Raw genomic sequence first — 1,153,433 nt, 5'->3', positions numbered from 1 at the left:
AAGTTCATGCGACCTTTTTGACCTACGTTGACCTTCAAAGATCTTACTGTTACACATAATTGGATTCACGCGATAGCCACTAACAGAAAATAAGTTCCAAGCTATAGCATCCCATTTAAAAAAGCGAAATTACCCTCCATATTTCTGAAGCGACCCCACCTACCAACAAAAAACCAACGTCATGTTATGGCCCCCGCTGTCCCATGCAACATTTGTCCCATGAACTTTTCAACTCCTATCATACACTACTGGCCATTAAAATTGCTACACCAAGAAGAAATGCAGATGATAAACGGGTATTCAGTGGACAAATGTATTATACTAGAACTGACATGTGAATACATTTTCACGCAATTTGGGTGCATAGATCCTGAGGAATCAGTACCCAGAACAACCACCTCTGGCGGTAATAACCGCCTTGATACGCCTGGGCATTCAGTCAAACAGAGCTTGGATAGCGTGTAAACGTACAGCTGCCCATGCAGCTTCAACACGATACGACAGTTCATTAAGCGTAGTGACTGGCGTATTGTGACGAACAAATTGCTCGGCCACCATTGACCAGACGTTTTAAATTGGTGAGAGATCCGGAGAAAGTGCTGGCCAGGGCAGCAGTCGAACATTTTCTGTATCCAGAAAGGCCCATACAGGACCTGCAACATGCGGTCGTGCATTGTGCTGCTGAAATGTAGTGGTTTGCAGGGATCGAATGAAGGGTAGAGCCACGGGTCGTAACACATCTGAAATCTAACGACCACTGTGCCGTCAATGCCGTCAATGCGAACAAGAGGTGACCGAGACGTGTAACCAATGGCACCTCATACCATGACACAGGGTGATACGTCAGTAAGGCGATGACGAATACATGCTTCCAATGTGCGTTCTCCGCGTTGTTGCCAAATTCGGATGCGTCCATTATGATGCTGTAAACAGAACCTGGATTCATCCGAAAAAATGACATTTTGTCATTCGTGCACCCAGGTTCGCCGTTGAGTACATCATCGCAGGCGCTCCTGTCTGTGATGCAGCGTCAAGGGTAACCGCAGCCACGATCTTCGAGCTGATAGTCCATGCTGGTGCAAACGTCGTCGAACTGTTCGTGCAGATGGTTGTTGACTTTCAAACCGTCGCCATGTGTTGACTCAGGAATCGAGACGTGGCTGCACGATCCGTTACAGCCATGCGGATAAGATGGCTGTCATCTCGAATGCTAGTGATACGAGGCCGTTGGGATCCAGCACAGCGTTCCATATTACCGTCCTGAACGCACCGATTTCATATTCTGGTAACAGTCATTGGATCTCGACCAACGCGAGCAGCAATGTCGCGATACGATGAACCGCAATCGCGATAGGCTACAACCCGACCTTTATCAAAGTCGGAAACGCGATGGTACGCATTTCTCCTCCTTACACGAGGCATCACAACAGCGTTTCACCAGGCAACGCCGGTCAACTGCTGTTTGTGTATGAGAAATCGGTTGGAAACTTTCCTCGTGTCAGCACGTTGTAGGTGTCGCCACAGGCGCCAACCTTGTATGAATGCTCTGAAAAGCTAATCATTTGCATATCACAGCATCTTCTTCCTGTCGGTTAAATTTCGCGTCTGTAGCACGTTATCTTCGTGGTGTAGCAATTTTAATGGCCAGTAGTGTATTTCAATGATTTTGTCTTCTTGGAGCAATTAGTGCGTTGCGGTGAATCTAATTCAGCTGAAAGGAAATAGAATTGTGCTTGTGTATGTGATGCGTGGGAGACGATGTCCAGCGCCGAGTCCGGTGATTCACACACGTGTTTCTCCACGGAGATCGTCTGGTGGCCCTGAGTTTTTAAGTCGTACAGACGAGCAGGTATCACGTAGCGATGACGGTCTCCCAGAGGCGAAATGCATTTACATCATAAAGCTCATTCACGTTGCAGGGGCTTTACCTGTTACCGTTTCATTGAAAGGGCGTGTCTGTATGCACCGCACCGCCCGCCTACCCATCCCGTCGGGGTCGTGGGAATGTCGCCCGCCGGCCACGTCACACTGTCGGCCATTTGCATATCTGAGGCGTCCCCGGGAGTAGGTGCGTAGGCGAGCGATGGCCGGCTCGATCCAGCCGCCATTACCGGCAATCAGGAGAGGCGACAGAACTATGGACCCGAGTCGAGGGCGCCCCGGCAAGACCCTGACGCTCAAAGAGCTGCGAACGCTCGCAAATAACCTGACCTCTTGTGGCGAGCTGACAAGCCGTCTTTTGTTCACGCCGAGATTCGCGGGCATCGCTTGTTCCGAGCAAAACTGGACGCTTCCGATAAGGAAAAACCGGTGCCGGGATGCTGCGGTTTATGGAGCTACAGGAACAGGAAAGTGGTAATATTAGAGGACGTGGCGGCAGGCCACATATCTTCCAAAGAAATACCTAGCGCAAGTGATTTCTTTTTTTTTTTAAGTGAACGTGGATGAAAGTGTAAACGAGGTTGTTCTCATAGTGAAATGAGTAATGCCGAGGGACGTGTGGTGTTTGACTGCAATACTGTATTATGCAGGATGCTATATGAAATAACATAGTGAATTCAGTTTTCTCGCTTACACTTCAGCCTTCGTTTGTACAGTTGACTGGATGAAGAAAGTCAAGCAAGCTTCTTGTGAAGCAACTGAATTACATAGTCACTTGTTCCACAGATTCGCTTGTTCCATAGATCATATTTCACAATCAATGGTACGAGGTGAACGTATCATTAGAACAAACTTATGAAGTGTATGTCTGTGCGTGTGTGTTCTATGTTTTCGCTGTGGACACATTCACATCGTGAGTATGCACATACCAGCCATTTACACGCTTGTAATATTCCTTGCATCTACAGATTTTTCCTTAAAAATGACTCATTATTTCTATCCAAGAATTCCGTTACTTTACAGAGGAAATTTGTAGGGAGGAACATCTTTAATCTACACTTGAAAATATTTCTGCTATTTGTGTTACATTTTATCTCCATGCGTGGATTGTCAGCGAGGTTTATAGATGTATATTACCCCTTTTTGTGCAAAATGTAGATTTATTAAAAGGTAACGCAGATCCTTTTTACTTCTGTTGCTGTGAATATCTCTGTTACTCTGAAACTCAGTCGGATTATTGATAAATTTAATAAGTAAATGTACCGTGAGGCTGTGTTAATATTCTCAGCTGTTGAACGAGATGATTGCAAGATAAACGAGTGCCAAACTGAGATGTAATTCTAATTATTTTCTGCCCAAGTTTCCTCCCCTGGTTATCAACTCCCTGTCCATTGGAAAAAAGAAGACAGCCGAAGACAACAAGACGAAGCTGAGCCTTACGCATACTCTGAACAAAGTCCTTTTTCGAGCTGAATTACGTCATCCCCAACTATCAGGTAGGATCTATAAAATACTAGCTAACATGTCGACCTTCTAGTAGCAGTCCTCTTCGGGGTGACGCAATAACTGTGTAAGTGGGTTTTGATGCTGGTCTTATCTGTATATTACTGTTCTGGGATACCTACGGGGACTCTTGTAAGTCCAATGACTTGCCAAAATGTTGGATTTCAAATGACAACCGGAAAGTGAAGTGTTGTTGTAAGGTGCCTATAATTTCGCACCTTACAAGCACTCATCTACATACTTTGGCGTGATTTACAACAGGAATGGGTTGTACACCGTATATATGAATATTTAAAGTAGACTGACATTGCCACGTACACCTTGTAAATAATTGTTAACGCTTATTGCATGAAAGGTGACGGTGTGTCTTTATTATGAAAACGGCGTAATGAATGATTGCCTGTACTAGTAGAGGTTGGAATGCCAGTGGAAATGAAACGGCAGGTGTAACTCAAGCGCTGCGTGGAAAAGCCCGCACAGGTGCGTTGGTTCTGCTACACACCGGAAGTGCCAAGACAGACGGTCTCGGCACCTGAGTGCGGAAGCACAATACGGCGGTGGCCGGCCGGGGCTGTAGCGGGGCCAGAAGGATAACTGGATAATACTTCGGAAGCCCTGAAAGTCTTGGATGCAACAGACAGGAACGGGGAAGCGTTACCTCGGAAATCAAGGATTTTTACTCTGAGAAGCATACCATTGTATGAGTATAGGTATTTCCTTGCAAGCTTCCGGCGTTGGACTACAAAGAATTAAAATATGGTTGGTCGGCGTTTGGAAGAATCTGTAGAGAGGGAGAATATCCCGTGGTTTTGAGAATATTCTTCACCTTCTGAATTACCAGGGAGGGGAGCCGAGCTTCGCGAGGAAGCCAGCGGTGGAGAGAAGAAGTCTTCCGTTTTGAGTCCCCTCGGTTTGACGGTCGCTCAGTGTCAGCTTTTGATGGTACAGACTGTCTTGCGGTCTTTGCTCTCAGGAGATTTTATAGTTAGAATGGTTAGCCACTGTACTGTTGCGAACTTACACGATTCTGAACTTCGCCTCTGGGTAGAGAGTTGTCACTGAGTATGCAGCGTTCAGTGAGTGAGAGCACTTCTTCTGTCTATAATCACGCAGGGACGTTATCTGAATTCTGTGCTTGTGGCTGGGAGTTTGCGTACTTGCCTGTAGAACACCGAGAGGAGAAGACAGTATTAGATTATAGTAGTCAGAGGACCGCCTTCTGCCGACCTAGTGTTTGAAAGAGTTTTATTTTGTGGCAGAGGTTCTTCCATCGTCGCAGACGTGTACGAGAATCATCACTCCGACGCACTGGATGCAGTACATACTGTGATATTGCTAAATTCTTTGGCTTATTAAGGCTATAAAGCCAAACAGCTGTGATCACGTAAATTTTATTTCCACTGATGTTGCACACCAGTGTAGATGATCTTTGAAAGTAGTGTCTTCTAGTGTTTGGTAACTAGATGATGTCAGTCGTCTCGTGTCATTTATATTGGATCGCGTAGACATAAAAAGGGGAAGATTTGGGCAACTGATTAATCGTTATGTTTAGGAAATCCATTTGTATCTCTTTATGTTCATTGGACATTGATATATAAGTATTTGTAATATCAAGGTGTTTTAATCTACAATAAATGTATAAGCGGAAAAAGCATTTATCATTTGGTAGTTTCTAGCTCCCTTAATCATTCATTTATTTTTATGTTGTAATATATATGTTAAAGACCAAGAAGAAGATAATCAACATTAACAGATCCTAAGATCTGCATCAGGGGGTAGTCAAATAAGGCCAAATTTTCATTTTCGCGTTCAGTATTTCCGTTGCGCACATTCATTTTACACAAGCCTGGAGTAGCATCTTGGAATGGACTAGGAAGATAATTTTGAGAATCCAGTAGTTTCGGTATCGTACGACGGCGACAACTACAAGACGTTTGAAACGTCAGCTTTTACTTCACAGATCATATCCAGCTTTACACAATCAGACGGCCTAATGCTCAACGGCTTTTTATTCTACAATAGTGGCCATTAAAACTGCTACATCGAGAAGAAATGCAGCTGATAAACGAGTATTCATTGGGCAATTATATTATACTAGAACTAACATGTGATTACATTTTCACGCAATTTGGGTGCATAGATCCTGAGAAATCAAGTACCCAGAACAACCACCTCCGGCCGTAATAACGGCCTTAATACACCTGGGCATTGAGTCAAACAGAGATTGGATGGCGTGTACAGGTACAGCTGCCCATGCAGCTTCAACATGATACCACAGTTTATCAAGAGTAGTGACTGGATTAATTGTGACGAGCCAGTTGCTCGGCCACCATTGACTAGACGTTTTCAGTTGGCGAGAGATCTGGAGAATGTCCTGGGCAGGGCAGCAGTTGAACATTTTCTGTATCCAGAAAGGCCCGAACAGGACCTGTAATATGCGGTCGTGCATTATCCTGCTGAAATGTAGTGGTTTGCAGGGATCGAATGAAGGGTAGAGCCACGGGTCGTAACACATCTGAAATGTAACGTCCACTGTTCAAACTGCCGTCAATGCGAACAAGAGGTGACCCAGACGTGTAACGAATGGCACCCCATACCATCACGCTCGGTGGTACACCAGTATGGCGATGACGAATACACGATTCCAATGGGCGTTCACCGCGATGTCGCCAAACACGGATGCGACCATCAAGATGCTGTAAACAGAACCTGGATTCATCCGAATGTCTGTGATGCAGCGTCAAGGGTAACCGCAGCCATGGTATCAGAATTGATAGTCCATGTTGGTGCAAACGTCGTCGAACTGTTCGTGCAGATGGTTGTTGTGTTGCAAATGTCCCCGTCTGTTGACTCAGGGATAGAGACGTGGCTGAACGATCCGTTACAGCCATGCGGATAAGACGCCTGTCATCTCGACTGCTAGTGATACGAGGCCGTTGGGATCCAACACGGCGTTCCGTATTACCCTCCTGAACCTACCGTTTCCATATTCTGCTAACAGTCATTGCATCTCGACCAACGCGAGCAGCAATGTTGCGATACGATGAACCGCAATCGCGATAGGCTACAATCCGATCTTTATCATAGTCGGAAACGTCGTGGTACGCATTCCTCCTCCTTACACGAGGCATCACAACAATGTTTCACCAGTCAACGCCGGTCTACTGCTGTTTGTGTATGAGAAATCGGTTTGAAACTTACTTCATGTCAGCAAGTTGTAGGTGTCGCCACCGGCGCCAACCGTGTGTGAAAGCTCTGAAAAGCTTATCATTTGCATATCACAGCATTTTCTTCCTGTCGGTGAAATTTCGCGTCTGTAGCACGTCATCTTAGTGGTGTAGCAATTTTAATGGCCAGTATTGTCCAGTGAAAGCCTACCTAGGTTAAATACATTCGTTGCTTTTCATTACCGATCTCACTGCAATCAGTTCAAAAGTCCTCTTCCTCCGGTAGTTTTTGTTGTTGATGATGATGTTTTGGTTTTAAAATCGAAGACCGATTTGATGCAGCCTCTGCATGCTGTAGCTTTTTGTGGACAGTACAGGCTACTGCAGTGTGGTGAAGGAACTATCGGATTAACATTTGACGAAATAATAATCGTAAGACTATAACAGTGGAACTGTGGAGCAGCGAGTTTCACAAGTGAACGGTTTTTGTGTCACATTCCAGATTTTGATATCTAAACTGTTCCTCGCCATAATCAGAGCTCCGATGAGTATTTATTAACAAGCACTGTGGCTTTGGTAAACATCTCTTGTTTGCTTCTGTTGTACATAGTTTTATTGCTTCAAACACGTCCTGTTTCGGAGGACTATAAACTCACCTTCAGTTGAACAAGAATCGTAAAGAAGGGAGGAAGATTGGGTTTAACGTCCTGTCTACATCGAGGTCATTACAGAAGGAACAGAAGTTCGGATTACGTTAAGGCTGGGAAAGGAGATCAGCTGTGCCATTTCAAAGGAACCACTCCGGCATTTGCGTCTGGCGATTTAGGGAAATCACGGAAAACCGAAACGTGGATGGCCGTAGGCGGGTTTGAACTGTAGCTCTCCCAAAGGCGGGCCCTGTGTGCTACCGCCGCCCCACCTCGCTCGGTGCCAGAAAAAGGAGCCGCGTGATCACTGCACACAGGACAGAGGTGACAGCCGGACGTGAAGCCTAGATGTGGTTGTGTATCTGGGAAACTTAGAAAAAATGGTTCAAATGGCTCTGAGCACTATGGGACTTAACATCTATGGCCATCAGTCCCCTAGAACTTAGAACTACTTACACCTAACTAACCTAAGGACATCACACAACACCCAGCCATCACGAGGCAGAGAAAATCCCTGACACCGCCGGGAAACGAACCCGGGAAGGAAACTTAGAAGAGACAGATTATCCCGTTTCTCTTGTGCGAGGAGCTTGCCTGCTACGTCAGTTAGGTTTTCACTTTTCTAACTGCTTTGATACTGTCAGACACGACTGCCTATGCAAAACTTTTCATCTCAGTGTAGTACATGCAACCTAAATAATCAATTATTTGCTGGATATATTCCAATCTCTGTCTTCCTCTACAGTTTTTACCCCCTACCGTTCCCTCTGGCACGTTGCAAGTTATTCCCTGATGTCGTAACACACGTCCTATATCGTGTTCCTCCATGTGGTCAGTATTTTCCATATATTCGTTTCCTAGCCCATTCTGAGCAGAAACTCCTCGTTCCTTAAATTATCAGTCCATCTAATTCTCAACATTCTTCTATAGCACTGCGTCTCAGATGCTTCAGTTTTATTCTGTTTCGCTTTTCCCCAAATCCATGTCTCACTGCAGTGTTCCAAACGTACATTCTCAGAAGTTTCTTCCTCAAATTCAGGTTTGATACTTGTAGATTTCCGTTGGCTAAGAATGTCCTTTTTGACAGTGCTTGTCTGCTTCTTATGTTCTCCTTGCTCCGTCCGTAATGGGTTATTTTGCTGCCTAGGTAGCAGAATTCCTTAATTTCATCTGCTTCTTGATCACCAGTTATAATGTTAAATTTGTCGCTTTTCATATTTCTGCCACTTTTCATTACTTTCGTCTTTCTTCGATTTATTCTCAATCCATATTCTGTACTCATTAGACCGTTCATACCCGCAACACATCCTATGATTCTTCTTCATTTTCACTGGGGATAGCAATGTCATCAGCGAATCTTGTCACTTTTATCCTTCCACCTTGAATGTTAATCGTTTCTTTTATTTTTGTCATTGCGTCTGCGATGTAAAGATTGAACAGTAGGAGGGAATGACTACATCCCTGTCTTAAGCCCTTTTTAGTCCGAGCTCTTAGTTCTTGGCTTATTGTTCCCTGTTGACCCCTGTACGTCTTCTATATTACTCATCTTATCCCTAATTTTGCACCATCTGACACTGTCGAACGCTTTTCCCAGGTCAACAAATCGTACGAACGTGCCGTGATTTTTCTTTAGTGTTGCTACCATTATTGACCGCAACATCAGAGTTGCCTTTACCTATCCCAAAGCCAAACTGATCGTCATCTGACAGATCCTCAGTTATCTTTTCCATTATTCTGCATAATATTCTCACTAGCAACTTGGATGTATAAACCGTTAAACTGATTGTGTGATAATTCTAGCACTTGTCGGCTCTTGCAATCTTTGTGTGGATGACGTTTTCCCTAAAATATTGCAGTATAAAGTCAGTCTACGTCTACATCTACATCCATACTCCGCAAGCCACCTGACGGTGTGTGGCGGAGGGTACCTTGAGTATATCTATCGGTTCTCCCTTCTATTCCAGTCTCGTATTGTTCGTGGAAAGAAAGATTGTCGCTATGCCTCTGTGTGGTCTCTAATCTCTCTAATTTTATCCTCATGGTCTCTTCGCGAGATATACGTAGGAGGGAGCAATATACTGCTTGACTCCTCGGTAAAGGTATGTTCTCGAAACTTCAACAAAAGCCCGTACCGAGCTACTGAGCGTCTCTCTTGCAGAGTCTTCCATTGGAGTTTCTCTATCGTCTCCGTAACGCTTTCATTCTACACACCAATGTGAACAATCGTTCATAACGCACTTCTCCCAAGGATTTTAGAAATTGCGATGGGATGTTATTTATCCCTTTTGCCTTATTGTATTTTAACTCTTCCACAACTCTTCTAAATTCTGATTCTAACACTGGGTCTCCTGTCTCTTCCTTATTCTCTCATGTTTCTTCTTGTATCATGTTATCGGGTAAGTTCTCCCCCTCTCAGAGGCCGCCAATGTAGTGTTGCCACCTGTCCTCTCTCTCCTCTGCATTTAACAGTGGAGCTCCCATTGCACTCTTAGTGTTCCAGCCACTGCTTTTAATTTCACCCGGCGAAAATTAGATACGGTGTGTTGCTATCACCGAATATTTGCAGATCTGGAAACGATCCACGGTCACAATATTGCTGTCCAACGCGACAAGTAGCATCGGATCGGTGCCCTTTGATTCAGAGCATTTCCGTTTCGATTAATGTGTGCGTCTACTGTCTAAGGTGAAACTTAGAGTTACATTAATCTGGCTACTGCATCTCATTAGTTATTACAATCAGTCGTATAAACACAGTCGGGGCCACAAGTAACTAATTGTCAGGCGGAGGCCGACGTAGGAGCAATATCGCAATGTCTGTGCCCTTAGACCTTCATCGGAATTCACTGTGTGGTGGGCGGAACCAGTGACTGAAGACAAGCACACATTTTGAAAACAATTAACCGAGAGAGGAGCTGTAGTGGGCACTCACGTGGGAGATGCCGGGTTGAAACGCTTGGGTGGCCATCCAGGTGTAGATACTCCGTGGCTTCCTTAAACCGTTTGGGATGGTTCCTTTGAAACAGGCACGGCCAATTTCCTTCCCCAGCCTTCCGTAATCCGAGTTTGTGCTCAGTTTCTAACGACCTTATTCTCTACGAGATATTAAATATTATCTTCCTGGCTTTCATCAGTGAAGGCAAGTAAACTGAGCGACATTTTTTCTGAAAGTTTTCGCTATGGAAGTGTTCATTATAAATTGAATGCTGGCGTTCGTTTCTCATCCCCAACGGGTTCCCTCCGGCACGCACTTCACGGGTAACGCCATTCTTTCCTTGCGAGTCCTGAACGCAACGCCGCCATGTGTCCGACGTACGAGCGACACGCCTCATGGACTTGGTTCGCTTTTAATTAGCAGTTTACCACCCCCAACACTCTGAAAAGCTAATGGAACTCGTATGCGCTGGGTTATGCATGAGCCCAAACCAATTATTTCTAATGAATATTGCAGTTATTCATTACGCAGTTCTTGTTACAAGAGAAACGCACTCTGTTAACCTGGAGGAGCATCCCTGCTGGAAGCAGACAAAGCGGTGCACTCCGGTGCGTGGGTGTTCGCTGCTATTGGTCGAAGGACAGTGTTCACTGTGAAGCGAATAGATTTCTGCAGCAATGACGTGTACTTCAAACGGACGCTAATACCGACATCTGCGTTCTGTGAATTGAGATTAACTGAGAGACCATGCCTTTTGTTTTAGGCACTGTATTGAAACTGTTACATTAATTCTGAGCGAAGAACAAAATAGTTTGAGAAAAACTAAATCATGTTACAGCAATTACTTTACTATGGAATCCCTGGATGGGAATCATAGACAGTTCAACACAGAAATACACATTGGCTTTGTAGGTCATGATAATAGTTCTGACAGAGCAAACCTTAAAGATACTAGTGCAACATTACACACCACAATAAATTACAGGTAATATTAAGACGAAAATCCTAACGGCAGTTAAAACAGGTGATAATTTTCCAGGTTGCAGTGAGATTTTTACAGGAGGCAGCACTCTTTTTGGAGACTTTTAAGGCGGCCTTAGCTCTGGAGATTGTGGTTTTGGCTTTCGTTTCACAGGACAGTAGACCAGTCCACATTCTTGTGACGATGAACAACGGCAAGATCACGACACCAAGGCGAATGTGCGATAAGAGTGGCGAGAAAGATGCAGGAGCGTTTCTTCCTAAAGTTACTGGGACCTTCTTTTGGAATTACGCAATGTGCTCTGTGGCTTCCTCCTGGTTCAGGCCGTTTGGGTTTCTTCATGTGATGTCTTTTACCACCCGGTAGATCGAGATCGATGCAACCGTCACGTTTGATGCAGCATCGAATATCTGATTTATCTCAGTGGATCACAGATTAATTACCAACTTCTTTTGTCTGCCATTACTCTGTAGGCTTTGTTATTCAGTGGATGTGCTTAAATGAACTTAGTGCAAGGTGTTTTGTTCCGTTTCCCTTTGGCGCACAAGTTTTCACTTCACATTTGAGTCGGTGGAAGGCCCAGGATATCGATAGGGTTCATTCGATGCAGATCTGTGAGACAGCGTTTGCAGTCAGCTGTAGCCCAGTGGCGTCTTGCACCATCAAAAGATTCTACTGCCTCTGTGGCCTATAGAACAGTTTCCCTTCGTGTATATCACTAACAAATCTGACCTTGAGTATATCTGTCCACAAGTGTGGCAGTACCACGTCGAAATGATTCTATGATTACAATCGGGTGTAGGTCTCGCTTATCAGATACAAATATCTGGAATTACCGGTGCTGTATTCGAGTTTCTTTTACAACTGCCGACGTTTGCACTGGCGCGGGTGCCAAGTTTGTTCGAGTGGAACCTGTGCCACTGTCTCGTATTACAACTGTCTTGTTTTGTTGTATCTCGAGGCAGATTGTAATGTAAAGTAATTAAATAGTCAAGTAGCGTTTTGCACTCTAGAACATTTTACAAAAGCAGCCGTCTTGTTTCCGTAAAAAATGGTACAAATAATAACTGCAGAGGAAACAAAAAAGTAACCAATGTCTGTAATTACAAATTTTCAAAATTGTTGCTATTTCGCATTGATATAACGATAAGAATTTTTTAAATATTACGGGTTGTTTTTAGTGGCCCTGTAACTCAGAAGTTGTTCCTAATATAGCTCTTTCTATTAGATCGTGTAGCCTGAATGCGTAATCATTTCATACGAGAAATTCTATCCCATAGAGCACTAGGGAGACGGGTTGCTTTAAGTTAGCATCCACCAACCACTCTCCTAGACAGCGAGCATCTCTGCAGGAAGAATTTTGAGTTACTGCCTTAGCATGAGACTGATGACGTCGTTCACAGCATGTCCCCTCGTTGTCAGGCCTCCTTTGCTGCCAGAGGTGGTCATACCCCATGCTGAGCACATTAACATTTCTCGGAGTATGTGTGGAAATCCGTTCAGTTGGAGAAAACGAAGAACATTTTTGTCTACCGTTATGCTTGTAGCAGTTGTTTACATGTTTCTTTAGATTATTTCTACCTTACTATTACCTGTTTATACTGTTTTGTGACGAAGTAAATGCAACCTTGCAAAATTTCCGTTTGTTGCTTTAATTTTGGACACCAGTGTATAAAGGTCCATAAAATCCTCTGTAAATCGTATTCGACAACTTTTGTAAAAGACATTTTAATGTACAACACACACAAAACTGCTAAAATATGTCCTAGGACGTGCTAAAAAGAAATACCTTCGAATTTTTTATGTGAAAACTATTAGAACTTTGTAAATAAATCAAACATTATTAACATTCTACGCCTTTATTCTTAAAATCTACCCATTTGCAGCCCTTTGCCGTTAGAGGAATCGTAATTGTAGGGTGTAACATGGTGGTGTGTAATGTAGCGAGTGACATGGCGGTGTGTAATGTTACAATAACTGTGCGTGAGAAATAGCGTGCTGCAATCAACTTTAGAATTCGAAGAATTCGTCCACACGGGGAGCACCCTCTTCTTCGGCATCACAATGACAGACCACACACGAGCGCTGCGTCATGTGCAACAGTTAAATGGTTCAAATTGCTCTGAGCACTATGAGACTTAACTTCTGAGGTCATCAGTCCCCTAGAACTTAGTACTACTTAAACCTAACTAACCTAAGGACATTCGTGCCCGAGGCAGGATTCGAACCTGCGACCGTAGCGATGCGTGGTTCAAGACTGTAGCCCCTAGAACCGCTCGGCCACCCCGGCCGACCATGTGCAACAATCCAACGCCTCGGTTAATACCCATCGATCATCCTCCATATGGTCCCGACTTGCACAAAAATTGATATTTTTTTTATATTTGAGCAACTGTTGGCACTCTTAACACCGTGAAATGCTCGAGAAAGAATTCGCGGCGAATAGTTCCGTAGGCTTTCTCCGAAACGTTTGTTGGCGGACCAGGATTGTTACTATGCACTGCTACCTACTTACTGTCATGATAATTAAGGGTCGCCAGCGACGCTTTGACACGCGAGACAGGATTAAAATAGGTTTTTTTTCTATACTGCTTATCAGTCACCGGTAGCAATCCATTTACTTTAGAAAGACTGCCAAAATTCGTCGACCGCATCGTAAACGAGCACCACAAATAGCGACTACACAGTCGAAACCGGTAACATCTCCTCAAAACGCAGAGCAGTATGACAGGACAGATTTAAAGAAAAAGGATGTACGCAAAAAATTCACAAGTTTCCATTGAAACGAATGGAATATATTATCTTCTATAAGACTTCGCCAAGTTCGCATCGTTATTATGAAACACTACCTCTAGTTATCTGATGTTTTCATTTTGTAATATGATGCCTATGTCTACCTAGCAAAAGCCCACTCTTTATATTGCTCCTTTTCTTACAAAAATTGGAAAACAAGTTAATTTATTATTGAGGACCACTCATTTCCAGTTTCATTCGCGCAACACTTCCTAAACTGTTCCACCCTACAGGACACAGGACTCACAACTCTCCTCCTAAATTCGTGAGCGCTGCCGCCTGACTTCAGATTACGCGAGCTACCAAATCACTCCAAGAAATTATTTTGAAATGCGGCCCTTTCGAACAGTCAGGCTCCAAGACAGAATATAGGCACTTCAACAGGCCCTTTACCAATACCAATCACAGATCTTGCCGTGTGGTGCTGCTTCCTGCCACCTCTCTCAGAAGTTCCTTTGCCAAAAGGTATTAGTCACACCGACCACTCTGTGAAAATCATTCGCTTTTGAAAATAGTGGGGTCGATCTAGATCACCACCTTATTTAGCCGGGTTAAGTGAAGTTTACTAGTATCTAACAAACCCTAATTTGAGGAAGAAATTTCTGCGAATATGCGTTTGGGGCGCAGAATTATACTGTAGTGAAACATGCAATGTGGGAAAACCGGAAGAGAAGGGAATCGAAGCATTTGAGTTTTGGTACTACAGAAGAATGTTGAAAATTAGGTGGACTAATAACGTAGGGAATGAAGAGGTTCTCCGCACAATCGGTGAAGAAAGGAATATGTGGCTAGAGGGAGCTGTAGAGGGCAAAAGCTGTAGAGAAAGCCAGACATTGGAATACATCTTGCAAATAATTGAGAACGTAGGTAGTACTTGCTACTTTGAGATGAAGAGGATGGCACATGAGAGGAATTCTTGGCGTGCCACGTAAAACCAGACAGAAGACTGATAAATTAAAAAAAAAAAAAAAAACAGGGAGAGAGAGAGAGAGAGAGAGAGAGAGAGAGAGAGAGAGAGGGAGGGAAGTCCAGAACGAAGCTGAGAATATCCCCAGCCACCGGAACCTGGAAATCGGCGCTAGCGTTCATAGTAGCGGCCAACACCAGCCAACGTGCGCGTCTGGGAAAGGAACAGCGTTTATATAGCCGTAGATTTCAGATGAGTGGATTTGTCAAAGACGATGGTCAAATGTACTAAAATCATAAAAGACGCTGGTGCTTAACACACACAGAGTCTCTGACATTCGTGGTAATCTATTTGCTTACGACGTATTTTATTAGACGCAGTGACCCACCATCAAGAATCGTTAGCTTTATGTGCTACATCTACGTGATTACTCTGTTATTCACAATAAAGTGCCTGGCAGAGGGTTCAATGAACCACCTTCAAGCTATCTCTCTGCCTTTCCACTCTCGAATGGCGCGGGAAAAACGAGCACTAAAATTTTTCTGTGCGAGCCCTGATTTCTCTTATTTTATCATGATGATCATTTCTCTTTATGTAGGGGGATGCCAACAGACTGTTTTCGCAATCGGAGGAGAAAACTGGTAATTAAATTTTCATGAGAAGATCCAGTCGCAACGAAAACGCCTTTGTTTTAATGATTGCCACTGCAATTCACGTATCATGTCTGTGTCACTATCTCTCCTATTTCGCGATAATACAAAACGAGCTGTCCTTCTTTTTACTTTTTCGATGTCATCCGTCAGTCCCACCTGATGAGGATCCCACACCGTACAGCAATATTCCAGAATAGAGCGGACAAGCGTGGTGTAAGCAGTCTCTTTGGTAGACCCGTTGCACCTTCTAAGTGTGCTGACGATGAATCGCAGTCTTTTGTTTGCTCTACCCACAACATTATCTGTGTGATCGTTCCAATTTAGGTTATTTGTAATTGTAATTCCTAAGTATCTAGTTGAATTTATGGCCTTCAGATTTGCGTGACTATTCGCGTAACCGAAGCAATGCACTAATGGCCACTCGCTGATTTTTGTGATTTTGGCTTAGAGCATGCAGTTCACATATATACATTTTTTAATCTTCTCCGTCGCATCCAGATGTAGCACAATGGTGGAATGATCACAGTTCACCACATTTATCAGTTTTCGAGCACTCTGACGTGGATCGTTGTAGAATAATGTGTTAAACGATATTCATCAAACTCTGAAGTTCTTCCTGAACGTGGAGATTCAGTAACGTCAAAACGATCCTTCTTAAAACGTGAAAACCATTTTCTTCCCATGTTCTGTCCAATGATTTTATCTCCATACATGGCGCAGATGTTTCTGGCTCCCTACACTGGTGTCACTCCTTTACTGAACTGAAACAGAAAAATATGTCGGAAATGTTCTGGTTTCTCCGTTTTACACTCCTTTTTCTAGCGTCCATAGCTCCACTCATTATCTCCAAATGACAAAATGACAATATGTAAACTCGAACAGTAACAGTGATCTGAAAATGAAAAATGACAATCGATAAATAAACCCATAGCAACCAGAATACCAACATGCAAAACGAAAACGCTTCGAACTAATGCACCAACCAAGTATACTCTTATTAGTGGGAATAAAGGACGAGCATGGCCTTTTGAACTGTTAAATTTTTTCTTTTCATTGCTCAAGTTGTATACCATTTGCAAGTGTGATACGCGAAAGTCTTTGAAAGTTAGTTCGATTTAAGAGAGGAAGAACTCATAAGGCTTATCTGTTTTAGTTAGTTTTTCAGCGTCCCAGGTAACACAAGTAGAGATGATATTAGAGATGGTATTTATAAGTTGGGCAATGTTTAAAGATAGGTTCTAGAGCTGTAATGGAATGCAGCATGTGCGACCTGTTTACCACGCCAACTCTTTTTCTAGCTGGGAGTTCACTGCCTTGCATCATCCACCTGTTCCTTGTGATCACCTGAATTAAATAGCTGCTACGTGACCGGAAACTGGCTGCCATTAAAAGTAATAATTATTATTATTGTCGATCGTCTTTAGCTCTACACGAATACCAACTAAATTGCTGATGAAGCTCTCAGCGATGGGAAAAATTTGTCGAGGAGTAGATATGTTGTCTTCTTTCTTTTTCCTGTTCAATAAATATGAGTATAATAACGTTTTTTTCTTGTGCAGTGGACGTCTCCATCCAAATTTTGGTAATTTGTTGAATGGATGTTAGTTAGTTACATGTTTCCTAAATCATTTGAAAGATTCTTTTATCGAAATGATGCGGAACGAGATAGTTTACGGGATATGTAAATGAGATCAATATTAAAATTAATGGACATATTATCTTTTAGACTTACTTACGCAACTTAGATTAAAAACAAAACGCGGTTCCTTTTTTTACAGACTAACATTTTTTTAAACGATGTGAGGTTAGATTTAGAACTTGCTTTGCTACCTGTCAGACATTTCATGCTACCTGGCGAATAATAAAAAATGTTTGTTGCTGCATACTGGATTCCTTTCTGATCCACTGATCGATTTAGTAACGGGTAATAAAAGTAATTTTTCCCTCTAGCATTGTAGGTAAGGACATTACTATTCTTCTCAAATTCTAATTCGTTATTAATGACAAATTTCATTAGTGATTACATATATATTGTCATAGCGCAGCTACAGTGCCCAACTTCTTGAAGAGGAGCGTAGATGACGCCCACAGATGAACACCACATATTATTCTTACTGCTCGCTTTTGTGCAGACGATAATTTCTTTCTAAGTGATGAGTCGCTCCAGGGCTTCCATAAGAAATTATTGAGTCGAAATACGCAAATATGTCAGAAAGCTGATTCGTTTGTTTTCAAGGTTGGAAATTTTATGAAGAGCAAAAGTAGTGGAACTTCATCATTTGAGAAACCCAGTAATACGCTTCTTCCACTTCAAATTTTCATATATATATGTACACTCAAAAATTTGAAGCCTGTTTACTGGCTCTTGTTCATGTCCTGCAGCAATATTTGGTAGGACTAATCGTTATACAGAACTTACTGCGTTTTTTTAAAAAAGTGAGGGAGGAATGCATTATCAGAGAACCACCTAACAATTGTTTGAAAAACGCTACTAGTAATCTCGTCTGCAAAAAGTATCATGTCTGCTCAATGAACGATAAGTGGTAGGTTATTCACTGATACAAGGAACAGGAATGGATCCAAAATTAAAGATTTTGGTACTCCCTTTGTGATTTTTCCTCAGTCGGTGAGAATTTTTCTCCTTTAAACATTGTTTGAATTATTCAGTACCGTCTTTTCATTCTGTTTGCTAAGTATGACTCACATCAGTTGCGTGTAAAGCCCTCCGTTCCGTAACACTTAAGGTTTTCGAGATCTATCCAGTCACTTTAGGAAGATAGAAAAAAAAATATACACTCCTGGAAATTGAAATAAGAACACCGTGAATTCATTGTCCCAGGAGGGTGAAACTTTATTGACACATTCCTGGGATCAGATACATCACATGATCACACTGGCAGAACCACAGGCACATAGACACAGGCAACAGAGCATGCACAATGTCGGCACTAGTACAGTGTATATCCACCTTTCGCAGCAATGGAGGCTCCTATTCTCCCATGGAGACGATCGTAGAGATGCTGCATGTAGTCCTGTGGAACGGCTTGCCATGCCATTTCCACCTGGCGCCTCAGTTGGACCAGCGTTCGTGCTGGACGTGCAGACCGCGTGAGACGACGCTTCATCCAGTCCTAAACATGTTCAATGGGGGACAGATGCGGAGATCTTGTTGGCCAGGGTAGTTGACTTACACCTTCTAGAGCACGTTGGGTGGCACGGGATACATGCGGACGTGCATTGTCCTGTTGGAACAGCAAGTTCCCTTGCCGGTCTAGGAATGGTAGAACGATGGGTTCGATGACGGTTTGGATGTACCGTGCACTATTCAATGTCCCCTCGACGATCACCAGAGGTGTACGGCCAGTGTAGGAGATCGCTCCCCACACCATGATGCCGGGTGTTGGCCCTGTGTGCCTCGGTCGTATGCAGTCCTGATTGTGGCGCTCACCTGCACGGCGCCAAACACGCATACGACCATCATTGGCACCAAGGCAGAAGCGACTCTCATCGCTGAAGACGACACGTCTCCATTCGTCCCTCCATTCACGCCTGCCGCGACACCACTGGAGGCGGGCTGCACGATGTTGGGGCGTGAGCGGAAGACGGCCTAACGGTGCGCGGGACCGTAGCCCAGCTTCATGGAGACGGTTGCGAATGGTCCTCGCCGATACCCCAGGAGCAACAGTGTCCCTAATTTGCTGGGAAGTGGCGGTGCGGTCCCCTACGGCACTGCGTAGGATCCTACGATCTTGGCGTGCATCCGTGCGTCGCTGCGGTCCGGTCCCAGGTCGACGGGCACGTGCACCTTCCGCCGACCACTGGCGACATCATCGATGTACTGTGGAGGCCTCACGCCCCACGTGTTGAGCAATTCGGCGGTACGTCCACCCGGCCTCCCGCATGCCCACTATACGCCCTCGCTCAAAGTCCGTCAACTGCACATACGCTTCACGTCCACGCTGTCGCGGCATGCTACCAGTGTTAAAGACTGCGATGGAGCTCCGTATGCCATGGCAAACTGGCTGACACTGACGGCGGCGGTGCACAAATGCTGCGCAGCTAGCGCCATTCGACGGCCAACACCTTGGTTCCTGGTGTGTCCGCTGTGCCGTGCGTGTGATCATTGCTTGTACAGCCCTCTCGCAGTGTCCGGAGCAAGTATGGTGGGTCTGACACAGCGGTGTCAATGTGTTCTTTTTTCCATTTCCAGGAGTGTATAAAAAAAGTAAAAATAAAACGACGAAACCAACTGGAGACACATTATTATTTAAGGCTACTAATGTTTAGTGAGTGATGTAATAAATAACACTCTCTGTTAAGGAACTCTTCTGGACTCGAAACTGTGATGTGTTAAATTACTTGTTTCTTCTTAAATGTGAGACTGTTCTTGACCACATTATTTTTTCGAATATTTTGGAAAAAGATGTCATTGAGGAAACTGGACAACAATTGTTATTCTTCAGTTTCTCCCGGTATATTTGTTGACTGAATAGTCCACGACTGTACTGACGGTTCATAGTGTCCACCATGCCTGTTGCACACTATGAACCAGCTTACACTCATGGACTGGACAATAATTACTTACACCTTTCTTGCATTTAACAACCGAAATTTTAATATGTATGAAATAAACCTTGGGCCAGTGATGCATTACATATATCATTAACGACACTCATTACTAATTTAGAACAGTTTTTCAGCATTATGTATGAAATTCCATCAACATCATATTTTTAAGTCATCAGTCTTCTGGATGGTTTGGTGCGGCCCGGCATGAATTCCACTCACGTGTCATTCTTTTCATCTCAGAGTAGCACTTGCAACCTACATCCTCAATTATTGACGGGATGTATTTCAATCTCTGTTTGCCTCTATAGTTCTTACCCTCCACAGCTCCATCTAGTACCGTGGAAATTATTCCGTGATGTCTTAAAGGATGTTCTATCGTCCTGTCCCTTCTTCTTGTCAGTGTTTTCCATGTGCTCCTTTCCTCTCCCATTCTGCACGGAACCTCCTCATTCCTTAACTCATCAGTAGACATAGTATTCAACATTCGCCTGTAGCACCTCATATCAAATGCTTCAATTCTTTTCTGTTCCGAGTTTCCCACAGCCAAGGTTTCACTGCCATACAATGGTGTTCTCCAGACGTACATTCTCAGCTATTTGTTCCTCAAATTAAGGCCTATTTTTGGTACTACTAGACTTCTCTTGGCCAGGAATGCCCTGTTTGGCAGTGTTAGTCTGCTTTTGAGTCCTCCCTGATCCGTCCGTCATTGGTTATTTTGCTGTGCTTCCTAGGTAGCAGAATTCCTTAACTTCATTTACTTCGTCACCATCAACCATGATGTTAAGTTTCCCGCCGTTCTCATTTGTGCTACTTTTCATTACTTTAATCTTTCTTCGTTTCACTCTCAGTCCATATTCAGCATCCATTAGTTTCTTCATTTCTTTCAACTCATCCTGAAATTCTTCTTTACCTTCACTGAGAATAGCAATATCATCCGCGAAGGTTATCATTAATATCCTTTCATCTCCAATTTTAAGTCCGCATTTGAACATTTGTTTTATTCCCGTCACTGAGGCTTTGATGTATGGATTGCACGGTAGTGGTGAAAGATCGCATCCCTGTCATACCCCGATTTTAATCCGAGCACTTCGTTCGTGGACTCCCAGTCTTATTGTTTCCTCTTGGTTCTTATACGTATCGTATAGTACCTGTCTTTCCCTACGTTTTAATCCTATTTTCTCAGAATTTCGAACATTTTATCCCGTTTCACGTTGTCGAACTCTCTTTCCCTGTCGACAAATCCTAAGAACGAGTATTGCTTGTTCTTCAGACTTGCTTCCATTATCGTGCGCAACGTCAGGACTGCCTTTCTGGTTCCTTTACCTTCCCTAAAGCCGTACTGATCGTCATCTAAGACCCCCTCAATTTTGATTGTGCGATAATTCTCGCACTTGTCGATCCTTGCAGTCTTCGGAATTGTGTGGACGATATTTTTCCGAAAGTCAGATGGTATCAACAGTCTCATACGTTCTACTCACCAACATGAATAATAGTTCTGTTGCTACTTCCCCCATGATTTTAGGAGTTCTGCCTGATTTGTTTAAGTCTTCCAAAGTTCTTTTAATTTCTGATTCTAATACTGGTTCTCCTACCTCTTCTATAACGATTCGTGTTTCTTCTTCTATCACATCAGAGAGATCTTCTCTCTCATAGAGCCCGTCAGTGTACTCTTTCAGCCTATCCTCCCTCTGCTCTCCCTTTAACAGTGGAATTATCATTGCACGCTTAATGTTATGATCCTTACTTTTAATTTCACCGAAACGTGTTTTGACTTTCGTGTATGCTGAGTCACTCCTTCCGACAATCATTTCCTTTTAGATTTCTTCACATTTTTCATGCGCCCATTTCGTCTTAGCTTCCCTGTCCTTCTTATTTCTTTCATTACTCAGCAACTTGTATTTCTGTCTTCCTGAATTTCTCTGAACATTTTTACTTCCGTCTTTCATCGATCAACTGAAGTTTTTCTTGTGTTACCCATGGTTTCTTTGCAGTTATCTTCTTTGTACCTATGTTTCTCTTTCTAACTTCTGTGATTGCCCTTCTTGGCGAAGTCCATTCCTCTTCAGCTGAACTGCTTACTTAGCTATTCCTTACTGCAGTATCTATAGCGTCATAGAACTTCAAGTGTATCTCGTTATTTCTTAGTGCTTCCGTATCCCATTTTTTTTGGCATTGATTCTTCTTAAGTCTGCTAGCCATCAGCCTACGGTTCATCACTACTATATTGCGATCTGAGTCTTTATCTTCTCCTGGCTACGGAAACTCTGCGTCACCATGATGTAACCTAAATGGAGTTTTCCCGTATCTTCCGGACTTTTCGAAGTAAAAAGTAAGAATCCTCTCTTGAGTATTGAACAGAGTATTTGCTATTGCTAGCTTTAATTTATCACAGAACTCAATAAATCTTTGTACTTTCTCATTCCTAGTGCCACGCCCGTATTCTCCCGTAACCTTTCTTCTGTCCCTTGCCCTACAACACCATTCCAGTACCCCATAACTTTTAGGTTTTTATTTCCATTTACGTAGTGAGTTATCCTTTCAGTATCCTCATATACTTTCTCAATCTCCTCATCATCAGCTTGTGGCGTCGGCATGTGTACCTGAACTATGGTTGTCGGTGTTGGTTTGCTGTCGATTCTGGGAAGAACAAAACTGTCACTAAACTGTTCACAGTAACACACTCTCTGCTGTATCTTCCTATTAATAACGAATTCTACTCCCGTTATACCATTTTCTGCTGCTGTTGATATTATCCTGTACCCATCTGACCAGAGATTCTTGTCTTCTTTCCATTTCTCTTTACTGGCCCCCACTATATCTAAATTCAGCCTTTGCATTTTCCTTTTCAGATTTTCTGTGTTCCCTACCACACCCGGAGATCCCCTAGGCGCTATTCCATAATCTTTTGCCAATGGAGAGATCATCATGACACTTTTTCAGTTACAGGCCACATGGCCTGTGGATACACATTTTATGTGTCTTTAACGTAGTGGTTTCCATTCCTATCGGCATCCTCATGCCATTGACCACTGCTGATTCTTCCACCTTCAGATGCAATTTCCCACCCGAAGGGCAAGAGAGTGTCCTAAACGCCTTGCCGCTCCTCCGCCCTCTTTGACAAGGCCGTTGGCAGAATGACGGTTACGACACTGCGATGCGCTGCCTCAGGGCTGGTCTATTCTGTTGCTGAATACTGTGCCCCAGTTTGGCTCAATAGCACACATGTGAGAAAAATTGACGTGGAGCTGAATTCAGCAATGAGAACAATATCAGGCTGCATCAAACCTTCCCGCGCTCGGGTTCCCGCGTTCGATTCCCGGCGGGGTCAGGGATTTTCTCTGCCTCGTGATAACTGGGTGTTGTGTGATGTCCTTAGATTAGTTAGGTTTAAGTAGTTCTAAGTTCTAGGGGACTGATGACCATAGATATTAACTCCCATAGTGCTCAGAGCCATTTTTTGCATCAAACCTACTCCTCTATACTGGTTACCACCTCTAAGTAACATTACGCCACCAGAGCTCCGAAGACAGAACGTCCTCCTCAAGGAATACCAAAAATTACTTAAAATCCCCGAGCTCCCAATGCACTCTGACGTTCCTAAAGTCCGAAGAACCGATTAAAATCTAGGCAGCTATGTATCCTACTGGCAGAATCGCTACAGGCAACTACTTCCAGTATCAATAAAAAGTGGACAGAACTGTGGAACATTATTGCACATGAGAAACATCAGACGCTCCAAAGACCTGACACAAGACCAGCCGTTACGGAACTAACGCGTCGTGCCTGGAAAACAATCGGATCCGCACAGGCCACGGCGTCTGTGCTGAAACCCTCAAACGATAGGGAAGGGCTTCATCTTCTCAGTATGACTGTGGAAATGAACACCAACCGATCCATTACATTGTAACAATCTGTAGTAGAAGAGTCCACCATGTGAACTTGGAAGATTTCTTTGAAGTGACAGAAGCAGCCATTGAATGGATTGACAAATTAGATATTAATTTATAGACTTATTTTTTAAATTATAAATTATGAAATTAATATATTTTTGTAAAATTTTGTAAAACTGTAATCCACAACTGCTAGTCGCTGTTCATATGTATGCCATACGCTAAACAAATAATCATGTTAGTTGATTACATAGTCTTTTAGATTTTTCTGCGGTAATACTTATTTTATTACGATGTCAGTTTTGTTATATTTGCGAAGTTCTTCAATATTATTTTTTCACCTATTGTGCGTACCGCCATATGGTGTTAGGCAAGAACCTAAGAGTACAGCTTTAATTGTTGTTACTGAAAGGAGCAACACTAATATTTATACTTTATTTCCGAAAAGGCGGCGATTTCCGAGTGTGTAATTAAGCTGGAACCTAAGATTACAGCATAAAATGCTGCGTGTGAATCGAGGGACAGTCATATTCATATTCTTCCTTGTTATGTAGTCAACAGCCGTCCACTCGGTCGTCGATATTGCGCGTGACGTCAAAAAGACGTCATGTTTGCGGGAACTGTTGTGAAGCGAGCATTACCCAGTCTCAAACGGCAAAGAACCTAGAAGTGCAGCTGAACCCAACTGATATGTCTTGAAAACACTTGATATGATACATATGGCAAAAATATAACAAGGGGAATGTATTGTAGTCGAACTAAATCGGCTGACGCGGCAACGATTAGATTAAAATGACACAAAAGAACTAGATGAGTTTTGTTATTTGAGCAGCAAAGCGAGTGACAATGGCCGAAACAGAGTGGAAATAAAACGTAGCTTGAAAATAGCAAGAAAATCGTTTCTCAAAAGGAGGAATTCCGTAACATCGGAAGTAAAACGTGGATGATAAGCAGTCAAGAGCTTAAACAGGACATACGCGCAGTAGGGAGCCAATATTTTTCTTAATTTATGGACAATTTTGAACTTGATGTCCTGCAGTGTGTGTTAATGACACAATCTCAGTCACTTGAGAATGGCATAAAAGGCCTAAACCTAGGTCGTAATCAAATAAACAACAACACAGTTAAACGGCAGTGTGTTCATTTACAAATTAATGTATGACTTGCTTAGCAACATAAAAACTGTTTACAAATAAAATGGTTGTTTATTTACATATTTTTTCAAAGGATTACTTATTCTGCACATAAGTATTATATTCTTCTAACGTGTAAAAGGGCTTTTGCAACAGGAATTTCTTTAGCTGAAATTTTAGCTTCGTTGTGGGAGGGTCATAACTGTAAGGAGCAGCAGTGCACTTGCTAATTTTAAAACTGCGTATTGAGGATCCTTTCAAGGGAGTGCTGTTCTGTGGCTGCTGATGTAAAATTTTTCTTTATTTCTGTTACTGTACTGACGCAAGTCAGAACAGACGCAGGGCTGCAGTCTTTTAACAAGTAATACGGTCTTTGGAATGTATATGTTTACTGCGATTAGTACACCAGTTTTTGAAAACAAGCCACGGCATTATTCCTTATATTCTTGTTCACAGATGATTCTTACAGCCCTTTTTTGAAGTAGCAATAGCTCACTGAGATTTGCTTTGGTTGTTGTTCTCATAATTTCTGTTCCATGATTCAAGTGAGAGGAAAATAAAGCGTGGTATACAGTCTTTCAAGACAACAGTGTCTTTGCAGAACTTGCTGATCATATTAACTGCGAGTATGTTCTTATAAAACTTACTTGCTAGAATGTCAACATGTGCGTCCCATTTTAGATTGCTTTGAATTGTTAAACCGAGGAATTTTACACTAAACTCTTTTCTTACTAATTCATTGTCTATGTATAATTTCATTATTAAAACTACTGTTCTTGAACATGAGACATGTTTTACTTCTGCTTACATTTAAGTGGCTTTTACTGAAGTATTGAACGCTTCATTCAAGTTATCTGTTCACGAAATACGGAGACACTGATATGCTCCTCAACTGTTCGTTCCGTCCAGTAATTTTCCTTTTTAAGTTCTGTTTTAGATTTTTATTGGCCGCGAAGGCAGTGCGCGCTCCAGACGGGACTGAGCGCTCGCTTCGTGCTGCAACGTGCCGACCTGCTCGCCACTTCTACGTGCCTGGTGCAGACGCCGACACCAGCGCCACGCAGAACCCGACGGCGAAACGGTGCAACAGGTGCAGGCGGCGGCTGCCACCTCCTAGCGACGGCTGTTAGCCTAGCACGCAGACGCACGCTGCAGCCAATAAGAGCGATACTCCGCAAAACCAACCAATCCTGTGGTCAGCTCGCACGCCGCACTTTACCTCGGGGCGATGACGACCACGGGGGCACACGTGCTTGTCGTTTTTATCAGAGCAAACATTTTTCACTCAAGCGCGGACCTCTTTGCTACGGCTGACAGCCGGGTGTAACAGCGTTTCAGAGAAGCACGACGCAGGGCAGTGTGCTTTAACGCGCAGGCGCGCAAGAAGACCTCTGCGGTCGCTTCATAGATTCCATTCCATCCAGCCAGATTCACTCGTTGCAGCACACGTTGCTTGAATTTCAAATAAAAGTAAGCTAAGCAACGTAGGTTACAACACTGGATGCTCACCGACACTCACTGTAATGACAAAACGTGTTTACGTAATACCTAATGTGAAACAAAAGAAAAAAATATGTGCGTGCATTCCCGAGCACAGCTATAATCTCTGATACAGATATTTTGTGTAAGGCAGTTTAGCAAATAATGACAGATTCTACACCTTGTGAAGAGTGTTGTAGCTGTACTAGGATTAATATTTTGGCAATAAATGCCTAGCCACTCTCAATCAGGGAATGCTGTTCGTTTCTACTGGCATTTGACTTACAAGTGATACAAATCGACAACTGAGCACAGACCTCGAAAGAAACATTATACCTACGATTACCTGGTATCTAAGTAGGTTGAAATTTTATCATTGATACTGCACTGAACATAATACTTTTGTGTTTAGAAGGCTCTTTTACAGCTTTGAAACGCAAATAGCTATCGTATTTTGCGCACTTGCACTTATTGTTGTCTTACTGGCTAATTTTTTTAGAAAATTGCTGCAAAAATAGTTTTGAACAAATATCAATTCTGGCAGTACTGTGCGTAATAACAATCGAACGCCACAATTAATATGGCAAAAAGCGAAGACGGAAAACACACTGATCAACTTTTTCTCAGTAATCTGAAATTATGTTGAAAATTCAGATAGAACATCATTAGATAGTGCCAGTAAACAATTTTGCCCTTTGTTCAACTATTATTTGCCGAGCGGGGTACCTGCGCTGTCTCAGACGCCTTACCACGGTTCGCGCGGCTGCCCCAGTCGAAGGTTCGAGTCCTCCTTGTGCATGTGTGTGTATGTGTGTGTGTGTGTGTGTGTGTGTGTGTGTGTGTGTGTGTGTGTTGTCCTTAGCGTAAGTTAGTTCAAGTTATATTAAGTAATGTATAAGCCCAGGGACAGTTGACAGTTTGGTCCTATACGAACTTATCACAAAACTATTATTTTTATCCAAGAAAGCAGGAAAATAGGAGTAGAAAAGGAATCTGAAAATTACCCGAAATTATGGAAATTACTTTACATTCCTGTATGATTTACGAGACGCATCTGGGTGAGTCTGTATAGTTCCATAATCAGTTTCTCATTGATGTTTATGTAAATCCAGATGTGCATGCTTACGTGTGTGAAGTGTGCAGAACTTACTTTACCGAATGACTTAATGATACGCATGGTTTTATGGTATGGAGTCGTTCACAATCAGAACTGATGTCAAGGTTATTTAATTCATCTCATTCTATTTCTTGACGAAGTTAGCAGATATTACGAATGGTGCCCAATTGTTCAATATATTACGAAAACTCACATCTGACAACATCAGCGACAACAGTGCTTGCCCTCCATTGCCACATATAGAAACGTATTTCCGCTCGGTGAATGGCAGGTTAATCATAAATCCTTTAAGTGAGATGTCAGTTATTCCTACGTTACAGATATTGAAAAAGATGGTGTCTAATAACGCCTTTGACCCAGCGTTAGTTATGAGGCTACATATAAGGAAACAGAAGGAACAAACTAGGAGCAGAGATCAAGTTACATCACAAAGAACTGAACAAAATAAAAAGAGAGGTTTATAGTTTTACCATACTGAGGTCATATTTCCGATACGTCGTTTGTTTCGGAAAACTATGCTAAAAATTGACTTCAGGACAGAGAACACTGCAGGATCACGCATTATACACAACGTAGATAAGAGTCCGGAGAATAAAAAGTAGTAGGTAGTTCTGTGAAACGTTTTATGTTGAGAAAACAGGGATAAACTTGAAAACGAGGTTTATAGAACCTCAGTATTTAGTTGTCATTGAGAAAGTGCAAACTTTGTGTTAATAACATCACTAAAACCATCACTATTGTTCAAAAGGAAGATAAAGATGGTTTATTGAAAATTTTATTAGAAATACATGACGAAACACCCACACAATGTTCTTAATGAACAGACGAGGTTGTGAAATAAGATATACATGCAGACCATTAACCGCCTTTTAACTGAACAGGTTCCTTTCAGGAAACATTCCTCACACACAAATAAAGAAAAGATGTTATGTGGAAATGTGTGCGGAAACGCTTAATTTCCATGTTAGCGCTTATTTTAGTTTCGTCCACCTACACTCAATGGAGCACGTTATCATGATTTCATACGGGATACTCTACCTGTGCTGCTAGAACATGTGCCTTTACAAGTACGACACAACATGTGGTTCATGCGTGATGGAGCTCCTCCACATTTCAGTCGAAGTGTTCGTACGCTTCTCAGCAACAGATTCGGTGACCGATGGATTGGTAGAGGCGGACCAATTCCATGGCCTCCACGCTCTCCTGACCTCAACCCTCTTGACTTTCATTTATGGGGGCATTTGTAAGCTCTTGCCTACGTAACCCCGGTACCAAATGTAGAGACTCTTCGTGCTAGTATTGTGGACGGCTGTGATACAATACGCCATTCTCCAGGGCTGCATCAGCGCATCAGGGATTCCATGCGACAGAGGACGGATGCATGTATCCTCGCTAACGGAGGACATTTTGAACATTTCCTGTAACAAAGTGTTTGAAGTCACGCTGGTATGTTCTGTTGCTGTGTGTTTCCATTCCACGATTAATGTGATTTGTAGAGAACTAATAAAATGAGCTCTAACATGCAAAGTAAGCGTTTCCGGACACGTGTCCACATAACATATTTTCTTTCTTTGTGTGTGAGGAATGTTTCCTGAAAGTCTGGCCGTACCTTTTTGTAACACCCTGTAAATTATGTAGCGCGATCGATGGCGGCTACCGATGTAACCAGAATGGAAGTCTGTGCTTAATGGCAGCGATACACTCGCGAACGATGGTCATGAACTTGCACCTATGAGGGCTGAATGAAAAGTAATGACTCCACCTTTGTTAATTGGGTTTTGATGGGAATATTTTAATAAATCACACGCAGAAATAATCCTTATAATGTGATCTTTAAACACCAGTATTCACTTTTCCACATAATCACTAGCCAATTGGATACATTTTTGCCAACGATGAACAAGTTTTCTGAAGCCGTCACGGAAGAAGTCGACACTCTGTTTCCGCGACGTCTCCATTAGAAGCATAATTATGTCCCCGCAGATCGTCTTTCATTATCGGGAACAGATGGAAGCCTTTTTTTTTGTCATCAGTCTACTGATTGGTTTGATGCGGCCCGCCACGAATTCCTTTCCTGTGCTAACCTCTACATCTCAGAGGAGCACTTGCAACCTACGTCCTCAATTATTTGCTTGACGTATTCCAATCTCTGTCTTCCTCTACAGTGTTTGCCCTCTACAGCTCCCTCTAGTACCATGGAAGTCATTCCCTCATGTCTTAGCAGATGTCCTATCATCCTGTCCCTTCTCCTTATCAGTGTTTTCCACATATTCCTTTCCTTTCCCATTCTGCGTAGAACCTCCTCATTCCTTACCTTATCAGTCCACCTAATTTTCAACATTCGTCTATAGCACCACATCTCAAATGCTTCCATTCTCTTCTGTTCCGGTTTTCCCACAGTCCATGTTTCACTACCATACAATGCTGTACTCCAGACGTACATCCTTAGAAATTTCTTCCTCAAAATAAGGCCGGTATTTGATATTAGTAGACTTCTCTTGGCCAGAAATGCCTTTTTTGCCATAGCGAGTCTGCTTTTTATGTCCTCCTTGCTCCGTCAGTCATTGGTTATTTTACTGCCTAGGTAGCAGAATTCCTTAACTTCATTGACTTCGTGACCATCAATCCTGATATTAAGTTTCTCGCTGTTCTCATTTCTGCTACTTCTCATTACCTTCGTCTTTCTCCGATTTACTCTCAAACCACACTGTGTACTCATTAGACTGTTCATTCCGTTCAGCAGATCATTTAATTCTTCTTCACTTTCACTCAGGATAGCAATGTCATCAGCAAATCGTATCATAGATATCCTTTCACCCTGTATTTTAATTCCACTCCTGAACCTTTCTTTTATTTCCATCATTGCTTCCTCGATGTACAGATTGAAGAGTAGAGGCGAAAGGCTACGTCCTTGTCTTACACCCTTCTTAATACGAGCACTTCGTTCTTGATCGTCCACTCTTATTATTCCCTTTTGGTTGTTGTACATATTGTATATGACCCGTCTCTCCCTATAGCTTACCCCTACTTTTTTCAGAATCTTGAACAGCTTGCACCATTTTATATTGTCGAACGCTTTTTCCAGGTCGACAGATCCTATGAACGTGCATTGATTTTTCTTCAGCCTTGCTTCCATTATTAGCCGTAACGTCAGAATAGCCTGTTTCGTGCCTTTACTTTTTCTAAAGCCAAACTGATCGTCACCTAGCGCATTCTCAATTTTCTTTTCCATTCTTCTGTATATTATTCTTGTAAGCAGCTTCGATGCATGAGCTGTTAAGCTGATTGTGCGATAATTCTCGCACTTGTCAGCTCTGGCCGTCTTCGGAATTGTGTGGATGATGCTTTTCCGAAAGTCAGATGGTATGTCGCCAGACTCATATATTCTACACACCAACGTGAATAGTCGTTTTGTTACCACTTCCCCTAATGATTTTAGAAATTCTGATGGAATGTTATCTATCCCTTCAACGGTGCTAAATCTGGACTGCATGGAGGATGCCTTAAGGTGATGGGATTCCGTTTCTGAAATTCTGGTGTGGTGGCACGTGAAGTGTGTGGATTGGAGTTGTCATGCTGCAGGAAAGCATTTCCCTTTTCCTTTCGGAGCCTTGTTAGACCTCGTTTCGGAGTTCGCAGCGATATGATGTAACGATCTGAATTTATTGTTGTTCCACGATCAAGGAAATCAACATGGATAACACCAGCTGCGTCCCACTACAATGTGGCCATGGTTTTTCCAGATGAGGGCTGTGTCTTGAATTTCTTTTTCTGGGGCGAGTCTTTGTGTCGATAATCCATAGACTGACGTTTCGTCTCCGGATCGTAGTGGTGTACCCACGTGTCGTGTCCTGTCACAACTGAGTGGAGAACGCGTCACCGTCGTTCTCGTTACACGAGATGAGTCCCTGGCAAATTTGAAGTCCGTGCGCTTTAATTTCAGGAGTCATCATCCCGGGTACCCATCATGCGCAGTTCTTCCGATAGCCAAGCAAAGCAATAATGTGACCCACACGTTCTTGTGAAATGCCGATTGTACTTGCAGTTTCTCTCTGAGTGATACGATGATTGTCCTGAATCAATCTGTCTACATATTTCTTGTGAAACTCGGTGGTCGCTGTCACAGCACGTCCAACTCTATGTCTGTCATGCAAGTCTGATGTTTCCGCTTCAACATCTTTAAACTTACTCTCCCAACGACGCACAGTACTCACATCAACACAATCGCCATAAGCGATTCATTCTCTGATGAATCTCCTTTGGGTGATACCGTCTGCTGTCAAGAATTCAATGACAGCACGTTGCTTAAATCGCATTGACCGACCTTCCGCGCAGGTTTCCATACTCCACACTGAAACAACAAAACCTTCCGGTGCTAAGGCTTCCCGCCATCTGGAGCTATAGAGAAGAGGCTACGGAACAAAAGTCAGTACCTGCCGCATACTAATGCTGCCAACTGTTGAAGAGTTACGAAGGTGGAGCCATTACTTTTCAGTCAACCCTCGTACTTAACACTGGCTTCGACTGTGCTTTCTAGAGCGGCTCCCGTTACTTTACTGCCCCAAGACTCAGCGGCACACTATACCTCCGCTGACAGGAAGAAGAGCTCTGTGACCAACCTAACAGGTGAGCCTCTCGCGCATTCGGTCCGGCCTTTGGCGGCTGTGTCGGGGTCCTTACAGTTGGCACGCCTGCAATAGGGAGTCTTCTGCAAACACGGCGGGCAGGCACGTGTCCCTCCGCCCGGTGAAGAAGAACTGAAATTCGAGCTAACAACTACTTTAGTCTTCTAGTGATAAGCCATATTGTACCAATTCTATAGTAATTATACAAGGTTTCAGAAAATTGCTGGGGAAAATTAATTTGATGGGATTTAATCGGAAATTAACGAACTTGTAAACTATCAGCCCGTGACTTACGTCAAGCGACTCGTAATTTAAAACGAAACTAAATGTATTGTCAAAAGGGCTGATCGAATATTACTACGGCGTTCTCCCTTTGTCAGATGGTTGGACTGGCTGCTGCTTTGCCTTTACGTGTTCTGTAGCTGGGTAGCACAGTAACCAGTTCTTCTAAGCCACCAGCTAGATCTGATGGTTCCAGTTTTCGAACCAGTGCCACCAATGGAGGCCACGTCGAAATGTTGTCTGGCATTCTGACCGACGTCGAGGTTCCTGGGTTCTGTGTAGAGCGACAGTGTGCCTGACCGGCTGTCTGGAACTGCCTGAAGTCCAACGCGAGCTTGCTGGTTGCCAGGTGATGCCTGAAGTACCCACCGGACCCAGTGCAAGAGACGTAGTGGAGCTTCCCATACCTGCTGGCAGGATCTCAGGATTCTGCCAGCAGACCTGCTTACTGGGATCCTGACAGCATGTCTGCCAACCTAGCAACGAGGCCAGTGGAACACACAGCCTCTTATGGCCGGTCCCGCACCAGGACGTCATCACAAGTACAAAGCGCTGCCTGGTGTTCGTTCGTACGTTGTTTCTTTCGAATTCCATGTGTGCACTTTAAATACACAGAGGGAAAAGAAAAATGACAACACCAAGAGGGAATTATGCGACATTAACGGAAGTTGGTAGACATGTTTCTATATCTGAAAAAAGGTTGTCTATTCAAACTTCGTGCCAGTGGCATATGACTGGCCCCACTATCACGTTCGCTTTAAATACACGCCGTAACGGTCGGGAGCGTTAGTTACAGTTGAGACTGGACGTTGCGAGTTGATGTTAGTCAAGAAGGAAATGATAATTGAATTGACGCCCTGGCTGCAAACAGGCGTCGATATACGAGGGTCAGTCAAAAAGTAATGCCTCCTATTTTTTTTTCTACGTTTAATTGTCAGGAAATTTAAATGCAATTACATAGGTTGAAAACCACAACATTGAGGATCATTTTGTCATTTTTCAATGTAATCTCCGCCCATCTCTACAGTTTTGGTCCATCTTTGAACAAGGGCATGTATCCCAGCACGGTAAAAATCACAGCTCTGCTTCCTAAGCCATTGACGCACGGATGTTTTGACGGCCTCCTCATCTTCAAAATGAATCCCACGATGAGCTTCTTTTAGTGGCCCGAACAGATGGAAGTCTGATGGTGCCAGGTCAGGGCTGTATGGGGGATGAGGCAAAACTTCCCATCCAATTTTGACAATCTCGTCAGAGGTGTGACGACTGGTGTGTGGTCTTGCATTGTCATGCAAAAGAAGAACATCTGCCGTTGATTTTGTTGGGCGAACTCGCTGAAGACGTGCTTTAAGTTTTTTGAGGTTGTGACGTATTGAACAGAATTTATTGTGCATCCCTGCTCCAAAAAATCAACCAGAATCACACTCTCTGTATCCCAGAAAACTGTTGCCATAACTTTCCCTGCCGATCGCACAGTTTTGAATTTTTTCTTCCTCGGCGAGCTTGTGTGACGCCACTCCATTGACTGCCTCTTTGATTCGGGTTCAAAAAAATGCACCCATGTTTCGTCCCCGGTCAAAACTTTTTTCAGAAACTCATCTCCCTCCAAATGGAAGCGCTGCAAGTGATGGGAGGCTATTGTTTTCCTTGCCTCTTTATTCTGATCGGTTAACATTCTTGGAACCCACCGTGCACAATCTTTTGAGTACCCCAGTTGTTTAATAATCGTGATCACACTGCCTTTACTAAGAGAAATAATGCGACACACTTCATCTGCAGTCACCCGACGGTCACCACGAATGATGTCATCAACTTGCTGAATGTTGTGTGGAGTCACTGCACTCACCGGCCTGCCGCTCCGCTTTTCGTCAGTCAACGGTGTTTGCCCTTCAGCTTCCTTACAACGACGAACCCATCGTCTAACAGTGCTGACATCCACTGTCACAACACCATACACCTTCTTCAGTCTTTCATGAATGCGTATGGGCGTTTCACCTTCTGCATTCAAGAATTCAATCACACAACGCTGTCTCAAACGAACATCGATGTCGGCCATCTTACAAACTTCTGCTGTGCTGCCACCTGTTGACACAGAAAGTTACTACTGCAGTGGATTGCAGAAGGTTTGAGGAATGGCGCCAAATTCAAATTTTTCACTTAACTTAATTTTTTTAAGTAGAAAAAAAAATGGGAGGCATTACTTTTTGACCGACCCTCGTACATCACTGGGGACATGTTGAAAATGTGTGCACCGACCGGGACTCGAACCGTGATCTCCTGCTTGGTAGATTAATCTGCCATGAGTAATGAGTGCGATGGGCAAAAATCTATTAGGCGCATACGAATGTAGTAGTGTGGACATGTTCGAAATGTGGGTCTCACGGGGAGTGAGCAAGGGATAAGTCCCTACAGGCGCACTATCCTCTGTGTTCTCGGTGGCTCAGATGGACACAGTGTCTGCCATATAAGCAGGAGATCCCGGGTTCGAGACCCAGGCGGGGCACACATTTTCAACATGTCCACAATGATGTAATCAACGCCTGTTTGCAGCTAGGGTGTCGATTTAATTATCATTTCATTCTAGAGAAGTTGCACGGCCATCAATGTTATCTATTCTTTCGAGATCAGATACTACTTTCTTATTTAGTCAAGAATGCCTTTATGGTGACAAAGACGCCAGTATATCAGCACCTCACTGAACGTGAACGAGGCCGTGTAATAGGGCTACGGGAAACTGGATGTTCCGTCTGCTATACTGCGGAAATACTTCGTCGGAATCGAGCACATATGGGGCATCATCGGACGACAACTCCAGCGTCATTCATAAACAGCAGTAACCGATCCTGTACCAACCGATTAAGTGCAACAAGTATAGAACTCCATCGCACAGACTGACATTCAGCAACTGTGCAACACAATGGACGGCCGGAGTGACCGAGCGGTTCTAGGCGCTTCATTCTGGAACCGCGCGACCTCTACGGTCGCAGATTCGAATCCTGCCTCGGGCATGGATGTGTGTGATGTCCTTAGGTTAGTTAGGTTTAAGTAGTTCTAAGTTCTAGGGGACTGATGACCTGAGAAATTAAGTCCCATAGTGCTCAGAGCCATTTGAACCGTTTTGCAACACAATGCATGGGCGTTTGCATGCTTGCATTCAACATTCTGGCGCTTACACCGGTTATTAATGCACCATCATTTCACATTTTACGGTTGCTTACCTAGCGCTTACATTAACTTGTGATCTTGCAACGTTAATCATTTAAATATGTTACCTACGCAAATGTATTCCCAGAATTTCATGACTCGACGTTAATTAATTTTTGGTGTTGCGTTTTTTTCCCGTCAGTGTAGTTTTGACACCGAATCTTGTATCTGTGAGATACAGATGAAACCGGCAGTTTGGGTACTTGATTTCAGGACTATTTAAACTGTGAACTGAAAAAGAAACCGCTGTTGAGTATTATGAGCATCCTGAATTTTCAGGAGACTGGCCGATGGGAGAACGTGTAAATTATCGATCCTCAGTTTTCTCGCAGCCGGTTGCTGGTGCTCCACTCCAACGACAGACAAATCCCCTTTTTTTCAGGGAAATGGAAGTTTTCTTCAAAAACTACTTCCAGCCTGAAACAGCACAGCTACAGCTCTTGCTGCTGCAGGTGATGCTGATGGGTGCAATACATCAAATGCGTTAGAAGTAGTTTAAGAAATAAGATATGAAACAAATGGGACAGGTTTCCTTTATTTTAAGAAATACTGTATATTAACAAACGTGGAATGTTTCCTACATTTTGTCAAAAATATTTGTAAACTGAATTCGAGTTTATAATGAAGTACTTTTCAAATGAAAACTGAAAGATCACTTCTAGCATACCTTAGAGCATGATGAAGCAAAGCAAGCGCTGTATCATGTATAAGATACAGAGGCGAGCGAGTGCACGTGACTTACCCTAGTTCACTGCTAGTAGCGTCACGTCATCGTAACGCGCCTGCATATAGTATTGCACCACATTTAACATAAAAGTAAAAATTAAGATTTGTGTGTAAAACTTTGTTAAAGGATAGTTCTATGTAATAATGTTTCAGGTAACAAATCTTAATGTTATAAAATTAGTAGTTTACGTAAAATTCACGTTTTGAAAGAAAAATAGGAGGCGCTAAATAATGACGCTAGGAAGCCAAAATTTGGTGAGAAGGTGCAGTAAGAAGTCATTAATGAGTGGTGCTGGTTTCCAAAACCATAAAACTAAAATTGACTCCAGAATCCGCGTTTTTCGGAAAAATCAGAGGCGCGAAATAATAGAGCTACAATATTGAAAATTGGTAGGATGCTTCAGTTCACCCTAATAATAATAATGGAAATACCACAATCAGTTACCTCTTCTAGTTTTTTAGTAATTGAGTAAAAACTACTTTTGTGAGTAAAATGTACATAAGCATTATAGATTAAGTACTTTAAATTTTAATGATAAAACAAATTCTTTAAGACCAATGATCAGATAGGACAATTAACAAAGCTACACCAAGTTTTAGTCTTGTAGCATAATTAACAGCTGATACAAGTCTTGATAAAGCTATGGTTCAGAGGTAACAATCTACCGTTAGTTCCATTGTAAAAATTCTAGAGAGTAAAGTTTTAATTTTAGCGGGCTGAGATTTTCTACGTGCTTCTGTACTGCTCAGATGTATGTATACAAAAATTGAGAAGTTTGTAAAGCTATTATTAAATGTGATATTTAAGATTATGTGCCTGAGATAGCGATCATTTGGAGGCTGCAGGCATCTGCATAGGAACGGAAAGAACAGATGCTCTCTTGGCGGTACGCGCCGGAGCTATATAAAAAGAGCGGCAGAGGCAGTAGTAAGCTCACTCCGCATTAGACCAACGCCTAGTCCACGCGAGCTTAACGTCCGATCGCGCCTCGCCTCGGGTGACGTCATAGCGGGCTGTGACATGCGCGTACTTAGCAATGTAAACGGACATTGAAAATCGCGAGGACTGTACACCGTCCTGGATCGTTTAGACTTCGGTAACAAACTGTTATTGTGCCGTCCGTGTGAAGTATAATTCCGCGTGGCAAGTGGTGACTAACTCCACTTTTAAGGCGAGCATTAATCTTTTTTTTTAACATTATTGCGAACTATTAATAGAGCACCGTTAGTTAGAGTAATGAACTATTCGGGAGGAACTTGCTGTAGAAGTCGCCTCTGAACTATTAAACGATTGGCTGAATTAACAATATTTAATGTCTTTAGCATTTTCAGAAGTTTCGAGTAATATGTGTGAGCCTTTAAGATAATAAAATCTTGTTTGGAACTTTAAATTTTATGGAAGCAGCCCTAATCCCGTGAAGAACTATGGATATTTTTCGTTTAGCTGGGCTGTACAGGAATGTGGCCGTGCAGACTGGGAACTAAGGTCAGTAAGTTTCCCTTCGCTTTCTGACTGGCCACCAAATTAGTTGCCAGGCTCGCGTGATTTAAGGTGGCAACGTTCAACTTTCATTCAACATTAAACAACGACTTCTTCGCCGTCCCACATATGTTGCATCGGCAATAGTCTGTTACGTGAAATGAACATTCAAACAACTCATTCGTCCACTTCTTCGCCGCCCCACATATGGTGCATCGGCCGGGAAAACTGAATTAAAAGCAAATAAAAGTGCTCGATGTGTGAAAGCGATTGGTATAAATTAACGAACTCGGTAGGCAATAACAGGACACTGAATTGAACTAGTGTGGGAACAGTGTTACCAGTAAAGGCGGGTGTAGTGTATAAACAATAAGTGTCTACCGCTGTACGTTGGTTAGTGACGATGGTGAGGAAGGCGACGATGCTGGATCGCGGCTGCCGACGGCGCTGAGACTAAAGGAAGACGGTGCGTCATCGCGGAGCTGCGCTGATCTGCGAGACAGCTGCCGGCTGCGCCGAGCGGTCAACGGTGCCTTGCTGCCCCCCCCCCCCCCCCCCCTGGAGCTATTGCAGTAGGCGATTCCTGTGGCGGTACTCGACGCTACAGCTGCTGCTGCTGCCTTCAATACGTCGCGACGCGTCGCATCACGATTGCTGGTACCCCGCGACGACATCATTCGTCGAAATCAAGCATTTAAGTTAAGTCAAAGACTTTTAAAATATTTATTAACTGCTGCTAACAAACTAAAAGATATGGAAAGTAGTGTACATTTCAGAAGGGAACCGGTCTCTGACCAAGAATCCTCAGGATCAGGAATTGAGTTTAATGAGGATGGTTCCATTAATCCCTCAAATATTGAACTAGAACGTAATTTGTCACCAGTAAATTATGACTTTAATTTAAATGAGAGTGCAGGGATGCAATCAATAAGTGAAATAGAAGTCAAAAGGGAGCCAGTAGAGTTGCTAACTTTGTCAGGTAGTGAAACTGAGCTCAATATATCTCCAGCTCAGTCAAGTCAAGAGATACAAAGTATCAAGGTAGAAGCTCCGGATTGGATGCAAATACTGTTTGCCAAACTCGAATCAAACCAAAATAAAATTGAGGCTAAAATTGAAAATAGTAATAAAGAGTTGGGAAATAAAATTGAGGCTAAAATTGAGGATAGTAATAAAGAACTAAAAGAAGAACTGCAATCAAAATGGAATAGTTTGAATTATAAGATAGATGCTATTCATCATGACATTCAAGTAAAAGTAGGGCAACAGTTAACTAAAATGCATAGTACTTTCAAATGTGAAATAGATCAAATTCAAAAAAATTATGAAGAGGCAGATGAACTTTTGGAAGTGAGGTTGTCCGAAAGATTGAGCAACGAGTCCAAACTTTGCTCTGACAAAGTTAAAGAGGTACAAATTAAAGTAGATACTTGTCAGAAAAACATTGAGAAAGTAAAAGAAACCTGTACCGAAATTCGTGGTGCAGTGGAACAAAGATGTTCTGCCAGGATAGAAGCAGTAGAGTCACAAGTAGAGGAATTAAATACTAACATTGCTAACCTAGAAAATAGAGTAACCTCTGTTAATTCTAGTCATTCTACTGTACAGCATGTGACTTCAGTTGACGCCGCTTTTATAGGGTGTCGACAGTTTTTGCGCTTTGATCCTGATAAGTACATTCACCCTCTTGAATTTTGGAATGACTTTGAGGATGTTCTCCCCAACACTTGGTCAGAAAGAGAAAAAATTTCATTTATAAGAAGTCATTTGTCAGGTGATGCTTTGCGATGGTCAGCGGATGTAATGATCAAATGTAAAACTTTATCTGAATTTAAGTCTGCATTTCTCAACGAATACTGGTCACATAACAAACAAAATGATGTGTTAAGGGAATTCTGGAGTGGTAAGAAGTTTTTCCCAGGGCGTGAATCAGTAAAGGATTTCGCTAGGAAGTGGGTTTCAAGACTGTCACATTTGACAGAAAAGATGAAGCCAGATATGATCATTATGGGTTTAGAAGGTAAGCTGCCGTGGTACTGGCAGAAGAGGATCATTTCCGCCCCTAGAGATAATATAGACAAATTTATTGAATATCTGGAAAGAGTGGAAAGAGTAGCTGCTGCTGAGGAGCAGGTGCAGCAGAATAACAAATCTTCTAACAATCACGTACAAAATAATGGAAACGTGAACGTTAGAAATATGGAAGTTAGGCACACCAAAACAAACTATCGAAACCAAAGCCGTGGCAGAGGAAGAGGAGGTAGATACTCACCACGCTTTCGTAACAACTACTATGACGAAAGTGGAGAAGTAAATACTATGCCATTAAGACAAGAAGGGAGTCATGATGCTACTATATCTAGTGGTGTCACAGATGAACACAACAGGCCGCGTATGGGAAACTAAATCCCGTCTATGAGGAAACTGGCGCTCACCAGGCGGTAACAGTAACACAGCCAGTAACGGAAACACAGACAATCAGCCAACATACACAGACAGACAACATGGATGACGAAATAAATACAGATAATACCAGTGATGTGTTAAGCCACTCTCACAAAATAGTGGATAGTATTTTGGATACACTAGAAAAATGGGTCAAGGAAGAACAGGAACTCAAGGTAGATAATGGGGAAGAAATAGATAATGGGTTTGAGTCTGATGGGAATAATGATGAAGTAAAAGCTTACATCTTCGATGAAAATGGCAATCTAAAAGCTGAAGTAGAAGTAGCAGAAGTAGAATCAGTACTGCAAAACTTTAGAGAGGAGGAAATGATGAATGAAGGGGGTAGAAATAGTAACGAGGTGAAAGAATCTAGTAGCTGTGTAAACGTGCCACAAATGGTTGAAGGTGACGACATTCTTATGAACAGCAATATTGCGCAGGGACGCAGTTGCTCAGAGGTAGAGGATAGTTTGGCTGATGTGCAGCAAACAAAAGTAGAAAAAGTCGTCAGATGCTTCGATTTAAAGTTAGTGGACAGATTAGAAAAAGCAGCTAAGATTATAGAGCATGATGAGCCCCAGGATGTAAATGTAAATGTAATTGCAACTGATCAGAATTACTTTAGCTGGAAGAACATAGAACGAGATTTATTAGACGAGGTGTGTGAGCAACCTGTTCAATGTAAAATAACTCACCCTGTTATCAAAGTAAACATATCAGGAGTCACTGTGCGTTGTCTGCTTGACAGTGGCAGTGAAGCAAGTGCTTTATCACAAACATTTTTTGACACCATACCCAATAAAGAGAAGTTAACAGTTATGAAAGTAAATGGCTTAAAGATTATAGGTGCTACTGGAAAAGTCTCTAGACCAGTTCAACACGAAGCTTTGATACCCATTGGTATAAATGACGTAGTAATAGATCATCCTTGTTTGATTGTGCTAGGCTTAAGTGTTGATATGTTGATTGGTACTGATTTCTTATCAAAGTACCAGGGAAAGATCAATTTTGATCAGAACAACTTAATTTTAACTTTACCTGACTCTAAAGTGATAAGAGAGTCTTTTATAGGAAGTCATATAGGCGGTAGTAATGAAACTTGGGAACTGCCTATTAGAGTAATAAAGAATAAAGGATACTTGCAGGAAAATTTGGTTTTCAGTGAGAATGAGAAGAAAGCACAGGCCAGGGCAAATATACGCAAAAGAGCTTTAGATAGGAAAAAGAGGCATGATGCAAGGGCTTCCCCCACTAGTTTTAAAATTGGTGAGCTAGTGCTGGTCAAAACAAAAGAAAAATCAAAGAAAATTTCTGCAGAAACTAAAAAGTTTATGCATGTATATCATGGACCATTTAGAATAGTAAGTAAACCTCATGCAAATGCCTATCGTTTGGAATATCCAAAGAGTAAGAGAGAACTAGGTCTAAGAAATATTGTGGATCTAAAGGAATTTAAAATTAACAGTAATTAATTACTGTAGGGAGTCTGCCACTCTTTGGCGGATACACGGTTTGGCGTACCGTGCAGTCCCAGCTGGGTGAAACTTTATTTCCTTTTCAAGTTTCATTCCCTTCTTCTGGTCTATCATAACAGGTAAGAATCACATATGTCTTCATGTTGTATATATGCTATTAGGTTTTAAGTATTCTTAGTAAGGCTCTACCTAGTGAATGGCAAAACAAAAGTCTGAGTACCAATAAGAGGCAAACATGGCTAAAATAAATAAATTAAAATATTTCATGTAATTGTAAAGGGTTAGAAACTACAACTAAGAGAGACACTTTGCAGTATACGAAGTACGGTATGAATATGAATAATCCATGAGATTATGCAGAAGGTAGTATGTTGCTAGAAATAAGGTTGTCTGAAGGAAAACAGCGTAAGAAGGTAATGCTCATAGAGGCAAGCAATGGCGTTTTAGAATTAAATAAATGGAGATGTGTGGAAGTGGTGTGAGGATCGCACCAAATATATAGAAACAGGACGTCAATAGGCTGACAAAAGGAAAAGGGAGAAAGAAGTGGAGAAATGAAGTATTTTTGAATCTGGAAGAAAAGGGAGAAAATGAATAAGGTGAAGAAGTGAAGTAAGTAAATTGAAGTAAATGATGTAGGATTAAAGAATAATTCCCTCACGTCTCGTGAAATGGTGAAAAACGCTAAATCTTGCTTGAGGCAAATAAATAATTAAACAGACAACAGAAACACACAAATATTGGAAAATGCAAAAATTTGGAATCGGTATACTGAAAATAACTAATTTCTTTAGTAATTCATACAATAAAGCAAAGTGCTGGTCAGCAAATGACTTCTTTGATGAACTAATCCATACGATAATTAAGCCAGAGTACATTAAAACTAAAAGGTTACTCAATTTTCTAAGTTGAAGCAAGGTCTTAATATATTAATTTGCTAAAAGAATTTTCACTATTTAGGAACCTAAAAGATTATTTATGAAAGAAGAAAGTAGGAGCTATTGTATCAGATACGACTTAGTGCTAAATGTCTTTCTGACAACTTCACAATTAGTAAAATAGTGCCAGAATATAAACTATAAAATGTACTTTGTCCTACCTTAGATATAAGTTGAAAACAGAAACTTAGACTGTATTGTCTGTTTCTCAGGGACATGCAGGCTGCATGAATGACTGACAACAAGCGGTAGGGAGATTGGAAGTAGAGACGCAAACCACAGTGAATACAATTTCCTCCCACAATTTTGTCAATCAGTGAAATTAAATGAGTGTTACAATAGGACACCCACCACAGTGCCGAGTATTATAGTAAAAGAAAAATGTGAGTGCGTTGCAGTGATAAAAGTCGTGTGTATTTTCTGTTTCAGGAAGAGACTGATTTAAAAAAAAAAAAATAACTATTTTGTAACCATTGAAACATTTATATTTCCATGTAAATGTATGTAAATAATTTGTGAATGTCTTCTGTACTAGGTTTTCTATGTGTATATGAGTATGGTTATTTTGTGTATGTAGTAATAAGGAATTTCCTAAGAAGAAGCAACTTAAGTTGAAAGAGGTATACTAAAGTAATCCATCGCTTGTTTGTTCTTTTAGAAATTTAATTTTGTTCAAAAATAGATTTTCACGAAATGAAAAAGGGGGTGATGAAGCAAAGCAAGCGCTGTATCATGTATAAGATACAGAGGCGAGCGAGTGCACGGGACTTACCCTAGTTCACTGCTAGTAGCGTCACGTCATCGTAACGCGCCTGCATATAGTATTGCACCACATTTAACATAAAAGTAAAAATTAAGATTTGTGTGTAAAACTTTGTTAAAGGATAGTTCTATGTAATAATGTTTCAGGTAACAAATCTTAATGTTATAAAATTAGTAGTTTACGTAAAATTCACGTTTTGAAAGAAAAATAGGAGGCGCTAAATAATGACGCTAGGAAGCCAAAATTTGGTGAGAAGGTGCAGTAAGAAGTCATTAATGAGTGGTGCTGGTTTCCAAAACCATAAAACTAAAATTGACTCCAGAATCCGCGTTTTTCGGAAAAATCAGAGGCGCGAAATAATAGAGCTACAATATTGAAAATTGGTAGGATGCTTCAGTTCACCCTAATAATAATAATGGAAATACCACAATCAGTTACCTCTTCTAGTTTTTTAGTAATTGAGTAAAACTACTTTTGTGAGTAAAATGTACATAAGCATTATAGATTAAGTACTTTAAATTTTAATGATAAAACAAATTCTTTAAGACCAATGATCAGATAGGACAATTAACAAAGCTACACCAAGTTTTAGTCTTGTAGCATAATTAACAGCTGATACAAGTCTTGATAAAGCTATGGTTCAGAGGTAACAATCTACCGTTAGTTCCATTGTAAAAATTCTAGAGAGTAAAGTTTTAATTTTAGCGGGCTGAGATTTTCTACGTGCTTCTGTACTGCTCAGATGTATGTATACAAAAATTGAGAAGTTTGTAAAGCTATTATTAAATGTGATATTTAAGATTATGTGCCTGAGATAGCGATCATTTGGAGGCTGCAGGCATCTGCATAGGAACGGAAAGAACAGATGCTCTCTTGGCGGTACGCGCCGGAGCTATATAAAAAGAGCGGCAGAGGCAGTAGTAAGCTCACTCCGCATTAGACCAACGCCTAGTCCACGCGAGCTTAACGTCCGATCGCGCCTCGCCTCGGGTGACGTCATAGCGGGCTGTGACATGCGCGTACTTAGCAATGTAAACGGACATTGAAAATCGCGAGGACTGTACACCGTCCTGGATCGTTTAGACTTCGGTAACAAACTGTTATTGTGCCGTCCGTGTGAAGTATAATTCCGCGTGGCAAGTGGTGACTAACTCCACTTTTAAGGCGAGCATTAATCTTTTTTTTTAACATTATTGCGAACTATTAATAGAGCACCGTTAGTTAGAGTAATGAACTATTCGGGAGGAACTTGCTGTAGAAGTCGCCTCTGAACTATTAAACGATTGGCTGAATTAACAATATTTAATGTCTTTAGCATTTTCAGAAGTTTCGAGTAATATGTGTGAGCCTTTAAGATAATAAAATCTTGTTTGGAACTTTAAATTTTATGGAAGCAGCCCTAATCCCGTGAAGAACTATGGATATTTTTCGTTTAGCTGGGCTGTACAGGAATGTGGCCGTGCAGACTGGGAACTAAGGTCAGTAAGTTTCCCTTCGCTTTCTGACTGGCCACCAAATTAGTTGCCAGGCTCGCGTGATTTAAGGTGGCAACGTTCAACTTTCATTCAACATTAAACAACGACTTCTTCGCCGTCCCACATATGTTGCATCGGCAATAGTCTGTTACGTGAAATGAACATTCAAACAACTCATTCGTCCACTTCTTCGCCGCCCCACAATAGGTCATCAAACTTTATTACTTAAATGCAATTTTCACAATGAACGGCGACATTTCGGACCGTACAGAAAGGAAAAGGTAGAAAGGGGGGGGGGACACTCATATAGGTATTCAATTTTCACCTAAGCATACTACCTACACATTTTGAAGCCACGTGTTAGAAGCTATCACGCCAAATATTCCCAATTAATAAAGAAAATAATGTATTAAAATACATGCATTTTCTCTCGAGGATTATATAATCACCAAATTCCTTTCCTAAGAGGGTACTGTGGCCAGTGCCATCACCACAGGATCCCATGTTAGCTGTTCTGATTTTTGGACTCATTCTCTAGGCCACTTCACGCCCTACTATCTAAAACAATACCAATCGCCTGCCGGAGACCGGTTTCAGTTGTACGTTTGTATAACAGAACAGTGACGGTTTTAAGCAATATAAAAGTATTAATTGAAAATCGTCACAAAGGGATAGAATGACAAATGACAGCTTTGTATGGAAAAGGGGTTTATACGTCAGTTTTACCTTTGTGTCTTGGAAGTAAATAACTCTTATTGAGATGAACACCTCGATCACGTTTTCCAAATGCGCAGTGAGACCACTTTTCCCTAGTGAACGTCTGGTCAGCGTTAGTGATCCACAGAGGAAAGTATCAGACTGAAATAAATAACAAGGAACTGTATTTGTAGGCCAAAAGACGTTGTTTAAACATTGATACTGTAAAAAATTATACTCTCGGTAAAAGTGAGGTAACAAGACTAGATTTATATCATTGTTGTTATTGTTGTGGTCTTCAGTCCTGAGACTGGTTTGATGCAGCTCTCCATGCTACTCTATCCCATGCAAGCTTCTTCATCTCCCAGTACCTACTGCAGCCTACATGCTTCTGAATCTGCTTAGTGTATTCATCTCTTGGTCTCCCTCTACGATTTTTACCCTCCACGCTGCCCTCCAATACTAAATTCGTGATCCCTTGATGCCTCAAAACATGTCCTACCGACCGATCCCTTCTTCTACTCAAGTTGTGCCACAAACTCCTCTTCTCCCTAATCCTATTCAATACCTCCACAGAAGTTATTTCATCAACCCATCTAATCTTCATAATTCTTCTGTAGCACCACATTTCTAAAGCTTCTATTCTTTTCTTGTCCAGACTATTTGTCGTCCATGTTTCACTTCCGTACATGGCTACACTCCATACAAATACTTTCAGAAATGACTTCCTGACTCTTAAATCTATACTCAATGTTAACACATTTCTCTTCTACAGAAACGCTTTTGTAGCCATTGCCAGTCTACATTTTACATCCTCTCTACTTCGACCATCATCTGTTATTTTGCTCCCCAAATAGCAACTGTTTTACCACTTTAAGTGTTTCATTTCCTAATCTACTTCCCTCAGCATCACCTGACTTAATTCGACTACATTCCACTATCCTCGATTTGCTTTTGTTGATTTTCATCTTATATCCTCCTTTCAAGACACTGTCCATTCCGTTCAACTGCTCTTCCAAGTCCTTTGCTGTCTCTGACAGAATTACGATTTCATCGGGGAACCTCAAAGTTGTTATTTCTTCTACATGGATTTTAATACCTACTCCGCATTTTTCTTTTGGTTCCTTTACTGCTTGCTCAATATACAGATTGAATAACATCGGGGAGAGGCTACAGCCCAGCCTCACTCCATTCCCAACCACTGCTTCCCTTTCATGTCCCTCGACTCTTATAACTGCCATCAGGTTTCTGTATAAATTGCAAATAGCCTTTCGCTCCCTCTATTTTACCCCTGCCACCTTCAGAATTGGAAAGAGAGTATTCCAGTCAACATTGTCGACAGCTCTCTCTAAGTTCTCAAATGCTAGAAACGTAGGTTTGCCTTTCCTTAATCTATTTCCTAACATAAGTCGTAGGGTCAGTATTGCCTCCCGTGTTCCAATATTTCTATCGAATCCAAATTGATCTTCCCCGAGGTCGACTTTTACCAGTTTTTCCATTCGTCTGTATCAACTAACAGCAGAATCCAAAAAAGGCAATTAACGTCAAGAGTTCGTTAAGAGCGTATTTTTCTTGCTCAGTAACAAACAAAAATATTCACAGAGACAGTAATTTATATCATACGACTCAAAGACAAAAAAGCTTTTACTAAAAAATAAATGAAAAAGATTCCTGTGTCATTCTCACTGATAACAATGGCGATGTATAATAGAAATGGTGTGACCACTTCTAGGCAGGCCACAGAGCTGTTCAGTGCAAAAAATATGCGATAGCCACTTTTCCCGTCCTGGTCACCACACCATCCCCTATCGATCTTTCTGTTAAATGGTAACGTACATAAATTAATATGTTATATTGATTAATAACTATAATTACAATTTGAGAGACGATCATCAATATTTACTAAATATTTTTAATGTAATTTTTCTTTGACTCATTGTATTGTGTTGCAACAGCCTTAACTTATCCCAAACTACTTACCGCTAACATATATCACATTTGACCGTCTCTATAACGCGCGTTCACGAATCCGTGTTACTTGCGTTTGATATTTATACCCGTGGTTGGCGCTGGTTGCGCACGCTCGTGTGTTGTCATTGGAAGCCAATGAAATACTCCCCCTCTCACTTTTATTAACACCGTCGTGGCTGCGTGACATACTAGTTTGCTCCTGGCGTAAGTGAGAACCCTTACTCAGCTCATGGCAGAAATTAGCAACGTCAATTGAAACCAAGCAATTCTCAAAAAAATTACTGTCTGTGTAGATTTTTTTGTTTGTTACTGAGCAAGAAAAATATGCTCTTAAGGAACTCTTGACGTTAATTGCCTTTTTTTGGATCCTGCAGTTATTTGCTAGATGCATATTAGAAGAGGTTGAAAAAATCACCGAGCGAGGTGGCGCAGTGGTTAGCACAATGGACTCGCATTAGGGAGGACGACGGTTCAATCCCGTCTCCGGCCATCCTGATTTAGGTTTTCCGTGATTTCCCTAAATCGTTTCAGGAGAATGCCGGGATGGTTCCTTTGAAAGGGCACGGCCGATTTCCTTCCCCATCCTTCCCTAACACGAGCTTGCGCTCCATCTCTAATGTCTTCGTTGTCGACGGGACGTTTAACGTCACTAACCTAACCTAACCTTGAAAAAATCAGCCAACCAGTTGCAACACAAAGCTTTAGCCCTTGACCCAGGCTTCGATATTTCTAAAAATAGCTTCTTCAGAAGGAGTGGCTCTGTTTCACATGATGCACACTCTTTCTGAAAAGATACACTCCTGGAAATGGAAAAAAGAACACATTGACACCGGTGTGTCAGACCCACCATACTTGCTCCGGACACTGCGAGTGGGCTGTACAAGCAATGATCACACGCACGGCACAGCGGACACACCAGGAACCGCGGTGTTGGCCGTCGAATGGCGCTAGCTGCGCAGCATTTGTGCACCGCCGCCGTCAGTGTCAGCCAGTTTGCCGTGGCATACGGAGCTCCATCGCAGTCTTTAACACTGGTAGCATGCCGCGACAGCGTGGACGTGAACCGTATCTGCAGTTGACGGACTTTGAGCGAGGGCGTATAGTGGGCATGCGGGAGGCCGGGTGGACGTACCGCCGAATTGCTCAACACGTGGGGCGTGAGGTCTCCACAGTACATCGATGTTGTCGCCAGTGGTCGGCGGAAGGTGGCACGTGCCCATCGACCTGGGACCGGACCGCAGCGACGCACGGATGCACGCCAAGACCGAAGGATCCTACGCAGTGCCGTAGGGGACCGCACCGCCACTTCCCAGCAAATTAGGGACACTGTTGCTCCTGGGGTATCGGCGAGCACCATTCGCAACCGTCTCCATGAAGCTGGGCTACGGTCCCGCACACCGTTAGGCCGTCTTCCGCTCACGGCCCAACATCGTGCAGCCCGCCTCCAGTGGTGTCGCGACAGGCGTGAATGGAGGGACGAATGGAGACATGTCGTCTTCAGCGATGAGAGTCGCTTCTGCCTTGGAGCCAATGATGGTCGTATGCATGTTTGGCACCGTGCAGGTGAGCGTCACAATCAGGACTGCATACGACCGAGGCACAAAGGGCCAACACCCGGCATCATGGTGTGGGGAGCGATCTCCTACACTGGCCGTACACCTCCGGATCTGTCCCCCATTGAGCATGTTTGGGACTGAATGAAGCGTCGTCTCACGCGGTCTGCACGTCCAGCACGAACGCTGGTCCAACTGAGGCGCCAGGTGGAAAAGGCATGGCAAGCCGTTCCACAGGACTACATCCAGCATCTCTACGATCGTCTCCATGGGAGAATAGCAGCCTGCATTGCTGCGAAAGGTGGATATACACTGTACTAGTGCCGACATTGTGCATGCTCTGTTGTCTGTGTGTATGTGCCAGTGGTTCTGTCAGTGTGATCATGTGATGTATCTGACCCCAGGAATGTGTCAATAAAGTTTCCCCTTCCTGGGACAATGAATTCACGGTGTTCTTATTTCAATTTCCATGAGTGTATTTTTAGAAATATCGAAACCTATGTCAAGGGCTAATAAATCTCTGTTTGGAAAGTGGCTGGCGGATTTTTCAACCTCTTCAGATTTAACAATTTCTGTTTCGAAACCACGTTTAAGATTTTGACACGCATATTATTATAACATATGTCTGAGAACCGCGGTCCGCACGAACACGATTCGCGAAATATTTCCTCTGGGGAGATGGCTTTCAAATGGCTCTGAGCACTACGGTAATTAACATCTGAGGTCATCAGTCCCCAAGAACTTAGAACTACTTAAGTCTAACTAACCTACGAACATCACACACATCCATGCCCGAGGCAGGATTCGAACCTGCGACGGTGGCGGGCGCGCGGTTTCAGGCTGAAGCGCCTAGAAACGCTGGGCCACAACGGGCGGCGAAATGGCTTTACTTAAAACACAGTTCCTTTGCCGAGAAGGCTTTCCTTAAAAAAGTGCCTTTTTTTAAGTTCATCTTGAGAGATCACCTCTAACTAGTGACAAGATCGTAATGATACTTTAACGAAACTGAGAAATGTTACACTGTAACTTCTCAGGTCACTGCATTGCAGGTGGAATAACCTGTTTATATACCCAGAATGAGATTTTCACCTGCAGCGGACTGTGGGCTGATATGAAACTTCCTGGCAGATTAAAACTGTGTGCCCGACCGCGACTCGAACTCGGGACGTTTGCCTTTCGCGGGCAAGTGCTCTACCATCTGAGCTACCGAAGCACTACTCACGCCCGGTACTCACAGCTTTACTTCTGCCTGTACCTCGTCTCCTAGGAACTGTGAGTACCTGGCGTGAGTCGTGCTTCGGTAGCTCAGTTGGTAGAGCACTTGCCCGCGATAGGCAAACGTCCCGAGTTCGAGTCTCGGTCGGGCACACAGTTTTAATCTGCCAGGAAGTTTATCCCAATCAGCAGTGAATGGATATACTAAGAACTTCTTCATATTCAACATTCTATGGTTATATTGATATTGCATAAACAGCTACTAGCTCTTCTACATCTATTTCGATACTGAGCACAGATTGAAGAAATTCCTCTGGTAGCTCTAGTGGCAGACGTACCGGCCTACCAGAGCACTGCCAGCAAAAATGCCACGATGTCCCAGGGCAGTAAGGCCTAATGTACACACCCACTGCCACGTGGCCACGCCCGCTGCCGGCGAATTATGGCGAGATGGCACACAGCTGTCCGGATGACGATACGCGGCGCCCGGATGCCAACGTCGACCTGCTGAATACAGAATGTCACACTGAATTTATTCTCCTGACGTCGCACTCGCCACGGTGCTGTTAGAACGCAACCCACAGCTCCTGCATACCCCATTCCGGGGCAGAAGCCACCTTGACTAATGTTGGTGTCGGCGTTGACGACACCATTACGGTATACTGGATCTAATTTGTAAAAGAGGAAGGTAATTCACTGATTTGTGCATGTTTGTCGATGTGCAGTTGTAAGTAGGCTGTTTAGGTTTTTTTTATTGGTAACGCCACGTAACGCTTTGTATCACAAATCTCTGGCTGTGCTGTGTGCGGTCAGTAGCTGGTTGGCATTGTTGTAATACACGCCATTGTAGTGTTGGGCAGCTGGATGTTGACAGCGCGTAGCGTTGCGCAGTTGGAGGTGAGCCGCCAGCAGTGGTAGACGTGGGGAGAGAGATGGCGGAGTTTTGAAATTTGTAAGACTGGATGTCATGAACTGCTATATATATATTATGACTATTAAGGTAAATTCATTGTTTGTTCTCTATCAAAATCTTTCATTTGCTACCTATGCCTATCAGTAGTTAGTGCCTTCAGTAGTTTGAATCTTTTATTTAGTTGGCAGTAGTGGCGCTAGCTGTATTTCAGTAGTTCGAGTAACGAAGATTTTTGGTGAGGTAAGTGATTTGTGAGAGGTCTAGGTTAATGTTAGTCAGGGCCGTTCTTTTGTAGGGATTATTGAAAGTCAGATTGCGTTGAGCTAAAAAATATTGTGTGTCAGTTTAAGCACAGTCTTGTATAATTTTTCTAAGGGGACGTTTCACAGTATAAACAAAGATTACAATTATTTATTTGGTTTCCTGTCACATTTGCACTGGTTTTCCTTAATGGTTACCATGTTCGAACGAGTCTGTTCGTTTTCGAACCATTGTTTGCGTCTTTATCATATGTTTGTAAAATAATTACAGTGTAATGTAGAAAAGTTCTGCTCTGTTCCTGCAATAGACAGGCTCTTCCAAAACGATCTTCAGAGTTTTGGCCACGAATATTTCAGAAACGGGGATATGCAGAAAAGTGCCGTTTGCGGCACTAATGTTCACACACACATCTAAAGTTTTAGCAGTCGCGTAACAGAGTTCAGTGTGTAATCCAGGGTAAAATACAGGATAGCTGAGCGATATTCCAGTTCCTCCCACGTTGGGCCTAGCATGTCCTGATTAATGTTTGCAGTTCTTACTCTGATCCAAGCTCGCAATAACCGCACGTTCTGCAGAGCGGTCGTAGAGAGCATCCTTCACAAAGCCTTCCCAAATAATCCCAAAGGGGTTTGGCTGGACCTGGCTTTCAGATTTGGTCTGTATCGCTCATTCCACACGCTGTAACATTCACTGAGGATGGCCACTTTCGTGAATAACTAAACCGACAGCTGATGCAATACATTCCAGGTATGCGTGAACATTATGCCGCGAACCGCACCTTTCTACCTATCCCCAATCCTGAATATATACAGGGTGCTCCGTTGATTGTGACCGGGCCAAATATCTCACGAAATAAGCATCAAACGAAAAAACTACACAGAACGAAACTCGTCTAGCTTGAAGGGGGAAACCAGATGGCGCTATGGTTGGCCTCCTGGATGGCGCTGCCATAGGTCAAACGGATATCAACTGCGTTTTTTAATAAGAAGAACCCCCATTTTTATTACATATTCGTGTATTACATAAATAAATATGAATATTTTAATTGGACAACTTTTTTCGTGTTGAGATAGATGGCGCTGTAATAGTCAGAAACGTATAAATACGTGGTATCACGTAACATTCCGCCAGTATTTGCTTCGTGATGCATTACCCGTGTTAAAATTGACCGTTTTCCAATTGCGGAATAGGTCGATATAGTGTTGATGTATGGCTATTGTGATCAAAAAACCCAACGGGCGTGTGCTTTGTATGCTGCTCGGTAGCCTGGACGACATCATCCAAGTGTCCGGACCGTTCGCCGGATAGTTACGTTATTTAAGAAAACAGGAAGTGTTCAGCCACATGTGAAACGTCAACCACGACCTGCAACAAATGATGATGCCCAAGTAGGTGTTTTAGCTGCTGTCGCGGCTAATCTGCACATCAGTAGCAGACAAATTGCACGAGAAACGGGAATCTCAAAAACGTCGGTGTTGAGAATGCTACGTCAACATCAGTTGCACCCGTACCATATTTCTATGTACCAGTAATTGAATGATGACGACTTGGAACGTCGTGTACAGTTCTGCCACTGAGCACAAGAGAAATTACGGGACGATGACAAGTTTTTTGCACGCGTTCTATTTAGCGACGAAGCGTCATTCTGCAAACAGCGGTAACGTAAACCGGCATAATATGCACTATTGGGGAACGGAAAACACACGATGGCTGCGATAAGTGAAACATCAGCGACGTTGTCGACTTTAATGTATGGTGCCACATTATGGGAGGAAGGATACTTGCCCCCCCCCCCCCCATTTTATCGATGGCAATCTAAATGGTGCAATGTATTTCCTAAGTAATGTTCTATCGATGTTTCTAGAAGATGTTTCTTTGCATGACAGAATAGCGATGTACTTCCAACATGATGGATGTCCGGCACATAGCTCGCGTGCCGTTAAAGTGGTATTGAATAGCATATTTCATGACAGGTGGATTGGTCATCGAAGCAGCATACCATGGCCATCACGTTCAGCGGATCTGACGTCCCCGGATTTCTTTCTGTGGGGAAAGTTGAAGGATATTTGCTATCGTGATCCGCCGACAAAGCCTGACAACATATGTCAGCTCATATCATTACGTGTGCGAACACTACGGAAGGCGAACTACTCGTTGTTGAGAGGAATGTCGTTACACGTATTGCCAAATGCATTGAGGTTGACGGACATCATTTTGAGAATTTATTGCATTAATGTGGCATTTACAGGTACTCATGCTGTACCAGCATGCGTTCTCACAAGTAAGTTCACAAAGCTACATGTATCACATTAGAACAACCGAAATAAGTTGTTGAAACGTACCTACGTTCAGTAGTTTAATTTAAAAAAACCTCCATTTTACCAACTGTTCGTCTAAAATTGTGAGCCATATATTTGTGACTATTACAGCGCCATCTACCACAAAGCGAAAAAAGTGGTCGAAGTAAAACATTCATATTTCTTTACGTACTACACGAATATGTAATAAAAATGGGGGTTCCTATTTCAAAAAACGCAGTTGGTATTCGTTTGACCTATGGGAGCGCTATCTAGTGGGCCAACCATAGCGCCATCTGGTTTCCCCATTCAAGCTAGACAAGTTTCGTTCTTTGCAGTTTTTTTCTGTTTGACACGTATTTCGTGAGATATTTGGCCTGGTCACGATCAATGGACCACCCTGTATAACAAATCTGCTTTTAGAAAAAAGTGTTGCATTACTTGTCAAACGGCCCTTGTTGTTGTTGTTGTTGTTGTTGTTGTGGTCTTCAGTCCTGAGACTGGTGTGATGCAGCTCTCCATGCTACTCTATCCTGTGCAAGCTTGTTCATCTCCCGGTACCTACTGCAGCCTACATCCTTCTGAATCTGCTTGTGTATTCATCTCTTCGTCTCCCTCTACGATTTTTACCCTCCACGATGTCCTCCAATACTAAATTGGTGACTCCTCGATGTCTCAGAACATGTCCTACCAACCGATCCCTTCTTCTAGTCAAGTTGTGCCAAAAGCTCCTCTTCTCCCCAATTCTATTCAATACCTCCTCATTAGTTATGTGATCTACCCATCTAATCTTCAGCATTCTTCTGTAGCACCACACTTTGAAAGCTTCTATTCTCTTCTTGTCTAAACTATTTATCGTCCAGGTTTCACTTCCATACATGGCTACCCTCCGTACAAATACTTTCAGAAACGACTTCCTGACACTTAGATCTATACTCGTATTTAACAAATTTCTCTTCTTCAGAAACGCTTTTCTTGCCATTGCCAGTCTACATTTTATATCCTCTCTACTTCGACCATCATCAGTTATTTTGCTCCCAAAATAGCGAAACTCCTTTACTACTTTGTCTTATTTCCTAATCTAATTCCCTCAGCATCACCCGACTTAATTCAACTACTTTCCATTATCCTCGTTTTGATTTTGTTGACGTTCATCTTATACCCTCCTTTCAAGACACTGTCCATCCCGTTCAACTGCTCTTCCAAGTCCTTTGGTGTCTCTGACAGAATTACAGTGTCAATCTCTTCTCCATGGATTTTAATACCTACTCCGAATTTTTCTTTTGTTTCCTTTACTGCTTGCTCAACAGACAGATTGAATAGCATCGGGGATAAGCTACAACCCTGTCTCAGTCTCTTCCCAGCCACTGCTTCCCCTTCATGCCCCTCAACTCTTATAACTGTCATCTGGTTTCTGTAGAGATTGTAAATAGGCTTTCGCTCCCTGTATTTTAGCCCTGCCACCTTCAGAATGTGAAAGAGAGTATTCTAGTCAACATTGTCAAAAGCTTTCTCTAAGTCTACAAATGCTAGAAACGTAGGTTTGCCTTTCTTTAATCTTTCTCCTAAGATAAGTCGTAGGGTCAGGATTGCCTCACGTGTTCCAACATTTCTACGGAATCCAAACTGATCTTCCCCGAGTTCGGCTTCTATCAGTTTTTCCATTCGTCTGTAAACAATTCGCGTTAGTATTTTGTAGCTGTGACCTTTTAAACTGATATTTCGGTAATTATGACATCTGTCAACACCTGCTTTCTTTAGGATTGGGATTATTATATTGTTCTTGAAGTCTGAGGGTATTTCGCCTGTCTCATACATCTTGCTCACCAGATGGCAGCGTTTTGTCAGGACTGGCTCTCCCAAGGCTATAAGTAGTTCTAATGGAATGTTGTCTACTTCGGGGGCCTTGTTTCGACTCAGGTCTTTCAGTGCTCTGTCAAACTCTTCACGCAATATAATATCTCCCATTTCATCTTCATCTACATCCTCTTCCATTTCCATAATACTGCCCTCAAGTACATCACCCTTGTATAGACCCTCTACGTACTCCTTCCACCTTTCTGCTTTCACTTCTTTGCTTAGAACTGGGTTTCCATCAAAGCTCTTGATATTCATGCAAGTGGTTCTCCTTTCTCCAAAGGTCTCTTTAATTACCCCTAGTGAGATAAGCCTCTACATCCTTACACTTGGCCTCTAGCCATCGCTGCTTAGCCATTTTGCACTTCCTGTTGATATCATTTTTGAGACGTTTGTATTCCTTTTTGCCTGTTTCATTTACTGCATCTCGTATTATACATTAAATACTAGGAATTATGTGTGACCTGGATTTCGACGCACTGTGTAGAGTAGCGTAGGATTGTTGTACGTAATGTACATTAATCACGTTTCTGATAGGAGTTTTAGCGTCTATTCTTCTTTGTCCATGGTGAGCGCTCCTCCGTTACAGGACGGACGAATACGTGTAAGAACACCATATTTCCGTTGTTTTCCAAAGGAACGATCTCTTGCCGAGAATGTTTGCAGCAATCCTACTTGCATATTACCTCCAAACGGCCGGATATAAACTAGTCATCGTGCTCAGCACCATTAACTCGCACTGATTACCACTTTTACGAGCTCTCACAAAGCGGAGGCCATTAGCGCCACCGGTGCTAGCGTTTTAGCAGCAGTCGCTTGCGTGACGCGTCGTCAAACCGCTCGGAAGAGAGAGAGCTTCGTAATTCAAAATTTATTTCGTCACATAATGCGTCGTTTTCTACCTGAATTAGCAATTTAGTACGCTTCGCAGTCAGGCGGAGATGTTTTTTCTCTGTCTGTATTCCAAATGTCAACAGGTACTTCCCTTAATGGGGTTCCGGAGGCACGCGAGCCCGGATGCCAGGCGGCTACTGCAGTGCCGATGCTTTCGGCGCGGTTCAGGGCCGAGAGCGCGGCAATACGGCGACGGCCAGAGGCGGCGACGGCGGCGGCGGCGGCCGATCGCGGGATTCCCAGGAGGTGGATGATCTCCAAATCAGTGCCCCGCAGCCGGACACGAACGCTTGTAATTGGTGGCCGCGCTGACGCCGAGGGACTCGGAATTTAGTGAGCGGGCGGCGTCGTTAAGCCCATGCGAGGCGGCGGCAGAAGCGCGAGTGCCGCGGAAGACGCCCGCCGCGGGCGACGCCGAGCGCCGTGTTATTTGAGCGTGTCCCCCCGTCATTTACTTAGGGGCCCGTTTCTATTACCCATTCGCCGTGGCACGTAAGGTGTCTGCCCCAGCTTACTAGCGCGCCACTCCACACCGTGGGAACACGACTCCCTTTCCGCGCGCACGTTCCGTCGCAGTGTGTCAAGTTTTCACAGATCCTGATCGAAGTCTCGTAACATGAGTTAGATGGAATGCTCTGTGTCTTGAAAAAGAGGCTGTAAGACGGACATCGAACGAAGTGAAACAAGAGTAATGGAGTGCACACTCGTCGCCTTCGTTTCTCCTTTATCGAACATCGGACCGGGTTCGGACATTAATGCTACTTCTCCACTTTGCCACGTATTTCCACCAATCTTTTTCTATAACTGTTTCAATTCAGTTGTAATATCCACGACACTATGTTTTAGCCAAAAGATGTTAAAATGATTTAAGTGAACAAACTTCAACAAATATTATCGATACTGTGTATAAAAGGACTGTATCGTGTAAAAATGACGTGAATTATTTCATTATTGCTGTAATAATTTAATTTCTGTGGAAATGAAAATTATTATCAGAGAACTACACTCATGGTCAACGACAATTATAATTTTTTTTGTTATCTTTGATACTAGTGGTTCAGTTGTTCTTCCTGTGCTAATGGATGGTGTTCGGTCGTGAGACGTGTGAGGTTTGTAAAGAGAAAAAAATGGCTCTGAGCACTATGGGACTTTACTGCTGAGGTCACCAGCCCCTTAGAACTTAGAACTACTTAAGCCTAACTAACCTAAGGACATCACATACATCCATAACCGAGGCAGGATTCGAACCTGCGACCGTAGCGGTCGCGCGGTTCCAGACTGAACCGCTCATCCACTCCGGCCGGCTAAAGAGAAAACCTGTAAATATATATTGTTAATTAGTATTTGAAAAAGAGTCGCTATTGTCTAGACGTGGATTTGTATTTATTTCAATTGTAATCCAATCTAATTAATGTTTTTAAGTGTTAATTTTCAGCTCCGCAATTAGGAGCGCAGCCATTAGCGCTAGTTCCTTATAGCGGAGTTTACTGGTAGCTGGTATAAAAAATATGACGGTATTTATCATTGAAAATCATTTTAAATGCTAAGGAATAGAGATAAAAGGCTTAAAGAGTTTTTTCTAAATATGTTACCTTGATAGAAAAGTAATGGAAAACAACAGTAGACAAATTGACTATCGTCTGTCTGCCGCCATCTTAGCAAAAATATCTCCGCGGCAGTTTTGAATCGAGAATTTTAACAAACATAAATGTTGTTGCATATAAGTGAATGGAAATACATGTGCACCGTTGTCCCGAATCTACTTCAAAAGACAGAATTCAACTTAGATTTAATCTTTAAAAACAGTGTTCACAGCTCGTTACATAGTATCAATTTCTTATTTGCTGATTTATGAAGTCTAATTATTTCTGACGATTTACGTGAAATATTTTAATAGGAGACATACGTCAGTGTTGTGCTCGGGTAGTATTTTGTGACTAAATGTTTCCTTTGCTAGAGAAAAGTGTTTCCATCTTAAGTAACAGTTCTGTATAAAATCTGACAAATGATATGCTATTTAGTGCCATTCACACGACTTTACAGACAACATTTCTACACAACGTCAAGTGGAGATTTCTTTAGCAGAGTGAAAAATATTAGCCGGGATAATCATCTTTGAGATCAAACGAATTGTTACGCTGACAATAGGTAACTGGTTTTATATATTATTTGATCTATCTCAAATATCATTTATAAGTAATTAAAGTCATGAAATACTATAAACCGATTCCGCCACACAATACAGGTTCCTTCTTTGTGTACTGGTCTTTACTGAGTCAATCTATCTTGCCCTTACTATTAAACGTGTCCTCCATCATTCGCTTTGGTTTTCTTCCGTTCTCTTACGTATCCATACCATTTCATCCTGTTCTTCTCGATTCTCAGTTCCAGATTTTCTGCTCCAGTTTCTTTCCTAACGTATTCATTTCACTCTTGTCTCTTCTCGCTTTCCCAAATATACTTCTTTGGAATTTCATTTCACTGGCTTGGATTTTACTCCCCTCTCTCTCTATCATTGTCCAGGTCTCCTATGAATATGTCAGCATGAGTCTATGTATGAGTATGAGTACATCTTGCAAAACACTTCGCTTCAGTTCACCGACTAAGCCCCCGGTGCATTGGTAAAATGCATCTCTCTGTTCCCCTATTCTGTAACTTCTGCCCCCTTTCTTGCAATCTCTTTTACAGCACTCCCAGTATACACTGACAGAAAAAAATCACAACACCAAGAAGGAGCTGTGCGACATAAACCGAAGTTGGTAAGTATGGATCTACATCTGAAAGGTGATGTTACGTTACTGGCCATTAAAATTGCTACACCTCGAAGATGCCGTGCCCACAGACACGAAATTTAACCGACAGGAAGAAGATGCTGTGATATGCAAAGTATTAGCTTTTCAGAGCATTCACACAAGGTTGGCGCCGGTGGCGACACCTACGACGTGCTGACATGAGGAATACTTCCAACCGATTTCTCATACATAAAGTGCAGTTGACGAGCGTTGCCTGGTGAAACGGTGTTGTGATGCCTCGTGTAAGGAGGAGGAATGCGTAGCATCACGTTTCCGACTATGATAAAGATCGGATTGTAGCCTATCGCGATTGCGGTTCATCGTATCGCGACATTGCTGCTCGCGTTGTTCGAGATACAATGACTGTTAGCAGAATATGGAAACGGTAGGTTCAGGAGGTTAATACGGAACGCCATGTTGGGTCCCAACGGCCTCGTATCACTGGCAGTCGAGATGACAGGCGTCTCATCCGCATAGCTGTAGCGGATGGTGCAGCCACGTCTCGATCCCTGGGTCAACAGATGGGGACGTTTGCAAGACAACAACCGTCTTCACTAACAGTTCGACGACGTTTGCAGCGCCATGGACTATCAGGTCGGAGACCGTGGCTGCGGTTACCCTTGACGCTGCATCACAGACAGGAGCGCCTGCGATGGTGTACTCAACGACGAATCTGGCTGCACGTATGGCAAAACATCAGTTTTTCGGATGAATCCAGGTTCTATTTACAGCATCATGATGGTCGCATCCGTATTTGGCGATATTGCGGTGAACGCACATTGGAAGCGAGTATTCGTCATCGGCATACTGGCGTATCACCTGGCGTGATGGTGTGTGGTGCCATTGGCTATACGTCTCGGTCACCTCTTGTTCGCATTGACGGCACTTTCAACAGTGGACGTTACATCTCAGATGTATTACGACCCGTGGCTCTACCCTTCATTCGATCCCTGCGAAAACCTAAATTTCAGCAGCATAATGCATGACCGCATGTTGCAGGTCCTGTACGGGCCTTTCTGGATACAGAAAATGTTCGAGTACTGCCCTGGGCAGCACATTCTGCAGATCTCTCACCAACTGAAAACGTCTGGTCAATGGTGGCCGAACAACTGGCTCGTCACAATACGCCAGTCACAACTCTTGAGGAACTGTGGTATTTTGTTGAAGCTGCATGGGCAGCTGTACATGTACACGCCAACCTAGCTCTGTTTGACTCGATGCCCAGGCGTATCATGGCCGTTATTACGGCCAGAGGTGGTTGTTCTGGGTACTGATTTCTCAGGATCTATGCACCCAAATTGCGTGAAAATGTAATCACATGTCAGTTCTAGTAATATATTTGTCCAATGAATACCCGTTTATCTTCTGCATTTCTTCGTGGTGTAGCAATTTTAATGACCAATCGTGTACTTTATTGGAATTCCATTTCACTTGTTTGGATTCTACTGCCCTCTTTTTTTGTCACTGTCCAGGTTTGCGGTGAGTATGTCAGCATGACTGTTAACTACATCTTGTAAGCACTTAGCTTCAGTTCCCTGACTAAGCCCCCGGTGCAAAGGTAAAATACATCTCTCTGTTCCACCATTCTGCTAGCTTCTGCTTCCAGTCTTGCAATCTCTTTTACAACACTCCCTGTATACACTAACAGAAAAAATCGCAACACCAAGAAGGTGCTATGCGACATAAAGGAAAAAGTTTCTACATCTGAAAGATGATGTCTGTTAAAATTTCGCACCAGTCGCGTAAGAGCGGCGAATGTAGCGCCACTATGAGGATGCAAATAAGGTTTGCTTTAAATACACGCGGTAACAGTCACGAGCTTTAATTATCTTTGAGACTGGACGTGGTGAGTTCATGTCAGTTAAGCGCGCCTTTAAGATGACAGTGAAGCCATTATCGACACCTCTCATAGAGTTTGAACGAGGTCTTGTGGTAAGGGTACCAAAAGCTGGTTGTTCCTACTGTGATAGGTAGTCCAAGTCTTGAAGAATGGTCGTCGAGCAGATGAGCAAAACTATAGACCTATTTCTCTGACGTCGATCTGTTGTAGAATTTTAGAACATGTTTTTTGCTCGAGTATCATGTCGTTTTTGGAAACCCAGAATCTACTCTGTAAGAATTAACATGGATTCCGGAAACAGCGATCGTGTGAGATCCAACTCGCTTTATTTGTTCCTGAGACCGAGAAAATATTAGAATACAGGCTCCCAGGTAGATGCTATTTTTCTTTACTTCCGGAAGGCGTTCGATACAGTTCCGCACTGTCGCCTGATAAACAAAGTAAGAGCCTACGGAATATCAGACCAGCTGTGTGGCTGGATTGAAGAGTTTTTAGCAAACAGAACGCAGCATGTTGTTATCAATGGAGAGACGTCTACAGACGTTAAAGTAACCTCTGGCGTTCCACAGGGGAGTGTTATGGGACCATTGCTTTTCACAATATATATAAATGACCTAGTAGATAGTGTCGGAAGTTCCATGCGGCTTTTCACGGATGATGTTGTAGTATACAGAGAAATTGCAGCATTAGAAAATTGTAGCGAAATGCAGGAAGATCAGCAGCGGATAGGCACTTGGTGCAGGGAGTGGCAACTGACCCTTAACATAGATAAATGTAATGTATTGCGAATACATAGAAAGAAGGATCCTTTATTGTATGATAGCGGAACAAACATTGGTAGCAGTTACTTCTGTTAACTATCAGGGAGTATGCGTGCGGAACGATTTGAAGTGGAATTGTTGGTAAGGCGGGTACCAGGTTGAGATTAACTGGGAGAGTCCTTAGAAAATGTAGTCCATCAACAAAGGAGGTGGCTTACAAAACACTCGTTCGACCTATACCTGAGTATTGCTCATTAGTATGGGATTCGTAACAGATCGGACTGACGGAGGAAATAGAGAACATCCAAAGAAGAGCGGCGCGTTTCGTCACAGGATTATTTGGTAAGCGTGATAGCGTTACGGAGATGTTTAACAAACTCAAGTGGCGGACTCTGCAAGAGAGGCGCTCTGCATCGCGGTGTAGCTTGCTCGCCAGGTTTCGAGAGGGTGCGTTTCTGGATGAGGTATCGAATATATTGCTTCCCCTACTTATACCTCCCGAGGAGATCACGAATGTAAAATTAGAGAGATTCGAGCGCGCACGGAGGCTTTGCGACAGTCGTTCTTCCCACGAACCATACGCGACTGGAACAGAAAAGGGAGGTAATGACAGTGGCGCGTAAAGTGTCCTCCGCCACACACCGTTGGGTGGCTTGCGGAGTATAAATGTAGATGTACATATAGATGATAGTGCAGAAATACTTAGCAGGAATGTAGCCACCGTACAGGATTGCTGGCGTCGGTGGTCACGAGAATGTATGATTGCAAGACCATCGTGTTCGACGTATGGCTCTATCGTATCGTGCTGAATGTGCAACGGCAATTTGAGCAGCAGGAGACGCCACAGTGACCCAACTAACCCTTGCAAATCGCTTATTTCAAGGACAGCTCCGAGACAGACGCTCTGTAACGAGCATTCCAGTCTCCCCAAACCACTACTACACTCCTGGAAATGGAAAAAAGAACACGTTGACACCGGTGTGTCAGACCCACCATACTTGCTCCGGACACTGCGAGAGGGCTGTACAAGCAATGATCACACGCACGGCACAGCGGACACACCAGGAACCGCGGTGTTGGCCGTCGAATGGCGCTAGCTACGCAGCATTTGTGCACCGCCGCCGTCAGTGTCAGCCAGTTTGCCGTGGCATACGGAGCTCCATCGCAGTCTTTAACACTGGTAGCATGCCGCGACAGCGTGGACGTGAACCGTATCTGCAGTTGACGGACTTTGAGCGAGGGCGTATAGTGGGCATGCGGGAGGCCGGGTGGACGTACCGCCGAATTGCTCAACACGTGGGGCGTGAGGTCTCCACAGTACATCGTTGTTGTCGCCAGTGGTCGGCGGAAGGTGCACGTGCCCGTCGACATGGGACCGGACCGCAGCGACGCACGGATGCACGCCAAGACCGTAGGATCCTACGCAGTGCCGTAGGGGACCGCACCGCCACTTCCCAGCAAATTAGGGACACTGTTGCTCCTGGGGTATCGGCGAGGACCATTCGCAACCGTCTCCATGAAGCTGGGCTACGGTCCTGCACACCGTTAGGCCGTCTTCCGCTGACGCCCCAACATCGTGCAGCCCGCCTCCAGTGGTGTCGCGACAGGCGTGAATGGAGGGACGAATGGAGACGTGTCGTCTTCAACGATGAGAGTCGCTTCTGCCTTGGTGCCAATGATGGTCGTATGCGTGTTTGGCGCCGTGCAGGTGAGCGCCACAATCAGGACTGCATACGACCGAGGCACACAGGGCCAACACCCGGCATCATGGTGTGGGGAGCGATCTCCTACACTGGCCGTACACCTCTGGTGATCGTCGAGAGGACACTGAATAGTGCACGGTACATCCAAACCGTCATCGAACCCATCGTTCTACCATTCCTAGACCGGCAAGGGAACTTGCTGTTCCAACAGGACAATGCACGTCCGCATGTATCCCGTGCCATCCAACGTGCTCTAGAAGGTGTAAGTCAACTACCCTGGCCAGCAAGATCTCCGGATCTGTCCCCCATTGAGCATGTTTGCGACTGGATGAAGAGTCGTCTCAGGCCGGCTGCACGTCCAGCGCGAACGCTGGTCCAACTGAGGCGCCAGGTGGAAATGGCATGGCAAACCGTTCCACAGGACTACATCCAGCATCTCTACGGTCGTCTCCATGGGAGAATAGCAGCCTGCATTGCTGCGAAAGGTGGATATACACTGTACTAGTGCCGACATTGTGCATGCTCTGTTGCCTGTGTCTATGTGCCTGTGGTTCTGTCAGTGTGATCATGTGATGTATCTGACCCCAGGAATGTGTCAATAAAGTTTTCCCTTCCTGGGACAATGAATTCACGGTGTTCTTATTTCAATTTCTAGGAGTGTATTTGCAACTTCAGTGGTGTTTAAGCGAGAGCTCGTTGGAAGGCAGAGTGGAGGTCTGTTGTGTTTTCTAATGAAAGCTGGTTCCACCTCGGGGCCAGTGATGGCCGTGTGTTGGTAGAAGGGGGCCACTTGAGGACCTGCACCGTCCTGTCTGCGTGCTAGTCACAATAGACGTGACGTACACCTGGAATTGTGATCTGGGGTGCGATTTTACTACTCTATATTAATTATTTTTTGGAGTTTCGATTTTTTCTGTCAGTGTATTTAAATTATTCACAATTTCAATGTCTCTTTGTATGGACAGAAGAGTGCCAAGGAGCTTTTCAAAAACTTAAAGATGCCTTGCTCAGTGATCGATGTTTGGTTCACTTTGATCCTGCAAACCAGCTATGTTGCAATTGACGCTTTCTCTTACGGAATCGGTGCCGTGCTTTCACACATATTTGGTGATAAGGACAGGTCTATTGCTTTCGCATCAAAAGTGTTGTCCAAAGTTCAGTGTAAGTATTCACAAATGGAGAAACAGGCAATGGGTATTGCGTATGGTGCCACCAAATTCCACAACTATTTGTATGACAGAAAATTCTACTTAGTAAAGGAGCACAAGCTATTGCATTTTTGTTTCATCCGATGAAGCCGGTTCCTGTACGAACTGCCCAAAAATTGCAAAGATGGGCTTTGTTGTTGTACGAGATTTTGTGTCGTCCGACAGCGCAACATGGTAATGCCGACGCACTTTTACGTCTTCCGATTGGTCCTGACATAGATTTTTGTCCGTTCTGTTGCATCTTGTTGTCACATCTATGCTCACGATTTTGAACTGCTTCAATCCTTTCCTATGAAGTGTAGGAATATTGCACAGCCAATGGAAGCTGATTCAGTTTTGATCATTTTGCAAAAACACTTTCGCACATCTTATCCTCGATCACTGCACAGCATAAAGAACTCTGTAGGGCGCCGATATTTCGCACGTCGGCATAGCCTCGCTACACAGCAACATGTGGTTCTTGTTCTAAATGACAGTGGACATCACGTGTGTTGATCCTTAAAGCTTTGCAAAAATAAGTGTTGCAATTACTACACCAAGGACACTGGAGGATTGTTCGTACGAAACAGTTAGCGCGTCGACACTGTACTTGGCGGGGTATGAACACCCAAATAGAACAGATGACGTCACAGTGTCACGCGTGTACGGAAAATCAGTCCGCTCCGCCACAAAAATTCTCTGCTTGGCCTAAGTCATAATGATCATGGCAACGTGTGCACATAGACTTTGCAGGACCTTTTCGGAATATTCTTTGGTTGATTGTGGTAGATTCTCATAGCAAGTTTCCTTTTCCTGAGCAAATGAACTCGACAACGTCACACAGCACAATTCATGCGTTGTCCTCTATTTTTGCCTCGAAGGTTTCGCTGAAGTCACAGTGTCGGGTAACGGCCCTCAGGTCACGTCAAATGAATTTGAAACACTCTGTGACAGCAATGGTATACAGCATCTAACTAGAGCACCATTCCATACACAGTCAAAAGGCAAAGCGGGTTTTGTCGGAACCTTCAAGCAGGAGATAGCCAAACTTCGCACGGTACACACCAGGGATCAAACACTGGAACTGTTTCTCGCCTCCTATCGTTCGCATCCATGTGATGGACCATCGCCAGCGGGACTGCTGCACGACTGCCGCCATCGGATGCTGCTCCACCTACTCCACCCTCCTGAGCATCCGACCCCGAGGAAGGCAGCAAGTATCACTTCGCGCCGCATGATATTGTGTTTTTCAGGGCTTTTAGCGGCAGCAGAAGGTGAGTGCGAGGCGAGATACTTCGGCGACTTGGCGCATGCGTATATCTCAATTCAGGCCCAGACGGTTGGGAGCGCCGACATCACAATCAAATTCGCCACTGTCACGTGCACGGTGATCCTTCTGTATCTCTCCCCTCAGATTTACGGATCCCGAGGACAGCGCGGACACTGCAGCCGCCGGAGGCTGTCATCACGACACCGTGGGACGAGCCGTGCAGACGGAACCTTCCCCTCCTCCGCCGAGGAAAACATTTCAGACACTCTGTCACTCCGACTCGACTCGGAAAGGCCTCAGGGGGTGGCATAAAGGGCATCAGTGAAATCTTCTTTAAGGGCACCGTGCGAGACTGCATTCCCATTGGACGTCCTCGCATCTCTTCGAAGTCCTGCGTGACAACAAGTTTTGTTTTCATGTGCAGATTGGAACCCATAGGAACCGTTCACAACCTTTCAACGAATTTTGATAGTGATCCGAAGCAGAAAGCAAAACCGTGATCACTTAGATGGGTTGCGCATTGATACATGTGTCAATAAAACGGCAAAGGGTCCCTCTAAGATCCCCCAATCCGGCACCCTCGGTGGCACCTACCCACCTTTATTGAGATTTTAAAAAACTGTGAATTGCCATTTTCGTCGGCGAAATGTGTGGTAATCAACTCTCCAAGAAAATGAATGGTTTCAATGCCACGTCCTGAGGCCTTTTCGTGTCGATGTGAGTGAAATGCTTTTTCTTGGCCACCCGTAAAAAAACACATTGATTTAAACGCTGGGCGTCGGGATTCTGACCAACATCGCAGAGGCGCAAAGGAAGGGGTTTGAATGCGTATAAGAGGTACTGCGACGACCTTTCCATTTTGTGACAAGTCCATGGTGGCTTTGGGCAGATTTGTGGTGAAATTTGGTGCCAATCTGACGTCATTTACGCACTCCTGAAGCCTAGCCTTTTTTTTTTTTTTTTGCGTGTGTCGACACCTTGCTGTTAGGAGTGGCACCGAGGTCGAGGCTGACGTTGCAATGCGCCACCTTTTTGTGCCATTACGGAGGAACGCTGTAGACACATGTGGGCCAAATTTAAAACTTCCTCTTTGCATTGGAAGAAGTTGCGGAGTTTGGAAAGAGTGATGCTTCAATTGTGTCGCGCAGAGTAGTTTCGTGACATGCTTATCGTAATGTAAAATCCATTGATACCCGTCTGGCACACTAAAACCTTCCTCGGTATTTTTCTGAAAGGAAGAGCGACTCTGACACTCCGCTCTGAACCCTGGAGTATAGGAAAAAAGAACAAAATAAGATCTATTGTTCAACAAGTATACTAGCCACGTGAAAATAAAATACTCTGTTATGATGGCAATGGAATTCTACTTCACTCAATCACATACGCCGCATTCTCGAAAGACCGCACAGGTTGCAAGAGAAATGATGCTGGGATTGGAATAAAAAGGGCAAGAAACATCAGGTCAGATATAAAGCAAAATCTCTCACAACCGAAACAGTCCACTGCATAATGAAATTATGCCATTTGGGTGAATTCGTTCTGTTAGAGAAGGATTTTGCGAGATTTTTCATCTTTCCATAAATCTCCATTTGTTCCAAGGATTCAGTAAAATGTCTTTCGGCGCCGCATGTAAAACTTAAATGCGGACTAACCACACATATTGATTGAGTGTATCCATTACCCAATTGATAATGAGTGTTCTTAACTAGACTTGTGATGTTTCGTTCTGTCTCGACCATTTATGCTTGTATTAATAAATAGTAACAATAAAATAGTGTTGCACACGAGTTCGGATTCGCCCATGACATAGCTGTCGTATATGTTGAGACCTGGTAGTGAGGCGCTCTGTTTCACATCACAGAAGCCAAGAATGCAACGTGCTGTATTCTCCGTGACGAATATCGCATCTCGGCAAGTACTTCGAGCCCCTATGAATGTAAATTTGCAGATCTCACTCAGTCACTTTTGATGTGAAGTTGGAATCAATTACCATTTTTCGAATGTCAGATATAACAAATATGCCTTCTTTCGATTTCGGTGCTCATACACGGGGAACGTTATCTTGTATGAGTTACCTCAGACATTTTCAGTCTTTGAGTATGAGTTTCAGGAACCGCTTTATTAAGTTTCTCCATATGCGTGTGGGTAGTAACAGAATTTTTTCGTGTTCTTGAGTTCCTTGTACAGAAAAAAATATCCGAAGAGCTTATCATTGTAGGTATGTCTGCTAACCAGTTCAGCCACAGCCACCGAAATTTCAACGTCTTATTATTATAATTCGAAATTTTCTACGAAAATCATTACAATTGATGAAAAAGTATTTTGTAATATTTATTCGTTCATCTTATGGCAGTACAAACTGAACTGTAACTTACACACACGAACTGCATAATTTTGCATAGTAAATAGTATTAAACGAATAAATCTACAAATTAATATCTAAATTTCCAAGTCATTCAAGGGGTTCTCTCTGTCACTTCAACTAAACCTTCTAGTCCGCCAGGTCAAGCGACTCTGCTGCAGCTTGTTACAATGTGTTTGATGGTTCACTGTTCATTGCCACAGTCACATTGAAAAGATATAATCTTTCCGCAGCGATGGAGGCTTTCAGCACAGATGCCATGGCCTATGCGTATCTGTTGAATTGTTTTCGAAGCACGTCGGGATAATTCTATGCCAGCTGATCTTGCGCGAGATCTTATGAGCTACTGAGATTCCTAATGGGCAATATCACTCCACGCTTCTGACCACTTCCTGCTCATGCTGAAATCCAGCTGTTGTAGCCCATCTGCCAATATGATAGGTGACTGCTCGGATTTTAAATGGCTCATTTTAAGTGCAGAAACGTCAGAGTGTATTGAAGGCTGAGGAACTCTAATTAATTTTTCATATTTCTTGAGAACGCCATTCTAACTTTGAAGATCTGGTGGCACAATGCGGCCTAGAGGTGGTAACCAGTTAAGACGAGCAGGTCTGATGCATCCTGTTGTGGTTCTCTTAGCTGCATTTAGCTGAACAACGATTTTTCTCGCATTAATCCACATTGGAGCACAGTATTCGGTAGCAGAGTAGACGAGTCCTTAGGAAGAATATCGTAGTGTTGTACCTCAACATGTCATGAAGAACCACTTAGTTTCTGTGTGATTTTATTGTATGATCCCAGCTTTGCTTCAGTGTCTTCTATGTGTTTTTGTACGACAAGGTTCTATCAAAAGTCATTAACAGATATTTAGAGAAGTCTTGGTGATGAATACTTGGCCATTAAAGGTGACGTGTAGCTTTGAATTGGCCATTCTGTTGTTAAGATGAAACCAGCGAACTTCGTTGTATTTATTTTGTTAACCAAGCTCAAATAATGAGCGATACGTCTTTTCTTATCTTATGAGGATTCACTAGAACTGCTCGTACAGTCAGAAGTGCAGTGCTGTAGCTGTGGAGTGAGCCAGAACCGCTTCTAATCCGCGAGGCGGATTGACGACTGGTATGCTGGCCAGCCCGCGTGTGATTTTTAGGCGGTTCTCCAAGCTCTTTTAGGTACATGCTGGCGTGGTCCCGATTCTCCTCCTCAGGAAATACGGTACTCTAACAGCTGAAATACGACAACACACAAACAAGGTTTACATGTTCTGAATTCTGCTGGACTTGCAGTATTAGAGATGTGTTTTAATGACATCTTACGTATAGTAAACCAAAACGTTGCTATATTAAAGACTTTTTATTAAGATGTCATTTTCTGGTGCTATTGGCAGTAACGCTGTGGCTGTCTAATACCTTACATTGCTGCGTATCGTAGGCGTAGCGCAGACTGTAAGGGGTTCACAATCCCTTTCTGCGAGATAAACATATTTTTGCCTCAGAAAAGTCGAAGGCAGACAGATCTGACTGTCAAGCGCCGCGAGCGCTAAGTGAAAATGGTTCAAATGGCTCTGAGCACTATAGGACTCAACTCCTGAGGTCATGAGTCCCCTTGAACTTAGAACTACTTAAACCTAACTAACCTAAGAACATCACACACATCCATGCCCGAGGCAGGATTCGAACCTGCGACCGTAGCGGTCGTGCGGCTCCGGACTGAGCGCCTAGAACCGCGAGACCACCGCGGCCGGCGCGATAAGTGAATAGTAATCTGGACGGAGCCGTCATCCAGTGAACAAAGCGTGGTATCGTATCAGCTGTGTGTGTCCCTACCACCGTGGGTCAACTCTCAGTAGAATATTAATAACAAGTGTTGGACAATTTCCGGAGCGCCGAATTTTCGTGTTCGCATCAACCCCGCCGGCCACGGATTGGATTGCAGTGAGGATTGTGTGTGCTAATTATTGTTACAGCGTGTGACAGAATACCGAAGTATAGACCTATATTGAGATTAATCGTTATAAGAAATGTAAGACGATAGTAGTGTTTGCCTAAAATATATTGACGCTGATTATTGCAAAAATCCCTTTTCACTGTGTTTAGTATTACGGAGACAGCTGCATTCTGATAAGAAACGACTCCCGTAGCCACTAAACCCGATTATCAGTTATCTAATGGGTCACGATCACATCAAAATTATTCCGTTAGTAAAAATCGACGGAAGACAAAATTGATATTCTCTAGATATGTAATGGAGCAACAGCGGAATTTGTTGCTGATCAATATTCACTACGATGTATTTAATATTTTTCGTAAGTTTGACAGCTTCAGTTGACAGCTTAGTCACTTAGATGTCAACTGAAGCTGCCAAATTCAGTTAAATATTAGGTAGATCTTAGCGAATATAACTCAGCAACAAAGTCCACTACTGAGACATTATGTATTTAGTGAATAACAGTTTCTTCTGCGCTTCACCTAATAAGCAGAAGTACAATATAGTAGACAGCGACAGCCTTAATAATTTTGTATGGAAATAGCTTGATAGTGGCCATGGAGCCTAAACAAGCATACAGCATCAGAAAATAACACCTTAATAAAAAGTCTTTAAGTGTAGCTGCGTTTTGGCATGCTGTGCATATAAAGTCCACATGATTTGCTGACAGGTGGCGCATATGATTTCCCCCCTTTAGGTTTCCTCGATGATTGTGGAGGTATGAAGGTCATTCGGCTACAAAACTGAATTTAAATAAGTTGACTATAACATAAAAACAGTGGACCTGTACGAATGGGTGAAAGCTAGGGGAAGAGGGGGGGGGGGGGGGGGGGGGGAGGATAAAAGAATTCAACTCCCTGAGTTATCAACAATACTCCTGTAGGATCATAGTACGACATTTCTAACAATAAACGGCACGAACTGTGAACTTCGACACCATACTGCGATGTCTATACAGTTCCGTTACAATGAATGAAACAGTTGACCTCTGTTTCAGAGGATTACGACCTCAGCACTTTCCTGGACTGTATAAGGTTCCTACTGTATTCACGCATAGGACTTACAAGGGAACCTCCCCATCGCACTCCCCTCAGATTTAGTTATAAGTTGGCACAGTGGATAGGCCTTGAAAAACTGAACATAGATCAATCGAGAAAACAGGAAGAAGTTATGTGGAACCATGAAAAAAATAAGCAAAATATACAAATTGAGGACTCCATGTGCAATATAGGTAACATCAAGGAGAATGTGATCTCTGGAGCGCCGTGGTCCTGTGGTTAGCTTGAGTAGCTGCGGAAGGAGAGGTCCTTGGTTCAAGTTTTCCCTAGAATGAAAGGTTTAATTTTTCTTTTTCAGACAATTATCAAAGTTCAGGCACTCACATATAATCAACTTCGCCCTCCAGAATTACAGGGCATGTTCAGATTTGCTTGGACATATGCAGGATTTGACGGTCGACAGAAGGAAAAATTTGAAAACGTTAAAAACATATGTTTTGACAGAGCACAGGGAAAATTGTGCGACTCTGAAACTATTGCATTCAGTTTATGTGACAAACTCTTATGTTTTCATTACTTTATGGGCGCGATTGTCACATCCACAAGAAAACCTAAATCGGACAAGGTAGAAGAATCTTTTTACCCATTCGCCAAGTGTACAAGTTAGGTGGGTCGACAACATATTCCTGTCATGTGACGCACATGCCGTCACCAGTGTCGTATAGAGTATATCAGACGTGTTTTCCTGTGGAGGAATCGGTTGACCTATGACCTTGCGATCAAATGCTTGCGGTTCCCATTGGAGAGGCACTTCCTTTCGTCTACTATTCGCACGGTTTTGCGGTAGGTCGCAAAACACAGACACTAAACTTATTACAGTGAACAGAGACGCCAATGAACGAACGGACAGATCATAACATTGCGAAAATAAAGAAATTAAACTTTTCACTCGAGGGAAGACTTGAATCAAGGACGTCTCCTTCCGCCGCTACTCGCGCTAACCACAGGACCACGGCGCTCCTGAGCTCATACTATCCTTGGTGTTGCCTATCTTCCACAGGGACTCCTCAGTTTGTATATTTTGCTTACTTTTTTTCATAGTTCCACACAACTTCTTCCAGTTTTCTCGATTGCTGGGTGTTCAGTTTTTCAAGGCCTGTCCACTGTGCGAACTTATAACTGAATCTGAGGGAGGTGGTTCCCTTGTTAGAAATACTATCTTTTACAGCCTCTACTCTGTCAGTACACTACTCTGACATGGATTCCGAAAACATCTATGACGGGAACATCAACTCGATCTCTTCACATATGATATGCTCTGTTCCATGAACAGAGCAAATTATTTTGAGTCAGTATTTCTAGACTTTCAAAAATTATATGGCTCACTCACACTGGGACATCTTCTACAGAAAATACGCCTGTATGGAATACCTAACCAGGTTTGCAGTTCCATCGGTTATTTACTGAGATGCAGATGGGCCGGTTGGTTCATTTGGCGGGGAGGCGACCAAACAGCGATGTCGTCGGTCCCGTCGGATTTGGGAAGGAAAGGGAAGGAAGTCGGCCGTGCCCTTTCAAACGAGCCATCCCTACTTTTGCCCGAAGCCAAATCACAGGAAACCTAAACCAGGATGAGCGTAGGCGGGTTCGAAGCGTCGTCCTCCCGGATGCGAATCCTGTGTGCCAACCACTGCGCCACCTCATTCGGTCTGAGACGGTGGACCAAGCAAGTTATCTTGGACGGAAATTCTTCCGCAGACACTCAAGAAGTGTCAATGAGCCACATCTACAGTCAGTTACTATAAGGAAAAAAAAAGAAGAACCGGTAAGTACCTTGAATGAATTATCCTAATGGGACGGAAATCGGCGTATGTGATGTACATGTATTAACAAGTGACTGGATGATTTCCTGAAGAGAAGGAGTTTCGCAAATTGAGAAAGAATAACGCGTTGGTCCACCTGGCCCTTGTGCAAGGTTATTCGCCTTGACATTGACTGCCAGTTGTTGGATGTCCTCCTGAGAGACATCGTGCCAAATTCTGCCCAACTGGCACATTAGACAGTCAAAATCCTGAGACGTCTGGAGGGCTCCACCCTTAATGCTCCGAAATGGAGAGAGATCCGGTGACCATGCCGCGAAGGCAGGGTTTCTCAAGCACGAGGACACGTAGAAAAAAACCCTCGCCGGCCGTGGGCGGTCATTATCTTGCTGAAATATAAGCCCAGGATGGCGTAGAATATCGTCAAGTTGTAAGCGTACCGCGGATAACATCCAAAGGAGTCCTGCTATGAAAAGAAATGACACTTGGGACCATCACTCCTGGTTGAAAAGCCGTGTGGCGGGCAACAGACAGCCTGACAATCAGGAATGATGTCTGGAGTACCAGTTCATTTCACTGTAGGACCATTATGGTTGTCATCTGCGACGCCTTTACAGCATAGCGCTATGTTGACGATATTCAACGTCCCATTTTGTTGCTCTTCATAACAAGCTACCTCGAGATTGAAAGTTAACACTGTGGGGACTATATAAATGATTGATAATGAAGCAAAACTTACTACAGCTCTAACAACATTTATTTTTCAAAAGGAAAAAAACAGACATAAATTATGCTAAACGAGTTAGTTTTTGAAAACTGTAAATAACTAACAGCTAGTTTAAGACCACAATGGACAAGGGTCCTGGGTGGCAGAAGTGAGTCAAGTACTCTGGCCCTAAAAATGTGGATAACACAATCTGAATTGATCTGATGCTGAACAGACTTTGATTGTTTACGTCTACTGTGGTTTCATTACATAGGTGCTGCTGAAAGCAAATGGCGATTGAGATCTGTACGCCATGACAATGCCAGAGCAGCAGTATGTCACGCTGTTTGTAACTTGCAGCTGGCTAGATGGGTGCGGCAGAGGTGAGACGTGAGGTGACACCTGTGAATCGATCGCGGCCACGAAAGAAATGCAAAAATCTCACCGTCTAGCGATCAGGCAGACGAGTATCAATTTACTCTCTACCAGAGCCCTGAAATTATGGTAGATTTCAGTGTGTTACACACCCATTGCTGGTCATACCTAAGACCAACTTGGCTCACTTATATGACAGAGTGCACAAGTATACCAAACATCGAGACTGGATAAGTGTCCCCTCAGCAAATGAGTAGTCTGAGACGTATGAAGTCGCACCGTTGGTACAGTAAGAACCTCACCACAGGCGATCCAGTATACCTACTCACAAGTGAAGTCAGTCTCAGGACGGGTCCCAAGCACCACCCACACACAGAGCTTCGACCACAAGTCTTCTTACCATACCAAAGTCAGCACTCGAGTGCTTTGCACCTCTTCAGAGAGAAAATCCGTTTTCCCGCAAAGTGCACGAACGACACCACCTTCACATCGTCTTGATCCAATCATAGGGCTCTAGAGGCGCTAAATCACCCCTCCCACAGCACAAACTCATGTAGGACCAGGGCAAGAGTTAAGAAACCTGTGCCCCTGAAAAAAAGAAACCACCAATTACTGGCTTTTTTAAGTTTTCGTGGAGGAGGAAGATGTTTTACTCCAAGGTCACGTCACTTCCCATGGCAACAAGCGAACAGAATTAATCCTTAACATATTTATTTCAATCGATTGTGCCTTGGAGCTTGTTAGTCCTAGCTGTTGTTGTTGTGGTCTTCAGTCCTGAGACTGGTTTGATGCAGCTCTCCATGCTACTCTATCCTGTGCAAGCTTCTTCATCTCCCAGTACCTACTGCAACCTACATCCTTCTGAATCTGCTTAGTGTACTCATCTCTCGGTCTCCCTCTACGATTTTTACCCTCCACACTGCCCTCCAATGCTAAATTTGTGATCCCTTGATGCCTCAAAACATGTCCTACCAACCGATCCCTTCTTCTAGTCAAGTTGTGCCACAAACTTCTCTTCTCCCCAATCCTATTCAATACCTCCTCATTAGTTACGTGATCTATCCACCTTATCTTCAGTATTCTTCTGTAGCACCACATTTCGAAAGCTTCTATTCTCTTCTTGTCCAAACTAGTTATCGTCCATGTTTCAGTTCCATACATGGCTACACTCCAAACAAATATTTTCAGAAATGACTTCCTGACACTTAAATCTATATTCGATGTTAACAAATTTCTCTTCTTCAGAAACGCTTTCCTTGCCATTGCCAGTCTACATTTTATATCCTCTCTACTTCGACCATCATCAGTTATTTTGCTCCCCAAATAGCAAAACTCCTTTACTACTTTAAGTGTCTCATTTCCTAATCTAATTCCCTCAGCATCACCCGATTTAATTGGACTACATTCCATTATCCTCGTTTTGCTTTTGTTAATGTTCATCTTATATCCTCCTTTCAAGTCACTGTCCATTCCGTTCAACTGCTCTTCCAAGTCCTTTGCCGTCTGTGACAATTAGAATGTCATCGGCGAACCTCAAAGTTTTTACTTCGTCTCCATGAATTTTAATACCTACTCCAAATTTTTCTTTTGTTTCCTTTACTGCTTGCTCAATATACAGATTGAATAACATCGGGGAGAGGCTACAACCCTGTCTCACTCCTTTCCCATCCACTGCTTCCCTTTCATGCCCCTCGACTCTTATGACTGCCATCTGGTTTCTGTACAAATTGTAAATAGCCTTTCGCTCCCTGTATTTTACCCCTGCCACCTTTAGAATTTGAAAAAGAGTATTCCAGTCAACATTGTCAAAAGCTTTCTCTAAGTCTACAAATGCTAGAAACGTAGGTTTGCCTTTTCTTAATCTTTCTTCTAAGATAAGTCGTAAGGTCAGTATTGCCTCACGTGTTCCAACATTTCGACTGAATCCAAACTGATCCTCCCCGAGGTCCGCATCTATCAGTTTTTCCATTCGTCTGTAAAGAATTCGCGTTAGTATTTTGCAGCTGTGACTTATTAAACTGATAGTTCGGTAATTTTCACATCTGTCAGCACCTGCTTTCTTTGGGATTGGAATTATTATATTCTTCTTGAAGTCTGAGGGTATTTCGCCTGTCTCATACATCTTGCTCACCAGCTGGTAGAGTTTTGTCATGACTGGCTCTCCCAAGGCCGTCAGTAGTTCTAATGGAATGTTGTCTACTCCGGGGGCCTTGTTCCGACTCAGGTCTTTCAGTGCTCTGTCAAACTCTTCACGCAATATCGTATCACCCATTTCGTCTTCATCTACATCCTCTTCCATTTCCATAATATTGTCCTCAAGTACATCACCCTTGTATAAACCTTCTATATACTCCTTCCACCTTTCTGCCTTCCCTTCTTTGCTTAGAACTGGGTTGCCATCTGAGCTCTTGATATTCATACACGTGGTTCTCTTCTCTCCAAAGGTCTCTTTAATTTTCCTGTAGGCAGTATCTATCTTACCCCTAGTGAGATAAGCCTCTACATCCTTACATTTATCCTCTAGCCATCCCTGTTTAGCCATTTTGCACTTCCTCTCGATCTCATTTTTGAGACGTTTGTATTCCTTTTTGCCTGCTTCATTTACTGCATTTTTATATTTTCTCCTTTCATCAATTAAATTCAATATTTCTTCTGTTACCCAAGGATTTCTAGCAGCCCTCGTCTTTTTACCTACTTTATCCTCTGCTGCCTTCACTACTTCATCCCTCAGAGCTACCCATTCTTCTTCTACTGTATTTCTTTCCCCTATTCCTGTCAATTGTTCCCTTATGCTCTCCCTGAAACTCTGTACAACCTCTGGTTCTTTCAGTTTATCCAGGTCCCATCTCCTTAATTTCCCACATTTTTGCAGTTTCTTCAGTTTTAATCTACAGGTCATAACCAATAGATTGTGGTCAGAGTCCACATCTGCCCCTGGAAATGTCTTACAATTTAAAACCTGGTTTCTAAATCTCTGTCTTACCATTATATAATCTATCTGATACCTTTTAGTATCTCCAGGGTTCTTCCACGTATACAACCTTCTTTCATGATTCTTAAACCAAGTGTTACCTATGACTAAGTTGTGCTCTGTACAAAATTCTACTAGGCGGCTTCCTCTTTCATTTCTTAGCCCCAATCCATATTCACCTACTATGTTTCCTTCTCTCCCTTTTCCTACACTCGAATTCCAGTCACCCATTACTATTAAATTTTCGTCTCCCTTCACTATCTGAATAATTTCTTTTATTTCATCGTACATTTCTTCAATTTCTTCGTCATCTGCAGAGCTAGTTGGCATATAAATTTGTACTACTGTAGTAGGTGTGGGCTTCGTATCTATCTTGGCCACAATAATGCGTTCACTATGTTGTTTGTAGTAGCTTACCCGCATTCCTATTTTCCTATTCATTATTAAACCTACTCCTGCATTACCCCTATTTGATTTTGTGTTTATAACCCTGTAATCACCTGACCAGAAGTCTTGTTCCTCCTGCCACCGAACTTCACTAATTCCCACTATATCTAACTTTAACCTATCCATTTCCCTTTTTAAATTTTCTAACCTACCTGCCCGATTAAGGGATCTGACATTCCACGCTCCGATCCGTAGAACGCCAGTTTTCTTTCTCCTGATAACGACATCCTCCTGAGTAGTCCCCGCCCGGAGATCCGAATGGGGGACTATTTTACCTCCGGAATATTTTACCCAAGAGGATGCCATCATCATTTAATCATACAGTAAAGCTGCATGTCCTCGGGAAAAATTACGGCTGTAGTTTCCCCATGCTTTCAGCCGTTCGCAGTACCAGCACAGCAACGCCGTTTTGGTTAATGTTGCAAGGCCAGATCAGTCAATCATCCAGACTGTTGCCCCTGCAACTACTGAAAAGGCTGCTGCCCCTCTTCAGGAACCACACGTTTGTCTGGCCTCTCAACAGATACCCCTCCGTTGTGGTTGCACCTACGGTACGGCCATCTGTATCGCTGAGGCACGCAAGCCTCCCCACCAACGGCAAGGTCCATGGTTCATGGGGGGGTAGTCCTAGCTATGAAATGTAATAAAGATTCTATCTCTATGCATTTCTCAGACGCCGGGGGATGTTATTCAACCAAGGTGGCTGATGGAACTGGGTCACAGGCCTATTTGCAGTATTGACGAACATGGAAACTTGTGAATTTTTATTATGCACGGCTCTGCACACAATGCCCAGTTTATGACTTCACTATGTAGACGCATTCCCTTCAGTCTGTTGCCCCCAGCCCAGGCTTCGGCTGGCGCCAATGCAGGTATTGTGGCATTGTTCTGCTGGAGACCTGTCTCGATGAGGGCCTGCTCTGTCTGCCTTATATGGCTGTGGGCCTGTCCAGCTAGATTTACTGAGGGATGGGCTCGCTGCCAATTGCTTTCAACTCCCAACATGCCATTTCTGCAAGCTAAGAACCATAAATATACCTCATGCTTTTAGCGCCCTACCAGGCGACATCAACGTCTGCTCACGCAACACTTTCTAGCGTCTTTGTCAAGGTGCACCAGGTTGTAATACAATCTTTAATAATTCTGCAGATGCAAAAAATAGGTGGGAGAGTAACTTATCCTCTTTCAGCCTTACATTTTAGCAAGATAAAACTGCTGCACAAGGCGAGAATTTCTATTGTTTGTCTTCATGCTTGCCAAACCCTACCTTCACCTGCAAGGTCGCTGGATCACTCCCCAGTTGACAACTTTCAGATCAGTATGGGCAGGACCCTCCAACCAGCTCTGGATGCTGATGATCAAACTCTCCAGTTGGCCAAAATATGGTGCGATATTCCTCAGGAGGACATGCAATAACTCTACCAATTAAACTGAATAACTGCTTACATGAAGGCTAGATGTGAAGCGATGCATTACTGAACTAAGTTTCTGAAACTCTTCTCGTTGAATAAATAATCGTTGTTGTTGTTGTGGTCTCCAGTCTTGAGACTAGTTTGATGCAGCTCTCCATACTACTCTATCCTGTGCAAGCTGTTTCATCTCCCAGTACGTACTGCAGCCTACATCCTTCTGAATCTTTAGTCATCTCTTGGTCTCCCTTTACGATTTTTACCCTCCACGCTGCCCTCCAATAGTAAACTGGTAATCCCTTGATACCTCAGAATATGTCCTACCAACCGATCGCTTCTTCTAGTCGTGCCACAAACTTCTCTTCTCCCCAATTCTGTTCAACGCCTCCTCATTAGTTATGTGATCTACGCACCTAATCTTCAGCATTCTTCTGCAGCACCACATTTCGAAAGCTTCTATTCTCTTCTTGTCCAAACTATTTATAGTCCATGTATCACTTCCATACATGGCTACACTTCACACAAATACTTTCAGAAACGACTTCCTGACACTTAAATCTATACTCGATGTTAACAAATTTCTCTTCTTCAGAAACGCTTTCCTTGCCGCTGCCAGTCTACAGTTTATATCCTCTCTACTTCCACCATCATCAGTTATTTTGCTCCACAAATTGCAAAACTCCTTTACTACTTTAAGTGTCTCATTTCCTAATCTAATTCCCTCAGCATCATCCGAGTTAACTCGACTACATTCCATTTTTCTCAAATTGTAATCATGTTTGTCTGAACATGTACATCACATCTACCGAGTTCTGTGCTATTCGGATACTTCCTTCATGGTGCACAGCTTTTTCTTCTCTTTTTTCATTCGAGTATATTTGAGAGGGAATAATGGTAGACACATGAAGGGAAAAGTTATCCAGGCTCGATCGTAGGTATATGAAATGGCTGGTTACGATTAATTGGTAGCATACTGAAAACTGCAATTTGTCTACAAACAGACTGTATATCAGACTCTTGTACTACCCATACCTGAACACTGCTCAAGTGTTCGGGACTCATGTCAGGTCGTACTAATAGGTATTATTGAAAGTGTACAATTAAGGGTGCCGCGAGTGATCAGAGACTTATTTGAGTGGCGAGGGAATGTAGGGTAATTCAGAGGAATAATAGGTAACCTGTAGTTCCTTTACTTTTGCTATACTAAGTCAGTGAAAAAAAGGACAATGGAGTTTAACAGCAAATATCACAAAGTCGCGATTGCACACGATTCCCTTTGCCATGGGATAATAATTCGCAGTGGCTGGGAATTTGTGCACTTCAGAATGGAAGCTTACATTAAATGCTCAGGAATGAAAATAGTCGCCACTTACATTATTTGCAAATATCTGTTGGGAAATTAGAATACTGAAACATATTTAAACATTAACATGGAATGTGTAATTACTTTTATTTTCTAAGCTGTCAACACAAACGGAGTCTCGGAATTTCTTCCCCAGTACACGCAGCATGACTCCAAGCAGAGCACCCAACACACCGGTACCACAACTACTCCTTTGTAGATCTCCGCAGATGCAGCGTAACACATTGTGTTTCTTTCTACAGGTATGTAGTGGTTTCAGTGCAACAGGAATCTGGTCATCGTAGTCATCGTCACTCACATCAAGTGCTCGAAGCACCCAATACCTCCGATGACTCTGATGACTCCGATACTTGCTACTAATTCTTTTTTTTTATAAATTTACTTCAAACTTTGCACAGCTTTAATAGGTCATTAAAACAACATAATGAGAAAGTAGTAAGGTGCACTATTATGGCAATCCAGAGAAAATCGAAAGAGAAGTGTTACGCCTCTCTTATGTACATCGGGTATCCGTGCAAAGGTATCTGCCGCGGAAATACACTGTGGTTATGTGATTAGTGTCCGGGCATGACAAGAGTGTCTCGAACGAGGCAACGGTTCGAATCCCCCTAGCACGTGACCACAATGAGTTTTTACGAACGGCACCTTTGCACAGCTACATGATTTACATAATAGATGCGTAAAACATTATGTTGTTTTAATAGCCTACCAAAGGTGTACAAAGTCTGAAGTAAATCCGTGATCCCAATGTTGTAGCCTTCCCTCGTCAGAATGTTAGTACTTTATCGTTTCTCACATTCTCCTTCTCTTTAGCTTCTTCCATCTCGTATTTCACGAAATTGGGCACCTGTTCTCATCATCCCGGTCTGCCATTACATACAAACGCGATCAGATTTCGTATATTAAACTGTTACATTTAGAAAGTAGGTTTCAATATCATACACAGGTAAAGTAAATCAGTAAAGACTGTATGCTTATCTTCTTATTTTTTGTCTGCTGAAAATAAAAAGAAAGTGGTCTGTTTTATTTGCTTCGCCCACACGCATTCCAAAGGTCAAACGCCACCTTTCTTCATGTTCCTGTTTGTTACTTACAGGAATCAGATAGAGACAGCAATAGCAGTAGGTCATCATGTTTGCCACAAGATTCAAATACTGAAAGCGCCCTCCGCACAATTACCCTATCGACCCTTTACAAAAAGACTGAAAAATCTGAAAGACATTCGAAGAAAGACGCCAAAGTCTCACGAGACTTCGCCTAGAAAAACTTTAAGAACCGTCTTTTAGGACAGAAACGACAGATCAGTCCCCTAGAGATCGTCCAGAAAACATCTGACACAGGAGAGTAAATGCAGTTATTCATCTTGCGCTCCATCCATGAAGGAAAGGGAAGAAATCTGAATGTGTACTTTGACACACTGCCTCATAAGTCACAGTGATATGCAGTGTATAGATGCAGTTTTTGATTATGACGACATTTTTCAGTATTCGCGTTTTGCTGGTGTATTTTCTGCAACTAAAAGGATGATGTTGCTTCAGTTCCTTTGTGCAAAACAAATATTGCCTTGATCTTGATCCCCAGACAGTTACCCGGTGTCTGTTTCCTCTTCTCGTGGCTCTGACGTCGGTTCGCTAGCGCCTGAGCATGTCCATAATACGTCAGTTAAAGTCGTGGAATGTTCCTGCAAGGTATCTTTCTCAGAGAGAGTAAGTGCTTTCGTATTTCTTTCCGAGAAACTGCCTTCAGACAATTAAGCTTGGGATATTACATTCATACGGCATGATATCACATGATAATCATGAAACCTTTGTGTCTCGTGACTCATTCTAATAGGAGGTTTTAGGCTTTAATGCTGCGAATTTCCAGTTCCGCATTTACACACGCACGTTGCTTCACGACTCTCTCGTTTTACGGTTAACTGCTAATTGACACAGGAACTGGTAATTTCTTCAGAGTCGTTTGGTGTCACAGTATTGCATCTTTCCCCTTTAATTTGGATACAGACTCCCTGTCAATAAAGTCGTGTTATGCTTGGCGCTGTGTCCAGCAGTGCATCGTTAGATGTAATGTCGCACTCACTTGCATCTCATCGTAGAAAAGAGTCAGTGGCATTATTTTGCAGAAAGTGCAGTTTCTTTTAAAAAATTACAACTTTGCAGGCAAGTACTGCTGAAGCACAAATAGCATCTATTAAATATACTAACGGAAAAAAATCGCAACTCCAAGAAGGAGTTGTGCGACATAAGTTGGCGTGTTTCTACAGCTGTAAGATGACGTCTCTTCACTTTTCGTTCCAGTCGCATAAGAGTGGCACTAATATCACCACTATGAGGAGAAAATCTGGTTTGCTTGAAATACACGTTGTAGCGGTCGTGAGCGTAGGTTACCTCTGAGACTGCAGTTGGTGTGTGAGGTAGGTCAAGAACGTCTTTAAGGCGACAAAGACTCCACTATCAAAACCTCACTGAATCTAAGCGAGTTCGTGTAGTAGGGCTAAGAGAAGTTGAACATTCCTTCTACGATACTGCATGAAGACTTGGCAAGAAAGAGCCTACGGAATATCAGACCAGCTGTATGGCTGGATTGAAGAGTTTTTAGCAAAACAGAACACAGCATGTTGTTCTCAATCGAGAGAGGTCTACAGTCGTTAAGTAACCTCTGCCGGGCCACAGGGGAGTGTTATGGGACCATTGCTTTTCACAATACATATAAATGACCTAGTAGATAGTGTCGGAAGTTCCATGCGACTTTTCGCGGATGATGCTCTAGTATACAGAGAAGTTGCAGCATTAGAAAACTGCTGCGAAATGCAGGAAGATCAGCAGCGGATAGGCACTTGGTGCAGGGAGTGGCAACTGCCCCATAACGTAGACAAATGTAATGTATAACGAATACATAGAAAGAAGGATCCTTTATTGTATGATTATATGATAGCGGAACAAACAATGGTAGCAGTTACTTCTGTAAACTATCTGGGAGTATGCGTACTGAACCATTTGAAGTGGAATGATTATATAAAATTAATTGTTGGTAAAGCGGGTGCCAGGTTGAGAGTCACTGGGAGAGTCCTTTGAAAATGTAGTCCATCAACAGAGGAGGTGGCTTAAAACACTCGTTCGACCTATACTTCAGTATTGCTCATCAGTGTGAGATCCGTACCAGGTCGGGTTGACAGAGGAGATAGAGAAGATCCAAAGAAGTGCGGCATGTTTCGTCACAGGGTTATTTGGTAATCGTGATAGCGTTACGGAGATGTTTAGTAAACTCAAGTGGCAGTCTCTGCAAAAGAGGCGCTCTGCATCGCGGTGTAGCTTGCTCGCCAGGTTTCGAGAGGGTGCGTTTCTGGATGAGGTATCGAATATATTGCTTCCCCTACTTATACCTCCCGAGGAGATCACGAATGTAAAATTAGAGAGATTCGAGCGCGCACGGAGGCTTTCAGACAGTCGTTCTTCCCACGAACCATACGCGACTGGAACAGACCGTTGGGTGGCTTGCGGAGTATAAATGTAGATGTAGGTGGAGATGTACCGTACATGGTTGCTGGCCGCGGTGGTCACGAGAATGCACGATCGCAAGGAGGCCGGGATCGAGACGGCCACGCGGAGCTATCGAGAGGGAAAACCATCATGTTAGCGTATTTCTCTGGTTCATCGTGGCAGCTGCAGCAGCAATCTGAGCAGCAGTTGTCACAACGAGCTGTTACAAATCGATTACTTCAAGGACAGCTCCGAGACAGACGCCCTCCAGCGTGCACTCCACTCAATCCAAACCACCGCGACTTCAATGGTGTCAAGCGAGAGCCCATTGGAGGGCGGGTTGGGGATCTGTTGTGTTTTCTGATGAGAGCTGGTTCTATGTCGGAGCCAGTGATGGCCGTGTGCTGTTTAAGAAATCTGTTGAGGGCCTGGAACCAACCGGTCTGCGTGCTGACACACTGGACCTGCACCTAGGGTTATGGTCTGGCATGTGATTTCGTATGACAACAGGAGAGCTCCTGCAGTTATTCTATGCAGCCTCATTGCAAATTAGTACGTCAGTCTGGTGATTCCACTTATTGTGCTGTCATTCATAAACGGTATTCATTTCCTGAACTCATTAGACTGTTCATTCCATTCAACAGATCCTGTTACTCTTCTTCACTCCCGCCGAGGAAAGCAATTGTATGAGCGAATCGTTTCACTGATACCCTTTCACCTTGATCTTTAATTCCCGTCTTGACCCTTCTTTTATTTCCATAGTTGCGTTGTCGATGTAGAGTTTGAACAGTAGGGGCAAAAGAGTACATCCATGTCTTACACCCTTTCCAATCAGAGCACTTCGTTCTTCGTTTCCCACTCTTATTATTACGTCTTGGTTTTGGTATATATTGTGTATTACCCGTCTTTCCCTGCAGCTTCTTCCTATTTTTCTGAGAATTTCGAACACCTTGCCATATATTAGGTTGTCGAACGCTTTTTCCTGGACGACTAATACTATGAATGTGTCTTGACTTTTCTTGATTCTTGCTTCCATTATCAATTGCAAAGTTAGAATTGCCTCTCTGGTTCCTTTACCTCTCCTAAAGCCAAACTGATCGTCATCTAACACAGCCTCAATTTTGTTTTCCATCCTTCTCTATATTATTCTTGTTAGCAACTTGAATGCATGACTTGTTAAGTTGAACGTACAATAATTCTCATTCATCGACTCTTTCAATTTCAGAACAGTGTGGATAATATTTTTCCGAAAGTCAGGTGGTATGTTGCCAGCGTTGAACATTTTACACACCATCGTGAATAGTTGGCATTTCCCCGAATGATTTCAGAAATTCTAATGGAATGTTGCCTATCCCTTCTGCCTTAATTTATTTTAAGTCTTCCTAAGCTCTTCTAAACCCTGATTCTAATAGTGGATCTCCTATCTCTTCCCTACTGACTCTTGTTTCTTCTTCTATCACGTTATCAGTTAAGTCCTTCCACTAATAGAGGCCCTTAATGTACTCTTTCTGGCTATCCGCTCTCTCCTCTGCATTTAACAGTGGAATTTCCATTGCCCTATTAATGTTAACACCCGTGCTTTTAATTTCACAGACGGTTCTTTTGACTTTTTTTTACTTTCTGAGTCAGTCTTTCAGACCACCTTTCCATTTTCGATTTCTTCACATTCGTCCTGCAGTCATCTCGTCTTCGCTTCCTGAACTTCCTCTTTACTACTTTAGTAAGCATTCTCGACTTGAGCACAGCGATCGGCAAAAAATATTAAAAATCAGTGAAAACAGTCTCGATCCCGCATTCAGATTTTTTATTTGTTGGAAACCGGTTTCGGCCCTTTCCACGGACCATCTTCAGGCTTACACCGCCATTATGACTACTGTTGGCGGCAGACGGAGCGAGATCCGTAGAAGTACGGTTGTCACTGCTACTGTTTATTTCATTTCTAAGTGATTTGTATTTCTGTATTCCTGAATTCCCCTGACCATTTTTGTACTTTCTTCTTTCATCGATCAACTGAGGTATTTCTTTTGTTACCCGTGGTTTCTTTGCAGTTAGCTTCTTTGTACTTTTGTTTTTGTCTCCAGCTTCCAAGACTTTCTAGTGATGTCCATTCCTCTACAACTGAAGCGCCTACTGAGATAATCCTTATTGCAGGACCTACGTAGTACCTGTAGCGTCAGAAAACGCCAAGCGTATGTCCTCATTCCTTAGTACTTCCATATCCCACTTCTTTAAGCACTGATTTTTCCCGATTAATCTCTTAAACTTCTGCCTACTCTTCATCACGAGTAAATTGTGATCTGAGTCTATATCCGCTTCTGGATATGTCTTACGACTCTTTTTATGACGCGCTCAACCATAATGCAATCTAACTGAAATCGTCCTGTATACCCTGGGCTTTTGCAAGTATACCTCATTCTCTTGTAGGCTGAAAGTTATTGCAGAACTCAATTAGTCTTTCTACTCTTTCATTCCTAGTACCGATCCCCTATTCTTCTGTAACCCTTTCTTCTACTCTTCCCCTACACCCGCATTGCAGTCCCCCATGACTATTAGATTTTCATCTGCCTTTCGAACTTAATTACCCGTTCAATATCCTCATACACTTTCTCTACCTCTTCGTCTTTGGTTTGCGGCGTCGCTATGTATACCAGAAGTATTACTGTCGGTATTTCTTTGTTTTCGACTCCGATGAGAACAACCCTATCACTGAACTGTTCCCTTAACTCTCACCAAGATGTGACTAAAGGCTCCTTCCTTAGCTCGTCGTAGAAAGAACTCAGGAAGGTCACATTACTTAGAAGCATCCAATGACTTAGAAACATCGCATCTCCGCGTTGCAGCTACCATGAAACATTAACTGATGACAAAACGTCTAAATTTACACTGCCGGTAAAAGGCAACATCTAAAAATAATTAATGTAGAGTAATGAAATTTCAGTACTACACTGGTCTTGGTAACATGTTTAAGTGACTAAAATTCCAGGATTATAGATTAATGTAAGCGCGAGGTAAGCCATTGTAAACGTGAAATGCTGGTTCATTAATAATCGGTTAACCGCCAGGATATTGATTGCAAGCATGCAAACGTGCATCCATTGTGTTGTACAGGTGCCGAATGTTAGTTTGTGGGAGGGGTCCCATGTCTATTGCATTTGGGTGGTCAATACAGGAATGGTTGATGCTGTTTGTGGATAACGCGGGAGTTATCGTCCGACGATGTCTCATATCTGCTCGATTGGTGACAGATACGGTGATGGAGCAGCCTAAGGATATATGTCGACACTCTGTACAGCACGTTGAGTTATAACAACGGAACTTGGAGGCCAGACAAAAGTGTGGTTCCTGAAGAGGAGCAGCAGCGTTTTCAGTAGTTGCAGGGGCAACAGTCTGCATGATTGACGTGACTTTGTAACACTAACCAACACGGCCTTGCTGTGCTGGTATTGTGAACGGTTGAAAGCAAGGGGAAACTACAACCGTAATTTTTCCCGAGGGCATGCTGATTTACTCTTTGGTTAAATGATGATGGTGTCCTCTTGGGTAAAATATTCCGGTGGTAAACTAGTCTCCCATGCGGATCTCCGGGCGGGGACTACTCAGGAGGACGTCGTTATCACGAGATAGAAAACTGGCGTTCTACGGATCGGAGTGTGGAATATCAGATCATTTAATCGCGCAGGTAGGTTAGAAAATTTAAGAAGGGAAATGGCTAGGTTTAAGTTAGATATAATGGGAATTAGTGAAGTTCGGTGGCCGGTAGACTTCTGGTCAGGTGAATACAGGGTGATAAATACAAAATGAAATAGGGGTAATGCAGGAGTAGGTTTAATAAGGAATAAAAAAAATAGGAGTGCGGGTAAGTTACTACAAACAGCATAGGTATCGCATTATTGTGGCCAAGACAGGCACGAAGCCCACGCCTACCGGAGTTATACAAGATTATATGCCAACTAGCTCCCCAGATGACAAAGAGGTTTATGAAATATATGATAAAATAAACAATTCAGATAGTGAAGGTAGACGAAAAATTAATAGTCATGGGTGACTAGAATTCGATAGCAAGAAAGGAATAGATGGAAACGTTGGTTGGTTGGTTGGTTGAGGGAAGGAGACCAGACAGCGTGGTCATCGGTCTCATCGGATTAGGGAAGGATGGGGAAGAAAGTCGGCCGTGCCCTTTCAGAGGAACCATCCTGACATTTGCCTGGAGTGATTTAGAGATGGAAACGTAGTAGGTGAATAAGGATTAGGGGGCAAGAAATGAAAGAGGAAGCCGCCTGGTAGAATTTTGCACAGAGCATAACTTAATCATAGCTAACACTTGGTTCAAGAATCGTGAAAGAAGGCTGTATACGTGGAAGAGGTCTGGAGATACTAGAAGGTTTCAGATAGATTATATAATGGTAAGACAGAAATTTAGGAACCAGGTTTCAAACTGTAAGACATTTCCAGAGGCTGTTGTGGACTCTGACCACAATCTATTGGTTATGAACTGTAGATTAAACTGAAGAAACTGCAAAAAGGTGGGAATTTCAGGAGATGGGACCTGGATAAACTGAATAAACCAGAGGTTGTACAGAGTTTTAGGGAGAGCATTAGGGAGCGGTTGACAGGAATGGGGGAAAGAAATACAGTAGATGAAGAATGGGTACCTTTGACGGATGAATTAGTGAAGGCAGTAGAGAATCAAGTAGGTAAAAAGATGAGGGCTAGTGGAAATCATTGGGTAACAGATGATATATTGAATTCAACTGATGAAAGGAGAAAACATAAAAATGCTGTAAATGAAGCAGGCAAAAAGGAATACAAACATCTCAAAAATGAGATCGACAGAAAGCGCAAAATGGCTGAGCAGGGATGGCTAGAGGACAAATGTAAGGTTTTAGAGGCATATATCAGTAGCGGTAAGATAGATACTGCCTACAGGACAATTAAAGAGAACTTTGGAGAAACGAGAACCACTTGTATGAATATTAAGAGCTCAGATGGAAACCCAGTTCTAAGCAAAGAAGGGAAAGCAGAAAGGTGGAAGGAGTACATACAGGATCTATACGAGGGGGATGCACTTGACGGCAGTATTATAGAAATGGAAGAGGACGTATATGAAGATGAAATGGGAGATATGATACTGCGTGAAGAAGTTGACAGAGCACTGAAAGACCTTAGTCTAAAAAGGACGCGGGAGTAAACAACATTACATTGGAACCACTGATGGCCTTGGGAGAGCCAGGCCTGACAAAACTTTACCATCTGGTGAGCAAGATGTATGAGACAGTCAAAACACCCTCAGACTTCAAGAAGAATATAATAATTTCAATCCCAAAGAAAGCAGGTGTTCATAGTTGTGAAAATTACTGAACTATCAGTTTAATAAGACACACCTGCAAAATACTAAAACGAATTCTTTATAGACGAATGGAAAAACTGGTAGAAGCCGACCTCCGGGTGTGATAAGTTTCGATTCTGTAGAAATGTTGGAACACGAGAGGCAATACTGATCCTACGACTTACCTTAGAAGATAGGTTACGGAAAGCCAAACCTACGTTTCTAGGATTTGTAGGCTTAGAGAAAATGTTTGACAAGATTGTCTGGAATACTCCCTTTCAAATTCTGAAGGTGGCAGGGTAAAATACCGTGAGCGAAAGGCTATTTACAATTTGTACAGAAACAAGATGGCAGTTATAAGAGTTGAGGGCCATGAAAGGGAAACAGTGGTTGGGAAGAGAGTGAGACATGGTTGTAACCTATGCCCGATGTTATTCAATCTATAAGGGAAGTAAGGGAAACCAAAGAAAAATTCGCAGTATGAATTAAAATCCATGGAGAACAAATAACAAGTTTGAGCTTTGCTGATGACATCGCAATTCTGTCAGAGGCAGAAAATAACTTGGAAGAGCAGTTGAACGGAATGACGCTGTCTTCAAAGGAGGGTCTAACCTGAATATCAACAAAAGCAAAACGAGGAGAATTGACTGTAGTCGAATTAAATCGGATAAGGATGAGGGAATTAGATGAGGAAATGAGATAATTAAAGTAAAAGATGAGTTTTGCTGTTTGGGGAGCAAAATAACTAGCCGGCTGGAGTGGCCTTGCGGTTCTAGGCGCTACAGTCTGGAACCGCGTGACCGGTACGGTCGCAGGTTCGAATCCTGCCTCGGGCATGGACGTGTGTGATGTCCTTAGGTTAGTTAGGTTTAAGTAGTTCTAAGTTCTAGGGGACTTATGACCACAGCAGTTGAGTCCCATAGCGCTCAGAGCCAAAATAACTGATGGTGGTCGAAGTAGAGAGGATATAAAATGTAGACTGACAATGACAAGAAAAGCGTTTCTGAATAAGAGAAATTTTTAACATCGCGTACAGATGTGTCATGAAGTCTTTTCTAAAGGTATTTGTATGGAGTGTAGCCATGTTTGGATGTGGAACATGGACGATAAATAGTTTAGACGAGAAGAGAATAGAACCTTTTGAAATGTGGTGCTACACAAGAATGCTGAAGATAGATAGGTACGGAGATCACGTAACTAATGAGGAGTTACTGAAAAGAATTGGAGAGAAGAGAAGCTTGTGGCAGTTCTTAAGAAGAAAAAGGGATCGGTTGATAGAACATGTTCTGAGGCATCAAGGGATCAAAAATTTAGTATTCGAGGGCATCGTCGAGGGTAAAAATCGTAAAGGGAGACCAAAAGATGAATACACTAAGCAGATTCAGAAGGATATAGGATGCAGTAAATACTTGGAGATGAAGAAGCTTGCACAGGATAGCGTTGCATGGAGAGCTGCATCAATCCAGTCTCTGGATTGAAGACCACAACAACAACAACAACAACACCAACGACGTGCTCTCGGGCAGTAAGAGACTATTACCATTAATAGGATAAGAGAAGGGTGCATGGCTAGCAACAAAACGGGCGGATCTACATCGCATGAGATAATTATCTAGAGTATTTGGGGTAACGTATGTTAAATATACATTGGGAGGAGCAATTTGAAAAACACTGATGTTAGAAAGTATATTTCCATGTTCACGGTGAGTGAATTTTCGTGTAGGAATGCACGTAGGTCTGCTGTGAATAGCCCAGGAAGTTAGTACCTGTAGAGCAGTAATATCATGTCTAAGTGTTTCTCTTGGTGGGTGAATAATAGGCTTCTACCTGCAGGGGAAAAACATACTCGTGTTTATGTCCGTAAGTAGGGCCTGGAAATAGCCAGTCGGTTTAGACAGTCTACTACCGAAATAGCACGTCTGACTACTTTCCTTGTTGAATGAATAATACATCTGAGTGGTTCTAGATTTTGCAGCAAGTTATATATGATTAGAAGCCCAGACAGCTATGAGTAACAAACAACCTAGGACTTAGATAACGACTGTACATGTGAATGCCAGTAGTTGTGTGTCTTGGCTAGTGCAGTGTAGTGTCAGTACCTTAGGTAGATAGCAGGACGATTGGCCATTACTGTACAGGAGTGGTGAGTCAGAGGGCAAGAGGTAAAGGGGAATTGCATGTAGAATGGCTCAAGTGAGATCACGTTAAAAGTGGTGCTGCGCTGGGACAACAGCCAGTGCTGTGGCAGTGAGGTTCCAGTCTCCAGCAGATTGTATAGTGGCAGTTTAGTTCCGGCCTGCGGCCGCTCAGTGGAGCTGCACACACGCACCATGACATAAGCTCTGTGATGTGCGTGGATTCATGTGTGATTTTTGTTTCGATACACAATTGTTCCTGTCCTATTCCTACCATTTTTCTTCTGAATCTTTTAATGAGGCAAGCTTATGATTTATACCATTTTCACTTACTGGACCATAACTGGTCAACTTGTTCACGAATTACATGTTCACTCTACCAGTCAATGAGCTGGAAGTGCATCTTCATTTTGCCAATCAATGAGCTTGTACACGCTGATTGATGACTACCACCAACAGCTTCCCATCTGTTCATGCACCGCCCTTTTTCGTAATAGCTCGTCCACCTCCGCTAATATTCGTATAAGGGGACTTAAGAATGTAGGTTACATATTAGTGCGGCAGGTCATGTAACTTTTATTGAATAGTGCACAACACTTCAAATCACACCGGTAGGTGACACTATTTTTCAACAATCACCAAATCACTTTCAAAAACCGTTGGAACATTTTACCAATTGTTCAACTCGTCGACGATAGAAATCCGCCTGCTCCTTTGAAAACACTGTGTGATATCTCTTTACCCCTGATGTTCTTTTTGCTCGCTGAAAAGGAGATCGCACGGTGCAAGATCTGTACTTCCCAATCACCTTCACGTGCTGTGTGTGCGCCCTTAGTAACCATTTCATTACGGCTGGAGACGACATTGCATTTGGTCCATATGCCGTCAGCATTTCACGGTGGATCACGTTTTGCCTCCAAACTATATGCTCGCACGTGTACTCCATCTTCTGAGTGCATTTCCAATTGTGACGTCATTCACTCTCTCACACTGTGCTGCGCCTGTTACCCATACCTCAGCAGAACAGTGCTTGCAGGAAATCCGGAACATGTGCTCTCTTCTGACAGTGCACAACTACTGCTGCGTAGCGACCTTAGTATGAGAGGGCACTTGAAACTAATTATTCATTTTTTTAAAGATAATGTTTTACAAATAAAATTGCATTTATAGAACTTATGTGTGAGTAAAATCTAGCCAGTGTGGTTAGATTGGTTTTCTAGTAAGTAAAGTATGAAATATTTTTACTGGAGCTTACATATCTTGCCAGCATTTTTTACGTGGGAGTTCCTCCTGTCTCCGGTATTCAAGGATAAAGTCTCCTAAGACCAGAGCTTTTCCACAGTCCTGGTCCAGGCAACGCCACCATGATTAATAATTTGCTGGATGTATTCCAGCCTCTGTTTTCCTCTACAAATTTTATCCTCTACAGCTCCCTCTAGTACCATGGATGTTACTTTCTGATATTCTAAAAGATGTTTTATCATTATGTTCCATCTTCTTGTCAGTGTTTTCTACACATTTCTTTCATCTCAGGCTCTGCGCAGAATCCCCTCATTCCTTCCCTTATCAGTCCGTCAGTAATTGGTTACTTTGTTGCCTAGGTAGCAGAACTCCTTAACGTCATCTATTTCGTAACCATCAACCCTAATGTTAAGTGTCGAGCTGTTCTCATTTCTTGTACTTCTCATTACTTTCGTGTTTCTTCGATTTACTCCCAATCCATATTCTATACTCATTAGACTATTCATTCCGTTCAACAGATCCTGTAACTTTTCTTCACTGTCACTGAGGATAGCAATGTCATCAGCGAATCTGATCACTGATGTCCTTACACCTTGAATTTTAATTTTATTCTGAAGCCTTTCATTTATTTCTATAATTGCTACTTTGATGTGTAGATTGAACAGCACGAGCGTAAGACTACATCCCTGTCTTATACTTTTTTTTAATCCGAGCACTTCTTTCTTAGGCTTCCAGTCTTTTTATTCCCTTTTGGGTCTTGTATATGTAGTACACTACCCGTCTCTTCCTATAGATTACCCCAATTTTCCTAAGAATTTCGAACATCTTGCACCATTTTAAATCGTCAAACACTTTTTCCAAGTCGGCAAATACGATGAACGTGTCTTAATTTTTTTTTAGTCTTGTTCCCATTATCAACCGCAATGTCATAACTGCCTCTCTCTTGCCTTTACCTTTCCTAAAACCAAACTAATCATCTTCTATTGATGATGATGATGATGAGGTCCCATACTCCGAGGAGCGTAGGGGGATGATGCGAGAGACCCGTATCCGCCTAATAGGCAAGATCCTAGTGGAGGTGGTTTGCCACTGCCTTCCTCCGACCGTAACGGGGATGAATGATGATGATGATGAAGACGACACAACAACAACCAGTCATTTCGAGGCAGGAAAAATCCCTGACCCCGCCGGGAATCGAAACCGGGACCATGTGCGCTGCAAGCGAGAACGCTACCGCAAGACCAATTTTCTTTTCCATCCTTCTGTATATTATTCTTGTCAACAACTTGGAAGCATGAGATGTTAAGCTGATTATGCGATAATTCTCGCACTTGTCCGCTCTTGCAGTCTTCGAAATTGTGTGGTTGATTCTTTTCTGAAAGTGATACGGTATATCGCTAGACACGTACATTCAGCAAACCAACGCGAATAGTAGTTTTTTCGCCACTTTCCCCAGTTATTTTAGAAATTCCGATGGAATGTTATCGATCCCTTCTCTCACAGGATCTTAAGTCTTCCGAAGTTCTTTTAAATTCCAATTCCAGGGCTTCTAAATCGACTCCTGTTTCTTTTGTTATGATATCAGGCAAACCTCCCCTCAAACAGGCCTTCAATGTACTCTTTCCACCTATCCGCTGTCTCCTCTGCATTTAAAAATTGAACTGCCATTGCACTCTTAATGTTACCACCCTTGCCGCTTGCTGCGCTATGCCGGGAAAAAGAAGGTCCGACACGATATTAGGAGGTATCGCATGACTTGTCAGTTCAGTGTATAAATAGATTTCTAACTACACACAAATTAGCGCATTTGGTAATAAAAACATTAATGGATCTTTTTTAAGTCATAACTTTGTTATCCATAATAGTTATGAGAAATACGTTGTCGTAATGAATATAAATATTGCTATAATTGATATGCACAGTATGTATTGCTACCACGGTCTACCAAATAAATTCAGCACAGTTGCATACAAGTAACGACCAATTCAGAATTTACTTCGTTTTACTGAATATGTTTTTTTCTTTCGAGGAACAACATGCTTCACAATAGTTTGTTTTTTCTTTTTAGTGTAGTTTTTATAAATTATCTTAATAATGAGGAATTAATATTTGTAAATGCTGAATGTTATATTTTATGCTATTTATGAACCATTATTTTAATTACATTTTAATGCTATTTATGAAGTATTATTTGAATTATCTGAAAGATTTCGGTCTCAGGCCATTCATATTATGCTAACTGCGCTTTTTCATGTAACTTTATTGAAAATGCTTGGTTGTTACTCTGAAATGGCTAATTAACAAAACACCAAAATAGAGGCCCTTTTCTAACCATCTAGCGAGAAGATGAACTTCTACTCCTACCTTTCTTTCAGCTGAGATTCGAAAACATTGCCGTTAGTCTGCTTAACCATCAATCCACAACCTGCTAAACAAACGCCTCGTTAAAATTCTGTGAGCAGCTTGGTTGACATAGCAATAACCCCCCAAACATATAGCGCTCTAAATAAATTAAAACACGGTCTCTCTAAACACGTTACGTGCAGCACGCTATAGCGCACAGAGATATGCTCTTGTTCCGTATCAGGCTTCACATTCGTGGCACGCACACAACTAAAATGGAACAGGAAATATAACACATTGTAAGCAAAAACTCGCAGGGCGTGCGTTACACATATAATTCAACAATAAATTGTTTTTTAGTGTACTGTAACTTCCACAAGTCAACGACAACCTATGAAACACTCATGTAAAATCAAAACAGCGAACCCACAGGGATTAAATCCTCATGTTGAGTTTATCTAGAGCAGTGGACACGCTTCACAGGTGGTGTTCATTTTTAATCTCCCATTACAACATTTAAGATATATTAATGACGATACTAATACAATACTACCAAAACAGTAACACAATAAGTGCTAAGTAATGTATAAATTTAAGGTTATGCTTCACGTTATCAGCTTTATACTACATACAGGGTGAAAAGTATTTACATCGACAAACTCTGGGAGGTTGTATGCGACATCAAAACAAATATTTTTCCCTAATGTCATTTTTTCCTATGAGGATTATTTAAACCGGTGGAGGCCGTATTACGCTCTTCAGATGTTAGAGGCTGTATTATGATCTTCAGTTATTAGAGGGCGTATTACGCTCTTCAGTTGTGGGTGACTACTGTCCATCGGTGTAGAAGTGCATTGTCTCTGTTTAGTAACGGAGCGATACACCTGGAGTGAGTACACTGGTTGGTGCGTACTACGTAGCGCACCACAACGGACGAGCTGCACATCGGGTTTATCTACAACAATATTGTAATCGCCGTATCCCGCATCACACGAACTTTGCTGCTGTGTACCAACGTCCGCATGAGACCGCGTCATTTAGCAGATTACCTGGACAGGGACGCCGACGCACGGTAAGAACGCTGCAATTTGAGGAAGCTGTCTTGCAGCATGTGGAGTGGAATCCTTCAATCACCACTCGCGCAATTGCACGTAACATGGGGACGAATCAGACGAATGTAAGAACAGTCATTTGAGAGCAAATTGTTACGTCCATTTCACTTACAGCGTGTCCACAACCTGGAACCAGCTGATTATCCACCCAGAGCACAGTTTTCACAGTGGTACTTGGAACAGTGTGAAATGCATCCTACATTTCCATCCTCTGTGTTGTTTACCGATGAAGGAAAGTTCGGGCGTGATGGAGTCTTCAACATGCACAATTCGCATGTTTGAAGTGAGGATAAGCCACAGTTACTAGCGCACATCAAGTGCGGCTCTTCGTTAATATGTGGGTTGGTTTTGTTGGGGACTGTTTAATTGGCCCGTATCTGCTACCTAGGCCATTAAATGGCAGGTGATACTACAATTTTCTCGTCAGAGCATTGCCAGAATTGCTGGAAGACGTCCCGCTCCCTACAAGACAACGCATGTGGTTCCAACATGGGGGGGCGCGGGCACATTTCAGTTATTGTCTGCGTCGATTCCTGGACCGACGGTTCCCAGAAACATGGATTGTCAGATATGGTCCTGAACCACGGCCTGCTCGATCCCCAGATATGTCCCCTCTGGACTTTTTTGTGTGTGGGGGGGGAGATGTGCAACTTTGTTTACCCAACTCCTGCTGCATCAAAAGAGGATCTGGTTGTCCGGATAGTAGCAGCAGCAGGAGCAATTCAGGATACTCCTGGGGTTTTGCCCGTGTCAGACAGAACATGATCCGACAGTGTAACCTTTGTTTACGATTCAATGGAGTCATTTTTTATAATCTACTGTAATTGAAATTGGGTTGTGTTAATGTGTTGTCTCTTGGTCATAAAAAAATGGAAAAGTGTTTGTTTTTTAATTAATTTGCCGCCAGAGAAATTTTCCTCTACCGGTTTAAATACTCCTCATAGGAAAAAATTACATCAAGGAAAAATATTTGTTGTGATGTCCCCTAGAACGTCCCAGAGTTTGTCAGTTTAAATACTTTTCACCCTGTATAATCATATAGGAACTTCTGTGGCTTTCCGTTGTTGTTTTGCTGACAGTTGAATTTTCCTTTGGGATAGCCCGTTACCACTTTTATAATAATTGATCTTCTTTTGGAAATGAAGAAACTTGCACTTTCCGTCCTGTCGGTTAATTTCCTTTAGCCTTACACCCTGTCGTCCGCAGCTCGTGGTCGTGCGGTAGCGTTCTCGCTTCCCGCGCCCGGGTTTACGGGTTCGATTTCCGGCGAGGTCAGGGATTTTCTCTGCCTCGTGATGACTGGGTGTTGTGTGATGTCCTTAGGTTAGTTAGGTTTAAGTAGTTCTAAGTTCTAGGGGAGTGATGACCATAGATGTTAAGTCCCATAGTACTCAGAGCCATTTGAACCATTTTTGAACCTTTCACCCTGTCACACAACATCTTCAGGGCATTTTGTTTGTTCCCACCGTAAATTTGAACTGCGTATCACGTAAGTACCATTAAACAGCTGTGTTGCGTAACATTCAGGTGCTCCAAAGCTTAGCTCAGTGCTACATAAGACAAGTAGTTTGCTGTTGTTATGACTACTCTCAGTATACCCACCACGCCGTTCGTGGGCAGCGCACAGACCTGGGTGACGTTAGGTCTCTAGACCATCGGTCATGAATGGAGTTGCGTAACCAATCATATAGTCACGAACGTCTACAGCAGTGAGTGCAATTCCTCACGGACAACAAATGAAGATCCACAAGGTGGCATAAACGCCACACAAAAAACTTAGTCCTGAGGCTCGCCATCTGAAACGGAAACAGTTGCCTGTAACAACGTCGTAGCCAGCTGTGGGAACATATTATACAGATTTAATGTCTGTGGAATTAATAAAACGGTCTGTACAAAAGATTTTTCCCTGAAAACAGATCTGTGTCAGCAGATTTTATAAAGTAAACCAAAAATATTCTTACAGTGCAGCTGAATGCAAAATACCTACATAACTTCAACAACAAAAATCTGTACTAATTTATTACATGGCTCACTGTCATCCATAAGAACTCCCCCATTATTTGGTAACATGAAGTTTATGAATCATAGCGAATAGTCTCTTAGCAGCCGAATATAACCATGATCAAGTCCGTTCTGTGCAGCCACAGCCCACACCACTACGGAGCCAACACCAGCTTCCACAGTGCCTTGTTGACAACTTGGGTCCATGACTTCTGGGGTCTGCACCACTTTCTAAACCTGTTATGAGCTCTTCCCAAAGGAAGTCGTGACTCATCTGACCAGGCCACGGTTCCCGGCTGTCTAGGATCGAATCGATGTGGTCACGAGCTCAAGGCAGGAGCTGCAGGCGCTCGCGTCGCGTCGGTAGTCTGCTGCTTCAGCCCATTAACGCCAAACTTTCCCTCACTGTCCAAACGGGTGCGTTCGTCGTATGTCCCACGTTGATTTCTGCGGTTATTTCACGCGGTGTTACTTATCTATTAGCACTGACACGCAAACTCCGCTCGTCTCGGTCCTTAAGTGAAGGCCGTCGGTCACTGCGTTCTCCTTGGTGAGAGGTAATGTCTGAAATGTGGTATTCTCGGCAAGCTCTTGACACTGTGAATCTCGGGATATTGAATTCCCTAACGATTTCCGAAGTTAAATGTCCCATGCGTCTAGCTCCACCTACACTCATGCTAATAAATTAAGGATAATGCTGATACATGGTGAAACAACGCTCTGGTGGGCGGTTTGCTAGTTTAAATCAACTCGGGGTATGGCCATGTGGTGCATTTGACCTGCTGTCGTCGCACGGTGGCGCAATCAGCAGTCCACATACGCAGAGGTGCGTTGGTGCGTGTCAGATTAAGGTGCATCGCGTAAGTGTGCTGACGTTTTCAGAATTGCTAATGGTGACTGTGTGTTGAAAATGGCTCAAAGAAATATTGATGACGTTATGAGGGATAGAATACTAGGGCGACTGGAGGCTGGTCGAACACAGCAGATGGTAGCACGAGCCCTCCGTGTGCCACAAAATGTGATCTCAATATTATGGCAACGATTCCAACAGACAGGGAACGTGTCCAAGGGATACAGTACGGGACGTTCACAGTGTACAACACCACAGGAAGAGCGATATCTCACCATCTGTGCCCGCAGACAGCCACGGAATGTTGCAGGTAGATTTGTTCGGGACCTTACCGTACCCATTAGAATAGTTGTCTCCAAACACACAGTCTATAGATGACTGAACAGACATGGTTTATTCTGCCCGAGACCTGCAAGGTGCATTCCACAGACCCCTGGTCACAGGAGAGCCCGCAAAGCCTGTGTCAAGAACAAAGTAGATAGTCATTGGAACAGTGGTCCCAGAATATGTTTACCAACGTATCCAGGTATAGTCTGAACAGTGATTCTAGCCGGGTTTTCATCTGGCGTGAACCAGGGACCAGATACCAACCCCTTAATGTACTTGAAAGGGATCTGTAAGGAGGTCGTGGTTTGATGGTGTGGGGTGGGTTTATGATTGGTGCACGTACATCCCTGCATGTCTTTGATAAAGGAACTGTAACAGGTTAGGTGTACCGGGACGTAATTGCACCAGATGTCCATCTTTTCAGGAGTGCAGTGGGTCCCACCTTCCTCCTGATGGATGATAGCGCACGGCCCCACCGAGCTTCCATCGTGGAGGACTACCTTGAAACAAAAGTTATCAGGCGAATGGAGTGGCCTGCCTGTTCTCCAGACCTAAACCCCATCGAGCACGTCTGGGATGCTCTCGGACGACGTATCGCTGCGCGTCTTCAAACCCCTACGACACTTCAGGAGCTCCGACAGGCACTGGTGCAAGAATGGGAGACTATACGTCAGCAGCTGCTCGACCACCTGATCCAGAGTATGCCAACCAGTTGTGCGGCCTGTGTACGTGTGCATGGTGATCGTATCCCATATTGAAGTCGGAGTAAATGCTCAAGAAACAGTGGCGTTTGGTAGCACATGTGTTTCGGGACAGTTTTCTCAACTTATCACCAATACCGTGGACTTACAGATCTGTGTCGTGTGTGTTCCCTATGTGCCTATGCTATTAGCGCCAGTTTTGGGTAGTGCCACGTTGTGGGGCACCACATTCTGAAATTATCCTTAAGGGGGGAAGTTGATGAAATTGACCAAAAATGTCAATTTTCGATTTATTTTTTATTTGTTAGTGCAACTCATGGACAATAAGTTCCCAAAGTTTCAATGTTGAAATCGCATCCGAAGTGCCTGAAAATTAAACACCCACGTTTTGAACCAGCACTTACTTGCCAGCTCAGAACAACGATTCTGTGTATTACTTTCAACCAAATCTGTTCGGGATACATCTAGAAGACCGTGACACATTCTCTTCGTTTTTATATATAATCTTTGGCCGATCCTGCACTTCTCAAAAAGTGTGTTCATGGCAAAACCCAAAATACAAATGAGTCTCTAAATTCACCCATATGGAAACGATACCCTAAAACCGCATTTGCATTCTACAGTTGTCAGAATTGCAACTTATCATGCAGTTATTGTATTTAATGATGGGAACGTCTGGAGGATGAAGGTATTAGAAAGAATGGGCTTCAAGATAAGAAATTTTACTCAAGACCTCCCGAGAAAAATAGATTTACTGCGCGTCTCTGCAGTTGAAAAGTCAGTTGAAGACCTGATAAACGAAAGAAGACAGACCTCAAGAAACCAGAAGAGAAGCCTTGAAGGGAAAGGCGACCCAGAGTGCAAATGTGGAGCCTTCTGAAGAAGCAACATAAGGAAAAAAGTTGGGTTGAATTTTAAATTGCGTTTCCGGAAAAGTTTGTTTTTTGAAGTGTATGTGCCTTAATCAGATTGTATGAAAGCTAGAATTATGAAATTTTGTACACATATTTCTGTAAACCCAATAAACGTTGTCTCAAGAGCAAATTCTGAAATTCTCATTGCAAGCTGAGATATGGGGCAAAGTGCTTGGAATTTTGCATGAATTTAAAATTGTACTTCTGGAATTATAATTAAAAAGGTATGAAAATTCTCCTATTTGGCCTATTCCGAGAACCTCATGAGAGAAGCTTACAACATATAGAGATGAAACAGAGAAATTTTTGTAGAAATCTCTTGAATACTTTATGAGAAAAAGGAACATAGATTATTTTTTGAAAATAAAACTTCAGATTTCATTCAAAGAAAAAGTTGAAAATACAGGGTGAGTGGCGTAAGACGTAACACCCCCTTTATTCCGGGGGCGATTGCACTTATAGGCATGCGGTGTTCGCCGAATCATAGCCGACTATGGGGCACATACGTTGGTACATGCACAATAATCACAACGTTTATATTGACCGAGATAATGAGGCAAGTACATGTTTTTTAAATGAGACGCTATACTTCTTTTACCATCATTCGAACGCTCTGGAAAAGACGCGTATAGTGATGTAACGCATGTTGCTATTGTGATTCAAACTTCGCTTAAAAGACGCTGGGAAATATTGTAGGATTGAAGGTCGCGGCGGTCGGAAGCGGCTGTAGACTGTCAACACGCCTCGCCCGACCCGCGGGCCGAGTTGCCGTGCTCTCTGCAGCATGCACGGCCTACGCTACGAAGGTAAATCCTCATCCGCCCTCTTTTAAGCAAAGTTCGAATCAGAATAGCAACATGCGTCACATCACTATACGCGCCTTTTCCAGAGCGTTCGAATGATGGTAAAAGAAGTACAGCGTCCCATTTAAAAAACTTGCCTCATTATCTCGGTCAATATAAACGTTGTGATTATTTTGCATGTACCAACGTATGTGCCCCATAGTCGGCTATGATTCGGCGAAAACCACATGCCTATACGTGCAGTCGCCCCCGGAATAAAGGGGGGTGTTGCGTCTTAACGCGACTCACCCTGTATATAATCAAACTATTTTATATGTAAATGTGTTACTTTCATCTAAAGCATAGTACAAAATTTCATTGCCACATCTCCAAAACCCTGGGTTTGGTGCATTTTTGAAATAGTGTGTGTTTTTCATCAACGTCCCCCCTTAATTTAGGAGCTGGGGTGTAGTTTCCCATTCAAAGTCTGTTAATTCTTGTCCTGCCGCTATAATCAGGTCGGAAACCTTTTCAAGTGAACCACCTGAATACAAGTGAGAGCTACACTGATGCACCGTCCCTTTACACCTTGTATACATACTGCCTTCTGTATATGTTCATGTCACTTGCCCTTGACTTTTTGTCACCATAGTGTGTAATGGTTGAATGGTCTATTGCTCGAAGCCAGTTAAAATAAAACGGCAGAACAATTGTGGGATAGTGAGAGCGGTCGCACGGTCTAAACAGACGCTAGACGGACCGCGTGTGTATTCCCGAGTCCGCCGGGCGGCCATGTTGTGGAGGTCAGGCACAGGCTTCGGCTGCGGCAGAGGCGAGGTGTTCTTGACCCATAGTGCACCGCGGCGGGCAGCGCCCGAGCCGGGCCGCGCCGGCCATTGTTCGCGGGCCGGCTCCATAACTCAGATTAACCCAGATGTGCCGGGCCAGTTCAGTGCTCGCGCCGCCTAGCGGGACCGACCGCCGCCGCTTCCTATGCTCTGCTCTGATGTGCCGCCTCTTCTGAGTGTGTGTCCTGCGCGTGTCGTTCAAACTTTCACAAAGCTCGGCCACTCGCCTTAAATGCACTGAACCGGTACCATAGCCTTGGTGGCAGTCGTTTTGAATTTAGGGCTTTACAATCTAAACTACTGGCCATTAAAGTTGCTACACCACGGAGATGACGTGCTACAGACGCGAAATTTAACCGACAGTAAGAACATGCTGTTATGATTAGCTTTTCAGAGCATTCACACAACGTTGGCGCCGGTGGCGACACCTACAACGTGCTGACATGAGGAATGTTTCCAACCGATTTCCCATACACAAACAGCAGTTGGCCAGCGTTGCCTGGTGAAACCTTGTTGTGATGCCTCGTGTAAGAGCCAATGACTGTTAGCAGAATATGGAATCGGTGGGTTCAGGATGGTAATACGGAACGTCGTGCTGGATCCCAACGGCTTCGTATCACTAGCAGTCGAGATGACAGTCATCTTACCCGCATGACTGTAACGGATCGTGCAGCCACGTCTCGATCCCTGAGTCAACCGACTACGTTCGCAGCAGCATGGACTATCAGCTCGGAGACCGTGGCTGCGGTTATTCTTGACGCTGCATCACACACAGGAGCCCCTGCGATGGTGTACTCAACGACGAACCTGGGTGCACGAATGGCAAAACGTCATTTTTTACGATTAATCCAGGTTATGTTTACAGCAACATGATGATCGCATCCGTGTTTGGCGACATCGCGGTGAACGCACATTGGAAGCGTGTATTCGTCATCGCCATACTGGCGTATCACCCGGCGTGATGGCATGGGGTGCCATTAGTTACACGTCTCGGCCACCTCTTGTTCGCACTGACGGCGCTTTGAACAGTGGACGTTACATTTCAGATGTGTTACGACCCGTGGCTCTACCCTTCATTCGATCCCTGCGAAACCCTAAATTTCAGCAGCATAATGCACGACCGCATGTTGCAGGTCCTGTACGGGCCTTTCTGGATACAGAAAGTGTTCGACTGCTGCCCTGGCCAGCACGTTCTCCGGATCTCTCACCAATTGAGAACGTCTAGTCAATGGTGGCCGAGCAACTGGCTCGTCACAATACGCCAGTGACTATTCTTGATGAACTGTGGTATCGTGTTTGAAGCTGCATGGGCAACTGTTCCTGTACACGCCATCCAAGCTCTGTTTGACTCAATGCACAGGCGTATCAAGGCCGTTATTACGGCCAGCGGTGGTTGTTCTGGGTAGTGATTTCTCAGGATCTATGCACCCAAATTGCGTGAAAATGTAATCACACGTCAGTTCTAGTATAATATGTTTGTTCAATTGTAATTATGTAATAGGCGTATTTAAACTGTTTTAGCATGTAATTATCTGAACTGTTTCTTATTTAAATTGTTTTGTTAATTAAATTGCATTGTGTATTATTGAGAAAGAGCGGGAAACCGCGCATAGATACATTTTGAGAAAGAGCGGGAAACAGCGCGCAGTAATACATCTGTAATGGTAGCAGGGATTGTCTGCACCAAAAACCATTGTTGGCGGCGAGACCGCACTTTTGTAGCATTGAGCGTTGGAAGCGAGCAGTTGCGAGTAAGATGTGAGACGAGGCAGTCGTAGCTAGCGAGACATGAGAGGAGGTCGCTGTAAGCGAGGTATGAATTAACACTTTGAAAGAAGCGGTGTGCTCGCCAGCCACTCGCTATATGTAGCGCAATGCTAGTTTTTAAGAATTTTTGTAAAGAACTATGCCCCTTGTAATTGTTTATCAAGATCGTTCTCAGAATATAGTTATGTAATTTTGATGGAAAATTAGGTATGTAGCGCAACGCTACTTTTTAAGAATTTTTGTAAAGAACTACACCCCTCGTAATTGTTTGTCAAGATCGTTCTCAGAATATAGTTAACTTCTACCAGATTAAATGCATTAAGAATTTTTTATCCCAAAATCATTCACGTAAATGCTTTACGGAATTTATTGTTATCTTAAAAGAAAAGTCTAAACTGAGCTTCAGCTTTTATCAAATCTAAATTAACTTCAACTTAAAGAATTCCAGTCACAAAGTATTATGAAACTCCACCAGCAGCTTATAATTATGTTAAAGAGAAGTAAGTATATTCATTCCACAGTTTGCTGTAGCAGTCAGATGGCGATCCAGTATAAATAATTAAAGGTAAGAATCAGTCTTAATAATTTCAGGTAACGACTGAGGGCCACGGCGACAACACATTTTATGTTTCGTCGTAATAATCAGCAGGTAGTCTTGACAGAGCAGCAGTTAAAAGATTTTAAGAGACGCAGCGTTCAGTCAGCAAGCAAACGTTCATCCAATATTAGACGGGAAGGTTTCACAATGAATACCCGTTTACCATCTGCATTTCTTCGTGGTGTAGCAATTTTAATGGCCAGTAGTGTACTTCTCCTCTTTTGTTCAGTGTTACATCGCGACGGCACGTCTGTGCCTGGAAATGGGTATCATATGTCAGTCTGTCGGAATAATCAACATTTTTACGAACTTGCAGCACGCTACAGATAAAAAACAGGTTCTCAGCTTTTTTTATGATTGAATTAAATGGTTGTAACTCCGTCATGAGTTGCATTGAGAAGTATCTTTTTTTATTTCTTTAGGGTGGCTAGTTTCGGACAGCTATGACCATTTTCAAACCATCTGTAACGCAAGTGTGACAATACAGACGATAGCCTATGTACAAAGCTGCCTCTGCAGTGGTGATAGACAACAAAGGTCTATTTACTGTTGAGTCGGCCATAGTGCCGCTTTGAGCTTCACTGCAGGCACAGTTTTTGTACGTGGGCTATTGCTGTATTGTCACACTTGCGATACGGATGGTTTGAAAATGGACAAAGTGCCCGGAACTAGTCACCATCAAGAAATTTTAAAAAAAGGATACTTCTCAACGCAACTGATAGCCTATGAAGGAGCAACAACCAATCACTCCAATCAACATTTTGTAGAAATAATATTGATAATCATACTTTGTATTATAGTATCGGTAGATCAACAACATCGATGTACAAGGGATAGGCAAAATAATGTGAACAGTGCTAGTGATGGGATGGTTGTGTTTGACGGTCAACCACGCAGGTAAGGCACGTGTCGCGCTGGACTGCCCGTATTCAGTACGGACTAGGCATCAGTGCAGATTGTTTACGAGTGGTGCACACTTCATATTTGGATTCAGAGGCCAAATCGACGTGCGATGAAAGATCTAACAGAGTTCCAAACAGGGCAGATTGTCGGGGCCCGATTAGCTGGAGCACCAGTAACCAAGACAGCCAACTTATTGAATGTTTCAAGGGCAACTGTTTCAACAGTCGTGACAGCCTACACAAAATGTGGAAAGACACCACCATGAAAACATAGCAATGGGCGCAAATCAAAATAATTGTCGTATGCAAAGCAACACAAAACTAAGGCGGCTCAAGTGACTGCGGAGCTCTTTAGCCACCTTCGAGAAGCCGTATCTATCGACACTGTTCGCCGAGAACTCCATACAGCGAACATTCATGGACGAGCTGCTATACCGAAACCATTAGTGACGACAACCAATACAAAGAAGCGTAAAACATAGCGTCAGGAGCATAAATCCTGGACGGCTGATCAGTGGAAACACATCGTGTGGTCCGACGTGTCAACGTTTTCGTTGTTTCCAACATCGGGCTGGGTTTCCGTCCGGAGAATACTAAAAGAAGCCTACAATCCTGATTGATTGATTCCAACGGTTAAGCGTTGAGGTGGAAGTGTGATGGTGTGGGCAGCCATATCATGGTACGCTGCTGGTCCCATAATTACTCTCAAAGGCGGTGGTACAGCCAACGATTATGTGAACATTTTACGTGATCAGGTGCACCTCGTGATTCAAATGTTGTTCCCCAACAATGATGTCATATTTCAAGACGATAATGTACCCTTACACACAGCCAGTACAGTACAATAGTGGTATGGGGAGCATGCAAGTGAACTGCAGTGCCTTCCCTGACCAACACAGTCCCCGAACTTGAACATTACTGAACCCTTGTGGGTGGTATTGGAACGCAGACTCCAGATCAGATTTCCGCCTCCCTCGTCATTACAGGAGTGTGACTAAAATGTAATGTGTTGAGTTATTTAAGGAATAATATACTCAAGTAGCAATGAACTAGTTTCTTTTACTACTAACAAATTTACAGACATATGTGTATTTCTCATGTGAAGCTAAAATTCATGTATTCATGTATCAAATGTTCAGTCAGTATTTAATACGTATAATACCAGGTGTATGTATTTAAGGTATCTCATAGAATGCACCGCAACTACCAACAATAGAACAAGCAAACAGCTGCTGAATATCATGTAGTGTTCTGACTTGCAGCAATCCCTGTAGCCGCGCGGGATTAGCCGAGCGGTCTAAGGCGCTGCAGTCTCGGACTGTGCGGCTGGTGCCGGCGGAGGTTCGAGTCCTCCCTCGGGCATGGGTGTGTGTGTGTTTGTCCTTAGGATAATTTAGGGACTGATGACCTTAGCAGTTAAGTCCCACAAGATTTCACACATATTTAAACATTTTGTAGCAATCCCAGTAATATACCAATACCCACAAACATATTAAACATACATAAGCACAAACCATTTCAGATGAGAATAGCTCTAGGTTCTACCGAGACCTTCTCACCCGAAACAGGTAGAAATAGGCCATTACCAACCAACATGCTGCATAGGCTATATTACACATGAAGAAACAGTATATCACGTCCCTCTTTATATTGCAAATGATTTCCACCACACTCATTGTATTACATTTTTCTTTTTATATCTCTTTGACATTTGCATGTGTAAATTACATTCTCATCAGCTAGGCAGAAACAAATTGTATAGAAACATTTTAACAACTGTTAAGCACTCAATTCGCTGGAACCTTAGAAACATTTTTATGTTATGTTCTTTATATTATTTTTAAAAAGTGCATGAACAGCTGTATACCAATAATACTGTAATACTGAGAAGTGTTTTGCTGTTGGATTCAGAAGTAACCGACCCACCTTACATTTCAAGGCGGTAGGTCACTCTGTACTGTTAATAAAATAAAAATAAAAAAATAGAAAACTAGAGGAATTTAAAAAAGTTCTGATCGAAGATTGACATAACAATCCACTGAACACTATACGATCATTACCTGCCAGTATGCCAAGAAGAATAGCAACTGTGGTTCAAATGTCTCTGAGCACTATGGGACTTAACTTCTGAGGTCATCAGTCCCCTAGAACTTAGAACTACTTAAACCTAACTAACCTAAGGACATCATCACACACATCCATCCTCGAGGCAGGATTCGAACCTGCGACCATAGCGGTCGCACGGTGCCAGACTGTAGCGCCTAGAACCGCTCGGCCACTCTGGCTCGCGAATTGCAACTCTGTTACGAGCAAATGGGGGTCCAACCCCTTATTAATAAATCATTTCCAAGTACGTACAGGTGTTCACTTTGTTTCGCGTATGCCCTGTATTTCCACGGTTTACTGGGCTTACATGATTCTGTTTTGTGTGTGCCTTTCCTAGATACTGGACGTAAATAATTCAGTTTCTCGTGTCCAGTTAAATTTTGTTACTAATGTTCCCTTCAGTACTAAGACTTGTCTGATGCAGCTGCCCACACTAGTCTGAACTGTGCAAGTCACTTAGCCTCTGTATAATTAATACTTTCTTCATCCATCTGAATGTGCATACTATTTTCAAGACTTGGTCTCCCTCCAAAAGCTTTGTGTCACACGTCTCTCCATTACCAAATTAACTACTACTTCATGCTGCACGGTGTATCCTAACAACCTATCCTTTCTTTTACTGAAGTGCTGTGAAACTTCAAATACTTTTAGTTTTTTTCTAATGGACCGTAGCGATAAGACTGTTTAGTTATTGAATCTGTTTGTCCCCTGATTCCCAATTGGTTGGAACAATTAATCTCAGCTGCCAACTTGCTGTTCTCCTGACTGTATTTGGCATATGACTCCACTTTTGTCTAGCAGGGACCTCTAATAGCTAAAAGAATATTTAGGTGAGGCAACATGGGAATTCTACAGATCACAAGACAGACAGATCTGGTAAAAAGTTAGATATGTTGTTCCAAAAACAGGTTCAAATGCGAGGCAGCCTGTTACAATATAAAAAATGATTACTCCGCTCATAATCAAACAAAACCTGTCAAGAAAATGTCTCTCTGCGGGTCAGGGCAAATAAAACAAGTAACTGAAACGTTAATGAGCTTTTGAATAACTCGTCCAGGCCCTGTTGAGAGAGAGACAGAGAGAGAGAGAGCACTGATAGTTACGTTAGAATAATTAGTAGCCAGGAGATGACTGAAGCCGAGACAGGAGCAGCACAAATTACCTACAGCGAAAGCATGCTTAGCTTTATTGTGCCTACCTATCGGGATGCAATAACAATGAATTCACAACCGAAATACTCGTAGCTGTTTTACTGACCAAAGATAAGGTAACATGAACTGCATGGTTGACGGCTGATATCAGGAGCATGAAGCGTGTATATAGACATGAAACTTGTGGCAACGCCCGGGCTAGTGAGTTTAACGACCGGTGCCAGCTAAGGGCTACAAGTGACTGTCATGAGAAGCACCCTTTTCGACGCTTTTGTAATCATGGACACCACACGTTAGTATGCATTCGCATGCAGAAAGAGGCCCGGGTGGACAACACAATCAGGGCGACTGCTAAGATTTGTTCGGGTCAGTGAAGTCAGGACTCGTGACTCTGAGGCTGGAGTATTGCGGTGGTGGCAATTCTGTGAAGAGCTTCAGAGTCTAGTGTTCCTCCGCCGCAAAGTAGCCGTGGCTTGAATTTCAAAATAACATTTTAGCAATCGTCTGTGGTTTTTAGCCTTCTTGTAAAATATCAGGATGTTTTTGACCATTTTCGATACAGCTGACACCCTTCGGACGATTGAATCCTCGTCTAACGACATAACAAAACTGAACGTGATCTCTCCTCTTTGGAGTTTAGCGCGATGACAATATTTGCTCTAGGAATCGTACAGAACCATTCGACGAAACTTGAACGTGACCCAAAACAGAATATGCCTTTTCATCTCACCCTTCTCGTGGCCTTCTGTGATGTGTGCATGGGATGGGTACCGGTGCTATATTGACACGCGCGTAAATAAAATGGTAAAGTGTCTTTTTAAGACCTCACTGTACGCCAACACCCTCGCTGCTACCATGCACTTTGTTGAACACACAGGAAATCTTTCGGCACCCCTCAGATTTAACATACGGTGAGCAGGCAATATTAGTGCAGCGGCATAGCACCACCCAGCTGAACCAAGAGGTTGCCTACCCTGCAGGTGCCTAGAAATCGTTGGGTGGTTGCCTCCGTACAGACGTATTTTTAAAGAGGACAACAAAGATGCCAGAGTGGCACCAAGGATGGAACTGGGGAGTTTTAGAGGAACTTCCCCCTCCCCTGTCGCTGCGCACGCCACAGAAAGGCGTGGAAAGAGAGGGATGAAGCATATTGGAACGAGATGCTTTGTATATATATTTGTTAGTGTTTGCTCCTGCGTCCGTTTTTTCTGATTTCCGAGTTTTGCTATGTCACAAGCAATTTACATTTCTCCACTAGCAGTGGTTAGCACACTGGACTCGCTTTCGGGAGTCTGACGGCTCAAACCCGTCTCCGGCCACCTGGTTTAGGCAAATGCTGGGATGGTACTTTGAAAGGGCAAGGCCCATTTCCTTCCCAATCCTTCCCTAATTCGAATTTGTGCTCCGTCTCTAACGACCTCGTTGTCGATGGGGCATAAAGCACTAATCTCCACCTCCATTATGCCCCAACTTCAAATTAGTATTAAAGGGTAAATCCTTATTAAGAAGATCCATTTCATTATCTGTCATTTTTACATTCATGAGACTGATTACCCTGTCTGAAAACTGTTGTTTGACTTCCTGCTCTCTGTGTACTATTGCATTACGTTTTGTCGCCGGCCGCGGTGGCCGAGCGGTTCTAGGCGCTTCATTCCAGAACCGCGCGACTGCTACGGTCGCGGGTTCGAATCCTGCCTCGGGCATGGATGTGTGTGCTGTCCTTAGGTTAGTTAGGTTTAAGTAGTGCTAAGTTCTAGGGGACTGATGATCTCAGATGTTGAGTCCCATAGTCCTCAGAGACATTTGAACCATTTGAACGCTTTGTCTGTAAATTGACATTTTTCTTTCTACGTCTCATTAAGAACTTTTTCCGTTCGCTGTTTGCTACATTATTACCTTCTTTTAGAAATATATGAAAATTGTAATGGCGACAGTAATGAACCTAAAGGTGACTGAATCTAAACGCTGATTACATTCTCCTTTATTCTTTTGCGTTTCCCTAATCTCTATCTTTATGCATAAAATTTCACTTTTGAAATTCAAACGTACCGCTGCTATAGAGCGATTACTAAACCTGTATAACATATTTAGGAATAATTTCCTCGTCTAAACAGAATTTGTTAAACCTGACTTTCATTACATCCTTCACAGAGCAAATTTTTATCTTAAGGAACAGCTTAACCTCACGACAAGAAGGAGATATTAGGTCCAGATGGCAAGAGGTTTGTTTTAGTGTCATATAATGGTGCTTTTACCAACAGAATTGGAGTAGCATTCAGAAAACGGAAGTAAAAATTTGATTTCAAATGAAAGGTACAGTTGGTTCTAGACTACGTCATAAAGTTGGCAACAACAACAAATACTGAATCCGGTGTCCACAACAACAACTGCCAAGTCGGAGAAAAGTTTTATATTGGTCAAACGGGGAGAAATTTCAAGGTTCTTTTCAAGGAATTACGTATAGCCAAAATAGGATAAAGAAAAACATGTGGTAGGAAATATACAGGTAATATGGAAGCATTGTACAAGCCATCAAAACGAGCATTATTGAACCTACTGAAGGAAAAATAAATTATGTACGTACAAACGGCAGCCGGAACTACTGCTGAACGAAGAGAGTGTGTGTAACTGGAAGCCGACCGGGATTAGCCGAGCGGTCTCAGGCGCTGCACTCATGGACTGTGCGGATGGTCCCGGAGGAGGTTCGAGTCCTCCCTCGGGCATGGGTGTGTATGTTTGTCCTTGGATAATTTAGGTTAAGTAGCGTGTAAGTTTAGGGACTGGTGACCTTAGCAGTTAAGTCCCATAAGATTTCACATAAATTTGAACATTTTGTAACTGGAATGCTTATTTTACAGTATTCAGAAACCTACTAGTTTGAGAAGCTTTGCGCGCCGCAGCAGCTTAGCGTGCGGTCGTGTGCGCCGGCCACAAGCGGCGAGGAGAGTGGGTCTTCTGCTGTAAGCTCCGCCACAGGAAAACAAAAACTTCGTACACAGAAGCCAAGAAGCGCGCACTTAGATTCTACTCTGAATGTGTCATCAACTATGGAAACTTTAATCAATAGTCGTCTTGTTAAATATCTTACAGTTACCTTTACGTTTAATTGCTTTTTTATGCTGAAAAGTTTCTGTTAGTAGATTTGATTTTTTTCCTTTACACCATTTATTCTGACTTTTACACAATGATGTGTTATGTACTTTATTAGGGTAGCAACTTTCTATTATTATCCTTCACACGCTTTTTTTTAAATTTTATTTCCACATTTGTATGGCACTTCTGTTTTATTCTCGGACGATCGTTTTTGCCATACGAAATTCTTCTAGTTAATGACTAAGCATATTGCGTTTAAACTACTGAATTTACGATAGTGATTACTCATACAACCTAGCGATAGTGATCTCTACTGGCTACACTTACTTGTACAAATATAGGACGCCCTCAGACCATCTCCACTTGTTATTTTCGCATGTGTGCACATATAAGCGTTGATAGTTACATCAGAATATTTTTATGGCGTGGTTGGCTGCTAAGCATGGCTGTTAGTCCCAGGCGGAGGAGGTCAGATTCTAAAGATGAATATTGGACATCGAAATATTTCTGTTGTCTCTTGTCCCTTCGCTAACTGTTGGTCATTTGGCCTGTTGTGAAATTTGTTGCGATGTTAACCAGTGAGGCATGTTTTTAGCTGAGAGTTTTGCAGCCGAGGAACAGTTTGCGAGAAAGTGCTCTTGTTGTTGTCGGTATTTAAATACACAACTTATGCTTTGCGCACAAATGGCCCTCCACCGAAGGTATAGAGTTCTTTGTCGATATGTCCTATTGGTTCTTGAATAACCGAGCGTGACGTCATTTATGTACCTCAGAGCATGGTGCTGTTCCCTTTGGCAGTAGATGATCATTTGTATAATCTGTTGTGTGCCGTTGGTATTTTGCATTGACTATTCTTTAAAGGAAAATGGCAGAGGAGTTAAATGACCATCAGTTTGACTTTAGGAAAGGTAAAGGCAAAAGAGACGATTCTGACGTTGCGGTTGCAAGACTAAAGAAAAATAAAGACACATTCATAGGATTTGTCGACCTAGAAAAAGCGTTCGACAATATCAATTGATACAAGATGTTTTACCTTCAGGGAAAGAAGGGTAACGTACAATATGTACAACAGCCAAGAGGGAAAAATACGAGTGGAAGACAAAGAATGAAGTGCTTGGACTGAAATGGGTCTAAGACAGTGATGTGGGCTTTTGCCACTAACATTCAATCTACACGTCGAAGAAGATGGGACGGGAATAAAAGTAAAGTTCAAGAGTGGAAATAAAGTTAGGGCTGAAATGAGTCTAAGACAGTGATGTAATATTCAATCTATACATTTAAGAAGCTATGGCGGGAATAAAAGAAAAGTTGAAGAGTGGAAGTAAAGTTAAAGAGTGGAAATAAAATTCAAGGTGAAAGAATATTAATGATAAGATTCTCTGATGGCATTCCTGTGCTCACAATGAACAGTATGACGAGTACAGAATATGGATTGAGAATAAATCGAAGAAAGAAGAAAATAGTGAGAAGTAGCAGAAATGAGAACAGCGAAAAAGTTAACATCAGGATTCGTGATCACAAAGTAGACGAAGTTAAGAAGTTATACTACCTTGGCAGCAAAATACATCATGACGGTGGGAGCAAGGAGGACATTAGAAACAGACTATCACTGACAAAAGGGACATTCCTGACCAAGAAGAGTGTACTAGTATGTAAATAAGCCTTAATTGTGGCAGAAATTTCTGAAAATGTACGTTTGGACCACAGCATTGTATGGTAGTGAAGCATGGACTGTGGGAAAACCGGAAAAGAAGAGAATCGAAGCATTTGAGATTTGGTGCTACAGCAGAACGTTGAAAATCAGGTACACTGATAAGGTAAGGAATGTGGAGATTCTTTCGAGAATCGTCTAGGGAAGGAATACATTGAAAACACCGACAAGGAGAAGGAACTGGATGGTAGGACATCTGTTAAGACATCAGGCAATGACTTCCATGACACTAGAGTGAGCTGTGGAGAGTAGAAACTGTAGAGAAAGACAGAGACTGGAAAACATCCAACCACTAATTAAGGACGTAGGCTACAATAGCTAGTCTGAGATGCAGAGTTTGGCACAGGGGAAATGAATTCGTGGCGAGCCGCATGAAATCAATCAGAAAACTGATGACTCACAGAAAAAGGACACTTCATACACGCGTCATTCGGTCGCGCTTGTCAGTGTCACTGTACTGTTTCTTCTTAAAATTATGTGAATAAGTGTTTAATAAGTGTAATAATGTTTTGATATTTTGTGGGATACTTGTATGTTCATTTTTGGGATCTGGGCACGCACCCTATTGGAGTGGGTATTTTAGTTGTTTGCAGAAATGACTGATTTTAAAGTGTGTGTACACGTCTTCCAGCACAGTATCATCTCTCCCCAAATACCAGCTATCGCTACAGCTTACACAAGAGAAAACAGTAATGAATATTCAGTTGCAAAAGACAGATATTGTTCATTCTTGTCTATATGATAAACATAACTGTAGCAACAACTCTGGAAGAGTGGATGCAAAATATTAAGAATGTGAAGGACTTTAATATGTATCAGACTAAACATATTATTCGGCTGTCAGGTAGGTAAAATTCGGTTAAATGCGAATACTTCCTATATTAACATTTTAGCAGTCCGACACTTATTGATAACATGAGGAAAAAACATCGTGAATTGAGATGCAATAACTAATGGATGGATTTAGAAATTAGAGCCATCAGACATTACCAGTTTCAAACAGTGTAGCTGCGTACAACGCAATAGTTTCGAGATTTTACCACAAATGGCTATGGGTGCATTTTTAGAGCAGCGTAATTAGATCCCTGCTCAGAAAAGCGATTCCACCCCTTTGATCGGAAGGGACGGCTACAGCAGTCTCTTGTCGCCTGCTGAGCTGTGCGCTTCATCCATTATGAACGAAACATTCGTTGCCCACCAACGGAGGTGTGTTTGTATGCTGAGTGCACTAATTTTTTTTTTCAGGTGATTTTATTCGGGAAATAAAATGATTATCTCGTATTAAGCCGCTAAAGTGATTTTCGTTGCAGCTAACAACTTTCCCATCTTTGTTCAAGTGAGCTAACAGTCCAATAATCTACAGCTACATCTACATGGTTACGCTGCCATTCACACGCAAGTGCCTGGCAGAGGGTTCATAGAACCATTTACACACTAGTACTCTACCATTCCTCTCCCGACCGGCTCGTGGGGAAAAAGGAACACTTAGAGCTTGTAATTCCTAGGTATTTAGTGGAATTGACAGCCCTTAGATTTGTGCTACTTATCGTCTTTTAGTATCCATGTGGATGACCTCGCACTTTTCTTTGTTTTGCCAATTGCCACTTTTCGCACCATACAGAGATTCTGTCTAGATCATTTTGTAATTGGAATCGATCGCCTGTTGACTTTTCTAGATGGTAAATTACAGCGTCATCTGCAAACAATTTAAGGAGGCTGCTCAGATTATCACCTAGATAATTTATGTAAATCAGGAACAGCAGAGGGCCTCTTACACTACTTTGCGGAGCGCCAGATATCACATCTGTTCTACTCGATGATTTACCGTCTGTCACTACGAACTGTGACCTCTCTGAGAGGAAATCACGAATCCAGTCTCTTAACTGAGACGATACTCCATATGCACGCAATTTGATTAATAGTCGCTTGTGAGGAACGGTATCAAAAGCCTTCTGGAAATCTAGGATTATGGAATCGATCTGAGATCCCTCGTCGACAGCACTCATTACTTCATGGGAATAAAGAGCTAGCTGTGTTGCACAAGAGCGATATTTTCTGAATCCATGTTGGTTATGTATCCGTAAGTCATTTTCTTCAGGGTGATTCATAATGTTCGAGTAGAGTAAATGCTCCAAAATCCTACTGCAAATCGAAGTCAGTGACGTGGGTCTGTAATTCAATGGGTTACTCCTATTTCCTTTCTTAACATTGGTGTGACCTGTGCTATTTTCCAGTCTTTAGGAACAAAAAAAATGCCTCTGAGCACTATGGGACTTAACATCTGAAGTTATCAGTCCCCTAGAACTTAGAACTACTTAAACCTAACGTCATCACACACATCCTTGCCCGAGGCAGGCAGTGGCGCAGTGTTCTGGACTGACGCGCCTAGAACCGCTCGTCCACCGCGGCCGGCCTTTAAATGGTTCAAATGGCTCTGAGCACTATGGGACTTAACAGCTGTGGTCATCAGTCCCAGAACTTAGAACTACTTAAACCTAACTAACCTAAGGACATCACACATATCCATGCCCGAGGCAGAATTCGAACCTGCGACCGTAGCAGTCGCACGGTTCCGGACTGCGCGCCTAGAACCGCGAGACCACCGCGGCCAGCAGCCGGCCTTTACGAACAGACCTTTGGTCAAGTGAGCGGTTGTATATGATTGCTAAGAAAGGAACTATTGTACCTGCATACTCTGAAAGGATGCTGATTGGTATACCATCTGGACCGGAAGACTTGCCTTTCTTAAGTGATTTGAGTTGTTTAGCAACACCTAACATGTCTACTTTTATGTCACTCATGCTAACAACTGTTCTCGTTTCGAATTCTGGAATATTTACTTCGTTTTCTTTCGTGAAGGAATTACGGAAAACTGTATTTAGTAACTCTGCTTTAGTGGCACCATCATCGGTAACATTTCCACTGCTATCGCGCAGGGACGGTATTGACTGTTTTTTGGCACAGGTGTACTTTACATACGACCAGAATCTCTTTGGGTTGTCTACCATATTTTGAGACAATATTTCATTGGGGAAACTATTAAAAGTATCTCGCATTGACGTCCGCACTAAATTTTCAGCTTCCGTGAAACTTAGCCAGTCTTGGGTGTAATGTCTCTTGCAGCGGTCTCTCCGCGATATTTTCAGAAATTTTATAAATTATATAACTCAGTACATATCTAGAAATATCTGTTCGTGTTTTACCGATACCTAAACTTTAATATACGATGATTATCAATGCAAAGTAGTTTCAAGCCCTATTATTCGTTGGAGCGTCCATTTACTCCATGGAATAGATTCTCTGCTATCTATGTTTTCTTTAATGAGAAGAATAAAGGAGATCTTCCCGATTAGCCGTGAAAGAAGAAGGATGTATATGTATGTATTGTTGAGCTAGTCGCAATCTTGATGAGATTCTGTATGAGAAGGAATTTAATACATGAACTAAAGTAAAGTAAGTGTGTTCGCGTATTATTTAACTGCTTACTACGCTGTGTTGCACGGGATCAGTGGGGAACGTCTGATTTACACTGGACTAACCTGCCGTTTTGTGTGCTGAAGATATCCAGTTTATTATTTCAAAAAAAAAATAGGCTAACACGGTCTTACCAGCAGATCTCCGGTCTCCCTTATGTGACCACTGAAAGTTTATAGTTATTACAAATGTTTTCAGGAGACCGACTGACAATTTTCGTCGCACCGAGACTTTTAAATTGCTTCACGGCCTTATGGAATTTAAGTTAAGCTCAATTTAATCAGGACAGAACGGTATTGAACTGTGTGAATGTGATAAGCCTGCTTTGTGAATGAAAATTCCCTTAATATACGCAAGTTTTTTACTATCCTGATCAGTGAAGCTAAATCAGGCCGGTGTGAGAGAGGTTTTCAAATTTTAGAGCCCACAAAAAAAAAAGAATTAAATAGGGTTTTTGGATTTTTCGTTCTTCTGAATTTGGCATGCTTTTTTCGTTAAACTTGACGCTGATTCCTCTTCCTCCTACGCCTTCCCGAAACCTGCACCTGCGACCTACTGTTCGATGTGGAGGAGGTTCTCTTAGAAAACTAGGAAGGCGGACGTCGGACTGGCGATGTCGCAGCGCTCGCTGCCGCCTGTGTCTGCCCAGTGAGTGTATAACCTGCCCGAAAGCGTGCGAGACGCCGCCGCTGAGCAGCTGAGCTACTGTGTTAACCGGTCCGGCCTCAGGAAGGTGCAGCCAGGGGTCGCACTCCGCCGCCAAGGACACGGCGCGGCAGTCGCGCGGCCTGCCCTCCCGTCCCAGGCCGAGGGTCACGGCCCTCTCCCACGCACTCACGCACTTTTCGTATGGTAATGCGCCGCGCCGCGCCGCGCCACGCAGCGGATTACGGCCCATTCAGCTTGTCCGTCCGTCTGGCCCTGCCCAGCTCAAGACGGCGCTTCCCACGTCACGGCCGTCGGCGACTTCCAGTCCACTGCTCTGGCACCGCCGATTTCAGAGGAGACGTGGGGCAGAAAACGAATAAACAAATAAATTAAAAAAAGTGTGGGGAAGAGAAGCCTTTCCAGAACACTCTAAAATAGCATTTTTCCCACCAAATGCACAAAAAAGGAGATAAAACTGACCCCTCACAGCTATGATGGAAGTCCTTTTTACAAATTCCCTAACCTACAAAACCCTTTCAAAAGCATTAAAAAGCAAGTGTCTTTCTGCTGGGTACCAGGGCACGAGGGAATTCTGGGGAATGAAAGGGCTGATCGAGCAGCGAAGGAGGCGTGTCGTGACCGTCAGGTCTTTCAGTGTGCTATCCCACTGGAACTGCCTACAGGAAAATTAAAGAGACCTTTGGAGAAAAGAGAACCACTTGTATGAATATCAAGAGCTCAGATGGAAACCCAGTTCTAAGCAAAGAAGGGAAAGCAGAAAGGTGGAAGTAGTATATAGAGGGTCTATACAAGGGCAATGTACTTGAGGACAATATTATGGAAATGGAAGAGGATGTACATGAAGATGAAATGGGAGATACGATACCGCGTGAAGAGTTTGACAGACCACTGAAAGACCTGAGTCGAAACAAGGCCCCCGGAGTAGACAACATTCCATTGGAACTACTGACGTCCTTGGGAGAGCCAGTCCTGACAAAACTCTACCATCTGGTGGGCAAGATGTATGAGACAGGCGAAGTACCCTCAGACTTCAAGAAGAATATAATAATTCCAATCCCAAAGAAACCAGGTATTGACAGAAGTGATAATTACCGAACAATCAGTTTAATACGTCACGGATGCAAAATACTAACGCGTATTCTCTACAGACGAATGGAAGAACTGGTAGAAGCCGACCTCGGGGAAGATGAGTTTGGATTCCATAGAAATATTGGGACACGTGAGGCGATACTGACCCTACGACTTATCATAGAAGCTAGATTAAGGAAAGACAATCCTACGTTTATAGCATTTGCAGACTTAGAGTAAGCTTTTAACAATGTTGACTGGAATACTCTCTTTGAAATTCTGAAGGTGGCAGGGGTAAAATACAGGGAGCGAAAGGCTATTTAAAATTTGTACAGAAACCAGATGGCAGTTATAAGAGTCGAGGGACATGAAAGGGAAGCAGTGGTTGGGAAGGGAGTAAGACAGGGTTGTAGTCTCTCCCCGATGTTATTCAGTCTGTATATTGAGCAAGCAGTGAAGGAAACAAAAGAAAAATTCGGAGTAGGTATTAAAATCCATGGAGAGGAAACAAAAATGTTGAGGTTCGCCGATGACATCTTAATTCTGTCAGAGACAGCAAAGGACTTGGAAGAGCAGTTGAACGGAATGGACAGTGTCTTGAAAGGAGGATTTAAGATGAACATCAACAAAAGCAAAACGAGGATAATGGAATGCAGTCGAATTAAGTCGGGTGACGCTGAGGGAATCAGATTAGGAAATGAGACACTTAAAGTAATAAACCAGTTTTGCTATTTGGGGACCAAAATAACTGATGATGGTCGAAGTAGAGAGGATATAAAATGTAGACTGGCAATGGCAAGGAAAGTGTTTCTGAAGTAGAAAAATTTGTTAACATCGAGTGTAGATTTAAGTGTCAGGAAGTCATTTCTGAAAGTATTTGTATGGAGCGTAGCCATGTATGGAAGAGAAACATGGACGATAACTAGTTTGGGCAGGAAGAGAATAGAAGCTTTCGAAATGTGGTGCTACAGAAGAATGCTGAAGCTTAGATGGGTAGATCATATTACTAATGAGGTGGTATTGAATAGTACTGTGGAGAAGAAAAGTTTGTGGCACAACCTGACTAGAAGAAGGGATCGGTTGGTAGGACATGTTCTGAGGCATCAAGGGATCACCAATTTAGTATTGGAGGGCAGCGTGGAGGGTAAAAATGGTAGAGGGAGACCAAGAGATGAATAACAAAACAGGTTCAGAAGGATGTAGGTTGCAGTAGGTATTGGGAGATGAAGAAGCTTGCACAGGATAGAGTAGCATGGAGAGCTGCATCAAATCAGTCTCAGGAGAAAAGACCACAACAACATCCCACTGCAGCCCTCACCTCGCTGTTGAGGTATAAAGTCCTTTGTCGTTGGGAACATGAGTGGCTAGAAGTGACCGACAATCTCCGTGTAATCAAGCCCACAATTCGGCCATGGTGTGCTTCCTTCCAGCCACGTCGACGGGACGAGGTCATCCGTACTCGTCTTAGCATCGGCCACAGCCCTATGACGCATGTATTTTTACACCGGCGAGAGGACCCTCCAATGTGTGGTGCTTGTGGGGTGCAGATCGCGGTGCACCACATTTTATTGGACTGCATTTTATTTGCTGACCAGCGGACTGCTGGGGATTTGCCGGCGGATCTGCAGTCTATTTTATGCAAAGCCCAAGCGAATGTGGTTCTGGTTTTAAAGTTCTGTGAATTGTCCAACATTTTTAACAAGATTTTAGGGAGATATTTTTAATGTGTCAACAGGGTGGCTGGCTCACCCAAATTTTTTCGTAAGTGGTCATCCAGTCTCATTTCCCTGCGCCACTCTTTTAGCTCTTTTGTGTTTTGTTTTCCCTCTTTTGAATGCTGAAGATTAGATGGGTAGATCACATAACTAATGAAGAAGTATTGAATAGGATTGGGGAGAAGAGACTTTTGTGGCACAACTTGACCAGAAGAAGGGGTCGGGTGGTAGGACATTTCTGAGGCAGCTAGGGATCACAAATTTAGTATTGGAGGACAGCGTAGAGGGTAAAAATCGTAGAGGGAGACCAAGAGATGACTACACTAAGCAGATTCAGAAGGATATGGGTTGCAGTGGGTACTGGGAGATGAAGAAGCTTGCACAGGATGGAGTAGCATGGAGAGCTGCATCAAACCAGTCTCAGGACTGAAGACCACAACAACAACAACCTTCTTGATTAGCTGTCGCCGGCCGAAGTGGCCGTGCGGTTATAGGCGCTGCAGTCTGGAACCGCGAGACCGCTGCGGTCGCAAGTTCGAATCCTGCCTCGGGCATGGATGTGTGTGATGTCCTTAGGTTACTTAGGTTTAACTAGTTCTAAGTTCTAGGGGACTAATGACCTCAGAAATTGAGTCCCATAGTGCTCAGAGCCGTTTGAACCATTTGATTAGCTATCTTGCCTCCTCATTGGTTTTAATGCATGTGAGAGAGCCTGTGCGATAGTCATTATGTTGTCGTTTTGTGTGCATGCGTGTACGACAGTTTTCATTCTTATCCACATTCGTTTGTTTTCTTCGATTTCAGGGCGCTGATAACCTCGCCGTTGGGCGCCCATTAGTTCCCAAACCACCCACACCCACCCACCCACCCACCCACCCACCCACACACACACACCCACCCACACACACACACACACACACACACACACACACACACACACAAGCAGGCAAGAAAACCAAACTGATCGCAGTTAGATGAGTACCAACGAGGGTTTAGAAAAGCAGTAAATCGGTAATTAATAATCATGTTTAGAAGAAAAATAATGCACACACCTCGTTGAATAACCCATTGGAATTAAAACACCATAGCATTCTGGCTTATTAGGTCTTAGTACCTGATAAAATTCTGTATTTTTCTCGCTTGTAAAGATAACGACCCAGCGCTCCTAGTCATGAGCATATCACGTCACACTGTCCATATGGATAGCTTCCGTTCCGCCAGACAGCTAGTCCCTCTTTGTCGTTCATGCAAGCCGCTTTTACTTTGCTCAACACCGGGTTGCGATGCTGTCACACCCGCAAGGCACTGCCACCTGATACATTCCTCATGGTAACCACGTAGTGTCACAACAAATTATGTTATCAATGACCATTTTTATCGCTAAGCCGTCCCCTTTTGAAACTTTTAGCGTCCTCAAACTATAACATATTTCTCTTTTTATGTGCATCAAATTTTAAAACATGGCTCCTGTAACCTCGAGTCTCACCTATCATCAGTTTGTCCTTAACGAGCGGAGCACGTCTTTGTTACCTCTCGCTCGCCATGGCACTGACAATAGTCCATGAATATTCAGTGAATCTTGTCTAGGAGCGACGGGTATGCCTATAAGCTTTTAGTTTTCACTAAATGTGGTGACACTGTACTTTGCTTTTTACCATGTAGGTTGCACTGACGATGTGACTTTAGGCCGCGAAACCGGTAGTGTTTTAATAAACTACAATTTTACCAGGTGTTGGCAGAATTCTTTCTAACAACAGAAAATGAGAGTCCGCCTCCGGAGCAGCGTGGTAAGCATAGATGGCTGTCATGTGAAGGACCTGGGTTCGATTCCCAGTACTGCTAATGATTTTTTTCTTGGTGTGACGGCTGGTACAGAGTGCACTCAGCCTCGTGATGCCAATAGAGGATGTACTTGACCGATCAGTAGCGGCTACATTGCCTAGAAAATCTGCGAATCGGCCCATCCATATCGCATCCGCACCACCCCGAGAGGTAAAGAATGGCACGGTGGCCGGTGGACATCCCTTGCGTCTTCACGGCCTGACGAGGAGCCCGTTTATAGAAGAATGAGAGGCAAAAATATTTGTTCAAAGTCTGTACATTTTGAAAGCGCATATGAGACAGAGAAACATAAATCACCACCTTAAAAGAGCTTGGAGATCAGTTGGGTTCATAATGCACATTAACAAATCAAAAAAGCATAATTAAATTTTTATGTGGAGCCTCCAAGACTTTTGACATAAAAATTCGCGAAGAAAAAAAATGGTTCAAATGGCTCTGAGCACTATGGGACTTAACATCTATGGTCATCAGTCCCCTAGAGCTTATAACTACTTAAACCTTACTAACCTAAGGGCATCACACAACACCCAGCCATCACGAGGTAGAGAAAACCTCTGACCCCGCCGGGAATCGAACCCGGGAACCCGGGCGTGGGAAACGAGAACGCTACCGCATGACCACGAGATGCGGGCAACTCGTGAAGACAAAGAGATGCATTGTTCCAACTGCTGTTTAGTTGAATACGAGAAAAGGCAAACAATAAAGGAGGAAACAACACAAGAAGAGATAATTTAAAAATATCGTAATTAGGAGAAAAGGTGATAATCTGAGAAATTATTGTTTGGATTTTGCAGGCGTTTTTGCCATCTTAACTTAATGACCTGGAAAAATTCACATAAAGCTCTCACGAGAAGATATTCAAAAGTAGGCCTGTATATATCTTTTGAAAACACAGAATACATGACTAACGAGAAAGAGCGGTCGAATTTATTAAATGTGATTATAGAAGAATAAAAAAGGCAAAAAAATTTAAATACCTAGGTGAAATAATATGACCGAATGTTTTCAATAAAAAAGTTAGCAAGAGCAAGGAAAATTAAAATATCTGTTCATTTAACAAAAGATTTGTATATTACAAAAATCTTTAAGTGCAAAACTCCAGTACTACAACACTGTCGTCAGAGCAGAATGTCATTATGCCTCAGAATGTCTTCATGCTTCAGAATGTCTTTCTTTACATACTACCAAGCAGTTACGTGAAACAGAACAGAAGAAAAAGAAAATATTTTCATATAAACCTTGGGAACAAAATTTAGCAATGGGAAATGAAAGAAATAAAGAAGTTTATGAACGAATATAACTAATATTAGGCACAATGACGAAGACACCTAAGAAGGAAGGATGAGAAATGAATGAAAAAATGTTTTAAGCTTTTAGATAGAAATCGAGAAACTGCAATGACGAGCATCATCGAAGTTATAACACACGCTAGGAAAATGGAAATGACGGGTGAAGAAACAAGAAAAAAAAATTCATGCTAAAAGTTAACAGTTTCAAGGGCTTCCAGGAGAAAACAAAGAAAAAGGCAGTAGTAACATGAACAAAAGGAAAACAATATAACGCAAGGAAAGAACGAAAAAGACAGCAGACATAAATTACTCTCTTAAACGATATAAAGAAAGATAACACGTTGAGTTGCAGACAGGCACAACTAAAAGACTGTTACACATTATAGCTTTCGGCCAAAGCTTTCTTCAGCAAACAGAACACACACACACGCTCACACAAGCATGCACATCTCAGGCACACATGACCGCTACCAGCAATAAGTCCCACCGGAACTTGTTAGCTTGTCTGCTACATCCGTGACGAGAAGAATAGCCGACATATATGGCGAGATTCGGAATTTATAATAGAGGAAGTGATAGGAAATTTACTTTCCTTTGTCTCGCTGTGGACGAGAGAGAGTCCTGAAGTCGTTTGTGATGCCGCACGGTTTGTTATTTTCACTAGACGTTGCGTAACCTTGGATTTTGAAAATAATGGGATTTCATGCAAAGAACTGTGAAATAAATCAGAAACAGCAAATAGCTTCATTTAAGTGAAGGAGTGCAACAGATCGTCAATACAAGAGAATATGATTACCCGTATTTGGTTTAAATTATGTAGTTTTCACTTTCTGATAAAACTCACTGAAAATTTTCAATTATAGAACACCAATGATACTCAGATTAAGTATTTGTCGTCGTTTTAGCAATGGAGAAAAAACGTAACGAATCATAACAGGTATTGTCTGAAACTAAAGATTAATTTGGGATTTCTGGTAACAGATTTTATCATTCAAGGGCAATTATTAAAGCATCGAAACTAACAGAACTCGTACCTGATATTCAACATGTGACATGAAGTTCAGTGAAGAATTCGGAAAAGGATGCTATGCCAGGCAGGGGCCCAAGGTAATTCACTATCCACAAAACATTTGAATCCAAAAAACACGTTTACGGACTGGCGCATGGATTACAATATTAGATCGGTACGTTGCCTGGAGACAGGGACATAATTCGTCGTCGTTCTTGTCGTCATTGCCCGTATCATGCGCTTACTTACAGTACCGAAACAGATCACACATGGCTCTTCTCAATATTTGCAGTCTGCCCTGGAGCTTTCGTTGCCTTTTCCAAAACATGCAAACATTGAATGTCAGAGGCCTTTCTCGGAACTTTAGCAATCATTACTGTATACCCTGGCCTCACAGGGGTTGAACTAACTACCTGTGACAGAACGACTTGCCTGGCATGGCGCTAATAAGTTACGAGAAGAACTTTCCTTGTGAATCAGTCATCCTAGTAGTGAAAACCGCATCAAAATCCTTTATGCAGTTCCTGAGATCAGCCTTCGCATACAGACAGGAGAACGTGGCAGGAGACTTTCATTTAGTAAAGTGTGTAGCTGCATGTTGCCATTCTCGGCCTAGAGGCTCTTATGGTATGGTGAGTCTTGTACAACTCCACGAGCGTACTCGACTGGATCACACTCGTATCGTGGGCGCTCGACCTTTCCCTTGCGCTCTCTTCTGCCTCGGTACCACAAACGGTGTGCGGACATTTGCCTAGCCGGACATTTGCCACGCCTGACATTTGCCACGATTTTACTTGCTTCTGAGGGGCTGGGTCCCTTGTCTCCCCCTCCTCCTTCTCCTCCTCCTCCCCTTCCTCCAACACATCGCTTACTGAGCCTTTCCGCTGATTTACTTAACATAGAACCAGAATCTCTTTGGATTTTCCGCCACATGTCTAGAGAGAGTGTTGTTGTGGAAACTATTAAATGCATCTCGCATTGAAATCCGCACCAAATTTCGAGTCTCAGTAAAACTTCGCAATTTTGGAGATTTTGCGTTCGTCTAAATTATACTTGCCTTTTTCGGTGCTCCTGCAGTAGCTTTCTGTCGTGTTTTGTGTACCATTGGGGATCCGTTCCATCTCTTATTAATTTATTTGGTATGAATCTCTTGAGTGCTGTTGATACTATTTTTTTGAACTTAAGCCACATATAGTCTTCACTTACATAGTTTGGAAGGAAGGGAGACTGTCTCTTACAAAGACGTCAACCGAATTTTTAGTTGCTTTTGTAAACAGATATATTTCGCGTTTAATTTTGGTGAATTTCTTTGTTACGGAATTGAGCCTCGCTACGACTGTGTGTTTACTAATCCCTTTATCCGTCGTTATGGTCAGGATTATTTGTGGCTAAGAGGTGAAGTGTGTTTTCGTAACCATTTAATATTTGAATGACCTCGTGAACTAATGATTCAAAATAATTTTTAAAAAAGCACTTAGAACAATTACGGAGGTTGTTTTCTATCTACAATAGGGCCTTTTGTCAACATACGGAAGGTAGATGGAAGTCAGTGTCAACTATAATTGTATGAGTAGGGTACCTATTTGTGATGGGACTCAAGTTTTCTTTGAACTGTTCAGCAACTGTTTCATCTGAGACCGTGGATCGGTAAAAGGAGCCAGTTATTAATTTATTCCTGTTGTCGAATATAACCTCTGTCCATACTAAGTCACAGGAACTATCTGCTTCAATGTCGCTTGTGAGCTGGAACACACATTACATTATTTTTCCTCAAGTTGTGCTTCTTGTTTCTGTTGCAGTGCAGATCATTATAATTACCGCTTTTCCCTCCAAAACCTATGATTCTTTCTCTGTGACCCTTTAAATACCATAACTAAACAATGCAGAACAACAACGTACATTACAAGCATAGCATTCTGTATTACTTTATTTCCTTATTTCTAACAGTTTAAAATTGTACGTCGCCTTTAGATGACATGTCAATCATAGATGTTCTTATCTCCATTTAGTGAACGTATTTTCAGTCATGTTTTGTACATTGTCCTTTTACACTTTATTAACTAATGTTTCGCCGCAAGGGATATCGCATTTTAGAGAGTAAATTAATATGGAGTATGTCGTTCTTCTTTTCAAACATTCACATACCCATTTCGTCTTTCCTTGTTGTCTTTTGGGCATGCAGTTGCAGTAATTAAAGTAGGCACAAATGTAGTGATAAAAAAGAAATGATTAGCGTACATTCGCATTCTCTTTACATCGTTCCTTTTTTGTTTCTCCCATGGCGATTGACTGTTTCTATCGCAATCAGTAAGCGTGAAAGAATGCTACCGTACAGACAGAGGAATCTATATTTATATTTGGCAGAACTAATTACATACTGACATAATCGTCGGTATTGCTTTCGTTTTCCAAAAGTTATAAATATTTTGATTTCAGAAAAGAAGCTCTGTATTTGGCCAAGATGTCGAAGAAGAAAGTCCCTTACGTACTGATTGTATCGAGTAAGATGTGGAGACGGCGGTTTGACTGCGGACAGAAGTAGTACGAGGAAGGGCGTCCCTTACCTGAGGGATCGCTACCTGGCGAAGGGCCAAGTGGGCAAATGTCGGGCGTGGCAAATGTCCGGCGTGGCAAATGTCCGGCATTCCCACAAACGCACTTTTCTCCGTCTTGTCTCAATCTATTCTAACATTTCTGCTTAGTGATTCCTTTACATAGATTAATTGCACTCCAGTTTACAATATAAAATTACGAATTTCCCAAAAAGTAAAGTCTCTTAAAGAATTAAAAGAAGCTTTTAGATCAGTTTCTCCCACCCGCTCGTAGCACAAACCCTGTCGAACCACTCATTCCTATTAGTAGTGTTGCTTCCACTTCTCCCGGTTTTTAATTGTTTACACAAGAAAACCTTTTGTCGCAAGCGCTGTTTTAGGTGTGTCATTGTCAGTACAGCACGGTATTGTTTCGTTTTTCTTGTTGTACACCTAAAAATGAGTGCTGTAGGAAAGGAAAGGAAGTCTGTGGCTTTGGCTTTGGATGTTAAGTTAGAGGCATTAAAACGATTTCAGAAACGAGAAGCACTAAACGAACTTGCTCTCGAAGACCGTGTCGGCGAAGCTACTATTGATGACTGGCGAGGAAACTGACTTAAATTGGAACAATTCTCTTCAAAGAAATGCTATGAAGGATCTCTTAAAAAATCTGAGTTAAAAAGCAAGAAGTGAGACGTATTTTATCTAACATCATTTTATTTCTTTTTTTTTGGGGGGGGGGGGGGGGTTGTCTGGAGAAGGAGGCCAGACAGCGAGGTCATAGGTCTCATCGGATTAGGGAAGAACGGGGAAGGAAGTCGGAAGAGCCCTTTTAAAGGAACCATCCCGGAAATTTCCTGGAGCGCTTTAGGGAAACCACGGGAAACCTAAATGAGGATGGCCGGACGCGGGATTGAACCGTCGTCCTCCCGAATGCGAGTCCAGTGTCTAACCACTGTGCTACCTCGCTCGCTTATTTCTTTTTCCCACATAAATTTTAATAGTCCCAGTTTTCAGAACCGCAGTTCGAGGCGGTCCCTACCCCGTTCTCCTGGAACTATACAGACTCTACGGCAATTCATTTACGGAAATAATCGAAATGTAAACAGTTAAGCATACGTCGATAAAAATGTTACTTACGCATATTGTGTTAACGTTGCAAGCGATTGATAATTACTTTGTAACAGCTGAAGACCTGGTAGTTCTTCATGGTCTGAAAGGTATATTCAATTTGGAAGACTTATTCGAAAGAAGTATGACAAAATGGGAATGAACTGGAATTTCACTTCGACAAATCAAAATGTGTGACTCACATATGGCACTCCACCCCCAGTTCTCGATACCAGTAATATCGTACTACTTTTCTGCGAAATAACAGACATATTTTTGTGACAATATTCACATTTGGTTTTATTAATGTATAGGTACTCCGATGTGTCGATATATTATAGTGATATGGTTCTTGTGTGTATTCATTTCTGTGAGGCTGTCATAATCTTTGACTTACTTGTAACAGTTTTGGCGCGAATACACACAGCGCAGTCTTTGTTTCACTTTTCAGAAATTAAGTTGTTATGTAGCTTCGTAAAAGAACAGTGAAGTCTTGTGTTTTGTTAAAGTGGAAATTAAATATGATGATGATGTGACAATTAAGAAGAAGTATATGTGAATTTACAAGAAGTTTAATAAAAATGTGGATCGTGAACACCAAGTAAAAAATTATTTCTACCATATCAATGTTCTGATCTGGGATTGTTTGATCATTGAGAATTTCCTGAAAAACGCATCTGTTAGGTCTTCAAATTTTGTTAAAATACAGATCTGGACCTTCTAGCAGTCAAAGTGGAGTCACCCTAGAATCAACAAGTTGAGCCATAACAACTTCGACGAAATCTACGTGGGAATCCATTCAACATAAGTGCCTAAATTAATGACTTTTTTTTACAGTGACTTCATTATTTACGTTCTGACGATACCATGCAGAGTCAATAACTTTGTTATTGCCCGATAAACCGAACATTTGCTGCGTGAGCAACATTAATAATCTGATTTCTAACCTACTTTGCAAGTGGTGGTATTGTTAGAAACTAGAAATATGGAAAGAAAGAACCGTGGACGAGCTGCTAAAATGAAACGAGACTTCAGTTCTATCTTTCGGAGTGCCACGCGAGCAGCTGCAGCCGCCTTACGCGTCCCAAGACGGAACAGCGGAACAGCTGGGACGCGGCTGGAGCAGGTAGCCGCCGCTCCAGCGATGCAGCCCACGTCTCGTCACCGATATAATGGAACCGGTCGGTGTCGGTGTCGGCTTCCACCTACCGTGTTACGTGTCGACACGTGTTCCCGGACAGGGACGGGCTGTGGAGTGGGCAGGCAGTTTTCGTCGCTGCCGTATATTTCTCTCCGGCGTGTCACCGGCAGACGCTGCTACACCGCTCCGGGATGTTTCTGTAGGCGCTATCTTCCGATAGCAAGTGGAAATGCCGATCTTCGGATTGTGGGCAAGTTTTTGCCCTGACTTTACTGCCCCGTATTAATGGAACTAATTAGCAAGAGCTGTTTAGCGAAATAATAAATTTATTCTGGAGAACACGGAGAAGGTCTTTCACAACTACTTCTTCGCTATATAATTTTATAATGGTTGAGTACAGTGCAAATGCCCGGGTGATTAAGAGGCTAATGAATGATTTTTTTGCCTGAATTGGAATTAGTGTACTCATCCCGTTGACAGACAAAACGTTATGTGATTGTTTGAATGCGAGATCCACTCTGGGATAAAGGTGATCAAAAGTATCCGGACATCTGGCTGAAAATGATTTACAACTTCGTGGCGCCCTCCATCCGTAATGCTGGAATTCAATATTGTATTGGCCCATCCTTAGCCTTGATGACAGCTTCCACTCTCGCAGGCATACCTTCAGTCAGGTGCTGGAAGGTTTCTTGGGGAATGACAGCCCATTCTGCACGGAGTGCTACACTGAGAAGAGGTATCGATGTCGGTCGGTGAGATCCGGCACGAAGCTGACGTTCGCAAACATCCTAAAGGTGATCTGTGGGCTTCAGGTAAGGACTCTGCAGGCAAGTCCATTACAGGGAAGTTATTGTCGTGTAATCAGTCCACCACAGGCCGTGCATTATGAACAGGTGCTTGATCATGTTGAAATATGCAGTCGTTATCCCCGAATTGGTCTTCAACAGTGGGAAGCAACAAGGTGCTTGAAACATCAATGTAGGCCTGTGCTATAATAGTGCCACGCAAAACAATAAGCGTTGCAAGCCCCCTCTATGATAAACACGACCACACCATAACACCACCGCCTCCGAGTTTTACTACTGGCACTAACACACGTTGGCAGATGAGGCTCACCGGGCATTCGCCATACCCACACCCTGCCACCAGATTGCCACATTGTGTACCGTGATTCGCCAGTCCACACAATGTTCTTACACTGTTCAGTCGTCCAATGTTTACGCTCCTTACACCAAGCGAGGCAGTCGCTCGACCATGAATTCCAAGTTATCTAACCTCCCGCCTTTCATATATACTTCCAGTGGATCCTGATGGGGTTTGGAATTCCTTTGTGATGGTCTGGATAGATTTCTGTCTATTACACATTACGACCCTCTTCAGCTGTAGGCGGCCTCTATCAGTCAATAGACGAGGTCGACCTGTACGCTTTTGTGCTGTACGTGTCCCTTTACGCTTCCACTTCACTATCACATCGGATGTTTAGGAGTATGGAAATAGCCGTACAGACATATGACACAAGTGACACCCAATCACCTGACCACGTTCGAAGTTCGTGAATTCCTCCTGCCGTCTCACGATGTCTAATGACAACTGAGATCGCTGATGTGGAGTACCTGTCAGCAGCTGACAGCACAATGCACCTAATATGAAAAACGTGTGTTTTGGGGGGTGTCCGGATACTTTTAATTACATAGTGTACCGTAAATGTAATCACTAATGAAATAAATTAAGACGGTGTGCTGTACCACGACTTGAACCCCAGTAGCTTGTAGGGTCCTACTATAAAAGGCCGTCAAATAAAAACGAGACAGATGGAAAAAAATTAATCTGCATAACCATTCACCCCACTGTGAGACAAGACGGTTAACAACGATTGTATCTAGGCATGCACCTCTTCACCCGAAGCAAATCGGCAGCCACGAACATCTTCCTTCAGGGCTCCAAAAATACCGAAATCGGATGGGGAGGGATCGAGACAGTATCCAAGATGTGTAAGGGCTTCCCAGCGAAACGTCCGCTGCTTGGTCGAAACATCAGGCCCGCCAGTTCTGGGAAAGGCAGCATGACCTTCATCATGACCTTTTTCTCTTTGACTGCAAGGGCCCGCTGTTCATTTACTTTCAGGAACACGGCGACACAATTAACGCACAACGGTGTATTTTTGTATTAACTTCGTGTATTGCCTTAAATTGTCTTACAATGTAAAATTGTGATTAATTCTTAGATGTGAGAGAGTATACAGATGTTAAAATTAGTGAAAGAGAGCTATTGTATTTTTTAATTAGCAAATAATGCATCAGATGCAGCGCAAGCGGCGACAACAGTCAAATTTTATACTAGCACCCTCGCCGGAAAGGAGCACAGCGAAGACTCTCGAACACTTTTTCCACTCAATAGGCGTCCACAATAGGAAGAGACTGAGGAAAATGACAGTAAAGTTGCCTTCAGTTGTCTCCGTTTATATACACAAGACGGGCGTCTGTCTCGCTCGGAAACTATTCTTTTCATTCTAGCGTTGAGTCTGTCCCACTGTCTATAGAAGTCGGTGTTGTCATTTCGTGTAATTTTTCTTGGTAGTTGCTTCTTCTGTCGTATGAGAACTAGTGCTGCTTGGGGGATAGATGATCTCTAGCCGGCCGCGGTGGTCTCGCGGTTCTAGGCGCGCAGTCCGGAACCGTGCGACTGCTACGGTCGCAGGTTCGAATCCGGCCTCGGGCATGGATGTGTGTGATGTCCTTAGGTTAGTTAGGTTTAAGTAGTTCTAAGTACTAGGGGACTAATGACCACAGCAGTTGAGTCCCATAGTGCTCAGAGCCATGATCTCTAGTTTTCTAAAGTTTTGGTGGGGATTTCTTGTTGTGCTCCTTCCTTGACAGTTGTTTCGAGTCTGTTGGTCGTTCCGTGCAAGTCATTGTCGTGAGTGATAGTCGTAGGGGTGGACAGTTCTTCCGTCAGTACATTCTGGTATTTGTTCCAGTTTCCCATGGCGTATATTAGTATAGTTCGTATGTTGGGGTGAGGGAAAGACAGAACCTCATCCGACAGGTACAAGGCGGCATCCACGGCTGCAGCACACAAGCCGCAGTCCACACCTACAAAACTCTCATTAGATCAATTCTGCAGTATGCACCCCCCTGTGAGGCATGCATGCCAAAGTAGCAAACAGACTCTACGGCACAGAGAGCAGACTCCTGCACGGTATGGCCAAACTCCCCAATGTCGCACCTAGCAACGAGGTCTACCGAATAACCAAAACAGAGCTACTCTAAACCAGGCTGGTCAAGCTTCGAGCGTGGTGTGGCAGACATATACTGATCGAAAGGCCTGACATGGAAGACCTCATCTCCACCGACATAGAACCTGACGAAAATCGAAATTCAAATACATTACCCCTTACAGCACAATAGCTAACCACCGCAAAGACATACCGAGACCTGGCCCCAATCCCGGACCATTCACAGCCAACTCCACAACCAAACCTCACCTAGAAAACAGACAATTGAAACACACAGACATAAACACACACACACACACACACACACATACACATACACACAGGCACATGCGCGCACCACAGCGCACGCACGCAGAAACACACACACAGACAGACAATCGGAACATTACAACAAACTCATGACCAAGAATCTCTCGAGGAGAGGAAAAATAACAAAAATGGTAAACAGTAAATAAGTCCCTGTAATTAAACCTCTCCAGGCTAGACATATGTCACCCGAACCCACTACACTCCTATCGCTCTTCCTTCTCCACACAACCATACTATGTGTCTATTGTATAAAATAATTTTCAAATTTAAATTTTGAAATTGTAAAAATCCTTTACATGTAACAAACAAAAAATCTTTAAGTAATATTAATGTATTATCCAAAATATTTAAGTAATACTATTGTATTACGCAAAATTGTAAAGAAGGAACACTACCAATTTACAAGTTCCACAATGAATGATGAAAATTGTAACCAAAAAGAAAGATTGAAATACGTAATCAATATAAAATGTGCACTAAACTGCATTATATAAATAAATCTAAATTTAAAATGAAATGTAAATCCCAATGGCTGAAAAGAGTATGCAGGAAGCCCTCGAACTGCTTGCCCCTCTCTCTCAGAGAAGGGAATAATAAAAAAAAAAAAAACTCTCTCTCTCTCTCTCTCTCTTCTGAACTCCGCTCTGTGTTGACGTCTCCGCTCTGGTTCATCGCTCTCTCTCTTCTCTCTTAGTGATCGCTCTCTCGAATAATTTTGTAATAGACAGTTGTGCTAGAGAGATATTTTCAAGGTGTGTAAAGTATTTATCTCTGCAAAACTATCGTCAATATATGAACAATTGTTTTTCTTCAGCAATGTTTCATTTCAACAACATTAACCTTGCCTGCAAACTTTTCTATGTTTCACCTAGGAGAACTGCAAGATTGCCGACATATCGTTTGCTGGCCGCTGCCGAACATAATTGATGTTTGGATTTGTAGCACCCATTCGTGCATCTCTGAGATCTGTCAAGCCGATCTGTATATGCAGTTTCCGGGCAGTACTTCTTTGAATAACACGTAATATTAATTATCGGCATACAGCCAGCTTTACGTACGATTAAATGATGATGGCGTCCTCTTAAGTAAAATATTCCGGAGGTAAAATAGTCCCTCATTCGGATCTCCGGGCGGGGACTACTCAAGATGATGTCGTTATCAAGAGAAAGAAAATGGCGTTCTACGGATCGGAGCGTGGAATGTCAGATCCCTTAATCGGGCAGGTAGGGTAGAAAATTCAAAAAGGGAAGTGGACAGGTTAAAGTTAGATATAGTGGGAATTAGTGAAGTTCGGTGGCAGGAGGAACAAGACTTCTGGTCAGGTGAATATAGGGTTATAAACACAAAATCAAATAGGGGTAATGCAGGACTAGGTTTAATAATGAATAGGAAAATAGGAATGCAGGTAAGCTACTACAAACAGCATAGTGAACGCATTATTGTGGCCAAGATAGATACGAAGCCCACACCTACTACAGTAGTGCAAGTTTATATGCCAACTAGCTCTGCAGATAACGAAGAAATTGAAGAAATGTATGATGAAATAAAATAAATTATTCAAATAGTGAAGGGAAACAAAAATTTAATAGTCATGGGTGACTGGAATTTGTCCGTAGGAAAAGGGAGAGAAGGAAACGTAGTAGGTGAATATGATTTGAGGCTAAGAAATGAAAGAGGAAGCCACCTGGTAGAATTTTGCACAGAGCATAACTTAATCATAGTTAACCCTTGGTTTAAGAATTACAAAAGAAGGTTGTATACATGGAAGAAGCCTGGAGATACTAAAAGGTATCAGATAGATTATATAATGGTAAGACAGATTTAAGAGCCAGATTTTAAATTGTAAAACATTTCCAGGGGCAGATGTGGACTCTGTCCACTATCTATTAGGTATGGCCTGTAGATTAAAACTGAAGAAACTGCAAAAAGGTGGTAATTTAAGGAGATGGGGCCTCGATAAACTGAAAGAACCAGAGGTTGTACAGAGTTTCAGAGAGAGTATAAGTGAACAATTGACAGGAATGGGGGAAAGAAATACAGTAGAAGAAGAATGGGTAGCTCTGAGGGATGAAGTAGTGAAGGAAACAGACGATCAAGTAGGTAAAAAGACGACGGATAGTATAAATCTTTGGGTAACAGAAGAAATATTGAATTTAATTGATGAAAGGAGAAAATATAAAAATGGAGTAAATGAAGCAGGGAAAAAGGAATACAAACGTCTCAAAAATGAGATCGACAGAAAGCGCAAAATGGCTGAGCAGGGATGGCTAGAGGACAAATGTAAGGATGTAGAGGCTTATCTTACTAGGGGTAAGATAGATACTGCCTACAGGAAAATTAAAGAACCATTTGGAGATAAGAGAACCACTTGTATGAACAACCACTTGTATGAACATCAAGAGCTCAGATGGAAACCCAGTTCTAAGCAAAGAAGGGAAAGCAGAAAGGTGGAAGCAGTATATAGAGGGTCTATACAAGGGCAATGTACTTGAGGACAATATTATGGAAATGGAAGAGGATGTACATGAAGATGAAATGGGAGATACGATACCGCGTGAAGAGTTTGACAGACCACTGAAAGACCTGAGTCGAAACAAGGCCCCCGGAGTAGACAACATTCCATTGGAACTACTGACGTCCTTGGGAGAGCCAGTCCTGACAAAACTCTACCATCTGGTGGGCAAGATGTATGAGACAGGCGAAGTACCCTCAGACTTCAAGAAGAATATAATAATTCCAATCCCAAAGAAACCAGGTATTGACAGAAGTGATAATTACCGAACAATCAGTTTAATAAGTCACGGATGCAAAATACTAACGCGTATTCTCTACAGACGAATGGAAGAACTAGTAGAAGCCGACCTCGGGGAAGATCAGTTTGGATTCCGTAGAAATACTTGAACACGTGAGCCAATACTGGCCTCACGACTTATCTTATAAGTAAGATTAAGGAAAGGCAAACCTACGTTTCTAGCATTTATAGACTTAGAGGAAGCTTATGACAATGTTGACTGGAATACTCTCTTTCAAATCCTAAAGGTGGCAGGGGTAAAATACAGGGAGCGAAAGGCTATTTACAATTTGTACCGAAACCAGATGGCAGTTATAAGAGTCGAGGGACATGAAAGGCAAGCAGTGGTTGAGAAGGGAGTAAGCCAGGGTTGTAGCCTCTCCCGATGTTATTTAATCTGTATATTGAGCAAGCAGTAAAGGAAACAAAAGAAAAATTCGGAGTATGTGTTAAAATCCATGGAGTAGAAATAAAAACTTTGAGGTTCGCCGATGACATTGTAATTCTGTCAGAGACAGCAAAGGACTTGGAAGAGCAGTTGAATGGAATGGACAGTGTCTTGAAAGGAGGATATAAGATGAACATCAACAAAAGCAAAACGAGGATAATGCAATGTAGTCGAATTAAGTCGGGAGATACTGAGGGAATTAGATTAGGAAATGAGACACTTAAAGTAGTAAAGGAGTTTTGGTATTTGGGGAGCAAAATAATTGATGATGGTCGAAGTAGAGAGGATATAAATTGCAATGTCAATGGCAAGGAAAGCGTTTCTGAAGAAGAGAAATTTGTTAACATCGAGTATATATTTAAGTGTCAGGAAGTCATATGAAAGTATTTGTATGGAGTGTAGCCATGTATGGAAGTGAAACATGGACGATAAATAGTTTGGACAAGAAGAGAACACAAGCTTTCGAAATGTGGTGCTACAGAAGAATGCTGAAGATTAGATGGATAGATCACAGAACTAATGAGGAAGTATTGAATAGGATTGGGGAGAAGAGAAGTTTGTGGCACAACTTGACCAGAAGAAGGGCTCGATTGGTAGGACATGTTCTGAGGCATCAAGGGATCACCAATTTAGTACTGGAGGGCAGCGTAGAGGGTAAAAATCGTAGAGGGAGACCAAGAGATGAATACACTAAGCAGATTTAGAAGGATGTATGTTGCAGTAGGTACTGGGAGATGAAGAAGCTTGTACAGGATAGAGTAGCATGGAGAGCTGCATCAAACCAGTCTCTGGACTGAAGACCACAACAACAACGGCCAACAAACGATGTGCTCGGTGTCCACTCCACGGTATCAAATCAGGTTAGAAAAATCTAGAATTAATAATTTTCTCTCTCTTTGTGGTAAATTTATCTGTGCCATGTGATAATTTAAATTTATCATTCTTTACTTGGGTGCTTCCTTTAATTAACGGCACTCCATCTAATTTTCTCTTATCAAAATATATTTTTCCTTTGCCACTAAAGAGCGCCATACAATATAGAGAAAACTTTCTTTTTTAAAATAATAATCCAGTGAACACTATGAGAAAATTAAAGAAGCGCTGTCAAGTCCAAATGCCCGGGAATGTTGACGGACAGCATGATTCTGCTGCAGGATGATGCTTGCACACAGGTTGCCAAGGTTATTTCGACTACGCAGCAGCCGCGCGGGGTGACTGCGCGGTTTGAGGCGCCATTTCACGGACCACTCGACCTGTCCCGCAGGAGGATCGAGTCCTCCGTTGGGCATGGGTGAGGAGTGTGTAAGTCTAGGGACCGATGACCTCAGCAGTTTGGTTGCTTAGAACATTTGAACTACGCAGCAGAAGTTTCGCTGGCAGCCCTTACACATCTTCCGCACACTCCGACCTCACCCCGTGATATTTTCATATTTTCGAAGCCCTGGACAAAGACACTCGCGGGGATCGGTTTGCTTCAGAAGAGTAGGTTCACGTCTCGCTTCAATTGTGGCTCCATAGGCAATCGAAAACCCTTCTCATGAAGGCTCAGACCGTCTTGTCTCGTTGTGGAATAAATGTGTTTACAGATTTGGTGATTACTTTTGAAGTAATAAACAGTTTACTGACTTTTTTCATCTATCTCGGTTCTATTTGGTTGCCCCTTATAGCTGATGTATTTCAGAGCCTGGAATCGTGAATCAAATGTACTCCGGCATCCCGTAATCATGAAACAAAGAAACAGTGTTGAAAAGCATCTTGTAACGTATAGCCATCGTACAGTGTACCAGTTCTTCCTAGCTAACGCAGAGACACTGTATGGCTCTGTGCGAGGGTGATGAAGTGTGTAGGAAAGCTGCAGAACCAGGAAACTATATCGAATGACAGGGAGATGCAGAAAAGATCGATGTTTGGTGGAGAAATCAACGCCCGTTAATCCAAATAAATATAACGTATCGTGCATAAAGAAGCAGAAATATCCCTTAGTGTTCGATTACATTGTTTTCAATAAATACTGGAAATAGCAACTACCTAAATTACCATGGATTATCCGTCTTGTTCGCCGTAAAATACGATGAGGAAACAAAACTAATGTTCGAAAAGCAGATGCCTGGCTGGGATTCATTGAAATGTAATTCATCCAAGAAAGTCGTGGCTTACAAAACGTTAGTTCGATCGGTTCTTGTGTCCAGTTCAACTGGAACCCCTGCCAGTTTGGATTAATAGAGGAGATAAATTAACACTCTCTGTAAGAGAAGCGTCGTAGGCGCTGAGTGCTATGCTGATGAAACTAGAAGAACTCGTTCTTCAGGAAGAGTCCTTCAACGTAATTCCCCCTCCATACATCTCGCGAAATGATGGTTGTGGGGAAAATCAGTGAAATTATTATACCTCGTACGCAGATTTAGACTTGCTGGCAGTATTTCTCCTCAGACAACATCCACGAACATAACGTCAATACCAGGGAGATTTGAGGGCGAGGATAGAGGTACCGCCGGCCGTGGTGGCCGAGCGGTTCTAGACGCTTCAGCCCGGAACCGCGCGACCACTATGGTCGCAGGTTCGAATGCTGCCTCGGGCATGGATGTGTGTGATGTCCTTAGGTTAGTTAGGTTTATGTAGTTCTAAGTTCTGGGGTACTGATGACCTCAGATGTTAAGTCCCATAGTGCTCAGAGCCATTTGAACCATTTTTGGTACTGGTACTAGAAGTACCCTCCGCTAAACACATCAGATGTAAGATGTAGATGTAACGCAGTGGGCATTGACTGTGAACCTTAAGGCAAGTCAGGGATGCCATCTGTGTCCGTGTTTTGTCCTCTGATGGCTTGTGTAAATGTAAATTAGTGATAAAACTTTTGAGTTGTTATTAATTTAAACAATTATAGATTTAGAGATTACTTTTGGCAATGCTTACTGAGAAAACACATTTGAAATTCCGAAGGGAGCTGAGGTGAAGTACACGGAGCCAAAAGTTATCATCAACTTGCTCAGAAACGAGGCTATAGGAATAAAAATTGGTGAAGCAGCAGTTGAGAAGCGACTCATACAGCCTAGTAGTTTATCGCCGATGTTATTCAATCATAAAAATGAGCAAGAGGCAAAGGAAACAGAGAAGAAATTCTGGAACGGGATAAGAAATAAAAATTTAGAGAGTTGCTTAAAATTAATAGTTTTGTTTGACTAATTGCTGATCGGTTTGCGTTACCATACTGTTTTATAATTTCTGCGAATATATAAGGCTGGGAGAGGCATAGATCCCCTTTCCGCAGTCAAGGATATGTATGCAAAATTTTCTGCTCTGGATACTGTGATGAGTGTAATGGAAGCGCACATTGGTGTGGTAAGCTTGTCCAAGACGATACGGATATTTATACAATACATTTAAGGCGCGGTTCTCACTGATGGGATGCGATATGCGATGCGACTCTCGATACGACGCAGAAGCAGTGCGCACAGCGGAGTGCATAGAAACGTACTGGAAGCGACGTAGCTGATCCAGACTGAGGCGACAACGATACCACACCAATACGAATATCTGTCGTATCGCCCGGCGCAGAACGGAATGATGATTATTTCACGCAACTTGTGTCATAGAATACACGGGACGGAAATTTCAAGTCATCGGATGTGCCTAAAAATAATTTTATGTAGGTGACGCAAAGTTATATCTGTCTCTGTAATTAGTTTCTCAATAAAACTTCTACTTTTCACGTAAAAAATTAAAAACTGGTGGATTTGTGCGTTTTCTCTGCTATGCATTTTTTCTCGTTCTATTTTAAGGGAACTATTTGCTAAAAAAAATTATTCATTTCGTATTTTATAGTGCGACATCACGGCTTGATAATCCATTGGTTTTATTTTCGTTATCAGCCAAAGTCATTGCAGTACACCGTTTACGTTTTGTAAAGACTGGAGCGAAAAATATAGTCGATGGCCAGCTTAGGTTTAGTGATTTTTATGGCACACATTGCTGATACGAGACATAGCTAACATACGAAAATTATTTTTAAAGGTGGAAGGAGAGCGAGACCTCCTTTGAACCTATAGAAAATACCTGAAATATACTGGACCTTGTCCACCACGAGACTGGCAGCTAAGTGCCACACGCGAGGCTATTGCCACCTGCTGTGGTCCGCTAGCGACCTGCCTCGCGTTTCTCTTTTCCGTATGCTGCCGATACAAACCAAAATTGGAAACGAGAAAACTTACTGAACTGGAAAGACATCGAGACTCATCAGCTGATCATGCTGACTGGACTTTCTTTTTTCAGTCTGTGTTCGCCGATTTCAGGAAACTTCGTGGCCGGTGTAAAATCTGTCTTAGAAAGATGTTTGTACCAAACAGGGCGACGTTCAGTTGAAAACCAGGTTTTCGTCCTTATTACTTTGTTCCTGTTAATTAAATTCTTGGTCATACTGAATAATCAAATAACAATTACTATAGTTAAGTACAAAAAACGTTTCGTGGACGTGGTTCACAATCAGGTAAAATTTTGTTAAGACATCTTTGTCTGTAGTAGTTATTTATTTATAAGTAATTGAACGGAGCCATTTCGCCACAAGCTGGCCATCAAACAAGACCTTACCTCGTTAGACAGCTTTCATGGAATCTGACGCAAGCGTTCATGAGCAAGATGTGCAAATTGAACTGCAGTTCCAAAGTCTTAAAACCACAAACATGCACTTAGATGTTGCTACACTTCAATGTTAGCAAAGATTTACATAATGAACTAATTTATTACAGGATTTGGATAGGGAATCATAAGTGCTCGCAGGCCATTAACGGCTGTATATACTTGTTTGTCTTCGTAACTTTTGACTGCGTCACTTCCGGACTAGGGCTCCTTCCTTAACTCAGGTGATTACATTTGCTCTCTCCCTTTATTGTTGCATCATGACGAAAACACTGTGTTCACTTAGCATCCAAAATAACAAGACGGTTTATTTTAAGAAAATTTCAGTGCAGTTATTTATTGAATTAAAAAGTGTATGTTGTTAAGATAATAGTTTGATTTATTTTTCATTTAATGTTTTATTGGGATTTACTTGAGAACAATTGAAAAATTTTTCATAGGCAAAGGTAAATCACAGCAAGAAACAGTTGAAACAGTTGTTGTCTGAGTGTCACATATGTCTCAATAAAACTATGTCTTGCAGTAAATACTAAAAGGGTTGGATCTTAAATAGTGATAACTATTTACTCACAACCGATACAAAAGAGTTACATGTTTGCACCTGTTACTGTCCTTCAAAGAAGTCACTAGCGTTGTGTAGAACCCGTTGCCAGCCATGTGGGAGGCGTAGTATACCGATAGCAGAGTCTGCTCTGTTGATGGTGCCTGTCGAATCTTTGGAATAGTTCTGAAGCGAATGCCACGAATTGGTTCCTTCATCTTTGGAATCAAATCAAAGTCACAAGGACTTAAATCTGGGGAGTATGGTATATGGTACAGTACTTCCCAGTCCCATCGACCGAACAGAGCAGCGACAGCTTGCGCTGTATGCACCCACGCACTGTCGTTCAAAATGAAGTGTGGGATGAGCAGAAAGTGTCGCCGCTTCTTTCGCAAAGCTGGTCGCAGGTGATGCTCCAAAAACGAACAGTAATACTGTGCACTGAAGGTCTGCCGTGGAGGAACGTAATGCGTTAGGATAACACAATCACAGTCGTACACGAGAATCACCATAACTTTCACCATACTGGGGCTCTGACGCACTTTCGACTTTCGTGGCAACCCGTAATGCTTTGCGAAAGAAGCAGCGATTCTTTCTGCTAACGGTATACTACGCCTTCCACATCTCTGGCAACGGATTCTACACAACGTTCGTGACTACTTTGAAGGACAGTAACAGGTGCAAACATGTAACTCTTTTGTGTCGGTTGTGAATAAATAGTTGCCACTATTTAAGTTCCAACCCATGTATATGTGGCAGTTACCAAATCGACTCTTGATTTTCATTAAGAACCACAATATTCACTAAATTATTGCTAGAATGGATGCTGCATCTTTACGAGGGGTAATTTTTTGGCAACTTTTTTTTTGCAACTTTCATATACCAGCTCAAATGTATTCTATATGAACGTTTACTATTGAGCCAAAACATTATGACCACCTTCTTAATAGCATGTTTGTCTGGCTTTGGAACGAAATAAATCACTGGTTCTGAATATCAGAGATTTGACACTCTGGTGGTATGTTTCTGGAGGTGTGTGGCTTTTGGATGTCTACGCAAAGATCATGTAATTCGCGTAAATAACTGGACGCTGATCTACGTACGCGGTGATGGCGCCCGATACGGACCCAGATGGGTTTCAAAGGATTTGATCGCGAGACATCAACGTGTTCACTATAACGCTCCCCAAACCACTGTAGCACGGTTCTGGCTACGAGACATGGACAATTATACTGCTGGAAGATGACATCTTCGTCGTGGAAGACATCAAGCAAATGGCGTGCAGGCGGTTCGCGGCTGTAAGCGTGTCTTCCATTAACATCACAAGTCCCAGGCAAGTGCAGGAGAGTGTCGTCCATAGCATAACACTGCTTCCATCAGCCTGCGTCCGTGGTGCACTGCACGTTCCGAGCCGCCGTTCACCTCGATAACGTCGTTTGTGGAGACGACCAGCGAGCTAGTGTGCAGAAGATAACACTGAATATCGATTCCTGGTTACCCACTTCTCCCCCCCCCCCTCAAATATCCCAATAGCCATTCCAGTACCAAAACAAGTGAACAAAATTGTCTAGGTTAATTTAGACTAAGATATTATAGCTTTAAGTAACAACTGTGTGCATAAACGCCTGATGGTAAGCAAAACAAGCTCGAAACGGGTTGAATGTGTTAAATTAAACATAAAGTAAATATATGCGACTGGTAGCAGAAAAATAGAAGTAATTAATCTTCAGAGGGTAACTTCGGAGCTCTCAGACACAAAATCGGATAAGCCTTAAGGTGGATACCTCCCATACATCTGCTCAGCAAAAAATTGGTAACTTTTGGTGTCCTACGATGGTGATATCGATCCAGACGAAATTTCAGAGAAGAAATAGCATCAGAATGGAAGCCATTCAGCCAGTGTCTGATTTGGAGTGGGGGGAAGGGGGGGGGGAGGGGCGCAAAACTTATGCATTAGATTGGAATCCGTGATGCGGCGTCATCACAACAATGCACAGCAGTTTTGGAAAAGTGTAAATTGTGGTACGGATTGTTAAAATTCTTTTTAATGTGGTTTATTCTCCAGCACAATCACATGGAAGAGGAAGCAATAGTTCATTCACAGGCACAATGAGAAAACTATGTTGTCAAGCATTGAACCAGTTAATGCTTCCTCTTCTGATCTGAAGACGGCCAGTGATACCAGAAACTGGTAGTTGGTTGTTGAAAGTATATGCGACTCTTTGTAGCGTTTTCGTATAAACTCATCAGTTGCTTCACCCACGGTCAGCCTATGTGACGTCCACGAGAAGATAAATCTGTGAACTGAATGAACAGCACCATGGTGTTAAAACTGTACTGTAGACTTGATGGGACACAGCTCCAGTAAACAAGTTGGAACAGCAATAGTCTTCAATAAGCAATGTTCCAACATGTTTGTACGAACCTGCTCTCCTTTTTCACAATATCGTCTGTACACTTGGTTTCTCAGCTCGAGCTATTATTACTTGGCTTTAAGTTTGATTATGATTTGGAACTTGATTCACTTTGAGACTATAGCTTTTATTGGTGATTAATTGTCCGCAACTCCGTGCAAAATTTTCGGAGTACCGCCGCTACTTCAGTGCTTATGAACATTCACAGCTCTGCTGCATTCATGGTTTACCAAAGAGTTTCTTTTGATTGCGATAGAAAAATAACCCTTGAGGGTATTCACAAACAGTGAGGAAAGCGAAGTAATGTAAAGAACTCGGCATTTTAAAGCAGACTGGCGTAGCTAACGGCTTTTCTGTAAATGACGTCACGCGCCCCTACAGTAGGCTAAAGAAACGCATAACAAACAGCAGGCATACACACACTTTCACAGATAATAGAACCAGTAAAGAAAGAACGAGAACCATTCCTATGAAATTTATCGGCAAAATGTCCCTGCAATTAGAAAAATGTTTTAGAAAATCTAATGTTAGATGTGGCTTTCAGGTTAACAACACCCTAAAACTGCGAATAAAACATAAGCGCGTATGACAAATTTGATGGCTCTGGAGTATAAAGGATTGATTTTAGTAACTATGACAGATATTATATCGGTCAAACGGACCGCTCTTTTAACTTCGGGTTATAGAACATTCACAGCCACGGAACAAACTGCTTTGGGGCGGCATTTATCTGAAACTGGTCATTCTATAGGGAGTAATGAGAATTATATGCGTATTCTCCACAGAGTGGTAAAAGGCCGCACTCTTAATTTCTTACAGGAGGTTCCAATGTGTGAAACAAAGAAGAAAGAACCAACAAAACTGGCACAGCGATTTCGTGCCCAATGCCTACTTGGGTTCGTCTGACACTGCTTAACTTTAATCACATTTTCTTCCCTTTATTGTATTTCAATGTCTTATCTGGGGCTGGCTGGCAGCAGCATATGCGCTGCTCTTCAGCTGAAAGACATGAATTGTACAAATGAAGACATATGATAGAACAGGAAGGAGAAAATATGGTTTACACAGACATAAAAAAGGGGGAACAGTACTGAAGAGAGCAGACAAAAGGGGTCGACTGTAAAATGCAGATAAAACCGTAAAAAATTAGCGCACACAAAACAAAACCACACACTTGATCATAAAAGTATCGACGTACGGCGTAGTACATAATTTAATCACTTTTTTCCGTGTATAGTATTTCAGTGCTCTATCTGGGGCGGGCTGGCAGCAGCATATGCGCTGCTCTTCAGCTGAAAGACATTAATCATACAATAGTAGTTATTACAAATAACACAAAGGAAAGAATATGGTGTACATCGATATTAAAAGGGGGGACATCATGGAAGAGAACAAAAAAGCAGGTAGACTATGAAATGGAGATAAAAACCGTAAAAAATTAGTGCACATAAAACAAAACCACACAGTGGATCATAAAATTATCGATGGATTGGGTAGCACAGAGCAACCATTGACAATAACTCTATGTACAAGTCCAGCATACAATGAAAACCACAGCTCTTGACACACAGGAGAACAACACCAAACACAACACTGACGTAGTACATTCATGACAATGAGCAAACACAGAGGATCTGCCAGGGGCATACAGACGAGGGAGGAGGGAAGAAGGAGGGGAGGAGAGAGGGAAGAAGGGAGGGAGGGGAGGGGATGGGGTGAGATAGGTGGGGGGCGCACAGAAGAGGGCTGGGGAGGGAAGAATGTGGGAGGGAAGCAGTCGAGGAGGAGGTGCGGGGACTCAGGGAGGGAAAGAGAAAAATTCACTCTGAGAGAAGGAGGGGAGAGGATAAAGGGGGCCCTGGGGAGGGGGCGGCGACAAGGCCAGGTTACAGTTGGAAGGAAGAGTAGATGCCATGGCGAAGTTCAACATCCGGGAGGGGGAGGTGCTGAAAATTGCCCTGATGAAGGAGATGGAGGGTGTGGAGGTGGAGAGAGGGAGGGATACAGCGATAGAGGCGCGCCGGCAGGGGTGGCCGAGCGGTTCTAGGCGCTACAGTCTAGAACCGTGCGACCGCTACGATCGCAGGTTCGAATCCTGCCTCGGCCATGGATGTGTGTGAGGTCCTTAGGTTAGTTAGGTTTAAGTAGTTCTAAGTTCTAGGGGACTGATGACCTCAGAAGTTAAGTCGCATAGTGCTCAGAACCATTTTTGATAGAGGCGTGGCAACGGGCGAGGGGTGGAGAGGAAGGAGGAAACCAGGGAGTGGGGGGGATCAAGTTTGTGGACAGTGTAGAGGATGTGAAGATGTTGGTGAAAAGGAGGAGGTGGGGGGAGGGGATGAGGTCACACAGAATACATGTGGGGCAGGAAGGCAGATACGGAAGGCAAGATGGAGTGCATGGAGTTTGAGGATTTGGAGGGCTTTGTAAAATCGGATGGGTGTATAGATCCAGTCAACACTGGCATAACAGAGGATAAGACAGATGAGGGATTTGTAGGTGTGGAGGATGGTGGAAGGATGCAGTCGCCATGTCTGGCTTTCTGCTGAGTGGTCAGGAGGTGAGGAGTCCAGGTGAGATGATGGTCGAGGGTGAGGCCAAGGTATCTCAGTGTGTGGGGGGGGGGGGGGGGGGGAGCTGGATGGGGCGACCATAAATGGTGAGGTAGGAATAATAGAGATGGAAGGAATAATTTAATCACAAGACGCCTCTGTTATATACAGTTTATGATAGATTCACCTAGTATAGAGTGCTTTGCATATTTACTTCATTTTCGTACATTGCGCATACAACTCTAGTATTTTCTTGTCCCTTCTCTGTTTATATAATATACTTGATTATCTAGATAATCTTGTTCATACACTGGTATGCAGTTTTATCATTCCTTTTTTGCAACGGCGTACGACAGGGTACGAGGAACCCTCTGGCTATCACATTCCTCTAAATAATTCTCGCTTATGCGTAATTCTGGTAATTCTCTACGCACAATTCTCTCATTGGTTCTACTTTAGCTATTTGTTTCATAGTTTTTTATATTATTCTGTGCACTATGAAAGCTGTTTATTGTTTATGCCATTATCTATAATATTACCACTTGAGCATATGCCAATTACTGTCTCTTAACTCTTCATCTTTTTAACAATCTATCTTTGGTCGTGTTATACATCATCGCTCTTTGTTGTTGTAATGCGTCTCATACCTTATAATCCCATTACAGACTTTACCGATTGCATCCTCTCCTTTATTTTACGCTGTTCAATTAATCATTGAAGACTATGTGTATGCCTACAGTAGCGACACAACCATCTTGTGGCTGCTGTAGAGCAGTTTGTTTTGAACAGCAGTGCTGCTGACAAGATGACTCATGCATATGCTGTTATTCATATATATTTGACGATGCTGGTCCTGATTTTGTGTTTAACATTTGACGATGCCACTATGACTGCAGTACATGAGGACATGTTTTTATGAAACAAGTATGCCTCTTCATACTTAGAGCGCACAAATGTACATGCACGTCAGTAGTACTTTTCATTATTGTCTATTTTATTGTTTTGAGCTGTAGTCAATCTGCTTGTGTACTTATGTTATCCCATACTTTGCTTCAGATCTGAAGACGGTCATTGTAGACAGAAACTGGTAGTCTGATGACAAGACGTTTGTGACCACAGACGTAAAGGACGTTTATTCTACATTCGGGCCACTGTTTTATTCGCGACAATGACGCAGCTTGAGGAAGTCAGGAAAGTAATTGAAACAGCGGTATACAGGCAATGCCTGCTTTTCTGGTCCAGTGAACTAAAACAGTACATCTGGTATGTATAGTTTCCAGGTGTTTCGCATCTGTGACGTTGCGACACTGTCACAACATATACTCTCTGCGTCACAGCGCAAGAAAGCAGAGATTCGTGTATGGTAGAGATGCCTTAGTGCCTCTAAGCGCATCAGAAGTCTGTTATTAGTTTTAATTATGGCTGGCGTTACCCTTTTCCGTTCTTTTAATGTAGCAGATATTTTCACGTGCTGCGAAGTTTCCTACTTGAGAATTAGTTGGGAAAATGCTTCGCGAAGCGGAAGTGGTAACACACTGGGAGACGACAATGCCACCCCAATTGGTGTAATGCTGATGGGAGCAGTGCGAACCGATTTTTATCTAATGACAGCTATTTTAAAGAGGGCTGTAGAAATTTTGTGCTTTTCCCAACTGGAGAAGTCGACGGATTTTAAAAATGTATTTTACCTTCATATGACTTTTCTGATTCGCTTCTACTCTGTATTATATGGTCAATAACTTTAGTTCAGGGAAAGTAACAATAACAATGGAGAACTAAGTACTTTGACATTGAATGTTTGTTACTCACCCGCTGATAGATACAGTTCGTATCTCGAAGAACTTCGCATTGCTTGCTCATTATCGCACTTGCAATTTTTCAAATCAAATGTCGAGTAATACTGTAACTGAGGGACAGTTCGAGGATTCTGTACAGTAATTTACTCGTGGAATATACATTAAATTTTGCCTAATAAGTTTCTTTCTGATATTTGCTATAGATTCTTCTGCCGAATTTTAGCTAGACAGAAGCAGTCCTATCTGAAAAGAATCACTTGCCATATGGTAACCCGTTCTTACAAGCTCCACGATGATATGCTCAGTAAAAAAAAAAAAAAGGTTATTCTAACATAAAATGTGGGTTATCGTTTCCTTTACCCACCCTAAAATTGATTTACTGAAAGAAATACTGGTAGGGATCGTAGGACGTAGCTCTGTTGCCACGGAAAGAAATAGAAATTACTGTGGCGTATAGTGAGCCCAGCGGAATAAATTTGAGGCTACACCCGTAATCTAGAAAGGACAGCGCATCGTGTTGTGTTCTTCAGACTATTGAGTTACAGCCCATTTCGTTGCACCGACACGGGAAGGAAATTAGGAAGGCCGAAATGAGCAGGTCCGAAGCCTGAGGTTGCTCGCCTGGGCTCGCTGCGAGGGACAGGTTGCAGAGCTGGTGGCCGGGTGACCCGTGAGGCGGGGACGGACCCTTTACGAGTCGGCCCGCATTCATATTCACAATAAACCTCTCGGCTCCGTTGTGGGTAGGGAAGACACTAAAAGAACTCAGAGGGAAACATTAACGGGGGCCGGAATGGACTGCTTTATAGTTTTTGTTTATTGGTTGTATATCCTTGGCGACCGGAATCTGACTGCTCAATGCCATCGTTGTCATGCTAATTCCAGTCACGTCTCTCAGGACTCGTCTCAGTGAAATGGAGTGAAATTTGATGGCCCAGAGACGAGTGTGGGCACAGCGAAAGACCGGCTGAAAAAAGGCTCGAAGGAAAGAAAGAAAAAGGTAGGCCGTTGAAGCCGGTATTATGTCAGCGCCGGCGCGAAGTTTGGCGCCGTTGCACTGTAGCGGCGGACAGGACTTGCCGGGGCTGTAACATGCGTTTCTGTTCACACTTACCCCGTCTCCGGGGGCGAGGCACGGCATTTGTTGGCCTCGGTCAATATCCTAGCGTCCTTCGACAATTGTGTTTTGCATAAGAATGGGAGAGTCTTCCGTGGATCATAATACCAGCCAAGAAGATAATTTCTTGATCAGTATGCGAATTACCATATTTCTTAGGACATAATGCCACTTCTTACTGGCCTTCTAGGTGAATGAACGTCGATAAACGTTTTACCATTGAATGGATTTCATCCCCAAAGTACAAACAGAAAGAATTGCAAAATACCATCCTAAACGTGCCATAATCGTTTTAAAAATAGACTCAAAAAACTTTCCAGTTTCAAATTACCTTCGATGTAGGAATGCTTGGAAGACAGAGGGCGCCAAACGTGGGCAGCGAGTGACTGCTCCAAAATTTCATTCTTCCGTGTCCCCACAATTAGTTCCTATGAGTTCGGATGAATGTTTTTCTTTTGAAAGTTAGGGAGTTGTGTATACCATACATAGCTTTCGCGATAAATTTTACGTAATGCAATGTGTTAGATGAACAAAAGATTGCATACATAATTAAAAATACATTAATATCATCACATACTAGTTACTTACAGTTTTGTAACTGGCTACTTATTTATTCCCAAGTATTCCTCTGTACCAGAGATTCAGAAGAAAATGTTAAGAGAAACACTAAGCGACATAAGTGACTCATTTGATTTCTGTGGGAAAATTCTATTGCTATGTATATCACTTATTTCAGTGCCAAAGTTAGATTCACTGCAGGGTAATGCAAATCATTTTTCCTTCTAGTGTTTTGTTAGTTAATATCTACGATTACTTCCAAAGTGCTATAGATTTTTGGAAAAAAAATTCATCAGCGAAAAAATGTGTTATGAGAGCATTAATATTTCCAACTGCTACAGATACCTAAAAGACGTACGTGTGTGAACCCGACACATAATTCAAACTACTTTCTTTTGGTCAACGAGTACTTTTTGCTTGAGTAAGATTATTATCCCGTAACTCATAAATGGATGAAAATATGCAAAGTAAACTGAGTTACTGATTTGTACACACTGAAAATGGGCAACTATTCTTGCGGCCAAAGTAGCTTAACGTAAACGTTTTAGCTGGTTTACTCAACGGTTTTTCCAGTCTGCGTTTTCATCAGTAGCACGCACTTTAACATAGAACTTTCCACCACATTAGTAGGAAATGGGAGAAGCTGTGATTTTTCGAAGTTTAAAGATAGCCTATTTGCGCCAATGCTGTTAATAACGGCAGTCACTATTTTGCCGTTTATGCTTCTTTGCTCGCCTTGAAAATAAAGCTGTACTTTAACTAATTCTGTTTCCTGATTATAGTAGAACATTAGCTCATTAACACGGAACAAGATCAGTAATGGACACGCAATGGAATGCTGCGGAACGTTCATTGTTATTTCTGACCATACAGTTGAAATGGCGTTCCTCTTAGTCTGTAACCTTTTTCGTAAACAGGAATTTAACAAGACTGGATTCGTGATTTTCTGTCCGAGAGGTCACAGTTCCTAGTAACTGAAGGAAAGTAATCTAGTAAAACGGAAGTGATCTCCAGAGTTCCCCAAGGTAGTGCTATAACAAGGCGAACCCTTTTTACATAATAGAAATAACTTATCATTATCTTTCTGTCAGATAAAATCATCTAACATTTCTTCTTTATTATCGCCGGCGTCACACTGCTGTTTCTTATCTGCCGTGAAGAGGAAGACCCATACTCATACACAACAAGAAGTTAGCTCACTAAATCAGCCTTTTTTTTTTTTAATTGTCCAATTTTTCCAGAGGAACTGATGTTCGTGTTTCAAACAGTTATGACCCCCATTTTCCAAAAAGTTTTGCACACATACACATTTTGAATTTTTGTTTGGAACGATGGACAACTTTGTCAACATTGGTCCAGAAATAAATAAAAATGGTTCCAATATTACCGTCCTGAGCAAGGGTTTTCGGGAGCTTTCCCTTGGCTGCCAGCTGAATGCTGAAACATTCCCAGTTGGGAGCCTCTCAGGCATAATCCAAGCTTATTGGAAAATTCAGCTGAAAATAACAAACCACTACAACAGGCCATCCTTCTCCCACGGCTAGTTCCCTATATCAGCAAATACAGTGCAAGGAATCGACGTATCGAGGATTACTGAGTTTAGATAATAAGTTATTTGAATAAACACTAGGTCATAATGTCTTCATACGAACATGGTGTCCTTGAAATAAATAAAAAATCTGGAGCTAGAAGTAGTAGCTAAGTGGATAACTGGGTAGGAGGACTAGTCGAAGATTAGGATCTGTACAACAAATTGGGATGCCATAAGTCAATATAAGATGCCAGTCACAATCAAACCATTCTAGCGATAGATGACATTTACATTAGTGTCCAAAATTAAAGCAAGTAACTGGCATTTCCCCTTCCTGTCTATAATTCACGATATAATCATACATACTGTCAACAGATATCGTTAAGACCGTGTTCTGGACGGAAGATGGCATTTCAGTCAACGAAAAACCACGTCTACAATGATGTAAGGGAACGTATCATATAATCATACATACTGTCAACAGATATCGTTAAGACCGTGTTCTGCACGGAAGATGGCATTTCAGTCAACGAACAACCACGTCTACAATGATGTAAGGGAACGTATGAAGCGGGGTAGTGTTTGCAAGTAGTCCCATGTACACAACCGCTGTGTACATAGTCACAGACGGTGCAGTTTGGCACAGAGAAGACGCCCACAATCTTTCTGCTGTGGAATGCCATAGGAAGAATGAAAGCAGGAGAGTCGGAAATTGATGTGGCTCGATTCCTTTATGTGAATCGTTCTGTTGTTTCTTAGATGAGTCAACAGTTTATAGAGACCGAAACTGTATGCAGGGCACCAGTACAGGGTAGACCACGTGTGGCATCAGAAAGAATGGACTTATTTGGCTGTAAAGGCAAGACGGTACCGACTTAGTACAGCACTGCAATTAACATCTGACCTTGCAGTGTCCTCTGGACGTATTGATCGGGACAAACGGTGTACAGAAGGCTTCAGCTGAGTGGCCTTTATTGTTGGAGACGTGTTGTCTGTTTACCACTGGCGTGTCTTCATAGAAGGGAACGTCTGGAGTGGAGCCGTCAACATGTTGCCTGGACGGTCGAAAGGTGGGCCAATGCAACTTTCACAGATGACTCCCGATTTGGTCTGGGGAGTGATTCTCGACGGATTCGCATCTGAAGGGCAAGTGGAACACGATTTCGGGGTCCAAACCTTGTGGAAAGAGACCGATATCGAGGAGGATCCCTAATGGCCTGGGCAGGGATTGTGTTGACCAACCGAACACCTCTTCATGAAATTGCATGGGTAAATCAACAAGTTTTAACTGCTGTCGGGTACCGTGAGGAGATCTTGGGATCTTATGCTCGGTAGTTGCGAGGTGCAGTGGACCCAGCCTTCGTATTGATGACGACAATGCTAAACCTCATAGAGCACGGGTGATTGAAGTTTTTCTTGGAAACAGAAGATATTGCACGCGTGGCTTGGCCTGCTCGCTCTCCCGATTTGAATCCAATACAGCGTGTCTGGGATGCACTAGGGAGACGGGTTGCATCACTTCAGCATCCACGAACCACTCACCAAGACCTGCGAGCAGCTCTGCAGGAAGAATGGGCGTTATTGCCTCAACTTGAGATTCATGACATTGGTCACAGCATGTCCAGTCGTTTTCAGGCCTGTCTGGTGCCAGAGGTGATCACACCCCATACTGAGCACATTAAGCAGTTGCCAGACCGTGTGTGCAAAAATGCGTTAAGTTGGGAAAAAGAAACGAAAAACATATTTGCCTACCGTTATGCTTGTTACAGTTGATTACGTTTTGTATTCGTTAAATCGTTTCTACTTCACTACAACTGTTTATACTATTTTGTTGCAAAATAAACTCAACCTTGCAAAAATTTCTGTTTGTTTATTTAATTTTGAACAACAGTGTATTTTATAAAATATGATTAAAAGTTTCTTAGTGGGACATAACCAGTGCCTCACATGTATATAAAACTTTTCTGATGCTGTGTTATCTCCACACTTCTACGCCTTCCTTGAAATTTAGGGTGAATTCGATAATTACATTTAGGTACGTGTCTGTTCGACACAGCGTCACCCATGATCTGCAACATACGGTGTGCAGAATGCCTCTTATCGTTATGTTGTAAACTGACTGTTAGTATAACATGAAGGACAGCAGTGACTATCACAGTGTTACCATTGATTATGTAATTTATATAACAATTTACAACAGTGACGAAACGAGGTTTCTATGTTATTTGACGACATTAATTTTATATCACCTTCTAAGCTGTTGTAAATATTTTATGATACCTGATGATGGTCTGTCGATAGAAGCTATTTGTGTAATTAAGAAGTTTTCATCAGTATCTGTCGGCGGTAAATATTTACGAGCTGTGGGGCGCCAACTTATTCAAAGGACGGTTTGTTATGGACCTGCACCTGGGAACGAGCATCAAGGATACGGCCGAACTCGTCGACTGTTAGCATGCTGCTGTCGCGAGGGGTGAAACCACAAGTCATTCTACGTGCACGCCTCACAAGTTAATGGCAGCAGTTGCCGTTGAGTCACAAATTTTAACAGCGGGTACGTGGTGCACACTGCAGTAACTGAGATCAGAAACTTTCCCACTCTGTAAAGTAGCCTAGACGGCGGTATGCAGATCGGACAACAAAGTACAATGGTGGTGCAAGTAAAAGTGTTTTTGAGCACACCTTATAGCGCATACTGTTGAACAGCAGACGACTGTTGAGTCAGCATATTTAAGTAGAGCGGAGCCTGTCAAGAAGTATTCAGTACAGGATTCAGTCAGCTGAGCCAAGTGAAGGTACCAACATGCCAGAGGACGCACTGAAGCATTTGTCGACCCAACGAAGCTTTGAGACAGAAACTAATAGAAAGCAACAGAATCATTCTGGCGCTTTTAAGATGCCTTTTCTGAAAATTACTGTAGCTCAAGATAAATAAGAAGGACACTGGGAACCCAAAGATCACTTAATCATGATGTTCAGCATTCCATTATGGCTCCGGTTTTTATGTGTGTGACATCGTACAAAGCCGGCCGAAGTGGCGTAGCGGTTCTAGGCGCTACAGTCTGGAACCGCGCGACCGCTGAGGTCGTAGGTTCGAATCCTGCCTCGGGCATGGATGTGTGTGATGCCCTTAGGTTAGTTAGGTTTAAGTAGTTCTAAGTTCTAGGAGACTGATGACCTCAGAAGTTAAGTCTCATAGTGCTCAGAGCCATTTGAACCATTTTTGAACATCGTACAAAAACAAAATTACAGCACTTTGAGGGAAGCGTCTACCGTGAGGTTCACGAACGTTAGATGCATAACCTCCATGCGACTGTCTGCTGTGCATCTATCTAAACTGGTAGAAACAGAAATTATTATGTCGAATCGATATCATAAAAAGCAGCAGAAGTTTGGGCTGTTCAAACTCTGTGACCCTGAAGATGATACATGCTTTCAAAAGAGAAAAGTTATATTCTCGGCTTACCGTTGTTCATTTTACATTATAGTGCGAATATTATCCTGTCACATGCTGTCTTAATGTGGGTACATCATCTGAACATGTATCTGTGGTGTCACCGTCAGACACCACACTTGCTACGTGGTAGCCTATAAATCGGCCGCGGTCCATTAGTATACGTCGGACCCGCGTGTCGCCACTATCAGTGATTGCAGACCAAGCGACGCCAGACGGCAGGTCTAATCTAGAGAGACTCCCTAGCACTCGCCCCAGTTGTACAGCCGACTTTGCTAGCGATGGTTCACTGTCTACATACGCTCTCATTTGCTGAGACGACAATTTAGCATAGCCTTCAGCTACGTCATTTGCTGCGACCTAGCAAGGCACTATATTCAGTTACTATAAGTACTATCTTCAAGACTGTATTCTGAACAGATAATATTGTGACTCATGTACCGTCAAGAGAGACGTTCTTCATTGTATGAATGCAGAGTCTCACGGCGATAATATTGAATAAAATGTTCTCGGGTTTCCAACCGCGCCAATTGGTTAAAACTACACGAGCTTTCGGCCAAGCACTCCTTGGCCATTGTCAAGTATTATGACTGCCAATGGGGTGTTGGTGCGCCCTTATATAAGCTAGCTGCTGGCTGTGACGTCACTGGTGCCCCTGACTTTGCCATATATGGGCATGTTTTGAGTGAGCGTTCGATGTGCCCTCTTCAACCGCGCGATCGCTGGATCCCACGCAGCGCTGAGCTGTAAGCCACCGTCTCTATTCAGGGTGTTTGTGGTAATTTTTATTTTTAATAGCTTCCTGTATTAAACTGTCCCAGAAGCCGTTAGTGCGAGCCACGACAGAGGTATCGTCAAATTTTATGTTGTGACCGTTTTCTAACACATGCTCAGCTAACGCAGATTTCTGTGGATAGCGTAGACGATAATACCTCTCATGTTATTTCCTGCGTTGTTCCACAGTGCGCCGAAAGCTCGTGTAGTTTTAACCAATTGACGCGGTTGGAAACCCGAGAACATTTTATTCGACGTTCTTCATTAACGGATTAAAGTTAAGTATCAAACTAATTATGTCCGCTTTCTGAATTCTCATTCCTTGTCATGTTCCAGACCTCACGTCAGTATAGTTCTTCCCTCCTCACGCCAGCCTGCGTGAGCTAAAACGCGTGCATTTCGGCCTCCATTCGTAACACGGCGTTGGCTCTTCTGCTAACACAAAAGTATCTCTTTTTTTTTTTAAGGTTCCGTACCTAAATCGGTAAAAATTGACGCCTTATAGGATCACTTTGTTGTCCGAACGTCTTGTCTGTCTGTCCGACTCTGAAGACCCCTTGTTTAGAGATCCCTACCTCAGTCGGTAAAAACGGAACCCTTACACGATCACTTTCTTGCCCCTCTAAAAATGGTTCAAATGGCTCTGAGTACTATGGGACTTAATATCTGAGGTCACCAGTCCCCTAGAACTTAGAACTACTTAAACCTAACTAACCTAAGGACTTTACACACATTCACGCCCGAGGCAGGATTCGAACCTGCGACAGTAGCGGTAGCGCGGTTCCAGACTGAAGCGCCTAGAACCGCTCGGCCACACCGGCCGGCTTTTTGCCCCTTTGTCTGTCTGGCTTACGATCTCCTTTTTCTCAGGAAAGGGTAGAAGTATATAATTTATGTCTCATACTGAGATCTACGGTCCCTTGGTGGTACAAAAAACGTAAGCGTGTAAGTTAAAGTAATCAAACGATACGGTCATTTATGTCACATATTTCGACAGTCGCAGAGTCACTCATCAATACTATAGGGTACTACCTGCGTATCTAGAGTCATTAAATTTGACAAGAAGCTGTGTTTCAACGTAAGAGTAAAGGAAGAAATCAGAAAATTATTTATCATTAATTATAAGAAATTAAAAATAATTTGTGCCATTTGTTGTCCGTTTTTCTGCCCGTTCGTCTGTTCGGATCCCTTGTTTCTCAGAAGAATCAAGTTATAATTTATGTCAAATGCTAAGGTGTACGGTCCCTTGGCGGGTTAATGAAAAATGGTTCAAATTAATCTGAGCACTATGGGACTTAACTGCTCAGGTCATCAGTCCCCTAGAACTTAGAACTACTAAACCTAACTAACACAAGGACAGCACACACATCCATGTCCGAGGCAGGATTCGAACCTGTGACCGTAGCGGTCGCGCGGTTCCAGACTGTAGCGCCTAGAACCGCTCGGCCACTACTGCCGGCGCGGGGTAATAATTTCAGCTTCTAAGTCATTGCAGTCAAAAGATACTGCCATATATGTAGCATATTTTTAGACTTGCAAGCACATTCATCAAAACCTACAAATGAGTTTCCTCTGTACATATCGGACCTGTTGGACTAGAGGTAAAGAGCGTGTCTGGAAACAGAGATGTGGCAGCAGCGAATAACGTTCGCAAAACGGATTTCTTAGTCTTCGTATAGTGTAGCCTTCACCTTTCAACGAAGTGAGGAATCGCCATAAACAACACGTGGTTCTGTAGGTCCGTTTCACCGATTGGAAAACAGCTGCACGTTAGAGACACGCAAGTCGCCGAAGTGTCCATTGGAAACACTTGTAACAGGATTGTCACGAGGAATTATTATTATGATTAACATTGAAGCACCAATTAACTGGTATAGGCATGCGTACTCAAATACAGAGAGAAGGAAACAGGCAGAATAAGGCGCTGCAATCGACAAAAAATGTCTGGCGCATTTGTTAGATCGGTTACTGCAGCTTCAATGGCAGGTTATCAAGAATTAAGTAAGTTAGAACGTGATGTTATAGTCGGCGCACGAGTGATGGGATACAGCATCTCCGAGGTAGCGATGAAGTGGGGATTATCCCGTACAACCATTTCACGAGTGTACTGTGAATATCAGAAATCCGATGGAAAATCAAATCTCCAAAATCGCTGCTGCCGGAAAAAGATCCTAAAAGAACGGGACCAACGACGGCTGAAAAGAATCGTTCAACGTGACAGAAGTGCAAGCCATCCGGAAATGGCTGTACTTTCAATGCTGGGTCATCAACAAATGTCAGAATGCGAACCATTCAACGAAACATCATTGATATGGGCTTTTGGAGCCGAAGGCTCACTTGTGTACCCTTGTTGACTGCACAACACAAAGCTTTACGCCTCGCCTGGGACCGTCAACACAGACATTAGACAGCTGATGACTGGAAAACATGTTGCGTGGTCGGACCAGTCTCGTTTCCAATTGCACCGAGTGGAGTGTTCAATCTGATGGAGGCTCTGGAATGGTGAGGGGCGTGTGCAATTGGAGTGATATGGGACCCCTGATACGTCTAGATACGAGTCCGACAGGTGACATATACGCAAGCATCCTGTCTAATCACCTGCATCTATTCATGTCCATTGTGCATTTCGACGAACTTGGGCAATCCCAGCAGAACAATGCGAGATCCTACACGTCCAGAATTCGGTCCAGGAACAATCTTCTGGATTGAAACACTTCCGCTGACCACAAAACTTCCCCGTCAGGAACATTATTGAGCATATCTGCGATGCCTTCAAAGTGCTGTTCAGAAGAGATCTCCATCTCTTCGTACTCTTACGGATTTATGGACAGCCTGCAGGATTCATGGTGTCAGTTCCCTCCAGCATCAGTTCAGACTTTAGTCGACTCCATGCCACGTCGTATTGCGGCACTTCTGCGTTCTCGCGGGGGTCCTACACGATAGTAGGCAGGTGTACCAGTCTCTCTGGCTCTACAGTGTAGATACACAATTAGGTTTGTACAGAACCCTCAGAGCTACAGTCCTACTCACACTTGTTCGATAATTTCCCCGTGGATACTTAATATCTACAAACATCGCTCTGGGACTTCTGAATAAAAAATAAATAAAAAAATAAAAAAATAATAAAAAATACGTGGCAGGGCGTCGTTGTTCATCTGTCTGTGGTCATTTGCATAAATTGATTCAAACACTAATCACGAGTAACGTCAACTGTCTCTGCACTGTTGTCGTTATACGTAAAGGGCAAAACACTTCGTTTGATACGGATACATAAAAGAAAATTTGTTTCCTAGGATACCTAATATTTGATGCCATTCTGCATAACAGAACTCTTCAAATGTAATTGTCATTTCTGCCGTTTCCTCTATGCGCTGCAGTATTTAACAAGTTGCTCCATGTACAGAATCCAACTTTATAATCACATTTTCTCAATGAAAATTCAGCAGATTTTTATGGCTTTATGTGTCGCTTGTGTTACGAACTTCAGAATAAATCATTCCCTCTGGGATCAAAAATTTTTTTTCTGTCTGTGACAGGAGGCTGTTGATGGTTAAGCGTCCCTTCATATTCTTGTGCTGATGTTATTGTTTTTGTGTCTCCGCAGGAAGGTAATATTCCTTTTCACGGCAGCCAGCGCGCCTGCTCTCTCCTTAATGTGCTGACACGTGGCGGTGGGAAGAATTAAATTTTACGGATTAGGGCTGAAGGTGTAAAGGACCTAGACAGCTGTCCCTTTCCACTACACCTGCTGGTCCCCAGATTGTGTTTACGGTCGTCTGAATTACCTCGCCCGCTTACGTGTCCCTCATACATTAGTCAGGGGCTCACGGCGGTGAGCGAGCCTCCTTCCCACAGCCGCTTATCGGATGTGGGCTTACCGTTAGGCGGTAACCATCTCTGTCCCTACTGGGGTCCTCACAAAGGCTTCCAGCATATGAGCAGGATCCTTGGACTTTATTCGTCATCAGTCTACTGATTGCTTTGAAGCGACCGCCGCGAACTCCTCTCTTGTGACAACCTCTTCAGAATATCACTTGTATCTTACGTCCTCTGTTGTATCTTACGTCCTCTGTGTAACTTGGTGGTGGCTCCGTACTGGAGTGGGACGTGTTTACACGGAAGTCCTTGGCTCCAACGAAACCGAATAATGACTGGAGGCCGGCCGCGGTGGTCTCGCGGTTCTAGACGCTCAGTCCGGAACCGCGTGACTGCTACGGTCGCACGTTCGAATCCTGCCTCGGGCATGGATGTGTGTGATGTCCTTAGGTTAGTTAGGTTTAAGTAATTCTAAGTTCTAGGGGACTGATGACCATAGGTGTTAAGTCCAATAGTGCTCAGAGCCATTTTTGAATGACTGGAAGTGGCTTTGTTAGGCTACTTGGAGACCATTTGTAGCCATTAATAAACTCCGTGATCCTAACCAACGATGGAATTTTTATGGATGACAGTGCGCTTTGTCACTGTGCCACATTTGTTCGCGAGGAACATTCTGGACAGTTCGAGCGAATGATCTGGCCATCCAGTTTGCCTGGCTTGAATCTCATCAAGCATTAATGGGACGCAATCGAGAGATCACTTCATGTACAAAATTCTGCACTGACAAGAACACTTTCGCAATTACGGACGGCTATAGAGGCAGCAGGGCTTAGTATTTCTGCACGAGACTTGAAATGACTTGACAGGCAAGAGGACGTTCGAAATCGTATCAGGAGATTTCCCATTACTTTTATCACTTCAGTGCATATCCGTTCTATAAAGAAAATCGAGCACTTCATAGTAACAGTAGTCGAATTCATGAAATTCGCTTCCTGGGTGGACATTTACAGGAGCAAATTCAAATGGCTCTGACCACTATAGTACTTAACATCTGAGGTCATCAGTCCCCTAGAACTTAGAACTACTTAAACCTAACTAACCTAAGAACATCACATACATCCATGCCAGAGGCAGGATTCGACCCTGCGACCGTAGCAGTCACGCGGTTCCCAACTGAAGCGCCTAGAACCGCTCGGCCACAGCGGCCAGCATTTACAGGAGCCCATCTACCGAATGCACCACAGCCTTCACAATATGTATATTTTCCGTTCATACTTCCTCACACATCCTTTCCTTAATAAAGGAACTCTAATAAGAAGGAAATGTTGAAGGGTAGAAGAATTATACTTGAAAGTGAAAAAAATATTTTGGGATGTGGAGAAACGTGATGGGGTTGAAATAAGGCCACGCTTTTGTCAAAACTGCCGTATACCACAATTAAACCCCGATAAATTAATAAAACCAGACAAACTTAATGAATTCCGAAATAGAAATGAGACAACAGTTAAGGTTAACATCATTGATTGCCATACCTAACTACTAAATTTAGACAGGAACTTTTTATTTTGGAGGATTGTTTGAAGGTGCAGTTGGGAATCCTATTGATAACATGTTGAGCAGCGGCCATCAGAACACGGAATAGCGAGTCAGTGCCTGATAATTAGGGGTAGGGGCTGCAGTCTTCTTCAAAGAAAAGGCGACGCCACTGAAAAAGGGGAAGGACAAGCCTAGCTGGGGCCATTATACAGGGTGAAAAGTATTTATACCGCCAAACTCTGGGAAGTTGTAGGGGACATCAAAACAAATATTTTTCCCTAATGTCATTTTTTCCTATTAGGATTATTTAAACCGGTGGAGGCCGTATTACGCCTTTCAGTTGCTAGAGGCCGTATTACGATCTTCAGTTGTTAGAGGGCGTATTACGCTCTTCAGTTGTAGGCAACTGCTGTCCACCAGTGCATTAGTGCATTGTCTCTGTTTACTAATAAAGCGATACACCTGGAGTGAGTACACTGGTTGTGTACTACGTAGCGCACCACAACAGATGAGCTGCACAGCGGGTTTATCAACAACCTTATCCTAATCGCCGTATCCCGCATCATACGACCTTTTCTGCTGTATACCAACGTCTGCGTGAGACCGGGTCATTTAGCAGATTACCTGGACAGGGACGCCGTCGCACGGTAAGAACGCTGTAATTTGAGGAAGCTATCTTACAGCATGTGGAGCAGGATCCTTCAATCAGCACTCGTGCAATTGCACGTAACATGCAGACGAATCAGACGAATATAAGAACAGTCCTCCGAGAGCAGTTGTTACGTCCATCTCACTTACAGCGTGTCCACAACATGGAACCAGTTGGTTATCCACCCAGAGTACAGGCAAAGGGAACCAGTAGCTTAGAATCGAGAAGGACAGTGCTATAGCCTCTCCAACATATTAATCAATCTGTGCACTGGGCAAACCGTAAAGGGGAAATTTGAAAAGGAAATTAAAGTTCAGTGAGAAGAAATAAAAACTTCGAGCTTTACCACTGACATTGCAGTTCTGTCACGGATGAGAAGGATATAGAAGATCAGGTTAACGAAATGGATATTGCCTTGAAACAAGATTATAAGGTAAAGTTTAACGAAAGCTAAACAATGGTAATGGAGTGTAGTCAAAATCAGTCAGGCAATATTGAGGGAATTAGGAAATGAGACAAAAAACAGTAAATGAGTTTTACTGGTCAGCAAAATGTCTGATGACAGCCGAAATAAATAGGATATAAAATGCAAAGTAACAATAGCAAGATAAATAGAGCTTCTCGTAGGTGACTGACTACAGTTGTAAAAACAACTTGAAAAAAAAAAAGATGTTTGTGCCACAATTTGTAAGTTTTTGTTTTTGTTCTCTACAGGTTTCGAATGTTACAGTCATCTTCAATGAGAAAAACAATGTACATCAGTGGATCAAACATTCATTTCCACCATCTATGAGATGTACGAACATAGAAAATACATAATTGTATTTTTAATTCCCTAATGACTTGCAATATTTACAAGCCGTGGCACATACATTAATGTAAGTGTAGTGCTGTACCCTATTTCCAAACCCGTATAATCTGTTTCCATCTATAGTACTCGTACATGTATGCATCCAAACAAGCCCTTCTGTCCTCCACAACTTACAGAAGATATTATCTCCGTCTTTCTACTACCCTATAGAACATTCATTTATAAATAACATTATGTATCTAATGAATTTTTGTAGCAATCATATTTACGAATACCTTACGATTGCTATACGATGGAGTAAGCAATGGAGGGTAGAACCTTTCGAGCAAACAAGAACATTCATTTAAGTAATTCTCTATAAGGATTTCAGCCTAGAACTAGGGGATGTAACAGGTGATAACGCTGTATTCTCCGACATATGTAAGTGGTAACCTTCAAGGAATATAATTAATATTATAAACTATGGAATTAATACTTGGTGATAAATATGGATAGTAGTTGATAAATAGCTCGGTTACTTTCAAGTGGATCTGAGTGTCTATGTCAGAATAAGAGGAGGGCCTCTCGGAATGTCCGGAGCTGCAAGCGTCAGCCTGCTTCTATAGATCTTTGACATCAGACTGCTCATTTTGTATTCGAATGCGGCGGCTATATTTCCTGTCCATTACGGTCCCTGCCATGTGTCGTCGTCCAAGTAAATGACAGCGGCAGAGTAACGATCCACCGTTTGGAGAACAATGGCGTGCAGGCAGCGCCGTACTCTGCGCCAGTCACAGGTCTAACCCAACCAGAAAACACTGCGACCAGCTGTTCCGTGGGCACCTAATGGAGCACTCGGAATGGAACGCCCAGTGCCTGATAATAATTGCGCTAATATCTATCACTGGGAACCATAAGCGTAGTATTAGTGTAGCAAGATTTTCCTATTCGATCCAAAGGTCGTAGTAGCACCTCAGATTTTCATCTTCTTTGCCTCATTTTATTTTCTCTGCTCTCCGTTGCACTGACATGGAGGTAATAATAAAAGCTTTGGTCGTTGACCTTGGGTATGATGAGCACAGAAATCGGTATGGGGTTTCAAAGCGTGTCCCTTCATTAGAGAGGACGACTTTACTAAGTGATTTAAAAGTGAATCAGTATGGCACTCCATAATTTGAATCGTGCTGTCGTTGAGCGGTGCTGACATCGTTAAAGATTTCAGTGGTGAGTGTTGAAAGATTGTGTTATTAAACACAAGTAGTGGTTTAGGTAAACATATACTGCCTTTGTTTGACTACTGTGGTCGTTCCCGTGGATCTGATGTTGCTCGGACTTAATCTGGGTTTTTAAGAAATTTTTACCGTAAGTATTTGACCGGCAACGGGGACAGAGGTTGCGGCAGCACCCTGTTGTACTTTATGTCGGTTGTGGCTTCAAGAGATCGTCTTTCCTAAGTTCCACATTCTGTAGTAGTAACACAGAAACTAGAAGTAATTGTTGAAAATATTCTGACAGAAAAGAAAATATGGTTTAGGAGAGACAGAATGTGTGTACACAACATTTTAGCCATTAAAAAATCATCAAGATACACAGAGAGTACAATAGAGATACACATTTACTATTCACAGCCCATGTGATAGCTTTAGGTTAAAATCAACAGATCGCAGTAACATTTGTTTATTTACCAGTTAGGCTAATGTTAAAGCCGTCTTCAGAATTTTTGGCCCCGTATGGCTGGTGCTGGCAGCTCCTTGGTTTTCTCGTGATAGCTTTCGATAAAGTAAATAAAAGAAACTGTGGGACATCGTGAACAAAATAGAAATAATTCTACATATTACACTCCTGGAAATGGAAAAAAGAACACATTGACACCGGCGTGTCAGACCCACCATACTTGCTCCGGACATTGCAAGAGGGCTGTACAAGCAATGATCGCATGCACGGCACAGCGGACACACCAGGAACCGCGGTGTTGGCCGTCGAATGGCGCTAGCTCCGCAGCATTTGTGCACCGCCGCCGTCAGTGTCAGCCAGTTTGCCGTGGCATACGGAGCTCCATCGCAGTCTTTAACACTGGTAGCATGCCGCGACAGCGTGGACGTGAACCGTATGTGCAGTTGACGGACTTTGAGCGAGGGCGTATAGTGGGCATGCGGGAGGCCGGGTGGACGTACCGCCGAATTGCTCAACACGTGGGGCGTGAGGTCTCCACAGTACATCGATGTTGTCGCCAGTGGTCGGCGGAAGGTGCACGTGCCCGTCGACCTGGGACCGGACCGCAGCGACGCACGGATGCACGCCAAGACCGTAGGATCCTACGCAGTGCCGTAGGGGACCGCACCGCCACTTCCCAGCAAATTAGGGACACTGTTGCTCCTGGGGTATCGGCGAGGACCATTCGCAACCGTCTCCATGAAGCTGGGCTACGGTCCCGCACACCGTTAGGCCGTCTTCCGCTCACGCCCCAACATCGTGCAGCCCGCCTCCAGTGGTGTCGCGACAGGCGTGAATGGAGGGACGAATGGAGACGTGTCGTCTTCAGCGATGAGAGTCGTTTCTGCCTTGGTGCCAATGATGGTCGTATGCGTGTTTGGCGCCGTGCAGGTGAGCGCCACAATCAGGACTGCATACGACCGAGGCACACAGGGCCAACACCCGGCATCATGGTGTGGGGAGCGATCTCCTACACTGGCCGTACACCTCTGGTGATCGTCGAGGGGACACTGAATAGTGCACGGTACATCCAAACCGTCATCGAACCCATCGTTCTACCATTCCTAGACCGGCAAGGGAACTTGCTGTTCCAACAGGACAATGCACGTCCGCATGTATCCCGTGCCACCCAACGTGCTCTAGAAGGTGTAAGTCAACTACCCTGGTCAGCAAGATCTCCGGATCTGTCCCCCATTGAGCATGTTTGGGACTTGATGAAGCGTCGTCTCACGCTGTCTGCACGTCCAGCACGAACGCTGGTCCAACTGAGGCGCCAGATGGAAATGGCATGGCAAGCCGTTCCACAGGACTACATACAGCATCTCTACGATCGTCTCCATGGGAGACTAGCAGCCTGCATTGCTGCGAAAGGTGGATATACACTGTACTAGTGCCGACATTGTGCATGCTCTGTTGCCTGTGTCTATGTGCCTGTGGTTCTGTCAGTGTGATCATGTGATGTATCTGACCACAGGAATGTGTCAATAAAGTTTCCCCTTCCTGGGACAATGAATTCACGGTGTTCTTATTTCAATTTCCAGGAGTATATAAACGAAGTAGAAAGCATGCACCAAGGATACGAAATCGCCTTTGCAGGTAATTGAAAATCAAAGACCAGAACAAATTTTGGGAGTATGCAAGGTTGTTGTTTTTATCTGATTCTTTTTAATATACACATCAAAAAAAGTTTTGCATCACCCCGGTTTCCAGGTCGACAGTGGATATTGTATCACAGACATAGCCAGATATGTTACTAAACCCATCCAAAGATGTAAACAATCATGCATGAACAGCGCCTATTAGACGGAGGGGTCCGACATCCAATCAGTACTAGTCATTCCAAATTTGAAAGTTTGTGGTAAGGTCTTACTGGACCAAACTTCCGAGATCATCGGTCTCTAAACTTACAAACTACTTAATCTGACTTAAACTAACTTACGTGAAGGACAACACACACACCAATGCCCGAGGGAGGACTCGAATCTCCGACGGGGAGAACCGCGCGCACCTTGACAAGGCGCCCCAGACCGCTCGGCTACCCCGCGCGGTCCAGTCATTGCACCAGGAAGGAGGAACATGGCTCGTGTTGTCTGTTATTCAACCATGCCTAGACGGTCAATACCGCTGTTCGATCGCCTTCGTATTGTTACTTTGTGCCAGGAAGGGCTCTCAACAAGGGAAGTGTCCAGGCGTCTTGGAGTGAAGCAAAGCGGTGTTCGGACGTGGAGGAGATACAGAGAGACATTAACTGTTGATGACATGCCGCACTCAGGCCACTCAGGGGTTACTATTACACTGGATGACCGCTGACTACGGATTATGGCTCGGAGGAACCCTGACAACAATGCCACCATGTTGAATAATGCTTTTCGTGCAGCCACAGGACGTCGTGTTACAACTCAAACTGTGCGCAATAGGCTGCATGATGCGCAACTTCACTCTCGACGTCCATGGCGAGGTCCATCTTTGCAACCACGCCACCATGCAACGCGGTACAGGTGGGCCCAACAACTTGCCGAATGGATCGCTCAGAATTGGCGTCGCGTTCTCTTCACCTATGAGTGTCGCATATGCCTTCAACCAGACAATCGCCAGAAACGTGTCTGGAGGCAACACTGTCAGGCTGAACGCCTTAGACACACTGTCCAGAGAGTGCAGCAAGGTGGAGGTTCCCTGCTGTTTTGGGGTGACATGTGGGATCGATGTACGCAGCTGGTGGTCATGGAAGGCGCCGTAACGGCTGTTCGAGACATGATTGCCATCCTCCGACCGATAGTGCAACCGTATCAGCAGCATATTGGCGAGGTATTTGTCTTCATGGACAACAATTCGCGTCCCCATCGTGTACATCTTGTGATTGACTTTCTGCAGGATGACATTGCTCGACTAGAGTGGCCAGCATGTTTTCCAGACGTGAACCCTAACGCACATGCCTGGGATACATTGAAAGGGCTGTTTATGGACGGCGAGACCCACCAATCACTCTGAGGGATCTACGCCGAATAGCCGTTTAGGAGTGGGACAATCTGGACCAACAGTGCTTTGATGAACTTGTGGATAGTATGCCACGACGAATACACGTATGCATCAATGAAAGAGGACGTTCTACTGGGTATTAGAGGTACCGGTGTGTTCAGAAATTTGGACCACCACCTCTAAAGGTCTCGCTTTATGGTGGTACAATATGCAATGTGTGGTTTTCATGAGCAATAAAAAGGGAGGGAATGATGTTAATAGTGATCTTTATTCCAATTTTATTTACTGGTTCCGGAACTCTCGGAACCGAGGTGATGCATGGATGTGTGTTTTTATAGTGATGACATTCTTAGGCAATGGATACTTCTGACTTCAATGAAAAGAATTTTTCTGTGGTATTTCTCTTTACAAATGATCAGAATTTGATTGCCTATAGCGAAAACACGCTCCAAACAGTTGCTCATAACTTATCCATAACAACTGATTTGTATAATCTATGATTATCATCAAAGAAAATAGAAATTATGGGTTTCAAGAGCCAGGAGCAAATTCCCAGGAAGATAACAGTAAATGATTAGAAAACAGAAAGAAGCAGCTCGTCCTACGTGTTAGGAAATACCAGTTCAGTCATGACAGAAGTGGACTTAAAGGAAAGAAATATTTAATGCACTAACTGAAGAATGTATAGAACCCTCAGAGCTAAAGTAGGAAAGGAATCCCCCTTAAGTTCGACAAAACAATGCCACTACAAACCATGTGATGTGGGAGTGAGTCACGAACTGTAACAATAAGAAATTAATTAAGGATACAAACATCGGAGATGCGATTCCGAAGTAGATGGGTACGCACTATACGACAAGAGGAAAAGTAGTGACATGAGGTAAGACCTGGGAGTTTTCTTTTTTTTTGGTCATCAGTCGTCTGACTGGTCTTCTGTGCTAACCTCTTCAACTCAGAGCAGCACTTGTAACTTACGTCCTCAATTATTTGCTGGATGTTTTCCAATCTCTGTCTTCCTCTAATGTGTTTGCCCTCTACAGCTCGCTCTAGTACCATGGAAGTCATTTCCTCATGTCTTAATAGATGTTCTATCATCCTGTCCCTTCACCTTATCAGTGTTTTCCACATATTCCTTTCCTATCCGATTCTGCGTAGGACCTCTTCATTCCTTACCTTATCAGCCCACCCAATTTTCAACATTCGTCTGTAGCACCACATCTCAAATGCGTCGATTCTCTTCTGTTCCGGTTTTCCCACAGTCCATGTTTCACTACCGTACAATGCTGTACTGCAGACGTACGTTGTCAGAAATGTATTCCTGAAATAAGGCCGATATTTGATATTAGCAAACTTTTTTTGTCCAGGAGTGCCCTTTTTGCGATTGCCACACTGCTTTTGATGTCCTCCATACTCCGTCCGTCACGGGTTATTTTACTGCCTAGGTAGGTAGCAGAATTCCTTAACTTCGTCTACTTCGTGACCATCAATCCTGATGTTAAGTTACTCGCTGTTCTCATTTCTACTACTTCTCATTACCGTCGTCTTTCTTCGATTTATTCTCAGTCCACAGTCTGTACTCATTAGACTGTTCATTCTGTTCAGCAGATCATGTGACTCTTCATCACTTTCACTCAGGATAGCAATGTCATCACCGAATCGTATCATTGATGTCCTATAACGTCGAATTGTAATTCCTGTCCTGAACCTTTCTTTTATTTTCACCATTGCTTCCTCGACGTACAGATTGAACAGTAAGGGCGAAGGTCTACATCCTTGTCTTACACCCTTTGTAATAACGAGCACTCCGTTCTTAGTCGTCCACTCTTATTATTCCCTCTTGGATATTGTACATATTATATATGACCCGTCTCTCCCTATAGCTTTCCCCTACCTTTTCCAGAATTTCGAACATCTTGCACCATTTTACATTGTCGAACGCTTTTTCCAGGTCTACAAATCCTATGAACATCTCTTGATTTTTCTTTAGTCTTGCTTCAGTTATTAACCGCAACGTCCGAGTCACCTCTCTCGTGCCTTTACCTTTTCTAAAGCCAAACTCATCGTCATCTAGCGAATCCCCAATTTTCTTTCCATTCTTTTGCGTATTATTTTTGTAAGCAACTTGGATGCATGTGGTGTTAAGATGATTGTGCGATACTTCTCGAACTTGTCAGGCCTTTCCGTCTTCGGAATTGTGTGGATGATGCTTTTCCGAAGGTCAGATGGTATGTCGCCAGACTCATACATTCTACACACCAACGTGAATAGCCGTTTTGATGCCACCTCCCCCCGTGATTTTAGAAATTCTGATGAAATTTTGCCTATCCTTCCTGCCTTATTTGATCTTAAGTCCTCCAAAGCTCTTTTAAATTCTGATTCTAATACTGGATCCGATTTAGGCAGGTCCTAAAGAGAGCCTGGAAGGGACCCATCCGTCGCACAGCGCTACGTTCCCAGATGGTGGACTTACTTCTGGGAGCAGGTCTGTCGAAGATGGAAGCCCAAGCCGACATCTGCTGCTTGTTGACTCACAACCTCATTGTGACTAGCGTAGTCCTCACAGTCATAGTGTGTGCTGCCAGACAGCTTATATCTCTGCTAAAACTCAGCGACAATTTATATTTGTTGATGACACGTTTGTTACGCTGACGCAATACTTCCAACACCTCCAAGGTTCCTCAACGTAATAATCCTCTAGCCAGGCGCACAATTGATCTGCACTTCCGCTACGTCGCCAGGATTGCTAGGTGTGGCGTGACCTGCCTCGGGGTCGGTAAACACACCTGTTGATGCAGTTGGCCGACCAATGGTCAGCAGCCGGTCGTTGCCCATGTCTTCCAACACATCCTCAGAAGAGCTGCTATTTCCACAGTAGAGTCAAAAAATAGTGCTGACACTACACATTTACTGCTGATTGATATTTACTTTATCTTGTAACTGTGCCGTGATAATTGCTGCAAGAAAAATTAATATGAATGCTCGCTGGACGGGTACCTGACCCTACTAGTCGATTCTGAGAACTTAAACCAGAAAAAATAAACATTTCTGCTCACTGCGATGACACTACGATCTTGTTTCCTCTGCTATGTAGCTATCCAGTGTTTCCTGACGGATCAGGCATTCCATTTCCTCGTAAATCTACCAGCCAATCTCCTGATCTCTTCCCGTTACTCCTCCTGACCTCATTACTTGTTTCAGTTCTTTGCGGAAATTCGTTCGGAGCTAGTTCAGGTTTCGGCAAGATCCGCAGTGTGTCCCCCAGAGTATAATCCCATAGCTGACTGAATTTAACGCTCGTCTTTTGGAATCACAGCCTGACACATATCTACACTCTTCCCATGTTGCCGAAAGGCACAAAAACAGGGTTGAGTAGCAGACGACATATTTTTCAACATTTGTTTCTTTCAGGAGGATGTACAGGTTAAAAATATTGACGACACAAGTGATATAAGTAAAGCACCTTCGCCGGCCGCTGTGTCCCAGTGGTTCTAGGTGCTTCAGTTCGGAACCGCGGTGCTACTACGGTCGCAGGTTCGAATCCTGCCTAGGGGCATGGATGTGTGTGATGTACTTAGGTTGGTTAGGTTTAAGTAGTTCTAAGTCTAGGGCAGTGATGACCTCAGATGTTACGTCCCATAGTGCTTAGAGCCATTTGAACCATTTTTAAAGCACTTTCTATAATTGATTTTCATTTTTGTTTTGTATGGCTGTTGTGCATGCAATTGCTAAATTTCTCCTCCTTGACCATTGACAGCTGTGAAGTCAACTTTCTTCTCTGAAATATAGCAACCCATCAGCAAGAATTCAAAACAAATTTAACTAAATATACAGAAAAAAAGCTTTGAGCTTAAATGATGTGCTCTGAATCATTAGAACACTTAATTGTAGAAACTTATCTTTTCACGTGCACACATTACTATACCATTTGTGTTATCAGCTGAACCTTACGGAATATCTGTATGTGAGTGTAAGTTCCAGGAATTCGAAATAGTGTTAGTGGACGGCGACTAGTAGCTTGTGTTAGTCGCCCGTTTCCTTCCTTTAAGTTATCTGTTGATCCATTTATTCCGCAACGCCCTCTGAACTGCTGTAACACTTTCAAGTAAGCACGCTCACTTGTTCTCAGGCGACAATAGTTTGCAAGAGAGTTGTACTGGTCGCTAGTGAACTCCTTCCAGAACGGTTCTACGATAGAGCGTACGATCAATTTAAGTTTTCTTCTAGAATAGGGACGCCGGTTATCGCTTAAACAACCGGGTTTCGGTCACATTGTTTTTATCCACGTCAGTTTAAGCTGATTGCTAAAACTGATTAATATAACCGGTTTCTGAAATAACTGATTTTCGCTTTTTTATTCCTATTATTTTCTGTAATAAACGTAGAAATCGAAAAAAAATATTGGAACATTTTGACTCACGGTTCCAAGGCACATAGAATAAAAATACTAAATAGGCAAATATAGGAAAAAACAGACCGTCCACAGTTCGCCGCTTTTCTCGAAAACTGATAAGGGCTTGAATACTACAAAAAATCTACAGTACTCCCCCAATCGCTTCTATTTTTTTGAAACTGTATTTAAAAACTTATATTGTAATCGTGGATTATACCACTATTTGGACATTAGGCGAAGTCAGTGCAAAAGAGTGAAAACTGAGGTCGAACAGCGCTACTTTTCGTGAAAATTTGTCCCTTTTCAAGAGCTACAAAGCAACTCTACGTCTAGATCTACTTGATTGCTCTGCTATTTACAGTAAAGTGACTGGAATTGGGTTCAGTGAACCACTTTCAAGCTGTCTCTCTACCGTTGCACTCTCGAACGGCGCGCAGGAAAAACGAGCACTAAAATTTTTCTATGCGAGCCATGATTTCTCTTATTTTACCGTGATGATCATTTCCCCCAATGTAGGTGGATGCCAACAGAGGGTTTTGCAATCGGAGAAGAAAACTCGTGATAGAAATTTCATGAGAAGATCCCATCGCAACGAAAAACGTCTTTGTTTCAACGGTTGCCACTCCAATTCACGTATCATGTCTGTGGCACTATCTTCCCTATTTCGCGATAATACAAAACGAGGATCCCTTCTTAGAATTTTTTCAATGTCGTCCGTAAGTCCCACCTGATGTGGATCCCACACCGCACAGCAACAGTCCAGGACAGGGAGGACAAGCGTGGTTCAAGCAGTGTCTTTAGTAGATTTGTTGCACCTCCTAAGTCTTTAGTTGAATTTACAGTCTTCACATTTGTGTGACTTATCGCGTAATCGAAATTTAGCGGATTTCTTTTAGTACTCATGTGAATAACTTCACACTTTTCTTTTTTCAGGGTCAACTGCCACTTTTCGCACCATACAGATATCTTATCTAAACCATTTTTCAATTCGTCTAGGCGCTTCAGTCCGGAACCGCACTGCTGCTCCGGTCACAGGTTCAAATCCTGCCTCGGGAATGGATGTGTGTGATGTCCTTAGGTTAGTTAGGTTTAAGTAGTTTTATGTCTAGGGGACTGATGACCTCAGATGTCAAGTCCCATAGTGCTTAGAGCCATTTGAACCATTTTTGCAATTCGTCTGATGACTCTACAAGACCGTAAATGACTGTATCATCTGAAAACAATCTAAGATTGTCTCAGATTGTCTCCCACGTCGTTAATATAGAACAGCAATAATGGAGGGCTTACAACACTTCCTTGGGGAACGCCGGATATTACTTGTGTTTTACTCGATGACTTTCCGCCTGTTAGTATGAACTGTGAAGTCTCTGACAGGAAATCACGAATCCAGTAGCACATCTGAGACGATATTCCACAGGCAAGCAGTTTGGTTAGAGGACGCTTGTGAGAACGGTGTCGAAAGCCTTCTGGAAACCTAAAAGTATGGAATCAATTTGACATCTCCTATCGATAGCACTCATTACTTCATGAGTATAAAGAGCTAGTTGTATTTCGCAAGAAAGAAATTTTCTGAATCCGTGCTGGCCATGTGTCAATAAATCGTTTTCAGCGAGGTGCTTCATAATGTTTGAATACAGTATATGTTCCAAAATCCTACTGCAAATCGACGTTAGTGATATTCCTGTAATTACTCCTATTTCCCGTTTTGGTTATTGGTGTGACTTGAGTAATTTTCCGGTCTTTAGTTACGGATCTTTCTATGAGAGAACGGTTGTATATATCTGCTAAATAAGAAGATATTGAATCAGCATACTCCGAAAAGAACCTTACTGGTATACAATCTGGACCGGAGGCCTCGCCTTTATTAAGTGGTTTAAGCTGCTTTCCTATATCGAGGATATCTACTTCTATATTTCTCATCTTGACAGTTGTTCTTGATTGGAATTCAGGAATATTTACTTCATCTTCATTGGTGAAGGAGTTTCGGAAAACCGTGTTTAATAACTCTGCCTTAGTGGCACTGTCTTCAGTGACTTCACCGTTGTTATCGGACAGTGAAGGTATTGACTGCGTCTTGCCACTGGTGCGCTGTATGTATGACCAGAATATCTTTGGCTTTTCTGTCAGATTTCGTTATGGAAATTATTAAAAGCATTTCGCACTGAAGCTCGAGCTATATTTCGAACTTCTGCAAAACTTTGCCAATCCTGGGGATTTTATGTCCTTTTAAATTTGGCGTGCTTTTTTCGTTGCTTCTGCAACAGTGATCTGACCCGTTTCGTGTACCATAGGGATCAGTACCATCACTTATTAATTTACGTACTATATATATTTCTCAACTGTCGTCGATACCTTCTCTTTGAAATCATTCGACATCTTTTCTATGCTTACTTGATCAGTTCGGAAGGAGAGGAGACTGTCTCTCAAAAAGACGTTAAGAGCATTTTTATCAGCTTTTTTAAATAGATATACACTCCTGGAAATTGAAATAAGAACACCGTGAATTCATTGTGCCAGGAAGGGGAAACTTTATTGACACATTCCTGGGGTCAGATACATCACATGATCACACTGACAGAACCACAGGCACATAGACACAGGCAACAGAGCATGCACAATGTCGGCACTAGTACAGTGTATATCCACCTTTTGCAGCAATGCAGGCTGCTATTCTCCCATGGAGACGATCGTAGAGATGCTGGATGTAGTCCTGCGGAACGGCTTGCCAAGCCATTTCCACCTGGCGCCTCAGTTGGACCAGCGGTCCTGCTGGACGTGCAGACCGCGTGAGACGACGCTTCATCAAGTCCCAAACATGCTCAATGGGGGACAGATCCGGAGATCTTGCTGGCCAGGGTAGCTGACTTACACCTTCTAGAGCACGTTGGGTGGCACGGGATACACGCGGACGTGCATTGTCCTGTTGGAACAGCAAGATCCCTTGCCGGTCTAGGAATGGTAGAACGATGGGTTCGATGACGGTTTGGATGTACCGTGCACTATTCAGTGTCCCCTCGACGGTCACCAGAGATGTACGGCCAGTGTAGGAGATCGCTCCCCACACCATGATGCCGGGTGTTGGCCCTGTGTGCCTCGGTCGCATGCAGTCCTGATTGTGGCGCTCACCTGCACGGCGCCAAACACGCATACGACCATCATTGGCGCCAAGGCAGAAGCGACTCTCATCGCTGAAGACGACACGTCTCCATTCGTCCCTCCACTCACGCCTGTCGCGACACCACTGGAGGCGGGCTGCACGATGTTGGGGCGTGAGCGGAAGACGGCCTAACGGTGTGCGGGACCGTAGCCCAGCTTCATGGAGACGGTTGCGAATGGTCCTCGCCGATACCCCAGGAGCAACAGTGTCCCTAATTTGCTGGGAAGTGGCGGTGCGGTCCCCTACGGCACTGCGTAGGATCCTACGGTCTTGGCGTGCATCCGTGCGTCGCTGCGGTCCGGTCCCAGGTCGACGGGCACGTGCACCTTCCGCCGACCACTGTCGACAACATCGATGTACTTTGGAGACCTCACGCCCCACGTGTTGAGCAATTCGGCGGTATGTCCACCCGGCCTCCCGCATGCCCACTATACGCCCTCGCTCAAAGTCCGTCAACTGCACATACGGTTCACGTCCACGCTGTCGCGGCATGCTACCAGTATTAAAGACTGCGATGGAGCTCCGTATGCCACGGCAAACTGGCTGACACTGACGGCGGCGGTGCACAAATGCTGCGCAGCTAGCGCCATTCGACGGCCAACACCGCGGTTCCTGGTGTGTCCGCTGTGCCGTGCGTGTGATCATTGCTTGTACAGCCCTCTCGCAGTGTCCGGAGCAAGTATGGTGGGTCTGACACACCGGTGTCAATGTGTTCTTTTTTCCATTTCCAGGAGTGTAGTTTGTGTTATGATGACCAACAAAAATTACTCCTTCTTTAAAATAGATTTCTTTAAATTCGAAAAAAATTAACGCTTCTGCTATAGCTGTTGATCCTTTTTTTAATTCGGTTATTAATAAAAATTGAAAAGCACCTCTTATATCAGAGAGTCCGCCCAGACAGCTGACTGGTCAGCGCGGCGGTGTGTCACCCCAAGGGGCCCGTGTTCGATTCCCGGCTGGGTCTGAGATTTTCTCCTCTCAGGGACTGGGTGTTGTGTTGTCGTCATTATCATTTCATCATCAACCGATAAATAACTGTTATTCATAACTAAAATAGCGGTGTCAGTTTAAACTGTTCGGTTTTCCCCATCCACAACCGAGAATAGCACATTAGGGAGCTTTGTCTCTATGTCTCATCAGCCCTGACAACAGTTGAGCGCGGGATGTTCTCACTGCAATGATTCAACAAGGCCAACTAAATACTGCGAGACAGGTTATCTTCCTGAAAGTACGAACTAAGCGGAACTGCACAGACTAGTGCGGCAAGTGGTAAGGCAGTTACCCACACTGACCGTAGGACTAGTGTTTTAGTGTACGTGACTGGGACTGGCGCACGACAAACGCGCCGCTGCCCACTATAATTAATGGAAATTTTTCTAACGGAATTATTCCTAGTCTTCCAGTCCTACGAGGATGATGGGGCTGTGCCGGAGGAAGCCTTCGCATGGACCTGCCAATAGAAGTTACCGGTTCGAAGCCATGACAAGGCAACAGCTGTATACACTGAGTCCCTTCCTGGACTTAGTGCCACAGAGCAGCTCGCCATCCTATCAAGGAGGCAGAAGCGTCACACCCCGTGCACACCGGTCATCGCCTGTCATCGTTGTGCAGGCGACTCACCGTCATGGGTATCCACTGTCATGACATATCTGGACGTCTCTCTGGGCTGTAGCAGACTGCCATCGACGAGTACATGCCACTGGCCGCTGGCGGGGAAAGATGGGGAAGCTAACTTTAAACCCTTACAAAAGGGACAAAAATAAACAAATTCAAGTAGGTTTGATTATCATTTGTTTACTTAACCATTGAATTACAATAGCATGCAAAGAAACCTGCAAACTTGATACATTTAGTTAGAAATATCTCTATTTGAAACATAAACTACCAATTACCCGTCTTGCCCCATATGCGTGGTATGGTGAGGAACTAGCAAGAATTCATCTCTGAAGCTTAAATAAGGACTGGAATAACGGAATCATGTGACGATAAGGTTTCGAAACATGGTTCTGCGAATTGTAGAATCAAGTATTACGTTTTATTTAGGCCTCTTACTTTCACATAGTACACAAGTGTGGACAGCCTCGTTATCATCACTTTCTATCCCTGCACAAGTGTCGTGGGCCCAGCGTGCGCAGCTGATACACCGTATCCAGCCTCCTTCAGAGAAGTCATAGCAGTATAAACATTCTTCACTCTCTTCCTCGTTGTCATTCGAGCTCAGATTATTATCCCTTGAGCATGAAGGGGTGGTTAAGACGTCAGTAAGGTTTGTCACTTTTTCGTTGTCATTAAGTCCTTTTGGAGGTATCTCAGGTTTATTAAATGTCTTTGAGAAGAGTTTTTGTTTACATGCAGCACGTTTGGGGACTCCTGTTCGTTTAATTTCTTCAGATAGTTCACTCCTATAAGGAGATTCGGTTAAAACAACAGGTTCTCCACGCCTGTTAGGTGGTTTCCTTTTGGATTTTTATCCACCTTTGGAATAGCTAACACCATTTCAGGGCTGGTAACCTGAAAGTTAGACGAAACAGAGGCTTGGTCGTCAGTTGTCAATTGTTCAGGTGTTTTACGTCTTGACAACATCTCTGGTATTTGGCCTTCCGTTTCTGTAACTTCAGATGTGGGAGCTTGATGTATATCTGTATTTGAACAGGGTAGGTAATCACTTTCTTGAAACACATTTCTGTTAACAGGCCAAATGCCTGTTTTCCGATACCCGTTCACTGCTGTGGACATTCTAGGTGAATGAATGAAGGCTTTGCCGGATACTCTTGCGATCTGATACAGCGTAAAAACTTTTCCAGGATGGGTGTGAAGTCACGATCTTACTTCATCTTCGTAAAATTTACTGAGAGGTTTCAAAAGTGCCACGTCCAATGGTTGAAGACTGTGTAAGCAGTGTGGTGGCAAACACAGCAAGACAACCCCGTTTTTGCGGGCCACATCTGACAGTTCTAAATTCTTGGTGCGCGTTTTGTTTCCGTCCACTATGAGAAGTATTGGTCTTTCCTTTGACGCTTCAGTAAATGCAATAAACTTCTTAAACGAAGTCAAAAATAGTTCTTCCGTCATCCAACCAGTTTCTTGGACTTCTGCCCAGGCACCAGGAGGCAGGCCAGTCTCAAACGCCTGTTGCATTCGTTTTCGAGGATAAATTAACATGGTGGTACGTAACACTCCGACGTTGAAACACAGATTTCTGCAGTCACAGTCTGGCCTCTTTCTGCTGAGGTAACTGCTCCCACCTGTCTGCGCCCTTTCAAAGCAACCACCTTTGTGTGACCTTTTGGAATGACTGTTAAATCAGTCTCATCGCAATTGAAAATTCTGTCTCCCGTAAATTTTAATGTGTCTAACTGACTTTCTAACAGATCGAAAAACCGATCTACAGCAACTCGATTAAACCCCATTGCTCGTGCAATTGATGTGGCCTCTGGTTTTCGTATTGTTAAAGTAGGATTTCATGGAAGAAACCCATTTAACCAATCTCTTCCAACAGATCTGGCTGCAGTATTAAATGGATGTTTGATGTTATTTCGTTTAGCTAGCTGAAAAGCAAGTTCATAAGTTCTTTAAGTGTTCAGCCAAAATACTGTCCTTCGATCTGTGCTAAGTAGTCTTAAAGTTCTACCTCGTGTTCAGGGGGTAAACACACTAGTGATTGCTCCTAACCATTTCACAACTTATTAGCCAGGATTGGTACGTTTCTGTGCCACATGTCTTTCGATGGTTGTCTGTGTACAATTGAACAGTCGAGCAGCCCTGAAAGGACCCATATGACCTTCTATAACAGCATTTACAGCGCCTTCCATGGACTCCAATGAGCAGTCTTGCCTAGACGTTTGTCGCCGATACTTGCGAACCATCTGAAATAAAACACGTGGAACGTACTATTGAGTCAGAGCATTCTTGTAATCAATATTATATAGTAAATACCATATTTCCAATAGTCAGTCGTTAAATCATAGCAAGAATACTGTCTTTGCACGTTTTGTGTATTTTTATTCACCATATAGCTTAAGGCATACTTTGTAATTAATTAGGAAACGTTGGAATAACGAATACTATTCTATTTACAATTGTATTTAACTCATAATGTTCGTGTTCAAAACCCGCAGCGAGGTAAACACATGAGACGATAAGGACGTAATGGTTGGACAAATAGTAGGGGCAAAACGGGGAAGCTCCTTGCCCCCTACCATGCTGCCAGGCTATGTTACGCCTACATGAACACTATTTAGTGAACATTGACTACTGACACAGCAGTTTACTGTTAATAAGACGTACTATTCAGTGCTATCTCTACAGTCTGGACAAATGTTCGCGAAACACACGTCTTAGGACCTCAAAAACTATAAAACATTGCAAATCAGTCTAAAAATTGTACGTACCTTGCAAAGCAACAAAGCTTCATCAATGTCAACACACTTGGACCTGTGTATTGATGATGTTGACGTAGCTATCCACAGATGGCAGACTCTAATTGTAGCTTATAGCCCTTCCCCGTCTTACCCCACCTCCTCTTCTTGCCCCGCCTTCCCCTACGTAAACTGAAGGTGAAGGAGAGAGAAAGGGAAGTAGCTATAGATATCACCTGCATCGGGACTTAATGCGGAATCAGCGGCAGTACATCCGAAGGAACAGACACCAAGCATTCATATAACTGGTTAGCCTCGAAGGGCAATGGATCAGCCACCTTCAGTGCAGATGTGTAAGTACGTTCGACATCCTGCGCAAATCTCGAAGTAGCGAACTTGAAGGACATGGACACATTGCGTCCAGGTGAGGCAGTGACTGACACAACTGACACAACTGCCTAGTTAGCAGGAGACACTGGGTTTGAGTCCCGGTGTAGCACACAGTTTCACACGACGCTGCTGATTCCACATAGTTCCGATGCAGCTGACATCAATAGTTCCTTCCCTTTCCATTTCTTTCTTCCCATTCATCTTTAATTTGCATAATTCACGCAACTCATTTCCCTCGATGGCTAATAAATCCACAATCTTCAGTGCGAATGCGCAGTTCATTCGACTTCCGGCGGGAATCTACAACTAGCAATCGTAGACGACATGGACTTGGGACAGGCGGAGCTAGGTGACAATATTATTCGCCCGAGGACCATCCCGAGATAGTCCGCGCATTTGCGATAAGAACTGAGTCTGGATGGCACAGTGGCTAACGTAACTGCCTAATGAGCAGCAGACCTCAGGTTCGAACTCCTGTCCGGCACACATTTTCACTCGTCGCTTCCGATTCCGTATAAAGTCCTGGTGCAGCTGATGTCAACAGTTCCTTCCGTTTCCTTTCCTCTTTCCCTCCCCCCCCCCCCCCTCCTAAAGCCATCTTCAGTTTACATAAGACCCAAAATTCCGTTTGACACAGCTCTCTACCATGCAATCAGAAATACTTGGCTGCCCTAGGATATTCTGTTCGCATTGTTTCCCACCGTCTGTAAACCGATTGACACCATTGCAGAAGCTTTTGGGCTCAGTGCTGAGCGAAGTGGCCCAGTGATAACGCACTGGTCCTGTTTTGGAGCACGTTGGTTGAAATGCATGTCCGGGGCTTACTGACTTAATACTTTCCCTAAAAGTTTAAAGGTAGATTCCAAGATTGTTCCTTCTAAATCGGCCGAACCCCATCGCCAACCTTCCCAGATCTTTGGTGATGCTCCATCTCTATTGGCCTACTCGTCAAAGGGATATTAAATTCTATTTTTTCTCTGCCTTTCTGGCCATCAGATGTGGAGCCTCCTTAATATTTTCGTCTTGAAGAACTCTGTGAAGGGCCGGCCGGAGTGGCCGTGCGGTTCTAGGCGCTACAGTCTGGAGCTGAGCGACCGCTACGGTCACAGGTTCGAATCCTGCCTCGGCCGTGGATGTGTGTGATGTCCTTAGGCTAGTTAGGTTTAATTAGTTCTAAGTTCTAGGCGACTGATGACCTCAGAAGTTAAGTCGCATAGTGCTCAGAACCAACTCTGTGAAGTAGCAGTGGGAGATTACTTCCTGGATCCAATCAGCAGCCTCTCAGTCAGCGAGCTGCACACACACACACACACGTACACGCACACACACACACACACACACACACACACACACACACACACACACACTTTCAGTTAAAACGAGTGCGCCCAAGTGAACGAGTATGTTCTGCTCATCTGTCTACGGACGGCCACAGAGGTACTACAGTTCATGGAGCCAGTCCCCCAAAGTTTCACGTTACTTTGGAGACAGCGGCACCTTAACCTCAGAGACTGCAGCCAACAATAAATTGTTGCTGCAGGGAAGGAAACTGCAGTTCCCGTTCTTCACATGGCCGCTCATTAGAGGGTCTGCCTGCCGTTCGGGGAATTTTTGGCGACCGGTCTGAGAGCCGGACAGTCACCTGTCTCCGGCCGGACCCGGGACGTAGACAATAGGCGTGTAATGAGCGGCCTACACGAGGGCGCGCCGCCCTAATTAACACGGCTACCGGGCCTACCTGCCAGCCACGCCCACCGCTCTTCTCTCCTCTCCTCTCCCCTCCCCTCCCCTCCCCCCTCCTGCTACAACGCCCACCAGCCGAGCCCCGGAGGGTGCGGCCCCGCCAGATCCTCAGATATGCCCGCCGACCCGTCTGGCACGTTGAAAGTAAGCCAGCGGCGTGTAGCTCTTGCAGCCACTGCTTCCCAGACGGCCATCTCGGCGTGTCTCGTTAAAGCTGCACTGGCGAATTGCAGCGGCGTTTCGTCGGTCGCTGTCTGTCGACACAAGAGCTACACGCGGGTAGTTTTAGCTGAAGCGTTACTCACTCGCCTCACTGTCCTCCTACCATTGTTCTTTTCTCTCTCGCATACACACTCTCCATAGGAAGCTCGCCCAGGCAGGCTGGAGGTGGAAAGGACCTATATCCACTACCCAGTGATCACAGTAAGATTAAACATAGCCTTATGGTGTAATTTACTGTTGTTAAGTCAGCCGTGTAGCTCTTTGATTACTGGAGGGACAGTTTCTGTACATGACTATCGACAGTATTTGTCACACTTACAGCAGGGGTTGTCTGAAAATGGACACAGGTGTCCGAAACCAGTCACCATCAAGAAATAAGAAATAGATACTTCTTAATGCAACTTATCATGAAGCTACAACCATCTATTTCGATAGGAAGAAAATCATCATCGTTTTCTTGGGCCTTTGTCCCGCTTCAACGCGGGGTCGGCCAGAATTACACTATTAAATTTCTTTGTCAAAGATTTCATCAAAGATGTGATCAAATATTCGTCAAATATATTTGACAAAGATCTTTAACGTGGCGCTAGAAAGGGTTATTACACTGTCATCACATTTTTCGTCAAAGTTCAAGATGGCTGACAACATAAATTTATTAACCGCAGCAGTTGCATGTACCACAATTGCACTGAGTGCACATGCGAAGAGAAGTGGGGGGAGGGGGAAGGAGGAAACGTACCTGGGTGAAGCCGTGGGTTTTGCGACGACACGAGAAAAGCATCAACAAAACTTATTACGTGAACGTATAGTGGAGGACGTCAAGTCGTACATCAGTTACTTAAGAATACATGAGCATACATTTCTGTACATGCTCAGTGAAGTGTATCCTCATATCTCAAAGCACAATACTCAGTTAAGAACTGATATATCTGCAGAAGACAGGCTCACAGTAACACTCCGATTCCTTGTTACAGGAGAGAGTTAGGTAAAGCATCCAGTTAGCCTTGTTGAATGACCAACTCGGTGGCTGCTCCATCAGGCAGATGGATCCAGATAGGGAAATGGTCACTACCATGAAGGTCATCGTCCACTGCCCACAGAACAGTGTCCCCAAGAGCAGGTGAGCAGAAGGAGAGGTCTATGGCTGTAGACGAAACTGTAGCGGTGCTAAAATGTATGGCTTGACCCATGTTCAGCAGTATAAGATCTGCTGTGTGTAGCACATCCTCAAGTACCCGACCCTTTGGGCATGTGGTGTTAGAACCCACCTGTGTACAATGAAGTCCCCTAAAAGGAAAAAGGGTCGAAGTAGTTCATCCAGAAGATGAGTGAGGACCCCACTGTCAAGAGCCTCAAGGGGTGGTAAGTACACAGAGCACACTGTGTTGTCAACAGAGGCGAACAGCAACTGCTTGTAGTGTTGTTGTTAAGGGAATAGGTGAGAAGTGAAAAGTGTTCTTTACAAACACTGCAACTCCACCTTTTGCCGTGTCACCAGTAAGGTTGTTGTTTCTATAAAGGTGGAACCCTCAAGTACAGGTGTGTCAGTCTCTTTAAAATGAGTCTCTTGAAGGCAGAGGCAAAAGGATCTGTCTTGTACAAGGAGTCTCAGTTCCGCCAGATGAGTCCTGTATCCATTTATATTTCATTGAAGTATGGGAGCCATTTCGTCAATGTGATCTTGCTTTACCCCTGTCTTTGCGCCAAGGTGATGAGACGCTTGTAGAGCGAGGCGGAGTCGTGGGACTGAATGGGCCTGGTCACGAGGCATCAAAACCCATGATGTCATCATCAGTCAGATGTACCAGAATGACATCTGATGGTGCCCAGGTCAGCTTTCGACCTGAATGTTGGGATTCTTTCCCTTCTCCCTTTCCCAGCAAAGATGAGGGGAAAAGTGGGTGGTGAAAGCCGCTTTTCTGTGAATTGAGGGGCATTCTGCTTTTGGGGTGCCTTAGCCTGTGCACTGTGGAAGCATGCTGGTCTCCCATTGTACCTGTCTGGATCGCTATGTCTTTCACTTTACTTTGGCACATACAGGTGCAAGTACAGGTGCTATAGGTGGACAATGAAACAGTGGACGTCGTCTGAGTCGAAGCGTCGACCTTAGTAACAGGTTTCTGCACCAGCGAAGCATAAGAAGTGGCAAAGACAGAGGGTTTCATGGCCTGATAGTCCTTTTTGACTTCCGCTTAGAGGATCCGCTTGATCACTTAGATTTCCTGGATTTTGCGTTCCCTTGCCAAGGCAGGCTCGGTTCCAGACTAGGTGGCTTCCATAGCAGTCAAGACAGACTGCTGGAGATGGACAGTTCGTCCCATCTTCATGAGCTGCTTTTATACACTTCCCACAAGTCGCTTCGCCTCTGCAACTCAGCGTTGTATGGCCAAAACGCTGGCTTTTGAAGCAATGCACAGGGTTAGGCACATAGGGCTGAATCCGGAGAAAACCTGCGATGATGTGTTCAGGTAGAGTTGGAGAACTGAAGGTCACAATAAAAGTGAGAGTCTTCTCAGCCTCTCCACTGTTCTTGCGTGTCCTTTGTTCCACATCTATAATCCCCTGTGGTGTCCATTCTTGTTTGAGTTCAGCAACGTCTATGTCCATAATACGAGAGCTGTCCACAAAGTAAGTTACGATCGGTCGCGAAATGGAAACGACTATGAAAATCCGATAAAGCTTTGCAAAGATGTGTTAGGCAGTGTCTCTAGTATGACTCTAGATAGAATTATGTCGTTCTTTTCATTCTTGAGCTCTTAGTGAGCGCGTAAAGATGTTATAGAAAATAGTGTCTCCCGCCAAGTACGAGGGCCTGGTGAGAATTTTCCCCTGGGGCTATGCAACCAACATTACATAACTGTCGTGCGGTTTCTCCTTCACGACAATTCTCACCCTCATACTGCAGGGGCAATGAATATGTTCCTGCATCGTTTCAATTGGAAATGTTTGGTTATCCACAATACAGCCCGTAATTGTCTCCCACTGAGTTTCATCTCTGCTCAAACGAACCGCTGGCTATGAAGACAACATTCTGGCAGAGAGAACGAGCTTTAGGCGAGCGCAGAGAATTGGCGGAAAGCGCTGACGGCTGCCTTCTTTGATGAGGGTATTGGAAAGTTGGTATAACGCTACGACAAATGTCTGAGTCAGAACGGCGACTACGTAGAGAAGTAGCTGAAAGGTGTAGCTAACTGTTACAAATAAACATTTCTGATTTTCACTGTGATTTTCATTTCGCGATCAATCGTAACTCACTTTCTGGACAGCCATCGTATCACGGCAGGTTACAACACCTTTGCTGGAGTTAAGGGAGTTATGCAACTCAAGAATGATGTCGTACTCACCCAATTTCTGTGACGTCTTAAGGAATTCCACCTGCTTTGCCCAATCACTCTCAACATGCAAGGAACGATTGCGCAACTGCTTAATGGACTTTAGGGTGCCATCCAGCCCTTCTAAGCCTTTATGGATATAGAAGGGGGAAACTTTTTCAAATGTCCCCTCCTTCCTCTTGATCACTACAGAGATATTGTTATTCGTGACTCCTTGAGCCCCGTTACTGATAGAAAGTTTGTTGTTAGGAGGACTAGCTTCCCTCATTCTTTTTTGTGCCTCAGGCCAGGAACCCGGGCTCGCAAAGCCCGTACTCAGCAAACAAATGCTGAGCCCGTGAGGGCTATTTCTTGAGAAGTTGTGGGCAGTATATGTTGTATCTATGGAGCTGGGAAAAACTATGGAGTGGAATGGACGAAGCTTACTCACTTCCCGAAAAAGATTAGCTTGGATCTAAGGTCGGTTCGAGAGCGTTTTTCCACGCCAACGACATATCATATGGCTCCGATCACCTCCCTCGTGTACTTGTGTCAGTTTCCGCTACCAGTTATGAAACTCCTCGGACACAAATTTTGCACTTTGTACCCTCCTGGTACCACTTTCTCCATGGCGACACAAACGACACTTCTGTTGCTTCGGCCTTAACGGTCCTGCTGAACGAGAAGCAGTGAAGGGTATTAAGCAATATATTTATGCTAGTAATTTAGTAATGGTAGAATAAATAAGAGAGAGAATTAAAAGCTGTGGTGTTGAGAGACATGACTACGGCTTATTACCGACCTTCTGTGATATTTATCTTCAAGACAGAGGAAAGAACTGCCGTCAGAAAGAAACGTGGGGATGGGAGAAAGCAATAGTTGGAAGGAAAAACAAGTCTATACGATATTTTTATTTAGGAAACAGTAGCGATACGAGTTATATTTTTGTAATAACTTAGGACAATAACAACAGCAGTTATAAATTACTCCTGTGCCAGAATGCTTAAACAGTACCGAAAAACGTTTATGGAAGTTGTTAGCAACAAAAGAGAGGCGCAGTCGAACAACACCTTGGCCGACCAGTGTGGCCGAGCGGTTCTAGTCGCTTCAGTCTGGAACCGCGAGACCGCTACGGTCGCAGGTTCGAATCCTGCCTCAGGCATTAATGTTTGTGATGTCTTTAGGTTAGTTAGGTTTAAGTAGTTCTAAGTTCTAGGGGACTGATGTAATCAGATGTTAAGTCCCATTGTGCTCAGAGCTATTTGAAGCCACACCTTGCCGCCTAATCGCGGTTTCGCCGTCCTTCAGACACTTTCCACAGATGTTCACCACGCGAACAGGTAACCAGCTTCGCCATCTGCTAGATGCCCATTACCAGGTGCCGGGCCATAATAATCTCCAATTTTTCCAAGTCTCTTACGTACGTAGAGTTCCACACTTGCGACGCGTTTGACTTCGGAATGGGTCCCCGTTCGTCTATGAATCGTTCAAACGTATTCGCTACCACGTCACATTCCCGCAATGGCACCAGGCGGCATTCGATCTCCTTCTGGGCACAGGTCGTGACGTCTTGGCTCATCGCTATACGAGGCCGTGCTGAAAAGTAATGACTCCGATTCTTTTATGCGAAAAAAAGCTTTTGAAATAAAACAGAAGTTGGTAACATTCTACATCTTCATGTCTACAAGCGTATTTCTCAACATAGTCACCCTGTCGACGAAAATATTTCACCCAACAAGAGACCGTTTTGATGATATCGTCAGTGTAGAATCTTTGACTTTGTTGACGGAGCTACAACCATATCTCTGCTTACACCGCTTCGTCACTGTCAAAATGAAGGCCTCAGAGGCATTCTTTAAGTTTAGGTAACAGGTGAAAATCGGATGGGGCCAAGTTGGGACCGTATGGAGGATGACAGATGACAACTGAATCAGAGACGTCGGATTATTGCAGATTTCGCAGCGCTCGGGTGTGCTTTGGCATTATTTTGAGGGAGGGGGCACGCTACGTGGACGAAGTCTCCGAATTAGAAATATGATTACAGCACGTTGTGTCTCACGCACCGACACAGTTACGATACAAACCGCTATGTTAGATGCTGTAATTCAGAGCCTTCTAGCGGCAGAGGGCTGTGAATTTCTCGTAGTCATGAAGAATAACGATGTTGGGTGTCACTAATGTTCGTTTTATTGAAAAAAGTTTGAGTTTTCACATAAAAATATTCGGAAACATTACTTTTCAGCACTCTCTCGTATACGCAAAAGGTGGTGTAGTCTGTTACAAAAATAGCACTGCTGACAAACGTAAGTTCTCTTTAACTTATATTTAATTACGATATAATTGTACGCTGTTATTACTTTGGTTATATGTTTATAAGGTGTATACATTGGATGTTTTGTAGGTAACGCAGTGTAAAATGCCAAAAGGCTTACACTAGACAACTGTGACGAAATAATAGATTATTGTTTTCAAGAATAAAGTAGCCTACGTAGAAGAAGCAATGGTTTTATTCTTTCAAAGAGTTTTGGAGGCTGTAGAACTCAGTTGAAATAAGCTAACTCACAGTCTACAGTGCCGTTAAACTGAATTGTTTATTTCAAGTCACTTTATTTTGAGCTAGTCCAAGATGGGCCATCTTCAGCGCTTTAGTAAAGACGTTGGCACGTGATGAACAATAGCAAAATAACAGTGTGAGAGGAGGACAACATGTCTGTTGTCAAGACACTTAGTGTTTTAAAAAAGTGAAAGCAATGGAATTTCAGGCTAAGGGCGACATATTTCTAAACGCTTTTTGTTTGAACTGCTCATATGGCCGTGTGGCGACTAGTGATAAAGGACGACGTCTGGCCTTTTCCGTTAACAAAACGTTTCCTGCTTCGTAAGAAGTGGACGTTTTGCCTGTCAGAGAGCAGATACCCTGGCGAACTAGAGATGGTGGAAGCAGCTTTGTAGTATCTCAAAAATTTTCGAAAATGTGTGCAGTTAACCTATTCGAATGGCGCCATTGATGGTTCAAAAGGGATAATGTTGTAAATATTTTAGAACAATTGGAGAATTTTCTAGCACTGAAAAGAGCCCCAGAAGACACCCTAAACTTCCAGCCAGATTTACGTCACAGAAACGTCCTAGCTAATTTTGATTATGTGAGTGACGTTTTCCAGAACTACCACTATTTTTATTAACGTAAAAGGCATTTCTTTCGTGAAAACAATTTTGTTAATTGTAAAGACACTGCATTGGATGTTGCTGGCACGTAGGACCCTAAATGGTATCAGGTAACCTTTTGAAATTAGTTGTTTCAGTAATTCTGACTCACACGACTCATAAAAAGAGTGCATTATTTCTGATTATTGCAGTTTGGTAATTTAAAAATGTGCAGCCAGCACCCAACATTTCAGTCAAGGTATCTGGTTACTTAATGTTTGCGACACTGCGCATGCGCAGCTTTCCGCGTAGACCTCGCTACAGATAGCGGCTAGATGGCGAAGTAACAGCGTCCTCCCCACACTGTCTACAATGGAGGTAAACTGTGACACTGTTGACAACTGTTTCTCTTTTAATGTTACAAAAGCGACGTTTTTGCTGAATATTTTCTTTATTTTTTTATTATAAATGTTTAATAGCTACTACGTTTTTACTTTGATGTTTTTATTGGGCTCTCTTTTAGTTTGGGGATGGCCTTTGCCCCCAATACATTTTATCATAGACGCTCGCACATTCGTGAGTCAGAAGTTTTAAACACCAGGATATAAAAGTCAAGAATGGCTTTATCCGGTTTAAATAGAAAGTTAATCTTTTTACTAAGTAGACACAGACCGTATCGCTTTGTTTTGTCCATTTCTTTTATTCCTTTGTATACAGTGAAGCACATGTAGATGCAAATTTAATTTGCGAAAACGGTCGTGTTCTCCAATAAAGAATATTAACGGTACCAACGGTGTTATTTAATCAGATCATGGACTATTTCGGCTGTGGTAACCCTGCAGGTAAAGTAGTGTGCTATTGATGGGTTTGGTTACGAATGCATCGAGACGTGACCGAGCGAGGTGGCGCAGTGGTTAGACACTGGACTCGCATTTGGGAGGACGACGGTTCAATCCAGCGTCCGGAGATTCTGATTTAGGTTTTCCGTGATTTCCCTAAATCGCTCCAGGCAAATGCCGGGATGGTTCTTTTGAAAGGTCACGGCCGACTTCCTTCCCCATCCTTTCCTTATCCGATGAGACCGATGACCTCACTGTCTGGTCTCCTTCCCCAAACAATCCAACCCAACCCATCGAGACGTGTCACCTAGGCCTATAAGGACGTGAGGATTGTGTTGCTGGGGAGGAAAGGAGATACCGGACTTACCATTCGACTATGGATCCCCACAGATCGTTGGAAGAGACTGTTCAAGGCTTCAAAAGATCAGTAGCGCTGTTCAGTGACGGTGCTGTTGTCTGCAGGAAAGTAAGCTCTTCGAAATTAATATTAGTCACGTCTTTTAAAGGGCACACTTATCACATTGGAGTACTTTAAATGGTGTAGACCAGGTATCAGGTGGAAGCATGAGTCACCACAGCTGAAGTAAGTCACGACAGTGATGGTGAAGTGTATGTACCATCGGTTTAATGTAATATACTTTTACAAATACATTCATAAGATTTTGTCAGCATGACCAGAAAGGATTCATGATTCACACTCACAGCAGCGGAAGTTCAAAAATATAACAAAATTTTTTTTTACATGTGAAATTTCATCATTTTTTATTTACTATTGGCTGCATTTATTGCTATAGGTACACTTTTCTTCATAAGTAAGAGTGATTCTTCGATGAATTTTGCACAGCATACAAACCATACTCCGAGGTATATGAAAATCTAGAATTTATTTAATTTATGAAAAAATGAATGAGCTGTTACATTATAGAAACTTCATGTTTAGAAAATACTCAAATTTTATAGTTAATTATCTTAGTATTAGCACAATTTTTAATAGAATTGCAAAATTCTAGGGTTTTGCATTAAGGAGTTTGTGTTTAATAAGCAGCGCTAAATTCATCAAAGAATCTCTCTTACTTACGAAGAAAAGTGTACGTATCGCAACAAATGCAGCCAATACTTAGTGAGAAAATGATGAAATTTCACATCTAAAAAATAATATTTTTGATATGTTTGTGAACTTCGACTGCTGTGGATGTGAATCCTGAATTCTTTCTGGTTGTTTCCAGGAGCAGATGTGGTCTCTGACCACAATCTATTGGGTTATGAACTGTAGATTAAAACTGAAGAAACTACAAAAAGGTGGTAGTGTAAGGAGATGGGACCTTGATAAACTGACTAAACCAGAGGTCGTACAGAGTGTCAGGGAGAGCGTAAGGGAACAATTGACAAGAATGAGGGAAGGAAATACAGTAGAAGAAGAATGGATAGCTTTGAGGGATGAAGTAGTGAAGGCAGCAGAGGATTATATGGGTACGAAGACGAGGGCTAGTATAAATCCTTGGGTAACAGAAGAAATGTTGAAATTAATTGATGAAAGGAGAAAACATAAAAGTGCAGTAAATGAAGCAGGCAAAAAGGAATACAGACGTCTCAAAAATGAGATCGACAGGAAGTGCAAAATGGCTAAGCAGGGATGGCTAGAGAACAAATGTAAGGATGTAGAGGCTTATCTCGCTAGGGGTAAGGTAGGTACTGCCTACAGGAAAATTAAATAGATCTTTGGAGATAAGAGAACCACTTGTATGAACATCCACTTGTATGATCATCAAGAGCTCAGATGGAAACCCAGTTCTAAGCAAAGAAGGGAAAGCAGTTATTTATTGAATTGAAAAGTGTATAGAGGGTCTGTACAAGGGCATTGTACTTGAGGACAATATTATGGAAATGGAAGAGGATGTACATGAAGATGACATGGGAGATACGATACTGCGTGAAGAGTTTGACAGAGCACTGAAAGGCCTGAGTCGAAACAAGGCCCCTGGAGAAGACAACATTCCATTGGAACTACTGACGGCCTTGGGAGAGACAGTCCTGACAAAACTCTACCATCTGGGGAGCAAGATGTATGAGACAGGCGAAGTACCCTGAGACTTCAAGAAGAATATAATAATTCCAATCCCAAAGAAACCAGGTATTGACAGAAGTGATAATTACCGAACAATCAGTTTAATAAGTCACGGATTGAAAATACTAACACGAATTCTTTACAGACGAATGGAAAAACTAGTAGAAGCCGACCTCGGGGAAGATCAGTTTGGATTCCGTAGAAATGTTGCAACACGTGAGGCAATACTGACCCTACGACTTATCTTAGAAGCTGGATTAAGCAAGGACAAACCTACGTTTCTAGGATTTGTAGACTTACAGAAAGCTTTTGACAATGTTGATTGGAATACTCTCTTTCAAATTCTGAAGGTGGCAGGGGTAAAATACAGGGAGCGAAAGGCTATTTACAATTTGTACAGAAACCAGATGGCAGTTATAAGCGTCGAGGGACATGAAAGAGTTTGGACAAGAAGAGAATAGAAGCTTTCGAAACGTGGTCCTACAGAAGAATGCTGAAGACTAGATGGGTAGATCACATAACTAATGAGTAAGTATTGAATAGGATTGGGGAGAAGAGAAGTTTGTGGCACAACTTGACCAGAAGAAGGGATCGGTTGGTAGGACATGTTCTGAGGCATTAAGGGATCACCAATTTAGTACTGGAGGGCAGCGAGGAGGGTAAAAATCGTAGAGGGAGACCAAGAGATGACTACACTAATCAGATTCAGAAGGATGTAGGTAGCAATAGGTACTGGGAGATGAAGAAGCTTGCATTAGATAGAGTAGCATGGAGAGCTTCATCAAACCAGTCTCAGGACTGAAGACCACAACAACAACAACAACAACAACAACCCTCTGATGGTGTGTACGTGTGCGAGGTCAGATTGATGTCCAATCGTGTGCAAGGTCAGACTGATGTCCAGCCGTGTCTTGTGGGCGCATCAACTTTTTTAGCAGACGGTGTTGAGCCGTGCACGGCTCGTGTTCATGCCATTTATTCTTTGTCATCTTCTATTATGGTACTGCCACCTAATTGTCTTTTTCCATTTACCGGCGCCACTAACTTTCTGCCTTACTTGCTCGTGAGTGGCAGCAGCAGCGCGTATCGATAAGTGCACTTCCTTACCATCTCTGGAGCGACCGATAGTATTTCCGGGTCATCGTGCGTCTGGCAGTTTGGTTCGAGTCGGGCCAGGAGTGTAGTCGGGACGCAGCAGCAGTGCAGTCAGGGACGGAGCCCCAGCGAGGTCTGGACAGCCGGTACCAGCGGGAACGACCGTTGGTTGGTCATTCGGGTGGTCAAGTTATAGGCGACGTGTATTTGAGTCGGTTCCTTCCTGTGCAGAGATGTCGGTTGTGTCACCTCTTCATGGTTGGATCGGAGCCAGTTTCTCCGGGAAGTCAGTGAGTTGGAGATACACCACCAATGCTGTCGCGACAGACCAGCAGTCCACTCGGTCGGTTGGCGTGGAGCAGCAAGCAAGTTACCGTCGCGCGAGGTAGGGTTGGAGGCGCGGGCGGCGTGCACGCGCGGTTGGAGTGTGAGGTGCTGCTTGCGAGTGCTACGAAGTTCTTCGCCCACCGAACTTGGACATGAAAGTTGAGTCCAAGCTTAACTTACTATCGAGCCTCAATTGTTTGTATGTCTTCGTGTGATTCTGTGTGTCGTTGTATTGAAACTTTGCGGTTATTTTGCTTGTTGCGTCGAGCGGAACTGATTTGGGTCGATTGGTTGATCGGCTGTCTGTCGGTTGGGTTGCCTTTCGATTGAGAGATTGTTGGTCAGGCTGCCTGTCTCGCTTAGACGGGCGTTAGTGTTATAGTCCCAGGAAACTTCTGAGTGCCGCTCCTTGTGTGCTACCTTGTAATTTCCCATGTTCGGGTTTTAGTTATTTGCTTGATGTGCTGCCTTCGGCCGAGTTTTAATCTTTCTTAAATTAATGTTCTTGTCCTGCCCTTAAGGCCTTCAGCCGAATTTGTTTCAATTGTTTTAAGATTACGCCTTCTGCCGTCGGATTGAAACAAATCTTATTGCTTAATATGCGGCCTCCAGCCGAATTGCATTAAAATTAAAGTGCTAAGGCCTTCATAATGTTTAGATTGAAGATTTAGAAAATATTTGTGGGTGGCATCCACAGTAGAACCTATATCAATTTCTTACTTAGGCCTTGCGTCTTGGATTTTAAGTGTGGTCTTCAACCGATCTAAAGCTAATCAAGGGACTTCGATTTAGATTGAAGATTTAGAAAATATTTGCGGGTGGCGTCTACAGTATAACCTTTTATGTCAATTTCTTACTTAGGCCTTGCGTCTTGGATTTTGAGTGTGGTCTTTAACCGATCTAAAGCTAATCAAGGGACTTCGATTGAAGTTTTAAGAGTTTTGCATTTTGTGTAATAGTGTGTTTGGACAAATAAAGCTTGTATGTTGAATGCAATTGACAGCAACCTCATTTTGGCCCCTTTCCACAACCTCATCCGCTCTGTCCTGCTAGCCGCACGGGCTTCAGGTGTAATATTCGTTATGTGACAAACGTCTCCACAAAGTTTCATAATTGTGGGTCTGATGTTTCGTTGCATAACACTTTCCATCTCCTTCAGTGTATTTTCTTTATTCTTCTTCATCACGTTATTGTTTTTAGAAGTACGAGTATCCTAGTTTAATGATGTCTATTACGTATAAATAATGAAAACAACGCTCTCCTCGTTGAATCACGTACGCAAATCATTAGAACAATGCAGCTGCGAAGAGGCAGATTGCAGCCTGTATCTGATGCAGTCACTTGTGGCTCCATTACTTGGGAAAGAGTCTGAGAGACTCGGGGACGGACGTTTGGGTCGTGACATCGGCCGGTTCATTGACTCGAGCGGCTCCATCTCGCGCTCCGGCTGCGACGCCCGTTAAGGGCAAAACTGAGGCCCCGGTCGCCCCCGGGGCCTTTGAGCATCACCGCCGCACCTGCCGTCAGTGGGTGGGCGGTCACACGTGGTCGTGGTCGCGGTCGTGCACGCGCCCGACAACGTCACGAGTGACTACTGGGGCACGGCACGACCGCCCACTGCTCGAAGCTGTCACGCCAGGTGCTCTCTCCTCGCACTTGCACAAGTTACCCGCTCGCTGTTTTCATTAAAGAAAATGCAGGCAGCAGCTCACGCGTAAACAGTCCTCTCATCGGCAGAAGCAAGTGGGTCCATCCAGGGTCGACTGCACGGTATACTCTCTAGAAACCTAAAATTGAATTTATGACGGAAATTCAAGAAAAACACCTTAAGACTCAAGAGCGCGATGCCAGTACGCCAGAGTGTCCAACATTTTAGCTTATGTGGACCACATTGGAAGACAAGTATATTTGGGCCCCATATAATACAGTTATTAACAACAACCGCTGAAAAGAGAGAGACAGACAGAGAGAGAGAGAGAGAGAGAGACAGAGAGAGAGGGGTCAGCACGAGGTATATAGTTAACACATTTATGTAGTTTAGAATTTATTAATTTATGACTCTTTATTCTAAAAAAGCTGGATGGAAACAATCTGACTTTCTAAATATGAGATTTCATTAATAATTAAATATCTAAGTAATTACTAATCATAGAATTAACGTGACTTTGAATTTGGGAAGGTAATGTATGAGTACCAGGTTCGATCGAAGCGGCTGCCATTCTCAGAGTGCTCTCACGGTGTTCGTCTGAGATTTTGGTTCTATTTTTACTTTGAGTGTGCTTTCCTCTCGAAAATAACTTTTTACGAATGTACGTTCTTCCAAACAAAGATGACATATGTAACGCTTGGCTGTGGAGCATGGGAGGTTTGTCTCTAGACAGGAATGATTTTTAAAAGTGCAACACAGATATGTGATGCAATTATGTTTTTTGGATGGATGTCAGATTGCAACTCTATAGACTACATCTGGAAATATTCTTGCAACGTATCCATATTGTTTGTAAAAGGTGTCGCATAAATACAAAAATTTTGATTATTTTTTTCAAAAATTCTGAGATCGGTTTTCAAATGCTAGATAAAATCGAAAATTATGTATGTGTATTTCATCCAATCTTTGGGCTAACGGTTGGGCAACGCTTTGAGACGAAAGAAAAAGTTTGCGTTTAGTTGTGCCTGCCATAATTTCAGTTTCATTTGGAATACCTTTATTGTTGAAAACATCGTACTGATAAGTAGGTTCCTACCTTTAAGACGCCTAAATAGGCAGGCAAATCTATCATAAATGCTAAACCTGCCACCCAGTTGGAAACGTCCAGATCTGACATGTTATCATTAACGATTTGATATCATTAATCGTGGTACAAAATCTTTTGAACATCAATCTTTGGCTGCGCTATCTTCCTTCTGTAAAACATACTATGTCACCATACGCAGAATCCACGCATCTGACAAATTCCTGGAATCGGCGATATTTCAGCAGCACAATTGTACAAAAATAACAGAGAATTTACTTGTATTTCCGTAAATTAACATCATTATACCTCTCTAAATCATTAGTTTCGCAGTCTGAACTCTTCTAGCCGTCATATAGTAGACTAGCGCGCCTGACAGATTGGCCGGTTATAAGAAAAAGACTCTGGGAGGTCGGGTATAGGACGGGTGGCAACGTAAGAACGGGATGGATCAATGTGAGAATACCATTATGTGGCGCGAATTTGAACTTAAAAATATTAAATTTATCGTAAGTTTACATCAAATGTTGTTAGGCGTGGTTTACACCGAGCGATTGGGGGCGAATATTCACATATAATTCGCCAGAGTTCTCTGTCATTCGCTTCTACACTCCTGGGAATGGAAAAAAGAACACATTGACACCGGTGTGTCAGACCCACCATACTTGCTCCGGACACTGCGAGAGGGCTGTACAAGCAATGATCACACGCACGGCACAGCGGACACACCAGGAACCGCGGCGTTGGCCGTCGAATGGCGCTAGCTGCGCAGCATTTGTGCACCGCCGCCGTCAGTGTCAGCCAGTTTGCCGTGGCATACGGAGCTCCATCGCAGTCTTTAACACTGGTAGCATGCCGCGACAGCGTGGACGTGAACCGTATGTGCAGTAGACGGACTTTGAGCGAGGGCGTATAGTGGGCATGCGGGAGGCCGGGTGGACGTACCGCCGAATTGCTCAACACGTGGGGCGTGAGGTCTCCACAGTACATCGATGTTGTCGCCAGTGGTCGGCGGAGGGTGCACGTGCCCGTCGACCTGGGACCGGACCGCAGCGACGCACGGATGCACGCCAAGACCCTAGGATCCTACGCAGTGCTGTAGGGGACCGCACCGCCACTTCCCAGCAAATTAGGCACACTGTTGCTCCTGGGGTATCGGCGAGGACCATTCGCAACCGTCTCCATGAAGCTGGGCTACGGTCCCGCACACCGTTAGGCCGTCTTCCGCTCATGCCCCAACATCGTGCAGCCCGCCTCCAGTGGTGTCGCGACAGGCGTGAATGGAGGGACGAATGGAGACGTGTCGTCTTCAGCGATGAGAGTCGCTTCTGCCTTGGTGCCAATGATGGTCGTACGCGTGTTTGGCCCGGTGCAGGTGAGCGCCACAATCAGGACTGCATACGACCGAGGCACACAGAGCCAACACCCGGCATCATGGTGTGGGGAGCGATCTCCTACACTGGCGTACATCTCTGGTGATCGTCGAGGGGACACTGAATAGTGCACGGTACATCCAAACCGTCATCGAACCCATCGTTCTACCATTCCTAGAGCGGCAAGGGAACTTGCTATTCCAACAGGACAATGCACGTCCGCATGTATCTCGTGCCACCCAACGTCCTCTAGAAGGTGTAAGTCAACTACCCTGGCCAACAAGATCTCCGGATCTGTCCCCCATTGAGCATGTTTGGGACTGGATGAAGCGTCGTCTCACGCGGTCTGCACGTCCAGCACGAACGCTGGTCCAACTGAAGCGCCAGGTGGAAATGGCATGGCAAGCCGTTCCACAGGACTACATCCAGCATCTCTACGATCGTTTCCATGGGAGAATAGCAGCCTGCATTGCTGCGAAAGGTGGATATACACTGTACTAGTGCCGACATCGTGCATGCTCTGTTGCCTGTGTCTATGTGCCTGTGGTTCTGTCAGTGTGATCATGTGATGTATCTGACCCCAGGAATGTGTCAATAAAGTTTCCCCTTCCTGGGACAATGAATTCACGCTGTTCTTATTTCAATTTCCAGGAGTGTATTTGTGAACAAGCGTCTACACTAGAGAGAGCAAAAGAGAACACGATTTAACGAGCATAGCAAGAGAACTCTGCACTGTTGTTTCTTGATGCTAATAATCGGCACACAGGATACAACACTATAATAGTTGGACCACGATGAGAAACGTAGAAAGGTCTCTGTTGGATTCCTTTCATGTTAATTTCTTAAATCTGTTGTCATTTACGACAGAAATTCCTGTTCTAAATTTACTGTGGTATTTCTGACTATCTGGGAGGAGAGTGAGTAGTGGAACGTGTTACTTTTACACATAAACAAGAACCATCTGTCTCACAGTCTAATACGGAACCTACATCCGCTTGCTTTTATATACTGTATGTGATAAGATACTGTCATCCCCCTTCCCTTCTGTGTGAGAGGATGAATGAGCAAATGTATTTCTAGTTGCATGCTTGATGGTAGCAGACAAGCCTGTCTGCTAGAGAACAATATGACCAACGTCGGAACAGGTAGCTACGCTTTCTAAAAGCAAAGAGGTTTCTATCCTTAGTATGTTCCTGTCCGTCCCTTGTCATGTTGGTATAGGAAGCTGTCTCTCTGGTCACTTCCGTTTTGCATACGGAAGCACGCTCGGTAGGGGCCCAGGTCAGTCTGTCCGCGGCAAGCGTCTGAAGTAGTAAGATCTCTGGCGAAGCGCGTGTCTGCTAAGTCCGTAGGACAATGGATTTCTTAAGTTCAGCCTAACTGAAAATTTAATCACCTTTATTTCAGGTTTAGCTCTAAAATATCTAATGTTATCTTAAATTGCAACGCAGTGTATTTCGAGTGTGAACTTCAGAATATTTTCCAGTAGTTGCTTTGTCACTACTTTGTGAGTAAAGTGGAACCACGTGTTGATCAGTAACTCTAACTAAGATCATCAATCTTAAATGGGAATGTGCGTGAGATTATGACGTCTCGGGTTAACAATATTTTTCAATATAGCAACTTTTCCCTATGTTCAACCCACGTGGGGTGTACTTTGTGAGACAAGTACCACATGCTTATAAAATTGTTTGACCCATCAGGTTAATTGTAAGACGATAGTAACCAGTTCGAGATTTTTCTGTTGTAAATTGCGTTTCGATGTAATTTATTTTAATTATCAGAATTATTGTGGAGTTACACTCTTTGCGTAAGCCAAGTTGAGCACGTGAAGCATGTGGTGTAATCATCAAAGTAGCCCTCAGCTATTCTTTTCGGGAAGATTTCACAGAGAGTTAGATTGAATTTAGTATACCAGTGTGTGGTAATTACATGACGGACAGGATTGCGCTACGAACGTAACTTCTTTGGGTGAAAATTGAATCGGTTGGTTGTGGTTAACTTCCGCTTGCAAATGTTTCAACGTTCTTCGTGTGTTATTTTATAAATGGAGTGTTGTATGCAGTCTCCCAATCTTGGCTCCATATTTGATGTGTTCCGTAAGATTACAATCTCACATTTTCACAATGCTAAATAAGGCACCAGTTTAGTTATGAATCAAGTTTAATATACTGAAATTTCAATGATCAATGTTGAAATAAATTTCCAAATATAAACTGATTTATTTCTTTTTATTTAAATTCTCTTTTATAATCACCGGTTGTCGTATGACTATTAAAAGATTATAATTAATGTTAGTCTGGTTGAGAATTTGGTAAGCTAGACTGAATACCTGGTGAAACAGTTGCGCAGTAATGCAAGGTTAACTAACCTCGGATAGCTCGCAGCCTTTAACCCGCTTTTATTGTCTATCAGCACCGCTTTCACATCAAATTAATGCAACAATGTTACAACGCTGACTATCAGAATGGACAATTTTCATAATGAGGGCAATGTCTATGACGAAATAAACAAAGTGGTATAGGATAAGAAAAATTTAGGTGTAACCCGAAGGAAAACTAGCGTTTATACTCCGGTTTTTGATATACGGACACATGGTGAGTGGTTGTTCCACATTTCAGTAGCTGTGTGACATATCCAAAGCACATCTTCGATTTGGTTAAAGTTCGAGTACAGAAGATACTGCCAATAAAATATGGTTAATGAAATGCTGAGTGTACATACGTTCTGCCACATAAGCTTCTGGATAAAATAAGCTCTAGTTTGTTAGAAGGCAGATAGCGATCTCAAGAAATTATTGTTGCTATGATCAAAAGTCCCTAACACAACAGCGACACATCAAATGTTTAATTATAGCTACCATGAACGTGAGCCATGAGAATGATAAAACATTTCGTATATTTTAATTGTAATCAGCATAATAGAGAAATATTCGCATTTGTTTACTTTTAGGGTTTTTCGTTTTTAGTAAAAATATATATAAAGCTTGTATTTATTACAAGCGTTTCCGCCTCATGCAAGCACCAAATGAATTTATGCTCTTTCTCAAGTTCCCGGTTGAACGTTTATAGTACTTTGGCAGTTTTTCACCAATATTGTTTCTTCTTTCTTCTACTTCGATGATCTTGCTGTGGTCCTCTTAGACCCCAGGTAACACATTCAATACATGTAGTCTTCCACCAACGGCATTACATTCTCTTTACACCACTTCATCGCTCACGCATAACTTGTCAACAACAGAAGTAGACAATACAGCAGACCAAAGTTTCCTGTACTAACAGCACCGAAGCGGAGAGTAAGTGAACTTCCTTCGACGGTTCGCTGAAGGACGAACATCGAGTGCAACACGAGCGAACACTAGCGAATACGAACCGAACGCGACCGAATACCTTTCGATTTCGCTTGGCTGCCGTTTACACAAGAGACACAGAGCGAGGTGGTGCAGTGGTTAGCGCACTGGACACGAATTCGGCAGCACGCCATTTCAAACCAGCGTCCGGCCATCCAAGTTTAGGTTTTCCGTGATTTCTCTGAATCGCTCCAGGCTCCCTTGAAAGGGCACGGCTAATTTCCTTCCCTGTCCTTGACACACTCCGATCTTGTGCTCCGTCTCCCTAACGACCTCGACGTTGACGCGTCGCTAAACCCAGCCTTCCTTCCTTCGTTCCACTGAAGAGGATTCTCGTCCACTCTTGGACGTTGACAGGCGTTCGGTGCGGTGTCAACGAGGATAGAATGGCTGTGCTAACGGCTTCCGTACTGGCAGAGAGTGTAGTGTGGTCGCACCACGGATGACTGGGAGGGCCTCATTAAAGAGAAAGTGCCCCATGTGAGCCAACAATGCGTGTGGTTAATCTGGCTATTAATGTTTTATGGTGAAAGCTACGTAACAATTTTATTGCCTCTCATCATCATCGTCGTCATAAAACCATTTGACATCTATTGCTGGGTAAAGACCGTCTATGTCGTTTACCGCTTGGTCAGCCCTTTGGTAGATGTCCAGGGGGTTGGTGGATTCTAAGACGGAGAGGAAATCTAGTGCGATGCACAGGCAGTGTTTAAATATCGGCCTTTCACATAACTTGGGTGATAGCAAGTCCAGAACATAATCCGTTGCATGTCCTTGAGATACGCCGGTTCGCCACATACAATAACTACAAAGACTACAGATAACGATTTGAGTATGCAGGCAGAACTTAAGTAACGGACAGGGACTAGCCTAGCGTGAAGCGACGTCCTGTAATGTTGGCTCCGTAGTGTCACGGATACAGCAGCAGATTTTCAGTGCAGAGTACTCACACCGGTCACTCAAGATCTGATCGTATAGTGTACGGCGAGGTATCGATAGCGCACGATACCACATTTTCCGCGCGATGCGGTCTTCACAAACACGCGTCTCTCTCACCACTACATGCTTTGTGACGTCATCCACATACTTTTTCTAATATCTTGGAATCCAGCAAAGAATTTGTTTCGTCCTTCTACTACCAATTCACCTGGCTTCATGCCGTGCAAAATGCGTTTCATTGCAAGTCCATTAAAATGGGCACTGACTTTTCCAGTTCATCTTTACCGTAAGTATCTTGGACAACGAACACTCCTAACCAGTAAAAAAATATTACTACCATTCATAAAAAAATCAATAGAACGGAGTGCAAAACTACCTAACAATATTCTCAATGTAAGTCTCCTAGAAGGTGACTGATCGTATTCCATGATTGCATGTAATGAGATTTTCCAGACATAGAAAATATTTTCTCCATTAATCTGCATGGATTTAAGAAGTATGGCTCATGAGAAACACTTTTCATCTTTTTATCACACGATATTCTGCGAACAATGGTTATATACTAATCCATCGATTGGAAAGCATTTGACACTGTATAATTAACCGCAAACAACAGTCTGCGCACGTGGAAATACTGAACCTGCTGATACCGTGTATATAATGTAACCCATGACGTCATGGAAATCTACAGATTATTTGGTTTCATCGAGTCACATCCGAACTGTCAATAGCCTAACCTAAGTGTCGGACAGCGCTGCAGTTTAGCCTGTAATCACACCTTCATTTCTAAAAATTCAAAATGTAGTATGTATGCAATACATAACATATAAGGAACATATAATGAGAATTCTATATGCCGGCTGCGGTGGTCTCGCGGTTCTAGGCACGCAGTCCCGAACCGTGCGACTGCTACGGTCGCAGGTTCGAATCCTGCCTCGGGCATGGATGTGTGTGATGTCCTTAGGTTAGTTAGGTTTAAGTAGTTCTAAGTTCTAGGGGACTAATGACCACAGCAGTTGAGTCCCATAGTGCTCAGAGCCATTTTGAATTCTATATGATTATTATTCTATCTCTGATGAGAAACATATGGCGTCACAAATCACATCGTTACACTCGTCAAAGGCAGAGCTTGGTATAGCTAGCTTCAACTCAATCAAACATGAGAAATAGGTTTTCAAATGTATGAGTGGCTTGACGATGTTTGAATAATAGAAGCCAATTTGTCGTCCTCCCGGCCGCATTTTCGGAGTACACCATGGAATGTGATACGACTTACGCTACAAGTATATACACGGTACGTCGGGTAGGTGCACAGCTTTCTGTGAGTCTTTGCACACGACGTTCGTGTGTACGGGGAAGTGTCACCACTGTGTGACTGTATGGGGATTCAGAATGACCATGACAGAATTTTTGTTTGATGCCATAAATGACAGCTTGCTTTAAACGTGGACACATTAAAGTGATGCGGATGGTGTAATGGTATCCAAGTATGTTCTCAATATATTAACATCTACATGAATTATACTGATGGGGTTGAATGTTGCATGAAATGTAAAATTTCACTGAAAAGCTGTTAATGAGCAACACTGAGAGTAATTTAATTTCTTATATCTAATAATCTTAGATGAATCCGTAAACGAAAGAGATAGAAGTTGAAGTCAGAGACGTCTGCGAGGAACATAAACTAATCTTTGACGGAAATGTGTGTTAAAAAGGGTACAGCAGCCGCACTCATATCTTACTGTCTTTGGTACTATTTGTATAGAAGAATAGTTAAATTTGAAACACGAAATCCGACCGAGGTGGCAGAGCGGTTCTAGGCTCTACCGTCTGGAACCGCACAACCGCCACGGTCGCATGTTCGAATCCTGCCTCGGGCATGGATGTGTGTGACGTCGTTAGGTTAGTTAGGTTTAAGTAGTTCTAAGATCTAGGGGACTGATGACCTAAGAAGTTAAATCCCATAGTGCTCAGAGCCATTTGAAACAGTTGAAATACGAAATAGTGTAATTAGGAAACGAAGGAGAGAAGGATGGAGCAGTGTGTTCTTTGTATTGTTTAGTTAAAATTACAAGTGTGCGCAACTGCAGAAACGTAATTACCTCTGGGTGCGAGGAACAAGCGGCCTAGTAACAATTACTGTAACAGGCTCCTACGTTAGTTGTAAAGAGTTGTAATATTAATCAGAGATTCAGAGTTATTGCTGCTACTACCGCTATCTCACGTAACTTTACGGGAATTTGCTTGCTTTAAAGACCTGGCAGTAGGTCACACCACACTGCACCTAAAATGAAAAATGTATTTTTTGGGGGGTTGTCCGGATACTTTTGATTACATAGTGTACATCTCGTAACATGAATGCTATGTTTGTAAGCAAACTTTTTGGAAATGTTTTTGACAGTACTTCACAACAATACGAATTATGTTATGCATTTCAGTAAACATGATGTCTTCTCTTGTAAAGTGTGTCTCTGTGCCTCTAGGAGGTTCGTACGTTTTGGCGAACAGGCCGTAATTGCAGAGACTTTTATTCGATCAACACGATGGATGTTTCAGTACCTTCCGTTCCCATGAAAAGAGGAGCTCCTACACGGGATTCGCTATGTGACATCGGCATTGTCATGAAGGATGAGGGGATGAAATAGATAGGAGTCTGTGTGATTACGACATATTCGCCAAATGAAGGTACCTTCCTGGTATGCGCTAGAACACAAGAGAAGACACCGTACGTGATATAGGGCGGTCACTGAGAGACATCGACAGGGATGGACGCGCTGGCGGTGTACGAATCCTCCCATGTGAGTGGGGGAAGGTGATCCGAGATGCACGGCGATTTTGTTGACCCGCTGGACGTCAGTATAAAGTCTGATACGATTTATAAGCGTTGCCTCTACTTTTTATCCAGTCCGTATCTATCCAATTGCTGGAAAACCATCTCCTTTAGGGTCTGTGGAGGGAACCTTAGCATGCCTGTCAATTTATAAATATTCATTGTTTATTCTTGTTTTTATAACTTGTTTCACATCCTCCAACATCTCACTAGCTCTACTGAATGTAGGTGAACAGTCCTTTGACTTGCTAGCTACCCTCTTGATGACAGCATAACTGGTGTAACACACATCAGCGTTGACTACCTGTCCTCCTCACCTCCAGTTCATTCACATTACGATCATAATCACGTCATCCCTTCCATCCAGTCGTATTTGTTAGTTTCTGCGTCTCTCCTAGTGACTGTTGTCATGAATATGTCCGTTTCTCGATTTTCAGATTGAAAATCCGTTTCTTACTCCCATGGGTCGAAACTGGAGGTATGCACTATGAAACGTCACGTTCGAAAAATTAATGAATTACTGTGCTGGTAAACCCCTTACGTTATTTGATTTTCAAACAGCTGAGCAAAACTGAACGTACTCAGACATTTCTCACTTTACTTATTCTGATCCTCACTAAACTGACACACAAAAAATTTAGCGCAACGCAATCTGACTTTCAATAATTCCTATAAAAGAATGGCCCTGACTAACAATAACCTATACCTTTCATGAATCACTTATGTCACAAAAATCTTCGTTACTCGAACTACTGCAATTATATATCAATTCATGACATTGCTGACGGCTCACCTCCAACTGCGCAACGCTACGCACTGTCATATCCAACTGCCCAGTACTACAATAACGAATATTCCAACAATGCCAACCAGCCACAGACTGCACACAGCACAGCCAGTGATTTTCATACAGAGCGCTACGTGGCGTTACCAACATAAAAAACTAAACAGCCTACTTACAACTATAAGTTTTCCTCATTGGACATGTCATATTTATTAATCAAAAGCAGTCCCGACGATTCTTAGGACACTACATAGTAGTTTTATGCCAACGGCCACGGTGTAACAACGATTCCCGTCACATCATAGAATCTATGCGCCGTCGGTATGGGCTAGCACTTGGATGGGTGACCATCCGGTCTGCCCAGCGCTGTTGGCAAAAGGGGTACACTCAGCCATGTGAGGCAAACTAAGGAGCTACTTGATTGAGAACGAGCGGCTCCGGTCTCGTGAACTGACATACGGCCGGGAGAGCTGTGTGCTGACCACATGCCCCTCCGTATCGGATTCCAGTGACTCCTGTGGGCTGAGGATGACATGGCATCCAGTTGGTACAGTTGGGCCTTCAAAGGCCTAATCTGACGGAGTTCAGTTTTAGTTTTATAGCAGTTTTACTGTACTTTGCACCACTCTGAATCTACATCTACATACATACTCCGCAATCCACCATACGGTGCGTGGCGGAGGGTACCTCGTACCCCAACTAGCATTTTCTCTCCCTGTTCCACTCCCAAACAGGACGAGGGAAAAATGACTGCCTATATGCCTCTGTACGAGCCCTAATTTCTCTTATCTTTGTGGTCTTTCCACGAAATGTAAGTCGGCGGCAGTAAAATTGTACTGCAGTCACCCTCAAATGCTGGTTCTCTAAATTTCCTCAGTAGCGATTCACGAAAAGAACGCCTCCTTTCCTCTAGAGACTCTCACCCGGGTTCCTGAAGCTTTTCCGTAACACTCGCGTGATGGTCAAACCTACAAGTAACAAATCTAGGAGCCCGCCTCTGAATTGCTTCTATGTCCTCCCTCATTCCGACCTGATAGGGATCTCAAACGCTCGAGCAGTACTCAAGAATAGGTCGTATTAGTGTTTTATAAGCGGTCTCCTTAACAGATGAACCACATCTTCCCAAAATTCTACCAATGAATCGAAGACGACTATCCGCCTTCCCCACAACTGCCATTACATGCTTGTCCCACTTCATATCGCTCTGCAATGTTACGCCCAAATATTTAATCGACTTGACTGTGTCAAGCAGTATACTATTAATGGAGTATTCAAACATTTCGGGATTCTTTTTCCTATTCATCTGCATTAATTTACATTTATCTATATTTAGAGTTAGCTGCCATTCTTTACACCAATTACAAACCCTGTCCAAGTCATCTTGTATCCTACTACAGTCACTCAACGACGACACCTTCCCGTACACCACAGCATCATCAGCAAACATCCGCACATTGCTATCCACCCTATCCAAAAGATCATTTATGTAGATATAAAACAACAGCGGACCTACCACACTTCCCTGGGGCACTCCAGATGATACCCTCACCTCCGATGGATCTTGAATGAATGGGTAAAACATAAGGTAAAAGTAAGTGAACCGAAGTTTTTAGAAGTCAGATATTTTGTTTTTGTTGATACAGCCTTCAGCCCAAAGAATGGTTTGGTACAGTCTATCGACGGTATTCTATCCGGTGCTTGCCTCTTCATCCTTGCACTACCACTGCAACTTACATCCATTTGAACTTTCCAATTGTATTCAAGCCTTGGTTTTTCTCTACAGTTTTATCCTGTAGTTTTCCTTCGATTACCAAACTGACCATTCCATAATGCCTCGGGATATGTCCTATCAACAGATTTTCTTTCAGTCAAATTAACTACAAATGTATTTTTTTCACTTTAGGAATAAGTTTTTTTATGGCTGTCTCTCACAAGGCTATTAGAAGTCCTGGCGGAATGTCATCTACTCCAGGTGTCTCCTTTAAATTGTTCTGGCTGTATCACATCTCCACGCTCATCCTCATCTACGTCCTCTTCCCTTTCTACAACATCGCTTTCATCTTCCTTGTATAGCCTCACTATATACTCCGTCCACCTTTCAGCTTTCCCTTCTTTGCTTGTGACTGGCTTTCCGCCCGAGCTCTTTGTATGAACACAAGAGCTGAGATGGATATTTCATACGTGTGGGTACAAATAGTAGGCGGTGTAGCCCCTGGAGGTGCGTGGGAAGCGCCAGCGCCGCCCCGGTACCTGCTGGCTGCGGCAGGAGGCCGCTGACCTCCGGAAGTGATCCCCCTCCCCCTTCCCCCCCCCCCCCCTCCCAGACAGGCACCTGCCCGCCGGCAGGAGACGCCACGGAGCGCTGCTCGACCGCATGCCCAGCCTCGCGTCCGTTTTATTGCGCCGCAGGTCAGCCGTGAAATACTGGCCGCGGCCAGCCGCTATCCTGCCCCCCCCCCCCCCCCCTCCCCACCCCCAGGCGCACCCTGGGCCCCGCGGGCACTGCGAGCTATTTTTCCGTGAGCTGCTCCGCGCGCGGCGCGCACGTGAGCCGCCTTGATTTGCGTTTCGCCGTCCGTGGCGCGCGGCTATTGACTCGTTGCGTGCGGCCACATCGCCTGCGACCGCCGGGGCTGCGCGCCCTGTGACCCGTATCGCCGCGCGGGTCTGTCCGCCGGAACGAACCACCGTGCTACTGCCGGCCCGCGTGTATCGCGGAGCGAAGTGCAGCAGGTGCTCCACCTCCGCGGCGCCAAGTGCAGTCGCCCAAGTGTAAAGCTGTAGGCACACGGGAATAGTTGTTACCTAACACTAACGTGGCTCTCTACGAGAGTTTTGTTACGTCACTGCCTGCAATTTCACGTTGACAAGTCGTTTCGTCAGGTGAAACACAAAATGTATTGTGTGACATTTCGTCGACGTGCCACGTAAAGTGAATCCGTAGGAAGCAAGAACGCTTCCTATGTCACAAGCAGAAAATAAGTCGCCATACTACGAGGGCTTTTCGGAAACGTTTTGGCATTAAAAAAAACTAAATACAAGAAATAAATTTTATTATACAGGGTGTTACAAAAATGTACGGCCAAACTTACGGGAAATATTCCTCACACACAAATAAAGAAAAGATGTTATGTGGACATGTGTCCCGAAACGCTTAATTTCCATGTTAGAGCACATTTTAGTTTCGCCAGTATGTACTGTACTTCCTCGATTCACCGCCAGTTGGCCCAATTGAAGGAAGGTACTGTGGACTTTGGTGATTGTGCTGACATGTGACTCATTGCTCTACTGTAGCACATCAGTATGTAGCATCAACAGGCTAGTGTTCATCACGAACGTGGTTTTGCAGTCAGTGCAATGTTTACAAATGCGGAGTTGGCAGATGCCCATTTGATGTATGGATTAGCACGGGGCAATAGCCGTGGCGCGTTACGTTTGTATCGAGACAGATTTCCAGAACGAAGGTGTCCCGACAGGAAGACGTTCGAAGCAATTGATCGGCATCTTAGGGAGCACGGAACATTCGAGCCTATGACTCGCGACTGGGGAAGACCTAGAACGACGAGGACACCTGCAATGGACATGGCAATTCTTCGTGCAGTTGACGATAACCCTAATGTCAGCGTCAGAGAAGTTGTTGCTGTACAAGGTAACGTTGACCACGTCACTGTATGGAGAGTGCTACGGGAGAACCAGTTGTTTCCGTACCATGTACAGCGTGTGCAGGCACTATCAGCAGCTGATTGACCTCCACGGGTACACTTCTGCGAATGGTTCATCCAACAATGTGTCAATCCTCATTTCAGTGCAAATGTTTTCTTTACGGATGAGGCTTCATTCCAACGTGATCAAATTGTAAATTTTCACAATCAAGATAATCAACACAATCCGCACGCAATTGTGCAATCACGTCATCAACACAGTTTCCTGTGAACGTTTGGGCAGGCATTGTTGGTGATGTCTTGATCGGGCCCCATGTTCTTCCACCTACGCTCAATGGAGCACGGTATCATGATTTCATACGGGATACTCTACCTGTGCTGCTAGAACATGTGCCTTTACAAGTACGACACAACATGTGGTTCATGCAGGATGTAGATCCTGCACATTTCAGTCGAAGTGTTCGTACGCTTCTCAACAACAGATTCGGTGACCGATGGATTGGTAGAGGCGGACCAATTCCATGGCCTCCACACTCTCCTGACCTCAACCCTCTTGACTTTAATTTATGGGGGCATTTGAAAGCTCTTGTCTACGCAACCCCGGTACCAAATGTAGAGACTCTTTGTGCTCGTATTGTGGACGGCTGTGATACAATACGCCATTCTCCAGGGCTGCATCAGCGCATCAGGGATTCCACGCGACGGATGGTGGATGCATGTATCCTCGCTAACGGAGGACGTTTTGAACATTTCCTGTAACAAAGTGTTTGAAGTCACGCTGGTACGTTCTGTTGCTGTGTGTTTCCATTCCACGATTAATGTGATTTGAAGAGAAGTAATAAAATGAGTTCTAACATGGAAAGTAAGCGTTTCTGGACACATGTCCACATAACATATTTTCTTTCTATGTGTGTGAGGAATGTTTTCTGAAAGTTTGGCCGTACCTTTTTGTAACACCCTGTATACACCTGAAAGAGCGTCTCACATACTACTTTTCCACATAGTCACCAAACCCATTGAGGGACTCATCATAGCGGTGGGCAAGCTTTGGAACATCTAACAATACCACCAATTGTAAAGTAGGTTAGAAATCAGATTAATAATGTTGCTCACGCAGCATATGTTCGCTTTATCGGGCAACAACGAAGTTATTGACTGTGGATGGTATTGTCAGAATGGAAATAATGAAGTCACTAAAAAAGTCATTAATTTTGGCACTTATCTTGAATGGATTCCCACGTAGATTTCGTCGAAGCTGTTATGGCTCATCTTGTTGATTCTAGGGTGGTTCCACTTTGACTGCTAGTAGGTCCAGATCTGTATTTTAGGGATATTTGAAGACTTAACAAATGCGTTTTTCAGGAAATTCTTAATGATCAAACAATCCCAAATCAGAACAGTGGTATGGTAGAAATAATTTTTGACTTGGTGTTCACGATCCACATTTTTATTAAACTTATTCTAAATTCACATATACTTCTTCTTAATCGTCACATCATCAAGAAAACAGTTTTGTATCAATCTTCATGTATTTAATTTACACTTTAACCAAACACAAGTCTTGACTGTTCTTTTAAAAAGTGAAATAACAACTTAACTTCTGCAAAGTGAAACAAAGACTGCTCTGTGCGCAGTTACAAGTAAGTCAAAGATTATGACAGTCTCACACAAGAACCATATCACTGAATATACACTAATAAAACCAAATGTGAATATTGTCACAAAAAAAGTCTATTGCTTCGCAGAAAAGTAGTACGATATTACTGGTATCGAGAACTGGGGTTGGAGTGCCGTAATGGTCACGTAAATAAAGAACCATTACAAGGGTGAATGAGGGAAGATTTCCCATATGAATGAATTACAATTTTAAAGTTTTGGTCGTCAGATTCCATCGGTGTTTGTTTTGAACTGCTCTTGTAAAGCTGTGCAAAGTTTGACATTACCAGGCAGAATTTGTGGTTGCTCCACGTTCAAGAAAATCAATAAGTAGCACACTTTGCCTATCCCAAAATACTGTCGCCATCAACTACCTTGGAGACAAGGTTTGCAAACATGGACTGTAATTTTGTCTCGCAATTGACGTGTTTCACCCAAGTCTCGTCACCGGTTACGATTCGATCCTGTAATGAACCATGTCTGTGGTAGGCCTCCAGTAATGTCAACGCTGCCCCCATTCGCTGTTTTTTATGGTGCTCTGTAAGCACTTTGGGAACCCATCGTGCACAAAATTTGTGGCAGCGTAGCTTTTGAGTGATAATTTCAAACAACAAAGTCCGTGAAACTTGTAGAAAAGAAAGTGAATGCTCCGTTATTGTGAAGCGACGGTTTTCACGAGTCGCTTCATCAACTTTAGCGACAAGACCGTTAGTCACAATGCTTGGGCGTCCACTCTTCTCTTTATCATGAACGTTGGTTTGGCCACTTTTAAGCCGAATGCGCCATTGCATGCCGGAACATTCACTCATTACGTTGTTTCCGTACACTTTGCACAGTTCACGATAAATTTCTATAGGTTTTAGGTTTTTTTCCAACAAAAACCGTATCACAGACAGCACCCTACAACTGGTGGGATTTTCCATTGCAGCGCATATTTCAAATTCGAATATCGAAAAATCCAGACGCGCAGAGACATTCCCGCTGTCGCGCATGGATGCCGACTGAGCTGCCGTGCACACACATACCAAAATATACGCGATCAGCGCGATCCTAGTGGCGTCAGACGGAAACGTTCCCTACTTTCTGAATAACCCTCGTATATTTGTTGTGGTCAGTAGGAGCTCACGTTTGGTGTGTTTTGTGTTATATGGTGCACCCTATGAATATGTACTGTTTGTAAGCACCAACACTTTGAATGTCTCGTGAAAGAATCATTATTGACACCATTTGTTGCAATAAAATGACAGGAAACGTCATATTCTTGGTGAAAGAATTCGCATGTTATGAGACTAAACCATTTTAAGACAATGACCCACTGAAGATTCATGAAAACGTGTCTTTCTTGTTAGGATTTGTTATAATGCCAATTAATAACATATCAGTGATTAATACCTTTAGAAGACAGCAACGTAAAATATGAGATCGTTAGTAGCAAACGTTTCTGTGTAGTGCCATGTTCCGCGTTATGGAACTGCGAGTGTATCAGGAGAGATTTGCGTCCTAATCTCTCTGAATTTTTTTTGCTTACGCACTTTCCTATGAAATTAACAGAAAAAATTTCTGTAATATTTGATGTTATGCAAATACAAGTGCACTCCCTGTCAGCAGTCAGTTTGTTCGATTTGATGAGCCTTAATAAACTGATATCCTTACTAAGTGGACACGATCTTTTATTTTTGCTGTATCACTCGTTCATGGACATCGAAGTTTTTGTTTAGGTATACCACAAATAGAACAAGCATTTGAAAAGCGTTCGCACTATTTCATGGTTTACACTAGACACAGACGGCTGGGGTACACTAATTCCGTCCCGGGGGTTCTGGGGTGGCGATAGGAAAGGGATCCGGCCGCTCCTTAAAATAAACGGTGCCAAATGCGACCTTAACCATGCCGACCCTGCGCAAAATGCGGGACAAAGGCACTAGCAAAAGAAGATAGAGTACCACATATAGAACAACATGACTAGCATATGGTGATAAAAGTAAATATGCGTTTTAACGGAGATAAAGTAGGAATTTTAGTGAACAATGTGTGAGGTTTGCGAGGCAAATAAATCCGACAACTACTGCTGAAGAGGACTCAGAGCAACAATATCACGTTAACCATTTCGTGCCGTGTGTCGACGGCACGGTGTCTCGTGAAGCTGGATATCCCGTCTGCGCGCACGTCAATGTTCGCTGCCTCGTCTCGTGTACCGACGGATGTGAATGTGGACGTAGAGCTGGAGGAGGTTTTCTAACGTCACAACTTGACGGAGCATTCCCAAAAGTGTAAAGTAGAATAAGACCCGTCAGACCTCAATCTATCCGGAAATGGAACGTGTTTCTCATCGCGAAGCACGTCAGACGCACCATCTGTCGTGGCTGTTATACCCTCTGAAATGACCTGCTACATCACACGAAGCGTGCTCCTCATCGTGATTTGCCACCGGAACGCTGTACGGCGCTAGTTATTGGATGCATTTCACGCATAATCACAAGGATGGTTTACGAATGTGGTAGCGCGTGAAATATTTGCGTTACCTGCGTTTGCGATCGTCGGAGAAGGGCGGAGAAAATCGCAAAAAAGATTCTGGAGTTATCGACGGTAGAGGAACGCTAAGTGTGCTGCACGATAACCTGACATAGATACCAATAAAAGTTATTAGTTAACTCAGCTGGATCTCCACCACATTTCCGGTTTTAAAATTAATATACTGTAGTTATAGTGTCTAATATAAGTCTGAGCGTGCATAATATCAGTATGTTGTACTGACTACCTTCACTCTTATTATACGTACATCGTCACATAGGCATCGAAATCGAGATTCGTTTCGTAATTTCATTCGAATGGAAAAGGAGATTTTTTGGAAACCACTCACTATCATTGAAAGACATACTTTTCAGCAAGATATAGACATGAGGCAGCCCATTAAGCCAATATATAGACATATCTTTTACGCTTCCAGTGTGTAACTTGTGTTTACTTTCTAACATAGACTGGCAGTCACGTTAAGATTTCTGGCCAATGGGACAACATTCCAGTCGTTGGCCAATAAAACAAGGGGTGCAGCAAATACATTATTCATGATAAATAACACCAACTACTGCAGATAATACTTATATTAAATCAATAAGAAAGTCCCAGAATCTTCTGGAAAACAAACACCACCTGTTTCATTGATGATGATGAAGCCCCATTCCTTGACAGAACGTAGGGGAACGATGCGGGAGACCCGCACCGCCGTACTAGGCAAGGTCCTAGTGGAGGTGGTTTTGCCATTGCCTTCCTCCGACTGTAATGGGGAAGAATGATGATAATGAAGACGAGACAACACCCAGTCATCTCGAGGCATGTCAAAATCCCTGACCCGCCGGGAATCGAACCAGGGAATCGAACGCTACCGTGAGACCATGAGCTGTGGCCACCTTTTTCATTAAAGTCCACAATGCTGTCAAGCATACTATGGCTTAAACATGAAAGCAGGGATTGTATCATAGAGTAAACTATGAGTAAAGGTTTGAACTACAAACGTCTATTTGACATTTAATTATGAAAGAATTTGCCAAAAACGACATTCATTTGAGAAACGATCATTTTGCCACAGCACTGAAATGGTACGCTTTCACACGAAATCATTAATTACAGAAAACCTTTAACTAGCGAAATGTTGTTTCCTTTCATTTTGTCATAAGAAATCGTATCGAAAACGACCTGTTTTCGAGAGCCAGTGTGCTGGTGCTTTTAAACAGTGTGTATTCATACCACATACGCTGTAATATGAAAACCACCAAACCAGGACCAAGCGTGGTGGCTCAGTGATTAGCATACTGGACTCGGATTCGGGAGGACGACGGTCCAATACGCGTCCGACCATCCTGATTTAGGTTTTCCGTGATTTCCCTAAATCGCTTCACGCAGATACCGGCACGACCGACTTCCTTCCACATCCTTTTCCTGATCCGATGAGACCGATGACCTCGCTGTTTCGTCCCCTGTCCCAAATCAACCAAATCGGGAATTAAACTCTGTATGACGTCATACAGTACGGCGTCTCCTAAGTTCCGCTTGTGACGTAAAACAGATGTGGCGTCTCATTGCGCACGTTCGTCTCCATAAGGCGAAGAATCTAACATGGAAGGTTCTCCCTTTCACGCGTCGCAACGTAGCGTAAGATGAAATTCCACTCTGTGACATCACAAGTTCTTCGTTCAAGCAAACTTGGTTTCTATGTCACAAGCAGGCTTTACTAGACGCCTTACTGACTTACGTCGTTTCCAGCTTAAATCCTTATTTAAGACCGCTGTTCTGGTCACAGGCGGGCCAGTCGGGACAGACCGATCGCAGTGTCATGAACCAGCCAATGACGTCATATGGATGCGGTGGGGATCAGCCGTTGTCCGGTCAGCAGGCCTGGTGCCGCTTCTACTCGTTCAAGCAGTTCCTCAGCTGGCATCAAGAATGAGAGAGTATTTCGTTCCAGTCTCCTTCCCCCCCCCCCCCCCCAACTAAAATTATCTGTACCGGGAATCGAACTCGGGTCCCCTGGGAGGCAGGCTGCGGCACTTACCACTCAGCTAAGGACTCGGACGAACTCCATATTTGTTGTTGTTATATTATAACTTACACGTTATGAATATGAGCTATTTCAATGCACCAGCACATTGAAGACCTCTCAAGAAATGCATCATTACTGGTGCAGTTTGTTAGGTGAAATGATGGCTATAAACATAGTGACTTTAGCCTTGGATCCCTAATGTTTTTCTTGTATGTGAATGATTTCTCGTCGTTTCCGTTCACATGCAAATATCGTTTCAAAGCAGCCGATCTTCAACTTCACCCAAATGCGAGACCTAAAAACATCAGTACTGCGATCGTCCAGATGAACGAAGATTTGTCTTCTTTGGTAAGATCACAGCAAACTCTGGGACTTAACATTTTCAAAAACAGTGAAGAACTTGAGTGCAGCTTTCTCTGAGCATTTCAACTCTTGTGTCCGTACCTGTGCCCGTACATAAAGCAAAAAAATTCGCAAACTCCTCTCTCTCTGCCATCTGCTCGGAACAAACTACCCTGTACTCTCTGCAGACATAAATGGCCTGTTGGTTTTAAAAGAAGCTGAAGCACTTCTGTTACCCTCACACCGAGTCTCCAAAAATTAACGCATATTGCCACTTTTTAAACAGTAAAGCAAATGCCCCCATCTTCTCCCATTTGCGCTTCTTTGCCTTTTTATTTCTCAGTCAGTCAAGTCACTTTGTTTTCCCCTATCAAATTTCTCCTCTACCCCGTCTCTCCCTTGCGTAGGTACTAGTCCTCATAGTTTTCTTGTAACTTGGCGCTATTTTTGTATGTCTGTGCAGTATTAATTACTAAACGTTCCGTTATTTATTATACATAACATTTGTATCATAGAGAATGTATTGCAGGTTATGTACAGTGCTTGGTTAGATGATGCAGGAGAGCCTCTCTTGGCCCCAATCTTGCCACGTTAAATCAATAAATAGATATAAAGAAGTAGTACTGGTTAAAGTCTCTTCGTACCACAGCTTGCTTACTATGAAAGTGTCGATTCATTGTAATGGTGCATTCGAGATTTATGCTGGGTGTCCCAGGCGGAATGGTCAATATTCAGGGACATTACTGGAACAATCGTTCTCAATCTTCAGGGATATTACAGAAGCGATCATTCAATATGGACACTCCTGGAAATGGAAAAAACACATTGACACCGGTGTGTCAGACCCACCATACTTGCTCCGGACACTGCGAGAGGGCTGTACAAGCAATGATCACACGCACGGCACAGCGGACACACCAGGAACCGCGGTGTTGGCCGTCGAATGGCGCTAGCTGCGCAGCATTTGTGCACCGCCGCCGTCTGTGTCAGCCAGTTTGCCGAGGCATACGGAGCTCCATCGCAGTCTTTAACACTGGTAGCATGCCGCGACAGCGTGGACGTGAACCGTATGTGCAGTTGACGGACTTTGAGCGAGGGAGTATAGTGGGCATGCGGGAGGCCGGGTGGACGTACCGCCGAATTGCTCAACACGTGGGGCGTGAGGTCTCCACAGTACATCGATGTTGTCGCCAGTGGTCGGCGGAAGGTGCACGTGCCCGTCGACCTGGGACCGGACCGCAGCGACGCACGGATGCACGCCAAGACCGTAGGATCCTACGCAGTGCCGTAGGGGACCGCACCGCCACTTCCCAGCAAATTAGGGACACTGTTGCTCCTGAGGTATCGGCGAGGACCATTCGCAACCGCAAACTGGGCTACGGTCCTGCACACCGTTAGGCCGTCTTCCGCTCACGCCCCAACATCGTGCAGCCCGCCACCAGTGGTGTCGCGACAGGCGTGAATGGAGGGACGAATGGAGACGTGTCGTCTTCAGCGATGAGAGTCGCTTCTGCCTTGGTGCCAATGATGGTCGTATGCGTGTTTGGCGCCGTGCAGGTGAGCGCCACAATCAGGACTGCATACGACCGAGGCACACAGGGCCAACACCCGGCATCATGGTGTGGGGAGCGATCTCCTACACTGGCCGTACACCTCTGGTGATCGTCGAGGGAACACTGAATAGTCCACGGTACATCCAAACCGTCATCGATCCCATCGTTCTACCATTCCTAGAGCGGCCAGGGAACTTGCTGTTCCAACAGGACAATGCACGTCCGCATGTATCCCGTGCCACCCAACGTGCTCTAGAAGGTGTAAGTCAACTACCCTGGCCAGCAAGATCTCCAGATCTGTCCCCCATTGAGCATGTTTGGGACTGGATGAAGCGTCGTCTCACGCGGTTTGCACGTCCAGCACGAACGCTGGTCCAACTGAGGCGCCAGGTGGAAATGACATGGCAAGCCGTTCCACAGGACTAAATCCAGCATCTCTACGATCGTCTCCATGGGAGAATAGCAGCCTGCATTGCTGCGAAAGGTGGATATACACTGTACTAGTGCCGACATTGTGCATGCTCTGTTGCCTGTGTCTATGTGCCTGTGGTTCTGTCAGTGTGATCATGTGATGTATCTGACCCCAGGAATGTGTGAATAAAGTTTCCCCTTCCTGGGACAATGAATTCACGGTGTTCTTATTTCAATTTCCAGGAGTGTATATACTTCTTCCGGCCTCACCATACTCCATGTTCCATACAATGCTGAGTTGTAAACGCACTCTCAGAAATTTGCCGTACTATGTTTGCGTTGGGGTATTGTAGAGCCTTCGGAGCTCCTGAATGGTTGAGTGTTGAACGTCCCGACTGACTCTGCACAATCTGTACTTTTATTCTGACTGAAACAGTTTGGAAACACACAGGTTAACAATTCCAGTACTGTAGGAGAAGATGCTGAATATACATACATTTTTGTAAGATCTACAGACTGAAAAGTCAGCTCTTCTAAGAAATTTGTCCATCGAGTAAAAGGAGCCGACTTTCAATAAATCCCTTAGCCTCCTCTTAAACTGAACTTTATTAGTAGCTAAATTTTTTATGGTTGCTGGTACGTTACTGTAAATGTATGTTTCTGAATAACGGCAAACTTTCTGGAACAAAGAAAGTGACTTTAACTCGTAGTGAAGATTACTCTTATTTCTGGTATTGAGGTCTATCCTCGATCTAGGGATTGCGTCCTTGAGTAGTAAACAACAAATCCTGGGTTCCAGGTTCTAACCCAGCCCCTGCTTAAATTCTGAATAAAAGTCATCAGCAGTAGTAATACAAGATTTCCGGCATAAGAAGTCATACCCCCTTCTGCCAACGGTCTTCTCACAGAAGCCGAATAAGGGGACAGAAGTTCAGGGCACACTCTTACCCTTCAAGCGACGAATTGCCACTAAAAGTAGAAGAATCACCAACTATCAACGGCTTGAGGATGCAGAAGGCAATGGAAACTGCATTACAGACACATAAGGTGTATACATAGGATTCAGGATAGTAGTAATTGAAAATGTGTCATAATAACGTGAGAAAAAGATGGAATAACCAATGAAAGGGTAACTTACTATGAGTCGCAGCATGGTGTCGGAAGCCTGAAAGTGATAGAAAAGCAAGAAAATCTGGGAAGGGAAACGCTCAATCTAGCTATAGGGGGGGAGGGGGTCAGTGAAGTGAAAGGAAAAGAAGACAAGGATTTCTGGTCAGAAGCCTACAGGGTAATATCAACAGCAATAGAATATGATATAGCAGGAGCAGGATTCATTATGAAAAGAAACACGGAGGGGAGAGTGAGTTATTGTGAACAGTTCAGAAACAGGGTTGCTCTCATCAGAATCGACAGCAAACCAACACTGGTAACAACAGTTCAGGTACACATGCGGACGTCACAAGCTGAACAAGAATAGATAGGGAAAGTGTATGAGGATATGGAACGGGTAATTCAGTACGTAAAGGTAGATGAAAAAAAATAACCATGGGGGACTGTAACGCGATTGTAGTGAAGGAATAGAAGAAGGGGTTGTGGGAACGTATGAGAATGATGGTAGGAATGAGAGAGGAGAAAGTCTTAGTTCTGCAATAAATTTCAGATGGTAATGGCGAATAGTCTGTTCAAGAATCACAGGAGGATGAGGTATACGTGGAAAAGATCTGGAGACATATCAAGATTCCAGGTGGATTACGTCATGGTCAGGAAACGACTCCGAAATCATACATGTTTTTATAAGGTGTACCACGGAGCAGATATAGACTCAGCTTGCAGGTTAGTAGTGAAGAAGAGCAGACTGAAATGCGGAAGGAAGTGAGACGCTGAAGCAGTGAGAAGTTCGCTAAAGATGTGGATATTGCGATAAGGAATACCACAGTAGATGGTTCAGTTGAAATCGAGTGGACGTCTCTGAAGTGAGCAATCACTGATCTTGGAAAGACAAATGTAGATACTAGGAAAGTAACAGCGAAGAAACTTTGGGTGACAGAAGAAATACTTCAGCTGATCGACGAAAGAAGAAAGTACAAAAATGTTCAGTGAAAGACAGGGCTACAAAAATATATATCATTTAAAATTAAATAAATGGAAAGTGGTGGGAAGCCAATGCGAAATGGGTGCAGGGAAAATGTGAAGAAATAGAAAAAGAAATGATCGTCATGACTCAGAATGTACAAAATTAAAAACAAACCTACGGTGATGTTAAAAGAAAGGATGGTAAAATTAAGAGGGCAATGCTAATTTATCTGTTAAATCAGAGGAAAGGACGTGTGAGTGGAAAGAGTACACTGAATGCTTCTATGTGGGAAAGGAATTGTCTAATTGGGAAAACATCGTCCACACAATCCTGATAAGGTCGACAAGTGTTGCACAATCAGATTAATAGCTTATGCATCCAAGTTGGTGACGAGAATAAGATACAGTAGAATGGAAGAACTGAAGATGTTTTAGATGACGATCGATTTTCTTTAGGAAGGGTAAACGCACCATAGAAACAGTCTTCACGTTGCACTTGATGATGGAAACAAGCAAATAAAACTCATTTATAGGACCTGTAGATCGGGAAAAGCGTTAGACATTGTAAAATGAGGCAAGATGTTAAAAATTCCGAGGGAGATAGGAGTAAGCCGCGCGGGATTAGCCGAGCGGTCAGGGGCGCTGCAGTCATGGACTGTGCGGCTGGTCCCGGCGGAGGTTCGAGTCCTCCCGCGGGCATGGGTGTGTGTGTTTGTCCTTAGGATAATTTAGGTTACCTAGTGTGTAAGCTTAGGGACTGATGACCTTAGCAGTTAAGTCCCATAAGATTTCACACACATTTGAACATAGGAGTAAGCTATAGAGAAAAACGGTTACACACAATATGTACAAGAACGAAGAAGAAACATGAGGAATAGAAGACCAAGAACGAAGTACTCGGATTACAATAGCGGTAAGACAGGAATACAGTCTTTCGCCCCTAATGTTCAATCTATACATCAAAGAATCAATGATGAGAACAAAAGAAATCTTCAAGAGAAGAAATGAAATTGAAGATGAAAGTACATCATAACATTCGCATATGATGTTACGATCCTCAGTGAAGGTAAAGATGAATTACAGGATCTGTTGAATGGAATAAAGTTTAATAAATAATAATTATGCATTTAGAGTAAGCCGAAGAGAGACGAAAGGAATGAGATTTATCAAAAATGAGAAAAGCGAGAAACTTAATTTCAAAATTGGTGATCACGAAGTAGACAAAGTTTTGGAATTCTGCTATCGTGGGAGCAAAATAAACCATGATGTAAGAAGTAAGAAGGACTTAAAAAGAAGATGAGCACAGGAAAAAATCGCATTCCTGGTCAAGAAAAGTCTACAGACATGAGACAAAGGCCTTGATTAGAAATTGAGCTGGTGGTTTAAAAAAAATATATCATAATAACGAAATTTCGTCGATTAGAAAAATTCAAGCGAGTACAGCTTTAAAGAAAGGAAGATCAGCTTTGGACTGAGGAGACGGCAGATGATCAAACAATCTCCTTCTACGAACGCCGGCTGCGGTGGCCGAGCGGTTCTAGGCGGTTCAGTCCGGAACCGCGTGACTGTTAGGGTCACAAGTTCGAAACCTGCCTCGGCCGTGGATGTGTGTGGTGACCTTAGTTTAGTTAGGTTTAAGTAGTTCTAAGTCTAGGGGACTGATGACCTCAGATGTTAAGTCCCATAGTGCTTAGAGCCATTTGAACCACACAACAACTACATTTTCGTGTCAACCGAAAACTGAAGTCTTAACGCGTCACATTGTTGATAGGAATGGAATGTTTACAAGTTTCTGCTGAAGTTGAAACACAGCTCGAATATTTACCTATAGTGTAACATAACTGAGGTAAGTCCCTCGGAAGTTCCAGAAGTCGAGTCTAGAATCACATTTACGTACAACCATTTGAAATTAGTAAAATCATTACAAGTATGTTTATGCTATTGTCTTATAGATGAAAATAGCGACCACAAGATTCCGATGAATAACTGACAAAAATGGAAATGTTACAATTTTACGGGAAATTTACGCTCAGTTTTAACTCTAATCCAATTATTACAGCATGTGGTGTAATAATATGAAGCAACTAACATGGACACTTTCGTGGTTACACAAAACATAACACAGAATAAGATATATTTTATAGCAAACAGCGTATGTTGCTGCGGTCGCAGGTTCGAATCCTGCATGGATATGTGTGATGTCCTTAGATTAGTTTTAAGTAGTTCTAAGTCTAGAGGACTGATGACCTCAGATGTTAAGTCCCGTAGTGCAGAGAGCCATTTGACCATTCGAACCAAACAGCGTAAGGTCCGGCATCGATCTAGACAGAATCATCAGACCCGATTCCGGAAAGGTTTAAGTCTTCCAGTGCTCATTACTCATGGATTTCTCCTTCACACTAAGTGGCACTGATCGTTCCCCAATTAGATATACAGGTTAGACCTGACTGTTCACTTAAATCAGTTTCAGCGTAAAATCCTTTTGAATAAAAAGTGCCTTATAAATCAGACTAAATGGTTATCGTAATTTGACTATGTTTCCGACACTTGCGACGTTTTATATTTGTCGAATCGGCACTGGATTATCCAGGAAACAAAATAATCCAGGATTTTCCACTTAGATATGGCCGGAAGCACGTCACCAAAGAGATTCAGAGCGACACTACTCTAAAGAAGTTAGGATACCGGAGTGATCAGCGATATGTTTGACACGTGGCTTAGCGGAAACTAATTGAGCTTGAATGTATGCGTACTGTAAGAATGTGCAAAATGGTGAAAGGGGTGGAAAACTGACCAGACTCTCATTTGTAATATGAGAAGTGTCACACAGGAGTATAACTTCTCTACGAGCAGAAGCAGCATCCAGACTATACTCAATCGCTGTTCACCGTCGACAGATAGTACTTCTCCACGGATACAGGGTCTATTTTGTCACTAGCCCGGGAAGTCCTACTTCTGCGGCAGAGCTCTGAGTAATTACTCGCTACCCCATAGTTGTTAAAAATATAACAATTATAATGACTAATAATTTTAATAATCTTTTATCTTAACTGCAACAACAGCGATCTTGTATAGTTATTGTTTTTAAAAAAGAATGAAATCGGTCTAGATCGTAAATGGTGTTTATTTTTCTGGTAACTGATTTCAGCCACAGATACACGATCCTCAGACCTGTATGTATCTTCGTTGGTAACTCATGGAGTCACTGTGCGCGGAGCGGTTATACGTGCTGGGAGGCACCTGTCGATGCAGGACTAATTGGAATACGTACTGGTCTGAAGATGGTGAATCTACAACTGAAGCCGATCACCAGAGAAATAAACACCATTTGCGATCCAGACTGATTAATGTCTTGTTGTTTTCATTCCTCATTTTTTTTCAGGATGTATAAACATTACAAGAAACAGAGTTTCATGCTCTTATGATTGAGTTACTAGCTTTTAGCAGTGTTTCATTGACATTGTGATCCGATATAGATTATAGCTACGAACACAAACTCTGTTATAAGGATTTGGTTGTGCGTTGTATTCATTTGTGCCGTGTGAGCGGAGAAGCAGTTTTCCAATTATTCGTATTTGTTTCCATGTTTGGTCATATCACTGTGAATTATTTATTACTCAGTTTTCGTCGGAGGTCAAGATTATAAGCGGAATTGTGTACTTCGTTTCGAATGACGAATCTGTGTCAAATTTGATGTTCTTCACACAGACATTGCAGGCCGTAATAATTTATGAACGACATCGTATAATTTGCGATAACAAAATGTTGTCAGTCACAAATAATCCTATGGACACAGTCTTAAAAATAAGGAGACCCGCTTTTGACTGCGGAGATAGCAGATGATCTCCTTTTCAGGAAAAAAAAAAAATCTGCGAGTCGTTAGCTACCCGAATGGGGTAGCGGGAAGCAGTTTAATAATCCATTATGTGAATTAGGTCTGTGTAAGTAGTGAGAGCAAAGGGCGTTCTGTATGTGCTCCGCTCCCGTTGTAGTTATACAGTATAAGACAAAGAATCCACAGCAGGGAAGTTAGTCGACATTAAAGCTTTGCCGTATCTACGCCCCTCGATTTTCTGATCAGTGCAAAGTGACTAAGTAGCGGACTTAGAATGTTGTTGGCCAAGCAGTTTTATGTATAAAAAGTTTACAATTTATATAAAGCATACTGGACTCTGTTTTTGGGCGGTTGTGATGTACAGGCAATCAGTAATTACACTGACGCGCCAAAGGAACTGGTATAGACATGCCTATTTAAATACAGACATATGTAAACTGTCAGAATACGGCGCTGCGGGCGGCAATGCCTGTGTAAGACAGCAAGTGGCTGGCGCAGTTGTTACAACGGTTATTGCTGCCGCAGTGGCGTGTTATCAAGATTTAAGTGGGTTTGAACATGGTGTTGCAGTCGGCGCACGAGCGATGGGACACTGCATCTCCGAGGAACTGATGGAATGTGGATTTTCCCGTACGACCATTTTACGAATGTACCATGCATATCAGGAATCCAATAAACATCAAATCTCCGGCATCGCTACGACCAGGAAAAAAAAAACCGGCAAGAGCGGGACCTACGACGATTGAAGAAAATCGTTCAACGAGACAGCCCTTCCGCAAATTTCTGCAGATTTCAATGCTGGGTGCTCAACAAGTTTAATTGTGAGAACTCTTCAACGAAACAACACCGATATGGGCTTACGGAGCCGAAGGCCCACTCGTGTACCCTTGATGACTGCACGACTCAAAGCTTTACACCCGTCAACAACGACATTGGAACGTTGATGACTGAAAACATGTCTCGTGGTTGGACGAGTCTCGTTTCACCTTGTATCGGGCATGGAGACAACTTCTTGAATCCAAGGACCATGCATATCAGCAGGGGCCTGTTCAAGCTGGTGGAGGCTCTGTTATGGTGTGGGGCGTGTACAGTTGGAGTGATATGAGACCCCTGATAAGTCTAGATACGACTCTGACAGGTGAAACGTACGAAACCATCCCGTCGGATAACCTGCATCAATTCATGTGCATTGTGCATTCCCCTCACGTTCGTAAGTGGCTCCAGGAACATTCTTCTGAGTTTAAAGATTTCTGCTGGCCACCAAACTCACCAGACAAGAACATTATTGAACTCAGACATTAGTCGATTCTATGGAACGTCGACTTGCGGCATTGTGCATGCTCGCAGGGGCCCTACACGATATTAGGCAGGTGCACCAGTTTCTTTGGCTCTTCAGTGTATGTTGTGTGAACTGAAAAATATAAACTGTAAATGTAACTTTCACGAATGTTCTGGATTTTGATTTTTCTGCAGTTACATCGACTCAAGGCTTCAAATAATTTCGGTAGATGTCTTCATGAGTGGCACTCAAAACATTTTCGTATACACCCCGTTCAGTGCTATAAAAACAGTGTGGCGCCACGCAGTTACTGTTGTTGCAATTTTAGGGCAAGCAAACATTTAATGAAATTTTACTATTTTTCATCCAACAAAGGATGTTAGTGTTTTAACAGCTTCGTATTCTGAGTCAGAACCGAAGTTTTACTACAGAAGTGTATCAAATGTTGATCATGGAGTATGTTTCCAATGACAATCTTACGAGTATGTCATTAACTGCATCATGATAAACAAATCTTAGTGCAAGTGTGTATGTTCTGGCTGGGCATAGTGTTTTGGCGTTTCTTACAACACGTAACGAAATGAGAAGCAGAAAACTAAGTATTGGTGGAAGTGGGAAGGGATATAGTCATAAGAGCTACCAAAATCAATCGCCACACTGAAGAATGCTTCAACAAGTATGAAATTACTTGCAGTTTGAATATACCGTAATGAATCGGTTTGCATGATTACTTTATTGATATCAAAGAACCAGATTTTAGGCAAGGTTCTCCACAGAGACCTATTTAAAGAACTGGGGAATTAGCTACTTCACCCAACATATTTATTCCTTAATGAAATTTTTTATTAGTATGCAACGAACAATAACTTCACAAATATTTAAAATACTTGATTCGTTTCATAAAGGCCCCCAATGTCTATGGAAATACATTTTCAGTAACTTACCAGCAGCCACAAAAATTTTGTTAGTATTTATTTATTTATGCATTTATTTTACCTGGCAAGATTAGGGCCTTCAGGCCCTCTCTTACACCTAACCAGGCATACTCAGCTTGAACGAGTTACAGTTTCTACATAACATTAAGGACATATAACGTATTATGCAGTATTGATGTTAAAGAAAAAAAAAGAGATTATAAAAGTAGTACAATGATAATTATAACAATAAAAAATAATTATAACAATCAATAATAATAATAATAGTAATAATAATAATAGTGACTATGTATATGAAAGTAAACATATTCTTCTTTTGTGAATGTCAGTTCCATTGTTAGTTGGGAATTTTCTCGTTATATTCTTGCAGCTTGTGAGTTATTCTCATCGAGCAGAGACATAAGACGATAGAATGGTGTGAAAGAGATATATAAGAGGTAGATAGGTTAGAGGAAGAGAAATAGAATGGTAAAATTCGAAGCTGTGATGGAGAGGAGAAAGAAGGAGATGGGAGGGGCACAACAGTGGTGGCTATACCGTCCCTAATATGTAAGTTTTGAGTTCCATCTTCAATGTTGAGTAGTTCCGGATAAGACGCAGATCACAGGGGAGTGCGTTCCATAGTCGTATGGCTGAGATGGAGAATGACACGGAGAAAGATTTTGTGTTATGTATAGGTACAGCCAAGATGCTAGACGTATCCGATCTGGTATTGCGATTGTGGAATGATGATAGGTGTTGAATGTGAGAAGATAAGTATTGGGGGCACCAGTGGCTAAGAAATTGATGAAGTAAGCACATCGTGTGGAGATCGCGTGCCTTATGTGGGCGTATCCAACCTAGCTGGGAGTATGAAGGACTGATATGATCATACAACCGAATATTGCACACGTATCTAACGCAAGCATTCATCACTAGCACGAGGCATCTAGAATTTTCACTATTTGTGCCGTGTTGAACTACATTTAGTGTTCTGAAGTTCCATGTAAGAGGAGCCTAAAAATTTGTTCGTTGCTAACTCCTTTTATTCCACTGACATACTTCTTATTGGAGCCGACACATGTGTACATGTTATTAATAATATCAAATAATGCGAGTATTACGTACAACCTGAGTTCGGTACGAATTCAGTGTAGTAATGTGATTAATGTAAGTAAGTGTTGTAGAATGACTTTACTGTTTGATGGTGCATTGGAACAATAGCTTAATAATTATCGGTTGTACTGAACACTTTCATGTTTTTGGACAAGTTCGTTATTACGTTTTAAATGAAACTATCTTTGAGATTTTTTTGACTTATTCCACAGCCATGAGGACATTTTTGCTTGGGCTCTGTGGAAGGTACCACGTAGTCATGGGGTTCAACATCAGCTCCGTAAAACTTTCTACCACAGGGATCAGTCCTTACTCCACTTCTCTTAAGCTTGTAAACTGTATACATGCCAGAAACAAAATCAAAGAAGTTTGGTCATTTCGGTGACTGGATACTTGCAATAAGGTGTACCTCTGCTGAATAGTCAGAAGAAATCCTAATGGAAAGCAGTTTCGCAAATGGAGATTTCAAACGTCATCAAAACGTAAGCTTCCTGCTTCCTCCTAAATAATAAATTTCATAAATGAAAACTCGATTTACAGTTTGAAAACACTACACTCACTCAAAACAACATACCAAAGTATCTGGAGGTAATCCTTGATAGAAATCTATATTTCAGATGGCATTAACACAAACAGCCGAAAAATTCTAAGCAAAAAACATCATTAACCGAAAGCTATGTAGTACAACCTGGAGAGACCCAACATCTACCATACGTTCTTCTGCTCTGGGCCCTGTATCGTCTGAATCATCTGAATATTCCCCTGTTTGGCTAATCAGGACATATACGCAAGAGATAGATGTCCAACTAAATAAGACCATGAGAATGATTACTAGGGTTATTAAATAAACACCTACAGAATAGCTACCAGTACTAAGCCAGATTCCAGTCCCTCAACAACATCGCATAAATGTTCTCACGTGTGGTACATATAGATTACGTATAGCAAAAAATTTACAATTGCATCAATGTGTCGTTGGTTTAAACCATAATCGACTCCATTGTAGACGACCACAGCAGTAACAGCAAGGAGGGGGGGGGGGGGGGCTGCAGATTCCTCGACTTGCGCCATAGGGTGGTGGGGTTTCGGGTTCCGCTGAATAGGTCAGGAGTCCAGTACACGCAGCAAGCGGCTACACGAGTAGCAGGGGCTGTGTGGCGTGGACTGGGCGGTTTTTTTAGGTTAGATGGCCTCGGGCAAGTACAGAAAGGGCAACAGCCTGAAAGGGTGCGGGACAAAGTCAGGACATGCAGCAATCGGTATTGTAATTGTAAACTGTCGAAGCTGCATTGGTAAAGTACCGGAACTTCAAGCGCTGATAGAAAGCACCGAAGCTGAAATCATTATAGGTACAGAAAGCTGGCTGAAGCCAGAGATGAATTCAGCCGAAATTTTTACAATGGCACAGATGGTGTTTAGAAAGGATAGATTGGATGCAACCGGTGGTGGCGTGTTTGTCGCTGTTAGTAGTAGATTATCCTGTAGTGAAGTAGAAGTGGATAGTTCCTGTGAAATATTATGGGTGGAGGTTACACTCAACAACCGACCTAGGTTAATAATTGGCTCCTTTTACCGACCTCCCGACTCAGCAGCATTAGTGGCACAACAGCTGCGAGAAAATTTGGAATACATTTCACATAAATTTTCTCAGCATATTATAGTCTTAGGTGGAGATTTCAATTTACCAGATATAGACTGGGATACTCAGATGTTTAGGACGGCTGGTAGGGACAGAGCATCGAGTAACATTATCCTTACTGTACTATCCGAAAATTACCTCGAGCAATCAAACAGAGAACGGACTCGTGGAGATAACATCTTGGACCTACTGATAACAAACAGACCCGAACTTTTCGACTCTGCAAGCGCAGAACAGGGAATCAGTGATCATAAGGCCGTTGCAGCATCCCTGAATGTGGAAGTTAACAGGAATATAAAAAAAAGGAAGGAAGGTTTATCTGTTTAGCAAGAGTAAGAGAAGGCAGATTTCAGACTACCTAACAGATCAAAACGAAAATTTCTGTTCCGACACTGACAATGTTGAGTGTTTACGGAAAAAGTTTAAGGCAATTGTAAAATGCGTTTGAGACAGGTACGTGCCGAGTAAAACTGTGAGGGACGGAAAAAAACCCACCGTGGTTCAACAACAAAGTTAGGAAACTACTCCGGAAGCAAAGAGAGCTTCACTCCAAGTTTAAACGCAGCCAAAACCTCTCAGACAAACAGAACCTAAGCGATGTCAAAGTTAGCGTAAGGAGGGCTATGCGTGAAGCGTTCAGTGAATTCGAAAGTAAATTTCTATGTACCGACTTGACAGAAAATCCTAGGAAGTTCTGGTCTTACGTTAAATCAGTAAGTGGCTCGAAACAGCATATCCAGACACTCCGGGATGATGATGGCTTTGAAACAGAGGATCACACGCGTAAAACTGAAATACTAAACACCTTTTTCCAAAGCTGTTTCACAGAGGAAGACCGCACTGCAGTTCCTTCTCTAAATCCTCGCACGAACGAAAAAATGGCTGACATCGAAATAAGTGTTCAAGGAATAGAAAAGCAACTGAAATCACTCAACAGAGGAAAGTCCACTGGACCTGACGGGATACCAATTCGATTCTACACAGAGTACACGAAAGAACTTGCCCCCCTTCTAACAGCCGTGTACCGCAAGTCTCTAGAGGAACGGAAGGTTCCAAATGATTGGAAAAGAGCACAGGTAGTCCCAGTCTTCTAAAAGGGTCGTCGCGCAGATGCGCAAAACTATAGACCTATATCTCTGAGGTCGATCTGTTGTAGAATTTTAGAACATGTTTTTTGCTCGAGTATCATGTCGTTTTTGGAAACCCAGAATCTACTCTGTAGGAATCAACATGGATTCCGGAAACAGCGATCGTGTGAGACCCAACTCGCTTTATTTGTTCATGAGGCCCAGAAATTATTAGATACAGGCTCCCAGGTAGATGCTATTTTCCTAGTCTTCCGGAAGGCGTTCGATACAGTTCCGCACTGTCGCCTGATAAACAAAGTAAGAGCCTACGGAATATCAGACCAGCTGTGTGGCTGGATTGAAGAGTTTTTTGCAAATAGAGCATAGCATGTTGTTATCAATGGAGAGACGTCTACAGACGTTAAAGTAACCTCTGGCGTGCCTCAGGGGAGTGTTATGGGACCATTGCTTTTCACAATTTATATAAATGACCTAGTAGATAGTGTCGGAAGTTCCAAGCGGCTTTTCGCGGATGATGCTGTAGTATACAGAGAAGTTGCAGCATTAGAAAATTGTAGCGAAATGCAGGAAGATCTGCAGTGGATAGGCACTTGGTGTAGGGAGTGGCAACTGACCCTTAATATAGACAAATGTAATGTATTGCGAATACATAGAAAGAAGGATCCTTTATTGCGTGATTATATGATAGCGGAACAAACACTGGTAGCAGTTACTTCTGTTAAATATCTGGGAGTATGCGTGCGGAACGATTTGAAGTGGAATGATCATATAAAATTAATTGTTGGTAAGGCGGGTACCAGGTTGAGATTCATTGGGAGAGTCCTTAGAAAATGTAGTCCATCAAAAAAGGAGGTGGCTTACAAAACACTCGTTCGACCTATACTTGAGTATTGCTCATCAGTGTGGGATCCGTACCAGATCGGGTTGACGGAGGAGATAGAGAAGATCCAAAGAAGAACGGCGCGTTTCGTCACAGGGTTATTTGGTAACCGTGATAGCGTTACGGAGATGTTTAGCAAACTCAAGTGGCAGACTCTGCAAGAGAGGCGCTCTGCGTCGCGGTGTAGCTTGCTCGCCAGGTTTAGAGAGGGTGAGTTTCTGGATGAGGTATCGAATATACTGCTTCCCCCTACTTATACCTCCCGTGGAGATCACGAATGTAAAATTAGAGAGATTCAAGCGCGCACGGAGGCTTTCAGACAGTCGTTCTTCCCTCGGACCGTACGCGACTGGAACAGAAAAGGGAGGTAATGGCAGTGGCACGTAAAGTGCCCTCCGCCACACACCGTTGGGTGGCTTGCGGAGTATGAATGTAGATGTAGATGTAGAGGATGATTTCAATATTACTAATTCCTGGACTTAAGGACGGACTGGACAACAAAATAGCGCGGTGATCCGACTTCCCACGCAAAACATGGATAAGGCTAGATATAATTAGAACGCAATGTGGTAGATGTGCATATTTTTTTACACAAAAAACTATCCCCACATTGTGATTGAGGAGAATCACAGACCATCACACACATCTCAGGTGAATGCACTATAATATCATATGACGGTTCACCCGAAGACTTCATGCTGGCGACTCCAAATGTAAATGCTATTGATGTTTATTTAAAACGTGTTATATAATAAATATTATTCTCTACACTCTATGTATTTATTTTTCGTTGTCTCAAAGAGTCGCACGATAAATAAATAAATAATGTCGAGGGTACATTAGCATTTTTCTTTGATCTTAGTATTAATTTAGCCTTCACCTTCCTATTTGCTTCCAGTTATTTGGTTCTGTCCCCGACAGAGTCGTTTGGAAGACGGAAGAGCGGACTCGTACCTGTTCATAAAGACACTCTTGAGGTGAACGGCACGTCTGTAACGGAATTTCGAGCCTGCTCTGTCTTCTTCCTCTGCGTAGATCAACGAGCGTTTCCTAACAACAGTAATTTTCACCTTAACTCTGACACACTCGTTCATACAAACGGCGTCGATTTGGAGGAATGAAGAAGGATGCAATAATGTTACTTTACGTGCTCACTTATCAAAACCATTAAGTAATACAAAATGGCAGGGAAGAGCTCTTTGATCAAGCTCCGCAAGATTTACCGTCACAAAGCATTTTCACTGGCGTCCACTGTCGTAAACCACATGTCACCCGCTCCTCTGCGGAGGGTGTTCAGTGCGTTTGACGTCTTACTCGCAATCAGCCGTAAATGTTCATATCAGGGCCAATAATTCCAGCGCTGGGATTTACAGTTGTTCCTAGATGTAATCGTAGCGAGTACACTTTTATGATCTGAGGACGGTAATAGAGCCGACCGCAAGATGATGTGTGGAAGCTCCGGGCATTCGGGTGATGAACAATAATAGAGTAATAATTCACGTTATAACGGGCGCCGACCAGATGGGTATCGGCAGCTAGCATTGTAGGGCTGTAGCCGCGAAGCACCTCAGCCATGTGCGTTCAGAGGGCGTTCAAGTGGAAAATCGCACTGCAGCGCCGCTGTACTTTAGACTTACTGGCAGGGGCTTCACCAGGGAATGCTAATTTTCTAGATAGAAGATAATGGAACTAGAAAAACACGATATTTTTCGTCGGCACCTCAGTCTAGCGACAGATTTTAGAATCGCGAAGGAGTATTCATTATAGACCGCCACAAGAAGTTTACGCGTTTTTATTGAGATTTTGATGTTTCTAGACATGAGATTGTGTTCTGTGCAGAGTTTGTAAATATTTGTGCTCTATACATTTAAGCGCGAATAATATAGTAAAGCTATTTGGAATATATTGTTAAAGCTTCAGTTATGGAATTTTTAAGGCAAGTAAAATTCGATGTGTTTTTAGAACTAGTTACACTGTGTAACGTGTGGATGATTAGGCCATACTTCATCTGTCGTTCACCATCTTATACCGCGAAGCAGAAGGTCTTTCAGCATGGAAAGTGCGGTAATTGCGAATGTGGTGTGAATTTTACCTGTCTTACAAATGGAAATTTGTGCTACTTTCCAGTAGCTTTAGTTTCAAGATTTATTTAACTTGTAACTGGCTTTTGATAATAATTCTGCATAGTCTGATTTGACTTGCTGTGGGTAAATAGAATAATAATGTAGCAGGCAGACGACCCAACATGGTGTTGATAAGATTTTCTCCACTGCGACCCTTTTAAATTTCAACAGACTATTTATTCCTAGGTGCATGACTATATTGTATCTTGGAGCATGTTTTTGCATCTGGATAAACTTAACCTTCCGCAGAAAGTTTGCAATTTCAGGAAAAGACTGCAGCACATAATCAGTGAATGCCATCATCTAAAAATGGAATGACGGTAGTTGTGGCCAAGCGGTTCTAGGCGCTTCAGTCCGGAACCACACTGCTGCTACGGTCGCAGGTTCGAATCCTGCCTCGGGCATGAATGTGTGTGATGTCCTTAGGTTAGTTAGGTTTAAGTAGTTCTAAGCCTATGGGGACTGATGACCTTAGATGTTAAGTCCCATAGTGCTCAGAGCCATTTGAACCATTTTTAAAAATGTAATAAGAAAATATATTAAACTTCTGTTACAGAGTTGGCTAGAGACGAAAGTGTGGAAAGTGCATCTCTCCCCTGGATACACCCTTCCATTACCACTACGTCTGAAGAGAGCGACTACAGGCGTGAAGCACATCTTCGAGCTTTCCTTTCCATAGCACTAAAACATATGTTACATAGATTAAACAGAATCCCACTCAACAAGAGAAACTATGAAAAAGAAATGAGTACAATCATACAAATAACGAGGAACAATGGGTATGACACACATGTAATACACAGGCTAAAAAAAAAAATACAACATTTCCGTTATACAAGAGAACTCACCAATTGAAAACGTACAAACACATTCACTCAACAAACACACACAATGACAACACCACTCAGAAAAGAGCAGATGATACACCATGGCCTACACACACAAACTAAGACACAGAGTTGCAAACATCCTAAAGAGTCAGGGCTTCCTGATGGCATATAAGTCTGAGCAAACCCTCCAATCACACCTAAGCTAACCAGCTACCAAGAGGAATATATAAACTTGAATGTCAAAGTTGTGATGCTGTATACATAGGCATGACATGCACGAATTTTAAATCACGATACAAAGGACACATCAGGTGTTGGAAGTACGAAACAAACCATTCCACATTTGCAGAAAATTTGAAACACCATAACCCCGATCCTAAAAACATGGAACAAGAAGTGAAAATAATGACAATAAGCAACCATGACAAACATCTTATACAAACGCAAGAAAACTTGCGCATTCAGAAAGCCGTCGCTGAAAACAAACATGTGATAAATGGGTACACACACATCAGCACAGGCTCCCTACTACACTTAATAAAAGAAATGATAAGATAAAAAAAGAAAAAAACCAATCATTCCACCCACACAACAATAAAATAAAATAAAATAATTATATCACACACCAAAACACACACTCACTCACTCACTCACACACACACACACACACACACACACACACACACACACACAAATGCATGTACGAACAGATCACAGATACTTCAGTAATTGCACTCGAATTCTTGGCAATAACATTCGATTTTTGGCAAAAACATTGGCGACAGAAACCAAAACATTGCACCGAAACAAGTGTTCAGGTCACAGTGCTGTGAAACGTAGGAAAACACCGCAAATTGGCATTTGTAAGAAGAAGAACAACACCAAAAATGTGACAGGAGCGTAATATGTAGGAAATCGTCCACGCTACCTGTAAGGACAGTTCAAAACATTACCACTTAATTGGAAATACCAACCACCAGAACTGTTTATAGCCTACAGGTACAGTGACCAAAATGTAAATTAAATAGCAAACATATGTACATATTCTAGGCCAGTGATTATGTCTTGCAGAAAATAAAGGCGAAACCCGTATAACAATAAAATTGTGTTTTATTCAGTTGCTTTCAGACGGTCCGTAAGTGAAAATTATCAATATACTTTAATATTACACGCAACTGAGGAAGACAGTACTAGAAAAGTTGAAGATGTAACTCCTCCCGGGTTTGAAACCAACTGTTATTGTCGAAGAGTGTCACACATCTTCGAGCCCTCCCAATTTCCTCACGCCTGAGTGGTAAAGCACATCTTGCAGACACCATGGACAGTTGCATTGATACACCAATGGATGTGGCAACTTCATTCACTGTGTTGTCAGGGGCACGTCTAAAAACTACCGTTCTCTTCTGACAGTGTGTCGCGTCGTCAAGTCGACCCATCGTATGGCTCTGATTCCAAACAGTCGACTTGCACATACATATCGCGTCAGCGGAAGAGAATCACGTGACTACTGAGGTCTCAGGGAACGCCCCAGGATACGACAAAACTTAACAGGCGGGAGGAAGGTGCAGGCTTAGTTTTGGGATTTTTTGCTTTTGTTAACAAGATACACTCAGAACATCAATAGCATGTAAATCAATCGTAACTGTTTCAGATTGATTTCAGGGTGACATACCAGAAATGCCTTCCTTACAATAACATTTTCTTGTACAGGACAATATCTCTTTCAAATTACAGGTTCAACATTCGCAACAATAGATTTCGAGAGCCCTTTACCCACCCGTAAAATTTCAACCAGGCAAATATAACTTCACTACAATTACAGAAAGAGCATTACCATAACAATCAGAGAACCACTTGTTAGATAGTAAACTTCAAATAAGGAAGATAGCCCTTATGTAGAAAAATTTTACAAGTTCAGTATTACGATTAAAATAATGTGAGGGTGCTTTTGGCGCTAGCAGTTTACGAACCGAAGGAAACCATTGTTTTCTAAAAAAAATTACAGGTTCAGCATTTCAAGGAACTGGAGGAGCACTTTGACATTAGCAACTTTTCAAACATGATGGCAATAATATTCAAAATTTTACAAGTTCAGCATTGCACAATATTTTAAAATTTACTGGTCCAGGATTACGATAAAGGATTTTGAGCGTCCTTTGGGCACTGTCAATTTTGGAACAGAAAGGCAATAATGATTTTAAAATTTTCAGCAATTCACAATTAAGGTTTGAAAGATCTTCAAATCAAGCAATAACAAGACAAGGCCGGGCAGGTGGAGGCAAGGCTTGGCTAGGATAGCTTAGGATAGCGGACAATTTGATTTAAACTTAAGCCCGAATGTCACAAAGATTAAGAACTTAGCTTATACAAAGAGACAGCGCCGCCTCAATGGCTACCGCAGGCCAGGAGGCGGAACACCAAGCTGCACACACGTACACAGCTGACGTGGACTAGCCAAGCACGGTGAATCGGCGCTAGTGGATAACACCAGCCAGGGCCAACGGCTCCAACGCCACGAACAACTCGAGAAGGCGAGAGCAAACAAATAGACATATACTTCATGCAAGACTGAGTATCAAAGTAAGCAGGTTGTGAAGGGCCGAGACAAGAATACAAAATGCAAACCCCGCCACAGACACCGACCAAAATGTGTTACAATGACTGCATAGTTAAAACAAAGATGATTAAGCTGTTTAACAGCAATGACCACACATAACAATTAATATGATTAAACGGCCAAACGTTAACAAGACCCCCAAAAAACCAATGTACTTACGTAAACTTAAAAGTAGCAAGAAATCTTTAGCGCTAATACCGACATCCGAATCCATAAACAGAAATGCCATACCCAAAATAAGGTGGGACGGGTGGTTACCAGAGAAACTCAAAGTGGTCACGACGCCCTCACCAGCAAACGATAACCCCTAAATTGAGATAGTCAATCGGGCGCAACAGCGCAGAGCCCAACACTCCTCAACAACACGGTAACGTACAAGTAGCCGCCCACTTGGATATGCGACTGCCGATTGGGCCTCCAAGTGGCACGATCACCGTTCGTCACACGTTCCTGCCTGTCACTGTCCCACGTCCGTCAACAACGTCCTCCAGTCCCCTGAAACGAAAGGGCCAACTAAAAGAGGATTGCGCCAGTAAGCAAAGATATAACAGCTCGGAAAAGGGGCGACACGGCTCAGCCACATTCCACATCCGCACCGCACCAAAGAGACCGCTCTGCTCTGTTAAGGGAACGATTAATCTTTTCTTCGGTGTGCCTGTACACAGACCAGTCACGTTAATGTGACTACTTGTCAAAAGCCTGAGTAACCACCTTTTGCAGCGCGGACTGGTGCGAGACGTCCAGGAAGAGAATCACTGAGATTTCGGAAGGGATGTGAAGCCATGCTGACTCCAGGGCCAATGACAGCGGCGTTAGGTTTCTCGTCGGAGGATCCATGGTGCGAGCAGCCCGATCGAGGTGTCCCACAGATTCTCGATTGTTTTTAAGTTCTGGGAGTCTGGTGGCCAGTGGAGTACACTTGGTGCTCTTCGAACCACGCGCGTACACTGCGAGCTGAGAGACACAACGTATTATCCTGGTGCTAGATGTCATCGTCCCGAAGAAAAGCAAACTCCTCTTAAGAGTGGTCATGGTCACCAAGGAGAGATGATTCATTCTCACTTCCAGAATGATGAGATCACCCAGCGAATGCCACGAAAACATTCCCTAGACCCAAACGCTCCCTCCTCCGGTTTGGACACTTCCAATGATTATTGCAGGGTGCTTGTATTCAGGAGTTTCACGTCGATGGAGCATAAAACGCGATTTATCTAAAAGGACCATCTGTCACCATTCGGTGGAGTCCAGTTGCGGGATCGGCGTGCGAATTCCAATGTTCGTCGGCGACGAGTGGCAGTCAGCACGGGTGATCCAGGCGCCTGCTGCCGAAGCCCATAGGCAGCAATAGTAGTTGAGAAGACCCTGTTGGTAGCCCTTGGTTCATCTAGGCGGTCAGCAGCTCAACAGTTGCACGTCTGTTCGGCCATACTCATTGGCGGCACGCGACCAGAATACAAACTTAGTCGTTTCGGAACTGCCTCCACATTTGATGCGAAAACCAGTGATCACGCCCTTCTGGACGTCAGATAAACAGCTCCTTTTCCGCGTTACGACAATCAGTGCATCGTAGCGCGTCCCCACGTTAAACTTTGCTTTATACACCCTCAAATGCAAGTGCTGCTGCGTGCCTTCTGTGAATGGTTACGCACCACCTGTCATCTGTCAGTGGTTACTGCAGGCTGACGTCAACGTATGCGTTGGTCATATTAATCTGACTGGATTCTATATAATGCATTATGTATAAGTATTGCGAACTCACAAAAGTCATATCATGGTGTAGTAGAACAAACATTTGTGCTTTTTGTTTTTATGACCAGAAAATAGGAGGGGGGGGGGGGGGGGGGGAGTTTAGGAGTTGACTAGAGGACCAGAGAAAGCTTAGCGGTGATTGGTAGTAGCGGCACGCATCTTGGCAGCCAAAGCAACTGGCCTCCTGTAGGGTCAAGAGATCAGAACAGAGCAGTAGGTAGAAATTATGTTTTTTTAATACCGAGACGAAAATCTACCTGATACATGTTTGCAACCTCAGCGCCACTATATGTAATTTGGTGACGGAGTATACATTGGTATTGTTGTTGTTGTTGTCTTCAGTTCTGAGACTGGTTTGATGCAGCTCTCCATGCTACTCTATCCTGTGCAAGCTTCTTCATCTCCCAGTACTTACTGCAACCTACATCCTTCTGAATCTGTTTAATGTATTCATCTCTTGGTCTCCCTCTACGGTTTTACCCTCCACGCTGACCTCCAATGCTAAGTTTGTGATCCCTTGATGCCTCAGAACATGTCCTACCAAGCGATCCCTTCTTATAGTCAATTTGTACCACAAACTTCTCTTCTCCCCAATCCTATTCAATACCTCCTCATTAGTTGTATGATCTACCCATCTAATCTTCAGCATTCTTCTGTAGCACCACATTTCGAAAGCTTCCATTTTCTTCTTGTCCAAACTATTTATCGTCCATGTTTCACTTCCATACATGGCTCCAATCCATACAAATACTTTCAGAAACGACTTCCTGACACTTAAATCTATACTCGATGTTAACAAATTTCTCTTCTTCAGAAACGCTTTCCTTGCCATTACCAATCTACATTTTATATCCTTTCTACTCCGACCAACATCAGTTGTTTTACTCCCCAAATAGCAAAACTCCTTTACTACTTTAAGTGTCTCATTTCCTAATCTAATTTCCTCAGTATCACCCGACTAAATTCGACTACGTTCCATTATCCTCGTTTTGTTTTCGTTGATGTTCATCTTATATCCTACTTTCAAGACACTGTCCATTCCGTTCAACTGCTCTTCCAAGTCTGGTACTAGAACAATACATAAAGTGTTACGTTATCAATTACATCTCACGACATGTCCCATAAAAATGTAGCTACTTCTGCCAATCATGTTCGCTGATTCTTCAATCGGTTCTTGGAAGAACGACATTACAGTTATTTAAAAGCACCATATTGCTTATGGTCTACAATATTAATTTGTTGAGTTAACCGGATTTCGTCGCCGAATAATTACAATGCTTGCTCCCTTTGAATTTATTTATTGTTCAAGTAGAGTGGATCGTGTTTGTAGGCCACAAACGAAACAGAGCAAAAAAGAAAAAAAAAAAACCTAACCTAGATGTGTGGCCCGTGATAGCATTCCTCTGGTAAACCTTAGTACGCTCTCGTTCATTCTTCAGCCTCATTGTCACAGTTCTTTTCTGCAGATTGTCTGTGGCAGACGTTTTTGCCTTGTCACGCAAAGAATCTTTTTGCATCTACATTTGGTTCAAGGGAAGCGGAGATGTGCAAGTAGAGATATCTGTTGTGCTACTAAAAAAAACTTTATGTAAATGAATTAAAGCTGCTTCCCTTGATCAAGTAGTTTTTATAAAAACATTTTACTTTTTGCATAAAAACTAAAGCCCATGGAGCTTGGATTTGCATTTTTTGTGCTGTTTTCCTCAAACGACTGCTTACAGTACTTGAAGTAAGTCACTGCTCATTGCTCGAAGGCTGTAAAATGAATTATGAGTACGAATAGTAACTGTTAATATGAGGGAAAAAGAAATTGACAGTCTGATGCTGTCATCCTTTTCCGAAATGAGTCCTTCAACAATCTGTAGAGGCCTTTCTACTTCCTCTGTAGTCAAGTACAAGGAATTTCTGAATCCATTGCATGCTCTATTTTCAAGGTATCAAGGAGATGGTGGATATGTTTGTTTCCTTCTTTCAGAAGCTCATGAATCCACGAATGTTTATAAGAATTGCTGCTGCTTTTCAACTGCTACACACGAAATTTCGGTGACATACTCGAAGGTTTCTTTATGATCACAAAAAGCTTATATTCCTTTCCCACTTGAGAAAATTTGTTTGAAAGTGTTATGCATAATTTCAAAGAGTTCAATCAAATAATATTTGAAAACCTTAAGTTCGATCTACGCTGGATGCACTGTACCGAATACATTCTACCTGTTGTCGCTACATCAAAAGACATGAAGTGTCTGCATGTCCTCTGTTTCTCCTGAGGATGCACCTTCCGATGCAGAGCAGTACATCCATGGATGCCTGTCGTTCACCACCAGATGGCACTGGCATCGTTTTCACAGTGACGGGACACTAATTCACCACAGTTCAGCCAATTTGGACTAAGTATTTATTAATTGTATACACAAGCCTTCCTCATAAATCGGTCTGTCTATTAGTGAAAACCATATCTAAATACCTACAGTGGTTCCCGAGGTTAGCCCAAACATACCGACATAACCATGTGTGGCGTTTATGTGTTACCTATTACCATACTGGTGTACATGGACGCTCAAAAAATAATTTTTAGTATTAAGGCTTAAAAATGCACAAATATGCGCTATGTACAATAGTTAAAACTGTCTCTTTTTACCCTTAAACATAATTATGTCTGTGTATTAACAAAAATTTGTCATAATGTAAAAAATCTGAAGTCCAGAGCCAAAGAGTATCTATTCCACAGAACACAGAACAAACTGATCGGGTCTTGTAATTCATGTTAAATGAAAGTTGCACTGTCTATGATTCAGCACACCAATTATCGCACCTTAGTATTGTCAGTCAAATATCTTCAAACTAGCAACGAGAACGATGTACTCGTGGGAAAAGATGACTTCAGCTGTATTCTTCAACGTTTTACATACACATAATGTGCCTTGTAAATCCCTATCTGTCCTTTAAAAATTGCAGATACTATTTACGATAAATTTAAATAATCTGTTTGGCACAAAATGGATCACTTAGATCAATACGTCTGCCTGCTAGTTATAAAATACAACTGATGGGTACAGAGTTTTTATGCACTTCTTTTATAGCTGCAGTGGTGTCTGGTCCAGTGTCGCACTGCTGCCACCGCTCGCACTGCTAAGACCAGTTATTTATTTCCCCAGCGCTCGAACTAGTGGGTGGTGTTCAAATGGCTCTGAGCACTATGGGACTTAACTTCTGAGGTCATCTGTCCCCTAGAACGTAGAACTTTTTAAACATGACTAACCTAAGGACATCACACACACCCATGCCCGAGGCAGGATTCGAACCTGCGACTGTAGCGGTCACGCGTTCCAGACAGTGGGTGGTGTGATGGTGTATTATTATCACTACAACAGTTTTCCGAACAATTAATACATAATTTATAATTGTAACTTAATTCTGCCTCTCAGCAACATTTTTCTTGACATCTTCCCTAGCATAATAACTTTGTAGAGGCAATAAAACAGGTGTATGAATGAATGATATACGTGAGCCATTGCAGAGTGTAAGGTGTCAGGCAAATCCAACACCTCTAATGAAAACCCTGACATAATAAGCAAATCTACTAGTATGTCACATAGCTCCAAATAAATCGTGACATTAAATTAACCAAAGTAATACGAGTAACGAGTGAGCACATGGAATACCACAGACTAACACAAGAATACCTAAATGCATGTCGTACCTTCCCACCGTGAGGCAGACGCAGTTCCGAGGGGAGAAACGAGGACAGAAGCCGAGAGCAGAACCGTGTTAAGCTAGAAGGCCCTACGATAAGGGACGGACGGGCCAGCCTACCCGTACGACTACCACCCGCACGTTTTAGCGTGAGACTTTTTCGCGTCTCAGGTACGTCAAGGACCACCCCCCAGCCCATGTTAAAAGCTAGAGCCCTCCAGAAAAACAGTATAGATCTTACGATAAAACAAAAAGGGCCACTACCACCCGCAAGTTTTAGCGTGGGACTTTTTCGTGTCTCAGGTACGTCAAGGACCACCCCCCAGCCCATGTTAAAAGATAGAGCCCTCAAGAAGAACAGTATAGATCTTACGATAATGCTAAAAGGACCACACTAGCTGCAGGTTTTAGCGTGAGACTTTTTAGCGTCTCTGTTACGTTGCAAACTTTAAAAACATTGCCCCACCACGAAAAGTATAACGTTTCTCATTGGATAGACAGAATTTTTGTAGGCGGAGCTTAAGGTTAACATTGAGACCCTGATTGGTCAGATGAAAACACAGCCAGATAGTTTTTTAAACCAACTTCGGTAAATTGTAGTAAGGAGAAGTTAGATAGAGTTGGTTCCGAGACGGCGAGCTGGATGGCTGGTGCGCCGGCTGCTGTCACCCTGACGCTGCCTAAACACCGACAAGGTAATGAACGCACGCGATGCGGCTTTTTTGAGCGCATAAGGCTTCACTCAGAACTGCAGAAGACTCATCTGTTCCACCCCTTTTTTGAGTAATACTAGTGTCGATCGTTAATTAAAACTCTGGTGTTCACATTTGCCACTTGAAGTAAAAATCTGAAATGCGATAATTTTTCTGTTATATAGTTATTGAGAAGCCACATTAGCCACTGTAATTTACGACAAGTTAGATAAGTAATTAAAGATAATTGTCACTGTAGACCATTTTGATAGTTTGCTCTTTTGTGAAACTTAATTTAAACCTAGATTATAGATGTGATATGGCATAGGTCATCCTTCGATCGATTGTAGAACTTGGAAACCCATTCAGGGAATATTCGTTCACATTTTTGTTGAACGCAGTTGGTTTTTACCATCCTGTATTAAAACATTTCCTTTTAGCAATAGTTCAATTTTTAAACGATGTTTTGTGAGTAGAATAAAATTCCCAATGGTAAACTTAACTGCTTTTTCGACGTTATTTTACCAGCTAACTAAAAATAGGAAAGCCTCGAACCCTTTCCACTATATTTAGTTAGTATAAAGATTCTTTTACAGGGAGTGCAGTGGAGCTGACCCTGAGATCATTTAGTATTTGGTTATATCATCGCTAGTCTCACTGAACTCTTCTGAATTCTACATGTAATGTGTGGTCTGGCGTCTCCTTACCAGCAACAGGTCCCAGGTTCAAACTAGTTAATTCCCTAAAAAACACGCTCAGAGCGTCGTTGCGCGAAAGTGGTAGGGAGACACGATATAGAACAAACAGACACCACCATGAATGTTTAGAAGAGAACTTCAGTTCATGTATTTTGCACAGAAGACAGGACAAACAAAATTTAAGTACAGGTCAATGAATCAATTTTTTGGCGGATTATAGTGTTTTTTATGGGTGCAAGGCTGGTTGGGGCGTTACCTCGTGCACTCGGGCATTAAACCGCTATTTGCCTGGTGCTAGTTAATTGGTGGAATTTGCTGTGTTGCATTCCTAGTCATCCGTGAACGTCTCTCCAAATCCCTGCCAAGCCTGGCGAGCTGCTTTTGACTCTGGCATCCACCTTCAGACCAGTTGTCGTTGCAACCACAGTACCTGACACTAAACTGTCGGCCTCCTTTCTTATGCACCACATTCCATTGTGTGATTTGGAGTTAATAAACCCTGATAACGCCAGGTTCAAAATAGTTCAAATGGCTCTGAACACTATGGGACTTAACATCTTAGGTCATCAGTCCCCTAGAACTTTGAACTACTTAAACCTAACTAACCTACAACACACAACACCCGGCCATCACGAGGCAGAGAAAATTCCTGACCCCGCCGGGAATCGAACCCGGGAACCCGGGCGCGGGAAGCGAGAACGCTACCGCACGACCACGAGATGGATGACGCCAGGGTTCGATTTTCCGGCGGGGTCAGGGATTTTCCCTGCCTCGTGATGGCTGGGTTTTGTGTGATGTCTTTAGGTTGGTTAGGTTTAAGTAGTTCTAAGTTCTAGGGGACTGATGACCTAAGATGTTAAGTCCCATAGTGCTCAGAGCCATTTGAACCATTTTTGAAACCCTGATGGCGTGGTTGTGGGGAACATGAGTGAGTAAGGATGGGGAAAAAAAGTGGACATTATTTTTGCTAAGGAACTGTTTCTTCAATTTCCTTATGAAATTTGGACAAACCTCAGAAGATCTAAATAATGGTAGCCCGATGAGGTCTTGCACAGTGCGAATGCAGTGTCTTTAACCGCTGCCGCATCTAGCAGGTCACTAACGGAAGCGGTTGCATGAACGGTGGTGGTCTGAACTACCCTAGGATTTCTGCTCACGAGGAAAGCACAAAAAGCGCCGTGAACGACTTTCCTGGAAGAAGAACGCTCAGAAGAACGGTGTTCCGACTTATCCGTAGATACTCGACTGTTTCTGAAAACACGACCGTCGAAGTTTTTGCGGTATTTTCGAGGTACTTTACGGGCCTTTTACCTAGCGACAGACCCTGAGAACATCATGGCTCGGTGGTTAGCGTCACGACACTTCTTCTGCTTCTTCTTCTTCTTCTTCTTTTTTGTTAATTTCCACCTTGTGTTCGAAACCCGATTACGGTTTTTCTTTTATTTTTATTGTTTTTATTTATCTATCCATGTCCGTCGAAGGATACTAGACGAATGTTTCTTATCACATTAGAGGGTACAAGGGCGTTATATTATTTCTAAAATTACAGCCGGATTTCACAGTAAGGGTCGCATATTTCTTATTAAAAATGGTTCTAAAGGCTCCAAGCATTATGGTAGTTAACGTCTGAGGTCATCAGTCCCCCTAGACTTAGAACTACTTATCTCTAACTAACCTAAGGACGTCACACACATCTATGCCCAAGGCAGGATTCGAACCTGCGACCGTAGCAGCAGCGGGGTTCCGGACTGAAGCACCTAGAACCACTCGGCCACAGCGGCCTGCATTTCTTATGTAATATAAGTGTATGTGGTATTTAGGATGGCTTTTAAATTCTCCTATTCTGCTGTTTCATTTCCATATCGCCTATTAGATTAATTCATATGTTTTACTCATATTTTTTCAGGAAGATTCGGTGCATTCTCTTGGATCATACCGATCGTAGAAACTTTCGAAACACAGATGTTCCGAACACAGCGAGCATCGGCGCAGGCAGGTTTGCCAGAGTGACATCGCCGGGAGGGGTGGACGAGCGGTTCTAGCCGCTACAGTCTGGAACCGCCCTACCGTTACGGTCGCAGGTTGGAATCCTGCCTGGTCATTGATGTGTGTGATGTCCTTAGGTTAGTTAGGTTTAAGTTGTTCTAAGTTCTAGGAGATTGATGACATTGGAAGTTAAGTCCCATAGTGCTCAGAGCCATTTAAACCACAGTGACATCATTTCGTATGAATTTCACTCTGGAAATAGTGTAGTGTTAACATTAGTGAAGCCCTCGGGCATCGGTAATAATTTCGCTGCAGACCATGCATCACATTTCCGAAATAGGCACATGCAATTGATCACGAATCAAGCTGACAAAGTAATAATCAGGTTTCGAACATGACCCGCAAGGTTAAGATACCCGAGACTCTGACCACTGTGCACCAGTTCGTCCGGGTGCAGAGCATAGGCACATAAAGTATCTCGATACTACCTTCAAAACTTTGAACGCCCTTTTGTTTTTCAGAAATGGTCGAGTATGTACAGATAAGCCGAGAGATGTGTACGCTTATTCTGACTTAGCGAAGTTTCTGGGAAATCGGGTTATGGCACTTGCGGTGTTCTCCTCGTCAGCTATACTCTCTCTCTCTCTTAGTTCTCAAATCGTGAGGCAGATGTTTCCCTTGGATAAGTGATGAAATAGAACTGTAAGTGGGATCCTCTGGAGATAGTGGAAGAGCTCTGGAGCGGTTGAGGGAAACAAATGACGTGTGCTGAGACCATTGTTCGTGGCAGGTCAACCGGAAAGCAGCAGGTTCGCCGCACTTGCCGGCTATTTGTTTACACGGGGCCAGGAGGTAGCGGGCGCAACAAACGGCCGGTGGCTGCCCGTAACTCAGCGGGCACGTCGCGAATATCCGCGCGCGCCCGCTGCCCGCTGTGAGCCGGGATTAATGTGGACGGACGTTACGGCGCGTCGGGGAATGCAGCAGCCGCCGTGGCGCACCCGGATTTTCGTCCGGAGACAGGTGGACCGCGTGGCTCATCTGCCGAGGCTCGCTCCCGTACATCCGGGAGCGCCAGCCATACCGTAAATATGAGAGGTGTTGCAAATCTAGACGAGCGACACCACACGAGAACTGCAGTGTTGAACTACGCTCTACCGTCATTTCTGGTCTCGGGACGGCGTTGCTTTCGCATCAGGTGCAGTACATCTGTTTAGAAAAGCTGATAAACATTGGCTTGAGGCCTTCCTCAGAGCCGGCCGGTGTGGCCGAGCGGTTCTAGGCGCTTCAGTCTGGAACCGCGTGTCCGCTACGGCCGCAGGTTCGAATCTTTCCTCGGGCATGGATGTGTGTGACGCCATTAGGTTAGTTAGGTTTAAGTAGTTCTAAGTTCTAGGGAACTGATGACCTCAAATGTTAAGTCCCATAGTGCTCAGAGCCATTTGAACCTTCCTCAGAAACAGTCTCCACGCCTTCCACTCTGAACATGTGTGTGTGTGTTGACCAGATGTGGTTTAAATTCAGAGAAATAGTTTCGGCGGCTGCTGAAAGACATCTTCCAAGTAAATTAATAAGCGATGGTACTTATCGCACTGTTGCAGAAGCAACGATAAAAATATGCTAAATTTAAAAAAAGCAAAACTCTCAACACAGGCGAAGTCTTACGGAAGCTCTAACTGTATTGACAACTTCAGTGTTATATGCTTTCAATACTCTCCACAGCAGAATTCTGTCTCAAAATCTGGCAGAAAATCCAAAGAGATTCTTGTCGTATGTGAAGTACACTAGCGGAATGACACAGTGAATACCTTCACTGGGCGATAACAATGGTGATGTTACTAATAACAGCCCACTAAAGCCGAGTTCCTAAATACGGCTTTTCGAAATTTCTTCATCACAGAAGCTGCAATAAATATTCCAGAATTCAAACCAAGAACAACTACTAACATATATGGTGTATAAATAAAGTTTCAAGACTAGTCTCAGAACACAAAATTTATTGAATACTTTCATACATCGGTGAGACCTGGTACTCAAGGAAGGTAGGATTCGGTTACGATTGTGAACTGGGCCAGAATCAGTTACTATTGGTCTGCTTTTGCAGTTTCTCACATTCATTTTAATACAATAATTCCAGACTCAGCAAAGAAAAAAAAATCACACGTTAATAATAGGGAAGAAACAACTGTCTAATAAATAGTACTTTCAGTACATTGCAGTTTACCGCCCTCAGAATACTGAGCTTAGAGCGCCCGGAACAAGAAAGGAATCACTACCACCAAAGTAGAAGAATCGCCAACCAATCTACAATCAAGAAAGCTGTCAAACGTACACGCCGCACCGGACAGCGGCGGCAAGGCTAGGGGACGTACACTACCATTACAAACACTAACCCCCAGGGCAGGTAACTGGGGCGTTAGCAGCCACCAGGCAGGAAAATACCGCTAGTTGAACAATAGTAACAAGCTGAAGGTAGAAAAAAGTTATTAGAAGCCCAGGAAAACTAATCAGATCCGACTTCACCAAGTACTCCACTCGCTGCTCTTCGCCTCAGCGACACTACGAGCAGCAACACGAACCCAAGTCACTGGAGAATCGCGAGATTTCACGATGGTGGAGGTCTCTCCACTCGAATTGAAACGTACTCAACTTAAAACTTGCAGGATGACCACAGCCCTTTGATCCGGCAGTCCATGCGTGCCACCAACGGCCGCGGCGTGTTCTCGCTCTGCGTCGACCTGACTTCTCCTGCCTCCCCAGCCGAGCTGCTTACTCACAGGGCCCGGAAGAACAACGACGTCACCCCAAAGATAGTGCTGCACTTACTACATATCAATAACGCGGCTGCTGCCACTAGCAGACAGGCAATGCTTGCGAAACCAAGTGGCAGCAGTCACCACAAGAAGAAGACAAACAACTGTAACCATGTCAATTAAACGATACAGTCTGGCCTCCAGCAGAGGACGGAAACATACAACGACACCAACGCGAGTCGGAGCACGGCTCAGTCGGACTAAAACTCTTCAAAAATAGGTGCCTTGAGAATCCATATACCGCTGCCAACGAGATTTCCATTGCTGGTAAGCGCCCTCGAACTCCTTAACCGGAATGCTGTTCAAAAGCGACGCTGTCAAACTGCTTTCCTTTCAGGTCTCTCTTCATCCAGGGAAACAAGAGGAAATCACTGGGAGCGAGGTCGGGCATACAGTGTGGCTGCGGCAGCGTTGTCACGTTGATCTGGGTCAAAACTTCACTGACGGCGAAGCAGGGGTGAACAATTGCATTCTCCTGGTGGAGCATCCATTCGTCTTTTTTCTCTGGCCGGACTCGGTGGACTCGATCTTTCAAACGGCGGACCACCCCAGTATAATGCTGACCATTGACTGTTCAGCAGGCACAAAATCTTTTTAGAGCATTTCTTTTGCGTCAAAGAAAGCAATGAACATGCTTTTCACACGTGATTTGCTCATGCAAGCTTTCTTCGGCTTTGGTGATGTGGAGGTGTGCCACTCAAGCTTTGCCTCTTCGACTCTGGACCGTATTCGAAGACCCAGGCCTCATCACCAATGACTACTTTGTCCAAGAAACCAGGTTCGGTTTGTAAACGTTCGAGCATTTGCTGCAAAACAGCCAGGCTCCGCTCCTTCTGCTCATTCGAGAGCACTTTAGGGACAAGTTATGTGCACACTTTTCTCATCATTAGAACTTCTGTCACTAGCTAAACACATTTTGGTGATTCAAACCCATTTCATCTGCAGTTATTCTGATGATGCGACGTCACTGTTTAAAACGTGACGCACTTTGGCCATATTTTGGTCAGTTCTGCTCGTTTAAGGCCTTCCAGTGCGTTAATCGTCCTCTAAGTCTTCGCGGCCATCTTTGAACTTCTTGTGCCACATGAGAACCATGCAAAGTGACATGGCATATTCTTTATAGGCCTCTTGAATCACTTCGAACTTTTCCGTACCGGTCTTGTTCAGTTTTACACAAAATTTGATCGACCACCGCTGCTCCAAGAGGCTCTGCATTTTGGAGTTTCCGGTTTGTCCTGTTGGAGCACCCAGTCGTCTTTCTTCTCCAAGCGGACTCAGCGGACTCGGTCCGTCAAACGCTGTTCCAAGAGGCGGTGCATTTTGGACGCTCCAATTTCTCGACGACGTTTAGAAACAGAGACTCCCTGCGCTAGCGATGTTTTGACTCCAGCGTTTCGTCGGCGAATGCCGATTCTTGGCTCGCTTCGCCAATACCCCACAGCACCAGGCGCAGGTGGTCAGAGCGGTGTGCGCGAGCACAGCTACCCGGGAAAAAATCATTCTTGAAACTTTATTTACACACCCTGTAAGTAACTCAGAAGTAGATATTCTCGGTGTAGCAAAGCAGCTTAAATCAGTTAATGACAGCAAGGCCTCCGGTCCTGATTGTATACCAGTCTGTTTTTTCTCACAATCAGATTAAGGTGGAACAGTAGCTCCATGTTTAGCAGTCATATACGACGGCTCCCTGGTTGAAAGATCCCTACCTAAAGACTAAAAAGTTGCACAAGTCACATAAATACCCAAGAAAGAAAATAAGAGTTATCCAGTGAATTGCAGACCCGTATCGCTAACGCCTATTTGCCGTAGAATTTCGGAACGTATACTGTGTTCGAACGTTACAAGTTATCTCGAAGAAAACAGTTTACAGACAAACAACCAACACGGATTCAGAAAATACAATTCTTATGAAACACAACTAGCTCTTTATTCTCATGAGGTAATGAATGCTGCTGACGGAGGAAGTCAAATTTATTCCATATATTTAGATATCCAAAAGGCTTTTGACACCGAATCCCACAATCGACTTCAAACCAACTTGCGTGTCTATTGACTACCGTCTCAGTTGTGCGACTGGATTCGTGATTTCCTCTCACAAAGGTCACAGTTTCTAGTAATTTGCGGAAAGACATGTAGTAAAACAAAAGTAGGCTTTCTGCTGATTTTGCTATTCTTTTGCACGAATCTGCAGACAACCACAGTGCCGGCCGCGGTGGTCTCGCGGTTCTAGGCGCGCAGTCCGGAACCGTGCGACTTCTACGGTCGCAGGTTCGAATCCTGCCTCGGGCATGGGTGTGTGTGATGTCCTTAGGTTAGTTAGGTTTAAGTAGTTCTAAGTTCTAGGGGACTGATAACCACAGCAGTTGAGTCCCATAGTGCTCAGAGCCATTTGAACAACCACAGTGATGCCGATCTAACTCGTTATGTGCGGGTTGTGTATGACAACAAGTATCATGAAGCTCTTCTTTTCTCCAGAAAAATAAATCTTGGAACAAAGTCAGCCGACGTCTTTGAAATACTACATTCGTTTATGGAAGAAAGCAATGTTAATTAGGAAAATTGTGTAACGTGTGTACAGCTGGAGGTAGTAGCATGCGTAGCAGTTACGGCGGATTGCACGTTCAAATCAGTAAAGAGGCTCGTCAAGGTATTTGAATGCATCGTTTTATTCACCGTCACGCACTCGCATCATAAATCACGAGTCATGTGCTTCATGTGGTTCCGCAGTCGGTGATCCACACGATCGACATTGTTTAAAGTTGGTAGCTTAAGTCGAGATGATTTCGACAGATGTGTAGTGATAGGAGCACATTTACTATTTATCACAATAACTCTCGCTGGCTTTCAAGTGGGACAGTCTCGAAAAGGTACGAACCAAGGAGTGAAACTTTTAGTATGAAACTTCCATCAACAATTACTACAAGGAAAAGAGCATTTATTGATATTTCTTCAGACTCCACATTAAAATGCTCGATGCAGCAGAGGTAACAGCGTTCTACTGGTTTTTATACCTTTGCACCATTCTTTGAGATCTGGAGCTTGGTGAAACAGGAGTATCCGCAAACAGGTAACAAGATCCTTCGGGCTGTTGTACATTTTGTACCATTGTTTGAGATTTGGAACTCGGTGAAACAAGAGTATTAGCAGGTAGGTAATAGGTAATAAGGCTCTAAGGGTTTTATATGCTTTGCGCCACATCACTTATGTGAGTTAAGTTTTCCAGCATTGGCAGTCAACAATACACAATATAGCTTGCTAACGAATATGGAGAAAGACATGCGAATCACAATTTCCACCCTTGTGGAGAGATTTGAGAAACTGATGATAAAGAAGCAAGCTGATCCTTCCCACTGATTTCGTTGCAAGAGCAAGATGTAGTAACGTTAATGGATTAAAATGTGTTATGGTAATGGTTTATTAAGAAATAACTGTTAATATTTATTTGTTTCAATACTTAATCTACCCATACTTCGACTCGGATACCATTTGTGATGGGAACCATGGGTGTTTATTTTCAGGTCAAGGTAGGCATCGGCCCAAAAAGATTGCAAAGCACTGACCTAATCAGTACTTTGCTTCACAGCTGTGTATGCATGTGTACTGATCGCCTTCAGCCAAGTGGAAAGAGTGTAGGGGCGTTGAGATTAAGGTACTGGTCTCGCAAAATTCTCCAAGAAATTTTTGCACCACTGCACATCTGCGAAAGTTTATGGTTTTAGATAAAAGAGGAGCAAGGAAAGGAAGAATATGACTTTATAGGGATTGATTTTACTGTCAGATAAAGAGAAAAAATTATCGACACGAAGGAATTCTGTTAGGAAACACACCTGGCTTATCTTCAATATCGTTTGCTGCATTCGTTGCATATTTTGGATCCCTTACCATTCTTTTCACTGTGCTCTAGACGCTGCTGCGGAAGCCTCTCCCAAATATCGACGGTGGCTCTCCTGAGGAAGTCCAGTGGTGTGTGCCGTTCGTTCTTACACGACGTGCTGCAACTTTCATCTGGCTAAGACATACCTATCCACCTCCAAACTCTGAAGAGAAATCAGTGCCAGTAATCCAGGTTCTACTCCAGATATTCCACTGCCCTTCGTCTTTGCCGACCATGGTGCTGGGCTTTTTGAACTGTTGTTCGTAATGGGCGCCTAAGTCCACACTGATTGTGTGGAAATGAAACAACCCTCCAAGTCAGCTCTGGAAAGCCAGCGCTGCTATCATGAATTTTCTTCGGGGTGTCTACGAGTCACAGTTTGTGAGCAACAGTGTTGTTGACCGCGGGTGACCACAAAGAGGAGGTTCTTCAATGTTTCATGTCTGACGACTCTCGTTCAATGATCGGGTAAATTCGCTGTGCCTTTCTAGCCCCATCGATCAAACATTCCAGTCACAACTTGCACCGTAAGTGCCGAAGCATTGTCTTGTAAAATGATGGGCAGGTCCTACAAAAGGTGTCACCGCATCTTTCTCGAAGCTCGTCGCAGGATGAGTTCCAAAAATGAATAGCCTACAGAAAGAAACTGCGATATTTTATGAAGGACCTACTCATGATTTTGCAGGACAGTGCTCCGGCGCTTATTGCCCAAGTTGTGACTGATTTGTTTTATGCTGAGGGACCGGTGACCATTGTAGTCTGGTTCATTCAACCCCCACAAACCACCAACCATTTGTGTTATCGATTGAACTGGGAAGTGCTGCACCACACACCACTCCCCGGACATAGGGACTCGTGCCTTCAGCATCATTACTGAAGAGAAGGAAGTAATTCATGGGATTCGCTTCAGAACTGTTACAGAGATTCGTCGGGCAATAGACCGTTCTACTCGAACTATTAACATAAATGCCGATTTCAAGGGAATCCTACGATTTTCACTTCGCTGGCGACGGTTATAGGCCTTAACAGTGCCGGCGACTACTTTGAATGTGAGTAGAACTTTGAAAAATGTATCTGTTTTGTACATCTTGGAAATACGCGTAAATAATTTGCACCATTTAAGTTCCAACTCTGGTGCACACATTATGAAAGAGAATACATAAAAAAATATATCTCATCCTCATGGGCAAGTAATTACTGTAAGATAGAATGAAATCGGAATGGATTAAATACGCACTGTGTACGTTGTCTCTTTTTATTTTATCACATGTATATGCACTCTTCTTGATAAAAAGAAAGAGGATTTTTCTTCGTTTAAATTAGAGATTTATTGTCGATGCATGCTTAACTATGATCTTTCGAATAACTAGACAAAAAAACGGACTGTGCGATAGTTTACTTTATAGTCTGAGGATACGTTAGCAAAATAATCACCCAATACCAAAAACAAGAATTTAGTGAATAATTTAGACACTTAAGAAAGTTTAGAGCTGTAACTGGTACAAATCAGTTGCATTTGCAAGAATATTTGTGTATCTAATAGCAATATGGAGATCGACTGCATCAGACATCTAGTAAGGCTGGCAAGCACGTCGGAACAACAGTCTTGGCATTCAGATATGATGAAGTACAGGATTTTGCAGATGGTGTACAACACTTAACCTACATGTTATGTTCCAGCACAGTAGTCCCGAGGGGAAGGCACCATATGGTGCAGGCAGAGGGTACCTTGTATCGCTACTTGTCATTTCCCTTCCTGTTACACTCGCAAATGGAGCTAAGGAAAAACTGCGAGACCTGTTCGGAAAGAAAGGTCCGATCGGGCGCGAAATTGAAACCACACTGAACGTCCGATGAAGCTTTGCACAGATGTGTTGGGCAGTGTCTCTGGTATCCCCGTCGATAGTGTCACATCGCTCTTTTCAGTTCTGAGAGCACAATGACGACGTAAACATGCCTAGAAACTAATGTCTCCAGCCAAGTATGAGAGCTGGTGAGAGATTTCTCCTGATGTCATGCAGCCCACATAACGCAACTGTCACCCGCTTCCTTCTTGATGACAGTTCTCGGCCGCCCTCAGGGACAGTGAAGACCTCTGGCTATGAAGGAAACATTTTGGCACCGACAGCGAGCTGCAGACCACCGTAGAGAATTGGCGGAAAGCACAGGTGGTTGTCTTCTATGACGAGAGTATTCGGAAGTTGGTACAACGCTACGACAAATGTATAAGTCGGAGCGGGGACTATTTAAAGAAGTAGATGGAAGGTGTAGCTAGCTGTTGTAAATACAATATTCTTGATTTTTTCTGAAAAGCCCTCGTAAGTTTAAATGCCTCCATATGAGCCCCATCTTTTCTTCTCTCATCTTCGCCGCCTTCATGAGATATGTAAGTCGGCGGTATCAGAATCATTCTGCAATCAACTGCAAATACCGGTTCTCTAAATTTTCTCAATAACGTATCGCGAAAAGAACGTCATGTTTCCACCAAGGATTCTCATTTGAGTTCACAAAGCATTCCGTAATACTCACGTGTCGATCTATATACACCCACACATACTCTGCAGACCACAGTAAAGCGTATGGCGTTACCTCCCGGTAATAAATCTACCGACATGTCTCTGAACTTCTTCGATGTCTTCCTTTAATCTTACATTGTGGGGATCACAAACACTCGAGCAGTGCTCAAAAATGGACCACATTATACGCGGTCTCCTTTATAGGTGAGCTACACTTCTCTGAAATTCTCCCAATAAACCCAAGTCGCCTTCCCTCCTACCGATCCTATTTGCTCCTTCCATGTCATATCGCTTTCCAGTGTTACTCGTAGGTATTTAATTGATGTGACTATGTCAGACAGTACACTAGTACACTAATAATACTTTATTTTAACAGTACCGGATTGCCTTTCCTGCTCATCTGCATCAACTTACATTTTTCTACTTTTAGAGCAAGCTGTCATTCATCACAACAACCAAAAATTCTTTCCAAGTCACCCTGAATTCTTGTGTAGTGACAACGACAACACTTTTCCGTACACTACAATGAACTACAGCGAACTGCCGCAGGTTGCTGCTCTCGCTATGTACACAGAGAACAAGAGCAATCCTATTATACTTCGCTTGGGCACTCCCGGAGATACCCTTGTCTTTGATGTAGAATCACCGTTGAGGATAACATACTGGGTTCTGTTACTTACGACTCTTCAAGTCACTCACATGCCTAGGAATCTGTTACGTGTGCTCGAAAGAAAGATGGGATCTGCCTGTTGCCCTTCGTCCAGGATATTATTTGCAGGATGTCGTAGGATATCGTGCGAAAAAGGTCAAGGTGAATTTCGCATCAGCGACGCTTTCTAAGTCCATTCTCATTTGTGAACAGAAGTATTTATGTCTCGAAGGAATTTATTATATCCAGAATTCCCATATGCTCAAGAATTTTGCAGCAATCAGATTTCAGGGATATTTGGTCTTTCATTCAATAGGTCTGTTCTTTTATCCTTCTTGTACACAGGAGTCACTTGTACTTTTTCCAGTCGTATGGGACTTCATGCTGGAAAGAAATTCGCGACTAGTGTACGCTAAGTAAGGAACTGAGGCCGAATTGGGACTGTATCCTGACATGGCAATTGGTTTGTTTTCAATTCTTTCAATTACTCGTCAACGACAGGGATGCCCATTTCTGTGTCGTTCATAAGGGAGTCTGTACGACGGTCGGACGGTCGTACGATTTCGTAATGTTCCTGCTTTATTGATTTCTTAAATGCGAGATTTAAAACTTCAGTTTTCCTTTTGCTATTGCAACACCAGACTAGTCGATGAATCACTGGTTAGGAGCCTTCGATCCACTTAGTGATTTTAAGTACCACCAGAATTTTCTCGGGTTCTTAGCGGTATTGGGTGGCTGTTGAAGATGGAAGACGATGTATGCTTCGAGCATCAATCTTTTTAAGAACGCGCAAATTTCTAGTAACTTTTCCTGACGACATTTCGACGCTCTTTTGTAAACCGAGAACGCAAAATTCTCTACTTTCTCAGTATTTTCCAAAATTTCTTATAAAACTGCGTTTGGTCTTTTCCGTTCTTAACCTGCTTACTGGGAACGCTATTCACTGCCAGTGTAAAATTTACCCATACTTGCTCTTCGTCCATTATACTGGAAATAAACGATGTCCATTAATTGTCTAAACAGGGTGCAAACAACTGCTTATCTGCTGTTTCCAACATAAATACTCTACTAGCCATCTTGATGAACTTATTAGCTTTAGTAACTATTTTCACCAAGATGACATCATTCACTAAGCTTTGTCTCTGTACTGACACTGTCGATAATGTCACTCCTTTTTGTAACTACGAAGTCTAAAAAAATTCCATTGCATGTGGGTTGTCGAAGTATTTGGTGGAAGTATATGATCATGAAAATTTTCTGAAAACTTTTTCGAATGTGCTTCACAAGAGTGTCTGTCCGTTCCGCTTACAATGTAACCATGGACGTCCCAGACAGTACTCGTAGTTCGAAGTCGCTTCCAGTCAACACTGCATGTGTACGTAGGCTTTCTTTGAATGATTCTACAACTGCTACAGAGAAAGTGGGTGACTGGAAAAAACACGCGATGCTTAAATTGAGTCTGGCTAGGGTGACCCTGCCAAGAGCTTCAGCTGCCGCCAGCATAGCTTTGTCGATGATGGCTGACCCTATCCAGACAGGTCTCTCGAGCAAGAGTCAGGTGACGAGCTGTCCACAACGTAGAGGGGAAGGAGGGCGGGGGCGGCTCTCTCGGCTATGGGGAAGCCGACCATCATAGAGGAGACAAACTTGATGCAAAGCGGGGAAAGACTTTTTAAAACACCTGTAGAAATGGAGCAATAGTAGTTGTGAAGGTGTGCCAGGATGCATACAGGTGACAGCCCAACCACCCGGCTACCCTTTTTACAGGTCGGTAATATGTAAGCGTGGAAATAAATCGTTACACATTACAACTAAGCAAATAAAAGCCGAACTGACACAAAGGTGACAACTAGGAGTGTCAGAGAGGACCGATAGGAATTGACACAATGAATTAGTGAAGACAGAGACGTGCAGTATAAGAGGCCTGTACGGCAGAGATCAAAAATTTAATCAACAGCCACTGAAGGTGAAAACTGATGCAGCAGTAACAACTGAAACAAAAAAGGAGGATCCATTAAATGACGAGACTATGTCACGGTGTACAGCGGACAGAGTATAAGTAAAATACGTTCGAAATCAGCTCAGTCAGACATGAATGCAGATCTAATCGCCCTGGAAGAACTATTAGGCGCAATAGGGCCCAGGGCCTATGGGTAATGGAAACTGTCCAGGAGAAGACAAAATAAATACGGAATTTATTAAACATGCCCATGAAAATATTAAAATTAGACTTCTACACTGGAAGATGGTGATGGTATAACGGTAAAAACGGGTTTAAAATTGAGAATACATTCTTACCCACCACTTAATGAAATGATCATAGATCTGAAACTTAAAACATAATATTAACATCAGAGGAATATTTGCACCCGAGGAAGAAAGAAAAGAAGACACACTCGATTTCTATCCTTCCTGCAGCCTGTGGTGGATAAGATACCTAGTCATGAGCATACTATACTCGCTGGGGATTTTAAAGCTATGGTAGGGAATCCATCTTCATAGGCGACAGTTTGAACTAATGTAGCAGATTATAAGAACTGGAGAGAATTCGCCACATTTAATAATCTAAGGGCAAAGAAAGGGTTTTACCGTCGTAAAAATACCCATAATTTTATGTGGAGTGCAGTGCATAAGGGAGCAGGTCAGTCATTGATTATATCCTCACAAATTACAAATTACAAAAATCGTTAGTAGAAGATACTAGAGATCAAGGGGGGTATGATAAACATTTGGAATGCTTTCTGATGATACGTAAAATATAAATGCCACCTTAGAGATAAAAAATCTTCCTATTACATCTTCTGCGAGACTCAATTGTGAGACATTTATATCAACGGAGAATCGATGAAATTTTAAAAGATTAAAAAATAAACGTAAACATCAATCAGAATGGAGTCAAATTAGCAGTATAATTATAGTATCAGTTGAAGCAGCAACAGGAAAGAGGATGAAATATACAAACAAAAGAAATCTTCCGGTCTGGAATAAGACCAAGCAGAGACGGTTAGACAGATGCTTATTTAAAATACTGGAATATAAGACTGCTACAAGATCACATTGAATACAAAAGATAGCATTAGATAAACGAGAAACGAGAAGAGTGAAAAGACAGAGTTGGAAGCCATTAATTGAAAATTTAGAATACGGTATCCTTGGAAGACAAATAAGATGTTACAAAATAATGAAAGCTCTCAGCAAAGAGGAGAAATATACCCTACGGTGGCATAAGATCTCCGATGACGCCCAGACTACCTCCTCAACCCATTGGCAGCAAATCCAGAAATCAACTCAGTCAGACATGATTGTAGATCTAAACTGTCTGGCAGAGCAGGTAGGTGCAATAGACCACATGAGAAAAAGAAACTGTCCGGGAGAAGACAAAATAAATACTAAATTTATTAAAAATGTCCATGAAAATATTAAAAGATGAGACTTCTACACTGGAAGAATGGCCGTGTGTTGGAAGGCTGGCAGAGCTCAGTAGTCTTACGTATATTCAGAAAAGGAGACCGAACTTACACCAATTACGATAGAGACATAACCAATTAGTCATTTACATGTTTCATGCATTTTGCGCCATAGATCGTAATGGTGTGGAACGAATTATGTTACATTAATATTCACATCGCAAATTAATTTGTGCCTATCGTTACATTTCTAAGCTTTTTTGTTTCAAAGTGAAAAAAATATACAGATGTGAGTCAGTCATTCCTACCACAACCTTTTACACATTACAGAAATAGAAATTCTTCGAAGGAATGGAAGGAGTTATCAGTTTATCAAATTTTGCTTTGCTGCCTGTCAGACTTTTTATATCCCTTGGTAAGTGATAAAAAATTTTTTTTGCAGCATTGTACACCACATTTTGTGCAAAATACAGCCATAATGTGGAGTATTGTACGGAATTTTTCTTTCTAGTATTGTATTTGTTTACACTATTCCTTTTGAGCTGCAGTGATTTGTTAACAACAAACTACATGAGGGCATAAACATACTGTGAAGCAGCAGTCATAATGCCTAACTCCTTAAACAAATGTCTACAAGATGATTGTGGCTGAGCAATTCTTACAGCATGTTTTTGTGCAATCTTCATTCATTCTTAAAGTTCCCTCAGAACATTATTCCATATGGCATTATCGAATGATAATACCCAAACTGCGCCAATATACTTATTTCTCTCTCCCTAAGATTTGCAATGATTCTAAGTGCAAATGTGGCTGCATTAAGTTGTTTTAGGAGTTCCAAAAAAAGCTTTTTTCCTACTCATCATTATGGACTCATACGAATTTATAAGTTTCTATCCTATTTATTATTTCCTCGCCATATGTTAGACTTATCATTGGCGTAATACCTCTAGAAGTACAGAAATGAATATGTTGCGTCTTTTTAAAACTGAGGATGAGATCCTTTGCAGAAAACTAGTCAATGATACTTTTAAGAACTTTTTTTATCATTTGTTCAGTTACTGTACGTATTCCTGGACTGATTACAATACTAGTGTCATCTGTTAAAAGAACTAACTCTGCCTGTTGTATGCTAGACTGAAGATGATTTACGTGTATGAGGAATAGTAATGGACCTAAGATTCAACCTGAGGAAGCCAATATTCCATTTCTGCTGTCCGAATTACGTCCCTGGATTATATTGCTTGAATTACTAAGTACAACTTTCTGCATTCTTTTGGTTAAATATGACGTTATCCATTGGTTGGCTATACCATCAATCCCATAAAACGTCAATATATCTAGGAGAAGACCAGACTCGATATTTCATTATTTAATGCCTGTAAAAATGCAATAAAAGTTCGTGTAAGATATATGCGATGACACTTTCCAAAAAAAATCTTAAACAGATTTCTGATGCAGGAACAAAATGGTTTGAGTCTGCGGAGATTATATACACATTATGTTTCTCCTATACATCACATAACAGAAAAACATAGGAAAGCTAATCTCTCGACGCATGTAGCACTTGTGGGTTATCAAGAGGCCTTCGGTTGGGTGGATGGATGTAAGTTGTGGAAAATTTTAGGGGAGAATAACGTTCCTCAGAATTTAATGACATCAATTCAGAGTTTGTATATAGATAACAGTATCAACACATGAGTCGACCCATGCAGAAGTATGGGAATGAGAAAAATGACACAAGGAGTCAAACAAAGCGTGTCCTTTATCGCCCACACTTTTTAACATATATCTAAATGACATTGTTAATAAATGGCAAAACACTGGAAGGTCCTGCCACCAAGATGTACGGCATTTAACTCACTCCTTCTTTCAGACGCCTAGGTTATACTGTCGGATACAAAAGACAACTGACAACTGGCTGTATTGTCCTTACATTTAATGAGAAAACAATATTATTTATCATATCCTCAAAGAAATCTAAAGCTGTGGTATTTTGTGGAAAAGAACATTTTAGAGCTAAATTGGTAATCGAGAATGATATATTTGAACACGTGAATACACTGGCGTGTGAAACTTAAGGACGAAAGTAACTTTCTCACAATGTATCACTGCCGAGGTCCATAGATCGATAAAACTTGAGCCATACGTAGAGAGAACTGCTACAATATGAAGAAGTACGCAATGAGATGAACAGAAATGACATTGAAACTCCCTGGAAGATTAAAACTGTGTGTCGAACCGAGACTCGAACTCGGGACCTTTGCCTTTCGCGGGCAAGTGATCTACCAACTCAGCTACCCAAGCACGGCTTCACGACCCGTCCTCACAGCTTTAAATTCCGCCAATACTTGTGAGGACTGGGCGTGAATCGAGCTTGGGTAGCTCAGTTGGTAGAGCACTTGCCAGCGAAAGGCAAAGGTCCCGAGTTCGAGTCTCGGTTCGACACACAGTTTTAATCTGCCAGAGAGTTTCATATCAGCGCACAATCCGCTGTAGAGTGATAATTTCATTCTAGAAATGACATTTATGCAAAGGCAGTCATTACATTGAAGACATCGGGATTCATGATAGTTCTCTGGACATTACAAAAGGCAAGACTTGGTTATCAATATGGTGTGTGATCACCATAGATGTCAATGCATGCTCTGCAACCTGCTTCCATGCTGGTCACAGATTCTGTAAACAGTTGTTGTGGTACGCTGTTCCATTCCTCCACCCGTACGGTTGACACTTGCTGGATGTTCATTGCTGCATATGGACGTTTCTCCACTACGTCTCCCCAACGAATCTCACAAGTGTTCGATATTTAAATCGGGGAAAAAGAACGCAACAGCCGTCCGGCCTGGGGAATCTTCTGTGTGTCAATGGAGTTAAAAAGATGTTGCAGGATGAATAATATCGTTAACTGGGACTAGCTGCCACTGACAAAACCGGCGGATTGAGAACACGGCCGCTGGTAGCGATACTCTAGATGCTCTATACAAGCCACCGGGAGTCTATTGAAGACCGAAAATATGTGAAATATTGCCAGTTAACAGGTCTGTATTAGACTCTGTAATATAAGTATATCAGCGCCAAGTCAGATTTGTTTGGTCTTGACTTGAGTATACACTACTGGCCATTAAAATTGCCACACCAGGAAGAAATGCAGATGATAAACTGGTATTCATTGAACAAATATACTAGAACTGACAAGTGATTACATTTTCACGCAATTTGGGTGCATAGATCCTGAGAAATCAGTACCCAGAACAACCACCTCTGGCCGTAATAACGGCCTTGATACGCCTGGGCATTGAGTCAAACAAATCTTGGATGGCGTGTACAGGTACAGCTGCCGATGCAGCTTCAACACGATATCACAGTTCATAAAGGGTAGTTGCTCGGCCACCATTGACCAGATGTTTTCAGTTGGTGAGAGATCTGGAGAATGTGCGGGCCAGGGCAGCAGTCGAACATATTCTGTATCCAGAAAGGCCCGTACAGGACCTGCAACATGCGGTCGTGCATTATCCTGCTGAAATGTAGGGTTGCGCAGGGATAGAATGAAGGGTAGAGCCACGGGTCGTACCACATCTGAAATGTAACATCCACTGTTCAAAGTGCCGTCAATGCGAACACAAGGTGACCGAGATGTGTAACCGATGGCACCCCATACCATCACGCCGGATGATACGTCAGTATGGCGATGACGAATACACGCTTCCAATGGGCGTTTACCGCGATGTTGCCAAACACGAATGCGACCATCATGATGCTGTAAGCAGAACCTGGGATCATCCGAAAAAATTACGTTTTGCCATTCGTGCACCCAGGTTTCGTCGTTGAGTACACCATCGCAGGCGCTCCTGTCTGTGATAGAGCGTCAAGGGTAACCGGAGCCACGGTATCCGAGCTGATGGTCCATACAAGCAGCAGACGTCGTTGAACTATTCGTTCAGATGGTTGTTGTTTTGCAAACGTCTCCATCTGTTGACTCAGGGATCGAGACGTGGCTGCACGATCCGTTACAGCCATGCGAATAAGATGCCTGTCATCTCGACTGCTAGTTAAACGAGGTCATTGGGATCCAGCACGGCGTTCCATATTACGCTCCTGAATCCACCGATTCCATATTCTGCTAAAAATCATTGGATATCGATCAACGCGAGCAGCAATGTCGCGATACGATAAAACGCAATCGCGATAGGCTACAATCCGACCTTTATCGAAGTCGGAAACGATGATGGTACGCATTTATCCTCCTTGCACGAGGCATCACAACAACATTTTACCAGGCAACGCTGGTCAACTGATGTTTGTTTATGAGAAACCGGTTGGAAACTTTCCTCATGTCACCAGGTTGTAGGTGTCGACACCGGCGCCAACCTTGTGCGAATGCTCTGAAAAGCTAATCATTTGCATATGACAGCATTTTCTTCCTATTGGTTAAATTTGGCTTCTGTAGCACGTCATCTTCGTGGTGTAGCAATTTTAATGTCCAGTAGTGTACTAAACGTGAATTTATGATACCGAGGGGCAGAAATGGCGCCATGTATGTATGGAACTTGACGAATATATGTAACTATATTACAGTTTGCTACTTGTGACTGGTAGATTGCCTTTGTTAAAGTGGCTTTACCACTGTGTATGATGTGTGAGAGTTTAGGATTGGCAAGTTTTAATTCATTAATGATTTAGAAATGGCTAGAAAAGGCTAGATACTCTATAGAGGTTGCAAATTTTAATAATCAAGATTGTTGCGATCCTTCTCAACCTGAGTGCAAAGTCAGATAATTAAAAGAATATACAGCGCTTTTTAACCGAGACAATTAGCAATTACTACGGGATATGTTTCAGCCCCCTTTATGGGGAATCTCCTGCATCGAAATTCGTGTGGACCCTTGCTGGTCTACAGATCTGCTCACCGGGTATCAGTTAGAGCATATAGATACGAGGTAAGTTACAACACAGAAGCCATGAAATAGTAATCACTGTGGTGAAATGTGTATGTACATATTTCACGTTCTCTGCATATATAAATATGGTTGGGATCGAGGGCAATGTCGTCTTCACAATAAAACAGACGAAGTGCCTCCTTTCATGGGAAGTGGTCAACTGTCTCCTGAGAATGTCCCGTGTACTGAAATTGCGGCTGTGAAACTTAAATAAATTAAGCAACAGTTCAGTTAAAAGACATTGTCTTCCCTGAAATACAATAGGACTGTAGATGTATGTAAATAGGAACGTATCGATAGAATAAACGGTAGGTTTACCGCAAACGTTCAATTATTTCGCGTTGCTGGGATCGACCTCAAATATAAAAAAATTGAGATCGCTGTACTGTACTGTGGTATACTGTCCTGGAAAAAGGCAGATTCAGAGTGGAAGAGATGATGGCAAGAGAACTCACATGAAAAAATACAGGCTGCCTTTCCAAATTTAGGAAGAAAATTTGCATAAAGATTTAGTGAATGCGGAGGAGGAAAGCATATAGCGTGAGCAGTTGTCTCATTAAAAATATTCGTGGCGGAATAGCAGAGAGCTACATAACACAACCAGATCCATGTCAAGAAAAAAACGGAGAGCATATACACAGGAAAGAGTCTTCCAGAGTTTATTTGTCGTACAGTTTTACGCACAAAAATTAATTTGAGTGTCTGAAAACACACACAGCATGGAAGTAGCATGTTAATGGCAGATCCTTGGTCAGAGATAACATGATTTCCCGCTCTGATGCACCTCAGATAATATCACATCGCATGACGCCGCCGAATGAGTCTCTGCAGCTGCTATCGCAGCATCTAGTACTGAGAAGGAGAAACCTTCGCATTTACTAACTACTAACTTTCGTGTAGGAAGCCGTTGCTTTTCGTATGTCGTGTTATGCAAATGTAGGTTACCGTCGCTAACTGTGATGAACGTCAGATTACAAGACGCAGGCAAATAAAATTTTGTGCGTGAGTGTTCTTGTAATTACTACTCAAATATATACCTGTCTGTTGGATGTAGAGAAGCGCAGGAAGAAGCCTGTCAGAAAGATTTGTGTGCAGTTATAACGTCCGTAGTGACGAATGAACGAACAAAGGTAAAGAAGTAAAGGTCTAAACGATACACGTTTTTGGCCTTGCTATACAAATTTTATTATTACGACCTAGACGTTGAGATGTAATCCCATTTTTTAATACATAACTGATCCCAATGATGAGAACCAAGCAAAGAACACACATGTCAACTTTTTAAATCTATCGATTCTTGATTAAAATTTTGTTTCTGTTAACAGTTTTGACGAATTACATATTGGTTTAGAAAATTCATTAGGACAATATTTAAAAAATTTCTTAATACAACATTTGCAATAATTATACAGTGTACCATCACTAACTCACAGTCGAATCAAGTAAAATGATTAACTCAATATTGGCCCAATTACTGTTCATGTCCGCAGTATCCAGGCAATTTTAGCTATATTTAAAAATTTATACCTCAGAAAGTATCGAACACATAAATACAGAATTAACACTATTAAGGCCATTTTGACTTCTTTAATATGCAACTATGAACAAAATTCTGTCTTTTAAAGAATGGACGAATTATATTATTATACATGACGTTTTCGTGAAATTAAAAAAGTGGACATTCGTATAGTAGAGTAAATGAGTTCACAAATTTATAATGATCAGTGCTGAATATTGTACACAAATACAAAAGCTCTTCCTACATGGATTTATACTGCATTTTGATAGGAAATATTTTAAAACAGGGTACCATATGCAGCGCCACACGGTACTGTTCGCATTGATAACGTGTCTCCTAGTAAGACACTTTCCCACTTTCTTTCTTTGATTTTGAAGAACAAACAGAACTTACACGGAAGGCATATTTTTGGCTTGTGGGTGGTAAATGTTCAGTGGTTCTCTCTGTGTCCATGTTGATTATTTGGAGCTGTTGGCAATCAGTTATTATCATTTTATTGGTCTGAAATGAACTGTGTAGCCAAAATGCATTCGATACTCCTGATAATAGCAATTGGAAAAACAGTTTCCGCCACTATTTTACAGTTCTGCGCCTGAACGCACTGTACTGCACTCGCCTTCAAAGACACCTGTGTCTTCCAGATCATATTCACTATCGAGAGAATCGACAATGTCTCCAAACTTCTGCAAATCGGCAATTCGTCCGATAATCCACGGCGCCCCATTTCTCTTACACAGAATACTAATAATGTGCTCTATCCGCAGTCGAAAACAATGACCCATAACGATCGAAATGCCACGAAAACAAGACATTCATGCACGCCATCTGACTGTTCACTTAACATATAACAGCATAAACATCGTATATCGATAGTCAGAGGTGCGAAAACAACGTGCAGCATTTTTTAATCAACAAAATACATAGGCCCGTAGAACGTACGTGCTTGGCGCTTTTGGAAGAGAGCACGGCCCGAGAATTTACGGCGTTGGCGTTGAGAGAGTTAAGTGAAGGTCTGTTTACCTCCGAAAGGAAAAGATACCGAAAACATGTTCCGATTCGTGTCGCTGGAAAAATTAGTTTTAAGGATCTGTTCGTGACAACGAGAATATTATATGAAGAAAGAAGCAAATTGAGGTGCAGCGTCATTGATAATCATGTAGTTAGCGTCACCATTCAAATACCAAAACTCTGCGTATTCTTCTGGATAAGCTGGCATCATTGGTCCATTTGAAAGGGGTACGTCTTTCGGCACCCTTTCATAATTTTATGATTTCAAAACTTGTTAATGGCATGTTTTTGTCGCCCTCAGATCACATTTTGAACACATGCCAATGCTTTGAAGTTGGATACAGTAGGACGGTTTGTTTTATTTTACACTTGAGATGAGCAGTCTCTTCCTTTTTATTCACCAGACTCTGATTTCCTTAAGTGTATAGTATGGAAGCATGGGTGTGCATTTCCGCATGTTCAGAGTAGATCACAGAAGTCTCTATGGCTCAGATGTAGCCACACCAACCTTCACATTTACGCTGATTGCCTCTCAGAGACGCCCAGTGAAATAACGAGAATCGACTCGAATGCCTACTTGGGCTTTGCATTTGTCCAGTGAAACAGCATACGACGAATTCTGAGCTTTCCCTCTTTTTCTGTTTCACTCGACTGGCTATCCGAGCGGCTCCGTCCCCTATCCCCTCCCCTGTAAATAGGTAGGCCCCGTCCCCAACGGACGAGTAGTGGTTGGTTTCTTGGGGGCTCTTCCTGTAGACTCCGATGTGTAAGTTTGGCTATTCCTTCGAACATGTCTTAGTTTTTTTTGGATTGCATTGTGTGAGTTAGGGTGTTTTTAGATTTGGAAGTATCAGAGCTTTCATGTTCAGCCAATAGTCAATTATGATTTTTATATACTATTCGCGAGTGGGTACCAACAGATTCATGTGAAACTTGAGACTTGTGTTCCTGCTTTGGTCGTCCACAGTATCTATTCATGTAGTCGTTTCGTGCTATCTGCTGATAAGTCCAGGGTTCTGCATCTTTTCTTAGTTATTAAATGCTGTTATTTCAGCGGACCGTTAACTGCGCGAAATTCTAGTAGCGTGTTTTTCATGAATGATGGAGCCACTTTTGGTTCTTTGTAATCTTGAGTTCCTTTTATTATTTCTTCTTTGTTGTATCCTCGTTAGCCGCTTTTATATCGTCTCATTGTCTTTATAGAGCAAGGAAAGGATGTTGGTTGGTGGTATCTCGTTCTATAACATAAACTGCACGCAATTAATAACTGCGGTCTTCATTCATAAACAAAGAGCTGCTTAACTTAAGTTTCCATGTGCTATGGTACAAGCTCTCTTCTGTACAGTCCACGCAGCCTCAATGCTGTTGAAGTAGAAGTCCGCTATGTTCACTATAAGGTTTCTATGTGCTACCTATCTCTGCGTTAGAGGCTAAGTTTGCGGCTCCCTCTCGGTGACAGGCTGGAACACCACGACGTACAGACTCGAACTAACTGGAACTAACTATCTGACTAACTAACTAACTATACGGTCCATGGTGGCTATCTTAACTGGCGGCCGAGAGGGCGTTGGTGGCGCGTTTCCAGCGATTCTGTCGTTGGCCTGTATCGATACCCTCATAATCACTATGCCACATTATGTGCTGGTGCCAGCGTACGCCAGTACTTTCTTACCATCGCCTTCAGTGAGCTTGGTCATTATAATTTAATCACGAGCTGTTAAATTTCTTTGTCAAAGCAAAACACGATAAAATCGCATCCATCCTTTGCTTTGTAGTGGACATCACGTGGGGACAAATCGTTGTTTTACGATCAATAATACCTTTCACCAAAGAGAACTCTAAGAGCATAATGAATACCCATATCAGTATCAAGTTCAATTGATAAGTTTTTGTGGATTTAACGAACTTTGCTACTGTGAGTTGATCCTGTTTCCTTTATCCAGCCATAGTTTGCAAACTAACGGCACGACATTAGCTGTTCTCAGTAGAATGAAACCTCACATGCTTAGTGATACTTTCCTTGATCAAGTGTTACCAGAATAATTAAATTCACAACTGGAATGCTAAACTTGAATCTACACTCCTGGAAATTGAAATAAGAACACCGTGAATTCATTGTCCCAGGAAGGGGAAACTTTCCTGACACATTCCTGGGGTCAGATACATCACATGATCACACTGACAGAACCACAGGCACATAGACACAGGCAACAGAGCATGCACAATGTTGGCACTAGTACAGTGTATATCCACCTTTCGCAGCAATGCAGGCTGCTAGTCTCCCATGGAGACGATCGTCGAGATGCTGGATGTAGTCCTGTGGAACGGCTTGCCATGCCATTTCCACCTGGCGCCTCAGTTGGACCAGCGTTCGTGCTGGACGTGCAGACCGCGTGAGACGACGCTTCATCCAGTCCCAAACATGCTCAATGGGGGACAGATCCGGAGATCTTGCTGCCCAGGGTAGTTGACTTACACCTTCTAGAGCATGTTGGGTGGCACGGGATACGTGCATTGTCCTGTTGGAATGGCAAGTTCCCTTGCCGGTCTAGGAATGGTAGAACGATGGGTTCGATGACGGTTTGGATGTACCGTGCACTATTCAGTGTCCCCTCGACGATCACCAGAGGTGTACGGCCAGTGTAGGAGATCGCTCCCCACACTATGATGCCGGGTGTTGGCCCTGTGTGCCTCGGTCGTATGCAGTCCTGATTGTGGCGCTCACCTGCACGGCGCCAAACACGCAGACGACCATCATTGGCACCAAGGCAGAAGGTGTCAATGTGTTCTTTTTTCCATTTCCAGGAGTGTATCTTTCTCCTGAAGTGAATCCCATCTTATCCCAAGTCCTGTCGAGCGGTGTTCTTGCTGCTCTATCTAGTTAAGTTAATCAGTGCATCTTCGTGTGTGTAAGGGACCACAGTAATCAAAGGCTTATACATGTTGTTAAGATTGTTCTTTTACTTTGAACTGCAGTTTTATGTAATGAATAACTGTCTTCTGTGGGAATTAGTCTTCAGTTTGAGTCACCCCTGAAAGACAGACCCATTGTAGAACCATCCGAGAGATGCACTAAATTAACATATGTTTAATGAATCCCGACAGAATCATTCATCAGAGTATGGTCGTACAGGATTACATAGGTTCCTGTTGCGTACTTTTGTCATTAAGATCTAAGAGCCTGGGGCTTAAACTTATACTGTACAACAAGTCAGTACGACCATAGCACATAAGATGGGCAATATGTGCACTTCGATGAAAATAGAGAGAAGTGATGGTTCAAATGGCTCTGAGCACTATGGGACTCAACTTCTGAGGTCATCAGTCCCATAGAACTTAGAACTACTTAAACCTAACCAACCTAAGGACATCACACACATCCATGCCCGAAGCAAGATTCGAACCTGAGACCGTAGCAGACGCGTGGTTCCTGACTGAAGCGCCTCGAACCACTCGGTCACAGCGGTCAGCTTTTAGTATAATGAAACAGAAGACTTTCAATGAGGTGTAAGTTATAGTAAAGCGTAACACTGAATGATTTCACAGTTAATATTAAACTGACAACAGAAGATACTGATTATTTTATTGCTTCACAGCTCTTGATAGCAATGGTTTACAATTCTGAAAAGGAGTGTACCTCTTTTACCTTCCATGGCACTCTCTTGATGTGACATTGGTTTGTGTGTTAGTAGCTTTCTGGTTGGTCTCTCCTGAGACAGTATCTTCCTCTCCCAGTAGCACTAACACCTACATTGCTTCTGTCCGAGTCGGGCCCTAGACTGCGCGACCGTGCCACGCGTCCTTCCACCTCTGGCAGTGCAGGGACAGCCACGCCGCCCATGCGGCCCAGCGGTGTCACTGGACGCTGCCAGCGTGAATATCAAATCCACGCCAACACCGCTGGAACGGTGCCGTGTCCACCACTGTACTACACTCCTGGAAATGGAAAAAAGAACACATTGACACCGGTGTGCAGACCCACCATACTTGCTCCGGACACTGCGAGAGGGCTGTACAAGCAATGATCACACGCACGGCACAGCGGACACACCAGGAACCGCGGTGTTGGCCGACGAATGGCGCTAGCTGCGCAGCATTTGTGCACCGCCGCCGTCAGTGTCAGCCGGTTTGCCGTGGCATACGTAGCTCCATCGCAGTCTGTAACACTGGTAGCATGCCGCGACAGCGTGGACGTGAACCGTATGTGCAGTTGACGGACTTTGAGCGAGGGCGTATAGTGGGCATGCGGGAGGCCGGGTGGACGTACCGCCGAATTGCTCAACACGTGGGGCGTGAGGTCTCCACAGTACATCGATGTTGTCACCAGTGGTCGGCGGAAGGTGCACGTGCCCGTCGACCTGGGACCGGACCGCAGCGACGCACGGATGCACGCCAAGACCGTAGGATCCTACGCAGTGCCGTAGGGGACCGCACCGCCACTTCCCAGCAAATTAGGGACACTGTTGCTCCTGGGGTATCGGCGAGGACCATTCGCAACCGTCTCCATGAAGCTGGGCTACGGTCCCGCACACCGTTAGGCCGTCTTCCGCTCACGCCCCAACATCGTGCAGCCCGCCTCCAGTGGTGTCGCGACAGGCGTGAATGGAGGGACGAATGGAGACGTGTCGTCTTCAGCGATGAGAGTCGCTTCTGTCTTGGTGCCAATGATGGTCGTATGCGTGTTTGGCGCCGTCCAGGTGAGCGCCACAATCAGGACTGCATACGACCGAGGCACACAGGGCCAACACCCGGCATCACGGTGTGGGGAGCGATCTCCTACACTGGCCGTACACCTCTGGTGATCGTCGAGGGGACACTGAATAGTGCACGGTACATCCAAACCGTCATCGAACCCATCGTTCTACCATTCCTAGACCGGAAAGGGAACTTGCTGTTCCAACAGGACAATGCACGTCCGCATGTATCCCGTGCCACCCAACGTGCTCTAGAAGGTGTAAGTCAACTACCCTGGCCAGCAAGATCTCCGGATCTGTCCCCCATTGAGCATGTTTGGGACTGGATGAAGCGTCGTCTCACGCGGTCTGCACGTCCAGCACGAACGCTGGTCCAACTGAGGCGCCAGGTGGAAATGGCATGGCAAGCCGTTCCACAGGACTACATCCAGCATCTCGACGATCGTCTCCATGGGAGAATAGCAGCCTGCATTGCTGCGAAAGGTGGATATACACTGTACTACTGCCGACATTGTGCATGCTCTGTTGCCTGTGTCTATGTGCCTGTGGTTCTGTCAGTGTGATCATGTGATGTATCTGACCCCAGGAATGTGTCAATAAAGTTTCCCCTTCCTGGGACAATGAATTCACGGTGTTCTTATTTCAATTTCCAGGAGTGTAGCTTGCCACGGCTGCCCCAAGTTGTCAACAGTGTAGCTTTTCTTCACCACGTGTTGAGTACAATATATGTAGTTAAAGTACATTTATGTGAATTAATCTTTTCCTTGCTCTACCAAATTCCTGCTTCCACAGATCCCTTTGGCCAGTTTGCACCCATTTATCATTAGCAACGAGGACGTAACATTTGCCTTCTTAGAACATAAACCGTTCCGACTCGCAACGTAGCATATGGTAATGCTGAAGTAATTTCAAATATAGTACAGGTAGTTCAGTTTCGATTTATTAAGTGTATTCTTGCTGCAGTCGAACTCCTTAGCTATCAGCGCAGCCGAGTGCCATGCAGGGTTCGATTCTCCGCACTGCCAGGGATATTTCTTTGGTGAGGGGACTGGAATGGGTAGCACTCAGCCCCGTGATGCCTACAAAGGAGCTACCGACATTGTTGTAGTGGCTCCAGAGCACGAAAACTGACAAAGGCCGGTAGAGCAATGCGCTGGCACGACGACCATGCATACCATATCCAATGACGCCATTGGTGGAGCATAACAGTGTCTGTGATTGGTTGACTCGGAGGAGGTGACCAAACAGCGAGGTTCAAAAATCGTTCTAATGGCTCTGAGCTCTATGGGACTTAACATCTGTGGTCATCAGTCCCCTAGAACTTAGAACTACTGAAACCTAACTAACCTAAGGACATCACACACACCCATGCCCGAGGAAGGATTCAAACCTGCGACCGTAGCAGTCACGCGGTTTCGGACTGAGCGCCTTAGCCGCGAGACCACCGCGGCAGGCAACAGCAAGGTCATCAGTCCCATTGGATTAGGGAAGAATGGCGAAGCAAGATGGCTGTGCCCTTTCAAAGGAACCACCCCGATATTTGCCTGAAGTGATTTCGGGAAATCACGGAAAACCTAAATCAGGAGGGCCGGACGTGAGTTCGAACCGTCGTCCTCTCGAATGCGAGTCTAGTGTGCTACCCACTGCGCCACCTCGCACGGTCCAGAATCTCTGGAAGGAGATCAAGTTTACTCGAGTTGCTAGGATGACTGATACCACTGACCATGCTGCGGGAATACTTCATTTTTTATGTATCTGCAGTACCTCTGCTACGTAACTTGGTTAACCCCACTGAAGTGTGATTATCCACCTAACAGATTCGGGAACAACGTATCCATTCTAAAATAAGGTTGGCTCCTAGTGGGAGCGCGTATATGTCGATACCACTTATAACAGTGTCTCTACATTCATTTATGTAGTGAACAACTTCAATGGTTATAATTTAGTTAATCACAGAGAAAATCTCAAAATACCTGACATGCTCCAAATTCAATAAAAAGATTTTGTCAGAAAGAAAATGATTAAAATGGACAAATAAAACGGTTACTAGTCCACAGTGGACAAACTTCACTATACAAACAATTGGTTCATAATCATCATCAGTATCTGAAATTTTACATTTACTGCTGGACAACAATGTTCTCTGAACTATTCCGTGCATTAGAATCATTAGCTATATGCAATGGATATGACTCCTATGTGTTTCCTACTGTCTTTTGCATATCTTCCATTACGTTTATCGTATCGATCTTTTTTCGAAGACAGCAAAAAAATTCCTTTGCTTGTCTACTTTCCATTCGTCTGCCCCAATCCAGTAATAGGAGATGGGACAATTAGCGAAATCAGTTAATGGTAACTGCCCCAGTTGTTTATATTAACAGTGATTTGCGTAATTCAAAAGCACATATGCTTTACAAAACGTCCTTCCAGCGCCATCTTGATGTTCCAATTTTATTTGTAGTTAAGAAAGTTTTGGTCCGGGGACTTATTTACAGTTTGCGCGCGTGATCTTTTTGTGCGTTGCTATGACTGCTGTCACCGAGCTCATGAGATAACTTGGACCTCTCATCCTCTCCTTTTGTTCTCTACCGCTCCCTGTTCCCAGTGTTTTTCTGCGTTATTTTGTGGTTTGTTTTCAATTGATTCCATTTGATATCGTGCTTATAACTGACGCGCACCTTTTGGCAGCAATTTTAAAATTTTCCACGCTACTTATCATATTTACATTGCTATGCAATTTCGTTGGCCTCTTTTATAGTTCTCACTTTGATGTTATAGGACCGCATTGGGTTAATGGTAATGTCGTCCTCTTTTTATACTTCTAGATTACCAAATGATACCCTATCCGGTTGAAACGCACCTTTCTTCACTTAATAAAGAACATTGTGCAACCTACAATTGTTTTTAACATTAAATGTCCTATCATAGTGTCCTTTCACCTCGTCAGTGCTTTACATACGCTTTTTTTTCTTTCCTGATTCTTCGGAGAACGTCCTCAGTCCTTACTTAATTTCAACATTCTTCTGTGGCACAACTCCTCAAATGCCTCGTTTCTCTTATGAATGCGAACGCAGAAAAAATAAAAAAATGGAATTAAACTAACATAAAGCTCAAAACAGCTTTTTCTATCAAGGAATAAAACTGTACAATAAATTACGAAAAGAGATTAAAGAAATTACAAAACTACACTATTTTAAAAGGCGGTTAAAAAGTACCTGTTATGCAATACATTTTACACATCGAAGGATTACTTAGCTAAAACAGAATAGGGGTTTGATATAAAATGTTATAAAATAAATAATAGTAATAATGATTATAAAATATCCAACATTCCACATAACACCTTCACTTTATGTTTTTTCCCGTCGTTTTTCCTTTCTAGAATTACTTACAGCAGGCTATGCATAGCACGATACTAACACCTCTTCCTCTTTCTGAGCTCAACATCTCACTCGTTGTGGAGGGATACTGACTCAGTTTTTCGGGATAGCAAATGGGAAGTTGCGGTACAGAAAATGTCCCAGAGATCACCAGTGTGTGTGTGTGTGTGTGTAGGTGTGTGTGTGTGTGTGTGTGTGTGTAAGTTATTTGTAAAAAAAAAGTATTTTATATCAGGAGTAAAACTAATGATTGTCTCTAACTATAAGTCTGTAAATATATGTGTATACGAATTAGCTTATTTTAAATTGATTTAAATTTGTAAATACTTTCATATGTCCTATATCCTTGTAAAATGAGATCTACGGAAGAATAAAGCTACTTCTAGTACTACTAACAAACGCAATATGGTAGTGTGATGCATCAACTATAACTAAGGAAGAATTTTCTGAACCCAGATCTCTTGGTTACAGGAGCGTATTGTTGCGCTACGGATTCCTTTTACTTGGCGTGACCGAGTTAACAAGAGATATCTTCTCGACGCAAGTAGTGCCCAAGGAAGCAGGACAGAGGATGGCCGCTGAGACGTTATTGGCCAAGAACGGCGAGAGCTCACACAGCAAGCGTGGTCGTGCGGTACGCAAAATTACCTCACATCTAGGTATCACTGCCGCCGAAACGGCCGAGCACTGCTGACACAGCAGAAGTACGAAGCCAGGTTGGTGTAGCGCCAACCGGGATTACCACACGGCATAGCTCCTCATAGTGCTCTTCCCTGTCCTACGTATCAAGGAGTGTTACTGTCAAAACAGTGGTGGGCGAAGCAGTGATGAATATAGCCAATTTTAACCACCTAGTATCAGACACTGCCAGCAGCCAGCTACAAGAGGAAGAAAGCCAGTCATCTCCAGAAACAGATCATATATCTGCCGCAACTAGACGCTCCATTCGGTCAATCTGTGGGTATGCCTGCTGTGCCTATGTCCAGATGCCACTGGTTCCATCCATCTAGAGGGCCACATTTTGACTGCCAACTGGAAGTCGCTTGGGGGATCTTGATTCTCTGAGTATGATTAGCTGCGTTTATAACATTTTAAGTGACAGATATCGAAGACTTTATAACATTGTGCATTACTATAGTCTTCATAGAAGGACAATATGGAGTCGGAACGACTTGGAATTTTCTGCACGGCACCTTGGTGACGTAGCCTGACGTCACAGCATCACGCGCGTCAGAAGTTTGCTGTCGACTGGGAAACATTCCAGTATATATGGTAATACAACATCTCCGTGCCTGGGACTGACTGGATCGGACAGAACGCGAAGGTCAGGGCTGATAGCGTCAGTCTGCTACTGGGGGTCACAGTGAACAGTTGTAGCAGTGGATACTCGCCAGCTTTGTTAAGGATACAGGGCACTTTCCCTGCTAAATATCATGTAAAAGTCAAAACCTATTTCTTTCGGGCATATGTTTTACAGATTTTTTGTTGATATTAGGTAATGCAGCACACTTTATAAACAAAATAGCAATGTTGTGATATTTTTGAACCTGCTTAGATTTATTAAAAAAATTACAAAAAAATTGATGCAAATTTTGTTCCGAAATGATTCCCCAAATTGAGGTACTATTTAATCCAATGTTATAAACTTGAAGGATGCCAAATTTTTACCAGACGTGTATGACATGGTGGCTGAGGTCTAGACCTGTTTATTATCACCCATTGTGTATATAACAGAAATAAAAAAATATCATGTCTTACATTTTAATTTTTATAATTATTTTCCTAATGAAAATGTTATTTTTTCTATAATTTAGTTGATTTTGCAAGAAAACTTACGTCTACTAAATAAGCATGGAATACTGCAAGTTACAGAAAAAAATAGAGCAATGCTTCATAAACTTTAGGAAATATATGTACCTGAATTCTGAAAAATACAACTTGCGGAAAATTGTGAAGATATGAGTCCAATTAAACTGTGCCTCAGAACATTCGTGAAGCATAGTCTTCATCCAGCAGCATTTCTTCAAGCTTCCTCTTGGCATTCCTTTTAGCACTTCTTACTTCTTTGGTAACTTGAAGAGCGAATCTTTCAGGTTCATACACCCATTGTCTGTCACACGCAAGCAATTGATCTTCCATATTAGAGCCACATTTTATGCCTAAATCCTTCAGTACTTCCAACCTTTCTATCACTCCCTCATTGAAACATATCACTGCATCTAGTACAGCAAATTTTAATGTATTTAGTCCTACAAAAACATTCTTGCGTAATCTTTCCCATAGGCAGTGGTTGAAACTTTCATTTGTATTCTGAGTGCCCCAATGTAGAAATTTACTAAGCAAAACAGGGTCACTCACGTTTCTAAAAATTGTTTTATTTCATTCATAACAGGCTCAGGAAGAGAATGGTTATGATGGTATATTTGACCACTTTCTTTTGCTTTTTGGTAACCACACCAAGAGTCTGCTCCTTTGGCGCAAAGTCCGTGAACAGGTTGGTTATCTGTGGACAACTTACGAACGTAGGTGGCCCATACAGTTTCTCTCATTGCTGTAGCATCATTCAGAGTTTGCAGTTCGTCTAACGGCCAGTCCATAATAACTCTGAAGATGGTCTGTTTTGGTTTCTATCAATCTGGCTCTGCCAGACAGACATTTTCCATCAGATAGCAACTTTCCTTTCATTTCTCTTCGTAACTTCCTCTATCTAGCACCCATACTCTTTTGCACATGTCCACAACACTCTAGTTTTATTACAAAGGCATCTCCATAAACATTGAACTCATTAATTTTATTGAAATCTTTAGAGTCCCCGTCGCCTAGGTACTTCGTATACCTAACGTTATAAACGGGCACCGACCTCTGAAATATTTTTAGAGCTCCATCACACTCCATACCTCCACTGTAACCATCATAAATCGTAGAACACTGATGTCCAATATGTCCTTTAGTGTTACCATGGCAGGTGTGGCACTACTTAGATAAGCACCCAGCATCAACAACTTTTCCATTTACCAGAGAAGTAGCACTTGCACCACCATTCAAGGAACGATGTCCTCCACATTGCCATGTCCCATCAAGCGAAACTGCAATGTCCCTGGTTCCACTAATATTTGCAGTTTCTTCTACTGCACGTTTCATACACGCTTTAGACACAAACGTCCAGGCACCTAAAAGTATTTTTATGTACTTTCTGAACTACCTGGGACGAGGAGGAAGGTCCATCAAACCACAAAACTTTTGAACAGTCTTTTTTCCTTTTCCTATTGAACACATTGCATACACTAACTTCAAATTCACATCATATGAATTATGCACAATGTTCTAAGTCATTTTAGAGGTAAATTTATTGCAGAATGTACACAGAACAACTAATTTTCACGCCAAACCCTTCGTGCTACTTTGTTGTTGATTTATTTCCAGACAGCCTACTCCATCACATTGTTTACATTACGCCACTTACTTTATCAAAGAAAATAAAACGGCCACATCAACAACAACAAATCCACTAAGAACAGTGTTACTGTTAACACAAAAATTTGAATCACCAGGAGGCGTGCCATGTGAACTGGTTACCACGGAAATTCCTTTTATTGAATTTCTTGATGCGTGGCATAGTTCGTATTTATTGCACACTAAAGGATATGTACTTCCACAAATATATGTAGCACTTGGGCAATAAACATTCAGTAACACGTGAACAAACTGCTTCGGCGAAACCAAAGTAAAGACTAGCAAAGATAATCATTTACATGCACTAGAAACCTGCACTGTTACCAACATATACAATGTATCATACGTACACTCGCTGCAAATAAAAAGTTCCCAGTTATTTTTGAAATAATACTAGTTTCTGTAACAAGAATAAGGGGGGCGTGGCGGCATACATGACTGTATAAAATTTTGTATATATAGGTCATTTTTCATTTGAAACCCTATATCAATGTAATCAGGAAACTCTATAGAATTTAATAAACACATTTTTCCACCATTTATAAGTACATTGTATCCTTAATATTGCATTATAAAAGCATTCTGGTACCGGTGGTCACAGTAGATTGTTGGATCAGTGGTGGCTCTCGACATCTATTGAGAAATAACATTCAAAATGTTGGTCACGTGTGGAGCTGGAAGTAACTAAGGTCTCACCTGCTCACAGTTACAGAATTATTGATAGCAACTGTACAGCGTACTGTGATGCGATTAAAACCACAGAAAGAAGTTAAACTGTATGCTCATTATCACAAGCCCTGTAGTTACGAATTTACTTCACATATACCATTACAGCGCTACGTCCACCACTTCTGTACGAGTCGCTGGCCAGGGTGGCCAAGCGGTTCTAGGCGCTGCAGTCTGGAACCGCGCGACCGCTACGGTCGCAGATTCGAATCCTGCCTCGGGCATGGATGTGTGTGATGTCCTCAGGTTAGCTAAGTAGTTCTAAGTTGTAGGGAACTGATGACCGTAGAAGTTAAGTCCCATAGTGCTCAGAGCCATTTGAACCATTTTATACGAGTCCACAAGTGAGCTCTTCCAACTAAATGACGGGGTATCTCTGAAGACACAAAGCTAGTAGATTTCAGAAAAACTTCGAGATGTGACGAAACTGCACATCTCCAACAACAACATCTCGTGTACAGTCACTACATTACAATTAGAGGCCCCTTGTAGCCCGTGCAGGCACAAGTTATCGCTGCCTGTTTGCCTAATGTGAGGTTACCCTACCGATGCTGTTGTCCCTGTGCGGGCACATTCTTTGTTGCCAGGCGCTACCATTATCGTACACGCCTGGCTCCACGGTTCGATTCCACATGCTGTGGTGCGTCTTGCTCTAACCTGTGTACCAGCGCCTGCCCGGGCCGTCACCTTCCCCAGAAGCCGTCACAGGCCTGACTCTGCGCTTCTTCGTCGCCTTTCTGCTGATGGCAGGACTTCCTGCTTAGGCTATAAGCTGGCTGCGCCAATGAAGACTGAGTGTCGAGTTTAGCACGCTCGATGTACAACAGGACAGGCGTCTGACCGCGGACGCTAGCGCCATCAAAACCGTCGATACGAATGAAAAACGATAGTCACTTCTATCTAAATTTGGCGTGAGATATGTTAATGCGACTGAAACCGCTGGAGTGAGGATGAATTCGGCAGCTGCGACGTGCACATCAACTACACAGTTGGGTGAGTGCAATAACTGATTTTCTTCTCGTGCTTGATGAACAAGTTCACTGGCGGAACGCCAGGAGTGCAATGGGAATTTGAGTATGAAGTTTATTACAAAGGATGTGTAGGTAGACTTATCATTGTTTCTGGGTAATAGAGGGTGTCTAGTTTAAACACATGATAAAATAAAATGTAATAACTTGAGAAGTAAGTGAGATATTTATTAAAATTATGTTTCTAAAAGTATGGTAACTTAAAATGTTTTTCATAACGAAAACACCTCGATATGCATATCAGTAGTGTCACGACACTTATATAATCCGTGTTCCACTTCTCTCCAAGTGTTCTGCAGCATTGTGGGCGTAACATATGCAGTAGTTGCATAAAGACGATGGCTCAGACCAGGTAGATAATGAACTGGTGTCTGGTACACTTGATTCTTGATACACCTCCACAGAAATAAATCAAGTGGCCTAGAGTCTGTAAGGAGCCGAGCCATCGATGGACTACCTCTCTCAATTTAGCAGTCTGGGTACTCATTATCCTAGAAATCCCTCTGAAAACTAGCAAAATGGGATGGTGCGGCCATCTTCTTGAAAGATTACGTCACGACGGAGTTGTGGCACAGCACGCAGCTCCAACGGATCTCCGTACGTTGCTGCATTAACTGTAGGCTCTGCGTAGAAGAAAGGCGCTTACAATCCTGTGCTTCATCAATCCACAGCAGACATTCATTTTCGGAGAGTCACATTAGCACTCTGTCACTAAGTGTGTGTGGGAGGGGGGGGGGGGGGGAGGTTTAGTTGACCTTACGTGGCAACTATGCACGTTTACCGAGCCGGAAGTGTGGAACTTAGCCTCGTCCAAGAAACAGACGAAATCGTAGATTGTCTCGTTTCCAATAATTTTTGCCAGAACTGTCTCTAACAACGCCTCCTGTCGCCGTCTACCCTCGGGCTTGATTCAGTGATGGACCTGCATTTTTTCCCTCCATGTTGTTTGTTGTTGTGGTCTTCAGTCCAGAGACTGGTAGCTCTCCATGCTACTCTATCCTGTGCAAGCTTCTTCATCTCATTCTTCAACTGCAACCTGCATCCTTCTGAATCTGTTTAGTGTATTCATCTCTTGGTCTCCCTCTACGATTTTTACCCTCCGCGCTGCCCTCCAATACTAAATTGGTGATCCCTTGATGCCTCAGAATATGTCCTGCCAACCGATCCCTTCTTCTAGTCAACTTGTGTCACAAATTTCCCTTCTCCTCAATTCTATTCAATACCTCCTCATTAGTTATATAATCTGCCCATCTAATCTTCAGCATCCTTCTGTAGCACCACATTTTGAAAGCTTCTATTCTCTTTATGTCTAAAATATTTATCGTCCACGTTTCACTATCATACATGGCTACACTCCATACAAATAATTTCAGAAAAGACTTCTTGACACTTAAATCTGTGCTCGATGTTAACAAATTTCTCTTCCTCAGAAACACTTTCTTTGCCATTGCCAGTCTACATTTTATATCCTCTCTACTTTGACCATCATCAGTTATTTGACTCCCCACTACTTTAAGCGTCTCATTTCCTAATCTAATACCGTCAGCATCACCTGATTTAATTCGACTACATTCCATTATCCTCGTATTCCTTTTGTTGATGTTCATCTTATATCCTCCTTCCAAGACACTGTCCGTTCCGTTCAGCTGCTCTTCCAAGTCCTTTGCTATCTCTGACAGAATTACAATGTCATCGGCAAACCTCAGAGTTTTAATTTCTTCTCCATGGATTTTAATTCCTACTCCGAACTTTTCTTTCGTTTCCTTTACTGCTTGCTCAATATACAGATTGAATAACATCAGGGAGAGGCTACAACCCTGTCTCACTCTCTTCCCAACCACTGCTTCCCTTTCATGCCCCTGGACTCTTATAACTGCCATCTGGTTTCTGCACAAATTGTAAATAGCCTTTCGCTCCCGGTATTTTACCCCTGCTACCTTCAGAACTTGAAAGAGAGTATTCCAGTCAATATTGTCAAAAGCTTTTTGTAAGTCTTCCGATGCTAGAAACGTAGGTTTGCCTTTCCTTAATCTATTTTCTAAGATAAGTCGTAGGATCAGTATTGCCTCATGTGTCCCAAAATTTCTACGGAATCCAAACTGATCTGCGAGGTCAGCTTCTACCAGTGTTTCTTCCATAGGCGCAACATATTATGCACGACATCGTGTACCTTCTAGCGAGATAACTGTAACTGCCTATTTCCTTGTTGGTCTGACTTAAGAGGGCTCTGCTGGAAAGACGTATAGATTACTTCAACATTAGGCCCTGTTACTGCGTACTTGGTGTGTAAACCCAACATCTAAAGCAAAACACCAGCTGCCCCAGCCTCTTGTGGTACTACTTTTGATGTTTACGTAAATCGTAACATCTTCAGTTGGCCCCAGTCCATACTCATACCGTAAAAGACGTTGTACCGTTGCACCACTGTCTTCAACTCCGCGAGAGAAAGCACACAGAACGCCCTCTGCTGTCGAGTCCACATTGCTACTCAAGCGCGTTTATTTGAACAAAGGAGTTACGTACGAGCGCCGGCGGTACCAACAGCCGCTAGCAAACACAGAAAACATTTTTAGTTAACATATTTGTAGAAGCAATGCGCCAATAAATATTCAGTTACGTGTCAAGTTATTACTTCTCATATTATTACATGTTTAGCCCGGATATTCTGTTCTAGAGAGAACAACGCTGGCGTGTTTCCAGTGGGGTGCACACAGTACTAAAACACCGGTCCCAGTCATGCGTTTTCGCGCCTCGTGGGTATGGCCATTATGCTCAGCAGTGTACTGAAACGGGATGACTCATGATCCGACGTAAACATTAGAAATAATGTTTCAATGATACGACTGCCCATGTTCTTGTTATTTCCATTTTGCTTTCCTATTGTATTTTTGTGTGTTAGACAGAGTTTGCACAACATCTGAGCCAAGGACACTAGGGGTTACCACGCAAGAGGCGATGCAATTCTTGTTAGAGCGGGTAGCTCAGTTAAGACTCAGTAACACGAAACTGCAGTGCATAGGCAGCCGAATGCCGAGAGAAACGACAAGGTCGTCGTCCAGTTTGACAGTAAGATTCAACTGCCGCTAAATTGGTTAGTGTTCAAATGGTTCAAATGGCTATGAGCACTATGGGACTCAACTGCTGTGGTCATTGGTCCCCTAGAACTTAGAACTACTTAAACCTAACTAACCTAAGGACATCACACACATCCATGCCCGAGGCAGGATTCGAACCTGCGACAGTAACAGTCGCACGGTTCCGGACTGCGCGCCTAGAACCGCGAGACCACCGCGGCCGGCAATTGGTTAGTGTCTTTTCGGTCAGAGCAGCAGGGGACGAAGTAGCTTTTTTGGATGACCTGTTGTCAGCTGCAAAGCTGGGTTTCAAGACAGATGAGCAAGTTGCGGTTGGCGGAGGAAGCAAAAATGTGTGTCATGTATCATGAGGATTTGAAGAAACCGCTGGCTTTCGAGCACCTAAAGGAGGGACTGGTAAAACATAACAAAACAGGCCCAGATTCTTTCACGAACAGTTGTAGGTGTTGCAAAGGCGAAATGAGTCAGTATAAAAGTTTGTGGCAAGAATAGAGAAGATTAATGCCGACATCTATGAATTGATGGGGAGTGACAAAGCGAACAGAATTATTCTGCAGGATGCAGAACGTTGGGCAGTAGATTGCTGCCCGACGTGTCCAGAAGTGTTTGTGCAGAATTCTCGAAAGACTTGAGTGTCGCCATAAGCGTGGACACGACACTCGGTGAGACAGAAGAAGCAACCGAACTGCGGGGTCGAAGGAATGTCTTCTCTACTGACAAGATTTGTTATCGATATGGATGTTTGAATTACGTTCAAACGGAGTGTCATCAACCATAGTGTAAAGGATGTGGAATACTGGAGCATCAGCAGAAAGACTCCAGAACTAGATGGTAGAATGGGAAAGACTAGAGTAAGAACAATTTATTGTTAAACATCGGAGGCGTACCCAGGTGCAGAAATAGACTCAGATCACAGTTTAGTAAAGATGAAGAGGAGACTGAAATTTGAGAGGGAGGCATTCACCAAAAAACACACTATTTAAAAAATCCACTGTATCCACAATTTAGAAGATATGGCAATCAAATTTTATGCCACACTTTACATGAAATTAACACAATTACTCTTAATTATATATATTTCACCTTCTTATGGAATCAAAAAGTTTTATTTCAAAACAAAAATATACGTAATTTCTATTCAGAAACTATTCAAGACATTTCAACAAATTTTTATCTGATTAGTCTCTTTGCGTATAATGTTTCTCTCACGCGTTTTTCGAAATATACCGAATAGAAGATTTTTAATAAATTTTGATTATAATTCAGTAAGTAGAATATAAAATTCATACAAACTTCCAAGCACTTTGCCTCATACCTCAACTTAGAATCTCAAAGTTTAATCAGGAGACGAAATTTTCTGGATTTATAGAAATAAATGTACAAAATTTTATGATTCTAGCATTCATAGATTCTGACGATAGGTACAAAAACTTGTCATGAAATGCAGTTTAAAGTTCAACCTAACGTTTTTCCTTATATCACCTCTTCAGAAGGCCCGAGATTTGTGCTCAGGGTCCTCTGTCCATTCAAGGATTCTCTTCTGCTTTCTTGTTTTCAGCTTTTTAACAGGTCTTCAAAATATTCAAATGTATGTGAAATCTTATGGGAATTAACTGCTAATGTCATCAGTTACTCACTACTTAACCTAAATTATCCTAAGGACAAACACTCACACCCATGCCCGAGGGAGGACTCAAACCTCCGCCGGGATCAGCCGCACAGTCCATGACTGCAGCCCCTAAGACCGCTCGGCTAACCCCCGCGACCCCAGGTCTTCAACTGACGTTCCAGCTGCAGAGACGCACTGCTAATTTATTTTTCTCAAGACTTCTTGAGTGAAATTTCCTTTCTTACAGCCCATTCTATCTAATATCTTCAACTTCCCTACGTTCCCATAATTAAAAACAAGAACTTAATTTCGGCCCGCCATGAATTTCTCTCCTGTGCCAACCGCTTCATCTCAGAGTAGCACTTGTAACCTGTATCCTCAATTATTTGCTGGATGTATTCCAATCACTGACTCCCTCTACGGTTTCTACCCTATATAGCTCCATTTAGTACCATGGTTGTTGTTCCTTGATGTCTCAACGGATATCGTATCATCCTGTTCCTTCTTCTTGTCAGTGTTGTCCACATATTTCTTTACTCTCCAATCCTGCGCATTCTCATTCCTTGCTTCATCAGTTCACCTAATTTCCAACATTCGTCTGTAACACCACATCTCAAATTCTTCGATTATCTTCTGTTCCGGTTTTTCCACAGTCCATGTTTCAATACCATACAATGCTGTACTCCAGACGTAAATTCTCAGAAATTTCTTCCTCAAATGTCCTCCTTCCTCGGTCCGTCATTGGTTATTTTACTGCCTAGGTAGCATAATTCCTTAACTTCATCTGCTTCATGACCATCAATCCTGATGTTACGTTCCTCGCTGTTCCCATTTCTACTACTTCTCATTATATTCATGGATTCTCAGTCCATATTGTGTACTCATTAGACTCTGCATTCCCTTCAGCAGATCATGCAATTCTTCTTCACTTTCACTCAGGATAACAATGTCGTCAGCGAATCTTGTCGTTCATATCCTTTCACCTTGAATTTTAATTCCACTACTGAACCTTTCTTTTATTTCTATCATTGGTCCATCGGTGTACAGACTGAACACTAGGGGCAAAAGACTACATTCCTGTGTCACATCCTTTTTAATCCAATCACTTCTTTCTTGGTATTTCATTCTTATTTCTCCCTCTTGACTCTTCTACATGTTGCATATTACCCGTTTCTCCCTATAGCTCACTCCACTTTCCTCAGAATTTCGAACATCTTGCAGCATTTTACATTGTTTAACGCTTTTTCCAGGTCGACAAATCCTATGGACGTGCCTTGCTTTTTCTTTAGACTCGCTTTCATTATCAATCGCAACGAGGCAACTGTTTCTCTGTTGCCTTTACCTTTCAGAAAGCCAAACTGATCGTCATCTAAAACTTCCTCAAGTTTCTTTTATATTCTTTTGTAAATTATTCGTGTTAGGAACTTCGATGCATGCTCTCTTAAACTGATTGTGCGATAATTCTCTCACTTGTCAGCTCTCGCAGTCTTCGGAATTGTGTGGATGGTATTTTTCCGAAAGTCAGGTAGTATGTCGCCAGACTCATACATTCTACACACCAACGTGAATAGTGGTTTTGTAGCCACTTCCCCTCAATGATTTTAGAAATTTTGATGGAATATTATCTATCCATGCTCCGTCATTTGATCGTAAGTCCTCCAAAGCTCTCTTAAATTTTGATTCTAATACTGGATCCCCTATCCTTTCTAAATCGACTCATGTTTCTTCGTCTGCCACATTAGACAAATCTTCCCCCTCATAGATGCCTTCAATGTACTCTTTCCATATATCCTGTCTCTCCACTGCCTTTAACACTGGTATTCTCATTGCACTCTTAATGTTACTACCCTTGCTTTTAATTTCAGTGAGTCAGTCCTTCCGACAATCATTTTTTTCGATTTCTTCACATTTTTCATGCCGTTACTTAGCTTTCTATTTATTTCATACCTCAGTGACTTGTATATCTGTATTCCTGAATTTTCCTGTACAGTTTTGTACTTCCTTCTGTCATCGATCAACTGAAGTATTTCTTCTATTATCCAACGTTTCTTCGTAGTTACCTTCATTGTATGTATGTTTTTCGTTCCAACTTCCGTGATTGTCCTAATTAGAAATGTCCAGTCTTCTTCAGCTGAACTGCCTACTAAGCTATTCCTTATCACAGTATCTGCTGCCACAGATAGCTTCAAGCTCATCTGCTCATTCCTTAATACTTCTGTACTCTGACTTCTTTGCATAGTGTTTCTTCCTGGATAATCTCTTAATCTTCAGCCTACTGTCCATCTCTATTATGTTGTGATCTGAGTCTGTATCTGGTCTTGCGTACGTCTTACAATCCATTACCTGATTTCGGATCCCTGTCTGACCATGATGTAACTTAATTAAAATCTTCCCACACCTCCCGGCCTTTTCCTAGTACAAGCCCTTCTATTGGGACTCATGAACAGAGTATTCGACGCTATTAGCTGAAATTTATTATAGAACTCAATTAGAATTTCCCCTCTCTCAATTCCTAGCGCGAATCCCACATTCTCCCGTAACCCTTTCTTCTACTCCTTCCCCTACAACCGAATTCCAGTCCCCCAGGACTATTAGGTTTTCATTTCCCCCTACATACTGAATGACCAGTTCAATATCCTCATACACTTTCTCTACCTCTTCATCTTCATCTTGTCTCGTCGAAATGTGTACCTGAACTACCGTCGTCGGTGATGGTTTTATCTCGACTCTAGCGAGAAGAACCATATGACTGACAGTTGCAGCAGATGAAAATTTGGTCTTAGGGCACAGCTACCATATGAATGAATTTAGAGACTCATTTAATTCTGGTTTTTGACAAGAACACACTTTTTTTAGAAGTTCAGGACTGGCCAACTGCAAGTAACTGGACTTGGTTAAAATGAGGATAAAATTTGGAAGCCCCGACTGTGGAATGTAGGGGGGTGTTACACTTCTGAGCCCGCAGATAATGATGAGCTGCTTAAAAAAAATAGGTGTGGGAGGAAGGTCGTGTAGCATATTCGTTTAATTTTGAGGCACCTCGGATGCTACTTCATCATTGAAACTTTAAAAACTTATTATCCATGTATAATATTTATAAATACAAATAAATTGAAAATTGACATTTTCAGTCAAATTTACGGACTTGCCTCCGTAACACAATCGTCTGAAAGAATCAGTGTGGAAGTCACAAAATTAGTACTGAGATATAATAAGACGCATTTGAGGTTCGCTAAGTGTAAACACACTGCGAGAAGGAATATCACGGTATGCAAGTCATTTCATAATTAGAGGATGTTGTAAAGAAAAACACAGGTACGAAGAAGGCAACCGCGAAGAAACCATGGGTAACAAAAGGAATACTTGAACTGAGCGACGAAAAGGGAAAATACAAAAATATTCAGGGAACTACAAAAATACAGCAAAAAAGTCACTAATTAAATAAATAGGAAGAATAGGGCAGCCAAGGTGAAATAACTGCAGAAGCAATGAGGAGAAATAGGAATAACTGTCTTAGCGCATAGAAAAATCACGGAAACCTTCGGTGAAATTAACAGCAAGGGCGGTAGCATTAGGAGTGCAGCAGGAATTCCACTGTTAAACTCAGAAGTAAGAGTGGACAGGTGGAAAAAGTAAGAAATTGAAATCAATGTGAAAGACATAGGCGATCAAGTATTGCAATCAGAATTCAAAACAACACTGGAACACCCAGAAAGAGATTTTCACTCTGCAGCGGAGTGTGCGCTGATATGAAACTTCCTGGCAGATTAAAACTGTGTGCCCGACCGAGACTCGAACTCGGGACCTTTGCCTTTCCCGGGCAAGTGCTCTACCATCTGAGCTACCGAAGCACGACTCACAGTCGGTACTCACAGCTTCACTTCTGCCAGTATCTCGTCTCCTACCTTCCAAACTTTACAGAAGCTCTCCTGCGAACCTTGCAGAACTAGCACTCCTGAAAGAAAGGATAATGCGGAGACATGGCTTGGCCTGGGGGATGTTTCCAGATTGAGATTTTCACTCTGCAGCGGAGTGTGCGCTGATATGAAACTTCCTGACACTTGCCCGCGAAAGGCAAAGGTCCCGAGTTCGAGACTCGGTCGGGCACACAGTTTTAATCTGCCAGGAAGTTTCAACTCTGGAACACTTAAGCTCAAATAAGACAGAGGGAAAAGATAACATTCCATCAGAATGTCTAAAATTATTGGGTGAAGTTATGCCTAATAACTTTTCAAGTTAATGTGTAGATTCTATGAGACTGGGTATACACCATCATAATTTCGGAAAAATATCATCCAAACAGTTCCGAGAGTAGCAAGACGAGATAAATTCTAGAACTATCTCAAAATCAGCTTTACATCTGAAAAATCCAAGGTGCCTCCAAGAGTAATATAGAGAAGAATAGAAAACAATGGATCTGTTAAATGAAGAACAGTTTGGCTTTGGGAAAAGTAAAGGCACCCGAGAGGTAGTCCTGACACTTCGCTTGATAACAGAAACAAGAGTGATGAAAAAACAAGACACATTCATTGGATTTGTCGACTTAGAAAAAGTGTTCGACATTACAAAATAGTGCAAGATGTTCGAAATTCTGAGGAAAATAGCAGCAAGCTGTAGCGAAAGACAGATAATATACAATAAGTACAAAAACCAAAAGAGAATAATAAGATCGGAAAATCAAGAACGAAGTTTCTGATTAAAAAAAGTGTGGTTACAGGGATGCAGTCATTCGTCCCTACTTTCCCGTCAGCACATCGAAGAAGCTATGACGGAAAGAAAAGAAAAGTTGTTGAGTTGGATTATAATTCAAATTGAAAGACACCAATGATAAGATTCGATGATGACATTATTATCCTTCGCGAAAAGAAGAAGTAGAGGATCCGTTGAAGGTAGTGAACAGTTTAACGAGTACAGAATATAGACTGCTAGTAAACTAAAAAAACACAAAACTAAAGAGAAGTAACAGAAATGAAAATAATAAGAAGTTTAATATCAAAATTGGTGTTCACGAAGTAGAAGTGAAGGAATTCTTCTACCATGGAAGCAAAATAACTGATGATGGACAGAGCAAGGGAAAAAAAGAATAGCACAGGAAAAGTCAGCATTCGTGACAATGGGAAGTCTACTGGTATTAAACATCGACCTTAATTTAAGAAATAAACCTCTTAGAATTCACAGCAGCAGTACAGCACTGCGTGGCAGTGAAGCATGGAAGTGGATTCCACAGAATCAGTGAAGAGAGAAACACATGAAAAACACTTAGAAGAACACAGGATGACACTATATGTGTTAAGACATCAGGGAATAAACTCCACGTTGCTACAGAGAGCTGCAGAGAATCTATAGCAGAGGAATGAAATTGGAATACAGACAAATAATTGAGGTTGTAGGGAGCATTTTGTAGTCTTCAGCAATGCATGGTGAAACTCAGGGGAACATTTGCTGAACTTGGGGGAAACCGTTGCTAATGATTTACTGTTGTAAGATTTGTCTGTCATGAAAGACAAACCAATTAGACTGTGGGAATTGTCATTAAAACTCAACCTATGTGACAAAGTGCCACAAGGCATAGGGAAATTACTTTGGCTGAACATAGGACTGGAAGAGAATGATCAGCTAGGTAGAGGAAAACTTCTGTAAATTTTGGAAGGTAGGAGACGAGGTACTGGCAGAAGTAAAGCTGTCAGGACGGGGTGTGAGTAGTGCTTGGGTAGCTCAGTTGGTAGAGCACTTGCCCGCGAAAGGCAAAGGTCCCGAGTTCGAGTCTTGGTCCGGCACTCAGTTTCAATCTTCATTATTGATTCCGAAGATCAGTTCCTCAAACAGATGTTCAAAGAGGTTATGCTTCTGTGCGTTTCATTTCAGTGTAATTTGATCTAATGGATACATGCAGTGACACTTATGCGAGCGGTTACCTTAACAATTGGGCTAAGGAATTTTTCAAGCGCCATACACATTCATCACATTGCAGCTTCAGCTTATCAAATGGATTTGCACTGGTATCACGTTGTAAAACCTCTAAGAAAATTTCGGAAGACATTTAAAACCCAATTACCACAGAGTGAAGGAAAATAGTTGGTTCCACACATATATATATAGGACAAATGAATTAAGGGTTTTTCTCTAAATTGGCGAATTGACCACTTAGGATCTCGCTACGACTTCATTTTGCCGTCTTTGTCTGGAGTTTCCTTTGTTTCCAGGACCCCTTCATATGCTGCTATTTTTGTTCTTCTTTGTAGTTATTCTTTCAACCTGAAACCCTTCCCTGCTTTGTTTTCTGTTTCGGAACACGCATCGTTCTAGCAGGAGGGCTTCTGGGGTGTTGGGCCTCTCAAAGTCTTTCTGAGATTCTTTAATCCACGTCGTGGTGGTCTTGTTATACAGGTAATACAATATCGCTATGGATTACCCATTTTAATCCATTCTTTTCAGTTGACCAAGAAATAACAGCCTCCTTTTCCTGATGGCCTGTAAGATCCTCTCCGCCTTCTGGTAGACTTCTTCGTTGCTCCGATGTTTCCAGCCGGTCTCAGTCCGGATTGCAGCCTTGATGTATCGTAGGACTCTCCTTTCTAGGACCTCCAGCTTCTCTCGTTTTCAGGGCACCGAGAAGCATTCACTGCCGTAAAGGCATTCTGTTTTGACCATAGTATCACAGTGCCTTAGACTGGCATTCCAGGGACGCACTTTTTGTTGTAAAAGTTTCTTGTCCAAAACGCTCTCTCAATTTTTTTAGATCCCACTGTCCATCGCAGTATTTTCTTGTACATTTTCTAATATGGTCTCATTGAGGTACTTGAATTTCCTTATTCTCATAACCTGATCTACACTATGGGATCAAATGTATCCGGACACCCCCGAAAACATACATTTTTCATATTACGTGCATTGTGATGCCATCTAGAGCCAGTTATTCGATATCAGCGACCTCAATAGTCATTAGACATCGCGAGAGAGTAGGATGGGGCTCTCCGCGGCACTCAAGGACTTCGAACGTGGTGAGGTGATTGGGTGTCACTTGAGTCATAGGTCTGTATGCGAGATTCCCACACTCCTAAACATCCCTAGGTCCACTGTTTCCCATGCGATAGTGAAGTGGAAACATGAAGGGTGACGTACAGCACAAAAGCGTACAGGCCGACCTCGTCTGTTGACTGACAGAGACCGCCGACAGTTGAAGGTCGTAATGTATAATAGGCAGACATCTATCCAGACCATTACAGAGGAATTCCAAACTGCATCAGGATACACTGCAAGTACTATGACAGTTCGGCGGGAGGTGAGAAAACTTGGATTTCATGGTTGAGCGGCTGCTCATAAGCCACACATCACGCCAGTATATGCCAAACGACGCCTCGCTTGGTGTAAGAAGCGTAAACATTGGACGATTGATCAGTGGAAAAACGTTGAGTGGAGTGGCGATACACAATGTGGCGATCCGATGGCAGGGTGTAGGTATGGCGAATGCCCAGTGAGCGTCATCTGACAGTATGTGAAGTGCCAATAGTAAAATTCGGAGGCGGTGGTGTTATGGTGTGGTCGTGTTTTTCGTGGAGGGGGCTTGCACCATTCGATGTTTTGCGTGGTACTATCACAGCACGGGCCTACATTGATGTTTTAAGCACCTTATTGCTTCCCACTGTTGGGGAGCAATTGGGCGATGGCGATTGCATCTTTCAACACGATCTAGCACCTGTTCATAATGCACGGCGTGTGACGGTGTGGTTATACGACAATAACATTCCAGCAGTGGACTTGCCTGCACAGAGTCCTGATATGAATCCCATAGAACACCTTTGAGATGTTTCGGAACGCCGACTTCGTGGTAGGCCTCACCGACCGACATCGATACCTCTCCTCAGTGCAGCACCCCGCGAAGAATGGGCCACCACTCCCCAATAAACCTTCCAACACCTGACTGAACGTATGGCTGCGAGATTGGAAGCTGCCATCAAGGCTAAGGTTTGGCCAACATCGTCTTGAATTCCAGAATTACCAGTGGAGGGCGCCACGAACTTGTAAGTCATTTTCAGCCAGGTGTCCGGGTACTTTTGATCATACAGTGTTTCGAAGGAATTACTGAGTTTGGTCAGCCCTATTCTCCAAAACATCCTTGATAGGAGGTTGATATATATGGTCGCTTCCTTTGAGTTTTCTGAGAGTCTGAACACGGTAGTGGCAAGATAGAAATAAATCTTTCGAAATACGGTAGCAGCCTTGCTCTCTCAAGCGGTGCTAATCTGTTCTGTGCCCACACATCCCATGGGAGAACTTCTGGCAGCAGTGTTCGGAAATTATAGATGGAATCATCAGTCGCAAGACAAGTTTGAGTTTAGAGGTATGCTCAGATATCCTAACGATTAAAGCGGGTGCTCGTGACAAGAAGGATTTCCGGGTTCGTGTCCTGGTCTGGCACAAATTTTCACTTTTCACTATATATTTTTTATATTACAGGTTTACCGTATTCATACGGTTGCAGCTGATATCGTTTCAAATCATTACATCTTCGCCGATTTCAATTCAGAGTATGTAATTCATTTAACGTAAGACTAAAACTTTTCGACTGTTCCTGGAACAAGGTGTCTAAGTTGGTGTAACTGAGTGCATGATTCAGAGCCAGGTTAAGGTGGCATGTTATTTATTATCGCTCGACAAGAATAATTTTCTGATTTTCCTTATGTGTGCGCAGGTTACCGCTTCGAAGCATCAAGTGGGAGAAAGTGAGGAAGACGAATTATGTCAAATAATTCTGTCACTACGTCGTAGTTTTACGCCATGTGTCGCGTTACATTGCGGATATTCAGATGTAGGGTGGGAATCTTTGGGAAAGAACGTGAGTCGTGACCTTTCTGACATGTGGGTTACATCTTGCAATGTTATTGCTCACGTGTAGTAAACAATACAGTACTGTAGACAATGCCTTAAATATCCTCAGGGCGGCTATCGCAACAGAGAGAAGGTAATCACATGTCAGGTCTTTAGCCCACTTAATGAGTCGAATTTGAAGAGCGACGACGGGCGCCGAGCCAACGCCCCATGCGGTCTCGTATCCCACCCTGCAGGAGACGTTTCTCCTCCGATCTTGTTGGAGATACGTTTCTCTTCTTTCTATTCAAACTATTTCAATAAAATAGTCTAATTTGCATTTAAGTCGTATGTATTTCTTTTGTGACCGGTTTCTGTCTTTTATCAGACCGTCATCAGATCATTTCTTACTTCTTGGTGACAGCATGAGCCCGTAGAGTGGAGCAAGACGCTCTGGAAGAGTGAGGAATCTAATATAATTTTATCGATCGCCGTTTTCCTAAGGAAAATGTTCCAAAAAGTTTCTTCTTTCTCATGACGTAGATTACTATTTTAAGAGTTGAAATAGCTTATTTCATTTCCGAGCGAATGCATCTCTGGATGCTGCGCCGTTTTTTTAGTAAAGCTTTTATCTTTTTAGGTGTTCTGTCCTAATGGATATATGCAAGGTAATGTTCATGCAAAAAACACTCTTACATTTTCGATCGTAATATCTGAGAACTTTAAAATTATAAGGGAATGTTTGGCACAGACACAATTTAGAACGGTTAATAGAAAAAATTACTGGTGTCAGTAACCATACGATATTTTCAGATCTAAAATTTTACATCTGTGTTTGAATGAAACATCCAAGACATCACATTGTCATATCAGAAAGCCAAAGTAGTCCCATATTTAGAGTATGAGTGTAGGGGAGCAGATACAGCATCACCGTTCAAGGCAAGGTCCTGGGTTTGCCGTTACCTCCCTCTGAGTTGTCATGAAATGTCAAATGTATATTTCTGTCGTGTTGATGACTGTGATGAATATTTCTGTTGTTAGATTTGTGACGTTACGAATGAAACGCCGTGAGAGAGTGAAACCCAGTGCTGATACATAGCTATTCCTCTCAAACACTACCAAAGGTACCACCGATCTTAATGTCACCATTCTACGGACGGATCTCCATCTATGGTGTCACATGTCGACACTTCATGAGACACTGCGGAGAAGTTTGAAATTTAATCCAGTACATTGGCGCAAAGAATGGTGATCAGTGCCCCACCGCCTCTCCTTCCCTTGCTGGCCGAACACTGGCAATGAAAATTTTCCGCCGCCAGAATCAGAACAGGCTTACTTCCAAGTGGACGTCACTGCTGAGGCGGGCGTTAGTGACATCGGCTACGGAGGCAGCCTCTTTGTCATAAACGCCAGCGAAAACAAATAACTTACAATCAGGAATCCCGGACAATGTGATACGTTGACTTTTCTTGCAGTATTGCAGATCTGAATAAGAAGGGAGATGGCTGAAACAACTTCTTTGGAGATTGATTGTCTAAACTATGAATTGTGGCAAAGGTTTCGTGATGAGTGTGTCTTCTAATCACGCGATCTTCCTTAACGACAGATATACCTTTGTCTTTGGTATGTTGAATCTCTGCTATGTAATCGGCTATATCTCAAACAACCAGCTCTTCACTTTGGAGTACGAATGAAGAGTACAAAACCAAGAAAAATGTCTTACTTAGTAACCAAACCACCGAACGTAAAAAAAAAGTATGTGGTTTCAAAAGTCGTATTTTCAAAGTAAAAGTTAATCAAAATTCCGTGTCAGTGTGGCAAGTCGTATATTGGTCAGACGATGCGTACCGTCGAGGATCGATGCCGTGAACACCAGAGGCACACTCGACTGATGTATCCGAGCAAGTCGGCGGTCGCTGAACATTGTTTGTCGGAAAATCACGCTATGGAGTATGACCGCACGAGGATTCTGGTACAGACGTCGAGATAATGGGACAGCGTTGTTAGAGAGGCCATCGAAATTCGCACCAATGACGACCTCATAAACCGTGACTGTGGCTATAATCTTAGCAAGGCTTGGGAACCAGCGATTGGGTTAATCAAGAGTAAATCGAGCAAACGCATAGTTGTGATGACCATGGCGGACAGAGCCATCACACCGACGTCATCTCAGACGCCGTCGCAATCTGTTCCACCGCGAGACCGAGGCGCGGGGCGCGGACGGCGGAGGGAGCGCGCCGCGGGGGGAGGGTATTTAAATCGGCCGCCGCCGCGACCGAACCCAGTTTCCCCTGAGCAGCCATAGCGTACGGATCTCCGTGCCGGCACGTTCACAGGAGCTCAGTCCGTCAGTTCACCTGATGATGGCGACATGTTTGATCGCCGAAATATTGTGCCCGTTGGACACTATAGACCGGCAGTACACCCGTGGATATTTTGATTATCAAATACGCCGGGAGAAACTCAAGAATCACAAAATAATCATAGTTATAGCGCACGGGGAAAATATTCAGATCGTAGGAAAATGCTATTTAAAATACAGATTACGTACAGTATAGGGTATAACTTCCGTAGGTAAGTGATTAGCGTAAATGGCTGCAATGCGAAGGACCTAGTTCGATCCTCGGGACTGCCAAGGATTGTTCCTTGGTGAGAGGACTATTACGGGGTGTACTGACCCTCCTCGATGCCAATTGAGGAGCTACTTGGCCGAACAATAACGCCTCCACGGCCTGGAAAGTGTGCAAAACGGCCCGGAGAGCGGTGTGCTGAACACCTGCTTCTCCACACAGCATCCGCATGACGCCTCAAACCAGAGGATGACTCGGCTACCTAATGACATCCTTTGGGCCTTCACGGCCTGGTGAGAAGCCACATATAGCACTACAGAAAATATGAACAAGACCTTTTTGTAGGTTATTTAATGTAATTAAGTTTTGTACTGGGATACAATTCTCGAGTTGTTCGAGAAAAATGTACAGTACGAAAGTGACCTTCAACACGCAGTTCTCACTGGTCAGCATTTCTAGTACATAGCTCATGGCACTGCTTCCTACCACTACCAAAATTTGAGTTGCACGAATTGTTTCTCACAGTCGTCCTTTTTCGGTGTTCAGGTCTTCACTGTGAGGCATTATCACTCCTTACAACTGTTACATAAGTCATTTTTCTTTCATTACTGTCATGGGCACGTTTAAATTAATAGTGTAAACGAAGTAGCCAACTACGCTGGCGGCGGAATAGCCCAGTCAACAGAGACCAAAGAAGTCGAATATTTGGAACAGGTCGTTTAGTCTGCGACTTTTGTGCAGTGGTATGAGAGAGTGCCAAGAACAACATCCTAGAAATTCTGCCGTGAAGAGTGAATGTGTGGTTGAAGTGCGCTTGAAGACCGCTTTATTACGGTTTTTCTTGAATGACTTGAAATTCGTGGCCTCTAGCGAAAACGTATTCCAGTACAAAATTTAACTACATTAATTTTCCTACAAAGAGATCCTGCACACTTTTACTATAGGATTAACAGAGAATCTGAAAACCTCACACGTGAGGGACAGAAGTAAGTTTGCAGATTGGATAAAATGACACTGGTAGAGGCTGCTGAATCAGCGTGTGTACACGTTGCCTCCAAAGAACCACGTGGCTTCACATCACCGTGCATTTATTAAAAAACCAGTAAACATTCCTATATTCGTAGCAGTGTCCACAATATTAATAAATGAGCGGAGAATCAATGGGAAAAAATATTTGGAGAGTCGAATGAATGAACAGAAAACATCGATTCTCTCGTTTCCAAACTAACTTTTGGACCGAACGAAGAACTAACATTGCCCACATGAAACGCAATTCAAAGGTATTTTGCCTGGGTAAATCTGGGAACAACGTAACGGATAATTACGGGAAAGCAGCACTAAAATCGTGGGCAATGTCGCCTCAGTATGCCTATCTCAGCATCTCCAGACAGATGTCTAACTGAATAGTTGAGTACGTCCAAACATCTGGATACCAGAGCTCGTTCACCGTGGCAGGCGAAAATAAGAAGTGTAGTTTTTGGCTCACAAGCCGTGCGAGCCTCCGTGAACCGATCTCCACGTCAAACAGCACCAGTCTCAGACTTGAAGCTGTGTGCTTGAGAGATGACTGTTCGATTCTCAACCAAAGATTAAGCTACTGTAGCAGACGGAAGCCTAACTGTAAGTCCTTTTAGGCAATCAAGTCTTTGTCGATAAGTATCTGAATACATAGTATGAAAGACGCCTACAGCAGGCAGCATTCACGATGTTGTTGTGACGTATGATTCTCCCCATGTTACGGTCGTTTATCAGGGATCTCTGTGCAGTTTCGATGTAGAGAGAAAGGTAAAAGAAGATAGATACTCTGAGTTATGGAACATGTGGCAGGATTAGTCATATGACGGAGTGCTATCCGTGAAAGGTACAGCCACACAGTGTGTCATTGATGAAGAGACAGATTATCAGAGATGATGGATGAACGACGGTGTATCAATGTCAGATTAGGAACCTTGGTCCAGAATACAGTAAGTCAAAGATTATGAGCGGGAACGTGAAAATTTCAGATTTGTCCTTATTTTCCTGATAATGATAAAAGCATTAGGAGATTCATTTTTGCAAAAATGTTAACTCAAAAACTTCTTCAGCTTGTCGAATTCGCAATACTCCCCTGGATTATATAAAGGTGTGAATGACATAGTTCTGTCGTATCCATAAGAAAAACCTCAGTAAACCATCATTTTGGAACTAGGTGCCTGAATGCAGATTAGATGATATGTCTCTTGACAATGTGGTAACCTCTTTTCCCGGAAACGTTATGTACACTGGGTCAGATTGCTGAAAGGACCAAATGTTAAATAATTACCTGGAACAGTCTGGAACTCGCGAAACTGGTGTCGGTCAACAGCCCTCGTGGTGTTGTAGTGGTGAGCCGTTTGCTGTGTACGGACTTGGTGTACTCGAATTAAAGTGTTTACCTGAGAATTAGTTGTTAGTGACCTTTGCGATAAACAATATTGCTTTTCAAATACGGGATGACTCGAAGAATCCGAAATCCGTTGCTTCGCACGAGCTTTCATCGAACAAAGTGAACTTGGTGAGACTTAACTGAAGTAAATGAGTACAGTGTTTTTACGCGCCTTTTACCTTTTGCTGCTGAACTGTATTCCCGTTTTATTGTTGAGAAGATAACCATGAGATGTCGCCAGGAACCAAGTGGAGACTCCGTATGCATTGCCTGCGGTGTAAATATGCGCTCCAGTGGTCGGATCTTTGAATATTTCTGACAGTAGTTAGGTAGATAAAGGGCAGTAATAAATTAAATTTTGATTAATAATCAGCACTGGAGGCATGCCGAAGACTCGCGAAATAAGAAGTCATCCTCATTTGGCAACGGCTTTGTCAAAGAGGGTGGAGGAGCGGACAGGTTCAGGGCACTGTCTTGCCCTTGGGGTGGGAAACTGCCTGTAAAGGCGGAAGAAACAGCGATGATCAACGGCACGAGGATGTAGAAGGCAATGGAAACCACTGGATCAAAGACACATAACGTGTATCTACAGGACATGTAGCCTGTAATTGTAAAAGTGTCATCATGGTCTCTCCATTAGCCAATGATTCCGGAAGAGTCCCCCGTTCGGATGTCTGGGAGGGGACTGCCAAGGGAGAGATGACCGAGAGGAAAAGATTGAATAACCAACGAAAGGATAACGTTCTATTAGTCGGAGTGCGGTATGTCAGAAGCTTGAATCTCGTAGGAAAGCTAGAAAATCTAAAAAGGGAAATGCAAAGGCTCAATCTAGATACAGCAGGGGTCAGTGAAGTGAAATGGAAAGAAGACAAAGATTTCTGATCAGATGAGTATAGGGTAATATGAACAGCAACAGAAAATAGTATACCAGGAGTAGGACTCGTTATGAATAGGAAGGTAGGGCGGAGGGTGTGTTAGTGTGAACAGTTCAGTGACCGGGTTGTTCTAATCAGAATCGACAGCAGACCAACACCGACAGCGATAGTTCAGTATACTTACCGACGTCGCAAGTTGAAGAGACAGAGAAAGTATATGAGGGTACTGAAAGCGCAATACAATGTGCAAAGAGAGATGAAAATCTAATAGTTATGGGGAACTGGAATACAGTTGTAGGGGAAGGTTACAGGAGAATATGGGCTTGGGACAAGGAATGAGAGAGGAGAAAGACTAACTGGGATCTGTAACAAGTTTCAGCTGGTAATAGCGAATACTCTCTTCAAGAATCACAAGAGGAGGAGGTATACTTGGAAAAGGCTGGGTGATACGGGAAGACTTCAGTTAGATTACATCATGGTCAGACAGAGATCCTAAATCAGATTCTGGATTGTAAGGGGTACCCAGGAGCACATAATAACTCAGATCACAATATGGTAGTGATGAACTTTAAGACATTAGTCAGGAAGAATCATTCCGCAAAGAAGTGGGATACCGAAGTACTAAGGAATGACGAGAAATGCTAGAAGTTCTGTAAGGCTATAGATACGTCAATAAGGAATAGTTCAGTAGGCAGTACAATTGAAGAGGAATGGAAAACTCTAAAAAGGGCCATCACAGAGGCTGGGAAGGAAAACGTAGGTCAAAGAAGGTAACTACGAAGAAACCATGAGTAATATAAGAAATACTTCAGTTGATGGATGAAAGTACAAAAACGTTCTAGGAAACTCATGAACTCTGAAATACGACTCGCTGAGGGATGAATTAATTAGGAAGTGCTGGGAAGCTAACACGAAATGGCTGCATGAAAAATATGACGAAATCGAAACACAAATGATAGTCTGAAGAACTGTCTCAGCATATAGGAAAGTCAAAACAACTAAAGGTGAAATGAAAAGCAAAGGTTGTAACATTAAATTCCATTGTTAAAGGCAGAGGAGAGAGCATATAGGTGGGAAGAGTACCTTGAAGGCCTCTATGTGGGAAAAGATTTGTCTGATGTGATAGAAGAAGAAACAGGAGTCGATTTAGAAGAGATAGGGGATCCAGTATTAAAATTAGAATTTAAAGGAGCTTTGGAGGACTTAAGATCAAATAAAGCAGAAAGGATTGATAATATTCCATCAGAATTTCTAAAATCATTAGCAGAATTGGCAACAAAACGACTATTCACGGTGGTGTGTAGAATATATGAGTCTGAAAATATACCGTCTGAGTTACGGAAAAATGTCATCCACACAATTCCGAAAACTGCAAGAACTGACAAGTGCGAGAATTATCCCACAATCAGCTTAACAATTCATGCATTCGAGTTGATGGCAAGAATAATATACAGAAGAATGGAAAACAAATTGGGGATGTATTGGAGGGCTATCAGTTTGTCGTTAGAAAAGGTAAAGGCACGAGAGAGGAAATTCTGACGTAGCGGTTGGCAATGGAAACAAGTATAAGGAAAAAGACTAAAGGCACTTTCATAATATTTGTCGACCTGAAACGGCGTTCGACAATGTAAAATGGTGCAAGGTGTTCGAAATTCTGAGATAAATAGGGGCAAGCTGTAGGGAAAAACTAGTAATATACAATACGTACAGTCATGGGCAAAAGTATCTGAACGACCTGAGTAGCATTTCGCCTGATTCTCATGCAACCCACATAACGCAGCTGTCTAGCAGGTCCTCTAATCGCTCCTTGGTAAAGTCGTTTGACTACTGAAAATGGTTCCAACAACTAGAAAACACTACTCTGTATCGCAATAAAGCAAGATGTAAAGTAATACCACGATACTAGAAATATCTGGGAGCACCTTATCACAGATAAGACTGTCCTTAAGGCTTGGAAGCTCACATTTATTGTAATAAATGACATACCTGAAATGTTACCACTCTCATTATTACGTCAGATAGGTAATGCACGTAGTAAGTTCGACGTAATCATGATTTCCTCTTCAAAGTAACATACCGTACTTGTTATTTAACACAAAATGACATTAAAAACTTAAGTTAATCGAGAGAAGCTCGTTGAGAATATGTATGAACTTCAAATGACACGAGGAACGTCTCGTTGTGCATATGGATTCAAACCCAGGTCATGCAGACTAAGATTTCGCGACTGACGAAAACTGTCATTCCTGACTAAGCATACACAGAGTGATATACCTCGATTTTAGACAGTATCAGTTAGCAAACATCAACTTTAAATTACATAAAGTAAAAATTTTTAATGGACGCGAATTCCTACTCAGCATCTGTTGCCCTGTTACCGAACTATGGGAAGATGTTAAATATTTCTTCTTCACAAGTAACTGATTTGAAATGGCGTGAGGAAAAGCTTTGTGTTGGACAGAAATTCGAACCAAGAACCTAATCGGATTCTTATCGAAGCACAATCAGCTGTGACATTTCGGATTTTTTCGGCGGTAGCCAGATGTTTTACCTGAAATGACGAGACGAAACATAAATTTTTTCCTTCCCAGGACTCCAACCCGACACCTATCGCTGTAATAGGTTGGTTGGCTGGTTTGTGGAAGGAGACCAGAAAGCGTGGTCATCGGTCTCATCGGATTAGGGAAGGATGGGGAAGGAAGTCGGCCGTGCCCTTTGAGAGGAACCATCCCGGCATTTGCCTGGAGTGATTGAGGGAAATCACGGAAAACCTAAATCAGGATGGCCGGACGCGGGATTGAACCGTCGTCCTCCCGAATGCGAGTCCAGTGTCTAACCACTGCGACACGTCGCTTGAACTGGAAATAATATGACGAAGAGTTCAGTGCTGCTGGGAATCGAACCCCACAGATATCGTTTCAAACAGACGTCAACTACCGAATTTTTCTCCACCAGCAGCTCGGAATGACATCCTTGAACTTACAGCGATCTCGCAAATAGTTATAAGACTCACCTGGGCATTAAAAATCAAAATTATTACCCACCAGCAGATAGGTGTTCTCATGCTAGAGCTTGATAATTAATAATGAAAACCTTAGTGCGGGGCCAAGATTCGAACCCATTCACGCGCAATATGTGGAGATGTTGAGGAATCTCCAGATTTGAACAAACAACAAATTGTAGTCAAGCTGTATTGTCACGAAGGGATCAAAATCCGCGTTAAGGGCGGTCTGAGTTGCGTTCCCAGTTCAGAACCAATTTTATCGGCATACAGAAGCTCAAATAAAAGATGGAATAACGTACCGTTTGTTTCGTCACTAGAAATAAATAACTAGTATAAGAAAGGTTACTGGTTATAAGTTTCTACATGTCACCACTCCTGACTTCATTGTGGTTCAACCTATCGTCTACTTTGTAGAGAAGGGATATCATGTTTAATGCGAATTTCAGACCACAATTGCATTACACCTTCGTCACTTGTCGTAGCCAGAAGCGAATAGAATCTCTCTCTCCCTATTAAAAAGCATAAGCAGAAGTTGGAATCGAACCTAGACTGTCAGTATATGAACCTATCATCAGTATAACAGACCATCAAATCCTCTTCTCTGTCACTTATTTTTCTATCATAACACCGATGTGGTGCACTAGATGAGAATTCAGAAACACAGGCTCCCTGTAGTGGTTTGCTGCATGTTCAGTACATTCATTTACTTAATTGACTGAATTGCCATGAACTAGTTGCCTCGGCTACCAAGTGCATACATTCGACTCTATCCTGTAATCACCGAAATAAAATAAAATAATTGCCACCTACACAGAACTGCTGACAGTGTAGGACGCAGAAATTTAAATGGGAAGTGTTCCTTTCCATTTGAGATATTCTGTGCGCTATCTGTTTGTTGAAACCGTCGTGCATAGCAAAAGAAAAGCTGTAACTGTCTGACTCTCAGAAGTCTATATCCGGCTATGTGTATTATCTCACAGCACTGTGGAATGCGGAAGTTTGGGAGGAACTTTTCTTGACTTCAGGAGAAGCTGTAACCACATGTCAGCCAGTAGCGTAACGGTAGGCGTCGAGCACTGCATGTAAGGCGTGGCGAGTTCTACTGCATTTGCTGCTACATTTTTTTAAAACGCAATTCTGCTCTCTGCTGAAGTTATCAATCTAATGGAACTTTGAACATAATTCTCTTTACTTCTCAACCTAAAATAGACGCATGTGGAAAAAGGGCTAACTTCTGGGACATTTTGTTCTTTTCACGTCTAATAGATGGCCAGGCAGCAGCTGCATCTCGAAGCTTTTGTATTACGTATGGGGAGAGCGAATCGTGCCAAAATAGTCAGAAAAGTATTTTCTGCATTAGCTGTCGTCTGGTAGTGGCATTTTATTCTTCTTCAAACCTTGTTTGACAGCTTTAACTCAGAACAAGTTTTCTACATGCATGTAATCAATAAACTGCATGTGCATTGTCAGACTGTTACAGATAACATCAGAGAATTCGCATATATCATTGCTGATTAATTTCTTTCTCATGTTTAGTATTGTTTTAACAACACTAAAAGAAACCTTACGAAAATTGGGCACTGTATTATAAGAAATGAAATAAAACGTCCCACGATAGCCTTACGACGAAAGTATGTTTTAATAAAACTGAGTATCTGCACACAAGCGTGCCTCTATCGGCTTGAATTTGTAAAATACTACTCACTTAGATTTCGATTGAATCTGTGTTTAATTGGTGTGCTGTGTCATACGCAACAGGTATGCAAATGTGGCATTTCATAAATTAAGTTATTTGTTCCTAGAAACCCAAACTTTGCTTGTCAGCTGTGGAAGGAGACGTTACCTGTCGTGCAGCATTGTAAGTTTTTCACCATTGCACTAGCAGCTGAAAGTAGTTTCTTGCGATTTGCTTATCGATGTTTGATCTGACTGCTTGTAGCTCTTTCACAGAAGGGATAAAAACGTTACAGTCAGCAAGACTGGAATCGCGAACCAGAACAGACGTTTTTTCACAGGTTAGCACATCACCAGAGACGTAGTTTTTTTTTAAATCTCATTTTGTTCCTTTTAGTTCGTTGTATCCGATCTGTCCGGACGTCGGAAGACACCCGTTTGAGTTCGTTGTTGACCCATTAACTCAGTTTTTTTATTACAGAGGGCAGCTAGCTCTCTGACCGAACACGCTGTGCTAGCGTGCCGGCAGGCTAGTGAAGAGGTACGTGTCGTGGCTTCCTCTTACAAGGCTAATAGTGGCTAGCATTCGTAAACCGCTATTTAAAGGACGATATTAATTGAGATTTCCACGTGCAACTACTTTCCTGGACTGAAAACCGTAACTCTTCTCTTACACCTCAAGCGATAATAACTCAGATTATTCAATGGAAATGACAGGAAAAGTCAAGTGAACTTTGAGGCTTAATTCCGTGCACGCCAGGAAGTAACTCGTCGATCACAGTGTTGCCAAACATACCGTGCATTGTTGCCAAATCTCAGTTTTAGTACCAGCAGCAAGAAGACGAACCGATGTGATCCTACAGCGGGCTGGGAGATGACCACAGCTGGCGTCTCAAAGATGCGGCTGCTACGGCCTGGAATACCTAATACGTCTGATTCGCATTTCTGTAACTAGGTTTAGGTACTGGAGCGTTGTTACTAATAATACTCAGAACTGACTGCTAACTAAGCATCATAAATCAATAACTCTCATAGTTGTTTTTACATTTCTTTCGTAACTGTACTCAAAACTAAGAAACTCGTTCACGGACGTCTTCGTGCCTCGCAGATAGTCAGGCACAACAAACAAATAAAAATAAAAAGAGAATGTGTGTATCAGAGAGAGAGAGAGAGAGAGAGAGATAGAGAGAGATAGACAAACTAATAAAAATAAAAAAGAATTAGAGAGGGTAAAAAATTGGTGCAAACATATTGACTACTGGTAGGTAAAGAAATCATTCATTAAAATGACACGTTCCACAACATTATGAAATGTATTCATGATCTATGCAAAAAGTATTAATCTAATCTAATCATATCATATCATATAGCTGACCACTCATGAAGAGTCACGAATTACCGAAATTTTCTCCAATATCGGTAACCAAATCTAAACTTGAAAATGAAAGACGGCAGTTTTTGTATTAAACCGGGATTCCTATCAAGACCTTTCATCCCTGTTAACTAACCACGAAAGATGTCTGATATACCTCAGTTCTGAAGTAACAAAGTATGTATCCATTTAAAGATGAAGCCCATGATGTGAAGTTCTGTGACGACGATAAGAACCCAACACGTAATCGGATTGTTAACTAAGTAAAATCTAATGTCACGTATCGACTTTTCTTACCAGCTGCTAGGTGTTTGAATCTAAAATAAGGATACAAACTTTTGTGCCTGAGCGACAATCGAATCGTACTCCTATTGTTCTTCTTCATCGGCCACGGCCTCGCGGTATTAGCCGAGCGGTCTCAGGCGCTGCAGTCGTGGACTGTGCGGTTGATCCCGGCGGATGTTCGAGTCCTCCCTCGGGCATGGGTGTGTGTGTTTGTCCTTAGGATAATTTAGGTTGTGTATAAGCTTAGGGACTGATAACTTTAGCAGTTAAGTCCCGTAAGATTTCACACACATTTGAACATAAGGTCCGCGAATATAGCTTAAGTATCAATTGCTTACTCACCAACAGTAAGATGTGTGCGTGTTTGACCAGAAATTGTTGGCAACACATAAACAGACATTAAAAATGTACGTTAATTTTCACCAGCAGGCCGGTGTTCACGTGATAGGACTTGAAGTGAGATTATGAATATTTTTGTATTGGATCAGGATTCAGACCTACATACTTATCTTTGGAGGAGACCTAGAGAAGATTGCAGTCTTCGGAAAAGGAACGAAATAATTGTACTATCCTGTTCCGAGAGATTCAGATCCTCGAAGGAGGAGATACGAATTCGAAACACAGTCCAGCACCAAATTTTGCAACGTATCTAGTTCAATCAAGTACAAGTAAAATAAGAGCCGTTTTCCTTTAGATGGCAATCGGTTCATCAAATAAAATAAAATTTTTTAATGTAAGTATGTTTACTGGCGACAGTATTTCTGTTTACCATGACCTCCACCTATGTCATTTCCCAACGTAAACCGGCTCTGCCGAGTTCGGAATAGAGGAACGTGATGTTTAATGCGGATTCTGGATTATAACATCTTTCTCTTGAGGTTACCACAGGCAAAGTAAATCTGTTTGCGCCTCTTAAAAGTAAGTGCCTGAACACACGCATTGCACGTATGATAGTTCGTTCCACCAGACCATTGTGGCCACATTTCCCAGCCCTAGGAGTATGCTGTAACGGATGATGTGCTTAGCTTACAAAATTAGTTACGGTGGAAAAAATGCGAAGCTTCTGAAGTGGAGATTATGTTATTCTCACGTCAGCAGAATGTAAAGACTCTTCTAGGCATCATAGCCTCGATGTGAAGGCATTTTGAAATTTTCACTAATTCAGGAAATTTCTTAGTTAGAGAAAATCCACTGTGAAGTGTGAAGTTACCGGATAATTCGATTATTACCGTCATTATCACAATCATTTTCTTCATACCCCTGCTGGAACACATGTGCTTGAAGATCATTAAAGCCTTTTGATCATTGTAGAAGTAGTTGCCCAAGAAGAGGTTCTTTCCCTGTTTACGGAATCCTTTTCATGTTTATATCAAACATCAGCAATTACTTGGAAATCACATTAAAACTAAAGTAATTGACGAAGACGTTACTTCATAACAAAAACACGCTGCCATTCTTCATTTACTTGCGCCTAGAAATGGCTGCCGAATACTTCCAAATCAAAAGCCAAGGGATCTTACTGCCTTCCGATATACGTCGCTTTCTTCCATATGTTTTGGTCAACGTGACCTGTTTCAAGTTGTGTATGACATAGAATGTTTTAGAAAATCAGTTGTTTTCCTTTGCAATAAACAGAAAGATTTTCATTCGAAGCTATCCAAGTCCAAATTTTTGCAATATTAGTCCAAATTTAATCTTCGCTTGTATAATGTAGGAAAGTATTTCACAGTTGCAAAACCCGCATCCGACTCATTGTCCTGACACTTAGCCGCTGACCATAAATTCTAGCTCTGAGTGACACCAGTTTAAGTAACCTAATGTAGCGAAGACTGTTTGCCAGTTCTCTTTCTCACCGGAAAATATGTAATTCACTCACTGGGCTCCGTAAGTACACTGTAACAGTAATTTCTGTGTGTATGCAATGCATACGGAATGTAAAATTTAGTGGTGCTCTCTCTTCCACTTCCGTATACAATATGCCTGACCTAAACGGGCCCTTTTTTCATTACAGGACCTGGGCGGTGCAACATCATATTGACAACAGTAATGTGCTTATACTGACAACCTCACTGTTCGTTTTACCTGATTTTGTAATCATTTAAATAAAACAACATGACCTTCCAGTGGGAGGCATTTCGTTCCCCTTTTCCTTCTGTGAAATCTGTCAGTAAGCTTTTTGCGTTCCAACCAGTGAAACAGGGCAGAGTACGGCCGGTAAGCGATTCACAAACCACGATTTAGTGCCGTTAAGACGATTTCTTTGATCACTGGCGTAGCTGAAGGAATTTAGTTTCTTCTTAAATCGTCTTATGCAGCAACGTTCACAGACATCTCAAATAGGAAAAGCTCTTTATCCATGTACGAAGGTTGCAAAACAAACTTCCAACTGTTTGTCAGGTTGATCTCTTCGTCTGATAGCACTGCGTAAGTATTTTGTATAAGAGGTATCACAAGTAGAGTTCATGTAGCTGTGGGATTCATTGGTAGTAAACGAGTTTAACAACAATGGGTACAGTACCGCTAAATATTCAAAATGATTATCAACCTAAGTCTGCGTTCATTTACAAACTGAGGGGTAATTGTAATATTGAAGCTAGACTGTGTATCCTTGTCTTCCTTGAGTGGGCACTGGAAGGCGTTTATACACCCGTATACAAGGGTAATCCTAAAGGTACGGTCTCCTAAGGAACACACAAGTGCCAACGCAGGCACAAACGAGAGATCCTAATTTTAATGCCAAGCAGAAACCACATGGTTGGCTGCATGGTGGCAAGGTGATAAAGAGCAAGACTACGGATACGAAGGTCTCAGGTTCGATCTCTCAACAGTCTCACGAATTTTATGTGCCACTTTACACTCTTTTCCCCTCGGGCAGTGTTTTTTGATGTGAAAAATGCCGAGTTGCACTGTGGTCCGAAAGCCAAGTTAAACTGTAGGTTCCCCTATTAACTGGCTAGGTAAGTCAACTCAAAGGTCGGAGGAAAGCAACGACATACCATCTCCAACAAGACCGCGCCTATTAAAGCACTGTAGTGTTCAAACCACTCTTCCGACTAATGACTGCTTTACTTTCTATGCGTTTCAGAATTAATGATCTTCGGGTTATTAACATTTTTGTGTTTTCATGCTGTAGCTTTGATACCAGTAAACGTAAGTAACCGGCAGAGTACTGTCACCGTTCGAGTTGTCAGGGTGGTAGACGACGATGCTGTCGACTCCAGTTACAATCTTGGTCATGGCTATGTTTCAGTCGAATACCTCTATGTCCTTTTCTGCGTATTTCAAGATATATATTTAAACACTTGGTACGCATCCAAATTGATATCTGATAGAACTGTATTTAGCAACATGAATCAGATATGCTTTCCGTGCAATATATCGGACAACACGTCAGAGCAGCGATATTTCGTTTGTGCGTTGCAAGAAATATTTGTGTTTTACTTGTTTTTGTGATAGTTTTCAAGCCACTGAACGCGGGTAAGCTCACAAATAAACTGTCAATAACTGGAATTACGCAGTAATACACTTAAAAGTTGTATTTTTGCATTACGTATCCCAATGAAAATAACTGTAAACAGGTTATATGCCTACTTAGTTATTATTCGCGCTTCTCGATACTTTCCTCAAAAAATAAAAATAACAATAAAAAGAGGATGAGTACACAGAGAGAGAAAACAGAAATGTATTTCAAATATCAGCTCAGTGACGCTATGTTCGTCTCGTGATGTGAAGCATGGATAGTTGATAGGTAATATCTCGTTGTACTAGCGATATGTATGGCTACAGGGTTCTTTCTTTTCCCTCTGCAAACAACCAGAACAAAATTCAGTAACAAAGTAGTAAGAACACCTATGCAGTGCGCCAATTAAACACTCAGACTTTCTTGGTTATTTTGTTAATCGTCTAGAATGCAGTAAACATCCTTGATTATTGTTTTGTTATTACTACCATTGTTATTGCTATTCGTCACCTGACAACAGTTTTCCTATCATTCGTTACCGCCGATGCACGTAACGAATGGATCAGGATGAATGGAATGTGGGATGTTTCCTCACGAATAATATACACATTTATCTCGGATTCTTGTGTTCAGGGTAATATGAAAATCTCAATAAGAGAAGACGGCAACGGTATACCGGTGAAGCAGGCAATAACACCCAACTATTTCTGTCGACTTAACACCATGACGACAGAAAAATTTGCGTCTCACTGTATTTTGATTATAATTCGTTAGCCTTCTTGAGACCTTGTTTTATTACCTCGTGGGAGCAGGCATAATATTTTGCATTTTGAACACCCAACAATAACACACAAAGATAGTAAATGGAAGGATACAAAGAAACAATCAAACTCATGGGTGTAGATGCAGTTCATCATTAGAAGACTAAACAAGAGGGAAACATAACGAAAGCAATGAATACGCTGGTTAGTATACATTATTTGTATAGATCTGAAGATGAAAAAGCACAGATCTGCACAGTGACCGCATCTGCACTTTAGTTTCTGTCTTAGTGGGCATAATTTTTAGTTTCTTCTCTTCTGAATTTTCAAATGAGTTGATCATTACGTAGTACACAATAATTAGTTAGCTGTGTTTCTTACAGCTTCCATTAGCGCCAATATTTTTCTACATTCTCATGCAGTTCTACTTGTATGACTACAAAAATGCACATAGGTACAATCGATTTCAAGGTGCAAAGTATTTGTTATCTTACTTTTCGTGACAGGTGGGCAAAGTTGATTTCCAAAGACTTTTTATTGTACTGAAACAATCTTTTGTCACATAATAACAAGATAAGTGTTTTATTCGTATATATTTTGTGCCAAACTGTAATCGTGATGGAAGATTACACATCTGAATGTTTGACACAATTGGTAGGAGGAAACGCTGCATATTAACCGAACTCTGCGCCTCCTGTCCGTGTACTCCTATGACACCAGCACGGGATTATCCTCCTATAACGCTACAGAGCTGTTCGCAGCACAGCTGAGAATTGGCAACATGGTCACAAACATTTGGCAACACTGTGAGAGTGCAATCACTTTCGCGTATGGTACTGAATTGACTCGCTAAATTCACTTGAAATTCCCTTTCCATTTGAATGACTCATGCTATATAATCCTCATGTAAACTAAGACAATCAGACAGAAAATTCAATTTTTTGCTACAGAAATGCTATTCTTCACATAATTGACAACTTTTATTATCTTTCACGATGCGTTATGAGGCTGAGCGACCAATACCATGACGAGAGTGGAGTGCTGGAAGCAGTGTGTCCGTAGCCCCGTGGTACTGCTCGTGTCTTGTGTTGCAACGGTTCAACGACTCGTCAGTTCTAGCTGTGGTAGGGGCCAGGGTGTGCGATCTTCTTTTTTTGTGGTTTATTTTATGGAGTTGCGAATTTCGAGAAAAAATACTGTAACGAAATCAGAAGAAAACCTTCACACATGAAATCCTCTTGGCAGCTCGACCCAGGAAGTTGTGTTAATGGTCATATATCTCGGCTTTCTGACTGCCAAGCTGCTTCACAATACAAGCGTCTCTGAAGAAATTCGAATCGGCCATCCACGATACGAAATTCAATATTGTTCTTTACTTAACACTCACATGCCAAAGTGATAAGTATGAAGGAAATTGACTGGTAAGCAAATCGCAAGAAAATACTTTCAGCTCATAGTGCAATGGTGTAAAACTTACAATGTTGCACAGCAGGTAACGCCTTTTTCCGCTGCTGACAACCAAAGTTTGGGTTTCTAGGTACACACAACTTTATTTATGAAATACCACATTTGCATACCTGTTGAGCATGACACAGTAAACCAATTAAACACATATTCAATCGAAATCTAAGTGAGTAGTATTTTGCAAATTCATGCCGATAGAGGCACGCTTGTGTACAGATACTCAGTTTTATTAAAACAGACTTTCGTCGTAATGTTATCGTGGTTAGTTTTATTTCATTTCTTATAATACAGTGCACAATTTTCGTAAAGTTTCTTTCAGTGTTATTAAAACAATACTAAACATGAGAGATTAATTTATCATCAAAGATATAAGCCAATTCTTTGATGTTATCTGTAACAGTCCGACAATGCACATGCAGTTTATTGATTAAATGCATGTAGAAAACATGTTCTGAGTTAAAGCTGTCAAACAAGGTTTCAAGAAAAACTAAGTGCCACTACCAGACGACTGCTAAAGTAGGAAAATACTTTTCTTACTATTTTGCCACGATGCGCTCTCCCCATACGTAATACAAAAGCTTCGAGATGCAGCTGCTGACTGGCTGTCTATTAAACATGAAGAGAACAAAATGTCCCAGAAGTTAGCCCTTATTCCACATGCGACTATTTTGGGTTGAGAAGTGAAGGGATTTATGTTCAAAGTTCCATTAGATTGATAACTTCAGCAGAGAGCAGAATTGCGTTTAAAAAAAATGTAGCAGTGAACGCATTTTATCTCCAGTCCGCAACGCTTCCCATCATGCGACCAGCTAACATACAGTTACAGCACCTCCAGAAGTCAACAACAATTCATCCAGAACTTCCGCTTTCCACAGTGCTGTGAGATAATGCACACCACTGGATCTAACCTTCTGAGAGAGAGAGACAGTTACAGCTTTTCCTTTGCAGTTCACGAAGTTTTAACAAACAGGTAGGGCAATAGAATATCTCATGTGAAAGGGGACACTTCCTATTTAAATTTCTGCATCCCACACTGTCAGCAGTTCTGTGTAGGTGGCAGTTATGTTATTTCATTTCGGTAATTACAAAACACAGTCGAATGTATGCATTGGGTGGGTAGGCGAGGCAGCTAGTTCATGGCGATTCGGTCAACCAAGTAAATGAATGTACTGAACATGCAGCAAACCGCTACAGGGCGCCTGTGTGTCAGAAGTATCATCCACTGAGGTGCAATGAGTCACAGAGAATAGGATTTGGTGGTCTGTTGTTTTGATGATAGTTTCATATTCTTATGGTCTGGGTTCGATACCATCTTCTGCCTACGATTTTTGATTGGGACAGACAGGTTCTATTCTCTTCTGGCTTCGCCAAGTGAAGAAGGTATAGTAGCATTGTAGTCTGAAATTCACATTAAACATGATATTCCTTCTCTAACAAGTAGACGTTAGGTTGCACGACAATAAAGTCAGGAATGGTGACATGTAGAAACTGTATCACCAGCAACCTTTCTTCTACTAGTTATTTATTTCTAATGAGCAAACAAACGCTATGTAGGGTACAGGACACTTATTCCACCTTTTATTTGAGCTTCTGTATGCCTATAAAATTGGTTCTGAACTGAAAATGCAACTCAGACCGCCCTTAACACGGAATTTGATCCCTTCGTGACAATACAGCTCGACTACAATTTGTTGTTTGTTCAAAACTGGAGATTCCTCAACGTCTCCACATATTGGGCGTGAATGGGTTCGAATCCTGGCCCCCCAATAAGGTTTTTATTATTAATTATCAAGCTCTATCATGAGAACACCTATCTGCTGGTGGATAATAATTTTGATTTTTAATACGTTTTCATTCGTTGTCAACATTAACGATATCTGACGTTTTTTACTCCCAGTGAGTCATATAACTACTTGCGAGATCACTGTAAGTTCAAGGATGTTATTCTGAACTGCTGGTGGAGAATAATTTGGTAGCCGACGTCTGTGTGTAGAAACTACATGTGTGGGGTTCGATTCCCAGTTAGCACTGAACTCTTCGTCATATTATTTCTAGTTCAAACATGCTCACATGTCGCTACTGGTGTAACAAACCGACATTTAACGTTAGTTTTCTCTAGAATATAACAGCGATAGGTGCCGGGTTGGAGTCCTGGTAAGGAAAAAACTAATGTTTCGTCTCGTCATTTCAGTTAAAACATCTAGCTACTGCCGAGAAAATCCGATGTATCACAGTTGATTGTGCTTCGATAAGATCCGATTATGTTCTTGGTTGGAATCCCTGTCCAACACAAATCTTTACCTCACGGCATTTTTAGTAAGTTACTTGAGAAGAAACAATATTTAACATCTCTGGTAATTCGTTAACAGGGACAAAAGATGCTGGGTTGGACTTCACGTCCGTTAAAAATGTTTACTTTATGTAATTTAAAGTTGATATTTGCTAAGTGATACTGTCTAAAACCGAGGTATATCACTCTGTGTGCTTCGTCAGGAATGACAGTTTTCGTCAGTCACGAAACCTTAGTCTGCATGACCTGGGTTTGAATCCATATACACAACGAAACGGTTCGTCGTGTCATTTGAAGTTCGTACATATTCTCAACTAGCTGCTCGAAAATAACTTAAATTTTTAATGTCATTTTGTGTTAAATAACAAGTACGGTATGTTCCTTCGAAGAGGAAATCATGAATACGATGAACTTACTACGTGCATTACATATCTGACGTAATAATGAGAGTGGTAACATTTCAGGTATGTTATTTATTACGATAAATGTGAGCTTACAAGCCTTAAGGACAGTCTTATATGTGGTACGGTGTTCCCTGATATTTCTAGTATCGTGGTATTACTTTACATCTTGAGTTATTGCGATACAGAGCATTGTTTTCTAGTGATGACTTGTTGGAACCATTTACAATAGTCAACCGACCGTACCAAAGAGCGATTAGACTACCTGCTAGACAGCTGCGTTATGTGGGTTGCATTAGAATCAGGCGAAATGCAATTCAGGTCGTTCGGATACTTTTGACCACGACTTACAACGACCAAGAGGGAATAATAAGTGAACGAAGTACTCGGCTTAAAAATGGTGTAAGACAGGAATGTAGTCTTTCGCCTCTACTGTCCAATGTGTACATCGAAGAAGCAATGATGGAAATAAAAGAAAGGTTCAGGAGTAGGAATGAAGATTAAAGATAAAAGGGTATCAATAATACGAATCGCTGATGACGTAGCTATTCTGAGTGAATGTGAAAAAGCATTACGTGATCTGCTGAATGGAATGGGCAGTCTAATGAGAACAGAATATGGATTGAGAGTAAATCGAAGAAAGACGAAAACAATGAGAAGTAGTAGAAATGAGAACAGCGAGGAATTCAGCTACCTAGGCAGCAAAATAACCAATGGCGGACGGAGCAAGAAGGAGATCAATAGCAGACTATCACTGGCAAAACATGCATTCCTTGCCAAGAGAAGTCTTCTAGTATCAACCATATGCCTTAATTTGAGGAAGAAATTTCTGAGAATATACGTTCGGAGCGCAGCATTGTGTGGTAGTGAAACAAGGACTTTGGGAAAACCGAAACAGAAAAGAATCGAGACATTTGAGATGTGGTGCTACAGAATGTTGAAAATTATGTGGACAGACGAGGTAAGGAATGAGGACATTCTGCACCGAATTGGAGAGGAAAGGAATATGTGGCAAACACTGACAAGGGGAATAAACAGGATGATAGGATGTCTGTTAAGACATCTGGGACTGACTTCGCTGGTACTAGAGGGAGCTACAGAGGGCAAAAACTGAAGATGCGTGGGTTGCCCAGAAAGTATGTTCCGACCGGTCACTAAATGGACACCACAGTGCAAACCCGATGAAGTTTTGCACAGATGTGTTGGGTAGTGTCTCTAGTATGACCGTTGATCACATCAAGATTCTCTTATTAGCTGTGAGCGCCCTGTGAGCGAATAAAGCTGCCTAGAACAACGATGTCTACCATCAAGTAGAAGAGTCCGCTGAGAGGCTCCACCTTAATGAATGCAGCCCACCTAACACAACCTCCATGCACTAACTTCGTCATGGAAATTCTCAGCCACACTCTGCGGGGGCAGTGAAGATGCTCCTACAGCTTTTTCGATGCGAAGTGTTCGATCATCCACAACACAGCCCTAATTGGCTCGTCCGGAGTACCATCTCTGGTCACATGTAACACTAGACGTGAAGACAATGCTTGGGCGCAAGCTGCGCGCTATATACCAGCATAGAGAATTATCGGAAAGCACAGGCGGCTGCCTACTATGGGGATGGTGTGGGAAATTTGGTATAACGCTCCGACAAACGTCCAAGTCGGAGCGGCGACTATGCAGAAAAGTATGTGGAAAGTGTAGCTAACTCTTGCAAATAAAATGTTTCTGATTTTCACTGTGGTTTCCATTTAGCGACCTATCGGAACTTACTTTCCGGACAACCTTCGTAATTGAGGACGTAGGTTGAAAGTGCTACACTGAGAGGAAGAGGTTAACACAGGAGGGGCATTCGTGGCGGTCGTGGGCCGCATCAAACCAGATTTTATGAATGTAGCAGTGCTGAGGAGTGATCATGATTCGCCGGTAAATGCTGCCGATTACGTCTGCGGAGCAGTACGTCGTGCTGCATATCGCCAAGAGCGCGCGGACTGAGGAAATACCCGACTAAGGAATGCTTCCACGTCGCCTCCCACTGCGTTCCTTTATGTTCCAGTGTGTACCGATCTTAGCTCGAGGAGTCATCTACATTCTTACCGTAGAAACCAACGTGAAGTGTATGACAGAATACCTCTCATGGTACTCGAGACGATTGCGTTGCAGGGAGAATGATAGTTTAAAGGGCTCTGAGCGTGCTATACTTATTCCCCCTTTTGTGTGTCCATCCTTGTGACTGAGAGGACTTCGGTTGTTCACTTACGTAATAAAATGAAACACCTGCAACTGTCTTTTTGATGTTATTATATTGCAACAGGGCAAAAACTTTAGAGGAAGACAGAGATTGGAATACATCCAGCAAATAATTGAGGACGTAGGTTGTAAGTGCTGCTCTGAGGTGAAGAGGTTAGCACAGGAGAGGAATTCGTGGCGGGCTACATGAAACCAGTCAGAAGACAGATGACCAAAATGAAATATTGCAACCAGTTTCGGTGTCTCAGTACACCATCATCAGGCCTTAAATAACTCCAAACATATACACGATCCCTTCAATGGCTAATATCCATGAACTGGTTTTCGTAGAATACCGTAAAAGCTATGTTATGTCTGCCACCATCAATGAAAACGATGGCTGCCGGTGTTTCATTTTATTGCACTAATACAGTTTGTCTTCAAGACCTATGTAGCATTGGTACATAGGGACACAATAAGAGGGCTTTCATGGTATATTCGTTTTATATATTCAAACGTTTTTCTCCTTCATGAATATAACATTGATATTAAGGCAATGGCGGTACTGTTATGGTATAAAATTAGTAAACAGATTAATTAAATTGTGAGAGCTGATTGATTCTTGACAACAACCTATTGTCCTGATAAGGGGTTAATGACTCCCTGAGGATTGATTTATGACCCCCTGGGGATAATCTTTCCTTCACTGAAACTCGTCACCACTCCTCCTAACCCTCCTCCCCTCCCCCGCTCATCCTTCTGCCCCATCATGAAATTGATGGGAAAAAGACTCGTTCTGTGTTGAGCTGTTGGATTTTTATTTTGGCTGCTACTGTGTTGGAAACTGGCAGGGAATCCCCAGTTCTCCCCTCCTCTCCCAAATTACCCCCACCCCCCTTCCCCAGCCAGCCTATAAAAAATTGGTGGGAAGTATTTTGTACTCATGCCAACTGTCCAACTCCACAAACCTCTCTAAGCCACTGCATACTGAGGAGTTTAGAATTCATTATTGGTGTAGAGTAGATACGAGGCTGATAGATTTGAGAGTATTGTGATGATATAACAGACGATTGAGAAGAAGAAGAAGAAGAAATGTATGATTTATGCATAATGGAGCTCGAGACGGTAGGAGTTTGATACTTTGTACTTAAATCTCTTATGTTATCAATTGTTTAAAACTGTAGTAGTGTTTGGATTCCATACCAAAAAGGTACTGGGAGACGGATATGGCGGCTGCTACGGTCGCAGGTTCGAATCCTGCCTCGGACATGGATGTGTGTGATGTCCTTAGGTTAGTTAGGTTTAAGTAGTTGTGATGTCCTTAGGTTTTTTAGGTTTAAGTAGTTCTAAGTCTAGGGAACTGATGACCCCATAGTGCTTGGAGCCATTTGAACCATTTGAAGACGGATATGATTGTAGAACATAAACACACATGATTCTGCAATTAAATATGTTACATTGTTAGGGGCAGTGGTCTAGCGAGTGAGCTAACCAAGCACGGTTTAAGGCCCCTCCTAACCGCTTTACTTCCGCCAGTACCTCGTGTCCTACCTTCCAAACTTCACAGAAGATCTCCTGCGAAACTTGCAATACTGGCTCTCCTGGAGGAAAGGGTACTGCCATGTCTCCGTATTTTCGTTCCTTCCAGGAGAGCCAGTGGTGCTCGCGTAGCCCACTCGGTAGAGCACTTGCCCGCGAATGTCAAAGGTTCAGAGTTCGAGTGCCCAGCACACAGTATTAATCTCCCCAGGAAGTTTCACAATATTCGCTGTCTTTTGTGTGTGGTACTTGCCGCACACACATGAGCAGTCTTCTGGGATGGATCGCACGAGAGTTTTGTTACCAGTCTCCTTTCTAGACTGACTGCATTTTCCTACTGTAGCCAGTAGAGTGCGTGGCCGCTGCCCACACGTGCCGCGGTTGGCCCGCGATGGAGAGCGACGCGGAAGCGGCCCGCAGAGCCCGCGTGCGGCTCCACGCAGCCGCCGGCCGCCACCTGCCAGTCGCGCTGTTTACGGCGCTTTTCGGCTGTCCGGCCCGGGGCCGCCTCCGACCCCTGCCGCCCGGGGCGGCCGCACGGCGGACGCAACCCACGCCGGCACCGCGGCGCCCGCCCGGCCCTAATGAACTCGTCGTGGCCGGGTCGCGGCTCTGCCGGCCGCTCCGCCAGCCCCGCGCCGTTAAATCTGCACGGCACGGCCTCTCTGCGACGCAGACAAAGGCCGCCCTGGCCGCTGACAGCACGCGCCACGCCGCCTCGCGTAAAAAGTTGCAACACCGCGACGCAGACTCTGGCAGTGCGGAATGAGATGACGGAGATCTGCAAGAGAAAGGGAGACAACAAAACAGAGAAGCACTGATAGACTGCTAGGTGCACGACAGTGTATTGCATATGCAGTTCACGAGTTCGCATCCAAGTTGCTGACCATAATAACACAGGTTGCGGCGCTTCAATCAGGGCAAATGAAACTTTTTTTAAAAACTATACTCATTGACACAAAATACACTACTAGCCAATAAAACTGCTACACCACGATGATGACGTGCTACAGTCGCGAAATTTAACCGGCAGGGAGAAGATTCTGTGATATGGAAATGATTAGATTTTCAGAGCATTCACACTAGGTTGGCTCTGGTGGCGACACCTACAACGTGCTGGTTGGTTTGTGGGATTCAAGAGACCAGACTGCTACGGTCATCGGTCCCTTTTTCTACAATTTCAAACATCCACACAGAATAAAAACGAACAATGGAAAAGACGGAAGACGACACAGGACAAGAAAGACTTAGACAGAGACCAGACAAAAGGAATTAAAACCACACAGAGTGTGACAGTGGTTGGCCGACCATAGAGACAAAAAAGGAAAAGCCAACCACCGGGAAACACATCAAAAACTCAGTCTAAAATCGTACGCCAAAGGCCAGACTCAACAAAAGAAAAAACAAACACCTAGGTTAAGTCATAAAAGCCCCCTGCCCGAGTAATAAGCAAAACTAAGCCTGTCATGGCAGTGTCATCTGTTAAAAGGGCAGGGAGCGTATCAGGCAGCGCAGATGTCTACCTGAGCACAGGAGACAGGCCAACAAAATGATAATCACCGTCAAAGCCGCCCCGCAGCGACATAGAGACGGGTCCTCATGACACAGTAAATAACTGTGCGTCAGCCAGGTGTGGTGGCCAATGCGGAGCCGACAAAGGACAACTGAGTCCCTGCGAGTGTCTCGCATGGATGACCACCACACAGTCGTCGTCTCCTTGATCGAGCCATTCAGCGTCCCAAAGCGCGAAAACTTTGCGGCGTAAGAATGCTCGCAAATCAGTCCCCGGGAGGTCAACGTCCAGAGATGGTTTACGGGTGGCCTGTTTGGCCAGGCGGTCAACATGTTCATTGCCTGGTATCCCAACATGGCCTGGGGTCCACATAAAAACCACAGAGAGGCCGCAACCGGCAAGAGTATGGAGGGACTCCTGCGTAGCTAGCACCAGACGAGAGCGAAGGAAACACTGGTCGATAGCTCGTAAACCGCTCAGGGAGTCGCTACAGATAACGAACGACTCACGTGAGCAGGAGCGGGTATACTCTAGGGCACGAAAGATGGCGACCAGCTCAGCAGATAAAACACTGAAGCCAGCCGGCAATGAATGTTGTTCATAATAGTCCCCTTAAGTGAGAGCATAACCGACACGACCAGCAACCATCGAACAGTCAGTGTAAACAACGCCAGAGCCCTGATACGTGGCAAGGATGGAAAGAAAGCGGCAGCGGAAAGCCTCTGGAGGGACTGAGTCCTTCGAGCCCTGTGCCAAATAGAGCGGAAGGCAAGGGCGGGGCACACACCACGGGAGTGTACGCAGAAAGGAGGTTGTTGTTCTTGTGGTCTTCAGTCCTGAGACTGGTTTGATGCAGCTCTCCATGCTACTCTACCCTGTGCAGCTTCCCAGTACCAACTGCAACCTACATCCTTCTGAATCTGCTTGGTGTATTGATCTCTTGGTCTCCCTCTACGATTTTTACACTCCACGCTGCCCTCCAATTCTAAATTGGTGATCCCTCAGAACATGTCCTATCAACCGAGCCCTTCTTCTGTTCAAGTTGTGCCACAAACTTCTCCTGTCCCCAATACTATTCAATACTTCTTCATTACTTATGTGATCTGCCCATCTAATCTTCAGCATTCTTCTGTAGCACCACATTTCAAAAGCTTCCATTTTCTTCTTGTCCAAACTACTTATCGTCCATGTTTCACTTCCATTCATGGCTACACGCCATACAAATGCTTTCAGAAACGACTTCCTGACACTTAAATCTATACTCGATGTTAACAAATTTCTCTTCTTCAGAAATTCTTTCCTTGCCATTGCCAGTCTACATTTTATATCCTCTCTACTTCGACCATCATCAGTTATTTTGCTTCCCAAATAGCAAAACTCGTCGACTGCTTTAAGTGTCTCATTTCCTATCTAATTCCCTCAGCATCAGCATCCGACTATGTTAAGTTATCCTCGTTTTGCTTTTGTTGATGTTCATCTTATATCCTCCTTTCAAGACATTCTGTTCAACTGCTCTTCCTGGTGCTTTGCTGTCTCTGACAGAATTACAAAGTCATCGACAAACCTCAAAGTTTCTATTTCTTCACCATGGATTTTAACTCCTACTCCGAATTTTTCTTTTGCTTCCTTTACTGCTAGGTCAATATACAGATTGAGTAACATCGGGGATAGGCTACAAAACTGCCTCACTCCCTTCGCAACCACTGTTTCATTTTCATGCCCCTCGGCTCTTACAAACGCCATCTGGTTTCTGTACAAATAGTCAATAGCCTTTCACCCCCTGTTTTTTACCCCTACCACCTTCTGAATTTGAGAGCGTGTATTCCGGTCAACATTGTCAAAAGCTTTCTTTAAGTCTATAAATCCTATAAACGTTGGTTTGCCTTTCCTTAATCTAGCTTCTAAGATAAGTCGTAGGGTCAGTATTGCCTCACGTGTTCCGACATTTCTACGGAATCCAAACTGATCTTCCCCGAGGTTGGATTCTACTAGTTTTTCTATTCGCCTGTAAAGAATTCGCGTTAGAATTTTGCAGCAGTGACTTATTAAACTGATAGTTCGGTAATTTGCACATTTGTCAACAAGTGCTTTCTTTGGGACTGGAATTATTATATTCTTCTTGAAGTTTGAGGGTACATCGGCTGTCTCATACATTTTGCTCACCAGATGGTAGAGTTTTGTCAGGACTGTCTCTCCCAAGGCTGTCAGTAGTTCTAATGGAATGTTGTCTACTCCCAGGGCCTTGTTTCGACTCAGGTCTTTCAGTGCTCTGTCAAACTCTTCACGAAGTATCGGATCTCCCATTTCATCGTCGTCTACATCCTCTTCCATTTCCATAATATTGTCCTCAAGTACTTCGCCCTTGTATAGATCCTCTATATTCTCATTCCACCTCTCTGCTTTCCCTTGTTTGCTTAGAACTGGGTTTCCATCTGAGCTCTTGATATTCATACAAGTGGCTCCCTTTTCTCCAAAGGTTTCTTCAATTTTCCTGTAGGCAGTATCTATCTTACCCCTAGTCAGATAAGCCTCTATATACACACACTTGTCCTCTAGCCATCCCTGCTTAGCAATTTTGTTGTCGATCTCATTTTTGAGACGTTTGTACTCCTTTTTGCCTGCTTCATTCACTGCATTTTTATATTTTCTCCTTTCATCAATTAAATTCAACATTTCTTCTGTTACCCAAGGATTTCTACTAGCCCTCGTCTTTTTACCTATTTGATCCTCTGCTGCCTTCACTACTTCATCCCTCAAAGCTACCCATTCTTCTTCTACTGTATTTCCTTCCCCCATTCCTGTCAATTGTTCCCTTATGCTCTTCCTTAAACTCTGTACAACCTCTGGTTCTTTCAGTTTATCCAGGTCCCATCTCCATAAATTCCCACCTTTTTGCAGTTTCTTCAGTTTTAATCTACAGTTCATAAACAATAGATTGTGGTCAGAGTCCACATCTGCCCCTGGAAATGTCTTACAATTTAAAACCTCGTTCCTAAATCTCTGTCTTACCATTATATAATCTATTTGAAACCTTTTAGTATCTCCAGGCTTCTTCCATGTATACAACTTTCCTTTATGATTCTTAAACCAAGTGTTAGCTATGATTAAGTTGTGCTCTGTGCAAAATTCTACCAGACGGCTTCCTCTTTCATTTCTTAGCCCCAATCCATATTCACCTACTACGTTTCCTTCTCTCCCGTTTCCTACTGACGAATTCCAGTCACCCACGACTATTAAATTTTCGTCTCCCTTCACTATGTGAATAATTTCTTTTATTTTGTCATACATTTCTTCAATTTCTTCGTCATCTGCAGGGCTAGTTGGCATATAAACTTGTACTCCTGTGGCAGGGGTGGGCTTCGTATCTATCTTGGCCACAATAATGCGTTCACAATGCTGTTTGTAGCAGCTTACCCGCACTCCTATTTTTTTATTCATTACTAAACCTACTCCTGCATTACGCCTATTTGATTTTGTATTTATAACCCTGTATTCACCTGACCAAAAGTCTTGTTCCTCGTGCCACCGAACTTCACTAATTCCCACTATATCTAACTTTAACCTATCCATTTCCCTTTTTGAAATTTTCTAACCTACCTGCCCGATTAAGGGATCTGACATTCCACGCTCCAATCCGTAGAACGCCAGTTTTCTTTCTCCTGATAGCGACATCCTCTTGGGTAGTCCCCGCCCGGAGATCCGAATGGGAGACTATTTTACCTCCGGAATATTTTACCCAAGAGGATGCCATCATCATTTAATCATACAGTAAAGCTGCATGCCCTCGGGAAAAATTACGGCTGTAGTTTCCCCTTGCTTTCAACCGTTCGCAGTACCAGCACAAGTGTTACAAGGCCAGATCAGTCAATCATCCAGACTGTTGCCCCTGCAACTACTGAAAAGGCTGCTGCCCTTCTTCTGGAACGTTTGTCTGGCCTCTCAACAGATACCCCTCCGTTGTGGTTGCACCTATGGTACGGCTATCTGTATCGCTGATTCACGCAGGCCTCCCCACCAACGGCAAGGTCCATGGTTCATGGGGGGAGGGAAAATCCCAAGCCCAGAGAGAAGCTCTCTGACGCGGACCGAGATCGTACAACCCGACCGAGGCCGACGTTCTGGGAGATGGACGACCGACTGAGGGAACAGGAGACGATAAGTAGGATGCCCAGGCAAGGTACAAACATGCGTAGCATAAGCATCCAATAAACGTTGGCGCCGTAACCGCAGTGAAGGGACACCTGCCTCCACTAGTATGCTGTCCACAGGGCTGGTCCGTAAAGCACCAGTGGCAAGTCAGATCCCACTGTGAAGGATTGGGTCCAGCACCCGCAACGCAGATGGGGTTGCTGAACCAGAAGTCAGGCTCCCATAATCCAGACGGGACTACATTAACGCCTGGAAGAGCCGTAAGAGGGTAGATCGGTCGGCGCCCCAGCTGGTGTGGCTCAAGCACCACAGAGCATTAAGATGCCGCCAACACATCTGTTTAAGCTGCCGAATATGTGGGAGCCAAGTCAACCAGGCATCAAAAACCACACCCAAAAACCGATGTGTCTCCACCACAGCAATAAATTCGCCGGAAAGATAAAGCGGCTGCTCAGGGTGAACTGTTCGTCGGCGGCAGAAATGCATAACGCAGGTCTTGGCAGCCAAAAAAAGAATCCATGCGCTACAGCCCAAGACAGCGCCTTGCGGATAGCGCCCTGCAGCTAACGTTTAGCAGCTGCAATGTCAATGGAGCTATAGTAGAGGCAGAAGTCGTCAGCATACAAGGAAGCTGAGACAGACGTTCCCAACGCCGCAGCGAGCCCGTTAATTGCAATTAAAAACAGGCAGAAACTTAGGACAGATCCCTGTGGCACCCTGTTCTCCTTAATTCGGGAGGAACTATGGGAGGCCGCGACTTGCACGCGGAAGGTACGATGCGACAGAAAATTTCGTAGGAAAATCGGCAGTGGGCCCCGAAGCCTCCAACCAGGAAGCGTAGAGAGGATGTGATGGCGCCTTGTCATATTGTACGCCTTCAGCATGTCAGAATAGACAGCGACGAGGTGCTGACGGCGGGCAAAGGCCTTATGATTGGCAGACTCCAGGCTCACCAGATTGTCGGCGGCAGAGCGGCCTTTACGGAACCCAACCTGAGACGGAGCCAGAAGGCCCCGAGACTCTAGTACCCAAATCAACCGCCGGCTCCCCATGCGTTCGAGAAACTTGCAAAGAACGTTGGTGAGGCTTATGGGGCGGTAGCTGTCCACCTCCAATGGGTTCTTGCCAGATTTCAAAACGGGGATAAAAATGCTTTCCCGCCATTACGACGGAAACTCACCCTCGATCCAGATATGGTTGTAAAGGTCGAGGAGGCGTCGCTGGCAGTCCACTGAGAGGTGTTTCAGCATCTGACAGTGGATGCGATCTGGCCCGGGAGCTGTATCAGGGTAAGCGGCTAGGGCACTGTGGTATTCCCACTCAGTAAATGGGACATTGTAGGATTCAGGATGGCGGGTATGAAATGAAAGGCTCTGATGTTCCAACCGCTATTTAATGGAGCGGAAGGCAAGTGGGTAATTCACAGAAGCGGAACTGAGAGCAAAATGGTCTGCTAAGCGGTTTGCAATGATGTCGGAGTCAATACAAACTGCTTCATTCATTTAGAGCACAGGGACGCAGACAGGGATCCGATAGCCATGGAGGCGCCTAATCTTGGCCCAAACCTGCTATGGAGAGAGATGGAGGCCAATGGTGGAGACATACCGTTCCCAGCACTCCTGCTTGTGTTGGCGAATGATGCGGCGAGCCCGCGGATGGAGCCATTTAAAGGCGATGAGGTTTTCTAATGAGGGATGCCGTTTGTGACGCTGGAGCGCCTGCCTGCGATCTTTAATCGCCTCAGCGATCGCAGGCGACCACCAAGGCACAGTCCTCCGCCGAGGGGACCCAGAAGAACGGGGAACGACTGATTCTGCGGCAATAGCGATGCCGGTGATGACCGAGTGAACCACCGCATCAAAGGCTTCATTAGAAAGAGGCTCAATAGCGGCAATGGAGGACAAAAAGTCCCAGTCAGCTTTAATCATAGCCCATCGGCAAGGCCGCCCAGAAGAGTGACGCTGTGGCAGTGACAGAAAGATCGGAAAGTGGTCACTACCACACAGGTCGTCATGCACACTCCATGGACAGACGGTGAGAGGCTAGGGCTGCAGATCGAAAGGTCGATTGCCACACTGAAATGTGTGAAGGCACCATCATTTAAGAGGGAAAGGTCGAGCTGTGCCAGTATATTCTCAATGGTGGCACCTCGACCTGTCGCCACTCACCCACCCCACAGAGGGTTATGGGCATTGAAGTCGCCCAGTACCAGGAAAGGTGGCGGCAATTGGGCTGTCAGCGCAGCCAGGACATTGGGCAGGACATTCACATCCGGCGGAAGATAAAGACTGCACACAGTAACAGCCTATGGCATCGACACCCGAACAGCGACAGCCTCTAAAGGTGTTCGTAGAGGGACAGACTCGCTGTGAAGGGAGTGAAGGACATAGATGCAGACGCTACCAGATACCCTTTCATAAGCCGCTCGGTTCCTATAATAAACCCAATAGCCACGGAGGGTTGGGGGTTCGCATTCCCGGAAACCAAGTTTATTGAAGAGAAATGCAGAGGAAAGGGTGAAGGCTGATAAGTTGTCGGAGCTCAGCAAGATGATGGAAGAAACCGCTGCAGTTCCACTGGAGGATGATATTGTCCATGACTGAGAAAGGCGTGAAGGGACTGGGGAAGCAGATTACGCCACTGGGTCACCTGCTGCCTCTGATTGAGCACGTGTGCAAGTGCTATCCATTGTGTCTGAGGCACCGGCATGATCGAGGTCCCCAGCAGACGCCAGGATCTCCACCTCATTCTCAGACACAGAGCTCGAAGATTGCAGTGGGGTGGGTGCCACCGCAAGTTCCTTGGCCTTAGAGGTCTTCTGCTTGGATTTCTCACACTGCTGCTTAGGTTTCACTGGCTGGGAGGTCTTCACTGATTCAGACTCCGGGACAGAGGAGGATCGCGAAGCCCTACGACAAGCTGGTTGTGGGCACTTATGCCACTGTCGGGCGTCAGCCGTCGCGCTTGTGGAAACCAGTGAAGGGAGGGACTCAAAGGGAACCATTGCAAGCGAGAGAAGCCGAAGAAGGGGGATGCTTCTCTGGCTTAGAAGCGGAGACGGACGTCCCCGATTTGTGGGGTGGGTGTTGCTCCCTAGATAGGTGACGCAGGAGTAACAGGAGGGATGGTGCCCCCTACGGGCAAGGGGGCAGGTGTTGTACGGTTCGGCGATCCGACTGGAAGTCGCGGTGCTAACACTGTTGTCGTTGCAGCGGGATGGGAGGAAGTCATTCGCACAGGATGTAGTCGTTCATATTTCCTCTTAGCCTCAGTTTAGGTCAGTCGGTCCAGGGTCTTATATTCCATGATTTTGTGCTCTTTCTGTAAGCTCCTGCAGTCTGGCGAGCAATGTGAATGATGCTCTCTGCAGCTGACACAGATGGGAGGTAGGGCACATGGAGTATTGGGATGTGATGGGCGTCCACAATCTCGACATGTGAGGCTGGAAGTACAGCGGGAAGACATATGGCCGAACTTCCAGCACTGAAAGCACCGCAACGGGGGAGGGATATAGGGCTTGACGTCACAACGGTAGACCATCACCTTGACTTTCTCCGGTATCGTATCACCCTCGGAGGCCAAGATGAAGACACCGGTAGCAACCTGATTATCTCTCGGACCCCGCAGGACGAAATCTGTGACACTGATGTTCATGGAAACTTGTCGTAGAGGACGTGGTGTATGTAATTCACATTCTACGTAGCCTACCCTCCCCCCATAAACCATGAACCTTGCCGTTGGTGGGGAGGCTTGCGTGCCCCAGCGATACAGATGGCCGTACCGTAGGTGCAACCACAACGGAGGGGTATCTGTTGAGAGGCCAGACAAACGTGTGGTTCCTGAAGAGGGGCAGCAGCCTTTTCAGTAGTTGCAGGGGCAACAGTCTGGATGATTGACTGATCTGGCCTTGCAACATTAACCAAAACGGCCTTGCTGTGCTGGTACTGCGAACGGCTGAAAGCAAGGGGAAACTACAGCCGTAATTTTTCCCGAGGACATGCAGCTTTACTGTATGATTAAATGATGATGGCATCCTCTTGGGTAAAATATTCCGGAGGTAAAATAGTCCCCCATTCGGATCTCCGGGCGGGGACTACTCAGGAGGATATCGTTATCAGGAGAAAGAAAACTGGCGTTCTACGGATCGGAGCGTGGAATGTCAGATCCCTTAATCGGGCAGGTAGGTTAGAAAATTTAAAAAGGGAAATGGATAGGTTAAAGTTAGATATAGTGGGAATTAGTGAAGTTCGGTGGCAGGAGGAACAAGACTTCTGGTCAGGTGACTACAGGGTTATAAACACAAAATCAAATAGGGGTAATGCAGGAGTAGGTTTAATAATGAATAGGAAAATAGGAATGCGGGTAAGCTACTACAAACAGCATAGTGAACGCATTATTGTGGCCAAGATAGATACGAAGCCCACACCTACTACAGTAGTACAAGTTTATATGCCAACTAGCTCTGCAGATGATGAAGAAATTGAAGAAATGTACGATGAAATAAAAGAAATTATTCAGATAATGAAGGGAGACGAAAATTTAATAGTAATGGGTGACTGGAATTCGAGTGTAGGAAAAGGGAGAGAAGGAAACATAGTAGGTGAATATGGATTGGGGCTAAGAAATGAAAGAGGAAGCCGCCTAGTAGAATTTTGCACAGAGCACAACTTAATCATAGCTAACACTTGGTTTAAGAATCATGAAAGAAGGTTGTATACGTGGAACAACCCTGGAGATACTAAAAGGTATCAGATAGATTATATAATGGTAAGACAGAGATTTAGGAACCAGGTTTTAAGTTGTAAGACATTTCCAGGGGCAGATGTGGACTCTGACCACAATCTATTGGTTATGACCTGTAGATTAAAACTGAAGAAACTGCAAAAATGTGGGAAATTAAGGAGATGGGACCTGGATAAACTGAAAGAACCAGAGGTTGTACAGAGTTTCAGAGAGAGCATAAGGGAACAATTGACAGGAATAGGGGAAAGAAATACAGTAGAAGAAGAATGGGTAGCTCTGAGGGATGTAGTAGTAAAGGCAGCAGAGGATAAAGTAGGTACAAAGACGAGGGCTGCTAGAAATCCTTGGGTAACAGAAGAAATATTGAATTTAATTGATGAAAGGAGAAAATATAAAAATGCAGTAAATGAAGCAGGCAAAAAGGAATACAAACGTCTCAAAAATGAGATCGACAGGAAGTGCAAAATGGCTAAACAGGGATGGCTAGAGGACAAATGTAAGGATGTAGAAGCTTATCTCACTAGGGGTAAGATAGATACTGCCTACAGGAAAATTAAAGAGACCTTTGGAGAGAAGAGAACCACGTGTATGAATATCAAGAGCTCAGATGGCAGCAAAGAAGGGAAGGCAGAAAGGTGGAAGGAGTATATAGAAGGTTTATACAAGGGCGATGTACTTGAGGACAATATTATGGAAATAGAAGAGGATGTAGATGAAGACGAAATGGGAGATACGATACTGCGTGAAGAGTTTGACAGAGCACTGAAAGACCTGAGTCGAAACAAGGCCCCCGGAGTAGACAACATTCCAGTAGAACTACTGACGGCCTTGGGAGAGCCAGTCATGACAAAACTCTACTAGCTGGTGAGCAAGATGTATGAGACAGGTGAAATACCCTCAGACTTCAAGAAGAATATAATAATTCCAATCCCAAAGAAAGCAGGTGTTGACAGATGTAAAAATTACCGAACTATCAGTTTAATAAGCCACGGCTGCAAAATACTAACGCGAATTCTTTACAGACGAATGGAAAAACTGGTAGATGCGGACCTCGGGGAGGATCAGTTTGGATTCCGTAGAAATGTTGGAACACGTGAGGCAATACTGACCTTACGACTTATCTTAGAAGAAAGATTAAGAAAAGGCAAACCTACGTTTCTAGCATTTGTAGAGAAAGCTTTTGACAATGTTGACTGGAATACTCTTTTTCAAATTCTAAAGGTGGCAGGGGTAAAATACAGGGAGCGAAAGGCTATTTATAATTTGTACAGAAACCAGATGGCAGTAATAAGAGTCGAGGGGCATGAAAGGGAAGCAGTGGTTGGGAAGGGAGTGAGACAGGGTTGTAGCCTCTCCCCGATGTTATTCAATCTGTATATTGAGCAAGCAGTAAAGGAAACAAAAGAAAAATTTGGAGTAGGTATTAAAATTCATGGAGACGAAGTAAAAACTTTGAGGTTCGCCGATGACATTGTAATTCTGTCAGAGACGGCAAAGGACTTGGAAGAGCAGTTGAACGGAATGGACAGTGTCTTGAAAGGAGGATATAAGATGAACATAACAAAAGCAAAACGAGGATAATGGAATGTAGTCAAATTAAATCGGGTGATGCTGAGGGTATTAGATTAGGAAATGAGACACTTAAAGTAGTAAAGGAGTTTTGCTATTTAGGAAGTAAAATAACTGATGATGGTCGAAGTAGAGAGAATATAAAATGTAGACTGGCAATGGCAAGGAAAGCGTTTCTGAAGAAGAGAAATTTGTTAACATCGAATATAGATTTATGTATCAGGAAGTCGTTTCTGAAAGTATTTGTTTGGAGTGTAGCCATGTATGGAAGTGAAACATGGACGATAACTAGTTTGGACAAGAAGAGAATAGAAGCTTTCGAAATGTGGTGCTACAGAAGAATACTGAAGTGGCTCGAAACGTGCAGAGTGCCATATACGCAGGCAGGTGGGAGCAATATTATGCTATGGGAGACATTTTCCTACCCTTGCATGGGACCTACGGTAGTAATCGAAGGCATACTGACAGCTACGAACCACATGCATCCCTTCACGCTTGATGCCTTCCACGACGGCATAGTCATCTTTCAGCGGTAGGATGGTCCGTGTCTCGGAGCCAGAACCGTGGTAGAGTGGTTTGAGGAACATTATAATGGACTCACGTTGATGTCTCAAATTCTCCTCATGTGTATCCTATGGAACCCATCTTTGTCACTATCGAGCGCTATCACGAATTACGCAAATCAGCGGCCCGTTTACGCGAATTACGTGATCTATACGTAGACATCTAATGTCGTAGACCTCCACAAGTATACCACCAAACTGTCGGATCCCCGATACGCGGAATCAGTGACGTATTTCGTTCCAAATACGTACAAACAAGCTATTAAGCAGTGGTTATAATGTTTTGGCTAATCAGTGTATAAGGCTGGATCACTCACGTAAAATGGGTCCATCAGCAGCAGCGATGATTATTACCTGCTACTACAATCGGTGCTTAACAGACATTGACTGACGTGCGCGACTCGCAGTCATGCCGTTTATTTCTCGTCATCTTGTTTTTATGGTTCTGTCGCCTCTTTCTTATTCAATATTTTTGGCGTCACTAAGTTGCTGGTCTGCTTGCCCGTGAGTGGCAGCAGCAGCGCTTATTGATAAGTGCACTGTCGTACTATCTCTGGAGCGACCACTAGTATTTCCGGGTCGTCGTCTGTCGGGAGATCAGTCCGGGACGCAGCGCCAGTGAGGTCGGGACAGCCAGTACTCGCCGACCGCTTGCGACATACATGCACTGTTCAACGGAAGGAGACTGGAGTGGATGCGACCGTTGGTTGGTCGTTCGGACGGTCGTCTCATCGAGTGACGTGTATTCGGTCTTTTGACCGTTTCTGGGCCTCGTCAGTTGGTCATCTTGCAGGACGTGGCTCGGTTCCTTCCTTGTGCAGGAATGTCAGGTGGCCAATGGGCCGGAATTGCCTCTGCGTGGCTGGGCTGAGCCAGTGTGCCCGGGTCGCCGCGTCTCTGAGTTCCGACCGGACATAGAGTTGAGTGGGCTTGGAGCAGCAGTGAGCTCCGGACAGCCAAGACTCGCCCGACCGTTGCCGACACACATAATTTGAGTGGGGACGACCTTGGTTGGTCGTTCGGTCGGTCGTCTCATCGGACGACGTGTATTTGGTCGCCGACCGCTTCTGGAAACTCTGTGTGTGTCGACTCTTTATTTCTCCCTGTTGTTCCATGGCCATTAGTTTTAGGAGTGTCGGAGTTCTTGGTGCAAGGTTTACGTGGAACGGTGTGTAGCTTCTGTGATTTCCACTGAGCGATGGATGCTGTCTGAGTACTGGAGTAGGGCAATTGGTCTGTTGCCACGGAGCAGCTTGGAAGTCTCCGCGGCGAGTTCATTGGCGTAGTGTTACGCAGTGTGTTTTTCCTCGCCGTGTTGATGCTGTCCGTACCGCGTGTAGTTCGAGAGCCTTTGGTGTTGTTCATATTTTTGAATGGTTATTGTGCCTTAGCTGTTTTTACACGCCACTTTTGAAGACGTAGTGCTGCTGGTATCTTCGTCCTCGGCTGATATTTTCCGTTGTCGTATAGTTGTTCGGAGGAAGGGAATTGATTAAGTTGTCGGTCGGTCCTCCAGCCGTACTTGAGTCGGGCTGCCTTCTGATTACTTAATCTTGTTCTTGGCTGCCTATCTCACCTAACCTTACGTTAGAGTCAGCTAAACTGTTGTTTCAGTTTCCTCCCCAAGCCGACACTTGGCACACTTCTGAGCACCACTGTTCTGTTGTTTGTGATTGAGGTTTCCTTTTGTCGCAAGTACTGTGCCAGGCCTTCAGCCGTGTATTGTCTGTTCTATGTCAAGTATGTGGCCTTCAGCCGAACCTAGTGTGAAGTATTTTAACATGAAGCTTTTAGCCGTGTTTTGTTTCAAATTATTGTTTGCTCTGTATTTAGGCCTTCAGCCGCGTTTGTTTTAAAATTTGTGGCTTTCAGCCGTAATGTATAAATTCCTGTCAGTAAGGTTTCTCTTTAATTATCTTGAATTCTTAAAATGGCCTTCAGCCTACTGCGTTAATGCTTATCTTAAGGTTTGTCTTTAATTATTTTGAATAATTGTTTGGGCCTTCAGCCGTAAAGATATTTCATATTTTCTTAAGATGGTTTTCTGTTGTACTGTGTAAATGATTGTCTTTGAAGGTTGCTTTTTATTGTGTTAAAATATTATTGGGCTTTCAGCCGACGAATTAATTTAAATTTTCCTTAATATGGCTTGTTGCCGAGATTTGTAAATGCTTGCCTTTTAAAGAATTTCCATTGCAGATCTGAAATATTATTTGGGCGTTTAGCCGAGAAGATGTTTTAATTTTGCTTAAGTAAGGCCTTCAGCCAGTTGTCTGAATTCTGGTGCCTTAAAAGGGATTATTTAAGGATATTTTAATTTTAGTGTTAAGTAAGGCCTTCAGCCTTTTCTCTAAATCCTTGTGTTTTGAAAGGAATTATTTAAACTTTATTATTGAGGAGTTACTGAGTTACTTGCGCCCTTAGCCGTGAATTGATCCTTGTTGGTTTAAAGAGAGAACTGTGCACTGGTTTTCGAGGAATAAAGTTGTGTGTTCTTGTGTACCTAACAGTAAATGATCTTGGCCCCTTTCCACAACCTGATTCGCTCTGTCCTGCGATACCAGACTTCAGTTATTACTATCACCTGTGTTCGTTTAGATCTCACCTTAGCTACTGACATAGCTATGTTGTACTAGATTTGCATCACATGTGCAAAATATTCAAGAAACCGTATTTGGACGCAGCCTGAGCAGGGAAAATGGGTGGAAAGCATACTAGCAAACACTTGATATACTTTTATAACGCGTTGCAGGTATTAGAGATGATTCATCATGTGGCCGCATGGTTACAACGACGACAACAAAACGCAATCTTCTATCAAGAAAATTTGACCTGTGTGGGAATTTCTTATTGGAGCATTAAGAGGAAGATTCATGGTCCAGTCACATTTAATGTGACCACCACGTATATTTGACGCAGATGCAATAGCCACAGGTGCCAGCACTAGCAGTGCAGGGTTATAAAGCTTGTTGGAGGAGGGGGATGGCTTACACAATGCAGTCGTTGTCGTAATGCGGAAACGAAGCGATTTATTTGACGTCCAAAAAGACAGGGTCATTCGATTTTGGGTCAAGGGTAAAAGTATTTCCGAAAATGCTAAGTCTGTTAAGTTTTTGTGTGCGCCTATGGTTAAAATACACTGTGCACGGTGAAATGGAGCTATCCAACACCAACGCTGAGGGACCTGTGTTGCACCACAGGCCTTAGATGACAGGAGTGAACGACGGCCACGGAGACGTGTATCTACATCTACATCTACATCTACATCCATACTCCGCAAGCCACCTGACGGTATGTGGCGGAGGGTACCCTGAGTACCTCTATCGGTTCTCCCTTCTATTCCAGTCTCGTATTGTTCGTGGAAAGAAAGATTGTCGGTATGCTTCTGTGTAGGCTCTAATCTGTCTGATTTTATCCTCATGGTCTCTTCGCGAGATATACGTAGGAGGGAGCAATATACTGCTTTACTCTTCGGTGAAGGTATGTTCTCGAAACTTTAACAAAAGCCCGTGCCGAGCTACTGAGCGTCTCTCCTGCAGAGTCTTCCACTGGAGTTTATCTATCATCTCCGTAACGCTTTCGCGATTACTAAATGATCCTGTAACGAAGCGCGCTGCTCTCCGTTGGATCTTCTCTATCTCTTCTATCAACCCTATCTGGTACGGATCCCACACTGTTGAGCAGTATTCAAGCAGTGGGCGAACAAGCGTACTGTAACCTACTTCCTTTGTTTTCAGATTGCATTTCCTTAGGATTCATCCACTGAATCTCAGTCTGGCATCTGCTTTACCGACGATCAACTTAATATGATCATTCCATTTTAAATCACTCCAAATGCGTACTCCCAGATAATTTATGGAATTAATTGCTTCCAGTTGCTGACCTGCTATTTTGTAACTAAATGATAAGGGATCTATCTTTCTATGTATTCGCAGCACACTACACTTGTCTCCATTGAGATTCAATTGCCATTCCCTGCACCATGCGTCAATTCGCTGCAGATCCTCCTGCATTTCAGTACAATTTTTCATTGTTGCAACCTCTCGATACACCACAGCATCATCTGCAAAAAGCCTCAGTAAACTTCCGATGTCATCCACCAGGTCATTTATGTATATTGTGAATAGCAACGGTCCAATGACACTCCCCTGCGGCACACCTGAAATCACTCTTACTTCGGAAGACTTCTCTCCATTGAGAATGACATGCTGCGTTCTGTTATCTAGGAACTCCTCAATCCAATCACACAATTGGTCTGATAGTCCGTATGCTCTTACTTTGTTCATTAAACGACTGTGGGGAACTGTGTCGAACGCCTTGCGGAATTCAAGAAACACGGCATCTACCTGTGAACCCGTGTCTATGGCCCTCTGAGTCTCGTGGACGAATAGCGCGAGCTGGGTTTCACATGACCGTCTCTTTCAAAACCCATGCTGATTCCTACAGAGTAGATTTCTAGTCTCCAGAAAAGTCATTATACTCGATCATAATACGTCTTCCAAAATTCTACAACTGATCGAATGTTAGAGATATAGGTCTATAGTTCTGCACATCTGTTCCACGTCCCTTCTTGAAAACGGGGATGACCTGTGCCCTTTTCCAATCCTTTGGAACGCTTCGCTCTTCTAGAGACCTACGGTACACCGCTGCAAGAAGGGGGGCAAGTTCCTTCGCGTACTCTGTGTAAAATCGAACTGGTTTCCCATCAGGTCCAGAGGACTTTCCTCTTTTGAGAGACATGCAATTGATGGACAACTGATCGCCCAGATGAGAACAGCGGCTACCAACGTAGTCTCCTCAACGACCGTTCAGCAAACATTGCCTGCGGAGAAGGCGCCTGGTTCATGCACCCGTGCTGAATGCTATTCATGAGCGATGAAGGCTAGAATTTGCACCCAATTGCCTCAGCTGGACGTCCAGCGAGTGGCGGCAGACGGTCTTTTCAGCTGAGTCACGTTTCGTGCTTCATCGGACAGATTGCCATTGGCTCTGGAACAGTCGTTGGAACGGTCCAGGCAGGAGGAGGGAGCTGTATAGTCTGAGGGAAGTTTTCGTGCCGTCATCTTGAAAGAGACAATTGATCAACACACGTATTCATCTATATCTGGGGACCATGTCCAACCCTGCATGCTGTTTGCATTTTCCTAGGCACTATGGCATATACCAGCAGAACGAGTGACACAGCTCGCAGTGTGCATGCATGGTTCGAAGAGCACCAGGATAGTCAGCTATACTCCCTGGATTCAAATCCAATCCAGAATCTGTTAGGTCACCACGATAGGGCTGTTCGCACCTTGGGAAAACCTAGCGCAGATGGCGACAAGATTGGCGTCAGCACAGCTCAAAATCGCTGTCGGGACATTCCAGAACCTCACTGACACTCTTCCTTCACGCCCGCGCTGCAAAAGGTGGTTATTCTGGATTTTGACCGCTGGTAACATAAATGTGACTGGACCTTGTAGCGTAAATGATTAAAAACAGGAACAGCTATAAGTCCACCGTCCGATGTGAACTAAAACCCATCTTCTATATTAACTATAATAACTATTTAAAAGTGACATGAATCGTGTTTCATGTGCAGGGATCATCATAATTACAAGAATTAACGTGGTCGGTAGTATGCGATATAGAAGTATAAACCTTCCATAGTAAAGATAGGTCAGCATATGAGCAGTTTGCGAGATAATTACAAAAGGCAATAACGACGCACCAGTCTGAAATATGTAAATGAAATGTAAGCTTTCCGATTAAGCCTCCATGAAATCGAGGTCCAGCCCTGCTCAGATCTATCCATGTGGCGGTTAGATGACCTACATTTGTACCAAACTACCCCTGTGAGTCCCTACCCAGGACAAGTGGTGGATTTGAGCGTAGTTGCATGGGGACTTAATCGAACAGCTTCCATTTCAAATACAGTTGTACTGCGTAGTACAATATTTCATACTGAAGGCAGAGCCTCGTAACTACGCATTGGTAGTTATCGCTCGAAAGGTCCGTTTGCGAATGCTTGTTTATTGGAATATTTGTCCTTGTATTACTGTAGAGTCAGTTTTCGCTTTTAATTGTGGTACCCTGTATAAATGGAACGTGTTGTCAAGTAGGCTGTAGCCGAAATTATTATTTATGCTCAAGGCGTAAACGTGCATGCAGTGCATAGCAGAGTCATCTTCCAGTATCTGAACACCACAGACGTGTATAAACGCACTAACAAGACACTGTTAACACTGCTCACTGTTCTGTTAGTGATGGCTGATCTAGCATAAAGACAGATGAAAGAACTGCGGTTGCTCGTATTAGGAGAAAGAGAGGAGCTGACTGCTTCGTCGAAGAAAGTCTGTTTCATTTGCTTTCATCGCAAACATACAACCTTGTCAAATGGCGCCCACGCGCTCTGGATAAATTAACTGGAAGGATTTGACCAGGGTTCGGGTAAACATCATCTACCATTTGTAAAATTTAAAAAAAAATACAGAATAGGCAAGCTTTCTGATTATACACAACTTAATAAAAAAAATTCTTGAACAATTTAAGAACAAGACCCCAGGGCGCTTACATAAAACTTGAACAAGAAATAACGGAACTGGATTTTCAGTTTACACATTTAGGAAAACTCGAACAATAAATAATGGAAATTACTCTAATTTTTAAACTTACACATTTAAGAAAAAAGGGAAAAAGCTATCAGTGCCAACATGCCGCGTAATTATTCTGATAAAGAGGACCAGCTGACTTTCTAGAGACTTATATCACAATTTAGATCTGCAAACAGGATCCCAACCAATATGAAACCAAGAAAACGGTAGGTAATAAGGACAATTACTTACAAATGCCTTCCATCGACACTTTGCTTCAACATCTAAAAGCCCCTTTAATTCAGGAAACTACACCAATGCCAAATAATAAACGGTTAAAAATTTAGCAAATTAAGAAAGGGCCAGTTACTACTCTTCAAAAATTTAAACCTGGCCAGCGCCACATAATAAAATTTGGCGAAATTTATCAACGATTGCAACGGCTGTTTACGGCCGTACAAAACATCAACCCAAAAGAATGAAAATCTCAAACTCACTGAAACCTGGTTACTAGGTAACCATACAGCGCACAGGATAAGGTTAAGGTTGTGGATGGGGTGATAAACAGTTACTGTGAGTTGCAGAATCAAACACACAACTTTATTTTCCTAAGAACCACTTATTTACACATTGACTTAAAGATCACAATTAAACAATACGGTTGGAGGCCTAGTTAAAGAAAAGTTGAGATGCTTTCTGGTGTGAAGGCCCCAAACCATACCAAACATAAGAACGACTGAAAACCTGGCTTAGAAATTAAAAGCAATTAAAAATAGAAGATAAATTGAAAAAAAAACATGCAATGAAAACAATTAACGGCTGAAGGTCTACACTACACGTCTGAAGGACAACTTTAATTAAGACACATTAATAAACAATTTTTTAAGCAAGAAAATTTCCTTTTAAACTTGTTGTGGTTGGCAGGACAGCCAACACCGTGTTACTAGAGGAGGCCGAAAGGCACGCGATTTAGCTCACGCAGGCTGGCGTGAGGTCTGGAACAGGGCAAAGAAATTAGAATTTAGAAACAACGGACGTAGCTGGTGGAATACTTAACTTTAATCCATTAAGGATGAACGTCGCTCTTGACGGTACATATTTCACAATATCAATAGTAACTAATAATGGCGCCTTGCTAGGTCGTAGCAAATAACGTAGCTGAAGGCTGGTTCTGGATTCACTGTTGCCTTGAAGTCCACACAAAGTCTTAACTCTCCGGAAGGTTTTGACAAAATTACTAAGGGTGACGCCCAGAGAGAAGCCTGCACACGTTCAGTTACACCTTGTAATTCCAAATAGTGTAATGTTTTTGCGACCTCATCACGCAATGCGTGGGGAACATTGCGCGCACTGAAGAATTTCGGTTGCGCGTTTACTTTCAGTTCCAAATGTGCTTTATAGTTCTTAGCGCAGCCGAGGCCCGGTGCAAAAATGTCTGCAAATTCTTCACATAGACGAGAAACACTGTCTGAAGGCACAGTCTGGTTCACTGATAGGACCTGATTTACTATAGTCAAGTTAAACAACTGAAATAAATCGAAACCAAACAAGTTCACTGCAGAAGAAGAACGAAGGACGTAAAATGACACAAGTTTTGTTTGTCCTCTGTATGTTGCAAGAAGGCTGCACTGTCCTAACACAGGGATCTCTTTACCTGAATAGCTAGTTAACATTTTCGGCACGCAACGGAGGTGTGCCCAGCAGTTTGTAAGTGTTTGATTGATCAGTGAAACTGCAGCTCCGGTATCGAGCTGAAATGGTATCACTTTGCCGTCAATGTCCAAGTCTACAAAAAGTTAATTGTCCTGCTGACAACAAGAGTGACTGTCTCGTGCAACGTGAACTGACACTGGTACATAATCACTTGCGACTTGACGAGAGTTCGGCGATGTCGACGCACACTATTTTTGGGACGAACACAGTCACTGTTAGAGAGAGTGGCACTGCGCGGAGTGGAATGAACTACATGAATTTCCATGGGAGAAGTTTCGCGAGCCTGAGTATCCTTGGTTCGATTCCGATTCCGGCGCGAAGCAAAGGGCCTGGAACTGTTTAGAGCTTCCGATATAAGCTTTTTCTGGCGAACACTCTGAACATGTCCTTTTTTATTACAATAAAAGCAAATAGCTTGGCGTGACGGGCAATTCTCACGCGCATGTAGAGTAACACACCGCGGGCATGATCTGATCCCTGCATTTGCTTGCCGGCGCGGTACACGTGGCTGAGAGCCTGGCGACAGCGCCGCGGCCGGGCGCGAGGGCTGTTTACTACTCCGTGCAGCTCGCCCGGCGGGCCGGTTAACCTGACACACTGCTGGCGAAGTTTCAAAGATTCTTGAGCAAAGTCAAGTGTGTCCTGTCGATCCAATATGTCCATCACTTGTTGAAGGGAGGGATTTACTAGTTTCAAAATCTGTTCCCTTATACGAACATCAGAAACGTTCTGTGCAATTGCATCACGTACCATAGTATCTGAATAAGGGAGACCACGTTGACACTCAAAACCACAATCCCTAGTAAGGCCTTGCAAGGTTGCAACCCACTCCCGATTAGTCTGACCTGCCGTACATTTCGTACGAAAGAAGGTATACCGTTTGGCAACTACATTTACTGATTCTTTGAAATATGCATCTAATGCAGACAAAATTTCTTCGTAGGACAGAGTTGCTACGTCGTGTCGGGGAAATAATTTGACTATCACACGGGACGTATTCACGCAGACCGAAGACAACAAAAAAGGCTGCCGCTCGTTACCTTGAATTCTGTAGGCGGCAAGATGGAATCCAAATTGGCGTGACCACTCCGTCCAGCTTTCCAGTGCAGGATAAAAAGGTCGAAAAGTTGGTGCAACAGCGTGTTGTGGCTGCGTTAGCGGCGAAGCGGCTGCTGCCGCATCGTTTTGCATCGCACGTTGACCCTGGACGAGCTGTCCAAGGGCATCCAGTAATGCCTGCGTCTGCTTATTCTGTAAACGATAAAATTCGGACAGTACACCGGATATTGTGGCGAAGCCATTACACAAGGAAATCTGGGCAATATCGATAAGAACGCGGATTTGCCTCGTCGCCAATGTTGTGGTTGGCAGGACAGCCAACACCGTGTTACTAGAGGAGGCCAAAAGGCATGCGATTTAGCTCACGCACGCTGGCGTGAGGTCTGGAACAGGGTTCAAAAATGGTTCAAATGGCTCTGAGCACTATGGGACTCAACATCTTAGGTCATAAGTCCCCTAGAACTTAGTACTACTTAAACCTAACTAACCTAAGGACATCACACACACCCATGCCCGAGGCAGGATTCGAACCTGCGACCGTAGCAGCCCCGCGGTTCCGGACTGCAGCGCCAGAACCTCACGGCCACCGCGGCCGGCCTGGAACAGGGCAAGTAAATTAGAATTTAGAAACAACGGACGTAGCTGGTGGAATACTTAACTTTAATCCATTAAGGGTGAACGTCGCTCTTGACGGTACATATTTCACAATATCAATAGTAACTGATAATGGCGCCTTGCTAGGTCGTGGCAAATAACGTAGCTGAAGGCTATGCTAACTATCGTCTCGGCAAATGAGAGCGTGAACCATCGCTAGCAAAGTCGGATGCACAACTGGGGCGAGTGCTAGGAAGTCTCCCTAGACCTGCCGTGTGGCGGCGCTCGGTCTGCTATCACTGATAGTGGCGACACGCGGGTCCAAAGTATACTAACGGACCGCGGCCGATTTAAAGGCTACCACCTGGCAAGTGTGGTGTCTGGCGGTGACACCACAAAACTTACAACAGGACGGACGATACCTGATTAACTTATTGCACGGCAGAAGGATACAATCAAATTTGAAACAACGGCTGAAGGCCTGAACAACAAGTCAAATAAATAATTTAGAATAAACCACTCGCTTCTTACATAAAAAATTTTTCTTTAGAGAATACACACAGCTGAAGGACTTATTAAGGGGTTCACGCAAATACTTGGCTGAAGGCCACACACAACACATGAAACAACTAACGGCTTAGGGCCTGGATTACAAACAATTTCAGGTACAACAATTTCTAAGAATAATTTTTTTTAAAAGAAAACAATGCTCAAAATTTTAATTCAACACGAATGAAGACCTTAATGTAAAATTTAAAAAAAATACTGAATTAATACATGGCCAAAGGCCTCGCACAAACTTCAACTAAAATGAAAATCACAAGTGGTGCTCATAAGTGATCCAATTGTCTGCCTGGGATGATAAGGTGAGAAAGGCAGCCAAGAGTTGGAGTTAGGTAACCAGATGGCAAACCAAACTAGGGATGGCCCAAGGACCGACCAACAATTTAACCAATTCCCTTCCATTCGACCGACGGCACAACGATGGAAAATATCGGCCTAGGACGAAAACACGAACAGCATTACCCCTCCAGAAACTGGCGTCTCAAAACAGCCAGGGGAACAATAACCAATCTAAGAAAATGTGAACCAAACAACTTAAAAGGCTGTCGAACTACACGCCATGCTGGGCAGCAACAACACGACGAGGAAGAGACACATTGCTTACAAACAATGCTAACGACCAGGGCAGGTGACTGGAACGCTAAAGGCCACATGGCAGAAAATATCACTGGTGCATACCACTGATAAGTGACAGTAAATTTAATAATTAATCACAACATAGGAAGACGGCTGCAAGAGTTCGCCGACTCCAACCCATCATACGATACTGCTAGGCCTAGTGGCCAAGGGGGCAACAACCCGCAACTGAACGAAGAGATGTCCCAATAGTTGAGGTTTCGTAACAGATTAAATGATCACTCAACTTCAGTTTCCAGGTTCAGAGTGCAACGAAGTTGTCGCTCTCACAGCTAGTTCCTCATGATCTGACAACGCGTGCACGCCGCCAGCGGCCCTGGCCTGGCCTCGCGCCGTGGAGAGTTGCTTGTTGCTCTGTCCCAACCAATTCACTGCATCAAACACGCAGACAGCGTTACAATAACTGGTCAGTCAAAACCACAAGCTACACAAAGTTCTGTGGGAACACATCTACAAACAGCTCTAATGATACTAAAAAAATGTTAAAATGTGTGTGAAATCTTATGGGACTTAACTGCTAAGTTCATCAGTCCCTAAGCTTACACACTACTTAACCTAAATAATCCTAAGGACAAACACGCACACACCCATGTCCGAGGGAGGACTTGAACCTCCGCCGGGACCAGCCGCACAGTCCATGACTGCAGCGCCTGGGACCGCTCAGTTAATCCCGCGCGGCCGAACGATACTACAACCAGACACTGAGGAACAACAAGGGCGAATCACAAGTCGACACACACACAGTACCCAGAAGCGGTCGGCGACCAAATACACGTCGTCCGATGAGGCGACCGACCCAACGACCAAGCAAGGTCGTCCCCACCCAAGTGATGTGTGTCGGCAACGATCGGGCGAGTCATGGCTGTCCAGACCTCACTGCTGCCTCGTCCTCGACTCCCTTCGGACGCACGACGTCCCGGAGAGACTGGCTCGGACCTAACCATGCAGAGGGAACACCAGCCCTTTGGCCACCCGAGCCGGCCGGAGTTTCCGTGCGGTTCTAGGCGCTACAGTCTGGAGCCGAGCTACCGCTACGGTCGCTAGTTCGAGTCATGCCTCGGGCATGGATGTGTGTGATGTCCTTAGGTTAGTAAGGTTTAATTACTTCTAAGTTCTAGGCGACTGATGATCTCAGAAGTTAAGTCGCATAGTTCTCACAGCCATTTATTTTTGGTCACCCGACATCTCTGCACAAAGAAGGAACTGACCCACGTCCCGCAGGATGACCAATTGAAGGGGCCCAGAAGCGGTCGGAAGACCAAATACACGTCGCCCAATGAAACGACCGACCGAACGAACCACCAACGGTCGTCTCTGCTCAAGTCTCCTTCCGTCGGGCAGTGCATGTGTGTGTCGCCGCGGTCGAACGAGCACTGGCTGTCCAACCCTCACTGGAGCTCCATCCTGACTGAACTCTGCACACCACGACCCGGAAATACTGGCGGTCGCTCCAAAGGTAGGACGACAGTGCTGTTATCGATAGCGCTGCTGCCACCACTCACGGGCAGGCAGGTCAGCAACTTAGTGACGCCAGTAAATCGAATAAGACATAGGACGGCAGTACCGCAAAGACAAGGTATCAAGTAATAAACGGCACGAATACGAGTCGCGAACGGCTCACTCACATTAATTAAAACACGAAATAGGATAATACCTGTTTCAAAAAAGAGGAAGTTAAACAAAAATATTACAATTATTGCCGCAGAAGCACGTAACAACGTTACGTAATTTAATTCTTTACCGCGTGAGGTGATGCCGGAGGCGACAGATGATGTCGGCAGCCGATGCACGTAGGCGGACGGTCCACAAGAGAACTATGGAGCCAGCAGGTTCGGTATTCTTTGCGTGTGTCACAACAGCCGTTAAGACTGGAACAAACTAAGGGCGCGCCCAAGTTGCGGTACCATTAGCCCTTTTCACAATCTCCCGTAAACAGGTGTTCAGTCAGCGTAAGTCCACACTTCTCTTCACGAGGAATTATCTACCATATATAGAATTTTAGATATTTTACCTTGTCAATTTTCCTGCTGAGTTTAAAAAGCGACAGTATAATTACTAGAACCACATCTGAGGCATTGCAGCCCCTTGATTCTGCCCAGCACCGGGAGGGGGGTGGGGGTGGGGGGTAAGATACCGGGACAGGAAACAAACTCAGACACCACCAATATCGCCTTCGCCTGACTTAGCCCGTCTAATATGCATAACCTGCTCCTAGCTCACGGGGCCAACGGACGGAACGGTATGAGTCAAAGGCTCCAAACCATCAGACTCCCCGTACATTAGTTTATACAATGTGTACCCCCAAGTGAGACGAAAATGACTTGAACGTACAAATGAAATAAATTTTCCCTCTCAAGGAACACACAGGGCCAAGATTGCTTAGAATAATACGCACTGTGGAACAACGTCGGAGAATCGCTGTGTAAAGAGGCTACGTGCCAAATGCTAACTGCCAGCCGAGCCGAGTCCGACTTGCGCCAGCAAACCACGCTGCCGCTGACAGAAACCCCCCGGACAATCCCGGCTGCATGGCCATGCCCCCTAGTTGAAAAGTGCTCTCTTTGACGAGGTATCACTAGTTATCTGGTGCCCAAGGGGGAAATCCGAAAGAAGGAAGCTGCCAAGGCTCACTTAATTTAATGGTTGTTTGAGCTTTGGCCTTTTGCAAACTGGCCTGCTAAGATTTTCAAAGTGACAGAACTACACTGTGGTCGGTGTTTTTGGATTTGCATAAAGACATGCCCGCCCATCCGATTTTCTATTTGGTTGCAACGACTTAGTCTGATGATCCAAGTTTGCATTTTTGCTAAGTATTGTATCGAATTGTAATGTAAAGTGTTCCATTAACTGTTTTTGATACCTTTTGTCAGCTCCCAAAGTATACTGAGTCGAAAGACTAGGAATTTCATTGGCAAACCTGGTAAGTATTTGCCAGGGGAGCCACTGGGAACTAATAGAGTTGTTGGATGTCCTCCTGAGCGATTACGTGTCAATGCCTGGCCAACTGGCACGTCAGACCATCAAAATTCCGAGCTGGCTAGAATGCCCTTCCCATAATACTCCAAACATTCTCAGTTGGGAAGAGATCCGGCGACCTTGCTCCACAAAGCAGGGTTTCGCAAGCCCGAAGATAAGCAGTATAAACTCTAGCCGTGTACAGGCGGGTATTACCTTGCTGAAATGTGAGCCCAGGATGGCATGCCATGAAGAGCCGTTTTGTCAACGGAGCATAGAATGTTGTCGACGTACCGCTGTGCTGTAAGGGTGCTGTGGACGACAGGCAAAGGGGTTCCGCTATGAAAAGAAATGGCACCCCAGACCGTTACTCCTGGTTGTCGAGGCGTCATATTGTATCCTCCACTGTTTTGGGTGTATCCAACCACTTCTTCGGCCTGCAATCTCATTAACTGTCGTAGAATTGTTTTCAGTGATGAGTCCCACTTTGAACTGAGGACCGAATTCTCAGGAGATGTTTCATGCAGCTGTGGGATACCAGCCCGGCTGTCGCCCGCAATACAGCCCGGCAACCAGGGATGATGGTCTGGTTTTCCATTTTTCTTCGTGGTAGGGACCCTTTCGCTGTCACCCGCGGCACTCTTAACTGCAGCGATACATCGCTGATATTCTACGAACCGCTTTACTGCCCTTCTTGGCAAGCCGTCCTGGGTTGACATTTCAGCAATGTAATGTCTTCCTGTACATGCCGAGAGTTTATACTGCTTATCTTCGTGCTTCCAAAAGCCTGGCTTGGCCAACAAGCTCTCCGGATCTCTCCCCAACTGAGAACGTTTGGAGTATTATGGGCAGGGTCTTCTAGCCTTCTAGCTAGCTCGGGATTTTGACGATCTAACGCGCCAACTGGACAAAATTTGGCACGATTGTCCCAGAGAAGGACTTCCAGCTCTATCAACGAATGCTACGCCGACTAACTGCGTGCAGAAAAGCCAGAGGTGGACTAATGCGCTTTGAATTGCTCAGTATGTGACATTTGGCACGGTATCCCACAGGAGGACATGCAACATCTCTATTCGTAAATGCCTAGCTGAACAGCCGCTTCTATAAGAACCAGAGGCGGACCAACGCGCTATTGACTCGCTCAGTTAGTGAAGCACTTTCCCTTGAAAAAATCGTCAAATTTTCTGAAACTGTTATCATTTGTTTGTCGGATAATTGCATTTTTCTGAAATTGTAATCATTTGTTTGTCGGATAAGTGCTTTGAAGACGTAAGCAAAATTTTTTGTTGATGTGATAAAAGGCAGCTTGTTTTAAATGTTGTAAAACGTAGGTTAATACAGATGAGGAGCAAAAAGCAGCCCCTAAATGCTCCAGTATATCATTAGTAGTATTTTGGTTCCAATGGGTCTAAGCACTATGGGACTTAACATCTGAGGTCATCAGTCCACTAAACTTAGAACTACTTAAACCTAACTAACCTAAAGACATCATACACATCCATTCCCGAGGCAGGATTCGAACCTGCGACCGGAGGAGCCGCGCGGTTCCGGACTGAAGTGCCTAGAACCGCTTGGCCACCGAGGCCGGCTAGTAGTATTTTGCTTGGCACAGTCACGTCGATTAAATACACTGTGTGATCAAAAGTATTCGGACACCACAAAAACGTACGTTTTTCATATTAGTTGCATTGTGCTGCCACCTGCTCCAAGGTACTCCATATCGGCGACTTCCATAGTCATTAGACATCGTGAGAGAGCAGAATGGGGCGCTCGGCAATTCGCAGAGATTTCGAACGGGTCAGGTGATTTGGTGTCAATTGTGTCATACATATCTACGGAGAGATTTCGACGCTCTTAAGCATCCCCAGGTCCATTGTTTCCGATGTGATAGTGAAGTGGAAACTTGAAGGGACACGTACAGCACAAAAGCGTACAGGCTCCTCTTGTGTTGACTGACAGAGACCACCGACGGTTGAAGAGGGTCGTAATGTGTAATAGGCAGGTTTCTATTCAGACTAATACACAGCAATTACAAACTTTCAGGATACACCGTATGTCCTATGACTGTTAGCAGTGAGATGAGAAAACGTGGATTTCATGGTCGAGCGGTTGCTCATAAGCCACACGTCACGCCGGTAAGTGACAGACGATGCCTCGCTTTGTGTAAGGAGCGTAACCAGTGGACGACTGAATAGTGGAGAAATGGTCTGTGGAGTAACGAATTACGGTACACAATGTGGCGTTCCGACAAAAGGTTGTGGGTATGGCGAATGCCCGCTGAACGTCATCTGCCAGCGTGTGTAGTACCAACAGTAAAATTAGGAGGCGGTGGTGTTATGGTGTGGTCGTGTTTTTCATGGAGAGGCTTGCACTCCTTGTTGTTCTGCTTCGCACTATCACAGCACAGGCCTACATTGATGTCTTAAGCACCTTCTTGCTCCCCACTGTTGAAGAGCAATTCGGATACGGCGACCGCATCTTTCAGCACGATCGAGCACCTGTTCATAATGCACAGCGTGTGGCGAAGTGGTTCCACAACAATAACATCCTTGTAATGGACTAGTCTGCACAGCGTCCTGACGTGAATCCTATAGAACAGCTTTGAGATGTTTTGGAACGTCGACTTCGTGCCAGGCCTCACCCTTCCGACATCGATACATCTCGTGAAGAACTGACTGCCATTCCCCAAAAAACGTTCTAGCACCTGATTGAACGTATGCTGTTATCAAGGCTCAGGGCGGGCCAACACCATATTGAATTCCAGAATAACCGGTAGAGGACTACACAAACTTGTAAGTAGTTTTCAGCCAGGTGTCCGGATACATTTGATCACATAGTGTATAAAAGCATAATGTTGCAAAGCGATATAAAATGGGATTAACAATTACGGACAGTCATAGAGAAAGCGAATTTTACACATCATTTTGTTAGGAGAATTTTAGGGGAGTGCAGCTCATCTGCAAAGTGGACCGCGTATAGAACGTTAGTGCGACCCGTTCTTAAGTGCTGCTCGAGTGTTTGGAATCCCCACCATGTTGGATTGAAGGAGGTCACCACGGTAATTCAGAGGCGCGCCGCTGAATTTGTTACCTGTGGGTTCAGCCATACCGCAACTATTACGGAGATACTTCATGAAATGAAATGGGAATCCTTGGAGAGAAGGCGATGTTCTTCTCACGGAATGCTAGTGAGAAAATTTAGGGAACTGGTCTCTGAATCTGACTGCAGACGGTTCCGCTGCCGCCAGCGTACATTTCTCGTAAGGACCAGAAGATAAGATACGAGGAACAGGACTCATACGAAGGCATGTAAACAATCGTTTTTCCCTCGATCCACTTGCTAGTGGTATAGAAAAGCAAATGACTAGTTGTGATGCAAAATACAGTCGACTATGCTTGCTTGTGGAGTATATACGTAGATGTGGATGTAGACTCTTGCGTAAGAAACTGGGATAACCTATTTTCATCGGGACGTCTTGTGTCCTAAATTCTGTTTCCTTATATTTGCCTATAAATGTCTAATTCGTAGTTAGTTGCGAAAACTGACACGAGTGAAAAAATACTTTTATAGAAGCCAAAATATTTCAATATACAATGTTCTGCAATTTGCGTGTTAACTGTAAATTCGTTGTTACGAAGCACTACAGACTTTATTATGAATATTGCTTTAGTTAATACTAATATATTTAAAATGAAATTCAATCATGTCCCCATGTAACTGGGCTCAAACGTCAAATTTCACCCGTGTTCCATGGTTGGGAATGGGATATGAGCCTGATGGGGCGTCGGAACATTTTGCTACTGATGTGGGACGACATGTAACAAGTCAGTTTGGTCCAGGATTGAAAGATTGCGAGAGACCTCTACTTGGCATGCAAGATCATGCAGCATCAATCCCCTGGCGTAGTCCTGTGTGGAGTCATCGCAAAACTGAAGTATACAGCACTAACAATGATAGGGTTGAAGAACTGTAACAGCGAATCGTACACACTTCTTAAGATTTGCAGGATTATCCGGGATTATTTGAAATAATTCGTTACTCACTGCAGATGGGAGTGCAGTAGTGCATTCAAATGAGTGGACGACGCGCGGAACACATCCTTTAACAGGTACGACTGTACAGGAAATTGTAACATGTAATGCGCTGTAGTAGTATTATATTTCTTGTTTAGGTAGGCCATGAATGACATGTCAGCTTAGTTAGATGGGGACTTAATCGAAAAATTTATACTCACACTAAGGCTGACCCTGTGTACAGTGCACAGTCGTAGCTGGAGGTCACCTATCTAACGGCTTCCAGGGGCAACAAAAATTTGATTTTCAGGGTTTTATGTAATTATTGATCAAACTTTAAAATTTAAAATGCTATCATAATCTACTCATTCAGAGGTATAATCCTGTCTTTGTCATTTACCTCGATAAAATAAGTATTGCAGTTAGAGACTGTGTATCTTTTTAGAGGTAGCGTAACCCCTAGCACGCAAATCATCCGGAATATAGTCACACAGTTTATTAGCCGGCCGCTGGGGCCGTGCGGTTCTAGGGGCTTCAGTCTGGAACCGCGTGACAGCTACGGTTGCAGGTTCGAATCCTGCCTCGGGCATGAATGTGTGTGATGTCCTAAGGTTAGTTAGGTTTAAGTAGTTCTAAGTTCTAGGGGACTGATGACCTCAGATATTAAGTCCCATAGTGCTCAGAGCCATTTTTTTGAACAGTTTATGAGAAGGAGAGCACTTAGCGACTTATAACAAACTCAGATGTTTGCAAAACAGTTTCTCGTTGACGCCCCTTCACAAAATGATGACATGAAAAAAGTTTATCTCTTACTACATTTTCGCTCTTCATACAATAAAACTCCAGCATCAAGCCGGACGGTTTAATTTGTTACGTCTTTACAACTAACTCTGTCTAAAAGAATTTGTAGACAATTACACATACAGCACTGAATTTACCTGCCAAATTATATCACTGTATGACACAAAACACAGAAGATATGGCTTCATATACACAGAGATTCGTGACAAATTAACTTTTGCTTAATAATTACTGAGACTATGCTTATCCAGTACTTGATAATCAGAGCTGCTAGCGATTGCCAATGCATTTCAAACATAATTTCAAGCCCTTTGTAAAAATTTTCTCGGTTACATTCTTGACGTCAAATGTTTAACTCGTTAACTCATTTGTAAGGTGACCTGACGTCTGACTTTGTTTATACACTGGAGTTAGATTCTTTAAAGTATCGGAGGGGGAGGTTATTGGTTTGTACTAACTAGAATAATTTTTACATCGAATTCATCACACAATCGCAATAATCTCGGAAACGGCTCCTTTGCGCTACATGGTTACTGGAACTTTCTTGCTTATACTGTCACATAATTTCAAAGGTGTCAGTGTTCGCTGTAAATTGTAATACACGCTGTCTTCATTTGGAGTATAATGTTTGATTAAAGCATACAACTCCTGTCGAAATATTGGCGGCTGTCGATTACGTCAACCAGCTGCATTCCCGTAAATCATTTGAACGTTGTACACGCCGGAAGAAACTCTGGCCTCACATACGTCAATGCGTCAACGATGGAAAATCCAGGATGGAATGAAACAATATTACGAAACAGATAGCTGCTACTCACCGTATAGCGGAGATGCTGAGTCGCAGATAACCACAACAAAAAGAGTGTCAGGAAATGAGCTTTCGGCCAACAAGGCCTTCGTCGGAGATAGAACATACGCAAATACACTCACGCAAACGCAACTCACACAGAGCCAGAGACTGCGGTCAATTGTGACAATTTTTTTGTTATTCCTATCTGCGACTCAGCATCTCCGCTATACAGTGAGTAGCAGATCTACTTTCCATTATAATTTTATATGTCAATGTGTTGTTTACAGGTAAAGAAAGAGCTACGTACAGAATAGTTTCGTCACAAATCCTCTCACGTACAGCAACGATGTGTTACGATGACGTAAAAAATGTTGAATGTTTATCATTGACAACAGTGCTGTTCAGTTGCAAATGGTATTAATAGCGAACGAAAACACTGCCGAAAGCTGCTAATCAGGATATTCATAGAGGGTTAGATATGCATGGAACTAACAATACGATTAGCACAAGACAGTCCATCTAAGTTTGCGGATACGCAAACCATCGACTGAAAAAAAAAAAAGAGAGAGAGAGAGAGAGAGAGAGAGAGAGAGAGAGAGAGAGAGAGAGAGTGAGAGAGTCTGCCCATCCCTGCGAAAACAAAATGCCGCGAGACTCCTTCGCCGGGACGCCCGACGCCAGGGTCGCTCGGCGGAGTTCCTTGTAAGCATTTAAATGTGGGATTAGAGGAAAGTCGGCACCCATCCCGCTCCCCTGACAGGGGCGACCTCCCGCGCAGCCGCATATGGAAGGGCAGGTATTGAGTGCCGAGCCCGCCTTTCGCATTCGGAGCCTAATTTTCATTTAAATCGCTTGTGTAGGGTCAAGGTTCGAGGTCCTTGGGTATTCTATTCTGCGTGTGTAATCAGCCTGAGAACCTGTCCTGGGCAGGCAATAGCAATGTTGGTTTTGTTTATCTTGACGCCTAATTAAGTGGTCCATCCTTGACGTCGAAATTCTCATTCGACCACTTCATTACTCTTTGTTATTGTTTCTCCGAGCGGCCCCGGGTTGCAAACTAAGTCATTTGTTGAAAGCGCGCGTGGTACCTTCTATTAACAGCTGTCATCCTGAACAGTTATAGCGTGGATGAACAGTTCATCACGTTTTGGTCAGCAGAAATCTGAGATGTATTTTCTATCACTACAGTTTGTTTCAATCGCTTCTGAATATCTTATATTTCCATTACACCCGTATAAGCTCTCTGTAGATCATTACTGAGATTACGATAAGGATTTTACAAATATGAAATTCAAAGGACACATGTGAGGTTTAATTCAAAATACTGAAACAAATTCTTTCATTTCCCTTGTACAGGAGAAACCTGCCATTTTATGGAAACTTTGCACTTATTAAAACGATTTTTAATTACAGTTTAGCTGTAATGAATGTTAGAAGTGGACGATAATCTTGACGCGGTGGACAATTCTTGTGTTCTCGGAAGAAGAATAGACGAAGAAGGAGTATGTGAGAAAGACATGATATCAAGTATTAGACAAGACGATAGGGCAAAAACAGCTGGTAATCCTAAGACTCGCTAAGATTCACGAAAAGTTATGTTTGAAGTAGAAAATGTTCAAATGCGTATGAATTCCTAAGGGACCAAACTGCTTAGGTCATCAGTCTCTAGACTCACACATTACTGAAACTAACTTATGCTAAGAACAACACACACATCCATGCCCGAGGAATGACTCGAACCTCCGGCGGGAGAGTTTGAAGTAGACACAAGCACAAACACGAAGACAAAAATGAAATGATTAGAAGTCTTTGAAATGTGGTACTAGAGGTGTCTGCTGAAGATCACATGGACAGAGAAAAGTATGAAGACCACCTGCAGCGAGTCAAGAAAGAAGTATGACTAATAAAGCAGGCAATGAATTGAACAGTTAGAAAGTCCGGGCGCATAATAAGATGTTAATAGTTGCTGAAAACTGCTTCTCAAGGGATTCTGTAATAAAATAATAGTAGAGGCAGGCTTAGATATGCATATGTAAGACTGATCATTGATGATGTGGGATTCAGCAGTTATGCAGAAATAAAGATGAATGTCGGCATCGACAGACAGAAACAGTATGAGATCAATCGTATACAGAGGGAACATTTATAAAACCGACAAATTGCTGGGACGGGTTCCTGACAGAAAATGGAGAAAAGATGTACCATCAAAATGTGTCCGAAATGGACGGTGTGTGGGCGAACACGGCAAATCGTCCCGGAACACAGTACATAACTCCATCGCATCCACGTCACAACAGATGTTCAAAGTGGACTCCATGCAGGATACACATAGTCATACTTTGGCTTCCATCAGGCTGGCGCTCTACTTGTCTGGAGCTTGTACTAGGGTTCGTCTAAATATCTCGTAGAACGCGATTCTTCAAGTGTGTACGGACAGTCTGCCATCTCCTTACGTTCTTCTGCCTGAAAGGACCAACGATTACACAAACACCCAAAATGGGCTTGAAATTTCGTGTGATGTGGTAGGTCTCTGTGAGGGTACTTGTTTTAGTATAGCCGTACTGCCTCTCGAGCGTTTCCGTCTGTTTGGCAGTACACAAACCCTAACTCGGCTTGTTGCTGACATGAATACCGGACCATTTTATTGCTTACAGTACTCTGCGTCAGTCACGGAGCCTGCAATACACGAGGAACACACTGCACGTGGTCAGAGGAACTGTCATTCGGCAGCGCATTCCCGGACACTTGTTCATCGGATCATTTTTCCTGTATTCCCAGCGAGGAATCCGTCCTTGTAGTTTGTCGGTTTTATTAATGTTCACCATGTAACTGATGACCAAAACAACAACAGTAATAAAATTTCAGAGTGTCCGAGCGGTTCTAGGCGCTACAGTCTGGAACCGCGCAACCGCTAGGTCGCAGGTTCGGATCCTGCCTGGGGCATGGATGTGTGTGATGTCCTTAGGTTAGTTAGGTTTAAGTTATAGAGGACTGATCACCTCAGAAGTTAAGTCCCATAGTGCTTTGTATACATCCAGTTTAACATTCCGTCCGTAATTCCTTCTAAATGAGATTTTTTTGTTAGTCTTTCTGTTATACCACACTCGTCCCCCGTTCTCAACAAGATAATTTGGTTTACTTTGTGTAATCTTAACCATGTCCACTATCTAGTATTTGGGTAAGAGTGGCTATTGGTGAGTGTCCTACAATAAGCGTTCGTTTCAGTTCATCTCTGACATAAATGTCTCAATAGGCTTAGTTCATGGGTGGTACCGACGTAAAACAGCCAATTTCACTTTTATACTGGATAACCTTTTTTCATTTCTCAGCTCACATTGGTCTTTTATTCCGAGATATCTGATTTGGCAGCTACGCCCCTACGTTCTAAAGGGGATGAACAAGCCTAGCTATTTTTCTGCGTAATCGATAAAGCTGAGATGCTCCCTAGTGACGGAGTTAACTTGCCGTTCGTCAGTCTTGCTGACACTGCTTTAGAAACGACGTTTACTCCCTAACTCGCTCATCTTGCCTAAATCTTTAAAACAGCTTTCCTGTACCCATTTTAAACCTTTGACCGCATCAGTTGTGTATTCTTTCATGATTTTTCGTTATAGAAACAGGGAGGGTAGGATCTGAGATTACTTTTTTACAGATGCCATATTTATTTAAAATATTTCAAATAATATGCCATTTATGACCATCAACCGATTATCTGAAGTCTACAAAGGACTGACATGAAGGCGTTGTGTCAGTGTGTTTTGTCAGTACCAATGAAGAACTAAGGAGCTTTTTCTTTTCTTTTTTTACGTAGCTTTTGCTGCAGGAAATCCTTTACCTGTGTCTTTGTTGATGCACACTGTTCAGTAATGGTTAGCTGTCAATTATTATCTTGATGATGCCACCGGATGATAGATAAACGGCTACATTACTCAACTGATATTCACAACGTGAGGAAACATTTCATTCAAAATTCGTTACATTGATTACAACATGTAAGTCTAGAGAAGGTTCCCAGTTTGAGAATGACAACTGAATATTTCAAAATAAATACCTATCGTTTTAAACAAAGACGTATGCAGATGACCTCCTGTCAGAATAAAAAATGTTGCAGACGAATCGATGCTACATTAGAAGAAAAAGACCGTACAGCGAGTAATTTATGTGTTTCTACAAATTTGCTGCAGCTATATAATTTGATATATTGTCCTCCACTTGTGGTCCCTACCAATTCTGCAGAAACATGTCGATAATCATGTTTTTGCCACGTTCCGTGCAGCTTGTCCCTACGAGTCTGTTCAAAAGCACTTTTCATGCGAGCTCACAGTTTTGGTAGGTTTATTGGCGGAGAAGGCGTGCCGGCCGCGGTGGCCGTGCGGTTCTAGGCGCTGCATCCTGGAACCGCGGGACTGCTACGGTCGCAGGTTCGAAACCTGCCTCGCGAATGGATGTGTATGATGTCCTTAGATTAGTTAGGTTTAAGTAGTTCTAGGTTCTAGGGGACTGATGACCTAAGATGTTAAGTCCCATAGTACTCAGAGCCATTTGGAGAAGGCGTAAACACCAAATCCACCACATAACCCCATGGAAAACAAAAACTTCGTGGTCTTAGGCGAGAGAGCGTGGAGGCTATGACATGAACTGCTGATCATGAACCTCACAACGACCGATCCATCGATGTCTCAGTTTCCGTTTATGAATTCACGATCTTCATGATTGAAACGGGATTGTGCACCATCTTGTTGGTAGATGAAATTTCCTGGCAGATTAAAACGGTGTGCCGAACCGAGAGTCGAACTCAGGACCTTTGCCTTTCGCGGACAAGTGCTCTACCACCGAGCTACCCAAGCACGACTCACGCCCCGTCCTCACAGCTTTAATTCCGCCAGTACCTCGTCTCCTACCTTCGAAACTTCACAGAAATTCTCCTGCGAACCTTGCAGAACTAGCACTCCTGGAAGAAAGGATATTACGGAGACATGGCTTAGCCACAGCCTGGGGGTTGTTTCTAGAACGAAATTTTCACTCTAATCGGAGTGTGGGCTGATATGAAACTTCCTGGAAGATTAAAACGGTGTGCCGGACCCAGACTCGAACTCGAGTAGAGCACTTGCCCGCGAAATTCAAAGGTCCCGAGTTCGAGTCACGGTCCGGCACACCGTTTTAATGTGCCAGGAAGTTTCATATCAGCGCACACTCCGCTGTAGAGTGAAAATTTCATTATGTCGGTAGATGTTGGTTGGTTTGTTGGTTTGGGAGAAGGGACTTAACAGAGAGGTCATTGGTCGGATCAGATGAGGGAACGATGGGGAAGGAAGTCGGCCGTGCCCTGTCAAACAAATCATCCCGGCATTTTCCTGAAGTGATATAGGGAAAGCACGGAAAACCTGAAACAGGATGGCCAGACGTAGGTCTGGACCGTCGTCCTCCCGAATGGTGAGTCCAGTGTGCTAATCACTACGCCACCTCGCTCGGTGTTGGTAGAGGTATGTATTTCACATTGTTTGTTTTCAATTGGGGCATAAGACAATTTTCAGATACACGTCTCCTGTAACAGTTCTTAAGCAGAGTAGAAAGAGAAAGTGAACTTTAAACCGCGAGACTGCACGTAACACATCAACTTTCGCTGAATCTCGAATATGCTGTATGACAACGCGGAGATTCTCTGACTCCCCAGATTCGAACATCGTGCCTGTTCACTATACAATTCACAAAAAATGTTGCTTTATCACCGAAGATGAGTGTTCCACAAAACCCGTCCTCTTCCGCAAGCTGTTCCAACTGTCCGGAAAGTTCAAAAATGATTCAAATGGCTCTAAGCACTATGGGACTGAACATCGGAAGTCATCAGTCCCCTAGACTTAGAACTACGTAAACCTAAGTAACCGAAAGACATCACACACATTCATGCCCAAGACAGGATTCGAACCTGCGACGTAGCATCCACGTGGTTCCGGACTGAATCGCCTAGAGCCGATCGGCCACCGCTACGACACCGGAAAATTCAAAAGCCTGACGTTGAAATTGGGCGTCAGGACTTAACGGCAATTTCAAATGGCAAGGCTTCAGCGTCAGTCATTTCCTTAAGGTCTTCCAAACACTGTTTGTGATGTTTTACCCCTCTGCTTCCGCTGTCTGTCGACGTCTGTGGGCTACGGGCAAAAGTCACCCGCAGTACAGGTCGACCCATTCGTTTCCTCTTGCAGAGGCATTCTGAAGCTTTAAAATGCACGTAACACAGCCGAATGTAGTTTTTGCTAGACCTGTGTTGAACTTCGTTACAGCAGGCTAGTGTGAATAGGTGTCAAGTACAATATATGCTTTCTCGGCCCCTGTTGCACATCTTGCCAAACTGCTCAGTGCTGCGCTCTCGTGGTAAAAATCTGAACTTTTTTAGTTTTTTCTATTGAGTTTTGTGACAATACTTACGTCATTTAGCGTAGCTACAGTGAATATATGACATTTCTTCAGTCCTTTGAAATAACCGTGTTACAGTCTTTACACCTAGAGCAATAGCTTAGGAAAACAGTAATTTCTTAGCAATAAAGTAATACCAAGTGAAGAGGTGTGGAAACATTCTAGGAAACAAGATGGAAGAAAAGCATTAAGTTCACTTACATAGGTCTGTGTTCTTATCATGGGCAATTGAAGGGATGGTAATGCCACTCCAATTGTCTCAAGTGCTTGTATCTCCTTTTATAGGCATCAATAACTTCATGCAAAATCAGTGCGATGAAAATTTTCGGCATTCTGGGGCATTTTCAGTATTAAAGATAATGCCATGTTGTTTCCTTTGAGAAGGAAAACCGATTTCCTTCCCCATCCTCGGCCTACCTGACGTTGTGTTCCGTTTCTAACCCTCCCGTCATCGACGAGCTTGTGAGGACTCCGTGTCTTCCCACTACGGAATATTTGTTACATTTTTGTCCTTTTCCATCAGTTTATTACTTAGTTATTACAGAGTGAGTGTTTTAGTAACGCAGCTACCGCTGTCTTAGCCGTGACCAATATTTAAGTGTAAACTTTGCGCTCTGACAATCCTTTTTGAAATGTGATTGTTGTATCAAGCGCGCGCTTGGCATAGCACAATAGCGAGATGGAAGTAGCGTGTGTGTGTGTGTGTGTGTGTGTGTGTGTGTGTGTGTGTGTGTGTGAGGACTGGTCGGCAGCACTCACCTAATGTGTTCTAGTGGTAAGTGCGTGTTCCGAAGTAATGGATTCAGCCGACTGGTGCTTCGTTTCTATGGGCTCAAAGTTTCAGTATGAAGTGGTTAACGTTCTATTGTGGCATACGAAGCTTTACCAAGTGTAATTGGACTGGCTTGAAATGAGTAGTAATTTTAGTAATAAGTTATACACCCAATGACCGATCAGTTACTCTTACAAACCGAACATTTATGTGGTTTGCGTCCTCGAATTATCAAGAAAGAGAGCGTAGAATTAAGTATGTAGAGGAAGACAGAGATTGGAATACATCCAGAAAGTAATTTACGACGTGGGTTGTAATTGTTACTGTGAGAGGGAAAAAAGCGATGTCAGTGGATGTATTTAGGTTACTGCATATCCCCAAGAGAGAGTGATGAAAATTTTGTGTTATTTAGACTGAAGAAAATGAAGCACTTGAGGCTAAGAATTGATGCTGTTACTTCTGTAGTTAATGAGTAGGCATATTTGTAAATACGAGAGCTGCCGAAAGATGACAAACTGAGAATGATATATACTTGCAGAGTATTTTTCCCTGAATTTTCGAAACGATACCTAGTTGAACTGAAAAGTTAGTATTATCGCTAAGATGGTAATTACCGTTAAAACGAAGTATCAGTAGGAACTTTACGCATAGGGTACTCCTATAAGATAGAGCTGGCCAATAGGAGACGTCAATACCTGGCACCTGAACGCCCCAAAGGGTCTTCCAACAGTCCTGCAAAAGACGCAGTTTAGCCAACAAAAGTATTGCCACGTTGGTTTGTCGACTTATATTTTTAGAATCCGAGGTTTTAAATAGTACCTAATCCGAGCAGTGGATCTCACTTCTTGGACCACCATGAAGAAGTCAACACATACTCCTGCGGTAAGCAGATTCAGCCTCAGTGCCCCATGAACCAAGAGCGTGTCTGTGTACTAAATCTCCATTAGTCTATTGAAGGTCGCTGGTTTTCAACGAGCAGACCACTCAAGTATTCTGAAGATTATTTATCAGGGCAATTTGATAAATAAATATTGTAATGATAGCTCGAATGTAGAGCTGCATCTGAAATTTGGAGTTATCCGTACTGCTACTTACGCCGCAGCATCATTTGATAGAATCTCTAGATCACCCTTCATTTTCTCCTATACTTCAGCATTTGTTGCACGTGATTTTCTGTTATGAAACATGCAGTCACTGCCGGCTCAGTAACGTCTACAAGTTCAACAGTTTAAGGACGCATTGTCTCTTATTTCAGTGTTATTTTATTAAACGTTTAAGTTGTAAAGTACAATATCGCAGCACCACCTATCTGCTCCTCCTATTGCTATTGTGTAGGGAAGAGTGCCCTACATATAGGTGTACCTAGGAAAACATCATGTTGCTTGTTCGGTGTTTCAATCTAGTGACTCATTGTAGAATCACATGAAGGAATGCGTATTAGAAACCTCCATAAGCAATTTCCGACATTTTCTACTTTTTTTTGCTGTTTTGAGACTTAAGGTTATGTTTTGTTCAGAGTTTGTAAACACACTGCCGAAAAATTAAAAATGCAAGACTCTCAAGGACTGTGTTCAGTGGCACCAGTGTACAAAATGGCTACAATTTCGCACCTTACAAGCGCTCATCTACATACTTTGCCTTGATTTACAACCAGAATTAGGTGTCATTTGATAGGTGGTACATCGTATTTTTGAATATATAAAGAAGACTGACATTGCCACGTATACCTTGTAAATACACTCCTGGAAATGGAAAAAAGAACACATTGACACCGGTGTGTCAGACCCACCATACTTGCTCCGGACACTGCGAGAGTGCTGTACAAGCAATGATCACACGCATGGCACAACGGACACACCAGGAACCGCGGTGTTGGCCGTCGAATGGCGCTAGCTGCGCAGCATTTGTGCACCGCCGCCGTCAGTGTCAGCCAGTTTGCCGTGGAATACGGAGCTCCATCGCAGACTTTAACACTGGTAGCATGCCGCGACAGCGTGGACGTGAACCGTATGTGCAGTTGACGGACTTTGAGCGAGGGCGTATAGTGGGCATGCGGGAGGCCGGGTGGACGTACCGCCGAATTGCTCAACACGTGGGGCGTGAGGTCTCCACAGTACATCGATGTTGTCGCCAGTGGTCGGCGGAAGGTGCACGTGCCCGTCGACCTGCGACCGGACCGCAGCGACGCACAGATGTACGCCAAGACCGTAGGATCCTACGCAGTGCCGTAGGGGACCGCACCGCAACTTCCCAGCAAATTAGGGACACTGTTGCTCCTGGGGTATCGGCGAGGACCATTCGCAACCGTCTCCATGAAGCTGGGCTACGGTCCCGCACACCGTTAGGCCGTCTTCCGCTCACGCCCCAACATCGTGCAGCCCGCCTCCAGTGGTGTCGCGACAGGCGTGAATGGAGGGACGAATGGGGACGTGTCGTCTTCAGCGATGAGAGTCGCTTCTGCCTTGGTGCCAATGATGGTCGTATGCGTGTTTGGCGCCGTGCAGGTGAGCGTCACAATCAGGACTGCATACGACCGAGGCACACAGGGCCCACACCCGGCATCATGGTGTGGGAAGCGATCTCCTACACTGGCCGTACACCTCTGGTGATCGTCGAGGGGACACTGAATAGTGCACGGTACATCCAAACCGTCATCGAACCCATCGTTCTACCATTCCTAGACCGGCAAGGGAACTTGCTGTTCCAACAGGACAATGCACGTCCGCATGTATCCCGTGCCACCCAACGTGCTCTAGAAGGTGTAAGTCAACTACCCTGGCCAGCAAGATTTCCGGATCTGTCCCCCATTGAGCATGTTTGGGACTGGATGAAGCGTCGTCTCACGCGGTCTGCACGTCCAGCACGAACGCTGGTCCAACTGAGGCGCCAGGTGGAAATGGCATGGCAAGCCGTTCCACAGGACTACATCCAGCATCTCTACGATCGTCTCCATGGGAGAATAGCAGCCTGCATTGCTGCGAAAGGTAGATATACACTGTACTAGTGCCGACACTGTGCATGCTCTGTTGCCTGTGTCTATGTGCCTGTGGTTCTGTCAGTGTGATTATGTGATGTATCTGACCCCAGGAATGTGTCAATAAAGTTTCCCCTTCCTGGGACAATGAATTCACGGTGTTCTTATTTCAATTTCCAGGAGTGTAGTTATCAACGCTTATTGCAAGAAAGGTGATGGATTGTCTTTATTATCAAAACAGCGTAATGAATGACTGCTTATACTAGCAGAGGTTGGAACGCTGGTGGAAATTAAAAGGGCAGGTGTAACTCAGGCCGTGCAGGTGTGTTGACCCTGCCAAAAATAGGAAGTAGCCCAAGACGGACGGTCGGGGCACCTGAGCGCTGAAGCACAGTACAGCGGCGGCCGGCCAGTTTTCTAGCTAGGCCAGATGGATAATCGGAAACTCAAAATCTTGGACACAGCAGTGAGGAACAAGGAAGCATTACCTCGGAAATCACGCAGGCTGGGTTATTTCCGAGGATTTGTACTCTGAGAAGCGTACCATTGTATGAATTCCTTATTAATGGGAATAGATATTTCCTCGCAAAATTTTCGCGCTGGACGACAAAAGACTAAAATATGGTTGGTTGACGTTCGGAAGTATCTGTAGGGAGGGTGAATATTACGTGGTTTTGAGAAAATGATTCGCCTTCTGTAGCTACGAGGGAGGGGAGACGAACTTTGCTGGGAAGCCAGCGGTGGAGAGGTCTTCCGTTTTGATCGCCCATGTTTGACGGTCGCTTAGTATCAGCTGTTTTTGGTACAGACTGACTTGCTGTTTTTGCTCTCAGGAGATTTTATAGTTAGAAGGGTTAGGCACTGCGCTGTTGCAAACGTATACGATTCTGGGCTTCGCCTCCGGGTAGGGAGTCGTCTATAAGTAAGCAGCGTTCAGTGATTGAGAGCACTACTTCTGTTCACACTCACGTAGAGACGTTCTGAATTCTTTCCTTGTGGCTGAGAGTTCGCGTTTATTGTCTGTAGACCACAGAGAAGACAGTGATAGATTATAATAGTCAGAGGACGGCCTTCTGCCGGCCTATTGTTTGAAAGACCTTTTTAAATTGTGGCTGGAGTTCTTCCATCATCACAGACGTGTACAAGAAACATTACTACGATGCACGGGACGCAGTATATAGTGTGATATTGATAACTGATTCGGCTTATTAGGGCTATAAAGCTAAACAGTTGTGTTCACTAAGTTTTATTTCCACTGAGGTTGCACAACACTGAAGATCATGTTTGAAAGTATTGCCTTGTAGTGCTTGGTGCGTAGGTGATGTCAGTCATCTCGCGTTATTTATATTATATCGCGTAGCCATAAAAAGGGGCAGATTTGGGCAATTGATCAATAACATTAGTTAGAAAATTCATTTGTCTCTGTTTATGCGCATTGGACATTGATATATAAACATTAGTAATATATATGAAGGGCTTTTTTCAATAGTGGTACAAATCCATTTTTGTTCATCTTGAGATACAGAGCACTAAAGTTAAATGAGCACTGAAAAATCTACAGTTGAGATACCAGAAATATTCAAGCATACAGCTTCTTGCTATAGATGAACCTTTCTTTCTGGTTGTTTGGATTATTAATTTCAGAAGCATTATAGACAGAAAAGTGGAGGTAATGGACTTGTACCACTGTTTAAATAAGCCCTTATATATATATATATATATATATAGTGGTTTTAATCTATAATAAATGTAAAAGCAGAAACAACATTTATCATTTAGTAGTTACTAGTTCCCTTAATCATTCATTTATGTTTATGGTGTAATTTATGGGTTAATGAGCAAGAAGGTGGAAATAATATCACCATTAAGAGATCCTAAGATCTGCCTCAGAGGATAGTCAGACAGGGCCAAATCTTCCTTTTTCGCGTTCAGTATTTTCCGTTGCGCACATTCATTTTTACACCCGCCTGGAGTAGCATCTTGGAAGGCATTGAAGTGTCAGTGTTTCGTCTGTCAAGGTCATCAGTGCTCAGACGGTGCTCAGGAGGCCTATCTGTGCATCGTCTGTTTTGACTAAGCAGGCAGCAACTGTGTTGAGTTTAGAGGTGACGAGTGTATGAAACATTCATTCTAGGGTACAACCATGCCCCACCGCCGAGTACATACTCCTGTAGAACAACTTCAGCCATTTGAACGGGGTCGCATTGTGGGCCTCCAGGAAGCTGAATCTACGTATCGACAGAACTGCAGGGAGGAATTCCTGACTGGAAATACGGGAAAAATGGTACTATGAACATGTGTCCTGAAATGGATCGTTTGTGAATAATGCTGACGAATGGAAGTTCTTCTGATCACGTGCCGGGTGTTCCTTGTGTGTTGCCGGTTGCGTGATTGAGGCAGCGTACTGTAAGCAGCAGAATGGTCCGGCAATCATATAGGGAACAATGCGAGATGGTGTTTAAATAATTCAAAAGCCAAGATCGCTTAAACGCTGTTTACTAGATTACCGGTTTCAACACACTAAAGGTGCCATCATCGGATCTGAATGTAGATAACGTGCATAAATCATTTGGATATAGCGATACATGAGGCAGACCAGCTAAAATAAAATCATTGCCGCAGAAATAATGGTGTGTACGGCCAAGCAGATGGAAATAGTCGAGAGGCGGCACGGCTATACGAAAACAAGTACCTTCACAGACACCAACCACATCACACAACATTTCAAGCTCTTCCTGGGCGTTTATGTGATCGTGGGTCCTTCCAGACAGATGAACGCCCAGGGAGGCGGCGGACTGTGCGTTTACCAGATCTGGAGCTTGTACTAGGATTGTCTTAATATCCTGTAGAATCTGGTCCTCCAAGTCCAGTGTACGCGCAGTCCGCCACTTCCCGACCACCTACAAAACAGGATAAAGGTCCCCAATTGGAAGTGCGGACCACAAATGGTCAAATCGGTGTGAATTCCTAAGGGACTAAACTGCTGAGGTCACACTACTTAAACTAACTTACGCTAAGAACAACACATTACCCATGCCCGAGGGAGGACTCGAAACTCCGGCGGGAGGGGCCACGCAGTCAGTGACATGGTGACTTCAACCGCACGGCCATTCCGCGCGGCTGCGGACTTGAAACCTACAACTGTCCAGTCTCAGGGGCGCACCACACATGGATCCGCATGTACACAGATGGTCGATCTTAGGAAAGCTGTAAAGTTCAAAAATGCGTTTTGTAGACTGCGCACCAGTAGGTACGTGAGGAAAACAATGTAACCCCCTGAGTAAAGTTTGCGACTCACCAGTGATTCATAAGACACCCATCAGGCTAGTATGACACACAACCCAAAGATGAAATGCCGGCGGGAACGGCTGTGTACCCTTAACGTTAGCGAGTGTTTGCTTATGCCATCTGGTGGTCGGCGGTCAAAATTTAGATTAATGTTCCGGCAGTGATCTCTATATTGTGTGAATGTTGAACTTCAGTTGTCTGATCGTGCCGCACGTAGATGTCCGTATTTAGTTTCTTGCCAAACTACAACGTGGTTGCTAAGAAACTTCACTAACATAAAAAAAGAAAACACTCTTCGATTCTGCTCCCACGTCAGCGTATTACATCATAAGTTGGCATAAAGTTCAAAACGAGAAATAAGTCTGCAATTCTTTATCATGTAGAGACCAATGGAAAATTGTTTGCCAAACTACAACATGGTGGACGAGGCAAAGCACATGAATTTGCAACACGCTGCAGTTCTATCTGCAGTTCAGATAGAGATCACTGTGTTCTTGCCAACAAAATACCAAGTTTCGTCCGCTGCAGTGAAAGCTAGCTTCTCAGAATGTACCGGCGAGGCAATAATTACAGATTACCGCGTCTACACGTGAATAGGCTGCCGCCCAATCGATGGGGTCAAAGTAAATTGACATAATTCCTGCAACGTTACCCAAGAACTGATATAGCACGCTAAGAGTGCATAGTCTCAGTTTGTCACTATTTCATACACGCATGAAGTTGTGCAACAACTAATATAAATAGAAGGCAACCTATAAACACTTATAGCCTACCAGCAATTACAATTGCTCACAGCAGCTCTGACCACACCACTAAAATCCAAAACAAAACCAAAATAATAAATCAGTGATAGCAATCAAACACACAATAAAGACAAGACGATAAACATGTTTTAAAAAATCTTGCTTCGTTTGGATAATGGTGACATGTTTGTCATAAATTTTATGTGCGCCATTATTTTGACACTGCGTACTGCACGTTACAGTACAAGCGTGTTTTATTCCAGTCTCTGATCACAATATCAATTCTTGTGACGATGACCGGTTTCAGTCAGTAACGACCATCCTAAGATCTTTTCTACTCCATGTCCTAAAGTGATAAGGCCGTAATGGCATCGTCAAAACATATAAATACACTCAGCATAGGATGCTGATAATGTGATCAAAGACTGATATAAAAAACATTTATCATTATATCAGTCTGGCATATACACTATCCAAAAACTGGCGGTACCACAGAGTTTAATTAAAATCTTCATTAAGTGCTGTTGTCCTTCGGATACTCCTTGCCCTTAGATCCACTGTTAGGGTGCTGTCACTACACATGTTGCTACGACCAGGTACTTTTTCCCTAGGGATTCGATTTGCATAGTGGATGCACTTAGTAAAATATTTTTCAGCAAGACCAATACAAGGTTTATCCACCACTTTCAACCTCATTCTGTTACCCAGCAACATATTTTCACATTCGCTAAGCCTTATTACTTAACGTGAGAGTTATCTTCAAAATTTCGACTCCCCTTTCCTCCTTGGTGAGATTTGGTTAGGTGTTGTAGGACCCCCACCCACCCACTCACGTAAGGTGTGCCCTGTAGTGGGATAAAAATACAAAAAATGAAAATTTTGATTTGTTTTAACCAATGATTAAAGCAGTTTAGTAAAACTATTTTCTATTTAGAGAGAGTATTAAACAGTGTTTTAATATACGCTCCTGGAAATTGAAATTAGAACACCGTGAATTCATTGTCCCAGGAAGGGGAAACTTTATTGACACATTCCTGGGGTCAGATACATCACATGATCACACTGACAGAACCACAGGCACATAGACACAGGCAACAGAGCATGCACAATGTCGGCACTAGTACAGTGTATATCCACCTTTCGCAGCAATGCAGGTTGCTATTCTCCCATGGAGACGATCGTAGAGATGCTGGATGTAGTCCTGTGGAACGGCTTGCCATGCCATTTCCACCTGGCGCCTCAGTTGGACCAGCGTTCGTGCTGGACGTGCAGACTGCGTGAGACGACGCTTCATCCAGTCCCAAACATGCTCAATGGGGGACAGATCGGGAGATCTTGCTGGCCAGGGTAGTTGACTTACACCTTCTAGAGCACGTTGGGTGGCACGGGATACATGCGGACGTGCATTGTCCTGTTTGAACAGCAAGTTCCCTTGCCGGTCTAGGAATGTTAGAACGATGGGTTCGATGACGGTTTGGATGTACCGTGCACTATTCAGTGTCCCCTCGACGATCACCAGAGGTGTACGGCCAGTGTAGGAGATCGCTTCCCACACCATGATGCCGGGTGTTGGCCCTGTGTGCCTCGGTCGTATGCAGTCCTGATTGTGGCGCTCACCTGCACGGCGCCAAACACGCAGACGACCATCATTGGCACGAAGGCAGAAGCGACTCTCATCGCTGAAGACGATACGTCTCCATTCGTCCCTCCATTCACGACTGTCGCGACACCACTGGAGGCGGGCTGCACGATGTTGGGGCGTGAGCGGAAGACGGCCTAACGGTGTGCGGGACCGTAGCCCAGCTTCATGGAGACGGTTGCGAATGGTCCTCGCCGATACCCCAAGAGCAACAGTGTCCCTAATTTGCTGGGAAGTGGCGGTGCGGTCCCCTACGGCACTGCGTAGGATCCTACGCTCTTGGTGTGCATCCGTGCGTCGCTGCGGTCCGGTCCCAGGTCGACGGGCACGTGCACCTTCCGCCGACCACTGGCGACAACATCGATGTACTGTGGAGACCTCACGCCCCACGTGTTGAGCAATTCGGCGGTACGTCCACCCGGCCTCCCGCATGCCCACTATACGCCCTCGCTCAAAGTCCGTCAACTGCACATACGGTTCACGTCCACGCTGTCGCGGCATGCTACCAGCGTTAAAGACTGCGATGGAGCTCCGTATGCCACGGTAAACTGGCTGACACTGACGGCGGCGGTGCACAAGTGCTGCGCAGCTAGCGCCATTCGACGGCCAACACCGCGGTTCCTGGTGTGTCCGCTGTGCCGTGCGTGTGATCATTGCTTGTACAGCCCTCTCGCAGTGTTCGGAGCAAGTATGGTGGGTCTGACACACCGGTGTCAATGTGTTCTTTTTTCCATTTCCAGGAGTGTATGATTAAAAATACTGCTTTAAACATACTTACCGTGAGTAGTATTCAGACGGACAGAGAGATAGAAACAGACAGACAAAAAATTTCCAAGAAAATAGTATTAACCGTTTTGATGGATCCCTAGAAAACTGACCTTTTGCTGGTACATTATATACATTAAAAGTCATTGTACGTTTTCTTACCTTGCAGATGACAGACAACATTTTATGTACCTACCCTTGAACCATGTGATGGTCTTTGTCCCGATTCAACGCGGAGTCGGCCGTGTTACTATTGATTTGGCCGCGTTAGTTGCAGAGGGTGGCCAGATACCCTTCCTGCCGCCACCCCAAACCCCCTGGGATGCAATTGGTGTACCCCAGCTGTCTGCATCTAGTGTAATCCACGGAATAGTGAGAATGTGTTCAGGTGTCTGCGAACAGTGTAACGGAGGCGGAACGTGGGGACTAGCCCGGTATTCACCTAGTGGGATGTGGAAAACCGCCTAAATACCACATCCAGGCTGGCCAGAATACCGGCTCTCGTCGTTAATCCACCAGGTGGATTCGATCCGAGTCCGGCGAGCAGGAACACATTGGCATTTCTTGTGTGGATAGCGATTGGTCGATGCCTCGTTAAATACCGGAGCACTGAGTGAGCAACGGTGGACAGTTCTCTTCAGTGCGCCGAGTCGTGTACAGTCCCCAGGTAACTGGTGAGTCTACAAGCTGCACTGTTCGTTCGTCGCCTGTAGTTTAATATTTTAGAGGAGATTTAATAACTACAAACGTCTAATTGTGCTGGACATTTCACAAGAAGAAGGGTCATTTGGTATTTCGTCTTATTTAGTAAATATCATTTTATCACTAATTGTTGGAAATCTTGCTGATTGAAGATAGCCTACGCTGTCCTCCTGTCCGACCACTTCCTTCCACAAAAGATTAACTTCTTGCAAGTGTGTTTCGACTTGCCGAAATACTATTTAATATGTTGTTGTTGTTGTGGTCTCCAGTCCTGAGACTGGTTTGATGCAGCTCTCCATGCTACTCTATCCAGTGCAAGCTTAATCATCTCCCAGTACTTACCGCAACCTACATCCTTCTGAATCTGCTTATTGTCTTCATCTCTCATCACTTAATATACGAATTGTAATTGTTTTGATACGAACTAATTCTGAAAACAATAGCATAGGCTTTATTTGCGTTGATGAATATCACGAATGACTCACTGCTAATATGCAGTGATTTCGACCAGCACGGCAGAGAATTCCCAGAACGAAATTTTGACACTATGTCAAATCAGGGATTCGCAGGTAGGTAGACGTGTAAGGCATTCTTTTGAGTTCAGAGACACTATTAAGGTTGGTGGACACTTTAATATTGTCCCTTATAATAATGAATATCCTCTGAACTAAAAAGCTGACGTGAGAAAACCTTTAAATAAGGTTTGGTGATATTTTGCCGGTCCCCTTTATCCATCTTGAGCTCACTTATGGAGAGGCATATCTCACTAGGGGTAAGATAGACACTGCCTACAGGAAAATTAAAGAGACTTTTGGAGAAAAGAGAACCACTTGTATGAATATCAAGAGCTCAGATGGAAACCCAGTTCTAAGCAAAGAAGAGAAAGCAGAAAGGTGGAAGATATATATAGAGGGTTTGTAAAAGGTTGATGTACTTGAGGACAATATTATGGAAGTGGAAGAGGATGTAGATGAATAGGGAGATTTGATACTGCGTGAAGAATTTGACAGAGCACTGAAAGACCTAAGCCGAAACAAGGCCCGAGGAGAAGACAAAATTCCATTAGAACTACTGATAGCCTTGGGAGAGCCAGCCCTGAGAAAACAATACCATCTGGTGAGCAAGATGTATGAGACAGGTGAAATAGACTCAGACTTCAAGAAGAATATAATAATTCCAATGCCAAAGAGAGCAGGTGTTGAGAGATGAGAAAATTACCGAACAATCAGTTTAATAAGTCACGGCTGCAAAATACTAACACGAATTCTTTACAAACGAATGTAAAAAGTGGTAGAAGCCGACCTCGGGTAAAATCAGTTTGGATTCCGTAGAAATACTGGAACACGTGAGGCAATACTGACCCTGCGACTTATCTTAGATAATAGATTAAGGAAAGGCAAACCTACCTTTCTAGCATTTCTAGAGTTAGTTAAAGATTTTGACAATGTTGACTGGAATACTCTCTTTCATATTCTGAAGGTGGCAGGGGTAAAATACAGGGAGCGAAAGGCTATTTACAGTTATAAGATTCGAGGGGCATGAAAGGGAAGTAGTGGTTGGGAAGGGAGTGAGACAGGGTTGTAGCCTATCCCCAATGTTATTCAATCTGTATATTGAGCAACCGGTAAGGGAAACAAAAGAAAAATACGGAATAGGATATAAAATCGATGGAGCAGAAATAAAAACTTCGAAGTTTGCCGATGACATTGTAATTCTGTCAGAGACAGCAAAGGGCCTGGAAGAACAGCTGAACGGAACGGATAGTATCTTCAAAGGAGGATATAAGATGAACATCAATAGAAGCAAAACGAGAATAACGGAATGTAGTTGAATTAAATCGGGTGATGCTGAGGGTATTAGATTAGAAAATGAGACGGCTAAAGCAGAAAATGAGTTTTGCTATTTGGGGAGCAAAATAACTCATGATGGTAGAAGTAGAGAGGATATAAAATGTAGACTGGCAATGGCAAGGAAAGCGCTTCTGAAGAAGAGAAATTTGTTAACATCAAGTATAGATTTAAGTGTCAGGAAGTCGTTCCGGAAAGTATTTGTATGGAGTGTGGCCATGTATGGAAGTGAAACGTGAATGATAAATTGTTTGGACAAGAAGAGAATAGAATCTTTCGATTTTACAGAAGAATGCTGAAGATTAGATGGGTAGACCACATAACTAATGAGGAGGTACTGAATAGAATTGGGGAGAAGAGAGATGTGTAGCACAACTTTGACTAGAAGAAGGGATCGGTTGGCAGGACATATTCTGTGGCATCAAGGGATCACCAATTTAGTATTGGAGGGTAGCGCGGAGGGTAAAAATCGTAGAGGGAGACCAAGAGATGAATACACTAAACAGATTCAGAAGGTTGCAGGTTGCAGTTGAAGAATGAGATGAAGGAGCTTGCACAGGATAGAGTAGCATGGAGAGCTACATCAAACCAGTCTCTGGACTGAAGACCACAACAACAAACAACATGGAGGGAAAAAATGCAGCTCCATCACTGAATCAAGTCCGAGGGTAGACCGCGACGGGAGGAGTTGTTAGAGACAGTTCTGGCAAAAATTATTGGAAACGAGACACTCTACGATTTCGTCTGTTTCTCGCACGAGGCTAAGTTTCACACTTCCGGCTCGGTAAACGTGCACAGTTGCCACGTAACGGTAACTAAACCATCCCCCCCCCCCCCTCCCATACACACTTAGTGGCAGAGTGCTAATGTGACTCTCCGAAAATGAATGTCTGCTGTGGATTGATGAAGCACAGGGTTGTAAGCGCCTTTCTTCTACGCAGAGCCTACAGTTAATGCAGCAAAGTACGGAGATACGTTGGAGATGCGTGCTGTGCCACAGCTTCATAGTGACGTAATCTTTCAAGAAGATGACCGCACTATCCCATTTTGCGAGTTTTCAGAGGGATTTCTGGGATAATGAGTACCCAGACTACTAAATTGAGAGAGGTAGTCTATCGATCGCTCGGCCTCTTAGAAGCTCAGACATAACGCCACTTGATTTACGTGGACGTGGACGATAAATAGTTTGGACAAGAAGAGAATAGAATCTTTCGATTCTACAGAAGAATGCTGAAGATTAGATGGGTAGATCACGTAAACAATGAGGATGTATTGAATAAAATTAGGGAGAAGAGAAATTTGTGGCACACCTTGACTAGAAGGAGGAATCGGTTGGTAGGACATGTTCTGAAGCATCAAGGTATCACCAATTTAGTATTGGAAGGCAGCGTGGAGGGCAAAAATCTTAGAGTGAGACCGAGAGATGAATACACTATGCAAATTCAGAAGGATGTACGTTGCAGTAGGTACAGGGAGATGAAGAAGCTTGCACAGGATAGAGTAGCATGGAGAGCTGCATCAAACCAGTCTCTGGACTGAAGATCACAACAACAACAACAGCAGCACATGGACGTCCCCTTCGAGGAAATAAAAAATGCCCGTGGACAGCCGATATAAACGGACGGTCACATGGGTTTTACCCTTATCGTTATGGCATTTATAGTGACAGCATTATGGCAGTGGGTCTAACCTACACCCAGTAAATGGGTAGTTATGCGACAACGCAAAAGGCGCTGGCCGTTGTGAATTACTGACTGTGGCGATCGGCGGCGGCTGTGGCACCCACGAGAGCGCCAGCGCGAGCGAGTCTGCGGCCTCCGGATTTGCTTATCAGCCGCGGCGCAGAACATCCGGGAGGAGCTCGCCTGGGCTCGGCCCGCAGCGGCCCGTGTGTAGATAGCCATCGGCGGGCGCGCGCACGTACGGCGCTGAGTTACGGCGGGGTGGCCCGCAGGTGGCCGGCGCGTCACCATCTCCGACATCTGCCGGCACATCAAAGGCGGCGACGGCACCGGCTGCGGCGCGGGCATAACAAGCGCGCCCCGCGTGATTCACTGGGGCGGGCGCCACGCCGGGGTGCCTCTGCGCCCTGCCCGCCTTCTGCTCGTGCGCCGTGGCAGCTCGCCGTTGCGCAATGTCGCCGCACCTCCGCTCACACAGGGAGCTCGTCCAGAGCGGACATCCAGAGTGGTCACTGGTACAGCGGCTTTTGTTGGACTACTTCTTGTTCTTAGCCAACTACGGGCCATACCCCACACATTTTCAGCGTGTAAACCCTGGTAAAAGACGTACATTTCTAGCTTCTAGTAGGGTGGTGAATAATCGATTAAATGTTGGGTATGCAGCTGTGCATATACACTACTGGCCATTAAAATTGCTACACCACGAGGATGACGTACTACAGAAGCGAAATTTAACCGACGGGAAGAAGATGCTGTGATACGCAAATGATTAGCTTTTCAGAGCATTCACACAAGACTGGCGCCGGTGGCGACACCTACAACGTGCTGACAAGAGGAAAGTTTCCAACCGATTTCTCACACATAAACAGCAATTGACGGGCGTTGCCTGGTGAAACGTTGTTGTGATGTCTCGTGTAAGGAGGAGAAATGCGTACCATCACGTTTCCGACTTTGATAACGACCGGATTGTAGCCTATCGCGATTGCGGTTTATCGTATCGCGGCATTGCTGCTCACATTGGATCCAATGACTGTTAGCAGAATATGGAATCGGTGGGTTCAGGAGGGTTATACGGGATTCCGTGCTGGATCCCAACGACCTCGTATCTCTAGCAGTCGAGTTGACAGGCATCTTATCCGCATGCCTCTAACGGATCGTGCAGCCACGTCTCGATTCCTGAGTCAATAGATGGGGACGTCTGGAAGACAACAACCATCTGCACGAACAGTTCGACGACGTTTACAGCAGCATGGCCTATCAGCTCGGAGACCATGGCTGCAGTTACCCTTGACGCTGCGTCACAGACAGGAGCGCGTGCGAAAGTGTACTCAACGACGAACCTGAGTGCACGAATGGCAAAACGTCATTTTTTTCGGATGAATCCAGGTTCTCTTTACAGCATCATGATGGTCGCATCCGTGTTTGGCGACATCGCGGTGATCGCACATTGGAAGCGTGTATTCGTCATCGCCATACTGACGTATTACTCGGCGTGATGGTATGGGGTGCCATTGGTTACATGTCTCGGTCACCTCTTGTTCGCATTGATGGCGCTTTGAACATTTCAGACGTGTTACGACTTGTGGCTCTCCCCTTCATTCGTTCCCTGCGAAACCCTACATTTCAGCAGGATAATGTACGACGGCATGTTGCAGATCCTGTGCAGGCCTTTCTGTATAAAGAAAATGTTCGACTGCTGCCCTGGCTAGCACATTCTCCAGATTCTTACCAATTGAAAACATCTGGTCAATGGTGGCCGAGCAACTGGACGTCACAATAGCCAGTCACTACTCTTGATGAGATGTGGTATCGTGTTGAGGCTGTACCTGTACACGCCATCCAAGCTCTGTTTGAATCATTGCCCAGGCCCATCAAGGCCGGTATTACGCCAGAGGTGGTTGTTCTGTGTACTGATTTCTCAGCATCTATGCTTCCAAATTGCATGAAAATATAATCACATGTCAGTTCTTGTATAATATATTTGTCTAATGAATACCCGTTTATAATCTGCATTTCTTCTTGGTGTAGAAATTTTAATGGCCAGTAGTGTCTCACTTCTTCAACCGCCATCCTCATCCATCCTCAGAGTGAGTCAGAAGACTATAAGGAAGCTCATTGTGCCTGCAGGAAGAGATGGACCCCTATTTACACGCTGTGACCATTGGTTGGAGGAAAGACGACTACCATACTCACACGACGACGTAACACAATCACTTAGAGATCAGACCTTGTGGGTCAATCTCAACCACTGTGTGGACAGAATACTTGCAAAGACGACAGGTTTGTTTTATTTATTTACTCGTGTCCAGAACATAACATACATGTGTAGCCGATAGGCAGCAATTTACAAACAATATAAGTACATGTTTAAATTTCTTATGACATCCATTTACAAATACACTCCTGGAAATTGAAATAAGAACACCGTGAATTCATTGTCCCAGGAAGGGGAAACTTTATTGACACATTCCTGGGGTCAGATACATCATATGATCACACTGACAGAACCACAGCCACATAGACACAGGCAACAGAGCATGCACAATGTCGGCACTAGTACAATGTATATCCACCTTTCGCAGCAATGCAGCCTGCTATTCTCCCATGGAGACGATCGTAGAGATGCTGGATGTAGTCCTGTGGAACGGCTTGCCATGCCATTTCCACCTGGCGCCTCAGTTGGACCAGCGTTCGTGCTGGACGTGCAGACCGCGTGAGACGACGCTTCATCTAGTCCCAAACATGCTCAATGGGGGACAGATGCGGAGATCTTGCTGGCCAGGATAGTTGACTTACACCTTCTAGAGCACGTTGGGTGGCACGGGATACATGCGGACGTGCATTGTCCTGTTGGAACAGCAAATTCCCTTGCCGGTCTAGGAATGGTAGAACGATGGGTTCGATGACGGTTTGGATGTACCGTGCACTATTCAGTGTCCCCTCGACGATCACCAGAGGTGTACGGCCAGTGTAGGAGATCGCTCCCCACACCATGATGCTGGGTGTTGGCCCTGTGTGCCTCGGTCGTATGCAGTCCTGATTGTGGCGCTCACCTGCACGGCGCCAAACACGCATACGACCATCATTGGCACCAAGGCAGAAGCGACTCTCATCGCTGAAGACGACACGTCTCCATTCGTCCCTCCATTCACAACTGTCGCGACACCACTGGAGGCGGGCTGCACGATGTTGGGGCGTGAGCGGAAGACGGCCTAACGGTGTGCGGGACCGTAGCCCAGGTTCATGGAGACGGTTGCGAATGGTCCTCGCCGATACCCCAGGAACAACAGTGTCCCTAATTTGCTGGGAAGTGGCGGTGCGGTCCCCTACGGCACTGCGTAGGATCCTACGGTCTTGGCGTGCATCCGTGCGTCGCTGCAGTCCGGTCCCAAGTCGACGGGCACGTGCACCTTCCGCCGACCACTGGCGACAACATCGATGTACTGTGGAGACCTCACGCCCCACGTGTTGAGCAATTCGGCGGTACGACCACCTGGCCTCCCGCATGCCCACTATATGCCCTCACTCAAAGTCCGTCAGCTGCACATACGGTTCACGTCCACGCTGTCGCGGCATGCTACCAGTGTTAAAGACTGCGATGGAGCTCCGTATGCCACGGCAAACTGGCTGACACTGACGGCGGCGGTGCACAAATGCTGCGCAGCTAGCGCCATTCGACGGCCAACACCGCGGTTCCTGGTGTGTCCGCTGTGCCGTGCGTGTGATCATTGCTTGTACAGCCCTCTCGCAGTGTCCGGAGCAAGTATGGTGGGTCTGACACACCGGTGTCAATGTGTTCATTTTTCTATTTCCAGGAGTGTAGTATAGGTACATGATTAAATTCCATATGACATCAAAAATTCCGCCGTTTGAATTGCTGTATCACTGGCGACAACCAGGTCGTCCAACAGGCAGGCGGCTGGGGGGTTTCTACAGTTGAGCAGGTGTTGATAATCTTGCGGTTCGTCACATTCGCATAGTTCATTTCCTGGAGAGAAACCCCATTTCTTCACATTGGCCTTGTATCTGGATACAGCAGTTCTCAGCCTGTTGAGGATCTTCCATGTTTTATATGGGAAGTGACGTCCTTCAGCAAGCTCTTCTTTAATGTTGTTCCAGTACCTCTCTGATGGTGAGTTACGCCAAGGCTGTATTCGACGATTTGCAGGTGACGTTAAAAGTGGTTCTGTTGAATGGAGGAAGAAACTCTTTCTTGATCTTAATCTTGGATGGTGGGATTCACATCCAAACAAGGGGTGTCTTGGATCTATCTCCTGTTTCCACTTCTCTTTTTCTGCTACTGTTCTTCTTCTGATATGGGGAGGTGCTATGCCCATGAAATGATATATTTTATTAATAGGAGTTGCCCGCAAGCAGCCAGTAACAATGCGTCCTGTTTCATTAGGGGCAATGTCCATTGTTTGGTATGGTTGGAGTTCTGCCACACACGTGCTACATATTCAGTAACGGAGAAGCATAAGGACAATGCAGATGTGCGAAGAACATCTGGTAGTGCGCCCCAGTTGTTACCTGTTAGTTTCCGAATGACGTTGTTCCTAGTAGATTCTTTCGTTTTTGCCGGCCTTGTTGGCCGAGGGGTTCTAGACGCTACAATCTGGAACCGCTTGACCGCTACGGTCGCCGGTTCGAATCCTGCCTCGGGCATGGGTGTGTGTGATGTCCTTAGGTTAGTTAGGTTTAAGTAGTTCTCAGTTCTAGGGGACTGATAACCTCAGACGTTAAGTCCCATAGTGCTCAGGGCCATTTGAAACATACTTTCGTTTTTGTGTCCTTGCAGTGGACTTTGAAGGTAAGGGGACGGTCTAGCTTTACTCCCAGGTATTTTGGGGTATCGCAGTTGGTCAGTTGTTGTCCTCTCCAGGTTATGTTTAGGTTACTTCTACCTCTCTGTGCCGTAAACGGAAAGCACACACTTTTGTTTTAGAGGGATTTGGTTTCAGTGTGATCATAATAGGTATACAGTGTTTGAACACCTGTAGCTAGTTTTTCTTCCACCTTCCCAAAGGTTCTTCCTTGGGCAGCAACTGCTATATAATCTGCATAGATGAAAGATTTTGTGACAGGTTCAATTGGTTGGTCATTGGTATAGATACTATATAACAATAGGGCTGACACTTCCTCGTGGACGACAGTAAAGGCGACGAATGATTCCACAGATAATGCTAGCGAGACATACCGTAGTGTAATAATATGAATTTTTACTGGTGGGACATCCACAACAATTTTATAAGTTACAACATGGTCTTGGATGAAAACAGTGATCCAGGAAGTGTAGACTGGTTTTATTTTATTTTCCGCCAATGATCACAAAAGTTTGGTCCTTACACTACTGCTTCGGTCAACAATCGCCATCTTCAGCTCTGCAGCAAAATATAGGAAATTAAATATAGCTAGTGAGCTGATTAAGTCTTAGAATAATAAAACATACCATAACGAATAATTATTACTGTAATGGATATGAAAACATGCGCTTAATATATGACGAGGCACCTGTGGATGTATCAGGCTTTGGAAGTTATGGAAAGGAGGATTCGTTAGTGCCTGTCGGATGTACATAGTGTAATTTGATGTTTCATTCAGTATGATGTACAGATCCGGAAGCTGTGGTAAGTTCCACATGCAGGAGTTACGCGCACATGGCTAGGCAATGCTAGGAGTGGGAGTGGTTAACGATTATAGACTAATTAAGTTGATATTTCTTATTCTGTTGTATTTATGATTTATTGGTGTTCGAAAATGAGGAAAGATAAAGAGTCAGGGACGCAAGGAGCGTCAGAGCTTCAGGCGATACGTGTGTTTTTGGAAAAGATAGCTCTATAACACCAGTTAAGACAGAGTTGCGTGGCCTATTAGAAAAGTAGTTCCCACAGCGAAGTGTTAAGTTGTCATCTGCAGGTCTAGTTGTTCATTTTTCTGGTAACTCAACTAAGGACGTGAGAAAATTTATTGGGGGATTTTAAGAGTTTGGCAGATATGTAAGGCTGGACTGACGTTGAGCTTTTTAGAGACGCAAAATTAAGGTAAATGGGAGGAGCAAAGGCTTATGCGACATATACACATGCTCTTAAGGAGCAGATGTATTTGAGTAGTTTGTAAATGGGTCAGTACGAAGGTGAAGAAAGCAGAATGCTGCCAGACATTTCCGAGAGCAGTTTGGTAAATTAGTGAAGAGCCATGGAGAGTCTATGGAAGAATTTATGGGTAGAGTAAGAAGGATAGATGGTTGAACGTTTGAGTTAGGACACGATAGTGAATGGATTAACAAGGCTGGAGGCTGAGAAAAGGTGTTGTTGAGGAATTTGCCTTCGGAAAGATCAGGAAGAGTGCGGAGTTCTAGTTGATTTGTACGTGGCTATTAAATTGGCAGCATAATGCGGGGAAATTCACGTGTCGACCGCATTACAAGGTAGATGGGAAGTGTTTTCGGCTAATATCAGGTATTATGGGTATGGGAAGACGGGACATGTGCAGAGACAATGTCACAAGCCAACGAAAAACAAAATGGAAGTAGGGTCAGAGGTCATTATAGTATTAGCTCTAGTCCCAGGGGTACTGGGGCAGACTGAAACGTCCCCTTAGAACGATTATAAATGACTGTGCTTAAACTGACACACAATATTTTTAGCGCAACGCAATCTGACTTTCAAAAATCGCTACAAAAGAATGGCCCTGACTAACATTAACCTATACCTTTCACAAATCACTTACCTCACAAAAATCTTCGTTGCTCAAGCTACTGCAATATAGCGAGCGCCACTACTGCCAGCTAAATAAAAGATTCAAACTACGGAAGGCACTAACTACTGATATGCATAGTTAGCAAATGAAAGATTTTGATAGAGAACAAACAATGTATTTACCTTAATAGTGGCCGGCCGCGGTGGTCACGCGGGTAATGCGCTAAGTCCGGAACCGCGCGACCGCTTCGGTCGCAGGTTCGAATCCTGCATCGGGCATGGATGTGTGTGATGTCCTTAGGTTAGTTAGGATTAAGTAGTTCTAAGTTCTAGGGGACTGATGACCACAGATGTTAAGTTCCATAGTGCTCAGAGCCATTTGAACCATTTGAACCTTAATAGTGTTCAAAAGTCATAATATATATAGCAGTTCATGGCATCGAGTCTTACAAATTTCAAAACTCCGCCATTTCTCTCCCCACATCCACCACTGCTGGCGGCTCACCTCCAACTGCGCAACGCTACGCGCTGTTAACATCCTGCTGCCCAACACTACAATGGCAGACAACAATGCAAACTATCCCCAGACTGCACACAGCACAGCCAGTGATTTTTATACAGAGCGCTACGTGGCGTTACCAATATAAAAACCTGAACAACCTACTTACAAGACGAACACTGAGTGGAACCCGAATTCAACCTACTGGAGTTCCCTGTAAAATTGGTTGTTATGGGTACTCTTGCAGAGTTGGTTTTTGCGATGAAGGAATAGTAGGAGATAGGAATTGGAAGATGCTTTTGGACACAGGGGCACACGTGTTGGTTGCTAGCAGAGATCTGGTGAATCGGAAACAGTGGAACTTGCCATGGTACAGGTTACTTGGTGTGGGTGTTAGTGGTGTCAGGCTGTTGGGGACATTGGACATAGATTTGTGTGTGTGTGTGTGTGTGTGTGTGTGAATCCATTTCAGTCAGGATGTAGAAATTGTGCCACTTGTTAGTGAGGGTTATGGGCGTAATTCTGGGGTTGTGTTCCTTGTATCAGAATTCTGCAAAAGTCGACCTCTGGCAACACGTAGTGGAGCTTGACAGAGCGACATTTCAGCTAGGTGGAGTTGTTGCCAGTATAGAGCTGTCACGTATCATGCATGACAAGCCAGCTAAGCCGTGAACAGGTCTTCTAAGGAAGAGGAGCTTATGGGTGGTCAATGGACTGTACTAAGGCTCTCACAAGATTGTATAACCAAGGAAACCGGGAAACTGCTTAGGATCAATGTGATCGACCCGTTAGAAGCAAATGAAGTATTGGATCCAGCACGTTGTTTAGCGAAAAGAAGTATTGTGTACCTTCAAGAGGTGAAAGGAGAAGAAGTGACACCTGTAACTGTAGATAATTTTATCGTCGAGGATTTGATGTTAACGAAGAAGTTGTTAATCACTACCATGGGCATATTGGAAGCAGGAAGAGAGGGCACGGTGGATGTCGGCCTCAGGGAAACACTAGACTGAAACTTCATTACAAGGAAAAGTGAAACATCTGAAGGGGAATGATAAGAAGCCTACGGAGAAGTTATTGCTGAATTTAAAGATTTTTTTTAATCCAAGGAGGTTATTGATATCGATGCATATTATGCAGCACGGGATACCGGGGGGGCATCCAATGGTTTGAAAACCAGGTAGGGTACTTACAGCCGATTCTGGAGAAGTTTGTTAATCAGCGACTTACGAACTGGGTTGCTCAGGAAATTAATAACCCATGGGGCGCAGGAATTGTTGTCATGCCTAAAAAATCTATGGTCGGATCAGGAAAAGATTGTTACAAGTGCCTACCGTTTGCTAAAGATTACGGAAACTATGACTATCTCGGCCAGTGCAAATATTATTCAACGATAGACTTGAAAAGTGGCTACAATCAACTAGAAATAGTTCCCGAAGACCAGCAGAAGACAGTTTTTTTTCTTTATCTTGGAAACAGCTCAGGAGGATGCCTTTGAACTGAAAAATGCACGTGGAACGTTTCGGAGACAAACTTCTCATGGTCGGGGTTCGTAGTCATGTTGGATTTCTTAGACTACATTATATTTACCGTTGACTACAGAAATTATTTATTTTACAGTTGTAGTTTCGGCCTTTGGGCTATTTTGAAATGGTACTGCTAAAAATTTTTCTTCAGCACATATGAGATTTTAAAACTCTCTGACATGTTTACATGTCATTATGAAGACTTTTAATGAATTTTCGGGTCAACGGCCTTAATTCACATGTACACAGTGTGTTAGTCTATTGCGATTTATGTGAAGGATTTCAACATTGTGGAAAGGCTTATTTCTGACGATGACATTATAAATGCTGGAAGATTTTAGTCAGATATGTGCTGAAACAAAATCATTTGCACCAACACTTGAAAATGGCCAAAAGGCCGATATTACAACAATGAAATAAATACAGTTTCAGGGATTGTTGAATGGGGCTCTGAGGTATTTAAAATCACATTAGAGTATGGTACACCTAGATGGTAACAGCGTTTGCGAGTGATGTGGAGTAGCACAACATCGCTTAAGGGAGGTATTCTTGAGACTTAGGGTCACAAATTGCACACTGAATACGGAGAAATGTAATTCTGTGCTTAAAGAGGCGATTTATATTGGCCACGTAATTTGTAAAGATGAGATTAAGACAGACCCGAGCTTAGTGAAGGAGTGCATGATTTTCGTGTACCTGATTTGGTGAAGTAACTGAAAATATTTTCTGGGAGTCGCAGATTACTATAGGAGGTTCATGAAAGGATTTGCAGATATTGCCAGACTATTGATACAATTATTGAAGAAAGGTTTGAATTTCTGTGAATGGGACAATGGCAACATGCGTTTGAGAAACTGAAAGAAGTTTTGACAGCAACAAAAATTTTGATATTTCCTAATGTCATCTAAGAGATTATTCTTTCATGTCATGCGTCCAACCATCTGCTTGACTGCGTGTTGAGTACGGGGTTGAGGACATTGGACATCTGGTAGCTTAAGCATCGAGACAGATGAATTCAGCGGAAAACAACAACTGCAAAACAGAAAAGGAAATGTTGAGTCTTATTTATGAAATCACTTCAAGTGTGATCTCTGAGGGAAGAGGAAGTTCAGAGTCATAACGGATCACGCATCGCTGAAACGGTTGCTGGGTTTAAAGGATATGTCTAGTAAACTCGCATAATGGACGGTGTAGTTGAGCGTGTTAGGTTATGAGATGATACACAGAACATGGAAATATGGACAGATTAAGTGAAACAGTGGCGGTATTTCAAATTGGAGATAGTGATTTTACACAGTTGCAAGCAGCACAGAGGACAGATGACGAATGTGAACAGCTTCATAAGCAATTGCAGTTTTGTGTACATGATGGACTGCTGTGCAGAGAAACAAAGTTGGGGTCTTGAGTAATTGGGGGGGGGGGGGGGGGGGGGTAGATCTACCAACACATGAGTAGCAGAGAGTTGCAAGTTACAAGTAAAGGAATAGGTAGATGGACATGGACATGGATCAATAAATACAGAACTGTATATGGTGTGCACAGATGGGGTTTGTGTCAAAACAGAGCGCCATTAGAGAGAGTATCTGAAACGTTAGCACCATTTCAGTTATTTGGGTTCGATGTCTCAAGTTCGCTCAGCAAAACACCTGCAGGGAACAGATCACTTTTTAGACTCTTACATTTGCAAGATAATGAAAGAGCGGAGAGGGCCCGTAGAACGATAGCGAATAGGTTAGGGTAATAGGTGTACGCACATCGGAGCATTTAGGACGTCTATTTAAAACATGTCATTGCAGATGTAATTCAAGACAACACACAAATATTGGTTGCCCCCTTAAGAGGTATTGGACGGCGTAAGATACCGTTACTGTTCGACTTATTAAAAGCCAAGCAGAGTAAGACGGGGGAACCAGTTAAATGATTCACGAGAATGATAAGAGAAATATGGAACAGGGTGCTCGGAGTCAACATGCACTGTAGAACCAAGAGGAAGCAGTGATACACACAGCAAGAATGTCGCGGTATAAAGCGGGCCAATCGGTCATCAACGTCGACACCTTTCTTCTGATCTGAAGGGGTCACATCAGGTGTAGAAATTACATCACCAGTAAATATAAAGTTCTAGTTACCCACCAGGACGACGATTGTATATGTATATGTTTATTAGTTATTGGGAGCTCCAACGTTAGGCGGGTGATGGAGCCCCTTAGGGAAATAGCGGAAAGGTCGGGGAAGAAGGCCAGTGTTCACTCTGTCTGCTTGCCGGGGGGTCTCATCCGAGATGTGGAGGAGGCCCTACCGGCGGCGATAGAGAGCACTGGGTGCACCCGACTGCAAATTGTTGCTCATGTCGGCACCAATGACTCTTGCCGTCTGGGTTCAGAGGTCATCCTCAGTTCGTACAGGCGGTTGGCGGAGTTGGTGAAGGTGGAAAGCCTCGCTCGCGGGGTGGAATCAGAGCTAACTATTTGTAGTATCGTTCCGAGAACCGATCGCAGTCCTCTGGTTTGGAGCCGAGTGGAAGGCTTAAACCAGAGGCTCAGACGATTCTGCGGAGAGCTGGGGTGCAAATTTCTCGACCTCCGCTATCGGGTGGAGAAATGTAGGGTCCCCCTGAATAGGTCAGGCGTGCACTACACGCCGGAAGCGGCTACGAGGGTAGCGGAGTACGTGTGGAGTGCACATGGGGTTTTTTTAGGTTAGAGAATTCCCTCCCTAGGCCCGACAAGACGCCTCCTGAGACGCGGCAAGGCAGGAGTAGGCAAAATGCAACAAGGAATAACAATATTAATGTGCTAATAGTAAACTGCAGAAGCGTCTATAGAAAGGTCCCAGAACTGCTCTCATTAATAAACGGTCACAACGCCCATATAGTACTAGGAACAGAAAGTTGGCTGAAACCAGACGTAAACAGTAATGAAATCCTAAACTCTGATTGGAATGTATACCGCAGAGATAGGCTGGACAGTGAAGGGGGAGGCGTGTTTATAGCGATAAGAAGTGCAATAGTATCGAAGGAAATTGACGGAGATTCGAATTGTGAAATGATTTGGGTGAAGGTCACGGTTAAAGCAGGCTCAGACATGGTAATTGGATGTCTCTATAGGCCCCCGGGCTCAGCAGCTGTTGTGGCTCAGCACCTGAAGAATAATTTGTAAAATATTTCGAGTAGATTTCCCCACCATGTTATAGTTCTGGGTGGAGATTTTAATTTGCCGGATATAGACTGGGAGACTCAAACGTTCATAACGGGTGGCAGGGACAAAGAATCCAGTGAAATATTTTTAAGTGCTTTATCTGAAAACTACCTTGAGCAGTTAAACAGAAAACCGACTCGTGGCGATAATATATTAGACCTTCTGGTGACAAACAGACCCGAACTATTTGAATCAGTTAATGCAGAACAGGGAATCAGCGATCATAAAGCGGTTACTGCGTCGATGATTTCAGCCGTAAATAGAAATATTAAAAAAGGTAGGAAGATTTTTCTGTTTAGCAAAAGTGACAAAAAGCAGATTACAGAGTACCTGACGGCTCAACACAAAAGTTTTGTCTCAAGTGCAGATAGTGTTGAGGATCAGTGGACAAAGTTCAAAACCATGGTACAATATGCGTTAGATGAGTATGTGCCAAGCAAGATCGTAAGAGATGGAAAAGAGCCACCGTGGTACAACAACCGAGTTAGAAAACTGCTGCGGAAGCAAAGGGAACTTCACAGCAAACATAAACATAGCCAAAGCCTTGCAGACAAACAAAAATTACGCGAAGCGAAATGTAGTGTGAGGAGGGCTATGCGAGAGGCTTTCAATGAATTCGAAAGTAACGTTCTATGTACTGACTTGGCAGAAAATCCTAAGAAATTTTGGTCCTATGTCAAAGCGGTAGGTGGATCAAAACAAAATGTCCAGACACTCTGTGACCAAAATGGTAGTGAAACAGAGGATGACAGACTAAAGGCCGAATTACTAAATGTCTTCTTCCAAAGCTGTTTCACAGAGGAAGACTGCACTGTGCTTCCTTCTCTAGATTGTCTCACAGTTGACAAAATGGTAGATATCGAAGTAGACGACAGAGGGATAGAGAAACAATTAAAATCGCTCAAAAGAGGAAAGGCCGCTGGTCCTGATGGGATACCAGTTCGATTTTACACAGAGTACGCGAAGGAACTTGCCCCCCTTCTTGCAGCGGTGTACCGTAGGTCTCTAGAAGAGCGAAGCGTTCCAAAGGATTGGAAAAGGGCACAGGTCATCCCCGTTCTCAAGAAGGGACGTCGAACAGATGTGCAGAACTATAGACCTATATCTCTAACGTCGATCAGTTGTAGAATTTTGGAACACGTATTATGTTCGAGTATAATGTCTTTTCTGGAGACTAGAAATCTACTCTGTAGGAATCAGCATGGGTTTCGAAAAAGACGATCGTGTGAAACCCAGCTCGCGCTATTCGTCCACGAGACTCAGAGGGCCTTAGACACGGGTTCACAGGTAGATGCCGTGTTTCTTGACTTCCGCAAGGCGTTTGACACAGTCCCCCATAGTCGTTTAATGAACAAAGTAAGAGCATACGGACTATCAGATCAATTGTGTGATTGGATTGAGGAGTTCCTAGATAACAGAACGCAGCACGTCATTCTCAATGGAGAGAAGTCTTCCGAAGTAAGAGTGATTTCAGGTGTGCCGCAGGGGAGTGTCATAGGACCGTTGCTATTCACAATATACATAAATGACCTGGTGGATGACATCGGAAGTTCACTGAGGCTTTTTGCAGATGATGCTGTGGTGTATCGAGAGGTTACAACAATGGAAAATTGTACTGAAATGCAGGAGGATCTGCAGCGAATTGACGCATGGTGCACGGAATGGCAATTGAATCTCAATGTAGCGAAGTGTAATGTGACGCGAATACATAGAAAGATAGGTCCCTTATCATTTAGCTACAAAATAGCAGGTCAGCAACTGGAAGCAGTTAATTCCATAAATTATCTTGGAGTACGCATTAGGAGTGATTTAAAATGGAATGATCATATAAAGTTGATCGTCGGTAAAGCAGATGCCAGACTGAGATTCATTGGAAGAATCCTAAGGAAATGCAATCCGACAACAAAGGAAGTAGGTTACAGTACGCTTGTTCGCCCAATGCTTGAATACTGCTCAACAGTGTGGGATCCGCACCAGGTAGGGTTGATAGAAGAGATAGAGAAGATCCAACGGAGAGCAGCGCGCTTCGTTACAGGATCATTTAGTAATTGCGAAAGCGTTACGGAGATGATAGATAAACTCCAGTGGAAGACTCTGCAGGAGAGACGCTCAGTAGCTCGGTACGGGCTTTTGTTGAAGTTTCGAGAACATACCTTCACCGAAGAGTCAAGCAGTATATTGCTCCCTCCTACGTATATCTCGCGAAGAGACCATGAGGATAAAATCAGAGAGATTAGAGCCCACACAGAAGCATACCGACAATCCTTCTTTCCACGTACAATACGAGACTGGAATAGAAGGGAGAACCGATAGAGGTACTCAGGGTACCCTCCGCCACACACCGTCAGGTGGCTTGCGGAGTACGGATGTAGATGTAGATGTAGATGTAGATGTAGACGCCTGAAACCTGTCTGGGTGTTATTCCAGGAATTGTGGAACTGGGACAAAAGAAGGACGCGAAAGGGAAGATGCACAGGAACATAAAGTCCTATGAGATACAGGAAGATTTAGGTATTTCAGTAGTTTGTTTGTTGGGTATAAGAATAATATATGGGCTACTGCAGGGCAGCAGTGGTTTTGTGGGGAAGGAATGGGTAATAGGAATCCCTGTCCGTAGGTTGTGTATATCAGGAGGCAAGGTGGAGAAGACGTCGCATGCATGTCGGAAACAACAGGCACTTCTGCGACTTCAGTCTTTATGAAATACATGAAATGTATTCGCAGTTGCGAATAAGGACAGCCATCAGCTATGTAATGGAATGACGACACTGAAAATTTGTGCGGGACTGGGGCTCGAAATCGGATTTCCCGCTTATTGTAAGCGGTAGCCTGACCATTAGGCTATCAGTAGTCACCGCTGGGTAATACAGGTAGTATTTTACATATGGGAATTGCGGAACTAAGCGAGAAGAGTAAAGGAAGCGTTCCACAGATTCCGGCACGGTGTAAGGAGTCCTGAAGCGCTCAAGAAAGTTTCCAGAGAGTGCATGAAAATACTTGGGACTTACGAGAAACTGAAGGATGAGATGACGCAGGTTCTGGGAGTTATACCAGGTAAGAGGAGGAAAAGAGGTTGGATCGAAACAGGAGTTAGAGTTCAGCAAATTGTGTTCGGGACAGGTAACGAGAAAGATATCAAGAAGGTTCTTTGAAACAATGGGTCAAAGATAACAAAGCAGTTGGTGAATGGCACACAAAACACAGATCGTGAACTTAGATAAGGATGTGCTGAATGATACTATGTTGTCATGCAAGCTGACTGGGGAGATAATGATCTTGGTGACTGCTATGGACCCTGTAAGTCAGAATTTAAAAGTATTGCAAGTCAGAGTTGAGGGATACGGAAAAAATGATGATGAAGTCGTTGGAGTCATTGGAAAACAGTGTGTGGGATGCACGAAGGATATTATCGGAATTACAACTCATGCAGCATATATTCGAGGTCAGTTGGGAGTGAACTTGTTGTCGTCTGGAGGGGTTACGGAAAGCGCAGAAGGAATTACCTCCCAAATTAATTCTTATTGTGAAATCAAGCCATGGAAGTTTACCTGTCTGTTTCAATGTAGCAGGTGTAGATGAACTGATGGAGCAACGGTAGACATCTCGATCTTTCAAGTAGCAGGAGAGCACGCAGGCATAGTAGCAGTGTTATACAGTCCATGCATATGCAGTTAAATGGGGAATGCTGAAGAATTCCGTGCAAGTGTAGGTGCAGCGGTTGTTGTAAAAGTCAGATTATAAAAGCAGGCATGCAGACGTGCTATAGCGGGAAGATCACAGTGTGTCAAAGAGAGCAGCGAGGGAAGGCCTGAATTCAAGCGCAGCGAAGCTGCTGTACAAAAGAAGTAATCATGCCTGAGTTGTACTTCCGGCAAGTTGAGACGCATTGGTTGTACTCCACCTAAGATTAAGTAATAGCAGTCAATAGCCAGTCGCTAAAAGCAAGGAAAACTTATAACAGCAAAAAGGGTAGAACTAGACGAGAGTGTATTATTGATAAATGGGACGTACGCGAAATAGTGGAACCCACTATCCGGCTACCTGCTGAAATCTCAGGAACGACACAACTGAGCATTTCTCAGCCTCAGTTGCATTGGCCCGCGTAGCCTATAGAAGTACAACCAGATGCGAATTCGGCTATCCTAAATCAGACTTCGGCACCAGAATTAATTCATTTCATAGATATACTCTGTGTAGACGCTAATGTAGCACACAGAGCGATGGAAGGAGGACCTGTACCAACATGGAATGTTGTCTGTTGTCGTACCAAGTGCCACACCAACATTCTGCTAGTGTTTGTTTCCATTTACAACAAGTAAAACACGGAACGATGGATAGAAACAGATGCTGTACCAATCCCAGTGGACTGTATTCCCAGAGCGTAGGAGATAACGAAGGAAATCGTTAATTCAGGTTAAGCGGTCCTGCGAACGAGGCAGAGGAAATCAGGGAGAAAGTCTCAGAGCTTAGGATATGGAGAGAATAAGAAAATAACAGTAGTAAGACTAACGCTGAGCTGAAAGTGGAAAAGAGTCAACTGGGCTAGCCTCCATTATTGCTTTTTCAATTAGTGTTATTAAGAACCTCCTCCCGCTCGTACGCAGACTACTCGAGTTTTCCGGTCTGCCAAAGGAACATAAGAAGGACAGACCTCTAAGGCCTATAGTGAGCCATGGGATAGCCGACATATAGACTTGCAGAGCATGTGGACACACTCCTCTCGACACACGTTGGACGCTGTGCAAAGCATATAAAGAATAGTGCGGCCTTATCGATCGAATTAAACATTTACGCCTTGTGAAGAAGATATGATTAGTTCTGATGTGGTTTCCCTACTCATGTGTGTGCCCATCACATACCCAATAGACTTCCTGTCCCGGCTCTTTGACGACACCACCGTGGACTTATTAAACATACCCTAACATCATGGTATTTTTTACATTGTGGAGAATATTTCAACTAGACGGACGGCGTCACGATGGTTAGTCCATTAGCTCCAGCTGTAACCAAGCTTTTTACGGAGCATTCCGAGGACATCGCCTTACAGACGGCTCCTGCAAAGCCTAGTTGTTTTTATCGCTAAGGCGACGAAATCTTTGACATATGACATCGTGGACACGAAAAGCTGGAAAAGTTCCTGGAACTCTTTGACAGCATTTACAACCACATTAAGTTCCGATAGAAGTAGAAAAGGACGGTTAGTTGCCATTCCTAGACGTCTCTGTCTGCTGTAAACCCAATGGGTATCTCTGTGACAGCGTTTACTGCATGCCCACTCGCATGAATCGGTATCTGCACTCCATCAGCTACCACCACCCAGAACAGACACAGTCTGTTCTTAGGAACTTGGTACGTCGAGCTGAAACGGTCTCAGACGCCGAAAATCTGCCGAGGGAACTTAGTTTTCGAGGAAGACGGTTACAACGACAGGCAAATTTCGCTAACAATTTATTGTAAGCAACGAAAGCAGAATGTCTCCTAAGAAGACAGGAGGGAGAGTGCCTTTTTACTTTCTTGTAGATCAATAACAGGGAAAATTCGCCGGCTCCTGAAGAGACATAAAATCGACAGAATCTTCAGAACACCAGCAAAGATACAGCAACAAATGAAATATGAAAGATGACGTAGGCGTCAGAACACATGGAATATATAAAATACCATGTGTCTGTAGACAGTTTTATGTCGATCAGACTTATCTGCACTATTGAACAGCGCCGTACAGAACATCAAAGGTGTTTCTGCCTACGCTACTGCAACACATCAGCTGTAGCGGAGCATGCACGACTTGCATTCGGCGAGACTTCTGATGACAACGGACCAACGGCTTCTGAGATGGCGTAATAAATGAAGCAATATCGGACAGAGCCCTCAATAGCAGCGGCGAAGTGCAACTGAGTGCGTCCTGGTATCCTCTGAATGAGAAATTGATGCAGAAGTAGCGCCATCAAAACAACATATAGGATGCGGGACGGAGCATCAGTGACGTCACTGGCGACAGCGCTACTATGTAAGCACAGCAGTGGCTTCAGTGCGACACTTGGTTATGGCAGAGGAGATCTCTGCCGAAAGCTCGTGGCCAGTTAACCACTTGACTCCGCTTGAATCCCGAGAATATTTTACTGTTGACGACTTTGCTTTTAATTCATTTTAATTGTTCTATATGATAAGTCAACCCTTCCGACGTCCACTTCTTTTTTAATTTCATTGCATTTTTCCTGCATACTTCCTCCGGCCTCCTGCGGTTTCTGTTTGCGTCACTACTAAGTGTCTTACATTGGTGTATTCCTGCATTTTCCTAAATATTTTTCTAATTCCTTCTTTTTTCTATAAATGGAACTATTTTTTCTGTTACCCAGTATTGTTTCACACTTAACTTTATTGTACCTATATCTATGTGCCCAACTTATGTGATTGCTCCTTTTAGAGTCCATTCCTCTTCAACAGAACTGCCCATCGTGCCATTCACTATCGGAGTATCTACCGACTTATAGAACTTCAAGCGCACCTCATAGTTCCTCAGTATCTTAGTATCCTACAACTTTCTAGATTGATTCTGTTGGACGATTCTCTTAAACTGGTCTATTCTTCATTATTACTCACACGGGAAACTAGTAGGATAGCTGTCAATAACTGCATACAGATCAAGCACGAAAACAAGATGACGTGCTAAACAATGAAAACGAAGAAAAATGGAAAGTCTAAGCTCAAGATGTGCAAGATGAAGCTAATTTGAATAGCCAAGGCGTCGTGGATGTGTGGTCATAATGTTGAACTACAAAAGGCGAAATCCGTTTTCAAATCACCATCGTGCCCTCTTTTTTTTTTTTTTTGGCAACATTATGAACAGCTCTGTCGGGGACAGACGTGTCTGTTCGCTGCATTCAGATTTGTGTCTATGTCATAGTGTAACGTCCGTTTGCAACAGTGAGACGTAAGGAAGGGACCTCTTATCTATCCTACACAGGTACCACATATTCCGACTCTTGCGTTCCGTTTTGGAAGTTTTGACTCTTGGATTCCCCTGTATTTCAGACCCGTTTATTTGTTGTTTACATTTGTGTGACAAGTCTACGGGGCATCTCCCCTGCTCTCACTATCTATGTACACCTTCTTCCTGTTTTCATCCTTAATCTGTGCTCAGGTTTTGACGGGCTATCCACAAAGCCTGAGGGGTGGTGCGATGGCGAGTTTCCCTCGTCAGTTATAGTTTGTGCCTCTGTACCCATTAAAAACTACTATCTAATTTCGAAATCTCTTCCTGACCATGATTTAATCTAGCTGGAATCTTCCCGTGTCTCCAGGACTCTTCCAAGTATACTTGCTCCTCTTTTAATTTTTCAGCAGCGCATTTTTTATTACTAGCTGAATGAATTAGTCTTTCTCCTCTCTCATTCCTACTAGCGAAGTAATATTCACCCTAACTCCGTCTTCTATCCTTCTCCTACTACAGAGTTTCAATCAGCTATGGTAATTAGATTTCGTTTCACTTGACACAATGACTACACGTTCTATATCTGTATATATATTCTCTATTTCTTCATATTTTGGTTTTGATATTGTGCAATCAATGTTGGATTTGTAAATTATAGATTGCAGCTATTAGTCGTCCTTTTTAAATTTTTATTGTGCAGATCTATATTTCGACTAGAAGCTAGACGTTCTCAGTGCACTATTATTTTCGCGCAATGCATGTAAGTGTTGGATTTTGTATGTGGAAGAATTCAAGAATGAGACATCAGTCCGAAGCGGCGAGTAGAATTACAGCTGTACAGGAAAATAGTGTGGTGGAGCAGTCACTTTGGGTGAAAGGAGTAGTGTGGGCTATGGCTGACAGAGAGAGTAGATCTGAGAGATGACTTCATGGCTTGGAAAGGGGCTAAATTAAGCTGAATGAAGACATGGAGTGTTTGGAGATGGTACTTGCTGATAAATGCAAAGTTGGATTGGCGTTTTCGGGAAATATTCTCTGTGTTTCTACAAGGTATAGGATGGTATTAGGTAGTCGGATACGGAAAGCAAAGTGGGGTCAACATTGCTCTCGTATTTGGAGGGAACGGTATAATTTGTGCGAAGCAGACGTGCATGCAACATTTGCATGTATGGGGATGGTTCGACAACACACTTTGCTTCATCCCCTACATGAGTTGATCAAACATCGGAAGAGTGCGACCACATCTATGATAACAACGAATAAAGTGTCAATAAACGCACCAGAATTAAGTGAAAGAGCGCAAGTCAATGATGAAATAAAGAAATGTTGATTTTAAAGATCGAAAATAGCCGAAGAAGTCAAAATGTAACAGTGGAATGGTGTCATAATTATAAGTGCCTGTAACCCCCTGAAACTATTTGTGACATGTAGAGATAATAATCACCGCTAAAATTTCTTGCGAATTGTATCTGCCTGATAAACTTATATTTTATGAAGGCTTTACAGAAACTCGATAAAAGTTACCTCATTGTGTTTTTTGATGCAGTAGCTGCTATGGAAAACTGTCATCTGTATCTCAAGAGCATGAGTGTCACGCAGTTGCAGCATTCCATTTATGAGAACCGTCAGATTATGACAGTGATCTAGCGAAATTGATACAAAACGGCTGAACACATAAATAGCGTAGTATGTTACCAGCACATCTGGGATATTCTCTCCTCTTCTCTCCGACCACACCCGCTCGAATACACCACCAGTAGAACGCACATGCACGGCAACCAATTAACATTTCAGAGAACTCACCGGAAAAATGGACGAATTATTGCTCTAGTGAGAATTTATGCTGCAATTAAAGTAGTTTATAGCATGTAAGTGCGCAATTACGAGCTAGTAAATACTTAGTTAAAGGTAATGCCGTCACTTCGTAGCTTTATCGTTCAGCAGCCAATTAGCATGCCTCCTGTAATGAGAGTGAGGTGTCTGAAAGTCAGCGCCGCCACAAATGAACTGAGTAGCTGGGTAAATGTTGCCGCGCACATCAAGCATGCACTCTGCCGAGAACAAGCAATCCGCGTGTCAAGGGTTGTCGTTTCTTATATCGTTACAAAGTAACGCATCTTGTTCAACAGTTGCATTCTTGCTCTGAGTCACGACGCTGCTGCTTGCTCCAACATTTGGAACGAATACGTATGGAAATGACACGCTAGGTAAGACAGTGGACCTAACACCACATCCTGTCGTCCTAAATTAGCTTTTCTATTGCTTCTCTAAGTGGCCACATGAAATTGGGGAAGGCGGGGGTGGTTGCTTGAACAAGGAAGTGTCCCCTTCCTGCGTCATACTTCTCAAGTACTCCAGTGCTTTGTCGATGTTCGTACAGAAATACTCTGAAAATTTCTGTGATTGACATAAATGCATCACTTTACGACTCTATGGGCAGTGAGAATCGAAGTCGCTCTTCAGCAGCACTAACAATTATAATGAAATTTAGGTGATGAAATAAATACTGTAGCACAGGGTGTAGTGGACCGAGGTAAATTTGGAAATTCGTGGGAAGATCCTATGGGACCAAACTGCTGAAGTCACCGGTCCTTAAGCTTACACACTACTTAATCTAGCTTAAACAAATTTATGCTAAGGACAAAACACGCACCCATGCCAGAGGAAGGGCTCGAACTTCCCTCCCGTTGGTGGTTCGAGTCCTCCCTCGAGCAGGGATGTGTGTTGCCCTTAGTGTAAATTAGTTTAAGTTAGATTAAGTAGTGTGTTTCCTAGGGACCCATGATCTCAGCAGTTTGGTCCCATAGGAACTTACCACAGGAAAACCCACTGACATCCAGGCTAAACGTTTAACAAGCATAGCAAAATAATAACTTAAAATAACACCTTATTAAATTACCAAAGTAAACGAACAGTTAAATAGGTGTCGAAATGTATTCCATACGTTTATAGTTACTATATGTTACGTAATCATTACGAAGTACACAGTGACAGTTTACTATAGACGCAACACGGGCGTCAAAGAAAACTAGACAATAAAGCTGAAACAGCTGTCGAAAAGGATATTAAAATAGTATCAGTTACCTGGACCTTTCATTTTCAAAATACGACAATAGTTTCTGTAGGGAATTGGCACCGCAAAATACATAACATCTAGATTCCGGCTCTATACGAATTAAAACACAACTTCAGTCGACACATGTTCAGGGACTAGAGTTTAATTCTTAACAAGCACGAATAATTCATAAACATCAGAGGAATATAAAAGAATTCCTTATGTGTGTATTAATGCCAAATAATCATCGACGACTAGGGAAACGTGAGAAAGGAGATGCAGACTTGCTGAAACGTCTGCTCAGTCTAGTATGCTTCTTACATACCTGTACAGATACTATTAAATAAATATCATTATGGGAGAACAATTAAATGAAATGTGACCATATCCGTTTCGCTATGATTGAATACAGTCACCTAAGCACTGACTATCTTCCTCAGCAAATAATCTGGCCTTTGTAGTGTTGTCTATATTAACGAAGGTAACAATACCAGAGAAGGAAAGGTGCTGCTCACTATATAGCGGAGATGCTGAGTAGCAATAGGCACAATAAAAAGATTCACACACTCACTCATAGCTTTCGGCTATTAAGCCTTTGTCAGCAGTAGACACACATACACACACGCACACGCACAATCACACAAACGCAACTTGCACACACGTCTGCAGTCTCAGAGAGCTGAAACTACACTGCCAGTTAACGAAGGCAGCATAGTGCAATAGAGATGGTTAAATTTTTGGAATCTTCGACTATTTAGGGTTCCAGTATTATGTTAAGAAAAGGTAGTAAGAATTTAATATTTTGGTTACACCTGATACAACAGAACTGGATTCGTGACTCAGACGAATTAACAGACATTCTTTCAAACCTTATACGGAAACTATTCAAAAGTAGGTTGTGATGACTGGACTGTACCTCTACCGCGACAAGGCAAGAACAATTTCATCCGGCATCCTCGACTAACTGTAGAAATGTCGTTTTCCCGACAGATGTTATCTTGTCTTTCCTTCACCACAGTCTGTTTAATGTCAACAAGGAAAATTATGAATTTTACCAGTCTAGGAGGAAAGTATTATTTCGCAGGTCGAAAAGCACTTCCTTATCTGACTTAGTCCTATTTTAGGTCAATGTCCTGCCTCAAGAGCCTACCAGAAAAATAAATTCCATTCATATTCTGGAATGTTGGCAAAGTACCCACCTATTACTGCCTTCAGCTATTCATTGAACTCACCGATTTCCGACAATCATTGTCCTAGTGCAAGGAATCAGTCGTAAATGGTGAGATAGATGTGCTGAATACGATGGATATTCCAAAGGAACGTATTCAAATCCTTCGGGCCTCTAATTGCCAGTGCCTGTTGTTAATACGTGTTTTTTCCGCAAGAAAGATGATCTATGCAGAAAACTTACATAGTGTTCGTCAGTTACCGTTTTACCACTTGCAAGGGAAGAAGAATGATCCCGAAAAACACTGACCAAAGTATTTCCCGCACATGAAGTCGTAGAAATATCTTTTATTGTGCATAACCGCAGTTTTTCTTGTCGAGTGCCTTTAGTGTCAGGTATCGATATTTTCCTCTGTGGTTGCAATTTTGCTTCAACACTCAAGTGGACCTTCTTCAGCAAAATGACACCAACGTTTAAATTAAATATCCCATTTTCTGAATGATCAAAATTAGCATAACCCCCATAAGCCTTCATTAACTATGGATGAATTTTGTTGGGCGGTAAAACATTGAAAATTAATAAATTTACGACGCAACTATTTTCTCACTGATGGATTTGAACGAAAGGCGACTATTTGAAAACAACCAGCGGTGTCGCAAAATCAGTCTCTTTCCATAGTATTGGAGTGGTAGCATCAATCCCACGATCGTATCATGAGCGTATGTCAAGAAACTCTCTTCATTACAAATCGGCACGCGTCCATGAGCAGGAAATTGTTCCATCTCTCATTCATCCACTCACTAAGGACTGAGTGTCTGAGAGTAATGGATCTAGCAGATCACGCAGCATGAAAATTAACTTATCAAGACAGACGACGCATAGCCTGATGGGACGTTTTTGACTCAGATGTTGCCACGAGACATCCAACAGAGGCAGGTGTTGTGTTCGTTGGACCTCTCTGGGTAGGGGAGAGGGCTGTACCTTGGAACACTTTCTAGACTTCAGCCTCTATTCAGCCCTGCAATAAAAGTTTAATATATTTTCTTATTCTGCTGATAGGATTTACTCTGTGTGCGCTGCAGATTGTTCTAAAATCACGAAAATTATTCTGGAAAAGTAAGTCATCCCCAAATGTGAAGAAAATTTCAAGCTACGGTATCGCCATGTACCTAGGAACCAACATTCTAGTGAAATATAAAAGCGTTACAGTCGAGAAATCTCGTTAATACTCTATTTATTAGTCTGTTTAATTATTATTGTATAATGCACCAATAATTAAAAAGTGAAATGAAACACAGTAGAAAAATTATCAAAAACCAGTCCCTCACTGAGCTTAAACGAGGTCGTGTAGTAGGGCTACAAAAATCTGGATATTCCTTCTGTAATACCGCATACAGGCTTGGAAGGAATGTAGACGCTGTACATGACTGCTAGCACCTGTGGTCAAGAGAATGTACGGCCGCAAGAACATTGGGCAGCGGACGGCTACGTGTAACTACCAAGACGGGTGATCAAAGTGTTTGGCGTATTGCTCTGGTGCATCGTACTGCACATGGAGTAGCAATCTGAGCAGCAGTTGGAACCATAGAGACACAACCAATGGTTGGAAGTCTGTTACTTCTAGGACAGCTCCGAACCAGAGGCGCTGTAGCGTGCATTCAACTGAGCCCAAACCATCGCCATTTGCGATTTCAGAGGTGACGATCGAGAACACACTGGAGAGTAGGGTGGAGGTCTCTTGTTTTTTCTGATGAAGTCCGGTTCTGCCTCAGCCCCAGTGATTGTCGTGTACTGGGCAGAAGTCTGCCTGCTAGACACATTGAGCTGGAGCTATGGCTTGCGGAGAGATTTCGTTTGGCAGCAGGAGTGTTGTCGTGGTTATCAAATGTACCCTGACGGCAGATTTGTAAGTCATTTTTGCGATTCAATCTGTTATGCTGCCATTCATGATCAGCATTCCAAAGGCTGTTTTCTAACAACATAAAGCTCACCTGCATACCGCTATTGTATCCCAACATGGTCCACAGAGTGATGACATGTTGCCTTGGCCTGTTCGGTCAACAGTTATCTCTCCAATTGAGCACATGTGGGACATCATCGGATGACAACTGCAGCGTGATCTACATACACCATTAACTGTTCCCTGTCTTTACCGACAAAATGCAACAGACATGGAGCTCCGTCCCACAAACTTGACATCCGGCGTCTGCACAACTCAATGTATTCAAGTTTGCATGATTGCATTCCACATTCTGGCAGTTACACCGGCTATTCATGTACCAGCATTTCACATTCGGAATAGCATATCTCGATCTTACATTAACCTGTGATCTTCCAATGTTGATCACTCAAATATGTTATCTAGACAAACGTATTCCCGAATTTTCATTACTATACAGTATTATTTTTTGGTGTTGCAATTTTTTCCATTAGTGTATTTTCAGTTTTATAAATATATATAGAATTTTACTCACTGTAAGGTTCTACAGCTCAAGAATTAACAATATCTTCCAGAGATCGTTAATATATTATACTGCACTTAACCGTGTAGAACTCAAAATATTAATAAATGCTACACACAAAAAAACAGCTCACAGCAACTAAACAGAGGAAAATACCGATGGCTAGTGTACATTGCTTCATGTGAGTCAAAACTAGCGACCAGGATACATCATGTGTGGCTAGATACCGTTACCCCTACTTTAAGTAACACTTCTGGAGCTAGGTTGTACTACTTAGCGGATGACGCATACACTGGTTCAAATGGCTCTGGGCACTATGGGACTTAACTTCTAAGGTCACCAGTCCCCTAGAACGTAGAACTAATTAAACCTAACTAACCTAAGGACATCACACACATCCATGCCCGAGGCAGGATTCGAACCTGCGACCGTAGCGGTCGCGCGGTTCCAGACTGTAGCGCCTAGAACCGCTAGGCCACCTAGGGCGGTGCACACACTCGCACTGAATCTCTTATAACGCTGTCGAATAACAAAGCAGGTAGCTTTGAATCACTGAACTAGCACTGACAGCGGCCTGCCTCTAATCGGACAACGTTGTGGCCAGTTGTGATGTCATCCAGATGTGTCAGATTCACAATATTAATGCGATCGACCCTCACCAGATGTGCACACTAAGAGGTCACATTCTGGCATTCGATATGTTTCTCATGTTTTTATATATTGTCCCACCAGAGCTTCACACGCAAGGTATCACCACGATATTGTGCGCCTTCATGGATGTGAGAACTTTCTGGAACGAATTTATGCAGGACTGACGTAAGTAGTGTACTATACGAATACATAAACATGAAATAAATTGCTCTTCGAATTTTATTCTCTTTTGAAAGGATTTTTCCATTTTTATAATTAATACGGAAGGCAAATTAAAAGACAACGCAAAAAAATTAATAAACTTTGTTTCATCGGCAATGAAACACTAATTTAAGGAACTGGTGCTCATTTTTCAACCGAACTGCAATGTTTGTCAATGCAAGACGCCATAGAAAAACTCCCTGAAAGCACGACCTGACTTTATCTAAACTATAAGGTAACTGACTACTGCACGGCTGCCTCTTCACTGATTCGACGAATATGGTATAATTGGGTTGCGTGGTTGGAGGTTAAGAAGAAGAGGTGGTTGCCTTTCATCGTTATTCTTATTGTCTGGAGCACTGGAGATCTGGAGCTATATCGTAATACGCGCTCGTTTCCGAATGGCAGTGTGGATATATTCGCTGGCGTCAGGGTATGCATGTGCATGAGGGATTGCATTGCTAGCGATTTATTTATCATTGTCACAGGAGATCGGATAGCACCATTTATGCACTAGCTGTTTTGCATCTGTAGGCAGTATTACAGAGTTTGCATAAGTGTATTAAACTGGGGACCTAGAAACGACGGAGAGGCTTCGTCCCGCCGTATTCCTTTTTTTTTTCCCACTACACCACTTTTTTCGCCTTAACCACTTTTTTTTCTTTCATCCATCTGAGCCTCTTTTTTTTTCGCGCCTGGTTTGCTGACAGAGCGTGTCAGAAAGAGCCAGTTGGCGACGAGGAGGGCAGGGGTCGTAGAATTCGAGGCCTGGCCACGATGCCCACCCTCCCCCCTCCCCCCCCCCCCATGCCTCTCCCCGATGTTCTGCTTCACCGCAATTTCTTAACATGTGGTGCAGTTAAACTTTTTCTTTCTTTATTTTTTTCGTTTTTTGGTTTTTTTGTGTTGTCCACGTCAGTTACAAGAATTCGGAGAAACCGATAATGTCTTCTTCACCAAAAAACCGATAAATCGGAAGAAAGAAAATAAATAAATTTCTCCTCTTTCTGTTGTCCCACCACTTGTGGAATTAAACAGGCTTCTTCATATGAAACGAGTATATCCCTTTGCTCTTTCATTTCAGCATTGTTATTTAATAATACTTAATGACGTTTTACACTTTTGAAAAATAAAACTGAATATTCAGTTTGAAGGGAAAGTAAAAGGACTGTACTTCTTTGTGTTAAAAAAACTAGATTTTTATTAATGTATCCCATGATTTTCAAATATCACGGCTAGCACGTTGCTGAAGTGCTTTTTCTCATCCCTTATTTGTGTTGTTCTCCATCTATTAATTTCCATGTAAGATTGGAAACTTGTTAGGTTGTCGACGCCGTTTTCGCTGATAATATACTTTAATTAGTTAGCTAACAACCACACAATCGTGTTAGTTTTGGTTGCCAGATAGAAAGCTGTGTCGGGCCACAGGAGTATCTCCGGCGTATACGTTGTTTCAGAGCTTCTGGTGAGTACAGTGAGTCTTTTCCTCACCCATGCCCAGTTGTGGACGTGTCTACTACAGATGAATCTGTGGAGCAGCGAGTCAGTCAGCCCACACTTAAGGCATCTGTATGTGTCACTGACGCCGATGCGATGAAACTTCCCGTTAGTCGGTATGAGTTCGTTGACCACACGATACCAGATGGATGAGACTTCTGATGTATGGATCTTCAGGTGCAGGTTGCTCCAAACCGTTGCTCAGTTGACATTAGCGTGCTTATGAGTCATGTTGTTAGGCTTGTCCGTCTTTTGCCAATATCGAATTATTTTCACTGATCTTAAAGAAGCGGTTCTCACGGTACTGTGCCCTAAGTAGCTCATCTCAAGATAGAATATGCGAACATGTTTGAGATAGAAGTTGATATTTAGGATATTAAGCGGCGTTTACAGACTCTTAGGTCTAAGTATGGCAAAAAGCTTAGCTGTGATGGTGTTTGGGTTCTCATTTATTATCCGTTAATTCTTTTGAGATACAATGCAATAGCTTTCCTATTTAAATCAATTAATGCAAGACCCCCTGTCAATCGTGGTTTGGTGATAGTAGCATAAGTTAGTTTGAAGAATGCCCTCTCCATTCATATCTGTCTGCAAGCTGCGTTGCCTTCTTTGTTTGCAACTTGAATATGGGAAAGACCTGAGACACATAGCATGCTTTGGAGAAATGATAGGTGTTAACAATTCGTACTGCTTCAAATTATATTCACTGACCTCCAGCTAGCTTCTAAAGTGGTGCCATGCATTTTGATTATGGTCGCTCTCGAGTTCTTTATCGCCATTTCCAATGGACATCTATCGAGTATAAGGCCTAGGGTTTTGTGTTGGTCTACGATTTCGGCCCATGGTATGGCTAAGTCGGCAAAACCTCTAATGTCCATTAATTTACATGTTGATTTTCGCTCCTGAAGCAGAGCTCTATTTGTCTAGTTTGCCTTTCAGGATTTCTGTTTGCACGTCTCGTCGAATGAGTACTCCCACGTTATTAGCGTAAGCTCTTACAGTGAAAGGTACACTGGACATTGATAGCCCTCAGTAGTTCACAATCCCATAACAGACCACAAGAAGTCTATCGACCTCACCGCCGCCCCACACCGAATCCAGGGTTATCGTGCGGTTGCGCTCCTAGTGGACCAAAAACCCTCTCCCTCGGGAACGTTTCATAGCAGACGAGTGTAACCCGAAATGTCTGCGTGGTAGCATAATGATGGTGTATGCGTACGTGGAGACAGTGTTTGTGCAGCAATCGCCGACAGTGTAACTGAGTCGGAATATGAAGAAGCAGCCCGCATTCGCAGAGGTAGACGAAAATCCGCTTTAAAACCATCCTCAGGCACACCGGACCTCGTCAGTATCCGCTGGGCGGATTCGTGAGGGGGTGAATGTCTCGATGGATTGTTGCACATGTCAGGCGCTATGTAGCGGTGATGTGTCGCTGCTTGCAATAGTATTCCGTGAATCATACTCACACATGAAGACTACATTCTGAAAGCATGCGTAGTACACACGCATGGAAAGATCGACGTATTGAGCGGGAAGCGGTGTCTAACCGTAGATCATTCAAGGACGAAGAGTACACGTGTTGCATCTGATGTGTCCTCAGGAACCATTGGGAAGTTTCTGAATACAGTGGGACTGACCATGTGTTCCTCTGGTCAGGCTTCTGTTGGCACCGCAACACAGCCAAGCATTCCTTCTCTGGTGTCGTAAATGTGTTGACTGGAGAGCAGAATGGCACTCTGTTTTCAGTGATGGTTCAAATGGCTCTGAGCACTATGGGACTCAACTGCTGTCGTCATTAGTCCCCTAGAACTTAGAACTACTTAAACCTAACTAACCTAAGGACATCACACACATCCATGCCCGAGGCAGGATTCGAACCTGCGACCGTAGCAGTCGCACGGTTCCGGACTGCGTGCCTAGAACCGCGAGACCACCGCGGCCGGCTTTCAGTGATGAGACTGGATTTTATTTGTATGCGAGTGATTGTTATACACGTATATGGCATTTACCTTGAGAGATGCCAACTCCAGAGCGCATTCGCCCTTGGTAATTAGATCCCATCCTACACTTCGTATTGTGGGGGCCATCAGTTATAGCTCGCGGTTAGTGTTACTGTGAAGTAAACAGCGCCCTCACATTTCTTCAGTGCATGTCCACATACAGCTACTGCGACGCAACGTGGTCTTTGTGATGTTCAACAACTGCCTTGTCAGCAAGAACACCAGATATTCCGCCAATTTAAGATATGTAAGATGTGATGAAGCGGGAATTTACCCGTTCGTTCTCCAGGATCTGCCAGAAGTATTACAGAATTACACAAAAAGGTACAAGATGCTTGGGACAATGCTTCGCGGGATACCATTCGGCAACCTTTATAATCGTTTGCAAGCGAGAATACACGCCTGCATTGTCGCCAGAGCGGGGTACGCTGTGTATTGATGTGACTATTCGGGCATTAAAATGCCATGTGTGTGCCATTTGGTCTGAATTTGTTATCATATACAGTACTCCTACAAACAGAGACTACCTGCCATCTCACTTATCAATAAAATGACCTTGTCCTTTAGAGGATTGCATTTTTTCCAACATTGTACATAACATCTGATGCAATTGTCAAACATATAGATTCTGTAGTTGATGATAAACAGATCACCTTCTTCGTGCTACAGTATTCGTATTTAGTTTGTCGGTTTTCACCTATTGTATGAAAGGCTTTACCAGTGAATGTTCTGAAGTAATACGAAGGTCCTTTTGTCACACATGTTAATTGTATACACTGATCAGCCAGAACATTACGACCACCTACTTAAAAGCCAGTACGCCCCCCTTTGTGACGGATAACAGCGGCGATACTCCGTGACATGGGTGCAATGAGGACTTAGCAGTTCGCTGGAGAGAGCTGGAATCACATCTGCAGACACAAATCATCTAATTCCCGTAAATTTCGGGGAGGGTGCTATAAGCACCGAGGCCACGTTTAATCATATTCCAGGTGTCTTCGATGGGGTTCAGATGTGGCGAATTGGGGGAGGGGGGTCAATACATCAACTGGAAAGTGCCACTGTGTTCCTCGAACTACTCGATCACACTCCCGGCATTGTAGCTTGGCGCATTGTCTTGTTGAAAAATGCATTGCAGTCGGGAAACATGGTCGTCATGAACGGGCGGACGTGTCCTGCAACCAGTGTACGACGCTCCTCGCCCGTCATGGTGCCTTGCACAAGCTCAAGTGGACCCTGGATGCCCACGTGAATGTTGCCCAGAGCGTAATGGAGCCGCCGCCTGCTTGTGTCCTCCCGAAGTCTAGGTATGAAGGTGCGCTTCCCCTGGAAGACGACGGATTCGCTTCGTCCCATCGGCATGACGAAGAAAGTACCGGGACTCATCATACCATGCATCGCTCTGCCACTGCGCCAACGTCTAGTACCGACAGTCACGAGCCCATTTCAGTCGTAGTGTTAACATTGGCACGTGTATAGGTTGTCTGCTGCGGAGGTCCATTGTTAGGAGTGTTCGGTGCACTGCGTGTTCAGGCATACTCGTACAGTGCCCAGCGTTAAAGGATGTTGTTAGTTCCGTGACAGTTCGCCACCTGTTCTGTTTTACCAGTCTGTCCAGCCAAATAAGTCGGATATATGTAACGAGAGGTGGCCAACCAATTCCACTACATCTGGACGTGGTTTCACCTTGGTTTCGCCACGTGTTGAAGAAACTCAACACAACGCTCATCGAACACCCTTCAAGTCGTTTAGTTTCCGAAATGCTGGTGTCGAGACTCTGGGCCCTCACAGTCCGCCCTCGGTCAAACTCAGATAGACGGCACGCCTTCCCCATTCTGCTCACGGATAGCACGCCCACTGACACTACACGCACCGTGCATGTTTCTGACTCGTAGTCATTCCCCGCCAGGTGACGCTACCTCCTGGACGATACTAGTCGGTAGTCACAATGTTATGGCTGATCCGTGTACGGTACTTAAAACAGTTCCAGGGTGAGTCACCTACCATTACCGCTGGATATATTTCGTAAACCACATCAAATACTGACGAATCGATTCCACAGACCGAACGTGAGGAGAGGGGCTAGTGTAAGTGGTTAATACAAACCATACAAAAATGCACGGGAGTATGTTTTTTAACACAAACCTACGTTTTTTTAAATGGAACCCCGTTAGTTCTGTTAGCACATCTGAACATATAAACAAATACGTAATCAGTGGCGTTTGTTGCATTGTAAAACGTTAATTACATCCGGAGATATTGTAACCTAAAGTTGACGCTTGAGTACCACTCCTCCGCTGTTCGCGTATCGGAGAGCACCGAATTACGCAGGGATCCAAAGGGAACGGTGATGGACCTTAGGTACAGAAGAGACTGAAACAGCACATCACGTCCACATGCTAACACCTTTTTATTCGTCTTTTTCACTGACGCACATGTACATTACCATGAGGGGTAAGGTACACGTACACACGTGGTTTCCGTTTTCAATTACGGAGTGGAACAGAGTGCGTCCCGACATGTCAGGCCAATAGATGTTCAATGTGATGGCCATCATTTGCTGCACACAATTGCAATCTCTGGCGTTATGAATGTAGTACAGGCCGCAGTACAATACGTTGTCTCATATCCTCCTTCAACGTACCTCACAGAAAGAAATCCAGAGGTGTAAGAACAAGAGAACGGGCTGGTCAATTTATGCGTCCTCCACGTCCTATGAAACGCCGTCGTACATCCTGTCAAGGGTAAGCGTAGTGTTAATTGCGGAATGTGCAGGTGCACCATCATGTTGATACCACATATGTCGACTCGTTTCCAGTGGGACATTTTCGAGCAACGTTGTCAGATCATTCTGTAGAAACTCGATGTATGTTGCAGCTGTTTGGGCCCCTGCAAGGAAGTGAGGACCAATGAGGCGGTCGCCAATGATTCCGCACCATACATTCACAGTCCACGGTCGCTGTCGAGCGAGGATTGTCCACGGACCAGTAATGCATGTTCTGTAGATTCACTGCCCCGTGGTTTGTGAAACCCGCTTCATCGGTAAACAGGTAGAACTGCAACGCATTCTCTGTTGATGCCCATTGACAAAATTGCACTCGTTGATTAAAGTCATCACCATGTAATTGCTGATGTAGCGACATATGAAACGGGTGAAAGCGGTGACGATGCAGTATGCGCGTGACACTACTTTGACTCAGTCCACCGGCTCTCGCAATGTCCCGTGTACTCACGTGTGGGTTCATTTCAACAGCAACTAACACACCAACTGCACCCGCTTCTCCTGTGAGGGGCCTGTTACGGACCCGTTTGCGTGCTACGCACATACCTGTTGCATACAGTTGGCTGTAGATGTTTTGCAATGTGCGGCACGTTGGATGCTCTCTGTCCGGGTACCGTTCTGCATACACCCTGCAGGCTTCAGCGGCATTTCGTCGACACTCGCCATAGATGAGTATCATCTCCACCTTTTCAGAGTTCGAATACACCATGGTCAAAGTTCCTACAACACTACACTATCACAGACGTATGGTAACACGGTGTACTACAGTTGGTCTGCGAGCGGAGACGAATGCAGAATAACAATAGCAGCAAGCGCTACATGCGAAGACTGCGACAGCTAGACCAAACCACAACAGTGCACTACAGCCACACTCGTAAACACGGTCGTCATCGTAAACATGTCCCTGCTGATGCTGCTCGCCGACCATGGCCCGTGTTTGGTACAACACGCAGCTGAACGTCGGATGTTTCAAGCGTCAACTTTAGGTTACAATATCTCGGGATGTAATTAACATTTTACAATGCAACAAACGCCACTGATTAGGTATTTGTTTATATGTTCAGATGTGCTAACAAAACTAACGTGATTCCATTTGAAAAAACGTAGGTTTGTGTTAAAAAACAAACTACCGTGCATTTTTGTATGGTTTGTATAAAACAATTACACTAGCCCCTGTCCTCACGTTCGGTCTGTGGAAACGGTTTGTCAGTATTTGGTGTGGTTTACGAAATATATACAGCGGTAACGTTAGGTGACTCACCCTATATATATATATATATATATATATATATATATATATATATATATATATATATATATAATTTTGTCTATCGTCACGGTTACACACTTTCAGTTACAAAATAACAATTCACTGATGATTTAGCGATCAATCAAGACATTTAATAAGAAAATTGTGGTCGTTCTGTTAGCACAACTGATCATTTAGTTTGTGTCTGTTGTGTCTGCTGCTTTTTGTTATCTAAATACGGTTGTGTGTGTGTGTGTGTGTGTGTGTGTGTGTGTGTGTGTGTGTCTGTGTGTGCTGTGGAGGTAGGGAAGAAGGTGAAAGAAGAGGAAGCAATCGTAATATTACCAATGACTGTGCCACTAAAGTAGAATTACTAAACGTTGATTCCGAAATTCTTTCGCCAAAGAAGCTAAACCAAATATTGCAGAATACGAATCAAGAACTTCAGCCAAAACGAGTAGACATCATCGGTGTAAATAAACAGCTTAAATAAATTACTAAAACCGAGTCTTCCTGGGCAGATTGTATACCAGTTAGATTGCTTTCAGACTGTGCTGATGTAATAGCTTCATACTAAACAGTCATGTACAATTACTTGCTCGAGGAACGAAAGACGGGAAAGTTGTACATGTCACCCCAGTACTCAAGAAAGGATTACATTAAATTAGATTACTCAGAGTGGTAGATTCAACGTGCTCTCCGCCCAACCACTACAGCACAACCTGTGGAGATGGATGAAATCACGAGGGAGGAGGTAGGCACTCGTTTTATTTCATAAACAGGCACACTCTCGGGGAAAATCGCCCGCATTTTGAAGAAACACCGGGTCGGAACTACACTCCTGGAAATTGAAATAAGAACACCGTGAATTCATTGTCCCAGGAAGGGGAAATTTTATTGACACATTTCTGGGGTCAGATACATCACATGATCACACTGACAGAACCACAGGCACATAGACACATTCAACAGAGCATGCACATTGTCGGCACTAGTACAGTGTATATCCACCTTCCGCAGCAATGCACGCTGCTATTCTCCCATGGAGACGATCGTAGAGATGCTGGATGTAGTCCTGTGGAACGGCTTGCCATGCCATTTCCACCTGGCGCCTCAGTTGGACCAGCGTTCGTGCTGGACGTGCAGACCGCGTGAGACGACGCTTCATCCAGTCCCAAACATGCTCAATGGGGGACAGATCCGGAGATCTTGCTGGCCAGGGTAGTTGACTTACACCTTCTAGAGCACGTTGGGTGGCACGGGATACACGCGGACGTGCATTGTCCTGTTGGAACAGCAAGTTCCCTTGCCGGTCTAGGAATGGTAGAACGATGGGTTCGATGACGGTTTGGATGTACCGTGCACTATTCAATGCCCCTCGACGATCACCAGAGGTGTATGGCCAGTGTAGGAGATCGCTCCCCACACCATGATGCCGGGTGTTGGCCCTGTGTGCCTCGGTCGTATGCAGTCCTGATTGTGGCGCTCACCTGCACGGCGCCAAACACGCATACGACCATCATTGGCACCAAGGCAGAAGCGACTCTCATCGCTGAAGACGACACGTCTCCATTCGTCCCTCCATTCACGCCTGTCGCGACACCACTGGAGGCGGGCTGCACGATGTTGGGGCGTGAGCGGAAGACGGCCTAACGATGTGCGGGACCGTAGCCCAGCTTCATGGAGACGGTTGCGGATGGTCCTCGCCGATACCCCAGGAGCAACAGTGTCCCTAATTTGCTGGGAAGTGGCAGTGCGGTCCCCTACGGCACTGCGTAGGATCCTACGGTCTTGGCGTGCATCCGTGCGTCGCTGCGGTCCGGCCCCAGGTAGACGGGCACGTGCACCTTCCGCCGACCACTGGCGACAACATCGATGTACTGTGGAGACCTCACGCCCCACGTGTTGAGCAATTCGGCGGTACGTCCACCCGGCCTCCCGCATGCCCACTATACGCCCTCGCTCAAAGTCCGTCAACTGCACATACGGTTCACGTCCACGCTGTCGCGGCATACTACCAGTGTTAAAGACTGCGATGGAGCTCCGTATGCCACGGCAAACTGGCTGACACTGACGGCGGCGGTGCACAAATGCTGCGCAGCTAGCGCCATTCGACGGCCAACACCGCGGTTCCTGGTGTGTCCGCTGTGCCGTGCGTGTGATCATTGCTTGTACAGCCCTATCGCAGTGTCCGGAGCAAGTATGGTGGGTCTGACACACCGGTGTCAATGTGTTCTTTTTTCCATTTCCAGGAGTGTATGTTTTGTCCTCCGAATAAAACTCGTGCACTGGTGGGGAGCGCCAAAAATGACCTCGGTTTGAGGAAGGCCGGCGTGTACCAGATTCCGTGTCAATGTGGCAAGTCGTATATTGGTCAGGTGATGCGTACCGTCGAGGAGCGATGCCGTGAACACCAGAGGCACACTCGACTGATGTATCCGAGCAAGTCGGCGGTCGCTGAACATTGTTTGTCGGAAAATCACGCTATGTAGTATGAACGCAAGAGGATTCTGGTACAGACATCGAGATACTGGGACAGCGTTGTTAGAGAGGCCATCGAAATTCGCACCTCATAAACCGTGACTGTGGCTATAATCTTAGCAAGGCTTGGGAACCAGTGATTGGGTTAATTAAGAGCAAATCGAGCAAACGTATAGTTGTGACGACCACGGCGGACAGAGCCATCACACCGACGTCATCTCAGACGCCGTCGCAATCTGTTCCACCACGCTACCGTGGCGCGGACGGCGGAGGGAGCGCGCCGCGGGCGGAGGGTATTTAAATTGGCCGCCGCCGCGGACGAACCCAGTTCCCCCTGAGCAGCCATAGCGTACGGATCTCCGTGCCGGCACGTTCACAGGAGCTCAGTCCGTCAGTTCACCTGATGATGGCGACATGTATGATCGCCGAAATATTGTGCCCGTTGGACACTGTAGATCGGCTGTACACCCGTGGATATTTTGATTAGATTAGATTAGTTTTTGTTCCATACATCTGTGCTGAGGAGATCCTCGTGGATGTGGAACACCTCAATTATTTTTTAATAATAAGCTGAAATAACGATACTAATAGTATATATATATTATTTGTTTCTATTAAAATATTCGTCAGTGGAGTAGAATAGTATGACTATATATACAATACATCATTTTTGGAACATATACTGTGTTCAAAAGTTAGGAATTACCTTGAAGAAAATGATTGACATATGGACGGAATGGATTCAGAGCATATTTCATGTAAAACACAACTAATTCTTTGTTCACACGAAGAAATGAGTACTATTGACAGGGGATCTCAAATTCATCCCATATTTCTCGATTTGCAGATGATTTCTGTCACAGTTCCTCACAAGCGGCTCCTATTCAAACTTGTGACCATGAAGAATCGCCTCAGTTGGGTGACTGGATTCATGATTTTCTGTTAGAAAGGTCTCAGTTCGCAATAACTGACGGAAAAATCAGCGCGTGGTAATTGGTGTTTGCCAAGGAACCACTATAGGCCCTCCGCTGTTTCTAATCTATATAACGATTTTGGAGATCATCTGAGCAGCCCTCTGAGATTGTTTGTGATGATGATGCCATTTACAGCTCAGTAATGTCATCGGGAGATCAAGAACATTCACAAAATGATTTAGAAATAATATTTTAATGGTACGGGAAGTGTCAACTGATTCTAACTAACGGAAAAAAAAGTGTGAGGTCATCCAAATGGGTATTAAAAATAACCCGTTAAATTACGGTTACATGATGAATCACACAAATATAAAGGATTACAATTACGGATAGCTTGAATTATAACAATTCAGAATTTTTAGACTTTTTGAAATACGTTGCATGAAACTTAGAAACTGTAGTATGACAACCAGTTGTCATCTAGACGTAGTTATTCTTCAAGAAACGTATTTTGATACCTATGCCATATACACAGATGTACTATAAGTACAGTTTAAAAACATGTGCGTAAGTTCAGTGAAGAGCTAACCACTGATATATTAATTTTTTGACTGAGCTGTTACATTCTAAAAATAACTTTCAAACGTTATATATAATTATCATATAGTTTATTTTATGAATACCGAAATCCAAGTAGATGAGCCACTTCGATCTAGACAATTGTTTTTACGAACTGTAGGCATCAATATCAACGCTAGCGTCATCTAAATTTCATACGTCGGAACTAACTGAAGAAAAACGTTTTATAATTTCTTTTCCTGCGGAACACACATAATAACGCACAAAACTTTAACTGGCTACAGTCAGCGCATTAATTGGGTGCACCTAGTCGCTCTATGGCTGCTTGGATACGAAACATAAATAACAGAGTCAAACAATAGCGAAACTATGTTACGATAACTTTCGTAAAAGGAAGAACGTACCCATTAAAAATTATCTTCATTCTATGATAACTCAAAAAAGATTAGCCAATCTATTTCATGAACAGAACGAAATGATTAAAATGAAATAGTTATCAACATTATTGAGAATTTCAGTAAAATAAAGGCATCGAAACATGTACTGTAATGATATCAATAATAACTAATAATAACTACTACCTCGTACTAAGGTTACGAAACTAACTGATACTATAATTGTACAAGATTTGTTTAGAGACATACACAGAAAAATGCTATTTTGCTATTGTATTCTTTATTATTCCTTTGCGCTCTACCTGATGGTGACTGTGCTAAATGTCGGATCCTATTCTAACTATCTCTCCAATATCTTTGAGTATGTGTATTGCAGACCGTCCTGTTAGCCGAGGTGTCAGTCTGCTTTCGGCTGCGGTGGGGCGAGGACGTCCGCTGCGTCCCGCCGTGCGCGACCGTGAGCGTTTGCTTGTGTTTACTTTCTCGCGGCGCGAGTTGTATTAGTTCCAAGTTCAGTGCGACTATGGCACACACATGGCGCCACGATACGATCAAAATTACCTTCCAACCAGATCACGCGCGTCCTCGAGCCTATGAAATAGAACAGTTCATACGCGACGATCTACGTTTAGATCCGGCGACTGTCGTCGGAATACATTTTTCTATAACGGCGAGCGTGGTTTATGTTAAAATGACCAGTGCAGAGGTTTGCGCGACAGTGGTGTCTAAATACTCGAACTCTCTCAGATTCAAACATTCTGACGGGCATATCGGTGCAGTGACGGTGGATCATGCAGGCATGGGCCTAAGGACTGTGAGGGTTTTTGAGCTCCCCTTCGAGGTCCCAGAGGAAGTTGTCAAGGACGCCTTCCGACCATACGGCAACCACGTTGCAGGAAAGTGACAAACTTTCACGACGTATAAGGTCTACAATGGTGTGCGCCTAATTAAAATTGAGCTCAAGAAACATGTGCCGTCCTATTTGAACATCGGTGGCTGTCGTGCAATCATCATGTACGACGGTCAGCCGCGTACCTGTTCTGGATGTGGGCAGGAAGGCCATGTTAGATCGAGCTGCTTACAACGTCGAATTACGCAGATACCAGTGAGAGACTCCATTTCCCCGACGGGGACGACAATCCTGCCCCTCACGTACGCTCAGACGACGATGCGCACCATAGGCGATCAGACACACCCATCGACGCCAGAAGTACCAAGGGAGGAAGAGGAATGACCCCCGATGCCAACCTATATGTCGCCCCCTCCACAGCAACAACAGTCCCACGGACTCCAGACGCAACGTAACATTCAGAACGCGATGGACGTGGACGCGAACATTGTCCCGACCGCGGCTTTCCTAGCGGAAGGTGATACGACGCTGGATTGCCTCCCACATTCGGATACGGATGTCCACGTTCGAAAGCAACGTTCGCCTCGACGACGGAAGCGACGTCGGCGGACCCCTTCTGACGATTGCCTCCTACACACGGCCAGTCAAGAAGGGGACATCTCCTCAGACGGCATGGATGCTGCACCTGCTGAGGATCTAAGTGGTGTAGACGGTTCACTTGCCCATACCACGAGTGCCAAGTTACTTCTTGCACCACGGATTCAGCAGATTGCGTCGATGGATGGCGCTCCGTCTACCTCTACCAAAGACGACGTACGTGCGGGAGATTTAGGTGCCGATCAGCTACACAGCATCGTGTTGCAACCACTGTGGTCGGACGATGTTGAGGAACTTCCTAAAGAGGGCACGGGTGACAGGGGAGGCGGTGGCATTGGAGATGCCACTCCTATCGTAAAAGACGCATAATTTGTAACGGGTTTGGTGGGTCCGGCATCTCTTGCGGTTAGCTTTGATTGCCATGGGGTCTACCCTAGGTGAAGAGGCTAGGCAGCACACCTTTCGCCTTGCCACAATCAATATCCACGCGATAAGGGCACCACACAAACTGACAATGCTACAACGCATGCTTGATGCGGCGGACGTCGACGTGGCCCTCTTACAGGAAGTATGTGTCGCTAGTTTCCCTGACTTCTACGGATATACCGCCCACGTCTCCCACGCCCCTTCTACCGATTGTGGTGTGGCTGTTCTGCTGCAGGGCGGTTTGGCGGCTACGGACGTACTGTACTTACCGAGTGCAAGAGCCATGGCAGTAACTGTTAACAGTGTACGACTCATCAATGTCTATGCCCCTTCAGGATCATGGAGAAGGAGAGATCGGGCCCGCTTTTTTTCGGAAGATATCACGCGTCTATTCATGGGCCGCATAGACGATATGGTAATCGGAGGAGATTTTAACTGTACAATATCTCCGTCTGATCAGCAGCCACATCACGTCCCGTGTGCGGAATTGGAAATGCTAGTGCGTGACCTCCACCTGATTGACACGTGGCGCCAGCTCCTGGATACACCCACTATACAAGTCATTCATCAAGTCGGTTAGACAGGATTTACGTCACAAGCACCCTTTCGACGGCGACGAGAGGAGCAGAGCTCTGGCCCACTGCATTCACCGACCACACAGCCTATATTTGCACCATTGCCCTCCAAGCTGCACGTGCGTAGCGCAGTAGGCCCCCCTGGAAACTGAACGTCGCCAATCTGGACGAGCCGGCATGTAAAGGTGCTATCGAAGAGTCGTGGAACGCGTCCTTACAGCGTCGTGGTCGTTACCGATCGACCCTCAGTTGGTGGATTGAATGTGCGAAGCCTGCTCTTAGGCTCTTCATGGCTTACGGCCGGGAAGCGGCGGCATGGAGGAGGAGCACGGAAAACTTTTATTACACCGTCCTACGGGAATGTCTTGCTATGGAGCCCTCACCTGACCGGCTGATCATAGTCAATCGCGCGAAAGCGCAGCTCGTCTCCTTAGCACGCCATCATTTACAAGGCGCTGTTATACGGTCGCGTGCTCCAGACATGATACAATCAGAAAGGCCATCTATGATCCATGTGCTCCTAGAACGCAGGAGGCGCCGTAGGGCAATAGTAAACGACATGATAACGGACGACGGACGACACGTGGCAGAACAAGCAGATATAGCAGAAACCTTATATGGGCATTACGCTCAACTTTATTCAGCAGTGCTCCCTGATATGGCGACGGTAGACACCGTTTCAGCACATGTCCACGGTACAGTTCCACCAGACATGTTACCACCGACTTTACTGGGAGAAGTGACAGAAGAGGAAGTGCTCGACGCCATTGATAAAGGTGCTCCCCATAAGTCACCAGGAATCGATGGATTGCCATTAGAGTTCTATCGAGCATTTAAACAACTGTTGGTACTGTGTTGGCTTGAAATTTGCCAGGAATTGATGTCCCCGGGTATACCGTTACCTGCACCGTTCTTGGAAGGACTGATTGTCCCCATCCATAAGCCGAAGGGACGGAATCATGTCCGCGATTATCGCTCCTTAACGTTATTGAACAGCGACTTCAAGATCTTTTCGAGGCTGCTATCAGAACGTCTTCGGGGCACACAATTGCACGTCCTGTCCAGCGATCAGATGTCCTTGGGGGGACCCAACAACATCAGAACTGCGTTATGTCGTTACAGAGATCTCATCTCCCTTGCACGGGTGAGACGTTTGCCGGCAGCCCTGGCGTCTATCGACTTTAGCCAGGCTTTTGACCGTGTGGGCCACACTTTCCTCGCTGCCGTTCTACGGCGCATGGAATATCCCGACCCCTTTATCACATTGTTGACACGCCTTCTGCATGGGGCTACTTCTCGAGTTCTTGTTAATGGAAGACTGACGGCACCCATGCTGATCCGCCGATCAGTACGACAGGGATGCCCATTATCAACATTGTTATTTGCATTGGCCTTAGAACCTTTGTTGTGTGGTCTCCGAGACAGGCTCACTGGGATACAGTTCGGCGGCTCCATCTATCGCTGCACCGCATATGCGGATGATTTGATGATCGTCATACGAGGTGTTGACGATATGGCCACGACGTTGGACTGGATTGCAACCTACGGTACAGCTTCTGGCAGCCAAATCAACGTTGACAAATCTGTCGCCTTGAGCATCGGGATTGGGCTACCGCAGGAACACATTGCCCCCTTACGCTTCAGTGATACTGTCCGCTGCTTGGGCTTAGATTTCATGAACGACATGCGACGCGCGACGACGCTCTATTATCGACGCCTTCTTCACCAAATTAGAGCCGGAATTGGAAATCAGCGCTTGCGATCCCTCAACATCGTTCAGCGGGCGTATTATGCCAATGTATACCTTGCGTCCCGCATACCGCATGCCGCCCAAAACGCTACCAATTCCGAAACCCTTGGCTCGTAGCATTATGGCAGCGCTGGGATACTTCGTCACCGCTGGTATGTTACTGAAGATCAGATACGTATCTCTTACTCTCCCCAAGGAAAAAGGTGGTCTCGGCCTAGTCAACGTCCATGATAGGGCCATTGCCCTCTATGTTAGCTCACATTTATGTCTGCTGCGCCGTTGTCCTACGAGCCTCACGAGTCTGCTTCTGACGGCGCTACGACCTGCTTCACTAAGAGCGCCGGTGCCACTACAGGTCATCCCAGCGCCCCTCTTTTATATAGGACGTTTCTATTTAGAACAAAGTTATTGCAGTGTAGCGCTCACGACACCACAAATGGCCACGACTCGACGTATATATCACGACATGATGCAACGCCGCCCCCTAAATGTGATCGACCTAAAATATCCTGACGTACGGTGGCGCGTGGTGTGGAAGACTGCACACGATGCCATGCTTGATTCCGATGTTGTTTCCCAATGGTACGTAGTCGTTAATGGGAAGCTGGTGACACAAGAACGTCTCTACAATATCCACATGGCAGAATCTCCTAATTGTATGGGTTGTAACACAGTAGATTCTGACGAGCACCTCCTCAGCTGCGGAGAGGCGGAACCGGTTTGGCACCTAGGGCGGCAGATGCTGGCTTATCTCTTGCGAGTTAGGCCGGAGCATATATCTGGACGCACGTTATTGTTTCCGGATGAGACATTTTACCCCAAGACTCGAACCAACTCCGTCACCTGGATACGTGGACATGCGGTCCATTACCTCTGTCGTGACGGACACAAGAATTTCCTTGACTTCTGGCTCTATTTGCAAGAAAGACATCATGCTATTTCCGGGCATACCAGATATCGACAATGCTTCGCAAACTACCTATGGAGTGCCTTTCACAGCCCCCAGTGCAGCTGGAATGTTCCAGGCAGTGCCAGATGAGGTCAAAACGAACTGCAAACGAGCATATATTGAACAATCTTTGTCAGTGGGCGCAGTCGCAGGGAAGCCTGACTACGACGTGGTAGCTTTCTTTTCATGTTATTTACGTTTAATATCTTCGATGGTGTCTTCATTCTGTTTTAGTTTTCCAGGCTTGATTGACTATGTCTGTTCGCACATTGATACCTATATAAATTAAAAAAAAAACAAAAAAAACAAAAAAGTGGGCAGGAGATCTGCGTTTCGAATCCGAATAAATACACAAGAACAAACTAAGAACAAAATGAACAACAAATCAAATATAATAAAGTATTATACCCTTTCCTTTCTCCTTTTATTATTTTTTATATTAAAAGTTCAGAGGCATATTTAATTTTTGTTTCGTTGGCGAAACCTGAAGTGGTGGTGAACGGCCGTCCTAGTTAACTGTAGGATGAAAGTGGCGGTGGTACTAGCTTTGTTTTTGTTTTTAGGCTAGATAGGTAAAAAAAGGCGGTTAAAAAAAAAAGGTGTCTAAAGCACGGCTTTCCGGTGCGGGAATGAAAGCCTGGTCCCCGACACGAATCCACCCGGCGGACTTGTCTCGAGGTCCGGTGAGGCTTCCAGTCTGTGAATGGTTTTTAGGCAGTTTTCCATATGCCTCGGCGAATGCGGGCTGGTTCCCCTTATTACACCTCAGCTACACTATGTCAGCGATTGCTTCGCAAACAAATTCTCCATGTACGCGCACACCACCATTACTCTACCACGCATACATAGGGGCTACTCTCGTCTGGTGTGAGACGTTCCCTGGTGTGGGGGGAGAACCGCACAATAACCCTGGCTTCGGTGTGGGGCGGCGGAGGGGTGAAGTGGACTGCGGTAGTCGTCGTGGGGTTGTGGACCACTGCGGCTGCGGCGGGGACGGAGCCTCTCCGTCGTTTATAGGTCCCCTGTTAACATACAACATACATATTGCAATTATTAGGGCGAAGAATACAGACAAAATAGATATTTGATTTTTTTGGCAGCCATTACAATTATTTTATTATTTTTACAAAATGAACACTACAAACGGATCAATATCTAAGTCGACCATTGCGTCATTTACACTACTGGCCATTAAAATTGCTTCACCAAGAAGATGACGTGCTGCAGGGGCGAATTTTAACCGACAGGAAGAAGATGCTGTGATATGGAAATTATTAGCTTTTCAGAATATTCACACAAGGCTGGCGCCGGTGGCGACACCTACGACTCGCTGACATGAAAGTTTACAACCGATTTCTCCTACACAAACAGCAGTTGACCGGCGTTGCCTGGTGAAACGTTATTGTGATGCCTCGTGTAAGATGGAGAAATGCGTATCATCAACTTTGATAAAGGTCGGATTGTAGCCTGCTGCGATTGCGGTTTATCGTCTCGCGACATTGCTGCTCGCGTTGGTCGAGATCCAATGACTGTCAGCAGAATATGGAATCGGTGGGTTCAGGGGGGTTTAACGGAACGCCCTGCTTCATCCCAACGACCTCGTATCACTAGCAGTCGAGATGACAGGCATCTTATCGGCATGGCTGTAACGGACCGTGCAGCCACGTCTCGGTCCCTGAGTTAACAGATGGGGACGTTTGCAAGACAACAACCATCTTCACGAACAGTTCGACGAGGTTTGCAGCAGCATGGACTATCAGCTCGGAGATCATGGTTGCGGTTATCCTTGACGCCGCATCACAGACAGGAGCGCCTGCGATGGTGTATCACCCGGCATGATGGTATGGATTGCCATTAGTTACATGTTTCGGTCACCTCTTGTTCACATTGACGGCACTTTGAACAGTGGACGTTACATTTCAGACGTATTACGACCCGTGGCTCTACCCTTTAGTCGATCCCCGTCGAAACTCTACATTTCAGGAGGATAATGCACGACCGCATGTTGCAGGTCCTGTACGAGCCTTTCTGGATACAGAAAATGTTCGAGTGCTGCCCTGGCCAGCACATTCTCCAGATCTCTCTCCAATTGAAAACGTCTGGTAAATGGTGGCCGAACAACTGGCTCGTTACAATACGCCAGTCACTACTCCTGATGAACTGTGGTGTCGTGTTGAAGCTGCATGGACAGCTGTACCTGTATACGCCATGCAAGCTCTGTTTGACTCAATGCCCAGGCTTATCAAGGCCAGAAGTGGTTGTTCTGGGTACTGATTTCTCAGGATCTATGCACCCAAATTGCGTTAAAATGTAATCACTTGTCAGTTCTAGTATAATATATTTGTCCAATGAATACCCGTTTATCATCTGCATTTCTTCTTGGTGTAGCCATTTTAATGGCCAGTAATGTAGTTTCGCCGGGCTTAGTCCGCCACTGCTTTGTAGTACAAATGAGGCGAGTCACAGAGAGGCTGATGAGAGAGGAAGGGGCGAAGCTGTCGGTACTGGAGAGCAGGTGGAAACATAGCGATACACTCCACCAACTAAACGGTATTGAGGACGGTGAGAAAGGGCTCACGGGTACGGTGCGATTGGCTGGCCTTCAGCGACGCCGCTTGGGAACTAATTAAGCCGTTGGCGCGGCCGGCAGGAAGAGGGAAGCGGCAGGTTATTAATGCACCTGAGTCGGTATTAGGCTGGCCGGCGGCTGCGGCGGCAGCGCCTGCCCTGTGTGAACGCGGCCTTACCCCTGGCTGTGGACATAATTATTATAAATAATGCGACGCTGCCTCTGCGGGGCGTGGGGCGACCCCTCGGGTCACTGCGGCCATCCCCAGAGCGGCGTTATTAATAATTTGCTCAGCTGGCTGCGGTGCGTTAATCACGTGCCGCAGCCGTAAATGACTTCCGACAGCTTTACTGTGGGTACTCGCATTTGTAATAACAAGACTCATTACACCGACCCATGACCCGCAGAGCTTTAGTGCTCTTTGAAAATGAGGCTAACGAGCTATGTCGAAATTGTAATGTACCTGCTTCACATGTCGGCAAGTGAAACGTTCCTATTCCGAATGGATCTGACCTACATCCACAGCTACAGGCCATCCCAGACATATACCTGCTGATCAAAAAGTCAGTATAAATTTGAAAACTTAATAAACCACGGAATAATGTAGATAGAGAGGTAAAAATTGACACACATGCTTGGAATGACATGGGGTTTTATTAGAACAAAACAAAAACAAAAAACTAAGTTCACAAAATGTCCAACAGATGCACGTCATTTGGTGATGATCGTGTGCTCAGCCGCCACTTTCGTCATGGTTGGTCTCCCAGGTCCCCAGACCTCTGTCCGTGCGATTATTGGCTTTGCGGTTACCTCAAGTCGCAAGTGTATCGTGATCGACCGATATCTCTAGGGATGCTGAAAGACAACATCAGGCGCTAATGCGTCACCATACTTTACAGCGCTGTTCACAACATTATTCCTTGACTACAGCTATTGTTGAGGAATGATGGTAGATATATTAAGCATTTCCTGTAAAGAACATCATCTTTGCATTGCCTTACTTTGTTATTATAATTATAGCTGTTCTGATTAGATGAAGCGCCATCTGCGACATTTTTTGATTTTTTGTATTTTTTTGGTTCTAATAAAACCCCATGTCATTCCAAGCATGTGTGTCAATTTGTACCTCTCTATCTACATAATTCCGTGATTTATTCAGTTTTCAAATTTATACTGACTTTTTGATCACCCGGTACATACCGACGAAATGTACCGAAATGTTTTCCGCTATAGAGGACAGAGAGGGGAATTTTCTGACATATGCAAATAATTTTTAACATTTATCGCTGCCGAATTATGGCATCTACTTCGTTTTGCTTTAATGTCACTATGTACAATGTATATCAAAAAGAATAATCAGATTTGGCATGTCATTGTTTCTGAAATTAATAAACATGTACAATAAATTTTGTTTTTTGAGTAAGGGGAAACTCAGAAAGTTTTTTTTCATACCTTTTCATAGGTGTTCAATAGGCCGCTCTTGAGATGCACGACATATGTCAATTGTTCCCACACTGCAGCGAGCATGTCTTGAGTTACAGCTTCCAAAGCTGCTGTTACGCGATATGTCAGTTCATTCATTTTTGTTTTTAACGGAGGCAGCTAAGCAGTCTTTTATAAACCCCCACAAGAAATAATCAATACAGTCAGGTCCGGTGACCTTGTAGACAAGTAATTTAAGGCTGAATCATTTGGTCCAGTGCGACCGATCCATCGTTCAGTAATCCTTTGATTTAAAACTTTCCGCACTTCAGATGCCAGGGTGGCGGTGCCCCATTCCGTCGGCAAATGAAGGCGTTCGAATCAGTCTCCAACTGTGGGAAAAGAAAGTTCTCAAGCATATAGAGAGATGTGCTTCCTGTAACATTGTTCTCGGCAAACAAAAATGGTCCATACACCTTTTCCCCTAGAAACTGCACAAAACACATTAAATTTTGCCGTAATTCTTCATGTCATCCTCTAATGCTCTGTGCTGTAGGTGGATACACAATATCTAGTACAAAAGTCACGCTGAACAATTACTGACCCGCTCTGGGCAGAAAGTAGAACACAAAACGCTTTCTGTTGTACCGACACCATTTCTACTAGAACTGAAGTGGGCGCACATCGCTGCTACCTAGCGGAAACCGTGTAAAACTCGAGAGTTTGCCATTTCCATCAGTACGTTGTTCACGTACATATCTCAAGTATCGTAATAGCTACGATTTCTTTAAATCGGATGATTCTTTTTGATACGCACTGTACTTTTTTCCATGGCACTGGAATGAGCTTCGAAGAGGACTTCAAGAACATAACATGTGGAACGTTATCAAATGGTAACAACATAACGGCGGTAAAAACCACTCTCTGGCTGTCAACAAAAGTCGCACAAACATCTGCTCTATTGCACTGTTTCATGTAGCAATTCTTACACACGGTATTCAATATCGAAACGAAACGTGCTTTTATCAATTCTATCGATTTTAGAAATAAAGGGAGGGGAAAGAATTTTCCCATAGAAACAAATATTTTTGTTTCTTTCTACGATTTCCACCCTCTACAGATACCTGAAGTACCAAGGAAGTTAGTGCCTGTAACTGTACAGTAATTACGCAACTTATTACCACCGCCAGGCGAAACAGCTTATAAGGAAAGAGGATATATTATTGCCAAAGACGACTGGATGAACATATAGCCGGCCGCGGTGGTCTCGCGGTTCTAGGCGCGCAGTCCGGAGCCGTGCGACTGCTACGTCGCAGGTTCGAATCCTGCCTCGGGCATGGATGTGTGTGATGTCCTTAGGTTAGTTAGGTTTAAGTAGTTCTAAGTTCTAGGGGACTAATGACCACAGCAGTTGAGTCCCATAGTGCTCAGAGCCATTTGAACCATTTGATGAACTTACAGGGTACACATCAGAAAGTTCTAACCGCTTCTACCGCCGTCGCCACATCACACTGGCCGAGAACAGATAGCACGCAAAACCATTCCTCTCTTCGAGAAACTCACATTTGTATCCAATTTAATTTAATTTTGCTTGTAATAGACCAATTTATTAACTTTTCTCTACATTAATCAGTGCTTTCCAACGTGTGGTCCGCGGATCCCTTAGGGGTCCGCCAGCTCTTTCTAGGGGGTACGCTGCCACCTTTCACCAAATCGTGTAAAGTAATGAGTAAAATTATTGAATATAAATGTGAAAATCAAATTCATCACTATTTTTGTGTGAAAAACACGTGTACTTTTACTTCAGGTCGTATTCCAAAGTGGCCTTTGCGGTTCCTAAGTGAGAACGCATACACAGTTTAGTGCCTGTGAATGCGGCTTCTCTGATCGACTGTTTCGCAACAATACGGGAGTCGTTTGTGCACCGGCTCATGGCGCTAGATGCGCTGAAACCATTTACGCATGCGCGGAGCGAGCTTTGTCGACCAATTACAGCCCTCGCTGGCACGTATTCGGCCCCAGACTTAATTAAATGTTAAACTTGCTTTGTCAGTGCACTACCTATTTCATAACTCGATTTTTGACCAGTTTATTACTTCTAACATGGATCATTGGCTGAAGTCACGATCATTGAAGAAGTTCAAAATGGTTCAAATGGCTCTGAGCACTATGGGACTCAACTGCTGTGATCATTAGTCCCCTAGAACTTAGAACTACTTAAACCTAACTAACCTAAGGACATCACACACATCCATGCCCGAGGCAGGATTCGAACCTGCGACCGTAGCAGTCGCACGGTTCCGGACTGCGCGCCTAGATCATTGAAGAAGGGTGCAGTTTCTCCATCGCCTTCACAACAAGGGAAGTTTCCAATAGAAATGAATGAGGGAGGCAGGACGACCAAAGGAAGAACAATCACAAGAAGCTCCACAGCCGGATCTATTACGTGAAAACGCTGCACTCACTCCATTGGTTGCAATATCCTGTGGAGGTAGAATAACCAAGAAGCGTAAGTACAACGAAAGCTATTTAGAAATGGGCTTTATGGAGGCAAAGGCTGGTAAAGCTCAGTGTGTAATTTGTGCGCGTGTCCTTCCGAATAGTTCAGTGGTTCCAGTTGTAATTACGCCGTCATTCTGAAGGTACTCACCCGGGTTTCCAGGCTAAAGACATCGATTTTTTCAAAAGGAAGAGTGCTGAACTAGCTGCTTTTCAGCATTGCATGAAAACTCAATCAAAAACAGTTAATGGAAATTCTTTAAAAGATTCTTTCTTGGTTAGTTATCGAGTGTTTCTTTCATGCTATACGAAAAGGCAGTAAAGCTTGTATCTTCGGTGCCATTATCAAACAATACTGTCAAGAGATACATTGTTGACATGTCAAATGATGTGAAAGACAGTTTCTCGCATCCAACACAATTCATTATCTCGCAGATAGATGAATCCACTGATGTTGCAGCATTAGCGATTTAATTGGCTTTTGTCTATGAATATTTTGGATGTTTTGAGGAGGACCTCTTATTGTGCAGAACGTTACATGCCAACACAAGGTGCTGAAATATTCCGTCTATTGGATGATTTTTTAAGGACTAACGAAGTTTCATGGTCTAATTGCATATATGTGTGCACAGATGGTGCAAAAGCTATGACGTGGCCTACAGTCGGATAACGAAACTAAAAAAATCGCAAAGAACTGAATCAGTAGTCATTGTGCTCTCCACAGATACGCTTTAGCTACGAAACAAATGCCTGTTTCATTCAGGAAAGTTTTAGACGAATCCATTCAAATCATTAACTACATAAAATCAAAGCCGCTGAAGTAGAGACTTTTCACAACACTGTGTGAAGATATGGGAAGCCTTCATCGTTCCCTGCTTCTCCACACAGAAGTGAGGTGGTTCTCGCTAGGGAATGCACTCTCTCGGTTGTACGAATTAAGATTGGAAGTCTTAGCTTTCGTTTTGGAGCATAACACCAAATTAGCAGACCTTATTAATGACGAAAATTGGCAGTGCATACTTGCCTATTTGTCAGATATTTTCTCCAAAATGAAAGAAATGAATATTTCACTCCAAGGGCAAAGTGAAACAAAGGTCACTGCTATCGACAAAGTTTGAGCATTCAAGACGAAAATCAATTTTTGGGCAGAGAGTGTCGAGGATGGGGAGATCGAGTGTTTTCCTCTTCTCAAGGAGTTTTTGGAAAACAAAAAATTGGCGCTTGGGAAGAATTTGTTTAATCAAATCCTGGAACATCTCCGAAGCTTGATGTCATTGTTAGAGCGTTATTCCCCAACAGCTGAAGATGAGAAGCTGCAGAAATACGAATGGATGGTCAACCCATTCACTGCATCCAAAAAGCCGGACATTCTATCATCAAATGAATATGAGTTGCTGATAAAAATTGCCACAGACTCTACCTTGAATTCAGGTTTTGACATTGACGGTTACTCACAGTTTTCGATCCGTTAGGATAACAAGAAATACTTCCCCTTGTTGAAAAGGCAAAACGTGTACTTCTTCCGTTTGACACAACATACATGTGTGAATCTGGATTCTCGATTTATGCTGCCCACGAAACTAAGTGCCGAAACTGTCTAGATGCGAAAACAGACATCTGTCTCCAGTTGTCAAGAATTGAACCCAACTTTTCAAAATTGTGTCAGCAGAAGCACCTCAACCATACCATTAGGGTTCCATTATTATTCCTACAGACCCATCTATAGTAAAGAAGGAAGCATTTTTCTTCTTAGATTCTCAGTGAACGTACCTGAACTATAACTCTCTCGGAATTTTGTTTCTGTCTTCTATCATTTACAAAATAATTGTTAATTGAATTCGGTTGGCATTGATATTTTTGTTACAAAAATTAAAATGATCTCTAAAGCTAATTTCTTTTCTTTATAATATGTTCCGTCCTCTCAGTTAAAAATATGGCCTGCCTATACTTCAGTTACAATTACTTGTCATTACTCTGACACTGTATTGTGGCAACTGGCTGCGAGCGTAAACAAAAGAGGACTTTTCACGTGCCACCTTGTAAACGTCCTCTGCCAGACTTGTTTTCTTTGAGAAAGAAGTCTTACGTTCTATGAAATACTTTGTCTTCTTGTATAGAAATAAGAGTGTCTGTTTGTTTGTTTTCCTAATTTGTTTACAGTTGAGGCTGACTGCCACGATGTAAAGTAGTAGTTCAAGTTGTCAGCTGTGGCTAAACTGTTGCTACGCCGCCTGCCAGTTGCCAACTACCAACTGACAGTACACTGTTGCAACACCGCCTGCTAGCTGCCGGCTATGGACTGACAGCTGCCGTTCAGTAGATACGCAAAGACGTAAAAATAACTAGACTTTCCGAGCTCTTTACATGGCCATGAAAATCGATTGTGGAACTGGAAAACGGCTTTATAAAAGTAGATTTCCAGAATCGATTTTTAAGTGTTCACCTGTCCAACCAAAAGCGGAACTGGGACATCGGCTTACGAAATCCGGTTTTGGAAACGCATGTAAACTGGGTGAATGTATTCCCACACATTGCACAACAGATGTCACAATAGTCCCTTAAAGGCAATTCCTTGGTCTCTTTTCTTTGTTGATGTGTTTGTATCCCGAATCATGGGTCTGCCTCTTTTCTTCATAGCTGCGTGGAGTGGCCGCTCAGTCAAGGGCGCCATGTCGTCGTGGATTGCGCGGCCGCTCTCGCCGGAGGTTCGAGTCCTCCCTCGGGCATGTGTGTGTGTGTGTGTGTGTGTGTGTGTGTGTGTGTGTGTGTGTGCGTGTGTGTGTGTGTGTTGTCCTTAGTGGTAGTTAGGTTAATAGTGTGTAAGACTAGGGACTGATGACGTCGCAGTTAAGTCCCATTTTTCTTCCAATTTCACGAAAAACCACACATACAGCCCCCCCCCCCCCCCACACACACAAGACTGTTTACGAAATATGCATGCTCCTTACACAACAGAAGCCAAACAGTGGAAATGAACAGACCACAAGCGGCAGCTTGTCAACAGCGAACAGTGTGTTGAACAAAGGGAGTAAACCCACTACTAAGTGTCTGGATACAGTGGGAATTCAAATTGGATCGTAAATTTCAAGTTGTTTTCATTGATACTTAAGGGATGGGGGTGGGGGGGATGGGGGCTGGTCATTGGGAACATGGCACTTGCATTAAGAAGCTTTCAGTTCCCATGGATGTCGCTCTGAAATTTAAAGTTACTGTGCTCTTGACTGACGGGGCCCGCCATGATTTTCGACTGAAGAAGGGGTCCGCCAACTGAAAAGGGTGGGAAGCCCTGCCATAAATAAAAGTAGTGTATTGTAACGCTGTTCTCCTTCAGTGATTGTTGACCCCATCACTAACAGATGTTATTCCCATCAATTATTTGTTTTGGTTTTCAGTGTCTTTCCAGTAGTCGTTGCATGTGTTGTGTGTGTCTTTGGAAGGGTGTGCCTCGATGTATATATACAGTAGTTTAGACAGGAGAATTTATGTATTTTACTGTGAAATATGGCCAGACGTGTGAGTTGAGGCATCCGTCATTAAAGTTGTTTACACCAACCAATTAAAAAGAAGCAGCTTTTTCGCCTGTGGTTCAAGTTAGCGTATTAGAGGGAACTTTGAATTTAACAAAGTACGCGATCTTTGTTTACATGCTACTTAACGTCATATTCCCATTCAATCATGATTAGATGCAAGTTCATCTGAGTTTAACTGTTACTGGTAAGCTAAGTTGCAGTATACGGTGTCATAATTATCAAATTAACTTCGGAGAGCTTTACTGTTTTCATTATCAAATGATTTTACTATCAGAATTTTAACAGGATTGAGGAACTTCTCATACAGAGGTTCGCTTTCGAGATTTCCGGAAGTAAAACGGGTTCTTGGGGTGTATACAAAATTAATTTACTTAATGCAGTTTTTCTTTAAACATTTTCTGATTGCAAATTCATGCTCACAGTAAATCTCCAGGAACCGTCTTCTTCACAAATCGCAGGCATGATGGTAGCGATTGGGAGCGACCGGTAGAGGGATACTGGCACAAAGACGGCAAGTAAATAGTGCGTAAGGAGGCCTTGACATCTCCCCGTCGTTTATATATTATGGCCATCACGGCCATATAAAGTGCCGCCGCACGATGGTGTACGTTCGTAAGACCAAGTCCCATTGCATGCGGTGGGTGAGTAGGTGTGTCACAGCGTACTTTGAAGATGGATCCAATCGTCAGAAAATATCCTCTTGAATACAACGTACTGTAATCGGCGTCGGAAGAACCTGCGCAGTATGTACCATTTTGGATGCCACTTAGGCATTCAGCCAGGCAACACGCTGCAAAGGAAAAAAATGGTTCAAATGGCTCTGAGCACTATAGGACTTAACATCTATGGTCATACGTCCCCTAGAACTTACAACTACTTAAACGTAGTCCACATCTCGTAGTCGTGCGGTAGCGTTCTCGCTTTCCGCACCTGGGTTACCTGGTTCGATTCCCGGTGTGGTCAGGGATTTTCTCTGCCTCGTGATGACTGGGTGTTGTGTGATGTCCTTAGATTAGTTAGGTTTAAGTAGTTCTAAGTTCTAGGGGACTGATGACCATGGTGCTCAGAGACATTTTTACCATTTTTTTTTTTTTTTGGGCCTAAGGACGTCACACAATATCCAGTCATCACGGGAACCCGTGCGTGGGAAGCTAGGACGCTACCACTGCAAAGGATCGAGGTGGCGTATGGAGATGTGACTGATCATCATACTGGTAGTTCTGGAAACATGACGGAAGTTGACCGCCGCTCTATGGCGCTTTGACGACATAAAGCTGATCCCAAGCTAGTGGTGAGTTGGACAAAGGTCAGGGGCGCCAGATCTTCCGGGGTGTGGAACGTGCACAGCGACAGGATCGAAGTCCAGGACGGGCCAATCATTGGATCGGTACACTCGGCGATAATAGTCGACAAAGCTATCGACTACGTCTGCCTTGCAAGTGACACGCTATGCACGGTGATCGACGAGCTCGGTAACTCAGTTTTGTCTGCGGCGTCTGCGATCGCGCACAATATGATGGACGGAGGGATTCTCCCGCCACACCTCATTAGGTTTCCGGCGAGAAATCTCTGGTAGCAGTTCTTCCGGAGGAGGGTGGGTGGTAAACAAGTCGCGGAGGGCGCTGGAGGAGAAGTCTGTCGTGCGCCAGTGGCAAACGGCCACATCCCTGCTGCAAGTAACGAATATATGATGGAGCATCGGTTTGGTACATTCCAGCCACCAGGCCACCACTGATGGGTAGCATCGGAGACGCCCCTAACTCCTTGTCCACGTCTCAGTGATACAATCGGGATCCTGCAGATGCTGAGTGTTGAGGTTCTATGGTGTCCCTCTCCTCGATACATTCTGGAGGAGTCGGAGTAGTGTACACATGTAGGTGCAGTGGTCAGAGGAAGCCAAAGCCTCTACGTCGATCACGGCATCAACCTGCCAGATCGGCTGGTATCGTTCCTTCTGCAGTAGGGACTTCAGAGGCAGGAACTTTCCATTCCGTCGACGCCAGAGCCACTGGGAACCGCCGTTCCACAGACGTAAAGGTGACGCCGTCGACTGTGGCCTCAGATGCTGAAACATTGATTTGCTCAACAGGCAGTGTAGGGATAAATGAGGTCCAACCGGCTTGCCGAATGGCTCTCGTGAATCATGAATCCCGGATCGTCTACTCGCCTTACCTCCCGGGTACCCTGTTGGGCTAGACCGCGAACGATGAGACACGGCTCACGGTATGTTGTAACATTCCAGTATTGATCTTCGTTCTCGGTTTAAGGTGCTGAAACAATGATTTGCTCAACAGGTATAATCTGGCAGGGAGAACAGTCCCGTTCCGTCGTCGCAGGCAAGCGTTGTTTACGCAATCGTCCTACTGTGTCCGAAGACGGAAGGGAGTCCCGCTGGTCAGACAGAAAGGCTGCTGTCGGAACAACCAGAATGTCGACTAATGAGTCTCGTTCGACATTATCATCGGCCAAGGCGCAGCAGGAGCAACCACCGGAACTGAGGACATGGCTGAAGACACATCGTCAGTCACGTCGTCCGCAACCGGTTCAGGAAGGATCGGAACGCTATCCATCAGCTGTTCAGGTGATCCCGAGAGCCGCAGGGTGAAGGTGGTGAGTTCAGCACCGTCACATATGTGACCGGAAGTATTGTAGACGAGGAGGGAAGTACCTCTCCTTCACTCTGTAGTTGCGTTATACTTCCCTTCAAACATTCATATCTGATGTGACCCTCTTTCCCACAACCACACGTAGCTGTCCGTGGTACATGATTACGGCCCGACATCTGCTAATGATCAGATTAGACGGAACATAGCTGCGCAGATCAGCTGTGATCTGAGGCACCCCGTTAAGAACAGGGTATGTGCGGAAGTAGGCCCAGCCGTAAAGCAATGACGACATCCTATGTATGTACCTTGAATGGCAGTTCGAACATGTGAATAGCTTGTCCCTTATGTTCGACTGTGATCAAGTCGACGTTAACGTTAGCGTGATGGAAACGAAGTTCCTGTTTCGTCGCATTTAAAACAGTCTCTCACACAGCGTCATTCATCATTTTAACGTAAACGGTGTTCCTGAGATTCGAGAGACGGTTACCCACAAGTTCCAATGGAAGCCGGCACGGTTGCTCAGCGTGTTCGGTCAGAGGGTTAGCTACCCTCTGTAATAAAAAAAAAACCTGAGTGAATGGATCAATGACGAACTTCAACGGCCGTCAGAGGACGTCCGCCACGAACAATTGCAACGAACTATAACGAACAAAATGAGCTCGGTAGCTCAGCGTGTTCGGTCAGAGGGTTAATAGCCCTCTGTAATAAAAAAAAACTGAGTTCATGGATCAATGACGAACTTAAACGGATGTCTTACGACGTCCGTCCCGAGCATATGCAACGAACGTAAACGAACAAAAAAAAAAAATAAAAAAAAAATTGCCGGCACGGTAGCTCAGCGTGTTCGGTCAGAGGGTTAGGTGCCTTCTGTAATAAAAAAAAAAAACTGAGTGAATGGATCAATACCTAACTTCAACGCGCGTCAGGTGACGTCCGCCACGAACAATTGAAGCGAACAATAACGAACAAAATGAGATTTAAAAAAAATGGAGAGTTCTTCGTCTCCACGTCTAAGGCTTTCACTCGTACATATTCCGGACAAAGTTGAAACTTACAGTGGATTTTCTGAACTTATTTTCTATTATTGCAATGAGCGAAGCCCGCGCGCATGCTAAGTCACAATGTTAACAAACGCGAGCTCACACGCACCGCAGGCGGAAGTACTGCAGACTGGCCTAGACCACGTGTGATCCTGGCTATGGGGACATTTAAAGGCATTGGCGAACACCCAACAGATCGACAATGTGCAGACGCTATAGGAGTGTGTGAGCAATGAATGTGACGCAATGAGAATAGGGCTAAGTGTATTTGAAAGAGTTCATGATTCACTGCGTATAAGGACTGAAAGATGTTCAGGATGCGTGGTAAACACAGGGAGCACTGACTATAGTATATGCTTGTAAGTAACAGCAGAGGATATGGTGTCCAGGAAACCTGCATACTCGGTTCGCTAGACAGAGATTCAAACAAATCGTGTTAAAAAGTTTTACTACAAAAAGATATTTACAAACCTTTTGCAATTACACAGGTACCAGTATGTCACAAACGAAAGGCGACATACAAAATAAGCAGTCTTCTTCTGCATAAACAACACTAAGTCTGTGCTACATAAAGAGTACAAGTGAAGTGCCTAGTCTTGAAGCTACTATTCTACAGGACCGTCGGTCGCGACGCTTATGTCCTCCCCACATAGGGGCCGCTGCTGTTGCGTTGTCGTCCTGGAAAGGGGTCGGTCAGCTTGAGATTGACTGACGTCTTCTCACAGCCATCTCTTCTCTGTCGTTCCCGACTGGGGTGCCGGCGCTTGACTTTGCGCCGTAACAGATGCAATGAGAGGACAGATTGGCATTTCTCTCAACGGGTATTAGTTTCCGTCTATATCGTTATCGGAACTTCTCTTCTAATTTTGTCCAATACCACCTCTTGTAGAAATATGTGACTCATTTTTAAAACATCCTGCATGAGTTACAGGTAACTCCACAATGAAAACGTAGGCTAGTTCATAGAATTATTTGATAGTACCGATGATGTTGAGATGGTGGTACAGTTCAGGTTTTGGAATTAATAATTAATGCTGGAAAACGCGATAATTTCTTCAGGAACACGAAACATATTCAGTAACATTCACTACGTATAATCCATCAACTGTTGCGGCTACTACTGCACGGACATTCATCAGGAAGATGGTGTTTGCAATTGATTTAGTGGCTACATTTCACCAATAAAATTTCGGAAGTTTTAAGAGATAATGAGATAATGTTGAGTATTTTGATATAAGGGCGGTAACAAAGCAATAGACGACATGACCAACAAAATTCAAATAAGTTGCCAGAAGGATGGAAGAATGCAATTCTAGTACCAATACATAAGAAGGGGGACAAGAGAGATGCAAACAACTACAGAGGAATATCGCTACTAGAGGTCGGATACAAGATGCTGTCAAAACTATTGCTCAAGAGAGTAGAAGAACAGGTAGAAAGTACAGTTGGCGACTACCAAGCGGGATTCAGGAAGGGAAGAGGCTATATAGAACAGATATTTATCCTGAAGGAACTGATAGAACATAGGGCCTAAAAAAACAAAAAGACAGCAATAAACTTCGTGGACTTCACAAAGGCATATGACTCCATCAACAGACAGACTCTTGTTACGATCCTGAAGAACAGAGGACTTGATGGAACTACGCAAGAACTCATAAAAGAAATTCTGACAGACACAAAAGCAAGGGTGAGATTCAGAGGAGCACTGTCAGAAGAATTAGAGATCAAGACTGGTGTTAAACAGTGAGGTGGATTGTCACAATTGTTGTTCGATATATCACTGGACGAAGTGATCAGGCAGTGGAGAGCAATAAACGAGGAAATGGGAATACCAGAGACCCATGTGGGGGACAAAAAGGACAACAGGGCTCAAGTGGACTGCCTAGCCTTTGCAGACGACATATCAATAGTGAGACGGAAGAAGACGCAAAGACACAACTCGACAACTTAAGTAAGGTAGCCAGAAAGGTGGGACTGAGGATCGCCTATAACAAGACAAAGACATTAAATACCACTGCAGACTGAGAAACACCAGGAGGCACTGTGCAAATGGAGGACAAATTTAAATATCTGGGAGAATTTATAACTGGAACAGGAGCAAGGAATTAATAACAGAGAGGATAAAGAGGATGAGGTCAGCCTTCTCCATGACCAGAGACATATAATATAAAAAGAATATATCCACAGAGGCAAAGATACGCCACTACAAGGCAACGGCGAGGAATGCAGTATTATATACTGCTGAGACGATGACACTAGGAAGAAAAGGGGCAGAGCAACTAGAGAAAGAAGAAAGAAAAATAGTGAGAAAAATACTAGGCCCCAAGAGAGGTGGAGAGAAGTGGATGCGAAGACCTAGGGAAGAATTGTACCGGAACATGAAAACAATATCCGGGGAAATCAGACTCAAAAGGGCAAGGTTTGCTTGACGTGTAGTTAGGATGAGTATGGAGAGAATGACAAAGAGAGTGGGGGAAACAACAGGGAGGACAAGGGGAAAGACAGGAACCAAGTGGGTTGTTGAACTTCGGAAGGACTGGTTGGAATTGGGGATCAAGGTCGAAGGAAAGGAAAATTAGAGGAACAAATGTACACCGACCAATATGCTGGAGATCAATGATAGAGAAGAATACAGGAAAAGACTACAGTGTCACCAGTGGAAACAGGAGAAACGGAAACTGAAGATATCGGAAGAAGAGCGGGAGAGAAAAAGAGAAAGAATGAAGAGGTTCTGGGAGAAGAAGAGGAAAATGCAGTCCACTAAGGGGCTACCCGTGGTCCTACAGAGGCCGTAACGCAAGAAGAAGAAGAAGAAGAAGGAAGAAGAAGAAGTGGAAGAAGAAGATATAAGGGAACCGTAGATTCTGTTGTTCGTTACAGGTTGACGCTGTAATGACCTTGAAAGGGGTGTTGATATTTGTTGTCTGTCAGCTTGAATACACAGACGGCAGTCGCGCTTAATTTCTTTCTCAGGCAGCGCGCTGTTTCATCTCCGACACTGCACGTCCCAAATTGGTCTCTACGTCGCCCGCTCTGCACCTTTTCTGCTCGCAGAGACCATTAGTCCGTACCGGGTAGTCGCGAAATGAGTGACGGCCGAGAAGCCGCCATGTCAACAACGATGAGTATTTTGCATTACTGGGGAAATTTGGTGTCTTTACTGCGAGAGAGAAAGATGTTTTGATTGATTTGTTGAATACTTCATAGTAAGATAGCAACTAGTTTTCTATGCTTGAATTGTGCGCGAGTTGCTGCCTGCACACCATTACAACAATTTCGTTTTGAACATTCAACTTTCTCCTCTTCTTAATTAGGTAACATTAGCGACAATTCAGGAAACATTGACTCAATTAGTGAACCGTTTGTAATCCATGATGGACATATATATTTTGTAATATCAGTTCTTTGCAATTTTTGATTGTATTGGAGATTACTTTTCTAAAGCGACTGTTCTAAATCTGGCAATAACCTTTTAAAGGAATCAGCGTTAACATAACTTACCGCGTCATCATCCATTTTCCAATCTCTGTCCTTCACTAGAGAAAGTTTCATAATTGCAATTTAAAATGCGGACATGTGGACTCACTGCACACGGAGTTCACCTGTAGTTAGTGTGGTACCTAGTAAATAAGACGCGCCTTTTAGTAGCTTTCAATAGCAGCAGCAGCAGCAACGGTTCCCAGAGTGCAGTTGCGCGAGCGTTATCCATTGTAAAAGGCATGCCAAAAAGAGAAAAAGAACTACATTTCACATTTCAAGGTACTTACTTTCATTCGACGAGAAATCAGTTAACGTTTAGTCAAATTTCGTGTCAGAGAAGTATGAAACAGAATACACGATTTTCGAAAGAAACTTAGGTAGAATCTGGTTTGATTTATTAGGCGGCTCAGTACGCTTTCTTGGAAATCACGTGGCCAGATTAACTTTCGTTTCGCAACTTCTGAAACAACCTTTAGCAAAGTTTGATTTTCCAATTTTCTAGACTTCGTGAAAATATATAATGCTACAAGAGAAGCTAGGCTCAAAAGCAACGAACAACAACCACCTCAGAATCAGAATTCATCTATTCCCAACGCAAGCATGTCTTCTGATGAGTTAGCAGATGATCACAGTGCATGCGAGCATGAACATAACAATGCGAGAAGCGAATGTATTTCACTAGAGTAGTCAGCTTCCTCTCAACACAAAAGCGTTACAGAGTAGTGAATGGATCACATTTTCCAACTTGAACATTTCATTCCCTGACAGTTCTCAGAATTCTAGAGTGACAAACGAGGATTCCATTTCACAGACATCAGCTCTTATCACGTGATGTTAAATTTTGCTGAGACAAACTGCGCCACAGAGAACAAAAGTAATTAGCTCCACCATTGAAGGATGTCACACATTCCTTACATAACATTGACCTTATGCAAATCTTACAACGAACATTAAAACAATGAGAAAAATTAGAAACCCTTTTCACTACTCAGTTTGGCAGTTTACCAAGCTACAGGTAGAAATTTCTGGCGCAATGCAGACAATGGAAGGAAAAAAAATCACAGAACAATTACGTAGTGATATCAAACCAGAACTGAGAAATTTAGCAACTCGAATCGAGGAGATTTCTACTACCCAGTCATGTTTAGATGCATACATGATGCAGAGAGACAAATTAGTAAACGACAAAATCAGGAACCTCATAACAAATTCATTCATAAAGAACAGACCATGGCAAAAATCGAAAATGTGGAACCCAGTGCACTAGTTAGAAAATTACAGGCACAATGGGTACAACAGTTAGCAGTAGTAAGACTAACGAAACAAATGGAGCTGAAAATTAAAGAACAATGTCACATTTTAAAGGAACATATAGATGACCTTTCGCAGAGTATTTCACAAAATAATTTAATTCCGAAACTTCTGCTAACGATAAATATCCGATACACTTTACGGGGACGGAAGAATACCAGTGACTTGAATAATTCAAGGAAGGGCAGATGGCTATAAATGATAAACAAAAATTTCAATAGATTACGTGTTCATTTCGCTAAAATACGAATGCGTCTAGTAACGGAAGACACCACGTATGACTTTGACACACTATATCACAACTGTGCACATGAACAATTATACACCGATTATTCAGGCAGACTTGTTAGAGAAATGGATTATGCAAATAGAACTGAATCCTCAAACACTTTCTTCAACAGGCGTGACAATTTTGTGTCACAAAACATATAAGTTTTGACTGAAAACATTTTCTCTCTATACGAAAGTTCAGAGTTTTCAGGAATGGTAAGAATGACTTGGTAAGAATGACTTGCGTCCATTAAAATGGGTTCAGAAATTTAACTTCTCTCTACAACCTAATTGCCCGCATCTCGTGGTCGTACGGTAGCGTTCTCGCTTCCCACGCCCGGGTTCCCGGGTTCGATTCCCGGCGGGGTCAGGGATTTTCTCTGCCTCGTGATGGCTGGGTGTTGTGTGATGTCCTTAGGTTAGTTAGGTTTAAGTAGTTCTAAGTTCTAGGGGACTGATGACCTAAGATGTTAAGTCCCATAGTGCTCAGAGCCATTTGAGCCATTCTACAACCTAATTGACCGGCCCCACACAAACGTGAATTCGTTTGCAACTTTTAGAAGGTTTACCTGTCACGCGGATGCGACAGATCGCTAGGCAGTGTTACTCATTTCTGGCCGCATATTGGGCAGTTTTTCGAAAACTTGGTACAACAAAATCGACAGCTGACGGAACTATACAGTCCTGCTTTAATACGGCTTTGCATTTCGAAATTAGCCAGATCGCTACGAATATCACTGCCAATAGGACATTAGAAAGACAACATCAGTCATTCCTGTGGTGTATTACAATGACTGGAAATAGACAATGTAAAAGCAGATATTCGTCAGGCAATAAATGATGACAGACAATAGAGTGCGGCAGGGACGACACAGCAATCAAGCAGCCTATCGCTACGACAAAAACAGACAACCATGCGATCATTTTCAACTCGAATCAAATTACCGACAAGGTAATCAGCCATTATATTACTCAGGTAGAAAAAAAAGTGAATAATGACTCAAATCAGTAATCACATCAGCAAACATACAGTCACCCATACCACACAGGGAACAATTACGTACAGAAGAATAACAATCTGCACGGATACCGGCAGCACCGACACCATCCAAATCATTCCAATTACAGACTATACAATAACGAACACAGACATCAGGACTCGAGTAGAGAAGACAGGGTAGATGGAACACATCAAATTACGGGAATGAACAACATTTTTCGTTAAAAAATTCTGACAGGAGATTTCAAGACAAGATAACTCGGACAATCCACCACAACGCTCGTTGAGGTTCGTCCACCGGATCACCGATATGTTAACAGAGACCCGACAGCGTGGACTAACAATGACTAGGAGCAAAGCCTCCGGAATGTGCTCTCGCGCTGTCGACACAGAATACCACGCATTCCAAGAACGTAATTACAAACATCATCAATCTAGAAGACATCAGGGATAATTTCCTTCAGGAGAAGGAAGAAACCAAAGGACACGTAGCTCACCCTGTTATTAACAAACACATAGGAAAATATACTTTATCTGCAGTTTTGCATTCAGGCTCTCCCATGTAAGTAATCATCGACAGTGCTGTTGACAGATGTAACGAAGATGAAACTTGCGTACGAAAATGTGTTGTTTCAGGTTGAGAAACGGATGTAAAGACACAAACATATTTAGAATTCATTGCACAAGGCCACAATTTTTTGACAAATTTCTTAATCGTTCCGCTACTTACAACCGAAATTATGCTTGGCAAGGATTTCTTGAGTTGACAAAAAGCTATATTTGATTTCAATATTTGTTACATTTCTCTACGAAATAACGACACTATGGCTATATTACATTTCGATCGTTGCATGATGAAAAAGACCAAGATATTAACAGACTTCACTTGTCGACTTCGCACAGAAATAAGAATTGGTACTCATCTATTTGTACTAAGGTAGAAATTTTCCACATCAATGAAGCGGACTAATCTGATATAGATCTTTTTCAGGTAAAATCTAAACGAAGTAGGTAAAGTTGAAACCACGACAAGTATTGAAAATCAGCAATTACACCGCACCTTACGGTGTCATTTGCTTTTTATAATATTCCAGTAACAATTCGAGGATTTGTGTATGAATTTCAGGTAAAACCACACCGTTAATTTACACTCGCGTATAAAAAAAGTCCAACAGAAGACTTAACTTACGCTACAATAAGGTGTCATCTAACCTGCTGTCAGCTCTCACAACAGCCCGCTTACTATTGTTGAGAAAAAAGATAGTTCGATCAGACTAGTATCGGATTCCTGACAAATACATACAATTATTGTTACAGAAAGTGACAGGCCTCAATCATTGGACATATCACATCTTACATCGATGATATTCTCGTTCCGGAGAAAACTTGGTACACTATGTGATCAACAGTATCGGGACATCCCCAAAAAAATATATATTTTTCATATTAGGTGCATTGTGCTGCCACCTGCTGACAGGTACTCCATGTCAGCGTCTTCAGTAGTCATTAGACATCGTGAGTGAGCACAATGGGGCGCTCCGCGCAACTCATGGATTTAGAATGTTGTCAGGAGATTGGCTGTCACTTGTGTCGTACGTCAGTAAGCTAGATTTCCACACTCCTAAACATCCTTAGGTCCACTATTTCCGATGTGATAGTGAAGTGGAAACGTGAAGGGACACATACAGCACAAAAGCGTACAGGCCGACCTTGTCCGTTGACTGATAGAGATCGCCGACAGTTGAAGAGGATCGTAATGTGTAATAGGCAGACATCTATCCAGACCATCACACAGGAATTCCAAACTGCACCAGGACTCCACCCCAAGTACTATGACAGTTAGACGGGAGGTGAGAAAACATGGATTTTATGGTGGAGCGGCTGCTCAGAAGACACACATCACGCCGATAAATGCCAAACGACGCCTCGCTTGGTGTAAAGAGCGTCAGCAATGGACGATTGAACAGTGGAAAAACGTTGTATGGAGTGGCGAGTCGCAGTACACATTGTGGCGATCCGATGGCAGAGTGTGGGTATGGCGAAAGCCCGCTGAACGTCATCTGCCAGCATGTTTAGTGCCAACTGTAAAATTCGGAGGCTTTGGTGTTACGGTGTGGTCATGTTTCTTATGGAGGGGGCTTGCACCCCTTGTTGTTTTGCGTAGCACTATCAAAACACAGGCTTACATTGATGCCTTAAGCACCTCCTTGCTTCCCACTGTTAAAGAGCAATTTGGGGACGGCGATTGCATGTTTCAACAGGATCGAGGTTCTGCTCATAATGTACGGCCTGTGGTGGTGCGGTTACACGACAGTAACATTCCTATGTGGACTGGCCCGCACAGAGTCATGACCTGAATCCTGTAGAACACCTTTGGGATATTTTGTAACGCCGACTTCGTGCCAGGTCTCACCGACCGACATCGATACCTCTCCTCAGTGCAGCACTCCGTGAAGAATGGACTGCCATTCCCCAACAAACCTTCCAGCACCTGATTGAACGTATGCCTGCGAGAGTGGAAGCTGTCATCAAGCCTAAGGATGGGCCAACACCATACTGAATTCCAGCATTACCGATGGAGGGCGTCATGAACTTGTAAGTCATTTTCAGCCATGTGTCCGGATACGTTTTATCACATAGTGAATATCCATTATTCCACTGTGAAATTGTTGTTGGAAACCTTTTCAAATCTTTCAAACTGTGGTATTACTTTCAGTCTTGGCAAATCTGAATTCGAAAATCTCACAGTGAAGTATTACGACATATTATTTCGGGCACATATATCAAAAACGTCTTCGGTCCGGGTTCGATCCCCGCCACTGTCTAAATTTTGATAAATCATCGGCATTGTCGCCCGAAGACTTCCGGCATAAGAAGTCAGCCTCATACTGCCAACGGCCTTGTCAAAGAGGGCGGACGAGTGGATAGAGGTTCAGGGCACTCTCTTGTCCTAGGGGTGGGAAATTGCCCTTAAAGGCGGATGAATCAGCAATGATCAACGACATGAGGATGCAGAAGGCAATGGAAACCACTGCATTAAAGACACGTAACGTGTATCCACAGGACATGTGGCCTGTAGTTGAAGAAGTGTCATGATGATCTCTCCATTGGCAAAAGATTCCGGAATAGTCCCCCATTCGGATCTCCGGGAGGGGACTGCCAAAGGGAGGTTACCATGAGAAGAAGATTCAATAATCAACGAAAGGATAATGTTCTACGAGTCGGGGCGTGGAATGTCAGAAGCTTGAACGTGGTAGGGAAACTAGAAAATCTGAAAAGGGAAATGCAAAGGCTCAATCTAGATACAGTAGGGGTCAGTGAAGTGAAGTGGAAGGAAGACAAGGATATCTGGTCAGATGAGTATCGGGTAATATCAACAGCAGCAGAAAATGGTATAACAGGTGTAGGATTCGTTGTGAATAGGAAGGTAGGGCAGATGGTGCGTTACTGTGAACAGTTCAGTGACCGTTTTGTTCTAATCAGAATCGACAGCAGACCAACACCGACAACGATACTTCAGGTATACATGCCGACGTCGCAAGCTGAAGATGAACAGATAGAGAAAGTGTATGAGGATTCTGAAAGGGTAATGCAGTATGTAAAGGGGGACGAAAATCTAATAGTCATGGGCGACTGGAATGCAGTTGTAGGGGAAGGAGTGGAAGAAAAGGTTACAGGAGAATATGGGCTTGGGACAAGGAATGAAAGAGGAGAAAGAGTAATTGAGTTCTGTAACAAGTTTCAGCTAGTAATAGCGAATACCCTTTTCAAGAATCACAAGAGGAAGAGGTATACTTGCAAAAGACCGGGAGATACGGGAAGATTTCAATTAGATTACATCATGGTCAGACAGAGATTCCGAAATCAGATACTGGATTGTAAGGCGTACCCAGGAGCAGATATAGACTCAAATCACAAAATAGTAGTGATGAAGAGTAGGCTGAAGCTCAAGACATTAGTCAGGAAGAATCAATACGCAAAGAAGAGGGATACGGAAGTTCTAAGGAATGACGAGATACGTTTGAAGTTCTCTAACGCTATAGATACAGCAATAAGGAATAGCGCAGTAGGCAGAGGAATGGACATCTCTAAAAAGGCCATCACAGAAGTCGGGAAGGAAAACATAGAAACAAAGAAGGTAGCTGCGAAGAAACCATGGGTAACAGAGGAAATACTTCAGTTGATTGATGAAAGGAGGAAGTACAAACATGTTCCGGGAAAATCAGGAATACAGAAATACAAGTCGCCGAGGAATGAAATAAATAGGAGGTGCAGGGAACCTAAGACGAAATGGCTGCAGGGAAAATGTGAAGACATCGAAAAAGATATGATTGTCGGAAGGACAGACTCAGCATACAGGAAAGTCAAAACAACCTTTGGTGACATTAAAAGCAACGGTGGTAACATTAAGAGTGCAAACGGGAACTCCACTGTTAAATGCAGAGGAGAGAGCAAATAGGTGGAAAACCTCTATGAGGGTGAAGATTTGTCTGATGTGATAGAAGAAGAAACAGGAGTCGATTTAGAAGAGATAGGGGATCCAGTATTAGAATCGGAATTTAAAAGAGCTTTGGAGGACTTACGGTCAAATAAGGCAGAAGGGATAGAGAACATTCCATCAGAATTTCTAAAATAATTAGGGGAAGTGGCAACAAAACGACTATTCACGTTGGTGTGTAGAATATATGAGTCTGGCGACATACCATCTGACCTTCGGAAAAGTATCATCCACACAATTCCGAAGACGGCAAGAGTTGACAAGTGCGAGAATTATCTCACAATCAGCTTAACAGCTCATGCATCGAAGCTGCTTACAAGAATAATATACAGAAGAATGGAAAAGAAAATTGAGAATGCGCTAGGTGACGATCAGTTTGGCTTTAGGAAAAGTAAAGGCACGAGAGAGGCAATTCTGACGTTACGGCTAATAATGGAAGCAAGGCTAAAGAAAAATCAAGACACGTTCATAGGATTTGTCGACATGGAAAAAGCGTTCGACAATAGAAAATGGTGCAAGCTGTTCACGATTCTGAAGAAAGTAGGAGTAAGCTATAGGGAGAGACGGGTCATATACAATATGTACATCAACCAAGAGGGAATAATAAGAGTGGACGATCAAGAACGAAGTGCTCGTATTAAGAAGGGAGTAAGACAAGGCTGTAGCCTTTCGCCCCTACTCTTCAATCTGTACATCGAGGAAGCAATGATGGAAATAAAAGAAAGGTTTAGAAGTGGAATTAAAATACAAGGTGACAGGATACCAATGATACGATTCGCTGATGACATTGCTATCCTGAGTGAAAATGAAGAAGAATTAAATGATCTGCTGAACGGAATGAACAGTCTAATGAGTACACAGTATGGTTTGAGAGTAAATCGGAGAAAGACGAAGGTAATGAGAAGTAGTAGAAATGAGAACAACGAGAAACTAAACATTTAGATTGATGGTCACGAAGTCAATGAAGTTAAGGAATTCTGCTACCTAGGCAGTAAAATAACCAATGACGGACGGAGCAAGGAGGACATCAAAAGCAGACTCGCTATGGCAAAAAAGGCATTTCTGGCCAAGAGAAGTCTACTAATATCAAATACCGGCCTTAATTTGAGGAAGAAATTTCTGAGGATGTACGTGTGAAGTACAGCATTGTATGGTAGTGAAACATGGACTGTGGGAAAACCGGAACAGAACAGAATCGAAACATTTGAGATGTGGTGCTATAGACGAATGTTGAAAATTAGGTGGACTGATAAGGTAAGGAACGAGGAGGTTCTACGCAGAATCGGAGAGGAAAGGAATATGTGGAAAACACTGATAAGGAGAAGGGACAGGATGATAGGACATCTGCTAAGACATGAGGGAATGACTTCCATGGTACTAGAGGGAGCTGTAGAGGGCAAAAAACTGTAGGGGAAGACAGAGATTGTAATACGTCAAGCAAATAATTGAGGACGTAGGTTGCAAGTGCTACTCTGAGATGAAGAGGTTAGCACTGGAAAGGAATTCGTGGCGGGCCGCATCAAACCAGTCAGTAGACTGACGACCGAAAAAAAAAAGAAAAAAACAATTCAGCCTGACCCAGAGAAATTACAGGCACTTTGTGAAATTCAACTCCCGCAACAAAAGTCAAGTTAGGAGCTATCTTTGTCTCATTTTTTGCGTTACTTCATTGACTGCAAAGCTCTTAACATACCTCGGTTATGCTGTTTAGCAGAACACAGCTTGGTATGGGAATTAACTTGGTTAGACAGATCATGATAGTTTAAAACATGTATTAACTAACGCAGCATTACTTTTCCATCCTGACCTTTCTTGTGATTTCCGCACATCTCAGATTCTTCTATGACTGCGCTTGGTGTTCACTTATTTCAGGAAATTGAAGAGTACAGTGCTATAGTACAAATGAGTATTGCTTTCGCTGGCCGTGTTTTATCGCCTTCATAATGTCACAGAACTTGAAGTGGTAGCAGTCTTTTGGCTTTTGCTAATTTTCCCTACTTCTTACTTGGAAAACACCCTGCAGTTTCTACTGTGCACCGTGCACTGCAATATTTAATGACAATATTCTCCCACAGACGTTTTGCTCGCTGGGCGCTGCATCTGCAAGAATTTTGATTTACTGTTATAAACATTCCTTACACATAGAAAATAGTTCCTGACACTTTTACGATCGAATGATGGAGCACAACATGATACGGCTGAGGAATTTTTGTCAAAATAAATTTAACCTTTTATACGTACAACAGGCAGAAAAGAAAAGAAAATACATTTCAAACTTCAAGGCACATCTTTTCATTAGACCAGGAATATGGTTTTATCAGATTTCATGTCAGAGAAGTAAGGAAGTATGAAACAAAGTGATACGATTTTTTGAAGGTAACTTAGTGTCTGGTTTTCTTTATTAAGCGACTTTTATTGGAAATCAAGCAGTCAGATTAACTCCTGTTTCGATTCATTATTTTCAGTAGACGCAACTTCTGAAACAGCCTTTCAGACAATCCAAGTAAAGCAATTGTCAGTGAAAAATTAATAAATAGAATCTATCAATAACAACAATTAATGTTTAAACAAACTTTCAGTGGTTTATTTGGTCTGTTAGCCCCAATAGCTTTTTTACTCACGCGTGAAAAAGGCTTCATGTGTTTCAAAAAAACCTAAAACACAAATAGCCGTGTAAGTCAACAAACTCCACACGAAGCACATACACTTCTGTCAGAGTGGAGTTTGTATCTAATAAATGTAGAACTGTTCTCCTTGACGTATTGCTCAAAATGATTATTACCGCTGTCACGACAGCGTGTACAGCCACGCACCATCGACGGTCTTACACGCTGTATAACTTCAGGAGTATGGCGTACAACTTGCGCGTCTGCGGCCGTCCTATCAGCCAGGACTGCGTGAGTATCGACCGGAGTCTCGAAATCTGGGTTATGCCCCAAGTATAAGAAATCGATTTCTGGTGATCAAGCTAGACGTGGAACAGGCTATCCGCGTCCAATCCATTGTCCAAACGAAATTTAATTACTCTGTAACGGGCTACGGGAGACCATAGGTCCTAGACAGAGAATAGTGTAGACGTAAACTGTGAAGAACGTGACTGATTTGAAAGATTCACCATTTCGTAACAGAAAGGCGTTCCGAATAATAAAAAGACTAGTTTTGCATTGGCTTGTAAGTAACCTGAACCGTCTTGTTAAAAAGCTAGAGACTCAGCGCGCAGTTCATGCAGATGAAACACAATTTCTGTCAAATATATTGGCTACAGACATTTGGAAAACCCAATAGACAGTTTGTGAAAAACACGACATATGCTAGTACTACGAGAACTGTCACACGTCCACCACTCTCTCCAAAACGTTTCGTGGTCTGGGGATAGGTAAACGTAAATTTACGTCTGATCTCGTCTTAGTTGAGAAACTAAATCAGTATTTTGCTACACCGACTTAATTTTGTCAATCTAAACTAAACTCCGTCCGAATAGGCCTCGGAAGGCCCAACGCTTAACATTACAAAGCTAAAAATCTGATCCATTAACAGAACTGATTGTCAAAATTTTTCTCCTTAAACACAAACGTATCAGTAAACCAGAAACCCAATCGAATGACATCATTCGGTAGCGCAGACACGACTTTACAGTGTAAATTATTAAGTTTATCGTTGATCGCTGTTACCAACGATCAGTATCAATTATACCTTGATAACGTTATCTTAGCAGCTTTGCTAATAGGGATTTGAAATCCATTACCCAACAATCAACAAACGTTGACTTCTGATTGATTCATTTTGTAGCATCGCTATGCGAGACTTTGAGTACACGTCACAGACATCTAAATGACTATTTACTCAGAAGGAACTTTCTAGGAGAGTGCCGATCATGATTATTTAAGTATTCAGTACGGCGATAGCTTCGATAAAACTGAAGAGACCTAAGGCAATAAATATGTGCTTTATAAACTTAAGAAAAGACTATAATACTGGCAAATTTGAAGTAATACTTGCCTATGTATTCTCTTCGTGGTTTCGTTTATGTCTTAACATGTGCGAGCAGTATGTCATTGCAGCAAATAGATCACATTGGAGGGATTTATGGGTACTGTGTATTCTGTAAGGATCAGTTCTAGTTACCTAGTTTATGTTAATGACTTGTCAACAATAATTGAAACATTTAGAAAAAAAACACTGGTTGATTCTCGGTAAATGACATATTATATAGGAAAAGCATAATTTATTTTATTCTAGACAAGACTGTATAGATCTTTACTTATACTATAAACTATTAGGAAGTGTACTATGTTACGTGTCCAAAGACTTTCAGTCAGATTCAGTTTTCTAAGATTTGATTTATGGATTTCCATCTTGTTGCATGAACAAGGGACTTCAGCTGATGATATATATATGAGAAAAGTTCCACCGCAGTTGTATCTTGAGAATGTCTTTATTCTTTCACACGACTAGTTTCGGCGGCACATTACCTTCATCCTCAGGCCCTGCTTACCAAAGAACAAAATACAATGCTAATACTTTAGAATTAAACAGCTATAAAACAACGAACACATAAAATTATGATACTCTTACGTATTAGTTGGAGTAACTTTAAGGTAATACTCTACGAATTACCAACAGAGCACACATGTCAATACCACCATTTTTTTCCAGAACTGTATAAGTGTATAAAACATATACACAGAATGAAACTGAATCTCAGTTCCAAAACACATGGATGTCGTCATATTAAAAAAAACGGACATCTAAATAACAACTATCGCGCATTTTAAACCAAATAATGAAAACAACACAATGTACCACGGTTATAAATTTAACAAATGGTCCCAATATCAGATGAGAACCAACTAAAAATGTTCATTTCCGTTTAAAGACGTATTCAAAAGGTGTATATGTGACGTAAGGACCCAACGCTAAAAGTGAAAGCAACCTGGTACAGGCTAAATATAGACCCATTGCAACCGTACATGAACCACACAATTTTGTGACAACCTGTCGCCAAGAACTGAAATGCCCTTCTTTCAAAATATTTGACAACTGTGCACCATTAAATAACCAAATATACGGCCCCTCCCGCCGGAGGTTCGCCCTCCCTCGGGCATGGGTGTGTGTGTTGCTCTTAGCATAAGATCATTTAAGTTAGTATAAGTTGTGTGTAAGACTAGGGACCGATGACCTAAGCAGTTTGGTCCCTTAGGAATTCCCCGCACACACATTTATAACCAAATATACCAGGCCTCAAATATTACAGGTATGTTCACTATTACACCTTTGTGTGATAAACACAAATACCTAATCACAAGAAACAGAATTAAAATACCCCACTTCAAACAGTAACCGGCCGCGCTGGCCGAGTGGGTCTAGGCGCTTCAGTCCCGAACCGACGACTGCTACGGTCGCAGATTCGAATCCTGTCTCGGGCATGGATGTGTGTGATGTCCTTAGGATAGTTAGGTATAAGTAGTTCTAAGTTCTAGGGGACTGATGACCTCAGATGTTAAGTCCTATAGGGCTCAGAGCCATTTTTTCAAACTGTACGTTCCTCCATAGTAAAATCCGTCCTGGAAATAAAAGGTAGGAAACCGAAAACACATTTAATTATCTACAGTTTAACTGCTACCATTTCATTGTCCGAGTGTCAGGCACGGGTGCCTAAGTCAGTGTGGTACTCTCTGATCTCTAATCTTACAATACATAAATTGTAGGCCAGTGCACCATCAGATAAGGTGTAACAACAATAAAAACATAAAAAATACATATGTCTACATGTTTTTAGTAACCGTAATCTGTGGTGGGTTACCCACTGTTATTCCTTACAGTTCTGATACTGCCTGCTATCTATTTTTTCTAGATGTGTTTCTCCTTTCGAAGTGAATGGTACCTTCACATATAGTCAGGCCATTTTAGTAACATTTTCGAGTACCGGCTGACGGGAAAGATGGACTGTTTCGTCGTATATTCTGGATTTGTGTTATTTTACTGATAGCCCTAATTTGTTCTGGCCTGTATTCGGTTATTATTTATTTGACGAGCACTGACCCACGTTTACTGGTATTTTATCGACCTGTCATGTGGCATTTTGCTGGTTCTTGTTTTACCATCATGGTGTAATTTTGATAATGAGTTCAGCTGTGATTTTTGTTTTACCGCTCGTTGTGTAATTATTACTAAGGATACTTGTTCTCTAGTACATTATGCGTTCCAGAGTTCACGCAGAAGTTTCTAGGGTGAGCAGTTCTTATCAGGGGGCTTGGTGCACAGTTACTAGAATGAGGGGTTGAAACTCATGTCAAATAGTCCTTGCCTATATAGCGAGCAGATTTTTATTATGTGTTAGTCTTCCCACATCCTATTTTTTATGGCGTGATAGTTTGTGGTCCAGTATCGTGGAGGTCAAGGTCCGGTTTCCATTTCTTTTTTTCCCTTTGACTCGATGGACATTACTTCAGTATGTCAAAGCATGTGTCGCTTCAGATATCGTGATTTACAGTGTTCGTAATAAGTAATGGGTGTTTCACAAACAACTACCACATTTTTATTTTTTTATTGTTGTTACACCTTACCTGACGGTGCATATTGTGTATGATTAGAGATCAGAGAGTACGACATAGGTTGTAGATATTTAAGTGTGTTTTTGGATTCCTAGGAATATTTTTACTATGGAGGAACGTACCTTTTAAAGTGGATATTTCGGATTTGTTTCTGCGGTTAAGTGTCTTTGTTTATCTCACAAGTGTGTAATAGGGAACATAATATTTGAGGCCTCGTATATTTGGATATTTAAGAGTATATAGTTTTCAAGGGTTTCAAGAGGAGGTCCTTTTCGATTCTTGGGGATAAGTTGTCACAAAACTGGGTGGTTCATATACGTTTGCAATGGGTCTATACCAGGTTGGTTTCACTTTTACCGTTAGGTTCTTGCATCACGTTTACACCTTTGGCATTCGTCTTCAAACGTTAATGAACATTTTTAGTTCGACCACGTCTGATATTTGGGGCCTTTGTTAGATTTATAATCGTGGTACATTGCGTTGTTTTCCTGATTTGGTTTGAAACGAAACACTGTTGCTTTTTATACGTCCATTGTTTTCAAACATGTCGGCAACCACGTGTTTTGTGCCTGAGATTCAGGTTAATTCTGTGTGTATGTTTTATACCCTTGTACATTTCTGGAAAAAAATGGTGGTATTGACATATGTCCTCTATTGGTACGTCGTAGAATATTACTTTAAGGTTACTTCAACTAATACGTTAGAACAACAGAATTTCATGCGTCCGTTGTTTTACATGTATAGTTGTTTAGTTCTCAAATATTGGTACTGAGCTATTGTTCATTGGTAAACAGATCCTGAGGATGGCGGTAATGTGCCGCCGAAACTAGTAGTGTGACAGAAGAACGACATTCTCAAGATAATGCTGTGGTATACTTTTCTCATATATTCCTACGATTTGTTTGGCTATACGATATTATATTGGCTACACATTTATTCGCTTGTTTACCAGTTTCTGTAAACTGATCGCTATAGGGTTATCTGTCCTTTCTTACATCGTGTAACAAGACTGTACAAAAAAAGAAAAAAACGTTAACTGTCATTTCAGACTGTCCTCCATACACCCACATTTTTATAAACTGTTTACTTTCGTATCTCACTAATGACAGTTTTTACTACAGGTTCAGCCCCGTAAGATTCAACGCGTCGGAGGCTACACATCAGGACTGGACCTAACGGTTCCCTTCTCCAGGGCTGCCCTTCTCCAGGCGTAACGCATATAATTCAGCCACGTGTTCATAGTCTTACCGCGTCCGTCGCATTTATTTGCTGCATGGTTGCCTGCTTGTGCATTCCCGATGTAATCTCTTGAAACAAGTGTTTCATATTCATTCATAACGGTTTTATGACGGACGAGTTACACTTTTCTCTGTCTTCCTACGAATCCAACGAGTCTGGTAAATCTAATCCTTTGGTTGTTAACGCATATGGTTCATTTCAGATACCAGATACCAAAATGATATTCTAAGTAAAATCGTTTATATTAGCTGTAAATAATTAAGCACTCGTTCATAGGCATTTGATAATTATTCTAAATTGGTTTGTAGTGAATAACAGAGACGTAATCTATTACCAATTAGCTGTGAAATTATCTAGGTTCAAATGGTTCAAATGGCTCTGAGCACTGTGGGACTTAACATCTTAGGTCATCAGTCCCCTAGAACTTAGAACTACTTAAACCTAACTAACCTAAGGACATCACACAACACCCAGCCATCACGAGGCAGAGAAAATCCCTGACCCCGCCGGGAATTGAACCCGGGAACCCGGGCGTGGGAAGCGAGAACGCTACCGCACGACCACGAGATGCGGGCAATTATCTAGGCTGTGACTAATTATGCAAAGTTAGTTCATGAGCCCACTCGAATAGTAAACGGTTGTGAAAACACACTTTACCTCTTAGCAACAAATGATCCTGAGCTAATAACGAGGATCAAAACCTATACAGGGATTAGTAAACACAGGGTTGTCGTAGCGAGAATGAATATTGTAATCCTCAAATCCTCCAAAAATAAGCGAAAGACATACCTATTCAAAAAAGCAGATAAATATTCACTTGACGCCTTCCTGAGACACAATCTCCACTCATTCCAAATTAATAATTCAAAGAAATAGTATCGATGGCGATTGAGAGAATTATCCCAAATAAATTAACAAACAACGAAGCTGATCCTCCTTGGTACACAAAACGGGTTATAACACTGTTGAGAAACAACGGAACAATTAAAACAGACGCAAAATCCCAAAAATTGGCGATCTTTTACAGACGCTCCAAATTTAGCGCGGGCTTCAATACCAGATGCTTATAACAGTTTCCACAACGAAACCTTGTCTTGAAACCTGGCAGAAAATCCAAAGAGATTCTGGCCCTATGTGAAGTATGTTAGCGGCAAGAAACAATCAATGCCTTCTCTGCGCGATATAAATGGAGATACTCTGCCGAAGCAGAGCTACAGCACAGCCTTCCGAAATGCCTTTACAAAAGAAAACGAAGTAAATATTCCAGAATTCGAATCAGGAACAACTGCCAACATGAGTAAATATCCTCGGAGTAGTGAGCAACTTAATCACTTAATAAAAGCAAGTCTTCTGGTCCAGACTGTATACCAATTAGGTTCCTTTCGGAGTATGCTGATGCATTAGCTCCATACTTAACAAACATATACAACCGTTCGCTCGACGAAAGATCCGTACCCAAAGATTGGAAAGTTGCACAGGTCATACCAATATTCAAGAAAGGTAGTAGGAGTAATCCACTAAATTACGGACCCATATCGTTACCGTCGATGTGAAGCAGGACTTTGGAACAAATATTATGTTCAAACATTATGAATTACCTCGAAGAAAACTGTCTATTGACACACAGTCAACATGTGTTTAGAAAACATCGTTCCTGTGAAACAAACGAGCTCTTTATTCACATGAAGTGCTGAGTGTTATTGGCAAGGAATTTCAGATCGATTCCGTATTTATGGATTTCCGGAAGGCTTTTGACACTGTACCACACAAGCGGCTTGTAGTGAAATTGCGTACTTATAGAAAATCGTCTGAGTTATATGACTGGATTTGTGATTTCCTGTCAGAGAAGTTACAGTTCGTAGTAATTGACGGAAAGTCATCGAATAAAACAGCAGTTATTTCTGGCGTTCCCCAAGGTAGTGTTACAGGCCTTTTGCTGTTCCTTATCTATATTAACAATTTTGGAGACAATCTGAGCAGCCGTATCCGGTTGTTTCCAGATGACGCTGACGTTTATCGACTAATAAAGTGATCAGAAGATCGAAACAAATTGCAAATTGATGGTGCGGAAAGTGGCAGTTCACCCTGCATTACGAAAAGTGTTAGGTCATCCACATGAGTGCTGAAAGGAATTCGTTAAACTTCGGTTACACAACAAATCAGTCTAACCTAAAAGCCATAAATTCAACTAAATACCTAGATATTACAATTGTTGTTGTTGTGGTCTTCAGTCCTGAGACTGGTTTGATGCACCTCGCCATGCTACTCTATCCTGTGCAAGCTTCTTCATCTCCCAGTACCTACATCCTTCTGAATCTCCTTAGTGTATTCATCTCTTGGTCTCCCTCTACGATTTTTACCCTCCACACTGCCCTCCAGTGCTAAATTGGTGATCCCTTGATGCCTCAGAACATGTCCTACCAACCGATCCCTTCTTCTGGTCAAGTTGTGCCACAAACTTCTACATTCCATTATCCTCGTTTTGCTTTTGTTAATGTTCATCTTATATCCTCTTTTCAGGACACTGTCCAGTCCATTCAACTGCTCTTCCAAGTCCTTTGCTGTCTCTGACAGAATTACAATGTCATCGGCGAGCCTCAAAGTTTTTATTTCTTCTCCATGGACTTTGATACCTACTACGAAATTTTCTTTTGTTTTCTCTACTGCTTGCTCAATATACAGATTGAATAACATCTGGGGCAGGTTACAACCCTGTCTCACTCCCTTCCCAACCACTGCTTCCCTTTCATGTCCCTCGACTCTTATAACTGCTATCTGGTTTCTGTACAAATTGTAAATAGCCTTTCGCTCCCTGTATTTTACTCCTGCCACCTTTAGAATTTGAAAGAGAGTATTCCAGTCAACATTGTCAAAAGCTTTCTCTAAGTCTACAAATGCTAGAAACGTAGGTTTGCCTTTCCTTAATCTTTCTTCTAAGATAAGTCGTAAGGTCAGTATTGCCTCACGTGTTCCAGTGTTTCTACGGAATCCAAACTGATCAACCCCGAGGTCGGCTTCTACTAGTTTTTCCATTCGTCTGTAAAGAATTCGTGTTAGTATTTTGCAGCTGTAATTTATTAAACTGATAGTTCGGTAATTTTCACATCTGTCAAACCTGCTTTCTTTGGGATTGGAATTATCACATTCTTCTTGAAGTCTGATGGTATTTCGCTTGTTTCATACATCCTGTTCACCAGATGGTAGAGTTTTGTCATGACTGGCTCTCCCAAGGCCGTCAGTAGTTCTAATGGAATGTTGTCTACTCCGGGGGCCTTGTTTCGACTCAGGTCTTTCAGTGTTCTGTCAAACTCTTCACGCAGTATCTTATCTCCCATTTCGTCTTCATCTACATCCTGTTCCATTTCCATAATATTGTCCTCAAGTACATCGCCCTTGTATAGACCCTCTATATACTCCTTCCACCTTTCTGCTTTTCCTTCTTTGCTTAGAACTGGGTTTCCATCAGAGCTCTTGATGTTCATACAAGTGGTTCTCTTATCTCCAAAGGTCTCTTTAATTTTCCTGTAGGCAGTATCTATCTTACCCCTAGTGAGATAAGCCTCTATATCCTTACATTTGTCCTCTAGCCATCCCTCCTTAGCCATTTTGCACTTTCTGTCGATCTCATTTTTGAGATCCAAAGGTCTCTTTAATTTTCCTGTAGGCAGTATCTATCTTACCCCTAGTGAGGTAAGCCTCTATATCCTTACATTTGTCCTCTAGCCATCCCTGCTTAGCCATTTTGCACTTCCTGTCAATCTCATTTTTGAGACGTTTGTATTCCTTTTTGCCTGCTTCATTTACTGCATTTTTATATTTTCTCCTTTCATCAATTAAATTAAATATTTCTTCTGTTACCCAAGGATTTCTACTAGCCCTAGTCTTTTTACCTACTTGATCCTCTGCTGCCTTCACTACTTCATCCCTCAAAGCTACCCATTCTTCTTCTATTGTATTTCTTTCCCCCATTCCTGTCAATTGCTCCCTTATGTTCTCCTTGAAACTCCGTACAACCTCTGGTTCTTTTAGTTTACCCATCTCCTTAATTTCCCACCTTTTTGCAGTTTCTTCAGTTCTAATCTACAGGTCATAACCAATAGATTGTGGTCAGACTCCACATCTGCCCCTGGGAATGACTTACAATTTAAAACCAGGTTCCTAAATCTCTGTCTTACCATTATATAATCTGTCTGGTAGTTTTTAGTATCTCCAGGGTTCTTCCATGTATACAACCTTCTTTCATGATTCTTAAACCAAGTGTTAGCTATGATTAAGTTGTGCTCTGTGCAAAATTCTACCAGGCGGCTTCCTCTTTCATTTCTTAGTCCCAGTCCATATTCACCTACTATGTATCCTTCTCTCCCTTTTCCTACACTCGAATTCCAGTCACCCATGACTATTAAATTTTCGTCTCTCTTCACTATCTGAATAATTTTTTTAATTTCATCATACATATCTTCACTTTCTTCGTCATCTGCAGAGCCAGTTGGCATATAAACTTGTACTACTGTAGTAGGTGTGGGCTTCGTATATATCTTGGCCACAATAATGCGTTCACTTTGCTGTTTGTAGTAGCTTACCCGCATTCCTATTTTTCTATTCATTATTAAACCTACTCCTGCATTACCCCTATTTGATTTTGTGTTTATAACCCTGTAGTCACCTGACTAGAAGTCTTGCTCCTCCTGCCACCGAACTTCACTAATTCCCACTATATCTAACTTTAACCTATCCATTTCCCTTTTTAAATTTTCTAACCTAACTGCCCGATTAAGGGATCTGACATTCCACGCGCCGATCCGTAGAACGCCAGTTTTCTTTCTCCTGATAACGACATCCTCTTAAGTAGTCCCCGCCCGGAATCCGAATGGGGGACTATTTTACCTCCGAAATATTTTACCAAAGAGGACGCCATAATCATTTAATCATACAGTAAAGCTGCATGCCCTCGGGAAAAATTACGGCCGTAGTTTCCCCTTGCTTTCAGCCGTTCGCAGTACCAGCACAGCAAGGCCGTTTTGGTTATTGGTACAAGGCCAGATTAGTCAATCATCCAGACTGTTGCCCTTGCAACTACTGAAAAGGCTGCTTCCCCTCTTCAGGAACCACACGTTTGTCTGGCCTCTCAACAGATACCCCTCTGTTGTGGTTGTACCTACGGTACGGCTATCTGTATCGCTGAGGCAAGCAAGCCTCCCCACCAACGGCAAGGTCCATGGTTCATGGTTCATGTACGAACAACTTCTATTGGAAGGAACACATAGAAAATGTTGTGGGGAAGGCTAACCAAAGGCTGCGTCTTATTGGCAGGACACTTAGAAAATGTAACAGACCTACTAAGGAGACTGCTTACACTATGATTGTCCGTCTTCTTTTAGAAAACTGCTGCGCACTCTGGGATCCTTACCAGATAGCACTGACGGAGTACATCGAAAAAGTTCAAAGAAGGGCAGCAATTTTTGCTTTATCGTGGAATATGGGAGAGAGTTTCACAGAAATGATACAGGATCAGGGCTGGACATCGTTGCGACGGAGTTTTCTCACGAAATTCCTATCACCAACTTTCACCTCGGAGTGCGAAAATATTTTTCTGAGACCAACCTACATAGGGAGAAACAATCACCACGATAAAATTAGGGAAATCAGAGGTCGTAAGGAAAGATATAGGTTCTCGTTTTTTCCGCACACTGTACGAGATTGGAATAATAGAGAATTGTGAAGGTGTTTCGATGAACCCTCTACCAGGCACTTAAATGTGATTTGCCGAGTATCCATGTAGATGTAGATGTAGAAAGTGTGAGGGAGGAGAAAACTAAGCAGATGTCAGTGCTGCAGGAGGGGAAAGAATCTTTATATCCACTCTCTATGGATACGTAGTTCTTTGTTTTCTAAGTTACTGAACGAAAGTGACAGCAAGTGATATTGGGACCGGAGTGTCTGCTTTGGCACTAGCATTTAGTACAATGCTCCAGAATTCCGAAATAGAAGATTGGTTAGCGGTCTAATATTCCACATAATATCATTTCGTGTAGTTGATTCTCCATTATTTCTCCTTTGCTAGTAAAGAGTCAGTTAATTATAGAAAAAGAGAATTTGCAGATATGACGTGAAAATGTTGTAAATCTACACCAGACTCAGCACTGTAGAGGCCTTTTTAGGGCGTCAGCCAAAGCCTTACCATGTTAGTTACACACTCTCCGCGCTGTGCAGAGAAATGGAAGGAAAATATGCGACATCAGGATCTTTGTACAAACATAAAACTGTGTTATTTCTATAGAAAGGATATGTGCATTGTTCCGAACAGGCATCTAATGCGTAAATGGCGAAAATCAATGCATTAGACTCACAAAATGCTAGTTATGTTTAAACTTTTGTTAAGGCACTAATATGAGACGGATACGCTCGCTTTGAAGCAACATTACCCAGTAAGTTCAGTGGTTCAGTTTGAGAGAATCAGTTCGGCACCCTGGTGCACCTAGAATAATAATGCATCTCGTGTAAGCCACTACATTTACATGATAGTATACGAAAATTACAGCAGTGTCAACAGAATCACTGAAATATTGATTAAATTACTTGTCACTCTATTACACGAAAAGTCTTCAAAGCAAACTTCTAAACGTAATTACCAATCATTCTCGGATGCCCTTACGTTCCACAGCACAGCAGAGTCCCCCATTTCAAAGGTCTTTTTGCGTCGCGGGAATGAGCTTCAAATTGATTAGTCAGCGGATGTATTTCTGCCATCGCGTCTTCCTTACGCATATGTCATCTGAAAACTGAAACTGGAACTGCCACCATGAACTGGTGATGAAGTGGTGTGAGAATCGTATTTTCATGCGTCATTGTTAATAACACAGCACTGGGTGCAGTCTCCTACCAAGACGAAGATCATCCATGATCTCTGCATTTGTATAAAAAAACAAGCTCAGATAAGCAAGGCAAAGCAAGACAGTAGGAATCGACCTCCACCGAGTCGCGCTGTGGTCCCTCCAACAAGCGGTTAGATCCATTCACATGACAGGCATATTGTAGGAGCTTGGTAACGCACCATGTAGTTCCCACTTGACTCATTTTTCGGAAGATAGAATCTTCCTACGTGTAATAAATATGGCTGTTTCAATAGCGTCTCATGAGGCAAAGTGATTCATTTAAAAACTCTAGCGCTGGCACGATAATTCCAGTACCAAAGAAAGAAAATGCTGATAGGTGTCAGTACGAGGTGCATTCAAGTTCTAAGGCCTCCGATTTTTTTTTTTTTTCCTAATTAACTACTCACCCGAAATCGATGAATCTGGCGTTACTTCTCGACGTAATCACCCTGCAGACGTACACATTTTTCACAACGCTGACGCCATGATTCCACGGCAGTGGCGAAGGTTTCTTTAGGAGTCTGTTTTGACCACTGGAAAATCGCTGAGGCAACAGCCGCACGGCTGGTGAATGTGCGGCCACGGAGAGTGTCTTTCATTGTTGGAAAAAGCCAAAAGTCACTAGGAGCCAGGTCAGGTGAGTAGGGAGCATGAGGAATCACTTCAAAGTTGTTATCACGAAGAAACTGATGCGTAACGTTAGCTCGATGTGCGGGTGCGTTGTCTTGGTGAAACAGCACACGCGCAGCCCTTCCCGGACGTTTTTGTTGCAGTGCAGGAAGGAATTTGTTCTGCAAAACATTTTCGTAGGATGCACCTGTTACCGTAGTGCCCTTTGAAACGCAATGGGTAAGGATTACGCCCTCGCTGTCCCAGAACATGGACACCATCATATTTTGAGCAGTGGCGGTTACCCGAAATTTTTTTGGTGGCGGTGAATCTGTGTGCTTCCATTGAGCTGACTGGCGCTTTGTTTCTGGATTGAAAAGTGGCATACACGTCTCATCCATTGTCACAACCGACGAAAAGAAAATCCCATTCATGCTGTCGTTGCGCGTCAACATTGCTTGGCAACATGCCACACGGACAGCCATGTGGTCGTCCGTCAGCATTCGTGGCACCCACCTGGATGACACTTTTCGGATTTTCAGGTCGTCATGCAGGACTGTGTGCACAGAACCCACAGAAATGCCAACTCTGGAGGCGATCTGTTCAACAGTCATTCGGCGATCCCCCAAAACAATTCTCTCCACTTTCTCGATCATGTCGTCAGACCGGAATGTGATAGCCCGAGATTGTTTCGGTTTGTTGTCACACGATGTTCTGCCTTCATTAAACTGTCGCACCCACGACCGTACTTTCGACACATCCATAACTCCATCACCACATGTCTCCTTCAACTTTCGATGAATTTCAATTGGTTTCACACCATGCAAATTCAGAAAACGAATGACTGCACGCTGTTCAAGTAAGGAGAACGTCGCCATTTTAAGTATTTAAAACAGTTCTCATTCTCACCGCTGGCGGTAAAATTCCATCTGCCGTACGGTGCTGCCATCTCTAGGACGTATTGACAATTAACGCGACCTCATTTTAAAACAATGCGCATGTTTCTATCTCTTTCCGGTCTGGAGAAAAAAAATCGGAGGCCTTAGAACTTGAATGCACCTCGTAGTGCCGAACCGTCAGTTAAATAAATTATGGTTGCCAGATAGTGATACGAATTATTCACAAAACAATTGTTTAAATGGTTCAAATGGCTCTGAGCACTATGAGACTTAACATCTGAGGTCACCAGTCCCCTTAGAACTTAGAACTACTTAAAAATAACAAATCCAAAGACATTACACTCAACGATGCCCGAGGTAGGATTCGAACCTTAGACCATAGCAGTCTCACGGTTCTGGACTGAAGCGGCCAGAACCGCTCGGCCATCGCGTACAAAAGAATGAAAAACCTGGTTGAAGACGACCTCAGTAAACATCACTTTGGATTTCGGAGAAAGTACGAACACCCGAGGCAATATTCACCCAGCGCGTATTACCTTGCATGACAGATGAGGAAAGACAAACCTACGTTAACAGCATTTTTACATGTAACGAAAGCTTTTGCCACAATTAACTCTCAAATATTTAAGGCAACGACGCCGAAGTACAGTAAGCGGAAGGTTGGTTACATCCTTTTCAGTGGCCCGACTGCACTTATAGGAATCGGACATGAAAGAAAAGCATTGGTTGAGAGGATGAGCATAAAAAAAGTAAAACAACGTAATGGAATGTAGTCGAATTACATTGAGTGATGCAGCGGGAATTATTAAGAGTCTGCGACACGAAAAGTATTGGATGAGTTTTGCTGTTTGCGCAGAAAAGTAACAGATAATGATCGAAGTAGAGAGGATATAAAATATAGGTTGGCAATTGCGAGAAAAGCATTTCTGAATAAGCGGAATTTGTCAGCAACTAACTTCAATTTAATCGTTAGAAACATTTTTCTGAAGCTATATGTCTGGAGAGTATCCTTGCATGGAAGCGAAGCTTGGACTGTAAGCAGTACATCCAAAAAGAGAATAGAAGATTTTGAGTAGCGTGTTATAGAATAAAGCTGAGATTAGATGAGTAGAACGAACAACTAAGGAGGCGATGCTGAAAAGAAATCAGTGGCAGAAAGTGACTAAAAGAAGGGATTGCTTGATAGGACGCATCGTGAAGGATTAAGGAATATTCAGCTTTGTAATGGAGGGGACTATGGGAGGTAAATATTGAGGAAAGTGACGTAGGCTTGATGACAGTAAGCAGTTTCACAGTTATAGGCTGCTGTACATATCCAGGGATGAAAATGCTTGCACAGGATAGATTAGTGTAGAGAGCTGCATCAAAGCAATCTGAGGACTCAAGACCACACAGCAACAACAGCAACAGTACGTAGGCACAGTGTGTCGCAGGTCGGTACAGGACCCACCAAAAATAGCCATTGCGCAACTGGATGACTCCTGACCTTAACTGCACGACAGAGCTACCGACGTCTTCAAGACAATTGTCAGCGGCATTTTCTATTGTCTCAGGAAATCCAGTTCCCCCACAAACTGTAACTGAGCGCATCTGCATGTACTGCCCATGGAAAATAAAAATACTGCCCACCAAGGCCATTTGCCTTAAGCCCTGGCGATTTTTTTCTTGCGAGGACATCTTCAGTCGTCGCTAATGTTAACAAACCTTGCAGCACTCACGAATTAAAGGAGGAAATTCGGCGCGTTGTTGGTGAAATACAAGTGAACTCTCGTCAAACAACTGTAGCGAATTTCATGAACAGGCTTCTTGAATGCCAGCGCCGTGGAGGATGTCTCATGCTAAACGCCATTTCCCCTGCCTGAAATAGGAATGTGTGAAGAACATGTTTATGCATTTTCTTAATGTATTTTGCAAGAATAAAGTTCTTAATCTGATACGTCAAAAGCGACGCGCTTTTTCAAAATGGTTCAAATGGCTTTAAGCACTATGGGACTTAACGTCTGAGGTCATCAGTCCCCTAGACATAGAACTACTTAAACCTAATCACCCTAAGGACATCACACACATCCATGCCCGAGACAGGAATCGAACGTGCGACCGTAGCAGCAGCACGGTTCCGGACTGAAGCGCCTAGAACCGCTCGTCCACAAGGCCGGCGATGCGCTTTTTAAAGAAACCTAGATTACACCTGTGTTTTCGGTTGCTGGAGTGCAACTGCACACAGCATGTAGCGGTGTTTCGTTTAGGTACACTGTTCAAGCAGCTGGAAAGAAAAATGTGTTAACTGGTATATTTTCGTAGCGTAGTTAATGAAGGAAAACTGGCGCTGAACACAGAAGGTGATAGTTACAAAAGCATATTTTACTTTCAAACTGGGTAATACTAGACCAGTCAGCCTTAACTTCGATCCGTGCGGCTGTGAATATAAGAACTAGTCGTTTCGTCAACAGGCAAGCAACAGCTCAGCCATCTAGCAATATGAACAAGAACACGAACGACCGCTAAGGCTCATTCGAACCCAGCTCAAGTTCATAAGAAAAAAATCTCTACTAAACAGCACAAATTTTAGCCACAATGACAGAAATGTGATAAATGGGCACACACAGCAAGAAGACTAGCTCTTAATTTGTTACAGCTATGCGTATTCGAGTTGCCACATTCCATTTTTCTCTGCCAAGATTAATATGACACTCTTAAAGCGTGAAGTATCTACTCAGTCAAGGAATAAATGTAGCAATATCACAAGAAGAAAAATAAACAAATAAAGCGTACGAGAGCGCTTTCTCTTCCCCGACCAGCTGGGAGACACTCTGGTGATGAATTGGCCGTTCGCCATCCTCAGACGTGTGGCGGCGTGCCGCTGTGAGCGATCACCTCTCGAGCCACTATCAGTTACACGCGTGTCTGACATTACGACACATATCATCGTGAGAAGCATGTAAACATAAAGCGAGCGAGCGGTTAACGCGATGAAAGTAGGTTGGGTATGCGGGGAGGAATGAGGTCGCACCGGCATCACAGATTCCGGACCATGAGTGCACAAACCGTGAAATTCGCAGTGAATTATTCAAACGTAAATTGTGTGAAGCAGAACATCATATTCTGCACGGTTTTTCTTCACTTAGAGATTGCAAAACAAGACTACTCGAAAATATTTTAAAAATACCTCAAATTAGTTTCAATTAGTAGTTTCATTATCGGTTATATGATCTGAATACAATTGTACCTGAAATTGTTCTTTACGAGAACTTAAAAACATAATTGTTGAATTTTAGATGAGTCTCACCCCCCCCCCCCTCCTCACACACACACACCAAAGTTCATAAAGGTAAGCACAACGAAGAAATGAGAGTATTGTTTAGTTCTGTGGAATATGCCAGTTCTTCTGATGCAGCCATTGTTGTCATCAAATTCACAATATAGCTTCACACACAGACCAAAAGCTACCGTTCTTCAAGGAAATTATAAGCACAGCTTATTGTGCAACACAATTAAATGGTCATTTCTTAGAAACCCCGAAATAGGCTCTCATTGGGGTGCAGAAGTTTGAAACCGTGGCGGCCTGAAACGTCATCCTCGGCTTCGGCGACGCTTAAAAAGCACGGTGTTGACACATACGTAGAAAAGGCCAGAGCTGCGAAGCGCTTGTGAGTTGTAAGGTGGGTTATCGGTCAAATTGGCACCGAAATTCACTACAGTTTTACCCAAAGCCACTGTGGAAGTGTTACTCGATGGGAAGGTTGCCCACATTTTAACACCTCTGCGATGGGGGTCAGAACCGCGATGCCCAGCGTTGGGATTAAGCGATTTTCTTTTTGACAGGCGAGGAAACATGATACACCACTTCTCGGCATCGACACAAAGGGCCTCAGGTGTGGCATTTCGCAGTTGAAAACTCAGTCCGCAATGCGATGAGCAGCAAAACGACATTTTCCACAATCTTTCACAGTGCTGGCATCTCCCGGATGATTCAACCCTTCTTTAAATCATCGTAGGGCTAAAAACACACCGAACTCGATCGCACATGGAGGAAAGCATGACCGCAGATTTTGCCCTAGTGTACTGGGTGCAACCAGTAGTGACCCTTCAAAACCATACGATGAAGTTTTAACGCGACTAGAAGCAGCAAAGGTTGTTAATGTTTCTTAACCGCCATGCTTCGCGACGTCCTGTGGCACTATCGCAGAGGGGTGCGACACTGACATAGGCAAAGATTCCCCAAGACCCCGATCCGCCTCCCAAGTTCAGCAATACCCAAGAACATCTTTATTGAGCACTTTGAAAATGTATCTTTACAGAGACAGCCAGTGTAAGAGACATCCCTTTCGACACTCTTTTTCAGACGTGTCCAAATTGTAGCCTGTCACACCAGCATCAGTAACTGGCTGTCTCTGTGAAGGAACATGTTTAGAGCTCTCAACATAAATGCGCGGGTGCCATCGAGGATGTAACCGAGCTTATGACTCTTTGCCATCTTACTGAAACGTTGATCACGTTACAACAGGGCGCCAAACAGGAAGACTGAAAAGTCGTTAATACCCTCTGCTGCCACGGATCACGTTCAGAGTTCGTCGAATGGTTTTGAACGGGTCCTAGTGGTTCCACCCTGTATACCAGAGCAAAAATTTGTGGCTGCGCTACATTCCAAAGGTGTGCGATTAGTTGGGTTTGAGGCCCACGATGTCCTCAGAGAATAGCTGAATCGTTTGGGGGTTTGCCAGTAGTGTCGAAGGTTGCCTAGAACGTCGTCCTGTTTCTCATCGGACTGTGAACTGTCGTCTTCGAAATGTGTGCGAATCAACGCCCCAAGGAAAGGGGTGGCTTCATTTAACCCCCCCCCCCCCCCCCCCCACTTTTGTGCCACCCTTTTCCCTTGGGTGACTTCATGCCACCTCTGAGGCCTTCCGTGTCGATACCTAGCGGCGGTGTGTCTGTAATATCTCCTCGGCCACCAAAACGAAAACCAGTTCAAACGATGGGCATCGCCGTTCTGATCTCAATCGCAGAGGCGTCAAAAGAAGGGTGAAACGTGGGTAAGAGAGGGGGTGACGACCTTCCCACAGTGTGACACTTGCGTGTGGCGTTAGACAGAATTTTGGTGGACTTTGGCGCCAAAGTGACATCATTAATCCACCTTACACATCACAAGAACTTGCCTTTGTTTCCACACGTGTCTGTCCCTCGCTGTTTGAAGCGTTGCCGAGCCGGAGTCTGACGGGGCGCTACGCTTGGCACTTTCGAGCCTAATTTCAAGCTTCTGCGCAGCCATGGGAGGTTTTGGCGATGTTTCGAAAAAGTGACCCTTTAATTGTATTGCGCAATGTACTTAACGCACCATTAAGTTCGTGAGCATATTCCCCAAAATTAGATCACTCACAGTATTGATCCAAGACTGACTCCTGAGCATACTTCCTACCGCGAAACTGACAGTGTGTTAAATATATTAATGATGGAAGTTCACCTACCCGAATTTTTTTTGTCATCTATGGCAGATGTCAGCTTAAACTAAACTTTCATTTTGGAGGAAATTAGTGTTGATGGGTTTTAAGGCACACGAAGCAGAGCAGAATCTGTCCAAATCCCGTATAAAATGCCTGTCTTTCTTCGGAACAGCCTCAACATGCCTCAAACTTGGTCCTCTGCAAGATCTGATCATCGATCATGATGAGTGGCTTCAGCTGGGTAAGGTGCACCTTGTGGACTCCTTTCCTCCGTGAAGCGATATCATTATCAAGGTTAATGGCTATCATACACTGCATTCTAATCAGACTGCTTGCTTGTGGAGTATCATCTCAGTTGTGCAACCAGATTCGTGATTTCCTATCATAGAGATAACCCGCCGTAGTAACGGACGGAAAGTCTACATCAACATCTAGATCTACATCTACATGATTACTCTACAATTCCCATTTAAGTGCTTGACAGAGGGTTCATCGAACCACAATCATACTCTCTCTCTACCATTCCACTCCCGAACAGCGGGCGGGAAAAACCTTTTGTTCAAGCTCTGATTTCTCTTATTTTATTTTGATGATCATTCCTACCTATGTAGGTTGGACTCAACAAAATGTTTTCGCATTAGGAAGAGAAAGTTGGTGACAGAAATTTCGTAAATAGATCTCGCTGCGACGAAAAACGTCTTTGCTTTAATGACTTCCAACCCAACTCACGTATCATATCTGCCACGCTCTCTCCCCTATTACGTGATAATACTCGTACAAAACGAGTTGCCCTTTTTTGCACCCTTTCAATGTCTTCCGTCAATCCCACCTGGTAAGGATTCCACACCGCGCAGCAATATTCTAACAGAGGACGAACAAGTGTAGTGTAAGCTGTCTCTTTAGTGGACTTGTTGCATCTTCTAAGTGTCCTGCCAATGAAACGCAACCTTTGGCTCGCCTTCCCCACAATATTATCTATGTGGTCTTTCCAACTGAAGTTGTTCATAATTTTAACACCCAGGTTCTTAGTTGAATTGACAGCATTGAGAATTGTACTATTTATCGAGTAATCGAATTCCAACGGATTTCTTTTGGAACTCATGTGGATCACCTCACACTTTTCATTATTTAGCCTGCCACACCATATAGCAATCTTTTCTAAATCGCTTTGCAACTGATACTGGTCTTCGGATGACCTTACTAGACGGTAAATTACAGCATAATCTGCGAACAACCTAAGAGAACTGCTCAGATTGTCACCCAGGTCATTTATATAGATCAGGAACAGCAGAGGTCCCAGGACGCTTTCCTGGAGAACACTTGATATCACTTCAGTTTTACTCGATGATTTGCCGTCTATTACTACGAACTGCGACCTTCCTGACAGGCAATCACGAATCCAGTCGCACAACTGAGACGATACCCCATAGGCACGCAGCTTGATTAGAGGTCGCTTGTGAGGAACGGTGTCAAAAGGTTTCCGGAAATCTAGAAATACGGAATCAACTTTAGATCCCCTGTCGATAGCGGCCATTACTTCGTGCGAATAAAGAGTTAGCTGCGTTGCACAAGAACGATGTTTTCTGAAACCATGCTGATTACGTATCAATAGATCCATCCCTTCGAGGTGATTCATAATGTTTGAATACAGTATATGCTCCAAAACCCTACTGCAAACCGACATCAATGATATAGGTCTGTAGTTAGATGGATTACTCCTACTACCCTTCGTAAACACTGGCGCGACCTGCGCAATTTTCCAATCTGTAGGTACAGATCTATCGGTGAGCGAGCGGTTGTATATGACTGCTAAGTAGGGAGCTATTGTATCAGAGTAATCTGAAAGGAACCTAGTCGGTATGCAATCTGGACCTGAAGACTTGCCCGTATCAAGCGATTTGAGTTGCTTCGCAACCCCTAAAGTATCTGATTCTAAGAAATGCTAGCAGCTGTTCGTGTTTCAAATTCTGGAATATTTCATTCGTCTTCCCTGGTGCAGGAATATCGGAAAACTGCGTTCAATAACTCCGCTTTAGTGGCACAGTCATCGGTAACAGTACCATCGGCACTGCGCAGCGAAGGTATTGACTGCGTCTTGCCGCTTGTGTACTTTACATACGACCAGAATTTCTTCGGATTTTCTACCAAATTTCGAGTCATCAATTAATGTCTGATGCTCCCCAATGAACTCTGTTACAGGATCTCCGTTGGATATAAACTAAATAAACGATTTAGGAGCAGCCCTCTTGGATTTTCAGACGATTATGTCATATACCGTCTAGAAAAGTCACCAAAAGATGAAAACCAATGTGAAATTATTTAGACAAGATAACTGTGTGTCACGAAAAGTGGCCGTGACTCTGAATGGGGAGAAGTGTGACGTCATCCACATGAGTAGTAAAATTAATCATTTACGTTACAGTCACACAGTAGATAGTTCCATTTCACGATCTGCATCCAACTTTAAGCTTATGGTATAGCAGTAGCACACTGTAGTGTTGTAAGTGCGACGTACATCATTTGTGAGTTGGGGTAGCCAATCGTTGAAGCAAAAGCGTTCCTCTTTGAGGCTATACCTTTTTCACGAAATTTTAGTCATAAGTTTTCTCCTCCGAATGTGAAAAAGTTTTGTTGACGCCGACCTACATAGGGAGAATTGATAATCGAAATAAAATACGTAAATCAGAGCTTGCACGGAAAAATTTAAGAGATCTATATAACGCGCGCTGTGCGTTAGTGGAACAGTAGAGAAATAGCTTGAAGTTGGTTCGATGAGCCCTGTGCCAGGCAGTTAATTGTAAACTGAAGAGTTGTCATGTACAAGTAAACGTCTCTTGGGTGACTTATTTTTTGTCCGCTGTGCTTGGTTCCATAGCTACACAAGAAATTGCTGTGTGGGAAATTGGTCTAAGGCTTTGTCCATCGACCTTGCAACTCTTCGTGTAGAATGGGATGGTCTGTGCCTTTTCCCTGTCACAGCCCAGGCTGTGGCTAAGCCATGGGTCCGTAATATCCTTTCTTTCGAGAGTGCTAGTTCTGCAGGTTAGCAGGAGAGCTTCTGTAATTTTTGGAAGGTAGGAGAAGAGATACTGGCAGAAGTAAAGCTGTGAGCACGGGGTGTGAGTCGTGCTGCCGGCCGGAGTGGCCGAGCGGTTCTAGGCGCTACAGACGGGAACCGCGCGACCGCTACGTTCGCAGGTTCGAATCCTGCCCCGGGAATGGATGTGTGTAATGTCATTAGGTTTGTTAGGTTTAAGTATTTCTGAGTTCTAGGGGACTTAACTCAGAAGTTAAGCCCCATAGTGCTCGGGACCATTTGAACCATTTGATTTTTTGAGTCGTCTTGGGTAGCTCAGATGGTAGAGCATTTGCCCGCGAAAGACAAAGGTCCAGAGTTCGAGTCTCGGTCCGGCACATAGTTTTAATCTGCCAGGAAGTTTCATATCAGCGCACACTCCGCTGCAGAGTGAAAATCTCATTATGATTAAATTGCATTTTACAAGTGCTGACATATTTTTCACATACAGTATGAACAATAGTGGTCAGCGCATCGAGCCTTGTGCTACCACTTGCTTTACCAGTTGAAAGAGTAAAAAACTTTCACCACATCATTCTCTTGTATCTCAATTCTACACCTAGTTCTCTGTTTTCTGCAAATGATCTTATTACTGTCTTCATTGCTCGTGGTACCATGTCTATGTATTTTATTTAAGAGTGAACTCAAAGGATTTTATGATATCCAGAAATATGTCACAAATTTCTCCAGTATATTTCATTTTTCCATGAATTTTGTAACATCGTTTTTCTAACTGTGTCTACAATTTTTGATGAAGTGGGAGTAATCGTTTTAAGTCTACAGTCCCCTTGTCATCCTCTTTCTAAACTGGTACTACTTTACCATTTTTAAGACGTGATGGGTGCACATCCATCTCCATTACCAAGTTCACTAGGAATGTCAAACGCTTTACTAAATATTGTAAGCAGTGTTTGATTAAGTTTACAGACATTCTATTATTCCTTTTGTAATGTTGTTTTTCAGTTACCTGTTTCTATTAGAGATTTCTGTTTTATCTATTGGAAACAGGTTACGCATTTTGTTGTCTAGTGAAACTGTACTCTTTCTAGCCAGTGCTTCATTTTGTCTGTTTCTGAAATGTGATTTCCTTATACAGAATTGAAGTAATAGACACTTCAAATGGGCCAATAAGTTCTTTCCTGTGTCTTTCTGTCTTATTTGATTCATTCCTGTTTGTATTTATGTGTGACAAGGCGTTCAGAAACACTTGATGATGTTTCAATAATATCTAGATATTTCTTGCCTTATCACATTACTGTACTTTTTCTTTCTATGTCTGTATATCTCAGTCAGTCTGACTGTTAAATTTCCGATACCTTTCATACAAATATTTTAAATCATATCCATCATTTATAACCTCAATGGTGATCATTTCCCCCTATGTCTTACATTTATCCTCTTGTCTATCTTCTGCCGGTAACTGTAGCTATTTTACTCCTTTTCCTGTTTGGTGACCTGCACTGGTCACAAAACATTCATGTATGCTGCTAGGATTTCCACTGATAAAATGCGAACTTCCAGTTAGGGCGAAAATTCAACACTATTTATTCACATGTATCAACGCTCCCTCATACAAAGACTTCAAAATATACATTTGTTGCTAATACTGTGTTCCACAAATTGATCTGTAAAAGCACAAAAGCCGGCCAGGGTGGCCGAGCGGTTCTAGGCGCTACAGTCCGCAACCGCGCGACCGCTACAGTTCGAATCACGCCTCGGGCATGGATGTGTGTGTGATGTTCTTAGGCTGGTTAGGTTTAAGTAGTTCTAAGTTCTAGGGGCCTGATGACCTCAGAAGTTAAGTCCCATAGTGCTCAGAGCCATTTGAGCTATTTTGAAAGCACAAAACAATCTAGCATTCTAACTCATCTGCAAGTAACAGAAGTCTCTTGTGTACTGCATTTTGTTTGCTGCAAAGAATTGTTGCTCTCAGCGATTACATTTTTTGCATTCAAGAGTGCTATACATTTACATAGCCCCTCCAGAGTTAAAAATTTTCATAAAAAATTAACTGTGAAATGAAATTTGGAATATATTTTTAAAAATTAACATAAATAATGAAGCAGGGGAATTATGTTAATTATTGACTATTAATTAATCACCTTTAACAGATTATTAATTATTCCAGCAATCAACAAGCAACAACCATCATGAGTGTCAAACTGATAGCTAGTCATATGTCATGTGTCAAATGTAACAATTGTGTGTGTGATTGACTAACTGCACAAAATTACCATGTGAGAACATAAACCATTGGTGTACCATTATAACATGTACAAGAAAGCTCTTAGGGAGACAGAACATTAAATCATTTGATACAAGTAGTGTTAAATACCGTACAAACTGCGTTAATGCGACTATCAATTTTATATCCAAAAAAGACTAATGCACAACACACAGTTGCTTAGCATGTTTTATCATTGCTTGAGTAAGACAACAAAAATTAATAGAAGAGTGTCTGATCATACAATGTAAGCTTTCACGGCCGGTATTGTCTTCACTTAAAACTTCCTGGCTGATAGGCCGTGGTCGAAGTGTCTCTGACTGCGGGAGACACCCTCGGAGGTAAAGCGGCGAACTGCCGCTTTACCTCCGAGGATGTCTCCCGCAGTCGGAGACGAAACGTCAGGAGAGAGTTTTATACTTCGACCACGGCCTATCAGCCCGGAAGTTTTAAGTGAAGAGAAGAGTGTCTGTAACATGCGGCACGATGCACAATGGTGATAAAAAGTATGTGTAAAACCTATATTACCGCTAGTGAAGCGTTTGTTTTGAACAAAATAGCGAGAGACAGTAGATAAACTGTACATGTGTGATCTACTGCAGCATATTGTTATGTAAATAGTGAATTACTGCCTCTATGTTACGCTAAGTCATTAATAGTGCAAAACGTATAACCAAGAAAATGAATGTGAAATAAGAAGTACTATATTTACACAAATGCCAACCAGCTTAGGAATGTTCAGGAATACATGATGTACACGAACCAGCACTGCTTTAGAAAACATCGCTCAAGCGAAACTCAGGTCGCCCTTTTCTCGCATTATGTATTGCAAACTATGGGTGAAGGGCAACAGGAATGTTCCATAATTCTAGATTTCCGAAAAACATTTGACACCGTGTCCCACTGCAGACTGTTAATGAAGGTCCGAGCATATGGAATAGTTTCCCAGATATGTGAGTTGCTCGAAGGCTTCTTCCGTAATAAAACCTATTATGTAGTCCTCGACGGCGAGTGTTCATAAGAGATAAGGATAATGTCAGGGCTGCCCCAGGGAAGTGTGATAGGACGGCTATTGTTTTCTAGATACGTAAATGATCTGATGGACATGGTTGTTTTCTGATAAAGCTTTGGTATACTAGAAGATGACGAAAGTGAGTGACTGTAGGAGAATACAAGATGATTTAGACAAAATTTAAAGCGGGTGCCATGAATAGCAGCTGGCTCCAAATGTAGAAAAATTTAAGTTCATGCCGATAAGTAGGCAAAACGGGCCCGTAATGTTCGGATGCAGCATTACTAGTGCCCTGCCTGAGAGTCACATCGTTCAAATGCGTAGGCTTAACGTTGCTAAGTGATACGAAATGGAACGAACATGGCAGGGAATGGTTGATTTTGGTTTATTGGGAGAATTTCGGGAAAGTTTGGTTCACCCGCAAAGGAAACCGCATATAGAACGCCGGTGCGAGCTATTCTGGGTACTGCTAGAGTCTTTAGGACTCGCATCAGGTCAGATTAAAGGAAGACATCGAACCTTTTCAGAGGCGGGCTGCTATGTTTGTTACCGGTAAGTTGGAACAACATGCAAGTATGGCGGAGCTGGTTCTTAAACTGAAATGGATATCTCTGGAAGGAAGGCCCCATTCTTTTCGAGGAACACTATTGAGAAGCCTTGGAGAACCGGAATTTGAAGCTGACTGCCGGTAATGTGCATTTCGCACGAGGACCATCCAAATAAGACATGGGCGATTGGGGTTCATACGGAGGCACACAGTCAGTCTGTTTTTCTTCGATCTTCTTGCGAGTCGAATGGGAAAGGAAATAGTTAGTAGTGGTACAGACTGCCTTCCGCCACGCAACATACGGTGGTTTGCGGATTACGTATGTAGGTGTAGAAGTACAAATAGACGACTGAAAATAGTATATGTTTAGACTCCGTAATATTGTGGTGTGTATACTGAAGTAGTGTGCATAAAGTAACAAAAACCTAATATTGCATAGTAAGTAGATAAAGTGTTTTGTAATTAGAGTAGTAAGTGCAATGGACACACTGGCATTGTAAGAAATCCAACGAAGTCAAGCAGGAAGAATTGATAATGCATTGTATGTTATTCTGGTATTGTATGACAACTATAAACATTTCACTGACTAATATATATATATATATATATATATATATATATATATATATATATATATGTGTGTGTGTGTGTGTGTGTGTGTGTGTGTGTGTGTGTGTGTGTGTGTCACTGAAATATAATCGATAGCGGTCCAGTACTTGCAACCTCTCTGGAATCGCTGGCGCTGTATGGAAGGGACAGAGACTTTCAGATCGCACCGCCCGAGTCAGCTACAGGTCGTGAGCGAAGTCAGATTAGAATAGCCTTCTGCTCGCTAGGTTCGCAGACTCTAGTTTGCGCATGTGTTACGCACGTAATACCAGAATTGTGTTATTTTGCTTATTGTATAATCCAGTCAGTGTTTGTTAATGAGTCATTTGTATTGAAGAAAGATAGTTATTAGTTATCTTGCTGCAGTGCAGTAGCAGGACAAAGTTAAGTAAAAGTTGTTTACTAAAGTACTCCAGTAGTAATTATTGAAGAATGTTCCAGATTCCTACAACCATCCCACTCAGGCTAGCCTCTATCATCCCACTGCAAATCCCAGGAGTAGCAATAGAAACGCATACTGCATTTGTGTGAGGTCATGACATGCTGCCATCGACCTTCACATCATATATTACTATCCCAAAGCAGTATCATAGTATTACATACAATTTAATGACTGATTGAAAATCATCATTTGAAAAAAAAATTAAACTTACTTGGCACACAGTTCACATTCTGATTGTACAAGAATATTCATATTCACGCAGAGGTGGCAAAAATTATTTTTTTTAAATACATTAAGAAGCACTCGTGATCAGTGAACTATAGTCTATAGCAGGGGTCTCAAAAATACGTCCTGAGGGCCACATCCGACTTGTGAAGGGTTTTAATCCGGCCCTCGATTGACCGAATGTTTTTAAAGTAGCACACAGTTCTTCCTGCTCGTTTAACTCTAAGTTACTGAAGAATTACCGGATCAGATTTCCTCGCATGGTACAACAATGGATGAGAATATCTTTTAAAGAGAGAAATATATGTGACAGATATACAGATTTCATTGGAAGACTAAACTCAGGATGTGAATCCATTGGTATTATCAAACTGTTAACAATACATTGCGTTATTCATCAAGAAGCACTTCGCGCAAATTCAGTGGACACGTGTTCCATGCTCTATGCTTTCACAAGACAATGATTCTACATCTACTCTATCGAAGCATCAGTATCAACTAGTTCATGTGCTCAAAATCTGAGAAAGTCATGTATTTGTTCTGTTTCCTCTTCCCCTGTTCCGAGTGTATCCACCAATCGCCGTTCAAGTTCACTGTCGATCTAGTGCACCAGTCATTTGGAAAAATGAGGAGATTCATAAGTTAGTCTTGCCAGAATGTACCGAAACTTGAACTTTTTAGCATTTACTAAATTTGGTTCCGTAACTGTATTTTATTAATTTTATTATTCGACTTTGAAAAGCTGTTGGGAATTGTTTCGTACAAAACACTAGTAATGACGCTTGCTATACAACGGGGCTGCAGAAACGTAAATCAAAGCTGGAACAGGTATCAACACACAAACAAATTAATAATGATAAACGTGTCATGATGTACTGTTTAAACAAAATAGTTCAGTTCAAAATACGATACTGTTTAAATGACAACTGAAAATGCCTAACTTGCTTCTTCAGATACGATCATTTGACAACAATATTGTTGAGGAAAACTAGTTTCTAACCCGCAGGTGGTCGCCATGTCTTCACCAGATTGAGCGCGGGGTGTAGAAACAGGTAGCGTTGCAACGTGAAACGCAGTAGCCTATCGCCTATAACAAGGGGGCGATGTGACAAGTGGCACCAAAACATCACTTCTGTCTTGCTATTTGGTACGTGGCTAAAGCAGATACCACTCCTATACAACATTTTTAACATGGAGAATACTGATCAATCTTGTACGACGCGTTCCTAAGGGGACGAACGCCAAAACAGTGCGATGTTAGCCATTTGTAACAGTCCTTCGCACCTAGGATTGTGGGACTCGACAACATGCATTTGCATTTATTGTTCTGAAGCCATTTAAGTTTTCTTCTGCTGGGATAGTCATCGTTGAAGTTAGCTTTGCTTATCTTTTTTTTCGTGCCTGCATAATATATTTTCAGTGAATCATTGGGAACCTCATACCTTTCACTATTGTAACGAAATCCAGAAGACGTATATCTGCACTGATATTTAAAAAAGTTGAAACACAATTTATCAGAAACAGAGTTTCACAGCAGCAGATTTGCGAAAGCGAAACATTTACAATTTCTACACTGTTACATTATTTGCAATGCATAGCAGTTAATTAATTATCCATTTTATACATAGGCTAGAAAAATACCCATTATCATATTTATGCTCCTTCTCCCATTTCCCATAACCAATAATTTGTCTTTTTCAGGTAATAAGCAGCAGTTTTGAAAAACAATCCTGTAAATAAAAAAAACGTGCTGCCAGTAAACTGGATGTGTTGCATTCAAATCACACTACACGAGAGCCAATTTTTTCACATTAACATATCACAACCAGCGATGAACGAATTGGTACCTGAAAACAATAGTGGAACTTGAATTTCGTGTTGATAATCAGTCACCACATCAGTTTCCATACCTTTACAGTTTCCGTCTTTCGGGCTAACTTTAACTCCCCACAGTTTACGTCATTCACCATAATTTTCAGAACCAATACCGGAACAGCATATAACTACGTAAGCCCCGGAAATTACATTCGGTAATAGCCAGTCAATCAAAATTTAGTCTACATATATTGGTATGAAAATCTAATGCGACAACTATCGCCAAATATTCGACTTGTAACATGATACTTTTATCGATGTTAAATCAAATCGAGAGAAGCGGAAGTGCATCGAGCCCCATGTGGGCTCTCTTGGCCGCCAACGTTTACAGCGAAAAAGGTAGACGAATGTGCAGTCTCCATGTTAATAGGTTACCACAGACGGTCCCTGGGTCAGCGTTAGGCTTGGCTGTAAGATGCCTCCTTTGTTTTTATGGTGTCCATCCCAAATCCTGTACCACGTCCGTGACACTCTCTCCCCTATTTCGCGGTAATACAAAACGTGCTGCTCTTCTTTGAACTTCCTCAGTTTATTCAGTTAAGGATACCAGACCGCGCAGCAGTACTCGAAAATAGGACGGACAAGCGTACTACAGGCAGTCTCCTTGGTAGATCTGATACATTTTCTAAGTGTTCTGCCAATAAAAGGCAGTCTTTGGTTTGCCTTCCCCACAGCATTTTCTATTTGTTCTTTCAAACTTAAATTGTTCGTAACTGAAATTCCTAGGTAGTTAGTTGAAATTACAACCTTTATATTAGACTGATTTATCGTGTAACCGAAGCTTAACGGATTCCTTTTACCTCTCATGTGGATGACCTCGGGCTTTTCATTATTTAGGGTCAATTGCCAATTTTTTCACCATTCAGATATTTTTTTCTAACTGGTTTTGAAATTTGTTTTGATCTTCTGGTACGTTTACTATACGATGAAAGACAAGGTCATCTGCAAACAACCTAAGACGGCTGCTCAGATTGTCTTCTAAACCGGTTATATAGATCAAAAACAGCAGAGGACCTATAACACAACCTTGGGGAACACCAGAAATGAGTTCTGTTTTGCTCCATGGCTTTCCATCAAATACTACAAACTGTGACCTCCCTAGCAATGGATCCGAACACAGTCGCATAACTCAGACGATATTCCATAAGCTTCAAATTTCACTACAAGCTGCTTGCGTGGCACAGTGTCCAAAATATTTTGGAATTCTAGAAATAGGGAATCATTTTGAAATGCCTTGTCAATAGCATTCAACACTTTAGGTGTGTAAAGAGCTAGCTGTGTTTAACAAAAACGATGTTTTCTAACTTCTTGAAAGATATTTCGGTGGCCCACGACAATTTGGCTGTTAGTAAGCCACAATGAAATCGGTTTTCCACCATTCCCAAAATTGGGTATAACATATTCTTCTGAACGATGAATACTCTTTCTGCTGAAATCACAGCTCTTGAACGTTGTATTACAATAATAATAACAAAGAATGATGATATAATTAAAATGGAAAAAAATGAAGGATAGTACAATTGCATTATTAGTAAATATTCTGTATGTACGAAACTGTGCTTTTTTGTATGCGTGTGTCTATCACTATATATAATTTAATTATATCTGTCGTCTTCTGAAAGCTCTTATACTTCTGTTAATCTTACGAAATAGGACCGTGTACTCTTAGATTTCAATTATAGATGCAGGCAGACGACTCTCCACCATTTACGTATTTTCACTCTGTAGTGGAGTGTGCGCTGATATGAAACTTCCTGGTAGATTAAAACTATGTACCGGACCGAGACTCGAACTCGGGCGGGTCGTGAGTCGTGCTTGGGTGGCTCAGATGGTAGAGCACTTGCTCATGAAAGGCAAAGGTCCCGCGTTCGATTCTCGGCCCGGCACACAGTTTTAATCTGCCAGGAAGTTTCACTTAGATGAAACATAACTTATTGGAACTGCTAGCTTAATAAATGATTTAGAAATAAGAACTGCCAAGGACAAAATGTGAGCACTATGGGACTTAACATCTGAGGTCATCAGTCCCCTAGAGCTTAGAACTACTTAAATATAACTAAACTAAGGACATCTCACACATCCACGCCAGCGGCAGGATTCGAACCTGAGACCATAGTGGTCGCGCGGGTCCATACTGAGGTGCGTAGTACCGCTCGGCCACACCGGCTGGCTTGCCAAGGACATAGAAAGGAGAAATGAAGTAATGAACATTTAAATTAAAGGAAATATTAACTGAAAAAAACCTATTGAGAATATTTGCAAATAGAACTTGGTTGAAGAGAAATGAAATATGAGACTTATGGGCATGCTGATAACAGTAATTGAAAGTAACGGCTTCTGGGATTAAAAACATGCAGATTTATGATTTGTGAAAATCGTATAAAAGAGATCTGTTAGAAGATAAGCTGCAGTGTAGTTTTACTGAAAAAATTGTCCCATCCTGTTGATGTGGATACACTGTTAAAGATGTACTACAGATCTACATTTCTCAGCAGCAAATGGGCACATAAACAAATTGCTGCAGCTGAGAGAAAAGCAATCAGAAGTAGAAGAAAGCTATCAGCAAGACAGTCTTACAAAATCAAAAACAAAAATCAGAAATTTTTACATTTCCTTCCATGTATGTGTGTGAAATAGCTTTGTGTTCAGAGTAAAGTGCGCATCGATTCTAAACAGAGAACTGCGGATTTAGAACACAAGAATCAGAGATAATTATCACATCAAACTGGCCATAAAGATACTGCAGAAGTTGGGTGTCCGAAAAATTGCAAGAAACTTTAAAAAAATATGTAAATGTCATCGAAGAGAGAACGTGAAAACAACGCGTTTTCACTGTCTTAAGGAACATCTTGAGACTATTCCAAAAACCTTGAACAAAATTACGGCAGTGATGCAGTTTCTGAGAAGTTAGCTACTACACAGTTTCAGTGAGTATTACTACTACTACTACTACTACTACTTGATCAGGCCCAGTGGACCGCACGCACCTACGACTTTCCTCCTCCACTGTATTCTGTCCATTGCTGCTATCCGCCATCCGTCCACATCTATTGACACTTGGTTTAAATCTTCATGGAGTAAATCCCTCCAACGCTTCTTGGGTCTCCATGGCGGTCTCTTTCCTGTAGGGGTGAAATCCTGGAGCTTCCGAGGCCATCTCTGATCCTCCATCCGGGCCACGTGGCCGGCCCGCTGCATTCGTTTGGCTTTGACAGTTCCTGCTATGTTGGGCTGCTGGTATAGTTCCTCAAGCTCTTGGTTGTATCTGATCCTCCATTCCCCTGTATATGCATTCTGAACCGGACCAAAGACCTTCCGAAACACTTTTCTTTCAAAAACAAGGAGCTTATGGAGGTCTGGATACTCTATGTCTCACAGCCATATAGAACAACAGGCTGGATCAGGGTTTTGTACAGTCGAATCTTGAAATGTCTGGAGAGATATCTGGACCGAAGCCGTTGTGCTAGGCTGTGGTAAGATCGGTTTCCTGCTTGTATTCTGGCATTGATCTCTGCTTCACATGACGAGTTCTCAGTGAAAAGTGCCCCTAGGTATTTGAATTCATGCGCTCTCTTGTAGGACTGGTCCCCAACCTGCAGTGATTGTAGATGACCAGCAGTCTGAAAATGATCACGCGTCATGACGAGGTACTCTGTGTTGGTTTCGTTTATGTGTAGCCCAATTTTGCTGGTAGCCTCCTTTAGAGCTTCGGTCATTTGCTCCAACGCCTCTTCCGACCTAGAGAGTAAACAGATGGCGTGTGCATAGGCTAAGTATTCCAGTCTCTTTCCTTCGATTTCAATCCCTTCTTTCTCGTGGAAGGTCTCGCGTACTATCTTCTCAAGGACAAAGTTGAACAGGACAGGGGACAGCCCATCTCCTTGCCTGAGTCCTGTCACAATTTCAAATTCCTCAGTTATGTGATTTCCCATCTTCACCTTTGCACGTGTTTCGTTCAGACAGATCTTTATCAGATTGATGAGTTTCTCTGCCATGCCAAACTCCCTTAAACAGTTGAGCAGGCTCTTGCGATGTATGCAGTCATAGGCATTCAGTGAGTATTGCACATGCTAAGACATAATTAGGGTCTGTCAATTGTAAAATCTTATTAAAGCTCGAATGTTATGTAGACTGTCAATATAAATTATGAACATACGTTGACGTATCCAGTACTGCTCTAATCACCGATCAAAGGCTAAGTGAATGAATGAATCAATACATTTAGAGAGAACAGCCATTTAGTAAAGCGGGTGGACGTACAGTCGTTCTACATTTGCTTTTCATCCCTCAGGATGCTGCAGTTTTAGTAAAGAAAGTACACGTACGTACTGGTAACGAGACGCTCCGACAGCAGGTGGGTTGCTACGAAGAGTCCAGCCTGCGACTATTTGCGCTCGTGTGGGCGACCTTACAAGTCTTTGCGCGCCGTTCCTTCGTCAACACGGATCAGCAGCGCTGCCATATGGAGGTGATTTACAATTACGCCTTGTTCTGCGACGACGGTCTTACCTCTTTTACGATCGACTAATTGTTACGACCCTGTCGCCGCGGCGCTCCCACTATACCCTTATGACGATACTTGCTCGCCTGCTCACCGACCCAGCTCTTAAGATGGGATTGTGGCACCGGACGTGGACACTCGCCTCACCGGCCGTTTACTCTTTGTGGGCAGACGCTAGTTACAGGTCACCACGCTCAGGCACGTTGTTATGGTGGCAGTGGTGGTTTGTGGCCCCTGCGACACAAGTGGCCGCTTGCACTCACCTGCACGATCGGTATACAGGGCGGTTATTTGTAGTGGAGACCGTGACCGGTTAAAGTATACTGTAGCAGAAGCAAAAACATAAATCCGAAGACGAGCCGTTTGTGAGATAGTCGCGGGTGTGTGGCTACGAACCGCCACTAACGTCAGTATCAGTATTGTTGTCCTAGTTTAGGCAAATGTGTCTGAAATGTGAACTTTTCGGCTTAGTCATAATTTACAGGGTTGCGCACGAGATGTGTCACCATTTTGTTTTTGAATATAAGCTTTATTCTCAATAGAGTCTGAAAGGAACATATACTACAATGAAGAGCCGTCCATGGAGATTTGTTCTAACTCAGCACATGTTCAATATGTCCACCATTTCGTTTCCTAACTTCCTTCAAACGAACACTGAAGTTAGTGATTACCCTACGGCACATGTCTTCCGTAATTTCATTGCAAGCTTGAAGAATAAGTATTCTGAGCTCCATTCAGTCACATGAAAGTTTCGGGTTAATTTTTTTTCCTTTACGGCACATGTCTTCCGTAATTTCATTGGAAGCTTGAAAAATAAGTATTCTGAGCTCCATTAAATCACGTGAACGTTTCGGGTTAATTTTTTTTCCCTTTAGGTACCTCCAAAGAAAAAAGTCACATGGATTGAGGTCTGGACTATTGGGGGGGGGGGGGCAATTTTGTCCGTCATTGAAGCGACCTGGAAACCTGAGTGAAATGATCCGCATGTCGAAATGCTCGTATAAAAACTCCAACACAGTGTTTGCAGTATGTGGCCTTCTTCCATCTTGAATGAACCACTTCGTGTTGAAGGGCAGGGCAGTAGCAAGAAGGTGTGGAATGAAGCTATTGCGAAGCATGCTCAAATAACGCTCGCTGTTCACAGTTTCTTCAGAGAAAAAGGGTCCAATAAGTCCGTGACTGAAAATTGCAGCCCACGCTGTAATCCTCGGAGCATAATGTTGTCGTTCCTGAGGCGCTTGTGGGTTTTCAGTGGCCCAAAAGCGTACATTTTGTTTGTTAACCACACCGTCTAAATGAAAATGCGCCTCATCTGAAAGCCAAACTTTGTTGAGAGTTTCTTCCCTATCCTCCGCCCACTGAGCAAACAGTAGTCTCTGCTGCTTGAGCTCTTCAGTGAGCTTCGGTGCACAGCTCTCGTATGGGTACATATGGAGGTCACTCTTAAGAATGCGTTGAACGGAGTGTATGGATATTCCCAGTTGCACTGGTGCCTTTCTACACGATTTCCCGGGACGTCTCTGTACAGCAACTCGTACCGCTTCAATATTCTCCGGCGAACAAACAGGCTTAGGCCGTGGTCGCTTCGCTTCCAATACTGTTCCTTCCTGTACAAATTTATCGTACAACCTGTGGATGATCTTCTTGCAAGGGACCCATCTTGTGTTAAACTGTTGTCGAAAACGCCTTTGAGCCACAACAAGGTTTTTAGTTTCATGAAAAAGTAACACAACTGCCGATCGTTGCCGTATCGTCAGTCTTCCACTGTCAGCCATTGCTGCTTACTAGTCTCCTAGCGGCGGCATTTGGTGAATTACACGTCATTTCGTAATTCATTTGTTTTTACAAGCTCTGCTGGTACTGTTGTAGAGATCCCAGAGGGATATCTAATGTGCGTCGTATATTGTGAAAGAAACAATGTGTAACACATTTCGTGCGCCACCCTGTAATTGGGCCTAATTTTCACCTACTTTTGTATGTAGTGTCTGTTTTTTCAGACATATCCGAAAGAACAGACACAATCTTGATCCTGCAGCCACTATGAATCATACAAAGTAATTAAAGACATTATCTGTCAATGGGTATAGATTTATATCAATGGGGCAAGTTGAGAATATGTGCCACATTAAGCTTCTTGCTTACTAGGCAGATGAGCTGACCACTACGCCCGGACTACCCTAGCATACCTCCCGTCAGACCGAAATTCACAACTTATACCACACACTGCTGATGTAGTGCCCCTGCTCAATAGCCTCATTACTCGGGGCGTGTCTCCTACTCACGTAAGAGTTCAAGTGTGATGTGCATTTGCACAGCATGGATGATTAGCTGTCATTACCTTAATTAATATTTCTGACCCGAAAGTACAAATGGTTCAAATGGCTCTGAACACTCTGGGACTTAACTTCTGAGGTCATCAGTCCCTTAGAGCTTGCGTGTGTGTATGTGTGTGTGGGTGGTCTTCAGTCCAGAGACTGGTTTGATGCAGCTCTCCATGCTACTCTATCCTGTGCAAGCTTCTTCATCTCCCAGTACCTACTGCAACCTACATCCTTCTGAATCTGTTAAGTGTATTCATCTCTTGGTCTCCCTCTACGATTTTTACCCTCCACGCTGCCCTCCAATACTAAATTGGTGATCCCTTGATGCCTCAGAATATGCCCTACCAACCGATCCCTTCTTCTAGTCAACTGGTGCCACAAATTTCTCTCCTCTCCAATTCTATTCAATACCTCCTCGTTAGTTATGTGATCCACCCACCTAATCTTCAGCATTCTCCTGTAGCACCAAATTACAAAAGCTTCTATTCTCTTCTTATCTAAACTATTTATCGTCCATGTTTCACTTCCATACATGGCTACACTCCATATAAATACTTTCAGAAACGACTTCCTCACACTTAAATCTATACTCGATGTTAACAAATTTATCTTCTTCAGAAACGCTTTCTTGCCATTGCTTTTATATCCTCTCTATTTCGATCATCATCAGTTATTTTGCTCCCCAAATAGCAAAACTCATTTACTACTTTAAGGGTCTCATTTCCTAATCTAATTCCCTCAGCATCACCCAATTTAATTCGACTGCACCCCAGTACTACTTAAATCTAACTAACCTAAGGACATCACACACATCCATGCCCGAAGTAGGATTCGAACCTGCGACCGTAGCGGCCGCGCGGTTCCAGACTGTCGCGCCTACAACCGCTCGTCCATCGCGGCCGGCATGAAAGTACAGGCACCACACATATAACTAATTAAAGTGATGACGGCAAATGATCCCTTCATTGCAGATGCACATTAAGCTGGAACTCTTGCGGGAAATGGCGAAATGTGCGAGTAATGAGGCTACTGAGCAGAGGCGCTACATCGGTAGTTTGTGGTATAAGTTGAGAACTTAGGTCTGACGGGAGGTATGCTAGGGTAGTCCGTCGGCTGGGGTGGCAGCCGTGTCTGGATACTTGGATGCCGGAGTGGTGCCAGAATGGTAGCTCAGCGTGTCCGGTCAGAGGGATATGTGCGCTCTATAAAAAGAAAACTGAGTGAATAGATCAACGATGAATTTGAACGGATGTCAAGGGACGCCCGCAACGGCAAGTGCAACGAACAATGACGAACAAATTGATGTTTTTTTAAAATTATTTTTAGAGTGATCAGCGCATCTGGCAACCAAGCACGAGACCCGAGTTAGAATCGCCATGAGGCAAAAATTTTCAACTTGTCCAATTGCTATTAATCAATACCCACTGGTAGCTAACGTCTTTATTTCCTTTGTGTCTTGTTTAACTTAGTATGTCTAATATTCTAAAAATTTCCTCCAACAACGCCAAATGAAAATTTTCTAACGCTGAAGAAATCTGTACAGACTGGCGTATTTATTCTGTTTCAACATATTCGTTTCTTTTTTTCCCTTACAGACTTTTCAGTGCTGATTCTATCTCGCTTACAGGCTCCTCAAGGTTTTCAGAATGGAAATGTATGCCTCCACATCTAGCCCAACATGAAAAACCCCAATAATATAAAGGCATACCAATCTTGTCATCAATTACTTTTGCGTTGTCGCCTGTGCAATATGTTCGATGAATAAAATCAGAGCCGAGACGGAACAATGGTATGGCATATTAAAAATGTGGATTTGTCACGTTCATCGTGTTGAAAGCATTTGCTGACAGTGTATTTTCGTGAATCCAATGTTTACTGCCTCTCTAACGCAACAGAAAACGAATTCATTAGTTTGCTATCAATACGTTTTCAAGATTACATTTTACTGAACTTACAAAAGCAGCATATTATTTAATTATTTTACACTATAGCTTTGAAATGGGTCACACAGAACTAATGTCAATGGTCGTTCGTTTTGTTTAATCCTGGTAACGAAATAACTATCAAGAAACACTTTCTTGGTTTTATTTCATACACAATAATTACTGGCGAACTTTTGGCTAATGTTCGCTTTAAAAAAAGTTCGTAAAGTCGCATATTTCTTTGAAAGTGAGAGGTCAAGGATATGATAACGAATATGAAAGGGAAAAATGTAGGATTTCGAAAAAAAGTAGGGACTTAAGCCTGGAACATTTTTGTTCATTGTGGGGCTCATTCGTTATACGCTGTTACGAACGATGCAGCATGATCATGTCCAACTGTTACAAACTTTTTCAGTACATGAATTATAAAATTCTTTTCCGGGCTATTATGCCGTGGTCTGATGGATTTCGCATTGTAACCCAACGTTTCGTCCCCATCTGCGGAGGACATCTTCAAGGGGGTTCGTGGCTTCTGTTAACTTCCGAAACACACACTGTCTCACTACTGACTGCAGCAAATTTTTGTTTTCGCGTGCTCCCGCGCATAGGCGTGACGTCACATGTTTTGAATACGCGAGCGCAATTGGCCGTTGTCGGTTGCCACCGTCCGCTGTTGCTATCATCCCATGGCGGAAGACTGGTACACATCTTCTTCAGCACCGGCATCCAGATGTCATTCAATTTCACGCCCTCCTCCTTCCTATTAAAATTCCTGGGGTGTTTCATAATCTCTATAGCCTCTCTGTAAAGCCTTTCATGATATCCGCTTGTGGCTGCCAGTACTTGAGTTCTATCAAAATAAATGTGGTGGTCTCCTGACTGCAAAGCGTGTTCCGCAACAGCTGATCTATCAGTCTCTCCCCTTCTACAATTCTATAATAGCCCGGAAAAGAATTTTATTAATCATGACAGTTCCGGCCGTGAAAGTTTACATTTTACAATTAGACGCCTCTACGAGGAGGAGATGTCAAGGAATGTGCGACGCATGGAAAATCTCCAGAAGAAGAGAGTGCAGCTTTTGTGTTCACTCACATTTCTGTCTCGTTGCAGAGCGGTCGGTGTTATTCCAAAGTTTTTGAGGATTAAGCGACTATGCAGCTCGGCCAAGGCGCAGCGTATTTTCAAACGGATGGAAGACGCTTTACTACGAGAGCGGATTCAACAGACCCGCCGGGACTTGGCAAGCACAAACTGTAAGTTAATGTCTCTCCATATTACTATCAGTAATAAATTGTGTAGTGGTGACTGGGATAGAATTGACAGACTGTTGCATGGCGTGATTAGGAACCACATGTTGACAACGTCTAGTAGACAGAGGAAGAAATTTGATAATTTGCATCCTAATCAGACGATCCGCCAGTTAGACGCTTCCCGTACTGTTATCAATTTATCCGAACACTTGTTATCTGACGATGAGAGATCTGTGCTTGCCAAGGGTGGAAATTTTGCCATTAGTCCGCGAGTTGTGCCCACTGAGGAGATAATCGCCAGTGTAGAAGCAGGCATTCGTAGTGTGGACGCGATTACAGCTGAAGAAATCCGCATAGAAACTGTGAGAGTATTAGCTCGCGCAAATCCTCCAAAAAGTAATTTAACCGTGGGTGAGAGGAATGCAATAAAACGCCTAAATGAGGACGATAGTATTATCATTGTCCCCGCTGACAAGGGAAATGCGACAGTGGTTTTGAATGTTACTGACTATCACAGCAAGATTAATGACTTACTAGATCCGCAGACTTACAAGAAGCTGAGTAAAGACCCGACTGATAAAGTTCTTAGAACGGTTACGCGGTTAATTAAGAAGTCCTCTATCGAACAGAACGTTCAGAAAAGTCTGTTCAATTCAGTTGCCGTGCCACCAAGACTCTATGGCTTGCCGAAGGTTCATAAACAGCTTGTTCCTCTGAGACCTATAGTGAGTGCCATTGGTTCGCCCACCTATTCTATTGCCAAGTTTTTGACAACGCTATTACGGCCACATGTGAGACGATCGGACTCCTATATCAAGAATTCTGCACATTTCATCAGTAAATTAAGCGGCATAGTGGTCCAGCCGGAGGACATGTTAGTCAGTTTCGATGTGGCATCGCTATTTACTATGGTTCCTCTCAATGAGGTGTTGCAACAGCTGAATAGAATTTTTCCTCCCGACATTGCAGAACTATTTAAATATTGCCTTACGACCACATATTTCAAATGGAACGATGAGTTCCACGAACAGACTGATGGCGTGGCAATGGGGAGCCCCTTAAGCCCGGTTATAGCTAACTTTTTCATGGAAAAATTCGAGGCGCAGGCTCTAGAAACTGCCAACAAAAAAACGAATATCTGGTTCCGCTACGTAGATGATACGTTTGTGTTGTGGAGGCATGGCAGAGAGGAACTAGGCCGTTTTCACAAACATCTAAACGGTATTAATCCGCAGATTCAGTTTACCATGGAGGAGGAGGCAGAAGGGAGACTAAATTTTCTGGATGTGCTAGTTTACAAGAAACAGGATGGTAGCTTAGGCCATACAGTTTACCGGAAACCCACGCACATGGATCGTTATCTACACCGGGATTCGAACCACCACCCACAACAAAAGCGAGGCATAATAAAAACGTTGGCGGATAGAGCGAGGAACATCTGTGAACCTGGGCTACTGGATACGGAACTGGAACACCTCACTGATGCATTACTCAGGAATGGTTACTCGGCTGCTGAGATAAAAAGAGCGTTAAGATCGCCGCGTGAAAATCATAGCAATGCACAAGCGCTTGCAAAATCGAAACTTTTCCTGCCTCTTATTAAGGACGTCACTGACCGCATAGGGAAAATATTGAAAAAACGGAATATCGCGGTGATTTACAAACCTACCCGGAAGATACAAGAACACCTGAGATTGGCTAAGGATGCTCGTAAACCGCTGGAAAAAGCAGGAATTTACAGGATCCCGTGCAGTTGTGGGGAGGTATATGTGGGTACCACAAAAAGAACGGTCAAAAAACGACTAGAAGAGCACAAGGGCAATTGTAGAAGGGGAGAGATTGATAGATCAGCTGTTGCGGAACACGCTTTGCAGTCAGGAGACCACCACATTTATTTTGATAGAACTCAAGTACTGGCAGCCACAAGCGGATATCATGAAAGGCTTTACAGAGAGGCTATAGAGATTATGAAACACCCCAGGAATTTTAATAGGAAGGAGGAGGGCGTGAAATTGAATGACATCTGGATGCCGGTGCTGAAGAAGATGTGTACCAGTCTTCCGCCATGGGATGATAGCAACAGCGGACGGCGGCAACCGACAACGGCCAATTGCGCTCGCGTATTCAAAACATGTGACGTCACGCCTATGCGCGGGAGCACGCGAAAACAAAAATTTGCTGCAGTCAGTAGTGAGACAGTGTGTGTTTCGGAAGTTAACAGAAGCCACGAACCCCCTTGAAGATGTCCTCCGCAGATGGGGACGAAACGTTGGGTTACAATGCGAAATCCATCAGACCACGGCATAATAGCCCGGAAAAGAATTTTATTAATCATGACAGTTCCGGCCGTGAAAGTTTACATTTTACAATTTTTCAGTACAGTTAAAGAAGTTTGTTTCTTTACTGTATCTGCCTATCGACGGGGTATTCTGAAGAATCAAGTACTTAATATGACTGCAATCTCTCTCAGGTGTACCCATTGGGATAGCTGAATAGAGGCGTAAGATCCTCTTAGATATTGCACTGAAGAAGTGTATGATGCTGTTTAGTAAGCTAGTCGAGATTCTAAAGCAGATTCTATTGGATGAGAGCCAGTGGTATTGAACGAAAGCTAGAGGAATTTAGATTTCTTTGTCTAACAGTGATCTAGTATGAGAACTATGTTCAGGATCAACCAGTACAGCAAAATCCTCAAAGACATACTGTAAACCGACAGAGTGGTGTTGGTTACTTGAAAATGCTGGCCGTTTTTTTGAAGAATATGAGAATCAAAGATGGCATTAATTGTTTAACAACGGATGCCGAAGTGCTTGCTGTCGAACTCGGATCTCATTCAGACTTTGAACAAAAGGAAAGAAAATTCGTCCGAGGTGAGTAAAGAAACAATGAATCTAAAGATAATTATTGATTAAAGTAAAGCAGAACTTTCCTTTAAGGTAAATTTTTCTACCTCATCGTCGATACAGCTGCCTCTTCACTAGAAGGCAGCTCCAGATTTATATGCAGTATTTACGTTCTACAAACGTGGAATGGTGGAGATCTAAAAGGTCTTGGGACTGTGGAAATTAGTGGCGATGAACGAGCCGTCAATTGACAGAAACTAAATGAAGTCTGGATCTTAGCGCCCTTTTTTCCCATTGGATGATCTCCACAAAACTCATTATATTATATTACGAAAAGAGAGTTTACTGATGATTTCTCCACTACTTCGGTAAGTTTACAAATACTCCTGACTTTTTTTATACATGTAGCTAGTGATTAAATGAGTTTTTCAAATTTAAGTTGATATATACATACTTTTCGCCAATAACGGTTGTGTGGACTATACTCTTTAGTAATTGAAAGTGATACCTTGATTTTAATAGATTGAGCTTCTATTTTGAAATATTATGCTCTCAGCACACATACTGAACAAATGTAGAAAATTTCGGCTATAAAAATTTTCACCACGTTTATCCATCTTCAGCTACATTAGTGGGAAATTATCTACAATTATGCTACTTGTAGGTGAGTTTTCTTTACATATAACAGACATCTTATGTAGTTAAATAGTATCTTTCGTTTTAACACGTCAACATATAATTCGATTATGTTTTTCGAATGTCAGTCCCGATTGTTCACACGGAAAGTGAAGTAAGTTACATTATTAAAGTTAAAAAGAAGATAAATTTGTATATTTTTATTCTGTGCACTCGGCTTAAAAGTAGCAAATATTTTACTGTAGCTAGTATACTATGATATGTCTAGTTCTTTCTGATTTCACTAAAGGCTTTTTAAAGATCTCAGCAATTACCTTAAATGTAAATGAATTGTTCCTTCTTTTAATAGTCAGCACTGGAATAAAATTCAGCAATTTGTTTTGTACCTATAAACAATCTGTGCCGCGCGGGCTTAACCGTGCGGACTAAGGCACCCTGCAACGGTTCGCGCGGCTCCCCACGTCGGAGGTTCGAGTCGTCCCTGGTGCTTGGGTGTGTGCTGTCGTTAGTGTAAGTTAACTTAAGTTAGATTAACCAGTGTGTAAGCCTAGGGATCGATGACCTTAGGAGTTTGGTTCCATAGGAACTGACCACAAATTTCCAAAAAACAACCTGTTTCTACGACCACTAGTTTTAGATTCATTCTTAAGGCCGTAACAGGAGTCCAAGGGAAATAAATTAATGTCTGAAGGAGACAGGGTGATGGGACCCGTAGTGGTACGTCGCATGACAGGACGAATATTCTCGGACCGGCTCTGTGTGGCGGTACTTCTTCTAATCTCACTGGCGAGAAAAAAGTTTCATAACTAAATTTGCTAGTCTAAGGAGTAACAGTTTATGATTATCACACTGTGCCCAAACGTAGCAGGCTACATCCCGAAACTGTAATGTGCCATTTCCTCGCCAACCTTGTGTGGTATCACTGTTCATTAGAATAGTCATCTCAGCCAGTTTCCGCTTGCAGGGGGAAGGTGGCTTTTGTTAGGCCTGAATACTATGCTCCTCTCTTTCCCTCATCCTCCTAAAAGGGTCATTGCCGGAACCGAGTTGGCTGATTTCCTGCACAAGTATTTTCCCCACGGAGACCAGTGATTTCCCACATCTGTGGCAGAAAAATTTGTAAATGGTGCCTGATGTACCACCTTACAGAAGCGTTATACGCGGAAGTAGTAAATCGCTAATGAAGTGTCTAAATTCAGCTCCTGCGTCACGTTGGATGAAAAGCTTTAGTGTTAAAATAATTTTGTGGAGCGGTCTGGAGCTCGTGGAACTGTGAAGCTAGCTAGGTCCACAACAAATGTTTCCGATTAAGTCTGCGAGGCTGCGTGTAGCGTACCATGTCTCGCGCGCCGCCCACCGCAAAGAGTTCGTGTACTTTGGCCGCGAACGAAAATGGGAGGCTACAGAAGACAATTTGTAGAGATATGAAGTGCAATAATCACATAGAGCCTGTCTTAGGTTAGGCAGGTCGAAAACTTCAAAAAAAAAAAAAAATGTTTCAAGTGGCTCTGAGCACTATGGGACTAAACTACTGTGGTCATCAGTCCCCTAGAACGTAGCACTACTTAAACCTAACCAACCTAAGGACATCACACACATCCATGCCCGAGGCAAGAGTCGAACCTGCGACCGTAGCAGTGGCACGGTTCCGGACTGCGCGCCTAAAACCGTGAGACCACAGCGGCCGGCTCGAAAACTTCGGTTCTTTGGTAGCATACTGGGAAAATTCAGTCAAGTCTACAAATAACGTGTCAATCCCATCTTCGAATATCACTCCGGTGTCTGCAACCATACGAAATAGTACTAACACGGGATATTGACGCATACGAATACAGAAAAGAGCGGCACGAATGGTCACAGACAGTAATTAGTGAAGACTCTAGACATTCTTAATGCCCCAAAGTAGCACTCTTCTGTGGACAGGGAAGATAAGATTCAAAACGAGCTCCTCGTGCAGGCGCTGAAGGATATCGACTAGTTGGCGGGTCATACTCCGCCTTGCGGGCATCATGCAAATGCGGTGTGGTCAGCACCCCGCTCTCGCGGCCGCTTTGCCGTCTTTCCACATCTTGGAGGCGCTACTTTTCTGCCAAATAGATCCTCCGCTGGCATCACAAGGCTGTGAACACTCTGTACTAGTATTCACACAAAGGAAAAATACTTGGTAGTAACGGAAATCGAATCCAGGCCCTTCACGTTTCAGCCATCTGTACAGTCCAATCAGCTACGGAGGTGGACGAAGGCAAGATTAGACTAACTACAATACGGATAGAGGAACGCAAGCAACCACTCTGCCCGCACTACATACGAAACTGGACCGGGAAGAACCACTAATATGTGTTAGCATGCTAAGTACCCTGTGCCACTCACTTCACATTTACCTCTGTACGTAAATGTACATGTAGAGGAACGTGGAGCATTATTAATGATAATGGTACATCGTAAAGCAACGCTATAATCGGCGACAGCTTTTTTTCTCTATTACAGGGGAACATGGTATTTGATAGCAATTACTACCTCCACTTCCAAAGTTCCTTGATATTCATAATAAGTGATGCTATTCGAAGTCTCTCTCATATCCAAGGGCGGAATCCACGTGTTCCCAGCGACCTGCGAGGCAAATTACACGACGTGTTGCACCACCCGATGATTAGAAAGATAGAGTTCATCTGCGGAAACGAAGCGATACTCGTCATTGCTGCTCTTGTGAAGCGATTACGAATTGATTCTCGACACAGCGGCACTTGTGAAGCTGTCTCAATAAGCTGCCACCAGGATCACTTTCAGCCGCAGGGTTACAACAATAATTACTGTAATTCGGATGTTTAATGCCCTGTGGCAGGCTCATTGCACACAAAACAATTCAAAGATGGGCTGAAAAACGTACACCGCTAACACTAAATACATGACCTCAAACTGGTTCCTTACTACTTTCGCATAAGTCTTCGTAAAGGAAAAACAAGGTTACAGTTCGAAGCTACGTAGTTCGAAAGTCGCATCAAAAAGAATAAACCTTTACTTTTCATGGAAACAAATGTAGGATGTAGCTTGGGGGTTTGGCCAAGGCTATGTGAATAAGAGTCATATTTTGCTTCGCTCCCCGTTGAGCTTTGCATGAGCATGACAAAACATTTTGTGTAAGGAAGGTTCACGTAGACAAAAAGATGCGCTAATACAGAGTTGGCTAAGCGTTGGCGCCTGTTTAATAGAAATCTGCGTTAATCCCCAGAAATACGCCATGTGTTGAGTTTTCGACTCAATTTTTAATCGCCTACAAAACAAGTTTGCCTGCAATATAACGCGAGTCGAAGTTTCAGGGCTTGGAAGGTCCAGCCGGAAACGTAATAACAGTGACAGGCAAGTAACCTGATAAGAATCTTTCCAGCAATCAGTTATAAACTATCACTACTTCTTATTAGGTGCAACAGGCCCAAAAATCTGTCGTTGATGAATTTAACTATGTTGAAAGAAGAGAAAATTTCATCAGTTCTGACCTCATTTCTTGGTTCTAATTCAAATAAATGATTTAAGTCGGCGTACATTAATCGGACGAGTCAGTTTGGTACGTCACATAATAAAATTGTTAAGAAGGTAGTTCTCGTGAATCTATGATGATGGTAACTATACACTGAAGAGCCAAAGAACCTGGTACACCTGCCTGATATCGTGTAGGGCCCCCGCTAGCACGAAGGAGTGCCATAACAAGACGTGGCATGGACTCGACTAATGTCTGAATCAGTGATGGAGGAAATTGACACCACGTTGCAAGACATAGCAGGTGCGCTCAGTAATGTCCATATCGGGGAATTTGGTGGCTAGCGGAAGTGTTTAAACACAAAATGTTCCTGGAGCCACTCTGTAGCAGTTCTGGACGTGTGGGGTATCGCATTGTCCTGCTGGAATTTCCCAAATCCGTCGGAGTGCACAATGGACACGAATGGATGCAGGTAATCAGACAGGATGCTTACGTATTTATCACGTATTTACGAATCTAGAAGGATCAGGGCTCCCATATCACTCCAACTGCACACGCCCCAAACCATTACAAAGCCTTCACCAGCTTGAGAAGTCCCCTAATGACATCCGGGTCCATTTATTCATGAGATTGTCTCCATAGCCGTAGACGTCCATCCACTCGATATGATTTAAAACGAGACTCGTTCGACCAGGAAACACGGTTCCAGTCTCAGCAGTCCAATATCGGTTTTGACGGGCCCAAGCTTTGTGTCGTGCAGTTATCAACGGTACACGAGTGGACCTTCGGCTCCGAAAGCCCATATCGATGATGTTTCGTAGAACGGTTCACACGCTGATACTTGTTGATGACCTAACACTGAAATCTGCAGCAATATGCGGAAGGGTCGCACTTTTGTCACGTTCAACAATTCTCTTCAGATGCTATTGGTCTCATTCTTGTATAATCTTTTTCCGGCCGCAGCGATGTTGGAGATTTGACGTTTTACCGGATTCCTGATATTCACGTTATACTCCTGAAATGGGCATACGGGAAAATCCCCATTTCATCGCTTCTTCGGAGATGGTGTGTCCCATCGCTCATGCGCCGACTATAACACCACGATCAAACTCACTTAAGTCTTGATAATGTGCCATTGTAGCAGCAGTAACTGATCTAACAACTGTGTCAGACACGTGTTGTCTTATATAGGTGCCGCCGACCGCAGCGCCGGATTCTGCCTGTTTACATATCTCTGTATTTGAATACGCACGCCTATGCGAGTTTCTTTGGCGCTTCAGTGTAGTACGTGCTGTTTATTATTATTTGGCTTTGTGGATTACAAAGTGGTGCATTTAATGTCTCGAGGGAATCGTATTACAACATGCTTTGCGCTTACTTACCCCATGATAAATGCGAGTCATTAACGTACGCTTCTTTTCCGTACCGTTTTGCTTTAACAAACGGGCTCCATAGTTGTCGTCTACACTGGAATTATATTGTTTTCAGTCACAGTAACAAAATAGACAGTTATTTTTCTCTTTTTTAGAGAACTTAATAAAATTTCGTTGCAAACACGTCAGCAGCAAAATATTCGAGGCATTTCGCATCTGTTTGTGCAGGAACAACTTTGTATTCTTATATATGATTGAACTTCCTTCAAAGAAGCAGCAACTCCTTCTATATGTCCCGACATTGTATTTCATTGTAACCGTCTCCTGGTTAGACAAATGCCTTGAGGTCACTTGGTTCGAAAGCAATTACATTCCCAGGGCGAAAAGCTCTCATCGTCAGTCAACATATCCATAGTAAGGCGTGATGGCAAAATGATTCGTAACGGGTTTACTGTGTACTCAGGAAGGAAATCATTATAACATTTTGCGAATAGTAGCAAATGATTATTAACACGTAATCTGTACCTTTTCCGACTGTCTTAAATCACCCAATTTTAAAATGTCTATTTCCTCAATTTTTAGTCACCTCCCGTCCCTCCGTAATTAAAGTGATAAATCTGTAACAGTTACGGACAATCCGGAATGGTTTGCAGCCGTGTGGTCGGATGAAGTTGCAAATACCGACCAATGCCATTAGACTTCTATCGATACATCTAATTCCGTTAATCACCGCGCCTTGAGTCTTTTTCGATTTAACGATTAGTACGAGGTTGTTTTAGTTTAGAAAAATCCATTGAAATGTGATGAAGCCATATTACGACGATTTACTTCTTAGTTTCTAATATGTAATTCGATCTGAATTCAAATACACTACACTTTCAGGCATTTTAGTATTTCACAAAACCAGCAGATAAAATATATATTGATATGTTATTTCGAAACTCCCCCCCCCCCCCCCCCCCAATGAACCATGGACCTTGCCGTTGGTGGGGAGGCTTGCGTGCCTCAGCGATACAGATGGCCGTACCGTAGGTGCAACCACAACGGAGGGGTATCTGTTGAGAGGCCAGACAAACGTGTGTTCCTGAAGAGGGGCAGCAGCCTTTTCAGTAGTTGCAGGGGCAACAGTCTGCATGATTGACTGATCTGGCCTTGCAACATTAACCAAAACGGCCTTGCTGTGCTGGTACTGCGAACGGCTGAAAGCAAGGGGAAACTACAGCCGTAATTTTTCCCGAGGACATGCAGCTTTACTGTATGATTAAATGATGATGGCATCCTCTTGGGTAAAATATTCCGGAGGTAAAATAGTCCCCCATTCGGATCTCCCGGCGGGGACTACTCAAGAGGATGTCGTTATCAGGAGAAAGAAAACTGGCGTTCTACGGATCGGAGCGTGGAATGTCAGATCCCTTAATCGGGCAGGTAGGTTAGAAAATTTAAAAAGGGAAATGGATAGGTTAAAGTTAGATATAGTGGGAATTAGTGAAGTTCGGTGGCAGGAGGAACAAGACTTCTGGTCAGGTGACTACAGGGTTATAAACACAAAATCAAATAGGGGTAATGCAGGAGTATGTTTAATAATGAATAGGAAAATAGGAATGCGGGTAAGCTACTACAAACAGCATAGTGAACGCATTATTGTGGCAAAGATAGATACGAAGCCCACACCTACTACAGTAGTACAAGTTTATATGCCAACTAGCTCTGCAGATGACGAAGAAATTGAAGAAATGTACGATGAAATAAAAGAAATTATTCAGATAGTGAAGGGAGACGAAAATTTAATAGTAATGGGTGACTGGAATTCGAGTGTAGGAAAAGGGAGAGAAGGAAACATAGTAGGTGAATATGGATTGGGGCTAAGAAATGAAAGAGGAAGCCGCCTAGTAGAATTTTGTACAGAGCACAACTTAATCATAGGTAACACTTGGTTTAAGAACCATGAAAGAAGGTTGTATACGTGGAAGAAACCTGGAGATACTAAAAGGTATCAGATAGATTATATAATGGTAAGACAGAGATTTAGGAACCAGGTTTTAAGTTGTAAGACATTTCCAGGGGCAGATGTGGACTCGGACCACAATCTATTGGTTATGACCTGTAGATTAAAACTGAAGAAACTTCAAAAATGTGGGAAATTAAGGAGATGGGACCTGGATAAACTGAAAGAACCAGAGATTGTACAGAGTTTAAGGAAGAGCATAAGGGAACAATTGACAGGAATAGGGGAAAGAAATACAGTAGAAGAAGAATGGGTAGCTCTGAGGGATGAAGTAGTGAAGGCAGCAGAGTATAAAGTAGGTAAAAAGACGAGGGCTGCTAGAAATCCTTGGGTAACAGAAGAAATATTGAATTTAATTGATGAAAGGAGAAAATATAAAAACGCAGTAAATGAAGCAGGCAAAAAGGAATACAAACGTCTCAAAAATGAGATCAACAGGAAGTGCAAAATGGCTAAACAGGGATGGCTAGAGGACAAATGTAAGGATGTAGAAGCTTATCTCACTAGGGGTAAGATAGATACTGCCTACAGGAAAATTAAAGAGACCTTTGGAGAGAAGAGAACCACGTGTATGAATATCAAGAGCTCAGATGGCAACCCAGTTCTAAGAAAAGAAGGGAAGGCAGAAAGGTGGAAGGAGTATATAGAAGGTTTATACAAGGGTGATGTACTTGAGAACAATATTATGGAAATGGAAGAGGATGTAGATGAAGACGAAATGGGAGATACGATACTGCGTGAAGAGTTTGACAGAGCACTGAACGACCTGAGTCAAAACAAGGGCCCCGGAGTAGACAACATTCCATTAGAACTACTGACGGCCTTGGGAGAGCCAGTCATGACAAAACTCTACCAGCTGGTGAGCAAGATGTATGAGACAGGCGAAATACCCTCAGACTTCAAGAAGAATATAATAATTCCAATCCCAAAGAAAGCAGGTGCTGACAGATGTGAAAATTACCGAACTATCAGTTTAATAAGTCACAACTGCAAAATACTAACGCGAATTCTTTACAGACGAATGGAAAAACTGGTAGATGCGGACCTCGGGGAGGATCAGTTTGGATTCCGTCGAAATGTTGGAACACGTGAGGCAATACTGACCTTACGACTTATCTTAGAAGAAAGATTAAGAAAAGGCAAACCTACGTTTCTAGCATTTGTAGACTAAGAGAAAGCTTTTGACAATGTTGAGTGGAATACTCTTTTTCAAATTCTAAAGGTGGCAGGGGTAAAATACAGGGAGCGAAAGGCTATTTACAATTTGTACAGAAACCAGATGGCAGTCATAAGAGTCGAGGGGCATGACAGGGAAGCAGTGGTTGGGAAAGGAGTGAGACAGGGTTGTAGCCTCTCCCCGATGTTATTCAATCTGTATATTGAGCAAGCAGTAAAGGAAACAAAAGAAAAATTTGGAGTAGGTATTAAAATTCATGGAGACGAAGTAAAAACTTTGAGGTTCGCCGATGACATTGTAATTCTGTCAGAGACGGCAAAGGACTTGGAAGAGCAGTTGAACGGAATGGACAGTGTCTTGAAAGGAGGATATAAGATGAACTTCAACAAAAGCAAAACGAGGATAATGGAATGTAGTCAAATTAAATCGGGTGATGCTGAGGGAATTAGATTAGGAAATGAGACACTTAAAGTAGTAAAGGAGTTTTGCTATTTAGGAAGTAAAATAACTGATGATGGTCGAAGTAGAGAGGATATAAAATGTAGACTGGCAATGGCAAGGAAAGCGTTTCTGAAGAAGAGAAATTTGTTAACATGGAATATAGATTTAAGTGTCAGGAAGTCATTTATGAAAATATTTGTTTGGAGTGTAGCCATGTATGGAAGTGAAACATGGACGATAACTAGTTTGGACAAGAAGAGAATAGAAGCTTTCGAAATATGGTGCTACAGTACAATACTGAAGATAAGGTGGATAGATCACGTAACTAATGAGGAGGTATTGAATAGGATTGGGGAGAAGAGAAGTTTGTGGCACAACTTGACTAGAAGAAGGGATCGGTTGGTAGGACATGTTTTGAGGCATCAAGGGATCACAAATTTAGCATTGGAGGGCAGTGTGGAGGGTAAAAATCGTAGAGGGAGACCGAGAGATGAGTACACTAAGCAGATTCAGAAGGATGTAGGTTGTAGTAGGTACTGGGAGATGAAGCAGCTTGCACAGGATAGAGTAGCATGGAGAGCTGCATCAAACCAGTCTCAGGACTGAAGACAACAACAACAACAACATTTCGAAACTTCCATTACAGTCAGTCTGTAATGCGATAATTTATTAACAAGGTGTGCTGTAACTAGAGCACAGTAAAGTAAAATCTCAATGTTACAAACCTGGTTAGTATACAAACATTTCGCATCAAATACTGAAAAGTCGTTGTACCACGTGTACCCCTGGACAGTCGTTATAACAATATCTTGTACAACAGGAAGGGAAGATAGCTAAGCAAGATCTATCTGACTGGAGATATGTACTCGTCTGATAATTATACTTTCCCTGTTTCAGAATAAAAACATTGTAGATATATTGAATCACTTCGTTGTACACATTAGAGCAAAGTGCGGTGGTACAAACTGTATTATAGTACTTGACTCATTTACAAATAAAATAACACGTGTAACATCGAATCTACACTATAGTCACAGACGCCGATGTCACAGTAACGTGCCGTGGCCTGTGTTTTAGGTCAGCTTCAATTTTCAGAGGAACTATAATTTTCCGAAATCATACCAATGAATTTTCTTTAAGTGCAGTTGAACCTTTGTAGTCGTTCATAAGTATGTGCTCGCGCCAAAGCTATCGCTCAATGTTCCAACTCAGTTATTTCCGCAACATAATTGGAAAGGTTTTCGATTCATAGCTTCAAAGCTACATCAGAAAACTTTTATTGATATCACATATTTAACATAGATTTAGTAAATCAAAGTCATCATCAACTATGTATGAGTATTTACAAACACTGTGTAAAGCACTGCATAACTGAGAACACAATGCTGATATTTTTCTAGATCTCTCAAATCATTTCACATAATTGACCAATATATCTGAACCAGAAGGCAGGCGGCAAATGGTAACATTAAGCCATGACGACATAAAAAATAGTAAAAGAGAAACATATCTATGCAATAAGTACTTGTTGAATTAGGGAGTAACACCGATATTTGTATTATAGCCTCTGATGCTCCATGTTTACACTAGTGATGTAAATGACTTTGTTAAACAAAAGAAAAATATGTTATTAGCAAATGACACCAGCATTTATTACGGCTGTGGATAAAATGTGTCAGGAATCAGCAGCAGTTTACCTCTAAGTCTCTTATTACTAGATGATGTCTACAAAATAAGACAATGATAAATGAAGAGAAAATTAATTCCGTAGGGGTCGACCTGATAACATTAGCAATCATTCTAATGTGTTATTTAGTTAGACTATATTTTTTGTACATGAGTGCCGTTTAGCCAACTAGAGCGCAGTATTCGGGATTGAGAAGACAAAGCCGAGAGCAGGAAGACGTAGAGTGGGTTCTCAGAATGTAGCAACTAGCTTTTGGTGATGTTGTTTCTTGTTTTCAATTTTGCGCCTTTTTTTGTTAGATAGAGTTTATTATTTTGATAGAAACAAGAAAAATTCCGTCCCGGTCGCGTTTCGTTGATGTCTCCATTTGCGAAAGCACTTTCCTACTACATGTAGCTTTTCCATCACGATTTCTTCTTTTAGGTAAGCAACTCCTTGTTGCATGTACTTGGTCGTCGGCGTGTTTGCAGTGTGCCGGCTGAAACGGAATGGAGCCAGAACTGATCCCTACAGTAGACTGTTCTTTAATTTACTTGGATAGCTGATGTTGCTTCCGAATACTCAAACGTTTAGCATACTGTCGATTAGTCGAGTTTTGGGTTTTGCAAGGATTTATATGAAGAAGCCTGTATCCATTGCTTCTCTGTACACTGTGTTACAGGCCGCTGATAATATAGAAATGTAGCTGCGGTTTTACGGCTTCTTTGAATTCCAGCCTTGTGATTGACAGCACTTAATCTGTGCAGTTTTCTTTTGGCTGTAAGTCTGCTTGTCCGACTGGGATTGCCTGAAGTAGTCTTATAGTGACTGTATTGCCTGGTTTTATTATAGCGGTGGTCTTCGAACTCTGGAATTGTTGTGATATGTTTACGAGCTGCACGATGTCTGTGAGGAAATCAGCCATCCATATTTTGTACATTTGTCACACTTTATTAGAAATTCAGGGTGAATATCATCAAATACTGGAGATTTTCCTGGCTTGAAATGATTATGTGCTGGAAAGTGAAAGGACGCAATTGTTCATTGTCTATGGGTTCCGACTTTAGGGCTTTGAGGGTTCTCTTAGGATTTCGTCTTTCTAAAGAATTCGGATTCTGTGGGTCTAATATAACCGGCTGAGGACGTATACTTCAGTGTTTTCCCACCAGACTACTGGCGTAATGTATTTTAAAGCACATGTTGCTTAGCAATTGACTGCAACTCCCAAGCTCTTTAGTGCACGCAATGTGCCTATCACCTTGGGAGACATACTTCATGTAGAATCCAGCTGTCGCTAGACCATGGAATCCTGATACGGTCTCGAGCAGTCAGCGATTTATCCTGATTGCTTCAGTTAAAAAGTCTAATGGTTCCTTGAAGATTCTTGGTGGTTTCAAGACGTTGGATTTAAGTCAACAGACGTTGCACATTCTGTAATAAAGGCTTATCCCATTCACCATGTCAAAACTAGCTGGGGGTACGCATGACCTCTGGGGTGCTTACCTACAGCTGCCATTGGATGAAGACTTCGAACTTCGGGTGCATTCTTGTAATTAACGACCCTTTAGGCCTGTTTCAATACAATCGTCTGCCTTTCGACATCGCTAGTGCATCAGTTATTTTTCAACGGCATTCAGCTAACTCAAAGAGCCCCGAGTGCGCTAATGATGACATTCGCATAATGGGCATAAATACCAAGGACTTTCCCGCTAATTTGGAAGTCTTTCCAATCTCTTACAAAAGGTTAATTAGAAATATAGCGTAGGTAAATGGATCTTCTTTCCAACACAAGTGAAATTTCCCGAAATAAAATTATACAGACAGAAACGTAACAGCTCCGAACAATATTAACTTTGTGTAGCTGTCTTGATAGTAAACGGTTTCTTCGGTGAGCATCGCATGGGTAAAATGAATTCACTGATTTAGAATTGTGCGAAATCGAAAAAATTACCTTTTCTGGCCTGCTTGTAGAATTGGTACTGCATTTGATAAACAATAACAAGTCTGTAGGGCTTGATCTCTCACAGTGTGAAAATTTGCTATTTTGCTTTCATCTACCTCCCATTATTTCGTTAGGCTTCAGCAGACGACATCTTTGCTGAAGCAAACACACCCTGACACTCGTAAGCTGTCCCTTCTGAAATTTTAGGTATATTACTGCTTATTTAGTGATTTGGCGATCGGACTTTTTAAGGGAGACGACTTACAACATATCCCGACTGACACAGAAAGAGACCGTTTGTCTAATGTTTGTATCGCGTCTGTAATTAATGGCCATCAGATTGGTAATTACACATGGTCAGGAACTGCTGGAAAAGGAAACGATGTATATAAACCCAGTTTATCGGTCCCCAACAATGAATGTTAACTCGGTCTTCGATACCTACTCTTTGTAACTGACGCAGGTGATTTGGCATTGTGGAGAAGTCACAATTTAATTAATCTTGTTTCTTTGTTAGATACCAGTTATAACTTTTACCACAGTTTTCAGTTCGTCGTTAATTCACATAAATTTCAATCAATGACTTCAGTTCTACCCATACTAGAGATCTAACAACCACTCCTTTTGCTTAATTACGATTTCTGAATACAATTCTTCCTGTCAACACGTCTTTGCCTTATGCTGCAATTGACACCCATATTTATGATTCGACCAACACTTCTAGATCCAAACGCCTAGCTTCTTTCATGCTTAATCGTTGTATACCGGTCCTGACGCAATGCCGATGTGACTCGTAAAGCTGCCGCTGCTGAAAAAAGTTTCGGAGTGTACCGAAGGTACCAGAATGACACATTCGCGGGCTAACGCACGCTAACCAAAGAGTACGAGTGTAGCAACACAACACTCTTACATAGGATCGATATTCCTGAAGCAGAAACCTCTTCGGTAATGGGAAACACGTGCGTCTTTGTTGGTCAGAGAATGTGACGAAAGCTTCCGGTAGCACGGTAACGCCATCTTCCCCACGTTAATAGTTTCGCCTGTTTTGTGAAGAATGACCCATATTCAGTGTTTTTTTTTCCTTTTCTTCACCAGTCTTCTGACTGATTTGATGCGGCCCGCCACGAATTCCTCTCCTGTGCTAAACTCTTCATCTCAGAGTAGCACTAGCAGCCAACGTCCTCAATTAATTGCTAGATGTATTCCAACCACTTACTTCCTCTACAGTCTTTGCCCTCTACAGCTCTCTCTATTCTACATCTACATCTATATCCATACTCCGCAAGCCACCTGACGGTGTGTGGCGGAGGGTACCCTGAGTACCTCTATGGGTTCTCCCTTCTATTCCAGTCTCGTATTGTTCGTGGAAAGAAGGATTGTCGGTATGCTTCTGTGTGGGCTCTAATCTCTCTGGTTTTATCTTCATGGTCTCTTCGCGAGATATACGTAGGAGGGAGCAATATACTGCTTGACTCTTCGGCGAAGGTATGTTCTCGAAACTTTAACAAAAGCCCGTGCCGAGCTATTGAGCGTCTCTCCTGCAGAGTCTTCCACTGGAGTTTATCTATCATCTCCGTAACGCTTTCGCGATTACTAAATGATCCTGTAACGAAGCGCGCTGCTCTCCGTTGGATCTTCTCTATCTCTTCTATCAACCCTATCTGCTACGGATCCCACACTGCTGAGCAGTATTCAAGCAGTGGGCGAACATGCGTACTGTAACCTACTTCCTTTGTTTTCGGATTGCATTTCCTTAGGATTCTTCCAATGAATCTCAGTCTGGCATCTGCTTTACCGACGATCAACTTTATATGATCATTCCATTTTAAATCACTCCTAATACGTACTCCCAGATAATTTGTGGAATTAACTGCTTCCAGTTACTGACCTGCTATTTTGTAGCTAAATGATAAAGGATCTATCTTTCTATGTATTCGTAGCACATTACACTTGTCTACATTGAGATTCAATTGCCATTCCCTGCACCATGCGTCAATTCGCTGCAGATCCTCCTGCATTTCAGTACAATTTTCCATTGTTACAACCTCTCGATACACCACAGCATCATCTGCAAAAAGCCTCAGTGAACTTCCGATATCATCCACCAGGTCATTTATGTATATTGTGAATAGCAATGGTCCTATGACACTCGCCTGCGGCACACCTGAAATCACTCTAACTTCGGAAGACTTCTCTCCATTGAGAATAACAAGCTGCGTTCTGTTATCTAGGAACTCCTCAATCCAATCACACAATTGATCTGATAGTCCGTATGCTCTTACTTTGTTCATTAAACGACTTTGGGGAACTGTGTCAAACGCCTTGCGGAAGTCAAGAAATACGGCATCTACCTGTGAACCCGTGTCTATGGCCCTCTGAGTCTCGTGAACGAATAGCGCGAGCTGGGTTTCACACGATCGTCTTTTTCGAAACCCATGCTGATTCCTACAGAGCAGATTTCTGGTTTCCAGAAAAGTCATTATACTCAAACATAATACGTGTTCCAAAATTCTACCGTGGAAATCTTTCCCTGATGTCTTAACAGATGTCCTATCATTCTGTACCTCCTTGTTGTCAGTGCTTTCCGCATGTTCCTTTCGCCTCCGATACCGCGCAGATCCTACTCGTTCCTTACGTTATCATTCCACCCAGTTTTCAAATTCCGCCTTCTTCTGTGTACACATAGGTAAAAACATTTTATTTTCTTCCACTGTATGAGGTAAGTCAGTGTATAAGCCTACGATATGTGTGGCATGTACACAGCGACATTCCGTTGGGCAACCTGTTATTGGCTGTTGATGCATTTATTTGTTATGATGTCAATGTCGTAAGATAGATTGTAAATACATATGAGTAAGGGGAAAGGCAGTGTCTATTATAAAGAAGATGAACTACATAGCAAGTCAGAGGCCAACTATAAGCATACGAAGCGTCACCCGTGGTTTGCTACCAAATTGTGCGATGAGAGACAACTTTTCATGAACGTAAAACAACTTTTCTTTTTTTTATACAGAAACCTTAACACAACCATGAAATTGTAACAATGCGGCATTTACAACTGAATGGATGATGCCACGAAAATTACTGCCTCCTCTGCTTCTACAATGATTATAACCTAAGGACGAGTAAATCATCAACCGTAAAATAATAACAGCAATTAATTTTATGTGTGAAGTTCTCGTAAATGCCTTATAATAGTTTCCTGGAAGTTTACTTGCAGAGTTTCCGTGGCTGCTGCATGTATAATCGTTTCTTGAAAATTTATTTCCTATCGATTTTTTCTTTTGCCTTTTCTTTACATGCCTGTTACGAAAATAGTAATAAAATATCTTGAGCGTTATTTGTTGGTTTTTTCGGTGTAAGAAACGTAAACGCTGAGAGTAAAAAAAATTGTCACATGGATACTAGACCCCACAACTCTCACATTACCCGTCTGACTTGTTTCCGCTGCTCCAACCATCACCTACGAACTACGCTAACACAAATGGCTCAACCCTCGCCCGAACCGCTCCAAAAATGCCATTCCTTCAAAGCGCTTCGCCATTTCGAGCTCCCATTCTGGCTGATTGCTCTGGAGGAGGGACCAAACAGCGAGGTCACCGGTCCCATTGGATTAGGGAAGAATGAGGAAGGAAGTCGGCCGTGCCCTTTCATAGGAACCAACCCGCCATTTGCCTGAAGAGATTTAGGGAAATCATGGAAATTCTAAATCAGGATGGCTGGACATGTGTTTGAACTGTCGTCCTCCCGAATGTGAGTCCAGTGTGCTAACCACTGCGTTACCTCGCTCGGTAGCTCCCATTCTGTAACTTTTAGTTCTGGCCAAGTCCTATATACACCACATGTTTGGACGAAATCGGTGACGACGAGTGGGCGCTGCCGTCCTTTTTAGTGAAGGCCTCCCCTTTCGTCTCACCTTACCACAACTTTCTGCGGTTTACGGGTAAACTGCCTGTTACAGTACCCCATCTCTTGATGATCTTCCTACATCTCCTCTTCCAGTGCGTTTATGAGAGCATTTACCGAGAATCTTCCTCCACCAGTACGGTCTACATGTTCCTGCCGTTTTAGCCAATTTTCCATTATTTTTTTCATTTATGTTATATGTTCGTAAATGTTTCTTCTCCTGTAAATCCTCCCACTCTTCTTTGAAACCTCATTTCTTGCATCCGTCTTCGAATTTCTTGGTGTCTCGTCGTCTCCTGTACTTCACTTCCATATGGTTTCATGCTACTATGGTTTTGTGAAACTTCAGCTGTGTTTCTTCCCTGGCTTTATTCTGCAAGTTTTGCCTTTACATTCGACCCGTATATGGAAGGAAACTTATTTACTTTTTGGTGAGCGTCATGGCTATATTCATATGTCACGTAGCATAGGGCTTGTTGAGGGGAATGAGTCCGTAACGTTTTGAGCAGCAACCCATGTCCGGAAATGTACCATTTCCGTTACACGACGGTTTTAGTTCAGATATTTGACTCATCCAATTCTGCGTGAGGAACTGATTTAGACGTGATGGCGTAAAACTTTTAGGTAACAATTCGAAACGAAACATAACAAATCATCCATTCATAACTTAAGCACATTTGTTCGTATTTACACTTAAACATTATATGTTTGCATTACTCCAAAAGAAAAAAGAACCCAGCGTAGGGTAAACATAGAACAGTACTGATCCATTACAACAGCGTCTCGATACGGCGACCACTAACGTTGTTAACGACATTGTGCCTACGAAGCATGTTCTGATACGTCCACCCAGAGTATATTCAGTTTCTAGTGTATCGGCCAGAACTATTGCCAGCCGATCTTCCTCTGTCTCTACAGGAGTCTCGTAAATTTAACTTTGCATATGACCCCACAACAATTAGTCCGTAGGACGTAGTGCGCAAAATTCTGTCTACCCTATTGCATCGCCTATGTAACACCCCAAATATGGAACCCCTAATGAAAGCTCTTTGGTAACAAAAGAAATAACACAATTAGTTTCCTGACATTGACGTGAGCTACTGTCAACAAAATCAACACTTTTGCAAGTTTGACTAACAGGAATACTATGTAAGTAATAACGTTTACTATAAAGAAAGGACTAAATGAAATACTATGAGATGATACGAAGCCTGAAACTTTAAATAAATAATTCAAAATATATACTCTACGAAGGTTAAAGCCCAGACCATAAACAGATCAGAGATAACATTTATCCAAGGTGAGAGTTGTAGCCGCACGAGCTGTAAATTCGCTGCGATTACAATGTAACACTGCAATGCAGATGATAATTCAGTCTCTCTTGTAGACGTCTCGATAGTAGTAAGCCTATTGAACGCTACTAGATTGTTCCAAACCGATCTGAAGTCTTAAAAGTTTTCCAGTATCGACTTGACGTACTAGTCAGAATATCGAACTGAAGTAAAATAGCAATTGGGGTTTAGCCAGACAATGGAGCAATTATTATATGTGAAAGAAAAGTAAATCGTGTGAAACCTGATTAACGCTGAGACTTAGCCTTCGTGATCTGTGATTGTTATGAACATCAAAGGACACAGCAATATACCAACCGCCAACATAAACTCTATTATCAGCCTTCAGTAGGAAACAGCTACACGCTGTCCCGAAGATCTTACAGTTAACGCCGTGTTGTCGGAAGCTGTAGTCAATGTCAGAATCGCTGATGCAAATAGATTCAAGACCTTGAATGACAGATCGGTGTGTTTCAAGTGCAGGTTTAAATAATTACCAAGTTCAATATACTCCAATATAACCTTAAAGCTTCGTGTCGGCTACGTCGTTTAATGGAAATTTACTGTGTGATTGTGAAATTAACTATTTCTCGAGAGAACGAAGAAGTTAAGGGTGATTTTTTTTTCAGGATCCTTCGACCCTTGCAACATGAAATCGATTGGTTCTGGAGGGCCCCACTGAATGTCATGCAGGATGTGGATGACTCCGAATGTCAAGCCACTGAGAACACAAACATATCGTTAGAGCGATCGTGCACGATCGCACATCCTCATCGCATACCTTCTGTCAGAAAATGGATTTTTTGGCAGCAAGACAAGAACTCCATGAGGGATCGGATGAGCAGTTTAGCGTACTCCTGAAATGCTATCAATTACATCCCTGGTTACCCAGAGAGAGAGAAACCTTCCCATACGATCAAGTGAACTAAAAGAAAACGAAGTGGGTAATGGCCTTTTCTTTTTTTGAGTCGTCTGTCTTCAGATTGAATTCCTGTGCCAAACTCATCTCAGAGGAACATTTGCAGCCTATGTCCTCAATTACTTGCTGGATTAATTCCAGTCTCTGTCTTCCGCTACAGTATTTGCCCTATACAATCCCTTCTAGTAACGTGGAAGTCATGCCATGATGTCTTAACAATGTCCTATCATCCTGTCCCTTCTCCTTATCAACATTTTCTACATATTCCTTTCCTCTCCGATTCTGCGTAGAACCTCCTCATTCCTTACCTTATCAGTCCACCTAATTTTCAACATTCGTCTATAGCACCACATCTCAAATGCTTCGATTCTCTTCTGTTCCAGTTTTCCCACAGTCCATGTTTCACTACCATACAATGCTGTACTCCAGACGTACATCCTCAGAAATTACTTCCTCAAATTAAAGCCGGTATTTGATATTAGTAGACTTCTCTTGGTCAGAAATGCCTTTTTTGCCATAGCGAGTCTGCTTTTGATGTCCTTGCTCCGTCCGTCATTGGTTATTTTACTGTCTAGGTAGCAGAATTCCTTAACTTCATTGACTTCGTGACCATCAATCGTGATGTTAAGTTTCTCGCTGTTCTCATTTCTACTACTTCTCATTACCTTCGTCTTTCTCCGATTTACTCTCAAACCATACTGTGTGCTCATTAGACTGTTCATTCCGTTCAGCAGATCATTTAATTCTTCTTCACTTTCACTCAGGATAGCAATGTCATCAGCGAATCGTATAATTGATATCCTTTCACCTTGTATTTTAATTCCACTCCTGAACCTTTCTTTTATTTCCATCATTGCTTCCTCGATGTACAGATTGAAGAGTAGGGGCGAAAGGCTACAGCCTTGTCTTACACCCTTCTTAATACGAGCACTCGTTCTTGATCGTCCACTCTTATTATTCCCTCTTGGTTGTTATACATATTGTATATGACCCGTTTCTTCCTTTAGCTTACCCCTACTTTTTTCAGAATCTTGAACAGCTTGCACCATTTTATATTGTCGAACGCTTTTTCCAGGGCGACAAATCCTATGAACGTGTCTTGATTTTTCTTTAGCCTTGCTTCCATTATTTGCCGTAACGTCAGAATTGCCTCTCTCGTGCCTTTACTTTTCCTAAAGCCAAACTGATCGTCACCTAGCGCATTCTCAATTTTCTTTTCCATTCTTCTGTATATTATTCTTGTAAGCAGCTTCGATGCATGAGCTGTTAAGCTGATTGTGCGATAATTCTCGCACTTGTCAGCTCTTGCCGTCTTCGGAATTGTGTGGATGATGCTTTTCCGAAAGTCAGATGGTATGTCGCCAGACTTATATATTCTACACATCAACGTGAATAGTCGTTTTGTTGCCACTTCCTCTAATGATTTTAGAAATTCTGATGGAATGTTATCTATCCCTTCTGCCTTAATTGACCGTAAGTTCTCCAAAGCTCTTTTAAATTCCGATTCTAATACTGGATCCCCTATCTCTTCTAAATCGACTCCTGTTTCTTCTTCTATCACATCAGACAAATCTTCACCCTCATAGAGGCTTTCAATGTATTCTTTCCACCTATCTGCTCTCTCCTCTGCATTTAACAGTGGAATTCCCGTTGCACTCTTAATGCTACCACCGTTGCTTTTAATGTCACCAAAGGTTGTTTTGACTTTCCTGTATGCTGAGTCTGTCCTTCCGACAATCATATCTTTTTCGATGTCTTCACATTTTTCCAGCAGCCATTTCGTCTTAGCTTCCCTGCACTTCCTATTTATTTCATTCCTCAGCGACTTGTATTTCTGTATTCCTGATTTTCCCGGAACATGTTTGTACTTCCGCCTTTCATCAATCAACTGAAGTATTTCCTCTGTTACCCGTGGTTTCTTCGCAGCTACCTTCTTTGTACCTATGTTTTCCTTCCCAACTTCTGTGATGGCCCTTTTTAGAGACGTCCATTCCTCTTGAACTGTGTTGCCTTCTGCACTATTCCTTATTGCTGTATCTATAGCGTTAGAGAACTTCAAACGTATCTCGTAATTTCTTAGAACTTCCGTATCCCACTTCTTAGCGTATTGATTCTTCCTGACTAATCTCTTGAACTTCAGGCTACTCTTCATCACTACTATATTGTGATCCGAGTCTATATCTGCTCCTGGGTACGCCTTACAATCCAGTATCTGATTTCGGAATCTCTGTCTGACCATGATGTAATCTAATTGAAATTTTCCTGTATCTCCCGGCCTTTTCCAAGTATACCTCCTCCTCTTGAGATTCTTGAACAGGGTATTCGCAATTACTAGCTGAAACTTGTTACAGAACTCAATTAGTCTTTGTCCTCTTTCATTCCTTGTCCCAAGCCCATATTCTCCTGTAACCTTTTCTGCTACTCCTTCCCCTACAACTGCATTCCAGTCGCCCATGACTATTAGATTTTCGTCCCTCTTTACATACTGCATTACCTTTTCAATATCTTCATACACTTTATCTGTTCATCTTCAGCTTGCGAAGTCGGCATGTATACCTGAACTAACGTTGTCAGTGTTGGTCTGCTGTCGATTCGGATTAGAACAACCCGGTCACTGAACTGTTCACAGTAACACACCCTTTGCCCTACCTTCCTATTCATAACGAATCCTACACCTGTGATTTTATTAACAGTGAAGAGCAAGTTTACACCAAAATACGACGCTTTCCGCGCGTTGTCATAAGATTATTTTATCTCTGGAATGACGTCGTTTTAGTTGTTGAATTAACACTGTAGCGAAGCCTTGGCGACTTTTATATTAATTAATAACGCAACATCTCCGTAAAACTATTGTCTGCGTTTGAACACTCATTCGCAAACCGGGCATAAGAACTACAGCTATCAAGTTTGCGTAAGCTTATCAGCCTGTCGCAAACACGCGAAGCATATCTGGTTAATTGTTTCAGATCAAGGGAGTTGTTGCGGTAGCAAGTGGTGCAATCACTGTGGGTTCGAAGTAAAGAAGACCGGAAATGTATAACTTAATTATTCAATAGTGTTTTTGGTCTTAGCGTTTGTATGCCCCGAAATTTTATCACTTTCGATTACAGTTTTAAACAAGAGCTACTTATACATTCCGACGTGCTGCTCCATCGATACGCTGATATCAGTCTAAGGGAGATAGTGCCTGAAAATAATCAACCAAGCGAGGAGTTCGTTTTTAACAGTTACAGATCGGAGTCGTCGCAATCGACGGAGGCTGTTCCATGTCAACCAGACCGTGACAACCATCACCATCGAGCCGACACAGATAAAACGCCACACCTGGTAAGGACCAGCAATTCCTTCCCTCAGTAGACCTGGACGCGTTACGCATCTGAAATGAAACCGTCAGAGAACGGGAACGGTACGTTTTCGGTCATGGGTTCCTACTCAAAATATTGTGTACTTACTCCCCTCTACAGGTCCTAGAAGTTTATAGCGGGAATTTGCAACATCCGGTATGTTTAAAGTGTTGTTGTTGTTGTCTTCAGTCCAGAGACTGGATTGATGCAGCTCTCCATGCTATTCTATCCTGTGCAAGCTACTTCATCTCCCAGTTCCTACTGCAGCCTACATCCTATTGAATATGTTTAGTGTATTCATCTCTAGGTCTCCCTCTACGATTTTTACCCTCCACGCTGCCCTCCAATACTAAATTGGAGATCCCTTGATGCCTCAGAACATATCCTACCAACCGATCCCTTCTTCTAGTCAAGTTGTTCCACAAACTTCTCTCCTCTCCAATTCTATTCAAAACCTCCTCATTAGTTACGTGATCTACCCACCTAATCTTAAACATTCTTCTGTAGCACCACATTTCGAAAGCTTCTATTCTCTTCTTGTCCAAACTATTTATCGTCCATGTTTCACTTCCATACTTGGCTACGCTCCATACAAATACTTTCAGAAACGACTTCCTGATACTTAAAATTATATTCGATGTTAACAGATTTATCTTCTTGAGAAATGCTTTTCTTCCCATTGCCAGTCTACATTTTATATCCTCTCTACTTCGACCATCAACAGTTATTTTGGTCCCCAATTTGCAAAACTCATTAACTACTTTAAGCGTCTCCTTTCCTAATCTAATTCCCTCAGCATCACCCGACTTAATTCGACTACGTTGCACTATCCTCGTTTTCCTTTTGTTGATTTTCATCTTATATCCTCCTTTCAAGACACTGTCCATTCCGTTCAACTGCTCTTCCAAGTCCTTTGCTATGTCTGACAGAATTACAATGTCATTGGCGAACCTCAAAGTTTTTATTTCTTCTCCATGGATTTTAGTACCAACTCCGAATTTTTCTTTTGTTTCCTTCACTGCTTGCTCAATAAACAGATTGAATAACATCGGGGAGAGGCTACAACCCTGTCTCACTCCCTTCCCAACCACTGCTTGCCTTTCATGCCCCTCGACTCTTAGAAATTCCATCTCGTTTCTGTACAAATTGCAAATAGCCTTTCGCTCCCTGTATTTTACCCCTGCCACCTTCAGAATGTGAAAGAGAGTATTCCAGGCAACATTGTCAAAAGCTTTCTCTAAGTCTACAAATGCTAGAAATGTAGGTTTGCCTTTCCTTAATCTATTTTCTAAGATAAGTCGTAGGGTCAGTATTGCCTCACGTATTCCAACATTTCTACGGAATTCAAACTGATCTTCCCCGAGGTCGGTTTCTACTAGTTTTTCCATTCGTCTGGAAAGATTTCGTGTTAGTATTTTGCAGCCGTGGCTTATTAAACTGATAGTTCGGTATTTTCACATCTGTCAACACCTGCTTTCTTTGGGATTGGAATTATTATATTCTTCTTGAAGTTTGAGGGTACTTCGGCTGTCTCATACATCTTACACACCAGATGGTAGAGTTTTGTCAGGACTGGCTCTCCCAAGGCTGTCAGTAGTTTTAATGGAATGTTGTCAGCTCCCGGGGCCTTGTTTTGACTTAGGTCTTTCAGTGCTCTGTCAAACTCTTCACGCAGTATCATATCTCTCACTTTATCTTCATCTACATCCTCTTCCATTTCCATAATATTGCCCTGAAGTACATCGCCCTTGTATAGACACTCTATATACTCCCTCCACCTTTCTGCTTTCCCTTCTTTGCTTGGAACTGTGTTTCCATCTGAGCTCTTGATATTCATGCAAGCGGTTCTCTTTTCTCCAAAGGTCTCTTTCATTTCCTGTAGGCAGTATCTATCTTACCCCTAGTGATATAAGCCTCTGCATCCTTACATTTGTCCTCTAGCCATGCCTGCTTAGCCATTTTGCGCTTCCTGTCGATCTCATTTTTGAGGCGTCTGTATTCCTTTTTGCCTGCTTCATTTACTGAATTTTTATATTTTCTCCTTTCATCAATTACTTTCAATATTTCTTCTGTTACCCAAGGATTTCTACTAGCCCTCGTCTTTTTACGTACTTGATCCTCTGCTTCTTTCACTACTTCATCCCTGAAAGCTACCCATTCTTCTTCTACTGTATTTCTTTCCCCCATTCTTTTCAGTTGTTCCCTTATGCTCTCCCTGAAACTGTACAACCTCTGGTTCTTTCAGTTTATCCAGGTCCCATCTCCTTAAATTCCAAACTTTTTGAATTTTCTTCAATTTTAATCTACAGTTCATAGCCAACAGATTGTGGTCAGAGTCCACATCTGCCCCTGGAAAGTGTATAACTTTACTATTCAATACTGTTTTTGGTCTTAGCGTTTGTATGACCCGAAATACTACTACTTTCGATTTACCTAGGTCAAATTATAGATTGAAATCTGAGGCTACCGACGGGAACAACCAGGAGAAGACCTGATTATTGAGCAAGTGAACATATCGCCAGGAAAGCCTGGATGATAAAAACAAATAGCAGTGATAATACCTCGTCCTCGACTGTAAACGCTCGAGATCGTGAATAGGTGCTTGCCGCCAGCAGACAAGTGCAGAGAGGACGGGAGCGAGGTGCGACCGAGATTGCGGGTGGCGGACGTAGCGGCCGGTCCGGATCGCGCCCACCGGACACGATGTTTCCGCTCCAGTAAGCGCATGAACAGTTAGGGGTCAGGGAGGCGCCGTGTGCTGTGGTGTGGCGTGCCGCGGCGGGGTGTGGGCCACATCTCGACGTCAGCCGCACGACAGCGTCCTGCGGACGGCGCATACCTGCCACTCGGAATCCGACACCGGGCTCCACGGGGTGGCCGGAGATCCCCGTCTCGCATGCTGCTCACTGCTGAAACCGCAAAGTAGTCAGTTAACCGCTTTCCAACACGTGGCACCGCTTCTGTTTCTTGTTACTCCATAAGAGGTGTTTGATGGGAACATTTTGAAGGTCAGGGGATGCCCTTATTAATTTCATGTCGGATAGAAGGGGAGAACTTTCGCAGTTCGATATAAGCCCATGTATGATCAGAAAAAGAGTGACCTCGGTGATAAATATGAAATAGGTCACAAGCAAAATACACTACTGCCCATTAAAATTGCTACACCAAGAAGAAATGCAGGTGATAAACGGGTATTTATTAGACAAATATATTATACTAGAACTGACATGTGATTACATTATGACGCAATTTGGGTGCATAGATCCTGAGAAATCAGTACCCAGAACAACCATCTCTGGGCTAATAACGGCCTTCATACGCCTGGGCATTGAGTCAAACAGAGCTTGGATGGCGTGTACAGGTACACCAGTCCATGCAGCTTCAACACGATACCACAGTTCATTATGAGTAGTGACTGGTGTATTGTGACGAGCCAGTTGCTCGGCCACCAATGACCAGACGTTTTCAGTTGGTGAGAGATCTGGAGAATGTACTGGTCAGGGCAGCAGTCGAACATTTTCTGTATCCAGAAAGGTCCGTACAGGATCTGCAACCTGCAGTCGTGCATTGTCTTGCTGAAATGTAGGATTTCGCAGGGCTCGAATGAAGGAAAGAGCCACGGGTCGTAACACATCTGAAATGTAACGTCCACTTTTCAAAGTGCCGTCAATGCGAACAAGAGGTGACCGAGACGTGTAACCAATGGCACCCCATACCATCACGCCGGGTGATACGCCAGTATGGCGATGGCGAATACACACTTCCACTGTGCGTTCACCGCGATGTCGCCAAAGACGGATGCGACCATCATGGTGCTGTAATCAGAACCTGAATTCATCCGAAAAAATGACGTTTTCCCATTCGTCTACCCAGGTTGAGTACAACATAAAATTCACTCCTGTATGTGATGCGGGGTCAAGGGTAACCGCAGCCATGGTCTCCGAGCTGATAGTCCATGCTGCTGTAAACGTCGTCGAACTGTTCGTGCAGATGGTTATTGTCTTGCAAACGTCCTCATCTGTTGACTCAGGGATGGAGACGTGGCTGCACGATCCGTTACAGCCATGCGGGAAAGATGCCTGCCATCTCGACTGCTAATGATACGAGCCCGTTGGGGTCCAGCCGGCGTTCCGTATTACCCTCCTGAACCCACTGATTCCATATTTTGCTAACAGTCACTGGATCTCGACCAACGCGAGCAGTAATGTCACGATACAATAAACCGCAAACGCGAGAGGCTACAATCCAACCTTTATCAAAGTTGGAAACGTGATGGTACGTATTCTCCTCCTTACACGAGGCATCACAAGAACGTTTCACCAGTCAACGCCGGTCAACTGCTGTTTGTGAATGAGAAATCGGTTGGAAACTTTCCTCATGTCAGCACGTTGTAGGTGTCACCACCAGCGCCAACCTTGCGTGAATGCTCTGAAAAGCTAATCATTTGCATATCACAGCATCTTTTTCCTGTCGGTTAAATTTCGCTTCTGTAGCACGTCATCTTCGTGTTCTAGCGATTTTAATGGCCAGTAGCGTAATTTAGAAATTTTACACAAGGCACGTGAGAGTTACACCCTAAATATTCCCGTTGGCTGTAATTAAAGTGCAGCTACTCGCGGAGGTCCAGTGCAGTGCAGTGCAGTGAAACTTAGTAGATATGCTAATGCGTTAATGTGGTACCGCTTTAGGCTGGAAAAAAATTGTTCCAATTTTACCAACAAGGTGCAAATGTGGCGCTGTATAGCATCTCTTCGACGTCTCCGGTGTTCATACGGAACAAAGTGTGAAAGCGGCTGTAAATAATAACACCAACATTATGTGTTTCTCACCTCTTTGATCCTTTTTGCCCACGCTCACGTACCTAATCCATTACATATGGAAGCAATTCTACACGTCTTCCTTGCATTCGCAGCGCTGGATTTGCACCTTCGTCTGCTGCTCTTCACCATCACCAGGTATGTAAATAAAGAATTTTCCTCCTGAAGACATGGTGTGAATCGTGTGGTGGCAAAATAAACAAGTGATCCACGCAGAAAACTGTTTTTCTTTCTTTGTATTTATCAACAGTACCAGCCCTCATAATGCCGATCCTTATGGACAAAACATTTATTAGTACCTAGCTTTTGACAGGAAGCGACAATTTTTCAAAGTAAAGAGAGAGAGAGAGAGAGAGAGAGAGAGAGAGAGAGAGAGAGAGAGAGAGAGAGACAGTGCGAGAGGGAAGAGAGGAGACAGAGAGAGAAGAGATACTCAATCTGTTGGATGGTTTGATGCTAGGCTTGGTGGGAGTCAGTTCAAAAATTGCCAGAAATCAGCTAGTAAAGGTCGGTTAACACTTTATTTCTGAAATTAACCAATTACTGTCTGTGCGACTTATTGCCAACAGACAGCTGTACAAGTTACACCTGGCCATTACAACACATACAATAGCTGCCTTCTGGTATGTGATCGCTCCAATTATTCCATTCCACACACCATTGACACATCACCGGTAATAAAAGTAACTAACTGGCATATGTCAGATTACGTCTGCCAGTTTCTCATTTGCCTGAAAGTTATAACTAATACCTAGAAAATTGGCCTTAAGTTGACTCAATACAAATTGCGAATAATTGCTTTATTTTTAATTTTTCTGTGTGATAGAGCCGGCCCCTGTGGCCGAACGGTTCTAGGCGCTGCTGATACGGTCGCAGGTCCGAATCCTGCCTCGGACATGGATGTGTGTGATGTCCTTGGGTTAGTTAGGTTTAATTAGTTCTAAGTCTAGGGCACTGATGAACTCAGATGTTAAGTCCCTTAGTGCTGAGAGCCATTTGAACCATTTGTGTGATGGAAAGATGTTACTGGTTTCAGAACAGTTTTTGTGAAGGATAACTGCAGTCAGGCTGGCTACAGTGCAAAACAGATATAGTTTGTGAAAATAAGTAACTGAAGTATAGGCTTCGAATATTCTATTCACATCGCTACAACTTTCACACTTAATTCTTCCATTTGATACTGACTGCAAATGCTGCACCTAACTGCAACTAAGTATCATTATATTAAAGTAATAAACACGGATTAGCCTGTACAACTGGATAATGTATGAGTAATAAATACTTTACCCCTTTAAAGTATCATTACTTTACGTATTTTAGAAATGTTACTTTGTACAGTGTCCTACACCTAGTAAACTAAAAAATCTCTATAATCAAGTTGAGACAGTTTTCATTTCAGAGGAAGGCCACGGCTTAAAAATCCAGTAGCACGATCCCTGGTGAAGCACTGTGATATTTAAATCACTCGTCATGTCGAATATTGAATTAATTTAGTACATTAATCAGTTTTGTAAATGTTATCCAAACACCTTCAACAGAAAATACTAACAGCGGATGTGCTATTTACACCCAGAATGAAAATTATGGGTGCGGAATTCCATACAATTTTCTCAATAAATGAGCATTCATGAGATGATACCGTCAATGGAGACTTGGAAAGAATTTACAGCCGCACTGCTTATTTACCGTAATAGATAAATACGAATCACCAATGTGCGTGGTTCTAACAGCCGTCTTCAGGGAAGCTGGTAGCTATTACGGAAGATATATTACGTTCGTATGGCAGCGTAACAGAGTTTGCATCTGTGATTTCCGTGTAGGAGTGACCATTAATGATTACGACGCAGACTAAAATACTATACACGACACGACTCGGTAATCATTTTCATTCACACAGCTTACCGAGAAGGGAAAGTTGCCGTCCGTGGCGCCAAAGTATTCCTAGACTACGACAACTCTGTAGGAGCAAGGGCGCCTGGTTTTATTGCATGGTCTTAGATCACTGCATGGCGTCTGATAGTTTTTACTTTTTGCAAAGAAAAAGGCGATTTAAAAAAAAAATTAAGTTAGGTAAAGGTATACTCAAAACGAAGGCTGATTTGACTACTGCATGACTCTACTTAACGTGGGCCTATTACAAGTGGTAGGAAGATTTGTTAAATACTGAAGTTAGAGCTACTTTACCTTTCCTTGACGACTTACACGAAAGTTGCGCTGATATCATGAAAACTGTATGCCGCAATACGAAGCAAGTACTTAACTCAGAATTGCCTCGATTGGCTGTCAAGATATTAGCTATCGCATAATTAAACCTCTTTCTCACAATTCCCTCCATGTTGGACCCACAAAAATTCTCTTACTATAGGACGATAACGGCGTGTTTCAAAAGGTCAAATGCACGCGATAGGCATTGGTGTAAGTTCATATCCGGATGCGATAGATAGTACTGACATTTTGAGACTTCAATACAGTTAATATAGTATTGATATTCATCCCATACGTCTTGTATCCTTGCCATGCACCACAAGCAGTTATCTTCTCGTTAGCTACGAACCATTCCAGACTGAGGTAAGTCGTAAATACTGTTTTTGCTGGTAAAATGTTGTGTGGCAAGAACAGTACATAAGTATAATGTAGAAATACCTAGTGATTTGAACAAAAACTACTAGACAGGAAATGCTTCTTTATCGAAAAGATTTCATTTTACACAAAATATTATGGAAGCCCAAAATTTAGGGAGAAAACATCGTGGAGATTGTTTACCTATCGCCTAAATCGAAGTTGGCATCTGAAAAGAACTGAACTGTCATGGATGTAATGAAGGAACTGTACGCTGTGTCAATACTCAGCGAGATATCACCCGAAAACCTTATTTCTTGTTACAGCAATGTATGCTTGGACATTTATCCAGAGGTGGCTCCATAGGTATTTTTATTTATTCCTTATTTTGTTGCGAGAAGATCCTATTCAGGCAGCATAGCAAAGCTGTTTATTACAGAATATTCAACTGAGGAACCTCGACTTTAAAATCAAAAACATAGAAATTAAGATGGATAGAAAAACGTTACAAACGTTGGTTTTATTGTGAACGCTACTTGAGTTTTATGCAGAAGCTTTGAAATAGTGGCTACAAAAGCATATATACATAAAATTATTCTCTGCAAAGCAGTCTGTGCAGTAACATCATAACCTTTTCAAAATGTTCTCCGACCGATAGAGAGAGATAGCGCAAACCAACGGTGAAATTTGCTGTCGCATCTTGTCGCGTCTCATCAGATACCCATTCACTTGCCCCAATGATTAAGGAGTCAAGGTCATACAGCGTGGTTATCCAACATTATGATTCTATTGCCGAGTATTCATAAAGAATACGAAACATTTGTTCGCTGCAATGTGGCCGTATTATATCTTGCATGAAAAACCAGCGCTTCCTGTTTAGTGGCAAACTGCAAAACTGCGACGTGACGTTTACTACACTGTTGGCCATTAAAATTGCTACACTACGAAGATGACGTGCTACAGAAGCGAAATTTAACCGACAGGAAAAAGATGCTGTGATATGCAAATGATTAGCTTTTCAGAGCATTCACGCAAGGTTGGCGCTGGTGGTGACACCTACAACGTGCTGACATGAGGAAAGTTTCCAACCGATTTCTCATTCACAAACAGCAGTTGACCGGCGTTGACTGGTGAAACGTTCTTGTGATGCCTCGTGTAAGGAGGAGAATACGTACCATCACGTTTCCAACTTTGATAAAGGTTGGATTGTAGCCTCTCGCGTTTGCGGTTTATTGTATCGTGACATTACTGCTCGCGTTGGTCGAGATCCAGTGACTGTTAGCAAAATATGGAATCAGTGGGTTCAGGAGGGTAATACGGAACGCCGGCTGGACCCCAACGGGCTCGTATCATTAGCAGTCGAGATGGCAGGCATCTTTCCCGCATGGCTGTAACGGATCGTGCAGCCACGTCTCCATCCCTGAGTCAACAGATGAGGACGTTTGCAAGACAATAACCATCTGCACGAACAGTTCGACGACGTTTACAGCAGCATGGACTATCAGCTCGGAGACCATGGCTGCGGTTACCCTTGACCCCGCATCACATACAGGAGTGAATTTTATGTTGTACTCAACCTGGGTAGACGAATGGGAAAACGTCATTTTTTCGGATGAATTCAGGTTCTGATTACAGCACCATGACGGTCGCATCCGTCTTTGGCGACATCGCGGTGAACGCACAGTGGAAGTGTGTATTCGCCATCGCCATACTGGCGTATCACCCGGCGTGATGGTATGGGGTGCCATTGGTTACACGTCTCGGTCACCTCTTGTTCGCATTGACGGCACTTTGAAAAGTGGACGTTACATTTCAGATGTGTTACGACCCGTGGCTCTTTCCTTCATTCGAGCCCTGCGAAACTCTACACTTCAGCAGGATAATGCACGACCGCATGTTGCAGGTCCTGTACTGGCCTTTCTGGATACAGAAAATGTTCGACTGCTGCCCTGACCAGCACATTCTCCAGATTCTTACCAATTGAAAATGTCTGGTCAATGGTGGCAGAGCCACTGGCTCGTCATAATACGCTAGTCACTACTCTTGATGACTGTGGTATCGTGTTGAAGCTTCATGGGCTGCTGTATCTGTACACGCCATCCAAGCTCTGTTTGACACGCCCAGGCGTATGAAGGCCGTTTTGAAGGACAGAGGTGGTTGTTCTGCGTACTGATTTCTCAGGATCTATGCACCCAAGTTGCGTGAAAATGTAATCCCATGTCAGTTCTAGTATAATACACTCCTGGAAACTGAAATAAGAACACCGTGAATTCATTGTCCTAGGAAGGGGAAACTTTATTGACACATTCCTGGGGTCAGATACATCACATGATCACACTGACAGAACCACAGGCACATAGACACAGGCAACAGAGCATGCACAATGTCGGCACTAGTACAGTGTATATCCACCTTTCGCAGCAATGCAGGCTGCTATTGTCCCCTGGAGACGATCATAGAGATGTTAGATGTAGTCCTGTGGAACGGCTTGCCATGCCATTTCCACCTGGCGCCTCAGTTGGACCAGCGCTTGTGCTGGACGTCAGACCGCGTGAGACGACGCTTCATCCAGTCCCAAACATGCTCGATGGGGGACAGATCCGGAGATCTTGCTGGTCAGGATAGTTGACTTACACCTTCTAGAGCACGTTGGATGGCACGGGATACATGCGGACGTGCATTGTCCTGTTGGAACAGCAAGTTCCATTGCCGGTCTAGGAATGGTAGAACGATGGGTTCGATGACGGTTTGGATGTACCGTGCACTATTCAGTGTCCCCTCGACGATCACCAGAGGTGTACGGCCAGTGTAGGAGATCGCTCCTCACACCATGATGCCGGGTGTTGGGCCTGTGTGCCCCGGTCATACGCAGTCCTGATTGTGGCGCTCACCTGCACGGCGCCAAACACGCATACGACCATCATTGGCACCAAGGCAGAAGCGACTCTCATCGCTGAAGACGACACGTCTCCATTCGTCCCTCCATTCACGCCTGTCGCGACACCACTGGAGGCGGGCTGCACGATGTTGGGGCGTGAGCGGAAGACGGCCTAACGGTGTGCGGGACCGTAGACCAGCTTCATGGAGACGGTTGCGAATGGTCCTCGCCGATACACCAGGAGCAACAGTGTCCCTAATTTGCTGGGAAGTGGCGGTGCGGTCCCCTACGGCACTGCGTAGGATCCTACGGTCTTGACGTGCATCCGTGCGTCGCTGCGGTCCGGTCCCAGGTCGATGGGCACGTGCACCTTCCGCCGACCACTGGCGACAACATCGATGTACTGTGGAGACCTCACGCCCCACGTGTTGAGCAATTCGGCGGTACGTCCACCCGGCCTCCCGCGTGCCCACTATACGCCCTCGCTCAAAGTCCATCATCTGCACATACGGTTCACGTCCACGCTGTCGCGGCATGCTACCAGTGTTAAAGACTGCGATGGAGCTCCGTATGCCAAGACAAACTGGCTGACACTGACGGCGGCGGTGCACAAATGCTGCGCAGCTAGCGCCATTCGACGGCCAACACCGCGGTTCGTGGTGTGTCCGCTGTGCCGTGCGTGTGATCATTGCTTGTACAGCCCTCTCGCAGTGTCCGTAACAAGTATGGTGGGTCTGACACACCGATGTCAATGTGTTCTTTTTTCCATTTCCAGGAGTGTATATTTGTCCACTGAATACCCGGTTATCATCTGCATTTCCTCTTGGTGTAGCAAATTTAATGGCCAGTAGTGTAGTAATCGGCTCTAGCTCGTTAATGCCTCAGCCGCCTTCCGCGGGCTCAAACAGTAATTCTACGAGAATGTGGTGGTTTCGCTTCACACTAATGGGGAATTTTGGGAAAGCGAAAATCGCCAGTTTTGTTTTTTTAGGGGTTCATTATGGTGGTAGTGTGCTTTATCTTTAAACCAGATTCAGATAACGTCAGATCCTACATTAAGAATCACTGTGAAAATCTGATTCCTGTAGTCAGACCTTTGTCGCTTGGAGGGACCTCTTTACGTCGGAGGATGTCTCCCGTAGTCGGAGACGAAACGTCAGTGGAGAGTTTTGACCACGGTCTATATGGTGACTATGGATTTTGAATTAAAACATGTGTAGTTTGTTCCTCAGAATCGCTTGCTTGCTGGAACGCTTCAAACCAGTGTCTGCTGCAGTTCTTTCGACGGTTTCCTCAGATGTTGCTGAATTTGCTGAATAAATACACAAACTGTAGTCACATTTTCAGGGATAACTTCAGGTGGTACGGGGCTTTGTTCTAGTTAAGGTGTGTTCTAACCCGTTATATTCCATTATCAGAAACACACATTGTTCAGTGGAATAAATAATGTTAACCTCTTCCTTTGATATGCTAACTACTTCTAAATTTTCAGTAATAGAACTAGCATTATTCATAGGTCCTACATATTGCAATGACACTGCCATTAGGTAGCAGCTCCTGTAACTACTATTTCGAAACAATTCTACAAAATTCTTACAGATTTCACAAAAAATATAATATTTAATGTTTGTTGAACTTTGTGTCCAGGTTATTTAATTTCATAATCAAGGAGTCCATTGTTAGACACAATGTAATACTCAACGCAACCTGTGATCCTTCAACCGAGCGAGGTGGCGCAGTGGTTAGCACACTGGACTCGTATTCGGGAGGACGACGGTGCAATCCCGTCTCCGGCCATCCTGATTTAGGTTTTCCGTGATTTCCCTAAATCGCTTCAGGCAAATGCCGGGATGGTTCCTTTGAAAGGGCACGGCCGATTTCCTTCCCACTCCTTCCCTCACCCGAGCTTGCGCTCCGTCTCTAATGACCTCGTTGTCGACGGGACGTTAACCACCAACCACCACCACCACTGTGATTCTTCAAGTTTGCTAAAGAAAACCGGTGGTTTACAATTTTTGAGCTTGGCGCACCAGTTGTTATTTTACCTTTATACCATAGTTCGACAACATTTTTCAGGTGTCTAGCACAGATTTACGACCTCGCTATTTGGACTCTGCTGCGCTCATGCTCTTCGGTCAGTACACGCTAGCCGGCGACTCTGACAATCTGGAACCTTCAGTACGTATTGCGCCTTTTTTTAGGCATCGGGAACATTGGACTGACATTGTATCAATGCGTAACGAGCGGGCATGCGAGTAGGTAGGTGCGGGGAGCTACATGTGTCTGTAGGATGGTAATGATGGGGGTCGGTAAGCGAAAGAGCCACAGGCGGTATTGAAGATTTTTATTGAGAAGTCCTGCGGTTATTGATTAATAATGATAATTATATACAACAGGTAGGCAGAAGCGAATGTCAGCTTTTCTAGTGCGAGAAGAACTGAAGTTACGCGTTGGAATTCACGAGAATTTACGACCAAGAATGTCATAAAAGATGAAACTGATACAGATAAAATAATCAAAATAAATGAAATGGTGGGTTCTCTGGAATGACTAATTAACAGTGTTGAGTACGAAAGTGTGAGTTTGGGAGGTGTAGTTAGGAACGTTCATTGTCGAGAACCAAATAATTTTATATGCATCGTCGTGGCGTTTGTAACAGACCTGATTATGTGTAATTACCGAGTCGATGGCCATTAATTGCTGACATGTTACTAAAAATAGGTAGACATATTATTTCTGTGCCGTATGTGATGGTTCGGTCAAGTAGTATACGTCAAATTCAAAACGGAGACCTCATAATTTCAACTAAATTGTGTACCGTTTATCAGCGCTGGATAGCCGACGAAGGCAAACCGGGAATTTGTCAAAATATCATGTAAAGTGAAAACGACAGCTGGCCTGCAAACCCAAGTTGTAAGTTTGTAGCTTGTTACTAACAGTACCACATAACATTGTTTACGGGTTATTGCTAAGTTAATTAAGGAAATGTATAATAGCCTGTACATTTCTTCTATTGTCGTCGATAATAACGCTGTTATTGAAGTCGATAGGGAATTATTAGAACCTGAGGAATTAGAATTTGACGAAACGTCCCGATTAATGTCTCCGAGAATGAAATGTTTGGTGCCTTCTTTACCGGTTGCACGCAGCGGAGACCGTGAAAATACTCATGCATTACGGATGCCTCTTGAAGCAGACATGATTTAAGCATTGCTGTGTGATGGTGGCTCACGGCAGGTGTCGTTTTAGCATTTAACTAAGTGGCACAGTTTGAACGTGGTTTACGTTTTAAAACAGACTGACTGAAACACTATCATTTATGGGTATGTAGTTCTCACAAACATTATTTACTGTTTCTTTTATGATTAAATTATTGTATCATGTGACTGATAGATGTAAGCCATTCTACTTGTCGCCACAGTGATGGCATGGTTGTCAGGAGCGCAGATATTGTACTCAATGCGACTCTGTGGGATACGGCTTTTGCGTTGTTTGTGTGTTGTTGATGTGGGACGTTGCAGAGGATGAAACACTGTATCTGGTCGTAGACTGCTCATTTTGAATTTTAATAAAGTGCACGGGGTTGAAATGAGTGAGATAGAAATACCAGTATGAAGAAGGGTGAACACTCGGCGACGCATTATGTACGGTGAGCACTGCTTTCAAGAAACAACCGCGTGCGTCGTGAAAAATTGCAAGTTCTGGGTAGCGAACATTCGATTCAACAATATTAGCTTGTGATATGATAACGCCGGACCTGGAGCCGCGCGACCGCTGCGGTCGCAGGTTCGAGTCCTGCTTCGGGCATGGATGTGTGTGATGTCCTTGGGTTAGTTAGGTTTAGGTAGTTCTAAGCTCTAGGGGACTGATGACCTCAATAGTTAAGTCCCATAGTGCTCAGAGCCATTCGAACCATCTGATCTAATAACGACCGATCATACAGTATAAGCAATTACCGCCCATACTATCTTCACTTCAGTCCTCCTGACGTTACGACTGCGGGAGTCATCCTCCGAGGTAAAGCGGCGAATTGCACCTCTTTACCTCGGAGGATGACTCCCGCAGTCGGGGACGAAACGCCAATGGAGAGTATTATACATCGACCATGGCGTATCAGCCCGGAAGTTTTAAGTGGAAATGGCATAACTGATAATCCGAAGGGTAGCAGTGTTCGTTAGGGCCCAGATAACGGTCTTATCTCATCCGGTGTCACGTTACACATCCAGTCTCAAGTTACCTACTTGGGCGACTTGTATTCAAGTTCTCCCCTCCCCTTAATTCACTGGAATGAGACTTGATTAAGGTACCCAGGGGACACCCCCCTCCCCACCATATACATCTTAGGCAACTGTGTGAGTTACATTCAAGGTCATGATGTAACTCAAAACTGGTCACGTGGTCCTACGCAAACACCTTATGCAGGTGCTTAGGTCAGACGCTGCCGACGCCACAGCCGCCCGCCACCGACGCCGCCACCGACGCCTCGGCGTCAGTGAGGGGGAGTCTGGACCCCTGTGGGAAGCGTGCACAGAAAATATTGTAGCTTTTAACTGTTCTATGTGTGGGTTTACGTCAGAATAACGCCGACACTCTAGTCCCGCTGTAAACCATGTATGTGCGTGTGTATGTTTTAGCGTTGGCTTTGCCATTTAGTGATGACATTGGGAGAAATAAGTAGATACCCTGGCTGAATTGGGCCTGTGTATCAAATGTGGTTGGTATAAGAAAAAATAGCTAACCGCACCTTGGTTATGTAAGCAATTGCCGCTGATGACTGACAGTTTCTCTGGCCCCGTGCAGTGTGTTTCTTGTGTGTTTCCGGCTGTGTGAATAACACAGGGTACTGTAAGCGTAAGAATGGTTCGATCTTCATGTCGGGAACAAGCCGAGATGGTGTTTGTGCTCGGCCAAGCAGATGGAAACGATCGAGAGGAAGCACAACTATACCAAAAAGTACCCTCACAGATAATAACCACATCACACAACATTTCAAGTCATTTTGGGAGTTTTTTACTCATGGACATTTTCAGACAGATGCACTTGCAGGGAGGCGGCAGACTGTGAGGTCTGAGGACGAATTCTACACGATATTGAGACGAACCTCCAGGCAACTGGCCCACCAATATGGTGTAAGCCAAAGTATGGTTATGTGCATCCTGGATGACAACCGCTACTGACCCAGTCATCTGCAGTCCAATGAAGGCCACTTCGAACATGTGCTCTGAATGGATTGCAGCTTTCTACTGTGTTCCGAGACGATTTGTTGTCGTTGCACGCACGCCGTCATAGTTTGGCAAAATCGGAATCGACATGATCATTCAGGGTACTATTATTCATACTTACAGTGTAACCGAAACTTTTTGTCACATAAGCACTAGAAGAAACTGTCTGAAGATCTGTGAGATACTTTCCTATAAAGTTACAAAGAAACATCTATTATAACCACAGCAGCGCCTGACTCCAAATTGACAGAGAGATCTGCCCTAAAAGCCGAGAGAGAAACCATGTACATTAGCACTTAATACAACTGCTCGTAGTTTAATTCTTAAAAACTTTTAACGTGCATTTAACTATTTTTTCGAGTGTTCTCCAGCAGTGTCAGTTGTGCGAAATTTACTGCTTTGAGATGTATACAATGGAGTGTTTTGGAGGAGAATTGCTGCACGCTGTAAGGTAGGTCACCACTATCTCACACCTGAAACGTCATGGATAACAAGACAGTTATAAGGAAGAATTTCTGCTGTTCCGCCACGGAATCTTAGCCCGGAAGTTTTAATTAATGATCTTCCTCTCAGTTAATCATTTATTAAGAACTCTATGAAATAAAATAAGCACCCAATTATCTAAGTAAATGGTGTAACAACAGGACAAATTACAACTACTGGCAGAAAAGGTCAATGCTGTCCTGCAGTCCACCATATCTTTCAGAGGTGGAATGAAAGATAACAGATAAAAATAAATAAATAAATAAGTCATACGCTGCTACTCATTCTACTCTCATATGCTGTTATTATCACTTAAAAATGTAAGCAGTTACACTCTTGCTAGAAAGTGGTCTTTTAAAACCAATAGCATGCATTTTCGGTAATGGCATGCATGCAGAAAATAAAATCGCATCCACTATAGCCCCAGGCCCTGAGAAATTCACGTAAAAGAGAGTAATTACAACAACATTTAGAAGTGATGACCTAAAGTGGTGTCATTTAGTTTCTTCACCCATGGTTCTGTTCCCAACATGGATAATCGACAAACTATATTTGACTAAGGTCTAATGCAGAATATTATCCATCTGTCTATAATGTTAATTATTGGACGTGGAAATTCTTTGCATAAACTCGTGATCATATAAAATGCCACATAAGGATTTCTAAATCTACCTCGCAGATTCCTACATACATAAGAGGTTGGTAACATCTTGACACATCCTCGTTCATTTACCTCCGATAATGGCAACAACCTCGCAAGCGATAGCGACAACTCAAAGCTACATGACGTTGTCCAAGGTTCTCACATGTGGATTAAACATTATTGTCGCTACTTTACTTTTTTTTTTTTGAGTCATCAGTCTTCTGACGGGTTTGATGCGCCCCCCCTCTCCCTCCCACCAATTTCTCTCCTGTCTCCTGTGCCAACCTCTTCTTCTCAGAGTAGCTCTTTCAACCCACGCCCTCAATTATTTGCTAGATGTATTCCAAGCTCTCTTTTCCTCTACAGTTTTTACCGTCTACAGCCTCCTCTAGTACGGTGGAAGATATTCTCTAATGTCTTAGCAGTATCCTAGGAGCCTGTAGTTTCTTCTTGCCAGTGTTTTCCATACATTCCTATCGTAGACGATTCTGCGGAGAACCTCTTCATTCCGTATCCTATCAGTCCACCTAATTTTCAACATTCTTCCGTCGCACACCATCTCAAATGCTTCGATTCTCTTCTTTTCCGATTTTTCCTCAGTCCTTGTTTCGCTACAATACTATGCTCCAAATGCAAATTTTCAGAAATTTCTTTCTCAAGTTAAGCATTATATTTGGTACTAGCAGACTTCTCTTGACCGGGAATACCCTTTTAGCCAGTGATAGTCTGCTTTCTACGTGCTCCTTGCTCCGTCCGTCATGGGACATCTTGAACAATTTAAAATTCTCGACGCTTTTTTCAGGTCACCACATTGTCTCAACGTGTCTTGATTTTTCGTTAGTCTTGCTTCCATTATCAACCACAACGTCAGAATTGCCTCTCTGGTGCATCTACTTTTCCCAAAGTCAAACGGATCATCATCTAACACATCCTCAATTTTCTTTTCCATTCTTCTGTGTATTATTCTTGTCAGCAACTTGGACGCGTGAGCTGTTAAGCTGATCGTGCGGTAAAGCACTTGGTGTCTCTAGCTTCCTTCGGAATTGAGTGGATGGCGTTTTTTGAAGGTATGATACACTATGTGAGCAAAAGGATCCGGGCACGTAACTGAAAATGTCTTACTAGTTGGTGGCGCCCTCCATCGGTAATTCTGGAATTGAATATGGTGTTGGTCCACCCTTAGCCTTGCTGAAAGCTTCCACTCTCGCAGGCATAAGTTCAATCATGTGTTGGATGGTTTCTTGGGGAATGGCAGCTCATTCTTCTTCTGCACTGCGGTGAGGTTTGGCACGAAGTCGGCATTAGAAAACATCCCAAAGGTGTTCTGTAGGATTTAGGTCAGCACTCTGTGGAGGCCAGGCCATTACAGGGATGTTACTGTCGTGTAACCACTCCGCCACAGACCGTGTATTATGAACAGTTGCTCGATCGTGTTGAAAGATGCAATCGCCATCCCCGAATTACTCTTCAACAGCGGGAAACATGAAATTGCTTGAAAAATCAGTGTAGGACTGTGCTGTGATAGTGCCACGCAAAACAACAAGGCGAGTAAGCCCCCTCCATGAAAAACACGACCACACCATAACACCTCCGCCTCCGAATTTTACTGTCCGCTCTACACACACTGGCAGATGTCTTCCACCCGGCATTCGCTATAACCACATCCTGCCATTGGATCACCGCTTTGTTTACGGTGATTCGTCACTCTACACAACGTTTTACCACTGTTCAATCGTCCAAAGTTCCTTGTACCAAGCGAGTCGTCGTTTGGGATTTACCGGCGTGATGTGAAGCTTACGAGCACCCACTCGACCATGATATCCGTTTCCTCACCTCCCGCCTGACTGTCACAGTACTTGCAGTATATCCGGATGCAGTTTGGAATTCCTGTGTGATGGTCTGAATAGATGTCTTCCTACGTACTCATTACGAACCTCTTCAACTGTCGGCAGTCAACAGACGATGTCAGTCCCTACGCTTTTGTGCTGTGCGTTTCGCTTCACGTTTCCATTTCACTGTCATATCGGAGCGGACCTAGGGATGTTTATGTGTGTGGAAGTCTCGTGTACAGACGTATGACACAAGTGACACACAATCACCTCTTCACGTTCGAAGTCCGTGAGTTCCGCAGAGCGCCCCATTCTGCTCTCTTACGATATGTAATGACTACTGAGATAGCTGATATGGAGTACTTGGCAGTAGGTGGCAGCACAATCCACCTAATATGAAAAACGTGTGTTTTTGCGGGTGTCCTGATACGTTTGATCACATAGTGTATAACGGTAGACTCATACATTCTACACACCAAAGAGATTAGTCGTTTTTTACCACTTCTCCCAACGATTTTAGAAATTCTGATGGAATGTTATCTAGCCCTTTTTCGGCGTTATTCGACTTTACTCTTGGGAAGCTCTTTTAACTTTTGGCTCTAATGCTGGATCGCCTATCTCTTCCATATCGCCTTCTGTCTCTTCTTCTATCACGTCATCAGACAAGTCTTCCCCCTCATAGAGGCCTTCAATGTAGTTTATCCACCTATCTCCTCTCTGCTCTGCATTTAATAGTGCAATACCCACTGTAGTGTTAATGATACCATTCACTTTTAATGATACCGAAAGTTGTTTTGACTTTTCTGTATGCAGAATCAGTCCTTCCGACAGTCATTTCTTTTTCTTTTTGTTCACAGTTTTCATGCACTTCATGCACCCATTTCGACAGAGATTTCCTATACTTTCTATTTATTTCATTGCTAAGGGGCTTGTATTTCTGTATTCCTGAACTTCCCTGAAAATGTTTGTACTTCCTTCTTTCATCGATCCAGTGAAGTGTTTCTTCTGTAACCCATGGTTTATTCGCATTGTACCTATGCTTTTCTTCCCAACTTCGGTGATTGTTCTTTTAGAAAGGTACAGTCCTTTTCAACTGAACTGCCTACTGAGCTAATCCTCATTTCAGTATCTATAGCCGCAGAGAACTTCAAGCATATCTATTGATTTCTTATTACTTCCGCATCCCACTTGTTTGTATCATTCATTCTTCCTGATCAGTCTCTTAAACTTCAATCTACTCTTAATCACTACTAAATAGTGGTCTCAGTATATCTTTGCTCCTGTGTACGTGATAAAAACAGATATCTGATTTCGAAAACTCTGATCATGTGTAACACCGAAAATTCAGATGAATTAGAAATGCTTTCTGCATCATCGAAAATTTTTCGGTGTTTGTTATCATTTAATAAGTTGCACTGCATTTCTAATTCTGAGTCTGTAGCCTTTATTACAGAAACTAAATTTAATATGTAATGGATGTGATAATGTATCTATTTCTGGTTGTCTCAAACTGATTGTAATTATAATATAAATACTGTAAATTGCTGGTGAACAGCCAAGGGAGATTTATTCAAATGCATCGATGGCAACGACGAACGGGAAGTAGCTGTGCCGTAGCTTATCTTTGCGTATGGGGAGTTTCTGTCGCGCTGCAAGCGGAGAGGAAGCAGAGCAACTTGAGTCATGAAAGAGTGCGGAAGTGTTAGTTGGACGCTCGTAATCCTTCAGTAAGCCAACGTAAGTTGCTTGCCTTTTCCTAAATTTTGCGTTACGCTACGCTGAGACTATTGAAATTCATTTTTTTACATAAGAAAGTTTTAGCTGCAGCTAGTCATTTATTTAACCTGTACCTTCATTTACTTTACTTTAAAAATTTAATATTTCATAATAAGTAACTGCAAACTCAATGCTTTCTGATTCATTTATTTTCTCGTGAACTGTTGCGTTGTGGAAAAGCGTGACAAGCTTCTGTTGCCAAGCAAGTAATTATTTACTTTTTTTTTTTTACCTTTCTTAAGAGTCTGGAGATACATTGCCCTAGTGGGTTGGCGACCGTTTAATTATCCCCTTTTTAGCTACTCAGTATTTTTTGTATTATCATTATTTTTTGTATTAAATCTTACGTTGTACCCTTTTCCCCGTGTGTGGCTCGTGATTAATTGCATTATATTGCACACCATTTCAAAATTAGTATTTACATTACGATTAGAACAGATCCTTCCTTCAGAAGGATCTGTTGTACACTTTCTTCCTACTAACTGGTGCTATTTTCTTTCGATTACGATGTACTTGCTCACCGTTAAATTTCATTGGGGATGCGCGATCATTGTCAATTATATTGCAATCCAGTAGACCGATTAGGAAGGGGGAGGCTACACGTGGCGACCCTAGTGAAAGGACAGCATCAAGTTGGTATTGTTCTTGGCACGAATTTTTCATTGCGCTGATTCTTAACGAATTAAACCCTTTTGCTACGAATGAAGTAGTACTCATTTCCACCACTTGTTAGTGGTAGAAATGAGAGATGTAAACTTCCATTAATTAACGATAAAGGCAACATGATGAACATGATAATTTGATGCCGGCCGGAGTGGCCGACGGTTTTAGGCGCTACAGTCTGGAACCGCGCGACCGCTACGGTCACAGGTTCGAATCCTGCCTCGGGCATGGATGTGTGTGATGTCCTTACGTTAGTTAGGTATAAGTCGTTCTACGTTCTAGGGGACTGATGACCTCAGGGGACTGGTGACTCCCATTGTGCTCGGAGCCATTTGAACCATTTGATAATTTGATTGTACTTAACGGGGAACAATCGATGGAACAAAGGGGAACGCTGTCAATGGAACCCGATGATGCTCAAACACAGAAACTGACAAAAATGGAATTTCTGGCATCTGCATGTGCTACGGAATTCGGAATAAAATCCAAAACCAAATTAATTGACTGTGGATACGAGGAAACCATTAAGAAAGAACCAGAATTAGTGTCAAGACCAGTAACACCTGGAAATATAAACGATTCGTTGAACACGTTGATCAATAAAATTAATGTTCAGTGGGAATCAATTAATGCTCAGTCCAAATCAGTTAACAGTAAAACTAATGCACAATTAAGTAAAATGTATGATCATGACAAAGCAATCAAGGTTGTTAACAATAATTTTGGAGTTGTTAAAATGAAATTAGATAAAATCAAGAAATAAAAAGTTGTAACGAATACCGAAATCTGTCATCTTAAGCAGGGCATGACAGAGATGCATACAAAAATAGCATATATAAATAGTCATTTTGAAACGGAAGTATAGAGGATTAAACAAAAACTGGAACAATCTGTTGATCCAATTACTGAAAATAAAGTAACTGAAGAGGCAGAATTAGTGCGAGAAGACGATAGGGAAAAGGTTACGAATTTTCAAACTTTCGTATCATTCATAGCTACTAGAGTGAAGAAACAGCTGACGAAGTGTGAAGAGAAAAACAGGGAAGTTTAAACGTTAGCGACGAGCACATGTCAAGTATTTCCAAAAGCAACCGAACTAGGAAAGAGACTACACGAAAAGCTGCACCATGTGTCATGCCACGCACATGATACTGAAATCTTAGAGAAGGAGGAGCATTTCAATCCCATCAGAAAGCAGGGTGGACTGGATGCTACCGACTTTGTTAAAAATTGCGAAAGGGTATTGCCTCAATCGTGGACGGCTAAGAGAAAATTTAAAGGTGTGATTGGCCCGTTAATGGGCGAGGTCAAGCAATGGGGCTTAAACCTCAATGTTGTGAACTTGAGCTTTGAAGAGTTTAAGAATGCCATCTTGAAATAATATTGGTCGGAGCAAGAGCAGGAGAGCTTAGTGTCAAAATGCTACGACGCAAACTCAAGCGCCTCAGTGAAAGAATTTTGCAAAAATTGAATCCGCAAATTAGAAAATTTGTGTGATTGATGGACAGAATCGGAGATTGTCTGGGAGTTGTGGAAGAAGCTTCCAGATGATTGCAAGACATATGTAGTTACAGAAAAATTACTGCATCCTTAGAAAAGGTTGAAGATACAGAGAATGGGCACAGTAACCATGAAAATTTTAAGAGTCGTGTTGAGAGCAGCAGTTACCACAACAGCAACAACCGTAATACGACTAACCATGCAATAATGGTAACCACCAGCATGCTAATAGTAACTCACACCTCGATAACAATAAGTGGTATAGGGGGAACAATGATAGAAGAAATGTCAGAGGCCAGTGTAAAGTGGATTTGGTACATGTTTCTCAGCAGAATGATTATAGTCAGGAGCAACATCAGCAACTGCGACAGCCAGATACAAATGGGCCCAGGGAAACTATTAGCAGCGTCGGTTTGGGGGCCGCTGAGCATGGGAAGACCTTGGCGGCCCAGAAGTAAGCCTAAGCAGCGTCGCTATGACAGATATGATTGGATAAATCAGTGACGGGAAAATGTGCAAGAAGACGGAGCTTCAAACGCAGCCATTGTAACCATAATTGAAAATGAAATGGCAGTCTACAAAGCGATCACTTTTTGCAATACCGATGAAAGTGGAGTACCGATCATTGTGGAACAGACGGCCTCTGTTAAAGAAACAATGGCACCGCAGGCTCCAATACAGTGTGATTTACCGGCGGAATTAAAGAAGCCAATATCGGAAAAAACTTCTGTTATCGCTCAGGGTAGCGCGGAACACGAAGAGATGTAGCTGGGTCAGATATACGATGAACTGAAGAATTATGGAGGACTGTATAGGAAGTGTGCTAACGAGGAGAGCGGTTAATATTTGACACTTCTCAACCCACAAGAAATTAGCGTTTATAAAGAAACTGAAAGCTCTGTTCCCAAGAGGCATGCTTGTCCAAATGTTGTAGTATTTGATGTAGCCAACCCCACTGAAGCTGGTCCTATGGAAAATCGTGGTGAAATTTCTGAAAAGGGACAAGACGAATTTGTCGTTGATTATCGGGTATCTCTGACTGACGGCCATGTAGAGTATAGCATCTACGAGGTTAAGGATGGCGTCATACAGTCTAGTTAGGGTGGCATGAGATAGGGAGAATCAGAAGCAGAAACAAAGCATAATTCTCCAAGCAATTTAGAAGATGCATCTCCCTGAATAAAATTTACCTGACTTGACACCTAACTGTTGGTAATACAAGATTCGTTTATCGGGGAATGTGATAAAAAGGTGTTGGGGTGAGAACGACTTCTACAACCGCTGAACAGGCCGACAGAAATTATGAATATCCAATAACAGAAAATTAAAAAAACTTTCAGATAAATCGCTATTGGAGTCAGAACCGGACGGGTTTTTCTGGAATGGTCTTGCTATGGATAAGGACTTGTTACAGGAAAACCAAGTACTAGGCACAGGTAAGTGTAGATAAGATAAGTGTAGATAAATAATTGTGACCGCCGATATGCACAGCCTCCAATGTACCTTTTAATAGATCCCGCGGAACAACTAAGTGCTATGTCCAGAAGAAATTTCGATTTATTAAAAGAAAGAAGAGGAGTAGTGATAATGCCCGTAATTGGTGTTAAAATAATCGCTGCTACTGGAAAGAGTATCCAACCAAGATCCCAACAAATATTTTTTTGTTTCGAAATTCAAGGGGAACAATTTGAATATGAATCTATCATTGCGCCAGATTTGAGCACCGAGGTAATAATTGACTTAGATTGGTTAGTGAAATGTGGCACAGTAATGGGCTGCAAAAATGAAAGAATGGTGTGCAGTTTCAATGAAACAGGTGGTGATGTGAGTAGTCAATACCAACCTTTTCACAATGTTACTTGTCCTGATGAGATTGGTTTAGGCAGAAATATGGAATCTGCATGATGAAGAATATAAATGTCGACAATAGTTTGGAAGACGAATTAGAGAGTATTGTTGATGGTGTGCCAAATGTTACACCTGAACAGAAATAAGACAATAATTATGAGAAATAAAAACGTGTTTTCGAATACACCGGGATTTGTTACTGTATACGAGTGCAAATTAAATGCAATACCCCATGAACAGTTCTTTGTACGACCATACTCGGTATTGCAATCCAAATGGGAGGCCGTACAACAAGAAACAGATCGAATGCTGGAATGGGATGGTATAGAGTGGAGTACAAGTCCCTATAGCAATCCCTTGAGCGTAGTAGAAAACAGGAGTGGTAGTGTCAGAATCATGGTAGATGCACGTATTCTGAACAAAGCTGTTTAGCGTGAAACGGATAGACCATAAAGTACGGAAGATATATTGCAAAGATTTCCTAACGTACAATATATGACCAGCCTCGACCTCACAATTGGCTACTAGCAACTCTTGACAATGAGTCTAGGAAATATACTGCTTCTTTGTGTGCATGCAGGTGTTACCAGTCGGAATGAATTACCATTCAGACTGAACATATCAGCGTCTGTCTTTCTCAGGGAGTCGATAAAGTACTAGTTGTGGCCTGAAGTTCCATACTGACGGTGCACATAAACAACTTGCTGTTGGCAAATGCGACATGGCAAGAGCATTGTGATCTTTTAGACACGGTTTTCACTGTTTTACACAAAGATGGAATGACTCTAAAACTGCAGAGGTGTGAGTTTGTGAAGCAAGAATCGAACTTTCTTGGTCAGGTAATTACTACAGGAGGAATCATCAAAGATCCACAGAAGGTAGAGACAATAAATAGTTGTCCACCTCTGAAGAGTAGAAAACAATTAAAAAGCTAGAATTTATGTAGTATTTAATTTTGTCCAAATCTTTTTATTATATTATTCTATAATGTGAACTTTATTTGTTTATTTCTGGAGAATATGTTGGCACCAGTTTGAGCCAAAGACATTCGTGTGTGAAAGGTAGAGAGTCGGACATTGTTAAGGTGACGGTTGGAGCGTGGTTTTGTGAGGTGGACTGTTGATGGGAGTACGGAAGGAAGTCTGTCGTCTTATATAGACAGTATCATAAATAGTATGTGATATGAAGATGGAAATTATTGTGAAAAAGTTAAATTAATAAAAATGAAGAATCAATTGTAAAACAAAAAGCGAGTACCAGTTTTCATTAGCACACAAAGACCCGGACCTAATATTAACAATGTTAGATGGATGGAACGCACCATGGCGAGAATCAAGACAATGAGACCAAATTCAGCATCTAAAGGTAAGGTATTTTAATTAGTTTTAGTATTCTGTGATGTATCATTCTTTTGTCTAAATATTAAGCTTAACATCGTCTGCTGTAGATACAGACCACCCAAGCTGGCGGGGTGTCGTCAATTGATCATCACAATCTCAGGGTTTGAAATAGCATTTAAATGAATTGAAAGTTTGTCGCTTGATATTTCATTTTCACCCCGGACGAAAGAGGGTGCATTACAATTGCCTATGCCATGAGTAGAGGGAATTTTCATATATATGTATTTATATTTTCTTTGAATTTTAGGATTAGAAGTGTGTTTGCTATTTTATTATCTTATATTGAAAAACTGACCTGACAAAGCAATTGCTAGTTTCTGTTCTGATCAGTTGAGAAAACAACAACACTTTTATGTGGATGGAGCTCTGTATCTCCGCAGATTTATGTTTTACTGACTAACTCTGAAAGAAATTGATTTTGTATAGACACAGAATATGAGATAAGGGTAGGTTGGATGAGTGTCAGCATGGAGTGGATTAGGATTAGAGGATAAAGTACATGCAGGAACTGAGAAACACAAAACTTTGTGTAGTATTTTCATGTATTCACCTTATTACTATTTAATTTATATTTGTGAGAAAAGTATTTTCCCAATACATTTGACGGGGTTTACAGATTCCCACTGCAATGCCACCTCTGAATTTGTACATTTGAATTATTTTATACATATGTACAAGTGAAGCATGATACCACAGATGATGGCTGGGTTAACATGATCCCATTGCACTGCCATTTCTAAACTCTCACTTTTTAGCTATTTTACATTACATTATGGAAAACGTATTGATATGAGGACGCTGAGACGCTTATTTAACTGAGATTGTTCAAATGATACTCTTTACATCAAAAAAATATTAGCCACATGTTTCTCAGTAGATGTCTGAACTAAATTGAAAATAACCTTTTTAGCTGATGTTAAAACCAAGTCGATATAAGACCACATTTATCTCTTTTATGTCTTACTTTTAGTGTCTAATATATTTGTACAATCATTATATAAATATGTAAGTGAACTCTGGTAATCAAACCCTGTATGGTAGGGAAGAGGCATCCTGGGTGAGATACCAATGTATTTATATGTGACTAATTAAGTGTTGTATGATTTCAGAAAAATTACCATGATATAATTTGACAGATGAGGCGATTAAGGGGACAACTTCAAGAGGAGAAGACCAGCAGAAAGAGACGAGAAGACAACTATTGAAGATTACATTAATTACATCAAAAAACCAATGGTTCGTTGCTTTGCGTATCTGTCGAGATCTCTTGCAAAATACTTTTGCATGAAATCTCGAGGGGTGTGTGTAATGTAACGGACTACTGAAGAGTGCGATACCACCCTTATAGTCGCATCTGCCCTTGCAGGGTCAGTGCTCAAATATCATTTGTATGATTTTTTAATTTAATATTATTGTATGTAGTATTTAATTTTTTTCCCAAATCTTTTTTATTATATTATTCTATAATGTGAACTTTATTTGTTTATTTCTGGAGAATATGTTGGCACCAGTGTGAGCCAAAGACATTCGTGTGTGAAAGGTACAGAGTCGGTCATTGTTAAGGCGACTGTTGGAGGGGGTTGTGAGTTGGATGGTTGTGGGGAGAGCGTGGTTTTGTGAGGTGGACTGTTGATGGGAGTGCGGAAGGAAGTCTGTCGTCTTATATAGACAGTATCATAAATAGTATGTGATATGAAGATGGAAATTATTGTGAAAAAGTTAAATTAATAAAAATGAAGAATCAATAGTAAAACAAAAAGTGAGTACCAGTTTTCATTAGCACACAAAGACCCGGACCTAATATTAACAATGTTAGATGGATGGAACGCACCATGGCGAGAATCAAGACAATGAGACCAAATTCAGCATCTAAAGGTAAGGTATTTTAATTAGTTTTAGTATTCTGTGATGTATCATTCTTTTGTATAAATATTAAGCTTAACATCGTCTGCTGTAGATACAGACCACCCAAGCTGGCGAGGTGTCGTCAATTGATCATCACAATCTCAGGGTTTGAAATAGCATTTAAATGAATTGAAATTTTGTCGCTTGATATTTGATTTTCACCCTGGACAAAAGAGGGTACATTACAATTGTAATGTACCCTCTTTCGTCCGGGGTGAAAATCAAATATCAAGCGACAAACTTTCAATTCATTTAAATGCTATTTCAAACCCTGAGATTATGATGATCAATTGACGACACCCCGCCAGCTTGGGTGGTCTGTATCTACAACAGACGATGTTAAGCTTAATATTTAGACAAAAGAATGATAATTGCAAGCGTTCAATGATAAAAACTTAAACAACTTGTTATGCAAGAATACACTGTTGTGTGAGTTAACGAGTGTCAGGCGGAATTTGAGACACAGAATAGGGGGTTGTTACAGAGTAACATACTTTACCATCCTGACCTATCGTTGCCATTTCACATGGAAATGGATTCTTCAAATTACGGTTTACGTGTGGAATTTTTCAGGAGATGGGAGAAGGAGGGCTCAAGGAACACCAGATGGTTGCGTTCGCAAGTCGGACGCTGACGAAAAGTGGGGGAAACTATACGATTTATGAGAACGAAGGTCTCGCATTCGTATGGAGTTCAAGAAATTTGAAGTTTACTAGTGCGGCCTAAAAGTGATAATTCATACAAACCATATAGCGCTCACTTGTCTCAAAGACTGTCGTTTACTGCACGAAAGATTGACAAGATAGTCTCTTTATTTACAGCAATTTAATTATGAAAAAAGAACCAGAAAACTGAATAGCGGTTGCACTGTCGTAGAAGGACGAAAGAAGATCGAGAGTATTCGTAAAAATAAGCGTCGTCATCGAAGTGAGCACCAAAATAATAAGACCAATTATCATGAAAAGAATAAAGACGGAGAAAGGTTGTGATAGTATTGCAGCATGTGCAACAATATCCTGTACTGTACCAAAAAAATGGCTGAGGTTGTGAATTTTACGTGTTAAAGAGAATAACAGACAGGATAAAGACTTGTGACAGTGTCAGAGGGTGAAAGTGACCAACTTAACTTGTCGTGATTGTACAGAGCATAAGACCTGACGATGTACTAGAGTTAGTTAGTACGGACGAATATGGCCCCTAACCAAAGACCTCAAGTAATCTCGCGTACATATTAGTACTGCTAGAAGCCTTTCGAAGTTCATGAAGTTATAGCCAATAAGAAAGGCAACAGTTAAAGCGGTTTATAACACACTTGCAAATGGTTAATTTTCTGCATATCGGCAAACCAAAAACAGTTTTTTCCGATCTTGGGACTCAGTTTACTTCCAAATTATGGAATGAATGTTTGGAAAGAAATGGCGTTGAAATGAAATTCATCTCGGTCTACTGTCCGACCGGAAATCCAGCGGAACGATATGAGTGACCTGGGGACGAACATATTGTCATTACAATCACAGAGCGTGGAGCACATATATAAACTATTTTGAAAAGATAATGAATGCTTTGACGCACAAATCTACAGATTTACTTCAGACGAAATCCTATTAGACCATAAGTCTAAGATGGTTCAAATTCTTCTGAGCACTATGGGACTTAACGTCTGAGGTCATCAGTCCCCTCGAACTTATAACTACTTAAACCTAACTAACCTGACATAACACACATCCATGCCCAAGGCAGGATTCGAACTTGCGACCGTAGCTAAGTCTAAGAGTTTGGTGTAAGAGATATTCGATTTCCCTCCGCGTGTTAGTATTGACATTGAGGTGAAGAATGAACGCTTACGAGAGGAAATGAAAAAGAAAGCAGCGGCGCGAATGCGGCGTCATAATGCGAAAGCTCTGCTTGCTAAATTTGCAATTGGTGGCCTCGTTCTCGTTATAGCGAACTAGAAATCTAGCGAGACTGCTACAGAGATTTCAAAATTAAGGTTTATTTATAATACACGATTTAAGATTGTCAGTATATCTTACACTAGCGCTTATTGTTTAGCTTTTCCTACTTCTGACAATTCTGGCAACATCGTTGCGTTTAAGTTGTATCAATCAAGAACTGATTAATCTGAGAAGAATTTGCAGTGAAAAATTTAATTATTATTTTAATTTTAAAAATTTATTCCAAATTCATTTCTTGGACCAGACGGTTATCAACGAATTGCAGGAAGTATAACGAAAAATTTAGCTTACAGAGTAGATGTTCTGAAAGCAGCTGAAACGAAAGAAAACCCCAACCAATGGGCAATGCGTATAAATGTCACTCTGTATGTGTATCATTTGTAAGTTTGTAAATAAAATGCTGTAAAAAAATTTTTATACCGTGACATAAGTGAATATCGATAACTCAGTCAACTTATAAGTTTGTGTATGCTTGGGAACATGCGTAGTTTTGAGTTATCCACTGTGATATAAATATAAGGACTCCTTCAGATTACTCTGGAGTGAGCTTCCAAAGAATGCAAGGCAGGTGGACGTTCTGGAATGCCACTGCACAAACAGAGAGATCAAGCGTGCCGCTGTGGCACACGTAACAGTGCCCTGTCTGGACTGAGTGGCTGCGGGTTCTGTTGCCGCGTCCTTTGTAAATACACGTGTGTAACGCGAGGTTCTTCTTTTAGACATAACCAGTATAAAGCTTTGATGTATTTGTTATCTTGTTTCTTATCCTTTTACTTATTGTTTTGTTTATGATGATCTACGTTGCTTACGTTTTCTTGTACAGTAATGACATGAAATTTTCATTTCAAACGTAATGATTTTTTGAAATATACTATTTTGTTGTTTGAAATATGGTATGGTACACTATGATGATTTGAGTTATAATGACACAGTTTGTCATGATAATTACTTGCCCACACATAATTATGATAGTTAATGAGTAGCTTAATGAGTGATTAACGTAATTTATGTAGACAAAACTGAATGCATTTACGCATCTGCATTTCAGTTTGTATTTCTTCGGCCATTCCCTGACTCTGTTTCCCTACAGGAAAAAACTCATGGGACGTGGGGCACACTTAACACCGAAAATGCAGGTAAAATACCTTCTGCACCAACCAAAATTTTTCGGCGTTTTATATATCTTGATAACTTGTACTGTACTAATGTTTCTTAATCTGCAGCTTTTATTACAGGAACTATTTTTCATATACGAGGGTGAGTCAATGGAAACCTTAATATTTTTTTAAAAATATTATTTATTGTGCAGAAGTGGTACAAAGCTGTATCACTTTTCAACATAATCTCCCCCACGCTCATTGCAAGTCCTCCAGCGCTTACAAAGTGCATAAATTCCTTTAGAAAAAATTCTTTTGGTAGTCCGCGCAACTACACATGCACCGCGGGGCGTACCTCTTCATCAGAACGGATCTTCTTTCCTCCCATTGAGTCTTTGAGTGGTCCAAACATATGGAAATCACTTGGGGCAAGGTCTGGTGAGTATGGTGGATGAGGAAGATGCTCAAAATGCAGGTCTGTGATTGTTGCAACTGTTGTACGGACAGTGTGGAGCCTTGCATTGTCATGTTGCAAAAGGGCACCTGCTGACAACAATTCACGTCGCTTTGATTTGATTGCAGGCCGCAGATGATTTTTAGGAGATCGGTGTATGATGCACTGGTGACAGTGGTCCCTCTAAGCATTTAATGCTCCAAAATGACACCTTTTTTGTCCCAAAAGAGAGTCAGCATAACCCTCCCTGCTGATTGTTCTGTTCGAAACTTCTTTGGTTTTGGTAATGAGGAATAGCACCATCCTTGCTCGCTCTCTTCGTTTCCAGTTGGAGGAAGTGAACCCCGGTAACGATTCTTGCAAGGAAGCCATCACCTTCTCGTTCAAAGCGCCGAAGAAGTTCTTCACAAGCATCAACACGTTGTTCTCTCATTTCAAGAGTCAGCTGCCGTGGCACCAATCTTGCAGACACTGTGAAACAGGAGAACATCATGCATAATGTGGTGTGCTGACCCACGACTAATCTGTAAACATGCTGCAATGTCATTCAGTGTCACACTATGGCTTCAACTGCTGCAATGTTATGTGGAGTCACAACTCGTTATGCCAGAGCTGGACGAGGAGCATCTTCCACTGAAGTCACAGCATCTGCGAACTTCCTACTCCATTCGTAGACTTGTTGCTGTGACAGACATGCATCACCGCACTGAACCTTCATTCGTCGATGAATTTCAATAGGTTTCACACCTTCACTATGCAAAAACCGGATAACAGAACGCTGTTCTTCCCTGGTGCAAGTCGCAAGTGAGGCGACCATCTTTTTACTGATACTGGACGGTATATGTGCATCTGCACTATGCTGCCACCTACAGGCCATTCTGCACGCTGTTTGTAGCACGCTTACCAACTTAGAGAATAATGACGCAAAATTTCGATTTGTTGTTACAAATTTAAGGTTTTCATTTGACTCACCCTCGTATAATGGATCCAGTAGTGTACTCGTATTTATTTCTGGCTGTTTATAATTGATAGTAATTATAATATAAGTATTGTAAATTGCTGGTAATAGGCAAGGGGAATTTATTTAAATGTATTGATAACAACGACGAAATGGCAGTAGCTGTTCCGTATGGAAAGTGTCTGTCGCGCTGCTAGCAGAGAGGTAGTAGAGGAGCTTGAGTCGTGAAAGACCGCGTAAGAGTTTGTTGGACGCTCCCACAGACGCGTTGTGCAGCTCTGATAGCACCAGTGCAGGCGCACCTGATTCGTTAACCCGAGAGTATAGAGAGCACGGTAGGAGTGAACAGGCGGAGGAAGCTGGAGTTCTAACTATTGCCTGTCACATAATTATTCGTATTTCTGGAGATGACTCGTGGTTCTCAACCAGCAGCAGCAACAGTAGCAGCTCAACACTGTGTCGGCTACATTGTTCACCGTCCGCACAGCTACAATGTCGTAAGACTGCTAAATGACAAAGTGTAGCTATTATTGTAAAGGAATTAGCCAATGGCATTTCTTTCATAAAGTACGCCTAAGCTATGTTGTCATTGTTCTCAGACATTGTTTCCTGTCCATGTAATCAAAGAGTGTAGTAAAAAATTAAAATTGATTAACTAATTACTAACGGTTTGTCTGTATACTAATGACTAGTTTCAGTCTAAATTTTGTGCCTCAGTAGCAGTATATTCTTGTGTTGCATAACAGAGGCTTAACTAATTTGCAAATTTGGGTATTAACTTCATTCACTTAAAGTAACGTAAAATTTCACTGGAAATACTAGTAACTGAAGATCTAGCACAAATGAAGAGTGCGCAATTTCATGTATTCTGTATTTAGCTTCGCGACCGACTTCTGCTGGCTTGGAATGCATTACATTGTTAATATATTAAAAATAAAGTCAGTTGCTCTTTAGCTTAAAGTAAATGCAATTCCATGCTTCAATAATCAAAAGCAAATTGCTTGCCTTTTTCTAAATTTTGCATTACGTTACACTGAGATTAATGAAAGTCATTTATTACATAGCAAAGTTTTAGCTACAGCCAGTCATTTATTTAACCTGTAACTTCGTTAACTTTTCTCTCAAAATTCAATATTTCATAATAAGTAACTACAAACTCAGCGCTTTCTGATTTATTTATTTTCTCGTGGACTGTTGCGTCGAGGAAAAGCGTGACAACCTTCTGTTGCCTTGCCAGTGATTATTTGCTAAAATTTCTTTGTCATCACCTTTCCTAACATTCAGGAGATTCATCGCCCTAATGGGCTGGCGACTGCTTAACTATCCTCTTTCTAGCTAATCAGTATTTTTTTGTACTGTCAGTAATTTTTTGTATTAAATATTACGTAATACCCATTTCCCCCTGCATGGTTCATGAGTGATTGCACTATATTCCACCCATTTCAAAATGAGTGTTTAGATTAGGTTTAGGGTAGATTTTTCCTTCAGAAGGAGCTGTCGTACACTTCCCTTCTACTAACCGGTACTATTTTCCGTCGATGTCGATATCCTTGCTCACTGTTAAATTTCGTTAGGCACACTCGATCACGTTCAGTTATATCACAGTCCAGGAGACCAATTAGGAAGGGGGTCTCTATACATGATGTGTTTTAACTGAAATCCTTCCGCCTCTTCCGGCCCTTTCTAAGTGTACGTCCTCCTCTTGTGATTATTGAAGAGAATATTCGTCATTTCTAGCTGAAATTTACTGTGGAACTCAGTCTCTTACCTCTCTCATTCATAGTACCAAGTCCACATTCTCTCGTATCCGTTTTCTGTACTCCTTCCTCCATAGCCGCTTTACAGTGCCCCATGGCTATCAGATTTTCATCTCCCTTTACGTACTGAATTACCTTTCAGCATCGTCATATATCTGCTGTGTCTCTTCATAATCGGCTTGCGACGGCGAGTACACCTCAACTATCGTTGTCTGTGTTGCGTTGCTGTCGATTCTGATGAGAACAACACTACCACTTAACTGTTCACAGTAGCTCCCCCTGTGCCTTACGTTCCCACTCATAAAAAATTCTACTCCACTTATAAAATTTTCTGTCGGTGTTGATATCACCCTATGATCATCTGACCAGAAATCCTTGTCTTCTTTCAATTTCGTGTCACTGATCTCATCACATGTAGATTGAGCCTTAGCATTTCAATTTTCAGATTTTCTAGCTTCCCTACCACGTTCAAGCTTCAGACATTCCACATCTCGACTCGTAGAACATTTTACTTTGGTTGGGTGTTCCATCCTTTTCTCATGGTCACCTCCTTCTTGGCAGTTAGCTCACGGAGATCCGAATGGGGGACTAGTTGGAATCTTTAGCCAAAATTCCAGCTTTCCAATACAGGCTAAATGTCGTGTGGATATACATTATGTGTCTATAATGCAGCAGTCTTCTGCATCCTCAGGGCTTTGATCATTGCTGATTCTTCGGCAGTTTCCCATTACAAGGACAAGAATGTGCCCTGAACCTCTGTAAACTCCTCTCCCCCCTTTGACAAGGCCGTTGGTTGAGTAAGGGTGACTTCTTAGGCCGGAGGTCTTCGGCCTGCCATTCCCGATTATTTTTATTCGAAATTCAAGATGTGGTGGGGTTAGAACCCGGGGTCAAGGACTTTATTACTACGAATCAAAGACGCTACCTCTGGACCATTGGTGCCAAACCATTTCCATTTTTGTTAGTAATGTAAGTGCGGAAGCGATTTGTAGCGTATTCTGAACGACGCTTGATTCTTACATCGATGGATTCCACATTAGTAGCCGTCTTCAAAAGGCAGTTTACTGTGTTTGGTATTCTTCGATAGTGGCGACTGCCGTGTTGGATGGATGGGTGCGGTTGCCAGTCGCTGCGCGCAGGTGTCTGAAGGCGTCGGTAAATTACTAAAAACCATTGAAAAGCCAAGAGAGAATAAAAAATTTAAGACGACGGGCTTCTAAAGTCATTGCTGTCATCTTCAGTTCTTTAACATCTTTCTCTTATAAAACATGTTCGTTTTACCCTGAACCCCACGCATTAGATGTCGAGTGGGTAAAACTAAGCATATTATAAACGTTTATCATCGCAGTGCGAATTCACTTAAAATGGCCCCTGCGACTGGACTATTCTGTGGTTTCTGGCTCATTTGGGGACAGGATATCACTTGGCCGTATCGATAATTCGATCGCAGTATACTGAGATCCTGCCACTTTGCTCAATGCCGCCAAGGCGTTTTGGAAAGGATAATATCCAAACTTGTCAGTGGATCACGGTATCTTGCCATTAAGCTTAACACAATACTGTACTGTGAGCTGACACAACATCCGAAAGATGGAAGTGATCCTAGCGAAAAGAAGGGTGTCGTCCAGTTTTGAGGGAGAGTTGGCGTGATATCGCAGGGCCATTTAGCCGCAGAGTGCTTTGCACCTTTTATCATGCAGGGAAGAGGGTCTGGTAAGGTTTTCAGCCGTGTACTCCATGTTGGTATATAGTAGCATTTCTATGATCCTCTTAATGGGGAGGTCCAGTTTCTTCTCTCTTCCGAAATACACTCATGCTCATAAATTAAGGATAATTGCAGACTGTGGTGCCACACAACGTGGCACTACACAAAACTGGACCTAATAGCATAGGCACGTAGGGGACACACACGACACAGATCTGTGAGTCCACGGTATTAGAGATGAGTTGAGAAAACCGTCCCGAAACACATGTGCTACAAAACACCACCGTTTCCTCCGCATGTACCCCGACATCAATATGGGATATGATCACCATGAACACGTACACAGGTCGCAAAACGGGTTGGCATACTCTGGATTACGTGGTAGAGCAGCTGCTAGGGTATAACCTCCAATTCTTGCACCAGTGACTGTCGGAGCTCCTTAAGTTTCGTAGGGGTGTGAAGATGTGCAGCGATACGTCGACCGAGAGCGTCCCAGAGGTGCACGATGGGGTTTAGGTCTGGAGAGCAGGCAGGCCACTCCATTCGCCTGATATCTTGTGCTTCAAGGTACTCCTCCACGATGTCAACTCGGTGGGGCCGTGCGTTATCATCCATCAGGAGGAGTGTGGGACCCACTGCACCACTGAAAAGGCGGACACACTGGTGCAAAATAACGTCCCGATACACATGACCTGTTACAGTTCCTCTGTCAAAGACATGCAAGGGTGTACGTGCACCACTCATAATCCCTCCCCACACCATCAAACCACTACCTCCTTACACGTCCCTTTCAGGGACCTTAACGGGTTGGTATCTGGTTCCTGGTTCACGCCAGATGAAAATCAGGCGAGATTCACTGTTCAGACTATACCTGGAATCGTCCGTGATCATAATCTGGGACCACTGTTCCAATGACCATGTACTGTGTTCTTGGCACAAGGCTTTACGGGCTCTCCTGTGACCAGGGGTCAGTGGAATACACCTTCCAGGTCTCTGGGAGAATAAACCACGTCTGTTCAGTCGTCTGTAGACTGTGTGTCTGGAGATAACTGTTCCAGTGGCTGTGGTAAGGTCCCGAGCAAGGCTACCTGCAGTACTCCGTGGCCGTCTGCGGGCACTGATGGTGAGATATCTTCTTGTGGTGTTGTAGCCTGTGGGCGTCCCGTACTGTAGCGCCTGGACGCGTTTCCTGTCTTCTTAAATCGTTGCCATAATCTTGAGATCACACTTTGTGGCACACAGAGGGCCCGTGCTACGACCTGCTGTGTTTGACCAGCCTCCAGTATCCCTAGTATTCTACTCCTCATAACGTCATCAATATGTGTTGTTTGAGCCATTTTCAATACACAGAAACCATTAGCACGTCTGAAACCGTTGCACCGTACTCTGACATACACCAACACACGTCTGCGTATGTGGACTGCTGCCAGAGCCACCATGCGACGACCGCAGGTCAAATGCACCGCATGGTCATACCCCGAGGTGATTTAAACCCGCAAACCGCCCAGTAGAGCGTTATTTCACCATGTAGCAGCCTTATACTTAATTTACGAGCATGAGCATATATTGCCGATAATAAGTATATATTAATGTTCAGAATATAGATGAGAAGAATGTATATTTCTTTGTATTTTGTATACTAGCTAGCGATAGAAATTACAGTGTTGATGCCGAACGTACAAATAAATGCAAGAACTATAATTTCCAAGGTGTCTCATCACCCGTTAAACGCCACGCTTTGTACAATTCTATTTCAAGTTTAATCTAGAAAGCACTATACTCGTATTTTCTTGAGACATCGTGTACTAAACCCACCTTGCGATGGAGTTGAAAATGCGGTTTTCTTAAGTGTTGTTAAAAACCTTAGCTAAAAAATTTTCCCTTCCAAATATATACGGCAACAGCTGTGAAACGTCGTTATAATTTGGTAGGTTTGCTTATAACATTCAAAGAGAAGGCACTTCGGCTTCCGTCACAAGGTGATTTTACACGTGAAACAAGGGTAACGAAAATATTTTGGATTCAAGAGTAAACACAAAATAAAATATTTATACAGTATTTCTATCTAATTGTCCTGGAAGAGGAATAAAAGTGAAGAAGTGAAATTACATGAAGGATGTGCTGATCCTCTGGTTGAAACGTCCCCTTTGAACAATTATACAAAACTGTGTTTAAACTGACACACAGTATTTCTTTAGCGCAACGCAATCTGACTTTCAGTAATGCCTACAAGAGAATGGCCCTGACTAAATTAACCTATACGTTTCACACATCACTTACCTCAGAAAAATCTTCGTTACTCGAACTACTGCAATACAGCGAGCGCCACTACTGCCAGCTAAATAAAAGATTCAAACTACTGAAGGCACTAACTACTGATAGGCATAGTTAGCAAATGAAAGATTTGGATAGAGAACAAACAATGTATTTACCTCAATAGTGTTCAAAAGTCACAACGTACATACAGGGTGTATCAAAAATGACCGGTATATTTGAAACGGCAATACAAACTAAACGAGCAGCGATAGAAATACACCGTTTGTTGCAATATGCTTGGGACAACAGTACATTTTCAGGCAGACAAACTTTCGAAATTACAGTAGTTACAATTGTCAACAACAGATGGCGCTGCGGTCTGGGAAACTCTATAGTACGATATTTTCCACATATCCACCATGAGTAGTAATAATATGGCGTAGTCTCTGAATGAAATTATCCGAAACCTTTGACAACGTGTCTGGCGGAATGCCTTCACATGCAGATGAGATATACTGCTTCAGCTGTTCAATTGTTTCTGGATTCTGGCGGTACACCTGGTCTTTCAAGTGTCCCCACAGAAAGCAGTCACAGGGGTTCATGTCTGGCGAATAGGGAGGCCAATCCACGCCGCATCCTGTATGTTTCGGATAGCCCAAAGCAATCACACGATCATCGAAATATTCATTCAGGAAATTAAAGACGTCGGCCGTGCGATGTGGCCGGGCACCATCTTGCATAAACCACGAGGTGTTCGCAGTGTCGTCTAAGGCAGTTTGTTCCGCAACAAATTCACGAAGAATGTCCAGATAGCGTGATGCAGTAATCGTTTCGGATCTGAAAAATGGGCCAATGATTCCTTTGGAAGAAATGGCGGCCCAGACCAGTACTTTTTGAGGATGCAGGGACGATGGGACTGCAACATGGGGCTTTTCGGTTCCCCATATGCGCCAGTTCTGTTTATTGACGAAGCCGTCCTGGTAAAAATAAGCTTCGACAGTAAACCAAATACTGTCCACATGCATATCGCCGTCATCAATCCTGTGCACTATATCGTTAGCGAATGTCTCTCGTGCAGCAATGGTAGCGGCGCTGAGGGGTTGCCGCATTTGAATTTTGTATGGATAGAGGTGTAAACTCTGGCGCATGAGACGATACGTGGACGTTGGCGTCATTTGGACCGCAGCTGCAACACGGCGAACGGAAACCCGAGGCCGCTGTTTTATCACCTGTTGCACTAGCTGCGCATTGCCCTCTGTGGTTGCCGTACGCGGTCGCCCTACCTTTCCAGCATGTTCATCCGTCACGTTTCCAGTCTGTTGAAATTTTTCAAACAGATCCTTTATTGTATCGCTTTTCGGTCCTTTGGTTACATTAAACCTCCGTTGAAAACTTCGTCTTGTTGCAACAACACTGTGTTCTAGGCAGTGGAATTCCAACACCAGAAAAATCCTCTGTTCTAAGGAATAAACCATGTTGTTCACAGCACACTTGCACGTTGTGAACAGCACACGCTTACAGCAGAAAGACGACGTACAGAATGGCGCACCCACAGACTGCGTTGTCTTCTATGTCTTTCACATCACTTGCAGCGACATCTGTTGTTGAAAATTGTAACTACTGTAATTTCGAAAGTTTGTCCGCCTGGAAATGTACTGTTGTCCCAAGTATATTGCAACAAACGGTGTATTTTACCGCTGCTCGTTTAGTTTTTATTGCAGTTTCAAATATACCGGTCATTTTTGAAACACCCTGTAGCAGTTCATGACATCCAGTCTTACAAATTTCAAAACTCTGCCATTTCTCTCCTCACATCCACCACTGCTGGCGGCTCACCTCCAACTATGCAACGCTACGCGCTGTTAACAGTCAACTGCCCAACGCTACAATGGCGAGTATTACAACAATGCCAACAAGCCACAGACTGCACACAGCACAGCCAGTGATTTTGATACAAAGCGCTACGTGGCGTTACCGATAAAAAAATATAAACAGCCTACTTACATGGCTACATAGGTAATATTCTTCTTTTGTTCCAAAGAATATCCAACTTGCATGGGAACTCTTTTACTTGATGTGACAGTATCTCTTGGCCAACGACGTTCAGCTCAGCGTTATCTATCAAGTCATATCCAGAATGAATGTATTTCTAGTTGTACCCATCAGGTCGGAGGCGCTATTTTGAAACAGAGAAACGAGCGAGGTGACGGTGTGGTTAGCTCACTGGGCTCGCTTTCGTGAGGACGACAGTTCAAACCCGCGTCTTCCCATCGAGATTTAGGTTTCCCGTGATTTTTCTAGACCACTCCAGGAAAATGTCGGTGTGGTTCCTTTGAAATGGCACGGCAGGTTTCCTTCTCCATCCTTGACTCAGTTCGATTTTGTGCTCCACCTCTAATGACCTCGATGTCGACGGGACGTTAAACCCAATCTTCCTTCACTTTCCTTTGGAACAGAGAGAAAATGAAAAGTGTTATTCATTTACTGTTGAAGCAGCTCCTGATTCATATCGTACTTAACAAACAAAATTCATCCTGCGTTATTTTACTTCAAGAAGGAAACTGATAAATATGAAATGAGTGAATAGTTTTGGAATTCGTAAATTGTAAATAGAAAACGAGTGATGTTATTGAAAGTTTAATACGATCAATCTTTGTGAAACATTGTTACTATCAGTAAATGCCGCGGACAAGGTTATAATAACGGAAGTAATATAAGAGAGTCTTATAAAGGAGCTCAGACAAATTTTCTTCAGTGAAATCACTGGGCAAAATTTCCTACGTTTGCTTGTCGTAGCTTTACGTGGAGTTTATCCAGCTGATAGTTGCCATGAAGCAGCTACTTGTTTTCGGAGTGACTCAACTTCCTAGCAACCTATTCGGTAGAAGTCCACAACGCTGACACATTCTGAAACAGTGTGTTGGGAGTTCTTTACATTTCCACGTCTGATACTCGTTGGAGAGCTCGGGTTGACGCTGCAATACATATTACAACTCTGCTGGATAAGGCTATCATTACTGATGAATCTCTCAAAAATTCGTCAAATTCGTCAGATGAAATGTATTCTGCGGTACGAGGTGATTTCAGTTATATGAGATCATTCAAGTGCTTAATTATGATATCAATTTAGCTAAAGTTGTTGGCAGCAATTGATCACAATTGATTACAAGCTGTTAATACTACCATCGATGTTGAGGTAAGACATTCTGAGAGCTTATTAAATGACTTAAAATATCTTCACGATAAACTCGGACAGTCATTCTCTGTGATACAAAGTTGTTGTCAGTGCAGTTGATTTTGATCTTGCATTTCCGGAAATGCATGCTAAGAAGAGGAAATCATTTCATGATGAAACCAGGAATGAAGTGACAGTTGTGAATTCAGAAGATTTATTCAAGAAAAATGTAATTTATGCCATTATTGACAATCTAATGTTTAACCTGAGAACTGAGTGTGAAAGAATGAAGTTTTTAAATGAAAAATTTGGGTTTTATAGAAATATTCAGAGATGACTGACGATCAGGTCGCTGAGGTATGCGAGTTATTTAAGTATGAATGCCATAATGATCTCACAACATATTTAGAAGAAGAAATTAAATATCTGAAAACATTTCAAACTCAAAATTTTCAATACATTATTTTGGAACAACTGGAACTCTTGAATAGCACACACTACCTTAAAATTTTAAGCCGGCCGCTCTGCTGCTGCGGTCGTAAGTTTAAATTCTGCCTCGGGCATGGATGTGTGTGATGTCCTTAGGTTAGTTAGGTTTAAGTAGTTCTAAGTTCTAGGGGACTGATGACCTCAGTAGTTAAGTCCCATAGTGCTCAGAGCCATTTTTTTCATTTTAAGCTTCTTTCCGAATGTATGTGTAGCTATTTTATCAGCACTCTGAGTCGTGTTAAATATTGTCTCAGATCAACTAAGCATCAAAAACGTCCCACAGATTTGGGAAAGTTGACAACTGAATGTTTGGCAAGGCAACTAGACTCTGATGCTGTGATTCAAACACATCCTGATCGAAAGTCTCGCAAAGCGCCATTGACAGTATTTAGTCCAGTAGGTTACAATAAGCTACCCGTTGCACGGCTCATGACGGTTTACATGCGAGTGTTCCCATGTCTATTTACTGAAATTTGTGGATACGTCACGGAATGATTGGGGACAGAGCACTCCACATCGCATCGTTATTTGCATCAGACGTTTTGCCAATGTACAAATCAGTAAAACACTTAGTCATTTCTTTTAAAGTGGGGAGAAAGCAAATAAAAACAATTAATAAAATGGAGTATACATACGTTTTACAATAATTTATTTTTGAGTAGCACCACAAGCCGAACTTTTAATTTTGTCAGTTGTATCAGTTTTCTCCCTTGCCGTGTAAGTCTCGGCCTAGCTGTCATACGGTTCCCTAGAGGTGGTTGTCTTAGGCTCTCGATAAATGTTTTCGTCACTACTTTTCAAACCAGTTTATTATTGTTCTCTCAGTCTCCTACTTCATGATAGCTTCGTGGCGCTGGTATTCTTTCTCGAAATATTTAGCCTTTGCATTGTCGCTCATGATTAATATGATTGGTGTGTTAGTTCCTTCACATCCACAGTGGGAAACCGGAGACATGGTTTACGACTATTTTTTGTTTTACTATATTCGAAGTAATTTTAATTGTGACAGAAAATAGCACAGTGTATATCACAATAGCTATTAATAGTTTTCTGAAATAACAGAGGGCAAGAAATTATACATTTCTCTTAATAAGGCTATGTCTAGTAACACGTCGTTCTGAACTTGCACTGGGATGAAGAAAGCTATATATTATAATAAAGTCCTGGAAGAATTTCATTGCAAAACGAGTGTGACATTTAGAGTATGATCTTAGAAAGGGCATATCAGGCAGATATACTACTAACTGTTTCTTTCTATGAAATTATTGTGATTACATACAATGAAAATTGCAAATATATTTATAAATGTTATTTAAATATGTAGTTATCGCAGCCTCCTTTAATTCCGATTTAAGATCTGCGAGGAGAACATAAATATGGATGTACAAAATGTGCTCGTAAAAAAATTATGTACTTGAGGCAGGAAACTTACCTTTCAGTGTCAGTTCTGTAACTAGGAAGCCTGTATTTCCACAATTTCGTAGAAAAATAATGTTACTTATTATTATAGGTAAGCAAATTTCACAGAAGATATTATGTGACTTATAATGACAAGATAACTACGGTAGTTCATTCCTTCATGGTAAGAATAACGACTGAAACAAAAGCATCTAAAACCTGAGTGATGATCTTTGATTTCTGTGTAGATATCAGAGAATTTGCAAACATTGCATTATTGATAAGTACATGAAAGATATACATGTTTACCCGTGGTCTAGGGGTAGCGTCTTTGATTCATAATCAAAACGTCTTAGGTCCCGGGTTCGATCCCCGCCACTGCCTAAATTTTGATGAATAATCAGCATTGGCGGCCGAAGACTTCCGGCATAAGAAGTCAGCCTCATTCTGCCAACAGCATTGTCAAAGAGGGCGGAGGAGGGGATAGAGGTTCAGGGCACTCTCTTGTCCTAGGGGTGGGAAATTGCCCCTAAAGACGGAAGAATCAGCAATGATCAACGACATGAGGTTGCAGAAGGCAATGGAAACCACTGCATTAAAGACGCGTAACGTATATCCACAGGACATGTGGCCTGTAGTTGAAGAAGTGTCATGATGATCTCTCCAATGGCAAAAGTTACCGGAATAGTCCCCCATTCGGATCTCCGGGAGGGGACTGCCAAGGGGGAGGTTACCATGAAAAAAAGATTGAATAATCAACGATAGGATAATGTTCTACGAGTCGGGGCGTGGAATGTCAGAAGCTTGAACGTCGTAGGGAAACTAGAAAATCTGAAAAGGGAAATGCAGAGGCTCAATCTGGATATAGTAGGGGTCAGTGAAGTGAAGTGGAAGGAAGACAAGGATTTCTGGTCAAGCGAATACCCTGTTCAAGAATCACAAGAGGAGGAGGTATACTTGGAAAAGGCCGGGAGATACGGGAAGATTTCAATTAGATTACATCATGGTCAGACAGAGATTCCGAAATCAGATATTGGATTGTAAGGCGTACCCAGGAGCAGATATAGACTCAGATCACAATATGGTAGTGATGAAGAGTAGGTTGAAGTTCAAGACATTAGTCAGGAAGAATCAATACGCTAAGAAGTGGGATACGGAAGTTCTAAGGAATGATGAGATACGTTTTTAAGTTCTCTAACGCTATAGATACAGCAATAAGGAATACCGAAGTAGGCAACACAGTTGAAGAGGAATGGACGTTTCTAAAAAGAGCCATCACAGAAGTTGGGAAGGAAAACATAGGTACAAAGAAGGTAGCTGCGAAGAAACCATGGGTAACAGAAGAAATACTTCAGCTGACTGATGAAAGGAGGAAGTACAAACATGTTCCGGGAAAATCAGGAATACAGAAATACAAGTCGCTCAGGAATGAAATAAATAGGAAGTGCAGGGAAGCTAAGACGAAATGGCTGCTGGAAAAATGTGAAGACATCGAAAAAGATATGATTGTCGGAAGGACAGACTCAGCATACAGAAAAGTCAAAACAACCTTTGGTGACATCAAAAGCAACGGTGGTAACATTAAGAGTGCAGCGGGAATTCCACTGTTAAATGCAGAGGAGAGAGAGCAGATAGGTGGAAAGAATACATTGAAAGCCTCTATGAGGGTGAATATTTGTCTGATGTGATAGAAGAAGAAACATGAGTCGATTTAGAAGAGATAGGGGATCCAGTATTAGAATCGGAATTTAAAAGAGCTTTGGAGGACTTACGGTCAAATAAGGCAGAAGGGATAGATAACATTCCATCAGAATTTCTAAAATTATTAGAGGAAGAGGTAACAAAACGACTATTCACGTTGGTGTGTGGAATATATGAGTCTGGCGCCATACCATCTGACTTTCGGAAAAGCATCATCCACACAATTCCGAAGACGGCAAGAGCTGACAAGTGCGAGAATTATGGCACAATCAGCTTAACAGCTCATGCATCGAAGCTGCTTACAAGAATAATATACAGAAGAATGGAAAAGAAAATTGAGAATGCGCTAGGTGACGATCAGTTTGGTTTTAGTAAAAGTAAAGGCACGAGAGAGGCAATTCTGACGTTACGGCTAATAATGGAAGCAAGGCTAAAGAAAAATCAAGACACGTTCATAGGATTTGTCGACGTCGCGTTCGACAATATAAAATGGTGCAAGCTGTTCGAGATTCTGAAAAAATTAGGGATAAGCTATTGGGAGAGACGGGTCGTATACAATATGTACAACAACCAAGAGGGAATAATAAGAGTGGACGATCAAGAACGAAGTGCTCGTATTAAGAAGGGTGTAAGACAAGGCTGTAGCCTTTCGCCCCTACTCTTCAATCTGTACATCGAGGAAGCAATTATGGAAATAAAAGAAAGGTTCAGGAGTGGAATTAAAATACAAGGTGAAAGAATATCAATGATACGATTCGCTGATGACGTTGCTATCCTGAGTGAAAGAAGAATTAAATGATCTGCTGAAGGGAATGAATAGTCTAATGATACACAGTATGGTTTGAGAGTAAATCGGAGAAAGACGAAGGTAATGAGCAGTAGTAGAAATGAGAACAGCGAGAAACTTATCATCAGGATTGATGGTCACGAAGTCAATGAAGTTAAGATTTCTACTACCTAGGCAGTAAAATAACCAATGACGGAAGGAGCAAGGAGGACATCAAAAGCAGACTCGCTATGGCAAAAAAGGCATTTCTGGCCAAGAGAAGTCTACTAATATCAAATACCGGCCTTAATTTGAGGAAGAAATTTCTGAGGATGTACGTCTGGAGTACAGCATTGCATGGTAGTGAAACATGGACTGTGGGAAAACCGGAACAGAAGAGAATCGAAGCATTTGAGATGTGGAGCTATAGACGAATGTTGAAAATTAGGTGGACTGATAAGGTAAGGAATGAGGAGGTTCTACGCAGAATCGGAGAGGAAAGAAATATGTGGAAAACACTGACAAGGAGAAGGGACAGGATGATAGGACATCTGCTAAGACATGAGGGAATGACTTCCTTGGTACTAGAGGGAGCTGTAGAGGGCAAAAACTGCAGAGGAAGGCAGAGATTGGAATACGTCAAGTAAATAATTGAGGACGTAGGTTGCAAGTGCTACTCTGAGATGAAGAGGTTAGCACAGGAGAGGAATTCGTGGCGGGCCGCATCAAACCAGTCAGTGGACTGATGACCAAAAAAATACATTTTTGTCATCTACACATCAGAATATTAGGAACAGTTACTCAATACACATGTATACAAACTTTTTGCTCTGTTTTTCGCTATTTCTCCTCGGGCATCCGCTTTCTAAATACGATGCAATGACAAGTCACTGTCTGTATAATTTTCTCGAATGTTCACATTTTCTGTAACACGGGATAACACTACTCGCGACATTCAACTAAAGTTAGTACTGTTAATAATGGTTCGATGATACAAGATGTATACTCTCTCGAATTCCGCTAGCTATATCCCGTGTAACATACGGTACGACAGTATAAACCAGCGGAAAAATGCTCCTGTTGGAGTATAAAAAGAGGAACATGTTCCTCTTGAAAAGACTCTGACAGGAAAGTAAGGAACCCGCTGCCTCCGTCCTCATTCAGCCCTCTTCACCAAAAATTTTGACATGTGAACGTATTCTCGCTCTTTTAACACAGAACAGAAACTGATGACCTCAGATGTTAAGTCCCATAGTGCTTAGAGCCATCTGAACTACTTGAACCACCTCTCTTTCCGTTTTCACTGATACTTCCTCTTTTTCACAAACTCTCTTACCTTTCTCTTTGTCTCCCATTGGCACTGTCGTCTCTCTCTCTCTCTACTACCGTCACTATCTCTGTGCTACTCCCTTTCAGCACACAAAACTGAAAATATGTTAGCATGCCAAATTTTTTGCTGAGAAAGGCAGAAAGTGGATGGAGGTAGCTGGTTCTTCACTTTACTGTCAGAATCTTTTCACGAAGAACATTTTCGCCTTTTGGCACCCCAACAGCATTTTTCCGCTGGTTCCATTCCTTTTCTCGCCGCAGCGGGATATCTACCGATACCGGGCAAGCGACTTTGAAGTACAACGTCTGACCTGAATGGGAATATACATAATCGATGTACGAGTACGGGTCGTTGTCGCATAGTTGACGACATCTGGAAGTTTGGATCTGGTCGTCAATCGTGCACAGATAGCCAAATGGCAAGGCGACCGCTCGCGATAAGGTGGAAAACTGGATTCAAGTACCTGTTCGGCACAAATTTTAATTGGCGTCATTCCATTCTACAGCTGATGGTTGTCATTATTCGCAATAGCGATTACATTAAACGTATTTAATAACGGCTGTAGTCGTAGCAGTGCCTGTTCCTTTGGACACACATATTGCAGTAAAAATCATTGTTTATCATGGTTTCCTCAGGAATCGCCGATGAATAAATGGTGCTTCTATAAGCCGCCTAACCTCCACCCTACACGTCTGATACAAAAGAACCAACTACAAAAAGTGTGTTATGTTTAAATTTTGACCCTGTACTGTAGGATAGCTACAGTGTAGTTGGTTGATTGATATGGGGGAGGGGGCCAAACAGCGAGGTCATCGTTCCCATCGGATTAGGGAAGGATGGGGAACGAAATCGGTCGTGCTCTTCCAAAGGATCCATCCCGGCATTTGCGTGAAGTGATTTAGGGAAATCACGGAAAACCTAAACCAGGATGACCAGACGCGGATGTGAGTCCAGTGAGCTAACCACTGCGCCACCTCGCTCGTTGCAACAGTACTCAGTTCTTCCGACAAGTACACAAATGGTCGCTAGGCCGAGAGCTATCCAAAACACTTGAGCCCTTACCTCTGTGACCAACAGAACCCAAGATACGACACCTGGAAAAATCGCGTTGTCGCGTTGCCTTTTTTTGGAAAAAATGGCTCTGAGTGGGACTCAACTGCTGTGGTCACCAGTCCCCTAGAACTTAGAACTACTTAAACCTAACTAACCTAAGGACATGACACACATCCATGCCAGAGGCATGATTCGAACCTGCTACCGTAGCGGTCTCGCGGCTCCAGACTGTAGCGCTTAGAACCGCTCGGCCAATCCGGCCGGCCGCCTTTTCGGACAAATTGGTACCGTGCACGGACCGATTGCATAGTGAAGATCTACTTAGTGTTTAACAAGAAATTATATTTATTCTGTATTTCATCCCAAAGATAACTTTTTTCTATCTCTAATATTCCCCAAATAGCGTTGTGTTGGAATCAAATCACATCTTCTTTAAAGTAACGATATGTCTGGAGATGGGGCTCAGATCACACATCCTCCCCGTGGCCAAGTCCTAGCTGTCCGCGGCTCTGACAAGGGATGCCTCCTCGAGGGTGTTGGCACAGCTCCAAAAATGATGTGCCACCTAGTCTTTCGTTTCAGAGGCGATGAGGTACATTTGCAGGGAGCTCGAAGTAGGACGGTCCCATCACGACGACAAACGGTTCATCTGGATCGAGAGGATTGGCACTTTCACTTACTCACCCTATTTAATGGGGAGATTGTGTGGTTGTGCACTCATTTGTAAATAGTTGGTGTGTATCTGGGGAATAGTTGGATGAACCGCTTGTCATAGTTGTGTGTGTGTGTGTGTGTGTGTGTGTGTGAGAGAGAGAGAGAGAGAGAGAGAGAGAGAGAGAAAGAGAGAGAGAGGGAGAGAGAGAGAGATAATGAACGCCTGGCTGCACAGTATGTGTGTGTGTACCGTATAATGTGTACCACGTACACGAATACACGCAGTATTTGGGTGTAAATATTGTATATGTATTTCTACGTGTGTGAGTTTTTCTTCATCTGCTGCTGGTAGTGACCTCGTTTCGTATATGTATGTTGTATATTGGAAAAAAAATATCAGAGAGAATTGATTAAAATGTAAATTCTGTATATAGAAAGGATATGTGAATAATGTACCCAGAAGCAAAATGGGAAACATAATGTTTAAGTTCCACTTCTTTGTACTACCTTTGGTCTACATAAAAGCATCTGATAGTCATAAGTCAACAGAAAAAATAAATTTTCTAATAAAACCAATGTATTCATAAGTAAAGAAAATATGGCTGTGTAAATACATAAAAAACTGTAAGCTTTGCAAAGTATTGTATATAAGGAAAAAATATATTTTTCAAGAAGACCACCGTGAGATATGTCAGCAGAAACAAATAGCTTTGTAAAATGTTGTTGTAAAAACTATGTTGCTAAAAAACGAAATTGTTAATAATAAATCATAAAATTAAGTTTTTATATCACTGTTATTATTTTCAAACCCTTTCACTATAGAGTACAACTGACTAGGTTCATTCAATAATTGAACTATATATATAGAGAGAGAGAAAAAGATCGATGAAGATTTGCTGTTGTGTGTGACAAACCTGTGCCTCTCTCCCATATTGCTCACAGACCTAGAATGAAGCGGCCTACGTGACGATCAGATATAACAGGCGGTAAGGGGGATGAGGGGGGGGTGCTTGATCTCCATTAGATTTCCCGCCATTTTATTGTGCACCGATTCGCTGAGAGGGGGTTGTCACCAATCTTGTGTAACAAGGCCAGTATCACGCATGAGGTACTTGTGTAATACGACGGATTAGAACAGTTCACCCTATTACTAGAAGGTAAGGAAGAGACTAATAAGAGTGTATCTCTATTTGGCAACGTCGCCCCCTTTCTATACAAATTGCATCTAAAAGAGCCATTGGTTAGTTTGCCGGAATACTTTGCCAAAAGATTTTGCATATGAAATATATAGAGACTTCCCCGCCCCCCCTCCCCCCCCCCCCCTATCCGCAACTCACCGCCCGCCCTCACTATTGCATCCTAGTCTAGGAGCGTACCTGCTCTCCGGATGTGATTGTGAAGGTGCACAGATCTCACGCTGTTTTCGAGCGATTGCCGTTACGTTTCGGTGACTGAGAGCCTCGTTGAGTGCGCCTGCTGCGGCCCTAAAGGCGCTCGGAACTGCCAATTACGCTCACGATCTCGTGCGCCTCGGAGCAGCTAGCGCGCAGTTGGCAGGTTTCGCGCCGGGCAGCGTGCGCCTCGTCCCCTGGAAACGGCCGGCACGCGCATCCCAGTGCGGTTCGCGCAGCAGGTCCCGTGCACACCGACACTCGGGTGGGCGGAGCGTGAGAATTGGGAGTGTGTGGCCGACTGCTGCATCAGCTGGCGACCCGGCGGAAGGTGAACCGGTCGGCGGCGTTCCGCAGCGCAGGGCCGCCTGATGGCTTTTTAAACGCGCGGCCCTCGCACTGGGTCGCGTTACGCCCCGCGCGATCACTGTTATTTGAACGCTCATTTGGGCGCATATTCAAATAGCGGCCGGCGGGAACCTCGGCTCACGTCCCGGACACGTTTTACTGCGTCCGGCGGAGAACGGACCGTTTTTGACGCTCTCCGCTGTCGGTTCTGCCACGGGCATCTGTGACTAGTGCCCAGCCATGCGAGACCATTCGCAACGGCAAAATTTCTGAAGAGAATCCGCTTCCAAGTATCGCACGAGCTGATGGTAATAAGCTCGTACGCTCTCGGTTCGCTCTGAAAACAAGTGCCTCAGAGCCTGATTTTTACTCGATTATGAGGAATACGAGCACTGACATCGTGGATCCGTTGCCTTTTCTCTGAAATACAGCAATTTTCGATGTATTTTGGTTTGTAGCGTCGGTGGGCTACCTTGATTCCACGGCCGACGCTGACACGCTGTGTGGATGAGTGAATACGACCATAACGGAATATAAACTGAGGTGAAAAAAGTCTTGGGATACCTATTAATATCATGTAGTACCGCCTTTTTCCCGGCATAGTGCAACAGCTCCGCGCGGCATGGACTCAAATGGTTCGAATGGCTCTGAGCACTATGGGACTTAACAGCTAAGGTCAACAGTTCCCTAGACTTAGAACACTTAAATCTAACTAACCTAAGGACATCACACGCATCCATGTCCGAGGCAGGATTCGAACCTGCGTCCGTAGCAGCAGCGAGGTTCTGGACTGAAGCGCCTAGAACCGCTCGGCCCCAGCGGCCGGCGGCAAGGACTCAACAAGTAGTAGGGAGTCCCCTGTAGAAGTACTGAGCTATCCTGGCTGTGCTGCAGTCCATAACTGCGAAAGCGTTGCTGACGCAGAATTTTGTACACAAACTAACCTCTCAATTACGTCCCATAAATAGTCGATGGGATTCACGTCGGGCTGTCAGGAATGTTCTTCAAACCAATCGCGAACAACTGTGGCCTGTTGACATGATGCCTTTATTTATTCATTTACATGTCAAGTTCCGTAGGACCAAATTGAGGATCAAACCTCCAAGGCCACGAACGTGTCAGTACATGAAAGTACAACATAAAAGTAATAACAGATAAAAATAAATGTTTATGAACCCGAAAAAGTCAGCCCATGAGTTTAAGAATACGCAATCAACAATGCAACAATATATCAAGGTACTCCTCGACAGAATAAAAAGAGTAACCCATGAGGAATCTCTTCAGTTTTGATTTGAAAGAGCATTGATTACTGCCAAAGTTCTTGAATTCGAGTGGTAGCTTATTGAAAATGGATGCAGCAATATACTGCACACCCTTGTCCACAAGAGGCCGATGTCAAAATACCCAGACTCGTGAACAGCGACCGACTAAGGGATCATGAACTTACACCACTTATTACTCGAACCGCCCGTTTCTGAGTCAAAAATATCCTTTTAGAATGGGAAGAGTTACCCCAAAATATAATACCATAGGACATAAGCGAATGAAAATAACCAAACTAGACTAATTTTCGTGTCGAACGATCACTCACTTCAGATACAGTTCGAATAGTGAAACTGGCAGTATTAAGTCTATGAACACGATTCTGAATGTAAGCTTTCCCCGGCAGCTTACTATATATCTGAACACCTAGAAGTTTGAACTGTTCAGTTTTACTAATCATATGCTCATTCTGTGAAATTAAAACTTCAGGTTTCGCTGAAATGCATGTTACAAACAGTAAATACTTAGTCTTACTGTGATTTATCTTTAGTTTAAATTTAATAAATTACAAATATGGCTAAATACAGGGCTAACATGTGTAGCACAGTACTTTAATATTTTGCTAGGCACTCCGTCACAACCATGAGAGTCCTTAGTCTTCAGTGATTTAATTATTGACTCAGTCTCCTTCTTGTATTTATCACTGGACTACTTCAGACATCATCTTGGAAAGGCATTTGCCGAGAAAGTCATATGATTCCTTGTAGAAACAAAATTTTTATTTAATTCACCAGCAATGCTCAGAAAATGATTGTTAAATATTGTACATATATCTGATTTATCAGTAATAGAAATAATTTTACTGCGAACTGACTTTATATCGTCGACCTTGTGCTGCTGACCAGACACTTCCTTCATAACTGACAATATGGTTTTAATTTTATCCTGTGAATTAGCTACTCTATTAGCATACCACACACTCTTTGCATTCCTAATAACATTCTTAAGCACCTTATAGTACTGTACGTAATGGGCTACTTTATCTTGATTGTGACTGCTTCTAAGATTTTGATATAATTCCCGCTTTGTTCTACAAGATATCCTTATCCCACTAGTCGGGAACCCAGGCTGCCTATTACTTCTAGTATCCTGTTTAGAACGTTCTAATGGAAAGCGACTCTGAAAGAGCAATGGAAATATGTTAAGGAAAGCATTATATTTGATATCTATGTTGTCGGCGCTATAAACATCCTGCCACTCTTGTTCCTTAACAAGGTTAGAAAACTCTCTATTGCTGTTTGATTAACTTTCCTACACAGTTTGTAATTAAATGCGACATTTGTTTGAGTTCTGAAGCCTTTTAGTATTAAAATTTGTGCACCATGGTCTGAAAGGCCTTTCACCCTTTTACTAACAGAATGCCCATTCAGTAATGACGAATGAACAAAAATATTGTCTATGGCTGTGCTACTGTTCCCCAGCACCCTCGTTGGAAAAAAAGACAGTCAGCATCAGATCATATGAATTTATGAGATCTACCAACATCCTTTTTCTTGCACCATGATATTCAAAATTTATATTGAAGTCACCACATATAACTAATTTCTGCTACTTCCTACAAAGTGAATCAAGAATCCTATGTAGCTTGAGGAAAAATGCTATGAAGTCAGAGCTAGGGGACCTATAAACAACCACAAATAGAAGTTTAGTTTCACTAAATTCAACTGCCACTGCACAACATTCAAATATCTGTTCAGTGCAGAGCCGTGATACGTCTATAGACTCAAATGGAATACTGTTTTTCACGTACATAGCCATACCTCCACCCCGCAAGGAACTCCTTGAAAAACAACCAGCTAATCTGTATCCTTATAAAGGAAGCCTCTCAATTGTCAAATTATTTAAGTGGTGCTCCGATATACCAATAATTTCAGAGTCAACATCTACACACAGTTCACTGACTTTATCCCTAATACCTCTTATATTTTGATGAAATATGCTAATTCCTTCTGTACTTGGAACCATTACAACCTCAGAAGGTGGGCACTTAGAGGGCCTACCCTTAAGCAGGTTTATCTATCAGCTGACTTCAATCTAAGAAAAGTGCAGCTCTAACATCATCTACTACAGGAATTTTTCCATGAGTGATCCCACCACCACCCACTACACTGTCACCTATAAGCTTTGCCGGCCTCCCAGTCCCATACCTATTGTGCAGGCCATGCCTAGTGAATCCTGATATACTAATAGACACGACTGGAACCACTGAGATGTGACCCATGCCCTCTGCCATCAGCACCCTCCACAGCCCCATGTAAACGCGCCTAACAGCCGCATTAAGATGCGGCCTATCATGACGCTGAAACAGTTTGCACGAAATGCACATTAGTACCACCGGTTTGAGTAGCTATCTTTACCAGGTCACCACCTACATCATATTCTCTGTCCGTATGAAGACTGTTCCCTGCTCCATCCACTATCACTACCCGATCCTCTTTCGCAAAATTCCTGCATAACTTCCCTACGCTGTCAGTCACTTGGGCCAACCCAGCCCTAGGCTTCACAATGATAGTGACTTGGTACTCACTCACTAACACTTCCTGCAACTGCTGGCCCACACCTCTACTGTGCGAACTACCTAGCAGCAGAACCTTTTTCTTTCTGTTAGACTCCTAAATTTTGTCTTTGTCGTCCACAAGGGGAAAAAAAAACCTGTCGTTGTTTGGGAACATGAAGTCCATGAATGGCTGCAAATTCCATTCGATGATCGTTTCAACTGGACCAGAGGACCATTCCACGTAAACACAGCCCACACCATTATGTAGCCACCACTAGCTTGCACAGTACTTTGTTGACAACTTCGGTTCATGACTTCGTGTGGTTTGCGCCACACTCGAACCCCACCATCAGCTCTTACCAGCTGAAACGGTTTTCCAGTCGTTTAGGTTCCAACGGATATGTTCGCGAACCGAGGGGAGGTGCTGAAGGCGATGTCGTGCTCTTAGCAAAGGCACTGGAGTCCGTTATCAGCTGCCACAGCCCATTAACGCCAAATTTCAACGCAGTGTCCTAAAGGATACATTCGTCGCACGTGCTCTCACATTGATTTCTGCGACTGTTTCACGCAGAGTTGCTTGTCTGTAGCGCTGACAACTCTAAGCACTCACCACTTCTCTCGGTCGTTAAGTGAATGCCGTCGGGCGCTGTGACGTCAGTGGTGAGAGGCACTGCTTGAATTCTGGTATTCTCGGCACACACTTTACACTGTGGATCTCACAATATTGAATTCCCCAACGATTCCCGAAACGAAGCGTCTCCTGCGGCCAGCTCCAACTACCATTCCGCGTTCAGGGTCTGTTGTTCACGTCGTGCTGCTATAATCACGTCGGAAACCTTCACACAAGAACCATTAGTAGAAATGAGAGCTCCGCTAATACGCTGCTCTTTTATACCCTGTGTACACTGTGGTGTCACCGCCAGACACCACACTTGCTGGGTGGTAGCCTTTAAATCGGGCGCGGTACGATAGTATACGTCGGAACCGCGTGTCGCCACTATCAATGATTGCAGACCGAGCGCCGCCCCACGACAGGTCTAGAGAGACTTCCTAGCACTCACCCCAGTTGTACAGCCGACTTTGCTAGCGATGGTTCACTGACTTCTACGCTCTCATTTGCCGAGACGATAGTTAGCATAGCCTTCAGCTACGTTATTTGCTACGACCTAGCAAGGCGCCATGCTCAGTTTCTATTGATATTGTAAATCGTGTAATGTCCAGAGCGACGTTCGTCATTAATGGATTAAAGTTAAGTATTCCACCAGCTACGTCAGTTTTTCTCATTTCTAATTCCCTTGTCATGTCCCAGACCTCACGCCAGCCTGCGTGAGCTAAAACGCGTGACTTTCGCCATCCTTTAGGAACACGGTTGGCTCTCCTGCCAACCACAACATACACGATACTACTATATTTGTGCATATCATTTATCCCATGACTTTCGTCACGACTGTATGAGATATATAGGGGTGACGGGGGCGTGGGGGGGGGGGGGGGGGGGGCGTGAAGAGTGCTCATTCGCACACTCTTGAAATCTGGCTACATTGTAAGAGGTCCGTAACTAAGGAATTTATTGCTAGCGCACTCGAGCAGATGTAATTTCAATGGATTGCTCACGCACTGCCTGCGATATGTGAGCTATAATAGAATTGCAGACCAGAGAGCAGTGTCGGCTGCAGTTGTAGCTGTGTCGGCAGTAGGAGTAAGTGGTAGCGAGCAGTCGTGTGTATGGAGTTGGCTGGGCCGGTTGTGGGGAGCGATGGCGGTGCCTGAGCGATGTAGTATAAGGTAAAAGCAGTTTATTCAGAATTATCTTTCAGGGCCATGACGCATCACTGCTGACGTCCAAAATTAACCAGTTCAAATTCACAGTCAAATATTGAAAGGTTATAAGTGAGCCACAACTTTATTGAGAAGTTAGTCACGTTATTATTGCGAGGTTACGGAATAATAAACTGTTGGGAGGTTACACTGAATGTGAATGGTATATTTTATCTGTTGAGAGGTTACAACATAATTTTTATTTATTACAGAGTTCTCACGCATATCTAGACGCGATTGTCTATGATTCTATCAAATCTCAGATTTAACACTGCCGGATGTTTCGGGAAATACTTCAGCTCTAGCAATCACTGGATAACTTAGGTTTGTCGAGATGTTCACACGAAATTCTTCTGTCTCCTTGGGGCGGCAGTGGTTTTGATGCTTTCGTGGAGCTAAGGTGGAAGCTCGCCTTTACAGACAAATGCGGTAATAGAGACCCCAGTCTACCTCGTACAGTCCTTACTGACCCGCAGGAAATTACCCCAACAACGTCGTGCTTCAGGGACTCCAGCTGCAATTCCCAGTAAAACGTGAACATATCTGCAGTAAACATGCGTGACATTAGTTTCCAATTCTCTGGAGGATATCCCTTCCGTCTAGTGCTCAGCTTATTCACAACTGTAGTTTACCTTTTGTCTGTGGTCGATGAAGTCGCATCCCTCAAACTACATTCAGCTTTCCACGGCAGAGTTATTTTAGCAGACTCTGAAGAACTTGGCCATTCTCCCCTCTCCGTGTGTTCATCCATACTTCATTTGTTGAAGCAAATACATCAGTAGAACTGATGTAATGGAAAAAAAGAGGCGGGAAAAACTGTAGCGATTCGTGGTCGAAAAGTTGTCCTCTTCAAGTGTTGGGAGCTGCTCAAACTGCACGCGGTGCAATATATAATACGTAAACGTCAAATTTTGGAAGGGGAAAGGATTGGTGATAAATCGTGATGGCTCGCCGCACAGCGAATTGTGGTAATGCAATGGCGAAAGTTGAAAATCTGTGCCGGGCAGGGCCTCGAACCCGGATTTAATGCTTTTCATGAGCGGTTGTCTTAACCGCTTCAGTGCTTCGGACACGGTCCCTGACCGACTCAAATTTCCAATTATCTCACGCTGCAATGCTGCGTTCCTCGCCCATTGAACTCTGTACTCGCAATTCGTAATTCCCATAGGAGTTCGGACGATCTTTGTGTATTCGCTGCGGAACAAACATCGAAGAGTCGTCCCTTTCGTTTTCAGAAATGTTTATATCTGAAAGGTGTCGGTTCTGTCGGACACGCAGATATATACAATGCATAATACTTGTTGAACCACATATTACAGTACTGCCAACACAGGTTCACAGATGTTACATCAATACCTTTTCCAAATTTATACATGCGTCTTGATAGGTCAAAAGCTTGCTCAGTGCCCTCTTACAAAATTGTTCTTCACAGTTTTATTCAAGCTATTTCTCAAACTGATGAAAACAGTGACAAATTACTGACTCATATGTCAGTAAACGAAACTATAATTTATGGACCAATGTAGTAACAAGAAAAGGAAATAACAGATCATTTGCAATGTAGAGGCAGGTAAATCTTATCGATACCAATATTTTGAAGCAAAATACATAGCAATCGATGAAATGCTAAAATGCCATGAAAAGCACATTACCACAGTAGCACGTTATCACATTAATATACTCCATGCAGTTCACATTTACTCTAAAGAAAACATTACTTTCCATTGTGGTTACATAGCCAACAAAAAACTCGAATTACAACACTGGTGACTGGTGTCCCACAATGCTGATCTACAAATCATTTTAAATACCCGCAACCCATGAAAAACGTATACGTACATTGTGATGATGATGATGAGGTCCCATACTCCTAGGAGTTTAGGGGACGATGCGGGAGACCTGCACCGCTGACTAGGCAGGGTCATAGCGGAGGTGGTTTGCCATTACCTTCCTCCGACTGTAATTGGGATGAATGATGATGGTGATGATGATGATTATGATGATGATGATGACACAACAGCCACTCATTGTGAGGCAGGGAAAATCCCTGACCCCGCCAGGAAACGAACCCGGGACCCCGTGCGCGGGAAGCGAGAACGCTACCGCAAGACCACGAGCTGCGGACAACCGTCATAAAGTCTTCATCTCTAATGCTGGCAAAATCTGGTGGTTTTATACTTCAGAATACAATGTTTTTATAAAAAAAGAAGGGAAGAAGAGAGAATGGGAGGAGGAAACGAAATGAAATTTCATTGGTTCGGTGGGTGTGTCATGTTACTGTTGTGATAACAAAATCAATTGAAAATCACAAAGAAACTCGTAGTATGAGCCAACTTATCAGTATGATATTGTACCTCATCCGGCCTGGATGCACACTCTGATTCGGCTGGGAGGGGTGTCAAGAAACCGTTGAATCATCTACTGAGGAAAGCTGGCCACAACTATTTTAACTGGTCCTTGATATGCCAGGTCCTGGCACTGGGACGGAGTTGGCGTCCAAGCCGCCTCACACGTATTCTGTCGTGGCCAGGTCTGGAAACCTTGCTGGTCACAGGACTCGCAGACAGTACCTAGAGACATGTGCCATGTGTGGACAAGCATAGATGCTGTGGCATGAGGGGTAACACAGGATGTCTGTGACGTAACGTTGCGCTTTGACAGTTTCCTCAGACACTATTAGCTGTGAGCTGAAGCCATACCGCACCTCTCCAAAATATTTGTAGAATGTGACCTCTCCCCACATCGCTGCCACACGCTCCGACGGTGCTCATCCGGGGTGGTGTGGAATGGCAACCATTGCTGAGCACAATACACCATTCGTCAGAAGTCGATGCTTCCCGGTCACGTGACCTCTCCAACCACACCCGCTTATTATTCGGTGTTGATGGCAGTATAGCCGGCCGCGGTGGTCTCGCGGTTCTAGGCGCGCAGTCCGGAACCGTGCGACTTCTACGGTCGCAGGTTCGAATCCTGCCTCGGGCATGGATGTGCGTGATGTCCTTAGTTAGGTTTAAGTAGTTCTAAGTTCTAGGGGACTGATGACCACAGTAGTTGAGTCCCATAGTGCTCAGAGCCATTTGAATCATTTTTTTTATGGCAGCATAGGCGTGGGGCGGTATTTCCCTTCCGTCCGCTGCTGGTCTCCTACCAGTGGTATGAGGTGTCACGGAATGTTACGGGGATTGTATTGCTATCGGATGGCAGGTGCATATGTTAAGGAGTTGCTCTGTGGTTTGTGCGCTTTACAGCAATCATCCCTTAACGCTATGGCTGCACTCACGTTCCCATGCGGTCCTACAAGTGGCCACTGTTACTTCCGAATGCCCCTCTAATCTGAACAGTAAACGATCCGATCAACCGGTCAATAACGAGGCTCATTTAAAATTCTGCCACGAGCCGATAACACTGTCTTAGACGAGTATGCGCATCTCCGTGTCCTTCACAGCGATTGGATAACATCTGACGCTGTACACCCCGCTTATACAGGGTGAGTCACCTAACATTACCGCTGGATATATTTCGTAAACCACATCAAATACTGATGAATCGATTCCACAAACCGAAAGTGAGGAGAGGGGCTAGTGTAATTGATTAATACAAACCATAAAAAAATGCATGGAAGTATGTTATTTAACACAAACCTACGTTTTTTGAATGGAACACCGTTAGTTTTGTTAGCACATCTCAACATATAAACAAATACGTAATCGGTGCCGTTTGTTGCATTGTAAAATGTTAATTACATCCGGAGATATTGTAACCTAAAATTGACGCTTGAGTACCACTCCTCCGCTGTTCGATCGTGTGAATCGGAGAGCACCGAATTACGTAGGGATTCAAAGGGAACGGTGATGGACCTTAGGTACAGAAGAGACTGGAACAGCACATTAAGTCCACATGCTAACACCTTTTTATTGGTCTTTTTCACTGACGCACATTTACATTACCATGAGGGGTGAGGTACACGTACACACGTGGTTTCCGTTTTCAATTAAGGAGGTGAATAGAGTGTGTCCCGACGTGTCAGGCCAATAGATGTTCAATGTGGTGACCATCATTTGCTGCACACAATTGCAATCTCTTGCGTAATGAATGTCTTTCACGCTGCAGTACATCTGCTGTAATGTCGCCGCAGGCTGCGACAATACGTTGTTTCATATCCTCTGGGGTTGTAGGCACATCACGGTACACATTCTCCTTTAACGTACCCCACAGAAAGAAGTCCAGAGGTGGAAGAACAGGAGAACGGGCTGGCCCATTTATGTCCTATGAAACGCCCGTCGAACACCTGTCAAGGGTCAGCCTAGTGTTAATTGCGAAATGTGCAGGTGCACCATCAGTAAACGTCGATGCGTTTCCAGTGGGACATTTTCGAGCAACGTTGGCGGATCATTCTGTTGAAACGCGATGTATGTTGCAGCTGTTTGGGCCCCTGCAATGAAGTGAGGACCAATGAGGTGGTCGCCAATGATTCCGCACAATACATTTACAGTCCACGGTCGCTGTCGCTCTACGTGCCTGAGCCAGCTAGGATTGTCCACGGACCAGTAATGCATGTTCCGTAGATTCACTGCCCCGTGGTTTGTGAAACCCTCTTCATCGGTAAACAGGTAGAACTGCAACGCATTCTCTGTTAATGCCCATTGACAGAATTGCACTCGATGATTAAAGTCATCACCATGTAATTGCTGATGTAGCGACACATGAAACGGGTGAAAGTGGTGACGGTGCAGTATGCGCATGACACTACTTTGACTCAGTCCACCGGCTCTCGCAATGTCCCGTGTACTCATGTGTGGGTTCAAGGCAACAGCAGCTAGCACACCAACTGCACCCGCTTCTCCTGTGACGGGCCTGTTACGGACCCGTTTGCGTGCTACGACCATACCTGTTGCATACAGTTGGCGGTAGATGTTTTGCAATGTGCGGCACGTTGGATGCTCTCTGTCCGGGTACCGTTCTGCATACACCCTGCAGGCTTCAGCTGCATTTCGTCGACACTCGCCATAGATGAGTATCATCTCCACCTTTTCAGAGTTCGAATACACCATGGTCACAGTTCCTACAACACTACACTATCACAGACGTCTGGTAACACGGTGTACTACAGTTGGTCTGCGTGCGGAGACGAATGCAGAATAACAATAGCAGCAAGCGCTACATGCGAAGACTGCGACAGCTAGACCAAACCACAACAGTGCACTACAGCCACACTCGTAAACACGGTCGTCATCGTAAACATGTCCCTGCAGATGCTGCTCGCCGACCGTGGCCCGTGTTTGTTACAACACGCAGCTGAACGTCAGAGGTTTCAAGCGTCAACTTTAGGTTACAATATCTCCGGATGTAATTAACATTTTACAATGCAACAAACGGCACTGATTACGTATTTGTTTATATGTTCAGATGTGCTAACAAATCTAACGTGGTTCTATTTAAAAAAACGTAGGTTTGTGTTAAAAAACATACTTCCGTGCATTTTTGTATGGTTTGTATTAAACAATTACACTAGCCCCTCTCCTTACGTTCGGTCTGTGGAATCGGTTCGTCAGTATTTGATGTAGTGTACGAAATATATCCAGCGGTAACGTTAGGTGACTCACCCTGTAAATCCTACCGCGCCTGGTAACACCAACAACTCTAATATACTCTGGGGGCCATTCTACTCGCCACAGAGAACTGCAACTGTAATCATTTACATTCTCGCAAATGGTGCGTACGTGTAAGAAGTTACACTGACATCACGTCCTTTGCGTGCTTCGCTTTTTTGTGTGCATACTAAACATGTAATTTTAAGGCCTTTATATTTCTTGATTCCCTTAAAAAAAACTGCCTGCAGTACCTCTATTGTATCTAGAAGACTTCACCATAATCGCAGTAAGTACTTGCACATAACAATGTTCCTTCTGTTATTCACTAGCAAAACACTGGTACGTTCTTAGACCACAAGATACGTTACTTTGAAACTTCTTTATTTAAATTATCTTACATTAATGAGTGAAATTTAATATTCTGACCCTTTACTATTCTTTATTATCTCAACACTGACCCACAATATTCTAGCGCAACGCAATGACACTGCTCAAAAGAATTACAGCCTGACTTCAAATAATTAACTGAAAAGAATGGCACTGACTAAAAAGAAATCTTAACAATAACCTATCCATTTCATTAACCACTTTCCTCTCAAAAATCTTCATTACGCGAACTACTGCAATACAGCGAGCGTCAATCCTACCAGCTAAATAAAAGATTCTAACTACTAAAGCCACTAACTACTAATAAGCATGTGGTTAGCAAAGAAAAGATTTTGTTGCACACTAAATAATGTATTTTTTACCTTAATAATGTGAAATCCAGTTCAAACACGAATATAAATCGTCATTGACATCTAGTACAAAGGTGTATGATCATGAATAATATTCAGTCTCCAAGTCGAACATGTACAGATCGTTAACCTTGTAAGTAGGCTGTTTAGGTTTTTCTATTGGTAACGCCGCCGCCACGTAGCGCTCTGTATAAAAATCACTGGCTGTGCTGTGTGCAGTCTGTGGCTGGTTTGCATTGTTGTCTGCCATTGTAGTGTTGGACAGCGGCAGCTGGATGCTAACAGCGCGTAGCGTTGCGCAGTTGGAGGTGAGCCGCCAGCAGTGGTGGACGTGGGGAGAGAGATGGCGGAGTTTTGAAATTTGTAAGAATTGGTGTCATGAACTGATATATATATTATGACTATAAAGGTAAATACATTGTTTGTTCTGTATTAAAATCTTTCATTTGCTAACTAAGCCTATAAGTAGTTAGTGCCTTCAGTAGTTTGAATCTTTTATTTAGCTGGCAGTAGTGGCGCTCGCTGTATTGCAGTAGCTTGAGTAACGAAGATTTTTGTGAGGTAAGTGATTTGTGAAACGTATAGGTTAATGCTAGTCAGGGCCATTCTTTCGTAGGGATTTTTGGAAGTCAGATTGCGTTGCGCTAAAGATATTGTGTGTCAGTTTAAGCACAGTCTAGTAAAAATTTTTCTAAGGGGACGTTTCATATATGTCGACCCTTAGCCAAGGATACCTCATTGGAATCTTCTGATTTTTTCTTGTAGTTTGCGTAGTTAGTGTAGCCTTTGTTTATTGCTAGCGCGTAATCATAGAGAGAATTTCCTTTGTGTTGCAGTCTTTCATTGTTGTACAGTAAAACAGTTTTGGCATGCATGTAGATTTGCACAAAGTATTTCGCAGCTTCGCTTGCAATTAACTAGATATTATTTTCAGTGCTATGTAATGTGTTCTCTTATTATTGCTCTTCAAATTGTGCTTTTATGTGTTATCGTGTGAAATATTGTGACAATAATGGCGTGTGAAAAATGTAACACTAGGCTCCAAAGTAAACTGAGAAATAATACTGACGACGAGCGTCGCTTATCAGCACCACTGTGTAGTGAATTAACAGACATTCGAAGTAGTAATTTGGTAATTGTGCGTAGGGAAATGGAGCGAGCGGCAAATAATGGTGTAGACAATGAAACAAGTAGTGAACAAGGAACAATTATCGAACGATCAGTCGGCAACAGCTCGCCTCAGGAATCCGAAATGACAGAACACAATATTGCAAATACTGTAGACTTAGGTTATGGGTCCTCACCGTTTTCTCAAATGAGTCAAGACACATTTTCTGCCTGTCAAAATGTAAATGTTGCCGGTGAAAATGCACTGCCAAAAAGCATAGAAAAACAGATTCCAGACACTAATACATTATTATTGCAATTAATGCAACAAATGGAACAAAATCAGAAACAAATGGGACAAAATCTTCAAAAGTTAGACACAATGGAACAAAAGCTTCAAAAGTTAGTCACCACGCTCGAACAAACACGTGAAGATTTAACTAATGAGTTACATAACACTGAATCGAAATGTCAAAAAGTCTGTAATGACGTAAAAACACAAATTTGTGAGCATTTCCAACCTATTTTTTCGCGGCATGAAAATGCATTACAGAATCACGAAGCAGCCATAAAAGAACTGCAAACTATTGTTCATGAAAATCATGAGACCTTGCAAGCTAAAATTGACTCAGTTGCATCTACCGATTCGGTTACGCAACTTGCAAAAACTCAAGCGAACTTAAAGGACACAGTAGATACTCTGAAAATTGGTTCAGAAAGATACACAGAGGAAATAATTTCACTGTCGGATAAAGTAGCCGAACTTTCAGATCAGTTCACTAACTTATCTACGAAGGTAGATGATGATCTGAATGACACAAAACCTGTAGCACAACAATACGTACAGTACAGTACTTACTTCATCACGGCAAAAAGCGTAATAACTAAGATATCTATACGCAAAGCATTTCAATTTTGTTTATCATGAGGTAAGTACATTGACTTCTGCAGAACTTAGCTTTCGGAGGACAATAACTACGACACTTCCACAGAGATTGTCTTACAGCAAGACGCACATTTAGCGCTACAGGACACACATTAAACTATTTATTTTTCAACATATTTGAATTACAAAGAAAGTTTTCCGTGATACATTTCATTCAATTGCTGTAATCTGTAACACCTGAGGATATAATTACATTAATCCTCAGGGGGGTACACGTCTACTTTGTGTACCATGTGTTTGGCAAGCACAAGGAGCTCTAGCTAATATGGTATTTGCTTATACAACTTTACACATCGGTACCGTATTTCTCTAACACATAAATTACACAGCTATCTGGTTATTTAACTGAGAGAGACAAAGATTTATTTTACTACATCAGTGACAGATGTTTACGTAATTGCACCGCTGGATAACTTCACACTTATGAAATTGTATTTTGTCTGTACTTTGTGAACAGTTCATATTTTTTCGGAACCATTGTGATATTAAGAGAGCTTTGAATTATGTATTTGGTATGGGATCATGATTTTTAAAGTACGTTTGAGGTAGCTGACACTTTTGACATGACCAGAGAATTTTTTTAGGTTTTGAAATTATTGGAGGAAGCTACGACGATTTTGAGAGTTGACTGAGGTGTTATGATGTTATTGTTACGATGACTATGTGTATTATGCTGCTGAGGCATGTTTATGATCAATAAGCTGATGCTATATGAGGAATTTGATTATGCTACTTATTTATTATGATGAAATATTGAAGAAGTGTCTACGAATATGTATATGTGTAATAAAGCAAGGAATAATGAGTAGTGGTTAGGGACTCTGGTTTGTGAAAAAGGTTGTTGGAAACCAAGAATCGTACTTTAAGAGTTATGAAATGTATGTACATGCGTGAATGTATTACAGTGCCGACGAAAATTTTTTGGACACTATTATATTTAAAGGATTTTGTTTCTACAGATGTGTTACGCAAATTCTTGACCTGTGAAATATTTTTATATGAGACTGTCATTGTAGCGGAAACTGCTGTTGTAAATATTTCGGTAAGACAGTTAAGTGACCACCCGCACACAATGCGTCGTGGGCACCCAGCTGCGCGACAGCCACCTGGAAACAAGCCATTAGTGTGTGCCTTTCAGAGGCACAGGTAAAAAAAAGGCCATTATCCTCGCTATTGACATTTCTTTACAGAAAGCGTCGCAAATACGACACGCTCATACTTGAAAACATATGATTACACTTTGGAGTTCTTAATTTATAATATTTACTGAAATGAAATGATGACAAACATTTCATGTCTATTGTCTTGCTAGTTGGAAGATTGTTTACTGCATTATGAAATGACTTATGGCTAGCGGATGACGTTTCACGCCTTGCTTTGCCTATTTTGTTTAATATCTAGTTTCTTGCTGCACTGCAGCATTGTTTAAAATAAAATTTAATACATGTACCAATATAACTATTTTCTGTCTACAGACCCAGTAAAGGATCATTTTATGATGTACTTTCTTAGAAAAGAGAGCACAAATAGACATTTCCCTTCACAGGAATTGCAAAAATATTTTTTTTACGATTTGGTAACTTATCTGCTAGCGTATGTTCTCGTGATGCGTCACGCTAGTGTTAAGATGTGACATAGGTATTAAACATTTTTACTGTAATATTTTTTCTGCTTCAGCTTTGTCATGTTTAGATATAAGTTATTTCATTTGCTGCTGCTGTTTGCTAGGCATAATGTTACTGAATTTGACTTTGTATTACTCTGTTAAGCCAGTTTTACTACGGATTTATTTTTCTTGTTTGCTGTGCATTGCCTTATATTAGTTTTAATATTGCTGCTTGTTTGACAACTTCCATTTTATTTCATTGTTGTTTGTATTAATCATTTTGTGCTGCTGCATTGCTTCGTCCCTTAGTTAAGCATCTGAGCTCAGTAGATTTAAGTTAGCTTAAGAGGGGGTAGCCTATATAAGAGAATGAGTTGCGATGGATTTGAAGAAATGCACTGAGAGGTTATATGAGAAAAGTACAGAAAGCAGGTATAGATAGGACTTTTTGGAACTAATGAAGAACGAAGGGAGATCTCCGAGAAGTAAAGAAAGTTTTGTTTGCAAAATACTGCAGTAAAACAAACCCTGCCCTTTCCTTGTGTTATTCCACTATGTGTTTGTGTACCCTTGTGTATTTATGTTCGTCCTGTCTTTATATGTTTATCTGATAAGACTTATGTTGCAGAATTTTTCTAATACTAAGCTACATTCACTATGATGAGGAATACTGTTATGCTCAAATATAATTTGCATTAATAACATGTTATTTACTTTGTAAAGATGTTGACACATTATTTATTCTGTTTTGTTCTAATGCTCATGTGTGAAGTCGATGTTTCAAAAGTTATTCTGATTTTTTATGTATGTACTTATGTCGTAATTTTCGTAACACTGATGTATTTGCTATTTCGATTCTTTTGTAAAGCCTGTACTACTGCAAATGTTATCTGTAGTGTTATGTTCTTTAAAGATGTATTTTGTACCTTTGTTATTGCATTCTTATGTTATAAAATTGTAATTGACACCAGTTCATCAAATTAAGTAACTTGTAAATTACATTTCACTGCACACGTTTCTGTTGGTCATAGTATATGGACAATATGTGAGAAGTAGGGACTGATAGTGTTTGCATGTGTGTTAATAATTCAGTAAGGGACTGGATAACAGCATTGCTGGTTGAAAGGACATTTCAAAAACAATTTTTGTGAGTGCACAAGTGGTGGTTTATGGACTTGCTATATTCTCCGCAAGACTCTTTGATGGTGATTGTGCAACTGCACAGTCGCAACAGATGGCTGCTAGCCATCTCTACAAGGACTGCAGTGGGTCTGCACCTCTGGTGGCCCACCAATACCATAATCTCTACAAGGACTGAAGTGGGTCTACACCTTTGATGACTCACCAATACCATAATCTCTAGAAGGACTGAAGTGGGTCTACACCTTTGATGACTCACCAATACCATTATTTCTACAAGGACTGCACTGGGTCTGCACCTCTGGTGGCCCACCAATACTGTAATCTCTACCAGCACTACAATGGGTCTACTCTGTGACGACCTACCTACCAATATTCTTTAAAACTTCGACTGACTCTGCTGTGGGTTTGCTCTGTTGTGGCCCATTACTTGTCTGCATGTCAAGAGTCAGCACTGTCTTTCCGTTGAAAGGACAACACTACTTCTTCAAGACTGCATGGAAATCCACTACTTCCGTGTGCATTTTCTTTTACTACTCAGACTTTGAGAAAAACACTGCAATTTTACTTTGATGAATGATCAGGACTGTCTTTATGGACTGTGAGAAAATTTTAGCTTTTGACCAACATTGTATCGATAAGTGTGTGCATTTCAATTCTTTGTCATTGTAATTATGAAAAAAATTTTTCAAATCTGTATTGGCCACTGCCCAAAACAATTTGTAATTTTTTTTGTGGGGAGCACGAGGGCTATGTAAGTAGGCTGTTTAGGTTTTTTTATTGGTAACGCCGCCGCCACATAGCGCTCTGTATAAAAATCACTGGCTGTGCCGTGTGCAGTCTGTGGCTGGTTTGCATTGTTGTCCGCCATTGTAGTGTTGGACAGCGGCAGCTGGATGCTAACAGCGCGTAGCGTTGCGCAGTTGGAGGTGAGCCGCCAGCAGTGGTGGACGTGGGGAGAGAGATGGCGGAGTTTTGAAATTTGTAAGAATTGGTGTCATGAACTGATATATATATTATGACTATAAAGGTAAATACATTGTTTGTTCTGTATTAAAATCTTTCATTTGCTCACTATGCCTATCAGTAGTTAGTGCCTTCAGTAGTTTGAATCTTTTATTTAGCTGGCAGTAGTGGCGCTCGCTGTATTGCAGTAGCTTGAGTAACGAAGATTTTTGTGAGGTAAGTGATTTGTGAAACGTATAGGTTAATGCTAGTCAGGGCCATTCTTTCGTAGGGATTTTTGGAAGTCAGATTGCGTTGCGCTAAAGATATTGTGTGTCAGTTTAAGCACAGTCTAGTAAAAATTTTTCTAAGGGGACGTTTCAACCTACGCTAACAATTCAGGCCTCTACCCTCCATCACTGATAACTTCTCACATCTAACATCCATCACTGGTGGCTGTCCACTTCCAAATGCCCAACAGTACTTCCATCACTGCTGGCGACTAACGTCTAACTGCCCAACAGTACTGGCGATTATCTTCCAATAACTAGGCTGACCAGCCACAGAGACTCTTACAAAGAAAGCGCAGTCAGAGATCCAATGAAAAGCGCTACACAGCGCTGCCAACACAGAAGCAGCCCACTTACAATTTTCATTGCTTGCAGTGTCGATATATGGGGCTACTCTAACTTGACGGTATTGCAAAAGTGTTGCCATATTTTTTTCAGAGCAAACAGTGGAAAAGAGCAATAACATCAAAGAAATTCGCATGAAGTTGCTGCCCTCCCTCCTAACCATTAGTTTTACCTAACAGAAATATGCCCATTTCCTGCCTCCCACCCTCCCCACTTGTAGATTTCGAATATTTGTTTTTGTAATCAACAATCGATACATTTTCATAGAGCAGAATGTTGTCCTTTTGAACAATTCTCAGACTTTTGCTTCTAGCCAGCCTTGTAATAGAAGTTTCATGTATGTATTTTCTTATTGCGTTGTGAAATCTGTACTGCAGTGTTTTCCTGAAATAAAAAAAAAATTCCGGCAAAATAAGCTGTTTCAAGGTAAAACTTAGTCGCGTAACTGAGGACAAATATTCTATTCAGATTTAAAAAGTGTTCTCATTTAATAGTCAATCTGTTAAAATCTACTACATACTCGCCATGAAACTCAGTAACAGAAGAATTAACAGTGTCCTCAAAATAGCTTTGGTATGTCATACGGAGCTTAATTATGTATAGTTCGTAATATTTATGTTCGCTGCAGTATACTGATCCTCTGTCTGACAACAACAAAAACTGTAGAAAATTCCGCAAATTCCTTATTACGTTCTTCCGTTCGATTCTAAAATCGGCCACTAAATTTTTACGCTGACCATGAAACATGTTTTCCGAGGTGTACAATCTTCCACGTACAGAACTCTGCCCTACTGTCTTCAATTGTGTATAATCTGCTATCATAGGCGCGACACAATTACACTGTTATATGGATAATATTCAGGTACACAATAAGCTGAAAATTACTTAGAATGAAGCCTGAAACATTGAGACAGAAAAGTTTTGAAGATGGCTGACCATGTCTAATTTATAATGTCTGCTGGCAAAAGTGAGTCTCCAGATATGCGAAAACCGACATTTACATGTACGGGGTGTTTCAAAAGTGACCGGTATATTTGAAACGGCAATAAAAACTAAACGAGCAGCGATAGAAATACACCGTTTGTTGCAATATGCTTGGGACAACAGTACATTTTCAGGCGCACAAACTTTCGAAATTACAGTAGTTACAATTTTCAACAACAGATGGCGCTGCAAGTGATGTGAAAGATATAGAAGACAATGCAGTCTGTGGGTGCGCCATTCTGTACGTCGTCTTTCTGCTGCAAGCGTGTGCTGTTCACAATGTGCAAGTGTGTTGTGGACAACATCGTTTATTCCTTAGAACAGAGGATTTTTCTGGTGTTGGAATTCCACCGCCTAGAACACAGTGTTGTTGCAACAAGACGAAATTTTCAACCGAGGTTTAATGTAACCAAAGGACCGAAAAGCGATACAATAAACGATCTGTTTCAAAAATTTCAACGGACTGGGAACGTGACGGATGAACATGCTGGAAAGGTAGGGCGACCGCGTACGGCAACCACAGAGGGCAACGCGCAGCTAGTGCAGCAGGTGATCCAACAGCGGCCTCGGGTTTCCGTTCGCCTTGTTGCAGCTGCGGTCCAAATGACGCCAACGTCCACGTATCGTCTCATGCGCCAGAGTTTACACCTCTATCCATACAAAATTCAAATGCGGCAACCCCTCAGCGCCGCTACCATTGCTGCACGAGGCACATTCGCTAACGATATAGTGCACAGGATTGATGACGGCGATATGCATGTGGACAGTATTTGGTTTACTGACGAAGCTTATTTTTACCCGGACGGCTTCGTCAATAAACAGAACTGGCGCATATGGGGAACTGAAGAGCCCCATGTTGCAGTCCCATCGTCCCTGCATCCTCAAAAAGTACTGGTCTGGGCCACCATTTCTTCCAAAGGAATCATTGGCCCATTTTTCAGATCCGAAACGATTACTGCATCACGCTATCTGGACATTCTTCGTGAATTTGTGGCGGTACAAAAGGCCTTAGACGACACTGCAAACACCTCGTGGTTTATGCAAGATGGTTCCCTGCCACATCGCACGGCCGACGTCTTTAATTTCCTGAATGAATATTTCGATGATCGTGTGATTGCTTTGGGCTATCCGAAACATACAGGAGGCGGCGTTGATTGGCCTCCCTATTCGCCAGACATGAACCCCTGTGACTTCTTTCTGTGGGGACACTTGAAAGACCAGGTGTACCGCCAGAATCCAGAAACAATTGAACAGCTGAAGCAGTACATCTCATCTGCATGTGAAGCCATTCCGCCAGACACGTTGTCAAAGGTTTCGGGTAATTTCATTCAGAGGCTACGCCATATTATTGCTACGCATGGTGGATATGTGGAAAATATCGTACTATAGAGTTTCCCAGACCGCAGCGCCATCTGTTGTTGACAATTGTAACTACTGTGATTTCGAGAGTTTGTCTGCCTGAAAATGTACTGTTGTCCCAAGCATATTGCAACAAACGGTGTATTTCTATCGCTGCTCGTTTAGTTTGTATTGCGGTTTCAAATATACCGGTCATTTTTGAAACACCCTGTATAAGTACAAATGTAAATTCATTAATAATTTTTTCCAGCATGAAGACGCTCTTGTCGGAGCACAAAAAGGCGAACATGTACCTCTTTAAAAGACTGACAGAAATCAGGGAACTAGCTCCTCAAACTTGATTCCGCCGCCCGCAGCAAAAATTTTGGCATGCGAACATGCTCGCGCTTTTTTGTCCTGAAAGAGTAGGAGAGAGACAGTGAGGGTGCAAGACATAGGTGTCAATGGCAGTGGGAGAGAAGAGCTGTCAGGCACATTTGCTCTGGTGTTTAAGCAGATATTTGAAATATCGCTTTTGCATTGTATGAATTGACAGGGACAATGAAACAAGAAAAATAGCCAGTACTCTGGCAGCGACTTAGTAGCGTACATACTTAGCGGTAACAGTAAAGGCCAGGGCAGTGCTGTCGCTGGTGGAGTACTAGTTTCACTGCCCCTGTTAATACATATCGATAAATCAAATATCGCAATAGACTAACCTGGGGCCGCTCTATCGAAAGGGTACGTCAAAGGCCGCTTTTAAAATCGTTTTCTTTTTCATCGGGAAAAAACCCGTGCTTTACGTGGACAAGGGGCGTCGCATAAAATACGTCAACAGCATGTTTCCTTTTTTTTCCCTGAATCCGGCTACACAACGCAGAAACGAAATTGTATGTGATGGAACGTTAGAGAATGCGCGCGAGGGCTCTTACGAGAGACAGCCTGTATCAAATGAATTCTATAGGTCAGTAATGCATAGACAGTTTATTTGTATACTTCCACAAATTTAAATACTTTGACACCTACGAAGGAAAAATAAGTAAGCGTAATGCAACGTTAACACAGAATTGGTTGCTTTATACTTTTTTTAATACGTTGCCCGCAGTCGCATTCCACGGAAAACGTCTAGCTTGTGAGTTGTTTCTTAAAAGATTAAATATGTTGAAAATATTTTACTGGATTTGCATTTTACCAAAAAATGGCTCTGAGCACTATGGGTCTCAACTGCTGTGGTCATCAGTCCCCTAGATCTTAGAACTACTTAAACCTAACTAATCTAAGGACATCACACACATCCATGCCCGAGGCAGGATTCGAACCTGCGACCGTAGCAGTCGCACGGTTCCGGACTGCGCGCCTAGAACCGCGAGACCACCGCGCTCGGCTGCATTTTTCCAATTTTTAATAATTTTTGCCAGTAGTTTTAAGTTATTTTCGGTCATTTTAAGACCCTTAGCCCATTTCTGTCTCTGAAATACCACCTGGCGCATATTTGTATACCAGCTAGACGTACGATGACGTAATATTAGCATCTGATGAAAATTTCACGCAACGATCGGCTCATTGGCATCCGTAGTACCTCAGAACCCTTCCGATGACATGTTTTCACTATGTAAGATAAAACTTCATTAAAGCCTCAGGCCTAATATACTTGAATAATTTTCGTCCGTAAGTATCGTAACTTTAAACCTGTGTATCTCCGTAACGGATAATGATATCGAAAAAAATTGCAAGATTCCCCAAAAACATCACCTTAAGAACATATGGTGAAAATTTCGACGATTTGACATAAATTGAAGTTATAGAAGAGGCCATATTCCCCTTTCACCTCCCCCCCCCCCCCCCCCCCAATTTGTACTTTTGGTAGGAAAGAATAACCGTTTCTCGGATAAAGATTTTCGAAATGGGGAAAATAAGTTTTCTAGATAAATGTATAAAAAATCTAAGGTTAAAATTTGAGCCATTTTCTACGGTTAGTTATCAACATAATAGCGGCCCACAGTGCAAAAAGGCTAAAAACCGGTTTTCGCAATTTTCTCAGGAACAGCTCATTAACAAACGGTGCTTTCATAGGCCGTTTAAGACGCGCCCTAGACCACAGCTAATGCTAAAGAACCTCCATTCGCCTGGTTTGGAGAAGGTTAAATTTTGTTTAAATTTGTTTAAATTTTGACCCTGCACTGTAAATAGCTATCAAGTGCCCGTTCTTTCCAAAACACTTTACCTCTTATCTCTGAACCGCCGAAAAATCACATTTTTGCGCATGGATTTTTGGAAGATACTGGAACCGCGCACAATTTCCATTTATTTATAGTAGCACTTGTAGTAAAGTTAATAGAGACCCTTCTGTGATAATGCATCACCACGAAACAAAGAGAGATGGTGCAAATTGTCGAGGAGCTGTCTCCCGTGGCAAATTAGTGCGCAAATGATGTGTCGGCCTTCTGTTGAGTCCTTACGCTGCACAGAGCTTCATGAAAATCGGTCAGCTCGATACAAAATCCTGCCGGCCAAGAACGTAGCACCTTGAAGTTTATTTTATTTGGTTTTGGGCGGAGCTCATTTCACCAGATACAGTTATTGCACATAATGGTATAAACAGGACATTGGTCTGATTTCAATACAAAATATAAAAGATAATTTTTTGTCAAACATCGCCACAGGCGATGAAACTTGGGTTCTTCTCTTCGAACCGGAGACAAAACGGCAGTCCATGTAGTGGCGCTACGCCACCTCTGGTCCGGCGAAATAGTTCATAGCCACACCCCCAGGCGGTAAAGTCACGGTGACGGTCTTCTGGGCCTCCGAAGGGGTACAATGATCAACTCTGAAGTCTACTGTGGTACCGTCAGGAAATAGAAGAGACGACTTCAGCGTGTTCGACGCCACAGAAATACGAACGAATTACTTCTTTTCCATGACAACGCAAGGTCTGACACATGTCTGTGCACCCGAGAGGAATCCGCAAAACTTCTTTGGACAGCTCTTTTTCATCCTGGATCTCTCACGTTCCGACTTCCATCTTTGTGGCCCAATGAAGAATGCACTCCACGGGATGCAGTACTTGGATGACGGGAAGGTTGCTGATGTAGCGTGATATTCGGTACAGCGTTCGCTATGACGTCATTTTACCATGAGGGAAATCAGGCTCTCGCAGCAAGATGCAGTAGGGTCATCCCATTGAGGGAAGATTATGTTGAAAAATAAGGTTTTGTTACCAAAAGAGTAGGAAATAATATTGTGTATTGGAATAGTGAGTAAAAACAACTGATTCTCAGAAAAATAAAATGTTTCCCATTACTTAACGAATGCCCGTCGTAATATTACAAAACATAATAAACTGAGAAGTAATTGAGATATTTATTGACATATTTCTGCAGATACGATAACTCAAAATGTTCTGTTGCACACTTACTAATCCTCGATATGCCCACCATTAATGGTGTCACAGACATCTAATCGGTATTCCACTTCTCTCCAAGTGTTAACCTACGTGCTTGTCGGATTGGTTTACGAGGGCAGTACTGGAAGGACGTACGGATTAATTCAACAGTAAGTTCTGAAACTGAGTGATTTGCGTGGCGGCCTGACATCGAAAGCAAACTCTCAGTTTCCCAAAGCCGCTTGTCTTTTATCTTGTTTGTTACGTAATTACGAACATCCTCAGTTGGTCGACGTATGTATTCACGTCGAAACCGACGTTGTATCAGTGTAACAGACTTCAGTTCTGCGAGAGAAAGGACACAGAACACCTTCTGCTGTGGAGTACACAAGGTTAGTGACAACCGTTTACATGAACGAAGCAGTTAGGCGCATGCGCACTGGATACTAACTGCCGCCATCAAACACAGTAAAAATTTTCAGTTCGATAAATGTAGAAGCAAACCACCAGTAAACATCTCAGTTACGTCTGAAGTGATTACATTTTTTTACAGAGGGGCCCAGAAAAAACGTATACGCTCTATGATAGTTAATATCTTTGGGACAAAATGGCACATCGTTGCTATTTTGCGCAGTAGCGTAGTCCTTGGTTTACTCAACAGATCTTGCCGCGCGTTTTGCAGCAGATGACAGTGTAGCAATGAATGAAGTAAGACTGTCGTTTGAGTAACGGGAGGACGTATGCAAGTGGTACTGGAAGTACGAAAGAAACATGATGACAGTACGCCAATGGCTTAATGTCAACAAAACGTACAAAAATTTATCGTGTTCGGGATAAATTTGAAGCCGACGGTACTGTTCACTACACGCAGCAAGCGGCTACACGGGTAGCAGGGGCTGTGTGGCGTGGACTGGGCGGTTTTTTAGGTTAGATGGCCTCGGGCAAGTACAGAAAGGGCAACAGCTTCAAAGGGTGCGGGACAAAGTCAGGACATTCGGGGACCAAGCAGCAATCGGTATTGTAATTGTAAACTGTCGAAGCTGCATTGATAAAGTACCGGAACTTCAAGCGCTGATAGAAAGCACCGAAGCTGAAATCGTTATAGTACTGAAAGCTGGCTGAAGCCGGAGATAAATTCTGCCGAAATTTTTACAAAGGCACAGGCTGTGTTTAGATAGATTGCATGCAACCGGTGATGGCGTGTTTGTCGCTTTTAGTAGTAGTTTATAATGTAGTGAAGTAGAAGGGGATAGTTCCTACGAATTATTATGGGTGGAGGTTACACTCAACAACTGAGCTAGGTTAATAATTGGCTCCTTTTACCGACCCGCCAACTCAGTAGTATTAGTGGCAGAACAACTAAGAGAAAATTTGGAATACATTTCACATAAATTTTCTCAGCATGTTATAGTCTTAGGTGGAGATTTCAATTTACCAGATATAGACTGGGACACTCAGATGTTTAGGACAGGTGGTAGGGACAGAGCATCGAGTGACATTATACTGAGTGCACTATCCGAAAATTACCTCGAGCAATTAAACAGAGAACCGACTCGTGGAGATAACATCTTGGACCTACTGATAACAAACAGACCCGAACTCTGTAAGTGCAGAACAGGGACTCAGTGATCATAAGGCCGTTGCAGCATCCCTGAATATGGAAGTTAATAGGAATATAAAAAAGAGAGGAAGGTTTATCTGTTTAGCAACAGTAATAGAAGGCAGATTTCAGACTACCTAACAGATCAAAACGAAAATTTCTGTTCCGACACTGACAATGTTGAGTGTTTATGGAAAAAGTTCAAGGCAATCGTAAAATGCGTTTTAGACAGGTACGTGCCGAGTAAAACTGTGAGGGACGGGAAAAACCCACCGTGGTTCAACAACAAAGATAGGAAACTACTGCGAAAGCAAAGAGAGCTTCACTCCAAGTTTAAACGCAGCCAAAACCTCTCAGACAAACAGAAGCTAAACGATGTCAAAGTTAGCGTGAAGCGTTCAGTGAATTCGAAAGTAAAATTCTATGTACCGTCTTGACAGAAAATCCTAGGAAGTTCTAGTCTTACGTTAAATCAGTAAGTGGCTCGAAACAGCATATCCAGACACTCAGGGATGATGATGGCATTGAAACAGAGGATGACACGCGTAAAGCTGAAATAGTAAACACCTTCTTCCAAAGCTGTTTCACAGAGGAAGACCGCACTGCAGTTCTTTCTCTAAATCCTCGCACAAACAAAAAAATGGCTGACATCGAAATAAGTGTCCAAGGAATAGAAAAGCAACTGGAATCACTCAACACGAGGAAAGTCCACTGGACCTGACGGGATACCAATTCGATTGTACACAGAGTACGCGAAAGAACTTGCCCCCCCCCCCCCCCCCCTTTCTAACAGCCGTGCACCGCAAGTCTCTAGAGGAACGGAAGGTCCCAAATGATTGGAAAAGAGCACAGGTAGTCCCAGTCTTCAAGAATGGTCGTCGAGTAGATGCACAAAACTATAGACCTATATCTCTGACGTCGATCTGTTGTAGAATTTTAGAACAAGTTTTTACCTCGAGTATCATGTCGTTTTCGGAAACCCAGAATCTACTCTGTAGGAATCAACATGGATTCCGGAAACAGCGATCGTGTGAGACCCAACACGCTTTATTTGTTCATTAGACCCAGAAATTATTAGATACAGGCTCCCAGGTAGATGCTATTTTCCTAGACTTACGGAAGGCGTTCGATGCAGTTCCGCACTGTCGCCTGATAAACAAAGTAAGAGCCTACGGAATACCAGACCAGCTGTGTGGCTGGATTGAAGAGTTTTTAGCAAACAGAACACAGTATGTTGTTATCAATGGAGAGACGTCTACAGACGTTAAAGTAACCTTTGGCGTGCCTCAGGGGAGTGTTATGGGACCATTGCTTTTCACAATATATATAAATGACCTAGTAGATAGTGTCGGAAGTTCCATGCGGCTTATCGTGGATGATGCTGAACTATACAGAGAAGTTGCAGCATTAGAAAATTGTAGCGAAAGGCAGGAAGATCTGCAGCGGATAGGCACTTGGTGTAGGGAGTGGCAACTGACCCTTAACATAGACAAATGTAATGTATTGCGAATAAGTAGAAAGAAGGATCCTTTATTGTATGATTATATGATAGCGCAACTAACACTGGTAGCAGTTACTTCTGTTAAATATCTGGGAGTATGCGTGCAGAACGATTTGAAATGGAATAATCACATAAAATTAATTGTTGGTAAGGCGGGTACCAGGTTGAGATCCATTGGGAGAGTCCTTAGAAAATATAGTCCATCAACAGGGGAGGTGGCTTAGAAAACACTCATTCGACCTATACTTGAGTATTGCTCATCAGTGTGGGATCCGTTCCAGATCTGGTTGACGGAGGACATAGAGAAGATCCAAAGAAGAGCGGCGCGTTTCGTCACAGTGTTATTTGGTAACCGTGACAGCGTTACGGAGATGTTTAGCAAACTCAAGTGGCAGACTCTGCAAGAGTGGCGCTCTGCATCGCGGTGTAGCTTGCTCGCCAGGTTTCTAGAGGGTGCGTTTCTGGATGAGATATCGAATATACTGCTTCCCCCTACTTATACCTCCCGTGGAGATCACGAATGTAAAATTAGAGAGATTCGAGCTCGCACGGAGGCCTTCAGACAGTCGTTCTTCCCGCGAACCATACGCGACTGGAACAGAAAAGGGAGGTAATGACAGTGGCACGTAAAGTGCCCTCCGCCACACACCGATGGGTGGCTTGCGGAGTATGAATGTAGATGTAGATGTAGATGTGCATACGGAAAGGTCTGAACGACCAGAAACATTAACAAGTACAGTTTCCAGCACTGCTGTTTTGCAACATTTTACTAAGTCACCTCAAAAATTTGTGAAAGCGGTGTAAGTCGATCAAGAGGACGACGGATTCTGAAGACTGCAAAGTAGAAAGAGTTCACTCCCAGATCGCTCCACGCTATGAATGAGGACGACCTGGATCGACGGATGGAGTACTGCGAGTGGTTTGGAGCCAAGCTTCGCCAGGATGAATGGTGTGCAAGGATAGTTATCTGGTCTGACGAGGTACAGTTCAAACTGAACGGTACTGTAAACCGCTACCACTGCGTGTACTGGGCTTCTGAAAATCCTATGTTAACGTGTGGTGCGGTCTGTCATCGCGTGGTTTGATTGGCCCATTCGAAGGTACCATAACTGGTGAGGTGTTATCTCAATACGCTCCAAACATCGACTTCACCTGCCTTCTTAGAAGTGTTTGGAAATGGTGGATTTTACCTACAACAAGACGACGCTCTGCCTCACTATCACAGGGATGTCAGAGCCTACATGGATGAAAATCTACCTGGACGACAGATAGGTCGAAAAGTATCCACCACGGACTCCAGACCTTACAACTCCTGACTTCCGCCTACGGGGGACCTTGAAAATAAAGTTTACCGCCAGGAGCCTGCTATACTGACGAGCTATGAGAAACCATCAGGCGTCCTGTGCGGCCATCACGCCGGCAACACTAACAGCCATTGACTATCAAAGAGTGTCTACATTTTTCTAGACGCCTCTATATTATTATATGTTTAAACTGGACAACCTGTATGATTTTGGTGTTCTATTTACTGTAGTTTGCTAGCCGCTTATAATAACGAGGAACTATGTACTACCAGGACCCAACTATTCCATTCAATTTCCTCTAACAGCGCTTTTTTTTTAGAAAAAATTGTGCTGGCTGTTAACAGTGTTATGTTGGTTTTGGATAACATTAAAACACATGTAAAACAGCTATGTGTCATTTTTTGATTGTCCTTCTCTGTGTGTATCGCTCTGTCATTTTACCGGGTACGTTGGATATTATACTAACCAGTAAAGCAACAATTTTTCAATTTCACATGCAGACTAGCACAGTATAAATTTTTGCAAGATGAGCACATTATGCCTAGGAATGTTTCTGTATTATTTCTATGTGGAAACTAAGAACTATAAATAGTTACTCAGTTTTGAAGTAAAGAACAGATAGTAATTTTGGAATGCACTTAAGGTGATTTACGACTTCTAAATTCTTTTAGTGTAACTTACAGAAATTTCAATTAAAGTTCAACTCATTGAATTAACTGAATACATCAAAAAATTCCGTGTTTTTAACAGTTTCTTCTACTACAAGAGTTAGGCCGAATTATTTGTTTAAATGATGAAATTAACAGGTATAGTTACGCAACAGATATAGTTACGCAACAGATATAGTTACGCAAACAATACTGTGGACACAAATGGTAATTACTTTAGAATTGATTAAGATTTGGCTTTGCTAACATGTTTTCGAATAGAGCCAAATAAATACTTACAGAATACTATTACTTATTCCTCCAAATGTTTGTAATTATTACAAAATTTATATTTGTTTATATGACAACAATAGAATTTAAGTCTCGAAACAATCACTGATTTCACTCTATAATGAAACTATTAACTAGGAATAGTCAAAATAAATTATAAAATCAATTACATACATAAAACAGAGCACAAAATTTAGGTTTGGTGTTATATTCTTTAAAACTGAGGTACAACCTTTCTCTTTATGAAAATGCAAATTGTACTCGCATATTTTAATAGTAATTAGTCAAAAATGAAAAGTGAATTGTAAGGACGCAGATGGCAAAACAAGAGGGGAAGTAAAAATATCCCAGCTTCCTTCCTCACCATGTAAACAGGCAAAATATGTCGCTGCGGTTTTCAGCGCATATGTAAGACAACAACTGTCTGGAGCAGTTGTTAGAGCGGTTACTGCTGCTACAACGGCAGGTTATCAAGATTTAAGTGAGTTGAATGTGTGTTATAGTTGAGGCACGAGCGAAGGGACACAGCGTCTCTGAGGTAGCGATGAAGCGGGAATAACCTCGTACGACCATTTCACGAGTGTACCCTAAATATCTGGAATCCGGCAAGACATCAAATCTTCAACATCGCCGCGACCGGAAAAAGATCAAGCTAGAACGGGACCAACGACGACTGGGGAGAATCGTTCAACGAGACAGAAGTGCAAGCTTTCCGCATATTGCTGCAGATTTCGGTGCTAGGTCATCAACATGTGTCAGCATGCGAATCATTCAACGAAACGTGATCAATAGGGGCTTTCCGAGCCGAAGGTCCATTTGTGTACCCTTGATGACCGCATGACAAAAAGCTTTACGCCTTGCCTGGGGCCGTCAAGACCGACATTGAACTGTTGATGAACGCAAACATGTTGCCTGGTTGGACCAGTCTTGTTTCAAATTGTATCGAGTGGATGGACGTGTACGCGTGTAGAAACAACCTCATGAATCCATGTACTCTGCATGTCAGCAGGTGACTGTTCATGCTGGTGGAGGCTCTGTAGTGATGTGGAACGTGTGCAGTTGGAGTGATATGGAACCCCTGATACTTCTAGATACAATGTATCCTGTCTGATCACTCGCATCCATTCATGTCCATTGTGGATTCCGACGGACTTGGGAAATTACATCAGGACGATGTGACACACCACACGTCCAGAATTGCTACAGAGTTTCTTCAGGAACACTCTTCTGAGTTTAAACACTCCCGCTGGTCATCAAATTACGCAGACATGAACATTATTGAGCACATCTTGGATGACTTGCAATGGCTGTTTAGAACTCCACTCCCTCGTACTCTTACAGATTTATGGACAACTCTGAAGTATACATGGTGTCCGTTCCCTCCAACAACAGTTCAGACATGAGTCCATTCTATGTCGTGTAGCGGCACTTCCGCGTGCTCACTAGGTCCCTACACGATATTAGGCAGATGTATCAGTTCTTTGGTGTATATAATACCTTTTTCTCCGTAATTAACATTATGGCTGGCCGTTCTGGCCGAGCGGTTCTAAGCGCTCCAGCCCGGAACCGCGCTGCTGCTAGGGTCGCAGGTTCGAATCCTGTCTGGGGGCATATGTGTGTATGATGTCATTAGGTTAGTTAGGTTTAAGTAGTTAAGTCTAGGGGACTGATGACCTCAGATGTTCAATCCCATAGTGCTTAGAGCCATCTGAACCATCTAATTAACATTATACTTCGAGAAGGTGAAAACTACACATCCTGGAGCGTGCAACACCACTTTCTCGGTTGGATCAACAAAGGCGAACCGTTCATAGTGCTATAGAGTAGAATATTTTACATAATTTTGCGAGAACTTCGTATACTGATGAAATCAAATAACGACAACGTGAAGTAGAAACAAACTGAAACTCACACAGAACCACTCGAGGACTGTCGAGCGTAATCAAAAAAAGCAAAACTGCTTTTTCACCTAATTTCGATCAACGTTAGCACATACCATTTGCTAGTAGAAGTGTCCTCGTGGATTTGTTTCTCTTCTGCTACAAAATACTGTGCCTATGATACAGTATCGCAGGCAGTGTAAAGGAAATCATTCAAACAGTGAAATTTGAAAGAGGGACTTAGCTTACGTTCAACACATTTACGAAGATAGCTGGTTGCTTCACTGTCTTAACCCATTTACAACAGGACCAACCAAATGTTCGCTTTTCAGCTTAGTGTTCCTGTTCACAAATCTGACGTAAGAATAACGGGATAGTCCCTTCTAATGAGCGAAGGATATTTTACAAACCTGATTACCTACTCACCCTTTCAAGAATCATTACTTCAAATCTTTCTAGGGCTAATTCGTCAAACAGGCGTAAGAATGTTTTAATAAGTTTCACAGATTCTTTGTCAGAAACCTGAGTTATGAAACTGCTGGAAGATGCGTTCGCACGTAAGTTAACACACTGAAGTGTTATGTCTCCATAAAGCAACAGTAAACAGAATGGCAGGTGTCATCTGTCAATGACTTCTAGCTTCTCCAAGCTGTTCACTGAAAGTCGTTCACTGACATAAAGAAGTTATGTTTTGTCTGCGAGTCTATAGCCTTATTTTGGTATTCCCAAAGATGCATTTGCTGCAGATACTTTTTGCGAACAAATTTTTAAATTTCGAACTCTAATAGCAGTTTTCTCTAATATGATTTTCTGTGTGGCCTCACCAACGTACATTTTCTTTGCTTCTTTCGATCTTTCTTATTTCCCTTCTAGGTCTTATTGGCGCTTGGTTAAAAAAATTCTAAAGTTAAAATCTTCTGGGTTGTCAGACCGCGTCATATTTCCTCTAAAATAATCGACGTTTCGAGTAGAGAAGTTCGAAACGTCGTATATTTTAAAATATGATGGGGCCTAACAACCCAGAAGATTTTAACTTCAGTGACAACAGCCACGAAACCATGCAGACGTTGTTGTTGTTGTGGTCTTCATTCCTGAGACTGCTTCCTGCAGACGTACATAAAAAAATTCTATTCAACTGAGATCCTGAGATCAATATGGCTAGAGGATTTTCTATAAGACTGACAAATAAATTCGCTTCCTGTGCACTTTCTGATAGACGCGCAAAGTCTCTAATAAAAACCAGAAAAGTGACTTACATCTCTTTGTATTTTCTTCCTTAGATAATTGAATTTATTCCTTAACAATCCATTTTCGAACTCCAAATTATCGCGATATTCTATGGGACACAGGTGAATGTGAGTGGCGGCAGTCCATTATCCTGTCCGACTTTGAGCATCTGGGACAGTTGTCCTATGGTCGACTTCCTAGTTGGGCAGTGAGCCTTTTATAACATTGACCAACGCGATTCTGATCTGAAATTCTCTGATAATTCTGTGAGAAATCTCATTATCAATCGAATCGAAATCCATTTGCAGTCTAACAAATGCGTCATAATTTTCTTGTCGCTCATCGTTCTACGGCAGACGATTGATTTTCACTTTAAAATCTGCTCCATACAGGAGAACCCATTTTAAAAGCATTAAACCCTTTTTTATACCTAAAAGACGTAGCTGAGATTCTGAAGTTCTGTGGAATTCGTCTGGTTTTTCTTCTAATTACATCAAGTGAACAAAAGGGTGGATGACTGAGACGACAAAATAGCTGCCGCATGGTCTAACGGTATACACTCAAGTACGTAGATAGGAGCATGCGACCAAACGTTTTACCTGGCGCCTACACAATGCTCACACAGGAGAGTGAAGGTAACGTGTGACAACATACAGCATATTAAGCTCTAACTGCGAGTGGAACGCAGTAAATTACTGGTACTAAAGACGCAACAGGGAACACTTGACCTTCTATTCAGCAGCAGCTCGCAAACTCTTGCAATATGCCGCTGTTTGTGCGTACCTCCCGTCACTACTAATAAGTTTCGCTTTTCATGCAGATCTTCTAGCGGTGTTCAGTGAAGCGGTGTGGACTAGATGGTAATTTTTGTATAACTTACAGCATTTTGTTATACCTCTAAATGAACTGCGCAGCATGGCGAAAAGGATGGATAATGCACGACTTACATTCTACTTCGATCACAGCGACAGTTTTCAGTTCTCTGTCAAAAACTCTTAAGTGCTTCTGGCATGGTTCTTCCGGAAAGAGACTGGCCGATTCTTCTTTGTTTCACTCTCCATTCAGGATACCAATCGGCTTCTACTGAGAGACACAGACAAGTCGCTTACAAGCATAAAGATAAAGAAGGAAAAATGAAAACGGGCGCGGGAGCTGTAATTTACCACCGGCGATCTGTAAATGAGTTGCAGTTCTCTGTGACAGATAGAGCGGCCACCAAAGTGGATTAACGTTTTTCGTGCTTACCGAGTTTTACGGACTAAAAGACGCACTTTTTGCCTTTGAAAAATTGCCTCCAAAGGTCAGGTGCGTCATATATTCGAAATTAATGTAAAATGCTGAGCGTCCCACTTAAGATTCCCGCCAGTCATAAAACTGGCCATGTATTCGATGCCACGAGAAACCTATCTCTGGCTGTCAACAATGGATTCAATTGGTAACAACAGCGCATCGATGCCACCAAAATGAATAGCGGGGATTCACAAGCTTGCCAACATTGTCTCCATCCTGCCCCGCCATCACATGCCCAGAACGCTGTCTGTCCATTATGCGTCACTGGAGTCTACGATGCCAGTGAAAATGAAAATGATTTATGTTATCGGAAACATTAGAATGTTTTTGTCGTAGGTAGTTTCAAATTGGAAAAAAATAAAAGGTATTCACATGATGCTCGCTACAAATTGAAAGTAATAGCAGCTGCATAAGAACATGGAAACAGAATACCTGCGTTGCATTTCGGCCCTCCACTAACGAAAAGGAAAGCCATTCCCGATTGTAGGGTGGTAAAGCAGAACTGAAAAAAATGAGGAAGAGTAAATGTGAGAATAAAGGACTGAATGCAAAATGATCAAAACTAGAAGATGACGATTTTCAGGGGTTTTAACGGTCAGTTCGGTTTTATAAACAAAGAATTTTTTTAGTTTCGCTTTGAAATTTAATAATAAAACTGGTAAGAATGTTATTTAAAACAAGAAATTGCTTACAAATTAAGTTGCGCCTTATAGTAAGTAGCGTTTTATAGTTCGGTAAATATTGTATACACTGAAGCGCCAAAGAAACTGGTATAGGCATGCCTATTCTAATATAGAGATATGTAAACAGGCAGAATACGGCGCTGCAATTGGCAACGCCCATATAAGACAAAAAGCGTCTGGTGCATTTGTTAAATCGGTTCCTGCTGCTACAATGGCAGGTTATGAAGATTTAAGTGAGTTTGAACTTGGTGTTATACTCGGCGCCCTAGGGATGGGACACAGCATCTCCGAGGTATCGATGAAGTGGGGATCTTTCCGTATGACCTTTTCACGAGTGTGCCGTGAATATCAGGAATGCGGTAAAACACCAAATTTCCGACGTCGCTGCGGCCGGAAAAGATCCTGCAAGAATGAGACCAACGACGACTGAAGAGAATCGTTCAACGTGACAGAAGCGCAGCCTTGCCGCAAACTGCTGTTCGTTTCAATGCTGGGCCATCAACAAGTGTTAGCGAGCGAATCATTCACCGAAAAATCACCGATGTGGGCTTTCGGAGGCGAAGGCCGACCCGTGTACCCTTGGTGACTGGACGACGCAAAGCTTAGCGCCTCGTCTGGGCCCGTCAACACCAACGTTGACTGTTGATGACTGCAAACATGTTGCCTGGTCGGACGAGTCTCGTTTCAAATTGTATCGAGCGGATGGACGTGTGCCGGGTATGGAGACAACCTCATCAATCCGTGGACACTGCGTGTCAGCAGGGGAGTGTTCAAGCTGCTGGAGGCTCTTTAATGGGGTGGGGCGTGTGCTGTTGGAGTGATATCACACCCCTGACAAATCCAGATACGAGACTGACACTAAGGACGGTGTCAGATCACCTGCATCCATTCATGACCATTGTGCATTCCGACGGACTTGGGGAATTCCAGCAGGTCAATGCGATACGTTCAGAACTGCTACAGAATGGCTCCAAGTACTGTCTTCTGAGTTTAAACACGTCCGTTGGCCACCAGACTCCCTAGACTTGAACATTACTGAGCATATCTGGGATGCCTTGGAACGTGCTGTTGAGGAGAGATCTGTATCCCCTCGTACTCTTACGGATTTATGGACAGTCCTGCAGGTTTCGTGGCGACAGTTTCCTCTGGCACTACTTCAGACATTAGTCGAGTCCCTACCACGTCGTGATGCGGCACTTCTGCGTGCTTGCGGGAGACCCTACACGATATTAGATTTATGGACAGTCCTGCAGGTTTCGTGGCGACAGTTTCCTCTGGCACTACTTCAGACATTAGTCGAGTCCCTACCACGTCGTGATGCGGCACTTCTACGTGCTCGCGGGAGACCCTACACGATATTAGGCAGGGTGTACCAGTCTCTTTGGATCTTCAGTGTGTAAGGCGCGTGAAAAACGTCAGATGTTGAATATCGCTGCGAAGGACACCGAGATGCCGCTTACCCGTAAGAAACCATGTTGTCAACACTTGGCAGAATTTGTAAGAGGCCTAATTTCGGCCTTCCACATGGTCGACTGGTCGAATCGTGCATTATCCATATTTGTGGGCTATTCGAATGTGACCGTCTCCCTATGTTGGACTGCTTAGGAACGTGGGGGCAAGATCGCAATCGATCTCGTTGACCACTACCAGGAAGATCACTCCACTGTACACCAATCACACCATAACTCTCACCCCCCCCCCCCCCCTCTCAACATCTGCGGCTGCCATCCAAGAACAAGTAACAGACTCCCTACAACGTTTTGTGTCATACAACACCACTGGTAGGAGACCATCAGCTGAGGGATTATTGAATTACCTTCACATTCGTAAGCTGCCTCTAACACAACAACATAAACGGCAGCGATCGGAGTGGTGTCGTGAGCGGGAACCATGTCGAAATTGTCGCTGGGCCGGACGACCATCGTCGGTGGCGACCTGAGAACAGATCACATTGCACGTATGTCTTGGACAGACACTGCACACCTACCGCTGACGTCATGGTTTGGGGAACTATCGAACACCACTTTAAGTCGCGGTTGGTAGCGACTGAGGGAACTCTAGACAGCGCAACCGTACGTCACAGACATCCTGCGTCCTCACGTGCTGCCACTCACGCCATAGTATCGTGGTGCCGTTTCTAAACAGGACAGTGCTCACCCACACTTGGCACCAGTCTGTGGGAATTGTCTGTGTGATGTTGACGCACTCCCGTTGCCTGCGAGACCCATAAAAATCTGTCCGCTGACACAACGGTTGTGGGACCAACTCAGACGTGAACTATGTCCCATTGCCAGTACACAGGATGTGAAGGGCCTGTTAAAACGAGTGCGTGCAAGCCTACCCGGAGAGGATAAAATGACCTTATGACGTCTGTGCTAACCGAATCAGTGCACGCATTGAGACCAGAGGAGTGTAACGTTGTACTGATAAGAGGATTCGTACTGTCAAGTTCTTTCTTAATTTAATTCAATTTTATAATCCCGCAATAACATCACGTATTCCTCTTAAACCATGAAGCTTAATTTCGTTTCCTCTTTCACTTCTGGGTACCTCAGTTATTCTCAGACGCTGTACTTCCTCTTAATCCATGTTATGTACTTCCTTTCAACAGGTCCTTAAACGTCATAGCTCTGTACTATGCTCTTTTCTTCTTCTTATGAAATCGGAGTATATGAATTTTCTCTCACTTCCTTCGTCGCAACTTCGACGTACATGTCGAACAACAATCATGATTAGCTGAACCCTGCACTACACTTTCCTTAACTCAATCCTTAACTCAACCTGGTCTCTTTTGACTTTCCAGTTCCATTACTCTCACTTGGGTTTCCCAGCTGCTGTAGAGTATACATGTCTCTGTATTAACCTCAAACATCTGAAGATTTTCAATATTATATCTACTCAGTTTACTGAAATCTTTCTCACTCAACACTAATGCTAGGAAAGTATCTGCATTTTCTTCGGTCTTCCTCCCAGAACTAAGCTTATTGTCAGACTACCTCTTCTGGTAACTATACCCGTCTGAAGCCAAAGTGGTCTTAGTCCAGTTTGTTTGCAATTTTTCTTTCCGTCCTTCTGTATATTATTCTGGGCAGCAATTTACAAGTTTGATTTATCACACCAATCGTCCGGTAGTTTTCACACTTATCCGCATATGCCTTCTTTATTGATGAGATAACATTACTTCTATGGATATAAGCTGATAAGTCTGTAACCTCCCCACAAAATAAAATAGTATGAATGATACTCTCATTTAGCGTAACTACCCAACAGTGAAAATATAATACAATGTGACAAACCTATAACCTTTCAATAATTGACAGTCAATTTAATCTGGTAAATTTTGGATGTCAGCAATGCTGCGTCATGGCCCTGATACATCATTCTGAATAAACTGAAAAATCTTACCTTAATTAGATCGCCGGATAACGCGTATAATCTGTTCCTACAAGAAATTTTCCTGGCGCAGCTAAGTGCTATGCTGGCCGATAGATTTGTCTTATAAAAAAAGGAAAGAACAGACTTTTCTTTCCAATAATCGGGATTGCCAAGGATTGGAGAAATTAGTGAATTCTTTAAATTGAGATAAATGTCAAAAGTTACTTTTTATGAGAAAGATTATTATTAACAGTTTTTAACACATTTACATGGGACTTGATGTAACAATACTACATATGCGCGAGGCTGCTTTTACCTTATCCTACATCGCTCAGGCTCCGCCATCACTGCACACGACCGGCCCAGCCAACACGATACACCAGACACGACTGCTCGCTAGCAACAACCTACTCCTACTGCTACACAGTTCCTACTGCAGTCAATACTACTCTTTGGTCTCAGATTCTCTTCTAGCTTACATATCGCAGGCTGCGCGTGAGCAATACATCGAAATTACATCAGCTCGAGTGCGCTAGCAACAAATTCTTTAATTACAGACCTCTTACATAACCCTCCACTGGGGGGCAAAAATTTGGCAGCGATGGTGAGTCAATTGGACTTGCCATGAGCAACAAATTTTTCTATAATCTATTTAGTTTACTAAGGCTACAATCGCAGAGTATATACATCATTGATAAGTGCAGAACATATTAAGAAATTAAATAAAGTGCACACGCACTGAGTACAAAACATATTCAGAAATGACAAAAGTATATACGCAATGAGTACAAAATATATTAACAAATGACAAAGTGCACACGCACTGTATACATGTTTAGCATTTTTACATGAACTGATCACATTAACAAATGAAATAAAGTGCACACGCACCATAAAAAGATTTAACATTTTGTAAGTGCTGAATTCATTAAGAAAAGAAATAAAAGGCACATGCACGACAAAAGTTTTAAACCTTTTTGTAAGTGCTGAATTCGTTAAGAAAAGAAATAAAGGGCACACGCACTATATATATGTCTTTATAATTTTACAAGAATTTAAATGCACTGTATAAGCCTTTACTATTTTACAGGAACTAGGAAAGGAATGGAAAGGATTGCATCATGGTTGCAGCACAGTAGGTTGCACGTAACTGCACTGAAAGTCCATATCTTTCTGCAGAAGCACAACACCAAGTGAGACAATCTGAAGTTCTCTTCCCTGAAGTATTTATCAGTGTAGCCAAGACACTGAAATGTTGTATTAATATTCAATGTTATCATTTTGGTAGTACATTAGGTACACCACACAGTGGGACCATAATAACATCTCCATCGTTCAAGGTTGTGGACAGCTTGATATGTCAACACCATATTCTTGTAGAATCCATACTCTTACAGCAACGTAGAATTAGTGCAAAAACCAATATAGTGCTCCATGATCATGAGGATGGACAGGATAAACGGATATTGCAGTAATTAGGTCAGAAGGTGAAGGACACATTAAGTCTTATGCTAGTCATCATAGAATTACACTAGCGTAACAACCGATTTGAATAATTATTGGCATTCATTGGCTATTTACACAGCATTTAAGCAGTATGTATGGAGTATTACAGAACATTATTTATAAGTCATCTCAATACCATAATTATTGGCACTCATTGGCCAGTTACAAAGCATTTTTCTGCATTATTCAGAAGTCATCATTCAAAGACGGACTTAATTAATGGCATAGCATTTATGAATAAGTCATCATATTACAGTTATCAGTGGCATTCATAAGACAATTCATGACAGTAATTATTGACATTCATTGGCTAGTTACAAAGTATTCATATAGTGTTACAAAACATTATTCAGGGTTATTCACAAGTAATCATTTAAAACAGGAGTTATTGAGTGTAGCTTCAAGTTACTGGTGTTTATATACGATATCATGTAAGTGACATAAGACATATTTAAAATGTAAGACATTGGAACTATTACTCGAGGTCGGTAGTCCAATAACACATAGACATAATGCAATGAATACACAGAAAATTTGCATTATCTTTAGGACTAAAAATATATATTAAACTGGTAGCATTATTTAGTTGTATACTAGTAATAGTTGGGACTCGTATTTTTTTTGTTTTTTTTAATATTTTAAAGCAATGCATTGCACTGGGATCGATAATTAATTGCTGGGGCATGAAGATATTTGCTTTTGACTTATTGCTGGAAATAAGGGTTATTAACGTCATTCGTCATGAGTCACCTGTAGCAAGGTTATGAAACAAGTACAGTATATATATATATATATATATATATATATATATATATATATATATATATATATATATATATATATATCACAGAAGATGGCAAACATTTTCAAAAACCACGAAGCAAGAATTGGGTTTTCTACGTCTAATAAACTACAAAAATACTAATACATGTCATAAAAGGGGGCCATGATCCAATCTCAGACTCTAGAACATACGAGGTTACGTACTAGGGATGCTCCATGTTGTGTCTAACATAAACAGGCCGAAATTTCAACACCAGGCACACAAAGCTCATGAAAGCCTCCTCACGTAACAGACACACATCAGCAACAGCCACACACATACATAATGCAGGACGCCCATTTCGAAAAGATAGAAAAATGTCAAAGTATTCCGCCGACTAAATAAAGGGCATAAAATTGATCTATTAGAAAAGTTGGGAATATATTCATGTTACAGAAAATAGGAAGATAATAAACTGAAAATCTGAAAGTGAATTAGTGAATTTCTTCAGATCCTTCCGCAGCATACTTAAATAAAACTAGTAACACACAAAAATACGCACCACTGTAAAACAGGTATAGGCAAGTTATGATCCAGATTGTTAACGTAAATACGCTCTGAAGAAAAGCATATCACACTCTGTGGAAGACCTACGAGTATAACATTACTGCCGGCTGCAGTGGCCAAGCGGTTCTAGGCGCTTCAGTCCGGAACCACGCGACTGCTACGGTCGCAGGTTCAAATCCTGCCTAGGGTATGGATGTACGTGATGTCCTTAGGTTAGTTAGCTTTAAGTAGTTCTAAGTTCTAGGGGACTGATGATCTCAGATGTTAAGTCCCATAGTGCTCAGAGCCATTTAGCCATAATATTACTTCGTCGACTACATTTAAAACGATTTTGTAATTGAGTGTTCATGTAAGTTATTTTCTGTGTATACTGTGCACATAACATTGTGTGTGATGTTTAACATGTGTGAGAATCTTCGCAAATTGATTGTAAGAAAATTGTAGGTACAAGTTCTTCCAAATTTCACCACTAACTACATAAAAAGATCTGAAACCAATTAAAATTGAGCGTTTCTGTTACATATTGCATTACAGAATATGGCAGAACCTCACAAATTAGAGCCATTACATAAAAATGGTGTAGCACACAGACAAAAAAACGCACTTGAAAATGGGAATCATTTCCTGGAACAAGTAGTTTGAAATATAAATGAAAGAAAATCATGATTGATGGCAGAAAACTTATTCATAAGCAAACACATTGTTTTCACAGTCGCAGGCTTTGACAACCCATTTATAATGGATCAAATAATATTAGGCATAACATTCCGTGTTCAGAGTGAGATTTTCAGTATTGCAGACGAATACTTATTTTGGATCCTAAATTGCCAATCTTTACTTCCTCATGTGTAAGTGCGTTGATTTAAACAGAATTCTGTGTTTTTTAGTTGCATTCTCATTTTCACTGATTAATAAACTATTCCATCTGTGCTGTACTTCATTCTGGCAACTTTGCAGTCTCTACAAACCTTAAACGTAAGAGAGTGTATTAGACGAATTCTTTTTGGAGTATGTGTCTTTATGAAAAGACAGTGAAACATTTGATATGTTATTGGATACCATCAAGGAGTGCTGTCGATCTCATAATTTAGTTTTTGGCATTGTCTTTTGTATCAGTACGATTTTTGTCATCATCGTATTCAACGACAACTATAACTACACCCATAGAAACATCAGTGTCAGAACGGCTCGCAGTTATCAGTTCCTGATGCATGGGAAATAAAAGCTGATGGCAGCACCACTTAGTTGGCATATAAATATCGTCCAGAGACCTGCCACTATGGTTAGTGCCACGGATCTTATTCTGTTCCTTTCTATATTATTTGCAACAAAGCAACGATTTGCTTCGGAAAAGACTGGTTTGCAAATTGCATCCATCTTATTATCAGCCTCAGTCTTTAAATAATAATTTGTATGGTCTTCGGACAAGTACTGTTGCTCTTTGTACACACAACACCCATCCAAAAATTGTAAACATCATATGTGCATTCGATTAGTCAGTTGTGAGCAGGTAGTGTTTAGTAGTGGACGTGTGGAACAGTGAGTCAGTAGTGTTAACAAATCGCAGTAGAGCAGGACCGGTAAAGGAAATGTTCGAGACAGTCTCCAGAATATTCTGTACAAGAGAAAAGTGTGTGCAAAGTTTGCTCTCACAAATTGACTCTTGAAAAAACGACGCCTGCTGCGAATTGCGGACTATTCTTTTCTGGAAACAGTTATTATGTGTGACGAGACTTGGTGTTATCAACCCGAGTCTATCACAAAATGACAAAGAACAGAAATTCAAATGTGAGCTCAACGCTTTGACAAAATAACCAACATTCAAGTCAATATGACACACAGTTTGAACAACGGCCCAAAGAAGGACGTTTCTGACAGTTTAGACGGTTGTATGAACGTTCTGTGTGTTTTACTCCGGATGACTGCGTAGAACACCTGAAGAACTGTACCAACATCTTATCCAGTCTCTCTCTCTCTCTCTTATTTTTTATTAATAAACCAATTTCGAAGCTCGTGGAACTGGGGGATATAAACTCCCTCACAAAGTCCTTCTTCCAGCAACAGGTACCACGATCGCGTAGGACACTCTAGGTTACTGAAAGAGTCTGCGGGAGAGTGCCACGTGATGCCGCATTCTTGTCCGTTGGTTGCTTGGTTGATATGGGGAGGGAACCAGACAGTGATGTCATTGAGGTCATCGGTCGCATCGGATTAGGGACAGATAGAGAAGGAAGTCAGCCGTGAATTTCCAAAGGAACCATCTCAGCATTTGCCTGAGGCGATTTAGGTTCAAATGGCTCTAAGCACTATGGGACTTAACATCTGAGTTCATCAGTCCCCTAGACTTAGAACCACTTAAACCTAACTAACCTAAGGACATCACACACATCCATGCCCGAGGAAGGATTCGAACCTGCGACCGTAGCAGCAGCGCCGTTCCGGACTGAAGCGTCTAGAACCGCTCGGTCACAACGGCCTGCAGGCAATTTATGGGAATCACTGGAAACCTAAATCAGAATGGCCGATTGCGGGTTTGAACCGTCGTCCTCCCGATTGCGAGTCTAGTGTGCTAACCACTGCGCCACCTCACTCGGTCCCCGTTCTTTTAAATGCACTAGCGTGCAGACAGGTGCGTGTCTATTCTTCGCGGCGACTTAACTGTGCACTTGCTTGCTTTATGAGGCTGCGTTCACGCGAAAATTCTTGCTCTCGGAACTGCAGGTGTGGATATCTCGACTGTCAGCACCTGTGTATACTTTCTAGTACAGAATTATATTTTTAAATCTTTGCCCTACCATCTGACATCTTCATGGGCCTCCGTTTGCCAGTGCACCTTCTTCTGCTTCTCCTGCCTTTCGTCACGCGAACACCGCCGGCTGAGGCGCCGGCTGGTCTCCGCCCCCGCTCGGCCGCCTGCGGTGAGGTAGCGGCCGCAGGTGGAGCGCGACCGGGAAGGCCCCGATGGAGGTCGCGCGTGGGCGTGAGGCAGGTGGCAGCCCCCCTCCGCCACCCACAGCGTCGCTGCCCTGCCCTGCCCTGCTCCAGTTTGCTGGCCGGCGGTTTCTCTTCCCCGTCTGTCTGCGTGCCGCGCGGATACACCGTTTCTTTATTACCTTTTGAGTTTCTTTATTTAGTTGCTGTCTTCGCCGCAAAATACCTGTGAGACTTTATAGCGTGCGCTTCAATCCGTTCCAATTTTGTCTCGCGATTCCGTGGGAATAACCTTATTGCGTGACTTTGTTACGTAGACGTTCTTGTATACAGTGACACATGAACTAAGTTATTCTAACAGTGTAGTATTGCTAAAATTTATTTATTATGCGCTTTGTAGATGTTAATTATTTGCACAACAAACATTATCTGGAATGAGATTTTCACTCTGCAGCGGAGTGTGCTCTGATATGAAACTTCCTGGCAGATTAAAATTGTGGGCCCAACCGAGACTAAAACTCGGGACTTTGCCTTTCATGGGCAAGTACTGTACCATTTTTTCTTTTTTTTCTGTAGTCTCATTTTGTTCGTTATTGTTCGTGGCGGAAGTCACCTGACGCCCATTGAAGTTTGTTACTGATCCATTCACTCTGTTTTTTTATTACAGAGGGGAGCTAACCCTCTGACCGAATACACTGAGCTACCGTGCCGGCATACCATCTGAGCTACCGAAGCACGACTCACGCCCAGTCCTCACAGCTTTACTTCTGCCAGTATCTAGCCTCCTACCTTCCAAACTTTACAGAAGCTCTCCTGGAAATTCAATCATATTTACGCCGATAAGCCAAAACATTACATTTCCCTGCTTAATGCCTTTCTTGTCCGTCTTTGAAATGAAATAGATCACTGATCTTGCCCATCAGGGATCCCATACCTTGTTGGTGGGTTTGTGGAGGTACGTCGCATCATATATCTACGCACAGGCCTTTTGATTTGCGTAAACAAGGGGCCGTTGATTTTCTTGCAAAGCACGGACAATTATACTGCTGAAAGATGACATCGCCGTCAGGAAAGACATCAAACACGGAGTGACGCAGGTAGTTCGCAGTTATCATCTTGTCTTCGATTACTACCACAGATAAAATTCAAGCGTAGGAGACTATAACCCATAGCATAATACTGCTCTCGCCAGCTTGCGTCCGTGGTGCGCTGAACCTTTCGGGTCGCCGTATACCTCGATGTCGGTGCGTTTGAAAAAGATCATCGATGTACTGCACCAAAAATTTGATTCACCCTAAGAGCCTACACGTTTCCATTGACCGACGGTCGAATCCCAATGATCCCGTGCCCGCTGCAATCGTAAATGATCCTGTCTTCGGGTGAACAAGTGAACACGCGGGGGTGGTCTGCTGCTGAGCTCCATGTTCAACAACGTACAATAGTGTGCTCCGAAACAATTGTGCGTGCACCATCATTGTGCTCTTTCGGCAGAGATCTACATCTACATCCATACTCCGCAAGCCACCTGACGGTGTGTGGCGGAGGGTACCTTGAGTGCCTCTATCGGTTCTCCCTTCTATTCCAGTCTCGTATTGTTCGTGGAAAGAAGGATTGTCGGTATGCCTCTGTGTGGCCTCTAATCTCTCTGATCTTATCCTCACGGTCTCTTCGCGAGATATACGTAGGAGGGAGCAATATACTGTTTGACTCCTCGGTGAAGGTATGTTCTCGAAACTTCAACAAAAGCCCGTACCGAGCTACTTAGCGTCTCTCCTGCAGAGCCTTCCCCTGGAGTTTAGCTATCATCTACGTAACGCTTTCGCGATTACTAAATGATCCTGTAACGAAGCGCGCTGCTCTCCGTTGCATCTTCTCTATCTCTTTTATCAACCCTATCTGGTACGGATCCCACACTGCTGAGCAGTATTCAAGCAGTGGGCGAACAAGCGTACTGTAACCCACTTCCTTTGTTTTCGGATTGCATTTCCCTAGGATTCTTCCAATGAATCTCAGTCTGGCATGTCCTTTACCGACTATCAGCTTTATATGATCATTCCATTTTAAATCACTCCTAATGCGTACTCCCATGTAATGTATGGAATTACTGCTTCCAGTTGCTAACCTGCTATATTGTAGCTAAATGGTAAGGGATCTATCTTTCTATGTATTCGCAGCACATTACACTTGTCTACATTGAGATTCAATTGCCATTCCCTGCACCATGCGTCAATTCGTTGCACATCCTCATGCATTTCACTACAATTTTCCATTGTTACAGCCTCTCGATATACCACAGCATCATCCGCAAAAGCCTCAGTGAACTTCTGATGTCATCCACAAGGTCATTTATGTATATTGTGAATAGCAACGGTCCTACGACACTCCCCTGCGGCACACCATTGGGAACGACATGCTGCGTTCTGTTATCTAGGAACACTTCAATCCAATCACACAATTGGTCTGATAGTCCATATGCTCTTACTTTGTTCATTAAACGACTGTGGGGAACTGTGTCAAACGCCTTGCGGAAGTCAAGAAACACGGAATCTACCTGTGAACCCGTCGTCTATGGCCCTCTGAGTCTCGTGGACGAATAGCGCGAGCTGGGTTTCACACGACCGTCTTTTTCGAAACCCATGCTGATTCCTACAGAGTAGATTTCTAGTCTCCAGAAAAGACATTATACTCGAACATAAAACGTGTTCCAAAATTCTACAACTGATCGACGTTAGAGATATAGGTCTATAGTTCTGCACATCAGGTCGAGCGGCCTTTCCTCTTTTGAGCGATTTTAATTGTTTCTCAATCCCTCTGTCGTCAATTTCGATATCTACCATTTTGTCATCTGTGCGACAAACTAGAGAAGGATCTACAGTGCAGTCTTCCTCTGTGAAACAGCTTTGGAAAAAGACATTTATTATTTCGGCCTTTAGCCTGTCATCCTCTGTTTCAGTACCATTTTGGTAGCAGACTGTCTGGAAATTTTGTTTTGATCCACCTACCGCTTTGAGGTAAGACCAAAATTTTTTACGATTTTCTGCCAAGTCAGTACATAGAACTTTACTTTCGAATTCATTGAACGCCGCAAATCACCATCTATCCTACCTTATAGGGCAGCCAAGCCTCTGAACCCTAAGCTCTGTGAAGAGTTGTGGACGTCCTATCATTTAGCACCTGGTGATAGTTTCAATGTCCTTCTACCTCCTTTTGTAGATGTTCACGACAGTAGCACTTGGACATTCGACCAGCTTTGCTCTTTTCAAGCTACTCGTTTACAAGTTCTTTACAAGTTCTGCGTAATAATTATATTTCCTTTGTTACAATTGCTTATCTCAATGTACTTCCCCTTTTGCAGCCCACATATTAGCTAGGGTAGTGCCCCGTCCGCGTCTGCTCGGCTTACATACTTTTATATACCGCGTCATGCTCCCGCAGTGCCATCAGGCCGCATCTAGCGGTGCGGTGGGCAGTTATTATAATGTTTTGGCTTATAGGTGAATACCGATTCATTGATACGTCCATACATGGATAACTGATGATCCTTCGTAGTTCTGTATTTTGTATAGGTAGTGAACATGATTAAAGTGCTGCCTGCGGAACTCTGTAACCCTTCGCATAAGGAAATGAGTCGCGGCTGCATTCTTTAGACAGATCACTGTCATCGACAATGGAGAGATTTATATAACTTTTTTCTCCATGTTTAGAATACAATGGAAAAACTCGGAATAACACCCGAGGCTAAACACTTTGCATCAGATTTGTTGGTGGCAGATTCAGAAAACGACGTGAATTATATGTTGCAGATTTCCATGAGTGCATTACTTGATGCAGAATTATGTGAATGCTCTAATCAACCATAACTTAAAGATAAATACAATTAAATTGTGAACCATCCCAATGGAAAAACTAAAACAGCATTTGAGTGTGTAAGCTATTGCTTCGTCTTGATTATAAGAACGACTGTGTCATTTTTACTCTAGAAATTGTTTGGCATCGGACTTACAAATTACAGCAGCACGTTAAGGCAGACATACGTCCAAGGCAAGTTTGTCCAACTACTGACGTGCCTGATTGTGTGCCTGTTGACACGGTCCTTACCAAGACTCCCACTACATATGTCCACTAGCAGAACAATAAAATTATAATGATAGGTTTCAATGATCTCAACACCGTTTAAATAACAGCGAGTTTTTTCTATTCTTCAGGCACAGACAATATGTCTTTACGGGACCAAAATCACACTCAGCTACAGTCACTCGATTAGCACAGTTCTTTCGGGCTTTTCATCGCTGTTCGGTATTTTACTATCACTTATTTATTGGACATGTCTTGTTCAGTTACAAAATTTAAGATTATCTTCGGTTTTTACAATTCACTCACTTGTATAAGCGATCGCGCCCATCGCTTGCACCCGAGATTCGTTCGGCATGCTCATTACAGCCGGGCGTTGTTCAAGCATTGTATCTCAGTCTCAGTTCGACTAGAACTGCTGTTAATTTACTTATAAATGTTCTGACAAGTCTTTCTAAGCTTCGGTGCGCTATCGCGCATAGAAGGGAACGCCCGTGACCTGCCGTGCAGTCATGATGGAGTCCATCTGACTCAATGAATAACGCCAAAACATCGGCAGGCGATAAACTTCGCCCTCCTTGTAAATTTATGGGGCATCCCCTCGTAATCGTTGCTACTCCACCGGAGCAAAGATGAGTAAGAGCAGATTCGATGCCGTGAGTACAGAAGCGATATCTTTACCGTTACGAATACCAGCATAAGAACAGAATATGAATAACTTAAACAGATCTGGAAATTGTAGTACCTTCCCTGCAACGTGATGTTTTGCAGTAGGTGGCTAACGGTTACCAAAAGAAGAATAACAAAGTAAGTCTTGAGAAATGAAAGCAATCCATTAATGAAAAACCACCTTAGTTCAAAAACAAGCTAGCGCTGTCAATCGTGGACTATGGAAAAACAGGCAAAGGAAAGGAGAGATATAGAGCGGAGAAAGTAGACAAAAACGTTCACGATTGAAAGAAAAATGAAAGAGTCAATGCTAAAGAAAAACAAAGAATAAGTGATGCCGATTAACGCCATACAAGAAAAAGAAACTGAAGCAACTTGTGATCTAATTTGGCACAACGGCTTCTTATAGATCATCAACGAAAGAAAAATCTTGCTATGAAAATGAAAGGCTGGCCGCAGGTTGCAGATTGTCGTCAGTGAAATGAACTGTAAGAATCCAATCACATGCCACAGACGACAAGCAACAGAATAATGGCCTCATCGACAAAGAGACCCTTTATTTGATGACGACGATGATAATAGCATTTACTTTCCTGAAACAAAACGAGGACACACACTTCAAGAAAAAAAAAACACCACGGGATAAGCTGAAAGGACGCAGCCTGAAACATGACAACATTGTTATGGGTATAACCGTGCTGTGTACAAACTGTACAGGCAGATGCACGTTTTGAAACGTGATTGACTTAATGGTGGCTGTGGTAAATATGCGCAAATGAAAATAAGCAGAATGAAAAAGATGGGAGACTATAATTCGTCCACCAAACGACAAGCTCATTAAAGACGGAGCACAATGTTGGTTTGGCGAAGTACTGCGTGATCAAAAGGTCAGTATAAATTTGAAAAATTAATAAACCACGAAATAATGTAGGTGGAGAGGTAAAAACTGAAACATATGCTTGTAATGACATGAGGTTTTATTAGAACGAAAAAAAACAAAGTTCACAAAATGTCCGACAGATGGTGCTGGACAGCAAAACGTCAGTGACTGCGCATGACACTCGTGTATAAAAAGAGCTGTAATGAGAGAGAGAATCAGATGCGCCAGCAGTTGCAGCATGTTGACGTTACCTGAAAAGGCGCTTTTAGTGAAGCTGTATTACCAAAGGATGTGCTAGTTCAGCGTTACGATCCTATCGCCATAGGAAGGGGATTCGAACGGGTAAAGGTCCGTTGACAAATGCATCTGTGGGGAGAATGATTTCGAAGTTTGAAGCCACGGGTTGTTTAGACGATAGACCCCGTAATGGCCGACCGATCACAAGGCGTAATGCTGCTGAGACAGTTCAGGAAGAAATGGAGACTGTAGCGGGTTCGTCTACGCACGGGGAAGTCAGCGCTCGTTTAGTCGAACGTCGCACCGGCATTCCATACACTGCTATTTGGTTGGCACTTAGGCGTACCCTCCGATGCTATCCGTACAAAATCCATCGGCATCATGAACTGTTACCTGGCGATTTAGTGAAACGGAGGATATTTGCGGTGTGGGTGTTTCAAAAGATGGCGGAAGATGACGATTGCTTGAGTAACGTGTTGTGGACCGACGAAGCTCATTTCACACTCCGAGCGTCTATCAACGCCCACAACTGCTGGATTTGGGCTACCGAAAATCCTATAACTGTCGTGGAAACTCCATTGCAAGACGAGAAAGTCACGGTATGGGTTGGATTAACCACATCTACAGCTATCGGGCCTCTTTTCTATGAGGAAATGCTTGATTCTGGTTTTGTAACTGCTACCGTGACGGGTGAGAGGTACGCCGATATGTTACAGAATCGCATCATCCCCAGCCTGGCTGATAAACACCTATTGGAACGTACGATGTTTATGCAGGATGGTGCTCCACCCCATACTGACAGACACGTGAAAGATCTCTTGCGCGCGTCGTTTGGTGACGATCGTGTGCTCAGCCGCCACTTTCGTCATGCTTGGCCTTCCAGGTGGAGACCTCAGTCCGTACGATTATTGGCTCTGGGGTTACCTGAAGTCGCAAGTGTATCGTGATCGACCGACATCTCTAGGGATGCTGAAAGACAACATCCTATGCCAATGCCTCGCCATAACTCCGGACATGCTTTACAGTGCTGTTCACAAAATTATTCCTCTACTACAGCTATTGTTGAGGAATGATGGTGGACATATTGAGCATTTCCTGTAAAGAACATCGTCTTTGCTTTGCCTTACTTTGTTATGCTAATTATTGCTATTTTGATCAGATGAAGCACCATCTGTCGGACATTTTTTGAACTTTTGTATTTTTTGATTCTAATAAAAACCCATGTCATTCTAAGCATGTGTGTCAATTTGTACCTCTCTGTCCATACTGTTCCGTGACTTATTAAGTTTTTAAATTTATACTGACATTTTGATCACCAGGTATATCGGCCGTGCCCTTTCCACAGCAAAATATTGTGACATTTGTCTTGAATGATTTTGAGAAATGGCCAAATACCCGAATCTCGATGCCCGGACTCATATCATGACTGCCGCCCTCGCGAAAGTCAGTGCAGTGCCATCTCGCTGGGCCGCCTTTCCCGGTAAGAGGCATAGAAGACAGCAGGGCGGAGAGCTGCATCCAATACAGGTGCTGGACAAAAATATGGGCACATCGCGAGAAAAACGTGTGTGGACATAAATGCAGGTACCAACAAAGCCTGCAGCTTGGGCTGTTGTATTTGAACGCGAATTGCACCTGTGCAATGTTCTCAAGTGACAGTCGTGCTCAGAACTATCATGTGTGTACTGTGAGTGCTTTGTCGGAGCTACGTATATTTGAAAGTGGGCCAATTGTTGGTCCTCCTATGGTGAGTGCTTTCGTAACCAAGGTAGCAGAAGATTTTGGTGTTTCAAAGGCACCATATCGAAGATTTATAGCGCTTACAGAAAAAACGGAAAAACATCACCCTCTAAGTCACAGCGCTGACGAAAGTGTGTTTGAGTGACAGTGACAGATGGTGATTGAGTAGCACTGAACGAAAAACAAGAGGAGTGCAGCAAAAGTCAAAGCAGCACTCGATGCACTGCCAGCATCAAAACACCACCAAGGGAGTCAATAAGCTGGAATTCGAAAAGCAATCATCAGTGATGCAAATACCTATAACAGGAAAACGGGGTGCCGAAGCCATAAAACCTGGACTATGGACGAATGGAAGACAGCAATTTGGTCGGATGAGTCTTTCTGCGCATTGTTTCCAATTTATGGTGGAGATAACGTGCCAAGATTTAACCGTAGTGGGGGCTTGGTGACGATCTGGGCAACGATACCGTAATGATCCATGGGTCTCATGGGTGCTCTGCGAGGATTATGAGAGCATTTTGTCCGATCACATCCCTGTCATGGTACAATATTTGTTCCCCAGTGGTGAGGCTGTATTCCATGACCACAGGGCCCAAGTTCACGCTGCTCGCATCATCGAGGACTGGTTTTGTGAGCAAGAGGGCGAATTTAAGCACATTACCTGGCCACCATCGTGACCAGATCTTAATATAATTGAGCCTTTGTATTCTACCTTCGAAAGAAGGTTGCCTGATCACTATCCACCTCCATAATCGTTAATTGGAAGGACGACTTTTTTGCAAGAATAATGGTATAAGATTCCCGTTAAAATATACAGGATCTGTCTTTACACATTCCGAGACGACTGGTAGCTGTTTTAAATGCAGACTCTCACTCTACAGCGTATAAGGTTAGGTACCGTTCCGTTTCCTTGTTGTTTTCATGTTTGATTTCACCCCCTGTACGCCAGTGGACTGACGACAACAGCAACAGCAAAAGACCTCTCTAAAAGCATATGACCTTGTAATAAAGGGCTTCACATATGCCTTCCGTGTGTTGGATGCTGCGCTAACCACATTGACCATTGGCAGATGTTACTGTCAACTGCTTGATAGTAAATACGTAGGTTCATATTCTTCCGTATTACTGAGAGTCTTGAGTTGGCGTCCGCTGCTTCGAAGACTGAATTATTTGTGCACCAGTTTTATGGTGTTGTATTTTCTCTAATCTTGTGGAGTGATTTTTTTTTTTCAGCTCTGAAAAGGGAGACAAAGAATAAGATTTGTAACAGCTAATTACTTGACTTCGGAAGGGGCCAGTTCTTTCACAAATCAATGAATTAGCGATTGTTCGTCATAGTCATCATTCTCTTAATTTGTGTAGAACCGGAGAAAAATTTATGTTTCATTTCATGCCACTAACTATATATTTTTCTTAAATTTATTGTATGTGCAAATTTTTATTCGTTCTAGATTGTAATGAAAATACTTTTATCTCCTCGATTTTCTACAATTTCGCTCACCAGATCAGATGACAACATATTGTAATTATTGCTATCGACGATTTATCTGAAACTACGTAACGAAAAAGAAGCAGTGTGGAAAATTTCGAAAATTCAAATTCATTTGCAGTACGGGAGTTTTTGTACATCAAAACCTTTGAATATTTTTGATGGGTTTTACGGCTGGTTCTACTACATTTGCAATAATTTCTTGCAAACCACCAATGCCTCTCCAACTTCCAACAATACATTCAGCTTATACCCTCAGTACACTTACATGGCCAACGGCATTATTTGAAACATGTGATTAGGAGATGGTTTAACTGTTCCTTTCTTCACAACAGTTTTCAGATACGACTAGTAACTGAGGTATGCATTTCTCAGACAAATTACAGGTAAAAATAGAAATGAAACTTCATGACAGGATAATCTCAGCAACATATCTAAAGATTACGGAAATACACACAAAATTTTGTCGAGAGTGTTCTCTTATACATGAATTAACAATGATCTAAGTCAAAAAGCAATGATCAGTCTTCCAGGTTTTGTTACATCAGCGACAAAACTTCTTCAGTAACTCAGCTACAAAATTATTGCAATCAGATGTCTTGATGGAAATTACCAATATTCTTACTTCGTTTTATTCCTTGAATTAGGATGTATGGATGAAAACAGGGGCTTTCGTGATATTAAATCCGGTTTGTATGAGTTAATTTTATTTCGAATTTTTTTTGTTACGATTGTAGCTTGGTGATAGAGGTTGACGTTCGTTTACTAGTGTAAGATACCTCGGTATACATACTACACACGAGGAAATAAAATGTAGAAATTTTAATGGGGGGGGGGGGGGGGGTGGGCACATTTAACACTAATGCTATTGCGAAAGACCAATCACCCAGCAAACAACGTCATGCAGCTTTTGCGTACTCAGAGGCTAGTGATAAGTTCAGTCTCCGACTTGTCGCGTATTAGGGGGTCGTATGTTACGAAACCTTATGATGTGAAGTACAAAGGCGGGAAGACTGACAGTTGGCTTTTAGAGTTCATAAGTGTAAATTTATCTAATAAACAAAAGTCGAAAATGAGATACCCTGTTACTATGCCGTTATTGAATTATAATTGTAGATACAATTCGAGGGAGCAATAATGTGTGAAGAGGGGGAGGGATCGGCACATGTTCACATTTTGGTAAAGCAAGTAAGAGGCTTCGATTTATCACTATGATAGCAGTAACCTGCATTTCCAGTACAAAATGGATTGCTTATATATTGCCTATAACGGAACATTGCTTCAGCATATGACAGTCCCATTTGATTTTACAAAAATCGGATATCTAGTGTCCTCTTCACCACTTGATAATTACATCACTTAGTTACTTCTAACACATCTTAGACCATTACTTTGTTAGCCTCCCCTTGGTTTTCTCTTCCAAAATTTTTCCTTACTTTAAGTCTGTCAAAACTTCAAAGTGTCGCAATACATGCTTTGTTTTCCTTCTTTGGATAGTTTGCTACGAATTGTCTCTGCTCGCAGATTTCTTTCAGAACATGTGCATTTGCTTTTGACGCCAATAGAAGGCAATGAAACACTAATAAAGAAAGAAATATTTTTGTTTGTCTCTGTGGGTCTGTCTTAGTTTCATATATGAGGGATCAGTTGCAAGATAAATCGTAATGATTGAAATTTATCACGTCAAAAAGTTAGAAGGAGCGATCTGTTTTAGTAGATAAAAAACTATTTATAGCGAAAATCGCATAAATATTTATTTTCGATAACCGGTTTCGACAGACTTTGGTATCATAATCTGGTCTTCAAAATTCTTGTTACAAAACGTGTTCATTGAGTACGAAAAATTTTGAAGACCAAAATATGACTGCAAAATCTGTCGAAACTGGTTGCCGAAAATAAGTAAGTACTTACGCGATCTTGGCTATAGGACGTTTTTTATAAATCTTAGATTCATCTATTCTATAGAAGAATTTATTGTAATGTGTAAATGGTGGTGGCTAGGACTTATTAGTTGACGTGTGCGTACGTGTATGTATTTGTGTGTGTTTGTGTGGTGTACTATTTAATTCATTTCTTCCAGGAATCTTCAAACATTTCCAAATTACAAAATGTAATGATGAAAAGAAAGTGTTACAGAGGCATTAGTGCTCACAATTTATACTAATGATCAACAGACGGAGAGATTCATGACTTTTTGATTACACAATTAATGGTAAATCACTGGCAAGAGTAACTACAGGGTGTTCATAGTTAATGCACCAGCTTCAGTACGCTGTAGAAAGAGAACCATCGCTCAAATGACGTCAAATTTGAACTGCATATTACTGAGCAGGGGAAATGCCAAGAAAAAAAATTACGAAAATTTTGCGCTGTAAGCGTCTCAATGACAGATGAGTCGCAACACGACGGCTTTGGTTTGAGATGCTCGTTACACCGTCCATATTGTGCGACGAGCATGATAGCGCAAGTTCTGCGGTCAACATTTGTGGCACTGTAAGTTTGGTAATCCCGCCCACCACAGCAAGGCCGTACCACACCGGATGGGAAAAACTGATTTTTAACTGTCCAGAAGCCAAAAACTTCATGAAAAGCAAAACAAGTCGGGCTGTAATTGCCCGGCGCAAAAAACGGCATTAAAAAATGACATCGGTTTTTATTTGTCGTGAACCTAGCGCAAGATATACTTGACACGCTGCCTACCATTCTCCTCCACAAGTTAAATTCGAGAAACAACGTATTCAAATGGTTCAAATGGCTCTAAGCACTATGGGATTTAACATCTAAGGTCATCAGTCCCCTAGACTTAGAACTACTTAAATCTAACTATTGTAAGGACATTACACATATTCATGCCCGAGGAAGGATTCAAACCTGCGACCGGAGCAGCAGCGCCTAGAACAGCTCGGTCACAACTACCGGCCAACGTGTTCTACAGTAGATCTATGTGTCTCCGAGGTCACGTTCAGAATGGGTTGCGCAGTGCGTGCCTTCAGTTCAGCAATGTTTGTAATCTTAGCACTGGACATAGCATCTTTCAGATAACCTCACAGCCAGAAGTTACATGGATTTAGAATAGATGATCTCGATGGCCAGACTGTAGGGAAACGACTGCTGATAATTCTAGCATTTCCGAAAAACCTCTGCAGCAGCCGCTTCACAGGCTCTGGAATGTGGGGAGGAGCGCCATCTTGCATAAAAACGATCCTACTTACACATCCATGCTGCTGAAGGGTAGAAATGACGCTGATGTGTTCACCAGTGACGGTACATGTATAGCACCTATGGGACCCATCTCCTCGAAAAATTACAGCCCTACGATAAAGGAGCAGTGAACCCTTACCACACCTTTGCAGAATAAAGTGGTACCGGTGGATGGGTGTGTGAATTTTCTGTTGCCCATATCCTGCAGCGTTTTGATATGTTACTGGAGATGGGGTTCGTCTGTTCACAGAGTGCTCCATGACCATTCTTTGTGCACTTTTATGTGAGCAAGAAATTCGTGAGCGATCGTTGGTCTTTCTGGCAGGTCTGCCGAATTAACTCCTGGACATGGGTGGTTTTGTATGCATGACTAAAGGATGTTTCAAAGGAATTTATGCCCCGTGCCCGCAAGCATGTCCAAGTTTCGGGCAGTTCCCAGTGAACTGCATGTTTGCACACCACTACTCAACTCTTCCTGCCATGCTGTAAACACATCTTCTACAGACGTCAGATCAACTGCTTTCCTCCTTTTATCACATTGCACTTCGAATAGCACCTGTCTTTTCCAATTTTGTTATCATTTTCTCCAGATCATTTGCATACTTCAGAGCAATGATGTTTTCATACGCTTGAGTGTCGGAAATTCTACACGCTACTGGCGCACAGTCTCCGTTCTTGTAAAAGAGATTTACCAGCAACACGCGATTCTTTGTGGAGACAGTAATTTCGGACATCTAGGATGCAAACTGAGGATCAGCCGTGAGCCGCGCCATCTATTGGCGAAATTTTTGTTTAACTTTTTTCACGTGACATTTACATCTGCGTCAATAATACGCTTATCAAATTCGACGTCATTCAGAAGTGCAATGGTCTTTCTATAGCGTTTTGAAACTGGAACTTCGATTATGGACATCCTGCACATTGAAATACGCTGGAGTAACGATCCGGCTTGACCTAAAGTGGGTTGACTACTCGTGTTCATGAGCGTGGGACACGTAGCACCTTGTGTTAATAGAAAGAGAAAGAAAAACCAACCAAGAACGGCGTGATTGGTGGAATAGCGTTATGTAGATGTTCAACGAACTCCAGTGAGAGACTCTACGGAGAGGTCTGCCGTTGCAATTTCGACCGTATACGTTTCAAGACGAATCGAGAAACATTACTTCCACTCACATATTTCTAGCAAAAGGACAAAGACAAGAAAATCACACACTGCCCCCCTCCCTCATGTTTTTTTTTTCTGTATGGTGTAAGTAGGCTATTTAGGTTTTTTATGTTGGTGACGCCACATAGCACTCTGTATTAAAATCAATGATTGCGCTGTGTTCAGTTTGTGGCTGTTTGGACTGATTGTTGGATTATTCGTTAGTGTAGTGTTGGGCAGTTGGAAGTGAGCCGCCAGCAGTGGTGGATGTGGGGAGAGAGATGCCAGAATTTTGAGATGTTAATATGAGCGGACTATCTGGACATAATGACATTTGAACACTATTAAGGTAAATACATTGTTTGCTCTCTATCAAAATCTTTCATTTGCTAACTATATGTCTATCAGTAGTTAGTGCCTCTAGTAGTTTATTCAGCTGGCAGTATTGGCTCTCAATGTCTTGCAATAGTTCTAGTGACGAAGACGTTGGTGAGGTAAGTGATGCACGAAGGATAGGTTAGTGTTAGTCAGGGCTATTCTTTTGTAGGGATTATTAAAAGTCAGATTGCGTTGCGCTAAAATATTGTGTGTCAGTTTAGAAATGATCAGAATAAGTAAAGAGAAAACTGCCTGAGTACGTTCAGTTTTACTCTGCTATTTCAGTATCAAATAACGTAGAAGTGTACCAGCACAGTCACTCTTTACATTCAGGGAAGGCGGGGGGATGGGGAGAGGGGATAGGGTACTGGGGTAGTGCCACTGAAAATTCCCTGTGCTCCACACCGTAAGATGACTTGTGCTGTATAGATGCAGACGTAGCTGTAATTACTTGCTGATTTCCAGGCACACTTCAGGTCTGGTTACTAAGAAAGGCGTAGCATCAGTAATGCAAAACATTTTTTCCTGAAAGCAAATCGGTTTTATTCGGGATTCTATATTATTCCCCATTCTATTGGCCACAAATCCATATTTTTCAAGATAATCTGAGTACAATGACAGGGCTGTATGCCACTTTAATGGGAGGGGCTATGTACCCGCACTGTATCAATCAGTGGTTGACGTCGGAGCCGATGTCTTGCTGCATCACTAATTTCCCCCCATCATCAACGTACTGCTTGTCAGGGAGTGAATCCCTCATTGGGCCAAACTCGTAGGTCTTTATGGATGTCTGTTAGGCGGCGAGGAACCTAGGGGGCAAGCACCTTTGAGTACCCTAACTGATTGGCGAGTGCATCAGTGCTACCAAACAGACGTACAGATGAGCATCGAGATGTTCCATTGTGATCCGTCTAACGCCTCAAATGAGAGTGTCCGCACGTTCCAGCATTGTAGTAGTCACAACTGTGTGTTCGGCTAGCCGGCACGCGGGAGACTGGACATATTCCCGCGATCTTGTTGCGATGATGACGGACGCCTTGCCCAACGGCTCACCGTCGTTTTGTTCATACTAGGTTCCGACAGACGTTCTGCAAGCGCCTATGAATATCTGCGATGCTCGGTTTTTCAGCCAAAATTAACTCAACGACAGCTCTCTTCTTGGAACACCATAGAATACGTATCTCTGGAGTGGGCATTGCGTCTTGCGCATGTTGTCAACATTAAACCAGGATTGTCACGTGTTTTCGGGACTTTGCTGTGCGTGTGTGCTTTCCCCACAGTTTGAAGTTTATAATATCAAGAGTTTTTGTTGTGTTTTCACCGTTTGTTGATGTGTAATAGCTATGGTGAATTACTGTTGTTGCTACGGATGCAAAGAAAAATATATGAAAGGAGGGATAGTAACTTTTCATGGGTACTATGTTTAAAAATTTCGAGACGCATTATAATTAAGACTTGTTTCTGTAGATCTATATTTCTAAGATTTTATGACTATATAATAGATATTACGGCTCGTACAAAAGCTTACAAACAATCGCTTCCTCTCGTAAATTTGCTAGTGGAACAGGAAAGGGAATGGTTAGTTGTTTCAGCAAATACTATACTCTATTCAATTATCAGTGACTTGTCGATTATGTAAATAGATTTGAAAGACGGGAGACAGATAAATTCAATAGAGTGGGAGTCTGTAATTGTCTTCGTATAATATTTGTGTCCAAACCTTTTTGTTTGCTATAAAATTACAGTAGGAGACCATGTTAAGTGTGTATAGGACATGGAGAATGGTTATGTGTGATTTATATTTTAGTTTCCCGAAGGATAAACAACGAGTAAAGATATGGCTCCAGAAAATAAGAAGGAGTAATTTTGTCCCCACAAAATATTGCGAAATATGTTCAAAAGACTTTGAAGAGGAATGTTTAGACACAGAAAAATTTGGACGTGTGTGGCTGAAGGTAGACGCTATACCAATTATTTTTAATTTTCCACAGCACCTACTACCAACTTCTGCAGTCAGCTTAAATACACGTTCTGCACAAATCAAATAAAAAACACAATAGTGTAGCTAATCAAAGTGCACATTCAATTTATTTTCTTCGCCATTTGATTAAGAAGCATAAAATATTAGTAAACATGTCCCCAAACTCTTTCATTTGTGTCACTTTCCACTTCTCTTAATGGTGTTACATGGGTTGACTGTTTCATGACCAACTGTATTTGCTTTACAGTACATTTATTCTCGGACCGCCTTTTTTCCCCCTTCTTACTCAGTCTACTATTTATTTAATATACTGGGAGCAAGTACGTAAAATGCGTTAAATAAACACTTCAAAGTGTCACCAGTAAGAAAAATTGTGCTTTAGGTCGAAAAAACGAGAAAATAAATACGCAGAAATAGCAGAAAAAAGGACGAATTAGTAGGGATATAATCACTTATATGTGGGAAATTCGGTGTTTTTCGGACACTTGCAAAAGTACTAGCGTACTGTCAAGTCGTTTTGCAAGACTATCCCTGCAAAAATATACGTCAGGCTCTGTAATACTATAAAGTGCCGTATCATACCGAAAACTACCAAAAATAGAGTGAATTTGAACTGTGACACCTATCGCAAAGAAGCATAAATTCAATATTACTTGCCCTTAAAAATTACGTAGCTGGTTTATTCCCGGTATCAAATGGATACTGTTGAAATGTCTGGGCAACGTTTATAAATAATCGACGACACGTACGAAAAGAATCCTTCTGTAGTAGGGATGTAGCGACATTCGAAATATACAGGGCGCTATGCGGACAAACACACGACGTCCCGAGAACACGTGACCACGCCGGCAATGTATGTTGACAACGCAAGATCTGTTTTGCGCATGTGAATGCTCTCTTCAGAGATATTTACTTTATGTGGAATACACCTCAGTTACAGACGCCATTTTTAAGGCTGCATGTAGCGCCTCTACCTATCGGAACTTCGGTAAACTATAGGGGCTGAAACGGTAATATTCCAGTATGTTCCAAAAAAAACACTGTTTTTTTTTTTCATCGGAAACTAGGAGAGAAAACAAGTGCTGCAATGCTTATTGAACGCCCCTCGTAATGTCACATTTTGAATGATGACACGGTCCCAAAAATGTTTTCAGTGAATCATTAAACAGGTTAGGAACGGAGTCTGACAAAGCGGAGGTGTTGTTGCATATCTCCACGATTGCCAAAGCGGCCACGGCGCTCTTAAGTACTTTTGCCGGCACTGTTATTAATGATGGCGTAATGGGCTGCGTGGGGACTCGACCGGACAGCGATGACTGCTGAGATAATTAATGCGCGCGCCGAGATCGCTCCCCTCTCCCCCTCCTCCCTTCCTCTTCCTCCGTGCTCTCCTCTTCTCTCCTTCTCCTCCGAGGGGTCGCCTTATTAGGGCGACAATGACGCGGCCGCCGACCGCGAGAGTCCAATTAATCACGACCGCGATCGACATTAATTATTAGGCTAACGAATTGTTGTTCCATGTTAGCGATCTCCGATCTGTCGCTGTATAAACTGCATTGTGTTGCCGAAAAGCCTAATGCTCTCTCGTGTTCGGCTAATGAGGATAAATTGTACGACACGGTTATCTGTTCGCTTTATTGACGTGAACTTTCATAACTGCTTATCGTTCGATAATTGTGCGCCGTCTGCGCTCTTTTCTGTCTGTGGCTCGGAAATGGACTGCGATCCATGAGATACTCATCGTCCGTAGCGTTCGGTTCTTGTGCATGTGCTCTGGTTCACTTTCTCCTAACAATTTCGCACACGTAACACTAAAACGCTTTTATGGGTTGTCTAGTTTTTTTTTCCTTTATTTTTCTTTGAACCCCGCCCCCCCCTCCCCACGGTCCGTCCGGGTGTCAATTACCTCTTCAACCAAATAGACTTAAAAAGTAGTACACATAAGATTTTGAAATATTAAAAAGGTTTAAATTCCTTTAACTTTGTAAGTTAAGATATCGACGGCTGTGACTTATCAGATTTCCAGGGGAAATAAATAAATCACTGAATTTCGATCATATAGCCATGCGAAATACTGTTCTTCTCCCGGTATTTCGTGTGTTTATCACCCTCCCGTCCTCTGAGTGTGCCAAGGTATAACACTATTTGTTTATGGTTCATGTAAATTTTTATAATTTTTTGCTTTAAAATTTTCGCATATTGGTACTATATTTTCTGTATCTGTAAAGTAAATTGTGCTATACTAGAGGTTAACGTTCTTTGCATTGTATGTGAGTAACGTATGTAGAATAATACGTAAATTGTTTATTATGTAAAATAATTTTCTGATATTTTGTATTTAAAAATATTTGTGGGTAAAACTGTTTATATTGATGTAAATTTGAAAATTGTAAGAAATGGTCACACTTAGGGAGCAATGTAAGAAATATGTGTTACACTGTGTAATTAATAGTATCCAGACACTCACAAAAACATATGATTTTCATATTAAGTGATTTGTGCTGCCACCTACTGGCAGGTACTCCACATCAGTGAGCTCAGTAGTCATTAGACATCGTGGGAGAACAGAATGGGATGCTCCGCGGAACTCACAGACTACGAACGTGGTCAGGTGATTGGGTGTCACTTGGGTCTGTATGCGAGAGTTCCACTTTCCTAAACATTCCTAGATCCATTGCTTCCGATATGACAGTGAAGTGGAAACGTGAAGGGACACGTCCAGCAGAAAAGCGTACAATCCGACCTCGTCTGTTGACTGACAGAGACCGCCGACAGTTGAAGAGGATCGTAATGTGTAATAGGCAGACATCTATCCAAACCATCACAAAGGAATTCAAAACTGCATCCGGACCCACTAAAAGTACTATGAGACTTAGGCAGGAGGTGAGACGACTTGGATTTCATGGTCGAGCGGCTGCTCATAAACCACACATCACGCGGGTAAATGCCAAACGAAGTCTCGTGTGGTGTAAGGAGCGTAAACATTGGACGATTGAACAGTGGAACAACGTAGTGGGGAGTGACAAATCACGGTACACAATGTGGCTATCCATTGGGAGGGTGTGGGTATGGCGAACGCCCAGTGAACGTCATGTGACAACAGTAAAATTTAGTGGTGGTGGTGTTATGGGGTGGTCATGTTTTTCATGGAGGGGGCTTGCACTCCTTGTTGTTTTGCGTGGCATTGTCACAGCACAGACCTATATTGATATTTTAAGCTCCTTCTTCCTTCCCACTGTTGAAGAGCAATTTGAGGATGGCGATTGCATCTTTCAATACGTTCGATAATTTTTTCATATTGCACTGCCTGTGACTGAGTAGTTATACGACAATAACATCACTGCAATGGACTGACCTGCACAGAATCCTGACCTGAAACCTACAGAACACCTTTGGGATGTTTGGGAACATCGGCTTCTTGCCAGACCTCACCAACCGACATCGATTCTTCTCCTCAGTGCAGGACTCCATAAATAATGGGCTGCCATTCCCCAAGAAACCTTCCTGCACCTGACTGAACATGTGCCTGCGAGAGTGGAAGCTGTTATCAAGGCTAAGGATTGGCCAACACCATGTTGAATTGCAGCATTACCGATGGAGGGCGCCATGAACTTGTAAGTCTTTTTCCGCCAGGTGTCCGGATACTTTTGATCACATAGTGTATGTAAAAGCCAGTGTGCTTTTTTTAACGAAAGTGGCTCTAGGGAGTGCAAAATGTGGCAAGGGCGAATTGGCGCGCTACCTAAAGCAAGGGCGAAAAGTAAGTTACACGGTCTGTAGGTAGCAGTGACTGAGGCAACATCCTTGTGGAGCAGGAGAAGCTTTGCCTTCAAATTTGCACAAAATTACCTCGAGTGAAGACTGAAAACGGCTTACGGTATACCTGCGAGTTTTGGCCTACTGTATGTAAAATTGAACTATACGAGGAAGAGAAATTGAGACCTTACAGCAAGATACTTACAGGTGGTAGTGGAGCAGTCATAATTGTTCCCCACACCCAAGCCCACAGCCACCAGATAAGATTTATTTGTATCTTACTTTTGTAAAGGGTGAACCATTGATTTAAACTGTGATTTAATAATAATTCTTGAACTTTAAATAAACTGGTTCACCTTGTTATTTCATCCTAATCATACACCTAAATAGGGTTCCTTCCTGATGTTTGATTAATCCAAATATCCTGTTTTACAGACTTATGAAGTGACAACTTAATACAAAGGGACACCATTTAAATTTATTTTGTGTAAGCAATGAGGAAGTTTCCTTAACTATTGCAAAGTGTTACAGTAAAAGTTTGCTTACGTAAAACTCAGTCAGAGTGAAGCCTAGTTAGTAGAATCTGTTAAAAAGTTAGTGCGGAGAATAATAGTTTTTAAAAGTAAATTACAGTAAGCAAGAGGTTTTCTTCAAGAGAAATCTTCAGTATAAAATGTGTGTGCCTTAGGATATACATATTTTTAGAATTTAAGTTTGTTGATTATGGAAAGTGCTTTTCTAAAGGTCCCCCCTGGCCAATTTTTTTGGCTTTCTTGAAGTTATATACTGGGTTTTTTCTTTTTTTAAAAACGTAATGTAAGAGGGTGTAGTCCAATATTGTTCAAGTGAAGTAATATTTATTTGAACAACGAAACTAAACAGTAGCAAGAAAGTAGTAAAAATTCATACTTCTGTTTTCCAATACTTCACAGTTTCATTGCCTGGATAAGCTGGCGACCATTACTACATGTTTTAAACCGCTAAATGAACTTGGAACTGAATTGTCACAGTTTCAATATAATATTATTCATATTGTGGTTCTATGTGAGCTCTGGGCAAGATCTTATGAAAAGAAGTGAATAGTCTGATTCACTTATCCATTAGACACAACACAGGGTCAAATCATGTAAAAAGAGTAACTCTATTGATTAGCTTTCCTATTAACAGGACTATCCTTCCATTGCGTACTTTTTGGTAAGAGGGTTAAACGTGGCAACATAGAGACAGGTTTTCTGTTATTTAGGTAAAAACATACTAAATTGCAATAGTGGTGGCAGGGTTATAAAAGGACAGGCTTACTCCAAGGATGACAGGAAGATACTTGGCCGAGATTTCAGGGGAAGAGTTGGAATACACACTGCTGATAAAAAACGGGGAACACCCAGCAGAAATGACAGGATGTCAATGCAACCTCGTACACGCACAGCATCGGCGCTCGTGTAAATTATTAGAACTGCAGTTCTGTGTGACTCATCGACATTGTTCCAGACGATCACGTCTGACCACCGCAAGAGAGGGTCGCAGTACTGTGCACCAAGCGTACCGTAACACGTTCACATCTGCACCTGGACTGTTTGTCATCCGCACCACAGGTCGGAGCCTAACAGAAGCCAGACTAGGGAATTATAGCCCGATGCATAGGCTCCCATTAACCACAACATAAACGATAGCATTCAGAGTGGCACGATTGCCGTGATTTCATTAGGAACGATTTCAGGTAATGTTTGGTGTGATTGAGGGAGCTCTGATGACACTATGGTAGCCCATGTACCTCGTGCATCCTCATGTGTTAACTCTTACGTGATTGCATCGCCCTGCCATTTTTCAACAGAAAGATTCTCCTCGACACATGGCACGTGTCTCTATGAATTGACTATGGGATGATGAGGTACTCCTGGGGCCAGCGGGATCCACAGATCTATCTCTGATCGAACACGTGCCGGAACTGCATCTAGTGCCAGTTTTTGGGATATCAAGGGCCAGGTACAACAATTGTGGGCCAGTTGTATGTCTCAGGAGACTATACAAAAGCCTTATGACACACTTCCCAGCATGCGTCCAGGCCAGTGGGAGTGACTGTAATAGTGATAAGTTCGTTCATCCCGCCAAGTTCTTTGCACATTTGACTCAAAGAACATCACATAATCTCTCAACCCATGACGATTCACGCCTTTCCCTACTCGCATTCTGGGTGTTTCACTTTTCTTTACAAGCAGAGTATATATCTGTATTTCTGTATTTCCGATGACTCTAATTTTTTATTTCAAAGAAGAAACCGGTTTGTTATGACGACGTAATAAAACTGATGACATCCAGTGAGATATGGTGTTGCTCTGATGATGGTAGTCATCGTTTGGGATTGCCATGAGGTTAAAGGAGTCTTTAATTTTGAGGTATAAATCAGTAGCGGATAAAGAGCATTGTTGTCCGAAAGTGTTTTGTGTAGGAAAGTTGAAAGGTGAGACGAAAGTTAAACCGACAATGACTCCTGACATGCCGAGCAAGAGTAGTGTTCTGTGAAAGCTGTAACAATGGGTACATTTCTGGGAGGATTTCAGCTCAGGTAGGGACGGATGGTTAAAGTATATTTGTGATAGGACGTAAAAGCATATAGTTTTAAGGTTGGGGCACAGTCCTGGAGTTGACATTCAAAAATTAAACGATTAGGTTGTTTATGTTAGGATCTTTCGAAGTTTAAGATATCAGAAGGTGTTCAATGAGGGAGAGCAGAGAGTGGAAACTGGTAAGTTGATTTATGTTACGAAAGGCCAGGTAGAGAGCAAACCGTTTGAGGATTTGGAGGGGTCATAGAATTTAGGGATGCAGTCCCTATGTTTAGCTAATTAGTAATTTTAATATATTGTGGTCTTTTCGTACACGGTTAGTGTTAGCATGTTTGTATTAGAGAGTCAATGAGACGTAATTTAGTATTTTATGGACTTACTACAACCTTTGTATCTGGTGGGGAGGAAGAACTTAATGGGGCAGAGGCCGCGGGTGGTATATCCTGTTCTACTGCGTAGGACCTAGAACGGTTAATACCATGGACCAAGTTTTCTCGATCGTTTCTGCGTGTTATATCCAGTTTAATGGAATAAATCGGTTAACGGCCTTTCGTAAAATTATATTCGTTCATGTCTCGTCGTTGGGAATTTATCGAGATTTGTCCTGTGTTACATTTATCCGGATAATTTATACTATGAAATTTCATTTCCAACAACAAGCAACCTCCCTTTGTTTCTATTCCATTCGAGGGCAATCTGCACTCTGTATAAACACATGGCGTCGATGTCAATGAATCTATGGATTTTATTTTTTACATTTTATTTATACAACGTAAGTAAAGTCTGCGACAGTTTCCTTTCTATGTTGTTTTGTGTACTATGGTGGTGGTGGAGGGGGGGGGGCGTGTCTTTAGAAGGAATGACGTGGACTTTTGGATGGTCTATGGCCATATAAATTGACCAGAACAGGTAGTAATTGTTAAATCGGCTCCTCCATTTTCGACATTTAAGGAACAAGTAGCTAAATTAAACGTGTAAATGTGTATCTTCAAGATGATTTATTTGATGAATGTCCTTTTAATACAGCTGAACACATCGAGAAAGTGTACTACTGGGACGCCGAAAATAAATTAAAGTTGTACGAAATATTAATTGAAATATCAGTTAACCGCCGCTTTCATGGATATTCTCGCTACGCATTTCAGACCATTCTTTTCTCCTCTGTCTGTCTATTTCTGGTGTTTCAAAGATGTCTAGGTGCCTTGTCTGTAGGTTGGGCATGTAGAATGCTGTTGGTTGTGTAATCAGCATAATGTAAAAGTGACCGATCACAGTTACTTACGGCACGCAGTTGATATCCAAATCTGTTTCAGTTGGGCTTAACCTAAAATATTTGCAGTTATCTGAAATAGTTAACTGTAATGGACGTATCCTACTCATAATCAAAGTGTTTCAAAGATGTCTAGGTGCCTTGTCTGTAGGTTGGGCATGTAGAATGCTGTTGGTTGTGTAATCAGCATAATGTAAAAGTGACCGATCACAGTTACTTACGGCACGCAGTTGATATCCAAATCTGTTTCAGTTGGGCTTAACCTAAAATATTTGCAGTTATCTGAAATAGTTAACTGTAATGGACGTATCCTACTCATAATCAAAGTTTCTCAGCAATTTTTAGCATGTTTAATGAGGAGTACAGCCTATTTTGTGTCTTTTTTGCTGCTATGGGAGATATATGAGTGAATTCTTCTACACCAGAAACCGAACAGTACCTGCATCTATACTCTGTGAATCACTCTGTAATGCACTGCAGCGGGTACTTTTTATTCTACCTCATATTTAGGTTTTCCAATCAGGTACGAAGCATGGGAAAAATGGCTACTAGTACTCCTTTCTTTGTGCAAGGCGTAATTTACACTTTTTACGTTATCGATCTACACAACATGGACAAGTGGAGGACTGAAGGTATTTGTAGTTTTTGCCCATAAAGACTGTTCTAGATGTATTGTAAGCAGATTCTTGATAGATGTAGAGTGTTTATCTCCAGCTGTTCGGCAGTTACGATGTTTCACCATTTGTGTTACACAGTCTCACCAGCCACATCGGCTGACGAATTTAACAATGCCCTCCACTTTATATGTCTGCTTTTGCAGATGAATGGTCAGCGTATGTGGCTGCTATATGGAGGACCTGGATTCGATCACGGTACTCCCAGAGGTTTTTGCTTAGTAGTAGGATTGGAACGGCTTGCAATCACCCTCGTGATGCCAATGTAGGAGGTACTCTACCGAGTAGTAGCGGTTCCAACGTCAAGAAAGCCGACAACATCCGCGAGAGCAACAAGCTGACCACACTTCCCTTTACACTGTATCCGAATGACGCCTTTGGCAGAGGATGACACGGTGGTCGGTCGGTCCCGATTGGGCCATCTGGATGAGAATGCGGGGGCTTAGCTTTGCGTGCTTCGGTTTAAATTCTCAGTTCCGCCTCATTTGTGTTTCATACAGTTAAGGAGTATTCATGTACAGGTCGTACAAGGGTTCCATATGCAATCTTTTTTGTAGAGACACTGCAGTTTTTCAGTACCCTTCCAATAAATCGTAGTCTGTCGGATGCTTTACCTACAATTGGCCCTATGTAGCGATTCAGCCTCATTTATCTGCACACAGAAACTCTCATTGATTTATATGACACTATTCACACTATTTCTAACTCGTTACTCCAATTGCAAGCGTCACTTGCTTTAACTATATGACTGACTGAAGCTAAAAAAAGAAAAATATTATCTTGGCAATAACCTTTAATTCGTGTGCTAAACCCCTAATTTTTATGTATGAATTAGTGAATTTACTCATGGAACTTTTTCTGCCCTATGCCTGTAATCCCTTTCAGAACTCAAATTAATAATCAAATTAACGAATTTAATAAGATTGATCCTTATATTGTTGGTGTTCCCATGTTCCACCACAATAAAATAAAAACAGTGAATATTTGAGGAAGTAGCAATAACAACAGTAACATATTTAAGTAACAATAGAACGACAAGTTTTATTAAACTTTAGTAACTACAACTTTCTGGAGAACCAGATGATAAATCTTACACAAAAATGACTACCACAAATCAGTAATCAGATTTTGTTTGATAGAGAAGAGCATACATTGGGGTAGAAGCTATACTAATTTTCCCCTGAATTAATCCCTTTTACAGTGCAATCTTTGTTTACATAAATCCACTGTGAGACCCAACTCTATTCAAATGGAAGTATACCACAAATTACGGTTCACCTGAGAATAGGAGGCTGTGAACATTATCTAACAACCCTACGCTGGTGCAGCAATACTTGACTCTTTCACCTCCATTCAGGTGGCAGCAGAAACCGGTGCTCTGTGGGCAAGGAGCGGTGCGCTGCGGCAGCTGCATGTTCTGATACATCCACGAAAATATGCAAACTAAGCAACCTGGCGTAATGATTATTAGATTCCCTATGAGAACCTTGTGAGGTGCAGCCGTTCGCTGGTCTGGCAAAACCAATTTGACTCACTGTCGTGACAATGCATGCTGGAATTGTCAAACGTCAGACGGCCGGGTCAAGATGAATAAGTTCTCTCTTGTGACACACAATATGTCCGAGACGGTACGCAGTTCCACTGTCGGTAAAGCTGGAAATGTGCGCTGGTTCTTAGACCACCACAAAATACCCACTAGGGAAAGACCTGAAATTCTCCACTAGGGGAGGATTAGAAGAAGCACGAACACTTTCCACCAAGCCTTGGTACGGAAGGCAAATTAGCAAAAATGAAACCGCCTGTACACTGCATAAACCAACAGAACTGTCCTCTACTTATTTAATATCCCCTCTTCATTGTTTTGTTGGCCTAGTAGCCAATCCAGTCACTGCAACGTGGTTCCCACACTGGGGGCGGGGGGAACAAGCCTTTAATTTGCTTATCCTGAAAGGGGCCAATCAGCGACTCCAAATCTCTTTTATCTGAAAAGAGAAATTTTAGACAGGGAGGCGTCGTTCTCACGCTAAGCATGGCCATGTTTTGGGTTCTCATGCTAAGGATGGCCATGTTTTGGCAGACAACATCTATCTACATGGGACCATAATCCCTCATTTTCAGAATGATCTTTTCTTTCTGGACCGACCTTTTCCAATTTTTAAAAGAAGGCTGTTAAGCTTCCCAGACAGTAATGTCCTAGAAATATGTGTTTTGCCGCTCGCTAAAAGACCCTGGCGACTTCCTGGCGTCATGGAGGGAGGGAGAAGGGTTAAGTTTTGCCGCTTTTAAAAAGTACATCAGCCATACTGTCTGCATCGTCCTAGCTTCTAACATTAGAAAGCATCTAGTTTTATGACCTTCACACCATTTGCACAAGAGCTCAATTTACAGCAGTCTCTCTTAAACGGCTTCCTCCACCCACTTCAGCCATCCAGCCACGTTTACGACGGACGCCTGGTCCAAGTATGTTTTGAGAACCAGCACCCTCCTGTCCGACCCTAAGTAAGATAGCTTCGGCCAGAAGTCTTTCCACAGGTAAGACCCACTGAGTGATGTTTCCCAGAATCACTCATATGGCCAAGCCGCTGCACTCAGCAGTTATGGGCCTCGTTCGTTTCTCTCCCTATTCTCCATCGCCTCCATTACAGTCCCTCAGGTACAAGTTCTCTACAGGTTAAACATTCTGCACACAATTTCCCCATGTAAAAAAGTTATAAACCACACATAGCAAATGTAATACTGGTGGACACCGGGATCATGACCTAAAGTATTAATAGAAAATTGTTAAGGCTTTCATGGCCACTTGTTGACAAACTGCCTGTTGGCTTCTGTCTCGAGTTCTTCGGCCGACGTCCATCTAGATATTAATGTTAATCTGACTGACACTGTTGTTAAAGCGACAGAGTGCCGTATACGCTCTCGCTATAGTCAAAGAATATAACACTTCTACTAGATTTCACAACTTTACATTCTTCCACATTAAGAGCCAGTTGTTTTTCTTTACCTAGACTCATTACAGATGCTACTGCAGTTAAAACTGGATGGAATTTCCTCATATTTCACCGATAAACGTCCAAAGGGCTTGAGACTGACACTAGTAACATCCACTTAATCATTAACGTATAAAACAAACACAGTCCTAGGCACAAAAATTACAACACCAGGGAGGATATCAAGCAACGAAATTCCATTTTATGCGCGTATGCAGTCTAGTAGAAGGAATCTGTGACAGTACCTAACGGTTACTGCTAGCGTAATTGCTCTTCCGAACAGTATCGCTTTTGAGCAAACCAGTAGGATGCTTACCTGTTATTACTGTACTTTAGGTATTTAGCCTATACAAGCTCTGGTTAAAAAGAATAGCTCGATGTAGTCAAGCTGTGCATGTCTGCTTTTCATTTCTCAAAGTTAATTCACTGCCAATAACAACACGTAGCTGTGGTCTTGCAGTCAAATAGTCTACGGACTTCCCAGACTAGCGATTTAATGAAATACACAAAAATACAAAATAAAAGTTAATCTGATAATTAAATAACAAGGGTTCTACTCTAAGGTCTGTAATTTATGTAGACGACAGAGCATTATATCGAGTGATGTTTATGCAAGAAAGGACATCTAAAATGAAGGGGTAGTGTTCATATGATATTGAATTAAAATACAGTCAGAAAATAACCCTATGAAATGCAGTAAAGTTATGTCAAGAGTGTTATGAGAATAGTAGCAAAATCACCAAACTAAGTAGTTACAAAAGATACATGAAAACTAAGACCATTTCGTGATTACATTAAATATTCATCACCTCAAAACCGTTCATAACTGAACATCAGGTTTCACGAATTAACATATGCCATGAAAAGAATAGTAGCTCTTACTCTGTCTATCATTAGTTCTGTAATACTAATGGAAAAAGTTAAGAGTGAGTCAGTGGAGCACATTCACACCTCTCAAAAGTCCCCTCAGAAGTTAAACTACAGTAGCGGCCATTCACCACCCAGAATCAATCATGTCTATGACTGAATCATGCACATTACCTCAGGCAGGTCTGTCTTCTTCAGAGATTCGACATAAAGTGCCCAGAACCGCTCCCTTGAGCTCTTCACTCGAAAAGCCCCTGTCTCCATTTGGCTGCCATATTGTTAGCTACTGTCTGCTTTTCCATTGGCTGGAGACCATCCCTACCGAAAATACATCGTTCTTCATTCTACAGACATGATCTGACTGATCTTGATGATGTCCTGACTAAGCTAATATATTAGAACAATATTTTAAAAAAAGAGATATTATAAACATTCAGTCACACTCAGACCATTCACAATAAATGCAAATATACGTTTGACCGTAATTAAATAAACAAGTATTCTCTCGCAAGTGCACTCACCGTAAATGACAAAAGACTGTCATTAAATATTATTTAAGCAATTATTTAAGTCTGCTAGTAAGAAGCGTCTTTTGACACTCTTTTATAAAGGAAGCGTCAGCTAACACATGCGATTGACCACTTCTTCAATTGCGATAATAAAGTATTGTCAGTTGTAATAAATATTTAAATAAAGTTGCTGGCAAAAGAGTAATTTGTTCATTAAACATATACACAAGTATCACAAAATATAGGTACTCATGCTATATTCATTCTTTTGCTATGTAACATTTTTTGCATAATGAAAATATATAAAAAAACGCAATAAATCAAGAAATAAAATAGATACAGATATGTAGCTTTCAGAGATATAGCTACAGTGGAATGCTGAGATATCACACGCTGAAATCACTTGTAGCATTTAAAAGTTGTTAATTCAGCGATTCATTGTGAAAATGTTTATTCGCTGTGAAATATTGACTTCTGTAGTTTTTAAGGTGTTGAAATATTGTTGTGTCATTGGTTACGCCGCATTTTTATGAGCGAATGGATATATTCAAATTTCCTTTAATACTTGACAGCGAATTATTGTAGATTCTTATAAAGCTTTAAGAAGGAGTCTTTCAGTTTGTCTGACTCGCCATCATTTGTTGGAGCATTGCCTTTCCTACACAAAGGCCATGCGACCAATAGCTGTCCAAATTTCCAGCTTTGTGATTTACCCATTTCCACCGTTCCCGGAGACATGTTCCTTGTTCTGTATCTGAGCTCGCCTGGAGTGGTCACGTGACTTCCTCATCCCGTCGACTTTCACCCAGCCAAGCAAGCAAATTCAGCTCTCCTCAATGGCAGCCCTAGGTGGAGAAATAACTATCCCACATACTCATAACGTTGAAGATCTATAGTTTAGTTTTTAAGTGGTTTGATAGTGCACAGGATGTGAAATTTAGTACAGAAAGCTGCCTTCTATGAAAGCAGCGAAAGCTCTAAACCTGCTAGGCATCATGTCATTCTGAGCTTCGTTGCTACAATTCTTCAGTCATGTGGTTCACAAATGGTGGATGTTAGTGTCTTGGTAGTCCGTGGCAGTGGGTGAACAATCTGGAGGATGTGTTTCCCGGACAATAGTCGGAAATCCTCTACAAGGGGATGGGTTAGGACAGCATCTAAAATATTCGTACTTACATTATCTTGTTGTAAGGTAACATCTCACAGTCCTCGAAGGTAGGGGACAGCAACTGCGCTTAAAATGTTAAAAAATGTAATGCCAGATGTCCAAATTATTGAATATAGCAACCGAAGATTATCGTGTTGATTATCGATTAGCTCCCCACACCATTGCAACAGATGCTGGGTAGTACGATGATGGTGATGAATGCAGTCCGGTATTGTTACTTCCTGAGGTGTGTGTGCGCAGATACTTTCATTGTCAAACCATATTCAAAATGCAGGCCTGTCTGAACAGACCACGCAGTGGTCGCTGGGTATTGCCCTGTTGCCACAGACGTCTAGCTGTCCATTCCATTGCTACGTGGCAAGTTTCTCCAAAAACTGTGTTGTAACCTATTTAATAATCCAATATGTAGATCCATCTAGGAAATCAAATCACTAATGCCACTTGAAAACTGCAAGCTATAAAAACAGCTGCCAATGACTGCAAGTCTATCTCTTTTTCTTTTGGTATAGTGAAGGAGACTTGTAATTATGAAAACATTGCAGCTTTTAACTGGTTGTAGAATGCTGAAAGTCAGAGTCTTGAGGAGGTAAACGCAGGGAGAACAGTCCGCTGACCAAGCACAGGAGGAAAAGGTAGCAAGAACAGCCAGTTTCACTTTTTAGCAGTCAGAAGAATGAGAGAAAACCTGAGGCTACGAGCATGGTTCAAAAATGGTTCAAATGGCTCTGAGCACTATGTGACTTAATTTCTGAGGCCATAAGTCCCCTAGAACTTAGAACTACTTAAGCCTAACTAACCTAAGGACTTCACACACACACCCATGTCCGAGGCAGGATTCGAACCTGCGACTGTAGCGGTCGCGCGGTTCCAGACTATAGCGCCTAGAACCGCTCGGCCACCGCGGCCAGCTACGAGCATGGGACCATTCGTTAGGCCAGATAGACACCAGCTGGAATGGTACACACTTGCTTACTTTTAAGGGTTTCTCAACTCTTCAGTAGTTGCCCTGTATTGTCATTCATCCAGTATCACATACATGGCAGTCTTCCTCTTTCAGATTTCTCTTCTCATCATTGTAATTAGTCCCACTCTCCACGCTTCCTTCCTCCTGGCGACGACTGTTCCAGGATTGCTTCTGGCCATCGTCCTTGCTCCATTTGTTGCACATGGCGATACCATTGAAGAGATCTAGTCCTGGTTGTTCCATCTCAGCCCACTTTCCACTACTGCTTGCAGAATTTGTTTCTTTTGATATTGCGTGGATCCGCAGAATTCAATTTAGCATTATAATTGCTCCTCTTTCCTGATAGATCCTGCGTTCGACATCTGTTTTACAGCTCCCCAAGGAATGGATAATCGATCCTAAGTATTTAAATTGTTATATAGCTTTAATAACTCCTTGAGGCAATAATACATCCCTTCCATCCCATCCGGTATTAGATATTCTATTTTGCTCATATTTAGTCTAGCCTGCTTCATGCAGATGTTCCCGTTAGCTTCTTTAGCAAAAATTTGACATACGCTCTACTTCATGCTATCAGTACTTGATATGTGGCAGTTATTAATGAGTAGGTAGTAGCATGCTGGAAAGGAATTCCCATATCTCCACATGACTGACTGCACCATTCCCCTATATACTGCATCTATATTTTGAACAGGGTCGGCCATATACTGTAGCCCTTTCTATGTCTTCTCGATGTTTTAAACGTCTCACTCAATTTTTCTCCTTATTTTAACTAACGTGTAGGTTTGTGGTATATTCTCTGAAATAGGAATGTTTGTTGTGTTGCTGCACATGTACACCCCATCGCTTTCCCTAGTGTTTTGATGCATACGGAATCATATACTGTTACTAGACCCTCAAATACTAGCTGTACTCACTTATCCTTAGAATGCACCTTCTCACTTACTTGCCTGAGGCTGGAAATATTATTCACACAAGATCGTCCAGCAGTAAAACCTGCCTCTTCCTCTTGCATCTTTCCCTCAATCTCATTCTGAGACCTGTTTTCCAGTATAGCGCTAAAATGTCTACTGATAGATGCCATTACATTAATTTCCCGCCGCGCGGTCTAAGGGCGTCTTTTCACGATTCCGTTGAAGGTCCGAGTCCTTCCTCGAGCATGAGTGTGTATGCTGTCCTTAGCGTAAGTTAGTTTAAGTTAGATTAAATAGTGTGTAAGCTTAGGGATCGATGACCTCAGCAGTTTGGTCCAATAAGACCTTACCACAAATGTCCAATTTACTAATTCCCCTACAATTATTTGGGTGCTTCTTGTTTCATTTTGTATAGATAGGAGATGTGAGTCATACATACCAGCCTCTAGGTACTTTCTATCACTCCACAGTCTGAATGAACATTTTACATGTAAGTCTTATCATTTTAGGGGACATATTCCCGAAATTCCGTTACAACGTCTCTCGCTCCACTTGCCTTTCCAATTATTGCCTTCTGCAGCATGTCTTTTACTCCTTCCTCTAGTATAGATTCCACACTACCTAATACAATGCTTTTGTTATGGTCTTATACCACGTGGTCTCTTATTTTTTCTAAGAAGTTTTGCAAAGTGCTTTTTGCACTGTCCAGTAGGTATACGTTTTATTGAGGGTACGATACTGTCAGCCATTTTCATCTCCCTTATCATTTTCCTTGTCTCTGCCGATCTCCTATTTCCTCATTTCTCTTGTTAAAACTTTCTTGTTAATTTTTAGTCCTCTTTTTTAAGTGTTGTTGTATCTATTCCAATCCTCTTCACTCCCAGAAATTAACCATATGTGATAAGGTTTTTTTTCTTTTCCTTAACCACCTCCAACAACTCCATGGTCTACCACTCAGTTCTTACTCTTTTCTCTCCTTTCCTAAAGCCTTTTATGCTGCTTCCGTAATTGACTGTTGCAGCAAACCATAAAGCTCATTAGGAGTCCAGTCTTCCTCTACTGCAACAAATCTTTGCTGATAGCAACTTTTCCCGCTTACTTCTCGTAGTAGATGTATCCTATATTCTGGATCATCCACAGATCTCCTATTTCTGCTCCTCTTTTATCCTGGTTTTAATCAGAAAAGCACTTTCTGTTCCAACTATAAAATAGTTTGGGGTACAGTTTATTCACATGTTTACCTTTACATCTTACATCTTAATTACTCACTGCCTCTGCAGTATTGTAGAGTCTATAACTGATTTTAGGTTCCCTCACGGATTGGCCCAAGTGTACTGATGTATTTCTTTTTGCTAGAATCCACCATTCATAACAGTACACTTCTGAACGTAATAGAAGTTAATCAACCTCCTTCCGTTATCGTTTTCTACAGCTGGAATATTTGTTCAAAATTTTGAAAGAGCTTTGTGTTTGCTCATAGCAATTATTTTTGTTGGGGGAGGGGGGGAGGGAGTGAGAAGCTTCCTTGTGTATGTAAATGGACATCTTATCATTGACTATATCTAGAAATCTGATATATAGGGGGGGGGCGGAGTTTTCTGCCTTCTTCCCCTTGCCAAGAGAGATATTACATTGGTTATTAATGGCAAAATCTGTAAGAGTAAAGTATTGATTAGTATGTTTATTAAATTATCTGTTGCAGTTGACTAGCGAAATTCCGATGCTGGCAGAACCAGCACTTCTCCTCAGAACACATTTCTCCTCAGGAGTCGTCGATCACACTTCATTATAAATGTCACCGCTCCGCAGGACTTACGGCAGTATGTTTGGTCTTAGAGCTACAGAGTGAGATGTCTGCAACTTACAGCAGAACCCAGATGCTGGGTTGAACGTATAATTCTCAGACACTACTGCAGACGTCTTTTGTTCTCTTACATCATTAGAGTGGTAAGCATGGGCCGTATGTACTTTCTCCGACGCGTGACGAGTGCATCAGGGATTCGTTTTGCTGATCTCACTACGCTGCACTCACTTTGGACTTATGCGAGAGTAATATTTTTTGTTTATGCTTTTCTGGATCCTTTCTTTAAGTTATTAACTTTCTCCGCAGTTAACTGGCATATTTGCGATACAAGTTTATATCACTTCTATCATGCATCCACTCACCTGACCAGTAGACAAAACATTTTAAGTTATTTACCAATAAATCAGACTGTCATACTGACCATTTACTTTCTTTCAAAGATAGATGGACTCCATTATCAATATGTTTGAGGTGCGGTATCCATACTATCAAGCTGAATTGGATCATCCCTGATAATGTCATTGGATAAGCCGGCAACAGTGGTCTAGGCGTAGCGTCTTCGTTTAGTAATGAAAATATCGTTGGTCCAGGATTCGAAACCCATCACTGTTTTTAACTTGGTTAATAATCGGCATTGGCTGCCGGAGACTTTCGGCATAAGAAGTCACACTCATTCTGCCAACTGCATTGTCAAAGACGGCGGAGGGGCGGATAGAAGTTCAGGACACTCTCTTGTCCTTGGGGTGGGAAACTACCCCTAAAGGTGGACGAATCAATAATGATTAACGGCATGAGGATGCAGAAGGCAATGTTAGCCACTGCATTAATGGCACATAACGTGTCTCCATTCGATATGTGGCCCGTAACTGAAAAAGTTTATGATGATCTCTCCATTGGCAAAAGATGCCGGAAAAGCCTTGCATTCGCTTCTCCGGGAGGGGAGTGCCAATTGGGACGTGACCATGAGAAAATGGTTGAATTACTAACGAAAAGATAAAGTTTTACGAATTGGAGCGTGGAATGTCAGAAGCTCGAACGTTGTAAGGAAGCTAGAAAATCTGAAAGGGGAATTGCAAAGGCTCAGTATAGATATAGCACGAATAAGTGAAGTGAAATGGAAAGCAGACATGAATTTCTGATCAGATGAGTAAATGATAATATCAACAGCAGCAGAAAATGGTATAACAGGCGGAGGATTCGTTATGAATAGGAAGTTAGGCCAGAGAATGCGTTACTGTGAACAGTTCAGTGACTGTGTTGTTCTCATTGGAATCGACAGCAAGCCAACACCGACAACGATAGTTCAGGTATACATTCCGACGTCGCAAGCTGGAGATGAAGAGGTAGAGCAAGCATATGACGATATTGAAAGGGTAATACAATTCTTAAAGGGAGGTGGAAATCTAACAGTCATGGACGACTAGAATGCAGTTGCAGGGGAAGGAGTAGAAGAGAATATGGGATTGAGGTGGGGAATGAGAGAGCAGAAAGATTGAGTTCTGTAATAAATTTCAGCTGGTAATAGCGAGTACACTGTTCAAGAATCACAAGAGGAGGAGATGATACGGGAAGATTTCAGTTAGATTACATCATGGTCATACAGGGACTCCTAAATCAGATAATGGGTTGTAAGGCGTACCCAGGAGCAGATATGTACTCAGATCACAATATAGTAGTAATGAAGTGTATATTGAAGTTCAAGAGATTAGTCAGGAAGGCTCAATACTCAAAGAAGTGGAATATGAAAGTACTAAGGAATGACGAGATACGCTTGAAGTTCTTGAAGGATATCGATAAAGCAATAAGGAATGCCTCAGTAGGCAGTACAGTTGAAGAGGAATGGACATATCTAAAAAGGACAGTCACAGACGTTGGAAAGAAAAATATAGGTAAAAAGAATGTAACTGTGGAGAAACCATGGGTAACAGAAGAAATACTTCAGTTGATCGATGAAAGAAGGAAGTAAAAAATATTAAAGGAAACTGAGAAATACAGAGGCACAAATCGCTGAGGATTGAAAAAAATGGGAAATGTAGTTAAGTTAAGACGAAATGGCTGCATGAAAAATGTGTATAAATCGAAAAGGAAATGATTGTCTGAAGGAGTGTCTCAGCATATAGCAAAGTCAAAACCACCTCCAGTGAAATAAAAGAAAGAGTGATAACGTTAAGAGTGCAACATGAATTCAACTGATAAATGCAGAGGATAGACTGGATAGTGAAAAGAGTACACTGAAGGCCTCTGTGAGGGGGAAGATTTGTCTGATGTGATAGAAAATTTCTAAAATAATTGGGGAAAGTGTCAACAAAACGACTATTTACGTTGGTGTGTAGAATATATGAGTCTTGCAACATACCATTTGACTTTTGGAAAAATATCATTCACAAAATTCCGAAGACTAAAAGAGCTGAAAAATCCGAAGATTATCGCCCAATCAGCTTAATAGCTCATGCATCCAAGTTGCTGACAAGAATAATATACAGAAGAATGGGAAAGACAACACAGGATGTGTTAGATGACGGTCGGTTTTGCTTTAGGAAATGTAAAGGGGCCAGAGAGGCAATTCTGGCGTTTCGGTTGATAATGGTAGCAAGACTACAATCAAGACACGTTCACAGGACCTGTCGACCTGGAAAAAGCGTCCGACGATGTAAACAGGTACATGATGTTCGAAATTCTGAGAAAATGACGGGCAAGCTATAGGAAGAGACGTGTAATATCCAATACGTTCAAGGCGAAGCGGGAATAATAAGAGTGGACGACCGAGGACGAAGTAATCTGATTAAAAAGATTGTAAGATAGGCAGTCTTTCGCCCCTATTGTTCAAGATGTAAATCGAAGAAGCAGCGATGGAAATAAAAGAAAAGATTATGATTAAAATTCGTGATGAAAGGATGTCAATAATTCGATTCGTTGATGACTTGCTATCCTGAGTGAAAGTGAGGAAGAAATACATCACCTGCTGAATGGAATGAACAGTCTAATGAGAACATATTGGATTGAGAGTAAAGCGTAAAAAGACGACAGTAATGAGATGTAATTGAAACGAAAACAGCATTAAATTTAACATTAGGATTGAAGGACACGAAATAAATGAAGTTAAGGAATTTTACTACCTAGGCAGCAAAATAACCAATGGCGGACGGAGCAAGGAGAACATCAAACGCAGACTAGTGCTGGTAAAAATGGTGTTCCTGGCCAAGAGAAGTCTGCTAGTATCAAACATAGGCCTTAATAAGAGGAAGCAATTTCCGAGAATGTACACTTGGAGCACAGTATTGTATGGTAGTGAAATATGAACAATGCTAATTATAATCCGTCTTCATTGCAAAAATGTTTATTCACATGACTTGTTTCGGTTCCTCTAGAAACGTCTTCAGATCTGAAACGAACCATCAGTGACGCTGGGCGCAGCGCGCGTCTTCCAGCTTTTTAACAGAGCACCATCTCTCATTCTTCGGCTTGGACTTACGTGCGCGACAACGATCATCTCAGTGAGTCGTGAAATAGCGGGAACCACGGAAGCAGACCATGGAGGAAAACAAGTCTACTCCAGCGCCACGGATATAGAAATCGCACTTTGTTTTCGATAGTACAAAAATGATAATTTTACTATTTTAATTTTGACAAGTACAGATTTTAACCTTGACAACTACAAATTTTAACTAAGTATTTTTAGAGATAAAAGTAAATAAGAAAAATGTACCTGATACAGTATGTGCATATATAATGTAACAGATCTACCAGACGCCACCTCTCGATAATAGTTTTATAATTAATATAAAATAAATCCGCCAACTAATTTAATGTAACGCAGCATGTGGAGATTGCTGTATGTGGACGTGTTACTCCTGTAACCGAAGTTGCAGATACGTTCTGGTACATTTGATGTTGATCGGATAGGATGAAAAAGGTTTGCATTTGTGAAATAGTAAATCAGTATCATTGTCGTTTCGGATCTGAAGATGGTTCTAGAGCAACCGAAACCGGTCATGTGAATAAACATTTTTGCAATCAAGACGGATTATAATTAACACCAGTGATTGCGGTTTGCCATCTGACATTATGTCTGTTTCTGCAAACATGAACAGTGGGAAAACGGGAACAGAAGAGAACCGAAGCATTTGAGATGTGGTGCTACAGATGAGTGTTGAAAATTAGGTGGACTGATAAGCTAAGGAATGAGGAGGTTCTGCGCAGAATCGGAGACGAAAGGGATATGTAGAAAATGTTGATAAGGAGAAGGGACAGGATGATAGGACATTGTTAAGATATCATGGCATGACTTCCACGTTACTAGAAGGAATTGTAGAGAGCAAAAACTGTAGCGGAAGACAGAGACTAGAATTAATCCAGCAAGTAATTGAGGACATAGGCTGCAAATGTTCTTCTGAGATGAGTTTGGCACAGGAATTCAATCTGAAGACAGACGACTCAAAAAAAAATGCTATTACCCACTTCGTTTTCTTTTAACTCACTTGATCGTATGGGAAGGTTTCTCTCTCTGTGGGTAACCAGGGATGTAATTGACAGCATTTCAGGAGTACGCTAAACTGCTCATCCGATCCCTCATGGAATTCTTGTCTTGCTGCGAAAAAATCCATTATCTGACAGAAGGTATGCGATGAGGATGTGCGATCGTGCACGATCGCTCTAACGATATGTTTGTGTTCTCAGTGGCTTGACATTCGGAGTCATCCACATCCTGCATGACATTCAGTGGGGCTCTTCAGAACCAATCGATTTCATATTCGCAAGGGTCGAAGAATCCTGAACAACATGAGCAACGATAACGGCCATTTATAATGAATGCTATGATCGTGCCACTGTTGAATTTCGGTATACGCTGGCAGAGGAATCCACCTCTGAAGTATAACACGATAGTCTCAAAACCAATTCCCTTAAATACACAATGAAGATGGCCTTACTCCTATTTACGTTTATTTGTTGCGCTGAAATGCTGGTCATTTGCATATCCAAGGTATTCTTCACGCCAGTTTTACGTTTGTTGCATGCTCCAGTCATGGTTTTGGCCAAGAGTTTATTTATTGTCTGCTGAGGACTCACCATCAAGGATAATTTGCTGCGACCTGCCTGTCAGGGAATGTAGTCCCCGCAGGTTTCCTTGCCTCACCGTCAAGCTACGGCTGCTTAGAGCGCGCGTGGCCCCTGGGCAGATCGAGTATCGGTTCCTCCTTCAGACCAGTGCGAGGGTCATCGCGGCTGACATTCTGGAGCAAGTAGGGCGCGCGCTACGGCCTTGCACTGTGCTGCTGGCGAAAGTGGCATGGCCGGCCCCGCCTAGGGCCAGCGGCCGGCGCCGCTTTCCTGCCCGCCGCCCCCGCCACCCACCGCCGCCCATCGCAGATGCGGGACGGACGTCGGCATCTCAGAAGCTGCCCCCGGCCCAGCCGACGGAACCGTCCGCTTTCTCACGATCAGGTGCTGCGATACCAGCCGGTCAACTGCTTCCGGTGACCCCTTGCTTTCCATCTGTACATGGCTACAGTAAAGAGACCAATTCCACAGAGTAATATAAGTTTTCAGAACCGAAGAAAAAAATTGACATTTAAAATGTAATTTCGGAAGCACCTCGAGGGAGTGTTAAAGGGGTCGCTACTGTTTGCAATTCGTACCGAGGGATAACATCGCAGGCTGCGTCGTGCTGTTCAGAGACGATAATCTTGTGAACAGGCAGGGTGCAGCGTCTGTTACGTGTAGCGTAACGCGGGAACACCTGCAGGTGATCGTTGGTATGTGCAGGAGGAAGCATTTGACTCTTAATCTAAATACACTGTCCAGTCACGTTAATGTGGCCACCGTCCATTTTAGACGTCAACCTGCTGTAACCACTCACAGAGTGCAGGTGGTTGCACCGACAGTGGAGGATATACAGGGTGTTACAGAAAGGTACGGCCAAACTATCAGGAAACATTCCTCACACACAAAGAAAGAAAAGATGTTATGTGGACATGTGTCCGGAAACGCTTACTTTCCTTGTTAGAGCTCATTTTATAACTTCTCTTCAAATCACATTAATCATGGAATGGAAACACACAGCAACAGAAAGTACCAGCGTGACTTCAAACACTTTGTTACAGGAAATGTTCAAAACGTCCTCCGTTATCGAGGGTACATGCATCCAGCCATTTGAACTTCACTGTCGTTGCCGTCTGTCAATCGATAGAATTGTAAGTGTACAAAGCTCACTAAAATACATGAAAAGAAACTCATTCACTATAGTTTTCATTCAATAAGTAATAACCTCTCGTAATTTCTTAATTACAGTAATTGGATTATGTTCTTGTGCAGCAGTATGGTGCTGAACTCCACTGACCAATTTTGATGTTGCAGGACGTGTAGTTTGAAGGAAGTTTCTGTGTCAAGCAATCTCCTTTTCTCACGAAAAGCGGATTGCTGTTTGATCTTACTTACTTACAACAGTGGTCCCTTAGGTATGAAATGCTACGAAAACTTGGGCTCAAAGCTATCCACAATACGGCCAAGTAACTAGCAGAGTCGTATTTTAAATCTTAAAGAACAATAACTTCCTCCAAATAGCAATACGTCGACAACTGGTGCAGAAGCTGATCATTCAAGGAAGCAGCAACCAAAAATTCAGGTACCAGTTACGACTTAAAGTAAAAATCTCAATCAAAAATCAATCTCTCTCTCCAAACACATATATATATAGATGTTCATAATATTCTTTAAAAAAAAAGGTCATTTTACAGAGGGCTACGGAGATGTGCAACTGTCGAGCAATTGACCGCCCACGGAACCAATCCGCTACCAACGAGCGTTCAGCTGTCTCCTCAAAGGCGTTGCTGCCCGCGGGTCTCCTCAGCAGGCGCTTGGTTCATGCGCCCAAGATAGAAGTTGGTATTCGCAATTGGATGTCCACTAAATGGCGACAGGTAGCCTTTCTAGATGAATCTCGTTTGATGAACCATCAGACCGATGGCCGTTGACGTGTATGGACTTACAACAATCGTCGGAGGGGTGCAGCCTGGAGGAGGCAGCGTTTTGGTCTGAGGAATGTTTTCGTGTCACTATCTGTATGATCTTGTCATTCTGGAGGGCACTATGTTGTGTGTTTGGGGGGGGGGGATGAGTGTACGAGAGGAACAGAGAGAGGGAGGGAGGAAGAGAGAGAGAGAGAGAGAGAGAGAGAGAGAGAGAGAGAGAGAGAGAGAGAGATACAATATTGGAATGTTCCATACATCTGGAATGCAGCAATTTCAACCAAACTTAGTGGTTGCCTTACTTATTATCAGAAAAAATACGGTTCGATGGTACGAGTAACACACCCCTTGCACCTGAGAAGCAGGTCCGGACACGTTATTAATTTTCAGCGTGCTAGACAGACCCTTAGGTCCTGATCACTTTTAGTCCCACAGTGTTCAGGTGGGTGCAGAAAGGGGTGACGTATAAAGTATAACTCTGGAAAGGATGGCCTGATTTGAACTGTACTTAACACAATTATGACTTTTTCTCGGGATGATCTTCAACCGTAAGACCGGTTTCATGCTGTTTTTTCGCACTAGTGTATCAGGCGAAAGTATCATCATCTCTGCATAACCACAGCAACGACCTTTGGTAAGATGGCTGCCATACTTTAACGGCGAATTAATTCTCGTGTAATAATTAGCAGCGAATCGTGAAGCGTGATCACTGAAGTTTGTCTTGTTAAAAGAGGAAACCAAAATTTAATCAGTTTATACTGTTGAATTATTGTACTGGAATCAGCAAGCAGCGGCTGCGGTCGTGGTAAATTTACACTCCGCCTTCACATATCGCGTCATCGCCATGGAAGGATGTTGGTGCTACGAAGGAGAAAATATTATTTCCGATGATAAAAATAGCAACACTGCTCCTGTGGTAAGTGCTATGTCTTGTTTGAACAGTGAAATAAGTAATCCTGTAGTTGACGCTGGGCGCAAATATTAACACACCTGAAACGCTACAATATTGACCTACAAGCATGAGAAAGGAAGCAGATTTCCATCCCCGTCTCTTTTTTCCTGCACCAACAGCTACACGAGAAACAAAAAGTCATTAGGTAAATACGTATGACATATATAAAAAAACTGCTAATCCACTCGCTGATAATGCAGAGTTAGGACAGAAACCGCACATATGTTCAGCAAAATAAGGAATAATGGAGGCTATAATTTATACACACCATCTTGTTAAATGATCCAAGAGGAAGTTTTGGAAGTACGATCCTAGGTAACACTCTCTCTCTCCCATTAGAATGACAGATTGAAACTGTTCGGGGTTCAGTGACATTCTGGGTGTAGAACTGTGCAGTTTGGTATTTAACTGTATAGAACTGAAAATCTACTAGTGTCAAGTTATGCATTTTAACATTTTACTGTGGAACAGTCGCCGGCCGTAGTGGCCGTGCGGTTCTAGGTGCTACAGTCTGGAACCGAGCGATCGCTACAGTCGCAGGTTCGAATCATGCCTCGGGCATGGATGTGTGTGATGTCCTTAGGTTAGTTAGGTTTAATTAGTTCTAAGTTCTAGGCGACTGATAACCTCAGAAGTTAAGTCGCATAGTGCTCAGAGCCATTTTTTTTATCAGTCGCCTCGTTATTTAAAATAAAAAAAAGTTTAATGAGACTATTACAGGAGAGCTTCCCAGCTGTTGCAGCAATATAAAAAACATGGCTTCAGCCGAATAAGTAATTTTTACTCATAGACTGTACTGCACAGAGGGCTGACAGAGATGATCAGAGAGGAGGAGAAACAGCAATATTAGAAACAGGCAACATAATCCTCAACTAAAAAGCCTTGATTTTTATAATCTGCCACTGCAAGGTGTTGGTACTAGTACTGAACTAGGCAATATGCTAATATATTTTTTATCGATGTGCATTCTACCAAGAACTCTGGCAAACTATAAACAATGTTTGAATAGGATTATCTCTTAAACTAATCTATGGAATTAAATATTTGCTTTCAAAAAGAAGAATCTATGTGAAAACACCATCGGGTCTCGGACAGTCAGCATCGGCTATCCCACAGTGTGTCATATTGAGCCCCCTCGTGCACATCGTATGTACGAGAGACCTTCAAAGCTGTTTACCGGCAAGATTAATCAACCTTTCAATTCGCCGATGATTTTTGCCTGTATCTGGCAGCTTATTGGGTTGAAAACCAAAAGAAATTACTGATCACGCAGTAAGAAAAATTGGAAATTGACTCAAAGAGACTGACCTGGAGAGAACACCGGAAAAATCAACGTACTTATTCGAAGAAGAGCTCCGCATTGCCCGGATAATATGGGGCTTTGTGGAATAACTACCACATTCAGGTGTCAAGCTAAGTTTATGGGGATGAGATTTGACACGAGATTAAGGCGGAGACCTCAAACAAATAACGTTTCTTCTAAAATAGAAAGAAAGAAGAATGCACTGTGTTGTATGGCCGGCACATGATGGGGAGTTCATCAGAAAATTCTGCTTACATTATAGGAACCTCTTGAGAGTAGTAGACATGAAGTATGGATTCATAGTTTACCATAATGGCGCAAGGAATTCACTGTACAACCTGGACACACTTCAGTACCGCTATATTCGAATATCTACTGGGATCGGGCTACCCTGATCTACAAATGCTCTTCTTACTGAGCATCGGAAAAACTTGTCTCTCACAGGCAATACTTCCATTAGTGTACAGATTAATAACGTATTTCTCAGACACTGAACAATTAACTGTTTCACAGGAAACAGAAGAAAGAAGTGGATAACGAAGTCACTTGAATGATGGACCTTGTAGAGAAATGAAATACAGAATCACGAAATCTTATCAGAAGTCCCAGCATCATTTATGGATCGATATGGAAACCTACCGACTTTCGATAATATCGTACGATACAAAAAGTCTCCAAAGTTGAAGATCTAAATTATCGTTCATTTTCCATAATTCGACGAAGATTTATATGAATGAATCGAAGACAGTCGACGGTGACAAGATACTCGTGCCTAGTATATAACCTTTCACCAAATTATCGAGGGCTATATTGGTTACTTACGGAGAACACAACCTGGTACAGGAAAGCCATCGCAATTGGGGAAGCTGTAAAATGCTGTAGATCTTGCATATGTAGCAGTTTGGTGGTACCAATCGATTTCGTAAGTGTACTGAAGAGCCCCAAAAAATCAAATGGGCGTGTAAGTAGGAAGGAGGAGGTGACTTGTAAAGCGTAATAGTAGAATGTAGTAGCAAGTTTAACCATACTTTGTACTTGTATAACTTACTACCTGAAAACACACTTGGGGTGTATAATCATGTTTTGTGTTAAGCTAATATTACAATGAAATTATACGCCGATGACTTGCTCATTACTTTCCCGATGGATCAAATGCCTTTATAACTGAGCGGTGCGTTAAACACATCTGAAGATGTCAATAACTTGCATCGAAGAAAGAGTTTGGGGATTTCATACTGGTATGCGACGTATAACAAGAGAAACATTTCCTCCATTTGTAAAATAATTTATTTTCTAGTTCGTAACCTGTATTTATACTTTTAAACCTTTTAAAGTAACTAAGTTTGTTTTTAGTGTATAGAGGGATTTCACTCCTGTTTTTGTTCGATATAAGACTGAGGGCAGAAGGTGATGAGTCCAGGAGACTTATACCACAGAAACTGGCGAATACTACAAAGGACGTGGATTATCGATACAGATGAGAGACTGTTCTGTTCATCACTTAAATGATTACGATAAAGTTTTGATTGTGGCTCATTACCATTTTATCTGATGTCACTTCAGACGTTTGGTTGCGTTTATCATCATAATATCAACATGAAGAAAGTAAGGCATTAAGGTCTTCAACTTGCATGAGACATCTCTCAAAGAATAAGATATATAGTTACAACGTGTACACAAGTGAAAGGAACAAAAAAATGGTTCAAATGGCTCTGAGCACTATGGGACTTAACTGCTGAGATCATCAGTCCCCTAAAACTTAGAACTACTTAAACCAAACTAACCTAAGGACATCACACACATTCATGCCCGAGGCAGGATTCGAAGCTGCGACCGTAGAGGTCGCACGGTTGCACACTGTAGCCCCTGGAACCGCTCGGCCAACCCGGCCGGCTGTAAAGAACAAATCAAGACTTTGCCGTCATTAATTAAGTTAAGCATTATAAGATTTTTTTCCTGACGATTCAACTGTCTATAGGAAGTACTTCGTTGAGCTATCGTAAATTATTGCAGAAAACTTTAAGCGAAATTTTTATTTGATGTAATCAATTGCAACACTACTAAATGTGGGTAAATGTAAGATAATGAGATAATGGATGTAACGAAGAGGAAAAAGTTTAGAGTATCTGATTACAAGATTGCTGGTGAAATTCTAGAGCATGTCACATCGAATAATTATTCTGGAATAATTCTAAGGAACAACATGATGTGGGTCAATCAAGTGTAGTCATTATTAGGTAAAGTGAATGGAGGAAGAAGGTCCGTGGCAAGGCTTCAGGGAAAGCGCGTTGCATCTGTAAACGATATCGCGTACAGAACACTAGAGTGATCAGTTCTAGAGTATAGTTCCAAGTTTTGGAATCCTTATCAAGTAGGTATGAAGGATATCGACCGAATTCAGAGTAGCGTTGCTAGGGTCGTTACACGTCGGTACGTTGGTATTGTGTAACCGAAATGCTGCTAGAAGGTAAATGAGAATCCTGCGGGAAAGTTCTCGCGACATCCTGTTGGGTAAATTTAGAGAGCCTGGAAGATTGCACGACCATTATGCTGTCAGAAACATATTCTCATTTAGGAACCAGAAGGGAAAGCTAATAGAAATCAGCGCGCGTACAAAACATATACCTGATTCAGTACGCGAGTGGAATACCGAAGAAAATGGATAATATTCGTACGATTTAACCTCCGCCACGCACTGTACAATAGAATTGTGAATATTTATCTAGGTGTAGATTCTTATTTTTTCTGCTGAACGGGAACCTATGTTACTCACCTACCTTAAATGTCATCTGAATTCAGTAACTCCACAGACCAAGCCAAATCTCATTGATAACAAGGCCATTTCTTCAACAAACATATAATGTTTTGCCTGACCACATGTAATTACCACCACCGTGAAGATGTATATGTTTTTACGGATCTCAGCATCTGAGCTATTTCGTGGCATTAATTTTACTTTTTGCTCGGAACAAAAATTCGTCGTGATCTGATATGCAGGGTATCCCAAAAAACATCAAAGATGTGCGGAAGGCAGACTGTTTTCAAGAGAACGTAAACCACATACGGAAAAGATCAGCTTTGGCGCTGGAGGGCGTCCAAGTCTGTGAAGGATGTGCATTCCATATTACGTTAATAAATCCAACATGAGTAGCACATCGCAGTGTCTACAATTCAAACGGGCTTTGAACTACGTCAGTGCAGAGAGTACATCGGTGGTGCTGAGCCTCATCACGTTGAGTTAATACTTGCGGTTGTCTTGCAAATATTTCAGCAGCTCCGTGGACGCCAGCGATAAAGTTCTCCGCTGACGTTACATGTGGGCCATACACCATACTCTTCATACTAACCTACAGGAAACAGCCGAGAGGAGTTAGACTGGCGACCGTGCTGGCCATGGAACTGGTCCAACCCTCCAATCCGTCGCTTGGGGTATGCGACGTTGAGGTAATTCCACACATCGGCATCAAAGTGTGCTGGAGCTCCGTCGTGTTGCAGCCACGTGTCCATCCAAACATTTAGCGGCACTGCAAGCTTTAGGATAGACAACACATCTCTAATAAAGGTGAGGTCTGGCCGTAAATATGGCCCAATGATATGATCATCATTTTTCCCGTCCCAGATGTCAATACCCACCCTGTGTTAATGATTTTGCTTCACCTCCGCACAAGGATTTTCGTCCACCCAAACATGGACGTTCTGCAAGTTTAACAAGCCGTCTCTAGTACACGTGAATTCATCCGTGAATAGCAGCAAACTAGCGGATTGTGGATGGAGTATGCACTTTTGTAAATATCGCTGTGCAAACTTTGCCCCTCGTGGGTGGGCCTCCTCCTGTAATGACTGGATTTTTCACAGGTGGTATGGAAGGAGCTGGTGTTTATGGACGACACGCCCACGGCTCTTTCACCCCCTTGCAACGTCTGTGTTACCTACCGGTTGCTGTGGCTGGGTCCTCTTCGGACATTTTCGGCGCATCCTCTTCCAACTATAGTGTTCGAGCCGAGCTTGGACGACGCACAACACGTTTAGGCACCTACCAGAGGACAAACACTATACTTGGGATAATATTCGAGTACCAAGCACAAAGTACTTTACAGTGGACATACCTGACGCAGAAAATCTCTACGCTCAACTTCCCGGCGTCTCTGAGGCGTCTCACAGTAGCAACGAACTTGGAACGTCTGTTTGAGAAACGTCCCTCATACAGTGTTGCAAAGGTCTCTCACTTCAATCTGCTTTGCCGTATGCGAGCACCATGTCGGTAATTTATGCAGTTATATTGTATTGTTTTGTATGATAATCGGGGGCCTAGAAACGACGGAGAGGCTCCGTCCCCGCTGCAGCCGCAGTGGTCCACAACCCCACGACGACTACCGCAATGCACTTCACCCTTCCGCCGCCCACACCAAACTACTCTTTCAGGGTTATTTTGCGGTTCGGCCCCCGTTGTAACCCCCTCCCTCCTTCTAGGGAACGTCTCACATCACATGAGTGTAGCTCCTACGTTTGTGTGGCAGAGTAATGGCGGTGTACGCGTACGTGGAGAATTTGTTTGCGCAGCAATCGCCGACATAGTGTAGCAGAGGCGGAATAAGAGGAACCAGCCCACATTCGCCGAGGCAGATGAAAAACCGCCTAAAAACCGTCCACAGACTGGCCGGCTCACCGGACCTCGACACAAGTCCGCCGGGCTGATTCGTGCCGGGGACCAGGCGCTCCTGCCCAATTCGGAAAGCCGTGCGTTAGACCGCTCGGATAACCGGGTGCCATCTGCAGCTGTATACTGGCACACGTCGCACTGCTGTCAACAACGTTACTGCACTGGCAGACCACACAATGTTCTCGGCAGGATGAGTAAAATGACTGTGTGGAGGAATATCGAGCATGCGCAGTAATGTTATTAGACTAAGGTCGTCCATCTGCAGTGCACAGCTGGCTAAAGGGTTGTCTACCTTCCTTATTTAGACACCAGGACGAATGAGAACAAACCGTCACAATCACTTGTTCTTAGACTTTGACGCTCTCCAGCACGCAAACTATGCGTTTCCGGGTACGAGTTTCTTCTTGCAACCGATCAGTTTGCCTTCCCGCATAATATACTAACCGCTGTCGATGATTTTTTGCGATTCCCTGTGGATGTTGGGTCACCGCACAGAAGAGAAATAACATCTTAGAGACAACCGATTTTGTCACATATCAGTAGGTCTGCAAATTTTTTCTCCCTCTTCCATGCACGTGCTCTCTGCCAATATTTTTTATTGAATAGTTTATCTGCGTTCCTGTTGCATGCTATTCGCATCAGCCTGTTCACAAATAAACAAATCCGTATCATATTGCACGAGACACTTAACCGTTCTACGCACGCCTTTGACTCCTTGTTATCTGTCATTCGTTTGTGTCCTGTTGTCCACGTCTGGTTATATTCACAGCAGAAAAGTATTGTAAAATAACTATTTTGTGTATTATTGGGTAACACTGTCATTGACTGCCTCTGTTCCCGTACAGTATGTGGTAGTGAAGTCGACCCGATAATTAAAAGATTTTGATTTTTCACTTGTCTGTTACGATTATCTACATCCTCAATTACACTCCATTGGCCCCTTACCTGCACTAATGTATGAAGATGAGTAATTTTCCAGTGTCGCAAAAGCCTATTGTCTCCAAAACCTCTTTTAATGTAATTTATTGACCAAGAATTTATATGTTACAAAGATCTATTAAATATTTTAATTAGATCTTTGTACATTGAATCTTATTGAAAGTTTGATCTGTGTATTTTAAGTGTCTGTGGCGCCTTAAATTTGGGTTAATATTAGTGCCAGCCTCTATAAGGAAGTTTGTTGTGAAGTTCGTTGGCAGATTAGTATTTATGTAAGTTTAAGTGATTCTACCTGGATGTTATTAATTCTCGCCTTCTTTGAGGCTGATATTAGTTCTGGCGCACGGTATTGGTTGATCCTTAACATTATCATTGAGAGTCTACTCCTGACATGAAAGTGGACTTCCGTGTAGCACCAAACGCTATAGGGGTCAGTATAAAGAACAGGATTATTTATGTTTAATTTGAATATTTTGGATATGCTGTGCTCAATTTGTAGTTGTCATTTGGCGAAACATTAACCGTCTTTCTGGGCTTGGCTCCGTATGACTTATTCATCGAGGCTAGTGTACTATTTATTCTGTTTCCTGTCATGTATATCGTCTGTTTGTTTTATTAGGTGGTTTATAAGTTTTAGTTTGTTTTAGAACACATTGTCCGTTCTGAGCTTGTCATGGACTGTGTAATGCTTAGGAGTCATAGAATTGCAGGCAGTTGGCTCAAAATTTCCTTAATCATTTGTTCAAGCAGGATTTGCTATAACTATTTATTTCCGAAATTTCCTTAAGCCATCTGTAAGTGGTGTCTTCAATTTTCTGAGATCCTTAAATTTAGAGTGTTGCTCCTTAAAAAACTGAATGGACTATTGGGAGTGTAGTCATTATTTATTATAATCTTGGCTGTGATTTGAACTTATCTGTGCTGCAGGGAATTTGTTAAGAGTGCTTGTGCTCTACCATCGGTGCTGTTTACCGATCTTTGTTAGACCCACTCCTTCTGGGCCCAGTTGGCTTGCACAGTTGCCTGTTTATGCGATTCGTTGTACAGGCCTTGGGCAGCGAAAGCTCGCGCTGTCCGTGGCAGTGCTATTTGTTAGACGCGCAGCTGTGGCCTCTAATTCCGCTGTTTTAAAGCTAAATTGAAATTGTAGAGCCATTCTGAGTTGTTCTATTTGATAATTAAAAGAGATTCCCTTTTTATAACTTTATTGCTTCTGTAAGTTATTTAAACATGGTACTAGTGGTTAAGATGTCAACCGTCATTCTTACTTAATGTAAATTTTAAATTATCTGAGCATTATTGTGAAACCCTGTAAGCCTTGCTACCCTGTATGTTTTATGTGGTTTTAAATTTTTTGTTTTCCTCTGATCACTTTCTATTTCAGTATACAAATTTTTAGGTAGTGGCCTATTATGTCACCGGTTCAGTTTTATTAAATTTTTTATTGGTGCCGTTTGCTCATGAAGTTTTCGTAATTTTTTTGGCTTCATAAATTTGACTTGAATTTGTATCTTTAGTCTTTTATCTCATGATCTGGGAAACAGAGATTGCCTGCGAGTGATAATTGACATTTTCTGCCATACCTGTTTATTGCTCAGTTTTCAAATTAATTGTTACTTAATTAAATTCTTAATGGGTTAATGTAATCCAGCCTGTGCAAAATAAATCTGTATGTTGTACTAGTGAATGAACTGTATCAAATCCCCATTAGTCTAGCCCTTCCTCGTTTTCCTTCTTAGCCAAAGCAAGAGGTCGTATTTTCACATTTCGACTGGTATCAGACCTTTGTTGCAATCCATGGACCTCTGGGTTACGGGCCTCTTTTTGGACTCTCCGTCTGAAGTCTGTAAACAGTCAGGTATAGTGTAATGGTCGTAGCAGATACGTCGTTTTTGCTTCAGTCTCAACACTAGCACGTTTCTCGGACAAATGCCTCCCATATATGGAGGACCTCAAAATGTATCACATTGCCTCGTTACGTAGCGGTTGAGATGTTATCTTCGCCTGGGGTCGCTAAAAGCAAACTATGAGCTCCCATGTAGTCTTCCCACAAATACGCTTGTGGATTTCATACATGGCATGTTGTGAACGTTAATGACTGAAGTCAATTTCAGGTTTCTAGTCGTGGAGTTCACTTTTCCTGTTAGATTTTTCTAACTATGCGGCATACAGATATTGGTAAGTAAATCCATTTCCCCGTAGAAAGTATTTATTTCAGAAAATATTTGCAAAATACACTCACAGTAACAACTGACACTCGACATGTTTACGCATAGGTGCCAACCTACAGTTGGACAGCATTCACAGATATTATATGTTTTGTGTTATACATGGCATATCACAACGTCGGTAGAATTTGAACTGCCATTTGGTATTTCTCTCAGATCTATTTAACGACTTATCTTTCCCCACCAGGTTAAGAGATCTGATGTTACAAAATGAAGTACAAACACAGGCTTAACATTGAAATAAGTTGCCTGAAGTTTGGCGCGATTTTAATTTATATTTATATATATTAATATAGTTCATAGTTTGCATACTGAATTTGTCTGGATGTACCGGGTGATCAAAAAGTCAGTATAAATTTGAAAACTTAATAAACCACGGAATAATGTAGATACAGAGATAAAAATTGACACTCATGCTTGGAATGACATGAGGTTTTATTAGAACAAAAAAATTCACAAAATGTCTGACAGATGGCGCTGGACAGCAAAGCGGCAGTGATTGCGCATGAAAATCGTGTTACAGAATCGCATTATCGCCAGCCTAGCTGATAAACACTTGCTGGAACGTACGAGGTTTATGCAAGATGACGCTCAACCCCATATTGCTAGACGCGTGAAAGATCTCTTGCACGCGTTGTTTGGTGATGATCGTGTGCTCAGCCGCCACTTTCGTCTTGCTTGGCCTGCCAGGTCCCCAGACCTCAGTCCGTGCGATTATTGGTTTTGGGGTTACCTGAAGTCGCAAGTGTATCGTGATCGACCGACATCTCTAGGTATGCTGAAAGACACCATCCGACGCCAATGCCTTACCATAACTCCGGACATGCTTCACAGTGCTGTTCACAACATTATTTCTCGGCTACAGCTATTGTTGAGGAATGATGGTGGACATATTGAGCATTTCCTGTAAAGAACATCATCTTTGATTTGTCTCACTTTGTTATGCTCATTTTTGCTATTCTGATCAGATAAAGCGCCATCTTTCGGACATTTTTTGAACGTTTGTATTTTTTTGGTTCTAATAAAACCCCATGTTATTCCAAGCATGTGTGTCAGTTTGTACCTCTCTATCTACATTATTCCGTGATTTATTCTGATTTCAAATTTATACTGACTGTTTGGTCAGCCGGTACATTAATACGGTACCACCTGTAGTCGAGTCCACTATTATTTACACAACTGTATCTGTCATTTTCGTGAAATAGAACTAATTAAATCTGTATATAATTTATAAGAGAATTGATATGTAAAGTGTCACGTCTTAAAGGGATTTTCTTGTCGATTCGAAAACTAGTCTTACATTTTGTTATTCTGCAATATTTATGAATTTATGCATAATTCATTATTTCGTTTTATATTGCAGTAATTTTAACTCATCTCATGCGTTTCAGTCACAGGTGTATATGTAACATTCGATCTTTTCTCATCAAATGCAAACTGGATTTCTCGTGTAAACCTCAAACAATCATTACCGACTTATCACAGTGAAAGAAACCAAAAACATGTCCTTACAGCAACTTTTATGTGATACACGCACCAACAGACGTATGCTGAATTCTTATTTTCCATTAGTCTATCAGAATAACATTTTAAACATCTGTTTCGTAAAGGCGAGGAGTTTTATAGAGATAAACGCTTCAATTAATTTACGTTTTGTCGAAATCACTATCATAAATCGTTGTGTGAGAGTTACTGAAATGTGTATTGCTATATGTCACGTATTTGCTGCGAAATTAAAGAAATGTGGCAACTTAAAAATATAAATATTATTACATATCGCCGACGTTGAATATAACCGATCTTGTTTGAGCGTCGTATAAAAAGCTTTCCCTGTCTCGTTGGCTCACTGATTGTCATCCGAGTCTCCTAACTTTGAAAAAACGAAAGTACATTATTGTCACTAAGATGAGTGGAACTCCATATAAGGCGATAGAATCTATGGCTGAATCAGTAATGTGAGTTTAAATGTGATTCACGGGAGGTGATTAACAATCTCTATGTTCAGCTGGACTTTCTTTCTCTGAGTCGATTATGTCGACAGCAAACACCAGCACGACCGTTATAAGAGCGCTGTTGCTGCATACGTTTGCGCTCCCTTTGCGTGGGCCAGTTAAATACGAGCAAATGAGACCATAGTTACTGTACTGTTGCGAACAGAAGGGTAGCTTATATACGCCGTTAACAATGATCACTGCAAATTGTTAGTGTGTTGGCATACACCATAAAAGTTCACAGCTGGTGGCCACATTAAGTCATGAACAAAAACCTGACCTATTTATTGGACGCAGTTATGCGTTAGCCTGCAGACATGCAAGTCGCAACAATACATGTTGGGATAATAAATTCTCGTTATTCTGACTACTCACTATTTACTCACTGCTCTCTCTGCGTAAATGCAGTACTATAACATTTATTTACCGCTCTTCCTAAAATGGGAGTTCAGATAATAAATATATGTCATTATTAAGATAAGTAATTATTCGACTAGTCTATCTACAGATTCGATTTTTAGTTTATTAGTCATAGCAGTCTGTCGTTACTGATATTTCCAGCAATTTTGAAGGTAAAACCAAATGTTTCCGTGTGTTTTTTACAACTGTATAGGAGCTAAGCCAATAAAGTAAATGGGACGCATTTTAGTTTACATTACATTAAGCGTATTTCATGGATCTCATGAAAAAGAATATTTGAATGTGGAAAGACGCAATGATGTGTAACATAATTAAATGACTCAACATTAAGAAATGATACAGTTCTGACGTTTGTTAAATGAATAATTAAAACTTTAAATGAAACAGAAGAAATTGTGTAGCAGAACTTTCTTTAATTCAGGGCTGAGTTCTGTTGCATAATCCATAAGTCGTCCAATTTCTTCCTGCAAATTGTTGAATACATGTGTACCAACTAACGTTAAGCTCTTTTTTTTCTAGCATTATATTCATACGTAGAGTATTACTAAAGATTATTGGTTGTTTATGGCAAAGGACATTAATTAACGTATGTTGTGAAACGTCTGCCACAATATAAATTTTTCTGAAGGGATGTGCAGAACGTTCTAGGACTAATACCAGAAACGCTTTTGTGGTCTGAAAATACGGCCTGAAAGTACAGTTTTTCCAGACTACAGCTCATTAATGAATGTGTAGAGTAAATTCTTTTCTGCATTTTTAAATCACCTGTAAGAGAAATGCGAGCACTGTAAATCTAGCACAACCAAGGCTTCCATTAGTTCTGGTGAGTGGGTTTTCCGTTAACGGCTGCGGTCCATCATTGGTTCCGCAATATAATAGTACAGCATCTGGAAAGGTAGATACTACGTAACATTCGTAATGTAGGCCGAAAATTTACTTTGTACTATGTTTCTGATAATATGAATTTAATTTGAGCTTGATTCTGTGATGGATTAGTAGTTTCAGAACAGGGATAAAATAACAGGTTTACTTAAACATTTTATGATTGTTGTGGTAGTATCTGATGGGTAATATTAAGTATTTTGATTCATTGTAGTTAGTATTTTTTGCTCTGTCAATTCGTGCAAAGCAGTTATGAGACATATGTTGAGAATATTAACTATAACAATGACAGTCAGAACTGGTAACAGCGTCAAATATTTAATGTACAAAGTGCTCTCGAATTGAAAACATTTCTCATGAATAATGCATTTGTTGAATTAACAATCTAGACAATCCTGACTGTTCATATGCATTCACATCGTGTAATCCTAACGAAAGCCGTCCTTTCTCTTGGGTTAAGCCAATTCAATAACTAGAAATTAACAAAATGTCAATTAGAATTTAGTTTTGCACTCATGACACCAATAATGTTTAATGCACAATTTCTTGTACTTTCGTTTCGTAACGGAATGCTCTGCTTCGGAAAGTGAACGTCCTTAGATGTGTATAAGTTTCCTTAACTCATACGTCAAGTTACTCATATCTCTGATCCCGCACGCATCAACCTCCATTTCCAGACATTATGGACTTTACTACCTCACAGATTCGATGGTGTACGGATTTCGCCAAACCTGCTTACCTAGGTCCACATGATCAGCTTGAAGATTGCAGGAATCCAGTTGAGCCATGGCGGATTTAACTTTGGCGGGCATCCCGATCCACTGATGGCACTAACTACTTGTAAAGCCGATATCGATGCCAGGTCTAGGGTCTTTGGTCGAGGAGTATGTTGTTGGGTTTGGAGGCAGTGATACCGTTAGCGGGAGGCCACGTGACTTGCATTACTGCTGCCCAGTCGTGAGCTCGTGAAGCCACGGGTTGTTAAGTTGGTCGCAGCCAAAGTTCTCTGGCTGGATTCACAGCGGCGAGTTGCGGGAAGGGCAGCTAGCGCCTCATGCATCTTGGTCGGCAAGCACTGGGTCAACTCTGGAGGCTTAAACATTACAGTACCTGTAGATCACCTATACCGGTTAGAATCAATAACGCCCCTGATTGGAATGATGGAAGTCATGACTCCTTCGCACCTAAGTGGAGTTAAGCGTTGATCCTTAACTGGAACTTGCTATCGTAAGCCCTCGTCTGTGTTAATGTTGATTACACTCGTCATGTCCATTATGCCTCTGAGTGATAGTGTGGATGATCACCGGTCATTGTATCTGTTTAGAATCTGTCTGTTCCAAATCACATTCATTGAAAGTGTATGGATACTTTCTGCTGTAAATTGAGTTGACGTAACTGAGACTGCAATATGTGTTGAAGGCAATGAACTGCTAAGAGGGTATACTCTGGTATTCGAATTTGCAAATTGTTGTAGTTCACGTCACTAGTATTCATGCAATATTAAGGGGCGTCAAGCTCGTGACTCCGCAATGCGTTAATATTTCCTACACCTTAAATATTGTCGTTTGTAGATTTATTTGGGAAGATTACTGTTTCCTTTGTGATATACGTTGGCAAAGTAGTTCTGGCAGCGGACGACACGTTCCTGTTTCCTGAGACCAGAGCAGACGCTTGGTTTCTACCCGATGTGGCGACACTTCCGTTGTCGCACGTCGTCTTTGTTCGCCCCCAGCCAGGAGCCTCTATCAGCTGTCTCACGTAGCTCAGGTTAAGTAAATTTGATCGTTTGCTACATGCCATGGCGGAGTGTAGCCGATTTCATTTCGGAACCTTTGATCTTTGATCATTGAGAGTTGAGGAAGGAAGAGTTGAACAAGGAAGAACTCCCACAAACAGAGGGTATCAATTTAATCCATTAGTCAATCATTTTGACTGGGAGGGGGGAGCGCAAATGGACTATTTTCACATCAGACCCTCGTTTGTCAGGAGGTAACCTCTTGAGAGGGAGGGGGGGATGGGGAGGAGAGAAGAGAGAGAGAGAGAGAGCACGTGTTTACAGACGAATTTCCCAGGTATCAGTACCACAGAGTTGCCACCAGCTGACGATTTTTTCATCAGGAAGTAACCAGAGGGGCGTGGGGGGAGGGAAGGAGTGCATTGGAGGGAGGAGGAGTAGAGAGGTTGCTCCTTCCAGCGTTTTCTGCTGGTAGTATTGTAAACTTGTTTTGTAAACTTGCTCATTCAGTATCTGCACAGCAGGGTGAGCCTATAGAACCACCCCTTTCACTGACCTGCTGTGGAAGGCATCTGTTTGAGAACAAAACAGGAAGCGAGTCCCATATCAAATTTCGAAACAAGCCGACAGCCAGTACCAAGCCTTCCTCTGCAGGCGATTGTGGCCCACCAATCAAGTGCACAGGATCAAATGGTTGCCAGAGGTCAGTTGCATGTAGTACAGTGCGGATCATGCACGGATGCGATTGGGAGGTTTTTTATGTCAGATGTGTTTAACACTTTCTGTAACATTGTGATTAAATCCAGTGACTTTTTTATGTTGACGTGAATTTCATAACGACATTCCTTGCGTGGTTGGAAAAAGGCGATACACACACATTAAAAAAAATTATATCACCTCGGTTCCGAGACTTCCGGAACCTGTGCAGAAAATTGTAATAGAGATTAACAGAAACATAGTTCCGCCCTTTTTATTGATCATGAAAACCACCCATTCCATGTTGGACAACAGTACAGCGAGACCTTCAGTGATGGTGTTCCAGACTGCTGTACACACCGCTACCTGTAATACCGAGTACCACATCCTCTGGCATTTATTCTTGCCTGTACTCGTCGTGGCTTGCTATCCACATGATCATCAAGGCACTGCTGGACCAGATTGTCCCACTCCTCAATGGCGATTCGGCGTAGATCCCTCAGAGTGGTTGGTGGGTCATGCCGTCCATACACAACCCTCTTTAATCTATCTCAGGCATGTTGGATAGGGTTCATGTCTGCAGAACATGCTGGTCACTCTAGGCGAGAGATGTCGTTATTCTGAAGTAAGTCATTCACAAGATGTGCACTATGAGGACACGAATTGTCATCCATGAAGACGAATGCCTCGCCAATATGCTGCCGATATGGTGGCGCTATTGGTCGGCTGATGGCATTCACGTATGGTACAGCCGTTACGGCGTCTTTCATGACTACCAGGGTCGTACGTCGGCCCCATTTAATGCCATCCCAAAACAGCAAGGAACCTCCACCTTGCTGCACTCGCTGGTCAGTGTGTCTAAGACGTTCAGCTTGACAGGGTTGCCTCCAAACACGTCTCCGACGATTGTTTGGTTGAAGGCATATGCGACACTCATTGGTGAATAAAGTGTGCTCCCAGTTCTGAGCCGTCCATTCGACTTTTTTTGGGCCCATCTCTACCGCACTGGATGGTGTCGTGGTTGCAAAGATGGACCTCACCATGAACGTCAGTGGCGAAGTTGCGCCTCATGCAGCCTATTGCGCAAAGTTACACCATGTCCTGTTGCTCCATCAAAAGCATTATTCAATATGGTGCCGTTGCTGTCAGGGTTCCTCCAAGCTATAATCCGTCGGTAGCGGTCATCCACTGCAGTAGTAGCCATTGGGCTGCCTGAGCGAGGCCTGTCATCGACAGTTCCTGTCTCTCTGTATCTCCTCCATGTCGAAACAACATCGCTTTGGTTAACTCCAAGATGCCTGGACACTTCTCTTGTTGACAGGCCTTCCTGGCAGAAAGTAACAATGTGGACGCGATCTATTTTGGTATTGCTCGTCTAGACCTGGTTGAACTACAGACAACAGGAGCTGTGAACTTCCTTTCAGGTGGAATCAATAGAACTGATCAGCTGTCGGACCCCCTCTGTCTAATAGGCGCCGCTCATGCATAGTTGCTTAGATCTTTAGAGGGGTTTTAGTGACATCTCTGTGATACAATATCCACAGTCAACGCCTAACTTCAGGAGTTCTGGGAAATAGGGTGAAGCGGAACTTTTTTTGATGTGTATTACTATACCCTCTGAAATGTAGTTCGATTTCCTATCATGTGATCCTTCCAGACCAATAGATTAGCAAAGATTGAGTAACTTTCGCCCCATTATTTTCTGGAAGTGGTGGGGAGGGAAGGATCATAGGGTGGATCGTGGGTCGTCCTCTGGTGGTGGCATTGTTCATTAGCTCAGTCGATCCCTGCATGTTAAGGTGAGGACACATGCGCAAATTTTCCAACAAGGAAACACATCCAACCTGCAATAGTATAATTACATAATTAGGACATACACACTACTGGCCATTAAAATTGCTACACCACAAAGATAACGTGCTATAGACGTGAAATTTAACCGACAGGAAGGAGATGCTTTGATATGCAAATGATAAGCTTTTCAGAGCATTCACACAAGGTTGGCCCCGGTGGAGACACCTACAACGGGCTGACACGAGGAAAGTTTCCAACCGATTTCTCACACACAAACAGCAGTTGACCGGTGTTGCCTGGTGAAACGTTGTTGTGATGCCTTGTGTAAGGAGGAGAAATGCGTACCATCACGTTTCCGACTTTGATAAATGTCGGATTGTAGTCTATCGCGATTGCGATTTATCGTATCGCGACATTGCTGCTCGCGTTGGTCGAGATCCAATGACTGTTAGCAGAATATGGAATCGGTGGGTTCAGGAAGGTAATACGGAACGCCGTGCTGGATCCCAACGGTCTCGTATCACTAGCAGTCGAGATGACAAGCATCTTATACGATGGCTGTAACGGATCCTGCAGCCACGTCTCGATCCCTGAGTCAACAGAGCGGGACGTTTGCAAGACAACCACCATCTGCACGAACAGTTCGACGACGTTTGCAGCAGAATGGACTATCAGCTCGGAGACCATGGCTGCGGTTACCCTTGACGCTGCATCACAGACAGGAGCGCCTGCGATGGTGTACTCAACGACGAACCTGGGTGCACGAATGGCAAAACGGCATTTTTTGGGATAAATCCAGGTTTTGTTAACAGCATCATGATGGTCGCATCCGTGTTTGGCAACATCACAGTGAACGCACAATGGAAGAGTGTATTCGTCATCGCCACACTGGTGCATCATCCGGCCTGATGGTATGGGGTGCCATTGGTTCCACGTCACCTCTTGTTCACATTACCCGCACTTTGAACAGTGGACGTTACATTTCAGATGTATTACGACCCGTGGCTCTACCGTTCATTCGATCGCTGCGAAACTCTACTTTTCAGCAAGATAATGCACGACCGCATGCTCTACTTTTCAGCAAGATAATGCACGACCGCATGTTGCAGGTCCTGTACGGGCATTTCTGTATACAGAAAATGTTCGACTGCTGCCCTGGCCAGTTCATTCTCCAGATCTCTCACCAATTGAAAACGTCCGGTCAATGGCGGCCGAGAACTGGCTCATCACAATACGCCAGTCACTACTCGTGATGAACTGTGGTATCGTGTTGAAGCTGCAGGGGCAGCTGTACCTGTAAACGCCATCCAAGCTCTGTTTCACTCAATGCCCAGGCGTATCAAGGCCGTTATTACGGCCGTAGTTGATTATTCTGGGTACTAATTTCTCAGTATCTATTAACCCAAACTGTGTGAAAATGTAATCACATGTCAGTTCTAGTATAATATATTTGATCGATGAATACCCGTTTATCATCTGCATTTCTTCTTGGTGTAGCAATTTTAATGGCCTGTAGTGTAGTTACTAGGTAAGGTAATAGTTGCGCCTTCCAGTCCAACAGCTCAGCATAGACCGGCATTTTTCCAGGTGGGAGGAGGGGTGGGGTGGGAGAAAAGGGGCTGAGCTTTACCCATAAATTTGCAATAGGGTAACACCCAGAATAAAGAAAATAAACTACCCTCTGTCCCTCCTCTAACAGCTCAACACAGTCTGAGTCTTTTTCCTACCGATTTCCTGATGAGGGGGAAGAGGGGAAGTGAAGGAGTGCAGAGGAGTGCCAGGGGATTTCCCAGAGAGGGAGGGGTTAATTATTTTATCAATTTAATTGATTACTCAATTACTTTTATATCAGAAGTGTGCTTGTATCAGGGAGGGAGAGAGGAGCGATGCTCGGGGTTTCCCAGAGGTGAGGGGGAGGAGGAAGGGAAGGGGTACAAGGTGGGGGTTTCTCAGTAGGACGAATTATCCCCAGGAAGTCATAAATCAATTAGCATAACAATAGCTTAAGGGGGTGTGAAGGGGTTACATGCCAGCCGCTGTGGCCGAGCGGTTCTAGGCGCTTCAGTCTGGAACCGCGCGACCGCTACAGTCGCAGGTTCGAATCCTGCCTCGGGCATGGATGTGTGTGATGTCCTTAGGTTAGTTAGGTTTGAGTAGTTCTAAGTTTTAGGGGATTGGTGACCTCAGATGTTAAGTTCCATAGTTCTCATACCATTTAAACCATTTTTAGGGGTTACATAATAAACACTTAGTAGAACATTAGGTTACGGTGACAAATCAATCAGCTGTCACAGTTAAATTAATCTGCATATCACTTTGATTTCAAATGTGTGCCAGAACATACATTACCCTACAGTTATGTTAAGCACAAATGGCACCATCGTTAAATGAATCGGACTGTAGTGAAATGTGCCATGTTTGAATTACTAATTAATTTCTGTAAAAGTTGTCTTCAATGGAAAGACAACCTAATAAGTAGAGCTGCCTGTATTTGTATATCTGAAGGACAAGCAAGACTTGTAGGAGCACTTCACTTAAACTTGTAATGTTGGCGGGAGGTACAGCCATAGCGTCTGACATTGAGTCATCTTAGTCTGCCAGGAACATTCAACACTGTAACAGGTCTCAGCACTGGACTTGTGTAGTCTGACTCACCAGTAATTGCTAATAAAATAAAATATCAAACCACAATCAGTGTAACCCCTACAAGGTTTTATGTTGACGACGTTTATTTTTCAAATAATCCACAAAGCTCGTAAACCGCAATGCAAGCAGTTTCGTTAGAATTAATTGATAGCAAGTGCATGTCAGAACTGCTCCGAGTAACGTTCTTCTGGGTGTGTAACGATTCAATCTCAATGACAGATTGCCTTCGTTAAAATTTCGATACGCTCACGAAGAATTTTTCCTAAAGCGGATGAAAATATTAGGCGATCCAGGCTCGTTTCTTTTCTGGTGTTGAATATGTCAAGGAAATGAGGCCCAGAGCTTAATTACTAACCGACGTATATTGTTGGTGCCATTAATTCGAGTTACACATTTCGTAGTTGCAACACGTGAAAGCAGGAACTGGTAAATCAGAGACGCTGATTAGCAGACGAAGATAGTTCGTCTCCGTTAATGAAGCAGATAAGTAAACGTACCTATCGCCAGGAAGGCTTCGTCTCAGAAAAGGGCAAGCGTATTAATCACAGGCAAATGCAATTACGACCTGTAGGCACTGCCTCCACATTTATCCACAAAGCGGAAACTCTCAGCATGTTGCGTTCAGCCTAATGAGTCATAAATCAAAACATCTTACTTTTAGCGTCGTTTGTCTCACTCAGGTGGCAGCCACGAAGCAGTGTACATGCAGCCAGGAACCCTCGTTGCATGGAATACTTTGTGGTGAGGTGAACTGGTTTTACTCTCCCGATTAGTGGCACGCTGAGGTATTGATTAGAGACAGGTTTGAATTGTCAGAAATCATACGAGGGCAACTGCCTGTGTGCTTTCGTTATGATCTTTTACAACTGAGTTATCTTTTCCATTCCCACTACTCCCAGTTCAAAACTTCATCTTGTCACTGTTTCTTCCCCGGGTCTTGCAAACTACGCATGAGCTGTGTAACCTTATGCGTCTGCGACCGTTTACAGTTTCTGCTTTCAGATCAAATGGCTCCGACAGAAGAACAATGCACGAAGATGTGCCAGCAAAAAACTATAGCAACCGGGAGCAGGAAACTTAGCAACACATCGCCGTTCTATCGTTTTGCATGAAGGGTGAATGTGTGGGATTAAGCCTCTGCAGTGTAAGCATCAAGCTGATCTATCGAAGCATAGAGAAAACAAAAATGTGCTCTGCTCCATTTCTGATGCGCTGAACAAGCTGCAGGTGCATGCGTACTATGAAGCCAACTGTAAGTGCGAATACGTATACACCGATGTGATTGGGTGACGTACTAAAATACGTCTAATGGAGCACGAGAAACAACCAGTTACCGAACTGAAAGGCAAGTACGCAGTTGCAAAACATCAACAGTGGGTCCAACGTATGTACAGGGTGTCCCAAAAAGTACCGACCAACTGCAGGGACAAAATTCCTTTCACAGAAACAAGTATAAAAACACTGTTAAACTTGGGCTACAAAATATGTACGTTAAGAAGCATGAGCAAATGTTCATCTTCGCTAGTGTGAAACACGTGTCTTTTACTGAACAAGTGCCCATAGCTCTTAAGATAAGCAATTTAAGGCCCATGTTTACTACACATTTTTCTCTTGTTCTGATCCACACTACCTTTCCCCAAAATACGAAAAGCATAGAGGTAGCAGTAGAAGAGATGTGTATCATAGTATAGGATGAACAAGTGCTCATACTCTTAAGGTATGTGCTTTACAGCCCTTGTTTACTAGACTTTTTTCACGTTTTGGTGTAAGGAACCTGCTTCTAAGGCCTGTCGATGTTTTTTTTCAGGGTAACCTGTACACACTACCTTCAAGAGGAAAACGTTACCGGAGTAGGTTGCCAGCTTGAGTCATGACCGAAGGCAGATCACTCTGTTGCCTCGGTCACCACCGGACGCCATCATTGGACAGTACCAGCCAACTGGAGCGAAATGGCTAGTGTATGGGACTCGCGTCTTTGGCGATAGCGATTCAAACTCCTACCTGGTCAACACGATTTAGGTTACTCATCGTTTACCTAAATAGCTTGAGACAAATACTGCAATGGTACGCTTTATGTCGTTTATGTCGTGATCGTCTATTCTGATGCTGAGTTTCTTACAGTTTTCATTTCCTATTTTTTTATTACTCCAGTTTTTCTTCAATTTATTCTCAAATCATGTTCTCAGACATTCATTCCCTTAAACAGATATCGTAATTCTTCTTCACTTTCACTGACGATAGCAGTCAGTGAATCCTACCATTGATGTCCTTTCATCTTGAATTTTGATCCCACTCATGTATTTACTTTTTATTTATTTCCATCGCTGTTCCTTTGACGTGTTAACTGAACAGCAGGGTTTAAAGACTGCACTCCTGTCGTACACCCTTTTCAGTCGGAGCACTTCGTTCTTGTATGTCCGAATGAACGGACACGACGTATATTGACAAGAACTGCCATCTCTGCCTATGCTAGTCTGCTTTTTATGTCTTCCTTGCCTTGCCCCCATGGGTTATGTTGATTCCAAGGAAACACAACTAGTAAACTTTGTCTACTTCGTGATCACGAATTTTTATGTTAAGTTCCTCGCTGTTAACTGGTTTAACAAAAGACCATAACTTATCATCTATCAAGTCGATGGATTCGATTTTACTTTCGAACTCGCTTTGTGCATGGCTTCCTTATGCTAATTCTGGCTTCGTTTGCTTCTTGTTTGGCTGTGAAACTTTGGCTACGTTTAAATTATGCTCTGTCTTTAGGTGCCATAAGGTACAGCATTACATAAGGGGCTGACAACAAGTTTCCGTTTGATGCTGCAAAGCATATGCGGCGAAGCGCGACTCCGATGCCCGTATATAAGCACCGACATGTTGGCAAGGGATTAATGTCGCATTGGTCTTGCGACGTACGTGCGGTAAATGCGGAGCGTAAACTATGGCGACGTTATTACCAAATACGTCCAAATAGGACGAACGTGCTGTTATTCTTGCTTTGGCTGCCGAAGGAAGAACACCGATGATGGATTTGTGTGGGACCGTATGTCTGTCGAAAATCACGCTTGTGGAATGGGTGCTGCTGCTTGATAATAACGCATGTTCCCATATCGCAAATGTCGTATCGCAGAAGATACGCCAACTCAAGTGAGAACCACTCGAGCACCGGTCCAATAATACTGATCTCTCCCCACGCGACTATCACGTCTTGTATTACTTAACTAAAACGCCTTGAAGAGTCGACGACTGCGATTTTTGTTTGATTGTCATGCCGGTTTTAAACTGTACGGTCTTCGAACGGAAACATTTAGATCGGGCCGTAGATTTCCACTGCTGACAGTTGTCCGACGTGCTATTTTGCGTCATTTCCTCTGGCCTGTCTTCTGCTTCTACTGGATCTTCAGACTGCCTCGCCTGAGCAGAGACTCTGTCGCAGCTCTGTCAGGACTGGTATGAGTAACAGAAGTTAACACAAGTAATTTAGAGGGACGTAAAGCAAACGGCGTTACCATTACTCAGTGACTGCTTGCCACTAAAACAGCGACTGGGACTTGGAGAAGTAAGCAGTCTAGCGATGCTCGGCGTTAACCAGAGGATACTGCAGAGGACAAGCATGGCTTTCAATGCAAACGTGAAACATACTTTACCCTCTTTTCTACTTCGAGATTGGTACGAGAGCCGCTTATCGAAATTCTGCCCCACTAGCACCTTGCTCCATCCGCAGTCATCCTCGCAACACCTGAGAGAGCCGATTACAAAATATTGAAGCATGAGTAAATCGCATTAAAGTCACAGGAACACAAAGCGTGATTTACGTACCAGTAGCCATAATCCCCATGAGTAGTTACTCACATTTCAGTAATATCTCCGATCAATTCAGCAATTTTAAATGGATATTCAAAGAAAGAAAAAATGGTTCAAATGGCTGCCGAGGAAAAGAAATTAAACATATAGCTTTGCGGATATCCATTGTGGGGTCTTCAACTTATTGAAAAATATATACGTCACTGATATAGCTTCCATTAGACTTCTTCACGATTGGGATTTCTCCAGAATTGGAAGAGGAGTTAGCCAAGAAAACTCTATTTCGTCGAATTCATTCTCAGCGGTCCTAGTTCTCGGAACCCTAAACTGAATGAAAAGGATCCGTATTGCTACAGCATAACTATCGTTTTGTGGACGCCATTATAGTTTTGCCTCTAGTGTAGATGAACTTCAGCTACTAATTGAGGTTTGTAATCGGGCAAAATTTTGAATGAATTTGCACTCTGTAGCGGTGTGGCAGCTTTAATCTGTCAGAAAGATTCGTCAACGAGCAAGTTTGAAAGTGGGTCTAAACGTCAATTGTATCAAGACTAAAACAAAATAATATGCCTACATAGAAAAGGCAACAGCGAAACTTAATAATCAAGCAATAAAACGAATTACACTACCGTTTGACAATAACGTCTGGATCGACAAGGAAAGAATACGAACAGCTCGAAGATTCTTTTGCAAACTGAATATGTATTCCTATGTGTTAACTAGTTCGATGTAGATACAGCAATTGTTGCAAGATTCTCTTTTTATGTAATTGATGACTAGTTTCGAGTTACCTGTAAATGGGTGAATTTTGCGACTTTGGCTTTTTCTATATCGAACGTGAACATAGTATTCTAAGCGTAGCTGCTGATTTATCTAAACGGAAAGTTTGTAAACAGGTTATTTTACCAGGTCTATGCAGTGGCATGTAACTATGTTAAAATATCTGCTCTGTCACCTTTTAATAGTGCGTGAACACTAAATTTGACAGGTATTGATCATTATCATAGAAGAATATCTAAAAGCGGTCAAGATTAAAATATAAATACAAATATTAAAATCTCATGGTCACTTTCCATGCCACCGTGTCTTCCACACACATCTTTCGTCCATTCGATAAAATAAACTATAATGAAGGGGACACATGCCATCCTTGGCGCTAGCAGCGTCCCAGTAACAGCCATTCGTAAGCTCAGCACGTATACCTCCACGAAGAGTACACCCAGAATACAAACACGTAAGTAACGTGAGTGATCACTTCTTGTTCGCAAACAAGAAATCATACAAATACCACTGAACACAGATAATGCACAACCAGTTAACATACAACTGGGTCCCCAGCGCAGCCGCTGTGGTCCACAACCCCACGACGACCACCGCAGTCCACTTCAGCCCTCCGCCGTCCCACACCGAACCCAGAGTTATTGTGCGGTTCGACCCCCTATGTTTGCGTGGTGGTGTACGCGGTACGTGGAGGATTTGTTTGCGCAGCAATCGCCGACATAGTGTAGCTGAGGTGGAATAATGGCAACGAGCCAGCATTCGCCGAGGCAGATGGAAAACCGCCTAAAAATATCCACAGACCGGCTGGCTCACCAGACCACGACACAAGTCCGCCGGTCGGACTCGTGTCGGGGACCAAGCGCTCCTTTCCGCTCCAGAAAGCCGTCCATTAGACCGCTCGGCAATTTTTTTTAATTTTCTTTTTTTTAACTGCCATTCAACCACTACAGTCCACCGCTCTACCAACTTTTTTTTTTTTTTTTTTTTTTTGCGAGTAGTCCCAGAGCGCACCTGACAGGCAAGAACGTTACCCTTTTTTTAAGACGCTCTGTCCATTTTTTTGCATGTGCTCTACCATCTTTTTTGTTTTTTGTTTTTTGGTGTTTTTCATTGTCTTTTTTTGTCTTTTTATTTATTTTTTTAAATTGTAAATTATTTCCTCTGCAAACCTCTTCTTTTTTATTTATGGAAAAAGGCGTCTTTCAGTTACGACAAACAAAATTTGAATGTACATCCGTAGCAACAACAAAACAAGAGTTCCTTCTGAACTATGAAATAAAATTTGAAAACTAATAGTGTGATGATACATAATAAAGAAAGAAAAATGTAACCAAATCCCGCACGTCATTCCATGTGCATGGCCCTTCGGGTACAGAACCATGTTCCAAATTGGTAAAACATATCGCAGCGTGTGGAGCCCCATGAAGGCGGTCATCCTCTGCCCGGTACTCCCCAACTGTGAGGGGGGTCATCGAAGACACTGCGAAAATAGTTCGCAAATAGTTGTCGGTATCGGGGTGTACACTCAAGTGTGCTATGACTGTCCTGGAGAAATTGCCAGTAATCAAGCACCATCTTCTAGTCATCTCGAAAGAGGTAGTATATGGACATGCCTTTAAACCATGTGAGAGCGTGAGTCTTCGCAGGTGGGAAATAAGTATCCTCTGGACAAAGGAGGAGCCGTGGCTCAATTGTGCGAGGCGCGATACGTAGTTAGCAGGCGAGGATCTTCTGCACTAGCAGCCATACCTCTTACGCCAATCCACATGTTAAACGGTGTTCGTGAGTATCCACGAGGTGGCAACGTGGGCAAAGGGGGGAATCCGTCATCCCAATAGCGTGCAGCCTTTGTCGTGTTACAACCTTCCCGTTCACCACCTGGTACCACGCAGCTCGTACCCGCGTGGGGAGGAACATCTTCTGGACCGCTCTCCACACTGCAGGCCATAGGGTCGTAGGGCTCTTCCTCTCAACCACATTGCGAGGGATGGACCTTAGCAGCAGTCTGTAAACGTCTCTCGCCTTGGGAGTGCGAGTGTTGGGAAGGTCTGGGTGCACGTAACTATACTCAAGAATAAATGCCGAGATGTGCGAGATTGAGGGTGTAATGTGCGCAACCGTGACAGGTGGCAGAAGAGACGCCGGCAGCAGTTCCTCTAACAGACGTCCCGTAAGGGAAACATCTGTGTGGGTCCACAACTTCATCATTGTACACAAGTATAATGCTGTAGCCCTCGCTCGTACATTTATATGTCCCAGTCCGCCATCAAGCGGAGGGAGGGTGAGTGTTTCGTAGCGGACTTTGAATAGGTGTCCGGCGGTAAGGTAATATCCAAACGCTGCTTGCAGTCTGTGTGCCATCGCTGTCGATAGCCGTAGGACCTGGGCCATGTGCAACATCTTAGTCGCCACGTGAAGGTTGAGGTATTCCACACGCTGCAGGAGGTCCATCCGTCGAAGTAAGTTCCGGCGAACTTCTGTGCGTATTGCCTGTAGTAATCGTGCATAGTTCATGGCAGCCGTGTGGCGAACATCCTGTGTAAATGTTATGCCCGAGAACCGGATCTTGTTAACTAGTGGGAGTGAGGCTAAAGCGTCCTCCTGTAGACCTCTCCCAATGGGCATCGCTGCCGACTTGGCCACATTCATGAGGCTGCCCGCTGCCAATCCATAGCGATTGATCCATTGTATCACCAGCGTACCTCGTCACCAGATCGGACAAGTAATAGAAGGTCATCAGCATAGATCCTGCAATGAAAGGTGTGGTCCCTCAATGACATACCCGAGAGCCTGTTTTTCAACCCTCCGACAAGTGGTTCGAGTGCGATCGCGTAAAGGATCATGGAGAGTGGGCATCCTTGGCGAACTGACCTTCCGATCGGAAAGGGACCCGCAATCTGTCCATTTACCAGTACACGGGATGCAGCTCCACGGAAAAGGCGCTGAAAGATGTCGAGAAAGTCAGGCAGGAAGCCCATACGGGCCATAACGGAGAGAAGGAACTTGTAGTGAACTCTGTCGAAGGCGCGGTCGAAATCAATGGAGGAGCAGCTCGAAGGAGACAGGATGTGGCGATGGCTATTAAATCCCTGCATTCACTGGTTGCCGTTTGCATGTTGGTTACTCCGCCCTGTGTCGTTTGCTCCATGGAGAGGAGTAGGGGCAGAACCTTCTTTATGCGGCTGGCGAGTAGTCGGGTGAAGATTTTATAGTCCGAGTTGAGCATTGTAATGGGCCTGTAGTCCTCGACCGTCCGACCTCTGGAAGGCTTCTGTATCGGTATAAGGAGACCTTCCACGAATGCAGGTGGCACGTGGGACCCGGGGGTCATCAGTTCTTGGTACATGATGATCCATCGGGGCATCATTAAATCGCGGAAAGTCCGAGAAAACTCGAGCGGCAGTCCGTCTGGCCCGGGAGATTTGTTGAGAGCTCCCTTGTTAAGCGCGTCCTCGATGTCGTCCCGTGTAATTCCACCTAACAGCGACGCCGCTGCTGCATTGTCGAGGGTGTGCGACACGTGCTGCAGTATGTTGTGATCGTCCGCTTCCTCGTTCTCTGTATTGACCTCGTCGTAAAACCGGCGATAGTGATCTGCGAAGGCTTCTGTAACCGCCGCCTGAGTCATTACGACCCTACCACCTGAGAATACGAGGTCCGTGATCAGCTGCTGTCGGCGTCGGCGACTGTCGATCACGATGTGATGCATAGACGGGTTTTCTCCTTCCGCTCGGTCTTGACGTCGCATTCGCACTACGACACCCTCCAAACGTTTCCTCGTAAGAGACAATATTTTATCTTTGATTCGGCGGCTTTCCATTTGTCGGTTTGGAGATGGTGGTTGGCTGTCGAGTTAGCGAAGCATCGTGTAATAAAAGTCCAATGTGTGACGATGCCAAGCTGCGATATCTTTTCCGAATTGTGTTAGCACACGCCGAAACGCTGGTTTTGCACAGTCCACTCACCATGCTAGCATCGATAGTTATCGGGGAAGACGATGTTCGCAATCCAGCCATGTGTTGGCGATAATCTGACGGCATTCCGGGGCTTGAAGATGTGCCACATTCAGCTTCCAGGGTCCTCGGCTGCGCCATATCCACTGCTGTTGTAGAGTGAGTGTGCATATGAAAGCGCTATGTTCGGAGAAGGCAAGCGGCCAATGTTCGGCGTCCAGTACTCCCGGCGCTAAAGCTCGTGAGACATAAATGGGGTCTAGGCGACTGGCTGAGTGACTAGTAAGGTATTTCGGCCGGCGACGGTAACCGTGCACTGTCTCCCACGTATCGGTGAGAAGCAGATCGCGAATCAGGAGCCGAAGTTCTTGACAAGTCGAGAAATGTGGGACTTGGTCTTTGGGGTGGAGCACACAGTTAAAGTCGCCGCCGAAGATATATTGATCGAAGCGGCTGATAAAAAGGGGAGCGATATCCTCCGAGTAGAACAGCGATCGTTCGCGGCGTTGGTCGGTTCCTGATGGCGCGTAAATGTTAATGATGCGCGTGCCCAGTGCTGTGATCGCCAGCCCCCTTCCTGACGGAGGGTAAGTCACTTCTTCGATGGCAATTCCGTCGCGAACTAGTATTGCCGTACCGCTGCCATTCCGGTCCGCCGGTTACACGTATGTAACATAGCCGTAGAAAACGGGGAGGGCCGCTATATACACTTCTTGTAACAGGGCAATGTCAACATCCGAAGAACAGAGCATCTCACGCAGCAACTGGATCTTCACTGCCGTTCGTATCGTGTTGAGGTTAAGCGTGGCGATACGATAAGCTTGTTGCCGAAACGCAGGTGTTAAGTTATCCATTAAGACTGGAATTACCTATGACGCTTTAGATTGTATTGACACCTCCGCATCCCCCCAAACCTCATCTGCATTCGTTTCTAGAGAGCCAGCGCCAATGGCGTCGGCCCCGTTGGCGTGACTTGCACGGTGCCGTCGTCGTCGTGCTCATCCGCCCACGTCGGGGAACTCAAAGCAAGATCGGCCTCCCTAGCTTCCTCAGGACACGGCATGGGTGCTTGCACTCCAGAAGGTGGTGGGCAGCATCTGTCCTGCATATCGGCATCCGATTTTGCCACTGTAGATATATGTCGTTTGTCCTCAGTTCCGTTCGGTGGTGCCACACTGCAGCAAATGGCGGCTGCCTCTGTGGTAGCGTCGTCATTGAAGGTGGAGTCGTCGTCCTCTGGAGGCTGTGTCGCATCCCGTTCGGAAGTTGCTCTACGCCTCCGCTTCCGTAGCTTCGGAGAGCGTTGCTTCCTGGTGTGTCCTTCTGTGTCAGATGTACTTGAGGACAATATTGTGGAAATGGAAGAGGATGTAGATGAAGATGAAATGGGAGATACGATACTGCGTGAAGAGTTTGACAGAGCACTGAAAGACCTGAGTCGAAACAAGACCCCCGGAGTAGACAACATTCCATTGGGAGAGACAGTCCTGACAAAACTCTACCATCTGGTGAGCAAGATGTATGAGACAGGCGAAATACTCTCAGACTTCAAGAAGAATTTAATAATTCCAATCCCAAAGAAAGCAGGTGTCGGCCGATGTGAAAATTGCCAAACTATCAGTTTAATAAGTCACAGCTGCAAAATACTAACGCGAATTCTTTACAGACGAATGGAAAATCTAGTAGAAGCTGACCTTGGGGAAAATCAGTTTGGATTCCGTAGAAATGTTGGAACACGTGAGGCAATACTGACCTTACGGCTTATCTTAGAAGAAAGATTAAGAAAAGGGAAACCTACGTTTCTAGCATTTGTAGACTTGGAGAAAGCTTTTGACAATGTTGACTGGAATACTCTCTTTCAAATTCTGAAGGTGGCAGGGGTAAAGTACAGGGAGCGAAAGGCTATTTACAATTTGTACAGAAACCAGATGGCAGTCAAAAGAGTCGAGGGGCATGAAAGGGAAACAGTGGTTGGCAAAGGAGTGAGACAGGATTGTAGCCTCTCCCCGATGTTATTCAATCTGTATATTGAGCAAGCAGTAAATGAAACAAAAGAAAAATTTGGAAAAGGTATTAAAATTCATGTAGAAGAAGTAAAAACTTTGAAGTTCGTCGATGACATTGTAATTCTGTCAGAGACAGCAAAGGACCTGGAAGAGCAGTTGAACGGAATGGACAGTGTCTTGAAAGGAGGATATTAGATGAACATCAACAAAAGCAAAACGAGGATAATGGAATGTAGTCAAATTAAATCGGGTGATGCTGAGAGAATTAGATTAGGAAATGAGACACTTAAAGTAGTAAAGGAGTTTTGCTATTTAGAAAGTAAAATAACTGATGATGGTCGAAGTAGAGAGATTATAAAATGTAGACTGGCAATGGCAAGGAAAGCGTTTCTGAAGAAGAGAAATTTGTTAACATCGAGTATAGATTTATGTATCAGGAAGTCGTTTCTAAAAGTATTTGTATGGAGTGTAGCCATGAATGGAAGTGAAAGATGGACGATAAATAGTTTGGACAAGAAGAGAATAGAAGCTTTCGAAATGTGGTGTTACAGAAGAATGCTGAAGATAATGTGGATAGATCACGTAGCTAATGAGTAGGTATTGAATAGGATTGGGGAGAAGAGACGTTTGTGGCACAACTTGACTAGAAGAAGGGATCGGTTGGTAGGACATGTTTTAAGGCATCAAGGGATCACAAATTTAGCATTGGAGGGCAGCTTGGAGGGTAAAAATCGTAGAGGGAGACCAAGAGATGAATACACTAAGCAGATTCAGAAGGATGTAGGTTGCAGTAGGTCCTGGGAGATGAAGAAGCTTGCACAGGACAGAGTAGCATGGAGAGCTGCATCAAACCAGTCTCAGGACTGAAGACCACAACAACAAGAAAGTCACTAACCAAAGACAAATACTGAAACAGACATAAAATATATTTGAAGAAGTAGTTTGCGTGAACTATAAGCTGTACGTTAAACGTATTCAGATTTTCTGACCTTAAAACTAAGACCATTCCAGTACACTGCTACGCAGAATCTGAGGACGAAACTATCTCTCGTATGATTTGCCACTGCCATGGAACATAGCTCAATGAAACTTGGACCATACATAGAACGAACTACTGGAGTATAGTACAGAGTGAATGGAAGAAATATTCAATGAGACGATCAGAAGTGCAGAAATGACACTTTTATTCAAAGACGATAATTACCCTGAAGTCACCGCGATTCTTGAAGGTACCCTAGACACTGTAAAAGGCGGGCGAAATTTTCAGTGTTCACCACGAACGGCAACGCATGCCCTACAATGTGCTCCCACGCTGATCACAAGTTTGGTTAAGATTTCTCGTGGTGGGAAGATTCATTCCTCCACCAGCGGAGTTGAAACTACTGGATGGTAGTTGGTTCGTGCAGACGTGCTGCCATACGTGTCCCCGACGAATCCCACTCATTTTCTTTGCTATTTAAGTCGGGAAACGGGCAGGAGTCCATTCGCCGAATATCCTCTCATTCCAGCAGCTCCCCACCTGCGCTGTTCGATGCGGTCAGGCATTGTCATCCATGAAAATAGTCAGAGACAAATGCAGCCCTGATAAGGTATTTATGGGGATGGAGTACAGTGTCACAACATCGATGAGCGGTGAGCAAACCGTGTTCAAAGATTTGGAGGTCAATACACCCATGCAACCTTACCCCTCTCCACACCTCATCATCCGGAACACGAAAACGCCCATCTTAGGTGATGTTTCTTGGTGTATTACGTGTTCCCAACTCTTGGTATATCAGGATATGTCCAAACTCACGTCGGACATAATTGCTTTGTTGGCCCAGTTGTTATGCTGTGTAGAGGCATATGTTGTACGGGCCTCCAAATCTTTGAACACTGTGATCTCACTGTACAATGTTATTGCGATCCTGTACTCCTTCCCCAAGTCTGTCTTTGGGGTGCGCACAACTGTTACTTCTTTGTTATGGTTGACTTTATTGGCATCAGTTTTAGCCTATTCCGTGTTTCATAGAGTTCCTTCCACAACTTACCTAGTTAACATAGTGCGTTCCATTCTTTTAATTTGCATTAGAGTTTTAACATACATGTTTCCATAACAACTAAACTAAACTCACCCCGAACAGGCCTTTAATGCACAACGGTAACGATCGACCGCCGTATCGTCCTGAGCCCACAGGAGTCACTGGATGCGGATATGGAAGGGCATGTGGCTAGCACACCGCTCTCCCAGGCGTTGAAAGTCTCCGTGACCTGAGCTGCTACCTCCAATTCTTGTGTGTCTTAACGCAAGATTGCCAGGTCATTCGCTGAAATTAAGCAATCTGTCATGATATTAGTTCAATTAGGTTGACTGATTGGTCGTTTATAAGCCTCAGTTTTACTTTCTCCATTCACAGATTACTTTTATAGAACTAAGCAGAAACTTAATGGTTAGAGTCCATAATTTTGCCTTATTTCTGTGTTAATTTCAGAATTTCTTCTTTAAACTTAAGATTTTGCCCTATTTGGGCTTTCATTAATAACTGCAGTGCTTTGTGATATAGGCATTTCATAGTTTCGAAGAGACATTTCTGGCCACTGAGTCATTTTTTTAATCTACGTATATACAAAGTACTTTCTAATTACAAATTTTTTGACACATTTAGGTTGTTACAGAAATGAAATTTGGACTAACATCTGCTTGGTCTGAAATTTTCTTTATATTAGCGAATTTTGCATTGAAGTTGTTATTGTGTTGGGTTCTGGAGACACTGATATAGATTTCTGTTTGTCACAGTCAGTAGGAAAGTCGTTCTACAATATTGTTCATATCAGTTTTGTCTTCCTGCTGACGTAGTCAACGTATACATGCAGCTTTCAGATACTGTAAGAATTTTTTCAATTCGCGAAATATTTTGCATGACCAAACTAATTTCTTTAATGGTTTGTTGGCCAGACGACTTCAGGAGTTCCGCAACAACTTTCTCAAAAGATGTCTTGTTATTATTTAGACTTTTAATTTTTCTAACTATGCTTCTTCATTTGGTACTTGTGAAATTACACCGGTATTTATATGAATTTCCGATGGGAAATTCTCTCTGAGTTCTGCGCATATTATAAATTTCGTGAAATATACAGAAGGTTCTCTGCAGCTTTCTTTATCGAAGGATAGATTCTGAATAATTAGCATGTGTCATAAGACAAGCTAGTATTAGTCTTTATAATATTAATATTGAAATAAGAAGTGTCAGACTATGGATAACAAAGTCTAAAGGAACATGAAACTGTCGCTATTGTATTGTTGTTAGTGTATACAAAGATGTAAGGCATTGTTTCAGACCTTCTTGCTTCTTGTCCCTAGTATCTCATCTCTAGCGACTTGCGCTTTGTATCTGGTATCTTGTCTGTGTTTGAAAAGAAAAAAATACAACAGTTTTGGAATCAAGTAGCTTTCCTTCGTAGTTTGAAAAAACAGTTGTAACGTGCGAACGGCAAAGATTCAAGATGAACACCTGTTTCAACATAGTAATACAATATACGAAAAAGGGGACATAATTCTTTAATCCAATGATGGTTGACGTATTCCTATCGAGATAAACGAAGCACAGTCTTTGACATATGATTCACTGTGAATTGTGTTAATACTGCGGAACGAAAAGCATTCGAAAGACCCTACAACTAACTGTTTTTCAGTTGACGGAAAGAAGGCTTTCGCGACAGGTTGCCGGTGCTGCTGGTAACCTTTCGGGGTATAAGATCGTGGTCCACGAAACTCTTCTGTTCCTAACGTTTCGCTCAGAAATGCGCTGGACATCTTCAGGGCGGTGTTCCTTTGTTGAGTCGACTAGACTTTACGGAAGAGCTACTGCTCTGAAGACGACCAGCGCAGTTCTGAACGAAACGTTAGGAGCAGAAGAGTTTCGTTGACCACGACCTCGTACCCCAAAAGGTTTACCAGCAGAAATGTTTTTCAGTTGAGTTAACCGTTTTCTCGAGCTGTAATTGATATTTTTGAATTTCATTTGTGGGATGGTCGGCAATTATCAGGATAGTACTTTAGATCACATAATTTTTGTTTGAATGTGCAAAGACAAGAAACGTTCACATACAGGACAATGATCATTCTAGCCAACATATATCAACTGTTACTTCATCTACGTAGGTCCTCTGCAAATCACAGTTAGATACTTGGCAATGGGTTGATCGAACCACCTTCACAATAATTCTACATCTACATGAATACTCTGCTATTCACATTAAAGTGCCTGGAAGAGGGTTCAATGAACCACCTTCAAGCTGTCTCTCTACCGTTCCACTCTCGAACGGCACGCGGGAAAAATGAAAACTTAAATTTTTCTGTGCGAGCCCTGATTTGTCTTAGTTTATCGTGATGATCTTTTCTCCATATGTAGGTGTATTCCAACAGAATTTTTTTCGCAATCGGAGGAGAAAACTTGATTGAAATTTCATGAGAAGATCCCGCGCAACGATAAATGCCTTTGTTTTAATCATTGCCAGTCCAATTCACGTATCATATCTGTGGTACTATCTCCCCTATTTCGCCGTAATACAAAACGAGCTGCCCTTCTTTGTCGGTCCCCACCTGATGCGGAAGCCACACCGCACAGCAACATTCCAGAATAGGGCGGACAAGCGTGGTGTAAGCAGTCTCTGTAGACCTATTGCACCTTCTTAGTGTTCTGCCAATGAATCGCAGTCTTTGGTTTGCCCTACCCACAACATTATCTATATGATCCTTCCAATTTAGGTTATTTGTAATTGTAATCTCTAAGTATTTAATTGAATTTATGGGCTTCAGATTTGTGTGACTTGTCGCGTAATCTAAATCTAACGGATTTCTTTTAGTACTCATGTGGATAACTGCACACTTTTCTTTATGCAGTGTGGATTGCCTCTTTCCGCGCCGTACATATGTCTTATCTCAATCATTTTGCAATTCGTTTTCGTCATCTGATTACTTTACAAGACAGTAAATGACAGTACATCTGCAAACAATCTATGACGGCTACTAAAATTGTTTCCTACATCGTGAATATAGATCAGGTACTATAGAGGACCTATAACACTTCCTTGGGGAACGCCGGATATTACTTCTGTTTTACTAGATGACTTTCCGTCTATTACTACGAACTGTGACCTTTCCGACAGGAAACCCCGGGTCCATTCGCAGAATTTTGGTCAGAAGACGCTTGTGAGGAACGGTGTCGAAAGTCTTCTAGAAATCTAAAAATATGGAATCAATTTGACATTCCCTGTCGATAGCACACTTTACTTCATGAGTATAAAGAGCTATTTGTGTTTTACAAGAACGACGTTTTCTAAATCTATGTTGACTGTGTGTCAATAGATTATTCTACCAGAAAAAGCACTCAGAGATAGAATTAGATGGTGATATAACTTGTGTCCGTAGAGCTATTTTGCGCATATTACATGGTAAAGAGTCACGCGGGTTACGGGACTTTTTCTTCCGTCTATAACATTATTTGGACAGAATATTTATAGAAGACCGTACCTTCTTGTACTGTTCTCCCTTTACATAATGACATGCGGCTATTAAAAATCAGAAAAGAGTCATACAAGTGGACAAGGGGACAGTACACAAACAATGCTTTAACTGTAACAGTGACTTTGTGCTCTTTGATGTGCAGAACTGAATTTCATGTCCATTATACTTATCCGGGCTGTTATGCCGTGGTCGGTTGATGAATTATGTCTCAATTCCCAACGTTTCGTCTGCGACTGCGGGAGACAGCTTCAAGTGGGTCCGTAGGTCGATAGAAGCCTGCCAAGGACGCTCGCAAACCTTTAGAAAAAGCTGGAGTGTATAAGATCCCATGCAGCTGGGGTGATGTTTATGTGGGTACAACTAAAAGAACGGTTTCTAAACGTTTGGAAGAGCACAAGGGAAACTGTAGAAGAGGAGAAACGGAACAATCAGCTGTTGCGGAACATGCTTTCCAGCCAGGGAACCACAATATTCGTTTCGAGGAGACGCAAGTACTAGCGGCCACAAGCGGATACTACGAAAGGCTCTACAAGGAGGCAATCGAAATCGCTAAACACCCAAATAATTTCAACCGAAAGGAGGAGGGCGTGAAATTAAACGGTATATGGATGCCGGTGTTACAGAAGATGTGTACCACCCGTCCACTACTGGGTGATGGCAACGGCGATCGACGGCGACGGACAGCGGCCAATTGCACTGACGTTTTCAAAACACGTGACGTCACACCGCGGCGCGGGAGCTCGCGGAGACGGAATTTAGCGGCAGTCAGTTGCGAGCCAGTGGGTGTGTTGGACCTTCTAACGACCTACGGACCCCCTTCAAGATGTCTCCCGCAGTCGGAGACGAAACGTTGGGGAATTGAGACAAAATTCATCAACCGACCGCGGCATAACAGCCCGGATAAGTATAATGGACATGATATTTCCGGCCGTGAAAGTCTGCATTTTAGTATCAGAACTGAATGTGCTTAGCTGGCTACTTTTCCGGCAAAGTGTCCACCGTGACTCTCGTCGTCCGCATCATGTCTGACGCGACACAACGTCGGCGCTACCTCGGTGCTTTGCAGCAGGTCGGCGGCGGCGCTGGCTTCGTTAAGAGCAGCGCGTGACGGCCCGCGACGCTATCGGGCCGCCGGCGCGCCCCGCCTCTGCCAGCCTGGCGGCGCGTCCCCCAGACAAGTGCGTCGCGTTTGAGTGAAGTGCGAACCGGTTTAGTGCCGTCGCCGTCCGTATCTGATGGCCGCCTGGGTGGCCTGTCCCTGGACGCCGCCGCGGGTCCATCTGCTCCGCGACCGTATGGGCCGCCTACGACCTCCACCGTCCGCCTCCGAAGCTCAGCGTGGTCAGCGCGTCTGGCTGCAGTGCGTGCTGTGCGGCGGGCCTGGGTTTAAATCCCTTATGGGACGCCACTCACACTCTTGACGCCGACGTAGGACTCACTTGAGTGACAAGTAGCGGCTCCAAGATTTAGAAAGCCAAAAACGACTTCACACGATATTCCCTCAGATGACGCCATTTTCAGAGGATGACACGACAGTCGGTCTGTCTGGATTGGCCCATCAGGGCCCGAACGAGAAGCTCTGTTTCACTTCCGTGAATCAAAGGAACAAGGAAAGTAATGTCCAAACACTTCTAAACATCTACGTAAATTTGAATACAAACACTGTAAGTAGGCTGTTTAGGTTTTTTTTATTGGTAACGCCACATAGCGCTCTGTATGAAAAATCACTGGCTGTGCTGTGTGCAGTCAGTGGCTGGTTGGCATTGTTGTAATATTCGCCATTGTAGTGTTGGGCAGCTGGATGTTAACAGCGCGTAGGGTTGCGCAGTTGGAGGTGAGCCGGCAGCAGTGCTGGATGTGGGGAGAGAGATGGCGGAGTTTTGAAATTTGTAAGACTGGGTGTCATGAACTGCTTTATATATTATGACTTTTGATGACTATTAAGGTAAATACATTGTTTTTTCTCTATTAAAATCTTTCATTTGCTAACTGTGCCTATCAGTAGTTAATGCCTTCAGTAGTTTGAATCTTTTATTTAGCTGGCAGTAGTGGCGCTCGCTGTATTGCAGTAGCTTGAGTAACGAAGATTTTTGTGAGGTAAGTGATTTGTGAAAGGTATAGGTTAATGCTAGTCAGGGCCATTCTTTTGTAGGGATTTTTGAAAGTCAGATTGCGTTGCGCTATAAAAATAATATGTGTCAGTTCAAGCACAGTAATTCTTTAATTTTTCTAAGGGGATGTTTCATATGTCGACCCTTAGCCGAGGATACCTCACTGGAATATTCTGATTTTTTTCTTGTAGTTTGTGCAATTAGTGTAGCTTTTGTTTATTGCTAGCGCGTAATTGTAAAGAGAATATCCTTTGTAGTTGTAGTCTTCCATTGTTGTACAGTAAAACAGTTGTGGCATCCATGTAGATTTGCAGCAAGTATTTCGCAGCTGCGCTTGCAATTAACGAGATATTATTTTCAGTGCTAAGTTAATGCGTTCTCTTATTTTTGCTCTTCAAATTGTGCTTTTCTGTCTTATCGTGTGAAATATTGTGACAATAATGGCGTGTGGAAAACGTAATACTAGGGTCCAAAGTAAACTGAGAAATGACAGTGAAGACGAAAGCAGTGTGTTAGCGCCACTGTGTAATGAATTAACTAATGTTAAAAGTAATAATTTGGTAATTGTGCATAGGGAAATGGAGCGGGCTGCAAATAATGGTGTAGGCAGTGAAACAATTAGTGAACAGGGAAGCATTATCGATCGATCGGTCGGCAACAGCTCGCGTCAGGAATCAGAAATGACAGAACACTATCTTGCAAATACTGTACATTCAGGTTTTGCGTCCTCACCGTTTTCTCAAATAAGTCAAGACACATTTTCTGCTTGTCAAAATGTGAATGTTGCCGGTGCAAATGCACAGCCGAAAAGCATAGAGGAACAGTTTCCAGACACTAATACATTATTATTGCAATTAATGCAACAAATGAAACAAAATCAGAGGCAAACACAGCAACAGTTAGACACAATGGATCAAAATCAGAGACAAACACAGCAAAAGCTTCAAAAGTTAGACACAATGGAACAAAATCAGAGACAAACACAGCAAAAGCTTCAATAGTTAGACACAATGGAACAAAATCAGAGACAAACACAGCAAAAGCTTCAAAAGTTAAACACAATGGAGCAACACCAGAGACAACACACAGCAACCGTTAGACACAATGGAACAAAATCTTCGGAAGTTAGACACCACACTTGAACAAACACGTGAAGATTTAACTACTGAGTTACATAACGTTGAATCGAAATGTCAAAAAATCTGTAATGACGTAAAAACACAAATTTGTGAGCATTTTCAACCTATTTTATCGCGGCATGAAAATGAATTACAGAATCACGAAGCAGCCATAAAAGGACTGCAAACTATTGTTCGTGAAAATCACGACACGTTGCAAGCTAAAATGGACTCAGTTGCATCCACCGATTCGGTTACGCAACTTGCAAGAACTCAGGAAAACTCAAAGGACACAGTAGATTCGATTTCAACACAAATGGACACTCTGAAACTTGGTTCAGAAAACCACAGTGAGGAAATGTGTTCGCTATCGGAGAAAGTAGCCGAAATTTCGGATCAGTTCACTAATTTATCTGCAAAGGTAGATGATGATCTGAATGACATAAGACCTGTAGCCATCACAGAAGAGTATGAACAAATTAAGAAATTCAAATAAAATCAGAATCAAATTAATACGCAATACAAAAGAGAAATCCGGGAAGTACAAGATCAGTTGACGCAGGTAATACAAAAATTACATATTCCAGAGGACACTCGCGCTCCAACACGGGAAGAGGAACTTAGAAATACGGAAAAGCCACAAAATAATAACACAGGGCATTTCGGAAATCATGAAAGAAATTGGCAAGTTGCACCGAATTTTGAGATGGAACCGCCGACACGACGTAACAATGACCAGTATGCTACTTGCCGATGCGATGATTTTGACTATAAGCTGTTCATCACTGCACGTAAATTCAAAACATTTAAGAATTTGGCAACGACATTCATCCACAAGCGTGACTCCATCAATTCTCTCATTGTTTTCCTCCCAACTGGTCATTAGAGCACAGTTTAGAATTTATGTGTGGCTACTTGGAGAATGAACCAGCTGTAAGAATGCGATCGGTCATTCACGATTGTCACTGTGAAGGAGAATTTTATCATGCCTTCCTCTTACCATATTGGTCTCAAGCTACACAAGACCGAGTAAAACATAGCATCATTATGATGAAACATTTCGAACAATCTGAATTTTCCAGTCTTGTGAAATATTTTGAAGACATGTTGCACAAGAATCAGTACATGTCAAACCCATACAGCCCCTCAGAACTCATCCGTATTTGCTTAACTAAATTACCTGAACATTTACGGCATATTATTTTGGCAGAACGTTGCAAAGACGACATTGAAGCTTTTCAGGGACTCTTAAAAGAATTAGAAATTGACACAGACCGTAGCCGGATACGAAAACAGAAAAACAATCACTACAGGTCACATCCGTCACAATTCCGTGACGACAGAAACAATAACTGGACACGACAAGTCTATTCTTACAACGCAAATCGTGACCAAAACAGACACCATCCATATGACAACCACTGGCAGAGTAATAATAGTTACAGAGAAAGATCGCATTTCCGTAGTAATGAATATGACAGAGATAACCATAGAAACAGACAATACGGGAACAAAAACAATTATTATCAGGGGAGACAGAATAACTTCAGACGCAACGGTCCAGCGCGCAGTTACGATTCAGGGAGAAATTCTCCACCACGTGACCGACAAGAAATTAATTACAGAAATTACCGACATGACGACAGACGATATAATCGTAACGACAGACCTAAATTTCATCAGAACTGGCGAGATTCAAACAGAGCAGGGCACACAAGGTGAATTTGTAGAAGTTAGGTCTCCTAATCCCAATAACGACGAGCGCCAACAAAGAGACAGACAATGACTCGCACCGCAGGCAGCCACATGCGCCCGCTGGCTCCGAGAAAAATAACATAGACTTTAACCTTGAGAAAAATTCCAGTATTCTTTACCGACGTATACTGCATCAAAACTGTGTTCTAGTTGAAACTCTGAGTACCACGAAGAGTAAAGGATTACACCACATTTCACATGTAAAACCGTTTATTGAAAGATAATCTGCTTTTTAACTTTGTATTTGCCATATAACGTTTCACTTCACGTTACTAGTACTGTTTGTCACATTTAGAAACTGTTAACATGCAACTATGTTTTAAAGTTAACTATCCAGTCAATAACCAAGACAACCTATTTAAACAGAAATTACGAATGCATTGTTATAGTGAACAGGCGTCACAGTGTTATTGTGTGTGTACATTCTTGCTTGTTAGTTGCACGATTATGTAACGACTATAAGGCTTACATACTTAGTACACATACCAGCACTGCTAATGAGATTTTAATGCAACATTTTGGTGTAGTTGAAAAGACATCCTTTATTTGAAGTACTTTCTGTGAGATTAAAGATGACTTAGCATTTGGTTTCTTTGATAGCTACATGATTATATCACGACGCTACTAATGTGTGACACGATTTACATTGTGCTTTTACGATGTGTCTGTTTTATATCTGCCCAGTTTTTCTAAATTCTTCTAGAAAGGAAAACATGTTTTAGTAGTAACTTTGTGGTATAGCTACAATGACACAGCCTTTTCTGTAGCACAACAATACGCTACAGTGCAGTACTTACTTCATCATGGCAATAAGCGTAGTAACTACGATTTCTATACGCAAAGCATTTCACTTTTGTTTATCATGAGGTAAGTACATTGACTTCAGCAGAACTTAGCTTTCAGAGGACGATAACTACTACACTTCCACAGAGATTATCTAACAACAAGACGCACAGTTTAGCACTACAGTACACGTATTTGAGTGATTGATTTTGTACTTAAAACATTTATTTTTAAAGATATTTGAAGTACAATGATACAAAGGTTTTCTGTGATACATTTCATTCCATTGCTGTAATCTGTAACACCTGAGGATATAATTACAAATATCCTCAGGGGGTACACGCTTACTTTGTGTACCATGTGTTTGGCAAGCCCTAGCTAATATGGTATTTGTTTATACAACTTTACACATCGGTACCATATTTCTCTAACACAGAATTACAAAGCTATCTGATCATTTAACTCAGAGAGACAAATATTTATTTTACTACATCAGTGACAGATGTTTACGTAATTACAAGGTTGAATAACTTCACACTTATGAAATTGTATTTTGTCTGTACTATGTGAAATGTTCATATTTTTTCGGAACCATTGTGGTCCTATGAGAGCTTTGAGTGATGTATTTGGTATGGGATCATGATTTTTAAAGTTTTTTTGAGGCAGATGACACTTTTGACATGAGCAGAGAATTTTTTTAGGTTTTGAAATTGTTGGAGGAAGCTACGACGATTTTGAGATTTGGCTGATGTTTTATGATATTATGATGACGATGTGTATTACGCTGTTACAGTATGTTTATGATCAATAAGCTGATGCTATATGAGAAATTTGATTATGCTACATATTTATTATGATGAAATATTGCAGAAGTGTCAACGAATAAGGTAAGGAATAATGAGTAGTGGTTAGGGACTCTGGTTTGTGAAAAAAGATGCTGGAAACCAAGAATCGTACTTTAAGAGCCATGATATGTATGTAAATGCGTGATTGTATTACAATGCCGACAAAATTTTTTTTCGACACTGTTTATCAGTAGGATTTCGTTTCTACAGATGTGTAACGCAAATTCTTGACCTGTGAAATTTTTTATATGAGACTGCCACTGTAGCGGAAACTGCTGTCGTAAATATTTTGTTAAGAAAGGTAAGTGACCGTGATGTAATGCGTTGTGAGCGGCCAGATGTGCCAGCCGCCTGGAGAAAAAGTCATTAGTGTGTGCCTTTCAGAAGCACAGGTGGAGAAAAAAAGACCATTATCCTCGTTATTGATATTTTTTTGTAGAAAGAATCGTAAATATGGCACCGTCAAACTTGAAAACACGATTACACTGTAGAATTCTTAATTTATGATATTTACTGAAATGAAATGATGAGAAACATTTCATGTCTATTGTCTTGCTAGTTGGAAGATTGTTTACTGCATTATGAAATGCCTTATGGCTAGCGAATGACGTTTCACGCCTTGCTTTGCCTATTTTGTTTAATATCTAGTTTCTAGCTGCACTGCAACATTGGTTAAAATAAAATTTTATAGCTGTACTAATATAAATATTTTCTGTCTACTGATCCAGTATATAATAATAATGTGATATACTTCCAAAAGAATGAGGGAGCACAAAAAGACATTTCCCTTCACAGGAATTGCATACATAATTTTCTTTTCAAGTACTTGGTAATTTATTTCATAGAATAAGTTTTTGTGGTGCACCACTTTAATTATATAGACATTAAGATGTGAATATACATTTCCCTTACCTGCGTTGTTGTCTTTAGTGTACTATTGTTTCTGCTTGTGGGTTTGTCATGTTTAGGTATAAGTTATTACATTTTTGCTGCTTGCTTTGCTTACTTGCATTTTTTTGTCATTGCTGTTTGTATTAATTGTTTTGTGCTGCTGCATTGCCTCGTCCCTTAGTTAAGCATCTGAGCTCAGTAGATTTAAGTTAGCTTAAGAGAAAGTAGACTATATAAGAGAATGAGTTGCGATGAATTGGAAGGATTGCATTGAGAAGCTATAAGAAAATGGTTTGGCCAAAAAAGTAATGTACAGTGGAGAAAAATATTTTTAAAAGAGGATGAGAACAGAAAACAGAAAGCATGCTTGGATAGGATTTATTTTTATTTTATTTTATTTTATTTTATTTAATTTAATTTTTTTTTTTTTTTTTGCTGGATCAAATGTTGAAATAAGAGGGACAATTTATGGAATGAAGTTTTGGGTTTGACTGCAGTACCAAATGTTACCCTGAAAACAAGCCCTGTCCTTTCTTTCTGTGTTATCCCACTATGTGTTTGTGTACCCTTGTGTATTTGTTTTCTTCCTGTCTCTGTGTACCGTTTCATAGAATACTGTTACCCCCAAACATAATTTACATTGATAATATGTTATTTAGTTCATAAAGATGTTTAGCCATTATTTGTTCTGTTTTGTTTTAATGCTCACGTGTGAAGGTGATGTTTCAAAAGTTATTCTGATCTTTTATGTATTTACTTATGTCTTAATTCCTGTAACACTGATGTATATGTTTATTTCTATTCTTCTGTAAAGCCCCTATTACTACAAATGTTATCTGTATTATTATGTTTTAATGATTTATTTTGAACCTTTGTTATTGTATTCTTATGTTATAAAATTGTAATTGACACCAGTTCATCAAATTAAGTAACTTGTAAGTTACAGTTCACTGCACACGTTTCTGTTGGTCATAGCATATGGACAATATGTGAGAAGTAGGGACTGATAGTGTTTGCACGTGTGTTGACAATTCAGCAAGGGACTGGTTAACAGCAATGCTGGTTTAAAGGATAATTCCAAAACTTTGTGAGTGCACAAGTGGTGTTTTATGGACTTGCTATATTCTCGGTAAGACTCTTCGATGGTGATTGTGCACCTGCACAGTTGCATCAGATGGCTGCTGGCTGTCTCTACAAGGACTACAGTGGGTCTGCACCTTTGATGACCCACCAATACCATTATTTCTACAAGGACTGCAGTGGGTCAGCACCTTTGATGACCCACCAATACCATTATTTCTACAAGGACTGCAGTGGGTCTGCACCTCTGGTGGCCCACCAATAACATAATCTCTACCAGGACTACAGTGGGTCTGCTCTGTGATGACCAACCTACCAATATTCTTCAAAACTTTGACTGACTCTGCTGTGGGTTTGCTCTGTTGTGGCCCATTACCTGTCAGCATGTCAAGAGTCAGCACTGTCTTTCTGTTGGACAGACAACACTACTTCTTTAAGACTGCATGGAAATCCACTACTTCCATGTGCATTTTCTTTTACTGCTCAGACGTTGAGCAAAAACACTGCTATTTTACTGTGATGAAAGATCAGGACTGTCTTTATGGACTGTGAAAAAATTCCAGCTTTTGACCAACAAGGTATCGATAAGTGTGTGCATTTCATTTCTTTGTTATTGTAATTATGAAAAAAATTTCAAATCTGTATTGGCCACTGCCCAAAACAATTTGTAATTTTTTTGTGGGGAGCATGGGGGCTATGTAAGTAGGCTGTTTAGGTTGTTTTTATTGGTAACGCCAGATTGCGCTCTGTATGAAAAATCACTGGCTGTGCTGTGTGCAGTCAGTGGCTGGTTGGCATTGTTGTAATAATCGCTATTGTAGTGTTGGGCAGCTGGATGTTAACAGCGCATAGCGTTGCACAGTTGGAGGTGAGCCGCCAGCAGTGCTGGATGTGGGGAGAGAGATGGCGGAGTTTTGAAATTTGTAAGACTGGGTGTCATGAACTGCTATATAAATTATGACTTTTAATGACTATTAAGGTAAATACATTGTTTTTTCTCTATTAAAATCTTTCATTTGCTAACTGTGCCTATCAGTAGTTAGTGCCTTCAGTAGTTTGAATCTTTTATTTAGCTGGCAGTAGTGGCGCTCGCTGTATTGCAGTAGCTTGAGTAACGAAGATTTTTGTGAGGTAAGTGATTTGTGAAAGGTATAGGTTAATGCTAGTCAGGGCCATTCTTTTGTAGGGATTTTTAAAAGTCAGATTGCGTTGCGCTAAAAAATATTGTGTCAATTTAAGCACAGTTTTGTACAATTGTTCCAAGGGGACGTTTCACAGGGAGTTTGCAACTCTAATCATTTTTATACCCGCAGATGATGTGTATGTGTACGAACTTACGCTGACATCTAACCGTGTATTCTTGTTATAACTTTGCTTGTCAGAGGGCCTATAATACATTGAAGTGCCAGAGAAACTGGTATAGACATGCGTATTCAAATACAGAGATATGTAGAGAGGCTGAAAACGGCGCTGCGGTCGGCAACGCCTATATAAGAGAACAATTGCCTGGCGCAGTGGTTGGATCGGTTACTGTTGATACATTGGCAGGTTATCATGATTTAAATGAGTTTGTACGTGGTGTTATAGTCGGCGCACGAGCGATGGGACGCAGCACTTCCGAGGCAGCGGTGAAATAGGGATTTTCGCGTACGACCATTTCACAAATGTACTGCGAATATCAGGAACCCGGTAGAACATCAAATCTCCAATATCGCTGCGGCCGGAAAAAGATATTACAAGAAGGGGACCAAGGCCGACTGAGGAGAATCGTTCAACGTGATAGAAGAGCAAGCCTTCCCCATATTGCTGCTGATTTCAATGCTGGGCCATCAACAAGCATCATCGTGAAAATCACTCAACGAAACATCATCGATATCGGCTTTCGGAGCCGAAGGGCCACTCGTCTACCCTTGATGAATGAACGAAATAGGACTTTTGACGTCTGGAAAATTTTGCCTGTTCGGACGAGTCTCGGTTCAAATTGTGTTGGGCGGATGGAGGAGTACGGGTATGGAGACAACCTCATGAATCCATGGACCCACCAGCATGTCAGCAGCGGACTGTTAAAGCTGGTGGAAGCTCTGTATTGGTGTGGGGCGTGCGCAGTTGAAGTGGTATGGAGGACCCATGACACGACTGACTGGTGACACGTACGTAAGCATCCTGTCTGATCACATGCATGCATTCATGTCCTTTGCGTATTCCGACGGACTTCGGCAATTTCAAATGGACAATGGGCCACCCTACACGTCCGCATTTACTACAGATTTTCTCCAGGTTCTCTCGTCTGAGTTTAAACCATTCCACCGGCCTCCATACTCCCCAGACGTGAACACTAACAAGCGTCTTATAATCAAACTGCGTGTCAACAAAATATCGCCTCAGTTGTGCGACTGGATTCGTTATTTCCTGTCAGAAAGGTCACAGTTCAAAGTGATAGACGGAAACAGAAGTTTTCCGAAGGAAGTGTTATGTACTGGACAAAAGTTTAGTACATGAACTGAGGAAGTTCTTTGCTGGATTCCAAGAGATAACTGAGAAGGGGACTTGCTGAAAGGTGGCTAGATAAACTTATGAAACATGGAGGAAAGTATTGACGATAGGGTTATTGTGTGATTTTCAAGTCTTTTTCTTTGTGATATCTCCCATCGTAGACAAAAATGATATGTGGATTATTTGTAATCAATAGAAACATGGTAAGATGTATCGCTAGGCGTCTAAATTTGAAGAATAATGAATAATTGCATAAACATATTTCCATTTCGTCCCAAAAAATATTCTTCGAAAGTAGCTGATTAAGTAGTTACTTAATTACTGTCAACTTGGTGCTTAATACTGCCGTATTAACTTTAATAATGTAGTCTTCAAAAGTACAACATATGACATATGTGCTAAAAATATGACGAGAATATCAAATTTTCTTTTAAAAATCTTTATTCTTTGATAAGGTCTCTTTCTATGCTCTGGAAACATAGAGCAAACTATTCTCTTGAATTTGCAAATTATTATCTTCAATGGGTTTGCTGATTTTTCCAGCCATATCATTAACAATTCCCAGTTAAATACTAGAAGTAGGGGGGTTGAGGAACCACTGATTTCCTATCATTTCTTCCACGATGACCCCTCACGCACATCAAATCAGGTAAGAAAGTACCCTATATTTTATTATAAACGAGCTGTTACCAACCACGCTTTGCTCTGGCCATGGTTAGATGGAAAAGAGAGATAAGAGAAAATACATGACCCTAATGTGTATGGGAACTGAATGCACATCCTAATGTGCTTCTGCTCCCTCTCTTCATCTCCTCATCCCCCTCATTTGTCCAACTCCTCCGCCATCCCCATCTCTGTGTCAATCACTTCGTCCCCCTCTCTCTGTCCAACTTCTCATTCCCTCTCTTAGTCTCCTCCTGTGTCTTCTTTCTCCCCTCTCTGTCCATTGACTCCACCCCAGTTTCTAGGTCCATCTTCTCCACTCCCCATCTCCCCATCCTCTCTCTCCATCCCCTCCTGGCCCCTTCCTGTGTCAATCTCATCCTTCCTGTTTTCTATGTCCATTTCTCTCCACCCCTCTGTCCATCTCCCCCCCCCCCCCCCTCCCCGCCTTACTCGCCTCACTGCTTATTGTTACTGCAAATTCGGATTCTGCAGTAATGTTTGAGTGCTTGCTAGGCATAAACTATTATTTTAATAACAGTGTACTGTACAGTACCGCCCTTATCATCGACCCTCGTATCGTACAGGCTTTTGTTTGTTTGGTTAGAACAGCCCAGTGTCGGTTAGACCACCTTTGAGATAGCACCGCAAGTTTCTGCTGCTAATAAGGTGAGTTCACAATTCGTTTGTTATGTATTTTTAAGAGCTTTGAACATGAGCGACTACAGTAATGGATAGGAATTGTGATTGCTGTGTACACATGCAAGCTGAGCTGTTGAACCTTCGCTCACAGCTCCATGCGGAGTTGGCTGCCGTCATACAGCCTCAGGCACTGAGGTTGACCTTTCACCTGTAGTCGAGTGGGTGATCATTCCAAAGTCTAGCAGGCAATGAATGTCTTTCCGAGGAACCAATCGCAGGGTCTCCCTAGTTAGTTTGACGAACATGTTTCGGGCGTTATCTGTGGCTGAGGAAGTCTTCAAGCCGGATGCAGTCGTCCAACCTGCTCCATGGGAAGCTTCTCGGCCCACAAGATCTCGCCATCCACAAAGAGTGGGTTTACCGGTGTTTGGGAGCTCCAATGTTAGGCGCTTAATGGGGCCCCTAAGGAAAAGGGTTGCCAAGGAGGGGAGGGAAGCCAGTGTGAAATCTGTGTCCATACCGGGGAAGGGGGGAGGGGAGTTATTCCGGATGCGGAATGGGTGCTTCCGAATGACATGAAGACATACAGATTACAGGGTGCAGCCAACTGCAGTGGTGGGCCATGTCTGTACCAATGACGTGTGACACTTTGGATCGGAGGAGATTCTCTCTCTCTCTCTCTCTCTCTCTCTCTCTCTTTCTCGTGAGGAGCATATATATGACAAATACACTTGAAAATATTACACTCGCAGCTGAAATATTGAAGCACTACTACTTAAAACTGCTGTCAGTACAGCAAAGTTCATAGTTCTGTCAAGCGCACGTAGATGGTAATTGCATTCGTGTTCGGATATTAATTGAGCATTGGAACGTGCCATTTGCCTACCGTCGATGGACCGCCCAGTTTAGTTGTCCTTAGATGGTCCTCACAACATTCCAGATGATATACAGATGCTTACGGTAATTTCTTCTGTATCGGTTGTCAAACATACAGGAAAACGAAATAACGTAAATATCAATATTTAGTTACGGCGCACTACACTTGTAAAGAATTACAATATTATAATAAATGTTATGTATTGTGGGCGTCAATGTGGCGTGCGAGTATTGTCTTTTGATTGTGTGTTGTACAATTTCAGCAAGATTACAATAAACCTAGTTACTTATTATCAATGTAACACGAGGATTTATTTAAATACTTCTTTTACCGGCTAATGATCGTTATTTTTTAAACAAATCTCCACTTGGGAACATATAGCAATGTTGTCTGTCAAGCAGTGTAAATGGCACTAAGTTGCTGATCGTTTATCGAATTTAACGCTACTGTTATTCGAGGTGGCAGGACTTTTCTTTATGGAAGATGAACCGTTTTGTCACACAATACTACACGCACACAACACTAATGCAGTTTTCCTGTCAAAATATTTCATAGAAGTTGTTACGAAATAACCAGGCTTCATACATCGGCAGATAAGAATGTATATTATGCAAGATTATATTTGCACTATATTTAAAGATTATTCAGAATCTAAGTCGAATTAATGTCCTCAAAGTGGGTTCTTGGCCACCAATACAGAATTTTATCGCAATTATGACCAACAATATTTATGTCTCTATAGAAAATAAATTTACAATTGCCACTGCAATATTTCACTAAGATGGCGGCTAACATAAGACAATCACTTATCGATTCTGCTTCAGTCCCCGTTTTACTACTAACAAATAATATATATTAAATCTTTCTGTACCTTGACTATATGCATTAACATTTGAAAATATTTGTCAATGTTAATTGCTTATTATTCAGCATTTACCAATAAATCGAACTGTAGCTCAATAGCGCTAATGGCTGCGCTCCTTTCTTGCTGAGCAGAAAACAACATTTATATAGGATGAGAATTACGATAAAATAAAAGTTTAAACAAACAAAATTCATTTCAATCACATAAAAACTCTGTTTTTCAAATATTAATTAGCAAGATAATACAGTATTTTCACAGACCTCTGTGTTACGAGACATCAGTCACTTCTGATCATTACAAGAGTTTGAATAATAAGAAGGATTAGTTTAGAAGAATCATGGATAACAAAAGATGGAAATTTTCATTATCTTTTTCCATGAGTATTGTGTGAGATATGATATTCACTGAAAATTAAATTATGTCACTGACAACAATTATTTATTATTATTTGCTCATTTTGAGAAATTGAATGTTTGTCAAACAACGTACAGAAAAATCAGAAAAGCCTAGTAGCAGTGAGTATAGGAGGGATATTGGGTCTAATGAGGGATTGTATTAGTGCTGGAGCATATATCAAGTATAGTAATATTAATATATTATGTATTATGAAACTTGCTATAAATGAAACTTGCTATAAATTCCATGAATGTCACTTTAAATTAAAAAGTTCACTTTGAACTGACAGTACTTCAGCTCAATTAAGTGTAGTAATTTTAATATTACCATCATAAACACAAAACTCATGAGAAAGCAGTTTTCATCATGTTAAAGTAAAATGAAATTTTCTGCAAAATAATAATAATAATAATAATAAAGAAAGGAAAACTCTCTCATGGTGGCACACGAAATTTAATTTTGTTTCACGGCATTGTGGTGTATTTAGACTTAATTCACTTTGCCATATCATGTATCAAACAGAAAAATTCCCATTTGACAGTGCAGTGTCATGACATTGTGTATACAAAGACATATAACTCTGTAGTATCGAAAAGAGTGCAATTTGTTCTATATAATATAGCACTTAACTCATTTCTGTCGAAATATGAAGTTAAACCATATTCCACAAACCCCTCCATATAGAATATGTGACACACCAGTAGATATACAGAAACACACTTGTATTTCAATGGATCATTATGTCAAAATTTCAAAACAATTCACGAAAATCTTAGGGAAAATTACAATTTTGAACAAACTAGCCTTTGTATATATATATATATATATGCTCTAGTAGGTTTATAAAAACATGCATGAAAAATTGTGCTGTAATTTCAAAGCAATTGGTGAAAACTTTCATATATACGATTTTGAACAAACGTATATTTACATTTTGATTTATATGTATAAACTGATCAGTCCTCTTACATATAATCTCTGGGATTTGTTTCATTCTTGTTCGAATCCTTTTAATATTTTCAAAGTCTCCAGTGCATGGAGAATTTTACAGAATATCCTGGTTGAAGACCTCATATTTATAAAATTTTGAAAGACTATTGAAATGTAGATAATGTGTTTTGCTTTCTCAGAGACACAGAACCATGCTTTGGCACATACAGCGGTAAGAAAACACAAATATAACGATGTTTATTCTTTTGTTGAGGTGATATTTCAAATTCACTGCGGAAGACAAATATTTTATAGCGATAAATACGTTTCACCACACCTTGAACCATGGATGAGAACTGGAGTGTGGAAAGACATCACACAATATGGTGACTCGACACAGAGACTGAAGTGAACGACAGTATAACACTACCTTAAAGTAGAACAAAATCAAGAATTAGACAAATAGTTACTGTGTGTTCATTTACCTTTCTATGTTAAATTCCATTTAGGACCGATGGTTTTGAAATTTTTGAAAACTGATGTAGTCGTACCTGAGATTCTATGGCTCATTTTTCCCTGAAAAGTGCTTTTAAGAATGATATCAGATATCTGATTCCTGTAAGTTGATGTATGAGGTTTTCTTTATAAAAGAATGGAAAATGATACACAGAACTCTAAATGTTCTAGTATGTGATGCTGTCGTAGTAAAACTAATGTTTCAAAACTGATCTGAAACCGCCATTCACGAGAATTTCACAGACAATATATGCGTGCTCCTTGTTGTTACTAAGTTGAACAACGTAAATATGTGTCAGACTATCAACTCTGAATAAGTAGTAGATCGTTCTTTTCTTTTAGCTTGAGGTACATGTGTGTAGCAATTGCACTATGAGTACATAAATACAGTGCTTACTGAATTGCTGAATTACATATTCGTGTCGCTCACACCACTTCACGGATGTCTGTGCTCACTGAGAAGCTCTCTGTCCCCAGTATCTGATCATTGATTACATGTATGAACCAAGGCCCTGGTCTCAACCCTTGATTGATCAAAATGTGGCAGTCATCTTCAACAGTATAGATCTTCAAAGCGTTAGGGTGGGCAGTATTCTGAAGTGTTCGAAAAATATCATTTCTTTTCGCATTAAGAGTTATTAAAAATGTTGTAATATAGATCAAATTCTAAAATTAGAACAGCATGCAGCCTTCATTTCCATTGACGATCCAAAATATTATGAACTGCTGCCCACCGCGAGAATTCCGCCTTGTGGCGTTGCGGACACAAGGGGCGGTAGGCCAATTACAGAATGGGGGCAGAGACGAGTAGGAAATTGTTTTAGCGACGATACGATCAGCAAACGGCAAAAGAGACTTTAACAAAAATTTGGTTGTTATGGTCCGGCGCTTGAGAATCAAACGTCTAAGCTGCTTGGGTGTTGGCATGTAACTGCTGTGGGCGTCTGAGATTGCTGAAGGATAGCGAAACCATGGTTAGGCAGATTGCCGTTGGACGTCCATGCCTCATCACAGAACATGATCAGACGCTTGCCCACTCTCTAAAGCAGGATAGGCGGTGATCTGTGGAAGATTTGGCTACACAGTGAGCTGCTGGTGCAGGCAGAAGAGTTTCGGAGGCCATAGTTAAACACGGGGCTCCACACTTGAAGACCCCCCCCCCCCCTGTACGTTAAAATGTTGAGTCAATGACATCGTGACATCGTCAACTGCGGTTGCAGTGGGCACGGGATCCCCGCGGTCAGTGGGAACATATCGTTTGGTAGAAAGTATCACATGAGGTCCATGGCCCGCATGGAAATGCCGTCATCAAGGCGGTACCCCTTCACTACACAGCACTGCGCCCTTACTCTGGCCAGTGGGGTCAGTCTTTTGCTACGGGGCACGTTTACCCGTGGCAACTATCAAAAGCACCACGCCAGCGGTGCACTATGTGAACATTGTTGCAGACCATCATCTACATGTATAACTATGCTCTGCAAACCACCGTGACGTGCATGGCAGAAAGTACGTCCCATTATACGAGTTATTAGGGTTCCTTCCCGTTCCATTCACGTAGGGAGCACAGAAACAATAACTGAATGCCTCTGTGTGTGCAGTAATTATTCTAATTTTATCCTCACGATTCCTATGTGAGCGATACATAGGGGTTGTATATCTTTATAGTAAACATTTTAGCAGGTTCTTGAAACTTTGTTAATAGTCTTTTGCAGGATAATTCTTGTCCGTCTTCAAGAGTCTACCGGTTCGGTTCCTTCAGTATCTCTGTGAGACTCTCCCACGGAGTAAACCAACTTGTAACCAATCGTGCTGCCCTTCTCTGTACGCTGGCTGGGGTGGCCGAGCGGTTCTAGGCACTACAGTCTGGAACCTCGCGACCGCTACGGTCGCAGGTTCGAATCCTGCCTCGGGCATGGATTTGTGTGATGTTCTTAGGTTAGTTAGTCCCATAGTGCTCAGAGCCATTTGAACTTCTCTGTACACGTTCAATATTCCCTGGTAGTCCTATCTGGTGTGAGTCCCACACACTTGAACAATATTCTAGGACGGATGGCAAGAGTGATCTGTAAGCAATCTCTTTTGGAGACTGATTGCACTTCCCCAGCATTCTATCAATAAACCAAAATCCACCACCTTCTTATCCCTACAAAGTGTTCCACCCAGGTATTTCCATGAATTGGCCGATTCCAACAGTGACTCTCATTAATGCTGTAGCCATAAGATACTACGCTCTTTTCGTTGTAGAGTGCACAATTTTACATTTCTGAACATTTAGAGGACCACTTTGAAATTTTATCATTATCGGACTGAATATTTATGCAGCTTCTCTCAGATGATACTTTATTATAGATAACTGCGTCATCTGCAAAACGCCTGATTTTACTATTAATATTGTCTACAAGGGTCCCAACACACTTCCCTGCCGCACATCAGAAATTACTCCTACAGCTGACGATGGCTTTCCATCCCAGAAAACATGGTGTGTCCTCCCTACCAAAAAGTCTTCAGTCCAGTCACAGATTTCATTTCTTGCCCCATACTATCGTACTTTTCACAATAAACGTATGTGCGCTACTGAGTCAAATGCTTTTTGCAAATAAAGAAATACTACATCTGCGTGGTTGCCTTGGTCCAAAGCTTTCAGCACGTCATGTGAAGCAAATGTTGTTGGGTTTCACATGATCGACGTTTTTGGAATCCATGCTGTATGACATCGAGGAAATATTTCTGTTCAAGATACTTTATTATGCTTGACCTCATAATCTGTTCTAAGATTCTACAGGGATCATTTGTCGATCATTTCCAATACCCTTCTTGTAGACGGGTATGACCTGTGCGTTTTTCCAAGGAGCACAGGGATCTACACTACATTATAGTTACAAGAGGGGCTAACGCAGCCGAAAATTCAGTACATAATTTGACAGGGATCCCCTTGGGGCCTGGAGCTTTGCTCAATTTTAACGATTGCATCCCTTCTGGCTTGATGTCTTCCACGACAGCGGCGACATCTTTCAGCACAATAACTGTCGTTGTTACAAGGTCAGACTCGAACTACATTGGACTGGCGTTGATATCCTGGCCACAACATTCACCTGATATGAAGCTGGTGGATCACATCTGCTACAATGCAGGGCGCCAGCTCCATGTCCACAAGCCGCCAGCCCGTAATTTATGTAATAGCGTGACCTTTGGAGAGATACCCCGTGCCACACTCCTCCAGAAAGTTGTGAAACTGTAAGGAGTCGGGATTTTATGGACTTTACATCAGCTTGATCCATAACGACAGCAAAATACAGTATGAGATCCTCTGAAAATAATAATTACGCTATATCAACAAAACGCAATTGCTGTTAATCTCATGTGCCGTAAACTAACAAAACAATATCTACCAATATATGGACTGGCATGAATAAACAGGTTACAGTGAAACGCATTTTGGAGATGAACCGAGCAGGTTGTTAATGATATCGTAAAATTCTCATTTAGCAAGAGAATGGCGAGCTTCAGCGCAGAAAGGAGTAAGGACAGAACAATACATTATTCCTTCTAACGTAAATAAGGCTGGGACCGAGGGTAGCTGACTGCACATCATTAACAGGACTAGGCTGCGACCCAGCAAGAAAACTAAAAATGTTTATTCACCTCTAGCGAGACGGTGATTGGCTGAAGCCATACTTGGCGACGCAGACACTACACAGTGGGGAGATCCCCATTATATAAAAGCATTCTGAGACTTTAAGGCTCTATCTCTCTCTCTCTCTCTCTCTCTGGCCTCGCGGTGGACCGTACAATTGTGTGGAAATAAGAGAGTGCGTTGAGAGCTTTGCTTTCTGCAGAGTGAGGACGATATGCTTCACGTATCGTGGCGACAAATAGCAAAGAGGTAGTTAATTATTCCTGTGGGAATTTTTGCGGGCAAAGAAATTGTGCACGTCTCTCCAGCTCATAGCGAGTGTGCAAAACCATTATTTAGACTAGGGAAAGATTAACGTTCTACAGAACGCAGGAAAGTTACGGCTCAGTAAATGCAGTCAAGTCCAGATGAGCGTTTCAGATCCGGCACAGAGACAACGCTGTTGAAGATGCCGCTTGGTAAGGTACCATCACGCATTAGGCCACTGTAAATGTTGAGTCTAGATTTTGCTCACTCCAACTTGAGTACGCTTGGCCATTGACTATCAAAAGCTAGGATAGTAACCTACTCCCACATTGAGTACATGAGACTTTTTTCATTGGTTCAAAGCGTAAGTTTATTCTCCACCAAGTCAGTGCATTGACCAGCTATGACGACATAGATTTATATGAGCTGATTAGAATTTTTAATAACCATTATTTCCTGTGATAAAAAAATTTCATGTGTAGAGATAACGATTTTAATAATTGTCATTTCAATACGTCCAAGAATTAAATATTTTGTTATTAAGTGTCAAAAGTAATTGAACATGATTGTTGTTTATTATTTGACCCCTGAAAGCACAGTTGATAATTTATACATAGAATAAAAAGGGAATAGCTGTGTTATCTTCCTAGAATAGACCCCAAACTTTCACTTTTATTAATTCAAGCATTCTAGGTACGTGACAACAGCATTTCTAATGATTATGTTACGATCTGCACCTCATTTTAGCTGCCTTGCTAGACCAGCGTCATATTTATTTAAATTTCTGTTTGACACCCTGGGCTTCAGAAGACAGTTCAGATGTTTTGTCCATTTGCACGCTAAGTGGTAAGCTAAGTTTGTACACATTAGTACACTCACTGTTCAGATACAAATTGGGACACATAACAAAACATTTGGCGACTATTTGTCAATCAGAACTTCTGCTGTGTTAAGTTTCAAAAGTGGACCATCGAGCTATTAAGGAGGGGGTAGTAATGTTTTGTTTCGTCAATGTACTTGACATTGCCTCTTAACGCCGAATGGTTAAAGAATCAACAGGACGATCACATGCACCTACTGAACCTAGGATTTGAGTTCGACTTCAGCTAGCTAACAAACCACCCAAAGCACCCAAATTATGTTGCAATATGCGACCTACGCAGCTTAACGACGGATCTAGTTATAATTATGTTGCAGTGTTTTTTAAGGATTTGCGATGAACACACTAATTACATGGAGCCTAAGGAACTGTTGTTCATCTTTCAGGTGCTACATGTATTTGTATACTTTACGGCTTGGGATATGCACTGTGAAGTCCGTCTCTAAGATTACGGATCAGTACACTTCCCCAATGCTTTCATGTTAACGGCATCATTACAGAGTAGGAATTTTTGAATTCTACTGTAGAGGCCCCTTCAGGAACGACCTTCGCTCTATCATGTCCTGCTTCAGTCCGATATCGTAGGTGACTATCAGCCTTGAGAAATAAACCTGGCCTACACAAATATTCTGTAAGCATTCCTTTTTACGCAACCTTATTTTGTATTTTCTACTGTCTTCCCTTTAGCTGAAAGTGATCTGGTTTGTTCTTATAACTCCAATCTCTCCACATTGCTATTCCAGCAGAGGATTATAAGAGGGCCAATGAAAGGTTATAATATTATTGTGTTTCATGAAATCACAAGAAAGAAAAAGTAGTATGGCAATTTTGGCTTCGAACCGCCTAGTCGGAAAGGGTCTTCTTTTTCTGCGACCGTTGGCCCCTTTTTCGCACTGCTGTGTATTAAGTGTGCCTATTGTGTGCGTGTGTGTGTGTGTGCGCGTGTGTGTGTGTGTGTATGTGGCCGTAAGGAGTGCCTGTACAATGTGGTGCCATGTGTGTGCTGTTTGATGACAATAGTGAAGATAAAACCCAGTGCTGGCACATTGCCTATTCTCCTCGGGTAGTACCAAGTGCGCCGCCGCCTTTGTCAGTTTCCGCATCCGACGGACAGATGACGATCAACAGTGTCACATGCCGTCAGTCCATCAGATATTGGGAAGTTCATGTAAGATTCCTATGTGCTATACAGCAGCCACTTTGTCCTAATGTACCTGTTGTTATAAACAATGAAGATGAATATGTAATAGTAGAAATCCAGATCTGCTGTAATGCGAGAGCTATTCGGAAAGTAAGGTCTCGAAATGGAAACGAGCGTGAAAATCAAAAACGTTTTATTTGGGAAAAGTTAGCTACATCTTCCAGCTACTTCACATAGTCGCCGCTCCGGCTTACACATTTGTCGTGGGGTTGTACCAAATATCGAACACCCTCGTCATAGAAAGCAGCCTCCTGTGCTTTCCACCACATCTCTACGCTGGTCTACAGCTCGTTGTCTATGCCAAAATGATCTCTTCATAGCCAGTGGATCATGTGAACAGCGATGAAACTCGGGGGGAGGGGGGGGGGGGGCGAATTATGGGCTGTGTTGTGGGTGATCAAACACTTCCCATCTAAAACGCTGCAGGAGCATCTTCATTGCCCCTGCAGAGTGCGGACTAGAATTGTCATGATTGTTATGTTGTTTGGGCTTCGTGACATGAGGCGAAATCTCTCGCCAGGCCTTCATACTTGGCACTCACTTCGTCTTCAGGCCACAAGTGACTCATCGGGACCATCAGACCGCCGTATCATCCTCAGCTGAAGATACGGATAGGAGGGGCATGTGGTCAGCACATTCATACTTCACGGGAGACACTATTTATTTAAGGACCTTTACCTGCTCACTGTGCGCTGAGAAATGAAAAGAGCGATGTGGCTCAACTAGTGGGCATATTAGAGACATCCCCGAGAAATCTGTGAAAAATTTCATCGGACTTTCGCTGTAGTTTCCATTTCGCGCCCAATTGGACCTTACTTTGCAAATACCCCTCGCAAAACGACGGTTTCCGCGATCATCTATTGTTCTTTCTCCTTTGTCAACAGTGCAGACGTCGGAGTTTAATCCTGGAGATTGGAGCCAAGTCTCGTGTTCAGGTACCTTACACCACTGCAACCCCCCCCCCCCCCTCAAGCCCTTCCCGGCAAAAATTGGTTGTGAAAAATTTTTCCACCATCAAGGTTCGAACTGGCGACTTTGGCTATGATGACAGAGCGTTTTGTGAATAGAATTTGAGCAACAACTTCTCGCCAGCATATTTAGTATACAAAACTGTTTGTCTGCGGTACTGGGTCATATTATAGGAGTGAAATGTGTGGTAGTAGCGGAAGAAAGCTAGTCGTAATACGAACAGAAGCTGTGCGTGTTTTCCTCCGTGCTCCAGCTGACAGAAAAGGCCACTTAAAAGTGCCCTGAACGAAAGCACCGATGAAAGCGGATTGAGCAGTGATAAATTTATAAATACGTCATCCGGGTAATGAAGGCCCGGGACATGACGCAGTTTAGAGTAATCAAACGGCAGAAACACGGCCACGAGATAAACGCGTTCGCTCGTCAACCAAGAATTATCGCATTATACGGCTGTAAAAGTCCGGAATTTACTATCTGCGCTGATGCAGGATAGCGGCCATAAATTGCTGAGCCGCCGAGTCTGCGAGGCCCTTTCCCACTCAGCAGAGCGCGGCGCGGGCCATTAGAATGTCGATCAGAGGTCATTACGCGGGCGCGCGAGCGTGACTGTCGGCGGGTGGCGCTGTCTGACGAGTCAATCTGCAACCACACCCTCCCCCACCCACCGGCGGGCGCCACTGCCTGCCCCTCCGGCGCTGCGGCGGTCGCTTGCTGGCTGGCCTCAGCAAGCTCGTCAGCAGCTGCGAAGGGTTTCCTCCTCAACTGCACCGCCGGTAAACAGACTAGTACACTCTTTTGGAAGTTTCCAGTTTACTAAAGATATATTTTTACAGCACTGCATGTTGTTGTTGTGGTCTTCAGTCCAGAGACTGGCTTGACGCAGCTCTCCATGCTACTCTATCCTGTACAAGCTTCTTCATCTCCCAGTACCTACTGCAACCTACATCCTTCTGAATCTGCTTAGTATTTTCATCTCTTGCAACGATTTTTACCCTCCACGCTGCCCTCCAATACTAAATTGTTGACCCCTTGACGCCTCAGAATATGTCCTACCAACCGATCCCTTCTTCTAGTCAAGTTGTGCCACAAATTTCTCTTCTCTCTAATTCTATTCAATACCTTCTCATTAGTTATGCGATGTACCCATCTAACCTTCAGCATTCTTCTGTAGCACCACATTTCGAAAGCTTCTAGTCTCTTTTTGTCTGAACTATTTATCGTACACATTTCACTTCTATACAGGGCGACAATCCATACACGCTTTCCTTTCCATTGACAGTCTACATTTTATATCCCCTCTACTTCGACCATCATCAATTATTTTGCTCCGAAAATAGGAAAACTCGTTTACTACTTTAAGCGTCTCACTTCCTGGTCTAATACCCTCAGCAACACCCGATTTAATTCGACTACATTCCATTATCCTCGTTTTGCTTTTGTTGATGTTCATCTTATATCCTCCTTTCAAGACTGTCCATTCCGTTCAGCTGCTCTTCCAGGTCCTTTTCTGACTCTGACAGAATTACAGTGTCATCGACAAACCTCACAGTTTTAATTTCTTCTTCATGGATTTTAATTCCTACTCCGAATTTTTCTTTCGTTTCCTTCACTGCTTGCCTAATATACAGATTGAATAACATCGGGGAGAGGCTACAACCCTGTCTCACTCCCTTTCCAACCACTGATTCCCTTTGATGCCACTCGACTCCTATAACGACCATCTGTTTCTATACAAATTGCAAATAGCCTTTCGCTCGCTGTATTTTACTCCTGCCACCTTCAGAATTTGAAACAGAGTATTCCAGTCAGCCGCCGGAGTGGCCGAGCGGTTCTAAGCGCTACAGTCTGGAACCGCGCGACCGGTACGGCCGCAGGTTCGAATCCTGCCTCGGGCATCGATGTGTGTGATGTCCTTAGGGTAGTTAGGCTTAAGTAGTTGTAAGTTCTAGGGGACTGATTACCTTAGAAGTTAAGTACCATAGTATGCAGAGCCATATTCTAGTCAACATTGTCAAAAACTTTCTCTAAGTCTACAAATTCTAGAAACGTAGCAGTGCATACGTAGTATATAAAATGATAACATTTACTGATCAATGGCACAAGCGGTTCTGAGACACCAGGCACCGACCCGTTCTGAAACAAGCATGTTAGTACGTCATGTAGCCTGCACGGACGACACAACAGGAGCTGACTCTCGCACCCATCTTACAGATGGCGATTACTGTCCTGGGATACGTTATCCATCGCCTGCACCGTCGTATACGTATTTCTGTAAGAGCTGCTGGCTGAGGAGTGACACGAGTTACTTTTCGTCGCATCTTATCCCACACATGGTCCATTGGAGACAGGTTCGGAGGTCGAGCTGGCTACGGAAGTTGCTGCACGTCTTGCGTATAACACTTCCTTCTGCTACTGCTATACCATAACCTTAAAGCTGGAGGTAGTTCGTGAAATAAAATTTGATAAAGCAATTATGGCATAAAGCAACAGAGCAGTGTTACCCTCTGAAAAGAATTTTGTTATGTTGACCGTGTTGTACCTAACGGAGGTGGTTTATCGGAAGAGAAAGTCAGAATTCAAACAGTAACAAACAATATTTTACTTATCCACTGCGTAAAAAAATAATAATAAAGAAAATGGGCGCCAGCCTAATTTGGCATAAGAATGAGTAACATTCTTGTTCAAGAAAATAGATGTGAGAAACTAATGGATAGACACAACCTATACGTTATCATATGAGAGCGCAATGAACTCTGTCACTAGCAGATATTGACATTAAAGTAAGTGCTAACAGTTATAGGAGAACAAGACTATTTGCATAAGGACAACAGATAACGAAACATATTATTGCCTTGAGGCTTTAGTCTAATTGAATGGTCTCAATAATGTTACTATTAATACTCACTGTACATTCGTAAATTGGAGATAGGTTCAATATTACTTTTAAAACACATTACTATCTGACATGAAATATGGATATGGTTCACAGTAAAATTAGTTATTGTTCAAAAATGGTTCAAATGGCTTTGAGCACTATGGGACTGAACTTCTGAGGTCATCAGTCCTCTAGAACTTAGAACTACTTAAACCTAACTAACCTAAGGACATCACACACATCCATGCCCGAGGCAGGACTCGTACCTGCGACCGTAGCGGTCGCGTGGTTCCAGACTGTGGCGCCTAGAACCGCTCGCCCATCTCGGCCAGCTGTAGATGAAGTCTCTCACTACTAAACACCTTCCTACTTAGAATGAATTTTAAATGGAATTCACTAACAGATTATTTCTCACTGTCTTTTAAATAAAGAAACTATTGTTTTCATACATAGTGTTCTTTCTATTAATCGTTATCTACCATGAGCGCAATAGACAAACTGTTGATCCTGTTACGCCATTTGTATGCACTTTTAATACTCAAAAGGAACCCAATATTGTACAGAATTTCACTTGAATAGCAAGAGTAATTGAAACTTGCTATAATTAAGTAACTTCGTGCATTTTAACTACTTTCAATGGAGGGGGCCCTTAATCTTGATCACTGTAGCAGAGCAAATTAAACACACTTTCAATACACAAGGGAAACATGCCCTCATCAAGCATGAACATGTAACTTTCAACAGTCATAGTTCCCAGCTTTAACTGAAGTAGAATACAACTTGACGTGGCTATAAGACAATAGCTCACCTTTGGACGATTTTTCAACAGGCTACACGGTGATCATTTACATTGCAAAACTCTATAAGCCACAGTTTTGAGAACATTCACTTTAAAAGTTGGCAACAAAATATTAATAAACAGTTTTAATAGAAAAATTGTTTTCAGAAAGCATCTTTTACTATATTACTCAGTTCTGCTACATTAACTTAGTTTCTACTTGCTGTCTTCAAGTGGCATTAATTAGTAAACACTGGGCTTTCCTATTTTCACAATATGGACACTCGGTAAGCATTTTTGACATGGGAAAGACCCTAAGTGGTTGTGTGACTAGGGATAAAAAATCAAGGTAGGTATCAGAGTGCGATTATACCTTATATTTGCGCACACTAAAACATCCAATGAGCTGATCCTTCACTTTACATATTTACAGTTCCTTGGTTCCATTTTCCTGTGATTGCGCAACGTGGTGGCGAGTGCATGTCGGTGGGTGGATTTGCAGGCGGAAATGCTGGACCCTGTCATTTCTTGGTGGCGATGATAGGTACTAATCTCAGAATAATTCCAGCTCTTTATCCATCCATCCGAGGCATTGGAAAGCGGCACGGAAGCCTCTCTCGGCACCAGCACAAGACACAACTTTTACATGAAGAGTTGACAGTTTTGTAGCTCGTCCCCGACTGACTCTTGGTTCCACCTTTCTATCCATGCCCACCACATTTTGCGCGCGCTACACAGTTCCGTTCCCGAGGGGAACCACATCACCTTTTACATACAAAATAACTCAGAACCCTAAGTGAAGACAGAAGTTTACATAACAGCAACCAAACACGATAAATAAAACAGAACATTTGCATATACTGACATTTCTACAAAAAATTATTCACACAGAAATTAAACTTATATACAGTAAGTTTTGTTCCCTCCAAATGAGACAAAGAATTTAAATGACAGATACACTACACTGCATAGAATCAAACCATGGCATGAAAGTTTTTACAAAGAAAGGAGTATACAGTTTTGTGTCATAGATTCAATCAAACAACATTTACAGAAGCTCACCAATGGAATGTTGAACAAAGCAGGAAGCAAAATGAATCAACAAAAGGTATGTAGTGTCTAAGCTAGGGTGTTACACGGGCACCATGATTTTCACAAATGTGTGTGTGTGTGTGTGTGTGTGTGTGTGTGTGCATGTTTCATTCTGCTGAACCAATCCACCACCTTCCTGTTGTAAGACCGAAAAATGAACATTCTGCACATACCGAGCACTCCGAGCACTGGTTAGCGTCTTCTCCAGGATCAAAAAAGGTGAACGGGAATTGTAGCTCATTTGTAGCTCATTGTATCCCAGACGGTTAGACCTGGAGTGGGGCCGGTGTATGCACTCTAGGGGACAGCATTCACAAAGTCTACGCCGTACACATAAACGACCATCGCCTTCGTTCAGGCAGAATCCGCTTTCATCGCTGAAGACAACGGCGTGCCATTCATCTTCCCAGGAGTCTTATGACGCCACCTATAGAGCCACGCACGTCGATGCAATGGCGTGAGTGGAAGACGGGTTAGAGGTGCGCCTGCCCTAAGTCCCATTGTTAATAAGCGATTCGCTGCAATTCTTGGTCACTTACCCATGCTGCGGTAGCTGTACGATCTGCCACTGCTACCCTTAGAGTACGACGATCCTGACGGTTGTTTGTGCTGCGTGTACATCCAGAATCTTGTCCATGGGTGTGAGAACGTTCACGTGACCACTGACACTAGCATCGTTGCACGACTGACGCAGTACGTTTAATTTGTGTGACAGTTAGCCGAAAGGAACATCCCGCCACAATCTGATGCGTTTCAGAACAGCTCAGTTGGCTGCAGAAAGCAGCAATGCGTATCCGTGGGATGGTTACCTGCTTGCTTACACGTTTGCACCACACCGAGCATTTTGACTGCTAACATACCCTATTAAATTCTACACACAGATGTTGCTCTGGTAGCTACTCCACTACGCTGTCTGTTGGTGGACTGCTTTGAAACTATTGCCAGTAAATCTGCTGCCTCCTGCTGCAGTCATCGGATCAAAATCGACGTTGGGACTCCACGTGTAAAATTTACTTCTGGCAGTGCATTGAACGATGAAAAAACCACTTGAAGTATTTTAAATGAAAGTATCTTCAAAAACTTAATCATAGCTAACACTTGGTTCAAGTATGGTAAAAGTATGTTGTATACAAGGAAGAAGGATGGAGATACTGACAAGCTTCAGATAAATTATATAATGGTAAGACAGAGATTTAGGAACCAGGTTTTAAACTGAAAGACATTTTTAGGGTCAGATGGGGAGTCTGACCACAATATGTTGGTTACGAATTGTAGATTAAAACTGAAGAAACTGCAAAAAGGTGGTAATTTAAGGAGATGGGACATGGACAAACTGACAGTACCAGAGGTTGTAGAGAGTTTCAGGGAGAGAGTTACCGAAGAATTGGCAGGAATGGCGGAAAGAAATACAGTAGAAGAAGAATGGGTAGCTTTGAGAGATGATATAGTGAAGGCAGCAGAGGATACAGTAGGTAAAAAACCGAGGGCTAATAGATACCCTTGGGTAACAGAAGGGATACTGAATTTAACTGATGAAAGAAGAAAATATAAAAATGCAGTAAATGAAGCAGGCAAAAAGGAATACAAAAGTCTCAAAAATGAGATCGACAGGAAGTGCAAAATGGCTAAGCAGGCATGGCTAGAGGACAAATGTAATGATGTAGAGGCTTATCTTACTAGGAGTAAGAAAGATACTGCCTAAAGGAAAATTAAACAGACCTTTGGAGAAAAGAGAACCACTTGCGTGAATATCAAGAGTACAGATGGAAACCCAGTTCTAAGCAAAGAAAGGAAAGCAGAAAGGTGGAAGCGGTATATAGAGGGTTTATACAAGGACGATGTACTTGAGGACAATATTATGGAAATGGAAGAGAATGTAGATGAAAACGAAGTGGGAGATACAATACTGCGTGAAAAGTTTGACAGAGCACTGAAAGACGTGAGTCGAAACAAGGCCCCAGGAGTAGACATCATACCACTGGAACTACTGACGGCCTTGGGATAGCCAGCCATCACAAAACTCTACAATCTAGCGAGAAAGATATATGAGATAGGCGAAATACCCTCAGGCTTCAAGAAGAATATAATAATTCCAATCCCAAAGAAAGCAGGTGTTGATAGATGTGAAAATTACCGAACTATCAGTTTAATAAGCCACTGCTGCAAAATACTAACACGAATCCTTTACAGACGAATGGAAAAACTGATAGAATCCAACCTCGGGGAAGATCAGTTTGGATTCCATAGAAATGTTGGAACACGTGAGGCAATACTGACCCTATGACGTATCTTAGAAAATAGATTAAGAAAAGGCAAACTGACGTTTCTAGCATTTGTAGACTTAGAGAAAGCTTTTGACAATGTTGACTGGAATACTCTCTTTCAAATTCTGAAGGTGACTGGAGTAAAATACAGGGAGTGAAAGGCTATTTACAATTTGTACAGAAACCAATGGCAGTTATAAAAGTCGAGGGGCATGAAAGGTGAACAGTGATTGGGAACGGAGTGAGACGAAGTTGTAGCCTATCCCCGATATTATTCAATCTGTACATTGAGCAAGCAGTAAAAGAAACAAAAGAAAAATTCGGGGTAGGAATTAAAATCATTGGAGAAGAAATTAACTTTTTGAGGTTCGCCGATAACATTGTAATTCTGTCAGAGACAGCAAAGGACTTGGAAGAGCATTTGAACGGAATGAACAGTGTCTTGAAAGGAGGATATAAGATGAACATCAACAAAAGCAAAACGAGGATAATGAATGTAGTCGAATTAAGTCGGGTTATGCTGGGGGAATTAGATTATTAAATGAGACACTTGAAGTAGTAAAAGAGTTTTGCTATTTAGGGAGCAAAATAACTGATTATGATCGAAGTAGAGAGGATATAAAATGTAAACTGGCAATGGCAAGGAAAGCGTTTCTGAAGAAGGAAGTCTTTTCTGAAAGTATTTGTACGGAGTGTAGCCATTTATGGAAGTGAAACGTGGATGATAATAGTTCAGACAAAAAGAGAATAGAAGCTTTCGAAATGTGGTGCTACAGAAGAATGCTGAAGACTAGATGGGTTGATCAATAACTAATGTGGAGGTATTGAATATAATTGGGGAGAAGAGAAATTTGTGGCACAGCTCGACTAGAAGAAGGGATCGGTTGGTAGGACATATTATGAGGCATCCAGAGACCACCAATTTAGAATTGTAGGGCACCGCTGAGGGTCAAAATGGTAGACGGAGACCAAGAGGTGAATACACTAAACAGATTCAGAAGGATGTAGGTTGCAGTAGATACTGGGAAATGAAGAAACTTGCACAGGGCAGAGTAGCATGGAGAGCTGCATCAAACCAGTCTCCGGACTAAAGACTACAACAACATCTTCAGAAAGTCATGGCAATAGTGGAATGTGATTGTTGAAGCCCTGATTTTAATATAATACCACGACAAGATAGTGAAACCGCCAAAGATGGTGAACCTGATCCAAAATTAGAAATAAAATAAAATCAAAAATGCCGATTACATCAAATAACTACGCATTATCATAATATGTCACACAACCATCCAATTGAGGCTAGACACGTCAGGTTAGTGAAGCAAATGCCGAAGTCTTTGTTTGAAGGTAATCGACCAATCAAACCAACAAAAATTATTACGTCGAAAGTATATCCAAAGATGTGAAATAAATGAACGGGAAGTCGATCACAGAGAGGTCCCGCTTAGCGATACGACATGAATAACGGAAGAGATTGTAATGCATTCAGTCTAGAGTTGCGTTCTACCAAAACTAAGGTTGGGTAGTTTAGGTACAATACATAAATGACGTACTAAATGGTTGGATTATCGGTACTATTCGTAGCATTGGTTCAGAAAGAAACAAAAATGAATGTGTAAGAGAGTAAGCCGACAAACTCTCTTTATTTGTTTGGTTCATTTGTTTTGCGTATAATTAGAACCACACATCATTCTATATTAGGACGTTGTGTATTTTATATCGTCACAGAATATAGGTAGCATTGTATAAGTAATAAAAATTAGTTCAGCGCGTAACTCATGGAGGTACAGTTTAGATGCACAAAAAATATGTACGTAACTGTGTTGTTATGTTGTACTCAGCAGAGCGTTCTTCATCATGACCAATGCCAAGAATTTCTTTTTGTTATTGTTAACTGGAAAGTTTTTGATGAAAATGTTTTATATAAATTCGATTAAGTATTGAAGACATGTTTGATATAATTTTCTTTTGCGATTTCATATTTTACCATCTCTTTTTTTTTAGGAAGTTTCGTTTTCCAACACTATGTGATAAATACGTTTTCTTTTCTTCATTTTTACTATAACACCCCTATGTTTCACGTTACAAATCAACATTTTTCGAATAAAACCTGAATTAAAGGTTGCCATTTCCATTTTTGCTATAAAAACTATTTATTTTTAAGTATCAGGCAGGAGAACAACTATTTAGAACAAAAGTGTTTCATAGATTTCCCAGTCCCTTATATATTTTCTCTCAGTTCCTAGACGGTTCACCGCTTCCGGATTCTAAAAGGACACTGACCACATACGTAAGGAACTCGTTCGTTAAGAGGTAACGCCTAACTGGTATGCAACACACCTAACACGCAAGTAACGCGGGTGCGGCCTTAACTGATCAAAGCTACTATAGACCGATCCACGAACGATGGCAGTTTGCGCAAGCCGAGACAAGGGATCGCATTGTTGTCGATTCCATACGACAGTTGTTAACGAGCAGTCACATGCTTTGCGCTTGACGAAAGCGTCTGTCCCGCAAATGTGCCTCGCTTGACTGTGTAGAATTTGTCGCTCACCACCACCATCAGCCATGACAAATAATAACAAATAGAATAAAAATACACTAAATAACTCGCTACGGTCGCATATCCGCCCATCGACGCTTGTTGAAAGTGTATGAGAGATATGTTGTCTGTCCAAAAGTATCAGAACACCTCTAAATAAGGTGTAATTGGCCACTTGATGCTACGAAACGTGGATCCACTAGTGTAAAAGGAGGCATGTGGTATAGTGCTCTTATAGAAGTAGTAACATCAGAATGGGTCGTTCAGAAGTGCTCAGTGACTTCGAAAGTGAACTAGCCGTTGGATATTAATTGAGTAACAGGTCCATCAACGACATTTCGACCCTTCTAAAGTTGACCAAGTCGACTGTTGGTGATGCGACTGTGAAATGGAGACGCGAAGAAATTTGGAAATTTGTGGTAAGCACTCTGGGACTGCTGAAGTCATCGGTCCCTAGGCTTGCACAATAATTATTCTAACTTAACCTAACTGACGCTAAGGACAACACACACACCAATGCCCGAGGCAAGACTCTAGCCTTAGACGGGGGAGCCACGTGACGCGCAGGAGCAACTACAGCTAAACCGAGATCAGGCAGACCTGATGTACTGGCGGACAGCGACGACCGAGCATTGCGGAGGGTAGATGTCAAAAAAATCGCGTGAAATCAGTGGAGGGAATCACTTGTGGGTTCCCAAGTGCTACCAGCAGTGACAGTGCGAAAGGAGTAAAGAAATGTGATACAATGGTCGAGAAGCTACTCACAAGCCCCACAATCGTGTGATCAGTGCTGAGGAACACTTGAGGTGGTGTAGAAAGCGACGACACTGGACACCGGATAACTGTAAACGAGGTATCTGGAACGATGACTCACGGTATACCGTGCAGCAGTTAGATAGAAGGGTTTGGCTTTGGTGAATGCCTGCAGAACGTTGCTTGCCATCATGTGTGGTGCCAACGGTGAAGTATGGAGAAGGTTGTATTGTGGTATGAGGCTACTTTTCGTGATTAGGGTGTTCCATTACTGAGTTTAGAAAAGCGCTAAATGCAGGATATGAACACATTTTACAGAATGGTGTACTATATACATTGGATGAAGTAAAGCTGTGAGTACCGGGCGTGAGTCGTGCTTCGGTAGCTCAGATGGTAGAGCACTTGCCCGCGAAAGGCAAATGTCCCGAGTTCGAGTCTCGGTCGGGCACACAGTTTTAATCTGCCAGGAAGTTTCATATCAGCGCACACTCCGCTGCAGAGTGAAAATCTCATTCTTATTGGAGGAACAGTTTGCTGACAGTTATTGTATGAGTATGTCAACGCACACTGTTATAAAGCATCATCTGTGAGGCAATGTTTTGTGAACAGTCACATTCGAGATCTGGACTGGCCTCCATAGAGTCCCGTCCTCAACCCAATGGGACACCTTTTTGATGACTTAACAAGGTAGACTTTGTCCAGGCCTCAGCATCCAAAGACACTGCCTTCTCTGGTTGCAGCTCTCGATGAAGAACTGGATGCCATTCATCCATAATCAAGCAGAAACCACAGTGAAAGTATCCCCAGCAGAACTGAAGCCGTCATAAAGGCGAAGAGTTGCCAAACCACACATTAATGTCCACTAATAAGTCTTCAGTTACTTTTGATGAGACGGTGTGCAGGAGATGTGAGTAACGTGAGGGGGTTGGTACTGCTCAACTACCATCCCTTATAGTGAACTGCGTCCTCTCATCCGTGATGATCGGCGGCTTACGACAGAATACAGCTGAGTGGCGGTTGTAATGTGTTACACAAAATGATTTGCAATGTCGGTTATTGTGAGATGTGTTCGAGATGGGTTCCTGAAGCTTACACAAGGAAATAAAACTCATTGGTTGGAAATGTATTGGAACCTGTAGGACCAATTCGAGCCTGAAGGTGACAATTTCCTGAACGTCACCATTTTCGAAGATAAAACGAGGCATCACTAATACGAGCTGCAGTGGGAACATTCAAATTCTCCAGCAAAGGTACTGTCGAAGACACATCCATTTGTAAATAATGATTCAAATGGCTTTGAGCACTATGGGACTTAACATCTGAGGTCATCAGTGCCCTAGAACTTAGAAATATTTAAACTTAACTAACCTAAGGACACCACACACATCCATGCCCAACGCAGGATTCGGATATGCAACCGTAGAAGTCACGAAGTTCCGGACTGAAGCGCCTAGAATCGCTCGGCCACCGCGGCCGGCACATCCATTTACAAGCAAAAAAGGGGGGACAGTCTTCTGAGAATGGCAGGGTCATATGCTTTTGGATGCACTGAACCCTGAAATGTCTGTCCAGAGCACTGCAAGATGAAGCTGACAAGACTAAAATCCCTCTCAGGCCAGAGGAACATGTTGAAAAATTTATATTTCATACTTCCGCTTTCATCACGGTAGCTCCAGGCCTTTTCAACGTTTATGCGAGCGTGGATCTCACTGCTTGCGATATTAAATTACATTTCTGTCTTTCACTTCATTTTCAAGTATAGTATAGATTTATTAACACGAACGTGTAGTTCCTGAAGAGGGGCAGTAGCCTTTTCAGTAGTTGCAGGGGCAACAGTCTGGATGATTGACTGATCTGGCCTTGTAACACTAACCAAAACGGCCTTGCTGTGCTGGTACTGCGAACGGCTGAAAGCAAGGGGAAACTACAGCTGTAATTTTTCCCGAGGGCATGCAGCTTTACTGTATGATTAAATGATTATGGCGTCCTCTTGGGTAAAATATTCCGGAGGTAAAATAGTCCCCCATTCGGATCTCAGGGCGGGGACTACTCAAGAGGATGTCGTTATCAGGAGAAAGTAAACTGGCGTTCTACGGATCGGAGCGTGGAATGTCAGATCCCTTAATCGGGCAGGTAGGTTAGAAAATTTAAAAAGGGAAATGGATAGGTTAAAGTTAGATATAGTGGGAATTAGTGAAGTTCGGTGGAAGGAGGAACAAGTCTTTTGGTCAGGTGAATACAGGGTTATAAACACAAAATCAAATAGGGGTAATGCAGAAGTAGGTTTAATAATGAATAGGAAAATAGGAATGCGGGTAAGCTACTATAAACAGCATAGTAAACGCATTATTGTGGCCAAGATAGATACAAAGCCCACACCTACTACAGTAGTACAAGTTTATATGCTAACTAGCTCTGCAAATGACGAAGAAATTGAAGAAATGTATGATCAAATAAAAGAAATTATTCAGATAGTGAAGGGAGATGAAAATTTGACAGTCTTGGGTGACTGGAATTCGGTAGTAGGAAAAGGGAGAGAAGGAAACGTAGTAGGTGAATATGGACTGGAGCAAAGAAATGAAAGAGGAAGCCGCCTGGTAGAATTTTGCACAGAGCACAACGTAATCATAGCTAACACTTCAAGAACCATAAAAGACAGCTGTATACATGGAAGAAGCCTGGAGACACTGCCAGGTTTCAGATAGATTATATAATGGTACGACAGAGATTTAGGAACCAGGTTTTAAATTATAAGACATTTCCAGGGGCAGATGTGGACTCTGACCACAATCTATTGTTTATAACCTGTAGATTAAAACTAAAGAAACTGCAAAAAGGTGGAAATTTAAGGAGATGGGACCTGGATAAACTAAAGAACCAGAGGTTGCACAGAGTTTCAGTGAGAGCATAAGGGAGCAATTGACAGGAATGGGGGAAAAATATGGTAGAAGAAGAATGGGTAGCTTTGAGGGATGAAGTAGTGAAGGCAGCAGAGGATCAAGTAGGTAAAAAGACGAAGGCTAGTAGAAATCCTTGGGTAACAAAAGATATATTGAATTTAATTGATGAAAGGAGAAAATATAAAAATACAGTAAATGAAGCAGGCAAAAAGGAATAAACACGTCTCAAAAATGAGATTGACAGGAAGTGCAAAATGGCTAAGCAGGCATGGCTAGAGGACAAATGTAAGGATGTAGAGGCTTATCTCATTAGAAGTAAGATAGATACTGCCTACAGGAAAATTAAAGAGACCTTTGGAGAAAAGAGAACCACTTGCGTGAATATCAAGAGCTGAGATGGAAACCCAGTTCTAAGCAAAGAAGGGAAGGCGGAAAGGTGGAAGGAGTATATAGAGGGTCTATACAAGGGCGATGTACTTGAGGACAATATTATGGAAATGGAAGAGGATGTAGATGAAGATGAAATGGGAGATACGCTACTGCGTGAAGAGTTTGACAGAGCACTGAAAGACCTAAGTCGAAACAAGACCCAGGAAGTAGACAACATACTATTAGAACTACTGACAGCCTTGAGAGAGCCAGCCATGACAAAACTCTACCATCTGGTGAGGAAAATGTATGAGACTGGCGAAATACCCTCAGACTTCAAGAAGAATAGAATAATTCCAATCCCAAAGAAAGCAGGGGTTGACAGGTGTGAAAATTACCGAACTATCAGTTTAATAAGTCACGGCTGCAACATACTAACGCGAATTGTTTACAAATGAATGGAAAAACTGGTAGAAGCCGACCACGGGGAAGATCAGTTTGGATTCCGTAGAAATGTTGGAATACGTGAGGCAATACTGACACTACGACTTATCTTAGAAGCTAGATTAAGGAAAGGATAACCCTCGTTTCTAGCATTTGTAGACTTAGAGAAAGCTTTTGACAGTGTTGACTGGAATACTCTCTTTCAAATTCTGAAGGGAGCGAAAGGCTATTTACAATTTGTACAGAAACTAGATGATCGTTATAAGAGTCGAGGGGCACGAAAGGAAAGCAATAAAAGAAACAAAAGAAAAATTTGGTGTAGATATTAAAATCCATGGAGAAGAAATAAAAACTTTGAGTTTCGCCGATGACTTAGTAATTCTTTCAGAGACAGCAAAGGACGTGGAAGAGCAGTTGAACGGAATGGACAGTGTCTTGAAAGGAGGATACAAGATGAACATCAACAAAAGCAAAACGAGGATAATGGAATGTAGTCGAACTAAGTCGGGTTATGCTGAGGGAATTAGGTTAAGAGATGAGACACTTAAAGCAGTAAAAGTGTTTTGCTATTTGGGGAGCAAAATAACTGATGATGGTCGAAGCAGAGAGGATATAAAATGTAGACTGGCAATGGCAAGGAAAGCGTTTCTGAAGAAGAGAAATTTGTTAACTTCGAGTGTCAGGAAGTCGTTTCTGAAAGTATTTCCATGGAGCATAGCCATGTATGGAAGTGAAACATGGTCGATAAATAGTTGTGACAAGAAGAGAATAGAAGCTTTCGAAATGTGGTGCTACAGAAGAATGCTGAAGATTGGATGGGTAGATCACATAACTAATGAGGAGGTATTGGATAGAATTGGGGAGAAGAGGAGTTTGTGGCACAATTTGACTAGAAGAAAGGATCGGTTGGTAGGACATGTTCTGAGGCATCAAGGGATCATCAGTTTAGTATTGCAGGGCAGCGTGGAGGGTAAAAATCGTAGAGGGAGACCTAGAGATGAATACACTAAACAGATTCAAAAGGATGTAGGCTGCGGTACGTACTGGGAGATGATGCAGCTTACACAAGGTAGAGTAGCATGGAGAGCTGCATCAAACCAGTCTCAGGACTGAAGAACAACCATCTCTCTGTGTCCGTCTGAAATAAACACTTAATTTATTCTAACATTTTTCTATCAGCCACATCGTCAAATCCTCTATCTGGGTTCACAAACATGATTGAGACACCATAGTTCCAGCGCTACCTGTGAAATTTCTTGGATAGTACAGGAGAAAAAAAAAGTGACCCAAAGAAAACACCGTATAAATATATCTGAGCTGAAAATCAATATCTGAATGAAAGAAAAATGCTCAAGAATACAACAACTGCGAAATATTTTGAAAAACACATCACAAAGAAATGAAATCAGCAATAAGACTGAAGGATGTACAGGAGAGTGAATGCTATCCAGTATTCAACAGACTAGAAAAGGAATATTTTTCATAAGAAATATGCTGCAGCACTCGAAGGACTTTCGTGAAGTGAGTTGTACATGGAGCTATAACTCAGCTATGGACCACAAATGGCTGTAAGTACAGGGGAAGAGAAATCTGACTCTGATGCATGTGGTACAGGTGTCTAATTTGAAAGAAAGAATGACTAAGCAATTTATCTAAAGGAAGCAGTTAAGTTAGTGCTGAAGTCTGACAGAAGACGAAATGGCATAGGGAGTTTATAATTAATGTGCCCACATGTGTTTCGTCAACAGTCTCAGATACTTGAAGCAGATGAGACAAGCCTGAAGAAACAAAGGGCGTAAGAGGCAACTTTACACATCGTGAGTAAGAAATAAGAATTATCTACTAAACAGCGGTGTAATATACTGAAACTGTTCTGTAACGGTACAAGGACCATGGAAGGACCTAAAACGTCACTAAATAGTACTTTATACAATACAGATACAACGGCGTACACGTGCTGTCAGGAGAAGACATAAGGCAATCAGAAAGTGATGCGTCGAAGACATCAGCTTTTGTTGAAACTCACCAAATTTCGAACTACAACTATAATATTTTTGATATTCAATATGGCTTTGTGGCACACATTACGCCGCTTAGGTGAAATTATTTTCACAGAGCGCATCGTGGATGACACAAAGGACCTCGAACAAGAGTTTGAGTGACGCACTGGAAGGGAAATAAATATCGTGTAGTTTTTTCTATGTCTTTTGACAATAGGAGGGGCAAATACATAAATTCACTAGAAAAATTTCATATCGTTTGGTCCATATGCAATCGGGAGAGTTCATGTACATGACGCAGTTGAATGGGATCTGGCAAGAATAAAAAGAGACCAGCTGAACATGTGTCATTGAGACAGGTTTTTAAAATGTAATCTGTTTCAAGCACTTATTTCAACCACTATCTCGGGTTTTCTCTACGCACTTCAGCGTTACACGAACTAGAATCCTGTTGACACCTTTCTCCCCACACCTGACTGACATCACTGAGATATTCTTGGAAATATTTGGAATGGGGATGTAGGAAGTGCGCAAATGTTTTAAATTTTGCAAACTTATTTCGGGGTCCTTAAAAGCTGCAAGGAATTCAAAAATTTCTATGCATCTTCTTTGATAACTGTCTAGGTCTCTTAAACAGTGTGCATTTTTGTTGCTAATGTATCCGAATGTTAGGACCACCAAAACACCTCCTTTTAGTTTCACTTCAGACAATGTCGAATAGTTCTTCACAAATATATTTTGAACATTCACTGTCTTTTGGCCAAGCTTTCGCAAATTCTTTCTTTGTTTTAAGCTTGAGAATATTACTAAATAAATGTGAACTATATTTTTGAAAAACCATAATTAGCGTTCTTCACTGAAAACCAGTTTCAGTCAGAAACGGACTATCCTCGGGTATAACGTGACGTCAGTAATCACATACATGAAATAATAAAACTATCAACAAGCACCGTGCCATAAACCAGGTAGCCTTTGGTGACCTGCGGGCCTGATTCACACACTTAAGCTCGAGGGTAGCATCGTCACGTGACACAACAGCAGCGTTCTTAGCACATGAAGTCAAAACTATAGCGTGCGTAACGTTAATGTTTATTGATGATGTGCCGAAATAAATGGCTTCCTCTTCCGAGACGATACGCCAACAAATTATATCTCAAAACAGGTGTGTTTGAGAGTACATAAATTTAACGATCACCCCACAATATTTCCATTTATTTAGAGTCAATAACATAGTTTCTCTGCGTACGATGTTTCACAATAGCTGCATTAAAAACTTCACTTGCGAACTTCAGCAGCTCCCCGCTGTCTTTCCTACGAATTTCTTCCGCGGGCAGGGACTGAAAGCAACCACGGGCCGAATGCGACCCGCGAGCGGCCGCTTGCCCACTCGTGCCATAAGCAACATGTTAATTCTAGCTGTAATACTGGAATATATATAACACACTGCACGCAATGCGGCGAAGCACATGTGAAGACTCTGCCAAGACATTTGAGTATTGCCACGAGCCTCGTCACATTACCAATTGTGTTTCTTATGTAATCCAGTACTTCAGATTATGCTGAATGCCAATGGCTGTTCATATGATATACGTTTTTCTTTCAGCCAGCAGCTGTAAGACTGATACTATGTTGACCTTCAGTCCTGTCGGCTACCATGTATTCTCTTTCAATATTACTGCTGGTTCCTCCATTATCGACAGTCTGCCTTTTATATTAATATCAATATCTGCCCTGAATCATCGCATTAACTAGCGTGTTTAGAATTGGGTCCATGTCGTCTCTTCGATTGATTGCGTTTCTTATTAGGAACTTTTTATCGTTGATTTGTTGCAGTACGTCTTCATTTCTTACGCGATCATCCCATCTTTAACTTAACACCGCATTTCAGATGTCTGTAATCCTTTCATTTATTTCTTCCATATTTCGCACTCAACACGGCTGTGCTCCAAACATAGATTTTGACTAATCTTTCTCTGAATTTCCAGTAATTCTTGTTGACGTTGGGAGCTGTTCCTTCTTATAAGAAGCCATTTTGCTTACGTCATTCTTGCTACTATCTCGTTCTTGCTTCATATATCCGTATCTATTGTGCTTCCGAGATTCGATAATTCACCCACGTTTCCAACAGTCCCTTGTCTAAGTTGAGACATTACCTAATCAACATCTCAATCTAATATGCAAGCCACTTCCTTCGTGTCTTTATTATGTTCATATATAGTAGACTTTCTATGTCGTTAAGTAGCCGATTCAATTCCTGTTTACTTTCGGGACCAGTGCTGCGTTATGAGACATCAATATCGTGAAGATATTGTGTCTGTTACAAACAGTTCCCCCTTTACTTCCCTCGCTACCTGTTCAAGATACCCGCTCATAAAATGGTTCAAATGGCTCTAAGCACTATGCGACTTAACGTCTGAGGTCATTAGTCGCCTAGAACTTAGAGCTACTTAAAAGTAACTAACTAAGGATATCACACACATCCATGCGCGAGGCAGGATTCGAACCTGCGACCGTAGCGGTCGCTCAGTTCCAGACTATAGCGCTTAGAACCGCACGGCCACTCCGGCCGGCTACTCGCTCATATTAAGTATTAGTGGCAACAGTGATTATTATTGTCCTACATCTTTCCTCATTTTGTAAAATTTCGTCATTGCAAACTACTCCAATCAGCTGTGCTTGAGGAGGGCTGTAGTTGATACCACATCCCAACAAATAAAAAAAGCAAAAGATTTTCTCTCTTTCATATTATCAAAAGAGTTCTCTAAAACAGCCATGAATACGAACAACGTATTTAGAACAGGTCCATTTATGACTCATTTTCTCGTCAGATAGTGTGAAACATTGCAGACGTTTCGCAGGGAATTAGCGCAAAATGGTAGGCGTCGGTTTCAGAAATATAACGTTCGATCACATAGCATCAAAAAGTAATCGTTATGGAAATGGAGTAGAACCTAATATATTGTCTTTTACACAAGCCTGACTTGGTGAATTATCGTCTGTGTAACTTTGCAGTATTGAAAAGGCTGTAACACTTATATCCTCTTCCCTTCTCGAATTCCAGTCACAGGTCATTTTTACGTAGGCTATGGATTAGAACTTACTTATTACACAGCAAACTTCATCGATCTGAATAACACTGTAAGAATCTGTTCAATATTGGACGAGTTTCGGATAGTGAAGATTGCCAACTGGAAAAAACAATTAAAGGTACTGAATTTCTTGTTTACTGCTCTGTTTGATTTTTCGATACGAACACGAACAACGCAAAAACGGACATGGCTAGTGTGGAAAATGCTTGTATTCTAGAACGTTCGTTGCATTTACATTGAAGTTTTAGATCAATGTGAAGGCTGGCGTGGATGATTAGTTTGATCTGTCAGTAATGGTTTTAATTATATGCCACGAGAATTCTTGTTGTACTATTTTTTTAATAGCCCTCGCTTAGAAGTTTGTGTAACGAGCAGTCATTTCTGCGAGATGTGTCTAATCAATAACTTGGATTCAGTCAAAACATGTGTACCTTTCTTACTTTTTCGCTTTTCAGTATCGACTCATATTTTCTCTCGAAGTGATCAGCCGAAGACTAAAGGTCACATTGGTATTCCTACTTGCAAATGAGGTCCAAAAACCGCGATATTACTCGTTGCAGCACTGGCCCGTTCGCAATCTGCCGGTGGTCCCGACAGAGTTTTGAAAGTCGCCGCGTTAAATATTCATGCCTGTCGACACATGTAAGACCGCAGACAGTGTCAAATTAATTTACTTTATATGTCAATTTCCTCTGATTAGTTGGGTCACTGCATGCTAGATCGCCGGCCACCCAGGCCGGCATCAGATACCGCCACCTCCGCGTCGCCGTGATCCTGAAAACCGGTTCCCGTTTCACTTTGCCGTGCACTTGTGCTGGGGCGGTACGATCTACAAACACCGCGCCACTCGGCCACGTGTGTGGACAATACTGGCACAGTCTCGTGCAACACTGTTTTCTGTCCCCCCCACGGACGAGCAGCACGGCAGAGAGTAACGAGGGAATCCTCGTAGGGCTATAACTGAAACTCAACGTTTCGTCATTATTGTTGTTGTCCTAGTCATCAGTCCGAAAGATTGACTGATCAGGTCTCCACGATAGTCGTCCATTTGCAAGTCTCCACATCTCTGTATAACATTCAAAAAGTAACGCAACACATTTTTCTCTCAGCTAATTTCGGTTGAAAAAACTGCGTAATATGTTTTACGTTTTGGTAGGTGCCGGGCGAAAAGTATTTAAACCGACAAATTGTGGGAGGTTGTGGGGGACACCAAAACAAATATTTTCCCCTAATGTCATTTTTCCCTATGATGATTATTTAAACCGGTGGAGGCCGTATTAGGCTCTTCAGTTGTTAGAGGCCATGTTACGATCTTCAGTTGTTATAGGGCGTATTACGCTCTGCAGTTGTAGGCAACTGCTGTCCACCAGTGTCGTAGTGCATTGTCTCTGTTTACTAATGGAGCGATACCCCTGGAGTGAGTACACTGATATGGTTGGTGCGTACTACGTAGCACACCACAATGGACGAGCTGCACAGCGGGTTTATCAACAACAATATCCTAATCGCCGTATCCCGCATCATACGATCTTTGCTGCTGTGTACCATCGTCTGCTTGAGACCGGGTCATTTAGCAGATTAACTGGAGAGACACGCCGTCGCACGGTAAGAACGATGCAATTTGAGGAATCTGTCTTGCACCATGTGGAGTGGTAGCCTTCAATCAGCACTCGTGCAATTGCACGTAATATGGGGTCGAATCAGGCGAATGTAAGAAGAGTCCTACAAGAGCAGTTGTTACGTCCATCTCACTTACAGTGTGTCCACAACATGGAATCAGTTGATTATCCACCCAGAGTACAGTTTTCGCAGTGGTACCTGGAACAGCCCCCCCCATGAACCATGGACCTTGCCGTTGGTGGGGAGGCTTGCGTGCCTCAGCGATACAGATGGCCGTACCGTAGGTGCAACCACAACGGAGGGGTATCTGTTGAGAGGCCAGACAAACGTGTAGTTCCTGAAAAGGGGCAGCAGCCTTTTCAGTAGTTGCAGGGGCAACAGTCTGGATGATTGACTGATCTGGCCTTGTAACATTAACCAAAACGGCCTTGCTGTGCTGGTACTGCGAAAGGCTGAAAGCAAGGGGAAACTACAGCCGTAATTTTTCCCGAGGACATGCAGCTTTACTGTATGATTAAATGATGATGGCATCCTCTTGGGTAAAATATTCCGGAGGTAAAATAGTCCCCCATTCGGATCTCCGGGCGGGGACTACTCAGGAGGATGTCGTTATCAGGAGAAAGAAAACTGGCGTTCTACGGATCGGAGCGTGGAATGTCAGATCCCTTAATCGGGCAGGTAGGTTAGAAAATTTAAAAAGGGAAATGGATAGGTTAAAGTTAGATATAGTGGGAATTAGTGAAGTTCGGTGGCAGGAGGAACAAGACTTCTGGTCAGGTGACTACAGGGTTATAAACACAAAATCAAATAGGGGTAATGCAGGAGTAGGTTTAATAATGAATAGGAAAATAGGAATGCGGGTAAGCTACTACAAACAGCATAGTGAACGCATTATTGTGGCCAAGATAGATACGAAGCCCACACCTACTACAGTAGTACAAGTTCATATGCCAACTAGCTCTGCAGATGATGAAGAAATTGAAGAAATGTACGATGAAATAAAAGAAATTATTCAGATAGTGAAGGGAGACGAAAATTTAATAGTAATGGGTGACTGGAATTCGAGTGTATGAAAAGGGAGAGAAGGAAACATAGTAGGTGAATATGGATTGGGGCTAAGAAATGAAAGAGGAAGCCGCCTAGTAGAATTTTGCACAGAGCACAACTTAATCATAGCTAACACTTGGTTTAAGAATCATGAAAGAAGGTTGTATACGTGGAAGAACCCTGGAGATACTAAAAGGTATCAGATAGATTATATAATGGTAAGACAGAGATTTAGGAACCAGGTTTTAAGTTGTAAGACATTTCCAGGGGCAGATGTGGACTCTGACCACAATCTATTGGTTATGACCTGTAGATTAAAACTGAAGAAACTGCAAAAATGTGGGAAATTAAGGAGATGGGACCTGGATAAACTGAAAGAACCAGAGGTTGTACAGAGTTTCAGGGAGAGCATAAGGGAACAATTGACAGGAATAGGGGAAAGAAATACAGTAGAAGAAGAATGGGTAGCTCTGAGGGATGTAGTAGTGAAGGCAGCAGAGGATAAAGTAGGTACAAAGACGAGGGCTGCTAGAAATCCTTGGGTAACAGAAGAAATATTGAGTGTAATTGATAAAAGGAGAAAATATAAAAATGCAGTAAATGATGCAGGCAAGAAGGAATACAAACGTCTCAAAAATGAGATCGACAGGAAGTGCAAAATGGCTAAGCAGGGATGGCTAGAGGACAAATGTAAGGATGTAGAAGCTTATCTCACTAGGGGTAAGATAGATACTGCCTACAGGAAAATTAAAGAGACCTTTGGAGAGAAGAGAACCAAGTGTATGAATATCAAGAGCTCAGATGGCAGCCCAGTTCTAAGCAAAGAAGGGAAGGCAGAAAGGTGGAAGGAGTATATAGAAGGTTTATATAAGGGCGATGTACTTGAGGACAATATTATGGAAATGGAAGAGGATGTAGGTGAAGACGAAATAGGAGATACGATACTGCGTGAAGAGTTTGACAGAGCACTGAAAGACCTGAGTCGAAACAAGGCCCCCGGAGTAGACAACATTCCATTAGAACTACTGACGGCCTTGGGACAACCAGTCCTGAGAAAACTCTACCAGTTGGTGAGCAAGATGTATGAGACAGGCGAAATACCCTCAGACTTCAAGAAGAATATAATAATTCCAATCCCAAAGAAAGCAGGTGCTGACAGATGTGAAAATTACTTAACTATCAGTTTAATAAGCCACGGCTGCAAAATACTAACGCGAATTCTTTACAGACGAATGGAAAAACTGGTTGATGCAGACCTCGGGGAGGATCAGTTTGGATTCCGTCGAAATGTTGGAACACGTGAGGCAATACTGACCTTACGACTTATCTTAGAAGAAAGATTAAGAAAAGGCAAACCTACGTTTCTAGCATTTGTAGACTTAGAGAAAGCTTTTGACAATGTTGACTGGAATACTCTTTTTCAAATTCTAAAGGTGGCAGGGGTAAAATACAGGGAGCGAAAGGCTATTTATAATTTGTACAGAAACCAGATGGCAGTCATAAGAGTCGAGGGGCATGAAAGGGAAGCAGTGGTTGGGAAAGGAGTGAGACAGGGTTGTAGCCTCTCCCCGATGTTATTCAATCTGTATATTGAGCAAGCAGTAAAGGAAACAAAAGAAAAATTTGGAGTAGGTATTAAAATTCAGGGAGACGAAGTAAAAACTTTGAGGTTCGCCGATGACATTGTAATTCTGTCAGAGACGGCAAAGGACTTGGAAGAGCAGTTGAACGGAATGGACAGTGTCTTGAAAGGAGGATATAAGATGAACATCAACAAAAGCAAAACGAGGATAATGGAATGTAGTCAAATTAAATCGGGTGATGCTGAGGGAATTAGATTAGGAAATGAGACACTTAAAGTAGTAAAGGAGTTTTGCTATTTAGGAAGTAAAATAACTGATGATGGTCGAAGTAGAGAGGATATAAAATGTAGACTGGCAATGGCAAGGAAAGCGTTTCTGAAGAAGAGAAATTTGTTAACATCGAATATAGATTTATGTATCAGGAAGTCGTTTCTGAAAGTATTTGTTTGGAGTGTAGCCACGTATGGAAGTGAAACATGGACGATAACTAGTTTGGACAAGAAGAGAATAGAAGCTTTCGAAATGTGGTGCTACAGAAGAATACTGAAGATAAGGTGGATAGATCACGTAACTAATGAGGAGGTATTGAATAGGATTGGGGAGAAGAGCAGTTTGTGGCACAACTTGACTAGAAGAAGGGATCGGTTGGTAGGACATGTTTTGAGGCATCAAGGGATCACAAATTTAGCATTGGAGGGCAGCGTGGAGGGTAAAAATCGTAGAGGGAGACCGAGAGATGAGTACACTAAGCAGATTCAGAAGGATGTAGGTTGCAGTAGGTACTGGGAGATGAAGCAGCTTGCACAGGATAGAGTAGCATGGAGAGCTGCATCAAACCAGTCTCAGGACTGAAGACAACAACAACAACAACCTGGAACAGTGTGAAGTGCATCGTACATTTTAATCCTCTATGTTGTTTACCGATGAAGCAACGTTCGGGCGTGATGGAGTCTTCAACATGTACAATTCGCATGTTTGGAGTGAGGATAACCCACATGCCACAATTACTAGCGTTCATCAAGTGTGGTTCTTCGTTGTTGTGTGGGTCGGCGTTGTTGGGGACTGTTTAATTGGGCCGTACCTGCTACCTAGGCCATTAAATGGCAGGCACTACTACAATTTTCTCGCCAGAGCATTGCCATAATTTCTGGAAGACGTCCCGCTTCCTACAAGATAACGTATGTGGTTCTAACATGATGGGGCGCCGGCACATTTCAGTCGTCGTGTGCGTCAGCTCCTGGACCGACAGTGCCCAGAAACGTGGATTCGCAGAGGTGGTCCTGTACCATGGCCTGCTCCATGCCCAGACGTGTCCCCTCTGGACTTTTTTGTGTGGAGAGCGATGCGCAATCTTGTTTACGCAACTCCTGTTGCATCAGAAGACGACCTGGTTGCCCGGGTAGTAGCAGCAGCAGGAACAATTCAGGATATTCCTGAGGTTTTTGCCCGTGTCAGACAGAACATGATCCGATGGTGTAAACTTGGTTTACGTGTCAATTTGAAAATTACTGTAACTGAAATTGGGTTGTGTTAATCTGTTGTCTCTTGGTGATAAAAAAAAATTGGAAAAGTGTTTCTTGGTTTAATTGATCTGCCGAAAGAGAAATCTTCCTCTGCCGGTTTAAATACTCCTATAGGAAAAAATGACATTAGGGAAAAATATTTTTTGATGTCCCTATAAACTCCCAGAGTTTGTCGGTTTAAATACTTTTCACTATGTATAGCCTTTAAAATGGCGTCTGCAGCAGAAGTGAGTTCCAAGAAGAGTTTGTTTTGGCGGAAAACTAGCTCATCGCCGATATTCATAACCGTTTGCACAATCTCTATGGAGACCTGGGAGTCAACAAAAGCACGGTGAATCTCTGAGAGAGGCATGTGTCATCATCGGACCAAGTTCGCGGAAACCTGTCCGATCTCACTCGTGCCGGCGGCCCCAAAAAGCTGTGACCAGCAACGCTTGAACGTGCACACACTCTCATTGAAGGTGATTGACAGATGACAATCAAATATTTCGATGCTCAACTGGAGGTCTATTTTGGTTCTACTAACACACTCGTCTACCAATTGGGGTACTCAAAAAATTCAAATGGCTCTGAGCACTATGCGACTTAACTTCTGAGGTCATCAGTCTCCTAGAACTTAGAATTGCTTAAACATAACTAACCTAAGGACATCACACACATCCATGCCCGAGGCAGGATTCGAACCTGCGACTGTAGCGGTCGTGCGGTTCCAGACTGTAGCGCCTAGAACCGTTCGGCCACCCTGGCCGGCGGGGTACTCAAAGGAGGTGCATAAAGAGCATCTTTTTGGTTAAGTGAAGGATGCACTCTGCGGGTAGCAGTATGTAAATGGTGGGGAGGTTACTGATGCAGCGAAACGTAGGTCCCCAGGTCGACCTGCACAGTGATACAATACGCGCGTACAGGCCCTCTAGGTAAAGTGGCGTAAGACCGGCGCATTGAACGGAGATTATGTTCAGAAATAGCGTTTTGCAGCAAAGGAAGAGGGGAATAATGTAATGTACTGAAATCCTGAATAAAATCTATCTGTTGTCAGAAACAAATGTTGAATTACTTACTCAACCCCCGTCGTATAACAGAGATTTGGGTACAACAGCATGTCAACGACGAAGTCATTAGAGATGGAGCACACGCTCATATTAGGGAAGGATAAAGAAGAAAACTGACAGTGTCCTTAGTTAAGCCACGAAAAATATGGAGTCGGATTTGACCGTTGTCCTTATCGATGTAAGTCCACTGTATTGTCAGCGCTCCACATCGTTTAGTGCTAACTATATTCACTGCCTTTATCTCCCTCTACAATATTTAACAATTCCCCCTGCTCTTCCCCTCACAGATCTTCTATTACTAATCATACCATGTCTTGAAGCCTCAGTGTTTCTCCGTTTAATTCCGTTCCATAAAGATTTACGTCCATCTTTTTACTCCGCAAATCACGTTACGGCTGGTGTAGGGGGAGGGGGGAATTTTTGTATCACAGTCACTTCACCCTCCCTCCGACACCATTTCTTGTTTCAGTCGCGAATGCTTCGGTAGAAAAACTATGGTTGCTAAGCGACCGAATATACGTTCATCGCCTTTTCGCGAGCTGTATATGTACGGTTCTCTCTTCTAGGAACGCAGGCTTTAGCAACTTTCACAGTAAATCACGCCTTAATGCAGAACTCCTTTCTTGCAGTGTCTGCCACTGGAGATGGCTGAGCATCTCCGTGATTTATTCGTCCTCACTAAAACAAACTGAGTGAAGTGCGCTGCTCTTCCTTGGAATGTCTCTGTTTCATTTATCAATACTATCCGCTACAGATCTCAGACTGACGAAGAGTACTGAAGTACGAGCGTTTCTAAGCTACCTTCTTTGTCGGTGGACTTACCCTTCCTGATAATTCTTCCATTGAATCTGTCTGCAATCTGCCTTACCTGCGATTAGTTTTATGCGCACCGGTACACCTATTGCTAGATATTTTATCGATGCGACTGCTTCCAGTACTTAAATACGAGATTCGCTTCAGCAGCTCTCCATTAATTATCTAATCCTTAACATTCTTCTTCATATTTTAAACAAATCGTTTAAGGACAGAGTTCCTGAGAGTAAGATACAGACCACTGGCCATTAAAATTGCTACACCACGAAGATGACGTGCTACAGACGCGAAATTTAACCGACAGGAAGAAGATGCCTTGATATGCAAATGATTAGTTTTTCAGAGCATTCACACAATGTTGGCGACTGTGGCGACACCTACAACGTGCTGACGTGAGGAAAGTTTCCAAACAATTTCTCATACACAAACAGCAGTTGACCGGCGTTGCCTGGTGAAACGTTGTTATGAAGCCTCGTGTAAGGAGTAGAAATGCATACCATCACGTTTCTGACTTTGATAAAAGGTCGGATTGTAGCCTACCGCGATTGTGGTTTATCGTATCGCGACATTGCTGCTCGCGTTGGTCGAGATCCAATGGCTGTTAGCATAATACGGAATCGGTGTGTTCAGGAGGGTAATACGGAATACAGTGCTGGATCCCAACGGCCTCGTATCACTAGCAGTCGAGATGAGAGGCATCTTATCAGCGTGGCTGTAACAGATCGTGCAGCCACACATCGATCCCTGAGTCAACATATGGGGACATTTGCAAGACAACAAGCATCTGCACGAACAGTTCGATATCGTTTGCAGCACCATGGACTATCAGCTCGGAGACCATGGCTGCGGTTACCCTTAACGCTGCACCACAGACAGGAGCGCCTGCGATGGTGTACTCAACGGCGCACCTGGGTGCACGAATGGCAAACGTCATTTTTTTGGATGAATCCAGGTTCTGTTTAAAGCATCATGATGGTCACATCCGTGTTGGGGGACATCGCGGTGAACGCACATTGCAGCCTGTATTCGTCATCCCCATACTGGCGTGATGGAATGGGGTGGCATTGGTTACACGTCCGGTCACCTCTTGTTCGCATTGACCGCACTTTGAACAGTGGACGTTACATTTCAGATGTATTACGACCCGTGGTTCTAACCTTTATTAGGTCCCTGCGAAACCCTACATTTCAGCAGGATAATGCACGGCCGTATGTTGCAAGTCCTGTGCGGGCCTTTCTGGATAAAGAAAATGTTCAACTGCTACCCTGGCCAGCACATTCTCCATATCTCTCACCAATTGGAAACGTCTGGTCAATGGTAGCTGAGCAATTGGCTCGTCACAATACGCCAGTCACTACTTTTGATGAAGTGTGGTATCGTCTTGAAGCTGCATGGGCAGCTGCACCTGTACACGCCATGCAAGCTCTGTTTGACTCAGTGCCCGGGCGTATCAAGGCCGTTATTACGGCCAGAGGTGTTTGTTCTGGGTACTGATTTCTCAGGATAAATGCACCCAAATTGCGTGAAAATGTTATCACATGTCAGTTCTAGTATGATATATTTGTCCAATGAATACCCGTTTATCATCTGCATTTCTTCTCGGTTTAGCAATTTTAATGGCCAGTAGTGTATATTCCATCTTTGTAACCTTCTCTTTTTGACAGAAGCTACTCCTGCTGATGTCATATACATTTATATATACTTTAATTCTTCCTTTAATTTTGCTCGTCAAGTAGCTGAACTCGTCTACTGCTTTGAACGTCTCATTTCCCAGCATCGCTTGACTGTATTTGACGACACCAAATTTTTCGCTTTCATTCAACTGATCTTACTGCGTCGTTCTGATAAACTATCTGTTCCGTTTAATTGTTCTTCCAAATTCTTTACCATCTCCAGTAGAATTAAAGCGCCATTGACAAACTCTATAATTTTATTTCTTTCTCTTCCATAGTGTCTTTATTTCTCTTTACTGCTTGTCCTGTGTATATATTGAATAATACCCGGAATAGGTCACAATCTTGGCTCATCCCCTTCCTAATTACGGCTTCCCTTTCATGTCATTTGCCACTTATAACTGCAGTCTAGTTTTTGTACAAGTTATACACAACATTCAGTTGTTTGTATATCTTCCCCGCAATCTTATAGTTTTTACAAAGAGTTTATTCGAAATATTGTCAAAAGCTATTCATAACTTCACAGTTGCTATAATAGCTGGATTGTCTACCCTCTAAAATGATTTGTAGTGTCAGTATTACCTCCCGTGCCCCTAAATTCCTCCGATACAAAACTGATCGCCCTCCAGGGTTCCTTCAAATTGTCTTTCCATTATTAAGTACATATCCGAGTTGACGTTTTGTAAGTTCCATGTATTAAACCAATGATTGGATAATACACACCTATCAGCACCTGCCTGGCTTGGTAAAGTGATAATGACATGCTTCTTACAGGATGGGGATATTTTTGCACTGGCACTTCCTCGAAAGCGTCCCTTTGGGCGGATACGGGGAATGCGTGGACTGTGATGTGGCAACACATGCCGGTAGCCTCGACGAAAGCCAGCAGGTGCAAGCGTGGAGAGTTATTTACATACTGCATTAGGCGAGATTACACGCGGCTCTATGTAAATGGTTCGTGAAATTACCGCGTCGAGCTGCCCGCAGATGGTGGTCCCGGCTGGGGAAGCCGGCAGCAGCGTTCTCTGGGCGCTGCTTTCACCGGTTGCTGCAGGGCCGCGCCGGGCACCTGTTCGCCGCTCCACATCTGCGACACTGACTCTGCCAAGCGTTCGCCATGGCGCTCTGCCGGCAGAAGAAGTATGCGCTATTTCATTACCCATTGATAAATTTAGTAAAACTCTCGATGAGAAAAGTATAACGTCGAAGTAGTCGTAGCTGCCCCTTTCTTATTCATTACATTTATCTTCACATTTCACGTGTGCCTTAATTACTTGTACTATTGTAGCTTCTCTGCCCTCTTCTCCCTTCTTTATCTTTCACAGCTTCCATTGTCGCTCACCCCTGTTCTAGAGATACGAGAGGCAGACGTTCAATAAGTAATGCAATACTTTTTTCCTGGGTGTAGGTTGGTTTTATTCAGGATTGTGATATAGAATTTTATTCCCCACTGGTTTGGCTACAAAACCCATTCTGTTCGACGAACTTCGCGATTTTATAGGGAGTGCCTGAATGCCCGAATGGTACCACTCTACTGGTCGACCTTGGAGCATCAGTAACCTCCCAATCATCAACGTATTGCTTCCCGCGGAGTGCATCCTTCATTGGGCCAAACTGATGGAAGTACGAGATCCTGACTGCAGGGTGGAGGAGAATGAGCGGCCCGATAAGATTCTGTGAGCTCCTCTCGTGTGGCTGAGGGTGCAGCTTTGAACCTTTCCTTTGGAGGAGAGGTTATGTGGCGCCATTCCATGGACTGCTCCTTTGTTTCTAGTTCGGCGTGATGAATCCATATCTTATCACCTGTGAGGATGTTCGACAAACAGTGGCACGATCAGCCTTTATAGCAAAAGGAGTTGTGCACGAACGGTCCTGCATTGTTCTTTATGGTCTCCTGCTGGATGACGAGAAACCCAGAGGAAACACACTCTGAGAACCCCCAACTGGTGGACGAGCGTATCAGCACACAGAGGCATCCGGTTGTGCAGCGAGGTATTTGATTGTGATTAATCGATCACCTCGAATGAGAGTGTCTGGACGTTCCAAAATTGCAGGAGATGTAGCAGCGTGCGGCCGGCCGGAACGCGGGAGACGGGGCACGTTTTCGCGAACTTGCTGCGGTGATGACAGATACCCCGTTATTTCCTTTTCTCCACGTGGAAGTTTACCCTAATCCAGAGGGGAAGCTTGGACACAGAGTTTATAGGAAGTCCACCAACACGGACAGGTACCTGCATGCATCCTTCCACCACCATCCTACGCAATAGAATTCGGCCCTGCAAACTTTAACTAAGAGAGCCTACAGGATCAGTGATGAACACAATCTGCAAGCTGAACTACAGAACCTCAGGTCCATTTTTGGAGCTAATGGCCACGACATGAGGATGATACACAAAGCCATTGCGCCGAAGGAGGAGGGCAACAGGGATATGCAGAACGAAGCACAGAACACCGTCGTGCTGTCATATGTAGAAGGGGTTACTGAACGTCTGGCAGGTATTAAGCCGATTTTTCGTAGGAACAACAAAATAAAAGACATTCTGGGCTCGACGAAAGAAACAATTGACAAGTTTCGTGCCACCGGATTTCATGAAACCAGGTGCGAATGTGGACTGGTGTATGTAGGTAAGACTGGGGGTGCAATAAGCACAAGGTTAACTCAACACGAGAGATATATCCGCCTCAAACAATACAACAAATCAGCTGTGGCAGAACATCAGGAACAATGCAGGATGAAGATCGAATTTCGAGAGGCCGGCGTACTGGCGAAACAACCGTTTAGTTTGAGGAGGAAGATTAGAGACCCGACAATATGAATAGAGAAAGGGTACCGTCTTCCAACGTCTTGGCTACCAGCTGTGACAGCTATGCGGAGGGACAGCTCTCGCAGAGCAACAAGCGCGCGGCAAGCCACAGAGGTGGAGGGTGCACAGAGCGCTGACGCGCCCTAGCCCATCCTAGCCAGTTAGTAAACCACGCTACGCTGTAGTCGCCGCTCAGTTTCCTATTCGCCGAATTCCACCAATGGCAAGCAACAAAGGAAACTCCAATGGAAAACGCCCATTTCCACCAATGACAACACGCAATGCAAAGACCAATAAAATGAACTCCTAATACCCTTCCTCGTCACCTTCACATCCAATGACAGCTCTCCTCCATAGTATATAAGTATCCAAACTAGTACTTATTCAGCAATTAGCAATACACCCTGAGGAAGGCGCCTTACAACAGTTGCCGAAACGTCGGAATTTTACTAATGAAAATTCGGCCTCAAACCCAGAAGAATTTTGTTGACTGTGACAACGGCCACGGAAGCCTACGTTTACGTACAACTGGTTTCCTGTAAGCATTGCGTTCCACTCCCTTCATATCCCGGTGCAAGCAATAGTTCGGCTAGGAATAGTGTCACGCAGCTGTCATACCATCTCTTGATGCTAGCCGACCCGTATATATTATAACTGGGCCTCAATATTTTGGATGTTTACGCTGGGACCTAGTTGACATCCCAGCTGGTCAAGCTATGACTGACAGGTGATTCATGGTGACCAGAGAAGATCCTCAACATTGTGCAATGAGCTCGTAGAGGTAAGGCCTACTGTCAGATTGTCAAACGATAAGGTCTCACGAGAGCACTTGTACCCACGGGGTGTCCGTTAAGTAGGGAGAGCGCTTGTACGTTGAACATGTTTTTTTGCGGGTGTTTGATGTGTTTATTTAAAAATTTCATTACTATTTCCTACGAAACGTATCATAATACATAGTAAATTTATCAAAAGGCTGCGTCATAGAGAGAGTACTTCAGAACAATGTATTTGGTTCCAGGTTCAATGTGTCATGTACCATGAGCCATAGTTTCAAGTCGACAGGTTAGATATTATGAAAAGAATGTATTGAACATAAACCAAGGCTAATTAACTGGACATCTAACTAAACATACACAAAAGTAACTATTGTTTAAAAAACTGGTCTAAAAATTCACGTTGACAGACGATTAAAAGCAACAAATCACTTTTATTGTTTAGGCTATGTAGCATTTCCGTGTTGGTAACCTCTATGGCCATATTGTTAACGTCAATTACGAGTTTTGTACATTTCTGACTGATGTTGTAGCCATGGAAATGAAGCGGGAATCTCAGTTCACCAAGCATTCCTAATGCTGGTTCTGAAAAGAGTCCGTGACCGCTATACAAATGTTCCACTCTCTCTTCCTTTTCTTAGAAATTTCACAGTCGAGTCTGCGTAACTTACAGAAACAATCTTTTCCACAAATCATTCTTTCCTCTAATCACCAAAACGCATTGTCCAGAATATAGTGCTCCCTGTAAGTCAGTGCCTACATAAAATGAGACATCGACTGTTTTATTTTCTTCTGCTTTTCTTTACAATAGGAAGTCATTCAGACTCATGTCACCACCACTAACATCACACAAATCAACTCGAGTCACTGTCTGAAGTATAGCGATCCATAATTTCTTATTAGTTTTCTTTCTTGCCAGTGTTAAAGGTTCTTTGTCCATAACTGATTTTAACATATTGAAGAACACTGTAACATTGTGTCCATATTGTAGGACGAGCTAGGTTCCTTTATACAGGTTCCTTAGGCAGAGTCGTCCATGGTATTTCATGGAGTCTAGATACCATTGCTTATCAGCTTCTCCGTTTTCTTCCCAAGGTGGAGGCATGCGTTCGTTCTGCGATGTACCACAGTGAAATGCCAATTTTCTTAACTCATTTCGAGACAATCCGTAGTGCATTTTGGAGGCAGTTACGAGGTAACCAATCTATTCATTTTCGTCCTCAGCACAATTTTCGAAAGAAGCATAGTTAAGATTTTTCACATATATCTGTACAGTTGCTCATGAAACATCAAAAACATTTACTACCATCTCGCTGACAGTCCAGCCTCTAGAACAGCAGCAGTTACGAGGTAACCAATCTATTCATTTTCGTCCTCAGCACAATTTTCGAAAGAAGCATAGTTAAGATTTTTTCACATATATCTGTAAAGTTGCTTATGAAACATCAAAAACATTTACTACCATCTCGCTGACAGTCCAGCCTCTAGAACAGCAGCAGCTTTTGTCAGAGCTTGTTTTATCCCCATTGATCGTGAGCATCTGTCAAAATAAACAGGGCAGTTATTGTAACTAACTTTGTTATGTACCTAATAATGGTGCGTGCCTTGGGCCACGATCATAGTACAGTATGACCAACTGGCTCAAGGTACAATTTTCCTCTCATTTTAAGAAAAAGGTTACTCAACCTGAAGTAATTAAATGGCGACAAAATTCATGCTGCGGTTATTATCATAAATGTCTGTCATAATCATTTACCATTTAAGATTAATTTTACTTGTACATATAGAGAATGATTCAGCTCCCCACCGTAAAGCCGGCCGCAGTGGTCGAGCGGTTCTAGGCGCTTCAGTTGGGAACCGCGCGACCGCTACGGTCGCAGGTTCGAATCCTGCCTCGGGCACGGATGTGTGTGATGTTCTTAGGTTAGTTAGGTTTAAGTAGTTCTAAGCCTAGGGGACTGATGACCTCAGATGTTAAGTCCCCTAGTGCTTAGAGCCATTCGAACCACCGTAAAGTTTTGTGCAACTTGCATTGCTTTCAACAACGCATGGGAGATTTTCATATTTTCCCGCACATTATGCGCAAGTTATTAGTCCTACAGAAAAAAAAAAACCAACGAACTCTTTAGTAGCAAATTTAGTGTATTTAAATTTTGTGCTGGGATATGTTTTCGCTGGAGGCCACGGTATTTCAAGTTATTCGAAAACACAACAGCGACCTTTAGATACATTTGAAGGTTACTTTTGTACGTTTTTCTTGAATAATTGGAAAATTATGCCTTCTAGCGAAAATGTACCCCACGAACAAAATTTAACTACACTAAATTTCCTACAATAAGGTACTGTTCATAATTTCTGTTGGACTAGCAGTTTGCGCTTGGAGAGCGAGAGAATATGTAAATCTCGCATGTGATATTACTTCTCTTGTCAGAAAAGTTCCAAGACAGATTCTTTATTTGTTTATTTTTTAAGAGAAAATTGCACTTAGCAAGTAATGACCCTAGCTCCTATCGAAGTAGTCCTTTTGGCATCTGTACACTGTTGCCAACGTTTCTGAAGGTCTTGGAAGTAAGTAGGGAAAGTCATGCTTATAAGTTCATTTGGCACATCTCGTTGTATACCTGCGATATCTTAGATATCTTGATGAAGCGTTCCTTTCAGTCCCCTTTCTACTCGCGGTAAAAAAAAAAAAAAAAAAAAAAAAAAAAAAAAAAAAAAAAAAAAAGAGAGAGAGAGAGAGAGAGAGAGAGAAAGGTGGAAAGGTAAGAGATCGGGCAAATATGGCGGATGTGGGATGGCAATAACAGAATCTCTGGCCAGATACTCGGTAACTGATAAAGCAGTAATGGGTCTTGCATTGTTATGCAGTAAGAACAAATCCTGAAAATCTCACAAATCAGAGTGCAGACGTCGAGTTTTTTGTTGCAAATGTTTGAAGACTTCGATGTAGAGAGATTCACCTTTTTACCTCGTGGAACACACTCATTACCATCAAAGAGTGGGGGAATGTGCTGCAGACGGGCGACCAGCTCTGGGATATTCTTGCACTGAATCTCTGCTTTCATGAAACCTTTTGTGCCACTCGTAACTATGACTTCCTAAAAATACCTCGCCTGCATATGCTTGCCTAATCATTGTCCACAGTTGTCCCGAGCTTAGGCCAGACCTCAATGTTCACTCTTTGATCACAATCAACATCAATTGTGTCACCGTAATTAATGCGCCAAGAATCCAACAGTGTGTTCCTAAGCACACCCCTGGCACCTAGTGAGTTTGCTTCCAAACAGAGACGAGATCATTTCCAGTACGCACACATACTAGGTAACATGAAAACATTTGTTCACTTTTAGCATTGCGAACTCATAAACAAACAAACAAAAAAAACTGTTCTGGAACTTTCCTGACGAAGGTTGTAGAAGGCGTCGCGGGTTGCATAAAACCCATGGGTAGGGGCAGCTGACTCACTCTGTATACATGGAATAAAAAAAATTAAGAACAGCCAAAGTATAGGAAACTGAAACAGTTGCCCCTTGCTCCTATAACAACAGCTAGCTATACTTATCTCATGGTAGGCAACCTTCGGTTTGAAAAAGACTAAGTCAGAGAGTAAAAGACCAGAGACGTGAGACTGGCTCAAGATACATGGCGACTCGAGGTAGAAGCCTCTCCCCTACTGTTGTGTAGGGCTGTTTCAAATTCTGTAGCAGTATCCAAAAGGAGCAGCTCCGATATGACTACTGTTTGTGGAATTCGCTTTTCCATATAGCTGCGTTATGTAATTGAAATACCGTAAATGAAGTAATTTTTAATACAGTAATATAAACCAGGATAAACACAATTTGCAAACAACACTTTCATGTAATGTAACTGTATAGGGTAACTTTAGTAAGAATTGAGGGAGAATTATGGGTACCAATGCGTGTAAATTCCGATATTCGATCCCAACGATCACCCAGTTACAGCTGTTAGTAGCCACATGGAACGCATTGTGGGGCAAAAATACGGATGGGCTGCTCAACCACCAGCAACCTGCACTGAAGCCAGTGTGGTGAGTCGGCGCCTGTAACCTGATTGGATTGACTGCATTATAAGTCACACACAGACTACGTAAAAGGCTGCTAAATACTAATATTGACTTGAGACCTTATAACACTACCACTTAGTTACTTTAATGTCACAGCTGTATTGAGCAAAGGATTTCCGTCTTCTTTATTGCTGTTTTGAATTTTCTTTGTCAAGCAACAAATGTCTCTAAACATTATTTTTACTATGGTCGCGATAACAGTTCGGAAATTGAACTTTGATTTGGCCTGGGTATTGTACAAGATTCACCAAGACATCGCCTCCACAATCGTTACTAAAACTTTATTGACAAGAGAAGTGCACAGTTTGCTCTGTACTTGGTGTTTACGCCTACTGCCGCTAGATGTTGTAAAGATGTAATCCACACTAAAAGTCTCCTCCCTGTCAACGGACAAGCCGTAACCATCCAGACTTTCACTTTCTTCATAAGGCGGGACGACTATACGGCTTGCATTTAGCCGCAATACTAATACGTCGGAAAATAATACGCGCAATTTATTTCCCCAGGTTTATTCCAGATTGACTTGAACTCCTAGTCAGACACTTTTGACAACAGTGAAGGAAGACGCTCTCTCAACTGCGCGGAAGGAGTTGTACACAGCTGACGTCAGGACAAGAGGAATTATCGAATTATCCAAAAGGGGCGGAAATCAGTAGATGTAATGTACATGTACACATAAACAAATTATTTCAGTTTCCGAAAAAATAGATGGTTTACTCACGAGAAAGAGCTTCACAAATTATCGTATCAATGATACGTTGGTCCACCTCTAGCCCTTATGCAAGCAGGTACTAGGATTGAAATTTATTGATGGTGTTGTAGGACGTCCACCTGACGGAAATCGTGCCAAATTCTGCCCAAATCACGTTATGTAGTCAAAATCCCTAGATGGTTGAAGGGCCCTGCCAATAACCCTTCAAAAGTTCTGATGAGAGATCTGGCGAGCTTGTTGGCCATCGTGGATCATTTCGAAACAGGACTCATCCCTGAAGATAGTTCTGCACCAGTTAACGAATTCCTGGCCGAATGTGTCTAGAGACATCACCGAAAGCTGTGGGATATCAACCTGACTGCTGTCTGCCATGCAACTCAGGATTCTCGATTCACATTCTGGGGTTTTGGTTGCCATTTGCGGCACCCTTAGAACACATTGGTACATCGACGTCATCATGTGCCTATTTTTGTTGCCGTTCATGAAAAGTCATCCTGGGATTACATTTCAGCAAGATAAAGCACGAGAGTTTCTATTGCTCGTCTTCGTGCTTGCCAAACCCCAGTTTGGCCAGCTGCGTCGACAGATATCTAGCCAGTTCTGAACGTTCGGAGCCTTGTGGGCAGGGCCCTCAGGCCAGCTCGGTATTTTGACGACCCAACTCGCGATTTGGGCAGAATTTGGCACCGATATACCTCAGGAGGATATCCAACAACGCTACCTCCAAATTTAAAGTCTAATAACTATTTAAGGGCTAGAGGCAGACTAACGGGTTAGTGGCTTGCTCAATCTGTGAAGCTCTTTTTCTTGAATAAATCATCCAGTTTTCCTGAAACTGTAATCATTTTTATTTCTTTACATGTACATCACATCTACAGAAATCCGTCCCATTCGGATAATTCCTTCGTGGAGCGTCGCTTTTCTTCTTCTTTTTTTCCTTGAAGTGTATTACTTACTTAGATTATCAACTAGTATCAGTTCGAAGAATGGATATAAATAATGATCTTGGTTCCAGTAGCTTTTTATACAATCTGCGTGTTGCCTAAGCGCAAAGAGCATGAGCTTGTCAGTTAAGGAGTATGAATTTAATCCCTCTTGTTGGTCACAGTTCAGTAAAGCTGACAGCCGCCGCTCCTCGGTGTCCCTTTCGACACATCCTAGCAACCTTCTGCTTCCGCATAAAGACAACTATGCACATTCAGTTCCACTACTCTGTTCCTATAGAGAAAAGATCGCATTGGTAACTTTGCACACAATAATAAATGAAACCCTAAAAAATTATTCATGTTAATTCCTCATCGCAGTAAATCATTACAGACTTACCTAATCCATCAATAGTTCATAGGTTTAGTACAACAAGGAAAGTTACTCAATTTAAATATGACTCCTAGCGTTTTCAACAGTGCCATGTTTGTGATTGGTCTGAGTGATGCTCACCACATCACTCACACACGTGTTGTGGAAAAGACTAGACCACGTCATTTTATGTATCCTTTAGCAATGCTGGGCACTATTAAGTAATGAAAACTTTTGAAACAAATTAATTACACACATCGAAAAAAGGTTTGCATCACTTCGATTCCGAGAGTTCCGGGGACTGTACAGAAAACTGGAGTAGAAATCAACATAACCATCATTCCCGCCCTTTTTACTGCTCATCAAAACCACAAATTGCATGTTGCACCACCGTACAGTGAGACCTTCAGAGGTGGTGGACTAGACTGCTGTACCAACCAGTGCCTCTAATAGCCAGTAGCACGTCCTCTTCCACTGATTCATCTTGGCATCCTTTTTTTTTCTGGTCATCAGTCTACTGACTGGTTTGATGCGGCCCGCCACGAATTCCTTTCCTGTGCTAACCTCTCCACCTCAGCGTAGCACTTGCAACCTACGTCCTCAATTATTTGCTTGACGTATTCCAATCTCTGTCTTCCTCTACAGTTTTTGCCCTCTACAGCTCCCTCTAGTACCATGGAAGTCATTCCTTCATGTCTCAGCAGATGTCCTATCATCCTGCCCCTTCTCCTTATCAGTGTTTTCCACATATTCCTTTCCTCTCCGATTCTGCGTAGGACCTCGTCATTCCTTACCTTATCAGTCCACCTAATTTTCAACATTCGTCTATAGCATCACATCTCAAATGCTTCGATTCTCTTTTGTTCCGGTTTTCCCACAGTCCATGTTTCACTACCATACATGCTGTACTCCAGACGTACATCCTCAGAAATTTCTTCCTCAAATTAAGGCCGGTATTTGATATTAGTAGACTTCTCTTGGCCAGAATTGCCTTTTTTGCCATAGCGAATCTGCTTTTCATGTCCTCCTTGCTCCGTCCGTCATTGGTTATTTTACTGCCTAGGTAGCAGAACTCCTTAACTTCATCGACTTCGTGACCATCAATCCTGATGTTAAGTTTCTCGCTGTTCTTATTTCTACTACTTCTCATTACCTTCGTCTTTCTCCGATTTACTCTCAAACCATACTGTGTACTCATTAGACTGTTCATTCCGTTCAGCAGATCATTTAATTCTTCTTCACATTCACTCAGGATAGCAAGGTCCTCAGCGAATCGTATTATTGATATCCTTTCACCTTGTTTTTTAATTCCACTCCTGAACCTTTTTTTTATTTCCATCATTGCTTCCTCGATGTACAGATCGAAGAGTAGGGGCGAAAGGCTACAGCCTTGTCTTACACCCTTCTTAATACGAGCACTTCGTTCTTGATCGTCCACTCTTATTATTCCCTCTTGGTTGTTGTACATATTGTATATGACCCGTCTCTCCCTATAGCTTACCCCTACTTTTTTCAGAATCTTGAACAGCTTGCACCATTTTATATTGTCGAACGCTTTTTCCAGGTCGACAAATCCTATGAACGTGTCTTGATTTTTCTTTAGCCTTGCTTCCATTATTAGCCGTAACGTCAGAGTTGCCTATCTCGTGCCTTTACTTTTCCTAAAGCCAAACTGATCGTCACCTAGCGCATTCTCAATTTTCTTTTCCATTCTTCTGTATATTATTCTTGTAAGCAGCTTCGATGCATGAGCTGTTAAGCTGATTGTGCGATAATTCTCGCACTTGTCAGCTCTTGCCGTCGTCGGAATTGTGTGGATGATGCTATTCCGAAAGTCAGATGGTATGTCACCAGACTCATATATTCTACACACGAACGTGAATAGTCGTTTTGTTGCCACTTCCCCTAATGATTTTAGAAATTCTAATGGAATGTTATCTATCCCTTCTGCCTTATTTGACCGTAAGTCCTCCAAAGCTCTTTTAAATTCCGATTCTAATACTGGATCCCCTATCTCTTCTAAATCGACTCCTGTTTCTTCTTCTATCACATCAGACAAATCTTCCCCCTCATAGAGGCTTTCAATGTATTCTTTCCACCTATCTGCTCTCTCCTCTGCATTTAACAGTGGAATTCCCGTTGCACTCTTAATGTTACCTCCGTTGCTTTTAATGTCACCAAAGGTTGTTTTGACTTTCCTGTATGCTGAGTCTGTCCTTCCGACAATCATATCTTTTTCGATGTCTTCACATTTTTCCTGCAGCCATTTCGTCTTAGCTTCCCTGTACTTCATATTTATTTCATTCCTGAGCGACTTGTATTTCTGTATTCCTGATTTTCGCGGAACATGTTTGTACTTCCTACTTTCATCAATCAACTGAAGTATTTCTTGTGTTACCCATGGTTTCTTCGCAGCTACCTTCTTTTTACCTATGTTTTCCTTCCCACAAGTTAATCAAGGCACTGTTGGTCCTGATTGTCCCACTCCTCAACGGCGATTCAGCGTGGATCCCTCAGAGTAGTTGGTGGGTCACGTCGTCCATAAACAACCCTTTTCAATCTATCCCAGACATGTTCGATATGGTTCATGGATGGAGGACATGCTGTCCACTGTAGTCGAGCGATGTCGTAATCCTGAAGGAAGTCATTCACAAGATGTGCACCATGGGGGCGCTAACTGTCGTCCTTGAGGACGATTGCTTCGCCAATATGCTACCGATATGGCTACACTATCGATCGGTGGGTGGCATTCACGCATCTTATAGCCGTTGTGGCTGATGACTCACCACGTGCATCAGGAGTGCGACAGAAAATTAGTGTCCAGAACATTCACGAAATGTTTACAACAAGATATTAACTTCCACAATGAGCACCGAATGAAAAATGACGCGCCACAGTGATCACATATTTTTGCACCGCCAGTATTAAGGGCAAACTCGTTGGGAGTTACAAACCGTGCAGGGCGTTTAGCTAGGTATCCTCTCTTAAAGATTATGCCAAAGAACTTGCTCCCCTTTTGGCATCTATCTGTCGTAGGTCGCTGAAGCAACGAAGGACACCTAGCTACTAGAAAATGTGGCAGATCATTCCCGTCTCTAAGTAGGGTCTCACGACAGATGACTTAATTGTAGATCTATATTGATGATTTCAATCTGTTGCAGATTGGTGCCGTCCGCTTTGGCCGAGCGATTCTAGGCGCTTCAGTCTGGAGGAGGTTCGAATACCGCCTCGGGCATGGATGTGTGTGATGTCCTTAGGTTAGTTAGGTTTAAGAAGTTGTACGTTCTAGAGGACTTATGATCTCAGATGTTAAGTCCCATAGTGCTCAGAGCCACAATAAATGCACAACTGTATTAGCCCACTGGTAAAGGTACTTGTCAGCGTCAACTGTTCAAAGGTACAGACTCAAGCAACCAGGAAAAATTAGGCTGCGGAGGACGCTAAATACAAGCGCGTAAGAACTATGCGTTGATTGTGTTAAATAACAGCATTTTACTTTAAAATAAGAATGAAATTTCCTCTACAAGCTCTCTAAAATGTAGCAGATTTACAGATATGCATTACGTATAAAATTTCTTGTATGTTTGCTGACTGAGTAATAAAAATGTTCAAACATGTGTGGATTGCTAAGGGACCAAACTGCTGATGTCATCAGTCCCTAGACTGACACTGTATTTAAACTAACTTAAACAAACTTATGCTAAGAACAACACACACACAGCCATGTTCGAGGGAGGACTCAAACCTCTGGCGGGAGGCGCGAATCCGTGACATGGGGCCTCAAACCGCGCAGCCACTCCGCGCGGCAGACTAATGCTGTAAATAAATACAGCGCATAGAAGCTAGAGTTCTATTTGCAAACGACTATTGTTATAAATGCTTGGGGAAAGAAGAGCAAATATGAGCTAAAACAAAGTCACTGAAGAGTCGACGTCCGTCAGTTACGGAAGATTACCCTATGAAGCGGATCAGACCATACGATAACAATTAAAAACAAATTTAATGCTGTGGGAAAGTGAAACGATAAATGTAAAATTTTGTTTTGTAAAAAGTTATGATACATCCACGATTGCTGTTGCTTCATATTTATTCAATTAAAGTATTGTACAATAGGAGCAGATTGTACATAGGCCTGTGTAATAAATGTGCTTGATATTTAGCAGAGCATTTAAACGTGTCTGTGTCGTGATGTATTTGAAACTAACTCAACGACGATTTACTTAAAATATACCTTCCAAGAAGATATCCCATCGACTTGTTAAAACTAGTTTCCAACTAAAAAATGAAAGTTATTACGACATTAAACCGGAAGTTAATGGTTATCTCTGGTCATTCAGTATTATTATTGATGGTAATTAATACTGAGTATTTTAGTATTTGTGGAAAGACTGTAGCAAGATAGTGAAAGTAAGAAGTACCGCAATTAACTATACAGAAGTGATTATACTACTTACAAAACGCAAATAACAGTTTGTATTTAATTCAATAGTAACAGTTCATGACGCAGAGATTATTGGCAGCTAAGACTTCGAGGCTAATAGTTGTCTCTGGATTACTATAACGACTACTCAACACCTTACAGCTATCTGAAACACATGTTTATTGGCTGCTAATAAACTAACTTCAAGACCTCAAAGATCCATCACTTAACGGAACCTGCAGCCCTAATACAGTTTATACTCGTACTTAGGAAAGCTGCATCGATACGCGCCTGGTGTGTGAATAATTAATAAGGAAGCCGAAGCGCGCAACCACAAGTCCAGTGCAGCGTACATGCTGTAAGGTAAGAAGTGGAAGATATTTAATACAAAATAAATCTAAGATTGTGAGCTACAAAATTTATAGGAAAATCGATGGAAGAAAAACGCGAACACGTAATGGAACGCTTGCAAAACCGTATCTGATTTTCTTACTTCAACAAGCTTCTTAATAGTGATCTGACGTTTAAGTTCACTGAGCGGTCTATCTCTGTAACATCCGCGTTCGTCGAGTCTTTTGGCCACGGCTGATACTTAATGCAAGTAACTGTGTGATAAAATTTCCAGTACCGACCTATTTAGTACCAATAACCAAGTAGAGTTGTTAGAGCAAGACATTAACAGTTCAGTTGAACTTGTTAGCGCCGATGCGGAACGAATTTAGCGCAAAGTGCCCATTCCTGTTAAGATTATAGGCTGTATTGTGGATGGCGCTAGTAAACTGAAATCCACTGTTACGACGTACCAGATCGGTGTGTTTGTAGCCTCATCAATGACATCGTTAAGAGTAAAAGAATGTTCCGCTGAACTGCGTACATTCCTCAATGACAAGTATTTATTCTAACGATACCGTTGTTAAGTGTCACTATTCCGGATATCGTTTGACTGCACCGTAAACACAAATGTGGCAGCTATTAGCTGCGGACGAACTGGAAAGCAGTTCTCCATTGGAGGTCTACTTATTGAGAGTAGCACTTGGACCGCCTGCCATCTTAACTGCACCATATTGCGACCAGTAACGGGATATTGCAACTGTAGTGTATTGTACTGCCTTCAGGAAACTGAAGAAACGACTTCAGCATGTTCGTCACCACAAAAATGTAAACGAACTTCTCCTTTTTATGACAATGCAAGGCCTCAAACAAGTCTGCACACTCGAGAGGAGCTCACAAAGTTTCATTGAACTGCTCTTCCTCATCCATTAGTACATCCCGTATCTTGCAACTTTCGACTTCCGTGTGTTTGGCCCAATGGAGGACGCACTTCACGGGAAGCAGTACGAGAAGGATGGGGAGGTCATTAATTAAGCAAGACGTTGGCTTAGACGTCGACCAGTAGAGTGGGTACCAGCCCAGAAATTGCCTCAACGAAAGAGGAAAAACACCTAAAAACGATGCTCGGGCTGGCCATCACATCAACCATGGTCGTTAATCCGCCATGTGGACTTGATCTTGATCTTGTTCCCTTCCTCTCTTGCAAGCTAGAGCGCTGTTCGTTGCAGTACAAGAGCGGGTAAGTGACGAATTCTCCATTTATCTGATACACGTTTCCCGAAAATTTTGATCGTTCCCATTACTTACTTTATCTGTTAAGACTGAAGTGGATACGTTGTAGTCTTAGAAATTAGATTCGTTGGTTTTCGCGAATCGTGGTAGCTCATCGACCAATCGGTTTTTCCACACGTGTTCTGGCCCATATGGACGTCCTCGCTTCCTCTAGTCGTTATTTTTATTGTCTTGTATCCATTCTCGATGTATCTTTAAATGTATTTTAATAATTATAATCATTGTAAGAATTCGTGAGACATGCGTTTTTGGTAATACTTGATGACGCTTTGTGTACCTTTAGTATTTGGCCACGGGCATGCTTACATTGTGATTGGAACTCTCACTGCGTTTATGTTTGTCTAAGCATAGATTAATTTCTGATTCTGGTTACTAATAGCAGGAAGCGATGGAGTAAAACCCACTGTAAATGCACACCCTAGTCGTCCAAAATAGCACCAGTTACTGATTGGACAACCGACAGATTTTAACAATGCATTTGCCAGTCGATTGCTTTTAGTTCAGTCTATTTTTTCAGTCGAATGAAATAACTGAAAGAAATTTGTCTATGGGGCCGTATGAGCTATATGAATGTTTTCAGTCATTCTCTGAGTTGGAATGATTTCGCTTAACGTGAGGTAACCGACTAAGCCTCTGACAGTTAACGGCAACTATGTGAATGTTGTCACTCAGTCTCTTGGTTTCAGTAGCGCCATTTACGTTATTTTTCAACCTTTTTGATGACACATGAACCATGACTATGGTTGCCAACCTTTTTAGTATCAAATGATATACATTTCAAAGAGAGGTGGATTAAATATACATTTCTAAAAATGAAGTACTTTCAAAATTTATATATTTATTTATTTAAATACGATTTTGTCATGCTTCTGTCATTAAATATTTATTTTTGGTTTGTTCTGAAATATTTATTACTGGTACTATACTATAAATTTATGGTTAAATGCATCAACAGTCATTTATTTAAATATATTTTTGCTCTGTCTCTATGGTCCCACTGTTTTGCTCCCATCACCGCTACTTCTGTTTCGGCAATTGCTGGGGTAACGTGAACTGAAAGCATATACGATTATGATACGATTTCTTTAATTATTTTGTTTTTTAAGCATGTACAAAGAAAACAGCGTTGTAACGACATGCAAGTTTACAGTCAAAGGTCAAAACATACACGATAATGAAATAATAACGGGATTAGTTTGATTGCGTGTTTTTTGGTACTTGCATTGTTTAATTCATAAATTTCGGGCGTATTATAGTATTTGAGAGTTGTAGCATCGCGTTTTAGTACCTGAATAGTGAAAATCGCGTAGTCTCCTTCCACCGCCGAGCAGTGTGTCAGCAGTGCGCAAGTACAAGCATTACTGCATTTACTAGGCAATCTTGTATTTTAATAACCGTTTAAATTTTGTGTCGATTAGTTTGAGCTCTCTGTAGATTATTTCAGACGTTCTTTGCACAATAGTTTTTAGCATGGATAGGGACTGCAACTGCTGTGTTCGGATGCAGGCTGAGTTGTCATCCCTTCGCTCCCAGCTTCAGGCAGTGTATGCCATGAAGGGTACAGGGTGCACCCATCTGCAGGTGGTCGCCTATGTCGGCACCAATGATGTGTGTCGCTATGGATCGGAAGAAATCCTCTCTGGCTTCCGGCGGCTATCTGATTTGGTGAAGACTGCCAGTCTCTCTAGCGGAATGAAAGCAGAGCTCACCATCTGCAGCATCGTCGACAGGACTGACTGCGGACCTTTGGTACAGAGCCGAGTGGAGGGTCTGAATCAGAGGCTGAGACGGTTCTGCGACCGTGTGGGCTGCAGATTCCTCGACTTGCGCCATGGGGCGGTGGGGTTTCGGGTTCCGCTGGATAAGTCAGGAGTCCACTACATGCAGCAGGCGGTTACACGGGTAGCAGGGGTTTTGTGGTATGGACTGGGCGGTTTTTTAGGTTAGATGGCCTCGGGCAAGTACAGCAAGGGCAACAGACTCAAAGGGTGCGGGGCAAAGTCAGGACATGCGGGGACCAAGCAGCAATCGGTATTGTAATTGTAAACTGTAGAAGCTGCATTGGTGAAGTATCGGAACTTCAAGCGCTGATAGAAAGCACCGAAGCTGAAATCGTTATAGGTACTGAAAGCTGGCTAAAGCCAGAGGTAAATTCTGCCGACATTTTTACAAAGGCACAGACTGTGTTTAGAAAGGATAAACTGCATGCAACCGGTGATGGCGTGTTTGTCGCTTTTAGTAGTAGTTTATAATGTAGTGAAGTAGAAGGGGATAGTTCCTATGAATTATTATGGGTGGAGGTTACACTCAACAACTGAGCTAGGTTAATAATTGGCTCCTTTTAACGACTCCCCAACTCAGTAGTATTAGTGGTAGAACAACTAAGAGAAAATTTGGAATAAATTTCACATAAATTTTCTCAGCATGTTATAGTCTTAGGTGGAGATTTCAATTTACCAGATATAGACTGGGACACTCAGATGTTTAGGACAGGTCGTAGGGACAGAGCATCGAGTGACATTATACTGAGTGCACTATCCGAAAATTACCTCGAGCAATTAAACAGAGAACCGACTCGTGGAGATAAAATTCTTGGACCTACTGATAACAAACAGACCCCCACTCTGTAAGTGCAGAACAGGGACTCAGTGATCATAAGGCCGTTGCAGCATCCCTGAATATGGAAGTTAATAGGAATATAAAAAAGGGAGGAAGGTTTATCTGTTTCGCAACAGTAACAGAAGGCAGATTTCAGACTACCTAACAGATCAAAACGAAAATTTGTGTTCCGACACTGACAATGTTGAGTGTTTATGGAAAAAGTTCAAGGCAATCGTAAAATGCGTTTTAGACAGGTACGTGCCGAGTAAAACTGTGAGGGACGGGTAAAACCCACCGTGGTTCAACAACAAAGATAGGAAACTACTGCGAAAGCAAAGAGAGCTTCATTCCACCTCTCAGACAAACAGAAGCTAAACGATGTCGAAGTTAGCGTGAAGCGTTCAGTGAATTCGAAAGTAAAATTCTATGTACCGACTTGACAGAAAATCCTAGGAAGTTCTAGTCTTACGTTAAATCAGTAAGTGGCTCGAAACAGCATATCCAGACACTCAGAGATGATGATGGCATTGAAACAGAGGATGACACGCGTAAAGCTGAAATAGTAAACACCTTTTTCCAAAGCTGTTTCACAGAGGAAGACAGCACTGCAGTTCTTTCTCTAAATCCTCGCACAAACAAAAAAATGGCTCACATCGAAATAAGTGTCCAAGGAATAGAAAAGCAACTGGAATCACTCAACAGAGGAAAGTCCACTGGACCTGACGGGATACCAATTCGATTCTTCACAGAGTACGCGAAAGAACTTGCCCCCCTTCTAACAGCCGTGCACAGCAAGTCTCTAGAGGAAAGGAAGGTCCCAAATGATTGGAAAAGAGCACAGGTAGTCCCAGTCTTCAAGAATGGTCGTCGAGTAGATGCACAAAACTATAGACCTATATCTCTGACGTCGATCTGTGGTAGAATTTTAGAACAAGTTTTTTCCTCGAGTATCATGTCGTTTTTGGAAACCCAGAATCTACTCTGTAGGAATCAACATGGATTCCGGAAACAGCGATCGTGTGAGACCCAGCTCGCTTTATTTGTTCATGAGACCCAGAAAATATTAGATACAGGCTCCCAGGTAGATGCTATTTTCCTTGACTTCCGGAAGGCGTTCGATACAGTTCCGCACTGTCGTCTGATAAACGAAGTAAGAGCCTACGGAATATCAGACCAACTGTATGGCTGGATTGAAGAGTTTTTAGTAAACAGAACACAGCATGATGTTATCAATGGAGAGACGTCTACAGATGTTAAAGTAACCTCTGGCCTGACACAGGGGAGTGTTATGGGACCATTGCTTTTCACAATATATATAAATGACCTAGTAGATAGTGTCGGAAGTTCCATGCGGCTTTTCGCGGATGATGCTGTAGTATACAGAGAAGTTGCTGCATTAGAAAATTGTAGCGAGATGCAGGAAGATCTGCAGCGGATAGGCACTTGGTGCAGGTAGTGGCAACTTACCCCTAACATAGAGAAATGTAATGTATTGCGAATACATAGAATGAAGGATCCTTTATTGTATGATTATATGATAGCGGAACAAACCCTGGCAGCATTTCTTCTGTAAAATATTTGGGAGTATGAGTGCGGAATGATTTGAAGTGGAATGATCATATAAAATTAACTGTTGGTAAGGCTGGTACCAGGTTGAGATTCATTGGGAGAGTCCTTAGAAAATATAGTCCATCAACAGAGGAGGTGGCTTAGAAAACACTCGTTCGACCTATACTTGAGTATTGCTCATCAGTGTGGGATCCGTACCGGATCGGGTTGACGGAGATGATAGAGAAGCTCCAAAGAAGAGCGGCGCTTTTCGTCACAGGTTTATTTGGTAACCGTGATAGCGTTACGGAAATGTGCCAGAATCTGCAAGAGAGGAGCTCTGCATCGCGGTGTAGCTTGCTGTACAGGTTTCTAGAGGGTGCGTTTCTGGATGAGATAACGAATACATTGCTTACCCCTGCTTATACCTCCCGAGGAGATCACGCATGTAAAATTAGAGAGATTCGAGAGCGCACGGAGGCTTTCAGACAGTCATTCTTCCCGCGAACCATACGCGACTGGAACAAAAAAGGGAGGTAATGACAGTGGCACACCGTTGGGTGGCTTGTGGACTATATATGTAGATATAGGTGTAGATGAAAGTGGCCTTCAAATGCGACAGTATACGAGGTTATACGTAGCGTCCTATGGAAACTGAGCTGAGAATGAAGCTTAAAAGCGAATTTTTTAAAAAATATAGAAATAACAGCACGACTGAGTTGCACTTTTGAGGAGTCATGCTCTAATGTAAGAACGCTCTTTCCTTCGAAGGCGATTAACTCAGTCGGTTTGTTGCGAAGAAATCTGCCTCATATAATACAGACGTGAAGAAAATTTCCTTAAGGCACAACACATGTTAAATAAAGTAACTGAAGCCGTGGTTTAGACAACGAATTCGCATTCGAATCGGTTTATTTCTCGTCTAGTCATGCTGATGAAAAAGGATTGTAGTAACGGGCCTGCAAAACGTCGAAGTTCAGTTACGCATTGCAAGTCTTTATTACGAAGGCAGAGTGTTTCTGGTTGCTACTGGTGTTCCCACTAGGCGTGACGTCACCTTCCTCAAACGCGAGAGCAGGTCACCCTATCCATTACAGGTGTACACATGGTTAACTTGGAGTCACCTACATAAAGGATTGACAGAGGGGAACACCACGTTTTCTGCCTAGAAAGAGTCCTCAATCAGCGCTAACAATTATTCACCCAGCTATAGTCTTACATCGTAAGGCAGTCTAAAGGTGACCTGGTGACTTTCCAAAGTTCTTTCAGATGTATTTGTGGGAACGGTACATACAGTCGAAAGCTCCGCGGGCTGTCAGCCGAGTAGCACACGTTTCCTTCCTAAAGTAATGTTACGAAAAGACGTCCAGTAACGCGTTAGGGCGGAATTGTCGCGTCCCATCACAGGCAAAATTTGGACGAAGGTGTGGGTGGTGCAGCGCAATCAGAACAATGACGACATTGCGTGCCGAGGTCTACTTACTTACGTTTCACGGAATGAGAGGGAGAAAGTCTTCTACGATGCTTAGCACAGTTCATTCTTTAATAGAGAGGTGTCTTCGCAAATAATTGCGTACACCCTACTACTCTGTATGTTAGGCCAGTCAAGCAACTCCTGGCTCCTGAGTTCTACCTTTCACTTTCAGAGACGAACATTCTATTTACAACAAAGTTTTAAGCACAAGTTCAAATAAATTTTGAACAAATGTCATCGAGTATTTCATACCAGATTTTCAAATTTTGAACCCTGGATAATGCCGTCCGACTTCTAAAATCTACGTAATGACTTGTTAGAGCATTTGCAAGTGCGACGGTATTATAGAGCATCTCTAACTAGCACCGACTAAATATTACATACGTTCACTGTGTAAACAATGACCAAACATGCAAATGTGTTTGCCATCCATTATAGATATCAGTTAGACAGTTGCTAAATAATGGTCTGTGATGGAGCTGGAAATTTTTGAACTGCTAATCCAAGCTGCGTCTCAGGATCTGCGTCACGGCATAAATGCATGATTGCTGAAAATCCTGAGAAAATGAATGTTAGAGCTGCGCCTTTTTTTTGACTGAAGTCAGCTGATAGGTATACCCGCTTAAATAAAGTCCCTCTAATTAAGGGCTCACCCTCAGACGATGTCATATTTCCAAAGAGAGAAGGATTTAGCATATTTTATCAAAACATAAGAGGTATTAGAGATAAAGTTAGTGAACTCCTTATGGATGTTGACTCTGAAATTATTGGTACGTCGGAGCACCACTTAAATAATTGGACAGCTCAGAGGCTTCCTTTTTCCAGGATACAGATTAAATGGCTGTTTTTCAAAGAGTTCCTTGTGGGATGGGGGAGTGGCTACGTACACAGAAATCAGTATTCCATTAGAGTCCATAGACATATCACGGCACAACACTGAGCAGATATTTGAATGTTGTGTAGGTGCAGTTGAATTTAGTGAAACTAAACTTCTAATTGTTGTAGTTCATAGGTCTTCTAACTCTGCTTCAGAGCATTTCTGCTCAAGCTAGAGAGGGTTCTTCGTTCACTTTGTAGGGAGTACCAGAAATCAGTTATATGTGGTGAATTCAATATAAATTTTGTATATAACGGTACACGAAAAAGGATGCTGGTATATCTACTAAGTTCATATGACCTGATTCAGACTGTATTTTTTTCAACTAGGGTGCAGGGGAATAGTAGCATAACCATAGACAATATTTTCATTCATTCTTCATTATTATGGGCATTCTGTTAGTGAAAGGGTGAATGGTCTTTTAGACCTTAATGGACAAATTTTAACACTAAAAGGCTTTTGTACTCAATCAAATGTCATATTTAATTACAAACTGTGTAGGCACGTTAATCCAACAGTAATAGAGAGTTTTTTAAACCTTGGCCAGAAACAAGAGTAGCAGAAGGTTTATAGTGCTGATAACTTAGATAATAAATATAATTCTTTCCTTAACACATTTCTCATGCTCTTTGAGAGTCGTTTCCCATTAGAACGTTCTAAAAGGGGTACTATCAGTGACAGGTAGCCCAGGTGACTGACTAGAGGGAGAAGGATATCATGTAGAACAAAGTGAGAATTATATCAAAAAGTTAGTAGTCACAATCAAGCTGCAGTAGCCCATTATAAGCAGTATTTCAAGCAGCTTAAAATGTTTTAGGAAGGCAAAGAGTATGTGGTATGCCAACAGAATAGATACTTCACAGGTTGTGAAAGAAGTGTCTGACAAGCAGCACAAGGTCATCGATATAAAGTCAATTCGTAGCAAAAATATTTCTGTTACTGATAAATCAGATATATTTACAATATTTAACAATTACTTTCTGAGTATTGCTGGTGAATTAAATATAAATTTAGCTTCTAAAGAGAATCATATAACATTCTTGGCAAATGGCTTTCAGGGATTAATGTGTTGAAATACTCTTCTGTGATACTGACAAAGAAGAGATAGAGTCAACAATTAAATCACTGAAGAGATAGAGTCAACAATTAAATCACTGAAGACTAATGACTCTCATGGTTATGATGGAATGCCTAGCAGAATATTGAAGTATTGTGCTCCACATGTTATCCCCATATTTAGCCATATTTATAATTTTTCCATTGGAAATGGTTAGTTTACTAAACGATTAAAGCACTCAGTAGTATATCCGCTTTATTAAAAGGGAGGAAGGGATAATCTAGACAATTTTAGGCGTATTTCTATGCCCTCAGTGTTCGCTTGAGTTATTGAAAAGGGCTATGTATGTAAGGATAATTGATCATTCTACACTCCTGGAAATTGAAATAAGAACACCGTGAATTCATTGTCCCAGGAAGGGGAAACTTTATTGACACATTCCTGGGGTCAGATACATCACATGATCACACTGACAGAACCACAGGCACATAGATACAGGCAACAGAGCATGCACAATGTCGGCACTAGTACAGTGTATATCCACCTTTCGCAGCAATGCAGGCTGCTATTCTCCCATGGAGACGATCGTAGAGATGCTGGATGTAGTCCTGTGGAACGGCTTGCCATGCCAATTCCACCTGGCGCCTCAGTTGGACCAGCGTTCGTGCTGGACGTGCAGACCGCGTGAGACGACGCTTCATCCAGTCCCAAACATGCTCAATGGGGGACAGATCCGCAGATCTTTCTGGCCAGGGTAGTTGACTTACACCTTCTAGAGCACGTTGGGTGGCACAGGATACATGCGGACGTGCATTGTCCTGTTTTAACAGCAAGTTCCCTTGCCGGTCTAGGAATGATAGAACGATGGGTTCGATGACGGTTTGGATGTACCGTGCACTATTCAGTGTCCCCTCGACGATCACCAGAGGTGTACGGCCAGTGTAGGAGATCGCTCCCCACACCATGATGCCGGGTGTTGGGCCTGTATGCCTCTGTCGTAAGCAGTCCTGATTGTGGAGCTCACCTGCATGGCGCCAAACACGCATACGACCATCATTGGCACCAAGGCAGAAGCGACTCTCATCGCTGAAGACGACACGTCTCCATTCGTCCTTCCATTCACGCCTGTCGCGACACCACTGGAGGCGGGCTGCACGATGTTGGGGCGTGAGCGGAAGACGGCCTAACGGTGTGCGGGACCGTAGCCCAGCTTCATGGAGACGGTTGCGAATGGTCCTCGCCGATACCCCAGGAGCAACAGTGTCCCTAATTTGCTGGAAAGTGGCGGTGCGGTCCCCTACGGCACTGCGTAGGATCCTACGGTCTTGGCGTGCATCCGTGCGTCGCTGCGGTCCGGTCCCAGGTCGACGGGCACGTGCACCTTCCGACGACCACTGGCGACAACATCGATGTACTGTGGAGACCTCACGCCCCACGTGTTGAGCAATTCGGCGGTACGTCCACCCGGCCTCCCACATGCCCACTATACGCCCTCGCTCAAAGTCCGTCAACTGCACATACGGTGCACGTCCACGTTGTCGCGGCATGCTACCGGTGTTAAAGACTGCGATGGAGCTCCGTATGCCACGGCAAACTGGCTGACACTGACGGCGGCGGTCCACAAATGCTGCGCAGCTAGCGCCATTCGACGGCCAACACCGCGGTTCCTGGTGTGTCCGCTGTGCCGTGCGTGTGATCATTGCTTGTACAGCCCTCTCGCAGTGTCCGGATCAAGTATGGTGGGTCTGACACACCGGTGTCAATGTGTTCTTTTTTCCATTTCCAGGAGTGTATATATCACGATTTGCTATCAGATATACAGTTCGGATTTAGAAGTCATTTAAGAACTGAAAATTCCATATTATCTTTTTTCTGTGCGGTACTGGGTGGGTTAAACAAGAGGTTTCGAGCGCTAGACATATTTTTTGATTTTTCTAAGGCGTTTGATTGTGTTGATCACAAAATAATGCTCCAGAAGTTGGACCATTACAGAATACAGTGAGTTGCTCCCAATTAGTTCACCTCTTACTTTAGCGACAGACAGCAAAATGTTATTACTGACAATGTTGAGAATAGCTGTGATGTGGGATCTGTGTGGGGCATTGTCAAGTGGGAGGTGCCCCAAGGATCACTGTTGGGGCCACTCCTGTTTCTTATTTATATAAATGATATACCCTCTAGTATTGTGGTTAACTGTAAAATATTTCTGTTTGCTGATGACATTAGCTTGGTAATAAAGGATGTGTCTGACATTGGTTCGGTTTCAAATAGCGCAGTGCATGACCTAAGTTCACGGATTGTAGAAAATAAACGAACGCTAAACCACAGTAAGACTCAGGTTTTAAAGTTTCTAACACACAATTCAACAAAACCTGACGTCTTAATTTCACAGAATGGGCATATGATTAGTGAAACTGAAAAGTTCAGATGGTGCTCAGACACACAGTAAAATTTCGTAGGGAGCTCACGTTCAGGATCTTGTTCAAAGACTTAATGCTGGCATTTTTACTATTGCAACGGTATCTGAAGCGAGTGATCGTTTGACACGAAAATTAATCTACTTTGCTTATTTTCATTCGCTTATGTCATATGATATTATATTTTGGGGTAACTCTTCCCTTCCTAAAACGATATTTTTGGCTCAGAAACGGGCGGTTCTGGCAATAAGTGGTGTAAGTATATATATATATATATTCCTTACTGTCATTTCTTGTTAACAGTATTAGTTTCTTCCCAAGAGTAATCAGCTTGCACTCAGTTAATACTAGGCGGAAATCAAATCTACATTTGGATTGTACTTCATTAACTCTTGTGCAGAAAGGTATGCAGTATACCGCTACATCCATTTTCAATAAGCTGCCACTCGAATTCAAAAATCTTAGCAATAATCCTCGCGCTTTCAAATCGAGACTGACGAGTTTCTTCATGGCCCACTCCTTCTATTCTGTCGAGTAGTTTCTTGAAAAATTAAGCTGATTCTTGTTGTATTGTCGTTTGCGTTTACTTAAACTTATGGGTTGACTTTTTCCGGGTTCATAAACATTTTGTTTCTACTGTTGTTACTTTTATGTTGTAATTTCATGTACTAACACGTTCCATGACCTTGGAGATTTGCTCCTCACTTTGGTCCTACGGAAAAAGGCGTGTAAATAAATAAATAAATAAACATTTTTTAAAAAAAAGGTATAGAAATGGTAGTCCCACGTGGACGGCATATATCATCAGTATAATTGATGCACACGGTCAAAAAACACATAACGACAGAGTAACATCCGCAGTGAATGCTACAAATACTTCCTATACCTTTTACTTGCCATTTTTGCTCATGGTGTAAAATTTAAAAGCTGATATTACCACCCAAATGAGCACGTGAATTGTAAAAGCTCACAGATGAATGAAAAAGTGTTGTAGCACGTCGTCATGTACAATACGTGGTATGATCTTTATTAGAGCATATACTTTTAACACGAGAACCGTGAATAGATAACGAATGAAAGACATGGCTAAAGCGTTCAGAAGGATGCAGTCTCACCCCATTGTACAAACCAATATGCTGAAGCACCGAAACACCACCAAAATCCTCTAAATCTCTAACGTGCTGATGACTTGAGTCTCGTGACTTAGGTTTAACCGTTTGACATTGGAACTGTTTATTTACTATTAGTGGTTTCTGACACGGGTAAAGTAGTTATTATTGTTTTCTGAGTCTGATGTCGATCCATTTTCTTTTTCTAATTCTTATCCCATTGTTTAATTCATGCCATTGTGTTAAGCATTCATTCAGACAAGGAGTTTCCATACGATGACGACCGTGGAAGGCTTACGTAATTAGTTGCTTTTTCTTTTTAAGATTGGTCTGCATGAAGTATATGGGTTTGGTTTCCCAAGTATGGTTGTAGATTAATGTACAACAGACTGCGTATTTCAACTTTATGATCATTTAGTTCATTGATAACTGCAAGGAGGTTCTACTTTACATTTGAATTTGCCTGTTTATTAGAATACATAAACATAGTTTCCAGACTGCAACGCTAGCATATGTACTGTAGATGTGAGAGACTCACTTCATGAGAGATACATAATTGAAGACTGTGAGTGTTGTATTTCTCGCTAACAGTAGACGTGTAACTGTACATGATACTGTTTTACTGGTCTTCAACATGTACAGTAATATGTCTTATACATAATCAAAATATCCACGGGTGTACTGCCGGTCTATAGTGTCCAACGGGCACAATATTTCGGCGATCAAACATGTCGCCATCATCAGCTGAACTGACGGATTGAGCTCCTGTGAACGTGCCGGCACGGAGATCCGTACGCTATGGCTGCTCAGGGGGAACTGGGTTCCGTCGCGGCGGCGGGCGATTTAAATACCCTCCGCCCGCGGCGCGCTCCCTCCGCCGTCCGCGCCCCGCGCCACGGTCTCGCGGTGGAACAGACTGCGACGGCGTCTGAGATGACGTCGGTGTGATGGCTCTGTCCGCCGTGGTCGTCACATCTATGCGTTTGCTCGATTTACTCTTGATTAACCCAATCGCTGGTTCCCAAGCCTTGCTAAGATTATAGCCACAGTCACGGTTTATGAGGTCGTCATTGGTGCGAATTTCGATGGCCTCTCTAACAACGCTGTCCCAGTATCTCGACGTCTGTACCAGAATCCTCGTGCGGTCATACTCCATAGCGTGATTTTCCGACAAACAATGTTCACCGACCGCCGACTTGCTCGGATACATCAGTCGAGTGTGCCTCTGGTGTTCACGGCATCGATCCTCGACAGTACGCATCGTCTGACCAAAATTCGACTTGCCACATTGACACGGAATCTGGTACACGCCGGCCTTCCTCAAACCGAGGTCATCTTTGGCGCTCCCCACCAGTGCACGAGTTTTATTCGGAGGACAAAACACAGTTCCGACCCGGTGTTTCTTCAGAATGCGGGCGATTTTCCCCGAGAGTGCGCCTGTGTATGGAATAAATGCAGTGCCTACCTCCTCCCGCGTGACTTCATCCATGTCAACAGGTTGTGATGCAGTGGTTGGGCGGAGAGCACGTTGGATCTGCCACTCTGAGTACCCATTTTTTCGAAACACAGTTCTCAGATGTTCCAATTCCTGGGGTAGACTCTCTGTGTCAGAGATAGTGGGCGCCCTATGTACTAGAGTTTTAAGTACCCCATTCCTCTGTGAAGGGTGGTGGCAGCTGTCTGCGTGAAAATACAGATCAGTGTGTGTTGTCTTTCGATACACCCCATGACCAAGGGTGCCGTCAGCCCTTCTCCTGACCAAGACGTCGAGGAAAGGTAATTTACCCTCCGTTTCAGTCTCCATAGTGAATTTGATGTTGGGGTGTATGGAGTTTAGATGTGTAAGGAAGTCAAGGAGTTTATCCATACCATGTGGCCAGATGACGAACGTGTCGTCCACGTAACGGAAAAAGCAAGTACGTAGGTTTCCATTCCGATGACGACAGGGCTTCCTCCTCGAAGTTCTCCATGTACAAATTCACTACCACCGGTGAGAGTGGGCTACCCATGGCGACTCCCTCCGTTTGTTCGTAGTATTCTCCATTAAAAAAAAATATGTGGAAGTCAAGACATGCCTAAAAAGTTCAGTGGTATTCTCGTCAAACCTCTGACCAATCAACGCTAGCGACTCTCGCAGGGGTACCCTCGTAAACGCCTTGTTAGCATCAGGTTGGATGAGTCAGATATCATGGTGAGTTTGGACGTCGTTTCCTTGTTTACGAGGGTACCCCTGCGAGAGTCGCTAGAGTTGATTGGTCAGGGGTTTGACGAGAATACCACTGAACTTTTTAATGGAGAATACTACGAACAAACGGAGGGAGTCGCCATGGGTAGCCCACTCTCACCGGTGGTAGCGAATTTGTACATGGAGAACTTCGAGGAGGAAGCCCTGTTGTCATCGGAATGGAAACCTACGTACTTGCTTTTTCCGTTACGTGGACGACACGTTCGTCATCTGGCCACATGGTATGGATAAACTCCTTGACTTCCTTACACATCTAAACTCCATACACCCCAACATCAAATTCACTTTGGAGACTGAAACGGAGGGTAAATTACCTTTCCTTGACGTCTTGGTCAGTAGAAGGGCTGACGGCACCCTTGGTCATGGGGTGTATCGAAAGACAACACACACTGATCTGTATTTGCACGCAGACAGCTGCCACCACCCTTCACAGAGGAATGAGGTACTTAAAACTCTAGTACATAGGGCGCCCACTATTTCTGACACAGAGAGTCTACCCCAGGAATTGGAACATCTGAGAACTGTGTTTCGAAAAAATGGGTACTCAGAGTGGCAGATCCAACGTGCTCTCCGCCCAACCACTGCATCACAACCTGTTGACATGGATGAAGTCACGCGGGAGGAGGTAGGCACTGCATTTATTCCATACACAGGCGCACTCTCGGGGAAAATCGCCCGCATTCTGAAGAAACACCGGGTCGGAACTGTGTTTTGTCCTCCGAATAAAACTCGTGCACTGGTGGGGAGCGCCAAAGATGACCTCGGTTTGAGGAAGGCCGGCGTGTACCAGATTCCGTGTCAATGTGGCAAGTCGAATTTTGGTCAGACGATGCGTACTGTCGAGGATCGATGCCGTGAACACCAGAGGCACACTCGACTGATGTATCCGAGCAAGTCGGCGGTCGGTGAACATTGTTTGTCGGAAAATCACGCTATGGAGTATGACCGCACGAGGATTCTGGTACAGACGTCGAGATACTGGGACAGCGTTGTTAGAGAGGCCATCGAAATTCGCACCAATGACGACCTCATAAACCGTGACTGTGGCTATAATCTTAGCAAGGCTTGGGAACCAGCGATTGGGTTAATCAAGAGTAAATCGAGCAAACGCATAGATGTGACGACCACGGCGGACAGAGCCATCACACCGACGTCATCTCAGACGCCGTCGCAGTCTGTTCCACCGCGAGACCGTGGCGCGGGGCGCGGACGGCGAAGGGAGCGCGCCGCGGGCGGAGGGTAATTAAATCGGCCGCCGCCGCGACGGAACCCAGTTCCCCCTGAGCAGCCATAGCGTACGGATCTCCGTGCCGGCACGTTCACAGGAGCTCAGTCCGTCAGTTCACCTGATGATGGCGACATGTTTGATCGCCGAAATATTGTGCCCGTTGGACACTATAGACCGGCAGTACACCCGTGGATATTTTGATTATCAAATACGCCGGGAGAAACTCAAGAATCATGTCTTATACATGTTTCTTACTTGGTTTGTAAACGTCATTTTTCTAGGCTCCACTACAGTCGTGCAGTTACTATTCTTAAGAAAATGCGTAGATGTTTTTAGTTCTCAGTACCTTTCTAGTTTAGACACATGTTAACTTTCCTCGACCTCCTCACTTGCTTACCTTCTTTCTTCAATATGTGATCACGAAGGTTGCTACGCTACATTCGTCACCATTATGGCCTTAAAGTTGTGAGGTCTTATTTTTTACATTGTTTTGATGGTACGTGATGGGTGTTAGTTTTCACTGTTTACAACTTTTGTTAAACTAACATGTGTGTTTGCTCAGATTGTACACCTGTATCTCTACTGTTTTTATAATAACCGATATAGTGTTGTGGTACATTTCTTAGCATCCATATTCTCTATTAACTATCTATTCATGAAGGTTGCAACTGGCATATTATAGATCGTATAGTATACCCTGACACATGTTTTCTGGTTGCTTTTCCGTGTAGGTAATACTTTCCTCTGCCTTCCCCCGCTTAAGGGCTACGTGACATATAGAGCTACATGTCTTTAATTGAAAAGAATGTCTTTCTAATATAATGCGTGTGTATTGCAGTACTCTTCTTTAGACATACTTCATAGTTTCTGGCTTGATATATCACCCAGCCATTGGCACCTTACTAATGGCCTTGCTTTGGTTATGAACTTTTCCATATGTGTCAGTACTTATTGCTTAATTGGAATTCGTTATGCTATATTACATTAGAATAACAGTCTGGTTCATTAAAATGTTTTACTAAATACATGTCACCTTATGAACCTCGGACTGATAGATTACATTGATGTAACTTCATATTCTTGTTTTATTAGTTATTATTAGTATATGGAACGTGATGAGTCAGATAGTTGTGAGGTTGACCTGCAGTAAGTGATTTATATTTTACTAGAATATGTCAACACATACATAAATATTTTACCTAAGATTGTACTGCTCCAAAGGTTCACGAGTATTGAAATTAGCGTTACCCCTTGATCCATATATAACATACACTGTTGGCCTCCGTTTAGTAGGTTCTTTTTTACAATTCTATGATATGCATGTATTTTGTTTCCTAGTTTATATTAATACAGTGTGTAGCTGATATCTTATTTTATTCCCTAATATATCTTTAACTTTGATTTTACTCCCTGCGCACTTGGGTGCTGTTATATGTTACTATTACCACCCGCATATCAGACTTGCACCGCCCCATTTTGTTACATATTTCACACTGTTATCATTGTTGTCTATACTTATGGGACTGAAGATGACATAAAATATCGCCGAAACTGGTTGCTCAATAAAATAACAACTGGAAATTTAGACGAGTGATAGATGTTTTGATTCGATGTTTTGTGAAGTTATCTGGTCGCATACAACATGTCTACGTGAAACTAAATTAATTGTTGGATGTTTCTGCTGGTCACCTGACTCTGCTGTCACAGTTCTAGAGTCATCTAAAGAATGACTGTCGTCGGTAGGGCGTCAATATCCAGATCATGCATTACTAATTGGGGGCGACTTTAACCTTCCGGTATAGACTGGGATGTCTATGGATTCACTGCAGGGGTTACGGACAAGCAGTCACGAGAAGTATTTTTGAACAATTTTTCTGAAAACCTGCTAGAGCAACCAATTCAGCAGCCCACACGCTATGGATGTATCTTGGACATTGTAACTGTTAGCAGGCTGACATTACCGATAACGTCAGTATAGAAACGGGGATTAGCAATCATGATCTCATTATAGCAACTGTGGTACGAAAGTTAATAAATCAGTTAAGAAGGGTAGGAGTGTGTTTCCGCTTGAACGAGAAGATAAGAAAATGTTAGAATCTCACTAAGACTGTATACTGACATTTCTTTTGTACTAAAGTTTAAGCAGATTTTAGATCGTGGTCTGGGGAATTATTTGCCTAGTAAGTGGATTGAAGACAGAAATGACCCACCATGGTTTAGTAACGAAATTCGGAAACAGCTGAGGAAACAGAGGCTGTTCACTCTCCGTTGAAAAGAGAAGTGAAAACGACGACAAGTAAATGTTAGTAGAGATTCGTATCTGTGGAAAGATCTATGCGCGAAGCATACAGCTATTACCACTGTCACACCTTAGCAAAAGACCTTACAGAGACGCCGAGAAAATCTAGATCTATATAAAACTGATAAGTGAGTCTATGGCTTCCATCCAGTCACTTGTTGACCCGTCCGGTTTGCTAATTGCAGACAGCAAAACGAAAGCTGAAATTTTAAATTTCACGTTAAGACATCGTTCATGCTGGAGGATCATACAAAGATGCCGTCGTTTGACCATCGAACATACTCCGAGAAACAACTGAGGGAGTTGAGAAAAGAAGTCAGCAGGTCCGGATGGAATCCCCCCGTTGATTAGCTTTACCGCCCATCGCAAACGGACCCGCAAAATTACAGACCAGTATCCTTCGGTTTGCTGCAGGATTCATGAACGTATTCCCAATTCGAATATAGTAAATTTTCTTGACACATGGTTTTAGAAAGCATCACTCGTGCGAAACTCAGCTTACCCTTTCCTCATAAGATATACAGAGAACTATATTTCTAGATTTTCGGAAAGTGTTCGACAAGGTGCCCCAATGCAGGCTGTTAAAGAAAATACTACCATATGGAATAGGTTCTGAGAAATGTGAGTGCCTCGAAGAAGTTGAAAAGCCCACTATTTTGTACTAGAGGACGAGTGTTCATCGAAGACAACGGTATTGTAGGGAGTGCCCCAGGAAAGTGTGATCGGGCCGCTATTGTTTTCTATATAAATGAATGATTTGGTGACATGGTGAGCAGCAATATGCGGTTGTTTGCTGATGATGGTGTCGAAATTGAGTGACTGCGGGAGGATAAAAGATGACTTAGAAAAAATATATAGTTAGTATGATGAATGGCAGGTAGTTCTAAATGCAGATAAATGTAAGTCAATGCGGACGAGTAGGAAACAAATGTTAGAGTGCAACATTAGCAGTGTTCTGATTGGCACAGTCATGTCGTTTAACTATCTGGGCATAAAGCTGCAAAGCGATATGAAATGGAACGAGGATGTGAGGATTGTGGTAGGAAAGGCGAATTACCGAATTCGGTTTATTGGGAGATTTCTGGGAAAGTGAGGTGCATCTGTAAAGGAGAACGCATATTGAACGCAAATGCGACCAGTTCTTGAGTCCCGATCGAGTGTTTGGGATCCGTACCAGGTCGGATTAAAGGAAGACATCGAATCAGTTCAGAGGTGAGCTGGTAGATCTGTTACTGGTAGGATCGAACAACGCGCTGATGTCACGGAGATGCTTCGGGAACTCAAATGAGAATCCCTGGTGGGAAGGTGCCTTTCTTTTCGAGGAATACTAATGGGAAAAGTTAGAGAGCCGACATTTGAAACCGACGGCAGAACAATTCTGTTGCCTGCAACAAACACTGAGTGTAAGGACCACTACGTCTCATACAGAGGCACACTATGTGATAAAAAGTATCCGGACACCCAAAAAACAAATATTTTTCATGCTAGGTTCATTGCGCTGTCACCTGCGGCCAGGTACTCCATATCAGTGACCTCAGTAGTCGTTAGACATCGTGAGAGAGCAGAATGGGGCGCTTCACGGAACTCACGGCCCTCGAACGTGGTCAGATGATTGGGTGTCACTTGTGCCATACGTCTGTACGCGAGATAACCACACTCCTAAATATACCTAGGTCCACAGTTTCCGATGTAATAGTCAAGTATAAACGTGAAGGGACACGTACAGAATAAAAGCGTGCAGGCCGACCTCGTGCGTTGACTGACAGAGACCGCCGACAGTTGAAGAGGGTCTGAATGTGAAATAGGCAGACAATCGCACATGAATTCCAAACTGCATCATGACCCACTGCAAGTACTATGACAGGAGGGAGGTGAAGGTGAGAAATCTTGGATTTCATGGTCGTGCAGCTGCTCATGGGCCACACATCACGCCGTTATATGCCAAAGGGCGCCACGCTTGATGTAAGGGGCGTAAACATTGGACGATTGAACGGTGGAAGAACGTTGTGTGGAGCGACGAGCCACAGAACACAATGTGGCGATCCGATGGCGGCGTGTGGTTATGGCGAATGCCCGGTGGACGTCATCTGCCTGCGTGTCTATTGCCAACAGTAAAATTCATAGGGGGTGTGTTATGGTGTGGTCGTGTTTTTCATGGTGGGGGCTTGCACCCCTTGTTGTTTTGCGTGGCACTGTCACATCAAAGGCCTACGTTGATGTTAAAAGCACCTTCTTCCTGTTGAAGAGCACTTCGGGGATCACGATTGCATCGTTCAGCAAGGTCGAGCACCTGTTCATAATGTATGGCCTGTGGCGGAGTGATTACGCGACAATAACATCACTGTAATGGAGTGGCCTGCACACAGTCCTCACCTGAATTTCATATAACACCTTTTGCAAAGGCAACTTAGCGCCAGGCCTCATAGTCCGACATCGATACCTCTCCTCAGTGCAGCACTCCATGAAGAATGGGCTGCTATTCAATAAGAAACCTTCCAGCACCTGAATGAACGTATGCCTGCGAGAGTAGAAACTGTCATCAAGGCTAAGGGTGGGTCAACACCATATTGAATTCCAGCATTACCGATCGATGACTTGTAAGTCATTTTCAGCCAGGTGTTCGGATGCTCTTGATCACACATTGTATATAAACAGTCGCTTTCTCCTCGTTTTGTTTCCGAGTGAAACAGAGCAGGAGGTGTCTAATACTGGTACGGGGTACCCTCCGCCACGTGCCGTAAGATGGATCCGGGGGTGCCGATGTAGATGTGAATGTTAGTGTAGAAAACAGCTTCTGCTCAAAGCAGTGAAAATTGTAAGTACCTCACCCGTAAGTGCCCTTTAATAAAGTAAAGCACTTGTTGTAATTAGACTGTGTTGTGAAATAATAGTACTGCAGTAAATAAATATTTCCAAACACTGCAGCTGAAAAGAGTAAGAAGAACCTCTCACGCAGACCATCATTCCCTTCATGAAAGGAACACTGAAGCTGAATAGAGTAAGAAGAACATCTCACGCAGACCATCATTCCCTTCATGAAAGGAAATAAAGACTAAAAGAAATAAAATAAATAAATGAAAACAAAATTAAACTAACAAGAAAACACCCAACACTTCGCATAAGGATGAGGAGTAGGTAACTGGCTAATACATTACTTGAGCATCACTTACTGTTCGACTGATAACGCGAGGGGCCTTAACCAGTGGAATTTGATACGAGAACCTGCATTCTGAAAAAGGTATTTCCGTTTCCTAGCGCAACGTGTGCAGGGATTTGGCCAGCTCCTATACGAACCAAAGCAGGAAAACGTCGCTTGACAAGTAGCGAACCCCACGCATGATAACTTAATGCTTCTGGAATGACGAAGTTGCTGTTCAGCACACGATGCAGAGGCGATTTCTATAAACTCTTCTCCTCTTCTATTTCTTCGCTGTTAGTGCGAAGTTGCCTGCGACGAAACCACACCACTTGATATTGAGATCAGATTTCGCTGCCTCAGTTCTCAGGTGTTAAAACGGTCAAGGCTATAGCCGGCGTATCTCAACCGGCTGACGGTTTCATTCGAGATTGCTTTAGACAAGTGCTGGACGAGATTGCGTGTTGCCTCGGTGATTGCCCTGTGTATTTCGTACGAGGCGATATATTAATGTTCCATTCCAGTTGATGGCGCTTTCTTTACAGAGGAGGCGTTCCCGATACTATTTCAAAAGGAGCGTGACCTAAAGTCGTGTCATTTCAGTGAATGGCTCTTTGAGCAATCACACGAAATATTATCTCGCAGTGACCGTAGCAGGAAACGAAATCGAGCAATTTGAAATTAGATTGACGCCTCCCACACTGTAATGGAGTGCATGCTGAAATCACCCTATGGGTTCTAGAATCGTTTCTCTGCAACTGTTTTAATATGCAGCGGACGGTCTGTCTAGTATCGTCTCGTCTGTTAGACAGAACTTTGGTAGGCGTTCAAATGTCACGAATGGTCCTTCTCAGTTGAGTGCTCTGTAGGTAGCGACAACACAGAAAAATTGCGGCATCAGGTTTTGTTTTGTTGCTATTAAAAGTAATCTGATTCACGATTGCAGAATTTTCGTCACTGTTTCCAAAGCAGATCTTCCTGAAAGTTCGGGATATTCCTCTAGGTCTAGCTCAATTTCCATTGAAACCCTCAATGACCTGTGTAATGGAATCCGCGCCTAAATTTATGTGTGGCAACAGCCTAATATCTAAATTTTTGGTTGTCATTATAGGTCGCGCCTACAAACTTAATGTGGGTCTGAACTTCATTCAATGTCGAATTCATTATAAGACAGCGAAAGGACGTTTCACATTGAATGATTTCTTCTATATTTATCGTTACGACAGTTCTTTGCGTCTGGGATAAGTAGCTATAGATGCTCTATTTCAGTCAAAGTAAGTACAAGACTTAGAAATTTTTATGGCCTATACCCACAACTGCAATCTTGAATAGTAAGATCCTCCGCTCTAAGGGTTCAGCTTTAAACTAGCATTAGAGCCAGTTAATAACTTGTTTCTACGCTCAGGGATATCAACATATATGTTATGTCCGGATTTTTTCTCCATTTCTATCTCAATTTGTTCTGAAAATGCTATAGGTTCTTTATAATGAAATACACACCTAAATTGAGAAGTTTTCCGATATTTCGCAATCTACATTAGAATATTTTTTATTATGTTACAAAATACGTTTGCTATCTCAATGTGCCTCAGAAAATTATTTAGCTATCGAATTCGTCGTAATAGAGGTACAGAAAATTTGTCCTTGAATGGCCTCTTACATCTGATTAGGTGGGTCAGACACTTAGGTGTGTAATAAGAAAGAACCCCAAGTGTTTTTTTCTCTTTTACCGTCGCTTATGAACATAAGTCAACGACTTCTAAGCATCAAAAAATATTTCTTGAATGATGCGACACCATAAGTATTATATTTCTGGCCCAGGATATATGTGTTTAATATCATACTGAGTAATGCACCAAAAACGACACAGGACGCTTTAGTTGCCTACGATAGTCGTACAATACATGTCCATACATGTATGCACACACCCACCCACCCATCCACCCACCTACATACACACACACGCACACACACACACACAAACACGCGCGCGCGCGCACGCACTTAACCTGCATTTCAAGTTCATAATGTTATTTCCGCATCTAAAATCTTCGTATTATTTATCAAAAGTATGTAAAGATATTGGCAATATTGATGTAACTTGCAGTATTTCTTGTATAAAATATCTCTATTGTTTATCAACATGCACTTGACACTACTGATATAAGTTACAGGAAACAAGCAAACTTCAATATTTTTCATGCACTTGGTGCAAGGCACAATGGAGCCTCAAATTAAATGTTTCCACTTCTAAATGATAGTTAACAGTCCAAAACAAACAAATAGGCAAATTGTATTATTAACTTATAACTGAATAAAACACGTGTTGGCTAAAATAGTACATTATGCAGCCATCACAGTGCTAGTTGACAAACTATGAGGCTTCCACAACTCAAATAATATTGTATCACAAATTGTGTGTGAAATATAACCACATGTGGGTGTCAGCAACTGAGCCAGTGCATTTATTGTTTAACTTGTAGGTGAATATACCCTTGTCATCTAAAACATGACTGTGAAGTCTCAAAATAAGTGTCACGACGCTACTTCTGCATCTAAATTGTCTCTAACAGCGTAAAACGCACGTGGCTATAATAACACGATGAGCAGGAAATGCAGTAATGCAGTAGTAGTTGACAGATCCTATTATGACTAAATGAGGCTATGTTACTGGTAATGCAGAAGGGACTTTCATCCTCTGACCTAGCGTTCTTTTTAGTGGGGGAAGAAGATAACGGTCATTTCTGCCCTAGGAAAAATGACTGGCGTTATTGGCTGGCTAATACAACCTTTTTTCAATTATTTTTGATCATTCCCCTATCTCTGGCTATATTCCAATGGTGTACAGAAACAAGATTTCTAGAAAGGCTGTGATATTTAGTGATCGGAAGTATGGTATTAATGCTCTCTAAATAGTTTATTGACTATATCTCTTTAATCAACAGCTATATAATATCTGTGTCGAAACCAAATTTATCATATATCATATTTTCTTACATTTTACCATAACAACACATACTAAAAAATGGTGTGTTTTAGAGAGACCTAAAATGTGTAACCGTATCTTCGAAAAGCATCAAATCAATTTTCAGCTTCATGAACACTTATGTAAACGTGGAACCTTCTCAGTTTGTGTACGTCAGATTAGATTACATTCAGTTTTCGTTCCACAGACCCAAAAATGAGATGATTCTCGTGGGTGTGGAACGATCAGACAGTATAACATTAAAGAAATAAACATTTGAATATAATACTCACTACCCTGATCACTTCTCAGGAGATCATCAAAAGAAATGAATATATTGCAATAAGCTAGAACTGCTAAGATGTACAGAATTAATACACTGTATGAATGAAACATAGTTATGCACTTTTAATTAATTTATCATACACGAAATACCTACCCCTGACTCTAGTGACCAAGTGCTGTCAACAACTGCAATCTAACAGACATTTTTCTTAAGCTGGTCGAACAGTCCCCATTAAGAAACTCAGTTATAAAGCAGAAGGAGTTACCTGTCAAAAGGTCTTTCAGGTTCTGTTTAAACAGTGCTTTATCTACCATCAAGTTTATTATGGTTACAGACAATTTATTGAAAACATGAGTTCCTATGTATTGAGCCCTTTTGAGACCAAGGTAGGTGATTTTAGGATCTTATGTAGATTTTCCTTATTCCTAGCACTGATATTATGTATTATGCTGTAGGTTGGAAACAGAGATATATTACTTGCAACTAATTTCAATAACGAATAAATATATTGCAAAGCAGTGGTTAAAATACAAAGTTCCCTGAAAAGATTTCTACATGATGTCTTGAATTTACACCACAAATGATTCATATTACATGTTTTTACACTCCAAAAACTTTTTCTCGATTTGATGAGCTACCTGAGAATGTGATCTGTATGACAGAATGCAAGTAAGCTAAGTATACAGGCTTTTCACATTTATTTCTCTTACATCTGACATCATTCCCATTGGAAATACAGACTTGTTCAGGTGCTTCAGCAGTTTTGTGGTACACCTGTGGTGCAACTGAATTTACTTACGATCTGTAATCCCAGAAATTTAACACTGTCAACCTCTTTGATATGTATGTCTTCATATGTTACACACGTGCTGGAATGCAATCTCTTACAGGTTTGGAATTGCATACGGAGGGTCTTTTCAAAGTTTATCATAGTGAATTAGCTTTAAACCATTTCTTAATCTCAGTGAAAATTTGATTAGCAGCCATTTCTAAATCTATATTTGCTTCCTACTTACTGCAACTTTTGTAGCATCTGCAAACAAAACAAACTTAGCATCTGGCAATGTAGCAGGTGGGAAGCCATTAATGTAGATAAGAAAAAGCAATGGACCTCAGAGGGAATCTTGAGGAACACCACAAGTAATTAATTCCCAATCAAAAGAAAACTGACTGCTTGCTACTCAGTTATTTCGTAACCCATTGATTTCTAATAGTTACATAAGACTCAATCCATTTCACAGCACTTCCAGTGCCACCATAATATTCAAATTCACTTAAGAGATGCAGTGATTGACTCAGGCAGAGGCTTTTGACGGGACACAGAAAATGCCAGTAGCCTCTAATTTGTTATATAACGAAATAAGTAAATCCTCACTGTATATGTAAATACCTTTCTTTGCATCATAACACTTAAGAAACCAAAATGGTGACTTGGACAATATATTATTTGCGTCAGATGCTTAAGGAGATGCTTGAACACAACCTTTTCATATATTTTTGAAAAAGTCAGGAAAAGTGAAACTGATCGTTAGTTTGATGGTATCTATTTATTCCCCTTCTTTTAAAGAGGCTTAACTTCAGCATATTTTAGCCTGTCGAGATATAAATAACTTAAGATAGAACTCAACTCATGTCAGCAGTCTTTGATTAATTTCATTGATATTTTATAATAATGACTATAAAATTTAGATTTTAAGGATTTTATGATGGATACTACTACTCTGGGAGATGTGAATGTCATTTCCATTTTACTGAAGTTATTTGTAAAAACTCATCTCAGATATTCCATTGCATGGTTTACCAAACCCAATAACGTCAAGCTGTCAGTGACAGAGACAGAGTACTTGTTTAAGAGCTTCAACTTTTGTACTCCTGTCTTCCTCAGTTGCGTGTAATATTATGGTAGATACTTTTTGGACCATCTGACTACAAGTGAATGAAACACAGTTTTTGTGCCATACACATTTCGCCTTTATACTCTGCAAGGCATCTTCAGTGGCCTGGAATATGTACATATTTTTACTATTTAGTTTTCATTTCAGGGCAATGTACATATGGGTTATAAACATTTCTAGTGATTGGTTTTTGCTGTGATGTAGTAATATTATAAATTATTCTTACAGGTTGCACAGACGATTTTCTACATATTACGTTCCTGTTCGGTTTTTGGTGCTGTTCCTCTCTTTATAATTGCCACTTGAGGTTTTTTCCACATTTCAGAGCACTAGGAACTGAACATTTGTTCTGATGCAATGTCTTGGTTTGTATTGCTGACTGCTGTATGTTATTGCAAAAGATTGGGATGCAATGTTTTGGTTTGTGTTGCCGGCGTTTAGATGTTATTGCCAAAGATCGAATTTTATTGACAACTTCTGAGTGTAATTTTTGAATTATTTGTGATCTGTTTGTGTATGCATGTGTGTGTGTGTGTGTGTGTGTGTGTGTGTGTGTGTGTGTGTGTGTGTGTGTGTGTGTGTGTGTGTTTTGTGTGTGTATGTGTGGTATGTGTGTTTGTGTGTGTTTTGGTGTGAAATAATATTTAATTTTGATGAACTGCCTTTTGTTGTTGTTTGTGTGTATGTCCAGATGACTGCTTGTATGAGAGCTATGATCTTTATCTTATCATATCTTTTATTAAGTGTAGTAAGGAGCCTTAACTGACGTGCGTTTGCTCATTTATCACATGTTTGTTTTCAGTGATGGCTTTCTGAATGTGAAAGTTTTCTTGCATTTCTGTAAGATGTTTGTCATGGTTGCTTATTCTCATTATTTTCAGTTCTTGTTCCAAGTGGCAAGTATAAGAAGAGGAACAGCACCAAAAACCGAACGTAATATGTAGAAAATCGTCTGCACAACCTGTAAGTAGAATTTAAAATATCACTACATCACAGCAAAAACCAACCCTGAGAACTGTTTATAACCTATACATACATTCCCCCAAAATGTAAACTAAATAGTAAAAATATGTATGTATTCCATGCCACTGAAGATGTCTTGCAGAGAATAAAGGCACGAAAATTGTATTTCATTCAGTTGTAGTCAGACAGTCCAAAATGTAATAATTATCAATGTACCAGAACTTGCTTAAGAAGTTTGCAACACTGCTTGGACTTCTTACAAATGTCTCATTTATTTTTAGAGGTATTGGTTCCTCTTCAGTTTTGGTACCAGCTGTCTGTCTTCAATACATCCCATACAGTTTTTATTTTTTTGCCCAATGTAATTATATTTTTCTCTTAATAAAGCACTTTTGATTTCTGGATTACTTGGTTCAATACTTTGCAATATTCTTTGTAATGCATTACAATGGTAACATCAGAGCTATTCCCATATATAGTCTCCTTTTTGCCCCAATATTATTCTTATCCCTTGTGTAGTCTATGGTTCATTTTTAGACTTCTGTTTGATTTGTATTACCATTAGAGGGAAACTATATTTAAGAGAGGAAATAACTTCATTAATTATTAGCCTCTTGTACTCAGACTTAATAGTTTTTTCTATCCTCAGAAGATTCAACATTTAATACAAGATACTGCATGTCATGATCAGATAGCCCATCTACTATTGGATTTTTGGTATGACTTTTTTCTTAGACTCATCAACAAAAAATATCAATAGCAGACCAACAGAGCATTTACATACCATAGTTGCAAAGTTAACAGTAGGCAATAAGCTGAATGTTAGTGTTACTGATTGCAATAATCGTTCAGTGACAGATCTTTTCAATAAACCCACATTAAAATCACCAGATCCGCTATTTCCTTTTCTTTTATTGTGAGATGGGACAACAGAGGTTCCAGACTTTTTATGAAAATGTTAAATTTTCCTGAAGGTGCTCTGGATATACTTCCTATTATAAAGGACTTATTATGAAATACCACTATTGTTGCACAAGCTTCTAATATTCTTGAAATCAAAATAGTTTTTACAAATGTGGCAACTCGTTCCTTCTCCATATTTTCTCTACAGAAGTAAGAAGCTAACTTGAATCCTGTAACATTTAATATATCTGTATCAATAGTCACATAATGTTCCGAGAGGCAGCTTATATCAGCTGGTTTGACTAACTCTGATTCTTCAACACAAATAAGCAACTCATTGAACATACCTGTCAGCTCTGAGACATTATGATGCAATAGGGATAACTGATTTTGTAACTGGCCAAAGTACAACTGGATGAACCTAACTTTTCTGTCAGTTTTTGAATATCTCCTCTTTCTATCAGAGGATGTCTACATGAAATGTGTACATCAAAATTTGCTTTCAAGTTGTCTGTTTTATCAATGTGAATGTCATTTTCTGCCTGTCTCTGAACATCTTTTATTCCCACCTTCCCTACCCTAAAAAACTACTGTTTTGTCACTTGTAGCCACTGCTTCATTAGAACTTGTGATAGAGCCTCCCCCCTTAAGTTATTTCTATTTGACGAGCCAGTTTTACCTTCCCTTTCCTTTTGAGGCGAAGGCCATGTCTAGTACAGTCCCACCTGCACAGCAGGAACTACACTGATGTGAGACCCAGTACCTGATCAAAGCAGCCATTCCGCTTTTAAATTAACTCTCCTAACAAAAGAGTTGAAATCATGCCAGTATCTGCGAACAGATACATGCCCAACAGCGTTATGTCTCGTTGCTGAAGCTATCTATACCAAGTCACCCACAGTTCAATAATTAAGGTCTCTGTCTAAGTTGTCGCCCACCCCACCCACTATTACCACGGTATCTTCATCTGTGAAATTATTCAAAATAAGCCTACATCCTCTATCATGTGACCCAGACTTGCACTAGCTTTAAAAATACTTGTGACCCGTGGTCTAGGGGTAGCGTCTTTGATTCATTATCAAAACGCTTTCGCTCCCAGGTTCGATCCCCACCACTGCCTAAATTTTGATAAATAATCAGCATTGGCGGCCGAAGACTTCCAGCATAAGAAGTCAGCCTCATTCTGCCAACGGCCTTTTCAAAGAGGGCGGAGGAACGGATAGAGATTCAGGGCACTCTCTTGTCCAAGGGGTGGGAAATTGCCCCTAAAGGCGGAAGAATCAGCAATGATCAACGACATGAGGATGCAGAAGGCAATGAAAACCACTGCATTAAAGACACGTACGTGTATCCACAGGACATGTGGTCTGTAGTTGAAGAAGTGTCATGATGATCTCTCCATTGGCAAAAGATTCCGAAATAGTCCCCCATTCAGACCTCCGGGAGGGGACTGCCAAGGGGGAGGTTACCATGAGAAAAAGATTGAATAATCAACGATAGGATAATGTTCTACGAGTCGGGGCGTGGAATGTCAGAAGCTTGAACGTGGTAGGGAAACTAGAAAATCTGGAAAGGGAAATGCAAAGGCTCAATCTAGATATAGTAGGGGTCAGTGAAGTGAAGTGGAAGGAAGACAAGGATTTCTGGTCAGATGAGTATCGGGTAATACCAGCAGCAGCAGAAAGTGTATAACAGGCGTAGGATTCGTTATGAATAGGAAGGTAGGGCAGAGGGTCTGTTACTGTGAACAGTTCAGTGATCGGGTTGTTCTAATCAGAATCGACAGCCGACCAACACCGACAACGATAGTTCAGGTATACATGCCGACGTCGCAAGCTGAAGATGAACAGATAGAGTAAGTGTATGAGGATATGGAAAGGGTAATGCAGTATGTAAAGGGGGACGAAAATCTAATAGACATGGGCGACTGGAATGCAGTTGTAGGGGAAGGAGTAGAAGAAAACGTTACAGGAGAATATGGGCTTGGGACAAAGAATGAAAGAGGAGAAAGACTAATTGAGTTCTGTAACCAGTTTCAGCTAGTAATAGCTAATACCCTGTTCAAGAATCACAAGAGGAGGAGGTATACTTGGAAAAGGCCGGGAGATACGGGAAGATTTCAATTAGATTACATCATGGTCAGACAGAGATTCCGAAATCAGATACTGAATTGTAAGGCGTACCCAGGAGCAGATATAGACTCAGATCACAATATAGTAGTGGTGAAGAGTAGCCTGAAGTTCAAGACATTAGTCAGGAAGAATCAATACTCAAAGAAGTGGGATACGGAAGTTCTAAGGAATGACGAGATACGTTTGAAGTTCTCTAACGCTATAGATACAGCAATAAGGAATAGCGCAGTAGGCAACACAGTTGAAGAGGAATTGACGTCTCTAAAAAGGGCCATCACAGAAGTTGGGAAGGAAAACATAGGTACGAAGAAGGTAGCTGCGAAGAAACCATGGGTAACAGAAGAAATACTTCAGTTGATTGAGGAATGAAATAAATAGGAAGTGCAGGGAAGCTAAGACGAAATGGCTGCAGGAAAAATGTGAAGACATCGAAAAAGATATGATTGTCGGAAGGACAGACTCAGCATACAAGAAAGTCATAACAACCTTTGATGACTTTAAAAGCAACGGTGGTAACATTAAGAGTGCAACGGGAATTCCACTGTTAAATGCAGAGAAGAGCAGGTAGGTGGAAAGAATACGTTGAAAGCCTCTATGAGGGTGAAGATTTATCTGATGTGATAGAAGAAGAAACAGGAGTCGATTTAGAAGAGATTGGGGATCCAGTATTAGAATCGGAATTTAAAAGAGTTTTGGAGGACTTACAGTCAAATAAGGCAGAAGGGATAGATAACATTCCATAAGAATTTCTAAAATCATTAGGGGAAGTGGCAACAAAACGACTATTCACGTTGGTGTGTAGAATATATGAGTCTGGCGACATACCATTTGACTTTCGGAAAAGCATCATCCACACAATTCCGAAGACGGCAAGAGCTGACAAGTGCGAGAATTATAGCACAATCAGCTTAACAGCTCATGCTTCGAAGCTGCTTACAAGAATAATATACAGAAGGATGGAAAAGAAAACTGATAACGCGTTACGTGACGATCAGTTTGGCTTTAGGAAAAGTAAAGGCACGGGAGAGACAATTCTGATGTTACGGCTAATAATGGAAGCAAGGCTAAAGAAAAATCAAGACACGTTCATAGGATTTGTCGACCTGGAAAAAGCGTTCGACAATATAAAATGGTGCAAGCTGTTCGAGATTCTGAAAAAAGTTGGGGTAAGCTATAGGGAGAGACGGGTCATATACAATATGTACAACAACCAAGAGGGAATAATAAGAGTGGACGATCAAGAACGAAGTGCTCGTATTAAGAAGGGTGTAAGACAAGGCTGTAGCCTTTCGCCCCTACTCTTCAATCTGTACATCGAGGAAGAAATGATCGAAATAAAAGTAAGGTTCAGGAGTGGAATTAAAATACAAGGTGAAAGGATATCAATGATACGATTCGCTGATAACATTTCTATCCTGAGTGAAAGTGAAGAAGACTGAAATGATCTGCTGAACGGAACGAACAGTCTAATGAGTACACAGTATGGTTTGAGAGTAAATCGGAGAAAGACGAAGGTAATGAGAAGTGGTAGAAATGAGAACAGCGAGAAACTTAACATCAGGATTGATGGTCACGAAGTCGATGAAGTTAAGGAATTCTGCTACCTAGGCAGTAAAATAACCATTGACGGACGGAGCAAGGAAGACATCAAAAGCAGACTCGCTATGGCAAAACAGGCATGATAGGACATCTGCTAAGACATGAGGGAATGACTTCCATGGTACTAGAGGGAGCTGTAGAGGGCAAAAACTGTAAAGGAAGACAGAGATTGGAATACGTCAAGCAAATAATTGAGGACGTAGGTTGCAAGTGCTACTCTGAGATGTAGAGGTTCGCACAGGAAAGGAATTCGTGGCGGGCCGCATCAAACCAGTCAGTAGACTGATGACCAAAAAAAAAACCCTGACCCTGGTTCATAGTGCAACAGTTGGCCAAAACTTCTGCCATGTGAACTATCTAGTAACAAAACTTTCTTCTTCTTCACAACTTTTTTTGATTTCTTCCTTCTCAAATACCTTTTCAAAGATCGTCGTTTACTGTCTCCTCCTACATCTACTTGCAGCTTATCAGTTTCCAACTGGGACAACAAATCTGTTTCCCACATGGAGAACAACGCTATCTCAGAGAATCCTATTCATATTTCTTCTATAAACTGTGGTGAGTTTCTGCCTCTCTTTCCCCTTCACCCCCTTAACCTTCCCAGATCCAGTTTTGCTTTATCTAGCTCTACCTGAAGGGTAGCAATCTTCTCCTTCTATTCCACTATCTTCTGAACTCCACAGCAAATCCTAAATAACCACTGAGAGTTGTTTATTTGTCCAATTCTCACGCCTCTACAGTCACCCACATGAAAGAAAGTGCAACATCCCTCACACCACGTCAATGAACTAACAATCCTAAGGCAAATAATACTCTTCTCACTCAAGGCAACCAAATTTAAGATCCACTCTAACTTAACAAGAATAACTTCGAAGACTACTCAATCGATATGTCAGATTTAGGCCTAAATTTTGATACTAATTCAAAACTTCTGGAGAAAAATAAACGATTAAACCTTTAGTGTTTACGTGACGAAACAAAGGAAACAAAGAACTGAGCCTATACTATAACAACTTTTCACTTATTCCAGAACTTTTCACCTCGCGCTATTTACTAAAGAATCAAATGGCTAGTGTGTAAGAATACGCTAACAACGCAAGCTGTACCTTCCTGACATAATCAAGTAACTTACATTATACGATAACATAAACAAAACCTACCCCAAAATTCGCTCCTCCAAATTGTTTTCTTTTTCTGAGAAATATGCAAAACATGTGAAACCTTCGTCTGATAGCTTACAGTAAGTATTAATTTACTTATTTATGATACAATACTGTCTTAATTAATTGTTATTACTCAATTAAACACTTACCTTTAGGAGAACTCTAAATGTACAACGTTGGTCATTCAAATCATACGCCAAATTTGCCACAATGGACAACGTTTCAATCAGAGGAATGTCTGATATACGAAAGGCCAATCTTTGCACCAAAATAAAGTTCTATTTTTTGTCAAAATATGTAAAGGTCTTATGAAAGACTTCATCTGTAAAATAAAAAGCACACGTCGCTCTAGTGATCTAATTTATTGAGTGAAGTGCATTTGTCCTCGACAATCTTTCGATCTTTGCATCACGCTGCATATAATCCACAAATTGTAACTCTTCAGGCTTTCCCGGCGATCTAATGACATCTTGGGTTGTCGGGTGTTCTGCCGGATATCAGCTTCGTACTTGCACGATTTCTTACAAGCATATTTCGTGCAAGTACGACGCTGATATCCGGCATAACAGCCGACAACCCAAGATGTCAATCCAAAAATTGTCTGAAGAACTTGTCAAAACACACGTGGGTTGCTGATTGAAATTACTGATCGAACTTACAGGTTAAAGTGTACTTGCTGACAAGAATAATTAAAACTCTGTTCCAGAATTTACATAACAATCCCAACGAAATTGTTACAGATTGCCCATACATTGCCCTTTTATACTCAAATCGTCTTTTTCTGCACATTCAAACGCAATATTTTGTAACATTATTACTGTGATACCAAAGAAATCTTTGATGATATTTTAACGTGGTGAGCTAGAGCTTCTTCATATACAGAAAGAAATTCAGATTTCCTTTCTGAGCTTGAAACCGAATCACTTCCGCTTTCAATCAGATAAGTAGTGCACTTAAAGGTTCTTCAAAATTTGAGCTGCTTTTCTAACCGGTAAAACCTCAGCAACAGCTTGTTTTCCTTTTTCAAATCTTCTGCAGTCTATTTTGTTTTGTCTTCCTTATTGTTCTTTCTTACAAGCATTTCATTTTATTTACACCTGAGAATCTTCTTTCCTTTTTCAGTCTTCTGAAGCTATATAATTCAGATGCTCATATGTCTTTTGGTTTATATGCAGTGTGATACAAAGATCGAAAGATTGTCATAGACAAATGCAGTGTATAGATAACAAAGACAGACAAACCCAAATAGCCTGCAGAAGATTTGGGGAAAAAACCATAAAGACTCTCACTACAGGTTTACCGATCAGAAATGATGCTGAAAATTCTAAGGTACCATTTAGCACACTGCATATCAACCTGAAGAGTGACACTGAATTGGACCTGACGTTAAGAAGAAAATAGACTCGTCTGCTAAACGCTAAGAATTTCTTTGTGACCGTATTATAACATTAAGATTCTCTCTTGTGTCATACCATAAAGTTAAAAAACAGTGTTTGAATACGCAGAAGAAAATTACTTAGATATAAACAGGCGACGTATGGGATAATTTCTTACAGTTTTGCTTCGTGGTTATTTGTAAATGAATTTAAACATCGATGTATGGGGAAATTTATTACAATTTTGTTGGAGCTAGTTGCTACTTAAAATGTTGTTCAAAAATCGAAGTGGTGTCGTCAAAAGACGTGTTTTAACCTGGAAGTAAGATCAGTAACGCCAGTGTGTTTTATGCTTTTATAGAAGAAATCTTTATATATTTTAATAAATAATGCAGGCAATTTTATTTTGGTGCAAAGACCGAAGGTTCACTGATGAACTACATTGAAGATCTGACCAAACCACATCTTTTTCAGTCCAGTTTTTTTGCGTTGAAGTGCAAAAAGAATATACCTTCTTGGATAAACTTGATACAGATACTGGTATTATCTAGTAGTTAATTATAGAGATACCGTCTGTAAACTTTTTAAATTTTTTTATTTTTTATCTATTTTATTTATATATTTTTCAGGTAAGTATTTGCTACCTATTGTTATATAGCAGGTTGTTCATTGTGTGAGTTTGCATCGTTATCATACAAATTTAGTTTTGTTACTACTACTACAGTTCTTTTAAGAATTTTAGAAAGCAATAAAATAAAAAATAACAAATAACTTTTTAAACAGCATTGGTGGCATTGTTTTGATCGGTGTCACACCCTTTCTCAAAACCTCATTTGTTTATACCCTTGGAATATAACTGCATTTAGGGACACGGTCAAAAGTAATAAAAAAGCTGTATTGTTGAATAACCTCAGTTATACTTTTCTAGTGTAGAACATAATGCATTATCATCTTTCGCCACAAAATGGTGCTTGTTGAGATGAAAAATATCCGTTTTTGTATCACTTGTAAAGTTCTCGTTCGAGGCACTATTATTGCACTGCCTGCTTAGAATGTTATTTTAATGCATGCACGCATGGACACTCCTCACTGCAGCTATCCTCTCCGCGAGCCTGCACCTCTGTGTAGGCAACGCGCTTGTATGATATTATAGGTAATATACTCAGTACGATACTGTACTAAGCATACATACTGTGGGCTAGAAGCCCTGTGGCTACGCTGCTCCCACACAGCTGCTACAATGGTGTATGTATCAACACAAGAACGTTTTTCCAGGACAAATTGTTATCAGTGGGCAATACTGAAGTGTGGCCCTGGGTTAGAGTAAAAGCCTCATTCTGTCCAATTTCACTTTAGATCAAGTTCGTTACGGAATACATTAACCACTTAAATCTATGATAAAAATTTATGGTGGTGTTCGGAGAATTTTAATAGAATTTATTTGTTCCTAGTTCTTTTCAATTCAAATTATGCAAAAAGCACGCACAGGGTGCACAAAATGTTGAGAGGAAACACTGGCGGTACTACGGCGTTTATTACTCGATGTTCGTAAAGAGCAGTGTCATCGGCAGACGTGAAGGTACGAGCACGGCTTTCTGTGGCTTCGCATGTGCTTCTCGTGTTTTCAGTCTCGAATATTCGGGAAAGCTGTTGGAGATTCGCCGATCACATTGCTACTACCCTTAATGAGGGTGAAGGTGGATTACAAGGCCTGCTGAATGGAATTAACAGTTTAATGAGTACAGAATATGGGCTTACAGTAAACAGAAGAGAGGGGAAAGTAATAATAAGTAGCACAAATCATAACAGGAAGATATTTAATACCAAAATTGGTGATCACGAAGTAGATGAAACTACGAAATTTTGCTACTTTGGAAGCAAATTAGCCCGTGTCGGACGAAGCAAGGAAGATTTGAAAAGCAGACTACCTCAAGAAAAAAGGCCATTCCTGGGAAAAAGAAGTGTTGTAGTGTGAAACATAAGCCTAACTTTCAGGATTAAATTTCTGAGAATCCACGTTTGGATCACTGCCTTGTAGGTAAACATGGACTTTGGGGAAACTAGAACAGAGCGAAATCGAAGCATCTGATGTGTGACACTAAGGAAGATCGTTGAAAATTAGGTGGATTGATAAGATTAGCAATGCGGAGGTTGCGCGTATAATCGGTGAGAAAAGGAACTTACGGAAAACACTGACAAAAAGAAGAGACAGGATAATAGGACATGTGTTAAGACATCAGGGCATGGCTTTCATGGTGCGAGAGGGAGCTGTATATCGTAAACAGCACAGAGGAAGACAGAGGTTGGAGAACATCCAGTAAATAATGCAGGACTTACGGTACAAGTGCTACTCTGAGATGAAGAGGTTGGTGCAGGCACAGGCGAGGGTTTCGTGGCGGTCAGCATCAAACGTCTCATGAGATGACAAAATAATTAAGTAAATAAAATGAGGTTCCAGGATTTGCTTGATGACCGAGGGAAACTTGGAAGTAAATCTTAGTAGGACTGGTTGGGTTGTCCATTGACAAATACTAGACTTGAACACACACAAACACACACACACACACACACACACACACAGAGAGAGAGAGAGAGAGAGAGAGAGAGAGAGAGAGAGAGATGATTTGTGTGTGTGGATTTTTCATTTACACGAATGGCAGGCTCGTGTATTAGAGAGTAATCAAACAGAACATCCTTTGTATTCTGAAAGAAGGAAACGGGTGAAATGGCAGGGTGCTTGGACGACCTTTCTTTAGTTCTAACGGAGTTTCTAGGAGCAAGAAACCAGCGGCAGTAGTGGATGATGGTAAACAGTTCCGCAGTTACCGGTAGTAGTCGTTATGGCGCAGTAGACTGAAGAATACGTTGTGGCTTACTACATGATAGAAATCTGCACATTGGACAGGCATACATTATCTTTCAACCTAGCCATTAACAGCTTTAGGGAAATTTTATTATCAGTGCTAGCATGTATCTTGACGGGAGAGCAGCAATTTGTCGTCGTTTGATGTGGTGTTTTACGACGACGGCAGCCTATACGCCGTCGTCAACTTCACATCGGCCCCAACTGCTGTAACGCCTTTCTTGGGCACGGTTGCACCGCCAATTGCTTCACTTTCAAATAACTCTTCAAGGCGCTAATTTATCGTCTACGTGTCGTCGTGTCGACAGCCAAGTAACGTGAACAGGTAAATGCTCGAATTCTTATGGTAGTTTCCTTGTGTGAGTCGTAATTTTCAATGGTTTTATCCAGATAGGAATAGTTATTCTGTGTAGTTAGTGTGCAAGTTCCACTTGAGAGATATAAAGGTTAGTGGTGTGGTGACTGCTCACACTAACCTTGTATACCAGTAACACAACCAGTTTGTAGTTGCAACACTTCTTTATTGCTTACACATACACATGAATCCGTCAGCAGTAATAATCAATTAAGAACATTTGCATATCAAGGCCCTATCCATAATTATTATTTACAACATCAACCGTCACACTTTTGACAACGGCCCTTTTACGTGCCGGTAACAACCAAAATAGCCAAATGTTTACAATGTCGGCTATCGCGTTTCCCACTCAGTTCTACACTTACTGAAAAGGTAAAATTAATGTGATGCTATCTGACCTGAAAGGTACTATTAATTGTTCTGTTTACACTGTGGATTCTACCACTCAACGTTTGAAAGATTCTAGACTTTATGCAAGCATAAGGCAAAAGGTCAATTTGATGAACATGTGATGGACGCGAGCAAATGTTACGATTTCACAAACACAGGATCCAAAGGGTGAACTTATACTCAACTTTGGGCACTAGGAAATCTTCTGCCTAAAACAAGCCTCTCGTTGAATGGAATAGAGAAATCGCGCGTTAACTGGGTCCGGACGGCCGTGAGTTCAAATCCTTAGATTTCCGTCACATTGCGAGTTCGCGGGGCGAGGTTTGCATTCGTCGACCACTATATACGTATCTGAAAACAGGAAAACATTAGCGGTGACTCACTGTAGTATATACAAGTTTATATATAAGGAATACCTTAACATAAACATATTACAAGTTAACCAATGAACAGAATTAAGGAGCTTAGTTCCCTCTGATAAAAAAAATCTAGATACTACTTGAAAACATGACCGTGAAGACGGTGGCACCTCTGAACCAGGTGAAACAACTGTGGAGGTCCAGTAAAGGTACTGAGTGTAGCATGACCTTCTGGTCCCACGGCCCAATAGTCACCGCTCTGTCCCTTGGGAACGAGAAAAACAGGCGAAGAATAGGGAGAAGTTGAATACCTAATGACCCCATCCCGTAACATGTGATAGATCTTCTCACGTAATATTTTCATTTTGGGTGGGGAAAGACGGTAAGGCGCATGGCGCACCTGAACACTATCGGTCAGCAGTATATTATACTTAATTAAATCCGTCATAACCAGTCTGGTGGTCAGGACCTGGGGATAATCATCCACCAACCGCTTCACCTGCCGAGCTTGGTCGAGATCTATGTGAGATACCTGCTCTGCGTCCTCGGGCACCGTGTGCACCCCACTCGCACTATTGCAACTACAAAAGATCATTTTGAAATCAGGCAGGAACTTGAAATTAAACGTCCCCCCCGTGTATAGCCTAATACCAGTGGCGTTGCCTGAACGAAATCACAACCTAGAATGAGAGGGGTTTTCAATCCGTCAGCTATCAGTAACGAGATCGGCCAAGAAAACTCTTGTTCAGATACCTGAACTCTTACCTCCCCCAAGACAGACAACTCTTGCCCATTGGCCACACGACATCTGTAATTGCCAGGAAGAAGGTTAGAAAATCTGCACAAACGTCGAAACTCCAGGAACCACAGCTTATCTACCAAAGATCGGGAACTCCCTGATTCAAGCAGGCCAAAAACCGGCTCATTTTCCAGAGACGCACATATGGAAGGGAGGCGGGAAACGGACGATAACCCCACGAACTGGCAGTCACCCGGCCCTTTTCTAGTCGGCTGCCGTCTCACCCCTTCCCCACTCTGGCTTCACTTAGACGCACTTTCACGACGCTGTACCGGGCACAGTCGGACAAGATGGTCGGGAGCTTGACAACGGAAACAGTGTCAGACGTTAGACACGTTCTGCATAAGTTTCGTCGCCACCTGTGGCTAGACGATTCCCGGGGAGCGCGTTTCGGAGACTAAGTTTTGTCTCTGATCATCAGCGAATGTTAAGGCAGCCACCCTATTAATCAGACCTTTGAGTTGTTGGAAACTACGGACCTTTCTGCCAAAACTAAGTGTATGTCGTCTTGCGGGTGGATTCCCTCCAGTACGTGGTTAACGCAATCTTGCTCCGAAGCAGTTAACCCCAGAGCGATTACTGATACCCGTATGCGCTTAAAATACTCACTTAAACTATCATTACTAGCCTGAACACGCCAGTAAAATTTTTGCTCTAGAGCCACCCTCTTAATTCTCGACAACCTACTATCAATAAGCCGCCCTTCGAAGTTGCGTCAACAACCCTCCTCACCTTGTAAGACTTCTGCCATCAAACTACTAAGCCGGACTTTCGCCACTGGGTGGCGGCCAACACAAGGGAATTGGAAACATGCAAGGCATCAGCATGCGTCTGCAACTTCATCCACAAGAACGACTGAATTTGGTCTAAGTTATCTATAGCTAATCCAGTAATCCCTTGTAACAACTCATGGAGAGGGTGGGAGTAACTTAGAAAACTGATTCGACAACTCCACCTGCGCATCCACTACAGAGTGCGTTTTGTGTGTGCTACTATCTGACCCTGCAGTTCGAGTGCTCTGTCCGGGAAGATCACCTCCACCGCCCACAGAATTAAGGACGGGCGGAGCCACGCCTGCCGTTGCTAAATCGATAAGACAAGAGCTGTGATGGGCTAGGTGGACCTGAATGCGATACAACTATTTAGGAGTAGATGGATAAAGTTCAAAAAGGGAAATAATTGCCGCTAGTTCATTCAGGTAAGTAGATAGACGAGAAAGAAACTCACTCTGTTCGGTGAAAACTTCCGTGGACAACATCACTGGAGCGTCGGTCACGGCACGTAGTCGGGCCGATACATCGGCTACGCTGCCCTCGGTTGACAAGTTGCGTAAACGTAACTCATGCACTAAATGATCCAAACGCAAATACGCGATGTTGGGTCAGATTCGACTGGCCATGGCGACAAGGAAGTGCTGAGAGCAACAAGTCGACACTTAACAAAAGACAAATCAGGAAAGAGTCAAAAGAAGCAATATAAGGTGAAGCGTAGCATCTACAAACAGAGGAAAGCCGTCAGCGGAAAGAGTGCTCTGCCACCGTTGGTGTGGCGATTGCACGCTAACCTTGTATACTAGTAACAAAACCAGTTTGTAGTTGCAACACTTTATTGATTACAAAAAAATGGGTCTGAGCACTATGGGACTTAACTGCTGAGGCCATCAGTCCCCTAGAACTTAGAACTACTTAAACCTAACTAACCTAAGGACAACACACACATCCATGCCTCAAGCAGGATTCGAATCTGCGGCCGTAGCGGTCGCGCGGTTCCATACTGTAGCGCCTAGATCCGCTTGGTCACTTCGGCCGGCTATTGATTACACATATACATGAATTCATCAGCAGTAATAATCAGTTAACAACATCTGCGTATCAAGGCCCTATCAACAATCAGTATTTACAATATTAACCGTCACATTTGTGACAACGACCCGTTTACGTGCAGATAACAACAACCAAAATAACAAAATGTTTACAATGTCACATATCGCCTTTCTCACTCAGTTTTACACTTACTGAAAAGGTAATATTAATGTGATGCTATCTGACCTGAAGGGTACTATTAATTGTTCTGTTTACACTTAGCATTCTACCACTCAACGTCCGGAAGATTCTAGACTTTATGCAAGCGCGTTAACGGGGTCCGGACGGCCGTGAGTTCAAATCCTGAGATTTCCGTCACACTGTGAGCTAGCGGGGCGAGGTTTGCATTCGTCGACCACTATACACGTTTCAGAAAACAGGAAAACATGAGCGGCAGACACACAGCAATATATATATATATATATATACTGCTGGAAATTGAAATAAGAACAACGTGAATTCATTGTCCCAGGAAGGGGAAACTTTATTGACACATTCCTGGGGTCAGATACATCACATGATTACACTGACAGAACCACAGGCACATAGACACAGGCAACAGAGCATGCACAATGTCGGTACTAGTACACTGTATATCCACCTTTCGCAGCAATGCAGGCTGCTATTCTCCCATGGAGACGATCGTAGAGATGCTGGATGTAGTCCTGTGGAACGGCTTGCCATGCCATTTCCACCTGGCGCCTCAGTTGGACCAGCGTTCGTGCTGGACGTGCAGACCGCATGAGACGACGCTTCATCCAGTCCCAAACATGCTCAATGGGGGACAGATCCGGAGATCTTGCTGGCCAGGGTAGTTGACATACACCTTCTAGAGCACGTTGGGTGGCACGGGATACATGCGGACGTGCATTGTCCTGTTGGAACAGCAAGTTCCCTTGCCGGTCTAGGAATGGTAGAACGATGGGTTCGATGACGGTTTGTATGTACCGTGCACTATTCAGTGTCCCTTCGACGATCACCAGAGGTGTACGGCCAGTGTAGGAGATCGCTCCCCACACCATGATGCCGGGTGTTGGCCCTGTGTGCCTCGGTCGTATGCAGTCCTGATTGTGGCGCTCACCTGCACGGCGCCAAACACGCATACTACCATCATTGACACCAAGGCAGAAGCGACTCTCATCGCTGAAGACGACACGTCTACATTCGTCCCTCCATTCACGCCTGTCGCGACACCACTGGAGGCGGGCTGCACGATGTTGGGGCGTGAGCGGAAAACGGCCTAACGGTGTGCCGGACCGTAGCCCAGCTTCATGGAGACGGTTGCGAATGGTCCTCGCCGACACCCCAGGAGCAACAGTGTCCCTAATTTGCTGGGAAGTGGCGGCGCGGTACCCTACGGCACTGCGTAGGATCCTACGGTCTTGGCGTGCATCCGTGCGTCGCTGCGGTCCGGTCCCAGGTCGACGGGCACGTGCACCTTCCGCTGACCACTGGCGACAACATCGATGTACTGTGGAGACCTCACGCCCCACGTGTTGAGCAATTCGGCGGTACGTCCACCCGGCCACCCGCATGCCCACTATACGCCCTCGCTCAAAGTCCGTCAACTGCACATACGGTTCACGTCCACGCTGTCGCGGCATGCTACCAGTGTTAAAGACTGCGATGGAGCTCCGTATGCCACGGCAAACTGGCTGACACTGACGGCGGCGGTGCACAAATGCTGCGCAGCTAGCGCCATTCGACGGCCAACACCGCGGTTCCTGGTGTGTCCGCTGTGCCGTTCGTGTGATCATTGCTTGTACAGCCCTCTCGCAGTGTCCGGAACAAGTATGGTGGGTCTGACACACCGGTGTCAATGTGTTCTTTTTTCCATTTCCACGAGTGTATATATATAAGCAATACCTTAATATAAACATATTACAAGTTAGCCAATGAACAGAAATAAGGAGCTTAGTTTCCTTTGATAAAAAAAATCTGGATACTACTTGAAAACATGGGTCAGTCCACACCCAATGACTTAAGGTTCACCTTACAAGATAATCTGTCTTTACTGAATGGTTGACACGACATAAATGAAATGTGCAGTACCTAACGTGACAGACAACCTTCAGATAGGTGTTTGAAATTGCAATAGAAAACTAATGTCACTTCAGTAGGTCGCTAATGCAATAAGTACGGCCCCTACCGCCGCATACCCAATTACACACGGCCCCTGTCCGACCATAAAACACAATGTGACCTATATTTGTCATGGCCACTTGCCTTCCACACAAACAAGAAATTATTAAGAAACAACAACTACCACTAATTCATAAAACCAGAAAATTCTAAATCTATAACTAAATTAAGGAATGACGTTCAAGTGAACCAGCTACCTTCAGCGTGCCACTAAGCACCAAATCCATACAAATGCGAGGCGCTATTCCTAGCCACTTTAGTAACATAACTTCATGGCCGTTCCAGAACATAAGTTGCCTCGCCACCACTGCAGTGAATGTCTTTCTGGCAACTGCAACAGTCAACAGTCTTTAAGTACACAATAATATTCACTATACATAGAGGGATGAACCCACCGCGAAGACTTAGCGATTAATTTTTTCACACGCCATTCATCCACATAGCTCTCGAAGTATTAGCAAAAGCTGGTCGCCACTGGCCAGCCGTGTCAATACAACTTTAATACTTTCCGGCTGCGGCCCATGCTTCTTCGTTGCTCCAACTCAACTGGTCCTCACGGCATACGGCCGTCCCCACGCGACATTGTGTCGCCAACTCCCCACAATGACAACATCGAAAGCACGACACGTCACGTCACAGACTCATTCGGCCCATGCGCGGACCCATACTCCGGACTTGCGCTCGTGTGCCACCATAAATAGCCTTCCTCAAAGACGCAAAGAGAACAAGGCACAGGGACAACGATGAAAGATGGAAGTAAGAATCGATATCGTCTGGCGCCAGAAACCCACCGGCTCAGTTAGTGTGAGCTGTACATTTGGCCTATCAGTTGTTTCCTCAAGATGGATAATTTTACTCTATCTCAGTAGCGCTGGTAGAAGCGTATGTGGGAAGGTCCGTACTTGGGACTATTTTGGTAAGTTACTTCTCTCTTTTGGAGGTTTCCGCAACGCCATTTAGCTAGGTGCTTTCCTGTAACGTGCTGCATGAAGAGGCCACAATGCTTCATATTAAATTAAAGTTGTCTTTAAATTGAAGTTCTGCCGCGCATTTGGTTTCGACTACTTTAGGGCGCCAGTAAAAGCAAGTGTGTACTCCTCAGTCGTCACATGTATTATTATGAACGCTACTCCACGGCCTACTATGTACTACAGAATGGAAATGAGTTCGCTAATACCATTCTTAAGAACATTACAGGTAAGGCAAATAACAAAATCCGTCTGCTAAAGTCTTTGAGTTATACGTCTTACTCTCACACAAAAAAGAGTACCACCGTCACTTGCAGCAATTTGATGCATAATTAATAGCGTAAGTGTTGTTGTTGTTGTTGCTGTTGTCGTCTTCAGTCCAGAGAGTGGTTTGATGCAGCTCTCCATGCTACTCTATCCTGTGCAAGCTTCTTCATCTCCCAGTACTTACTGCAACCTACATCCTTCTGAATCTGCTTAGTGTATTCATCTCTTGGTATCCCTCTTCGATTTTACCCTCCACGCTTGCCTCCAATACTAAACTGGCGACCCCTTGATGCCTTAGAACAGAACCAACGGGTTCCTTCTTGTCAAGTTGTGCCACACGCTCCTCTTCTCCCCAGTTCTATTCAATACCTCCTCATTAGTTATGTGATTACCAATCTAATCTTCAGCATTCATCTGTAGTACCACATTTCGGAAGCTTCTGTTCTCACCTTGTCTACACCGTTTATCGGCCATGTTTCACTTCCATACATGGCTACACTCCATACAAATAATTTCAGAAAGTCTTCCTAATACTTAAATCTATACACAACTTTTACAAATTTCTCTTCTTCAGAATTGCGTTCCTTGCCATAGGCAGTCTACGTTTAATAACCTCTCTACTTCGACCACCATTAGTTATTTTGCTCTCCAAATAGAAAGATTTATTTTCCACTTCAAGTGTCTCATTTCCATTTTCCACTTCAAGTGTCTCATTTCCTAATCTAATACCCTCAGCATCACCTGATTTTTTTCGACTGCATTCCTTGTTTTGCTTTTGTTGATATTCGTCTTACATCCTCCTTTCAAGACCCTGTCCTTTCCGTTCAACTGCACTTCCAGGTTCTTTACTGTCTCTGACAGAATTACAATGTCATCGGCAGAACTCAAAATTATTGTTTCCTTCTCCGTGGATTTTATTTTGTACTCCAAATTTTTATTTGTATCCTTTACTGCTTGCTCAATATACGGATTGAATAACATCGGGTATAGGCTACAACCCTGCGTCACCACCTTCTCAATCACTGGTTCCCTTTCATGACACTCGACTTTTACAACTGCTATCTGGTTTCAGAACAAATTGAAAATATCCTTTCAGTCCCTGTATTTTACAGTTGCCACCTTCAGAATTTGAAAGTGAGTATTCCAGTCAACATTGTCAAAATATTTTTCTATATCCACAAATGCTAGAAACCTAAGTTTCCTTTTCCTTAACCTATCTTCTAAGATAAGTCGTAGGGTCAGTATTGCCTCTCGTGTGCAACATTTCTACGGAATCCAAACTGATCTTCCACGAGGTCAGCTTCCACCAGTTTTTCCATTCGTTGGTAAAGAATTCGTGTTAATATTTTGTGGCCATGACTTATTTAAGTGATTTTCACACCTATCAACGCCTGCTTTCTTTGAGATTGGAATTATTATAATCTTCTTGAAGTCTTAAGGTATTTCGCCTGCCTCATACATCTTGCTCACCAGATGGAAGTGTTTTGTCATGGCTGGCTCTTCCAAGGCTATCAGTAGTTCTAATGGAATTTTGTCTACTCCTGGGGCCTTGTTTTGACTTAGGTCTTTCAGTGCTCTGTCAAAATCTACACGCAGTATCAAGTCTCCCATTTCATCTTTATCTATGTCCTCTTTCATTTCCATAATATTGCCCTCAAGTACATCGCCCTTCTATAGACCTTCTATATACTCCTTCCATCTTTCTGCTTTCCCTTCTTTGCTTAGGACTGGTTTTCCATCTGAGCTCTTGATATTCATACAGGTGGCTATATTTTCTCCAGGGATCTATTTAATTTTCCTGCATAGCCTTTTAAGCGAATGCTCGCCATAATTTGATGATAATGTTCATCAAACGCCACGCTAAATAATGGTAGAATCTCTGTCCTGTGGCGGCACGTGAAAATACGACATACGCAAACTGAAGATAGATCATTAAAGTCATCCCAGAATTAACACTTCACTCGAAAACGATTTCATGATTACACATATCCTGCCTCATAAAAGTCACATCAGTCTTTCCATTGTGTGCCAGCCTAGTCCGCTGTAACTAGCTCTGACGTCATAAATGTTGTGCAATACTTTAAAAATCAAGTAAATAACCTGAAACGTTTCTAGCATGTCAGGAGTAATACTAAATCAATATGTGTTGAATATCAGTTCAATAACTTTAACCATTTTCGAAATTTGGACGTTTTTCTGTAAAAATCATTGGCACAACAGAAAAGAGCTAGAAACTTAAAAATTTATATTTAGATTCGTTTTGCATAATAATTTAGTAGAAACAGTATTCTGGATCTCACAAATTAAAATTTTAGTTAAAATTCATGATTTTCTGATTTTGTCTTAGAAATTAAGTAAGCAAGATAGATTAAGTAGGCGAATAAGTAAGGTTAGGATGTTTAAATTTAAGTAGAAGGGAGATCCGCTATAATCATAAAGATGTGAGAAGTTTCAACTGAATAACTATAAAACTGTAGCGATAGCGTATCTCCAAAGGACAAGTTCAGAGCTCGTCTACTGCATGTAGTGTAATTAAATTAATTCTCTCACCCAAAATATTTGACTTAGCCCCATCAGACTTTTATTGTGATTACTTACCTGTGTGCTGATTGCACATGTAAATTGAGAGCTTCATCGGCCGTCAGCAAAGGAAGCAATGACTTATTCGAGAACTTAAAGTGGTGCATTACTAGCCCAGCGGCTAGTCGGGAGAGCGGATTTGATCAGGCGTTCCATTAGCTGTCCGCACCGCGGCCTTATATGTAAGAACTCTGCGCGAGAAAAAGAAGGCCCCAGTTCTCTCCAGACGCTGATTAGCACACCATCTGTGCCGGGAGTCGCATCGGTATCGTTGCTATAAACAGCCTAGGAAGCTGTAATAAGTTACTCGTGATACACGTTACCATGAAATCGTTTTCGAGTGAAGTGTTAATTCTGGGATGACTTTAATGATCTATCTTCAGTTTGCATATGTCGTATTTTCACGTGTCGCCGCGGGACAGACGTTCTACCATTATTTAGCGTGGCGTTTGATGAACATTATCATCAAATTATTGCGAGCATTCACTTAAACATTTAATTTGAACAGTTATAGTTGCATCAGCGTGTTAGACTCTGAACTGCTCTGGTAGTTGGATTGTGTGGATTCTTTTTGGTCTGTGACTTTCAGAATATAGTGAACATTTTAGAGAGAATGGTTTCTGATTATGAATCCCGGACAATCTCCTAATTCCTCAGAGCTATAAGCTGTAGCTATAAATGTATTTCTCAGATGAAGTGGGCACTAGGAATTCTAATTACAGGCTTCATGTTTTGGTAATCACTTTCTGGTTGCCTTCTTGTTGTAGTTAGAGAGCCAGTGTTGAGAACGGCAAACAACAGGATTAAATAAATAATAGGAACATGTAATAACAATTAATTCCACCCGCCGCCCCACATATGTTGCTAATCGGCCGAAAAATGCATCTTTTCTACATTACATTCATTTAATAACAATTATTCTATCCGCCGCCACACATATGGTACATCGGCAGGGAAAAACAAAATTTTTAATAACAATTATTCCAACGCCGCCCCTCACTGTGTCTCTGTAGCTCCTCCAAGTCTGAACAACATCGCTTCCGTTCACTTCGGAAACCTTCGACACTATACTTGTTGAGAGCCCTTCCTGCCACAAATTCAAAATGCAGAAGCGATCGAACCGCGTTACTTACCGTCTAGGCATGGTTGAACTACAGACAACAGGACCCGTCTACCAACTTCCTGGTGGAATGATTCGAAGTAATCGGCTGTCAGACCCCCTCTGTCTATTAGGTGCTGCTCATGCATCGTTGTTTAGATCTCTGTACAGTCACAGGGACTGTGTCTATGGTACAATATCCACAGTCAACGTCCCTCTTCAGTTCAGGGAACTGGGGTGATGAAGAGTTGCGTAGGCACAACTTTAATTCGTGTAGTGAAGTAATATTTTTCATTGTGACAATACCCACGGAATTAGGTGTTAGTGGTGCAAATGAACAACGCTTATGTAGTGTTGTTGTGTCATCTCTCACCTTGCCATCAGTAGGTTGGACGGTGGCTACTTGTTGTTGTTGTTGTCTTCAGTCCTGAGACTGGTTTGATGCAGCTCTCCATGCTACTCTATCCTGTGCAAGCTGCTTCATCTCCCAGTACCTACTGCAACCTACATCCTTCTGAATCTGCTTAGTGTACTCATCTCTCGGTCTCCCTCTACGATTTTTACCCTCCACGCTGCCCTCCAATGCTAAATTTGTGATCCCTTGATGCCTCAAAACATGTCCTACCAACCGATCCCTTCTTCTAGTCAAGTTGTGCCACAAACTTCTCTTCTCCCCAATCCTATTCAATACCTCCTCATTAGATACGTGATCTATCCACCTTATCTTCAGTATTCTTCTGTAGCACCACATTTCGAAAGCTTCTATTCTCTTCTTGTCCAAACTAGTTATCGTCCATGTTTCACTTCCATACATGGCTACACTCCAAACAAATACTTTCAGAAACGACTTCCTGATACATAAATCTATATTCGATGTTAACAAATTTCTCTTCTTCAGAAACGCTTTCCTTGCCATTGCCAGTCTACATTTTATATACTCTCTACTTCGACCATCATCAGTTATTTTACTTCCTAAATAGCAAAACTCCTTTACTACTTTAAGTGTCTCATTTCCTAATCTAATTCCCTCTGCATCACCCGATTTAATTTGACTACATTCCATTATCCTCGTTTTGCTTTTGTTAATGTTCATCTTATATCCTCCTTTCAAGACACTGTCCATTCCATTCAACTGCTCTTCCAAGTCCTTTGCCGTCTCTGACAGAATTACAATGTCATCGGCAAACCTCAAAGTTTTTACTTCGTCTCCATGAATTTTAATACCTACTCCAAATTTTTCTTTTGTTTCCTTTACTGCTTGCTCAATATACAGATTGAATAACATCGGGGAGAGGCTACAACCCTGTCTCACTCCTTTCCCAACCGCTGCTTCCCTTTCATGCCCCTCGACTCTTATTACTGCCATCTGGTTTCTGTACAAATTATAAATAGCCTTTCGCTCCCTGTATTTTACCCCTGCCACCTTTAGAATTTGAAAAAGAGTATTCCAGTCAACATTGTCAAAAGCTTTCTCTAAGTCTACAAATGCTAGAAACGTAGGTTTGCCTTTTCTTAATCTTTCTTCTAAGATAAGTCGTAAGGTCAGTATTGCCTCACGTGTTCCAACATTTCGACGGAATCCAAACTGATCCTCCCCGAGGTCTGCATCTACCAGTTTTTCCATTCGTCTGTAAAGAATTCGCGTTAGTATTTTGCAGCCGTGGCTTATTAAACTGATAGTTCGGTAATTTTCACATCTGTCAGCACCTGCTTTCTTTGGGATTGGAATTATTATATTCTTCTTGAAGTCTGAGGGTATTTCGCCTGTCTCATACATCTTGCTCACCAGCTGGTAGAGTTTTGTCATGACTGGCTCTCCCAAGGCCGTCAGTAGTTCTAATGGAATGTTGTCTACTCCGGGGGCCTTGTTTCGACTCAGGTCTTTCAGTGCTCTGTCAAACTCTTCACGCAATATCGTATCTCCCATTCCGTCTTCATCTACATCTTCTTCTATTTCCATAATATTGTCCTCAAGTACATCGCCCTTGTATAAGCCTTCTATATACTCCTTCCACCTTTCTGCCTTCCCTTCTTTGCTTAGAACTGGGCTGCCATCTGAGCTCTTGATATTCATACAAGTGGTTCTCTTCTCTCCAAAGGTCTCTCTAATTTTCCTGTAGGCAGTATCTATCTTACCCCTAGTGAGATAAGCTTCTACATCCTTACATTTGTCCTCTAGCCATCCCTGTTTAGCCATTTTGCACTTCCTGTCGATCTCATTTTTGAGACGTTTGTATTCCTTTTTGCCTGCTTCATTTACTGCATTTTTATATTTTCTCCTTTCATCAATTAAATTCAATATTTCTTCTGTTACCCAAGGATTTCTAGCAGCCCTCGTCTTTTTACCTACTTTATCCTCTGCTGCCTTCACTACTACATCCCTCAGAGCTACCCATTCTTCTTCTACTGTATTTCTTTCCCCTATTCCTGTCAATTGTTCCCTTATGCTCTCTCTGAAACTCTGGTTTTAACTTTCTCATTGTTGTACAAATATGTCGTTGATGAACGCCTGGTCACGACTGTACGAGTTAATTTTTTCGTCTTGCAGAATATGGTGCATCTATTAGGTGGTTGCATAAGTTCTTAGCGTTCTTGTTTGCATGTCAGTATTCCGGTTGTCATGGTTTTATTTATCGACTGTCATTTTTTACTCTTCTAGTTTACATGTTGTAATTTCTCATATGGGGAAAGTGGATGGAGCCGTGGACGCTAGAGAATGGAGTGCCAAGTGGATAAATCGGAACATTTCTGACATATTCATGTTTGAATTCACTAGAGGGTGGACAGCAGCGGAGGAGCTGTGTATGGGGATAATGCCATTGGACAGAGCAGGCCAAGAAAAGTTCTTCCCATTTTTGAGGAGGATCGTTTTGACATTGGCGACTCTCCACGTTCAGCGAGACGTTCGGGATTTGATGAAGACCGTTTAAATGCATTAATCCTTAATGCTCCACGTCAGCGCACTCGAGAACTGGCAAATTTCATGAACTGTGAACGAGCGTGCGACATTTGCATGGAATGGGGGAGGTTAAAAAATCGGGTGTATCGCTATTACACACTGTAAGTCAAAACCACAAAAATCACCAGATAACCATATGTGTATCTCCACTAAGCCAACATCACAAAAATTAGCGGGTGGGCATATGCGTTCCTCTCCTTGATCGTCATCAATTGGTCATGAACAACATCGACTATTCCTGTCCTGTATCGTTACTGGTGACGAGAAACAGTGTCTTTATGCTAACATAAGAAAAAGAAAGTAATGATTGAGCACAAACGAAGCGGTAAATCCCCGTGCAAAGACCCATGCGCACATGCATATAGTGGAACAGCGGCGGAGTGATGCACTACGAACTGCTACCCCGAGGTGTAACGGTCACTACCGTCATTTACTGTCAACAATTAAAGCGTGCTGCAGACGCAGTTCAAGAACAACGAGCAGAAAGACTACGTGAAGTGCTGCTATTCCATGATAACGCCTGTCCGCATTCTGCTACGCCGAAAAAAAAAATGAGAGAGATGGGTTGGGAAGTCATACCACACCTTCCTTATTCACCTGATCCTGCGGCCTCATATTTCCACCTTTTCCGATCTCTATCGAAAAAACTTCTAGGAACTTCCTTTCCGGATGAGAATGCGCTTCGAACATTGCTCGATGAGTTCTTCGTCTCAGAACTCTGCGATTTCTGCAGTTTAGACTGTTGTAAATAGTGGAGGAGAATACGTTATTGATGAGTAGTCTCTGTTGTGTTTGTTGAACTTACGGAAAAACGCTACAATCTTATGCATCAACCCAGTAGTTGCTCAGCAGATTCGTGCCTGTCCTGGCTTTGTGTTTTCCAAGTCTCATGCGGCAGCAGAAGGGTTATTGCGGTCTTAAATGAGCGTCAATAATGACATTGTTTAAAAGTTTTCCCTAACCGTCAGAATTAGCATCTGCCTTCCAGGCTCTATGAATTTCGGTGCGTGGCGAATGCCTATTCGTGTTTTATTGTTAATCGTGTGTACCAAATTAATCCAAGGGCATGGAGCTTTAACAATTTATTATGTTTTTAACAGAGTAGGGTCATACTTATTTCATAGTTTACAGACCTTTTCCTATATTGTGTCATTGTAAAGATTTATTAGGTCATCCCAGATGGAGCAAGTGGAAAGGTTTAACATTTAGAAGCCGCGCTGATGGACTTGAAAAATGTTTGTGAATTCGTAAGGGACTTAACTGCTGAAGTCATCGCTCCCTACACTTACACACTACTTAAACTATCTTATGCTAAGAACAACATACACACCCATGCCCGAGGGAGGATTCGAACCTCCGGCGGGAGGGGCTGAGCAATTAGTGACATGGCGGCTCAAACCGCGAGCCCACTCCTCGCGGCAGCTGGACTTCAAGTACACAGAGCAAAATGGTAGATCTCTCTCCTCACTTGATTAGGCCTTTTTATTACTCCTCCCCTTATGGTTGTGGCAGTCAGTTCAAGCATATCTTACAGGTGTACTTTTGTGCAGCTTTGTCCTATCCGTTTTAAACGATATATCAATTTCTCATGGCTAAATAATCTGAGAAGCTTCTGATGAGTGCAGTTTTGATTCGGTGTCTGTTAAATATTTGATAAATAAACGAAGAGGTAACGTCGATTGTAAGATATAGAAGATCTAGTATTACAGTCATACCATTTGGGGAAGTGCAAATAAATGACTATTCATGTTATGTGTAGAGTATGTTGGACTGGGGATGTACCTTAAAAGTTTATGTTGGACTGGAGATGTACCTTAAAAGTTCTGGAAGATTATTATCCACAGAGTATCGAGATAGCATGGGCATATAAGTGCAGGACTTATGACAGAAACAATTTGACAACTCATTATTGTAAGCTGCTGAAAAGAATAACATGTACAAAAATGAAAATAAATTGAAGATCTGTTATATGACGATTAGCTTGGCTTAAGGAAAGATAAATGCATCAATTAGAACTGATACGTTTGCTAAGCGAAGAGAAAGGTAAGAAAGTTAACACACTTTCATAGGAGTTGTTGAGCTACAAAGAGCGTTCGACAATGTGGGACGGCAGAAGATGTTTCAGATCATCAGAAAAATGTTGCATGCTATTTGTTGACAAAAATTGTTTCGTCAGTGGTAAACGGTAATTGCTGTTCGTCGGTAGGTTTAGGGTAGACCTTTGAAAGGGTATATATACTGGCGGAAAAAATCACAACTCCAAAGAGGAGTTGTGCGACATAAAAGGAAGTTGGTAGGAGTGTTCCTACATCTGAAAGATGACGTCTCTTCGAACTTCGCACCAGCCGTGTAAGAGTGGCACTAGTACCTCCGCTTGAAGGACGTAAATCAGGTTTCCTTTAGATATACGCTGCAACGGTCGTGAGCGTTAGTTACCGTTGAGACTGCAAGTGGTCGATGCTGATCAAGAATGCCTTAAAGGCGACAATGACGCCATTTTCAAAACCTCGGTGAGTTTGAACGAGCTATTGTAATATGGCTACGAGAAGCTGGATGTTCCTTCTGTGATAATGTAAAATGCGATAAGACTTGGCAGGGCCGCGCGGGTAGAGGCTGCATGCCACGAATTGCGCAGCCTCTCATGCCGTGGATTCGTGTGTGTGTGTGTGTGTGTGTGTGTGTTTTGTCCTTAGCGGAAGTTAGTTTAAGTAGTGTGTGCGTCTAGGGACCGATAACCACAGCAGATTGGTCCCTTAGGAATTCACACACATTTGAACGTTTGGAACTTGGCAGGAATATTGACGCTGTACACGACTGCTGGCAGTGGCGGTCAAGAGAATGTGTGGTCGCTAGAAGGCCGGGCTACGGACGACCACGTAGTGCTTCAGAGAGGCGTGTGGTTCTGTAACATAGTACGGCTTATGCAGCAGCAATCTGAACATGAGTTGGCACTACAATGACACAGTGGACTGTTACAAATCGATTACATCAAGGACAGCTCCCAGCCGAAAGCCCTGTATCGTGGATTCCAATGACCCTAAACCATTACGATTTGCGACTGAAGTTGTAGACCGATGACCTCGCAGTTTCATCTCCTCCCCCAAATCAACCCAACCAACTTAAGTGGTGTTAAGCGAGAGCTCATTGGAAGGCAGGTTAGAGGTCTGTAGTGTCTCTTGATGAAAGCTGTTTCTGCCTTGTTGCCAATTATGGCCATGTGTTGGCTAGAAGGACCAGCTGAGGACCTGCAAACGATCTGTCTGTGTGCTAGACGCACTGGACCTACACCTAGAGTTATGGCCTGGGGTTCGATTTCGTATGACAGCAGGAGCACTCTCATAGTTATTCGATGACTGTAAATTTCTACGTCAGTGTGGTGATTCGACTTGCTGAGCTTCTCTTCATAAACAGTATTATAGGGGTGTTTTCCAACAGGATAACACTCCACCACATACCACTCTTGTTACCCAACATACTTTACAGAGTGTCAACACGTTGCCTTGGCCTGCTCGATCACCAGATCTATCTCCTATCGAGCACTTACGGGATGCCATCGGACGGCAGCTTCAGCATATCCACAGAAGCTTTATTGACTGAGCAAGTGCCACAGTCATGAGACTCCATGCGAAGCATGACATTCGATGCTTGCACGTTTACTTGCTTACATTCAACAGTCTGTCGGTTACCCCGGTTATTAATGTACCAGGATTCCAAATTTGCAGTGGATTGTCTCGCCCTTATATTAATCTGTGGACGAGCAATGTTAATCACTCAAATATGTTACTCAGACTAATGTATTCCCGAAATGTCATTATCCTAGATTAATTATTATCTGGTGCTACTATTTCTTCCGTCAGTTTATTATCTAGCCCACGGTAATGATCTATCTATTTTTGCATCAAATACCGCGTGTAACATAAAAACGTTTAAAAACAAAAATGGAAGACGAAAAAGAAATGCTCGGATTAAATCTTCCTCTTCTGTTCTTCAATAAATACCTCTAAGAAACAAAGAAGAAAATCAAATTTACGGATAAAGGATAACACATATATATTGTAAGCATGAGTGGTAACGTTAATATGGTCTGTGAAAAATGACGTACAGGATCAGTTGAATGGAATGAACGGTTTACTGAAGACTGAACTTGAATTGAAAGAAAACCATGGAAAGACAAGAACATCAAGTAAAAAGTTGTCCTTTCTACATACTTCTTACTATATTCATTTTTTCTACCTATCGTTTGATTGCTATCTGATCATGGACTTTGATCTTTATTAAAATATGGGGTACGTGGACTTAACGAAGCCATTGTGCTTTTTATTGTGAGCAGGCAGCGTCTCTCTATTTGCAAGTTCTACTGAGTGCTATGTCGTCTGAAGTGACTTAGAGAATTTACTGGTATTAGGCCCAAAGGTTTACTTTTTGTGCGCAATGGTATCTGATCGCGCGATTTCAGAACGACAGACCTGGTAATGAATTTCATTTAAACATTAAAAAAAACATATCTTAAGCAGGACAGTTATCGTTAATGATCACAGGAGACAAAAAGCAAGAGTGGTAAACGTGGGCGAAAACGCTAACGATCTGTATTCCATGAAAGAAGACATTTATTATCAGGAAGGCATTCTTTCCTCGATTTTACATTTTAACAAAGACATCTGACTAGTACCATTCATTATGAGGGAGGGGTGAGTTCTTAAGAAAGTCTCTAGTCATAATTCTTTCAGCAAAGGATCGTGCATCAGAAGGCTGGGACAATGATGCCCTTATGAAAGCACTAAAACTGATGCACTCACTACAGGAGGGTAAGAAAGCCACTAGAATATAAGTTCACAGTATCAAGGAAAATCTTAATAATTCCTAGGAACTGCAAGGACTTGTCGTCAGGAGTAACTTGTGACAATTCATTATGGATAAGAAATTCAGTAGATCATAATAGAAAATTATGTGTCCGCTGCAGGTGGCCCACACGTAAAGAGTCCAAGTGTATCAAATGAACAAAAGGTTATTTTGATCAAGAGAACAGAGTAACTTATTAAGGACTATACCTTGAGAAACATGAAAAATAATCAGCTCGGTTGGGCAAACACAAACAGATCTTCATCCTTTGTTGGTTGAAAACGAAGTTTTAACGTTCTGAGCGATTTTAGTGAAAGAAAGTAAAAATAACTTTTCTGTGTAGGACACAAAACAGTTCAACAGTTTGGTAACGAGGAAAACAAAGTACTGTGTAATAGGAGCCAGAAAACAACTCTGATCATAAGCTCTTGGCACACTTCAGATAAACACTGTCTGAGTAAAGTAACTGACACACTTCGTATAATAATTAAGTCATTTCTAAGTTCACAACACTTTTAGGATAAAGACAATGCCAGATAGAAAATATAAAGATCTCCAGCGTAAAAACAAAGAAGAATCCTTTAAACCCGATGAGGCCGAACTATAGCTCATCACACAACAATAATACACTAATCAGTCTTCCCATCAGAGCCACATCTCCAGGATTCAGGGAAAGGGGGCTGGCTTGGACGGCGATTGCAGCGTAGCGATTTTCTAAGAATGAGCTCCTTTATGTGGCAATGCATTAGTATTCGGTCGCCTGGCGCAGGAAGCCTACTCCTCAGGGGCCCTGCGTTGGCCTATATACAGCCTTCGGCAACAGGATGCATTCCGTGTTACTTCCTTCCTGTAGCGTGGTAGCGTGGCTGAATAAAAAAAAAGTCCTTACTGCCAGTGGCCCCTGCTGGTGCTTCGATCGCCGTCTGGTGGCCCGGCCGGAACGCTGGTGTCCACCTCTGCTGGTCTGGCTTTACGAGGTCCCGCGGCGTTTTCTCCATACGGATCGAGCATGGGCCAACCTGAACAACGTACAAGTAATGCGGGGTGCCGTCGGCGCGTAATGTCTAGGGCACCACCGCAGGAAACTCCTAATGTGGGTGGACAATGAAACCACGCCATCCTTCCAAAAAACTAAGTTGAAATCGATAAAATTTACACTCACAAAATTCATACAGGGTGGTCCATTGATAGTGACTGGGCCAAATGCATCACGAAATGAGCGTCAAACGACAAAACTACAAAGGGGAAACCAGATGGCGCTATGGTTGGCCCGCTAGATGGCGCTGCCATAGGTCAAACGGACATCAACTGCGTTTTTTAAAATAGGAAACCCCATTTTTTACATATTCGTGTAGTACGTAAAGAAATAAGAATGTTTTAGTTGAATCACTTTTTTCGCTTTATGATAGATGGCGCTGTAATAGTCACAAACGTATAAGTACTTGGTATCAAGTAACATTTCGCCAGTGCGGACGGTATTTTCTTCGTGATACTTTGCCCGCGTTAAAATGGACCGTTTACCAATTGCGGAAAATGTCGATATCGTGTCGATGTGTGGCTATTGTGATCAAAATGCCCAACGGGCGTGTGCTATGTGTTCTTCTCGGTATCCTGGAAGACATCATTCAAGTGTCCGGACCGTTCGCCGGATAGTTACGTTATTTAAGGAAACAGGAAGTGTTCAGCCACATGTGAAACGTCAACCACGACCGGCAACAAATGATGATACCCAAGTAGGTGTTTTAGCTGCTGTCATCGATAATCCGCATATCAGTAGCAGACAAATTGCGCGAGAATTGTGAATCTCAAAAACGTCGGTGTTGAGAATGCTACATCAACATCGATTGCACACGGAATTGCATGGCGACGACTTTGAAAGTTGTGTACAGTTCTGCCATTGGGCAAAAGAGAAATTACGGGACGATGACAGATTTTTTGCACGCGTTCTATTTAGCGACGAAGCGTCATTCACCAACAATGGTAACGTAAACCGGCATAATATGCACTATTGGGCAACGGAAAATCCACGATGGCTGCGACAAGTGGAACACCAGCGACCTTTGCGACATTATGGGAGGAAGGATAGTTGGGCCCCATTTTATCGATGGCCCGCACGTTCACCGGATCTGACGTACCCCGATTTCTTTCTGTGGGGAAAGTTGAAGGATATTTGCTATCGTGATCCACCGACAACGCCTGACAACATGCGTCAGTGCATTGTCAATGCATGTGCGAACATTACGGAAGGCGAACTACTCGCTGTTGAGAGGAATGTCGTTACACGTATTGCCAAATGAATTGAGGTTGACGGACATCATTTTGAGCATTTATTGCATTAATGTGGTATTTACAGGTAATCACGCTGTAACAGCATGCGTTCTCAGAAATGATAAGTTCATAAAGGTACATGTGTCACATTGGAACAATCGAAGTAAAATGTTCAAACGTACCTGCGTTCTGTATTTTAATTTAAAAAAACCTACCTATTACCAACTGTTCGTCTAAAATTGTGAGCCATTTGTTTGTGACTACTACAGCGCCATCTATCACAAAGAAAAAAAAGTGGTCCAAGTAAAACATTCATATTTCTTTACGCAATACAGGAATATGTAATAAAAATCAGGGTTCCTATTTTTTAAAAAAAACGCAGTTGATATGCGTTTGACCTATGGCAGCGCCATCTGGTTTCCAACTTCAAGCTAGACAAGTTTCGTTCTTTGTAGTTTTTTTCGTTTGACGCTTATTTCGTGAGATATTGTGCCCGATCACCATCAGTGGACCACCCCGTATACTTAACACCCCAAGTATATTTTTCTTCTTTTTTAGATTATGGTTTTAGTGGGCAAAGCAGCTATGGTTATATGCGCCCACCCCAGATATCTGAAGTAAATTACTGCAGAGATTACCTACATTATAAAACGAAACGAATTACTGGAATCCCGACTAAATTGTTTGTTTCCGGAATGAACTCAGAAGCTCCAAACGTAAGTGACTCTGAAGACATTTGTAGAACTTCCCAGACGCAGCAGTCTGGCGCAGCATCCCTGAGTGAGGACGGAGGCCGACTAGTCGTCGTGAAACGACACCGTGGCGCCAGGTGCTTTGTCCAGTCGGGCTGATGCCAGAAGCGTTACTTTACCGAACAATATTTGGACAAGAGCCCAGTGGAATTTTCCATGGCTTGCACGTTGTTCTGCTGATCAGTCGCAAGAGATACTTTTAGAAAGTGGGAGACAACCCGAACACGTCACAAACTACCATTGAATACTAAATTAAACAAACGTGTCCACACGTCCCAAGAAGGCTATTCCGATTCTACAATCGCAAATGGACGTCAACTCACTCACACATTCGAACATCACAGAACTATTCACAATTAGAATTGTGGATCAGGGTCTAAACATTCATGGTGGTGTCTGTTTGTTCTATATCGTGTCTCCCTACCACTTTTTAGGGAATTTACTAGTTTGAACCTGGGACCTGTTGCTGGTAAGGAGACCCCAGACCACACATGACATGTAGAATTCAGAAGAGTTCAGTGAGACTAGCGATGATATAACCAAATACTAAAAGATCTCAGCGCCAGCTCCACTGCACTCCCTCTAAAAGAATCTTAATACTAACTAAATTTAGTGGAAAGGGTTCAAGGCTTTCCTATTTTTAGTTAGCTGGTAAAATAACGTCGAAAAAGCAGTTAAGTTTACCATTGGAAATTTTATTCTACTCACAAAACATCGTTTATAAATTGCACGATTGATAAAAGGAAATGTTTTAATACAGGATGGTAAAAACCAACTGCGTTCAACAAAAATGTGAACGAATATTCCCTGAATGGGTTTCCAAGTTCTACACTGGATCGAAGGATGACCTACGCCATATCACATCTATAATCTAGATTTAATTTAAGTTTCACAAAAGAGAAAACTATCAAAATGGTCTACAGTGACCCTCAGTTATCTTTAATTACTTATCTAACTTGTCGTAAATTACAGTGGCTGATGCAAATGATTAGCTTTTCAGAGCGACACCTACAACGTGTAGTTATGAGGAAAGTTTCCAACCGATTTGTCATACACAAACAGCGGTTGACCGGCGTTGCCTGGTGAAACGTTGTTGTGACGCTGCGTGTAAGGAGGAGAAATGCGTGCCATCACGTTTCCGACTTTGATAAAGGTCGGATTGTAGCCTATCGCGATTGCGGTTTATCGTATCGCGACATTGATGCTCGCGATGGTCGAGATCCAATGACTGTTAGCAGAATATGGAATCGGTTGGTTCAGGACGTTAATACGGAACGCCGTGCTGGATCCCAACGGCCTCGTATCACTAGCAGTCGAGATGACAGGCATCTTATCTGCATGGCTGTAACGGATCGTGGAGCCACGTCTCGATCCCTGAGTCAACAGATGGGGACGTTTGCAAGACAACAACCGTCTGCACGAACAGTTCGACGACGTTTTGCAGCAACATGGACTATCAGCTCGAACACCATGGCTGCGGTTCCCTTGACGCTGCATCACAGACAGGAGCGCCTGCACTGGTGTACTAAAAGACGAACCTGGGTGCACGAATGGCAAAACATTTTTTTCGGATGAATCTAGCTTCTGTTTACAGCATCATGATGGTCGCATACGTGTTTGGCGACAACGCGATGAACGCACATTGGAAGCGTGTATTCGTCATCACCATACTGGCGTACCACTCGGCGTGACGGTATGGGGTGTCGTTGGTTACACGTGTCGGTCACCTCTTGTTCGCATTGACGGCACTTTCAACAATGGACGTTAGAGTTCAGATGTGTTACGACCCTTTGCTCAACCCTTCATTCGATCCCTGGAAAACCCTACATTTCAGCAAGATTATGCACGACCACATGTTGCAGGTTCTGTAAGGGCCTTTCTGGACACAGAAAATGTTCGACTGCTACCGTGGCCAGCACATTCTCCAGATCTCTCACCAATTGAAAACGTCTGGTCAATGGTGGCCGAGCAACTGGCTCGTCACAATGCGCCAGTCACAACTCTCGATGAACTGTGGTATCGTGTTGAAGCTGCATGGGCAGCTCTACTTGTACACACCATCCTAGTTCTGTTTGACTCAATGTCCAGGCGTATCAAGGCCGTTATTACGGCCAGAGGTCGGTGTTCTGTGTACTGATTTCTCAGGATCTATGCACCCAAATTGTGTGCAAATGTAATCACATATCAGTTATAGTATAATATATTTGTCCAATGAATACCCGTTTATCATCTGCATTTCTTCTTGGTGTAGCAATTTTAATGGCCAGTAGTGTAGTTTATGAGGTACGCTAAATTTTATCCTCGTCCTTCCAGAATTTGAAATCTTCGCTCGGCCGTTCTGTGCGACTGTACGAAACTCTATTTACAGTAGTCTCTTTCCTAATTCTGCGTAGCAACTTCTACGCCATTATCCGTCCACCTTGACACGTCAATGGTAATGGTACTTGGCCAGACGATGAGGGTTGCGTCTTGTAACCAAGTAGTAGTACTGTTATGAGTGTCTGTTATGCTGTAGATAACACAGATGTCTAACAGGGTAACCAAAAAAAGGTTGAGACTGTTGATTTCTAACCCAAGCGACGGTTTTAAGGGTCAGTTACGGAAGGACCAATTAACAGGTGAAAGCTGGAAAATTACCAGCTACCAAGTGCGACAACTTTCTCTTCTAGACACGGCCACTAGTTGACGCAGCCACTGGCGACAACTTCGGCCTAAATACATACCACGACGGCAACGTAACGGCTGCCTACCGGGTGGTGTACGACGTTTCTTCGACACCTCGCGCCTCCATTATCATTAAGTAGAGTGTAAATATTCATGACCAACCTGTGCGGCTGCACTTAGCGGCCACTCAGTTATGCACGCTTTTCATGTCGCCGGCAGTGACGTACGTCATAGAGGAAATACGCCTTGCTTTTAAATGGAGTATATAAAATGTTGCAAAGTGGTGGCAGGTAGAAGGCACCGGAAGGCTGTATTTTAAGTTAAGTACAAGCACTGGTGTATCTTAAAAAAGTCCATACTGCGAGCTGTTGGCTGCCACTGCGTCATACATATTAGATAATGACTAGGCAGGACTTTCGCACAAACTAGTTCAGGCTGGCAAAGAAATTGGGGCGAGTGTGAAAATAGATGCCGACCGTCTTCTTCGGTACATGAATACGGATCTCCAAGACAAGTGTCTATCATTTCTGATCAAACCGTCCCATTCATTGTTAGATTCCTTTGCATGCAGTTTTTTGAGGTATTAATTACTGATGCATTTCTTTGCGAATGTTTTCTAACGAAATCATCGCCACTAACGCATCTCTTGAGTCAATAATTCCTTATCGCCTGACTTTGATGCCCTCACCCTCACCCAACGTATCAGAATATGTGCATTCAGAAAGGAAGTTCCGATGACCTATAAAGAAAGCAAAAATATCACTATGTAAGAACTATGTGTTGCAATATTTCCGAAGATTCACTCGCTACCTCTCACCACCATTGCTGAGGCATTGTTCGTAATGATACACTACCAGTTGTATGCCTATTCTGTCTCAGTTACACTGTGTCGGCAATTGTGCAACACTATCTCCACGTAGACGTACACCGTAATTTCTCTAGCACGCAAACATTTTTGGTTACACTCGTCTGGTCTGAGAAGTTTCCGGGGCGGGTCCACTCGGGACCGAATTGCACAATAACCCTGGGTTTGCTGTAGGGCGGCGGTGGGGTGGGTGGAATGCTGTGTTTGTTGTGGGGTTGTGAACCACTGAGGACTACGGGACGAAGCCTCTCCATCGTTTCTAGATGCCCGGTTTAATACACAACACAATGCCTATGTCATAGGAGCCTGCCACTATCATCTGGACTCATGAACCCAATTCAGTCTGCACCTCAGGGTCGTTGCGGAAACGTTTTCCTGTCGGAAGAGATGAAAGTCCCATATAAACTAATACAACATATTTCGAATGGCGCTGGCTGTATGGGTTCATGCATAATTATGCATAAGCGTAATGTCTTTTGCAAACATCTTACACCTCTTTCTCTGGATTATTTGACAATATCCATCAGCAGAGTCTGCTTGAATTTGTTCTTCACAGGTGAACCACTATTCCGCCAAAGCATGAATTGTTGTTTTGTTTCTGGTGTAGCATGCGACACCTAATTTCATCCCCTGTGACAACATGGTCTACGAGCTCGTCACCTTTCTCTCCTACCGCTGTAGCAATATCAATTCTGCGGCCAGATGTTTGAGTTCATGTTCATCTGTCAGCTTCCTTGACACTCATCATGCAGACACTTCATGAAAATCAACCCACCGGAAAACAATTTCGTGCAATAGTGAGCGAGACATCTGTCGAAAGTCACGGGAATGTAATGAAACTGCGAACTACCGGTTTTGCAAAATTGCTTCCCTTGCGCTTACCATCAGTTCTGGTGTCACCAGGCACAGTCGGCCTCTACGGCCTTCGTCGTGAATACTGGTTCCTACTTCATCCAGTTGCCTGCACCATCATCTGACAACACTGTTGCTCACAACATCGTGCGCAAGCACGTGCAACAGTTGGCGGTGGATCTATGATGGGATTTGCTTCTGGGCGTGCAAAACTCGTATAATTACAGGAAATTCGTAGTTGGGGGCAGACGGTATTAGAGCAGCCATTTTGTCCTGCAGCTGTGCGGTAACCACTGCCGCCACAAGACTGAAACTGCATTGCTTTATTCCCATATAGCTCCTCTCTTCTCATGCGCATGCGCATTCCTACCCGACCATTCGTGCCATCTATGGACACGATCGGCTCTTACTCTCTCGATGCACCTCGCACAAAGGCGGCCACTTTGTCGTGATTGTCTTCGATAAACTGTGCACTCGAGCGACACGCGTAAATCACTTCCCGACTCGTAGACGATCAGTCACTTCCGACTCTGTTCACTGCAGCGATCCTAGTTCACAAACAGGAAAAGTCGGAAATTTTTGTGGAAACGCCAGACTGTTGCTGGCCAATCAGAGAGCTGGGTGCCTAGTTTTCGGTTGGACGTCTCATCCAGCTTTAAGCACAAAGCTCTCTTTTCCTGGTCAATGGATCGAGCAGAAGCAATTTAGACTTTTTCTCTTGTCTGTTAGACATGGACAAAGCTTTGTGCTTAAAATTGCGTGAGACAAATTCCATCAGCAAATTTCAGCATAATACTGAGATTGCAGCAAGCTGTGAACATTCACGCTGTATTCACGTGGCTGTAGATCAGAAGAGTATTGGGGTTACGTAAAGTAGTGCCCTTTTCTCATTGCCTAATTTATTCGCACTTGCCGTGGAAAATGTAATGCCCTTGTTCTCGCTTTTGGTCTCATCAGAACAAGTGGCGATCCGTCTCTGTGTTGACCATCAGCAAACTCAAAACACATACATGTTCTCTCACTCACAACATTATTTTTCAGCAATGCGTCACTTTATTTTTGCGTATTCTTGTGTTGTGATTTGGGAGGGATATTAAATGTACTGCGTTTTCCTCACATTTCATTAAATTCCTGGTGGAAGAGTTCTCCTTGCTCTTTAGAATAATGTTCCAGAATTTCAGGGAAGCAGTCAGTATACGAGAGTAATAAGTAGATTTTTACACTAACGTTACAAACTAACTTCTTGAAAATTGCCAATATTTTTACACTTATGATTTTTTATTCTCTAGAAAGTCTTTGGTAACACATGTGACCGCCACCCACGCATCTTTTTTTTTCTTACATTCACTGTATTACCAAACTGTTTGTCATGACTATGTGAATTTGATGACGCACCAAAATTCCAGCTTTCTATTTTTCTTGACTGACGAAGAAACATCTCATAGAAAGGTATTTAAAAGAGGACCATCTTTTGCAACAGATTTACACACTGCTTCATCTAGCCCAGTTTGATATATAGTGCTGGAAGCAATAGTATTTTGTGCTCTGCACCATGCGGTTCATGCAACATGTCTTTAGAACCAAACACAAAATGTCTCATATTCCATCTAAACTTTACACTCTAATGGTTTTGCTTTGCGTGGTTAACCCACTCATATACAAAAGCAGTGCATTTTTAAACACGCATTAGCTGCCTTAATAAAATTCTTAACACTGAAAATAATTTTTTCCCATTACGAAAAACCTGTTCGCGTATAGAAAAAGCTAATAACAGATCTTAAATCAGCATGTAAAGTTATATATTTATTTTCTATTATCTGCAGTGCAGACTGGTGTTGCTATTGTTTGTTGTTTTTATTAGCCATTCATTACAGAGTGCCGCTATATCGTCTTAAATGCGCAGTTTCCTGGAGACAGTACATGTATGTTCATATTTTGAAAAAGGAATCTGGCGGCCTGTCCATCTTCTAAATGTTTGTACAACTACATACCGTTCCCAGCGCCTGCCTCATGTGCGAATCATTCCTGATTCGTTAACATTAACACTTATGTAATTACCGATTGCTGCCGTAAACCATACTGAACATCCACTGGAATTTTCACTTCGGCATGTGTCTTCTGTTTCTGTGTCACGTACGACATAAATCATAGTGGATATAAAATAAGTCACCCTGTCACTCTCCTTCTTAAACATATTTTCAAGTATACATTACAATGATTATTAGTCTAAAAGTGTAGCATGTTAAGAGGAATTAACGTTTTAGTTAATTAATGTACATTTGATAAAGTGACCAACGATGAAAGACACGAAGGCAAATTGTAACACAACTTCATCTGACTTCTCAGTATGTCAAAAGCTGGGTGTGCTGTGAACGCGACCTTACTCATCAGGTGCTCCGTGGAACTGCAGATTACACTTTTGCTGAATCTGTCACCCCAGATCGTATAAAATGATAGATTAGCCCCACGAAGCTAATAGGTTACTTGGAAAACGAACTGTTGCGCACATCGGAAAATGTTATTTCATAAGTTCCTGATCTCGACAGGGACCTCACCTATTGCTTATGTTTGAAGGACCTGGGCATCTCAATAGAATAATTTACTTTAATGTTTGCTGAATGATAGAGTTTGATCTGGTAAAATAACATTTATGCAAACAGTGCACAAAAATCATTTAGGGCACATAAACGTCGTTGTTATAAAAATTTTGAGAATGAATTTATGTAATTGAAATAGAGAAATGATAAGGTAATGAGTGGGTATTGGACGACTAAGATGACGTCCAGACACACAAAGGACACATATTCGGTTTCCAACCGTGACTGCAAAATTATGTAATCACACAAAAAAGGTATGATTTTGAACAGAAACACAAGGTCAATGGATAGTGCAAGAACCAGAAGGGAACGTCACTAGGCGGGTGAGCTCCAACGAGTTAACTCGATTACGAAGCAAAACATGAGTGGTTACGAAAAGAAGTCCTTCGAAACAAGGCCAGATTGCAGAAAAACTGGCTGATCTGTGCGTGAAGAGCCTAGATGAAGTTAGGAAGACTGAAAGACTGAAACCACTAATGAGCTCCACTTCCCTTAATATATCGCGAGTTTCGAAGTCGGGAACGGGAATGCAAATGCGAACCTACCGTGGCTGTCATTGAGGTGGTTGCCAACAAGGCGGGTTGCGTCCGCTGCTAACTGTTTCTGGGCTGAGCTGACGTGATGAGATTGACGTACCGCGAATCTCATCATCGTCCTGATTACTTCCCGCGCGTGCGAGAAAGTTCACTGTGAAAAACGTACGAGTATGGAGTCCAGAGTAGCATTACCAGCTAGGAGTTTGAATCAGAAAACCCATACCAATCCGAATACGAATACGAATGTCTCTCTCAATTTTTGGTATCCTTCCTTCAGACCTCAGAAAGACATCCCATACAATCTTTTCTAGCCGATTCCAGAAAGAGCCTAAGTGCTTCTCCAGTCAGGGATCAGGAAGTCTCTTCTCTACCTCCCGCCATTAAGTTAAAAATGCATCCGCCCACGAGACGCGTGTATGAGAAAATGGAAATGCGAAAAGTGTGTCGCTCCTTTCCCAGGAACAGACTTTTTTGTCTTAAATTCTGAAAACTTTGTTGGACTTCCCATAGAATATCAAAAGGAAAGGAAAAGTTTGGAAATCTGCAAACACGTGAGCGACTATTTATTTAGCTTGAAGAAACGTGTCTAGAGAGACCGTACGCAGCGGGATAACGGCAAGTAGACAGCTGAGGACTCCGCCCAAAGGTTACTAAAAAGCAGAGTCCTCATCCCTTCCATCAGTGGTTTCCTGTTCTGCTGTAACAGACAGCAGTCTTCATTCCGCTGCTCTTTATCTGTGGAGGCTGAGCGAGGAGGATAATTCCTGTAGGGCTCGTCTGACTGTTTATGCGGTATGCTGGAGTATGATTTGCCCTCTTAGTGACGGGCAGCCCTTCCAAAGAGTGTGAAATCTCGTCATGTTTTCACCCCACCGAAAAAGACTTCCCCTGGTCAACACCAGATATATTTAATGGAAAACAACTACTAAAGGAACAAAATGTTATCTTGGGTACAAGGAGGGGGGTACCCCAGTTTACTGCAAGCTATCCATAACCACCCATGTAATCAGTATGTAACATCGGTGAAAAGTTGGCAAGTAAATACTGAATCGAAAAGTAAATGAAGCAAGAGAGTCCCATATACAAATTTAGTATGCAATTGGGATAAACTGTGAGGTTAAAGGCCTGAAACAGGTGGCCTCCTCACAATTGTACAGGGAAATGCTCGCAGAAAGTTTTACAAAATTCGTTTCAGGAATTACGACAGAAATCTTAAACTTAAGAACATACCAGATATGTGACAGTCTCCGCGGTGTTGAAATTACATCATTATTGGTCTCTACGTTATTTGCAACGTAAAATTCGAAGTTAGACTTTAGCAGACGAGAATTCTAGCCAGGAGAAAGCTCCAGCTAAACGAACTGGTTATAGCGGTTTACAAAATTTTAATATCAGCGGATGAGGGAGAGGACTTTTACGTACTGATGCGGACAAGGGAACGGAGGATGCGCCTATCATTTCTCTTACCATGGTTAAGAGGAAAGAACGGAAACTGCCTGAAAAAAATGAAGCACCCAGATCGACGGCAGTAAACGAAATGAAATTTCACGGTTTGAGAGGGTATGTGGCGTTATTTCAGTGACTACAATACTGAGTCAAATTTTATACGAACTTGTTTCTCTCCTGATGCACATTGGCGCGCAACTGTTGTAAATGATCCTTGATACTTCTCACTGCCACTGAGACTTGCCCCACACACGTTCTATCAGGTACAGATCTCAAGATATTACTGGACACATACGTAGCATCACGCTGATCCTTCACAGATATGCGTGCCAGGTGTGGACGAGCATTGTAGTACTGGAAAATGGCACCAAGACATTGTCGCATGTGGGTCAACACATAAGGGAGCAGGGTGTCCACGACGAACCGTGGTGTCTCCAGACTTTCTTCAATCACTACGAGCCCTGAACTGAAGATATAGTCAATTGATTCCCGCATCATGAAGCCAGGACTAACGCCGTTGTGCCCTTCTAAAACATAGGAAAAATGGGATCTCTACCCAGTTCGCCGTTGTACTCGCTGGCGATGATCACCCGAGGTAGTACAGGACCGCGATCCGTCGCTGAGCGCCGTATGAATCGATTCATTAGTAGTCTATGCTTCTCTGGTACGGCACCACTCCAAAAGCTGTGGTTTGCGTTGTGATTTTAACGACAGCCTACTCATGGGACAGTCATTCCCTTGTCCGGCTACTATTAATCTCTGAGGGGATAACGCAAAATATTGCAGGGAGTCCATTACTTTTTCTGATGACAGGCGGTGGTGTGAGTGGGATATGACCTGCTTTGTGCACAATACTGCGATAGTCAAAAAATGATACTTCAAAGATCCACCCCAGTTGCGAAAAGTTACTTGTCTTTACCCAGGTTTCAGCTAGAGTAATCTAGCCTTCTTCAGAAGCATAACTAAACTAATACATGCCAGAGTAAGGCACGGTCAAACATAAAATGCTCAAGTACTGTGGTACCATGTCAAGCTACGTTACTTAGCTGACGAACAGCCTCGCCTTCACTCCATGGAAAGCGGTCGGTTAGCGAACGCTGCGTTGGGACTCTTCGAAGTATTAATTTATCACAATTGCTAACAGGGCTGCAACATGTTAAAAATTCTTGTACTGCGATAGTCCCTTGTAGTGGCAGATGTCGTTGACCTAAAACTTGACAAGAACTCTCCCCTCGCTTTCCTATGCATCCGAATGCCCCACAAACCTTGATAGTGCAAGATTCGACGACAATGAGGGCCCATTTAAACTCTCTCAGACGCTGATAACGCTGTCTCATACGCGTACGCGCGTCTTCGTCTCCTTCACACTGATCACTGACCATCTGACTCCTTTCACTTACCTTACGCAGGGTAGCCAGAAACAGTGTGAAAAGGTTGTAAGGCTGTTGCAGGGGAGGTTATGCTTACAAATAGCTACTAAGAAACAAACACGGCACGTTGTACCGCTGAGCCGTGCTGCGGCTCGTGTTGGTGTCGTGTGTAGGTTTCTGTCAGACCGCATCGTTTAGTTGGCATGGTTGCGTTGTTTGTCTTCTTCTCCTGTTCACTGGCGCCACTCGGTTTCGTAAGCGTTGCCTGTCCTCTAGTGGCAGCAGTGGCGCTTATCGACATGTAGTTCTGGTGCCCTATCTTTGGAGCGACCTTGAGCCATGTGGTGTGAGGGGAGTTCGGTTGGGAACGCAGTAGCAGCGATGTCCACTCAGAGGGACCGCGACCGCTGGCGGCGTGAATGGACTGCATGTTTAAGTTGAGTGCATTCCAATTCGCATAGAGAAACCTCCACTACTGTGAAATCTCGCGATTATCCACTGACTTGTGTTCGTGTTGCTGCTCCGTAGTGTAGCCAAGAAGAAAAGCAGCGAGTGCAGTACCTGGGAAAGGCGGATCTGATTAGCCTTCCTGAGCTTCTAATTACTATTTACTATTTTCAGCTTCTTACATTGTTACCTACCCTGGGGGTTAGTGTATATAACGGTAGTGTACATTTCCTCGCCTTGATGCCGCTGTCCAGAGAGGCGTGTAAGTTTTGACAGCTTCTTGATTGTAGGTAGGGTGGCGTTCTTCTATCTTAGTGGGAGTCATTCCTTGTTGTTCCGGGTACTCTAAGCGCAATATTCTGTGGGCAGAGGCCAGACCGCCTGTTCGGGCTTTGGCGTAATTTTACATCTTGTATTTGTTTTGTTAGATATCAGGTAGCCTCACCAAGATTATCATTAGTCGCTCGTTAGGCTGCTACCAGTCCGAGATACCATGTTGTGATCTGAATGCAACTCTTGGCTGCCTTTCTCTTCGCACGCGCAAGTGTTTGTGGGGTGACCTACTCAGAGGTCGATTCCTGGAGCACCGCCTGTCACTGGCCCCTGTGTTTTATTATTCTATTATTAAGTTACCATCATTTGTCTCACCTGTTTGGTGATCTGTTGTTTTTTTTAATTATCTTTTGCTATATCATTCACCGTTTGGCAATATATCTGTTAATTTTTCTTATAATTGCCATTTTGGCATTTTGGCCTTCAGCCGTGATAGTGGTTGCTTGGCTTAAAACTCTGATTGCGGCTACATTGGCTTGTTTTCCAAAATTATTTTTTGTCTGTATTTTATGTATGCTTGTTTAATAATTGCCGTTTTGGCGCTAAAGGGCTTCAGCCATGACTGTGGTCACTTCCTTTAAAATTCTGATTACGACCTCACTAGCTTGTTTTCAAAAATTATTTACTAAAATAAATGAGTAAAATTGCAAAGTAAACCAATAGTAACTGATTCGGGCCCCGTCCAACAATTGTAACCCAATCCTGCCATCCTTAATTAGCTGGCTTCGTCGCATCCGAGCTATTTAGGACTGAAGTTAGCTACACAGCTAGTCGCGCAAGCAAATTCAAGCGGCCTGCCACAGGCGTTGTCTGCAAACATGTTCATCGTTTGGTTTCCTCAGACCGAAGAAACGTAGCTTTTGCTCCCCTAGCTTACATGTATCACTACTTTTTTTCTTTATTGTTATTTTGACACCTTATACAAAAGGTGGGCCGGCAGCAGCAATGTTACGCCACTCTTCGGCCACAGTCACTACAAAGAGAAACAATGAAGACGCAGAGAAACATAACATGATGGTGGACAAAAGACAGTAGACACATGAATAAAATTTATCACTACCGAAAAAGACACATTTTAACTCGTAACGAGCGTTTTACGGCCTGCAAGTGCTTGAATTTGTGCGCGCTACGATCTGGTTGGCTAACTTCAATATAAAATTACTCGGAAACGGTGCAACGTATCGAATTTTTTGTTAACAATTATTTCTCAGTGGAACCTCTGCTGCAACACCCTTACAAGCTTTTCGGACTGTTTCTGACAACCCTGTGTAACCTACCAGGCCTGGTACGAATGCTGAACACGAGCAACACTCAGTGCACTCTGTGGGTCGTCCTGCCTGTCGCAGGGTAATGCAACTAATCACCTAAGTACCCGCCGATGGCGTTTAATTGCACGAAGTTACGCAGTGTATTAGTAAACTGGGCAAGACCTCAAGTAATATTTTTTTAAGCTCTTTGTTACCCCGGCAAGAGAAGGAATGTGTTTAGGGAAATCCCGCTTTAATAAGCTACTGCCGCTGTGACAGGCGAACGTAATTGTTCCGGTGCGACCTCTGCGGGCTGACAAGGTGGCAGGCGGCCTGACGGAGACGCTCTCGGGACCCGGGCTGGGCCGGGCTGGGGGCCATTAGCGTCCCGTTAGGGCTGTAAGTGGATCACCCCCCGCAGAGCGCCTGGACCAGCCCCCGCGGCCACGGTTAACCCCGCGGCAGGCGCTATTAATTAGCCGTCCGCAGCCGCGGCCGTCAGCGCGGCCCGCACCGCTCTCATTACGAGTAACGGCGTGTGAAGCCCGCGCCTGCCACGCGCTCGACCTGCCATCGCCACACGTGGGACCGTGAGGGGCTTACTGCCGGCGGCCTGCCCATTCCAGTCTTTGTGTCCAGCTACGGGCACGTAGTACATGTGCGCTAAACAAGACGAACAAACCGTCTCCGTCAGTGGTATTCACTACATGGGCTATCTCGTCGCCATTTGCTACCGACAAACAGACAGCGAATACATTGCTATTAGCCTAAGACTGTCAGGACACCTCAAAAACTGCAATGCAGGTTTAATGTTCTGAAGCTTGCCACCTACACAACAAGCTACAGCAGCTTGGCCGACATTCATCTTGGCTAGTGGCAGCCTAAAAAGTAATCCTGACAAATATAATTAAATATACCTATTCCTCATCACTGAACGCATAAATTATTCAGTTGGCACGTTATTTCGCTTTTCACTGATAATTCACATTTACCTCTAACCAAGAAGAGAGAGAATCGAAAAATACGTGCAAGTAGCTTAAAATCTTTATGTACACGCATGTCCTGGAGCGGTGTTGGTTTATTTGAAAAACGAAATATACAATGAAAGTTAGCTGTTTCTATTGCAAATCTCATTATTTAGTTATTTCATGTATGTGTTTAACACAGATTTGCTGCAGAGATGCAGTTTTGTGTCTATATAATGACTGTTGTGATCATAGTTTGTGTTTGGAACAGTGTATACAATGTCTACAGAGATCTCTTCAAAGCTCAGTTCGACAGACCACTCAGCTCCCAGGTCGCCTTGTCGCCCTGTAATCTCCCCCTCCTTCCATCTGTGGTCTGCATTACACAATGCCCAGTCCAAGTAATTAAAAATCTAAGTGTTTTATGAAGGTTTGAGAGGCGCGAAGATTACAATAAACTTTAAAGTTTACTTAGATTGTCATGTTCAGATGGCTACAGTTCTTCTTGTCTACGAGTCTGATTCTTGAAGCTGAAAATCTAATATCAGATCCTTACGGTTGTTTTGAACCAAATAAATTGGTTCAAATGGCTCTGAGCACTAGGGGGCTTTACATCTGTGGTCCCTTAGACTTAGAACTACTTAAACCTAACTAACCTAAGGACATCATACACATCCATGCCTGATGCAGGATTCGAACCTGCGACCGTAGCAGCAGCGAGGTTCCGGACTGAAGCGCCTAGAACCGCTTGGCCACAACGGGCGGCCAAAGTATTGGAAGAGCGTTGTTGCACAATATTTTACGTAAATATATTTTCCACTGGATTTTCTCACATTTTAGTATATCATACAGTATTTTGACTTTTCACTTTAACAAAGCCGAGGTTGAATTGTTCGCACCTATTACACATCAGAGGCAAGCTTACGACTCACACACCATGCCGAAATAACAATATTACAAAGTGTTTACAATTTCTCTTAAGAAATGAATTCCTACTATTTTTCATTATTAATTTTTATAAATGAATACAGATATAAACATAGAGAAACAGTACAGGACTGCGTAATTAACAATAGAAATTTTAAGTGTGAAAATAATTCGTAATTCCAAATGTTTCTAAAATAAATTTAATTGTACATTCAGAACCAGTACTTATCGATTATAACATTGAAACTGAAATATTTTATAAAGAAATCTCTTTTCATTAATTTTAGTTTTAAATACAACACACTGTGTATAAAATTATTGAAAGTTTTCAGAAAAGCAATTGAAACAATACTGGTATCGATAAGTAAAACTAATGCTAGAGGAGGATGTCCCATTACAGCCTCTCGTCATACTCTCTTTGGGTAGCGCGTTTCAAGAGACTAGAATTTCAGTTTTTTTTAGTTCCTTTTCTTATCTTTTCTTTTTTTTTAAAAAAAAAGAAGGCTCGTACTACGGTCCGAGTTTGAGGACTAAGCTAAAGATACAGTCATACCAGCTGATTTCATCTTTGCATCCCTAGATTTGGTGAATCTGTATACTAACGAGCCTGTATGTGAGACATTAGAAATTACTCTGGATAGCCTTAAAGAATACAAAAAATGGCTGTTAGAATTAATAGAGCTTAGAGCTGAAGCTATCCTATAATTCCTTCGCGTTTTACGGTAAAGCAAACATCTAACCTTAAAGATTAGCCATGGGAAATTCCCTAGCCGCCATTATGGCTGAGGTTATCCCTATTGTTTCAGAAAACCAATTCTTCGCTAGCAACCTTGCAGTAGCCAGTATAATTCTTCACTGTTAACGCTTTTTTATGTGCCTTTTTTATTAGTTAAAAGAGATCAATTGACGTTAATGACACTGCAAAGAGAATGAGTGCTATTCACGCAAAAATTAGGTTTACAGTTGAGCACGAAAATAAACAAGCCATAAACTATCTCGGCATTATGGTCACAAGAGAGAGAGGTAAACATCGTTTAAGCGTGTATAGAAAACCAACATGGGCATACATTATTATGACCCTACGTCTTGGCTCATTGAATCAGGAAAGTGCAGCCCGCATCTCGTGATCATGCGATAGCGTTCTCGCTTCCCACGCTCTGGTTCCCGGGTTCGATTCCCGGCGGGGTCAGGGATTTTCTTTGCCTCGTGATGGCTGGGTGTTGTGTGATGTCCTTAGGTTCGTCAGACTTAAGTAGTTCTAAGCTCTAGGGGACTGATGACCATAGATGTTACGTCCCATAGTGCTCAGAGCCATTTGAACCATTTTCAGGAAAGTGCATTTTGGATCCATGATTACTACGTTACTAAAACTGCCACTAGGCGGGCACGAGAGGAAAAAAAAAGAAATCGCTATTATAAAGCAAGCTGCTGTAAGCAAAGGCTATCCAGACTGAACAACAACTAAGATACTATAGAAAATTAAAAGACAACGGCAGCGTAAAATCAATGGCAGCACGCTACAGGTGAACAGAAATATAATAAAGTTGTGTCTATACCATGAATAAAGGACGGGTTTCAGAAATTAGACAACATAACAATACCAATTTGCGTGTAGGGTTTAAGAGTAATGGTATTATTCGCTTTAGTCTGAGCCACCGCGTGAATAGGAAAACCTCTAAATTCATGGAAGCCGGTGTATATAAACTAAAGTGTCGAAGATCTCCAAAGTTTACGTAGGTAAAACAAGCATCACGTCTGAAATACGCTTCAAAGAGAATGCTTCAATTCACAATAACAAAACTGCGTTTGGTGAGTATCTTATAACATCGAAGCATGTTGTTGGAGCTTTGATGGGGATCTGGATGTGCTGCACAAGCAACTTAAGGGACACCCCCAGACAATGTTGGAAGAAACAGATTCTTAAACAACGTCTCCAAGAGCCCGGCAACACATTAAATCAGCAGAACGATTTTATTAACAGCATATTTTTATACAGTTTTATTTATTATACATCCAGAGCAAGACCTCAGGTTTTATACTTTCAAAGTTTCACAGTTTTAAAATCTTAAGACACTAATTGAGTCTTAGCAACTTTATTTCCACTTTCATAATCCGTTTTATCCCTTTTGCATTTTTACACATCTATTACTCTGTGCTACTGGTTGTTTAACAGCAGGTTTTTTGCATAACAGACTTTTGGTATGTCAATTTAAGACCATCTCTTGTTAAACATATAGCAAACCGGCATAAAATAAGTCTTTATGTGTATGCTTGCTCGCGTGCAATGTTGCTTTATTTGAGAAAAGGACTATAGGTTGAAAGTTGGCTGTTTCATTTCCAACTTTCATTATTTAATTATTTCGCCTGTGAGTGTAACACATTTAGTGCATACTCCATTTCCGCCCCCCCCCCCTTCCATCTCCTACTCACATACCTTCTTTTACCGTTCTCAATCCCCATCGCTCAATTTTAAAATTATTTTTTACAAAGAGGTGGAGCTCCATCACGCCCACATCGGCATGATGGCCAACTCAGAAAGTCTACTGCCATCTCTGCATAAGCGCTAGTTTTCACTAAAGTGAGGTGTCGCAGGATGTGGGTACTGCGATGCCTGCGTGCGTCTGGTTAAGGTTAACCGTTTAAACACGCTTGTCTGGAGATAGATTGGGTCGAAAGTCGAAAGAGGGGTAGCTGTTTGAAGGGCAGAGGCAAAAAAGCGACAAGGCAAGCGCCAAAGGAAAAAAAACCTCTGCGACAGATAGGTTGGGTAGTAAGAGCAGTAGTGGATGTTTTGGTGACTGCGACAGTTCATGCAAGGGTAGATTATTATAATAGTCAGTACCATTGGTCGTTATGTAAAAGGAGTCCGGTGCGGCAACGCAGTGCGTTGCCTTTCGCCCTCTGCTGTGCCGTTCGTCAGTGATATGGCACGGCATCATCAGGCTGGTGCTGAACTGTGGCAGCTCACTGTAGGTCGGCGTCCCCTGTTAGTGCGTGGCGCAGTTCTGCCACAGCTGCTCCTCGAACAGCTCTGCTTGCTCGGCGTACTGCCACCGATACCGTTGGGCGGCGGTTATCTTCTTGGCACCCTTCCCCTGCGGCGCTTCTGGGGCGGCCGTTGGGCAGAAGCTCGAATGCCCTTCTGCGAGGTTGCAGGAGCGTTCGCACGGGTTCGAACCCCTTCTGCTGGGCGCAAGCCTTGGGCAAGGACTACACGCAGCTGCCTCAAGGCCTGCAACCACGGCGGCTGCGAAGGCAGCCCTCTCTGCCGCCATGACGGCTTTGAGGGCTGCTGTGGCCTCCTCCACGGCGGTGCTGATGTCGACGCCGCTGCTCTTCTCAGGGGCGCGTGCTCCATCCCAACCATTCGCCTCCGGGCGGTCATCCCCGCTCTTGGCTGGGGGAGGGGGGGCTGCCTCGTCGCTGTCCCTCAGCTGGATAAGGCTGGTCTGCACCCGTCGTCGTCGCCACGGCCAGCTGGCGACGTGAGGGACGCCGCACCGAGCGCAAGTCTGCACAACTTCTCTGCCGCGGTCGCAGGCGCGGATGTGTTCGCCGGAACACTCGACGTACCGCGTTGCGGCAGTAGTTCACGACATGACACTCGCCCTGGCACTTGAAGCACTGGAACTGGGGCTCAGTGGGGGTCGGGTGAGCTTCTGCCGTGACAGGGATACCCAGTCGCTCTCACCGTCGGCCGTTTGCACGCTTACGGCATAGAGCGACGACGTCTTCTCGGTGGTCCAGTTGTGCAACCTCGCGGTTGCGTTATCGAATACGGCTCGCAGCAGCCCTTCCCTGACCACTGCCTCGTCAGAGCACCAAGGAAACCCCTTTAGGAGTGGCTTGGTTGTCTTCTTCTTCCCTGCGGAAGGCGCCTTCTCGCGCGACGGCGGCGCGTCAACGATGTGGGCGGCCACAGCGCTCTTGATCGCCCAGGTTTGCCTCCAGAATGCAGATCATCGAGTGTGTGTCGTCAGTCTCGTACACCGCGTTCTTGGCGCAGGTCGTCATCAAGTCCAACAGCGCTGTCCACCCGCCTCTGCACTTGACGTGCAAAGGGGGAACAGGCTGCGACTCGTCTTATCGAGTTTTCCTTGCTTGGTCGGCAGATTCAGTGAGTCGCACAACCGAAGGCCCCCTTGTGGCATCAGGTTTCTCCTGCTAGTTCTTACCCATGCTGTGGAGCGCAGAACACTACGATTTGCTGGCGTTGTGAAAAACAACACACGACGATTTCCTTCTCGCGGCGATCACAGCACAGAACTTCTTCTGGAGCTCTCCTCGGCCGAGAAACTGTAGCGTGCAGCGGCAGCAAAGCGCACACCTCGCTGACTCAGACCGAACTCCTTACAGTTTTACAACTCATGCCGTTTACATTTTACGTGAATATTGTTCGGCACTATTAGTATTTTAACGAGAATTTTTATGTAATTATATCTTCCATAATTCCAGAAAACCACTTCTCGTTAAACTCATGACGTCCGCACACACCAGATCCTCTCTGTTTCCTTTCCCCGCCCCCAATCACCGTCACTACATTTGCCCTTTCCCCTACCTCATACACATAGCTACACTCCTGGAAATGGAAAAAAGAACACATTGACACCGGTGTGTCAGACCCACCATACTTGCTCTGGACACTGCGAAAGGGCTGTACAAGCAATGATCACACGCACGGCACAGCGGACACACCAGGAACCGCGGTGTTGGCCGTCGAATGGCGCTAGCTGCGCACCATTTGTGCATCGCCGCCGTCAGTGTCAGCCAGTTTGCCGTGGCATACGGAGCTCCATCGCAGTCTTTAACACTGGTAGCATGCCGCGACAGCGTGGACGTGAACCGTATGTGCAGTTGACGGACTTTGAGCGAGGGCGTGTAGTGGGCATGCGGGAGGCCGGGTGGACGTACCGCCGAATTGCTCAACACGTGGGGCGTGAGGTCTCCACAGTACATCGATGTTGTCGCCAGTGGTCGGCGGAAGGTGCACGTGCCCGTCGACCTGGGACCGGACCGCAGCGACACACGGATGCACGCCAAGACCGTAGGATCCTACGCAGTTCCGTAGGGGACCGCACCGCCACTTCCCAGCAAATTAGGGACACTGTTGCTCCTGGGGTATCGGCGAGGACCATTCGCAACTGTCTCCATGAAGTTGGGCTATGGTCCCGCACACCGTTAGGCCGTCTTCCGCTCACGCCCCAACATCGTGCAGCCCGCCTCCAGTGGTGTCGCGACAGGCGTGAATGGAGGGACGAATGGAGACGTGTCGTCTTCAGCGATGAGAGTCGCTTCTGCCTTGGTGCCAATGATGGTCGTACGCGTGTTTGGCTCCGTGCAGGTGAGCGCCACAATCAGGACTGCATACGACCCAGGCACACAGGGCCAACACCCGGCATCATGGTGTGGGGAGCGATCTCCTACACTGGCCGTACACCTCTGGTGATCGTCGAGAGGACACTGAATAGTGCACGGTACATCCAAACCGTCACCGAACCCATCGTTCTATCATTCCTAGACCGGCAAGGGAACTTGCTGTTCCAACAGGACAATGCACGTCCGCATGTATCCCGTGCCACCCAATGTGCTCTAGAAGGTGTAAGTCAACTACCCTGGCCAGCAAGATCTCCGAATCTGTCCCCTACTGAGCATGTTTGGGACTGGATGAAGCGTTGTCTCACGCGGTCTGCACGTCCAGCACGAACGCTGGTCCAACTGAGGCGCCAGGTGGAAATGGCATGGCAAGCCGTTCCACAGGACTACATCTAGCATCTCTACGATCGTCTCCATGGGAGAATAGCAGCCTGCATTGCTGCGAAAGGTGGATATACACTGTACTAGTGCCGACATTGTGCATGCTCTGTTGCCTGTGTCTATGTGCCTGTGGTTCTGTCAGTGTGATCATGGGATGTATCTGACCCCAGGAATGTGTCAATAAAGTTTCCCCTTCCTGGGACAATGAATTCACGGTGTTCTTATTTCAATTTCCAGGAGTGTATTTAAAGTATTGACCGCAGTTGCTAAATACAGTGCTCTGATATGTGGTTCTAAATAGACAAGACAAGTTCTTGACGCAACTACTTAGGTATATTTCACATTTTACGTACAATTCTATTTTTTCCATTTCTTGTAAAATATTAGATGTTACGTATTTACTTTTACTCTGCTTTGGATCGAAAGATGATCCAAGGTGATCGAAACGTGTAACCTAATTAAAAAGTTGCAACTGAGACTCAACAATAAGTAAGAATTGCCTTACATAACAATACAGCTGCTGACTATTGCGATACGAATATGTCAACTATAGCATAATCAGATTCCTTTTTTTAATATGCTTCCTTCATTTTACACAGCATTTTCTTATGCTATGGGAAAGAAATTATGAGAGTCTCTGATTCAAAAATAATTCTACGAATTATAGTCGCCAGCGGGTTAACAAAATTTTTTATGTTATTCTATTCTTTTTTTCTTCAGAGAAAAGCGATAACTAAGCTGTGTCTGTGTCGTTCTAGTTAGAAAAATTGTGATCGACATCTGAGTTTGAATAATAAGTGACAACATTTACGTTGCTATCTCACGCTCTCTTACAACACTATAAATTACAATCTTTCAAACAATTAGTACATGTTACCATGAACACATACCGAGAGAGGTGGCGAATTCATTAGCACACGCAGGACTAGATTTCGCGAGAATGACGTTTCAAATTTGCGTCCGACCTTTCAAATCTAGGTTATCCGCAATGTCCTAGAATTATTTCAGGTAAATGGTGGGATAGCTTCCTTCAAAGAGCTCGATCGATACAGTCAGAGCTTGTGCTCCATCTCTACAAGACCTCGGTGTTGGCGGGACGTTAAACACTACACTTCCTCTTCTGTTTTGATTATGACGTGCTGTTTCTCCCACATCTTCTCCTTCGAAATACCAAACATAAAATCTTACGTTATTAAATCCAATTTTACATTTAGGAAAGATACATTTTTAAATTATTTATGTTCCTGATCTTTTCTGATTCGTGCCTGACACACAATAAGCACGTTCCATAGGATTCTCTAAACACTTAGGTGATAATTTTTTTTTCCGTTAACATGCTGTCATCTGTTGTACAACAATAGTACTCAATCCCCTCATTTTTCACAATGAATTGTAATTGTTGTCGACTTTAGCGCTACCAGAGCCCCTTGCTTTAGAATTCGCTCGGAGGTAGATTACATAGCGTTCATGATAACGAACTGTGTACGTGCGAGAGTCTAGTCATATTACAGTAATCACATATGGTAAAACTAAACGAAACATAAACTTATTAAAAATGATCATTTTTAAACATTTCGCTGAAGGTTTGCGCAATTAAGGTGTTTGCGCTATTAAGGTTCAAAATGGTTCAAATGGCTCTGAGCACTATGGGACTTAACTTCTGAGGTCATCAGTCCCCTATAACTTAGAACTACTTAAACCTAACTAACCTAAGGACACCACACACATCCATGCCCGAGGCAGGATTCGAACCTGCGACCGCAATTAAGGAGGAGGTACTGAATCGAATCGGGGAAAAAAGAAATTTATGGCACAAATTGATTATAGGATGGAATCAGTTGCCAGGACACATCCTATGGCACGAAGATAATCGAGGGAAGGCTTGGTAATGGGGGGATTGTGGTGGAGGGGGTTAGGGGACCGAGGAAAGTTGCTGAGAGAGACCACGGGACGACTATAGCATGCAGGTTCAGATGGATTATAGATGCAGTAATTGTTCAGAGATGGAGAGGTTTGAATATTATGGGGAGATGCTAGAAAACAGTCTCCAAACTGAAGACCGCAACAGCGTTTAGCAAGATGTGAGACAGAAATACTGGCCCCTCATAATACCCACTTGCAGTATGTAGAAATGCTGAGGTAATCGAAAGAACTAAGGAAAGTACTTCACGGTGTGTGGCAGAGGGTACTTCCGGTACCACTACAAACCCGCCCCCCCTCCCTCATGTTCTATTCGCGGACGGCTCGCGTACAGAACGATTGTCGGTAAACCCCAAGTTTATCAAAATTAGACATGTTTGTCACTTGGAGTGTCTGCGATCTTTATTTGTACAAAAACGACGTTCAATTTCAGTCTACAGATAGCTTTTATTTTTTTTAAATAACCGGTTTTGGGCCAGACGTCTATTTTTAGATCTGTTAAACTAAATTAATGAAAATTTACTCAAGACTTAAGTTTACAAAGCTCAAAATGTTTAACAAATTAATTACAATGCAAAAATAAAATATGTTACAGTTACAGGGTAACATGTTGATACAGAACTGCAAGTTCATCGTAATAACTAAAAGTACACTAGCCTACTAAGACTTTATATTACAATATCTAAAAAATCTGATCGGTTTTTAATACTGAAAATGTCCTTTATATACAGCAAATTCATTGGCATAGACAAAATGTCCATAATTATAAGATGTAAACAATGGTGGTGTACATGATTTACAATATTTAAATCTTGAATGCTTTAAAAGAACTGTAGAAAGCAATTGAAGACATAAAGTATGTAAATGAATCAGCGATCGTATTAAGGGACATATTTGTAAAGGTCCGTTTTGAAACTTCCTGGCAGATTAAAACTGTGTGCCCGACCGAGACTCGAACTCGGGACCTTTGCCTTTCGCGGGCAATTGCTTCGGTAGCTCAGTTGGTAGAGCACTTGCCCGCGAAAGGCAAAGGTCCCGAGTTCGAGTCTCGGTCGGGTACACAGTTTGAATCTGCCAGGAAGTTTCATATCAGCGCACACTCCGCTGCAGAGTGAAAATCTCATTCTGGAAACATCCCCCAGGCTGTGGCTAAGCCATGTCTCCACAATATCCTTTCTTTCAGGAGTGTCCACGAACCCACGCGAATTGTAAATGGTTGCGAAAACACACTTGACCTCTTAGCCACAAACAATCCAGAGCTGATAGAGAGCATCATGACTGATACAGGGATTAGTGATCACAAGGTCATTGTAGCTAGGCTCAATACTATTTCTTCCAAATCCATCAGAAACAAACGCAAAATAATTTTATTTAAAAAAGCGGATAAAGTGCCACTAGAAGCCTTCCTAAAAGACAATTTCCATTCCTTCCGAACTGACTATGCGAATGTAGACGAGATGTGGCTCAAATTCAAAAATATAGTAGCAACAGCAAATGAGATATTCATACCTCATAAATTGGTACGAGATGGAACGGATCCCCCGTGGTACACAAAAAAGGTCCGAACGCTGTTGCAGAGGCAACGGAAAAAGCATGCGAAGTTCAGAAGAACGCGAAATCCCGAAGATGGGCTAAAATTTACACACGCGCGAAATTTGGCACGTACTTCGATGCGAGATGCCTTTAATAGGTTCCACAACGAAACATTGTCTCGAAATTTGGTAGAAAATCCGAAGAAATTCTGGTCGTATGTAAAGTACACAAGCGGCAAGACGCAGTCAATACCTTCGCTGCGCAGTGCCTTGGTACTGTTATCGACGACTGTGCCGCTAAAGCGGAGTTATTGAACGCAGTTTTCCGAAATTCCTTCACCAGGGAAGACGAATGGAATATTCCAGAATTTGAAACACGAACATCTGCTAGCATGAGTCTCTTAGAAGTAGATACCTTAGAGGGTTGCAAAGCAACTCAAATCGCTTGATACGGGCAAGTCTTCAGCTCCAGATTGTATACCGATTAGGTTCCTTTCAGATTACGCTGATACTATAGCTCCCTACTTAGCACTCATATACAACCGCTCGCTCACCGATAGATCTGTACATACAGATTGGAAAATTGCGCAGGTCGCACCAGTGTTCAAGAAGGGTAGTAGGAGTAATCCATTTAACTACAGACCTATATCATTGACGTCTGTTTGCAGTAGGGTTTTGGAGCATATACTGTATTCAAACATTATGAATCACCTCGAAGGGAACGATCTATTGACACGTAATCAGCATGGCTTCAGAAAACATCGCTCTTGTGCAACGCAGCTAGCTCTTTACTCGTACGATGTAATGGCCGCTATCGACAGGAGATCTCAAGTTGATTCCGTATTTCTAGATTTCCGGAAAGCTTTTGACACCGTTCCTCACAAGCGACTTCTAATCAAGCTGCGGAGCTATGGGGTATCGTCTCAGTTGTGCGACTGGATTCGTGATTTCCTGTCAGGAAGGTCACAGTTCGTAGTAATAGACGGTAAATCATCGAGTAAAACTGAAGTGATATCAGGTGTTCCCCAGGGAAGCGTCCTGGGACCTCTACTGTTCCTGATCTATATAAATGACCTGGGTGACAATCTGAGCAGTTCTCTTAGACTGTTCGCAGATGATGCTGTAATTTACCGTCTAGTAAGGTCATCCGAAGACCAGTATCAGTTGCAAGGCGATTTAGAAAAGATTGCTGTATGGTGTGTCAGGTGGCAGTTGACGCTAAATAACGAAAAGTGTGAGGTGATCCACATGAGTTCCAAAAGAAATCCGTTGGAATTCGATTACTCGATAAATAGTACAATTCTCGAGGCTGTCAATTCAACTAAGTACCTGGGTGTTAAAATTACGAACAACTTCAGTAGGAAGGACCACATAGATAATATTGTCGGGAAGGCGAGCCAAAGGTTGCGTTTCATTGGCAGGACACTTAGAAGATGCAACAAGTCCACTAAAGAGACAGCTTACACTACACTCGTTCGTCCTCTGTTAGAATACTGCTGCGCGGTGTGGGATCCTTACCAGGTAGGATTGACGGAGGACATCGAAAGGGTGCAAAAAAGGGCAGCTCGTTTTGTATTATCACGTTATAGGGGAGAGAGTGTGGCAGATATGATACACGAGTTGGGATGGAAGTCATTACAGCATAGACGTTTTTCGTCGCGGCGAGACCTTTTTACGAAATTTCAGTCACCAACTTTCTCTTCCGAATGCGAAAATATTTTGTTGAGCCCAACCTACATAGGTAGGAATGATCATCAAAATAAAATAAGAGAAATCAGAGCTCGAACAGAAAGGTTTAGGTGTTCGTTTTTCCCGCTCGCTGTTCGGGAGTGGAATAGTAGAGAGATAGTATGATTGTGGTTCGATGAACCCTCTGCCAAGCACTTAAATGTGAATTGCAGAGTAGTCATGTAGATGTAGATGTAGTGCTAGTTCTGCATGTTTCGCAGAAGAGCTTCTGTAAAGTTTGGAAGGTAGGAGACGGATACTGGCAGAAGTAAAGCTGTGAGTACCGTGCGTGAGTCGTGCTTCGGTAGCTCAGTTGGTAGAGCACTTGCCCGCGAAAGGCAAAGATCCCGAATTCGAGACTCGGTCGGGCACACAGTTTTAATCTGCCAGGAAGTTTCATATCAGCGCACACTCCGCTGCAGAGTGAAAATCTCATTCAAGGTCCGTTTTGTTCACATAAATTGAACACTTCACAATTACCGATTTTGGACGTTGACTTCTTCAGATCTTTTACAAATAGAAAAACAGTGGCGATACAACTAAGTTCAATAGTTGAAGCCAAATTTACAACAGGCGTAGCGATATATATATATATATATATATATATTTTTTTTTTTTTGGGTCATCAGTTTTCTAATTACTTTGATGTTTCCCGCCACGAATTCCTCTCCTGTGTCGTCCACTATGCTGCTTGAGACGCTCGCTGGTTATGCGATGTCGTTGGTTGGTAGGTATGCCTAAACACATATTTTTTATGTCAAGCCAGCCGTGGTGGCCGAGCGGTTCTAGGCGCTACATTCGGAATCGCGCGACCGCAACGGTCGCAGGTTCGAATCCTGCCTCGGGCATGGATGCATGTGATATCCTTATGTCAGTTAGGTTTAAGAAGTTCTAAGTTATAGGGGACTGATGACTTCAGAAGTTAAGTCCCATAGTGCTCAAAGCCATTTTATGTCAAAAGAAACTAGAGAAGTATCCTCCGGAACACCTCCTCCCTATTCGAAACGTTGTAGTTCGCTGGGTGTTTATCATTCCTATTCAACTATTCTGCCAATAGCTTCTCTAGATGAAAACACGGTCCATTCCTGACGTTAAGAATTGGACGGATCAGCAAACATTTGTGTAGCTTTCCAACACCTCGGATCTAGGGCCACAGGAGTTCGTCGGAATAATATATCTCCTTTTAAAGGAGCAAACACAGGATTTAGTGCTCTTTATCGCTTTTTTAATATCATATTTAGCGGTTAGATCGTACCTACTTTTCCAGTGTGATTCTCCTCAGTGTCCTGTTCGACTTCAGTGACGTAGTATTTTTCATATATAACCAAGACTAATTTGGATGTGTCCATCTTGTTATAAGAGGAGTGTTACGCAGAAACTTTTTATTAATTCTGTTTACAATAGTACTCTCTGTAAATCCTATAGGAGACGGTTAACTAGGTATACATGAACTGCTAGAGTAATTCTCTACTATCTCGTTTGCTCCTACGGCCACTTCGCTGCACTGGTCCATAGTCAATAATTTTCCGCGCAATACTTTCAGTATTTTTGTAAAGTGTTTTTGTGAAAGAGGTTCATCCATTTTCAGTATTTCTATCAATGGAACCGAAATATATTCCTGGTATCTTTTTAAGTAGTTTAGCACATGTTCAGCAGCCCAACCCGCCGGAATCTAGGACTGAGGACGTGTTTACTACTAATCAGACACTCAAACCCTTTGTAAGGTGTCAGGCAAATCCAACACCTTACACGAAAACCCTGACATGATAAGCAAATCCAGTAGTATGTCACATAGCTCGGAATAAATCGTGACATTAAATTAACCAAAGTAATACGAGTAACGAGTGAGCAAATGGAATACCACAGACTAACACAAGAATGCCTAAATGCATGTCGTACCTTCCCACCGTGAGGCAGACGCAGTTCCGAGGGGAGAAACGAGGACAGAAGCCGAGAGCAGAACCGTGGGGAGGGGCTGGGCACCCACGCCACGAGCCTACCTGTACAACTATACAACCCGCACGTTTTAGCGTCAGGCTTTTTCGCGTCTCAGGTATGTCAAGGACAACCCCCAGCCCATGTTAAAAGCTAGAGCCCTCCAGAAAAACAGTATAGATCTTACGATAACACAAAAAGGGCCACTACCTCCCGCAAGTTTTAGCGTGAGACTTTTTCGCGTGTCTGTTACATTAGGATCAGTCCCCAGCCCATGTTAAAAGATAGAGCCCTCCAGAAGAGCAGTATAGATCTCACGATAACGCTAAAAGGACCACACTAGCTGCAGGTTTTAGCGTGAGACTTTTTAGCGTCTCTGTTACGTTGCAAACTTTAAAAACATTGCCCCACCACGAAAAGTATAACGTTTCCCATTGGATAGACAGATTTTTTGTAGGCGGAGCGTAAGGTTAACATTGAGACCCTGATTGGTCAGATGAAAACATAGCCAGATAGTTTTTTTTTAACTAACTTCGGTAAATTGTAGTAAGGAGAAGTTAGAGTTAGTTCCGAGACGGCGGGCTGGATGGCTGCTGCGCCGGCCGCTGCCGCCCTGACGCTGCTTAAACACCGACAAGGTAATGAACGCACGCGATGCCGCATTTTTGAGCGCATAAGGCTTCACTCAGAACTGCAGAAGTCTCATCTGTTACACCCCTTTTTTCCGTAAAACTAATGGTGATCGTTAATTAAAACTCATGGTGTTCACATTTGCCACTTGAAGAACAGATCTGAAACGCGATGATTTTTCTTTTATATAGTTATTGAGAAGCCACATCAGCCACTGTAATTCACGACAAGTTAAATAAGTAATTAAAGATAATTGAGGGTCACTGTAGACCATTTTTATAGTTTTCTCTTTTGTGAAACTTAAATTAAACTTAGATTATAGATGTGATATGGCATAGGTCATCCTTCGATCGATTGTAGAACTTGGAAATCCATTCAGGGAATATTCGTTCACATTTTTGTTGAACGCAGTTGGTTTTTACCATCCTGTATTAAAACATTTCCTTTTATTAATAGTGCAATTTATAAACGATGTTTTGTGATTAGAATAAATTTCCATTGGTAAACTTAACTGCTTTTTCGACGTTATTTTACCAGCTAACTAAAAATAGGAAAGCCTTGAACCCTTTCCACTATATTTAGTTAGAATTAAGATTCTTTTACAGGGAGTGCAGTGGAGCTGACGCTGAGATCATTTAGTATTTGGTTATATCATCGCTAGTCTCACTGAACTATTCTGAATTCTACATGTCATGTGTGGTCTGGCGTCTCCTTACCAGCAACAGGTCCCAGGTTCAAACTAGTTCCCTAAAAAACACGCTCAGAGCGTCATTGCGCGAAAGTGGGTGGGAGACACGATATAGTGCAATCAGACACCACCATGAATGTTTAGACCTTGACCACGAGTCTGTCCCTCGACGACAAAAATATTAACATGAGAACAAACATCCGTATCAGCCATACGTACCATAAAATATTCTGATATAGTAACGAACGTCAGAACCTATACATCTAGTTACACAATATGTGATGGTAATGGCCTGCATACGTCCAGTATTTGTACAAATAACTGAGGCTAGTACAGGTCACTAATAGTAGGGTACATGGTCAGTGAAGTAAATGGGATATTTAAAATGCAATATGTGTCGTCATTAATGAAAGTTACTTCAAACGTCAAAATAAGCGTCTGACAATAAAACATACAGTAGATAGGAAATAAACTCCATACCTAAAACGCACATAAAATGAGTGAAGAGTGTTAATGAAATCTACTAGCGCGATAAAACAAATTACGTAACTGTGTAAAATTCAGAATGACAAGCATAAGATGATTCACAAGGCAGTAAATATTAATTAAAATCTTGATAGACATTGACAGTGGACGATAGTGGCGCCGCCGCGTGGGTTCTCTGTAAAAAGCGGAAGAAGGCCCAGTCTCCTCGGCGCTGGTGGCCGGCGCATTTTACTACCACAGGGCAAGTTGGTGCGGTGTGCGACGCTGCTCAGATTAGTAGGTTTTTTAATACATCAGCCCGCAGCTCGTGGTATCGCGGTAGCGTTCTCGTTTCCCGAGCACGGGGTCCCGGGTTCGATTCCGGGCGGGGTCGGCGATTTTCATCTGCCTCGAGATGACTGGGTGTTACTGTGTCGTCTTCATCATCATCATCATACATCCCCATTACGGTCGGAGACAGCCAATGGCAAACCACCTCCGCTAGGACCTTGCCTAGTACAGCGGTGCAGGTCTCCCGTATCGTCCCCTACTCTCTGTCAAGTAGTATGGGACTTTATTATCATGATGAATACATCAGAATAAACACTCAAGTTAAACTCATTCTGTTCGTTCAGCAGTAACCCCCGTCGCCGTTTCCTATTATGTAAATTTACGTTTCTTCCAATTGGTTCAATAATACTCCTATTAGTGCCTTATGCAACATTTTCTTTATCCTACATATTTCCTGCCATATCGCCCATTAAATTTCGGGCATACAGCCGCGCAAATAAAGTTTCTTCAACTGATGTTTCATCCGCGAATCGTCCAATCATCATCAGAGTGAGTCGGAAGACTGACGATAAGGTGCCAAACGCCACCTTCTCTGCTTCACCACCTCGGTAGTACGCATGCGTATCACAGACGCTGGTCTGCGGCAAAGAGATAGGCTTACACACGCGCTGCCTGTGGCGAAGGCGTACAGACATTCGATTCGCTTATCGATGTATGTTCGGCTCCAGTGACGTCCTAACGACTTCTCTGCAGTTTAATTACTCCAAGAGCCGGATTCCATGTTTTGTCCAAATGAAAACCCTTATCTCTATTCAATAAATTACTAGCTAATCTAATCTCTATAGCTTCCTTGAAAACAGAATCCCGAAAGGAAGAGGTTGACGTTAAAATCTTCACATCACTGTATTTCATGGAATGCCCAGTATCAATACAATGTTCGGCTACAGATTACTTGCCTGGTTGTGATAAGCACGTGTATCTTCGATGTTCCACACATCTCTCATGAGCAGTGGGTGTTGTTTGATCTGTGTATGACTTCTCACAATTTCCGCAAGAAATCTGATTCACACCCGCCTTAAGAAGCAAATTGTTCTTTACAGCTCCGAGTGAGGCTGCAATCTTCCTGGTAGGCCGGAAGATCAACTTAACACAGTCTTTCTCGAGAATAAGTCCTATCTTTGAGGAAAGAGCAGCCACGCAGGGCAAAAATGCACTTGACCTGGAGGTATTACTATCTTCTTACCCACCACACACCTGCATTCTAGGTTTTAAAGTGATTGCTTTACGTATTTGTTGCGGATAAAATCCATTCACTTTAAAAATGCTTTTGAGGCATGTGATTATCTTCATCGGATATGCAGCGCGCCCTATGCACTGACGTCCTAAAGACACCTATGGTCTGTGGAGGATGATGGCAGGTACTGGCGTGTGGACATAGATTTGTATGTGCTGGTTTACGATATACGGCATGTCCTAGTGTGCCATCAAATTAACGGCGAACGACAACAACCAAAAAGCGGAGACAGTCGCCTTCTTCTGTTTCCATAGTAAATTTGATACTAGTGTCGATAGAATTCAACTGCTTTATAAATCGATGTAATTCTTCCATCCTGTGCGGCCATAGTACAAATGTGTCGTCCACGTACCTCCATAACACCGTTGGTTTAAAACTTGCTGAGTCCAGTGACTTGTCCTCGAAGTCTTCCATGAATAAATTAGCCACGAGAGGGGAGAGGGGGCTTCCAATAGCAGCTCGAACAATCTGCTCATAAAATTCTCCATTAAACTGAAAATGAGATGGCAAAAGCGAATGTTCAAATAAGGCAGTGATGTTTATAACAACATTTTCGCCGATTAGAGGTAAATAGTCCTTTAAAGGTACCTTGGTATATAATGATACCACGTCAACTAAAGAGCCTATCCGTACTATGTAGCCTGACATTGCTAATTCTCTGAATGAAATCCACAAATGTGATGATTACATTTTCCTACCAGTGGTTTTATTAAGGAAGCTAATATCTGGTAGAAAAATACATTGATGAACTAATAGTAGCCGTTATAGACCCCATAGAAAATGTCTCTAGACGCTTATTCTTACCCATCGTGTGAACTTTAGGAGGGAACTTTAGGAAGTCTATAAAATTTCAGTGGTACTACACTACTTATGACTTCCTTTGGTAGTGATGAGGCGTTCAGCAAGGCAGAAGTCCTTATTTTCACCTTATTGGTAGGATCTTTGTTAATCAGCACATCAGCAACGAGTCAGACGCTGCCGATCACAGGCTGTCAACATATACGAAACAACGAACAGCAAAACAAATCTGATAAACATTAACATACACAGTAATAATGTTGCTGCTATTGTTGTGTTCAGTCTGGAGACTGGTTTGATGCAGCTCTCCATGCTACTCTATACTGTGCAAGCTTCTTCATCTCCAAGTAACTATTTCACCCCACATCCTTCTGAATCTGCTTAGTGTATTTATCTCTTGGTCTCCTTCTACAATTTTTACCTTCGTGCCCTTCACTACTAACTTGGTGATTCCTTCCTAAAGTTCACACGATGGATAAGAATAAGCGTCTAGAGACTTTTTCTATGAGGTCTATAACGGCTACTATTAGTTCATCAATGTATTTTTCTACCACATATTAGCTACCAACCGATCCCTTCGTCTAGTCAAGCTGTGCCACAAATTACTCTTCTCTCTAATTCTATTCAGTACCTCCCCATTAATCACGTGATCTACCCATCTAATCTTCAGCATTCTTCTGTAGCATCACATTTCGGAAGCTTCTATTCTCTTCTTGTCTAAACTATTTATCGTCCGTGTTTCACATCCATACATGGCTACACTCCATACAAATACTTTTAGAAAAGACTTCTTGATTTTTAAATCTATACTCGATGTTAATAAATTTCTCTTCTTCAGAAACGCTTTTCTTGCCACTGCCAGACTATATTTTATATCCTTTCTTCTGCTTCGACCATCGTCACTCATTCTGCTCCCCAAATAGCAAACTCATCTACTACTTTAACTCTCATTTCCTAACCTAATTACCTCAGCATCGCCTTTTACTTAGACTACATTCCATTATCCTCATTTGCTTTTGTTGATGTTCATCTTACAGCCTCCTTTCAAGACACTGTCCATTCCGTTCAATTGCTCTTCCAAGTCCTTTGCTGTCTCTGACAGAATTACAATGTCATCGTCGAACCTCAAAGTTTTTATTTCTTTTCCATGGATCTGAAAGAGGGTATTCCAGTCAACACTGTCGAAAGCTATCTCTAAGTCTACAAATGCTAGAAATGTAGGTTTATGTTTCCTCAATCTATCTTGTAGGATAACTCATAGTGTCAGTATTGCCTCACGTGTTCCAGCATTTCTACGCAACCCAATCTGGTCTTCCCCAAGGTCGGCTTCTTCCAGTTTTCCAATCGTCTGTAAGGAATACGAGTTAGTATTTTGTAACTGTGACTTATTAAAATCGGTAATTTTCACATCTGTAACACCTGCTTTCTTTGGGGTTGGAATTATTATGTTCTTCTTGAAGTCTGAGGGTATTTCGCCTGTCTCACACATCTTGCTCACCAGATGGTAGAGTTTTGTCATGGTGGCTCTTCCAAGGTTATCAGTAGTTCTAATGGAATGCTGTCTACTCTCGGGGCCTTGTTTCGACTTACACTCCTGGAAATGGAAAAAAGAACACATTGACACCGGTGTGTCAGACCCACCATACTTGCTCCGGACACTGCGAGAGGGCTGTACAAGCAATGATTACACGCACGGCACAGCGGACACACCAGGAACCGCGGTGTTGGCCGTCGAATGGCGCTAGCTGCGCAGCATTTGTGCACCGCCGCCGTCAGAGTCAGCCAGTTTGCCGTGGCATACGGAGCTCCATCGCAGTATTTAACACTGGTAGCATGCCGCGACAGCGTGGACGTGAACCGTATGTGCAGTTGACGGACTTTGAGCGAGGGCGTATAGTGGGCATGCGGGAGGCCGGGTGGACGTACCGCCGAATTGCTCAACACGTGGGGCGTGAGGTCTCCACAGTACATCGATGTTGTCGCCAGTGGTCGGCGGAAGGTGCACGTGCCCGTCGACCTGGGACCGGACCGCAGCGACGCACGGATGCACGCCAAGACAGTAGGATCCTACGCAGTGCTGTAGGGGACCGCACCGCCCCTTCCCAGCAAATTAGGGACACTGTTGCTCCTGGGGTATCGGCGAGGACCATTCGCAACCGTCTCCATGAAGCTGGGCTACGGTCCCGCACACCGTTAGGCCGTCTTCCGCTCACGCCCCAACATCGTGCAGCCCGCCTCCAGTGGTGTCGCGACAGGCGTGAATAGAGGGACGAATGGAGACGTGTCGTCTTCAGCGATGAGAGTCGCTTCTGCCTTGGTGCCAATGATGGTCGTATGCGTGTTTGGCGCCGTGCAGGTGAGCGCCACAATCAGGGCTGCATACGACCGAGGCACACAGGGCCAACACCCGGCATCATGGTGTGGGGAGCGATCTCCTACACTGACCGTACACCTCTGGTGATCGTCGAGGGGACACTGAATAGTGCACGGTACATCCAAACCGTCATCGAACCCATCGTTCTACCATTCCTAGACCGGCAATCGAACTTGCTGTTCCAACAGGACAATGCATGTCCGCATGTATCCCGTGCCACCTAACGTGCTCTAGAAGGTGTAAGTCAACTACCCTGGCCAGCAAGATCTCCGGATCTGTCCCCCATTGAGCAATTTTTGGGACTGGATGAAGCGTTGTCTCACGCGGTCTGCACGTCCAGCACGAACGCTGGTCCAACTGAGGCGCCAGGTGGAAATGGCATGGCAAGCCGTTCCACAGGACTACATCCAGCATCTCTACGATCGTCTCCATGGGAGAATAGCAGCCTGCATTGCTGCGAAAGGTGGATATACATGCCGACATTGTGCATGCTCTGTTGCCTGTGTCTATGTGTCTGTGGTTCTGTCGGTGTGATCATGTGATGTATCTGACCCCAGGAATGTGTCAATAAAGTTTCCCCTTCCTGGGATAATGAATTCACGGTGTTCTTATTTCAATTTCCAGGAGTGTATGTCTTTCAATGCTCTGTCAAACTCTTCACGCAGTATCATATCTCCTTTTTCATCTCTAGTTCCATAATATTGTCCTGAAGTATATCGCCCTTGTATAGGCCCACTAAATACTCAAATCAAATGGCTCTGAGTACTATGGGAATTAACTTCTGAGGTCATCAGTCCCCGAGAACTTAGAACTACTTAAACCTAACTGACCTAAGGACACCACAGACACCAATGCCCGAGGCAATATTCGAACCTGCGACCGTAGCGGTCGCGCGGTTCCAGACTGTAGCGCCTAGAGCCGCTCGGCAATGCCGCCCGGCACTGTATACTCCTTTCACCTTTCTGCTTTCTCTTCTTTGCTTAGAACTAGGTTTCCATCTGAGGTCTTGGTATTAATACAAGTGGTTCTCTTTTCTCGAAATGTCTCTTTAATTTTCCTGTAGGCCGAATCACTCTTACCCCTAGTAATATATGCCTCTACATCCTCACATTTGTCCTCTAGTCATCCCTGCTTAGCCATTTTGCACTTCCTGTCGATCTCATTTTTCAGACGTTTGTATTCGTTTTTGCCTGATTCATTTACTGCACTTTTTACATTTTTTCCTTTCATCAATTAAATTCAATATATGTTCTGTTTCCCAAGGATTTCTACTAGCGCTCGTCTTTTTACCTACTTGATTTTCTGCTAACTTCACTATTTCATCCCTCAAAGCTACCCATTGTTCTTCTACTGTATTTCTTTCCCCCATTCCTGTCAATTGTTCCCTAATGCTCTTGCTGAAAATCTCTACAACATCTGGTTCTGTCAGTTTATCCAGTTTATCCTTAAATTACCACTTTTTTGCAGTTTCTTCAGTTTTAGTCTACAGTTCATAAGTAATATAGTGTGGTCAGAGTCCACATCTGACCCTGGAAATGTCTTACAATTTAAAACCTGGTTCCTAAATCTCTGTCTTACCATTATATAATATATTTGAAACCTTCCAGTATCTCCAGGCCTCTTCCATTTATGCAACCTCTTTCATGATTCTTGAACCAAGTGTTACCTATGACTAAGTTATGCTCTGTGCACAATTCTACCAGGCGGCTTCCTCTTTCATTTCTTCCCCCCATTCCATATTCACCTACTACGTTTCCTTTTCTTCCTTTCCTACTATCGAATTCCACTCACCCATGACTATTTAATTTTCGTTTTCCTTCACTACCTGAATAATGTCATTTAAATCCTCATACATTTCATCAATCTCTTCGTCTTCTGCGAGGTAGTGGGCATATAAACTTGTACTACTGTGGTAGGCGTGGGCTTCGGGTGTAAACTGGATTCCTGGCCAAATCACACCGGGCAAAATTAACAGTCCTTAGGTACAGTACTTGGTAGTCTTCATAGATAACATCAAACAAATGCCGAGAAGGCCAGTAGGTTCACGACTCCAGTTAGACACCGGTTAACACTGCCCTGTTGCTCGTGGCTGCTAACAAGTTGTTCAATACATCTCGGCGTATTTAGCACATCAAAATTGAGTGAAACAAGACGTAATCAGGTTGCACGCGCAATAGCCGCTCCTTGTCCGCTAAATTCACCGATTGCAACGGTCGAAGCTGCAGGGAAACGCGGCCCACGTAGCCCAACGGTCAACCCGTTGCAGCCGCCAGGACGCCGAGTACTCCAGGCACACCCGTCCATCTCCGTGTCCGGGACCTCACTCACCAGTACGCAGCCCTCCCAGAGGAAACACATATCCCAGCAACGACGATACGATGAGGGCCAGAGTCGATGGAGCGTGCGCACAAGTGGCACCAGTAGGACACGCGCACGCCGTCACGGAAGCCTCCACGGCTCAACCTCTTTACTTATTGCAAGTGATGTACCGTCTGGTGTCAGGACGCTAGTACGTACAGCACATGCCGTAAATGATACGACTGATAATTAAAGTTATAATAGTAAAATTATATGCAAGTATGCCAATGAACCACCATCTGTATATAATGTATTTTGAAAGTGCAATAACAATTTGAACAGTCACATTTGTACTATTGGTTTATGAAGCATATTTCTGCTTCATAGTAAAAGTATAAATTGGGCGGAAAACTGCAAGAAACAAAAAAATAATGAGACAGTAATGACAGGTATATGATTCCATCACAATCGCTTGAGCTGTGGCCTTGCAGTATATGTAACATCTATACAGGACGGCTAGTCGTCTGTATCCTGTTACAATTTCCAATTGCGGTCCTCCTGGTGTGGCTCAGACCTTGATGGTCCAGAGCTCTCGTCGCCGTTACAGGGTCGATTTTAGTACTAAACAACATTATACTACAATAATTTCTTTTGTTACAGACGCGCTACAGCTATTGCTATTATAACATTTATCTAATGTACGTAGTTGTGTAAACCTGCGTCATATGTGGCAACAGCTGCTCTTTTTTTTGGTCGTTTTGGCTGCGTTGAACGTTTGAGCGTTGGCGGCCTTGCGGGCACCTGATGATGGAGATTTGAGCTCCACAAACGAAGTGTCTCCACTAAACATTTAACGTTTAGTAGATGTCGATGCCTCTTCACTGGCAGTCGCCGCAATACCCTACCCGGGACTTCACTCGCTATATCCTAGAGAAGGCACGGAAAGATTAAATCTTGGTATCGGGGTGAAAATTTCACCCCACTCCTCCGACGTCCAGTGTCTTACCAACTGTCTCACCTGCCTCATATGGTAATGTTTCCGTCGAAATTCCTGTTGTCTTCTTCATAAGTGTACACATGATATATTTACTTATTTGGATATGGTGTCTGTTCTTTCGGACATGCAGCCGTCTAGAACGAAATTAGAATTATGTTAATACCTTAATCTGCTAACGGCCGTTGATGTATATATCAACGGGGACAGGTGAAAATGTGTGCCCCGATCGGGACTCGAATTCGGGATCTCCTGCTTACATGGCAGACGCTCTATCCATCTGATCCACCGAGGGAAGAGAGAATAGCGTAAGAGCAGACACCATATCCATATAAGTTTATAGTTCTGGCAACCGCGGCCATGATGTTCTTCTTCTGTGCACACATATTCTGCGAACTCTTGCGGGACGGTAAAAACGTCTTCCACAAGTAACGGGTGTGTTGGGGTGGGACACTACGAATGTAGTGTGTGGGCATACAAGGTGAGAATGTGGGTGTCGCGGGAGGAGTGCGAGAGATAATCCCTATAGTCGCGCTGTCATCTGTGCCGTCGGTGGCTCAGATGGATAGAGCGTCTGCCATGCAAGCAGGAGATCCTTTGTACTCTAACTGAAATTACGTTTCATTTTTGATAAGTTCGCCCGCTATCGATTGTTCTTACCAATGGCCGCAGTTATTTAAGAACTTTCAGCATTGATTATTGTTCAGTTACCCTTCTAGCCCAGTTACGGATGTCGTGGCAGCGTTGGAAATTGGCTGAGCATTCTCCCACTTCAAACTATGATCCGTTGCTTCTGTTTTGATAACTAGTTGTAGCTAGTAATCACTGTAACAATATTTACATGAACTAGAAAAATTTTTCAGAATTTCTTTCTAAAAATAGTGTACGTTTCGAACTAGTTGTTGTTGTTGTTGTTGTTGTTGCTACTTAGATCTTCAGTACGAAGACTGGTTCGGGTGCAGTTGTCTATCCTGCGCAAGTCTCTCCATCCCTGCGTAGCTACTTCAGCCTAAATCCACCTGAACCTACTTGCCAGACTACAACGTTGATCTCCCTGTGCAAGTTTTAGCCTACACCCTCCTCTTCAGTTCCAAATCAACGACTCCTTGATGTATTACGATATTCCCTATCAACCGAAAACAGTGTACGTTTCGAACTTGTTGTTGTTGTTGTTGCTACTTAGATCTTCAGTACGAAGACTGGTTCGGGTGCAGTTGTCTATCCTGCGCAAGTCTCTCCATACCTGCGTAGCTACTTCAGCCTAAATCCACCTGAACCTACTTGCCAGACTACAACGTTGATCTCCCTGTGCAAGTTTTAGCCTACACCCTCCTCTTCAGTTCCAAATCAACGACTCTTTGATGTATTACGATATTCCCTATCAACCGATCTCTTCTTTTAGTCTAGTCATGCATAAAACTGATGTTTTCGCAAGTTCGATCAACATTTCCTCGATATTTCAGTCGATATCCCAATCTAATTTTCGACATTTTTCTGGAACACCACTATCAAAATCTCCTATTCTCTTCTTTTATGAATGGTTTATCGCCACGTTTCACTTCCGCACCAGACAAATACCTTCTGAAAGGAATTCCTATCACTTAAATTTATATTCCTTGTTGACAAATCTCTCTTTTTGAGAAATGTTCTTATTGTCATTGCTAGTCTGAATTTTATATCCTCTCTACTTCGTCCATCATCAAATTTTTGTTGCCCAAATAGAAATTCCTTAAGCACTGCCTTCTTTAATTCGGCTACAGTTCAGTACCATTGTCTTACTCTTTTAAATGTGGTGTGCAACTGCTCTTCGAAGTCATTTGCCGTCTAAGAACGTCTACCTGAAACGTTATCCGGGATAGACTGCAATCCTGTCTCACTCCTCTCCCAACCACTGCTCCTCTTTCATCCCCTTCGACTCACCTAACTGTAGTCTGGATTCTGCGCGAGTTGTAAGGCTATCGCTCCCTGTCTTTTATCCCTGCTACTTTAAGCATTTTAAAGAGTGTATTCAATTCAACACTGTCAAAACTTTCTCTAAATCTACAAATACTATAAATGCAGGTTTGTCTTTTTTTAGTGTATCTTCTAAGATAACTTGTTGGGTCAGTATTGCCTCCCTTGTTGCTACATTTCTGCAAAACCCAAACTGATCCTCCAAAAGGTAGGCTTCTACCAGTTTTTTCATTCTTCTGTAAATAATGCGCATCAGTATATTGTAAGCACGACTTATTAAATCGTGGTATCGTACTCAAACCTATCATAAGTTACACTGGAACTACTACGTTCTCTTGAAGTCTTAGGCTAATTCTGAAATATCTTGTATACTGCACAAGTGGTGGAATTGTTTTGTCATGACTAGCTTTTGTCACTAAATAATAAATGCGGAGGTCTGTAACGCGGCGTCATAAACGGTAGTGCCACAGATACGTAGCAATTATTTGTACTCCTAAGTAACTCAGTCAAAGATGAAAGGAGAAACATCCTATACGAGTAAGTTACTTTCGCTGCATGATGTATGGGTTATGTGTTGTACACAATGGTTTTCGAAGAAGTCGTGGTCCTAGGCACAGACACTGTTTGGATTATGTTCTTGGATGTTACAGTGGTAGACCTAGGGCATTACTAGGCCCTGAGCTGTTTTTCTCTGATGCCCGGGAAGATAAGCATTGATCCAGTAGTACCACTTCAGTTTAAGTGTTACACACTGACGTGACAAATGTCGTTCGATAGCTTCTAGTATCGTGTCGAACCTCCTTGTGTCTTGCGAAATGCGGCAACTTGATGTGTCATGGACTCAACAAGTCGTGGCACGTCCACTGCAGAAATATTGAGCCACGGTGCCTTTATAGCCGACCATAACTGCGAAATTGTTGACGTTGCAGGATTTTGTGCACGAACTGACTTCTCGATACGTCACATAAATGTTCGATGGGATTCATGTGAGGCTGGCTATCTGGGTGGACAAACAATTCGCTCGAAATGTGTGGAGCTGCAAATAGTCTCCTAGCTGCCGAACATGAGCACTTCCACTCAGTGATAGGTTCAGTTGGACCAGAGGATCCAGTCCATTACATGTCAACACAGCCTACGCCACTATGGAGCCACCAGCAGCTTACACAGTGCCTTGTTCACAAGTTTTGTCCATGGTTTCGTGCGGTCCGCATCACACTCGAACCTTATCAGCAACTCTTACAGACGGAAATCGGGACATATCTGACCAAGAGACCGTTTCCCAGTCGTCTTGGGTCCAACCGATTTGGTCACGATCCCAGGAGAGGCGCTACAGACGATGTCGTGCTGTCAGTAAAGGAACTCGCGTCGGTCGTCTGCTGCCGTAGTCCATTAAATCATAGCACTATGTTAACGAATACGTTCGTCGTACGTCCCACGTTGGATTCGGTGATTATTTCGCACAGTGTTGCTTGTCTGTTAGCACTGACAACTCTACGCAAACGTCGCTGCCCTCGGTCGGTAAGTGAAGGTCGTCTGTCACTGTGTTGTACGTGGTGACGGGTAGCGCTTGAAACTTGGTATTCTCGGCATACTATTCGCACTGTGGATCTCGGAATATTGAATTTCCTCACTGAGTCCCATGCGTCTAGCCCCAACTACCATTCCGCGTTCAAAGTCTGTTAATTCCCGTCGTGTGGCCACAAATCACGTCGGAAACCTTTACACACGAAACACCTGATTACAAATGACGACTCTGCCAATGCACTGTCATTTTATACCTAGTGTACAGGATACTACCGCTGCCTATACACACGCTTTGACTTGTGGCACGGTAGTGAACGAAGAGATGACCATTCAAGCACTCCAGCTTAAGTGTTATACCGTCGAAAGGGTTTTACACCTACATCTACATGATTACTCTGCAATTCACATTTAAGTGCTTGGCAGAGGGTACATTGAACCGCAATCATACTATCTCTCTACCAATCCACTCCCAAACAGCGCGCGGGAAAAACGAACACCTAAACCTTTCTGTTCGTGCTATGATTTCTCTTTTTTTTTTTTTTTTTTTTTGATGATCATTCCTGCCTATGTAGGCTGGGCTCAACAAAATATTTTCGCATTCGCAAGAGAAGGTTGGTGATTGAAATTTGGTAAATATATCTCGCCGCGACGTAAACCGTCTTTGCTTTATTGACTTCCACCCCAAGTCGCTTATCATATCTGCCACACTCTCTCCCCTATTACGTGATAATACAAAACGAGTTGCCCTTTTTTGCACCCTTTCGGTGTCCTCCGTCAATCCCACCTGGTAAGGATCCCACATCGCGCAGCAATATTCTAACAGAGGACGAACGAGTGTAGCGTAAGCTGTCTCTTTAGTGGACTTGTTGCATCTTCTAAGTGTCCTGCCAATGAAACGTAACCTTTGGCTCGCCTTCCCCACAATATTATCTATGTGGTCTTTCCAACTGAAGTTGTTCGTAATTTTAACACCCCGGTACTTAGTTGAATTGACAGCCTCGAGAATTGTACTATTTATCGAGTAATCGAATTCCAACGGATTTCTTTTGGAACTCATGTCGATCATCTCACACTTTTCGTTATTTAGTGTCAACTGCCACCTGCCACACAATACAGCAATCTTTTCTAAATCGCTTTGCAACTGATAATGGTCTTCGGATGACCTTACTAGACGGTAAATTACAGCATCATCTGCGAACAGTCTAAGAGAACTGCTCAGATTGTCACCCAGGTCATTTATATAGATCAGGAACAGCAGAGGTCCCAGGACGCTTCCCTGGGGAACACCTGATATCACTTCAGTTTTACTCGTATTTTTTCCGTCTATTACTATGAACTGCGACCTCCTTTGTAACAATTTAAAAGACTTGTAATAATGACATAATGACGAGGGGTCTCTTAATAAGGGATGCTGTTGTCGTAACTGCATTGGGGGAAGGCGGTCAGGCTGCGGTACAGCACCGGGACAGCAGCGAGAAAGCCGCCAGCGCCGCACCGCCGCGCCCTGTTCCCATCTCCCGGAGGTTTTCCGGGCGGCCGGCCTCGGCTGCTGCCGGGTCAGCGGGTCCGGGGTTCGCGTTTCGCGAGATCTCCTTTCCTGGAAGGCGCCGCCAGCGGGACACGCCGCGCCGCGGATCCAATTTCGCTGGACACCTGCGCGGCCGTGTCACCGCCCTCCAACCTGTCGCTCTGCTCGCCACGCCTCAGACTTCAGCTCCGTGGCGGCAGGTTTTGCTTACGGCTTCACACCCAGCGACACCGAGGTCGTTGTAAGTGGAACATTTGCAGGAGGAGCATTCCAATATTTGGAACATAAATAATCCTACTGCGAACACTACCTCAAGTAATTAGTCAACTGAGTGCAGCCTTCTAGCCAAACACAGGTACAAGGAAGGTAATGGAGATGAAACTTTTGACTATGGAAATAAAGACGCCAACTGATCGACGAAAGAAAGAAATAAAGAAATGTTCAGGGTATAACAGGAACACGATTCTTCTGCCAATCCAGGACCAAGACAGCTTTTCCTCGACCTTCCATCACTCCTTCCAGTAGGAAGAGGGATTCTTTGAGTTACGAAATACATAGTCTTTCTAATCGTGTTTTCGCTGGATAACCTGTTTAGTTAATGGTTACACCCATTTCTTCCCTTATTTTTCGTTTCTTATTCTGCCTCTTGTGTAGCCTTTTACTGATCTAAGGTACTTCATGTCTGATGTTTCAGCCGGCCGCAGTGACCGAGCGGTTCTAGGCGCTTCAGTCCGGTGCCACGCGGCTGCTACGATCGCAGGTTCGAATCCTTCCTAGGGCATGGATGTGTGTGATGTCCTTAGGTTAGTTAGGTTTACGTAGTTCTAAGTTCTAGCGGACTGATGACCTCAGATGTTAAGCCCCATAGTGCTCAGAGTCGTTTCAACCATTTCTTTGATGTTTCAACGTGTCTTAACTCTTCTGATTTTAGTGCCCAACTTTCTTCTCCATATAATACTTTGTAAAATTTCATTTGGTTTCTCTTCTCATTTGATCCTTCACTGTATTCTTTTTGTATGGTGACATGTGTTAATTTTCTTATTTATATCTTACTCTTCTTCGAAGTTATACCACATCCTAGATACCGAAAATGGGATACCTGTTCTATTATTATATTCTTGACAATTATGAGATATTTTCCTAAAATTGACATTGTTTTAGTTCTTGACGTCTTTAGACTTTAATTTAGGCTTATATGTACTGCAGTTTGCAATTTCTCTACATGAACTGTATGGTAACCTGGTCATTGGCAGAAACATTGTATTTAGTAATTTTCCTGGCCTAGTTCTTATATCTGCCGGCATTCCGTCCATCATCCATTTCCTGACCAGGTCCTCGATGTAGATGTTGGACAGTGTAGGTAACATACTTCAGCCTTGCCTTACTCGTTGGTTTACCTCTACTTTTGGTGTCAGCACTCTGCTTTATTTTGGTGTATTGGTATAAATCTTGGCATACTAACTTTGGTATATTTTTTCCATGTGTCTAGGGAAACCCCTTTTCTCCATTTGTGACCAGAGCTTTCTTCTGTGGATGCAGTCAAATAACATTTCAGAGTCGATAAAATACACTCCTGGAAATGGAAAAAACACATTGACACCGGTGTGTCAGACCCACCATACTTGCTCCGGACACTGCGAGAGGGCTGTACAAGCAATGATCACACGCACGGCACAGCGGACATACCAGGAACCGCGGTGTTGGCCGTCGAATGGCGCTAGCTGCGCAGCATTTGTGCACCGCCGCCGTCAGTGTCAGCCAGTTTGCCGTGGCATACGGAGCTCCATCGCAATCTTTAACACTGGTAGCATGCCGCGACAGCGTGGACGTGAACCGTATGTGCAGTTGACGGACTTTGAGCGAGGGCGTATAGTGGACATGCGGGAGGCCGGGTGGACGTACCGCCGAATTGCTCAACACGTGGGGCGTGAGGTCTCCACAGTACATCGATGTTGTCGCCAGTGGTCGGCGGAAGGTGCACGTGCCCGTCGACCTGGGACCGGACCGCAGCGACGCACGGATGCACGCCAAGACCGTAGGATCCTACGCAGTGCCGTAGGGGACCGCACCGCCACTTCCCAGCAAATTAGGGACACTGTTGCTCCTGGGGTATCGGGGAGGACCATTCGCAACCGTCTCCATGAAGCTGGGCTACGGTCCCGCACACCGTTAGGCCGTCTTCCGCTCACGCCCCAACATCGTGCAGCCCGCCTCCAGTGGTGTCGCGACAGGTGTGAATGGAGGGACGAATGGAGACGTGTCGTCTTCAGCGATTAGAGTCGCTTCTGCCTTGGTGCCAATGATGGTCGTATGCGTGTTTGGCGCCGTGCAGGTGAGCGCCACAATCAGGACTGCATACGACCGAGGCACACAGGGCCAACACCCGGCATCATGGTGTGGGGAGCGATCTCCTACACTGGCCGTACACCTCTGGTGACCGTCGAGGGGACACTGAATAGTGCACGGTACATCCAAACCGTCATCTATCCCATCGTTCTACCATTCCTAGACCGGCAAGGGAACTTGCTGTTCCAACAGGACAATGCACGTCCGCATGTATCCCGTGCCACCCAACGTGCTCTAGAAGGTGTAAGTGAACTACCCTGGCCAGCAAGATCTCCGGATCTGTCCCCCATTGAGCAACTTTTGGGACTGGATGAAGCGTCGTCTCACGCGGTATGCACGTCCAGCACGAACGCTGGTCCAACTGAGGCGCCAGGTGTAAATGGCATGGCAAGCCGTTCCACAGGACTACATCCAGCATCTCTACGATCGTCTCCGTGGGAGAATAGCAGCCTGCATTGCTGCGAAAGGTGGATATACATGCCGACATTGTGCATGCTCTGTTGCCTGTGTCTATGTGCCTGTGGTTCTGTCGGTGTGATCATGTGATGTATCTGACCCCAGGAATGTGTCAATAAAGTTTCCCCTTCCTGGGACATGAATTCACGGTGTTCTTATTTCAATTTCCAGGAGTGTATGTCTTTCAATGCTCTATCAAACTCTTCACGCAGTATCATCTCTCCTTTTTCATCTCTAGTTCCATAATATTGTCCTGAAGTACATCGCCCTTGTATAATCCCACTAAATACTCAAATCAAATGGCTCTGAGTACTATGGGAATTAACTTTTGAGGTCATCAGTCCCCGAGAACTTAGAACTACTTAAACCTAACTGACCTAAGGACACCACAGACACCAATGCCCGAGGCAATATTCGAACCTGCGACCGTAGCGGTCGCGCGGTTCCAGACTGTAGCGCCTAGAACCGCTCGGCAATCCCGCCCGGCACTATATACTCCTTTCACCTTTCTGCTTTCTCTTCTTTGCTTAGAACTAGGTTTCCATCTGAGGTCTTGGTATTAATACAAGTGGTTCTCTTTTCTCGAAAGGTCTCTTTAATTTCCCTGTAGGCCGAATCACTTTTACCCCTAGTAATATATGCCTCTACATCCTCACATTTGTCCTCTAGTCATCCCTGCTTAGCCACTTTGCACTTCCTGTCGATCTCATTTTTCAGACGTTTGTATTCGTTTTTGCCTGCTTCATTTACTGCACTTTTTACATTTTTTCCTTTCATCAATTAAATTCAATATATGTTCTGTTTCCCAAGGATTTCTACTAGCGCTCGTCTTTTTACCTACTTGATTTTCTGCTAACTTCACTATTTCATCCCTCAAAGCTACCCATTGTTCTTCTACTGTATTTCTTTCCCCCATTCCTGTCAATTGTTCCCTAATGCTCTTGCTGAAAATCTCTACAACGTCTGGTTCTATCAGTTTATCCAGGTCCCATCTCCTTAAATTACCACTTTTTTGCAGTTTCTTCAGTTTTAGTCTACAGTTCATAAGTAATATAGTGTGGTCATAGTCCACATCTGACCCTGAAAATGTCTTACAATTTAAAACCTGGTTCCTAAATCTCTGTCTTACAATTATATAATATATTTGAAACCTTCCAGTATCTCCAGGCCTCTTCCATTTATGCAACCTCTTTTATGATTCTTGAACCAAGTGTTACCTATGATTAAGTTATGCTCTGTGCACAATTCTACCAGGCGGCTTACTCTTTCATTTCTTCCCCCCATTCCATATTCACCTACTACGTTTCCTTTTCTTCCTTTCCTACTATCGAATTCCACTCACCCATGACTATTTAATTTTAGTTTTCCTTCACTACCTGAATAATTTCATTTAAATCCTCATACATTTCATCAATCTCTTCGTCTTCTGCGAGGTAGTGGGCATATAAACTTGTACTACTGTGGTAGGCGTGGGCTTCGGGTGTAAACTGGATTCCTGGCCAAATCACACCGGGAAAAATTAACAGTCCTTAAGTACAGTACTTGGTAGTCCTCATAGATAACGTCAAACAAATGCCGAGAAGGCCAGTAGGTTCAGGACTCCAGTTAGACACCGGTTAACACTGCCCTGTTGCTCGTGGCTACTAACAAGTTGTTCAATACATCTCGGCGTATTTAGCACATCAAAATTGAGTGATACACGCCGCAATCAGGTTGCACGCGCAATAGCCGCTCCTTGTCCGCTAAATTCACCGATTGCAACGGTCGAAGCTGCAGGGAAATGCGGCCCACGTAGCCATACGGTCAACCCGTTGCAGCCGCCAGGACGCCGAGTACTCCAGGCACACCCGTCCATCTCCGTGTCCGGGACCTCACTCACCAGTACGCAGCCCTCCCAGAGGAAACACATATCCCAGCAACGACGATACGATGAGGGCCAGAGTCGATGGAGCGTGCGCACAAGTGGCACCAGTAGGACACGCGCACGCCGTCACGGAAGCCTCCACGGCTCAACCTCTTTACTTATTGCAAGTGATGTACCGTCTGGTGTCAGGACGCTAGTACGTACAGCACATGCCGTAAATGATACGACTGATAATTAAAGTTATAATAGTAAAATTATATGCAACTATGCCAATGAACCACCATCTGTATATAATGTATTTTGAAAGTGCAATAACAATTTGAACAGTCACATTTGTACTATTGGTTTATGAAGCATATTTCTGCTTCATAGTAAAAGTATAAATTGGGCGGAAAACTGCAAGAAACAAAAAAAATAATGAGACAGTAATGACAGGTATATGATACCATCACAATCGCTTGAGCTGTGGCCTTGCAGTATATGTAACATCTATACAGGACGGCTAGTCGTCTGTATCCTGTTACAATTTCCAATTGCGGTCCTCCTGGTGTGGCTCAGACCTTGATGGTCCAGAGCTCTCGTCGCCGTTACAGGGTCGATTTTAGTACTAAACAACATTATACTACAATAATTTCTTTTGTTACAGACGCGCTACAGCTATTGCTATTATAACATTTATCTAATGTACGTAGTTGTGTAAACCTGCGTCATATGTGGCAACAGCTGCTTTTTTTTTTGTTCTTTTTGGCTGCGTTGAACGTTTGAGCTTTGCGGCCTTGCGGGCACCTGAAGATGGAGATTTGAGCTCCACAAACGAAGTGTCTCCACTAAACATTTAACGTTTAGTAGATGTCGATGCCTCTTCACTGGCACTCGCCGCAGTACCCTACCCGGGACTTCACTCGCTATATCCCTAGGGAAGGCACGGGAAGATTAAATCTTGGTATCGGGCGAAAATTTAACCCCACTCCTCCGACGTCCAGTGTCTTACCAACTGTTTCACCCGCCTCATATGGTAATGTTTCCGACGAAATTCCTGTTGTCTTCTTCATAAGTGTACACATGATATATTTACTTATTTGGATATGGTGTCTGTTCTTTCGGACATGCAGCCGTCTAGAACGAAATTAGAATTATGTTAGTACCTTAAGCTGCTAACTGGCGTTGATATATATATCAACGGGGACAGGTGAAAATGTGTGCCCCGATCGGGACTCGAATTCGGGATCTCCTGCTTACATGGCAGACGCTCTATCCATCTGATCCACCGAGGGAAGAGAGAATAGTGTAAGAGCAGACACCATATCCATATAAGTTCATAGTTCTGGCAACCGCGGCCATGACGTTCTTCTTCTGTGCACACATATTCTGCGAACTCTTGCGGGACGGTAAAAACGTCTTCCACAAGTAACGAGAGTGTTGGGGGTGGGACACTACGACTGTAGTGTGTGGGCATACAAAGTGAGAATGTGGGTGTCGCGGGAGGAGTGCGAGAGATAATCCCTACAGTCGCGCTGTCATCTGTGCCGTCGGTGGCTTAGATGGATAGCGCGTCTGCCATGTAAGCAGGAGATCCTTTGTACTCTAACTGAAATTACGTTTCATTTTTTGATAAGTTCGCCCGCTTTCAGTTGTTCTTACCAACGGCCTCAGTTATTGATTATTGTTCAGTTACCCTTCTAGCCCAGTTACGGATGTCGTGACAGCGTTGGAAATTGGCTCAGCATTCTCCCACGTCAAACTATGATCCGTTGCTTCTGTTTTGATAACTAGTTGTAGCTAGTAACCACTGTAACAATATTTACATGAAGTAGAAAAATTTTTCAGAATTTCTTTCTAAAAATAGTGTACGTTTCGGACTTGTTGTTGTTGTTGTTGCTACTTAGATCTTCAGTACGAAGACTGGTTTGGCTGCAGTTGTCTATCCTGCGCAAGTCCCTCCATCCCTGCGTAGCTACTTCAGCCTAAATCCACCTGAACCTACTTGCCAGACTACAACGTTGATCTCCCTGTGCAAGTTTTAGCCTACACCCTCCTCTTCAGTTCCAAATCAACGACTCTTTGATGTCTTACGATATTCCCTATCAACCGATCTCTTCTTTTAGTCTAGTCATGCATAAAACTGATGTTTTCGCAAGTTCGATCAGCATTTCCTCGATATTCCAGTCGATATCCCAATCTAATTTTCCACATTTTTCTGGAACACCAGTATCAAAATCTCCTATTCTCTTCTTTTATGAATGGTTTATCACCACGTTTCACTTCCGCACCAGACAAATATCTTCTGAAAGGAATTCCTATCACTTAAATTTATATTCCTTGTTGACAAATCTCTCTTTTTCAGAAATGTTCTTATTGTCATTGCTAGTCTGAATTTTATATCCTCTCTACTTCGTCCATCATTAAATTTTTGTTGCCCAAATAGAAATTCCTTAAGCACTGTCTTCTTTAATTCGGCTACTGTTCAGTACCATTGTCTTACTCTTTTAAATGTGGTGTGCAACTGCTCTTCCAGGTCATTTGCCGTCTAAGAAAGTCTACCTGAAACCTTATCCGGGATAGGCTGCAACCCTGTCTCACTCCTCTCCCAACCACTGCTCCTTTTTCATCCCCTTCGATTCACCTAACTGTAGTCTGGATTCTGTGGTAGTTGTAAAGCTATCGCTCCCTGTATTTTATCCCTGCTACTTTAAGCATTTTAAAGAGTGTATTCAATTCAACACTGTCAAAACTTTCTCTAAATCTACAATTACTATAAATGCAGGTTTGTCTTTCTTTAGTGTATCTTCTAAGATAACTTGTTGGGTCAGTATTGCCTCCCTTGTTGCTACACTTCTGCAAAACCCAAACTGATCCTCCAAAAGGTAGGCTTCTACCAGTTTTTTCATTCTTCTGTAAATAATGCACATCAGTATATTCTAACCACGACTTATTAAATCGTGGTATCGTACTCATACCTGTCATAAGTTACACTGGAACTACTACGTTCTCTTGAAGTCTTAGGCTAATTCTGAAATATCTTGTATACTGCACAAGTGGTGGAATTGTTTTGTCATGACTAGAATTTGTAATTTTGTTCGTGATGTTGTCACTAAATAATAAATGCGGAGGTCAGTAACGCGGCGTCATAAACGATAATGCCACAGATACGTAGCAATTATTTGTACTCCTAAGTAACTCAGTCAAAGATGAAAGGAGAAACGTCCTATACGAGTAAGTTACTTTCGCTGCATGATGGTTTTCGAAGAAGTCGTGGTCCTAGGCACAGACATTGTTTGGATTATGTTCTTGGATGTTACAGTGGTAGACCTAGGGCATTACTAGGCCCTGATCTGTTTCTCTTTGATGCCCGGGAAGATAAGCATTGATCCAGTAGTACCACTTCAGTTTAAGTGTTACACACTGACGTGACAAATGTCATTCGATAGCTTCTAGTATCGTGTCGGACCTCCTTGTGTCTTGCATAGTGCGGCAACTTGATGTGTCATGGACTCAACAAGTCGTGGCCAGTCCATTGCAGAAATATTGAGCCACGTTGCCTTTATAGCCGACCATAACTGCGAAATTGTTGACGTTGCAGGATTTTGTACACGAACTGACTTCTCGATACGTCACATAAATTATAACGTCCCCTTAGAAAAATTGTACACGACTGTGCTTATGTGAAACGTCCTCTTTGAACAATTATACACGACTGTGCTTAAACTGACACACAATAGTTTTTAGCGCAACGCAATCTGACTTCCAAAAGTCCCTACGAAAGAATGGCCCTGACTAGCATTAAGCTATACGTTTCACAAATCACTTACCTCACAAAAATCTTCGTTACTCAAGCTACTGCAATACAGAGAGCGCCACTACTGCCAGCTAAATAAAAGATTCAAACTACTGAAGGCACTAACTACTGATAGGCATAGTTAGCAAATGAAAGATTTTAATAGAGAACAAACAATGTATTTACCTCACTAGTCATAATATATATATCAGTTCATGACACCAATTCTTACAAATTTCAAAACTCCGCCATCTCTCTACCCACGTCTACCACTGCTGGCGGCTCACCTCCAATTGCGCAACGCTACGCGCTGTTAGCATCCAGCTGCCGCTGCCCAACACTACAATGGCAGACAACAATGCAGACTAAACACAGACTGCACACGGCACAGCCAGTGATTTTTTCATACCGAGCGCTATGTGGCGTTACCATTAAGAAAACCTAAACAGCCTACTTACAAAATGTTCGATGGGATTCATGTGAGGCTGGCTATCTGGGTGGACAAACAATTCGCTCGAAATGTGTGGAGCTGAAAATAGTCTCCTAGCAGCCGAACATGAGCACTTCCACTCAGTGATAGGTTTAGTTGGACCAGAGGATCCAGTCCATTACATGTCAACACAGCCTACGCCACTATGGAGCCACCAGCAGCTTACACAGTGCCTTGTTCACAAGTTTTGTCCATGGTTTCGTGCGGTCCTCATCACACTCGAACCTTATCAGCAACTCTTACAGACTGAATTCGGGACACATCTGACCAAGAGACCGTTTCCCAGTCGCCTTGGGTCCAACCGATTTGGTCACGATCCCAGGAGAGGCGCTACAGACGATGTCGTGCTGTCAGTAAAGGAACTCGCGTCGGTCGTCTGCTGCCGTAGTCCATTAAATCATAGCACTATGTTAACGAATACGTTCGTCGTACGTCCCACGTTGGATTCGGTGATTATTTCGCACAGTGTTGCTTGTCTGTTAGCACTGACAACTCTACGCAAACGTCGCTGCCCTCGGTCGTTAAGTGAAGGTCGTCTGGCACTGTGTTGTACGTGGTGACGGGTAGCGCTTGAAACTTGGTATTCTCGGCATACTATTCGCACTGTGGATCTCGGAATATTGAATTTCCTCACTGTGTCCCATGCGTCTAGCCCCAACTACCATTCCGCGTTCAAAGTCTGTTAATTCCCGTCGTGCGGCCACAAATCACGTCGGAAACCTTTACACACGAAACACCTGATTACAAATGACGACTCTGCCAATGCACTGTCATTTTATACCTAGTGTACAGGATACTACCGCTGCCTATACACGCGCATTGACTTGTGGCACGGTAGTGAACGAAGAGATGACCATTGAAGCACTCCAGCTTAAGTGTTATACCGTCGAAAGGGTTTTACACCTACATCTACATGACTACTCTGCAATTCACATTTAAGTGCTTGGCAGAGGGTTCATCGAACCACAATCGTACTATCTCTCTACTATTCCACTCCCGAACAGCGAGCGGGAAAAACGAACACCTAAACCTTTCTGTTCGAGCTCTGATTTCTCTTATTTTATTTTGATGATCATTCCTACCTATGTAGGTTGGGCTCAACAAAATATTTTCGCATTCGGAAGAAAAAGTTGGTGACTGAAATTTCGTAAAAAGGTCTCGCCGCGACGAAAAACGTCTATGCTGTAATGACTTCCATCCCAACTCGTGTATCATATCTGCCACACTCTCTCCCCTATTACGTGATAATACAAAACGAGCTGCTCCTTTTTGCACCCTTTCGATGTCCTCCGTCAATCCCACCTGGTAAGGATCCCACATCGCGCAGCAATATTCTCACAGAGGACGAACGAGTGTAGCGTAAGCTGTCTATTTAGTGGACTTGTTGCATCTTCTAAGTGTCCTGCCAATGAAACGTAACCTTTGGCTCGCCTTCCCCACAATATTATCTATGTGGTCTTTCCAACTGAAGTTGTTCGTAATTTTAACACCCCGGTACTTAGTTGAATTGACAGCCTCGAGAATTGTACTATTTATCGAGTAATCGAATTCCAACGGATTTCTTTTGGAACTCATGTGGATCACCTCACACTTTTCGTTATTTAGCGTCAACTGCCACCTGCCACACAATACAGCAATCTTTTCTAAATCGCTTTGCAACTGATAATGGTCTTCGGATGACCTTACTAGACGGTAAATTACAGCATCATCTGCAAACAACCTAAGAGAACTGCTCAGGTTGTCACCCAGGTCATTTATATAGATCAGGAACAGCAGAGGTCCCAGGACGCTTCCCTGGGGAACACCTCATATCACTTCAGTTTTGCTCGTATTTTTTTCCGTCTATTACTATGAACTGCGACCTCCTTTGTAACAATTTAAAAGACTGGTAATAATGACATAATGACGAGGGGTCTCTTAATAAGGGATGCTGTTGTCGTAAGTGCGTCGGTGAACTGCATTGGGGGAAGGCGGTCAGGCTGCGGTACAGCACCGGGGCAGCAGCGAGAAAGCCGCCAGCGCCGCACCGCCGCGCCCTGTTCCCATCTCCCGGAGGTTTTCCGGGCGGCCGGCCTCGGCTGCTGCCGGGTCAGCGGGTCCGGGGTTCGCGTTTCGCGAGATCTCCTTTCCTGGAAGGCGCCGCCAGCGGGACACGCCGCGCCGCGGATCCAATTTCGCTGGACACCTGCGCGGCCGTGTCACCGCCCTCCAACCTGTCGCTCTGCTCGCCACGCCTCAGACTTCAGCTCCCTGGCGGCAGGTTTTGCTTACGGCTTCACACCCAGCGACACCGAGGTCGTTGTAAGTGGAACATTTGCAGGAGGAGCATTCCAAAATTTGGAACATAAATAATCGTACTGCGAACAGTACCTCAAGTAATTAGTCAACTGAGTGCAGCCTTCTAGCCAAACACAGGTACAAGGAAGGTAATGGAGATGAAACTTTTGACTATGGAAATAAAGACGCCAACTGATCGACGAAAGAAAGAAATAAAGAAATGTTCAGGGTATAACAGGAACACGATTCTTCTGCCAATCCAGGACCAGGACAGCTTTTCCTCGACCTTCCATCACTCCTTCCAGTAGGGAGAGGGATTCTATGAGTTACGAAATACATACTCTTTCTAATCGTGTTTTCGCTGGATAACCTGTTTAGTTAATGGTTACACCCATTTCTTCCCTTATTTTTCGTTTCTTATTCTGCCTCTTGTGTAGCCTTTTACTGATCTAAGGTACGTCATGTCTGATGTTTCAGCCGGCTGCTGTGGCCGAGCGGTTCTAGGCGCTTCAGTCCGGCGCCACGCGGCTGCTACGGTCGCAGGTTCGAATCCTTCCTTGGGCATGGATGTGTGTGATGTCCTTAGGTTAGTTAGGTTTACGTAGTTCTATGTTCTAGGGGACTGATGACCTCAGATGTTAAGCCCCATAGTGCTCAGAGCCATTTCAACCATTTCTTTGATGTTTCAACGTGTCTCAACTCTTTTGCTTTTACTGCCCAACTTTCTTCTCCATATAATACTTTATAAAATTTCATTTGGGTTTCTCTTCTCATTTGATGCTTCACTGTTTTTTTTTATGGTGACAGGTGTTAATTTTCTTATTTATATCTTACTCTTCTTCGAAGTTATACCACATCCTAGATACCGAAAATGGGATACCTGTTCTATTATTATATTCTTGACAATTACGAGATATTTTCCTAAAATTGGCATTGTTTTTGTTCTTGACATCTTTAGACTTTAATTTAGGCTTATATGTACTGCAGTTTGTAATTTCTCTACATGAACTGTATGGTAACCTGGTCATTGGCAGAAACATTGTATTTAGTAATTTTCCTGGCCTAGTTCTTATATCTGCCGGCATTGCGTCCATCATCCATTTCCTGACCAGGTCCTCGATGTAGATGTTGGACAGTGTAGGTAACATACTTCAGCCTTGCCTTACTCGTTGGTTTACCTCTACTTTTGGTGTCAGCACTCAGCTTTATTTTGGTGTATTGGTATAAATCTTGGCATACTAACTTTGGTATATTTTTTCCATCTGTCTAGGGAAACCCCTTTTCTCCATTTGTGACCAGAGCTTTCTTCTGTGGATGCAGTCAAATGCCATTTCAGAGTCGATAAAATACACTCCTGGAAATGGAAAAAAGAACACATTGACACCGATGTGTCAGACCCACCATACTTGCTCCGGACACTGCGAGAGGGCTGTACAAGCAATGATCACACGCACGGCACAGCGGACACACCAGGAACCGCGGTGTTGGCCGTCGAATGGCGCTAGCTGCGCAGCATTTGTGCACCGCCGCCGTCAGTGTCAGCCAGTTTGCCGTGGCATACGGAGCTCCATCGCAGTCTTTAACACTGGTAGCATGCCGCGACAGCGTGGACGTGAACCTTATGTGCAGTTGACGGACTTTGAGCGAGGGCGTATAGTGAGCATGCGGGAGGCCGGATGGACGTACCGCCGAATTGCTCAACACGGGGGCGTGAAGTCTCCACAGTACATCTATGTTGTCGCCAGTGGTCGGCGGAAGGTGCACGTGCCCGTCGACCTGGGACCGGACCGCAGCGACGCACGGATGCACGCCAAGACCGTAGGATCCTACGCAGTGCCGTAGGGGACCGCACCGCCACTTCCCAGCAAATTAGGGACACTGTTGCTCCTGGGGTATCGGCGAGGACCATTCGCAACCGTCTCCATGAAGCTGGGCTACGGTCCCGCACACCGTTAGGCCGTCTTCCGCTCACGCCCCAACATCGTGCAGCCCGCCTCCAGTGGTGTCGCGACAGGCGTGAATGGAGGGACGAATGGAGACGTGTCGTCTTCAGCGATGAGAGTCGCTTCTGCCTTGGTGCCAATGATGGTCGTATTCGTGTTTGGCGCCGTGTAGGTGAGCGCCACAATCAGGACTGCATACGACCGAGGCACACAGGGCCAACACCCGGCATCATGGTGTGGGGAGCGATCTCCTACACTGACCGTACACCTCTGGTGATCGTCGAGGGGACACTGAATAGTGCACGGTACATCCAAACCGTCATCGAACCATTCCTAGACCGGCAAGGGAACTTGCTGTTCCAACAGGACAATGCACGTCCGCATGATTCCCGTGCCACCCAACGTGCTCTAGAAGGTGTAAGTCAACTACCCTGGCCAGCAAGATCTCCGGATCTGTCCCCCATTGAGCATGTTTGGGACTGGATGAAGCGTCGTCTCACGCGGTCTGCACGTCCAGCACGAATGCTGGTCCAACTGAGGCGCCAGGTGGAAATGGCATGGCAAGCCGTTCCACAGGACTACATCCAGCATCTCTACGATCGTCTCCATGGGAGAATAGCAGCCTGCATTGCTGCGAAATGTGGATATACACTGTACTAGTGCCGACATTTTGAATGCTCTGTTGCCTGTGTCTATGTGCCTGTGGTTCTGTCATTGTGATCACGTGATGTATCTGACCCCAGGAATGTGTCAAAAAGTTTCCCCTTCCTGGGACAATGAATTCACGGTGTTCTTATTTCAATTTCCAGGAGTGTATATATGTGTGTCCAGACAGAATTCTCGTCTTTTTCTGTAATTTATTTCAATGTGAAAACATCGCCAGCACAAGTTCTTCCTTTACGGAAACCTACTTGCTGCTCCAAAAAAACTGAATTAGAGACATTTCGAAGTCTTTCATTAATACTTCGCAGATTTTATAAGAATCATCGAGTAGACTGTAATTACTTGTGTTACTTCTGTCTCCATTTTTAAACAGTGAAATAACTTCAGACATCTCCATTCTTCTGGCATTACATTCTTCTGATTTTTCACCTGTATGTTAACATATGTTATCTAGATGGGGCGTTCGAAATTCTAGAAATACAGGAATACAACAGTCTGTGTCAGTTACTACGAATGAAAGAAATAGGACGTGCAGGAAAGATGAGTTAAAAATGACCGCAGGAAAAGTCGAAAAAGAAATGATGGTAGAAGGACTGGCTCACCATACAAACATTAAAACACCTTCGGTAATGTTAAGAGCAAGGACATTAACATTAATGGTGTAACGAGAATTCCATTGCTCAACGCAGACCAGAGAGCGGATAGGTGGAAAGAGCAAAGGCCTCTACGAGGGGGATGACCCGTCTGATAAAGTGATTTAAGATGAAATGGGAGACTTTTTTTTGAGTCAACAGTCTTCTGACTAGTTTGATGTGGCACTCCAGGAATACCTCTTCTGTGCCAACCTCTTCATCTGAGAGTAGCACTTGCATCCTATACTCTCAATTATTTCGTGGAAGTATTCCAATCAGTCTTCCTCTACAGTTTTTGCTCTCTACAGCTCTCTCTAGTACCATGGAAGTCATTCCCTCCTTTCCCTTCTCCTTGTCAGTGTTTTGCATATATTCCTTTTCTCTCCGATTCTGCGGCGATACTATGCTTTACTTATCTTAACAGTCCACCTAATTTTCAACATTCTTCTGTAGCACCACATCTCAAATATTTGGATTCTCTTCAGTTCCAGTTTCCCACAGTCCATGTTTCACTACCATACAATGCAGTACTCCAGTCGTACGTTCTCAGAAATTTCATCCTCAAATTGAGACCTATGTTTGATACTAGTAGACTTCTCTTGGCTTGGAGAGCTAGTCTGCTTTTGATGTCCTCCTTGCTCCGTCCTTCATTGGTTATTTTGTTGCCTAGGTATCAGAATTCCTCAACTGCACATAATTCGTGACCATCAATCCTGATGTTAAGTTCGTCGCTGTTTTCATTCCTGCTGCTTATCATTACTTTCGTCTTTCTTTGATTTACTCTCAGTCCATATCCTTTACTCATCAGACTGTTAACTCTGTTCAGAAGATCATGTAATTCTTCTCCAGTTTCACTCAGGATAGCAATGTCGTCAGCGAATTCTATCATTGATATCCATTCACCTTGAATTTTAACCCCACTCCTGAACCTTTCTTTTATTTCCGTCATTGGTTTTCCGATGTACAGATTGATCACTAGGGTCGAAAGATTTCATGATTCTCTTACACACTTTTTATTCCGAGCAATTCGTTCTTGGTCGTCCACTCTTTTTATTCTGTCTTTTTTCTTGTATTTATTGTATGCCATTCGTCTCTCCCTATAGCTTACCTCCAGTTATCTTAGAATTTCGAACATATTGCACCGTTTTACATTGTCGAACGCTTTTTCCAGGTCGACGTATCCTATGAACCTGCCTTGATTTTTCTTTACTCTTGCTTCCATTATCAACCACAATGCCTCTCTGGTGTCTCTACCTTTCCTAAAGCCAAGCTGGACGTCATCTAACACACGGACAATTTTCCTTTCCATTCTTATGTATATTATTCTTGACATCAACTTGGATGCATTAGATGTTAGGCTGATTGTGCGATAATTTCCGCACTTGTCAACTCTTGAAATCTTCGGAAATGTGTGGATGATGTTTTTCCGAAAATCAGACGGTGTGTCGCCAGATCCATACATTCTACACACCAATATGAATAGTCCTTTTGTTGTCACTTCACCCAATGATTTCAGAAATTCTGATGGAATTTTATCCAACCCTTCTGGCTTATTTGATCTTCAGACCTCCAACACTCTCTTAAATTCTGATTCTAATTCTAGATCTCCTATCTGCAGTAAACTAACTCCTGTTTCTTCTTCTATCGCTTCAGACAAATATTCCCCCTCATAGAGAACTTCATTGCACTCCTTTCCACCTATCCGCTCTCTCTTCCGTATTTAATAGTGGAATTCACTGTGCACTCTTACCGCCCTTGCTTTTAATTTCACCGAAGGGTTTTTGACTTTCCTACATGCAGAATCAGTCCTTCCGACAAACGGTTCTTTTTCGATTTCTTCACATTTTTCTAGCAGCCATTTTGCTTTAACTTCCCTGCACTTACTATTTCTTTCATTTCTCAGTGACTTGTATTTCTGTGTACCTGAATTTCCCTTAACACTTTCGTAATTTCTCGTTTCATCGATCAACTGCAGTATATCTTCTCTTATCAGAATTTAAAAGAGCTTAGGAAGACTTAAGATCAAATAAAAAAATGAAATGAGCGTAAGGCATAGTTGGGCGAGAGGCCCTTATTCGGAGACGTTAGGCCGCCAAGATCAAGTCTTATAAAACATTGGGAGAAGTGGCAACAGAACGAATATTCACCCTGGTGTATGGAATGTATGAGTCTGGTGACACACCATCCGATTTTCGGAAAAATATCGTCCACACGACTCCGAAGACTTCAAGAGCCGACGAGTGAGAGAATTATCGCGCAATCGGCTTAACAACTCATGCAACCAAGTTGCTGACAAGAATAATTTACAAAAGAATGAAAGGAAAATTTAGGATGTGTTAGATGTCGATTAGTTTTGCTTTAAGAAAGGTTAAGACACCAGAGAGGCAATTCTGACATTGCGGTTAATAATGGTAGCACGACTAAAGAAAAATCGGAACATGTTCATAAGATTTCACAACCTGGAAAAAGCGTTCGGCAATGTAAAATGGGTAAATGGAAAGAGTGTAATATGCAGTACGTACAAGAACCAAAAGCAAAGAATAAGAGTGGAAGGCCAAAAACGAAGTGCTCATGTTAAAAAGGATGTAAGACAGAAATGTAGTCTTTCGCCATACCTTTCAGTCTATTCGTCGAAGAAGCACTGACGGACAAAGAAAGGTTCAAAAGAGCAATTAAAATTCAAGGTGAAAGGCTATCAATGACAAGATTATCTGATGACTTTGCTATCCTCAGTGAAGGTGAAGAAGAATGCAGGAACTACGGAATGGAATGAACAGTCAGTACAGAATACTGATTGAGAGTAAATCGAAGGGAGACGAAAGTAATGGTAAGTAGCAGAAGTGAGAACAGCGAGCAACTTAACATCAGAGTTTGATGGTCACGAAGTAGATGAAGTTATTGAATTTTGCTACCTTGGCAGCTAAATAACCTATGACAGATGGAGCGAGGACATCGAAGGGCCGGTCGGAGTGGCCGAGCGGTTCTAGGCGCTTCAGTCTGAAACCGCGTGACCGCTACGGTAGCAGGCCTCGGGCATGGATGTGTGTGATGTCCTTATGTTAATTAGGTTTAAGTCGTTCTAAGTTCTAGGGGACTGATGACCTCAGAAGTTAAGTCCCATAGTGCTCAGAGCCATTTGAACCATTTTTTGACATCGAAGGCAGGCTAACACAGGCAAGGGGGCATTCGTGGCTAGGTTAAGTCAGTTAGTATTAAACACAGGCCTTAATTTGAGGAAGAAATTTCTGAGAATGAACGATCGGAGCACAGCATTCTAGGGTAGTGAAACATGGACTGTGGCAAAACCGGAACAGAATGGAATCGAAGCATTTGGGATGTGTTGCTACAGACGTATGTTGAGATTTAGGTGCACTCATAAGGTACGGAAAGAGGAAGTTCTGCACAGAATCGGAAAGGAAATGAATGTGTGGAAAACCATGACAAGAATAAGGAACAGGATGATGGATCATCTTCTACGACATCAGGGAATAACTTCCGTGACAGTGGAAGGACCTGTAGAGGGAGTTTGATTGAGGCAGTAAGTTGTAAGTCCTTCTCTGACATGAAGTAGTAGACAGAGGAGAAGAATTGGGTGCGGACCGAATCAAATCAGCTAGAAGACTGATGGTTCAGAAAAAAAGGGATGAGTGCTAAAATATCAGGGATAGCTTCCGTGATACTAAAAAGGGCTGTAGAAATAAAAACTGAATCGAAAGACAGAGTCTGAGATTCATTCAGCAAATAACTAAGGACCTAGGGTGGAGAAGCTACTCTGAGTGAAGAGGTTGTCACAAGAGGAGTTCGTGGTGGGCTGCATCAAATCACTTGACGACTGATGAGTAAAGAAGAAAAAAACTGCGAGCAACGTCGGATTGTGTGCGTGGGTGTGCCAGCCGTTGAGAATCAACAGTAGCTATTGCTGCCAGTGAATGCTAGAGCGCCTAAATCAGTTTCCGAGGGAACATTTGGAAGGAAACTAATTTCTATGGACGTGTTAAACGGACATTAAAATCTGGTAAATCGCAAAAACCGTTGCTCACGTCAGCGCATAGCTCTGTACGACTTCAGTGGGCAAAACAACACAACATGTGGATAGTATGTGACTGGATGCGGGTAGTCTGACTTCACGAGCTGTGAGTTTGTCTCTCTCAAGTGCAGCAAGACATCGAGTACACAGATTGACCAATGAGATGTTTGGCCCACAGTATGCGGAGGGAGTTCAAGGCGGAACTGGTTCTGTGATGTTTCGGTGAGAAGGAGTGGGTTGTTTCCGGTACCACGGTTTAGGCCCATCCATTGAGGTTGTCATCATGAACGAGGATACTTGTTTGAACGTTCTCCGTCGTCAAGTGCAGTACTTCCTTGTCATCTTCATCATCCGAGATGACAATGGCCGTGTTCACAGGACTGCGTGAAAATGTTCCTGTTGCCACTCCCACTCAGGCACCACAATACAGCCTGAGTGGAGCACAAAATCAACATATCTCAAACCTGTCAGTTTCACGCATTTTACATAACGTCAACTACCAAGGTATGGGAGCCACTTTACGCCCACACCCCAAAAAAATTGAAAAAAAAATCTAATTTCATCAAGTTCTGCTAGCTTTTCTTAACGACACATTTTTTAAATAGGCACTCGACAGTAAGTAGGGTTCAGAATCTGAAAATATCTTTCTGGAACAGTCAATTTTGTCGCCGAGTTTTATCGACAACATATTTTTTAGACATATATTGATTTGTGAGGAAGGTCCAGAACTCGAAAATATGGATGTGATATTTCTGGTGAAAAGACACATGCACTATTAAAACTTAAATTTTTGGTCTACGTTTTAGTTAAAAATTTAAAAGAGGTGCGGAATCTGGTAGAAGATTTCATTAAAAACATTAACAATTTTTTTCAGTATTTTAAAATTAAGATACAGGACTAGATATCAATATATCCAAACGGTGGGCATAAAGTAACCTTGCCAACCCCACCCTCCCTTGGTATTGCGAGAGTTAAGCGCATAGAGAATTTCTATGGACTATCTGGAAGAGTGGGGGAAAACAGCAGTAGCAACAGCAGCAGCAGCAGCAGCAGCAGCGATTGAACGTATACGCCAACAGATTTCCCTACGGATATAGGCTACCCGTCGAAGATAATTTCGGAATTCTTTTGCTACACGATTCCAAACAGCTTTCCTGCATTGCCTGATAACAGCAAGAAAATATTTATGTTAGTAATTAGGGAGAATGAGTCGGCAACACTTGACCGACTTTGGGTTGTCCATACTAATGAGTAAGAGTTTTCAGCTGACGGGCCCCTTCTTCAGTCCAAAATCCATGGCGTACCCCTAGTCAGTCAAGAGCACAGTATCTTCAAATTTCAGAGCGAAAGCCATGGGAACTGAAAGCTTCTTAATGCAAGTGCCATGTTCCCAATAACCCCTCCCCCGAAGTATCCATAGTCTTTGGCTTAGAGATAAATGAAAACAACTTGAAATTAACGATCCAGTTTGAATTCCCACTGTATTCATACACTTACTAGTGGATTTACCCCCTTTGTTCAAAACACTATAGCCTGATTAAAATCACTTGTTAATTGACATGTTGCATGTTGGAGCTGCCTTCCTCCAAGAGCAATCAACGTCACGTCCAAACTGTTCGCAGTTGACAAGCTGCCACCTGTGGTCTGTTCACTTCCGCTGTGTGGCTACTGTTGTATAAGGAGCATGCATATTTCGTAACAGTCGTGTGTGTGTGTGTGTGTGGTTTTTCGTGAAATCCGAAGAAAAATGTTCAGAAGTATATAAAGTCTATGGGACTTAACTGCTGAGGTCATCAGTCCCTAGTCTTACACTCTATTAACCTGAGTTTAACTTCCGCTAAGGACAACACACACACACACACACACACACACACACACACACACACACACACACACACACACACACATGCCCGAGGGAGGACTCGAAACACCAGCGGGAGCGGCCGCGCAATCCACGACGACATGGCGCCTTAGACTGTGCGGCCATTCTGCGCGACTATGAGGAAAAGAGGCAGACCCATGATTCGGGATACAAACACATCACGAAAGAAAAGAGGCCAAGGAATTGCCCTTAAAGGACTATTGTGACATCTGTTGTCCAATGTGTGGGAATACATTCACCCAGTTTACATGCGTTTCCAAAACCGGATTTCGTAAGCCGATGTCCCAGTTCCGCTTTTGGTTGGTCAGGTAAACACTTCAAAATCGATTCTGGAAATCTGCTTTTATAAAGCCGTTTTCCAGTTCCACAAAATCGATTTTTCCATGTAAACAGCTCGAAAAGTCTAGTTATTTTAGCGTCTTTGCGTATCTACTGATGGCAGCTAGCAGGCGTCGTTGCAACAGTGTACTGTCAGTTGGTAGCTGGCAACTGGCAGGCGGTGTGGCAACAGTTTGGCCACAGCTGACAACTTCAACTACTCCTTGGACACTATATCGTGGCAGTCAGCCTCAACTGTAAACAAATTAGTAAAACAGACAAACAGACTCTCTTATTTCCATATAAGAAGACAAAGCATTTCACAGAACATAAGACTTTTTTTCTGAAAGGGAACAATTCTGGCAGAGGCGGTTTAGCTTTTACAAAGTGGCACGTGAAAAGTCCTCAGTTGTTTACGCTCGCAGCCAGTTGCTACAATATAGTGTCAGAGTAATAGCACGTTATTGTAATTGAAGTATAGGCACGTCATATTTTTAACTGAGAGGACTGAATATATTATAAAGATAAGAAATTGGCTTTAGAGATCATTTTAATTTTCGTAACAAAAATATCAATGCCAACAGAATTCAATTAATAATTATTTTGCAAATGATAGAAGACAGAAACAAAATTCCTACAGAGTTATACTTCAGGTACGTTCACTGAGCATCTACGAAGAAAAATGGTTTCTTCTTTACTATAGATGAGTCTGTAGGAATAATAATGGAATCCTGTTGTCATGGCTGAGAGTGCTTCTACTGACACAATTTGGAAAAGTTGGGTTCAGTTCTTGGCAACTGGAGAGGGATGTCTGGTACCACATCTAGACAGCTTCGGTACTTAGTTTTGTGCGCAGCATACATCGAGAATCCAGATTCATACATGTATGTTGTGGCAAACGGAAGAAGTATACGTTTTGCCTTTTCAATAAGGGGGTAGTATTTCTTGTTATCCAAATGGATCCAAAAGTGTGAGTAACAGTACATGTCAAAACTTGATTTCAAGGTAGGGTCTGTGGCAATTTCTATCAACAACTCATACTCATTTAATGACAGAATGTTTGGCTTTTTGGATACAGTGCATGGGTTGACCACCCATTCGTATTTCTGCAGCTTCTCATTTTCAGCTGTTGGGAAATAATGCTCCAACAATGACATCAAGCTTTGGAGATGTTCCAGGATTTGATTCTTCCCAAGCGCCAATGTTTTGTTTTTCAAAAACTCCTTTAGAAGAGGAAAATACTCGACCTTCCATTCCTCGACACTCTCTGCCCAACAATTGATTTTCCTCTTGAATGCTCGAACTTTGTCGATAGCAGTGACCTTTGTTTCACTTTGCCCTTGGAATGAAATATTCAATTTCGTTCATTTTGGAGCAAATATCTGACAAATAGGCAAGTATACACTGCCAACTTTCGTCATTAATAAGGTCTGCTAATATGGTGTTATACTCCAAAAGAAAAGCTAAGACTTCCAATCTTAACTCGTACAACCGAGAGAGTGCATTCCCACGTGAGAGGCACCTCACTTCTGTGAGGAGAAGCACGGAACGATGAAGGCTTCCCATATATTCACACAGTATTGTGAAAAGTTTTGACTTCAACAGTCTTCATTTTATGTATTTAATGATTTGAATGGATTCGTCTAAAATGTTCTTGAATGGAACAGGCATTTGTATCGTCGCTAAAGCGTATCTGTTGAGAGCATAATGACTACTGCTGCTATTCTTGGCGTTTTCTTTTATTGTCGTTATTGTTCCGACTGTATGACCCGTCATATCTTTTGCACCATTTGTGCACACATCCATGCAATTAGACCATGAAACCTCGTTAGTCCTTAAAACATCATCCAATAAAAGGAATATTTGAGCACCTGTTGTGTTGGCAGGTAGTGGTCTGAACAATTATAGGTCCTCCTCAAAACATCCAGAATATTCATAACGGACAAAAGCCAATAAAATGGTTAATCCTGCAACATTAGTGGATTCATCTATCTTCAGGGAAAATGAATTCTGTTGGATGAGAGAAAGAAGAGTGTCTTTCACAACATTTGATATGTGAACAATGTATCTCTTGACAGTATTGTTTGATAATGGCACCGAAGAGACAAGCTTTACTGCCTTTTCGTTTAGCATGGAAGAAACAATATCATTAACACACGACTTTATGAGATTTTCTGCAATGGTATGAGCTTTGCCTGTTTTTGTCACTCGAAAACTAACCGAGAAAGAAGCTGTTAATGAATTTTCATGAATTGTTTTTGCATGAGTTTCCATGCAATGCTGAGAAGCAGCTAGTTCAGTACTCTTCCTTTTGAAAAAATCGATGTCTTTAGCCTGGAAATCCGAGTGAGTACCTTCAAAATGACGGCGCAATTTAACTGGAACCATTGAACTGTTCGGAAGGACTCGCGCACAAATTACACACTGAGCTTTACCCTCCTTTGTCTCCATAAAGCCCATTTCTAAATAGCTTTCGTTGTACTTACGCTTCTTGGTTATTCCACTTCCACAGGGTATTGCAACCAATGGAGTACTTGCAGCGTTTTCACATAATAAATCCGGCTGTGGAGCATCTTGTGATTGTTCTTCCTTTGGTCGTCCTCTCTCTTCATTCATTTCAACAGGAAACTTCCTTTGTTGTGAAGGCGATGGAGAAACTGCACCCTTCTTCAATGATCCTGACTTCAGCCACCGATACATGTCAGAAGTAATAAACTGGTCAAAAATCGACTTATGAAATAGGCAGTGCACTGACAAAGCAAATTTAACATTTAATGATGCCCGGGGCCGCATACGTACTAGCGAGCGCTGTGATTGGTCGACAAAGGTCGCTCCGCGCTTGCGTAAAAGGTTTCAGCGCATCTAGCGCCATGAGCCGGCGCACAAACGACCCCCGTGTTGTTGCAAAACAGTCGATCAGAGAAGCCGCATTCTCCGGCACTAAACTGTGTATACGTTCTCACTTAGGAACCGCCAAGGCTGCTAGGTAATGCGACCTGAAGAAAAAGTACACGTTTTTCACACGAAAAAAATAGTGATGAATTTGATTTTCACATTTTTATTCAATTATTTTACTCATTATTTTACACGATTTGGTGCAAGGTGACCGCGGACCCCTTAGAAAGAGCCGACGGACCCCTAAGGGATCCGCGGACCACACATTGGAAAGCCCTGCTGATAACACTTCCACACAATGACTGTATTTTCATAGAATCAAGTCGTCTGAGCAAAGACAAGTTGCAGTAAGAACATATACACTCATAACTATCAAAAAAGAAAAAAATACATAAATTACAATAATTATAAATTTACGACAAAAAAGAACTCTAACCCTAAGTGACAAACACGCACGAGGATACCTGTCACATAACACGTTATACATTAAGTTATTTATACAGTCATTTCTTACTGAATTTCCATGGTACTATTTGTGCATTACGTATAGTTTCTCGTGTGTGTGTGTGTGTGTGTGTTAAACAGAAATGTCAATTGGTAAATCTGTTTGTCGATATAGCTTTACACTGATGAGCCAAAACATTATGACCACCTGCTTAATAGCTTGTTTGTCCTTCTTTGGGACGAAATACACCACAGATTCTGCGTAACATGGATCCGGCAGTTTCTTTGTAGGTTTGTGGAGGTATGTGATATTAGATATCTACGCACAGGTCATGTTATTCGTGTAAATAACGAACCGCTGATTTGCGTACGCAAATATGGCACCCGACAGCGACCCAGACGGGTTCCATAGAATTTAGATAAGGCGAATTTGGTAGCCGAGACATCAACGAGAGTTCACTGTAATGTTCACCAAACCACTGTTCTGGCTCCGAGACACAGACAATTATACTGTTGAAATATGAAATCACCGCCGGGGAAGACAGCAAACGTGAAAAGACGTACGTGGTACGCAGCCGTCAGCGGGTCTTCGATTACTACCACAGGTTCGATGCAAGCGTGGAAGAATGTGTTCCATAGCATAATACTGCTCCCATCAACCTTTGTCCATGGAGCACTGCACGTTTGGAGGCGCCATTCACCTCGAAGGTGGCATTTATGGAGACGAGCAGTGACCCAGTGTAGCAAAAATGTGATTCACCCGATGATCTGGCACGACATTGATCGACGGCGAATCCCGACGGTCCCGTTCCAACCGCAATCGCAGTTGACGATGTCTTTGGGTCAACATGTGAATACGTAGGGGTGGTCTGATGCGGAGCTCCATGTTCAACGACGTACGATAAACGGCGTGCTCTGAAACACTTGTATGGGCATCCTGCTCTTTCGGCAGAGATGTCGCACACTTCACTGATGATGATGATGATGAGTCCCATACTCCGTTTACCGAGCGTAGGGGAGCGACGCGGGAGACCCGCGCCGCCATACTAGGCAAGGTCCTAGTGGAGGTGGTTTGCCATTGCCTTCCTCCGACCGTAATGGGGATGATTGATGATGATGATGAAGACGACACAAACACCCAGTCATCACGAGGCAGGTGAAAAATCCCTGACCCCGCCGGGAATCGAACCCGGGACCCCGTGCTCGGGAAGCGAGAACGCTACCGCGAGACCACGAGCTGCGGACCACACTTCACTATCTATCATATTTTGCAGGGCAGACAAGCCACCGAACCCCAAGTTCTGTGAAGAGTCATTGATGTCCAACCATCTACATCCTAGTTTCACTGTCCTACTCTATCTGTAGATGTTCACGACATTAGCACTTGAATATTTGACCAGATTTGCCGTTTTCGAGATACTTGTTCACAGGCTCTGCATAATAACAATCAGCCCTTTGTCAAAGTCGCTCATCTCAATGGATTTCCCCATTTCCACCCTATATCTTCTCCAGGGTGATTTCCCGTATGTGTCTGCTCCGCTTACATACTTTTGTTACCGCGTCACTTGCTCGCAACGCCACCTGGTGATATCCAACGTCGCGGTAGGAGGTGATCATAACGTTTTGGCTTATCAGTGTGTCTTCCTCGGGAAATCACTATCCTGTAATATTTTCATCCCTCCAAGTATATTACACTAAAAATCCTCAATTATTTGTTTTACGTATTCCACACTTTGTCTGCCCTTGCACACTTGCATCTGTAGTAGTCCTGTCAGTTCCATGGTACACTAGTTTGGTGTTGTTATCTAACATCGGGATACTTAGATTCCCTCGGCAGATCTTGAACGTTAAAAAATTTCAGGCATAATGATGATAAATTATCCTCAGCCGTAGAGTCGTACTTTTTGGGTTCAGTTCCTCTGTCATTATATGAATATCTTGATCCAAAGCAAAACAATGACATCTGAAAATGAAATTTGTTCAGATCAGATCCGTTTATGCGTATTCCTTCTCCATGCCACATTTACAGACCTCTTCCAAGGACACAACAAATAGTTTTGTTCCAATTAACGCACTTTGCTTAACCTCTCTCTTGATCTAATGGAAGCTGTGTACATACTCATCAATCAACTGTTTTAGGTAGATTCTGCTACTCAAGCGCTAACAGAACCTACTGTATTGTGCCAGTCTAACGCTATCTGATGATCTACGATGCCGAAAAAAAACAGTACACAATTTTAGAGGTTTCCAATTCACTCAAGATTTATTGTTGCAACAGTGCATATGGGGTACACGAAATGACCACACTAACAGCACAAGCGGTTCAGAGGTACCAGTTATCGGCCCATGCTGAAAGACCCATAGCAGTACGTGGTGTAGCCCCAACGGGCGGGAATGCACGGGCTGCGTGTGGCATCCGGTTGATTGTACAGTTGGCGAATACTATCCTGAAATAAGTTATGCCACGCTCGACCTGTTCACGTTGTTCTGTATGACCTTTTTGGCTGACGAGCCACACGAATCACTTCTCGTCCCGTCGTATCCCACAATTGCTCGACTGGAAACAACTCCGGTGATTGAGTTGCCCTGGATAATTTCTGGACGTCTTGCAGAGCGTACTGAGTTTCGCAGGAGTATGTGGGCGATCACTAGCCTGTTGGAAGAGCACATCACCTTCTTGTTGCAAGAACGGCAGAAGAATGTGTCTAACAACAGTCTGCACGTAATGAGAGCTGGTTAGCGTCCTCTCCAGGAATACCAAAGGTTAACGAGAGTTTTAGCTTACCATATTCCAGACCATGTGACCTGGGATGGGGCCTTTGTGTCTTGGAAGAATGCACTCTGCAAGACAGGGCTGACTAGGTCTAAGTCGTAAGTGCTAACGACCATCACTTACGTGCAGGCAGAATCTGCTTTCATCGCTGAAGACCAGGCTGCATAATTCCATCTTCCAAGTCAGGGGTCTCCAAACTCTTTAGTCCGCGGGCCACATTGACTCCTCCACGAAGTCATAAGGGCCAAGATCTACCTAGTGGGATAAAGCACCCTAGCACTCCATGATCACCGTAATGTAAGGCTAAAGGAAAGATGAAATCGCAAAAATCTAAGGTTGTGGGAATAGCTAGCACTGAAACGAACTACGATTTTTATTTAATTACATATTTTGATTGGTGGACGTACCTGACCGAAATTCTGGCGTATTTCATCCTGGCGAATTTCACCGACAAAAAAGTATGTCACTGCACATTCTTCACGAAAGCGTCCTGCAAAATTAACGAAATCTCAAAATCATTATTAGCAACACTATTACTGCAAGACGTAACAGAGGTGGAGTATGTCAACGCATTGTTATTTCAAGCGGCGCAACAATAAGTTTAGTTATGTAGTCCTGTAGCGAGTAGCAGAGACAATGTCGCGGTGTATTGGTCGCGATAGGCCTCTAAACTCAATTGTTGGCAGTATAGATACCATCTCAATTATTTGGCGGGCCGGATACCGGGGAAGTCCGGCCAGCTAACGCGGGCCGGTTTGCCGGCTCTCGCTGGCCTTAGTTTGGAGACCCCCGTTCCAAGTGATCCTCTGACGGCGCCATTCGATCCATGCACGTCAGTACTGTGTTGTGAGTGGAAGACGGGACTGAGGCGTGCGCACCATTAGTTCTACAGTTAGTAGCCGGTTCGCAACAGTTCGTGACGTCTGGGCTCACAAGTCCTCTCAGTAGTGCTGTGGTGGCTGTAGAATCTGTCACTGCAGTCGTTAAAATGTTAGTGCTGCGTCAAGGACCTCGTCTAAGGGTGTGAGAATGTTCGCGTGACCACTGCTACCAGCATCACTGCTCAACTGATTCAGCACGTCCAATTCGTGCGGCAGTTCTCCGAAAGGACCATCCCGCCACTCGAAAGGCCACAATCTGACCCGTTTCAAACTTGCTCACTTGGTCGTAGGAAGCGTAAATGCATTTCCGTGGCATGGTTGCTGCTCGCTTCACACGTTTGCACCACAGAGAGACTTCTGGCTATGACTATTACCTATAAAAGGGTAGACACACACGGCGCTATGGTAGCTATGCCACTACACTAGCTGTTGGCGGACGACGCTGAAACCATTCAGTAGTATTTCAGTACATCTACTATCCCCCAAGTGACATATGCCGTCATCGGGTCAAAATCGATGTAGTCTTTCAAGGTTTACAATTTTTTCAGCAGTGTGTAAAGTACATACAAAGTGGGAATTTATATTACTTGCTGCCTTTTGCAACTACACAGCCTGTGCTGATACATTGTGCTACACCTGCTCCTAAAAAAGTCTTGTTTTTTCCGGATTATAGTCTAAAATTCATTGCAGAGGATTATTAACGGATTTTTTTGTGTGTGTGTTTAAATCTTGTTTATTTCTGACAAAAGAGTGGCGGATCTCTGCTTCTTCACATCTTTCCTCCTTTCCTGCACACACTTGTCGTAATGAGCGTGAAACGAATATCAGTCATTACCTCGTTTCTCTGTCGCGTTTGGTGCTACTGCTGGACCGCAGGCCTAGCGCTCACGCGCGCGCTCCGGCGTGGCCACCCGCGCCGCCTCGCCGCCCTGCGATGTGCTTCCCTCTGGCGGCGTGTCTGCGCCGCTGTGTGTCCGTGACGTCACGCGCCGGCCCGCCACCTCCGCGGCGCGGCTGCTGTCCTGGCACGGTCGCCGCCGGTCTCGTGACGCAAGCAGCCGCCTCGAGCGCGCTGCATCTGCTGCCTAGCTGGCCGTGCCAAAGCCCTGTCCTCGCGGCGCTGGCGACAGGCGAGCGGTAGGCTGACGGCAATACGCCGCAGCAATGCACTCGGCCTAATTGTCAGTGCTCTAAGGTTTGGGCTGGCAGTGTCAGCTAGTGTTGTCAACTTTTTTTTCGTTGTGAGGAAATAAAGTATATAGCTGTTAATGGTAGGGAGGAAAGTACGCTGTATCAAAGTAAAGAATTATTTTGCTTAATTATCTTGTTCAAAAATACATTTTCTATTGCTTTTAGCAATATTTAGCAAATCGTTCAAGTGGCTCTGAGCGCTATGGGAGTTAACTTCTGAGGTCATTAGTCCCCTAGAACTTAGAACTACTTAAACCTAACAAACCTAAGGACGTCACACACATCCATGTCCGAGGCAGGATTCGAACCTGCGACGGTAGCGGTCGCGCGGTTCCAGCCTGTAGCGCCTACAACCGCTTGGTCACAGCGGACGGCAATATTAAACAAATAACTGTTACTGCTCAGCAGCCTCACAGCAGCTTTTCAGCCTGTTTTTAGGTTCAGATAAATAAATACTTAATTTTTTATCAAATTCAAAGATGCTTTGTTTCATTTATCGCGCCACGTAATACTCATTAAAGTAAAAACTCAAACTATGAATGCTGAAGTACATTCCAAAATAACACACATGTGTACCCAACAAATGCAAGCACAAAACATTTTCCCATTCACCTCTACGCCTACATGCATACACCGCCATCCACCCGTACGGTGGGCGGCGGAGAGTTACCTAGATCACTCCTAGTCGTTTCGTGTCCTGTTCCACTCGCAGATAGACGGAGCAAAAAACAACTGTCTATAAGTCTCTGTATGAGCGTTAAATTCTCATACCTTCGTGGTCCTTATGGGAAATGTATGTTGGTGGTAGTAGAATAGTTTTGTAGTCAGCTTCAAATGCCGCTTATCTAAATTTTCTCAATAATCTTCCTCAAAAATAGCGTCGCCTTCCCTCTAGGGATTTCCATGTGAGTTCTCTAAGGCGCTCCGTAACACTTGCGTGTTGTTTGAATCTACACCTAACAAATCTAGCAGCTCGCCTCTGAATTGTTTCGATGTCTTCATTTAATCCGGCCTGGTGCAGCTTCCAAACAATCGAGCAGTACTCAAGAATAGATCCCAGTAGCGTCCTATATACGGTCTCCTTTACACTTTTCTAAAATACTCCCAATAAGTCGAAGTCAACTATTCGTCTTCCCTGCTGTAGTCCTCATACGTCCGTTCCATTTCATATTGCATTGCACCGTTGCTCCCAGGTCGACGTGCCTATGAAGCAATACGCTAGTAACGCTGTATTCGAACGTTACGGGACTGTTTTTCCTACTCATCTCCACTGACTAACAATTTCCTGTATTTAGAGTATTCGTCACACAAACCATAAATTTTGTCTAAGTCATTTTATATCGCCCTACAGTCACTCATCTTCGACACAGCCCCGTACACTACAGCATCATCAGCAAACAACCGCAGAGTGCTGCCCGCCTGCACTCCAGAACATTTACACATATAGAAAATAATGTCGGCCCTATCGCACTTTCCATTGGCATCCTTGTCCTTGATGAACACTCACCGACGAGGACAACGTACTGGGTTCTACAACTTGAGAAGTCTTCGAGCCACTCATTTATCTAGGAATCTATTCCGTATGCTCGTACCTTCCTTAACAGTCTGCTGTAGGATAACGTGTAAAATGCCTTTCGAAAACCTAGGAATATGAAAACTGCTTATTGATCTTCATCCATAGATCACAGTAGATCATGTGAGAAAAGAAAAAGCTGAATTTCACACGATCAATGCTTTATATAACCGTGCTGATTCGTGAACATAAGCTTTTCGCTCTCTAGCAAATGTATTATATTGGAACTCAGAATATGTTCTAGAATTATGCAGCAAAACGATTTTAAGGATATCAGTCTGTAATTATGCGAGCCCTTTCTTTTACCCTTCTTATATGGAGGAGCCACCTGCTCTCTGCCCTGTTCCTTCCGAAACAACTCTAAATATAACTCCAAGTAATTTGCATTTGCCATTGTATTTGTTTTGTGGCTCATTAGTTAACGAAGCACCATGTTAAATTTCCTATTCACTTCCATACTTACGTAGTCATTTTGTCTTCTGTACCACAGTTTCGATCTTTTTGGCGCATCTTTTCGGATTTATATATTAATGATCTCTTTCATCGGTTTCACGTTTAAGATTACATTTTGTAAGTGTACAGGAATTACTCAGTTTACTGAAGTAGCCTTTACCCGTTATACACTATTATATAAAAGTATAAAACGGAAGAATCGAAATTTATTGCAATCTATCCGCAAAACACAAGATAAACTGAAACACACAACACCATGCTTTGCAGCACTAGAATAGTGTCACAACTATTGGGTGGCTCAGGTAGGCAGTAGTCTTCCCCTAAGGACACTGAATGTAAGGACATGGAATGTTGCAACTAATGCCTATACGTGAATACCACTAATCTGAAGGGCGTCGGCTAAAACAATCTACAGAGGCAAATTTACTTCACAGTGTCTAGCAGATTCATATGCGGTAGGGGAGAGGCGGGCTACAAGTTCCGATTTTTAGTTAACCTCAAAATTCGTTAAGAATACTTGATTTTAGTATTGATGCGATGCAATCAAAGCTAAGTTACATATGTAACTTTCGTATTAAGACACTTATTTTGTTCATTTGTTGTGGTATTTTTTTGGTAATAATGGTTCACTGTCTAAAGTCGTAAAATAACTACTTACCCCGACTTGGGGCAAATTGTTCAAAAGCCAGAGTAAGTTGTTACCTAATTTGTTAAAGCTACTATTTGTGAAATAAAAACAATAAATAATTAAACCATGTCGTTTATTCAAATAATAATCAACAATGTCGTACAAAAACATTTCTATGTTATATAACAAGTAACTATATTTGTAATTAAACAGTTATTAACCCTATACTAATTAAGAGCTCATCAAATAGCTTGTAACTACTCAGCCTTGATAATGCAGTCTTCAATCATATTGGCCTTGTATTAGGCCGAAAATATCGATCATATTGCCGTTATAGGCAGAAAACATGTATACTTATAATTAATTAATCATCAGAAGATAAATCACAATCATAGTTCGGGCACAGGCTTGATTCTGCCTACATCTGGAATGGGCCCAGTTCTTACATTCTTGACACTGAACCGATTTTTCCCCAGAATGGATTAGAGTAACAGTCACAGCACACTAGACAATAATACTCTGTCCTCTTCATTCTCAGACATTTCACTACTCTTTTGTAAAACCTGTCGTTTAACAGGCTTCCCCTTGCCTCTGCCTTTTCCATTTTATTGTATTGTTTTACCTTACCCTTATCGTTTCTTTTTCTCGCTTTTTCGTTCTTGATGTTCACTTTCCTTTTCTTGCTTCGCTCTTCTGCAGAGGTTTGTTTCCCTGGAGTATCGGATAAAGTAGCTGATTTTCTAAGACGTCTCTTGTTTGTTCCAGTCCTTAGCGGTGCCTTCCGAAGAGGGCGTACTGCTTCTGGAGAGAAAGGGGCTTGATCTCCGAGTTGTTCTTCTATGACACCAGAATATGCAGGCAGATTAACAACCGCTGATGACCCTGGCGCATCAACGATTTGTGTTGTATCTGCACTAATGTTTACAATTTCAGATGCATTAGCGTCTATGCTAGTATCAGTCTCTGATACTGCTTCCGACCTATTGGTGATGATGTCATGTGAAATGCCTAAAGCCACATCTGATACGTTTAATAAAGCTAAAGGGCGGTCTGCAACATACGATGGAGCATAGACGTTTTCTGTAAAAGCGTTGGGGTCATAAGGCCAAATGCTAGCTTTTCTGAACGTTTATGGGAGTAACTGCACGAAGTAGCGGGTATCTAAACATTTCTGTGATCCCATATATCAACATTGTCTTGCTAGGATTGTTGTGTAGTCAATTGTCCTGAGCCTATGCACAATATCTTTTGAAAGGTGGATTTACTCCAACATCGAATGGCCGTAGGTGGTGTGTGCAATGAGGAGGGAATGACAGCATTATAATGGACTTAGATTTCGCTTTTTCCACCACACTGGTATCAGTATGAGATTGGTGATTATCGAACAACATCAAAATCGGATCTGCAGGTGATGGTTAAGTATGTTTGATAAAATTATTCATATATTTCACAAACTCCGTAGCTGTCATCCATCCTGAACTGTTTCCTCCACCGATAGTTTCCGGTGGTCCACCTTTTGTAAACAAATCCTTGCATGTAAGCATTGGAAAAATAAACATAGGTGAAACTGCATGTCCTAACGCATTTACTGCCAGTTCCACTGTAACCTATTTCCCTCGTTCCGCAGATACTATGGCTTCGACTTGCTTCATTCCCTTCTTGGCAATAATTTTCCTCGGCTTTAGCACTGTGGTAATGCCTGTTTCATTTGAATTATTTATTACTGACCGTGGAAATTTATATTTGCTCAACAACTGTGCTCAGCTTTGTAAAAAGTTTGTAACATTGTGTTAAATGATGTCGTCCTGATGGCACTTTTTAAAAAACCAGTCAGCAAGTCTGGACCAGCTTTATTATTTTCGTGCCACGATGGTGGAATATTGCTAGCAATGAATTTCAGTACGCTAACTTTTTGGCTTCTTCCGGCAGAAGACCAAAGGAAATTTAACCCCCTTGCAACAGATATTCTGCTAACTTATCTTCCTGTTCTTCAGTAAAGACCAATTTCACTTTTTTGTAACCAATCGCTATATTTTCTACACCATATCTTAGCTTTTTGGCAAACCTGTGTAAAGACATGAGACAAATATCTAATTCTTTGGCAACAGTTTCTATTTTTCTGCCATCGTTGAGAACTGCATCTGCTGCTTTTTGCATCAACTCCTGTGACACAGATCCTCGTGTTGTTTTTCGGGTATACGTCCTCATACTACAAAAGACAAAAAAGACGATATTTGTATTCCATTGGTGGTACAAATGAATTGGGGCAAGTTTTTCCGAGGTCACAACGTGCCCGCGATAAAGTTGTTAAAGAAAATCACATTTATTAAATTCCACAGAGATGCAAATTATCACTAAGCTTTGGATGCGCGAACATTCGAGCTGACGTTACGGCACGATGAGCGCCTCAGAAGCCCCCATTAATATTTCTACTGATACTGTTATTTTTAAGCCTTGTTACGTTTATTACGAAAATTTGCATTTCTAAAAGAATAAATACAGTCCTGTAAAACACACCTGTAGCTAATTTACGCTACAAAAATAATAAAGAAAAGAGTTTGGCACTAATTTCGATGGAATAAGTTTCAATTTAATACTTGCTAATTCTGTTATTTTGGCGTATAATTACTTATATCAATATGCGTAAAGCAACCAAATACAAACAGAAAGAAAGAAAATGGCTAACACAAATTAGGCCACACAACATTTTATCGAAATAAAGATTGTACTCCTCGTCATAAAACTCTGCAAATTACCGGAAACAGTCATCACAAACAAGTCTACCATGTTCATTGCATACATTGTTAGGACATTTTGAACAGCACTGAGCAATTTTCCTTTCCAGATCAAGTGGACATATTTCTTAGGTGGATGATATCCATTTCTTGGCCACGTCTGACACCACATCTAGCCTATGATTGTAGGACGTTTCTTCGCAAATTCGGAGTTTTATCTCTGAATTCCATATGGACGAATAAGTTCTAGGATCAAGTCTTCCATTGTGATATTCTGGATGTTGATTTGTGAATAAACAGAAACCATTTATAGTTGCAACATCCAGTATCTTCTTGTCTGTCTTTTGCAAGTGTAAGTACGTACCTCTTGTTGAAGAGACGCCACACCTGATTTTGTTTTGCTATAAAATGAAATCATTTCTGATTTCTTCTTTCTGTAAGCCTCATCAGCTTTGGTGTCGTGATGCATGGAACTTAGTAGCACGATACTTATTAGGTACATAACTGACAATCGTCAAATTACCTCTGAATCCAAGTGTTGACGAGGGAATCTCTCGTATCTTACAAGGTTTCACTTCAGTTGGAATTTGTGGTTTGTTTTGGCGACGATTACCGATTGCCGTAATCTTATCGTTTAATAAATCTTAAAACTGTGAGACATTTTTAAAGTAGTTGTTCATCGTGATATTGTTTGAGCTTCCTCTAATCGTCTTTTCCAGGGACTTTATCACATGAGCCGTAACATTATCTTGACGAGTGTGATCTGGTTTTTTCCTTAGTACATTAACCCATCTATAGCGTGTGATTTCAATGAATCACAGGGCCAGAATATCTTTATGCCATGCTTTCCTAACTTCCTTGGAATAAATTGAAATCTAAAACACCCTCTGGTCTAAGGCGCTGCAGTCGTGGACTGTGCGGCTGGTCCCGGCGGAGGTTCGAGTCCTCCCTCGGGCATGGGTGTGTGTGTGTTTGTCCTTAGGATAATTTAGCTCAAGTAGTGTGCAAGCTTAGGGACTGATGACCTTAGCAGTTAAGTCCCATAAGATTTCACACACATCTGAAATTTTTTTTAACATCCTCTGAAAGACAATAGCTGATCATCTATTGTGGAGTTCTTTCCTGGATGAAACCTTTATCTGCAGTTGTTTATGAATAGGTCCCACATATTGCGAAAAGCTGGAATATTATCGTCTTGGCTCCTAACTTGTCGGGTGCATCTGTCATCGCACGTGATGGCTCTCCTCATTTCTTCAAACCTACCTGTAGTAAAAGTTGCTATATAAACAGGGTCACCAGTGCAGTCGTGAAACAATTCTCTGATAGGAACATCACAGCTCCCGTAAATTCCAGCTAATAGTAGAATTCCAAGAGATACACTGATTTCGTCGTTTGCGACATTACGTCATGTTTGATCTTTTATAGCTGCTGTGCGTCGTCCTTTCAGATTTGTGCAATTAACTGTTTCATACACGATATTATTTGTGGTGGAGTAACTCCAAGCATCTTTTGGCGTTGATGGGGTATTTGTTTTCTTAACAGGACCTGGAGAAGTTTTCATTGTATTATGAGTGAGCGTTCTGCTAGAAAGAGTTAGGGTTTTGCTCCACTGAGTTCCATCGTGACCGATAAAAAAAAACGGTTTGCAGACTGGGCTGGCCTTCCTATATTGTTTGCATTCTCACGCCAGGTTGTGCTTGGTATATTATTTCGTGTATGCAGTCTGTGGTGTACTTGCTCCATTATTTAAATTTTCAGGTTTCCCTTCATTACCAGACCAATCTCCTTGGTAAGCCTACATCTTTTATATCCCAAGAGTTATTAACATTTTGGTCAGGTTCTGTCTTGTCTAAATGCGGGATCAGTTTCACTCTCGGAATCAATACTACATTCACATATGTCCAAACATTCAGAAATAATCGTTGAGGCGTTTGGATCGTCTACATTTATAGTACAAATAGCTTGCCTTTCCTGAGAAGTACTAGATAATTCGATACTGTACGAGAGGAACGTATGTTGGTTAGATAGGAAGTGTAAATAGTTACTGTGACAGAGAAAGAGAGAAGAAAGCAAAACAGGGAGAGTAGCAAACATAATTACTTGCATCAGCTGTGAGAGAAACACCTTTGACTTCTAAGGCCAACTTCAGCATTGAGCAGAAAGTCCGTTATTGTTGTTGCTATAATCTAGCACGTGCAACAACTGCCAGTATTAAAGTATTACAGATACCAACATTCGCAGACTGGCAGAAAATCGCTTGCTAATGTATTAGATTACAACAGACCTCAGAAGTCCCCTTCATTTATTATGTGCAAAGTAATAAGCAAACACTCTCTTCATACAATCTTTACAATATAAAATACAGTTTTACCGTATTTCTTTATCCTAGAGGTAATTTTAAGCATTAAATAATACAAGGTCCAATTACATATAATTTCCGTATGATTAAAGGGACGATTAACTCACTTTCGGGCTTGAAAGTCCTCCTTCATGCATTCAAAGGTTAATAAAGTAGTTACATAGTGAAATATTTCTGTTAGTGTAAAAACAGCATGCCTTGCAGTAACGATTACCTAAAGAAGCAAAACTCATTAAAGATTACAGAATTTTAATGTTTTAAATTTTTCAGAAATCTTTGTATTACTTAATAATAATAATTAAATTGAAAGCAGTTGCTATGCCAAAATAGAAACCGCTATGTAAATTTCACAAAAAAAATCATGATACGAGAAGTACAGAAAATATAGTTTTAGTTCGCCAGCTTAAGATTATCGTAGTGTTTCTTTCATCGAAGCTATCCTTATTTGTGCGGTCTGATTTTATAGTCAACAAGTTAGCTAACCGACTGAGGTGTCATGACGGAACAATTGAGATCTTTTTCCTACGAAACAAAACTGGTATATTTTTTTAGCTGTTTGGTCTCTCTGACAGATTAATGACATTCATTTCTATTAAAACAAGAAATTGTAGGATCCTGACTAAGTAACAATGACTGAGGCTAATGGTAATATCCAAGAGTTGGCGTCTACGACAATACTCCATTAGTTCCAGCTGTTGCGAGGACATTCTGTTGTTTGGAGCTTACTCCACCTGTCCACATAAGTATCTTACACTTAGTGCCGCAAAATATGACTTGGGTTCATACGGACGTGCTTCAGCGGCTTGCACGAGATACATAACTAGAATCTGTGTCGTAACTAGTATAGCTGAACCGAGCCTGCGGACATTGACGTAACAAGTCAACGTCCAGAAGCGTTGCTACCATTATTTTTTACTCTCTGACAAATATAAAAGCACCTAACTTCGCTTATAATTTCCTTGATGAGAATGATCAAGTGTAATAATAATTTACTTAAAATTGCGAAGATTGTTAAATTTCCTTTTACAATATTCACATTAAATACGAAAAATAATTTTCGTTTTCACTCACAGGTGATTTCACAATTACAGAAAAACCAGTGATTTGGATAGTATATAAATCAATGTCATTTACGGAAAATATTTTATAGAGTTGCAGTGCATCTTTCTGTCCTAAATACATCCGTTATTTCTGCGTCTGATAATCTCCCATCGATACATAGAGTACTGTACATATATGTAGTCAACTTGAATATTCGCTATTAATACGAAACTAGTTACAAAACGTGTACAATGTTGAGTAAAACTGTCAAAAATTACAAACTACCGCTAATTCGATTTAATTTTATAAACAGTTACCAACGTAATGCTTATGACTGTAACAGACTATTGTTGATGCCAAACAAAGTAAAAGAAACATTTTCCGACTCAGAGTAAAATTATGTGTTAAAAATCATTCTTGACAGAAAATTTCAGGTATTTCGCCTTGTTATGCAGAGCTTATCATAATTAATGGAGAAAACTGACGCAGGTGAAAGTTACAAGTTTACTTTTATCGACAGAAGATCATAAAGCTAATCGCTGCGATATCACTTATGTTCTAGAACGTTCTGGATGTTACAGATACGCGACAACTTTCAGGGAATCACAAACAGACTGCGTGCTTTTTCGTGATGTTGGAGTGGGCGATTCGGCAACTAGAATGGCGAAAAAAACGTAAATTTGAAGTATAATGAATTTCAAAGTAATAAGGAGCCGTATCTGTACCATATTCCTAATTTAATATTAATGACAAATATTTTTGTGGAGCAGAAACGTGGAGAAATATAATTTTGTTCAAATGGCTCTGAGCACTACGGGGCTCAACATGTGAGGTCATCAGGACCCTAGAACTTAGAACTACTTAACCCAACTAACCTAAGATCACACACATCCATGCCCGAGGCAGGATTCGAACCTGCAACCGTAGCGGTCGCGCGGTTCCAGACTCTAGCACCTAGAACCCCGCGACCACAGCGACCGGCCATAAATTTTGCGTGGGTGGTGACTGCGGAGAGATATGTGTGTGACAGCCATTAGCAGCATATTGCAAATTAATTTCGTATGCGACCGTTCATAAAAACCGAATATGGGATGAAGTATCGAACAATTTCGTGTGAAGTAACTACGTAGGTGAAAGATTCGTGATGTGAAATAGTCGGAAAAAAACAACTGACAAGTGGCTAAGGTGTTCGAGTGATAATGGATTGAGAGAGACTGACTAGCACCGATAGCTTGAAACATGGAAAAAACGAAGTGTATTTAATTTGCGAGGTTTTCCATTTCAGAAAAATCATTAAAAAAGTTCCCGACACATACAAGTTGCTGACTTGAAGCCTCTGAATTTTTCTTTATAGGGACATCTGAGAACTGAAGCGTACAACGCTTCCACTGATGAGGTTAAATAATTAATGCAAGTGTTGTCAAAATTCACGAGATGATCGGGAGGGGGGGGGGGGTGGTCGGTGAAAGAATTTGTAACGCTCTGCATTGAGCCTCCAGACACGAGAACGACATATAGAAGAGCTGCTTTAATAGCTGAGACTGTATATCCAATTTTATCGTGCTATAGTAGTACTGTTTTCCAAGGAAAGCTCTGGTTAAAATTTGAATCAGTGTAAATATGGAGTCAGTCGTAAGGTCTGCGTATCAAATAATAATAAAAAATACCGATTCACCATAAAAGAAATATCCGAATAGGGTGGAAATCAGTAGATGTGACGTACATTCAGACAAATGATTACAGTTTCAGAAAAATGAGGTGACTTATTCAAGAGAATGGGCTTCACAAATTCAGCGAGTCAGCGACACGTTGGCGTACCTCTGATCTCTATGCAAGCAGCTATAAGGCTTGGCACTGGTTGACAAAGTTGTTGGATGTCCTCCTGAGTAATATCGTTAGAAAGTCTGTCCAACTGGCGCTTTTGACAGTCAAAATCCCAAGCTGGTTGGAGGGCCCAGACCTTGCCGGCCAAGGTAGGATTTGAGAAGCACGAAGCCAAGCAGTACAGACTCTCGCCGGTGCGGGTGGGAATTATCTTGCTGAAATGAAAGCCCAGGATTGCTGGCCATTAGAGGCAACAAAACGTGGCATGGAATATCGTCAACGTACCGCTGTGTTGTAATGGTACCTCGGACACAACAAAAAGGATCCATGTATGAAAAGAAATTGCACTCCACACCATCACTCCAGGTACTCGGTCCGTATGGCGAGCGACAGTCCAGTTAGTGTTCCACGCCATGATTGCCTGCTTACTTCACACGTTAGCGCCACACCGAGAATTCTCGCTCTGAGCACTCTGCGTTAAAGGGTAGACACAGACGAAGCACCGTTAGCTATGCCACTGCATTATATGTCAATGGATGACGCTCAAACGCGCAGTCATAGGATCAAAATCAAAGTTATCTTTCCGGGTGAACAATTTTTTTCTCCGTAACTGTATTATAGAACAGTGATGTGTATTAAGCATGCTTTTAATAAAGTGTACAAAGTTATATTAATGTTTACGTAGGTTTTCGTTTAAGAACGTTACATATCCTGTAAAAGTACGTACTGAAATATCGTTGTACATAAAAAATATTAATGTTCTGTTACAGCGGCAAAATTAATGGAAGGTACTAACAGAATGTATTATCAGACAGAATGAAATAATACAATGTATTTATTTAATTAACTTCCAAACTAAAAAAAACTGTATCTAAATAGGACAACAAACAATGACAAAGAAAAAAATTAAACAGAGGAAAATTAAATTCAATTGTTCAGTCAGAAGGTAAGTTCACATAAAATTTACTGTGTTGCACTTCAAGTTAATTACACATATCAAATAACATTCTCATTACCTTCGCCAGTAGAGGAAACAGCTTACTGTACCCACCATACGAGCACCAATAATGTTCCAACGATCGAATCCACTTAGCTCCGACGTAAGGCAAACACAGAACACTGTTCGCACCTCAGCTGACATCTGCAACGTATTAATGACGCTGCACATAACTAAGACGCACATACAATGCACTTTGATTACCTGCACTGATATTAAACGATGTAACCAGTAATTTTCAAGTTTTGGTCAGACTTCAAAATTCCTTCTACAACACTGACAGCAACAAAAATACTCTGCCTCAATTACTTTGTAATCAAAGGTGTATTTAAACAAGCTTCAGGTGTTATTTACCGCCATTCATACGTAATCATAATATCCACTACTCTTCCTTTTTATCCAGTTAATGTAAAAGTCCAACCCCTCCCCCTCCCACAACGACTACGGACCTTGTCACTGGTGGGGAGACTTGCGTGCTTCAACGATACAGATAGTCATACCGTAGGTGCAACCGCATCGGAGGGGTAGCCTTTGAGAGGTCAGACCAACTTATGGTTGCTGAAAGAGGCGGAGCAGCCTCTTCAGTAGTTCCAGGGCAACAGTCTGGATAATTTACTGATCTGGCCTTGTAACAGCGACCAAACGCCTTACTGCGCTGGTACTGCGAATGGCTGAAAGCAAGGGGGAAACTACAGCCGTAACATTTTCCGAGGGCATCCAGCCCTACTGAATAGTTTCCTCTTGGGTGAAATATTCTGGAGGTAAAATAGATCCTCATTCGGATCTCCGGTTGGGGACTACTCAGAAGTATATCGTCATCAGGAAAAATTCTGGCGTTCTGCTTAATGGAGCGTGAGATATTAGATCCCTTATTCGGGAAGGTTGGGTAGAAAACTTAAAAAGAGAAATGGATTGGTCGAAGTTAGCAATACTGGGAATTAGTGAAGTTCGGGACACAAGAAACAAAACTTCGGGTGAGGTGAATTCAAGGTTGTAAATACAAAATCAAGTAGGGGTAATGCAGGAGTAGGTTTAGTAACGAATAAAAATATCGTAGGCAAGATAGACATGAAGCCCACACCCACCATAGTAGTACAAGTTTATATGCCAACTATCTCTGCAGATGAAGAGATATATGAAGAGATAAAAGAAATTATTCAGATAGTTAGAGAAGGCGAAAATTTAATTTTGATGCGTGACTGGCATTCGATAGTAGGAAAACGAAGAGAAGAAAAATTAGTGGGTGAATATGGGCTGCGGAAATAAATGAAAGAGGAAGCTGGCAGATAGAATTTTGCGTAGAGCATAATTTATTCATTACTAACACGTGGTCTAAGAATCATGAAAGAAGGTTGCATACGTGTAAGAGAAATGGAGACACTGAAAGACTTGAGACCAGTTATATGATGGTAAGACAGGAATTTTGGTACCATATTTTAAACTGTAAGCATATCCACGGGAAGATGCGGACTCTGTACACTGAAACTAAAGAACTGCAAAGAGGTAGGAAATTAGGGAGAAGGGACAAGCATGCGTTTAAAGAACCGTGGGTTATGGAGAGTTTCAGAGGGAGCATTTGGCAACGACTGACTAGAACAGGGGAAAGGAATATAGCAGACGACGAATGGGTAGCTTTACGAGGTGAAATAGTGAAGGCAGCAGAGGATCAAATAGGTAAAAAACAACTCCTGGTAGAAATTCTTGGATAACACATAAGGTGTTGAACTTAAAAGATAAAAGGAGAAAATATAAAGATGTAGCAAATGAAGCAGGCAAAAGGGAGTACAAACGGCTAAAAGATGAGATCTATAGTAAGTGAAAATTCGCTAAGCGGGAATGAATGGAGGACAAATATAAAGATATAGAAGCTCATATCGTAAACGAAAGGACAGATAATCCCTATAGGAAAATTAAAGAAGTCTTCGAAGAAAAGAGAAGCAGCTGTATGAATATGAAGAACTCAGTTGGAAAACCAGTCTAAAGCAAAGAAGGGAAAGCTGAAAGGTAGAAGGAGTATATAGAAGGTCTGCACAAGCGAGATGAACATGCTGGTAATATTATAGAAATGGAAGAGGACTTAGATGAAGAGGAGATGGGAGACGTGATACTGCAATAAGAATACGACAGACCACTGAAAGACCTAAGGCACCGGGAGTAGATGACCTACTGATAACCTTAGGAGAGCCAGCCATGACAAAACTCTTCCATCTGGTTGCATGATATATGAGGCAGGTGAAATACCCTCAGATTTCAAGAAGAATGTAGTAATTTCAATTCCAAAGATAGCAGGTGCTGACTAGTGTGAATATTATGTAACTATCAGTTTAATAAGTCATGGTTGCAAAATACTAACCCAAAATCTTTACAGAAGAATGCAAAAACTGGTAGAAGCCGACCTCGTGGAAAATCACTTGGGATTCCGGAGAATAGTGGGCACACACAAGGTAATACTAACCCTACGACTTACCTTAAAGATACGTTATGGAAAGTCAAAGCTACGTTTATAGCATTTGTAGACTTAAAAAAGAGTCTGTGTTTCGACATAACTGTTATAAAGGAGTATGACTAAATGAAATTTAAAACGTTTGTTTGGTACCACAAACGGTAATCAAACCGCAGTGACTAAAACAATTAAATTTTTAAAAGGTTGCATTACTACACTCTTGGAAATTGAAATAAGAACACCGTGAATTCATTGTCCCAGGAAGGGGAAACTTTATTGACACATTCCTGGGGTCAGATACATCACATGATCACACTGACAGAACCACAGGCACATAGACACAGGCAACAGAGCATGCACAATGTCGGCACTAGTACAGTGTATATCCACCTTTCGCAGCAATGCAGCCTGCTATTCTCCCATGGAGACGATCGTAGAGATGCTGGATGTAGTCCTGTGGAACGGCTTGCCATGCCATTTCCACCTGGCGCCTCAGTTGGACCAGCGTTCGTGCTGGACGTGCAGACCACGTGAGACGACGCTTCATCCAGTCCCAAACATGCTCAATGGGGGACAGATCCGGAGATCTTGCTGGCCAGGGTAGTTGACTTACACCTTCTAGAGCACGTTTGGTGGCACGGGATACATGCGGACGTGCATTGTCCTGTTGGAACAGCAAGTTCCCTTGCCGGTCTAGGAATGGTAGAACGATGGGTTCGATGACGGTTTGGATGTACCGTGCACTATTCAGTGTCCCCTCGACGATCACCAGAGGTGTACGGCCAGTGTAGGAGATCGCTCCCCACACCATGATGCCGGGTGTTGGCCCTGTGTGCCTCGGTCGTATGCAGTCCTGATTGTGGCGCTCACCTGCACGGCGCCAAACACGCATATGACCATCATTGGCACCAAGGCAGAAGCGACTCTCATAGCTGAAGACGACACGTCTCCATTCGTCCCTCCATTCACGCCTGTCGCGACACCAGTGGAGGCGGGCTGCACGATGTTGGGGCGTGAGCGGAAGACGGCCTAACGGTGTGCGGGACCGTAGCCCAGCTTCATGGAGACGGTTGCGAATGGTCCTCGCCGATACCCCAGGAGCAACAGTGTCCCTAATTTGGTGGGAAGTGGCGGTGCGGTCCCCTACAGCACTGCGTAGGATCCTACGGTCTTGGCGTGCATCCGTGCGTCGCTGCGGTCCGGTCCCAGGTCGACGGGCACGTGCACCTTCCGCCGACCACTGGCGACAACATCGATGTACTGTGGAGACCTCACGCTTCACGTGTTGAGCAATTCGGCGGTACGTTCACCCGGCCTCCCGCATGCCCACTATACGCCCTCGCTCAAAGTCCGTCAACTGCACATACGGTTCACGTCCACGCTGTCGCGGCATGCTACCAGTGTTAAAGACTGCGATGGAGCTCCGTATGCCACGGCAAACTGGCTGACACTGACGGCGGCGGTGCACAAATGCTGCGCAGCTAGCGCCATTCGACGGCCAACACCGCGGTTCCTGGTGTGTCCGCTGTTCCGTGCGTGTGATCATTGCTTGTACAGCCCTCTCGCAGTGTCCGGAGCAAGTATGGTGGGTCTGACATACCGGTGTCAATGTGTTTTTTTTCCATTTCCAGGAGTGTAGTTTCGACACACCTTGTCGTCACTTTCAAATGTAATCACAAACCTGGAAAAATTCATTATTAACTGCAATCACACGTCTTTCAGATATCACGAAAAATAAACTAAAACCAGTAAACTTTGGTTCAGTTTATTTGTTTTAGCGTATTTTTCATAATATTTGAAAGAAGTGTGGTTCCAAATATTAATGCAGTTTTCCAGGTTTGTGATTACATTTGAAAATGACGACTCAGTGCGTCGAAACTAGTAATGCAACCTTTCAAAAATGTTATTGTTTTTGTGATTGTCGCTTGACGACCGTTTGTGGTCTTAAAAACATTTTAGCTTAGAGAAGTCTTTCGAAATGTTCCTGGAATACTGCCTTTCAAATTATGAAGGTAGCAGGTGTAAAAAAACAGGGAGCGAAATGCTATTTATAACTTGTACAGAAACGAGACGAAAGTTATAAGGGTCCAGGGCAATGGAAAGGAAGTAGTAATTCAGAATGGAGTGAGACATCGTTGTCGCTTATTCCCGATGTTATTTATTTGTACATTGGGCAAGCAGTAAAGGAAACTAAAGAAAAATTTGGAGAATGAAATAACGTTCAGTGAGAAGAACTAAAAACTTCGAGGATTATCAGTGATATTGTAATTCTATGAGAGACAGCAAATGATTTGGAAGAACAGTTGAACGGAATAAACAGTGTCTTGAAAGGTGAGTGTAAGATGAACATCAACAAAAGCAAATCACGGATAATGAAATGCAGTCGAATTAAATCTGATAATACTGAAGGAGTTAGATTAGGAAACGAGACATCTAAAGCAGTAGATGAGTTTTGCTATATAGACAGCAAAGTAGTTGGCTATGGCCTGAGATTGGAGGATATAAAGTGTAGGCTGGCAATGACATGAAAAACTTTTCTGAAGAAAAGAAATTTGTTAACATCGAAATGCCGGCCGGTGTGGCGGAGCGGTTCTAGAGGCTTTAGTCCGGAACCGCGCTGCTACTACGGTCGCAGGTTCGAATCATGCCTCGGGCATGAATGTGTGTGATGTCCTTAGGTTAGTTAGGATTAAGTAGTTCTAAGTCTAGGGGACTGATGACCTCAGATGTTAAGTAATATAGTGCTTAGAGCCATTTGAACCATTTGAACATCGAAAGTCGATGTGCTAGGAAGCCTTTCGTCATTGTATTTGTATGTAGCGCAGCCATGTATGAAAGTGAAACATGGACGATAAACAGTCTAGACAAGAAGAGAATAGAAGCAGACAGAAGAAAGCTGAAGATTAAATGGACAGACCACATAACTAATGACGAGGTACTGAATAGAACCGGAGAGAAAAGCAATTTGTGGCACGACCTGAGTAGAAGAGGAGATTGATAGGACACACTCTGAGACATCAGAAGTGTGTGAGTCGCGGGGTGGGGGGTGAAAAATCGTAGACAGAGAGCACGAGATGAATACAGTAAAAAGATTCAGAAGGACGTAGGTTGCAGACCGGAGATGAAGGGACCTTCACACGATACAGTGGAGTGCTACATCGAACCAGTCCTCATGCTGAAGACCCCAATAACAATGCAAAAGTATGGTTCCAAGGCAGAAAGCTATCCCGTGAAATAACAAACTTCTACTCTACTCTTGCAAATATCGCGTCAAAACATGGTACAAAAGTATCATTACCCAGTTTTTCCCCAAACCAACAGCCAGACAGAGCAATTTCTTCTAGTATCCAATTTTTAGTTTATAATGATATGCAATGTTCTTATACGTACCGTTTTCATTGTAGTTTCATCAGGCACGTCTTTATCAGCTCTAGAAATACAAGATTTTCCACTGTTTCTCCTACTTTTCTTGAATTGTGTTTCCAATTTGATGTATCTGTTTTCCGTTCTATGCTTTTATTTAATTATACAATACACTTTGGAGTGAAACTTACATCAACCTAGTCCGCCAGTTTTATTGACATGCAACTTCCTTCCAGGATGGTCAACTTTCCAATTTGATGGATCTGTTTTCCGTTCTATGCTTTTATTGAACTATACACTACATTTTGGAGTGAAACTTACATCAACCTAGTCCGCCAGTTTCATCGACATGCAACTTCCTTCCAGGATGGTCAACTTTAAGACTAGAAATAGCTCAATTTGTGAAGAGAAAAGAGACATCTGTTGCTTTGGTAGCATGTCTCATGGAGTGTACCTCTTCACTTCAATGAAAACTAAACTTTGGCAAAAACGTGATACACAATCTTCTTTGAGGAAGTTTTGAACTAATTTCTTCAGTGTACTTGCGTGTAGCCGTTAATTCGGAGCTAGCTTTTAAGGCCTAGTGTAGATATCAATGGGGGACGTTTCAGGCCACGCGTAATCACACGATCTCTGCTGCGGCCGGCTGGTCCCGGAGGAGGTTCGAGTCCTCCCTCGAGCAGGGGTGTGTGTGTGTTTGTCCTTGGGATAATTTATGTTAAGTAGTGTGTAAGCTTAGGGACTGATTAACTTAGCAGTTAAGTCCCAAAAGATTTCGCACACATTTGAACATCTTTTCTGCTGCGGCATACATATACATCCACATGATTACTCTACAACTCACTATTCGCAGTTGAGCGCATGACAGACGGTTCATCGAACCACCTTCAAGCTATTTCTCTACTGTTCCAGAAAAATGAGTGCTTAAATCTTTGATTGCGAGCTCTGATTTCTCTTATTTTATCGTGATGATAATTTCTCCCTACATATATGGGGGGCCAAAAGAATATTTTTTCGCAATCAGCGGAGGAAGTTGGTGATCGAAATTTCACGCGAGGAACCTACCGCATTAGAGAACGAATCATGTCCGTGGCACTGTCTCCCCTGTTTCGTGATAATACAAAACGAGGTTTCACTCTCTGAATGTTTTCTATGTCCTCCGTCAGCTCCATTTGTTGCGGATCCCACGCCGCACGGCAGTACTCCGCAAGAGGACGGAGAAGCGTGGTGTAGTAGACCTGTTGCATTTGCTAAGTGTTCTGCCAATAAATCGCAGACTTCGGTTTGCTTTACCTATATTATCTATTAGATTGTTCCAGTGTAAGTTATTTGTAATTGTAATCCCGAAGGATTTATTGAATGAACAGGTTCTAGATTTGTGTAGTTTATCTTGTAACGGAAATTTAATGGATTTCTTGCAGTACTCACGTGGATGACTTCACCATCATCATCATCATCATTTAAGACTGATTATGCCTTTCAGCGTTCAGTCTGGAGCATAGCCCCCTTATAACATTCCTCCATGATCCCCTATTCAGTGCTAACATTGGTGCCTCTTCTGATGTTAAGCCTATTACTTCAAAATCATTCTTAACCGAATCCAGGTACCTTCTCCTTGGTCTACCCCGACTCCTCCTACCCTCTACTGCTGAACCCATGAGTCTCTTGGATAACATAGCTTCTCCCATGCGTGTAACATGACTCCACCATCTAAGCCTGTTCGCCCTGACTGCTACATCTATAGAGTTAATTCCCAGTTTTTCTTTGATTTCCTCATTGTGGACACCCTCCTGCCATTGCTCCCATCTACTAGTACCTGCAATCATCCTAGCTACTTTCATATCCGTAACGTCAACCTTATGGATAAGGTAACCTGAATCCACCCAGCTTTCACTCCCATACAACAAAGTTGGTCGAAAGATTGAACGGTGCACAGATAACTTAGTCTTGGTATTGACTTCCTTCTTGCAGAAGAGAGTAGATAGTAGCTGAGCGCTCACTGCATTAGCTTTGCTACACCTTGCTTCCAGTTTTTTCACTATGTTGCCATCCTGTGAGAATACGCATCCTATGTACTTGAAACTGTCCACCTGTTCTAACTTTGTTCCTCCTATTCGGCACTCAATCCGTTTATATCTCTTTCCCACTGACATTACTTTTGTTTTGGAGATGCTAATCTTCATACCATAGTCCTTATGTTTCTGATCTAGCTCTGAAATATTACTTTACAAACTTTCAATAGAATCTGCCATCACAACTAAGTCATCCGCATATGCGAGACTGCTTATTTTGTGTTCACCTATCTTAATCTCACCCAGCCAGTCTATTGTGTTCATCATATGATCCATAAATAATATGAACAACAGTGGAGACAGGTTGCAGCCTTGTCTTACCCCTGAAACTACTCTGAACCATGGACTCAATTTACCGTCAACTCTAACTGCTGCCTGACTATCTATGTAAAGACTTTTAATTGCTTGCAAAAGTTTGCCTCCTATTCCATAATCACGTAGAACAGATAATAACCTCTTCCTAGGAACACGGTCAAATGCCTTTTCTAGATCTATAAAACAGATACAATTCCCTATTCCACTCATAACTCTTCTCCATTATTTGCCGTAAGCTAAAGATCTGGTCCTGACAACCTCTAAGAGGCCTAAACCCACACTGATTTTCATCCAATTGGTCCTCAACTAATACTCGCACTTTCCTTTCAACAATACCTGAGAAGATTTTACCCACAACGCTGATCAAAGAGATACCTCTGTAGCTGTTACAATCTTTTCTGTTTCCATGTTTAAAGATTGGTGTGATTACTGCTTTTGTCCAGTCTGATGGAACCTGTCCTGACTCCCACGCCATTTCGATTATCCTGTGTAGCCATTTAAGACCTGACATTCCACTGTGTTTGATGATTTCCGACTTAATTTCATCCACCCCAGCAGCTTTATTGCACTGCAACCTATTGACCATTTTCTCCACTTCCTCCAATGTGATACTATTTCCATCATCGTTCCTGTCCCATTGTACATCGAAATCTGAAACATTATTTTTCATTATTTAGAGGCAGTTGTCACTTTTTGTACCGCACAGATACCTTGTCTAAATCACTTTTCAACTGGTTTTGATCATCTTATGATTTAACAAGATGGTAAATGACTGCATCGCCTGCAAACAATCTAAGAGAGCTGCTCAGATTGTCTCCTAGATCGTTTATGTAGATCACGAACAGTAGAGGGCCTATAAACTTCCTTGGGGAACGCCAGTTCCGTCAGTTACTATGAACTGTGTGTGACCTTTCGGACAGGAAATCACAAATCCAGTCACACAAGTGAAGCGATACCCCACAGGCATGCAATTTGCTTACAAGTCGCTTGTGGGGAACAGTGTCGAAAATATAAAAATATGGAATCAGCCTGACATATCCTGTCGATAGCACTCATTACTTCGTGAGAATAAAGAACTGGCGATGTTTCACAAGAACGATGTTTCCTGAAACCGGGCTGACTATTTTTCAATAAATCGTTTTCTACGAGGTGATTTACAATGTTCAATCCAGTATATGTTCCAAAATCCAACTGGAAGTCGACGTAGTGATACTAGTTTGTGATTCAGTGAATTACTACTATTTTCTTTCTTGGGTACTGGGGTGTCTTGTGCAACTTTCCAGTCGTTAGGTATGGAGCATTTGAAGTGCGAGCGGTTGTGTGCGTTTTCTAAGTGTGGAGCTATTGTGTCACATACTGTGAAAAAAAAAATTCTTTAAGTGATTTGAGGTGCTTCTCCGCACTCATATTGGCAAAAATAGACAATTATTGTCTTAATGGGAATTCCGCGATCGTTCATTAAATAAAATATGGCGTTTCAGTCTTCGATAGCTATTCTTTATTTTCAATTGAAACCGGTAATTGAAAATAAAGAATAGCGAAGACTGAAACGCCATATTTTACTCATATTGGCAGTTGCCTCCCCCCATGAACCATGGACCTTGCCGTTGGTGGGGAGGCTTGCGTGCCTCAGCGATACAGATGGCCGTACCGTAGGTGCAACCACAACGGAGGGGTATCTGTTGAGAGGCCAGACAAACGTGTGGTTCCTGAAGAGGGGCAGCAGCCTTTTCAGTAGTTGCAGGGGCAACAGTCTGGATGATTGACTGATCTGGCCTTGCAACATTAACCAAAACGGCTTTGCTGTGCTGGTACTGCGAACGGCTGAAAGCAAGGGGAAACTACAGCCGTAATTTTTCCCGAGGACATGCAGCTTTACTGTATGATTAAATGATGATGGCATCCTCTTGGGTAAAATATTCCGTAGGTAAAATAGTCCCCCATTCGGATCTCCGGGCGGGGACTACTCAGGAGGATGTCGTTATCAGGAGAAAGAAAACTGGCGTTCTACGGATCGGAGCGTGGAATGTCAGATCCCTTAATCGGGCAGGTAGGTTAGAAAATTTAAAAAGGGAAATGGATAGGTTAAAGTTAGATATAGTGGGAATTAGTGAAGTTCGGTGGCAGGAGGAACAAGACTTCTGGTCAGGTGACTACAGGGTTATAAACACAAAATCAAATAGGGGTAATGCAGGAGTAGGTTTAATAATGAATAGGAAAATAGGAATGCGGGTAAGCTACTACAAACAGCATAGTGAACGCATTATTGTGGCCAAGATAGACACGAAGCCCACACCTACTACAGTAGTACAAGTTTATATGCCAACTAGCTCTGCAGATGATGAAGAAATTGAAGAAATGTACGATGAAATAAAAGAAATTATTCAGATAGTGAAGGGAGACGAAAATTTAATAGTAATGGGTGACTGGAATTCGAGTGTAGGAAAAGGGAGAGAAGGAAACATAGTAGGTGAATATGGATTGGGGCTAAGAAATGAAAGAGGAAGCCGCCTAGTAGAATTTTGCGCAGAGCACAACTTAATCATAGCTAACACTTGGTTTAAGAATCACGAAAGAAGGTTGTATACGTGGAAGAACCCTGGAGATACTAAAAGGTATCAGATAGATTATATAATGGTAAGACAGAGATTTAGGAACCAGGTTTTAAGTTGTAAGACATTTCCAGGGGCAGATGTGGACTCTGACCACAATCTATTGGTTATGACCTGTAGATTAAAACTGAAGAAACTGCAAAAATGTGGGAAATTAAGAAGATGGGACCTGGATAAACTGAAAGAACCAGAGGTTGTACAGAGTTTCAGGGAGAGCATAAGGGAACAATTGACAGGAATAGGGGAAAGAAATACAGTAGAAGAAGAATGGGTAGCTCTGAGGGATGTAGTAGTGAAGGCAGCAGAGGATAAAGTAGGTACAAAGACGAGGGCTGCTAGAAATCCTTGGGTAACAGAAGAAATATTGAATTTAATTGATGAAAGGAGAAAATATAAAAATGCAGTAAATGAAGCAGGCAAAAAGGAATACAAACGTCTCAAAAATGAGATCGACAGGAAGTGCAAAATGGCTAAACAGGGATGGCTAGAGGACAAATGTAAGGATGTAGAAGCTTATCTCACTAGGGGTAAGATAGATACTGCCTACAGGAAAATTAAAGAGACCTTTGGAGAGAAGAGAACCACGTGTATGAATATCAAGAGCTCAGATGGCAGCCCAGTTCTAAGCAAAGAAGGGAAGGCAGAAAGGTGGAAGGAGTATATAGAAGGTTTATACAAGGGCGATGTACTTGAGGACAATATTATGGAAATAGAAGAGGATGTAGATGAAGACGAAATGGGAGATACGATACTGTGTGAAGAGTTTGACAGAGCACTGAAAGACCTCAGTCGAAACAAGGCCCCTGGAGTAGACAACATTCCATTAGAACTACTGACGGCCTTGGGAGAGCCAGTAATGACAAAACTCTACCAGCTGGTGAGCAAGATGTATGAGACAGGCGAAATACCCTCAGACTTCAAGAAGAATATAATAATTCCAATCCCAAAGAAAGCAGGTGCTGACAGATGTGAAAATTACCGAACTATCAGTTTAATAAGCCACAGCTGCAAAATACTAACGCGAATTCTTTACAGACGAATGGAAAAACTGGTAGATGCAGACCTCGGGGAAGATCAGTTTGGATTCCGTAGAAATGTTGGAACACGTGAGGCAATACTGACCTTACGACTTATCTTAGAAGAAAGATTAAGAAAAGGCAAACCTACGTTTCTAGCATTTGTAGACTTAGAGAAAGCTTTTGACAATGTTGACTGGAACACTCTTTTTCAAATTCTAAAGGTGGCAGGGGTAAAATACAGGGAGCGAAAGGCTATTTATAATTTGTACAGAAACCAGATGGCAGTAATAAGAGTCGAGGGGCATGAAAGGGAAGCAGTGGTTGGGAAAGGAGTGAGACAGGGTTGTAGCCTCTCCCCGATGTTATTCAATCTGTATATTGAGCAAGCAGTAAAGGAAACAAAAGAAAAATTTGGAGTAGGTATTAAAATTCATGGAGACGAAGTAAAAACATTGAGGTTCGCCGATGACATTGTAATTCTGTCAGAGACGGCAAAGGACTTGGAAGAGCAGTTGAACGGAATGGACAGTGTCTTGAAAGGAGGATATAAGATGAACATTAACAAAAGCAAAACGAGGATAATGGAATGTAGTCAAATTAAATCGGGTGATGCTGAGGGAATTAGATTAGGAAATGAGACACTTAAAGTAGTAAAGGAGTTTTGCTATTTAGGAAGTAAAATAACTGATGATGGTCGAAGTAGAGAGGATATAAAATGTAGACTGGCAATGGCAAGGAAAGCGTTTCTGAAGAAGAGAAATTTGTTAACATCGAATATAGATTTATGTATCAGGAAGTCGTTTCTGAAAGTATTTGTTTGGAGTGTAGCCATGTATGGAAGTGAAACATGGACGATAACTAGTTTGGACAAGAAGAGAATAGAAGCTTTCGAAATGTGGTGCTACAGAAGAATACTGAAGATAAGGTGGATAGATCACGTAACTAATGATGAGGTATTGTATAGGATTGGGGAGAAGAGAAGTTTGTGGCACAACTTGACTAGAAGAAGGGATCGGTTGGTAGGACATGTTTTGAGGCATCAAGGGATCACAAATTTAGCATTGGAGGGCAGCGTGGAGGGTAAAAATCGTAGAGGGAGACCGAGAGATGAGTACACTAAGCAGATTCAGAAGGATGTAGGTTGCAGTAGGTACTGGGAGATGAAGCAGCTTGCACAGGATAGAGTAGCATGGAGAGCTGCATCAAACCAGTCTCAGGACTGAAGACAACAACAACAACAATTGGCAGTTGTACTATATTCGAATTCTGGAATATTCGCTTCTCCTTCTTTCGCGAAAGTCTTGCGGAAAATTACTCATATTGGCAGTTGTACTATATACGAATTCTGGAATATTCACTTCTCCTTCTTTCGCGAAGGTGTTCCGGAAAACCGTGCTTAGCAACTCTGCTTTCGTGGCACTGGCATCAGTGACGTCGCCATTGGTATGGGGTAGGCCGGTATTACACTACCAAATTTCTTTGTCAAAGACTTGATCAAAGATGTGATCAAATATTCCGTCAAATATATTTGACAAAGATTTTTGAAGTGGCGCTAGAAGGGCTATTACACTGTCATCATATTTTTCGTCAAAGTTCAAGATGGGTGACAATAACAGATTGTTATTAATCGCAGCCTTTGCATGTACCACAATTGCACTGTGTGCACATGCGGAAGAGAAGCGGGGGAAGAAAAGGAAACATACCTGGGTGAAGCCGTGGGTTTTACGACGCCACTATAAAAGCATTCAACAAAACTTGTTACATGAGCTTATAGTGGAGCACGTCAAGTCGTACATCAATTACTTACGAATGGGTGAACATACATTTCTGTATGTGTTCAGTGAAGTGTATCCTCGTATCACAAAGCACAATATTCAATTAAGGACTGCTACATCTGCAGAAGACTGGCTCACTGTAACACTCCGATTCCTTGCTACAAGAGAGGGTTAGGTTGGGTTAGGTTAGGTCTCCAATCTTCTTAATCTATTTTTGTATGCAGGGTGCTCACGTTGTAAAGCGCCTCATCAGCTTCGCTTCATACATCTCTATTAATTTTGTAGTTGTCGGCACACACCAATTGTATGTTTATATACAGACGACAGAACGTTGCAGCGATGCTAGCGCTCCATGTGGTAACATGTCACATTGCAGTGAACAGAAGACAAGCGATTTCTTTGATCAAATCTACAGCGAGGCCCTAGATTTGATCAAATATTGGACGACATTTGACAAAGTTCCCTATTAGACTATCAAATATCTTTGACAAAGATTTTTGGCAAAGAAATTTGATAGTGTAATACCGGCCGTAGTGAAGGTATTGACTGCGTCTTGCCGCTGCTGAAGGTTACATATAGGGTTGTCTGCTAGATTTCGAGACGGTGTTTCGTTGTGGAAACTATCAAAAGCATCTCCATCCAAGTTTGTACTAAAGTTCGAGCTTCTGTAAAACCACTCGGGTTAAAATGCCTTACAAAGTCATCCGTATGAGGATCAAGAAGTTGCGGGGCTGGACAAGGGACGTACTAACGCAGAGAGGATAGCATTATTCCTGTCCACGCAGACATCTAGCGCCCGCCTTGGAACTGCATGCTAGCCACTACTTGCACTCAACCTAGTGGACGCAGCGCCTCTCGGCAGCGTCGTGTGGCCGCTACGGCGGCACGGAAGCCAGCGCGGAACATTACGTTAACGCCGAGCTAACGCGCCGTGGCGCGTCGACCGCCGGCCGCCGAGTAACTGTCACGGCGCCCCGCCCTCCCCACGCCGCTCCGTGGCGAAACAACTGCCGCGCAGTAGCGCACCGCACAGCCAACGCCCTCTGCGCCGCCTCGCCTGCAGCAACAGGTGGCCGACACCTCCCGCTCGCGCTGCCTGCCTGCCGCCGGTGTGACCCCGCACCGGTGTCAGCGCCGTCACGCGTATGCTCTTTGTTCTCTCGAGCCATTTGAAGAGTACTGTGTCTGCTACTCTCGTGCTCTTTGGTTAGCATGCACTACCCACTGTTGCCCACCTGTGAGATTTGTCCCATGTTGTGGGACACTGTGACAAATATTTTTCAGCCGAAGGGATAAATAGATTTTTTTTGTAAAAATGAATATGAGACATTCCATTGCTGCCTCTAACATAGCGTACTAATGGTACTGCTACATACAACAGCAAAGGTAAACATTTCACGGGAGTTACGTACACGACAAATGCCAACTGTCATTTGTACAACCATCACTCAGCATTCTCACTATTGACACAATAGGTTTTGCGACACAACAGTAACAAACGTACACTGTTATTGGTATCATCGTCACATACCGCCAAAGTAAGATAAAACAGCTCACTGAAGTACGAGGCTGAGTCGAATGAAAACTTTCAATTTGTAATAACAAATATAAATTTCGCTCCGTCATTTTGTTAAGTTGCCAAGCGTGCTACAAACAGCGTGCAGAATGGCCCGTAGGTGGCCACATAGTGCAGATGCACACATACTTGTCGCAGTATCAGTATAAAGATGGCCTCCCCACTTGCAACTTGCACCAGGGAAGAACAGCGTTCTGTTATTCGGTTTTTGCGTAGTGAAGATGTGAAACCTATTGAAATTCATCGAGCAGTGAAGATACAGTACGGTGATTCCTGTTTGTCACAGCAACAAGTCTACGAATGGAGTAGGAAGTTCGCAAATGGTGTGACTTCAGTGGAAGATTCTCCTCGTCCAGGTCAGGCACAACGAGTTGTGACTCCACAGAACACTGCAGCAGTTGAAGCCATAGTGAAGGAAAACCGCCGAGTGGCACTGGATGACATTGCAGCACGTTTACAGATTAGTCATGGGTCAGCACACCACACTGTGCATGATGTGCTCCAGTTTGACAAAGTGTCTGCAAGATGGGTGCCACGGCAGCTGACTCCTGAAATGAGAGAACGACGCGTTGATGTTCGTGAAGAACTTCTTCGGCGCTTTGAACGAGAAGGTAACGGCTTCCTTGCTTCCTGAGGACTAGACCTGGGTTCAATTCCACCAACTGGAAACGAAGAGAACGAGCAAGGAATGACGCCATTGCTCATCACCAAAACCAAAGAAGTTTCGAACAGAACCATCAGCAGGGAAGATTATGCTGACTCTCTTTTGGAACAAAGAAGGCGTCATTTTGGAGTATTACATGCCTAGAGACACCACTGTCAGATCTCCTAAAAACTCATTTGCGGCCTGCAATCAAATCAAAGCGACGTGGAGTGCTGTCAGCAGGTGTCCTTTTGCAACATGACAATACAAAGCCCCACACTGCCCGTACAACAGTTGCAACAATCACAGAACTGCATTTGGAGTGTCTTCCTCATCCACCATACTCACCAGACCTTGCCCCAAGTGATTTTCATATGTTTGGACCACTCAAAGACAAAGTGGGAGGAAAGAAGTTCCGTTCTGATGAAGAGGTAAGCCACGAGGTGCATGAGTGGTTGCGCGGACAGCCAAGAGAATTTTTTTCTAAAGGAATGTATGCACTTTGTAAGCGCTGGAGGACTTGCATTGAGCGTGGGGGAGATTATGTTGAAAAGTGATACAGCTTTGTACCACTTCTGCACAATAAATAATAGTAAAAAAAAATTTAAGGTTTTCATTTGACTCACCCTCGTAATTATACGACACTCGCTGACTGTCATTTTTTCAACCAGTAGGCAGCGCTCTTATTGTAGTAGCTATTGTTAGCACACATTTTCTATCGTATGCACGACTTAAATGCACCATTATTTACAAATGAGTGGCACGTCTGAAATATTGCCGAATTTCCGAACAAACAATGCATTTTTATAAAACAAATTAGAAGGGAAACCAATCGAGAGGCGTGTAACACTAGGGGTGTTTTGAGTGACTTCGTGTTGACAATACGTCTCTAAAATGAATAGTACACTGTCAAACATGAATTTTCGCAACTTAACTTTTTTATTTTATTTTAAATTTTACGGAAGAATTTACACAATCTTTCACCAATCGTTTTTAAAACAAGTAAGTAAAACAATGTCATAACGTTTTTTCTTTATACAAAGATTGAAACTGAATCAAAACATATTGTGTAAGTGAATGTTGATAGTAGTTTTACGTCAATAGAAAAATAAGGTAAATACTAAGTATTTGTGAAAGATTCTAAAATGCAGCAGGTGACTAAAATGCTCTGCATATTTTCTTGCTTATTGCAATCAAGGAACTAAAACATCAGAACAAACAACTTCAGCCTATAATTGTAAATATTTGGAAATATTTAAGAACATGGGCGTGACAGAATTGCCTAATCTGGGTTTCAGACATTCAACTAGAGTTTTTGCTCGGCAACTTTTGCACACATACTTGTTGCGCTTGAAGCACACGCTTGATGTTTCATTTCACTTAAAGGGTTTTTTTTTAATTTTTATTTTTTTTATATAGCAGGAAACCTGTATTTTACAAGACCTTCTACTTCCATATTAGCCAGTGCCGGTATCGAGTGCCTCAAAGAGGATATTGACTTCTCTATGCAGGTTGTAAGAGGCAGCAGGCTCATCTGCGACTCTGAGGATGTCTTGAATTTATACAACGCCTTTTCCATATTGGTCAGCGCCGGTATTGAGAGCCTGCAAGAGGAGACTGGCTCCTGTATGCAGTTTGTAGAGGGCAGCAAGCTCATCTGCTGGCCTAAGAATAAAGTTCCGACGTGAAATCTTCCTAGAGGTAAGTAAGTTAAAAATTGTGTGAGCGTTGATATGGCAAGGTCAATAATATTGAAAAAGACCCGCACAGGCCATCAATGGGTGACAGCTCGGACACTGTAGTGTCTAGCCGTTTTGTCAACTATATCGACTCCATCCCTATTGGAAGTTTCTTCTCAGCATTCAGACATTTAGCATGTATGTTACTCAGGATGCGCATATGTTTTCCTTTTTGCCTTAGTACCCTGTGAGAAAATTTTTGCCTGACTTATTAGTGTGTTGCGTACAATGTGTCGTCTCCAATTCGCACTGCAGGATGGACCTCCATGAGTGATCTCCGAAGAGCGCCAAACTAAATTTGTTAGTGTTTGTTTCAGCTCATCTGCCACTTTCACGGACGTGAAGAAGATGTCACTCGTGACATTCCGCAAGGGTGACACTCCTGTCATTTGCTGTCGCGTAAGAGAACTGTTGGCAGTGCCCCAGACAGCAGTGTAGAAGGGGACAGGAGCTGGCCGAAGTGAAATGTGAGGCCGGGTCTTGAGTCGTGCTTGGGTAGCTCACTCGGTAGATTACTTGCCCGCGATACGCAAAGGTACAGGGTCCGAGTCTCGGTCCGACACACAGTTCTAATCTGCCAGGAAGTTTCACTGCATTAACACTGACAGAAAGTTCTAGGTAAGGGATGTGTCGCGTGTTGCATCGAAGTTTGGAGCAGTTTATTTAAATGCCATAACAGTTGGATGGAGAAATGTTCCACTTTTGCCTTAGGATAGGAAGAAGGAACTTTAAGAAATGAACTTGGATTGTATGAGGAGTGAAATCTCAAAGTTGAAAGACTTCCTGGATGAGTTGTGTTTTCAAATATCAGTAAACGTGATAATGTGGTTCTTTCGTAAAAAACAAGAAAATGGAACAGAATTTGAGGGGAGAATTTAAATTCAATGTGTGTTGTGAGATCTTCATGTCAAACGAACTGAACAGACTGCACAACGCCGGCCGCGGTGGTCTCGCGGTTCTAGGCGCGCAGTCCGGAACCGTGCGACTGCTACGGTCGCAGGTTCGAATCCTGCCTCGGGCATGGATGTGTGTGATGTCCTTAGGATAGTTAGGTTTAAGTAGTTCTAAGTTCTAGGGAACTGATAACCACAGCAGTTGAGCCCCATAGTGCTCAGAGCCATTTGAACCATTTTTTGAACTGCACAACGTATCAATTGGAACAAAAACATCTGTCTTCACAATAAAATAAACTTGTGTTAAGTAAAACTTTAAGTGTGTGATGGGGACTAAAAGAGTGAGAAATATGCGTCTGGGGAGCATTGTTTCTACAGAAGGAAAGCTGTATCTATTGGAATGACAACCAAGCACTTCAGTAACGTTAAGTCCTGATTTTTACATCATATTATGTAGTATAGCAAGGGATCTAGTAAATATTGTAGTTGTGCAACCAAAACCCTGCTACTAGTTTATCGGCCTGCATATGGAAACATAGTTCATTTTTTCTTCTCTTATATCTTCTGTTTCTCACCCTCTATATGGAAAAGGGGCATTTTTGAGAACCCAGTTTGGACTTTTGAGTTTCAGATGTGGCATCACTGGTGCTACCAGGCCAACATGACTTTCTGGAACATTCGGTACGCTGCGTGCCTTTTTCGACGATGGGAGCGTTGTTGAGTCACACTGGTGTTGTTACTTAACGAGAGAACATGCGAGCAGTTGGCTGGCGCTACATGGAGGTACTGGTAGGATCATTGCGATGAGGATCGTTGGCAGTAAAATCTATATTTGGTATTGGGAGCTACAACTGTATTTTATGTGCATAAAATTATAAATATGAATGTTTGTATGTCTGCTCGGAATATCATAATGATTTTAAAATGTTTTGGCTCGAATTAGCTGCAAGTTGACCGGTTTTGTCTGAAGAATGTTTTTTTTTTTCGTTTCTATCTTAAAAACTTTCATTTTACTGCTGGGGAAGATGCTGGGCTGTAAGAGAACATAGGCCTTTTCTGCCAATGGTTGTAGTTTGTTCCGACCATTTACTCTAGACATTTGGTGTTTATTTAATTTTGTAACATTTTTAATTGCATATAGATGGGCAGCCAAGGGGGAGACGTTCATTAAGTTTTCTTCATTCCAAATTCAAGCATTTGCCTTATTACTGAGGGAAAACCTGTCGGCCGTAAAAACAAAACTAGGATTTGGTTGGCTGTTGTTCGTCTTGCATATCTTCATATTATCTCGGTGTTATTGATAATGTTATATTACGACGAAGATAGTTTGGTGCTGTAGAAAATTGGTGTCTGATTCTGTACAAGAAACTGGAAAATCTAGTCGATGTTGAGAATGTTGTCTTTTTCTATAGGCATTTAGTGAAGTAACTTTGCTCAATAAATTATTCTATGTCAAACTGCCACATTATCTCAAATCCTTGTATGTTTTCTTGGTCTGTTGACAATTTCAATAATTTCTTCGTTTTTCGGAGGATTCTTTTGGAGTAAATTTGATGCTGCTTCAATAATAATGAAGGGGTAATGCATATTCGAATTTCGGAAAATTAAAAGTTGTAGGATCGTGCTGAAAGATTGACTTTATATGTCCGTTGTTACATAGTATGCTGAGCCCTAATCTTTTATTCTGTCTAGCATGTTCTTGGTTTTAAGTACTTTGTGAAGAGAGTTTGCTGAGTAGTCGTAGTGTAGGTCTCCAGCTATTCAAAACATCCAGCAGTCAGCAGATAGAATTTTTTTCGTTTGGTTAAATGACATAATCCGTGCTTGTGATCCATATTCGAGGAGAGACAGACAAATATTTTGTATGTAAGAAGGGTAACTGGTTGCTCCACTCCACATATTTCGTATTTCATGAGATCGACTTTCAGCTTGTTTAATGTTTTCAGTCGTGTTTTCCTGAGTTCAGTTGTGGAGTAATTTCTTGTCCCAAGAGTCGAATGCTGAGTTTGTGGTGGTCCTGTTGTTGGCGGTTGATAAGATAGTGTAAGCTGACTTTTGGTTGGATTAGGTCGGATTAGTCCAGGTTTCAAGTCTGCTGATGTAGGTGTTGGCTTGTTTATTGACTGCATTGTAGATGGGTACATGACACCAATATGTGGTGTTATCTGCGCACATAGCTATCTACGCCTTCATTTCACCACCTGGGTTTTAGATAACAACGGGGAGTTGAAGGCAACCTTAGGGACTCCCGCTTTGGGTGTTATGTAAGACGATTTCTAAGCTCAACTCGTATTTTTTATTACCGGTCAGGTTAGCTATTATCATCTCGAGAAACCTGAAGAAAGCCTCACCCTGGACGTTGCTGTATGCTGATGAATGTGCTACTGGCCAGTGAAGATCGAAATGATCTACAGCTTCAAGCCTGGAATGACCGCCTTGCAGATGTAGGACTACAGCTCAGTGTGCTGAAAACATTTTACTTTTCTACAGATTTAAATGACTCTGTAACCATCGGAATCAATGGTGTTGACCTTCTAACAGCAAGGACCTTTGCTCGACAATTGCTGCCTATGGAAATCTCAGTGCAGAAATATCTAGCCCTTAGCAGCTATTGGGTCAAATGGCGTTCCGTTACTGGAGTACTATGCGACAAGAAAATTCCAAACAGGCTCAAATGAAAAGTATACCGATCGGTAATCCCTCCAGTACCACTGTAAGGGGCTGAATGCTGGCCTTCAACAAAGGAAGTAGAGAAAAGAGTTGCTGTTACGAAGATGAAAATGCTTAGGTGGAAATCGGGTTTAACATTGCGTGACCACATCACAAGTAATGAAGTTCGCAGGCTACACAGTGTTGCAAAAATAGTAGACAAAATGAGAGAAAGCCGCCGGGCATGGATGAGTGTGATCTCCTTAGGTTAGTTGGTTCTAAGTCTAGGGGACTGATGACCTCAGATGTTAAGTCACATAGTGCTTAGAGCCATTTAGAATGTCGCCTACGTTGGTACGGGCATGTCCTTAGAGCAACAGCGGCAAAGATTAGTTTCAACCTAAATGTAAACCGATAAAGGCCAGCAGAACAACCAAGGCAGCGATGGCTTGACTACCTGCATGAACACCTCAAGATCACGCTAATCAATCACAAGATAGCAGGTAGAGCGTCAACGAGCTAAAGCGGCGGACACTGCCAGCAAGCGGGAGAAGCGCTAAGAAGAACCAGTTTCGCTATTAACTGCAGTATTTCACATGAAAAAGAAACGTCCAGTCTGTCAATTGGAATATAAGGCACTTTCAATCTCCAAATAAATCACTATGCGCAGATTTTCAGCAATAATGTACCGTTTTGCGTTAAAACCGACTGCGATAATGACAATGCTTCAGGTCAAGCGATTCAAGTGTAGATCAAACGTGGAAAATCCATGCTTTTTGCATGTTGTGTTATATGTTACATGCTCAAGCGTGGGATATCAGAAGACAATATTTGCTTTTTCACAAGATAGAAGGACCAAAAGTAATGTGTAACCCTAAGCACTTGAATTACGTATTCACATGTAATGCAGTGATGTATAACCCGAAGCACTTGAATGATCTTATTTACATATAACACAATGATAAAAAATCATTCCTATATTTTCTACATATATAAGTGCTTGCTTCGTTTATGTGTATCTACTTCCAATAAAATACAAAACAACTAAAAAAGGCATTGCAATGCATGCCGGGTATTAGCTAGTCACATACCGTATCCAAAGGTTAAACTCAAGGGTTGAGTCTTAGCCTTTCTAGAGAGAAGTGGAATTGAAGTTACTGAAAGGAATTTATGTGAATTTACATGCTAAATGGTAACTAGGGAGGACGACGGTTCAATCCCGCGTCCGGCCATCCTGATTTAGGTTTTCCGTGATTTCCCTAAATGGCTCGAGGCAAATGCCGGGATGGTTCCTTTGAAAGGGCACGGCCGACTTCCTTTCCCATCCTTCCCTAATCCGATGAGACCGATGACCTCGCTGTTTGGTCTCTTCCCCCCAAACAACCAACCAACCAACAAAGGCAACTAGGAAGGTTAGTTAATGTTAACTTCTCCTGAATGAGAAATTATAAGTGTGTGTTGCAAAGAGTGGGTTTGGAAGGGATAGTTAGGATCAATCATGGCTGGGAACTAATGAACTGTGCTTACACATATCTTGTAGTCTTTTATAACAGACACTCATGTTTGATTATCATGTTGTTGTTGTTATGGTCTTCAGTCATGAGACTGGTTTGATGCAGCTTTCCATGCTGCTCTATCCTGTGCAAGCTACTTCATCTCCCAGTACGTACTGCAACCCACATCTTTCTGAATCTGCTTAGTGTGTGGTCTCCCTCTACGATTCTTACCCTCCACGCTGCCTTCCAATACCTTTGGTAATTAATTAAAGACATGTCACGACAAACAGGCTGATGGTTCATTTCTGTCTCGGACTTGATCTGTTGTATGTCGTCTCGCTTTAAAGTCCGACAGCGAAACTACTAAATAAACAGTAGTACATGGAAGTTTGAAAATACCTGATAAATTTACGGTAGTTCTGGGTTCTCTGAACTGCCGAGTGAAACAATTACAAGAGGAAACCTTCTGCAACAAGAATAATTTCTCCATGTTAAATTCACTTTTTCAGTTTAGTTCCAAATATTGTATATACTCGTACATTATTTCAATTACTTCTGTAGGATATATTCAAGTATTTTATTCCAAAATATTTTGGAATGTTGATGCTGAAACGTCCCCTTTGAAAAATTGTACATCACTGTGCTTAAACTGACACACAATATTTTTAGCGCAACGCAATCTGACTTCCAAAAATCCCTACGAAAGAATGGCCCTGACTAACATTAACCTATACGTTTCACAAATCACTTACCTCACAAAAATCTTCGTTACTCAAGCTACTGCAATACAGCGAGCGCCACTACTACCAGCTAAATAAAAGATTCAAACTACGGAAGGCACTAAGTACTGATAGGTATAGTTAGCAAATGAAAGATTTTAATAGAGAACAAACAATGTATTTACCTTAGTAGTCATGACACCAATTCTTACAAATTTCAAAACTCCGCCATCTCTCTCCCCACGTCCACCACTGCTGGAGGCTCACCTCCAACTGCGCAACGCAACACGCTGTTAGCATCCAGCTGCCGCTGCCCAACACTACAATGGCAGACAACAATGCAAACCAGCCACAGACTGCACACGGCACAGCCAGTGATTTTTATACAGAGCGCTAGGTGGCGGCGGCGTTACCAATAAAAAAAACCTAAACAGCCTACTTACAATGCTTTTGAACAGCATATAAGATAATTAATAGCGAATGGTGTTAAGGTGAAGCGACAATACACGCAAAAACATTTAAGTAAACATAGGGCACAGACCTTTCGTTTGCGAGATAGCTGCAAGCGTGTGCTTACGATCCACTGCTGACCGCAGTACGGAATATTGACCCAGTTAATGCAAACATGATTGTAATGTGAGCTTTTCTAATAGCGCGCAAATTTTACCGTACTGCGTTGTTGCGGAATATATATGAAGGGTGTCCAAGAAATGTTGCGACAAACTTTGAGGGTTTGTAGAGTGTGCCTTGAGGAACAAATAGAGGATAGGAACTCATGTCCAGAAACATCAACGACTCTACAAACATTATTTTGGATGCTGACGGTCCATAGGCAGAACATGTTCTTTCTGACATGCTTGCATTTTCGAAGAAACATTGCCTCGTACTTCTTCACAACACAGGCGTTGCTGTTTCACATTCATCGACACGTACCGGAAGTTCAACATACAACTAAAATGTCTCCCCTGTAGTGCAATAACATTAATGGTATTTATGAGTACAGGTGTGAGCATGAACGACGACATATGTAGGTTGGCGTCTGTCTGTGAGTCTTGGTCGGATGGCCAAAACGGTTCCATTATACAGCTGCGGAGTTCATATTCACAACTGCGAATACATTTCATGTCTTTCTTAGCCGGAACACCTCGTAATGTTGTTTGCTATTCAGTGATCGAGACTGAGTACCACGGTCGCCAGGGAAGAAAATGGAGATGCGTGGACAGGCCTTAACTCCTGTGAATGTGATGCTCTGTTGTCTTGGTGGACAACAGTTTCAGAGATGTGTTTCCATCTGCAGGTTGTTTTTCTCCTGTATATCAGAAAACGCTGTAGGTTTTAGAGGATTCCAGGAGAAGAATAAACTGCGGGTGGAAACCTATGGCCGGCCGGAGTGGCCGAGTGGTTCTAGGCACTACAGTCTGGACCGCTACGGTCGCAGGTTCGAACCCTCCCTCGGGCATGGATGTGTGTGATGTCCTTAGGTTAGTTAGGTTTAAGTAGTTCTAAGCTCTAGGAGACTGCTGATCTCAGATGTTAAGTCCCATAGTGCTCAGATCCATTTGAATCATTTTGAAACTCATGTCATCCACCGAGGCAGGAGAGCATCGCAATCACAGAAGGCAATCCCTTTCTACGCAGTAGCTAGCACCATCTTCTCCAGTGGCGGTCACTGAGTTGGGTTGTTTTGGGGGAGGAGACCAGACAGCGAGGTCATCGGTATTATTGGATTAGGGAAGTACGGGGAAGGAAGTAGGCCGTGCCCTTTCAAAGTAACCATCCCGGCATGTTCTGAAACGTTTAGGGAAGTCACGGAAAACCTAAATGAGGATGACCGGACGCGGGATCGAATCGTCGTCCTCCCGAATGCGAGTACAGTGTGCTAACCACTGCCCCACCTCGCTCGGTGCGGTCATTGACTGAAATTCAGTATTGGCTGCCGAAAGGGTAGCCCAATAGCAGGCCAGAGCGCCGATAACTTCGACGCTCTGTAGCGTCGCTGGATGACGTTTGGAAATTGGAAATTTGTGGTAATTTCTTATCGGACCCAACTGCTGAGGTCATCGGTCCCTAGGGTTACAGACGCACACATTTCTTAATCTAACATAAACTAACTGACGCTAATGACAACACACGCACCCATGCCCCAGGGAGGACTCGAACCTCCGACGGGGGAAGGCGCGCGGACCGTGACAAGGCGCCCAAGACCGCTCGGCTACTTAGTGCAGCTGATGAAGTTATCGAACGAGGGTTGGTATCCTCGATTTGTTCCTCAAGACACCATCTAGAAACCGTCGAAGTTCCTTGCAACATTTCTTGTACAATATGTGCGCATGATATGCCAATGGCATTTTTACTGCTGATGTACAACGGCATTTAACGCCCCAATGTATATGTCGAGCCGTGATCGAACGTTTCCTTCCAAGATCACCTGACCTCGATACTATAGGTTTTCTGTTTCGAGTCACTCAAAAGTGAACTGCACAACAGTGCCAGTGATACGGTGGAAGAACTGTAATAGTGAACTGTACGGCTATTCAATATTTACAACGTGATTCGGGCGTGCTTGAAAGAACTGGTAGCTCACTTGAGTGCTTAGTGTAGTACAGCATCGGAATGCGATGTCCATACGTGGTACACCTCCATTCACATTCATTAGTGTTCAATAAACTGAACCATGTGACGTGCTGAAGTATTTCTTGTTAAGGTAGGCCACAGATGAGGTCTGAGCCCAGTTAGATGGAGACTTAGTCGGACATTTTAAATTTGAAATTCTTTTCTCCTAACTACGACTAGGACAATATTTCATACTGAAGTGAGGGGTGGCTAGTAATCACACGTTATAAACTATCTGACAAACATCTCAGCTGCAGAGCCATGTTTACTGCAAAGTCTTTGGATCTTTTGTCGTATTTTCACCTGTGTCCGTTTTCGCTGACTACTACATGTACCGGTGTGGGTAGGTGATTAAGTTGCAGAGTCACGCAGAGGACTGGCATTCAATCCTCTTTCAGTCTGTCACCTACTCTTTCTCTTACCTTTTGCAATTATGTGTGTATCCGATAAATGCAAAATTGCTCTGAAGTACGAATTACACGTGAAACTAAGGTGAACTTTCTTCAGTGCAAAAAAGGAACACTGCGTTGTGGAGCAACGTAAACTGGTCGTTTACTTTTGAGACCGAATCCTATAGCGGATGGAGAGGAACCATCGTGAAAAACTGCTACACACATGAGGAGTCAACGTACAATTGCCGTCTGCGATGAGCAACCAGCATATAGATCAACAGACATGTAGTGGAATAGTTCATCTGTCAAGGACACGGAACAACGCTGACTTTTTGGGACATCGCTACTTTTTCGTTTTGGTCGTAACTTCTATTAATCTTCACCCCACATCAGCAGATGGTTTCAATAATCGCCAGTGTCAAAATTTTCGTAATGATTAGCGACTGTGACCGAAGATTGGTTTTTTTATTTGTACGAAGTCGAAGTCGGTCTAAGAAATCCCAGTTGTCACTAAGTAAATCGTTGCTCAACTTATCCACGACAGTAGTTCGGTACGTCTCGTAAATTTCCACAAAAGTTTAAAAAAATGGTTCAAATGACTCCAAGCACTATGGAAATAACATCTCAGGTCATCACTCTTGAACTTAGAACTACTTAAACCTAACTAGCCTAAGGACATCAAACACATCCATGCCGAAGGCAGGATTCGAACCTGCGACCGTAGCAGCAGCACGGTTCCGGACTGAAGCCCCTAGAACCGCTTGGCCACAGCGGACGGCTTCCACAAAAGAATGGAACAATTTTTTTGCGCCTTATTGATTGGTAAGTTTGATTATTCCGAAGATCGTATAAGTAATTTCAACAACGAAAGCACCGTACTGTTCATTGGTGACAGCCATCTGAATTGGTCAGAGTGTGGTCAGCTATTGAAAATGGAGAAAACAGAGTTTTGCGCTGTAAACATTTTCCTTTGAAGGGTTGGACTGCTGAACAGATCAAAAAACAGAATTGGATGAGGATCAGGCGGACTCTGCATCACCATTGAGGAGCATTCACTTTGGATTAGTTAATTAAATGTGGTCGGACAAGCACTAAAGACGAAACGCGCTGCAACCGTCCAGATGAGATCACTACAAAGGAAATCTCTGACAAAATGCGAGATATGGTAATAGAAGAGACTGCCAAATAAAAATTCTTGAGATTGTGAGACTGTAGACTTCTAAACGGAGCGAGTGTATAGCATCCTGAACGGAGAATTGACTATGAACAGGCCGCGTGCAAGGTGGGTGCCGCGACTGCTTATAGTCGACCAAATGCGAGTCCCGTAAAATATTTCAACATAACGTCTGGTGATATTTAATCGCAATCAGCAAGACTTTCTCACCGATTTCTGACTGTTGATGAGAACTGGATACATCACTGTACACCAGAGTCAAAAAGGAAGTCAGAACAACGGACAAAGGCTGGTGAAAGTGCATCGAACAAGGTAAAGACCATTTTGTCAGGTGGAAAGGTGATGGACACTGTTTTTTGGGATTCCCAAGGAATAATCCCCATCTATTACTTGAAGAAAGGCAACCATAAGTGGAGCCTATTATACTTCATTGTTGGATAGTTAAAATTTGCATAGGCTGAAAGAAGACCAAGGCTGCCACGCAGAAAAGTGCTGTTTCACCAGCATAGTGTACCATCCACACATCAGCGATGGTAGTGGCGAAGAGGCATGATATGGGCTTTGAACTGGTTCGTCATCAATTATAGTTATCAAACTTAGTCGCAAGTGACTTCTTCCTATTCCCTAATTTGAAACTTTACGTTGCTGGGAAGAAATTTTCATCAAATGAGGGCAGTCACCAAATAAGCATATTTTGCAATTTGACAGAACCATTTTCCCAATGGAATGATAAAGCTGAAGGATCACTCGATCTGGTAAATATGCCTCAAACGAGACAGTGTAGAGAAGCAAGGTGAGTTGTTTACGAAACAAAGATGTTTTCTTGCTTTTTTATCAGTAGGTCACGAGGGTACAATCTTTTGCACTAGCTTGAGGACCTTCTTCGATCTGGAAGCAAGGTGATAGTGTTCTCTAGCACTGCCCGTTCCATTACCTACATTACGCGTTTGTTATGAAAGGTCTAATCTCCATTCGAAAACCAGCTTCGTCCCCAAAAGCCAGTTCATGATTCATTGGACCTATTTTTGCCATTTCATCACTTACTTCCTAACCTGGTATGGAGCAGTTTACTGCTTCCATGGCTCGTCGACCCTCCGCGCAGTTAGTTGATCAGCTATTTCGGTTCACTTAAACGAAATAAAAATTGTGTTCTGAAACCTCTATTTCGTCTCACCACGCAATGCCTCGCAGAAAGGATTGCCCTGCAGTTGCTCTCTGGATTTTGCCTCTAAGGATTAGTAAAATAGATATTCCAGTAGGAAGTGGTCATGCAAGCCTTTTGACCCGTTCTTTTGCTTTTATGGGTGATGACCATGTCCTGTGAAATAGTGGAAGTAAATAAATGACATAATACTGTATAACGCCCACCTTTGCAATTAACAAAGCTCTTATCAAATCATTCCAAGACGAAAGCGGTTAAAAACTTTAAAATTGATAAATTTCTGACATACAGGTCTAGTCAGTATTCTCACACGATATAAAAATCTGTTAAATTATCATGTTCTTCAATTGAACAGTAAAATGCTAATACATGAACAAATAGTTAGGATTCTATGACTGGCATATCCTTATGTAAAGAAGTGAATGGGACGGCCACCTCGAAAACACTCTAAAATTTTGTACATGATGTCAATAGGTCAGAAGGAACACACAATCTTAAAACATGTACTCCATGTATCTCACTGACATCTAACATAAAGGGCAGAGCAAAAGATAAACTGCCTTCTCCGTTCTTGTTATGACATGAAGCAATGTAAAATGTGTTGTACAGAAATTTGTAATATACAGTCACCGCACAGTGGTCAAGTTACCTCTGTGTCATATGAGAATGACTATCTGAGGGTGCGAGGAACTAATATTACGTGGCTACACAGACCACGCGTCTTGTCGCTTCGTTCCAACCACTTGTCCTTTCATTGACGCACAGTCCTAAACCTCATTCGTGACTGTGAGCCGGAGTACGAAACATTTTGCCACACTGAGTCCCATGTACTAGTATGTAGCGCTGGCTGCACCATTTGAGGCCTCACTTCCCTGGATTCCCCCAACGTGCCCTGGTACCTCTCAGAGCACCATTTCCATCCCTCCTTTGTCGGCGCAGAAGGTAGTGTTGGGCAATTTGTACTTCAGCATGTGGCATTTGCGAGCATTTAATACACTGAAAATGGAAAATTGTACTGAAATGCAGGAGGATCTGCAACGAATTGACGTATGGTGTACGGAATGTAGACAAGTGTAATGTGCTGCGAATACATAGAAAGATAGGTCCCTTATCGTTTAGCTACAAAATAGCAGGTCAGCAACTGGAAGCAGTTAATCACATAAATTATCTGGGAGTAGGCATTAGGAGTGATTTAAAATGGAATGATCATATAAAGTTGATCGTCGGTAAAGCAGATGCCAGACTGAGATTCATTGGAAGAATCCTAAGGAAATGCAATCCGACAACAAAGGAAGTAGGTTACAGTTGAATACTTTTCAGCAGTGTGGGATCCGTACCAGATAGGGTTGATAGAAGAGATAGAGAAGATCCAACGGAGAGCAGCGCGCTTCGTTACAGGATCATTGAGTAATCGCGAAAGCGTTACGGAGATGATAGATAAACTCCAGTGGAAGACTCTGCAGGAGAGACGCTCAGTAGCTCGGTACGGGCTTTTGTTAAAGTTTCGAGAACATACCTTCACCGAAGAGTCAAGCAGTAAATTGCTACCTTCTACGTATATCTCGCGAGGAGACCATGAGGATAAAATCAGAGAGATTAGAGCCCACACAGAAGCATACCGACAATCCTTCTTTCCACGTATAATACGAGACTGGAATAGAAGGGAGAACCGATAGAGGTACTCAGGGTACCCCCCGCCACACACAGTCAGGTGGCTTGCGGAGTATGGATGTAGATGTAGATGTAGAAAGGAACTTCAAGCATAAGACTGTCAGCATCTACTCGTCGATCTGTGCTCCACAAGCAATACATGATTAGTGGCGAAGGGAAGCCCCATTCTTGTTTCGTCCGTGGATGCTACGCGAGAAGAAAGACTACTGGCGCCCTCCTGCAAAAGTCCGAATTTCTCGTACTTTAGCCTTGTGGTTGTTACACGAGCTGTACCACGCTGAGAAAGTACTACGACTCTTTTTGTAGCACCTTCTCACCGAATTGTGCGTCTGACAACTGACATTCCACAGATACATTTGGGCGGCTCTTCCACTTTATGTCACTGGGGACAGAAGGCTGCGAATGCTTTCAGAGTCAGATTACTGGTATCACAGTTCAGAATAAGCTGTCAAACTTTATTCCAGGTTCTGATCATTTCTGAGCCTCTCTGCGGTTTGAAACAAACGTGTAATGATATCAGCTCTCTTTAAAAAATTGTGTCGATTGCGATCGGCTTCATAGGTTACAGGCGTGACCCAGGAAACATTTAATACAGCTTGAGATAGGCACACCTACTTACGTCATCCCTCCTACGCGTGGAAGCTGGATTGCCTGTCTAATGATGCGGGAAATAGTTACTCGGCCACTTTTATTTTTCCCATCCTGTTATATACGTCGCGTATGCCAATGGGCGTACACTGGTGTACGCTGGACGCTACCTCCGGTTCTCTCGATGCTTCTAGCGTGTCCTACATAGTCTGCGTATGCACGTAATTTGATTTCTACGGAGCAGTGCGGAATTATTTCGAAGGATTTCCCGAAGTCAAGAAACATAGCATCAACTAGAGTTTCATTAAGTGCTGCCTTGTGTATCTCACGAACGAACGAAGCAGGCTGAGTTCCACACGATATGTCCTTGTGGAAATCATACTGATTCAGAAGTTAATGTTTGGTGTTTAGAAAAGTCGTCATACAGTACATAATTCTACAAGAAGTCAGTGGAGACGAGATAGGTCTATGTTTCTGAGTGACGGTCTTGTGACCTTCTTGGAACTGTCTTCAAATTTTCAAGTGGCAACGCTCCGTTTATTCAGAGATTTACGGTAAAACGATGCTCGAATAATGGGAAGTTTCTTCTTAAAAAAGGTCCCTTACGAAAGATATCATCTGTTTTTCGTTAGAAGTGTCAAGTTTTTGCATGTTATATTGACTTAAAATAGAGAAAGGCCGTCATATTCAAATAGGAAACGACTCTTGGTTGAAAAGACCTCAAACAGTGGAAACGATCGGCCAGTTGGAAGGCGTGTTGTTTCGTGTTATTCGTTTGTGTAAGCTTGGGCGTCGTAAAAGCCCTTCAGTGTGGAATAGCTTCCGCTGTAGAGGAGATAAAAGTCTCCTTTTCACATTTTTCATCGATGAATCTTCACTGCTACGTTGATTTATTTTTAATGATATTTTCAAATTAAACGACTGTGGAAATTCTAAACATACCTTTCATTTTAATAATCTCTGGCTTTCAACCAAAGGAATAATTATAATTCCCATTATGTCAATTCTTGAGTAATGGCACGCATTTTAAAGTCAGTTACATTATCTAATATTTGATACTGTGTAGTTTTGTCAAGTATATCCCAAGTTGCTATGCGTGGATTTACGTGGTCGTTGTTTGGAATTACACATGTATAGTAGTAGTGTCTTTCGTTAAGTTCCCCCTATGTGCTCTCATAATTTTGGGTAGGAAGAGAGTTCGTCAAACTGGATTTTGTGTGTTGCACTCAGACTTTGTCTAGTGGCATTGCGTAATTGAAACTTGTACGGAATGAATTCCTACAAGCCAGGGAGGCTCCTTCTATGCAGGAGTAGATATTTTTCAGAATAGTAAATCGTTCATTGAGCAATTTCAGTGGTGTGTCCAATCTTTGGGTGAACGGAGCGTCATGCACCTCCATATTGCGGCGCTAGAATTTTATAATCTTTTTGTCTGCACTGTGTGCATTCGTTCTCGGTTAATGAAACATCATTTCGTGAAATCACTTCGTATCAATCTTGTGGGTGACCTACTGAATGTATTGATATTGCGTTTAAGTCTGACAGTGACGGCTAAATTGCTCCTGCTTGATAAGCTTGATAATATAGTTTATCATTCGACCACACAGCGTATCATTTTCTAAAGCATTTTAAATGTCTGTGTGTCTTGCAATTCTATTTAATTATCGAGACCTGGAAATTATTTCCTTTCGAGACATTACGGTGCATGTTAATGGAGGATGGATCTGAAATGTTCATTGCTCGTCCATAGTTGCATACACTCCTGTTTACTTCAGCTGGCAATCGCTGGTACGAGTGCTGCAGTTACACTGATTGCAAATAAAGTAGCGAGAGAAGTTTAAAATAGCTGCGGAACATCTACATCCATCTACATCCATACTCCGCAAGCCACCTGACGGTGTGTGGCGGAGGGTACCTTGAGTACCTCAATCGGTTCTCCCTTCTTTTCCAGTCTAGTATTGTTCGTGGGAGATTGTCGGTATGCCTCTGCGTGGGCTCTAATCTCTCTGATTTTTTCCTCATGGTCTCTTCGCGAGATATACGTAGGAGGGAGCAATATACTGCTTGACTCCTCGGTGATGGTATGTTCTCGAAACTTCAACAAAAGCCCGTACTGAGATACTGAGCGTCTCTCCTGCAGAGTCTTCCACTGGAGTTTATCTATCATCTGCGTAACGCTTTCGCGATTACTATGTGATCCTGTAACGAAGCGCGCTGCTCTCCTTTGGATCTTCTCTATCTCTTCTATCAACCCTGTCTGGTACGGATCCCACACTGCTGAGCAGTATTCAAGCAGTGGACGAACAGGCGTACTGTAACCTACTTCATTTGTTTTCCGACTGCATTTCCGTAGGATTCTTCCAATGAATCTCAGTCTGGCATCTGCTTTACCGACGATCAACTTCATATATCAACTTTATATATTCCATTTTAAATCACTCCTAATGCCTACTCCCAGATAATTTATGGAACTAACTGCCTCCAGTTGCTGATCTGCTGTATTGTAGCTTAATGATAAGGAATCTTGCTTTCTGCGTATTCGCAGCACATTACACTTGTCTACATTGAGATTCAATTTCCATTCCCTGCACTATGCGCCAATTCGCTGCAGATCCTCCTGCATTTCAGTTCAATTTTCCATTGTTACATCCTCTTGATATACCACAGCATCATGCGCAAAAAGCCTCAGTGAACTTCCGATGTCATCCACAAGGTCATTTATGTATATTGTGAATAGTAACGGTCCTACGACACTCCCCTGTGGAACACCTGAAATCACTCTTACTTCGGAAGACTTCTCTCCATTGAGAATGACATGCTGCGTTCTGTCGTCTAGGAACTCTTCAATCCAATCACACAATTGGTCTGATAGTCCATACGTTCTTACTTTGTTCATTAAACGACTGGGGAGAACTGTATCGAACGCCTTGCGGAAGTCAAGAAACACGGCATCTACCTGGGAACCCGTGTCTACGGCCATCTGAGTCTCGTGGACGAATAGCGCGAGCTGGGTTTCACACGATCGTATTTTTCGAAACCCACGCTGATTCCTACAGATTTCTAGTCTCCAGAAAAGTCATTATACTGGAACATAATACGTGTTCCAAAATTCTACAACTGATCGACGTTAGAGGTATAGGTCTATAGTTCTGCACATCTGTTCGACGGCCCTTCTTGAAAACGGGGATGACCTGTTTCCTTTTTCAATCCTTCGGAACGCTACGCTCTTCTAGAGACCTACAGTACACCGCTGCAAGAAGGGGGGCAAGTTCCTTCGCGTACTCTGTGTAAAGTCGAACTGGTATCAGTTCCAGCGGCCTTTCCTCTTTTGAGCGATTTTAATTGTTTCTCTATCCCTCTGTCGTCTATTTCGATATCTACCATTTTGTCATCTGTGCGACAATCTAGAGAAGGAACTACAATGCAGTCTCCCTCTGTGTAACACCTTCGGAAAAAGAAATTTAGTATTTCGGCCTTTAGTCCGTTATTCTCTGTTTCAGTACCATTTTGGTCACAGAGTGTCTGGACATTTTGTTTTGATCCACCTACCGCTTTGACGTAAGACCAAAATTTCTCAGGATTTTCTGCCGAGTCAGTACATAGAACATTACTTTAGAATTCATTGAACGCCTCTCGCATTGCCCTCCTCACACTACATTTCGCTTCGTGTAATTTTTGTTTGTCTGCAAGGCTTTGGCTAATTTTATGTTTACTGTGAAGTTCCCTTTGCTTCCGCAGCAGTTTTCTAACTCGTTTGTTGTACCACGGTGGCTCTTTTCCATCTCTTACAATCTTGCTTGGCACATACTCATCTAACGAATGTTGTACGATGGTTTGAACTTTGTCCACTGATCCTCAACACTATCTGTACTTGAGACAAAACTTTTGTGTTGAGCCGTCAGGTACTCTAAAATATGCTTTTCGTTACGTTTGCCAAACAGAAAAATCTTCCTCCCTTTCTTAATATTTCTATTTACAGCTGAAATCATCGATGCCGTAACCGCTTTATGATCGCTGATTCCCTGTTCTGCGTTAACTGTTTCAAATAGTTTGGGTCTGTTTGTCACCAGAAGGTCTAATATGTTATCGCTACGAGTCGGTTCTCTGTTTAGCTGCTCAAGGTAGTTTTCAGATAAAGCACTTAAAAAAAAATTCACTGGATTCTTTGTCCCTGCCATCCGTTATGAACGTTTGAGTGTCCCAGTCTATATCCGGCAAATTAAAATCTCCACCCAGAATTATAACATGGTGGGGAAACCTACTCAAAATATTTTCCAAATTATCCTTCAGGTGTTCAGCCACAACAGCTTCTGAGCCAGGGAGCCTATAGAGACATCCAATTACCATGTTTGAGACTGCTTTAACCGTGACCTTCACCAAATTATTTCACACTTCGGATCTGCGTCAATTTCCTTCGATACTATTGCACTTCTTATAGCTATAAACACGACTCCCCCTTCACTGTCCAGCCTGTCTGTATGGTATACATTCCAATCTGAGTTTAGGATTTCATTACTGTTTACATCTGGTTTCAGCCAACTTTCTGTCTCTAAAACTATAAGGGCATTGTGACCGTTTATTAGTGAGAGCAGTTCTGGGACCTTTCTATAGACGCTCCTGCAGTTTACTATTAGCAACGGTATGCAGATGCCTTATTTCATTTTTGCAGGATTAAAAATTGTCCTATGTGTTCTTCTTTATTCTTTTGGATTGGTCAGATAGCAGTAACACTGGTATCTTATGGGCTTGAAAACTTATATGTTTGTTTCTTGATGTCCAGTACGCTTCTGAGAACGTACACCTTAATAGATACATATCTAATATTCCCTTGTGTTACTTTCATGCTGAGGTAAGTAAAAATATATTTCAACTTCATACTGACTGCAAGCAACGAAGCGCGGATTGGCAACTACTATTCTGTATAGGCCACATACACAGCCTGGCTAGAGAGTGAAGCACCCCGAAGATATGGCCGAATGTCGGATATGAATATAACTTGGCATACATTTACACCTTCAGCAGATGTGTAACTTCTGTATGAGCGGTCGAACGGACCTGAAAGTGAATTAGTCTTCTTAGTGTTAAGTGTTGTTATAAGTGTAGTAGCATACCAAAGAGGCGTGAAGAGCGTCTGCCGTTGAGTGATCACTATGAAGGAAATGACGTGCACTCGTGTAAGGCAGCGTTAAATTTGAAAGGGACCATTTTGTGGGTCCACATTTGGGCAGCTGGTTAGATTCTCCAATACCTAGATTTATGAGGCATTTGGATGTGACAGTGTCTCGATAGTGGGCTGTATTCGAACATGAGGGCTGGAATACTTGCATAGACCGAAAGAGTGGCCACGTCTGACCAGCACGAGGGAGGAGCGCCGTATTGTGCACCATGCGCGTCGTTAATACCTTTATATCTGCGCCTGTCATCTGACAACAAGTAACAGATTCGCTGCAGCAGTGTGTGTAAGACCGTACCATTGGTTGGAGGCTGGAAGCAGTTGTACTAGGGAATTACCGTTCCAAGCACAGGCTGCAGTTAACAGCACAACACAAACGGCTGCGTTTGGAGTGATGCTGTGACAGGATGGACTGCTGTGAATGGCGTCGCATTCTGCGCTGTTATGCTGTTATGCACTACACAGGATAACCGTCGTCAGAGTCGGCCGCTGTGGCCAAGCGGTTCTAGGCGCTTCAGTACCGAACCGCGCTTTTTTGAACCGTCGTCGGCGAGTTCGGAGACGAACCAGGGAGGGAGCCCATTCTCCCAGAGATGCTGCCCTTGGCGTCATGTCGTGGGGAGATGTGCGTTATGAGTTCAGGTAACGGGTGGTATTCTTTGAGGGAACTCTGTCTGTACTACGGTACGTCACGGACATCCTGCATCCTTATGTGTTAACTCCCAGGCGACAGAGTCGTCAAGCAATTTTGCATCATGACAATGCTCGTGCGGACATGGCACGTGTTTCTATGAACCACCTGCGTGATGTTGACGTACCGGTGCATCCAGCAAGATCCCCAAATCAGTCGCCGATAAAACGAGTGGGTCGAATTCCGAAGTCAAGTCCACTCCAGTGCCAGAATGGGGGTTACCTCTTGATAACCAGTTGCAGCAGCTCTGTGCCAGTTTGCATCAGAATTATATGCAACGGCTTTATGACGGTATTCCCAACGGAAACAGTGCTTGCAGCTAGGTCAAACCGTCGATACTGTAATCACTGAAATAGTATCAGATTCCCTCTCAAACCGTGAAGCTCCATTTCGTTTGCTTCTCCCCTTCTGGAAGATTTACTTTTGTCAGGCAGTGTGTAGCATAACAGTTTCTGTGATCTTTCTGCTGTTGACCAAATGGGAGTTACTTCATAGTTCGAATATAAACAGTGGACAAGGCCGGCCGTGGGGTCTCTCATAGACGTCTGGAAAGACACTTTCAGTGACAGACGAGTCAGATCTATATTGGAACAAATAAGCCCTCGGTCACAAATATTAAATCAAAATTGACCTGGTTTCGACGCTGCTATGAGCGTCGTCTTCAGAATTAGACTAACTGTTCTAAAACATATTAGGTATATAGTATATTAATAAAATTAAAGTTTGTACTGACAGATGCAGTACTTACAAGTCACATCTTGTTCACAGTAGGAGCAGGCCTTAGCGGCTCGCCATCTCACAACTGTTCATGACGTCGCCTTTCCGGCTTAGATCTTTTTTAATATGTGACTTGTAAGTACTGTATCTTTTCCAGTCAGTACAAACTTTAATTTTATGAATGTACTATATATCTAATATGTTTTAGAACTGTTAGTGTAATTCTGAAGACGAGGCTCAGAGTAGCGTCGAAATCAGGTCAATTTTGACCTAATATTTGTGATCGAGGGCTTATTTGTTCCAATATAATTCTGACACGGTCACTGAACCTTAGCAGCTATGTTCAAAGTTTTAAGAGTCAGATCTCTCTCGCCATGAATCCGTAACAGGCTTTCTGACGGAGAAGCGATCGTCTACATTGTGTCGGGGAGGGGGGGGGGGGGGGGAAGGGGTGGCGTGTGCGCCAGAGGTCGGCTCGGTGTTGCCGGCCGCCGGGCCAGCCGGCCTTCGCCCACGCGCCCGTATTTGCATAGCATCCACACGCCCGCGGCGTTCGCGCGGCTCGTCAGCGATGCAGGCGCGCGTATCTTCGCATTCTGCCTCTGCACGGTACTGCTGCTGCTCCTGCTGCCTAAGGGAACAGGTGACCGTGGCGCTTGTCTTCCTTCTTTCAGCGGCCACGCTGTCGCAGAGATCCTTTTCTGGTGTAGAGTTGCCCGGACACCTGTTTTACTGGCAGAAGATTTCATCTAAAGGTATCATTAGATCATACGAAAAATGCCCTCCTTTGTTAAGAGTTTGTCACTTACAAAGTATCCAGAGCGGAATGTCGTGTTTTTTCACTTGACGAAGAAGGCAGAATTTTCTTATTTTGTGAAAGAAACACAGAAAACGACAGCAAAACCATATAGCGATACGTTCACAGGCGCTGATTGTGATAGTGATCCAGTTTGACACTCTCCGGTTAAAAGTTGCACAGATGTTAAAAGCTACCCTCGATATATTATAAATTATGTCTCCTTTGGGAGTCAGATCTTGGAGCTGGAGAGATCTGGAGATACTGAATAAGAGTCTCTAACCGTTCTTTCCACCTACCTGTCGTCTTCTAAAGTTGTGTCCCGAGCTAGTGGGTCGTGGGATCTTTGGTGGGGCTGCTATGCTGTCATATCGAACCTGTGACTGTGCTCTGTGGGGTACCGCTTGTCCAGGTTAGTCGCTGTACCCACAGAGGGCAAGATCTGTTGTACTGACAATGATGGTGAGCGACACCTCTCATTAATGTATCCTGTTTGATTAATACTTAAATATTCACTCATATTACACTATATTTTACAACACTCGAAATAGCTTTCTTAATTGTACGGTAATTTTTCCATTCAACTTTCGACATAGAACCCGACATGTCTGTCCCTCCAGAACGCCCGAGACAGAAAGAGCAGCGCAGCCGAAGCACTTCTTCTCTCACATGCGCTAAAGCGACCCGAAGGTGTCCCAAGCATTTCGGTTGCAATATCGTTACATTTATGTTTCTTAAAACTAGTGAAATGTAGTAAACAAAAACGACAGACTCGTAGGGTAACAAATAATTGAAAAGACAAGTTCGGCGTTTTGGTGCCTAGCACCGGAACGTGCCGACCAATGAGAAGCAAGTTCAGTACAATTGTCGGACTCTCGCACGGGACTGGTACATACTGCACCATCTGTCGCTTTTACCTCACTCCACTTTTATACCATATGCTACTTCGCGTGCATCAAGCTGCGTCTAGCAAAATTAAATACTGCCGGCCACAGCCAGGAATATTACACTATTCCTACACGTTTGAGGATACCTTTATAATATACAATCTCTGAGTTTATCGTCGACAGTGAAACCATTTACACTGATAACACAGTTGGTTGAACTGTGATAACGGGGAATCTGCTGCCACAAGCAACAAAACTGCCATCAGAATCTCACCTAGAATATTAGCTGTACTGCGGAAGACGGACATCAACACGAGATGTGAATTTAATGTCAACTAGAATGAAGAAAAACTCACAGATGATGGTATTACTTTACAGAAACATGTAAGGATAAAATAAGAAAAGCATAAAGTTGTTTATTGCTCAATGTCAAGTCCTCAGAATGTGCTTAAACTACAAAATACCTGTCAGACAACGTTTGCGCTTGAAACAGCCCCGATTAAATTTGTTTTATTGTTAATAATGGAATAGCAGCCTGAGTTCTAATATCTGTGTAGCCGTCACGTAATACACTCCTGGAAATGAAAAAAAGAACACATTGACACCGGTGTGTCAGACCCACCATACTTGCTCCGGACACTGAGAGAGGGCTGTACAAGCAATGATCACACGCACGGCACAGCGGACACACCAGGAACCGCGGTGTTGGCCGTCGAATGGCGCTAGCTGCGCAACATTTGTGCACCGCCGCCGTCAGGGTCAGCCAGTTTGCCGTGGCATACGGAGCTCCATCGCAGTCTTTAACACAGGTAGCATGCCGCGACAGCGTGGACGTGAACCGTATGTGCAGTTGACGGACTTTGAGCGAGGGCGTATAGTGGGCATGCGGGAGGCCGGGTGGACGTACCGCCGAATTGCTCAACACGTGGGGCGTGAGGTCTCCACAGTACATCGATGTTGTCGCCAGTGGTCGGCGGAAGGTGCACGTGCCCGTCGACCTGGGACCGGACCACAGCGACGCACGGATGCACGCCAAGACCGTAGGATCCTACGCAGTGCCGTAGGGGACCGCACCGCCACTTCCCAGCAAATTAGGGACACTGTTGCTCCTGGGGTATCGGCGAGTACCATTCGCAACCGTGTCCATGAAGCTGGGCTACGGTCCCACACACCGTTAGGCCGTCTTCCGCTCACGCTCCAACATCGTGCAAGGCGCCTCCAGTGGTGTCGCGACAGGCGTGAATGGAGGGACAAATGGAGACGTGTCGTCTTCAGCGATGAGAGTCGCTTCTGCCTTGGTGCCAATGATGGTCGTATGCGTGTTTGGCGCCGTGCAGGTGAGCGCCACAATCAGGACTGCATACGACCGAGGCACACAGGGCCAACACCCGGCATCATGGTGTGGGGAGCGATCTCCTACACTGGCCGTACACCTCTGGTGATGGTCGAGGGGACACTGAATAGTGCACGGTACATCCAAACCGTCATGGAACCCATCGTTCTAGCATTCCTAGACCGGCAAGGGAACTTGCTGTTCCAACAGGACAATGCACGTCCGCATGTATCCCGTGCCACCCAACGTGCTCTAGAGGGTGTAAGTCAACTACCCTGGCCAGCAAGATCTCCGGATCTGTCCCCCATTGCGCATGTTTGGGACTGGATGAAGCGTCGTCTCACGCGGTCTGCACGTCCAGCACGAACGCTGGTCCAACTGAGGCGCCAGGTGGAAATGGCATGGCAAGCCGTTCTACAGGACTACATCCAGCATCTCTACGATCGTCTCCATGGGAGAATAGCAGCCTGCATTGCTTCGAAAGGTGGATATACACTGTACTAGTGCCGACATTGTGCATGCTCTGTTGCCTGTGTCTATGTGCCTGTGGTTCTGTCAGTGTGATCATGTGATGTATCTGACCCCAGGAATGTGTCAATAAAGTTTCCGCTTCCTAGGACAATGAATTCACGGTGTTCTTATTTCAATTTCCAGGAGTGTAGATAAGTGCTAATCGGGTTTAGCTCTTTTTGGGAGTTCTTTGTAATCAGAATGCCGCTGCTCAACAACGTTTAACACAATTTGGATGGGTTTTTGAAGTAATCAAAACCCTTTACACTATTTGAGCGATAGTTTATATTCTGGTTAGTCACAACTACTTTCGTCTTACACTTCTGATTACAGTTAGTATCAACACAAAACAGTACTTTGCAACATCGTCACACGCTGTACCAATAATTAGCACACACAGTCCTCACAGCAATCCAATGGGTGGCCGGCGAGGCTGATGCGGACGCGAATATTCAGCACTCCAGAAACTTTTTAAACACTCGTTACTAATATCACATGTCACAATTCGGCCTAATTTTTGGCGGTGTGGACATTCTCAGCCGATACGACATCAAGAGATTCTTTTTCCCACCATTTAAAACATGACATGCTTACTGAGCGACGGCTCCGCCCGGACTGCTAACACATTCAGTCACTTATCAGTCGCGGCGCTATACATTCGATTCTGCCTACCATCGACCTGTGTGAAGCAAAATATGTTTATCTCCGAGCAAGGGATCGTGGACCACTTACAAACTCTGATGGTTTGTTCCCAGACGTCGCAGTCATATACATCTTTGACAATAGTTACGAGATAAGCAACGCTTCCTGCAAAAAACATCTGGTCCTCAACATAAAGTAGACGAACAGATAGTTATGACATCGGCTCGTACACCGGTTGATTACATGATCAGTGATCTGTCAGTGGACTCAAGTGTCTGTCATTAATACTTTAACTGGAAAGACAACGAAACTCTTGCCGCGCTAAAGGCATTACAGCTGAGTTTTAACGGAAACACCTTGAGAAGGCGTAATCAACCCACGAAGAAAGTCGCTCACAAAACATTCGTTCGAGCATTCGTTGTCCATTTCTCCCTGATGAATATATGTATTAACCACCCTCCATGCATTGATTCTAATTTTTTAACAACCATTTACTTAAAATCTCTGTGACTACATTCCGTAAATGTGTATATCTCCAACAGAATTGTTAAGGACTACAAAGGCATTTTCAGTATTCTGATTGTACTACATTTCACGTAATTTGGCAAAGAATAAATTTATATGAGATCTGTTTAACTGTGATAGGTTTTTCCCCTCCTGTAACGTACAACGCTTTATCTCTAGGCCACTGCAGAGAATGTCCAACATTGACCACTTATGACAGGATTTATGCTTTCTGCTATTTCGATAAAGCTGGTAAATACTATAAGTGTAACTACAGTGAATGTGTTCACAGTTGCGAATATGGACAATCGTCAGCTGTATAACGGAATGACGACAGTGAAAATTTATACCAGACAGGAACTCGACCGGATTTCCCGCTTATCGCGAGCAGTCGCCTTACTATTTTTTTTTTTTTTGGGTCACGCTGCCCACTTTTTTTTCTCTTTTTCTTCTATCAGGTTTTTTGTAAAACAAAATATTTCTGGTAAACGTAAATAAGTGGACTTTTTTTTAGCATACTGATGTAACAATAACAAACATAAGCTGCTTTTATCAGGTTTTTTTTATAAGACGATGACCTTTATGAAATTAAAATATTTCTGGGAAACGTAAATAAGTGGACTTTTTTTACGTAATGGTATAACAATAACAAATATAATCTACTTGTATCAGTTTTTTTATATACGACGATGACCTTTATAAAATAAAATATTTCTGGGAAACGTAAATAAGTGGAATTTTTTTTACATAACAGTGAAAAAAATGTACTCTTCTGTCAGTACAAAACAATAACGGACCAATTGTTGTGGGGTCATATGCAAAGTTAAATTTACGAGACTCCTGGTGGAGGCTCTGTAATGGTGTGGAGCATATGCAGTTGGATTGATATGAGACACCTGATACGTCTAGACACGTACGTAAGCATCCTGTGTGATCACCTGCACCCATTCATGTCCATTGTCCATTCTGACGAACGTCGGCAATTCCAGCAGGAAAATGTGACACCCCGCACGTTCAGAATTACTAAATAGTGGCTCCAGGAACACATTTTGGCTGGCCATCAAACTTCCCAGACATTAATATTGTTGAACATATCTCGGGTGTCTTAGAACGTGCTGTCCAGAAGAGATCTCGACCCCATCGTACTCCTATGGATTTGTGGACATCCCTGCAGGCTTCATGGTATCACTTCCCTCCTGCACTACTTCAGACAATAGTCGAGTCCATGCCACGCCGTGTTGGGGCACTTCTGCTTGCTCCTGGCGGCCCTTCACGATCAAATCAGGTGTACTACTTTCTTTGGCTCTTCAGTGTGTACAACATGTACAAGAGCCAAGAGTGAATAATAAGAGTACATGTTCCTCTTCTTCGGCTCGTACCTCGCTAAACGCGTTATACGTCGGGTTGGTGTCGGGTACGTCTTCACGTGTGGTGGTGGATCCTCTCCACTGTCCTGGTCCGTTCTTGTTCTGATATCTCTGATGTCTCATAAGCTGTGAGTGATGTTCTTGTAGTAAGGCCAAAAAGTCGAGTACATTCTTGCTGCCGTCTCGGAAAAGATAAAGCACAGTCAAACCTCGAATCCAAGTCACTGCGTTTGTCTTTGTTCGTCGATAATAGGTAATATCTGGGAGAAGTAGTATCCGTGGTTCTATTGGAAGGAGGAAGGCGATCATTTTTTGGACCAAACACCATACGTCTGCCGAAATCATTTGGTTATCCGATCATGGCTCAGCTCCACACCCAAACTTCCATATGTCGTCAACCATGTGTCTACTACGTGCCCGAACAACTACATCGGAATTCGTAATAACACAGGCACTGCTATATCGTAGTTATCCGCCAACACCGGGCAAGCGACTTACAAGTAATATGTCTCCCATGGATGGGGATACGTATAACGGATGTACGAGTACAAGTGATAGAGGCATGGTTGGTGATATATGGAAGCCTGGGACTGACCATGATTCGTGATCGATGACCAGGTCTTTTCCATTCTCCTTTTCTTTATTGTTTTTGTCATAAGTAATCAATTCCCACATTTGGAGCTTATATTACATGATGATTTGAGTACGGTCTTCTGAAGTTTCATGATAGTACCACGTTACCTAATAATAAAAGAAATGGGATGGACGGATGGTAAGGCGACCGCATGCGATAAGCGGGAAATGCGAGCTGAGTTCCAATCCAGCACAAATTTTCATTGTCGTCATTCCATTATACGGCTGACGGTTATCCATATTCGAAACTGGGAACAATATTTATAGGTAACTTACAGTATTCACCACGTTCACTGAAAAATTTCACACACACAAGACTAAAAAGCTGAATATATTTATTTTAACAAAGAGCATTCTAATTCAACACGTTTTTAAAACGGACCAAAAAGTATAAAATAATTTCTCCTAGCTCCATGCAAATTACTGTCGTCATATAGGCAGTCCTGTAAATGTTTCCTTGTCAGTATTAAATAGCTGTAATTATGCTTGTAAAATTTGGAACGAAAAACAAGGGGCGTATGCATTAGGCAACAGTAAAGAGCTTAGAGAGTAGGCCCAGCTGGCGCTGAGGGAAATCATCTAACAATTCCTTCATCTGCAGTGCCATGGTGACTTATGTCAACTACTCATGGATCACTTATCTCTTACGTGTGCTCCAAGTTGTCCGTTGTATTTTTACAAGTGTTGTTACAGCTATCAGAAATTCAGAAGGACAGATTTTCTGGACTGTCTTACAAGAGGTTCATTAGGGGTTCATTACTATGCGCTAGCACACTTGAGCAGAAGTAATTCAGATGGATTGCTTACGTGCTGCCTGCGATATGGAATATCTGTGTTCCAATAGAATCGCAGGTGAGAGCAGTGTAGTCAGTAAGTCGTGTTTTGTATATCGCACAGAGCACTTGAGTTCTGGAGTTCGGACAGGGCAGTCCAGCGGTTGACTTGTGTTAAGCCGGTCGTGCCGAACGATAGCGGTGCCTGAGTGATGTCGTATAAGGTAATAAGAAAAATGTTATTGTTCTTTGGTGCTGCGTGCATATGTTAATTGCTGCAAATCATTTAACCACAATTGTAATGTTAAAGTCTCATGTAATTCCTTGCAGAAACGTTTCAATAATGACTTTTGTTCTGAAGAAAACTTTTGCCGGTCATTTATCTGAGTTTAAAGATTTTACGTATTTTTCCTGTGCGTACCCGTGTTGATTAAGCAAAAGAAAATCAGTTGTTTTCATACAGATGAAATTCTAGGGGCCAGCATTGCACTGGGCTGTGTAAAAAATTTCTTATAGGAGCAGATGTATAGATAGCGTTATCCGGCGACATCATTGAGAGGTAAGAATTTTACAGTTTATTCAGGATGATTTCACAGGGCCATGACGCAGCGCTGCTGACGTCAAAACTTATTAATCTCGATATGCACTCAGTCTTTAATAGAAGGTCACAGTTACACTTGAAATTTTATTATTAGAAAGAAATTTTTCTACTGGGAACTTTCCGTTGTGAGGTTACACTAAATGTTAATATTATAAACGAGATTTTTTCTGTTGGGAGGTTACAATCTATATGCGGTTAGGAATCTGTTTGGGTCAAGGACAAATTGTTTTATTCTTTTTTAGCCCGTTTTAGAAACGTGCTGTAAATAATGTTAAGCGTAAGAATTTCACAAGACAGTTAAGGGTTGGAGAAATGTAATTAGTCATTCTCATAAAAAAATTAAGACCTAGTCATTAACTGAAGAAACATTGCAGGAATTGATCAGTTCTTCAGATCTCACATTAACCTTTGTTGGGCCCCACTATAACTTTCTCAAATGGTATACCTTACATCAGAGTCAATGAATCTATCACGTTACGTTTATTTTTGTGTTGTATTATTTAGTTCAGTAAGCGAACAGCGCCAAATATTAAGATTTTAATTTGGCCTACAGTGTTCACTTACACTTTAGTTCACACTTGCAAAAGCTGTTTTATCATTTCACTCTTAACAGTGTCATGGAAAACTATCGTACAGTTTCTGTAGCAGTTTGGAGAGTTATATTTCTGATAGCGATCGATAACCTATATACGTGCAAATAAAATACCGGAAACCCTTCAAACATCAAATGTAATGGATAGGTTATCAGCTAAGGCTACGACAAGATTCAGCCGACTTTCCTGCCAGGTCACAGTATCTTCCGTTTTTATTATTCCTAAACAGACGGATTCCACCTACTTAATTATTTAACTGTATTCGTGTCTGACGAATTCGGTAGTCTCAGTAACTGACAGTTATTTAAAACTGTTTAAAGGAACTGGTGTAAAAAATAACTGTAACCTCGATGAATGATGCTCGGAAATAACTGTTTCGCCCACTCCAATTTGGATGGCCAAGTTGTAGGGAAATGACGGCTGATAATTCTAGCATTTTCAGAATGCCTCTGCAGCGATCGCTTCACTGGATGTGCAATGTGAAAAGAAGCACCATCTTGGTACCAACCCGCACCATAGAGTCCCCTTTGCAGAACGTAATGGTACCGGCTTAAGTGTGTACGGACTTTCCGTTTCCCATATTCTGTCATTCTGCTTATTGATATGCCCTTAGATATGGAACTGAGCTTTGTCTGTCCCCAGAATTTTCCATGGCCATTCATTGTCCAATTCTACGCGAGCAAGAAATTCTCTGCCTCTGCCACACTGCGCTTCGGAAGAATCTGTCCTTTAGAATTTTGTAGTAATTTTCTCCAGACCCTTAACAGATATCGGATCAATGCCTCTTTTTCATATCCTTGAGTGTCTGCAACTTCTGCAGGGCTACTGGCGCGCAGTCAGTGTTCTTGTGAAGAAGCCTTACCAGGAGCGCGCGATCCTTCATGTCATGTTGGGCCTCTTGGGCGCAAGCTCAGGAACAGCCGTGTGGTGCGCGTGTACTGGTGTGCATTTCCCGACGCTTACGGCGCATTGTATTGGTCAAATTTTCGTTATTATTTTTTTGTTTTTCTTTGTCTTCTGTGACGTTTCCCTCCACGTAAAAATATCTTATGGCTGCTTTTGGGTGTGAACTTGTAACAGAGACAGTAAGTAACATTGCCTAAGTGATGTAGATACATTAAATACGGACATGATTGTCATTTTCTGAGTTTTAAAGACAATAAATCGACTTGAAAGAAAATTTAGACATTTTTCAAATGAGTCATGCAAGAATCCAGAACGATCGATGTTTTAACTAACTTTCAGATGCTGCCCATGGGCTGGAGTTATGTGACCTTTGCGCGGTAGGTATTTAGTCGAGTTTTCAACGCACTTTTGTCGGTTAAACCATTATCTACTACCGCAGATTGATGGGGCAGACAACCTGAAACCTATGCAGGTATGTGGACTGATTGTTAAAATTTGACGTCATTGTGAACGGTGGTTCTCATTCTACAGCGTTTTGATACTGGAATTTTAATGATGGACATCGATGCCGCGCTGTGTGGGTGCACGGTCTTGGGCGCCTTGTCACGGTTCGCGGGGCTACCCCCTCCCCCCCGTCTGAGGTTCGAGTCCTCCCTCGGGCGTGGGTGTGTTAGTTGTTCTTAGCGTAAGTTAGGTCAAGTTAGATTAAGTGGTGTGTAAGCCTAGGGACCGATGACCTGGGCAGTTTGATGCCATAGGACGTTACCACAAATTTCCAAACAACCTGTGAATAAGGAAACCGGAAATGCAACAAAGATGTGTAAAAAAAAATGTCAATCAAAACGCTAATGATGAAATGTCATCACAGAAACCAATACATCACTGGTCAAAGCAAACGGCTAGTATCGCAGATTCCTTTTGGCGCAACAAAATGATGCTTACTGTAAGGAAAGGAGCCAGTGTTACTCCGGCTCTGGACAGAGCGTTTGGAGGTAACGTCGGCGTCGGTAAAGAGATAACATTGTTTTCTGACAGCCGGTTTGCGAGGTGAGTGCTACCGGGAGCCGTGCAGCCAGTTTTAGCGCCTAGAGCGGAGTGCGGTAGACGGGCCGCTACCCATCATTAGCCGGCGACGTCACCATCGGCCTGCGTGGGGTAATAAGCGTGGCAGAGGGCGGGGTGCCGTTACGCAGAGCGTACTTCCAGCAAGGCACAGCACGGCACAGCCCAGGGCCGGGGGCGACAGCTGCGGCAGGTGCAGCCCGCGCACCTGCTGGCGCCGGTCACGCCGTTCCCACAGTCTGGAGCCACGCCAGTCCGCAGCGATCCAGCAGGTGTCGCTGGCAGCCAAAATGGGCAACTGTTTCCACTGCTGAACGGAATAACAGCTAAGGCTCCACTAACTTGTAGGGGGCACACAGAAGGGGCGCTGTCTGTGTAGGTTGTCCCAGTTGCCATCTGACGTGTCGCCTTTGCTAGATACTAACTGGTTGTGGTCACATAAAACTAACTGCACCGTATTAATGTAGAGACAAATTTTCAGCAATCTCTAATGGAGACCAGCACTGCAAAAATGGATATTTTCTATCGTTCTCACTTCTACAGACCCTACACTCCGCTTATTTGGTACAGCAGTTAATTTCTTCCAGGAACTGTGGGTTTTCATGTGAGCCGAGCTGGATCGCATTCATCAATCCATCGCGGTAGCTGGGCACGATCTTCGGTGGTTCTCAGCGAGAGAAGCATTGACCGGCACGAAGGGACAGTCAGAATCTGCGGGCATAATTGGAAGGAGCACTTGTGGGGCGCGAGGCTTGTTTATCTCCGCTGTCTGGAGCTTTTTCAGAGCACGGAGTTCATCTCGCGAAGATTGTCTTTTCGGTTGGCTGTGGTGGTGATGGGAAGCTGGAAATTTGCCGGTGCCGTACGTGTGGAGTCATTGTGTGACATTACGCTAGTGGCTCATCAGATATTTTGATGGGAGTCCTTCTGTGGCTTGTGCGCCTTGTTTTGTTAAAGTCGTAGTGCTACGACCAGTTTCTCCTTCCCGAACGGTCTGCTGTGTGTGCTGCTTATGCAGGTTCGCTCCGAAAGAACTGAAGTTTACCTTACTGGAAGCAACTCTGTTGCGTTACAGACGTTAGTCGCAGCTGTTTGAGAAATGAGTGTAAGTCGCATGGTCTGTGTTAAGAGCTAGTGGAGTGAGATCAATCAGAATTGCGTGTTTAAATTGGGCATATGTCGAGTGGCTTACGTGGACGAGGTGTTGTGTGTTGTACTTTCTTTCAAAGACAGTGAAATCCAAATTAATTCGAGTGCCTTTTCACTGTAATTGTTTTGGTTAAGATTTTGTAAGACGTTTTGGTAGGATTGTTAATTGACGTGCCATGAGTTTTTCTATCGTAAATTCAGCTAAAATAAGAACTTGCTTTTCCACTGTTGTTGTTACGGGCAGCCTGGTAAACGAAGTTTGACGTTTGACATTCCGTTGCTTAGCCAACTGAAATAGTTGCCCGATTAATTTCTTATGGCTACTGGTTTATTGCAAAACATGTTTTAAGTCAACCGGTTTGAATTTTCTTCCATTTGAAAATAGTGTTTAATGACTGTTCCTGCTGCATAATTGCCGGCCGGGGTGGCCGAGTGATTATAGGCACTACATTCTGGAGCCGCGCGACTGCTACGGACGCAGGTTCGAATCCTGCCTCGGGCATGGATGTGTGTGACGTCCTCAGGTTCGTTAGGTTTAAGTAGTTCTAAGTTCTAGGGGACTGATGACCTTAGAAGTTAGTCCCATAGTGCTCAGAACCATATGAACCATTTGCTGCATAATTGGTGAAGTAACTGTTTGCCAAGTAATTTTTCGGGACCGTAAGCTTTATTTGTTTTCTGATTCCCGTAATAAAGATGCTACCTAATTGTTAAGTGCTTTGTTGCTTATCACGATATCGCTGACTGAGTAGATGCTTGTTTTTATTTATGTTTGGTCTTTTAAATGGTAATATAATGAAATATGCGTCGCCTTTTGTCAAGCACTGCACAGTTATCAGTTTTCCAAGATTAGTTTGTAGTCTGTTGTAGTTCACGTTGTGCGGGACCTGCCCCATCCACCAGCATACCGGTGGGTCGCGAGTTCACAAGGGGCTACGCCGCCTGTTGCGAGGTTGGAATCGTGATGTATTACATCTTCTGGTTCATCACCAGCGGACGAGATGTATTGACACTGTTAACTGTTGCGAAATCTGCTGCAATCGTTTAAGATTTTATATTGAAAAGACAACTGAAACTTTTTTTAAGCGTTAAGGTTTTGATTAGTAGCATGCAGCCTGTTTGACTTCAGGTATCTGTTCATGGTTCAAATGGCTCTGAGCACTATGGGACTTAACATCTACGGTCATCAGTCCCCTAGAACTTAGAACTACTTAAACCTAACTAACCTAAGGACATCACACAACACTCAGTCATCACGAGGCAGAGAAAATCCCTGACCCCGCCGGGAATCAAACCCGGGAACCCGGGCGCGGGAAGCGAGAACGCTACCGCACGACCATATCTGTTAATATTTGACAAATTGCTTACTTTCTTAATTGTTTAAAATATCTTTTCCTGACGTCAGTTCCTAACCTCGTTTCCTCGTTAATATTTGACAAGTTGATTAATTTGTTACTTGGTTTTAAAAACTATTTTAATGACCTCATAGGTTGTCGAATTTTATTTAAAAAAAGATTTTGCATTTTTTCAAAAGTGAACGCTGCTTTCTCGTCTTGTTGCCCCCCAGTTCACCATGTTATAACAACAGAATGTCTTTCAGAGACTTAGGGCACTGAATGAAACCATCGGTGGCACGCACATGCTGCAGCGCTGTTGACCCAGCTACAGTGAGCTGCAATTTGTTCCGCACATACTGAATGACGTGAAAATATCGAACTTGAGTACCAAACACTATTACAAGCCATATACGAGTTGAGTTCAATAAGGAATGTTATACTTTCATTCAGTTTAATAAGTCACAGCTGCAAAATACTAACGCGAATTCTTTACAGATGAATGGAAAATCTGGTAGAACACGACCACTGGAAAGATCAGTCTGGATTCCGTGGAAATGTTGGAACACCTGAGGCAATACTGATCCTACGACATATCTTAAAAGACAGGTTAAGGAAAGGCAAACCTACGTCTCTAGCATTTGTAGACTTAGAGAAAGCTTTTGACTTTGTTGACTGGAATACTCTCTTTCAAATTCTGAAGGTGGCAGGGGTAAAATACAGGGAGCGAAAGGCTATTTACAATTTGTACAGAAAGCAGATGGTAGTTATAAGAGTCGAGAGACATGAAAGGGAAGCAGTGGTTGGGAAGGGAGTGAGTCAGGGTTGTAGCCTCTCCGCGATGCTATTCAATCTGTATATTGCAGTAAAGGTAACAAAACAAAAGTTCGGAGTAGGTATTAAAATCCATGGAGAAGAAATAAAAGATTTGTGGTTCGCCGATGACATTGTAATTCTGTCAGAGGCAGCAAAGGACTTGGAAAAGCAGTTGAACGAAATGGACAGTGTCTTGAAAGGAGGCTATAAGATGAACATCAATAACAGCAAAACGAGGATAATGGAATGTAGCCGAATTAACTCGGGTGATGCTGATGGAATTAGATTAGAAAAATAGACACTTAAAGTAGTAAAGGAGTTTTGCTATTTGGCGAGCAAAATAACTGATGATGGTCGAAGCAGAGAGAATTATAAAATGTAGACTGGCAATGGCAAGGAAAGTGTTTCTCAAGAAGAGAAATTTGTTAACATCGAGTATTGATTTAAGTGTCAGGAAGTCGTTTCTGAAAGTATTTGTATGGAAGTGAAACATGGACGATAAATAGAGATTAGAAGCTTTCGATACGTGGTGCTACAGAAGAATGCTGAAGATTAGATGGGTAGATCACATAACTAATGAGGAGGTATTGAATAGAATTGGGGAGAAGAGGAGTTTGTGGCACAATTTGAAGAAGGGATCGGTTGGTAGGACATGTTCTGAGCCATCAAGGTATCACCAATTTAGTACTGGAGGGCAGCGTGGAGGGTAAAAATCGTAGAGGGAGAGCAAGAGATGAATACACTAAGCACATTAAGAAGGATGTAGGCTGCAGTAGGTACTGGGAGATGAAGTAGCTTGCACAGGATAGAGTAGCATAGAGAGCAGCATCAAACTAGTCTCAGGACTAAAGACCACAACAACAACAACATCTTTTCTTTTCTGAAAGCAGGCTGGTTTACTCAAGATCCCAATACACCATTTATCTCCCACCATATGTGATTGTCTGTAATTCAAGTTGAAAGGCCAATTCGGACAATGAGACAGATGCGAGGGATACACCACGGAGTTGGAATGCTGCATTTTTGTAAATATGGGTTATGGGAGCTTGTAGGGATTACATTAAAGATAATTGTTGTTTATCTCCCAATACTAAATAATTGTATTTTGTTGGTTAATGATTCTATTTTAAGGTCCAATAAATTGATAGACGAGGGTTACAGGTACATTCAGAACTGAATTTTACTATTTTGGTAGTTTAAATGTTTTAGGAATGTTTTTAGTTGTCTACATCTACATCTACATTCATACTCCGCAAGCCATCTGAGAGTGTGTGGCGGAGGGTACCTTGAGTACCTCTGTCGGTTCTCACTTGTTCGAGTCACTTATTGTTCGCGGAAAGAAAGATTGTCGGTATGCCTCTATGTGGGCTCTAATCTCTCTGATTTTATTCTCATAGTCTCTTCGCGAGATATACGTAGGAGGGAGCAATATACTGGTTCAAATGGCTCTGAGCACTATGGGACTTAACGTCTGAGGTCATCAGTCCCCTACAACTTAGAACAACTTAAATCTGACTAACCTAAGGACATCACACACATCCATGCCCCAGGCAGGATTCGAACCTGCGACAGTAGCGGTCGCGCAGTTCTAAAATGGTGCGCCTAGATCCGCTCGGCCAACCCGGCCTGCAGCAATATACTGCTTGACTCCTCGGTGAAGGTATGTTCTCCAAACTTCAACAAAAGCCCGTACACAGCTACTTAAAATCTCTCTTGCGGAGTTTTCCACTGGAGTTTATCTATCATCTCCGCGATTACTAAATGAACCTGTAACGAAGCTCGCTGCTCTCCGTTGGATCTTCTCTGTCTCTTCTATCAACCCTATCTGGTACGGATCCCACACCGGTGAGCAGTATTCAAGCAGTGGACGAACAGGCGTACTGTAACCTACTTCCTTTGTTTTCCGATTGTATTTCCGTAGGATCCTTCCAATGAATCTCAGTCTGGCATCTGCTTTACCGACGATCAACTTCATATATCAACTTTATATATTCCATTTTAAATCACTCCTAATGCCTACTCCCAGATAATTTATGGAATTAACTGCCTCCAGTTGCTGATCTGCTGTATTGTAGCTAAATGATAAGGGATCTTTCTTTCTGCGTATTCGCAGCACATTACACTTGTCTACACTGAGATTCAATTTCCATTCCCTGCACTATGCGCCAATTCGCTGCAGATCCTCCTGCATTTCAGTTCAATTTTACATTGTTACATCCTCTCGATATACCAAAGCATCATGCGCAAAAAGCCTCAGTGAACTTCCGATGTCATCCACAAGGTCATATATGTATATTGGGAATAGTAACGGTCCTACGACACTCCCCTGCGGCACACCTGAAATCACTCTTACTTCGGAAGACTTCTCTCCATGGAGAATGACATGCTGCGTTCTGTTGTCTAGGAACTCTTCAATCCAATCACACAATTGGTCTGATAGTCCATATGCTCTTACTTTGTTTATTAAACGACTGTGGGGATCTGTATCGAACCCCTTGCGGAAGTCAAGAAACACGGCATCTACCTGGGAACCCGTGTCTACGGCCATCTGAGTCTCGTGGACGAATAGCGCGAGCTGGGTTTCACACGATCGTATTTTTCGAAACCCACGCTGATTCCTACAGATTTCGAGTCTCCAGAAAAGTCATTACGCTGGAACATAATACGTGTTCCAAAATTCTACAATTGATCGACGTTAGAGATATAGGTTTATAGTTCTGCACATCTGTTTGACGTCCCTTCTTGAACACGAGGATGACCTGTGCCCTTTTCCAATCCTCTGGAACGCAACGCTCTTCTAGAGACCTACGGTACACCGCTGCAAGAAGGGGGGCAAGTTCCTTCGCGTACTCTGTTTAAAATCGAACTGGTATCGCATGAGGTCCAGCGGCCTTTCCTCTTTTGAGCGATTTTAATTGTTTTTCTATCCCTCTGTCATTTATTTCGATATCTACCATTTTGTCATCTGTGCGACAATCTAGAGAAGTGGTACCAGTCCATAAACACAGAATTGCATACAGTTACACGATCATAATGCTGTATTTAATTTTGCATATTAGAAAGAGATTATTTTTTAATGCTACTGTCATGTTCTGTCAAAGTTGAAGTGGGTCCGTAATATGCCTGTTTCAAGTGTGTTTACATCTGTTCTGGCGTGGGAGGCTTAACAAGGTCGACGACTTTTTACTGGACGTGTACTGATGAGCACCCAGCGTATAAATGTTGGCACTTGTTATAGACAAGACAAACGCGACGTACAGCGCACTGCCACATAACGCCCACGAGCGGAAACGAGGTCCCTGGGAGATGACTGTGCCGTTAGCGGCCGGCCGGCGACCGATCGGTGACACAAAACACACGGAGACAGCGCGCCACACATTCCAGCGTCGGGACGGTCGCGGCCGCGCGCCCTGACTAACGAGCCCTTTCAGCCGAGACGTGGACTAATGGCAGGCGTGACGCCGCCGCACGCTGCCCGCTGCCCACCCCAAGGCGCGGCCGTCGCCCAGATAATCTCTACAGATATTCGGGACGCCTCCCGGAAGCCCTTCGTCCCTTCGGGGCCTCAAGACATGCCAGGAAGCACCGTGACCCACCGCAGCCGAAATACGCTCCTGGTCCTCAGCTGTGACACGACGCCATCGCCAATCTCCCATTCCGGTCGACAGTGGTTCGACTGTGATTCGGTGCCGTCGCCAGTCTCCCTTTTCGGGCGACATTCTGGTTACTTGGTACGCTTCATTTTCCTTATGAAGCTTGTCAACACATTTAATCTTCATATTTTTGTCCTGATTCTTTGGCGACTTAAAATTGTACTTTGGTTTCGTGATTATTTCGATTCTCTCAGGACACTTCCTGTTTTGCAGTTTGGTGACACAATATCAGATGACTCAGAACTCTTTGACGCCCGAAAACACGCCCCCGTCGATAAACTTCGTCATCTGTTATTTATTATGTATTTTTTACGTTTTCTGCAACGTACCGGGTGATCAAAATAGCATAAATCTGAAAACTTAATAAAGCACGTAATAATGTAGATAGACAGGTAAAAAGTGACACACATGCTTGGAATCACCTGGTGATTTTATTAGAACAAAAAAAGTTCACAAAATGTCCGACAGATGGCGCTGGACAGCAAAACGTCAGTGACTGCGCATGACAATCGTATATAAAAGGAACTGTAATGTCGACGTGGAAACTCCATTGCACGACGATAAAGTATGGGTTGGATTTACCACATCTACCTTTATCGGGCCTTTTCTTCTTCGAGGAAATGCCTGATTCTGGTTTTGTAACTGCTACCGCGACGGGTGAGAGGTAGGCCGACATGTTACAGAATCGCATCTTCCGCAGCCTGGCTGATAAGCAGCTGCTGGAACGTAAGATGTTTATGCAGGATGGCGCTCCAACCCATATTGCTAGACGCATGAAAGATCTCTTGCACGCCGGCCGGTGTGGCCGAGCAGTCCGCCTTTAGCCGCGGAGCAGCTCGGACTTGTTTACGTCCCGGCTGCGAACGTTCGCGGAGGAAGCGATGTTTACACCGTCGTTACTCGCGTGTGTTACTGTTTGAATCGAACGCCATGGCACATAATTTCCGAAAAACCACGATACAGTTCACGTTCTGTAACGAGTATGCACGACCGAAGGCTTTCGAAATCGAACGTTTCTTGAGGGACGAAGTGCAACTTAATTACACGGAGATCATTGGAATTCATTTATCAATCGTGAGCAGCACTCTTTACGTAAAGATGATTGACGACGCAGCATGCGATAGGATCATTTAAGCCGCCAAACGAGGATTCCAGTTCCGACACTCCGATGGTCATATTGGCGAAGTTTTAGTCGCTCATTCGGGCCTGGGCGTGCGTACGATTCGAGTCTTCGAGCTGCCTTTCGAGGTACCAGAATCATTGGTCACTGAATCGCTCCAGCCATATGGCAGAGTTATCAGTCATACGGCCGAACGTTGGGCAAGTTTTAGCACGTATCCAGTGCTCAATGGTGTCCGACAGGTGCGAATTGCCCTTATGAAACATGTGCCATCGTACATCAACATCGGCGGCTGTCGAGCTATTGTCATCTATGATGGACAGCCCCGGACATTCTCCGGGTGTGGTGGTGAAGGACATCTTCGATCTGCGTGTATGCAGAGGAGACTCGTGCAACTCCCCAGCGGAGACCTCCAGAATCCGACTACACCAACGTCACTGCCGATGACTTACGTGGCGGCGCTTCGCGGGGAGGTGACGCCGAGGTCGGAACGCACTATCGAACCGACGCCGCAGTTGATTGAGGCGCCTTCGGACCCCACTGACGAAGGAATGGCTCCGACCAACCTCCAATCCCAGACATTACAGGTGGTGCAAAAAGAGGTTGACAGCGTCACAACAGGCATGGAGGCTGAAGTGGAACGATCCCAGGGCGTTGTGGCGACGGCGAGACTGCAGGAGATACAAGATTCACCGACACCAGAGGCTGAGGTGAGGGCCCGCAAACAACGCTCGCCAAAGCGCCGCAAGAAGCGCCGACTAAACTCTTCGGAGACGCTATCTTCTCTTCTTGGAAGCCCAGAGGAGACTAACACTATGGACCTGTCTGACTTGGAACCACAAGCTTCCTATGTCGCAGACCATATGAATTCGGACAGTGAAAAGATGTCATGTCGATCAGACGACACATCCGCTCAGGGGCCTGCTACCCCTTCTGCGGTGGAGTCAAATGCTGCGAAAGAACAACAGCTGTCACTCATCAATGTTGCACAGGAAAATTTGGAGCACCAAATGATATCAGCTGGTATGAGCAGGACGATGAAATCACCGATGCAGACCATTCTACTGGTGGGGACTCGCATCCGTCTGCATCTCAAGAAACCTAACACCGCGGGGACACGTCCGTCGGGCGACCCTCTGCGGATGTGCAAAGGGACTGTCGATACGGTGCAACTTTGTAATTTTAACATCATGTGGAGATGACAGCTACTCGACCCCAGGCATACAGAATAGGGACGGTGAATGTAAATACCATTAGATCGCCCGTTAAACAGCAGTTGTTTAGGGACATGATATACGCGTCGGATGTGGATATACTGATGGTGCAGGAACTCTACATTCCTGAGTTCCAGGAAGTCCATGGCTACATCTCCTACACCTCGCCGCACTCGAACAGCGACAGTGGAACGGCAATATTGGTCCGGGACGGGATTCCGGTTCGCGACCTGGCTTATCTACCTTCGGCACGAGGACTGGCGATAACTGTTAATGGAATTCGCATTCTCAATGTTTATGCCCCTTCCGGCACCGACAACAGACGGGCGCGTGCGAGATATTATTAGGAAGAGATTGTGCCCTTATTTACTGGCAGATTCGATCATTTCATTATAGGTGGTGACTTCAATTGTGTTTTAGCCCAAAAAGACCAGACTCCACATTACAATACCTCTCGTGAATTGCATGTGTTATGCCGGGATCTGGAGTTAAGATACACCTGGGACATGATTCATAGGAACTGTGAGGGATATACTTTTTATACCAGTCACTCAGCGAGCAGACTCGATCGAATATATGTTTCGGTTGGCCTACAGGATAAGGTGATCGACGCGGAACGATGGCCTGCGGCATTTACTGATCATCTGGCTTACATTTGTACCATATCACTCCCTAGGCAAAGTGTGTGGAGAAGCCGCGGGACATGGAAGCTCAATTCGTCACTTTTGGCAGACACTGAATGTCGTCAGAGAGTCGAGGAGGTATGGGCCACATGTCAACGCCGTCTACCAACATATACCTCCGTGCTTCAACGGTGGCTCGAGTGTACTAAGCCGGCAATAAGAAGAACGCTCATACAGTATGGTCGGGATAAGACGAGATGGCAAAGAGACACTCTTGATTATTATTACACCATGCTTCGTGAGCTGTCCTTCCAGGTGCCGTCTCCAGAACATCAAGCGGAAGTTCATCGTGTCAAGGCACAAATCCTGTCGATCACGCGACGACGACTGGGTGGCATCCCAATACGGACACGATGTCTCGACACCATCACTGGGGAACGTACCTCGATGCACCATGTGTCGCGGGAACATAAACGTTACCGCCGGTCATTGGTAACAGTGCTCCACAGTTTAGATGGCCGTCAACTGACAACACAACAGGACATTGCAAATGAATTTTTAGAGCATTTCCGCCACCTCTATGCCGGTACACCGACGGACCGTCTCGTGGGGGAAGAGATACTGCAACATCTGCAAACGACACTGACAGAGACGGATAAGGCAGCGCTTATGGAGCCACTCACAGAAGACGATATAAAGGTGGCACTCAAAAAAGGAGCGGCCCATAAATCACCAGGGCCAGATGGGATTACGTTAGAGTTTTATCGCGAATTCGTGGACATGATGATGCCACAGTTGGTGTCGATGTACAATGAGGCGATGCGTCCGGACATGCGTCTACCGTCGGATTTTGTGACGGGCTTTCTTCTTCCCATCCCGAAGATGGCGGGGAGTCGCAATGTTAATCAATATCGGCCTCTCACTATGCTAAACACCGATTATAAAATCTTTGCAAGACTACTAGCGTCTCGTTTCAAGCTGGCGATATCCAGGACAATATCCCCTGATCAGGCTTGCCTAGGGGTGCGAAGCAACATCTCCTTGGCGTTAAGTGAATACCGTGACGTTATCGCCCTTGCGGAAACGTGTAAAATGCGAGCAGCGATGATATCTGTGGACTTCGATCGTGCGTTCGATAGGATAAACCATGACTTCTTGGCGTCAGTCATGAGCCGAATGGCGATTCCACCTGTTTTCATCTCCATCGTTATGAGGCTAATACGAGGGGCTACATCGAAGGTGATTGTAAACGGCCGGGAAGCGGGATCGATTCCCATTAACAGCTCAGTCCGACAAGGGTGCCCACTCTCCATGATGCTATTTGCGGTAGCGCTTGAGCCGCTGATGTATGTTATGAGGCGCTCACTTACTGGGATAGTGCTTAATGAGAACTCTTTTGTTTGCCGCGCATATGCGGACGACATGATCCTCCTTGTCAGATCAGGACATGAAGTGCGTCAGGCTGTTGAACATCTAGACTCTTACGGGACGGCGGCAGGCAGTGTCGTTAACGTGACGAAATCCAAAATTATGCACATTGGACGGGGTCTGGAAGACGTATCGGGACCGTTTCAGACGGTGGAATCGCTGAGATGTCTGGGGATTACATTTACCCGTTCACTACGGCGGTCGGCGGCGGCGAGTTCTCGGCGGCTTCTGCAGAATGTTCGTCTGACGATACGCAACAACTCACTGAGAGCCTTTGACATGATCCAACGTGTGGCATACACCAACGTTCACATAGCGTCACGACTGCCCCATTTAGCGCAGATCCTACCAATACCGAAGAGTATTGCAGATCGCCTCATGGCTGCCTTTGGTTACTATGTTAGTACTGGGATGTTATTTAAGATCAAATATGATACGTTAACGCTACAGTTCCGGAACGGTGGCCTCAACCTCACAAACGTGAGAAACAAAGCTCTGGCGCTCTACATGCGAGCGATGATACGAAATTGGCAACAAAGAAGGCATACCATAACGTCAGCTCTGATAGAAGTACTTGTTCCGCCTTCGTACGAACCCCCTATTGCGATGGGCAATATTTCGCCTTCTCTTGCACACATTGCCTCATTTCTTGTTGATTACAGTTATGTTCGTCTGAAACTACCTTCGACGAGAATACCCACCACTCGGGAGATCTATAGATGCTTGATGGATCACCATGGCCGCAATATAATGGAATTCAAATACCCGTCGAGAACGTGGAACCACATTTGGTGTGCAGTGCATACTCCATTACTGTCAACAGCAGCGAGATCGATGTGGTATATTCTTATAAACCGGAAACTTGTGACCAGGAGTCGATTACATACAATTCATATGGTCGATTCTCCTCTTTGCACCAACTGTGGATTGTTAGCAACGGAAGAACATGGTTTAGTGTGTGGCGCAGCGAGGGACGTCTGGATGCTGACGCGTCGAATACTGGCCTTCCTTCAGCGCACTAACTACACAGAAATCACATCGGATGTACTTTTTCTACCGGATAAGACCTTTTTTCCCAAACAAAAGACATATGCGGTCAATTGGATCGCTGGACATGCGATGAAATATTTGTTTTCGTACGATATTAAGTCTGTGATGGATTATTGGATGTATTTACAAGTACAACACGAGCTCATACGGAGTCATACGAAATACAGGACTTACTTTTCCAATTTTTTAGGAAGTGTTTTTCACAATCCTCCCGATAGCTGGGGGGTCCGCCCGTGACTAGGATTGTCATTTACTTTATTGCTGTTACAAAAAAGAAAAAAAGAAGAGAGGGCGGCCTTTGTGTTGATTTTTTGGTTTCTAAATTGTTTTTGCTGTCTCGATACTTTTTTTATCCCTAGGACAGCACAATTGTACGAATAAAGAATGTTTGTTTACCCTGCCTTCCTGGAAAAAAAAAAGCGGTTCTAGCGCTACAGTCTGGAACCGCACGACCGCACCGGTCGCAGGTTCGAATCCTGCCTCTGGCATGGATGTGTGTGATGTCCTTAGGTTAGTTAGGTTTAAGCAGTTCTAAGTTCTAGGGGACTGATGACCTCAGAAGTTAAGTCCCGTAGTACTCAGAGCCATTTTTTTGATCTCTTGCACGCGTCGTTTGGTGATGATCGTGTGCTCAGCCGCCACTTTCGTCATGCTTGGCCTCCCAGGTCCCCAGACCTCAGTCCGTGCGATTATTGGCTTAGGGGTTACCTGACATCGCAAGTGTATCGTGATCGACCGACATCTCTAGGGATGCTGAAAGACAACATCCGACGCCAATGCCACACCATAACTCCGGACATGCTTTACAGTGCTATTCACAACATTATTCCTCGACTACAGCTATTGTTAAGGAATGATGGTGGACATATTGAGCATTTCCTGTAAAGAGCATCATCTTTGCTTTGTCTTACTTTGTTATAGAATTGGAAGGAAAATCACCATTGGCAGTATTTTTTTTTCTTATTATCCGCAAAATCGATTTTCGGACACTTAGTGACCATCCCCAGTGCTGTAATATACAATCAAAAATGGTAGGCACTGGTATCAACAAGGTTAGAGCGATCACATCAACTTTGTTTTGCTAATTACTGCTATTCTAATCAGATGACGCGCCATCTGTCGGACATTTTTTGAAATATTATTTTTTTGTTCTAATAAAACCCCATGTCATTCCAAGCATGTGTGTCAATTTGTACCTCTGTATCTACATTATTCCGTGATTTATTCAGTTTTCAAATTTATACTGACTTTTTGATCAGCCGGTATATACAATGACGTCCAAAATTAATATACGAAAACAGTAACTTGTTCTCGAAAGAACAGTTACTGTTGATGACCGCACAGCTTTTCTCTGGAATAAATGATGACTGACTGACAACCTCAGCTGCAGACAGGTGTTGTTGATACACCTCGAAGTGGACAGCTGAAAATGTGGTTCGAGTCCCGGTCGGGGCACACATTTTCAGCTGTCCACTTCGAGGTATATCAACAACACCTTTCGGCAGCTGAGGTTGTCAGTTAGTCATCATTTAGTCCAAAATTAAAGCAACAATAGGAAGTTTCGGAAGGTTGCGCGTATTTTGGAAGAAAAAAGTGTAAACATGTCATAGCAAAGCAGAAACTGTGTAAACAATACAGAATGTAAGCAACTGCAACAAGAATAACGGCAGACAAATACGTTCTTCGTTTTCTCCAACTTGACGGATTTGTACACAAATTCTGACAACTGGTTAATGTGTTCAGTGTGGATTGTGACCAGCTCAGGCAGCAATACAGGCTTGACAACCACGGGGCATACTGTGAATGATGTCATCAATTCCGTGCTGAAGCAATAACGCCCATTCTCCTTGCAGAACAGCTCGCAAGTCTTAGAGAATGGTTGGTGAATGATGACATGATAGAATCCGTCTCCCTAGTGCTGCATGGGATTCAAACTGGAAGAGCGAGCACGCCACGCCGTGCGTGCAGTACCTTCCGTTTTCAAGAGAGCATCAACCACCTGTGCTCTAGGGGGTCGAGCATTATTGTTCATCAGTACGATGTCTGGGCCCACAGCACCTCTTGACTACCACGCATGAGATCCAAAGATCTCGCCACAATACCTGAGAGCAATGAAATCTTGCCGAGTCACCCATACAGTTTCACAACGAGGTGTTCGAGCTGTCAACATAATTCCTGCCCACACCATTAGGGGCACTTCTCGATATCGGTCTCTTTCCACAAGTTTTGGGTCCCGAAGTCGTGTTCCTTCAGATGTGAATCCGTCGATGATAATAATAATGGGCGTATGGCATTGGTGGCCGGGGCGGTTCGTCCGCCGCTCCACAAGTTCTTTAACGCCATCACGGCGACTTGCGAGTGAATGAGGATGAAATTATGATGAAAGACACAAAACATCCAGTCATCTCGAGGTAGAGAAAATCCCTGACCCCACCGGGAATCGAACCCGTGACCCCGCGCGCGGGAAGCGAGAACGCTACCGCAAGACCACGAGACGCGGACAGTCCGTCAATAACCACTCTGCAGGCGAAATCGGGACTCCTCTATGAAAAGAAAATTGGCTCACTGTTCGACCGTCCAGGTGGCAAATTGATGACTCCACTCTGTACGTTCCCTTCTTTGAAGGCGCGTCAGAGGTTCACATACAGCTGGTCTCCGACAATAAAGGCCACTATGCCGAAGTCCTCTGTACACCATTTGCCTCGATACAAAACGTCCAATGTGTGCTGCGGTCATATACCAGTTGCCTTGCAGTACTTAGGCGGTACCGTCGTGCCCTTACAGTCAAAGACCGGTCCTCTCTTTCTGATGTTACATGTGGTCGGCCCTGTCCTGTTCTTCGGAATACAGCTTCGGTCTCTATAAAATGCCACCACATCCGAGGAACAACAGAATGATTCACATTAAGCCATTGGGTCACATCAGTTTGCGGCTGTGCTATTTCCATTCTTCCTATGGTCTTCCACCGCAGAAAGTCCGTAGGCGTCTTCTCTGTGCCATAATGCACCGTCTGTGACTGTATACACAGTGATTGCGGTTGTGGGACTACCTGACAAATGCTATCTTGTTTCATAGGTACCCAGACGTCATCGTTGACCGGAATGCCATCTCCCGTGCAGAACACGATCGTACTGACGTCTGTTGACAGTTTGTATGATTATATCGTGAATGAGGAACAGAACGGGGATATAGCGGATTGTTGCTTTAATTTTGGACACCAATTCAATTTTATTTCTTTCTAGAAAGCGATTCAAAATTAATATAGCCATTAGGAAAAGATTTAACTGTTTAATACTTGCCGATATTGCGATATGAAGTACAGAGTATGCAAAAAAAATTCAGTTTCTCAGATACTTCATAGATGTTGTATACTACTCCCGTTAGACACACGGACAACATCCAAGTGATAAGAGATTTCACATAATATGTTCTGGGACGTATGTGGATCACCGCATTAGAAATGTCCGTTCTGAAATTGTTTTCGGCAAAGGATGTGTATGCACAAGGTTTTTGACGTACCCCACAAAAATGGATGCACGGCTCTTAGGTCCGGAGATTTAGATGCCCAAGAACAAAACACAGCGTTGTCATGCCCCATGCGATCTCCCAAACATATTCGTAGATGATTTTAAAATGTGCGAGCCTGTATACCCCAATGTAGCTATGCTCTATCTATATTTCTCAAATCAATATATTCTGAAAGGTTTCCTTATCGATTATTTATTCCTATATCCATTTTATTCTTACCTTTTTTACTTCTTATCCTACATAGTGATATATACTGAAACTGTCATGGTCTGTTCCGTTTCTACTTCTGATGTACCTTTGTTGGCTTGATCTAGTGGTTCTTCTGTCACTGTTCTCGAAAGTGGGATTACAGTGCCCACTGCGGGAAAGGTTCTTCCTCGTGCATTTCCTTTGATTAGATCAGGCTCATGCTCAGTAAACGATTGCAGCAAATTTCTTAACAGTATGCTTGATACTATCCTGTGAAGACTTCTTATCAGTATCCACGGTGTCCACTGTTGCACCTTTTTCTTTACTGTCTGAAGCTAGTAGAGGTTTGTTTTGCTGGATGAATCCAAGTTGTGCACCGATACGTTACTGCCATCAAAAATAAAATAGAGTCCTCTTGCCTCCAGCTTGAGTCTGGTAACTAAAAGTCGGGAGCTTTAGCAAGTGTGCAGCACTTTCCTTTCTGTCACTGGTTGTCGACAAGCAACTTTTCTTTTCCACAGCTCTCATCAAATTAAAGAATTACATCTTCCAAAAGGCACGATAAGCTCTCTCTCTCCCGCTCTATCTATCTATCTTTCTTTCTCTCTCTCTCTCTCTCTCTCTCTCTCTCTCTCTCTCTCTGTGTGTGTGTGTGTGTGTGTGTGTTTTTAGAGCATCCACTGCGGTGTTTGCAATTCATAATTAAATGCTTTCACTGCTAATTCAGATGCATGACCGTACTCTCTCGACACTGAGACAAGTGACGATGGCCGTTGGAGGAGTCAGTAGCTCGATGTGAAGCAAGGTTTCCATTCGTATTCGATAAATAAAACGAACCAATCTAGCACTGCTCTTAAAACTTACATCGATTTAACTTTTGTTCGAAATAATGAACTCCGTCCTAACAGGCCTTGGAAGGCCCAACAGTACCGAGCGGCCGCCATGTCATCCTCAGCCCACAGGCGTCACTGGATGCGTGTATGGAGGGGCACGTGGTCAGCACACCGCTCTCCCAGCCGTATGTCAGTTTACGAGACCGGAGCCGCTACTTCTAAATCAAGTAGCTCCTGACTTTGCCTCACAAGGGCTGAGTGCATCCCGCTGGCCAACAGCTCTCGGCAGACCGGATGTTCACCCATCCACGTGCCAGCCCAGCCCGACACCGCTCAACTTCGTTGCTCTGACGGGAACCGGTGTTACCACCGCGACAAGGCCGTCGGTCGAAATGATGAAGCGATCTGTAATTTTTAATGTCTCCTATTTCTCATACGATGATCAACATATTTAGAAAGAAATTCCTTATGTGATAAACTGCGCATTAATGGAACCTTGACGACTCTGACACGTTCTACGTCACATTTTTTTTTCCATTCATTCTAAGTGCCGAGGATCCTAAACAGAGAAGCAGTACTAAAGAGCGTTAAACAATTTGTGCTAGGCTTTTCCTAGGTTTGCTTCCCTCTGTTACCTACTAGATCGGTCCTGGATGCAAGTTTAACAGTATCTCAGTTCTGCATCTTGTAAATCTATGACGCCTAAAACATGTCCAAAAGTTAAACAAAGAAATATTTTTGTATAACAATGAGCTGACTATTAAAACTATTTGTGGATACACACTTTTGCATGTGCACAAGGCGTTACAACGCCACGACACATCGTGACGGCACGAATGTCAACTGTACTAGCTGAAGGTGGCTTTTCTACTGAGCCGGGGAGCTGAACTCTGGAAGAGAGAAAGCAAGTCGACGTGCGAGCGTATCTACGGGGGAGCAGACAGTCCGAACACCCCGTAGAGACGAGTGTGGAGATAAACACCAAACGCGAACACAGTGAGCGACTGAGCAGCTTAGAACGCGGAAAAAGAGTACGGCACGGGCCGAAGGACCGAGGTAATCGAAATCAGCGCAAGAAAAGACGGGCCTGGCCTGGCCCTGTCGCTGCCGACACGTGAACACCTGGCTGGCTCTGAGCACTATGGGACTTAACTGCTGAGGTCATCAGTCCCCTAGAACTTAGAACTACTTAAACCTAACTAACCTAAGGACATCATACACATCCATGCCTGAGGTAGGGTTCGAACCTGCGACCGTAGCAGTCGCGCGGTTCCAGACCGAGGCGCCTAGAATCGCTCGGCCACACTGGCCCGCTGAACAGCTGCCTCATTGGTTGTGTCCATACAACGATTTGCTCGATCAGTCCGAGGCATCTTGCCGAAGTACTCTGTCGCTGACGGGGATAACGAACATTTCATGACATAATTACTCCGTATGATATGCAAGATACAAAAAACAGGAGAATCACCCTGCGACTTCAGAAAGAATGTATTAATACATTCCAATCCCAAATAAAAATAGGCAATTGCCGATGATTGTGAATACTGCCAAAGAATCAGGTTATACAATACTGAAACGAATTATTATAGAAGAATGGAAAGGTTGGTAGATGCCGTACTCGAAAGAGTTTTGTTTGGGTTCTGAGGATGAAGAAGGCAATACTGACACTACACCTTAACTTAGAAAATAGACTGAGATAGAAAACGTACGTTAATAACAATTGTAGGTTTAGAGTAATGTTATCTGGGATACAGTCCTGCAGATTCAGAAGGAAGCAGGGGTAAAACACCGCGAGCGAAAGATTATTTACCACTCGTACAGAAACTGCTCTCCAGCTATACAGTCCGTAGGATATGAAAGGGAAGCCGTAGTGAAAATGGAAGAGGCAAGTTTGTTGCCTATCCTCGGTGTTATTCAATCTGTTCACTGAGTAAGCATAAAAGAAACCAAGGAGAAAGTGGATAGAGAATTCTGGAAAAGAAATGAAAGCTATAAGATTCTGCGATGACACTGTGAATCTGTCAGAGACGCCAATTGACTTGAGAGATAACTTGAACGGAAAGGATGCTGTCTTGATAAAACATGACAAGATGAATATCAGAAAAAGAAAAAGAAGAATGTAGTCGCGTAGTCGAAATGAATGAGGAGGTCATGAGGCAATTAGTTTAGGGAATGAAGAGGCACTGAACTGAATTGGAGAGAAATTTATGGCACAGTTTGACTAAAGGAAGAAATCGGTTGGTAGGACACATCCAGAGGCATTCATGAGGCATCACAGAATCGTTAATTTTGGAATGGGTGCAAGAGGTATCTGGGATTTAAAAAGCAGCAAAAAAAAGTGGTTCCTATGGCAGAGACAGAGCGGTAACGTGCTCAAACGCACTAATATGTTTTTAAGTCGGTAGTATTCATCGCGTCTGTCTCTCTCTGCCCATAGTTCCTTAGAATGTAATTTTAAATGGTTCTTACAACTGAATACCGTCTGTCCAGTCTTCATTCTTTTTATTAAACTTTCTTTTCACTGCCTTAGCCCATACATACACATATAGTTTTAAATGGTTACTTTATTGTCGTTATTGTCATTATTATTATTATATCTATTGTTGTGCTGTTACAAAATTTTGTTGGCGCTGAGCACTATGGAACTTAACATCTGAGGCCATCGGTCCCCTAGAACTTAGAACTACTTAAACCTAACTAACTTAAGGACGTCACACACATCCATGCTCGAGGCAGGATTAGAACCTGCGACCGTAGCGGTTGCGCGGTTCCAGACTGAAGCACCTAGAACCGTTCGGTCACACGAGCCCGTTCAAAATTTTGTAATCAATCAAAACATGTAACAACATCAACATAAATATTGAAAACATGACCTGTTATATAAACAGGAGAGGTTACACTGAAACAATAAAGTAATACACTAATGTCAAAAAAAGAAAAAGTAATGAACGACTAGAGATAACACGTTCATACTCACAGGACATGTACGATAATATGTTCTGCAGAAATGGTTAGTATTTCAGTCACCTCGGTTTACAATTTGTGTCCTGTTGCCTAGTATGCACAGGATTTATCATGGGCCCTCAGAACTTGTTCCGTGAGTGATGGCATCGACGCACGTAAGGTGCGTATGGCGCGCTGTGATACAACCATCCATGCTGCGTTCACTTGGTTCCAGATTTCATCTGTGGTGGTTGGCGCTGATCACAACGGCAACAACATCAGGGGGTTCAGTGCCTGCCACAATCAAGGACGTATGCAAAAGCAAACCGAAAGTTCTCACTGTCATTGTTTAGCTGAAACTACCCTTACACTGTGTACGTGGGATGCCGCTTCACTAGCGGATGAGCAGTCCCAATTGGCATTTGCTTGAGGTTGTGAGTGAGACGAGCAGGTTCCAAACGAAAAAGTATGTTAGGGAGAAGAATAAGAGGAAATGAAAAAAGCCAATACGATGAGGAAAATGACGCGACAATGTGTAGGGATTAAAAAAATATATTTAAACCAATTAAGTGAATAAATATTATAATCAATATCTTTTGGTTATATTTAGAAAAAGAAAAGATTTCGCTGCATTTGATGAGATTCGAACCGTCGAAGTTACACACGTCAGGTTTACACGCTAACCGCGACGCTATGCGATTACACTGCAAAAGGCTGTTTGATTTGTCACCCAGTTGCAAATATTGACAGCCTTCAAAAATTCGGCTTCTACGATTATAATAACTATATAAATGACGCTAAAACGCGCCTTGTGCGGAAGGATCCAATAGTGTTTGGTTAGTGCTGTATATCTACATCTACACCTAAGTGATTAATCTCGTATTCACAATAAAGTGCCTGGCACAGGGTTCAATGAACCACCTTCAAGCTGTCTCTCTACCGTTCCAATCTCGAACGGCTCGCTGGAAAAACGAGCACTTAATTTTTTCTGTTCGAACCCTGATGTCTCTTATTTTATCGTGATAATTAATTCTCCTTATGTGGGTGGGTGCCAATAGAATGTTTTGCAATCGGAGGAGAAAACTGATGATTGAAATTTCATGAGAAGATCACGTCGCAACGAAAAACGCATTTGTTTTAATAATTGCCACTCCATTTTACGTATTATGTCTGTGTCACTAACTCCCCTATTTCGCGATAATACAATACGAGTCGCCCTTCTTTGAACTTTTTAAATGTTATCCGTCAGTCCCAACTGATGCGGATCCCACACCGCACAGCAATACTCCAGAATAGGGCGGACAATCGTGATGTAAGCAGTCTCTTTAGTAGACCTGTAGCACCTTCTAAGTGTTCTGCCAATGAATCGCAGTCTTTGGTTTGCTCTAGCCACAACATTATCTATGTGATCGTTCCAATTTAGGCTATTTGTAATTGCAATCCCTAAGTATTTAGCTGAATTTACAGCCTTAGGATTTATGTTACTTATCACGTAATCGAAATCTAGCGGATTTCTTTTATTACTCATATGAATAACTTCACACTTTTCTTTATTCAGGGTCAGTTGCCACCTTTCACATCATACAGATATATTATCTAAATCATTTTTCAATTCGTTTTGGTCATCTAATGACTTTACAAGCCGGTAAATGACAGCATCATCTGCAAACAGTCTAATACAACTACTCAGATCGTCTCCTACGTCGTTAATATAGATGGGGAACAATAGACGGTACTTAAGGATGACTTTTCGTCTATTACTACGAACTGTGTGTACTTCGTTGATATCGTTGTGTGCGTTTGCGTGAGTGTGAGCGTGTGTGTGCTGTGTGTTGTGTGTTTGTGTGTGTGTTGTTTTTAGTGTGGTTGTTATATGTGATGAAGTACGAAACAAAAAGGCCACATCCATGTTTCTGGATCAAACACATCAAGAAAGAAGGACAGACAAGGAAATGGAAATGTACAGAATGTTGGCAACGGCGAACGGTCCGGGGATGAAGTTCAGCGCTCTAGTCAGTATCAGCAAAATGATGTCATTCATTCAGTATTAACGTATTCATCATAGCGTTTGGAATCACATTACTAAAAATAATCCAACGATGACGAGATGTAGTCCGAGATGGAACTGCCATGGAAACCAGCTACAACGCGAGAAGTGTCAACTATCAAGAAATTTTAAACGCCTGTGGTTGACATTTACAACGATTTGACCTTTTCGCATTGCTATTCACGTCTCCAGTTTATTTCTTAGCACGGGTAGTTTTTTTTATTGGGCAGTATTTTGGTGGCAGGGCATTACTGCAGTAACTTTTGCACTAACAAACGGTTTCCAAGAAAGCGAAAAGTTATTCATGAATAACAAAATTCGGTCACAGAGAGAGCGTAGAGGGAGAATGTATCAAGCAAAGGCTTGTAGTGGCAGGTGCATCCTGACATAGTTTCTTTCTGCCGCGTTCCCATGCAGACCTACGACCCGGAATTTCAGAAGTCTTAAATCTCCACCCTTATTCACCACACGCAGTCTGGCACATTATTACAGTTTCCGCGATACGTATTAATACTCCACTGCCGCAGCGCCACTCGTAAAGGAGGCCCAGTGTAAGACAACGGCAGTAAATTGTTTAGGTGCCACCCGGACGTCGTAAATTTCAGAGTTTCTCTCTGGAGAATCTTAGAGAACTTTTAGAGGTGTCGGGCGCAGTAGGTCAACTGCTTTTGCGGCCGAATTGGCGACGGCTGTAAACTGCGGGACGGGATGGGACGGGTCGGTAACTGTCAGCCCTCGGTGGTCCCGTAATTTGGCCGGCCTGACGAGCCGCGGAACGCCGTCCGTGGACTGGGGCCGGCGCCGGCTGTGGCCGCCCAGAGCCGCTTCCCGCCTCAGAGCAGCAACTTGGCCGTCCAGATAGTACCTCTTAGGTGCACTGAGACATGTAGGTGTACTTTTCCTGCTAGGAACACGTCGGCCGAGGTACGTCGTGGACAATAGAAATCCGAAAGCATCGAAAGATACCTTTACGGACAGGATACTGTGAGCCTATATGTCGATAGCCGTACTTGCGGGTGTAGTTAAGGGACACTTACACTGAAATTTTGTAAGCTATTGCTGCCCGTTCTTTCTTCGTAACTGAGAATTCGCGAACTTTATTCTCGCGCTTTACACGAATCTTCTAATAGGTAATACACTGATGTGACGAAAGTCATGGGATACCTCCTAATATCATGTCAGACCTCCTTTTACCGGGGAGTTGTACTGAAGCTCGAGGTAGCATGGACTCAACAAGTCGGTGGAAGCCCCCTGCGGAAACATTGGGCTATGCTGCCTCTATAGCCGTCCAAAACTGGATGGGTTGGGTTGGGTTGTTTGGGGGAAGAAACCAAACTGCGAAGTCATCGGTCGCATTGGATTAGGGAAGGACGGGGAACGAAGTCGGCCGTGCCCTTTCAAAGGAACCATCCCGGCATTTGCCTGAAGCGATTTAGGGAAATCACGGAAAACCTAAATCAGGATGGCCGGACGCGGGATTGAACCGTCGTCCTCCCGAATGCGAGCCCCAACTTGATGGCCAAATCATTCGCTACAACTGTCGAAAATATTCTTCAAACCAGTGGCAAACAACCGTCGGCCGGCGACAAGTAGCATTGTCATCCATAAACATTCCATCGTTATCTGGAGTCCGTGAATCACTGCAAATGGTCTACAAGTAACCGAACGTAAACATTTCCAGCCAGCGATCGGTTTAGTTGGACCAGAGGACCCAGTCCATTCCCTCTAAACTAAGCCCACACCATTCAGGAACCATCACCAGCTTGCACAGTGCCTTGTTGGTAACTTGGATCCACGGCTTCGTGGGGTCTGAACCACACTCGAACTCTACCATCAGCTCTCACCAACTGAAATCGGGACTCCTCTGACCAGGTCTCGGTTTTCCAGTCGTATAGAGTCCATCCGATACGCTCACGAGTCCAGGAGAAGCACAACGGGCGATGTCGTGCTGTTGGCGAAGGCACTCGCGCCGGTCGTCTGCTGCCAGAGACCATCAACGCGCAATATCGCCTCAGTGTCCGTGGTGAGAGGTAATCCCCGAAATCTGGTATTCTCGGCACATTCTTGACACTGTGGAACTCAGAATATTGAATGCCTTAACGATTTCCGAAATCGAATGTCCCACGTGTCTGCTTCCAATTACGATTCAAGCTTCAAACTCCGTTAACTCCTGTCGTGCAGCGATAATAATGTTCGAAACCTTTTCAAATGACTCACCTGAATACAAACGACAGCTCAGCCATTGGATTACCGCTTTATATCTCGTTTACGCGATATGTGCTTATCGCTATATCATGACCTCTTTCACCTCAGTCTAAATCTCCCGCTCCCCCCTCAATAAACGAGTTTTTGGGCATGTTTATGCGGTAGTAACTGTCGCGTTAGGTGGCTCAGTCAGTAAAAACTAGACAACTGAATTAAGGGTTTGTGGTTCCTGTATTTTAAAGTGAAAACCGCCAAGTTGCGCCTCGGTATGGAATCCACATTAAACTGTGTAATATAAAGATTTGATTAGTATCCACTGTTAGTTCTACTGGGTTTGGACAAAAATATTAAAACATTCCGAGGAAAGTATGCTTGAACATTAATTCAGATGCCAGCCAAGCATGCGAGTTGTGCTGTGGCACTTGGCCATAAACGGCACCTGTGCAGTGTCCTCAATACGTTGCAATCATTAGTTGCGTTCAGAACTGTGATCTATTTATCTGAGAGTGCATTATATAGGAGCTAAAGGAATGTTGGTGCTCGTGTGGTGGATCTTCCGTAACCAAGGTAGCAGCAGTCTTTGGTGTTTCAGGAGGCACCTTGTCGAAGATTTATTCCGCATATAACGGGATAAACATCCACTAAGTCATAACGTGAACTGAGCTGTGTGTGTGTTGCGTGTTCGTGACGGACGGTCTTCGAAGAGGTGACGAAAACCACTGGGACGATAGCTGCAAAGGTCACTGCAGAACAGAATGTTTCACTGGCGAACCCTGTCAGCACCAAAACAACACGAAGGATGCTCCATAAGTTGGGGAATGCAGGGTCAGCTGGAATCCCAAAACCACTCATCAGTGATGTAAAGTGTGTCGAAGTGTGTCGAAGCCATAAAACTTGGACTATGGTCCATTACAACTCCATTATCGTCCTCTGAACTTGCCACTATGTTGCAGGAAGAATGGTGCCATACAGGAGCTGTATTTTTCCTTTTCGAGACGACTAGGAGCTATATCGATTGGCAACTCGTTTCCTGTAAGATATTAGACATGGTAATTTGTTATGTTTACATATTTCTATTCACTCGCTGTATTTGATATGGATCGCCAACGGTTAAGAAATATTAAAAAAAAAAAAAATCCGACGCACAGGTGTTAAATAAGCAGTCTCCTTTGTAGACGAGATACTTAATAGTACCTGATACATGTTACTTTACTAACGCGGAGGTGGGGGAGATTAGCGTTAGATGTCCTGTCGACAACGAGGTGGGCCGGCCGCGGTGGTCTCGCGGTTCTAGGCGCGCAGTCCGGAACCGTGCGACTGCTACGGTCGCAGGTTCGAATCCTGCCTCGGGCATGGATATATGTGATGTCCTTAGGTTAGTTAGGTTTAAGTAGTTCTAAGTTCTAGGGGACTGATGACCTCAGAAGTTAAGATCCATAATGCGCTGAGCCATTTGAGGTAATTAGAGACGGAGCACAAGCTGGGATTAAGGAAGAATCGGAAAGAAAATCGGCCTTGCCCTTTCAAAGGAACCATCCTAACACTTGCGTGAAGCGATTAAGGAGAAATACAGAAAACCTAAATCAATGTGGGAGAACGCGGATCTGAACCGTCTTCCTAGCGAATGCGAGTCCAGAGTGCTATCCACTGCACCACCTCACTCGGTCACCACATTGTAGCAATTTAAGCTACAGAGAAATATTTTAACATGGCACTTTTTTTAAGAAAAAGTAAATTATTATTTTAAGTTGTCTGGCAAAAGAAAGGCATGTAACTGCGTAAAGAAAAGAAAGAAATGAACTTAATCTACAAGAACTTTTAGAAGACATTTTTCAGGTAATAATAATATTTAAGCTTTCTGTGAAACATACTTCAATATCTGCAGTCTGTCCATTTTACCATTTTACCATTGGACAAGGTTGTTTCGGATGAATACCTTTCTTAGGTTTGTTTTCAGTTTTTGATACAGAAGCGTAGTCTCCAATATTTGGCCTAATATAAAAGCCTGTTTCCGCGTCCGTAGTCGAGATCGCTGACACAAACCTGTGTGGTGGCGCTGGACTCGGTGCTAAGCTCGTAAGCACCCTGGTGGTGGAAGAAATTTTCAACGTCGATATTTTCCCAGCAAAGTGAGAAGAAATGGTAGTGCACAATTTGAGCAACACGCACTATCGATTCGTCATCGATAGCATGAAGCGGTCGCTAAGCAAAACCCTTCCTCGGGCGCGAGCGACCGTTGGGACTTAACACCGAGCTGCTTTGGCTGGGTCCATTCTGTCTTGCCCCTAACTGGAAAAGGAAGTTCCTGAGCAGCGACATGTGTACGTTCTTCGGGGCTATAAATCGACGAGCATTTCTCGGCGTTGCGCTGTCTTGTAAGTGTGTCTTGGATTGCAACGCTCACTTGCCTAAAAAACACAGCGCTCGAATTCCAACACGACCCTGGTTCGCCTTTTCTGTTTGGTCTGACGGTATATGGACAGAGTGGAACAAAGGATGCACGTGAATTTGTTTGCTGAGCACATTCCTTTGTCCTGTTGCTTGCTGGTGTCCAGTGGTTAATCGTACCACAACTTCCCAGGCAGGTGCACTGCTTTACTGGGTTCTTTTGCCGATGTTCAACTGTAGCACTTGCATTTTGGCGTGTATATGTACTACTAGTGTCCGCCACATACGTGTAGCGCACGTGCAAGCTCAAGTTACCACTGAACCGTCTGTGTTGGCCGTATTTACGTGTGATGGACGAGGTAACGCGGTTTTGTTAAGATGAACGACTTGAGTCTTTCAACTCTTTGTCATTGGTACCCTTTTCTAAATCTGTTGCTTTTTTGTTGTTTAAATTGGAGGAAAACATTTTTTGAGTTTAAATTTTATTTTCCCAATAATTGTAATTTTTACAATTTTTTGGGGATGGGGTGGACATTTGCTTGAAGTTTACTTTATTGAAAAGATGTTCTTGAATGTGTAGAGTTGTCTTTGAAGATGAGCATTTTGAGCACACTTATTCCTGCAACAGCTGGGGCTCCCTTTTCTTAATCGTACTTGTAAGTTGTATTGCAAGTACTTCTTTCTACAGTCATTGGTTATGACTGCTCACTGATCGATATGGGCCGACTATTAAAGCTTCTTGAATGCTACTTCTTATCAATAGGTCCAATGTAGTTTTCTTCTCTGTTTTAGTATTGTTTGTCTTATATATACTTTAGAAGTGCCAACTATTTATTTACAGCTCGTACAAAATAGATACGTGTTTCAAAGTTTTTCTGACCTTCAAAGTAGTCACCAGCATTGTGTATAACCCTTTGCCAGCGATGTGGATGTCGTAGGATACTCTTAGCTTGAGCACTGTCCTGCAAAATGATGGTCAGATCCCGCAGAAAGCGTCATCACTTCTGTCTCTATGCTGCTCATTTTTGGGACACAACCTACGATCAGCTTAAGCATGTATAGTGCAAGCTGTTACTGATTTCTTTGACTGATGGGGCTGCTAAGTGCTATACAAGGGAAAACTTCCATAAAACATGATTCTACAAAATCCTTTAGTTTGGGTTGAAGGGGCCTGGGTCAGCCCCCTTCCACATAATTGTCATTTGTAATATCTAGCTTCCATGATTAACACTAACACATTGGTCTTCTGCTATTTTTGTTGTTATATTTCTCTACTAGTAGAAGGATTGCAAAAGTGACCCACTGTTATTCATTATTATTTTGGTGTTTCACATCAGCAGCGTTTTATACCCTTTTGTGTATTCTCCACCATGAATAATTTCTTCACTGTGCGGATGTGTGATTAATAGATTGTGTTTTTATACCAGTACTGGATATTTCTTTTTAATGTTCTTTGTCATGTTTTGCGAACTTTCCATTTGATCTTATTCAAATATGGTTTGTGGCCTGGTGTGGCTGCTAACTGCAGTACACCTTGGGGAAGGCGTCTGGCAGTAGTCGCCAACTCTTGACTTCCGGGCAGCCTTGCACAACAGATGAGTTGTGTGGAAATAGTATCATTCTGTCTTATCGACCTGCTTTGCACGTCAGTCTACACATTAAGGGTAAGAAACAGTTTTCCACCCCCGTACTTGTAGGCTGCCCTGTATGACAGCCATATTTTGTTGGAAAAATATTGACCTGCTTCGTCAGCCAGCTTCATATGGCAGGCTTGCAAAAAACGGCTTACAATCCCCTGAAATGTGGCCCTGCATAATAGGTGCACTCCTGGAAATGGAAAAAAGAACACATTGACACCGGTGTGTCAGACCCACCATACCTGCTCCGGACATTGCGAGAGGGCTGTACAAGCAATGATCACACGCACGGCACAGCGGACACACCAGGAACCGTGGTGTTGGCCGTCGAATGGCGCTAGCTGCGCAGCATTTGTGCACCGCCGCCGTCAGTGTCAGCCAGTTTGCCGTGGCATACGGAGCTCCATCGCAGTCTTTAACACTGGTAGCATGCCGCGACAGCGTGGACGTGAACCGTATGTGCAGTTGACGGACTTTGAGCGAGGGCGTATACTGGGCATGCGGGAGGCCGGGTGGACGTACCGCCGAATTGCTCAACACGTGGGGCGTGAGGTCTCCACAGTACATCGATGTTGTCGCCAGTGGTCGGCGGAAAGTGCACGTGCCCGTCGACCTGGGACCGGACCGCAGCGACGCACGGATGCACGCCAAGACTGTAGGATCCTACGCAGTGCCGTAGGGGACCGCACCGCCACTTCCCAGCAAATTAGGGACACTGTTGCTCCTGGGGTATCGGCGAGGACCATTCGCAACCGTCTCCATGAAGCTGGGCTACGGTCCCGCACACCGTTAGGCCGTCTTCCGCTCACGCCCCAACATCGTGCAGCCCGCCTCCAGTGGTGTCGCGACAGGCGTGAATGGAGGGACGAATGGAGACGTGTCGTCTTCAGCGATGAGAGTCGCTTCTGCCTTAGTGCCAATGATGGTCGTATGCTTGTTTGGCGCCGTGCAGGTGAGCGCCACAATCAGGACTGCATACGACCGAGGCACACAGGGCCAACAGCCGACATCATGGTGTGGGGAGCGATCTCCTACACTGGCCGTACACCTCTGGTGATCGTCGATGGGACACTGAATAGTGCACGGTACATCCAAACCGTCATCGAACCCATCGTTCTACCATTCCTAGACCGGAAGGGGAACTTGCTGTTCCAACAGGACAATGCACGTCCGCATGTATCCCGTGCCACCCAACGTGCTCTAGAAGGTGTAAGCCAACTACCCTGGCCAGCAACATCTCCGGATCTGTCCCCCATTGAGCATTGCGTCGTCTCACGCGGTCTGCACGTCCAGCACGAACGCTGGTCCAACTGAGGTGCCAGGTGGAAATGGCATGGCAAGCCGTTCCACAGGACTACATCCAGCATCTCTACGATCGTCTCCATGGGAGAATAGCAGCCTGCATTGCTGCGAAAGGTGGATATACACTGTACTAGTGCCGACATTGTGCATGCTCTGTTGCCTGTGTCTATGTGCCTGTGGTTCTGTCAGTGTGATCACGTGATGTATCTGACCCCAGGAATGTGTCAATAAAGTTTCCCCTTCCTGGGACAATTCACGGTGTTCTTATTTCAATTTCCAGGAGTGTATATTTTGACTTTAGTGTCAGCCTGGTTTGGCAACCTGTTTTGCAGGGGCTACAAGTGTGTTTGGATGTAGCTGGAGGAAGATAGAAGAGGGAATAGACAGATATATCGGGCAGGAGAGGATGGAGACGGCGAGAGCAGAGCAGCAGTGGATGGACAGATAGAGGGGCGATGGAGGGGAGGGCTTTCTTGATCTGTCTGACGCAAACGTAAACCTGGAAAAATAACTTTTTGAATTTCCGTCGTGTCTGTGTTGTAGACAACTTAACTGTGGCTATTATTTCAGTCCGCTAATTTTGTACTGGTAAGTTTTTCCAATGTGTGCTCTATCGCAAATATTTCAGTGATGCAATATCAAGAAGCGTTGGGTGTCAGTTTTGCACAACTGTTTAGGCAAAGGTGTTTATTACTGCCTCAGAAACGCAGCGTATCAACAGTTAAAACAAGGTAACGAGCAAAACAATGCATACATGTTCCGCAGTCTCATGTCGTACTTAGTTTCTCTTCCAGTGTTACGACAAATGACGATGTTTCGACAGGAATAGCATCCAGCCCAAAAACAGCCAAGCTCAAAATGGGCGGTTCCTGTCCTCAACACAAAGGCTTATTTGAACAACACTGTGATTTAATAGGCATTGTTCTGTGAGACCTTAACTTTTCCCGGTGAATTGAATGTTTAAATAAACCCATAAGTTATTTGAGGCATTGTTCTATTAGAGATGGTGTGTCCTTGCTGTTCCCATATCTTTTAAGTGGCTCACCCAGCCAGGCATAAGGGAACCTGAAATATAACCTGGACTGCGAGCCGCAGTGCAGAATTTTATTCTTCACGTAATGAGTCTTCGCCATAGTTGAAAGAAGCCACAAGAGACAGACGAAAACCTGGGACGACTTCTAAATCCCAACACTCTTGGGTCTATATTTTTATTGTTATCTTTTCTTTTACAGGCCCACTTCCTCTCCTAGACCAGCCAGGCGATCTCCAAGTTTTGCTTTCTCCAGAAGGGTTTCTTTGCTGTTTTCTGGTTTACTATGTCTTTTAGTAATTGATGTATTTCTGACAGTGACCCACAAATTAAAATAACAGAATAACCTAATAAATCTGCCATTTCATCTATCAGCTTATTTTTTTCCATTTTTTTCCATTTTGGAATATTGTTGTGGGAAAATAATGTATAGAATCTCCTTCTTTACGTATCTTCTTGCACTTATCGAATTGTTCTTATAGTTCTGTTTTGAAATCTAGAGTACAACACACTGTGATCTCGAAACATTCTGGTGCATGTACTTCCACATTCAGGATACTGCCGTCTTTTCGAAGAGGCGAGCAACACTATTTTTTTATGTTAATAGTGGCTGTATGACTTATTACTGCAGTCTTCAGTCCAGTTACATGTCTCTCTGGACTACTTGCAAGTGAGTTTATGTTGTAGTGTATCATTCTCACAGTCTGAGCATTTTTCGGTGTTAAATAACTTAACAGCTTTCAGTTTTGAAGTAGCTCCTATCACATTATTTAATTCCTTCTACCTCTTGGCACCTCCTTATGACAAAGGTAGGCGATACATCTGTGTGAGGATTGCACCAAAAGTAAGGGTCCCATATTTTTTGCAAATAGAAAACATTGTTTATTGTGATTAATTTATAAATCATTGAAAAGCTTTCACCTTTGTTTATTTTTCAACATTGTCTGCAAGACGGTGCTCCAGCGTTTGTATTCCTAAGTCCAAGAAGTCTCCTGCCAACCTGCTGAGGAAGCGTGTGACCTCTGCTCGGAATTCATCGTCACTCTTGAAGTATTTGCCACTTACTTATTCCTTTAGCTTGAGGAAGAGGTGATAATCGCTGGGGGCTAAGTCTGGGCTGTACGGGGGCTGAGGTATAACAGTCCATCCAAATTTCCTCTAAAGCTCCATTGTTTGACGGGGGACGTAGGGTCGAGCGCTGTTGTGAAGAAGCATTACTCCCTCCCTCAGTCGCCCTTTCCAGCGATTCTGGGTTGCTCGCCAGAGTTTGGTCAATGTTTCACAATCTCTGTCTGAGGTTATTGTCGTCCCGGGTTGCATGAAATCGATGAGGACTGCCTCCTTCCGATCCCAAAACACAGTGATGGCGGTGAACCAGAGTGACGCCACTGACGAGATAGTTATTTTATTTAGGGGTCTAATGAAACACCCACATTTCATCTCCTGTGAGAACAGGGTCCAACAACTTCTCCTTGTTGCTTCCCCCTCACATTGTTGCATTGTTGGAGAAATTTGTGAGCACAGTCAAAGCATTGCTCGTTATGTCCGTCAGTCAGCATATGGGGAACCCAGCGAGCACACACCTTGAGATAACCGAACGTTTATGTAAAAGTTTTTTCAATTGTGCCGTGGGAAGATTCAGGAATGCGTTCAACAAATTCGTGGACGGTGACCCTCCGATCTTTGAACAGCTCACTGTCGATCTTCTGGACAATCGCATCCGAAACTGGCGGTCTTCCGATCTGTTCTTCATCGCGAACTTCCGTGTGACCCTCAATAAAAGCCCTGCCCCATTTTAGGACGTGCTGAACGGACATGCACTCTTCACTCTTTTGGCTAACACTTTCCCTCGAGGCTGTAGCTCATTGGGAACCTTACTTTTGGTACAACCCATGTATTTATGTGTCGCTCATTTGTGAGCGCCCTGTAGATCTCAGTCGCACTGCAGTTTTTTGTCTTATTTCCCTCTTTTAAGTAACTGTAGTCATTGGAAAAATGCAAATTAATGCCTTTGATCAGCAGAAACAACGCAATAATGTTCAATTACAAGATTCAAGCTCGTCACATTTGTAAGAATTTAGAAGTATTCCTAAGAATTGGTATGAAATGGAACGATGACGTAAATTCAGTATTAGTGAAGGCCAACGGATGACCTAGATTGGTTGGAAGGTGTTTGGGGATGCGCAGTGCGTCTATAAAGGAAATTGCAGACAAGGCGATAGAGCTGCGACCAGTTCTAGAGTACTATTCCAGTGTTTGGTGAGCTTATCAAGCAGGCGTGACAACAGACAGCGAACGAATCCGGACACGTGCATCCACTATCGTACCAAGTCAGTGTAGCCCGTATAAAAGTTAAACAGATATGGTAAGAGAACTATAATGTTGTTCGATAAATCTGTACAAGGCGAACACGAATTCCATCAACGTTTAGGAGGTTGTATAGGGATATTTACTGAGTTTTTGGTACAAGGGCTTGTTGTCTCATTACAAAGTTGTCTCATTACAAAGTAACGGAATTTCGTTTGTTTTTCAATTCCATTTATCTTTTTGTCTGCGGATGACCTGTGCTGCGTGTGTTGTATGGAGCAAATCTGTCCCATTCACTCACAGTGCTTGCAGTTGACAATAGTAATGGCCACTCTACATTTTGCCCTCAAGCTTATATTGCCTGTTTCTGTTTGGGGTTCTTTTCCCAGCAATCTCAGTTATAGGTTAACGGTGATATACAGCAGTGCAGATAGATTTAGTGATGAATAACTGGTCGATATGCACCTCGTATGTGGGTTTACTGTATGCAGTGGAAGAACAGCGTAACGAAGCTATGTTATTTTCCCGTACCGCCGACAACGACATTCCGCAAGTTTTGCATCTGTACATACGACCTAGGAGAACCCAGAAACTTGTGGTTCATGGTGACTGCATATCTCAGGTCTTTTCACTGTTGTGAAGATATTTTCACACAAACTGAGACGATTAGGATAACAAACCGATTAAATCATGATTAAATTACTAACCTGTAACGACCCACTGGAGGTAGTGGCTTCAAAAATGGTTCAAATGGCTCTAATCACTATGGGACTTAACATCTGAGGCCATCAGACCCCTAGACTTAGAACTACTCTTACCTAAGGACATCACACACATCAATGCCCGAGGCAGGATTCGAGCCTGTGACCAGAGCGGTTCCAGACTGAAGCACCCAGAACCGCTCGGCCACCGAGGCCGGCGATCGTGGCTTCCCTATACCAAAATACTCAGAAAATATACCAGAAACACGTCCAAAAAGTTATCGGTGGAGATTGTGTTCGCCCTGTGACATATGTATTCGAGCAAGACTATAAGAGGAAATTATTGCCACCATGGTATATCTGGCCGATGGATCATGAGATTAGGGCAAGTACGGAGCAAACAGACGTTTTCCCCCCGGTCAGCATGCGATTTGTAAGAAAATAGTTAATACAGGGTGTTTATAAATGAACATCGGGGTTTTAATGCTTTATAATATTTATTACATTAAACTTACAGTCATAAATGATATGTCAATTGAAAGAGCAACTCAAACAGTTTTACCAAGAGCCTCATAAATGTTCAATGTCAGCACCATTTGTCACACGGCACACATCAAGTCTGTAGTCAAACGCTGGATAGGCCGCAAGGAGTCCAATGACAGGGCTTGCTTTGCACGGCCTCCACGTTCACTCGACCTAACGTCATGCGATTTTTTCCTTTGGGGCTTCATCAAGGATCATGTGTAGTGCCTCCGCTACCAGCAGACCTCCCTGAATTAAGAAACTGGATTGAAACAGCTGTTGCTACAATCACTGAAGACACACTTATAAAGTTTCGGAAGCACTCGGCTATAGACTTGATGTGTGCCGTGTGACAGATGGTGCTCACATTGAACGTTTATAAGGTTCTTGGTAAAACTGTTTGAGTTGCTCTTTCATTTGACATATCATTTACAACTGTAAGTTTAATGTAATAAATACAGTTTTAATTCGGCATGTATCAAAGTTTTACAGTGTTTAGATACATCCTTCCCGCTTGTTTTCAAACTTAGTTCAACCTGTTCCCGTGAGTGGTGCCGTCACAGCATGTCTTCAAGATGGCTCCTACAATTGACGTTCGTCAGAAGCAACGTGCTCCCATAGAATTCCTGCGTTGTGGAAACAAGACAGTGGGAAACATCCACAAGAGGTTGAAAAAGGTGTATGGAGATGCTGCTGTCGATCGCAGTACAGTTAGTCGGTGGGCAAGCAGGTTACGTGATGAAAGCGGGTACGGCAATATTGAGGATTGTCCTCGCAGCGGCAGGGCTCGTACTGCACACACTCCAGACAATGTGCAGAGTTAACGAATTGGTGACTGCTGACAGATGCAACACAGTGAACGAATTGTCACGCTACATTGAGATAGGGGAAGGAAGTGATTGCAGAATACTGAAAGTGTAGGCGTTTAAAAAAGCTTTGTGCCAGGTGGGTTCCCAGGATATTGACAGTGGCTCACAAAGCAACAAGAAAAACGGTATGCAGCGAACTTTTGGAAATGAATTTCTTGGAAATTGTGACAGGTGATGAAACATGGCTCCATCATTTTTCACCAGAGACGAAGAGTCAATAAATGGAGTGGCATCATGCAAATTCACCCAAGGAAAAAAAAATTCAAAACCACACCCTCTGCTGGAAAAGTTATGGCTACGGTGTTTTTAGATTCCTAAGGGCTCTTGCTTGTGGACATCATGCCAAGTGGAACCACCATAAATTCTGATGCATATGTGACGACACTGAAGAAACTTCAAGCTCGACTGAGTCGTGTTCAACCATATCGGCAAAAGCAGGATGTTTTGTTGTTGTACGACAATGCATGGCCACATGTCAGTCAAAAAATCATGGAAACGATCGCGAAACTCGGTTGGACAACACTAAAACACCCGTCTTACAGTTCTCACCTGGCTCCATGTGACTATCATCTCTTTGGGAAACTAAAAGACTCTCTTAGTGGAACAAGGTTTGAAGATGATGACTCCCTTGTGCACGCTGCCAAACAGTGGCTCCAACAGGTTTGTCCAGAATTTTACCGTGCTGGTATACAGGCACTGGTTCCTAGATGGCGTAAGGCAGTTGAGAGGGATGGAAATTATGTGAAGAAATAAAAATATTGGTCCTAAAGTATATATCTACACACCGTAAAAGCTTCAAACAGTAGAATAAAAAGATGGATAAAAAAAGTGTACATTTTTTTAGGAGTGACCCTCGTATTATAAAGCGTTAGAACACCGATATTCATTTATAAACACCCTGTATAAGCACGAAGTTCTTTCCGCAGAGCATCGTACAGTGGCTTGCCGAGTACACGTGTAGATACACAGGGGCTGTACAGAGACAGGGAATCACCACGAGAAATGGCTGCTTGAACGTAAATGCAGGTGGTAGCCAAGCCTGTGGATTGCACTGCTGCATCTGAACCTTAACTGCAATGTCCTCAAGGCGTTGCAAATGTCAGTCGTGGTCAGAACATCGTTGTTTGTAGCTGTGAGTGCGTAGTGTAAGAGATCACTGAATTAGGAACTGGGCAACTTGTTGCCGCTCGTATGGTAGGTGGAACCATAAAGCAGGTAGGTAAAGTGTTGTGTGTTTCCAGAGGCACCGTTTCGAAGATTTACACAGCATAAAGGGAAAGCGGGAAAACACCATCCGCTAAGTCACACGCGGACAAAATGGGTTTTAGGTGCCCGCCGCTGTGGCATAGCGGTTCTAGGCGCTTCAGTCCAGAACCGCGCTGCTGCTACGGTCGCAGGTTCGAATCCTGCGTCGGGCATGGATGTGTGTGCTGTCCTTAGGTTAGTTTGGTCTACATATTTCTACCTGTAGGGGACTGATGACCTAAGTTCTTAAGTCCAGTAGTGCTTAGAGCCATTTGAACCATTTGGTGTGTGTGTGTGTGTGTGTGTGTGTGTGTGTGTGTGTGTGTGTGTGTGTTAGGTTATCGTGACGGACGGTCATTGAATTGGGTTGTGAGGAAACATAAGCTTTATCACTGTAGAGTTGATTTTGATGCTCCAAACATTGTCAGCACCAAAACAATACGAAGGGAGCTCCATAAGCAGCGAACTGCAACGTGAACTAGAATTCCAAAACAATTCATCAGTGCCACAAATGCCCGTAACAGGTAAACATTGTGCCGACCGCGTAACATCTGGACGATGCGGCACTCGAAGAGCGTCAGTTGACGTGATGAGTCTTATTTCACACTGTATCCAACTTCTGGCCGTGTTTACGTCCCAAGAACGAAACCTGACGCGAGTTAGGTGACAGTTTGGGAAGACATATCATCGTATTCCATGGGCTCCAAGGCTACTCCGCAAGTTCGCATTACCGCCAAGGGTTATGCGACTCTTTTTAGCTGATGATGTCTATCCCATGGTACAATGTTTGTTTCCGACTGGAGACGCTGTATTCCAAGACAACAGAGCCACTGCTCACACAGCCCAGGACTGGTTCTGTGAGTGCGAGGTTGACTTTCACATTTTTCCTGGCCACCACAGCCAACAGTTTACATTATCGAGCCTTTTTGATCTACTTTAGAAACGGGAATGCCTTATAGCTGTCCACCTCCGTCATTGTTACCTTACCACTATTTTGCAGGAAGAATGGTTTAAAATTCCCTTGAAAACTATAGAGAACCCGTATTTATCCATTTAGGGACGACTGTTTTGATAGCTAGCGGGTTTCCTACACCGTACTAGGCATGTTGTTTTGTTTTTGGTGTTTCTGTATTTCTGTCCACTCCGGCACGTGTAGAACGAGAAACGTCTACAGGCCCCTCAGCCATAGAAGAAGTGGCGACCCCGAAAACGAGGATAACGGAGGGAGGAGCTTCGGAGGACCTTGGCTCATGCCCCGCTTAGTGCGCTGCCCCGGCAATAGATCTCGCTTAGCCGTGCGCCCCGCATAACGGTGACCGCTGCGACAGCCCGTCAGCGCCGTGTGTTTAAGAGCGGCCGCCGGCCCATTGTGGCCTGGCACTAACAAATCGCCGGAGCGCGCCGCTGTGCGCCTCCCGCGGTCAGCCGACGCGGGACCACCTCTGCCGTAATTTACATCGCTCCGCGTACCGTATGACTTGTTTTAACGCGCGTTTGATTGACACTGTAATATTAAGCGTACCGTTAGCAGCGCTATGATACGTGTTTCGAGTAATAAGAGAGCCGCCCCTTCCGGATTGTCGGAGCGGCGGGGACGGCTGGCCGCTGATAAGCCGCGCGGCTCGGCGGAACACCGACGCACGTGTTGTGCGTGACGCGTAATTGCCGGTAATTGTACTCCCTCCCCCCGGGGCTATCCGTGTCAGTTTCTATCCCGACATCATCTTGACGCTTTTCTCTCGGGACGTCAAAATTAATTTACGGCATAACTCTCTTCTGTAACAACGAAATAGTTTTTCTGAGGAACCGTGGGCATACCGCCATCCGTGCCACTCAGTTTTCACATAACTGTATGTCCGTCACGCCCTGATGACCGCATACAGTATACAGGCGCATGGTCACGTAGTAAGTTTCGTTTTAACTGGGCCGTATGCAACATTTAGTACAGTTCGTCAATCTTAGACTTGTATCTTGTAATCTTACCCTCTCACACATCACTATTAAATTTTTCTTAGTGTCTTCATTAGTTTCAAAAGATTCGAGAGGCGTAAGATATACGAAAGAAAATCTTTTTATTTATCTTCGTTTTCCCTTGTTGTTGGCTTCAGTTCTTGCGCCTAGGGATGCATTCTTGCACCTGAAATTTTGCTTAGTGGGATCTAGATGACTAAATAACTGTTGACGATTTGCCTGTACTACTCTTGAATTTTATTCTTCGTCACATTTTTCCATATCACACCATCTTTACAACATCCACTTAATATTCCAAATTACATTGTTATTGTCGATCAGAAAAAAATACGTCTGTCTCTATTAGAGGCATGCCCACTGCTCCTTACATTCTGCTGTACTCACAATATTCCAAAGAGTTTCAAAGCAAAAGAGTTTACAAATTTTCTTGACATTATTTTATACATGAATTTAATAATTAGCGGTTGACTGTGCAATTAATAATAGAAATTTTAAGTGTGCTTGAAATTTCGTTGTTTAAAATATTGTCAAAAGAACAGTAGTTTTAAGTGTACGTACATAGTACTACCAAATTAATTTCTTCTTTACATTTTAGCCTGAAATATGATACATCGTATTCTTGTTTAGGTCTTCAATCCAGAGACTGGTTTGATGCAGCTCACCATGCTACTCTATCCTGTGTAAGCTTCTTCACCTCCCAGTACCTACTGCAACATATATCCTTCTGAATCTACTTAGTGTATTTATTTCTTGGTCTCCCTCCGAGATTTTTACCCTCCACGCGGCCACCCAGTGCTAAATTGCTGATATCTTGATTCCTCAGAACATTTCGTACCAACTGATCCCTTATTCTAGTCAAGTTGTGCCACAAATATCTCTTCTCCCCAATTCTATTCAGTACCTCCTCATTAGTTATGTGATCTACCCATCTAATCTTCAGCGTTATTCTGTAGCACCACATTTCGAAAGCTTCTATTCTCTTCTTGTCTAAACTATTTATCGTCCACTTTTCACTTCCATACATGGCTACACTCCATACAACTACTTTCAGTACCGACTTCGTGACGCTTACATCTGTACTCGATGTTGAAAAATTTCTCTTCTTCACAACGCTTTCCTTGCCATTTCCAGTTTACGTTTTATATTCTCTCTACTTCGGCCATCATCAGTTATTTTGCTTCCCAAGTAGCAAAACTCATCTACTACTTTAAGAGTCTCATTTCCTAATGTAATTCCCTCAGCATCAACCTATTTAATTCCACTACATTCCATTATCTTCGTTTTGCTGTTGTTGATGTTCATCTTATATCCTCCTTTCAAGACACTGTCCATTCCTTTCAACTGCTCTTCCTGTTCCTTTGCTGTCTCTGACAGAATTACAATGTCGTCGGCAAACCTCAAAGATTTTATTTCTTCTCCATGGATTTTAATTCCTACTCTGAATTTTTCTTTTTCTTTCGTTTACTGTTTGCTCAATATTCAGATTGAACAACATCGGGGATAGGCTACAACCCTGTCTCACTTTCTTCCCGACCACTGCTTCCCTTTTATGCCCCTCGATTCTTATAACTGCCATCTGGTTTCTGTACAAACTGTAAATAGCCTTTCGCTCCCTGTGTTTTACCCTTGCCACCTTAAAAATATGAAAGAGAGTATTCCAGCCAACATTGTCAAACGCTTTCTCTATATCTATAAATGCTAGAAACGTAGGTTTGCCTTTCCTTAATCTATCTTCTAAGATAAGTCGTAGGGTCAGTATTGCCTCAAGTTTAGTTAAACAACTGAGATAATCTTCACCTATACAAGAATCGATAGTATAAACGGTACCTGTAATTTCTATAAAAAAAAGGTAATGTTAGAGGAGGGTGTCCCATGACAATCTCCATATATTCCGCTAGCGTCATCGTAGAAATGGGGGAGACTGCTATAGTATGTGTCACGATAGTAGGCGGTCAAGATTCGGATAGTTCTGCACATCGCCTCCACCCCCTCACCTCCTCGCAACGAACTCGCGGCAGCCAATGAAATTCAGTCTTTCTTAGGACGCCTTGCCGTAAATAGCGCTGTACGGTGATAAATGCGTCTTCAAGACAGCAACGTTGCTCTGCCCCCACGCGTAAGCAAACCTTATCCTCCCCACACTTCTATATACAGGGTGTCCATAATTGAAGTTCCATTCTCAAAACGCTGTATAAAGATAACCGCAGCTCAGAAGGACGTCAGATTTGAACAGAATATTATTGATGCAAGAGGAAACGTCCAAGGAAAAAGTAACGGGAATGTGACCAATAGATGACGCTGTAAGCGTCAGAATATGCAGACCAAAAGATGCGCGCCACACGGCTGTTCCTCAGTTTGCTTCCGAGACGCCTGGTATGATTGTCTCCATGAAGGAAGGCGGGCTGCTGGTAAAGCTATTGTACAAAAACGTGACTGTGCGTTCCGAACACTCAAGGGTATGTATGAAACGTCCCCTTAGAAAAATTATTACAAGTCTGTGCTTAAACTGAAACACAATATTTTTTAGCGCAACGCAATCTGACTTCCAAAAATCCCTACGAAAGAATGGCCCTGACTAGCATTAACCTATACGTTTCACAAATCACTTACCTCACAAAAATCTTCGTTACTCAAGCTACTGCAATACAGCGAGCGCCACTACTGCCGGCTAAATAAAAGATTCAAACTACTGAAGGCACTAACTACTGATAGGCATAGTTAGCAAATGAAAGATTTTAATAGAGAACAAACAATGTATTTACCTCACTAGTCATAATATATATAGCAGTTCATGACACCAATTCTTACAAATTTCAAAACTCCGCCATCTCTCTCCCCACGTCCACCACTGCTGGCGGCTCACCTCCAACTGCCCAACGCTACGCGCTATTAGCATCCAGCTGCCGCTGCCCGACACTACAATGGCAGACAACAATGCAAACCAGCCACAGACTGCACACGGCACAGCCAGTGATTTTTATACGGAGCGCTATGTGGCGTTACCAATAAGAAAACCTAAACAGTCTACTTACATATGAAAAAAGGCAGCCGTCCGATGTCTACTAAGATTCTACAGAAAATGAAAACAGAATTCGAAAGAACAGGCTCTTTAGGGGTGCAGTGTGGGAGAGGAAGTAAAGCAGTTGATCCTACGCGTGTCGGAGATGTTGCCACAGCATTGCAGGAAAGATCAAACGTTGGTGTGAAAACATGCAGCGCACGGGGAATCGCCCAAATGTTGGACATGTCTGCGAGCACGGTGCATGGAGCACGGTGCACGGTGCAAAACATCCTGAGTTGTCATCCATGCAAACTCACCCATATTCAGGAGTTTCTCCCTGCTGACCTGCCAAGAAGATAAACGTTTGCTCTGAAATTTCTTGCAAACATGGGGATGGACAATGAATGGCGACGGAACGTTCTGTGGACAGACAAAGCCCATTTCTATCACGAAGGACGTGTGACTTTGTACAGAACTAAAGAATATAGGCAACGCAAAGTCCGTATGCGTATCAACGGGTACCACTTCATTCTGCAAACGTGACTGTGTGGTGCCGGATTTTTTCCAAGAGATGAGTCTCTCACCAACACCGTCACTGTTGAACGGTGTGAGAGTCTTTTGCGCACCAAGGCAGCTACAACCCTTCGACAGCGTGGATGTGTGGGTAGGACCATTTTGATGAAGATGGCGCTCTTCTGCACATTGCACGACCAGTGAACCGAGTGCTGCACGGGCGTTTAGGAAATGCTAAAATCACCACTCGTCATTTTCCTACAACCTAGCCTTCCAGATGACCTGATAGTAAGCCGTGTAACTTCTGACTGTGGTGTTAGCTGAAAGATGTTGTGATCAGTGTTCCAACTACAAACGTAGCTGAACGGAAGGCACGCATTGTTCAAAGTATTCCTCCCCACTCCATCCCCCTCCCCCATCTTCCCCTGAGACTCGCCGGTCTGTTGTGGAACATACTGTTTCTTGATTTCAACTTGTGGCAAAAAAAGATGGTCACCATATTCAACATACCTTCTTGCATTCTCACGACAATCAGAAACTGCAGTCATATGCGTTTTATACTGTTTTGGCCTCAGGACAATTAAAAACCAATTTTTCCCATCTGATGTGGCGCAACGATGCCGTGGTGGATGGGTTTACCTAAGGAACAGTGCCACCAGTAATGAGTGCCGAACTTGTGCAGTCGTGCACATTGAACAGTACGGATGGTGTAATGTGTACCTCAGGCCACAGCCCTCGTCTTAGGATTCATTTCGCTTTTATAGCCGACAGCATTTACGTTAAGACATTTGGTAAAACTTTTGTTAAATTAATTTTTTGTTTCATGACATTTCGCCCTGTGTCAATAATATGCTGCTCAAATTTGACGTCGTTCTGAGCAGTTATTCTCTTTCTACAGCGTTTTGGAACTGGATCTATAATTTTTGACACCCTGTATCTCTCTCTTTCTCCGTGGAGGTGCATTCCGACGTAACACATACTGTCAGCACTTTTGTTTTCCTCTTGCTATTCTGTTCAACTCACGAATGTAGCTCTGAAAAAGAAAAGTCTCTGCATCTGCTCTCTTTCATCTCGTTTGTGTGTATCCCTTACGAGTTATCCAGTGGAACGAAATATTATTGTTTCGCTGCCCAATATAAAGCTATGTTCCTTACTCTTTCACAATGTGTGACTCGTTGTCTAAGTTATAACGGTTTATGCTATACATAAAAGAACTGTGATTCGATCTTTAGTCAATCCTAGGACCTTTTGTTCTGTCATCTATGGAAATGAACTGTCACTTTGAAAAAAAATGCGATTTTGCTCCATGATTCGGGGCCCATTTCAAACTGTAAGTGATAAATGGCTGTCTAGGTAAATTCAGAGATCGTAGGAAAGCAGTGGTATGCCGCCTACATGAGAATCATAGATGGGTAGGCGTTTCGTGTTCGAAACCTTCAGGTTAACGATTACTGCATACCATAGCTTTCCCTATATTCTCCTATTGTATATTTCAGCCTCCCGGTAACACAAGTACTATTATGATTCGTTTCTATTTCTTAGTAAATCATTGTCAGTGATCTGAATACATTAGAACTATCTCGACAACTGAACAACTGAACAAAAAAGAGCATAACAATATTTTGCAAAGATTTAAGTGTGGATTCTCTCTCCAGCAGAATACAAAGACTGACACAATATACCGTACTTCTAATATCTCGTCTCGGAATTCCTTCGATTCAAACGTGGAAGGTCTTTCTTTTCGGAGTTGTACTGGCAAGTAGTCGCGCTCAGTTCCATGACGTAATTTACCTGAAAATTAAAAGCGGTGTGCACTGAAATATACAAAAAATAAAACGCACATTGCTGTGGATATGTAAGATGAAATTGCTCTCGTGCAAGAAAAGTTTGGCCAGCGTTAACACCACAGCGACAATAAAATGGGCGCTATGTTAAGAGACGTGGTTTAGCTTCCGAGCCTCAAGAAAATCAAGGGTAATGGAACAACTGAGCGACATTTTCACGATTGGATTGCTGTTTTCAGGCGTACAGTACATGCTTTATAATCAGTCATTTTTTCTTGAAACACCGGAAAAGACTTCCATGATTCCACAAGATGTCGAAGCTTAAAAGGTAAAGAAAGTAGGAGTAGCAAAAACTTCTTGAGAGCGCTTTAAGCGATTTTTGAAGTCAATATACACAAGCCAATATCCACGAATACTGGCGACGAAAACGCGGTTGGTGCTTGATGCATCGGAAAACGGAAATCAATATCATACCTTACTACGAAGAGCAGTTTTTCTCGGGCTCGTATACGTGAGAAACTCTACTATATCATAGTTTACATACACCTAGAAACGGGGAAGACGAGTTCTTTAGTGGCGTGGCACCAACCGAAATAGACGGCAAGTCAGCCTAGTCCTTCAAAGGAATCATATAGGGATTTGGGCAAACTATTGGATACCTATATCTGGGCTTCTGGACAGAGATTTTAACAGCCGTTCTCTTACTACTCTCGGTATGTACACCCAGAACTCTCTTGCACTGTGATACTGCGCGTATGCATCAAGAGATGTATTAAGGGACAGATGTATCAACCTGCAATAGGGAGACATGATAAGGGAAGGACTCAGTAAAAGCTTGTAAGGGGGCAGAATAAAGAAATTAATAAAAGAAAAAAAAGCTGTTGATGGTCTGATAACAGGAGAAAAAGTCGAAGCAACAATTTTACTTATCTGCACAACTTGCAGATCCTACGTTCACAGTAACCGTTCCAAGTGAAGGTATCCCAGGTATTACATCGTCATACTACATTCTACAGTGAAACATAAGTTTTTTATTTCTAACAGCGAAATAAAAAACAAATTTTTCTACATTTACCTCCAAATTTCCTTGCATAATGAAATATTTAAAAAAAATTAATCCCATATTTCTTCCTCTTAGGACTGGAATTTCGAACAATCCATTCTTAAGCGACGACTGGAGTATAAAATCCACAGCCTCTCCAAACTTTAAGTTTCTATTCTTAGTGGTTTGGGCTGAGTGATGATGACCCAGTGAATACGTATGACCCTATTACTCCCCAATTTCATACTGTGTCCCTCAAATGAGGGACACACGAATTCCTTATATGAAAGGACCCACAAGTGTGAAGATTTCCATGTGTCACGTCTTAACTAATTGTGTTTCATATTATGACAACACCCAGTCACACTGGTCAACCCTGTGCTAACAACTTCGTTCGTGGCTCACCTAGATTAATAGGTGAAAGGTAGTGCACGTATCTCAGGTTTCTTCTGAGTACTGTTTGACTTTTGTGAAGCTTTGTAATAGTATTCTAAAATTACATTATAAGATAGAGGCACTATTAGCAGTAAAAAGATTTTAATTGCCGAAGATGAGAATGCGAGTGAGAAATACGAACTGTTTTTAACCAGATTTTTAATTGAAAGTGATTGTATTGTAAGCATTAAAACCACATTCATTTGGAACTGTTTCAGTAAAGCTGCTAGCAAACGACAAGTGATCTTCGAAGAAATGCCGCGAAATATTTCCCTTGTGAGTGGTCCGAATATGTCTTTTGCGACGTTAATGCGACTACAGGCGACTAATGACGTTATCGGTTTATTGGTACTTTCAGTAGGAGTGTCAAACGGACGAATAAGGCGACACAGGTTAACTAAGCTGACGAGGCAGGATTACCAACATACCAGTTATAAGTTCTTTAATTGCTGAAGCACTTCCTTTATTACTGGCAAAATGAGAACCTTTTATTGCCTGGCGGAGGAGAGTAATCACCACTGATTAGATCCCTTCATAATCAACTGAGGTATTAAAAGAATACTTCGAAAGCAATGGCTCCTCTCATGAGAATGGAACCAAGTCCAAAACGAGCAGCCACATGCCAATGGCGAGACCCAGTCCTACCCAGACTTTCGCGAACTGTTCTTTTGAGACTGGCTCCGTTCACAGACAGGCTTGTTGATGCACCCTTTACCTAATTTCTTAATGACTCTATGGGCCTGTAAGGGAAAGAAAACCTTAGAATCCTTGTCTCAATTGCATTTTTAATAATTTATTTATTATTACACGGATATCATGGCAAAGTAATGTTGATTTTGTATCAAAGTGTGATCATCCTTATCTCAACAATGCTACCTAGCTACTCAGTGGCCAAAGGATCACATTGAAACCTTTCTGTTATCATTACTTTGCCGTCGACGGATTTAATAAACTTTGCAGTCACAAATTCATCAAGCACCAGATACGTACACATTAGTACGAATAAAAAGATGCCTGTTCCAAATATTGCGTCAAAAGTGTACTAAGCCAGAGTGAAGGACCTGTACAGGAATTTGTTTCCCAGCACAATGGAAAATTGCAATCCCGGCTTGTCCCCATTTGATTTTCATCGTTTCAAAAACTTAAAGAACGCCCTCGAGGACTTCACTTTGATAGTGATGAAGCGGTGGAAACAGTGGTGAATGGGTGAGGTTGTGGCTCCGTCAATAACGTCAAACTTCCTATAGTGACGGTATAAACAAACTGGTCTCTATTTGGGAGAAATGTCATCGTCGCCAAGGTGAATATATTGAGAAATAAAGACATTACTTTTCAGTAGGCCGTCGTAAACACCCCATGGTTCTGATGACGTCAGTCTGATAACGTTCTTTTGGTATTTCTTTATGCGTAGGTTCATTTATTAGACGAAACTACGCTTCTTGCAAGACTAACTTTATTCAGAAAATATTTATTACGGTTATTCACTTGCATATATAGTCAGCCTTGTTGAGTCAATCACGTTTTAGTTGCGGTTTTTGCCTAACAAGTAATAGTACTCTTTTAAGAGCCAGCCTTTTGATTCTACACTCCTGGAAATGGAAAAAAGAACACATTGACACCGGTGTGTCAGACCCACCATACTTGTTCCGGACACTGCGAGAGGGCTGTACAAGCAATGATCACACGCACGGCACAGCGGACACACCTGGAACTGCGGTGTTGGCCGTCGAATGGCGCTAGCTGCGCAGCATTTGTGCACCGCCGCCGTCAGTGTCAGCCAGTTTGCCGTGGCATACGGAGCTCCATCGCAGTCCTTAACACTGATAGCATGCCGCGACAGCGTGGACGTGAACCGTATGTGCAGTTGACGGACTTTGAGCGAGGGCTTATAGTGGGCATGCGGGAGGCCGGGTGGACGTACCGCCGAATTGCTCAACACGTGGAGCGTCAGGTCTCCACAGTACATCGATGTTGTCGCCAGTGGTCGGCGGAAGGTGCACGTGCCCGTCGACCTGGGACCGGACCGCAGCGACGCACGGATGCACGCCAAGACCGTAGGATCCTACGCAGTGCCATAGGGGACCGCACCGCCACTTCCCAGCAAATTAGGGACACTGTTGCTCCTGGGGTATCGGCGAGGACCATTCGCAACCGTCTCCATGAAGCTGGGCTACGGTCCAGCACACCGTTAGGCCGTCTTCCGCTCACGCCCCAACATCGTGCAGCCCGCCTCCAGTGGTGTCGCGACAGGCGTGAATGGAGGGAAGAATGGAGACGTGTCGTCTTCAGCGATAAGAGTCGCTTCTGCCTTGGTGCCAATGATGGTCATATGCGTGTTTAGCGCCGTGCCGGTGAGCGCCACAATCAGGACTGCATACGACCGAGGCACACAGGGCCAACACCCGGCATCATGGTGTGGGGAGCGATCTCCTACACTGGCCGTACACCTCTGGTGATCGTCGAGGGGACACTGAATAGTGCACGGTACATCCAAACCGTCATCGAACCCATCGTTCTACCATTCCTAGACCGGCAAGGGAACTTGCTGTTCCAACAGGACAATGCACGTCCGCATGTATCCCGTGCCACCCAACGTGCTCTAGAAGGTGTAAGTCAACTACCTTGGCCAGCAAGATCGCCGGATGTGTCCCCCATTGAGCATGTTTGGGACTGGATGAAGCGTCGTCTCACGCGGTCTGCACGTCCAGCATGAACGCTGGTCCAACTGAGGCGCCAGGTGGAAATGGCATGGCAAGCCGTTCCACAGGACTACATCCAGCATCTCTACGATCGTCTCCATGGGAGAATAGCAGCCTGCATTGCTGTGAAAGGTGGATATACACTGTACTAGTGCCGACATTGTGCATGCTCTGTTGCCTGTGTCTATGTGCCTGTGGTTCTGTCAGTGTGATCATGTGATGTATCTGACCCCAGGAATGTGTCAATAAAGTTTCCCCTTCCTGGGACAATGAATTCACGGTGTTCTTATTTCAGTTTCCAGGAGTGTATATCTTTTGTTCTTTCACCCGGGATATCTGAGAATACCAGTGAAGTCAAAATTTGTGATTCATCATGCGTAATTAACTTTTGGTTCAATAAAATCAGTCTTCTATCTTTTCATGTAAGGAATTAGTCAGTTTGATGCACAAGGAGCTAAGCATATAAATACTGTCCTTTCCTGTTTTCATTCATTGGGACATGTGACTCTGGCGTGCAGAAAGAAATTGAGTTTGGTGAATCTGTGTGAGTAATAATACTTCGATTGCCTTTCTTGTAATTTCTGTTAATGTAAGTAAATTCAGAAGTAACCTAGTATTCAAAGTTTTTGCTAGAAAGTATGAGACGCTAAGAGGTATCTAGCAGTTATAACTCGTTTATGCGAAGGGAGCCTATAAGGACAAGAAAAGGGCAAATTTTCTTAGTTAATTATCTTCACTAAGTCTCCATCAGCTCTATTGTAGCTGTGAGGACCTCAGCTCCGTTGTTTGTCGTCGCTGGTAATTGAAAGAATACCTTGCATAAGGCAGAGCTCACACCACACATCATGAAACTTCAGCCTTCGATTTGATTTGATTTGATGCGGCCATAAGCGAATTCATCTCCTGTGCCAACCTCTTCATTTCATAGCAGCACTTGTAGCCCTCATCGTCAGTTATTTTCTGTATGTTCCAGTCTCTACAGATTTTATTGTCTCGTATGATGGAAGTCATTCCCTGAAGTCTTCACAGATGTCCTATCATCGTGTCCCCTTTTCCTGACAGTGTTTCCTATATATTTCTTTCCTCGTCGATTCTCGGGAGAACCTCTACATTCTTTACCTTATCAGTCCACCTGATTTTCAACATTCGTCTCTACCACAATATCTCAGATGCTTCTATTCTCTTCTTTTCTGTTTTTCATACAGTCCATGCCGTGCTCCAAACGCGAATTCTCAGAAATTTTTTCCTCGGATTTAATTCCTATATTGAGTAATAGTAGACTTATCTTGGCCAGGGATGTCCAGTTCGTCAGTGCTAGCCTGCTTTCTAACTCCTCCTTGCTCCGTCCATCATGTGTTATTTTGCCGCCTAGGTGCTGAATTCCTTGATTTCATCTACTTTGTGGTCACCAGTCCTGATGTTAAGTTTCTCGCTGTTCGTATTTCTGCTACTTTTTTCATTATTTAGGTCTTTCTTCGACTTGCCCTCAATCCAAATTTTGTGCTGACTGTTCATTCCGTAGTTCTTGTGATTCTTCTTCACTTCAGAGAATCTTGTCATTGATAGTCTTTCAACTTGAATTTTAATTGCTCTCTTGACCTTTATTTTATGTCCGTCATTGCTCCTTCGATGTATAGATTGAACAGTAGTACCGAAAGACTAAATTCCTGTCTCAATCTCTTTTTAACCCGAGAACTTCGTTCTTGGCCTTCCACTCTTATTCGTCCTTCTTGGTCCTTGTACATAGTGCATATTATCCGTGTTTCTAGATAGCTTACCACTACTTTTCACAGAATTTTGAACATGTTGCACCCTTTGACATTGACGAACGCTTTTTCCAGGTCAACAAATCCTGTGAACGTGCCTTCATTTTTCTTTAGTCTTGCTTCCATTATCAACTGCAATGTCAGAATTGCCTTCCTATTATCTTTACCTTTCCTAAAGTCAAACTTATCGTCACCTGACACATCCACAAATTTCTTATCTATTCTCTTGTAAGCAGCTTGGATGCATGAGCTGTTAAAGTGATTGTGCGATAATTCTCACAGTTGTCGGCTCTTTCAGTATGCGGAAATGTGTCGATCATAGTTTTACGCGAGTCAGATGGTATATTGCCATACTCATACAATCTGCACATCGACGTGAATAGTCATTTTATTGCCACTTTCCCTAACGATTTTAGAAATTCTGATGGACTGTTTTCTATTACTTCTGTCTTGTTCGATTTTAAGTCTTTTAAATATTGATTCCATATGCTGATCCTCTGTCTCTTCTAAATCGACTCCTGTTTCTTCTCTTATTAAGTCATCGGACAAGTCTTCCCCCCTCACAGGGGCCTTCAATGTACTGTTTCCATCTATATGCTCCTTCTCTGTATGAACATTAATAACCTGTAAAACTCGAAGTAACCTGATTGTAGGAGAGATACTGCCAAACGAATATTGCACTGCTTTTAGAAACAAAAGATTTTTGAGATGTGTGTGTGAGGATTTTTTAGCCCAGAAAAAGAGATAATTAAAAATTCAGTACGTTGGAATCAAATCACTACGCTGACCAAACAACGGGAAGGACATTCTGAGAGATAATTTTTCTAAAACCTACGTTTAGAGGAGGAGGGTGGGATAAAGAATTTTGATATAATTATACGGTAGAAAACTTGCTGCTGGGCCTGATACGAGTTACACTTCTGCTGCGAGCTCGTTCATGAGATTGGTTGTGTGTGTAAATAATGATAATCAGTCGCAGTCATCGATGAAGGATGCGAGGTTGTGTCAGGGCCAGCCGCAGTCACGAACGTATGGGCATACTCTCGGAGAACTAGCCTTTGGGATACAGCTTGGAAGTGACATGTTGGCTGATACTGCCAACAAACAGATCAAGTCAAAGTAGTCACATACTCTGGGAATGAGCGTAGGAGAGCAGAGAGCAGATACGGGGATCCCGCGTCGCTGGTCTAGACAACGTCCTAGAGGAGGCAGTTGATCATTGCCTCCTTCTGATATGGTATGAAGTATCAAGCATGTATCTGAATCGTGTGAGTAAGTGTCTGTACAGTTTTGTGTTTGGTTGTGTGGTTATGGATGAAGGGAAGAGAGGCTCAGAGCCGCTGTTGGCACATGTCTCTTCTATGTTGGCCTTAGCTTTCCCGTCCGAAGCACGGATCTTCTTCAATAGCGTCACAACCCTCCCTTCAGGAGACAGTAAGGAGAGGCTTGGGATTTGCGCAAAGACTGGTGCTCTGGCTCTTCTCCCTTTGCAGGCCGAATACTGAAAGTGAAAAATTTCCATAACAAGGATCTCAAGCGACTTATCTGCGAGCCGAGCGCCACCATAGAAGGGCCTGTTAGCGACCTCGGCTACGGAGACGCGTAACAAACTGACTGTTGCTTGGCAGTAATGCGAACAGAATCACGCCAGTGAAAGTCCGCCTGCCAATGTTGTGTTTGTCTCAAAGCCATTTCTAACTAACGCTCAGGAAAGTGGCATTGGGAGAATCATTAGCAAAATGGGCATACAATTTCTTAAAATCTTAGTTTGTGAGGGAAAGATATCAGTTTTTGGTTTAAGCATTTCAGAGTAAGGTGTGAAGTAAATCTGTAAATACATACTATTTTATAACATGGGTACAGACGTGAAAAATCATGGTAAACTGAACTTGAATAAAACCGCGGACAGCCGTTAATTGATGATTTATTCAGACGACTGGTTTCGCTGCGTTAAAGCAACTTCAGGTAACAAGTCACTTGAAGAGGCTGCTTTAATGCAGCGAAACTGGTCGTGTGAATAAATCATTAAACAGCAGCTGTCTGCGGTGTTATTCAAATTCACTTTACCTTGAGTTCTGTTGGGGATAACTGCCATAAAGTTAGTAGTAGGTGCTCGCAATACTCGGGTGCGATATTTTAATTGGAGTATCTGACTGAAATTTTCAGGACGGATGTGCACTTTTTGTAAAAAGTGGTTCACGTACGACGGAAGTGCATGTTCGCAGTTCACACGGCGAGTGAACCGGTTACTATTGTTCCCTTGGCAGCTGCCACATGTCACCTCCCGGCGCCTTCCCATAGTTGAACATACAGTACCCATTGCAACTATAATGAACCTGCCTTTATTTACAGAAAATGCTCAGAATGACGTCACATTATCAGACACTCGTCTGCCATACCAAATAATGAATTTTGCGAGTTAATTAAAGATTTAATATTTCTATGTTAATTACTTACGTGTTAATTGAAATACACCGTTCTACTTGCATTCGGTTCAACCAGGATCCGTCGTTTGCAGTAGCATAATAACTCTCGTGTGTGATGCAAGGCAGCCTTTGCAAATCATCATACAATCGGATGACATGGCGCTGTTGAATCCAGTAGTCTCTTTCAAAGCCTTCTATGTGAACACGAGTCTTATTTACTCCTATATTGCAATAAATGCTCCTACAGTTTGAAGTGCAAACAGTACAGGTAACTGGACACGTTTGCTGGATACATCCGGAGATATCCACTCGAGTAAATGTTATTAACGCGTCTCGTGTCGAACAAGTACAGATATTACAAGCGAAATGTAGGCGTTGTCCAAACTGCACATTACGAGCAAATGAAATGGAAGTGATATATTACATAAATTGAAATTTGAACCAAAGATACTATACTCTGCAGTTGTCTGATTTGCAGTTAGCGGTAAAGTACACGGAACTGAACTGTTGTGGATGAAAGTCAGCAGATGAATTACATCTCAAATCACACAGCGTTCTCCAAAATTGATAGCTGCAAGCCTTCAGTCATAAGCACTGAAAGGAATCGGGACATTAAGATGCTAAGCCCCGAGGTTGCTGCCCATCTAACGTGTTCATAATCCAGGGGGGGGGGGGGGGGGGGGGGGGGGAGACCTCTCGGCAGTGATATCCGACAGCTAGTTGCTAGTTCGAGTATGTCCTTTTTAGCTTTTTGAGGCTGTTAACCGGTTCAGGAAAAGTAGGGCTATTTTATGCGCGAGACAGAATTATTAACAATCGGATAAAGAAACATTATCCTGCACATATTCCGCAAAAGATATTTATTCGATATCGGCATTGGTAGATTCCTGCAATATGCAAAATGGTTTCGTGACCAGAGCTCATACTACATGCTGCAGGGCGGTAGATGGTGCATTACTAACACCCCCTTTTTAGGAGGGTCCTTAAAATCCGATTCTCTTAAATCCCACAAACTACCACCTTTATGTTCAGGATAAAGATACCCTGTTTCTCGCAAGCATTGATTAACTGCAGAGAAGGTTTTGTGGTGTTGAGGTTTCTCACGTCAGGGTACTGACACATGCATATACGAACGTCTCTTCCATAGCTGTCGCCTCGCCATAGCAGTCATGCAATGAAACCAAAAAGTTCGTAGTGCCTGCTGCATCCATAATCTCACATACGAACAGCAACTGGCGAGTCCCGCTGAAGGCTCAGAAGAAGAAAAACTACTACGAATTGGACAAGGCCCATGCCTCTTATGACCAACCGGCCTCGCTCGTAAACGATGTCTCATCTGACAAAATAATAGTCCCACAAAGCTTACTGGCAAAGCATATAAGAACGTTGACTAGAGGTATTCGGCTAAAGTTCCTTTAAAGTTTGACCGAACAGTCGAGTAATGGCACGTAACGCAGAGGAACAGTACTGACACGAAAATAAAATTGCGAAATGGAAGGAAGAAGGGAAGAGGACTTAATATCTCGTCCGCAATGGAGTCACTGCAGAAAACACTTGAGTAGTGAAAGAATGGCGAAGAACATGAGCTCTGATCATTTCCGAAAACACCCAAACTTTTTTTTTTTTTTTTTTTTTTATGGAGCTTGCCACGAATTCCTCTCCTGTGCCAACCTCTTCATCTCAGAGTACCACCTGCAACCTAACTCCTCAATTATTTGCTGAATATACTCCAGTTCCTTTCGTCCTGTACAGTTTTCGTCCTCTACAGCTCCCTCTAGTACCGTGGAAGTTATTCCATGATGTCTTAACTGATGTTCTATCATACTGTCCCTTCTTCTGGTCAGTGATTTCCATACATTTCTTACCTCATTGATTCTCTTGAGAACCTCTACATTCCTTACATTATCAGTAAAGAGTACATAATCATTCCTTACCTTATGAGTCCACCTAATTTTGAACATTCGTCTATAGCACCACATATCAAATGCTTCGATTTCATTCTGTTACACTTTTCTCACAGTCCATGTTTCACTACCATGGAATGCTATCCACCTAATCTACATTCTCAGACATTTCTTCCTCAAATTAAGGCGTATGTATGGTACTAACCCACATCTCTTGGCCAGTGATGTCACTTTTGCCAGTTCAAGTCTGATTTTTATGTCCTTCCTGCTATGTCCGTCATGGGTTATTTTGCTGCTTAGGTAGCAGAGTCCCTTAACTTCGTCTGCTTCGTGACCATCAATCCCGTTGTTAAGTTTCTGCCTGCCGGAGTGGCCGAGCGGTTCTAGGTGCTACAGTCTGGAACCGTGTGACCGCTACGGTCACAGGTTCGAATCCTACCTCGGGCATAGATGTGTGTGATGTCCTTAGGTTAGTTAGGTTTACGTAGTTCTAAGTTCTAGGGGACTGATGACCTCAGAAGTTATGTTCCATAGTGCTCACAGCCATTTGAACCATTTTTTGTTAAGTTGTTCGCTGTTCTCATTTCTGCTACTTCTTACTACTTCGCGCTACTTTCGTCTTTCTTCGATTTACTCTCAGTCCAGATTTTGTACTCATTAGACGGTTCATTCCATTCAGCACATCATGTAGTTCTTCATCAACGAACTTACAATTAATATCCTTTCAGCATGAATTTTAATTCCATTCTTGTCTTTCTTTCATTACCGTCATTGCTTGAGCGGTGTCCAGACCGAACAATAGGGGCTGACCTACGCCCCTTTTAATCTGAGCATATCGTCCTCTGTCTTCCACTGTATTTGTATAAGCGAATTTGGGGAACCAAGAAGAAATTAAATACGGACGGCCATTCGAGTCCATGTCTAAACCACTGTGCAATGTGCCTCCAGCTGAAGCAGTCAAAGGCTTCCGCGTCTTGGTTGGCGTGACGTGAACCGTTTACCGACCCTTCCTTCGGAAGCCACGTCCCGGCTGGTCCCGATGTGGAAGGAGCCGGTGGGCGCTTGACAAAGTGCGGTCATTAGGCGGTCGGCGGATGGGTTCATTCAAGCCGCCAGATTAGAGTCAAGCCGGGGAGCGCTGCTGGCACTTTAGGGCCGCGGTCGGCATTACTCACTGGGAAGGATTCAGGGGGAGGCGCCCAGCGTCTCGCGGTCCCGTTAAACTGGGCCATAGATAGCATCGGCGATGCCTCCCGGTACGCGTTGTAACACACACCTAGCACCCGCTAAACGGGAGCCGTGAATCCACGTCCGGCAGCCACACGGGACGATCCGTGCCGATGCTGGGCGAAGAAGAGCGCCAGAGGAGCTGGGGGTGCAGACCAGTGTCTGCGGCGTAAATTTCGCCGCTTATCTAGCGCCGGAGTGCCGTCCGCTCTCCTCCTCAGGCGGGCTGACCAACTTTAGAGCTCTCGTTCACGCGCCATTTAACGTCGAATCCTACAAATTCGGTCTCGGCGGGTACGTGTGACGGAGTAATTCTCCTGTCTGTCTTGGGAAAGGCGTCGAGTATAACTTGTAACGAACGACTGTCGTAAACATGCACTCGCTAATGCACTGAGCATTTCGAGAGTGGCGCTCGAGCGCTTATGCCAGGTGGTCGGAGGAGACACGACGTCGTCTCATTTCTTCAGTACAGGCAGCCATGCTTGAAATGAGGCGATCTGTGCTGCGTCTTGCATAAAGAGGGAGTTTCTCACTTCTACCACTAAGGGCAAACCCGTGTACTTCATTTCGCAATCTGGCAAAGTGCAAAGATGCTATCTATTCCCTACAGGCAGCCGGTCGGGGTGGCCCAGCGGTTCTAGGCGCTACAGTCTGGAACCGCGCCACCGCTAGGCTCGCAGGTTCTAATCCTGCCTCGGGCATGGGTGTGTGTGATGTTCTTAGGTTAGTTAGGTTTAAGTCGTTCTAAGTTCTAGCGGACTGATGACCTCAGAATTTAAGTCCCATAGTACTCAGAGCCATTTGAATCATTTGAACCCTACCCACAAAAACCGACGTAGGCTTTCATTATCATTACCGTAACAGGAGATGCTCGAGATGAATGGGCGTAGTGAAATGGACAAGTAATATGTTGTGTATACGCAGAGAGACAGCTTTTAGATATTCAAGAAACTTCTACATTCTTCCCTCTCCTCCCTTTCTCTTCCGGGGGTACGTACGTCCCGAAACTAGGGCCGTGAAATATTTCATCATTTTTCTCTCTCTTCACTGAACTTACCTCCCACTCCTCTAACAACCTTGTTTCACTCTCATGACCCCAGTGTCGAAACCTGGCTGTTATTCAGGTTCTGAGCCGGTTTAATTCCCTGTATCACTTTCTCCATAAAGTGCAGTTCCTGCTTTCGCGTTTGACTCAACTTTTTCTTCTTTTTTCAAAATTTTCAGAAGTTGTTTGGGAAAGTACACAGTGGATGACACCATTTTATCACCTAGACATTCGCATTTCCCTGTGAAAAAGCAGATACGATAGCCAATCCCAACGTTGTGAGTTTGTAGCAACCAATCCGAGGTGAGGAGTCGTCATGTACCCTTTCGACCAAGCGCCCTGAAAACACGGTTCTCACACATTTTATGCCCGAGCTTTTACCTCATCACCTATTCTGGAAACCGTATCTTTAGGGACACCGGGACTCAGAGCATCGACCAGGTGAACGTTGATGTGGCTGGGTGGAGTCCGACTGGAGTAAGCAACGTCATGACGGACACCTCGCAAATAAAAAGAAACTTACATCAGATACTAGCCATGTAGAACCGGCTGTCACAGTAAATGAGAGAAAAAAATGTAATGCGGGAACGTATAACATCTCTCCCTGGGCGCTGATAACGTCGCCATTGGGAGCCCATAAGATCCCAAAACACACACACACAACATCTCAGCTTTCCCTTCCGTACCTTAAGGACGAGGCCAGGAAAGAACGAGGGACAGGATAGGAAACAAGGAATCAATTTACTCAATATTTAGTTAACACTAAGACAGATGATGGTCCACTCACAACAAAGAAGTCTATGTTTCTTGCGAACAATATCGAAGATAAGATCGCCTAAGTAGCTGCCCTGAAACGGAGCGCATCGTTTCCGATTTAAGCAGTAACTGATACATAATCTCAAACATTCCAAGCCTGTACGAAGCAAGGTGACATCTCTGTCGCTATTATTCCACACAAAAGCTTTATATAAGGCAACCCCTGTCTTGCAGAAATCTAACACTACGTTCTGACCAAGAATTCAAAACAAACTGGGAATTTCGCGCTTTTCATTTCGTATGGCACATACACAGAGGGCAAAGCAAAATCGAGCTGATGTAGATATCTTTGTATTGGCACTTCTGTGGTATCCTGCGCACTCGTCTCTTATAGGGTGCCTAAAGGGTGCTGCTTTCTCGGATATCTATACAACAATTCAAGCAAATCACATTAAAGGTTTTTATTACAATAATGTAGATTGACAATACTTAACTCTGGTTGGCAAGAACGTGTCGCTATCGACTGGCAACATGCATACAGTCAGTGTCCTTCTCTATATACAATGTCCGTATAAGCAATTAATACGAGGGTTGTCCAGAAAGTAAGTTCCGATGGGTCGCGAAATGGAAACCACAGTGAAAACTAGAAACGTTTTATTTGCAACAGTTAGATACACCCTCCACCTAGTTCTCTATATACTCGCTGCTCCAACTTCGAGTTTTGTCATAGTGTTGTATCAACATTCCAATATCCTCGTCATAGAAAGCAGCCGTCTGTGCTTTCGGACAGTTATCTGCACTGGTCTACAGCTCGTTGCCTGTGGAAAAATTTTGTCTTCATAGCCAGTGATTCTTGTGAGCAGAGATGAGACTCAGGGCGGAGCCAATTACTGAATGTATTGTGGGTGATCAAACACCTCTCATCGTAAACGCTGCAGGAGCGTCTTCATTGCCCCTGCAGTGTGCGGCCGAGAATTGGCATGAAGAAGGATCTGCTTGACAGTTGTGTTATGTGGGCTGCATAACACAGGCGAAATTTCTAACCAGGCCCTCACATTTGGCGGGAGATGCTATTCCCTACACATCTTTACGTGTTCACTGTTCACTCAAAACTGAAAATAGCGACGCGACACGATCGACGGGCATACTAGAGACACTGCTCAACACATCTGTGCAAAGCTTTACCGGATTTTCCCAGTGATTTCCATTTCGCGACCTATCGGAGCTTACTTTCTGGACAACCCTCGTGTAAGGCACAAGTCTCAGTATAACAGTTAGTATGATGGCTCTATTAGTGTGCGTCTACTACTGTCCGGCCGAGTATGGCCAAAGCGGCGCTTATATTCTATTGGTATAGAGGCCGCTCCTGTTGTAATGCGGTCCAAGTCAGGGGACTATTGGCTGACGTCGTCTCACAGCCTCCTCTGCTCTTGAGTTCTTCAACTTCGTGCCGGAGATTGTCTTTACACCGGAACAGCTTGAAGGATACATCTTAGGAAAAAAATAAAATAAAAATCATGGTATATGCATTATCTGAAGAAAGAATCGGGACACCCCATATGCAGCGGAATTGACCTCAAAATGTCACTAGAAGCAGACGTGTCGTTAGGGAGTAATGTGTGTTCAGTAGAGAAGCAATAACAGTAGAATGGATCGGCCAGGAAGACTGAGTGATATCAAACGTGGACTACTCATTGGATGTGACCTGAGTTAAAAGATCTATCAGTGACATTTCAAACCTTCTAAAGCTGCTGGACGGTTGGACATGTAGTTGTGAAGTGGGAACAAGAAGAAGTAACCACAGCTAAACCAAGGCTAAGCAGGCCATTTGTACTCACGAAAAGGGACCGTCAAGCATTTCTGCCGTTGGTTGTAAGACACTGCATGAAATCAGCGGAAGGAATCACTCATGAGTGCCAAAGTTCTGCCATCAGTCCAGCTGGCACAATGCATATATGAAAGGAATTAGAAAGAATGTGGTACAGCCATCGAGAAGTTCCCCACAAGCTTCACATTTCTGTGGTCACTGCTGAGCTACACTCAGAATGACGTAAAGAGCGACGCCACTGGCCAGTGGATGACTGGAAGCTATTGATTTAGAGCGGTGAATCACACTGTTCGCTGTGGTAATTCGATGGATGGGTTTGGGTTTGTCGAATGCCTGGAGAAGGTTACCTGCCATTACGTGTAGTACCACCAGTGAAGGACGGAGGAAATGGTGTTAGCGTATGGGGATGTTTTTCGAGGTTAGGACGTGGTCGCCTTATTCTGGTTAAGAAAACGCTAAATTCGGCAGAATGTGAACACAATTTATTACATTGTGTTCTGCACACAGTATAGATGACAAATGTTTGTATCAGCGTCAGCATGATGGTGGAGCACGACGCACAACAGCATCTGTGAGGCAATGACGGAGGACAATAACATTCCTGGAATGGACTTGCCTGGCGAAACTCCAGACCTGAACCCAACGGAACACTTTTGGGGTGAGTCAGAACATTGCCCGGAAACCTCATCAGTCGCCCAGTGCAAGTACTGAAATTTCTCATGAGTGCCAAACTAAAATTAAAACGGTAGGTACTCTTAGGATGGCCTTTCCCAGAAACGTCCTCAGCCTGCGATATGTTCGTTGAGGTCGACTCCTTGTAGCTCTGGCTTCCATATTCATCTTCTCTACTGTATGCACGTAACTATGGCACAGGTACTCATAGAGGTGCAGTGTGAGCAGTAATTACCATATGGCAGTGCAACTTGGTAGATATGCTAATGCATCAATGCAGAATTGATTTACGGTGGAAAAAAATTAAGTCCCGACTTTGGCCACCAGGCGCAAATCTGTCGCTGTACACTATCTCGTCGACGTCTACAGTTCACATATTGAACAAACTGTATATGCGGTGGTTAATAATACAATCAACATTATGTAGATATGAAATTCCTGGCAGATAAACCTGTCTGCCGGACCGAGACTCGAACTAGGTATGTAGGAGGCGAGGTACTGGCAGAATGGAAGCTGTGAGGGCGGGTCGTGGGTCATGCTCGGGTAGCTCAGTTGGTAGAGCACTTGCCCGTGAAAGGCAAAGGTCCCGAGATCGAGTCTCGGGTCCGGCACTCGGTTTCAATCTGACAAGAAGTTTCATATCAGTGCACACTCCGCTGCAGAGTGCAAATCTCATTCGGGAAACATGTCGTTCGCATTTGCTTGGCCTTTTCTGCCCATGTCGTGTTCCTAGGGCATTACATATGGAAACTTTTCTGCACGTTATATGTAACCACTGAGACACTTACTCTCATGTAACACCAGTTAAGACACACGACTGCTGTGTAGTTGTAACCCACCATCATGGATCTCTTATGCTCGCAAGGAGACATCCCTCAGCTATTAGGGGTGAAAACGATGTCAACCGACTAACGTTTCGCTTGGTGATTATTGTTGGAAAATCTGGATAATACGTAATTGGCAACATAGAATAATGCAACGACTCCTTAGCAGCAAGCAATGGAATGTGCTTACACCTGTTCCAGAACCGGTCTTTGCGACAACATTATGCTACTGCATATGTGTGACCAAGCACACTGTTATTACTGTTGAAGGAGATATGTGGGACATTTAACTATTATTGACGTATTAAATTCTCCATCACTATGAGACACAGCGTCAAGGCAAAGCTGCCGTTTCTTCTATATAGGAATGATGGTGTGACGTCAAGAAGAATATTGAAGTTCACTTGGGTGAAATAACTAAATAAATAAGAGGTTTAGTTGTTAAGAAAATGGAAGTGATCGTGCATTTTTATTAATTTAGACCATCAATACGGGAGAGCATGTGTGTGTGTGTGTGTGTGTGTGTGTGTGTGTGTTTGTGTGCGTGTATGTGTGTGTGTGTGTGTGTGTGTGTGTGTGACAGTATGACGTTACTGGGCTGCAGAGAGACTATGATTTCGACGCCATAATAGACAAGAACAGAGATGAAATAATGCGAATACAGCAGCGATACATGTGGGAAACTGCTAATAATTGTTGAAATATTCCATAACAGAGTTGGTTATCGACTCATCAAAAGATGGTACATGCAAGATCGAAAATCTGCGGAAATTCTTACCATTTAATCATTCTGCCTCCTGTGCTGATGACCTTACTGTGTTCGTCACTGCCTAAATTAGTTTCTAGTATTAAAAACTTCTATGGACGTAACCAAAGAATTCACTCGTCGCTGTAAAACTGGGTTTCACAGCAATAACTTCACTTAGATAGCAGACCCTAACAGTGCAACTTTACTAGAACCGGTATTAGAAACTTTTTGCTATTTATAGTTGTTAATATATGAATATCTTCTCACACCCATGTTTTTGTTTTTTTCTTTAAAGTGAATAATAACTGTTCACAGTGAAACTTCAGTGAGTACCAACATCAAAATCGCACGTCGTAAGATCTCTTAGCGAGCACGAAATAAAACTGATTGATTCGACTTGATCCAGTACTGCATTACTAACTTTTTTTTAAACATAGCTGAACTAAGACTACGCAAAAGCACCGCATTGTATTTCAGTGGTATCAGCAGCACATCCACATATTCTGCAACCCTCTCACTAATATATGTCACCATGTAACTTCCAAAGGAATCAGTAATACGGATCTAGTTCCTGCGTAAATATTCACTTTATTCTCACTCTTTAAACCCGTAAAATCAAGAGGCGAGTTACTGTTCTTGTCACTACGCCAGGCCTTAAAGATACGATATAACTTAGAGTACTGCATAGTACGGCATAAATGTAACTTACTGAAACTCCTTAACCTACATGACTATTACTACTACTGTCACCCAGAATCTGCCACTGCAGCTACACCTTCATGAGACAATGGTTCAACAAAATCAGTAACCACGGAAAACTTATCCACAATAGAATAAAACAGACTGCATCTCAAAATCAGATCAATATTGATGGAACACTAGCTCTGAAAATAAAAAAAAAGGTGGTGGAGCTTGCCTAGGACTTGACTTTAGTCTGTGGACAATACAACAGAAAGCTGAATTTTTGCATTAACAGAAGATGCTTTGCGTAATGAATATCACGATGCTTGGCTGGTAAGTGCCTCAGAGCTAGAAGCAGCACATCGTGCATTTTGAAATTTGAAAAAAAAAATCTTAAATTGTGTGAGTTCAAAATAAAACATCTTTCTTTCGTAGGATGCATTTAATTACAATAATCTTCTGTAACATATTGCATACATATGACCTTCACTTAAAATGGAAACATAGCACTGTATTGTTCAACAACAAGGTTTTATTTTAACACACTTAAGCATTCTATTTCTACCACATGTGAACGACGGTCGCAATACCAGTGTTCCAACACTTTCACACTTAACTCGGCAGTCAGTGCTTCATTTTTCTCAATAAACATTTTCCACCTGAGTGCACTGAGTGAGGGATAACCATCGTCTTCAGTATTATAGACATCCTTTGCCGGTAACATGCCCATAAACCACGTTCTCGAAGCCCTTCTCTTAGACACGCGACTCGGCTGGAATAATTGAGCACATACAACGTTAACCATTTTACAGAATTTACATTCCGCTCACGGCAGTTAGTTTTCAGCTCCAGCATAAAGCCACCGGATGCAATCGCCATCCAGCACCTGAAGTGCTATTTCTTTTAGAACAGGTCGATTGTCTGTACTGCTAAATCCCTGGCAATCAAAGGACACGTCGTACTTTCAGACTAACACTGATTGTACTGCTCCTATCAACACTCAGGCTAAGACTGATGCTCATTAATAGCTGGAAAACTGATTACATATGCCGGAAAGCACCAAACATCGTTTACTACCTTTTGGAGTACTGGGGAGGGGGAAGGGGGGAGGAGAGGGCGTGGCATGTCTCCCTCCATCACCCTCACCCCCATGACTTGCTAGGTGTAGGAAAATAGAATTTCAGACAAGCAAGTTCGTCAATTCTATTACTACAGTCTAACTATGCGTGCCTAAATGTCAACAACAACAGTATTTCCAATATGCTGACTGTAATTTCTATCAGCTACCTGCATGTGATGGTGTAAATTGTAATGCGAATGGTAACAGTGTGAGTGTGGGTGTGTGTGTGTGTGTGTGTGCGTGTGTTACAATAAACAACTTAGAAGTTAGTTCCTTAACTACTAACCGATAGTTTCGTTAGTAAGTAGCAAAGATGGATGGGTGGAAGGAATAACAATAGTGGTTTATTTACAATCATTGAGTTGTAGTAGGGTGTTTCGCAAACGGCCGTCGTCTATAAGAATTGAATTCAGCCTGTATTACATCGAGTGCAGTAGGGGCGAACACATACAGTGGAATACCATTCGTAGATTCGGTTTCCACGGACCTGATGGACTCGTCACTTACACCCTTCTGTACAGGAGGAATACAGGTAATGTGACGCGACTGTTCAGCTTCTCCTGGCGTACTTCATGCCAAAAAGTTCACAGGTGGACTGCCGGATATCAGTGTCCAACCGGCACAATATTTCGGCAAATGGTCGTGTCACCATCATCAGGTAAGCTGATAAACTGACTGATGAGGGGCCAGTGCCGCTGTTTTATCTCTCCCCCCCCCCCCCCACCCTCCACCTCTCCGTCTGATCAGTTGCTCCATTGGCCGTCCGCGCCCAGCATCCTTACTGACACAGTGTTCAATCCTGGGTTCGCGCCCAGGTGCGCGTGCCGGCAGCAGCTCTGCTCTTCTTCCACCTGCTCCGACGTCAATTCAATGCCTGGTATCTATTTTCTCTTCTTAAACTTTCTAATAGGGGGTTCCTGTCCCTTACGAAAGATTTACCCGGTATCACAATTTATCTACGGTTCCCTTACTCGAACGTCAATAGTTTCCTTAGTGACGAGCCCCAGAAGTTGGATGTTTGTGTTAGAATCTTGGTGTGGTCATAATCAATTCCATGTAATTCCGTCAGGTAATGTTATGGACTGCCGACTTGTTAGGCTGCTGCAGTCTTGTGTGTCGTCTGACCTAGATGTCTTACCGCATTGGTAGAATATGTGAGAGAACCTGGATCTCTGTAGTACAGGGTTACAGTGCTTTCTGCTGGTGGGCGAAAGACTTCCGGAGAATTCGTCGCATCTTCTCGGATAATGCGTGACAAAAAGGAATAAATACAATGCCAGCGTCCTCCTGAGAATCTTCTTCTGCTTCCGACGATTGCACAGAGAATGTAGGGTGCAGGGTTCTCCGAATTTGCCACTCCTTGCGGCCATTATTCCTGAAAAATCCTCTCAGATGTTCAACTTCTTGGTTGAGATTTTCGTTTTCACTTAGGGTAAGAGCCCTATGTACTAAAGGTTTGAGCCTGATGGTGGCAGCTATCCGCATGTAACTACAGGTAAGTGTTTGTTTTCTTCCGGTACACGCTGTGGTTCAAACTGCCGTGCGCTCTTCTTTCAACTACGACATCCAGAAAGTGGAGCACTCCATCCACATCGATGCTCTGGTGTACGGAACTGAGGTGTGTAAGGAAGTCATTCAGCTTGTTTCTTTCACTTGGCCGTATAACGAAGGTGCATCTAAATACTGGAAAAACACGTAAGTTTCCATTGGGCTAATTTCAGGGCTTCCACCTCGAAATATTCCGTATACAATATGACTACCTGCTTAATAGTTTGTCTTTCCGTCTTCGAAATGAAATACATACTGATTATGGATATCAGCCATCCGACAGTTTGTTGGTGCGTTTGTGGAGGTATGCGGCATTTGATACCTACGCATATGTCACGTAATACGCGTAAATAACAGGCCGGTGATTTGGGCACGTGGTGATGGTGCCATATAGCGACCCAGATGGGTTACATAGGATTTACATCAGGCGAATTCGCATCCCGAGACATCAACTTAAGTTCACTGTATTGCTCCTTAAACCACGGTACCATGGCTCTGGCTCCGAAATAGCGACACTGCTGGAAGATGATATCACTGTCGGGAAAGACATCAAACATGAAAGGATCCAGGTTCTTCACAACTGGCAGCGTGCCTTCGATCCACACCAGGTGCCACTCAAGAACAGGAGACTGTCTCCCATAGTATAATACTGCTCCCGCCACCCTGTGTCCGTGGTGCTCTGCTCGTTTCGAGCCGCCGTTCACCTTGATGATGGTGTTTGTGGAGACGACCTAGTGCAGCAAAAATGTGACTCACCCGAATAAATGACACATTTACATTGACCGACGGTCGAATCCCGATGGCCCCCTGCCCACTGCAATCGTAACTGTCGATGTCGTTGGGACAACAGGTGAACGCATAGGGGTACGATGAACGGTATGCTCAGACACTTGTGCGTTCACCTGCACTGTGCTCTTTCGGCAGAGATGCCACACATAATCACCTACCCTACTTTACAGAGCAGACAAGCCACGGACCCCCACGTTTTGTGAAGAGTCGTGTATAAGTCCAACCATTTAGCACCTTGTGGTAGTTTTACTGTCTTCTACCTCTGTCCGTAGATGCACACGACAGCAACACGCGAATATGCGATCAGCTTCGTCGTTTTCGAGATACTTGTTCACAGGTCCTGCGTAATAATAATGTAGCCTTTGTCAAAGTAGCTAATCTCAATCGATTTCCCCATTTGCGGCCCATATCTTCTATAGTGTGAACCCCGTTCGTGTCCTCTCTGCTTACATTCGAGGGCTACTCGGAAAGTAAGGAACGATAGATCGCTAAATGGAAACCAGAGTGAAAATCAAAACTGTTTTATTTGCAACATTTAGCTACAACTTCCAGCTACTTATCTCCATTATTTTTGCAAAAACAGACATAATGTCTGATGGAATACCGCAATCACTGGTTATACAATGTTACTTATAATCCGTTTTGATTGCAAAAATGTTTATTCTAATTACCGCCTTCGGTTCCTCTAGAAACATCTACAGATCTGCAATTCCGGTTAAAGGAGTAAGCCGTCCACACACAGCAGCCTTCACATGCACATGCACACGCAGCATGTGAAGGTTGCTGTGTGTGGACGGGTTACTTCTGTAACCGAAATTGCAGATCTGAAGATGGTTCTAGAGGAACCGAAACCGGTCAAGTGAATAAACCTTTTTTGCAATCAAGACGGATTACAAGTAACATTCTACTTATCTCCAAAGTCGCTGATTCGACTTAGACGTTTGTCGTAGCGTCTTACCAACTTTTCAGTACGCTCGTTATAGAGGGCAGCCGGCAGTGCTTTCCGCCAGTTCTCTACTCTGGTCTAAAGCTCATTGTCTGTGCCAAAATGTTGTATTCACAGCCAGCGGTTCATGTGAGCAGAGATGAAACTCATAGGGAGACAATTACGTGCAGTATTGTGGGTAATCAAACATTTCCAATTGAAAACGATGCAGGAGCATCTTCATTGCCCCTGCAGAACGCGTTTGATAATTGTCTTGAAGAAGAAAACGCACGACAATTATGTGATGTTGGCTGCATAGATTCAGGCGAAATTTCTCACCAGGTCCTCGTACTTGGCGGGCGAAACTATTGTTCTAGGTATCTTTATGTGCTCCCTGTGTGCTCAGAACTAAAAAGAACGACCTAATGCGATCGACAGGCATACTTGAGACACTGCCCAACACACCTGTGCAAAAAGTCATCGGATTTTCTCTGTGGTTTCCATTTCGCGACCGATTGTTCCTTACTTTCCGAATAACACTCGTACTTTTGTTACCGCGTCACGTAACCGCAACGTCACCAGGCGGCTTTCAGTGTCGCGGTCGGTAGTGGCCATAATGTTTCTCATTATCAGTATATGTCGACGTCATCGTGCCTAGAAAGGCACACACACCACTTCTGGAATCACTCTCTGTGCAGCTGCACGTAATCCACTGTTGAGGGGTTCATTACTTTGAGTCTCTTGCTGATTCCTTGTGCTGCTCGTCAGATCTCTCTCTGCGCTTATTCTCTTGCTCCAGAACTAAATTCTAAATCGAGATGTGAGCTGTTCTACCGATGTTTTCATTTTTGCATCCTATTAAAAAGAGAGACAACGTCCAAACCTACAAGGATGTCGTTAGATTTAAGCTCAAAGTTGTTGATGCGTCCCATGAAATCCGCAGAGTTGTGAATATGAATCGTAAGGGCTAAGCAAATACTTTAAGTACTTAGCGAGGAAGTATGTCGGTGTTGCTGATGATGGGGAATAAAGGATACCGGCCTTGTGAACCTTAGGCAGTGAGTGAAGTCTTGGTGGAACTGTTACTCTCTAACTTCTAAAAAACCTCTTCTGGAAAGCTGGATTCTTTGATAACAGCACGGTCTTTGTCTCCAACCTCTTGGTAGGGAGTAAGCTCCGAATTTCCTCTGTGTAATCGTGGTGTGTTAGGACAACAGTTGCGTTGCCGTTGTCGGATGGTAAGACTACAATATCAGGTTCTCTTCGTTTCATTACGGCTGCCCTCTCCGTGCTAGCAATGTTCTGCTACATAGTTTTCGTTTTGTCTGAGAGCACACAGGTTCAAAATGGTTCAAATGGCTCTGAGCACTATGGGACTCAACTGCTGTGGTCATTAGTCCCCTAGAACTTAGAACTACTTAAATCTAACTAATCTAAGGACATCACACACATCCATGCCCGAGGCAAGATTCGAACCTGCGACCGTAGCAGTCGCACGGTTCCGGACTGCGCGCCTAGAACCGCGAGACCACCGCGGCCGACTAGCACACAGGTTTCGCGACGTACTTCTTCAGCAGCTTCAGGTGTAAGTAGTGCAACTAACTGTTCCACCGAGCTGATATTGTCCGTGACAGGTGCGAATTTAGGAGTTCTGCCTTAAGAAGTGACACCGTATCATCATCCAGTTGCTTGGGTATGAGACTAATAATAGTCTTGCAGAGAGCATCATAAGGTTTCTCTATGATATACACTCGAATTTCGGTGGTTCATGCCCGGTGGCCTTACTTTGTGTGGAGCCCAGTGCGGTCCATGTGACACCATCGTTCCAGTCCCCCGTTCAAGAGTTGAACTGGTTGTCAGGCTGTAAATGTAATTTGAAAAGTTCTTTGTCATTCAGTCCAGGCACTAGCGAGAAAGTAAACTCTCTCCCGTATCATGGGTAGACTGACATGTTTCTTAATTCTCCTGGCTGCCGCTGAGTCGATGTGATCTATTACTTTGGCGAAATTCGGTTCTACGCATTCTGCACAGCATCTCGTAAGAAATGCAAATGCACTCACCAAACGCTTCTCCAGTGGCGCAACTTGTCAGAGCCTTTCATGATCTGATACATCTCCTCCCCGTGATGAGAGTATACATCTTCATCCAGCGTACTTCATGTGGAAACAGATCACGCGTGAACTGGCAGAAGTCAGTGTCCAACGAGCACAATATTTCGGCAAACGACCACGTTGCCATCATCGTGTGTTCTGATGAACTGACTAACGGGGCGCTCGCCGCGCTGTTTTCTCCTCCTTCTCTCCCTCTGATCAACCGCTCCATTGGCGGTCCGCGCCCGCGGTTGCTACTCTCACTCCTCCCGCCCACACAGTAGTCTGTGCCAGGTTCGCGCCTGCTAGGGGCACCTTTGCTGTTCCTCCAAACCAACGGCACACCAGCATGCAGCAACGCGGGTGGGTGGGGGGCGGTGGGGGGGGGGGGGAGGGAGTGGCCTTCCCTTCCACTCGATGGCCTTGGTATGTGGCTCCCGGTATGATAAGGATGCTGCTCCCGGCAACAAATAATATGCGCAATTGTCTCAGTTGTAGAGTGACACCACAGATAAGAAACCAGTGACGCTGAAGTCAGAAAATTCTCCACCCATTCCAGCAGTGCCACACTTGTTCCTCATACCTTCTTGATGATTTGTTGTCATAAACAATACTGAAATGAAAACGTAAAGCACTTTTAGAACACAGTGATGCCAGTACAATCTTTGTGCGTCAAATAGTTTGCGAGTCTGAGCTTGTTGACTTAATTGTATCGTTATGTACACTGTGTGATCGAAAGAGTCCGGACACCGCAAAAACATACGTTTTAATATTAGTTACAATGTGCTGCCACCTACTGCCAGGTACTGCATCTCAGCGACCTCAGTAGTCATTAGACATCGTGAGAGAGTAGAATGGGGCGCTCTGCGGAACTCACGGACTTCGAACGTGGTCAGGTGATTGGGTGTCACTTGTGTCATACGTCTGCACGCGAGGTTTCCACTCTCCTAAACATCCCTAGGTCCACTGTTTCTGATGTGATAGTGAAGCGGAAACGTTATGGGAGACGTACAGCACAAAAGCGTACAGGCCGATGTCGTCTGTTGAGAAGGGTCGTTATGTGTAATAGGCAGACATCTATCAAGACCATCACACAGGATCCCAAACTGCATCAGGACCCATTGCAAGTACTACGACAGTTAGGCGGGAAGTGCGAAAACTTGAATTTCATGGTCGAGCGGCTGCTCATAAGCCGCGCATCACGCTGGTAAATGCCAAACGACGCCTCGCTTGCAGTAAGGAGCGTAGACATTGGGCGATTGAACAGTGCAAAAACGTTGTGGGGAATGACGAATCACGGTAGACAATAGTTCGATTCGATGGCAGGGTGTAAGTATGCCATATGCACGGTGAACGGTATCTGCCAACGTGTCTAGTGCCAACAGTAAAATTCGGAGGCAGTGCTGTTATGGTGTGGTCGTGTTTTTCATAGAGGGGGCTTGGATCCATTGTTGTTCTGCGTGGCACTATCACAACACAGGCCTACATTGATGTTTTATGCACCTTTCTTGCTTCCCATTGTCGGAGAGCAATTCGGGGATGGCGATTGCATATTTTAACACGATCGAGCACCTGTTCATAATGCATGGCCTGTGGGCCGACTTCGTGCTAGGCCTCACGGACTGACATCGATACCTCTCCTCAGTGCGGCAATCCGTAAGGAATGGTCTGCCAGTCCCCAAGAAACCTTCCAGAACCTGATTGAATGTATGCCTGCGAGGGTGGAACCTGTCATCAAGGCTAAGGGTGGGCCAACACTATACTGAATAAATTATGAATAATCCGCCTCGATTGCGAAAATTCCCGGTGTTTCGCAATCGAGGCGGATTATTCATAATTTATTTAGATAATTACGATTGCTGACGCACTGCAATGCTAAAAGTTCTTAAACTATACTGAATTCCAGCATTACCGATGGGGGGCGCTACAAACTTGTAAGTTATATTCGGCATTGTATTCGGATACTTTTGATCACATAGTGTATCTATTCCATCTGGGGTGTGGTAACTCTCACCAGCGTCAGCATGTGCTCCTGCATTTAATTCCTACAGCGATTGTGAACAGGGTATAGGGAACTGAATGAAGAGCGTCGCACAACACCATTCATAAAGTGTCTTGGCCATCTCTGTGCCAACTCCGTCATGTCGACCAAACAAACCTGCTATGAAACGTCCAGCTCCTGTTTTGAATGATTCTTTATTGAATGGAAGAATGTTTTCTTCACTACCGTAACTGCTACGCCTATCCCATCCATTTCCAACTGACCTACTGTTCTGTCTCAAACAGCAGAGAACGAGTGAGCGTATTTATAGCGAAAACATGTTGCTTACACTGTGAATGCGTGTGGTGTTAAACACACTATTCAACTTTTACAGTTCGTTCTGCAAGGTCAAGATGATTTCATCTCCTAGGCCTCTCAAATGGGATTACTTCTCCAATTAATTCCGTCAACAATTGTGCCATGTTACAACTTCTTGTTTTAAGAAACCTGGTACCCAGACAACAACGCTCCACTTCACCTTAACCTCCCACCTCCTCGCTCCTCGATATGTTCCTGAATAACTATCATTTGTTTGCTTTAATTCCACTGAGCTCCGTTGTAACACTCCATAATTTTGTCTGTAACACTCCATAATTTTCATACACCAGCTGCGTCACCCTTTTAACACAGCAGTGTTCCATTGTAATATTCCATAATGAACATGATAATTTTCATATACCATCAAGCATCACCATTTAGCATTCCAACATCATCCCTATTTTGACTTTTTCATAAATTAACATGAAATTTATAAATTTACATACAGAGTGTCCAAAATTAAAGTTCAAGTTTCGAAACTATGTAGAAAAATATCCACTGCCCGTAATGACGCAAGAGGAAACATCATTTTAAAAAAAATTACCTATGGATGGCGCTGTAAGCTTCTTAATGTAAAAGGGGCCAGCTGCATATCACTGATGAAGCCCAATACGACGGCCGTGGTTTGAGTTTCACATTACACCATCCCACTGTTCAATGTACATGAGTACACAAGCTCCACACTCAACAATGGTGGCATTGTTGATTCTGCAGACGCATCCACCACTTCGCATTGGTATAATTCGTTTTTAATTGTCCTGAGACCAGAAACCGCATAAAAAGCTAAATGACATCGGTTTTTAATCGTCCTGTTGTCCTAGGGCCAAAAACAGTGTAAGAAGCAAAATGACATCTGTTTGTATTGTCGTGAGACTGGCGCAAGACATGTTCAATATCCTGTTCGCCGCTGAAGTTGGAATCGAGAAACAGCATGTTCCACAACAGATCGGAGTGTCTCGCGGTTCAAGTTCAGACCGTGTTGGACAATGCATATCTTCAGTTTAGCTAGGTTCGTGATTTGGTCACTGAACACGTCTTACAGACAACCCCACAGCAAGAAGTTACACAGATTGAGATCAGGCGATCTGGACGTCCAGGCTGTAGGAAGATGGCTGATAATTCTAGCACTTCTGAAATGTGTCTACAGCAGTCACTGCACTCCATTGGCTGTGCAATATGCGGATGAGCGTCCTCTTGCATAAATATGATCCTACCCACACATCCACTATTTGAAGAATCGGGAAGGTGCACAAAGACTCTCATAGCGTTTACCAGTGACAGACCCCCAGGACTCATCTCCTCGAAAAAATACAGTCCTACGATAAAAAATATGGTTAATCTGCACCACGCTGTTGTCTTTGTGGAATAAAGTGATACCAGTTGATGTGCGTGCTGATTTTTCGTTGCCCACACTCTATAGGTCTGCTTATTGACATGTTCTTGGAGACAGAAGTGTGTTTCGTCTGTCAATGGAATGTCCCATGGCCATTCATTGTCCACTTCCATGCGAACAAGAAATTCCAGAGCTATTGTTTGTCTTGTTGGGAGATCAGCAAAAGCATCTCCTGAAAATGGGTGATTTTGTAGGGACAGCAGGGTGTTTCGTAGGATTTTATGCAGCATTCTAGCAGGCTTGCCCAGGTTTCGGGTAATTCCTCGTGAATCACATGTTCGCACACCACCGCATGACCAGTCCTCGAACGTTGTAACGACATCTTAGACAGACATCGGATCAGTTCCTTTCTCCCTCTGACTTTATGCACTTCAAACGTATCTGTCTTTCCGAATTTTGTAAACATTTTCTCCAGACGTTCAGCGGGCACTGTCCAGTGTCTTTTTTCATACCCTAGAGTGTGCACATCCTCTGCAGGGCTACTGGCGGACAGTTACCGTTCTTGCAAAAGTGTTTTGCTAGAAGCGTGCGATTCTGTACAGTGACAGTCATGTTGAGCGTCTCGGACGCAAACTGACGAACAGCTTTATGCCGCCCGTCTGTTGCTGTGTATATTCTGACGCTTACAGCGCCATCTATTGGCCATCTTTTTCAATGGCGTTTCCTCTTGCGTCAAAAACATGCTGTTCAGATTTTACGAATCTGATCAGTGGATGGATATCTTTCTGCACCGTTTCGAAACTTGAACATTAATTTTGGACATTCTGTATGTAAATCTATAAATCTTAGGTTAATTTACAGGAAAGTCAAAATGTAATAAGAGATGATGTTTTATGCTAAAATGGTGTTTCTGATAGTGTATGAAAATGATCGTGTTCGTGATGGAATATTACAACGGAGCCCTGCTATGCTGCTTTTGGGCCCAGAACAACAGGACGATTAAAAACCGATGTCATTTTCCTTTTTAGGCAGTTTCTGGCCTCAAGACAATTAAAAACCAATTGTTCCCATGCGACATGGTACGACCTTGCCGAGCTGGATGGACCTATCGAACTATCAATGCCACCATTGTTGACTTCGTAACTGGTATAGTCATGTACTTGAAGAGTGGGGATGGTGTAATGTGAAACCCAAACCATAGCTGTCGTATTGCGATTCATTAATGATTTGTAGCTGGACTCTTTCACATTAAGAACCTTACAGCGCCATCAGTAAAAAATAATTTTTGTTCTCTTTTTTTTCATGATTTTCCCCCTTCTGTCATTCCGAGCAGTGGATATACTTCTACAGTGTTTCGAAATTTGACCTTTAGTTTTGGACACTGTGTGTAGATCTATAAATTTTATGTTAATTTGCGAAAAAGTCACAGTGAAATGCGAGACGATGTTGCTATGCTAAAGTGGTGATGCTGATGATGTACGATAAATATCATGTTCATTACAGAATATTACAATTCAGCCCTGCTATTTTCCCCCTTCTGTCATTCCGAGCAGTGGATATATTTCTACAGCGTTTCGAAATTTGACCTTTAGTTTTGGACACTCTGTGTGTAGATCTATAAATTTTAAGTTAATTTGCGGAAAAGTCACAGTGTAATGCGAGACGATGTCGCTATGCTAAAGTGGTGATGCTGATGGTATACGATAAATATCATGTTCATTACAGAATATTACAGTTGAGCCCTGCTATGTTAAAATTGTGATACAACTGGTGCACGAAAATTATCATGTTCATAATGGAGTGTTACAACGAGCGCTGTAGAATTGCAGTAAGAAAATTATAGTTATTCAGGGGCACATCTAGGAGGGAGGAAGTCGAAGGTTGACATGAAGTGAAAGGTTGTTGTCTGGGTCTGGAAGTTAACTAGGTTCCACGTTTCGAAAACAAGAAGCTTGTAAGTAGCCTGTTTGTATGTTGGCAGAGCTATACACTGTGTTAATATCTCTGACAGCGCTCTGCCCCCTTGGCAAGAGATTGTGTGGTCTCTTAGCAGAGACTCTGTGTTGGTAGGACACGCAATGTAAAGTGAGATGAAATTTCTTATAAGGAAAGTTGCAAGGAAAGGTATGATAATGGATGTATGGTTGATGATGTTTGGGTAGTGGAGTTATTGACAACTATATGATTAATTGAACATGGTGTCACATGAATAAGGTAAAATTTTCGAAATACATTATTTGCTCTTAAACAAAATCTTCCTGTTGCTAACCATATGCTTCCTAGTAGATATAATCTACAGCAGTTTGAAACTTTTTATTTAGGTCGCTATTGTTGCTACTTGCTGTAATTGATGTAGTTTGTGTTATGAAGATTTTCTGTGAGGTAACTGACTTATGAAAAGGAATGGGGGTTTCCACTCCCGGGATTCGTGATTGAAATGAGTTTAGGCAATTAACAGAGTTGAAGGTAGTTTCACATTTCTTTAATTTTATAGTTCTCTAGATTTGTATTATTCTTAGGATTTCTTGCAAATCAGGGCTATTTTTTGTGCTAATTATTGGAAGTCACGTTGTCAATGTAGACCAGTCATATTGCTTTGGGCTTGTATATTGTGGGTAATGAGTGAATAGGTTATGTCTAAGTTTGTATGTCCGGGAAAATACGGTATGCCAGTCTTTAATAAAAAAAAAGAATAAAAATCATTAAGGAGTATAGTTTCAAGCTGCAACTTGTCATAATTATTTCCAGAGTTAACCAGACGCAGAGAAGTATTCCTGTTAAAGAGGCTTAGGAGATGGAATCGTGTTACCCTTGCAGGAGGAACTGTAGAATTTGTTATTCTATAGCGTTTTGAAATTAGAACTTTAATTATGTACAGCCTTTTTTTAAAAAAAAGTTGAAATGCAGTTTCCTTCACTGCCTGCTCGCCACCTCTTGAGGAACTGAATTAGCAATAAATAAGAAAAAATCACAGAAAAATGTTAGAGATCCTCGATCTAGATGGGGGTGACAAAAATTTAGAGGATGAACACAGTCACTCGCCGTAAAAATTGAAGTGTAGACCAGACATACTGCCAAGAAGACAACAGCCACAAAGAAGTAAACTTTCATGATAAAGAGATGCTGGTAACAAACTTCAGTATCGCAGAAGATGTGTGTGTACTAACGCGCTCCGATAACCCCTTTTTGCTGGTAACAATAACTGCCGCGCGAGTTCCGCCCGCGGAAGTAGCAGCTGCTGAGGAAGCGCCTCTTGGCGAGGTGAGGAAGGGGTGGCAGGACAGACGGAGGCGGTCTCACGGGAAAGAGCAGATTGGCCGCCAGGCGAGTGAATGAAGGCATTCAGGCGGCCGGCCCCCGCGTAACTGTGTAGCGCAGCCTGTGCTGGCTCCCAGCGTCAGCAACAACAACAGCAACAGGTTCCTGGCCAGGTGGCACGACAGCAGGTGCACTAGCCCAGCCAGGGCCGACAGCGACAAGGACGGCAAACCTCCGGCCTCTCCGCGTCCTGGCAGGGGCGCGGTAATATTGTGACCTAATACGAATGTTTGGCGTCTGTTCTTCCGAATATGTCCGAAAGAACAGACACCACGCACTCACATGACTGATTTACGTCGATGGACAGTTAATCCACAACCTTCTGTGCGGATGCACAATTACGTTCGACCTCCTGAGGGAACCTCAAAGTAGCGATGACATGAACGGGGACTGAGGACAGGTGGCTCTAGGTGGGAATGCGGGTCGGCCGGGAGTCGTGCCTAGTCAACCAGCGCAATTTATTTTTTTATTTTTTTAAAAATCTTATACGACCTAATTGCTAAGATCATCAGTCCCTAAGCTTACACACTACTTAACCTAAATTATCCTAAGGACAAACACACACATCCATGCCCGAGGGGGGACTGGAACCAGCCGCACAGTCCATGACTGCAGCGCCTGAGACCGCTCGGCTAATCCCGCGCGGCAGTCCGCGCACTGGCGAAGATCACTGCCCCGGGTTACGGCAAGAAAAAAATAAAAATAAAAGTGAAATAATGTTCATACTTTCATTCTTCTTTACCTCCTCTACATTACTGCAGATGACGTGTCACTGAGCACATTTGTACTGAGCATGCAGTACACGTGAGGTGCCTAGTTGTTTCCACTGCCCCGTGTGGAACACATAAGTTCTTGTACATCGTCTATGGCACAACGGCCTAATACGCAAACTTAGCGACGCAGGGTTCCCCGACGGGCTCGTAAGTCTCATACACTCATATCTCACAGGAGTTTCAACGCCGACGTGCAGGGCAAAGAATCGACACGACATGGTATAAAGGCAGGAGTACCCCAAGGAAGTATCCTAGGGCCCTTACTGTTTAACCTCTACATTAACGACCTCCCAGCTACACATAACACGACGGTAGCAATCTACGCGGATGACACTGCCATCCTCGCGCAAGATTGGAAGCCGTCTAACATTAACTCACGACTACAGACTGCACTCAGAACTGCTGAGCCTTGGCTGGTGAAATGGCGTGTTAGAGTAAACGTCGACAAGTGCGAGGCCGTTCTGTTCACTAGAAGACCGAAGCAACTGCGCAAACACCAGCACTGCAACCCAATAGCACTACACACACGTACAATACGTTTCCGCGAGAAGGTCAAATACCTCGGTGTCTGGCTGGACAGGAAACTACTCTGGGGGGACCACAGTCAACACGTGACCAACAAAGCTAACGCGAGGCTCAAACAACTATACGCTATGCTTAAAAGCCCGCATCTCGTGGTCGTGCGGTAGCGTTCTCGCTTCCCGCGCCTGGGTTCCCGGGTTCGATTCCCGGCGGGGTCAGGGATTTTCTCTGCCTCGTGATGGCTGGGTGTTGTGTGTTGTCCTTAGGTTAGTTAGGTTTGAGTAGTTCTAAGTTCTAGGGAACTGATGACCATAGATGTAAGTCCCATAGTGCTCAGAGCCATTTGAACCATTTTGAACCTATGCTTAACAGGCGTAGCACACTGAACAGTAAGGTGTCTAGGTCCATGTACATGACACTTATTAGACCCCTGATGACGTACGCAGCCCCTGTCTGGGGATACGCTGCGCCAACTCGCCTGCGCCGTCTGCAGCTCATACAGAACAAAGTACTCAAAATTATAAGCAACGCTCCGCGCTACACACGCATCGCGGACCTTCACCGGGAATACCGCCTAGATACTATCTTGCAGGTATTCCAAAAACTCTCCACACGACTGTACAATAACACGAGACACTCGCGCAACCCGTTTGTCCTTTCTCTGGGCAACTACGACCACAACCATAGATGGAAGCATAACAGACCAAAGACATTACTGGCTAGGAACTAAACATCTATGGTCCATAGAACGCTAACACGACAGTACTGGCGAGCCCCTGCAACACAGTTATTACTGGAAATCCAGATGTGCGACCAGCCGAAAAACAGGCAACCGCAGGGAAACCGTACTGTACACAGTACGCAAACCAGCCACACACACCCCACACACCGTCTGTGAGCCGATCTATGACCGATCACTCACTAATCTACAACGACCTTGAATTGTTGCAGGGACGCAGCAACTGCAGCAAGCGCCGCAACAAGCTCCAACAACGGCAAAGGTAACGATGCACGATTCCCTGAACTAACACAACCACACCTTGCATGCACTGTCGCAGATAGCAAGCCGCTACTGCCCTTACTACCCGTCCTACTGTCGCAGAGGTTTTTTTTCCTTTGTCTCTTGCCTTGGCACTTTTTTTTCCTCTGCCCTTACAACCGCTACCCTTCAATCGTTTTCGACCACTTCTATCTCCTGATGGACCATGTTAATGAGTAATCTTACCCAGACGCATGGACAATATCACAGTCCGCATCCTGTGACTCCTGATTCAAAAACTAACATATTTACGGAGGTGACAGTAGAACTTTTGGTTTGGTCACCAGATTGGTGTGGGCGTGGAGGGGCCCCATCCTCTATAAATTGTACACTTCACTAACCTGCTGCCTTCATGATGATGACGTCGTCAGCGCAGAAAACAGCACGCAGGTCGTGGATTCTTTTTCTTTAGGCTGACATTATCTTCGCAAGGAACTGCTGCTACGAATAAACTATAACTCATTTGGGATGCTACTCACGTTTTTATTGATATAGACACGAGAAACTACTCTTGATCACAACGTATTGAACATATCTTTCCACAGCCATTATATCTGGCTAAAATAACATGAAATACGTCCGCCACAGACAACGTGTCTTTCTCCTGGAACCGTCAGAACTGGAGAATAAAATTACATGAATCATATACTGCTATTACAGACAACATGTCTGTACCTAGCGACGGTCGGAACTGTAGTAAATAAAATTGCATGAAACAAATAATGCTATAACAGATAACATGTCTATCTACTGGAACGGTCCGAACTCGAGAGCCGGACTGCCGGAGACACTTCGCTCGCCAAGCCAGAAAGGTGTGACCCAAACGCCACCGAAGTGCATCGGCAGCAATATCATCAGTCTTTTGTTTTAGTAATACTTTGATTTTAATAATTTTGAAATGACTGATTCATAGCTGGCTGTTGAGAAATGATTATTTAAAAAATGAAGTAATTTGGATGACAGGTTTAATTAATAATAGGAACTAAAGTTTAATGTTTTGGCGCCCTACCGCCGAACACAGCATCCAATCACAGAGCAGCAGCATCGTGCAGGCGGTCTTTCTCATGGGAATGGTACCGAATCTAACATCTGTCACCGGTACCTCATCCCACATTGCGTAATCTCTAAGCTCCTTGCATCTCCACTGCTCTGGGAATAGCTTCCTGGAGCCTAATATGATGGCTGAATAAGCCAGAAATATTACAGGCTGAGACAGTGGTTAACGGAACTGCCTAGTAAGAAGGCGATCCAGGGTTCTAATCCCGGTCCAGCACACATTTTCACTCGTCACCGCTTATTCCGCATCAATAGTTCCTTACCTTGCCTTTCCGTTCTCCCCCTCTACTTTGATTTACACTATATTGTGTCCTCTCGTCGTCTACAGCAAACGATTTAGATAAATATACCCTGGAAACCACTATGAAATGCACAGGGGATGGATAAAAATATGTCAATACCAAAACACAACACATTACCATGCCTAATACGATGTAGGGAAACCATTTGCATTCAAAATAGCTTCCAGACATCTCAGAATGGACACATACAGTTCTTCTACGGGTTTCAAGGGGACCTTGTACATTCTACCCTCAAAATAGTGGCATGTGCAGGTAACGATGATGTAGATGGATGGCGATCACGTACTACCCTTTGCAAAGTAGATCATGAAGTTCAATAATATAATCTGGTGACTCTAGTGGGCAGTGGAAATTTAAGAATTCATCCTCACGCTCACAGAACGATGAGAGCTGTGTGAGCAGTGGGTCTCTTGGAGCACAGTATCAGTATTGGGAAACAAACACTGTACAACGGGCCGCTATGCGACATGCACAGTAGCCACGGGGACCACGGAATATCACGATAGGGCTGCTCACGCCGGACTGCCGCGATGCTTTAATCTTGGGACGTAAACACGGCATATACGGCTAAGTAACTTCCTGCCGTTGCTCCATAATCTAGGCTCCGACACCACATTTTCCTGTTACGGACATCTGCATTACTGATCACTGGTTTTGGAATTCCAGCTCGCTCGCAGCTTACGGAGTTCCCTTCTTATTGATTTGGTACTTACAGGATTCGTGAGTGCGACATTCAGTTTTGCAGTGACTTTTGCAACTGTTGTCCCCTTATTTTTCGTCACAAGCATCTTCAGTCACCGTCTGTCTCGATCACCCAACGCACACTTTCGTCCTTGTTGTGAATTAGCGGATGATGTTTTCTTTTCCGCTTCGATGTATGCTGTATAAATGCTCGAAACAGTGTCTCTTGAAACACCGAACTCTCCGGCTACCTTGGTTACACTAGCACCAGCCATACGCGCACCAACGATTTGCTCAGGTTCGAACTCACTTAGCTCCGCCATAATGCAGTCGCAACTACACAGGACACTCTTCTGACGATGATTGACACTAGAAACGTATTGAGGACATCGCACTGGTGCGGCTTGTGGCCAAATGCAGCAGCCCAACATGTACACTTGACTAGCATCTGCGTTTACCTGCATTGTTTCGATGGTAAGGAAGGAAATCGGCCGTGCCCTTTCAACGGAACCATACCGGCGTTTACCTCGAGCGATTTATGGAAATCAAAGAAAACTTAAATTATGGTCGCCGGACGTGGAATTGAACCTTTTGAAACGTCCCCTTAGAAAAATTTATGAATTACTGTGCTGGTTAACGCCTTACGTTATTTGATTTTCAATCAGCTGAGCAGAATTGAACGTACTCAGACATTTCTCTTTTTACTTATTCTGATCAACACTAAACTAACACAGAATATTTTTAGCGCAAGGCAATCTGACTTTCAATAATCCCTACGAAAGAATGACCCTGACTAACAATAACCTATACCTTTCATGAATCACTTACCTCACAAAAATCTTCCTTACTCGAACTGCTGCAATACAGCGAGCCCCAATACTGCCAGCTAAATAAAATATTTTAACTACTGAAGGCACTAACTACTGACAGGCATAGTTTGCAACACTACAATAGTGAATATTCCTAGAATGCCAACCAGCCACAGACTGCACACAGCACAACCAGTGATTTTCATACAGAGCGCTACGTGACGTTACCAAAACATAAAAACCTAAACAGCTTACTTACACTTTGTCCTCCCGAATGCGAATCCACTATACTCACCACTGTGCCACCTCCTACGTCTGTTTGCGTGCGCTTGTGTGTGTGTGTGGGGGGGGGGGGGGGGGGAAGGGGGCATGTCCTTATATGTTTCGCCTCTAAAATGTATCTACATAAGCACACTGAAACTACAGTTCATAATTTGGCACAGAGTATTTTTTATCGCAAGGAAGAGGAAGGATAATAATCTCTCCACTGGAAAAATATTCCGGAATAGTCCCCCATTCGGACCTCCGGGAGAGGAGTGCCAAGGGGGAGGTGACCATGAGAGAAAAACTAGATAGCCAAGGAAAGAATAACGATCTAAAAGTCTGGGGGGTGAAATGCCAGAAGTTTGAACGTGGTAGGAAAGCTAGAAAACCTGAAAACAGAAAAGCATCTGCGCAGTCTAGATATAATGTGACGGCAGTGAACAGAAATGGAAACAAGACAGAGATTTCCGTTCAGATGAGTACAGTGTAATATCAACACCAGCAGAAAATGGCATAATGAAGTAGGATTCGTGATGAACAGGAAGGTAGCGCAGAGAGTGTGTTACCGTGAACATTTCAGTGATAGGGTTGTTATCGTCGTATCGATAGCAACCATATCAAAAACGATAGTTCAGGTATATATGCGGCATCGCAAGCTCAAGATGAAGAGTTTGACAAAGGGAGCGCACGTAAAGGGAAATGAAAATCTAATCCTCATGGGGGACTGGAATGCTGTTGTAGGGGAAGGAACAGAAGAAATGGTAACGGGAGAATATGGAATTGGTACCAGGAATGAGAGAGGAGAAAGACTAATCGAGTTCTGCAAAAAAATTCACCTAATATAGCGAATAATGTGTTCAAGAATCACAGGAGGAAGAGGTGTATCTGAAAAGACCTGCAGATACGAGAAGATTCCAGTTAGTTTACATAGAGATTCCGAAATCAAATACTGGATTCTAAGCCATTCCCAGGAGCAGATATAGTCTAATATCACAATTTAGTAGTGATGAAGGACCGTCAGAAGTTTAAGAGGCTAGTCAAGGAGATTCACTGTTCAAAGAAGTGGATACACGAGTAATAAGAAAGGATACGTTTGTTCTCTGAAGCTATAGATACTGTGATAAAGGGTAGCTCAGTAGGCAGTTGGGTAGAAGAGGAACGCACATCTGTGTAAACGGCAATCACAGAAGCTGGACAGGGAAACATAGATACAAAGAGAGGAACTGCGGAGAATCCATAGGAAACAGAACAAATACTTCAGTGGAGCGATGAAAGAACTAAGTACAAAAATGTTCAAATGTACAAATCACTTAGGAATGAAATAAATAGGAAGTACAGGAAAACTAAGACGAAATGGCTGCATGAAACATGCGAGCAAAAAACAAAAAAAAGTGATTGTCGGAAGGACTGACTCAGCATGTAGAAAAGTCAAAATAACCTACCGAAGCATTACGAGTGCAATGGGAATTCCACTGTTAAATGTAGAGCAGCGAGCGGATAGGTATAAAGAGGTGGAAGACCTGTATGACGACGTGATCGAAGAAGGAACAGGAGTCGATATAGAGGAGGTAGGGGATCGAGTATTAGAATGACAATTTAAAAGAGCTTTGGAAGATTTAAGATCAAGTAAAGCAAAATGGATAGACAGCATCTCATCAGAATTTCTGAAATCATTGGGGGAAGTGGCAACAAAACGACTGTTCACGTTGGTGTGTAGAATCTAACAGTCTACCATTATACCATCTAAAATTTCGGAAAAATATCAACCTTTACTATTCCGAAGGCTGCAAGGGCCGAGTAGTGCGAGAATTATTGCAGAATCTACCAGCTCACGCACACAAGTTTCTGACAAGAATAGTACACAGAAGAATGGAAGAGAAAATTGAGGATATGATAGGTGATGATCAGTTTGGCTTTAGGAAAGGTAAAGGCTCATAAAGACGTTGGGGTTGATAATGGAAGCAAGACTGAAGTAAATTCGAAACACTTTCATAGGATTTGCCGAAATGGCAAAAGCGTTCGGATATAAAAAAACGGTACTAGATGTTCCAAATTCTGAGGAAATTAAAGGCAAGGCATAGGAGGAGACGGATAATACACTAAAGCGCCGAAGAAACTGGTAAAGGCATGCGTATTCAAATACAGAGATATGTAAACAGTCAGAATACGGCACTGCGGTATATATCACGCGCAGTTGTCAGATCGGTTACTACATCTACATCTACATGATTACTCTGCAATTCACATTTAAGTGCTTGGCAGAGGGTTCATCGAACCACATTCATACTATCTCTCTACCATTCCACTTCCGAACAGTGCGCGGGAAAAACGAACACCTAAACCTTTCTGTTCAACCTCTGATTTCTCTTATTTTATTTTGATGATCATTCCTACCTATGTAGGTTGGGCTCAACAAAATGTTTTCGCATTTGGAAGAGAAAGTTAGTGACTGAAATTTCGTAAACAGATCTCGCCGTAACGAAAAACGTCTTTGCTTTAATGACTTCCATCCCAACTCGCATATCTTATCTGCCACAGTCTCTCCCCTATTACGTGATAACACAAAACTATCTGCCCTGTTTTGCACCCTTTCGATGTCCTCCGTCAATCCCCCCTGGTAAGGATCCCACACCACGAAGCAATATTCTAACATAAGACGAAAGAGTGTAGTATAAGCTGTCTCTTTAGTGGACTTGTTGCATCTTCTAAGCGTCCTGCCAATGAAACGCAACCTTTGGCTCGCCTTCCCCACAATATTATTTGTGTGGTCCTTCCAACTGAAGTTGTTCGTAATTTTAACACCCAGGTACTTAGATGAATTGACAGCCTTGATAATTGTACTATTAATCGACTAATCGAATGCCAACGGATTTCTTTTGGAACTCATGTGGATCACCTCACACTTTTCGTTATTTAGCGTCAACTGCCACCTGCCACACCATACAGCAATATTTTCTAAATCACTTTGCAACTGAAACTGGTCTTCGGATGACCTTACGAGACGGTAAATTACAGCATCATCTGCTAACAACCTAAGAGAACTGCTCAGATTGTCACCTAGGTCATTAATATAGATCAGGAACAGCAGAGGTCCCAGGATGCTTCCCTGGGGAACGTCTGATATCACTTCAGTTTTACTCGATGATTTGCTGACTATTACTAAGAACTGCGACCTTGCTGACAGGAAATCACGAATCCAGTCGCACAACTGAGACGATACTCCATAGGCCCGCAGCTTGATTAGAAGTCGCTTGTGAGGAACGGTTTCAAAAGCTTTCCGGAAATCTAGAAATACGGAATACTGCTGCTGCAATTGCAGTTTATCGAGACACAAAGCTTTACACCTCGCCTGGACCCGTCAACACCGTCATTAGACTGTTGATGACTGGAAACATGGTGCCTGGTCGAACGAGTCTCGTTTCAAATTATATCGAGCAGATGGACGCGCACGGATATGGAGACAACGTCATGAATCTAAGGACCCTTCATGTCAGCAGGGGACTGTTCAAGCTGGTGGAAGCTCTGTAATGGTGTGGAGCATATGCAGTTGGATTGATATGAGACACCTGATACGTCTAGACACGTACGTAAGCATCCTGTGTTATCACCTGCACCCATTCATGTCCATTGTCCATTCTGACGGACGTCGGCAATTCTAGCAGGAAAATGCGACACCCCGCACGTTCAGAATTACTAAATAGTGGCTCCAGGAACACATTTCGGCTGGCCATCAAACTTCCCAGACATGAATATTATTGAACATATCTCGGGTGTCTTGGAACGTGCTGTTCAGAAGAGATCTCGACCCCCTCGTACTCCTACGGATTTGTGGACATCCCTGCAGGATTCATGGTATCACTTCCCTCCTGCACTACTTCAGACAATAGTCGAGTCCATGACACGTCGTGTTGCGGCACTTCTGCTTGCTCCTGGGGGCCCTTCACGATCAAATCAGGTGTACTACTTTCTTTGGCTCTTCAGTGTACACAACATGTACAAGAGCCAAGAGTGAATAATAAGAGTGGAGGACGAAAAACGAAGTGCTCGAAATAAGAAAAAGGTGGAAGACAGGAATCTCTCTTTTGCTCTATATAAATAAATGTAAACTTCAAGAGCGGAATTAAAATTCAATGTGAAAGGACATCAACGACAGGATTCACTGATGACACTGCTATCGTGAGTGGAAGTGAAGAAGAATTACATGATCTGCTGAAAGGAATGAACAGTGTAATGAGTACAGAATACGGACTGATAGTAAATCGAAGAAAGACGAAAGTTATTAAAAGTATCAGAAATAATAATAGCCAGAAACTTTACATCAGGATTGGTGCTCACGAGGTAGATGAAGTTAAAGAATTCTGCTACCTAGGCAGAAAAATAGCCCATGACGGATGGAGCGAAGAGGACAGCAAAAGCGGGCTAGCACCGTCAAAAGGGCATTCCTAGCCAAGAGAAGTCTCCTAGTATCAAACACTGGTCTTAATTTGAGCAAGAAATTACTGAAAGAATTACGTTGGGAGCACAGCATTGTATGCTAGTGAAACATGGACTTTAGGAATACCGGAACACAGAAGATCAGACACTTTTGAGATGTGGTGCTAGAGACGAATGTTGAAAATTTGGGGGACTGGTAAGGTAATGCTGGTTTAAATGGCTCTGCGCACTATGGGACTTAACATCTAAGGTCATCAGTCCCCATGACGGAACTACTTAAACCTAACTAACATAAGTACATCAGACACATCCATGTATGAGGCAGGCTTCGAACCTGCGACCGTAGCAGCAACGCGGTTCCTGGCTCTGGTTCTGAGCACTATGGGACTTAACAGCTATGGTCATCAGTCCCCTAGAACTTAGAACTACTTAAACCTAACTAACCTAAGGACATCACACAACACCCAGTCATCACGAGGCAGAGAAAATCCCTGACCCCGCCGGGAATCGAACCCGGGCATGGGAAGCAAGAACGCTAACGCACGACCACGATCTGTGGACAACGCGGTTCCTGACTAAAGCGCCTAGAACCCCACGGTCACAGCGGCTGGCTCAAGAAGAAGGGACAAGATGATTGTATATACGGTAAGACATCAGGAAATGACGTCTGTCGTATTAGAAGGAGCTGCAGAGGGTAAAAAGTGACTGCCCATGTGCTCGTGTGTGCAGAGTTATCGGCTCGTTGTCAACTACAGATAGACTACGCCAGAGATGAAGAACATTCGTAACTCCCGTTCCGAAAGACGCTTCTTGACGTTCTCGTGACATGTTGCTCATCTTGCTTCGTGAGTTTCCAAGTTTAGACAGGGAAACAAGGATGTGACCATCTGCACCACCCTTCGTTGCACGCTCTCGATGTCCACTGTTTGTCCGATATGATATGTGCTCGACGCACTTCGGCAGTATTCACACATGGATCATACAAGAGGTTGGCCTCCATTACCTTTTGAGGTAAAACCCCCAATTTCCCACTTTACCTACCACGGAGCCTATGGATCATTTCTCTTCATTGCAGTAGGTACTGTTACTGCCAAATATTTGTAATACGTGACTGACTGTAACTGTATTACGTTTATGCGTTTCGCGAAATTCTTCTCAGCGTGTGACCGCATCATCATATGTGCGAGAACTGCTGGCCTTACTGCTACTTTTGAAGACAGCCTTCATCAGCGTGACGTACTGTACGTATAGTAGTAACAGCTGTAGTGTCTGTTGTGTTATGACATACAAAGCAGTCACACACCCATCCCCTTTATTGAAATAGACCCCGATTGCGAAAGCCTATGCTCTTGTAATTTTTCGTTTGTATATATTAAGAACTAGTTACCAGTATCTACAGTAGGTGAATAAGGCTGATATTTTGTCGATATCTAACTGGATGTTACTCCAATTTCCAGCAGACGGAATTTCCTCGTAGATAACGAATCGTCTGCGAAAAGCCTGTGTCTGACCAAACAAGCCATTATTGGGCAACAAGAGCAGAAATTATCTTATTACACTCCCCTTGGGCACACCATATATCACTACAGGATTAACAGACAATTCTCCGTCCAGCCCAGAGTGGTTGTCGCCTGCTGTTTTATATACTTCATATTCCAGTTGATGGGTATAGCAGTTAAGGAAAGAATCAGTAAACCAAATTGCGTGATCACGATAATTGATTTCTTACTATCCCTTGATCGGCACAGATTCACGCATGTGAATTACCTGTTAACGCATCTGAGTCCGCTTGAGGCGTAGCGACTTCACATCGCTCCTGTCACTTGTTAGGGCGATATCGTTATAGGCATAAGTCATCGACAGATGTCACCAGCTGACATGGACCTGAGTTACAGAGCTACACGTAGTTGTACTAGTAGGCGGCAGAGGTCAGCAGTTGACGGACAGTGCTAGCAGTCGTAGTCAAAACAATGTTGTAAAGTAATGTTCGATTAATATTTAATGTATTTGCATAATTATAATTGTTTTATATGTGTAGTAATTAGCAGTGTGAGTGTTGTATGAGTGAAGAAGAACAAAAGTAAATGGAAATTGTTTTGTTTATTCATGAAGTACCAGCTGAACTATACAGGGGATTTACTATAGTTAAATGTGCAGTCAGTTTATGGTACTAATAAATCGTTAGTAGAACACCAATTAATCGGTAATTTCGGAAGGAGTAATTTTATATTTGATACTTTTCTAAATTTATTTATTTAGCAATTGCCATGGAAAGAAATGTTTTACTATGATTGGTCATTGAAGTAAAGCGGGGATTAGCGTGGGATAATACTGCAACCTGATTTGCTGTCTGTGATATCAGCCAACCAGAAAAATGCAGGCTCGCGCCAATCTATGCTGGGAACAAAGCCTTTGGTGTGATCTAGGGAAGTCAGGGCTGAGAGTTCGAACTAGTAAAATCTCATTGAAAGCTGCTCCGACGGAAGCACTATAAAATCGCGGAAAATTGCTAATTAAGAGTTCGCGAAGTAGTACAAAGCGTATTTGAGTGAACGGTATAGTGGAAGTCGTGTGGAATTTCGGACGGAATATCAAAATTATTGCTTTTGACTGTTAGTTAAAACCGCGTGGCGTGTTGTGCGATCTAATACTGGAACAGGTATTACGTGTACAGCAGAGTGCACAACATTTGAGCGAGCATTTTCATAACTAAACGATCTAGTGAACTCTATTAACTTCGGTAACGTGTGTAAATGCCATAAGCAGGCTACGTGTGTGATTGTGGTGTGCGTGGGAACTTTACATTGTGTAGACACTTAGTACGGACTTGGCAGTATTAATTGTGATCTTTATCGTAAAAATATACCTGAAAATTTATATTGCCAAGCTAAAACTTTTATTTCAGTACTAGACACATCCCGTTTACAGGACAATTCTATGTATGATGCGGCCTGCAATAGACAGTACGGGTCTAGTATTTTCTACTACAGCTATTAGCTACACAAATTAACATTACTGGACATTGGCAGGGCGGTAAAAAAAAAAGTGTCACGCCGCGCATGGTGCATCGGCCGGGAAATTATAAAGCTGTAGGAACCGAATTGGTGATCGAGAGGAACGGTCAATAAGCAACTTTGCAACAGTGACTGTAGGTCCGAGTGAGATATTGCTGTGAAGACGAACATACATTTTGAGATGCAACGAGGAGAGAACCTGTGGAACGGAGATTTTATAGTGAACTGGATGCTACGAGACAGAAGGCGCAGCGTAGAATTGGCCCACTGAGCAACAGATGGCACAGTAAGCGGACAGCAAGACGCAGCAGCTTCCATCGCAGTGGCAGCATGTGGGGGCCCTGAATCTGGTACACCGCGGTAAGAAAGGCAGATCGCTTTTTCAAACACGCTGCGACGACGTCGGACGAAGAAATATAAGCTAAGTTTATATGGTGTATTATTTGCATGTGTAAACACAGTTGCTAGTATGGATGGGAATGATAATTCTGTGGTTGTGAGAGAGGGCGATGTAAGTCGGTTTGATGTGAGTTCTAGCCAGGCAAGTACTCCTGAACAAAAGCAAGTAGGGGATACGGTTAATATGGAGGTATTAAGTAACGATGTGTCTCAGATATGTCCAGTTGTAAAGATGGAAGTGGAACATAATGCTCCGACCGATTCTGGTATGGGTGATAGTTTAAATCTTCACGATAGTCAGTTGAATGATTTCAGTATTAATAGTTTGTTTGATGTCAGTAGTGTTAATGTGAGTGAGGAGGCTGACAGAACAGGTACCAAATTTGGTATTGTGCCTGTACATCTAGCTGAAAAAAAATTGTACAACAGGAAAACAAAAGCAGTAAATTTGCGAGATATGTTTGCAGATTTAATGACGAATATGAATCAAAATTTCAGTAATATTAATCAGAATTTAACTGAGGTAAAACAAAATTTTGGGAAATTAGATCAGAAAGTCGAACATCAGTCTGGTAGTATTATCAAGCTCGCTAATGATCTGAAACAGTTTAAGACTGAAATTAATGAGAAAATAGAACAACAGGCTGTTGAGCTCAATAAAATGTAGGACAGATTTGCAGGTGTTTGATACTCATGTAAATAAGAGAATTTGTGATGCAGAAAGTAGGTGTAAAAAGTCTCCAGAAAATGTAAAAAGGGAATTAACAGAGCTGGTTAGCACGGTTGCTATTGGAAGCAAACAGAATATAGATCAGACAAGAAAAGAAGTAGGTCAAGTCAGGTCAAATCTGACGTCAGTAGAATCTATGTGTCAAACTGCACATGGAAATTTAAATAGAAAAATCGATTCTGTGAATGAAAATTGTTTGGACAGTGTTAAAGTTGTGTCTGAACAAGTGAATGCGATTGTGAGTGGTGTAGAACAAAATAATTACAAAACTGAACAAATAACCCTTAAATTAAATGAGCATGGCAGTAGACTAAACAAAGTGGAACGTAATATTGCATTGGGTGCTAACGGTGTGAACTGTAGTATGGTGACGGAAACGGCTGATGTGTGTTATATTACAAATAGTTTCTTCGTTTTGATCCAGCTGGAAATGTTCATCCGAAAGAGTTCTGGAACGATTTTGAACACGTTTTGCCTAGTTTGTGGAGTGACCGATAGAAGATTGGTTTCGTAACATCGAAGTTTTTGGGTGAGGCTAGGATATGGGGAACGACTGCAACGGAACAATATGAGACGTTAGAGCAGTTTAAAGAAGCGTTTCTCAAAGAATATTGGGGCAAGCAGATAGAATTGAAAAACAGTTTCTGGGCTGGGTAAAAGTTCAATCCCCTGTAAGAGAATATAAAAAATATTTGCTTTAAGATGGGTGACTAATTTGTCATATTTGACGAACAAATTAGAGCCGGAGAAAATAATTATGGGGTTAGATAGAAAGTTGCCTCTAAGCTGGAGAAATAAAACAGTTGCTGCTCTTAGGGACAATGTTGATAAGTTTATTAGCTATTTGAGAAGGGTGGAGAAGCTTATGCAGGAACAGGAGCACACAAACCGTAGTTTTAGGCCTCGGAATACAGTTGAGAGAGGTCAGAATGTTTATGTGAACAGAATGGGTGTCACATAATAGCCGAGGAAGGAGAGGCAGGGGTTGGCTCTATGCTCCAGTTCCAAGGACAATTGATAATGATCAGGGGCACGATTACAGATCGCCTTCACCAATTCATGATGATAATGATTTTCAGGAGAGAGATCAGGTAGGGGTGCGAGGCAGAAATGAAGCAGAATCACAGGGCACGGGAAACTCGATCCCGTCTGTGAAGGGGCTGGCATTTGCAGAACGGGTAGCAGTAATTTGAATCCGCTGCCATATCTTTTGTATACAATAAGAATAAAGTAACTGGAGTGCAAATTATTGACAATAGTGATACAACTGAAAGTAGTAAAGCGAAGGATGATAAAATAGGCATGCTACGAGGTGGTTATGTAGATGGGAGCAGGCAAAAGGTGCACTGTGCTGCAGGTTGTTTGGTGGGAAAAGATGTTGAAAGTGATGTAGAATCTAGCAGTGAGGGAGAAGTGTACAGTAGAGCAAATGAGGAATCTTGCCAGGAAGAAGGAGATACGAATGTACAGGGATTGCGGGAGCTAGATGAGAAGTGGGTAGAAGAATTATTGATGTCAGTAAATAGGGACTTAGAGGAAGCTATGGAAGCATTTCATGCCGGTGATGACCAGAATGGGGGTCAGGCGAGTAAAAATAATGTAGAAGGAGAAGATGAGGTTGAAGAATTAGTGAAGAAACTAATTACTGTAGAAAAGGGAGCTGCAGATTTGCCTAAGTGTTTTAATCTATCCATAGTGGACAGGATAAAGAATGTAGGAAGGGAGAGTAGTGAAAGCAATCCTGTAGATATTTGTATAATCTCTGGCAACAAGGAAGGTTTTGAAAGGCGTAAAATTGTACACGACTTGCTTGAGGAGAATGAAGTCACTGTTAAGGAAGAAAAGAAAGTTCGACCAGTAATCAATCTTTTAGTGCAAGAGGAAGAAGTACAGTGCCTAGCTGATAGTGGCAGTGGTTTGTGTGCAGTTAGTCAGCAATGCTTAGATGCTTTGCCTAATAAAAGAGAGCTAGTAATTATGCCTGTCATGGGAATCCAGATAATTGTAGCCACAGAAAAAGTGAAGAAGCATGTGAAGTATGAAGTGATGTTGCGTATCAGTATAAATGGTAACCAGTTGTATCATAACTTTCTAGTTATTGAGGGCTCAAGTATAGATATGTTAGTGGGAATTGATTTCTTAATGAAGTACAAGGGGAGGCTGGACTTTGAAAATGACAGTATAAGCCTGGAAGTGAGTGGGTAAAACATTATAGTGCCTTTCTCTTAAGAAAAGAAAGCTTACAAAGAAGGAAGGTGAGTAGCTTCCGATTAGATATTGCAGGAAGAGAACAGATCTGGAAGGGTATAACGAATATGGGGAAGAAGTGGAGGTAGATCCTGATGAAACGCTCCTAGTAGAGAATAAAATAGAGAAAACAGTTATAGAAATGAGACAGGCGGATAAAATTTGAAAAATAAAATGATGCATTTTGGTGATTTTGCAGTAGTAAGTTGTTGTCATGTTGTATAAAAATGTATACGTTTTGAAGTAGTAGTGAGAGAAGTAATAGAGATGGCTAATTGCAGTGTATTATAAACGGGCTCAGAGTAATGAGGAGGAAGGGCATAACTGGTTGTAGAAGGGAGTGTTATCCTGTTGGAAAATGGTGAAGGAATTGTGGAGTGTTGTAACAAAAGTTGATGTTTGAAAAAAAAAGGGTGTTAGTTAGCATTTGATTACTGAAAATGAAATGTCGTGTGGCTAGGGCCTCCCGTCGGGTAGACCGTTCGCCTGGTGCAAGTCTTTCGAGTTGACGCCACTTCGGCGACCTGCACGTGAATGAGGATGAAATGATGATGATTAGGACAACACAACACCAAGTCCCTGAGCGGAGAAAATCTCCGACCCAGCCGGGAATCGAACCCGGGCCCTTGGGATTGACAGTGTCTCACGCTGACCACTTTTTTTAACAAAAACATTTATTAAAAAAACAATGTTACATATTCCAAATACATACTAAGTTATACATACATGAAGTTATTTAAACAAAACAGTTTGATCATTTCAATTACGCTGAAGTTAAAGAAAGACAACAGAAGATTGTGTTACTGACTAAATTACCAGAAAGAATTAAGTTAAACATCAGGAATTTTTTTTTAAAGACATTCAAACTTCAACCTGAGGAAGTAAAATCTGCACTTTGAATTACATCAGTTGCAATCTTTACAGAAGCATAATTAAATCTTTATGATGGATACCAGCAAGTTGGTGGGATAATTTTAAATATAAAACAATTTCACAATCACATTAGACAATTTCTGAAATACTTGAGAATGGCGGAAAGGAGATATATAATAAAGTTTATTAGCTTCCCAACTACACTTTCTGGACATTAATTGAAGCTTAAGTATCTGAAGTGATCATATTTATAATCAGTCTTTCACTGCGAAGCTGACTTACACACCACAGTGCAAAAATGAACTGGGCAATGTGCCAGCCACTGAATATTACATTTATCAGATAGAATCCTATGGTTTTAATCAATCGATAAGGACATTTCTATAAAAACTGTCTATTTCCAAATTTCTAGTATAAGCCAATAATGCACCTTTAATGTTTTGTGTTTTGACACTATTGGACACACAATCTCAATGTCACATAAGTTCTGTACATTAGCTTACAAATTTCAAAAAACTACTCTCTGAAGTAGAAAAAGCACACATCATAAATATACTGTAAAATCTTAAATAGTATCCTTAAGGTTACTACAATACATCACTGTCAACACAGTCTTCTTTTTTATATTAACTAATGCCTGTTCTTTCAAATACAATTTTTAGCATATTACCGAACTTTTTCTTGTGATTCGAATAGCTTCTCATTTTGTGGAACTCACGCAGCCAGCTTGTGTACCTTGAACTCTATGATGCTATCGGATCCTAATTTGTTAAGGACGTAGTTAACAAAATTTCCCAGCAACCAGTATACAGCGTTATTTTTTGCTTCTGGGAAATAGCGTGCTTCAGGCCTGTGTATCAATGACAGCGATATATACTCAGAGGATGTTCTTGTAATCAGAGCTATTTGCTCCCGGATCCACTTCCAACTACTCATGTGACCACCGCAAGTATATCTATGAATTACTGTGTCAACTAGACGGCATTGTTGACTTAACATTTGTTTCACAGAGTCCGATTGCGTGCAGTCTTTCATTGGAGCTAACTATGTTGTTAATTGTCTTGTGCCATGACGTTTTTATATTAGACGTGAGCACATTAGAACTAATGTTTTTCCAAATCTCAGTCCACTCAATCTTTGGAAACTGTCGTTCTATTTTGTTTCTTCCTTCGCTGTTCTTTCGTTCCCGCATTATGACTCTCGATGTTAAGTGTCGGGACTGCCTGAGTTCGACACTGACATAACTAAAGTCAACATAGAAAATCCTCACGTGCTGTAAGCGATTGTTGATATTCTGCACGTCAATCGGGGAAGCAGGCTTGGAGGTTTAATGATCTCGAAATGTTGGCTGGTTATGCTTTTCGCGAGTCTCACATTAAATTAACTTGCCTTTTGATAAAAAGAGCAGAGGCTTTATCCGTTATATCAGTTAATCCTAGTCCACCTTTTTTAGGATCTAAAGTGACTACTTTAGCAGGTACTCTGAACACTTCAGCTCTCCACAAAGAGTTTGTGATTTTGGACATTATTCTCCTCACTATCATGCTCGGTGTTGGAAACAGCTGGGCAGTATAATAAGCCTTAGCAAGGATGCATCAGTTGATATACTGTGTTCTTTGAACTTGGTTCATATGTCGAGTTAAATTCTCTACAATGGCTCCTTGCACTTTATCTGCTGCAACTTTCCAATTTCAAGCCGTCATTTTCATAGGGCATGCTGCATCGGCCTGGATTGTTGACAATTCACCGCTAGTCTAGCATTTATTCCAGTTGCTATGTTCTTAATCAACTGTATGACCCTATCGTTGAAACCTAATTCCTTCAATGTCTGTAGAAGATATTCATGATTTACTACATCGAACGCTTTGTAAAAAACTAAAAACACTAAAGCACACTTATGTTTGTTACAGAAGTTATTGCAATGATATCCCTGAATTCACCTAGATTTTGAAAAATGGTTCTGCCTTTTGCACTGTTCTGATGTTGACTAATAATTTTATCTGTAAGGCATGAAATTCTCTTATTTATTATTCTAGCTATTAATTTATAATCAGAATTCAGCAATGAAATTGGACGAAAATTATTTAAATCTTTGTTTCCACTGTTTTTTGGCACCCGAACAATTTTACTCTCCTTAAACTCAGCCGGAATCATTTTACCCTGAATAACCTCATTTACAGTGTCCGTGATTTTCGCACCTACTATTGGCCAGTAACGGATGTAAAACTTTGCTGGAAGACTATCCGGTCCTGGCGATTTTTTGGTGGTGAGGCGCACAGACTCTCATACACTGTAAGTAGGCTGTTTAGGTTTTCTTATTGGTAACGCCACATAGCGCTCTGTATGAAAAATCATTGGCTGTGCTGTGCGCAGTCTGTGGCTAGTTTGCATTGTTGTCTGCCATTGTAGTGTCGGGCAGCGGCAGCTGGATGCTAACAGCGCGTAGCGTTGCGCAGTTGGAGGTGAGCCGCCAGCAGTGGTGGATGTGGGGAGAGAAATGGCGGAGTTTTGAAATTTGTAAGAATTGGTGTCATGAAGTGACACATATATTATGACTACTAAGGTAAATACATTGTTTGTTCTGTATTAAAATCTTTCATTTGCTAACTATGCCTATCAGTAGTTAGTGCCTTCAGTAGTTTGAATCTTTTATTTAGCTGGCAGTAGTGGCGCTCGCTGTACTGCAGTAGCTTGAGTAACGAAGATTTTTGTGAGGTGAGCGATTTGTGAAACGTATTGGTTAATGTTAGTCAGAGCCATTCTTTTGCAGGGATTTTTGGAAGTCAGATTGCGTTGCGCTAAAAATATTGTGTCAGTTTAAGCACAGTCACGTTTAATTTTTCAAAGGGGACGTTTCAACACGTCTTCTTCACTGAAAATTTTCGTTGTCATCTTCTGTCAGCTGTGGGGCTAGGAAGTCCAGGAATTCTTCAAAGGAAGCATCACTACTTTGATGTACAGAATATAGCTCTCAATAATAGCGATAAATCTCGTCCATGATATCCTGCTGGGTTCTGAGAATCGTACCGTGTTTTTGTTCGAATTTCATCAATAAAAGTCCTCCCGTTTTTCGTATGCTTCACTAAATGATATAGGGAAGTAGTTTCATCTTCTGACACTGAATTTGCCTTCGATTTTATTTTCAAACCTTCCATTTGACTTCTCTTGATATTAAGTAACTTGGCTTTGACTTTTTTTATGTCTGCTATCCGAAGTGAGGAACCTGCTGAGACTTGATCATATAGAAACGTGTCGCGTCGCGCGTTTAAATGTATTCACGTAACATTCATAGGTTCTCCGTTTTTTGCGATCACTCATACGTTTATGAATTTTAGTAACCTAGATGCAAAAGTACGGTACTGGCATAATTATACAACGCTGGGATACACCCTCCCACTCCCGCATTTAAACGAAATGCTGTCTATGCTGTTGGTTGTACTGATAATAGTATGCTAATAAAATGTTACTCTCAAGGCGTGCATAAGAAAGTTCACTTCACTTAGTGAAAGAGGTCTTAGCAGTATTTACATGTCTGTGGGATGATAATCGATATAATTATTTATTTACTTAATCTTGAATCACTGAACTCGGATGTTTTCAGTATCAGCCTAACTATCCAAGTTGAAATTCTCTTTCTATAATACTGCGTACGATCAGTAAATGATTAAGCGTGCGATTTTTTCAAATACATCACTGGCTTTGATCGTTTGCAGCAAACAGATTTTTTATCCTTTCAGTAAGCTATAAAATTCCTATTTTATTTATGATTTAAAGTCTGATAAAATTGAATCCAAAAGTTTATATAATATTGCGAATAATATACGTAAAATCAAAATAGTAAATACAGCGACGCTCCTTTCGCTTATAATTCCGCGATTAATGCGAGCAAAGATTGTCCTTGTGATAAAGTATCGACAGTTGTTACGTTTTAGAATAGACTGATTAATATCTGTAACTCATTAGCAGTCTGTTATTATTTGTCGGTTTATCTGAGTGATTGTATTGTACTGTGTTGTATTAAACCGGGGACAGAGAAACGACGGAGAGGCTTCGTCCCGCTGTAGCCCTCAGTGTTTACAATCTCGCAGCAGGCCACAGTAGTCCACCCACACACCGCCGCCCCACACCGAACAGAAATATTAAGACTGGAGAATGAATAAGTATAAAGTCCTAGTTGTAGCAAGTGCAGGTGTGAAGATTAGTCAAGAGTGAGAGCGATCAGTTGATTGTGATTCTGTTATGCAAATGTCTGTTTGTCCGAGATCTGAGTATCCTACTTTGAACACGCTGTACAAAATATTTGCTTGGCTACCTGCACCTATTGCTGCAGTAGAAAGAAGTTTTTTGACATTGCGCCGTACAAAGACATGGCTGAAACATGTGATACGGTGACTTTTAGGATGGAAGAGTAATGCCATGGCCATAGGAGTATGCATTTGGGGTGTTTCTGTGGAGTTGTTGAATGTGTATGTTATTCTTGGAAAAAAGGCTAGTGTTCGAAAGCTAATGAAAATGCTGTTTTCTGTTATTTATTAAGTGCTCCATGCGTCGACCCACCTAGAATTCTATCATTTAAGGAAGAGAACCACCATTGCAGGGGCGGGCAAACGTTGCACGCGGCTCGTGAGCGCACAGCGCTTCACGTGTGCTGCTCTCGTGCAATCGTCGAATGGGGCAGTGGCGACACCCGGCAGGTTGCGGCAGTGTAGTGCCAGGCTAAGTCGCGGACGTTGATGCTAAGCGACCACTACGTAGTGAACGTTGTATTTCAAGAAGCGAAAATGTAGAGTGAATCAACGAAACGGAGACGTGGAGATTTGCTATCTTTTAAGAATTAATGGGAGAATCATTTTTTTCTCTGTGCAAAAACGTGAAAATTAGATATGTTTAATATGTGGCAGTATTCTCGCTGGTCAGCGGAAGTTTAGTATTGAAGGCCATTATAATAAATTTCACAAGGACGAGTACAATTTATTGTTGGAATCTGAGCGGATGGGGAAATTGACTGAGCTTAAGAAGGGCGACCTGACATCATTAGATGCATCTGTCCTAGTTGCCGTTGTCACGAGCGATCTGCGACTTTCTTTTGTCATGTGTCTCATCTAACTGACTTAACATTTAATGGAGCACTGTTTTCAATTTTTCAGGATGACAACAATAATAGGCCAGCGGTATGTGCAAGCTATAAAATTGCGCTTAATATAGTAAGAGCTGTAAAACTATTTGCTGAATTAATAAGCCTCGGTTAAGAGCAAACATAAGTGATGAAAATTTACGTAACTGTTTGCGTTTGTCTGTATGTAGAAATTTTGTTCCAGATATTAAACGATTTGTAAACTCCACCTGTGATAATTAAATAAAACCTCGAGACTGGTTAATCAAATAAGAATAAATGTGCCCTTGGCAATCGAGTAGTCTGAGATGTTTGGCTTCACACTGCCAGTCCAGTAAGAACTTCACCACAGGCTCTCCAGCCTAACTACTAGCAAGTGAAGTCAGTATCTGGACAGGTCCCAAGTACGAACTGCACATGCAAGAGTTTCGACCATAAGATGCTTCCATACTGATGTCGAACACCGGAGTACCTTGCACCAATCCGGATAAAAAAGAATCTGTTTTCCTGCAAAGTGCACGAACTGAGCCACAGGTCTATTTTCAGTATTGGAAAACATAAAAACTTGTGAATTTTTATTATGCATGGCTCTGCACACAATGCCTGGTTTACGACTCCACTGTGTAGATGCGTCCCTTCAGCCCATCGCCCCCAGGCCAGCCTTCAGCTCGAGCGAATGCAGGTACAGCGGCATTGTCCTGCTGGAGACCTGTGTCGACTAGGGGTTGCTCTGACTGCCCTGTATGGCTGTGGCCTGTCTGGGAAGATTTACTGAGGGATGGACTCACCGCCAATTGCTTTCAACTTCCAAGATGCCTTTTCTATGAACTAAGAGCCATAAAAATATCTCATGCTTTTAGATCCCCTACCAGGCTCCATCAAAGTATGTTCAGGTCATTAACTTTCTAGTCTCACTCAAGGTGCATAAGGCTGTAACAAAATCTTTAATAAACTTTGTATATGAAAAACAGGTGAGTGAGTAACTTGTCCTCTTACATTGTATACATGTATAATCAGTTTAAACAAAACTTTCTTAAACTTCGCATGTGACACTTGTCCTCGCACATTGTATACGTGTATAATCAGTTTAAACAAAACTTTCTTAAACTTTGCATGTGACTCGATTTTATTTTTTTATTACAGTAAATGTAAAGGTAGCTTAAGGTATCTTTAGGACCCCCTCTTTGAGGTTTTTCTGTATGCGCCACTGGTTATACCTCGTCTACTACCACTTGACGGAATTCAACAATGTGAGAATCATGGGTTGGCTTTCTGCTGTACTGTTGCTCTCGATCGGTGTCAAGCATGTTGAAGTGGTTAATCATCTACTGATTATTATATTAATTTTTTATTGTACACAGACCATGCTGTAGTATGCAGACAGGTTGCAATGCTGTAGCGAAATGAAGGAAGACTTGCAGATGATAGATGATTAATGCAGGGACCAGCAGTTGACCCTGAACGTAAAGAAATCTTGAGTATTGCACATAAATAGGCGAAGAGATACTTCAATATTTGATTACTTTCTTGGCGTAAAATCATAAGAAACAGTAGCTATCGTAAAATACCTAGAGGTAATTATCTGGAATTACCTAAAGTGGAATGACCATGTAACACAAATTGTAGCATAAGCAGACGTCAGTCTGAGACTTATTGGGAGAATCTTAAGGAAATTTAACTTGCTCTATCGGTTCTTTAGTACTGATCATTGGTCTGGGACCATTACTAAACTGGATTAATGGAAGAGACAGGTTCCAAGAAAGAGCGGCACACTTCGCTACGGAATCTTTGAACAAGTGCCAAAGCTTTGCGGAGATGAGCTGCATGTAACAAGCTGGTTTACTTCTGAATTCCGAATGGCGTACGTTAAAGAAGATTAGGGCAACGTACAACTAGCGAAATGACCACGAGAAAATCAGAGAGCTCATACAGAGATCTTCGGACAATCGTTTTTCCTTCGCACTGTGTTCTAATGTAACAGGGAAATATGAGAAAATAGGTGGTACAAGAAGTACCCACCGTCACACACCGTAAGGCGACTAGCGGACTTTGTGTCAGTAAAGTCCGCATACCCCTATGTCCAAGCAGCATACTGTGCGAGGGCCGTTCAGTAAGTGAAGCAACACACTTCGTTCTGAAAGCAGGTTGGTTTTATTCAGGATTCCAATATGCCATTATATTCCCACTCTTTTAGCTACAAAACCATATCTTTCAACATAATCAGCGATGAATGCGACGGCCTTACGCTACCTTACTGGCAGGGCCAGTGTGCTCGCAAGGTACCACTCTACTGGTCGAAGTCGGTGCGAACGTCTTGCTGACTCAATTACCTCCCAATCATACACGTACTGCTTCCCACGCAGTGCATCCTTCATTGGCTGAAGCACACCGAAGTCGGAAGCTGCGAGATCCGGGCTGCAGGGTGGAGGAGGATGAACAGTCCAATCAAGTGTAGTGACTTCCTCGCGGGGGTGCAGTCTTGCGTGAGGCTTTACGTTGTCATGGACAAATTCGTTTGAATTTTTGGGCGACGAACAGTGAAATCGTTTCTTCAATTTCATGAAGGTAGTACAATACACCGCAGAGCTGATGGTTGCACCATGACGGAGGACATCAAACAGAATACACCTTCGTAGTCACAGAAGGCCGTTACTTTGACTTTACCGACTGAGGGTGCAGCTTTGTAATTGTTTTTGGGAGATGAGATGTTGTGGTGCCACTCCATGGATTGCCGTTTGTTCCCGTGTTTCATAGCCTGTGACTATGTTAGACAAAAAATGCCACTCTAAGGGTCATAAAGCGCAAGCAATTGTGCGCAGATGCTCCTTCGTTGCACTTTATGATCTTCTGTTATGAGACGAGGAATCTAGGGGGCATACACCTTTGACTACCCCAACTGGCGGACGGGTACTTCAGCACTACCTACAGAGACATCCAGATGAGCAGCCATGTGTTTGAGGGTTGGGTTGTTTGGGGGAGGAGACCAGACAGCGAGGTCATCAGTCTCATCGGATTAGGGAAGGACGGGGAAGGGTGTCGGCACTGCCCTTTCAAAGGAACCAACCCGGCATTTGCCTGGAGCAATTTAGGGAAATCACGGAAAACCCAAATCAGGATAGCCGGACGCGGGATCGAACCGTCGTCCTTCAGAATGCGAGCCATGTGTTTGACTGTGATTCGTCGATCACCTCGAAAGAGAGCGGCCGCACGTTCTAACATTGCAGGAGTCACAGCTGTGTTCACTCCCAGGTCTCTGCAAACATTCTGCAAGCGCCTACACGCCTATGAATATCTGCGATACTCTGGGTTTCCACCAACAGAAATTCAGTTACAACTCTCAGCTTCGAATGCACCTCCGTTATATACGCCATTTTGAAGGCTACATATATGGCCACCACCTAAGTGAACTTCATGCAACTATAGAGGCTGAAGCGGGAATTTTCCACGATGTCCCACAACAAATTCCACGTTTTTCAACCGAAATTGGCCAAGAAAAAGTTTGTTGCATTACTTATTGAACGCCCCTCGAATATTGGAAAACATATACATCAAAACTTCGTATCTACAGGATACGCAATTTTTCATTGGCCTTGAGCCACATTGGACCCAATTATTCCGCGTAAAGAGTTGTCTGGCGTAGTAAGGGCCGGACTTCATGGAGGGATAGTACAATGATTAACGCCAAATCCCGGAGACTCGAAATTATGTATCAAGGAACTCGTGAGCCACATATGATCCCTGATACCCTCGTCTTTCAGAATGAGATTTTCACTCTGCAGCGGAGTGTGCGCTGATATGAAACTTCCTGGCAGATTAAAACTGTGTGCCCGACCGAGACTCGAACTCGGGACCTTTGCCTTTCGCGGGCAAGTGCTCTACCAACTGAGCTACCGAAGCACGACTCACGTCCGGTACTCACAGCTTTACTTCTGCCAGTATCCGTCTCCTACCTTCCAAACTTTACAGAAGCTCTTCTGCGAAACTTGCAGAACTAGCACTCCTGAAAGAAAGGATATTGCGGAGACATGGCTTAGCCACAGCCTGGGGGATGTTTCCAGAATGAGATTTTCACTCTGCAGCGGAGTGTGCGCTGATATGAAACTTCCTGCCAGGAAGTTTCATATCAGCGCACACTCCGCTGCAGAGTGAAAATCTCATTCTGGAAACATCCCCCAGGCTGTGGCTAAGCCATGTCTCCGCAATATCCTTTCTTTCAGGAGTGCTAGTTCTGCAAGTTTCGCAGAAGAGCTTCTGTAAAGTTTGGAAGGTAGGAGACGGATACTGGCAGAAGTAAAGCTGTGAGTACCGGACGTGAGTCGTGCTTCGGTAGCTCAGTTGGTAGAGCACTTGCCCGCGAAAGGCAAAGGTCCCGAGTTCGAGTCTCGGTCGGGCACACAGTTTTAATCTGCCAGGAAGTTTCATATCAGCGCACACTCCGCTGCAGAGTGAAAATCTCATTCTGGAAACATCCCCCAGGCTGTGGCTAAGCCATGTCTCCGCAATATCCTTTCTTTCAGGAGTGCTAGTTCTGCAAGTTTCGCAGAAGAGCTTCTGTAAAGTTTGGAAGGTAGGAGATGGATACTGGCAGAAGTAAAGCTGTGAGTACCGGACGTGAGTCGTGCTTCGGTAGCTCAGTTGGTAGAGCACTTGCCCGCGAAAGGCAAAGGTCCCGAGTTCGAGTCTCGGTCGGGCACACAGTTTTAATCTGCCAGGAAGTTTCATATCAGCGCACACTCCGCTGCAGAGTGAAAATCTCATTCTGGAAACATCCCCCAGGCTGTGGCTAAGCCATGTCTCCGCAATATCCTTTCTTTCAGGAGTGCTAGTTCTGCAAGTTTCGCAGAAGAGCTTCTGTAAAGTTTGGAAGGTAGGAGACGGATACTGGCAGAAGTAAAGCTGTGAGTACCGGACGTGAGTCGTGCTTCGGTAGCTCAGTTGGTAGAGCACTTGCCCGCGAAAGGCAAAGGTCCCGAGTTCGAGTCTCGGTCGGGCACACAGTTTTAATCTGCCAGGAAGTTTCATATCAGCGCACACTCCGCTGCAGAGTGAAAATCTCATTCTGGAAACATCCCCCAGGCTGTGGCTAAGCCATGTCTCCGCAATATCCTTTCTTTCAGGAGTGCTAGTTCTGCAAGTTTCGCAGAAGAGCTTCTGTAAAGTTTGGAAGGTAGGAGACGGATACTGGCAGAAGTAAAGCTGTGAGTACCGGACGTGAGTCGTGCTTCGGTAGCTCAGTTGGTAGAGCACTTGCCCGCGAAAGGCAAAGGTCCCGAGTTCGAGTCTCGGTCGGGCACACAGTTTTAATCTGCCAGGAAGTTTCACCCTCGTCTTTGTGTCTAGGTATTAACCAAACTTGCAACATTCGCAAACAAGAATTTCCATTCAGGTACACTAAAAACAGTCTGTGTCGGAATTAACTATGAGGCACATCCAACCTGAAGATTCAGTGCTGGATTCAGCGTGCACATCAGATGAAATTAACGCCTTAAAAATTTACGGTCCTAGCAGTGAAACAAATTGCAGTATTCACAATTATTTTATTCAGAAACATCGATCATGATAGGGGTTTGTTAACCACTTTAATCAATAGCATGGATTCTGCGCGTCTGAATTTATTACATCAGTTTAAATGCACAAAAAATAAAAGACATAACGTTACATTACTTGCTGCACAATTAAACATTGATTAATAAGAAATTGAGATAATTTAAATAAAGGTTGATAAAGTTAGTTGGTCGGGAATTGTTATTTGCAACATCCATCTCCCTTTCCTAATGAAGTACTGCAGCCTGCCTGCACATTAATGAAAGTGACTGTGAGGCTCGAAAGGGAAACTGAAATTATACTAGCAACTGTGGAACATGGGAAGACTAACCGAAGATGACACTGAATCAAGATGACATTAAATTCCCAACGTCTGTTCGCCCAAGTGCCGGTGGCGCAAGCTACTCTCGCCACATACGTCGACGTACCGCGAGCTGACCGCTGATGACATGGCTGGCTGTCATCAGAAGCACACCTATAAGTGCTCTGCTGTCAACTCGAACTTGTGTCAGTCTCACCACAGAGAAGAGCTGCCTTAGAAGTCTGACATCCTGTTTGAGAGCGATACAAACCATCTCGTACCGCCTCAGAATCTAGTGTCCATTCTCGTTAAGCCCTATTCCATATTTTTTAGAAGTTAGCTTCAAGATTATCTGTGGTCTGTGGCTAGAAAATTTCGTCTAACAATCCTTAAAAAGCTACATTTTCTCTGTCAATGGGGTAATTGTTTTGTTGGTAACAGTCTCCCAACAGAAACTGACAGAACGTCAAATCCAATAAGATCGTTTTCCGCTCACCTACTCTCGGAAAAATTGGTTCCAACACTGAGTCATACTGACGATACTCTACAGCCACCAATCAGTGAATAACATTTTTTAGCTTCTCGCATGGTTTCTTCTAAACATGGGAAAATAATTATGTTCTCTGCTAATAGCCTGCCTGCCACTTCTACATTTTCTTTTTGTTTAGAGTCCTGTATCCGCGTACTTTTGGACTGCTAGTAGATTGTGTCAGAATGTGACTTTGACAAATGAGCGACTGCCGCTCTCTGCTTCGCCGAGCTTTCGGTGCACCTTTCTTTAACAGGATGCAGGCCATAAAAAGCACCTTTCACCAGCTGAAACTCATTTTTTTAACATGTCTGTCGTCTTGGCCTATATTGGCACACAGTCACTGGCTCTGCCATGCTGGCACCACTGGACTTGTGTCTGGCCCTCTGTTTTCATGTGGACAAAGTGTGTGCCCCAGCAACCGTTGTCTGTGTCCGTCTCCGGCCAGTTCTCAGAACACCTTGCTCCTTATTTGCAGGGTCCCATTTCGTTTGCGTTTCACGCTGAATATCCTACCCGACGAGCTGCAGATCTGAAATCATCAGTCCCCTAGACTTTGAACTACTCAAACCTAACTAACCTAAGGACATCACACACATCCATGCCCGAGACAGGATTCGAACCTGTGACCGTAGCAGCAGCGCGATTCCGGGCTGAAGCGCCTAGAACCGCTCGGCCACACGGCCGGCTCAGCAAGTCACAGCTTGGTATCGCCCAACGAAGTCATTATGACTGCAGTCACTATGTTAGTTCTAGTATAGTAAAGAAAATGAAATGGAATTGCCTCTTACACTCACCGCTGTAGATTAATCCAATATGAAAAAAATCTGTTTGCGTGAAATGCTTATGTTTAATTACGTTAAGTCGAATGTGATTATGCAGGCCGGGGTGACCGAGCGGTTCTAGGCGCTACAGTCGAACCGCGCGACCCTTGGTCAAACTCAGACACATCGCGATCCTCCCCTATTCCGCACACGGACAGCATGCTGATACTATATGCCAGGTGACGCTGCTGTCGCCTGGACGTGATTTTATGGATAGTACACCGGTGTTCATAATGTTCTGGCTGATCAGTTTACTGCACATTGATCACAAAACAACACTCTTGAGCGAGACCGGCGTTTTGAAATTGTGCCAACAAAGTACCATAGGCTCTAACTCGATGCTCATGCTGTTGTTCTACAGTTCGCTCACAGATGTCGGTGTAAATCAGGCACTGTTGACTACGGTACTTGAACTTTGGTTGCTGCCGACCGGGGTGACCGAGCGGTCTGGAACCGTGCGACCGTTACGGTCGCAGGTTCGAATCCTGCCTCGGGCATGGATGTGTGTGATGTCATTAGGTTAGTTAGGTTTAAGTAGTTCTGGGTTCTAGGGGACTGATGACCTCAGAAGTTAAGTTCCATAGTGCTCAGAGCCATTTGAACCTTTGGTTGCTATTTTGCTGACGGATTGAGTAAGTGATGACTGCATACGATTCCTCTCGCGTTTTCCGATGCGGCCTGTGTTTTACATTGCCTGAACAAAAGCAGCATTGCTTTACAAGGCGGAGCCTTCCAAAGCGATCTCTAAAAACATTTATTACACTCTCATTCTTTACACAGTCAGAGAACGTTCCTTTTCTCACGCCACTTATCGTTCCTCATAAGTGAAGGGTTCACAACAGAAACGATGCAACACCGAACGAAAGCAATGCAATACTGACAAAAAGTGCTCTTCGTAAGTTTCAGATCAGAGCTATCATTAAAACAACTGCTTATTAACAAGAATTATATCACATCTCGGCAAGAAAAGTGACAGTAGTCAAAAAACGGAAATTTTTAATTTCTGTCACTGGAAAATACGTGTGAAGTGCGCCAAGGTGCACGAAAAAAGGCACATCTTTATCACGCAATTTTTCCACTTCAGGACTTTGAATAAAGTGTTTTTACTTTTCAATTCAAAATAAGCGTTCCATTTTCACAAAAAAATGCTCATTTCATACCGGTACACCTGGTACTGTCAGGAGTGCATAGATCATTCAAGAAGAGCGGCACATAGTGAATTGCGGAATTTTACATGCATAAGTTAAATTGAATATAATGTCTAATATAATGGACGATTGCAACGTCTGTGTTTACACAATACATCTAACATTACAATGCCATTCAGCTATGCATGCATGTCTGTAGGAATAGCAACTTTTTGATGATTACGGCTGTTGTCAGTATTACGGAATTTTGTGCGCTGCAGAGTACAAGAAAAAGAATGCAGATCTCTGCTACAAAGAAAGTTCGTACTGAATGCCTATTTTATATAAAATTTGTGGTGGATAAATGGCAAAATTATTACATGAGGGCATCACTAAAGCGAAAAAGTTTTTAGAAGATCAAGAAAAGTGACAGACCTCAAAAAAGTAATAATTACCTGTGTAAGGTGTCAGGCAAATCCAACACCTTCCATGAAAACCCTGACATGATAAGCAAATCCAGTAGTATGTCACATTGCTCCGAATAAATCGTGACATTAAATTAACCAAAGTAATACGAATAATGAATGAGCAAATGGAATACCACAGACTAACACAAGAATGCCTAAATGTATGTCATACCTTCCCACTGTGAGACAGACGCAGTTCCGAGGGGAGAAACGAGAACAGAAGCCGAAAGCAGAACCGTGTGAAGCTAGAAGGCCACTACGATAAGGGACGGACCGAGCGAGGTGGCGCAGTGGTTAGCACACTGGACTCGCATTCGAGAGGGCGACGGTTCAATCCCGTCTCTGGCCATCCTGATTTAGGTTTTCCGTGATTCCCCTAAACCGCTTCAGGCAAATGCCGGGATGGTTCCTTTGAAAGGGCACGGCCGATTTCCTTCCCCATCCTTCCCTTACCCGAGCATGCGCTCCGTCTCTAATGACCTCGTTGTCGACGGGACGTTCAACACTTATCTCCTCCGATAAGGGATGGACTGGACACCCACATCTCCAGCTATCCACTAGGACCATCCCAGCTGCAAGTTTTAGCGTCAGACTTTTTCGAGTCTCTGTTACGTCAGGACCACCCCCCTGCCCATGTTAAAAGCTAGAGCCCTCCAGAAGAACAGTATAGATCTTACGATGACATTGAAAGGACCACACCAGCTGCAAGTTTTAGCGTGAGACTTTTTCGCGTCTCTGTTACGTTGCAAACTTTAAAAACATTGCCCCACCACGAAAAGTATAACGTTTCTCATTGGATAGACAGAATTTTTGTAGGCGGAGCTTAAGGTCAACATTGAGACCCTGATGGTCAGATGAAAACACAGCCAGATAGTTTTTTTTTAACCAACTTCGGTAAATTGTACTAAGGAGAAGTTAGGAGAGAGTTGCTTCCGAGACGGCGAGGTTAGCGGAGCTGTGCCGGCCGCCGCCCCCTGACGAACATCGACAAGGTAATGAACGCACGCGATGCCGCATAACAGCGCATAAAGCTTCACTCAGAACTGCAGAAGTCTCATCTGTTACACCCCCTTTTTGCGTAATACTAGTGTCGATCGTCAATTAAAGCTCATGGTGTTCACATTTGCCACTTGAAGTAAAAATCTGAAACGCGATGAATTTTCTGTTATATAGTTATTGAGAAGCCACATCAACCACTGTAATTTACGACAAGTTAGATAAGTAATTAAAGATAATTGAGGGTCACTGTAGACCATTTTGATAGTTTTCTCTCTTGTGAAACTTAATTTAAACCTAGATTATAGATGTGATATGGCATAGGTCATCCTTCGATCCATTGTAGAACTTTGAAACCCATTCAGGGAATATTCGTTCACATTTTTGTTGAACGCAGTTGGTTTTTACCATCTTGTATTAAAACATTTCCTTTTATCAATAGTGCAATTTACAAACAATGTTTTGTGAGTAGAATAAAATTTCCAATGGTAAACTTATCTGCTTTCTCGACGTTATTTTACCAGCTAACTAAAAATAGGAAAGCCTTGAACCCCTTCTTCTAAATTTAGTTAGTATTAAGATTCTTTTACAGGGAGTGCAGTGGAGCTGACGCTGAAATCATTAAGTATTTGATTATGTCATCGCTAGTCTCACTGAATTCTTCTGAACTCTACATGTGATGTGTGGTCTGGCGTCTCCTTACCAGCAACAGGTCTCAGGTTCAAACTATTTAATTCCCTAAAAAACATACTCAGAGCGTCGTTGCACGAAAGTGCTAGGGAGACACGATATAGAACAATCAGACACCACGCAGAATGTTAGACCTGATAACACCTGACATTCGACGAATGCAGAACTACATGTCCTTATTACTGTGGGATAGACGATTATGGGATTTACCTGAATTTTAAAGGACACTTGTATTGCTTCAGTATAAGTTTTATAGTATTTTTAAGTCGATTTTCTCAAGTATTGTTTTTCTGAATTGTGTCACTGTCCTTGGTGGCAATGAAAATTTGTACTGCACCGAGATTCGAACCCGACTTTACCGATTTACGTGAGAGGTTGCTCTAATCGATTCGGCTATCCAAGCACGCTCCCTGGACGTACCTGTACCTCCACGTTGAACCGTTTCGCACACATATTATAAATCTCGTACAGCGAGAGGAGTTGGATGAAAAACCCAAGATTGTTTTTAAGCATGAAATACTATATGACTGTGTTGGTTCGATGTACTCTGCTTCAGACATGCATATATTTATGAAGGGCATTGTAGACAGGCACCACAATACAGTAAGTACACTCTGAGACATAGAACACGACGCGATACGAAGGAACTATCCGAATGAGGCGGAAACCGGGAATGTTACGTACAAGTAGAGGGAAACAAATTATTAAAAGTTCAGAAAAATGGGGCGTCTCTAGGCACGTCTTCACAGGTTATCGGAGCTCAGATGGAAGCTCGGCTCATCAATGAAGACAATCCTAGTCCAGTCAGTGAGCCGAAGCGTATCTGCAAATCAACTCGGCTGTTTCCCGCCATACGGCCATGCAACCAGGAGCGATGGTCTCGGGTGCCAAGCCAATTCTTTCATTGCAAGGCCCTTTTGGTTCCAAATTGCGACACCCTTAGAGCACAGCGATGTCTCGATGTTATACGCCCAGTTCTGTTTCCCCATGTGGCACGCTGTCCTGGGCTTCCATGTTACCAAAATAATACCCGCCCGTATGCGGTGAGAGTTTCTACTGCTTGTCTCCGTGCTTGTCAAATCCTCCCTTGCTACCAAGATCGCCGGGTCTTTCCCCAATTGGGAATATCTGAAGCATTACGGGCAGGGCCCTCCAATCAACTCGGAATTTTGGCGATCTAACGCGCCAGTTGGACAGAATTTGGTGCCATATTCTCAGGAGGACATCCAGCAACTCTGTCAGTCAATGCCAAGCCGAATAACTGTTGCAGAAGGTCCAGAGGTGGATCAGCACGTTACTGACTTCGTAGTGACTCCTCGGACATCCTACACATGTAGAATTGTCCTGTGGCCTGTAGGGCGTGTGGTCCCATTAAGGGGAGTACGTACGTCCTATACCCCTCCCGCATGTTAAATTTGCAATATTGATGACCCATTATCTCAGAACCTGTAACAGATAGAGATCTAAAATTTTTGGGATGTATAGTATCACTCCTTTTCAGATTACTGATCCAGAATCAAAATGTACAGAGAAACAATTAGCCAGTTATGATTTTTTTTAAATTTTGTTCAATATTTTCTTATAAAAGTCCACCTTTTTCCGTAAGTAAAAAACCGTTATAGGTAGAGATGTTTTGGGAGGTTCAGTAGCTGCAGTATACTAAGTGGTAACATAGTGTAAAATTTGAGATATTATCTGTAATAGTTCCTGAGATAATGGGTCAAATAATTTTAAAAATGTCATTTCCGGCAAATCAAGTTCAAACACTTTATTTGATATAAACTTACACATGGAGGCACGCCAGCTTCTAGAGACAGTCAGGCCCATAATCAGCATTATATGTATCCTTTTCTTGACGATCCTGCAAACCTAGAAGCTTCCTTCTTTTCCTGCCTCTCGCTTCTTTAGTCATTTCGTCTGCTGCACGCTGGGCCTTCATGATCCTAAGTCGATCCATTCGCTGAAAGGATTGCAGTATGGTGGCACCTGGAGTGATACCAAGTTCATCTAGTAACCCAATTCTTCCCTTTATACCATCATTAAACGTTATCACAGCATCACAAACACCCAAGCATAGAGTTTTCCTTCCTACAAAGACATTTTTTGGTATGCGAGTCCAAATCACATTATTGAAAGACTCATTCGGGTTTTGTGTTCGACCATGGAGATATTTGGGAAGAAGGTCAGGATGAGCTAATTCTCTATATATTGGTTTAATAGCTTCCATCACTGCAGATGGTATGCTATTTTTGTGCCTCAATTGTTCCTCGCTACCAGCTGCCTGAGCTTTGCGGTACTTGCACCATGAATCAGCACCAGGTGGACAAATACCATGTGTAGGTGTATCGTCAGTGGAAGATTTGTGGAAGAATGTAGCCCACACTGCTCGTTTCATCCCTTGTAGGTCATGTGTATTGTTTCTTATTGCCATGCCATAATAACGCTGGAGTTCATCAATGTTTCTGTCTGTAAGACTTCCTTTACCATTTAGAGTCTTTCCATCTGATAACTTCTCTTTTCCTTTTGTCTGCATCAATTTTCGGAGACGTGTTCCCATCCGTTTTTCAACGTGGCCCACACATTCAATCTTAACAATCTGCTTATTACCATAAGGATGGCTTTCCACTACTGATGTGTAAGTTTTTGAATCACCATCCCCCAAATACTCAGTGTAACACCCACCTCTCTCCTGTTGTGAACGTCTGAACATATAAACAACTGCAGTAGCCTCCATACCTCCACTAGTTCCCTCATAATTCTTAGCACAATTTGTTTTATGGCTTTCACTTGTTTGATCAACTGATTTACACTGATGGCAGTATTTAGTTAGCACTTCAATGTCTAAAACTTTACCTGTGTCAACACTAGTGACAGCTGCAACTGCATTTTTTGATGTGTGACCTCTCTTCTACCATGTGCCATAAACTGCCACAGATAAGTCTGTTTTGTTATTTAATTCTACTGATTCTTTAGCAGCAGTTTTCATAAAAGCAGCAGCAACAGATTTGACACATTCACCAATTACTTCTGTGTACTTACTTGATCTGGTTGGTGGGTTTGGCACGTTCAGCGTTGCACATAATACTTCAGCAGAAGTCAGTCCTTTCCCAAATCATCTCATTCCGTACATTCTTGCATTTTTCAGAAGTCCAAAATGATGTAGAGAGCCTGCAAACTTAGCACTGAATATCAAGTTTGATAGCCAGTCCAGTCCTTGCAGATGAGTCCTCAGAAGTGCTAATTTTACCACCACAAAACCTTACATTACACAGCATCTTGAAAAACTTGTCCTAACCCACTCAAATCTAAAAGAACATAACCTAAACTATTTTGATCTTTGCCAATAAATAAATCCTCATGGTCTCCAAGTTTCCTCTTCGAAGCACTAGTAGGCATGTCCTTAACACAGATCTGTGAAAAATCTATTCCAGGATCAACAATGGATTCAGATTTTGTGATATGCTGATGTCCATGGAAACGTCGCTTCTTAAAACAACCCTTTCTTTTCGACTTGTTGAAAAGAGGTACAAGAGCGTATTATAACACACCAAACCACTATGTTTTCAGTTCAAAACTTATGAAACACGACAACCACAAAGTAAATAAACAAAATGCATGTGCTCTACCCCCATTTCAGTTTACATAGTGCATTCAACCTCTTAACATGAACATTAACATAATTTCAAGGAATAAATAGCCGAAAACCATAGCCTTGTAGATCGAATAGTTCAAGAGATAGAGATACTTAGACAAGTCAGTGCAGAACGACCGGATGATTTTATACACGCACTATTACATTGAAATGATAAAAACTACACATCCAATTGGAATTTTTCGACCATTAATGCATCAAATTATTCAGGAGAGATCAAATATCAATAAGAGATAATAATCCGAAAATGTCACTTTTTGACCAGTTCCGCCATACGTACACCCTTAGAGAAGTCCGAAAGATGTTTGCAAAAGGCGGAAAGCACATGACGGAAAAGGAAGTGGAGTGCTGAGAGCGCAGTTGGGCGGCGTGCGCCGATGGCCTGTGGGCAATCACGGCTGGCCTACTGCGCCTGCGCGGCGTCTCCTCTGCGCGGACGCCGCAGCTCTCCACGCGCGCTGCCCAGCCCCGAGCCGCCATCCGCCAACCTCCTCGCACTGTCGCTGCGTGCGCGCAGTCCGTGTGTCGTTGCCGCGGTCACTGGGCCGCCAGCCTGCCTTTTTGTGCTCGTCCGAAATTGGATTTTCACGCGTCCAAATAATTACATTCTGGCTTTGCGCTGACGTCCGCTTTCGAGCCGTCGATCTCGTATAATTAGCCCCCAGACGTCGCTTTTACTGTCGGGTCAGTAATCTTTTTATTATTGATAATTACACAACGGGGTGTAATTAGTGTCCGGAGCGGCGCCCACTGGCCCGGGCCGGGCTGTGCGCTTTGGACTTTACGACAGTTGCGCCGGGCCCCAGTTGGCTCGGCGTTTTTTTGAGTTAACTGTGGCGTCGGTCTCCCGTTACCCTCGGGTCGACGACATCCATTAACTCACGTCGGAACGAGCATGACCTGTATACCGCTGCTTTCCCGTCGCGCCGACAATGTGCGGACGTTTTAATTCGGTAAGTACTCGCGTAATACCGTTCCTTCTCTTCACCGTGATGTACTTACACGGGATCGTTAAGGAGAGAGCGGGGAAACGTTAAAATGTGGCACTAACGGCTATTCTCGAGGGATTACATCCAATAAAAGTACCCAGTATTCCTACCGGTTCCAAATTGCAGCTCTTTCGTACTTTCACTTATTGTTTTTTTATTTTACTTTAGCTGTGTTGTACCTCTGTGTTAATGGAAACAGAAATGGGAACACGCCCTAAAAATATCAATGTCCGGGTATGACACACGACCCAGTCTAATAGCTTTACTTCCAACAATTCCTCTCCTCCTACTTTCAAAGCTTCAGAGAAGACCCCCTCCGTTAAGACTAGCACTCCTCGAAGAGAGTATACTAGAGAGAAATGGATCAGCTAACCTAGAGGAAGCCTCACTTTGCGGTGCAGCGTTTGAAAAATTGGAAACTCCACTATAGATGGAAAGCCACATGCTAGGAACAATTATTATGAAAATGAACCACAATTTCCAAAAGAGTTGCCACTACAATAGAGTTGAACAGAAATAACAATCCTGCAGTTCGATACTACTAATATGACGCTATAGGTGTCACTCAAGGAGACAAAAAATCTCAACGGCATTAATGAACCTACCTTACAATGAAGTAGTATTACCAACAGGAGAGAGGAGGATGGGCATACAATAAAAATCTTTCACTTCGAACGAAAAAGAGGTGACACACACACATTATAAATCGTCCCTGGTGATCCATCGATGGCAGTGGGACAGCAGCCAGACATGAATTATGCTGAAGCGCCAAAGAAACGTACAGGAAAGCGTATTCAAATACAGAGATATGTAAACAGGCACAATACGGCGCTGCGGTCGGTAATACGCCTATGTAAGACAACAAGTGTCTGACGCAGTTGTTAGATCGGATACTGCTGCTACAATGGCACGTTATCAAGATCTAAGTGAGTTTGAACGTGGTGTTACAGTCCACGCACGAGCGATTGGACAAAACATCTCTGAGATAACGATGAAGTAGGGATTTTCCCGTACGGCCATTTCATGACTCTACTGTGAATATCAGGAATCCGGTAAAGCACCAAATCTCCGACATCGCTGCGGTCGGAAAAATATATTGCAAGAACGGGACCAACGGCGACCGAAGAGAATCGTTCAACGCGACAGAAGTGCAACCTTCCGCAAATTGCTGCAGACAATGCTGGGCCAGCAACAAGTGTCAATGAACCATAATCGATATGGGCTTTCGGAGCCGAAGACCCACTAGAGCACAATTTATCACTGCGCAGCACCAAGCTTTACGCGTCGCCTGAGCCCGTCAACACCGACATTGGACTGTCGATGACTGGAAACAAGTTGCCTGGTCGGACGTGTCTCTTTTTCCAATTGTATTGAGCGGATGGACGGGTACGGGTATGGAGACAACGTCATGAATACATGGACCCTGGCCGGCTGAAGTGACCGAGCGGTTCTAAGCGCTATATTCTCGAACCGCGCGACCGCTACGGTCGCAGGTTTGGATCCTGCCTCGGGCATGGAAGTGTGTGATGTCCTTAGGTTAGTTAGGTTTAAGTGGCTCTAAGTTCTAGGGGACTGATGACCTCAGCAGGTGTCCCATAGTGCTCAAAGCCATTTGAACCATTTTGAACCATGGACCCTGCATGTCAGCAGGGGACTGTTCAAGCTGGTGGAGGATCTGTAATGGTGTGTGGCATGTGCGGTTGGAGTGATGTGGGACCCCTGCTACGTCTAGATACGAGTATGACGAGTGACACGTGAGCACCCTGTCTGATCACATGCATCCATTCCTGTCCATTGTGGATTCCGCCGGACTTGGGCAATTCCAGCAGGACAAGGCGACACCCCACACGTCCAAAATTGCTACAGAGTGGCTCCAGGAACACTCTTATTAGTTTAAACACTTCTTCTGGCCACCAAACTCCGCAGACATGAACATTATCGAGCGTATATGAGAATTCTTGCAACGTGCTGTTTAGTAGAGATGTCCACCCTCTTGTACTCATACCGATTTATGAACAGCCCTGCACGGTTAACGGTGTTAGCTCCCTCTAGTACTATTTCAGATATTAGCTGAGTCCAAGCCACGTCGTGTTAGAGTGCCCGCGGCGGCCTTATACAGTGTTAGGCAGGTGTACCAGTTTCTTTGGCTCTTCAGTGTACTTGAGTAATGATAATAGACACCAACAGATATATTGCAATTCAACGTCATTTATTCAAAATAGGCTTCAAGTTTCGACGCCAAAGGCGCCATATTCAGGCCCCAAGCATAATCTGCCATTCTGCGTTGTATGGAGATGGCAGATTACGCTTGCACCCTGAAGAAGACGGTATTTGGCGTCCAAACTTGTAGCATGAATAAATGACGTTGGATTACAATACAGCTGTTGGTTTCATTTATAATTGTTCAAATATTGTATAAATCTGGAAGAGGATGATGACTTCCATAGTTTCCTACGAAACGTTTACTAAGGTTCTCTCTGAAAACTGCGTACAACAAAAGTTTCGCCACCTTCCATTGCTGAAAATGGACAATTCGCAACAACAAAGAGACTCTCTTAGGATGTTCATATAGAACTTGCAACCAGAGGTCGCAATGTAATTCTAGCAACAATCGGCACCAGAGTAAAATGGGGAAGTAATAACTCTTATACATAAGGAGTTTTGCTTTTTCTGAAACTTCCTTATTCAAAATTACGTGTTTTATTGTTTGGTAGAAATTGCCTCCCTTCTGTGACCTCCTATTACCCACTATTGCCCCATATTACCGTAGCTCCTGTAGGATACATTAGGAAACCTCCTCCCTTAGTGTACTGAAAATATACACTTTGCTACAATTATGTGTTTCAAATAGTATACATGTGAGGAAACTGTGCCTCAAATTCAACGAATAATCGACGAAACTTCAAAAGAATATGTACCTAGCATAGTAATTGAATTATGGTGGAGAGCCACCTTAGTATTTACAAAATACCTGCTAACTTGTTAAGGAACAGCGCCTTCTGCATGGTACATTATAAAATGTAGAATAACGTTATACGTTCCATCATTTTTGTTAAATCCTCTGATCTGATGTTTCGGCCTTTCTACTGAGGCCCTCTTTAGGGAAATAGCTGCGCACTGTGGCGTACTATCTAACTTGGCTTAACTGTAAGTACATAGTAAGCATAGAGCTGAACTGGAATAAAATTGTGTACAAGAATGGGAAAATGGACACACCACTACAATTAGTGTTTCTGCCTTATATGGAGGGCGTGACCGATCGCATGGACAGCTTCTCGGACTTCATGGAATCCCAGCCAAATCTGTGCTAGTCAGAGATATGTTATTCGTTCAACATTTTAAAGCGGCAATGATCAGCTGACGGGTCAAAATCTATTAATGTTCGGATCCGGCTCCAGCTACTGCCGGGTCTGGGTGCTGACGAGTCCTTTCGATTTGGCTCGGTCCTCCCACCATTTTTCTTCCTCCATTTGCTGCCATGTCACACCTCTCCTTTCCACAGATATTCTCACTTCCGTTTTCCACCGTGGTCTTATGCGCCCTCTAGGTCTTTTTCCATCCATTGTTAGTTCGAACATAATTTTGGGGAGTCTCTGCCCATGCATCCTCTTAACATGCCCGTGCCATTTTAATCTCTGCTTTTCAATTTCTTCTCTCATACTTTCTTGTTTAAGATCCTTTCTAATATCTACATTCCTTACTCTGTCCATTCTTGTTTTTCCCATAACTGCTCTGAGAAATTTCATTTCCCCTGCTTGCAGTCTTTTCCAGTCCCTTTGTGTCATTGTTCCTGTTTCTCCTCCATATGTTACTATGGGGAAGTAATAACTCTTATACATGAGGAGTTTTGCTTTTTCTGAAACTTCCTTATTCCAAATTACGTGTTTTATTGTTTGGTAGAAATTGCCTCCCTTCTGTAACCTTCCATTAATTTCGTTGGTTATTCTTCCATCACTAGATATTTCAATCCCTAAATAAGTGAAACTGTCTACCAGTTTGAGGGGTTCTCCTTTCAAAGTATTATTCCCATTGATCCCTCTGTCTCTTCCAAATACCATTACTTAACTCTTATCTTTATTTATTTTTAATCCATACCTTTTCATTACTTTCTTCCACACATCAAGTTGTAGCTGTACATCTACCTCTTTATTGCCCATATTACCGTATGCATATGCATATCTTCTGCAAAAATCATCTTTTTCTTTTACTATATCTTTAAGTGCCCTACTCATTCCCTCCATCACAACATCACAAAGTGCAGGAGATAGAATACTTCCTTGTTGAAGTCCTTGTCGTATTTCGAAGTATTCAGAGTTCTCCAATGGTGTTCTAATTATACAATTGTATCCTCTGTACACTGTTTTTATTACATTAATGTATCCACCTTCTGTGCCTATCTTCTTCATTTATTCCCAGAGTCTTTTCCTGTTAACTGAGTCATATGCCTTTTCTACGTCTATAAAAACCATTATCACCCTTTTGTTATACACCCAACTTTTTTTTCCATAAGTTGACAGATAGAAAATATCATGTCGATCGTACTTCTTCCTTTCCTAAACCCATGCTGTTCTTCGCTCAGCTCCTTTTCTATCTTTTCACTTATTCGATTGCCCGCATCTCGTGGTCGTGCGGTAGCGTTGTCGCTTCCCACGCCCGGGTTCGATTCCCGGCGGTGTCAGGGATTTTTTCTGCCTCGTGATGGCTCGGTGTTGTGTGATGTCCTTAGATTAGTTAAGTTTAAGTAGTTCTAAGTTCTAGGGGACTGATGACCATAGCTGTTAAGTCCCACAGTGCTCAGAGCCATTGAACGTAATCGATTCAGTAAAATTCTTTCAAAAATATTGGTTGTATGACTCATGGGGGTCATTGTTCTGGAGTTTTTAGAAAGTCTTTTATTGTGTTTTATGAGGATGGGAACAATGCCTCCTCTTCTCCACTCGTCATGTATTGTACTATTTTTTCATATACTCGTTGGTTCTCTATACAGCACCTACATTTCCACGGGACAATAACCCTTGATAAAATACGTCGAGTCAGCGAAATGAGAGTTGCTCCCTAGCGTGCGGTCTGCAATAGTAAAAAACTTTGCTATCGGAAGAAAGGACTCGTTGTAGGGAAGTGTTAAAGTGTGGACGTTTGGGACTCAGATACGCGCAACAGTCGATTGTTGAGTGGCATTTTGTAAAAAGTAAACTGGTACAGAGTTGTATAAAGTAAGAGGAACAGATCCTCAGATCCGATCTTTGTAAACCCGTGCGAGAATATATGGACATTCTATAAAAGGTATTTCAATCGATCTCAGTTATTTTTTCCTGAAGCGAATTTTGGGGAAGTAACTATAGGACTATAGGAACTACGGACTATGGGAACTACGGACGATTGGTTGATGCTGGTGGATCTGCAAGCACGACCAATATAATTTAGAAGTGTTTTCCGTTATTAATATAAAACTACGAACGGCTAGAGCACCATCTAACGAAATGTTGGCTAAGTCGTACGGAATCAGTATCCGAGGATCCTATACACGTTCCTGTTTATCAGTCCATCTGATTAGCTGAGAACGCCGGCACGGTAGCTCAGCGTGTTCGGGCAGAGGGCTGCTCACCCTCTGTAATAAATAAACTGAGTAAAGTAATCAACGATCAAAGGGGACAGACGTCTTGTGACTTACGCCCAGACCAAACGCTACGAACAATACCGAACAAAATGCAAAAAAGAAAAAACAAAACAAAAGATAGTGGTAACGTGTTTGCCTACCATGCCGCAGGTCCGGGATCGATTCCCGGCCGGGTTGGAGATTTCCTTAGCTTGTGGACTCATTTCGTCACCGACGCGCAAGTCGCGCAAAGTGGTGCCACTCGAAGTAAGACTTGCAACTCGGCGCTCTAACTTGCCCGGATAGGGCCTACTGGCCATCAATGCCACACGATCATTTCATTTTTTCCCCTATTTATGAACAATAAAAGTTTTACAGGGGCCGGAGGATATCGACAATTGCTTCTGCTCTGCGAGGTCAACAATATTTCATCATTGCCGATTTAATGTTCCTTGTAGGTTGTAATCTTTCCTCACACATTTTTTGACGATGACTGAATGATATACAATGTGATCAAAAGTATCCGGACACCTGGCTGAAAATGACTTACAAGTTCGTGGTGCCCTCCATCGGTAATGCTGGAATACGCTGTGATAGTGCCATGTAAAACAATAAGAGTTGCAAGCCCCCACCATGAAAAACACGACCACATCATAACACTACCAGCTCCGAATTTTACTGTTAGCGCCACACATGGTAGCAGATGACGTTCACCGAGCATTCGCTGTACCTACACCCTGCCATCGGATCGGCACACTGTGTACCGTGATTCATCACTCCACACAACGTTTTTCCACTGCTCAATCGCCCATTGTTAGGCATTTACCGGGGTGATGTGTGGCTTATCAGCAGCCGCTCGAACATGTAATCCAAGTTTCCTAACCTCCCACCTGACTGTCATTGTACTTACAGTGGATCATGCAGTTTGAAACTCTTGTGTAATGGTCTGGATAGACGTCTGCCTATTACACGTCTTCAACTGTCGACGGTCTCTGTCAGTCAACAGACGAGGTCGGCCAGTACGCTTTTGTGCTGTGCGTGTCCCTTTACGTTTCCGCTTCAATATCACATCGGAAACAGTGGACCTAGGGATGTTTAGGAATGTGGAAATCTCGCGTACAGACGTATGACACAAATGACGCCCAGCCACCTGACCACGTTCGAAGTGAGTTCTGTGGAGCGCCCCAGTATGCTCTCTCAGGATATCTAGTGAGGTCGCTGATATGGAGTACTTGGCAGTAGGTGGCAGCACAATGCACCCAATATGAAAAACGTTTTTCAGGGGTGTCCGGATACTTTTGATCACATAGTGTATATAATCATGTTCTGAAGACTGTGGAAGTAGAATAAGAACAGTCATTCGTCCACTAGTAATTGAGACTTTCAAGCATTACAAAGAGAGGTTTCGCTTCTTAACGACACAAACTTTCTTAGGGTAGAGTAATATACACAGTTTCAGAGACTGGTGCATGACTATTAGCTTCAAGTTATAATTACTTCAAGTTTAACTGCTTTCTTTTCACGATTAATTGTAACTTAATGACAATATATCTGCAAGTTTTTCAGGGATATGAGGGATATACTCTAACGTAAAGGTTTAAAAGCCGTCGTTTCCCAGTAACTAATACATGGTTCAGTCACATTCATGTGACCACCGCCTATGTTCTACGACAATATGCAACAGCAATAGGTGGCAACACTAGCAGTGGAGAGTCTATAAAATGGAACAAACTGCAGTTGTCGTAATGCGGAAACGAAACGATTTATCTAACTTCCAAAACGTCAAGATCAAAGTCTTTCGGGCCGAGGATGGAAGCTTTTCCCAAACGACTGTTTGTAAACTCTTCACGTAATGCTATGGTAAAGTATAGCGTGAATGGCCAAATGGTGCTATCAAAATCCGGCGCCGTGGCTATTGTGGTATACCACGGGCCATAGATGACAGGGGTGAACAACGGCTGCGGACATGTGTACGGGTGAATAGCTGTAGAGCAATTGACCATCCAATTGAACCAAGGGCCCACCAATAGCCTCTCCCCAACGCCCACTAAGCGACCGTCGCATATGGGCCTCCGCAGCAGGTGTGTCGTTCAAGCACCCATGGCGACTGCTGTTATCGGCGATGAAGGCTGGAATTTGCACACCAGTACCGCAACTGTAAGTTTGCTGAGTGGCGACAGGTGACCTTTTTAGGTGACCTATGTTTGATGCACCAACGAATAGATGGCCGTTGGCGTGCACGGCCCTGCAACAATCCTCGGAAGGGTCTAGGCCGGAAGAGGAAGCGTGAAACGTCCCCTTAGAAAAATTATACATGACTGTGCCTAAAGTGACACACAATATTTTTAGCGCAACGCAATCTGACTATCAAAAATCCCTACAAAAGAATGGCGCTGACTAACATTAACCTATACGTTTCACAAATCACTTACCTCACAAAAATCTTCGTTACTCGAACTACTGCAATACAGCGAGCGCCACTACTGCCAGCTAAATAAAAGATTCAAACTACGGAAGGCACTAACTACTGATAGGCACAGTTAGCAAATGAAAGATTTTGATAGAGAACAAACAACGTATTTACCTTAATAGTGTTCAGAAGTCATAATATATATAGCATTTCATGACATCCAGTCTTACAAATTTTAAAACTCCGCCATTTCTCTCCTCACATCCACCTCTGCTGGCGGCTCGCCTACAAATGCGCAACGCTACGCGCTGTTCACATGCACCTGCTCAACACTACAATGGCAGACAACAATGCAAAATAGCCACAAACTGCACACAGCACAGCTAGTGATTTTTCATACAGAGCGCTACTTGGTGTTACCAATAAGAAAACCTAAACAGCCTACTTACAAGCGTAATGGTCTGGGGAATGCGCTGTGGCATTCCGTGGGTGATATCGTCATTCTGGAAGGAACAATGGATCATCGCAGGTATGCACTACCCTAGCGAGCATGTCCACCATTCTGGACCTCAGTATTCCAATAAATTTTATTCTGGCATCTGCTTTTCCTAATGTTTCATTTGTGTTGACGCTCTAGACAGAAAGATTTTCACTTTTCCTAGTGCCGATCGCATAGTCAAACTATATCGGACCTTCTCATATTCCTATACACATTAGTTCGCACATACACCACACTGCCGGGACACGGCTGGATGTCAGTATAACTTCGTACTTGTACACTCCATCGCCTGGTATGTAAAAGATAAGCGTTGCAATCATCTGTGGTAGAACGGGTACCAGAGTGCATTAGTGTTGTTACCAGGCCTCGTAGGTCATACAAGGGGCACGAGCAGCGTCAGTTGATGCGTGGTCTCTGTGAACATAGACATGTGGCTTACTGACTTGATGGCGTTATCAGCACCTGACAGTGTCTGGAAGGGGTCACATTGTGGATCTCCATTCGGCCGGCTAGTCTATCTATATTTGTGAGGTACTTTGGTGTATCAGTAACTGGATGTACCAGTACAATGCTATTAGACTGCGTGGCAATGCAAGGACAGGCAGGCTCGTTAATCCTACAGTTCACCGCTCTGACCACCACAAAGGAGGACCGCCGTATTCTTTACGAAGCATATCATAGCACCTTCACGTCTGTGCCAGCCATCCGGGAACAAGTAATGAGCTGCCCGCTACAGTCTGCGTCATTTCGCGTTATTGGTCGGAAACTAGCGGCAGTTTAACTGGAACTTACCGTCCTATGTTTGGGATGCATTCACGGCTACGTTTGGAGTGGTGCTGTGATCGCGAAGCATAAACTGCTGCTGAATGGCGTCATACTGTGTTAAGCGATAAATGGCGGTTTTGCATTATCCCGGATGGCGAGCGTGGGAAAGTACGGAGACGACCAGGAAAAACGCCCTATTCGTCGAGGCACAGCTGTGTTACTCCTGGCTTCATTGTGAGGGGATCCGTCAAGTACGAATTCAGGTCAGGTCTGTTAGCGATTGAGGAAACTCTGACGGCACAAAAGTATGTCACGAACATCTTAAGTCAAAATATGTTACCTCTCAGGCTGCAGCATCGCGGTGCCACTATTCGACAAGATAATGATCGTTCACACGTGGCTCATGTCTCGAACTGTCTGCGTGATGGTGAGGTCCTTCTGCGACCAGCATGAGACCTAGGTCTGTCCCCAATAGAGGACCTGCTTCAGCGTCAATTCCCTCGCAGTGCCGGTATCAAAGACTAAATCTCAAGAGAAGTACAACGGTTTTATGGTACCCTTCGCAGCCGAATCAGTGAATGTGTCCTGGTCGATGGGGTGAAATGTTATACTGATGACTGAGCTCATGCTGCCAAGTACTTTCTAAATTTGACCCGAATTCTTTATCACTATAAGGAGCACTCCGTTTTCAGGCCACAAGTGGCCCACCGGGACCATCAGACCACAGTGTCATTCTCAAAAAATGGCTCTGAGCACTATGCGACTTAATATCGGAGGTCATCAGTCCCCTAGAACATAGAACAACTTAAACCTAACTAACCTAAGGACATCACACACATCCATGCCCGAGGCGGGGTTCGAACCTGCGACCGTAGCGGTCGCGCGGTTCCAGACTGAAGAGCCTAGAACCGCTCGGCCACACCGGCCGGCAGTATCATCCTCAGCTCAGGATGCGGATATGAGGAGCGTGTACTTAGCACACCGCTCTCCCGGTCGTTATGATGGTTTTCGTTGAACGGAGCCGTTACTATTCGGTCGAGTAGCTCCGCAATCGGCATCACAAGGCTGAACGCACCCTGAAAAATAGCAACAGCGCATGGCGGCCTGGACTGTCACCCATCCAAGTGCCGGGTCCGCTCGACAGCGTTTAAACTTCGATGATCTGACGCGAACTGGTATGTCCACTGCGGCAAGGCCGTTGCCTTTTATCAGTACACTAACATCACGTAATCACATTCCCTCTCAACTCGTGTGGTTTTATTTCGATTCCTCCTCCTCTTCTGTATGCCTATTAATTCATTTATTTATTTTTGCATCATGTTGTTCGATGCGGGCCGCGAAGAATTCCTCCCCCGTGCCAATCTCTTCATCTCTGAGTAGCATTTGCAACCTAAGCCCTATATTATTTGCTGAATGTATTCCAGTCTCCGTTTTCCTCTACAGTTTCTACCCTCTACAGTTCCCTCTAATACCATTGAAGTTATTCCGTGATGTAACAGATGTCTAACCATCCTGTGCCTTTTTCTTGTCAGTGATTTCCGCACATTAATTTTCTTGCAGATTCTCCGGAGAACCACCTCATTCCCTACCTTATCAGTCCACCTGATTTTCAAAGCTCTTCCGTACCACCACATCTCAAATGCTCCTATTCTCTTCTTTTCTGGTTCTCCGCAGTCGATGTTAACTGCCTTACAATGCTGTGCTCCAAACGTACCCTTTTAGAAATTTGTCCTTCAAATTAAGGCGTAGTAATCGTCTCTTAGTCAGGCAAGACGTTTCTGCCAGTGCTAGTCTGTATTTTATGTCATCCTTACTCCGACAGTCATCGGTTATTTTGATGTCTAGGCAGTAGAATTCTTTAACTGCATCTACTTCACCAGTTCTGATGTTAAGTTTCTCGCTGTTCTCATTTCCGCTACGTCTCATTACTTTAATTACTTTCGTCTTTCTTCGATTTGTATTGCATTGTATTGTATGTTAACCGGGTATCTAGAAACGACGGAGAGGCTCCATCCCCGCCGCAGCCGCAGTGGTCCACAACCCCACGACGACTGCCGCAGTCCACTTCACCCGTCCGCCGCCCCATACCGAACCCAGGTTTATTGTGCGGTTCGCTCCCCGGTGGACCCCCCACGGAACGTCTCACACCAGACTAGTGTAACCCCTATGTTTGCGTGGTAGAGTAATGGTGGTGTACGCGTAGTGGAGAACTTGTTTGCGCAGCAATCGCCGACATTGTGTAACTGAGGCGGAATAAGGGGAACCAGCCCGCATTCGCCGAGGTAGATGGAAAACTGCCTAAAAACATCGACAGACTGGCCGGTTCACCGGACCTCGACACAAATCTGCCGGGCGGATTCGTGCCGGGGACCAGGCGCTCCTTCCCTCGCGGAAAGCAGTACGTTAGACCGCACGGCCAACAGGGCGGGCTTTCTTTGATTTACTCTCAGTCCATATTCATCATTAGGACGGTTGATATCTTTTTTTAAAGAAACGGGAATCTGATGAATCGAAATTAAAAATAGCAATTTTATAGGCGATCGATACATCGAAAAACTATCGTTATATATGGGTGTATCAACGGAAAGGATATCAACGTTCCGGCCAAAGAAAATATCAGATCCACATACTGCCAGTTTTAGAGCTGTGTGTGTAAGTATTGATATTCCGTACGTCAACAAGCTAGCAGCCTGCTTATCCCTCTCAGAGCAAGAATGGAAAGGAAAACTATGCATGTTCACGCTTGACGATAACCACTTTACTAACAATGGTAACTGTCGGTAATTGGTTCAATAAAAGACGTCCGATGGGTTCGTCGTTCGGTTTCGTCACATATTGGATTTGTCTGGAACACTTCATATCAATTTCCCTGTTTCTTAAATTTTTGTAAACGCCGAAATTGTGTGGTGAAATTAAATATTGTAGTTTCTGTTAGCAGTGCCGAGCGCCTATTACATAATTATTTCTTCTCACATGTCCCCACCCTACCCAAAGACCAATCTTGCCATTGAGACATTTGTTCATCATTTTCAGCAACTGTTTTTGAAGAATGCCGATGTGGAGAAATAGCACACTAGTTGCGTTAAAAATTGTTTTTGAACGCAAATGGTGTGCGATTTCTTCACGTAGGATGTCTTGTTATCTATTCGCCGCCACCATCCGTCATCATCTTTGTGCCATTAATACTTGCTTCACACAGTTAAAGAGAAAGTCTGGACGTAATGGAAGCTCAAAAAGTAGTAAAACTACTTCACGCAGTGAAAGTAAAATTATGTGATGCTACAACTTTAAAAAAAGAAAAAAACTTGAAATATTTATCTAAAATTGCGAAAAAACTGTAAAATAAAAAAAATCGGCGCCCCACATTACAACTTTGATGTCGATATATTGGGGAGCAAAATATGCCGATGTACATCGACCTTTTTTTGGAAAAAGTATTATCACATGTAGTACGAATGACAAGTAGATGTTGTGTTATTATATTGTGCTATCATCTTTAGCATCTCGAAATTTCAATTGTTTTTGTCGTTATTCCGTCATATGACAGGTCTGTACCCGTGGTCTAGGCGTAGCGGCTTTGATTGATAATCAAAACGTCTTCGGTCCCGGGTTCGATCCCCGCCTAAATTTTGATAAATAATCACCATTGGCGGCTGAAGACTTCCGGCATAAGAAGTCATCCTCATTCTGCCAACGGCCTTGTCAAAGAGGGCGGAGGAGCGGATAGAGGTTCAGGGCACTCTCTTGTCCTGGGGGTGGGAAATTGCCCCTAAAGGCGGAAGAATCAACAATGATCAACGACATGAGGATGCAGAAGGCAATGGAAACCACTGCATTAAAGACACGTAACGTGTATCCACAGGACATGTGGCCTGTAGTTGAAGAAGTATCATGATGATCTCTCCATTGGCAAAAGATTCCGGAATAGTCCCCCATTCTGATCTCCGGGAGGGGACTGCCAAGGGAGGGGGGGGGGGGGTTACCATGAGAAAAAGTTTGAATAATCAACGAAAGGATAATGTTCTACGAGTCGGGGCGTGCAATGTTGAACGTGGTAGGGGAAATAGAAAATCTGAAAAGGGGAAATGCAAAGGCTCAAGCTAGATATAGTAGAGGTCAGTGAAGTGAAGTGGAAGGAAGACAAGGATTTCTGGTCAGATGAGTATCGGGTAATATCAACAGCAGCAGAAAATGTTATAACACGTGTAGGATTCGTTATGAATAGGAAGGTAGGGCAGAGGGTGTGTTACTGTGAACAGTTCAGTGACCGGGTTGTTCTAATCAGAATCGACAGCAGACGAACACCGACAACCATAGTTCAGGTATACATGCCGACGTCGCAAGCTGAAGATGAGCAGATAGAGAAAGTGTATGAGGATATTGAAAGGGTACTGCAGCGACTGGAATACAGTTGTAGGGGAAGGAGTAGAAGAAAAGGTTACAGGAGAACATGGGCTTGGGGCAAGGAATGAAAGAGGAGAAAGACTAATTGAGTTCTGTAACAAGTTTCAGCTAGTAATAGCGAATACCCTGTTCAAGAATCACAAGAGGAGGAGGTATACTTGGAAAAGGCCGGGAGATACGGGAAGATTTCAATTAGATTACATCCTGGTCACACAGAGATTCCGAAATCAGACACTGGATTGTAAGGCGTACCCAGAAGCACATATAGACTCAGATCACAATATAGTCGTGATGAAGAATAGGCTGAAGTTCAAGACATTAGTCAGGAAGAATCAATACGCTAAGAAGTGGGATACGGAAGTTGTAAGGAATGACGAAATACGTTTGAAGTTCTCTAACGCTATACATACAGCAATAAGGAATAGCGCAGTATGCAACACAATTGAAGAGGAATGGACGTCTCTAAAAAGGGCCATCACAGAAGTTGGGAAGGAAAACATAGATACAAAGAAGGTAGCTGCTAAGAAACCATGGGTAACAGAAGAAATACTTCTCTTGATTGATGAAAGGAGGAAGTACAAACATGTTCCGGGAAAATCAGGAATACAGAAATACAAGTTGCTGAGGAATGAAATAAATAGGAAGTGCAGGGAAGCTAAGACGAAATGGCTGCAGGAAAAATGTGAAGACATCGAAAAAGATATGATTGTCGGAAGGACAGACTCAGCATACAGGAAAGTCAAAACAATCTTTGGTGACATTAAAAGCAACGGTGGTAACATTAAGAGTGCAACGGGAATTCCGTTGTTATATGCAGAGGAGAGAGCAGATAGGTGGAAAGAATACATTGAAAGCCTCTATGAAGTTGAAGATTTGTCTGATGTGATAGAAGAAGAAACAGGAGTCGATTTAGAAGAGATAGGGGATCCAGTATAAGAATCGGAATTTAAAAGAGCTTTGGAGGATTTACGGTCAAATAAGACAGAAGGAATAGATAACATTCCATCAGAATTTCTAAAATCATTTGCGGAAGTGGCAACAAAACGACTATTCACGTTGGTGTGTAGAATATATGAGTCTGGCGACATACCATCTGACTTTCGGAAAAGCATCATCCACACAATTCCGAAGACGGCAAGAGCTGACAAGTGCGAGAATTATCGCACAATCAGCTTAACAGCTCATGCATCGAAGCTGCTTACAAGAATAATATACAGAAGAATGGAAAAGAAAATTGAGAATGCGCTAGGTGACGATCAGTTTAGCTTTAGGAAAAGTAAAGGCACGAGAGAGGCAATTCTGACGTTACGGCTAATAATGGAAGCAAGGCTACAGAAAAATCAAGACACGTTCATAGGATTTTTAGACCTGGAAAAAGCGTTCGACAATATAAAATGGTGCAAGCTGTTCGAGATACTGAAAAAAGTAGGGGTAAGCTATAGGGAGAGCCGGGTCATATACAATATGTACAACAACCAAGAGGGAATCATAAGAGTGGACGATCAAGAACGAAGTGCTCGTATTAAGAAGGGTGTAAGACAAGGCTGAAGCCTTTCGCCCCTACTCTTCAATCTGTACATCGAGGAAGCAATGATGGAAATAAAAGAAAGGTTCAGGAGTGGAATTAAAATACAAGGTGTGAAACGTCCCCTTAGAACAATTTATACACGACTGTGCTTAATCTGACACACAATATTTTTTAGCGCAACGCAATCTGACTTTCAAAAATCCCTACAAAAGAATGGCCCTGACCAACATTAACCTATACCTTTCACAAATCACTTACCTCACAAAAATCTTCGTTACTCGAACTACTGCAACACAGCGAGCGCCACTACTGCCAGCTAAATAAAAGATTCAAACTACGGAAGGCACTAACTACTGATAGGTATAGTTAGCAAATGAAAGATTTTAATAGAGAACAAACAGTGTATTTACCTTAATAGTCAAAATATATATGGTAGTTCATGACATACAGTCTTACAAATTAAAAAACTCCGCCATCTCTCTCCCCACGTCCACCACTGCTGGCGGCTCACCTCCAACTGCGCAACGCTACGCGCTGTTAGCATCCAGCTGCCGCTGCCCAACACTACAATGGCAGACAACAATGCAGACTAAACACAGACTGCACACGGCACAGCCAGTGATTTTTTCATACCGAGCGCTATGTGGCGTTACCAACAAGAAAACCTAAACAGCCTACTTACAGGTGAAAGGATATCAATTATACGATTCGCTGATGACATTGCTATCACAAATGGTTCTGAGCACTATGGGACTCAACTGCTGTGGTCATCAGTCCCCTAGAACTTAGAACTACTTAAACCTAACTAACCTAAGGACATCACACACATCCATGCCCGAGGCAGGATTCGAACCTGCGACCGTAGCAGTCACACGGTTCCGGACTGCGCGCCTAGAACCGCGAGACCACCGCGGCCGGCCATTGCTATCCTGAGTGAAAGTGAAGAAGAATTAAATGATCTGAACGGAATGAACAGTCTAATGGGTACACAGTATGGTTTGAGAGTAAATCGGAGAAAGACGAAGGTAATGAGAAGTAGTAGAAATGAGAACAGCGAGAAACTTAACATCAGTATTGATGGTCACGAAGTCAATGAAGTTAAGGAATTCTGCTACCTAGGCAGTAAAATAACCAATGACGGACGGAGTAAGAAGGACATCAAAAGCAGACTCGCTATGGCAAAAAAGACATTTCTGGCCAAGAGAAGTCTACTAATATCAAATACCGGCCTTAATTTGAGGAAGAAATTTCTGAGGATGTACGTCTGGAGTACAGCATTCTATGGTAGTGAAACATGGACTGTGGGAAAACCGGAACAGAAGAGAATCGAAGCATTTGAGATGTGGTGCTATAGACGAATGTTGAAAATTAGGTGGACTGATAAGATAAGGAATGAGGAGGTTCTACGCAGAATCGGAGAGGAAAGGAATATGTGGAAAACACTGATAAGGAGAAGGGACAAAATGATAGGACATCTGCTAAGACATGAGGGAATGACTTCCATGGTACTAGAGGGAGCTGTAGAGGGCAAAAGCTGTAGAGGAAGACAGATTGGAATACGTCAAGCAAATAATTGAGGACGTAGGTTGCAAGTGCTACTCTGAGATGAAGAGGTTAGCACAGGAAAGGAATTCGTGGCGGGCCACATCAAACCAGGCAGTAGACTGACGACCTAAAAAAAAAGACAGGTCATTTGTTTCAACTGTTTATTTCTTATTTGTCTAAGCACTTATATGTTATGTTCAGGGTTACAAAATGTTGTAAATTTATGATACACGTGACCTAAGAAACGGTGCCTATTACAGTATAAAATTCAGAAAGACGTTAGCAAATTTAAAAAAAAAATGCACCCTACCCAGGATCGAACACTCGACCTCCTGCATGCTAACACAAAACACAATCCCCTGCATCAACCGTATTGCACAAATAATACGTGCTGCCAGAAGTAGTTACCGCACATGTGGTTACAGTGTTGCCAGATTGTCACTCTTTAACGTCTTATTTCTGCCGAATGTACTCGCTGGACGATATTTTGCGATATACATTTTTTTGTCGCTGGCATGTAGCGAGTCGCGCTGCGAAGCCCGAGTGAGCCAATTTCGCTTCAACCTGCATATCATATTACTTGCTAGCATTACTGGATACGTATCCAGTTACGTTGCCAACTGATGTGATGTACAGGGTGGTCCATTGATAGTGACCGGGCCAAATATCTCACGAAATAAGCAGCAAACGGAAAACTACAAAGAACGAAACTCGTCTAGCTTGAAGGGGGAAACCGTATATAACTGTGGTTGACCCGCTAGATGGTGCTGCCATAGGTCAAACGGATATCAACTGAGTTTTTTAAAAATAGGAAACCCTCTCTTTTATTACATAATCGCGTAGTAAATAAAGAAATATGAATGTTTTAGTTGGACCACTTGTTTCGCTTTGTGATAGATGGCGCTGTAATAGTCACAAACGTATAAGTATGTGGTATGATGTAACATTCCGCCAGTGCGGAAGGTATTTGCTTTGTGATACATTACCCGTATTAAAATGGACCGTTTAGCAATTGGGGAAAAGGTCTATATCATGTTGATGTATGGCTATTATGATCAAAATGTTCAACGGCCTTGTGCTATGTATGCTGCTCAGTATCCTGGACTACATCATCCAAGTGTCCAGACCGTTCGCCGATAGTTACGTTATTTAAGGAAACAGGAAGTGTTCAGCCACGTGTGAAACGTCAACCACGACCTGCAACAAATGATGATGCCCAAGTAGGCGTTTTAGCTGCTGTCGCGGCTAATCCGCACATCAGGAGCAGACACATGACGCGAGAATCGGGAATCTCAAAAACGTCGGTGTTGAGAATGCTACATCAACATCGATTGCATCCGTACCATATTTCTATGCACGAGGCATTGCATGGCGAGGACTTTGAACGTCGTGTACAGTTCTGCCACTGGGCATAAGAGAAATTACGGGACGATGACAGATTTTTTGGACGCGTTCTATTTAGCGACGAAGCGTCATTCACCAACAGTGGAAACGGAAACCGGCATAATATGCACTATTGGGCAGCGGAAAATCCACAATGGCTGCGACAAGTTGAGCATCAGCGACCTTTGCGGTTTAATGTATGGCGCGGCATTATGGGAGAAATGATAATTGGCTCCCATTTTATCGATGGCAATCTAAATGGTGCAATGTACGCTGATTTACTACGTAATGTTCTACCGATGTTACAACAAGATGTTTCACTGGATGACAGAATGGCGATGTACTTCCAACACGATGGATGTCCGGCACATATCTCACGTGCGGGTGAAGCGGTATGGAATAGCATATTTCATGATAAGTGGATTGGTTGTCGAAGCACCATACCATGGCCGGACGTTCACCGGATCTGACGTCCCAGAATTTCTTTCTGTGGCGAAAGTTGAAGTATATTTGGCATCGTGATCCACCGGCAACGGCTGACAACATGCGTCAGCGCACTGTCAATGCATGTGCGAACATTACGGAAGGCGAACTACTCGCTGTTGAGAGGAATGTCGTTACACGTATAGGAGCATTGAGATTGACGGACATCATTTTCAGCATTTATTGCATTAATGTGGTATTTAGAGGTAATCGCGCTGTTAACACCATGCGTTCTCAGAAATGATAAGAACACAAAGGTACATGTATCACATTGGAACAACAGAAATAAAATATTCAAACATACCTACATTCTGTATTTTAATTTAAAAAACCTACTTGTTACCATCTATTCGTCTAAAATTGTGAGCCATATGTATGTGACTACTACAACGCCATCTATCACAATGCGAAAAAAGTGGTCCAACTAAAACATTCATATTTCTTTACGTGCTACACGAATATGTAATAAAAAACAGTTGATATCCGTTTACCTATGGCAACACCATCTAGCGGGCCAACCATAGCGCCATCTGGTTTTCCCCTTCAAGCTAGACAAGCTTCGCTCTTTGTAGTTTTTTCGTTTGACGCTTATTTCATGAGATATATGGCCCGGTCACGATCAGTGAACCACCCTGCATATAGGGACCATATCAACTGAAGCCTAATGCCGAGATTTATCTTTATATGCCAAAATAATATGCCACGCTCTTAAAACGTGACACTTAAAAGTATCAACATGGCCTTAAGTATCAAGCGGCGCGACGTGTTTGCCGTCCCCCTCTGAAGGGACCATATCAACGCACTGAAGCGCTGAAACTGGTTGCAACAAAATAAACTAAAATCATAAGACGGCTGGAGGTGTTTTATTTTGTCACAATCCTTGCCTTCTTTCCATTTCACTTCACTGATGCCAACTATATCCAGACTTAGACTTAGAATTTGCCTTTTCTTTTCCAATTTTCTAGTTTGTCCACCACATTCAAATTTTGACGTTCCACGTCCCAAATCGTAGAACCTAATCCTTTCGTTGGTTATTCAGTTTTTTCTTATCTTCGTGTCCCTTTTGGCAGTCCACTGGAGGAGATTTGAAGAGGGCGGGGATGGGGGTGGAACTAGTCTGGAATCTTTTGCCAATGAAGAGATAATTACAGGCCACATGTTCTGTGCATACACACTATGTGTCTTTAATGCAACGGTTTCTATTGCCTTCTGAATCCTCATTCCATTGCTAATTCTTGCAACTTTAGGAGCAGTGTACCACTCCAAGGGCAAGAGAGTACCCCGAAACTCTGTCCGCTGCTCTGCCCTCTTCGATAGGGCAGTTGTCTCAATGAGGGTGATTTCTTATGCCTGAAGACTTCAGCCGCCTTTGCTTTTCTTGTTAGACAGTGTATTTATGTTAAGAGTCACCTGCCAATTTTCGCAATGGCGCTGATTATGTGGAAATGTCTATATCACGTAACAAGTTCCTTATGATGTCATCTCCTCGAATGCAACTGCGTCGTCTGTGAACAGGGTGACAGGACTAATGTGCGCATTCTCCACCAGGTCCTTCATATGTACCGTGCAGTTGCCCTGTCATATTGCCTTGAGCCAAATCTTCAGTACCATTCACAGATACAGAATTTAAAGCTCAGTGCCCGGAAATCAATTACCTGAAGCATTACAATTTATTCTTAAAAAAATATCTTTCAAAAAATCGCATTTCAACATTAGAATGTTTCCAAACATTTTGTCGGTAGTTGAGACAAATAATTTTTTTAAAAAAATGCATAACGAAAAAGTGTTGTAATGTTAAAGTGATTGGTTCTAATTCGCATTTAACTTTCATTTAAATTCCGTATTTATAAACAAGCGGAAATGTTTATTGACAAACTTTGAATAATACGTTCTTAATGAAGTAAAATATTTTTACATTTGATTACTAATGGAAATAAAAAGACTAGTAAGGACAACGAATTCAATTTTAGTATAAAAATGCGTAACATCAAAAAATATTTTTTTTAATATCTAGGGTTTGAACATTATTCCTGAGAGTGACGTCAAAGCCATTACGAACCGCAGAGTATCACTTCCTTAGGAATCGTGAGGATATGTTTAAGTTAATTGCAGTCAACAGAAAAGCAATTAAACAGACGTTCTTCCCGCGCTCCATATCTGAATGGAACGGGAAAAACCCTTAATAACTGGCACAATGGGACATACCCTTTGTGTCGCACTTCACTGTGGTTTCCAGAGGATACGTGGAGATATAGATGAAGATGAATACAGCTGTTTTCATTTAACAATAAAGCATTTCTCATGTGTGTATAAATTTTAATTAATTTCCATACGATCAGTAATTAAAAATAAAGATATGTCAATTTTACCAAAAAAAAGTTATGATTCAGATCTACAGGAAACACTGATGCTAGCGAGATTCGAACCAGGGACTTCTCTATTACCAGACTCGTACGTAATGCACTCAAGTTCTGGCAGTTGCGTTAAAAAGTTTCAACTGTTTTGGAAATAACAGTGCCGCGTGAAAGGACCGTGCGGTTCGAGGCGCCATGTCACGGATTGCGCGTCCCCTCTCGCCGGAGGTTCGAGTCCTCCCTCGATGATGTGTGTGTGTGTGTGTGTGTGTGTGTGTGTGTGTGTGTTTTGTACTTAGCATAAGTTAGTTTAAGTAGTATGTAAGTCTAGGGGCCGATGACCTCCACAGTTTGGTCCCTTAGCAAATTAGACACATTTGAACTTTTTTTTAATTAACTGTGCTTAAAGGTATTCTAATCTACATAGGCGATTTTATCAACTTTTCTTCGAAAATTCCGTCATACTGGTTTAATGATTTGATGTCCACGCACTGACCTTGAAAAAAATCGAAGATGTTGTGTCCCTAAGTTAGTCGATATTTTACTCCCCAGTAATTTCAGTATCTGCCATTTCGCTGACAGCTCGTGATAAATGAAACATATAGGCATACAGAATGCCTAATCAAAACATCTTGAGCCGTCTAAATTTCCAGTTGTTATTTTATTTGAGCTCTATATTACGCCATTTTCGGGCTCCCTGGCCGACGTGCAGGAAGAGTACCGCCTCTGGTCTAGTCAAAATGGGGGCTAGCATTCAGTGACTAGTATTGACTAGTATCCGTAGATATCTTGGATCGCCACTTGCCGTCACGTCAGTCAAGGAGCCTATAGATGGCGTAATGTAGTGCAGAAACTGGTTGCTCACATGAATTAACTGGAGATTTAGAAGCCTGAAGGAGCTTTGATTTATTTTGTATGAACAACCGAGGTCTGGCAACCATCTGTATAAAGATAGACTTACAGATATTGGCATACCGTCGGTCCCCTTTCTTTTTTTTTTTTTTTTGGTCATCAGTCTACTGACTGGTTTGATGCGGCCCGCCACGAATTCCTTTCCTGTGCTAACCTCTTCATCTCAGAGTAGCACTTGCAACCTACGTCCTCGATTATTTGCTTGACGTATTCCAATCTCTGTCTTCCTCTACAGTTTTTGCCCTCTACAGCTCCCTCTAGTACCATGGAAGTCATTCCCTCATGTCTTAGCGGATGGCCTATCATCTTGTCCCTTCTCCTTATCAGTGTTTTCCACATATTCCTTTCCTCTCCGATTCTGCGTAGAACCTCCTCATTCCTTATCTTATCAGTCCACCTAATTTTCAACATTCGTCTATAGCACCACATCTCAAATGCTTCGATTCTCTTCTGTTCCGGTTTTCCCACAGTCCATGTTTCACTACCATAGAATGCTGTACTCCAGACGTACATTCTCAGAAATTTCTTCCTCAAATTAAGGCCGGTATTTGATGTTAGTAGACTTGTCTTGGCCAGAAATGCCTTTTTCGCCATAGCTAGTCTGCTTTTGATGTCCTCCTTGCTCCGTCCGTCATCGGTTATTTTACTGCCTGGGTAGCAGAATTCCTTAACTTCATTGACTTCGTGACCATCAATCCTGATGTTAAGTTTCTCGCTGTTCTCATTTCTACCACTTTTCATTACCTTTGTCTTTCTCCGATTTACTCTCAAACCATACTGTGTACTCATTAGACTGTTCATTCCGTTCAGCAGATCATTTAATTCTTCTTCACTTTCACTCAGAATTGCAATGTCATCAGCGAATCGTATGATTGATATCCTTTCACCTTGTATTTTAATTCCGCTCCTGAATCTTTCTTTTATTTCCATCATTACTTCCTCGATGTACAGATTGAAGAGTAGGGACGAAAGGCTACAGCCTTGTCTTACGCCCCTCTTAATACGAGCACTTCGTTCTTGATCGTCCACTCTTATTATTCCGTCTTGGTTGTTGTACATATTGTATATGACCCGTCTCTCCCTATAGCCTACCCCTACTTTTTTTTAGAAAACCAAAAATGTGAGCTCCATGGCAGTTGTCGCTGACGATCAACGAAGTGAGTCTGCCCTGGCCGTAAATTAATCCTACATGTGTGTGGTTCCTCGGCCTTCCGGCAGTGCCACGGCATTCTGGGTGTCAGTAGTTCGGCTGTTGGGGTGACGGGTAGCCGCCAAGACCTGCGGTCCGCTAAGTACGTGGGTGGATCACCTGCTGGCGGGCAGACACGGCCGGCGCGTTGTGAAAGCGCGAGGCATTTGTCCGGACCCACCGCAGCGACGCAGCCACCTCCACGCAGCTTTATAGACTTTGGGCGCCGCGCCTGCCGGCCTAATGCCGAGATTTATCTTTATGTCCCAAAATAATTTGCCGCGCTCATAAAACGTGACACCTAAAAGTATCAACATGGCCTTAAGCATCAAGCGGCGTGACGTGTTTGCCGTCCCCCTCTGCACAATGACTACACTATTAGGAAAATCGTCTCTAATGTACGCTTGCCCCTAAAACACCGAATTAAGTAATGGCAGATAAATATTTTGAGGGAAAAAAGAAAAAAACACAGCGCGTCATGCCTGGGCCTCCCGAGGAGCCAAATCGTGTGCCTTGCTGGAGGCTGGCGAAACTGATGAAGAATTCCTCGCGTGCGGCCGGCGTTGACACAAAGACGCCCGCAGTACCTACACCACAAATATTCCCCTCGCACCAGAGTCCGTACACGAAAAGCTGAAAAAAAAATAAACTCTAGATAAAATTTACTCACAGTCTTTCCCGCGCAGGAGAGAAATATGTTTCGGTGTCTTGCACGTTTTATTTATGCCGGAGAGTGCTTTCAGTCAGGTGTAACAAAAGAGCTCTTCCTTGCAATCCCGGTTTATGAAACAAGGGTCAAGTCTATAAAACTGCGCGCTGTGGACGGTATTTCACAGAAATGGCCGCGTTCGATGTTATTGCCGCGTTGCAGCGCCGCGGAATGGGTGTTTACAGCTAAGCGCTCAGACACATAAATACTTTGGAACGCGGCCTGCGGCCCGATTAAAACCTCGCGGCCCGCGTCACGTTGTCTGGCGGCCGGCGCTGAAGTTTCCGGTATCGCCGGCGGCGTTCGCACTCTCCGTCTGGCGAGAGCAGGGCACTGACAATGAGTCACTCTCCACTCCGTTCCTCTCCAGATTGTAGACCCAGATCTCGCTGTTCCCACAACTTACTGCGGGTGGCCGACACTTGCTTTCGCAAATTCGGAATCGGCGAGATTTAAAAACGAGTAAAATCGTAAACATGGTTGCAATTCAGCAACTGTATAAATTTGAAGAGGTTCAAAAAGTCAGCCAACCAGTTGCAAACCAAAGGTTTATTTAACTCTCGACCTGGGTTTCGATATTTATAGAAATATCTTCCTGAGAAGGTGTCGGCCTTGTTACATCACATGGTGGTAAATTACGACGGTAATCCCTGAAGTAAGGTCTCCTATTTTTTTACATGTACATAACTCTGAGTGTAAACATGCGCACGGCGCGCAGAGACGCTCAGTCTCGGCTTGGCAGCCGTTGAGAATGGAGCTCCCGTTGGATGTTACCGCCAACTGCGAATTGCGTGGTTTTGAACGCAAAGGGCACTGCGCCGATAGAAATCCATCGCCAATTGACGGAATAGTATGGTGAGTCGTGCATGGATGTAAAAAATGTTCGAAAGTGGTGTAGAGAGTTTGCAGCTGGTCGGACAGAAATTCACAACGAACAAAGGAGCGGGACACCATCAGTTTCTGAGGAGACAGTGTTGAAGGTTGAGCAAAGCATGCGTGAAGATCGGCGGATCACCCTGGATGATCTCTGCACGTCGGTTTACCGAAGCACCGCTCAAAGAATTTTAACGGAAACAAATGTTCAAATGTGTGTGAAATGTTATGGGACTTAACTTCTGAGGTCATCAGTCCCTAAACTTACACACTACTTAACCTAAATTATCCTAAGGACAAACATACACACCCATGCCCGAGGGAGGACTCGAACCTCCGCCGGGACCAGCCGCACAGTCCATGACTGCAGCGCCTTAACATCGTTCGGCTAATCCCGCGCGGCGGAACATTAAACTACCGGAAGGTGTGCACAACATAGGTGCCACGCATGCGGACTGAGTACCACATGTGGCAACGAGTTGATGCTTCCCGCGCATTTCTTCACCGCCTTGCTACCGAATAGTACAACTTTCTGGACTCAATTGTCACGGGTGACGAAACTTGGGCATACCACTTTACACCTGAGACTAAGCAACAATCACGCAAGTGGCGGCATCCTTCTTCGCCAAAGCCGCGGAAATTCAAACAAACACAGTCTGCCTGTAAAGTCATGACAACCGTTTTTTGGTATCGGAAAGGGGTTATTTTATGCCCACTGGGACCACAATTAACGCTGACAGGTACCGTGAGACTCTGAAAAAACTCAAGCGGACAATTCAGAACCGGAGAAGAGAACTGTTGAGCAAGGGCGTACACATTCTCCGTGATAACGCTCGCCCACACATCGCTCGGCAAACCGTTGCTCTCCTGCGACAGTTTCAGTGGAACATAATCACCCACCCACCCTATAGTCCTGACTTGGCGCCCAGTGACTATTTCCTGTTCCGTGCGTTAAAAGAACATTTGGCCGGAAAGCGATTCAGCCCCTACGTCGAGGTGAAAGAAGAGGTTCATAACTTTCTGAACAGCATAGCGACCAGCTGGTATGACATGGGCATAGAAAAACTGTCGCAGCGTCTACAAAAATGCATTGACAGAAATGGTGATGATGTCAAAAAATAGCTAAATGCTGAAGCTGTAAACTGATGTAAACCATTGTAGAAATAAACAGGTCTATACTCATAAAAAATAGGAGACCTTACTTTTGGGATTACCCTCGTACGTTAGCTAAAACCGAGAGGCTCTTTCCGTACATAAAATTGATATAAAAAGCAGAAGCACCACATGCCATGGCTTAAGACAGCAGCTAGATTACATTCAGCGTACTTCTGAATAATTACATGTTTTTATGATTTTGTCCAGACAAGAGACTTTACCAGTGGACGAATGCATGTGTGCATTTATTCTGACGTACGCTGAATGAAACCTGGCTGCTGTCTTGAGTCATGACATGCGGCGTTTCTGGTTTTTATATCAATTTTATGTACGACAATAGCCGCTCGGCTTCATATAATGTAATTTATGTACTATAGCGAGGCCCATCCGCTCCGAAGAAGATATTTTTGTAAATATCGAAACCTAGGTCAAGAGCTAAATAAACTTTCGGTTTGTAACGCGTTGGCTGATTTCATCAAAAACAAATTTGGTAGGACCGTAATATGGTGGGGCGAGTAAAATCTTTGAAGATGGTATAGTCAAATCGAGATCAGTTTTCCCCTTATTTTGCTAGCCTTGTCCCGTCTCTACACCGGATCCCCATGCTAATCTGGATTTCGCAGTGTTAGTGGTAGAGAGGGTGGACTAATGCCCTTCCTGTCACCTACCCCTTCGCCTACGGAGCGAAAGTTGTGCACTCCACCTGTCTGCGTCTGGTGTTATCCAATATGAAAGTGTGAGAATGTTTTCGCATTGTTTGCGAATGCGTCGGAACTTGAAACGTTGGTGTAAAAAAAAGGCGTCTAGTTGGTGCCTGTTAAATGTATAAAACCTATTCTGATATTGAATAAATCTCATTGCAGGGCTCCAGAATTTTCATCGGAAGTTTGCGGAGCTCACGCAACACGATGCGAAATCCAGGTTAGCCAGTGCATCAAACAATTGGCCTGCGAGAGAGCAATCCATTTTCGAAGAAATTTACATCTGCTATTTGTCCGCAGCTCGTGGTCGTGCGGTAGCGTTCTCGCTTCCCACGCCCGGGTTCCCGGGTTCGATTCCCGGCGGGGTCAGGGATTTTCTCTGCCTCGTGATGACTGGGTGTTGTGTGCTGTCCTTAGGTTAGTTAGGTTTAAGTAGTTCTAAGTTCTATGGGACTAATGACCGTAGATGTTAAGTCCCATAGTGCTCAGGGCCATTTGAACCATTTGAACTATCTGTTATTTGTCTGGAGAACAAAAGATTTCGATTAGAATGTTGGCATTGAATATTGTTAATCTTTGTCTTAATCTGTTAATGTAATTACAGAACAACGAAAAACTCACAAGACAGCACTTTACTAATATCTTCTATCGGTATTAAGCCACTGAATTACAATACTATTTTCACAAATGAAACTCTGACAATCACTGTGCCTTACAATGGATATGAATTTTAATGATAACTAAATTCATTGGCCCATTTGTGCGCACGACACGCTCGTCTGTCCCGCATCCTGCTGCTATTGGGAATATTGATCTGCTTGTCCAAAACCAAATTTCATTTACCCTGCTTGTGATGCGCAGTAGAAGACGGAATCTCACTGTTTTTCACAAAAATGCTTCTGCATCACACAACTCGCGATGTGTAGTGGGAGTATACAAAAAAATTGATAAAGGTAAAGAATGAAAAATGAGAAATTAAAGTTAACGGCTGATAAATGATAACAAAGATTACAAGTATAATTATCCTTCATTAACAACAATACACTATTTCGAAAGGTTCTCGCAACGAGACAAGTTATCACAATATTTCTTAATAACTTTCCTGTGTGTAGTTATATTTGACACTTGTCTCAATTATAAGACAATTCCGTGTGCTTCACTATAAAAATGTTTTACACTAAACTTCAACCATACACAATATTCTAACAATAAGAAACTACACAATTACGAATTCATAAAAAACTAGATTAACTTGGAAAACTTCCCTTCTAACAATCTTGCATTCATATAATCTCAGTTGCACAAAATTTTTCTTCAGATATATGAATACAAAATTCTTTTCAAATAATGCTGCGTCCGCTAACGTCCGCTACACGGCTGAGCAGCTTCCATCCTTTTCAAAGCAAGAACATAGCCAGACAAACGCACAATAACTGGTACTCTCCTCCAAAATGTAACCTCTATGACCAACATATGTGGTATCAGGAACAGACTTACAAAGAATGTTCTTATATTGATACTACGGTGGTTGACAACATTTATCAGATTCACGACTTCCTGTACATTTGTGGCTAAAAGTACTTGAAAATCGATATGGCAAGTCGGAGCGCCCACTTTAAATGTGGGAAAGCGCCTAAAACCACCTCCAGACTCGCCGTTAATAGACGTACCACAGTCGTCCCAGGGCCGGCGCGCTACCACGAATCTCTGAAACGCCGTGCTAACGTGCGTTGCTATCCGAGTTGATCGATCGAAACTGGACAACTGAGACCCTAAAACGTGAAATTTTGTCGGTGCAATCCGGGAACGATCCCAAGAGCAATTCCTGGGTGAAGGCCTCCGGAATTATCCCAATTAGGATACATTAACAACCATCTGTTTCAATACCAAATGGGCGACCAGAATCGACTACCCACTTGGGCCATTAGGGCACAAACTAACGGCAGATATGCAGGGCTGACGGATGAGCTTGTTTCAGAGAGTTCTAAAACGATCATCATCCGCACGTTCCGACGCGATCGGTTTTGAGTCGGCTAATAACGGACAATTTCGTGATCGCTGAAGTGTAATCTCCATAGAGTCCAACGCTTACTACCGCGGCATTAACGCAAATAGAAAATATCGGCACAGGTTCCTTCAACTCTCAAGTGCCACGAGGACCACCAAAGGCAACCAGCAGCCTCGTTAATCAGTTCAAAAGCTGCCAGCCTGAGATCCGCATAAATTTAATCCTCATTAATACACAGGCGGTTCCCGTAAAAGCGTGAAGAAATGTAAAAGGACACAGAAAACACTCCACCAAATGAGGCAGGGAACCTGGTGTCGTAGAGTCCAACTTAAAGAGATATGGAAGTACACCTGTCAACCGCTTTGTCTAGCACTACCGTTTTCCAGCTATGTACAACTAATATGCATATACGTTTATGTGTACTGTGGTGTTCATTTGCATGTACATTCTTTATTTCCTGCAAAGAAACAAGGGCCAGTCCCTGTGGCCCAGCGGTTCTAGGCTCTTCAGTCCGGAACCGCGCTGCTGCTATGGTTGCAGGTTCGAATCCTGCCTCGGGCATGAATATGTGTGATGTCCTTAGGTTAGTTAGGTTTAAGTAGTTCTAAGTTCTAGGGGACTGATGACCTCCGATGTTAAGTCCCATAGTGCTCAGAGCCATTTGAACCATTTTTGAAAGAAAAAAGGAGGACGAGCCTTATTAATAGGAAGTCAGGATGTAGGTTATGTTTTCTTTACTTGTCCATAAGGTGAATCTGTTGTATCGTATTTACATTGTTCCATGACAGAACGTGCTATGAATCAACAGCATAACGATGCACCGCCTCTCTTCAGTGTGGATGTTCCCAATCATATGTATTGTGTAATTCCTGGTCGTTGGATTGGAAGGGGAGGTCCTATTCCATGGCATGCAATGTCACCTGACCTGCGTCCCCTTGGTTATTTCCTTTGGGGTATCCAAAACTCGGCGCACGAGTTGTACGGGCCTCGCAACCAACTTGTGATGACACACTAGTGGTCTGTCAGCCATACATCGCGAACGTTCGGCTCTGTTTAGGGCCCACGGGAAATCAGTATGTAATTGAAATGGTATCCACTAAAGTCCTTAAGTCTGTAGGCTGCTATCGAGATCTTGCATGCATTTCAACGCGGTCAAGAATTGTTGAACTCGTCTCAAATAGTTACTCGCTCACCGCCGGAGACGGCGGCTGGCACTCGAAACACTAAGTGTCACGTGCTGTGACCTACGCGCCACGGCCTGTCTTTTCTAGTGGGCCTCGATTTGAAGTCACTTGTGTATGAGACCCCAGTGGATAGGGGGATGGAATTAGTTGCCAGTATTGTAGATGCTTATGATGTGATTCGAAACACACCAGGGATATTTGTCAGAATCTTGATCCCGATATCATGCTCGCATTGAGGTTGAAGGCCGTCAGTTTCAGCACATTTTGTAAGATACAGTACAAATGGTACGTTCATTGTGTCAGAGATGGTATTTGCAGTTAACTGTAACTAAAGTAAATAAAAAATTCCAGATTAATGTGATTTTGTTCCCAGTAGCCCCTTAAGCTGGCTTCTTCGATCCCAGTTCCCTACCTCTAACTGTTCAGTGGGCGATCCTCTAGGTCTCGTTAAATTTTTGCACGCTCTTACGGAAACACCCTCCATAACAAGTAAAATCTGCAACAATATCAACCACGCAAACAGCTGCCTGGCTAATCTGTGCAGCACTTAAAAACCACAAAAATTCAGCCAACCACTACAACTCCTGAAATGAATTCAAAAGCTGCCCAGCTGATCTGTGCAGCATCGCATTCATTAGCAAAATTAAACAACAAATGGCTACGAAGCTAATGATCGCAGTGGCTGGTCATCCGATCTGTCTAGCAATTAAAACCTTGCAACACTTAAATCCGCATTAACGTTTGAACACAAGTTCAAAGCCACTCAAGACAACCGTCAAAGAATTCCCTTCAAGGAACGGAAAAACCAGTACAACAACATTAAGGTGGCCCACAACACAACCCCCCGAAGCACACTCGCCAACAACTTTTATCCTCCTTGCTGCCACAGGGGCCCCAAGCCCCTGCTGCCCTACGCAAGAGGGCATTGAATGCTTACATTGCGAGGGACAGATCGAACAAGCGGGTCTTTCAATCGAAACCTCTAGCCGACCCCTGCCGAAAGGCGAGATATACCCTCGCGGCAAGTGCCAAACGGAGAAATAGAAATGTAGAGATTTGGACACACGTTCATCTACATAGTAAAGATAACTCTATCTGATGCAGCACTTGTGTCTGCCCAGACGACAACATTGTTATATCAAAATTGTTGAGGCTTTCGCGGACACTTGTTGATGTTCTTCCAGTTGGCTTTCATGTCGTAATCTTCGGCTGACGTTTGTTTAATTATTTTTCTGACATCGTCAGAACTTCGCTCTTCATTGCTGGTGGCAGAGTGGAGTCGGGCACATGGTCGGAGATTATATGAGAGTTGGAGCTTTCAGAGTGGCAACTACACTACTGGTCATTAAAATTCCTATACCAAGAAGAAATGCAAATGATAAACGGGTATTCACTGGACAAATATACTAGAACTGACGTGTGATTACGCTTTCACGCAATTTGGGTGCATAGATCCTGAGAAATCAGTGCCCAGAACAACCACCTCTGGCAGTAATAACTGTCTTGATACGCCTAGGCATTGATTCAAACAGGGCTTGGATGGCATTTACAGGCCCATGCAGCCCTTGCAGCTTCAACACGACACCACAGTTCATCAAGCGTAGTGACTGGCGTATTGTGACGAGCCAGTTGCCCGGCCACCATTGACCAGACGTTTTTAATTGGGGAGAGATCTGGAGAGAGTGCTGACCAGGACAGCAGTCGAACATTTTCTGTTTCCAGAAAGGTCTGCACAAGACCTGCTACATGCGGTCGTGCATTATCCTGCTGAAATGTAGGGTTTCGCAGGGATCGAGTGAAGGGTAGAGCCACGGGTGGAAACACATATGAAATATAACGTCCACTGTTCAAAGTGCCGTCAGTGTGAACAAGAGGGGACCGAGTCGTGTAACCATTGGCACCGCATACCATCACGCTAGGTGATACGCCAGTATGGCGATGACGAATACACGCTTCCAATGTGCGTTCACCGCGATGTCGACAAACACGGATGCGACCATCGTGATGCTAGAAACAGAACCTAGATTCATCCGAAAAAATAACGTTTTGCCATTCGTGCACCCAGGTTCGCCGTTGAATACACCATCGCAGGTGCTCCTGTCTGTGATGCAGCGTTAACGGTAACCACTGCCATGATCTCCGAGCTGATAGTCCGTGCTGAGACAAACGTGATCGAACTGTTCGTGCAGATGGTTGTTGTCTTGCAAGCGTCCCCATCTGTTGACTCAGGGATCGAGACGTGTCTGCACGATCCGTTACAGCCATGCGGATAAGATGCCTGTCATCTCGACTGCTGGTTCCGTATTACCCTCGTGAACCCACCGATTCCATATTCTGCTAACAGTCATTGGATCTCAAACAACGCGAGCAGCAATGTCGCGATACGATAAACAGCAATCGCGATAGTCTACATTCCGATCTTTATCAAAGTCGGAAACGTGATGGTATGCATTTCTCTTCCTTACACGAGGCATCACAAGAACGTTTCAGCAGGCAACGCCGGTCAACTGCTGTTTGTGTAGGAGAAATCGGTTGGAAACTTTCGTCATGTCAGCACGTTGTAAGTGACGCCACCGGCGCCAACCTTGTGTGCATGCTCTGAAAAGCTATTCATTTGCATATCACAGCATCTTCTTCCTGTCGGTTAAATTTCGCGTCTGTAGCACGTCATCTTCGCGGTGTAGCAATTTCCATGGCCAGTAGTGTACTTATTTGCAACTCAGACAAAACAGATACATGTTTCAAAGATTTACTGTCCTTTAAAGTAGTCACTATTATTGTTTATATCCCATTGTCGGGATTTGGAAGTCGTGGCGTACCTTCACCAGCGCTAGTCACGTTGATAGATCGACTGGGGCAGTCTGTTACCCGACGAGTCTCTGCAACAGTTCTGAAGCGAATGCCGTGAAGTGTTCATTTCAATTTAGGAATCAAGTGCAAGTCAGAAGGGCTTACGTCAATATATGGAGGGTGGTACAGCAGTCCTCAGCGCCATCGATCGATCTGATCAGTCACAAACTGCTGCACATGCGCCCAGAATTGTCCGGTAAAATAATGGGCTGGTCCTGTACAAAGCTGGTCGGAGGCTGTGATCCAAAAGCTCAGAGAAAGAAGCGGCGAAACCTCCTGTATTACCCGCTCCTCTGCTGGGCAGCGTTCGGGCGCATTGGTGCATGTTGCGACTCATTTATTCTACAGATGGGATTGGGAAGGACTGTACCACCCACCAAATTTCCCATAATAAAGCCCTTGCGAGTGGAACTTAATTATTTAGTTGAAGCACTGTAAGTAGGCTGTTTAGTTTTTTTTATTGGTAACGGCATGTAGCGTTCTGTAAGAAAATCACTAGCTGTGCTGTGTGCAGTCTGTGGCTGGTTTGCATTGTTGTCTGCCATTGTAGTGTTGGGCAGCTGGATGTTAACAGTGCGTAGCGTTGCACAGTTGGAGGTGAGCCGCCAGCAGTGGTGGACGTGGGGAGAGAGATGGCGGAATTTTGAAATTTGTAAGAATGGATGTCATGAACTGCTATATATATATATTATGAATATTAAGGTAAATACATTGTTTGTTCTCTATCAAAATCTTTCATTTGCTAACTATGCCTATCAGTAGTTAGTGCCTTCAGTAGTTTGAATCTCTTATTTAGCTGGCAATAGTGGCGCTCGCTGTATTGCAGTAGTTCGAGTAACCAAGATTTTTGTGAGGTAAGCGATTTGTGAAACGTATAGGTTAATGTCAGTCAGGGCCATTCTTTTGTAGGGATTTTCATTAGTCAGATTGCGTTGCACTAAAAATATTGTGTCAGTTTAAGCAAAGTCTTGCACAATTGTTCTAAGGGGACGTTTCAGCACTTATGAAGTGATTCTTACTTAAGAATCAAGCTGGAGTCATAAGCATTCGCATCAGCACTCTTACAGAGATTCGTCGGGCAACAGACCGCTCCACTAAAATATGAACACAACTGGCGCTGTTAAGGATATCCTACGACTTCCAAATCGCTGGTGATGGGTTACACACAACCCTGATGAGTGCTTGAAGGACAGTAAAAGTTTGAAGCTTGGACCTCTTTTGTGTAAGATGTAAATAAATAGACAGGTGCTGCTATTAGAGCTCCAAGTCTCGCATGTACCCGTCGCCCCAACGACTGAGGGACTATCTAGTAATTACCGTTGTGGTTATTTCTTGGTACCCGAAACGGTCGTCTGCTGCAGCACGGGAAACCAGGATCCGTTTACCCTCAGCCTTTGACCGTTTTTGTTAAAACTATTGTCGTGTTTACGAAGTTCAGTAGGCGGAAAATCACACAGGCGAACTTGAAAATGAGAATTAATTCTCGAAACACATTGTGGTGCAGTTCTCATTATTTAGGTTATGAATGACACAGTTGCAGGCTTTCCTGAAACATCGAATATGATGAACCAAGTTTAGTTCGATAGTTCCTATGAAAAAACTGGTGTGATAGCTCTGCTACACCGCGCCAACATGTGCATCGACGAATTTTATTCCTTGGTCGGCCTCAGGCAGCTCGTGGCTCGACACGGTCGTTTCCATGACCTGCAATACGGTTAAAATATTCGATGATTTTGGTGTTGACGGATCGTCTGATATTTTCAACACAGGTTGTTCCACATGCACACGGTACGTGCTATGCTTCTGACATTGAGAAAAGGTCCATGTTGTACTCTGCCGGTCTGAAACACTCTCGTATCATATAGATTGGTTCGTAACTAGTCTGCAAGCTTTCTTTGCGCCACATACAATCTATTCTGCCCGTAATCATGAAGATGATGTACAGCGGGCCTTATGTTAACCGGGGACCTAGAAACGACGCAGAGGCTCCGTCCTCACCGCATCCACAGTGGCCCGCAACCCCACGACGACTACCGCAGTCCACTTCACCCCTTCGCCGCCCCACACCGAACCCAGGGTTATTATGCGGTTCGGCCCCCGGTGGCCCCGCCCCCCCCCCCCCCCCCCCAGGGAACGTCTCACACCAGACGAGTGTAACCCCTATGTTTGCGTGGTAGAGTAATGGTGGTGTACGCGTACGTGGAGAACTTGTTTGCGCAGCAATCGCCGACATTGTGTAGCTGAGGCGGAATAAGGGGAACCAGCTCGCATTTGCCGAGGCAAATGGAAAACCGCCTAAAAACCATCGACAGACTGGCCGGCTCACAGGACATTGGACACTAATACGCCGGGCGGATTCGTACCGAGGACCGGCGCTCCTTGCCGCCCAGAAAGCCGTGCGTTAGACCGCACGGCCACCCGGGCAGGCTACAGCGGGCCTTACTCTACATTTCTTTTTCCGACGTATACTCTTCACCGGGTGTTAACGGGACACTATGCAACTGGTGAAGTACCCATTGCACCTCAGAACGCGAACCAAGTGTTGTATCTCGCATCCGAAATACTGTGGCTCACATATTCGTCTTAGCTTGCTACGAGTGTGTTAATCACAAATCGTTTCTTAGTCGGGTAATCCTTAACAACTGTATGCAGGTATCTGTCCGTGTACGTCTGTTTTCGATACAGGTTATGCTCCATGTTCTAACCATCCCTCGTAACCAGCGCATCTAGGAAAAATAGCTGTTGGCTTTCTTTTACCTCCATACTAAATTTAAAGTTGACAAGGAGACTATTCAGGTGACTTAGGAAGTTAATCAGCAGTTTGTGGCCATGGCTCCGCGACAGAAGCTTTATCGGCTTATTTGCGTCGCACTTAAGGTTTGCATGGTGCTAGGTCCTGGGTCTATCTTTTGAAATACTCCCTGAAGAAACTGGCAGTCACCTAGCTGACAATTCGTTCCGACGCCTTCCAACTGGGTGTATGGAATCATTACTGGAAGTCAGTAAGGACACAATTTGTGTGACCTGTCTACCTCCGTAGCGTTGCGGTAGCGTTACCGCCTACCACGCTAGGAGCCCGGGTTCGATTCCCGGCAGGGAACTGGTCGTTGTGTGTCCATCATCATTGACTTGCGAGTCACCGATGTGGCGTCGCCTGTAAAGTACTTGAATACGGCGGCCGAACTCCCCCGAATGGGGCCTCTCGGCCAACAATGCCGCACGACTATTTACATTTTTGTGTGACCTGAGGCTGAATTACATAGTTACAAGAAACTGCAAAACAGTCACTATGTTTTCATGACGAAAAATGCCTAGTCTGTACGAACACTCCTTCCATGAAATCGAGAAGCTTTAATAGACAGCTTTATTGAATTTTCTGTGGCTGCTGATCAGCTAGGGCCTTTATAAGGTACATGAATTTGAGAAGCATGTTCGAGATACCAAAATGGAGAGGGTAGCAGACTCATAAGTTTCTTCAAATAAATGCAATATTGTACATACAGTGTTTTAGATAATTGCGTAATAAGTATTTCATCGTCCTGTTCCTCCCTTTTCTTCAACATCTTTAAGTGAGAGACGCAGAATTACGAAAAATTCTGTGAGGCAAGCCACTTCTCAGCCTTAGTGAAATTCTGGCGAGTCAGAAACATTCACGATGGAGAAAAAACTCCTCGTCCATTGAGACTTCGATTATCCAGTACAGACTGTAGTACTTGCCAATGGGCAACGCTCTCCATGCGGGTCTGTGAGTAGCAACTTCGGAGCAGTGAAACTTTGCTTTATTGGTGCAGTGCCCCCCCCCCCTCCCCTCCCCCCAGTTCGTAAAAATAAAGTAAATAATTTTTATGAAAGACCATGGGCTGATGATAAACATTTTTTTTCATTATTAACTCTTAGTAATATACTAAAATGACTTCCTTTCTTTATTAGTTCCTTGTCCAAATTACCGAATATCTACTTAGAAAAATCCATGGAGACTGGAATGTATAATGTGGACAACCCTAATTAAATGTTTCACTTTCAGAAGCTGTTTTGTGACACACCTGCAGCGCTGTGACACTTGTTTTCTACTTCAGAGAGCCACCAGTGCGTTTGTGATCGTGGCGTTGCGCTGATGCATCGTCAGATATATTCACACCTACTATGTCAACAAATTTTCAGTGACCGTTCGGATAGCGTAACTGCGACAACCAACAAAGACGTAGGGAATATAGATGCAGATTGTCTTTCTGTCATGAAAATATACTATGTACATGGGAAAATTCCGACTGTTAAGCACAACATTGGAGGCAATACTAAACTTATTTGTGGAAACAGGTTGAGAAATTTTCCATGAAAATCAAGAACATCGTGAGTATTTGTGATTCATGTCTGTTTACGTTGTTATCTGTTTTGTATCGTAAGAACAGAATAACCATGGAAATAATTATTAAATACCGTCTTCGTATTGAAAAGAGGAGTAAAGATTATGAGAGAAAGTTGTATTCGTGGAAGAGACCTGGGGACACTGGAATGTCAGATTGATTATATAATAGTAAAGCAAAGATTTCGAAATAAGGTTTTCAGCTGTTGGTCATACCCAGGTACAGATGTGGGATCCGACTATAATTTTTTTAACTGTAGATTAAAACTGAAGAAATTAAAAATAACGCAGGGAATTAAAGTAACAGTGCTTGGCTAAATTGAAAGAATAGTTTGTACAGAGTTTCAAATGGAGTATTAGGCTAGATGACACCTGACTGACACAGAAGAAAGAAATCAGTAGAAGACGAACGGGTAGATTTAAGAGAAGAAGTAGTGAAGGCAGCAGAGGATGAAATAGGTAAAAACACAAGTCCTAGAAGAAATCCTTGTAATACGCAGCCGATACTGAACTTTAACTGACGAAAGAAGAAAATATAAAAATGCAGAAATGGAACAGGTGAAAGGAAATACAGACGTCTAAAAAATGAGACTGGCAAAAAGTGCAAATTGGCTACGTAGTAATGGATAGAGTGGAAATGCAAGGCTGTAGAAGCACGCATTACTTGGGAAAATAAAAATATCTCTTGCAGATATTGCCTTTGGGGTATTGCCTTTGGGGAAAAGAGAAACAAGTTTATCAACATCAAAAGCTCTAATGGCAAGCCAGTACTAAGCAAAGAAGGGAAAGCTGAAAGCGGAAGCTAGATGTAGAGAGCTTCTACAAAGGGAATGAATTTCAGTACGGTATTGCTGAAACGGAAGAATAAGTAGATGACATAAGATGGAAGATACGACTCTGCGAGAAGAATATGACAGGACCCAGGAAGATATAAATGGAACTAACATGCCTGGAGCAGACGACATTTCCTCAGAATTATTGACATTTGTCGGAGAGCCAGCCATGGCAGAACTATTCCACCTGTTGTACAACATATGGCGAAACGCCTTCGGGCTTAAAGAAGACTGCAATAATGCCATTTCCAAAGTAAGTAGATTTGAGTATTACCAAGCTATCAGTATAATAAGTCATACGTGGAAAGTAATACCACGAATTAGTTAAAGAATGGTGGGAAAACCCGTGGAAAGTGACCTCCGGGAAGATCATTTTGACTTCCGGAGAAATGTAAGAACACTCTAGGTAGCACTGACCCTACGACTTATTTTTGAATGTAAGTTAAGTAGAAGCAACCCTAGTTCTATAACATTTATAGATTCCGGGAAATATTTTGCCAGTGTTGACTGAAATACACTCTTTGATATCCTGGAGGTATCAGGGATAAAATGCGGGAAGCGAAAGTTTATATGCGACTAATACATAAACCAGATAGCAGTTATAAGAGCCGAAGGATATAGAAACGGAAACAGTTGTTGGAAATGGAGTGAGGCAGGATTGTAGCCTATCCGCGATGTTATTCAATCTGTACACTGACCGAACAGTAAAAGGTAATTTTGGAGAAGGAATCAAAGTTCATGTAGAAGAAATAAAAATTTCGAGGTCTGCCGATGACACAGAAATTCTTCCACATGTGGCAAAGGTCTTGGAAGAACAGTTGGACCACAGGGATAGTATCTTGAAAAGAGGTTGAAAGAGGAGCATCAACCGAAGTAAAACAAGGGCAATCGAACGTAGTCAAATTAAGTCAAGTGATGCTGAGGGAATTAGATTAGGAAATGAGGCACTCAAAGTAATAAGTTTTGCTGTTTGAGTAGCAAAAAGAATGATGACAGTCAAGGAGTGAGGGTATAATATGCAGACTGTTTACAGAAAGGAAAGAATTTCTGAAAAAGACGTTTTTGCAACATGGAATATAAACTTAAGCGACAGAAAGTCTTATCACATGGTTTCCACAATGAAATTTTCACTGTGCAGTAGAGTGTGCGCAGATATGAAACTTCCTGGAAGATCAAAACTGTGTGCCGCACCGAGACTCAAACTCGGTACCTCTGCCTTTCGTAGGCAAGAACTCTACCGACTGAGCTACCCAAGCAAGACACATGACACACCCTCACAGCTTTAATTTCACCACTACGGCGTCTCCTACCTTCCAAAATTCACAGAAGCTCTTCTGTGAACCTTGCAGAACTAGCACTCCTGGAAGAAAGGATACTGCTGCAGTAGTTATTCGCAGATGCAGAACCTGGCATGGGATATACTAAAGTGGTGAGCTGAATCCGACCAGTCTTCAGACTGACGACCGCAGCAGTAAGAAATAGACCATATATTTAAATTACCTACTAAATGCTGATTCGTATCCATATTGCTGAATCTGTTGAACTTCAGTTACTAATTATTAGTTGCTGCAAGCTTGATTAGGAATTTTATGAACGTAATTTTTATTATTATGGCCCTTGCCGAAGTCAGTAGATGAAAACCTGGCTTGTCACCTTTCACATCCAAGAACACAAGTGCACACCACTTCCCTATTACTCTTCTTTAATTTTTTCGCTAACTTAATAATCATTAATATTCCATCTCGTGAAATATTACATTCTCTAAAACTATATGCACGCTGGATAAATATAATCATTTTGCTTAACGTGTGTATTGTCCCTAGGGACGTAGTCTTCGAACTTTTAGGCGACAGCCTAGATCCAGTCAGTATTATTATCATTACTTATATGGATTTTCACTTTTACATGACGTTGAAATAATAACACTTGAAACTACAAGTTATCACTGAGTTCAGTATGACCACTGAGAATCGTCAGGTCTTCACCACAACTACCTTCTGCACCTGGCAACAGAGTGTAGGATGCAGTCGTAGCTCCTGCAGGTCCTTCATAGTCAGTTTTGGGATCTACGGTGACCAGTATTACCACAGGTGCGATGTGCACAGACTTCTGGTTCCACCTGGCGTTTACATCATTTTCCATACGCCTCTATTTGGTAATCTGCTCTTTGCAGGTTGTTTATAAATCAGATGATTTGTGTACATTGATACTACGAGCATTGAGCATGCTCGACTACAAACTCGGGTTATGTAATAACAGCATTTGCAATGGATGGGTTGAGTTAAATCACGGACAGCGTAAATCGGTGTAGCAGGCCGGGATTTTCAACACCACGTGTCCAGAACTGAGGTACGCTGTCTCAGCTGTACGCTGTTACGGCCGACGAATAAAATAATTGTAAGAGATAACAAAGTGCTTGCTAGTGTACTTTGAATAACTTACTTGTTCACGAACTTATCATTACTTTTCTTCTAACATTTATGTATTATAAATATAAATTTGGGTGCAATTTGAACCTATTTAGATCGAGACGTAATTGAAAAGTTTACATTTAAAATACATTTATATTAATTAGGAGATGATTTGATACTGAATTCAGTATCAGCTCGGGACCAAACATTCGCAATTACCTCACAAACAGCTGGCGTGTTTGGGGGAAAGTTTTTGGTCTATTGTTGTACACTTGCGTCCATTTCAGGTTTCGCTGTTTTTTGTGTGTTTCTACAATACCTCTGGAATCCAAACAGCAATTTCAACCATACTGAATCAACCCATCAATGTATGATTTACTGTCTGAAGAAAAAAAATGCGCTTGGCAACCTGCAGCACGCTTAGGGGTGGGATGGATGCTTGAATCGAATGCAAATATCATAAAAAGTGAACTATAATACTCTCAAATCTGCAGATCTCTGGAATGCAAGACTTATTGGAGGAGCATCGTTTCAAATTGCATTAAGTGCAAATTCATAATTTTATAGGAAGCGAAAAAACCGTTTCACTTCTTAACCAAAGAGTATATGCTAAAATTCTCGACGGCAAGACCTAGATTTTTAGATTATGGTCCAGAATTAGTCGTGATTTAAATCATTTTCCAATGCATGAAGACACGATTTCCATTTTTAATTAGCACTTAATACTTTTTTACCAACATACCTAACAAAATACATTTTAATCCAGTCATCTTTCCTCATAATATGATTTTAAACAATCAGTTCAGTACTTTTTATTGATTTATAGTTGGACACACACCCTGGCGTAACATGCCGTTGACTGTAGATTACAGTCTTGAATTTTAGTCCTTCTTCCTCCTGCAAGAGAAAGATTCATGTTTTTCAGTGCTAAATTACTGTGGGAAACAATACTAAATGATCCGATCTGACTCAAGACCGTTAGAGAGCACACCACAATTGGGGTGAAAACGTGTCAAACTGTATTTTGACCTCGAATGAACTTAATACGTTTTGAAACGATGCTCCTTAATTTGATGACAGTTTCGATGATATGTAACCACTACAGTAGCGGTGATGATAGGACATTGTTACTTACGGATGGACAGGTCCACGCAAAGCTTGTACGGATTTCAACTGGACAGTCAAGTAAGCTGTTTATTGCGACTGGCATTGTGAATGGCACGTGTACCAACACTACACGTTGTGCCACCTGGCGGCCGTTCAACCGAACGTGTCTTGTTGGCTATGGTTCATCTCTGTGAAGCTTAGTAGACGTCATGTTAACTCCCTCATCCGCATGAGGCTGCGACATGGGTGTTACCCCGCCTCTGGACACTGTGATCTAGAAACAACGGCGGTGGTGAATATGAACCACTTCACATTGACGTGCACCTGGTGATGTTGTATAAAAAAATTCGTTGTAGAGGCTGCCTCTTCCCAACAAATGTAACTACTTTACGTCACCAGTTTTACATATATTATTTGCTCGCGAGCGACGCCCGTATCCAGCTTTGACCTATTACCTATGTGGATCTTGTCCTCCCATAGAACCAGCCAGGTTCGAAAACTGGGACGAGTGCTTATGTTTTCACTTTGCATTAAGAATTTATATTTGGAAGCAACGCCGTTGTTCAGCTTTCAATTGAAAGTTACCATGGATGTCATTCTCTTCTGGAACGGGCCCCGTTATAAAAAAGGTCGTAATTGTGTTTTTTTAATTTATATAACGAATGTATCTTTGTACTTCAAAGCCTTGTCATTGAAAAAATTGAAATGTTCATATGACATTGGTTGCCTTGAGACACCCGGCAAAGTTCGGACGCCAAGTTGTATGTCTTTTCAGGTTACGCCACATCGGGCGTCTTGCATAGTGGTGATCATGATGATGATGAAACGGTGATTAGGGCAAGAGAATACTCGGCCCCTGAGCGGAGAAAATCTATTAGCCAGACAGAAATCGAAATCGGGCCCGCTACGTGACGATCATACGTCATGGCCACTCAGTTAAGAAGTCGGAATCTCTTATCATTCATCTATTGTGAAAATTGCACTGGTAATTTGGCAACTTAGTAATTACTGCGGTTGACTAGTGCTCGTCTTTTAGTGCTTTTATTTTACATTAAGAACATATGTTTGTGCATCGAACACTTTATTATTCCATTGAGATCATCGCAACCTATGTCAATGTGGCCCCTAATGTAACTAATGTTGGCAGTGTGGTCCTTAGTGCCCGCGCCTAAAATAAGTAACAAAAATAGAAGTAGTGACAGGCAATGCGTAGATTTGGAAGACTCTGGGTACCATAAACCAAACTTAGAATGTTTCTTTCTATGAGCAACATAATAATGTATGTGTGCGTGTATTAAACAGGGGACCTAGAAACGACGGAGATGCTTCGTCCCGCCGTAGCCCTTTTGTGTTTCATAATCCCACAACAGGCCACAGCAGTCCACCCACACCAGAGTCTCACCCCACCGAACCCATACCTGACGAGTGTAACTCCAAATGTTTGTGTGGTAGAGCAATTATGGTGTAAGCGTACATGGAAACGGGGTCTCGGGTACAGAAATCGCTGATAGAGTGTAACTGAGGTGGAATAAGGGGGAAAAGTCCATATTCGCCGAAGTAGATGGAAAACCGCCATAAAAAACATCCACAGGCTGGCCGTAACACCAGACCTTGACACTAATCCGCCGTGCGAATTCGTGCCACGGACCGGCACGCCTCCCCCTCGGAAAGCAGAGCGTTAGACCTTGCGGCTAGAACAACATAATAATAATAGTAATCTATAAGTAAGAAAAAGGAGGGCGCATAAAAATTATCGAAAGCATCCGACATTCATATCGAAAATGTAGAGCTATTCTGTGGGACCGCTAGGGTTACTGGTGTAAGTCCCAATGACATTTAAATCCAAGATTGATCGAACTCTGTAGATACGTTTGGATAAATTTAGTAACTAATAGAACTATCTATAGCTTTCCTCGGACACTACATCCGCGGTAAATGCTTTACCCTTTTTTTTGAGAAATTGAAATCGGTACGTAAATTCACTTCGTTCACGTCTGACGAATTGCAGGGTGCTTCGGGGTCCATGTTTAACAGCAGGTCAACCCACAATTGGCCGTGTACTTCAGTTCAAAGGTTGGAGGAAGGCAACGGCATAGCACCTCCAATAGAACCATGCCAAATACAGTGCTATGATGTTCAAAACAATATTCGGATTGGTGACTGCATTACTTGTGTTAATTGGAGAACGGCGTGCACCAGCTCCTGTGGAGGTAAGCAACCAACGAACCCCGCGAACACGAGACAACTGCAAAGAAAGAAGGCGACGAAGAAGAGGCGGAGGAGGAGGATGAAGAGATGTAAGGCGTACCTTTGGTTTTTTTTATTTTATTTTATTATTATTTTTTTAAGTCAAGAACCCCGCCTGTTGTATTTAATTAATACTTGACAGGCGGTGCCGTTTCCAGTCTAAATTTCCAATAACACGTTTAGCTTCTTGAACCTCTACCGGGGTTCATGCAATGGGAAGAATTCTCCTGACATGGCGATTGGTAAAACCCCAAATTCGCCCACGCGCCGCATCAATTTCCGCCTCGTTTGTACAGCAACACTTGGAGCTACCGGCTGGTTCATAAACAGGCTGCGGGCCATCGCTGGAGCGATTCATTAATCACTTCTGGAGCCTCCAATAGCGGCAGACGCTCCTGAACGTCGACCCCGTGGTAACCTCTATTAAATACGTTACCCGAAAGACGCGTGCAGTGTTACGGCGATCCTTATCGGTGCATGCAAATCCCGCCCAGGCGAGCCGGTTGCGCAAACTGCGATGTTGAAATCTTAATTTGGGAAGGCCCGTCGAAAGTAATTTACTGCCTCGGAGTGCCTTCTTCATCCAGAGAAGCCGTCGAGCTCGTGAAGTAATTACAGCAACGCGCTGCGCTTATTCGCAGCCGAGCCACTTGCACGAACTTACGAGAGCCAAGGTTGACCGGAAGGCGTAGCACAGAGGTCGTCGTAAGTAGCGTGCCAACTTTGGCGAATGAGTTATTTTACTTAAATCCGTGAATTACACAGTTATCAAACTATGTTCCTAAATTACATCGAACATTAAATTTGAGACCTGTAGTCATTTTAGTATGTCGTTATTGCGTAACTTTAATTGAATGAAATGTTTTGTTAAACATTCTCTTTTATGTTTGTTAAAAGGCGCGGCTAAATTTTCTCAGGTCGCTATCGCCAGAAGTATCATTAGTAATCCAATGTGAAGACGTTTGTCTTACTGACGGTAGGTTAAAAAAATCTTTCTTTAATATCACGCATAAATCAGTTAAACACGATGCTTAATTAGTTTTTCTGTGAGGCTTGATGCTCCTGGATAGCTGCCTATATGCATTGGCAGCGTACACATTTTTAGAAATTACTCTTAATAAAATTGTACCTCTGGCCAAAAATGAATTGGAAAATATTACAAGACGCCGTTTTGCATATTTTGAGATTATTCTTTTTAATATCTTTAGCATTAAATGAATATTAAAATAGTTTATATCATTTTTATCATCAATAGCGTAGCTACAATAAAGAGCCTATACAAAAGGGGCCTATACAAAATCGCCAGGACAAAATTTAATTATTATGTAACAAAATCATGGGCAGGAAAGGTACTTGCTACCCTCAAAAACACCAATTTTTATAAGCAGTTGTTTAGTATATATTCAGAATATTACTAGCATTACTACAGATAGTTATATTAGTTTCAGACCGTGAATAATAAGCGTCCGACATCTAGAACATCAGAACGAAGAAGACAATGAAACAAAAAACGTTCGTCTCTTTTGTACCAAATGACAAATACATTACAAATTACTATTCTGAGAGCGCATATAGCGCTTCTGTTGTTGAGTATGGATAATTTAATTTATACCCTTTTTTCGGAGGCTATGCCACATCCTGACTGAGCTGAATAAGGAAAAGTGTATTGTGCAGCTATGAGAAAGTAGTTGATTGTGTGGAGTACAAAGTTTTACTTATCAAACTAAAATCAATGGCAGAGGGAGTCACATTGACAATAGACATGTACGGTGTCCCACAAATTTCGGTACTGGGTCCTTTCCTGTTCTTGCTGTGCGTTTATTGTCTTCAGCTCACTTTAGAAGGTGGTTCAAAAATTGTTAACATGTGCTGATGACGGAAGAGTACGAATCTAAAGCATACACTCGCACTTTTCAAATTCGTCATAGATGATCGCTGAAGAGACCTATAGTGTAAATGCTAATCTCACAGAGACCCTTAAAACGCAATCTTAAACAAGTAAACAATGATCTGTTATTATTAAATGTAAGTTCAAATGGCTCTCAGCACTATGGGACTTAACATCTGAGGTCATCAGTCCCCTAGAACTTAGAACTACTTAAACCTAACTGACTTAAGGACATCACACGCATCCATGCCCGAGGCAGGATTCGAACCTTCGACCGTAGCGGGCCCACGGTTCCAGACTGAAGCGCCTAGAACCGCTCGGTCTCACCGGCCGGCATTAAATGTAGTCATTAACAGTCAGATACTGAACAAAACACTGTGTGTAAAACTGCAATCCAGTTTAATCGTTATTGTTGTGATCTTCTGAACAAAAAAACTTGTTTCATGGAGTTCTGCACCTGTTCTACTCTTATAAACCTCTTCAGCTCTGCAACCGACATTCATCTTCCCTTGCATACCTTGGTCTGCCTCTACAATATTTATTCTCCCCCTCCCGACCTCACTTCCTTCTATTACTGTGTTGGCGGTTATTTGAAAGCCCATTCGAAGCCTCAAGATGTGCCCTCTCAATAGGTACCATGCTTCAGTCACAATGTGCCAGAAATTTCTTTCTCCCAATTTCTAGTCAGCATTTCTTCATCGTTAATGGATCTATCCAATGTGCAGTATTATTTTGAAGCACCACGTTTCGAAAGCTTTAGTTCTCTTCCTTTCACAACTGTTTATCGATCATGTTTTAATTCCGTGAAATACTTTCAAAAAATACTTCCTATGTTTTAAATTTACATTACATGCAACAAATTTTTCAGAACACCTGTTATTGCTATTGGCAGTCTGCGTTTCATATCCTAACGACTTTGGCCGTCGTTGTTAATTTTGATGCCCAAGTTATCTAATTTCCTCGGCACTCCCTCATTTAATTCGAGTAGATTCTGTTGCGCTTGTTTTACCCTTGTTGCTGTTCATATTACGAAATCGTTTCAAAACAGTACATATTCCGTTGAACTTGTCTTCCAATGCATTAGGCTCTTTATTCCTCTCTTAGTTATAATGTCATCAGTAAACGTCAAATGTTTTATTTCTTTCCTCTGAACTTCTATTTCCTTTCATATTTCTCGTTGGTTGCCTTCACAGCCTGCTCTGTGTACAGACTGAATAACATTGGGAAATTTACAACCCCTCCTCACTCGCTTTTCGAGTGTTGCTTACCTTCCAGGTCCTTCGACACTTATAACTGCAGTCTGGTTTCTGTATAAATTGCAGATAATTTTCCGCATCCTGTATTTTATCACTGCTATCTTCAATCAGCTAAAATGGAACTAACACATGTTAATCGAGAAGCACATTCCAGCAAGCTTTCTTCGTAGAAGAATCTTTGCTAGTGTTGCCCCATAGACAATTCTTTTCCAGGGTTTGCACATTTTTATTCCTTGTTGCCTTGAGGATCAGTGCATCTCTAAGGTGAACCAAGTTTTTGGAAGTGGACAGAAAGAGCAGTGCACAAATCACATAACTTCCCAGCTTGCAGACGCCTATTTATATGTGAGCGGAAAGAGTATTGGGTAAATCATATAATCTTTCAGCTTGCCAAAGCCAATTTAGATGTGATCTAACACTGCATACGAATTGCGATTTCAGGATCTAAACTACCATGCTAAGATGTCCACCAAATTTCAACATGGCATAAAGTAAGAAACTGCGAACCCTTACCAATTCAAAAGAAAATTCAGAAGATACATGATTAACCACTCCACCTCCAAATTATCTGATGAACTAGGTTAAAAGATGAAAATTCGTGTTGCCTGAGTGGCAGGAGGCAATGTTCATTGTAAAGTTGCATCACAAGCAATACTGTATTGTGAACAAACAGTTGTTTTCGCAAATAAAAGCAATTGCTGTCTTTGAAAATATAAATTTATTGTCGTAAATATTGCGCTATCCGGAGAAGGTAAACAGAAGCTATTTAATAGCTAATACAACTATCAAATTTTTCTAAGGTATCAGGTTCTCTATTAAAGAACAGTACCATGTATCAAGCATAGATATAAGGAGTATTAAGCAAAGTTGTTATAATGTAAACTCATTATACAGATTAAGTTTATGGTAGTTGCTTCTCTTTTGTATACCTCTGGTATGTGTTCACTCATTGGTGACACCGAAGATTATCGTTCTTGTTATTGTGCACAGAAAAAGAGGAATGAATGTGTCACATTTTATTCTTCTACCAAACCACATTTCCATGAAACAACAAAATTGTGTAAGAACAACTATTATTTATTTTGTGTGCAGTAATTTGTTTCAGCGCTCCCTCGCCATAAAACATTAGCAGTTGTGCTCCGACATTCTGTGATCGGGATGGTTAAATAATTCTCAAATGAACAGCTCAGTCGAAGAAAGCTGCTATGTAGAAGCGAGAGCATTCCTTGACGAAAGGACAAATTCGGTGTTCCAGATAGAAGACGATCACGGTTTCAGACCTTGTATAATGCGCCTCGGCGTTGAGTGCAGAGATGGACAGGGCGGGAAGTTTCAGCATATTTGACCGCCTCCATACCATTGGTGCTAAACAAGGGAAGCACTTCATTTCCACAGGTGCTGGCCATTCGACAAACCATCATGTAGAGACCTTGATACACCTGGATTCGGATAAAGCCACCGCCATTAGTGTCAGTTCCCTTCGTCAAACGTCAGAATGACCAAGTCCGTCTTCTAACATTCCATTGTAAAAGTGACTAGACAGACCAATCCAGTGCTCAACATTTTCATGGTGTGAAGTGATCTGAATGCACTGCTTCGTATATTGGTCATTAGTTTGCGTTCAGAATAATATACAGTTTTTCACAATAGCGTCGACTTGCTCCTGAAATTGTGCTTAGGTACAGTAGTCAGAGATAATGCTCCAGAAATCAACTGTCTTCCGTAGGAAAATGAAATGATTTCAGGCCGCTGATATACATACAAAATTAGGCAGAAACTGATCATACTGCCAAAACGGGTCTTTATTATTTTTTGTTTCTGTATCCTCGCATGTAACTGTTACCAAATGTAACATGTGATTAAGAACCAGAACATTTACATAACATGAGAATTCAGTGATAAATTTTCCTGCTGGTTGTAACGACCTGCCTGTGAATAACTACGTGAGATACGTAAGTGTATAAAGACCAATGCAAGTAATGAGCCTTACTGGTGAACACTCTTCTGGTTTAAGCAGCTGTAGCATTCAGGACTGCCTTTTCGCTGCTTACCGTCGAACGTTCTACCTAAGCGATGATGAAAAGTATCTGTGGAAGCAGTAGAGTGAAAACTGTTGTGAATTCCAGAGACACAGGCGAGTGACGTGGCAGAGTGGCAAGACACTGTACGCGTATTCGAGAGGATAAGGGATTCCTGCACTTTCGTATATTACTCAAATGCTGAGGAGCTTCATTTGGAAAGGACACTGCCGATTTATTTCCCTACCCATGAATAACCTGAGCAGATGCTGCGTCTCTAATAATGTTATCGTTCACGGAACGTAAGACCTAAGGTTTTATTTTCTTCTGTTTTTCTCTTTAGGTCGAAAAGTAGTTGAGATCATAGGCGCACAAAGTCTTCTTTCGTTACAGGGACTGTAAAATGTATTTGAGATAACAGGAGAACATGTGCGCCATGTTTATTAAGGTGAATGGTTTGCCACAGAACAAACGTGTATGTAGAAGGTCGTCTTAATCACTTCGAGGCACAAACCTACACATTTTCCTCACCCACTACTATGCATGTTTAAATACCTTTCAGAAAACATTTTCAACACTTACAAACATTTACCAAGAACATATTCTACTACGAGACGACTGGAAACCGTGAGGGTAATTTCGAGAGCAGTGTACCACATGAGCGAGATTGAGCAAACATTCGTTTCTTGAAATCTCATCCAGAAAGGGGCCGTGAGGTGGTCTCTGCATGGAAGTCCTGGAATAAATCCTAGACTTGTCGGCATGGATTGGAAGCATGTGTCAATGCTCATCATTCGTCCGCTGGATAGGAATGTTAAGCTCGGAAATTCCCTCGCAACTATCAGACATTAATAGGCTACGAGCCGACACAGGGCTCCGGCATTTTCCTACTTTATACCAGCGTCAAAAACAACACCAACATGACACTAAAACACCACATGCTCTCATCACAGTCTCCTGCAACTTGTAGATTTATGTTGTTGTTGTTGTGGTCTTCAGTCCTGAGACTGATTTGATGCAGCTCTCCATGCTACTCTATCCTGTGCAAGCTTCTTCATCTCCCAGTACTTACTGCAACCTACATCCTTCTGAATCTGCTTAGTGTATTCATCTCTTGGTCTCCCTCTACGATTTTTACCATTCACGCTGCCCTCCAATACTAAATTGGTGATTCCTTGATGCATCAGAACATGTCCTACCAACCGATCCATCGTTCAAGTCAAGTTGTGCCACAAAAGTCTCCCCAATCCTATCAATATCTCCTCATTAGTTATGTGATCTACCCATCTAATCTTCAGCATTCTTGTGTAGCACCACATTTCGAAAGCTTCTATTCTCTTCTTGTCCAATCTATTTATCGTCCATGTTTCACTTCCATACATGGCTACACTCCATACAAATACTTTCAGAAACGACTTCCTGACACTTAAATCTATATTCGATGTTAACAAATTTCTCTTCTTCAGAAACGCTTTCCTTGCCATTGCCAGTCTACATTTTATATCCTCTCTACTTCGACGATTATCAGTTATTTTGCTCCCCAAGTAGCAAAACTCCTTTATTACTTTAAGTGTCTGTTGATTTATATGTATCATATTTCATGAAGAAAAGGCGCAGTTGTGAGCGAAGTAATTAAATGATTTAAATTACACCTAATGGTCGTTAGTCACCAAACAAGTAGTACAATGTTTCAACTAAACTGGAAGCTGATGTCGTGAATACTTTTTTATCCTAAGCAGTAAACCAACACGGTTCGTCTAGAATATTCCTAGAATTTACTCGTCGTCGTTGCTCTCGGCGGACTTGACTCTGTTCAGGAGCAGCGAGGTACCGGTACAGCCCAGGAGCGCACACAGTGAGGCTTTGTGCTCCCACGAGCCGTCGCGTCAGCAGAGCGTGCTGAGTCAGCCGCGGCACCTGTCAGGCGCCGCCCACCACTCAGCCGTGGGCGGCGCTGGACCGCCGGGTCGCCACCTCTGCGCCGGCCGACGCCTGTGGCCGGCTCGCCTTGTACTCGCCGGCGGGCGCGCCTCACCCGAAACCTACGGAAAACACAAATAACTGCTTACCGAGAGCGCTGAGTACCAACATTTACGATATGGCCCATGCTATTAGGAGCCTATTGCTAACCAGCAAGTTACTGTTGCTACTTTGTATCTCAGACCTATCGTGGTGCCCTGATTTGGAACCAAGTGAGCGACAAACAAAGGCTGAATCGGTTTTTCAATGATACTGTAACTATGGATTACAGCTCTAAGGTGAAGAATTTCATCCCCCCCCCCCCTTCAGCGCCCCTCCCCCCCTCCCCCCCTCCCCCCCACACACACCAATCTCCAACAATAGGACTGTGCGCCCACTACAGAAAGGAAGAACCTTTCGGAGTATGCTGATGCATTAGCTCCATACTTAACAATCATAAACAACCGTTCGCTCGACGAAAGATTCGTACCAAAAGACTGGAAAGTTACACAGGTCACACCAATATTGAAGAAAGGTAGTAGGAGTAATCCACTAAATTACAGGCCCATATGGTTAATGTAGATATGCCGCAGGATTTTAGAACATATATTGTGTACGAACGTAATGAATTACCTCGAAGAAAACGGTCTATTGACACACAGTCAACATGGGTTTAGAAAACATCGTTCTTGTGAAACACAACTAGCTCTTTATTCACATGAAGTGTTGAGCGCTATTGACACGGGATTTCAGATCAATTCCGTATTTCTGGATTTCCGGAAGGCTTTTGACACTGTACCACACAAGCGGCTAGTAGTGAAATTGCGTGCTTATGGCATATTGTCTCAGTTATGTGACTGGATCTGTGATTTCCTGTCAGAGAGGTCACAGTTAGTTGTAATTGCCGGAAAGTCATCGAGTAAAACAGAAGTGATTTCTGGCGTTCTCCAAGGTAGTGCTGTTCCTTATCTATGTAAACGATTTGGGAGACAATCTAAGCAGCCGTCTTCGTTTGTTTGCAGATGACGCTGTCGTTTATCGACTAATAAAGTCATCAGAAGATCAAAACAAACTGCAAAACGATTTAGAAGAAATATCTAAATGGTACGAAAAGTGGCAGTTGATCTTAAATAATGAAAAGTGTGAGGTCATCCACATGAGTGCTAAAAGGAATTCGTTAAAATTCGGTTACACGGTAAATCAGTCAAATCTAAAAGCCGTAAATTCAACTAAATACCTAGGAATTACAATTACGAACAATTTACGTTGGAAGGAACACATAGAAAATGTTGTGGGGAAGGCTAACCAAAGACTGCGTTTCATTGTCAGGATACTTAGAAAATGTAACAGGCCTACTACGGAGACTGTCTACACTACGCTTCTCCGTCCTCTTTTAGAATACTGTTGCTTCGTGTGGGATCCTTACCAGATATGACTGACTGAGTACATCGAAAAAGTTCAAAGAAAGGCAGCACATTTTGTATAATCACGAAATACAGGATTTTGGATGGACACCATTAAAAGAAAGGCGTTTTCCGTTGCGACGGAATCTTCTGACGAAATTCCAATCACTAACTTTCTCCTTCGAATGCGAAAATATTTTGTTGACACCGACTTACATAGGGAGGAACGATCACAAAGATAAAATAAGGGAAATCAAAGCTCGTACGGAAAGATATAGGTGTTCATTCTTCCCGCACGCTATACCAGATTGGAATAATAGAGAATTGTGAAGGTGGTTCGATGAACCCTCTGTCAGGCACTTAAATGTGTTTTGCAGGGTATCTATGTAGATGTAGATGAACCTCTGAAGGTGCTCGTGCCCATATGGGTTTTTCAATCCTGAAAAACCTCTTCATAAGCTTGACGATAAATTACGTGACGAAATCGGAGAAGAGAGAAAGTAGTTAATAAGGAACTGTAGCAAGTCCAGCAGTGAGAAGGAAATCCGCACAAAGCAAGACAGAATAGGCTATCAAAGCAAAGGGTTTAAAGTGAAGGGAAACTACAACCGTTATATTTCCCGACGACATGATGCTATAGTGTACAATTTAATAGCGACGACATCCTTCTCTGTAAAATATGACGGAAGTAAAATAGTTCCCCATTCTGATCTCTGGCAGGGACGTCTTAGGAAGATGTTACCATCTAGAGGAACTGTACGAATCGAAGAGTCGAAGGTTGTTTTTTTAGCAGTCATCAGTCTTCAGACTGATTAGATCCCATCAATTTCTATCCGGTGCCAACCTCTTAATCTCAGAGTAGCACTTGAAATCTACGTCCTCAGTTGTTTGCTGAACGTATTGCAATCTCTGTCTTCCTCTATAGTTTTTACCCTGTAGAGCTCCCTCTAGTACGGTGGAAGATTTCCTGATGTCTTAACAGATGTTCTATCATACTGTCCCTTCTTGTTGTCAGTGTTTACCATATGTTCCTTTCCTCTTCGATTCTGCGCAGAACCTCCTCATTCCTTACGTTACCAGTCAATCTGATTTTCAAAAGTCATCTTAAGCACCACATCTCAAATGATTCGATTTTCTTCTGTTCAGGTTTTCCAAAAATGCACGTTTCGCTACCATTGAATGCTGTACTCCAAACGTACTTTCTCAGAAGTTTCTTCCTCAAATTAAGGCCTATGTTCGATACAAGTAGATTGTCATGGCCAGGAATGCCATTTTTGCCAGTTCTACTATGAACAGTGAAGTGAGGGTTATTGGATATATTCCTTCATTTATTTATTTAACAGAAGCAGTTAGGGCAATCGGGCCCACTCGTAAATCCTACCAGGATTTCACATATACACTGCCTTCTTTACCTCCAAATTACCTAAAAATAGCAATTTTGAAGTGACAAATAGTATTACAATGACATGAGTGCCTTTACTGAGAATGTGAGTTATTAATACCGAATATCAGCAGCTACTGTCACTAATGGTGATAACAGTAATAATAATTGTTGTATATGACTCACGCACTGAGAGTTCCATACGAACTTAATTATGCGTATATATATTTAAGTACCTTGGAGAAAATATAACCTATAACTTAAATAAAAAAATGTCCTGGACAGAGAGAACTAATAAATTATCAAGAGCCCAAAAAGTATCCAGAACCACATACAACAAAAAATGTTTGTCAATAAATACAAAATTAAAACATTACAAGACTGTCGTCCAACCAGAAATAACCTATGGAAGTGAAACCCTGTTTAAGCTAAATCAAAAGAACAACACAGACCAAATTGTAAAAATAGAAATAATAATAAGGACATGCATCAATAAAAAGTACCAAAAAGCAGGAGAATGGCGTATTGTCCCAAATGCAGTAGTATATCAGGAGATACAACCAGTAACGGATACCATGAGAAAGAAGAGAATATCATTTTTTGGCCATCTATTGAGAACACCTGAAGACAGATTAATACGCAAAATTTTGTAGAAACTCTGGAAACAAAAACAACAACCTGTCAGGATAAAGGAAATAAAAGAAAACATGAAAGAACTAGACATAACGCTGGAGGACTTGAAAACCAAATCAAAACAAGTAAATAAATTAAAAAATAGAAATATTAGATTCTTGCCAAAAATTGATAAAAGAGAAACAACTAAAAGGGTATTTTCAGAAGAGGAAGGAAAACAAAGATCGGATAGAATGAAGAAATACTGGAAAGCCAAGAAGGAAAAAACAATGAGAAATCTTAGGAAGACTGGAAAGAAATTGACTGAAGTGGTCCAATGAGACTGTAAGAGCACAATAATATATATATAGGGTGTTTTTTCAGCTTGTACAACTGTAGGGACTAATCGAGAAGAGGATGAGGAACAAAAAAGATCTAATGAAAATATGTCCGGAAATGCATGGTTTACATGCTAGAGACTATTTATTCAATCATACTTTGTTACAGAGATGCGGTCTAATACGCCCTGTGCCATGCTGCCACACTTATAGTGTGCATGGTTTCCTGTAGAGGGTGGTACTGTTCCTCATACATCATGCCCTATCGCCCTCTCCTGTTACAGTAATTGGTGATGATGTGTCCGATTCACTTCTCTTGCTGACTCACCTTGTAGTGGATGTGATACAGCGCTGTACACAAAGGTTTCGTATTCGAATCAAGAGCTTGCAGACATGTCGTTTGCTTACAGAAAGGCAAATGGCAACAGGCAGCGGGCAGCAAAGCTGTACCAGGAGACCTGCAAAATGATGGTCAGGTCCTGCAGAAAGTCATCACTGCTGTCTATAAGCTGATTGTAGTTTGTGTTCCAAAAATGAACAGCACATAGACAGAAGTGATGACACATCCTGCAGGACCTGACCAACATTTTGCAGGACAATGCTCAAGCACGTACACTAAAAGCTTTTGCTGATTTTTTTGACTGATGGGGCTGCTAAGTGCCATACCACCTAATGCACTCCCCTGACTTAAGCCATCGTGAGTTCAACTCGATTTCTAAACTGAGGGAAACACTTCATTCGCTTCAGGACTGCTGCAAATTCGTCAGGTAATAGCCCATGCGGTCGCCCGGTTCCAGACTGTAGCGCCTAGAACCGCTCGGCCACACTGGCCGGCGTATTCCGTTCTTTGAAGTATAAATATGTTTTAAGTGATTAATTAATCTAACTAAATTTTGGCCTAAAACAGTTCTCTGTTACCATTATTTTAATTTTTCTACATTATTGATTTATATAAGACCCTATGTACATTATTAATTGTTGGTAGCTTGTCATCTGCAATGAAATGATGTACTGTGCGTTTGGTTGGCGAGTTTACAAATCATTTTGTCTCTAAACATAGGTTTGTTGTGCGAAAATAATTCACGACTAAATTTTACATTACGTTTTCGAAAACCAAATGACGAACAATAATATACTGAAGGCATTATAGGGTTCAAGGTAGACACAGAGCAAGAACTAGTCACAATATTTGAGTTTATATGCCTCCTAGCCCCGCAGAAGATTAAGAGATTGAAAGAATATATGATGATATAAACGAAATTATTCAAATAGTTAAGGGAGACAAAAATTTAATTCTGATGGGGACCTGGAATTCGTAAGTGGAAACAGAAGGAGAAATAGTAGGAAATGATGGACTGGAGTCAGGAATGAAAGGGAACGCCGTGTAGGAGAGTACTGCACCTAGAACAATTAGATCATACCTAATACTTCGTTTAAAAATCATGAAAGGAAAATATATTTGTGGGAGAGTCTGTAGGCACCAGAAAGTGCTGAGGTAGAGATTTCGAAAGCAGATTTTAAAGATCAAAATACTTCGAGAGGCAGATGTGGACTATGAGCATAATTTTTTGTTTATGAACTGCAAATTAAAACTGAGGTAACAGCAAAAAGGCCGGAAATAAAGGAAGCGGGGCAGGGATAACGTGAAAGAACCAGTGGAAACCTGACACTTTCGTAGGGATCATTATGCAACGATTGACAAAAATAGGTTTAAGGAAGACAACAGTAAGTGAACCGGTACTTCAGGGAGGTTAAATGCTGAAGGCAGCAAAGGATCAAGCGCACAAAAGACAAGGACCAGGATCAAGCACACAGAAGACAAGGACCAGTGAGAAATTGTTGAATAATGCACAGGCTACTGAATTCAACTGACGAAAGGAGAAAATGTAAAAGTGCGTTACGACTAAATGAAGCAGGCAAAAGGGGATATGGATGTCTACAAAATGTGACTGACTGGACGTGGAAACCACTAAAGCAGAAACGGTTAATCAAGATGTGTTAGGCTGAAGAAGCACGTATGACTATGGGAAATGTGGATGCCACGCACAGTAAAATTAAGACTTTGGAGAAAAAACAAGCAGGTTTATGAATATCAACTGCTCCGATGAGAAGCCGGTACTAAGCAAATAAGGAGAGCTAAAATGTGGAAAGGAATATGTAGAAGAGATATACAATGTAAACGAACGTGCAATCAACGTTATAGAGAGATCTTGCGGTAACGTTCTCGCTTCCCGCGCACAGGGTCCCGGGTTCGATTCCCAGAGGGGCAGGGATTTTTCCTGCCTCGAGATGACTGGGGGTTGGTGTGTCGTCTTCATCATCACCATTCATTCCCATTACGGTCGGAGGAAGGCAATGGCAAACCACTTTCGCAGGGACCTTGCCTATGCTCTTTAGAGTATGGGACATCATCATCACAAGAGAGGAAAGAGGAAGTAGATGAAGGCGAATCAGAATTTGATAGAGCACTCGAAGACTTAGGTGAAAACAAGGCCCTGGGGTGGGTGCCATTCCCTAGGAATAAGTCATGAGAAAATATTGCAGCAAGGCTTTCAAGGTGTATGAGGTAATGTAAAAATCATCAGACATAAAATATAATGCAACACTTCCAATCTCATGAAGAAAAGAGCTGATACATGTGATATTACAGAACCACCGCTTCAAGAAGTTACGGTAAGAGAATACTGACACGTGTTATTTACAAAAGAATGGAAAAATTAATAGAAGCCAAAGTGTGCGTTCAAAATGGTTCAAATGGCTCTAAGCACTATGGGCTCAATATTTGAGGTCAGTCCCCTAGACTTAGAACTACTTAACGTAACTAACCTAAGGAGATCACACATATCCACAACCGAGGCAGGATTCTAACCTGCAACCGTAGCAACAGCGCGGTTCCGGAATGAGGCGCCTAGAGCCGCTCGGCCACAGCGCCCGGCTCAAAGTGGGGGGAAATCAGTTTGGATTCTGAAAACAAATATAGGACATTCGAGGTAAAAATTACCCTACGAGGTACTTTAGAAAACAGAAGAAAGGAAAAGCTAGTTTATGGCATTTGAGACATTTGACAGATATATTCATTGAAATTCCGAAGACAGGGAGAGTAACATTCAGAGAACAATTATTTATTAGCAACTTGTACACAACCAAACTGCAGATATTAGACTCCAAGGACATGAAAGAGAAGCTGTTGTTGATGATTGAGATAGGATTGTTGCCTACCTCCGACGTAAACGCAATCTGTAAATCCAGCACGCTGTGATAGAAACTACGGAGAAACTTGGAAAGAGTATTGAGATTCTGGAAGAAAAAATTGACTTTTCGAATTTTTTCGACCGCATTGGAACTCTGTCGCAGACGGCAAAGGACTTTTAAGACCAGTTGAATGTAGCAAATAGCATTTTGAGAAGAAGTTTTTCAAATTAAGTCAACAAAAACAATTCGAGTTTATCACAATGTTTTCGAATTTAATCAGTCGATGCTGAGGGTAATATATTAGCAAGTAAGGGCATAAAGACACTGGATGACATATTATTTCAAAAGTCAATCAAGTGACAATGGCGGAAATACAGAGGTTATAAAATGCCGATAGTCAATACAAAGAAAAGCATTTCTGAATAAAGGAAATTTACTAACATCGAATTTAAATTTAAGTATTAGGAAGTCTTTTCTGAAGGTGTCTGTTTGGAGTGTAGACCGGCATTGAAGAGAAATGGAACGATAAACAACTCAAAGAAGAGCAGAATAGAACTTTCGAAACAGGTACTACAAAAGAACGCCAAAGATAAGGTGGATTGACCACTTAACTATCAAGGAGGTAGTGAATCGATAAGGGATGAAAAGAAATAGTTAGGACACATCCTGAGGCATCAAATAATCGTTATGTTGCCCATGCAGGAAATCATGGAGGGTTAAAAGCTGTAGAGGTATGCCAAGGCTCGAATACAGTAAGCAGGTTGAAATGGATGTAAAACGAAAAAGTTATGCAAAGATATAGAGGTTTGCAAAGGATAGATTAACGTGGAAGGCTGAATCAAGTCACTGTTTTGACTGAAGACCGTAACAACAACAACAACAATGTGAATATTGAGTAGATAGTTTACAACAATCTGAAATCAGTGAGACATCTCTTAAAACTCACCTTGCTCTGCTCGTACGTTAAACCTAGCAGACCCAATGTAAGGGCGCCCTTTTTGATGCCATATTTCTGGGCTTCCGCGAGGCATTCAGTAGAATTCTGTATTGACAGCTGGTGAAATAAATGTTAACTTATATGACTTGGAGCGAGTTAATAATTCAAATCAGAATTTTCCAGAAAGCAGAATCCAACGTGTTATTGTTAATGGGACAGCATCGTCAGATTTAAAGGTAATTCTGATTCGTTATTAACGGAAGGGAATGCTGTAGGTCTACTCCTGGTCACGTACGGCCTATATACAATTGATCTGGTAGTTTATGTCGGAAGTTCCGTGATGCAGCTCGCGGCTGTTGCACTTCGTGGATGAAGCAGTTCTCAGATGACCCAGTTCCTGGATGACGCTGTTCGCTAATGATAATGGAAAATCGCAACACTAAAAAATGATTGCGAAATGCAAAAGAGTTGCAGAGGACAAAATCGCGGCACAGAAACCGGATATTTGACGTCCGCATTAAGCATAAATAAGCAAAAGAATACCCGTTAATGTTCGATTACACCGTTCACTGTAAGTCGTCAGCAACAGTATCGATCGTAAAATATCGGAAAGTAACGATCTGGATGGAAGGATAACATAAAATTAGTTCATTAGAAGAATACTGCAGCACGAAATCCACACAGTAAAGACGTAGCTCATTCCAATCATTCTTGAGAATTTTTATATCAGTCCGGTACCCAAAGGTGGGTTCAGTTGATGAGACAGAGAAAATTTCAAGAACACTAGCGAATTTCGCAAGGGGTCGTTCAGTTCGCGTGAGAGCATCATGTCGATGCTCATAAAACTCACATAGCAGTGTCTATAAGAGGGACGTTGTTTATCGGAGTAGTTTTCTGTTAAAATTCACAGAGCCAATGTTGCCAGAAGAGTCTGGCAATTACTATCTTCCACGTATATTTCGCTAAATGAAGATGACGGAGCAGCAGCATGGACGAGTCGGAGGATCTGTTACGGTCTTACTTTCCACTTATTATCATGTACAGTTGGGAAAAAAATTGGTACACCTGGAAAGACGGCACATGCCACTTGGGAGATAGTAGATGTGCTGATAATGGTCCCAACGTCATCCGCCTGCGGGTAGCGTAGTGGAATAGCTATCAGAGCGACATCTATTTCTAGCGTTTATTAGGGAATGTTCACAGCCAGAAAGCTTAGTTAGCTGCAGGCATGTGAAGCAAGTAGACAACCATGCCACGGTGCTTCCAACAGCCAATTCAGCGAGTTTGAAAGGGATCAAACTGTGCTCTTCTGCTTGGCGGGATAGTCCTTTCGGAGAACTGCCGCACATGTACACATGCTGTACGTTCTGCGTCAGTTGTGCAACGATACCGGTATCAGTGGTCACGTGAACATTCTCATAACTTCAGGCAAGGTTCTAGACGTCCACGCCGTACCGTCGTACATACAGCCATCATAGCGCAGACAAGAGGGCTAGTGAGTACAGGCATCTCAACACGAACTGTTGCGGTCCGATTATTGGAAGCGAGACTGCGAGCATACAGACCTCTAACCCTTCTTCCACCCACGTCGCAGCGTCGACATGCGCCGACCGACAGGTGTCGTCAGGAGGATCACTTGGAAGATGCAGTGCCATGCCATGATCTGAAGTTTCTACCTGCAAGCAAGACGTTTGTCTCTATGACGTATACCTGATAAGCGCTGTCTCGTAGGGTGCATTAGCCGAAGACACACTGTCCCGATCCGGGCCTTATAGTCTGGGCTGCGATAAGCTACAACTCTCGTTCGCCTTTGGTCTTTCTGGTGGGGACGCTAACCAGCACTCAGTACGCGCAGAATGTTGTTAGACCCGCACTTTTGCCGTCCTTGCACCAGGAAGGTGATGCATTGTTCCAAAAGGATAATGCTCGCCCACAGACTGTCCGTGATCTTCATTGTGCTGTGCAAGACGTCAGCAACTTCCGTGGCCAGCTCGATCTCTGGACTTGTCTCCAATCGAGCACATGTGGTATTGGTTGGATGAGAAGTGATTCGTGCGACTCATCTACCGACCAGCTCCTACAGATGTGAACAGGTCGAGCAGGCGTGGCACAACGTATCCCAGGAGAGTATTCACCATCTGTACGATCGATGGGATACCAGAGTCAGTGCTTGCACTGCCGCCCGTGCAGGCTACACCACGTACTAACATGAGTGTATCAGCATGGGCCAGACCTGGTACCTCAAAACCACTTGTGCTATTGACCTGTAAATGTAGTCATTTCATGTACTCCAAATGTACTGTTGCAACAATAAATGTTGAGTGAATCTGAAACCACTAAAAGGGAGTTACTAATTTTTTCCCGACAGCGACGAATGAGCAACCATGCGCTACAACAGTTTGCTCTTTGAAAACTGCCAACCGTCCGTAACCGTCCGATGCTTCAGCGTTCAGCAACACTGCCTACAAAATGGAGCCTAAGCTGTAGGTCCGTGTGGCCTAAAGGTTTTCTGTACCTACTGTGGAAGCACATGGGGAATTCTTCATGGAGATCCGAAAAATGATCAAGTGTGAGCCAGTGCTTTCTTTAGGAGCAGTTTAAAACTTCGGATTCTAAATGAAAGGTCATCAGACAAAAGTGGCGATGCTTTTTACAGCCACTGAGCGTGGTGGCGCAGTGGTTAGCACCTCGGACTCGCTCTCGGTTGGCCGACGGTTCAGATCAGGGTCCGAACAGTCCTGATTTAGGTTTCTCATGATTTTCCCATATCGTCCCAACTGCCGGGGTGGTTCTCTTGGAAAGATAAGGCCGATTTCCTACCTCCCCCTTTTCATGAAAACGTGTGTCGTTTTCTGCGATAAGTTAGTTATTTAAATGTTCCATAGATAATCTGACCCATTCGTCTATCGAAATAATGTCGAACAGTCCCGGAAGGACCATTCAGGGGTGTTAAGTTGGGCAGTGCTGTCTCCTATTAGCCTACTTCACCTTGGAGATTTATCCCTGTATGTGTATACGTCCCAATTTCTACACAGACTAGGTTTCAACGGCTGTCGCCATTTATTTGTATCTTTTTAATACAACTAGTTATCGACTCACAGAAATCTGGGAAAAATACCACCACACCTGTGTATCGTCATTATGTGTTTGTCGTTTCTTGGCTACCCTCGTACTACACATCAAATGGATATTCAAATTTTTCCACTCATTAAATCCTGAAGTTAAATTTTTAGCCTCAAGTTCTTGTGGAGATTTATCGCCATTTCTTGAGGGTGCAGCTCCATACTACAAAGCGTCTCTTTGGTAAGTTTATTAGACCTGTGGAAAGCTTGGAAGCGAGCACCCACCACCCTACTCCCTGCCCTGAACTTGCATAAAGCATTGAATTCAACTCCTACTGTAGACGTTGTCCGATCTTGTCTTCATAGCCACAGTGGAGTAAGATCAGGCATGATAATAGACTACGGAAGGAAAGGAGCAGCACAACCCTGCTTAAATAAGAGTCCATTACAGACTGAATAAAATGTCTGTATTTCGATCAAGATCCACAAATATTGAACAAGGTGAAAGAAGCACTGTAATAGATGACATAATTTCCCGAAAATGAAACGTTTATTACTAGACCTGGTGGCAACACTCGTTCGATCAAGAAGAACAGCATACATACATGATCAGAAGGCACATATGGGATGATTCTTATTTACTTTAAAAACCTTCGGAGCGATGTAGATGGCAATGAGACATGTAATTTAACATACCGTAAGACACACGGGGTCACAACCCCGCTTCGCTATTCTGTTTTCGTTCTTGCATTATCCTAAGTGAAACGGTAGTGATCGCGGTAGCGGTAACACAAGACTACGGTGAGTCGGTTTACCTTTACGAAAACAGAGAAGCCTATCGGAGCATTGTGTAGCACTGTCCCCTACCAGCGAGAGCAGGATCGACAAGCCAACCGCTGCACGTGCTTCGAGTTACGTCCGTTGGTGACATCTTCATGTTTAGTATTCGTCACCTCCTTGTGAGGTACTTCCCAACCTTTGCGAGCCTATATGTTTTGTGTTAAATTACGTGTCTTAGCTTTATCTATGTCGCTTTGGCTGTTTCAATCGTCAATGAGAATCGCCCTGCATCTACTGAGGAAACAGAACACACAATTGTCAGCGATACTGACAGGTACTGTCTAATGATGGGGCACGGCAGTAGAAAGTGGTGGATTAATTTAGTGGCGGCATGAAGATGGGATCGTAATTACGAGTTGCCATCGTAATTCCGGATGTTCTGATTGACGCAATTAGCGAGCAACCAAATGATCAACTGTTTCTTCGACTAACTGGTAGTCTTGTATCGAGCTTCTGGTTCCTATACCACTCAGATAAACTGTCTCAGCACACCGTAAATGGTAGGACCGTGTGGTCGGGAGAATGTACCAGCCACGGAAACTCGCCTTGACGGCAGAAGAGCTCGGGTCCGATTTAGGCATAGTTCTAGCAGTTCTGTCTATTTCGCAGAGCGTTCTGATTTTCGTAGCCAACGCAACTGCTCTCAAGTGTGCACAGTTTTGAACTGGCTGCTTAGTTAAGTTGCGTTTTCAGACGCTGACTTCTTTCAGCAGTCAAAAACGGATCTCTGGCGCCTCGCTGATATAGTCATGCGCGAATGACCGTACAAACTTAGCACGAAGGGCTCCCTTAGAAAACTGAACGCCATCTTGACGAAAATCAGTAGTTTCTGCTTTAATTGCTGCCACGACCAACAAAAATTAAGGACAACACCTGTATACTACGGCATCATTAATGTCTGTTTGGTATGTCTCGCCTGCCTCACAACAAATACAACACAAATCAAAATAATTAAAAATTAGAAGTGAAGTTAAAAATAAAAATAGAATAAAAAAATAAAAATTAAAAATAAAAAGTAAAAATTAATGAATTCATCTAGCGCTACCATTGCTGGCCTCAAAGGCTTGTTAACCCTGAGATGCATCATTTCCACTGCAGTGGACAGTTGTTAATGGTCGCTTCTTTGGCGTTTGCAGTCTGTCCAGTGGCTGTGAATGCACGCACTGCACAACACTAGTAGGTAGTGTCCACTGACGTGGACTGCGTAATTTGTAGCCTCAGTACTGATTGGAAAAACCGAAGAAGCAACCATCAATACTTGTCCAGTGCAGTGGACTCGGAGCACCATGTGATTAACCTCTAATTAACCTAGTTCGGTTGTGAAGATAGTTGGCCACCCACCTACACAGGGCGAAATGATGATCACGATAAAATAAGAGAAATGAGGGCTCGCCCAGAAAAATTTAAGTGCTCGTTTTTCCTGCGTGCTGTTCGAGAGTAGAACGGTAGAGAGACAGCTTGAAGGTGGTTTATTGAACCCTCTGCCAGTCACTTTATTGTGAATAGCAGAGTAACCACGTAGATGTAGATGCAGATAAATGGAGATGCTGGCCAAGCCTACAGTTAGCGATCGTATAGTTGATAACGAATGCCACGTGATCAATGTCCTCAATGCATTGCAAGTGTAGTCGCCGTCAGAGCAGCGACTTGTGTAGTTGTGAGTGCGTCATGTCGGAGCCGAGTGAATTCGAAAGGTGGGCAGATTTCTGGTGCTTGTATGGTGGGCGCTTCCGCAACCAAGGTAACCTAAATTGGCATTGAGGCAAACAGACCTTGGATGGAGTGTACAGGTACAGCTGCCTAAGCAGCTTCAACACGACACCACAGTTCATCAAGGGTAGTGACTGGCGTATTGTGACGAGCCAGTTGCTCGGCCACCATAGACCAGACGTTTTCAGTTGGTGAGATCTGGAGAATGTGCTGGCCAGGGCAGCAGTCGAACATTTTCTGTATCCACAAAGGCCTGCACAGGACCTGCAACATGCGGTCGTGCATTATCCTGCTGAAATGTAGTGTTTCGCACGGATCGAATGAAGAGTAGAGCCACGGGTCGTAACACACGCACCCAGTTTCGTCGTTGAGTACACCATCGCAGGCGCTCCTGTCTGTGATGCAGCGTCAAGGGTAACCGCAGGCATGGTCTCCGAGCTGATAGTCCATGCTGCTGAAAACGCCGTCGAACTGTTCGTGCAGATGGTTGTTGTTTTGCAAACGTCCCCATCTATTGACTGAGGGATCCAGACGTGGCTGCACGATCCGTTACAGCCACGGGGATAAGATTCCTATCTTCTCGACTGCTTGTGATGCGAGGCCGTTGGGATCCAGCACGGCGTTCCGCATTACTCTCGTGAACCCACCTATTCCATATTCTGCTAACAGTCATTGGATCTCGACCAACGCGAGCAGAAGTGTCGCGATACGATAAAGCGCGATAGGATACAATCCGACCTTTATGAAAGTGGGAAACGTGATAGAACGCTTTACTTCTCCTTACACGAGGCATCACAACAACGTTTCACCAGGCAACGCCGGTCAACTACTGTTTGTGTATGAGAAATCGGTTGGAAACTTTCCTCATGTCAGCACGTTATGTGAATGCTCTGAAAAGCTAATCATTTGCATATCACAGTATCTTCTCACTGTCGGTTAAATTTCGCATCTGTAGGACGTCATCTTCGTGGTGTAGCAATTTTAATGGCCAGTAGTGTACTTAACTTGTGTATCTCAAAGTATGTGGCGACTCATTGTAAATAATGCAGGAAGAAACTGAGTCCAGGTATCATAATGTCAAGGATGAGTCATTCTGAACTGTGTCACGAATGATGATGTTGGAAATGGGAATAGGCAGCGTCTGCGTAGCGTCTCGTAGCGAAGAGGCTCAAAGTAGGAGTGGTCTGTTTCACTGGCGCCAGGACGGCAGAGGGCGCTCGTGGTACAAAGCCACAGGAGGCGTGGCTGAGCGGACGTTCTCCATTGGGTATGCCAAATCCCGCAAGACCGCTATTGGACTCTGATGGAAACTTGCAATTTTGTTGCTAACTTTGACGCCAGTAGAGTGGTATCGATATGTGATAGCGCAGACGCTGCGTACCAAGGCGACAGATCCCCTCCTCACATGTCTCACATCTTCCAGGACCTGCATATCGTTACTCCAACTTTATCAGAAAGAATGATGGAGGTAAGGTTCCCTTGAAAACCATACAGGACCTGTTTCTTACCAACCCAACGACTGGATGCTGTTTTGAAAGCTAGCGGTCTTCCTACACCTCATTAGGCCTACTAATTTGTCATGTTTTTGGTGTTCTCATATTTTTGTCAATCCACTTTGCATCCCACTTCGAGCCACAGTTGTTTCTTATCGAGATCTTAGAGACTCCGTGAGTAAATTACCTGTGTCTAGAGCGCATCTCAAACCACAAAAAAGGAAGGAGGCCAGTTTTTGTACTGTACCGTTCCCGCCGGCCGTTAAATGGGCTAACGTATTGCGCCAGTTAGGTGAGATAACTATACAGCGAGAGGTGCTCGCGAAGCTGTGGGCACATGGAAGGCGCTTCCCACGAACCGGCCGGAACGTGCGAGACTTGCAATTATCCCACGTGGCGGCAGCAGCAGCAGCAGCAGCCGGTTTATTCGGCGGTGTCGCGGGGTGTGGCGGCTGGCGAGAGGTTAATCGCGTGGGCTCCAGGCTTGTGGGGCTGTGGGGGCCAGGACGGACTCTACCGCTGCTCCTGCAGTATTCGGCGAAGCCGGGCGACGGCCGCTCCGAGGCTAATTAACGCGCGTCTCGGGCAGAGACGGATGGCGGCTGCTGCGGCGGCGGTGGCCACCTCGCTGCTCGCCTGCCCTCACGTACGCAGGTCTCGAACGCCCTCCCCCGCCATCTTTGGAGCAGGTACATACGCGCCCACAGCCGAGGCCACCTCGTTAGCGGCTCCGAGCGAAAATTTCTGCGTTTTCGCCCGAAATAAATTACCTCCTGCAGCCCCGACGCGGTGAACTTTCCTCGGCTTGATGCCACGCACTGTTTTCGTTGGAGCCGGCCATACAGGTATACGACCTTCCTTGACGGAACAGGTTCCAGCAGCAGTCGGTGTTTTACAAAGTTTGTCTACATCTACATCTATACTCCGCAAGCCGCCCAACGGTGTGTGGCGGAGGGCACTTTACATGCCACTGTCATTACCTCCCTTTCCTGTTCAAGTCGCGTATGGTTCGCGGGAAGAACGACTGCCAGAAAGCCACGGTGCGCGCTTGAGTCTCTCTAATTTTACATTCGTGATCTCCTCGGGAGGTATAAGTAGGGCCAAGCAATATATTCGATACCTCATCCAGAAACGCACCCACGCGAAACCTGGACAGCGAGCTACACCGCGATGCAGAGCGCCTCTCCCACACTGATGACCAATACTCAAGTATAGGTCGAACGAGTGTTTTGTAAGCCACCTCCTTTGTTGATGGACTACATTTTCTAAGGATTCTCCCAATGAATCTCAACCTGGTACCCGCGTTACCAACAATTAATTTTATATGATCATTCCACATCAATTCGTTCCGCACGCACAGTCGCAGATATTTTACAGAAGTAACTGCTACCAGTGTTTGTTCCGCTATCATATAATCATACAATAAAGGATCCTTCTTTCTATGTATTCGCCTTACGTTACATTTGTCTATGTTAAGGGTCAGTTGCCACTCCTTGCACCAAGTGCCCATCCGCTGCAGATCTTCCTGCGTTTCGGTGCAATTTTCTAATGCTGCAACTTCTCTGTATACTACAGTATCTTCCGCGAAAAGCCGCACGGAACTTCCAACACTATCTACTAGGTCATTAATATATACTGTGAAAAGCAATGGTTCCATAACACTCCCCTGAGGCACGCCAGAGGTCACTTTTACGTTTGTAGACGTCTCTCCATTGAGCACAACATGCTGTGTTCCGTTTTCTAAAAACTCTTCAATCCAGCCACCCATCTGGTCTGATATTCCGTAGGCTCTTACTTTGTTTATCAGGCAACAGTGCGGAACTGTATCGAACGCCTTCCGGAAGTCAAGGAAAATGGCATCTACCTGGGAGCCTGTATCTAATATTTTCTGGGTCTCATGTACATTTGGTGCTGTGCAGCTTGTGAACATTCAACAGAACGATTTTAAGCTGAGGCAACTGACGTCCGCCATGTGTGACATCACAAGTCAGTCCACCACCCTCTATAACAAAATACTGACTTATTATGACGGATCCAAGAAATATACGTCTCTCTTTTACAGCAGTGCTTATTTTTATTAACTTCTGAACATTTCATCTCGCTACTCCAATAACAATTCGTAATACATAATTTTAGGAAGCATTCGGCCATTGGAGCTCAGCGATCGATATGTAATGTTAAAAAGCAAATAAAAACAGTCTCGATAGCATTTTCAGATATTTTATCTGTTAGCAACCGGTTCTTGCCCAAATAATTTGAAAACGCTATCGAGACAGTTTTTATTTGATTTTTAAAAGTTCGTAATATATAATTTGCTGCATCGTGCCATAATCCCTGCACATGGTGTCATTGTTAAACTCTCTTCTCTCGAGCATGAAGCATGGAGGAATGTAATTGGGAGCGGGGGTAGCGGGGGGGGGGGGGGGGGGGGGGGGACGACAGTCGATCCGTAACCGTTCTCTCGAAGGAAAAGCACCTCATTGTTGCTGGAATGTACTGATCTAGGGATTCCATTTCTCTGGCGGACAAAAATTGTAGAACTATTCCGTAAAATTTTGACGAAGTGTCAGTCAAGTGCAGTGATTGGTGACTAATACTTAATGATACAGGATTAATGAATAACAACTGCAGTCAGTCACACCATTCAAATGTTTGGGAGTAACAATGTGTGGAGACATTAAGAGGATCGAGCACATACACTCCTGGAAATTGAAATAAGAACACCGTGAATTCATTGCTCCAGGAAGGGGAAACTTTATTGTCACATTCCTGGGGTCAGATATATCACATGATCACACTACAGAACCACAGGCACATAGTCACAGGCAGCAGAGCATGCACAATGTCGGCACTAGTACAGTGTATATCCACCTTTCGCAGCAATGCAGGCTACTATTCTCCCATGGAGACGATCGTAGAGATGCTGGATGTAGTCCTGTGGAACGGCTTGCCATGCCGTTTCCACCTGGCGCCTCAGTTGGACCAGCGTTCGTGCTGGACGTGCAGACCGCGTGAGACGACGCTTCATACAGTCCCAAACATGCTCAATGGGGGACAGATCCGGAGATCTTGCTGGCCAGGGTAGTTGACTTACACCTTCTAGAGCAGGTTGGGTGGCACGGGATACATGCGGACGTGCATTGTCCTGTTGGAACAGCAAATCCCTTGCCGGTCTAGGAATGGTAGAACGATGGGTTCGATGACGGTTTGGATGTACCGTGCACTATTCAGTGTCCCCTCGACCATCACCAGAGGTGTACGGCCAGTGTAGGAGATCGCTCCCCACACCATGATGCCGGGTGTTGGCCCTGTGTGCCTTGGTCGTATGTAGTCCTGATTGTGGCGCTCACCTGCACGGCGCCAAACACGCATACGACCATCATTGGCACCAAGGCAGAAGCGACTCTCATCGCTGAAGACGACACGTCTCCATTCGTCCCTCCATTCACGCCTGTCGCAACACCACTGAAGGCGGACTGCACGATGTTGGGGCGTGAGCGGAAGACGGCCTAACGGTGTGCGGGACCGTAGCCCAGCTTCATGGAGACGGTTGCGAATGGTCCTCGCCGATACCCCAGGAGCAACAGTGTCCCTAATTTGCTGGGAAGTGGCGGTGCGGTCCCCTACGGCACTGCGTAGGATCCTACGGTCTTGGCGTGCATCCGTGCGTCGCTGCGGTCCGGTCCCAGGTCGACAGGCACGTGCACCTTCCGGCGACCACTGGCGACAACATCGATGTACTGTGGAGACCTCACGCCCCACGTGTTGAGCAATTCGGCGGTACGTCCACCCGCCCTCCCGCATGCCCACTATACGCCCTAGCTCAAAGTCCGTCAACTGCACATACGGTTCAAGTCCACGCTGTCGCGGCATGCTACCAGTGTTAAAGACTGCGATGGAGCTCCGTATGCCACGGCAAACTGGCTGACACTGACGGGGGCGGTGCACAAATGCTGCGCAGCTAGCGCCATTCGACGGCCAACACCGCGGTTCCTGGTGTGTCCGCTGTGCCGTGCGTGTGATCATTGCTTGTACAGCCCTCTCGCAGTGTCCGGAGCAAGTATGGTGGGTCTGACACACCGGTGTCAATGTGTTCTTTTTTCCATTTCCAGGAGTGTATATTCAGCTATAGGTACGGTTAATTACAGGCTACAAATCTTTGTTGGGATGCTGAGAAGCTGCAGTGTGTCTACAAATGTAATGCATAAAAACACATTTCCGATGCCTAAATACTGGTCAGGAACCGATATGAGGTCTGACTTGCAGGAGACATCGACCGTATGTTGAGAATGCCGGTGCCAAAGGTAACAGGCTCGTGTGACTGCCAAAAAGTATTACAGAATTGTCGAAAACCTTATTTGAATCGAAGGAAGATAGGGTACAAATTACGAATATGTTTCAAACCTCTGTGCAAGGCCATCGGCCAAAATATTGATCACGTCGTTAACAGAACACACTGACTGCTTTGGTGCGCAGGGTGTTTTTCTCCACCATGTACAAACTCTAGGGACTGATCGATGAGAGGATATAGGGTGTATTAGACCGCAGTCCCTGTAACAAAGTATGATTGAATAAATGGTGTCTACCATGGAAACCATACATTTACGGACATAAGATCATTAGACCTTTTTTGTTCCGTATCCTCTCATCGAGCACTGCCTTAAGTTTGTACACTATCTTCCTATGCAACAAAGCAGCCAATGTGTTCTGTTTAGAAGAGGTACCAGGCTTCAGAGACCCTACAGAACTAATCTTAGTCATGACAGAAAAGTGGTGTTTACATGTGCCAGTCGATTGCACAGAATGAATGCACAAAGATTGGTCGACGTGGAGACTTTACAGAATGCCTGTAATGAGCTCTCGTGTTTGGATATGCACATGACTACACAATGACTGAAGTCGCCCAGGTTGTTGGTTTATCAATGCGGACTGTCCAATCGTCGTCGATTGGGAGACATCAGTTGATCTTATTGTAGGTCGGTTTATCCGCTATGTAGGCCCACAATGTACGTATATCTCCGAATTCGCGAAAAGCTGTATACTGGTTTCTCTGATATTTATTTAAATACGTGGGGTCGAAAACGGTGTCCTTTTGGCTCTTATGACTCTCAACGCCTCATTTGTACTCTACTCAAGTGACCTTGATGATACATAGTACCACTTGAATTTAATAATTTCCGCAAAAGGCAGTTTATGCGTGGAGTTGGTTGTCTACTGTGTACGAATCGGCTATCCTGTGGAGTGTCAACATGAACTCTACTGGCCGGCCGTTGCGGCCGAGCGGTTCTAGGCACTACAGGTTACTAGAAATAAAAAGACAAGTATTTTTCATAAAAATAACAATTAGATATCTTCTAAGTAGCGTATATTTGATGAATTTTTTTATTTAAGTGATGTAGTTAATAGTGTCGGAAAAGAACTCGAAGCAGCTTTTACCGCTTCACGCAAGAGCCAGCAGAACGTGCACCTCTGACCAGAAATTTGAATCGTCCAGACTCGAACCCACGACCCCTATATGGTAGGTAAGTGTTCTATTACAAAGCAACGCTGCCTGCCGAGAAATTGGACCTTATTTTTGGGTAATAAAAACTGTCGGAAAAAGAGTCGATTTTCTCGAGAATGTTTTAGAGTTTCATCGAACTGCTTTGAGGGACTGATACTTGAGTTGTGAATTTTACGTACCATAAATAAAAGGGAAAAAAATATAAAAACCCGACTGCCGTGTAGTTTCATCGTTAGTGATGGCTCTACAGTGACGAACAATACTGAATAATCGGTCCATCTATTGTATTATTACCCGCATCTGTAATGTATGAATTACATTTCCTTGAAACACTTCTCAGCCTGGCGTCTGCTTCATCCCAATGTTTGCTTTATGTTGTCATTCCACTTAAGGCCTCTCCGGACGGTCACTCCTAGGTGTTTTACGGTAGTTACTAATTCCAGTGATTTGTCGCTAATAGTGTAATCGAACAGTGCTGGACCTCTTGGCCTATTTAAGTGAAACACGTTACACGTGTTTATGTTCAGGGATTACTGTCAGTCGCTACATTAAACTTCGATCTTCTGCTAATTTCCCTGAATTTCACTACAGTATTCTTTAGTCACAACCTTCCTATAGGCAACAGCATTGTCTGCAAATAGCCTCCCGTAGCCTCCAACGTTGCCCACTAGATCATTAGTGTAACCTGTAAATATTAGTGTCCCTAAAACACTCCCTTGGGTTACTTCTGAAATTAACTCCACATTCATTGATTTCGTTCTTTTTAGCACTGACGAGTTTTACCTGCTAGGGAGTCCTGTATCCAGTCACAAATCTGATCCGGTTTTCGGTAAGCTAGAGGTGGTGTTATACGGCATTTGCGTGCCGTCTCCTGGGAGAGTAATTTTTTTTGTCCAGTGTGCTTGTAATGCATAATTTTGTCCTTTGCTGTTAGTATTGTTTACGTGGCTGTATTACTTTCATAATAAGAAAACATACCGCCTTCAACCAACAGTAACAAAAAATAGATAAAAAATTAAAAAAGTATAAAAAAGGCCAAGTGCGAGTAAAACTCGCTCTCTGAGGTTTCGTACAAACTTAGTAATGTATATTGACCATAGTGATAATTTCGTGTCGCTCAATGGCCTGGGGCAAGCCTTACAATTGGACGTTTCTTCGGCGACTTGTGTGTCCCTAACCTATCCCACTTATCCAACCAGGGAAAGAGGACCTGCAGTTTAGCACAATGGGACTTAACTTCTAAGGTCATCAGTCCCCAAGAACTTAGAACTACTTAAACCTAACTAACTTAAGGACATCACACACATCCATGTCCGAGGCAGGATTGGAACCTGCGACCGCAGCGGTCGCGCGGTTCCAGACTGTACGCCTAGAACCGCTCGGCCACCCCGGCCGGCTTTGTCTTATCGGAAAGGACGTAAACATTAGTGTCTGACATAAATTTCAACTTGGTACCTATACCTGTTTCTGAGAACAATATGAGTTAACAGTCGGACAGACAGATGGACAGACAGACGGACAACAAAGCCAATTTATACTTGTTCCTTTTTTACAGACTAGGGGAACCCTAAAAAAATTAAGCAGATTTATCAAGCGCCTGAAGATGAGCCCCCAGGGCTCGAAATGCGACGTGTATTGAAACAGTCACGGCTTGTGACTAAAGGCGACCTCTATTATTTTTTACGTGCTTATGTCGTAAATTACCCCCTTCCATGAACTTCATGCAAATTCGAATAGGATAAATGTAGATTTAGAGTTACCCCTCTAACTCGGGAAACGAGTGCCCAAATTCGTCGGTGGAACGACGCCAGCCGACACCATACGGTACAGACCTCTCCGCGCCGCGCCACGTTTTACTAAAAAGGGCCGACGGCCGGCCGGCGAGCCGATCCATAATGTATGAGGCGGGCAGAGACGCCCGTGTCACCGCGAGCGCGAGCAAGAGCGCGGTATTAATTACCCGCTGGTACCGCTGCGCCGGTCCTCCGCCCCCGACCGGACGCCGGCGGCCGCGGGCGCTGCCTTCCATCCCGCCTCCACGTAACGCAGCAACCCGTCGGCCTCCCGGTGCTGACCCGGTAATGTTGGAGCTTACGGGCACCCGCGCTACGTCGCTGCTAATCGCGTCTTCTAATCAGTGTCCCCGCAGACAACACCAGTAGCTCGCTCAGAGGACAAGCCTCAACGGAAAAACTTTCGTCTTCTTCTCTCTTTACACTCTGAAAATATGTAGTAGGGCGCAGCTATCATAAATTTTTCATCGAGATAGCCCGACTACGTTACGTAGAACCTCCAATATTCACGGACGACATCATTAGCTTTTCCTAAGTCGTGCTTTAGTTTCGAGTATCGTTGTCGTACGAACTACTCGAGATAACGTAAGAGAATGGTTTGATGTAGCTCGCCACAAATTCCTATCCTGCGATATTCTCATCATTTCAGAGCAACACTTCAATTATTTTCTAAATATATTCCAATCTCCCCCTTTCTCTACAACTTCACCCACTACACTTTTCTCTAGCACCTTGGAAGATAATCCATACTGTCTTCAGAGGTGCCTTACCTTATCAGTCTACCTAATTTTCAACATTCTTCTGTCGCACCACGCCTCAAATGCTTCCACTCTCCTCCTTTCTTATTTTCCAACAGTTCATGTTTCACTGCTACATGAACTGTCAGAAATTTCTTCCTCAACTTAAGATCTATGATTAATACTAGTAGACTTCTGTGGGCCAGGAGTGTCATTTTTACCAGTGCTACTCTTCTTTCTATGTCCTCCTTGCGCCGTCAATCGCCTATGTAGCAGAATTCCTTAAATTCGTCTACTTCGTGATACCAAATTCTGATTTTAAGTTTTTCATTACTCTCATTTCAGTTACTTCTTATTCTTTTACTCTTTCTTCGATTTATTTTCCTATCAAATTCTGTTCTCATTAGCCTTTTCATTCCATTCAGCAGATCCTGTAGTAGTTTATCAATTCCCCTGAGGACAGCAATCATCAAATGGTTCAAATGGCTCTGAGCACTATGGGTCTTAACTTCCGAGGTCATCAGTCCCCTAGAACTTAGAACTACTTAAACCTAACCAACCTAAGGACATCACACACATCCATGCCCGAGGCAGGATTCGAACCTGTAACCATAGCGGTCGCTCGGTTCCAGACTGTAGCGCCTAGAACCGCTCCGCCACTCCGGCCGGCCAGCAATCATCAGTGATCCTTACCGCTAATTTTATTTACATTGAATTTTAATCCCACTCCCGAACCTTTATTTTATTCCCAACATAGCTTCTTCGATGTATAGATTGAATAGTACGAGCGAACAACGACATCTCTGTCTTACACCCTTTCTAGTCCGAGCCCTTCGCATTCGTCTTCTGTTGTTTTTGTTACGCCTTGGTTCTTGTATATATTGTATATCACGTCTTTCCATTCAGCTTACTCTTTTTTTCTCACAATTTCGAACATCTTGCTTCACTTTCCATTGTCGAACGCATTTTACAGGTTGACAGATCCTATGAACTTGCCTTGATTTTTCTTCAGTCTTGCTTCCATTTTCAACAGCAACGCCGGAACTGCCTCTCTGGTGCCTTTATCTTAACGTACAAAGTAACTACTACTACGTTATTCAGATGTCTCACGTTGTGTGCTCCACTCTAGACGTTCCCTTCTGTAAGGACGCGTCAGAGGTAGACATACAGCGTGTCTCCGATAGTGAAGGCCACTCTGCTCAAGCCTTTTGCACACCGTTCACCTCGATACAACAAGTTTAGGAGATGCTGGGAGTTCACATGCCGGATGCTGTGCAGTACTAACAAATAAGGCAGCACTGTCGTGCCCTTACAGCCAAATAAGGTTCTCTCTTCTGACGTCACAGGTGTCAGCCCTGCCCTCGACTTCGGGATAGTTTCGGCCTCTATAAACTATCGCCACATCCGAGAAACAACAGAACGATTCAGATGAAGCCATCGGGTCTCGTAAGTTTGCGACTGGCCTGCTTCCTTTCTTGGCCCTCCACCACAGAGATTCTATTGGGCATCTCCTCTGTGCCATACTGTACCGTCTGTGACTGTGTACACAGCGATTGCGGATGTAGGGCTACCCGGCAAACGATACCTCTTCCACAGGTGCCATGACTTCATCGTTGGCAAAGTCATCCGTTGACCGAAATGCCATCTTCTGTGCAGGACACAATCGTACAGACGTCTGGTTGACAGTTCGTATGATTGTATCGTAAGTCAGACATTGGACGGGGAAATGGCTATTTGTTGCTTTAATTTTGACGCCAGTGTATGAAAAGAAACTTTCATGTGGGTCAATATGCCCGTTAAGTATTCAGTGCGACATCACATTGGTGAATGGCGTCTCCCAAGTAAGTTATGCGCCAGGAAAAGGGCGACTTGCAGTATAGCGTGGAATTCGAACCACGTTTCTGTCCACATCACTGAGAGGTGAATGCTAGGTTAAAAGACAGTGAAGAATCTGACGTTCGAGTGGGATTTAATCCCGCCATTTTTCGGTTTTTAGGCACGTTCTGCGTTACTAGTCCCAACTCGGATTCTGCTCAGACTTTGCTGCTGCCTGGAGTTGCTACGGTGGTACCGCTAGATGGCAAAGAGGAATGCCATCGTTTCCACACTGGTGGCGGACTTACGTTCATCATAGTTCAGCCAGTTTCCATGAAATATTGATAAAATATATACACAAGCCTTGCTCATCAATAAACCTATCTGTTAGTCAAAACCGTACCACATACTCACAATAGTTCTTTAAGTTAGTAAACAGAACCTGGATTCATCCGAAAAAATGACGTTTTGCCATTCGTGCATCCAGGTTCGTCGTTGAGGACACCATAGCAGGCGCTCCTGTCTTTGATGCAGCGTCAATGTTAACAGCAGCCGTGGTCTCCGAGCTGATAGTCCACACTGCTGCAAACGTCGTCGAACTGTTCGTGCAGATGGTTATCGTCTTGCAAACGTCCCCATCTGTTGACTCAGGGATCGAGACGTGGCTGTACGATGCGTTACAGCCATGCGGATAAGATGCCTGTCATCTCGACTGCTAGTGATACGAGGCCGCTGGGATCCACCACGGCGTTCCATGTTACCCTCCTGAACCAACGGATTCCATATTCTGCTAACAGTCATTGGATCTCGACCAACGCGAGCAGCAATGTCGCGATACGATAAACCGCAATCGCGATATGGTACAATACGACATTTATCAAATTCAGAAACGTGATGGTACGCATTTCTCTTCCTTACGCGAGGTATCACAACAACGTTTCACCAGGCAACGCCGGTCAACTGCTGTCTGTATATGAGAAACCGGTTGGAAACTTTCCTCATGTCAGCACGTTGTAGGCGTCGCCGCATGCGCCAACCTTGTGTGAATGCTGTGAAAAGCTAATCATTTGCATATCACAGCATCTTCTTCCTGTCAGTTAAATGTCGCGTCTGTAGCACGTCATCTTCGTGGTGTAGCAATTTTAATGGCCTGAAGTTGGCAGCTGGTTTCCGTCTGCATGTATGGACTAGTTTCAAGAACTGCTGTGGATATTCTGATATATATTTGGGCGAAGACATTCGCACAACATAGAAAAAAATGTTTCAAAGTCAGAAATCCGAAATGTTTAGCAATAAATTATCTTTCACTGCAGTGGAATGTTTGAAAGAGCTGTGTTTCTGATGGCTGTGGCGTCTGGAGTTGACAGTTACGTGCCACAGTAAAGACATTCGTCTTCTGTTAGGCTTCCATTTTTTATTTGGAAGACAAATGACAACGTCTCCTCCGCCGCAAACAACCGGCGGACAGCCGCCATAAAATAGGCTGGAGCTGGGTGCCGGCCACGCTATTTAATTAGAATTATTGCGGCTCCTGAGCTGTGTCAGGCAAAACAGGTGCCTGGCGTGGGCTCACTCCACGGCTGTGTGAGAGCGCTCCATTGTCAAACGGCATAAACATTCTATACGGCCGAGCTGTAGAATAAATTCCTCCACCTCGTCCACGATGGCCTCAAAGGGTCACCTGTCGCTATTACTTCAGGTCTTTTGAAAATACGGCACACGGTGCAGCGTATGTAAATGATACGGCGTTTATCAATTTACGCTCATTGAACGAGCTCTGGAAGAATGTACATTTGAATTGAGAATGAGAAGCGTGCCACGCAGCAGAGAGCAGCAATTTCTGCCTGTGTGCCGTATGGACTTAAGACTTCCAAAGAGTATTCCGAGAAAGCATTCCTGGAACATGTGCGGGAAGCTATTAATGTTCGAGAGATTTTGTAGTCCTGGAGGACGAAATTGCTATTCACATCTGCGAATTTAATGTGAGTAAATGAAACTTTTATTACTTTCACGTTTTTAGATGGAGCAAATACGATGTCTCGTACAGCGGTTCACCACATTTTAGTTTAGATAAATGATGAGAAAAGACAAAAAAATTGAAAATGGACATACAGTCTCGTAAGTTTCAGTAATCCAATCGGACACATTAAACAGTTTTCTGCTGCATTTTCCCAACTCTCAAAGATTTGGTGTATTCCAGTACGATCATCATACACAGCCATATGACATGACTTCGAGTGTGAGCTATGCTCTTTGAATTCGCTGTTTTAAAATCCTGCCGGTAACTGGAATTATTATGTGTGCTCACATACTGTTTTTTATGAGTAAAACAAGATTGCCTTAAAGCACCTGCATAGTTTCAAAAAACACGACTTCCGTAAAATATTGCCCGATTTTTTCACACCAAGTGTCATGAAAATACTAGACAGCCATGATCAGACTGATTCTGTCTTCCTAGATTTTAAAGCGGTCGCATTTTAATTAGGATATTATCACGAGGAATTGTGCATGTACTGAGTAGAACTGGGGAGGATGAAACTTGTGGGATAGCTTGATTGAAAGAAGGGATCGGTTGGTAGGGCATATTCTGAGACACCAAGGCATAGTCGGTCTATTATTACAGGGTGTGTGGGGTAAAAATTGAAGGGGAACACTAAGAGACGAGTAAAGTAAGCAAGTTCATATGAATGCGGTTTCCAGTAGTTATTCGGAGAACAAGAGGTTAGAGTATCATGGAGAGCCGCATCCAACCAGTCTTTGGACTGGAGACCACAACAGCAACATGCAGAAGCAACTGCTTAAGTGGGCTATAGTATGTTGTACTGGACAACGAATATTCACAAAAGGGTCAATAACATCGGGTGCGCCTGAGGGAGTGTTCTTGATAAACACAGACAATTTTTCAAAATAACAGTGCCAGCAGAACTCTCAGATTTTTCACTGTCGATGCTTATGTCTACAGGAAAATGTGGTCATTGGATCGTCGTAGGGATTTACACAACTACTTGAAAATTCTTTCCACTAAGGTTATTTAGTGGCTACTGACTTTCAATATAGATAAACCAAAATAGCCCTACATAACAAAGAAAAGAGGACACAGGGAGCACAATCCACTGTTTTTAGTTTGTTTGTAAACTCCCCTTAGAAAAACTGTAAATGACTGTGCTGGTAAACGTCTACGTTATTTGATAGAAAGACAGCTGAGTAAAACTGAACGTACTCAGACAGTTCTCTCTTTACTTATTCTGATCATCACTAAACTGACACTCAACATTTTTAGCGCAACGCAATCTGACTTTCAAAAATCCCTACAAAAGAATGACCCTGACTAACAATAACCTATACCTTTGATGAATCACTTACCTCACAAAAATCTTCGTTTCTCGAACTACTACAATACGGCGAGCGCCACTACTGCCAGCTAAATAAAAGATTCTAACTACTGAAGGCACTAATTACGGGTAGGCATAGTTGGCAAATGAAAGATTTTGACCGCATCCACCACTGTTGGCGGCTCACCTCCAACCGCGCAACGCTACGCGCTGTTCACATCCAACTGCCCAACACTGTTGTTGTTGTTGTGGTCATCAGTCCCGAGACTGGTTTTATGCAGCTTTCCATGCTACTCTATCCTATGCAAGCTTCTTCCTCTCCCAGTACCTACTGCAACCTACATCCTTCTGAATCTGCTTAGTGTATTCATCTCTTGGTCTCCCTCTACGATTTTTACCCTCCTCGCTGCCCTACAATACTAAATTGGTGATTCCTTGATGCCTCAGAACATGTCCTACCAACCGATCCATTGTTCTAGTCAAGTTGTGCCACAAAAGTCTCCCCAATCCTATCAATATCTCCTCATTAGTTATATGATCTACCCATCTAATCTTCAGCATTCTTCTGTAGCACCACATTCTATTCTCATCTTGTACAAACTAGTTATCGTCCATGTTTCACTTCCATACATCGCAACACTCCATTCAAATACTTTCAGAAACGACTTCCTGACACTTAAATCTATAATCGATGTTAACAAATTTCTCTTCTTCAGAAATGCTTTCCTTGCCATTGCCAGTCTACATTTTATATCCTCTCTACTTCGATCATCATTAGTTATTTTGCTCCCCAAATAGCAAAACGCCTTTACTAGTTTAAGTGTCTCTTTTTCTAATTCGATTCCCTCAGCATCACCCGACTTATTTCGACTACATTCCATTATCCTCGTTTTGCTTTTGTTAATGTTCATCTTATATCCTCCTTTCAAGACACTACCCATTCCGTTCAATTGCTCTTCTAAGTCCTTTGCTGTTTCTGAAAGAATTACAATGTCATCGGCGAACCTCAAAGTTTTTATTTCTTCTCCATGGATTTTAGTACCTACTCCGAATTTTTCTTATGTTTCCTTCACTTCTTACTCAATATACAGATTGAATAACGTCGGGGAGAACAACAGCGAATATTCCAACAATGCCAGCCAGCCACAGACTGTACACAGCACAGTCAGTGATTTTCATACAGAGCGCTACGTGGCGTTACCAACATAAAAACCTAAACAGCCTACTTACATGTTGTAAATTGAGATGACAGAGATCATGGGATAACTTCTAATAACGTGTCGGATCTGATTTTGCCCGTCGCACGAGTTTTGACACCTCAGGGTATATCCACCAATTAATTTTCTTACATTTTTAAAACACGGCATTTGTAAACTTTCGCTGCCGCAGATAAGGCTACTTTTTCATTTTAATCCCAATTGTTTCCTTCGAATATAATTTTTTCCTTTGAAATTTTTCCCCTGAATATGAAATGGCTCAAATAGCTCTAAGCACTATAGGACTTAACATCTGAGGTCATCAGTCCCCTAGACATAGAACTATTTAAACCTAAGTAACCTAAGGACATCACACATCCATGGCCGAGGCAGGATTCGAACTTGATACCGTAGCATTAGCGCGGTTCCGGAATGAAGCTCCTAGAGCCCCTCGGCCACAACGGTCGGCCGCTTAAATAATGAAGTTTTATTGGTAAACAGTGATAAAATAAGTCAGATCTGTCGGTCATATGGTTGCAAGTCTTGAGGACAACGTAGACTGAAACTAGTCTGTAGTCATTCGATTATGAGTTGGTCAGTGTACTGTGCGTGCGCAAATAGCTCGGATGGTATCTACGCTAGGTATACCTCCAGCCAGTTGCTGGGAGACGAGAGAACGCTTCGCCGCATAATAGCACGGGCGAACAGCGTCGTACGGCATATAACCCCCCCCCCCCCCCTTCCCTTGGCTTATACTAAAGGGGAATTAACTCACAGCAGTGGCGGTTGCAGTTTCGCGTTGATTGAGGACTTGTGAGTGGCCGAAAGCTGCTGGAAGGCAGCGGTCTCGCCTGGGGACTGTTACCGGCGCCACCACGCCGGTTGGGAACTTTACTGTCATGTGTCCGACTGTTGGAGGAAGCTAGCCTGTTTGGGAGACTGTGGCCTCACCACACTATACACTATGGTGAGCTCTTTTTGTAACAGGCATTAACTTTGGAACTGTTGCCTGCCCATATTGTGGATTATGGTGAGATCCTTTTGGGTAATTTCCAAGAATGATTGCGTATCGAAGTTGGGTTCCAAAAGATACATATAGAACGTGTGATCGTAAATCGGTCATGCGACTCTAGTGGCGGGCATTATGATCAATTATTTGTGATCGTCATTGTCATCTGTTTTCCGTCGTTCGCTTAGTTGCTCTAATTACATTTGTGAGTTGCTAGGGAAACCCAGACGATTTATGTCGGTAGTGAGTGGGATGTCTGGTGTTCTTGACGTTTCTTCGGCGTATTCTGTCATATGAAAAAATCTAATTCCATGCTTATCCAGCGTAGAAAATTATTTGTCTTATTGCCGCAAATATGGAAGTACTACCGAGCGACGAAAGGAGGGACTGTTAGACTGTGGTGGTGCGAAGTGTGTATTACTTCGTAAGAACAGTTGTGATGCTGAAATACCGTTACAATTTCATTTCGGACAGTGCGGAAAACGAACGTATATAAGGAATAACACATGGTGCGACCCTTACAAATTATCCACCGAGACCAGCGTAATGGCCTTTCACATAACGACAAAACCGATGACGACTAAGGTAAGGCGTCTCCTTTGTAATTACAAGTATTTTTGTAACGCTCTTATTTTGTCGTTGCTGTACTGACCACCGTAAACATACTCAAAACGAACGCTACCAGAGTCGCGTGATAGATTTGCGATCGCACCTTCGACATGAATCGTTTGGACCCCGCGACTTCGAAAGGCAATCATTCTTGAAAATTACCTACTTTTGGAACGGACATTAGTTTTGTGATCTGTTGCGGCATTCTACTTCCCTGCGGGCCAACTAGGTAATTGTGTCTATTTCCGGCCTGGTGTTATGAACTTAAGGCTTTCGTTTCGTACTTGGTTGCGAACGTGCATTAGCTTTGTTGTGTGCTTACCGGGTAACTGAACAGCACGTTTTTTATGTCTTTCATTTTAACGAAAATTTTATCAAATTCGTGTTTGCCCATATTGAAATTTCTTTTAAATTTCGCCCTTAACGCGGGTTCAATTAATTTTAAATGCTGACATACTCAAGCAAGCATATTGGCTTATACCTGAGTTGGGTGATGTGTAATCCATTTACGTGTGAGTGCAGCAGAATTAGCTGTTATTTAATGAACCGTTTGTCAGCGACTCCACAGTGACATTCACCAGGGTAAAAGGAACCTGTTTTAGTAAGCTATTTACCTAGAGTCCGTATTACCTGTCATTTGCTGTGTTGTAAAACTAGTCCCCTGAGTGATATTATTTGCTGTGCCTGTATTTACCTTGTTGCCCATCGCGCCTTGCCGAAGCTGTTTGTGTATCTAGTCGGCTACTGCCATTCTTTGCTTCCTTGTCACCCCGAGGTTGAGGGCTTCCCTCACTAGTACATTTTCAGTTATATAAATTTTACCGGATTATATAAAAATGTTTTCTCTTTGAACATATGAGGAAAGAAACGTCGCTTAGAGATGACCTGTAATATAATTTCTGCCTCAAGTTTGACTTGGCCGCTGTAAAACCTTACAGGGCGAGTCACTAACTATTGCCACCAAGAATAACTCCGAAAGTATAACAGTAGATGAAAAGTTTGTGGGACGAATGTTACATGGGACAACTGGGGCCATAATATAATGTTGGGTTTTTGTTGCTAGGTGGGTTTGCTTCATAGATATGAAGGTCAACTTTGTTTTTTAAATGGATCCTGTGGTTTGGTACTTATTTTCTGATAGCGGCTATTGAGACAAATCCAGTGACGTGAAACACTTACACATAATTGGATTCGTTTCGATAGCAGCTATCAGAAAATAAGTACCAAACTATAGCATCCCATTTAGAATAAACATCGTTGACCTTCATATCTCTGACGCGATCCCACCTAGCAACAAAAAACCAACATCATATTATGGCCCCAGTTGTCCCATGTAACATTCGTCCCACAAACTTTTCATCTACTGTCATACATTCGGAGTTATTCTTGGTGGCAATAGTTAGTGACTCACCCTGTATGGTGGTGGTGATGGTTAGTGTTTAACGTCCCGTCGACAACGAGGTCATTAGAGACGGAGCGCAAGCTCGGGTTAGGGAAGGATTGGGAAGGAAATCGGCCGTGCCCTTTCAAAGGAACCATCCCGGCATTTGCCGGAAACGATTTAGGGAAATCACGGAAAACCTAAATCAGGACGGCCGGAGACGGGATTGAACCGTCGTCCTCCCGAATGCGAGTCCAGTGTGCTAACCATTGCGCCACCTCGCTCGGTTTCACCCTGGATGGTTACTAACGGATTTCTTAGGCCTCAGGCGAATATGATACGAGCTTTAAAGCACCTTCACCGACTGTAAAACTTCTTTGCGTGGCCACCGGCCGTTAAGTCAATATATTCATTTTTAAAAAAATGTTAAAGTTCTTCGGAAGAACAGTTTTGGTTCTGGCTATAATTTTAATTTTAGCATTTACGTTCTTAATTTTTAACTGTTCATGGTATTCCCACTACTACCAGTTACTTCATTGGTGCAGTTGCTAAGAATAATTTGGCAATGCCTGGCACCGTTAGCTTGCTAACTGTACTATACGATGTTGCACCTTCTTGTAACTTGACGTTTTTGGCCTCCGATGAAATATATCTTTGATTGGGCCTTAATTCAGTTTTGCAGTTGCTAAGCTTTGATTTCTATTGTGCCTGATCGTAGCCTTATGTTACTTGACTTACTGATTTTCATTTTTGTTCATCCTTCAGACAATCTAGCAGTTTGCCAAGTTTGTCAAATTACAGGTATGTAACAGCCACCGTTGATTAACTGTGGCTTAACTGGCTATGATTATCAGCCCACATGTGTTGCAATTGTGGAAGATACTTGTCATTTCTCCGTAAGTATTTTTTTAAATTTTGCTGGCTTGTTGTGATTTGAACAATATTTGTACTGTATTTTTTATCTTTCAAATTTTTCCTTTCCTGTCATTCCATTATTGGTGTATTTTTCTGACTGTAGATATTTTGTTTTTTTTTCATAAACTGTTCTTCAAATATGCTCCGCCTTGTGGTCTCAGTACTTTTCCACTCCCTAACCTGCTCCCTAACGCTTCAGTTAGCTTTACAGCAAATTTTTTTCATGATTTCGTTCCATTTCTCAGTACGTTCCGAGTGTACTGGATTTGCTAGAAATTCAGCATTTATTTCTCGTAATAGTCCATCAGCTCATCCAAACATCAGAGCTTCTAATATGGGAACACTGTGACGCCTAGCATACCTGAACCAAACAAGCAACGCAGTGTCTGTATCTTCGTATTAGCCATTGCCCTACATTTTCTTCCTGGCTCGAATATACAGAGCTCAAAGGCTGCCGTAATATTACCTCTGTATTTAATTATTGTCGTCAGTGCATAGCGATGCCATGCTCTGAACAGTTTTCCGTTTTTTCATCAACTGCGCCAGTCAGTTAGGTCTTCATTTTAAGTGATATAACGTTTTGTTTTCGCTCAGATTTATCTGCCATTGTTCGTAAGAAGTAAACTTGGGGCATATCTATTCAAAAATAAGAAGACATTAAGCGATTTGGACACAAACGGATGTTGTTCCGTTATACAATACGGCTTCGACAGACCCATAACCAAATTGGAACAAGAAGTGTATTGATCGTGGCAGTCACAGACGGTAACACAGCAACCATCACTTACTTTGTTCCGGTTTTCTTTGTTTTTTTTGGGGGGGGAGGGGGGAAAGCTAATAAATCCGGTGACGTCGTGACTGCAGGTAATAAGGATACATTTAATCATCGGAGAAGCGAAATCTATCCGTGTTGAAAGAAAAAATTTACGAAATTACTTTGAATTTCTCGAAACCAGAATCGGAACAGTTCCATTCATTAACAGATAACTGGGGAACTGTAGTTTCTCTAACATACAGAGTGACAATTATTGAACTACGTGAAAAAAACGTTAATTGGTTACATACTACTGCGTTCACACGCTTTATTTAACATGTAAACGTCACTACAGATACTCAGATTTGGGTTATGACTTGATCAATACGCATCTCATCAGTGGCGATGATGTGGCGCAGACGAATAGCGAAATTCTGCATGACACGCTAAAGTGTCGGAACATCGATGCTGTTGATGGCCTCTTGAACGGCTGTTTTCGGCTCCAGTAATGGGTATGTGGTTGGTTGTTGATGTAGACGTTGTCTTTAATATAACCCTACAAGAAGAAGTCGCATGTACTCCAGAGAGGACTGCTACGGTCGCAGGTTTGAATCCTGCCTCGGGCATGGATGTGTGTGATGTCCTCAGGTTAGTTAGGTTTAAGTAGTTCTAAGTTCTAGGGGACTAATGACCACAGCAGTTGAGTCCCATAGTGCTCAGAGCCATTTGAACCATTTTTTTTCGGGCATGGATGTGTGTGATGTCCTCAGGTTAGTTAGGTTTAAGTAGTGCTACGATCTAGGGGAGTGATGGCCACAGATGTTAAGTCCCATAGTGCTCAGAGCCATGTGAACCATTTTATTCCGGAGAATACGGCAGCCAATCGAGGCCCACGTCAGTGGCCCCTGGGTATCCCAGAGCCAGAATGGTCCCCAAAGATCTCTTCCAAGACATCACACACTCTCCTGCTTCTATAAGGTCGAGCTCTGTCTTGTATGAACCCCATCTTGTTGAAATCACGGTTACTTTGGATAATAGGGATGAAATCATCCTCCGAAACGTACCGGTACTCACGGTGCCGTCAAAGAATATCGCACAGATTATTCCGTGACGACATTGCACAACACACAGTCAGCCGTTGAGAGTGAAGAGGCTTCTCGATCGCTAAACGTGGATTCTCTGTCCCCCAAAAGCGACAATTTTGGTTATTGACGTACCCATTCCAATGAAAGAGGACTTCGTCGCAAAACCAAATAATATGCAGTTCAAAGTCCTGTTCGTCAGTTCTGTGGAGAATAGTGTTGGCGAAACACAACCGCTGCTCCATGACCCCGGGGCTTAATGGCTGATGGGTTTGAAATTTGTATGGGAAGCGATGCAGTCTTCACCAAAAATTTGTCGTAGTGTCTCCCCTCGGTTGATTCCCAGCTGTTGTGCAGCTCGTCTGATCGATTTCTTGGGGCTGGTTTGAGACACAGGCATGTCTTTACGATGTTTTCGGGCGTTTTCACCAGTTTTTGAACGAACGTCATTTCCAACACTGCCATCACGAAAACCAACCGTTCTCTCAACTTTGCGAATCGAATTCTTAACTGCTAGCACGCTGGGGCCGGTTGTCTTCAGCTTGAACTCAGTCGCGAACTTCCTCTGGGCCGCAGTCGGGCTGTTATTGCCCGCATAGCAGCCTTTGTCAAGCGCTACACGCTCAGGTACGCTGTACCGTGCCATTTTCACGTGCAAATGGCTGACGACCAGAAAGCGCGTGTGCATGCACGTACTAATCGCCATCATGCCCCGCAGCCGTCTGTGCACTTTGAGCTTCCCAACGCAAACCGTTCAGAAGATATGACGATTTTATTTCATATAATTCAATAATTGTTTCCCTGTACGAAACACTAATTCAGTATTCACTAGGATGTTGCTTAAGTGCTGAACTAAAGAGGGACGTCGGTCAAATGCTAGGGAGGCTGTCACAAGTGGTCACAAACGACTTTGATTGGCTGGACAGTAACAGGAATGCTACTGACAAACATTCAAAGAAAGAAGATCACTGTTCAAAAGTGGTCGAAAGTACTGTTTTCAAATACTAGCGATTTTTCGTATTAAGAGAGCGAAAAATTGATAGTGGAACCCAAAGCTGCAGTAGTAATCTACAATAGTGCTCTAGAACTGTTAGTACTACCGTGCTGTATGAGACTTCCTTTCAAATGTGCTGCATTTTCCCAGAAATCATCCAACAAATGTATTTCCATTCCACAGTTTCATTTAGCTTCTTACAAGGATGGTACTCCAGCTAGAGCATTTGGAACCGAATAAAAACGAGTTTAAAACACAGAAATGTGACGGATCTATCACCTAACAAGGTAATTTATTTGTGAAACTCTGCATATGTGTCAATCAGTGTTTGACTGTTAACGGATTAGAGACTTAAGTCTCTTAAGAAACACTAATCGTTAACAAACAGTAATCAACAGCAGATTCACAAGACTAATAAATGAGATATTATTTGACAGAAATCCAAACATTTCACTGGGTCAATATATTTTAACTCAAATAGTAATTACAGAGTCATATTTTCCAAAATAGAAGTTGCTGTGTCACACGTCCTACAACCATTCATCACGTAGTGATTACAACGCCGCCGATTGCAGTATTGTGCACGTTCGACAAGCACAGCTTGTAGACATGGTACGTTATTTACGCTGTATCTGCACAACAGTAGTCCAATATCAAAAGCCACATCATATCATTACCCAGATTTTGCCACGGGCGTCATCTGTGCGTAACTGCTCCAAACTGTATCAATCAGAAACTGCTTACTATATTCAAGACATTCTTGCGTTTATCCAAGTTTAAAGAAACCGAGCATTCAGTTGTGTATTTCCTTACGGATGTACAACAAAGATACGTTAGTACAGACAATATTACCGGCAGAAAATACTTTGAAAATGTGGCGAATCTGTCTCTTATATCGTTGATGTGTAATGAGAACAGTAGCCGTCCTACCATATTTTCTTAAAGCGCACCTGAATTTACTTCCGGGGCTATTCAATATTCGCCTTCCAGGGCTAGGTCCTATTAGTCATAAATTCATCGAGCCTATCCCACGTCAGTAAAGATGCTCCATGTGTTGATAGTTAGCTAACAAGGTAGTTCAGTGCAGAACGGCTTTCGGAAATCTAGAAAGGTGACATCTATCTGTTCACTTGGGTCTACTATTTGCAAGATATAGCGTGTGAGTGGAGCTGATTTTTGTTGAAACCTGCGAAGCATCATTTTAATTAAATAAAGAGAAATAAGTGAAACTCGAATTAATCCATTGCTAGTTTGAACTTAAAATTCGTTCACGATGACAGCTGCATCTAATTCCCTGCAAATGCACCGTATCTAACACCCCAATCTCCAGATGTGGATCAGATCGGAATCAAACGTTGTGTGTCGATAGAGCGTCTGCTAAAACAATAATTTAATTCGTGCTGTGTGCTGCGTCCAGTAGAAGATGCGTAAACGATAATTAAAAGTAACGTCAGAACTACGGAGTGTACGAAAAGCGTATCTGTGACCTGCAAATGCGACGATTTTTGGTAGGTGAATTAGTACAGCGCCAGATCATCGTACTGAAGGACACGAATTGGAATAGCACGGACGGTGAATTTTTTAAAACGCTTTTAGAGTGAAATTGTTACATGCGAGAATATTTTTCTGACATCTAAAAGATCATTTTGGAGTTTGAAGCACTGTTCTTTTGGCAGTGTGCTTTCGCTTCGCTAGTTGAAAGTATCAAATCTATAGAGAACACTTGTATAGCGAGGTGTGGTGCTATCTATACAAATGTACTCTATAGGTTTGCAACTTTTATCTAATGAAGCGAAACAGACTGCCAAAAGAACAGAGCTACAAACTCCGAAACGTCCTTTTAGATCTCCAACAAAAATTTGACGCGTGAACTTTTAAAAGCATTGCCACTTAGGAACAAAACCTACATACGCGAGCTGAGTAGGCTCTGTTCCTAGCTGGCGTTGCTTCCTTCGATAGTCGGCGGAATACCCCTTGTCGCCTGCGCCATTATTGCTTCCGTAACTATCTCGCGCAGTGCAAGGTTTAGCTCGTGTATCTCAACGCATCCTTATGGTGGCGACTGTTATTATAGTCTTATAATTATAGTATTTGCGAGGAAGACTTGACTGTAGTATGAAGCGGTTACTGATTAGTGATAAACATCAAGACAGTAGTGGTCCATCAGGTAGTGGAGGGGAGGGAGATACTCCATAGACGAAAACGAGGAGGTATAATGAGAACATTTATTGCTAGGCTTTACAAAAACTACTATAAATGGTGAAGAACGTCCACAGTATGTAGTTCGTTTAACGATTTTAGCTGCTGAAACCTAGCAAGTTAGAGAGGCATCTTGAAACTCAACATCTGAATTAACGGGAAAAGCAAAATATTTTTTTCTCAGGAAACTAAATGTTTTCTTATCAGCCCAGAAGAACTTTGCTAGAAAGACGAATGTGACGTCTAAGGCCCTTTTAGCCTCTTACCAGATTTCTCATAGAATTGCTAAATGCCAGAAACCACACACAGTTGCAGAAACTCTGGTTTTACCAGCAGCAATGGGTATAGAATCAACAGTGTTTGGCGACTCATTTGCTCAACAATTGAAAAATGTTTCTGTCTTTAATGGCACAGTGCGTAGAAGAATTTTAGAAATTTATGACGATTTACTCGAGTAGTTAATCGATACATTGTGCTACAACTATTTTACATTTCAAGTGGACGAAGCTACTGACATTCATAGAGATGCTCATTTGATTACTTATGTTCGTTTCGTTGCTTAATGTAACATTCTAGAGGAATCGCTTTTCTGTGGGCCTGAAGGTCTTTTGGACATGCTCGACACTTCTTTTAATCGAAAGAGTATATCATGGAATAGGTGCATTGGAGTATGCACAGATGAAGCTCGCTCAATGTCTGGAATTCATGATGGATTGCAAGCGAAAATTAAAGCTGTAGCTCGTGATACTGTATTGACTCACTGCAAGATACAAGGCTAAATCTATAAATTTGAGACTCTTTAAAGTGTGAGGAGATGGGTGCTCAACACATCAGTTGCTCTTTTTTTAGTAATGCTCGATGGCTTTCAAAGGGTGAAGTATTGAAAAGAATGTTTGAACTGAGGAATGAGGTATTCTGTTTTTTAAAGGAGAGAAGTCACTCTTTGGCAGACTGTTTCAACAATGGAGGTTTGTTATATACAATGGCTTAACTCACTGGCCGAGCGGTTCTAGCCGCTTCAGTCCGGAACCGCACGACTGCTACGGTCGCAGGTTCGAATCCTGCCTCGGGCATGGATATGTGTGATGTCCTTAGGTTAGTTAGGTTTAAGTAGTTCTAAGTTCTAGGCGACTGATGACCTCAGATGTTAAGTCCCATAGTGCTCAGAGCCATTTGAACCAAGCTTACCTCATTGATATTTTTGAGAAACTAAATATTCTTACGCTTCACTTCAAGGTAGTCAGGAAACTTTACTATCCTGGACTGAAAAGGTGAAGGAGTTCATAAAGAAATTATAGCTATGGCAAAACCGAATGGAGAGTAGCATTCTACAGATGTTCCCTACTATAGTGTCACTGTTAGAGCATACAGATAATCCGATACTTCCAATGCCGGTAAAAGTTTGCTTCCTTCATCATCTTGCAACATTAAAAGTTCACTTCGAGAAATATTTCAGCAACGATTTTGATAAACTAAAATTGATTAAAAATCCATTGCTAAACGCTCGTGGACCATCATTTCTAAGTATAGGAGAGCAAGAACAACTTATTGAACTTATGATACGTCACTGAAGAGTAAATTTAATGAATTGTCTTTGTTGGGTTTTTGGACACATATTGGCAAGGACTTCCCAACGCTAAGCCAAAATACAATGAAGATCCTGATTCCTTTTGCAAAAACACACTTGCGCGAGAGTGGATTTCCAGCTTTGTCAGCTATGAAGTCGATCTACCGTTCAAAGGTAAATCTAAACAAAGAACTTCGAGTGACTCTTTCTGCTATTCCTCCAAGTCTTGAGAAACTTTGTTCTCAAAAGCGAATTCATCCATCACACTGGACGTTTTAATTTAAAATTTTATTCCTCTTGTAGTTCTTGTCTGCGGAATTGTAAATAATTTCTATTCCATAGTTTTTGAATAAATGAAAACGTGATAATGATAAAAAAATTGTTCCATATTTTCGTTATAGTAAGTCTTGTTATTTTTGATTTCTGCTGCGTAAAATAATTTTAAATTGAGTTTGGTAAACATAATAAGAAAAAATATAAACTACGACTATTTTCTTCAGTTAAAACTTCCGGGCTGAGAGGCCGTGGTCGATGTATAAAATTTCCACCTGACGTTTCGTCTCCAGCTGCGGGAGACATCTTCCGAGGTCGTCCGGCTACTGCCACTGAGGCTCCAGGTACTCTCGCATTTATAGAGCGCATAGAGGGCACCACCATTCGTCACGTGATGCCGACAGTATGCCTATCTTTGGAGGCGTCATTATTCTCGATTAAGAGTAATCGATTGTCATTCTTCTTGCGCAACGTCGACATCCATATTTTGTCCAATTTTAAAACTTCCTCTTTTCCATTAAAATTGTTGTGGTGTTTGTGGATCTCTATTGCTTCCCTATACATGCGTGCATGATAATGGGATGTACGTGCTAGAACGCTAGTCTCATTAAATTTAATTTCGTGGTTCCCATCTCGAAAAACATGCTCAGCTACGGCCGATTTTTCGATGTGTCCTAAGCGACAGTTTCTCTTACGTTCGGCTAAGCGGGTGTTTACACTTCTTTTTGTTGTTCCCATGTATACTTGTCCACAACTGCATGGAATTTTGTATACCCCAGGTGTTGCTAGGGGGTGTCGAGCGTCTTTTGCAGTTCTTAAATATTCCTTAATCTTCTTGGTGGGTCTGAAGATAGTTTCGATCCCATGTTTAGCCAAAACTTTGCCGATGCGGTCCGTGACTTTATTAATGAACGGTAAGAAAACTTTTCCAGTAGGTGACCGTTGTTGCTCTGGAATTCTGGCTTCTTTTCTTCTTTGATGGAGGGCTCGATCAATTTCCTTGCTGGTATATCCGTTTTTCATGAAGGCCGAACGTAAGTGATATAATTCGTCTTGCAAGTAAGCCGGCTCGCAGATTTTGTTGGCTCTGTCCACCAAGGTTTTCATGACACCTCTCTTTTGCCTAGGATGATGGTTTGATTCCTTGTGGAGGTATCGATCCGTGTGAGTGTTCTTTCTATATACCTTGTGGCCCAGCGTCCCATCCACCCGTTTAATTACCGACACATCCAGGAAATTGAGTTGACCGTTGCTCTCTTTCCCCATCGTAAACTGTATCTTCGGGTTAATATTGTTCAGGTGCACCAAGAAGACATCCAGCTCTTCTTCACCATGAGTCCACACTACAAATGTGTCATCAACATAGCGGTACCATTTAGCTGGCTTTTTACTGGCAGTCTGCAGCGCTCGCTGTTCGAAGGTCTCCATAAATAAATTGGCAACTGCTGGGCTGAGAGGGCTTCCCATCGCCACCCCGTCGATCTGTTCGTAAAACTCGTTGTTGTACTGGAAATAAGTTGTCGTCAGGCAGTGTCTAAATAAAGCCACTAAGTCAGTCGGGAAAATATCTGCTATATATGAAATAGCTTCGTTTACAGGCACCATGGTGAACAATGACACTACATCGAAGCTCACAAGACTATCACTTGAGCTAACGTTAATCTCCCTCAGTTTTTCAATAAAATGTGCCGAGTTTTTAATATAACTGTCAGTTCTGCCAATGTATGGTTGCAGCAAGCAGGCGAGATATCTGGCCACCTCTTGTGTTGGAGATCCTATAGCACTCACAATCGGTCTTAACGGTACCTGTGCTTTATGTACCTTCGGGAGTCCATATAGCCTGGGCGGATAAGCTTCCGTTTTGCAGAGTTGTTTTTTATCATCCGAAGAAAGAGAAGATTGTTTTACCAGTTGATTGGTATTTCTCAAAATTTTGTTTGTAGGATCCTTCTGAAGCTTTTTATACGTAGTGGGATCCAAAAGGTCACTAATCTGAGTGCTATAGGATCTCCAACACAAGAGGTGGCCAGATATCTCGCCTGCTTGCTGCAACCATACATTGGCAGAACTGACAGTTATATTAAAAACTCGGCACATTTTATTGAAAAACTGAGGGAGATTAACGTTAGCTCAAGTGATAGTCTTGTGAGCTTCGATGTAGTGTCATTGTTCACCATGGTGCCTGTAAACGAAGCTATTTCATATATAGCAGATATTTTCCCGACTGACTTAGTGGCTTTATTTAGACACTGCCTGACGACAACTTATTTCCAGTACAACAACGAGTTTTACGAACAGATCGACGGGGTGGCGATGGGAAGCCCTCTCAGCCCAGCAGTTGCCAATTTATTTATGGAGACCTTCGAACAGCGAGCGCTGCAGACTGCCAGTAAAAAGCCAGCTAAATGGTACCGCTATGTTGATGACACATTTGTAGTGTGGACTCATGGTGAAGAAGAGCTGGATGTCTTCTTGGTGCACCTGAACAATATTAACCCGAAGATACAGTTTACGATGGGGAAAGAGAGCAACGGTCAACTCAATTTCCTGGATGTGTCGGTAATTAAACGGGTGGATGGGACGCTGGGCCACAAGGTATATAGAAAGAACACTCACACGGATCGATACCTCCACAAGGAATCAAACCATCATCCTAGGCAAAAGAGAGGTGTCATGAAAACCTTGGTGGACAGAGCCAACAAAATCTGCGAGCCGGCTTACTTGCAAGACGAATTATATCACTTACGTTCGGCCTTCATGAAAAACGGATATACCAGCAAGGAAATTGATCGAGCCCTCCATCAAAGAAGAAAAGAAGCCAGAATTCCAGAGCAACAACGGTCACCTACTGGAAAAGTTTTCTTACCGTTCATTAATAAAGTCACGGACCGCATCGGCAAAGTTTTGGCTAAACATGGGATCGAAACTATCTTCAGACCCACCAAGAAGATTAAGGAATATTTAAGAACTGCAAAAGACGCTCGACACCCCCTAGCAACACCTGGGGTATACAAAATTCCATGCAGTTGTGGACAAGTCTACATGGGAACAACAAAAAGAAGTGTAAACACCCGCTTAGCCGAACATAAGAGAAACTGTCGCTTAGGACACATCGAAAAATCGGCCGTAGCTGAGCATGTTTTTCGAGATGGGAACCACGAAATTAAATTTAATGAGACTAGCGTTCTAGCACGAACATCCCATTATCATGCACGCATGTATAGGGAAGCAATAGAGATCCACAAACACCACAACAATTTTAATAGAAAAGAGGAAGTTTTAAAATTGGACAAAATATGGATGTCGACGTTGCGCAAGAAGAATGACAATCGATTACTCTTAATCGAGAATAATGACGCCTCCAAAGATAGGCATACTGTCGGCATCACGTGACGAATGGTGGTGCCCTCTATGCGCTCTATAAATGCAAGAGTACCTGGAGCCTCAGTAGCAGTAGCCGGACGACCTCGGAAGATGTCTCCCGCAGCTGGAGACGAAACGTCAGGTGGAAATTTTATACATCGACCACGGCCTCTCAGCCCGGAAGTTTTAACTGAAGACTATTCCGGCCTTTATTAACAACAATAGGCTGTGGGGATGTGATACTATATTTCCTAGTGAAAGGGGACTCCGAGGAAAAAAGTTTGAGAGCTACAGCACTATATTTTGGATGTCACATGCAGAATGGGTCTGTCAAGAGCACTCAGCAACTTCGAAAATGGATTGATCATAGGATATCACCTGAGTAACGAATCCACCAGAGACATTTCGACACTTCTGAAGCTGCCCAAGTCGACTACTGGTGACGCGAATGTGAAATCTAAACTCGAAGGAACAACCGCAGCTAAATAAAGACCAGACAGACCTCATGTACTCGCTGACAGCGTCAGTCGATTATTGCGGATGGTGGTTGTAAATGATCGCATGAAATTAACGGAAGGAACCATTCGTGAGTTCCAAAGAGCTATCAGCAGTCTAAATAGCACAGTGACTGTGCTTTCGTAGTTCAAAAGAATGGGGTAGAATAGCGCAGCATATCTCATAAGCCAGACGTTTCTGCAGCCAGTTATAAGCAATGCTTGAAGTGCTGTGAAAAGCGACACCACTGAACAGTAGCAGACTGGAAACGCGTGGCATGGATTGATCTATATTGCTCTACACGCCTCGGCAATCTGATGGATTGGTTTGGATTGAATGGTTTGGATCTGTGACTGCGTGGAGGCCGTTAGCTGTGGTTATGTATAGTGTCAACATTGAAGTACGGAAGAGGTGATGATAGTGGTTAAGAGTGTTTATCATGGTTAGGTTGCGGTCGTCTTATTGCGCAAAAGGAAACACTAAATGCGAATATATGTAAACACATTTAACAGTATCGTGTTTTGCTTGCAGTAAAAGAACTACGCAGAGACGATGACCATTTTTATCACTATGACACTACACTTTGTCATAAAAAACCGTCTGTGAGGCAATAGTTTGTGAACAACAGCGTTGCTGCAATAGACTGACCCGCCCAGAATCCCGAACTGAAGCCAGTGGAACACCACCGACATGAGTTGAACATCGCTCCAGACCCGAGCGCCCAACTGCACTGCCTTCTTTGGTTTCTGCTCTTTAAGAAGAATGGCTGCCATTCCTCTAGACATTTGGACATCTCGCTGAAAGTATCAGAGGTAAAATCGTCCTAAAACCGAAGGATAGACACACACGCACTCACCATGTTATTGTTCACTAAAAGGTGTTGTTGCTGGTTGGTGGATTTGGGGGAGGAGACCAAACAGCGAGGTCCTTGGTCCCATCGGAATGGGGAAGGACGGGGAAGGACGTCGCCCATACCCTTTCAGAGAACCCATCCCAGAATTTGCCAGAAGCGATTTAGGAAAATCACTGGAAACCGAAATCATGGTGGCCGGACGCGGGTTTGAATCATGGTCCTCCCGAATGCGAGTCCAGTGTGCTAACCACTGCTCCACTCTTAACAGTTGTTCATACCTTTGATCAGTTACTGTATACGCTCCTCATGTTGTTCTCGAAGCCACGGTAGACAGGTTCCACCACTCACTTGTAGGCATTGAAGAAATAAACGAAATCCTTGATACATCAACTACAACAACCGGAATACGGCATTGTGTAAAACAGAAAAAAAGCACTAACATTAGCGAGCGCAAAAAAGGTATGGCTATACGACAAAAACAATTATTAAGTCTCGTGTATCAGTCGGACCACACAAAACAACTGGGGACAAAATGCTTTGGGTAAGGCAAACAATCTCAGCCGAAGTTATTCTGGAGCCATAAGGCGAATGATGGATTAAGTAATAAATACAGTCCCCCCATCCACCAGTGTTACATACTATACGCTAAACAAATCCTATGACAGCCCGTCATCTCCTTCCGAAATTGAATTAAAAAAACAAAACAAAAAATACCTAAGAATATTAATGGCATCCGGTGTAACTCTACATATCTGTGTGATAATTTACACGGGCATGGATGTGTGTGATGTGCTTAGGTTAGTTAGGTTTAAGTAGTTCTAAGTTCTAGGGGACTGATGACCTCAGATGTTAAGTGCCTTAGTGCTTAAAGCCATTTGAATTTGATAATTTACAGTACTTCAACTCTTCACCCAAGTGACTTTAAGGACAATATAACCTGCGAATGAAATAATGATTTACTGTTGCCAGTCGGTGTCTATTCGTATCCTTCGTATCCACAACGCGTTTCGAAGGTTTAAACCTCCATCATTAGGTGGATTTACATGTGTTAGTATGACTACGAAGATCCCACGGATTTAGCAAATCACTTAATGGCAAATACTGATGACCAGCAGTCGGTACTACAAGGCAGGTAAAATGACTTTCAAATAACGTAACATGGTACCGAGATACAAAGGCTTTTAGTTTTAGCGGACACAGAAAGAAGTCGGCCTTCTCACGGAAAGAATGGGTCATGTCCAACGTTTGCTTCAATGAGTGATATGTAACTGTCATTTGCGTTGCGACTGGGAAAATGATCGGTTGAGTTTCTTACTGTGTGCTCATTCCTTATTGTTACGGTGTTTTGTTTGAAGTGTGATAGTAGTGTGGTGTTCTTAGGATCTTTAAAATGTGTGGATCATCAGAAGATGTAGGTGATATGCCATCTGTTAACCAGCTAAAAAGATCAAAAGTTATGAGACAATGAGTAATGTCTACACGGACTTTAGAGCAATGTCTCATGAGTTTTGCAGTGACTGTAAATTCTCATCGTTTTCGTGTTTCATACAAACCAACCCCACGAAATGACCAGTCTTTCTATTTAGCTTGATTTCGGTGATGTTAATTTCTCGTAGGAGGCCTATGAGTGACGATTCTAGTGTCAGAGACCGCTCTTTACAGTGCATTATAAGGATCAAACGAAATGACAGCGTGAGTTTTGTTTGCCAATAGGTCTTCATTGCTTTGCATGAATTTATCGGTTCGCTGTTTTAACATTCATCAAATGTCCGACAGTGACGCAGTATTTTATACTTACACTAAAGGTTTAGGAAAAAAGGAAGCGGATGAAGTCATTATTTTTCTGCGCCATTGTATGAGTGAAATCCTTGATTCAAAAGTGAGGGTTGTTGTAATATTACGTGATTCGTGCTCGGGACAGAATGAGAAATATGCACAGTTAATACACCGTCAATATCTCGTTCGTACCGATAAGAGATTAGATATACTCAATATAGTATTTCCAGTAAGAGGACAGTCTAACGCGGAATCTGATAAAAACTTTGGTTTGACTAAAAGAAAAGTTACTGCAGAGTTACCAAAATGCTTTTGAAACCGCAAGATTGAATGCAAATCCTCACAAAGTCATTCCTGTTCAAGGAGAAAGCGTACGAGATTAACTGGCCTTTTTAAAAGCATTTAGAAACCGAAGTGTTCCTTCAAGACACGACTACTCAGAGAAGCTCTGATTGTGAAGGAAGTTAAACTGTTCAAATACAACTTTACTTACAATGGAACCTGAACGCCAGTACATGTGGAACCTTCTGGTGGTCTACAAGTAGCCTTCGAGCCTGAGTATCAACTGCAGCCTCCTGACAAATTCTTATTGTTGACCGAGCATATAATGTTGTTCTGTAATATGAAACTTTTTGAAAGAAACATCACGATTGTTTTACAGATAACTATTTCTAGGGTTATATTGTCAGAGCTGTTGCCAATACCTTATGAAAAATTTGCAGACTTCCAAGAACTTAAACAGTGTCGTGGTCAAGACGCAAAAAAAGTTGCTGTTCCAGTGTACCACATAAACCGTAAAGTGGCTGCAATTTCGCACCTTACAAGAAGTCATCCACATACTTTGCCGTGATCTACAAACACAATTAGGTATCTTGTGATAGGTTGTACATCCTATATATGAATATATAAAGGAGACTGACTTTGTCACATACGCCTCGTAAATAATTGTCAACGCTTATTGCATGAAAGGTGACCGAATGTCTTTATTAACATACTAGTAGAGGTTGGGGCGACAGTGGAGATGAAACGGCAGGCGGAACTGAAGCCCTAGGTGCAAGACCCAAACATGTGTGTTAGACCTGCTTAAATACAGGAAGTAGCAAGACGGACGTTGGGACACCTTGTAAGTAGGTTTTCGTATTGGTAACGCCACTTAGCGCTCTGTATAAAAATCACTGGCTGTGCTGTGTGCAGTCTGTGGCTAGTTTGCATTGTTGTCTGTCATTGTAGTGTTGGGATGTTGGGTGTGAGCAGCGCGTAGCGTTGCGCAGTTGGAGGTGAGCCGCCAGCAGTGCTGGATGTGGGGAGAGAAATGGCGGAGTTTTGAAATTTGTAAGACTGGATGTCATGAACTGCTATAAATATTATGACTTTTAATGATAGTAAGGTAAGTACATTGTTTGTTCTCTATTAAAATTTTTCATTTGCTAACTATCCGTGTCAGTAGTTAGTGCCTTCCGTAGTTTGAATCTTTTATTTAGCTGGTAGTAGTGGCGCTCGCTGTATTGCAGTAGTTTGAGTAACCAAGATTTTTGTGAGGTAAGCGATTTGTGAAGGTTAATGTTAGTCAGGGCCATTTTTTGTAGGGATTTTTGAAAGTCAGATTGCGTTGCGCTAAAAATATTGTGTGTCAGTTTAAGCACAGTCTTGTATAATTTTTCTAAGGGGACGTTTCAACCTGAGCGCTGGGGCTCAAAGAGTCGCGACTGGCCCGTATTGTAGCCAGACAGGAAGGGTTATACTTCGGAAACTACCAAAATCTTGGACGCAGCTGACATGAACGAGGAAGCGTCTCCTCTGAAAACACGCAGACTGGGTTATTTCCAAGGATTTTTAGTCAGAAGCGTATCATTGTATAAGTATAGGTTTTTGCTCGCAAACTTTCCGCGCTGGATGACGTAAGACTAAAATATGGTTGGTGAGCATTCGGAAGAATCTGTAGAGAGGGAGAATATTCCGTGGTTTCGGGAATATGATTCCTTTCTGGAATTACGAGGGTGGGGAGCCGAGCCTTGCTGGGAGGCCAGCGGTGGAGAGACGAGGTCTTGCGTTGTGAGCGCCCTTGTGTGACGGTCTCTGGATATCAGCTTTGTTGTTACAGATGGACTTGCTGTCTTTGCTGTCAGAAGAGTTTATAGTTAGAACAGTTAGGCACTGTACTGTTGCGAACCTATACGCTTCTGGACCTCACCTCCTGGTTGGAAGTCGTCGCTAAGTACGCAGCATTCAGTAATTGAGAGCACTTCCTCTGCCTATACTTATCTTGAGACGTTATCTGAACTCCCGTCCTTGTAGCTGGGAGTTCGTGTTTCTCGTCTGTAGAACACAGAGAGGAGGGGACAAGAGTATATTAGTCAGAGGACCGCCTTCTTCCATCGTATTGCTTGAAAGAGTTTATTTGTGGCTGGAGTTCTTCCATCGTCGCAGACGAGTACGAGAACTATCACTTCGACGCACTGGATGCGGTACATACGGTGATATCGCAAATTGCTTCGGCTTAATAGGGGTATAAAAGCTAAACAGGTGTGATCACGTTAGTTTTCCTCCACTGAGGTTCCACACCACCGTAAATCATCTTTGAAAGTAGTGTCTTCTAGTGTTTGGCACGTAGATGATGTCAGTCATTTCGCGTTATTGATATTAGACAGCGCAGTCATAATGAAGGTCAGAGTTGGGCAATTGATTAGTAACTTATATTTAGGAAATGTAAACTTTGTAATATAAAGGTTTTTTAAATCTACAATAAATATGTAAGCAGGAACAACGTTTATCATTTAGTAGGATTAGTTGCCTTCATCATTCATTTATGTTTATATTGTAATTTATAGAATTAAGTGATCCTAAGCCTTGCTTCACAGGGTAGTCAGACAGGGCCAAATCTTCATTTTAGTGCGTGTTATTCTCCGTTGTGCACAATCATTTTACACCCGCCTGGAGTAGCATCTTGGAAATTGTCTTTTATATCATATAATTTTAGCTGTCATTTTCTCCAGTATACATCCTCTACAACCATTAAATTTGGATGATTACATTGGTTACACTCGATTAAAGTGTATTATGTATTTTTTTTTTTTTTGTAATCTTGCAAGTTTAAATCTCCACTCGTAAGAAATGTAAAAAATGAGACTAACCCCGTTTCTCCGTGGGTGCTGTGTGTCGTGACCAAATTATGACAGTTTACATATGATATTGTACGACAGAGAAAGGAGTCTGTGACCATTGCAGGCAGTGCCGAAAGTTACCCCAAAATCGTAACATAAGACACACATGTGTCATACTAACTCTGTGAATTTGCTGTTTCATTCGATATCAGTAACAGTCACGATAAAGCCTAACCTAAAAGGTTCGCATTTGGAGTTAATGTAACATTCATCGGATATTAATTATTAGTTGTGCTTTTTTTTCTAAAATAAAAAGTTTGAAGGTGCTCCGACAATGGATATAATGCAGCGGAAATTATATCTGAAGTATGGGATACCATCCGTCTGCTTTTAGCCATGACGTCATCAACATGTCAGACTACCAAACAAAATGGTATCGGATTCTTCAGTTGACTTTACGCAAAGAAACAATTTCTTCTTTTCCGGAACCACCTGAAGACGACGCAGATACTGTAGCCCAAGGTTGTGCGATGTTCATACCTTGTTTATTTCTTTCTACGCCTAAACTTCGTACTTATTTGCAAATTCTGCAGCCAAGTTTTTCGCTTGAAACGATCAACCAGTCATTTTTCTCACAAAATGTGATTTCTTGTTCCAAAGTACAACGTTCTGGACGATCATTTAATTTTCTATCATGCACACGTTCGTTCACTGCATTTTCACTCAGATTCATTGCTCAGGTTTACAGTTTCACTTTCGTCATGAACTTCCTGGCTTTTCACTCGCACACGAATTATTGACAGTTGTTGGTTTTTTAGATGCAGGAGAACAAGTCAAATAGTTTTTTGAAATGTTTAAATATATGTGAAATCTTATGGGACTTAACTGCTAAGGTCACCGGTCCCTAAGCTTACACAGTACTTAAAATAAATTATCCTAAGGACAAACACACACACCAATGCCCGAGGGAGGACTCGAACTTCCACCGGGATCAGTCCCACAGTAATAGTTTTTTTTTTAGCTTTCTGCTCATCTTTCATCTCCAACTTAACTTTCAAGTTGCAACGAAAGACAGGATACACTGTAAAACTTCGCACAAACGACAAGAACGGAACAGCAAACTCAAACTAATGAAGAACAACAAAACAAAGATGGCAGTGAATCGCGAAGGAACGTGGCAGCGGGACCGCAGAGACATCTGTCGGTAGCTTGGCGTTTGAGCTTACGCATATCCGTTTAGCACTACCATCGCCCACTATTAGCGGGCGAGGGCTGTACATGCTTGTCGAACTGGCTGCTAGCGATTCGGTTGTCGAGAACGGGTGCCGCAGCTTCGAAATGCTTGAAATAGTCAGTTACATCGCTTTTCCCATCAAACGCTGCATTGGTATCATTCGTGTTGCAATTACCAACACGAAAAAATGAAATTAAAAATTTACGTCCGTCAAATAAATCTTTGGCACTCTTTCAAGTTCCCAACATCGTAAAAAAAATACTTCGTCGGCGAAAAAGTTTAGGGGTACGCATCCCCCAGCGTTCCCCAGAAAAACAGCACTGATTATTAGCAAAATACTCGCAGCTTGAAACTTCCAGGCAGATTAAAACTGTGTGCTAGACTGAGACTCGAACTCGGGACTTTTGCCTTTCGCGGGCAAGTGCTCTACCAACCTTTTTTTTTTTTTTGTAATCTCATTTTGTTCGCTTTTGTTCGTTAAATCTGCTCGGGGCGGACGTCGTAAGACATCCGTTTCAGTTCTTTGTTGATCAATTAACTCAGTTTTTTGTTACAGAGGGCAGCTAACCCTCTGACCGAACACGCTGAGCTACCGTGCCGGCACTAACAGAGCTACCCAAGCATGACTCACGCCCCGTGCTCACAGCTTTACTTCTGCCAGTATCTCGTCTCCTACCTTCCAAACCCTGCAGAACTAACACTCCTGAAAGAAAGGATATTGCGGAGACATGGCTTAGCCACTGTACAGAGTGAAAATCTCATTCTGGAAACATCCCTCAGGCTGTGGCTAAGCCATGTCTCCGCAATATCCTTTCTTTCAAGAGTGCTAGTTCTGTAGGATTAGGTGGAGAGCTTCTGTAAAGTTTGGAAGGTAGGAGACGAGATACTGGCAGCAGTAAAGCCGTGAGGATGAGGCGTGGGCCGTGCTTGGTTGGTAGAGCACTTGCCCGCGAAAGGCAAAGGTCCCGAGCTCAAGTCTCGGTCCGGCACACAGTTTTAATCTGCCAGGAAGTTTCATATCTGCGCACACTCCGCTGGAGAGTGAAAATCTCATTCTGTACTCGCAGCTTATTCGAGATCTTGTGTACACCGACAGTGCTCCATTGCGCACTCTCTGTTTCGATGCAAGTACAGATTTAGCATTCGTAGCCCAGTAAGTCATTCCGCAAAGACAATGCCCAAACGTGCGCTACCGCTGTGGCAGATCAAGGATAACCACCGGCGGAAGAAGTAGTGCACCGCCTCTCCCTAAGCGTGAGCGTACGCGATACGCTTACAAGATCTATCACGGAGATTATGTTTCCACTCCTTGTAAACTTGGCCACAGTTTCTGTCCGTGATGAACACTTGGTGTTCCTCTTCTGCTCGATCCTAAAGCTGCTGCTCAACAAAGCTCGACTCGTTGCGTGTGTGGGTTTTGAGGCAGAGGCGCGCTTTGTCAGGTTGAGGGTGGAGCGGCCAGTGTGTGGCGAGGTCGCAGCAAGGCCGCGCCAGCTCCGCAGCTCGGGCAGGCACCCCGCGACTACCGGCCGCAGTGCGCCATGTGTCTTGCGGCTCCCCAGATAACGGCCGCTACAGCTGCTCCGCCTGTGTTTACTGCCCGCCGCTACAATAAATACAACGAGAGCTTTGAGGTCACGCCAATGCCGTGTGTTATTTGTGATACACGCGGGAAGATACTCCCGGTGGCGTCGCTTACTCTTGCTGCTGCAGATCGTACACGCGAGGCGCACTGCTCGCCTCCAGGTAGCGCCCTATCGCGCCATCCGAGCAGCTGTTGACGTGCCACTTAACTAGCCGTTACTAGCGTAGCCGCCTGCTACCTGTACCGCACGCTAACCTGTCTTCTGGAGGAGCGCCGTTAAAAAATTAGCATCTCAATCACCAGTAATCCACGTGGCGACCGTCGCAGGTGCCAGAACTTATACAGATTTTTTTGTAAGTTGCGTTACTTGTGTTCAGCTGGTCTAATGTGTCTTGGCCAGTCTTCCTACCACACTCGTAATAACTTTGAAACAAACTAAAACTGTGTGCAACAGAGGTGTCGAAACTTAGAACCTTCCCTTCAGTTTGCAACTCGGTCAAGGAACCGACACACCCTCAATATTTGTTGTGCAATACTCAAGATTACACTTTAATATTGATCATCTGAGAGCGGTATTAACGGTTTGCGCAATTCATTGAAGGATACTACATCTACGTACATACTCCGCAATCCACCTTACGGTGCGTGGAGGAGGGTACCTCGTACCACAAATAGCATCTTCTCACCCAGTTCCACTAACAAGCAGAACGAGGCAAAAATGACTGCCTATATGCCTCTGTAGGAGCCCTAATCTCTCTTATCTTATCTCTGTGGTCTTTCCGCGAAATATAAGTTGGTGGCAGTAAAATTGTACTGCAGTCACCCTCACATGCTGGTTCTCTAAATATCCTCAGTAGCGATTCACGAAAAGAACGCCTCCTTTCCTCCAGAGACTCCCACCCGAGTTTCTTAAGCACTCGCGTGATGATTATACCTACCAGTAACAAATCTAGCAGCCCGCCTCTGAATTGCTTCTATGTCCTTCCTCAATCCGATCTGATAGGCATCCCAAACGCACGAGCAGTACTCAAGAATAGGTCGTATTAGTGTATCACAAGCGTTCTCCTTTACAGATGAGCCACATCTTCCCAAAATTCTACCAAGACGACTATTTGCCTTCCCCACAACTGCCATTACATGCTTGTCCCACTTCATGTCACTCTGCAACGTTACGCCCAAATAATTAATCGACATGACTGTGTCAAGCGCCACACTACTAACGGAGTATTCAAACATTGTAGGATTCTTTTTCCTATTCATCTGCATTAATTTACATTTATCTATATTTAGAGTTAGCTGCCATTCTTTACACCAATCACAAATCCTGTCCAATTCATCTTGTATCCTCCTACTGTCACTCAACGACGACTCCACAGCATCATAAGTAAACAGCTGCACATTGCTATGCACCCTGTCCAAAAGATCATTTATGTAGATAGAAAACAACAGCGGACCTACCACACTTCCCTGGGGCACTCCAGATGAGACCCTCACCTCCGATGAACACTCACCATCGAGGACAACGTACTGGGTTCTATTACTTAAGAAGTCTTCGAGCCACTCAAATATTTGGGAACCAATCCCATATTCTCGTGCCTTAGTTAGGAGTCTGCAGCAGGGCACCGAATCAAACGCTTTCCGGAAGTCAAGGATTATGGCATCCGTCTGATACCCTTCATCCATGGTTCGCAAGATATCACGTGAAAAAAGGGCCAGTTGCGTTTCGCAAGAGCGATGCTTTCTAAAGCCGTGCTGATGCATGGTCAGATACTTCCCTGTCTCAAGGAAATTCATTATGTTCGAACTGAGAATATGTTCGAGAATCCTGCAACAAACCGATGTTACGGATATTGGTCTGTAATTTTGAGGATCCATCCTTCTACCCTTTACAATTTTGACACTCGCGCAATATATTGTACCCCATGAACCATGGACCTTGTCGTTGGAGGGGAGGCTTGCGTGCCTCAGCGATACTGATAGCCGTACCGTAGGTTCAACCACAACGGATGGGTATCTGTTGAGAGGCCAGACAAACGTGTGGTTCCTGAAGAGGGGCAGCAGCCTTTTCAGTAGTTGCAGGGGCAGCAGTCTGGATGATTGACTGATATGGCCATGTAACACTAACCAAAAAGGCCTTGCTGTGCTGGTACTGCGAACGGCTGAAAGCAAGGGGAAACTACGACCGTAATTTTTCCCGAGGGTATGCAGCTTTACTGTATGATTAAATGATGAGAATGTCCTCTTGGGTAAAATATTCCGGAGGTAAAATAGTCCCCTATTCGGATTTCCGGGCGGAGACTACTCAAGAGGATGTCGTTATCAGGAGAAAGAAAACTGGCGTTCTACGGATCGAAGCATGGAATGTCAGATCCCTTAATCGGGCAGATAGGTTAGAAAATTTAAAAAGGGAAATGGATAGGTTAAAGTTAGATATACAAATTTACATGCCAAGTAGCACTGCAGATGACGAATAAATTGAAGAGATGTATGATGAAATAAAAGAAATTATTCAGATAGTGAACGGAGATGAAAATTTAATACTCATGGGTGACTGGAATTCGGTAGTAGGAAAAGGGAGAGAAGTAAACGTAGTAGGTGAATACGGACTGGGGCAAAGAAAGGAAGCACAGAGCACAACTTAATCATAGCTAACACTTGGTTCAAGAATCATAAAAGAAGGCTGTAATCATGGAAGAAGCCTGGAGATACTAAAAGGTATCAGATAGATTATATAATGGGAAGACAGTGATTTAGGAAGCAGGTTTTAAGTTGTAGACATTTCCTGGGGCAGATGTGAACTATGACCACAATCTATTGGTTATGACATGTAGATTAAAACTGAAGAAACTGCAAAAAGGTGGGAATTTAAGGAGATGGGACATGGGTAAACTAAAAGAACCAGAGGTTGTACAGAGTTTCAGAAAGAGCATAAGGGAGCAATTGACAGGAATGGGGGAAAGAAATACAGTAGAAGAAGAATGGGTAGCTTTGAGGGATGAAGTAGTGAAGGCAGCAGAGGAACAAGTAAGTAAAAAGACGTAGAGGCTTATCTCACTAGGGGTAAGATGGATACTGCGTACAGAAAAATTAAAGAGACCTTCGGAGATAAGAGAACCACTTGTATGAACATCAAGAGCTCAGTTGGAAACCCAGTTCTAAGCAAAGAAGGGAAAGCAGAAAGGTGGAAGGAGTATGTAGAGGGTCTATACAAGGGCGATGTACTTGAGGACAATATTATGGAATTGGAAGATGATGTAGATGAAGATGAAATGGGAGATACGATACTGCGTGAAGAGTTAGACAGAGCGCTGAAAGACCTGAGTCGAAAAAAGGCCCCGAGAGGTGACTTATCTTAGAAGCTAGATTAAGGAAGAGCAAACTTATGTTTCTCGCATTTGTAGACTTGGAGAAAGCTTTTGACAATGTTGACTGGAATACTCTCTTTCAAAATCTGAAGGTGGCCGGAGTAAAATACAGGGATCAAAAGGCTATTTACAATTTGTACAGAAACCAGATGGCAGTTATAAGAGTCGAGGGACATGAAAGGGAAGCAGTGGTTGGGAACGGAGTGAGACAGGGTTGTAGTCTCTCCCCGATGTTATTCAATCTGTATATTGAGCAAGCAGTAAAGGAAACAAAAGAAAAATTTGCAGTAGGTATTAAAATCCATGGAGAAGAAATAAAAACTTTGAGGTTCGCCGATGACATCGTAATTCTGTCAAAGACAGCAAAGGACTTGGAAGAGCAGTTGAACGGAATGGATAGTGTCTTGAAAGGAGGATATAAGATGAACATCAACAAAAGCAAAACGCGTATAATGGAATGTAGTCGAATTAAGTCGGGTTATGCTGAGGGAATTAGATTGGGAAATGAGACATTTAAAGTAGTAAAGGAGTTTTGCTATTTAGGGAGTAAAATAACTGATGACGGTCGAAGTAAAGGGGATACAAAATGTAGACTGTCAGTGGCAAGGAAAGCGTTTCTGAAGAAGATAAATTTCTTAACATCGAGTATAGATTTAAGCGGCAGGAAGACATTTCTGAAAGTATTTGTATGGAGTGTAGCCATGTATGGAAGTGAAACATGGACGATAAATAGTTTTGACAAGAAGAGAATAGAAGCTTTCGAAATGTGGTGCTACAGACGAATGCTGAAGATTAGATGGGTAGATCACATAACTAATGAGGAAGTATTGAATAGGATTGGGGAGAAGAGAAGTTTGTGGCACAACTTGACCAGAAGAAGGGATCGGTTGGTAGGACATGTTCTGAGGCATCAAGGGATCACCAATTTAGTATTGGCGGGCAGCGAAGAGAGTAAAAATCGTAGAGGGAGACCAAGAGATGAATACACCAAGCAGATTCAGAAGGATGTAGATTGTAGTAGGTACTGGGAGATGAAGAATCTTGCACAGGATAGAGTAGCATGGAGAGCTGCATCAAACCAGTCTCAGGACTGAAGACCACTACAACAACAATGGCATTATTGGGCACTCAGGCAGTTCCTGCCGATACCGTGACAAATTCACTTCGCTACAAACGAATTTCCACAAAGAAGTGACAAAATAATTAACCACAATTCAGGGAGTGTTCTGGAAGATTTACATTACGGTACCATGTGGTACTTGGAGAAATGAGATTCCTGACTGTCCAGGATGCGCCAGGTATCTCGTTGTCCACAATAGCAGGAGGAACCGACGATCATGATAATAACACGAAACGTTAATTTTACTCGTAACAGTATTCATAATTGGTAAATACGATCGGCACAGCTGTTCAATGAGCACAGGCCTGCTCTTTTTGATTTATTAATTTTTTCGTGCAACACTTGTCATTCCACAGACGTAAGATCTTATAAGCTTACAGTCAGTAATCTTCACAACAATTATTACGATAAAAGAAATACATCCGAAACAGCTCTTGTACACGTTAGTTACATTGTTCAGTAATTTAATTATTTTTTTTTTGAGTTCTTGCGGTTTACCAATTAATGGTGCAGTAAATGAGCCCCTGGTCCACTGAAATTTTTGCTGGAAGCTTTTCAAAGATATTTCGTCTGTTCTGCATAATTTCTGCTTGTGTTTTGCAAGGCAAATCGCTCAGTACATACGAGTTCCACATCGTCCAGCGCCGACATGTTCTTACGAAGACAGAGTTCTAACTGACGCCTCCCGGGCGTAAATTTTGCTCAATAATATTGTCGTTGCTGTCCTCGCATTTTCGCGCACTGTATTGACATAATAATACCGCTCAATAAATATTGAGCGTGTGATGGTCCCTTCACTGAATAAAATATCCCAGCAACCAGCCAGATCTTGGTTATTCATATCTACATCTACATCTCCATCCATACTCCGCAAGTCGCCTGACGGTGTGTGCGCCAGAAGACGACCGCGCAAAACCTAAAATATTTACAGTCAAATTGGGCACATATCAGCGGATAGAGCTTATCTTCAAGTTTCGATTCACAATACATACTGTGGTGTGGTTAGAGCGCACCACTAGGGAGCAGGGTTATCAAAACACGTAGGAAAAATTGTCTGCTCGGTGTTAACGTATCGAATTAGTTCGCGGCTACAGATAGGCAACCGAATGAATAGATTTTCAAAGTGGGCTACTGTCTTTGCATACGTCAAACACCTGTATTCACGTTTACTGTGTCACCAACGGTGCCAATACTGAATACATCTAATATGAGTTAAAAACTTGGAGAAATGCTCTATTCACTGATAAGTGTCTGTTTTCTGTAGAACTTGTAGTTTTCTCACGATCGTCTCCTGAAACTCTGGAGGTTGCGATGCCCCACCCATTTATATCCTTATATGCATCCGTGTTCGCCTATAAATGACCGTGCATGGCGATCGGACTCGTAATTACAGTGGGCGGGCACTCGCGTGCAGTAAGACCTCAGTGTTGATTTCATTAACCGTCCTAAGCACTGCAGAGATAAGCTCTTGCCTCACAATCTTTAATTTTGAATAACTGGACCTGATATAGTCACTTGTGAAGTAAACAAGGGGGAGGAGAGCATTAAATGTAAGTTATAACCACTTTGAAATAGCGACATACACTGCGAATGGACAATATCGATACTACACGTGTATTACTTCCATTACCGCTGCAAAAGACACTTTCAGCAGTACAGAATAAATCTGTTTTAAACGTGAGACACTTCTATGTAAAATAACATTGAAATGTTGTGTGAAAATATCCTGCTAAGCATTGAAAATGCATAGCTACTGTGGTGGTGTTAAATGTAATTTTTGTAACTAACACACATCTTTCTTTAACATTATCTTTACACAGAATTGACCACTGATTGAAAATGAGATTTTGCACGGTTGTTTCCTGATAATTTTCAACGTTAAGAATTTTTGAATAGTTCGTTCTTCAATGCAACTTAACAAATCGCTTTCCTGCACTTTTGTTGAAATATAAATTTAGTTTGTCACACGCCGTGAATCAGTAAAATTGTATGTTTGGAACACCATAGCAATAATATTTTCTGTAGTAATGAAAATATGTACAATACCTTTTGTTGTCTTCGTCTGAAACTGCTGTCGTTATGTTTGTCAACGTAATACAATAGCTGGTATTCTGTACACAATCTGATACTTTGCTTAATATGGCAATAATAATTTTAAGCACTCTATATATCCAGCTTATAATCTGAAGATGCTACTGATTAAATACCACAATATGTAGAAAGGATACACTAAACATCTACTGAAATAACAACACTGTAGTAAAGCTTGTCCCTTTTAAACACTTAACTTGTATTAATTTTTACAAGAAGACGGCGAATCATGACTTTTACAAAATGTCTGTCACTATGAAAAATACACATATCAAAAAAGGTTCAAAAATGGTGCAAATGGCTCTGAGCACTATGGGACTCAACTGCTGAGGTCATTAGTCCCCTAGAACTTAGAACTACTTAAACCTAACTAACCTAAGGACATCACACACATCCATGCCCGAGGTAGGATTCGAACCTGCGACCGTAGCGGTCTCGCGGTTCCAGACTGCAGCGCCTAGAACCGCACGGCCACTTCGGCCGGCTCAAAAAAGGTTTTTCATCACCTCGGTTCCGAGAGTTGTGGAACCTGTACAGAAAATTGGAATAGAAATCAACATAAACATCATTTCCGCCCTTTTTATTGCTCGTGAAAACAACACATTGCATGTTGTACCACCATACAGCGAGACCTTCAGAGGTGGTGGTCCCGAGTGTTGTACATACCGGTATCTCTGATACCCAGTAGCACGTCCTCTTGCATTGATGCATGCCTGTATTCGTCGTGGAATACTATCCACAAGTTCACCGAGATACTGTTGATCCAGATTGTCCCCCACCTCAAGGGCGATTAGGCGTAGATTGCTCAGAGTGGTTGGTGGGTCACGTCGTCCATAAACAGCCCTTTTCAGTCTATCCCAGGCTTGTTCGGCAGGGTTCATGTCTGGAGGACTAGTTGGCAACTCTAGTCGAGCGATTTCGTTACCCTGAAGGAAGTCATTCACGAGATGTGCACGATGGGGCGCGAATTGTCGTCCATGAGGACGAATGCTTCGCCAGTATGCTGCCGATATGGTTGCACTACCGGCCGGAGGATGGCATTCGCGTACCGTACAGCCGTTACGGCGCCTTCCATGGCCACCAGTGGCGTATGTCGGCTCCACATAATGCCACCCCAGAACAGTAGGGAACCTCGCAATGCTGCACTCGCTGGACAGTGTGTCTAAGGGCTCCAAACAAGTCTCCGACGACTGTCTGGCTGAAGGCATATGCTACACTCATCGGTAAAGTGAACGTGATGCCAATCCTGAGCAGTCCATTTGGTATGTTGTTGGGCCCATCTGTACCGCTCTGCATGGTGCCGTGGTTGCGAAGATGGCCCTCGCCATGGACGTCGGGAGTGAAGCTGCGCCTCATGCAGCCTATTGCGCGCAGTTTGATTCGTAACACGACGTCCTTTGGCTGCACGAAAAGCATTATTCAACATGGTGGCGCGTGACCGCTTCGGTCGCAGGTTCGAATCCTGCCTCGGGCATGGCTATGTGTGATGCCCTTAGGTTAGTTAGGTTTAAGTAGTTCTACGTTCTGGGGGCTGATGACCTCAGAAGTTAAGTCCCATAGTGCTCAGAGCCATTTGAACCATTTTGGACATGGTGGCGTTGCTGTCAGGGTTCTTCCGAGCCACAAATCGTAAGTAGCGGTGATCCACTGCAGTAGTAGCAGTGGCATGTCATCGACAGTTCCTGTATCTTCGTATCTCCTCCATGTCCGAACAATATCCCTTTGATTCACTCCTAGACACCTGGACACTTCCCTTGTTCAGAGTCCTTCCTGGCAAAAAGTAACAATGCAGACGCGATCGAACCGCGGTATTGACCGTCTAGGCGTGGTTGAACTACACACAACACGAGCCGTGTACCTCCTTCCTTGTGGAATGACTGAACTGGTCACCTATCGGAACCCCTCCGTCTAATAGACGCTGCTCTGGTTGTTTACGTCTTTGGGCGGGTTTAGTGACATCTCTGAAGATTCAAAGGAATTGTGACTGTCATACAATACCCACAGTCAACGTCTGTCTTGAGAAGTTCTGGGAACTGGAGTGATGGAAAGCTTTTTTTGATATGTGTATGATTCGATAGAGGATGCTTTAATGCATGAAAGTGAAACTAAATCTCCTTATGAGGTGCAACAGTTTGTTCGAGTAGAGGTAGTGGGCATGCTTGTAGATGCCACCCTTGGCGCGGGAAGTGAAATGACAGCGATTTTGGAAGAGCTTTTTGAGAAATGTAACGATGAACATGCAAAGGACCGGTCATGGGTTCGTCAACCTTACTTACTAGACAGACGCGTGTAACTTTTTCTTGTCAATGGCATGAATTAGAAGGGAACATGGAATTTGTGTCGAAACTGTCTATGCCGATGATCATTGGAGCCAATTCCATTTGTGAGACTTGTGTTACACTCAATATGGACGATGTGTATATTATGGTCAGGAAGGTACGTCTTACTTTTGAAGACAAATTCAGACATGCCAGGTGCTTATAAACAACTGACTAGGCAAGTGGATTTGTTTCAGTCGATTGAGGTCATCCACGGTATAGATCGGCGGAAGAAACAATACCCACAAATAAAGTAATGGTGGTAATGCTGCAACATAATGTCTGCCTCCTTCACAGCAAGCAGCGGCATCCCATTTGTCCTCGTAATAACATTGCCACTTCTGCTTGCTTGCCAAATAGCTGATTAG

At 43.0% G+C, this 1,153,433-nt stretch overlaps 1 non-coding gene across 1 annotated transcript; it reads left to right on the top strand.

The window, feature by feature from the left end:
• The first annotated feature begins 1,034,956 nt into the window (after window positions 1-1,034,956).
• On the top strand, window positions 1,034,957-1,035,029 carry Trnaa-cgc (transfer RNA alanine (anticodon CGC)). The gene has a single exon. It is a non-coding gene; the product is annotated as a tRNA-Ala (tRNA).
• Window positions 1,035,030-1,153,433: the final 118,404 nt, after the last annotated feature.

This window comes from Schistocerca gregaria, chromosome 5 (assembly GCF_023897955.1).
Source record: "Schistocerca gregaria isolate iqSchGreg1 chromosome 5, iqSchGreg1.2, whole genome shotgun sequence".
NCBI classification, from domain to species: Eukaryota; Metazoa; Arthropoda; class Insecta; order Orthoptera; family Acrididae; genus Schistocerca; species Schistocerca gregaria.
Note: the sequence above shows the minus strand (reverse complement) of the source record. Positions and strands in the feature narration are given on the sequence as shown.